Below are 1,153,433 nucleotides of genomic sequence, written 5' to 3'. Positions count from 1 at the left end.
ATGCTGTCTCATGTGCTAGAAAAGACAAGACCTGCTACTTGGCTACCTGATTGATTTTAGTCATACCAGTTCACAAAATAATGTTTTTTCCTGAAGTTCTGCATGCTGTTTTTCCTGTGAAATGATGTTATTACTGTTTGGCGTGGGTTGTGCTTACTGGATATGCCCCACTGACATCTATCCCTTTTGTCTCACTTGAAAGTTCGGTATTGCTGTCATCATCTGCTGTCATTATTCTGACAGAATAATTTTTCATTTTAAACACAACATAGTAAACCTTGGCAGAGAAAATGATAAGCAGCACTTGTAAGAAAAACATTGACATGTCACTAGGCAATGGAGAAAGGGCAGGCCACAAGCATTTCTTCCCAACCTGCACTAGCACAAGGGACTGTAAAGATCAGCTTGCTGTTGTAATTTAATCATAGCAATTTAATAAAAGAATACAACTTTTAGAAATATGAGTAAACCTAATTTGTCTAATAGAAATTGGACAACATAATGCAAACGCTTATAATTTTAGCAAGTGGCTGAGCCTCTTATATAACTCCCTGCTTCACTAGACTGTGGGTGCCTGAGGAGATTCTGTCATCATAATGTATTATTAAATGCCTTACCTGCAGTTTTAAATTCTATGAACAATTCATCCACAGCTAGAAATCAAAACTTCCTATGAAATGACTGATTCACTCCAGAGGTGCCCATCACAAACATATAGGTAAAGCCATAAGGGATTGCCAGGTGTCAAACTGTAAATAATTGAGAATCAAGTGATAACATTATTGTGGTCATAATTCTGTACCGAAGATAGAGGGGCTTACAAAGCAAGTTCTATAAACAATGGAATGGATAAAAAGTGGCTGCCCATGGCTTCCTGTAACGTGGTTAGATTCTTCCCCAGAAAGACCAAGCTCTGACTGATGCTTTTCCTCCTTTCAAAATGTCTGTCTGTCATGTAGAATCTCACATATCAAAAATAGGAAATGATACCACTGCAGCACTTCCGCCAGTGGGAGAACAGGAGGATCTCTCACTATATACTTGAGCCACTACTTCACGAGAGAAAGGGGACTTTAATCTCTCCAAGGTGTCTACATCACAATTGAACACAGAAGATATTGGCCAAAATATTCAAAATTGTTGGTAGAAGCACAGAGGCTCTGACTACAACCTCTGCTTCTTTTGGAATTTTGCTGGCTTTGGCTGGGGTAGAGTTAATTTTCTTCATAGTAGCTAGTATGGGGCTATGTTGATAATACAGGGGTGTTTTAGTTATTGCTGAGTGGTGCTCGCACAGAGTCAAGCCAGAAAAGCTCCTCACACCACCCCGCTGGCGAGCAGGCGGGGGTGCACAAGAAGTTGGAGGTGACACAGCTGGGACAGCTGACCCCAACTGACCAAAGGGATATTCTATAGCATATGATTTCATGCCCAGAATACAAAGCTGAGGGAAGAAGCAGCTAGAAAATCAGGCTAGAAAACTATTCATTAAAAGCTTTGTAATTTTTCCATATGGTCAGAAATTTTGAACCTACATCCACAGACAAGAAACAGAACATAAGGAAGGAGAAAAATCTTCCAAGAAGTATTTAAGTTGCAGTTTAGGAAACTCAAAATAATTGAAGGCACAACCTCACAATCTACTGTGTTGCAATGAGCACCAAAGACATAGCCCCCTGTGATCTAACCTAATGTACAGTATGTCTACAGTATTACTCCCAAGTGTTCCAGTGCATAATTTGATAAAAAATCAAGGATACAATTTCACCTACAGTGTGTCTCAGCATATATCATTGTGAAGAATGCAAAATCTGAACCTGTATCTGGTGGTTTTTATGTCTTACAGGATTGAAATTTTTTTAAAATACTTATGGTCCTTTCAAAGTGGTTTTGCCCCACTAGACATTCAGAAGCTGCTATCACCCAGTCAGTTTTTGGATTTCCTTAATCTCTAATTTTGGATTTCCTTAATCTCTTATTTGGCTTATGGAAGCAGGGTCTATCTATTCACAATAGACAAAAGAAGCTTTCTTCCGGTCACATTCAGTGCAGTTTGGCCACATCAAGAGTTGTTGTTCTGTTGTGGATTTTGAGTTAATAGAATGGGGCAATGTTAGTATTGGAAAATTTTAACACATTCACACATAAATGTGCAGTCTGCAATGCAAAAACATTTTCTGAATTTGATTTCAGAAAACCAAAATATTTTCTGTTTCAACTCTAAAAGATTTCTGCTTCTGAAGTCTTTTAATTTTATTATTATTATTATTATTATTATTATTATTACTATTACTATTATTATTTAAGTTTGATTGCAAGATTAGGCTACTTGTCCAAAGACAGGGAGATTCAAAGTCAGGCACCCAACAGACATGTTACATGATGCAGTCTAGGACCAAGTTACAGGTTCTGAACAACTTGGAACATTCACCTGATCCAACACAGCTCAGACACCGTGTGGCTGAGAAGGCACAGAGCTGCATTAGTACAGTGCAACCAGAGCTAATTTACCTAACTCCTCTGTGCCGATTAATTAGGGTGTAGCGCTGGGCTGACATAGCAATTCCACATCCAGTTCCAGAGTTAGTTCAGATACCTCTGCCTGTCACTAAGTTGCAGGGTGTACACCCTGCAAAGTCATTTCTGGAGTATGTGATAATGTTCTGCACTATCCTATGCTCGTTATAATTCACCAAAGCTCTTAGCATATGCTTAAATTCTGATAGATGATTTTTTTTTCCCCTGTATCACAGCCTTTTACCCCTCAAATACAGAAGTATGGAAAAGACATAGGGTGATGAAACAGATTATCACAAACTGGATTCCTATCCTCCTATATGTTGTTAGCAGAAATGCCTTGAATAGCCAGCAGTACTTTTCTAATAACAAAAGTAAAAGAAGATGGAAAAAGAAGTCATTTCACCTCTTCTTTAAGTTAGGGTATAGTTAGGTATGTATAGAATATAGGGTATCCCTTTCGGCTTTTATACACATTGTCCTTCCAAAAGAAAACCCATTGAATGTTTATACCACTTCTAATCAATCCATCAATTCCAGGCAGCATAACTGGTACCAATCAAAAAAACAAAAACAAAACCAAAAAAACACTAAAACAAAACCAGAAAAACACCAAAACCCCAACGTAATTCCAGTAGCAGTGCCAAAATCTCTAGCAGACTTATGGTTTGTATTAGAGGTCTTTTAGGTTGAGTTTTTTGTGGGGGTTTTTTAAAGCATGGAAGTTTGCATCTTTCCCTAAAGATGGCCAGAGTCTGCAGTCAACTGCTCCCCTGTGGAATAAGTCTCCACCGTCATAACTCCAAGGCAATTATTTTCTTCCCTCCTGGTCTTTCTGAACACAGGAATTTCAATTAGGTCTTTACTAAGATGCTAGGTATGTCTACCCTGCACAGATATGTGTACTCAATCCAGCATTAAACATGCTAACTGAAAAGCGAATAAGGCTGCCTCTGCACTGTTAACTTCTGTACACCTTGGGTCATTCTCAGCACTGAGACTTGAAATTAGCTGCCTGAAACTAGCCCATTTTTAGATTTTTAACTCCCTCACTGCCCCAAACATGATGATCACATTGCAGATGCCTTTTAGGAATGCTCCTCAAACCATGGTAAGTCCCTTACCATGTTGATGAATTCTCTGGGCCAGAGTTAGCTGGCTCAGGTTAAAGGTGTGCCCAAGTCTAATGATCTAACTGTATAAACAATTGAGTTTCAGTGCCCAGGAATGCTGTCTAGCACTTTTTAATTTAACTATATAGAGGAGTCCAACAGTCTACCAGTGAGAACACAGAATTCTGTACGGGTATATTTACCCTGACTGTCTAGCACAGCTGAGCAGTCTGAACTGAGCCCTGTGGTGTAGCCACAGAATGGCTAATCAAATTGCTCTTTAAAAAGGCTGTGAGCTTCTGTTGTGTAGATAAGATATGCCCTATCTTGTTCCAAGCACTGTACGTTATTCAAAAGGGAACTGCAAAGACACTGTGGCATGAGCAGCCCCATGACATCCTGCAATCTCTACCCACAGTGTTCTCTGCATGTATAGTGCCAACCGCTATGCCCTGTTTTGCCTGACAGGAAAGACATTAAAAGTCCTTCTGTAGTAGATTACATTAAGTGTCCTTGATTCCAGACAAGATCAGGCTCTCTGTAGAGGCTTAGCCATTTATGTATTCTGCGATCATACAGGAGTGGCACAGTAACAGACCAGTCCTGTGGAGATTGTTATACACTTCAGATTATTACACAGCAGTACACCGTTAACAGCACGGGCATCTAGATGAACTACTTAAGAGGCCTTTTTCCAAGAGTGTCATCCAACAATGTTTGTATAAATACTTTAATTATCATCCCAGAGCTCTTTTTGGCCTAAATGTTTGCAACAAAGATGAATTATTAAGTTATGCAGTCTGTGTCTTGTCACTGACAATGGCCAGCACTAGACGCTCCAAGAAAGAGGTCTGAGAAAGCCTATTGCAGACAGTGGAGGAATAACTTCTCCAATCAGAAGTTTCATTCTTCTCTCAGGCAATTATAGATTGAGTCACATTCTAAAGCAACAATCTTTATATCTCCCCTGAAAAACTTACCATCTTTTGTGTTATTGGGGGTGATTATGTTTGTGCAAGTGCCAAGGGGCTTTTGAACATTTTCCAAGTCTTGGCCTCACTGCATCATTTGGCAAATAGTTTCCCAGGCGGAATATCTCTTCCCTCTTTAATGTATGCTGCAATTTCAGTATCATTGGATTCTCTCCCCATGGCATGTTCTTTGATTAGGAAATAGGACCACACAGTTTACTTTCACTCAACTATTCCTATCTCTACAATCTCCCTCTTGTTCTTTTCTTGCCTAAGTGTTGCTGACATTTTCCAAACTTGAGCAGGAAACTATTTCAATAATACATACTTGATAGGATATGTCACATACTCCCTGCAGCTCTGCATCAAGAAGATTTGAAAATAATCACCATCTGTGTGGATGTCTCTAGATCTGTAATAATTTAGAAATTGCTTGGGGTTTTGATCCAAGGTTTGGGGTTTTTCTTTTTTTATATATAGTGAGAATCTTGCACAGGAGTTAGAAGAGATCTCCTGTTGGGAGGAATCTTATTTATGTTGTCTGCCCAACAATAACTGGAAGAAATAACAATAATTAACAGTCAACAATAATTAACAGTCAACAATAATTAAAAGCGAAATTAGCAAAGATCAGTCATGACACAAGAGAATGTGTTACCTCTGTCCTCACACTTAATGTAATGCCTATCTTCGTGCTCTGAATGTCAATCTGAAGTGGAAAGGAAACAGACTCATTTTTAAAAAAATTACAATTATATGATCTGCCTGAGAAAAAAAGGAAACCAGGATGCTAGCCCTACTCTTTTCCTTTTCTTCTCTGCAGGCTTGGTGACAGTGAGAGTGAAGGCTCTAAGCCCTGCTTGGATATAAACCTCGAAGGATTTGCTGATACAGAGAAATAACCTCAAACAGCTCCTCCACAAAAGGTATTTTGCACTGTTCTTAAAAGTGCCTCTTTGAATGGCTAGCTCAGACCATTTCTTCAGGTAGAGAAGCTTCTAAATGCGACTTCATTTCCTTTCATCTATTGACATTAAGAGTATAACAGCATGAGAACCTGTGAAATGCTATCACAAATATCTGCTGTCCAGAGAGTATATTACCAGGGAATTTAACATGATAAGCTAAGCTTTATCTTATTGATCTAAACCTGGTCCCTGAGGAGGCAGCTTTAGATCCCTTTTATAGCATAGTTCCTTTGTCTACAAAGAAACACCAACGGACCGGTTTTGAAATGAGGCATTTATGATGATGAGTAAGAGGATCAGAATCTGGTCTTCAGTGAATAATGTTTATAAAGAGCTGGAAAAATGTACATGGCTCTTGGGCAGGAAACAATACCAAAGGAGAGGAGGCCTTTGGCAGATACAGTCTCTCAAGAACATCTTGTAGTGACAGTCCCATTTAGGCCCTATGGCTCGGCCATAGGTATCAACCTGTTTCCCTATAACTGACTGAAGAGGCAGACCTCATACTGAAAACATTATGCCTCAAGAAATGAAGAATTATATCTCCTAGGAGAAAAATCCTATATATTCAGAACGAACCAGGAGAGAGGGTAACATGGCAAAGATAAATGCAGTGCCCTAGTGCTGATAAGAGGGAACAAACATCCCTTTAAAGATACTTGTCCAAAAGTTTGTATCTGCATAAAGTGAAGACAGACATATAGACAACTCAAAGATTTAATACATACAATGTTTTATATTCTGCCATCAGGAACAAATCCACATTTAAAATACCTAAGCTTTCCTTACCAGGAGTCTCTCTAGCCTTTTTTTTTTTCCTTTGAGAGACAGAGACGTGTATTTACAGATTTAAAATTTTCAGTAGACAAAAAAAACTTTCTGTAATGTTTTGTTTAAGCTTTTGCAGGCAGAAGCTACAGAAAACTCCAAACCATCAGTGAAATCTTAATGGTGATGAGTACATCAAAATGGAAGGGACAAGATGATTTCACAGAAGAAAATTGTAATTTTCTATATTTAAAAGGGTTTGGGTGGTTTTTATTGTTTAAGCAGAGATGAGGTGTTGATTTGAACTCTAAAGTAGTGGGAGGTTTAATGATACAGAGATAGAGAATGTTTGGAGATTACATGATTCATCACACCAGCATGGTTGTTTTAAAGTAGATATTTACGTAGCTAGATTGATGGCTACAGATTTTCTACTGTTTCATCTATTTCACTGTGCAATGTTTTGGCATGCAGGATATGCATGGATCTGAGGTCAAACAGAATCAAAATACCATATATGCATAGGGATCACTGTGCTTTCATTCCAGATTATTACATATTTCATAAAAGTTCTCCAGACCCCACAGTAATACAAAAGTGACAAGACCTTCTGTCCTCTTCCATGTTATGCATTAGATCATTAGATTAGGAAAAGCACAGAGCCAGTACCATTTTCCTTACAGACTTCACATACACCCTCTCCTACTGAAAAAGTAGCACTGCTACTAAGTGCCAGCAGTATGGATCTCAAACAGACCAATCACTGGAATTTACCCAACACTCAACAGAGTCTTGCAGCCCATATGGGGCTCTGTGCTACTGATACCCACATCACGCAGTTTACACTGCTTTGGGTACATCTACAAGAGAGGCCACAACAACAATATCAGCTTCCCAGACTAATTCCCAGATTGTTAATACTATCAACCATCAACATCTTCTGTAGGCCACGAGGCACCATTATCATCAAAATTCATGCAGAAAACAAAAGCAGTGCTACAGACCACTTAACATGGCTTACAAAACTCTTGTGACACACAGGAAGCACTGATGGAAATGCAGTCTTTGACTTTATTGATGTTATGGGTGAATAGGAGGGCAAGAGGAACTCCGCAGACGTGGAAGATGGCATGCTGCACCAAGTACTACTGAAGGAGATTCGACCTTGTCAGCCAAAGGGTATATCTGCATCTGGATCACTGCAAACAAATTGACCATGATAGTAACTTCTAGTATTTCTGTACAAATGACTATATTTGTATTTGCTTTCAATCATGTTTCCCCATCTTTGTCAACAATTCATTTTATAGCAAGGCAGGGAAGTCTTTATCAAAGAGGTAGTGAACTGTAAAGGGTGGAATATATAAACAGAAGCATCTCCGGTCTACAGAAATCACTGCAAATTAGTGACAGTTTCAGGATTCTTGATGTATTGGCCTTTAATCCTGGGAAGAGGAGAATATGGGTCATCCTTTTCACATTGTTCTGCAGAGAGTAAAATCTAGTGAAATAACATGAGCTTGTTAGTTTCAGTTGATAATTTCTACCCTTTTCACAAACTGTCAAATCAGTCAGCTGAGAAATGCAGTGCTAATGGTATAAGAGAATAATGCAATCAGGGCAAAAAATACTGAAAGATATTTTTAGACAGTTCAATACAATGCAAAAAAAAAAAAAGTCACAGTGTACTGTTGAACATAAGTTAAAGAAAATGTGTCCATTCCCACAGGGGGCTTGAAATATATAGCAGAGGCACCATATGTGTATTATGAGTAAATCACATATGGATTGAACTGTTTCTTACAAAAATAATTTTTCAAAGCTAATTGTCAAATGTCAATTTAAAAATACAATTCACAACATTAAATAATTTAATTGCACTTCATCTGCAAAATAAGCTGCTTTTCATCTAGAGCAGCTTATTTATACTTCAGCATACAAGACAAAGAAATTTATTACCTCAGATTTGTTATATTGCTTTAACAACAGAAAGAAGAAATCTGAAGAATAGACTAAGGACTGCTAATCCTGAGGAAAGGGTAAAGCAGACAGGTGAAACAACCTATCAGTCTTGGTCACAGACAAGGCACTTAGTTTTTCCTCTTCCTTAAGTACCAATCAGAAATTGTCTGAAATTAGAGGCCTATAGTATTCCAGAATTTAAAAACAGAAAGATTGACCCGTTTTTTTGGTGCTTCCTTCATTCTGGAAAGTGCTCAGAAGTCAGCTCAATCAGCAGTGTCAAGCAAAGCAGCTCCCAGCCTGCTCATTGTGGTCTGTTCCCACAGCATCCAACAGACTGGCAGTGGCAGCACAGAATTAAAGCATAACAATCCCCAGCCTAGATTACAGCATCTTGTGGCTACCTGCAAGATACTTCCTTTGCTAGCAGCTGGTAGATGAGTTCGCTTTGACTTGCCCTAGCTGTTCTACTGCTTCTATATGGTAACTTTATTGGGGTTTTTCCACTGAAGCTTTGCCTAATGCTTTATGATATCCCACTCTAGCCAGCCAGGAACTGTGCCCAGTGCAACACTAGGAAAATCAAGGATATGATGGGTGCCAGGCCTGGTTTCATTCCAAATAAACAATGTCCAGACTGTGCTGTTTAAATAAAAGAGTGCGTGAACTCCTGCATTAGATATTCACATTGTGTTAGCCCAGAGCACAGCAATAAGATGTTCAATTACTTTTGGGGAGAACAAAAAGTGTATTAGCATATTTATCATTATACTTTAAAATAAGATAGAATACTCATTAAACTTGCATAAAAGAATGTAAATGAAATTAAATCCTCACAGGCAATTTTCAAACACAGGACATCACCACTTGAACAAAAACCTTTTGCCATGGTGCTCTGTTAAGATTAAATGTACATGTAAATTGATGTTTTCCCACTGCTCTGCAAGAAAGCAATTACATTTTCACAGTAGTTAGTATTTACGTCTCCTTTTGCCCCTGCTACCACCTTTTCATCCCTTCAAATCAGATGATATAAGAAAGTAGGCTACATTCTTTTTCCAGTCTGACTATCTACAGCCTTTGCTAACAGCTTCCTTCCTGTAACAATTCCTGAAAGCATTAGGTATTTAATAAAATCAGTACTTTTTCCCCTTTGTGATTTATAATCTATTCAGAATAGCATGGGTTGACTTAAAAGAATCGTGTTACTTTCTGTGTACTCACCTATGAGTGCCTGTGTTAAAGGGAACATATTAATTGTGATATTTGAAATTACTGTTTTTGGAAGCTAAATCTGTCTAGAGACTAACACTATATATCATCAAAATAAACCAGGCTGTTTGTTTATTTGTCAAATCTATGTTGTTATTATTTATTATGTATATGGCTTAATTGATAGATAGGATGCTTTAAAACGAATACAGATGAGTTCAGTTTTCTTTTGATTTGAGCCAGCATAGCAGTCTTAGGGTCTTGTACAACAAGTGCATCAGGCACCAGTTCGAGCTCCAGCTTTCCCAAAAGCAGGAACCTTTCTTACTAAATCTCCCTTACTATGCTAAATACACATTGAAACTCTACAGTTTATATCTAGTAGCACACTCTTTATATCTGCTGTGTTCTTCACAAGCAGTTTGGCTGGAGAAAGACTGGCTAAAATTTGAGAAATATTTCACAATTTGGACTAATGTCAGTAAAGAGTATTGAAGGAGTAAACCTAGCCCTGTTCTTTAAATGTTTTCCCTGCTTCTATGGACTGAGCACTGAAATAATCACAGTACCAAGTATGACAGATAGAAATTATGTTTCTTTCACTCAATTTGCAGCACTTATGTAAGAAAAAGGGTTGGTTTATCTTCTCTAAAGTAAGAAATTACAAATTTGATAACATACAATATTCAATTAGATTGCAACTATAGCTACAGAAAGGTGCAGGAGAAGACAGTGCTAAATGGGTCAGGGAAGGTGGAAAAGTACTGTATTGGTGTTCCTGCTGTAAAGAATTACCTTACTGTGACACTCTTCATTATTCATGCAGATGTTGGTTTGGCACAGAGAAACTGTCAAGTTTGTAAATCTGCTCTAAAAAGCTGAGGTAAAACATGAGGTGGCTTAAGTTTATCTAATGAAGAACTGTACTTCAGTAGAAAACCAAAAAATTAAAGTGTTTTAGGAAGAAAATAATCAATATATTTGCAGCATTACTGTTGGAGAATAGTAATACATTCAGCAGGGTAATTCCAAAAGATCCAGGCTGTTAAATAACAGATGCATATACTGGACAGAACATCAAAACCATCTGTATCTTCGTAGACAATACGGTGTTAAGAGTAGATTTGACCTTGGAAATATAGCACTTAACATCCTTGGTTTAAGAGTACAATGCTTTTTTATAAAACTCACAGCAATGCTTATTAAAAGGCTTTGAAATTCCTGATTTTATTATTTCTAAGTACCAAGTAAAATAAAAATCAAGCCTTGCTCTATAGCAAAAGGCTTAAAAGTCAGTAGCAAGGAGACAAATGAAATTTGATCATACAATGAACACTCTGATCATACAATGAATGTTTACTTCAAACTGGAACCACCAAAATGCAAAAATGAGACACAATTGTTTTAATTGCTTCAAAAATTGAATCAGCAAAAAAGGTCCAAACAAGTGTGAACATGACAACGCTGAAACAGACTAATGTGTTAAAATACTGAGCACTGAAGTGTTTAACCATTAGCTGTTTACCACAAGTGGGATCCACAGTCCCAGGATAAGCATGAATACAAGGCGCCTTCAAAAAGCTCTGCCAAATCAGGTATAGAAGCTTGCCAAACTCACCAAAAAGAAATATCGAGAAGGAAAAGTCTTAAACTTTGTACTTCTGAAGGCCTTGGACAACTTTCCCCAATCCATAAAGAAGTGGTTCTGATTTTTTAAAGGTCAACAGGTCTGAAACCTCACTTCAAGGTAGTTCCCTACAAAAGCCTTTCTCCCAAAACCCTGCCAGCATCTTCCCTCCCTGTGCCAGTAAATCAATGAGTCAAGACCAGATTGTTGGGCATCAGTCCAACACTACATATGCACCAAAGTTACATCTATCAGAAGTTTCTCTTCTGAGTTCATCTACCAACTTTGTATCCACTGAGGGGGGGGACTTTCCTTCTCCTAAGAAGTATTTTATCCTTCCCTAGCAGAAAAGACTGTCAGGTAATAGTATGGATTGGATAAGCTGTTACTTCCGTAAACTAGCAAAACATCTTCATAATAATTCTGTAGCACAGTGGAGCGTGGTCCACCAACATGGCCTGTGTATAATCCTCCACACCCAAGAATCCTTGAGCAGGCTATAACTAGAGAAGGTTGAGGAGGCATGACAAAGAATAGAGAAGACTATTTCTGTCCGTTAGAAGGATAACATGAATGTTACATTATCTGACTGGTAGGAAGGGGAAGAAACTATGATGGCCAGCATCCAGGAACCTTTATGCAGGTCTCTTGTAGGTGCTTTTACAATTCAGCATGGGATAATGTCCTTGTTCAACATACTGGGAGTGGCCAGCATGGATTTGCCAAAGCCAACCTGACCAACCTGACTGTCATCTCTGTAGAAATGACTGGCTCTGTGGATGAAGGGAGAGCAGTGGATGTTATTTACCTTGACTTTGGCAAGGCTTTGGTGTGGCCTTCCACACCACTTTTATAGCAAAGTTGAGGAAGAGTTTTGGATAAGTAGGCTGCAAAGTAGCTGAAAAACTGGCTAGTAAGCAGGGGTTTACCATTGAAATTATAACCATTAGTTAGAAGCAGCATTCCTCAGGGGCTGATGTGAAGGCCAATATTGTTTAACATCATCATCAAGGACAGAGACGCCGGGACAACCTGCACCCTCAGCAAGTTCATGGATGACATTAAACTGGGGGAGTACTCAATACTCAAAGGGAAGTGGCTAAGGGGGAATTTAGCTGCAGTCTTCCACTGTCTGAAGGATCATTATAATAAAGACATAGTCAGACCCTTTGGATATTTACAACAAAATGACAAGAGCTACAACAAGGGAAACTGCAGTTGTATGTAAGATAAAAAATTCTTCACAATGAGGGTGGTTAAGCACTGGAACAGGTTGCCCTGGGAGGCTGTGGGATCTCCATCTTTGAAGAGTTTCAAAACTGTAGTGGACAAGGTCCTAAGCAAACTGGTCCACCTGTTAAGTTTGTCTTGCTTGGAGCAGGAGCTTGGACTAGATGGTCTAGAAAAATCTCTTTCATCCTAAATTTTTCTAAGACCCTGTTTATACATCCTTCAGATCTGCGTGTGCGACAGAGGCTTACAGGCAGGTACCGCTGAATCTTCTCCCCGAATCAGAATATTTCCTGGAATGAAGTTTGGTTTTTAACAGTTTGCATTAAAAAAAAAAAAAAAGAATGAAAAAAAGAAAAGGAATCTGCACTTCGAAAAGCATAAGTAGCTTTCAAAGAATCTGAGAACCTTCGACAGCTATAAAGACCATCTGTCACAGATAAGGAGCCCACTTACTTGAGATGCATTTCTGTGTGGGCAACAGGAGAAAGACATCTTGAGCCTTGCCCTGTAAATCTGTTGTATAAAAATAAATAAATGAAAACTATTACATTGTTCTGACACCTTAGACTTCACCAAAGTATTTATACAGACTGGAAAAGCACCTGATCATTCATGACATCTTTGTTTTGTCAATGGAGCCTGGCAGCATGCAGAGAAGTTTTACTTTCCTACCCATGAATCTAAGACAGATTTCCATTTAAACACCAAAAATATAACATTAACATCTAGTATTACTTTGAAAGTACATAGACCTCTGCAAAAGCTCATGTTAAGAAACTTGCTTACCAGTATCACTAAAAGAAAGGTTACTTGATAGTGCCATGTGAACCATGACTTCTTATAATGGCCAGTGTCCTAGCAGGACATGGCAGAACAGTTGGCAATTTTAACAGGTCTGATACAGCCAACGTGTTTACGTGCAAACTTAAAGGAAAATTTCTGAAGAGCCTGAATGTAAGAAAATACCAAATAAAAAACGGCTTATGAGTGATCTAAAGGCAAAGTCTCATGAAACTGTTGAGATGTGAGCCACTGATGTTTACCAAATTTCTACTGAAATCCCCTTGGTACTTTCAAACATGTATGAGAATTAATCTCATGTTACAACTTCCTTTTCCATATAAACAGACTTTATCAGACCTCAAGTCTAAAAACACTTATTTACATTACTAATATCATGTGAGTGCCCATGCTGGGAAAAAAATTGGAGTACTCCTATGATTACCTTCCTATCTGGAAAAAAAGAAACAAATTGTCCTGTGGTTGCCTTTATGCCCAACAGGAACGTTTCAGGATCTGTTCCCAGCAGGAGAAATCCTCTCCAGCTAGCCAACTATGAGTTAATAGGACGTACATACAAGCGCCCTGCAAGAAATTCTTCCTGTGTCCTCAGAGTACCTGCACAGCAGGGCAAAGATCTCAGAGAATTGACACAAGGGGGCTGGGAAACAAGACTGTAAGGCATTGGCACACATGGAATGCCTCCCTAGCATCACAGGGGGATCAGTACGCACTGTGTCCCTTTTCGGCCTATTCCTGAAATCTCTTCAATGTACACCACAATCTTACTAACTAGTTTTAAAATGCCTCAAATTTCCTTTTCATTATTATACCACCACAGCTTGGTTCCTCATGCAAATTGGCTTTATTGCTGAGGAGCTCACTCTAAACTTCAATTTAATCTGTGAATTAACCATTTGACTATCCATATATAGCAAGCTTGCACTGGCCTGTAAAGTACTCAGACAGGTTTTTTTGGATGACGCCATATAAAATAAAATAAATTTTTAAAAACCCCAACAAATAAACCAAACAGTTTGAAGAAAAAGTGAGGGGGCATTGTGCTCCCACAGTAGACAGCCTTCATTCAAGGCACCTCATTTTTTCTGTAAGAGTTCTTCACTATTCCTCTAGATGAACTTCCCTAAATTACCTATAAAGGATACAAAAAGGTCACAGAAAGCATCACAACGGCCATCATGCAGGAAATGGCCATGCAATCCCAATCAGAATTGACAAACTTCAAGGAGAGAAAGCTGTCAGAATTTAACTCTTCAGTTTCACTTGGCCATAGAGTATGAGGGAATATTTTTTCTCCTTTTTTTTTTTCACCCATTCCAGATATAACCTAGTTTTGCAGATTCACACAAATAAAAGATGAATAGGACATTTTATTTTTGAGAGTAGCATTAATTCTTGCTCTTTCATGGAGTAAACAAAAAATAAATTACATTGTATTTTGTGAGAGAGAATAAAAACTGAAACAGAGGAAGTGGCTAAGTGGATTTTAGTGTCATCAATTTGAATACAGAATTAATTTGGAATTAATTTGGAGTAGAAGTGTAAACCACAAAAAGAAAATGGGAAATATTTAACACATAAAAGCTAATGAGTCTTCTAGCTGAGTAGCTGCAGATAAGCAGAACAATGTGTTAGAAGAAGTGTTAAATTATCTGGTAGCATAATGACAACATTCTTAAATTTTCAAAAGAGAATAATGAATCTGAGTGTCTCAATTTTGTTTGTTTAATGAGGTTTCTTACAGGAACCAGAAACATTCACCCACTCTCTGAAAAACATATCTTCCTTTTAACCTGGATAAAGATGAACTGCTTATATTCAAGAGTTCAAAATTCAGCTCTGAGTGGCATCATTTTTTTGGTAATTAATGAGATTTTAGTCATTTTGTTATCATTTTATATTTTGCTGCACATACTATTTATAAGCCACATTTACCAGGGAAGGATTGTTTGCAAACCAGAAGGATTACTTGCAAACCAGAGCACAAAACAAGACTGTGGTAGGCAAAGAAATCCAGTATTTTCTGAGGAACTCCAGCAAGATCAGATGAAGGGGAAGCCAAAGGCATGCACATTCACAGCAGAGGTGCATGATATCTTTGTAGGCAAACTACAAAGACTAAAGAACAAAAGACTAAAGTAAGTGTCAGTTAAGATGTCAAGGAAAGCTTCTGATAAAGAAGTACAGAAAAGGTGGGATGTCAGCCATACTTCTCAGGTCGTCCTATATAATAACAGTAAGTCCTGTATTAAATGACTAGGTCTTACTTAGTATACATATATTAAAAAAACAAACAAACAAAAAAAACCAACACAAAACCAACACAAAAACCAACCAAACAACCACCAACATAAGAGAGAGGGATTTTCTCATATTTTTGCAGAAACTGGCTACTTTTCCCAGTGTTTAGTATCCCACATTTCCCTAACTGATGCAGAGCAGACTGATCCAGAGTTAACTGTTTTCCATACAATAAATCCAGAGTCAGACTTGCTGTGTGTGTACAATAGCATATGTTTGTTCTTATTGACTCACGCTTGAACACTTGTAAACGCTTAGCAGCTCTAAAATAAAAAGACAATTTCTCTCTATCTTTAAACCAGCTTTCTTAAATTGTCTTAATAAGAGAACATAACATACCTTCAGCAGAAAAAGGAAATGGAGCCATGTCCAGATAGACTAACATCCATCTAACTTGTGCTTTGGCATTGGAAAGAGCAACATATCCCAGGAGGCTTTGAAGAGAGAGTCAGAAGACCTAGCACAGGAACTAGCCCAGAAAGGAAACAAGACTTATCTGGAATTTGCACCTGAGTATGAATTTATATTATCAGACAAAACTTACCAGGAATTTTGGACAACTATTGCTTGTGTGAATTTGGAAGCTCTCCACACCAGTTTCTTACGCTAATTAAAAAAAAAAAAAAAAAAAAAAAAAAAAAAAAAAAAAAAAAAGGAGAGAGAGTGTCCAAAATTAGGAGGGCTAGTAAAAGCTAGGAGCATTCTTGAAACAGATCGAGTACAAGCAGCTATCACCACTTTCCACAGCCCAAAAAAGGCAAGTCTCATGCCTCACAGGAGGTGGCAAGTTTTGCATTAGTTCCCCCGAGGGACTCAGTTCCAACCACAAGAATCATGCTGAAAACCCAACTTTTCACAAGCCAGCTTTTGCATCTTTGCTCCAGAGCTCATCCACTGCATATTCAAGCCATGCAACTGGCAGGGGAGTGGGGGAGAGCACATTCTTTGAAGTGTGCTCCCAGGTGGTATGCGTGTATGGAAATTCACACTTCAGAGCAAATGTTTAGAATTACCCGTTTGTTGCAAATTTAAATACTTCATGAAAACACTCTAGATCTGAAACTGAAGATTTCAGAGTTAGTGGCAGTCAGTATGTTTACACAGATGGGCACAATAGCTGTGATCACCACTGCCCATTCCAAACAGCCTAAGTGTAAGCCAGCTCTATCCACAAGCCATATAGCTATGCCATACCCAAGTTGTCCTTTTTCAGGGTGTATTTGGAATGACAACTATGAGGACCAGAGAGGCTTGCTTCTGACCAGCTCAGAGCAAAAGGAGCACGAGGTCAGGCCCATCTGCTTCTGCCTGTGGAGACATTCTCTTAAAAGTCATGTCTCTGGACTAGATCATGTTTTTCATTTGTGTTAATGGTTCAGTGATCTTAGTTAGTGGTGTCAGGCCATATTGCCACTTTGCTGTGTCTTGTTACCCAGGTGTGTGACGCAATGGCCCACATCCCCTACTTTGCAAATGCCGTCAGTCTCTGTATCTTGATCCAACAGCTATCTCTGTGTTTTCTCCATATCACACCTTCTGCACAGAGTGCCTATCCTGAGTTGTTCTGCAAGCTCACTGTCCTGAATTCTCTTAAGTCCATCCCCGAGACACACTCCTTTCACAATACCTTAATAACACTAGCCAAATAGGACATACACCCTTATTAGAATAAAACAACAAACAAACAAACAATCCCCCTTAACTGCGTTATAGTGAGCACCATCCCTTGCCAAGTGACCACATAATCTTATTGTTGCTCCTCCTGTCATTCCTCACCGCCTTATTACTCAACAATTATTCTGTGTCTATAATTAGTTCACACTGCTGCAACAGGAGATACTAACTCAGCTCCTTGGGCCTGTCTCAACATTTCCTGAAATCAGAAGGGTTTTGCAGAGGACAACAGCCACTGGTAGTAACTGCAAGTCCCTCAGGAGAAGGGATCTCATGTCCTTTCTCTTCAGAAAGACACTTAACCGCACCTAGAAATCATCAGTACTAGTCACATACCAAAAAAGGTCTGCTATCTCAAGCTCATACCTAATGAGAGCACTAGCAACAAATACAGCTTCCCTTTCTCAGTGCAGTTCTCCTGATATCAGTGGAACTGCTAATGTGACCCAGGTGAGCATGCTTTACCCATAATAAGCACCTAAGGCAATAAGGACTGTCTATTCCGTTTAAATTAGGTAATGATTTCGCATTCCTTCATTTTTGGGAAGTATTCTTCATAGACAGAGATTCCTTCTTTAAATGAGACCATTAAGTCAAATCTGGCTAAAATTATAAAACTTCTTTACATTTCTTTATTGCTCTATTCACAAAAGAAGTCAAATCTGTGCTGCAATTTCCTGTGCAGTATATGAAACACTGCAAGGTTCCTTCTAAATTTAACTTGAAACTGTGTTAGGGATTTACTCACCCCTAGGTAATATTAGGTAGAGTCATTCTACTTGTTCTCTGTGTCTGCTATAATCTTACTTTGTAAGCATTCCTGAAAGCATGAGATTTAAAGGACTTGGAGTTTTATGGTTGTTTGATATCTTTTCACTAGTAGAAAACGTTGGATAACTGATCCGTTCTCCCTAGTGAACTCAGAAAGCCTTTTATAAGCACTATTGAAATTACAAACATGAAAATGCTCTTTAGGCCATCAAAGAGAGAATTAATTTAATGAAATTTCTAAAAGTCTTTTAAATGGCAGACAATACACTGATTACATTTTTCCTCCATTTTCTAGTTTAGCAGAGTCCAAATTGGTTAAAAACCAGCATTTCTAAACCTCTGCTATTGAACATAATTATAATTGCAATGTCCAATACACAACCTTAGGAAATGGTAGAAGAAAGATTATTCGTACAACATAAACTGGTCACATAATTACAGGATCACCCTTTGTTTTTCCAAGACCCTGGTTTCAGTAAGTCCACACCATAAATCACAGTTTGTGGAAAGAACCAAGGTTAAGTAGAAAACACCATGTCTGTTTACAGTATCCTTTCATGGGTTTGGTTGCTTTGTTTTTTTCCCCTCCCCCAAAACCAAGGTCATCACTAGTTGCAAGTTACTCATCCTCCAAGTTCCTACTTTGAAACCCCAGGAGAAACACTGAGCAAGACGAGTAGTAATTGATACAGTAAGAACTCCAAACATTTAAGAAACACTGGAGAAAGAGATCTCAAACTGATAAACAAATTCTCTCTAAGCTATGTTTTACTTTTTCAAAATGAATGTACTAGCACTCCTTATCCGACAGGCTTGTTCCGCATGGAAGTGTGTTAGTATCCAGGAAGAATTTGTGAAGTGGGAAGCCCTGCAGAAGGGCCCCTAAATACTGAACAGATCCCCGAGGGGACCATCAGCACCCCAGGTGCAAGTTGGGTGGATATAACATTCAAGAAGGGGAACCACACCGTCAGCTATAGAGACAATGACACTACAGACTCTCATTTTGGGCATGGCCCCTTTTTCACGTTGCTGAGTTGTCACTGTTTTCAGGTAACTGTATTTCCAATTTCCATACACCTCCCTGAAATCTGTTTATTGCATAAGCTGTCCCTCTACTTGTCTGTTCCAAATGTTTCAAATTTACTGAGCTCTGTATGCCAAACATGTGATACCTGGATACACAGGAAACATTACGGCTCCTGCTGCGTGGTATACTTGCTATTGTTATTCCTTAGGTTAGCTAATATGTGGGGGGTTCCCCCTGCTTCTGCAGTTATACAGATGCTGCATGATGCAAAGTTAGCCAGTAACTAGTAAATCCAGGAGACAGGAGGTTTACCGTTTTCTTCTTCAATTTACTTTTCTCATTGAAGGATGGGTGGTTACAATGATTTTCTATGGGGCTTCTACGTCAGAAACTTTATGAAAAGGGAAGACTAAGGCAAAAGAAGCCGTCTATTAAGAAGACGCTAGTTTCATTTACTATGGATAAATTAGAAAACAGAAATTTTTACTTTGTCATTTATGCAGATGATGGGCAATCAAATGAAAGCAGCGACAACCAAAAATTCAGAAAATAAACTGTGGTAAAATACTTGGAGATGGGAAGCTCTGTACAGAACAGGTACAGCATACAAAAGTTACAAATCCCCATCACTGCTGAAAGCTTAGGCTCAGAAAATCAGTGGTTGGTTCTGAAAAGGCCACCCATATCTTACACACCTCAGGCAACAACCATATCCCTGGTGACCCACCCCACAGAGTCCCTGACCATTCGGGAGCTCAGCTTCATGGAAATAGGGTGTTTTCGTTGTTATGCCTGTTGTTTAGTCATTAGCCTTCTTCCCTATGAAGCCTTCCAGCAAGGATACCAATTAGTGCAAATGGCTTGTAATTAGCAGTGATGATTTTTGTAATGTGGATACCTTCTCAGTATGAACAGGAAAGAGCCACCAACTCATTTCACATAGTCCATAGTCAACCATCAGGAGGTAAAGATTTCCAGTTAATAAAGGCCCATGTGAGAACGAAACCAGTGACTCAGAGGACTAATGCATTGTCTTGCCATACTGGTCCCCAGTGCTAGCACCTCTAATCTAACTGGATCATTGTTAATCCTTTGTTTTACTGAGAATGTGAAAATTTTCTAAACACTTACTTCGCATTTAATTTCTTCAGAGATGCATATTGTGTGTAATAAGTGTGCTGCCTCCTGACATGTCACCTTCTTCCATTATGTGGAGGGGAATTCACTCTCCCTGTGTGCCTCCTGCTTTCAACTGTCCTGCTCCACTCTCTTCTCCTCTTCCACCCCTTACCCAACCTCACAATAACCATCATCCATGTGTCAGAGGTGGCTGAAAGTTGGCCTCCCCCACGCTGGGCCTGCTGCAAGGCCTCCCTCAGGCCTTCCCTGTCCAGGCCTGCTGCAAGCCCTCGCTCCCCTGGGCCTGCCCCAGGCCTTCTCCAGGCCAGGGCCTGCAGCCAGACTGCTCTCACGGCTGGCCCTGGCTCCTCTGGGCCTGCCGCGAGGCCTCCCTTGGGCCTGCCTGCCCGCCCCTGCCCCATCAGGCACCTCACCTGGCTCTCTCCTTCCTCCCTGCCTTCACTTCCTTCACAACAGGTCTGCCCTGGGGGAGGGCCCGAAACGGTGCCTCTGCCTCCCGGGATCTCCCCTCCGCTGGCTGCCCTAGCCATCCCTCCCCTATCTTTCCTTCCCAGGGCTCCCTCCCCCAAATTGTGGCTCTCCCAGCACCTTCTCTTCCGCCTGGTGTTATGATCTCCCTCACTTTTTACAGAACCCCTCTGTAAACCCACATATTCCCACATACCCTCCTGTGCCATGACTCACCCTCCCAAGCTAACCTTCTAATTATTTATAATTAACAATAACAAGAAGGAACTGACATGATGTGGAGATGATCAGATGTGAGGATGAGAAGCTCAGTGTAAATGCTTAGAGAGAAAGAAACAGCATCATATACTACTGAATAATCCTATAATCGCTCTGCGTACATTCCCCTTTCCATAACCCCTGCCTGACACCATCACGCCCCGTGTCCTGTTACGAGATATCTAACTTCAGTTGTAAGCAGAGACCATCCCCTCTCATTTCCATAGGTGCTCAGCACTAAGGGAGGTTGGCACATCTGAAAATCAGGCCATCTTTTTTCATTTGCTATGTAAAACATTACATACAACTGTTGCAGCCTGTGCTAATATATAATAAAAGGCATTTAAATTAGCACGAACTTGTCTCAGCTACCTTGGATTCCCTGTACTAAAAAGTCCGACCTTTCCTGTTCTATCCACTTATTGTACCTCTCATGCATCTTTTACTGCACCTATCCATGACTTAATGTGATGGCAGACATAAGAAGCTGGCCTTGAGGATGATAAGCAAATTGCTTTTTTTTGCTTAGAAGATTAAACTTGCTTTGATAGCATAACCTTGCTTCTTTTCTTCCGCTCTCATTGACTATCCTTCTCTGCCACAGCCTACTTTATAACACACTATACTTCCCCCTTCTCCTCCCACCAGAACCAGTCTTTATTTACAATAAATAAGGAAAAAAGCCTATCACCATAAGTCATAAATTACAGAGGCTACTTTTAAAAGCAGAAAATGTCATATGTGTAGAATTTCTGTGAATTGTTATACTTCACCTATCAATTTTATTCTAATGCTGTGCCTGTGAAATCAGTGTTTGAAACACGAGCGGGAGCAGGTGAGGTCTTCCTGAGTCTGCAGTAAGATTGAAAAGTTGAGCTCAAAGCTTCTTTTATTCACCTTGTTAACAGTGTTGATGTGGTGGTCATTTGATGTGATATACTGTGAACTGAGTCCTTCAAAAGAATGGTCCAGAGGAATGACGTCCAAGATGACCAGGTTTTAAATGGGTCATTTGAATTACTATAGCACTTTGAAGTCATCTTTGTCTAGGAAGACCTAGCTGTGTGACAGGTTATCAGCCCCAAAGATCTTAAATCCAGGTAAATAATTGACACAAGCTGGTGTTTATTTCCCAGGGTGGGATCATGAGAAAAAAGAACAGAAAATCAGAGGGAGGGTAGAAATGAGATCTCCATGGAGGGAAAAAGGATTAGCTGATACATCTAGTAATAACAGTAGTACAGTACGAAATATGCTATGGAGCAAGTATCTAACCTTAATTTTTTTTTAAAAGAAAGTTGTTGAATTTAAAAGAATTTTAATCTGAACAATTCATCCATTCAATATCCACAGTCAGAGTATTTCTCTGGACTGTCTAACAGGTCAGTAGAGAGATCGGGATTGTTCTCTGGTGGGAAGACTACAGAGGTTGTGCTGAAGTCATTGGGAAGGGTTGGTGAGCAGAAACAGAGCATGGAGCATGTTTGGGGCTCTGAGCTGACCTTTGCCTCCACTTTCTTTTGTCCACCTCTGCCTAAGATTCTTAGCATATGGAGAGATGCCCACCCACCCACTCATGGAGCACGGGTGTTCCACCCTCTCCTTTATCTGACTTTTGAAATTATGAGTGGAAAATAAGCAGTCATCTTCATGATCTTTCAAGATAAGTAAGGGAGACAGAGCATGGAGTAATCTTCATTTCTGGCCTGCCACAAAAGAAGGCAGCAATACATTCTGGCAAAGTGTTGGGGAGTTCATTCAGTTCTTCCACTCAGAATCCTTCATGGAGGCAACTGTAAAGTACCTTATTTTTTTTTAACCTCTGAAGAAAAAGTGTTCAGTAACTCCTTACCTGGGCCAGCTTGGCACCAGTAATGCCTCTGTGCAAGGAATGGTTGATTTCTTGAACTCTTTTTATGTTCCCATCATAACAGTTTAAGGTGTTTCTTCAAATACTAAGTGGAAAAGAGCAATAAACGGTCAATCAAGGTAATCACAGAATCACAGAATTGTAGGGGTTGGAAGAGACCTCTGGAGATCATCTGGTCCAACCCCCTGCCAATGCAGGTTCACCTAGAGCAGGCTGGACAGGAACACATCCAGGCGGGTGTTGAATATCTCCAGAGAAGGAGACTCCACCGCCTCTCTGGGCAGCCTGTTCCAGTGCTCTGCCACCCTCAAAGGAAAGAAGATTTTTGCTTATGTTGAGACAGAATTTTCTGTGTTATAGCTTGTGACCATTGTCCTTTGTCCTGTCACTGGCCACCACTGAGAAGAGTTTGACCCCATCCTCTTGACATCCCCCTTTTAGATATTCATAAGCATTGCTAAGATCCCCTCTCAGTCTTCTCTTCTCCAGGCTAAACAGAGCCAGGTCTCTCAGCCTTTCCTCATAAGAGAGGTGCACCAGTCCCCTGATCATCTTCATAGCCCTCCACTGGACTCTCTCCAGTAGTTCCCTGTCCTTCCTGACCTGGTGGACCCAGACCTGGACACAGTACTCCAGATGTGGCCTCACCAGGGCAGAGTAGAGGAGGAGGATGACTTCCCTCAACCGGCTGGACATGCTCTTTTTAATGCACCCCAGGAGACCATTGGCCTTCTTGGCCACAAGGGCACATTGCTGCCTCATGGTCAACTTGTAGTCCACCAGGACTCCCAGGTCTCTCTCTACAGAGCTGCTTTCCAGCAGGTCAGCTGCTAATCTGTACCAGTGTAGGGGGTTATTCCTCCCCAGGTGCAGGACCCTACGCTTGCCCTTGTCGAACTTCATTAGGTTCCTCTCTGACCAACTCTCCAGCCTGTCCAGGTCTCTCTGTATGGTGGCACAGCCTTCTGGTGTGTCAGACACTCCTCCTGGTTTTGTATCATCAGCAAACTTGCTGAGGGTACACTCTGTCCCCTCATCCAGGTCATTGATGAATATATTGAACAAGACTGGACCCAGTACTGACCCCTGGGGAACACCACTGGTTACAGGCCTCCAACTGGATGCTGGGCTACTGATCACAACCCTCTGAGCTCTGCCATTCAGCCAGTTCTCAATCCACCTCACTGTCCACTCATCCAACCCACCCTTCCTAAGCTTACCTATGAGGATGTTATGGGAGACAGTGTGAAAAGCCTTGCTGAAGTCAAGGTAGACAACGTCCACTGCTCTCACCTCATCTGCCCAGCCAGCCATTGCATCCTAGAAGGCCATCAGATTTGTCAAGCATGATTTCCCCTTAATGAATCCATGCTGACCACTCCCTATGACCTTTTTTCCTTCTGCATGCTTAGAGATGACATCCGGGATGAGCTGTTCCATCACCTTTCCAGGGATGGAGGTGAAGCTGACCAGCCTGTAGTTTCCTGGGTCCTCCTTCTTGCCCTTTCCGAAGACTGCCATGACATTAGCTTTCCTCCAGTCCTCAGGCATGGAGAGCAGCTTTGCAATAACATCTGCCAGCTCCTGCAGTACTCACGGGTGCATCCCATCAGGGCCCATGGATTTGTGGGTGTCAAGTTTGCTTAAATGATCTCTAACCCTATCTTCCTCGATTGAGGGAGGGTCTTCCTTATTCCTGGCACTTTCTCCTACCTCCAGGGCCTGGTGTTCCTGAGGGCTGGCCTTTGCAGTAAAGACTGAGGCAAAGGAGGCATTCAGTAACTCTGCCTTCCCAGCATCCTCTGTCACCAGGGCACCTACCTCATTCAGCAGCAGGCCCACGTTTTCCCTAGTCTTGCTTTCACTGCTGTTGTACTTGAAGAAGTTTACATTTACATTTAGAATCCATCTAACCAGGCAGGAAATTCACAGTTACTGATGGGCAGCTGAAGGATCATTCTACAACCTATTTTCAGAAATAATGAAATAGCTTTAAAATGACTGAAATTTCTTCTAGTTTCCTAAGTAACCTGGAAAATGTCAGAAAGTTTGATCAATATTGCAGACCAGCATATAACCCAAATTATCTTTTTTTTTTTTTTTGTCATATACAGTGTATGAAGTGATTTAATGAAATGGAATAATTTCGGAACACCTTAAATGGATTACAGAATGCCCTAGAACACTTGAGTGATGAGTGGTATCAGTGGGTAATACATTAGGTTAACACTGAAGCATGACCTATTTGAATCGTTTCCTTAGGTTGTTTGCTACTGGCAAGTTAGTGCACTGTGCTGTACAAATGTATACATATATATGTATATTTGCAAAAATATATTTTAACATTTGATAAAGATGTTTTGATAAGAGTACAAGAGATATTTTTTTTCTTGGCAATGTTAATTCCTGTGTCCACTACTAATACGTGTGAAACCTATGGGCCAACTTTCACCTAATCCTTTAATCCCTATGTTTTCATTCAAGTATGTATGTTCCCAAACTAAACCCTTACACTGTGCTTGCTCTTGTTTTCAATATAAAAGATTAGGATTACTGCCTGACAAGCATAAAATCAGACCATATAACTTACTTTCAAGAGAAGGTAAGACATTTTTTATAAAGAGGAGTGGACAAGTACTTTTCTAATATTAAGCTTCCTATATGTGGAATTACAACAGGGATGTTACATCATGGGGTAAAGAAGGTCAATTTGTGAACTACAGTGTCTTATTTAAGACAGGATCCACTCTGGGAAAGAATTTCAGAACCTTTGCTCCTGTTGCAAGTTCTTATATAACAAATTTAAAGCAGCTTTCCTTCCTTGGGCTGAGGGGCTGGGGCAAAGGTAGTGTACTTTTAAATGGGTATTTCTCCTTAACCCGATCTAAACACCTCTGTTATTTTGCAATATGAAAATCAAAAGTGAGGTAAGAATACAGAGCACTTACCAGAAAGATACAGAAGGATTTAAAAAACGCCAGGCACTCTGGTACCACATATACACATTGCATACAAATAACTGATTCACTTAACTGTATTTGAGTGAGGTGCATTGCAACTCTCCACAACCAACTAGCCTCCTACAATAGGATTTGGAGCCTTTACATTGACTTTTAAACATCCCACACTTGAAGTCAGTTTATTTGCTGACACCAGCCTGAATTTCAGCCATAGAAAGATGATTTTGATTCTCAAAGAAATTATAGCAGCTGAAGTAAAGGTTCATACTTTCTCAAGCACACATACAGTCAAAAATGGAACTGTTTTTCCATTTGAAGAAGTACTATAGCTCAAGTAATTTTTGTTTTTCAAATACACTGAAACTGCATGCTTACTGGTGTCATAAACAAAAAGGGAGATCTTGCTTTGTAAAGGAAAAGGGCTCAACAGTGGCTGTATGCTTGCAGCAGAATTAGGTAAGTCATGGCCTCCCAAGAATAAAATCAACCATTATCCCTTCAAGAAAGCAGACAGCTGGGAAGCTGCTCACTATAGAAATTATATATATTTAACTTCACTGAACTGCCTAGAGTTACATTAATGAATCCATCTGGAGAACTCAATTAGGTCTTCCCGTCTAGACTTGAGAAGTAAATAAATATTACCTAATGCATGGCATTCAATACAAGGAAAACAATCACATTTATACACACTTGCTGCAAGATGGAGCAAACCAGTGACACCTCCTCACTATTTTGGGTTGACATCTCTACCTTGTTTAGTGTGCACTTCATTAGACTGGCTGCCTGCTCCTTGCATTCAGCTGCTTTGAAACACTGATGGCAATAGAGGTCTGTCTTTCAGAACAGGCCTCATTCAGTTATACAAAGATTAATCCAAATAAGCAATTAACTACTGCTTGCTGCTGCATCAGAATACTGGCTTGAAAACTGCTATGTGTTTATGTAAGTACAGGTGCTATGCAATATCTAGAGAGAAATAAGCCCAGCCCACAAGTAGACATTCCCCCCCTGCACCAAGTCATGAGTCCTCAAAAAATCCCACCTATTTGCATAGTTTAACAAATAGCATTGCCTTCAGTTTGGGATAAAAATTGCTCTAATAAGTCTATGCTTACTAGCAATTGGATTGCACAAAGCAGCAGGCCATCCCTATGCTTCCTTAGCTGTTTTGAGCTGCTTTACAGAGAATTTAAGGCATACCATAAATGGTATCTGGTCTAATAATACTTGTGGTTGTCTAACATTATCAACTCCATAAAGTGAGGCCAAAGTTGATAGTAAATTGGCCTTTCATCTTGTGTTTTGATTTTACTTTGCTGGGGTTACCATTTAACCAAGGGCAGAAAGATATGCACAACAGAGGGGCAGTGATAGGTATGGACAATTCATTCTACCATTGAAGTGTCAGGATACTATGAGTGTGCCTAGACACAGGCAAACTAAGTGCTAGGGCCTTACATTCATATCCTGACCTGGACCAGACTTTTTTAAAATGGCACAAGGAAAGCAGACATGCAAGATTTTTGGCAATGCAAAGCAAAGCATGTTAAGTTGTCTTGTAAAAACAATGGAGAACAATGCTTCAGATTTCCATTCTCTTTATTGCCAACAGATTTATATTTAAAATGCCAAGGTCCAAAAAAAAAAGTTGTGTAATAAATACTTCACTTTAGGCTGCAATAAATACAAAAACATATTAACAAGGAATGCACTTTGCCAGCCACAAGTGTGGGTATTTTTGAAAAATAAAGAAAAAAAAAAGAGTATGGCCATAGTTCACAGTTAAGCAGCCAGAAGCTGCCTACTACAGCTATCCCCAACAATGGAGCTCTCCCTTCCCTCCCCTTTCAGACGCATATTCACAGTTTAACTCCATCAGAAATGCTGTCTTACACAGCAAGCAGTCACACTCTGCTCAGAGTTCAAGTCAAAAATATCTTTAACACACACATCAAGCAAGGAAAGCTATGGTCCAAAAAACTCCCTGTCACGCTATTTTAGTCCAACAGTAGGTTTAGGCTTCTGTCCAATAGATGCGTGCCCAGCACACTAGGACAGTAAATTTTTCGTACCACCACACATCCATCACCAACATACTAGTTGCTCCACCATCTCCACTGTAGATTTCACAGTGAACAAGAACGTCCGTTTGGTTTAACGGAGTCAGTTCCTTCAGTTACATCGCTGCAGCAGCATGTTCAGAGCATATTCCATTCTGTGTTTTAGTTCCAATGAGCATCCAGAAACCAGAAGAGTTGTCAGACGAAACGCTGTGGATATCCTCTCTTCATTGATGTAGGTAAGGAGATACTCCTCATTCTGATTGCAAATGATGATTTTTGTGTGATCATGATAGAAGTTCACCTGTAAAAGAGAAAAGTTCCTGTTTGTATACTTTCTCCTCTCGGTTTCTGGCACTTACTGCCATAAAACTACATAAAGTATTTTAGAAACATTGTCTCTGGTGATGCTACCAAACTTACTTGAAACGTGCCATCATTGAAGAGCATCATTAATGCTTTATCAGATTTAAGCCACTGCAAGAGGTAAAGCCTAGGCCTGCGTACATCTGTTAGGCTGGGCAAGTCTCCTCCCTAGGAAAGGGAACAGACATTACATTAAGCACTCAGTTCACATTCTGTGCATTTTTGCAGCTCAAGATCCAAAAGAAGCTGAACTTACATCCATGAGGTTCTCTTCCATGTAGTGAGAGAAATACTTCAGTACAGTTACTTGGCTAATGAACTGTTCAGGAGCCTCTGTGGCTGAGAAGACAGAGCACTGGCCTAGCTCAGCATAGTAGTGGACTGTCCTGTAGAGGAGAAAAAGTAAGGAGGTTAAAGATGAGATAAAAGCATTTCATGTTTAAACCGCCTTAGTGAGTTCTCAGTTTTGTAGTTATGCTTACTTTTTGTCTGGCAGAAGGCTCATATGCGCCCCATTGTTGAAAAGGACACCAACAGTGTGATCTGACAGCTGGTACCCAAAGCCATACTTGTTGGAGTAGTCCACCCATTTTGTAACCCACTGGAAGGATGCTGTCAGCTGTTCTTTGGGAATGCTGTCTGCTTCTGGCATGTTCTCCAGGCATCCTCGCAATACCCTTGCAACTGTATCAGCAACACTCCCCATGGTACTGTCTTCAAGGCCTGAAAGAGAAGCATTATTAGACTGACAAGAGCACACAGACAGCAGGTCTTCATTCTAAATGTTTCAGTTATCTAGACTGCAGTTTTAAGAAGTTTAGTCTTTATGGCTTTCCAGTTTTAATTCTTCCAAAATATTAGCTGTAAAATTTAAAGAATCAAAAATAGGGGTGGGAAGGAAAGCAGCTGTTCATTTCAAGCTTCTGAGTCCAACACGTGAACAAACTAAAGGTGGGATTTAGAATTAGAGATTACATTTTGCTGCACTTACATTCACTACTACTGCTGCAGCTTCCCAAAGTTCCCCTGACTATCATACGAATAGAGTCTCCAATCTGCTTAGTTTCTGGTACCGCTCCCGGCTTCGCTACTGTTGTGATTAGAGGCTGGATTTCCTAGAAGAGATGTCAGACATGTAAACATCAAACATAACACAAGCCAAGGCTTATACACAAGTTTTGCATGGCTCTCCTGTCTCTCAACAAATAAGAAATTCTAGGGGAACTGGTATTAAATGTTTCCAGCAAGTACAAAGAGCTGCTGTTAGACTGAGCTTAAAGCAGCACACCAGGTCTTTCCATTTCTTTAGATCTTCAGTTTGCATCTTACACACTATTAATCAGTACTCTGCTCTCCTACCCTAGCAAGAGAACAGCTGCATGCAGGTCTGAACACCAAATGGTAAGAGTTAGATCTCAGCAATGTATTCTTTAAGAAGTCCTAGTTAATCATGAACAGAATCCCTGTATGTGGAATACTGGGAAAGAGCACCTGGCAGACAAATTACCACACAGGTGACAATGGACTCTAGGCAGATACTATAATTACTCAAAAGCTAAAATTGATAGTCTGCCTACAAAGGCTAACATACTTTGGTGAAGCTTGGCTAAGCCCTCTTAAAACAACTCCTGCTAATCATTTAAGCTTGATTATGCTGTGTACAGCCCCAGCTCTGATATCCAAGTCAAATATAATTTAATTATAGCTACTCCACCCAACTGTTATTGGATTTGAATTGAATGGCACTTGCATTTACCTCATCTGTTCTGTGTTTATGAGGCTGCTGGGTTATCGATGTCTTCTTCAAATCATGCCTGAGCTTGTAGATTTCTTCATCTTCTTTAGCTAGTCTGTCTGTAACTGTAATACAGAAAAAAAATAAATACTTAATGCTGCATCTGGAAGTACTGTTCAATTACAGAAAGCCTACTAAGTTAGCTGCAGAAAGTGCATTGTCTCCCTCCAGTACCTTCTAAACCTGCCACTGTTTCCCAGAACTGCAGTACCATTATACACAGATCACTAAGAGACTAAACTTTAACAGACACTACATATTAACAGATGCCCAATATAGATTTTCAGTATGCCATAAGCAGCATTTACTTACGTAAGTTGGCATAAATTGCAGGCTACCATCTTTACTTATTGATAAAGAGGTCAAGACTAACCCAGGGAGGAGACATAAGTACAAGTGCTCCGTTGCAATCTCATAGCTATACATTACTAGCATGACATTGATAGCGTAAGAGATAAGTTTCAAGCATAGGTACAATCCACTTACTATGTGCATCAAAGCATCTGGCTTTATCCTTTTTACCAAAGAGAGCAGCAGCTGCTTTCTTGAAGAAATTCTTAGCAGGACTTGACAAATGGAAATCAGGAACGGTGTGACAACAGATAGCAGAAAGTCTATCAGGTGTAAAGCCCTGTGGAAGTGAGATTCAAAAAACAATTATTAGACCACAGAGTGCATTTCTAAGGTGGATATTTTTCAGCCACAACACTAGACAATACAAACCTGTAAGAAAAATTCATGTCTAATTATTTCATCTAAACTGGGCCGATCTTCAGGATTTTTTGACAACATGCTAGCTATTAAGTGTTTCGCAGGTGCCAAGAGAGATGAAGGCAGGCTGTATCTTGCTTCCCTTATGCATCTGTACGTTTCTTTAAGATTTGTGGTCTCAAACGGGGGTCTTCCCAACAGCATTGTATACCTGTTTAAAAGGAAACCAATTTTATTTATTTATTTTACACACCCATAATACTTTTCTGCAACTACTGAAAAGGCTTTGTCTGTCTCCCAACACAAAGGGGCATTTCTGCACTTGGGCTAGACATGTATAAAGGGTGGCAAACTGTTGTAGTACTGCATCCCCTTTGAACTCTTAAAAGCCTAAGCCAATGATAGAAATATTTCATTTCAAAGGCACTGAAGTACTTACATTACACAGCCTAAGGCCCAGATGTCAGATTCACAGCCATGCCCTTGTTTGTTGAGGACTTCTGGAGAGAGGTAATTTGGTGTGCCACATATTGTTCTGCAAATCAAAGAGGCCACAGAGCCTGTTAGTATTTCAGATAGAAAGAGGAGGGAAGCTATTTTTCATAGGGCTGGTTTTCTTCTCAAGTTTGGACAAGAGCTTAGAGACTCCTAAAGAGGAGCTGTATGAATGTTAATATTGAAGATGTGATGAAACACATCTACGTGGTAGAGGAACAGCAGACTACCCGCACTATTCGTCAGTCAGGTACCCTGCCTCTGGCATTTGTTATTACTCAAATGCTCAGAGGAAAGCAGAAGTCAAAGCACAGCAGCCTGCTTTCTAGAAGGGCAAGCCTTGATCCCAGAAGCAATTAGCTTTTACTATGGAACAGGATTTTTCATTTCTAAATGGATTTGGTTTCAGTTACTACTAGACTTTGCATTTTTTCAGGCTCCTACCTCCTCCTGTGCTCCAGTGGTTCCAGCCTAGCTGCCAAGCCAAAGTCACCCAGTTTTAGTTCCATGTTCTCATTAATGAAGAAGTTACCTAGCAGACAGAAATTCCAGTTAGCCCTTTTCTTGCAAGGTAGGAATGCATTTGCCACAGGTGCTGAGTCATATGTTGTTCAAAGCCAGAAGCTAGCCAAGATATTTTTTTTTTTTAAGTAGGAATGCTTAATGTCATGCCTTAAGCACTCCAAGTTTCCACTGTAAAGACAGACTGAGCCAATTCTATTAATTAAGCTATCGCCATACAAGTGTAAAGTGGTACAATGCTGACAGGGCTGGAGTGTGTTTTGAAGTCAGCAAGGAGCAGACCTTACCTAGTTTAAGATCCCTGTGCAAGATTTCCTGTTCATGAAGATACTTTAGCCCTGACACAATTTGCCTGAGGTAGTATCGTACTTCTGGTTCTGTCAATACCTTCCTCGCTTTTAAGATGTGAGCCATTGACTGCAGAGGGAAAACAAATACAGAAGTGTCACAGGACATTCCCACACAAGATTCACCTTAAGCAAAACTAAATCAATGCATGCGAAAATGACAACTAAAGAAGCCACAAAAGATACCTTTTACACATCACACATTTAAATTAGTTGCAGATTCCAGGTAAGTAAATACTGAATTTCTCCTAGTTGATGCTCACCCTTCTACTGCAGTACTCCAGAAGAATGTAAATATTCTCTCTGTCTTCAAAGTAGTGGTAAAACTGCACAACGTGTCTATGATTAAGCATGCTGTGCAGCTCAATCTCTTTATCAATCTGAAGAGACAAGGCAGGGAGGGGGGGAAAGACAGCGTTGTTAGCCTTGCATCCACAAGGTTGAGCAGACAGCTCATATCAGAGCCGTTTCAGGAAAAGGGCTGGGCAATCCGGCACACAAAGAGAGTTTCAGAAGAAGAAAAAAAAGTCATTCATGCACACACACCTTTTCCCTTTGATGAGGTTTTGCTACTCTGCTGTGAGGAATGATTTTTGCAGCATAAACTTTATTTGTTGTCAAATCCGTCATCTCATAACATTTGGCGAATCCACCCTAGAGAGGCACACGAGAAAAAAGGCAATTACAGAAGGTATGAAAGAAGTCCCACACTTAGTCATTCACCAGCTCACGTATTAGTCAAGGCGCGCAACTTCCTTCGCGCCGGGTAATTTAGTAAAAGACAGGTCTCGGGTTCATCCCCCATCTGCAGGTCGGCCCTGCGGCTCCCCCCGCCCCAAATGCGACACCGAAGTCGCTCCTGCAGGCTCGCCCCAGCTGCAGGCACGATTCCGCTTGTAACAAGGGGCAGCGATGAACCGGGGACGGGAAGGGTGCTCGGACCTACAGACCCGCTGGGACCTCCGTGAGGGCCGGGGTCCGGCGTCCCGGCGCAGCCCAGCGTCCCCCGCCGCCCGCTCCGCCGCCCGGGAGGGCCGGGTGCCCGCCGCGGCCATTACCTTTCCCAGCACCTTGCCGCGGCAGTATCGCTTCCCCGTCGTGGGGTCGGTTATAATCCGGGAGACCTCGGCGGCGGGGTGGGCGTGCTGGTGCGGCTGCTCCTCCGCCTTCTTTCTCCGCGACTCGCCGCCGGCCGCTCTGCCCACCGCCGCCTCGCAGCCCTTGGCGGCGGCACCGCCGCCGCCGCCCGGCGGGTAGGCGATGGTTCGCAGCAGCTCCATCCCCGTTCCTCGCCGGCTCCGTCCTGCCCGCCGGCCTTGCCTTGACCCCCTCCTCAGCTCACGACGCGCTCCAGACACCCAGCAGCGCCCCGGACCGTCGCTTATATTGCGGGCGGCGGCTCCGCCCCCGCCGCGGCGGGACGGCCCCTGCCGGGGACCCGCTCCGCCCGCCCGGCTTGGCCCGGCCCCGGGGCGGCCCGAGGGGGGCGGGGCCGGGCCCGGCCGCCCTGCCCTGCCCTGCCGTGGCCGGCCGTGGGCCCGAGCGGCTCGGCGGGATAGGGGTACATCCCTCCGGGAGGGAAGGCGACGAGGGGACCCTGGGCACAAGGGTGACTTCTCCTGACTTGTGTGGGGCAGCAGGGGTTTGAGACAGACGGTCGGTGCTGTGGCCTGTGCCAGCAGCCCCCTGACAAGTCTCTGTCGCTGCACATGGGGGAGGGAAGGAGTTTCTCCCACCTCTGCCTAAGCAACTCCGCCACAGCGGAGAGACAGGTTTTTCTCTTATCTCAGTATGAAGCTGGGGCCCGTGGCCATGCTCGGACAGTGCAAGTCATTGGGGTGTGTGCCCCAGTGCCAAGGGTCTACCCCCTCCCTCCTTCGCATGGAGCACCCACACTTAGTCCCTGGCGGGACACTCCTCAGAGCTGCCTGGTGACAGCTCTGAAGTCTTCCTTTCACAAGCAGAAACATTTCCTTAAAACATCCCAAATGCACACAAATTAATTTTGAAGACCCCTGAAGGCTATTGTAGTCCAGGACCTCTGATCTAGAGGTTTGAGTACAGATGATTGTTGGAGCGTGAAGTGTGTATATGGGAGAAAAGTTTTGAAATGTCAGACAGTTTTGTGTTTCTCCCATTCTGAAAATGCAAAAATGCCAAAGTTCATGACTTCCTTAGGTTTTTACACATTTCTGAAGTATTACTTGCATGTTGGCACACACTAAGAATACTTCTGCCCACTTTCATTGCTGATAAAGATCAAAGTCTAGTTGATTTAATACAAATGACTCTCAGAGCATGTAACTGTATAAATCATTTCAGTGTGAAACACCCCTCATTTCAGATCTTAAAATAACATCAAAATATACTTATGTTACAGTGTCAACATGAGGATGCATGCTTCATGAGAACCTCCCCCCAAAACAGCAAAAGTGCAGAGCAAGAATTTTCAAGTTTCCCTACGTAGGTATCACATTATGAAGGTACCAGTGCTCAAGTGTCAAATATATTGGATTGATTACACTCTGACTTCTACCCATCCATAGTTTTTTGCTGGAGACACGCTCCTGCACACAGGTGTCCTACTTCCTACCTCACTCTGCAAAGTCTAGTCAAGTCACATTAGTATTACGAGTGATTAACCGTAGGGATAGAGGTAAAAACGAGAGGGAAAAACTGGGGTACGCAGACCGTACTCAGACCTGTGCGCACTCACACCCTAGCCTTACAAGCATTGCCTTCCCAGGCAAATATTGTTTCCCTCACACAATTAAACTTTCTCCAAAATAGTATCCGTTATTGCAAAATAAGTTACTTAATGTGAACGTGATTTTCTGTCAGTTGAGGTGCTTTGGTCTGCTGTCCTGAAAGGCGTAAGGGGAAAGGGGAAAAATGGCTGGATAAAGGTACACGTTTTCCCTCCGCTGGAAAGAAGTGGTACTACACACGGTAAACTGTAAATTTAAGAAAAACAGGCTTTGTCTGGTAAAGGTTATGGGGAGATTGTTAAACTTGACTTTAAGAGGACGCAAGCACGTCGTTAAAGCTGAATATGCAAAGTGTTCTGCTAAGCAAGACTAGGACTGTTTATTCTCAGACGCTTTGGCGAAGCAAAGTCTTTAAGCTGTGCTCCTGCTGAGTTACAAAAGGCCATGAGGCTGCCGGGCTGCCCCATGCAGCCTGTTCAGTCGCTCTGAGATTACTTCTCCCACTTCGGCACAGGTAGCATTTACCTAACACTTATCTCAAGGTGCCAAGTTTACCATACTATTCATTGCAAAGTTTTACAAAGGATAAGCTGTTGCAGGAATAAGAATTTTTGACAGCATTCTTAACCCTGTTGATGAATTGTGCTTCTGCCCTTTCTACCTCTGAATCTGCAGCTTCAACATTCCTCTTCTCCAGTCTTTCCACTCTCTTGCAAGTTCTGCCCTGCCTTCTAAGTCAAGATACACAGCTCACGAGGTAACTTTAGCTGGAGTTACTGAGTTCAATATTTAAGTGTTCCAGAGGCCTCTAAAAGCTTATGTACTGGCACTTACATTTCTTACACTTAGATTACTTATATTTCTTAGCTTCTGTGTAGAGCTACTGGATATTTTTCAATTAATATATTCAACTTTTTCCTTCTAAAGCTGTTATCCTGGATAAAATAATATTAATGTAAAGGCTTGAAACTAACCCTTTCATGTCTCGCAAGATGAAAGCCATCCTAGCCGGTCCTCCGTAATATCCCACTTTTTCTTCCAAGTTACATTAGCAGAGTGCTCAGGTGTACCTGCAGCCTGCACGAGAAGCTTGTTTGCAAGCTAGCTGAGATAGCAGCAGCTTTGTAGCCAGATCAGTAAGCGGTTACCCTGCCAAGACATATAGCCCAAACTCAGTCTTCAGACATACCTTCTGTCTCTGGCTCCAGAAAACTAGTAACCCCTTATCCCCACGGCTTCATTTTGACACAACTATACAGCTTTTTCATAAAAGCCTGATTATCAAGGGTCTGAAAAGCCTGGGCGTGCATAAATCCCTGGGTCAGATGAGGAATGGGAATTTGACAGAGTCATAAGTGGCCTAATTACAGGCTTGTGGGAAGAAGGTCTTGGCAGGAACCACTTGTTCTTACGCTGGCATTGGGAAAAAGAGGTGTTTGAAGACTTAAATTTCCAGAAACAAGTGCATTAAATCCTGGCTGTCCAACCCCCTGCATATCACAGGCCTTGGCACTGTTCATGGCTGCGAATTTGCCAGGGCAACCAAGTCCTTACGTGAAAGCCGTATCACCACCACCTACCTGGCCTCTGGACTGTCTCACAATTGAACTTCCTTCCTGTGATGCTGCTAACAGGCTTCCCCATCACCAGTGTGCCACGAGAGCCAATTCACTATGCTGCTGTAGTCACAGGCACCGACAGCCCTGCAGTCCACACTGGGCTCACTGGCAGCCGCCAATGGTTTGGCGGGCACAGCTGGCCCTTCAGCCGGCTACCAAAACGCCCGCCCTCCTGCCCTAGGTTAGGTGTCGGCAGGCCAGCGGTTGCCACTTAGCCGGTCATATAGTGCCCTCAGCTGCTGAAATGGAGTTATGACAGTTTGTCCGAAAATAAGCGTACTCTACTTAAAGATTGGGACAAAGTAGTGAGCCCCACGAATAGCATCGTCACTGGCACGCGTACCAACATAGGTGGGTGATAAAAAATACATGGCTTACTTCTAGAACGTCACCCTATACAAACTGTGTTATTAAAATGTGACTTTTACTCAAAGTGCTTCACGATCCCTTGTGACTTGTCAGAGGATAGAGTAGTTATGTCTGGAGAAACTATTGCTAATCTTACTGTATTTTAGTGATTGATGAAATCTCATATCTCCTCTTGGCTTCTTCCCTAGCTCACCCCTCTCATTTCATTCTTCTAGTTTAACCTTTTCTACCCCACCTGCTCCATACCAGCCTTTTCCCACCACCACATATGGGTCTGTACGTGCTGTGCTTTGGTGTTCCCTGCTTTCCCTGTTCTCTCAGCACACTGCTGTTATGCTTCCAATAAAGCACCCATTTCAAAGCCTGTAGAGTATCTAGCATAGGCAGCCTCACCAAATAAAGTATAAAACACATAAAAGCTGAACTTGATACAGAACAAAACATCTTCTGTTATGCTGCCATGCAGTTTTAGTGTGTCACTCCTCTTTGCAGAATTTTATTGTCACAGAGCATCCTCACACATAGGTGTGATACCATTTGTCCTCCCTAACTGACTGCAGAGCTAGTGCAAAGCACTTGTTTCTGCTATAATTCATGTGTTTTCATTTCCTTTGTTTGAAGCTTGGCAAAGTTTCCAATGACCTGAATTATTTCGCAGTTTCATTTGAAGTGATCTGCTAATTAAAAAGCAGGCAAACTACCAAGAGCTTAAGGCAATCATATGTTTTCCCAGAAAAATCTCCAGAAAAGAGGGTGCTTAGCCCAGTGGTCACATAGGCTGTGCTAGTTTTTGGTTCCTTCTGGGGTGCGGCCAAGGTCTGTTCCCACCTTGCTGGTTCAGTGTGAGTTCCCTGGGGCCAGCAGGAAGGCAGGGCTGCAGTTGTGGTGGTTTAGAATCCTGTATTAGGTCCCCAAAGACACAACTCTTTCTATTTCCTGGAGTTTAATGAGTACCTACATGGTCAGGAGGGATGGATGGCTCTGAAAGGTGTTCTCCCAGTGCAAAGATAGAGTATGGGAAATAATACAGCTCCAATCAAGTGTCAGTGTGAAAGAGACTCAGCTTTCTCTTATCCCTTGCTGCTCTCACACTCCTTCTCTGTGGTGCTTGGTTGAGTAATGCCTCATGGGTTGACTTCAGGCACTAGCCCCTGCACTCAGGAAGAGCAGTAACACCTTCATACAGCGCCTGCTTCTAACAGTGAACTCAGACCACAGGTTTGCGCATTGTGGTATTTTTCTCATTTTGTTTTTTCACAGCTTGACTTGTTTTTCTTGCACATGCCAGACCAAAACAAAGATTATACTAACCTCAAAGTTATCAGTACTGCAAAAGTAAAGGTTTTAAAGCCTTTGCCTTTACCTCTAAAGGTTGACAAAAATTGTTATTTTAAGCTTTTCAAGGTTAATAGTTGAGGACGTGTTTGCACAGACAATACTGTCAGATACATCATTTCCTTCAACGACATTCTCTACGGCCTCTATTTGCCCCCCTTGCAATGCACTGGGGAGAACCAAGAGTGCCAACTGTATTTCCCCATCCGTAAGAAACAGTTTAACCTAATGACTGTGAACACGTGCACATACTTCATGCAGTGTCCTGTAGGAATCACACCCGCTCTGCCTCTGGCTGCAATGTGAGCACCCTTCAGTGCTCACTTAGCGAAAGACTGTCTGTCCACGAGATATTTAGTGAGACACCCTGGCCACCCATTCTGCCAGCAGCAGCTGTTTCCAGATGCTACTATTGCTTCTGCTGACGCACCGGTGATTTTCAGTACGCTGTTGAAGATGCTTGAAACTTCGTGAGACCAGGACTTAAGATACCGCATGCTGGTGATGTAACAGTTATGCCCAGAATTATCCTGCTTCCCATGTAAAAGACGGCTAGGCCCTTTATGCAATTGCATCAATCATGCAGGAGGAACAAAGGTCTGTGTGATCGTAAAGCATCAGGCCCAGTATTAGAGACACTTGGCTTCAAACCTGAGGAACAATTGGAGTAGTGTTTTGTGCCCTAAAAGAACTGTCTAGATTCTTTTGTGCTTTTTTTGTAGCCCTTCTCAATGCCCAAATATCTTAAACATAAACCTCCTTGTTAAAAGAAATAATGCCAAAGGGTAGCCAAAATCCTCTAAACAGAACAAAGAGTTCACTGCTTCAGTCAGTTTGTTTCGCTTCCTGCTCCCTCTTCTCCTTACCAACTTCAGTATTCAGCTACTGCAGGACACAGGACAGGAGACAGTTTCCTACCGATTAGGCTAAGCACTTATTTTCTTTCTATGGGTAGGAAAGCAGTTTCCTGAATCCAAGGAGCAGGAGTCAGTGTTACTGGTGCTTAGATAACACGGACAACGCAGGAACAGTTATAAGATATACAGGGTAAGAGCCCATGTCACAGGTTATCTGTCTCCATGACACTCCTTTCTGTCAAGATCAACCGTATCTGTTTTTCATGCACATGTTACCAGTAACTAGACGTGTACAGGCCACTTCCAACTATATATTATAAACATGAAGCACAAAAGAGGAGGGCAAGTATTTAGGAGATTGAAAGCATTTGTTGCCTTATTTTCTGCAATTAACTATGCTTGTAGAACAATACAGCTACAAAGAACAAAATGTTCTGGCAGACAGGAGTACAAGTCATTATTCCTAATCCTCAACAGCTGTATATAATGTTCAAACTCAACAACACAGTGATGCATGTCTTATGCATGCTTAGATACAGGGTAACTCTGGGAAGCTAGAGTTGAAGGTAGAAGAGCTGATGGTCTACAGAAAACTGAGTTACTGGGCAATTAGATACAAGCCAGCGCTTCCTTTCAGCACTGCAGGTGATACAGAGGCTCTTTGCTACCGAAGCAAGATGTGCCAGAAGCAATTCTGAACAGAGCAGAAGAGATAGCCTGCCCAGGAAGGAAAAGTGGCCTGAACGCTGCTGTTGTCACAGCCAGGGAAGGGTATCCTGTGCTCTTTTGCCAATTGGGATTAGATTAAACCCAGTTAATATTTATTGCCTTTCCTAGGTTTCTTCCGTCTACCACTCTAATATCAAAGAAACAGACTTAAACAAAAGCATGGAGAAAGGAGAGTTAGCACCATATGTTACCATCAAAGTCATCGTTTATCAGACACAACATGACAGAGGCACGTATTCAGAGATTCTGGGGAAAGCTTCTGAGAACGACATTTTCCAATAAGCTGTTTTCTGTCTTGTATACATTAGAAGTTTTTCTAAGTGTTTCTTACCTACGATCTGTTTTATACATAGATCACTACAGCTTTTCTAGGTAAGAGTACTTTCTCTATTTATGTAAATATTTGAAATTGTCTGGCACTACATTTAGTTTATTTGAGTTACGCTTGTCCTGACTGCTAATCTGAAGAATTGAAGCATGTCATTAGTAAAGTTAGTGTACCCAAAAAAAAAATTTAAAAAATCCCACAGAAAAAAATGGCCTCTAGTGAAAGTTAAGGTATCTAGGAAAGAGAGACATATAAAATCCGGTCTCTTTAAGAATAGAAATGAGAACAGGTGGTGGTTAAGACAGGATGGATAAAAGAAAAGATGAACAAAAAGCATGCCCTAAATAGCTAGGTGCGAAAGTGAAAATCCCTACTAGATTTTTTCCAGCAACTCACTTTGATCTTTTCGTTCTAGCATCCTTTTCTGATTGAAGCTATTATTAGCATCAGCCACCCAGAGAAGGTAGGTAGGCCAGTGCGTTACTTTCCTCTTCCTGAGCTTATCTGTGTGCTCCACCAGTGGCCGAAGACTTCAGGCAGTTATTGTACATCTTCTATTCTAACTAGGGAAACCAGTACCTTGAATAAAGCTCCTCATCAGTACAAAGAAAAACCCAGGGGAAGGTATTTGACAAGTGCAAAGCCAGTACTATGAATGCTGGCAAAATTACTTAATCCACTAGCTGGAAGGGTAAATATTGCCCTCTGAGCACGGAGAATCTGTCTGGGTGCAGCCACTGGCCCCACACACTGGACACATGCTGGGGAGTAAAAAATATGTTTGCCTCCCAGCACCATAGCAGATGCTCTTCTGCACACCTGTATTAAGAAGAGAAAGTCAGGTGTACCACAAGGGAAAATGAGAACTCTGTTCCACAGCTACAAACCGACCCAGGCATTTTGTCCAGCCCAGGGGATGTTTTGGGAAACTTTAGTTCTATCTAATCTTTAGCTCTGTTTCAAACTGAGATTTTAAGCAGGTTTGAGTTGTGGGTTCTCAGTTGGCCTTCAAAGTTCTGTATTACTTGGCCTTCAATGTTCTGTATTACTTGATGTGGGGCAGCTGTTTTTGAGAGCAGTTACTATTGGTTCAGATCAACCACAGTTAATTTGTTGTACATCACACTTTCATGTCTAAAGTGCATAGTTGTAGCCCACAGCAAATGCAAAATCATGTGGAAAGATAACGCTTGACTGAACCTGTGGCAAGGTAAAAACATGAACACAAGTAGTTATTGCGGCTCTGCGATGGCAAGAGAAGCTGTGGTACCTGGCAAAGAGTGAGCCTTCAGAAAGGAAGTAAAATATTGCAAATATAAGTTTAGCAACAGGATATGATAGTTCTGCCCACAACATGGATTATTGGACTTTTGAGATAGGGCTGAGCTAATTTTAGCTCTCATTTCAAGTAGAGCAGGGCACTTCCTCCAGTGAAAGAGTAGCGGTGACCTTCACAGCAAACTGTGAAGCCTCTCCTATCAAAGTCTGCATTTAGCTTTAAGAGTTCCTGCTTCTATTTTAGACTTCCAGGAGGGCTGGTGCGCTGAAAGACCTGTCTCTATTTTTAGATACATCAACCTGAGTAAATAAAAAATATTGCCTCTCCCTTGTCTGCTTTATATCTTTAGATTCTCATGGTGGAGATACTGCCACCACAAGCTTGGTGCTTTTTTCTTAGTTAAGTAGCTCATCGCTGCTAGCCTTAAATGACAGATTTGAGAATGGTGGTATCAGCAAATTTCTGACTCTAACAGACATGGACAGCTTTCAGTAATCTGTCAAATGGAGACAGGCACCGACAGTCAGGGTTCCAAGTAATACCCAATTGATAAGTGAAATGCGTGACGGAAATCCTCCAATAATCACTTGCGCAAAACATACCTATTTTTAAAAATTAGGAGTTTGTTTTCCTGCCCTTTGGCTTCTTGGTGATGGTGTTTCTGGTTAGACGTATGGTGCTTAAGAAAACACGGCTACTTGTAGAAGAGCAATACTGATTGAGAGGGGCAGAAAGAGTGAGCAGCTTTAAGTCCACTGATGAAAAACTCTAGTTTCCTGCCCTTTTGTCAGTCACTTGTATGTGTTTTGCAAAAAACAGGAAAAGGTCACGTAAGTGGAAAACAATGTGGTGAGTGTTATTTTGCAACTACCTTAGAGTGCTTTAAAAAGACTTACGGAGACATTAAATATACATGGCCATTTCTGGTTGGAACAAATATTTTCAAACACACAGAGCACTGCGTCAAAAGCCCACTTCAGAGCTATCCCGAGTTCAGTGAGACTGGTCCCCAAGCGTGTCTTTCTACAGAAAGAAACAGAGCAGATAAACTGCTTAACAAGGTCTCTGACCAAAAAGCGCAGATGCCCAAGTCTATACATATTAAAGACTACAGACTTGGAGGACTTCGTTAGTCCCAGGCTTTCTAGGTTATTCTCCCCTGTCAACTCAATGCATGGAAATATTTGTCACGTAAGTCTGCTAGCAGAGTTCCTTCTCCTGCACAGACCTTGCCATGCGTGACAATATTTACCAGGTACTGGAGGACTTGCTGCAGCTTTACAAGCACAGGTCTAATTCAGACTCAGAAAAACTCTATTTTCTTATGTCACTGTTCCCCATAGATTACCGCCAGATAACTGAGACTTTTCATAGTGATGAACTCGGTGCACAATCTCATCACTGATGAGAACAAAGAACTGACCTGTCCTGGTTTCGGCTGGGACAGAGTTCATTTTCTTACTAGCAGCTGGTATAGTGCCGTGTTTTGGATTTAGGGTGAGGATAATGTTGATAACGCACTAATGTTTTTAGTTGTTGCTAAGCAGTCTAGGACTTTTTCAGCTTCCCATAGAAGCTGAGAGGGAGCACTTTGTATATTATTTTACCTTTTTTTTTCTTTCCTCTTCCACTACTGTTCTATTAATCTCAACCCAGGAGCTGTTTTTTTCCCTTCCTCGTCTCCCTGTCCCACTGAGGCAGGGGAGAGTGAGTGAGCGGCTGCGTGATCCTAGTTGCCAACTGGTGTTAAATCACACCAATCATTTTTGGCACCCAACGTGGGGCTCAAGGGGCTGAGATAATGACAGATCTGACCACAGTGTGTTAAAACAATTTTTTTTCCTATTTGTTATAAGCATTCATTACATAAATTTAATAGTCGCTGGTGACAATGTTGCTTTGTTTGCTCTCAGAGCTGTGTTGTGTAATACCTTCCTTGTTGTATACACTGTTTACCAGTATTTATGTGCTGTTTACCACCTGCGGGAGTTGGATTAAAGGTGCTGTTCGCTGTACGGTGTAACACTGGTTTATGCTGTGATAAAATCACGGGTAGTAAAACCAGTATTGTAGCTGTATTCGGCATTGCCGTTATCTTCGTATTTCGGGAGCCATCTAGCGGAAACTATTAATAATTACACTTTTTACCTTCTCGAAGAACTGAGCGGGGGGAGACACCTTCCTCCACCTCTCCCTTCTCCTCTAGGCTAATTACAATAGCTCTTGAGAATTTTGAATATCCTTGGGATGTGTAAACCACCATGTTCCTATTGCCATGTCTCCTGAATTTGTTTCTGGTCTTGAGATTGTTTAAAGTTAATAAGCAATCTAGGAATGTGACTTAGGCTCCGTGAGAGTACAGTCATGGGTGGGGTGGCATGGCATGTGGGAGAATATAGGCAGGTATCTAGGGAACTACTCACCTCCAATGGTCTGGATCTTCACTCACGAAAAACTGCAGGACCCCAATAAAGTGATAGAACATTTGAAAGGGAAATGCTGTGGTTATTCCAAAGAGGCACAACTCACCGCACTGTGCCAGGCCCTGGACAGTATCTACCAAATGCTGCTCGATATTGTGCAGCACCCTCAGGGAGAAGAGACGGAAAGTAAACCAAGCACTGCGGCTAGTCCAACCCCAGCAACAAGCACTGCAGCTGATCCAAGGAGCCAACCTGTGTCGGTATCAGTCACCCCATACAGAAAAAAAACCAGTTCGCTTAGTAAGTGATGAAGATGAACCAGGGTCATCACGAGAACAGGAGGAAGAGGCAGAACCAGAGATAATCTCCCGATCCCTATCCCTGAGTGAACTGCGAGATATGCAAAAAGATTTCAGCGTTGTCCAGGGGAGCACATTGTCACCTGGCTGCTCTGATGCTGGGATAACAGGTTTTATGGTGACATGGCACCCCAGAAAGAATCAAGAGAGACAACAGGATTCATTTCCTGGGCCAAAGAGCATGGCATTGAGTGGGTATATCACATTCCCGATCGTGCACCAGCCTCCAAGAAAATTGAATGATACAATGGACTCTTAAAGACTACACTGAGAGCAATGGGTGGTGGGACCTTAAAACTTTGGGATACACATTTAGCAAAAGACATCTGGTTAGATAGTAGTAGGGGATCTATCAATCGAGCTGACCCTGCCCAGTCAAAACCTTCACATACTCTAGATAAAGTCCCTGTAGTGCACATAAAGAATATGTTAAGACAGTCTGGGTTAGTCCAAGGTAAAGGCAAACACATCCATGAGATTGCTTTTGCTCAAGGACCAGGGTGCAATTGGTGGGTGATGAGGAAAGATGGAGAAGTCTGATATGTACCTCAAGGAGAACTGGTTTTAGGTGAGAAGAGACAATTAATTAAATTGTATGATGTCAATTGCTATATAAGCCTGCCACTGTATGTCATCACTACTACAGTTGTTGTATGCTGTATCTATAATACTACAGTAAGAATCACCCAGATTAATGAAGAATTAATTTTGATGAAACCAAGCGAAGTGCAGTGGAACCAGAACTGACTTCAGCATGCAACAATCCAACACTACACACCATTTCCCTGCAGCACCCAGCGTCACCCACCGGCTGCACCACACCACAGCCTGATCCTGCTCTGCCGACTCAGCAGACTTCGCACCACCTCTATTGCTCTGAAAGATTGTTATGACAAACAGAGCCCAAAGTCATGGGCTAAATGAACTCAAGAGACATTTTTAGAGAGATGGCCCATAGACTAAGGGAATGATATCTGTGTGTATATATATAAAGACAGGAAAAGTGATGATGATTAATTGCAATGTATTAGAGTTGGTATAGAATATGCAATGTATTGTATTGGTATAGAATAATGGGTGGATACTGTCCTGGGTTTGGCTGGGATAGAGTTAATTTTCTTACTACCAGCTGGTATACTGCTATGTTTTGGATTTAGGATGAGGATAGTGTTGATAACACACTAATGTTTTTAGTTGTTGCTAAGCAGTGAAGGCCTTTTTCAGCTTCCCACAGAAGCTGAGAGGGAGCATGGACAGGACAACTGACCTGAGCTGGCCAAAGGAATGTTCCGTACCATAGATGTCATGTGCAGCATATAAATGGGGGCTGGTCGGGGCCAGGGACCCGCGATCCTTGCTTGGCACAGGCTGGGCAGTTGATCACTGGGTGGTGAGCAATTGTATTGTATTTTGTATATTCTTTTACTACTATTATTTTTGTTGTTGTTGTTGTTATTTTTATTATTATTATTGTTATTATTTTCTCTTCCATTGCTGTTCTATTAAACTGGCTTTATCTCAACCCAGGAGTTGGTGTTTTTTCCCCCTCTCTCTTCTCACTATCCCACCAAGGCTTGAGGAGTGATTGAACAGCTGTGTGGTCCTAGTTGACAGCTGGGGTTAAGCCATAACATGACCAAAGGGAAAAATAAAACAGACTGTAGGTATTCTGTGCTGAAGAAACAAGGGAAAGAACACCTGGAATTTGTATTGACATACATTCATTCCTGGTTGAGAAAGAGACTTTCTATTAGGACTTCTTTGTGAAAACTGATGGGAGAAAACTTTGGGGATAACGATTCTGTCCCCTAATTTTTTCCTGCTTCTCCCATCTGTGAACTGTTGTTTTGTGGGGTTTTTTGGGTTTGTTTGGTTTGGTTTGTTTGGTTTGGTTTTGTCTTTTTTTTTTCTGCTTTTAATCTGTTTTACCTTCTCTTAGTCACTGCTTACCTCTTATGATTTTTAGTTGAGTGATAGCCTCTGCTTCACTAATTCCTGAAGCAAAACCGGCCTCCATGAGTCAGTCTCTCAGGCAGCTCTCAAACCCTTCTCTGCCTAAACCCTTTCCAGCAGCTGCCTGGGGCTCTCACTTGCATTAATTCAACCTGTTCACTTTGCTCTGCGACAAAGTGTGAAAAGAAGCATCTTCAACTGGAGAGAAAGTCACACCCAGCAGCAGTCTTGGGAAAAAGCTCAAAACCAACTTTGGAAACATCAAGAAACAGAACATGTGGAAGCATACAGAAAATTGAGCTTGCTATGAGAGGAAGGGAGAGTAACCAAGTTGTATAGCAAGTGGAAAGAACAAAAAAAATTCAATAAATCCAGAGGAGAGACAGTATTAGAAATTGTTGCTTTGCAAGAAGTTGATGCCAAACACTAAGCTAGGTGCATTTTAGGGTTAACAAGTTCGGGACCAAATGGATGTGAGTCGCCTTGCCTGAAGTAACTCCTAGGTCCTTTCTCCCTCACTGTTGTCCGAGAAGGAACAGTGTATTCAACAGTCCCCCTGAGACACTGCATCAAGCAGCATTTACTGAATTACAAGGGGTTTTAAAAGAGAAGAGTATTATGGGGGGAGAGAGAGCGCATACCTCAGTGAACAGCAACAGGCTCAGGAACTGGCAAACACCTTGTTCCATGAAAATTAATTATACAGCTGCTTGTTCCATGGGCATCATCCTGTGCCTGAGGAAACAGCCATTTCATCAAGGGAACAAAGCAGTGCCTGTGAAGGAGGTGAGGTACTCTCCATATAACAGTAATGAAGATACTCACCCGCTGCATAGTCTCTCAACAGATTTGATCCGTTAATGTTCAAAGTAGTTGCAAGGGAGAAAGGATAATAAAATCTATCACCTCCTTTGTAATCTTATGAGAAATTATGAGCAAGTCCTGTCTCAGAGACTGGAAAATTCAGGAATGAAAGTTGTAAGGTGTTTATCTACAGTTAGAATTTGTTGTATGCATTCCTTGAGGCTAAAACAAGTATTTTCCTCCTAAATGGGAAAGAAAGCTTCACACCTGCAGAGATGTGCTGACTGATCTGCTTGGGACATCTGAGTGACATTGTGCCAGGGCCAGAGAGAGCAGGTACATGCAACTGGGAACTGTTCCCCCCCCATGGAGGGTGCAAAACAAGTAATCAGGCAACTCATCTGGCTGTTTTGAATTAACACAGGCTGAGTTCATTGTCTGGCCAGTGGAGGGATAGGAGGGATCTTCTTGCTGGGTGCGAAATACTTTTTTTTTACCATTAAACGGGACCTTATTGCAAACAGTACAAGAAGGGAATAACTAATGGTATATGCTCTTTCCTCAACTGTGTTGAGCTCCAGACCAGGTAAACTTCTGGCCCTTTCTTCAGGCACTGCTTCTTCCAGGTCCACAGCTATGACCCCCCCATCGTCCTCCCGCAATTGAACTGGTGTATGCTGGCGCCATTTGGCTGGTTCCTGGCTGCTCCATCCCCCGTGCACCCAGGGATGTGGTTCAATAGGCTGCAGCCAGCAACTCACAAGAGCCTGCTTACAGCACAGTGAAAATGTTTTAGCAGAAAAAACCCACCACATAATGCAAAGGAAAAGAAAATAATATTAAGAGACTCCACATGTGGTTTTTATTTAAAGACAAATAGGTATAATTTATACCCCCACCCCTTTGGGGTATGAAAATGTGATTCCCCATTCTCCAAGTAAGCGATTCCCACTGATATCTGGAGATTCCCTCCTAACAATGGTCTCCTTTGGCAGACATAATGGCTTCAAAATGAGCTGAACAGCCATGTCATTTCAGTGTTTCCCAAGAGGAATGGCAGTTCGTCTTGCAGCTCTCAGTGTATGATGCTTGGTAATGCTGCTTCCAAACAAGTCCAATAAATACATCCAGCTACCATTTAAAAACTCATCATTAATATTACCCTTATGAACTGTTAACATGTAACTGAAGATTCATTACAGACTATGCATAAAACTCCCATGTTTGCATAAAATCACCCAGGCACAAGGAATTCAGCTGTTCCCAGTTCTAAAGAACATACATCTTTTTGTGAAAGCGATAACTGCAAACATGAACAAACTGTTCTTCTCCCATCCATGGGAGGAATACATTTTTTTTTTTTCTGGCAATAAGTGGACAGGACAGAGCCACTAGGAGTTTTTCTAAGACTGTCTTGCCATAGGTCATTCCAAATAGATGTCGAGCACACCTGTGTCAGCCCACACTCCCCTTCTCCAGCTTGTCAGGAAATGTAGGCACTTCCAGAGTAAGAACACCAGAGGTTTCTCTTTCTCAGCACTTTCCTCTGAGCAAGAAAGCCAGAGTCCAATCTCCCTCTCTGGTGTCTGGAAATAGCAAAGGAAGGCAGCCAGCTTAAGGAAAGCTTAAGTATTTTCAGCTGCCTGTTTCTGAAATAAGGCCCAATGCTTCTGCTTGCTGTGAAGCACAGACACATGAACAACTCCTCAGTCCAGGACAGGAGCAAAGCCGCCTGTCTTCCTCGAAATGCAAAGAGCTTCCTATGGCAACAGTCAAATCATCCATCTTCAACCCCCTGAATTCAAATCTGTTTCAAGGTATGAATAAATGCCTTGGGTCCAACTTTTTGTTGGCTATGCCTCTCTACATTCAAGTGGAACATTGCACCGAGAGGCAGAACATGGCACGTTCCTCTAAGAAGTACATTGCTTCCTTCCAGCCACTTGACTGGCAGGTCTGAGAGATGAATGTGTATAATTCTATCCTCAACAAGTGGCTCATGTTCATGTAATTAATAGTCCCAGTGCCTACAGGTCAGACATTTCTTTAATTTTAATGCCTCCAAACAGCTCAGCTGATGTTATCCACCTCCTTACATGAATTACATGAACTGTGACTGGTGGAAGTCAAAGCAATATAAACATTTACCGTCCTTTCTTATCCAGAAATGTTTATGTGGACCCTAAGGGAAGATTAAAGGAAATTTTTACAACCAGCAGTGTTAAAAATTGTAGCTTGGTGTTACAGGCGCAATTTTAGCTCACAATTGATTTCACTTACCTTTCTTTCCAGTACACAAAAGTTACTAGCAGGGTTAAGCCTTAGTTCTATTTTGAATATCTGTCTGTCTGAACACATCTGGTGCTCAAATAGACCTCAAATGGCTTAAGCTATACCAGGAGAAAAAAACATGCAAGACTTAGAGGACCTGACATAATATTTGCCTGAAAAATATTGGCGTCAAGAAGACGTTGCACAGATGGAGGTACATGGAACTCAAAAAGGGGAAGAGAAGACACAATAAGAGATTAAAAAGAGAGCAGTGACACCTACTAAATATTTCCAGGTTCCACCTTTCACAGATTTATGAGAGATAAACTACTTTAGCTAAAGGGTTTAGTTCATGAGATAGTGCTTATGAAAAAGTAAAAAATGTTTTCTTAAGTCTGACTAGCAAGAAGTGCTCATACTTTTACTACAAGTGAAGCAACTTGCAGTTCAATTTTAAACCATGTATCTGCAGGCTATCACTTCCACCTTCTTGTGGAAAAACTCATTAATACTATACATACTCAGAGTAGACAGTGTTTAGCAAGAATGGCCCCAGGCAAAGGATTCACGCACTGCAAAAATCATTACAGTTTTCTCTGCAAATAACACTCTATCCAAAGTAAGCCCATATTTGCTGGGAGATGTCTCAGCAGTAATGACACATTAAGGATAATGATTTTATGTCAGAATCTGCAGCCCTGGATTGGTGATCATTTATTTAGAGGCTTCCTTACTAAGGAATATGGCTACTGCTACAGTCTACATGTCACTGTTCCAAGGAGAATTTCCAACCCTTATAAATAGATATTATTTTGGAGACACATGAGCTTTCAAGGGCAGTAATCTCTAATTTAAAAATGTTCTACTACAGAGAATCTTTGAGTGAGAAAGCCTTTGAAAATAAAGCAGTTCCCAAGCAATTCCTCACTTCCAAGGTAATTATCTCCTTAACAGAGAGAATTTTCACAACTGAATATGTTTTTTGGAGACATAGGCTCCCACAGGTAGGAGAGAGATTCTCCTCTCCCCTGAAGAGTCAGTTCCCCCTGCCCCCTCCCACCCTCATTCTCTAAGCTTTTCTCACTTTTGGAAGAAAACATACAGAAAAGCAGGGACTACAAAGAATTGCTGTAAAAGTTTCACTTTTCATAGTCTCCCCAACTTCCTAGAGCAGTGACTTCCACACCTTCGTACTCACCACTCGGAAAAGTATTTTTATAAAGGTATACTATATCTGCAATAGGTAATAGCACCTCTTCATAAGTTTTAAGAAGTCAAACATTAAAACATTACCACAGATGAATGTTAATTTTTAATTGAAAAGGTCTTATCACATTGTCATAGTATCTTCTAAAACCAAAGGGGAAGAAAACAGAGAAATCTCTGGCAGCTAACTGATTATTCTTTCCCATTCAGATAAGAAACCAGTAAATCATTATGGGTATGTCTGTGGTGAGGTTGTTTTTCTTAATAACAGCTCTATTAAACTCATATTGTGTCTGACTTGTTGCATCATTGTTTGTGGGTAACAATCTCAGTGTTTGAGTTCTTCATACTTTTGAAAGAGGAATTTAATGAAAGACAAGTAGTTACACTCAAATCGTACACTTAGATCCCACAGCTGAGGTGGAAATAGCCCTATTAAGATACAGCTGGCTGTATAGTTTTAAATGGATTTATTTGCTTTAAAAATATAAAGCTATTGCATACATTTATTAATTCCAAGTTGTACACATTACATCAGTTTCTGATTTCAGCTTATTCAGTCATTGAAGATACAGAGGTGGTTTTGTCCTGCAGTATGTAACTATGCGCTTTCTTCATATATAAAAGCATTCGTTTTCTTCTTTTCAATATTTCCAAATCACAGCCATACTGTTCAGGCCCCTTTAAGATGCGCTGGTTTTGATAAAATGCAAATTCTAGGTAAAAGCAGGAAGAGATTTTTCTGTCCTTCACTGTCACAGCCTACCTGCGAACATCAGGCACCTGCTCCCTTACCCTGCCCACAATTCAAAGCAGAGCATTAAGGACTGTCAGTGCTGAGTTCATTGTTTTCAAACATCCCTGAATTCTGCTGGACTACCACGACAAAAGCGTTAAGACATTTTGGAAATATTCAGCCTTACTGAACCAGACTTACAGTAGGCTAGTACTGCGGAAAAAAATAGTTGGCTTTCAGCAAGAGGGGAAAACAGCATTCAGCTGTTGCTACACAGCCCCTGCTTTGTACATAGGTGAAGCGTGCTGGCCGGGGGTCCCCAGAGTCTGGACAAGGATGAGCCAGGGAAAGCAGCAGAAGTAGTTTTCGGACATCTCCTCTGGAGATGGATAGTGGGTTTAGAGACACCGTATCCTGATTCTCCAAGTGAAGCTGGAATGGGTGGCATTGCTAAGGGGTTGCTTTTTGGTGTAGCCCAATACAACCACAGCCGCCAAAACAACTAGCCCTACACTTAACCACTTTAACTGCTTTTTTTATCTGTGTTCTACAGCACTTTGGAAAACATTGATTAACATGCACTAGCAATGTTCATGCAATACCGCTTGCTTATCAAAACAGAGAACTTTAATACTTATTAAACAGGTGCTATCTGAGAAGATGAGCACAGTTTGACACGTGCAATCCTGTTTATTGCAGTGGATTAGAAAAGAGAATGAGGTCTGGAGCATAAAAATCTGCTTTTGGGTGCCCACTTTTGTGGAGGTGTCGAATCCTGTGTTTTGCCTTACATAAACATTAATCAAAGCTCCGGTACCCTGACTTTTTTGTGTGTTTTGATCAAAAACATAGCAGCAAAAGTGATGCCATTTTAAAAGACCTCTGCTGATCCCAGCATGACCGACCCATTGGGAAGCCTGTTTTCTCTGGGAGGCTGAGCAGAGCAGCCCCCACTTGCCAGGGAGGGCTTCTTTCCCTCCCTGTGCACCAATGCAGCCGGCACAGAGCCACTCCAGATGGCACACCTGCGAAGGAAACTTTGTGCTGCGTCAATGGCAGAAGAGGAAAAGGAAAAGTAGAGAAAACATCCTTTGTGTTACAAGAAAGCTCAGGCAGAAGAGAGACTATTTTTAGCAGGCAATCATTTGGACACTGACATGAGAACCTGTTGTTGCAAGATGTGCAGTAGCATGAATAGTACAGTTTGTTCCTTATCAGGCTTCACATTGTTTAATATCTGCATTTAAAAATAACATTTTCCAGCTTGTTTAATCAGCTCTTTCCTTCCCAATTTTATCTGTTATTAATTACAATTGGAAGCGATAAAGGCCATAGGAGAGGGTCAACTATATAAAAAGCTATTTTTTTTGGTGACTTTTTCAGCAGCGTACTGGTGTGCAGAGTCTCAGGTAGATTGAGTTACATCTAAGATGAAAAGATTGAAGAAGGAAGGAAGGATTTTATTATTTTCCTCAGGCAAGTGAAGGCTGCAGAAAAAAAACAGAAAAAGACTTCTGGGTAGATAAGATGTAGTTACAGAAATACTAGTCTAACAATTTGTGAAGTATGTAGTTTCTCACAACTTGCATGGCTGCAGATTTTTTTCCTCTTTTGGGTTTTCTTCCTCTTTTGAAGCAGGAGTGACTCATAGCCTAGGTGATGTTTGTGTTCACAGTGTTTGTGTGTACCCTGCATGAGAATAAACAAGGTAAAATAAACCTTTTATTCTTCTGAATAGACTAGGTGTCATGAGGAAAGCACAGAGAGAAAGATACATGCTGTATTAGTCACTGCTCCAAAGTAGCTTGATTATTTTGACTGTCACAGTCTAAGTATAATAACACAGTCAAATATGGGTTGACTATTTTGATGATAGGGAAAATCAAAGATACAACGACATTGTAACTAATACATTTCACAGGGACTAGGCATAATATTTTCCAGCATCTAAACAAGATTGTGGAGAGAAGGGAGTAGACTCTTTAACTACCACAAGCACCTGGCAGGAGGGTTATGTCTCAAAACTGGATTATCTGCTGCTTTCTTCCAAAAGCCTAGCTGACAGCAGCCAGAAACCTAGCTCGTAGTCTGGGCAGCAGGATGGTACTTGTAACAAGCAGCACTCTCCATTCTCAAGGATGAGCCTAGAGGCTTGAAACAAACAAATCTTACCGCCTGTGAAATACAAATCTGGTTTTGCGCTTACAGTACTGGTTTTATTCTGTCATCAATATTGCTATGTTGGCAATGGCATTGAAAGAGTTTGCCCAGAACAGCTGAGAGCAACAGAGGCAGTGTCACTGTTATGCGCTCCGCATGATCTATGAGGACAATTTTTTTAATGCTGCGTTGTGCCACAGTAGTAAGTGGGCACAGAATCATAGAATAGTTTGGGTTGGAAGGGACCTTTAAAGGTCATCTAGTCCAACCCACCTGCAATGAGCAGGGACATCTTCAGCTACATCAGGTTGCTCAAAGCCCCATCCAACCTGACCTGAATGTTTCCAGTGATAGGGCATCTACCACTTCCCTGGGCAACCTGTTCCAGTGTTTCGCCAGCCTAATCATAAAAAATTTCTGCCTTATATCTAGTCTGAATCTACCTTCTTTTGTTTGAAACTATTACCCTTGTCCTATCACAACAGGCCCTGCTAAAAAAGTCTGTCCCCATCTTTTTCATAAGCCCCCTTCAAGTAGTGAAAGGCTGCTAAAAGGTCTCCCTGGAGCCTTCTCTTCTCCAGGCTGAAAAGCCCCCGCTCCCTCAGCCTGTCTTCATAGGACAGGTGCTCCAGGCCTCTGATCATCTTCTGGACCTGTTCCAAAAGGTCTGTGTCCTTCTTATGTTGGAGGTTCCAGAACTGGACGCAGTACTCCAGATGGGGTCTCACCAGAGCAGAGTAGAGGGGCAGAATCACCTCCCTCGACCTGCTGGCCACACTTCTTTTGATGCAGCCTAGGATACAGTTGGCTTTCTGGGCTGCAAGCAGCCATTGCTGGCTCATGTCAAGCTTTTCATCGACCAGTATCTACAAATCCTTCTTGGTAGGGCTGCTCTCAATCCCTTCATACCCCAGCCTGTATGCTGGGACTGCCCCCATCCAGGTGCAGGACTTTGCACTTGGCCTCATTTAACCTCATGAGGTTCAGATGGGCCCACTTCTTGAGCTTGTCCAGGATGGCAGGAATAGCTGTGATTTTTTTTAGCATAGCTTTTACTCAGGTGAGGAGTCTTGATTTGCTCACTGCCTCAGAAGACATCTCCATGTTACAGACGTCGATTCACTTTGCCTTTGCTCATCTTTTCAGGGAGGAAACTGCAGTACATTGAGTTTTCTGTTTTAACAGGAGTGCTATTCTTCCTGCCTCTTGCCTTCTGCAGGGCTCCTGCACCCTATTGCTTCAGGCTGTGATAAGAGACCACAAGTGTGCTTAATTATAAAGCAGGGAAAACGTTTTTATTTCTTGCATTTGAAGTTTGCAATTGTGGAAATTTTGTCAGATTATGTTATTATTCAAATGTCCTTGTTTGTTTTTTAATCCTTTGGTAATATCATATGTTCAAAATTTTAAAAAGAAAAGAAAAAAAGGTACGTTACGGTCCTGAAAAAGATTTAAGGTAGATGACTTTAGGACCAGACCTCATTTGTATTCTGCTTGCTAGAAGCTGCCATGAGAATATTGTCTCCCAGTCTGAGATCTATGTCCATTTGTCTGGACTTCTCAGACAGGCTTCAACAGTCCTTTTTCCTGCTCACCAGCAGGCACCATCAAAATGAGCTCCCTCCTCTCTGAGCAGCTAGGATTAAAAACGTCTGATAGAATGCACATTGCCCTTTACCTGAAAATCAGAGCTAAATATAAAAGAGATATGAGGTAGAAAACTCTCTCCTCAAAAATTACTTCTCTCCCCATGAAACACAACCTAGCCCCTGTGACATTCATCTTAAAACTGCCTAAAATTATACTGAAGTATCCCTCATACTTTATCCAGGTATAGGTGACTTAGACTAAGCAATCCTTATATGAAATCGTGCTTCCTAGAATGACTATAGAATTAAGATTTGCTTCTTAAAGTTCAGATGAGAGGTTTGTTTTACTTGATAGTCAACAGAGGACATTTAACTGAAAGGTTTTTATTTTACACCTCCCATAAGACAGCCAAATATATCAATTACTCAATTCTTTGTGTCTTCGCTGGTGACCCGCTGTTTGCAGCCACTCAAGGTTGTTACAGAGACAAAAAGTGAAAGGTACTGGTGAGAAGATGAACGTGACTAGGAGAGGCAAATTCATACCCTAAGCCACAGTTTGGACTTTCCAAAGGAAAAATGCTAACACACCACATTTCGTTTGGCCTGTAATGGAAAGAACTGCCCAAACAAGAGCAGTTTTCCTCTTCATTGGGAATCTGCTTCCTCTCTACTACAAGTTGCTTAAGAACATGCATTTTTCTATCCCCATTGTAACAACAGATGAGGGGTTTGCTACAAAACCATTTTTAAGAAGTTAGCTATGGTGTGAACTTGCAGTGCTCTCATCACATGGTAACTGAGAGGGAGCTCGTAGTTCTCCTACAGGGACAATCAAAGCATGCATACTGACACTTCTAGGCTGCAAACATTAAACTCATGTTTTGAACTGCATATGGTGCTATGTCCTGAGTGTATTTTAAAATTAAAAAACCCAACCAACCACTACCAAAGATAGTGACATTTCATTCATTCTTTTCTCTTTTTATTTGTAAAAGCAACACCGAAAGTGACTTACCTAGCTCTAGAAAGGAATTGTGTAGCAAACCAAAAGCATGAATCTGTATCTCCCAAGTGCCATGCTAGTACTTTGTTTTCATATTGCTTTTCCTGTGCATTACAGAATCATAGAATGGTTCGGGTTGGAAGGCACCTTAAAGATCATCTAGTTCCAACCCCCCTGCCTGAATGGTCTTAATTTGTTAGGTAATGGAAGCTTCATTATCTGCTCAAAACACAAGATGCAGTGTATTTCAGTCGTGTGTTATGTTTCATTTAGCAGAATTAGTAAGCTCCTTTCTGAAACCTGTATTATGTTAACTGAAAAAAATTAATAAATCATCAGGGGAAGACTCAGTAGGAGGTTCTGAAGCCTGATCTATTTCAAAATATAGGCTGGTTATTAAAGGAGGCTAACTGGAAAATTAAAGGGTAGAAAACACGTCCTGCTGTAATCCTTTCAAACGCTGCAATTCTCAATCCCCCTTCTTTTGGATTTGCAACACTTGATATTTCTCCTGAGGCCCTTCAGTGGCAACAGGCCTCTCAAGAGCACCGTGACCTTTCCTGCACCTCGACTCCCTCCCAACTGTTTCTAACATTCCTCAGCACCCCTGGTCTTGCCAAATACCATTCTTTCACTGGCATTTTCACAATGCCAATCGGCTTATCAAGGAAAGCTAAATCTTCTTTTTGCAGTGCGTGGTGATTCAGCCACTTCCCCAGTTCATCCAGGTGTGATCATCAGTGCTGTTGCTATCGTTAGTCCCGTTTCCAATGGTGGTAATTTTACCAGTCCCTGGCCTTCCTGCTAAAACACACAGGGTGCACAGCCCAGACCTCCTTTCTGACACGATACCCTCAGGCTATACATTTAGCAGGCTGATCTGCAGCTCTCATGAAGAAAGTGTCTTTTTTTTCTCCTCATTAAAGAACTTTGCTAATTGTTGTAAATATCTTTGCCTGAGCTTTATTTGCAAGGACAGGCTCCCTACAGGGGAAATTCTGAGCCCAGAGGAATTGGTGGCTTTGCTGATACAAGGTGGACCCCTGATGCAGAGCTCTGTGGCTTGTAAAGGCTCGGTTGTTTATACAGAAGCAGCTTCCAAGTCTCCAATTACTTTGAAGTCATTGGCAACTATGATGAAACACAATTAGGGAATATGAAATATTCAGGTTTTTTATTTCCTTCAGGATTTTTTATTTTTTCACTAAACCCAGCAGTGACCCAGATTTCTCATCAGATTTAGGTTTGCTTCTGTTGCCTGGGAGCTGGAATAACAATTGCAGTTTTCTGGTGCAGATCATGAGCCCTTTGCCCCAATCCCAGACATCTAAATAAATTCTGACACCTTGCAGGAGCACTTTAGCCAACAGTGCGCAGGGTAAGTATGCCACTTACGCACTTTGGGTTTGCTCAGTATATAGAGTCAGTGATATTAAAATGAGCTTCCATTAATTCACCCTGAACTGAAGTTTGCATATTCCCCAGGCTTCGCTACATTTACGTCTACAGATGGTACATGTTTGTTGTGCTGCTGAAAGACAGAAATAAGATTTTTATCTCCTCATCTTACGGAAATGTGCAAAGAAATATTGGACAAAAGGGTGTTATTTGCTTTTGCTGGATGGGGATTTCAATAGAGCATTTGAAGACTTCCCAGACTGTGTTTTTGTTTTTCTCAGTTTTTAATAAGGTGACAAAGTGGCTCTGATTTAAAATGATGACAAGGACAAATCTGCTCATATTCTATATCAAATTGTGATACATAATTTGACCTCCCTTCACCTTGGAGGATGTACTTCAGCTGTATGGCCCCAGTTGTTCCTTTTGTGTGTGCCTTCCTTCAGGGTAAAGCAAAAAAGGAGTGACTTTCTTCAAGCTTCAAAAACCTCGACAGTGATAAAGACTCGCTTTAATAAGCAGAGTTTTCCATGCTTTAAGATCTTAGGCAAACAGCACCAAGGAAAACATGTCATTTCAGCAAGAGATTATAGTGCTAAAGAATAAAGCAAAAGATGAAAATGGAGGGGAGGGGGGAATAAAAATAAATTTTTAAAAAGTGGCTGACTAGCAAAAGCAAGTAGGAAATTACATTATTTCCTTCTCCTATCCTAATACAAGACCAATCACATAAACACCCATAGCTTCATGTTCCGGTTCCAGCAAATGTATGTGTAGCATGAAAATCACTGAAATGGCCATTTTAGCCTGAAGACCAGCAACTGAAAGAAGGGCCAATTACTTCTCATCTTTTGCAGCACCTTCCACTCCATGACAAGAGCAATCCCAGCTGAACACTGTGCCTTAGCAACTTTTCCCTTCCAGCCTCAGCTGGTGAGCCACCCTCCTGAGAAATCAAATAGACATCTTTTTCCCTAGTCTAGCTTATGGAAAGCTGTACGTAGCTCCTAAGGGTGAAATTAAGGCTAAAGGAGGCAAATAGTGCCACACTTAGCGCATAGGCATTCGTGGAACCATCTGTAGGGCCCATTTCAAGCTTGTGCTTTATGGCAGAGCTGTAGTTGTTAACATTGAACTGGAACCAATTGCAATTAGGAAGTGAATCAACAACACCAAGACTATTCCTTGCAGGTTACTGTCCAACCTATTCACAAATAGATATTGCTAATGCTTAACTAGCCTTTCTCTTCAGAGTTTTCCTTGTGGTTCAAACTTTGCTGCAGTATAAGCCCATCATTCCCAATGCCATTTCTGGTGAATACACAAAAGAATTTCTTACTTTCCTCCTTTTCAGATATTTGAAGAATGTTGTTTTGCCTCCCAGTCTCTTCTTGCTTAAATGAACCAAATTTTTTGGGGTCTTTCCTCACACGATTTCTAGATCTCTGCCTGTAATTGCTGCCTGGACTTCTCTGGTTTCTTTGCAATTTGCCCATACATTTCCAGAAGCAGGATCACTGTGTCAGGACTGTAACCAATGTTTTGCAAGCGTGTCATGCAACGGGAGGACTGTGTGGTATACCTCCCCAGCCACGCTCTAGATTTCATGTTTTAGCAGATCCCATTTTTCAAAGTATTGCTCTTTTTTGCACAGTTGTGTCATTTGATCTTCTTTATGCTCTGGATACTCTATTGTAGAAGTGCAGCATAGCCAGTTGTTCCATTTTGTAAGCCGGCGCTCTTGATTGCTCCTATTTCCATGTGTGGAAATTACTGCTTTCCCTTCACTCATTCCATCCTATTTTTTCAGTCCAATTTAGTTGTTTTTTGTCTCAGAGGTAGTGTAGAAGAAGGGAAACACCTTGCACAATTTTCACAGCTGATATTTTCAATCATTTAATTGGAAAAAAATCCTCTTTCATACCTTTGTCTTTTCCCATTAGGGCAGTAAGTGACAAATGCTAAAGAATTCACTGCCTGGGGTAATCCTGGGTGGTATCAAAGACAAGGAAGAGGCACACAGACGGTTGGCTGTGTCTGTGGTGACGTTCCACAGACAAACATGGAGATCACATCTGGGGTCTAAATGGAATCTTTACACAGCAAAAATCCCATCCTACCAGTGAAACCACATGGCCTTCTCTATATGGTCTTCCATAAAGGGTCCCTGTCCTCTGCCTTCCCTGGGGATGTGCCTGGGCACTGCTTTAGGGGTGCCGGCTGCCTGTGCTGGGGGGCACACCAATACTTATGCACTTGGGGTGGCCAGACCCCATTCTTTTGCTCAAGCCCTTGCCCTAGCCTAGTTCATTAAGACTCACAAAGATGTAGCTGCAGATCCCCTTGGTGGTTGCTAGCTTATTTGCTGCTGCCCTACTGACTTACTATTCAACCTCCCTGATAATCATGACCAAGGAACTGAACAGCTGTAACTGAATCCTGGTTTTGGAAGGATCATGTCCATCCACAGTGCAACCTCTTTTACATAAAGATGTGGTTTATGCTGGCTTATAAAGTCAGCTTGCTACCCTCTGCTAGCCAGGACTGCCAGTGACCTACAACATGGTGGCACCTCTGCTTTGTTCTTAAATCAATTTAAAGGTAAAATGTCAATTCCCCTGAAAGTGGACTATTACAGGACATTCTTTTCCTTGCATTTGCAGGTGATTAAAATAGCCCAGAGTGACTTGCTGTATCAGTGCACTTAGGAGCCACCAGCCATTTAAAATCCCAGAAATAGGGAGAGGGTTGTTATATCCCCCCATCCTCTGCCAATAACTGTCACTCCCATTAAGAACCATGATAGTAATTTAATTTCCATAAAGGACACTGTTAATTCAGCAGACATGAAGAGAAAAGTACAAAAAATCTAAGATGAAATGACAAAAGTGTTAGGACAAACAGGTCTTCCAGAGTGGAAAACCAGCATTTATTAAAATATGTATAAACGTATGTATGCATCATGTTTGTACTCTGAACTCTGAACATAGACAGCAAGGTGAGTCCTAAATGGATTTAGTCTTATTAAACACATTTTTGGAATGTTTTGATTATGTTTTTTGGAAAGCAATTGTATTTGTGAGTAAGACAATTGTCCTGAATGGTCAAGATTTCACATCTTGGCTACCATAATACCTTGTTAATCTGTGAAGCATATGCTTTTTTTTATTAACAGTTACTGTATTCAGCAGGATTCTTTCTCTTTTTAAAATGAAAACAGCAGGCCTGAACTAGACTGACCAAAACATTTAATCTGAAACAGGTAATAATGGTTAAAATTAGCTTGACCTTTTAACTAAAAAACCTTTTGCAACTAGGGGAACATTTAAAATAAGGTTAGCTTGAAAAAGCCTGGTGGCTCAGAGATGGTTACTGTGTTCTTATAGGTTATGGTTTCTTTGCACACTTTTTGGGTGCCTTGTCCAACTGCTGCCCCATAGCAGTTCTCAGGTAAGATGTGTGAGAGTCTGTGCTTATTTTATATAATGTCAATAACAATAATTAGAGATGAACTCTATTTCTACACTGTAACCTACAAGGCATTTACATCAGACTAGTTGATGTTTGTTACTTGGGATGATGAATGCTATGGGCTATCTTGAAGTGAAGTGAATTTTGTTGTCCCTCCAGTAATGACAGTTCACCTGCCAAAGCTTTCTTGGATAAATAAATCTATGGTTTATCTGCTTGTTGTATTTTGCTAGTTCCCTAATGCTTTGTCCCCACTGTGTTTTTGATTTTTCCTATTTTCTTCCTCCCTTGCAACCACTTATTTCGTATCTCAGATAATAATAAACATTTTAACCTATTTTTAGTCCAGAAAAGGTCATTTAGTCTCTCCTGTCCTAAAAATACAGATCAGAGAATTTTGCCTAGTGGTGTTTCATTTAGCCCTAACTATCTTTTTCTTGACCTGCTGGGTTTAAGTTATTTTAGAAAGTCAACCAGTGTTGATGCTTATATTCCACCACTTGGAATTTTTTGTATCTTGTTATCCCTTTAAATGCTTAATTGTTCTTTCTGTTAATCTGGAATTATTTCCAGTTTGAGCTTTGCTGACTTCAGTTTCAAAGTTCTTACATCTTGCCTTTCTCTGCTATACTGAAATAATGTGCCACCATCAGCTGTCTGTTAGCCACGTCTGCAGAGTGCAATTAAATCTTCTCTTACCCTCTCTCTCACAAGCTAAATCAATTAAGCATCTGTCAGCTGCTAAAAAAAAAAATACTTTTTTTTGACATTTCTGAAAAGTAAGGTCTTCTAACCCCAGTGCATGTCAGGGATGTTATTGATACGGGAAGACTCTATAAGGGAGACCCATGCATGTAAAATACTTTGGTGGCCTGAAATGGTATGCCTTGGTCTCTGACTTTCCATATCACTCTATCACATGTGGAATAGCATCAGCATCCTACATTTTAGTATGCTTCTGCCAAAAGCCTCTTTGTTCATTAAGGCTGTATTAAAGACAATAGGCAGAGAGAAAGTGTCACCTTAAAATGCCTGATGTTAATACTTTGAAAGCCTGAATTAGGATGAAACCATCTAGCCACTAGAGGCCCTTCACGTCTAGGAGACTGCCTGAGTCAAGATGCCGTAGAATATCCCTCTGGTTTGATTTAGTGTACCCAGAGGGGAAATATCAAAATGATGAACCACCTACTGAGAAGTAGCATTCAGAGTGTCTGTTTTAGGCACGCCTGAGAGGATTTGGTTTCTTCTCAGCTGCTGTGTTATTCAAAAAACACCCTTGATATTAAAGTCTCTTCGCTTAGGCATATCTTTTCACCCCCTCCTCTTCATTGTATTTTCTCAATTACTTAAATTGATGCTGATCTTTTATAGTGTTTCTGGTGTTATTGCTCAAGGCACTTTATCTGGAAAGCAGAAGGGAACCCTGGGACCCAGGTGGGAGACGCAGCAGCAGGGCACGTAGGCAGCCCTCCCCAGTTCAAACAGACAAAGTAAATTAGGTTGGATCTGCCACAAAATGGGGACTCAGACCTGTGAATATTTATTGTGAGTGTTTAGATGGAAGCATGAGTCATTTGATGACACTTCTCAATACACTCTTGGGAAAGGAGATTCACAGTGAATTACAATTATTTATGTGACTGCTGTGCCAGACTTTCAATCTGAATATGGTGGTGTTGTGCTGGATGCTTTTCAAATAATAACACATATTGTCAGCATATGATGCTGGTCCAGCTCTCAACTCTAGAGGGCAGTGCTTGAGATGTACTAATATACAGAGAAAAGTGGCTGCCAGGAGAAGAAAATACCCATTTCCTTGTAAATAGACTAGGATATTCTGCGAATCTACTTCCTGAATACCAGGGCTGATGCCTGGCCACCTGTGCCACCACGGCCCACCACCTCTTTCACAACACATGCAAGTGACAATGATGAAAACCCTGTGTTTCTCAGGCGTCATCTGTTGGTTTGGGTTTTTTTACTGTGTATTGTCTCTATGGCAATGAGTTATCACTGTTGTGGTCTTTAGTGTTGTTGTAATATTCATACAGAAATTAAAACAGGTTCCCAGCTGGAGACCAAATGACTTTTTAAGATTGTAGTTAAGTGAGAGAGGAGTCCTTTCAGATGACTCACACCTTGCTCAGGATCAAAATAGGCCTTTGAAATGGACCAGCAAAACTTTGAAAGGCTGGTAAGATCAGAGTAGTCCTTGGGCTTCTCAGACCAACAATAATAATAAGAAAAGCTATGTGTTATTGTAACATATGAAGGATGATGTCACTTCTCACTGTGCTATCACCACCACAAAAGTAAATCTGTGTGAAAGAAGGACGCTAAGCTTCAGCAGGACAAGATATACATTACTCAACCGAAAACTAAAAACTTGTACCAAGTCAACAATCCTGTTTGGGGTGGACAGACCATGAGCTGTAAACTGCATGATTAATGTGGAGGGCCTGTTAGTGATTACCAGATTTTGAGCTTTATAATAAATAAACTGTTCTGTGATGGAGATGTGCCCAGCTTTGTGCTTTTCTTTAGTTTATATTCCTTCTTTACACTTTTCAAAAGAGTATATTTCAATAGGAGCCTTTTCTTGTACTTGGCTATTAATGTGACACCAGGTCACATCACCTTGCTCGTTAGCAAGGAAGATAAAGTAAATAGAAGCAGCAGAATGGACAGTCACTTGCCCAAAAATCCTCACGGGCTGAACAGAAAGCAGATTGAAAGTGATGAGGCATAACTGTGGGGGCAAAAAAGGCTGAAAAGAGGCTTGTGCTATTTTAAACTTCCAAAAGGTACAACAAATGGAAAAAATGCATGGAAGAGGATATCTATCAGCATTTTCATTTCGCTGCGATATACATTTATGCAGTGCAGATCTTCCTTTATCTTTCTTTTCCCTTTCCTTTATTATCGTTACATATACGAAGTTGTGAAGAGGGAGGGAAAACAGTTGTAAAACGTTTGAGCTGCTGTCCAGTTTTTCTCCCAGATGAGCATGGCAGGGCATAGCTGGAGGGAGGGCATGAGAGACTTGAAGGACTACCAGCATGTCTGCCTCAGCCTTGCCAGATGGCACAAAGCCCGTGGGCACTCACTGCAGGTGCAGTGGCACATCGGCTTTAACGAGAAGACGCGGCACAACCTGCGTGTGAAACCATCACAAGCTGCGAAAGGTTGGTGCCTGGACAGGAACCAGGGGATGCCCAGGGAGGTCCTGGCAATGAAGGCAGGGGCAGATCTGGCCTTTATTCTTCTCTTTATCTAGATGTGACCTTCTGAGGGACTTTTTCCTGGAAAATCAAGTCGATGGGGATTGATGAAAATTCAAGCCCCGGGGCGATGGAATGGACTATTTCGTTCTTTCTGTGTCATGATAAAACCCATCTGTGCCTTGTCTCTGACAGGATTTTCCACTGCAGGCAGACACCGTGCTGTGAAATGAAGCCTGAGATGATTTTCTTCCACCCTTTCCATCTAGATCCTTATGGCCCTGTCCTGAGTGTGTATGTGTAAGTCCAGCCTAGGGAAGAATGAGCACAGCTTAAGGGTGTTTGAGGTTCTTGGGTGAACCTCCTTTTTCCTTAGGACTCTGCTTTTTCAACACGAGTAGAGGTGCGGAGAGAAGTAGTTCAGGTAGGCCAAACTCAGAAACAGCACCTGGTCTTTCATAGACAACGCCAAAGAGTTATGTCAGCGTTGGGCAAAAGAACAGGGAAAACTACAGGTCTTGCACTGACAAGGTGTCCTAGAACAGAGGTGACCAGGATCTCATGTAACACTTGAGCACAAAATAGTCCCTATGTGGCCATCATTGTGGACAACAGGAGAGGGTCAAGACTCATTGTCTGAGAAGATAAATCTGGATGGAGATCCAGAGTTTTCATGGACTTTAATTCTTCCAGATCAGTCTGTACAAATATATACAGAGGAATCTTTACAGTATCAAACTGCACGGAATGAGCACCGGCAAACATTAATACGTGTCAAGCACCCCAAAATGACAAAATTAAGGCTGTCTCTGCAATGTAATTCAATCTCCTTGTGTGGCTGCTTTTATGATAATCTTCTCAATTTCATATTGCATGTGACTTTTCCACTGTCTTTACATACAATAGGCATAGGCAGCACTCAGCTAATGGGCTTAATATTTATTGCCCACGAGTCAGAATCTGGTCTGAAGAGAGTATTATTAATTTCCTCCTTGGTTTTCAATAGTTCTTGTCAATATATTGGCTGTACCTGGGAAACTTTTTTTTTTTAAAAATAAAATGGTAGAGGTTAGTCAGTCCCATCTTATAGTTGGTAACAAAAACATTTAGATAACACTCACCTTTTTTTCGTATGCCCAATCACAGATCTTTTAGATGCAATTTAAAAAAAAAGTTGTACTATTCAGTATGCTCAGAGTCCTGTTCTTGTGAGCTAGACAGTTTGCCTTAAATTCAGTGCTGCTCTGAAGTAGATCCTATACATTCATGAACTGAATGGATAGCCCTGTTATTAGACGATGTTCAGTTTTGATAAAATCAAAGGGTCACTCGGGGACACTGGATTCTTAATTAAACTTTGAACAAGAAAGTGTAACGTTATTTTGAGATATTTTCTGCCCACAGAAATGGAAAACTTCAGCACAACTACACAAAAATTAGAAGCTGCTGACAACTGTCTTACAATGGTGGGTGTCTGGCAGTGCTGGGGTAAGCTGTCAGTCCCGTTTACTACAAGTGCAGGACTTGCTGTGAAGCAGAGTGTGGATAGTGTCTTCACTTCTCTCATTCATTTTCCTTCGCCATTGTAAAAGCAAAAGAAAACCAAAGAAAAAAGAAAAAAAAAAAGAACTTTCAAGAGCCTAGAACTGAACTTTGGTAACTCATGTCAGGCTCTTCAATTTATATTGATGTCTGACCTTGAAGGCATTTCTTTTAAAAGCAATTTTCATTATTTTAATATATTTCCGCCCAGTGCTCAAACGTATACAAGTTGACAATTACTGAGAATGGCTTGATACACAACTGTATTCCTGCCTTCAGTAACAATAACATTATGCCTAATCTTTGTTGATAAAACTATCATTTTAATTGAACAGTATTTTATGACACATATTAAATGAACAGTAAAAAACAGTAGGGCAAAGTCCCTAATGATCAACAATACCTGCTAAGTAAATGAAGTTGTGTTTGCCGTTGCCAGGATGCAAGCTGGAGCCAGTGCTTTGAAAAATGAAAGGAGTTAGTTTTAATGAATATAAGAATCTTTTTAGCTTTTATTTAAACTGTCTAATTCTTTTGGCTTGATAAAATTATAGATTCTGGAGTGCTCGTGTTTTTGTTTTGTGAGCAAATTCCTTGTCTTAAATGAAAAATTCCTGATCTGTGTAAGGAAAAAAATGGGATTATGTACATGGAAGAGAGCTGATCATCTTTACTTTCAATTTTTTTATGTTTGCAGATCACCTTAGCATTGTTTAGTGGATGGACAGATTGTCTTACAGGAAGTTTGTTAATTAGGCTTTTTTAAAGATACTCTTTTCCAAATGAAGTGGTTGAGATATCCTTCAGGTTGAAAATCATGGACTAGGTGTTTTCCTGATAAGTAAATTTTGACCTAAAATGTGATTTATGTCCTGTCACATGGTGATTGTATTGAACTATTTTTGCTGAGTATTTCTGAGAAAATGGTACACATACAATTAATTTACTGCATAAGCTTGTTTTAATGAAGATCACCTAGATAAATTGAGAGACATTTGTGGTAGCAGTCAGAGCTGCTGAATCTGTTCTCTATCCTTCACTTGGGCAAACCACCTGGAGTGGGCTACACTTGCAAATACCGGTACAAATGAGTGCATACTGTGCAAAGCTGCAAAGAAATGGTGGCCTTTCCTGCTGAATGAGATCACATCAGATGCAGGCACTTGGCAGCTTTCAAGATGGACTTTTGGTGGGTAAAACATAATTTACAAAGCCTGAATATTGCAAAATTGTATGTCCGTGGTAGAGAGCAAGAGCAGCTTTCTAGTTTATTTTGCCCTGGTTTGGAATTCTTGCTTATCTAATTTAGAGGGCTTGGAGAGTAAGGACAGTAACAGGACTTTTACAACAGGCAGGTACTTCTAGACTGACACTGTTGCACGTATTGTGAGCACAGATTTGAAACTCAAGTGCAGCCCTTGAATGAATTGTCTAAGGGGAAACATCCACTTTAGAAAGTGTTAATTGTAAATGTTATCAAATAAGTAACTGGCACATTAAAAAGGAAGGAGCAGCCTTTCCAAGTAGTATACTAGAACAGTAGTAAACTGTTCTTCAGAAGATGCAAGATCTAATGGTTTTGTGGGACATGCTGGGTACCTAATACATCTATATGCGTATGCTACTCTTTGATCTGAGTAATTTTCAAAAATAAGTCTATTCATTTTGCCCATGCTTCTGCCACAGATTTCCTGATTATTTTTTTTTTTCTGTTAGAAAAGATTCAGAAGGTTTTCTGCATTTCATACCTTTGGATACTAATTGAGTCACAGGCCTGGAAGCCTGGGCGGGTTATGAGGGGCACAAGGCAAGGCAGAATCAAAGACTCTCAGATCTGAAGCTCAGCCAGGAAGGACGCAAAATTGTGTCAGGGTCTATGGTCAGAGGAAAGCTGAGGGAAGAAATTAATAAATATGGAGACCAAAGATGTGTCTGTGTGGAAGATCAAGCTGCAAGGGCAAGAATTGATGTTTTAATTAGGAAAATAAGAGAAAATCAAGAAATGAAAAAGAGTAAAGATAGCACGGACTAGGCAAGATTAACATTTTTAAAGCTATTGAATTAATTGTAAGGAAAAAATTAAGAAAGAAAATAAGTTTAAGAAAAGCTCTATATTTAAGTTTCATTATAAAAGTTATTCCAAATTCAGAAAATATCCACTAACTCCCCTGAAGCTCAGGCACACATGACAGTAGAAAGATTACATCTGTCAAAGTTAACAGAACTAAAAATAATAAAGGGTATCAGTGTGTGAAGAAGAGATATGGGATGAATATTGTCAATCCTGAGAAATGGAAAGAGTGATTGCAGTCAGTGCAATCTGGACTTTAATAGTTATTTGGTTCTGTGCCTTACAGAAACTTAACAGAAAACTTAATTAAAAACACCTCAGAAAAGCGCAGTGTTAAATGAAAAGAAACCAGCTGCATGTCTGTAAACAAATGACAGTGATGGGAGGCAGAACTGCCTGGATGAGGTTGTGTATGCATACGTGGGTGTGTGAAAAGCACTTTCCTCCACGCGTCTGCTATGCCAAGCTGAATTTCAGTTCTTTATTAGTGATTGATCCAGAAGATGGAGTAAATTTTTAGCCAAGTAATGTACTGGCAATACTCCCTGTGCACATTTAACTTCCAGTAAAAAATGATTAAACCCAGAAAACATTTGCTAATAGATTTGTGAAAAATCAATCTCCTAACTAAGGATTCAATAGAACAGTAATTATTCACAAAGGAGAAATGAGACACCAGACCTCCTGCAAGAGGAGAGACAGCAGAAAGCTACTGAGGTATGAGGTTGCTGCAAAACTAGACAGTTAAAAACAAATTAAGAAGAGAAAAAACCCAGCCAGTATAGCCTTGGTTAATATGTTAAAGTATTTTCCCAATTTTGGGTTTAATGTGGTCCTTTTTCTGTACACATGAAACGGTGACAGGACACGTAAATGCACATAAAGCTGAGAACTCTCAACTCTTAAAATTGCACAGGATCTGAGGGCCAAATTTAATGACCTGATAAAAAATCATTATGATGTGAAACATCTCTGAATAAAAACTTCAGGTGAAATGTTAACATGCCAAAGAGGTCAGAAGATGGAAATGGGACAGATGTCCACCCCTCTGATTTCCACCTGGCTGTACAGCGTGGAATGGAGGGGGGACATCTGCTTAGGGTTTTCCATCACCAAAGTTGGCAACAACAGTTGTAAGATGGAAAGTTAAAAAGCTGCCTGGTTATATATTTAAAATGTAATGTGGTGCCACAGTACTAATATTAATCTTTTCATTATCTCATCATGAAGAACTTTGAATAACAATATCAGTAAATATTCTGAAGTAAATATTAGGGTATATTCTGCAGAAGAAAGTAACATGAGTACTTGAAAGTAATATATGACAAGAGGAGGACGCAAATGGTACAAAGCTCTTGATGATCTTATTTAATTGTCAGCAGGCCTGAGTACTTTGAGGGTTTATTTTCAAGAGAAGAACATCTGAGTAGCTAAAATGCAGTGAACAGTAGCAAATACATTAAAATTGTTTTGGACACACTAGGCTTTGGTTTAGTAAGTGTTTAATTTGAAACAATGTAAACAAGTTGGATAATGAGATTGAGCCAAATATAATCAGAGGCTATGGGGAGTGTTTATTTTCCTTTCTGTGCATTCGGGGATTTATATGCAGTAGCTAACTCCTGAGAAACCACAGAAGGACTTAGATATGAAGAGTGAATCCCCTGTGAAACAGATCCCTGTGGCTTCAAAGGGCAAACAACACGAGCGGAGATCGGTTAATTCTGTAAAATTATTGTGCTGATTGGAAGTAAAAGAAAACACGTCCCAAGCCCATTTCTAAAGATGCTGTTCATCAGCACAGACATGCTGACCTCATAGAAATTAGTGAAAAAAATATTGACTTCTGTGGACCTGAAATTCATTGAAGCTCTCCAACACTTCAGCTCCCATCTGAAGTAATTCTCGCACTTGTTCAAAACCAGAATTCCATATGCTTTTTAATGCACCTTGTTAAGAGAGCGATCTCTGCAACACAAAACGCATACCAAGGGAACTGAGGCACATGAAAAGTCAAGGGACCCAACTGCACTGAAAGCATCTTCACAGCCACTGACATAGATGATTAAGATCCTGAAAAATCTTGTCCAAAAAGTGTTTCCAGCTTGCCTACCTGGAATAGCCTCTGCTGACCAAAGAGCAGACAAATGGAGTGAGGAAGCAATGCAAATTATTTTTAAAGTCCCATTTAGCTTAGTTTAAAAAGGGGAAAGTCATTGCTCCATTTAAATATGGGAGACTAACCCTCAAAATGATACAATTAGCTTGCAAATTGCAAAGTTCTGGATATTATGTTTAACTGCACAGTCTGAAGCCGAGGAAAGGCTTAGCTTATACAAGCCTATATAAGCCAAGCCTACATAGTTTAGCCTATAAAAACCAATAATTCCCATATACAGGCAGTATTCTTTGGATGGAATGGTGCAAACACAGCAAAGTGTCAAAGTGAGGTCTGAAAATCAGTGCTACACAGCACCGGAACATTGAGTTCAGGATCCCAGGAAGAAAAAAAAAGAAGGGGGTCATCACTGAAGGGCAATAAGATTGAAATACTCAGGGTTTTTTTCTCCATTTATATCAGGTTTTGGAGGAGCAATGTTCAGCAAGGGACATTTTGTAATGGCATAAATTATACCTATTAACACAAGCCAAGAACTTAGTTTAGCTGCTTTTTATTTTTCGTGCTCCAACCAGTTTCCCTCTGTCAGTAACCAGAGGGTCCACTAAAAGAGGTGCAGCACGTGAGCTGAGTCGCAGCCATTAAAGGCACAGTACAGATAACTTAAATATATTTGCTGGACATAATTACATGTGAGAAGTCAATTCCGATTGCTCTGGGGTGAATTATCGGTGGATGCAGTCATGACCGTCCTTGGTATTTTGCTGACAGTTGAGGTAATGCAGATTCAGACAAATATCTCATACTGTTCGATAATGGTAATATTAAGCTACTTTCTCATTTCCTGCTGGGTGAGAGCATTTAAAAAGAGGCAACACACATGATCCAGCACTGCCCACTTCTGATTTTTTTTGTACTTGAGGAGCTCTATGCTGTTGACACTGTTTCTTCAGAGAAAGTCTTTAAGGAGGGACTTGACAGCTTTTCCAGCATCCCTTTGAAAGTAAACACAAATGTTTTCCGTTAGCAAATGCAGAAAGAGATGGTAGAAGAAATGGAGTAGTAAAAGTCTGAGAGCAGCCTGAAAGAGCTGTATCATGACATTAGCCAGCCCAGATGTGACATCAGCCTTTACCAGGGTTCTGGGAAATACCTGGCAAGAAGGAAATGTGGAGGATAAAGACTTTGTTTTAAAGTATCCTATAGAAACTCAATCTTCCTGTGATCCCTCCTTGAGGCTTAAATAATCTTCAATCTCCTTTTTTCAAAGCAGTTATGTTTTATATAAAAAATATACTAATAGGGCTTGCATGTTTATCACAGCGTAATGACTCTGACCCAAAATGAACACCCCTTTCCTTAATAATCTATCAGTATAATCTTAGCCAAAATAATTCTAAAAGAGAGGAAACACACACTTTATTTGCGTACCCAGTAATTAAACATTGGCCTGCCTTAAATTGAAGTCAATGTAAATTATACTTAGTTAATGATATTGTCTTTGTCCAATTAATCAAAACTGCCCACCAAAACCAGGAAATATCCTATGATACCTACATATTTATTTTGAAAGATATTGCTGACTTGAAGCTTATAATAATCGTTTTACTAAATTAGTATAAGCATTAATTTATTACCTTGAAACACATTTTTTTTGTGCTTGCTTCCTGTGTGTGCAAGAGAAGATTTTTAATGATCTTAATAGATTGATCTTCTTGTCTTCAAGCAGTTGATATTGTAGTGGATATACAAGATACTTATTATCACATAGAGAATGAGCTATGAACTGTTAAATGTTATGAATTACCTTTTTTACTTTTGATTTTAGAACAGAAGCTACAATGTACTGCAGAATAAATACAGCACAGCTACTAGTATTGCATAATAGAGACGTGCCAACTCTCACCTTTGTTACTTAAACTGATATCTGCAATACCAGATATGCAATATGAATGTAAATGAAAACCTCCACCGTCTCTGTTCAAAATAAGTGTGATTTATGTGCAATTCTATTTAGCGCAGACAAAAATCTCCCACAGTAAAGATGCCTTCAGAGCTTAATTCTGTCTGTCCCTGGTGCTTTTACCAAGAAACAACTGAAGGTGGTTGTTAGGGAGTGGTAACCTAGAGAAAATCATGAGGAAAGCTTACAGACTGTGGATGGAGTCTAACACTATATAGGTCAAAGCTGCTGGAGAACAGTAGTCACTCGTTCTTCCTTTGCCAATTCTCCTGCACTAGTAATTGTCTTTGATTACCAGAACACTCAACAAGATGATCTACACAGCCCAGAGCCTCAAATATTTCTATAGACTACATATTCAGGGCAGAGCTGGAGACTTGGGAACAGCAGACTACTTCAGATACCTAAAACCTGCAGGAGCAAAAAAAGTGCATGGTGGGTAGCCAGATTTGTTTTCTTATGGAAAACTGTTGTGAAGTAGGGGGCAGTAGGGTAAGTATTTGGGTTTGAATCTGGGATGTTTTTATTTGTGATGTATGGAGCTTAGAAACTATGTTTGTTCTCAGTATCAGCTGATACGTTTTTTTTTACAGAAAGCATCAAAGATTCCTTTAAAGAAGAACCCTGGGTTCATGAAAAGTGCATAAGGTCTCTTCCCTCTGCTGCCACTGAGCAGTAATGTTTCTTTCCTTTCTTGTATTATCCCTGTGCCTCCCGCCCCCATACACAAAGGCAAACACAACTGACTTCTGCATAAAGTCACTGCAGAAAGTAAGTCCCCCCTGAGTGCTCACAATTATATGGATTTCCAGTGCCCCAGTTGCTCACGTTGTTGAAATTTGTGTGTTTCTCATTCTCTTTTCCATTCAGAGCCTGGGCACTGCACCAGTGTACTATCCTGAGCTGTGGGGGCAGCTTAGGTAGTCTTCTTAGATTCTTCGCTATGACAACTGTCTCTCTTTCGGTAAATAATAATTTGGTAAATCAAATAGAATATGCAGCAATTTTCTACTGAACAATAGGAGCAGGTGCCACCTCTGTGACAAACCTTGACTCTGAAGCCAGGGAAGCCAGCCTCTTGAATGCCATTTGGCACGTCTGACTCAAGAGCTGCTATATACATACAGCATATTGACCGATACATCTGCTTTTCCTCTGTATAATTGAAGCTCCTGCTGGCTTTTGTCTTCACTTCCTGATGCATCACTTTTAGAAAGCAACATTATGTTTGTTACCTGTGTAAATCAATTGTTCATGCAGTGAAACTATTCCCATTTGAGAGGGACATGATGCAAAACTCAGTAAGCACGCATGATAGAATAGACATGGATGTAGGTCTCAGGCAGAAAAACAGGTTCAGCGTTCTCAGAAGAAATGAAACCAAGAGGTTTAAGAATACATGGAAAACAAGTTTTCTGCTTCGTTACACTCCAAGCTTTTTGATACTAGACGTTTCAAAAAAAAACCAGAAAATACATGGCTTTTTCATCATGTACTTTTAGCTAAAAAAAGGCCATCTAGGTCTAACAGATGACTTTTTTCTTCAGCTCAGTTCAAAGAACGTCTTTGCCCTGGCTTCTTGTAAGCTATTAGACCTCAGAAGTGTGATGCCAAAAGATCCATGCATGAAATATACAGTATGTGTTTCTCCATTTAATGCATTTTTCTCCCTTTACTGGTGTCTGACATTGCAGCTTTGGCCATCCTAAATATATATATTTGAACAGTAGAGCTCTTGATGTAATGCTTTGCCTACGTGTCCTTAACCAGAGCGTTCATTGCCATTGTTGGTTGACTGAACTTGTCATATATTTCAGTAGCTGTCATAGGGCTGGAATGATCTGGGACACTGGATGAATACAAAGAGGTTGACATTACCACAGTACATATGTTTTTACTTTACAAGGCTGACGGGTGAGTAATTATGAAGGCAATCCTGGTGACAAATGAGATTAACAACCACAAATCTACATTTCATATTCTTGAAACTAGAGCCATATGACCTTGCTTTGTATTTCTAACCAGATGAGAATAATAATGCACTAAAATCTGAGGAAGCAGATACAGCTTAAAGTAAATCCTTCCTTATGAACGTGCTTATTCCAAGAACATAAGGAATGATTCATAAACTATAAGAAATTTTAAACACCAACCATCAGGCCCTGCTGAAAACTAACCAGAATATCTCAGTGGATAATTTTGGAACTCTGTATGCCATGGAGACTTTTGTTTTCCTTCTGTTATGCAAAGCTAGTAGCAAGACTTTGAGAAATATTAAAAAAAAAGAAAGATGAACATTTTCTAGAATTCTGTATTTTGTTGAAGGAATATTTTTATTTGAAGTTATTTGAACTGCCAAAATGCTGTCTGAAAAACTATCCCAGATAATGTTAGCAAATCCAAGGGAAGACTAAAATTCATTGCCAGCACAACATTAATTCTCATTCCTCTGCATTTCAATACAGTTACCAGAAATATGGGAGCAAGCTTCTCATAATATAGAGTTCCAACTGTAGAATTAATTTCTCTTCTTCAGAAAGTGTATAGATAGATGCTGCTTCAGGAATAATTGTCTGCTTACTACTTTTATCCTTATTTTTAAGTATCTCTCTTTTACTGGATCACATTAAGTATCATTTTCAAAGAACATAATCTTATTAGTTTCCTCATGATCTTTTTTGTTGGCTTTTTTCTTCCTCCCAACTCTTGTTTTTTCCCTCCCTAACACCCCTAAAACCAATTAAGATGAGATAAGAATATTATCTTATTTTACAGAAAAAGAAATGGAGACAAAAAGATTTCCTTAAAGCCACCCAGTGAATCAAGGGTAAAGGCATAACCCAAACCTACTTTCAAACATATTTCTGACCACGTTCATTCTTCCAGAACATGGAGCTTGGCATTTTGAATGCACTTGTGAGAACTAAGCACGTATGCAGATGAGACTGCACTTAGGCACCCTAAATATGAGGAACATGAACGCTGACTGTTCTGAGTTCCATTGCAGCATGGCAGTGTAAGGGACCCTTCCCTGAGGACTGCCCCTTACTCCTCCTTGATAGAGGTTGCAACTGCAAGAGAAGAGCTAATGGAATGACCTGTGTGAGTGCCCATCCTCCACTGATCTGAAATCGGTCAGCTCCGTGCAATGTCTAAAAATCACACAACCGTTTCTGAAGTGAATATCTGACTGTGGACACTCTGGCCAGCTGCCAATATTTTGCTCAGTACCTTATGCAGAAGTCATGATGGTAGAACTGGTCTCTTTTGCAAAACATCAATCTACCATATCGCATCTTTATCTACCTGCCCTTATGGTCTCACTTTCTACATGTTCTGCAGGTTCCAAAGCACTTGGAACAGACCATGCAAACAGCCTGATTCCCTTCCTGATTAATTCCTCTGCACCCTCAGTCCTGAGTGCCAAATGAGCATACCCCTAGACTGCCAGGCAAAATGAGCTAAACCATGTTACTGTGGTTGAACTTGCCCTTAGGTTCAGATGTTCATGTTCAGTTACGGTTTTGGCAAGATATACAATTTTGCAATGAGCAAAAGCAATGGAAGGAAACAGACTTTCAAAATACGGACATACTCCCCCAAACCTTTTTCCAAACAGATTATGAGACAGTTGCAGATAGCAGAGATAGGATGGGATGATTTCTCCGAAATGGTTAGAAAGCTCTCCTTTAATGGAAAATAATGGTGACCTAATGCTAGGGGCTTCTGCCAGCTCCCTGGCATGGTAATGTACTGCGTGTATAACAGGGAAGACAATGAATTATGGAAGCATTTAACTTGGAAATAAGGAGTAAAATGGAGGCAGACAATATGCCATTATTCATGTATGGAATCTGCTGACCACTCAACATCTCTACTCTGATGAAAAAATTACTGGCTGTTCTCAAGACTCCAAATGATGCTTATGAGACTGATGTGACATTTAAGGCCAAGTTGGGGCTCGTTCCTTGGTTTTGAATTTCAGCCTAAGATCTCAGGCCTGAGAGAAGGTAGATGCCTCTAACTGGAAGCTAATGAGATCTACAGGGGATCAGCATCTCACAGAATTGCACCCTCACATTTGAGCTCCAGAGGCTTATTCTTCATCTCCCCGATGAAACAGAACTGATGTCTGAGTAGGCCTGGTGATTGGTGTTTTAAGTACCTAGGCAGAATAGAAAATCAAGTAATGATTCTTTTTCTTCCTGAGTCATGCATAGCTAAGGGACGCAAAAATAGCTATTAGGTTGTTTCCTGCCACAACAGCCTCTTTTAACACAGCTGCAGAGTATTCATGGGAAGTACTTGATAAAATCACCATGATATCATTAGCAGCAACTGTGTTTCTATCTTGAAATTCTTATTAGGTGAGAACGAGCAAGTATCATTAAATTATATAAGATTTAGATTGGAATATATTTATCTCCTCATTCATTTTCCCCTTTTTTCCTGAAAAATATGCAATCTGACTACATGCAGCTCTTTTAACTAAATGTTTTTTCACTTCACCTTCTTTTTATACTTCAGCCTATAGTCACTGTAGCAGAAACTTTCAAAAGAAAATCTGGTAAACTGCAGAATATCTGTCACTGTCATTTCCATTAATTACTGGAAGCTTTATGCTAACATCATACTGAGGGAAGACAGAAAAGATGCAAAATGAATTAATATAATATCCCTAGAAGTCTCATTGACTGTGTGTATATATGATAAAATCAGTAAGATTATTTCTTTAACCAATCATCCTTTCACCAAGAGTAGAAAAAAATAATAAATCAGCCTGCTTGGTCTGAGAGCCTAAACCCCATTGTTTATGGCTGCTGTTTCCCTTGGCTATTCTGCAGAACTTAATATAGCTGAATTCATTACATGGTGTTTGCTGCTATGCTGTTTTAACAACTATTTTGGCAGTGCACAAATGATTTGACAGGAGGCACTGTGTGAAAATTCCTACCAAAGCAGTAGCCCCACACCTCTCTCTCTAGGTCATCTGATTGATCTGACCTGTTGTCAGCACTGAGCCATCAATGTCATCCAATGACCATCCAGAATTGTGACCTGGTATATCCAACAAAACATCGACAAATGCATCCGACAAAACTCTGTTTTGTTTGCCATGTTTAAGAATTTCCATGCTTGACAGAAACTAATGCATGCTCTTTTCTCCCATCAGACCTTCCTCTTGCCTAGGACAGATCTTGTGATTAATGGTATAGAAATGCATGGACAGTAAAAGAACCATTCTTCTATATACAGAAAGCTTGGGATGATGATATTTCCTCAGTAATAGAAAGCTTGTTAGCATTACATAAGCAATACATTTAATCTGTAATTTAATTGCATTTTTTATTTTGATGATGCATGCACCGCTACTAAATATCTCTACAGATATATGCATGATTCCAAGCATGGGACCAATAAACGAACAGGTGTTAGTTTCATAATTTCTATAGCCTTTACAACCTGCCCCTCACGATGAATATACACTATTTTGGTCTTTTTTGGTATGCAGAGTCTGAGTGTAAAGCCCTTGTTCGGGGAATAGCTGAGCAGACATTTTAAAGATTTTTAAAGTTACACTCTATACCAAAAACTGTGCCGGAAGATTTGAAGTACTGCCACCTTCATCTCCAGGCAGCAGTTTGTCCCTTGCCTGTAGAGATCACTGCATGTGCAGAGGCACAGTGGTGCGTGTGCTCAGATTAGGTGGTGGCTGGAGTCAAGAGTAAGAGGCTGTTTTCTTCAGCCCCAGAACACGTAGCAAAAGGGGATGCCTTCAAAGAGAGACGTGTGAAATGCCGGTTTGATCTCCACAGACCCGGCTGGCTTACTGCAGACAAGACAGTGTGCTATGCAACAGAAAATGAAAAACACAATGCAAGTTTTCCCTTTTCTATATGCCAATGAAACCACTGCATGTAGAATATGAGGATGCAGGAAATGTGATGGCATATCTGGTGCTGTGACCCAGTAGCCATGGCAACAACAGTGCAAAGACAGATTACCCCAGTGCTCATTTCCATCAACCGCAGAACTGTAGCGATTTATGCTGGTCCCTTACCCACAAAATGAAAATCTGCATTTCAGGGCTGTGTTACAGTTTTAGTCATTGCAAAGTTTAAAAGGGAAGAGTTGGATAGTATCTTCTATACTGAGCATCAGAAGAAAAAAAAAAATCACCGACAGGAACCGCCCACTTGTCTTTCATTGCAATGCAGACCTGTCAGCTCTTATGTGATGAACATCAGACTTGCTCTTTTAGCCACTGCTCTCTCATTCCCCACCGCGGCACCTCCAGTTCATGCATCAGCAGCATGCTGTCATGCGGCCTGACGTGTGAGTCTTGTCTGTTGCGATTTTAAGGACTTGCAGCATCTGGCAAGGTCACAAAAGTAAGCATCTACACAGCAGTGAAGCATCTTCATCTGTTGCAAAGATAACAAACTTCCATGGTTTACCCCATGATAAGATTCTATGTAGTTTATCTGTCTTGTAGCCTGACGAGAAGTCCCCACAGATTTTTTTCAATGAGTGTGTACCTGAGATCTGTGCTTGAGACAGATCTTGTTTCAGTGCCGCATCTACCCTCAAGAGAATTTCTAGTTTCATTTCAGAACTGTATTTTGTTAATGTATGCTTGCTTTCTTGATGAAATACTGTTGAAAATTGTCATTGGAAAGAAAAAATCCTGAGATCCTTAATCACCATTTTAGTGCTGTCTACATTTCCTGTTTACCTAGTCAAATATAAAGATCCCACATCCCAAGAAAAGTCTAAAGAAAGCATACCTCAACATTTACATTTTGCAAGCATAAACCAGACTCAGAAACATGACAGACTGAGTCAGGGTGAGCGACCTTTATTGCTTAGTGAAAGACCCGTGACTCTCTTTTTTTTTCTTTTTTCTGCATCCAAAGTCCAATCCCAGGATAAATCAAATGGCATGCAGGAGTAAAAGAAATACTGTGTTCTAAAAGGTCAGACGAAAAAAGAAAGCTATTTGACATTAAGGAAGAGAACACAAGAGAAAACATTGTCAAGATGTATACATATTTCAAAATGGCTGGCATTCCTTATCTAGCAAGAACCTTTATTTTCTTAAATCAAAAACTGACAGGATTTGTATTTTGATCTAAAAACAACAAGAGAGGAACAATGATCATTAGTTAGCCCTCTTTGCCTTATTATTCTCCCTCTTAACTTAGGCTTCTGCTTCTGGATCTCACTTGTAAATTTTCTAGCACAGCCTACAATTTGAAAGTTTTGAAAGCACAGAAAATATTTGCTCCCAATACACGCATTGAACTTACGAAATAAGTTACATTGTATTTATATTATTTTTACTTATGTAGATCTCTATTGCAAAACTGAGAAACAGCTTTGTTAACATGTCCATCATTCCAGAATTCACTCATCCAAAACAACTCGGTTGCATACAAACCAGCTGTCTCCTAGTGCCTTTGTTAATATAAGATTTCTTATATTTAGTATGCAGCCCTGAAAGTTATTGTCTTCTATGCACTGTAAAATTAATGTTTTAGATAAAAACAAACTGTAACAAAGATTGAAAAATGTCCTAAAATCACACTGTTCTACATCTAGATAAGCCAGATTGACTGTACTAGCTCTCTCATGAGCAGCACGCTCATTCTAGGTTAGCTTTTGTGATGACATATGTTATTTGAATGACTATTTGCCATCACCTAAGGAAAATGACAATTTTTCCTTTTTTCTTTAGTTCAAATTAGCAAATAATAACTAGCTTGTTGTGTGCATTCCATGATCCAGCATTTGGTATGAAAAAAAATTCACTCTTTTGTGTGTTAGCGAACAAAAAGGAGGTAGTATAATCAAAGCAGTCACTGAAAACCTGAACGGATGTTCATGACTACTTCTGCAGTGTTTCTACTATTCCTGGTTCAAAGAATTAGATATTTTACAAACTGGGTCCCTTGTACATTAGCACCTGGCGAAAACAGCTAGTTCATAGTAATGACGTACAAAAGACAGCTCCAAGCACACCATGTTCCAAAAATGTTAACATATTGTAACCCAGTGATTAGTAATCAACAGAAATTCCTGCCACATGAAAACAGTGCTCGGCAGACAACAGTATTCAGGAGCATTGTCACAGCATGCCACCGGTGTGGTGATGCTTCAGGTGCAAAACCTTACTTGTGTCTAGCATTATACTATTTAATTCTGGACCATTTCTTTCCCGTGCCACCTTCAAAAGTCTCTAAAGAAGACAGAAAGAAAAGGACAAAGTTACTACCAGAAGACGAATAATAAAAAAACCCTGAGGAATTAAAAAAAAAAACAGTATCATCTCTTCAACCCACAGACAAAGCAAAACCTCCGTGTTACTTCTTGCATTTGTATGCCTTTAAAAAATTAAAAAATGAAATAGAAAAAGTATTGTTTACACAGAAATGCTGTTTGCTTTAACATTTTTAGTAAAAAAAAAAACAAACAAAAAGATGATCCCATGCTTTAAAGAAGGACATATGACAATCTAAAAAGTCTTTCTGCTTTATGTTTTATTGATAGTTCCCTGAATGGAGCTTTTAGGTGAGAGATTGCCTACAGGCTTCAATGCTAAGATAAATGTCAATATAATAAAAATTTGTGGAGGGTCTTTGTCTTGGGATAAATTTGGGAACCCAGCACCATTTATGTCTTGCAATTTATAATACAGTATCTGCAGTAAATCTACTTAAAAAGTTTAATAGAATAATAAATCCAGAGTATCTACTTTCTAAATTCTGTAATCAAAAGCCTCTCTGAATATTTTAATCTACTGTTTCAAATATCTGTTCAGCTAAGGTTTGACATGACATTCCAATGTGAGAACTGTTTTATGTAAAGCTATAGTTTTATAGGTTAATGATCGTACAATATATTTATGATACTACCTTCAAAACAAAAGTCCATAAACCAATGCTTTAATAGGAGTAAGAATCTCTCCATTTTCAGATAATTGCAATTGGTAACAAATATAGTGTGCCCTGCTTTCAGAGGGAAATGGGTTGTTACTCATGATTTCTTGGTAGGTATTCACCTAAAATCAATAGCAGGAATAAATTACATACATTAAAAAAAAAAAAAATCAACTCTTAGCATGCTTATGCATGCACACATACAAATGGTCTAAAATGTTGAGCAAATTCATGATGTCTACATGCCCGCATTGGTAGAAAGAGTAACATTCAGTGTTTCATGCAGGGAAGATGAATCAGCTACAAAAATGCATGGTGGCGTACATCACGTCTTTGGAAAATATTCCACTGAATTCCTATTTTCATGTTATAGTGAGGCAGGTTTAAACATCTGTAAGTGAAACTAAAAGCCTGCAGAGACTGAATGAAGTTACTTCTGACATACACTTTAACCCGTATTCACGTCTCTATTATAGAATTTGCTGATGTCACAGCTCCTACATGTGATTTACTTTACGCACGGCATACCACACATGTAGAAGCGGGTGGTATGATGGTGGGTATCATGTATGATGATCCATACAGGGCGGACTGATGTCCTCATGCTGCCCCGGACACCGCAGCTGCCTTCTCCTGCCCTTCAATCCTGCCCAAGCCACGTCCAGGTGACACCGCGGGCAGGCACCTCTGCTGCTCACACACGTGGCTCCTCCTCACCCTTTCGGTAGAGGAGAACACGCCAAATCTTAAATCTGCATACACCTCCGTTTATATGTTTTCCTGCCCTCTGTGGACCCGTGTATTTGGGCCCAAGGTAAGCGTGCGCTCTGCAATTACAGGATAGGGTTATGGAAAAAGAGCCAAGATGGATGTTTGAAATGTCATCTTGGCCAATAAAAAACAGCGTGGGGGACACATGCAGAAGGTGTGGTGCTTTTTTTTTGGTGTTTTGCTGTCATTCCCTCATGATGACCTCGATGCCGCCACCACCGCCCGGAGGCCATGGCACCATCTCCAGGTGGGGCTGCCACCATCGTACACCAGCACAGCCCACTGCCAGCCTGCTGCCGCTTGCCAAAGGCTGGAAAACACCAAAGCGAGGAAAGAGAAAGCAGGGAGAGCGGGTTATGATGGAGACGAGGAGAAGCCGTGGCGTGTGCAGGCACTGTGGCTTTACAACGACACTGAACGGCAGCCACGTTGCCGGAGGGCAGCCGGCCTGGCTCGGCCGGGCTGTGGGGAAGGCGGACAGCGGCAGGCGAGGGAGGGAGGCACGGTGGGCCCTGCCGGGGCCCGGTAACGGCAGGACCTCGGCGGCCGCGACCCCCCGCCCTCGGCCGCCATCGGGCGGGGCGGGTTGTGCGGGCGCCCCCTGCCGGCGGGGCGGAGCGGCACCAGCCCCCGGCTGCGGAGATGAAGGGACGTGAAATGGCAGCCGCAGCCGCCATGGCGCCCCGGGCGGCCTCGCCTTTCCCCAGCCCCTCCACCGCCCCGAGAGCAGCTCGCAAAGCACGGCACTCGCTCCGCCGCCGGGCGTGCTGCACCGCCTTTCCGCCCCCCCCGCCCCCCAACGCGGCGGCGGGCCGCCGGGCGCGGAGCATGTCGGCAGCTGTAGTCCTTCCCTCCCCGCCCCGGCGGCGGCAGGCGCGGGGCAGCCGGGCAGGGTGGACTACAGCTCCCGGGGGTGCGCGGGAGGGAGGGGCGGTGCCGCGGGCGGAGCGGGGACAGCTCCGGTGCTGATCGCGACGCGGGTTTGTCGGCAGAGCCCGGGCGGGCGGCGGCGGCGGCGGCTGTTGGCGTGCGCCGGAGAGCGGGCGGCAGCGGAGCGAGCGGCGCGCCGCGCCCGGCCATGAGGCACGAAGCGCCCATGCAGGTGGGGCCCCGGGCGGGAGCCCAGCCAGCGGGGAGCGGGGCGGCGGGCGCCCGCGGGTCGGAGCAGGAGCCCCTCCGCCCTGCAGCGGCATGGCGGAGCCGCCGGGCCGGGCTCTGCCGCTGGTGGCCGGGTCTGTGAGGAGGACGGGGGTCAGGACGCCCCTTGTGTGAGGGGTGTGTGTGTGTGGGGATCCGGGGTGTGTGAGGGGACACGGGGGTGTGTGTGTGAGGGGACCCGGGGTGTGTGTGTGAGGGGACCCGGGGTGTGTGAGGAGGCCCAGGGGATGTTGTGTGCCTGTGAGAGGGGTCCCTGGCGGTCGGTCTCATGGCAGCCCATCACGGGGCAGGGGGGCGGTGGGGCACCCCATCCCCTGTGCAGCTCCCCGAGCTGGGGCTGCAGCTGGAGTGCGAGGCCGGGTGGCACAGTCCTGCAGTGGCCACCACCCCATCGCCCTGGCCGCAGGTGGGTTTTGGGTCTCATTCGGGCAAACCAAACAGTCTTTTTGCAGATACTGCCCTCTGAGCACTGGTTGCTGCTCCCATGAGAGTGAATGGATGTAAGTTGTTAGGTGATGAGATGTAATGAGACCCTACCTGGATGCGCAGGAAGTTGGCATGTTATCTCCATCTGTTTATTCAAGGTGCAGTTGTCTGTCTGCACCAGAGAGAGATGGCTCATGGCTGAACTGGGGGTGGTAAAGACATGGCCCATTTTCAGCATTTTCTGTATCTAGAAAAATATAATGCCCCATAACACTGGAGAAACAGATGCTATACAGATACAAGTTACATTATGCAGAGTTTTTAGCAGTTGCTAGGTTGTTGGTTCAAAACAGTTTACACTGGTGAACTGGACTTCTGCTTTATAAAACCTGTTTTATAATCACATGCAGGAGCTCTGGGGACCACAGACTATACATTCAAACCCATGACTGTTTCTTAATAGAAGGTTGGTCATGTTATGAGTGGATTAGTAACAATCAATCCCGCTGGTGTTATACAATGCAAAGAGCACTCTTTCAGTCTGCTGTGATTTAAGTTATGAACTGCAGCTCTGTTAGTTAATATTTTTCATGCTGGATATCTACTTTGGCAGTAATAGAATTCCATCCTGAAGGGAAGTTCTGCATCCTCTTCAACATGTATGCTCAGAAAGAAATCTGAAATTTTAAGTTACATTGATATGGAGTTGGTTTTGCTTGACTTTGGACAGAGACTGATAATCTCATAAATCTTTTGCAGAGCAATTTCTCAGATGTCACATGCTGAAACCTTTGAACCAAAGTAGTGCACTAGAAATAAGCCATTCTTCAGTAAGAATGTCTTTTCAGTTTTCTGAGAGGAGAACAGCAATAATTAGGATGCTGTTTCAAATGCCTAGTTCTGTAAGCTACATACATGTGTAGGAAATGTTTATGTGGTATTTGCCATTTATTTACACATGCTTATTGAGATACCGAAATCACATTTAGTATGTGTTGGCTTTGGAGAGCATTTCACAAAAAGCAAATTTTGCTAGTAAAGGATGACAACTACAGATTGATCACTATTGCATTTGACATTTTTGATGGTGGTGAATTCACTGACATTGTTAAATAGTTGTATAAACAAAATGGTGGCACAACATTAAAATACAATCCAAGGAAAGGGAAGTCCATATATATAAAAAAAAATAAATATGTACTTGACACATATCAGAGAACAGCTTCTTGGTTTTTTTATATCATTGTCAGTAAAAACGGAATTAGTGTTAAACATAATTGAATAAAAGTCAGCAGAGATCACAGCCTTAGTAGAAAAAGAGTCAGCAGAGAGCTATAAAAAAACCCCTACAAATTCCACTTTTTCACGGCTGGTGAGATGGTCATTGTCTATTTTTAAGCATATCTCATCCAAAATTATAATCACAAGCATCTGGATTTTTCCAAGATGTGAAAAGTCAGTCTGGCAGATGAGGTTTGATTTTCACTTTTAGTTTCTGCATGTTTTTGGTTTTTTTTTTTTTTCTTTCTTCTACTTACACTATTCCCAGCATACTCTAATATTATTCTTATTAAACATTCCAGTAAAACAATACTCTATTGTGGATTCTTCTACTTAAAAGTCCTTTTGTTTTCCAACATTAGGCTAGTATGACTGGTCTTTGTTCAAATGTGGTTTAGACTGGCTGAACTAATTGCTTGATTTATCTCTTTTGGCTATCTGACTTCCTATTACATGAAACAAATGTAGTTGCTTCTTTGCACACAACAAATTTACGGAATGGTCTGTTACAAAGCATTGTAGAGCAACAGAAAGAATGATCAAGTGTATGTCTTTTGATCGTGACAAAAACAACTCAGAGGAGAGTGCAAGCATTTTTTTCCATTTCTGTCAAGCAATACTTAAAAATAAAACTAAAAAATTAAAATATTTTCGCAGCATGAGAAAAAGAGCCTGTGTGTTTCTACATGTGTGAATTCTTTGTTTCAATCTCCAGCTCACACCATTTCTCTGTAGACAAGAAGTGCCAACAGTTACTAGAAAGGCAGCCCATACAGTCTTTCCAGAGAAGGAGTTACCGAGTGTAAAAGTTTGCTATTGTCATCTCCTCGATATAATTGGATCTGGGTCAGAGTTTGTGACAACTTTTCATGTTTTCAAAGAACAGACACAAGTCTTAGTAGTGCTTATGGCCATGGAGAGGGCTTTGATTTAGAAGTCAAAAGCAACAAACTCTCTTTGCTGTGAAAGGTAGAAATCTGTATGGTTTCTGCATGTTAAGAATTGGTCTGAATTAGTTGAAATGTCTGTGTGTGTCTCAGTAGTTTCCCCTAAGGCTTTGGTGGTACTTCCAAAAGTGAAGGTTCGATGGGAAATTCTCGGTGATTCATACACTGATTCACTGCTTCATGTTTCACTCCCTACTTGATTGTGGCATGCAAATTTTCCACATACCCGCACGTTGCCAAAATAAAAAAGTGGGAATGTAGTTTGAATAACCTGTTCTTAGTATTTTCAGAGCATATGGGCATTAATGGCAGCAGTTTGTAGAAAATACTAGATCTCTAGAGACCCTCTCTTTTACTTGCCAAAGCATCAGATCATTTCAAAGGTGACTGAGGCCACAGAGGTGAGGGAAAACTAGGAAGTGGGAAATAATCTGTAAATAATCTGCTTTGTCAAGGGAATAAATGAGAACATTTTCTTCTTAGCTTTTCATATCCTGTTGTCTTTGGCAATGACAGTGACATGCCCAGGCAAAACAGGTTTATAACAGACACATCCAACACAACGGAGAAGGGCAATAGCAAGCAAAAAGCCTGCTTCCAGATTTTTAAGAAATTATTATAAAATTATGATGAAAAAAGCCAAATCAAAGCTATTAGACAAAAGAGTAAGCATGGCAATTCATCTCTTACACTCAGCATAATTATTAGATACGTCAGTCTTGGTTCAAATTAGATGTACTGGAGTAGAAGAGCCTTCCAAGCCACTGGGTCCACAGACCAGGTTACACGCACTTTTTTGTTAACTGATCAAGCTGCATTTGGAGTCAGTAGTCCTCTTCCTGCCAGTACCCCTTTTTGGAAGTGTACTGTGAAAGGTCATTGCTTTGCTGGTTAGATACTTTCTAATCTCCATCTCAGAGAAATTCATTCTTAATGTTCAGTGTCTGCTCCCATATACATGTCTAAATAGTTCTCATTCCCTAATGTTCACTGCAGATTATTGTCTAGAGAAACAAGCTTATGTTTTGCTTACTCTTTTTTATTTAGATTTCTCTTATAACATAAACTCTTCATTCTTCTGGTCTTCCTAATAACCTTTTTTCTGTACTTTCCCATTCAAAATCAGCTTTCGTAATCACACTTGACCTGAATTGTTACAAATGGCATCTCACCACTGCCTCAGACAGTGGCATTAGTATATCACTTTGTCTCTTGGTCTGATGTAGCTGCTCTGGCAATTGAGAAGCTGCACAATCTTTGTTAGTCTCATGACCCTGATTGCTGCACGGCATAGGGCAAATGGTGGAGGGCGGTAGCCATCTCCTGTCTTATTCTCTTTCCTACCTCCTAGTAAATCCAAATTTATTTCTGCTGGAGTGCTTTGCCTGACACAGCTTGTATTTTTTCTTTTCAGAGCTGCACGACTTTGATGGCTTCTTGACATCCTGTGTTAGACTAACCCACTTAGGACTTTATCTCTGGTTTTGCTACTATTTGGAGAAAGGGATTTTGCCATTCTACCTAGAGTAGGAATTAGAAATACATTTCTTAAACTACCCTTTTCATGGAGAAGGTAAACTTAGGTTAAAGAAAGACAAGCGAGGCATAATGCCCTAGGTTATCACAGGTGGATTCACCAGAATTCATGTGCTAGAACCTTGCCAGAACCATTCTTTACTGCGCTTTGCATTCTGCTGTCCTGGGCGGCTTCCAGCACCATGGTCATTCATGTTCATGCTACTTCTGATATGAAGCCAGTAATCTTCTTCAAAATGGTTTAGACTCTCAATTCAGTATACCACTTATCATAAAACTTTGCATTTCTGACTACACTTTTCAGACTGGGTTATGATATGTTTAAACATATTAATGAATCTAACCTCATAATACCTTGAAGCAGATAAGCTTCTCTTCCTGCTGCCAAGTACATTGGTTCACAAGCTGTGCTCTGCAGATGGCTGGCAATCCGTAAATTCCAAATAAGTGGCTGGTGCATTGTCCACTGAACTCTGCTAAGTCTTATTAATCGGTCAGTTAAAAATTAGATGATGAGGATTTGTGAGAATTGGCTGCAGTCTGCATATGTGGATGCTGATGCATTCATTGAGAGCACACAAAAAGAGAAGTTAAGCAGCTTGCCCAAGATGTAGAAAAAAGGAAAAATCAAGTCATAGGATACCTTTGAAAGAATTAGAAATAAAATCTCTCTCTCTAGATTATTGGTCTGATATTTTGCCTAGAAATCATTGATTTCTTCATGGCTGGATTATATGTCATAGTGTTCTTCTATGTAAGGATCTTGGTAACATTTTGACTGATGATGACATTTGCACATTAGAGATGCTCACTTGCCCTGCATCCTACATAGAGTCCAGTGAGTTATAAATATTGAATTTTCCCCTTGTATCCCATTGTTTCAATATCCATTGATTATGTTTGACTAATTATATTTGACAAAAAGCATAAAGGTCACCTCAAAAAAAGCTCCATGTGCAGGGAACTCTGTCTTTTTGCTAAATAATGACTGAAGTCAGTCTCTTCTTAGAAAGCAATGGAAATGTAATATTTATACACTGTATATAGAAGGGAGTGTTGGTCTTGAAACAACTGTAGTTCAGCTATTCAGTGTCTGTCTGTCCTTACTGTAGATAGAAGACATTTTCCCTGAGCTTACTGTCGATCTTTTCCTTTAAGACATGCCTGTTATTGTAAGTTTTAAAATAAAATTATGTATTTGTGAAAGGCAGAAAGGAATGAATCTCAGTATTTTCAGTCACAGCTTTTCTCACTTTTTGCATTGTATTTTCCAAGGGCAGTTCATCCTGCATAAGGCATCCAGAGTGGGGTGCATATGTAAGTGCATACTGAAGTGATGTGCAGAGGTCATGGCATGCTGCGCTGCTTAAGTGAGAAAGCTCTTCAAATTAATTCTGTCAAAGAATGAGGTCTTCTAAGGCCGTAAAGAGTAACATAGCTAAGTGTTTTGTTATTAAACACATACTTTTTCAGACATTTGTTCTCAGCCCTGTCCTGTTTTAACCTGTTCTTTTTGGATCAAGGAAACAGCTGAACTTGAGACTTGAAAAGTACCTGGGTCTGATGTAGAAAACTCTGCTTAATGATTAAACTTGCCTGTGCCAATAAATAATCTTCATTTAAGGAGTTTAAACATGTGCTGTAAGCAGGGAACCATACAAAGCCATCCTTTTTTGTCCTTGAACTATATGCAAGCAGGGGACATACCTTCTCCCAAGTTTTGGTAAGGAGCAGACATGTGAGATCTCCTGACTACAGGTCTTCTGATCATTCTCTTGAGCTTAGATTTCCCAGTGGGCTCTCAAGTCTGTCCTGAGTCCTCTAGGAGGTGGCCTGAGCCTGTCTTTGATGCGAACATCCTGATGAGTGTAGGGATTTGAAAAGGGACTCATTCTACAAAAAAAGCAAGTATGCAATATGCTAATGAAAATAGCCTTGTTCATTCTCTCTTCAATTTTACTACATAGGGACAATTTTTTGTTGAGAGAAGACTCAGTGAGTTTTGCTGAAAGTGACATTTGTTTAATATATTAGTTTAATCATTTGAGAAGAGAAGTTTGTCAAAATAAAGGTAAGATTTTTACTTTCTTGGAAACAGAACATCATGACATTAGCAAGGGTGGTATGTTTATTCGGATCCCATCAGTTTGTGTAGTATTTAATTAACAGGCCAGAACATGGCATTCCTGGTGATTATTTCCAGCATCATTTCCTCCTCCAAGGAGGAACATGACATCAGCACTAGGTTCTTTACATTTCTTTGCCAAATGCCTCCATAGTAAAGAGAAGTCCTATTAGGAGTGAATATTAATACATTAATAATTATAATTAAAAATAATTAATAAATTATTATAATAAAAATAATAACAATAAAAAAATTAATAATTAGAAGTGAATATTAATATATTGGGAAGTGGGCTAGAGTGCATCCCATACTTACTTGAAGTCAGCAGCTTGCATATAAGAAAGAGAAGCGCTGCAGGCATATTCACAAGCTCAAGAGGACCAAGCATCTAGGTTTCCTTTACAGTCAGCAGAAAAATAGAGAGTCTTCTAGAACATTGAGTGGGAGCCTGATCTGGATGATGTAAATTATATCCTGAAGAATCTGCCTTGGTGCTTACTACAGAATGAGTGAGTTTGGCAAGTAATGGCAAAGTCTTAGCACCAGTACTGAGTCTGATGTTTCTTCAGACTAGTGCAAATGCTAGTACTTTTCTAAAACTCATTTGAATTTTAGACATGAGAAAGGATCACTATCAGTAGTCTAGGGAGACTGTCTCTCTAGGTTAAAGCTAGTCTTTCCAAACAGTTTGAATTATTATCAATAACACATTAATCATCTCATGATTCCCCAGGTGGGAGGTGGAGAAATTAGTCCTTTCCTATGCCTTTCGTATGCCTTCTGCATCCTGTAATAGGCAGACATACTCCTATCGTTGAAATAAAGGCTGTCTGCAATTCCATGTTTGACTTGTCCATAATTCTGCCTATAGTACTGCATGTAATGGATCCATAAGTTCAAGACACAGTGAAGGTGTTTGGTTTTATTTTATGATTTTTAAAGGACTTCTAAGGAAACTATTGGGTTATCCACATGGGTAATCCAGATAAATACACTAATTTAGAGGAGCACTGAAATTTTGTTGTGGGAAAAGTCTGTGTTTAAAATCATCCATAGGAAGCATGTTCTTACCCAGGAAGGCTACATAATGCACAAGATTTAGCAAGAGTATTATTAGAATCCAGGTCCTCTGATTCCTCTACTCACTGAATCGTACTATTCTGGCATTCGAATACACAGGGATGAATTGTAAGGCACATAAGACTGAGGCCAGCAAATTGAAGCTAAAACTGCTTCTTGTAAACCTTAAATGGGTTGAAGAAGCTACATGGAAGGCCTCCTAGGAGATAAAATCAAGAAAGAAAACGATTATTCTTCTTCTTGCAAGAAGAAGTGGTAATTACTGGTTTCAGCTGCTGCATTTCAGAGAGGAGCCAGAAGGGCAGCAGAACAGGCTGCTGGGGAAAGTGTACAGGTTACACAGTGGCATCCCCAGCCACTGCACAGTCTTTTGTCTGCTGCACTTTATTGACTTGTTGCAGATTGCACACATCAGCATATTTACTGCTTTATAGCCAGCTGTGATTAGACTGGTATAGACAGCATTTGATTTTCTTTTTCTTATGTTCTAAGCAAAACATCCTCAAAAAGTTTTACAATAAGGGAGAGCAGTGAAGGTGGACAGGATTTTTTTCTATCTTTTGCTATAGAAATCAGAAAGAAGAAAGATTAATGATGTGTATGCTTGGTAATATTTAGGGTTTTGTTCTAAAACTTCTTTGTTGCATGCCTGTGAAAGTGAATAAATATTAAGGCCAATGCAAACACTCAGGATGCAAGCACATAGGTACCCAAGACTGCATTTAATCAAGAACTTTAGTCACTACCAAATGAAAAGATAGTTCTGAAATCAAATGCTCCATACTGCATTATTTATGAAATATAAATCTTACACTGAATTTTCTCTCAAGGCTTGCTGCTTCCATTGTTTCCTTTGGGACTTTTTGTCCCCACTTCTATATGTCACTTCAGTAGCCAAAAGAAGCTGGAATACTGTTGTTTGTATTATGAGACAGCAGAATTAGCTCAGAAATTGTATGCTGTAATTGAAATTCTGCTGAGAAGGTGGGTTAGTGTACAACCCTCACCTTTCTGCAAGGTCCTGGTTCCAGCTCTCCTCTCTGACTGCCCAAATGCACTCTGAAATATCAAACTAGAAAGCTTTGATGTGAGCTGCTTTTCAATAAACCTTTATCTTGGGATATGATGTCTGTCTTTCTGTTTGAAATCAGTGTGCAAATATATTGCCCTTAGTATTGCCAAACTCCAAGAATTTAAAATCCTGCCAGGCTCTCACGATACTTCAGATTTTTTTCTTTAAAAGCATGTGAGGTGAAACAGTACCTTGTTCTAAGTAAGTTCTTTATTTTTGTCATCTGTTTTTTGAGCATCCCAGGTAGAGTTTTGGTCAGGTTTTCAAGTTAATCTCTGCAACTCTTCTGAAAGCCAAAAGCGTACTTTTTATAAATGGAACCTGTGATATTTGAAGTCCCTAGAGCAAAATAAGCTTGATTGATAGTTAGCAGTATTTAGTAACCTGTGCATATTCAGGTGTTTTGTGGAGATGCGAAACTGTATTTTAAGGACTCAAATTTGTAAACATTGACACCTGCCACTTATGATGATGTTGCATTAACATTGCAAATTCCAAAACTACAGAAGAGACTAGAACTTGAAAAAAATCAAGACCTTATTTCGGAGGTATATACCCAACTTCTACTTAATGGTATGATAACTGACAGCTGGTAATGGCAAAATGCTTTGAATAAGGTTACAGGGATTAGAAAAGACTGCAACATATTTACAGTAAAACAAATAGTTAATAAATAGTTCAAGAATTCTATCAGATGTGAAATATACTAAGCTTTTGCTTGAAATATGCCTCCTATGTTGTAACACAGCATTCATCTCATTTCCTTCTCATACACATGAAGTATTTTTGTCTACATTTTCAATATCTGTTTAATTTATCACATTTTCTGAAAGTAATTTTTTTTAATGATATACTCAAGAACTGTCCTAGATTTTTAGAATATTTTTTTTTGGGCACCAGTCACCAATGATGTTTAGATTCTCTTTTGCAACTGGAACTATAAACATTGAAACGAGAATCATAAAAAAAAATTAAGCCTTTGTGAACTTCTTCTTGAGTTGATTCATATCTGTTATCAAAAACTCCAATAAAATCAAAATGTTTCAAGTTTTATATGATACAAAAGACAATAAAATATTTCTTTTTATTTTGAATTACAGATGGCATCTGCTCAAGATTCCAGATATGGCCAGAAAGATACATCTGACCAGAACTTTGATTACATGTTCAAACTGCTCATTATCGGCAACAGCAGTGTTGGGAAAACCTCCTTTTTGTTCCGATACGCTGATGATTCCTTTACATCTGCATTTGTAAGCACAGTTGGGATCGATTTCAAAGTAAAAACGGTTTTCAAAAATGAGAAAAGAATTAAGCTACAGATTTGGGTAAGCCAAAAATAATAATTCTATGAACTACACAAGCTGTAGCAGTTTGATAGATATTATTGAAGATACTGTAGGTTTGCATTGAATGTCATAACCTTTATATATATACATATATATGGCATAGTGATGAAAAAGCAGCTAATTATTTCCTACATCTTTTTTCTGTCTTGAATAATTCAGTGTAGACAGTATTTTTAAGGTATTGGAAGTTCAGCAGAGTATATATTCTGAATTAAATTCCATTAAGAAATAACACAGGTTGACACATATTGATATCTGTGCAGTGGGGTGTAAACCACTGTGCCGTATATGGGTTATTGAAAATTGTGCACATTATTAAAAAGCACCTTGAAATACCAGTTAGGATCTGGTTTCTTCCCACAGAAATTATAAATTTATGTAGGAGCTGTGATAGTGGAGGCATAACAGAAGGCATAATTTTTTGCTCTGTTAGTTATGTTTGTCATCCTGATCATCTGAAACATCTTCCTCCTGCTGAGGAAGCAAACGTATGGAAAGAGGGAGTGTTGCCCAAGTGCACAGAAACCCTCATCCCTTGCCTACACGTTAGAGATGGTAGAAAGGTGCCAAATGTAGGAAAGTGTGATGCCAGGGCATAGATGTTCTTTTCTGCAAACTTCCCTCAGAAAGAAAGGATAGCTGAAACTTATTTGTGCAGGAGCCACTGATGCTCACATCTCCTAATTCTTAGGTGATACATACTTAAAAGAGAGGGGGGATAGCAAAACATTTAACAATGTGGGACCTGGAGTTAAAGCTTCAGGTCTTTGCCATTTTCCTTGGGTGCTTGAAGATTTTGAGCAATGTTTTCTTTGTGAGATATTTGTAACAGCCTTAGTAAACAAGATTTTGGGGTTTCGTACATGAACACATGTAATTTAAAAATTTATTTAATGATAGGCAGCCATTAAATCTTGGGAAACCTTGGATCAAATACATCCAGTTCATCTGACATGTTTTGAACAGCAGATAAATTTAATATCTTTTGAATATGGCACGAAGGTGAATTTCCCAGAGTTTCCTAGGCTATATCTCATTCGTGTCTTTTTAGGTAGTCTTCATCCCTTGACACATCAAATCATTTGTTGTTCTGTTCCCTCTAGGAACTGGAACACAGACTTTTTGCCCTTCAACTTCTCTACCTTTTTAAGCTTATATTCTTGCTATTGTCATAACAGTGCTACGTACTAGGTAACTGTATGTCATGTGCATGCTTTCACTGCCCTAACTTGCTGGTTTCACTGTAGTACTTTAATGTTGGAGATCACATAGTAGTTCATATTGACATTACCTTATTATTTTTTGATAATGGAGCAATAAAATTGTGTTCACATTACAGTCTTTACACAGTTCTTCTTTTAACTACCAAATATCCTCTACAATAGATTTTATTGTTCATGTCTCTCCTGGCAAAAGCAGCAACATTCGTTTATGATGTTATATTAACGTGATTAGTTTTACACTAGTATATTTCTCATAATGCCTGTCCGTGGCAGGCTACAAATACCTGCTTGGCTCGAAGCAGTCCATTAATCTGAATGTGTTCAGGGCTGTCTGTGGCATAGTAAGGATGTAGCAGCTGTATTCTTGCCAGCTGGAATAAACTTCCAGTTCTAGCAAAACGGACATTTTGTTCTTCTTTGTATGGCAGCAACATGCATAGTCCACATGGACTCTGACAGTCCTTGCCTAAAAAAACTTGCAATTGAAACATGTGAAAAACAAGGGCGCCATGTCCTTTAGGGAGGAAGGAACAGAGGCTTAGAGCAAGTCACCTACCAGGACATAGGGTTAGAGACAGGACTTCAGATCTCAGGTTCGTGATGAAGCTTTTTACCCCATCCAGCACTGCATCTTGGTTTGTGTTTTTTTCCCTTAAAATTTTAATACCGGTTCTTCAAAAGCCTTGTCATTGACAAAGTAACTCAAATTGCAATAGCTCGCTATTGCTGTTTGCACTTTTTAGATGGAGTATTCTGCATTGGAGCATTGTGTTGCAGTTATGCTTGCTAGTAAATCAGTTGACTGTTGCACCTCTAGGACCTTCAATTAAATCAGTTACGTATCTCAGAAGCAATTCTAGTGCACAAAATCTGAAATAGAGCACTATTACCCCATCTCATAAGCCAACTCAGCAGCTGTATTGTTCTTAATATGCAGTATCTGTAGAGGTAACATCTGTCTATATATTATACTTTATTACTTTTCCTTAATTATGTGAATGTCCTTCTAAAATGAATAGTACTTCTGCAATATCCATTTCCATTTCAAACTGCATTTATGAAAGACCATTTATTTTAGGTAAAATATAAAATTTAATTAATTGTCGTGAGTGTGATTTGATGTTAATTCTGAGTAGAAACATGCATGAGGTTGTAACACTTCAAAATCACTAGCAAAGTATCTGGTGACATCATCTGGTAAATTACATTCAGCATTTATGAAATAAAATATTCTGCAAAATCTCACAGATTTGAATAGTCAGAAGAAACTGGAAATGCAACTTTAAAATGTGTTGTGAATAACAAGATCCAAACTGCCATGTCCTGCAGTGAAGAAATACATGGAATGACACTGTTCTGCTGTCCTTGCCTCGCAGTGAGATGCAGAAACGTGTAAATAGTAATGCTGTTAAGTCACTACAATTCCGTAGCTAGAGGCACAGTTAATCCAACATGTTACAATTTTGTACATATTCTTCTTGAGCAGACTTTTAAACTTCATGTTTAATAGCCCTTTCAGCATGATACTTTGTGTTGAACTTGAAGCTTGTCGGAGCTTGAAAGACTGATTTCCTCAGAATAAGATTCTCATATGCTTACCAGTGAAGGGTGGAAGTTTCTTTGAAAGTCAGCATTGGCACTCAAGGAAGCAAAATCATTATTTCTTAATAAAATTCACTGTGTGATTATCACAGATGAACTAGCAAGGGTTAACAGGTTGAAATAGGCGCTGTCCTACGTTTGGGATGCCCTACAGGTCTTTTGTTTGTTTGAGGTTTTTTCTTCCTTTGAGGCAATGGTGTCTTATTCTTGGATTCAAAAGACCTGAATTGAATTGTCTTCTTTGATTGTTCAAGTCAGGGAGGATGGAGCGCTCTCTAATACTTGCCTTTATTACTTTCTCATATGGTCAGAAAGAGCCTGCTGGGCTCATGGTAACATTTGCTTTTTTTCTTCCGAGTCAAACACCTTTCCACAGTATTTCTTACTGGAATTGAGAGAGGTTCAGAGTTCAAGTGCTATATTCATTAATGATAGGACATTACCTTGTCATAGGACCACCAGCTGGCCCTGAAATTTTATTTTACAGCAAGTTATAAATGTGACAACCCTGGTATGGACATTATGAAAACAGCATATTAACAGGGTTTTTACCTTTTAAAGGAGAGAAATACATAAAAAAAAGATGTCTTACCTAAAAAGGTACTGATTTCTCAACAGAAACTGTAAGAAATTTTGGAAAGGAGTTGTGTCTGTATGGAGCACATAGGTGCATAGGATAAAAGTCCATCAGAAGGTTTTAGGATGTTTTACAGTGTCAAATAATAATTAGCAATACATTTTTCTTCCATTTGGTTTGAGCTAGTAATATTAAAGGGATGAGACTGGAAGGCTCTAAGATTCTTTCAGTTTCAAACTGCTAGATTTTAAGTTATGTTGAATTAAAAAAAAAGGCTTGTCAATACTAATTCTGACAAAAACACACACTAAAGAAAACGATTAAAATGCTCAAAAAGGTGCAAATCAAGAAATAAAATTAAGTTTAACCTTATAAATCTCTTTCTGCATTCACTGTATAAATCACTACATTCAGTATACGCTGTAGCTGTGAGGCCATAAAGGTTTACATTACTTTTGTAAACTGACAGTGGTTTCATAGAAATAACAGGATGCAAGAGCTTATGGAGAAAATATATGCTACAGTAGAATTTGTTAGCTAACATTTAGAATAGACTATTTCAGTTGGAAGGGACCTAAAATGATTATCTAGTCCAACTGCTTGACCAATTCATGGATGACCAAAGGTTAAAGCATGTTATTAAAGGCATTGTCCAAATGCCTCTTAAACACTGACAGCCTTCGAGCATTGACCACCTCTCTGGGAAGCCTGTTCCAGGTTTGACCACCCTCTTGGTAAAGAAATGCTTCCTAATGTCCAGTCGAAACCTCCCCGGTGCAGCTTTGAATCATTCCCATGTGTCCTGTCACTGGGTCCCCGGGAGACGAGTTCAGCATGTCCCTCTGCTCTTCCCCTCCTCAGGAAGCTGTAGAGAGCAACGAGGTCAGCTCTCAGCCTCCTTCTCTCCACACTAGACAAGCCCAGAGTCCTTAGCTGCTCCTCGTAGGACATGCCTTCCAGCCCTTTCACTGAGGTTAGTCTAACAGGCCTGTAGTTTCCTGGGTCTTCCCTCATGCCTTTTTTGTAGACTGGAATAATATTCACTAGCTTCCAGTCAGCCGGGCCCTCCCCAGACTCCCAAGACCTTTGGTAGATGATAGAGAGGTGTCCTGCCATAATATTCGCTAACTCCTTCACAACTCTGGGATGAATCCCATGAGGCCCCATGGACTTGTGAACATTCAGCTGATATAACTGGTCCCTTACAATTTCAGCATCCACAAATGGGAAGTCACTGTTCCCACACTCACGGTCGTCTGATTCCGGGGACTGGGCAGCCCAAGGCCTATCAGATTGTTACAGACTGAAGCAAAAAACACATCGAATGCCTCTTTCTTTTTCTTCCTGAGCTCCACCAGGAGTTCCCTGTTCAGCCAAGCTGGTCTTCTGCTCCACTTGCTTGAGACAGTGGAATTGCCTTCTCCTGCATTTCTAAAAGGTGGTTCTTAAAGACTGACCAGCACTTGTGGACTCCTAAGTCCTCAAAAGCAGATTCCCAAGGTACTCTGCTAAATAGCTCCCTGAATAGCTTAAAGTGTGCTCTCCTGAAGTCCAGGATAGCAACTCTGCTGTCCTTTTTTTCTCATTACACTGAAAATTTTAAACTCAACCATTTTGTGATCACTGTGGCCGCCTACTGTCACATCTCCCACGCATCCTTCTCTATTCACAAATAGCAAGTCCAGGAGGGCTTCTTTCCTAGTTGGCTCACTGACTACCTGTGACAAAAAGTTATCATCTCCTACAAACTTCAAGAATTTCCAAGACAGCAATAATTACATAGTTTCTATCTGACTGGAGCACGTGGTGCAATTATCAGATAAGAACACTGCACTGCCTTCTGCTGCTTAGAATGCTTTTCCCTGAGACTAGCGATAGACTTCACAGACTAGGTACAGCGATCACACACAAATAAGATATCCTCCTAGAGCAGTGTAAGAGCTGCTTATGTTAGCATATCCTTCCTAGAACTGATTGTGATGGTTTCATTTGATACCCAAAATGTTACTGTCTTCACATCAACTCTTTCCTATAAATTGTCATAGAGCTTCAGGACTAAGCGAGGACTAGGTTTTACAAGCTGAATGAGGAAATCCAAAATCATCATTCAATAATTAGAACTATAGTAGCTGTTAAAAAAAATCAATAAATGTTAGGAACCTGATTTTTTGCTCTACAAGCTCCCTGACAGTGCTTTAGCATTAAAAAGGTGTTCAGTTAAAATATGAATATTTTTTTGTGTGTGTTTGTGTGTTAGGGGGTCTGTGGGAGTACCAGTGTGAAGGAAAATTGCCTTGATATTCCAGTGTTTACGGGGTATCCTGCAGTAACCTGGGAAGTGTGGAGGCAGTGCAATATTGCAGAAATATCCTGTAATGGTGACTAAGGCTATAGCATCACTGCAAGAATCACTAAATACACTGGTTCAGAAGAAAGGTAGTGAAAGCTGAAGTAATAAAAGAGTAGTTAAGAGTAACGTGTGGAGACAGAGGATAGCGACTGTAGCAAATGTTTCATCACAGGAATTTCAGGGCCTGATTTTGTCATATCTAACTCATCTGAGTATTTTAATTGGTATGATAGCCACATCAAAGTTTATTTCATGATTCCTTTCTCAGGTGCTAGTGACAATGTGTAGCTCCTGCTTTGAATACAGAGCCTTTTTAGGCTTTAGTAAATGTAATATTGAAAATGAAATTTCCTCATCTCAGCATGAAAAATCAAATGTGTATCCAGTAATGTATTAGGTAACACATGATTTGAAGACAGCGATATAGAAGGCCGAAAACTGCAGGGATTTGGGATTTCTCTGGATCCATCTGTGCTAGTAAATTACAAACACCAAGACCGTCCTTTGGCACTGAATCCAGCTGGCATGCAATAGCTTCTGTCCATACGTTTAAACCCTTTTAGTCTCTGAAAGAGGATGGACACCTCCAGATTCTGTATTGCAAAAGGTCTCTGTCCTGTGCTAAGTCCTGAGCCTTGCCCAGGAGCTGTTTTGCAGAGTGCTAGCAAGCCTGGGTCAAAACTGTGCCGGAAAACATGCTGGCAGTTTCACAGTATAGACAAATTCTATAGACAAATTCTATAGCCAAAAATGCTCCCTGGCACAATTTAATCTGCTGTTATAGACATGGCCTGGAAGCACAGCAGCTCCAGCCAGCCTTAGGTTAGGCTGACCTGTCTGTGGTGATAAGCAATGCAATGTGTTCACAAATGTTAAAAGGCTCTAAAGGAATCATTCCTGGGAAAAGATGGTTTATGAGGAATGTAGTTGTGAAGGCCAGAATGCAAACTCTTTCTGGACTTCTCCTGTTAGCTGAAACAAGGTGAAGTTATGGGCAGCTTTTGTTTTGGTTTAAGCTGCCCTTCAACAGGTGAATGTTATCCCAGCTGTGGTTGGATAATCCTAGCCTAAAATATTCCCTTTGTTCTCCTTTGCTTATTTCTACACAATACATTTCTTTGAAGGGCCATGAAGAATATCTGCTTGAAAGTTTTGGGATAGGAACCTATTTTCATACAGCTGTATTATTTCATGCAGTGCTTCTTACATTTTCACTGAGAGCTCTTCCACATATGTGCAAGTCGTATTTGGTATACTGTATTTCTCAGAAATTTCAGCATTCATTAATCATTATTTTTCCATAATTGTTTTTTTTTTCCCTTTTTTTTTTTGTAGCACCTGGAGTTTTCATCAACAAATATTAAAGATTTGCACAGCCAAGGGAAAGCCCATTAATGGTACAGACGTTGTACAGATATTGTTTTCGGATCTCAGTCACAGAACTGCCAGGAGTTTTTAATCTTTTTATAGCTTGGGGATCTTAGTTACTTCTAGAAGTTGTATATTTTCCTCAATTCAGGTTTCTTAGTGCTCTCTTTACCTTGCCCAGTTTATTCTGTATTCTGTTTCTTGTACATGTTCTTCTGTTTATATTAAAGTTGAGTCCATGGATCCAGTTCAGCTCAGATTTCCGTTGTTTTAGGTAAGTGGCCAAGAAAAAAAAAGACTGAATATCATAGAATCATAGAATTATAGAATGGTTTGAGTTGGAAGGGAACTTAAAAATCATGTAGTTCCAACCCCCCTGCCATGGGCAGGGACACCTCCCACTGGACCAGGCTGCTCAAAGCCCCATCCAGCCTGGCCTTGAACACTTCCAGGGATGGGGCATCCACAGCTTCCCTGGGCAACCTGTTCCACTGCCTCACCACCCTCACAGTAAAGAATTTCTTCCTGATATCCAATCTAAATCTACCCTCGTTCGGTTTGAAGCCATTACCCCGTGTCCTGTCATTACAGTGCCTCATAAAGAGGCCCTCCCCATCTCTCCTGTAGGCCCCCTTTAGGTACTGGAAGGCTGCTATAAGGTCTCCTTGGAGCCTTCTTTTCTCCAGGCTGAACAACCCCAGTTCTCTCAGCCTGTCCTCATAGCAGAGGTGCTCCAGCCCTCTGATCATCTTCATGGCCCTTTGCTGGACATGTTCCAACAAGTCCACATCCTTCCTGTGCTTAGGACTCCAGAGCTGGACGCAGGACTCCAGCTGGGGTCTCACCGGAGCAGAGCAGAGGGGCAGCATCACCTCCCTTGACCTGCTGTCCACGCTTCTTTTGATGCAGCTGAGTATGCGGTTGGCTTTCTGGGCTGCAAGTGCGCATTGCCAGCTCATGTTGAGCTTCTCATCCACTAACACCTCCAAGTCCTTCAGGTGCTGCTCTCAATCCATCCTCCACTGAGCCTGTATTTGTGCTTGGGATTGCCATGACCCAGGTGCAGGACCTTGCACTTGGCCTTGTTCACTTTTAGCCAGTGAAGTGGAAATGAACAGGTGGGAAGGGGAGATGGCTAATGTAGATATTTGTTGGGGAAAATAAAACTGCTTACCTAAAATGCAGACAAGACGGCTTGCCTTTTCTCTAGACTTTAGTAGATGCTAGTAGTTTATATAATCTATGTAATGTATACATAATGTAAATAGTTTATATAGCTTGAAGTTTAACAGCATCACAGCAGAAGGAAATATAAGCAGAGACTGAAAAGATAATATGTGTGCTGCTATTTGAAGTTTGACTGTAATTGCTCATACAATGATGTGGGAGAAAGCACCAAAGAGTCTGAGTGAGAATGGGACCAAGAGTTTATGAGACAGGGCACAATAAATGGTGTAAAAAGCTAGAAACAGCTACAGATACTACATGTGACGGCTGGTATTATTTCCTTGCAAATCACACTGCAAAAGCAGTAGTGCAGTCCTTTACTGGAAAACACAAAACTGAAATCTGTAAAACTTCTTTGCAAGAAACACTACCTTGGGACCTATTCCCCGTGTAAAATATAGATGCATCCATTATAAAAAACTACTTGTTGTATTTCTTGTATTGATTGTAAAACTACTTGATGTATTTCCTTTATAGAACCAAGGCCCAAAGAAGTGGGCCAAAGAAGATCTTGGCAATGTAAAAGACATACTCAGTTCAGATGTATTTCAGTGCAAAGAGCACATGCTGTACGTTTTGTGAGGTTGGCCACGTTGGCCAGTGATGGCACTTCTAAAATTGATATGCTTTTACTTAAAAAGTACGACTGGCTATTCAAATATTGATGTGACATTACAATTTTACTGCTCTTAAAAGCACTTCTTGAGGAATTCAAACATTGTCTCTAAACCCAACTCAAAACAAGGATGGTGCCTATCATTTCAGCACCCTGGCTTTCACTGCTGAAACTGCTACTTTACTGTGATTTTAAAGTTTCCTTAATGTTTTTGTTATCACAACAGCAGATGATGAATTGAAAGACACATTCTTATCTTTACATCTCAGAAAGCTGATAGGATATGTGAAGCATCAAGGCATATAAAGCTCCGTGGTTGCTGAAATGCTGCAAGAAGATGTAATGTTAGTATTACTTCTTAGCTATAAACAATGTAGTTATTTTCATGTTTCTTTTCAGCTCCTTCCCCTCTGCTGCTTCTACTTCTAGTCTGTGAATCCATCTACTTAGGTAAATGCATACTGGGGCTTCTGATTGTCTTTCAGTTGGACCACCTGCTTTTCTGTTTTCCAGTTAAAGTTGCGCTGCTAAGGAATTATATGGTTCTGTGAGTGGTAACCATGTACAGAGCCCTTCAGCCTCAGGCCTATGATTTAAATCCAGGTCAGAATTGATCAATAGCTGTTTCTGTTTTATGGATGTTTCATTCATCTGTGTGAAATGAATTCCAGAGTCATAGAATAGTTTCTTATTAACGTGTCCACTTTGCTTCTTCTAAAACTATCTGAAATTCTGATGTTGCAAACACTTCTGAACATTCTTAACATGCATGATTCCACTGATTCTTTTAGACGTAAAATTGTTTTTTAGCCATTTGTTATTATCATGTGTACTTTGTGCTCTATACTCCTTCCTAGGCAACTGCTTTTGTCCACTGTCAGGATATCAGGCTAGAGAGCCCGGTGGCCTGATCCCGTGTGCTTGCTCTTACACTCATACACATGAAAGTGGTTGCAAACTCCTGGCCTCAGATAGTTTGGAGTGGAAACTTGAGGTAAATGTCAGTCCTGTAATTGCAACTAGCATTTAATTCCACTATATTTCGCAGTATTCCAATGTCTTTGTGAAAGCCTTCTGTAATATTAGATCAAAGATTTCACTCTCTTACAAAGTTCTCTGCTTTACAAAACCCTCCATTGCCTACTTCAACAATTTTGCAAGCTTTCCTTGCAGCATAGAAATCATGTCCCTGTGACTAGCTTAGCACTATATATATCATATCTGGACTTTAAATATTCTCTGACAAAGACTCCTGTTATCAGTAGAACGATTTGTCTGTATTCAAAGGCAAAGATTAATTGGAAAGAGAAGGTGGCGTTTAGCATAATTAAAATTCTAAGTAAGGCTCATCTCGCTGTTTAAGTGGAAATTTCCATGGGTATTCTTTAAGAGGAACTGAGCTAGTGTAAGACACTTTCTAGAACACTTTTCTGTCGTGTGTCTTAGGCAGTTTTCTTCATTGTACTCCTGGGAAATGCATCCTGCCATCATTTAGGCCAACAAATCATCATCCTGACAGATCTAAAGTAATTGCAGCTCCCCATTAACTTGCGACCAGGCAGTCTGGTATAACATTTTTTCAGCTGCCCTTGCCTTCCACATCATGATCTGCAACTCACTGGCTTTTCCCATGCAGAGAAGCATACACCAGTGGGAGAACTGTCACGGACCAGCACTTATATGTGTGCAAGCATCACATAGATGCTGCATAGGCTCTTTAAAAATTGGTGATGAGAAAAGGAAAAGGAAGATAGAAAAGTTTTTCATCCATGTGTACCTGAATAGCAAGATCTTTGATTTTGCTTTATGTGAGGAGTCAGGATGGGAAGGAACGACAATTTCGCTGTACATTTCGCAAGAACATTAACTTTGGGCTAACACTGAAATAAGCTGTTTTAATTGTTCAGGTTTAATAAAAGCCAAAGAAATTTGACAGTATACTTTAAACTGTGAGATGCAACTTAAACTTACTAGGCTGTCATTTTAAGAAGCTAGAATAAGTCTATTTCTAAACTGAAATTAATGTTGACAGCATTCCTTAAAGTGAAATCAACTGTACTACCAGGTCCTATGAACCATTTTAGCAGCACGTTTAAACATCTCTACAGCTGCAGTGAATCTACAAAGAAAAAAAAAAAAAAAGCCCAAACAGGCTATTCGCTGCATTTTAATAAGATTCGTGTTGTAGATTAGAGCAAAATGTTGCATTCTTGCTGTGCAGTTGTTGCTTTGAAATCAGAGGACCAGACCCTTGGACAGGAGCCATAATGTAAATAGCATGAAAAAGGCTGCGTAGAAACAGTATTTAAAGCTCACTTTTGCCTTCTCCTGCTGCTCTGTGCAAGCTGCTTCCCTGGCTGTTTTAGAACAGCTTGAAGTCATTCTGAAATTATGCTGGGTTGAGACGGGCACAAGTGACTGAGGGAGGATGGGGGTCATACAAAAGCAACACATTTTTATTTAATGCTACTCAGTTTGCCCTATGTTCTGTAAGTAAGCTTAAGTGCATTTTATAAGAAGCTGGAGCCACAAAGGGCTCTGTGTCACATCAGGATAATGTTTGTAGCAGCTAACACATTATGGACAATGCACTCACCTTTTACATGTGAAATGATGACACCAAGCAAAACAGCATTCCTGGAGGATTTAGCTCTTTATTTACCTTGTTATTTCTTTGTCAACTAAGAAAAATCAGTTAGTTACTAGGAAAAAACCTTTTGTGAAAGCCTTTTGTAATATTAGATCAAAGATTTCACTCTCTTACAACGTTCTCTGTTTACAAAACCCTCCATTGCCTACCTCAACAATTTTGCAAGCTTTCCTTGCAGCATAGAAATCATGTCCCTGTGACTAGCTTAGCACTATATGTATCGTAGCTGGACTTTAAATATTCTCTGACAAAGACTCCTGTTATCAGTAGAACGATTTGTCAGTATTCAAAGGCAAAGATTAATTGGAAAGATTTGATTTTGCTTCATGTGAAGAGTCAGGATGGGAAGGAACGACAATTTTGCTGTGATAGGGGTCTGAAGCAAGAACATTAACCTTGGGCTAACACTGAAAATCAAATAAGCTGTTTTAATTTTTCAGGTTCAATAAAATCCAAAGAAATCTGACAGTATACTTTAAACTGTTTTTTTTTTTTTCCAGTAGGGAAGCTTCTTTTTTCACTTTTCTTTCTTTTCAGTGTAGTTGAAGGCTAATCTCCTTCAATCTTTTCTGAATAAATATATTGTTCTTCTGTAATCATCTAGGTGTTTTCTGGTTTAACCCAGATTTGTGTATTACTAACTGCTCATAAACAAGTTCTTTCCACAGTTTTTACCTGCTGTGACTTTATTTATTTATTAATTGCAGCTTGAGAGATACAGAGAATTTTGCCTCAATGAATTCAGTCAACAGCTCAGATGGAAGTTGTTGATGGTGTAGTTTAGTCAACTTGTTCATTCTAAAGTTAGGACAGCGAGAATGATACTTGGTGGACATTTTTGCCCCATACAGATTGGATACTATTGAATTTGATTTATTTGGAAATAAAGCCAACCCTGCAGAAAGGAATATGAAGTAACTTCATATAGGGGTTTCAGGTTTTCCTTTCTGGATGGTTTGGTCTGTCATGCTGGCTAACAAGGCCTATATTTGTTCAGCTTAATGAATCATTCTAGGATGAGCTGAGCTAAAAAAAGCCTGGAAGTGTAATATTTTATAATTTTATATTCATCTATAATTAGGACTTGTATTTTCTGCAGTGTCCTGAAAATTTCCAGGACTGCTTATTTCTGACTTATTTCTATCTTATTTCTCAATACAAATAAGAGTCTTTAAATGTATGAACATAAGGAATGAAGGAAATTTCCTGGAGAAGATGGAGTTTAGTAATGAAAAGAAGGGTGGGTAAGGAACTAATGACAAGGTGTCTTGAAAGGAGAGGACATCAGGCTTAGAATGCATTGTGGGAAGGTGTTAGGACTCAAATAATTAGTAAACTTAATACATAGTCAGCATATGCTAATGAAACTTGTTAATGATGGGAAGTTGGGAAGTGTTACCAGTATAGAAGAGGATCAGTATATCATACAGAAAAAAATAGCGACTTTCAAGTGTCAAGTAACAGAAACGGAATTTAGTGTAACAGTACAAAATTGGGCACTTCGGGAACAACAGTAAGAAATTATTTTAGAAACTAGAAGTTATTCAGTTAGGAACCACTGAAGAAAGGTACAATCTGAGTATACGAAAAAGAAAGGATTCCTACCAACCACCCAATGAACAACAGTTAATATGGCTCTTGCACATACCTGGTTAAGCCTATCCAGAGGAAAATACTTCCTTATTTATATTCGTTCGATTATTCCATTATCTACTACACTGGACATACTTCATACATGCAGTGGAAATGAATGCTTGTATGATACTTTGAATATGGCAGTGGTCTTATTTATTCAGGTATTTGACTTGCTTCATGTCCGTGGGCCACCATCCTTCTTCCTGTTCTTATTTAGGTGAAATTCCTTTTACAAAGTCTATCCATGCAGGTGCTAAGAATGCTTTTTTCACAGAACTCTTCTTCAGGCAGTTTAATGAAATGAGGGGGTTAGAATAGTGTCATTAGCTGGCTGCATCCCATAAGATATAGCTGGTGGCAGGCAGGGAGAGTAATAACAGAAGCGTGACTTACGGGTGATAAACAGGAAATCAATTTGGTCATTGGATATGATGAATCCAGTAGACAAAGAAACTCACTAAATAGCAACTGAGTATGAACTTCTCTGTTTGCCATGTTGTGGGGAGTACAGAATCAAGGCAGAAAGGCATTAAAAAAATCATATGATAGCAAAGGGGGTTATAGTTGCTTTGTCTGGGCAATGGAAAGGCTTAGAAAACCAGTATTGTGCTAATTGAAGGGGAAGAGAGAAAAAAATATTTGATTGAAGCATATATGAGGAGTCCTGTGAAAATGAATGTCACACCTGAAGCAAGACAGTAATTAACAGCCTGAAGGATAAAAAGACCTTACAGAAAAGTCAGATCGTCCAGGAGAAATGCCTCTGCACTGAGAACAATGAATGCTGTTATGACTGTACAGGAGCAGGAGTCTTAAAAGCTAAATGGAAAAAACATTGACAGAAGATGACATTTGTATATAGCACCCTTAATTGGACATCAGCTCTGGGGATTAAACCTGTATATATTTAGAGCTAAAATCATGAGCACTTCTTGCTTTATTTGAAAGGCTAAAACTGCCTACAGGAATGTCCTGTTGTAAACCAGTTATTATAAGGGCTCGTCTATATAAGAGAAATAAGCCTGCAACTTTAAAGGGATAGAAAGAAGAAAACGTGGAATCTCTTGATACATTTCGTCAGTCCCATACAGTTAGATAAGAAATGGAAGTCCTTGCTAAAGGGCACTGGACATGCTAAAGTTTACATGAGTTAAGAGGAATCTGGACAAATTCGTGTAAGAGATACTCACTGAGGGCATTTGTAGACATAGAAACTACTTCTAGCTCAGGAAATCACAGAGCTACATGTGCTTGTAGATTAAGGGGATGTTAAAAAGAGCTATCATCTATGTCTACCTTGCTGTTACAATTTTCCCATAGCAGAGGATACCAACTTTTGATCTGACCCAGCAAGACTGGTTGTACATAAATGTTTATTTACTGTAAAACAGATCAGTTCTTTGCCTTGTTCCAGCAAAAGCTTTCCAGCTTTTTATGAAACTATATTTCCTATCTAGAAAAGTGCAAGAAAATTCTTTTACAGCCATTTTAATACTCAGGCCTCCGTAATGTACAAATGAGCCTTAATACTTTGAAAATAACAGGATCCAGGGATATAGATATTTTACCTGCCTGTGTCTTACAACAAGATTTTCTGAAAGCTGTCATGTGGCAGTGCACAAGTAATCACAGAAGAGGTTGGAGGTGAAGCATGGCAGGACTGCAGTCTTCTTGTTTCATCATGGTGAAGGATGTAGGGTCGGGAACTGTGTATATTCCAGCAAATTTTATAGTAATACTTGTGCTTTGATTCCTATTTTTAAAGGATTGCTAAGAGGCTGAAGTTGGTGTAATTCTCTTGTAGTTCCTGGTAGATCACATACTAGCTTTCTTTTGCTAAATTATAAAATTTCTTTACTTCTTTTTAAGCCTCAGATACCACAGTCTATTTCCTTTTGAATTCTTCTAGAAACACTAGGCCCCAGTGCAGCGGTTCTTAGCCATCCATATTTGGGCCCATGGCATCCTCTAGGACAGCCAGACACGGTCTGTGAAATGACTGTAGGTTAAAAAATAAAATACATACTCGCACATATAAGCAACAAAGCAAAATGAATGAAAATTTGTAGTTTACATTACTAGCCCAACTTGTATTGGTCTAGAAATAAAAACCTGTGGGGCATGTCTGAAAAATAAGTTCATAGAATCATAGAATCATTAGGTTGGCAGGGACCTTAAAGGTCATCTAGTTCCAGCTCCCTTGCCATAGGCAGGGACACCTTCCACTAGACCAGGTTGCTCAAAGCCCCATCCAGGCTGGTCTTGAACACTTCCACGGATGGGGAATCCACAGCTTCTCTGGGCAACCTGTTCCACTGCCTCACCACCCTCAGAGTGAAAATTTCTTCCTGATATCTAATCTAAATCTATCCTCCTTCAGTTTTAAACCATTACCCCTTGTCCAATCACTACATACCCTTGTAAAAAGTCCCTCTCCAGTTTTCTTGTAGTCCTCCTACACATACTGGAAGGCCACTACAAGGTCTCCCCAGAGCCCTCTCTTCTTGAGGCTGAAAAGCCCCAACTCTCTCAACCTGTCCTCAAAGGAGAGGTGCTCCAGCCTTCTGTTCATCTTCATGGACCCATTCCATGGTCCCTCTGCTGGACCCATTCCAACAGGTCCATGTCCTTCTTATGTTGGGAGCTCCAGAGCTGGACACAGTACTCCAGGTGGGGTCTCACCAGAGCAGAGTAGAGGGGCAGAATCACCTCCCTTGACCTGCTGGCCATGCTTCTTTTGATGCAGCCCAGGATGCAGTTGGCTTTCTTGGCTGCAAGTGTGCATTGCCAGCTCATGTTGAGCTTCTTATCCACTAACACCTCCAAGTCCTTCAGGTGCTGCTCTCAATCCATTCTCCACTGAACCTGTATTTGTGCCTGGGATTGCCATGACACAGGTGCAGGACCTTGCACATGGCCTTGTTGAACTTCATGAGGTTTGCACAGGCCCACCTCTTAAGTCTGTCCAGGTCTCTCTGGATGGCATCTCTTCCCTCCAGCATGTCAACTGCTCCACACAGCTTGATGTCGTCACCAAACTTGCTGAGGGTGCACTCAATCCCGCTGTCCATGTCACCAACAAAGATGTTAAAAAGTACTGGTCCCAGTACCAGCCCCGGAGGAACATCACTTGTCACTGGTCTCCACTTGGACGTTGAACCGTTGACTACAACTCTTTGAGTGTGACCATCCAGCCAATTCCTTATCTAGAGAGTGGTCCGTTCATCAAATCCATGTCTCTCCATCCTTAGAGATAAGGATGTCATGCAGCACAGTGTCAAATGCTTTGCACAAGTCCAGGTTGATGACATCTGTTGCTCTTCCTTTATCCACCAATGCTGTAATGCCATCATAGAAGCCACCAAATTTGTCAGGCACGATTTGCCCTTAGTGAAGTCATGTTGGTTGTCACTGATCACCTCCTTATTTTCCACGTGCCTTAGCAGAGATTCCAGGAGGATCTGCTCCATGATCTTGCTGGTCACAGAGGTGAGACTGGCTGGCCTGTAGTTCCCTGGATCTTCTTTTCTTCCCTTTTTGAAAAATGGGCATTTTGTTTCCCCTTTTCCAGTCAGCAGGAATGTCACCGGACTGCCACGACTTCTCAAATATGATGGATAGCAGCTTAGCAACTTCATCCACCAGTTCCCTTAGGACCCAGAGATGTCATCAGGTCCCACAGATTTGTGCACCTTCAGGTTCCTCAGCTGGTCTTGAACCTGGTCTTCTCCTGTGGTGGGCAGTACCTCATTCTCCCAGTCCCTCCTTTGCCTTCTGCAACTTGGGCAGTGTGGGTAGAGCCCTAACCAGTGCAGACTGAGGTAAAAAAGTCATTGAGTACCTCAGCCTTCTTCGGGTCCTGGGTGACCAGGTCTCCAGTTGAGTAACCTTGACTTGGAAAGTCCTATATTCCCTCTGTAAACATAGGAATGCTGCTATCTCCTATCTGATTTGCAGTAGCCATTCTCTCTTGAGCTCTTAGTTTCTTTTTTATTCTTCCTTTGTATAAACTATGGAGTTCACTATGACCACACAACAGCTTTGGGACTTAATTCTTTGATATTTTCCATTTTGTGTTGCTGGGTAGGAAGTGAAATAGAATTGCATGACTTACTTTCTCTTTGCATATAAAAGAATAAGTACGTCTTTATAAGAGTGGGAGAAGATTTTCAGGGAAGACTGGCCTAGGTTTGCATGAGGAGATTGTTGTATTTTGAACATGTTCTGGAAAGGTACTGGGGGCTGTCTCTGTTGACAATGATGGACACACGTTCATCTAATCCATCTTTTGTCTTAGTGCAATCACTGTGCAAAGCAAAGTTTCTAGCATGGAAAGGGTCTCAAACACAAAGCAATGACACAGGAGCACAGCATGGCAGCCCTCACATAGCAAAATGTTTTTCTAAACCTTTCTATGTTTGGGGGCTTTTTTCTTTTTCCTTTTGCTTTTTTACCTGATTTACTTCCATGTAGTACAATGAGAACATAAAGAGTATCCAGTGCGTTTGCCTAATTTACAGCCCAACTCCAGATGAACTCTGCTGACTGAAAAGGTAAATTTGGGCATTATTCCCTGTGTACAGAAGTTCTTAGGAAATAAGATCATTCTGCAGGCCAGGACAATTCACTTCGCACAGGTGTTTCTATATTGATTATACAGATTCTGTGTTAATGGTTTGCCCAAATATAACTTCCAACAGACCAAAATGAGCGTATGTCTCTTGTGAGAACTTGAGTTTTCAAGAGTGGCACTCATCTTTTACTATGGCTGTTTCTTTTGGAAACATATAGTTAAATCCACAGGTAGTCCAGTGACAGAGGGATATCTTGTTTAGTGTCTACATAGAGTGAATCTTAAATGCTGGGAGTTTCTTTTCTTTTAGCAATTTAAAAAAAACTGGGTAGTGTCACCTACATTAAATGTCCATTAGTATATCTTCCATTGATTTGTCTCATTAAATAAAATTCCAAACCTAAGTAACATAGTATTTTTTTTCTGACTGTGTTGTGGATTTTGTTAGTGGTGTATGAACAAGGGTTCTAAATGTGGTTGACTGTTTCATAGTTTTTTATCACATATAACTTATAATAATAGAACAAATCCTCCTTTATGGCAAATCACTTCCAAGTCTGAAAGAACCAATGTTGTATTACTGTGATTCATCCTCTTGGTAACCCAAATTGTATCTCCAGGGCTGCCAGACTTCTAGCATTTTGGAGATTAATATGCTCTGTTTTCTGTTTCTGGAAGGGATTTGTAGTCTGATTTTGAACAGGCTAGGAAGGAAAGGAATAAGTTTAACAACTTTTATGTCCTGAAGGTCTTAATTGAACTGATTGACAGTCCTTCATCCATAACCGAATCACTTACAAATCTAATTTAGCAATTACCCTATAATTTGCATCTCTTGTATACACAAATCTAGCCAAACTCCTTAAAATGAAGTAAGGATTTAGGAAAGATTTAACTTCATTACAGCAAGGAAACAGGTGAATTTGACAACATTATATTAAGTTCAGGATCAAACAGTTTCATCGAGTACTGTGACTGTTGTGATGGAGTCAGCAGCTATGTTGTAGGTAAGCCAACCTCTGATTATTACGTCAGAAGATTTTCTATTACACAGCAAAATTGAGTGATGTTTTCTGGACCTATCCTGATGACATTTCCACTCAGATTTCTAAATCTGATAAGCTTGTGGACAGAATTTCCAAACCTGGTGATTGCTCCTGAGTAGTTCAACAAAGAAAGCCTTCAGAAAAGTATACAATAGCAACTTCTCATTTTATCTATTCTGGAATCGTAAGTAACTGTTACACTTAGGGACACATTGTCAGTTGATATACATCAGTGTTCCACCAAAGTGAAAAGAGACAAGTTAACAAGCTTGCTAAGGCAGAGATCCAGGTTGTATATTGGAAAATGGGGGCAGGAGAGGCAACATAGAAGTGGAATCAGAAACTTAAGGTCTTAATCAGCTAAGATTTATATATCTGCTCTAATGGCTCTGTAACTGATGGTCAGAAATACCTGTATTCATAAGGTGATTTATTCTGTGCTAAAATATGTCTCTAAAATAAATACTCCCCATAAAAATTTCCTTTGTGGAAATGTATGTTCTATTAAACTGAGAAAGAAGTAGGCCTAAAATATAGTAAAACAGGTGCTTATATGGCTGAGTCCCACCCTTAGCAGCTGGAAAACAAAGGAATACCTTTGACAACAAGAAGAGTTAAGTCGTGGCTTTTCGTATTTTTGCAAAATTCTGTACTATGTAAATTAATAACCACTAGAGCACTTCGGGCACGTTATGAGTAGTACAGATGATATTAAGGAGACACTAACCGATGAATCAGTGTTATGTATGCAGAAGACTCCTTTAGCTGGATGGCATAGCTGAGATGACGCCAGTGGTTAATAATATTATGGCATTTTTTGTTTATTAGAATGGGGTACCTGTGTTCTCATTCTGAATTTCATTGACTGGTGAAGAAAAGGATTTTGCAGAAGGAAAATTAAGATGGGTACTAGTAATTACTAGTCAAGAAAGTTTAGAGCTCAAAGACAGCTTTGTTAAATTTTTGAGAAAGGGAGTGGAAAAGAGTAGCCATCAAGGCAGAATTTTTAAGCAAAACAATAAAACTTTCTATTCCCACTGTGTATGGGCAGATGCTTGCTACATGATTTTGTCTGATGTCTCTATGGAGACCAAATGATTGTCTGAGTTTTATTGTAATATGGGTCTATCCTGAAAAAGCTTTTTGATAGAATCCAGAATATTCTAGAAAGTCCCTGTACTTTTTGGTCCAGAAAATTTTCCTGATGCTATGTTTTTACAAAAAGGTGGAGAACTGAGAATAGAACTCATATAATTTGTTTTGGACTGAGGCTGTATTTTCCAGTCCTTCAAAGATAGGTCATAATACCTGTTGCAAGCTGATAGATTTCAGATCCTCTGTACACTCCTGATTGTTTGTAGAGGTGGTGTTTGTGATGGATGCTTCCCATGGAAAAAGAGCCTGCACTTCCTTAAATTTGCTATTTTATCAAGCATTTTTGGCATGGATGTGTAGACATGGTGCGTAGGGACATGGGTTAGTGGTGGACTTGGTAGTATTAGGTTAATGATTGGACTCTAAATGATTCTATAATTTTTCATAAGGAAAACCTACTTTGGTTACAGTTAGTGGCATAGTGTCTATTTAAAGAACTTGCTAAGGAGGTTGTATGATTTCTTAAGCCTTTTAAAATTTGTGAATGGTCATTTTTAAAATCGCTTCTAAGAGTTGTCTTCTTTCCCCAAAATCTTCTACAAATAGCTGTGTTTTCCTGTTTGGAAAAGGATCACATACATTTTTCCCATGGGACATGGGCAAGGCAGCCAAGGGACTCCTGGAGCAGTAACTGAGATCAAGAAAGAGCTTTAAAATGACCTGGCAAGAATGTCCCTGTTTTTTCCTGTTATCTGTGGGAGTGAGCAGGAATCTATGTTTCATAACCATAACTTAGGAAAAAGATACGTAATTAATTCTCTCAGTGGTGAGTTCTGCTCACCAATCCATTTTCTGATTTGTTTATATTTGTCAGAGAACACTGTGTAATGCCTGCTGCCGTTCTTCTTACTGTTAATTATCTAGACTGTAATTTAATTGCCCCTTATATTGTTCTGCATCAGAAATTTTAAATAGTATTTTTTCCTAAAAGCCAGACATTTCCCTTGAATGCAAGCCAAGATTTTGCAGCATATGTCTTAAGTAAATGAGCTGCATGTGATACTGATCATTTTGGGTTTCTCTTTTTCAGTCTGTAATAGGCTTTGGCACAAATCTGTACTTTCCTGTGTCTTTTCAAAATTATTTCTGGGGCTCTTCAAAGGGGAGAGTTAAAACTCATTTTTGTGATTTGGTCTCCACGCCAGTAAGCTGTTCACTTGCATTAAAATAACATGCTTGTTTCTACAGTCCATGAGTACGTGTTCAAGAGAACTCTGTTCTTTGTCTTCATACTCCCTCCTGCTGTCAGGAGCTTCCAGAATTGAAATTACTTGCAAGTGAAAATCCTAACTGTCAGTCTTAGATCTCAGTTCTGCACCTTCTGTGTGAGTGATTGCCAGTTACATGAATTAGACTATTGCAAATACAGAGGTTACTCAGGCAAATAAAGACTGAAAGACCAGGTCCATATTACCTACACCTTAGACGTCTGCATCTGCAATCAGCCAGCTTCAAATTTTACCATCAACTTATCTCATTTGAGTCCTGGCTAAATATATTTCTACCTAGTAACAATTAATACCTGGTAGCAGCTGCCTCTTCTCAAATCACATTCTGCACCCATATGCCTGCAACATTTGTAGTTAATTATGACAGGGGGTCTGGAAATGTTATTAGAGTCTAACCACTTAGAGATCCTCATTAATTGCATACAGGACTACCTGTGATCGGTTACATTGTCTACTTAGTATCATCTGTGCAGTACTGAGTCTGCATAGAGAAAAATCATAAGAATTAACATGGAGAAAGACACCATCTACTTCCTACTCTGTGAAGAATGCCTAGGGATCTTCAGAAAGAGAAGAAAAATTCATATTGATATCTTATATTTCTGGAATGTCTGATTTCGGATGGAATGTCTGAAATATTGATGTTAGATGGTTGTATATATTCCTTTCTTCTTGTTACTTGTCATAAAAAATTACTATGTTTTGTGAGGTATGTTAATGCTCCTTGGATTCCCTACGGAGTTTTTGAGAAAGGAAGGATGGGTGCACTTAACAGACGCAAGAAACCTACTGCTTTTCACAGAAGACTATCACATCTTCAGGACATGTTCTTCTTCTTGTTTGTACACACAAGACCTGTTTGTGTAGAGTAGGGCTAGGGTGGTACTTTTTTTTTTTTTTTTCTCCTCAGAAAAAGAGGTAGAGAAAGTCAGAATAGGGGATAGGAAGGGTGAAATAAGAGAGAACAAACTATATTTAGGAGCAGAAGGATGCTATGGCATTTTTTCCACCTCTTAAAATATTCTCAAATGTTAAAGTTTCTCCTCTCTCATTACTATTTCTTTCTGTGATTTGCTCATGTTACACTGGTTAAGGAGAGGGGTTTTTTAGCACTTAGCAGATATGAAATGTGCAATCAGCATGGCTTTTCCACTCTTACAACTAATATCATTGAACTTTTTGGAATATTCTTGTAGTTGCTGGGAACGGGCGTTTGGCAGTAGGGTAAGTAATGGTGTCTTCCCCACAACACTGACAAATCAACTGAGGCAAAGAAGAAACAATTTGCCCAGGATTACAGAGTAAAGCTGTCATTCCTCAGCTTTCTTCTTGCCCTTTGATGTTGTTTCCACCCATTGCCATTAATTTCTCAGAACATCTGTGAATCAGCATATGGCCTTCCTATGTGATTGCTAATGAGTTTATTAAAAGCTACAGCACAAAATTACAGTTGCATGTGATTTTTGCCTTACTTTATACTGAGCTTTTAATTACCTGCAAGCATTTTATGAAATACTGTGACTTAATAACTTTGCAGTGTTATTCTCTAATGTTATTTGAAAATAGGGAACTCAGGGAGTACTTAGCTTGGCAGAGAAGTTTGATAACTTTTACTTATAGTGACATTTCTCCCCAGGCCTTTGCTATAGAGAACACGCTAGATGACAATCTTAACAATAAAACAATGGATTCTGTAGACATTAGGTGTACCTAAGCAGTGTGTAAATCTTGTGGTAGCTCTTTTTATAGGGATAAATATCAGTCTTAATCCTAAAGTGAGAGACTGATATCAGAAGGATATGGGACTATTTAGAGAGTGAAGAATTTCTAGCTAAATTCATAAAGATTTTCCATAGAATAGGAAAAGTCACTGAACTGTTTTCATGCTAAAATTAAAAACAAATTTTCCTGTCTACCAGTACTTGAGAAAAAGGGCAACTAGGAAACTGAAAAATATTGTTCTTACTTTGGAAAACAATAATTCTGCATTCATGTGTTTTGCTTTGTTTTCATGTGTTTCTTTCCCTGCTGCCTTTCACGACTTCATAGGGAGTGATTTGGTTTAGTTTAGCATGTTCATTGTAAGCTAAAAATTATGTTTGTTCATCGCGTTTTTTCTTCTTAAAGGTCAAACTCCACAATGGTAGGAATTTAGTGGAATGAACAGCACTAATTGTTCCCCTTGGATGGATTCTGGGACTAGCTGATTTAGCCTACTCCATTTTCAGTAATAGCTCATTAGGTTCCTCCCCCTGTCATTGTTCTGATCTTTATCGAATCTCTGTGTTTGCAGTGATTCGATATTAAATAGAGAACCTAGCACAAGTAAAATGTCACAACTGTTCATTTTAAAATTATCTCAGTTTTTAAGCACAGCTTTTTTTGGTTTTATTATAGAGCCTCTCTGTTATTGGGATATGGAGTGATGGTTTGTGTGAACTACGAATGACACAGGTACATTTTTGTGTGCATTGTCTTCAAGGAGGCAGCAACTGGAACAGGCGTAGTGTGCAGATGCTTCAGTGGAATCAGTGCCTCAGGACATCTTTATGATGCTCTTGAGCTTGGGACAGCAATGTACAGAGATTACTGCAAAGCTGCTGACAGCTGGGAAAGAGTTGGTTTTATCACCTTATATAACCAAATATCCCTTCTGTGTGAGGTAGATAAGAGAAGTCCCCATGGCATCACAGATCCCTGACAAACTTTCAGGATAGTCAGTGTGGCATGAGTATTGCTGCTTATTCTGTCAAAGCAATTTAAGCTTCTTCTGTCAGAGGAATATTATATGTTCCTTGGGGGAAAAAAAAAAAAAAGGTATTAGAGACATTCCTGCCAAAACAAATCAATCTGGACAAGTAGATTCATTATTCATTCATTATCCACACAGAACTGTAAATAGTTTGGGGTTACTACTCAGTTGTTATAAAATCTGTCCAGCCTTGCTCTTTCTAGACTTTTTCAAGGCATTTTAGTTACAGCTTCATAACAGAAACTTTTTCTTGTCGCTTCCAGATTCTTTCACCACTTGTCCAAGTGTGAGGCAGATTAGGACTTTTTTTTTTTTTTTTTTACTTTATGCAACACAGTTTTACAGTAGTACTCTAAATGACAAGCTGAGGTAAGTCTTTGTTATTTGTTTGGCTTTTGTGGAGCCATCCTGACCTACATGAGCATAGGAACTAGTCCAGTACCAATTAACATATCCGCTAATATGCTTGAAAACGATCTTCCTTATTCCTTATTGCCTCTGAGTAATTCCCCAAACTGTGAACATTAAAGTTGATAATTCTCTCTAATGGAGCAATGTGTATTATTTACCCAGGTAGCAGCTTCAGATTCAGACGGACTTTCTGAAGGGCCGATTTCTTTTAAACGTAATTATTAGACTTGAGAAAAAGCCATACAATTTTCATGAAAAGAATTAATTGCTCACCAGTTCAAATTACATTAACAAAACAAGGGCAAGGTAAATTTGTATTATTAATAATCTACTGAAAGATCTTACGTCTTGTGTATATTTAAATCACTGTACTTCATGGGGCAGTGTAGCACTTGTTTCTGCCTTCACTGGTCAGGTTAAGTGTGACTGACAAACCTTGCGGTGTCAGATTCTGTGTGCTGCCAACCGTGAAGCTACAAGAATGACAGTTGTCAACAGGATTACTGATGTGTTTGTTGTGGTGATCAGGTATATGTTACTATGGACAACAAGTTCTTTTGCACTGTAACACAGGTGCTGCCTCAAGAGTAGGCTACTATTGAAAGCAGAGTGTTTGTGCCTTGCCCATGTCCTGACACTGCTGATAGAGCCTGATTTGTTGAAATTTGCTCCTTTGAGACTGTTGTAGGCAAACCTAAGAGTCTTTGCTCAGTCATTTGCTAGAACCTGAGTGACTTACTCAAAACTGTATATTTTGTTTCCATGTTAAATGTGTAGTGAAACATTCGGACTTTAGTTTTGCCTTTTACCACAGGGATGGAGTTCTTTTGATCAGAGAGGTGTACCCATGTAATAACAAAGGACAACCACTCCTAATAACAGCAAATCTCTAAGGACTAATATTTCTATTTTTTTTCTTGTTTTCTTTCTTGGCTTGTTTCTTCAAGGTCTCATTGTCTCATAAAACCAAATAAATTTTGATATTAAAACCCATTATATTATTGTGTTTTTAACTCAGGAGAATAAGTTCTATAATTTGAACTATAGCTGGTCTCAACAGAACATCATTTAAACTCTAGGAATCATGACATCTCTCCCTGTTCTTTTTCTCTTCTAATTAGAAATAGTCTCAATTTCTGAAATCCTGCAAAACCTTGGCTTTCTGCATCAAAGCCTGAGAGTGGACAGATGTATTAGCTGTAGTGTAAATGACAGGGATTCAGGGCAAAAAGTAGTTACTAAAGAGCATTTGCTGGTAATTCTGTGTTGTTTTGTTGAAACTAAAATTTTCGGATCAAATTTCTGCTGAGGAGGGTTTCTGAGGTTCTGCATAGAATTTCTGTCAGTAATCAAGAAGTGGCAGAGTCCAAAGCAGGCTGTAGGTAACTGTGTCCGTCACATCCCAACTGAGTTCTCACTGCTGTTGATATAGTGACTGTTCTGGGGTGAGTCTGTTTCTCTCTCCTGTTGTGGGTTTGGTTTTTGTTCTTGTTTCCTGTTTTGTTTTGTTTTGTTTTGATTTTCATGAAAAACTTTTAAGGATTTTTGGTTTTATCTGGATATGACCAGGGAGCATTATAAGAAATCCCTCTGATGAAATGGAAAAAAATATTTCCAATTCATGTATTTGGTCTATGCAAGAGAGCAAGATTACAGGAACAGAGAAGAAAAACTGTTCTGTTTAGGTTTTTGATTTTTTTTTCTCTCATGGTTTCCCTTTTAAATTTGCTGATTTCCTGGAAAAATTTGCTGATACATACAGGGAGTAAAATTTGAGTCAAATTGCAGATTCAGCTCTCCTTGCAAACTGGGCTACTCTAATTGTGTTGGCTTGTGCTTGTGTTGGCTACCTTGACTGGGTCTGGCTGAGCTTCAGCAAGACATTTAAATAATGTATATTATTTGTATATGTTTTCATGTATTGCATTGTGAAATTAGAGGTTACTTTGGCAACATGAATTACTGGTATGGTTTGGAGATTTCTTAAGAGCAATTAGTTCTTAGAAGATATTTTATTTTTCTAGATTCTTTTGTATTATGTGAATCTACTAGGAGATTAATTAGGTTTTTTTAGGGTTTTTTTGTTTTTGTTTTGGTTTTTGGTTTTTTTTTTTTTTGTCTGGTAATTAAGAATCACTAGAGTTACTAAATTGTTAAACACCTCTGATGATACCTCTTAAAGTCCAACATTGTCAGTCTAGGGAAAAGAAATTATGGGCCTGGAAATTCTTCAGAGAACATCCTTCCTTCAAACAAATGGTCAACTATTAGGCTTCCTATCTAAAAAGGATGAGGGAAGATAAATGTCATGAATTGAGACGGATTGAACTTCTAATGAGAAGGCAGCCTGGCCAGATGAGCCAAGTTGGAGTAAGTCCAAGAAAAATTAATGTGGACGTGAGAATAAAAGTGAAACCAATCTACCAGCTAGAGAAGAGGACAACTGTGGGTGTTTGTGTCAGTATCCTGATGGATGAACCTCATCCAGTATGGGTTGCCTTTTAGCAGCCAAGAAAGTCATTGGCTGTTCAAGTGGAACTGGGTTCCTTAGCTATCTTCAAGTTATTGTGTCTTTTAACAGCTAAAAATAATTTAACCTGTTGGTTAACTCAAATTACTGTATACATTTTGCATGTCTATACATACATGTTCTGTGGCCTTTAATAATATACATACTACATAAAGATTCATACTGAATTTCTGAACTGCCTAATCAATCAGTCTGCCGTCGTGATTTACTGCAATAGTTGCTGCAGTGGAATTTAAATTCTTATGGTGCTTAGAATTTTGTAATAAATTTGTGTAAAACTGGAAGTGCAATTATGCTCTAGTATCTTCTTTTCACTTGACTATAAATTATAATTTTTTTCTGCTGTACTTCTGTTGGCTGAGGATGGAAGTAATTATTTATTATGCTCTCAGCTAACATCAATATCCCAGCAGTAACCTTGTCTTGGATATAGCTGTGCTATATAGAGAGTACCCCTTTGGATAAGGTATAGGTATGTCAGCAGATAGGCCCTTTGGTTTCTTGTACGCATGTAAAGGAGCTCTGCCATAGTATTTTCCTGCTCTAGGGTGCTAATACTCCTATGGTGCAGTGAGGAAAAGTGACTAATGATATGCCTATAGAGTCAGGTTAAGAGACAGGATGTATTTGCTCAGGTATAGCATTGTAGAACTGTCTCAGTTCTGTGTCAATCCCTGTAGATATGCTCCACAAATCAGACTGAAGTTGGTACGTGAAGAGGGGTGAACCCTGTTTCTTTTACTGTCTGGTGGGTCTAGTTAAGTTTGCACCAACATGGCACACAAAAAAGATGAAATTTTGCTCTCTGGGACTATATAGCATATAGTCCTGACATCTGTGGAATGGGAACACTGGAAATCACCCTTATGAATCCTATTGGGATGTATAAGTGAGAAGTACTAAACCTCAGCCAACTGTTACAGTAAAGTAAAATTAGTATTATCAACATAAGCTTTTTCAGTTGATTTACACTGCATTAAAATGCTGATTTTCCAATATATAAAATAAAATCAAGACAATAAAGTTAATAAAATAAAATCTATGAAGTAAAATCAATATTATCAATGTAAGGTCCATCAGTTGATTTACACTAGAGCAAAACTGTAGTACCATTTCCATTTCCTGGCTTGATGGCTTGCGTGCATCACAAAGGAAGAAACATCTCTTATTTGCAGCTGTTGTGGTTATTTGGGGAAGGAACAAAGTGTGCATCTTTATGTTAACAACAAAAGTGTGTTCAGATAAGTGTGGGAGGGGAATGTGCTCTGAAAATAGCAAATTTAGCAGATCAAGAACTCAAATTTGGCTGTAACAGTACAGAGTTAATAGCTACTGTGACTTAAATGGTATTTCAGGAGTCCTTCCACCTACCCACTAATATCTGAGGTTCCTAAGTGGTGGATTTATAGTTTTGTTGCCAAGCTGCTCACTGAACCATGATGCATGTCCCATATGCAGGGACATACAGCATCCAAGGATTCAGTCTACTCAGTTACAGGTTGTCCTGAGGAAGCCTCTGCCATGTACTGGAGCAGTGAAGAGGTGGACACTAACACTCAAGCGTTCTTGTCTCAGTCCTCTCCTTTTCCCTACAAGAAGAAAGCAGGACCCAGAAGCACTTGCAGTGTTTTAAGGTGATGGAAGAACAGCCTCTGAGTGGGGAAGCATGTGGCAGGCTGCTAGCAGATAGAAGGAAGGGAAAACGGCATGTGATAGGAAAACAGATAAAGCAGAAGAGTGGAAAGAGTTGTGGAAGCCAAAATTTATTGCCCAAATTGGTAAGGTTCATAGGTATGTTCTTGTATGTCACACAGAGGCACTCAACTCCTTTTAGCCACCAACTCTATTTAATACCTTATTTTATTAAAGATTTATCTAATTCCGTTCTCAGACTACCATCTTATTCATGCTGACCCACTTGGATTTCATTATATTAGTAAAATCAACGTAATCTAAGCAATATCAGAATAAAGTGATAGAAAAGACTGTTGGTTTAAGCACAAAGAGCAGTAAGATAAGGCTTGAAAGCTTACCAGTCAGGAAGCCTGACGTGTGTGTCCAGCTTTGTCACTCCCTCTTGAGAAGCAGCTGTCCTCCTGCTCATTTTCCCTGTATATAAGGACACTTTATTTTGGAAGGATCTTCAAGCTCTCTGCTTGATGCAGTGGGTAGGTCTTTTAACCAAACTTTTTGAGTTGAATTCTCCTTGCAGAAGATCTTTCCAGAAGGATATTTTTTGTTGTATTTTAATTAATCATATTTGGATTTGGGGTTTAATATTTCTAGAGAAAATCTAAGCTGGGGAGAGCAACAGTTCATTCTGTAGTCAAAGTGAGATATGGATGATATTTTGTAATTGTCTTGATGCCCTTCTGTCCAGGAGATAAAGAATAAAGAAAAAAATTCAGCTGGGGGACATTTTGGTCCATTTCAGCAAAATTTGAAGTCGAAGGTTTTTTTGGTTTCACTTGGTCTCTCTTTGTATTTTCTTTTCTGAATTGAACATTTCTATAATGTGAGACAAAACAGTTTTCTAACATGTTTGGCAAATACTTGCGTATTTAATCATGTGCTATATATAGCATTTATATTGCATATCGTGCAGACAGTGGCAGCTTTACAGAATCTATGGGAACACTCTCCCTTGCATCCCCTCCAGTAATTGTCTCGGTATTGCTTCTTCCATCACCTGACATGAGCATGAGAACTGTAAAAATTTTTTCTCTTCTCATCTTCTTTATTTAAATTTAGAAGTTACGTGCATTTCACACATTTCAGAAACATTTTGGGAAGGTGCTCGTGCAGCAAGAACATTCACGAGTTTTATTTTAAGACCTAATCCCTGTTTACACTATATCCATTGGTTATGTGCTTAAAAAGCAAAGAAGGGAGGGGGGAGTGGCGAGAGGAACAACAGAAGACCCAAACACTCCAAAGTCTGGCATTCAGCAGCTATGCAAGTTTTATAAGTGTGCGGGCAGTAACAGGGAACGATTAAGCCACCTGCCCAATGTCTATGGTTGCCAACGGCCTACTTCTCTGCTAAGACTCCATTTACTTTTCTTTTTTTCCTCCTTATTTTACATGGGTTATCTGAGGACTTATTTCAGGGTGGGTTTTTTTAATGCCTTTTAAAGGCATTCGTGGTGCCTGCGGTACTGGCTTGTGTAGATGAAAATACCATTTTTAAGCTTTACAACTAAAAATATTCTTGCGTGTAAAATATTTTCCAAGCCAGTCCCTATGTGTCAGCAAACTGTTCTGAGGCAGTATGTGCAGAGCAAGCAGCAATCAGTGCAATCAGTCAAAATTATATTCTAAATCTCTGATTGCATCAGTGTCTCAGAAGTGAAGAGCATTTTAATTCTTGAAAAAATAACCATTATAATTAAAAGGCCTTTTTTGTATTGATGCTACCTGGATGATTCTCTTCCCATTTTTACCACTGTACAAGGGATTCTTTGAATTAAAATATTTAGCTTCATTACCTCATTCTTTTTTACTCTATATTTAACTTTTTTTTCTGTGTTATCATTATTTTAGTGGATATCTGTTAGTTTTCCCCTTTATGAAACTTTTAAAATATATCTCTTTTGCTAGTAAATGCAAAAAGTGCTTTTAATCGAGGCAATGTTGTTCGTCCTTGTTCATCTATGCTAGTCAATGTTGATTCATAGGCATTTCTTGCTGATAACTCTGCAAAAACAGGTTATCTGGGGACAGAAGACCAATAACCAGTATGATTTCATTGCTTCAGATACTGAGTGTTTCCCAGGACACTAACAATGCAGACCAGTGATATCCTTCAAAAGGTACACTTTGTATCTGTTTTTATGACCCAGAAATATATTCTGCACAAGCCCCATTCATAAATAAGTGGAAAGCATTCTGGATGCTTAGTGAAATTAATGTTTAATTCCCTATGAGCAGAAACATGCTGTAGGCTGCATTAAATCTCATTTCTTGGCTGATGCTGTCCACTTTTCAAACAGCTTAGGTATATTCTCAGTGACCTCCACTCTCTGTTTGGCAAATATCATCCCATGAGACGTCACTCCCAAAAAGTCAACTGCAAAATGGATTTGAATTCTTAAATAACTGTTCTTGTGGTTCTGGCCCCTGCGCATAGCATCAGGGAATCATAGAATCATGGAATCATTTAGGTTGGAAAAGACCCTTAAAGTCATCAAGTCCAACCACAAACCTGACACTGCTAATCCATGTCCCTAAGCCCCACATCTACACGTCTTTTTAATACTTCCAGGGATGGCGGTGACTCAGCCGCTTCCCTGAGTAGCCTGTTCCAATGCTTGACAACCCTTTTGGTGAAGACATTTTTCCTGCTATCCAAACTAAACCTCCCCAGGTGCAACTTGAGGCCATTTCCTCTTGTCCTATTGCCTGTTACGTGGGAGAAGAGACCGACCCCCCCTGGCTACAACCTCCTTTCAGGGAGTTGTAGAGAGCGACAAGGTCTCCTCTCAGCCTCCTTTTCTCCAGGCTGAACATACCCATTTCCCCCAGCTGCTCCTCATAAGACTTGTGCTCCAGACCCCTCACCAGCTTTGTTGCTTTTTTTTTTACCCACTCCAGCACCTCAGTGTCTTTCTTGTAGTGAGGGGCCCAAAACTGAACACAGTATTCGAGGTGGGGCCTCACCAGTGCCGAGTACAGGGGGATGATCACTTCCCTAGTCCTGCGGGCCACACTATTCCTGATACAAGCCAGGGTGCTATTGGCCTTCTTGCCACCTGGGCACACTGCTGGCTCATATTCATCCAGCTGTCGACCAACACCCCCAGGTCCTTTTGTGCTGGGCAGCTCTCCAGCTGCTCTTCCCCAGGCCTGTAGCGCTGCATGGGGTTGTTGTGACCCAAGTGCAGGACCCGGCACTTGGCCTTGTTGAACCTCATACCATTGGCCTTGGCCCATCAATCCAGCCTGCCCAGATCAATGCTTGAAGTTAATAGATCTTTGTGCATCTTCTCACCCTTATCTTACCCTTCTTTTTTGGTAGGTTTTTGGGTTTGTTTTGGTTTTTTTTTTTTATTTCAGAGGTGCTGGTAAAGTTCTGCCTTTCCCAAATAATTATTTTGTAATGAGGACGTGCCTGAAGATAGAGAGCTAGCTGAGCAAGCAGTGACATAGTTCATATATGACTGTGCTTTCCTCACACATATTCATATGGTACTGCATTGTTGTTACAGCAATAACATTTCTTTCCCAAGAAAAAATAGTTTGAGGACATTTGTGGAAGAGACAGTAAAAGGAGAACAGAAGCAATTGCATTCCAATTGGATTCAATTTAACTTATTTGTGAATAACTATTTTCACTATTGTTCCAGATCTGGTCCTCAGTAATTAAAAACTGAGGAAAGTCCTAAACTTTTAATTAATATATGGATACATAACAGAGTTGAATACTAGCTCTGCATTTGCAGATGGCCATCTCCACTGTGAACTGTTATGCTTTAGTTTCAATGGAAAAACACAGAATAACTCTACTGGAATATAAATGTCTCTGTGGACAATGAAGTTACAGAAAATAGTTCCCTGTTGTGGCAGAAAGGAAGGTAAAACTAATTATTCATGACCTGTGAGCGGCTGAGATGAATGTGAAGCAGCAGATCCTAAAACTTCTCCTGGTACCTAAGAATGAAGGTCTCAGAGATCAATTGATGTTTCTGTTAGCCTTAGTTTGCAAACCCACAAAACTGACAAGAGCTGGGGTTTGGATTTCCTAACACTGACAAGGTGTAGACCCCAATGTTTTTCATCCTCTTGACTTTTCTTGATGAGGACTTTCTGCTTACCACTCTCCTTTGCTACATGACAGGAAATTGTTGAACGGAAAGAGCTGGCAATCTTACTTCCGCTGAAATGAGTAGTGGGTTTGGCTCTGCCACCATCAGTGCCAAGATCTTTCTGGGCAGCAGAGGGAAGGAAAAGTTTTCTCTCACAGTAATGGCTTCCTGCAGGATGCAGTAAGAAAGGAAGTAAGGAGGCAGTAAAATAAGAATCACAAATCAGCTGGATTATAGCTAGGAGATTAAGGAGGAAAGTATTTTGGAGAAAATAACATCACTGCTCTGCTGAAATAGCAAATCTTATTCAAACCACAGAGAAACTACTAGATTTAATAAATCATACGTTCCTATCTACATAATCCTATCAGAATTTCCATATTCTGTTTTTGGGGGTCCTGTGCTCCCCTGAGACCTATGAGGCATATACTTTGCCTTACTAAAGAACCATCCAGTAGATTCTTTCATCCTATGTCTATGTTGACTTTAGGTTTCTTTTCTATAGAGCTTATAAAGCAATGACTTAAATCAGTTCAAAAAGCCTACACTTTAGCAATGCAGTATTAATTAGAAGAAAATATTTGGGGTCCACTATTCATTTTTGTATAAATAACTGATTTATTTGTGCAGCATGAGAAGTGAGCAGATATTTTTCTAAAAAAAATGTTTTTAAATTGTGTACAAGATTATCTGCAGGTCTTCTGGAACCTAGTTAATTGATCAAACTGACTGTAGATTATACTAATGATATGGCTTCAACACCTTGATCAGTGGTTGTATTCACCACAATGTTTGGCTTCTTACTGTCCTACAGGACAGGAACAATGAGAATCAAGTGTTATTAAAAGTGTTATGAAACACTTTTTATCTCTGTACTTCTGTAATTTCAGAATTTTAATGTTCCAGCCCCTAAGTGGTACAGGAAACAACAGGATCATAAAGACAAGTACATAATTCTCACAATTAACTGCATTTAATAGCTGATGCTTGAGAGCAAATAACAGACTTTTCTAGCTGGGCGGAATTACATGAGAGTCATGTCAGTTTTTCCTTGCTTTTCCTAATGAACTCTTTAGTAAGTTGGCCATTTTCCATATCATGGACTAAAGTATTACTTTGCCTATGCTACCTCCTGATGGACTAAAGTATTACTTTGCCTATGCTACCACCCTGATGGGTGCACACAACTTAATCTAATCTACTGTGCACCCATCATTTACATCCATCTGTACTACTGCTTGAATTTCAGGAAGGTCTAGCATGGCTCTGTGGAGCAAAGTTATTCACATTAAGTATTTATACCTGATTAAATATATACAGAAAAAGAAATCATAGCCTTGCAATGTTTTAGGGCTCAATCCATCCTATATATGTAACATTAGAAGGAGAGATGCACACAGTTGTTGTTCAGTCCAACAGTAGAAGCCAATACTATCTGAACATTTTCTGTCCACCCATTTTTCAATAACATCATGGCATGTGCAACTCTTGCCACATAGCTGAGTTTATCTCCAAGGCATATGCTTACACTTTAAAGGCAGTGGAAACCTTGCCCTTATTTCTATGAAGCTAGAATTTCTCTGCAGAGTTCCTGCTGCCAGCTGTGACAAGGAAGCAGGGGCTTCCTTTCCCTTAACCTCTTGCATGGGATTGTCCAGTGCTCCTTTTGAATGAGTAGTTAATGTCGGGCATTCGTTTCCCATAAGGAAGTCAATGTATGGATGAAACAGCATCATTCTCTGAAGTGAATTTAATAGTGGGACCTGCTGTTCTGTTTGTAAAGCGTCTTTGTTTTATTATAGTAATAAAAAGAAGCTCTTAGAAAAATAATTCTGCAACACTCTGTGGAACATGAAAGCTGTGTGCCATTTAGAGTGTCTCCATCGGACTCTAACTCTGCTATCAGCCTTTCAGCTAGCTTCATTTAGCACCCTTAGCAGCTGACAGCCTAGCAAATCCCTAACAGGTGAGGACTGGCCTACACACCTGACTAATGTATAAGGGAATCTCAGTTGTTTCCCATTGTTATTCAGCCAGTTTCTGGATTATATTTTCTTCAGCTTTTATTTTATTGACCCTGTCTTTGGCTCTATCCTGATCTGTACATCAGTATCTGCACCACATTCACCCAACTCACCTAGTTCTTACCTTCATGCTTGTTCCTGATCTTATTTTCTGTCACACTGATCCTGATACCTCTTTCTGACCACGTTTCTTAGCCTTTCTTTTGTCACGCCTGCTTCTAGCTGTGGACCCTGCATTTCTTTTTGGTTGGAGCTCCTCACCTTTTTTATCACCTTTTAGTGGCCTTCAACCTGTATCTGGCCTTGCAGCACATGTACACCTCTGCTTGTGCACCTTAGTCAGACCTCTCATTACTCTTTGCTTGACCTTTTAGCTTTTCTTTCTGATTTGGCTGCACTTCGGCTTCTGCTTCTGCTTCTTCTCTAGGTCCTATATTCAAGTTGGAGCACACTGACACTTGGAAGTTGCATGTCCGCAAGTGCTAGCTTAATTTGTGGTGTCAGCTAGCCTTCAAGTCCTAACTCCAACAGTAACTGAGGATGAAACTTGGAGGATGTCAGTGTTTAAAAGATAAGAAGGAAGTTGAGCAAATTTGTGTGGAGAAGGACTGTTTATATGCCTATATCTATGAATTGACTAGATATTCTCCAGGTCTTCTTCCGTCTTTTTCTATTTTCATAACAGCAAACCTGTAAGTGTTCACAATATTTCTTCTACAAATTTATTTTTCAGGCCCAGCACGACCTGTACCAGAGAGCCTTTTAATGTGGATGACCTCTCAGGCATTTTCTGTCCACTTCAGAGCGTATTTTAGACCAACATTAAGTGCAAAATCTAGTTCTGCTGAAGTGGGGAAATGCTCCAGGCTAAGAGATGATAAAATTATCAAATTCCACTCTTTTCTCAGGGTAGACTGTGGTTTTCTGACAAAACAATGGAGCACTGAGTATTGAATCACAGTTGCTATATAGAAAGCACTGATCTTCATATAAACTCCTTTGCTGGATCAAATTTGTTTAACAAATATTTGCAATCCCTTTGCATGAGACAACTTTATATCATATTTACCTGAGTCACTCTAATGTTACATTAAACCAATAAAGTCTGTCATTGTGCAAATTATCTACAACCATGATGTCAAATTAATTTCTATACGAGTGCATTCTGGGTAATTCAGTAAAAATGTGCCCAGCTGCTTGTTCTGGATCTGAATCAAATTTATACTGCAGTGTGTCCCCATATACTCGTGGAAACATAAATGTCATGAGCAAATAATTCAGAAGGTCATAAAATATAGCTGAAAAAGACAACATTTCTGGAAGAATCCAGTTGCTGTGATATCTGCATGTGTGTTCCAAAAGTCTTGATAAAACAGACGTTACATAAACATCAAGCTATAATACACCAGAATATCTTTGTAGTCTTAAGATCACTGAGAAAAGCAATGGAAATGCATTCATTTGGTACTATCCTTGGGCCATGGCCAGATGCAGAGAAGATGGATATTTTCCATATTGAAGTGTAATGCAAATTGCTTATCACCTTCAGGGGTTTTCTTTAAAAAAAAAAAGAAAAGAAGGGCTGCAAGTGCATATTGTCTTAATATTCCTTAGATATAGGTTTCATTCATAGATGGAAATATGGAACTTGAGTATTTTGGTGGAGTAGCTTTAATATTTAAGCTAAGAATTATGTGAATATGTTTTTCAGGAAATTGAAACAGCTTTTAGATTTTTACAGAAGAGCTTTTGTGGAGGTGAACTGGAATAAATCACTCACTTTTAATGGAGACTGTCTAAAACATTTCCTCTCCTGTAGTAGGAAGCTATGGGTAGGTATGTTGCAGCATAAAGAAATCAATCCTTTGCCCTGCTCACCCTGAAAAATTATTAGTACCAATCCAGGAATACCTCTGTCTTTAAAAAATGATTGTTTTAAACTAAACTGCCTCATAGTAAGAAAATTCTGCAGCACAGATGGTACCATTTCTGTGTGATTTCAGAATGCAGAGATTTTATTCTCTTCCTGCAAAGGTGCTTTATTTTTTTCTTGTCAGATATTTTCTTATCAATATATATAATGTGTGGATGTTGGTAAAAATGTTTTTAATTTTTCTGACATCTGGCCTACCCTAGCTAGTCTAAAGGACATGAAAAGCTGTTTCTTTAAATGTCTGGTGTCAAGAAGATTTCTATAGTGATTTACACAACAGACAGTAAATAAAGGATACTCTTGTTAAATTAAAATAGGTAGTTGAGCCTTAGTAATGCAAATGCTGTTACAGAGCTCTCCCTTTAAAAAATTTCATTAGGAAAGTAGAAGTCCTTCATAGGCAAATGTTAGTTGTATGTTTTAAATCCCAACATTTTCACTTTTTGACTAAATGGGAAATAAATCTCTTGAGATAATGTTAGGAGAACTACACAGAACACAAATGAAATAGTCAATGTGAGTGGTGAAAATCATCACATTAAGAATACAGAATTCAGCTTGAAGCATCATGAACAAGGCCAAGAAATAAACTAATGTTAGGTGTTTAGTTCAGTTCAGAAACATTTACTCATTCTGTGGGTTTGAAATGCAATTATTTCCTATACAAAGTTTGGAAGAAAAAATAATAAATAAATGAAATAGGCTACTCTGTTTGCTTTTCATACAGTTCTCTTCCTAAATACACAGTGTGGAAAAGTACCCATTTGTACTAATTTAGAAAGAAAGTTTGTTACAGCTGTGAACAGTATTAAAATAGAGCACTTAGCTCTATCTTTTAAATTCAGAGTCCACTTTTTTTGTCCAATACTCCACTAAAATTCGAAAATCCAAAAATATTAGAAATCCAGATTACTCATGGAGACTGCTGTGGGTTTTACAGAATAACTACAAGTGCAAGCTCCTTAATTCTGTTGTTCCCAGTTTTTAAATAACTGTCTTGTTAAGATAGTGAATTACACTTAGGAGGAAGCTGCAAGTACTGTGTGAAAAGCTGTTCCCAGTAACAAGGGAGGCACGCTCTGTGAATGTCCCTCAGTCTGAAAAATGTTGTTTCTCCGGCATGGTATTTAATTTGTTTGCACACAGTAATACAAAGCTAATACTTGAATAAGACTGGAGGGGCTGATTTAGCAACTAATGGCCCTGAGAGCCAGTCTTTCCTGACCTCGCAGTGTAAATTGCAGATCTGCCAAAGGCCTGTGAAAAGGAATGGGGGGTTGTGATGGATATCAGAGTTCTGTGCAAAGCCTGTCCTAGTAAGAGTAGTTGCATTTCCTGTAACCGTGGCTGGGTTTTTCATGTGGGAATAATGTATATGTGCATCTCTGTATTATCTAAATCTGTCCTTCATTTTCTTCTTTGTTTCTTGATATTTAAAGTGCTTTAAAGAATGTTTTCTGAATAACATTTTTTTTTCCTTTTTTTCCTTTAAGTAAGACAGTAATTTTTGGCAAAGGTTTAGCAGCAGGAATGCTTGGATTATTGCTCACTTTGATCACTATTGATACAAATCAAATAGGTATTTTATGAGCTATTGGTATTTCCCTAATTTGCAGTGAATGCTGAAGTCAGTCTATATAAAGAGTAAACTGACTTTCAGTGCTTGTCCACAATTGGCTGCTCAAATGTTTGGTTGAAAAATAGAAGTTCCAGGCCTGGTAATTCATGTCTTAGTAAATAATTAAAATCTTGGTCTCCTTTTAAATTGTTTTTGTTGTTGTTGTTTTTCTAAGTCAGTATCACTGTCAAAAATTCGACCTCTAGTCTGCTTTTTTCCTGAATAAATTAGGGATTAGTTCATTCAGCTTTTATTCAAAATTTAAATAACCATGGTACAATAGTACATGTCAAACGTGGGGAAAATGTTACGAATTTTGTATAGTGATTATGGAAGAAGTCTGTCCACAGCTCAGTGGCTATCTTCCACCAAGATGGCGTGTGCTACGGGGTTTTACAGCAGAGAGGTTTTCTCATTACACTATTTACTGTTTGTGTTCATATGAATTTATTACATGCTCTTTTTTTTTAATGTTTCTTTATAACACAGATTGGCAGCCTATGCAGTTTGGGGGTTTTACTCTGTCATTTTCCTAGTCATTATGACACAAATCCATAAAGTGATTTAGATGTGCCAAGACCTTTTCTAGAGGCCTGGTTCCCTGAGTAGAAATCATATATTTCTATATAATAGATATATGATTTCCATAGAAATCATATATCTAATCAATACCTAGATTAGACAACTGCATTTCCTAGTGTGTACAGGCAGCTGAACACATAGGACCAGAACTTAAAACAGCCAGGTGGTGCCTGATTTGAAGGAATGGTATTTGTAGGAATCATGGGAAATGGTAGGTCTGAAATTTTGTGATCCTGAACTTGTTATATTCATGATACCAGGATTCACAGCATGAACCCATCTGATGAATTTAAGTGGCTTCTGTGTTCTCTCTCTGTAGTTTATACCTAATCTGTTGGAGGTGGTGGTGCTTAAAGAATTTAGCCAGGGTGGGAGAATTCAGTGCTCACTGCTGCCACTGTCTTCATCTTCATGGAGAAAGTCCGACCAGCAGGCTCTGGAGATAAGTCTTCTCCTTTGATGTCTGCCCGTAGAAGACAGAAGTCTTTGCCTTCAATGTCCATCTGCTTCACTGCAGGAGCAATGTGAATTCCTAAGACCAGAGACAAGAGAGGCCATTCACTAGGTGAGGGGAGTCAATAGATAAGAACACTTTCCCGAGAAATGGAAGTCTTCAGCCCTGGGACTGAGCAGGGCATTGAGCTGCTTTTGTGCTTTCTGGATAGGAGCTATATCTATGGGCTTGCTTACTGTATAAAAATGGTCACTGACACCGTAGCCACTACAGAACTCTGGTTGTCATTAGAAAAGAGAAGTGGCAGTAGCTGTGGTGTTTCGTCCTGAACTCAATACTGTGAGCATGTGTCAAGAGCTGCTTTTAAGGGAAGCTGGTTGGGGTTTTAAGTACATGGGTTCCTAGTTTGTGGTTTCCAAATATATTTATATATAAAAAAAGGGACCTTTAACCTAGGTAGGAGGGGGAAGTTTTACACATGTACAATGACAATAGGCATGTCAATGGACTATTACAAATGCTAAATTGAGCACATACAGCCTAAAACAGGCAGGAAAGCTGTGGATTGGCACCTGAATTCTCCTTCAGACACAAATGTTTCACAAAGGCTACTGAGTGTAGCCTCCCAGTACAGAAAGACTAATCAATTTTTCTGCTTTAAGGACTTAATTCAAAGTTTGTCTCCTTGGTCAAAGTTCTTAAACTGAGTCATTTCAGGGTCAGAAGGATTCTAATCTCAGTCAGTCTTTTGAACCAGTCCTGCAATCCAGGATAAGAATTATTAATGCTGTTTTGAGAAAAGTAAACTACTTCATCCCAGTCTTTTCTGACGGTTTTTCAATTGCCAAATGATTCTAGGAGTCAAAATTTCGTATAGAAGAGATGACTCCAACCGAGCCATTATAATTCATTTTAGACAAGAGTAATGAAGCTGGGGCTTATTTTGCCTTTCAGCATCTGAATAATTCTACTAACAGAGGACTCTCTAAACACTGTGTTAAAGATTGTGTGTATGTGTTTTGCTGGATCAAATGTTCCACACCACACAGGACTGGAACACCTTCTACAAAAACTGGATAATAGCAAATACCATAAGTATTAACAAGTAAATTACCACAAATCATGCGAAAATATCTTTTAATATCCAAATAGGTATTAGCTATACCCACAGCTCATATTAAATGTGGGGAATGGAAAATTTGGCCTAAGCTGAGTTATCTTCTTCAAATAAGGCCATCTCATCTGTGTTCAACTACATATTGACTGTGTAGTCCCAATGGCCTTACTTATGTTAATGTAATTTATGGATTGCCTTCCGAGAGCATTCGGCAGGCATTGGGAACAGTATGCAATTCACAATTACATTAGTTTCAGAGCACCATTTCATATTACCCATGATACACACCTTTGCATAGAAAACACCTGAATCATAGTTTTATTATCGCTCTTTATTTGCAGCAGTGCCCACAGTGTTCTTCCTGTTTTCCAGAGGCTTGCCCAGCTCTTGCTCTGAGCAGCTCACTGTAGTAGTGACCAGAGGCGTAACAGGGGGCAATTTGTAATAGTTGATTACAAGAGGTCAGTGGCTCACTGTAAGCAGTGTGGTAGAAGAGTATAGCAGAGAACTTCAGTGGAAAAGGGCTAAAGGTCTTGGGGCTGAGCTATGCGACCTGCCCCATGCACAGTGGAAGCAGACGCAGGAGAGAATCAGATGGAAATATAGTAGTGTGGATGAACGAATGGATGAACTACCATACCTGGTAAGCAGAAGTTGGTCACACTCCGATGTGCACTCCATAGCTTTTCCCGCTTGGGGCAGTGACATATGGTATACAATCAGAGCTGCAGTATCCAACTGCTGGTACCCAAACGGACAAATACTGGGTTGTCATATGTGAGTGGTGGCTGCCAGCTTGGACAACAGATACTGAGACTGAACAGGGAAGCTTCCTCCAGAGCTGAAAGCCTAAGATGCTGCACTGGAGCTGAACAGGGAAGCCTCAGCAGCAAGATGTGTAACAGATTCCTCTTCTGCTGATAGCAGAATTATCCTATATAACTTATCCTATATAAAAATAGAATTACAATTTTATGTTTGAACCGGTATGCTTGCTTTTGTTGTTTTTTTTTTTTAAAGGAGGGACTTATTTTGATAATTCCAAAAAAATGAAAATATTATGGTCTAAAAAAAATAGATTTGTTCCTATACACTTTTCTGCTAAACATTATTGGAATAGACAACAAATTATTCTCAGCAGTTTTTCCAAAGACTTGTTAATTCACAGCATGTTCTGAGAAAATACAGGGTGACTCTGACATTCCAGTTTTTCTATTTTAGATAAGCATATGGTAAATCTAATAAAAGATTTGAGAGCAGAGAATCATTTTCGTGGTTAGTAATTTTGCTCCAATTTCAGTTAAATTGTGCTGTGAGATTAAGATCATGCTTGGGTATATGAAGTGACTAAATTGAGTGCTTTGTGCTTAAATTTGTCATATAAAAGTATTAACTAGTTATTGATTGAATCTACCATTTCCCTATATTACATTGTCAAGTACATGTCATACTTCATTATGAATCATCCACACTGGAACCACTTGAACTTGTACTGTATAGTATTTGGTGATGAGTCAACAGTTTGTGTAATTTTTTCTAGTAAATACTTGAGTTGGTTTTGCTCCTGGTATATCTGCTTTGGGAAAGGTCTCACACCGAAATAGACACTTCAAAAAAAAACAACCAAAACCCACATAATTTTTCTTCAGGAAGTACTTGGAAGTTAATATTATTAAAACACAGAAACACCTAAATACAACACTGCATTATATAAAATGGTTAGTGTTATGGTGAATCCAATGTCAGTAGAAATAAATGACTCACAATTTTAATTCTTTCATTTGGGAAGTTAGATCTTCAGTTTGGTTTGCATCACTCTGGATTTTGTTGAGCTATATGTGCTTGTTTAATTATTTTGTGTAACTAAGTATGGAATTGGGCCTCCTTCCTTTTAGATTTCAAATCCTAATAATCATTGCTATTTCTTCGGTGTCAATTACTTCCTCAGCCTTGTTGAACACCTAATGCTGTCCTCTGGAGCTGTCATCATTCACAGTTTTGAAGTCTGAGTGCCTCAAGTACTCAGAAACTCCGCTATAGGCACAGAAGAGAAATTTGATTTTTCTAAGTTCGGAGAACATGTAAGTTCCTGCAGTGTCGGTAACATTGATGGTACTTGGCATCAACAAAAATGTAGTACAAAACAAAGGATTGTACTACATCCATTTTAGCCAAAATTGTGTGTCATACAGATCACGTTTTCATCATACTGAAAATGAAAAGGGAAAAAATGGCAGAAAAATCATATGTTTCCCACAGTCATTTGTTGCCTCTGCTCATCAGTAAAGGTGACTTTGAAGCCCAAAGTACACGTCAATGCTTCTAGAACTGAGTATAATTTCCAGGTTTAAGTAAAGAGTTCTGTAATCTTCTAAAATTCCTGTTTGTGGTGGGAGATGTTTGGAAAGGGCTTTTCCCCCTCCCTCCCCACCCTGTTAGCATCACTTAGATTTAGGAAAATCAACAACTTCTGTTTGAGCTGTGTGCTGTGGGATGAAACACAAACCCCTGGGAGCCTACATGGAGATGACTAGTAAACAACTCTGGAAGATCATCCTTCTCTTTCTTACTTCCTCGAAGCAGCAGTCTTTGAGCTTGCTTATATATGAAATGACCAGAATTCAGTCCCCCATCCCACCCCCCCCCAGTATATTAGAAACTATATTAGAAAAAACTCCTTTCTGGGGTCAGTTCCCACTTTGATCTTTCTTTATTCAAGTCTCCTCTTTGGCTGTCACTCTGTCTTGTCAGTCACAGTAGCATTTTGTCAGCTGATGGATGATAATTCAGTTATGTCTGCATAATGAGAGAATATGTCCCACAACTTAATCAAATCAGGGTAGAAATAATCTTCAATTTTTATCTTGGATCAAAGAACACATGGTTGAGTGTCTAGTAATGCAATTTCCAGTTAATATGCTGGTCAATGTTACATTCAGTGAAAAGATTACTGAGGTTTCTGTTCAGGTTGCAGCAGCCACGGGCAAAGATTGCATGCAGGAAAAATACACATCCACCCAAAAAGGTGTTGTTTGCAGAGAAAGAGGCCTGGAGAGGCACAGTTAAGGAAAGTGAATTATGTTAACTCTGCTGTATACTTAACAGCTGCTCTATTAAGGGGTTTCTTAACTTGGCTTATGAAATTAATTTAGTCTAATCTGTAATTAAAAATATTCATTTGATTGACTATCATTTACATTTAAGTTTATATTTTATTTTCTTTTGTAAATAATATATGAATCTGAAATAATTAAAGTATCTTAGTACGCTTTCATTTCTGATTCATACTACTGCTTTTAACTCTTCTGTAAAGTAACTCTTTTTTTTATAATTAATGAAATGTAAATGTATATGGGAACAATTATGAATGGGTATATTTTCTTCTTGTGCTTTGATGAGGTCAGTCAGAATTCTCAGACAAATTTTCAATGTGAAAAATTTGCGTTCTTCATCCGTGACATAAAGACATAATACTTAGGGCAAGTTTAAAAAAAATCTTTATATCACAACAGGAATAGTGGAATATATGTGTTTTATTTATGTTATATACATATATATTATGTACATATATATATTATATTTATATATATTTATAAATTTGTGTATACACACAGAAACATGCACCTATGTGACTATCTTGTTTACAAATTAATGAACCCTACTACTACTATAAAACCACTGTTATTTGACAGTTAGAAGACTGGGATAGAGATGTAGTACAATATGGTGCCTTCAAGGAAGCTGCGTCTTAATTTTACTGAATTCTTAAATTAGAGAAGAAATAGCACAGTGTATAAATTAAAGCAGAATTGTTGTCACCAAACATCTACTGCTTCAATGTAGTCAGTGCTGCACTGTAGGCAGCGAAGCCCTTTGAAAGTAGTTTACACTCAATTTGGTTTTAGACTGTTCTTTGGCTGTGTGTAAGCCCAGTGTCTGGTTTTGTAGTAGCTAGTGCTTTAATGTATCTCTGATTATAATTACGTTGCTGCAGATTTCACAGCTGGTCATTTTTCTGCTTCCATTAGACTGTAATTTCCTGTTCCTTTATGATGCATTAAGACAGAATAACTCTGATTACTGGAAAAATACCTGTAGTTTGAAAATCACAGATGAAGAATAACACTAATTATAGCACAACGTATGTGATCTAAATCCTACCTTTAGAATTATTTATAACAGCGTGTTTTATTTTATTGAAATATTTGCATTCAAAACTTTTCAAATAACCTATGGCAATCATTCTGCCTGGTAATACATATAAGAAATACAGAATGTTTTCGGAAAGAAAGGTCCATTTCAATCAGGCCTCCTACCTTAACAGGTCAAAATCTTTTCATTCCATTTTTCTTTGGTTCTTGCTTTGGCCCAGGACTGATACTTGGTCAACATAAATGGTTTTGGATCTTCCTAAAAAGTTAATTAATTTACTAAATATGTGATCTAGGTTTTCTGTCTTTAAACATATATTTTGTTACTTAAAAGAAAAACAAGCATGAATATAATTACAGAATCACAGAATGGTCTGGGTTGGAAGGGACCTCTGGAGATCATCTAGTCCAACCCCCCTCCAGGGCAGGGTCACCTAGAGCAGGTTGCACAGGAACGCGTCCAGGCGGGTTTGGAATGTCTCCAGAGACAGAGACTCCACCACCTCTCTGGGCAGCCTGTTCCTGTGCTCTGTTACCCTCAAAGTAAATAATTTTTTCCTCGTGTTGAGATAATGTAACTATTACAACTACAGAACCAAGAAGACTTTATCCTCTAACTGTAGTCTGCTTGAAAATTTCATGTTACGTGATCCCATAATCCACTGTTTCACTTGCTTAAAAAGTAAGTCAAAGGAAAATAAAACCAGCACTGTAAAATCAGAAACTCTGTGAGTTCCTCAGAAAACTGGGAAATCTATCTGCTTAGATTCTAAAAGGCCCTGTTTTGTTTGGGTAATGTAATTCAAGTGTCTAGTTTGGAGACAAGGAGGCTGAGGGGCAACCATGTTGTTCTCTCCAGCTTCCTGAGCAGGGGATGTGGGGAAGGAGCTGCTGAGCTCTTCTCCCTGGGATACAGTGACAGGACACATGGGAATGGTTCAAAGATGTGGCAGGGAAGGTTTAGACTGGAAATTGGGAAGCATTGCTTTACTGAGAGAGTGTGCAAACCCTGGAACAGGCTTCCCAGAGAGGTGGTTAATGCCCTAAGCCAGTCAGTGTTTAAGAGGCATTTGAACATTGCCCTCTATAATATCCTTTAACTTTTAGTCAGCCCTGGAGTGGTCAGGCAGTTGGACTAGATGATCACTGTAGGCTCCTTCCAACTGAAATACTTCTATTCTATTCTATTCCATCCCGTTCCGTCCCATTCCGTCCCGTTCCATCTGGCAATTATGCTTTCTGGTGAGACTGTTTTTCTCAAAAGTTTGAGTTTAAAATTACAATGAAGTCATTAGAATTGCTAAATATGATTATGCATATGCTAATCACATAGCTCTCAACCAGTCTGAGCTAAAAGAGACGAGACCAAGGGCCAATCTAAACATCAATTCAGCTAAAATCTAATTTAATTATCCACTTTATGCCAGAGCTCCCCAAGAAGAGAAGGCAAGGATAAGGGTACTGTACTTGAAATAATGTAAGGTTCATAGATTAATCACACCTGACATATTTAACTTGTTTTTACAACTCTAATAATATGGTCTTAAACTGGAACAACATAAAGGTCATGATTGGTTGATGTGCATTAAACTATGTCAGCTGCTGAGACATTTTCAGGGTAAATAAATATTCCTTGTCAGAATAACCTGTGCTCCCTTAAATTACATTTCTCTCATCAACGACCAGGACATTGAAGTGTTCTTGGTATATCCTTTTGATATGAAGCCATAGTGCAGAGGTGTTTAGTGACAAGCAAGAGAAACACCTTTAGTTTAAATAATATATTTTCCAGATGAAAACCCACTCCAAATTATATAGTAGATTATATTCTTGTTTCAATTTGGCATCTTTAACCTTTCTTTCCTTTGTGAAGAGATTGTATCAGTGCTGTCGGTGTTATGTAAGAATTACATCTTTTTTTCTTGGTCTCTTCAATACAGTTTAAAGACAAATTAATAGACAAATCCTATCTAGGTGTAGATAATTCTAGAAGCGTATTGATGATAAAGGTATCTTTTTGTTATAGAGGGTGTGTCCTCTTAATTTTTCCAAAAGGAAACTAAAATGATTAAAAGCCAGAAAAATAGATTTTCCAGGGTCTTGTATGAGTTGTTAAATAAAGATCAGCTTTGCAAGAACTAGAGAAGTCATGCAAAGTCTAAAACTCTTGGATCCAAATTCTTGGTCTTTCACAAATCACCTTTGTGTCACAAGCTGCCTGGGTGCAGCGGTGGACTCCCATGCTGTAAAAAAACCTTCCAGCACCTGATGGCTGACATAATCTGTCCTGTGCCACCTGTCCTCCCTCCATCTTTCCCTTTAACAAAGAAACATTTTGATCAGGTTCATCTGACCGTGTTGAAGATGACAGAAGAACTGACCTACAGATACTGCACAAGGAATCTTCCAGACAGCTCTAAAGAAGCATTATGTTGACAAGGCAGGAGGAAACTGTTTTAGCACAGACCACACTGCAGTCCAATACTCTTATTCTGCAGGTTTTCTAAAGCACTAAGCTGTGCCTTTTACCGGCCCTCATGAAGTTCTGAATCAGATTGAACTTCAGCCATGGCTGAACTCTTCCAGAAATATTGCATTTATAGTTACTTGCTTAAAATATGTAAAATGTGGCTTGTTCCATGTTGCAGATTGTCACTTTTCCTTTTTACAGGTAATTGAGATTTAAAACATTTTTATGTAAAAAGCATAAGTTGATAGTTATTCTAATGAGCCTTTAAACGTGTTTTGTAAACTTAATATTCTGCGCAGAAATACATTCTTTTACTCCTGGGAAGGAGTTATTAATATTTAATAGGAACATTCCTGTAATTTGTTCCAAATGAGAGAAACTTCCCTGCAGATTTAAACACAAGGAAACACAAGGAAAAGCATAAGTGGAGAGAGAGTTTCTGGCAAGAGTGCTTGGTTTATGGCTTTAAAAGGTCCTTTGTAACACTAATTTGTTTTTCTCCTAGAGCGGGAGAGTTACAAAACTGTGCATCTAAAAAAGGCCCAGAACAAAAATGTGCTAAGCTCGGTGTTGTCATGAGGAAAGAATTATGTTCATAGCTCTCAATAGCTAAGTGGTACTGTTAGCTAATCAGTGGACAAGGATTTGTATCGTATTGTAATATGATGATAGTATTATGCAAATTTGTTCAGAGCAATGAGCCACTAACATAGCAGTATTATCAAAATGGCTGGTCAAACTTTTCTCTACCCATGGATCCCAATTCATCCTGAGTAATAAGGGCAAGTTAATTAAATATGAGTAATGAATATTAATAGAGAAAGCTGTCTTCAAGATGCAGAATAGGACAGAATGACAGGGGAGAGAGAAAGCTGAAGGCTTATTATTCGTTTTTGATGAATAACAAGTTCTAGAGAGAAGCAGTTAATCCAAAAGATTTATAAGTATATAATCAAAGTACAGAAATGGAAAGAGGGAGAAGGTACTCTGGCATTCCAATATACTTCACCATTGTTCTCTGTTTTTGTGATAATAGTCGGCTTGACTCTTAAGTCCCTGAACTTATAGCTCAGTGGTTTTTTCTCTCTCTGCTAAATGAAAGGCAAATGCCTTTAAAAATGGTAGAAGATCAGACAAAATTGTAAAAACTTTAGTATAGTTGTAAAAAAAACCCACCAAAAATGAAACCTAAACAAAACAAAAAATCCAACACCCCACACATCAAAAAAGCCTCAACAAAACAAAAACACCCCAAATTTATCACAGGGCAAGAAAACAACTATTTTTAGGATACCAAGTGCTTTGTGGATGGAAGAGACAGTTTGAAATAATGGCAAGTTGCAAATACCTGTAGCAGTCACCAAAGCCAAGTGAGACAAGGACTGAAGGACTGTTTAGTGCCTGCTTCAACTATGGGTGAAACAGCTCTGCTTCTTATTTTCCTAATAGCCATAAGTCTCACGGCATTAGGATTGACTCTGTTGCAACCTGTCGTCATCCCACGGTAAGTATAATGGGCACTGTTTGTTTAGCGTCTAAGTTACCAAGTACACTCCTGGAGCTTAAGAAGACTTTCGGTCAAGTCTGAATATTGTCCATGGTGTCAGGTTTCTAAGATTACCATTCCTTGTAACGTTATAGATCTAATATTCCTTTGTGTGCCGTTCACTCAAAAGGTTGGACCGATTCTCTCAAGCTTTCCCAGAATTCAGTGCCAGAGGTCAGCATTCCAAAATTTTTTTAGTTTTAGTAAAAATTTTGTTCTTAATACAGCAGTTTGAGTCCATATGAAATGCCTTTTGTTTTTTCATTATGCATTGGGACACATTTTTGGTCTCTGACTACAAAGATTTAAACAAGATTAAAAAAAAAATTGCTGTTCTTGTACAATCACAGGACTCTGGGAGCGGGACCTTTAAAAACAAAATAACTGCTGCTTCCTGTATGATAACAGCTGCCTGTAGAACAAACGTCCTTATCTTTTTTTTTTATGTATATACCTATTTTTTCAGAATGGCTCTCTGGTTGCTTCATTTTTTTTCTGAAAAATATGAGGAAATTTTTACAGTCTGATTTACTAGTATTTAAAAATAATACAAATAGAGAGTTATTCAACTGATTTTTCCCTAACTGTAGCTGCCGGCTGGGCTGCAACATTCATTTGCCTTTTATTTTTACTCATTAAAAAATACTTGCATTATTACATGAAGTGAAATTAGATTTTGTAAATGTATTATTTCCACTATAGCTTTTTGGCAACTGTACTTAGTGTTTGATTCTGCAACACTTTTCATAAAATAAGAAAGAAAAAGATCTTGAAAGCAAAACCTGAGCGTTTCCAGAAATATAAATTCTTAATACCTAAGATGAAGCTTAGTTAAAATGTAAAGTGGTACTTCAATTAATCTGGTTTACTTCTGAAGTGAATGCCAGGTCCTACTGATCTGACAGATGGTTTATAAAGTATGTCTAAAGATGGGAAGGAAGGACAAGAGGAATTGATCCTCACCTCAGTAACCAAAGTGAAGACAGGAGGAGGAGGGAAAGCTGCAGCTCGTGGCAGAGGGAGGCATGCACTGAAATGGCAGTGGGCTCAAAACTTGTGTCCGGAGCCTATGGCAGCTGAGGTCAAACTAGGCTGGGCTTGAAAGGAGGCAGTGATACTACTGAACTGCAGAGAATGAACTTTTTGTACAAATCTCAAAAATAAAGGAGGACAGACAAGAAAGAACAGGAAAGAGGAAAACCAGAAGATTTAAACCGAAACGAACTTCAGGCACAGTCACCAGCTGCATGGATGGACTGAGATAAAGCAAATCTGGAAGCAAAGTACTTTTGCAACCCCAACTTGGACTTTCTAGGAGCCAAATTATCTCTCTAATGCAAGCTCTGCCCCACCTTCTGCCTGCCAGGACAACCCTCCCAGGCCGTTTTTTACTAGCTGCATTTGGAATAATGTTGCTCCCCACCGCTCTGACCCCAACTATTTCCAGCTGGTCCTGCCATGCTCCCACATCCCTCCCATATGATGAATGAACTGTCAGCTGTGATTTTGGGGTGACTTCTAGGGACTAGTATATAGGTCTAGCAGATGGGTACTGGCAAGCTGAGTAGCTGGCTTTGCTGTGCTCCAAATGTTTTTTTGGTATACATATATGTATGTATATTTCTAGAAACACATGCACACACGCACATATATGTGTACACACATATGTATATAAAAGAAAAGAATTCCAGGGAAATCAAAGCCATGAGAAGGCTGAAAAAAGATAGGTACATAAGCAAAGATTGAGTTGGCAATATGCAGTATTACATCTTTTGTGCATACATTAGCTAAAGAAACTGTTTTGAACTGTGTTTTCCATTCCTAGTTGTAAATGTTCATATGTCTGTGTTTCTGTGTGCCTAACACTTTCTGTTGGAAGTGCTGTTTGTTGAGAAACGGTGCTGCCAGAATAGTCAGCTCCTCCTGTTGTAGCAGCTTTTCTTCCTGTCCTCTTTCTTTGTGCCCTGCCCAGTGGCTCTGCTGTGGGTGCTCTTCCTGGGTGGTTAGCAGTAAGCTTCAAGTGGGTTTATGCCTGTTTGCCTCCCATTTCAAGAGAATTTTTGCAGAGGTTGTCCCTTGACCCTCCCTGAACAGCTAGCTCTCTTAGTGGGTTGGGTTTTTTTGTTTCTCATACCTCTGGTTTTATCCTTTCTTCCCCTAGACCCCAGGGATCCCTGTGGAAAGATCAGGGACATCTTTTGTGCTGCTCTGAAAAGAGCCAGTTTAGATTTTCATTCACTTACTGCCTCCAGTCCTTTTATGTATCAATAGGAGAAATTGGAGACATAGAGAGTCACTTTGATGGAGTGTATAAATAACCTTTGTGAAGCAACAGCAGGAAAGAAACACGAAACTCATCAAGCAGTTCCTGATTGCTGTGCCAATTTTGTTTACCTTAACAGAAAATTTTGACCTGCAGAGTGAGAATTCACCCAATTCATATTTCTGATTTTAACTTTCTGTTTGCCTTATCTTCAAATGCTGTGGACCTGCAGCAGAGATATAGACACCATCCAAGAAATCCTCCTCTGCTGCTGCCAGTTTTGTGGCACATGACACAAGATGTATTGTGATATGAGTAAAACTCGTAATGTGGGGAAGTGGATCTAAAAAGATATTTGTATGTTTAGCATACAGGACAGAAATGCAGAGGCACAGAGTCACTCAAGTGTGCTACAAAAGAAGTTTGTGTTTGCAGACTGAATTCCTTCTTGACAGACTCATTAGAAGTTCTTGCTGCCAAATGCTGTTTGCTTTCACCTTCAAAACTGTCTGCATTAATAATGAGGAACTCCACTTGGAAGTTATTTACATAAAATGTTGTTCCTGTCAGTAGGGGAGTGCTAAGCAAGAGTGGGAGGGAGAGCACACACTCAGCAAATGAATTCAAAGGCCTGATTTAACATATTGCTCAAAACAATTGGTATAGTCTAAACTGGTGTGGCACATTCAGGATGAAGTCTAGCTTAGCAGGACTTGACAGTAAGGGGGATTTACTTCTGCTAAGTTAACTCAGCTAACTGTACTTTGCAAACCTAAATAGTTACTATTTTCAAGACTCCTATGAGAACCTTGGTTGCTCTGTTTTGTGTTTTGAGACTTTCCAGCCCCATAAACTCTTAACTTCATGTGGAATACAGGTTCTTCTAGAGTCAGCTAGCTTGCTGTTCCTGTTTCTACTTGCACAGATGGCTATTACTTTATATCTGTCTGTTCCTCTCGGATCATTGTTGTCAGCAGCTGGAGCATTCCCCATACACTAAAGCCTTCAGTGTTGTGGCAGTTACACAGTAATAATGAGAATCTGTAGGAAATTTCCCATAACATTATTATTAAAGGGTGGTTTCAAGGGAGAAGCACGGGACAAAAGCTTGTTCATGTGATTACTGTAAAAACAACATCTCTTCACTTTTAGCTTTATCGTACTATCAAATTCACAACTTTAACTCAAACGAACAGCCAAGGTAATCTAGAATTGTCTATCTCCATACCATTTGCTACAGATATGATAAAAGAGAGTTGGCCAAATATATACCACATTGCCATCTTCACCCTGACCCAGAAACAAATATTTTGCACTCAATCTATACCTCTACCATTCCTCTTTCACTGCCTATAGGTATACTTGCCCTGTTCAAGATCTTTACTAATGGAAAAGCTTTACTGATCCTTTCAGCTAATAAATTTCTGGCAAAAAGCAATGAGTTTTTGTACGATGAACTTTTACATATCAGAATCTGGAGCATAAAAATGTTTGCAAAGATCTAATTTCAATTATAGGTGAAAAAAATAATTAAGAAAAAATGCTCATGGCCATGGGCTATTAGCCAGCATGCTGTATGCAGTGCTTAGAAACTGGATCATTTCTAAAGGACTGTGTCCAGTAAACCTTATCATTCTGTGATTTCATATCTAAAATCTGGTGCCTATTAAAAAAGATTCACTTACATAAGATCACCTAACCAGAAGCTAATGGAATTGTGGGAACTTTATTAAATCCAGAATTTATTAAAGTTAATATAATATTTGAAAATATTTCTTGCATCTGCTGAGACCCTTTTTGTTTTGTTTTGACTAAGATTTGTAAAATACCTCTTTATGTCTTCTCTGCATGGAACTTTTCTAAGAGCATTCTCTCACTGTCATTCATTCCCTTCTGCTTTTCCACTCTATTTCTTTAATGAACAGTCAGTTGTCCTTAGCCAACATTACTTACATGAATGAAAACGCCCCCAAGACGATCTGTGTGTCTTGTTTTCTGCCCGTCAAAGATGGAAATGAACTACCTTGGTTAAAATGCCAGTCAATAATAGGTCAAATTTTATTCTTCCTGAGGCTTATTTTATTTAGTTTCTTTAGAAATAAACATCAGTCAGTGCAAAATACAGATGTTACATCCCAGAATTTAAACCTAAAAAGATGCTAATCAGAGTAATTCCATGGTCTTGTAAAAAAGACTAAGATAACATAGCAGCAGCCAGTAATAATACCTGAATTGGAAAAGGTTTTCTTCAAGTACAAGTACAAAACAGTACCTGAGGATAAAATCATAGTGATTTACAGATATAAATATGATGAAATATGGAAATTAGTTCTTTTTGCTCAGTTCTTCCATAAGAATAAAAGCTAATAAACAGAGAGAAAGGTCACTTACATTGTTGCATTATCTGTTTCAAATAAATTAAATCATTAGAATAAAATATAATATTTAATATTAAAGTATTTGATGTTTCTAATCTGCTATTTCTCCTGATAAAAGGTATTTGAGTTCCATAACAGGTGTACGAAAGGAGTTGTCTTTAGGACATTTATGAATATATTCTAGTCAGAATAAAATAGAGATGCTTGTGAAGGTGTAGAATACAATTTTGACAACATTGCTTACGGATATTTGGATTCATTTCTTACATGATCATGAACACTCTACTGCATAATTTGTACATCAGGGCAATTAAAATTTTAGTTGCTTCATATAGCAAGTGAATAGCAAATAATACTAACAGGAATGTGATTATTGATGTTTGAAACTAAGAAACACCACTTTATTCATGGTCATCCATGTATACCATGTGCTGAAATACCACGTTAGAAAATCTTCTTTTTTATCATCACATTAACATAGCATTATCTACAAGCACATATTAGATGCCTGTATTGAGAGCAACCCTGGTTCCTTCCCAGATTGACCCAAACCAAATGCATAGGTCCAGAAGAGCATCTCCTATCACAAAATTAGTGTTTGGATCTTCATCTGCAGCTTCATTTCTCTTTATGTAAAATTATTTAAGAACTCTTATCTTGATTTGTCTTCCTTTACACACACTTTTTGTTCCCTGTAATCAACAGTGCCTAAGCCCACACTAGCTATCTTCAACACTGCTCAGAAAATAGTTGGTGTCTTGGATAGGAAGCCTCACTGGCTTGTGGTTTTATTCCTAGGGCTGTCCACTCTTATCTGCAGACAGGCTTCAGTGGAAATCACCCACAGCAGAATAAGATTTGCTTCGGTAGCAGTGGACTCCTGCTTGTCATGCCGTCATATTTCCAACCATACATGTCTCTGACTGACAAACAAGCAGATAGGCACTGACAAAACTTGTTTGAAAATTGTATCTCTTCTGTACAGAAAGGCTGTGTGTTTGCTATAGGCCATATTTTCCTTCTGTCCCTCCCAGGTCTTTTCTCTAATATCGAATCAAATAAATGAGGCCAGCAAAACATGTGAGAGTAAATCTTATTCCATTAAAGAAATAGAAATAAATGGTTCTAAATAATGACAAATAATTTTCTTCTGCTAATAAATTATTTTACTCAATATTTCAATGATACTTTCATCTTATTGACAGACTATGACCTACTAAGAAAGAACTGACCTCTGAGTATCAGAATATGCACAGGTTTAGCACAAGAGTCTTAATCCCTTAATATTCAGTAATATCACCAGAAAATTTGGGAGCAGTTCTGTTAATGCAGCTATCCAGCCTCCAGACCACAGTTGGTATAGGCTTAGCCAGCTCAGAGTATAAGCACAAAAAGTTAAGGTCTGTCTGGCCTTTCCCACAAAGACATAACCTAACTTCCTGAGAGACCTGTTAGAGTCTAACTTCTACATTAGCTTTCCGTTTTGGGTCACTGGAACTACATCAAAGCAGTAGCAGCTGTAATCCAGAATTATCAGAATCCATATATTTTACCTAAGACCTCGTTTGGTTTCAGTAATTGTCTTGGTTATGTTTTTTATTCTGTAAGTGGTTTCTGATGTATGTAGAACCTCTTTTTTTTACTTTATTAGTTTAGGAGATGAATGATATATCTGTACAGAAGGAGGTTCACTTAATCTACATTTCTGTTGTTCACAAAGCAGTACTACTAGCCCAGGAACCATTTCAGAAAATACACCAAATAAAACTTTGTTTATCACCGGTTATTCTTGTCTCTGTAGGAAGGCAGATTAAATAAATGTGTCTATATTGTAAACTAAACTATTTCTTATCCATGCAAAAAATCTGAAATAATGAAATTAAGTTTCAAAGTTTGTTAAAATTTAGTATGCGCAGATGATCTGTTAGGCAGTTACATGGTTGCACTGAAATGTTATGTATGTCTCATCTAAAGCTTTTAATGTTTAAGATACTAAATAGGTATGCTGGAATGGGAGATAGTTATGTATTTGCTGTATTTTAGCTATTGCTGTTGTCTCACAATCTTAGTACAGTCAAGGGTGGTTATGCTAGACATTGCATATAAATGTAGTAGCACGTAGTCCATGCCCTGAAAAATTTTTAATGGAAATAATTAAGGCAAGCAGGAGGAGAAAGGAAGACTTATATTTCTTACTTTAAAAGCAATTGAATGAGATACAGAGAATGAGGGAGAAAACTGGTTTGAGGTAAGGACCTGATAGCAAACTTTTTTTTTTAATCAGAAATAGTCCTTATTTTAAAAGTACTGCCCTCCAGCTTTTGTCGGCACAGATCTGTATTGGTTCTAAAGTTGACATGAACACCAATGGCTTAAACTCACAAGAACAGAAGCATTAGACGTTGCCTTTTTGGTCAGGATGTTTCTGGACTTCAGGAACCATCTTGATCTTATAATGAAGATCTTCAGGATGCTGTTTTGTCCCAGCATTTTATGCAGGATATCTCTCTGTCAAACTGGGGAGGAGCAGGAGACAAGGTTTTTACCCAACTCTCAGATTGAATGACATGAGTCAGTGAATGACTTGTGATATATGACCGGGCAGAGGGCCATGCCTTTCTGCCTCTCTCCATTCTCCCCTCATGACAGAATGGATGTGCCTGTCCCATTATGATCCAGTGCAGATTTCTCCTTTTTCCAGTTGTTGTTATCCATTTTTTCCCCCTTGATTAGTTTTATGAGTAGGATTGCAGGGTTGTACAATAACTGTTGTCAGAGTTGTCTTCTTATTAAAAAAAAAAAATTATCATTTTTCAATTTATTTGCAACATGTAAATTTTTTTTTGTTATTGTTTCAGGACACAGCAGGTCAGGAGAGATACAGAACAATTACTACAGCTTACTACCGGGGTGCAATGGGCTTCATTTTAATGTATGACATCACAAATGAGGAATCTTTCAATGCTGTGCAGGACTGGTAAGTAAAACTTGCAACTGATATTTAAATAGCACAGAGAATATTTTATATCATTCACCTGCTGTGACAGCGTAAATTATTTTGGCAAACGTATTTCCAAATACAGTGCCCAAGCATTCACATACCCAAATACACAGTGAGTGGGGGTTTTTTTGGAAATAAAATTAATACTTTAAAATGTATTGCATATAATTCACTGTAACCATTGTGTTTTCTGTGATTTTGGTGAATGTGTGTTATTCATACTACTAAAATCAGCAATGTGGCAGTGTGGAGAGTAATTGTTAAGATACCAGAAAATGTTTCTGTATTTCATAGAAAAAAAATGAGATAACATGTGTAGGGGCTCTCTTCCAATTTAATTTTTTATCATGTTGCTTGTAACTATAGCTGGTTATACATTATGCTGTCATTCTTGTCCCTCAAGAGTAAAAACAATGAGCAAACTTCATTTGAATAGCAGAACCAAAAATGGCTTGTACTGATATTATCTTGTATTACGCGAATGTCAAGATGTGTCCATAAAAGTATATCATTTCAATCAGCTATGGGTCAGTCAGGATCCAAACAATCTAAGGCTCTTTTACGTAAAGCTGACCTAAAAGGAAAGCTAGAGTTAATCTCAGTGATCTCTTCCTTTACAAGTTATTTTAATATCTGAGAGCCTCCTAGCAGTGCTCTCAGTGATATGAATAGCATTTGTCTTGTATGCTCCACATGCTCTCTTCCATGCTGTTCCCATGGTAGAACTGTGTATGAGAGAGGATTTTGTTCAGAGTTTGTGTGATTTGTTCAGTATATTTCTTTGCCTTTTTTTTTTTTTTTAATATTTATTTTAAGTTACGCACTACTGTGTACTTCTTTCAGGACAGGAAAGGTCAGAAACATGTTTCACACTTGAAGTAAAAGGCAATGATGCTGTGATGCCTGTTTCTAATGGGAATTGTTGCCCAGCCTCAGAATCCCTGAGAAAAAAAAAACTTTTTCACACTCTTCTACTTATTATTGTGGTAGTAAGTGTCACTGAATCCATGGACCACCTTCCCTGTATACACCTGGAGTTTTTCTTGGACTGTGTATGCTGAGCCTGATCATTCACAACTCTGAAAATAAGAACTGAGAACCTTAGGTTGATTCTGCTCTACAACAAATGGGGTCTTGTGTTGCCTAACATTTCCTGTGTAAATGCTAGGGAGGTAGTCACTCACACTCCTCCAGGGGAAAGGGACAACTCCAGAATGGGTCCCACCTTATCCTCTCTGTCAGTTATCTATATGACTCCACACTGAATTGCTCTTATGAGCACCTTTTGTCATTTACTAGAGAATTGGTAAGATTACATGAGTAGTATAGACCAGACAACTAGCTTTTGGACAATTGAATGTATCTGAGGGGAGTCTCTGCTTGATACTCAAAGAGGAAGACACCTTTGCTCACCGTGACTTGTTACGCCAAAGGGATGTTCTGCCCATTCTATACAGCATGGTGCTGGAGGCATCATGCTGAGTGCTTGGTGTTACACATTTGTGAGTACTGCTCAGTTCAACAGCGTGAGACACAGCGTGAGACACAATCTCCTACCTAACAGGAGGTAGCTGAAAGTGTTATTCATAGATGCTGCAGCAGAAATAGGGAATCAAGGAGTACACGCAGCCTTCCAACTGAACCTGCAGCTGTGGCTGCCAACACCACTGCTTCCTGTGCATGCCAGATGAAGCACTTTTCTTGCTTTGCCTCAGCTGCTGTTGGGCTGAGCAACAATCAGCTGTCCATGGGCTGATTCTATTCAAGCACTGGGTTAACTGGGTGATAATAGCTGTCCAGGAGCAGCTGTATTCTGCAGATCTCAGTGCCCCATCTCTGGGCAAACCAGATGGCATGCCGTGTATTATCTAGCTTCCTCCAACACAAAGGTTTCTTTATAGCAAGTGCAAATATGAGTACTTATTATTAATTTTCCCACCTGTTTGTTTTCCAGCCTCCTACATCTAATATGGTTGGCGCTCTTTGTCTCCTGGTGAAAAGTAACTTGGCTACATACCAATTAAAAAAAAAGGCTCTGTAAAGTGAAACAAGAAAATGTGTAAAAGCTATGGAGTTCTTAAATAGGTTTTTGAAATATTTTTTCCCTGATTTTTATCTAGAAGCTGTACAAGCAGTTGGTAGCTACTACAGAAATTTGGTGGACAGGAGGGATTGTGATATTACGTGCCGAGAGCTACTGAGCAGTCATCTGCATGATGAAAGGTCTGGCAGAGAGGCAGAGTGCCTCACTTGTGAGGATAAGACATAGATTTGCTTGTTATTTTTATTTTTAGTTTTGTAAGCCCAGTTGCTGCCCTGCTGTTCTTCCTCTGTTTTATTCAGATAATAATTGATTTTTATTAGTCCATGCTCCAATTTTGATTGTAATTACAAAACTACGGCTTGCTCCTGAACTTGAGAGAAGTTAAAGAAAACTTGCAATTACCAATACTGCAAAAAAGCAAGTATGGCTATGTGCGTGTGTCTGTGCATTTGTGAAAGATATGGGGGGAGGAAGCAGGAGCTTTTAAGCCTTTGTGGGGTTTAAAATGCTTTTCTCTGTGATAAATATGCCTCTGAAGGCAGCGGTGTCATTTTGTATATGTGCACAATGTGCCAAATCCAAGCTCAAATCACATCGGCTTCAAGGCTTGATCTAGAAACTGCACTGCAGTCAGGACAATGAATCTACAGGTGCCTTTTAGATTTGGATAAAGGAGTTTGGTTTAAAATGTGTTGGGATGATTCTTTAAAAGCAGTTAGTTTGAAGCAATTGTGCTCATATTGAAAGGTATTTTTTTCAGTCTAAGGTCTGGCTGACATTTCTCCTTTATGGCAACAGATGGATAGTCATATTTCTAGGTGCCATGCCTGGGTCACCATGAATCTATTCAGCTGTGAGAAATTCTATATCTAATTTGACTGTTAACATTTTACATTAAAAAAAATTCAATATCTGTAATTTCATCTAAACCTATTTGCATCAATATATGTAACAGTTTAGTAGACAAGCATTTGTCCACCACTCTGTGAGACTGAGAAAGGGTTTTCTCTAAAAGCTTAGCTAAATCGCTTGAAGGTCCAATAAATTTCAACCATATTGCAGACCATTCAGGAAACATTCATATCTTACCTTCCTTAATTAAAATAAAAAAAGGTAACAATTGCAAATGACACCAAAAACAAAACTTGTATCCTAAATAGAGTGGGGTTTTTGAGATTCAAAAACTTTTGGCATGAGAAATCTTGAATTGTGACTTCTGATAGTTCTGCTGTATGTACACCCAGTGATGTATTTATGTTCAGTCTCATCCAGAGGGTGAAGCTGAGAATACACTACCAGTGCTCAAGTCCTAAAACTGTTCACTCACTTCAGAATTGCTGCCTTCAAGGGTATGTTAAACTAACCTGTGTTCTCTGTGTTCTGTGTTTCACACATACTTCAACGGATGCTGCTTAAATGACCCTAGCTTGGCAGACGGTTCACACTGACCTACAAAATTGACAAGTCCTTAATAGTTTTTTACCATTTGGTCATTTTTTGTGTCATGTATCGTCTATCAACTTTATCAGCAGTTAGTGTAAATGTTTAAAAACCTTGATAAAATAATTGAAGAGTATTTCGCTTCAATTTCAGGTCAGTCTCTGAATGTGTTTCCTCTGAAGTGTCAGGAGTCACAGCACTGAACAGTATTCTCCTTTGCAGATACAGATTTTCAGGAGTTCACAAGGACCAACAGTTTCTGGTTTTATTCAGGGAGAATGGATGTGTGCTGAAAATCTGGCTGCTAGCAGAAACAGCAAATCAAACATGCTTTGACTCAGCATATCTCCTATGGAGCTCTGCCCAGATTTTGAAGCTGCCCTTTCCAGGAGGCTTTTTTCTTCAGGAGAGCAGCTAATGCTGCAAGTGCGAAGCGTGTATCTTACGGTAGCTGGGTGCATGTTGGTCAGTGGCTGCATTATTCCTCTCTTATACTACCACCTGTGGCGTTTAAGTTTGTTAGGCTTCTCCATCATTATGTTTCTCTAGGAGCTGTTACGCCCCCTTTCCTCTTAGTGGTTTAGTCCGCATAAGTTGTTAGCTTTGTGGCAGTGGTACCTTATGGTAGAAAGGAGAGGGTGAAGGGTTTGTAATATCTTTCCAAGTGCCTTCAACTCAGTATGTTGAGTTCTACAGAAGTGACAGGAAAATAAATGCCTCTGAGTTGAAGTTAAACCTGTTTTTATAAATACAACCTTTCTAAACTTATGATGACTGCATTGGAGTCAGAGAGTTATTTATACTCAGGATATTTCTAATGCAGTGTCTCCAGCTAGGTCAGAAACAGCAGGAACTTAAACCATGATCTAAAAGCCTGAAGTTTTATATTCTAGGTTAAAACCCTAGACTTGAAAGTTTGCTAAGTCTGAAGACTAGGCAGAGAGAACGTTGTGTATAGCTGTTTACACTCACTTTAAGTTGCACCTCTGCACCTGAAAACACTGTTCCAACTTCAAGCGTTTATCTGGAAATATCTTTATCTTTGTCTGGTGACTGCTGAAGGCACTGCTGTAGAGGGCTTTCTTGTGCGGGAATTCAAAATTTGAGAATTCCACATTGCTGAAGTCTCAGATTCAGGGATGCTTCCTGAGGAGGTACAGAAGACTGAAGGAACAGCTTTGAATTATTTAAGTTTTCAGACTATCTGTGTTTTGTAAGCCTGTCAAGGCCTACAGAATCAGTTCTTCCTGCATTTTTGGCTGAGGCCTATGGGAGCAGGGAGGACAGCATCCTAGTAACTTTGATTGCCCTCACTCTTTAAAAAATAAAGTATTTCTCAAAAATAGTAAGATGTATATTTTTTAATGTCCCCATTGGAAAGGACTATGGTTACACATCTTCTTAAGAATGAAAGATGCTTCTCTTTCCTCTTTTTCTCTTGCTTTTTTTCTCTGGTGTCATTTAAACAGCTCCCACTCATCAGTCTGCTCAAGCTGATCATCACCTTTGAGAAGGAATCATGTGGCAGAAGGTACATAAGCTGTCTATTTTATGAAGGAAACAGAGGCTTAGGGCACAGAAGACAATTTGTGATTTTAAGAACTCTATTGTGCTGTGTTTACTCCTGGATTTCCATAAGAACTATTTTAAGAATTTTCAACTAATCAATATGGTTGTAATGGCGTGAAAATTAAGTTAATTTCAAATTAAAGCCAACAGGATGAAATACTGATTATGTGTCCTTCGTCTGTGCCCGTAACACATGGGAGATGGTTATTGGGAATTGTGTCTGTGAAAAGACAATAGAAATGAAACAGTAGCCATCAGGTAAGACCAGAGCAGATACTGAGATGTGCAACATGAGTTCAGCCATTAAATGAAATGTGGGTTTTTTCCTATAGTATACATGGCTTGAATTAAATTCTTCAAAGTATCAGTTGAGATTGTTTTGAAGCAGAACCTTAAAGAGTGACTATGCTACCATCAATTCAAGATAACACTCAGAATTAAGGCTTTGAAAATATAAGCATTCACTACAACATGGCATTTGGCAACTGGATTTACTCGATATGCCAGTACCAGTTGTCATTCTGGACAACATTGTGGAAAAAATTGTTCCATTTCTTTAAGCTATTAGCTTTTTCTTTCCTTTTAGCACCTCAAGTGAACTAAGTTAGCAGCTATGGCTACAATGCACTAGAAATTGTTTTTTCTGTGTTCTGTCATGTCTCTTTTGTAATAAGAGACATGATGGCATTTTCTGAATTGTCATTAAGAGAAAAAATAAAATTGGAAAATACATTAGCATCTTAATGGGCAAATATAAGAAATCCTCAAAGCAAATTAAGCCCATTAAGTTAATGTCAGCGCTGCCTCACGCACTTCTAAAGGGCATATGTTCTAAAGGGTGCCTTCTTTTGCTTCCACCTCTAAAATTTCAGTCTAATGTTCATGCTCACCACATGCTTGATTTACAGGCAGTCTATTTTAATTTTACCTCTCAATATTGAACTTAGTTCTATCATTTAAGAAAAATCCATTATTTGCTGCATATCAGGGAACAAACGTGGAAAGTGCTTCTAGGCAAATTTAGCCTCCATCTGTCTTTGCCAAAACATATGACGTGACATGCAGCACAATTTGTGGGCTCCTGCTGCCGAGCACGAGGGCAAGCTACGTGTGCCATTCCCCGCGCCTGTCCTCAGGAGCAACGTCCTGTGAAGCTCTGTCCAGACGCGAGCTGCATCGTGTCCACTGGTGATCCACACACAAACTCAGAGTCTGCCATGCAGCTGACAGCAACCTCCACACAGCAATGCGTCTTAGAACCGTCTGGAAAAATATTCAGATGGAGCATGCTGATATTAAATGTATTAACTTGGGCTTGATGTGGACAGAGATTAAACAGATGCCTGTTTTTTTGACATAGTTACGGTTTTCAGCCAAGCAGGTGCAAGAAGTTGCACATTGGTGGGTGGTTTCGTGTCCTTCTCCTATTTAAAATGAAAGAATGAAATGATAATATTGTACAAATTTTATTCTGTGAAAAGAAAAGGGTGAAATTTAAGGATGAATATTTTGAAGGAATCACAGTTTGGTATTTTTTTTCGTCTATGTCTAAGTCTTTCTTCTGCACAATGGATGAACATAAGGGGAAAGGGAACAGGTATTCTTTACAGACTTAAATATAGGAAGCAAAAACATGTTTTACAATTTGAAATATTGTTAGTGGTTGTAATCACATTAAATTTACAGTTTCCCCTTTTACTCTTCACTATTGGAAACAGACTTTTGTTAAGCACAAAATGACACTAAAATTCTTTTCACTTTTTTTCACTTTTTATTCCTGTAGGAACTAAGGCCAGTGGCAAATTAGGTATTTTTTCTAAAAAAAATATTTTTTCTCACTCAAAATAGTATCAAGACATTTATCAAAAAGTTATTATTGGTTGAATAAATATGTTTTAAAGTATTCAAACAAAACTCTGTATTCCGGGTCAGTTTATTTAACCATTTTTCACCCATTGTTTGGTATGGAATTCCTGATGTAGTAAATTGCATATGGAAAACTTAATTCTCTGAGATGACATCTTTTCCCTGAAAAGTCTGTCATCAAACTTTGTCTCACAAATGCTAAACTGGTGCAAGCTCGAACCACCTACATGCTTTCCAGTTTCACAGACACACTCCAAAGTCTTCCACAATGTTTCTCCCAGGATACCTAAAAAAAAAAAAGAGTATCCTTGTATTTCATACTCAAGGGTGGGGCATATCTGTAGAGATTTGAGGAGGAAAAAAAACAAGTTTGGTTTATGCTTTTAATTACAGGTTTTAATAATTTTCAGCAGATCATTCTTAACGCTCATGACAGACCAAGAAAAAATATTAAATGTCCTCAAAATCATTCATTTGTTGCTTGAAGTTTTGCCAGAAACTAATGTATTAGCCTCTCTTATCACCGACATTGCCAAATACATAGCTTTAGGTTTGCCTGGAAAACTCTCAGTGACAAAAAAAGAACATATCCCTGTTTTGTTTTTTGTTTGTTTGTTTTTTTAAAGGCTCTTCCTGATAACATATCTTATGTTAGGCTTACGCAGCACAGTAGCCCAGACAGCATTGCTTTGATGAAGATATTTTCTTAACTTCTTCTTTCTACTAAAACCTGATATGCATATTACACATGGAAATTTATGCAAATCCTTATCTGAGTGTTTTTTTGTCTTAAAAATAGTAAACCTTTTATTTAAAAGTTCAGACTTCATCATAAAATGTTCTCAGTAGGTTTACTGCCAAAAAATAAACGATTCAGGCATTGTAGCTGTTAATCAGGAAAGACAGCTGTTAAGTTTTCATGACATTTTTCATTCTTTCCTATTTTTATGCCCTTAAACCGTAGAAAAAACGCACTTGTGGAACTGAAGATATCCTGTGGTTCTTGGTCCTATTGACCCTTCCTTTCTTTCATTTTCCTGTGGGACTAAGCACTTCTGCAGAAGGTCCTGCACCCCACTTGAACCTCCTTCACTATAGATTTGCCATCTTCTTAGGTACTAGGCAGACACTTTGTATCAGGGTGTTCATCCAACTGTCCTCAGCTGCATCAAACCACATTAATGCTGCCAGTGGGGAGTATAATAAGAAAAGGGAATAAATACTGCCTGGATAGAATTCTCTTAGGTTGCTCCATGTCTTTCTTTTCCCTCAAATCTGACATCAAGCAGCACAGTCGTGAAGTCGTTGATAGCAATCACTCACACCAGTCTTGCTCACTGGTGGCTGAGTGGAGCTCCCCAGTGGAGCTGATCTCAGTAACATGCTTCAGGAATTCACCAGCAGGATAGACACCCTTGACTTCCACTGGACCTAACTGGCCCAGCGAGTGGCTTAAATAACTGCCCTTTTTTATTTTTTTCTTTCAGCTCACATGGTAGTTGATTAGGACTGCTGTTGGCCATAACTAGACATGACTTATTGCAGGATCATGGATTGCAGCCTTTCTGTTAACACCAGTTGCAAACTGGTAACTACATCATGAGTGTGACTGCACCTCTTCTACAGACCCCACTCCTACAGATAAGGGCTGCGGATAATTAATCTGGGGATTAATTTCTTCTCTTCTTGCCACAACTGGGCAGTGGTAAGGAAGGCTGTATCACTCCTTTTCTAGGCCCATTTTCCTCACTCATAAAAATGTGTCAGTCCAGTCTTACATGAAACCACTAAAGTCTTTCATTTGGGAAAACATGACAAACCAGCAAATTGTGCCTGGCTACTATCTACATCTGGCAAGAAGAGAGGTATGGCTTAACTCTCCCTGTACTTCAGTTCTAATTCCCAGGAGTGTATGTGACACAATTATCCCCTAGTTTGTGAGTTTCTGCCCATTGCTCTTTATGATCACACAGCAATAAACGGAACATACGTACCTATTTCGCAGTCTGCTATCTCTCGGCTAGGAACTGAGCTGAACATCAATAATTAATAGCAATAGTACAGATGTGGCAGTGTGAACATAAACTCACTTTGCTGGACTAGAAATTTCACAGTGGAGTTTCATGGCACGGCTGATGAGGCAATATAGATAGTCAGCCATTCAGAGAATGCTTGTTATCTAATGCAGTGTCTTCTGTTCTGTACCAGATCCTGCCCTTCAGATATGGTCACTGAGAGTTACACTGAGGTAGACGAAAGAAAACCAGATGATCAGATTAACATCTAAATGCTGCCGTGCTGAACAGCTATCCATTAATTAGACTATGCTAAGATACTCTTAATTAGATTGTCAGTTTTGTCTGCTTTTTCCTGGACTGTATGATAACGCTTTTATTTTTCAATAAGTTAAAGTGGAAAATGGCTCTGACAGATCAGTGGTGAGCTGCTGGAGCTTATTAGGAAGATAAACAAACTTAAGCATGGTAATATAACCATATGCTAAAGGAGGTATATGAAAGACTGATTCCAATATTTAGTCTAGTCTGTCTCTATTTTATAGAGAGACACAGACAGTAGCAAAATAAACAAAACCTGGCATGTTATCATCAGCTCACAATATTTATTTTTGTTAGTAATAAATGTCATAAAATCTTGTGGCAATGATAGTTTTTATTGGCTGAACCGTAACTAATATACTCTTTGTCTTCCTGTAACCGTGAATGTTGACAAAGTTTCATTATTGCTTAGCATTCCCAAATGAAAGCTCTGCTTCCAGCCAGCAACACGTGAGTCTTATCAGTGACTCAGTAATGTCCCTAAACAGTTCCCACTCCCAGATCAAGTTGCAGAAGGTGTACTTTTCTCCATACTCTAATACTCTAAATCTCTTATTCTTAACTTCAGAGGAATATCATGACCCCTGCACCAAACTGAAACCTTGAGATTTGCTGAAGGAGCCGTTCCTTTGGGGGATTTCAGATTTGCAGTTATCTTCTGTGGATTGGGATATATGTCAGTAGCGCTAAAGGCTCTAGTTTCATTCAGACAGCCTGGAGGATATTCCTTCAAAAAGTCAACAAAACCAAGACCACCTGAGTCAGCAGCAAAGCAGTGTACAGCCTTGTGGGCAGTCTGAAGAAGTTTAACTGAGTTCCCTCTCTCTCATTACCTTCCTCACCTCTGCTCCCCTCATCCACTTCCTTTATCCTGCTAGGAGATTCACGCTTTTGATTCCTCCTTTCTGATTTCAACATGGCTTGTTTAGAATGTCAAGCATTGACAGTTTTAAAAGGATGATAGGTATGTGAGATACAGGCTGTACGTGTGTGAATACAACAAGTTTTACTGGAATTCAGCCCTCTGATCAAGCAGAAAACTGCTGTCAGCGTCCTTAGATTGAAACTCAAACTGCAAAGTGACATGGCAATTTGACCCAGTGGTAGCGGTTATTTTCAAAGTATAACTTAATGCTATTTAGGTCTGGCCTAATGAAGTAACCTTTAGGGTGTCTTTCATCAGAATATTGCAAGGCCTTGACCATTAAAAAAAGTGAATGCTTAATAACACGTTTTAAATCTTAAAAAAAAAAAAAAAAAGTCTAGTTTTGTCTGTCCCATTTGTTGTTTGACCTACTGCCAAGAAGCTGTGGATGCCCCCTCCCTGGAAGTGTTCAAGGCCAGGCTGGATGGGGCTTTGAGCAGCCTGGTCTAGTGGGAGGTGTCCCTGCCCATGGCAGCAGGGTTGGAACAAGATGATCTTTAAGGTCCCTTTCAACACAAACCATTCTGTGATTTTAAATCCACACAAGGAACATCAGGGCATGAACAATGTAACTTTTGAAAATTTCAGTTTCAGGGAAGTCATGAACAGTGACTTAAAACAGATCTTAAAACTATTATGTTGGTAGATTCCTGCTGGCCTCCAGAGCAAATTGCATGGTACTTGAAGATCTGCATATTTCAGCTTCTTAGGAAGCTCAGGACACAAATATTTTCTGAACAGAACCCATCAGGCTGTAAAAGCATTACAAACTAGCTCTGTCTGATTGTTACAAAAAATCTGAAGCTACAGCCTTAAGAAGGAATTTACATCAGGAAATCTATTTTTATCATATGCAGGTGTGACCAACACGCCCTGCTCACAGCCCCTGGTAATACGGTTAGCATAACTAATGCCATTTTGTAAGGCAAAGGCCATTCTCTGTGACCGAGCTGGTCACATCTTTGTTCCCTTTCCCCTAATTATCATGCTGTGATACCAAGAAGACAAACCACACGGATTTCTTCTTCCACTTTCTACTGACCTCAAGGTCCCTGAGTGCCAGGCCAGTTACTTCCTTCCTCACCAGCCTTGAAAGTCCCAGGCACCTGCCAACCAGGTGATGATGACCCTGTCACAGGACAGGGAAGCATAACAGCACCCAGAGCACTGTCTATAAAATTAAGCGCTTAAAAGTCCTAAGTGGGGAACCTGGAAAGGAGCTGCTGCTGGACAGTGAGACACGGGACCCCCAATGGCCAGGGACACCGCCACCACCATCTGCGTCCTCCAAGGGCTGAATGAGTGGCTTATTCTCTTTTATATGATTCTTGTGTCTAGATTATGATTGCTATATTGATACAGCAAACCATCTCTTAAGATCTGAACAAGTCTGCAGAGGGTTTAAGTGATTAGAAATCATAAGTTAAGGTCTAAGTGATTAGAAATCATACATTAAATTAAGTTAAGGTCTAAGGGATTAGAAATCATAAGTTGTAATACAAATTCTGTATTACGGTACTCATAGATTTTACTACATTGATTCTGCATGTAGAAATCCTGTGCCATTCTAATCACAAATTCTGTGCTATACTAATCATAAAATTCTGTTAAGAAAATAAAGCTTTGATTGTAACTATGGTTTAGTGCTGTCACCATTCTGCCAAGGACCCCTAAAAGAACCCGTCTGTCCCCTTAGTGTCAGGTGACAGCACGTTAAAGACAAATAGACGTTTCGGAATTTCTAGCTTTATGAATATACAGTTATTGTAAAATAAGGTAAAAGAAGGCAAAATACAAGCTGGGGGATGAAGGGATTGAGAGCAGCCCTGCCAAGGAGTTGGGGGTGTTAGTGGATGAAAAGCTGGACATGAGCCAACAATGTGTGCTGCAGCCCAGAAAGCCAACTGCATCCTGGGCTGCATCAAAAGAAGCATGACCAGCAGGTCAAGGGAGGTGATTCTGCCCTTCTATTCTGCTCTCATGAGACCCCACCTGGAGTACTGCATCCAGCTCTGGGGCCCCCAACATAAGAAGGATATGGACTTGCTCGAGCGAATCCAGAGAGCCACAAAAATGATCAGAGGGGGACAGAGCACCTCCCCTATGAAGACAGGCTGAGAGAGTTGGGGTTGTTCAGCCTGGAGAAGAGAAGGCTCCAGGGAGACCTTATTGCAGCCTTCCAGTACTTAACGGGGGCTTATAAGAAAGACGGCGACAAACATTTTTGCAGGGCTTGTAGCAATAGGAAAAGGGGTAATGGATCTAAACTAAAAGAAGGTAGATTTAGACTACATATAAGGAAGAATTTTTGTACTCTGAGGGTGGTGAAACGCTGGCACAGGTTGCCCGGAGAGGTGGTAGATGCCCCATCCGCAGAAACATTCAAGGTCGGGTTGGCTGGGGCTCTGAGCAATCTGATGTAGTTGAAGATGTCCCTGTTCATTGCAGGGGTTGGACTAGATGACCTTTAAAGGTCCCTTCCAACCCACACTATTCTATGATTCTATGAAAATATATTATTAATCCAAGTTAGACGTTCTACTTCTACCCAGTGCTCTCTCATCTTTCCCACAGTACAAGCGGCATTAGGGCCCTTCTCTTTCTGAAGTATAAGTAGGACAGGAAAGCCTGTCTTCTATCTGGGCCAAGGTTTTGTGTGTTAAATAGGCTTTAATGGAAAACATACCTCAGTAGCACCTCATTTCCCCGGACATTGTGTGATACCTTTGCAGAACTAGCAGTGAAAACAGTGAGCCTTGGAGGTCACAAGCAGCTTATAAAATTCTGCAGAGGGACCAGAGGAGGGACTGTCTTTCTGCTTTAATCCTCCTCTGTGCTGGCCACCAAACAACTGAGGACCATCTCAGTGTCTGAATATGTTGCGGTTGCCTTTGCTGTATAATGCAATGCTGTCCAGAAAGATGGAAGCTAGCTGTGATGCCCCAGCAAGATTCTGAGATAACACTGTTTCCAATACTTACGATAATTTGCTCCACCCAAACTTGGATATCACTATGCAGTGCTTAATTCATGCAGTATAGACTTTAAATACAAATTATTCCTGCAAAGCCATTGCAGTTCTCCCCGTGACACAGCCCAGCATACATAGTCTCAGCAATTTGTGGATGTTCATTGTAAGGGGTCAGACAGTGACAGCTCAATGTCCATGTTGACAAGCATTTCATCTATACATCAGCACTTCAGCAGAAGATTGTGAACTATGGTTACAGTGGAGTTGGGAAGAGGAGATTGGAAGGCACTGGGTTTGTGCGTGACTCCTGGGAACACTGAGCAAAGTGTGGAGAAGCAGATGCTGCTACATACCAGGTCAGCTCTAACTCTGCCAGGGACAATAGGGACCTCCCTCCATCCTTTCCTCTTTGTTGCTACCATTGGGATTTTAAAAGAGGCAGCTAAAATTTAGTTCACACGTGAAATCATGATAAGACTTGTAGCTGTCCAGTGTTCCCAGCAGGGAAGGCTTTCATAAGCTCTCCGCTCCCCTCTACTTGTAGCAAACATGCTCTGCCATGAGCTCACATCATAAGAGGAAGGGGAAGAATAAACCAACCTATTTTATCTTGAATTGTCTCCTGTCACTTGCACTGTAAATCTCTATTTACAGTGCTTTGTTCACAGCAAATGAAAAGAAAGTGTTATATCAATTAAAAAACAATTGCAGGGAATGGCTCCCTTGGAAAACCATAATACTGACAAAACTGATTTCAGGCCCAGTTTGACAGAGACAAATCTGCGTGATGCCCCAGTTTTTCCATATCTACATTTTAAACTGTGCCTTTCAGCCGTACACTGAACAACAAAACTAGCATCTGTCATGTGAGGTGCTTGTTTTTCCTTTTGTTCCTTGAGGGCAAAACTCTGTAGGAAATCCATATTAATTGAACATACGAAATTTGCACTTAGCTACATGTATGCATTAGCAGAGGCAAAGTGTACTAAAGGAAGCAAAAATAAAGAAAAAACACAAAATAAATTCTGTTTCAAAACAGTTCTGAAGAAAGAACAGGACTCCAGCAGTTTGTGCTGTTAGTCAGTGAGAGGAGCCTGTGTATTACAGCTCCCCTGCTACAAACAAGGAGATAACAGAACTGAATGTTACAGACTCCGGGAGAAAAGAAGAGAACAAAATATGAACAAGACAGAAAGTATGGGGTGCGAACCTTCCTTTGATGTAATATTTAATATCAGTCCTTTCAGTTTTGGTTGCTGGGGAAGGATCGGCAAACACATCATTAAGACCCAGTGACAAGTCACCCACAGGAAACCTGCATCTGCAATTAAAAAAAAAAAAAAAAAGAGAGGAAATAAATTAAAACTACATGTGCATAAGCTGCGGAAAATTTGAGAGAATTAATAAATGCCAATTTTGTATTATATTTTTAGATGCACAAATTGAGATTAGCCATTTTAGCCTCTCTCCTTGTTTAGTACAGCTTTTATAATCTATGTTTTTTCTGAGCTTTAAACCACAAATACTCAACACTTCACATAGCGGTTAAAGTTATATTTCTAAGCAGATTTAAAGACATTTCCTTCATAGATCAAGGAAAATCAATATTGGTAGTTCATCTTAAATACAAAGGCTTATTCATTTTTTATAATCTTCACGGAGTTTTATTGTCTGTATGTGTATTTATGTGAGTAGATTACTGAAAATACAAAAATAACCAAGAATGATCAGGAAATATTGCCTCTAGCTGAAAATTCATACAATATCTGTTAAGAGAGATTTATATTCTGAAAGTCATGGGTGTTTAAAATGACTTTTCAGTCTCCATGGAGACTCCTCTGGGTTAGTTACTGCAGTCAAAGCTTAGATATATAAACAAAAGCATGGGTATGACGGCCGGAGGGGAAATCTGGGTTTATCTGAGGTTGTTAAAGGGGTTTTCATACTGTCTACCACAGTAAAACTGTCTTCAGGATCGAACATGTTACTAAGAAAAGAAAACCTAACGTTTTCCTCACATTTAAGTTAAGGGTTTAAACTTTAAATATTTATTTACGTGTCTTCATTTTTGTCCTCCCAAAGGAGAGAACTTCCAGGGCTTATAGTTCCATATAAATTGGGATACATTACAAGTTCTTTTATAAGACTATCTAAACTGCAAGCCTTGAGCTAAAGCTTAATTTGTTTTAATTCCAGTTCTATACTTAAGTACTTCTCTTTCCCAATAAAGTCACACAAGGAAAATCCAGTCAGAGCTCAGAAGAGCTGTCCTGCCAGCTTAATGAGGAATGTCCCAAGAGGCAGACAAGAACTGTACAAGGAGGTGACAAAACTGCAGCTCTCTTTAAAGAGACCAAAAGTGCTGTGCCACGCAGCAAACAGGGCAGGAGTGCAGACAGAGCGAGTGAGCGAGCAATCTGAGGCCCTGTCTCCTTTTTGGAGAGGATGGTGAAATGCCAAATGGATGGAAAGGACATTTTTAAAGAAGGGATCTGAAAAAAAAAAAAAATACGTCCACGAAGTCAGACAAGGAGAAGCAAAGGTGTTTGTCAAGAGTGGTAGTTATGTTGGAAAGTAGATACATTTCTGGTAGAGAAGGGCAGGAAGGCGGTCAGACACCCTTCAGAGCTTTACTCAAGTCATCTTCTGCAGTAGGTGAAGGGCAGCAGCTCTTGCTGAGGGACAGAGTCCTCGTGGCAGGAGCCGGGGTCACGGGGCTGCAGGAGTTATCGCAGGCACCCGCGGGAACCAGAAAATGCCACTAATCAGAGGAAGCTGAGCAAGGGCTGGGCAATGAGGCAGCATGGGTCATCCCCCACAGCTCGAGCACCTGTCTTCAGACTGTGACTGGGATGGCGCAGGAAGGCTCACACACCAGTATCACTGGGGAACTGCTGCTGGAAGCTTGTCTTTATTTGGTATTTCTGCTATTGATCTTTATTTAATTCATACATCCCCTCATGCTGATTTCTCTCCCTGGTCCCCATTGCAGCTCTTTAAGAATCATTTCTCACTACTCTGTGGCTATCTTCCAGACCCACTAGCCTATTGACATCTTCATTCTCGTTGGTGTTCTTATTTTTTCACTTGAGTCCAGAACACCAGCATCTTCTTGAGACCCCTCTTACAAAAATGGGGTTTATCCACTCTTCACATAACAGGTGAAAGGCTTCATGGGAAGGGATAAAGGACGAAGGGAGAAGGCTTTTGCTAGGAATACAGAGAACGCTGCAGACTGAGAGCACTTCATAAAGAAGAAGGGGGTTTGTAAAATATATTTAAACAAGTCTCAGAATGGTTCTCTTTTCACTTACGGTGTGCCCGACCCTACTCGTGGACACATACATATTGCTGGAAAGTCTCTGAAGGAACTGTCTTGAATTTCAGTTTGATTTTATGTAACAAACTGCTGAAGTTGTCTTTCCTGACAGCAAAGATTATCTTGAGAACAGTGCAGCAAAAAAACAAACAAGGATGTTTCGTTATTGATCTGGTAAATTCATAGCATAAAGCTGAAACTGATAATGACAGTCCTTTCTCCACAAAATCACTTCCTGAGCACTAAAGGGTTAGAATGTGCTTTCAAAGCACACTCAGCTTAAAACAGCAGAGAACTGTGCTATCCAAAAAGTAGCACTGGGGTGGCTCAGAAAAGGTGGTTGTCCCCACTTGTATGGGCAGCACCCTGCCATGAGAACACAGCTCTTCTCCCTGAGCGTGGCTGGTAACCCACACTGCTTTCTGAAGGAAGAATTTCAAGTATGAGAGTTCATCCCACGAGTTACAGAAAGGTGATGAAAATAAAGGCTTACATTAAATTACTGGGTATATTAAGGCAGTTCATATTTGCATGAGGTGTGCACAGTGAGGACAGCTGGACACTGTCTGACATGCTCCTCTGTCCTGTCATCATATACAGTGGAAGTGCTTAAGTTTGCTTTTGTGGATTCCAGACTAAAGCTGCCTCATGTGCAGCTTATTCCCCAGGCATGGACAGATGTGGCTAGACTCTGTCAGGGCCCAGCCAGTCAGACAGAACTGGGGGAGCATTTTGAAGTATAAAGTTGCACCGTATGTGCGTGTTGGATTAAAATGTTACTGTAGAATCCCACAGATTGCGTGGGTCCCTGTCACAGCTTTGTTATATGCAAGTGGGTTTTGCCTTTGTAAAGGTGAAGGTCTTCTAGTGTGCAGCACTCTGACTGAAATACAGTATATTGAAACCAGTCTCTAGATTTCATTTTCTTTAATAAAGATGTTGGAGGAAATGAATAAAAATTAAGCTTTACAAGTGCAAAACCTGTCAAGGCAAATTATAATGTAGGTTCATTCTTATTTAGTAGAATGCTTGAATCGTTAGCTGTCTTATTCCATGATGTATGTACGCATCTGATTTTTTCTGTATTTCCTAGGGTTATTCACCCTGTTAATAGTGCTTTTTTGTAGTAGCGTCAACACTGATTGCTCCTAGACTTGGACTGACTTGGACTAAAGAACTATTTAAATTTTGAAAAAAAAGGATCTTCTCCTAGTAGTAGAAGTCACAAGGAGGTGAATGGCATCATAAAGTAACTATTATTTTTTATTTTGAATACATTTAAGTTGTTTTTATATGATATGTCACTGATATGACTATTAATTAAAAACTCCAGAAAATGCAGCACTGCTTTCTTATGTGGTAAGATTTGAACAAGAAACCAAACTCAATACATTCTGCATGAGAATTGTAAGGAGGGAAATGCTCATAAACACAAGTGCTTGGATTCACTTTTAAGCATTGCTAAGTCAATCCATCAATACAGATTTCATTACCTTATTTTTATGGTATTGCTTTTTGGAGTTTTTTTGTTTATCCTGAAGCACTGTCATACTTTCCTGGGTATATTTAATTGAAAACTATTGATTCATTACATTGGTTGCTCTCCTTTTTGTTTTTCCCTTTGTCACAGCCATGGCCAATTTCATACACATAAGAACCTGCTGCAGAGAGAACTCAAGTCCTCCACTCTATCTAAAAATGAGATTCTAAATGTCTTTTGCTTTCTTATTTTCAGCTATAGCTAAGGCCATCAAGGATGAAATCAGCAAATCCTTCATAATTATGTGCCTAGGAAATATGAATGCTTGGAGTATTGCTTATTTAATATTCACCAGTTAATTAGCATTTTTAGCATTTCTCTTGATTACCATTTACTCGTTTTTTTGTTGTTTTTTTTTTTTTAAATGAATTTTGCATTCATAAAAAGAACCGAGGAAAATAAGGGAGTGGAAAGAGAGAATTTCTGTAAAGAATATATACATATCTTATCATAGAATACATGGGTCCTTCTAAGCCTTGGCAGTGAAGTCCGTTGGGAATGTCTTTCAGTTTTGCTTAGGATTTAGACAGGGGGGAAAGATGCAAAAGGTATGAAGAAAATGAGATGGAATCTTTTCTGTTAAACCAGGGGACTAATTATATTGTTGTGTTTTTCTGCTTGTTCTCTGTGCACATAAGGGTGTAAACTAGAATATTTGGGGAGGATGTAGATTATTTCTGTGGGCTTTTGCTTTTGGAGAGACGACTCTACAATAAAGAAGAAAAAAGCATGGGTGCAAAATGAAAGGCCCAAAATAAATGGCTATAAGAAAGGGAGAGTTGAGAGTGTGAATAGCGAGAACCGTGCTTAAGAAGGATCGGAAAAAATGTTAAGAATCACTTCACTTTTTTGAGGAAAGAGAATTGAAAAATAGAATGATTCTGATGGGCTTTCTTCAGGTCAGCAGCATTGGCTGCACTCATTCTGGCCATTTTCCATTTTGGGAAACTCCCCGTGTCTTCACTGACAGCTGATGAGTGGTGCACATTTTGTGCTTGCTCACAGTGATGCGAAAGAGCAGCGTTGCTCAGCCTCCGGGCCAAGGGCCATTTAAAGCCAGGGCAAGCTGTTGTATTTAAAAGCCGCAGGAATCTGTCTGCTCAGCCAGGGAACATGCCAGGGCTGTCCAAGCTTCCTGGAGCACAGGCGACCTTGGTGTTGTCAGTAGAGCTTTAGACCTCCATGGGATGGTGTTCAAGAATACCAGCCTGTCAAGTTTTAAGCAAATTGCAGACAAATTCTGAGACAAAATGTCATGTTCACAGTAAAAATATGTCAAGATGTATCAGTCCTGACATATACAAAACTGTGGAGATGAAAAATGAAAATAAAATAAACTCGAGCTGAGCTTGTTTCTTCTTCTAGACATTTATTGCTTTGCTCAGTGTGTTAATTTATTGCAGCAGGTATTTCATAATAGCCATTTATTTAAACACAATACCATGTAATGGTGTATCTGTAATTTAGTGAGTAAGTGGCAAATATAGTATAAACTAGAAACGTAACAAACGCCAGTCTGTTGAGGCCCTGGGTTTTTAAGTATCTAAAAAAACTTCACCCAGTGTGTTGCTTCTCGTGGTGATTAAAAGGACATTCCCACTGTGTTCCTTGAGCAAATTAAGGCTTAAAATAAGTTGTTTATATATCAGCCTTAATATTGTGTAATTATTTTGGCTATACCTCACACAAATTATACATCCAGACTGCTTTATTGTTATTTTCAAATATGTATGACTGTTAAAGGAGTACTTGGGAGGTCTACTAGTAGAATACCATTTTTCAATATTCGGAATTGAAGAAATAGTTGGGTTTCAGCTCTTCAGCTTAAGCAACTGTGCTGTTGATGATCAGACTGTCCAATATCAGTTTTTCCGCATACATTTCAACCTGATTTTTGATGTTGCCAAGCTATGACCAGAAACAGAAAAAAAAGATCTAGGGAAGAATGGAGTCACAAACGTGAAACTATTAATTTATAAAAGATTTCTGCTTTAGGTAAAATGCAATCTGTGATGATACACCATTGACAGATATCCTAGGAAGGAAGGTGTTAATCCTCAACTAGGCAGGGTTAGTTAGAATAATGGAAGGATATGAGAATGCGGTCTGTAAAATATATTACTTGTATGTCAATACATAACAGGAAAAGCAGACAACTGGACATGGGTGGCATTACTAACTGTGAAGAGATTGTAGCCTAATTGTTGACACTTTGTCCATATGAAAGATTTTTATGATGGATTTTTAAACTCTATTGTAAGAGTGTCAATAATTACCTGATCTGAACACAGTATACACTGAAGAAGGACCTAGGAATAAATGCTGTGATAATAATTTTCAGCTATGCTCTGTCAGATACGTGCCTAGCATTTTAAAGACAAGTATGTCCCTGTATACAGGCAGGGAGCATATTCTATCTGACCTGCAGCTGGCTACATTATTGGGCTGGGCAAGCCCTATTTCTCCAGCCAAAGTATTACAAAATATTTCAGTCAGTCCGAGAATCTTCTCTCTTATCTCCAAAAGAATATTATTACCAAAGTAAAAACTGGGGGAAAGATACCAGAGTGAAGAAAATATTTTGTTTCTCGTAAAACCGGTAAGACTTTGTGGTGAAAGGGACTGTGTGGCTTGCAAAGAACTCCATTTTTGTTTGTTTCCAGAGGTTGGTACCTTTACACCTTTTTTTCTTTTTGGTATTTTAAGTGTTTTCAGACCTTTACCAAGGACCGTGAGGGCAAATAATTTCCCCCAGAAAAATAGGAGTTTTATGACAAATTTTAAAAGAAATAAAATCTTGCATTTGGAATGCTGCAAACATATTACCTTTAATATATTTCCTTGCAAGAAACATACCCTACCACAAACAAATCCATCTCTTCTCCCTGGAAATGACTAAAAAAATTGGTGACTTCAGAAAATATAATCTATATTAGGACCTTAAGAATGGCTTAAGAATCACATTATCACTTAGGTATAATGATGTGAACTAACTGTACATTAGAAATGCAGCCCAATCCTATTTTCACAGTGTTGCTTTATGCAGTTCCCAATTATTTTATTCCTTCATCAGGTTCGGTTGAATTTCATTTGGTGAGTTTTTGGCTTTCCTTTCTTTTTGCTCATTCCTCAGCTTGGGCTTTCCATGATGCCTAGGAACAGAGTGTAAATTCACCCAAAATAGTTCAGACGAGATGATAATTGGTATATGCACTAGGCAACACTGACTGCTTCTGGGATTTGTTGTCACGTCTCTGTGTGAAGCTGCGTTGCACTGTATCACTTAGGCATCCAGATTACCTAGGAGGATCCCTAAATTAGTAATGCATGGTGCTGAACACATGCTCTCCATCTGTGTTTGTGTGTGTACATCATCCCTACATTAATGATCCTTTCTGTTTTCAGTTTCCTATACCCTTAAGTTTAGTAGGATATGATGAGAAAGGTAGATTGATTTAGTCACAGTTAACCTTCTGTTGTAATGCACTGCATTAAAGGTCTTATCAGAACAGAGTGCCAGTTGCAATGGGCTTCATGCAAAAATGACATGCAAAATGTCAGTTCTGACAAAAACGAAACAAACCTTTGGAAGGCAAAATAATGCTAAATATCTGGTGGAACCTTATCTCAGGTTTGCAGGTTCTATAATAGGATGTGTAGTGGCTTCTTTCTATAAACAATTGTTTGCCTGTATTCATTAAGTAGTTATAGTAAAGATGACAACACGTTGGCCAAAATATTTTTAAGTGTTCACAAGTACTTCAAATACTTGGAAACAAATTCTTGTCAAGGATATTATCACATCCTTCTACACTTTAGTTTTTCTGTGCTCAACTATCTTTCTCACTTCAAAAGCTTCGAAGTCTAGAGGAACAAAGTAATGCATATATGCAGTACTGATACAGCAGTACAAATACTCAGTGTTGATAGGAAGACATTTTTGTATGAACTCTGCAAAAAATTCCACCTTAAATCCATACACAGCAGTTGGAAATAGGTCAACACTGAGCATCTTGTTGTTTGATGAAAGAATTCAAACCTGTTTCCAAGGTAACCAATCCCATCCTCTATAAATCTCTGCTGTGCTTCCACCTGTTTTGTGAAACTGAATGCTTTTTTCATTTCCTGAGATATAGTTTGAACTTTAACACACACATGTACACACACACCACATGCTGCTTTCTTTCCACTGTGACAAAGGAGACAACAAAAGTAAATAGGAGCTGGTTAATATTTAAACAGTTCATGCAGGTGTCTCAGTAGCACATTTTTAGAGGCATTGTGACTGGTGCCAAGCAGCACTTGAACAAATAGCTCTTACAGGAAAGGCAGATTAATTTTGGATGAATTCCTGGGTACCTGGACGTCAGGTCACAGTAGTCTCCTTTGTTCTCTGGTCTCTGCACAGGCTAGGAAGGATACTGTATTTTATAGAGTAATGAGGATGTGTCAATAGAGGCAAAGGATATTCAATGATACCATTTAATGCATAAATTGCCATCTCCTTTATTGCATCAGGTAACTGCTCCACATGTCTGATAATAGCATGTAAAGGCAGAACACTTACTTTAGAGAGGTTGCTTTGCACATTTGACACACTTCTACACACATTAAAATATTTTCTGTAAAAAGGTCTGAAAGATCTTTTATTTTTTTTCTTAAAATAATTTTTTCTATTGAGACAGTAAGCCTTTGAGAGGGTTGGAACACAAAATGTATGGCAGGAGAGCACTGAAGAGTACAGAGTGGAGGGAAGTAATGAAAAAAAGCTGTGCAAAAATATCTTCTTTTATCTGGAAAAAAGCATGGACACGTTACTTAATTAATTCTTTATGAATGTTGCTGGTATTTTATGGAAAGCATGTCCAATTATAATTAATTTTGGTTTTGGTTTCTTTAAATATTGACCATACAGACAATTTAGAATTTCCTAAATGGGTCTCAGAGTAAAATAAAGCAATTGCTGCTGGATGGAAACTGCTCCTGCTCTGATGCAATAGGAGATGTATCAAATCCATAGCTCACTTTTAACAGAGGACTTAATAACAATATAAAACGTGATCTTCTGTATAATAATCCAATAGTAATGTTCTAGATCTGCTAATCTATTAATCATACAATTCACTAGTGTTAATCAAAGAATGTCCAGCTGCCTTTAACTCACTCATAATATACTTCCCTGCAGTCTGATATGCACTTTCTGTTTAGCTTCTGAAAATTTAATTCATTTTCTGAAAAGCGACCAATTGTATCACTCAGATAGATCAGCTTAATAAAAGCTATTACCTGTGGCAGACAGTGTCTCAGATAAATGAAACAGGTGATTGACCAAATAAAATTCTGCCAATGCCTCCTTCTTCACCTATATACGAGTGAATAGAGTGCTGTTCAGATAGCCATGTCTTACATTTAATTTGTAACACCAAGGATCATCTTAAACTTCAGTTTGAGAGAGTGTTGTAATTAGTCTTCTATTGACAGGATTAGAAGAAAGAGGCCACTGTCATGAGTAAAATTCAAGGCCTGTGATTCCTTTGGGTAACTCTAGTGCAGGTGACTTTCAGAAGCATTTACATCTGTAATGGAAGTTCTGCAGAGTCTCAGTGCAGGGTGCACAGTTCAAGGAGAAGCAGTGAAATGGATTCTTGTTTCTTTTATGAAAGTCGTGAGTGTTTCTCTCACTGCCTGTCCTGGTAAGTGTCTTATAACAATCAGCATAAAACACATCATAGGTCATTTCTGCCTACATCATCAGGAAAGCAAAATGCATCCTTAGTGCATGGGCATATTTATTTTTAAAATATTTATTTTACAGTATCCCATAATTCAAGTTGTGGATATAGCAGTATCCTGTTTAGGTCTTGGTTAATAGCCTTTTACATTTTGGTCACAAGAAAAGACCTATTAATTGCGTTATTTTAAAAACTGCTTATTATCTTGATCATACAGAAGTTGCTGTACCTGTGCTTCATGTTCAGTAAATACCTACATTGGGAGAGTATTGGAGCTTGTCAGTAAATGTTTGTCTTGGTAGTTTCTCAGGTCACTGCTGGATTTTTTTTTTTTTACTTTCGATCTCTATATTTCTAGTCCAAAGTTAATTTTCTCTCTTTCTTCATATATCTTTTCTCTACCCCTTCATCTTCAGCCTCTTAAAAGTCTGCTTGCTTTCTTTATGTGTTGCATATCAATCAATGCTCATTTGTCTTTGACCCTTCAGATCTGTGTAAAAAGTTGCAAATGTTGAGTAGAATGTATAATCCTTGTTCTTTATAACACCTCTTAATTCTGCCAAGAGTCAGATTTGTCTTGTCACTGTGCTACCCATACTCAGTTTTTGGTTGATGAAGCCTCAGACTCATTTTCTTTAGAAACACCATCTAGTCAGTTATTTCAAAGCTCATATTTATGCATTTGCTCTCTTCTCCCAGAAGGTAGCACTTTGCACTTGTCTGTATTAAATTTAATCTCATTGATTCCAGATTGCGCCATCAATCTATCAAGACCACTTAGAATTCTGATCCCGTTCTCTGAAGCACTTGCAAATATTTCCCTCCAGCTTGGTGTCTTCAGATTTGATCAGTGTCTTCCTTGTTCTGTCATCCAAGTCATTAATACAGCAGCAAATAGAAATGCGTTGACGAACAATGTTCAGAGTGCCTTTCTAGCTTGGCAGTGAGTCATTCACAAGTAATCTGAGGGCAGATTTTATTTTTGTTCAGTTTCTCTTCCACATATTTCCTTTGCTGCTGTATAGAAAATTTCTGCTACATGTTATCTTTCCTGTTATCTTTCTAAAATCAAGAGGAATCTCCTTGATTTTCTTACCTGTACCTGCCTAGTTAGTTAGCCCGTCAATGAAGGCAACCAAATTGGTGACATTCTTTGTTACTGACATAGCAATGTCAGTAACACATCTATGTCTTATGAACTTTTTGTACCTAAGGACCCAGGAAACTGTTCTGGTGTTAATTATTTCTAGGCATTAGACAGGCTTATTGGTCTGTAATTCCTCAGCCTCTGCTTTTAACTTTTTTTCTTTTAATGTATTCTAAGCTTTCCTGTATTTAATTTCTTGGGACCTACATCACAAGTACTCAGAGATAATCGCTAAAAGTTTAGAGAAGACTTCAACAGTTTCCTTAATGCCTTAGGAAGCATCAGGCTCTGCTGACATAAATATGTCTAAATTTCCTGAATATTCATTAACATCTTTGCTAGTTTGGCATGCATTTGTCTCCTGTTATTAAACTCGCATTATGCATGAAAACCAATCTTTATTTTAAAAATTGAATAAGGTATTGAGTACAGCCTATCCAACACTTGGACTTTGTTGGGCCATCATAACTCTTCACTTCTCATTCAGCAGGTCTGTATTTCCCCTTATTTCCAGCTTATTTCTAATGCATACATAGAAGTTTTTATTTTAATTTTGTTATCTTTATATCCCCCCTAAATTGTGTGAGACATAACTCTTTCTCCTTCTAAGAATCAGATTCCTACCGAACGAGAAGTATTCAGGTAGGTACTCATACTTTCATTCCATGGAAAACATCTTTCTGCTTATCACCAATTACTTGAAGTCATTTCTGCAAATGCAGTTTCTGTGCGGATATATTCTTGTACTTTTTGGGTACTCTGGAAAACACACTGGGGAGCTAAGCAGTTTTATTAAGCTGCACCAGAGTCCCCATTTTTAGATTCCTCTTCACCTCAGATGAGGAAACTTTCACTCCTTAGTCAAGTCAGATACAATTGAACACAAATAAAAATCTACTTTTGTTGGACCAAGTAATACAAATGGAATGAAGAGACAAGATTTTAGTTTTTCCTGAAGACTTAAAGGAGGAGATATGTGGCTGAAAGCTTTTCTGTTTCCCCAGCTCTGTCACTTGGCCTAATAAAAGATATTACCTTCTTGGGCAGTCTCCCTGTATGCAGATGACATTCACTAGGTGCCTTCTTGATACAGCCAGTTAGGAATTTTTTCACGTGGAGTATTCTCTGCCTTACATTTTAGTCTTCAGGGACAAAATCGTTTTCTGATGGAAAATGCTAGCTTTTATAACTAAGCTTCTTATAGTCCTTCAGAAAATTCAGACGGATTTAATCTTTCCTTCCAAAGCATATTTACTGCAAACTTATTCAAAGAATGGTCTTAATGCACAACCTAAATTAAGGACAAACTTATGTCTAAAGAGACACAAATGCCAGTTCAGTGGATAAGGAACTGTGAATCAATATGCATTTTTTACTGTAAAATGACCCTATACACTGAATCTTGTGTTTTATGTCAGCAGATATTCATCACAGAAAAACATGGATGGGTTAAAAGGATGAGATAAAACTGAACTTTGACTGAGACTAGACAGAATGGTTGTACTTTGTACCCAAATTCTTGGTGCAATGGTAGAACTTTGAGATGACTGACTTCAAAGCCTCTTGCCAAGGGATATCATAAAATACTGAGTTGTGATGGGTGTGGAGAGGAAAACAATGCCTTGACTAGTGTGTGTTGCTCACACTTCTGAGCAGTCCTCTGTAAGCCTGCATAACTTTCCATCCGTTTCTGATTTAGCAAAGATAATTCACCCAAAATTACTTTTACATACCCATTATGACAGACTTGAAGTTGGTGCCATATCTTTCTTCATCCTACTTAACACTTCTACCTCCCCCAGTTTCTCTATGTAGGAATGCCATAACCTAAACAAAAATAATTTTGGAAAAAGACCATATATGTTAACATCAAAATACTAATTTCAAAATATTTTAGTCCTCCTCCAGATCTGTGTTATTTATGCATTTGTCTGTTCCCTAATTCTTTGCATAATTAGTAAAATCACTTATAGTGTCAAAAATGAAAATAAGGGAGGTCTGAGCAAATCCTTCATTTTTATACACAAATCAAAACCCAGAATTTCCAGCATTCACAGAGAATGCTACAAGTGTTAATTGTGATAGTCTAAAGACAGAAGTGGAGAGTCATCAGTATGCAAAGGTGTTAATTTTATTAAGCCACTCAGTGTATTTGAAAATTGCAGAGGCAGCTTTGGATTGCCACGAATCACTCTAAATTCAAGCCACAGTAAGGCAGGATACAGATAGATACGTTTAAAATGCACAACATCGATACAAATATTTATAAAGGGTTGGCAAGCTAAAAAAAAAAAAAAAAAAAAAAAGCATACTTTGTGTCTTACACAAACATTACATCAGAAGGACTTTCTCACACTATGTAACTTATTTGCTGTAAACAGTCCCAAAAGTATTCCAGCACTAAACAAGTCCCTGCAGGAAGGATTTTTTCGTGTTTCTCTCGTTCCTATACCTATCTATGTGAGACAGCTGAAGAAGTCACTGATCAACTTCATGCTCTCTGGCTCTTTTATCATGGCAAGTTGTTCAGTCTCTCCTTCCTAACATCTTCAGATCAGGTTTCTTATGTGTATGGACTCAAAGATTTTTAAATAGCCTGTTCTACTAATCTACAATTATTTGCAAACTTCAGTGCTTTGGTTTTTTCATAGGAACTCCTTGGCTATGGGAGGGCAAAAAGCATCCCTATTATCTGTACTTATCAGAAAGCCTTGATTTACTTAGTGATCTACCCCAGCAGGCATTGTGTGTGGCAGTGATTATTAGATTTAATGTGCAAAATTAGATGTTGAGCATGAAGAATAGTGTTAATTTCATCTAAAAGGCTGTGGTCTGGAAAACCTATTTTTAAATACTCTTTTTTTGAGGCCTAAATTTTTGTAAGTCTTATATGCTTTTTTCAGATAAAATTATTGTTGTTTGACTTGCATCTGCTACATATTAAATAAAGATTCTTTTTTTGTTATTTCCATCCGTCACTTACAACAATCTGGATGAAGACATGAAATGCACTCTGAGAAGATGCAAGGAGTTCTTTGTGCAGGGATTTCTTTGGGGAATAGACTGTTTCTATGAAGTTTGGGAACTGTGAGAAAAATTACTGTCTCCTATTTAATTTATACTGTGACCCCAGCTTTGAGCACTTTTTTTGTATGTAAGAAAACTGCATCAAAGATATGTGTGATACTCTCCTACAAAAATGAACAAATAAATAAACCAACAAAAAAAAACCCAAAAGAACCTTGCCTACAAAACCCTAAATTTGGGTAATGACCTTGCACAAGAAGGAGTTTTTTAATATTCTCCTCAATCGTGTTATGCATGCAGCCAACATTTTGCTTGCTTATTTAGCTGTTGCAGCGTATTCAGCACCAGTTTTCATTAAGCAGCTTGCAATAACACTTGAGGTTTTTCCTGAGTGATTGTAGTTAATTTAGACTTCATTAGAGAAGATGAGTAGTACAGATTATCCCTTCTAATGTGCATGTTTTAAATTTATTAACATTAAATTTTAGCAGCCATGACTCTCTCCATTCATTTAGATTCCTTTACTCCTGCAGGAATTTTTCAATCATCTTCCATCCTGACTATCTAACATGGATCTGTCTATGTGTTCTCATTTTACTTTGTTTTTCAGAATGCTATTTTTACCGTTTCACAAAAATTGGAGGCATTGCTGCTGTTTTTTCACCAAATTGTTGGTTTTCTTTCCCTCTTTGACTTGCGCCTCTTAGCCAGCTCCTATTCTATGATGATATTTTAGTTCTTGTACTATACTGAACTACTTGTGTTTACTACACAAACAGTTGCAGTAGCCTGAGATGACGTTTCCCTGCCTCACCTGTCTGTAATCCTCCATATTATTGCTGCTATACACAACTCAGCAGAACTAAACAGGTACCTGCACCTCAGCCAGCACACAGCCCAGAGCTGTAGTTCACCATAGGATAAGCTTATATGTTGCTGTCGATGTAAATATCTGCGAGACATCACGTTTCGTCTGTTACACTAAAACACCCGCAGGACTAGCGGAGACACAACTGAGATCTCATGTGTCCGAATCCTCGAGCTTCTTAAAAAAGTTTCAAACTTTTTAACAGTCCAAATAAACTATGTCGACTAACTGGATCACAACTAAGAGGAAAACACTTATTGAGCTTTATAAAAAAGATTTCTTCAGAAATCTTGTACTTGATCTGAGTACAATTTTTCCTTCATAGCTTTTGTGCAAAAGAAGTGTTATTCTCTTTGTACCTTGTAGAATACACATAAAATCCTTGAAAGAACAATAAACATCAAGAGTTTATATTGCATTGTTATTTTATTACCAAGGTTTCATAATGCTATGAATTGGGGGGGGGCAGGGAGAGGTGGGGCGACAGGGAGGAGGATGGGGCAGTATTTCATGGTTCCTGTAAAGCACCCTGCATTGTTCTGTCATTGTAGCAATAATTAGAAGTAACTTTATATATAGATGCATCACTCTTTTAATATAGTTCTTGTTTTTTCCTCACTGCATGCAGTTAGATGATATTCAGTCTTTAGGAGTGCTGTTTCTCTGTGATGGAGAAATTTGCTATATTATTCAGATACATCTTTTTCATTTACAAACACTCATGCAGTGTCCTGTTTCCCTGAACACAGTAGAAGCAAACAGGAGTCAGAGGTCTTCATGTGTATCATGTCCCTGTCCTTCATCTAGGTCTGGTTTTGGTTTCCTCACTTGGCTCTATTTTGGCCCCAAGAGTGAGACAGCTACAAGCCAATACTATACTGTAATCCCACGTGCTTTGCTCTAGCCTGCTGTTTGGCTTAGTCCTTGGGCTTTTCCTTCAGTGTTTGCAGCTCTCTGTTGTTGTCAAGTCTGAGGGACTATGTGGCGTACCACTGTGTTAATCACTGTACATGAATATAAAAAAATAAAGAATAAAAATCACCAACAAAAAAAGTATGAGTCAAGCATAAGCATAAGAAATAAAGATAATAAGGAAGCACAAGGAAGCATAAGGAATAAAGATACAAGGCAATGCATAGAAAAACAGGATACCAGTGAAACAGTGAGAATTAGTGTATTAACTTCATTCACAGCATCCCAGTTCACTACTCATTAAACAGAGACATCACTACACAGGTTGTTTTTCAGCAGAGATTTAAAGGGAGAGCACGTCATGCTGCTTCCTACAAAGGACAGCTTGGGAGAATGTGTGATGATTACTATTGGAATAATGAAACATGTTGACCATCCAGGCTGGAGTTATCAGTAAGGCAGAGATGAGGTTTGGTGGCATCATGAAATACGGGAGACATGAAGGGGTTTGAACAGAAGTATTCCAACCAGAAGCAGTAATCAGGGAGTTCATCAAAAAAACACCAGTTTTCTTTCATTTGTTTTCTTTGGTACTAAAAGAATGAGCCAGATCATGTCAAGATCACCTCAAGATCAAATATGTGGATGTCTGACATTCAAGTATCACACACTGTGCTTGAGAACCTCAGGAAGCACTGAAAACAAGAGGCTTACAATTCTGTTCTCATGGCTTGTGGGCAAGCTCAGAAAGAGGGATGTTTTAGTGTTTGCATCCTCCTAGTGTGTCTGTGAGAGGTCAAGCAGAGCACAGCTCTAACCGTTCTGTGACTATTCTAATTGGCAGTCCAAAAATAGACTCATAAATCCATATGGGTGCAACACCAACCTAGTTTAGTTCAACACCCAAATTCAAAGATCTGGACAGCATTACTCCAAATTTTAGATGTCCTTCCTCTGAAAATTGTTGTCATCAACTTTGAACTCTTACAGCACAAAATAGATTACTAAAAAGCCAAATCAAACCAAACCAAAACCTGCTACAGTTAGAATCTGGCAGTGATTTATGTACCAATACTTCAGATTAAAAGCAAAAATACTTCTCTTCCTCTTGTTCTCTGTGTGAGAGTTAAAAGTTGTGTGTGTTTGTTTTTCTTTTGTCCTCTCTAATCCTCTCTAATCAAATGTGCTAGACAGTGAGTCCTCAGGACCATCTCTGCCACCTTACTCCCTACTGTGGATTTATAGTCAGGATTAGAGCCCAGGTACCTGCTGCTTGGACAGGGCCGGCAACACTGACTGTTTTACCACAAATTCCTTAGCTAAAGATCTGCACACAATTAATGAGCATGCAGCATGCCTGAGGTGTAATTTTGGGGAAACCTGTTTGTGGCATCTGTCAGGGGTCAGGACAGAGGGCATTGTCCTCAGCTTCTTTCTGTCGCGGTTTAGTGGAGGGTCTCTCCCTTCCCCCAGCCTTTAGCATTTATACCTGCATTAAAAAGTATTATGTATTCTTTTTAAAGCCCTGAACAAAGGTGAGGGACAGAGGCATATAAAGAGATCAATTTTGCATTACCTACTGTTTCTCTGTGTGCGGGTTTTATAGCAGAACTCATTTATTTGATTGCGAGGTATGCTTAAAGTGGTTGGCCGGAAAGCTTTGAACTTCACTGAAGTACAAAAAGCAAGCTGTTCATTTAATCAGCACATTTAATTCATCCTGCTTTGCATGCTGCGCCACACTGTCTTCTTTCCATATAAGGATTCTGTGGTATCTTCCTGCAGCACCCCTGCCTCTCTTCTGACAGCAGCCAAAGATGGCTTTGTGCATATTGCTTATATGTGCTATAGGCCCAACTCCTTTTCAGTGTGCAGTGTAGCAGCTACCTCCTTCTCATACATCTCTTCTCTTCAGGTGAGTTGTTTATATTCAAGGGTTTGGCTTTTTTTCACACTGACTGAGAGCGTGTTCTTAATTTATCTTGCTTTTAAATATTTATCGCTGCTCTGCATGACTAAGTGGGAAGTGAATCAGCAAACTGAGTTTTGGTTATATTAAGGATTTATATCATTTATAGGTGTCTTCTGCCTTTAGGCGTTTCTTTTTGTTTAATACTGGGTATTCATCAGATTTCTCTTTAAGCAGCCATTGTTTAGAATCCAATGAGGGCTTTCTAATGCTATGCAAAAATTTTAGAAAAACCGTCAAGGTAAAATTGAGGAGAGGGAGGAAATATTTTCTAATTTAGTAATTATATTATATTAACAAAAATATAGCATATTTGTTCTGGGCTTTAGTAAGATTAGGGCTGTTTGTTTTTTCTCTCAGACTTGCTCACTCACGCATGATATATAAATATGTAACATGTAATTTACGACATTAATAGGACCTTTTGTGTGACTTTTGGTGGTCTCTTTTTTATCTGATTTACCTTCTTATTCTAAACCATTTAAGAACAGTGTGGTACTTCAGCCTTCAGAGATTATCTGCCACAAACGTTAGAAAGGTACTTGATTATCCCTTAGCATATGTTCATGCGTTCCCCCTTTACGTAACTGGACTGGTTTCAGATAACTCATAATTTCTTTCTCAGTCACATCCTCTCTTACATTTTAAGTCTTTCCCCTGCCAGATGTCCAAAGGGTAGAAGTTAAAATTTGTTTATGAAATTCAGCATTGCTGTGACAAATGGGAATACAGAATATAGATTTAAGCCTTGTTGCCCACATTCTCTTCTCTGCTTCTGTGTGGAAGAGTGAAGGTGTTGATGCTTACCTGGAGGTCATGGGATCACCACGGGAAGCACTAGGTCCACGGGACAAGTCTTTCTCTGGAAGGTCTCTGCACGTTCCCCAGGGGCTCTGTGGCCCTCAGAAAAGAGAGTAGTTCAGTTGCATTGCAGTTCATTCCTCTTCCCCTCCCAAACCTTCCACATCTGTGCTTCAAGTTGGCCTTGGGTTGCATACATTCCTTAGTATGGCCTGTATGAGAGGTAGTTGTCGTGTGTGTCTTTGAACACAAGCCCTGATGAGACTGAGCAACCTCATTGAAATTTCGTCTGGTTTGGGTATTTTTTTCTGTTAATAGAGTATCATTGACCTTCTGTTTACTACTTGATGGGTCCCACTGGCTGTTACCCAATCTGCAAATCCACAATCCATAGTACAAAAACCTATCTACAGGGGACACCTCTTGTCTGTGAGCAAGCCTATCAGTAAATTCCTGGTGTTAGATAACAATCTGGAGGTAACCTTTTGTCTGTCTTAGGCAAATCTTGAAAAGGAAGATCAACACTCAGACCACAGTAAAACGTGTCAGAGCTGGGAACCAACCACTTAAATTCCTTTTGTGACTCTGACCTGCAGATCCCATGCCTATAGGTTTAAATGAGCTCAGAGCAGCACACATTGCTAAGAAGACAATGAGGGCTAGCTGAAGTTCTGAGGTATGAAGGTTTTACACCTGGAAATTTCTTGCTCTAGTCACATCAGAGGCTGAAAAAGACATGTATAAATGAAGCCAGGTTTGATGTAACCTCCCATTCAGCTGTGAACAACAGAGACCTCACTTTCAAATGTTGCTATGCAGAATTTAGTTTCAGTGCAATCCAGGAATTTTCCTAGATGAAGACAGCCGTGGCCTCTCTTTGTTGTGGGACTTGGTGGTTAATAACATCAGGCTTTTCAGGTACATCGCTCCTCCCTTTTGTCTTTCTTAGCTCTGCTGATAGCATAGGGAAACACATGGTTATGCCCCAAATACATTCACAGTCCAATGTGGCACCATTCACAGACAAATAGTCCAATGACGAATTCTTCTCCCCGTGGACTTTCTAGTAGGCCTTTCTGAGCTACATCCAGCAGCGGTGAATGAGGCTGTTAGTAGCACTTGGGCTTCTGGTTCCCTGCGTATACAAGCAGTAGCATTGCTTTTGCATTCTGTTGTCAGGAATTTTAACAACTAAATTTGAATTTCACCTTTTTGAGAAAGTAATGAATGCTGAGATTCTGCATAGCAAATTGAAGCTTCAGAAACAGGGAATAGAGCCACCGCATCTTGAATAGTGCTCACAGACTTGATACAGCGGAACTAAACACAAGGGAAGAAATGAGTTTGGTAAACTCGGGATGTTCTGTTTCTTTTTCTTATCTTTTGGGGTTTTTTTCCATGAGATCTGTTTTGTGGCAGTTGGGTTAGTTCTTGGGTTTGCAAAAAAAAAGAGAGAGCTTTCCGTCTCTTTGAATACGTGTGATTACATTAGAGTGTGGACATAAATATTTAAATGGTTCATACGGAGCTAATTGCTGCAGCATTTAGGATCCTCACAAGGAATTCTTACTGATTGTGAGTGATCCACAGAATCCCATTTTCCTTAATTAAGTCAGAGTCCCTAACAGCACCTGATCTGTGGAAAATACAGGTCCCTGCACCACTGTCCATCTGTCTCCAGGCTGGGGGTTCTACACGTCTGTAATGATGAGGCAAAGGCAAATCTGAGCTTGCATGTTGGTCCATGGTCAGGATGATATCTGTAGGATTTCTACATCACAGAGGAGTGTTACATTGGCATTTCTTGTCTGCTCAGCCTAGGAAATGTGCCTAGGCACCCTCAGAGTGCTTCATGTCCACCCATCAGGTTTTTTTCCACTTCCCTGGGCATGCTTAGTTGTTTAGACTGAAACCATATGAAGGCATATGAGGAGAATAATGCTCTGTCCACAGCAGAAATGACAGACAAGAGGCTGCCTTCTCCCTCTGAGAAAGAGATCAGATGGTGGAGACTGAAGGAAAGAGGGAGAGGAAGCTGGATGGCAGGAGATGGTGCCATCTTGCCCCAGACTGTAACCCGTCTGCAGTTCTGCAATGCACACAGTGGTGTACTCGGCTGTCCTCATAGCCTGCCGCAAGCCAAGTCCTGTGTTTTTCCTTCTTGAGTTACAGGTAGTGAACATGCCTTAGGGGATCAGCCTTGGCTAGAAATGTTTCATAACAACAAAGCTTTTATAAGTTCATTAGCTAAACTCTCTCCCGGGTGTTAGAGCTCTGCAGAAATCTTTCTCTGGTGTGAGGTAAGTCTGCTTGGATGTTTGCTAGTTTATATCTGTAAAGTGGAGGTATATGGAGAATCTTCACCTGATACTGTTATTCTGTAGGCAGTCTTGTAGTCTGTTAGTGAGTTCTGTAATCCTGGAGACCTTGACGACATTCAAAGCTGTGGGTGAGACTCTTCAGAATCAAGTTAGCTGATATATTGCAGACACCCATATCCAAATTAAACACATGAGGATCCCTTCTAGTCAATGGCAAGAAAAAGACACTTTTCGTTCATTGCTCATCTCATTCTAAAGTAGTTGTCTAGAATAGACCAGATGAATTGCACGCAGAAAGACCTCTGCCAGCCCATCTGTGTCTGAGCTGTGGAGAGTTGTGGCTCTTAACCTGTCTGGCCCTGCCAAGAGAAATCTCTTAGAAGGGATGTGGTTAGAGAGGCAAAAGTTTTACTGCTTTATTTTGATTTGCTATAGGATCAGAGTTGGCAGTGCATGATAGTTTATTACATTCTAGTGCAAAATACAGTTTTGATGATATAGTTACATCCACACTGGAAACACTTTCTGGTAAAGCACAGTCATTTCCTCTACTCCATGGCTTGTAAAGGCCTGCTGTCCAACTGATTCATTCACACTTACTTGTTTGCAATTTTAGGCTTTCATTTCTGGAACACTGCATAGGAAATGTTTTATTCTCTTGATTTTCCAGTACATTATTTCACTATACCACACTGGGGATACAGAACAATTTCACTGATGAACTTCTGATTTTGTGATACTTTCCCTTCTAAGCTTTCCATCCAAAGATTACTGTCTACCCAAACATCTTAATGCACACACTTATGTACTGCAAGAGGGGTCTCTACCTGCTGAAAACAGTGACGAAGTGTCAATAAGACAATATTAAACACTTATTTTTTATTACCGGAGAGAAATTGTAACCTTAAAAATGTGTTAGCTAACATGGTTTAAATAATGTGCTTTAAAGTGCTCATAGGCAGAGTGAGATAAACTTTAATTTATGAAAGTTCAACATAAACCCTAGGAGAGGTTAGGCCGTTTCATATTGGAATGCCACTCTGTTCTGTTTTCAGAAGTGTTAGAAAGTTTTAAATCTAATCTCCAAATTTTTTACTAAAAAGTTGTATTCATGCCTGCATATATTGCTGACAGCTTCCACCATACTCAGGATTTCCTTTTAGCTCTGGCTTCTGGGATCAGGGACAAACACTATAGCTTTGTTTTAAGAATTGTGATGGAGAAGAAAATTCAAACATATAATAGCTAGGGCTTAAAAGGCAAATATATATATACTTATATATACATAATTATATATAAACACAGTCTTTTGATTTGTCAATCAGGTAGCAGCACTACTGACATTCTAAATGAATATGCAACCCTTTAATTCTTTTACAATGTTTTTTCTGCCTTTATTTTTAGTCCTAGAAATAAAATATAAAGTCTAATGCCTCCTGTCATCCTCTGTGAGTCAGCAGAAATAAACCTGCAGTTTACTTGCTTGCAGGATGAGTCAGCAAGACAATCCTGCCACCCTGTGCCAGGTAGGATACAGACAGTGAAATGGCTTTTACTGTGTCTTTGGCTCCTGGCAGCCCTCACAAATAGAATTTTGATCAGCAGTACCCCAAAAGCAAAGCGTGACCAGACTAATTCAAAATTTACCTTCAGGGCCTCAAAGAAAAAAAAGGTACATATATATATATAACTCATACTCATCTGATTAACCAGTATCAGTTAATGGTGGGATTAAGGTAGCTGCCATTTTGCCTGTCCAGTAGAAGCTCCAGTGTTAAGTTGAAAACTAGGCCACATGTATTCTTACTCAAAATTTCAGACTTCAAATCTCTTGTGCTTGCAAGTGTGCAGCCACATAGGCAGATTACTTCCAAAGAGGTATTGGTGCAAGGACACAATGGTGGAATCACATTTTTATGCCTAGGGTTCAAGTACAGCTCTGAATATTTCCTTTGGTCTGCTTCTAGAAGATAAACAGATAAGCAACTTCAAAGACAAAATGGTGATAGGATTTATACCAGTTCTGGTATAAAAGGTACTATTACAGAAGTAACACATCCTTGATGTTTTAGTTAAACAAAGCTTGTCTATCTTATCAACAAGAAGTAAAATGACTCACGTGATAGCCCTGACACATGGCTTGCAAGCTGGATGAATCCTTAACAAGGATAATCCATGATAATTTATCACAGGTGGCTTCAATGACCTAGTAAGCTTTTTCAATGATTAAAATTAGGTCTGATTGTTTTAACCCCTTCGTTAAAACATGAACACAGGCATTTCAGAACACAATTTATGTGCATATAAGGCTGACTTGTTTACGAGAGTTTGTGCAAAATACCAAATGACAAAAATAACCCAAAATTATCTAACAAGATCATATATAAGAGAAGCAACAGCAGAATTCATTTAAACTTGAAAAATGAAAGCTAAAACAATAGAGGAAATAAAATCCAAACCAGTGAATTTGAGAAGTGAGTGAAACTTGGAAGGCATTCCTGTCAGAACAGGCAGAAAGGGATTAATAGCCACAAATATGCAAAGAATTTCATAAAGAGATATGACAGTAAAAAGTCAGGGTTAATGCAGAGAATTTTTTTAAGAGGAGTTCCATAAAACAGGGAGATCTTGTTGACAGATACTTGCCATATATATTGCAAATATGAATCTGGATTTGCTATTTAAAAGAGAAAAAAGAAAAACAAACAGCTCCGTGTGACCCAGCTAAATTATAGCAACAGAACTGTCAGTATTGTTACAAACAAAAAGAACTTGACTTTGCCTGTAAAAACTTTGCTACTTCCAAAATGCCATTGCTGTGCAGGTGCTCTGTGGGGCTGAATGCCAGAGGCTAATAGATAACCCCAGAAGTGCAAGAGGGGCTCTTCATCAGAGTAGTATAGTCCAGGGTTAAGGGACCATTGCTCGTGCAGTGAAGAGGGGCATATTAGATACGAGCCTGTAGGACCAAAAGGACTCACTCAGCATCAGTATTGCTTGCTTAACTATCCTTTCTTTTTTTTTTTTTTTAATTTATCAAAAGCACACCACTGTAAGAAAGAAAAACAGCAAATGTGAGGACACTTACATATGTGCCTGTATCTGTTTCCTCATATATATATATATGAATGCAACATGGCAAGCAAAAAATACATTTTTAAGTGACAGCAAATTGCTCATTTACTTAAAAGTGTAATAAACTCAAACAGATGCTGTTGTTACTTTAGTAAATTACTTCAGTACTCCCTTATTTCGCAGCTATGTTTTTCAAATACCAGAGTTAGGATCAGCTGTATTGATTAGGGTCATTACGCAGAGTTCCAGCGACAGTCTGTGCAATCAACATAAATTGGTGATTAATAGGATCATTTATTTGGAAGCATCTGGAACATGAAACCATGGGGACAGTCAACGATGTGCAAGTGCAGACTGTATTTTGCCTATTATTGTTTCTATGAATGTTATTTTCCTGTAAATACTTTTTTCCATCTCCTTTCAAATCCTAATTTTTGATGGTTGTGTGCACTGTGCATGTGTAGCTGTAGCTTTGAAGGATGATAATTTAATGGCGGCTTTCTCAGTGGGGAGAAAATTAAAATATACAGCCTTTTGTCTGTGTGGTGAGTTGCTAAATCACTTCCCACAGTATCACACAGCTTGCAGCATTATACATGACATAAAAACTCTTCATTAACATGTGTTGTTACTGTGTCCCACTGTGAAAAATGTGTTATATTAGTTGGTCTGCTCATAAGTAAACCTTGTTGTAGGAGTGGATTTTTTACTACTGTGAATAAGAATTAAATATTGAAATGTATTTTTTATTGTTTTATCATGACACAAAATGAAAGGAAATAGGTTGGAAGTTCTCTCTGCCGTTAATGTCTAAGACAGTATTTGTTGTCTCTTCTCTACTGTCTGTGTAAACATCTGTTCAACTTTTCTAAACAAAAAGCCTGGAAAAGAAGTATATACTACACATCAGAAAAGGAACGAAATACAGTAGACTTTGACAGGGAATTTACTTTTATTAAGTCTTTTATTAATTCTGCACACCTTCAGCCAAAGTCCACCTTGCCCAGGAGCTTCCATACGGTACTCTGCTGCCTGCCTCCATGACAAAAAAGCCTCCAGGGTGTGCAGTGTCAGGGTGACATACTGTGTGTCGGGACCTTACTCTGCCTAAGGCTGGTCTTAGACTTACTGCCAGCTGTTTAAGTGCCAGCTGCAGTGCGCTGGCTGTGCAGGTGCAGGTGCAGGAAGACGTCTCACCTGGGGGGCTTTTCTTCTCAAGAGATGGCCATCGGAGCTCAGGCACGGGAGGTTCTGGGGAGGGTGGATACAGAGTTACAGTATTAACTTAGAGCACAGTCTTTTTTTTCCTTGGTGGTTTTGTGTGGGTTTTTTTTAATATTTTAAATGTTGTAAGTGCATAATTGGACTCCTGCTACAGTGGTATTGGAAAGTAGTTTCAAGGTGTATTTGACAGCTGGGAAGAAAGCAGGACGCAGACGTTGTGCCAAAGATGCAAAAATTAAGGACATCTGCAGTCTGATTAATACAAATTAAGTATGCCCTGCAGGCTTCTAGTCCTTCATTGTAACTCCAACTGAAGGGGCATACATAAGAATTACAGTTTGAATGTCTTTTGCCTACAATATATTCATTTAATACCACATACCATTATCCAGTGGATTTGCATTTTAGTGTCAGAAAATAATCTTCTGACAACAACAGACATTTGGTACTCTTATTTGAAACAACACTGTACAGAAAAGGCACCAAAGCTAATTCATGGACTATTAAGAAAACTATATTATATTAAAAATGAAATGTAATTCAATAAAGTACTCAGCAGAGGATTCTGGATGGGAAGACACTTCCGTGTGCAAGGTAAGAACAGATAGAAATGGTTGATTAGAAAGAAAGAAAATTCTGATTGATGAATGTCTGTGATGGCTGCCTCCCATTTTAGGTACCATACAGAATTACGTAGTTACCAATGCCATGTCAGTTCTTATTCCATTGTGTTAAATGCAGACCCAGGGCACTCCCAAGAGGGGACATTACTGAGCCAGCATATACTTCCTCATTACAATTATGGTAATAGGTTATCACTAAGATATTTACATAAGAAATAATGTCATAAACACACAGAGAATATCAGCTCTTACATCTTTAGCTGTTCTCTTCTTTTTTTTTTTCCTTCTTTTTTTTTACTTACTAAATGTCTTGCAAAATGCTATGCCGCATTTCCTTGCATATTGTTATAAAAATGCATATATTAAAGATTAGCTCAGTTTTACCTTCCAAAATAATTGGATTCATTTTGATTATCTTTATAACCTGTCAAAACTGAAATGTGGCATGTGGCTATCTAAAAAGAAGTTATGGTCTCAGATGCTTGTGGTGGAGTCTTATGTTAAGGTAGCTTCTGTGTTTTGTTCACTGTAAAATTTAAATTTATTTTCCTCAAAGTAGACACAATTCCTACCAGAACCCCGAAAATGTGTGATGCTCTGGGTAGTGTTCATTTTGGCTACCCGCCTGGCTGAAAATGAACCAGAAATTTATTAGTGTCACACCTGTCATGCAGCTTCTGCATCGTCAATTTATCTTCCTCCAAGGGAAGGTTAAACATGTAGCCTTTCATTGCATGGTGTGCACTCTTTGGCTCTGCGCAAGGAAGATAAGGCCTGCCAGAAGGAAGTGGTGGGTCTTTGGTATTCTTCTGGTTTCTTCAATATCAGCTTATTTCACAATCATAAGGCATTTTTCAATTCATTTGCCCTTCAATCCAGACAGAAAACATAATATCATATAAACAATAACTGACACATCAAATACAGTCAGTCCTGGACAATATTAATATATCCCGGTCTGTTGCAAGAGTAAAGGGGTTGGTATATCCCATTTTTGCTATTGCATCCACTTCTCCCCAGATCCTTTTCCCATGCTGCTTTGTGATATTGAGGATGGAAGAAATTTATTTTGTTCATTTTTTACCCTTCCTTGCCCCCCTTCATCCATGTTCAATGCTCCTGTGTTGTGGGACATCTTAGTCTATTCTCTATCATGTTAATAAGCACTTGCAGTGAGCAGGTGCTGGTACCATTACTGAAAATAAGCATCCCAAATTCAGTATATGTCCTCTGTTCTGAATGGAAGTGGAGATGCTAGCACGTCCACTAGATTTAAATCCTTGATGAGAAGGATCAAGGTGCAATTTCCCCATTCCTGTCACAGGTTCATCTACCTCAGCTTTCTATTTTGATAATTATTCCCTTTATTGATTGCTTTTCTTGGTTTTCACTAATTGCTTCAATAATTATAAAGGGGACCATGAAAGCAAGAGGTAAAAGAATTTGTGTTCGCCATAATCATTGAGCTTTTATGGCCCTAAATTGGAGCATGACAGAATGATTAAATGAGTAGCAATAGTTTGAGTTTAAAAGTTGCATATATCCAAATCTTCCTTGTCAGTAAGGGAGGAAAGATCCTGAGCTGTTTCTCAAAGCTTGGGGATGTGCATGCCACAGCTGCTCCTCAGTTCAAGTAAAGTCTGATAAACGTCAGGATCTTGTTTTTGTTATTACTAATTGTTTCTAGTATATTCTTATGATGCCAGTAACCATGGCCAAAAAACCCTAGTATTCAAGTATTCCAGGGCTCTTCTGTCTTGTGTTTGCCCCGAGTGCTTCAATTTTTTAACCTCGGCACTGTCTTCAAAATCAGAAAGTTGGGTTTTTGATTGGTAAGTTTATACATTTTGGATGGCAGTGGATTGTTTACAGAAGAACTGATGGAAAGCCTGAGGCCACCTCCCTCCCAGCCCTCCATGTGGCAGGGTCTGAGGCCCAAGTGCAGAGCAGCTGGTATAGAGACAGCTTCCAAATGGCCATCAAGATTGAGCACTGCAATCATTTAACACGCTGGATAGAATAATCCTATATAGGCCCCATCTCTATTGTATCCCCAAGATGAGTGGGCTAGAGAGATGAGATGGGAAAACTCCGAGATATAGGGGCATTCCTAAGGACCCTATCAGGATTACTGGTTTAGGGGACATAAAGGAGGGCATAGGGAAAGGAATGGACCATATGGTACACACTGAAGTATAGAAGATACTTGGTAGTGTGAGGAAAACCTCAGAGTCGCTCTGTGGAAAAGATGGCTTGAATGGGGAGAGTGCCAGAGCTCCTGACAGACAAGGAAGGTGGTAAAGGGCTCCTGACACAATCCTGTTGCCTGAAAGGATGGGAATGGCAGTCCCCAGTCTGTGTCAGGGGTTGGAGAGAGCTATGCCATACCTTCCCACATCATAGGATGATGACTAGGGGAAAGGGGGAAAGATACCCTCCATTGACTCAATTACAAAAGGAAAATTATGTCTCCAGAAAATACTGGAAAGCAAGCCTTCCTGCTCAGAGGTAGCCAGGCATTTCTGTTTGGCATGCTTACTTGCAAATAAAGGGAGGAAGTTCAACTGGGGGCACTGGATGCTTTTGGACACAACTCCAAACTCATAGCTGCTTCTCTGACACTCCCTCTCACCAAGTATTTAAATAAACTGAGAAAGTTTTAGAATAGATTACCTGAACTCCACCCCAAATCCCGTCACTACACTGCGACCCCTAATAGTTCAGGTAATGGGTGTTGAAGGCACCATGCTGGAGACAGATGTGGGAGAATTTTAGGGATCAATCAGTGAACTAAATATATCTTCAAAAAATAAGGTTTTGGTAGAGGTTTTGTTAATTTGGTTTTGGTTGGGTTTTGTTTCTTTGGGTTTTTTTAATTTGTTTTCTTGGCAAGATGATGCACTCCAGTTAATTGCATACTCCTTTCTGAAACCAGAACAGCAGAAGTACAACATGTTCCCTGAACTTGCTGGAATAAACACTACACATGGCCCCTCTGGAGCATTTCCATTAGGGTGCTTCTCTGCTGTCAGTGCATGTGACTTACTACATAATTCATCTAAAAAGCCCATAGAAACTAGCCCTCTAGGGTTGGCAGGAATCCTCAGAGGGCTCTAGGTCCAAACAATAGTGAGCAGATTGCGGCTGTGTCTAGAAGTTCATATTCCTGATATATTTACTGTATGGGCATACCTTTATCAAATATATTTGTTTGCTATCCTTGCCGTCTATGGGTGCAAATATACTAGAGACTATTCCAGGTGAGATTAGTGTTTGTTCGGGACATATATGAGTTAGTAAAGTGATCCTCAGGAGATATATTCAATGCGAACCCTAAGGTATGCCAATCAGTGGGTGCAACCTGAAATGTATTGAGAACAACAAACGGCAAGTGTGGCTTCTGCAGCAGTTTTTCTCCAGGGTGCAACGCAGTGTTACCTAGTCATAGCCAAGTCTGAACACTTGGGGGAAAATATATCACACTGGATGTGACAGCTCGAGAGAGCTCCATGCCCCAGGTCCAACCGGTAGTGAGGCTGAAGATGCATTCCCAGCAGGCAACTGCACACAACACACACATTTAACATATATATCTACACATATATACATGGCCAGCCACACAGATCTCAGACAGGCACACGGAACACTCCCACAAAGAGCACCAGCAGCCTCATCCTGCTCCCCTCCCTGGCAGTACAGCGTGGAGGTCCACTAGTGAGAATATACATATGTCTGTAGACAGCGTGGGTCCCTCCATCAGCTGGGCTTAGACACTCAGTCTGCCCCCGGATCACAGTCTCCCCAGTTGCTGGCACGTGGGGAGCCTCCTCGAAGCGTTGACCTGCGGTGACGGGTTTCACGCCTGGACAGTGGTGCTGAGACTCTCCTGGGACAGCCCTGGGAGGGGCCTGGATGTGGTGTCCCTTCTACTGAGTCCTTTATTTGGGTTTTCACCTACCTTTGTGTCCCTGTGCTTCTCTGGGTTTGTGGACGTGGGCCTGCAATAGGCCTGAAAGCAGGCAGGGCCAGGATATGATTTGGGCTTTCACGCCTGCCATCGTCCCCACTCCATCATGCTGTGCAGTACTCCTTGTAAACTGCCCACATGAGCACACAGACACCCCACATTGCTGTCTGGGCAATTATTTGAGGCTCTTGCGTGTTCAGAGGTGCAGGGTCACACTGCTGCACGAAGTTAGTCTCCTGCTTCTTTGAAAGTTTTGTTGTTTCATGGTTGGTTTCAGTCTTCCTGCTAGAACCAACTTCTTTATAAAGCTGATTCTTTTATGGACCTCAAGCCGAGTCTTACCTGAGGATAGATGTAGCCCTTTAAGCTGGTACCTGGTCTTTTCAGAAAAGATAATGTCCTGCAACATAGACCTTTTACTTACTGCTTCCTCTCTGTCACGAAGGTGCATTTGACTATGCTTGATCACAACCAGAACTGACATTTAATTTTTTTGGCAGGCTTGGAGGGTGGTAGTGTATAATAGTGTCTTTGGTCTTTATAATGGTGCGTTCACCATTTTAAGCATTGTAATATTCTCTTTGAAACCTGTGTGCTCATGAGAGGTGAGGTAACAGTGGATAGCTTTGCCTAGGCAACACTGATTTTATTCTCTCCTTCAGTAAATGACAGTGTTAGAAGTGTCACTAGTACAGAATCTCGTTATACTCTATTGAACTAAAAAGCAATCTTTTCTTAAGAATATTTGGGGAACGAACAAGTATTACAAAGTATTTCCTAGGGGCGGAACTAAGTAGCATGGTAATATTGAAGCAGTGTGCATACGGACATATGCCAGTGTGAACTATTTAACTTTGCCTTTCCTTTAGGGTTCATGTCAAACAAAGTAGGATTTTTGTGTTTGAGACACAAAACTGTGTTTTGAACATTTTTTTCACATAGTATTTTATTCCATCAAACAAAGGAAAAAAGCTTCCATATTGTCCTTGACAGGCTTCTGTCATGATAGTCCAAAACTCTTTTGGAGATTTATTGATGTAACTTTACAGTACTTTGAACCAGTATTGGAAAATACAGCACTATTTTAAGATGAGCAGAGAGCATTGCTTTAGTTTGCATTCAGCAAGTGGTGTTTTCTGACAAGGAATATGGCAGAATTGCAGTACAGGGAGATCAAGTCTTGTGTTGATCACTGAAAGTAATGGATCATTGAGCTACTGCCCCTCTGGTGTCTATACATTATAAAAATTCAAGCATGTTCAGATTGGCTGCCTACGATACAACTAGAATGCGAAAGATTTACAGGGTAAATTACTATTGACGTACACCATGTCACTGAGACTGAAAAAGAATTGCTGTATTCAGCTTACTGCAAACATCAGCTTTGCCTTTTCATGTCTTCAGTCTTCCTGAGGCTAAAGTTCTTTACAAGGACAATGGTTTGAGTTTTGGATTAATCAGAAGCCTCAGTCATTTGAAAGGTCATATATGCAAGGAACAGCAAAATCTCTTTTTTAAATTATCTGTGTGTTGTCTTTCATGGAGAATTGTGGGAAGCAAAATCTATAGAAGCCATTAGTGGAAATGTATGTCTAAAAGAACGTAACAGCGATAAGCCTATTATATTCTTTGAATCCAAGCTCCTACTGATGTGGGGTTGGGTGGGGATACATTTGACTGATTTTCACTGTCATTCAGTTGTATTTTTGCAGTACAGAGTCTTTTGCAAAACATACGGAATTGTCATCAAGGACAAGATCATTTCTCTTGTTGCTTAAAAAATTCTGTATAACTGGAAGATGAGATATAAGCAAACCAGATAAAAAAGTCTAAGAATAAAGTAAGTTGCTTTGGTAATGAGAAGCATTTGAATGCACAGGCTCATAGTTCATAGAATGAAAAATCACATCTGCCTGCAGTAATAGGAAGGAGGTTATATTCTTAAGCAAAGAAACTCACATAAGGATCTGAAGCAAAAGTCTGCAAAACAAGGCTGAATGAATTCTCTTTACACTGGTGTGATGATATTTCTCCAGGTTGTACTTCTTCATTCATCAATTTCTTATATTTCATATTTTTACTGTATATTTTGGTTTTGAAACATCTTCAGTTTCCTGCTGCCGTAAGGCGAACAAATTGACCCCTGACTCATAACTGTTCAAAGCTAAGCTCTTTTGGAATCCTTAATGGACTAACATCCCCTGACGTTTGAACTACTAGTATTTGCAAAGTTGCTATGGTGACCGATGTATTTCTGGTTAAAAAAAATAATATAATATTTCTATTTTGCTTAACCACAAATTCCAGAAGATCTCAGCATGGTTCCAAAAGAATATTTCTGCCAAAATGAATGCACAGTGCCCTTATTTTCTGAGCAATTGTATATTCAGTAAAATGTAAGAGTACAGGGAAGACTGACCTCTGCTTTGGTCACAGTACCTTCTAATCGCCTACTCAAATTACTAAAAACAGATTTAAAATAGCACAGTGTCCATTTCCTGAAGGAAAGATCCAGGCAGGCCCAAGGGAACAATCTGTAGCGTGAAATGCCTGGGGCGTGTTTCAGCTTCCTCTTGGTCATTCTGATGAAGTAAAACAACCCGAAAGGCAGTGTGATCCTTCCCTTTAAATGCCTCTGCCCAGCACTGCAAACCCGTCACACATGGCTTAAAGGTGCTCTGACTCATGCAGGGGAGTCTGGGCCTGTGGGCAATGGCATTGGACCCAGGGTTACAAAGATAGCTGTAGCAGTTTTTGCACATGTCCATCCCTCTGGTCTTGCAATAAGCAAAGCCAGCTGGGGAGATTTGATCCATTTTCTGTCTTTCAATAGATATGGTTGTCAGACTACATCATGATCTTCTTCGTGCATGAACCATTTTGCAGACAGGGATCTGAATATGTAGAGATAATGGCTGTGATATGAGAAGGGGTCACTAGAGAACTTAGCAGCCACACAAACCAGCTTGCAAAACAATTAGGCAACAGATTTTTGAAGCTATTTCACCTTTTCTCGCAGAGACCTAGGGCCCTGATACACAAGAGGATTCCCTTCCAGGGCACCCTCTCCTAAATGTGTAGTTGAACAGGTTAGTTTCTATTCCAGTGTGGTTTTCCTAAGCTCTACATCTTTTTCTCTGTCCATTGATCACATGGGGACAGAAGAGATATTAATATCCTGCCAAGCACTTGAGTCAGAGCCTAAAGCCAGACACAGTCACAAGTCCAAGGCAAAGGCTAAGTGCTTCGAGTAAGCTTGCTGCACCCTGCGTTACCTTCAAAGGCAGATACTGGTCTCAGTTAGAGGGTGGTAACTATCAGCATCACTCCTGGCTGAGCCTGGAGCTGGGATGTGGAGCTTTCCATGCCACGGAGTAAGTGTGAGTATCAGCAGAGTGGTGGAAGTCAGCAACCGAGAGGCGCTACGAATGTGCTCCCAAGTTGTTCATTACCTGCATCACATTCAAATTGCAGAAGAGAGCGTTGTAGGGTAAGCTGTTTTACCATTAGCACTAAAGGTCCCATGGTGTTTCAAGGCCTCACATACTCCAGTTCAGCTGTAGTCATGGTTAGGGCTTGTATAATTTAAATGGAAGGTAAAGTAAAGTTCACACTCAGCCTCTGTCCGTGGCTTAATGTACAATGTAAATGTTGCTGTCATACCAGTAGGTCAAAGACCTATAGTGGAACATGCTGGACAGAAACAACAGAAGGAAAACAGAATGAGTTTGGACTTTTGCTGATAAATTTAGGTACTGATTTTAAAAGGTGAAAGATAAGAAATAAATACGCTGTTGATTTTATTTCAAAGCTCTGGTTTTAGATGATAAGGTTTGCATTAAAAATGTGAAAATAATTTTTTTTAATTGTGTGGGAGAAAGTGTCACCACTTCTTTCTAAAAATACAGGAAGAGTGTTGATGGCAGGAGAAAATATTGAAAGACTGTCTTGTTTTAACAAGCAAAAGTAAAACCTGTGTTGATATTATTCCTGTAATAATAATTCCTGACAGATAATCCTTAGTTTATTTGAAATCCAGAATTAAACAGAATCATGTTACCCTAGATGTCAAAATCAGTATTGTCTTTTTTGTCTTGTTACAATTCTGCTTGAAATTGATTTAAGGGGAGTTGCTTTGCTTTGACTTCTCTCTCTCTTTCTGTCTCTCTTTTAAGGTCAACTCAAATCAAAACATACTCTTGGGATAATGCCCAGGTTATTTTGGTCGGTAACAAATGTGACATGGAGGATGAACGGGTAATCTTCACTGAGAGAGGCAAACATTTAGCGGAGCAACTTGGTAAGAAAAGAAATGACAAAAGCTTTATGATTGCTTGCGAGAATGCACAAAGTAATGTTATTAATTGCTACAGTACTGGTAATGAAATGTTCGTGATACATTCTCTGTAAAGGAATAGTCATGCCTTTTGTTTCTGCCGGCTGAGGTCTGAACTGTCCTTGTTGATATCGCTAATAGTGTAATATCATTAGAATGGACATGTGTCCAGGGATGACCTTATGCAGAGCTGTGACTTGTCTGCCATCTAAAAGTGTCCACAAGGCCAGTGCTGGCTCAGAGGCTGGCTTAGACTAAAGACATATCCGATAAAACATTCCTTATGCTGCTCCTTAGATAGGAAGTACATCATGGCCTTTGTGATAAGCAACAAGATTAGGCATGTGTCTCTATATATACAATGTTTAGATAGCCATAGCTATAGGCAGATACATCCTAGTCAGGGAAAAATTAAAAAAAAACAACCAAACAAACACACCAACAAACCAACAAAAAACTGAGGAGAGAAGAGAATGAAGAAATAATGTACTCGAAATGTGAACTAGACCTTTTTGCAAGTTGAGAACATTTGGGTTATGATTTCCAGTACCAATAATTCAATACAGAAAGATGCCAATATCCAACTCCCACTGCCAACAGTCCACCTACTGCACATTTACACAGGTGTAAATAACATGAACCTCAGTTTCATAGAGTCTCCCTCTGGGAGGCAAATGTTTTCCAAACAGAAAATTACAGAGCTGTGAACATCTCTGTTCTTTCTGTTTATGCCCAGCAATGATATCCTTTCATAGCATGAAATGTTTTTGAGGTGACACTGGCCAGACTCTAATGGAAAATCTCCAGAGCATCATCAGAATACTACTACCTGGCCTGTTTTTCAGTTCACATTTGCTGATCTCTGGAGAGCATGCTCAGCAGTGTGCGAATCAAACCCTGATATCATTGGGCATTAATTTCTGTGCTGTACTGGGCATGGGTTTGTTATTATTTTCAAAAGGTAAAGGCTCAGTCTGGTGAATGTGTCTGACTAAGATGTCCTTGTCACTATTCCTATCTAGGTGTTTAGGGCAGACAGTGTTACAAGAGTAACTGCATGGGAAACAGAGGGAGGTGGTGGCAGTTCACAGTATGCCACCTGTGCTGGGTCTAATCTCATGCGGGTGGTTCTTAATTTATGTATCTTCATAGCTCACTGACCTTATTATTTTTAAACAATTTTTCTAGTTGTACAGTTGCTTGTCCTGGTAATTAGTTTAATCAGAATAACACATCATAGAATCATAGAATCTTCATGGTTGGAAAGGACCTTCGAGATCATCGAGTGCAACCCAACAACCTACGGTCTCTGCCACTAGAGCATGCCATGAAGTGCCACATCTAGACGTTTCTTAAACACCTCTAGGGATGGTGACTCAACCACCTCCCTGGGCAGGCTGTTCCAGTGCCTGACCACTCTTTCAGTAAAGTAATTCTTCCTAATATCTAATCTAAACCTCCCCTGCCACAACTTCAGACCGTTTCCTCTGGTCCTGTCATTATCTGGTCCTGTCATATCTTCCTATCACATTTGTCTAAATAAGCATTACGTATGTGTAAAAGCACAACTCAAAAGTATACATTAAAAATTATCATAAATTAGTCCTTGAAAGGTGACAGGAACAATTTAACACCAGGTTAGGTCCAGAAAAAATGCCAACAGCTGTGAAGAACTGAGTCTCTAAAACTCTTTACAACAAAACCAAAATGGTTATCATTGCACCTGGTTTAACAGAGGGTGTTTTTCTTTGCAGAAATACCTGTCACATTTTATGTATTCCTCTAGTCTATTCTTCTGTCTGTAAGCATTTCTAATATTTATTCATTTTAATAGGAGCTAGGAATGTGTATTCAGTGGAGAAAGAGATCAAAAAAAATGTAATTGTCTAATTTTACCCCAAATTTAGACCAGGCACTAAAATGCCTGGCAATAAACATAAATTTGCAGCGTTGAGTTTGAAGATTTTTTTTTTAAGTCGCATAACTAATCTGAATTTCTATTCCTCAAACTATTTTCCTGTAGAAAGATTAATGCAGTGAGTTGACAAGGAATCCCCAAGGTCATGAATTTAGCAAGACAAGAAGGAACTTTGCATGTTGTACAGTCAAGAATCCTCAGCTGTAATAACCAATGCTTGCAAAAAAAAAAAAAAAAAGAGAGATAGATATCAAAACTCATGTTTCAGGCTTTAAAGCAAACTCCTGCTATTTAGAATTCAATCTTTATGGAAGCGGATTATCCTCTGTTCCCATCTTTATCTGCTCTGGGGTTTTCCTTTCTCAGATATATGTCCTGTGGCTATCTCAAGGGCAGATTATTGTATTGGATAAATTGTGGCTCTGATCCAGTATGTCATTTACTGTACCCAGACTGCACACACAAATGTTTATATGTTTTCTGTACAGCTGCAATTATTTCTTAAATCTGCTCAGAGGTTGTGGGAGGTGGTGTCAGGAAAAGCAGAACGAGTTTCCCTGAATTGTAGTAAGTACTCTGGCCATATTGGCCAGTTTGAAGGGCACAAATTGTGTCAAACACTTGGGACTGTCTTTTCTGTCTCTGCCAATGAGTTGATAACATCTCTTGCGGGCAAGTTTTAAAAATAACAATATAGATTTTTGTGTTCAGCAAGACATCTTAAGACTGTGGGCCCTTTGAATGCCATGGTCTGCAACATCAATTAAAGCCACAATTACAAGCAAGCAAAACATATGAGTGCCGTACAAAGAACATGTTGTGAAACACTCTGTTCTCAAGTGTGGTTTTATTCTCAGCCCTGGTTTATTTGAAGTCATTGAGAAAATGACTTCAAATAAACGTACATTTTGGGCCAAGTTTTCAAAAGGTCAAAAAGAGCACGGGGCGTTTAAACACCCGGGAAACATGGTGTCCTGTTGCGAACAGTGTTATCGGAAAATTGTGTCTCACTTGTGGCTGCTGACCTCTTTGAAAAGTGTGGCTTTCAGCTTTATTAACAAGGTGTAATCAATCATTTCTTTAAATCTCAGTGCTGGCTTATTTCTCAAGTGTAACTCAATTAAGTTCAGATTGACCAGCAATAGGTCTCGTTACCTGCGAAGGTCTGGCTAAACTAGTCAAGTATCCTGTGGTAGTTCCAGGTACGTCTCTCATAACACTAACAGAAGTTCACAAAGGAGAGAAGGAATGGTTAAGAAAACCAGATCTGACCTTAAAGGGAAATTAAAAAAATGTTTATGATGACAGGATTTGTCTCATTTCCATTTTAGATTTTTTTTAAGTTTTTTTGTTAGTGACATAGGGCATGACGCTGATGATACTATCCCAGATCATAGGTGCAAGGAGCATACTACCTTACCTATGGTAATGGCCAGATGTAGGTGCCTTGTGAAAGGTATAAAAGGGCAAACAAACAGTGATGCTTTCCCAGACTGTAGCAAATTATGTTTGTGGGTCTCATGAACCAAAGGCAGTATTTTTATATTCGATAGTCCTTTCATTATTGTTTTGCATGGACTTGTCCAGTGATGTCTTTGAAATCATATAGAATCTTACCATCCACAACATCCTTCAAATACTCACAGTTTATCTGAGTTACCTGCTTCTGATTTGAATTGGATGCTTGCTAGTTTTTTCTGATGTTTCTTCACTGTTATATGCTGAGAAACGGTGAACAGTTGTTTGCAGTTACCTGCTCTGCAACACTGTTCGTTTCAGAGACCTCAATCATACCCTTCTTTTTTCTCCAGGCTGAAATTCTCAGACTATTTCACTGATCCAGAAACAAAAACCGTCTCGCACCTTAGCCATTCCTTTTCACCCTATTCAGTACTTTTTGTAAGTGGTACATCCTTTATTCAGAAATTAGTTCATGGTTGTTTAACATATTAGCATCATTAAGAGAGCAATGTTAGAATGAAGTAAAACCAGACAGGATTAAATAAATTCAGCTGAGTCACGTAATTTTACCTCACTGAGACACCATACTGAGAAAATATAGTAATGTGACACACCAGCCAGTAGCGAGAACCAATTAACATAATGTTAATATTGACACGGGAATCACAACAAACACATTTAAACACGTTTACTCATTAGTCACTACAAAAAAGGGTGTGGAACATAATGCTTATGCTATTTTGTCTCTTCATGAATGTTTGTTGGTTAAAGCTCTGGGAAACGGAGCTGTTGTATCATAGAAATATTGGCTGGAAGGGACCTCTGGTGATCATCTAGTGTGATGTCCTGCTAAAATCTACCTCTGGCTCTACGTTCTGCCCAGCAGTTTTCAGGGCAGTGCCCTTCCCATCAGATTTTTGGTGCCTCCATGTTTCTTACATTCTGACACCCAGGGTCACCTGTGGCTGGGGACATCCAGCACGTCTAAGCACGCTGTGGGTTGCACTCACCTGCTTTCTAAATGTATCCTGGCACACCGTCTCTCCCAGAAGCCACCAACCAATGTCAGAAAACGGAATGAATCAGGACCTTTCTGGGTGAGCTCTCACAGTCCCTTCTGCAAGGGCCGACAGAAGCCAGCCCTCACGCTGCATTCAGGGCACCTGCAAAGGGAGCTGAATGCCACATGCCTCAGCATCAGCAGGGCCCAGGGCTTCAGTACACCTCCACAGCCTGTCACTCACAGAGGTAGTCATTTTACTCCTCAGCTTTTAACACATACCTTATTTTGTATGCTTGGGCGTGGTTTTCCCCTCTCCACCCTGTCACTTCTTATCTCTTCTGGGCCATTTCTTCCTTCAAGTCTTTATTTTCAGCTTTTTCTTTCTTTCCTTCTCTAGATTCCCAGTGCCTTGAAAATAAATTCCACCAAAAACGAGAAGAAAATTTCTCACTTCAAACCAAAATCAGCCTGCCTTGTCTATTTTGTTTTCATTTTGTTCTTGGCTCAGGCATATATGTGCATAATGGTCATGCTGGGGAGGTGCCAGAGAGACGATTCAGGGGTGATTAGATTTCTTCAAATTAAACCCATTTAGCGCCCCGGCACACCTGAAAGCAGAGTGTTTGTCAGTGTCCTGTGCTTACACAGGGTGCAGCTGGGCATCCAGCACCTCTGTGGATTCTGACCAAGCCTGCAAGACCAGGCCTGCTGCTGAGATGGGGCAGGAACACGACTAGTTTCTGAGTCCTGCCAGGGCTGGGGCACAAGGCAGCAGCTCCCCGGCGTCATGACTGGAGTGAACCTTTGCTTGCCTTGGGGTATGAGCCCTGGGGGGTAATGTGTGCATTAAATGTCTGGGTATACTGCGGGTATTAGGCATCTGTGAGTTTAGGCAGCCACTGAGGAGGCATTTTTAGGGCTGTAATTTTGGCATCTAAATCAGGAATCTAGTGGGACTTGGCACCTCAGTACACAGCTTGCTAGAACTTGCTGTTCTGTTTTGCCTCCGTGGCTAGCTGGAGGCTATGGTGCAGAAGGCAGGGTCGCCAGCAGCATTGAGAGCACGGACATATGGCTGCGTCTAACTTTGTGTTAAAAAATGGAAATAATTGGGTTGTGCAGGAACATGCCTGCTCATAGTTCCCCCCTTCACCGTTTTCTAGCTCTTTTTAAAGGGCAAATGTTAGTGCCAGAGGAAGGAGACAGACTGACAGCACTGAAAAACACCAGACTTCGGTTTAGTTACAACACACACAGGGTATTGGCAGAGCAACTAAAGGCTCCTGTCCCCAGGATGATTTTTTACAGGGGAGAAATGCCAACCTGCCATTGCTTTCACACACTTGGAGCTGCATTACAGGAAAGTTCCTTAATGACAATGAGAAGGAAGGGATTGCGTTTGCTCAACAAAAGTCTCATGTAAACAAACAAAAATTTAGTTGCCAGGAGTTTATCGCCCAAATGCACTCATTTGAAAGGATCTGGAAGCCATGATCAAAATCAGTACAACTGGAATTTATATGGAAACATTCTGTTCTGAAAGACTGGAAAACAAGGTGTTCACTAAAGCCTTACCAGTAGCCGCCCCTCAAGTCTTGTCTGTTCTGTCACAGTTGAGAGTCCCCGTTTAGCTTTTTTTTTTAAATAAATTTGGCCACCCTAAAACTTGGATAAATATCTTAGCATTTCTCTTAACAATCTTTACATTAGCTGTATCCAGAATGGTGCTAAAGCACTGCTCTTTGCTGGGGTAATATTAGCAAGTCCTATTTTCGGGTTTAATGTTGTTTCAATACTTTTCTTAACATGGCTCAGCCCTTGGGCTTGTTTGGACAGTAGAGGTCCCATCCAGCTGGTCTACAAAGCAGAGCACCATGTAACCAGATCTGCTACCATAGTTGCGGGTGTAGGAGATACTTTGAAGAACAGCAATGATCACCAGCTACTTTCAGACCAGTTTCCTAGGAGAGATGACCTATGCAATCATGCCGGGTATGTCTGTCTCTCTTTGAGAGACGGGTAGAGGTCTCAAAGATATCAAAAGTTCTGAGGAAGTGGACAACTGAGCAGAGGAGAAAGGTCTTGCAGTTGCCTTCTGTGACAGCCTGCAATGTGAATGCCAACCTCATTAGATCTATTCACAGCAGGCAAGAAGGTAAGTGCATGCCAGCGCACCCTCAGACCTGCCCACAGGATGCAAATACAAGAAAATGAGGCATCATTAGCTCCTCTCTTTCATATACAATGACATTGTTAAATGATGGCTTCCTCGATTTTGCCTTTTGTATACCGCTGTGTTACAAGGGGAGCAGCTTCCTTCAGCCACTTCTTCTCTGACATTGCATCTCCTACTGCTCCTCAGAACGCTGGATTGAACAGGACATTGGCAAGAGCAGCACTAAGGATCACAGTTCAGGCTTGCCTCCAAGGAAGGATAGGTGTTGCAGGAACAGACCCTTGAGGATATCTGTTAACATAACATCAGGGGTGGTAAATAAAATTGTCTTGGTTGTGGACAAACACTTTGAAACCAGAAGGTCTTCCTGGTAGCTGGTAAAATTTTAACATAGCTCTTGTCTGTGTTGTCTGTGAAATTGTGCTTAAAATTTTCTAGCTAGTGTATCCCCTTGATGTCACATTTTCTCAGGAAGATGACAGGGTGCAGAGTGTTCTTCCCTTTGCATATGGCCCTCCTTTCTGTTGGTGTTTTTTTGGTTTTTTTTCTTCCCTATTTTTCAAAAGCAGGCATAAACAAGTGTTAATGAACATTGATGAAGGAGCCTCTGCAAAGCCTGAACAAGCGTGAGGCAGAGAGGGAACAAAGTCAGTAGTTGAGGTTGTTCATGTGTTCTCCGGGTGGCTACCTGAACTGCTGTCTGTGCTCGCCAGGTGAACGGCAGCAGCATGCCAGTGTCCTTGCTGGCCCCTGCTGCTGTGGTGCTCTGCCGGGGCTGTTGAGAGCTTGACAGCTTTCTTTGAGTCAAAACTATTGGGAAGAAGGTATATAAGGGAAAGAGACATAGCGTAAGGACAGCAAAGGGAAAACTGTATTAAACACCAAAAAGGCATTTAAATTAGAACATCCCAATTCATGCCCCACACACATCATTGTTCGTATGTTCAGGCACTTTGATATTTTGGATTTTCTCAGTTTCTGCTGTTTCTGCTCTGTTCTGCCTTACCGACCCACTTGCCTCTCGGGCTTTGCTTTGTCTTTGCAGTAATCTGCTCTGCCCAGTCTCATCCACATCGGCAGTACAGATCATCACGGGTGGGGGGAACATGGTGTTCTCTGAGCTCAGCTGCCCTGAGCATCACCAGAGTTGCCTCACTTCAGGCTTAAACTCACATGGAAAATCTTTCCTCTCCAGTAATAACGAGCAGTGGAAAAAAAACCTGAAGAAAGTATTAAAAGGCATAGATCTGAGGCCCTCATACACAGGCATTTCAGAAGCTTAGGGTCTGTAAGCACTATTAGTAAAATAATTGCAAGATGAGTCAGGAGGAGAGGTTATGGGGAAAAAGGTCTGCAAAATATTCCATAACAAAATGGAAAACAACCAGAATTGAGGTATTTATTCCAGGCACACTCTGCTAGGAAAAATGCTCCCTGTCTCTTTGAAACTGGCCCACAGACAGAGTTTCTGTTAAACAAAACAACCAAACACCACTCTAACTTATTGGGATATTTTGCATACGGTAACACTCTCATGAGGACTTGAATCTGCTGCACAGGACAGTCAGTTGGTATCCAAATGGCAACAAGGAGCCTCTGTTGCAAGGGTCTTTGCAACGGTGTCTTCAGCTACATCAGATGAGACTCTCTGAACTCATCTTCTGCTGAATTCTTGTAATTGAGCTGGTCCTACCTGCCCACTGCATACCATGACATTTTGTCAGTGATTACTTTAAACTGTGCACAAAGCATCTCTTAAATTGGCTTCAAAAGACAGTTCTGTGTGACCATTTCCGCATCTGCAAGAACATCTGCAAGGTTTCCACAGGCCACCTACAAGTCTTACCTATGTGCAGCTGAATCCATTCTACAGCAGGAACTGCCTTGCGGGGGGGGGGGCCCCCGCATGGCCCTGTTCTCTACTTGGGGTGTTTATCAGCGCATTTAAGCATATAAATAGTTCCTATCAGCTGGCCAATGCACAGGAGGGGCTGCTTGGGGGAATCTTCAGGACTGTCCAAAATTCCCATCTGTACAGTTCCTGTAAAGAATAAAGCAAATACTTTGTTGTGGAGGCAGCTGGGGGTTCAGTCACATTCTCACTGGTCAGTGCATTGTCTCATCTATGCAGGGTCTAGCTGGGAAGGTTGGTTATTAGCGCAAGTTGGGGTATTATGCCAAGCTAAATGTAATTATCTGCTGTAATTCTAGGCTAGTACTGAAACATGCAAAAGCTACATGGTAAGCAGTTATCGGAATGAATGTGCACATTACCTTAGATGGCATATTGAATACATAGTACTAATGTGATCAAAGTAGTTGCATATATATTTCAAGTGGTCTTTCGAAATAGATTAGCCCATTCACTAGAAAATATACACAATATTAAAAAAAAAAATAAAAAAAACAACAACACAAAGCTGTTTTCTGCCCTTCTGCCAAGAGTTTCAAGTGACTGGCATTTTCTTACTGGGTTTTTTCTCATAATTAAACACTCTGGTAGTTGCATATTGTTATTTAGATTTAATCAGAAAGAATCAAAATAGCTGTGCAAAGGCTAAGATGCTTCTGTAAAATTACCACTGTTTTGTAAGCCATTTTAATATTAAATCCTTAGGTAGTGAAAAGACAAAAGCAGGAGAAAGTTGTAAGTTACCAGGGAACCCTCAGGTGGGCAACGTGGTAACTGTGGAAAAAGGTGGAGCTTGGGGGAAGAGGCTTAGAAAACAAAGAAATGAAAAAAGACCGATGTCTTGCAAGGAAAGCAAGAATATGGCAAGACCCAGCTCTGGCAGAAGCCTGCTGGATTGCAGGCTGACCAGCAATTTGCAAGCCTGGACTAGCTGAAAGAGGCAGATGTGGGACAAAGGAAGCCAGAGAGGAGAGCTCAGGAGAGCTGGCTCTGCTCCGTAACGGCTTCCAATGTCCCTTATGGGTTAAGGATAGCCTTTGGGGTAGTCATTGGCAATGGATAGATAAAATGTCCATCTATATGAATTAATTAAGGAAATTTTCTTCCTTATATGCATTTGTGTATTTAATTATTAGTTTGGTTTGTAGGGTTGGGAGTCCCTTTGATCCCATGGATTCACCTCTAACTTAAGTAGATATCAAATTGCAGGAATCTTTCCTTGTCTTGTTTTGTTTTTTTTACCTGGTTATTTCCAAACACAGTTGTCTGTTTTGGCACCAGGTTAATGACACAATGGAAGTGGCTGTTTCCAGCTGAATAATGCTCAGAGGAACATAATAGTTAGAGATGGAGCAGTAGATTATTCCTTCCCAATGGCTGGATATATAGAGCATTTCTAAAATAATAATATTTTCAAGCTGGTGTCAATTTTTAGATTAAAATGTTTTAAAGTAGAATTTGTCTAAGGGAATGTATTTGAGACAGTCCTGATTTTATCTGGCTGGGTACAAAGCAAATAGCACTAATATACTTACTCTGATTGTGTTACAATTTTAACTGCTCTTGCAATACCCCTCTTTAATATGTGTGCTCTCACGTGTTTGCTTTCTGAGTGTCTCTCCAGTCTTCCTTGCTCAAGATATTTGTATTTTTGTATATTTATACATGTATATTTATTGGAGGTAGTGGAATATGCGTTGAACATGAGCATGTTGTTTATTTTCTTAGGATTTGAATTTTTTGAAACAAGTGCCAAGGACAACATTAACGTCAAGCAGACGTTTGAGCGACTCGTGGATATCATCTGTGACAAAATGTCGGAAAGTCTGGAAACGGATCCCACCATTGCTGCCAGCAAGCAGAACACGCAGCTAAAGGACACCCCTCCTCCACAGCAGCCCAACTGTGGCTGTTAATGAGGCTATCAGCAAAGGCAGCTCCAGTGCATTCTGTTGCCAACAGAGTATTTATGAATGGTCTATATGCCTTTATTTATACTGTCTTATTAATTTATGTGGGAGAAAACTCTTTTATTTTACATCAGCAGCTGATCGAGTATACATATGGAGATGGAGAGGTTATTAGTTTGAAAGGCTGATCCATTTTTAGCATCTGGCTTTTGCATGCAGGATGGCCATTAGTTTCTCTTTTCTTTTTGCTGCTTTACATTACACTTAACTTCAGCTGGTGCCATGTCCTCAGACCACATTTGCCTAGAATTGACTCTTGCTTCATCAGTTTCAAATTGTATAGGTGAATCCTTAGGGTAGTGGCTGAGGTGTTTTAGATGTTTTCCTGGTGCCACTTATATTTTCTCCTGACTGAAAATCAATTTATAAATGTTCCTCTAGTGAGCCAATCCCTCATTCTGTCCAGATCATTTGTATAAGGGACACTTCTTGGAGAGTATTGCTTTGGCTAATCTACGCTCATTATGTTACACATCATGGAAACTTCAGAATTTAGAAAGAAGTTAGTTCCTGGACCCAAAGCCACTTAATTCCCTGTGAGTTTCCAACTGGATGTGGATATTCAGTGCAGATCCTCAGAGATATTAGGTACTTCATCCTGTTTGGATAGCAAGTATGTTTACATTTCCGTGGGAGCTGCATGTCTATCTAATACCTTTCTGAAACTGGACTTAATTTCTCATTCCATCATTACGGAGATCTCAGTAGTACCTCCCCCAGTAGTGGAGGGCTGACTAGCTCTTTCCATTTCTACCTGCATGAGATATTAAATACACAGTTCCATATTGCCCCTGACAGAGCCAAATCCATTAAGCTCGGTTCTTCATAGCCAAAACCTGTCTTTTCATGTTGCTGTCAAACCTGCATACTTAAGTTTTCAGGAATTTCATCTCCCATTCAGTCACTGAGACAACCATCACCACACTGGCTACAAACACCTGTATTTTACTCAGACCTATTGCAGAGGTGCTGCTGGTGTCAATGAACTAGAGTTTGACCTCATTTTTACTTCGATGGGGATATCTATTTTGACAAGACAATCAGAATTTCACAAGGTTTTTAAAAACTTTAGGAGTAATAAAAATATTGTCAATATTTCTAGTGTTAGGCTGAATACGTTCCTAAGATCAGCAAAAGGCTGTGAAGATAGCAGAATAAAGTACACAAATTACTTTTTAATAAAGTGTTAAAAATACTCATCTTTCACAGTCTTTAAAAGTACTCCTCTAGCAATTGTTGGCAGTTTCTTACATCTGTGCCCTGGAGTACTTTGTACAACTGCTTTACTTGCGTCACAGTGACATTTTTTAACTAAGCAGCATAATTGAAGAAGCCGTTAGCTGTTTTATTGTTCCAATTAGACAGAATTTAGGACAAGGCTGACATTTCTTAGACTGTCTGCAATGGGAAAAATCAGAAGAAAAATAAAAAAAAGGAAGTGACACAAGGTACTGCAAACTGCTCACAACTGCAAAGAAATCCCTCTACATGCATTGCTTTTTTTAAAGGTAGTTTATATAACTCCTGAAACACACTAGGAAAAAACAGTGACTTTTTTTTATTGATTAAATAACCTACATACACTTTGACACAGTAAAAATTACTTCCAAATAAGGCATATAGACACACGTAAAATGGGTATGCCATTAGGGCACTACTTTGGTTGCCTAATTTAAGTAAGTGTTCTTTCTTCAGTCTTGGGTTTTAAACCACATCCGTCCTGTTAGCTAGTTTACTTAGGCACTTGTTTTCCTTGTAGACATGGAGACTGGACTTCTTTACTTTCATGAAGAGAAAGCACTGTCCTCTTTGGGGCTGATGAGCAGCCAGGTGGAAGAGGCATGTGCTATCCCAACAATAACCCTGCCTCTCTCCAGGGATGCTGCTCTTCTCTCCCCCATCTAAGGCAGCATGTTTTTAACTGTGCTGAGAGACTTTCATTAATATCCCTTTACCCTCTAAGGTACCAGCTGCTTTGGAAAAAGAAGTGATAAGAAGCTGAGGAAGCTTTGTGTGAGACGGTGGGCAGTTTTCCATCCTTTTCTTGTTATGCGCAGTTATTCCTCTTGGAGGAAAGGGAGCAGGGAAGCCTTGAGACAGCACTCAGCTTCAGCCCTCAAGTCCTTTAGAAAATGTTTAGGTTGTATTGTTAGTCTGAGCCACCTCTGGCAAGGCAAGGAGAGAGGAGGACATAGTCACATCTTACGTGAGCTTGAGCATGCATCGTGCAACATGGCTACAAGTCGAAGTATTCTTCCAGCTTTGCTCTGGGACGCTTGCTGCAAAATGGTGATTTCCTGGGCACGTTGTAACAAGGAAAAAAGACTCCAAGATGCCCCTTGCTACAGACACACCTTGCTTGTACTCCATTGCAATGAGTTCCAGACCCACCTGCCTCTTTATGACCATGTAGACTTTAATCAGTGGTGGTAATACATTATTAGCATATATGTTTTTTTAACAAATTGAGTGATAGGTAAATAGTTCTTTACTTAAATAGGATGAATTAATTGCTTTTCATTGTGCATCAAGAGTCTGGGCAGAAGAGTAACAGCAAAATCAAAGAAGGAGAATCTCTCTCTTGCCTTTCTGAGACAACTAACCTCCCACGCCTCCAATATGTCTGATCTTCTGTATGGGATGGGGAGGATGGGGGTAGCAGCTGCCAGAGTAACATGCCAGCAATGTGGTCTAAGGAGAAGGCTCATCTGAACTACAGCAGCAGAACCAGTCAATATTTAAAAGCTCCTAGGATCTTTGTATTGATGCTCAGACATTGTCATAGAGTTCAGAATCAGTCAGATTAATTTTTAAAGTGCTCACATCAAATCCTTGGAGGTTTTCAAGACCAGACTGGCTAAAGCCCTGGACAGACTGCTTGGACCTCATAGTTGACAGTATTTTGAGCAGGAGGTTGGGAAGGGTGACCTCTTGACATCCCATCAAACTCAATTTGTCCTATCATACTTTTCTCTGAAATTGAAAATGGGTAGAAGTTCAAGTAGACCTTTTCTTAACAATCAGAGTTGCCTACTGTTAGAAAAGTAGGCTCTGATTTTCCATCACAGGTTGGCTTTTGCAGCCACATGTTTCCCAGCAATACTGAGTTTTCTGCTGTAAGGTTTGCTCATATTTAGATCAGGAGCATCATGATCTCAGTACCTCTCTCAGCCGGAACATGGATATGGTAAAGAAACACGAAAGACAGAAAGGCTTTTGAGAAGTAGCTTAGTAACCCTTCCCCAAGCATCCTAAAAATTTAGTTTGAATTCTGTGGGAAGTTCCCTCAACAGGAATGGGATTTTTATTTTATTTAAAATTATGCCTTGGCCTGTTAGTAGGGTAGAATATCCAAAAGCAGCCTTTGTCGATCTAGTTTTGCTTCTTCAGTCTTGTTCAGCCTCTATTGTTTTATGTGATAGAACTGCAATTTTCTTAAATGCAAGTAAAGTTAGGCTGAACACTTTTGGAAATCCCATCGCAACCTGATCAAGGGCCAAAATTTAAACAGTCAATGGCTCGTTCTTCACACATATCCCATAGTCACTGATTATTACCTGTTGGAAGAGATAGGCAGGGTTTGGGTAGACCTCTGATCTATCCACATGTGTAGCACAGTTCCGTCAAGAGACAGTACCAGGCTAAAAACCGTTATATATTAGTGACGGAAGAGGGATGGATCATTAAATTGCAACCTAGGATAAGAGATCCAAAACTACTTTCAGCCTCATTCTTGGTGAAAAAGTACTTGCACGCTTTGCAGTAATTTGTTGTCACTGTCAGCACAGAAGTAGGACTGAATGTCATGGAGTCTTATTGGTCCAGACACAGATAACCCCTTCAGCTGAGATTTAGGCCACTTGGTGAGATAAAGCAGTTGATACACAGAGCAGGTTAAATTCCCGAGAGATTAGATGCCTGTGGGCAGAGGGTCTTGAGCCCCACAGTGCCAGCTGAACCAATACTACGCAACCCATTTTCCAAGTTATGATCTAGACTAAAGTTTTAGCAGCAGGCTAATCCTGTGCATGGGTAATGCACCAGCCTTGTCACGCTCTGACAGTGTCTTGCTTGCTGCACATTCAAACTAGTGCTCAGAAAATGCCTTGGGAGCACACGGGAGCGCAGGATGTGACCAGTTCCTGCGATGCCTCCTGGCACCGACCTGCCAAACAGCTAGCAAGCCCTGCTGGGTTGAACCTTCAAATGCAAGTTTTCAATTCTGGTAAGAGTTCAAGTTCACAAGCATTCTGGTCCTTACAGCGCAACCACTTTAATGCTGATCTTTTTGTTGTTGTTGTGAGTTTGTTTAATTAGACCTGTTTGTTTGGTGTTTGAAATACATATAAGCTAGCCTGATTTTCTGTCAAAAAATACTCTTTCTCTCAGTGTACGTGACTGTTACCTGGAACTGTTTGTTCCTTTGTGCTTATACTTAATGTAACGCCTAGAGAAACTACCTGAGCAACTACATCTGTGTGGCCTTTCCAGAGCACCACTCTGAGAGATTACGGTTTCTTCCCAGTCTGCTCAGCTCTTATATTCAGCTGTACCACCTGCACCTTCTTTATTTTAGGAATGAAGTGCTATTTCAGGGTGCACAAAATCTGCTGGAGTTTAATCCTAACTCTGAGAATGCTTTGAGTTTGTCATTTTTAGGAAAAAAATAGTGGCAAAAATTCTACATCTGATGATGATGCCTTTGTTTCTTCGATAGCAGACGAATGATGCTGCATTTGAATTCCAAAAGAAGTCCCCCTCCAATTCCCCCCCACACACACCTAATCTTTTCTATATTTGTTTGTGAGAGGCAAGGTTTATTACTTGCATTTTTAAGGGTGTCAAATAAATCACTGTTCTGCTGACAGACAGATTCCTCCTTGGCCTGTTTCATATAGACAGACACAAAGTGTATGAGGCTAGTTCTTCTTTAGGATGACAGATTTAGCAACGTAAGACCATGAGTATGTAAATCCTTATAGATAAACCCTCAGGTGGTGTAAAGCAACATGTCTTCACTTATGCCAACAGGGGAGTTGTGTTGGTTTACACTATTTAATACACGTTGTCTCTTAATCCGTACACTCTGACTCCAGGTTCTCCAGATTCTTCATCATTTGTCAAGTCTCATTTAAAGACGCGTCTCATTTAAGGACGCAACTCATTTCAATTATTTGAATGATTTTTACCAGTCTTCTTTATGAAATTGCACCTTTCCAATTAAGCTTTTCTATTTTTTCTTCTTTTTTTTTTTTTTTAAACTTTGTTTATCCATGGGTGTTCATTGAAGCAGAAATTGTAACTACACACATATAGTATACACATATACACAGCAGTACATCTTTTACACTCATTCAGTTCCCACCGTTACTTGTTCATGTTCCGTGCAGCCTTCCCTAAATGCCACAGTGGAATTTATCCATAAATTCTCATTAGCACCAGAAATGAGCTGGGTTACATTCGCAGACCATAGGTTTATTATCCCTGGTTCCAGCAGATGTAGGTGGCTTGTCGTTTGTAGGGTTAGGTACCTGATATTTGATGTAGGGGGGAAACAAAAGTCCTAATCTTCCAATAACTTCAGAATCATGCATAACATGCAGAAATGAAAGCTAGAGATTGCTTACCACTTCTGGCGATAAATTTCTTCGAGTAATTCTGACATGTACCTGCAACTACTGTTAAATGATATGTTTGTGCTGTAACTCCTGTTTAATATTTTGTCAGTAATGTCAGATGTGTCGTGACTCAGTTGGACTGTCAGAATTTGTAATCTATATGCTAGTGTTTGTGGAATTCAATTGTCTTAAATGTTGCATGAAAATATGTTATAAAAATAGATATGTTTTCTATTTTTGAATACCTCAAAACTGAGGAATCATGGGCCAATAAGTGCAATATTTAATTATTTACTCAGTGTATATAAACTTGTGTGAAAGGGAGAAGTGTCAGGTATGTGTGATATGCTGTTGATGATGCCTGTGTGGCTTAAGATTTCCAGTAGATGTATGTGTCTTGTAGTAAAATTTATATAGTGAACACTTTACCAGTGTATTGTAAGAATACTCTTAAGTCATTTAAACTATTTTTCATATATAAAACAATGGTAAAAGGTATGTGTATGTTTGCTGCAAGTGCATGTCAATTTTACTTTTAGAGTTGTGAGTGTCCTTTTTGAAAATTATGATGTTACACAAACGCTAGTGGGACAGCGCTTTCAGTCAGAAGATGCTTGTAACCATTTCTAAACTATCTGCCTATCTTTTTAAAGCATGTTCTCTAGAAACATTAAAAGAACTTCCTAGAGCTCAGCAGTTATGGTGAGTTATTCATTCTTAAAGAATCAGTTACATGCTCTGTCTGCCTGTACTGCATAATATCGTGTGGGCATGTTTTCTTTAATCTGATACAGTTAACTCATAATACTTACCTGAAATATTAAATAGGAGTACCCAATATTCTTGCAGATAACTCAACAAACTTCAGTTGGTGCCCTGAGTTAACATTTTTGGGAACAGCTTGAAGGTCACGGTCAAAATGGTCCAGCACAGTGGATGGTGACCTTAATTAGTCACTTATGGCAATTAAGTTTCTTAGCTTTTCTAGGTCTTAAAGATGGAAGATACATCCTTAAATATATTGACCCAGGCTTTTCATTCAACTGTTACATGGCCCTCAATGTTGAACAACTCCACTGTTAGCAGTAAACCTGAGGTATAAAAGGAAGCAAAATGCAGCCCAGAATCTAACCATAAAATTAAAAGGAGACATCCAATCATTTCTTTTTCCTTTCCTGTTATCCTTGCATATTTGTAATAGCTCTCTGAGCACACGAGCAAGGCCATCACTATTCAGCAAAACCTTGGGTACATTTTGCACCTTAAACCCTGAATCCCTGATCTGTCATGGGTTCCCAGCTGTGCCCAACAGACTCTGCAGAAGAGAAGCTCATTCTGTTAATTCTTGCTGCATCTCTGGTTTCAAAGGAACATGTCATCCGCCTTGGCAATTTGCTAAATAGAGATGGGCCACTGAGTCTGGGCCAAGGGGAGTAACTGGTTTTGCTGAGCAGTTTTCATATCAAATTATTTTCGTTAGTACCACATGAAAAGGTACATGGGCAAATTTTTAGTTTGATTTGATGCATTTTTGTGACAATGTACAAGGTTGATTTAGGTTTGAGGGGTTTTTTAAATTAGCTTAGCAGGAAAAGAATGAAACTCTAAGGCCTACTGGAAACCAGTGTCATGGTTTTCCTTTCCTATGTCATCAAATAGTTTCTCTGAGAAAGCAAAGTAGCCAGATTGCATTAAGAAGCACAGGATGGTAATTGCAATGACCTGAGCAGCCCTTAAAATTCTGCCTGTTTTTATACCTTCTACCATGAAAACTTCAGCAAAGTTATTCAGACCAGAGCAAAATGAAAATGTATGTGGAGAGAAGTTTGGGATTACTTAATAAAAAAAAGGAAATTCTCGATATCTTTGTAGCTGAGCAGCAGGCAAATTAACAGTCATAATATGAGGTACCACTTCAATACATATATACAGACTGCTACAGGACTGAGGATGCTTTACCTAAACTTTTTATTGCTAAGTGACCTGACTGTTCAAGGGCTGTCAGATAATTTCACCTAGCATTTTTATTATTCCTCATGGACATGTGATTCCATACACAAGGATAAATGCTTACCTTGAAAATATGTAGCTGTTCTGGCTCCCTGAGGCTAACTCGCTTGCTGAATTGTTCTATAAGAAAAGTTGAAGTACTTGCTTAGAATAAATTTGTGAGGGGGTGAGACTCAATCTGTCCCACCTGCCCTGACTCTTACTGCAATATATTTACTGTGGTTCTAAAAATATGTTAGTTTAAAATGCTGCTGGGTGACAAATTTTGTGAATCTTCTGCATACATCCACGGGAGCTCTTGTCTGAACGTGAAGTACAAGTTTTATCCATGTGCAGAGTTTTAATTCTATGTGGACGTAGAGACTATGTGTATTCCACTGGATATTCTGTTTGTATGTAACTTCTGTATACCAAGTGGATTCTTTTTGTTTAATTTTTTGTTTGAAGTTTTTTTTCCTTTTGCGATTACAATAAATATTCAAGAGACTATATTCATGAATATCTCAGTTGTGGTGACATGGTATTACCCCTTCCTCCCTCTGTATATTTCCTTTTGCTTACTAAAACTGGGAGAGAATGGTTTCAGTTTTGACAAAATAATGGACAATGATACCACATCTGCAATAATTCATTTCATTAATATCCTCTCAGTAGCACTGGTGAGTCGTAGTTTTGTCTGAATCCCACAGAATTCACTGGAGACTTTGACCTAGGAGTCTGCAGGAGAATGACTAGACATTTGCCTACTAAAAGCACGCTGTTGTCTCGGCCTATATGCTGACCCTTTAAAATGGGACAAAGTTTTTTTCTTTTGATGTTTCACTGTATAAACTGTTAAACAGTATGGATGCTGTTATTAGTTGGTCATGTAATCTTAGACCAAATGAGCCATCTCAATTTTGGTGGTTGATACTTCACACAAATTATATCACTGTTCAGGTGCTGCTTTTTTCTAGACACACACGTCTTTGTGCTAGTTTGAACCCTACCGTGACTCCTGAATTTGTCTTCCCTCCACATTAAGTCCTAATCTTCAACCTATCTGTTGAACAGGTCGCACTGTACCCTGTGCCCCCCAGCGCCTTCTCACAAGAGTCCACCTACAAACTCCTTTAGCATGTGTTCCCTCTTGCTGTTCCACTGTGTTTCAATCAAGTCCCCCAGTTCTTCTAGTATATTTACATCTCATCGGCAAAGTAAACGTGATTAACCTCTGGTTCTCACTCAAAACCAAGTGCTTCCTAGCCTATTGCTTGGGATCCTGTATCTCTAGGCAGGTTTCTGCTGCGGGGTCTATCCATGCAGCTCACTGCTCTCACTCATAGGGGCTTCTCTGTCTGGCACAGACTCTTTTCATCAAATCACCTCTGAGAATGAAAATCCCTCATTCCTCCCAGCTACCAGCAAATGTAGTGTCTTTTCTCCATCCACCTTCCTCATGCCATTGCTCTGTGAGAGTGGCCCTGAGGTACTTGCTCTGCCTACTAGGGTGCGCAGAAAACAAGAGAATGAGGGGTAAAAGGGGAGCATAACAGGGAAGGAACAGATTAATTCTGACAGAGACCTTGGAATGAGAGAATTTTTGAATTGCTGTAATTTTAAATATGTTTGGACTTTTAACATATAGAATTAGACTAGAGGGAATCACAGATGGATAGATGAGAATGGTGTTCTACTAGGATAAAACCTGTCTCAACAACAGGTGTTTCTTGCTCAAGAAAACTCATTTTTACCTTTCTTGCAGTCAAAAGGCTGGAGACAGAGACAGAAAGTTCCTAACCACCAAAGAGAAAAACGTTGGAAAAGATGATGAAAAGGGGAAATGCAAAGTGTCACAGAAAAGATTCCCGACCTTGAGTAAGAAAGGGCAAACAGGCAGAATGTCCCAGTGAAGTGAGGGTGGATGACTTAGCAATGTGATCCATCAAAACCAAGACAAACAAACTGTGGGCTGACAGCTGACTGCAGGGACTCTGCAGGTTAATGAGGAAACTGAGGCATGTAAGTGCAAGGAGGGTTAGTTGGTTTTTGTACAGATCTGTGCAACTCCTGAGCCTGTAAAGCCAGGCTGTGTGGAGTTTTGAGCAGCCTGGTCTAGTGGGAGGTGTCCCTGCCCATGGCAGGGGGGTTGGAACTAGGTGATCTTTAAGGTCCCTTCCAACCCAAATCATTCTGTGATTCTGTGATTCTGTGTAAAGTGAAAAACAAAGGTGCCTTCAAAAATCTTACGAAGTGCCTTGCTATATCTGTGGCTATTTGCACCCATGCAAGGTCCTGAAGACTTAACTGTAAGCCAGAAGATTTACAGCTTGACTGGTTGACATCAGGAAAAGATGCGCATTAAGCCATGGTGAACTCAGGTCATCAGTGGCAGGCACAGGCGATGGGAAGCTGGTGTGGGGTCTGGGGGATATCCATGATGTCCTAGCCAGAGTATCTGCCTAGGGACGGATCCTATTGCTCCACCAGGGCTGGAGAAGTTGGAGGTGCTGGCAGAGTGGCAAGATGAGGAGACCAGCCCCATGAGGGCCAAGACCAAGAGTGAGCTTAGGCAGCACTGCAACAGGGATGGAAAATGAGGCCAGAGATCATTCCAACCATAGAAAAAAGGTGTGGAAGGGCCAAAGCCCACCCAAACCTCCTGTTGTTAGGAAGATAAAAACCATCTTCTTGGGGAGCTAGAAACTCTAGTCTTACACTTCCGAACAGCTGCCCAGGGAGGTGTAGCTGGGCCCTCCCCTAAGCAGGAACATGCTCTCCTGAGGAGATACTGCTTCTCCTCATGTTCAAGCACATGCAAAGAGTGACCTTGGGCAGGCAAATTATCACCCCGAATGACGCAGTCGCTCTGTGGCCCATGCTGGGTTTTCTGAGGCCCCAGGAAGTGCGTACACACTTATTTCAAACCAATGCCTGTGGTTAGAAAATAAGTCTATGAATAGCTGTAGAACATCTGGGGATGCCACACAGGATGTCTGCCTCTCACCAGCCTCTCAAAGTTTTAAAACTTAAATCAGGTTTTAGGAATATAACATCAGGCAGCCATGTTTTAAAAAATTACCCCGCTTTGCTTTCAAGAAGATGTACCATAAGAGCAAAGCTTGCCACAGCATGTCTTCATTTTTACTGTTACCTCTAATGCTCAACAAGGCAGGAAAAAGCATAGCCCCTGACCCCAACAGTGCCAGATCCTTTGCCGGTCAACAATGCGACACGAGCATCCTGTGCGGCTCCACGCGCCGCCCCGCCAGTCTCGCCCTGTAGCAGCACAGGCAACATCTGGTGGGTGTCTCAGGTGGAACTTGCCTTTAGGCCATCTCCTTCATTTCTGTTGGGGAACTACATCAGAAATTGTGTAGAAAATAAAGCCCACTTCAACTTGCAGTTACCCTCTTCAGTATTTAACAATAGGAAAACAAGCTTACTGATGTCTTCCCTGCATGAGGGCACATAACCGTCCACATGCCACCTGGCAAAGCAGAAAAACACTAATGTTTTACTATATAACTAAAGTCGACATGCAACAAATGTTACTTTGCATCTATGCAGGATAAAAACACCTGCACTGGCATTACTGACAACCTGGTTAAACTGCCTCGTTTCATCTCACAGGGAATGGAGACCATCTACCGGGATGGAGGTATTTGGTGTCAATTTAATGGCTACAGGAGGTCACTTAACCCAGGGAACACACTGGATGTCAGACACAGCCTTTCATTTCATGATTCCTATGCTTTTGGTCAACAGGTTGGCTGCTATCTGTTTGCATTATGTGGGTGCCTTCCATACCATGGTATTAGGGGACACCCATAAGCACCTGGCCCTGCGATGAGAATTTCAGTCTGGAAGTTGCCTAATTCCTCTTATGCATGTGACTCCCAATTTTCTTCCACTAGTTACTTTCCTGAAATGTAATAATAGAGATCCCTGAAATATAAGAGCAGGGATTTTCCTATTGCATTAGCAGATGATATCTTCGCTGTGACATTTCAGAGGGAGCCAGGAAGACAACTTATTAGCGTGCTAAGACTTCTCTCTTGCATTACCAGTCTTGGCTAACGTAATCCATGCCTGCACAGTCCCATCATGTAGAAATCACTACCTCAGAGTGGCAGGTGCCTGGCAACTGCAACCAAAGAAAATGGAGAAATCACAGAACTGCATGTTGGAAATGTGCTGGCAACAGTCTCTCCCTCCGCATTGAGCTCGATGGTGGGCTAACCTCACGAGCTTGGGTCAGTGCCCTTGGTGTCTCAGTGCTAGGAAAATGGATGCTTTCTCCTCTATTCACCACTTACATTCCAAAGAGAAACTGTGACCTTTTAGGGCTGGGATTCTGGGAAGTGAGTCTTATTTTTTGAAAATGAGGTCACATAACCAGAAGAACCATTCACTGTACCAGGAAAGGTGCGGATAAATGCTGCACTCAAATAATAAGCCACGGCATACACGCATGACGGTGGTGAGAGACAAGCCACAGCAGGAAAAGGCAGCTGGGCCTGGATGGTTTTGACAACCACAGATACTGTGCAAAGCCACTTCCAAGTATGAGCAACGGAAACTATGATCTTGTGGGCAGCCTCTTTCCTGGTCGTCTGTTCGCCTTCAGCTGCCCTTCACGATCCAGCCATGAGGATTCTGAGCACTGCGTTGGCTCGGGAGGCGCTGCTCCAGCCCGACGGGTGGGGAGTCACCCAGCTCAGCTCATCGTTTCATCCCATGCTGCTGAGTGAGGGTACGGGGAAAGGGAAAGAGGAGGGTAGGTCTATGAGAACTGCACAAATCTTGGTGTAAAAGCAATACCATTCAGGAACAGGAGTAAAGTTAGTAAATCAGGAATGACATAGTCCCTTTGTCCATTTTAGAGGTCCCAAAGCTTCTGGCAAGTCAGAGGCCTGATGTGTGCAGTAGGTAAAGCTCTCCAGGAGTCTTACACCCTGGGCTACACAGGCCTGGGGACAGACATCACACGGGTTGGTCACTTGGACTTGCTGTTACCGCCCCACACTGCTGTGGTCAGCATGGACAGTCCTCAGATTAGTTGGGTTATTTCAGCATAACTCTGAACTGCCTGGTGCTGACGGGGTCCTGTAAAAATCTTGCTTTCTCCCTTCTGCCTCTGTATTTCCTTTGCACTGAAGTGAAAAATCAGACGACAGGAATGTCTTTTAACTGACCGTCACTTCTGGTCTCACAGCAAGAACCAGCCCTTGTGTTGCCCCACTCCCCATACAGGTGCCACAGGCTCAAAACTCTCCCAGCTCCCTCCAGGACCCTTTTTTCCGCAGGCCCCTTGGGGAGGAGCGGCGAGTGCCTTTCCACTCTGCAGTTTATAATTGCGTTAGATAGCCCTCTAATGTGTGTGTGCCGCAAACGCACCTCCCTGCGCAGCGCAGCAGCCTGGAGCTGCCTGGCAGGGTCCTGTCCTTGTCCCTGTCACCTGCCAAGCAGCAAGGGGAGACACAGGACACACAAGAGGGGAAAATGAACCTTTTTGTATTAAATTGCCTAAAAGAAAGTGTATGAGAGGAATCTGGATCAGAAGTGACTTTCCTGGCTGTGCCTGCATGCTGGCCTTTTCCTGCACGCCAGGGAGAGCAGCCTGTCAAAGGGGTGGTTGTTATTTATTACTTTTGTGTGTGTTATAGGTATTACTGTCATCACCAGAGCATTCCCCCACCTCCCCAGATTACTCTTGCCTACCTGATTGAAAGCCAGTTAGAAAGGGGCTGACTCCTGTCCAGCAGTGACTTTAACCATGAAAGCTGGGATTATTAGGAATATTACAGGGAACCATACTGGGAGCACTCTGGGGAGAGGGCACAGGCTGAGGCATGCACTGGGCACGGTGGGCACCAGAGCTGACCCTGGGCACAGCCAAGAGGCCGGATGAAAAGGAACAGCTTCAGGGTATGCATCTGGAGCTGGGCAGCAGCAGGGGAGGTGGCATGTGCAGCTGTGGGGAGAGCTGCTAAACACCAGGACAGGAGAATGTGGACTTCAGGGGATACCCGGTAAGGGGGTAAGTCTAGCAATCTGGGGAATACAAACAGGAGAAAAGAGGTGGAGGAGCTGGCAGAGCACCCTGCTGATGGGAAGCAAGAGTGGGGTCTCACTGCAGAGCTGCCGAGGACAGCTTCTGCAGCCATGAGTGGCTCTGAAGCTGAATGTCACATTGAAATGTTCATAGGGGCTGGAAGGGCTGCCCGATTTGATTCAGCAAATGTGTGTAAAATAGCTGATTAAGACATGACCATTTTTTGTTTGGCTTCAAAATGAGGATGAAACAAGTCAAAATACTGTTATCCTTTGCAAAAGCCAGCTCCAAGGAGTAAACAATTTGAACTCCTTTTGTTTAGTGAAGGGAGCCCTCTCTCCAAACAACAAATCTTTTTTTTTTTCAGAGCATTTTGCCTTGGGAGCAGCTCTGTCATTTCAGCTTTCATGGGAAGAAGTTTCCATTTTTAACACGCTCACTCAATGCCAGGCTGCTGCTCAGCCTGGTTGACAGATTGAGCTGCCCCATCAAGTGAAATCCACTTTTCCCATCACTTTGATCTCTGCAGTTGAGCATCAGGCCTGAGCACCAAGCCAGGCTGCGTTTTCCAGCGGTGGTGGCATTGCCCTATCATTCACCGTGAGCCACAGGGCAAGTCTCTTGGTACAGGACGGGGGTGATGCCTAAGAGCTGCTCTCCTAATCTGGGCAAGAGCTGACCGGTGACCATATACAGTGGCTTTGACCACCTTCCTCTGCCTTACCCCACGGCTGCGTGCCAAAGCGGGGCTGCTGGAGTAGAGGCTGTGCGGACGAGCGCTGCTATATCCAGGAACAGCACAGCTAGATCTAGAAGGGATAATACCTGATGAACGCGCATTTTGACCTAACCCTTCCCCAGTGTTTCCCTGCCTCGAAGGCAGCAGCAGGGGGGGTAACCGAGGCCCTGAGCCCGCCGGGGGATGCGCTGGGAGCGGAGGCGGGCGGCAGAGGGAGCGCCGGAGCCGCCGCAGCCCAAGGCGGGGCAGAGCCTCCGCCGCTCCCCAGGGATGCAGCCGGGGATGCTCTGGCCCGTTTATACTTTGCTAACATTTTCATACATAATTCCCTGCAGCTTGCCTTTGCTTGTGTGTACAGCTTTTTCCTTTTTTTTTTTTTTTTTTTTTTTTTTTAATTCTCAGAAGGGGAGGGAGAAGGGCCGTTTTCTCCCCACCAGAAATGAGTGGCCTCGCTTGGCCACGATGTGGCGACAAGGCATTTTTTATTTTTTTTAGCTTGGTGCCGCCTGCTGAATGCCTTGCAGATATCCCTCTCTGCTACCTTTTACCTGCCCGGATCCAAGTGTGGGAAAGATTTCTGCTGCACTCCAGCCTTTTCCTCTTTTCCCACGCGGACCCCATCCTGCTTCGCCCGCAGCACACATTTTGACGGCAGCTGCTGACGCTTTTCAACTCTGTCTTTAATTATAGATTTCAATATTGTCATTCTTCTCATTTCCCAAACCATGAGTCTGACACCAGGAAAGCTGTGAGATAGGCGCCTAAAAGCTATATAATATATTGGCTTCATCCCTTCTATTGTCTGGTGCGTAGGGTTTTTTTGTCCGTACTCCAAGTGCGTCTGAGATGTGTTTTTAGTGTGTTAAGAGTTGCTGCTTAGGTGAAGGGAAGGCAGAGCAAGACAGAAAAATACTTCATGCTGTCAGCTCTCTGTATATATAAAGAAAAGTGATCAAAGATGCTCTCCTACCATCCCTTGTGGGCGCGCCAATCTCTGCCTCCCCATTTGAGCTCAGAACCAGAGCGCTCATTCTGCCCTTAACACTTCCCATGTTGTCAGCCTTGCTCCAAGCACTGAGGGCTGCAACCTCCCTAGGGAATTAGTGCTGAGACACTCTTTAACTGTTTCCTACCATCCTTAAGACAAGATGTTATGTTTTCATAGCCAGAAACACCTCAGCGTTGACAAGCTTGGAGGCTTACCCAAACTTCTGCATTTTTTCAGACAGCGAGGTCAGTTGTGCATTTGCCAGCACTTCCAGGTGGGCTCATAGGGCCACCCTGTTGCAAGAAAAGGGGCAAAGCGTTTTTGGCAGAAGATAAACCCCCTTGCGTTCTAACACTCCTCACCGAGGTGGGAGGCTAGGTGCGGCTAGGTTTAAATTCTGAGTGATGCCCAATTCAGCACTATCAGTCCAATCGTGTTTAATATGTATTAAACTGTTACGATTTGGATACACTAATAGTGGACTGCGCCTTCAGTCTAGTCGTGCTCATGAACCAGCACGGCCACTCTCGAGTCTTTGGTTGTGTTCAGTAAGAAACCAGAACAACTAGCTACTTAAACAGTGCGGTTTATTTAAACAACAGGTATACAGGTTCTTAGGATTGCCAGTGATAAATACACTGTCTGCAAAGCACGTGCAAATAAAGATATTGTTAAGTATATAAACGCGCAACAAAGTTATAAACGACACAGCCTGGCTATAAATGTAGGATAGAGATTCTCTAGAGAAATTTCTCAGTTCCCCGAGGAAACACTCGGTGTAATCTAAGTCTTACCCAAAGGCGTCCCAATGGGGGAGAAGAAAGGCTCAGCCCATCGACTAGTCCCGAAAGTTAGTGATGGAATTCTCCTGATTTGTTCACAATGGTGTCTTCCCTGATATCCCCTCTCTCTCTGGCTATTTTTATACTATTTTTTTATCTTCAAAGTGGAGTTTGAGTGACTTTAGTCATAAATACTTTTAATATGATTGGTGTACTCAAGGAGGAGTGGTCACACCTTGGGGGCGGGTAGCCTCCAGGATGGAGGTGTGTTTTGGTATATTGTAATGAGCAAAGTTCGCACAAAGGACAGCATTTCATCAACATTTGACGAAATGTTGGCTCGGGTAGTGAGTAGGGCAGCTCATCTGTTTTGTAGTAAGCAAGTAGGCAGTTCACCTGTTCCATAGTACCATCTTGTTCCCATATCTGCTATTCGTCCTAAGGGAAGGCCACAGAACAATCACATTCCATTCCATCCCTCGTGTAGTTTTGCAAACAACCTTGTACAGGGAATCGCAGATGTTGCATTCTTTGTGTGCCAGCTGTGGCTGTATTCTACCTCAGAAGCCTCTTGATTTTATGGCTTTCCTTAATGTGTGAACAATGCTGTACTTTTGTATTCTTGGCCAATTTAGTAATTATTCCACACACCCAAACAGGCTTTCCTGTTCAAGTCCTGCGTCCCTGCCAGAAGCAGGATGTGCTGCTGCACAGGACCCGCAGCCTGCAGTGGCCTGGGCAGGGGCCGGTGGGCAGGGAGAGCCTCCCAGTTGCAGCAACTGCAGAGAGGGGGAAACACACAGGTTTAATGTGGGACCATGATGCAGGGTGTGCTGTTTGTGTGAGCAGAGGTTTCATGTCTGCCCCCCACCATTTCTTGCTCCCCCTCTGACCTCAGGGATAGGAGTGGGGCAGAGCTGGCTCCAGTGCAGACACGAAACACCTTTCCCCCCTTCCTTGTAGCCTGATGCACCCCACTATCCAGTGGAGAAAGTATCCTGACGTGCCATGGGAAGGGGTTTTGCCAAGACAGTGAAGCAAGGAAACTTTACACAGTGTGTAGGAAACACCCTTTAGCACGCTACAAATGATCCCTTGCTACGTTTGCTTTGCCACAAGGCAGGCATGGTGTTGCGCTCTGCAACAATGGTGTATCCCACTGCTAATTTGCATAATATTATTGCAGTTCACACACTTTTTGGGGTTTCTCTTAAAACCTTAGCCCTCACACTAACTCACCAGAACGACAAAAAAAGTCTACATTTTCTGAAACACTTATTTTAGAGATAAGCTTGCAAACCTGAATTTTAAAGGCTGGCAGACCCACTCACGAAATAACAGGAACGCCAAATATATTTCTTATTAACTTGTCAGCCAGAAGAAACAGGCCCATTCCTGACCTGTGGTCCTCCACATGGGCCATTCAGTGCATGGGGGTTCAGAGTGATCAGGGACACACCGGCCCCACACTGCACCAAGCAGAGGCTGTGGATATCTCAGTCCTCCCCATCCTTCCATCTGCCCCAGAGACGGGGAACACAAGGTTTGGAGGCTTTGGGCTGGCGTTTACATTAACTGGAGGCTCAAAGCTTTGAGAGAGAGGGCAGAGCTGCCTGCAAGTGCTCGGGTGCCCTCTTCCTAAAATATCATGAGAGCCTGCCTCATTCCCATGTGGGAGAAGAGGCTGCTCCACATCTAAAATATTGCAACCTACTGATCTGCCCCCATCCAGCCAGAAGACTGTGTGAGAAGATGCTCAGCTCAGACAGACGATGCTCGATGATCCTGCCCTCACCCGCGAGTCGTGCGGGTTCCCCAGCCCTGGTCTCTTGGCGTCATCGGGGCGGGCGGCTGGGCACACAAAGGCTCCCTTCATGCAGCGCCTGGTGGTGTCCCCTTTTACCCTCTGCTGCAGACAACGCAGAAATATTTCTCAGCAGGGACACACACAGGGTGTGAATCCCAGTCATAAAGAGACTCCGGAACGGATTCTGACCTGATTTCTGAAGGCTTTTGGGGTAGGAACATGTGCTCTTGCCCTTTGTGTGCCAAAATGGCCTGCAGAGACAGCCGAGGGAAAGGGCACTGCTGAAGTTTCTACCCAAAAATGTGTTCACGGAGGAGGAAGGGAGGGGAGGATTTATGTTCCATGTAAAATCTACTAAAGCTGTTGGTTTCTCCCTCCCGGTCTTCCCCATCACTTCTCATTTAAAGATGTGATTCCTTTTGTATTCCTTTTTTCCCCAGGGGAGACAGCGTGGCCTAGCCCACAGCCGCAGACAGCCCTGCCCATATCTGGTGCTGCCAGGGCTGTGCTCCCGGATCGCAGCATCCTGCCTTAACACGCCTGCAGCAAGCGATTAGGAGCAATAGTCCAGCTCTAATTTATAAAGCTATGGCAGCAATCATCGTCCATGAGAGCACAAAGCGCTAAAAACAGGAACAGCAAAACCCAGAAATGGCGTCAAGACGAAGCAACCTGAGGCACCAGTCTGCTGTGGAGTGGCTTTTCCTGGGGAGGACTCCTGTGACCAGCCAAGGGACTTGCCGTGTCCACTTTCACCCTATTATGCCCCTGCTTTATCTTGGCCACCAGTTGATTGTAGTACCAGTCAAGGCTTTCCCTCTGGATGGTGTCTCCGGCAGACAGAGCTGTGCTGTAAAAACCTTGCTTCCCTGGTGGGCCAAGAGCGGCCTGGGAGAGCTCATCCCTGCTCCCAGCACCATCCTGGGTCTGCCTCCCCTGCAGTTTCCACCCACTTCTCAGCTTAAATTAAGACTGACTGGTGAGGCCCGAGGAAGCAAAGTGAGTTCCCACCGCAGAGCGGAGCAGAAGAGGTCCCGGGTATCAGGCAGGGAGAAGCCCTTGCAGGCATAAGGGGCAGCATGGCAGAGGTTGCAAACTTAGACCTTACTGAGAGAAGTGGCAGTGAACAGAGCCATTTATGAAGTGTCTGAGTGAAGGAAACGGCATGTGAAAATTAGCCAGTATCGGGTACGGAGCAAGTTGTGAAAGTTTGCAGATATTGAGTGAAAAGTGCAAACAATAAGAAAAGCTGAAACAGAGAACATGGGAGCTGCTTCAGACCGTGAAAGCCTCTTATTTTTCATACCAGGCACCTCTGCAGTTGCTCTTTTCTGAGCAAGAGAAGATGCTGCCCTGCTGCAAAGGGAAGCAGGGCTTTTCCAGGTCAGGGAGGGCGGGTGGCAGGGGTTGTACATTGTGTTACCCATGGTCATCCACAGTCACGTTGTGGGGTGGAGAATGGGTTGAGAGCAGCCCTGAGAAGGACTTGGGGGTGTTGGTTGATGAGAAGCTCAACACGACCCAGTAATGTGGGTCTTGGGCTGCATCAAAAGACAGACGGCCAACAGGTCGAGGGAGGTGATTCTGCCCCTCTACTCCGCTCTGGTGAGACCCCACCCCAATCTGTGCGTTCCTGAATCTAGATCTGGAGTCCAGCTCCTGTCCATTACTGAGTCCAGTCTGGGACTTTCCCAGTGCCTGCTAGTGATGCGATCCTGGGAGCTTGGTGCTGGTTTTGTATATATTGTATATATTTCATTATTTTCTTTTTTGATATTATTATATTTTCTTTTTATTCTTTAATTATTACTTTTTCATTAACCATTAGAGTAGTTTAGGTTCTTTTAAACTCCTAAGTCTCTTTCCCTCTCATTCTTCTGTGGGGCAGGCTGGGGAGAGCATCTGTCATTCATTTCAGTGGCCATGAACACAGAGGAGGGCCTTGAAGATGATCAGAGGGCTGGAGCACCTCTCCTATGAAGACAGGCTGAGAGAGTTGGGGTTGTTTAGCCCGGAGAAGAGAAGGCTCTGAGGAGACCTTATAGCAGCCTTTCTGTACTTAAAGGAAAGATGGGGAGGGACTCTTTATCAGGGAGTGTAATGATAGGATGAGAGGTAATGGTTTATAACTCAAAGAGGGTAGTTTTAGATTAGATATTAGGAAGAAATTCTTTACTCTGAGGGTGGTGAGACACTGGAACAGGTTGCCCAGAGGAGTTGTGGGTGCCCCATCCTTGGAAGAGTCCCTCCCCATCTTTCCTGAAAGCCCCTTTTAAGTACAGAAAGGCTGCTATAAGGTCTCCTCAGAGCCTTCTCTTCTCCAGGGGGCCAGGCTGGATGGGGCTTTTAGCAACCTGGCCTAGTGGGAGGCATCCCAACCTATGGCAGGGGGGTTGGAACTAGATGGTCTTTAAGGTCCCTTCCAATGCAAGCCATTCTATGATTCTATGATAAGTCTGAACCTGTGTTTGACGAGAGACCTTGGAAACCTACTGGTTTGTGGCTGACTCTGTAGTCCTTACAACAGAACAGCCCCCAGGGACAACTCTAATGCTCTCATGAGGTCAGTTGCTCCCCTGCTGCCTGCTCCAACACTGGGTAAAGGCTGCCTTAATCTGGGTCGATGAATTTCAGTGGCCTGGGGGTGACTTTGCACAAAACTCTGCGGCAGGATCCAGCAATACCAAGGAGTTGGAGGACCATGAAAACTGCTGGAGATGGTAACCACATCTGCAATGGGAGCATAATCTGCTTCTGCTAGAATGTCTCTGGTGGTGGCTGGAGGGCACAGATAAAGTCATGTAAAATCTTCAGGCAGTGGTTCCTCCCAGGGAACCCTGAGTGGAGAAGAGCCTTACAGGACGAGAGAGACATTTCCTGTCATTTTAGTAGAAAATTCTTTCCTTGTACTCATGGGTTCTTACTGTTAGCTTTTCCAAATTCCTTTAAAGCTAGATCACACACTGACGTACAGAGGGAAAAAGAAATGCCTTGGGCTTGCCATGAGATAAAGCTGATTGCTGTGCTGGAGCCTTCCAGTTCTTGGTGCCCAAACAGATTCCCCCACAACACACCACTTCCAGTAGGTGGTGGCTTCTCATAGAGTTTCAAGGGAGCATTGTCTCATGACAACTAGACTATAACTCTCCAAATAAAAATCATTTCAAATTTCCGCTTGCAATCTTATAAATATTCTATGGTCTCTTTAATTCTCCAGCACCTAGGCTGAAGCCTCTTTTTTATTTTATACTTTAGGCTTTTGGAGATTAAGGTTTTACCTGTATTATAGCCACTTACTGCTTATCAGTGAATGCCACCATTTTCGGGTTCAAAATGGGAAGAACTCTTCAGTGAAAATAGCTGTGTTTTTGCTATCAGTTATTGTGATGACTCTCCCTGGAGAAAGTTCACAGTGCGTAGCATTTTCACCTTTCAGCAAAGCAAAAGAGCCTCCCAAGAGAGTCACCCTCCTCTCTGCCATGCTCCTCTGGCTCATCAAACACTTTTCATATGATCACGGTGGAAACAGAAGTCTCCAGAAAAAGCAATTTTTATCATAATTCAATGAAACATTTGTCAAATGCCAAGCACTTCCCAAATTTTTTACGTCGCTACATGACTTTTTAGTGCAGCCAGGTTTTTTTAAAAATAGTTTTGAGTCAGCAGAGCAACACAAATTGAAGTCTACTGTCGTTATGTGCTAACAAAGATTGCCTTGCCCCTGCAAAAAGGTCAGAATCTACACAAAAATAAGAGAAAAACAGCATCATGTATAAATAGAGGTATTCAACACAAGACAATGGTAATTATCTAACACAGCATAGCACACCAATGACTGCATATTAAATGTGTGAAGTCTGATTCACCTTTCATACTCACATTAAACAAGAGTTTCTCAATAAAACTCCAAAATCACCTACTGCAAGGTTACCAGTTCACAGTGTTTCATTTCCAAAAAGGGCATTTTAGTGCTGCTGCATGTAAAGTGAAGGCTAGAGCGTGCTGGCCAGTAGGTGTGTTACTTGCTTTAGGATATGGTAGTGATATAATGATTAACCACAAAATCCTTATTCATTTAAATGCTGAAGATTACGCTCACCTCTCTACATGCATCGAGATCTGTGGGTCTGCGTCAGGTGTGTCTTTGTTTAAGATTTAGGAAACCAGGTGTGCACAGGAGAGAGGAAAGAGGATCAAAAGCTGAGCTCGCAGGAAGAAGCGCTGTCAAAGCCTGTGCAAAAACAGAGAGGGACAAAGAGAGAGACCAGTGTAGATGGGTCTGATGTAATCACATTCATTTTTGCTTCCTTTGGGGGGGAAGGAGGACTTGAGCAACACTGAGGAATCACTGCAAGAAGGAATCTGCACACTTCTCACTCCCGTACCTATTCAGAGCCTTCCGCTGCTCCTGCCTTGCCAAAGACATTGGTATCAGCTCTGCAGCTGTCCAGACAGGTGTCCATGCGCTGTAATTTCACAAAAGGCTCATGCTATTGCTGGTCTGTTATTGTCTCTCTGGTCAACCAGAACAAATCACATTGGTGCTACTTTCCAAAGGCCAGCTTGGTGTATCAGCTCTCGTCTGTCATATAGCATAGGATCAGGCACCTGCACCATCCACTTCCTTCCCCAAGACTACTTGCGCCAAAGCATTACCTGTATATGGTTTGCTGTGTCCTTCCTGAGCTCCAGCAAGGCTTTCTAGGAAACCACACTGTCACTGTGCTGTTACTGACTTTAGGGTCCTCAAAGATCCCTCTCTTTTCCCCACAGAAATGTTCTGTAGGGAAGGTGTTGACCACCCTCATATACTCTTTCTCAAATAAACCCTGCTCTAATTACGTATCACTAAGCAGGACTAAGCAGCACCGTGACAGCTTTACTGACCAATTCGTCACTCAGCATGGAAACCTGAACTTTTGTGCAATGTGGAGACTTCAGGTGGGATTTCCTAGCCCTCAGCAGCATCCTTGTGCACTTGCTCAGACACTCAGGGCCTTTCCTGTCTTACCAGGTCAGACAGGACTTGTGCATATAAGCGAATTTCACTTTTGAAGACAATGATTAGTAAAAGAATGAATCATAATGCAGCTGGGAAGCCCGTCAGTCCAGCTCTGACAAAAAATTACCCTCTAGAGAAAGAAGTCTTTTCAGAAGAGGCATTTTCTCCCAAAGATAAAGCACTTTAGCGTAAGAGGGTAAAAGAAAAGTCTTCCAGCTACTTGAATACCATACCGGAAGATTTTGGTTTTTTTAGTCAAACACCACTTTGAGTAACTACGTGCGACTCCAAGAGCTGAAAAGGTCGGATTACATGATCTAATGACTCTGCAATCCTCAAAGTCTGCATGTGGATAAATAAATGAGGAGGGAGCTGGGGATTTTTAGCTCTTCTCAGTTGAATGACTCCAAAGTCAAAACCACAAAGAATTCCTGCCTCCACTTTTGGTATCTATAGCGTTTCTGTCACCAGGACTGACGGTTTCTTCCCCACTGGATCATGTCACTATCTTTCACCAGTGGATTCACACAGTGTCTGGTTCGTATGTGACACATTAACTACAGCCCATCTTTAAAATAGGCATTTATGAGTCACCTGCCATTCAGCCGTGCTCTCCAAAACCCACACTTTGAAGACATAAGACAAGGGCATGAAGAAACAGTCTTATAACCCCTGAATCATTTCCCCTGACGCTATCGTTCTCAAGCAGTCCGAAAACGCTGAGCGCTCCTGGAGCAGCGCAGCCTGGTTTAAACACAGCGAGCACACCTGGCAGTGGCTCAGGGCTGTTTTATTTTCCTCAGGCTGACAACTTCAACCAGTACCTCTGGAAGCACGAGTCAGATCTCAGGGCAACGTGCCCAGCTTCCCACTGGTGCCTGCTGGGCTGGAAAGCCTCACATGTTTTCCTACTGCAGGAGCTGCTAAAAGCTGGAGATATCAGAGGTGGGGGGAAAAGAAGAAAAAAACCCTCACATGCCTGCAAATGTGCAACTTTGTTCCACCATTCGGTTAATACTTTTGGCTTTCAGCTCATTTTCACATGGTGACATATTAGAGCACACGTTTTCAGTACTTAGAGAAAAAACATTCATAAATGAATTTACTGCCGTCAGCTTCCTGAAAGCAAGCCTTAATCAGTCTTCCATGGCAGGCATTTAAAACCCTACATGTTTCTAATGAGGCCTGCATAGCTTCAGATGGAAGAAAAAGCATCCTTTAGGTATAGAACTGTTTCTACACATGCCCCCTGAGGTCTGCATAGCAAGATTTTTTTCCTTTAAATTGATCAAATTAGGTTAGGATTAGGTGGCAGTGCCATGCCGTAACACAATGTGATGCTGGTTGTGTTGGAGGTGATTCAATAGAGGCGATGAGCTAACGTGATAAGATTCACCCTCTAGTTCCTGTTGTTTTCATCAGTAGCCCAAATTTCCAAGGCATATTTATGACTCTCATTACAAAACAATGAAATTTGCACCTGCATGGGGGACCCAGGAGGACCAGTGCTCCACTTACGTCCCACTGTTAAGCAATATTTTGAACAGCGTAGTAGTTTGTATTGATTTGGGGGAAGAATCACACCCATCTTTGACATCAATTGGAAGGGAAGCCACTGCACACGGGGTGGTTTACAGTGGTCCTGCCAGGTCACGGCACGGATTCAGCCCTAATCATGGCCTCCTTGGGAACGTGGTAAAGAAGTCAGCTTCAACTCCCCGTTCTCTTCCCAACATCCTGAATGTGCTGGGTGGGGGACAGGGTGCAGGCCAAACCAGAGATCACGTTTTTGCAGGGTATTGAGGAAAATGAACACGCCAAGCCAAAACATCTGCTTGCTTACACTTGTTCACGGCATTGAGCCATGCAGAACACAGAGGCTTACGGCTATGTGTTATCCTCATCCATTTGCCTCTTCCTCCTCCCCCCAAAACTGTCAAGTGGTGTAAGAGTAAGTTGCAAACAAAACAGCCGCTGTCACAGTTTTTGCTTTCATACCAGGATGTCCTCCGTGTGGCTGAGTGAAAAGCCTGGATCAAGAGGCAACACTGCTATGGGAAGAGAAGTCTGAGGCTGTTGTGGAAAAAGCGTTTGCAGAAGCGGGCAACAAGTCCATAAGGCTAACACCTTGGGAATAAACTTTTCCTGACAGCACGAGGGAGCTGGGTCTGGCCAGCACTGAGTAGCCCGGACATGAGGAACGCAGCGTTAAGTTCTGCCATGGTCAGACTGATGACTTCATGCTGCAGAAAAATGGGGCAAGGCGGTGTGTAATTCTGTCATGGACAGGCTGGCACAACTCCTCCTGCTTTAACGGGCATTGCACACACTCGGCTGAGAGCCCAGCATGACCCAGTGCAGGCTCACAAAGCTATCCATGCATGCCTTGCCCTGCCACTGCTGCTTCTATTCACAGGTATTCATATCAGCAGATGTCACAGCGAGAAAGCAGAAAATTGAACACAATCTTTTTTTTCCTCCTTATAAAAGGAGGAAAATGACTTCATAAGCTTCCCTTCATGCCCCTCCTTTCTTGTCAAGCTACATATACGTGCGCAGAAGATATAGGTGAGAAAAGAGGGTGGGAGGTATCAGTCGTTGTTTCACATGGTTTGGCATCAGCATGTCACCAGCGTATCAGGGGACTCACTGGAGGCAGGAATAGCAGATGACTCACAGGCAATGTGTCTGTGCTTTTGTGCATCCCTGGTTCAGGTAGTGCATTCACTCATTGGATTTTACGTGTCACGCAATTGAGATGGGGAATTTGTCAAGGCTTGAATCCACCTGGGGTTGGCTCTCAGCGTGGGATCCCCACTGCTTGGTTTGCAATCTGCTTCCCTCGCTTCTTGAGGTGAGTTTTCCACAAGGCATTCAGTACCTAGAGACATGTACTTGCTGCCAGGGCTGGGAACAGAGCAGAGAGGCTCCGCATTGGGCTGTTCCCTGAAACGGTGGGGCCTTAAGACACGTGTCCTACTTACAGGTCTGTACACCTGCACCAATGACAGAGAAGGGCAGATGTCACAGCGTGCATTGCCCTGGGAGGAGCACCTGCACTGGTGTAGCTGTGGCTCGCTGGACACGCGTGCCCTCAAACAGCCTGTTCAATGGTCCATGCTTCACAATTTGCATCCTAATACGTGGACTCTAATCTAGGTCAGCAAACTTGCTTATCAGGATGGTGTCTGGCACAGGCTGTGCGGAGAGCTGCCTTGCAGTCGTTGTTTTTCTACATCCCTAAAGGAAAATAGGTCTTATGACTGTCTTTTCTCCCCTGACTTTTACTTCTTTCTCCAGCGCAAGAGAAGGAATCCTTTCAGACACAGATGGGATTTCCCAAGGAGTGTCTCGCTCTGTCTCAGGTGTTTTGCTGCAGAGTGAGTCATGAGTGTCCTGGAGACCCAGTGGCGTGATCTCTGCCGGCTCGGCAGCTCCCTGCTCGTTTTAGCAGCAAAGAACAGCATGCTATTTTCATTACTGTCTCTAATTAAATACTGGGAGGATATCCAGGACTAGCACTAAGGCACCCAGCCATAATTTGGCTACTAGCTCATGTTTTCCCATGCTCCAGGGAGAACACAGGCTGCAGAGGAATTTCCTTTGGTCGGGAGATCCCTCCATGAGACAGGGCAAAGCCCTGCGCTGCCTCCAGGAGCCAGAGGAAGCCAGCTTGCACAGCAGAGCCCTTCTCTCTCTTAAATTTCTCCAGTGCCCTCTAGGGCCTCTCCCTTTGCAACTGAGACAGAGACTCCTGTCAGAGGTGTCTGCCCTGCTTCCAGGCCAGACAGTGTCCTGGGACTCCATTTTCTGCTTGAAACACGCCTGTGAAATGATCTCTGCAGTTATTCAGTTGGCCCCATCTACATTTTACCTTGGTGCCCACATGAAATTACTTGCTCAGACCCAGTTCATGGGCCATTTTGCCAGGCCAGAGGGTGCACCTGGATCTGACTGCCTGTGGACAAGACACCAGCCACAGCACTTCTAAGGATACCAACTGACCTGCCTTAGTGATCACATACCTGGTGCCAGTAGGGCGAGGCACAGCGCTCCCACCCAGACAGCCCACCGTAAGGCATGGTGTTGTCATGAACACCTCTTTTTTTTCCAATATATGCCCCTCAAACCCCTTCTGATTGTAGCTGTCTCTCCAAATACAGTGTGAGGAGAGGTTGGATCAAGCAGGGCTTTGGAGCATGGCCCAAGTCATATAACCATAGATTTAATAGGTATCTTTGCAGTTAGCGGTAAACCTCTGCCTGGCCCAGGAACTGCTCTGCCGTCTCCCTCTTCCAGGCATGTGCAAATAGCTTTAATGCAGGTGGAAGGTGCTTTTGCCCCACCGAATAGAGGCAGCTCAGAATATGGTCTTGAACCCAGGTTTCATCCCGTTCCAAGCGGATCACCATCTTTTTCTTCACTGACAAACAGCCTTGACAAGTTTTGACACTGCTGGGCCTCGTTGATCCATCTGACAGTTATACCTGGGCACTTGGGCTGTATTGTCCTTTTTGTTTTGTTTTGTTTTTACCTTTCTCCTATGCTGACATCTGCCAAGACCAGCTCAGCTTTTTACCTCAGTATTTTTTTGTTCTGTTTTTTGCAGTTCTCCAGGCAGCAGAGAAAGCTGCTGTGTCCTTCAATGCAAGGTGCCATCCTTGTACTGAAGGACCACAGCCCCATGCTCAGTGAACAGCAGACGTCCTGCGCGCACACACAGCGAACCGTCCCACTCCATCCTGTACAGAGATGTGGATGGCGTCAATGTGAATGCATCTACGTCCATCTGGGTGGGTAGGAGTATGAGATGACAGCACACCATTTATGCTGGGCTGGCGTCTATATTCTCTGATGGGCATCATCTCTGCTGTTCGAGAAGCTGCCTGCCCCTTTCCCCTGCAGAGACAGGGGAAGGGAACAGGCACCCAAACATTAGTCGTTTCAGTGCACATTTCCACATCTTTGTACAAATCCACCTTCAGTGGCAGTGTCATCAGTGATGCTGGGCGTTGCATTGCAACGGTTGAGTCATGGGCAATGTTCCCTGCGGGTGACTGTGCTGTAGGAGAGGTACCTCCCCCAGGGGTACAGCAGGTGGGTCAGGGATCCCACATGCTCAATATCTACTTCTTCCAGAGTCACCAGAGGGAACCTTGCATGTCCTGGTATCTGGAGTTAGCCAGCTCATGCTCTAATGTGAGAATGGGGCCAGAATTCTATTGCATAAATGCTGCAAGGGTTCAGTTCTAATGCAGCATCAAAGGCACCCTTTATGGTTGAAAATACTTGCTGTTGAATGATGTTTACCAGGAAGGAGTGTCTGAAGAGGATGTTTCTGGGAGATTCAGCACCACAAGAATAATTTTGTGTTATGTATCTATTTACCTATATCACTCACTATAGGTATCCATTCCAAACAACACAATATGTTAGAGGTGAGTTGCTCCATCCTAGCAACAGCAAAAAGAGCAGAATGACAAGCTCTGCAGTGCTTAACCAAAGAAGCATTTAATGCAAATGCATTTAATGCCCCATCCTAAAACGAAAGGACCCATGTGTGCAGCAAAAATATGAGTCCAGAGAATTACTCAGAGGAAATATGTGAGAACTGATAATGAAATGTGATGCATATGATGACCTGCAATTAAAATACAGTTGACAAGTCGATTAGTTCTGCAGAGCCGTGAGAGAAGTGAAAGCTCAAAAAAGACAGGTAGCTACTGGAGAGAGTCCAGTGGAGGGCTAGGAAGATGATCAGGGGACTCGAGCACCTCTCTTATGAAGGGTCTGTTTAGCCTGGAGAAGAGAAGACTGAGAGAGGATCTCATCAATGCCTATAAATATCTAAAGGGTGGGTGTCAAGAGGATGGGGCCAGGCTCTTCTCAGTGGTGCCCAGAGAGAGGTCAAGGGGCAATGCACACAAGCTGGAACACAGGAAGTACCATCTCAACGTGAGGAAAAACTTCTTTCCTTTGAGGGTGGCAGAGCACTGGAACAGGCTGCCCAGAGGAGTGCTGGAGTCTCCATCTCTGGAGACACTCAAAACCCGCCTGGATGTGTTCATGTGCAACCTGCTCTAGGTGACCCTGCTCTGGCAGGGGGGTTGGACTAGATGATCTCCAGAGGTCCCTTCCAACCCCTACCATTCTGTGATTCTGTGATACACTCTGTGAGGTGGGTTTGGAGGGGAGGCAGAGTGAGCTCCCCTGGCTCTGCAACCTCTTCCAGCCCCTTCCCTTCTCCCAGAGGCTGAGAACTGCTTCAGGGAAGGGATTTTGTTGCAGTCTAGCTACTAGAAATGGAGGTCATATTTAATCCCTTTCTCAGTGCCTGACGGGAAAAGGAGTGAAGACTGGACGTAACTGGTTGGAGGGCAAGGGTGCAGAAGTTCGGAAAATTAGTATGCTGCTAACACAGCCACAGTGACAGCCCTTTGCACTCTGCCCATGGGATAGGCTTGGTGGTACAAAGAAAAGCAATTTGTTATTAAAAGTGCTCTGGCTAACGTGCATTATTTGAGCCAAAGGGGGTTGGAGTAAACAAGGCTTTGGGCAGCAATGCTGGCAGTGAGTCCCAGGAGAGCGGTGGTGTTGGGGTGTCAATCCCTTTACCACAGCTGCTGCAGCACGGGCCAGGCTTGCACAGGGTTCCTGCTCACATCCAAGAAATTTATTGGCCATTGCAGATGAACATAGGATTAACAAACTTTCATCTTTTGACTCATTCAGTAGTTTTCAAGGGGGCCTTGTCAAAACTCACTGACAGTGACTTTGTCGTGAACAAAAAAAAACATAGAGTTGTGCAATTTTGTTCTCTTTTTATCAGAGAGTCTCCTCTGCTATCTCTTCGTCTACATTGGGTAAAAAAAAAAAAAAGGAAAGAAAAAGAAAAATATGAAAATACGAGGCAGTATTTTACCACTCACTCTAGCTTGCCCAGCCAGCCTCTGTGGTTCCCTGGCGAGCTTGCTCCTCCTGCAGCCATGGTGAACACACAAGCAACAGAGCTGTGAGCTTGCTCCTTCATCTCAACTGAGCCTTAAATTCAAAGTCTATTTTAATCATTAAAATGCCATCACCCGTTTGATCCTTGAGACTTTCCTGACCGCTCCAATATGGAGTGTATTAAATACTTTTGAAGTCCAGGCAGAGTTAGTTCTGTTGCATGCTTTCCCCATGGCTCCATTGTTGTAAGCCATGTTAAGGAATATCTGAGCTGTGGTCCTGGTATATAACACAGGAACATCTTAGCTTGTAGGTGCATATGTGTGTGTTTATAATCAGCTGTGTTTAGCTACTTAATTATCTTAAATCTCGCTTCTAAGGCATGTGCATTTTGCTGCTTGTGTCCAGAGCAAGGGGGATGGTGGCTCAGGACTGTGCCATCCCACAGCTGTCTGCCCCTTCGCAGCGGAGCTGGAGGACTGAGACCGGCCACAGCAGCGCATAGTCCACCACTGTACCTTGCATGGCTGGCAGAGGTGGGTTTAATTGAAGCCTGCAGGCCTTGCACTGGTGCTGTCAATAAACATTAGTGTGTTCCTTCTTGTTGACACTTTTGCAAGGAAGGTCCTTTCTTATAGACAGCCTGACCAGATGTTCGCTCCTGGTAACTGCTTGAATTCCTCCAGGTGGACTCAGTAGTCCGGGCACTGACGAGCTGTGCAGGGCAGCTGTTTTCTGCTTAGTGCAACTGCTCCACAAGAGAAACGTGGTCACTCACACACCCACACTGCTTCTTCTCAACAAGTACAAAAAGGAATGTGTATATGTACAAATGTGTATACTTATACATATATGTGATTTTTCACGCCAAGCATAGATTATTTCATATGTCTTTCCCTGATTGAAATGTAATAAGACCTCCTAAGGTACTAGTTCCAAAAGCTCAGTAAGCAATCAGTGATTTCTGTACTATACAAGCTTTTCAGAACACCTTAACTCACAGACATGTTACCATGAACTCCATGCTGAACTAAAGCTTGTTAACTGATGTCAAACACCAACCCACCACCTTGACATGGACGGTTGCTCAAAGTAAGCAGACATTAACTTCCCTCTGTATTGGAGGAAGTTGCTCCTTTATTTGTGGTGAGAAGAGATGATACAGTAAGTTGTAGATGGACTAAGATGGGATCCCAATCTGCCCTGCCAACAGTTAAGCTGTTCACCACTGCTTTTCATCAGGGCCTGACTTACTCTATACAAGCTGTCCCATAGACATTCCTCCAAGGACTTTTTCCCTCTACGTCCCAGGACTGTGACAGCAGGAGGTCCCTCCCTTGCCTTGTGAGCCAGCAGTGGGCCCTCTCTCTCAATGCTTGCTGGACAAGGAGATTCAGCCCTACCTTAAGGGTGCTCCCAGCATCCCTCCATCCACCATCACCCTCTGTGCTCAGAAGCTCCCAGGGAAACAGTTCCTCAGCCAGGATTATGCCCCTGCATTGCCCTGCCCCATCCATCAGCCCTCCCCAGAGACTCCCAGGAGGGAGGTGGGGGCCAGGCAAGCAGCAGAGCTGGGCACCTTGACAGTGTAGGTCCAGGATGTCATGGGATGGCTGGGGCTGGGCAGTCCTTCATCTTGCTGTAGCCTGCCTCATGATCACACTCAGGCATTTTTAGCTGTTAATTAAGGAATCCTCAGAAGCCCTGTGCTTCCCTCTCCTCGAACAAGCATGGTTACGTTGCTTGCTGTGCGAGCCTTGCTGCAAATGTCAAGGTTGTGATTTCTATTGTGTGCTTGTTTCCTCCTCCTGGGAACCTTCGCTTCACCTTGGGTGGTGCACTCACCTTGTCTCACCTACCACTGCTAGCGACACCGAAAGGCACAGATTTTGTTTACTTTTACACACTCAGCTGTCCTTTCCAGAGCTTTGGCATAAGAGCGGCTGTGCGGATCTGCAGATGTGCTCTCCCCTTTGGCTGTGACAGGAGACAATGCAGCCGAGCTCCACTTCCCCACTATATTAATTATTAATGAAGCTGAACAGTGGAGTAGTTCAGCTGAAGCAGCATGAAGGAGAAAGGGTGATTCATACCCGCTCTCGCTAATGCTTGCAGAGTAATTCACTGGATTTCCAGTGACCCACAATGAAAGCCCCCTTCCCTCCCCTTTTTTAAGTCAGGCACAAAACTCCACCCTGACAGAGGAAATTTCAATTTGTCAGAGGCAGAGTAGTCTGTGTATGATTCCCTCAGGCCACGTACAAACCATACCTGAAACGCAATATGGAGTTCTGTATATGAAGCCTGCTTCAAAGGTGTTTTTTTTTTCACCTATTGATCTATTTTTCACAGTAATATGCTGCTCTGTACTGAAATGAATGCATAGAGATCAGCATGTGCCCAAAGCAGCATTTCCCATCCACCATAAACACACCAAATACCATCGTGGCAGCCGGTGACCGGCCCAGCTGCTCCTCCACACTGGCAGCGCGGCAGCAGGGTGTGCATCCCGGAGTCACGGTGCTGCCGGCAGCACGCCTGCAGCGAGGGTCCCCATGGGTGCACTACCTGTCCCCGGGGAGAGGTGGGAACCCACTGCCTGCTACAGGGTAGCTACTGGGAGGGGAAAGGGAGGCACTAGGATTTCATCTCTGCTCCCCCAGAATGCAGTACAGCAGAGGAAAGCTTGGGTACCACCTTGAGGATAGCTTTTCCAAAAAGGAGCCAAACCCTGAAATCTGTTATCCAGGAAAAAAGACACCACTGGTGCTACCAGGGAGGGCTGTGACTACAAGGGGAGCTGAGGGACTCTGCAGAGAGGCAGAAAATTGCCCAAATGTCTCTAAAAAATAAACCTCTGGGCTTTTAAGGTTGGATGGGGGTAAGCAAGAGCACAGGTAGCCCAAAACCTCACCCTGCTTGCCACTCTACTCCGGACTCATCCCAACACAACATTCCTGTTGTACTCAGTTGTGATTTTTGCTGCTCACCACTCATGAAGGCCTGGGGATTTTGCCAGCACATCAACCTGCCAGAGAAACATCCTGCATCGCCACCCACGCTTCCTCCTGCCTGACAGCTTGTGCAAACAGCCCATCTGGAGCAGACGAGCTCCATCGCTGCCGCCGCAGACGTCCCAAGGGGAAACAGCGCCGGGGTCCCGCCACCATCCCCGTCTGGCGGAGCACTGCGACCAGCAAACCCAGCAGAGCAGAAGGCCCTAGGCTTGAAGCCACCCGACGGAGACACGAGGGCTGAATGGGATCTGCAACAACACTTGTCCCTGCCCAGGGCAGGGGGGTTGGAACTAGATGATCTTTAAGTCCCCTTCCAACCTGAACTATTCTGTGATTCTATATTTTAAAAGGGCACCCCCACCAGTCTCTCTGGACAGCTGCAGACCAGTGAGAAGCACCAGAAGGTATTAATATTTATGAAGGTGGGGTGTGCATGGGGGATTTTGGTGGGGAAAAAAGGGACAATGCCATCTAATAAAGTGTGAGTTTGAGAATTTCTTTGCCTGTCTGAAGGGGGAAAAAAAACCCACCATGACTAGTTCTGTTACAAGTCATGCTACTGAAGGCTTTTTCAGCTCAAAGTCTAATGGACAAATTGTTTGAATACTAATGGTGTTCATTAATACCACTTACTGACTGCGGAGGAAGGTGCTAGGAGACAGCCTGAGTCTTAGGGCTCCCACAGGATTGTCCCTGCTGGGGATGCTGCCCAGCACCACATCTGCCCTGCCCTTGCAGCGCTGTCGAGCATTGCAGATCAGGGGCTGCAGTTCGCCACAATAACCATAGCACTCCACTCATGATTTTGGAAGCAGGATTTAAAGACCCTTTAAATGCACAAAATGCCTCCCCTCCGGCGTTGGCTGCCTCCAAGCGAGGGGGTAGCGGGGGCAGTGACACTGCAGGTCAACCCAGAGGAGCATGTCAGGTGCCACAGCGGCTGTCGGCACCACCTGGGAGACTTTTGGGGGTGTATTTCAGAGCACTGACAGTTTTCTGGGGTACCTGTCCCTCCCATGCCCTCAGAGCAGCTGGCACCTCAGCCCATGTGCTGCCTTCAGCAACGAGCATCTTCTCTGGCTGAGCCAGGGCGAGTCTGCTGCAGCGCTGCGCCAGCAAGAGAGCCACTGAGCAGCCCGAAACACCGGTACGTAACAGCCTCACATCACAGTGGGGGTTTTTTCAGTTGAGATTTGTAGCTCTTTAATCCAGAGCAGCAGAGTGTCTGTGGCTGAGACATTCCCCGAGTGAGGCTTCGTTCCTTGGTTTCCTCCCATTTCTCCCTCTCTGTCCCCAGTCCCGGAGCCCCTCCACAGCTTTTCAGCAGGAAGGCCCAGGTGCTTACAGCCCTGGGGGGCTGCAGAGATCAGAGGACACAGCAGGAGGTTGTATGGCTGCTAGGAAGTGTCAAAAGCCTGGGCCACATTGTAATAATCTCCTTTTCAAGCCTTTCCCCCCCTGTTTTTCTCTAAATTTCCTTGAAACATTTTCCCCTTTCCCTTCTTTCCTCACTTGTGTGTCTCCCTGAGGGTTTCATACTCGACTGCAAGGGAATCCCAGGCAGATCATTTTTGATAGGTTTCAATGAGATCTCATTAGCTAATTGCACCTGAGGATAACTTATATGAGTAACCTTCAGCAAAACTGGAGGTGTTACAGAGATAACCTTCTCCTGAAAAAACTCACTAGCTAAAAATAAAAAAAAAACGTAAAACCCATCTGACTGTATCCTAAGCATGTTCCTTCTATGCACAGACACTAAGTTGTTTAATTAAATGGTATTGTACTGGAGGGCAGTACTCACTGCCCTGCGCCTCTCCCCACTCCACATGGCACCTTACCCCTTTCTGCAGCCACCGGGTGCTAGGGCGGTGGGAAGCAGAGCCCCCCAGGAGGGCATCTGGCACTCCTTTCGTATTTGGGATGCACCAGGAACCATCATGCTTCTTTGATGGACAATATTTGCCAGGGAATTGATGCCTCTGGCAAAGCGGCTTTTTCCTCTGGTGTCCAGGAGACGGCTGCTAATTGTAAGCATTGGAGTTCCTGTCGTCACCCCCCGCCCCCGCCACCAGGAAACACAGCCCACGCACCAACACCAGCTGCCTACACGGCTGTCCTCTAACTTTTGAACCTGTGAGCCAAATTTTACCACATTTAAGAGCCTAAATTTCTAATAGTTTCTTGAAAATAAACAGCCAGCTGGAGGAGAAAACCCCCACATGCGCATCTACCCGTGCAGGGGTAGGCTCAGCCGGGAGCTTACGACTTCAGAAAAAACACCAGAGCAGAAGAAAACCAGCCTCATAAGCTCTGCAACTCGCAGAAGTGCGTGGCTGTCTTATGGCGTGTGTTCATCTGCCGCTGAGGAGTCCCTGGGAGCGTGTGGGGTGGGACACTGTCGTGCAGTGTGTCGTCCTGCAGCCCAGCACCGTGCTCAGGCATGTCTCCGGACAAGCTGCAAAAATTTCCTCTCCAGAGAGTTTCTTTCTGCGCTGGCGGCACAGTGCTCCCTCCTGCAGGGATTTCGGCACTGTGTCACCCGGAGGGCGAGAAACTGGTGGAGGGGGCCAGGCCGTCCTCCAGTTGTTGGTTGTGGGGCATGTCTAAGCACCAAGCACAGGAGGGAGGCTCTGCAGCTCCTGAATAAGAGGTGTAACTGCCTTCCGTAGGGATGGGGGAAGAGCAGTATGGGAAGCGCAAGCTCCAGGAGCTTGGTGAGGCCATCCAAGTGCAAAGTTGTTTGATGTACATGAACGACACGTGTTTGAAAATGCACACACACATCTGCACACATACAGCTTGGTCATCCTGCAAGAGCAGAAAGCAGGACCCTGCCTCCATGAACTGCACCATCCCTTCCTGCGACAGAGGTGGCTTCTCCCCAGGATGGGGGGAGACCATTGACCAATACAGTGAACCAGCCCTGTGAAACTCAGCTACCCGATGATGGGAGGAGGAGGAAACCCAAAGCCAAACACATTTTTGGGTAAGAGAAAGAACTGTACCAGCACAGTATTTTGGATGCCCTCACCCCACTGGCAGCCCAGCTGATGAAGGCCATGCTCATTAAAAATAAACAAGGGAGACACCTGTGCAATTACACCCCGCTGCCTCAGTTCAGCCGAGGAAAACAGGGCCAACACCACGCTGCTGACGCAGGGTGACACACAGCAGCGGAGGTGAACAGCACCGTGCGATGGTCGACGTGCTGCAGCCCCATCTCCCCTCCCCGAGCGGCTCACAAGCCCAGGACCACACACTGGCATAAGGAGGGACGTGACTGACAGCACCCCTAAATCCAGCTGTGTCCTTTCCCTCCTACAAGCATGTGGGGAAGGAGATGAACAATGTGGAAGGTTAAAATGAGAATATCATCTCAGAGTGGATGCTGTTACTAGAAATAAGAAACAGAAAGCTTTTCACCTGCAAAGAAAATACGTTGCTGTTTTGCAATAAAAAGCCTTACTGCTTTATGGTTTGAAAATTACTGTAACAGAAAAAGCCCTTCCAATGAGCACCTCCCTCTCCTTCACCCCGCACCCTACTCCATCATTTGCACAGAGGACCAGCCCGTTGTCAGGCTAAGCTAAACCAAAGTGAATTGCACTTAAGGGTAGGACCCTTGTCACTAAGCAGTGTGTGTGGCTCCCAGCACACACAGCACATTGCTCACTTGTAACGGTGACATCCCCCGGCTCCCGGTGCCCAGCAAGGTACCTGCAAGCACAAAGGGTGAATGAAACCAGCTGACGCAGCTGCTCCGTCCTGCAGCCTAAATTTGTTGCATGTCAGCTTCCAGAGAGGTGGCTCCCTTGCTGTCAGCTGGCTTTGCCTGCTAGACAAAAAGACGGACTGAGGGACTCTCACATTTCTGCCCCCCACCATGATCAAATCATATCTTAACCTCCTCTTGGGTGAGATAAATAGGTCATATTGCTGGAATCTGCTCGACAGAAATATTCTGGGTTGTTAAATTATTTTTCCATTGCATTTTTTTTCCCCTCAAACTGCATCTCCGAGCATCACTACCAAACCTGAACACCATAATTTCAATAACATCCTTAGAAATGCATAGCATCCTTAAAATACTAAAGGTTGTTTAAATAGTCTTCCATTTACTGCTTCTCAAGCATTTTTTTAGCCCTTTTTCAGGCACAGCTTTGTAAGGGACATTTCTCTGCAGCTGTCATCAGCACAGCACCATCTCACGCACGCTGTATCATTGCTTCCTTGGTAGTCTCTCACCTGACAAACATGTCCCACAGTCTTTATCCCCAGATGCATGCGGTTATTAGAGACACACTACCCCAGCTTATGGGAGGGAATGAGAGAGAGAGCGAGCGAGAGAGCAAGCAAGATTGCTTTGAAGCAGGGCTATGGCTGCTTGTTTGCTGCAACTTTGTCTTTGTGATACATGCAGTAAATAAACACACACAATTTTAAAACTCCACAGAGTGCTTCTGTTCTCTTTCCACGCTGTGGCAAAGATCCTAAAACCCAGAACTGCTTTATGTGGCACCCTGTAACAAACCCAGATGCCAGGGGAGGTCCACAGCCAGCGGGATTATCAAGTCAGCTGTACATCAGCTGATCCTGCTCTTTCCATCAGAGGGGCACTGCTCGGCCTCTCTGCACTCAAGTGAACCCTTGCATCAAGCAGGCTTTGTATCACACTGCAGCCCACACCACAGTTTAGAAGGTCTACCCCTGGCCACGGTCAGGACAGCCAGTGTAAGGCACTAACCACAGTCTGGGAATGCAATGGGCTGTGCACAGCTCTGAGCTTGGACAGCACTGCAGTCAGTCAGTCAAGGTTTTGAAAACTGAAGTTCGTAAGAGATTTGCAGTATTAGTTTTCTGGAGAGTTTCAACTATCATAAGGTACTGAAGTTTTTTAAACCATCTTTAAGTGTCTCTGTCTAGGCCCATGTAATAAGGCTCGTGGGCACTTCCAAGTCCTACACATGTACAACAAACACACATGCCAACTGTACTTTGATTACTACATGCTGCAGAACTTGTATTTTCGGCCTTCTTCAGATAAACAATGGTCTCTGCTGCACGTTAGAGATGCTGATATTGTAGGCATGTGAGCTCTGTGGGTGCTGGAGGAGAACAGGGCAAGGGCTGGTGGGAGTGAGTTCCCTGTTTGGAGGCAACCGTGCAACGTGACCGCTGAGTTTCTGACCTGCGTTTCCTGTATGCACAGCTCATCAGCACTAGACGGATAATGCTGTCTGGGGCCACATGTCCTGTATTTTCTCCCTTTTGTTCTCACTAAGGGCTGTTTACCTAGGTATGACATCATCATCCTCTTCCTCCTCCCATACCAAGGGCTTGTTAACAGAGATAGTTATCCCATGTTTTCAGTCTTTAAAGCTGCGCTAAACTCTGCATTGTGTCAAACAACTTTTGACTTTCTAAATGTCCATCTTAAATGCATACATCGTTCTTACTACCACAGTAACTCCAAGGACCTAAAAAGTTTTTCTTTGTAAGAAGGAAATGAACTACAGTTTTGTACCCAGAGAACTGAGACAAAATCAAACTCAAACTCAGTTCTCTTAATGTCCATATCCAAACCATGGGATCGCCTTTGATGGGATGAGATCATTTTAGTTGGAGGGCATTTCTCCTGCCCAGGTTTTGCTCAATTTGTCATTTTGATTCCTGTTTGGACTTCCTATTCCCCATTACTACTTCTGCAGATTTCTCAACCAGTTTGACAGGAGGAAGCTGGAGATTTTCTTTACCCTGCAGGCTAAACTAAATTGAACTAGCTAAAGGCCCTTGCAATATCTTTGAACCTTTGCAGGTTTGGGTTTTGTGTTACTTTGGGGTTTTTTTTGTGTGTTTGTTTTTTTTTTTTTCTGGACAAACTAGGCAAAATTATTCACAGCTGGTAGAGAAACTGGGCTGGTCATTCCAGTAAACACTATGTGTGCCAGCAGCTGTGACTTTTGTTTTCAATGCAGCAGAGAGATCAAGCAAACCAAGCTGCAGCTCTTCAGACCATTTGTCTCATTAGGAAATAAAGGAGTCATTTGCTCAAAAATACATTCTACTCCTATAGCAGCAGCTGGCTGCAGTAAAAAAGGGGATACATTTCGGTTTTGCTCTGAAACTTGCCTATTCTGATGCATTTTTGCTATGCACAGAGATTGACAAAGCACTGCCAGAGGATGTAGGAAGCAGTGGCCTAATCCTGCCAGCTTCCAGCTCACCTTGTGCACAGCTGTGGTGCCTGAGCCCCTTATGAAAAGGAAGAATTTGGGACTCCTTCTTCCCTTCATAATAGCCACGATGTATGCAAACCATATTCCCCTTAGGGCCACTGGGAATGCGTGAGGAGGAGCCAACAGCGACAGGCAGCACCTCGTTTACCCACCCCACTGTGCTCAGTGCAGCATCCTTCATCTTCCCAGCTCTGCACTTACCAGCCTTGTCTGCCACCAAGGCGTGAGTAAAAAGCAGTCCTAAGGACTGGTACTGCTTGCAAACTAACCCCAAAGCCAAAGAAGGATCTGAGAGACTTAAGAAAAAAAATGGACATAGAATTTTTTTGTATGCTATCAGAAAGTATTTTCATTTAAGCAAACAATCCAACCCCCTAACAATACAACCCTCACTCTGATCAAGGAGAAGTGCGTGAAATCCACTTCAAGTGCTGGACCTGCATTAAGACCACGTTTCTTCTTCAATGAATTTTATTTAAAAAACAGTTTCTTTTTATCACCCATTTAGAGCCACAATTGCCATATTTAACTATGGTACTCTTTTTCTTTTTGGTATCCCAGTGTATTGCTCCTCTAAGACAGTTGTGGTTTTCTAGTTTCCTTAAAGCTGAAGTTTTATTTTCTCAGGATAGAGAACGAAGGCAATTGTAACATTTCCTGAAAACAGAAACTGAGTGCCTTCTCAGTATAGCACTTCTGTGGATTAGACTTCTTTATGAAATACCACATTTGATTGACTTTTCTGATTTGAGCCACATTTATTTTGTATTATCTATGCAAAACAGTATGATGACAAAAATATGGTAATCAAATTACTCTGGAAATATACTTTCTCTTAACATGTCACAACTACAGGATGTATGTAAAAAAAAATTAACTTGCAAAAGAAAATCAGATACAGTAACTCGGCAGAATCAACCCATGCTTTTATTTCCGTTGCATATAAAAATTTCATATGAAGGTATTGATGTACAGTACTATCCCATAGGCTGTAAGAGAGGCTAAGAAACCAGTGAAAGAATAGTTATGTGCAATGTTCACACAAGTTGCCACTCTCAAGACATCCCCAAAGGAAAAATCAAATTAAAACAATAACAAAAAAAATTGTTCAGGATTTCTGTTGTTATTATAGTGTCCCTTTTAATACCGTTTAAAACAAAAGCAGTCAATTTCCTTTGGGCCAGGGCTGCTAAAATCTACAGTTTGTGTCAAAAAGGAGGCTCTATTTTTCCTTGAAAAAGAATCTCTCCTTTCACAAAGAAGTTGCATGCTACAAGGGCTGGGCATCGCTGGAATGGAGGAGGAGAGGTATTTACCTCACTCTGGCAAATTCATTGCTATCAGCTCTGAGTAGTCTGGAGCAACGCGACAAGTCGAACAGCAGGAGATGCTCAGTCCAACCTGCAAACCCAATACTAGTGTTATTCAGAGATCCCGAGGTTTACCATTCTCCTGTAGATCTAGTGCATTATGCTACACACACCTGTACAAAGCCTTAGATACGTCTATATAAAATAAAACTTTGGCTGCTGCTAACACTAATGTTGGTGTTGGAAAGCATTTCTAAGACTAAAGCTGTCTTTTGTCCCACTTTGTGGATTCTGCTTAGACAGTGGTAATTTGTCCTACTAAATAAAGAAGGGATATTACAGACATTTGTAAAAGTATGACTTATACTGTTCTACTTCTGATTATCCATTTCCCAACATGCATTAAAATCAAAAGCTTTTTAGAAATGCTTTCCAAAGCTGTTTCAGTGCAATTCAGTACTGAAATACAGCATCAATTTTCTTTTTTTGGCGGGGTGGGGGGGAGCAAAAAATGGGTGCAATAATCCCCAGTGATAGCCTGTAAGAAGATAATCAGAGGCAACACAATTATATTGCCAGAAGTCTGGAAAATCTTGAACATCCATCAGGGTCACGAATGAGAGCTCATCGTAGTATCATGCATACTAGCTTATACGAGAAATCCCATCACATCAGTTAGCAACTAAAAATACGGTAGAAATGCCCAGCCCTAGCCCCACAGCTACCTTACTTTCAAATGCAGCAAAACAGAAGAAAATATTGTTTAAAGTTAAGGCACAGCCCTGGGACCAAAGACCTGCAGCTTTTTTTTATTGATATATCTTTATGTATTTTATACTTTTCTTGAATCTTCCATAAACAAGCTCTAAGGTGACATTGAATATATTAAAGGAGAAAAAAAATGTACAAGGAATATGTATACACAATAATCATTCTCTCACCAAGAGTTTCCAAATATAGCAACACCACCCTGACAAGGATGATGTTATAATAAGAACTGATAATTTACAATTAACATTACAGTATGTACATTACAATAAATACATGGTTGTAAACAGAGACAAACAAGACTGTATTACAGGTAAGGTCATTTGGTGAGAAAAATGCATGGCACAAATAAAATAAATAATGCATTTGAAAAGAACTGCCAAAGCCTTCTGTAAAATCCATTTCATTCAAGTTTTTTAAACTCCTGAATGCTATTTGTTCTACGTATATTCTTTCGTTATCATTTTTTAATGACACAAAACAATTTAAGAATTCAAATACAGCATTTCTGAGTACAGTAACTTGCAAGCTAAAATGTACTGTTACAAGCAAGGTGAATTTTCTTTTTTTCCCCTCGCTCAAAACCCACTCACTGCATTTTCTTATGGCAAAAATATACAGAACACATAAAGCCACTTGTAAATTGTATTGTTTTAAAGCAGTGTGCAATGCTAAAACACACTTTGGCAAAAGAGGAAAAAAAAAGATTGTACAGTGCATTATATCCCCATCTCTGCGTTATATCCCCATCTCTAAGAAATGACAGAAATGTCTATTATTTGATTGTCCACATGTATGGATGTATATCTCACAATATGGTGTTACTCTCTTCATTTACCTTCAGTTAGTGCAGATACAAACCCTTTTCAGTCCCTACTGGTTATTTTGGAATTTATATTGCTTTTCCATTAGTAAGGTTCCAGGCACTCTTGGGGAATGAAAGGATTTTCAGATGGATCAGGTTCAGGAAGAAGTGATGAAGAACAAAAAAACCGGTCAAAAACCGAAAACACCGTTAAGTTCTCTTCATACTCTTTCAGCATCTTCTGTGCTAAGGCCCTGTGAGGGCTAAAGGTAGAAAAAACTATGAGCTGAATCTAGAAGAATGCAAAATGCATTTAAAAACTGAATTATTAGCCTATAATTCTAAAACAGGTTTTTATTCTAGATCTCAAGATAGTTAAAAAAACCACCTATATCCATATCTGCAAATTTACTACAAAATTAATCCAAAGGGGAAATAATGGCTGTTGCTATGTCCTTTTGTTAAGAAGTCATCTTGATACTGTCATTTTAACAGAATTTTACAGAGTGGGAGTCTGCTAGCTTCCCTAGGCAACTACCTCCCATCTGCTACACTCAAAACTACAATTTTAAAAAGAAGAGTAAAGTTGAGGAAATAGAATTCCTTCTTCTTTCATGTGACCACACAACACAGCTGGAAAATTACAAATATGAACTCCTACCCCCTTTTAAATTTCCAAGTTACAGAAGCTTTCAGTACCAATCAAACTGAAAAACAGGATTCCTTCAGCACAAGCTGGATAAAGGATGAAAAAGTCTGAGATTGAAATAGTGTGGAGTAAACTACAACTCTCACGATGCATTGCTTATTTACTTAAAAACATAAAAAGACAAGACTGACCTGGCTCTTCTTGCAACAAAGACATGAAAAAACAATGCTAATCATTATTTTTATGTTGTACACATCTCAGATGAGCAAATGGTTTACCTAGATAGCTGACACAGATAAAAAGTTATTAAGAGAGTCAAAATTGAAAATATTACACTAATGCTTTTTTCGCCAGAACAAATATTCCATACATTGTACTAGCCTGTTCTAATTTAGCAGTCTATAGCTCCCAGCCAAAAATGGTCTGGAAACTATGTTTCAGAGGGACGAATTTTATTAGTATAGCAGAAGAGCTGCTTTTGTATTAAGACGACAATTCACTACCTTTCTAATGGGCTCTAGTCCTGCAAATCCTAATCTTTGTGGTCCCAGTTGGTTTCACTGGGACCACTTCTTGTAGTAAGACAGAAGTGGTAGGATTAGGCCACTAGGAGGGCAAAAGCATAGCCTAAGTTCCTCTGATACATTTGGGAAAAAACAAAAAACAAAAAAGCCATCATACTGAAAGAGTTCTATGTAACATAAAAGATATTCATGGAACTCAATAATATATAAAATAATAGACCTTTACAGCTCAATATTATGATGAGATTCTAAGGTAAAAAAAAAAAAAAGATGAAAAGGAAAAAAACCTAAAAGTATTATCCAGTGTAGCACAGAATTGTACTGAAAACTTGCAAGTTACTCTTTGGAAAAAAATAACCAGTGGCAGATGAAGTCTGAAAGTGTTTTTCTTTAAATATAATACCTCGGTACATTTAATAATAAAAGTAAGCTCTACAAAAGATCTCTCTTTTACATATTATACAAAATGCAGAGGTTAGTGCAACCCTCTGGGTCACACTTTTTTCAGTCACATATCAGGAAGACTTGAAATTAGAAAATTATGTAATTTCCACAGCTCATCTTCCTATTGGTAACAGAATCATGTTGTGGCCCATCACTTATGTGCATTTTTTTTCCAGTAGGAACCTCAGTTTATTTTCTGTCTGTTTCCTCTCATGATGAACATTATCCAACGCTTTGCTTGTGAAGTACAATGCATTCAAAAACTATCAAAGCATACCAGCATTCGGTTGACCAGTGGTACTCCTTGTTTTATTTAGTCAAATCTGCCAAATGGAGAGCTTATTAAAGTGTAGTTTATGGATGTTCTCCCCCCTACTTCCTGGTGCCATGGAGGTGAAAATTCTGGTTACAATATTCCTGAGTGCCAAACTGAGTCATCAAGGTCAGTTTTGATCAACAAACGTCCTGGCAGATGACAGCGAGTTGTGACCATGGTTGTAGCATATGACATACGCTTTGGAAACCATTACCTAATAAAAAAAACAAAACACAAAAACGAAAACGAAGAAAAAACCAGAAAGAGGAAAAGGAGAGAGACGGCAAGAGAGAAAGAGACTGCATCTTCATTGTTATGTGTCAGGAGAATGGTCTCCTACCAGACAAGGTTCTGCCTGGTTCTCCTCCTCTTCCACTTCTTCCCCTACTTGCTCATCAAGAGGAATTTCAGTGGATTCTGAATCCTGGGTGCAAAGAGTCTTGGAGTCACTGCAGCTGGTGTCTTCTTCGACTTGACTTCCACTGTCCTTTTCGGTGTCTGACTCACCGTCTTCCTCCAGTGTTAGTTCAAACTGGAATTTTTCAGTTTGGCCCTGCCTACCCTCTTCCTGGTCATCAGGTGCAGGAGAGGGACTTTGAGGGATTGTGCTCTGGTACCATTCTCGATTGTCCTCCAGTGTATCTAAGATATCCTGGGCATCCGGGTGAACAAGATCTGCCCATGTCTCCCACAGAGGATGAACAATGTAGTCTATAAAACCCACCTGTTTCAAAATAGACAAAATTAGGATGAGCTCTTATTCACAAAGAAATAAACAACTATGCGTATAAGTCATGCAAGGCCTAAGAAATACAATTCTAGTAAGACACACTAGATGCACTACCCTTAAAGGTGGCTGAAAGGAAAACATGCTGTTTTATACAGTAAATAGGGTCTTTTACATTTCGAAAGTCTAATTTGGGATACTGGATAAGAACTTGGAAAGAATTTGTTTTCAATGAACTGTTCATTCCAAACAACTCCACTGCATCTAGTGAGCCAAAGAGCCGCTTTATATTTAAATCTGCTTTTAAGGGAAACCCTAATGAGGAGCTGTACAATACTCTCTTTTCGAAGTGCATGCCACATTGCAGGTCAATGACAGCAATGGAATCTCTTTGGCAAACACACTGCCATGTACTATGTTTTCACAGAAAAAAAAAAAATCTCAGCTCCCCTCACTTACTACTCAGGAGCTGAATTAGTTAACTAGGAGAAAAAAAAGGAAATAGCGCATTCAGAAATGAATCAAAGCATGGCTGTGGACCATCCTTTTCTTTTAAAATGTCATACCGTGTTGTTTAACTGCCTACTCAAATCAATTACCTGTGATTTTTCTACAGATGCATTGTGCTTATCACACATGGGACTTATCTCCATTCCCCTCTCTCTTTCCCGATCACCCTGACGGAAAAATTCTTCCATTATTCTGTCCGTCCATTGGCGGTAGAGATGGAGTGGCTTGGTTGGATTGCTTAGATCTGCACAGTGCACCATATTCTGAAGAACCTAAAATAGATTGAACACCTGCAGTGTTATTACACTGTCGAAAACCAGCTCCTTTTCCATTTACACTTTCGGTGGCTGTGAAACAGAATCTTGAAAATACATGTAGTGCAAGATTTATTCTAAACAGTAAAAACTTATGTGGTTGGGTATTTTTCACACTTGCAGTAATAGCCATGAATTACCTTGCGTCTGCTGCTTCTGCCTGTGTAAGGGACAGAAAATCTTTGAGAGAAAGACCGATCAGGTGCTGAACATTTGAAGGGAAGGCCAAAGCCTCGTTTAGTCCAGAAGTACTCTAGCACCTCATTACTCCCTCAGAGAGTTACCCAGTACCTAACAGAGTATGTCGCAGGTAGGAAACATAAGAGGGAGTAGAGGGAAGGTAGCGAGTCATGGCGTGAGAAGGGACAGCTGGTCTAACCCATGGTGGAGAATGGGCAGGCCAATGTTTTTAAGGATGCAAGTTAATACCAGTGACCATTTGCAGATGAATTTTCTTACCTGAATCCTGTCTGAATAGTTATCAAGAAGTAGGACACCAGAACTGGTCACTTTTTTGGTTTCAACCATAGTTTTTAGATCAGCCAATAGATTCATATGCTTAGACATGTCTGTTGCAAGTACCTTAAAAGAAACAAATAAATGAGTATTACATATTTTATCTTACTGATTTTTTAAAAGAATCTTTGAACACATAAACAGTTTGGGGGGAACTCATAACTCCTATGCCTGAATACGCTACAAAAGTCTGAATCCTGTATGTCGTTAGTGTCCAAAATAAGAAGTTTTCATTTTGGTTATTTTAAGAATACAACAAAATGACTGTTCAGAATGGTCTGATCAGCCTAAATTCATCATCAATTCAGCAGCAAATTTCTAACTGTGATGCTGAAATGGAATACATGTCAGCACAAAAACAGCTTGACGCAGGATTGCATGCCTTCTAAAAAGGTAGAGATGGTTACTGAAACTGAAAAGAACCCAGTATTCATGTTCAGGTAAGACACAATAAAACTTCAAACTTTCACTTCATTGGTTATGGGTTTAACGACATGTAATTTATCATAAAATGCTTCTGTGCTTTATTATTCAATTTGCTAGCACTATGGAAGAAGGACTCTCAAGCATAACTCACAATGTCAATGACCATTTTCCTCAGTGATTGCCTCTGTTTTTTGGTCAAATTCTGGAAAATGTCACAATTTTCTTCCTGCAGCAGCTTGAAGCCCACAGCTAAGTGATGATTCTCCAGTACTGATGAGTCATTGTACATCAAAGCAAGTTCAGAATCTGCAAAAACAAATCACAGGGCAGAACGTTACTAAAGCCTGTCCTTCTACCAAATCCCTGAAGATTTTTCAAATTCATTACATTCATAACAAGATTTACCGGTGAACTTTTAGAAACCGAGTTCCTGTAGTTCACACAGTATCAAAAGTTACAGAATTAACAACTGAACATCTTGACAAATCAAGGCAAAATATGTTGAAGAAAAGAACAGAAACACTTTGCAGTGAAGCATGCACACATGCCTGGAGTGGCAAGTTAGAAAAAATACAAGGAAAGAATTTTTCAGAATACATTTTCACATCTGCATGAGGTCACATGGAAAATACTATATGCATAAACACACGTAAACTAAAACACACTCTGAGGTTTTCTCATGCCCCTCTCCATCACAGCTACTAAAATTCCACTGTTCAAGTCAAATTGCAGCTATCCAGTACTCAGACATGTGAATACACAGCTGAGGCTTTGCTGCAGGTCAGGCAGAGAGCACACATCTCAGTTTTCAAACCATGTCCTTCTGCAGTTAGCTAAGGCAATCAGATGCCTAGCCGATTAGTCCTATGGGTCATTAGTCCAGGGCAACTGGGTATTTTGAGAGGAGGCTGGTAGGATGGTAACAGCTACGTTTCTGGTCTTCCTCTCAAGAGGTCTTCCTCCTCAAGATCACGTGGCCTGAAAACGCAAGCAGTGGCCTTGCCTACTGCCTCGTACTTGAGCGTGGTCGATGCCTGATGCTGTAATGCCACCTTCTCCAACAGAGGTATTCCTAACTCGGTCACTCCACATGGCTGTGAGAGTAACACACACGCTGCCCTAGCAATGCCTGCGCTAAAGCACAGGCGCAAGGTCTGCATTTGTCCGCTCGCACCTGCTGAGCAGCCAGCTCTCACAAATAAGAGCAGTTACTCCTGCACAGCTTTAGCTTCTAGCTGGGGATACTGCACAGCCAGCTTGCGTATGTTTTAAGACACAGCTTGCGAATGAATCTGTCATAAAAAATAAATACTTTTTACGCAATCACACTTGTCATGTGTGATATTAACTTCTATTTATTACAACTGTTTTATCCTAGATATAACCATATGTCAGTCTATTCTACTCTTTGTCCTCTTTATCTTCTTTTACAGCAGCTTTGTTTTAAAATCCCTCTGGCTCAATGGGGTGCCAATAAAAGCTCTGCTCTTCAGATTTCATTAGTCTCATTATCTATTCTCCTGCTGTCTTCCTCTCCTGTCGTGAACACATCGAACTTTTGAATTAGGAAACCCTTCCTCTACCTTTCCTTATCCCAATGGCAGCAAAACCATAACAGGAAAAAGAAAAACAAAGCAAGTTCGTGAAATGATCTCTCTTTCTTCTTTCACTGAACATTTACGAAGCTTGCCTACTTGTTATTTTTCTCACAGAGACGACAGGCACTAATTTATTTTCCTTTCAAACAGCCTTCTGATGAGCCCCAACAGCAAAGCACTCAATGTTGCCAAAATACTTTGGAAGGGCTGGGGCTACAGAGTTAAAACGTGCTCAACTTTGTAATGGAGGTGGAAATGGAAGAAACCTCCCCCTTGGCAATCTCTGTAACAGATTATAAACTTCAAGTGTATTTGTCTGGAAGGACAGAGTTACAATGATCAAGTAAGCGTCTCCTCTGATGCTAATACAATCCATATTTCTCTCTTCTTTAACAGCATTCAATAGGAATCAGATTTTTAGACAACTGCGTAATGGATTTTAAATCCTTATATAGGTAAGTAACATTCAGAAATATCACATATGAGTAATTATAAAGAATAAGATGAAATATGGCAAATACATACACCTTAAGTAACTTAAGTCTATTATGCTTGTTTAAAATGTATTCTTATACTTCTTAGTGAAATGTTAATACATTGCAAGGTTCACTGGAAAACAAAACTAGGTGGAAGCAAACGATCTTCTAGAGGTTAGGAAAATTTAGGATTTGAGAGCCCTGAATTAGATGGTCTTTACTCTTTGTCTCTGTGCCTACAGTTTCTTCCTTGTACACAGGAGAACTCAAAAGGGATAAAACCCCTTTGTCTCTTTCAGCTTGGCAACAGCAGTTCCAGTCAGTGATATTACTTGACTGACACTGCAGCCTTCCCTATCAAAAGCTGAATTGAGAAACACACAACATTTCTTCTAAGACACTAAATAATCAGCATCAGAATCACTCCTAACTGTGCTGCGTTTCAACTGCCTGCCTAGAAGTGAAAGCTTTATTCAGCCATCCAGAGCCTCCAATATATCCTGATACTCATTTTCTGATTAAACAAACAAAAACTTTACTTACATATGCCCACTTTTAAGAATTTAGGTATTACACACTGTTTTTGTGCACAAAGCTTGATTCACTCTCTCCCTATACCATGCTGCTGAACCATACCGGTTACCCACAAACGACCAGAAATCTAGAGTCAATACCAATCCTCCTCCATGGGTCAACTGAATTTCACTACAGGGTGGCCCTCAGGGCCATTAAGGCAAATAAAGATAGATGCAGGCTAAACTGGAGTGGAGGTCTTATTTGAATGTAGAGCAGCACTGAGTCAGAAGACTAGCTCCCTTATTCAAACCATACTGTTGATTTGGGGTCATGCTAATTTAGCACCAGCGCAACAGATTATTCACCCAAGTGCAGGAATGACAGTATCTGTAAATGTGCAACCAGATGGGTCAAATACACAACCCTAGGTATGCTTCCATTTCTGTAGCTTTTTCTTCTTATGTGCTTGGTTTAGTAGTATTTCAACTTTTGTACTTCTTGGTCAGTTATCATAAAAAGAGAACTTGTCAGAAGGCAAAAGAAGTAACGACATACGATGGAACTCGTACTGACCTACAAAGTGCTACCCACTTATAGCAGTAACATACGCCACCAAAATCAAAGCAGGTTACAGTGGGGCAACAGACTATTCAGTAAATGTGTCATGATCAGCTTCAATGAAGCTAATAGTGTTTTTCTTCTAGTAGAAGACTAGAGAGGAGGGAGAGATTCATGCAATGCTGCAGAGAACAGCCCTGAGGAACACAGAGCAAGTACACTGGGTTTAAAATTTGGAGATGACATTAGGGCTGTTTTCCTCCACACACGTACTGCCAGTAGGAGACTCACCAGAAAAAAAAAGGGAAAAAAAAAAGAAAAAGAAAAAAGAAAAAGAGATGTTTGCCATAGCCTGGCAGAGACAGGCTGAGAAAATTCACACCATGAGGCATGAGTATGCAGAGATCAGAGACCAAGTACAGCAGCCAGGGAGAGACAGAGATGGGTCTGCCAGTCTGTTTGCTGAAAAGAAACTCGTTTTCTGAATTTCTTAAAAATATATGGCTATCCTTGGTCATACCATATGCTTCCAATATAAACACATAAACTGTTGTCTTCCCTTTTTTTGATTTTTATTTAATTTTCCTTCATTTTTCTCCTATGACTTTAATTTATTTAAATGTAAACCAATTAATTTCCAGGAAAGAACACATCCAATATACTGAAACAGTGCCAGTTTTACAGCTCATGTCTTAGTACCCTCTAGCAAGAATTACTATGGAAATTATTTCCGAAGTTACAAGAAATGAAAAATAATATCCAGTCTAAAATTCAAACACCTACCTATTTACTGAGAAAAGTTACAAACAGGGGCAAACAAAGAATGAACTGTGTATTTTTCAGGTGCTATGTGTAGATCTTGCAGCAAATTTTTGAGAAAACCACTGAACATCAAACTTACTTGTGTTGATAAGAAACTGGTTTGATACCCCAGGGTGATCCACGTCATGTATTGCACTGGCAAAAATTGCCGCGAGAATCTCCAAATCAGTGAAAACTGCCTAGAAAACCATGAAACAGAAATGACAATCACTAACTAATGAAAAAGTGTTCTCAATAAATAAGACTCTACTTTGAATCTGGATTTGAACAAGCAAAACACATTTGAAATGTACCAGGGATCTCAAGAGATTTTACACACAGGCTATCATAACCTTTTCCAAAATCATCAATTATGTAGAGTTTCATAAATATTTCAAGTTTGGCCAAAGTAAAACTATCCTTAGTTCACACTGACAACATCACTGAAGTCTGTAACAACTGAAGTTTTTTCACCTTCAACTGTAAATAAGTGCACTTTTATTATAGCATTAAATAGAGATTAGATCATTAAGTACAGGTTTCTAATCTATAGACAAACTGAAGTTAAAAATTTCAGCCCGACTCCTGCGTATTGTCCTGTATTTGAAAGACGCACAACTCCTAAAATGATGCTAAAGGAAATGGCGACAGACTGCCAGGCATCTTACTTAACATTTACTGATTTTGTTCTGTATGAGATTATTAGGAAGATAGGAAGAGAACACTGCAATGGACCTGGCACGTCCCTGAGACCAGTCCCCTCTTGTCACAAGCACCCACATCATATAACTGCTTTCATAATTGATCAAGAACAGTTCAGAAGTGCATAGGTCAGCAGTGGCACTGGGCAGATATCGCTATTTTAAAGCTCTGCTGAGAACAAGGACATGGAAAACAGCTGATCTGGGGGGAAAAAAAAAAAAACAAAACAAAAATGGTACTGACAACCAGTTCAGCTGTTAGGTGAAGCCAGTGGTGATTTAAGAACATAAACTGATCTTTATTCTTCAGATAAAGAAAATCTTTCCCAAGAGAATTCCCCAAGTCTGAGGAATGAGACCTGCCAACAGTCTTAAGGTCCACTCACCATCCTCCTTTTAGGAAGAAGGTAAAGCAGAAGCATTCAATAACATGTAAGATTGATCATTATGAAAAAGAGTTAAAATGCAGTCCTCCTTGAAAATGAGGGCAAATCCTTTTGAACTACTAAAATTTCAACTGCTTGCTTTATCTGCCATTTCCCAACAATTTACTGGGAGTTACATATAGATATATATCTATCTCCATGTTTGCTATACTAAGACCTGAATTGTGCTTAAAAAATGGGAAAGTAATCTCCATCTTTCTTCCACTTCCTTCTACTTCAGAGATTTAAGCACTTTCAACAAAAGAATTCTTCAGAAAAGAACATAACGGCATGTTATTTTTTTCCAAACAATTTTGAAATATTTATGAAAAAAAATGAGATAGTCCAGTGGGAATTTAACATGTGTCCCACTCTGCCTGAGAAATAAACACAAAAGTAGGCTTGCAGGACCAGAAGAGATATGCACAAGGGAAAAACGAAAAACCAAAAGGCCCTATTGAGGGAATCCCATTTTATCACTATCTTTGCTAAGGAATTCCACAAATTGTAGTTAGTGAGAACCCCCCATGGGAAATAATGACAGAACAGGATGTAGTATTAATAATGAGATGGTGGAAACAAGCTATGCATTGTGTTACAATGAAAAAAGGTTATGACATCACAAATCTGCATGATTTAAAAGAAGATGATGTTGCATTTTCTGGACAATATTTACATGTAAATAAGCTTTGATCCTCACAAAGTATCTTTAAAAGAGCAGAATTCATGAAAGAAGTGTTAATATTTCTTTTAAAAGCATTGCAGAAACTAAGATCTTTAATATTTAATTTAGAAGAGTTTTAGCATGTCCCTTTTTCTCATGCCTGCCTCTTTCCCACCTCAGCGTAGTTTACCTCTAACGCTGGGGTTGACAGCAGGACATGGGTTGACTGAACGACATCTGCAGCATGGATGTTATTGTGATACGCCACATCTGCATGGTAATGGTCTTCTAGGGTCATCAAGTAAGTTATCAAAGTATCTACTGGAATCTTAAATGTTTTCAACAAGTCCCGTTCCTAGAAAAGAGAAACAAAGAAGATTACACAGCACAGAAAGATCTCTAAGACAACCAAAAAGCAGTAAGGCTGCTGCTACTTGCCTGAAAAATGGTGTGCATGATGACTGTCAAAGGTCTGTTTCCAGATAACTCTGCTACTCTGAAAACCTGAAGGCCCCATTTGTTCACATCTTCTAGTTCCTAGAGCAGAATCAAGCAACAGACAAGTTAAAACCTAACACACAAACTCCAGCGATTTTTGATTGAAACAGCTACAACAGACTTCGGAGGATTCAAACCCTGCTGCTGTGGAAGTTTTATGCTAAACTCTGGAAGGGGAAAAGCTGCTGCTACCAATCTCGCAGTATTTGAATTTGCAGCTACCAACTTTTCAGATTTTAATTCACTTAGCAGGAAAGAGTGCTTCTTAAAAGGATTGCTCCAGCGGGAAAATGCTACGGTATCTTGAATGAGCTGAACTGACACACTTCGCTATCTCACTGCCCAGTGACAGCAGAGTTCAGCGAGGAGGAAACCTCCAGAGACGCTGTGGTTCTGCTGTTGTCTCCCTGGTTCTCAGAAACACACCTCAAATAAAGGGGGAGATTCCTGAAAACATAAGGATAGACATATTTCAAAATGCAAACTGCTAAAACAAAATGAGTAATCACTTTATACTGGTTTCAGATTATTGCCAAGTAGTTAGCTGCTGGTGCAAAAATCATAGGAAATATCACTAAAACCAAAGCCACAAATCATGTAGGAAACATGATAATACTAAAGACAGGACCTGGAAGGATAGCTCTAATGCTATATATCAGTTGTGCATTTTCAAAAAAAAAATATGGCTGCTATATATTTTCATTCCTGTGACAGTATATGGTATGCCTACTCTTCATTTTTCAGATACTACTTAACAAGTAAGCAGCTTTATTAATGCATACACAAATGATAATTTACTTTCCATCTCCAGATGAAATCCTGGTCATGCGGAAATTAATGCTTATAGCCTGATTCTGATTTTACGTGTTATTCTTCCACTTCACCAAATTTGTATTATTTCAAGTGAGACCTTTGGTGCTACAGCTTGAAATTAATGGCTATAAGCAGAGAATAGAATAATACTGACAAGTCCACCATCTATTTTAATTTAATAGTTTAAATTCAACTATTTACATGTTCCCTACCTTGGCAAGAACATCTTCTTGGTCTGTTTTAACTCCAAATCTAGGAATACTGGAATTAGTCAGGCTGGAGCTATGCATCAGTTTTTTGACTCCACTGATCTGGGACATTGGCCTCTTCTTTTTCTCTTTCTCTTTCTGCGTCGGAGAGGGGATTTCAACTTCATGTTGTTTATCTTCAAAAGAATGAAGAAAAAGAGAATAATTTTTGAAGGAATTACAAATATTACAATATTCACTGTTGAGTTGCATCTTACGGTTATTGTAATTCTTAAAAAACTTTTTTATTTTCATGTTTGGAGATTTTGCAACAGATACTTCATATCAAAAGCAGTAAAAACATGGAAAGATAAACATAGACCTACACCTCAGTGTAAGCAGATCTCTATTTCACAAACTGCCTCATTATTTCTGAACTGGCTTTAAATGTGACTTGTGACTGTTTGATTTCCACTTCTCCTGCCCCCCTAGCGCTGTAGAGAGGGTCAACCCTTTCATTATAAAAATGTTATTACAACTGAACAGAAACCTAAACATCCATTTTGCAAGAAAACCTAAAATTGTTTCTTCTCTTTTTTTGAAACAATCAAAATGGTATCTCATGTAAACCTTCACAAAACATTTTCAGGACTCAAAGGACCTAATACTTAGGGACTGGTCCTGTTTGTGTTAAGACTAAAAGACAGAAAGCCTTTTGTTGCCAGCCACATCTACAAGTGCTTTGATGTAGAGGCAGTTTGTGCCAGCAAATGCAGTGCGTTTCTGCACCTCCCAACCAGAATAAGGAATACCAATAAAAGGACTGATGCTAAAACCCAACATTTTGCTGTGGGCTTTTGCCTCTATAGCAGTGGCAGAGGCGTCACTTCATATACCTCATCAACCTACGTGCCAGCAAAACTTCAGGCGAGGATTAAACTTAAGAGTAAAGCATATTCAGGCAATCGACCAGTATGGGGTTGTGGAGCACTGCAGATATCCATGGTCCCCAAAGAAACCCAAGTTAGTGCATCAAAGGACTCTCCTGCCAAAACTGCTTGTAATTTGCATTAATTTTTGTTCTTTTTAATCATACTGTATTTCAACACAGAGTTTTAATGACTCCCTCCAAACTACCTCCTCTTTTCTGAAATGTACCTGCACCTTTTCTAGTCCCCAAGGAATATTCCAGCAAAAATCCAGAACAGATGTTTCTAACACAGGAACCTAGTAAAAACTACAATTTGAAAAGCGCCTTAGAGCAAAAGACATAAGAAAAAAGAAATAGAAAAAAAAAAGAAAAAAGAAAATTTGGGCTCTTTAAAACATATGTTTACTTTTTTCTTCCTACAATAGTCATTGTCAATAAAGACACTGAAACCACACAGGGGTTGCAAGTTCATTTCTAATTACCATATTATTATTGTGTTTACTTCTTCAGTTCCTTTTTTTCCATTTCTTTTTTTTTTTTTTTAATTACCCTTTAGCAGTCGCATTTACTGGACACCTCAAACTCGAAACAAATCACAGCGAAGAAGAGACTGTGGAAATGTCACCAAGCTTTGCCCCGCGGCACTGAGTTCCCCGATTGTCCCCGCCATCCTTCACCACCCTCCACGTAAGGACAGTCAAAAAAAGGGGGAGGCAGAGCGGCTCTTGACTGGTGCAAACCGACAACAGATGAGGAGCAGTGACTCGTGTTCTTGCTTTGATGTTTATGACTTCAGTCATATGCACAAAGTTTAGACCCATCAAAGGGAGGTCCGTGAGCTGAGCTGTCAGACTAACTCAAGTGAAAGGAAGTGTCTGTCTGAACGGCTTTAGATCTCCAGAGGGATTCCATGGGGCTGCCTCTGCTTTTGTAACGAGGAGCACTCAGGGCAAAGAATCCTGCGCCCATCTGAACATCCAGAAAAGACAGCTTGCCATTTTGACCCTGGTTATGCTATGCTCATTGGTAGGTTCTCTTACATCTTCCATTCATAGGAAATAAGGCTAATGACAATGAAAAATAAAAATCTTGCATATTATTATACTCAATGTAGAAGCCTTAATTCTTACACAATGAACATATTTGTCATATAGCCCTACCTGGGGAAAAAAGTCCTTTTTTTTTTTTTTTTTAAAGAACAGAAAAACCTGTTTTCTCAAGACATGTTCCTAACTTTTAAGTATGAGAAGGTCTCTAGATGTTCAGGATATAATTATGTATTAAAAATATCAACTAACTAGACTCATTAAGATTTTCTATGAAGACATTGTTTTCCCCCTTCACACTGTTGCTCAGAACCTATACACTTAGACTGTATATTTTGAAAATACTCTCTTTAAGCAACAGTTCTGTATATGAGGTGTCTTCCCCGTTGTATTCCTCTTGTACCTACACTTCAAGTATCCTAGTTTTTTCATGTAGCCACAAAACAGTACCCATGGCTCAGTAACTTAGAAGCGACTGCCCTTCCAGCCCCCCTTCTGCTCAAGACTCACATGAAAGGCTGACAGATGCATTTCCTTATCCTGTCAAAACAAGCCTTAAGTTTTCAAGTATAAGCAAGCCGAAACTGGCATCTCAGCCTTTTCAGCCTAAGTGGGTCATCCTCCCGGGCAACTGTACACTATGACTTTCAGGGCTTCTGAAGCGATGTAGCACGGCTTCTCCATCACAGAGGCTCACCCCTTTCTTACTGTCTGAAGCCCTGCTGTGCCGCCGCGCTCAGGCACGCTACTGCGACCATGGGTAAACTCAACAGACACATTAAGTGATCCATTTAGGATATGGTGACAAGCAGGATAAAATGCACTTGAAAAAAACCTCCACTTCTTTCAAAAAAAACCACAAAGAGCACCAGCTACAGTATCTCACAGAAATAATACAAGATGTATATTAACATTTGTGACTGGCACTTTTTGAAAGTACTTGCTATCCTAATTTAGATGTATTCAGCTGTGCCTCCTCTTATGCACACTTGCCTTTATGAACCAACAGTGTTTTGCTCAAAAGATGTTTGAGATTGGTATATTATCTTTATCTTCATGTTCAACATCAACAGTATGGAACCACGTTTTATTCATTTTCACCAGCTTAAGCAAAAAAATAGATATACCTCCTTCTGCAAAGCCACAGAGGAGGAACTATACTCTTTGTAATACTGCGTTGGACTTCTTTTAAATGCTCGTATCCCACCATGCCAAGCTCTTGAGCCACACAAATTCTCCCGGCAGCAGTCTGCTCAGATGTTGACTTAGGGATATTCTTCCACCCATTCATGTGCGGGCAGGGAATACCAAAGCATCAGAACTGTGTGCTGTGAGATTTTTATGAGGTTACTTGTGCTTGTGTGCTTCCAGAACACTGAAACCTCTTCACAATAACTTTCATATGGGAAACAGAGTGGAAGAATTATTTTAAATATATAATTAATTCATTATATATTCATTTCTTAATATGATGGCAATATAGTAGTTCTAATGTTACATGAAAACATGTATATGAATATTTATCTGTAATTGCACACGCAGGGAAACTACATACACAAACTAATTGAGCTGTGGGGAAACGGATCTAACGTGATCACCCTCCTCAAATACTGAACAGTAAGATACTAAATGTACAGTCTCTGAAAACAGAAATCAATATGGAAAGGTACTTGCGTTTAAAATCTATCACAGCCCAGAGAGAGATTAAAAAAGAAGGCAAAAAAGGTAAATCCCATCATAGTCTTACCTAAGAACGTGTTTGATATATATTCTGAGACCTGATTGCCTGACCTGCTCATTTCAGATAGATGGGTTAGCTCCCGGTTGAGCATTCTTTTAAACTGGAAAACAAAACAAAAAAGCACAAAGTTAGCAATCAAGATGTATTTTAGATAGAATGAGAAAATGCAGTCAATTTACAATTGGAGAAAAGGCATGACATTAAGAATATACACTAAAATAAGATAACTATGAAAGCAAAAAAAAAATAAAATCACATGTAACATTGCTCACCCTACTAACTTATTTGTGGGTTGGACAACATAATTCTTAACCTCCTCAAATACTCCATAGTGATCCAATCACTAGTGCATAAGGTCCTACTAGTAACTGAAAGCTATAAGACATACACACAAATAATTAACATTACAGTTTCTTCAATTTTTTAATTTGGAGAGAAATACAACTGTATTTACATAGGACCCCTCCTCCACTAGGGTTTTCTTATCATACTTGTAAATTAATCTATTTGTACTTTTTTTGCTATTTTTTTTAATATTTCACATTTATCTTACCTCTCATCGTTAATCTACTAAAAATATTTACAACACTGCTCAAAACAATCAAAATATCTGATTGATTTCCTACACACCAATATGAACAGAGGTAGGCTTTGTTGTCTCTGATTTAAAATTATTATACTGCATCAGCACAATGACCTGACCATTCCATAATCTCAGAAAATTGCCGGTATCTGTATGAAACACTGGAGTAGAAAATACCCATCTGTGGCAACACCTTCCTTTTCCTTTTAAGTCAGCAATTCACTTTAGGCACTCTATAGGATAGAAGTGATTATTAACATTCCACAAAATGTATAACTGAATAGGTACTCATCATTGAGCCTTTCTTGATCGCTTCTAGACTCTAGGGTTAAATGGTATCTTGTGGAATTGTATTCGACAGGTTAATTGCATAATACACCTCCAGCATCTTACACACATTTTCATTGACTCTAGCTCTGCCTTAATTTTATCAACAAATAGAACTCAGCTATATTTATTAGCAATTCAAACAACTCTTGCCAATGTATATTAGCATCCATCTGTCACTGCTGAATTTTGCCTCCTATTGTGCCATCCTCTTACTTTGTTGTTAGATTTCTCAGTCATCTTTTCTCTTAACAAAGCCAAATTATTTGCACCTTTTCAGAATCACCTTTCACCTTGTTCACCCAGTTATGACTATTTATTACATCAAGCAATAGCTAGCCTTAGTATATATCCCCGTAAACATTCCTCTGTGCTGAAAACCGGTAATTTATTTTTCTATATGAGACAAACCACTAGACTGAACATTAACCACGTCCTTTCCATCCCACTGGAATCATCAAAGCCCTTTCTTCAAAGAGGCCTTACATAGTGAAAGGTGTTATTTTCTTCACAATGTCTTTCTAAGTCACCAATTACCGTATTGCCCACAGTGTGCCAAATAAAAATTACCTTTAATATAAGACCCTAACCATTAGCCACTGCGCTTTCCTGCCATCTTGACACGCCATCAGCTCAGGAAGTTCCTGAGCTACAAAGACTGAATCCTACTTCAGCCACAAGCCAAAGGCTCCACTTTGATCTCAGACAGAGCTGCATGCTAGCAAGTGTGCAACACATTTCTGAAAATTAGAACCATACCGCAAATACAGCTACACATACCATGAACTACAGAGCTACACATTCTGCATGAAACCAGTATCAACCTCTATAGCGAGGTCTGATGTTGTTTGTTGACAATGATTTAACGTTAATGATCGAACGTTTAAAAAAAAAAAAAAAACATCAAGCTTGCCAAGCAGTAAAATGACCGGTCCAAAAATCCTAAAAGTATTTTTAAAAGCCTGTCTTTAAAGTTTTAACACACACTGAAGTCATGCTTGCATGCTTTTTCTTCTGTATGCACGAAGGTGAGAAACAGAATTATTTAAGGCAAAACCTGAAGATGTCATGGAATGGCTTGTCACCAGATGGTAACCAGAATCTGAAGCTTTAAAATAAATATTGTGTATAGGAATCTTAATAAAATGTCAGAAGTTGACAAAATCACATTAACTTCCAGGCATGTCATCAGTATATCCATTACCGCTCCAATATTCTCCCTTAATTTAATCCAGCTAGTTCACCGGATCCTAACTAAATAGGTCCTCGTCTGTCTGGTTGTTTCCTAGTAAACCCTTTTAGATGATGCTCAACTTTGTGATGCTGTTTTTCCTGCAGAGCAACCAGGTCACATTCTGCACTTTCGAAAAAGACCATCTAGCCACCACTAGTACGTACTCTTCAGGAACTTTCCTTAAGAGTTTCCCAGCTTTGAAAGGAGAACAATTTGGTGTTTGATTGCACTATGCTTTTTGTGCAGCTACTGGACACAAAAAATAAGAAGGCCTTTTTCCTTTTTTTTTTTTCCCCCCCTCCAAATCATAAATTTAATTGTGGGGAGCAGGTAGGGCGAAGGTTTGTTACTGCATACTGGGAATCATCTTGTGGAAGTTATGGAGAATCTACGTTTTTTAAGAATTTCCAACTAAATATTTATTGTATGGATGCCCACAACAAACGGGCGGTGCATGGCAGGCTCTTCTAATGTTATGCTCCCCACTAGTCTGATGCAAAGCCTTGTCTTCCCACCTCCCATTGACCTGTGAGTCACCAGAACATAAAAGCTCAATGATCAGCATGAAACCTGCAGAACAGTCTGTGTGGCTACTGAACATGGGTGTACAGTAAAAACAAGTCCCCCAGATTCTGCAAGGCCCTCCTGCTAACAGCGAATTCAATGGGAGAAGCCTTTGGCTTTGAAGAACCGTAGCAGCGTGATTTCCTCATACTCTTTCACATGTTGCTGACGCCACAGCAACAAAGCCTTAATTGACATTTATTTTGAAAACATCTGGATGAAGATGTTTAAACTAAGGAGTTTAGAGAACTGTTTTGATTTTCTAATTATAGGACAAAGCCTTACGACCATCATCCACATTGAAACAGATGAAGTTGAAGACCATACACAGAGAACAGTATCTGATGCAGAACAATAATGCTGTTTGAGAACATAAAAAAGCCCAAGAGAGATGAACAATGATTGAGATGTTCAGACATTGTTCTGATTATACCCTGTTTCAGTATATCTGTATGTTACTTAATCCTCTGATGTTTAATAACTTTTCCTTTGGGGAAAAAATATTTTTTCTAAGAAAAAAAATAACCAAAACCAAAGCCCTTAATTTTTCCTATGTTTACCTATTTCTCAAAGATTTCATTTGGGCCCAAGTGCACCCATCTGCAATTGCTGTTTCAAAGAGCTTCAACTTTCCACATACTTATACACCCCTGCACAATTACTTTATAATGAAACTCTGCCCAACTCATGTGGCTCCCACAAGATCTTCCTGCAAGTCATAGAAGTTTCTGTTACATCTGTGAGTCAAGACAGTTTCAGTCATCCAGAAGACACCTCTTAAGTGCTTGAAACTTGGCTAGCGTGTCCATACTGTCCTCTAAGAAATAACATTTAGCACTTTATTCAAAACAAGTCAAACAAGATATGAATCCACCTTGTCACCAATAGTAAACATTAAAGATAACATTTTAAATAAGAAATTTAAAAATCTGAGTACCATATATTTTCCCAGTTGAAGAAAATCAATCATAATGCATAAAAACTATGGTTACTAATAAACATTTACACCATACACTTTTATTATGATATTGTCAGCTCAGCATGGGGAAGAAGTAGAGGTTTTTGGCTGACATACACATACGGTGTGTTCTTTGTCAGAAAGAAATATTTTCCCACATTAAGACTAGGCACTGTTAGATTAGAAAAATATATATCCCTTTGGAATACCACAACCCTTCACTATAGTCTGGGTAATTCCCCCTGGAAATGGACAGGCTATAAAATATCCATTAAGCCAATTATACAGTTCTTCAGTGATGAATACTGGTGTCACAGCAAAAGAGCAGTACAGTATTGTCTGAAAAAAAAAAAATTCCTAAGCAGATCTTTTCGTTTCATTTGTTTCTATTGATTTTAATGATTTTAGTCTCAGCATGGCGTGGGGTGGGCACGGCGCAGGAAGAGGGGACATGACCCACAACATAAACACAGGCACAATATTCAAATAGCATTAAAAATCTCCCAAAGAGACAAAAGTACATGCGCACTTTTACCTCCCTTTAAAAACCTAGGAAGCCTGATACGGGGACAACTGTAATACATGAGAATAAGAGTGCATAAGCTGATGAGACAAGAACAGTTTCCTAAATAGTGGTCACATCCAAAGCACAGCTTACAAATGAGGGATTGAGCTTGGTAGTTTAGGTCCTTCTGGGCTGAAGGCCAAAGTGTGCATTTCTCTGCATATATATTACTGGTGTCTACTTAGGATAAGTACACATGGGGTTTTGGAGGAAAAAAATAGGATACTTTTCTGATGTCAGCAAAAGTACATAGCAAGTTTTAGACAAACTTTTGCAGTAACCATGTTCCCAGATGGCAACCAGGGCACTGATATAATTTTGGAAAGTCTTTGCATCTATGCTAGAAAGAAACTTCAACTCCAAAGACATGGTGAAGATCCAACTAGAGTCTGCCATGAAAAAGTTTGGGCAGGATGCTTAATATATATGGGATTGATTACACTTTAGAACATTTTATATTTTTTGTGTGAAGTTCTTGACTCAGTAACAAAAGCTCGTTATAGTAACTACACAGCCTGCTGTTAGTGGTGTTGGGAGAGGAAGAACGCAGAACCACCCTTGGTGTAGATGCCTGTCCTGGTAGGGCCTCTTCCACCCAGGCTTTCTGTTCCTGACCAGGTGCTCTGCTGCATCCCAAAGACTGTAAAGAGGCTGCCTCCACTACAACCATTGGCCCCAGCACGGAAGAGAGTCCATGGACCAAAAGGCCCCATCCTGCCTGTCCTTCAGTTTGAGTGTTAATCAAGCTCCAATCCCAGTGGAGGCTGGAACCAAAATGTTCAAGAGCACCTGGAGCCTTTCATTGCACTGGCCCCCAAACCCATGCCACCTAGTTTCAACCCTACTGGCTGCCTCTATTCTAGGTAGCATTTCTAAAAGCTTACATGAACCGAATATATCCATGGAACATTCATTCAATACTTGGAACAGTCAACTTACATGACTATATTTTCCTTCTGAAATATCTATCAATGTTATTTTAAAAAGAAGCTTGTAACTCAAAAAAGAATAAACTGTATCATTTTATTGGATTTGAAATTCTTGTATTCCAGAAAAACAACACAAGGAACTTAAAACAGGCCAGCCTTACACATTAATGTAAGGCTTCTGTTTATATTGCTTATCAATGCAAAACTATCTTTGATTTTACCAGCATCCTGAATACATAAACAGCACTCATAATAACTAAAGATCTGGGTTGGAAGCCCAAGTGTTTAATTAATATCAAGGTCATGCACTGTTTTATACATAAGCTATAGTAAGGTACATATCTCTAAACCTGGCATTGTGATAGCAGTGCTCACTGTTTCAAGGAAAGATACTCAATGAAATCCAGGGGTAAATACTCCACGACAACCTTTCTCCAAAATATAATTAATGGGAGATAACGAAGTACAGCCTGAAGCATACAGAAACTGCAGAAATACATGTATGGTAAGGGATGTAAACATAATAAGCTCCAAGATGAACATGTTTCATTCTTTCTTAGAATTTCATAAGTAGTCTAAATCACTGTCTTGAATGTCACAAAAAGCAGAACTTCTTTGGCCCTCTTCACATTTTTCCTATAATGTGTATACTATGAACGCAAAAAGCACTGTACTAAAATTGTGTTCAAGTACTATTTAGCTTCTTAACTAAAATCATTGTATATAGACAGTATAGGACACCGTCTATACAGAGGACATTTTTTTCCATGTGTAATCAATTACAGCTACCACACTCTCTGCTGAACTTCAATTAGCAAAAAATCTATCAATTTTAAAGGCTAAACAGTAAGAGTAGAACATTTTTTGAAGATCGGTAATGGAATTTTTCTAATTTAGCAGGTAGGAACACGACAGCAGCTGCCTGGAAATGCAGGAAATACTTCCAAGTAAATTACAACAAATACCTCACTTTTAGCTGAAAGTAAAGTAATTTCATCTTATTTTTTGGTAAACAAGAAAGGAATTCACCTCGGTAGCATAATGGGATCCAATTCCTTCATAGATGACTGATCAAAATCCTTGAGAATACACTGTAACACTTCTGCATTAGCAGAGACTGGTCACAATGACCTATCGGACACAATGACCTAATGAGGGTTTTACATTTCTATTTAAAAAAACCCTATTATAAAATTGGGGTTCTATATAAAAAAAACCCTTAAGCAAGCATAAGAGATTCAGTCCAGTTTGAATATAATGCTTGTATTATTTTGAGTCATTTAATTAAACAGTTGCATTATTTAGTTCAGGATAAATCAGAATTTTCTTTAAAACAGGATCATTTGGGACAGGTATTTTATGTCAAGCATAGGGTGATGTTGCTTTTTCCTTTTTGACATGCTTGATAACAATTATAAAGGCAATAGCCTTTATTTTAAGCACAAACACACAAATAGGGCTAAAACAAAGCCCTAATGTAATTTTGTATTAAGCAAATTTCAGTTCTGCATGTTGACAGGCATATTGATTTAATTTCTTGGTGCAAAACTTTTCCATGAAAGAGAAAAAGGCTTATTTAATTCCATTTTCTAGCAGTATTGCAATTTCAAGCTAGTTCAAAGCCGCTCTACATAATAATGTAGATCAATATTAGAAGATGACAGTTTCCAGTGTTTTAATCAATAAGCTGTCATACACACAGAGGGTACCAAAAAATGCTGCTGGAACATACTGTTGATAATTTCACATTTCTTCAGCTAATAAAACCAGTACGAGTCATGCATTCACCCATTATCCTCAGCCTCTTTACTCATGCTCTTTCCTATTGTATGGTATCTCAGTTCTGAGGTTGGGGTTTTTTTTTGGAAATCTTTTAATGTCTAGACATACAGTTTTGTAGCAAGCTTTTTGTAAAAGAACACAAAACTCTTCTGAATTTCTTTGGCTTTAGACTTGGTCTTATTATCCACTGAAGCAACGTTATTTTAAAAGTCCCAGCACAGTTTCTAAGAAAGACTGTATACTGTGCAGCTCATTCTCATTGCTGAACAAAGGCTTGCTTTTCTGAATTTTTACTTTATATTCATATTACTCATATCACCCAAAAATACTCATGCTACCCAGTGATCACACATTCATGCACTGCAAACCAAAGTTCTTAAAAGGTAAAACAAAATCCTACCTTTATGTATCCCCAAGAAACTGAGAGTAAATAGTTTGCCTCAGGCATTTTCAATTTTTTTTTTTTTCTATACTACCAATCTAAGCTAATCAGTTCTTTGCTATCTGATACGGCAAAAGACTTCCAAGAAGAAAGATTCCTTCTCTCTCCTAATTCTCTTTGCTGATCTTCAGGTTCTCAGCAACTGTGTGGACAGGAGGCACGCTGAAATGAAATCCAACCGCGTGGTCTTCCGATTGTATAAATGCCATTTGTAAAACTCCAAGCATTCAGAGGCAACGTTGAAGAGACATATTGTACGAGCTGAAGAAATATCTGAAGAGCTAGGGATACGCATATTTCCTGAACACCAGGACTTAATGAATAATGTATGTCAAGATGCTCAGCTGCTGGGAAGCCTTGCTCTATCAACGGCTACCAAATAAGGAGCTGGAGGGGAAGCCACAAACAGTGACAGTAATCCCTCCCATAGAGCCTAACTAGCAGCCAATAGTATGTCACCCTAAAAGATATAAATCCAAGGGGCTGGCGACATGATGTATGATAATTTCCCATTGGCCAGCACCAAGGACTCTCCTGGGCATGGGGTATATCTATTTTTTTTTTCTTTTTTTTTTTTTTTTAAACAGCAAATGCCATTTAATAATGGCATCCCCGCCTGCAGCATTCACACGCCATTCAAAAATAATTGGGTTAAGGTCTCCTCATTTCAGCAGCGTTTACCAGCTCTCCTCAATGGACGCACCATCCAAGCAGTTAAAATTAGCATTGTGTATATTCATGTGGATCGCCTGGTGGTTTTAATTTTTCATGTGGAAGGGAAGTATATTTAGAGGGGTTTTTTTGTGAAGGAAAACCAACAGAAATACAGCTACGGGGTTTCTTTAGCAGTCTGTGACGTACTCTAACAATGAAAATGTTTTTGACTTTTTGCCATCTAGATTAAAAACTGATCTACTTAGACCACTGGGCCGATCTGCCAGTTTCTACTGTTTTTTTTTTATTTTAAGAGGTAAAAGTAGTTATTAAGATAAAGCAAGTCGTGTGTCTTACAATTCCCAGTAAACGTTAAGTTTCCATGGCGAAGTCAGAAGTGAAATAGTGAGTCCTCAAATTCTCACTGTATTTATTCAAGTTTTGCTCTTTCTGCCTTGGCAGATTAAGAAAATCAATTACAGCTATACATCATAGGAAAAAAAAAGGGATTAATTGAAAGTGGAGCGTGTCAGTGAGCTGACTCAGAGCATTAAATAAAATATCCCACCATCTGCCATTCAGAGACCAAAACTTAAAAGGAGAAGTTTGTGGCACTACTGCGGCAAATTTATGAGCTTCTGCTGTATCAAAAGCAGCAAGAGTTTCCCAATAGGACAGTGGGCAAATGCCTAAGGACAAGGTGAATGGGGCGCAGCTCTCAGCCTAGGCCCACACTGCTGATTCACTGGAAGATGCCGACCGACAACCGTCATAGGGGAGGTTTTGGCTGGAGTGGTTTCTACTTCTCTGGGCAATGCTACACAGCAATGTCAGCAACACTTAAGTGCTTCAGAAAGAATAGAACCTCCAAAACAATCAATAGGGTAAAATATGATATTAACAAATTTCCTCCTTACAGGAGAGAAATGCATAGCAATGTGACAACTGGATGCACTCAACAGATCATCCAGCACTTACATATTTTCATATGGAAAGCACATTGTTTTCCTTAAAATAGGTAGTATAAAAAACATGTGAATGAACACACTGCTGATGCACTTCCTGTTAGTATGCACAATTATACCTGTCCTGGATCTATACACTTAGATGAATATAAAAAAAATTAAGTTTTGAAAACAGACCTGGGTTACTAGAGACTCAGCAAGGCATTAAAGTAGCCTAAAAAGTATTCCTGGAAAATATTTCTCCTGCTTCTTCCAGCTCAGCTTTATAACGCTGAACATACAGTTTGTCTACATCTGTGTTGCATTGTTTTCTGATCACCCGCAAGAGAGCACTGCTGCCACCTACCCAGCAACAACGATGAGAATCGAAAATATGCCGCCCCCCTTCAGGAGGCAATTTCAATTATGACTTAGAAAATGCTAAAATAACAGCCATCATACTACATTATGGCTACTTAAGAAGTGAAACATGTGGGTATGAAAGTTCATTTGCAAAAGGTAGTATGAAAAGATACTGGAATGCCAAGTTTTTAAATCACTTATCTTACATTGTTACTTTAGAGGCTGGTCCTCTTTAAATCTCAAACAACTGACCCCAAGCACAGAACTTGTTTCAGATAAGGAACATTTAAAATGGCTGCTACGTAGGTTACACTAGTCGTTTAGCATGTATAAAGACACCTTCCTTGGATTTTTTTATTCCACATCAGCATATGAGACAAAGATGCTTCCATAGGAATTACTGAGGTATAGGTTATCAAATTTATTGAAGGATGGAATTTACAGAGCTATTAGCTCTATGAAAAAACATTCCCTTCAATGCATATACATGTTATAATATTTTAGCTGCATTTTAACTATACTGGTAATAGGAAATTACACCCGATACTGACAACTTATTATCCATTTGTATTATTTTTCTGGGACCCACAGCCTCAGCCTCATAATCAACTACCAATCGCTGTGATATAATTCATTAGTATGACTTCACTGACTCAAAAAGCATGCCCTCTGATTTCACCTACATGTAAAAGTATGACCTTAGAAATTTATAGTTGGGAAATTCACACCAGCACTGATTCACAGTAATAATTTTGGCTGATTTTCATCCTCATTTCCCAGGTTGGAATGAGTAAATAATTAGCTTTAGAGGAGGTTACGGTGGATAGATGAGTGCATAGCAAATAGCTGCCACACACAACTAAATACCCAGAGTAATTCAAGATAAGAAAAACAGAAGTTAGAGATAAGTGGAAATCCACCAAAGGGAAAGGAAAATTCTTGTTTTCATACACACATACATCCATGAAGATAAAACGTGGGGAAGAAGGGAATAATGACATTTTCTACAGTGGTTCCAATCAAGCAAATAATATGGAAATGAGAAAGGCATAATTTGAAATGGCAGTAACTGAGTAATAAAATAATACAGAAAAAAGGAAGTTTTTTAATGAGCACTGTTGTGCGTTTTGAAAGAATCAAGACAATGACCCTGAAAGGCAGAAAGATGAAGAAGTCCCTTAATACCCACAGGAAATGTTTGCCATTATTTAGTCAACAAGCCTGGACAAGTTTCTCCACAGGAGTCATAAAGAGAGGTGGCAGAGATCCCAGGAGCTGTGATGTTCAGCTTTAGTAAATTTTGAAAGACTGCAAAATGTTAATTTTGTGCCAATTAAAATTTGCAAGCAGGATGGCTAGGTAACTTCTGGCCACTTCACGAAACACCAGTCCTGGGTAAAATAAGGGAAAAACTGAAATACACATATTGTAGGTGTTTGCTTGATAAAGAACTAAGACTAGGAATGCAATTAATGCCAGTCAATATCAGTTTTATGTCTTTGAACATGTGATATTCTTGGATAGCTGTAGGGCATTTGATTTAGTACTGTATAATATTCTGCAATAGCACTCCCAATGTTGAGACAGGACACATTAAATGGGTTAAGAACCTGATTATTCACCCATTTCTAACAACTGCCAACAGGCTGTCTTCATCTAATGGGACAGTTTTAAGTCAGGTTCTGTAAGACCTGAGACTATTTTATGGTATTCAATTTCTTCATTGGTGATCAAGTCACTACTATGAAAATTTCCACAGTGTGAAAACTTCCAGACAACAGAAAAATTGGGGAGGAGAGAGAAGGGATATAAATTATGAGGATGTGGAAGTCACCAGCAGCAGCCTCACTTATTTAGTATGTTCACACCATTCATGTAAACTACAGTTCAAGGACTGTAACAGCAAAGAACACTCTCAACTGCACCCCCTGGATTGACTATGAAGCTGCACTAAGAACCTTCAGAGATCTGTCTGAGCATCAATCCTGAATACAAGCGTGCTGGGTGTAGTGCATACTGTCTATTACATGGCAAAAAGTAAAACAAAGAGGAAGACAGCTAAACACATCACCAATTTTAGTTTTCAAGTTCATATGCATTACAAACAGCAACAGATAGCCTAAAGATATCTCATGAGCCAAATGAGAAGCCTGCCTGAAAATATCAAAAAACACTTTTAGGCTGACCTCCACACACCAGAGAACAGCAATAGTCACCCATGTCAAATCCAACTCCTACTGGTCACGAACACAAGACTGTTTCCACAACATTAGCTATCTCCATCTGACATTTATGGTGGCGTGTACCCTAGCAGAAGTCCTCCCCACAAAACAGAAAGTCTGCTCATTGCTGGATGACCACAGCAGAAAAGAATGGTCGTTTCATCCAGCAAGCAAGGGCCTGTGGATGGCCTCAACCGAGCCAAAACCCAGAACTAGTCTGGAGGAAGACGCAGGACAGCTAGGGAGAAAGGAACTATGCCAAATCAACCAGCCTCACCAAACTTCTCCGGTTTCCACCTACGACTCCCTGACTGGAAGGAGAGAAAATGTAGAACTTAATTTAAAAAAAAAAAAAAATAAAAATTAAGAGTTTTACAAATATGAGTTGTTCCAGATGCAGCCATCAGCTGCCATACACCAAGTGAGCAGCAGGGGTGGAGACAAAGTTGGGTCTTACACTGATATCACGAAGAGGTGAACTCCATGAGTGACTGGGAACTGATGGCTGTAATTGGAACAAATCCCTAATGCTTCTGAAGGAGTCTCAGCTTTAAGGATCCTAACTGTAGCATAATAACGCTGCTTTAAAAAGGCTTTCTTGGCAGCCTCCTGCTTATCAGAATTACATTCATTAAACATAATGGAACAGCCTAAACGATATAATTTTACAGATTTTTTTTGGGGGGGAATATATAATTCTTATGCCTCAATTCTGAGAATTTTATGCTGTGGAACAGACTGAGATGACACTGTTCTTCTGAACTATGTTAGGGGAAGTTTTAGGAGCTAAGTTGTTTAATAAAGAGTTAGACTCTTTATTAAAAAAAAAAAAAGGACTTTCTGGTAAAATACATAATTCATTGTTTGTATTTACTGCCCTCTAGCGATAACATAAGCATTAGCTATGAATATACAGGAGCACATTAACCTTTTTTCAGACCAGAAATCTCACAATGTGGTCCACTCATTTTTAGCCATACCACAGTAGGGCCTTTACAGTTAATTCTCTACAGCTGCAGTATTTTCAATAGACACTCCTAAGCAATTGCAAAACAACTAAAACTACACCCTATTTCAACCTGTGTTTTGGGGGCCACTGGTAATCTTTAAGACACAACATTCACCTGCAGTTTTCTTGCAGGAATTCTTCTACATAATGATAGAGTACAGGATGCATACAATGGTTTCTAATTAAAAAAAAAAAAAACAAACCTGCAGTAAACCAAGTTTAACTTCAACAAATATGCTGTTTACAATATTCTGCTATATATTTGTTTTCTCCTTAATTCAATGCTGTCAAATGCTGTAAATGACAAAAAAGCTACTGTTAAAAGCTAATTTAGATCAGAGAAAAGTGGATCCGGGTGTGGCGACAGCTGCAGTTACGACAGCAGATTTGAGGAGGCAGCCGCCCAAGCAGAAAGCACCGATGAATAGCTCAGGTGGTTATCTCTCTATCCCTCTTGGCAACTGACAGAATCAAATGCGTAACCGCACTCCCGTGGTTTCATCCATGAAATTACTATTGCGAACTGTACCTGATGTGAATAGAAGGCTTTTCAAGTTTTGCCCTACCAACGTTAAAAAAATTACTTTACTTGGAAATTATTTTCTTTATATATATAATCATTGTATCATAGAATGGTTTAGGGTTGGAAGGGACCTTAAAGATCATCTAGTTCCAACCCCCCTGCCATGGGCAGGGACACCTCCCACTAGACCAGGCTGCTCAAAGCCCCATCCAGCCTGGCCTTGAACACCTCCAGGGATGGGGCATCCACAGCTTCTCTGGACAACCTGTTCCACCGCCTCACCACCCTCACAGTAAAGAATTTCCTCCTAATATTCAATCTAAATCTACTCTTTTTCAGTTTGAAACCGTTACCCCTCATCCTATCACTACACTCCCTGCTAACGAGTCCCTCCCCATCTCTCCTGTAGGCCCCCTTTAGGCACTGAAAGGCTGCTATAAGGTCTCCCCGGAGCCTTCTCTTCTCCAGGCTGAACAACCCCAACTCTCTCAGCCTGTCCTCATAGCAGAGGTGCTCTAGCCCTCTGATCATGTGTCTCACATCATTAAATCACAATCCGTATCGTGTTTTTATGCATGTGTTCATATGTATTCACAGCATATTAATAAAAACATACTATATGTCTGCATTACAAGGGGAGAAGTTGTGAAACAACAGACCAGAGTTATTTATATCTCTGACCTGGAAATGCTTCAAACAAATATCCTGGGTCTAAGGCAATATTTTTTAAAATCATGCTTAAATTAGTGTAATGTTAGTGGAAATACCTACTCTACTCAGTTAATTCATCACATCAGCGTATTTCTCAACAGACACCGAACTGTTTTGCTCAAAGTTTCTCTCTGTAAAGATGCTGGCACACAAATCGAATGTGTGTGCAGCTTGCACTGCACATGAGCTCTGCCAATGTGGAGCAAACTGTAAGATTTCATATGTCACATTTTTCATATCTACTTGATATGTAAAAATCCATCATATTTATGCAGGCTTTTATTAATGACATGTTTCTCTCACTATTAGTCCTCCAACCACCTCTGCAATGAACAATCTAAAAGGAGTCTTTCAAAACAGCTCTGGAAACCACAAAATACCACCATGAGTAGGCCCTAACCTCGACTGTTTTATAATGACTCATTCCCTTACAATACCCTATCAACAATTTGTTTGCTTGACAATAATTCTCGTATTTTGTAAACACTGTAATTTGGATGTAAAAGTGGAAAATAAAACAGAAGTTATTTAATTATCACCTCACTTGCAGGACTCACCCCAACACACCTCCTACACGAGCTGCCCAGGCTTTACTACGACCAAATCTCAGAATCAACTAATTCCACACTCCATCAGAAGACCCACTCTCTGGCCTTCCAACCTCTGTTTAGGAAGACTGCTTTCTTAGAAGAGCAGAGCCAAGACCTGTCACATAGTGAATTGAAAAAATATTTATTTTGTAAATTATGTATATGGTGACTTCTACAGGACAGTGAGATAGCCATAACAATTCCCAAAACGGAATAAGAAAAAAAGAAAAAGTGAAAAATGTGTAAGATATGGAAGAAAAGAAAAAGATAAGACTTCCTCCTTAAACTTGCATCCTCAGATGGCACAGCAACTCATTCATCATCACGTCTTTTTGTCCATTTTTTTCTTAAGAGACCGCTACTGCTATTTCTGGTCTTTGTCCTCAACTCTTGCCATTACACATATCCGCTCCTGTCTTGGGAGCAACGATGACCCAACAGCCAGAGCGCTATCATCTTCACTCCTTCCCTTTATCTGCAAACAAAAACACATCCTGACTCTCCAGCTTCTCCAGGCAAAGAGCACTGAGAAACCTGGGTGGAAATCTCAGCTTAAGATACAGCCACACAATTTAGCTTATACTGTATTTTGTGTCTCATTGAGCTGCCACTTCTTTGTCATGCTTTGAATCTGGACATTTTCCAAACAACACAGTGATACGCACTCCACGATTCCCAAAGTGCAGTCCCAGCCAAAGATGCTTTGTTAGGGCAACTATATATAAAACTGGCAAGTTTTGCTGTAAGCAGAGTCTCAAGGCTGCTCCTATGCTCCTCAGCCATAAGCTCCTATACTTTATAGACACTTTAACATGCTTTACAAAAAGCAAAGAAGGAAAAATAATCTCCAAAGAGCAGTGTGATGTAGTACATGCATCTCCTTCAATGGCTATGCCTGCTTCAGCGCAGCTGTGCAGAGACTTTCAGTCCAAAGGCACTTAAGAAAAGAAGGGTAGACATGTCAGAGGCACTGCAAAGACATAACACTTCAACAATGCACCTAAAATTATGCAATACCAATGTTGAAGGAATGCTGTTGTTAATAAAAAATTATTGTGTCATGGAGATGTAGGTGCTCTTAACCCATGCCCTGCGGCATAGGAATTCCAACTTGGACATATTATCCCAGCTCCGGCAACTGCAGATGTCTTTTCTCCAGCTTATTTGCATAAGTAAGATTTACAAGCTACATCAGTGTTAATGCCTCATAAGGATACTTGTATTATGAGACAAGAACACAGTGAAGTTTAAGCCATAAAGATATTTGCACTAGATAAACGATACAGGTGATTTCTTCTAATATCAAAATGTTCCACTGCAAACAAGTACTTTGTCATTAAGTATCATGAAAAGAGAAACACGATTTTTTCCTAAAACGTAATCGTAGGAAATTCTGATAGTTCCCTTCTTATGGAAAAGATTTGACTTCAAACATATCTTTTTTGAGAAAAACATATTTTTCTCCTTTCCTAGCTCACATATACTTAACATTTGCCTAATTAATACTGGCAGCCATGTCTGACAGACACAGTAGGTAAAAAATATGAGTAAAAATATTCAGCTTACTACCAGTTACAAGGAAGAATACTGCACTTACTCCTTGATCACCCCACAGATCTCATGCAACTCTCAGGCTATTACTCACAAATCATTTAAAGATATGTAGTGAGAAAAAAACTTCTACAGTTTTCCCCTCCTTTTGTCCTGTATGAGGGTTTTTTCCTCAACACGAGTGTCATCTTAGGCCAAGAAACAGGTCTATAATAAAAGGAATATAAAATGCAGAATCATCTGAATAACTTATTTATATTTTATGTATATGTGTGTATATGCACCCTGCATGTAAATACCTAGCCCACAAATATCTACTGTAGCATAGCCACAAAAGAGGTCTGTAACCACATTATGTGTTTTTGCAGACTGTGCAAAGAGGAGCAATAGTTCACTCACAGACCTGTGATGGCACACTCACCCTAAAGCTGATACAGCTACACCAGCAAAATCTGAGCTCTACGGGTATTGCCTATTTCACACAGAAAACTGGCTTGCTATGCAAGGACAAAAAACAGCTTCACTGGTATTGCTGGATTAATCTTACTTCTCCTGTAACGTGACATTCTTATTTTAATGAGGTGTTCCTACGGTAGACCTGGCCAAGCACGTGCTTTAACAGTTCATTAGAAATCTTGTTGAATGGTTGCCATTTCATACTAGAAGAAATGAGTCTCTTAATCATCTTTTTTAAAGCTACAGTCATGTTTAACATACATACTGTTCTTGTGAAAAAGCAAAAATTAAATATGACTTTTTTTTCTTATTCTAACATATTTGAAAACCAAATATGAACCAAACTATTTCCTATCTAAGTACTATTGCTCAGTTTACAAAAAAAAAAAAAAAAAGCAGGTAAAAGCTATCCTAAAAAAAAAAAAAGCAATGATACCACAGACAAAAGCAGAGAATTGTGCACTGTGAAGTAGCTACTGACACTGCAACAAGGTCTGTACAGCTCTGACATAAACATCACTTTGCAAGTGCCTGTAAATCATCCACAGTAGATAACCAACATTTTGAAAGCAGACTATGAGTCGTTTCATGGAATTTTGTTGGTTTAGGCTCCAGTTCTTAATAAACCATGGCTGTTGGACTCCTAACTGAAGTGCATGTGATGGTGTCATTGTTCTTTCAAGGAAAAAACTCAGCAAGGGCTATTCACTAACTAATATTCATTCCAATGTGTCCTTCCTCCCCTTCATTTGATTATTTATTTAGATGTTTTAAACAGGCTCCTAATCTGTGTAGATTCACCAGAAAATGAAGATCTATCTGTCCAGAACAGGAGAAACAACCAGTCTCAGCCATGACATGCTGCTTCTTTTTTGGTCTAAGTGAGCACTTCACCCACGTACGTGCCTCTAGGTGAAATTAAGCAAACAACCACGAAACCCAAGTGGTTTCCAGTCCCACCGTTAGGAGTAGTGTGAGGCTGGGTTTACCGGTACACACGGGAGAGATGGAGACAAGATAGTAAAACCAGGCCGAAGGCAGCCCTGTAGTTTCCTGCACTGCATACTTATTACCCGCGTGATTTAAACCTCCAGCTGGAGCTGGTTCTCCCCTCGCCAACTCAGAGCCCACAGGCTACAACCACGAGCCCTCCCAAACACAGACTGGTTTGCACTAAGTTTTATTTTGCACTAGGTTGGTTGTTTTTTTAAGATTATCTCAAGTCACACAATATGTAGGAGTATAAACGTATGCATTTCTCATTAACTTCGTAGAACTGGATTTCAGGCCAGAGGCACTCTTTCAGTAATCCTCCACTTTTTTTTTTTTTTTTTTTTACAACATTTTTGCATTGTTCACAACAGATTGTTCAAACGTAGAAAAGCATTTTTATGCTAACTTTTTTAGAAGAACAAATAGTACGGAATATACAAATAGGTATCAAGGTTTACTTGCCACATGAATGTACTCACTGCTCAGTAATGTTACTGTAGGTTGCTCCTGCACAATTTCAGTTCGACCGAGCACCAACAAATTTTATTGCTAAATGAATATTTCCTTTGAAAATGCTCAAATGTGGCTTGTATTTAGCCATTTCCAGTATGTACTGTAACACCACACAGTAATCACCTTTGTAAACACTGCTTTTATTCTTGGTTTATAACCAGTGAATATTTTATATTTAACAAATGGTTAGATGTACATTAGTAGTGCATTAACTAGTATGCTTTAGCTTTGATAATTTAGGTCACTTCTAAACATATAACAGCAAAGCATTAAAGATGATTTCATTCGAAATGTAAGACAGACCTCTGTTTAATCAATGATAACACACCGTCACTTACTTTCTTTTCTGAACACTAAACTGTAACAAATCCTGCCATTCATGCAAAACTTGAAACCATAGGAAGACTAAAAATCATGGAAATAATATCACATAGTGGAACCTAATCAGTTTCCAGTAAGAACCTAAGAAGAAAAGTATATCATTAGATTGGTGTATATTCTCTGATGAACTTGCAACATGGACACAAAATACAGAGACATTATTCAAGTAAAGATTATCTATTAACCTTTCATTATTATTAGGTATTTTATCAAGAAACAAGTAATTTTTCATATTTCAATCCTCTTAAATAGACGCTTTCAAGTCTTTCTAAAAATCATCCCTAGTCTGAAAAACATCTTAAGAATCAAACAAAACCAGTAAGCTCTAAATAGATATAGCATCATCTTCACCTTTGGCTTGCATTTTTATTCTAAAAAAAAAAAAACAAACAAAACACCACAACCTGGGAAAATCTGGCTGCTTTTTGCCCTTTTACATGCTTACACACAATGTTTAGAGCAGCTGGAAAAGCTCTGAGCAGCACCTGAAACACTGGAGAGACCTTCGCAGATGCGGAAAGACATCAGTCTGTCCATTTACATGGCGGCTCACACGCACAAGCCCATTTTTGCCATGAAAAGTACAGAAAGTTAAAAAGGCTTAAAGTCTGCAACAAATTAAACTTCCTCCAAACTTCTGAAGCCCATGCTTAACAGCTGATTTTACCAACTCTTTATTAAAGAGATAATGATGCTAAATAAAACCAGCTATGGGCTCCATCCATAGCCCGATGAAGTAAACGTAAAGACTCTCTTTAGCTCCATCAGGCATTAGATGAAGTTCTAGCTGATTCTGAACAACGGGTTCAAATGCCCCAGGCAACAGGAGCCATGCTTTAGTACCACCTTCCAGTCCCCGCAATGACATACTTTTGCTCAATCACCAAACCAGAGAACAAAACAGGAAGGGTTTAACAAACGTAGTTCATCTATACAGGATCACAGAGTTAACTAGGGAGTTTACATCTTGTCTAAAGCAAATTCCATTGAAATTAGATAGGATGTAACATTTGATAACTTCAGTGAATATTAAAGTTAATTTTCTTAGTCACTTCATGAGATTAATATGCCTATTCTATTAATTACTGCTTATTTACTGCTACATGTGTAAAAAGCATATTCTCAGCTTTGAAAAAAAAAAAAACAAAAAACATGCTGCTGATTTTTTTGCTGTTTCCACAGCACACGTGAGGCGACACGAATTCCCAATATTGCCCAGTCCACTGTAAGCACAACACATAATTTTTCCCGACTAGAACAAACATTTGCCTTGCCTATTGTTCAGGGTACTGCTGTATTAACCACCTCATATTAAAATAACAGCACAAATACATAAAGTCCTAGGTCCTCATCAGAAAATATTTCAGGAGCAAGTAGGCCATGAAGCAAAGCGGAGCTATTCGCTCTAGTCTGCCCACAGGCTCCTCGAAGTCCCCTGGCAGTGAAAAAGTACAAGTCAAAATGGACCTTTTTCACTTGCAGTGCTGCCACCTGCGATGCGGCGTGCCAGGCGGCCAGCAGCAGCGCGGGTCAGACGGACTCTCGTCCTCCGACACCAGGAAGAGACCACTGCCGGGCAGGACACAGGGTGAAAGGACAAGATTGGGGAACAGATAGATTTGTGTAAGAGCGTGCTATTTCACCGCAGCCAAGACGCTGCAGAAAGAACCAAAAAAAAAAAAAAAAAACAACAAAAAACCCAAACCCCAGATGACTCCTCCCCCATGAATGATTAAGGCACAGTTTCATACTAACATAGACTACTCAAATGACGGGGTGTAACAAAATGTACAACCAACACCTTTCCACGCACCCTCCGCTCAGGTCAGTCAGGCAGCTTTAGTTTTCTACAACCAGGACATTTTTCGAGCTCTGATAATAATTGCAAGAACAAACCTAAAATCCCGATGTACATCAGCATGCTTTTATTTATACCACATCTATAAAAATCTAAGACACATGAGCACAGGAATAGTATCTACCTGGAAAGACAAAAAAAAAAAAATCTACCACAACATAGTTACTAAATTCTTTTTCTTCCTGCAGTTCAACTTATCCCGACAGCACAGCTTTATTTTGTATTGTTATATCATTTCTATAACCAATCTATCTTTCACAGCTCTGTGAAACAAAAGATCAGATTACAGATGTATATTCCTGACCACCAAAGAAAAATCATCACTTAAGTTTTAGCCCTCAAGTGTCAAGATTTGTTTCTGCAGAAGTTTTCCACAGCACTTTAATATTTTTGTATTTAAAATTTAGTCAACCCATTTTAAAAATCAAGTTCTGTAAGTAGGGATGTACTGAAAGCTGTGCTAGAAATGCCAGGCTCTGACTACGCATCAACCGGCTGCATCATCTTCACAGTGATGAGCTTTAAGAGCTCTCCTATAATAAAGCCTGTGAAACCTTTCTAGCAATAACCAAAAAGAGCTGCAGAAAACCCCTCCCAGCTAGAATTGTTTTTACTGGTGCTAAGTAAAGAAAAAAAAGCAACTTATTACCAAATTATGAAATGCAATCTTACCTGTGTCCAGTATTCAGACATACAAAACTTTGGCCATGCTTCATAGTACAAGAAAAACACAGTCATTTTACTGAGAAATCTGAGCTCTGGGCTTTAAGGTCTATGCATCCAAAGAGATATTTTATGATTTGTCAAATAATTCATCACATTAATATTTCTCAGGAGTAAACGTGCTTATAAATCTTCCAGCTAAAGTTTCCATTGCAAGTGAAAAATAATTTCATTTAAAGACACCCTTACATACTTAATTTCAGATTTTGTTTTTTTTTTTTAAGCTGTCTTCTTGCAAGTAGTGTGTTTCAGAAAACCCCTGACGTGCGCATACAGAACAGCTTTGTAAATCCAGCAAAGATACTTTCTGGCTTCTTGTTGAGCCACACTAGCCTGCATTTACTCCAAAATGGCACCCTCATCTCTGCTGGTTGCTATGGCCACACCACACGTCAGGCTTGCACTTTTTTTTTCTTTCTTTTTTTCCCCCCCCCCCAGACCTGTTTGTTTATGACAGGCCTAGGTGCTTCCTATTATGGTGCCTGCATCAGCACAGCGCGCATCCGCAGCGGCGGCGGCGCGAGGTGATCAGCATGCAGCAGAGGACAGAGATGCTGAGGAATCTGAGCATGCTCCCTGCAACGCCCCACACAAGGGATGCTCCCAGACTCGTTAGGCAGCACGCAAATAACCCATCCAGAGCCGGGCTGCAGAAGTCCCTTGCACTCGGGTCTTCTGTGGCAGCAAAAGCTGGACGCGGGTGAGCTAAGGCTAGGAAGGGAGAATCACAGGGAACCACATGTTTAGAAAGCAAAATAAACACTGTGTTTTGCAAGGTTTCAAGTACCTGTCTGTCCCGCCGGGTCCCGAGATGCTACCACTGAGCATCAGAGGTGACAATTTTAATTCACACATCAAGAGGACAGTAAAAAAAAAAAAAAACCACCAACTTTACAATCTTTACAAACCTGCTCACCATTAACTTTCAAATGTATTCCTAGCATTTCATAGCTTGTTTCATTCTACCCATGCATCACCTCTAATGTATCAGGGCTCACACATCATACAGCAGGAAACAAAGACACCAATGCCCGGTTTGTGGCAATAAAGCTTGCCAACAATAGCCAAAGATTCGCAATACTGCTGACATACTCCACAACACCAACCACCAGCAAACCCAGCAGTGGCAAAGCTTAGAGCCCAGTCATTACCCTTCAAAATCATTTGCAGACTCACACAGCACAGCAAAACTTTTTTCTCAAAAAATAAAAAAAAAGGTTAGCAAATCTTTAAAAAAATAAAAATTCAAATATTCCTTGTATTTGTCATTACTTATAACAGCGCCAATAAAGTTTGGCAAATTTCAAGCACAGAAAATACATTAACTGCTCAAAAGATTGCATGCATAAAAAGCCTACTTTCTAGCCCATCTTGCCCATTTTTCATTATAACATGCTCAAGGATGCTCCAGTCTACATCTACTTGGCAGCCTACTTTTCAGTTGTTTCTACTCTTAAAACTCTTTCTTGCTCTATTAATGAAACAGCACTATCTTGCTCTTTCTTTTGTTCTTGCACTAACCCCTATTGTGCCTTTTCCTTACCATTCCTTCGTGCTGGAGTTGCACTACTTTTCCAGCGTCCCAAGGATGAAGTTTGTAGAAACACTGCTAAAGAGCACAGCCAAAACATCATCTTGGGTGTTTATCCTTTCTTTGTTCAATCAGCTCTGAAAACTAACAACTGCTCCTTTATGTCAACGAGTACACATGAATTATATCCTCACTTTGCAAAAATTGCTCTTCATTTAGACCACCCTTTGAAGCTCCAATGGCTGGCTGATGTATTATGAAAATCATTGTTTCTATGTACAAGAAACCTTCAGGGTGAGGTACCTTTCAGTTTACATTTTATGGTGGGTAAAGCACACCAATACCTTGAGAAAGAGTAAGAAAAAAAATATTTGGCACCCTCATTTCTAGTCCCTGCAGTTAAAATAACTTTTTCAGTACCAACTGCTGCAGTGCCGCCTTCCTGAACCTATCTATTGTCAGGCATCAGTATACAACACAAGAAGGGTATTTAATGATAAAATTCCACCTACCCACTTGATGGTCTTCCTCTTAAAATTTGATTTATGGTAATTAAAATATCAGTATAGTTAGTCATTTTGCTCTCGGCCATTAGAAAAGACATCTCTGTTACAACTGTTTGTTCTGAATTGCAAAAATCAAGTTTATGAAAACATTAGTATCTCAGCTGGCAGTGTGAGGTTGTCTGTAATTCTGGGTAAAATTATTGCATTAAGGCTATGCAGTCAACCTTGGCCATAAGAAGATCAGATAGCCTCCTCTAAATACGCTAATGCCTGCTTGAACAGGTCCTTTCAATCATGTAAACTAATTCAATTAAAAACCACACAGCATTATATCCATCAAACAATACTCCTGGTCTTATGTACCTGGGGAATATGGCCAATGTAGCGGAATGGTTATGAGGCTGCCGTTAACAATACACATTTCCTGCAAGGGCAAACCGTTTATTCCAGAATAAAATGCATACTGACTTTGCTTTGATTGCTTTATGACTTTGAAAAAACTGCTTATAAATTTCTTCAAAAAGACAAACTTCAGGCAAAAAGAAAACACCACCAGTTAGTATACGGTGCTTAGAAGCACACGCAAGGAAAAGCTACCATTAATGGACACTAAACTAGTGACGGAGAATGATGGAGAAGCATGAAAACCAACCTGGACTACTGCACATTAAAGTAATTGCTTCCTCATTAATATTTTGCCAACGTCTAGTGTTGATGAGAGTGGATTGCATTCTGATGTTCAGGAAACCTGCTAATGAGCGATCTTCCTAGCTGAAAACCTAACTTACAGGTGAACATATGGAGTGGGGGGCGCAGGGAGTGCTGCCGCTGAGCTAGTGGACACCAAGCGGACAGCACGGCTGGACAACCCGACAGCGGCGACAAGACACCCTGAAGTACGTTTCCAGACTTGGACCACCACAAACGTATCTCAGTTGCTCCACCTCAGTTTTCCAATCTGTGACATACTTCTGATCTGTACGTCCAGTGACATGAATGTCATGGTCCACCACAGTGCAGGCAATTTTTTTTAAATGTAACTTGCCATACAAGTAGATGAAAAAATGACCTCAAAGATCTGTGTTGTTTCCCAGGTGAAAAGCTAGCTCAGGTACTGATGTTATGCGTTTTATATTCCGGGCTGTTTTGAACAGATCCATAAGCTACTTCCATACTTTTTATTCAAATTAGAAACTATCCTTGATCAGGAAAGATGAACTATTACTATGGAAAACTACATATCCATATTAATTACAACTCTGCCATTTCTTATCTGTAATAAAAGATCAAAATCAAAGTTAACTGGAATGTCTGCTGCCAGTTTAACTTTCCTTTGTCCTCTTGCTTTCCACCCCCAAAAAAATACAATAGCAAAAACACACAAACCAGGTGCATTTCCTTAGCAATTACAAGCAGAGGGTTTACTTAAAGATTGTCTTGCTGAGGAATCTTATAGAACTTGTAAGAATCTTATGGAACTATTCAGTCAGCTAAATTTCATTAGCTGATCATACATTAGTTGGTTACAACTTAATTAATAGAAGTAGCAAGCTGTTTGAATTTTATTTGTAGATAATCTCATAAACAGGCCCTGCGCATCAGCCTGATTAAGCTTGCCCCGCTGCTCGTGATTTATGGCAGGCTGTATGATTGCCTGTGCAGCCCCGTTTCCACAGCCGGAGCAGGCAAGCAGAGCCAAGGGCCGGCAGAACCTGCCTCGCGCAGCTGTGTCTCCCCGGGCTGCACATTCAGATGCAGCAGCAGCAGCCCGCACCGCAGTACGGCTCCCCCAGGAGAACCCCATCTCAACAGGCAGGTGCTGGCCACCACCCTGCTCAGGAGGTTTTCAAGGCAGGGTGAGTAGCATCCCCCTCCATCACACCTTAGCTGGCCTACATTCACTTTTGCAGCTACACAGGGGACTGGCTGCAAGTTAACTGGAACTGGGAGCAACTTCTATTGAGACATGCTGTATTTAAAAAATAATAAATCAGAACAGGGCATATCCATCCATAATACACTTATTCTATGCTAGGTCTCCTAAACATGGAAAGTTTTGGCAGATAATACCAAAACCCCTACTTACATACCTAAGAGGGGAGAACAGTTTCTTAGTGTAGTTTCTTTATGAGGCAGAGGCTGAACTGATGTTTCAGCAGACAACACATTCATTGTACCAAAACTTTATATAAATAGCAGAAGCTGCCTCTTATTGGAAACACAAAATTTATTAAACGGAAAAAAAGAAGAGAAAAAAAACAAATGCCACTGCTCTCTGAAATGCTTCATATCTTACAGTCTAACCTTGATTACAGCAGTATGCTACTGTGAATACAATGCGGGAGTTCTTGGTTCTAAACAGTCACAAGGAGCCACAAGGGTGTAGATACTTATCATGCCTTTCAGTAGCCATGAATTCCACCTTTATTATTAAGCAAGAAGTTACAAAGTACTCATGTCCATGATGCCTTCTCCAGGCCAAATCTTTGAAAGAAAAATAATCTATTTTTTGTAAGTGCTACAAAAAGGCACATCAATGTTTGCATTTTAATTTTAAATAAGTCAACTTCTGGAAAAACGTCATAATTTTCAAATCCTCTATTATGGTGGTTGAAAGTAAAGTTATTTTCCCACGTCAAGTCCTAGTTATTTACTCCATAACATTTTGTCTATACTGTTCTGTGCCATTACACTAAAAGGAAAGAATCTTTCACACTATGGCATTTCCTATAATTAAAGAGGCTACAAAAAGGGCTGTTCGTGTGCTGGTATGGACCATTTGCTTATTATTTATGGAAAAAATTATGAAGTTATTAGTGACTGGGAAGCTATGCAATCCTGGAGGCAGCAAAAAAGCTGAAAAGTGTTAAATCATAGCAACCCTCAGAAAGGCATCATTCCTCTCATGTAGCTCTCACATCCAGGACTTTTTAAGAAGCCATGAATGAGAGGTGCAGAAATCAATTAGTTTTTTTCTAAAATGTAAACCACAGAGTGAATCTGTGATTAAGGATTCCTAACTTGTTTTGGAGCCTTGAAATGCCAGGGTTTTTTTGTATCGACCACTTTGGGTCAAATCTAGGCTCCTTCCGCTGGCCCAGAATGGCATAGCCAGTGCGGTGAACTTCTGTTTGAGAAGAGCCCCAACAAACAGCAGAGGGGGCTCACCCCACCACCCAATTAAGATGTTTCCACATCACAAGTGCCTGCTTGTCGTGGCCTAGGGAGGTGAACATTTGCCTTTGTGTACTCACAGAAGGAGAAGGATCTGCTCACAACTTTTTGCTCACCACGTTTGTTACTTTCTCAGCAACACATGTACAGCTTTATCATATCACCAAAGCCCCCACCTACTATCCCCACAGAAGAACGGGGCATTTCATGATTTTCTCATTTGACACCAACTCGACAGCTCCTACCGAAGCAGCAGGCGCTTCCACAGAAGAGATTCAGCCACTGCCAAACTGATACCACTACTCCATCCATTTGTTTCTGAGGAGATGGAAGTGTTCATAAACGACAAGGAGTGGTTGATGCACGAGAGCAAGTTTCACCCGTTACCTCAATGCAGCCTGTCCTCGTGCAACACAGCCAGCAAAGTGCCATCTCTTTGTTTTATATACATATATATGAACACCTCACTCATCACTGCCGTTAGCCGAGGGCAAGTCTGCTTGTGCTCCAGAAGCATGAGTAGTCTTACACGGGAGCAAATAAGGTTGTGCACAGCAAACTGCACTCCAGGCCAGAGGTCTTAAAATCCTTTGGGGCTGGCTTCAGCACATGGGAAGGTGTGATTGTGCCTGTGAAGGTAGTCCTTCCTTACCTCCACAGTCCTCTTTTCTTTTGATATGAAGCACAACAAAACTCAGGAACTCGCACAAATACGCATTAACTCAAATTCAGGGCCACCACATTATCAGTATCCCTTTACTCTCTCACTGCACAAACTGAAATCCGTAATGAATAGAAAAAATTCCCTGGTGCTGCACTCAACAAGCTTTTTCTTACTAACAGCTGCCCCTTAATTGTAATCTTCATCAGAAACAGCACTCTAAAGTGCTAACCAAATCCTCAGATTTTCCTAGAAAGATCCGGGAACAAAAGAACCAATTAAACCATCATGTCAGCTGGACAAGTGCAGTGGCATTGACAGACATTATGTAAGAGGACTGCCACACAACAAACCCCATCAAGTTTTTCATCTGGATACCCAAGCTCTTTAAATCTGAGAATCAACACAGAGATGCTGCCTGCTCTGCAACAATTTAGTCATGACAACAACAAATTTCTTTTCTACTCTTACATTTCCAGCATATATTTTTCACGTGCAATAGCTGAAACCCAAGGGAATGACGGATGTTTAAATCTTCTTAAATGGATATGACAACATTATCCTATCCCTTAATTGGAAACAGGTCACTCTAATCGGTGGCTATGAGAGAAGATGATATAATTTTACTCTGGCTCAGCTTCCATATTTGGAAAAAGTATTGCAAAAAAAAAAAAATTATGCTCTTACATATGAAATGTTATTTCTGAAGACAAGCTCCTAACCGTGCAACAAACCCGTCCCCAAAGCCGTCAGCAAGAATTCAAAGAAGACAATGCTAAAAAATGGTCTGTTAATAAAAGACTGAGCCAGTGGCATAAGCCATGTTTACTAGTTCGCAACTCAGCCCGTCTAGGCTCCTCCGAAATTACTGACCACCACAGCCCTTAAGCTTTTCCACAGAACAAGACCAAGATAAAACAGATGAATGGACTGAATCAGGAGCCTGAGCCTGTCGTCAGCTCCATAAATTCTGGGCGTGGGGAAACCCAGAGCGCCACTGTCAGCCTGTGGGAACAGGCTGCTGCTTCTCCATCCAGAGGCTGGTGCCTGGGAAGAGCTGCCAAGAGGCAGGAGGCGTCTTCTGGCCCCAGCGAGGGTCATGCAGGAATGCGGGCGGCGGGGCTCCCCCAGCCCCCGGGAAAACCCAGCGGAGGTGAAACAGCACTTCTGTTCCAAGCATGCTAGGGAATGTATACACGGCCCTTTATTTCAGCTAAGTGATTAGTTTAGCCTCACTCTTTCCCTGGATATTATGTTAGTCAGCTCCCCGTCGCCTGTGTGAGCCTTTTAGCGCTCTGAAGGAGGGAAGGAAAAATAACTTTTTTGCAGCAGGAAAACGTGATTACAAAACAGATCAAATTGGCAGGGGACTTCAGGAGGGAATGTTAAAAAAAAAAAAAAAAAAAGAAAAAAGGTAACCGCACAGAAGATTTCCAGTTGTCTTTGTTTCCTTCAAGTGTAACTTTAGTTTACATTAAATGTTTAGAGGTGGGTAATTTTTTAAAATAAAGTATCATTAAGATTACCGGCAACAAGTACAGGACCATAAACATAAACCAAAATGCCACTAACATTTGCACCAAGTATTACAATAGCTTAGTCTTTGGAAGTTAGTTGGTTGATAACACTGATGCTTTGGGCACCTTCAAAGCACTCAATGATCTCAGAAAAGTTTGTTTAATAGGAACTAGCACTAGCAACGGTCTGTAAATAGACTTCTGCTTTAATCTGTGAGCATTTGCACATACAGGTATACAAGCTGGACAACTGTGGAATACTTTATACTTAAAAAGCAGTTTCATAGTTAACATGGTCAAACTAAATGAAATCTAAATCTTCTTAGCTTTGATACCTAAAAAAGCTTCCTGGAGAAAAGGCATTCACATTAAGTTTGCAGTGGGAAAGAAATACTCAATGAGTGACCTTTTCCAAACTCTTGTTCATTAGCCGTTATCAGCAATTCCTGCAAAAACGCTGTCATCTGCAGTAAACTTAAAACTGAAACAGAGGCAACATGAACTGAAGCTTTTTCCATGTCTAAATTCAGATACTCAGATGCACAAAACCAACACACTAGAGATGCTTGCAAAATCATCATTACCAAAGTGAAAATACACTTCTGCATATCAGTTTCATTATAAGTATTACTCCAAGTTTGACTAATCTACAAGTAATGCTGACTTAAGCTAGGTATTGCCAAACTGCATACTGGAAGAACATTGTTCTTCTCCCGGAGAGCTTAAAATCCATTAATTTTTGTTTTAATCTTGTTTGGCAGAAAAAAAAAAAAAGGGAGTTATTCATTACAAAAGATCAAATTATTAAAATAATAAGAAGAAAATCAGCCTGCAATCTGGAAATTTTAAAAAGATAATTTGCTTGTAAAGTATATTAAAGTGTACCTGTGTATAAAGTTAGAAGTCATAATCAGCAAGCTAGTACCACCTAAAAACTATGTTTTTCAGCACAGATATTACTCACAATTCAGTTTAGCAGAAACTGATATGGGTTAGCATCTCTGTAAACCACAACAGTTAAACAGAGGCATGCAATTATGCCTTGGGATCCTGTCTTTAGTGACCCAAATTGGCAAACTATTTCCTAAAATGAATTTATTTCTGTTCAAGTAAGTATCACGCAGAAAAATACAATAATAGAGCCACAGTCCACTGACGCTAGCCAATATTAACAGTACATGGTACAGAAAATCAGAAATAGGTCTCCAAAAATGAAAGACATTTTACTCAATTTTCCAAATTTAAGGTGCTTCTTATTTGTTTACTAGTTTCAGAGCCTTTCAAGACTTTACAGGGTTTCTACAGGAGTATGATGACAAGAAAATTCCTGTGTTCTTTTTAAAAAGAAGCTGGAATTCTCTCGTTAGTATCTGATTCCAGAAGCTGGTATTTAAGAAAACACCAAGCACTGTAAGATTCATAACAACATAACAACAATTGACAATACTTTTAAATACTATGTCCTTTCGAAACCAGATTTATTTACGAACTACACGTACGGCTGCACTACAGATCTACCCATCAGTTACTTGATGTGCAATGCCTCCAGGCACTGGGAAATATGCTTATCACAGGGATGGCAGGGAAATGGGACATCATCTGGATATTACTAGTCATCCTGCTGCAACTTTGGCAGCCAAGCATCATGGCTAGCTTCCTACAGATCATACTTAGAGCATGTTTTCAAAGTTTTTGAGGTTACGCTTACTGCCACAACATTCTGGGGCTCATTTGGAGACTGTGGAGAGCACCCCATGCCTACTGCTTCAAGCCATTTTAAGCAGGAAGAAGGAGGATCTTTTCATCTATCTGCGTCATCCTACATTCAGTAATCCAAAGCTGTGAGCTGGCACGTCATAGACTACTGCTAAGTGAGCACTAGGGTCATCTAAACAAAATAAATACCCTTGGATTTGGATATGCTAACGCGAGCCCAGTGCAGGCATTACTGATGGTAAGGGGATTCCACACAGACGCAATCGACAGTTCAGACTGCCAATTCCATGCACAGAGAGGGATCGGAGATAAGACTCACTCTCTGGCCTGCTTCAGGCATTCAGGACACATAATACTGCTTCCTACCTGGATTTTTTTTTTTTCTCTACTATGTCAGCCTTTGCTTGATGGGCAAAAGCTCTTATCAGGTGCAGAGCTCAGTTCTTATGCCACCCCTTATGTCTCACACATGTCCACAAAAATAAGGAAAACTAACACTGACAAAAATGCTGTTACATAACAAAAAAAGGGGAAAAAAATAAGGGAAGTAGCTGGGAGTCCGGAAAAAACACCAATCAATCTTGCAGGCTAGTTCTTAAAGAAACCCAGAGAACGGGAAAGAGGGGAAAATGGTGAGAAACCATACTCTGTACCAACAACATTCCTTTTCCTGATTTTCTCATCTGATTTCACAGGACTTACTCTTGGGATACACAGAACTGGGTACTCTTGAATACTCATTGCTGTACTGAAGTCTATGTCCTCAGCCTTGAGCAAAGTTTCTCTACTTCAGTTTGCCTATAAACTAAAACAGTATAATTTACTTGTATGGCTCACAGAGATGTTGCAGTTATATTACAATAGGAGGTGCTGTGTAAGTGATGGATAACGTTTTAATAATCAAGAATAAAATTATTCTTTAGAACAACCTGTTTCACACCTAAATTAAAATCCTCCTGCAGTAAACTTTCTCACATTATTATGTGGGCTTGCTGGTTTATATTAAAGATTGCTCACATTATGGTTAGTGGCACTGATTTACTTTTTTTTTTTTTAACTATTATTTGTTTCATTTCTTAAAAAAACAAAAACCAAACACTGAAAGATGTCACAGATTTCTATACAAGGTGGGCAGACTTCCCAAAAAAGGGAAAAAAGGTTTATCTTAAGAACTGAGTATGACCTGCAAAACCAAACAGCAGCTATTCTTTCACAATACAGTAATACCGGGTTCTTCCTAAATACCGTAACATGAAACAAGAAGAAGTAGCAATGAAGTGCTTTAGACATGTACATACATATTTGGTAGATCAACCAGACTGAGGCAATACATTACCACAATATAAAAATTCCAGTTTTGATGTATAGCTTGGCATCACTCTTACTGACCTTCAGATTAACCATGACAACTGGGTTTAATGTGTATCCCCCATTGATCCCTTGTCTACTTGACCTTATGTTGGAAACAACAAGATGAAAAACTTCTTCTGAATCACATTTCCCGTTTCATTTGAATAAACACATGTGGAGAATGTTTATCCTGTAATCGATGGCAAACAATTCTTTTAACTAGTTCAAACAAATACAAACAAAACATAGTATCAGATGTAGCACCTTTGTGTTTACTTGAAGATGTGAATCAGTTGTCCCGTTTTATTTTAAAAACAGATCCTCTTTAGGTAAAAATCTGAATATACTTGGCAAAACAAGATATATTGATTCGCAATGAGTTTTGTCTCATTGTAAAAACAGCTTGCCATCATTGTTCATAAAATATACTGCATATCCAATCTGGTTTAGGGAGGTAATAAATAAATACTTGAAGAAAGTCCAGGACCTTGGGAAAGAGTGGCTTTACAGACATCACAAGTTGGGGAACCGATAGGTGTTCAAACTTGTTTGCAAGGAAAGATCAGGCCCTACATGTTGGTCTGATCTAGCTCCCTTTGAAAACAACGTCCCTAAATTCAAGTAGTGCTAAAAGATGCTCAGGAACTCTTGACTTTGTAACTTGCCTGTACCTACACAACACACCCTGAATAATGGAACCTTTCAACTGGCAATAAAAACTGAAAACACAGTTCTGAGAATAGGGCAATGCCAGGCAGACAACTCTTAAAACAGAGATTTTAATTGCTGCTAAGTGTCTCTAAAGACAAGAAAGGCAAAAGGGCTATTATATTATGGGACTAAACCTGCAACAGTGTGAACATCTCACATCTCACACTCAGGCTGAGTTGAACATGGACGTAAAAACAGTCAATAAGAAACAGCAGATATTTGGTAAGGGCAGTCAAAGCAAGACAAAAGGATTTTAAAATGGCATAAGCCCAGTCAAAAACACTTATTATTTTCTGACTTTAAAAAAAGTCCTAATTGCAGCTAAAATGATTAAAAGGTGCTAAAATTGAGATCGTCAGCTGGTTTTGCAGACTTAAGACGCAAAACTATCCTATTTTATGAAAACTTTCTTCTTCTCCTTCATTGTACATGTAGCTCCCCAAATACTCAAGAGTATCCGTTGACGACAAATATAAATTCTGAAGCAAGACAGCGGGCGTACTAATTCGACTTTAGCAATTAACTCCAGAAACGTAGCTACACCTTGTTTGCAAACCAAAAAAACGTGAAAGAAAGAGTAGTTATGAATGGAGCGTGTGGAAACTCTGCTTCAACAAGCTGCAAAACAAACACAGGCGCAGACGCACAGGCAGGGCTCAGCTACCGGCACACAGTCCCCGGCTGCCAGGCATCCTCCGCTTCCCGGGAGCACTCTGTCCCAGAAGGGCACCTCTGGATCCGGGGTGTCTATCGCGACTTTTGTGACCTCGTTTCCGAGCGTGTTCTTTCACAGCAAATCGCGTTACGAGAGCTCTTAGCGTTACTCCTCACAAACACAACTCAGCCCGCAGCTCCCCTGGCATCAAGAACCAACTTCGCCACCTTTTCACGCTACTTTCTACACCATTTTCTAGGAAAGATCCCTGCCTTCAGCATGGGATGCTGTGAAAATAAAGAGCAACTGAAGGCATTACCGTCTGCAGCCAAAACCCACCTCTTTTCGTGTTTTTTAAACTGAGACGCCCAGGGTAACAGCGTGGCTTTCCGAGACCCGCACCACTTTCACAACTTGTCCCGAAATTTAAGAAAAACTGCGCGTAAACCACAACAAAAGCCTTTCCTTCCCCCGAGCACCCACAGGACAGCCGAGGACGCCCTTCCCGGCCCGGGGCCGCTTCTCCCGGCGAGTCCCGGCCGCCCGGGGGAACCCTGCCGGGTGAGGGGGGGGACCCCCGGGTGGGCGGCGGGCTCCTACCTTGTTCGAGGCCATTTCGCTGACGGAGTGCCGGGTCTGCAGGGTCTCCAGCTGGTCCAGGCACCAGTCCAGTTCCTCCAGGGTCTCGCTGGCCAGCTTTTGGTAGGCCTCCTCTGCGAAGAGACAGGGAAAGGCGTGCTCAGTCCGCAAGCGTTTCGCAGGGCTAGCGGCGAGCTCCAGCGACTCCATCCTCCGCTGCCCGGTGCCCGCACATGAGTGCTGCTCCCTCATATTGCCGGCCCGGGCAGCGCGACTCTTCCCCTCCGCGGGGCCGCCACCTCGGCCAGCGCTAAACTTTCCGCCGGCCGGCCTCGTCGCCGCCTCCGTCGCCCGGCCCGGCCCGGCCTGGCCGTGCCCTGCCCGCCCCGGGGCCCGCCCCTTGCCGGGCAGCCGTGCCCGCGGCGGCGGGAGGCCGGGCCTGGCGGCGGGGCGGCGATGAATCAGCGCGGTCCCCGGCTCCGCGGACACCGCGCTTCCTGTTTTGGCAGCTCGGACGGCGGGACCCGCCGTCCCCCCCCCCGGCGGTTACACACACACACCCACCCCCCGCCATCCTCCGCCGGGAGCCTCGCAAAACCCGGCGCGGAGCACCCTCCGAGCCGTCGTCCCCGTATTTTCTTCACCACCCACAGGTGAACCATGAGAAGGAAGGGGTTAATGTTTATAAAGTGTGGGGAAGATGTGAAAACACGTGTTAAGTGTTCGAGATAACGATGGCTTGACGAAGTACCTGGAGCTAAAGGAGTGTTCAAATAACTGCAGCAAGGTTTGCTCTCACCCAAAAGCCTGTGTGTGTGTGTGAACGAAGTATCACATGTTGGCGCTAAGCAAAATAAGGCTGATGAAAGTTTTGGATCTGCACCCAGCAACGCAATATGGGAAATGGACCAAATAACAGCATGGAAAGTCATGGTTTAACCAAAATTTTTTCTATGTCACGCTGGAGCTACCTGTATTAAAACTTGCAGAAGTTTCACAGAGGGGAAGATACTCCCTTCAATAACTCTCCAGCAGCAGATCTGTCAGTATGCAAATAATTTCAGAAAAATAATCCCATACCTGGGATTATACCTCACCTACAAAGCCTGGCTACTTTATTTCTGATGTAGATCAGAAGGGGAGAATGCTTCTCCACACTGAACTCAGAGGTGAGTGAGTTTTAGCACAGGCACGCTGTCTTGCAAGCTGTGTATCTGAAACATCGAGTTTTGAAACTCCTGGCATGCATGCTTCTGGATCAGCTACATGAAAACATAAATCCAAGGTAGAGAAGTATTTTTTCAGTGGCCTTGTTATTCCCATCTAAAACATCTTCCTTAACTTGTTTCCCATCACATTAACCTTATTCTCAAAATGTCAGACAAGCAAAAAAAATCAGGCAAACAAATTAACTAAAACTCCTTTTTAAATAAAACACCCCAGCATGGACTACTGCCAAATAGCTCAGTGGATTACTGCTCAACATTTAGAATACTAGCTTCGTATCTTTTTACATTTCGGACCACATGCCCAAAAGCTTCTGGTTCCTTCACAGCTGTTAAACTTTACATACTTGTGGCTATTGCAAAAACACTCCACAATTTTGAATGATGTCCATTCACCTCTGGAAAAAGGCAATGCAAGAAGTTGTTTGGGTTGAGATTAATTGTCAGAACAATTTAAAGAAAATTTTGCAGTGCCTGCCTGTACCATGATTAACCTACCACTTCAGCAAACAACACTAACCGATACTCAACAAAAACTATCCCCACTGAATTGTAAATACTTTCTTTCAGACGCGTCGTACTTACTATAAGTGCTATCTGATCCAAAAGAATTCCCCTGGCAAATACAGTCAGGATTTTCCATCCTGTTTATCCATCAGAAGAGAATCCGTGACGTTCTGCAACGCAGCAGACATCACAGCTCACTAGCTCTTGAACACGACTGGCTTACTGATCTCACACTGTAGATTTCATCAAGATCAGTACTGGAAATAGAAATAACTTTGTTTATAATATGATTGTAAGTGTCTTGCATTACGTGCTTTTGATGAAGCGGAGATGTGGTTAATGTATGCATAGTTATCTGATGACCTTACACAATGCTTTCATTGAGGATAAAAAGCATAATGAACTGAGGTAAAACGAATCTGTATGACGTTATTTTGTTGCTAGCCTGCAGCATGCCTGCCCTTTTCAGCAGTTCTTGAAAATCAGATATGGGGAAACCTGTGTTTTTCTTCACAAGTAAACATCATCCCTTCTAATGCTTAAGTAAGAGGGTAAGGTTTTTCTGAGAAGTATGAAAACAACAAAATAAGCTTGAGGGATACCATATTTAGGTAAAAGTACTAAAACGCTTAGTTTGTTATTTATTTTAGAACTTAGGTTTCTTGTTAGCCTTGTAGCAATAATATATATTACCAACAGCACCTTACATTCAGGAAACTTTACTGAATATATACCTTCCCAGTGTACCTCAAAGCACGTTAGAAACCAGAATCCATCACTCACAAGGAAGTCCCACTACCCTTAGGACGTTTCTCACCATCTGCTGCTCCTGACTCCCACACTCCAAGAGTTTGTGGCTGCCATGGGGACCCGACTGACCCCTCAGGCGAAGTAAACCGATGGCCAATGCTGGGCTAAAGACTTGCTGGACTCAGCACCTCCTGCCAGTTCTCATATGGCAGGGCCGCCAGGCCAGCCCTGATAGCTTAAATGGAAATAAAAGGGTTTTCTAACCCTTTCTAAAAGGGTGACAAAGTACCCATCAAACAAGCTTTGTTCCCACCGTTCTGAAGGGCAGAACAACCCTAGGGAAGCTTTTTCCAAAACGTTAGTGAGGCTGTAAATTTGGCCCACACTTCTGTTGTTACACAATATGGTGGGAAATGTTGTCGAGATTAACAGCTTTTCAAGTATAGCACCCTGTCACCGCTAAGCTAAGAATAAAAAAATAATTATCAGCCACACATCTTTGACAGCCCCACAACATTGTTTCTGACCTTTGTGTTACCTCTAAGGTAGCACCCTGTAATCATTCCCAGCCAGGACTGATCTACTCATCAGGTTTTTTGGTATAGGCACATGATCCAAGTTCCTCCCCCCCACTCCCCAGTGATGAAGTCCTAAAACAGATTAACTTCTGTAAATGAGAGGGTTTTTTGAAATTTTGAAGCTTCTTTTTATATGTCATTAGGCCTTAATAAGAAGGAGAGAAATACATTTTAACATCAGTTGCTTTAGCACTTTGCATGTTATTTCATGTATGCTTTTTTAAAAAGGAAGTGACAGCAAATGTTCTCTTTGCAGTTCACAAACTACTACAAACAATTCTACCACAGGTGTAGCTTTCAGTATGGTACGTAGAAAATACAAATGAAAGCCCATCAGAAACAAAAAGCTCAGCCATAATCATTTGGTGGGGCAAATCTATTTTTTTTTTAAAAAGGGTGCTCTACTGTCTGTTTTTATAAAAGACTTGATTCTTAGCACAGCTGCTAACACAACACCAGAGAGAGTTGTACTTGCATTCACAGCCTTATTCGGGAACAACTTCTGTTCAAACTTTTCAAACAGGAAATTACTATATGGCAATAACTAGGAATAGTGTCCACTTCACTTAACAATTCATCATGATTTTCATACACAGCATCCTATTATTCCCAGAAAACAAAAAGCAATGCTAGACTTTTCTACTAACGCTCTAGTATATTTGTACTAAGGTTTTCAGTACTTTAAGGAATTTCAGCACAGCAGAAGGAAGAAGTTAAGTGCAGATTCCCATTGTTGTCCAATTGGTTGAGATTGTCTGAGTGATGCACAGAGGCTGCAAAAGAATTGACTCAGCAAGCACGCAGTGGCCAAGTGCTTTGACCACTGTGTTGCCTTAAACAGGGAGCATCTTGGAGGCAAGACAAGGTCACTGCTGAGTAGTGGCATGATCCAGATAGGCTTGGTGAATGCAGGCAGCTGGAAGCAGCTCTGGAAACCTCCAGGCTAATCTAAATGAAGACGAGATGAAGATCTACTGTGAGACTCAGACCCTGGACACCTTCCCTGAATTTTCTGACTGCCTTTTTGCTCTTCTACCTAGTGTAAGCTTGAAGTTTGGAGTAACAGAATTGCTGGGCCAAGAGTTTCAGTTTCTCTTACTACTACAGCATTTCAGTCCTCTGTGGTTCAAACTAAGAATTTTTCTGTAAATGAGGATGTTTGTACTTACAGCCTTAGCTGATGGCCTATATATTGAAGTGACTGACATTTTTGCCAATGTTGGCATGATGTATTAAACATAGCACTGATTCAGCATAGAAATAGTCTCTGTTTTCTTAGTCACCCATTTTACAATTGAAAAAAAAATTCATTTTGTTTTTAGGTTTTACTGAGAAAATCACAAATTTTGTGACTTAACAGGCTATCTTTGTGGAGTGTTCATATGTCTAACTGTTGTTAAAATGTGATTATGAAACATATTTTTGTTTAACGTCTAGAAATTTGCAGACATCCCTCCACAATCGCAAGTAAAACAAAATTCTCTTGATCAGATTTTGGAACAAGCATCTGGGAAGACAACTCAGCTGCAGCAGGTTTCTCAGAAACTGCTTTGACGGTCCCAGTCTGAACACTCACGTTCTTCCATGCCAGGCATCTCTCCAAGTTTCCATGCTAGTGAAGAAAAAAACTTTGTACCGTTTAGTAGCCTTATGCATAGACAGACCGTATCCCAGTGACCAGGACTAGTCCTCTTTCAGGATGTGATGAACTGCAGGACTCCCCCAACTTACTGTTTCATACAATGCCAGTAGCACTAGCCTTAGGCTACAGAAACTGCCTTATCTCCTTGAACAGAGAATGTAGTAACCTCCAGGAAATAATAGGAGCAAAATGATAAAAGTCCAGTTATGCACAACTTGTCAAAATACTTGACTACGCTTATATTATAAAAAAGGACTGTATAAAGGAATAGGTAGACAAAACACACATTAAATGAGGAGCGAGGAAAAAAGGTGGGCTTTTTTCCCCCCAACATTTTGTATTTCTCTCATGGTCTCAGAGAAATCCACATATGCCATACAACAATATCTCTATACCCTGAGACTGTATTTCAAGGGCAAAGGTATGAATAACATGTGTTTATATTCTTACAAAACCAGGTAAGAGGAAGGCTGCAAATATCTATGAAGTTTTTGGGCTCTTGGTGCAGGCCTATTACAGTTGTTTCAGAGCAAATAAGGCACTTTTGACTCATATAAATATAGAAGAACTCTATCATTAGGCTCTCACTATGTAGGTCAGTTTCACTATGTGGGGATGTTACTTGTGCTGGCTTCCTCTGTTTTTTTCTGTTAAACATTTGGTCTACTTCATGGAAAAAACTATGGAATGAAGTTTCTCGTACTGATATAATTTGTTCTAAAGTCTGAAAGTATTAAATATTTGCAAATTCATTCTAAGAAACAGTCTTGCAATGCCAGAGCAGTACAGCAGACTATCAGAAAATTATCTTTCATCGAAGCCAAGCAGGAAAATGCACATTCAGTACATGCAGCATATTTAAATAATTTACTGCTTTAATGACAGCGCACATAAAAATTTTTGCAGTGTGAATGTTTGGATTCACTCTTTGCTCTTATCAAATATCCAACAAGGCCAAAAGAACGTTCCTTCATTACTGCACATCCCTACCCAGGGCTCCCTTCCCCCCGACCACTTTGGCAAAGGACTAATACATTCCTTACTCCACTGCCTGTTAGAATCTGCCCCAAGGACCACTGTCACTCCCTTGCCTTGCTCAAAATAAAGAAAAAGAGGAAGGCTCTTGATTTGCAAGTAGCAAAATGTCATTTGCATGCATTTTTATTGCTTTCTTTTCATGAACAAACTGCATTTTGAGAAAAGCTCAATTTCTTTTTAAATCTCTCTCTTTTTTTTTTCCCCAGCAGTTGTAATTGTGGTGATTCTGTACTCAGGCTTATGGGCAAGAAGTTCAACAATGGATTCATTGCTCAAGCTGCTTTCTTACCCTATTTCTTGTATCATATGGAAAATATATTTTCTAGGTTAGAGGATGTATCCTCAAGATCAGTTCTCCCTGTAGCTGTAAAAAAGTTTGCTTCAGAGGACCATACTGCTGTTCATTCAACATTACGAGAGAAGTGAGAGATTTTCAAAGCAGAACAAAATTAGAGGCAACTGGCACAAACTGAAACACAGAAGGTTCCCTCTGAACATCAGGAAAAACTTTTTTACTGTGAGGGGACTGAGCACTGGCACAGGTTGTCCTGAGAGGTTGTGGAGTTTCCATCCTTGGAGAGCTTCAAAACCCATCTGGACATGGTCCTGGGCAACTGTCTCTGGGTGGCTCTGCTTGAGCAGGGACATTACACCAGATGACCTGCAGAGGCCCCTTCCAACCTCAACCATTCTGTGATTCTGTGATTAAATTAGCAGTGGAAAAAATAAAAGCCATTTTTGGCAGAAGGTGGGTGGTTCAAATAGCCATGCTGTCATGTTTGCTGTTCTCTGGCCCTAGTAGAAAGGATCAAAGGATATTACATTATCCCCATCAGGATTCTGCTGAAGAGCACAACTCATGTATATTATTGTGGACGTTGCAATGAAAACAAGAAATACAAATCACTAAATTTATATGGGTAAAACTTTAATGTTAAAAAGACCTACAGACAATTTTGTTTTCCTACTTTCTTAGAACATATGACCAGGATACAAAGCAATAGTTCAAGTTTTCATCAAAAAACAATACAAGCCCATTTGAAACCATCAACTTCACTTTTAAGCAGATTATTGCTGGTTTCGTCTGAGATGTCAATAGCTCCAGGACCCAGAAACTCTGTTCTGTCACAAAACTTTATTACCGACTGGAACTTGTTTAGATCAAGCTGAAATGTGAAAATTGGGGGTCCCACCTGGGAAAAAAATTCAGGATCCCCGTTCGGTTTTGAGAGTTCCTCTCAAAAACTTTACCAATGCATATTCAGAAATCATTGCAGAATGAAATAAAATTAAAGATAATCTGTAAATACCAGAACTAACAAAGTCTGTTTCCCTAAGCATTTGTGTCTCCGGGAGGATTTGACTTTTAAACTTCACCCACTCGATGGTGCAGCCTGAGCTCACGCTATATTAAAAAATTATAAATGCCAAAGTTTAGAAAACGCTTCAGCTGGTCTTTGCCAGAGAAACCTCAGTAGAGTTCCTGGTGTCTGGTAAAACAGGAAAGCTGAAGGAAAGCTTTCCAAGAGTTGAGGCATTCACATTGGCTCTTCTCCATCTAGATCCTCTGGTGTCTAACCAGAAATGTGCTCAAACTGCAGGGTTTTTTTCTTAAGAGACAGTGTTAATAGACTCCTCTATAAAGTTGCCCACTTCTACACAGTTTATATTTAATAAATTTCATAAATCACTACCTCACTATCAGATTTAGTTAACAGTGGTCAAAGATTTCAAAAGTTACTAGGTGGCTGTTTGTAATACACACCTATTTACTAAGGAAAACATTCTAAAAATGTCCCATGTGTTTCTGGTGGCAATTCTAATTTGAACCAGATTTGCATGATATTGATAAGGTCAATAAATGAACCGATGGCAAGAGAGAGCAGCTGGTGACTGGGGCCCTGGAGATAGCAGGAGAGAGGAAACCTCTCAGCCTTGCCCCAGATGGGGTAAGCAGGAAGCCTGCTCTCTTCCCAACAGAGCAAAAGAAGAAATACAAGAACGCGCAACTTCACTCATCTTCATTCCCAAAAGCAGCATAAAGGGCAGTAGCAGAAAAGAGTTTTTCTCCTTCCCGTTTAAGAAAATGTTCTTCCCTTCACACCCTATTAGCTGGGGTGTATTTACATGGCACAAATAGGCTACACTTTTGCACTCTCCCCTAAACTAGGAACACAGGCAACCAATAAGCGTTGATGTTAGCTTCAGTATTTACTTAGATTTAATGCTTCCCTCTCAGGTCAAGTGATGTCTGAATCAGCCTTTAGGCTCGCAGCACACTCCGTATCACTGGACTCTTGTGCCCTACCAGAGACAACAGGAAAATGTGAGTTCCTGTCTGAATAGATGCTCTTCATAGGTTATTCCCAGTGAGTATGTGCTGAATCAGACCCTCACTCTATAAAATCAGCAGATCATCTGCTGCACCTCTTGTAAAATTACACTCTTATCTCTGACACTCCTGAAGAAGTGAATAATCTTTTTGCCTACAAATGATAAGACTAAGGAGCTGGATAAACTTGGTTTGGTTTGAATAAGATAATTCTAACAGAACCTTTACTGTTGTCATAAATATTTTTATAATCTTTTTTTTGTTTAGTATCATTGCTTATTAATATATTCAAAATATTATTATAGTAGTGCTCAAGAGCTCCACTCAGGATTAGATCGCATTATATAATAGATGGTGCAAATACATCAAAACGGTGGGTCTTCTCCCCCAGTTTTTTAAGCACAATCTCACTTCCCACTTAAACTGTTTTTAAGAGAATACTGTTTCCACTGGTAGGATTTTTGGGTTTTTTTTCGGAGGAACACAAACACTCCTTTGGAAGTCAGATATGCCTCACTATTATAAGATTTATGTCATAGATAAGAAACCTACTGTTTAAACTGAATGAACTGTGTTAGTCACACATTATCTTTACACTGGACAACGAGTCAATCATTATTTCTGCTACACTTCTGTGTCATATTGCCTCAGGAAATTATCCCAGAGGCTACTAACCTTGGGCTGACATGGTAAGTAGCAGTCACTGTTTCTGCAGCTGTGAAAATGCCAGGCTGGGATAGGGTTTGTTTTGGATGACAGGTAGGCAACGGACAAACGTCATCCAGAAAAACCACAAGACAGCTCAACCTGCTCCTCCATGCGTCAAGTTGAGAACTTGACAAACACTGTGTCAATCTTTCCCTTACAGAAAATTTCAGCTCTTTCACAATATTCATTAACAGTTCATTTCCCTGAAGCACACAGAGAAGGAATTTTTTCCTAATATTTTCTTTTAGAAGCCCCGTACCATGCGCTTGGCATTGATTTATGTGGTGACGCACTCTTTCATATCAACTGATGACCTGCCCCTAATTTTTAGGTAGATGAAATAAAAGAAACCAAAAGCAGAGTAAGAACAAAAAGGTGCAGGTGAAGGTGAGATACATTACATTAATGATTAATCTACTGGATTCAGGAGTTTGTTTTTTGAGAAAGATTGCCCAACATGTTGTTTTCTCCTCCCATGAATATAGGTCCAAATTACAACTGATGGGAAACTTTTTTCATGCCAGAAAATTTTGGAGATTTAAAAAAAACCCACAACATATACATACCCTACTCTACAGAAAGGTAACACCAAGCTGGTTCAAAGTTGTGGGGTTTTTTTGTCCCCTAAAATACAATAGAAGAAAATGTTACCCTAAAATAGTCTGATTATTATGCAACTGGAACAGAGAAGGTTCAAAAGTCTGTACTAGTTTCTCACATCCTGTGTGAGCACCCTGAGTACAGGGTTGTTGACTATTTTTGAGATGGATCTGTTGATTTTTTTCCGCTTAAGTTCTTTCGGTATGGATAAATAATAAAAAGGAATCTTCTCCCCTCCTAGCCCTGCAAACAATCAGTATCTCTGTGGTTCAACTCTTTACTTATTTATACAAAGTGGAGCAGCTCCAAGAGAAGATGCAGAGATGCACACCACAAATGCCTTGCTTGAGGTTTTTCCCCTTCCTGATTATCATGAGGATGGGGAGATACTTCAGCGTGGGGATGCCCCTGAATTGCTATTATCATAACACTCTAAGGGAGCTCCGAAATTTTTCCCAGAGTGCACTTCAGTGATACTGGTACATTTCCACAAAAGTTTTTGGGTTCTGAAAATGATTTTTTTCTAGCGAAAAATAAAATTAAGATTTATGAACCTCTGAAGATCATCATCTACCCTTGGCAGTCGGTCTGGGGTCTAAGCAGAGGCAATTGCTATACGTTTCATAGTGCTACCTGGGCCTTATGTGCAAATTTGCCCTGAGAATGATGAAGCCTTACGAAGCTCACTAATGATTCCTCATCAGTGCTGCAAAAGGAAACTTGGCACAGTAATGAACCAAAAACTTGTTTCTCAAAATGTCTGATTTCCTAACTGCAAGAAAGAGCACCATGGAATAAAGATCATACTTCGTGACTCAATTAATCATGAAGAGTACATTGTCCTTAATCCTAAGACACTCATCTACGCAAAGAGACAATTTCAACATGTCAACAGGTTCTCTTCCTTTTTTTTTTCTTGTTTTTTCTTTATTAAAGATAAGGCTTGTTAGTAATCTTTTAACTTTATCTTAATTAGGTGAGCTAGAGCTGTCCCAATTTCAAAACATCATTTCTATAAGACTTTCTGATCTACCTGGGTTTCAAAGGAATCCTGAAGGAACGCAAATAACTGTATTTTTCATTATGGATAACTTCTTCCCTCTTTGTGCACAAACTTGTAGCTGGACCCTATATTTCTGTCCCAATATCCTAGACAAGAACTGCACTGTCTCTTCTAGGATACAAAACCAAGCAGAATTCCACAGAACTAAGAGCAAAGGCATTACAGTTCTGCAACTCAAGGTATGACTATGAAGGCAGCAGGAATATACAGACATTGCAGTAAGAGTGTAATCAGTTGTTCAAGCCTGGGAGATTTGGTGAAAGTAATCTGTGGGCTTTCTGCCAGCAGGAAGGGTTTAATCAAAGGAAATCTCTGCTAAATGTTGTCAGGAAGAAAAAACAGCATTTTCCTAATTCAGATGTAGTCTACCTTTTGTAATTCTGTTCCACCTTCTACTAATAACCTCTCTAAACAAATAAGCTTTTGCCAATAATTACACATATTTTTCCCATTAGCAATTTACAGGACAATGTCAAATTCCGTTCATTTGCATAAAAAACTTTTATCAACATTTACTATAGCAAGCTTGACCTTAATAAAACCTTGTTGAAAGCCAAAGAATCATTCAGGACGGCTGTTCATTGCCTGGGCCATGACAGTCTGGACTGTTGCAGTTGCCAGCACATTCTTGATAGCAGTGCCGTGCAGCTCTCTCAATTTTTAAAGCAACTTGAAAGGCGCCATTATTACCTTTTGAAAGAGGAGCAAACTGCATTTCTTTTAAAATAAACAGTAATAGTGTTGAACCTAAGAACTTTAATGCAGCGCTTTCTTCCATGGTGTACGAGTGGATTAGCAAACCATATCTAAATTATATCCATTTACATGAAGCTCATTTTGCTCAACACTGACACACAAGAGTAGCAACATGGCATGTACGGATTGGTACAGTGCACTGTATAACCAATAATAAAAATAGATTATAGGGCCTACCTCAAACTATAAGGCCGGTTTAGCCATGAATGTTTTTCCAGGCAAGCCAGCCTTGTCAACATGTTGTACAAACACCAACTTCATATCTTGACAAATATATCACAACATTTTAAGCTGCCAGCCACGTGACTGCCTACTAATTACTATAGCTTAGTGTTGCTTTAGAGGAAAGGACACCAACTCCTGATTTAGGAGCACTTTCTCCAGCTGTATGTTCCTGAATGCACTGTGTTTGTGTAACGCAGCAGGACTCTACATTTCCTTTGAGACATGTCAAGTTCAAAGCTTCTGGTAAAATGGTTTTATTCTGGTTGGCAAAGCTTGCTCAGTCATTAGTTAGAACCGGTTTCAAAAACACCGGTTGTTTCTTCATAGCATTTTAGCTAATTGTAAATTAACTAGATTTATGTGTGTATTTTGATAAAGCAATTGACGCTGTGCCTGGCCAAATCAGCACTGGCGTCTTTGATGGATTTTGACGGTTTTTTTACAATCTATTTAGCAATTTGCCATGTTATAGAAAGTTCATTATGATATTGTGCTCAGGTCACAAGAAGTTTTACTACAGTTTCTTTAATTCTTGCTGAGGAACAAGAGAAGTTTATAAAACAACAGGAAAAAGCCTCAAAAAAGAGGCAGCACAGCAGACAGCTCACAAGAGTAAGCAATGTCAGTCACTGCTAAACAGGTTCTCACAAACCTACATTTATTATACCTTCACTGGTATTTTTGTATTTTGTAGTATTTGTTCATATAGTTCTAATTCACTAGTATTTTTGTGTATATATATATAATTAGTTTTTTTTCCATGCTAGTCATACTTTCACAGACCTCTATCATTGTGTGAAAAACATTTTTATGCACCTGAGCACATGCATTCTTCCAAACCTGTATCCAATCTTATGGTGCTCAAACATGGACCATGTAAAAATGTCCTTTTCAACTAAGCCCAAATCTGCTCAGTAATAGCTCCTTGCTATAAATTACTAATGTCTCCACATTGCTGGTAGAAAAGGTTTAAGAGAGCCAATATGCTTGAAACAAGAAGAGCTAAAACTTCTCAAGCTGTTTAAATTGCTGATCTGAGATAAATTAGCTGATTTTGTCGGGAGCATATTGGGAAGTACACACAGAAATGACTTCACTGCAAAACAAATCTGGGCAGTAACTCAGCAACCCCTAGTAACCTCTGTGATGAGAACCAGAAAGAGGACATCTGCCTGCCACTTTATATAGTGATTTTCCCTAAAAGCTCGAAAAGAAAACAAAGTAAGACCTGTGGGGCTCCTTGGTTCTCAAGTTCTCAAGTCTCAGGACTTCAGCTCGAGAACAACTATGCCTGTTTCCCCATTTATTCAACTACTAAACAGAAAAGTAGTTACTTCTCACAAGCTGACAGAATGAATGTTTAGTAGCTTTACTGCAAAGCGGTTCCTGCAACCCCATAAAATCTCTAAAATATATACTTTATTGTACAGCTATTTATTCATGAACTATTAAAAACATTTTATCTTTTGCATAATTCATCTGTATTGATAGAACAATTCCTGGTTACATCTGAGACTACACGAAAAGAATGATCGCCTTTTATCTTTTCACTAGAATTATCTTTAAAATTAAAAATATTTTTTTTTGTTTCACAAAACCTCTCTGTGATCCAGCAAAAAGGTATAAATATCAGGAATCACGAAAATAAACTTTCTGTGAACTTGTCTATACAGCAGACCTTTGGCTACATGTAAAGACACATACTGTGTTAGTACAAATAAGTGGAAGCAATTCACAAAATACTACACTGCCTACATTTAAATCTTTTGGCCTAGCAGGGGTGCAGAGATTTCAAAGATACTAGATTCCCGCAAGTTTCTTGAAAATAAGTCACTGACTAAAGGGAAAATCTGTATTAATGCCTCTACTGAGTGAAGAGATGTAGAGTGTCCTCACTGTACGTACCTGTAGAGTGGTACAGAAGCTGCAAAGAGAGGGCTATGCATTGGTAGGGAAAACTTCCACTGGAAGTTTTATCTGTTTGAAACAAAGGAATCTAATAGTCAGAAATAAATCCATAGGAAATTGAGCTTTGCTAAACCTGCTGCTTGCAGAACTATCTAAAAAAAAAAATCTGATTAAGGGTTGTTCATCTAATCATTTCATGCAGTCATTGGTGGTTTTTTAATGCCATCATAAGAATTCTGGGTATTTTTTTCATTTTTGCCAAATGAAATCAATGAGAATCCTGAATAACCCTTTTCTCTCCCTTTTTTTCCCCTTTTTTCTGCTTATAAAATCCAGTTTCAGTACATGAATGTGCCTGCTTCTGTGATAATATTGACCATGGTGGTGATACGCATGTAGAAGGTGCCCAGCCTTACTCTGAGCTCTCACAGAGACATCCCTCACAAGAGAAGGAAGGTAGTTAGGAGGGAACGTGATCTCTTTATTCACAAGCTGATAAAATATAGTAAAGGCAAACATGAAAAAATATGGGACACAGCAACAGCATTTTTATTTCCATGAGGAAAGTAATTCCTAAGCAGATAAGATATTTTCTCCATGTACTAATGCATTTGGTGTCAGAGATGTGCAGTTATGATACAAGTCCATTCTTTCAAGTAACATATACAAGAAAATGTAGGAGCTGGCTGTACTTTCTGTATAAAAATGATTGCCTAAGACATTTTTGTGGTGTTGGTGCTGAGAAGCCAAGAACCAGTGGTAAAGAACAGACGGTATAGCCATTGTATGAAATATAGCCTTTATTACAAAAAAACCCCAAACCTGAATACCTAACTCAAATCCTAATTTAAGCTATGCGTGAATGGAACTTCTAAAGAATCTTCCCATCTGACAAAAAAGGTGCAATAAATTGAAAAAAAGCATTTGTAATTTTTAAAAGAGTTGTAAAAGGCAGCGAGGATCCACCGTCCCTTCTGTGCGTGTCCCAGTGGTTCCCAAGAGACTGACTGCTGGTGGGTTGTCACTCTAGTCCTTGGCAGCCCTTGCTTCAGTCCCCAAAGTATAAAACAAAATAGCACAAAGTTGTATATATCATGGTTCCAAGAATGGATGAAAAATACTTTGCAGAGGATAATATAAAAGACAAAGAACCTCAGCAGCTGAATGGAGCAGAGCTCCTCTACACGCTGATGATGAAATCAGCCCATGTAAGGGAAAAACAAGTCTTTCAAATTTTGTCAGGGAAGAACAGACGTTTTAAAATATTTTCAGTTAAAATGTACGTATTGGAAATTAAGATAAATACAATTTTTAAACTGTATTGTATGTCTTTTATATCTTAGGGGCTTCAGTTCATCTTTAAACTTGGAAAAAAATGCACTACTGCCAATTGTTTTTTGAGAGGAAAGTGATAGTTTAAAATCAGCTACTGTGTGAACTAACAGATACCTTTTAATAGGAGATATAAAGACAATGAAAGAATAGATTAAGAAGGATGGGTGACTGACATTCTTCCAGCAAGAGGCAAATGCAATACATGAAGGAGAGACCAGCAGTCTGCATATCTCCAAAAGTAAGAGGAAGTGGAAGCTCCAAGTAAATCACGTGGATCCCTTCACTTACACCTGCTTAGTCTCTACCTGTGCAATAAAGAATTCATATTAGTGGTCCTTAAAAGAAGTACCTGTTGGTTTTGATATACACTAAGCTTCCTGTATGTACTAGACACAAGCCTCCCAGGGGAGGGGTTAAAAATATCAAATATAGTTTATGATTAACATTTTGTTTGATTGTTTTTGAAGTAATTGTTGTATATAATGAAATTCAATGAAGTATACATGAGCCAATTGAAAAAGAATAAGATTAGCTATAAAACAAGAAGAGATACACAAGTTGGCCAGACTCCAGAATGAGACAATGAATTTTCCAAAAGGGAAAAAGAAGAAAAAAGGGAAAAAGTTTAAAACTGAAAAATAGTCATTAGATAATAAAACCTTTCTACAGGAAAGGAACAGCAGTTAAAGCCCTGCTACAGTGAATTCTCACACAAAAGTTGCACTGATTGCAACAGACCAGACTTTCACTGAAGAGCTACTCCCTGGAGTTGTCAGGATTGATAGCAGGAGTGATGAAACGAGGTGGCAAAATGACAGTGACAGTGGTGTTTTCTTTTTTTAGGATTTGAAAAATAAGCTGCTACTATATGACAGTTTACTTACACCTCAAATGACCTTTTTTTTACTAAGGGTTTCCAACAATTGCCATCCATAACGCAATTAATGTTGCCTCTAGTTTGATACAACTCTTTTTTTTTCCCTAAAAGGCATTGAAAAATTAATATTTTTAAGGCTACTTTTGGAAAATTTCCCATGAGAAATATAGTGTACAGTGCACATTAGTGTGCCGAGCTGCTTCTTGTACCATCTGGAAAATTGCACATCATACCTTTGTGGGGAGTTTCAGACTTTTGACATTCAAAATTGATTATTTCAAAAGGAATGTTTACTTAGTAGAAACAAAGTCGTAGCAAGCTAGTACAAGTAAAGTAGCTGAACCTTCTGCCATAAGAAACACTAAATCAGATTTTGATTATTAGGTAAACTCTCCTAACCTCTGTGACATAACTAACGTAGCACTCTAAACTGCATCTTTATCTTAATGGATTTCGTAACCTGTTTTAACCTTAAACACAGAACAGTGTTCTGCTTTAAATTCTATTTGATCTAGTGTTAGAAAGGACATTATTTTTTAAGGCAAGAAGAGCGTTTTATACTCATGGCTATAGTTTTAACACCTTATCCTCTAAAACACAGTAAGTTTCTGCAATGCAAAATATAGAAAAATAAAGGGCTACATCTTAGCAATAGGCAGATATCAATTATTTTAATCGTGGCACACTGATTTACTGCAGCTGAGGATGTGACCCATAGCTTGCATTTGTTTACACAAATGTAGCTAAATATACAAAGACGACTGAATTCAAACTCATGAGTAAGAAGCTAAATAAATATATAAAATTAGTCAAGCAAACATGCTAAGTCATGTGTACCTGTGAGATTAGACAAGTGGTCAAGGTAATGAAATGTGCAAGGCAAAAATGAGTGTTTCACATAATCTGCAAAGTTATCTCATAATAACACAAACCTTGAAATGGTTCATTATCAACACAGAATGGGTTTCACAAAGAGAAATAATAGAATATTGGTGTTTTTTAAGAGAAATAATAATTTTTTTTCAAATTGTATAATTATTTTCTTAGAAAATAATTTACTTCAACAATTTTTATTTATTTTTTTTTTAAATAAAACCAAGCAAACAAATCAGAACAAGGGAATCAATTCCCCAAGGCAGATCACTCCATGGATGAGTGCTGGCTGCACCAGCTTGTCCCAGCCTAAATGGGGATGTAATTTTGAATTCGAAAAAAAAAAAAAGTTAAATCTTGTGCGCTAAGACATCAGGTATGGTAAAGAACTGATCTCCTTGCCTTGTGAAAAGCCATGCACTGGATCATGCAGCAATTTTCCCTCTCTGTGAGACGAGTACATCTAGCATGCTGGGGCACACACAACCCACATCCTTGCATCTTGTTTTTGGCATATCAGGATGTGCAATTGGGAAGGACAGATAGAACTTCTGCTACCAGCTTGGTGGCATCCCTGACCTTGGTTCGGGGCTGGTGGCTCCACTTGCCAGGTGCAGTTTGTCAGTGAACGGCATCTCAGGCTGCCCTGGTGTATCTGGCATGTGGAGTTACAGGATGGGAGAGACTGTGTTGGTGAGTTGCGTGCTGGGGAGCTTGCGGTAGGAAGGTATGTCCAGTGTATGAAATCAGACTAATCTGATTTCCTCCTCTGGTCAGGTGCAGTGAATCAAGACCACATGCATCTTTCAGTCATTGGAGTTGTGCATTTTTTCCCTCCTCCAGGGGTATTTGTCCTACAGAATTTCTGTCCTCTAAAACTCTGCAAACAACTCTTAACTTCTTTTGAGGTCTAGGTGTTTCATGACAAAATAAAACTGAAGTGTGATCGAGTGCACCTTCAGCAAGTCTGCAGACGACACCAAGCTGAGTGGTGCAGTTGACACACCTGAGGGACAGGTTGCCATCCAAAGGAACCTGGACATGCTCAAGAAGTGGGCCCCTGTGAACATCATGAGGTTCAAACAAGGCCAAGTGCAAGGCCCCACACTTGGGTTGCGGTAACCCCCAGTATCAATACAGGCTGGGGAATGAAGGGATTCAGAGCTGCCCTCTGGAGAAGGACTTGAGGATACTGATGGATGAAAAGCTGGACATGAGCCAACAATGTGCACGTGCAGCCCAGAAAGCCAACCGTATCCTGGACTGCATCAAAAGAAGCATGGCCAGCAAGTCGAGGGAGGTGGTTCTGCCCCTCTACTCTGCTCTGGTAAGACTGCACCTGGAGTACTCCATCCAGCTCTGGAGCCCCCAGCAGCACATGGACCTGTTGAAGCGGGTTCAGAGAGGGCCACAAAAATGATCAGAGGGATGGAACACCTCTCCTATGAGGACAGGCTGAGAGAGTTGGGGTTGTTCAGCATGGAGAAAAGAAGGCTCCAGGGAGATCTTATTGTGGCCTTTCACTACTGAAAGCGGACAAGAAAGATGGGGACAAACTTTTTTAGCAGGGCTTGTTATGATAGGACAAAGGGTAATGGCTTTAAACTGAAGAAGGGTAGATTCGGACTAGATATAAGGAAGAAATTTTTTATGCTGAGGGTGGTGAAATACTGGCACAGGTTGCCCAGAGGGGTGGTAGATGCCCCATGCCTGGAAACATTCAAGGTCGGGTTGGCTGGGGCTCTGAGCAATCTGATGTAGTTGAAGATGTTCCTGCTTATTGCAGGGGGGGTTGGAGTAGATGACCTTTAAAGGTCCCTTCCAACCCAAACTATTCTATGATTCTGTGATTCTAAATGCAGTCTCAGTGGAACGACAATTCACCAGCAAAACACAGTATTACTAGAATTTAAGAATACATATTTTGACCAATAACATACTGGTGGCAATCATTTTGTTTGCAGGCTTGCAAAAAAAAAAAAACACCACCAAAAAAACCCAAATAAGACCTCATATTAAAGTACAATTTGGCACTTTCAGTGGAAAGTATAACATTGGAGGAGCATTTGTTAAAGACCAGGTTCTTGGTTGCCATAGGAATAGTTTTCTAATAGAAATTGTTCAATGCTTGTGTTACAAATTTAGCTATGCTCAAACTGATTCTTTAAATACTAACTCTTTAAGATGCCAATAAAGCTTGATATTGGTATTTTAAAGTTGATATGGCTTAGACAATTGGCAGCTTTGACTGTGAACAGGTAAAGGCCTAGGCTGTTTAAAGTCTTTGAGCTCTTCCTTGAGGACTAGGAGAAATAAACTCTGTCCCATCCCTTCACGATGAAGGAGAAAAATACCACAGCACAGTCTAAAAGAATACATAGAGATCAAGAGTGGAGAAGCACATAAAAAATGTCTGAAGACAAAAAGACAAGGCAGATTCCACTGACCAAAGAACTCTAATGTCTCTACATTTTACATATCACAAACCTGACTGGCACAGGCCTGCTTTTGAGAACATTGCTAAAGTTTAATAAATAGCATGTATATCAGGATCTAACATTTCTTTTAGCAATCCACGCAGTGCACCACAACTACTCTTGCCATCAAACAGGTTTTTAGATTTAACAGAAAGTCACAAGAGTGATTGGCAGAATATGACAATCATTAGAAAAGCAAATGGAAAGAAAAATGACTCAGATTAATTTCTACCTATTCCAAAGAAACCCAAGACTATAGCTGGAAATGACAATCCCTTTCTGCATGTAGCTTGTTTAATAAACATATAAGGAGCCAGCCAACAGGAAGCTCGGCTTGCCACTGAGGACTAATAAAATGCTTTGAACTACAGGGAATATGCACACACCAATTACATACTGCAATACTGACAATATTTGAGCATCTCCACAATGCAGAAGCCAACTGTTCTTGGCAAGCATCCTCATCACGCCTTCCAGCTCCCCATCATTCACATGTGGAGTAGTGCCACATCAAAAGAACCCAGTCATAAATTCTATAAATCATTACAGATGAATATCAAGTGGAAAAAATATTCAACCTTCTGGAGCAAGTACGATTTCAAATTGAGTAGCATTCATCTGCTCAGATGTGTTATCAGTATAGCTCTTTACAAGAAAGAACAGCAGCTAAAAATTCAGTTTAGATAAACTCATGACGCTTATCAGTCTAATAATGACTTTTTGTTATACTATAGAGCAAGAGAACGAGGCACTGGGAAATATGAATTACCTCAAATGAAAAAAATAAAATATCTAACTTTTTTTGGACTTTTCTTGCACATTTCTGTAGAAGCTGGTCTCAGCTGGATTAATTACATATGCTGTAAAAAATCACAAGACTCTAAATGAACTTGAAGTCCCTAGTGCTACCTACTGTAGAACATTGCTTTAAGACCTAAATATCCATATGCCAACAGACAGAGAAGCACGGAGGGGAAAAATGAGTTGCCCAAGTCTATACTACATACCTCATTTGTCCCCCAGCTGTGACCAGAAAGCAAGTCTCTCAAATGCAGTCCAGGATTCCATGTAGTAATCACACTGCCCCAGAAGTGATCAAAAATAGTTCACAGGTACACTGTTATTTTCAAAATCTTCTCTTTTCCTTATAAAACAATAATCATTTGGGGGCATATTTAAACTTGCAGCTTTAGTTACATGAGAATAACTTCAGGGAACGATTTGACTCGCGGCTCAAGTTAATATGTTAGTGACGACAAGCTCTCAGAGAAAATAAAAGACATATCTAACTCAAGTGTTCCATAACATTGCACCACCAAGGGCTGTGATATTTGAATGACAGTCTTCAATGTAACCAAAAGAGCAAAATGTTATGCTTGGGAAGGGAGCAAGTGTTCCATTTATATCTGCTGCTATAAATAAGAATATAAGAGCTTTCCAATGGAGGCAGCTAGGGAATCAAGTTAAAGAATTAATATTTGCTTGCTTATTGTAAGAAAAACTTTACTGTTAGGAAGACAGTTAAGTGGAAGAAAGAATGCCTGAAAGAAGAGAATGTGAGAAGAAATGCAATCTCTATAGCATTCAGAAGAATACGATATACTTGTTGGGTTGCCTGTGTGCTAACAAAGGCCACAACTTCGTGATACAAATACAATTAGTGACTTACAATGAAGTCATCAGCCAGCACTCCTGCGTCAGGCATGCAAAAAAGCAAAGTTTGGGCAAAGAAAAGAAACACATTCGTGTCATATAGATAATTTGAAAGGGGACTGTGCAATTAGCTCTGCCAAAAATTAAAACTTATTACTAGGAAAGCAAGGCCATCAAGATTATAAGCTTTCATCAATACAACCAACAGAACGTAAGCCCTCAGATGCTTGTGTTATGCAGCCAAATGTGGCACAGAAGGTAGATGCTGAAAGAAAAGCATTCTTAAAAGAAGCTTGTTCTCTGTTGTTCCATGGAGAAATTCGAAGTGCAAGAAAACAGTTGGTTTTCTTAGTTTTGTAATATTTTTTTAAGTTCTAAATTATCATTTCATGAGGAACAGATTAAATTTATTTCAGCGAAATTCCTAATGTTTGCTAACACATTTGGGTTTATATTTAAATATAACACTATACTTTTTATAAAATATCGCTTAAGCAGGCATTGTCTGTTTGGTGGGATAAGAGCACATGTGAACTGAACAGTGAAGCATGAGTGTAAAACCCAGGTGTTTCTTGGAACTGGGGAGTGCATTCAGCTAATCCACCACAAATGCAGCTCCTACCAACAGAAACTGGTCCTGAATGAAATACTGTGATAGTAAAAATTCTATTGTCCTGTTAGAAACACGCAAATGATTCAGTCCTCACACACACTAGGGCATAGCTAAAGCACATTCCATGGGACTGCTTATTCATACTTTTAATGTTTTTGGAAAATTACAGACCGCTGATACCCAAGAGAAAAAGGCTGCCATGGGGCAGCACAGCATCACTGTATTTGACATGACAACTCCCATAGACGCCCACAGCAGTGGGGTATGTCCCCAGATCCTAACACTTGATGGTCTGTGAGGCTATCGTTAATCTTCTGGGACTCTCAAATTCAGTCATAGTTTGTCTCCTACTTTAATACAAATGAGAGCAGTTTTGGTTTATTCAAAATTTGAAATAAGTCAGATTACTTCCATTTACTATTTTAGACAACCAAGTAATTCAGATAATGTGTTTAACCTAGTTTCTTTTTAGCATTAAACTGAAAGCACAGCTCTAATTGTTCCCAAGTTTAGGATTCTCTTACTGTATTTTTTTTTCTACTTTTTACACAGACCACGGATTTATACTCTCTACACATAAACTACAAAGGACTTCACTGCACTACTCTACTTTACAAATCCCCATTGAGAAAGCACTGCACAATCTGTCCAGATTAGCACTTTTTATCACTACAAACACAGCCGTGTAATGACACAAAAAGCTCTCTAACATGCATAAACATTCAGAACCACTCACCCAAATTCATAGAATCATAGAATCATAGAATGTGTTGGGTTGGAAGGGACCTTTAAAGGTCATCTAGTCCAACCCCCCTGCAGTAAACAGGGACATCTTTAACTAGATCAGGTTGCTCAGAGCCTCATCAAGCCTGGCCTTGAATGTCTCCAGGGATGAGAATTCATGCCATCCACAGCAACAAAGTGTGCAAAGCCAGTCAGTGGTGGGACGCTGGCAAAGAATCAAGGCCTTGCCCCACACTGTCATTTAAAAATCTGATACCAGAAAGTGGTTTATGACTGTGCACCTACACACATATATTCCGAGTCTGCCCTGTCATGTCTTACTCAGTAGATAAGCCTTCTTTACACAAACACTAATTACAAGTCTCCGTGAACATCCATGAGACATCAGAGTACTGTATGTCTGAGTTAACGTTAATTTCTCCTTTGCCTCGACTGGAAATTTCCTTTTAAAAGGATTTTAACTTCCATTATTTAACCTTTCTTTTTATGAAAGACTGAAATACAAATTCTCAAAGACATACAAACTATGCTTCAAGTTCTTGTTCTCTAATCACATCGTGTGCAAATTAAGGCTTTCATGGAAGACTATATTGGCTTATTTATTTGTTAATTAATTCTCTATAATTAGAGAGAAACTACAGCAAAAATATACTTTGTGATTCCACATGGTGCCTCCTTCACTCTGTGAAAGATTCCTAACAAAATGGTGCATGCTGCCATATAATTAAAATTAAAAATCCCACAACAACTATTATGACACTAATGAGGTAAAGAATAATGTCAGCCAACATCCTCTGGTAAGAAAGTTGAAAGAGTAAGGGAGAGGATATATATAATGTCAATAGACTTCAAAGAGAATGCCATGTTCAAATGTAAACAAATGTAAAGCACTAGCAATAAAATTTAAATTAGTGGTTTGCAGTGATGTCATCTAGCAATCTGATGTCAGGCCCAATGAAAACAAGATACAGGCAGTGGAGTGAACAACATTTGTCCAAAGTTCACAAGAAAGGACTGTGTTTTCCCCATACAACTAAATAAAAAAACCCAAACAAATAAAAGCAACACCCAGGGCAGGACGCTTTTTAAAGTTTTAACAGCTATTACTCTGTAAGTAGTGGTGTATTCAAATATTTCTTTTTTTTCTTCTTTGTCGATTGGAACTTGCTGACAGAAAGGGACATTTTTGTTACAGTTAACATAGCCCCATGCACATAATGTTAATGGAACAAGGAGATATTATTGATCGTGCCTCTGTACTCGGCACTGGTGAGGCCTCACCTCGAGTACTGTGCTCAGTTCTGGGCCCCTCTGTACAAGAGGGACATTGAAGCGCTGGAGCATGTCCAGAGGAGAGCTACCAGGCTGGTGAGGGGTCTGGAGACCAGGTCATATGAGGAGAGGCTGAGGGAGCTGGGCATGTTTAGCTTGGAGAAGAGGAGGCTGAGGGGGGACCTCATTGCCCTCTACAACTACCTGAAAGGAGGTTGGAGAGAGGTGGGTGTTGGCCTCTTCTCCCAGGTGAATAATGACAGGACCAGAGGAAACGGTCTGAAGTTGCGGCAGGGGAGGTTTAGATTAGATATTAGGAAGAATTACTTTACTGAAAGAGTGGTCAGGCACTGGAACAGCCTGCCCAGGGAGGTGGTTGAGTCACCATCCGTAGAGGTATTTAAGAAACGTCTAGATGTGGCACTTCAGGGCATGCTCTAGTGACAGAGATTGTAGGTTGTTTGGTTGGACTCGATGATCTCAAAGGTCCTTTCCAACCATGAAGATTCTATGATTCTATGATTTTATGTTTTCTTTCAGTTGCATTTTTAATGTTCAGATAAAGAACCTACAAAAAAAGGTTTTTATTATTCTATTACCAAGTTTAATAGAAAGGTGACCTTTAAAAAACTCTCTATAGCAACCTTAGTAGATGCCTAACACTTTTTCATTGTCGAACATTCTCTGAGCTATTCAACTATCTTACTGAAAATACTTACAAAATCTGTATACTATGCTTTTATTTCATACCCTGTTTTGCTATTATTTCTTTTATTGGAAATTATGCAATAACCCTGAACAATGTACTAGATATTCTAGTATTATATCACTATTAGAAGTCACAAGTAAAAATTAAACATGCAGTTTTTATTCTTTCCGTTTTCTTGAGTCAGCAAGGTGAGCAAGAGTGAATGACTGCAGAGTCCTATTTGTTATTAATCTTTAAATGAAGTCAACAAAGAACCTTAAATTGTACAACTGGCTAACAATGGGGCAAGTGCTTTCTAATTTTCCTCAAGATATTGCTGAAAAGATCATAGATATTAGTGTTTGTATCGATTAAGTGTAACTCGCTTCAGGCTTTAAAACTATTGCTTTTGCTTCTACTATTGTTAGCATTGATTTGCAGAACCTAATGGTTCAGGCTTGCACAGGCAAATCTGGAAAATAAATAGCTCCTGTAATAAACATGTGTAAACCTGTTCAGAGAACATCTACAAGCATATGACTTGCGTACTTTGCCTTCCTTCTGTCGGTAGGAGAGCTGTAAAAATCAATGCCATTGCAGTAAAAGTAATGAGAGCATCATTAAGGTACAAAAGAAACATGTTTATTAGACGCTATTTAGAAACAATTTCAGAGCTTGAGAACGAAGATGCCCAGCAGGTGCTGTATGGCAGCAGGATTTCGCAAATGGAAGTACCAGCTGACATGACCTCAATGACAGCTTCCATCAAGTCAGGGAAAAAAGGGGCTGATGACTGGAAAGCTGGCTAAGCTCTCAAGAGCGAAGAAAAACAGAAAGAGGAAGAGCAGAAAAGCCATAACTGGAAGTGTACCAGAGAGGTTTCTTCTATCTTTACAGTATGTGTCCAGATAACACAACATATGCAAAACTGCAGGAAAATACAGAAATAGATCTGAACTGTGCAGATCGTTCAGTCTCTGTATGTTTACATTATTCACGACACCTCTCTTCTGGATACTTCTTTTCTAGTGTGCCAAAAATAAGCTATTTACACTAGGTTTTAAGTACTTTACAAGCTGCCTCCTCCCAACCTCCCAGTCTCACTCCTCATTCAGCTCTGAGACATTATTTTCCCTCTCTAATAAGGTCACTATACTTTTAAATTGATACATTTGCATTTCCCCTAGCCTGCTTTGACACATGCAGGATCTCGTCTAAATGTTAGCAAAGCTGCCTCATCGTTTTCATTGATATTGTCCCACAAATTCTCCATTGCTGTGATGCATCCAAAACCTTGCTAGGAATGAGACCGCTGCTCTCTTGGGTCCATTGTTTCTCACATCTAATAATACTGACAGTGTTTTTTTCTCCTCATAATCCATCACCTCATTCATTCCTTCTGAATCTACCAATCTCTAGCCTTCTGCCTTTACATTATAAATAAAAGCCGCTTTGAGACATAGACCACCAATTTAGTTTATCAGTACAAGCCCTAGCTTAGGCCTGGTACAGTATTACTGACAATGAAACGACAATGGGCTTTTGACATTTTCCTTAAGTTTGGGAATGTTTGGATATATGCATGATCTGCATATAAGGAACCAGTAAAGGTTCCTATACTCAGTAAATGAGGCTCCTAGTTCTTGGTATTAAATCAGTGTTGGCAGTGCTCAAGAAAATCAGAGCATAGACTCAAATCATTTTCAGAAATACTGAAAAATCCTATTTTAAAAGTGTGTCATAAGCTGCAACATCTTAATTCTTCTGACACTTAAATATTTACTGTTCTTCAGACTTCTGCCAGTATCAGTGAGTCCTTACCCTGCAAACTTTAATCAGATGACAAAAAACTGACAGCCTGGCATCTTTAGTATTTTGACATGTTCACACAGAAGGTCCACCTGACCTCATTGCCTCTGTTACTGCCTTCGTATTTCTAATTGGGTAACAGAGAATATATATTCAGCAACCAGATTTAAAAATAAATCTTCTAGAATACTTTATTAAATGTTAACCATGTTGTAGATTTAAAAATCTGCAGAGGATGGAATTGGTGGAGGAAACAATGTGCAGAAATTATATACTTGCTCATTATTTGCCGAAGTTGACTATATCAAGAATTTTTTTACAGGATTTTTAAAATAATATACAGATATTTCACTATAAATGTTAACCCTTTAAGAAAGACTAAGTGTGTTTTTCTAAGATTCTGATTCTGAAATCAGCATTGTGCTGTTGTCTTTCAAAATAGATTGATACCAGAGATGTTCCATCAAAAAAAAAAAAAAATTAAAAAAAAAATAATCCAGGACACTTGCAAGAGTCCCCAGTTGCAAGAAAGCTGCTCTGCAAACTTTCCTGAAGCAGAATGGCAACTGCTCCGTGCAGCAGCCCAGGCTGGAGCCAGCAGACCACCAAAGGCCACGTGAAAGAACTTCAGTTTTCTGTAACCCTGATTGATGATGGCTCACTAGTCCTGGGAAACACACTCGGGCCTCTGCTTCTGTGACTCACACCTTTATTACAGTATACATTTCCCGGTTAAATTCATTAGGCTGTACCATACATACTACCTTGTGTATTAATAATGTATACTTTTAATCTCAAGCTTTATCACTGGGGTACATTTTATTACACGGAATGATGTAAATACAACCACTCCCATTCCTGGTAGCTCTTACACCTTCATGATATTCATAAAAATATATGCCTGCATTGTGATGTTTTGAGAAAATATATCAGAAATAGTAAAGATAAAAGCCAATAAGCAATTAATGCTACCTAATTCAATAACGCACAAACAACCCATGGTAAATATTGCGGACCAAGGCAGAGTCCTTCTAGACTTATTTCAAGGACAGTTCAATTACAAGAAAATTATTGTAACAACTAATATACATTGCAATAGTTCTGATACAGTCTAATGATTTTGGATGGTAAATGAAATCAGGTCGCACACCAAATAAGGGAACACTGGTAGTACTGCTTGTCGTGTCCTTAGCTGAGTTCTTTCACAGAGCAGAATACCTACGTGCAGGAAATTTGTCTTTAAAGCATTTTAGGCAAATCCCTTTGGAGAAATTCAGAAAGTATAACTGTACATTACCTCTTCTTTTTATACATATCTGTCTTGCTTCCAAGAGATGTTAGGTATTACTGAGCAAAGAGGTATGATATTCACACAGTATCAGATATATGATGTATAGTGTTAAACTGAAGAAAGCTATACATGTCAACAGGAAAATTAAATAGGAGCTAAATAAGTTCAGAGTATTTTATAATGGGTCATGTGTCCTTATCAAGCAGGGGAATTCTGATCTGAGGGCAACCACTGCCCTCTGAGGAATTAGTTAAGAAGTGTTTCATTTAAGTGAATTCCTTTCCATATCTATGAGGGTATGGAAACTTAGTCATTTTAAGGAACATTCAGTTATAATCCAGTTATAAATTGTCACAGTTAAGATAGGCACAGATGGTTTCTTCTACCTACGTTTTCTAGGCTATCTCAGAGCGCGCCCACTTCTCACTCTGAAAATGTGAGCTGTTTCACATCGCTAACACGTGGATTCTCAGAGGTCGCAGTAACACATCCAAAGTCAACACAGGGAAAGGCACGTGGAGTTAAAGGATCCTCTAAGCAGATTGCTGACCTCGAGGCTTAGGAGGAAAGGCGTTTTATCACGTACGTTAATGTTCTAGATATGTCACCCCTCTTCCAAGAGCCCGCTTCTGTGCAAGGGTGAGGGGGAATGCGTCCCGGGGGTCACCACCAGCAGGCGCCCCTTTCAGATGTTTGTTCTGAAGATCTACCTGTCTTTTTATCTTAAGCTTTATCTACCTTTTTATTTTAAGCCTGGTTTAACTACGCACATCTAACTACCTAAAGTGCCTTCCCTTCAGCACACAAAAAAGTTACCTTATGTTATTTTTCACTATGATGGTGGTGAGACACTGGAAGAGGTTGCCCAGAGAAGCTGTGGATGCCCCATCCCTGGAAGTGTTCAAGGCCAGGCTGGATGGGGCTTTGAGCAGCCTGGTCTAGTGGGAGGTGTCCCTGCCCATGGCAGGGGGTTGGAACCAGATGATCTTTAAGGTCCCTTCCAACCCGAACCATTCTATGATTCCACGAAATTTAAAAGTTATTGTGAGATCTCTGAATCTAAGCTTATAAAAAAAAAAAAAAAAAAAAAAAACAAAAACAAAGAACACACACACACACAAACAAAAAAAACCCCAAACCAAACAAAACCACACCGGCGGGGAGGCCCGATGTCTGCCCGTTCCGGAGAGGGGGCAGGCGGAGCGGGGGGCGCCGGACCGAGCCCCCGCCCCTCCCGGCTGTCGGTGGCGGCGCTGCGGCTCCCCCCCCTTGGTCCCGTCCCCCCCCGCTGCCGCCCCGCTGACGTCAATGGCGTCCTTATCGCGCCGCCTGCGACAGCCGCCGCAGCCCCCGGAGGCTGCTGGCGTCCTGGCCGCCGCCAAGCTGCGGAGCGGAGCCGGCGGCGGACCGGGCGGCCGCCCGCCGAGCCGGCGCTCGGAAGGGGGTTTCTGCTGAGGCGCAGCGGGGGCCGTCTCCCCCGCGGCCTACTCCCGGCCGGCCGGGGAGGAGCGCATCCAGGCCCGCCGGTGAAGGCGCCTCTCCCTCACGCACACCCGCCCTGGCCAGGCCGGGCCCAAGCGAGCTGAGGTGACCCCGGCCCCGCGGAGCCGGTGGCTACCGTTGCCAGCTCATGGAGGAGGTTGTGGCGGTGGAGGAAGGGGGCTGAGGCGGCGGCGGGGCAGGGAGCCTTCTGGAAGGCGGCGGCCGCCCTTCAGTGTCATTTCTAAAGACACGGGTGGTTTTAAAAAACGCGGCTACCAGCTGAAGTGTCTAATGTGAAACGTTAACCCCGAGTCTTTTTTCCCTTTCATGCCTGTCTGTTGTCGTGCTCGGCCCCCTTGTTTTCCCCGACGTTGCACCCAAGGGCAGCAGTGCGAGGGAGAGAGAAAGACCTGGCATCTCATGGCTCCTGTTCACACTGCCGGCGGTGAGCTTTGAGAAGCCACGCTCCTCCTGGAATGCTTCACCTGCACAGACCCAGCATCAGTTCAGCGCAACTGCGCTGCAAAGGCCTCGTGGAAAGAACATGCGTTTAATGTGAAGGAGGCAGCAGGGAGGTTGAGGCCACCAACCCACAGATGGGACACGACGTCAAACTGCAGATGCTATGTTGTAGAACACAAAAAGGACTTAAGAGGTTTTATGAGATTCAGTCCCTTCCAAGCTGAGCTGGTGGGAATACCGTGGCAGAGGGCGGCAGCGATGAGTTTGTCGGGCTGGTTTGGTGGTGTCAAGTCTAACTGGATTTACACCGCTATCTGCAGCATCCGTGTATTTAAAAGCTCACAAGGTGTAGTGTGTCAGTGTGGTTTGCACCTCGTAACTTACTCAGACAACTGCCAGTTAGTCTCATCAGCTGCTACTGCAAGTTGCACAGAATGTCTGTTCTCAAAAGCCTTCCTTTCCTGTCCGCACCCCTACTATATATCCATGCCTTTGTGCGTTGTCTGTATGTGTGTATGTATATACGCACAACAGGTGTATTCTATATATACGCACAACAGGCGTATTCTATACATACGCATACCATACCTACAAAACACAACAAACAGAATTTTACAAAACTACTGCACTTTACGTCCTTGTCTCTAAAGCAAAATTCCCTTTTGAATGAAATCATTAGCCCCATTTAAGCTGATGTTTTTCTACACACAGATATCAACCCCTGTATTATTGGGTTTTTTTTAGTCAGATACATTCTAGGACAGCGTTCGCACATCTGTACGCTGCTACTGTGTGTGATGCGAAGCAATAGCACTCCCACCCACCCGAATGAGTGCCAAATCATATTCAGCCCTAGAAAAAACAATTAAAACTCCATTATTTTTCAAAAGGATTCCAGCTGTTGGCCCTGCGTGTGAATTTGGCGCACAAAGTGGGAAGCAGCACCGTGACAGGTTTTGCAGAGGCAAAGTGTGACAGAATGGAGAGCTGCAGATGCAGCTGCTGCTCATGAGGTTTTTGCACCGTTGCAGCATTTCAGCTTAATACCTGTACTTCGCAAACATTGTTACTTTTCTTCTGAAAAGCTTCTCTTCAAATGCGTGGCTATGCACAGAACTGAAAAAGCCCATGGAGACTACACTTGTTCCTTTCCTGCTCATTAAGCACATCACTTATTTCAGATGCCCCTTCTTTCAATTACAGGAAGTGAGTAATTTCCACAGAAGCCAACAGGACTCAAACAGGTTGATCTGTAAGAGAAATTAGTGGAAATCTAGCAACATTTTCTTAATCTGATAATCATGTGCTATTCCTGGTCATGGTGGCAGCTTTTTTTTGGAAGAATGGAAGAGAAAGAAATGCAAGGGAGAAAATAGAAAAACAGAGCCTTTCCCATATCTGTGATTCAGAACAGGTGATTTTTCTTCAGAAGGTCAGATGCGTTATAAACACCTCCTGCCGCATCAATAGGATTAAGCCACAGTTGGCCTTTGCTGAAAAATGACTGAAGAAACTGTGTCAAAAATGGTTTGCTGCAACCAGGCTAATCCATTCACAGAGAGCTCCCTAAAGCCAGGACTTAACTCCTTATTTTTCAAAACTGGCCGGTTGTTGTCGTCGCTCTGCCAGATGCAGCAAGAAAGATGCAAATACAGACCGGCTATCAGATTTGTCAGTGAAAACAACTGCTACAACACCAAATGGCATGTTGTGACAGGACTACTATCATTCATGCCACCTATGTAGTGAGGTGAAAATCCAGTGAAAGCAAAGCTGAGAAATTAAGTCAAATCTAGGCCAGACCTGAAAAGACTTAATCAAATCCTGCTCGCTGAAGTTGTCGTTTCAATCCCAGACTGGGCAGTCAAACCAAGAACATCAACTGAGATGTGAGTGAAATGGAACCCTGCTTTCTACTCATTAAAATTCACTTTTCAAAAATGGTTAGGCTTCTTGCATACTGGCCAGTGACAGAATCTTAGAAAACAATTCTACCTGAATTATGTTTATATTAAATATACCCTGTTTACATTAAACATACCCTCACTGTGGATGCCCCATCGCTGGAGATTTTCAAGGCAACCTGGTCTAGTGGGAGGTGTCCCTGCCCCTGGCAGGGGGGTTGGAACTAGATGATCTTTAAGGGCTCTTCTAACCCAAACCATTCTATGATTCTATGAAATTTAAAAGTTATTGTGAGATCTCTGAATCTAAACTTACAAAAAACAATTTTGATTGTGTTACTCTTTTAAATGGGATAAGGATTCTGTTTGTCTAGGATGTTGGTTGATTCCAGTTAAGATCATCGACATAACAGCAAAGCCTGGCAGAAAAGAATCTCTACACCATACAAATAAATTCAAGGAATTTTGAAGTTAAAAGACAGAATATATTTTTTTCCAGGACTAGTAGCCAGAGTATTTCCTCAAGTGTAATTCTTTAGCTGGGTAGTTTTGATACATCCAACTAGCAGACACATGCACAATTTCAACTGCTGATCCATGCTCTTTGCCCAAGGAGTAGCCTAGAAATTCCATCCCCATTTACACCAGTGATGGACTACAGTCTGTTGTGCTCGCATTTCTATTTCACAGGAAAGCCTGACATTTATTCCCAGCTACATATTTGCAAAGTATTAGTAACAATGAAGCCATGTTGTTGCATTGCAGGAGTTCCTGTAATCCAAGAAGTGGAAATCGCAGTCTTAAAATATGTCTGGATAGACATAGTGGTCAGGTAAGTATCATGAATAACATTCTCTTCATGGGGAAAGCCTTTACAGAAAATACTGTAAGCAGAACCTTTTTCTCCCCTCCCCTGTTTCCAGCCTCAGCTAAGAGAACAGACTGTATGAAGAGAAGGAATTAAGAACACTGTCTCCTGAATCCTCTTCCTCTACTAGACAACTTCACACGTTAAACGACTGATGGTTTGATGTGGGGAGCTATCTTTGCTATGAAACAATTCATGCTTGAGTTTACTATGCCAACTACATAGATTAAAGCCTTTTTTAATGAACCTGACTGCCATCTGGTAACATTCCACCCTCCAGCAACACAACACATAGCCAAGATGAAGAGCTGCTAGAGGCAATCTTGTGCCTAGTTTGGACTTTACACATGTGGTATGTTTTCTTTAAAGCTATGTTGCCACTGCAGCTAAGGATGTGATCATAGCATGAGCAGATACAGCTTTAATCCGATAGCCGTGAAGTTGTGAGACCACGGGCTCTAGCCTGGGACTTTACTAATGTGTACTTGTACTCAGCTGGGTGAAAGGCATACTTTCCTCCTTCATTCTTGTTAGTACCCGCTAAATATAGCGACCTCAGGCATATCTATATGTCTTGCAGTCATCCTCATTTGCAAGTCTGCCTTAGAACACACTGGGGAAGCTCTCCCCCTGTACTGATAGTAATATTAACACTAGCTTCAAAATAACCTAAGTCTAAGCACTGCGAGATGATGAGGTAATCAGTAACTCAGATGGTAATCTGCTGATATACTGTAATACTGTGCTTTTTCACAGGGAATATTTGAGCTACAGTTACCAAATTCATTATTTTTCCTAAAATAAAGCTTATAAGGCATTTAATATTAATCACTTTGTATTTAAGAATGGTGAAACTATAGCATTGGCATGAACTGCACACAAGGCAAAAAAGGAGAATGTTCTAAGTGATTTTATTACCTAACAGATAGAAATATTCCTTGATAAACACCAGCCTGGAGTGACAGATGTTGAATTGAGAACTATTGTTATTTAATAGATCAAAAACCATCAAAACATAACTGAATCCTGTATTCTAAGTAAAGGTGTAAAGGTGCTTGGGTCCAGTCCTGCTTTAACAAATGCTCTATACACAATCTATTTCGTTAAAAGTTTTTCCACGTAGGTCTAGAATTTTTCTAATCACTCTAAGCCTCTGCATCTGAGATTTTTTTTTTTTTTTTGGTGGCTGCTGCTGTCATTTTGTAAAAAGGAAGTGAAGGAAAGTAAAGATAATAAAGATAATAGATACGATTGCACATCGTAGGACTGCATTTAAAGAAAACCATGAAGACATTTAAATAGGGGAAAACAGGACAGATTATAAATTAAGTCACAAGAGGGGCAGAAGAAAAAACTGAATGAAAGAAAAATAGGCACAAGGAGAAGTGAATAAAATAGGGATTTTCTTTGTTTTAAGGGAATAAACTGAAGGAAATAATAATTTGAAATTAATAAAGAGAAAACATTCAAGTTTTAGCAAGATTCTCTGCTTTAACAGAAGCCTTTTCCACCCTTTTTCACCCTCTGCGATTTGCTGAACAAATGTAAAAAATGACAGTAAATCTTGTAATATACCCAGCAGACTGTTTCAAGACATTTTCAGACTTCTTGCTTTCCTCATGCTATTCCAGAGTAGTATGATCACACCATATAGAGTTACTCCCTTTGTCTTTCTCTGCAGTTGGATTTTTAAATGGCTGATCCCTGGATTGTCAGAGCATCTCGCAGTTGTTAATGGATTTGTCCCCACAATGAGGTAGGCAGCGTGAGAGAGGAAGCCACAAGCACGGGTGTGATCATACACGAAAGCTCAGAACTAATTCCAGGTGTGAGTCTCAGTGCAACGCTCTGTCTGTACAGCCAGCTTCTGAAGGCAGCCAAGTTGCAGTCAAAGGCTTTAGTGCTGCTGGCCATAAACAATCTCTGTCGTGCAATCGTGGCAGCACAGTTTTGGGTCCATGGAGTCCTGCTCAGGCTGCAGAACTCCCAGCTGTGCACTGAGCTCCATGCTCAGCTTGCTGCTGTTTTGACTAAGTGGTCTAAGCTTTCCTCTGTGGTTGGACTTACACACGTGGACCCAAACAACTTAGCCTAAAGGCTGCAAAACCTGAAAATGTCTTTGGAGTCCCTTGACTCTGTTGTGTCTTGTTGGAAACTTCACTCTGCATCTTGCACCTTTTTCCCAAAGAGAAGACTGAAAACTAACCAAAACAGTTTTAAAACACTATGTCTAAAGTGAAAAACCTGCAAGATAATGTCTAGTTACTGGTTTTGAATATATTAACACCTGATTGTATTTACTACATTTTGAAATCCAGGTAATAAGCACTGTCAATCTTCACTAAATTCATTTTTAACAAGCCATGGATACTTATGACATACAGTCATTTTCTCAACAAAGGGAAGATGAAACTATTTACCTCAGCAGACTGCTCTCAAAGTTAAGCATTTTGTGTGACAATATAATTGTGTGGTTCAGCTTTTAACACACTTTGCTTAAACTCACCGTGCAGTGGAGTCTGTACAGTTAAATCTTACTTTGGACCTTTGCTGTCTAAAAATTGTATGTCTTCTCAGCTACAGTCTGTGTTAGAGTTGAGGGATGAGTGTTTTGCTGCCTTCTTTTCTCAGAGACATGAACTTGCTGTGCTGTGCATCTGAGTTTCATGTCTGAATGTCACATCTGGATAGTGATCTGCACTTTGATGTGCAAGACTTTTTCACATATATGAGAAAACGGCAGCTAAATCTTCAAAATTAATCACTGTTGTTTCAGAAATAAATCCACTTGGGATAAAGAGATTAAAAGAAATTAACATGACATTTTGGAGGCATGAAAGCTGAATTTACATTTTAAATGGTAATCAGGCAGATGAGATAAATCCACATCTATGTGATATTTTGTGTAATATTGATTTATTTCTAAATATTTTTGAAAGACCCTAAAACTCAAGCTCAATTTATCTATTTAAGTGAGATTCCAGTAAAACTAGTTTTGCTGTATGAACCCTACTGCCATATTTCAATCTATAGTTTCATTTTGAGCAACTCAGATTGCCGATTTGTGGGGATTAAATGATGACAGCATGATGAAAGGCAAGCTCATGGCTTCATATACTTCTACACAGTTCCTGAATTCATTTTACAAATGTGGCTTTCGCCAAATCTCTTACTCTGTGTAACTTTTTAAATAGGATTAAATTAATTCAGCATCGTACAGAAATGTTTGCCTGTGATCTGGGCCATCTTTCTGCCAGTCAAATAACAGGTTTATTTTTGCGGAAACTTTCCAGCTCTGGAATGCAGAGTGCTGTATGCCTGCTAAGGGTTTCAATGCCAGCTAATGATCTAGGGCAACAATTAACACATCTGTATCTTCAGAAACCTGTATAAACCCAGCACTACTTTTTTGTGGTAGTACTGCTTAAGGTAATATCAAGTTCCCAGGCTATCCTACCATTTGCTACTTGAATCTGTCCTTGAGCAGCCCATTCCTTTGTTTTCAGACAACTATTTGAATAGCTGTGTAGAGAATTAACTGGAAAGCTTATGGACTGAAAATAAAAAAGGAAAAATAATACAGGTTATTTTTCAGTCTGTTGGATTCCTTGACTATTTCACCCTGTGTCCGCATAGACAGCCTGATAGCACATTGCAGGGAGTCGTGAGAGGAAAAAAACAATCCTTTTGCTCAAAAATACACGTTGAACCATAGCCTATGTCCCATTTAAATCTACAGGACCTAAATACATGCCTCGAGTTTTCTGAAACAAGGCTTAAAGTACTTAAATCATAGGCAAGTAAAAAGAAGAATGGTTATTTTTTAAACCGAGTCGAAATTTGGGTATGTCTCTCCACTGAGTATTTTAAAATGAGGCAGAATGAGTGTGTGTGAGGCAGACCTGCAGAAACCGTGCAGAACACGAGAAAGTCAAGTGGCCTTATTTGATTGAGGACCCAGCTGTGAAATAAAAATATTCCTACTTGTTGCTAACACTCCTACAGGAAGCGTAGTCAGAGAGTCTGTCGATTTTCAGAAAAAAAAAAAGGCACCTGCAGAGTATAAAGATTAAGTACAGATATTGCATATGTTTCTTTCAGTTGATTACACTATTTAGCATGCATTACAGAGTTTAGATTGTAGCCCTGACTACTTTTAAATGAGGATTTAACTCATACCTGTTTCATACCATTAATGACTCCAAAGAAAATTATATCAATCTAGTTTTAGGAACACTTTTTCAGAAAAAATCACAGAAGTTTGCTTTAAAATTGGATTTATGTCCCTTTGCACAATCACTTTTAATCACCCTTCTTAAACTTGAGAAATTTATTCCAGAACACCGCAGTAGCAGTCAACATCTTGAAATATTCCCTCTGGAAGGCAGAATCTAGCCTCTTCTTGGAACAAAGATGGATTTCTATGATGTATTTTAATTTTTTGTCTGGATGGAGTTACTTCTTGTCAAAGACCTATAGCTATATTTTGATTTTATTCTATGGCATTTTATTCTTCAGAATACTGATATCAACCTTTTTTATTTTGCAAAAGGAAACACAGTTCTAGTAGATGTTTTTATACATTTTTTTAATAAATCCAGCTCTGCAGGATTGAGCTGTGCTTGGAAGGAATGCCTACAGTACTGGCCTTTCACAGAACCATCAAAACCTACAGTTTTCAAAAATCAATGTTTATCAGTAAATCTATGTATACTATGAAGTAGAAACATATATTTATTTTAACAACCAATCTTCAAAGATATTCTTGGAAAATCTGTGCTATTTTTATAGCCTGTATTTTATAAACAAGATTAATGCCATCTTTGGAGATGAGAGACTTCAAGGCAGAACTGGCAAGTATTTCAACACATCAGGTCTTACCACAAACGTGTATTATTTGTTGAAGCAACATTTGCTCCTTTGAGCATCAACTCTGTGTTCCAGTCGGTATGTTTAGACAATAGTGTTTGTGGACCAGAATTGTGCCTTTCTTCTTTGGAATATGTACTGAAGCTACACAGATCCTTTGCTTCCTACTGTCTTCTCCTGTTATGGCTTATCACAGCATCGTGTGATACTGCCATCTGTACCTCCTAAAGAACAAATAAGCCAAACAGGGAAGGTGGTGAGATGTGGAACTCAAGGGATTATTTCTCCCTTCTTTCTCTTCTCTGCAAGGAGGGTGGAACTGCACTAGACCAGAGAAAAGTATTGTAATGGACTCATGGCTGCTCCAGCTTCAGGTTTATTCAGCAAAACAAAGGCTTGCAGAATTCATTGTGAGAATTAGCAGGAGCAAAGGAATCACATTTTAGTTTCATAATATCCTACAGTGAAAATCTATGGCTGATAAGTAACATGCTTACATACATTTAAAAGTAGCAGAAGCATGTGAGAACTAAGTGGTTTCACCACCTGACTATTGCTTTCCTGTGTGAAAGGCATATGCGTAGTATGTGTGGCAGCTGCTTGCTCCTTCTCTGAAAATAGTGTCTTCAACTGCAAAGACATAGGTTGCTTTACAACTAATCCTTCTCTACCCACCTCCTTTGATAGATTTTTGGAGTTGATGATCGAATGGGGAATGACAAGGTTCAAACAGCCTTTTTATCTGATATGCCAAAAAAGTTTTGAGATTCACCAAAAAAAAAAATAAAATCAACACACTGGAGAAAAACAGTATTTTTGCAGCTGAAATAGATCATACAGATTCCCTTTTATTTAGGAAACAGAAAGGTCAGAATACAAAAAGCAGTTTGGCAGGGGGAGGGGAGGTTAATTTGCCATTGCTGCTGCTTCTACTTGCCAAACTCCAACTAAGAAGAAACTAACCTTTGCAAAATTCTGATTTTTCTTTTTCCCTCTAAGAAGTGGTATTCAAAACCAATAATATTAATAATAAGAACACAGAACAATAATAACAATAATAGTATTAAAGACTCTTCCCCAAACAAATGTTGGTTTCTTTCTCACTAGCTGTCTTGCATCATGTCAGACCTTTCTGAATCCCATTGATAACATTTAGCTAGCTCAGGCAGCCAGACTATGTCAAAATGTTTTCTGATTTTCTTCTTCATTTCTTTGGCACTGACTTCTTCCTAGGCTTTTTCTTCTAGTCATCTTTGCACTCCTTCAATTAAAGACCAATTAGTCAACGGTTCCTACAGAATGCCCACTAAGTAAACCCCTAGCATGTGGCTTGCTTAATACAAGGGGAATTTTTAAATGCTTGCTAAGCCAGTAGCATGGGGAAAGAATAATAAATTAGAGTGGCAATTTTCTACTAGAATTTTAATGTAAATATTTGGGAATAATTTGTAATATTTAGTATCAACTAAAACTTTATGTATGTGGCCACAGCTGCTTCATTAATACAGAATAGCATCATAATGGGGATAAAATCAAGACATTCCTGGTGCAAAAAAAGTCTGCTCCTACACAAGATGGAGCTGAATCTTCTTAACTGTGGGCTGGTTAAGGACTATGATAAAGACCACAAAATTTTTCAATTCTATTAATAGAAAGCAAGAGTCATAGAGCTGTGCAAACCTGCCTGAGTACTATAGCTTGGGTTTGATTAGGAAATTTTAAAGAAGTCATACGGTGATGCTTTTAGTATTTCAAGTGAAAGCTCTCCAGTAAGAACTACTGGCTCTTTCAGTGCCTCCTATAATTTTCCCCGAAATCCCAGAACCATGTCTAGTAAATTCCTTGTTGCACCTCTTACCTGGCAGGTTTCTGCTAGGAAATACCTTAGGATCTTTGGGACTACGTTAGGCTGCCCATGTCTAGTGTCTCTTTTATGACTACTGACACCAAAATAACATCTATTGGGTGACTCTCAAGGTCTTGCCTTGGCACCTTGAGGGGGTAGGGCCTTCGCAGAGCACTTGGATTGCCTGAGATGCCTGCCTGCCTCCCCTGACTGTGCAGAAATCCTCTGGTTGTTCAGAGGTATTTGATATACTGAGCCAGCTATTTGGAAGCATGAAACATAGAAGCATGTCTGAATACGTGATAAAGGCGTGCCCACCAGTTACTTCCATGCTGACCAGTTACTTCCATACTTCCTGATTCCCACCACCAAAGGTCTTCTGAGGAGAGTTGCCTAACTCTCCTTCAGTAAGGAAAGGTCTTTTTGCATGAAGATGTTAGAACTCCTGGCCTGACAGTAGAAATCTGAGTTTTAGGCAATTCTGATCCGTGAATTTTTTGATCACAGTTCCTGAGAAATTACAGTAGGCAGAAGTCGATTTTCCTACCATGCCAGACCTGGAATTACTCCTTCCAGCTAAAGATGAGGCACTTTGAAGAATGCAATGCAAAAAAGCCTGAGGTCAGAGAAAGAATAAGCAAAAGGGAGGCTGTCCCTGTTGTCTGGTGATGAGGTCACTTCTGGAGAAGATGTTGTGCAGAGGCAGGTCCTAAACTGTGAGCACTAGGCCTAGGGTAATTGTCCTAGTTCGTTTTAGGTAATAGTCCTAGGTTCATTTTATCTGAGCACAGGCAAAACACTACATGGAGAGACCTGTAGAACTTCCTAGTCCACAAGCTTTTATTTTTGCTTGTCTCCAGGGCTGTCTGATCCTGGCTGCTGGCTGCTCTGATTCACTGCTTTGTTCAGGCTCCATACTTAAGAGCCTGCATATAACAAAAGCAGAACTTAGGCACTTTAATGAGTGATCTCAATGTACACCTTAATTTTTAAATGGATACTCAGGAAAGTGAATAGGCTTTAATGGATCAGTTTCTCGGTAATCTGTTAATGGAAGAGAGATCTACTTTCAAATCCATCTTTTTAATTGGACAGAAGATAATGTATCACTGATCAGAGATGTCAGAAGCCAGATGAAGTGTGAAACAAAGGTGCACTCAGACTGCACCCAATTTCATACCAGAAGCCACATCTGCACAGTTTTATTTTCTATATTGATCAGCCAACGGTCTGCATTCGTAACAGGAAGGAGAAAACTGACATAGGCAAGAGCCCTATGTTTCTTTCTGATTCATCTCATCTCAGTCCTACAAACCAAACCACCTTTCTCTCTTTTCACTTGATCTGCTCTTGTTATTGATACAGTAAATGCAGCCTGGGTCACGTACAGCTCTCAACTACCAGTGACCGTAAGTGACACAGCCAGGCAGAAAGTAGAAGAGGAAGCACACAAAGCCTGTCATCCTGACAGTCTTTCCAGTAAAATGGACAGTTTGGGTGAAATGGTGATATAGGGACTTTTTTACTGATGCAGCAAAACATAAGGTGAATCTAAAGGTAATAAGTGAATATCTATGTTGGGCTGCATATCAAGTTATCCATGTGGAGATTGATGATACTTCATGTTTTCTTTTTACACTGATCATTACTCTAACTCCAAAATGTGTGAGTCTATTTCAAAATCAAGGCTGTACTACACTGCAGTCATTAGGAAAAGTAACCCAAAGTGCTGGACGAAGCTTACAAGCAGAGGTCAGCCCTATGCTGCTTTCTAGTTTTTATGCACTTTGATAACCTAACCACAGTTTCCACCGAAACAGGCCATTAAAAAATTAAAAATCCTACATAAGGTTGTAGTGTATACACTGCAAAACAACTACAGTTATTTTCTAATTGTTGATTTGGATGGATAGTTTCAATTACATGGACATACTTGCCAGGAATATTTTATACTATGATTGTACTTCTCTGTTTAAGTAACTTGCTGTTTTATGAAAGCTTACACATTTGACTACCAGGTATCAGCGTTGAAGTGCAAAACAAAAGGTACGCATAATACCAGAGAAAATGCATCTTTTCATAATACATGTTAATTAACATTTCTAAGTAACATAATGTAACCCACCATTTTGCAATTAGTATAGTCAGGGCAAGTCATTGTTTAAACATCCTATGTGATCCTGAAAATTCTTAGGTTTCTTATACTTTCACTGTATAGACAGCCTGCATTTTTTCAGATTTTTCTACAGTACTGTGCAGTAATCAAATGTAGAGTTTATTCTATTTTGTACCCTGGTTTCATTCACTTCCTTGAATGTGGGATGATACACAAACAGCTTATGTTGCCCAAAACCACATCAATCCTATTCCTGCTGTGCTGCCTCAAGAAAGGTAATCACTGTTTAACAAACCCACTAAACTTAAAGAAGCACTGTGTAAAGTTTTCATTTGGAATCTCTCATTCAGTTAGAAAAGTTTTGCCACGTTAATTAAAGGTCACCAAATCGAGATGGAGAAAGCATTCAGGAAGCCTTCACTGTTGTATCCTGTCAATAACAACCTCTTCCCTAAACCAAGGAGGAGGGCTGAACTGGGCACACGAATACGATTCCCTTTAAGACAGAAATACAATTTAATAGTTATCTTTTCAAATGACCCATTTTAAACAGGTATTTTTTCATTAGAGCACAAGACAGTGCTGAACAAGCTGCAACGGAGCGAGCTAGTTTTTCATAGAAAATAAGCAAATGTGGCCCCAAACTCTGTATGTGCAAGGAAAGAAGCTGCTAGTTCACCTGGAAGGTGACAAAATGATTGTGCCAGACTGGCTGGGGAGTAGACTCCTGTGTCTCTGATTCCCTGCCTGTTCACTGCATATGTTGTTTACTATAGGCAGGAGATGTATGAATGAATTTCAGTCTGAATGTAATTTGTGCCCTGTATCTCACAAAGCAATATGATTTTGTTTTTATTGTGGATAAGAAGGCTGTAAATGTGATAACTCTCCTTTTAGCTATCGTGACCTAGATAAGGCCTTTAATGACTAACTTAAGAGAGCAGCTCATGTAAATATCGCCGTTTTCCAAATCTGTTTTATTTATGCATTTATTTATTTATTTAAAAAAACAATATTCAGACCACTTTAAAGTATTTTGTACAGTAGCTAGAGGGATTTCACTAGAAGCTAAATCTATATTTGCTCTAGATTGCACAATATAAATCTTTTTCTTTTTATCTGCTATCTGGATTGCACAACAAGAAAATAATGCTAGTTTATAGTGCATCACCCCAAACATTCAACAGTATAATTTCTTTTCTCAAACTGAAGCTTAACACATACATTCATAGTAGATTTTATCACATAAATGTGAATTAGATCCTGGTCTAAAAAGACAATAGAATGGAAAACTTTCTAGGTTCAGATGTATCTTAGATTTTACCAGCAATTGCAATATTGCCACACACCAAAATAAACCAATTCAAGAAGACACTGTACACCATGTAGACCAGTCATTTAGTTTTTAATCCTCCTTCCATCTCAATCATCTGTTTCTGCTGTCCTTTCAGTACGTAAAGCCCTGAGATCAGTACCTGACGCAACTCTAAAACTCAACAAGGATGCAGACCACAAATAAAATTCAATATTACATAACAGCTTAATGAAAAATGCACAAAGCCTTTTGAAACTGCATTCCACGTGAAGGACTACTGATCTTCTAATTACATTCTTATTTTATGTTTTAATACCAAATTTAGATTGATTAATCCAAAGAGTGGATTGCAGACCATTGTTAATTGTTTTAAGTTATGATAAAATTTATTTTTTCTGACAAAAAATACGTGTCTTCCTTTTCCTTAGTATTTTTCTCTGTAGTTTCAAATTGCCTACTGAGTTTCAAAACTTGATGCCACTGAGGATGCTTAAAGGCTGTCAGAATTACCAGCAGCAAGAGAAAGCAACAACTGAAGAGAAGAATTGTCCTTACACATTGATCTGTGCCATGCAGAGGTCTAGATAACATCAGTATTTTATTTTATTTTTTTTTTATTTTATTTTTTTTTTTTTTTTTTTTTTTAGAAAGGATATTACTTCTTTGTAGAGCATGGCTGAATTCTGAAAGGATGTTAAAGGCATGAAAGAGCAATAGGATTGCATAGATGATAATTAAATAAGTAACCATGCAAGAAACCAGGATAAATAAGTCAACTCCGAATTCTACAAATTTTTTATGTCAAGTACTTCAATTTAATATAAAATAGAATATTAGGCATGGGATGTGAGTTGGTAAGAGGCTTTTTATTTTGTTTACAAAGGCAGGAGTTGAGCTGGATAGAAATAACAAAATGATAAATACTTATCTATCTTATTGACAGTGACAAGTAGCGCTTACATGTATAAGTGCTATGGGTATCTTCCAAAAAACACATTTTCAGGACTCCATTCATATGAACAGCTTAATACAGGTATATAACCTTCCATATAATTTTCTTTCAGTTTGTCAGTTCCTCTCTCTTGTTCTACTGCCCTTCACATAGCATAACATCCACACCAAAAAACACAATGTGCTATTTTTATGGTCTATCTGAGAAAACAGTTGTAATGAATGTGGCTGTCTTCGCATAGTTCAAATAAAGGGGGAATTTCAAAAGCATTTGCAGAAGTTAAAAGCACACATTTAACTGACTCTTAGTAAGAACTCTGGTCCTAAATGCAAGTATTGAACATATTCCCCTAGGAATTAAACTGAGGTGGAAGGGCATGTGTGTGCCAGTGACTTTTGTGCATATAGAGCACTTCTGGTGGTTGAATTACACCACTGGTGATGTACACTGTTAACCTGAAGCAAGTCTGAAGATACACATTTGCTAATTCCTGAAATAGTAGATGGCATTTACCACAGAATGAAAGATGTGAAAATGCTACAATTCACATCCACACTTGAAAATATAAGCATCTGTGGTATTTATCCTGAAATTAAAATAATTGTCTGAGATTAATTCAATTTATTCAAAATATCCGTAAGAGTACGGGTACAAGTAAAAGTACAAAGAACAGAACATTTACATATCGTTCAACATACTGCACAAAGAACAAAAGCCATTTTATCAAAAATATCCCCCTTTAAAACCAGGGCGTAAGGTTTCTCCAGGGCTTCAGGAAAGCAGCGTTTACTCAATATACTTGACTGAGGATTTCAGAACATTTTACCTTGCCTCTGCCAAAAGTCTGTCAGTGCAGTTTACCATAGGAATACTTCTCTGTAATAAGATTAAATATATTTAATGGGTAAATTAAGTAAGAGTGGGAAGTTCTCATGAATGTAATCCTGCTGACTAAATCTAGAGGAGGGATACTTATACTGCAATTACATCTTGAATAAGGCATGTTTTGTATATCTGCCTAAATCTGGGTAAGAAATCTAAGTCCTTTAGCATTTTAAAATGTGACACTGATACTGTATTATGAGACTTCTTTTGTTAAAAATCTGAAGTATTCTGTATTTTTAAGCCTCTGTTTTCATAGACATTAGGATGCCCTCGATGCCATATACCCACTCCCAAGCCAGTGGCAATTACCCCAGTATTGCAAGAATTAACTTCTGCAAGCCATGCATTTTTACTTTTTTTTGTCCACTTGTGTTGTCTCATTTACTTTATTCCCTGCTGTGCTCTGGCAGAAACACAGACATAGGAAAGAATAAAAGGCATCTCCATGCTGTGATACACTGTACAGTCCAGTCAGGCCCTAGAAGAGTCAGCAGGGTATGTAATACTTTGCCTTCTGGACTTTCAAACAGTTTACAGCATATCAGCAATATTACTTCTTATTGAACAGGAATTTACCCTATTTTAGTTCCATCCTGTTATTCAACAAAATATTTTTAGTTACAGAACTGGTATGAGTGAGACACACATATATAGGTATACAAACTCAAAATAAGCTATTGTTCCCAATGCCATAAGATGTGACCTACTGATTTTCATCCATAACCTTTGTTTTTTCTTGTTATGTCCAGCTGCTTTTATTTAGAAGTTTAGTCTGTATGAATATAGATGTTTAGCTTACTATAGTGATAAGTGTATCATACTGAAAGACAGGAGCATAATTAATATTATAAATAATTATATAATATTATAATATCATATGTAATGTTATATATAATATAATATTATAAATAATATAATAAATTAACACTTAATTATTAAACAATGATTGATTATACTCTCAAGGTAATAAAATCTCTAGCAAAAGACTGTGAGATCCCATTTCACAAACATAAATTTAATTGTGAAACCTTAAGCTAATTAATACAAATCATGAACTGTGTTGGACAAAGCCCATGAAAAACATGCAAGAAATTCCATTTGATTGGCAGGATATTGATTTCTGCTGGATTTAAGATTGACGTGCATGTAAAATGTGTAACTCAAGTCCAGTAAGAAGCAACAAAAGCATGGGATAGAAAATTAATTCAGTTAGATTTATAACCTCATAATCTTTGGGTTTTGTATAGATGACAAAATCTGAAGGAGTTTCCTGACACTAAGACACATGCTTCCTATGTTTTAACAAATGAAATGTAGAGGTATTTAGTAGCTTGTTATTGAGTAATTCCATCTATTTTCCTCTATCTGATGAAAAAGCTTTGGGTTAGATTTTGATGTGAAATTATACACTGTAAATAACTTCTAAAAAGTGCAATTTTGCAATTATGATTTATTTTAGGATTAAATGAAGTGACTTTCTTGTTACATATACAAGCCTTCACTTAAAGGTCCTTTGGCACTGCATTTGTAATATAAAGGGACAGTTATGTAATCTACAGTTAAGTCCACTTCAGAGCTATTACTGTGAATTAGGTATTACGTCTATCTAATATATGTATATAAATGAATCAGACCCTGTGTCTGTGATTTCAGGTTAACTAAGACTTGCCAGTAGTTGTGATAGTATTCTTAGGCTCAGAAACTCATTCTTTTGGGCAAATTTATCTCTTTCTGCACACAGAATCTTTGTACATAAAAGCAGCTGCCAGACTGAGTTTGCAAATTGTTATTAGGTGGACAGAGAAATTGTGGGATCTCCTATCTATTTAAAATCTGACCTACATCAAGGAAGACCTTAGATGGTTCCCTCCTAATTCAAATGATTTTGATTTAGAAATGCAGATATTGGAACTGTAGTAATCAAAAGATATATCTAATCCCTGCTCACTTTTTCATTAGTTAAAAATTAAAATGTGCAAGCTGAATCCTTGAGTCACTGATAGTTTCATTTTTGTGAAAATGAAAATGTTATTTGTACTTCATTGGTTGTGTTCAGAGAATTACTATCAACTTGAAATGCAACATCATTCATATCACTGCCTGGAAAATGTGACTTATAGTGAGAGGAACCCCTCTTCTGGTTGAAGTACAGAACACCGCACATGGAAACACTGTACAGCAAACAGGGAGTTATCCCAGGCTGGTCTCCTATGTGGGAGAGAGACAGCACTTCTAGGGAGCATTTAATCTCCCTTTAAAGAAGATCTCTAACAGAAATCAGTTTGCATGTCTTTGTAGTCACACTGCCTATAAGAGGACTTGACTGTAAACAGCCTCGAAAAAATAGGTATCTACATCCGAGATGTCCACAGCAGGTAAGAAAAGTGCCATCTAAGAAGTCTGTTGTGACATGAAAACCTCCCACCTCCTACACCCTCATTTGTGTGCCAAAGAAGCACTCAGCATGCTATAGCATTCTTGTCTGATACTGAAGATCAAGTATGTCATTGGTGCTTATTAGCTTCTTTCGACAAGTTTCCCGAAGGGATTCATGTGGATATATTGAACAGAACAGACCATATTTTGATCATCAACTTCTACATATTTACATTGCAAAATCACTGCAAATTTTAAGGTCACCATGGTTGCTATTGTTTCTAAAAATTTGAACATTTGATTCCTGTGCTGCTTCACTTCTCAATTCCACAGTTTCTTACTTTTTGCTAATGCATTTTCTCCCACATTTATGCCTCAGGATGAATTCTTAAAATAGTAAATGGGAGAATTTTACTCTTGCTATTTTAGTCACCGTGCTTTACCAAAGCCCTTTTCATCTTTCCCTTATCCTTCTCCCTGTATCTTCTGCAGTAGTTCCCTTTTGCTACACTTTTGCTTTCTGTGAACTTTCCTTTCCTCAATTAGAGTCTTGTCAAAGACACTCTTCCAGGAAGCTTAGCAACATAAACCCTCCATCTTAAATATCTGTTTCAGGTTCAGCATTGACATCGTTTAGTGACGCTGTGCCTTCCAGCCACCTAGTTTGTTACACTGGTGATCAGTTCTGGCTGAGATTTCTAGCTGAGCCATCTGGATGATGTGATGGGACTCTAGCTGGTCTATTGCCCTGGATACTCCATGATACGAACTCTGAGAACAGCAGGACCAGAAGGATTTCGCAGCAGGATGGATCTGCACAAGCTACATTTCAAACATGCCCCAGAAGAATTCAACAAGTTTATTAGCATCTGAAAGGGTTTTCAATCGTTCTGTGAAGAGCAAGAAAAGTGTTCCCAATGTATCTTCCTTCTTGGCATAGCGCTGTAGTGCAACATGTTTTCCTAGGATTTTATATGCCACAAGAAAGCACCTATGCGTACTTCTGCGCTTATGCCATGACATTTGTTGCTATGGAAATATCAAAAACAGTCTATGACTAAGAAAAAGCAAACCCGTTCAGGCAAAATAGTATCCAGCCTCAATCCCATTCAACAGTCAAAATGAATTGTAGCCATTTTCATGCTTTATAGTGGCTTGTATCTTTCCTGTATCATTAAAGTCTTTTAGCCACTTATACCCAATGCACACAGGCCCCAGCTCAGTGCATAATTTGGGCACAGCAATTCCAGCAGCATCGCTGAGAAATCAGATTAAACTAAATTAGATTGAGTTATCCTTACTATTCTTTGCCTTCTCTTGCTTCCTTTAAATTTCTTGGCACAGAAACATTTTCTAGATTAGTTGCAGCACCGACTACACCACCTTCCTTCTAATCATTAAAACTTCAGCTGATTTATTGCTCCTGACATGCAGAGTGCAGTCTGGGGATTAACTGAATGGAAACCTTCAGGGCAGGGGGAATTTAAAAAGAGCAACAGTAACTTCCAGCAGAGTGTGTCTTAGGTCCTGCTGTCTGAGCAGCTTCTCCTGTGGGAGAAAAGAAGCTGACTTCAGGCAAACAGCTGTGGGAGCGCACGTAAGGTAGGCTGGCTCTGTGTTCACATGCATGCATATCTTCTCCTCCGGATATCACATTTTCTTTTACTGTCACTTTTTTACTGTTACTTTTTTCCTTTACTGTCCCTTGGAACCAAAGAACCTATTTTCCAGTATCTCTATCTCCGGTTAAGATAACAGAGTTCTGGATGACTGCGTTGTATGAGACAAATCCCACAATTAAAAATAGGTGTAATATCTATCAATAACTGAAATGTCTCAGAGGGAGTAATTTGAAACCAAAGCCCAAAATTACCTCTTAAAAGAATACATTAACAAAGGGTTACAATTGATCTAAGCACTCATCCGTCTCCCCTTCCTATTTATTTAATTACCATGAGTTTAAGTACGATTGCAGAACATTCTTAACTAAGGATGCTTTTCTGTTTATAGAATACATTTAAAGATTTAACCCTCTGTTCCCCGATGAACCCTACACAAAAATGCTCAGAATATATGATGAGTTCCTAGGACAATAAAATTACACAGAAGTGACAAGACTGGGTCTTTTAGAGGTAAGTAAGGATATTGTATGAGGCTAGGTGAAAAAAACTAACAATGTTAACACATGCCAGAGCCTAAGGACAGAAACTATTGAACATGACAAAGCCGCACATCTCAAAATAGCCGAAGTACCATTTCTTCCTTGAGTTACAAACCTATTATACACTTAAAAAGACAAAAGCTATTTTGAAACTTCTGGAAGTGTTAAGTTTTCAGTTTAAATGATAAATTGCCTGTTTAGTAAGTGTCTACATACTTTGATCAAGAGGCAAAGAAATTGCTCTCTCACTCTGACAACACACCATAGAGAATGTAACTACCTGGAAAATTACACTCGGTTAAGAACACATGGATTAACAAAATGTAAAAAAATATGAGGTCAAATAAGGTATGTTCCCATAAAGATGTCCAAGACCAAGCTGCCATAACAGTAACTAAAAACGCCACAGAGTAAAATTTTCAAAAGTGTTCACATAACTTACAATGCCAGTCCTTTTTTCAAGATAATGTTTCTTTAGAAATAACAGTGTCTTTAACAAAGGGATTATTTTTCTCTTACGCACCTTCAAATGTTATAGAAATAGAACTTACCATCCTAAATCAGAGAAGTCAGTTTGAAAAGTTCTCCTCATTGCCTAAGGGCCTGTAATGCGACAACTTTGCCTCAGTACAACTACAGAACTCCCTGTCCCAAATGAAAGATTGATGCATTCCTCATACCAGTTCTTTCTAAAACATCTTATTGCCAAAAGTTAGTGATGATGGTAATCATGACACGGTCACACACTGGTGTATATAAGGAAAAAACCAGAATTTGGGAAAGAAGCTTAAACCAGGATAATAAGACAGAAATCAGAAAGCTAACATGATACAACACCAAAAGTCACCAATTTGAGTCATCACATGACTCAAATCCTCTTTGATAAAACAGATATTAGGATATGAAATCTAAGGTTATTATTATAAAACATGGTTTTCAGTGAGAATTTATAAATAAATATTGAATTTAGAAACCCATGATAGTTTCACAGAGGATTCTTAGTCATATTAATTACTCTTACCTGTTATAGTTGCTTTGTTAATAGATGGTTGGTTACACATTGGTGATCGTCTGTTTAAACGAAAGGAAAAAAAAATGTGTAAGCCTCTTAAACTCACAGATGACTGAATCCTTGAACATTTCATTGGGAAGTTATTTGGGGCTGGAATACTCTAGCATTGCCAAAGAAAAAATTCATTTGGAACAGATAATTCTTTCTAGTGTAGAAGGGAATTCACAACTGACCCTAAAACCTCTCTGCAGATCAGGAACTCCAAGAGAGAGGAATACTTTAGGAATTTACAAGTTCCTTAAAAACCTGCCTAATCATACCTAGAGCTTACACCTAGCTTGAAGTTTCGTTTATATACATAGTTATTATAATTCTAACGTGGCTTGCACTGCCCATGTTCTCGGACCTGAAACACTTTTTAAAAAATTATTATTTTTCACTTTATTATTTTGCATATACATTTTGCACATTATTTCGTGTATACCTTTCACAACAATCTTTAGGGCAAACAGCTCAGTGGAGTTTTTTGCCAACTAAAGAAAGCTGTAAGTTGCTGGTCTGACACGACTGCATAGGGATGTGTGAATGACGGCAAGCAGGGGCCACACAGAGTCTGCATATTCTAACCAAGGGGGCTGGAAATATCTTTTTGTGGCACTGCGTAAGCAATGGTAGGCAGCTGTCTTTGAAATACTAATTAATTCTACATTCTAGAGATGCACACTTTGGTCCACTACAAAGTTTGCCACTGTAACTAATGCTAATGTTAACTGTGATGCTGTAACATGACTGGAGAATGATCATATTTAAAAGGCTCATTTATAATCATGAACTAATGTGGATAAGTGGGATATCATTATCTTGGATGCGTTAGGCAGAGTTCTAGGTTCAGATCATGCAAGCAGCTCACAATGAGTGTAGCTGTCTGCTCACTTTGGTTCATTTGCAAGACTCAGACTCTGCCTGAATGATCATCTTTGAATGATCTTTGACATATGACTAATTTATTGAAAATCACATAAATTGCATAAAACCACTCCAAGTTTACGCAAGGACAGCAATACAATAGCAATTAGCAGGCAAGGGGTTTGTTGTCTCAGCTATCAAGTATAGCAACTTCGAGAGATTAATAAACTTATTACTCATCACGTATTTTGTGCAGGTTTGGTGACACGGACTGAAATCAGCAACATCTGATTGTTATTCTTGGTTTATATTTAAAAGTATCCCTGCAAAAAAGTTCAGTGGCCAAAAATTGACACTCACTTGCTGGGTGCCCGATCTTGTAAATTGGTTAATGCAGCAAAGTTATTCCGTACAGTACGCAAGCTGGCCAGCACCTGGAACAGACAAAATGGTTTCAGTCTAAATTTCTGCACAGGTGAGACTGATTTATCTCTGCTCCACTGTGCTGAAAGAAAAAGGAAAGGACATTGCAAATCAACTGTAAAAGGGTTCCAGAGTTGGTTTGTCTGAAATCTTTGACCATTATTTAACAATAACATGTCTGTAATACGGGGGCAATAGTTTATTTCTTTTTTTTTTTTCTCCTCATAAACAACTCATTATTTGTTTAAAGACAGACTTACTTGAAAAGGAGGAAAGTTTTTCACAGAATACTACTTAGTTCTCTAAAATGACCATGAAAGCATTCATGTTTGAAAGATAATAGCCCATTCAAGCCTAATAATTCATGCATAAGAAATGATTACAGAATTTTCCATTTGCAGTTCAGCCCCCACAAACCTCAAAGGACAAAGGGAATGAGATTGTCTAGACTGCCATGAAAAATAAAAGTGTCTCCTTTAAGGGCCACAGTTGGTTTGGGGACAGTGCAGAAGGCCAGAGTAAGAAGAAGGTATCACCTGAGCAGGTGGAAAATATCTGCAGGCTCTTACAAGCTTTGCACATTGGGAAAAACAACATAAATGAAGTACTTCCTTTCAGGACTTAATTTCATGCAAGACAGCAGCTAGTGGAGCAGTGGAGGAGCGTCTTCTTGTTATAAGTAGCATGAGCACTCTTTTCTGAAGGCAGTTGGGTAAATGCAACAAATTTTGCACCATGTAAGGATAATAAGATGCACCTCTCCAACTAGGGAGAGGCAGTTCAGCTGATGTCAGAGACAACCACGAGTTGTTTGGAATCAGACTGGGAACGGGAGGAGGCAGCAACACTAACCAGTGGTGTGTCTTTGCAGGAGTTGCCCATTGTTGTTTCTCAGCCCAGGCTGGGCTTGTTCCCTGGTTAACTCATCCTAGGAATAACAAAGGTGTGAATGGGAATTTGAGTTCCAGAGGTTTAAGCTGAAGAAGATAAAACCCTCTTTTCATAGCCCCTTAAATTTATACGTGAGTTAGGAAGGGGCGGGAGTCTGAAGCTAAAAGAAGGATTTAGTGAAAGCTTGTAAGACATGGAAAATATTCAGGAGATAATAATGACTGGCACTGTTTAAGCTACTGTAGGTAATTCCCAAATGAGATAAGATAACAAAAATAAAAATATATTTGTTTCCTAATTCAACAGTATTAATTTCATTATATTTTCCTTTCTAAAGATCAGGAGGCAAATACATATTTTACATTCAGCACAGAATAAAAATAATCATGTATGTCATCAAATTTGCATGACCAGGCTACAGTGACACTAACAAATGTTGTATTTAGATGTTGGATATACACAGACAGAAGACAGGTATGAACTGAGCAGAAAGGGAAAGAAGATCCTGGAGTTCAGAAGTTCAAAAATGAATACAGGAAATACAAAGAAAAACTGATGAAGTATGAAAATATTGTAAACGGAAAGGATGACTTGAAGGTGGAAGAAGGAAAGCATAAATGGAAAAAAGTTGGGCCTATTAAGGTAAGACACACATTTTAGTGAGGGCAGTCCATTTTCAGTTCTCTTTGGTCAACCTGCCTTGGTTCAGTGTATGTGTTCCAGGATGCTGAGACGGTTTGTATGCGCTAGTATTATCAGAGGAACATATCTATGTGGCTCCCAGAGCTGTCTCAGGCCTTGAAAAAATGTAGTCGGTTTTTCTGGCTGCAAGTTCCTACTCAATAATCCCTGTTGGACTCAAATTGGCTGTACATTCAGGTGCACCGATAATTGGGAGCATATACAAGGGTAGCTAAGTGACTCCTCAGTGAGTGATCTCAGGTGCAGCCACGCTTATTAGCTCTGCCTCTGCTGGACGGCAATGAGTGACTCTGTACCTGCTGCACAGGGATGAGTTTCAGAAAGGTTAGTAGGCTAGGCACGATGCCACATGAAAACATGGGCCTACACAGATCTCAAAATACATCATGAAAACATGGATCCAAAATAACGGGACATTTAGCACCTGGGGTGCTGGGGAAAGAAGTGTGCAGCGCTGCACGGCTGCTCAGGGCCAGATACCAGTGGACACTAACGAGCTTTGCTGGACCCACGCTCCGGTCTCTGAAGAGCCATGAGGGAGTCTCTCTACCACGCCCACCACTATGCACATTGACAAACTTCTTCTGCTGTCTGAGATATTATGAATCTCTCCTTTTCCAGAAAGCAGAGACTTGACTGTTTGGTTTTTATGTCCTTCTATTTGGTCTTCTGGCAGGTGAGATGATAACTGTTTTGTAGGTCCAGGGGTGAAATGTCCAGCATCTGCCCAGCATCCCAGCTGCTTTAGCATACATGCACATATTTTGACAATTTCTGCAAGTGCAAGGTGTCCCCACATACATAGCAATGAATATAAAAGTGACAACAAAGATTTTGGCCATTGACTACAGTGGAGCTAAACAACTTTATTTATTATATAAAGGTATTAATATTTATATTTCTACTATATTATAAGTAAATAAAATAATATTTCAATTTTTCATTATAATTTGCTTTAAGTGAGTTTCTCTGTCCACAGAGAAACATTGTGCTTAATGTTTCTAGAGTTAGATTCGTGAGCAAAAAGCAGCCAGTCACCCGCAAACCTCTTTATGTTTAATCCTTAAGTAAATAATACTATTTCCAACATCAACTTACGTACAGTTACCAGTGGATTTAAAAAATTAAACTTTTTTTGATGATAAAAAAACTACAGAATTGGTCCTTAAATTTCGAATCACTCAAATGATTTTATTTTGAAACGCAAAATTCTACAAATAACTAAATTACAGCAGTAGCTGTATATTACCATGTAAGGAAGTGCAACTAATAATATCCTTGTGATAGATTTTTTAATTTTAATGTACATAATTTCATTCTGGTAAAAATAATAAATTATCTTGTCCTGGGGACGGATTCTATGTGGGGTACACAGCATGCCACCCTGCCTCCAGTTAACAAATGCAGCCGCACTACCATGCTGATGTCCTGAATAGAAACCGAAATGCTAAAATTGGAACTATAACCACCAGGTGGCCCATGATCAGATGAAATAAGCCTCCTGATCAATTGAAGAAAATGTGTATGGTTTGAAATAACTGGAACATGTGTACCACATGCCATGATCTACCACCACCAGGAAGCCACGAATGGATTAATACGGTGCTTTGGCTGTTTGCAACACAAAAACAAAGCGCCTACGTGATGAAATATTGCTCTAGGAAGGTATTAAAAGGATGACTTGTACGATATGTAGACATTGCACTGGCACATGGGATCCAATTTCTGAAGTCCTGAATGAGGTCCTAATACTGCTAACGTAACTCAGAGGGATGGGCCCTGTGCCTAGCCGCCGATGCCATCTGTGAGCATGGGATTTGCATGTTCAAATCATTTATAAGTAAGGGCTACATTTTTCCTAAGAGTCTAATCAGATGTTACTTCCCCTCTGTTAGGCACACTCTTATCAACTGCATCTCAATTCCCCCTCTGTCAGGGAATGTGACATGTGATAACTCACCCTGTGAGTGCTTTTTCTTTCCCCTGTTCAATGCAAATCAAAATGAGTTGATTTAAATCACTGCTAACAGGGGTTTGCAATGAAATACTAAAAGCTTTCAAATAATCAATTACAGCACCTTGGTGCAAGCTAGCATTAACATCCAACTGCTCCTGCTCTAGTTATTGAAGCACGTCCATCAACGCCAACAAGAAAACGAAACTGACCTTAAAACAAATAGTGTGTTTGTTCCAAGAAAAAATATCCATAAATGGGGTGTAATATTTGCTGTTTTTCTAGGGATACTATAACTTGTCTTATCTATGTGGCATAATTTGTAATAAAAATTCAGATGACAAAGAACATGAACTCAACTAAAATAAATATTATTGGATTGCTTGACCACTGTAGAATTTGTATTTTTTCTGTACTCAAGAGTTAGGGTTTTTTATGTTTCCTGAGGAACTAAAACCACAAACGGTTTTACTTTTTTTTTCTCTTGTTTTTCCTGTAATTTCTTCTCTTCCATTATTGTTCAAGTATATTTACCGTTTAGATCTTAAAGTATTCTTAGCAATGCCCTGGCTTAATCTTTTCTCTGCTAATAAAAGATGAAGCTTCTTCATATTAACGATTGATCATCCAGTTTTATAAATGCTGTATCTGTTTACAATATAATTGCATATATAATAACTTATTAAATGACTGTTAATTTTTTTAACAGCTGATCGTTAGACCAAAGCAACTTGCATATTCAGACTGAAGTTGGACAGTTTCTTCTTATTTGAGGCTGCTGTGTGACTCAACCTTTCTCTTTCCATTCACCTTCAATCCCATAGGAGTTCCAGATTTATCCCGCCCCAACCCCGGCCCTGCCCCGTAGTTACACTGAATTAACTTTCACTCCTACCTATTATGGAGTTAAACCTATCATGATGAGTTCAAGGAATATCAATATTTACTTTTCATACATGACAAGACAGCTCTATTGCTAAAAATTGTGGAGTTTCAATCTAAATTACATAGAATTTTGAGCTGATATTTTATAAAACAGAATCTGAATTAAAAAATCGAACAAATGTCAATGAGTTTGTAAAGGAACATAAGTATTCTGGGTAAAACTTATGTTGCATCTAAAAATTCCCCTGTATTGAATGCATAAAAGATGTTCAGAAGGAGAAAGTGCCATTATAAAAAGCAGGAGAATAACAGAGAGCACAGGTCTGTCTTCATCATGACTGTCTGCTGCACTATTTGAAAAGAGATCAAAGGTGTTTATCGTGTTGTTGCACTTCAACTTTTCAGACAACCAACAAACATTAAAAAAGAGAGATATAGATAACAGAGCGGGAGGTTTATGACTTTCTGTTTAGACAGTTTTTTCCTGTTTCAAGCAATATATCTTACATAATATTAACAGAAAACAACTGGTTTGGCCATTTGGCCTTTACATTGCAAGATCATGTGAGAAATATGGCAAAATTGTGCCTACCTGAGCAAATGGTGTCACAATCAAGTCATCTCCATGTCTGAAAAAATGAGCAGAGTTGTAAGTTAGGTATTACTGAAAACTTCTCTCACAGCTTTAACAGAAAGAAAATCAGGTTTTACAATGCAGTATAGGTAACTCCAGTATTACTCTTCAGCAGTTACTCACTACCACTGCTTTACACATCCTTTGAAAAGTAAATATCAACTCAGTTATTGCCCAACTGCCTGTCATGTCAATGGGACCGCTGGTGAACCAGCCCGTTTCTGTGCTGCAGGTTGGGCAGGTGACCCACCACCCAGCACCGATCTGCAGAGATTTCATCCCAAAGCATGAAGGTGCAAAGACCAAAAGTGACCCCATTAAGGGTTACCAGCAGGTTTGTGAGCACTGGACGGGCGAGTGACTGCAGATGGCTGGGCAGCGCATCGCAGACAAATGAAAACCTGGTGAAACTTTCAAACTGACTCACACCTCGGTAGCTATAGGGGGTGTGACCGCATGTGTGCTGTTGCTGCGGCAACCTCACCCACGCCACAGGGTGACGTATGGGCAAGGTGCCGGGATGACGCATTGCAGGGACGGAGGGAGGAAGGGAAAGAGGGGTTCCTTCGCTTCAGCACTGAAAGCTGCCACTTGAAATGGTTTCCAAAAAACATAGTCCTGTAAATAGAAGTAGGATGAAGGGCTGTTGAGCTTAAGAGTAGCATCTGTAGCACTAGGGATACGGAGTCAGACCTCTCCAGGGGACCATGGGGACAGGAAAAACTTGGGAGTTTTCTGTGATCGTATCTAGCATACGGCAGCACTCAAGACAAAAAGAGATTTTCCAAACACAGAAATTCAGTATGATTCCATTTTTAATTCTCTTGTATTTTCCTGCAGTGAATTTATCGTAAAGTTGCACCTTTCAGCAGAAATCACCACTGCTTTGATGCTATTTTAATGTTATTTAAGTTTAAGCATAAAATGTATTTAACAACAGATTTCAAGTCCATGAGAATTAAAAAAGGCTTTCTCATAATTAGAGAAATTCGATTTATGTTTGAGTTGCTACAACATCATTCTTATAATTTATATACTATCCACACAGAGTAATGTTTTTGCAGGTATTGCAAGAACCTAACAAAAATGCAGTAAGCACAACCAGACAGCCTGTAAGGATGAAATAAACTCCCTAATACTCAAAATTATTGTGATGTTTAATATCTGTGTAGCTGTTTTTATCACCATCTCATCTATTTGTGTTAGCTGAAATACAGAAACGGGTTTTTACAGATCCTGTGGAAGAAGTCTAAGACCTTTTAACAAGGTCTTTGCAGGAGTGTTTGGAATAAGGTGTTGCTTCAGGCAAAACCACAGTCCCAGCCTGGCTGTGTGTAAACCTGATCCTCACACCAAACCAGAAGCAATACAGTACCATGGGAAGAACTCAGAGGCCTTAATGGCCCAATAAAGCCAAATCCAACTGGTTACTATATACATCAAGAATCATCCCAGGGCATTAACAGGGGAGTTAATGGCCAGCTGGGTTTAGTACCTCTTCACGTTTTCATTGGGTCATGAAAACTTCAGGAAATGCCCTAGACTATAATTTCTGATCAGGATTGCTTAACGAGTGACACAGCTAAAGAATGGCTTCAGCAGAAGATACGCCTCTTCTCTCCTGTTCTCCACTTACACAGCCATAGTGTGAATATGTACACTACCTCACTTCCAGAAGAATTATGCTCTTTGTCTTCAAATTCTGTGAAATGGTATTATCTGCTGTGTGACAGCTGGCTTACCTGTTCCTCTAAAATCTGTTCATTTCTTCCCTTTTATAAAGAATGTTTCTACTATTTGTGTATAGCTACTCCATTTTCTTTTCTGTGTTGACACTTTGAAGGTGCACAGCTGTGTAGAGGAAGGAATCCTGCATTAGTCATCTTAATGACTTCTGCAGAGATGGAAGAGCCTAAAGCCTCAAGTAAATTATTCGCCAGTCTTCCTCACACCTGTTACTCAGCTTGTTTAGGCAAAAAGCAAACAAAGGGTTGAGCAAATTCTTAGAAATGCATGTGGGTTTTTTGTAAGCTATCAAATTCTGCACAGAAACTGTATCTAAAATAAATACGTAAACCCATATTTTACTGATCTAGTCTAAATCCCACATTTGGAAATGATGAAGGGGCAGGATCCTGGAGATGAAGTTTTACAAGTAGAAGCAGGACTGGACAAAGAACAAAAATATTAAATTGTTTCTACCTGTAAATAAGTCATGTAGAGTAGAGCTAGCTCTTTCTAGCATCACAAGCATCTGTCAGTGGCAAACGCTCTGAATGCCCAACATATGACACAAATGCACAAAATATTCATCAGTGCTTCAAATTCCCAAGCAACTGCTACAACTTAGTTATTAACTGTCAAAATGCAGATTGGGAAAACTACGAAAATGGGATGGTCCTTCTTCTCACCATCTCTGGTGGGCTTCCTTACTGGAGGTGGTACTTTCTTGCTCTTCTTTCCATTCAGTGCCCCTGTTTGCGACTCCTCAAATGCTGGGGCACTTCCAAAAGGCAACAAATACATGTTTCTGGGCTTTCCGTCCTGGAGGTTTTTTTTTTCTTTCCTATAAAGTAGCATGACCCCACTCCTCTATTTTCAAGCTTCATTCTACTTGAGCTCCTGCTGGGCTGCATTTCATTGCAGAATACTGACAAAATACTGCAGCTTATTTTTTAGAGAAGGCATTGTTAAATATTAATTTAATGCATAAAAATCAACCCAGGATTTAATTTTCACTTCTCAAATGCCCCTTGTGTCAAGAGCAACAATTACAGAAATTATCATTATTTTGGTGAAAGCGTGATACTGAAAGTACAGATATTCACAGCTTTTGCAAAGCAGTTCAGCATGCACCAGACCCACTTGGACGGAAAAGCAACTGCATGGTGTGGTGAGTAATCTTTAATCCACACAGGGTCAGGAAATTTGGAAAAGGTGAGAGTGCTTGAAAAGGGAGCAATGTCTAAAGCAGCTGTGTTATTTTTTGTACAGAAGAGCAAGAACATATGATTCAGTCAAAGTGCCATTGATCCACAGTGTACTGCAGTGTAGTAAACACTACAATGTACGAGTGTCCTGCTGTTTTCTTTTCAGGTGATACGGAAGCTGATAGATGATTCTGTCTGGATTCTGCACAGGATAGTACCACACATCTATGTACAGAAGCAGCAAGAGCGAGCGTAAACCCTGTGCAATATATCACAAGCTTCTAAATATAGACAGAGCTGTTAACCTTTAAGGTTAGAAGAAATTGTTGACATCAGTGTTAGATTCTGTTAAGCAGAATGCCTGGCATACTTGTTCATACCTTCATTTGTCATAGGAAAGACAGATTTGAAAGCAGAATAATTTTATGTAGCCTCAAAATTTAAAATTATCAAATCCACCACCACTAAAAAAGACTGCTAAAGCACACAACAGTCCACATCAGATGAATTGCTGCTACAAAAAACACAGGCCAACTTTCCAGCAGATCAAAGATTATATAACGCATTGCAAGTTATTTGCCATGTTAAAGCAATGAAGCCTTGCCTTCTGCAAATTTTCTGTGTTTTCCTTCCTAACCTTTCCTATGGGACATCCTCGAACTCAACCCATGTAAGCTATGATGGTCCCCACCATGGAGAAGAAATAGTGCTATGCTAAATCAGAAGTTAGATGAACACGTTCAGTTGACTGTTGCCAAATTAAAAGTACAAAAATTTTGCTTCCTTTCCTCAAGATTGGCATTAATTTGTCTCTTCTATCCCAATTACAGGACAGTAATTAACTTTGCCCCCACTGAAGAGGAATTTAGAGATGCATGCACGGACAGACAGAGAAGCAGGCAGGAAGATTAACACAAGGATAGACAGAGTGACTGCACAACCTTTATTTCTTAATTAAGTTGGGCTAATTTAATATAATCATCTAATAAGAGGAGTAGCTAACAAGACATTCTGCAGACCTACTAGGATACAGTTAAAAAAGAGAGGGTGTTTTTGTAATATGTGCAGAAAAAAGTCAAGATAACCATTAAGGAGAAGTGAGTCCAGACCTTAAAGACTGCTGGAAATGTGAGTCTGCACTTGCCAGTGTGGAGCTTCGCAGGGAAGGTCCTCAATAAGCTTTATCTTGGTAAAGGCCATAGCAAACTCAGACTAAGGCTTTCTAGACACAGATGAAGAATACCAAGCAACTGATCTTGAGGACACATATTGCAGATGAGGGACATAAACAGGACAAATAAGAGCTCTGTCTAAATAGAGGAGGGAAAGTGTACAAAAAATATTTACACCAATTTGACACATACCTTTTCATAGAAAAGATGTGGTCAAAATAAAATTCCTGGTTAATCTTGATAAAATTTTTATAGCATAAATAATAAGACTTGTGGAAAGAATCTTGACGCTTTGTATCAGTTTAAAGCATGATCATACTGGTTTGCCACACTCCTCCATTTGAATTAAAAACTCGCTTATCTCCCCAGGATAAGTACTGGCTGAGGATCCCAGTCAGACTTTAAATCCAACTGGCATAGTCTGTGTTGGATTGTCTGGCTACAAACTTGGGATGTAGCCTATTTGAAAGAACAAGGCTGCCAACAGGCTTTGGAAAAGCCCTAGGGGACAGTGGCTTTCTGGAATCCCGGCACTGTGCTCCACAGCAAGAACTAAGGCTTTTGTCACGTTGTCACAAGATTTGACTGGATTTTCACAGAGTTGTTTTGGGACATTTTTTTTTTTTTTTTTAATACAGAAACATAGAAAACATAAAAGCAAAGGAAAATCCATACTTTCCACACACAACTTACAAAATGGGAGAGAAGACAAACATGAAAGCATTCTTCTGTTTGAACCAGAAAGTCTATTGCAACCTCCTTTTTCGGTGTAAACATCTAAATTTGGATTAAACATGACATCTACTCATTTCTGTATACAAGGCTGATTCAGACTTACTGCTCAGTAACATGCTATAAATACAGCTTAGATGAGACATTCATGTTTTTCTTGCACATGCGCTGGAACACAAATATACCACGTGCAAAACCGCAAACGGAGAACAGAAAGTAAGGTGATGGTTTACCCTAATTCCCAGGATTTTTTTTCCTGCCCCAATAACATTTCATAGGTGAAGCCAAGTAAACACAGAAGAAACATACGAATTAGGTATGCTGAAAATATCTGTGTTGCTCAGATACAGATTTTAGCAGGAATGAAATCTGATTCTAGATTGCGCTCTGACACAGTGACGGAAACATCATGTAATGATACCAGCTGGCAGAAGCTGTGCTCTCAGGACAGTGAGCAGGAGGGGTGGCTGGCTGCTCCAGTGCAGCAACTTACACTTTATTATCATCTGCATTTGGAGAATCCAAATGGGTTGGTTTGTCATGCTGATTTTGCGGAGTCAGAAATCACAGCACCCCAAGGTAGTTTATTCTGCAGGAACAGTGCTTAAGTCAGGTCATCTCAATTTCGAAAGACTTCAAAAACAATTTTCTAGTCCTAATATGAGACAGCCCCGGCCTGGTTCCAGAAGCGAAGGCTGACTGGGGATAAGAGGCACCTCTCAATGTTGTGCCTGTGTTATGCGGTGGGACAGAAACTGGCTTACAGCTTTTCCTGGACAATCAGTGGCTGTCAGTGACTGGCACCTCATTGAAAGGCTGAGCACCATTTGGGGGATGATCAGGCACCTATGCCAGGGACTAGAGACTGTGACACTGTGAGCAGGTTGCAATTTAGGTTTGAGACAGCAAGCAATTGAACTTGTTGATGGAGTCATGAGCTACAGAGAAGGGCGTTGTTTTTTCCCAGAGCTTTTCTTTATTTCTGGGAACATGTACCTTAAAGGATTTTTACAAAGAGCTACTTGAAACCACTTGTTCTATCACACAGTAGACAGAAATTAGACCCTGAATGATGCAGGCTCTTGTTAGCTGTTGTCTGAGTGTTTCTGAACACTGTTCTATAACACCGTGCAGTTCTGTCCTCCTGATACTTCTTTCTAATACTGCAACAGAGCTTGCCCTAATTAGTCAAAAGTATTGCTGTAATATTGGGACTTCTGGAGAGTTTAATCTACTTAATTTCAATTGAGCTTAACCAGATAGAAGAGGATTGCCTCAGAAAAGCCACAGTCCCTGAGAAGTCCATTAACCCCAGCCAAAAAGAAAGGCTTGTTATAATAGTTTCGCTTGGACTATCTAACTAAGCAAGTTAGACTTAGGAAGACATACCAAAGGGAAAAATCATTTCTCCAGTATAAATATCACTGGCAAATACTGCAGATATAAGTGTTTTCAAACAGCCCAATTTACTTCATATGGAGCACAAATCAAATTACTCCACTATGGCATGTTAATGATGAAAACAATACTTGGCCATCTTATGATCAGAGATCCAAAAGAAAGCCCAAAACAAATGTTTATTATTACACATGGCTAATACACACCAAGATATGCCATGTACTAATGTACCTGGATCTTTCCAGGTATAATCGACAATTTGTACAAGAAAGTACTTTGTTTTTTCATGCCACCTTTTTAGCATCTCAATTCCTGAAGATACCTGAAGCCTTTATTAGGCTTGAAAGAAGCCTTTGATACTCAGAGTCTGCTCTGTCGTCAGTGTTAGGTTACCTAAATTACAATCTTACTTCCACTTGAACTGCATTAGCACCCAAGGTGATCTCAGGACTTGGAAAGACAGAATGCCTAAAGGGCTGTAAAGGAACAATGAATATCAAGGTGTTTTTAAATCAGTATTCTGAGATTTAATCCAGCCAGTATCAGGAAGTGTTACCTGGCTACCTGTGCACCTGATTGTGCATCACCAGCATCATATCACAGCACCTGCACTTTTGAGCAGACTAGAAACAAGAGACTTTTCTGGGTGACAAGGCAGCTAACTACATCTCAGTGATGGTGATATGAACCAAGACCTATTGAATTCAGAAACTTAATTCAGGATTGCTGGATGGGCTGGAATCGGAATCAGCTAACCAACTGAAATAATGGGAAGTACTACTATTTTCCCCATTCCATATAATATGCTATAGGAACACTATCAGGCTTCTTCTATCTCCCATGAGAGTATCACAGCACCTTTGGAAGAGTTCAAGGAAGATCAAGGCCTCTTGTGTCAGACCCAGTTACTTCCTTGCTCTGAAAGCTTAAACGTTTTCCAAAGACACTGCACTCACACATCTGAAAGCTTAAACGTTTTCCAAAGACACTGCACTCACACATCTGACTTGTGGTCTGACAGATCACAAATCTGCCTGAGGAAATCATGAAGGTACTGATATAGTGGGCCACCAGCATGACATGCAAGATAAGAAAACACAGGACAACTCAAAATATCACCTGCATCATATTGCCCCAAACAGCCACCAAGCTTCAACCCTTTAATGCTACCCTAACATAGCAGACCATTTAGAAGACAGAAGAATGGTGGGCAACTCTGATCAACTGGCCTGCATTAAGTCTGACAGAGAATTATTCAGTCCTAAAAAGAAACAGAGCAGGGACTTGCTAGAGCATTTCATTGGCATAGCTGATTTTCCCTCTAAAATCAGAAGGCAGTTTGCCTGGGAGTCACTGAGGCAATGGCAAGGGGAAAGAAGCTACTGCGGTGTGGGGGTTTGGTTTGTGTGTCGAAGGAGGGGCTGGATTAAGCCAGAGGATGTAGGACTTTGAACCAGAAAAGATCTGAAGTCAGTAAGAAGAGTCCAGGCCAATTCAGCAGTGCCGTTGCTGGACTGTTCATACAACAGAAATTATCATTTAGCTCTAAGCAAGGCTGTAAAAGAAACAAGCGTCAGTGACTAAAGGATAGGTTTGTTTTCTTCTCAGGTTAGAGAAAATTAATGAGTGGGTGTGCACACATGACTGAAAGCAATCACGTTAGTGCAGCTTAATGAGTTACTATTAATCAGTTTTGATTGCATTAGCTGACACACATAAACTCTTAGCTTATTGCAAATGAAAATAAAACGTATTACCTTCAACTGCTTTTAAGCAAGCAGACATTTGGTTCCTTGTTTGTCCCTGTCCCATATGCTTAAGCGTTAAGAACTGATATGATTGTGTTACTTCTGAAGAGCAAGGATACATGACTTGCCATGTGAATCTCCTACTGATGCAGGCTGAACGATTTCCTCTCTAAAAGAAATGACAGCAGAGCTGCTGAGAACAGCACCTACTCAAGGTACCTTACCAGCCTGAGCGAGCTTGCTCTCAGCCAGCCACAGGCTGACTGTCTAAGCTTCAAGATTTAGAAAAAAGGGTCCCATAACAAAATTCAAAGGCTCCTAAAAGTATGTGTATATAAGAAGAAACAAGAAGACTTCAAGAAAAACAAGGCAAACCCATCAGAATTTCAGTTTGTCCGTTTTCAGGGAATGAACTCTACAGCTAACACAGCACTAGCGCCATCGCACGCACACCCGGCGTTGTTTGTGCCCCAAGGGGTGAAGCAAGAGCTAACCTTCTCCTGGGTTGTGAAATATGTTCAGCCTGTACGTGTCGTTGATCAGTGAGCTGTAAAAACAGCGTAAGAGGCATCTCCCAAAACATTCGAATCCCTCTTTACAAAGCTCCCTTCCTCCACTGTGGTCCCATCCTTCAGACTTGTGTGCAGACGTGGGCACACATAAAAGGCACCCTCCCCCCTCCCCTCTGCTGCCGAGCAAACCCGGGGATGAGTGGTGGTGCGATGTAGCTGAAATCCCAGCTAAGAATCAGTTGTGGTACCATGTTTTTAATAACATACCACCTTTGACTGAAGAGGTTTAGGAATTCGGTCTGCTTTGTTTAGCACAGGAGCAGTAACTCGCCATTTTGTTTTAAACCCCCATTCTTTCCAGAAGAGGGGTAAAAAAAGGCCTGATAAGTTAAAAGTGTTTGAAGGGGAAGCAACATGTTTAACAACTGAGAGCTATATTTTGAAAATGATTAGGTTTTAGCATTCGGACATAAAACCAGTAATGATTCTGTATTGTCTGAATGTAAGATAAAATAAATTTGCATTTCATAAAAAAAAAATCCCACTTCAGCAACCACATAAAGGCATATTAGAACACCTTAGAATCTCCTGAATTAAAAAGCAGCCTTCTCAATGTGAAAATATTCTCTTTTTGTTTACCATTTAACTGATTCCTCATCACTAATGAAGACAGTGCAAACTTATTATTTAAATTTAAGCAAACTGGATATTACTAAGTTCTTTGTTTTGGATTCCACTTGTAAAATGACCGTAGCAACTGGAAAGGACACAGTGGTCTTTTTTCAACATTTTTTTCTTTATAACTCAAAATAAGATTGTAAGTGACTTACTAATTACTTAGCTTAATTTAAGATGCAACTTGGGGATTTATTAAATTTAAAAGATTTTAAGAACAAAAAACCAAAACTCAGCGAAGCAAAATATTGGCCAATTTTTTCTAAAGCCATGTAAGTACATTTCTTTCTATGGACAAATAAATGTTTCTCAGCTGAAACACACATAGAAAATGCATCCTAATATTTTTTAAAGCATGTGGGTCTTTGAAGTTTAACTGTCTCTTTTCAGTGAGTAATATCTGTGATAAAATAATATCACAGATTCTGAGAAGAGAATCTGATAAATCACAAGGAATTCCAACACCAGTTTACCTAGAAAGAAAGGCAATTATTTCTAATGTGTTAACCTGAAGTGCAATTAATCTGCTTGGTAACTGCATGTCGTTTTTGCTCTCCTAGAGGCTTGACCAGAACATTTCAGGGAAAAGGTTTTTTCCCTCCACAACTTCAGATGCATACTGATAGCATTTTATTAATAAATCCAGGCATTCCTGGCTCAGAAACAGGAGGATAAGCTGTATCTCTAGTAATTTGGCTTCCTGTCCTGATTGAGAAAATATGTCCTCATTTCATTATATTATTGGCATATTAAAGGCTCAGGCGAACCTTATTAACTGTACAGGTTTGCCGTCTTCGTCTGCCATTATTCTAAAGTACATTCCCTTTACGAATCTGATTCAGAATGAATACAATGCAATGTTTTTAAAAGCTGAACATACTGTCAAGAACTGGGAAACATGTGTTTAAGTTTACCTCAAAAATTCTCTTCTCTGGCAGTTGTTCCACATGGCAGTTACAGGGATATTTCAGCCCGTTTGCAGATTCAGGTCAGGACCAGACCTGCCAGTCACTGACAAGGGAATTCCCTGCCTTGGAATTTCCCTTTATTTCAGGTAATTTTTGCAGACAGAATAATTCTGTTACTCTATTCTTTGGAAAATTACAGAATATTTTGACCTTATTTGGGAAAAAAATATACAAATTAAAAATCACACAACTATTTCTCCAGCTCTTGAAGAAGGGGATAACTCATCCCAATAAAACAACCCAAATCTCCGTATGCCAATACCCATGTTTATCAAACTACAGAGGCTCTTTTTGCTCCAAAGTAGAGCACGTTTGGGTTTGGATAATAAAAGAGCGGGGTTTTTTGGTTGTTTTTTTTTGGTAAACGTGGAGCCAAGGTTTACAGATACATTCAAATACAGTTTAGAAAGCAGCAGGTCCTCTAGGAGGAGGCAGGATAATACTGTAGTTATAGGGAAAAAAACCCTGGAGTAAATTGCATCCTCTTGACATTTGTTCTACCAGGGATAGCAGCAGAGGGATGCTATTATCTACAGAAGGCACTGGCAGAATAGCAGCAGGCTGGCCAGTTTAGGGAATAGGTGTACTGGTAGCCATTTGGCGATTTAGCAGATCACCAGGCCAATGACCCTGCAGTTAGTTCCCTACGGTCAGCGTTCCCTGGCTGGGTTATGGTGCTTAAAACATGGAAGCACGCTTTACTAGAAGTTTGCAAATTTTGCGTAATTATACTAATTAGAGCTTATATTGATATTTCCGTTGATCGAGGAAACAGTGCTGAGTCTCTCTAAAGAAGCCCATAAAGCTCCCCATACCGGCTACTTTCTCAATGAGTGAGGTTCAGTTGGCCAAAGCCAGGATGTTGCCTCCGAGCTGTCTTCTGTGACCTTGTGGAAATGGGAAGAGGGTAGACTTAAGGAGTGCCTATTGTCACATGCCTTTTCCCCTAGATACATGCAGAAGACACAGTGGAGCTCAGACAGACTCCTGTACCGAGAGTGTCTTGGTCCTGTGGTCTGGTCTGCTACACTCTGGTCTGCTTCTTCAGGCTCACAGGGGGACTGCGCATGCTTTTCTCCCTTCAGAGTGGCCGTTAAAACACGGGCTCTGCCCTAGCTAGTGGACCACTTATTGGCTTCTTTCTAATGTTCATGAGAGTGCTCATGATTTCACTGAAGAATCCATTTTTTAACCTAGTTAGAGACCTGTTTTTTCCTAAAATGGTGATTATCTACAAATTCAGTCTCATGCTTCGTTAATCAGAGCAGTGATCCCTTAGGAAGAAAGACATAAAAAGTGTTAACCACTGCCACCTCGGTCTGCATTTGCTAGTTTGGAGCAGCAACAGCAGTTCTAACAGGTAAGTATTAAGTAATCAGGCCACCTCTGCAAGACACCCACATTCAAAGCTCCCTGCTTCACTGATGCCTACAAATGAAAACCTGACAATTCTTCCAGTACAACACTGATGACTTCTGTCACGTTTTGGTTTCTGTTCCCTTTTTTCCCAGCATTGCAACTGTGCTGTTGGGGACTTTTTTTTTTTCCTTTTCTTTCCAATTTTCCATTCTTTATTCTCCTTCTCTTTAAAATTTTTTTCCTGTCTGTCATCACAGATTGTGCCCCGTAATTCCTCAGATTGGCTCACTGATCCGCACTGGCTTGCTCATTTACTTCTCTTTCTCTTGCACATCCTCATGTCTCTGCTGTAAATCCCTTAGCCAGGTTTCACAATGCAACTGTGCTCTTCAGTCTTGGACTTTGCATGTTCCTGTCTAAACCACCTGCCTCTTCAGTTCACAACCTAGAATGGCTTTTCTCATCTCCTCATATCTAGGACCATGCTATTTCTTCCAAGAGGTAACTGAAAAAATATGTTACTGACTCCCACTCCTTTTTATTTGTTTTCCCTTTCTTACCATGCAGCTGCTTTTTCTGCCTCTTTCAATGCCATAACTGCACCCACATTTGTCTCACTAACCTTCTCTCATCTGAGCAGCTTTGCACTCATCCTGTCTTTTATTCTTTTCCTTAGCTAACCTGTCTCCTCGCTTTAAGATGTAGTTTAGCCTCTCTGATTTTTGAAAATCTTTTCACCCCTGCCTTCTCTGCCTTTGTTTCTGTTACCTTCCATCTGAGCTCTCTGAATGAAACTGCCTTTGGTTGCTCTGTGAGGTTTATTACTTTGGGCATAGAGACTCACGTTGCACCTTCTCCTGGAGATAGTATGTGACTTTGTTAGTCTCTTGGTTATCATCTTATGCTTCAACTTTAAGTTGTTTGTGGCAGAGCCCATCTTTTCATCTTGGATTTCCAAAGAACTGAGCATGACTCTGTTCCCTTCCTTGGTGGAGCTCAGAGCTGCTGCCGAGAGAATATAATGAGAAATAATGAGAGAATGATGAATTCAGTACTTTAGCACTGCCATCCACTGGTGGTATTTGATCACGACACTCCATATTTGACTAAAATCTTGAAGTTTTGGTTTTGTTTCATCTGCTGCTACTGAAATGGAAGGTATTACTGTAAGCACACTACTTGAGAGTAATGGATGCGACAGAAATCTTTATGTTATACTCCTTCCAAATAAAAGATGCATGCCTTTTGCTTTCTATTTTGCTTTACAAAGTGAAATATAAAGGTTGGTAACTCAAGTACTGAAGAATCAGGGGATTCTAGGTTAAACTGTTATATACAATTAATTCATCTGCATTACCTGAATAATGTGTATATTTTGTAGGATATTTTGCTTATGCTTAAGAAATATGTAATACTTAAAATTAAGCATGTAGATAGATGCAAAAGGTAAACAGGATAATTTGGGAGTAATACAACATTTGTGTTATACTTCCCCTGACAACTCTTCCAGGCTCCACCTTGTTTAGGAACCACCTGAACCAGAGTGGATTCTCTATTTTAATAATCTCCAGTGGATTTCCGTTCCATGAGCACAGCTAGTTTCTGCTTGAACCCATATATAAAGAGTTTTGTGGTATTTTTTTTCCCTTGCTATTTTATCTTTTGAAACCTTCCCCTCTTTAATTCCTTATTTTTATTTTACTTCATTTCTGTGATATAGTCAGGATTATTTTAATTAGGCTTGCTGATATATGATTAATATTCCACGGTTAGAAAAACTTGCCTTTTACATTTCTTAATATCATCCCAGCCTAAACAGTGACAGGATATTTACCTTAGTATAACAGCTCCTCTGTAACAGGAGACTCTGAAAATCTATCCACATGTGAGCTCCAATAAATTTTATACACAGATGTGTTTTAAGAAAATTTTAAAAGAAAGAACAGATACAAATATCCAAAGGAAAAAGTGTGCTCAGTGTTTCAGTAATTAAATCATTTATCCAATTTACTGCCATGTGCTGAAATATTACCCAGAATTCTAGGAAACGCAGAAGTGGATTACGAGTTCAAGGATGGAGCACTAATTGAATTCTTAATTGAAATGACTCATCTAAGCAATACAGCGAGCTGGATTGTCCCCCTGAATGTAAAAGTCTTTCCAAATGGTATCCTGGCACAGGTGCCACACTAAAAGCTCGACTCCTGTCCATCTAAGAGAAAGGTTATCTGTCAGAGGAAGATTTACTGGTGGTCACTATTTGCAAGTGAAATGTGTTTTTTCTTATGACAAGGCAAGATGGGTTGGTCTTTTTCTCACTCATTTTGTCTCAACCAAAATTGGTCACAAGGGGCACAAAGCTTGCTAAGTACTTCAGTCTAAAGGGCTTAACTAAGGTATGGACCTTCCACAAAACCTCTGTAAAGGCATGAGTTTTTCTCATCTTGACACTGACATAGGAAGAGAGCTATAATTAGATGGACTAATCAACATTTCTAAAAATAAGTAAGCTAAAAGTAGGAGTGTTCAATTATAATGACTGCAGGTTAAATACCAGGGGAAATTTCACTCATTATTATGAAAACCTTCTTGCTTCGTTGTGCGTACTGTTATTTTTTAAAGAGGACACTGATTGGATTTTGCCTCATTTGCTTTAGACTTCCTCATTTGCTAGGGGACTCTTACAAGCCTAGCCCTTTATTTTACTCATTTATAATTGAACCATAAATGCCTACTTGGCAGTGAAATTTGTAGCAGATATGGAAAACAAACCAAAAAACATTAGTTATTCTTAATTTCTACTACTTACAAGTGACTAGAAGCTACAACATTTAACATGTTTTTATTGTCTTACAAATAAACAAGAGATTTGCACCTGACTTCCAGTACCCATGCAACCCGGGGTCTACAATACTTGAAAAGTATGACCCACTAGCAGAAAATACACACATCCCAGAAGAACAGTGAGAGCAGATAGAATAACTTTCCAAAAGCCTTTTGGTATAAGTTTGCTATTTAGTTAAGAGGGTATTTGAGATCATTTTTGCCTCTCCTGAATTTATTAATTTCTGCCAGCTGGAAAATCCTTTCTCTAAAAGCCTAAAAATACCTGGTGCAAATGAATGGATTTTTTTCTTAAGAATAGTAAGAAGCAGAAATTGAGTTTGTATTACTTCTCTGGAAAATAACGTGCTAGCCAGGAAATCAAAGTTCTCCTTAGTGTTTTAATATACCAGTATTGACTGTTTTCATTATTCTGTCAAAGCTAATAAAGTGCATAAACACATCAAGTACACCCTCATTATATCCATCCTTACCTTCAGAAAACTGCTGAAGCAAGTACAAGCTTCTTTAAAGAAATAAACAATTATCCATTATTTCAGTAGGATAAGTGATTACTGTCTCTGATTTTCAAAAGAAATTTCTTGTGGCTGGAAAAATCTTAAGACAGAGGACAAAACATAGGCTATAAGTATGTTATAATGTACTTACATATCACTGGCAATGGAGGAGTTCCTGGACATGGACTTTGGAGAAAGGTCATAATCACTATCTGACCGGTAAAGGAAAGACTCCCTACGTTGACTGTGGACAAAATTTGCCTGAAGAATCAGCCCTGATCCAGGGCTCGTCATGGGATCCAAGGGACTTCGTCCCGATGAGGTACCATTGTCTACATCGAAACTGCAAAAGAAATGAGAAAAAGATTTATGACATTGACATAAGAATTTTGAAAGTAATAAACACTCTTCTGACAAATTTATCACTAAGCAATTGCGTCTTGATAATAATGGGGAAATAAAGACCCGGTCAAGTCCACCACTAAGCCAAAAAACAAGGCACACAAGAAACACACTTTAAAATTACTGATAACCAAAAAGAGCAGCGTGAAGGAAAATAAATCTGGTAGAGAAAAAAATTACTATTAGGAATACAGGAAGCCTTATGCTTCTCTGCAGGTAGAGTATCCATGAGCTCTATACCTGAGGAAACACAATGTTTCATTGTTTTCTTCCTCGTGCCCCATCCCTCCTGAGCTGCACCCTCATTATCCCGTCTCCCACTGTTAAGGCAGGTGAAATCTCTTTTGCTATCAAGTACCCAACCCTAATATTTCATTACTACCCAAAACTTTCAAGAACACATTTTGTTTTACCACAATAAACAAAGTGCTGGGTTGGGATTAAGGCATATGTGTGTGCTTGGGCACATTTGCGTGCATTAGAGTTGCTATTTTACAACAGATTGAAGAAATGAGCTCTTTGCTTACTGCCAAGCAGTGCGACTTCTGTGGCCATTCGTGTCTTTGAACTACACAGTTTAGATCCAGCACTGCTAGTTATTGCATTTGGTACCAAGAGTGGTAAACAGGTTTATCATTCCTAGGAAACACTGCCGTTCATGAGAGGCTCAAGCGTGAGGGGAGGGAAAGAAAGAGATGGAAAGAGAAGATGCTCTTTCACGTAGTCTGTGACGTTTCCACAAAGGGCTTTGAAAATCAATGCAAAGAGTCTGCAATCAATTAGAAACCAGTGCAGGGTGGGCAGTGTTGGAAGTACGTGCTCATGGCAACCCGTGTTGCTTAGCAGCCCAACAGCTGCATTTGGTACTGTATGGAGTCGTTTTGGAGCATGTGGCTCCATTTTTAGACATTTTTAGACTTAACGTGTTGTGGTGTGCAATCTCAGAGGTTAAAAAAGTATGGATTAGCAAGATTATGTCTCCACCTGATGGGATGGAGCACATTTTATCCAGCTAGAAATGGAAGATGACTTTTGTTCTCTAGTTGGTTGTGTCTCTATAAAACCAAAGATCAGTTTTAGTTTTACAGCATAGTAGGAAAGGTGTGCATGAGACCTTGGCTTATAACTACTTGGGCTCATCTGCCATACTAATGGGAACTTAAATAATAATGCTAAAGCATTTAGGAATGAGGGATGAACAGGGCATCTTTCACATGATTTTTTAAATGCGGATAAGTGTTAGCATCATGTTATGTATTGGTAATGAACCCATTTGGTAATGAACCCATGAAAAAAAGTGTTCATGTGAAGGACACCCACCAGTTTTCAATTGTATCTAGTGATGGCGGAAGAGAAAATGTTCAGTATATGTCAGCTATTGATTAGACTTCACGCTGATGCAGGTGTCACAGCAGGTACATGCTACTCTCTGCACTGGCTGGTTTCTTTCTGTTATCCACCATTGACCTGAGGTCGCAGTGAGGTTGCCACTTTAATGTTTTACTGAACTGACAGCATTCCCTGGCCTTTTTTCTGCTGTTAAATGAACTAATCAAAGAAACATATATTGCCTATTTTGACAGAGATGCACATTGCCTGGCACAGAATAGATCTTGGCTTCATGGTTTATTTCATTGTTATTTTGCACATGTTCCTGGAACTGCAAGCTTTCTGCCCCTCTCAGATGATATTATTTATTTTGTACTCATCTTTCACAGTTTGAATGTAGAAAAGCAAAACTGTTTCTTTTTCAAGAAAACTATTCAGAAAATGGTATTAAACAAACTTCAAGAGAGCTTAGCAATTTAATCCTCTTTTCACTGTAGTTTTCAGAACAATTCACTGTCACTAAATCCTAACATATACACTTCTTCCCAAATTTGATTTCCTTTGATTACACCTAAATACTTTTTCTGTGTCCTCAAATGTGCTACTACTACATGACATAACCAATCTCAAGCTAACAAAGCTTAATCCCTTAGGCATCAAATGAGAGTTCTGCCACCAGCCTGCTGGGTGATCTTGCACAACGCAAAGTTCCTCTTTTAATTTCATTTTCCCTATTCATTGCACCTTTGTGATCATTGTGAGATCTGCTCACAAAAAGATATTGAAAAACATATTGGCAAGGGCAGGATAGCATGAATACTACAGTCAAACAGCCTTTGCAGCTTACAGTGCCATAAGTTAATACCATAATATTGCCATACCATGGCAACATGGGCAGTGGAATTGAGTGCACCTTCAGCAAGTGTGCTGATGACACCAAGCTGTGTAGAGCCGTTGACATGCTGGAGGGAAGGGATGCCATCCAGAGGGACCCGGACGGGCTTGAAAGGTGAGCCCATGTGAACCTCATGAAGATCAACAAGGCCCTTGAAAGGTGAGCCCATGTGAACCTCATGAAGATCAACAAGGCCCTTGAAAGGTGAGCCCATGTGAACTTCATGAAGATCAACAAGGCCAAGTGCAAGGTCGTGCAGCTGGGTCAGAGCAACCCCAGGCACAAATACAGGCTTAGTGGAGAATGGATTGAGAGCAGCCCAGAGGAGAAGGATTTGGGGGTGTTGGTTGACAAGAAGCTCAACATGAGCTGGCAATGTGCGCTCGCAGCCCAGAAAGCCAACCTCATCCTCAGCTGCATCAAAAGCAGTGTGGCCAGCAGGTTGAGGGAGGTGATTCTGCCCCTCTATTCTGCTCTGGTGAGACCCCACCTGGAGTACTGTGTTCAGCTCTGGGGCCCACAACATAAGAATGACATGGACTTGGTTGAGCGAGTCCGCGGGAGGCCCACAAAGATGATCAGAGGTGGCCAGAACACCTCTCCTATGAAGACAGCCTGAGAGAGTTGGGGTTGTATAGCCTGGAGAAGAGAACAGAAGGCTCCAGGACCTTCCAGTACCTAAAGGGGACCTACAAGAAGGATGGGGAGGGACTCTTTTATCAGGGAATGTAATGATAGGACACAGGGTAACGGCTTCAAACTGAAAGAGGGTAGATTTAGATTAGATATCAGGAAGAAATTCTTTACTGTGAGGGTGGTGAGGCACTGGAACAGGTTGCCCACAGAAGTTGTGGATGCCCCGTCCCTGGAAGTGTTCAAGGCCAGGCTGGACGGGGCTTTGAGCAGCCTGGTCTAGTGGAAAGTGTCCTTGGCCATGGCCAGGGTGCTGGAACAAGATGATCTTTAATGTCACTTCCAACCCAAACCATTCTATGATTCTATGACTCCTACTAGCTTGATTACTATTATTCACTAGCAATCAGTATTTTTGAGTTTGAATTTCTGAGTATTCCTGGAGCACAAAATACTCACAATGCCAATGAAGGGTGAGCTCGTTGCATCCAAATTGCCCAACACTTTTATTTCATTGCCTAAATAAAATAACTTTTGTCTTTAAATAGCTACAAGAATGCAGAGACTCCTGAACAATACACAGTCTGTATGTTTTGTTTTTCTATTGAGTTCAGGAGGGCAGATCTTTCAGGCAATTTTAGGTAAAAAAGAAGAGGATTGTTTACTCCTGTGCTCAATAAGACTAACTTCTGCAATGGCAGTATAATTTCAAATGTATATTAGCTTTTCTGAAAACTCTAGAGCATAAGTTAAAAGTGGGATAGAAATAAATGAAGGTAAAGGTAAGTCTTCTCACAGCAGGAAAATTTTTAATAATGTCTATTAAATTGATTTGTTTAACAGTGGACTTAATTATTCAGCTGATTAAAAGGTATTTTATTGGTTTAAAGGAACATATGGTTTTATTTGCAGATTTGTTTTATTTTCTTTACTCACCTATTGTCGACATGATATAACTATTTTATTACGAGTCTTATTTCTCCCAGTCAGAAACTAAGACAGGCTTCTATGAATGATTTCACTGTCAGATTAGAAAATAGTGATTTTTTTTAAATTTAGAAGTCCATTAGATAAGACCGCAGTTTCATTGGCTGGGAGAGGCCCCGCGGTTTGCAACACCAAATAACTACAAGTATGTGCAAGACTTGCACTTGGCTGTTGCGACTGGAATTTTATCCTGCGATACTGTGTTGCGTCCACTAGATGGGTATCAAAAGCAATGAACGGGGTCCAAATAAAACAGCTAGGATTTGGCTCATACTGCCTAACGAAAATGTCTTTTATGTAAATAAGCATCAAGAAAAAAAATGTTCAGTTCTACAGGCAAAGGGGAATGTCAATACAGCACTGGTTTGCCAGAAACATATGTTTACATTAAAAAGTTTTTAAAATGCAGCAAAGTGCCTTGTTTAGCTCTTACTTAACTGAGACATTTGCTAACACTTTCAGATATGAAAGCTTGTAGAAATCTAAATGAAAAATGTGTTACTGAAAATGAAATAAATCGTTTCTTTGGCTGAATCACAAGTCTTGTTTGCAAGAAATGGCGCTGCTGATCACACTGCAACAAATGAGCAGAGAATGAGAATGGGGAATTGAAGACTTTCACACAAGTTGTTTGTTCTTTCTTGAACTTTCTTTAAAGTTTAAGATACAAAATAGGATAAGTGTTTTAGTTTGAGTGGCCAGAAATTGCAGAAAGTTATCTGAGGTTGCCTCATATTTATCTTTCCACTCCTGTTAAGTTTTAAGTCACAGCAAGAATATACTGTGAATTAAAAAGTGCACGTTCAGTGACACACCAGAAGTTACTCTCTCCCTAGCACGTTCGTCAGCCTCCTTGCACTTCTGGTGGAAGGTGGTCTTTGGAAAGGAAGGAGCGTGGAAGTTACTACTGGAGGCACAGGACCTGTTTTGCCATCGTTTCACAGGCAGAAAGTGGCCATTTAAAGACAGAATTTTCCACATTGTTCTGCAGCCAGCTTTGGACACTTTGCACACCACCTGCAAACTGAAGCTGCTTTTAGTGATAGGAGCATTTGGCACGGCACACATCACAGAATTTTCTATGTTCAGAGAGCTTTGCTGGAAATCCAGAGGTGCCAAAGCTATGAAAAGCCAACGCTAATTCAGCAACTTCATGTCTGCATTTTGACAAAATATTTTATGACTTTAGTGGATTCTGTTTATCCTTAGAGCCTGTCTTACTCAGTGTTCAGTGATGACAAACAAGACATGAGATGGAAGTTCAGCCTTTTTTCCTTTTTTGGCTATTGATCATGTTTGCACGTCTGGCCCACGGTGTATCACACAGGCTCTGTACCAAGATGGAGATAAAAGTGGTGAACTCTCTTGAGCGACTTGTAAACATTCATGACTGATCTCCCCCGTGGACAAGAAGTAACAATATCACAAGCAACCTTTGGGAAGATTATTAATGATTGGCTTCAGGCAACAGTAGGAATCTGTGGCAAGGACAGGAGAGGTTCTGGGTCCTGGGTTTCAGCAGCACTACATTGTTAATGACTGCACAGCTTCTTTACACAGTGAAAAAAACCTGCCGTGGACTTCCTTTTGAGTCCTTAAATAACGCTCTCCTACTCTCTGCAAGGCTGCTAATAGAAAAAAGGGGAAGATCTGTGTACAAAATAGAACTTTTCGTTACATAACATGTTATGGCATCATAACGAATATGCACAAGAGCTTGTAATTTAGGCTGCATAGAAAACCTTAATGGTGGTCTTCCTTATTACTGAGAGTTTAGCAACTTAATCCTGTAGCTTTTTGTTGGGGATTTTTGTTTTATTTTGTTTTGTTTTTTTTTTAGAGAAGTCACAATGGGCACGAGTTCCACAGTAACTAAAATGGTCCGTCCTACTGAAATAACATATAACTAATGCAGAATATATCCATCACATCTAAGAACAAAACTTTAAACTGTCCTGCTTTGATTTGAGGCACATATATCTCCAGGATTCATTGCACACAAGGTCTAAGAGCTCACTACATTCTGCCTGAATAGCAGGCCTAAAATTTTTTTCTTATATTAATTCTCTCCTTGGGACCTTTCAAAATGTTTCCTTTCTGACAGTGTCAACTCAGTGATGCAGGAGAGACCACATCTGGTTTCCACCTTCTGCTTTTCTCTTCCCCCATGCCTAGTAAAAACTAGACCTCAGGAAAATGAGAGAAAAAAAGAGAAATATTTATACTGATATCTTAGAAGGAGATTTTTATCATCTCTCTACATTCGGAAAAAAAAAAATCATTTATATGTGACCTGATTTTTTTTCTCTCTAGCAATGTTAACAAAAACTTTTGCCTTCCATTGTTTTTAAAAATATGTCCAGCGAATTGTAAGCAAATGATATTAAAAGGAACATATGATCTAAATCTTAATTTTCATGTACCACTGGAGAATTTAAGCCAACTATCTACTTGTGGCTTTGGGTTTCCAGTTAAGCGACTCAGCAAGCAAGCCCTATGATTAACTCCATTTTTAGAAGTGGTGTGGATAGATTTTCCAGTATTAAAACTGCAAGCAAAAGACGAAAATGTGACATTTAATGAAATTTGCTTGTAGCAGTAAAACTTGGCTTTCGCTCTTGGCATAACAGTGTTTGGAAACATTTAGAGTGTAACAGGGCTTAGACCTAATATTAAAGCTCAGATAACAGGCGAACAGAGCATGTGTAGGACAAAAAATACACTGAAGCAAAAAGGTTTGTAAGAATTAGTATACTCAAACGTTCTGGCAAAAGAACTCCAACTATCTATTTGAGCTTCCATCTTGTGATTTTCTAGCAAGCGTCTTAGGGAAGTGTTGCTGATCCCTCTAAACAAACTGTTTTGTGTTTTGTTTTTAAGTTTCCAAGCAAGGAGTCTCCTGTGATGACTGCTCTATATCTTTGGGTGTTTTGCTTTGAACAGTCTCCTTATACTCAATTCAAGGTGTACTTTTCATAATGTCACCTCATTATTCTTAATTATACCCCAGTGGTCTATGCATTTGGCACACAACACTTCGTTCCATCTATTAAAACAATTTGCTTGTTGAGCTCAGCCATACTGGGATTCATTTTGTGAATCCTTTTATTCTTTCCTCAAAGAGAGGGGATTGTCCCACACCCGGCAATTTTCATTCTCTGAATGTGGCTCTTGCAACTGAACATCTTCCTACTAACGCTCAGCTGAGAGTGCCCCATTCCAGATCCTGTTACATGGATTTGGTGTTTTGATGCTTCTCTGAAGCTGAAGTAGCTGTCTTATTGCAGTATAATAAAAAGGCAAACAAAAAACGCAAAAGAAACAAAATGCAAAATAATTTCCAAGAAACGTGATAATCTGTTTCTTCTAGGTTTAAGTCACTTTGTATGGTTCCTCTGATCTAATAATCATACTGGGATTAGTATTGCCATTTTTAGATAATAAAAAAAAAAGACCACTGAGACAATAACTGTTTTCCCCAAGGTTTCTGGTAAAATCTGTGGCAGATTGAGACCTGAATGAGAAAATCTGCAGAAATTATGGAACAATGGGATTATTTGGGGTACCCTGAGGTAAGGAAGGCTGAAAAATAGAACGACTTAATCCAGACATGAAAAGGAGAATGCAGCAAATCCTGGGGTGCTCCTGAACAGCCTGTCAGCCAGCTGTTCCCAGCCACCCACTGGCTCCCACTGCTGCGGGCGCCTGTCAGTGCCACAGCATTGCTGGGAGTACAGTATCAGCATGACCGATCATTCTCCCCTTTATTATTATCATTATTTAATTATAGTCTATCTGTCACCATTCACTTAAATCATAGAATCATAGAATCATAGACTGGTTATAGTTGGAAGGGACCTTAAAGATCATCTGGTTCCAACCCCCTGCCCTGGGCAGGGACACCTCCCACTAGACCAAAGCCCCATCCAGCCTGGCCTTGAACACCTCCAGGGATGGGGCATCCACAGCTTCCCTGGGCAACCTCTTCCAGTGTCTCACCACCCTCACAGGAAAGAATTTCTTCCTAATATCTAATTTAAATCTCCCCTCTTCCAGTTTAATGCCATTACCCCTTGTCCCATCACTGCATGCCCTTGTAAAAAGTCCCTCTCCAGCTTTCCTGCAGGCCCCCTTTAGACACTGGAAGGCTACAATAAGGTCTCCCCGGAGCCTTCTCTTCTCCAGGCTGAACAACCCCAACCCTCTCAGCCTGTCCTCATAGCAGAGGTGCTCCAGCCCTCTGATTTTAAATGTACTGGAATCAAATATTAAAGCAATTTAAAATGTTTATCTAGCAATTCACAAAAATATGCAAGCCATCCATCAAGCATACTCATTAATCCTGATTAAAATGCAGGTCCCCTAACATATTAGCAGAACACCTTTCTTTCGGGAAAAACTAAAATATGAAAATGAATGTAAGATCATGGTTGAGAAGCAGACTGCTGCAAGAGAAGGAAAATCCAATACACTGAAAGACCTCAGCCGCATCCAATTTCAGTCGGATGCCATTATCAGAAGTGGCCAAATTCTTTCTATATATCCTTTCTGAATTAGTGGTGTGATAAAGCAAGTATGTAGGAAAAAAGGTAATTTCTGAGACCTGTAATATTTAAGTTAATACCCTACAGTACTGATGAAAGCACACAAAATCCAGAAAATAGGTATAAATGTTTCCCAGGGCTAAGAATAGTATGCACTGGGAAGATTCCTGGCAAACACCTTGTTCTGAAGAATCATCATATATAGCCACAACGATGATAAACACTTGGCATGGTCACAGAAGGTATGGTTACACATACCGTGTGTTTAGCGACAGAGATCTTGTGCAAAGAGTGTCCCAGCCAGAAGGTGACAGGAAAAAAGCAGTTGTGGTTACTCCTCGCTACTCTCCTGTCCCAGAAAATGTGGCACAGAAGGAGGTCCAAAGAGCCAGGAGATCTGATTGTCATGACAAGAGGAGGCCACATCCCTCAGCATCACCCAACTCATAATTATTACAGTTGCTTGCACAACCTGGCTTAAGCCAACCTGTCTTCCAAAATCAGGTCTTCCAGAAAATGGGTAAGGGCTGTGGACAGAAAAGCCTGAAGAGAAGAAGGTCTGTAGCCCAAACTGTAAGAACCCTGCACATAGAAGATACGATGGTTTGTTTCACCAGTACAATGTGCAAACATAGATATCTACCAGAAACCAAGGCCAGCTTCAGAGGAGAGTGTACAGGAGGCAGCTGGAATAAGAAATTGCAGTTGTCTCTTTAGGAAAAGAAAATGTCTTCTACTGTTGCTCTAGATTCCCTATGCCGATGAAAGCTCCATGAAAAGGAGATATAATTACATTTGACAAGGAAAGTTTTTTCTCACACTGCTGTAAAATTTCTCTAATTGCAATAAATAATTGCTGGCAATAAATCGCATATGATTTCTACTTCCACAAGGATTCGTGTGGGGATATGTTAGTAGCAACTATCACTTAAATCATGGCATGTATTGTTAAAAGCTCAAAAGTTCAAGCTACTAAGAGCTTCAGGGCTCTAAATTTTTTTGTACTTTGCTTTTTTGAAATTGTTTCATTGAAATCCTTTCCATTTCAGTTCTTTATATTCTGGGTGCTTGGATTTTTTTTTTATTATTATTATTTGCATTTTTTGTATTGTATTTAGTTTAGCAAATTTGCTACATTTTTAGTTGCTTCCCCTTCCCTAGACTTCTACTAAATGTATCAAGGTCCGCTTCAAGATTTGGTTTCTCGAAATCCTTGCTAGGGCTTTGCCACACATAAGCAACAACCTTTAAAGGGAAAGAAAAAGGTCAGGAGCCTGCCTTGGAAGGGTGCCGAGACTGGAATATCTTGAGTGTATGCGCTCATATTGTATTTTATTTTATCCTGATTGTAGACCCTGAGGGCATTCACTGAGTACCTGGTATGTCAAGAAAGATAATTCTCATAAATAATCCAAAACTTACAATAATGGATCATTTGGTGCTTTTTTCCTTGTTTTTTTAAAAATTATTTTAATGCTATATTATATTATTATAATGCCTAATAATATCACGTGAGAGTGCTGCCTGACGTGCTGCATTGTAAGACTGTATTTTCTTTTTACCATTACTAAATTATGTCCAGTGGTGCTGAAATTTTCCTTCCGTTTTTTTTTTGAGGGAAAATGGGTCAACCGCTGATGAGAAAGTGGCAGAGAAATGCATAATTTTTTATATTTAAAAAAGAAACTGGAAGCTGTTTTGTGAGATACTCTAGTGACTCATATTTTGCAGCTAAGAAGTGGAATTTAGCCAAGTGCCTGCAAAATGCTTCTTTTTTTGCTGATTCTGTGAATATCTTCATAAATTTCAAAAATTCATAAGCTTAGGCCAACCTTAAGTCAGTCACCTCATGTATCTGCATTACTGAAAAAAATATTAAGTGATACTATATTATTTCTAAAAAAGCTCCTGCCTTGCTCAGGGTCCAAAAGGGCTCTGATGAACAAGCCCCTGCCAGTGGGATATTTGTCCTATTCACTGCAGAAGGTGGGTATTGAATCAGGCAAAGGACTACAGAAGGGTAAAAGTGCTTTTATCATCAGCAACTGGAATAATATTTGCCCAAGTTGTGGAGCACTTGATATTGAACTAGTCACTTACACCAACTTTATCATACGTCACTAATTACGTGTTTCTCATTCTTGAGGTATCCACTCCGAATGGCTGTTGATTGAGCTATGTGGATATCAGCACTTAAAAATACAGATTAATTCAGAACATCTGAACAGCTACTGGGTGGATCAAAGGTCCCTCAGATCCACTATTCTGTCTACAGTAGTGGCCAGAAGAGAATGCCAATGGAAGACGGTAAGTGCCAGGAAGTAGAATTGATACTTCCCCAGTGTATCCCAGCCATTCAGCTTCACCCTTTCATGAAAACTATGCTCTGAATATATGAGTCATTCTATGACAAGTAGATCAAAAAAAGGAAGTCCTAGACATCTCATTTTGCATACTCAATTTAGGGAATACTTTCACTTTGATCTCTGTGTTTTAATTCTCCTTATGTTAAGCAAGGATGATAGTACTTCCTCGTATCACATGGATGATACGAAAATTAATGTAATTATCTCTGAGAAGTGGTAAAGTATCATAGTGATGAACACTATAGAAAAGCCAATGAAAGCACTGTAACTACTTTTCCAATAGGTGTGAATAGCAGGTTGTCAATAAAGCATATGGCAATAGAGTGAGCAGCAAGAAAATAACAGAATACCAAATATCTCATTAATTGAGTTGCATTCATTCTGTACACTCAGTGAAGTAAAAGCACTACAGAATCTTATAGGTAAAGTCTTCGTCAAATTATTTATGCACAGGACCAAACCAAGGTTCCTAAGTCAATTGTAATGTTGGCATTTCCATCTTTTGTCCTTGACTTTTCAATCGTAGTAACATGGATATGAGGTTATTACGTATTCATTTGTGCACATGTTGGAGAGATGGCCTAATCTCTCTAAACTCTTGCATTTGCTCTTGTTTTTTGCAGTTTTCTTTTTCAGCCTACTGTAGCACTATCAACACCATTCCCGGAAGACTACCAGAAATTTCAGACTTCAAATACAGTGTTACAGATTCGCTTTCTAATAGTTAGTATACAGATGAACAAGTGCACGCTCCTTTTTGGTTATAATGCATGTTTGATTAACCTCATCTTCTGCAGACTTCAAGGTCAATGGAATATCTCATTCATAGTCTCATTACAACTAACTGCTATCATAATATACACACGTTCTTGCTAAAATCTCTTGCACTCCTATTTTGTCTACAAAGTTTCTGTTAGTCACTGTAAGATCCCTATTGCCCATATGACTGTTGGACTCTAAAAGCAAAAGCTATAAAGCAAAAGCTATGAAACTATAAATACAGGGCTTTAACTAGTAACAAAACAGAGAACATATCATGAGTTGTAATATTACTACACATATTATGGAACTCTCATTTGGTATAATATGTAAATGAGCAGAAGTATATGACTTCTCAAGAACTACTCACAAATTAACTAGAAACAAGAAAAACCAAAACATTAGCTGCTACAGTCTTCAAATGCCACACACAGAGCTAAGCTAAGCATGTCTCACCAAAATGAGTCTTTCTCTGTGGAGGAATGCAGTAACAGAAATATCAGTTTACGCTCTTTACTTGTAACAAGGCATTTTTTTCCAGTATTAAACAAACTTTGAAGCAGATGTGATGTAGTGGGTTGAAATGGGAATTGAAAAAAAAAAACACTTTTTTCTTTTTTTTTTTTAAATGTGAGTGATCTGACAAGCCAAAGCTGTTAAAAATCACTGTGTATTGCAAAACAAAATCAAACATTCTCTTCACAAAGCAGTACGAATGTGTTTTACTAAAATTTACAACTCAGCCTGCCCCATACAGAAATATGCATCTATAGAACTATCAGTACATCCGAGGACAGCTCCAGCTTTACTCATCAGTTATGGAGTTATCTGTAAGCACAAACCAATTCCAGAGAGTGAACTTTGTGCTCCAGTTCGCATTAAGAATTTGGGAGAGAAACAGACTGATTGCCCACTGCCGTGCTCGTCCAGCAACCGTCCTCCCTGCTGGAACTGCTCTTCTGCTGCCATTCTCCATCAGGCAAAATGTGCTGCCTTTCCTCATCCTTTCTGCAAGCCCCCCCTCTAACACCAGAGGACTGCATGTTTAAACTACGGAAAGCATTGCAAAGTTTGGTCATAGAATCATTTTGGCTGGAAGAGACCTTTGCAATCATCAAGTTCAACTGTTAACCAAACCATAACAACTGAACTACAGAGTTTCTGAGGATGAAACGATTAAAATGCCATCTGTTTACAAATAGAGAAAAAAACCCAAACAACAACTAACAACAAAATAAATCAAGCACATAAGGGCATCTCTTGAATTCAGTCATTTCGCATTTTCAGGAAAATTTGCGTATGATTTATAGTACTTTGTGCAAAAAAGCTGTTTGGCAACTTGATTCCAAAAGTCTATTTCCTTGATACCGATGTCATTACTAAAATTGGGACAGGACACGCCGTAATTGCTGGCGCCAAGGAGGTAATTATATCACTCTGGAAACATTACAAAACGTGCAATCCAAGAGTCCAAGAAGGAGAAATGCCAGCATCTAGCACCAGTCCCTACATCTGAAAAAATGTCACTGTAACATTGTTGCTTCTGGAACAAGCTTGGTCTCCAACTTTTTTCCCCTGACACCTCGTTACTCCATCCTGTGAAGTGCTCCCTGGAGAACCAACGATTTTGCCAAATAAGAAGTCCTTGTCAAGGAGTTCTTTTCTGCAGAACTCAACCTACATGTCCAAAGCCCTGCTACGCTGATCACACACGTGGCCGCCCGCCCTGCACGCACCATCCATCACCACATCTAGCCTACCATTCTCAAAGCCCTGGGCTCTCAAGCATATACCTTAAGCAGATGCAGGGCTCCTCATGCAGCCGAGGGAGGGACACTGCTGGTTTACTACATAAGCTATTAGGAAATCCTTTGTTTCATTCTTTTCTTTTGCAGGAATGAAGCAGGGTGAGAGGATACAAAAACCTGTTCTTTCACTGGATGAGTCATCCGGAGTGAATCATTTTATCCCCTTCTGTGCTTCCATTTCCCTACCTGCGAAATGGGTGCTTTGTAAAGTGCTAAGAGCTCTGGTCATAAAAGGAAAAATAAAAAAGAAAAAAAAGATTTTACAAGAGCTAAAATTAATATTACAGGGAATAGTAGGAAAAGCAGTAGAAATCTCAGAAACACTGCTTTTTAAGAACCTATCAAAAATGGATTTCGGTGGGAAAAAGAGAAATTTAGCAGTTTTACTGTTTTTACTCATAGGAAACCTGTGAAGGGATTGGAAGAACAGAAGGAAAGAAAGACTTGCTTATTTACCTTTTTTGTTACATCTACTTTTCAAGACCTTCTCATCAATAAAAATGGAGTGGAAGAAGACATTAGACCTGGTATTTCTGTAACATTTGGAAGGAAATGGAGAGAACAATGGGTAAAAACAAACAAAAAAAACCCCAAAAAACCCCAAGGAAAAAACAGAAAAGAGGAAAAAAAAGGTCACCAAAAATATTGAAAGAAATTTTATAAAAAAAAGCTTAGAAAAAAAAAAGAAAATATTTTTCACTTCAGGCAAGAAGCTGATTAGATGTTTTTTTTTAAACTGTGGGTTTTATTTTCTGTCCACTCTATGCTGTACTTCTGTAAGACACAGAAAATCATTATAAACTCTCCTTTCAGGAAGAATGAGATTATCTCTTTTTTTATAGAACGTTTTTTTTTTTTTTAGAGAAAGGACTATAGAATTTTTTTAAAAAAAGAATTGTTAAGAGCAATTATTGCAGCAGACAAAACACTACCGAGGTCTAAAGGAAAAAAACTTGACAGCAGCGAAAGACGTGCTTGGCATACCCTACTATACAGCCCTGCCAGGACAGCACGTGGGCGAACGTCTCCTCCTGGGACTCGGGCAGTTGTGCCTTAAGGAAGCCTAGACAGTACATATTTTCTTGTACTATTCTTTTTTTACCCCCTCCAGCCATGGCTCTTTGCCAGCAGATGAGAAGCTACCTTACATGAGAAAGGCATGCTATTAAAAAGGATAGTGTGAGTGAAATGCCAATACAGTTTTCACTAACAAACCTAAGTGTCAACATAGTAGTGCAACTTAGAAACAGAAAGCATAAATTTACAGAATATTCATGGGTTTGTACAATTTCAGAGATTTCTACAAGGGTGCTTGTGACATGAGGAGTCTGATGAAAACAAAACAAGTAGTATTTAAAGTAGAGAAGAAAGGAGGGGAATATACTTCAATGCTTATACTTCAAATACAAAGTTCATACAATTCCCTGACACCTGAGAAAGTGAAATAACCAATAATGGGAATATCTGTATATTTTTAATGTTTGTGAACTATTATGTTACACAGTAATGTTTGTGATTGTCTCTCTGTTCATCCTTTATGGAAAGCTGGATTTAATTTATTTTCCAAGCAGCTGCAATAAAGAATATTGCACAAGAGCTGACTGCAAAGCTAAATATCACGAAATGGGGCCTTTTCTTTTGCTTCAATGCATACGATGTCTGAGGCTAATTTAACATTAAAATAACTAGGAGAATACTCTGAAACCAGACGCTGGTCCAGACCCGCACGGAGATACTACAGCAATACCAAAGAGGTTCAGTAGGCTGCTCTCAAAATCATTGGTTCATGAGGATTATTATGATAAAATCCGTAACATGATAGAGAATATTCATACACTTAGAGAAGAACAGCAGGCAAAGGTGGAATGGATTAGATATGTGTGTGGAGAAGGAGGAAGCAACACAACATAGGATCTCTAGCAAACGAAATTCTATTTACCAATACTTCTCATGAAAGACTGAAGAAAAGAGATGTGCTCATAAGCAAATTACATTCCAAGAGCTGCTAGCCCTTAGATTTTCTTCTTCAGTTAAAACAACTGCAGTGGATTTTTAATTAACATTATCATTTTATTATTATTGTGTTTCAATAGTCTCTTCCAAGGACTTCTGAAAGTAACTGAAAACTTACTGGAAAGTAATCTTTTCTTTGTTTCATCATTCTGGATTCCTAATTGCCAATGAATATTTAAATTAACATAAAATCTTAATTTGAAGCAAAAGCCCAAATATTACCATGATCAGTATCTGAAACAGAGAAATTGGGAGAAGACAGAGAGAACAGCTGGTCTATCTTAATGACAAAAGAATTACAGTGTTTTGCTTTCAATTACAAGGAGTTATACTGGACTTCTATTTCTAGTACCAGAAACCACGGAGAAAATAACTACTAGGTAGGAAATCAGTCAGTTTTAGGTGATTAAAAAAAATGTTCTGAAGAGTCACTAGAAACTGAAAAATACAATCCCCCCTCATCTAAAACTGTGTAATGATACTGATAGCACAAATACAAAGTTATATTTTACAGTTGAAGTAAATAATTGTGAGAAAGTTGCAAATGCACAATATCAGTAACAAAGTTATAAGGTCATCTTACTGATACAGGAGAGGATGAATTTCTGAGGTGGAAAAGCTGTCTGGACAAGATTAAAAGCTGTGATGGCTTTACAAAATGTCATTTCCTAGTTATTCATTTCCAGCCTTTTCCAAGAATGGAAATTCGAAGAAGGAAAATACATTGCTTCACAGCTGTGAACGTCCTGCTTGCCAAAAATGCAAATGTAATCACTATCTGTGAATCAAAGACAAATGATGGCAATGATGATAAATATGAGTAAGGACTTCATGGAAACGTAGACCTCTAGAGCTGAAAGTCAGATTCATTTGGAAGGGCTATCTGTGCATGTGCATAACAGCAAGCACAACAGTTACGAACTGGCTGGTACCAAGAGGAATTTGGTAATAAGGGAGAAAATCCTTTTAATAGGCGATTGCGGCATTTGAGTTGCCACAAATGCTAAGATTTTATGAAGGCTCCCGCCACCATTAGAGGTTCAAAGAATGCTTCCTAACATTTTTCCAGCTCAAATCTCTGGCGCTTAAAGAATGGAAACACATGTCAGCAATTAAGTCACTAATCATAGTGTTACCAAGCATAAAAACACTGCCTGCGCCTATATTGACTGAGTCACTTTATATGTTTTCTCAAATGTCCTGGACCCTACATGGCATTGAACGTAAACGGTCATTTCAGTCATACTGAAACCTGGCAAGCAAGGGTCTTTCCTTAACAGTATGAAATTCACAGCAGACCGCACTGAGGTCACTATCATGGGACAAGAGGGACACTAAAACAAAGACCAAACCAGACATTGGCTTGGACAGCATTTCCAAGAGAATAAATCAAAAACTTCTGCAGACTAGGCTGGAAAGGGCACAGCTTCAATATCACTGAGCCAGCCAGCATCATTTTCAGGCTCATTCGAAGAAGGGCATTTGAACAGTTTGCTTGAGAACTGACACAGAATAGGCTGAACTTTTTACAACTAATTATGCAATTGTAGTGCCTGCCTCTAATCATCAGCAAGCTTTGAACCAGGGGTCCCATTGGCTTTGATCCACGTGCTCTCTTACCACGCCTTCCAAAAATATTCTAACTTTTAAAAGATCCCTTACACTGTGTATATTTCCACTTGAATGTTTTAATTTTTTCCCCTCTGTGTCTGTTACTCTTTGATTCTTGATGGATTTCCTCTACATGTGGGTACAAAGGAGAGATTAGCATCACAGGGATTTTCTGTGAAAACAGGTAACAGCAGTAACAGCCCAGATGGCTTTATTGTTCTGTTCTAGATCTCTGATTTCTTTCTCTTGTGAAGCTTATTGGTACATTTTGAACTGCTATCAACTTAAAGCAGACAAGAGTATCAAATCAGGACTTAAACAGAATAAAGAGGGGGAGAAGGTAACAATCCAGTCAGCTCTTTGGACACTAACTGTCATCCAGAGGCAGCAGAGTAGCTACCAAAAGCTACTCTACAAGCTACCAAAAACAAAGTTTCGGTATTACTGCTCATTGTACAATGAGCAGTAATACCGAAACTTGTTTTTTTGGGATACTTACAGTGCAGGTTTTGGTGTAGCATGAGCTGCTGAGGATGGAAATATTAAATTTCAAATTTTAAAAGACTGTTTCCTAAAACACAAGAAAAGAACTGAAAATTATGAAAGGTGATGTAAAAATGGATCTACAGTGCTGAATACTTTATGGACTGAACAGCCAAAATGCTCACTATGCAATATGTAAACCAAAGAGCAGCCAGAGTGACTTAAGCAGAATGTTTTCTTCCTTGTCACAGAAAAGGCATACGTCTACTATTTCATTATCTGATTCATACAGAGGTTTATACTGTAGAATCAAGACAGAAAAAAAGTCAGGGAAACATCATTGTTTTCCAGCCTGGAAAGAAACAAATCACAATAGTTCCTGACACACACCCAGTTCCTCTTTCAGCCCTATTTTGTAGAAAGAACACAACAACAGAACCACGTCTTGTTTGACTTTTTCAGAATCTCTGAAAAAATTAATTGTGAAACAGTGGGTATTAAAGGGTAAATAAATCCAAAGAAATTTAGAGAAGAAAGGAACAAGAGCCACAATATGAGCCAGGAAGGAAAAGCTATCCAAACCCAATTGTCTGCTGCTGTAAATAAGAATTTGCTTAATTTATGGTATAGAGTTTCTTCTATTTAAACGAAAAGAAGATTTATTCCCAAGTAAACAAGATGCCAGGAACGGACTGAGCACAGTCTATTTGAAACAGCATCCCATATTGCATGAATTGTTTGACATCCAGGTGGTTGAATGATTGGCAAGAGATAATAAGAATAGTAGGAAATCAAATTATTATAAAATTATAGGATATTTCAACTTCAGAATTCAGTACTGTGTTAACACTAAAGTAATGTGAAATTGAAGGAGACATGAAGAAAACCTGAAACTCATTTAGAAGCATTAGCAACATCTCCATAAATGTCCCTTTCAGCCTAGCTGCCTAGCTACAAACTCCTTCCAAGCTGTACTTTACAGAAACATGCTCAAGTGGAGCAGTCCTTTTGTACATTTTTAATTGCTTTCAAATCACTGAACACAAGTAGAAAACTTGTGTTACAATGGAAGTGGGTGGGAGAGAGGACTTGGTTCTCCAGTATCAGCGAGGGATCCCTTCAGGGCCTTAGTTCCATTTCCAGTCTCAAAGAATGTATGGCATTTTTTTTCCTTTTCCATTATTGAACTTCTTAGAATAACAGTTTGTGTGTTTCTTTTCAGTAGCCAGAAAAAGTATGCAAGAACAGCAACAAGCGACTAATATGGCCTCTACTACTGAAAAACGTCTGCTGGTGAGCATAACCAGAGCATGTACCAGCAGATGTACTGATGTTACTGTTGTTCTTTTGTGACTTGACATTTTCATTTATTGTAAATTTTCGTTTGCCTTAAGTGAACATGTTCAATTTTACCATTATTGAGTTTGTCAGAGCTAGCTTAAATAGTGGTCTTACACTCTTACTGCAAGTGCAGACCCATGAACTTCTAAATGTTCATCTTTTCTTCATCATATTTCTGTCCACAAAATGGGGCTATACCTGCCAACAGATTTTTTATGCAGTTTCAGACTTAACAGACTAGAAATGATGACAAACTGTACACAGGAACTGGATGAGATCTATCTAGCATTTGTGAAATGGAATTTCAGTCTATCAGACGTCCTTCCTCCGTATTTCCTTTTTCCTATGTACGTTGCAACCCCAGCAGATAAAGGGCTTATCAGACCATCTTTATGCAAAGCATGGAAAGTAAATATACACATGAATCAAGAATAAGAAATAAATACACAAAATAAAAAGATAGTTTTTGTTTTCTAAAAAGTTGCCAACATCACTTGGCAAAACTTGAAAAAACGTTTGTTTATAGATCCTGCAGGGAAGATTTACAGCACAGATTTGCACAGATGTCTGAATGCGGAGGCCAGGCTCCCCGGCAGTCCCTGGAGAGAGAGCTCAGCGGAAAGCTGGGAGCACCTGCCTGTGTTAGGACGTCACTCCTGATTTTCTGAACGGCCCTCTAGACCTATGCCGCTTCCTCTATCAGCTACACAAGCATGGGTGATAGAACTGCCTTTAAAATGGTGAGACTTTAAAAACAAATAACAGAGCTTTTTCTCACCTTTTAGTTTTTGAAACTTCTAATTCAAAATTATAGCCTTTTCTGTCATCATTAGATCATTGGTTTTCAAATGTGAGAGCTGAGAAATTCACGTGACTATAAGACTTGGGTACATATAAATATTACTGGAACCATGCCAAGTGGAAAATAATAGAAGCAGATACATTTTTATGAATGAAAAAACTTGACTGCAATGAAAGTTAGGATGGGAAAAAGAAAATAGTATTTACACATACAGTGTAATTCAGACACACCTTAGGATGGCATGAAATGATAGCAGTAAGGCTGCAAACTGTTAAGACAAAGAAGGTCGCTTACGGAAGTGCGATACACCCTCATTTGGTCATACACACCATAGGGAGTACAGGCTTTATCACACTGTGGATTCTCATATTAAATATGAAGAAGCATAACTTGTGAGGGCTAAATAAAATTTTTAGCACACTGGACACAGTTGGAAAATACAGAGATACAAAACAGGAAAGTGCAAGTTACAGCATATAACATATATGATATGCTATATGTAGATAAATACACATCCACAAAAGAACACTTGTCCAAGTTTACAGGCATCACACATCTAAAGTGCAAATAAACTAAAAGGATTAAGCTGTTTACAAAATAACTGGATTTGTCATACAGCAATAAGGGTGTCAAACAGCACAGGAGAGGTTGAACAAAGAAGGATGAAAGCTGCAATAACACAATTGTGCAATTGCTCAATTTTAGATGTATAAATACCTATTTTTCACCTGGAGGTTTTGAAGGCAAAACCTGAAACCAAGTAGGGTTTTTTTCATGACATTAAGTTAACTTTATTAAAATAGCTGTTTTGTTGCAGTCGGGCAAAGGCAAATGTTCATGACATTCAAATGGAGAAGGCTATTTCAAACGCAGTTGGAAAGGAAGATTTAAATGCAAATAAGGAAGACAAAAATAGCTCGAAAGAAAAAAGGGGGGAAGTAAAAGTAAACTAGCTATGGAGCTGAACCCCAGATAATAAGGCAAATGTATAGACGTATAACAGAGGAAAACAGATGTTGGCTAACTCAAGGAAAAATCACATGTCAAATGACAGCACTACTCACAGGCTTCAAATCACTAAATATGGAAATTTCTGAGACAATGAAGATGATTATGAATATAAAGCTCTAAGAAGGAAGATGGTCTTATGTAACCGATCTCGTGTAGAGGACGCCTCAGGGCAGCAGCAACCAAGAAGCTTTTGTAGCGACTGGCTGTTCTTTCTCTCTATATATACCTCTTGGAAATTATTTCCTAAACGTGCTTGCTGGAATCTGCCCTGTTTGTGTGGGTGGTTGCGGGAATCAGCTGTAAGAGGTAGTATGAAACCATGTGGAGTTAGTCTTTGGGGTTCAGAAAGCAGCATAGCCATGTCACCATGGTGTAACGAGGGCTAATTGGCCTCAGTGCAGCATCATCCCACCAGCTACCAGGGCAACACGGCTGGCACCAACGTGGAAGTCTTTGCCATGTGTCGTGTTGCACTCCACATATGTAGCATCTACGTCCTCCCTTCTTTGAAACATGTTATGGATACATGTTACAGAGCTATTTCTTTCTAGGGTCATATATAATTACACACTGGAATTTCTTCAAAATGTTGACAACTAACCAATATAGTTTCACTACAACTGAAAATTTCCACACACCAAGAAATATTATTATTATTATTAAACAAAATTTAAGGATAAATTTAATAATTATCAAAACATTTTTAATCAAATAGAACCCCACTTTTCTAGTCTGACCTGATTTTTTATTAAAATGGTTGATTTGAATAATAATTTTAAATTATTAAATTGAAACAAAGCATAATGAAACTATTGAAATGGAATTTTTCAACTGGTCTGTGTTGAATTTATTTTGAGGTCTCTGACAAAAAAAGACATTCATACTTCTGCAGCAATCTTCTTCCTTTTTTTAATGCTTAACGCTTTCATAGAAGGGGAAAAGTCTTCTTTAAGTATCTATAGAGAAAGGTATTTTTGACTTAGTGCTTGAAGTTTTGAGTGTATTAGTGTTAAATATCACCATCAGGTGCTGTTATAAAACTAGCAAATGAAATGGAGAAGAAACAAATTTAGGTCATAAGTTCCTCTCTGTGCTTCTTGAACCCATGAAGATGAGCAAAATCAGTTTCTGCCATTTAGCTTCTAAAGCTATGCACTGCCTTTTTATACATAACAGGTTTGAAAATGTTTCATAATTTTTGATGAAAGAAAAAAATATTTAAAAAATGATGTACTATAGCCATGTCATGCACCTATTTAAGTCATGCATGCATACATCTTCACCCTATCACTGAGGACAACAAATAAAGCAGTGCAGAAACCCACTTATGTGTCTTGTAACGTGACTTAAGAAACATGCTCTAGTACATGTTAGTCTGAATTAAAACCCACCAAGCTGAAATCTGACGGGAATTACAGTAATGAGGTTGAGTCTGAATTAAAACCCACCATAGCTGAAAACTGATGGGAATCACGGTAATGAGGTTGAGTCATTTGTGCTTCCATTAGAATGATGACATCACTGCTTAGTGTCTTCATGCATGTGAATTGACCACATTTTGAGCACAAGGTTCTTTCAACATTACATTCAGCCTAAGTCATTGGTTTATTCTTGCTGTTGTTCCAAAATATTATATTCGTACTGGACTTCCCTTGTTTTATATGAATACTACCCTTATATTACAAAATAATGCTACAACTACTAAATATTAAAGAAAGTATTCTGCATAAACTAAGTCAGTTGCATTAGAAAGAATTAATCTGGTTAAATGTGCACATTGCAGGTGCCCATACAGAAGTTTGACTCCATTTGTATGTATTACTTATATTCAGTGGAACTTTTCTTGATAAAATCAGTGACATCAAGAGCACATCTCCACCTGAGGCAGATGTCTAAAATACATGATGTAAGTCATAACCTGAAAACAAGTATTTCTAGGTTACTAGTTCAGACATCTATCTTTAGGTGAGCTGAATCCTGTCTGTTACGCCTTACACTGTAATTGTGCTCCTCAGGAAATTGTGTTGGAAGGTGCCCTTTAACTTGGAAAAAAATGCAAACAACTAGTTCAGCCATGGTGTAATGAATGGGATAAAAGGGAGAGGACTTCTACCAAGGCATCCCAACATTGATCCTGATTTGGGGTACCTCCTATCCTCAGCTGAACCAGCTGTAAATGGGCTTTTGGCCATTCAGGCTTAGCTGTCAAGCGAGCTCCCCATGAAGCTTGCTGCACTCTCCTTACATTACGCTAGGGATAGACACTGAAGTGCCTTGTCGCCACTGCCCTCATGGTCTAGTTACTGGATGGAGCTTTGTACATGACCTGATAATCTGCATATGTGCCCAGGGAGAAGGTGTGAGAACAAACTGTGCTGTTAAAACAAGATTATATCTTCAGGAAAATTGAGAGTGGGTTGTTTGTACACTAAAGTGAGTGGCAGAGAACTACATCGTGTGCTTGCCTGCAGTGGGGAAAGAATATTACGTATGCTCGTCTGGATGTAGCTTGAAAGAGAACGTCTCAGAGGAAGTGCCCTTTCTTTGCTGGAGTCACACTTTGCCATCAGTTCTGTTTGGCATGGTGTGCAATATTTTTTTTTGTTTAAAAAACATTTAGCATTTCAAGACAGAAGTTCTTATCGCATTCATGTTAAAGTAACTGGAGTTTGTGTTGGCAAGCCTAATACTTCTGCTATAAAAAAATGCAGAGATGAGACCATGCCAAAAGATTATAATAGCAAGAAAAAACAATAAAAAATGTCTAAAATGACTGACTCAACTTAAAATGTCAGTCAAAAAAGCTAGCAGCATACTGGGCATTATCAACAAAGATACTGAGAAAAAAAGCAGGCATAATTTTACCACTGTATAAAAACCTTGGTGCATTCACATCTTAAGTAATGTGCACAGCCTGGTCTCTATATTTCAAGGACACAGTGGTGTTTGAGGACATACAAAGATGTCAGCTAAAATGATCAAGGGATGAGGCAGCAGCCTTTTTAGGAAAATCTAAGAAGGCTTCAACTCCACAGTTCCTACAGGAAAAGGTGGAGGAGCTTACGACTGAGCTTTGCAAAATCATGAAGTTGTTGGATAAAATGAATCTTTCACCAAATACCACAGTGACAGAACTAAGGGACACTCGTTGAAACCAGTAGGACACCACTTTAAAGCGCAGTAAAGAAAGTACTTACATAGTCAGAAAGGTAGTCAGAAGGCTGTGCAGAAAGACAGCGTCAGCATATTCAAAAAAAGAGATCAGGCAAATCCATAGGCAACAGGTCCTTAGATTATAAAGGGAACAGGCAAGGATGAACCCTATAGTAACATCCCTAGTACAACACTAGTAGATGCTGGGCAATATGATGGGAATGGACTGCAGAAACTGGACAGGCTTTCACGTTCTTCTGTTGCTGCAGGTGAAGACAGAATACTATGTTAGGCAGACCATTGGTCAGGCTCAGATATTGCTAGAAAATAGAAAACTTGATCACCTCAAACTCCACCTGTAACTCACCAGAGAAAATAGAATTTGTTCCTGTTTAATTTTGTAAAAATAACACTGTTTAACATACCACACTCTGGAAAATAGTGCAATGCTGACTATGCAGGCTTCCTCATTAGCACTGACACTGGCAGAATAAATAAAAGTACATATGCCACCTCGAATTTCCATGGTTGTCATGATTTGAGGCCTATACTGCTTATGAAAATCTATTTTTCTAAATAAGGTCACCTATGAATTCCACCAAAGTCAGACTTCATGCAGGGAAAGTTATCTCTAGCTTTCAGGCTTTGTTTAGCATTCAGAAATCCCCTAATTTTTCATATGATATTTGGTACTTCAGCATCCCCATGAGTTTGGACACTGTGCAGCTTGCAACAAACTTTTCCAATGGACTGTATTCAACATCTTCAACTACTAAAATCGTGTGAGGTCGCAACCCTCTTTTCATGAGTAGTTTCATAAGCTATGGCAACAGGGGACAGGTAATACCACCAATAATGACAACAGGCACTTGTCTCCCCCTTGCCTCCCACAAATAGTCATAGAATCATAGAATCATAGAATTGTCTAGGTTGGAAGGGACCTTTCAGATCACTAAGTGCAACAATCAACCCCAACACTGACAAAACTCATTACTAAACCATATTGCTAAGCACTACATTTACCCGTCTTTTAAATACCATAATACTGGAGAGGAAAATACTCATCCAGTACAGGAATAAAACACTTTAACTCTTCAACAGCCAAGAGGTATGCATGCTGTTAATACTATTCACATTTACATTTACATACTGTTCTCTGCCCTGTAGACAAAGACTCCTTCAAGGAATATCCTTTGCTCTTGATCTCCCCAGCACTGTCATTGCCAGTCCAAAAAGTCAGCAGTTACTTCAAAAATAGGTCTGATGCCAGTAACCTAGAGGCATATGACTCGCTCAATAGCATTTATTATACATGCTCATCATCTTTATACTAGCAATAGCCTTGCTAGCACCAAGCGTTTAACCAAGTAACTGAATTGTTTTGGGATGGCCAGTCTCTAGGCAGTGTGATGCAGACACAGCTTCCTCCCACCAGACATGGGTACCAAGACTGGGTCACACTCATGGCAGAGTTCTCCTTTGTGTTACCCTTAAGTCAGGAAGCCAGTGCAGCTACCTCAGGTCAGCACAGCTGGATCTCATCCCGTACTTCTCTCCTAGCTCTTCTGCTCCAGAAACAACACTATCCACTAATGTCAGACCACAAGCATTTTCTTGTCTCTATTCAACAAACCTTTTACTTAGCATCCCTATTGTGTTCTACATATTAAGGGTACAGTCATGAAAAGCTCATCCAATAGATCAGTTTTGTTCCACTTATCTATAAAAATGTTATAGACTAAGAAATTTCCAATCTACTGAATTTCACAATATTGCAGACAAGCAGTATCACCTGCTTCTGGAGTTAAATAAGAAGAGATGCATTGTTCTACAGAATACCACAGACTGAATCATTGAAGGCCTCTGCTCTCAGGGGCACCAGGGAGGCTGGGATGTGCCCTCTGCAGATCAGCCAGCCCTAAATTCCAAAAAACATGAAAGCCTGAATTGGTGTATGTTACAAAAAATAAATGAAGACAGAGGAAGGTCAACCCACAAAGTAAACAGCTAACTATCAACTCTAGACATAACACGCAGAAAGGATTGTGACAAAAAGCTGACAATACTCCTGAGGCTTACTAGCTCTTTGTGCGAATTATCTGTATCATGAAAAAATAAAGAAGTTCTAAGATCTGATCAGCTGCACCTTTTCCAGACAGTAAGCTCTTGTCCAACAACCTGCTTGCTTGATTTGCCATCAGTTCCTTTCTTAAACTTCAAAAATTTTAATTCAGTTCCTCCAAAATAGTATTTTTTATGAGTTCAAACTTTTCCTTCATTACAAAAGAAAAAGACCAACAGATATGTGACATGTGAACACTGCTGCTCTACCGTTCAGTGGCAAACAGTCAAGAAAGTGGAAGTCATATTCTCATTTAAATGCATATATTCCCGTCCCAGCCAAGGTTTTGTCTTACAGCGAGTTTCCTTTTTACCTTGTTATTTCTTCTCAGGAATAACAAGACAAATCAATTGTCTTCACTGAAAAGTATGTACCATCATTTATACTTTCTAGACCTTTCCTGAGAAATGTTCTGATTCACAAGCACGCTTCACAGTCACATCCTGAAGTTAGGAATGAGGAGGAACGAGTGATAGAATTGGGCAGCATTAACATTGGACAGGTAACAATCCTTAAATAAGTCACCTTCTTATTTTGCATAAATACCAACCATCTGCTTTTACTTCAGTCTCTATAACGTCATGAGAGATTTTCCAAGGTGCATCAGAAAGAGAAGGTTTGCCTAAAGACCCTACTGTCATGCTAAGCAGCAGCCAGTCCTGACCAAGACGACTCACTTTGCAAGCGGGAGCATCAGCACAGCCTGGGCTCACCTGTGCTCCTCAAAGCCAGCTGGTGCACCTCTGCACACTACCAGCTTCGTAATACTTGTATTGGAAAGAGAATCATGCTTTTACCACATACCCTGAAGTTATTGCATCTTTTGGACAGCAGGTGAGTGTGATTTCAGGGAACCAATGGCAGAGGTTTGTCTGCCTTGTCTCTAAGTCTGTTCCATCATCTCACTGGTCTCCGTGTGTTGGGAGCCTGGTTTCTGTTCTTCATGCGAACTTTGTTCCCAGGGGAAACTGCAGTGCAAGGACATCCTGGGACCATTTTTCTCAAACATTTGCAGAGGGATATCCACACTTCAGTGCAACCCTGTCACTCAGTCCCTGTGCTCCTGGGACTCAGAAAGCCCCCTGTGGCTTTTCCTGTCACATTCTCCCATCTTCTCCATCCCCGCAGTCACCCCTGCTCCTCCAACACACCGCAGGATCGCTATGCTAACGGACAAAGAAAGGAGAATTACATGCTGTAGCTCTCCCTGCCACCTGGTGTGAACATCTGTCAGCGCTCCTGACTGTTTAATACCGTGGCAGGACTGCAGTGTTGCTATTCTGCCCCACAGAGCTGCATGGAGCAGCACCGACCCACGGGGACAAACCCACAGGCTCCTGAGTCTGGTGATTAAGACCATCACCCGAAGTCATGCAGGTGATTTGGAAACCAGTCCTGCTGGGGCCCACCATGAGGGCTGCTCGGTTGGGCGGTGTGCGCAGGGTGAGCTGGCCTGAGCTGCCACCTCCCTGGAGGTGGCCGGGATCTGAGCCCGGTGCGGAGCGGCCGGCAGCTCCCTCCCCCTCCCTCCTCCCTCTGCACTCCAGTTTCCCTCTGGTTTCTGGCTGGGGCAGGGCTCGGCTGGCTTGGCTCCATGCTGCCAGAGAACAGCATGCACCTTGTCTAGTCAGTCTCCAAGGATCTCCCCCAGAGCCACCTCCGAGCTCTAGTATGTTTCCAAACGGCAGGGTAGCAGAGGACTCCCCATTCACAGCTAGAAGAACAGGTACTCCCACCTACCATGTCAATGTTATAACTAAAGGCCTCAGCAACAAAAGAGAGGCAGGCAGGTATTTTAGACAGAATACTTCATGGTCAAATCAGCCTGCGCGTATTGGCTACAAGGATTTTTTCCCTTGAAACGATTTCTTTTTTTCCTGTAAGAATCCATGGAAGCAGTCAAAAGAGAAATACTTGAAAGGCAGAATTTGTCAGAAACATATTGATTTATTTGCACAGTTCTACGTAACAATTAAGGTATGTATGTTTTAGCTCACTGCCCTGGATACACCCTGCACAGGGTAACGCTTTAGCAAGATATAGTTCACCAACACTGTATTACTTTATTAAATTTTAATAAAGATATAGAGGCACAACTTACTGCAGGTATTTCTGCAAAACTCTTCCTTAGCAGTTTTGGGGAACGACTGGGGCTACTTTTCAGCTTAAATAGTGTAGTTATTTAACTTTCTTTTAATACAAAATAGTTTTATTAAGGGATAACTGGAAAAAATTACTAACTGCTTTAATGGTAGTACTGACATGGCTTTAAGTCAGAACCAAGACTCTTTGAAACGTGAAGTTTTTAACAGGCTAACGTTCAATTAACTTGATATATTTACTCACAAAGAAACGTATTTAGTTACCAGTCTATCCCACAGTAACACATCAGCCATTTATTTCAAAACAAAGACTATTTTTTAAAATGTATCACTTTATGCCAGTTAAATATATCCCTGAACAATTTGTCTATTATGTGTTTATTAAAATGATGGTGGTTTTATTAAAAACACAGAGAAAGGAAAAAAATGTGGGAGACATTAAAAAAACAAGAGTGAATTTACTTCGCGTACCTAACAGAAACCTGTCCTGTCGGTGCCTATTAAGCTATATAAAGCATAAAGTGCTCACCAGAAAAAATAATTAATCAAAAGACAGAATTCTGCTGATTGCTAACTGAAAGAAATCTGCAAGAAAATCATACACACAGATCACTATCACAGTCCGCTTCTCCTGCCCTGAGACGCTGAGGGGGGGGAAACACATGAAGCATAACACAGCACACACTCACACATGCCATCATAAAGTCTATTTCCTCCCAGGACACTTATCTCTACCAGTCAGTCTATTTATGCAGCAAAACTATATGTAAGTATCCCAAAACAGCTCAAGCAAACTATAGCTTCGTTTTACCCTCTATCCTCCAGAACTGCAAGCTTCATATTATAACTTTGTTCCTGAAATAAATCTGATGAAGATTTTTAGAAGGTACCTGTAAGTGCAAGGACTGAACCTGACTACTGAGTGGGGAAAAAGTATGTAATGGGTTAAAAAAACATATGTAATAGTTTCTCATTAAAAAAGTCCTACGCACAGCATTTCACAAGGACAGGCTAAATAATTTTGTTTCTTACTATTAATTGCGAAACTCAGCAGCTGAACATCATCAATAACCACGCAAAATCTATCGAGTCAAAACTAAACCCTGTGACTTTCTTGGGACATGTCTGTGTGTCATAATAGGAAGGGAAGCCTGAAAGAAGCAAACCAAACACATTACCACATTGCGTCGGCAGTCCGTAAGGAGCTGGTAGATCGGGATCTTGGCTTCATAACAATGCTCATTTTGAAAAATTCCTCCAGTATTTCTAGCAGTCAAACATCAGTTGTCCTTACAAAGCTGATTCTCAAAGCACTCCATTTCAATGTATTTTTTTAAATCCTCTGCTTTTTAAAACCCTTGAAATCCGTCTCCCGTAATAATCCAGGCTGTGGAGGAAGAATTCTAACACGCTGCAACTCCTTCCTTTTTCACGCTGAATTTACTGTAGCACTGTGCTGTTCGGAAATGACAGTGCTTTTCTCTTCTGTCTTGTATTGCCCTGGGAGGAACTAGTCTATTTTGAATCTATTCTCCCTGCAGGTCACATGGGAACGAAGGCAGCTGAAAAGAGTCTTTATCTCTTTCTTGCAGTTCGATAACAACAGGTTTAAAGGTCAATCACCTTTTTTTTTTTTTTAAGAAAAAAAAAGGAACAATACTGATGGATAATAAATGAAAGGAAAAGATGAATGTAAGTTACGCTAACACTAGTGAGTTTGCAGGGAATTTCCACTCAGAGATGTGATAGATAAATTAGTCTCTGTGGAGTAAGGAAAGGAACAAAGATTCTTCATTCCAAGTTAACTAAAAGCATTACCTAGAAATGTAATTCTGCCTTTTCTTTTTCTCCTAAACCTTGCCTAGATGCTGTGAATAAGTACTATTGTCTAGTTTAACAAAACAGAAAGTATTCCCTGTCTGAAAGACATTCGAAACACTGTGGGGAAGTTAAGTAAAAATAAAATTCCTTGTTGACTGTTAAAGTCAAACACACATACAGACAGCTATTGTTATAAATCACTGAAGGACAAAATACCTCAGTTAAAGAACCCTAACATGATGTCCTCTCTACCACACTGCAGAAACCGATCTTTTCCCATTATGATAAATATATTAATAGTTTATGCATTACCAAAAAACCTTGTATTTATATGATTTCTAGACAAAAACTTATCATAAAAGCTTTGAGAGTTATTCCTTTTAGGAAATATCAGTGTAAGCATATTTGGCAATTCCAGTGTTAGAAGAGGCAAAAAATGCAGAGAACTTGATAGTGAATATACCACTTAAATTAAACATTTTGAATTTGCTCTGAACTGTGTTAGGATTTTTTTTTTAAAGTGAAAGATCAAGTTATTGTCCAACAAGTGGTTACATGCATAATAGCCATTTCTTTGTACAGTCTTTACAAGTGTTGCAGTATATTACTTTTGATGGTAGTGCAGCTAGGTTAATAATGAAAGCAAGCACTAAAAATTGTATTTATCAAATTTATATAGACTTGGCAAATAGAAGGAAAACACAATAAACAGGTTATGCGTTAAAATATCAAAAAAATCATCAAATAGGAATGTGCATAAAGTGTGTAAACCTCTGTAGAACCTTTGCACTTTATTTTATAACAGCACAGTAAAACACATTACCAACTACATTGTATATCAATAGGAAAGAACCTAATCCCCTGGAGGCTTATGCCAGTCATCTGCATATAAAGTGCTCCACAATAGCATAAGAAACGTTAATAACAATTCTTGCCTAGTATTCTGTTTGTCATGTTTTCTGGTACCTATCTTTCATATATCACCTAGTCATTAACACAGGACTTTTTTAAAGTGTCCTGTAGAATCATAAAAGTTAATCTCAAAGAGTGGAAAAAGCATCTGTTGTAAATTTAGCTCACAGGGTCACACAGTCATGGGACCTTTAGCAACAGTTGGGTCTGTCACTGTGCAGGTCAGATGTCTATAGAAGTGGACATAAATCAGGCACCATGTTGTGAAACTTTTTTATTCCTTAAACAGATGGAATAGGTCATGCAGAAAAGCAAAAATCACATTAAACAGAGGTGCAGAATAGCTGGTCATTTTAAAGCTTTTTTAAAGTTTGTCTGATAATTTATTACTGATAAATATCAACATTACTCACATATCAATGAAGGAATACAAAATGAAAGGAAAGAAAGCTTCTGATTAAGTAGTTTCAGAATACCATACTGGAATGGAATATTCAAGGACCACTTCTGCTATGCCACACAGTGGATACCTCAGGATGTTTTGTTCTCAAAAGCATATCAGTCAAGATGCTGCCTCTTAGTTGTAGCTAATCAAAATATAACTAGAAATATACCGCAATATTTATATACAAAATATGACTATGCGGGTCTGTACAGGTATTTATACAATTAAGGTAGTGTAGATTCAGAAAAAAAAGTCTGATGGAGACGCAGATCACCAATGGAGTTAAATATTAACACCTATTGCTAACTTGCTTTCCTTTGTTGGTCTCCTTCATCAGCACCTTAGAAATAAACCCCTGCCCTCCAAGTGCCTGTCAACTTCAGAGCAGGTACTTTTATGAAATATATATTAATTAACAACAAGAAGACTACAGTATTGCAACCATATTCCAAGCAGTCAAATCAGAACCTGTCCTCAGGTAGCAACCTTAGAGGCACAAGCTTCCTGCAAAAAGGATGTATCAGTAGGAGGGAGAGCTCATAGGCTTCCAGGGAATGTTAGTTTTATGTGAAATTCAAAAATTGACTTTGGTGAAGCATGCAACAGGCATTTGTAGCATCTGATTTGTACATGTAATTCTGTAACTTCAAAAAAATCATATTACTTCTTTTTTGGAATCCTTTTTTAGGAAAAACGGCTTTCGAACTCAGATCTTGTTGGTATGCTGTTGCAGTTTAGGCAAGTGTTGATTGAATAATGACAATAAGGAAGAAAATATTTTTAATTAATGAAAATACTGCAGGATGGAGCCATTCAGTACTGCTAAATACACTAATAATAATAGCCACAAGAAAAACAATAATATTTTTTTATCAGTGTGTATCCATCAACTGAAGTTTTGGCTGTATAGTTAAACTGTCTGAGGAAAAAGGATATAGAAGTAATTAAAAAAACAATAATAAAATGTGTGCAGGATTCAACCTTCTTTGAGGATGCTTGCATCTTAGTTACTTATCTTCAAATTACTAACTAATTGAATTAAACCAGTGTTACATTGCACAAAATTGAAAATTAAAATGAACTGGAAAAAGCATGGCTTAAGGAAAGAGGCACAGGACTGACTGTTCTGTTTCATGCTTCAGAACATCTTTGTCTTGAGAGTAAAGAAAATTTGCTTAAACATTCTGAGTTTTGGCTTCCTCATTTGTAAAACAGAGATAACACACACCATGCTGCTTGAAAAATGCTTGGACATCAAAGAACTGAAAACATGCAATAGCTGCCAGGTTATTATGGCTGTTGTATACAAGCTAAAGAAATAAATTCACAATCTTCATTTTTAAGACAAAGTGAAAAGCTCCTGTAGTCTGATAAGAATCAAGTTTAATGTTGTAATAAATTAAACCCACAACAGCTGATACCACTTTTCTTGTTTACTGTGGTGAAAAATTCAGGAATTTCTAGCAAATATGCATCGCTTTAGGACACATAGGGACACTGGCAACATATCAAGTGTAAGAGAATCCTGGAAGCCTAACATCAAGCCTTAACACATAAAGAATGACTGGGCTCTTAACTATGTTGTTTGGAATGCACATTAGCAAATGAAATGTACATAAGCTGCTGCTTCTTGATGGCAAGCTTAGTTTCACCATAAACTTATTTCAGATAGGATAATTAAAGTATCTCTAAAAACCTGGAGCTGGGCTCATTCACTCAGGAATATCCTCGGCATTGCTTAGCTACTATTGCATCTGGTCCTGGTGCACGCTTTGTATCCTTCTTTTCTTCATGTATGCTTGCCAGTTTATGTGTTTACGTGAAACAGTTTTCTATATACAAAGAATATGCACTGAGATCCCAATCCAACCTTTCTAATCTCTAGAAGCACATACTCCACCATAGGAAACATCTTCTTACAAGCTAAGCCCTATACCAGTCAGTTTCGTTAAACTGTGAGTTGCAGAGTTCAACCTAGTTCATCTGCAGCGCTAGTTTATCCTCTTATGTCCCGGTCTGTAGAACAAGACTGAAGGACGGAAAAGATTAACAAGATATTCTTGTGTTACTCGCACGGGTGGCTTTGAGAACTAGTAATGCAGGTGTAGGTTCAGAAGAGACATCGTTCAATAACAAGCATTAAGCCAGAGAATTAGAGAAGGAAATTTTTGACCCACCAGAAGATTTTGCCACTGCTCACCTTAGCAAAATTATTTCATAGCTTATTGATAGAATGTCAAGGAATTAAAGTCTGCTGTTCATTTCTAGGTAACAGCATACAACCCTTTTGACTGGAGCGACTTTATCAAAGAGGAAATAGGTATACATAACTGCATAAGTAAAATAATAGAAAAATGTGATAATAATTAAAGCTTAGAATTCTTAAGAATGGAAAAAGACACACCAAAAGGCACAGAAGAAATACAACATATGTCACTAGCGTTTCCTTTCTATATTCACATACATTTAGCTGCCTGGATCAAGCTACCTGCCTTAGGAATAAATATGGTATATTTGTTCAGTGATTACAGTGTAAATAAAGTTACTGTGTGCTCTAGAAAGGCTTTACCCAGACTCAAGCGTGCAAAACTCCTCATACGTAGCATGGCAAAGAGGGCCTTATGTAAGTATACCCTATTCTGCCATGATGCCTTCTCCGAGGATATTCAGTCTCGGTTCCCTTTGATACTGCCAGGTGCTACTGCCTGAGCTGTACCGTCAGCAGCAAAGCAAGCACGTCTTGGAGGGAGGCTTTATGCTGCCTCGCTCCAGCACATAGCAAAGCTAGGTTCTTGATATATTCTGGGCTTAAAACATGTCCCTCTGCCTTCATTCTGGCCCAATTTTCATTTGATTTGGTCAGTTATGCAATTAGACATTAGCAAATCCAGTACTAACTGGACATTTGCTGGTCCATGTAGACTCAGTTGCAGACGTAAAGCATTATCAGAACAGATATAGTACTTGTGTAGAGCTTCATTTCTAGAGATTCAAAAAGAAAATAAAATATAGTTTTTAGGAGTAGGAGAATATTTTTTTCCTGACAAACATTATATTCTAGGATAACCGCATGAGCTCATGCTAACAGCAATGGCTGTGGTCTATGGTTACATCTAACATTAAGGTTGGAATAAAAGGTACCTGATAATGTTGGACTAATACTGGATAATAATAAATGGCCTAAAATTAAATACTACCCCACTGGAAAACTCTGGACTTGAGCTGAGCTAAGGCTACCTCGTGTGTCAGGATGTTTTTCTCTTTTTTTTTAAATAAGACATAAAAAATCCCACCAGATATTCAACCATATCTATGCATATATATATAAAGAACTATAAAAATATGGTTTGTATTATAAAACCATTGTCTTTTTGTCAGGACTAAATGGACATACTGCAATAATGTACAGCACAGATCATGCTATTACAGGGCAAGTCTACTGATGTTTCCATCAGGCCTCCTATTTTTCACCTCCACACAAACTTGGATGACAATTTCTTAGCTGAATAGTTGCTTAAAAAATAAACATCGGTGGCTCATACTTAAGTCGGTACAGAGTTAAGCAGTAGCCATGTCTTCCCAGGGGATTATGTCAGTCTTTTTGACTAAAAAAAGGTAAAGACTAACATATTTTTCTCTTTTCTTAATGAAGCAGTGACTGCTAGGAAAAGCAAGAGAGAACAGTATTCATTTTACAAAGATTTCATAATTAGGGCTGGTCCTGGATGAAGTTACTGTTAAGTGTCAGGCTTACTACTTTGGGAACAATGATATTTTGTAGGATATATCGTCTTTCATCATCATCCTGTTCAGAAGAATGGGATAGTTCTGCTGAATATCACTTATGCAAAAGCAGGAGATTAAGGAGAGACATCTGGAAGACGCTTAGGAATACCACTACTTCAAGACACTAAATTTTCTCAATTTTTAACACAATATTGTCAAAACTCAGACCTGTAATTCAAATGAAAAAGCTATGTGTTTAAAAATATGGCAACTTAGTGGAGAGCATTCTGTGAGCACAGATGAAGGTTAAATTGAGAGTACATTACTTGCCATGAATTATTCACTGAGAGCTAAACAAGGCACACTAAGAAAGGAGTTTTCTCACTAGCCTTGAGCTGTCGGAAGTTTTGGGTGCTGATCTAAACTAGTCAGCTAGGTTCCTGCTATAGACAACTCTGATTGCTGGGGCAGTCTATTTCCATGATTCAGGCATCTATTTTAAAACAGAGAGAACTGCTCCTCACAGCTGTCTGTCTATCTTTCTGTGGACTACAGCTGCCTGCCTATTTTACACTGGAAACCTAGATTTTGGGTGATTCGGGATGTACATGATAAATCCTAGGGTACCAGCCTAAAAACTATAAGTTCCTATAACATGACTTTTTTTTCCTCTTCAGTCTCTTATAGCAGTTGAACTGAATGTAGATAGGATTAAAAATTTTGCTTTTATAGAAATGTAAATTTCAAAATATTTTCATATTTGGCCTCGCATCTTATCGTATTTGGATCACATGAGAGACAAAAAACGTCAAGACATCACCTTCCTAGTCCATAACCCCTTCCTCCCCAGAGCAGGGAAAAACTAAAGTGATAAAAAGGAATATATATATAGTACATCAGCTATGCCTACCACTTAAAACTTATCTAAGACTGACTTCTTCCAAATACCAGACATCTGGAAGGCAAGATACAGTGTGTTCTCATGTTCATTGATTCTAAGCTTCTTCCCAGTTTAGGGATAATTTATTAGTTCTATCTGATCTCTTTATTTCATTTTCATCTGTTTGAATTTTCCCTTAATAGACAACGTACCAGGCATGAGAAAAGCACGTTGCAGAATAAATCTCAAAGAAACTGAAAGCTACACTGACTGTTAAATACCACCAGAGATGATGATAGCCAAAAACTTCATGTTGTTGTGGACATATAAATTGCATAAATTGGATGCAAGCACGTCAGTATTGCCAACTCAGTGCCACATTGGGCATGGGACAATGTGCATCCTTCCTCTTTGCCCTTCCATGAGTAAAACAGATACTTTGTGTGTCATCAAATTCCTGAAAATATGTCATCACTCAGCACATTATATAGGTTTCCATAGAGGCATATTTATATGTAGGACAGCAATTCTGTAACTAGCAAAGTTTTACATGATTCTTAGCTAGTATCTTCCTTTCACATATTCCAATGATGGCCTTCTAATAGAGAAAATCAATCTTCTCTTTTCTTGATGCTCTCCTTCAGTAGTTGATAAGCAAAGCTATCTCTATTTTTAACCACTGAATCCAATCCAGCTACCCTTTTATAAATCAAACAACTCATTGAAAGTAACTTTTCCTCTAAATAAATTTTCCTTTAGAGGAATATGCCTTTTCAAGTAACATAACCTTTGTCATAGTAGCTTTTCAGAAAGGTTACATTTACACATTCTGCATAAGAGCTAGATGGTCATAATTGTTACCTGCTATAAAATAAATTATATCTCAGTTGTCAAGTCAAAAGTTAAAAGATGTTATGTCAGTTATGAGTTTTGTCCTCTAAATAGCTATAATTGGTGGGTCTAAACCTCACAGATTTTCATTATTTAATTTGCTTTTATATCAATCAATGCTTCAAATGACCTCCTCCTGGCCAAATCTTATTTTCATTCTCCTTGAGCTCTGACAGATTTTGAAGCCAGAAACTACTCCCTGACTCTAAACATTCTTTTACACTCAGCATCCTCTCTTCTCATATTTCAACTCTGCTGCCCAACTGAAATAATTTTCTTGTTTCAGTTTTACCTTGCATCTTCTGTGAAGCTAATTCTATAGCACTCTTTTTTTTACATTTACTTTTTTATCCACTATCTTAAATGTATTGTTAAATAATTTTAAACACCAGGTTTGTGTTGAGGAGCCATTATGTAGCCTTCTGTATTAAATTCTTACCTCACTTTACCTAGCCATGGTTCTCATACCATTTTCTGATATTCCCCTTCAAGCAAAATATTAAAACTGAGCTTAAAATAAGCATTATCTCATAGGTTTTTCTGTCACATGGATAGCATTCTCACTTATTCTTGCTACCCTAAAATATTTCCAGCCTTGATCCTTCATTTTGTCCAAGACAACTTTGCTATATCTCAGTATCATTGCTTCCACTTGGACAGTATTTCTAAGAATTATTCTGTTCAGAGTCCCAAAACATAATCAGAACTTTATTCCCCGCTGGACTTGGCTGGTATCACCGCTTCCTAGGCAAAAAGCCTGCCACGTCTTTCTGGCTCACTATGTCAACAGTACAATTCCACTTGTATGTCCCTATGTATGGTCCCTTCTTGCATGAAATGTGTATTTTTTACATAAATTTCATTCTCTCTCCTATAAGACATTTTCATCTCCACTGTATCTATTAGTTTGTCAGTTGACTTTATTCTGATAATAAAGACTGCTTCAGTCATACATTTTTTGTTTCTTTTTCAAGCATTTTGTGCTTTTCTTGCAAACCCTGTGCGCAGGGAAAAAGACCCCATCAAATTTCATGTCCCCTTAACCTTCTTGTTTAAATTACTGCTCAGAACTCCTCAAAACATGCTCTTAGAATGGCCAGAGAATGGCCATGTCTCACAATGGCTAGCAAACGATAACTTGGACTTCTATTTTGTACAAGCCTGAGTAAAATCCTGGGCTTGCTTTGGTCATGGAAACTTTACTACTTCAGTAGATCCAAAGTCCCATTTTCTACATTTTATGGTGACTACCTCTTCTCCAAACACAGTTGTTTAAGTTGCCTTTTTACTATTGTATCATATTTCTCACAGAAATCATGAGCTCCTTGGAGGAGTGCCACACCTTAAATCTGTTTTGCACATCCCTGAAACTTGAGAATATTCAAGAAATTAAAAAACAGTTATGGAAGGACTAAATTAATTTTAAATGATTTTAAGTCTGTGTTGAAGCTGGTCACAGATACAGTGTAAAATTAGAGTACACGTATTAAATTGTGTTTGGCAGTTTGCTTTGTATAAATAATGCCTTTGTGCCAACATAGATTTATAGTAAATTTTGTTGACATTTACAGGAAAAATAAATCCAAACTGCAGCAGTTATTATTTGAAACTACTTAATTTAAGCAGCATGTATAACAGAGTGTGTTCACTATTGGCTGCTTTAGAGACCATCTGGGATGGATTTCAGTGCATTTGCATGAAACCTAGAAAAACTAGAGTCAGCATTTTCATTCTACTGTCAGCATTTTACATGTAACTTTAAAAGGTGGTTTGTCTGGTTTCTGTTACATGTCCAAGGGAAAGTTAAAAAATAAAAATACTGGGTTGCAAAGACCATTCTGAATTCTTATTCTAATTCCCACCTTAAATTACCTACGAAAGTACTACAAAAAAAGAAACTTCCCTAAGAATATGTGAAAGCTTACATTAAAAGAACTGGTTAATTTATAGACATTTTCAGAAAGATTTAGATATACAAATATTTCAATAATAAAGTTTTTTCTTTGATACTCATACACAATTTTAACAATTCAGAAAACAATTATATTTGATATTGCAAACATTGTTAAAGACTACTACTGACATTAAAAGTTGGCCATAATAGTATCTTTTAAAATGTTCCTTTATCATAGGCACATATTTCATAACTATTATCTAACTTGAGTTTGCATTCAAAATATACTGGCAGTTTTGCAATTCACAGCAAGAGACACATTTCTATCTCTGGAATATGAAGTTATAAAATGTTGAAATTTATTTTTGCTGTTTAAGCAACTTCTATATATGTAAATAAACTCAGTCCTGCAAAGTCATGTCCAGCTGATCAACACCCAGATAAGGTGACATTTAAGAAGAGAAAAACTGGCTGAGATTTTTTTGCCCTTTTGGTTCTTTCCACCGCTCTGTTATTTTACAGAAGAGCACAAATAAATGATTCACTTTTGCCTTTTACAGCTGAAAAAATGGTCTTGACATATAAAACATTTCTCAGTTAGGATGCCATTCTTGTAAAGATAAGGATGAGCTACTAGGACATTTTGCCAAAAACGTTCTCAATCTAATGCATATTGTGCTGAATGCAGTTGAAAAAATATGACTTCTTCAACGTTTTACTTTTAAATTTTATTTAATAATGTTAATGAATTTAACAATTTTATGACCATTTGAAGCTTAGTTATCCCAATAATTCTTGTCCAAAGAAAGTCCTCCAAACAGTGTATTGGAAGTTCTCCTAACACATGGTTTGCATCTGCACTGTTTTTCCTTCTAGCATAACAGTTTCCCCACTCAAGCCCACTTACTGATTACTTGCTTTATGACCTGTGGCCAGATGGTTCAAAAAGTCATCATTTTAGAGAAAGCTCTGGGCAGAAATCCTTCTTCTGAAAAGGCTTACATAGGAGGAGATTATAAGAAGCACTAATTCTGACAATATTCTTCCTCAGAAAGGCACCTAAGGAAAATAAAGACTCAAGAATCTTTCCAATCTTTAATGAATTTTCAACTACCTAGAGAAAGAGAATAGCCTAGAAACAGAAAAACTTTATTTAACCCAAGTAAATTAGAAACTTATTTAAAAGCCACAGCTACTAAAATTATGACTGCAGTCCTCAGCTTTGCAGCTCATACAGGATTCATGTCCTCTTGTCTGAGGATATGCATATTTTTTTACTACAGGACCCCATTCTCACACAGTCTCAGCGCACAAAACAATAACACTGGTGGCTGCCTTGCCTGAGATAGACGTGTGCCAGGCTGCACACCACTGGAGGCTCAGAGGGGTCTCAGGGAGGGCGCTGGGATCTCAGGAATGCACAGAGTACCTTCAGGTCTACTCAGTCACAACCTTGTTAGGGATGACCATGTATTTCCAAAATGTGGGTCAGCAGCTATTTGTACCAAAACTGTATCTCCTCTTAACTTCTAAAAGAGCAAGTATGTCAGAGAAGGATTGTTTTGGTTTTTTTGAAATAAAACAGGGCAAGATCTGAGACTATTCTTCTAGGATCTGAATCCAAGTTTTCAAAAATGTAGATACTGACAATGAAATCTGTAGTACCAAAAAACCCAAAGTTTAAACACGTCAGTTTTGTAAATTCATAATCAATGCAAGACATTTCTAGAGAACTCAGATTTGCAGATGAAGATGTCTTTCAAAAAGTGAGCTTTTTGTGACAGTGACAGTACAAGAAAAAAGGAACAAAGCTTGCATACACAATGCTTTCATCTAGATCTACAAAGCCGTAAACAAAAAACTAATATGAATTAGAACCAAATGTGTTCTTAGTTTAATCTAATTCTGTTCATTAATTAGACCGGGGGGGGGGGTGGGGGGGTGGGAAGTAAAAAGAAAATAGTAGTACCTGTGAAGAAGAAAGAGATGCTGAAAAGGAAAGAAATAGCGGATCCATAGAGTGCAAAAAGAGGGAAATAACATCTATACAATAGAACTTGGCCAGTGGGAGGATGTGGAAAATATAACATTGGAAAAACCAATGTCTCTGTGGATTCTATTAATTTTAGCATACAGTAAAAGGACAACTTTTAATTACCAGTCTTGCCTTTGGAAGATATTTCTAGGTGTCCTTCGTGTGTCACACTGAGGGAGGAGATACGACATGGCTGCTCTTGCTTCTGATCTTCCCCCATTGCTTCAGAAGGAAGATTCTAGATTGCAGAACTTGTGTGTTATGACTCACACGGTTTCTATGACGACATCCAGTGCATGGGATAAAGCGTATTACACTGATGAGGAGCAGACGTAGGATCTATGGATTTAGGTATTTCTGTTGTGAAAGATATTGTTTGTGGTGGCTTTGGAGATGCATTGGCCTTCTTAATATAAGAAACTATTAAAACTCAGCTTGTGGGCGTAAGAATTTTCCCTTTATAGCTTGATCAACTCCTACTGGCTTTTTGTTTCTTTTCTGAGAATGCCATTTAAAATACACCTCCTTCAGCTCAGTATCCTAAGATGGAGACGGGGTTAATGAAGCACTAGAGAAAAAAATAAGAAAAAAATGCATTGGAGCTTTAGAAAAACATGAGTTATTTCCCTGACACAAAGTTCTCTTCAACTCTTATCAGCAACCGAAATCTTAATGAAAAAAAGCCACTGAACATCAGAATAGTTAAATCACTTTTCTAAACAACATTAAGCCCTTTCATACAATACAGTCATCCTTTCACCCTTTACATATCCTGGGTCTGGTCTAGTTTTAGTTTGAATATGAAGCTTATTTGGTCTTTTATCTCTTGCAATACGTAGTGTTTTTAAAAAAATTAATAACTTAAGTCTTTCTCTCCTGCAGGGGTTTATCCACAGATACATGGAACTGATAGAATTTCAGTAATTCTAATCTGTGGTGTAGGCATGAATCTGTTGTTTAAATCTGAATATGCAGGACAGCACCACGTTCAAAGTTATCGCACTTCAACTTCTTTAACATAAGCCCTTTTGATAAACTGAGGCAGTTACACTGGAGCAACAGAATATGCTGCCCTCCCCTTGGTAGGTATAACACTCAAAAAAGTAGTCTGCTTTCCCTAAAGTAGAAAACATGCCATGTACTATAAATAAATACTATTACTACCCCCCCAAAAAACCCTGCAGTTTAAAATAAGACCTTACAGAACATGCTCCAACAATATTTTACTTGCTTTACTTCAATCTGGACTTCGGATCTCAGTTCTGCCCCTATTATTTATTTTCTTATCCGTATCTGAAATCAGTCTGGGATCTCTCTCAGGCTCAGCTGATGGGCCATTATTCCTGAAAAACTAAGCCTGCTACAGCAGACATGCCTATTAATTACACAAAGCGATATTTAACTGCTCAATACATTTAGTTTACATGACAGATTTTAGATACACACACTGATTTTCACTCTGTTGCAACTGATTTATAAATGGAAGTTGATGATTGCCAATAACACCTTCCTGCCTCATTTTGCATTATAACTTCAGCAAATACTATCTCTATTTATATGAAAAAATAAAGCACAGAAAAAAAAAACAGTAAACTGAGTGGTTATTTATATCAGTAGAGAAAAAAGTACTACCAATAATATATTATGAGACTTTTAAAAAAGTTAGTTTGCGGGAAGAGTAAGATAGAAACCTCACCTAACAAATATTGTCGTATGTTTTTATTTAAAAATATGACAACTATCCCCAACGAAAAACAGAATAAATAATGAAGAATAAGCCAAAGCATTTTCAACTTAATTAACCAGGTTTGTATTTGGATGAACATCCAGATACCAGCTTCACATCTCAGGGGCAGATCTTTGTTAATGTGTGCTCTGCTGTCACCTTTCTCTCCCAACATATGAAAGCTGGAAATATGAAGCTATCCATACTCACATATTATCCAATTGAATTTCATGCTAAATGATTCTCAAAACCTCTTGCAGTCCATATATTTTCCTTGGTTTTAATCAATGTGAATTATTTATTATGGTATGTCACTTTCCTGACAGTCATCTCAGCAAAACAGCTTCAGTTCAGTTCAGTTCAGTTCAGTTCAGTTCAGTTAACATGGCCTCACATGTATCTGGGAAAGCATTTTCCCCTGTAAATTTGCTGGTATAATTAGCAAGAAGCTGAACTACCTCAGCATGCTTTTTTTTTCTGAATAGTGTTTCATAATTTTTTACTCCTTTCTCACAAACATGCAAGTCTCAAAGCTGAACCAAGTCAAATAGATGTCAAAGAGCCAATTACTGATTTTTTTTCCCTGTACTTCGGTCTGTCTAACACACGGGACAGCAACAGCAGTGTGCTCCGCAAGACTGTTGATGAACTCAGTGCATATCAAGTTACAAGTAAAATGTACCATTGTTTTTATAGTACATTTGGCTTCTTTATAGTAGGATCAGGAATGTTCAACATTGAAAAGTGTCCTACAGTTGTACTGCGTTGTCCAGTTTAACTAGGCCTCCAGAATTTTTCTTTTCTGGAGAGGAAAAATTAAGCACAAGTTTGAATTCAAACTAAAAATGGAAAGCAGTAACAACAAAAACTCTTGACTTCGTCACTGGCAAAAACTAACTTTGTGTACCATCTCAGAAGGCTTGAAGTTTAAATGCAAGGTTTCAGGGTGATATTTTACAGAAGCTAAATTTTACAGTGTTGACTAGACCACTTTGCGGTGGTTCAAAGCAGGAGGAGCTCAAGTAGCACTGCTGTGAAGTGCCTACTGCTTTAAAGTGTACAGACCTAAGGGCGCACGCGGAGCAGGATTGCTGTTTTGGTCCTATGAGTTGATATTCCAAGAAATGTCAGCACTTGCAGGCCACTCTAATGACCTGGACAGTAAGGCAGCTAACTTTGTAAATTAAGTTTCCAGTAGCATTTCTTAAATGGTATTTCTTTCATTAAAAAGGTCTTTAGAAAGCCTTTAAGTTTCTGCCATATTTTTGATTAAAATTAATTGATGAAGGCATTAACATGTAGTTCATACATTCTGAAAAAACTGTCAACAAGAACCGCCAACCAGATCTTTTGTCTTGATGCTAAATTCACCACAGTAGTGTAGCTTTGAAAAAGAAATGAAATAAATACTTCTGCAATTACAGTGTCTGTGAGATACACAGAGCTGACAAACAACAGTGTAAAAATTTTATGAATGCAGTCGGAGGCCCAGAAGAGGAACTTTCTGCATGGCAACACCACTGACCTGACATACGTGTCTACAAAACAGCTAGGGATTTTTCATAAAATTTTGCCTGGAAAACTGTAAAGAAGCTGTTAAATGACTCTAATCAAGGTGCTGCTTGTTACTGGCAACTTGGGATGGCTCTGACCTATACCTGGCTATTACAGACATTTTTGGTTATTTATTATATAATTAATTCTAATAGGTTAATTTATATTCAGGGAAGGAGAATGTGTATCTTGATGTCTTGAACTCAGTAAGGTGTATCCATGGAGGTAACCGAGTGGGGCAGGCTGTCACCTCCAGGAACTGCTGTTCCTAAGGAGCTGCAAATCTTGTTTTGCTAAAGGCAGATATTACAGACCAAAAGGCTCTAGGGAGCTGGGAAACAATTTCAGCCCTGCAAAAGGTAGAAATAAAATAATTGAGCTGCAGCAGTATGACGCAGCTTTTGCCCATGACTGCTTAAGCAGTGGATCATATGTCTCTGTGGTACACCACCTCCTTCACCTGCAAGCTTTTCTCCCTCTAACAGCTCTTTCTTTCCTTTCCACTCTTTACTCCATATTTTTCTGTCATGTATCCAAATCAAAGCTGGGAATTAAAGCTATAAAAGTTAATTCTGTGACTCCTCTGAATTTTCTGCAGTTACACTTTCTTAATTTGCAGCCCTCGGCCTACAGGAAGATCCTACTGTGCAAACCAACATTAGTAGATGAAAAATAATATCATACTATTTTTAATTTTAACTTAAAGAAATATTGACAAAGCCTAAGAAAATCACTAGATTGTTAGAAATATGCAAAATAAGGACAACATTTTCTTTATCTTCCTGCCACGTATGAAAATAGAAAATTTTTCCATAAATGTACTATGAACAAAGTGTTACTCTACTAACAGTAAACCAAATCGCAGTGCTATTACGTATACCTAGTGACACAACAAACAGAAAGAAGGTAACTAAAGCAGGCAATTTGTTAGTCAGAAATAAATTCCAAAAACATGGCAAAAATTCTGCAATGACTTCAATTAAGAAATAGGAATAGATAACAACTATAATGAAAAACAATTATTTATGTTATACCTGAAAATATTGAATATAAAAATGTTTCTAAACTACAGATGTAAAATTTATTGCAGAAAAAAATCCCTTTCCTTAAGTATGTGGAGCCTTAATGTCTTTCTAACAGTATACTCATCCTTCACTTTCCTAACCTACGCCCTATAAATGCAAAAATGATGATGCTGCACCAAAGTTAGAATAAGAGCTGTAGGACTTCAGACGCCTAAGAATGCTTTACATTGTTATCACAAACTGCTTTACATTGCCTTATGTTATTGCCATAACTCCTAAAGCAGCTATTTTGAGGGAAGTGACTTTGTCTGTAAACTCGAAGAGCTGGCATGAACAAGCTCATGTCTTACTGAAACAGTGTGTACTTGGAAGCAGTTTTATCCTTTTATAGTAACAGAGTGTATGACATTTAACGGTGAATTAAATGTTCCAGGATCAAAAAATACATCGCACCAAAAAGAAATGTAATCTAAACTGTTTAGCAAGTGTCATATGAGATAATATTTACAATAAATTGCTAATAACATCCACTTATTTCCTTTTATCAAAGTTAAGAAGCTGGCAAACTGCAGCTCCATCACACAGTTCTGCACTGTAATAAATAATTTTCACTGACATTCTCTGACTGCTTTTTATCCTCCTTTATTTAAACTTACATTAGCTATTATAAACTATAATCAAAATGACAAATTAATTCAAAATGAATGGTCCAAATCATGAAATATCTTCTTGGTCAAAGATCAGCTGTTACTCTGAAAGGGTGAAGAGAGTGCAAATTTAGCAAATCTCCCTCTCACTGGAGAGAGCACAGCTTTTCCAGGATTGTCTGCTGCTTTCTTTACATCTTAAAACAGTCCTGTTATACAGCTGGGGAATCAACATCTTGAAAGAATATCAGGGAAGAAGAGGTGGTGAGTTTTTCATGCTAACAGCAGCCTGGGTGAATCCCTTACACAAATACAGAACAAACTTCTACTTTGAACTCCAAAAGAAAGAGTAGGGCATTGGGAGGAGCAGTCTGGGTCGCACTTCCACCCTCTGTGCTGTGAAAAGTAGAATTTTAGATAAATAAAGTTTTCAGGGCATGACTGTTGAAATCACATTATCCTTAACAAAGCTCCTGGCTTTTCTGGGTTTGGGTACTCTTTTAGATTTAACCGCTCAAGGACAAAAAAAAACCCCTACCAACCAGAAAAAACAAACAAAAAAACAAACAAACAAACAAACAAACCTTTTTAAACAAAGTCTTGTGATTCTCCAAGGCATAATTAAAACCAGTTGGAGTTGACAGTACTGCAATATGATCAAGAAGAATATAATATAGTCCAGTGGAAAACTGTGATCAGTTTATTTTAATGGAGCAGAAAGGGAGTAAACCCTTCTTGGTTTGGATGCTACCATTCAAGCCCTGGAGCAAAGACTTCTCCAGATGAGTATTTTGTCCCCTCACATTCTGCTCCAGGGAGCAGGAGAGGTCAGCGTTATGGACACTGGCCTTGTCCAGCTAGTCCCAGTTCACCAGCTGGAAGAACTCCAGAGCTGTTTTATTCGCTGTGTAGATACAAGGAAAAACCAGGCCCCACATGGCACTCACTAAAACCAGCCTGGCTAGCACTTTCTGATGGCATCAAGCTACCTCAAAAAGAGCTTTCACATCAACACTTTACAGAAACATACAGTTTTTGACTTTCAGCGTGGATAAGAAAATCATATCATCGTATGATTATGTGTTTAACAGACAATACGTGGATTACTATGCGTTTCTATTTAAATGTTATATGGATTTGCAGGCTAATATTTGGTGTATTCAGGAGTCCAGACTGAAAAGTATGCACAGCATAATTAAAATTTTATAACTTTTTATGATATCCTAGCAGGGATAGACAAGAAGGAAGAACTGTGACAGCAAAAGTTAAGCCCTTGGTGGATCACAGAGGTATCTGTTCTCTGCATGTGAGGATGAAATTTTGTCTGTATCTTGAAACAGATTTTTAATGAGATCACGCTACATTTTGCTATTGGCCCCAAGTATAAATTACTATACCATCTGTGTTATATCATTAATATTCTTATCTATAAACAATAAGTATTATTTTGGCATGAAAATATACTTGTATTTGCACTGTAAAATCACTCTGGCTAGAATTCCTTCTGTTTTCTATGATCCTAAGCAGAGTTTATCAGAAAACAGTACTACATGTATTTTTTTGCCAAATTCGGATAAGCCTTAAAATATAGTATGTTCCAATATACTTTGTACTGTGTCACGGGCAGAGAGCTTAAACAGACACTGTGTCCAAGACGAAACATGGAACCAATACAGTTTGCAACTTATATACTCATTAAGACTGCATTATTCCCTCATTAAGGGAACGATCTGGATGCTGGGATTAATGTTAGGAAACTACACGAAAAATATCTGCAAAAATCAACGTTTTGTTCCAGAAGAGTGACATGATTAACCACACATGCTAGTATAATGTAAACTTCCTGATTCTCAGGTGCCAATGACACTTCTGTTCAGGAACCCATCGCTTCAAGATATCTCACAGCAAATTTCATGAGAGTGTTTTCCTTACACAATGTTTAGAAGAAACTTAGTTTTCTCCTATAACACCAGTAAAAGCCTAACTCAGTGGATTCTACTTCTGCTGTTTTACAGACATACCCCAGTTGTGAAATTATCAATTTTTGACTGTTCAGTCCCTGGTGCAATGGAGCACAAATGATGTTGAAACATTGGGCTTGGCTTCCAAAGCATGATATAAAACAAATGAACTTTTTTGCTTAAAACAGCTGATTTCCCTGCTTTTCCCATTTTATGTTTGCATGACCATTTTCTTTTTATTTTACGAGTAAGAGGAGCAAAAAGCAAGGAAAAATTACGTAATTTGATGGTTACTTAGAAGTTGAAATGTGTTTCACACACTTAGGAAAACCAAGTAAACATAAGAAAATAGCCACACTTATTGGTGTCATATGAATTAAGGTAAAAAACTGCATCACTTGCATATTGTTACATGATGCTTCTGCCTTACACGAGAACTGTTGGAGTAGCAGATCCTGCTCCATTTGCAATATTTTAATTTATGAGTTCCATGTATTGCCACATTTCAGCTTATCAAACGGAAAAGAGAACTTTAAATTGAACAGGAGAGACTAGAGTGTTTCTAATTTGAAAAAAACCTCCAAACCCAGAAAACAAAACAACCAACCCTGATGTACTGTTTCCTAGGCACACGTTCCCCTTTGGAAGGGATGAAAGGTTCAGCCACCCATCCATCCTCCTTGTGCTCTGTACACCTAAAATGGTCATATATAGAAGCAGAGAATTCGCTATTTAAGAAACTGGCAAACTTTCCGTTGTAGCGTGAACTCCCTGTGTTTTATCTGCGGGTAAGAGGCTTCCTGTTGTGGACCAAATATAGTTCCTAACAAAACAAGTGAAAATCATTGCTGAGTATCATCCTGCCCAAGTGCTTTTGTTTGGTGCTAGTACTTCTGTAGCACCTTGTAACAAGGGCTGCAGGTGAGAAAGAGCTTGGGGAAGGAAAAGATGCGTCCAGATGACGTGTCATGAAGACACTTGAAATACCTGATACGGCTCGCTTACCAGCAACTGCAGATTAAGTTCGATTCACAGGGTAACTCATAGGTATATTAGAGTAATACATGCATAGCTGGAGCTGGAGTTATTTTGCATTTTTCTTTTTTTCTTATTTGACTTTTTGCTTCGTCTACATCTGTTATAACCACGAAAATATGTGGCCTCTCATTCTCCATCTGGAGGAAATTATATCCCATTTAATTAGTTTTACTTTCTTCCATTTTAGTCTTCTTGACTAGCTAAATAACTTCAGCTAGTGTCAACAGATCCTGCTTGGGAAAGACAATAGATATTCTTAGGCTTTGCTGTTGTTTGTTCTGCTGTGTCATTTTCCTTTTACAACTTCAACAGAAATTTGTACCAAAGCCTGTGAAAGCTAAGCCACTAAAGAGACGAGTATTGACTGGAAATGTTGCAAAGGTAAAATAAATAGAGGAAAGCCAAGTTCATGTGGACAGACAGTAAAGGAAGTGCTGTGTGTTCAGCTTCTTCCTGGCAAACTTCTGCTAGTTTTTGATCACTTTAATGTAGGATATGTGCATACTGTACATATAATACACATGTATAGAATGACCAGCGGTATGGGTATGTTGATGGGAAGCATCTGTCTCCTCCTACTGCTGAGACCCCCAATTTCTACAGTTGCCTGGATTTTGGCAGCTTGCCTGAAGAACTTTCTAACCTCCTAACAAGTCAGGAATCCTGAAGAAGAGAGAACTTTAAATTGAACCAAAGTGACTAGACTGCTTTATATTTTTATATTTTACATTTTATATTTTATATTTCATTATCTTAAAAAAAAGAAATTTTCTTCCTGTAGAAAATTGTGGAAAACTGGCTATTCATCATGAGGGACTTTTTTTTCTTTTAGAAATGCAAAATTTCCAGTGAGATTGAAATTCTACCTCCTGCAATGATCCCTGTTGCCTTCACTTAATACTGTGTCCTTGTAAACTTCTCTCAGAGGAAACAGAACGGTCAGACATGGAACAAGAGAAAAAGTACATAGTAATGGAAGTGAGACTATTCCAACAGGGTTAAAAACACAGAATATCTAGTCTGGCCTGTACAGACACTACCAGGTATTTAACAGAATGGGAGGTTATTCCTCATGATTCAAAATTAGTTAATCAGCAAATCTGTTAAACTACATCAGAAATGAGATAGAGGTTAATAATGGAAATGTTATAATGGAAACGTTATAAAAATTATATTTTCATGAGAACAGGCATACTATAATTCACCTAGACCCTGTGTCCTCATCAGAAGCTCTGGGTTTACTTCTAGTCACTTGCAACAGGAGGAGGGGTTAAGAGATCTGCAACATGAATGATATGGACATGAAATTTTTCCATGTTATAAGAGGCACTGAAAATATAGATAAGTTAGAAAGTTCATGAGCAAGACTGGTAAACAAATATATAAACAACAACTAACCCTTTAGCAACATAAGGTCGCAATACTACTTAAAATGTTCCAAGGCAAAAGACAACAGAATGAAGAAACTCCAGCACATCGCAAAGAGTTCACTTGTGGGAGTGAGAGTCAAAAGATACTGCTGAAGCCAAAAATTCAGCAACTCTTTTATTTAAAAATTATCAAAATTTGGTGTGAATAAATAAAATACCCAGACTTGTAAGCAATACACACAGAGTGTAGAGATCTGGAGTACCCATACATAGGGAATTACTGAAGATGTTGAGGAGATTCCTTCTCAAGGAAGATTATACTGTTACCACCAAGTTTCTTACTGTTCTCTCTAAAACATTTGCTGCTGGCTGCTGTCACGGACCAGGAGCTGGATCGGCTGGCATGGACTACCCCTGAGATGAAATATAACACTGCCCCTGTAGCTAAGGACACCAGAATGGTGTATGTGCTGGACCCTTCTAGGTGGGCAGGAGTCTCTCTTCTTTTTTCTTTTTTGCCTCATGAAGGAAGACACATTAGAGCCTTAAATTACGTTTTAGTATGTTGCAGAAGTTTTCAGCTAACACTCACACATTAACAGTCACATATGAATTTCATAGAGACAACTGAAGCATGAAAAGACCTGTAGATATTAGTGATTTCTGGGGCTCAGAAATAAATGGTATTTACTAGTTCCAGTAAGAAATTCCAGTTTTTCAATTTCCTTTCCAATAATAAAAAAAAAGCTATTCAGAGACACAACGGACATAAAACATATTCTACAGTGGCATACAAGAAACATCAGTAGGTTACCCCTGTACCACTTTTCTTCTTGTTTAATGCGGTATCTAGAAATTAATTACAACATTTTGACATGGTACATGCTGAACTAGCGTCAGCTTGTTCTGATGTATTCGGTATCAGATTGAATGATAGATCTATTTATAGTGCTCCTAGAATTCGTTATACATCAGGGAATTGCAAGTCAGATAGTTCTGACATTAACGTAAATATTCACGGACATCTAAAATTTGTGAATCAAACTGAGTATTTCCTGGTGTTTATGGTTAGTGTAATCTTTTCCTGCATCCCAAGGGATGCTAATGTTTGCTCCCAGCCTAATCTGGAAGGCCAGCTTTGTGTGGGGATTGTTTCAGCCACAAACAGCAAAGCCCAGACATTTATTTATCATAAATCGTAGGAACACTAGTCATCGTAATCTACTTCACTGTGTATAAAAGAAAATTTCCTGATGGTTATTCATACAGGTTCTGGCTTAGGCTGTTAGAACTTACTTAAGCAAAAATTGGAAAAAAGTTGTTGATAAAATACCTATATGTGTACTTCAGTTTTGTGTTTATTTTACACTACCTAAATCACTTCCAAGGCAGTAGCAGGAACAACAGATCCCACAGAGTAAGCACTCAGGTACGCTAGTCCGAAGCAGCAATAAGAAGCATTGACAGACTCAACCTGCCCCACTGTGACAGACCCACTCAACCCATCTGTCTGAGCATCAGCTCCGTCTGAGAAATTTAAGCAACAGCTGAAACTTTTGAACGTGTTACTTGTCTTCTGTTTGTTTTTTCCTGCTGTTGGGGGCCTATGACTGGGACTTGACTTTCTGACGTTTTAGGAAATGGTGTAGAGACTCTTTATATTTAGTCATGATCAGGGACTCTCTGGCCAGTTTTGTGAAGGACGTTAGTCTGCAGCAACACCAAGAGTCAAGTACAATTCACTTGCACCTGCTTTCCTACTGCTACCTAACCTGACTAGGAACATGCCTTGCTATTTTGCCACTTTCCCCAAGATTTCAAATTAACATAACCAAATGCCTGAATTGGATGTGATGATATTTTGGCATGCAGATTGGTCTGAAATAACTCTGAGTGAGACTCAAAACACCATTTTAACAGTGACATGGCATGCTCTGCATTACAGAATTTCTGAGCTGAATATGAAATCAACTGTGTGACTCATCACATTCACTAGAAAAGTCCGCACTTATGCATTCAAATATTTTATTTCCCAGACAATGCTGAATGACAAAAGAAGGTCAAAAAGAACCAAAGTAATTCCAGTGGGCTGGGACCCTAATCCCTAATAAATAAAATAATAAACTTTAATCTGGTCTCTGTTCCTCTTTCTTTACAAAGCTTATAATAACAAAAAATAAGAATACTACACTCTGCTCACGAAGAAAGCTTTGACATCATTAAGAAATCCCCTTAGAGAAGGGATTCCTGAAAATTGCTGTTTGAGGGAGAGATTCCACTTTCCAGCCCGGCTCCCGAGAGTTTAGTGGCTTGGAGTACAATTATCTGGCAGGAGGGAATCTGCCTTCTTACGTACAAGTGCCACGAGCCGCTGGCTGCAGAAGTGGTGTTGGCAGTAGCTTCAGCCACATGACCATTCCTCTAGTCCAGGGAAATATGCCAGATGGCAGCCAAAGAAGAAAAACAGAAAGAAAGCAGAGGAAGGAACAAAAGAAGCTCACATAAACCAACAAAGAACCTTTCTTTCTTTTCCGTACAAAGATATAAGTTTCATGATCACTGTCTCAGGAAGTGTTTCCTCATAGCTAAGCAAATGAAGATGTAGTTCTGACACTGCAATAATTTAACAAACTTACTAATTCTTTGATTATTCAATTTAATACATACTATTACCAATATAATTTCTCCATAACACCCATTTTACTTTGGAGCTTACAATCTCTACAAAATTGTCTCCACACACAGGTTTCACTCAGCAGATTTTTAGTCTGAGTTATTCACAAATCCTTTGTTGTGAAAAAAGACTTAAATGACCAGCCAGACAATCAGGGCAGATACTGCTGCCTCTGGAGAATCTTCTAAGTGGTCCTTAGGACCTGTCATTAAGTCAGTGAGAGGTGTGAGTGTTTAGCGTCTAGCACGATTGAGTGTCATATAACATGTTCTTATTCATACATCTCAGTCATGCGCAGGAAATTTTGATAGGTGCTTTAGTTCTTCTTCATCCATCTGTGACAGGATTTAGAGGTCACGAAGAAGGCTTCTGTCTCCATCCGTTCTTCAGAAGTCTTGTGAGGCTCTGAAGCATAACTGTGCTACTATTAGGACTCAGTTTTTACAGTCACATCTAGAGGTATTTTGTGAGCAAAGCTAAATGCAGCAGGAAATGTGATTCTGTCTGCATTTCAGGAAATGAGGTGAGCTTCAGTTTAGAGAGACTCAAGGCTTTAAAAAGAAGGGGAAAAAGAAAGGGAAGGGAAGGGAAGGGAAGGGAAGGGAAGGGAAGGGAAGGGAAGGGAAGGGAAGGGAAGGGAAGGGAAGGGAAGGGAAGGGAAGGGAAGGGAAGGGAAGGGAAGGGAAGGGAAGGGAAGGGAAGGGAAGGGAAGGGAAGGGAAGGGAAGGGAAGGGAAGGGAAGGGAAGGGAAGGGAAGGGAAGGGAAGGGAAGGGAAGGGAAGGGAGAAAATGGAGACGAGCTCGTCTGTGACTTCTGGAAACATAATAAAAATTTAGAAATATTTTGTTTGTATTGGACTAGAAGAATGTTCATCTGCCAGAGAGAGGACGGACACCTCCCTACAAAACTAAACAACTCTCCTCCTTCTCCAGCCTGCAAAAATATACTGAAATTGTGAAACGGTTTGGTGGTCTCCTGAGTTTCCTTATCTGTGAAGTACCCAATCCTAGCCTTGGCTCTATATCTAACGCTGTGAATACTCACCCTTCTGGTGTATAGTGAATCATAAATGAATCCCTACCAGTTTTTTTGGTCTGCTATCCTATTTTTGGTCAGTACAATTTGCTGAGGCTTTCAGGTGTGATTTATTTGATGGGAAGGGCAGAGGAGGAGGAGCTCTAAGAGACTGCACTGCATTCCAGCTCTTCCTAGAGAAATTGCATTGTCTCAAGGCATATTTTTTTCCTGCTCTGGGAAAACTTGCATTAGCCTGGCTCTTTCATGACCTTCTGAAAGATGCAAAGCCCAGCACTTGCTGATTAGCAAAGAAACTCAAATCACTATTTGGCTACAAGGGAGCACCAATGTAATCGCGGAATCTCCCAAAAATGAAATATGCATATTAAAACATAGTGGCCCATTTAATTAATAGATTCTGAGTATCCCACAGAAGAAATGCAATGTTTTTGCCCAAAATGTAACAAAAAAAAATTTTAAATCACAGCCAACTTCACAATTTAAATTAAGATTATGAAGTAGAACAACAGGGTTTGCAAAACAATGTTCATCATGGAAAGCCTGGACACTACTATCAGGTATTCAGTTTTAGCAACCAAAGCCCCCTGGTATCAGATAGTTGAGTGACGTGAGCAGAACTGTCAGTTGACATAAACAAGGTTATTAAATTACATAGGGATTGGGTACTGTAAAATTTTGTAGTAGATTTCTAAATATAACCTACAGTGTGAATGGAGCCATGGCAGTGACATGGCAATATGTATATGAAGGATTTTTAATCCCCTTCTGATTCAGAATTTATAGTTAAATTAAGTAGTAACAACAAAAATGGCTCACAATCAAGAATACAACTATGACTCAGTTTTAATTAAATTATCTTTAACCTCAGACTAATTCTTTAATGCTCTTGAAAAACAAACATGTATCACTTTCTCTATGACAAGACAAAATTCATTCACAGCTCTGGACCTCTGGACCTGGACCTCCTTGCTTTTTATTTTTATTAACAACTTTTAAGACTATTTTCACTCTGTTAGGTTGAAAAATTAGACATTGTGCTATATTTACATGTTAACCATCAAAATAATCAGATCCTGTATTAACATGCTACATGAAGTATTTTACTTTTTCCTTCTGAAACGTTGATAAAAGTTTGTAAAAGAAACATGACTAGCTTTCTTTAAGCAAAAAAAATCCATGATAAGAAGACTGCCTTAAGAGAATCTCAAATGAATTGCATGATCTATTTTTGAACTTTCAGAAACTATTATAAATATCATTCTTATTCAAATGCCTTTATTATTATTATTTTTTGTCATAAAAACAGCTCCCTCTGTATGAACAACCTAACTTCTGCAAAAGAAAACACTGACAGACGCTAGCCAGTTTTTTTTTACAATATTCACATAGAAAATGTTTGCAATCGATAATCCTGCATAAAAGCATTTAGCTTCTTGTGCATTTGATATTGTACACATGTGCAAATAAATGTGACGGTTACATCAATTAATATTAAAACTTTAGTATTAAGGTGATATGTAGTAAGTTCTTCAATGCATTATATGCAAAGAGGAGGATCTTTTCTTAAGAATTTTATGTTTGAAAATTTATATTGCATCTATTATAGATAAAAGTAAGGAAGTTGGAAAACAAGTATTGGTTCAATAGCAAAAAGCAGCATGATAAATAACGGAAAGCATACTTTGCTTTGTTATTTTTAAATAAAGCTAAGGTAAAAATAGAATCTGTGTGTTCTCCTCACTGGTTATACTTATAAAATATGGAATACAAAAATAATTAACAAATATGCCTTTCCGGTTATGCAAAAGCCCCTCAACTATAAATATGAATTAAGATTTCATATGCTGTATCAGGGTGTCATATTTATAACTAAATATGTTTACTTATAATAAGTACTGGTAATATTTAGAATTGATATTTTTATAAGAACACTGACATAAATATTCATCTACTTTTTCCCTGAGTTGGGAGTTAAAATTACTTTTTGCTTGAATAGTACACTTTCATAAACTTCCATGGTCACTTATTCATTATATTTTCCAATCACACAGAAACACTTAACTATTTTCCTGATATACATGTTAAGAAAAGCATGAGCTCAAGAGTCACAATTAATAAAGACATTTCCAAATTTTTGTAATCTGTAATCTTATAAAATAATAAAAAAAAGCCACAGTTGCAACTATTATCACCGTCAATTACACCATAAGACATTAGAAGATATACCTGTAGGACTTCAAAAAGCGAAATCTCATCTTATTTCTTGGAGATGGACAAGGGATATAGGCTCCAAACGGATCCCACAGAAAGGCCATTGGTAAAGTTAATTCCAAAATCTTCTAAAAAATATATCCCTGCAGGGAAGCAGGACAGTTGGGCTGGAGGTGCCCCACACTAATTATGAAGCACTTGTAACTGTGTAAGGGAACGTCCTTTTCCTACGGTATGCTTTGGCAGAGATGTGGCTGGTTGAGAGCACAGGCTAGAAGGGATAACTGGGATTTCCCGCTGCATGAGACTTGCCCTTTGCATGAACGTTTCCTATATTCAGGGCTGTTATCGCATTACTCAAGTGAGAACGCTTATGGTAAACCCTTGGATAGTTATAGCAACCACTAAAGAGCACAGAACCATAGAATGAAGGCAGAACAGAAATAGCCAATGCTCTGATTATTCACTGCTGCCCAGACAAAGGCCTTCAAACTCTTAACAGTCTGTTGAAAGTGTATTTAATATGGATTATATTGGAATAGTCTGTTTTATCTGGCACCAGACAGATAAGTAACACGCAGAAAAAAACCCTAAATCCCTGAAAAGAGCCCCAAATCAAAATCCACCATATCCCCCAACATGTCCCCCCGTGACACAGTGAGGAGCTAGTAACCAGGGAGTAAAACTGCTGTTGAAAACATGCCTGCAACCCCCCGCAATTGCCCCTTTGTTTAATTCTTAACTCTCTTCAAATGTGTCTTCTTTCCTCACAGTGTCTAAAGAGAATCAATTTACAACATTAAGTAGCTTTTCTGAAAGGGCTTAATCATCTACGAGAGATCAGCCACTCTAAGAAAGTACGTCTCAGACTGGTAGATAATTTTCAGGCCTCTTGGCAGCTTTTCTCAAAGACATCACTCCCTGTACTGAATTACCGCCAGTGACTTTGAGAACTGAACTCAGGTCCCTTCTAGCTGGGGTCATTCTGGTTCAGTGTCTTTTTGTTGTTTGTTTTGCTGGTTTGGGTTTGGTGGGGTTTTTTTATTTTTTTGGTTTGTTTTTTTTTTAATTTTTATTTTTAAGTTAAGCCCCAACTATGCCATGCAATTCTTTCAGCCTAATGCTTGTAGTATTGAAGGTAAACAACAGGCTACAATTCAATTTTGACAGAAACTCAGGTCATGCCAGCAAGGCCACCAGTACTTCCTCTACCCACTCTGAATGTGGCTATTATCTCCCAGCACTGTTAAGCAGAGGATTCTCTAATTCGAGTGATCTTTGAAAGAAATCTAACCCAGGTGATTTTATTCATAAGAAAGGTGATGGATCAGAAATTGAGTATTCACTCAGAGCAAGGCTAAAAATGAAAATTTCGGATTACTCAGGGCTCTACTGGAAAAGGTCAGAGAGTTAGAAAAATAAATTCCCAGGGATACATTAACTCTATCAATCAATTATCTGATGAAATGTACTATTTTCATGGTAAAGGGTACTATGAGGAACTATACTCTTCAGAAAAATGATAAATATACTACAGCTGGGTATGTGTTGCTCTTTGGAGGAACTATTTTTCTTCTGTTACGGTGACAAATGCACTACAGGAACAACTGCAATAGATCTCTTCACACCATGAAATAAGTTTTGAATATATGGGATCCATAGGTGAAATCACTGTTTCCAGGCCAAAAGTCATGTTATTTTTGAACAGTTTAAAGAATATACTATAGAATTAAATTATAATAATAAAGCATCTAATTTCCACAGGAAAAGATTATGATCATTCCAACAACAGTTAGTAAGGTGCACTCTGGGTATCATAAGCTATAGTCTTCTTCAAAATCATGATATCATTAAAATTTGAGTGATTAACAGATCACTTCAAACATACCTGAATGATAATACTGGATGTGAGCACTGCCAAAATAAATATTTATCTTCTGGCATTAAAACCAGGGTACACTGCATTTTTATAATTACATCCTAAATAACTTAATATTGCCAAGTATGTTTCCCTTTCACGTTCTGTTTCGAAAAAGGATTTTGTACAACACATAAACACAGCAGCAACATTTGTTTTTTCTTTTTTTATAAGGAAAACTGAATCAAACATGCTTATTATGAGCTCTCTTTCCTCCTTCTTAGTGCCCTTCTTTCACTACTGCACTAAACCTGCTAATGCAGCCAACCGCAATAAGGTCATAGAAATAAGCTTCTTACAAGATTACTGAAGACTAAATTTATACCTTAATATCAAAAACACTTATTGTCATTATATAGTGGCATGGAGTAGATCACTGTATCAAAACAAATCACAGTGTTTATGGAAATTCTAGGCAATGTAGGAGCAAACAGCTCTGTAATACACCTTGACTTTTACAGAGAAGTCACTAGGCTCTTCTTGCCCTTTTTGTTTTATTTCAGAGAAAAAGAAAACAACATTTCTAGAAGCACTCAAAGAACAAAATGATTTGACATTAAGTTGTTATTTGTAGGCAGTGTTTTGTGGAAAAAAATAGCTCAGTAGTGAGCTCAATAGTGAGTAAATAAGTATCTAGTTTTATATAAAAGAGAGAAAATCAGTCATTGCACTCAGTGATAATCCAGACCTCTTATAGAAACACATACTATAATAAACATTTATGGTGCCATCTCCCATCTCGTTGACGTTCTATGCAGTTCTGTGATTGTAACTTTTACTCTACATTTTTGACAGATATTGGGGTATCAGCCTCAAACTCCTAGCTGGTCAGTGGCACCACTGTAGTATGTCCTTATTGATGGCTTCAGGTTTACAGGATCTACAAAGAGTGAATTATTAAGGAAAATTTTATTTTACTGTTCTTCCAGACATGTAAACTACTGATATTTTTTTTAGAAAAGGTTAATATAAATTAATAGCAAAATAATATTTTCCATAATTAAAAATGTGAAACTTAATAATGAAAACACAAACCCACGTGAAATTAGACGAGTTTTTGGTCAGTTGAAGTCATGTAAGTGTAAAAGCTCTTGGCGGTAAGCAGGTCTGGTGATAAGCATAACTATCTTTACCGACTCAGTTCACTTTCCCAGTTGTTTCCTGATGTGTTTTAGAACTCAAAGGCCCAAGTTTTATCCCTAAATTCCTCTCAATGTATCCATAGCTCAAACAATTACAGCTTTAAGGGAATGGTAGCCAGGAGGCTCGCCAGTGGTGGCGATGCTCTTTCTCAGAGATCTCCACTTTCCTCTAACCCAGCTCCACACGTTGGGTCATATGATGGGAACCCACTACAGATCAGGTTGCGTGATCGGGAAAATCTCCCTCCCTTATTGGATGCAGAGGGAAACATAGTCACAAAGGATGAGGAAAAGGCTGAGGTGCTCAACGCCTACTTTGCCTCAGCCTTTAGCAGTGGAACTAGCTGTTCCCTGGGCACCCAGCCTCATGAGCTAGGAGACAGGGAGGGGAACCTGGACGAGGTCATCACAATGAAAGAGGAAGTGATCAGTGACCTGCTACACTGCTTGGATGCACACAAGTCTATGGGACCGGATGGGTTACATCCAAGAGTGCTGAAAGAGTTGGCAGACGTGCTCGCCAAGCCACTTTCCATTATCTACCTGCAGTCATGGCTAACTGGGGAGGTCCCAATGGACTGGATGGTAGCAAATGTAGCACCCATCTACAAAAAAGGCAGAAAGGAGGATCCGGGAAACTATAGGCCTGTCAGTCTGACCTCGGCAGCAGGGAAGGTCATGGAGCAGATCATCTTGAGTGCCATTACAAGTCATATAATGGACAAGCAGGGGATCAGGCCTAGTCAGCATGGGTTTATGAAAGGCAGGTCCTGCCTGACGAACCTGATTTCTTTCCGTGACAAGATGACCCAATTATTGGATGAGGGAAAGGCTGTGGACGTTGTCTACCTAGACTTTCAAAAAGCATTTGATACTGTCCCCCATAGAATGCTCATGGAAAAACTGGCAGCTCATGGCCTGGATGAGCTTACGATCTGCTGGATCAAGCACTGGCTGGATGGACGGTCCCAAAGCGTGGTGGTCAATGGAGTTAAATCCAGCTGGCGGCCGGTCACAAGTGGTGTCCCTCAGGGCTCAGTGTTGGGACCATTTCTGTTTAACATCTTTATTGATGACCTTGATAAGGACATAGAGTGTATCATCAGTAAGTTTGCAGATGACACCAAGTTAAGCGGGAGTGTTGATCTACATGAGGACAGGGAGGGTCTACAGAGAGACTTGGACAGATTGGATCGATGGGCCAACGCTAATGGAATGAGCTTCAACAAGGCCAAGCGCCGGGTCCTGCACTTGGGCCACAACAACCCCATGCATCGCTACAGGCTTGGGGAAGTGTCGCTGGAAAGCTGCCTGGCAGAAAAGGACCTGGGGGTTCTAATTGACAAGCGGCTGAACATGAGCCAGCAGTGTGCCCAGGTGGCCAAGAAAGCCAATGCCATCCTGGCTCGTATTAGAAATAGTGCAACCAGCAGAAGGAGGGAGGTGATTGTCCCCCTGTACTCAGCACTGGTGAGGCCACACCTTGAGTATTGTGTCCAGTTCTGGGCACCTCAATATGAGAGACATATCGAGGTGCTGGAGCGAGTGCAGAGGAGGGCAACGAAGCTGGTGAAGGGCCTGGAGAATAAATCTTATGAGGAGCGACTGAAGGAGCTGGGACTGTTTAGTTTGAGGAAGAGGAGGCTGAGGGGAGACCTCATCAGTCTCTACAACTACTTGAAAGGACATTGTAGAGAGGTTGGTGCAAACTCCTAGGTCAGCTTCATCAGTGGCATCTGGGATGTGACGCCCTGAGTGGGTGGCCAGAGGGATCTTACACTGGCAGTGCATTGTGCCCGGGGGGGCCAGGGGCTGCAACTCAACCAACTGCCTCTGGAGCAACACAGTGGACAGGACCACCGCTTCCCATTTGGATAGATGAAGTAGCGGTAGATGTAGGAAACAAAAAACAATTGAGGTCATCACTTTGTCAGTTGTGGAAAGCAAAGGGGCTTTCCTGCATGCTCCCTTCGCGGCTCCTGCATAGTGCAATCATGCTCTGTCCCCTGTCAGCCTTCCCAACGCCTCTGCCTGGCGTGTTGGTCTATTGTATGCAGTGTTGGACTTTGAGGCAGAGGATGTTACAGTTACTTTTGCAACAACAGTAATATATGAACTTTTTTGTTTAAAAAATGCTTATTTATCAACAACTGGAAGCTCTGGAAGAGTTCAAGCTGGGGTCATGACAGTGGACAGAATGGTTTACATTAGTATACAGTATTTTATGCTTCTCACAGGGTTATTACTTCTGTTTTCAAACATTGCCTGATGATTTAGTTGGACATCTCCAAACAAATGCCACTCAATATTATGTAGCTAAAATCAAATATTTACTCATTATTTCAAAAAGAAGGCTTGCACAATCTGAATTCTAAACAGTTTAATAGTATTTATCCACATTTTATTACAGACAAAATATTTTTCCAGCTTTTTTTCCCCTCTTTTCCAATTACCGAGACAGGAATGAAAGACAACTGCCAAAGCAAGAATTAGGAGTAAACCATTTAGATACAGAATAAACTTACATTTTAATTTTCCCCAGTAGCATGATAGTGTCTAGAGTTTCATACAGAGCTACCTCAATAAAAGTTTATGCTGGAAGGCTAAGAATACGTAAAACCTAGAATTAAATAAAATGATTTTCCAGATTTCATTTAGCTGTTAGATAACTTGAAGTTTATTTTTGTAAAATTTCTTCTAACTTGCATGTTTTATATTATTTCTGTTCAGAATGCTATACTTTATGACACAGGTACTTTCTCCTAGAATAAATGTCCTGAATTTGAAATATTCCTTTTCCACTTGGAAAAAGAATCACCCCTCAAAAGGCAAGTAAATTTTCTTCAGTCTTTCATTTTTTCCATCACTCTGACCTATTTTAAAAGGTCAGAAAGTCTGAAGATAGTATTTGTGATACCAGCTTGGCCTTATTAATGTGTTCAATGAAAAAAAATAAAATCACAAATTATTTCACTGGGGACTAAGTATCAAGAAAAATGCATGTTCTGACTATATTTTGTGAAGCTTAAATAAGATTCTACCCATGACTATTATTTCTTTCCACTTCAAATTTTTTCTGATTATTATTACTTATCTCCCTTGCTGGCTTTAATGGTTAATTCTGAAGCTGTTGTTTCTGTAAAAAAATCTGGCTGCCTTATAGGTGGCTAAATGGGAATATTTCTGGAAGACCTTTTCCCTTGAACAACAGTTTCTGAAGTAGTTTGTAGTACTGGTACTATTCCTGAAATTGGAGCATTCACAAGAATGCTCTCCTGTAAGAATTTTTTGGTGGTTAATAAAGAGTCAACATAGCCTGCAGCCCTTCTGTCAAAATGATTCTGTAAATAAAAAAAAAATCTGAAAACATCACAAAATATCAGACTTTTGCTCTTTCAGTAACTTTATGGTAATTTTTTGCTAGCGCTAGTTTTACAGATTATAATATAACCTGATTCGAAATGCACGTGTGAAGGGTTTTGTCTCATCAGTCATGAACTATTTGTGGCCTCTCACATATCTGTTGTGTGGAAATCATTGCTAAATAGTGGTGACTAATCTAAAGTGAGAGAAAGTTTGGTGCTCTGACCATTGCTAATAAAGCCATGCAATAAAGCAGCTAGCTCTTGCTCAGAAAGTAAACCAAATGTGCCTGTGCTGGAAGTAAATCATATGGAGAACTAAATGGATGTAAGATAAAAAAAAAGTGTGAAATTCTTTCCTGGAGATTAAAGTACTAATACCAGACAGCAAGAAGAGAGATCCCAAAAATGTACTGGCCTAAACAGATAGCTCTTTCATTAAATATGCATACAGACACTACCTATTATAGGTGACAGCATCAAGTAGGGAATATCAGAGTGACTGCCGGGGGAGACCTGAGCTCAGAAATAAGTTGGTTTAATCATGAAGGAAAGGAAGGTACTAGACTAAGCAGGAATTTTAAGGCTATTGAAATGTGTCTAGTCAAGTTTTCTATAGAGTTTGCAAAAAGAGTTTTTACCAAGTTTTTTCTCTGAATTCCTTGGCAATTCCTGCAGCCTGTGCAATGTTATCCTTGGTACAGAATTATATGTTCATCTATGGCCACTACACAAGCTCTGCACGCTGATCTGCAGCTTAAAGAGTTATAAATTACAAAATTCTGTAAAAGCCACAACTGAAAGTATTGTTTTTAAAAAGGTAGCCAGATTAAATAGCATGTGGTATCGAAATGCTCTTATTCCTGATAATTTTCCAATATGTTGTATGATCTGTATTTACCAAAACAACCAAAACCAAACCAATCCAACAAAACAAAAAAAAACTTTACAAAACAAGGAGATATTATCCCAATATATGTTGTGGTGATTATGTTTTAAATCATTGCTTAAATCAAAGCTCTTCTATTTATCTGTTCTTTTAAAGGATGCTGATATACGTCAAGGACAAGCGGTGCCTCAAGAATTACTGAGGAACCTAATTTTAGTACAAATGAAATTGAAGAGCTTGTGTAAACGATTACTAGGCACCTTTGACTCATGTTTGGAGCTGGCTCATTGAAAGGGGATTTCACAAATAAGCAAAATGTATATTCAGCAAACTACCTAGGAAAGCTTTCAGTTGTTCCTAGGGACATTAAACAATCCCCTGATTCCTCAAAGACCTGTCAGAGAATCATGAATTAGAGTCATTCCTTGCCCTGAACACTTCCAATCCTATGTTTTTAGTGGGATTTCAAGAATTATTTGGCAGGAACCCATTCTACTTCTAGGTGACTGCAACAGAAGTGGCATCGGAGCCACTTAGATCAGAGCTAATTTGAGAAGTCCTGCCTTAGGACAAGGGCAAAAATGGGACGGCTTTGGACAGTACTGAGATGTAAAAGAAAGAAGCTAAGTTTGTAGTCTACATTTTAATTTACAGAATTTACTGGTAACGCATATAAGAAATCCCATTTGTATCATGTACAGTATTAAGTGATCTTTTGTAAAGACGGAAATAAAGATTCTACTTTAGTGCCTGAGCACAAGAAGATAAAATTAACATTGCCAGCGAGACTTGGGAAATCTGACTCGTGAAGTCTTTGCAATTCAGCCTTGCTTGTCCGTGTGACAGTTAAAAAAGCATGTATCTGTTCTCCTGATGCTCAGATTGGCAAGTTAATCTGTCTATCACAGGTGATAGACAATATTTATAGGTGAGTTCTTAGACAAGGACATATGTGTTATGTATCAAAGTCTTACTCAAAAGAAAGGAACAATTAGAGGAAAGGCACTGGCACTGTCCAGGACCCATTTTCTAGAGAATTAGCAAACTGGTTTTGTTTCAGCCACCATGAAAAATATACCCTGTGAAAATGAGCAGAGTGGAATGGTAGTCAACATGGCAGACAAAAACAGTGGAATAATCCAGAAGACTTGTCTGTCAGAAAAGAACAGAGATGAACTCTTTTGTCTGAAGTACATAAACATTGATTTAAAATGCAAGCTTCCCAGGAAGCACTAAGGTTTTCTGATTGGACAAGGTTGGCTGAACCAACATACTAAATATTTTGTATTCAAAGAGAACCTCATTTGTGAAACTACTTGTTAAATATTTAAATAGATATTTAAATATCTATTTTGGTTTTGGTTTTTCACCAGCTTAATAAAAAGCAAATTATTAATCTGAAGGTAAAAAGTATTTGCTCATTTAACAAAAATGGAAGCTGAAGTAGGAGAACTTAGCTGATTTAACCTAAACTGAAAAGGAAATCCGTACCTGAACTAGGACTGCAATCTTGCTTAAGACATAACTCTAATGTAATCAAAACCTGTAATAATATAAACTGCATCTTTAAACAAGGAATTATACTGCAGGTTGGAAAAAGTATTACATTAAGTTTTCATTAATTTTTTGGTATATTTATACCCATTAATTTTCTCCTTAAGTCTTTGAAAAGTAAAAGAATTACATTTATAATTAATTCCTTTAGCGTTGGTGACTTACTTCAATTGTACAACCGTTAACACAAGAATTGCAATATAAGATGAGAACAGTTTTATTTATATTTTATGCAGAAAGTACAATCATAAAGCTCCTAACATAAGTAATGAGAATTAGCTTATGGACGAGGATGAAATGAAGAGGCAATGCTTGGCATTGCAAGTTACCCTAGAAGTTGAACGGATACAAAAGTAATATTAGACCATTTGTTGTTGCAGGTGACTGATTAAAATTCACTATAATGATTTACTGAAGATTTATTGACTGAAATTAAAAATGACACAATACTATATCATAATAGTTTTGGCCATTTCATGCTCAGCGCACATCAAAACTACAAATAAAGTCATAAAGTTATCAAGCAACATGGTCTTGGACCATCTACTCCGGGTGACCCCGCTTGAGCAGTGGGGTCAAACAAGAGGATTTCCAGAGGTGCCTTCCAGCCTGAGTGATTCTGTGATGCTGTAAACCAATCCAGCTTCCCATAGGTTTTGAGATCACGAAAGCTATACAATTTCAGGCGTGCTTTAACTTAACTTGCAAAGCATTTCTCTCCCTCTAGAAACACACTTTCATGCCCTCTAGTGTTCATAATAAAAAAAAACGTTTCTCTCACTGATCAGTCACATCTAGAATAATAACACATCCCTAACTAGGTCATTCCTCTGATCAAGAGAAATCGTTCAGACTGTGATCAAAAGAGGGACAAAGGGAACTGTTTGTTAGGTTAGTTGATCTTTCAGTAAGACAAAATAATGTAGTAAGTTCAAAGATATAGTGGTTCAATGATTCTAGCATAATGGCAGTGAGCAAAATGCAGAGCTATGTTGAGACAGCTCTTTCTAAATAGAGCAACTTCCGTGTATCTTGCAAAAGAAAATGCACATGAAATATACGGTAAGTTGCCTATCATTCAGGTGATTTACAATTCACAAGGAGCTGAAGCTACAGTTCAATGATGAACTACCACAAATAGCTGAATTTAAGGAAACAATTATAAACTTCACAGAGATCATCAGTACACTTTAACAGGACTCAACACTGTAAGATTTATTTTGTAACAGATATTTTGCTATGGCATAGAAGAGGAGGAACTCACACAAGGCCTTAGAGAAAAGCAGCGTACCAGCCCTCGAGCCAGGTGCATTATGTGAACTTTTGAGCACACAGAACTTTAATAAAAGCCATGGGAAAGAATAAAAGAAGAGCTTCACATAGAATATCGCAGAACACTCAGAAAGTAAGGAAAGGAGGAAATCTACCAGAAGAAGTGTAAAAACAGGTAGGAGTTAGGGGACAAAGGAGTAAGAGATGTTAAAAGAAGCACAGAGATAGAGGAGATATGACTGAAGAGAGCTCCAGTTTTAATCCAGGAAAAAAACTTATGGGGAAGGGAGAAGGATGATTTATAGTTTAATTTTTTTTTCTCTCCTTTTCTTCTTTCCAATTCATGGAAGAAAGTGCTTCATTACCATGTGTGTCTTTTGGTCAGAGAGAGAGATGATGTGTTCTGTATTTCCAACATTTTCAGCCAAAAATTATTTTTCCCTCATAAGAAACACAATCTTGGAAATCCATACAAAAAGCTGAGCTCTTCTCCCAGATTTACCTAGAATATTTTATGTGACTTTGGCTGTGTTACCTTGGAAATATGTGCTAGGCTTTTACAGCTGCATTAACTAGGAAAGAAAATCCTGAGCTTCGTACAGAAACTTTACCCATACTAAAAATATAATTTTGGAACAAAACTATTAGTGCTTTTAAAAACACAAGTAAAAGGAAAATAGAGATCTGGAAGTTCCCAGCAGCGATATTCAACTTGGTTTCATAACAGTATTTCTTTTTGCCCGATCTGCAAGGTTTAAGTCAGCACTCTTCTTCTTCGATATTCTTAAATTATGTAGAAGTTAAGTTGTGATTATATATTGTATTGCAAGGTTACATCTGAATAAAATGTTGAGTACTATGCTGATTTGCAACATTAGTTGCCAGTACACTAAATCATTTTTATCAGCTTCACAATTATGGAGAACAGACAATATTTAGTTGAATGAATAAAGATATTTTCGAAATTACTTCAATGATATTTCTGTAAATTGACAGTTGACTGTAACAGATGAAGCTGAGTCATCAGTCAATCATGGCTGAAATCAGGAAGTGCAGCTGTAGAGTGCATTGATTTCACGTCTATTATGCTGTGAAGAAAGTTTCAAGACATTTTTATCCTTTCTGATCAGATTTTCACTCAGTATAGGTCATCTTACATTGTTGAATAATTTCATCTACTTTATAACCAAAGGCTTTGCAGAACTCAGATATCTGGGCTCTTCTTGTCTTTTGTTAACTTTCATCCTCACTAGAAGCCTAGATATTTTAATTATTTTCAACCATAAACTTCTTGCATGGATTTGCTTTAAGAATCAGTTGAAATGCATCTGCTGTAATGGACATAAGTGAAGTGTGACTTCCATAAAATACCAGTCTTTTGCTGTCTGTAGGGCTGCCTTTCCAAAATTTAGATGTATTTGCTATGTCTGTCTACACTGTGCATTCACTGCCTTATTCTGTGAAAAATCTCAAACCTAATAAAGTTTCACTACTGTTAGCATTTTGCAGGTGTCATGGATTATCCTGACTGTCTGACATCAGACAGACAATGTCATTGGAAGAACAGGTGAAGGCTGCCTGGCTCACCACAGTTTACAGTGACTACTCACTTGGCAACTAAAGATCATAGAATCATAGAATCTTCATGGTTGGAAATGCCCTTTGAGATCATCGAGTCCAACCACACACACAAAAAAAACCCCTACAATCTCTGTCACTAGAGCATGCAGAGATACCACTGAACGAAGTTCATACCACAAGCTCTGTTGAGTTTTCCTCCCCAGCCATAAGGGCTGAACTTCCTCTGGATTTAAAAAAACATAAAGAATCTATGCAGCTAAATATCTGAAAAAAGCAGAAAATCTCACCTTAAGGCTGGTCTCAAAATTATTGCACAGCAATATTGGTATAGCCATTGTTTAAGAAGAATAATGCTTTTCAACTAACTTCAAAGCTAAAGAGGAAATTAAACACTGCCAACTGAGCACTAATGCTGCAAAATCTTACTAGTTTCTTTTACAGCATCCTGCAAAAAAGCAACATACTCATCTTGATTTGAGGGCTACAATGAGTTTTGAAGTAGATAATGCTTCTAATATTGTAGGCAGAAATAGGTCATCTTATTTAAAAGTAAATTTGTAATTTACTGAAAGTGTTTTCAAGAGCTGGAATTAGAAGAGTAGTAACAATGCCCTGGCATTTCAAATTCAAAGCATACCTGCACTTTTTTATGTAGTTCACCTGCTGTAGTGTGGTAGCTATGACTGATATTAAGCCTTCTATTTTAACAATGATATTACAGTCCCTGTCTGCAAAAGCTTCTTATTTAGATCCAATAATACATGCCATTTTTTTAATGTAATTGCCTCCACTGATGAATAGTTTACATTGAACAATTTAATTAAATGTTCATGAAGATCCACAGTGCAAAACATTTAAATGAAAATCATCAAGCCGGGATAAGAAAAAAGAATTACTTCGTTTTCCAAGATTATACTTAAATAAATACTTAAGAGTCAAGATTAATACAGTATCTCAGACGTGTTAACAATATTAGGTAATTGGCTTCTGTGTGGGGAACAGCACGTTACAACCACTTGATATTTGAAGTCTCATTTCTGCCCTTTTAATTCACCATGTTTTGCACGGCTTTATTTTAGAGACTTGGCATTATGTAGTTTGCTTTGTAAGAGACCACTTTTTTCTCTTAATAGGAACAACTACATAATACCCACATAAAGTATTCAGCCAGACCAAGTAATTGTATCAGCCACTTATTTTTATGTAGTTAGTGTATCCTTTGCAAAACTGCCTAGGAGATGAGAAACTCAAGAAAGTGAGAAGCCTGTACTGTTCTGGTGACTGTGTTGGAAAGTAATTTTCCAGATTTGCAGAGATATGTTCCTGCCTCCCCCAGAGGCTCAGAAAAGGACAGCTATAGAGTCCTTCTGACTCACAATGAAACTGCACGAAAGGTGTCTGTACAGAAGGACATCCAAAAACTCATGGGATACATGAAATCTGGCCTTGTTCCACCATTTACAAAGAAAATACATGAAACAACATCAGAGGGAAAAAGCAAAAGTGAGTCAGTTCAGTAGGAGTTGCCACTGGCTAACCTATTTCTCTTCCTAGTGAAAAGAACTCCGAGCATGTAAAAAATTATTTGCAATTTCCTCAAGGAACTAGATTGCCAGATCCTGCTGTACCTTTTCTGTTTCTCTTCTGAATGTAAATGTCTCAGCAAATTACACTTCTAAAAGCGATTTCGGGAGGCCCTGAAGAGGCCTGGTTGTCTCATTTCACTATGAAAGGTAATACCCTCTTTCCAGCTTCTAAGCAGGCAAACAAAATCTAGAGTAAAACAGGGATTTCAGATGAGGAATGTTCAAGTATATCAGTACATTCCAGTTTTTCAACTGAAAAATCAGGAAGGGAAATATTTTCCAGGGCAGAACAGCTTTATTGTGTGAGATTGAGAATTCTTTATGCCATGTCTACAATACCTCACAGGTTATGGCATTGTCTCAAGAAGCCTGGATTCAAAAATCTGAAAGAGAATTGGATTAGACAAATTCTTCCTTCCTTATCCTTGAAAGCCTCTTAACAGTTACTGGGGGAAATATAAATATCTCTGGCTTTCCACTAGCCATTTGATTAATCCAATCCTGACTACTTCTCTAATTAGAATGCTAGTTAACGTTTATGAAGTATTTTCAGCTAGCTTCCAATTCTTAAAAAAATATTTACCCGGCTTTATTTCAAGCAGCTAAGATCCAAAGGGGACTGTATCCCTTCTTGTGTAAAAGTTTAGGAAACATCAGGCTAAAGGCTGACTATGAAAATTACCTTCATCTTCCTTATACATGTGCATTGTGCTACAATCTTTAATGAAAGGACCACATACACTTTTTATTCCACTGGAGTCTACCTCATCCACTGAGATGGAGCTGCGGAGAAGAGAGGAAGTATGGACAGATAAGACAAGCAGAGAGGTATGTCTCCCTTTGGCCCAAATCAGGAGATGTGTAGTAAATAACACAGGAAGTTAGAGAAAAAGAGAGGATGATCTTACTATTTAGGAAACTGAATGCAGAACTAAAGAAAGTCACAGACAGCAATTTTATTTTCCTCATATTCTAGCTATCTGAGCTTGCTTTGCTAAAGTTTATAACTTTGTAACTTTTATAGCCGAGTTTATAAACACAGATGAAGTTAAATAAAGGTTTTTCTGAACACGTGAAGAATTTTATCACAGGTCCTTGAGGCATCCAACCAAGCACATAAAATTAAGAGTGAAACTTTGACCTTACTTTTGCTATATTCAGTACCCATTTACAAAAAGAGCAGTACCAGTCCCTCATCAATCAGTTCCCATTGTGAAGTAACTTCTGCTATAAAGTACTCGAGCATTGCAGAAATGAACCACAGAATCACAGATTAGTTGGAAAGGGTCTCTGAAAGTCACATCACCCAACTTCCTGCTGGAAAATGGGAAATCGCCAACACAGAGCAGTTCAGCCATGACTTTGTCCAGTTGAGTTTGATAAACCTCCAATGGTGAAGATCTGACAGTGTCTTCAGGCAACATATTAAAGGACTGCACTACTCTTCCAGTAGAAAAAAAAACCAAACAAAAAAACCAAAAACAACGTGTTAAAAATGGACACCTACCTACCCCAAAGCCACAATTTGTGACCATTTCCCCTTTTTAGATCATTGTCCACTATGAAGAAGGGCTTGCTATGTCACTATTTGCAACTATTCTTCAGTAGCTGTTATTAGACTGTTACTAGCCGCAGACTATTAGACAGCTCCTTAGTCTTCTGTTAACTTGAGTAAACAAGCTCAACTACTCAACCTTTCCTCACTCCACCTTGATAGCCCTCCACTGGATCTCTTTAACTGGAACTCCAACACTACAGGAAGTATTTCAGTAACTCACAAGTTTGAGGGACGTAACTACTTCCATTGATCTGCTGGCCATAGTCCAAATGTAGCTCAGTATGCAGGTTGCTTTGTTCATGGTGAAAGTGCACTATTAGCTCATATTCAATGAGGTGTCCATCAAAATCTCCAGGGCCTTTTCAGCAGAAGTGAACCTACCTGGGTTACTCTGACCCAGCATTCTGCATTTCTCCTTATTGAACTTAATGAGGTTAGCCCAACCCTCATGTCTCTCTGGTCTGAAGTTCTGACATTTGCCATGTTAGTCACTCCCCTTTTGCCCCCCAAAGAAGGAGGCATCCTGGATGTGCTTTGCTTCTTTTGGGATGAACACAGTCTCAATTTTATCCCAGTTTTTAATTCCCGAAGGGTAATTATCAAGCAAGTTGTCTCTGGATCAAAATGTTGAATATTTAAAAGTTATGAATCTGCTAATTAATTTTGAAAGTACTGTATTTTATGCTATTTTTAGATTATTTTGAATTTAAAAGACTACACGAAAAAGGTCAAGCGAACTTCACACTAATAACCAAATAGTGAATCAATTTTCCTGCAATGTTAAATGCAGATAAAAGGTTGTTTAATTCTTCAAAAACTTACGCATGCATTGGCGACAACCCATACACATCACATGTGCATTTAAAACAGAAACTTTTACTATAATTGCCACTTTGTGCAATTAATAATGAAAGATTTTTAATTCTTAAAAATGAAACTTGTATCTTCAAGGATAATTCTGGGATCTCCAATCTTTCCTCTTTCAGCAGGCACTACACACACCGAGAGAAAAGGCACCAAACCTTCATTTCATAAAAAAATATATTGCTCCTATGTATATGGCTTTTTCAACACACTGTCTGGCATTGCTATTGGCAACATAACCAAGAACCTGGTCTTCCAAATAATATTACACATTCCCTGTTCTATACTTGGACATAGACACCCCCTACTTGCCACCACCGGTGGCAAGATACCATTTTTTAGGGACTCCTGGTCTAATCTGCTCTAACTGCTTTTATGTTATTTTTTTCTTCACTTAATAATTTGGGACGTTTTTTAACATAATATGAAAAATAATTTTGACTTCTCTTCCAATGGTTTAATTGTTTCTGGTAACTTGAGCAGCTGTTCTAGATAGCTTTACTTGTTCCTATTGCAAAGGATGGAAGATGAAAGAAATCTATTGTTTCATTAGGAACAGAATTTGCTTGACTTACTTTCAGCCATTTAAAAGTTAGGGGTTTAGTTGAATATATTTTTACAAGCCGATATATACTAATGGACAAAGACAGGCATCTTGAAAAGGTGATTCATTCCACCTGCCTTAAAGGTCAATTTTGGACAAAACTCTGGAGATGCCTTCCTCTTTTCAATATTCACAAAAGAAACTCGGATGGCTATTAACAAAGATGCTTGGCTTTTAAATGACCAAGGAGCTCAACCTCAACCCAGCTGTTTAATTACTAGTATGTAGCTATATGAATTTAACTTCCTCTGCTAGCTCAGTCTCTTCTTCAAGCTTCTGATCTTAAAAACACATTATTTTTTTGTCAAAGAAAATTACTGAAGAGACACACAAAAAGGATAAAAAGTTAATTCAGAATTATGAATAACAGTGTATTTTTTTTCATTTTTAACCAACACTTTTCATTTTTTTTCTTGGTTGTGGAATATTGGATTGCAGAATATGTATTCTACACATCTCTTCCTAGACAGTTAGAAAACCCAACACATACTGTTACTTCTCTTTCTATAAGCACCTTTCTTTTATGTAACTTGTTATGCAACGGTTGGAGGATTACATTTCCCATTTTCCAAATAATAATCTTGTTGGCCAGTTTATCACCCATTTTCAAATTCTCAGTACATCTGGCTCTCAGTCATACCTTGCACATGAGGGATTGGGGATGGGGGCTTGTCTGGTTTTTGGTTTTGTTGCGGGCAGGGAGGAGAGGGTAATTGGCCTAGCAGCTCTCTGGCTGTTCTAGTTTTGAAATGCCACAGCATGATGGGAGAAACTAATATGGCACTAGAGACTTACAATGGACCTATCCCAGACTAATTATCATAAAGTTTGCTCTTTCTCATTGAGACAGCATATTCTGGTTGCTGTGATAAATCAGCAGAATAGGTCCCATTACAGCTGTCAGCTTGAGAATGGCATGTTTAGTGACAGTCCTGGTATTTCCTTGTGTTTGATAATATTTCCTTTGGGAGATGCTATTTTGTGTTACAGAATCCACAGTTCTAATAATTTTATTTTATGAAGCTGAAAGGTATTTCCATACAACCTTCAAAATGCACTTTACAGCAATTCAGATATAGCTTCCCTTTGATAAGTAAAGTTTCTTCAACAGATGTTTGATTTCATAGAGCTGTCATATAGCATGTTTCAGCAGTCATCAGTACTAGGCATGTCTACCCCTACACATTTACTCTCTCATCAGCAAGACAATAACTTATATCAAAGTTCAACAACTGTATTTGTTGTTATCACTGTTTATTATGTGAGTCACCATAGTACCTAGGAGCCTTCAAAGTGAACCAGGGCTCCAGCTTATTAGCTATGAAAGAAGCATATTCAAATCACAGGCTGGCTTTTATACTAATTCAAATAATTCCAGGGAACAAATCAATCAATATTCATAGCAAAAAGTTATCTAAATGTATTAAGGTTAATATTATGTCTCACTTTTCCTCTTTTTTTCAGGAAAATACAGCCTTTTATGAAGTACCTTTATGTGCACCTTGACATTCAACAGAAAATCTTTGGGTTTCTGAACTTTCTTGATTTACCTGAACATAGTACAGAATTATCTATTTTTGCAATGTCACATAGGCATAAAATACACCAATACAATTGCTTTACCAGCCCATAAAGATCTATTAATCATCCACTCTAATATCAGAAACATTTTAAGAACCACTGCTAACAAATATCAGAACAAAATATCTGAGTGGTGTTCAAATGACAAGAAAAACTTAAGTATTTCATTGAAAAACAAAGTTTCAAGAGAGGATTAAACCATCATCCTATATTCCATTTAGAGATCGTTATAGGGTTTAATCACTATAGCACTTGAGCAGATGCAAATGAAAGATGCATCTGAGCAGTTGCTTTAACACAGAGGACGATACTTGTTATGTGAGGTTCTAAGTCCTAGACAAAATTTGAGTTGTTTAGTGAACCAGCAAAGCACACAGAACTCTCTCTCTTTGAATTATTGTATCACCAAAAAATCACCTGCGGTAGTTTACCTATGAAAGAGAGAGAAAACAGATACCAGTAAAAGGGAGAAGCCTGATTAGAAAGGATTGTAATTACAAGTAATCATATGACTCGGAAGTTGAAAAGGATAGTACTGAAAATCCACTTGAAAATAACAACTTGCTTTTAGAAAAACCCCACAACACTGTTGGCTTTTTTTTTTTTTTCCTGGAAAGTAATTTAGCAAAATCTTGGCTGTAAGGCACTGAAAAGAAAATTCATTTCCGTTTAGGGCTACTTTAGACAGTCAAAGCAATCTAAGGCCAATTGCAAAGAAGAATGCAAGCAAGAAGCAGAGACACAAAGTTTGTATGAGTGAAAAAAGATCTAAAAAAATATATTGGAGAAAGTAACTTTATGTAGTTCTCTATGAACAGAGAAAGCCATGGCAGAATGAGCAAGCAGGTCTGAAAGTAGCTGTATGCCATGAGAGGCACACCAGTATAATTCTCTGAAAATATAGGAGTAAAATAGCAACAGCTGAAGATCGATTTGTGGCCCAGTACTACTAGGCCTTAGTAGCCATTAGTTTGTAACATGAAACCTTCACACCTAGGTATCTCAGAAAAACTAATCTTTTTCCTAAAGCATAGAAGTGCAAGTAAATAACTGAAAGTCTTCACATCATCTTAATATTTCTACTTGACACCAAGCACATATGGCTCTGGAATCAGGCAGTTGCAAACTCAGAGGACCATATGTGAAAAACGTATGAGTGTATCATGCAATCTGCTGTTTTGCACGCATGCAACTCCTGCAATGTTAATGGGTGATATTCACCCTTATCAAGTCATGAACATGCCCCAAAATGCGAGCATCTGCTTCAAATTTCCTGGCTTTTGTTGATTTGTCTCAGTCATAAAGCTATTTAAATGTACATTTCCATTACTAAATAAAAAAAGTAATAATGATGTAGTTGCCGTGCTTATCTATTTGCCAACATCTGTTGCTTTGTGGCTGGTTCTTAGTATTTACTTTTTGGAAGACATTTGTTCGTTGACATCCAATAAGCTTTTCTAATAGCTATTTGATTTTGCTTTTATTGAAAAGTAACGAGAGATTAAGGAAAATACACAATTGTGCTGTGTTTACACAAACTGTACATTTTATAATTTCTCAGGACTCTCATCAATTAAAGATCTCAGTGAAGAGCTTCCTAACAATTTTACTTCTTGATTTCATTAAAATTATTAATGCGTGATTTGAGAACAATGTTATGATGGATATTTGCCAGCTGAGTTACAAAACAGACTAGGATTAACAAAAGAAGTAAGCAAAACAAGTTGAAGCATGTCATGGCCTTTTCCATGCGAAGGAAGCTGCAGCAGCTATACAACCCAGTATTGTGCCACGTAGAAAATCTTAGCTCAGTTTTTCTATAATGTAAGGGGAGATAAAGGGACAAAAATCAAACCCATTACTCAGCTCTTAACCAGTTTTTCAAAGCTTGCATCAGCTTTGGCCGAATCTCCAGTCTGAAAATTTATACATACTATATTCTGGACAAAGTTCTGAATCACTGCAATCTCATTTAATTAGTAGAAAGATATATAAATGAACTTTCTTTGGAAATTTAAAATTTTGCAAGCTAGATTTAAGTAACTTAATGCCTCTGCACTACTGTTAGTAGCTGAAAAAAAAGTATCAGTTATCTTTTAGAAAAGACAGGTGAAATTCAGTGATGTATCTTAGAGAGGAGATTCATATTACTTCATTCTAATTGTCTAAAATGGCCTTAAGTCCAGAAAGCTCTGAAAAGTTTTTCCCGTATTAACCAATTTACTTGAACTAAATGTTAATATTAATTCATGTTTTACTTTTGCACTAAGAGACATATGTTAATAAAAGCATCAGGAATTTTTTACTATATGATAATGTCTAGCTATGTGAATCAAGTGGGTAGATTTGTAACACCAACAAAAACCGAAAAGCAAGTGCCAGCTGTAGAAAAAGACAGCCAAATATACAAAACAACAGAATGCATTTTGTTTCTTCATATTTTGCTTTCTGTTTCAAACAGTCTTTCCAGAGCACACAGAGAATCCACGTGGCTGGCACAACAGCCATCCCACCAGATAACAAACACGACACACAGCTTCATATTGAGTGACAACTGCTGTCACTTAATATGCCAAGTGTTGCCCATTGATCCCGTATTTCAGCTTCCCTTTGTGCATTCCTATAGCCCATTCAGATTATCACAATAAGCATGGTTCAGTCAGCAGCACAGTCCAGTGATTGCTGTGATGGGTTGTTCATCCTCTTCTCCCTTGAACACACAAGGGGGTGTGGGCTGTTGATGGCATATTCTGCAAGATGGTTATTTACCGCATTGCTGTTAGGAGATCTAGCTGTAAGTATATTAGCAAATAGCTGTACTTCCATTGCTGCCTCTTGCATTATCGTTTTGCAAATTTTTTTGTAGATTATAAATAAAAAGATTAAGCTTCTAGTGCGTTACTGTTTATTAACCAAGTATTAATATGCTAAAATACTTTTTCATGCTAAAGAGACTGACTGAATAGAATTTGTCAGATTAAGCGTTAAATGAATTCTAACCATTGTGGTTCGCAAATAATTTGTACTAATATCCTTTCGTTGCAAATATAAACATACATATATATATTTCATTCCATATACTTTGAATAAATGTTTTAATGACTGAAGACTTCCTGAGTTAAATTTTTGGGTTTTATTCCATTAATATGTCAAATTGCTTTCTCGACCCATGGAAAATGTGAATGTTCACAACATCCTTTGATGAGGATTTTCATAGTTTAACTATGCATTTCATGGAGAGGTGCCTCCCTTGGTCTGTTACAGAACTGCTCCCCACTCCTTCTGACCGGTGCTTTGTCATTGCTCTGAAGGAGACGCCGAGCAGTCATTACCCAGCCATATTCTTCACAGTCTTTCTCATACTTCACAGTTGTCCTCTTTTCTAGGCTGAAATGTCCTAATCTTTGTTCCATTTCTCAGAATTTCATACTTGTGATCATGTTTGCTATCTTTCTCTGTAGCATTTTCAACCACTCTGTTTATGAAATCAAGAGAAATCAGAGCAGTTAACATACAAAACATGGCCATAAGATGGCTATAGATAATGGCATAAAGTTTCTCTTTCTGTTTCTTATTCCTTTCCTCATAATTCCTAACACAGTTTTCTTATTTGTCTGCTACAGAGTGCTGAGATAATGTTTTCAGAGATCTATTAAAACACCAAGATTTTGTTCCTGAATGGAACTTGGTAGTTCAGGGCCCCAAAGTTCAAATTGTTTTTCCCATATGCCTTGCCTCATATTTATATGTGTTTATTTAAATCTGCTATTTTATGGGATATTGAGCACACTGATATCCTTCCCAGGCCTGTTTCTGTTGGTACGCTTGAGAAGGAAAATCATCACCATGTTGTTTGTCATTCAGCACAACCTACAAGTTCTCTCCTAATAGCTCCCTGCACAGCTGCTGACATGTTTATATTTACACAGTCTATTCTTCCTTTCTAAGCATGTCGTGCTTTTCTGCACTGAATTTCATCTAGATTTGATCTCAGCTATCCCGCTAAGCCTTGGGAGATCTCCTCAGATTGTCAACCACGCATTTTGCAAGCACTTCCTGTTTTATCATCTAAATCATAGAATAGTTTGGGTTGGAAGGGACCCTCCAAGTTCTTCAAGCCCAATCCCCAATTCCCTCTGCAATAAGCAGGTATATCTTCATTGATCAGGCTGCTCAGAGCCCTGTCCAGCCTGACCTTGAACGTTTCCAGGGATGGGGCATCTACCACCTCTCTGGGCAACCTCTGCCAGTCTCCTGCCACCCTCACCATAAAGAATTTCTTCCTTATATCTAGTCTAAATCTACCCTCCTCCAATTTAAAACTATTACACCTCGTTCTATCACAACAGACACTGCTAAAAGGTCTGTCTCCATCTTTCTTAAAAGCCCCCTTTAAGTACTGGAAGGCTGCAATGAGGTCTCCATGGAGCCTTCTCTTCTACAGGCTGAACAACCCCAAATCTTTCAGCCTGTCCTCACAGGAGAGGTGCTCCAGCCCTCTGGTCATCTTTGCGGCCCTCCTCTGGACTCGCTCCAACAGGTCCATGTCCTTCCTGTGCTGAGAGCTCTGGAGCTGGACACAGTACTCCAGGTGGAGTCTCACCAGAGTGGAGTAAAGTGTCAGAATCACTTCCCTTGACTTGCTGGCCATAGATCTTTTGATGCAGCCCAGGATGCGTCTGGCCTTCTAGGCTGTGAGCACATGTGGCTCATGTCCAGCTTTTCATCCACCAGTATCCTCAAGTCCTTCTCTGCAGGGCTGCTCTCAATCCCTTCATCCTCCAGCACCAGGGATTGCCTCGACCCAGGTGCAGGACCTTGCACTTGGCCTGGTAGAACCTGATGAGGTTCACAAGGGGCCGCTTCTCAAGCTTGTCCACGTCTCTCTGGATGGCATCCCTTCCCTCAAGTGTGTCAACTGCACCACTCAACTTAGGGTCATCTGCAAACTTGCTGAAGGTGCACTTGATCCCACTGTCTATGTCATTGATGAAGACCTTGAACAGTATCGGTCCCAGTACAGACCCCTGAGGGACAACACTCGTCACCAATCTTCATCTGGACATTGATCTGTTGCCTGCTACCCTCTGGATATGACCATACAATCAATTCCTCATCCACCGAACAGTCCACCCATCAAATCCATATCTCTCCAATTTAGAGAGAAGGATGTTGTGGGGGACCGTGTCAAAGGCCTTACAGAAGTCCAGACAGATGACATCTGTAGCTCTTCCCTTGTCCTCTGATATAGTCACTCCACCATAGAAGGCCACTAGATTGGTCAGACAGGACTTGCCCTTCGTAAAGCCATGCTGGCTGTCTGGAATCACCTCCCTGTCCTCCATGTGCCTTAGCATAGCTTCTAGGAGGATCTGTTCCATGATCTTCCCAGGCACAGAGGTGAGGCTGACAGATCCAGTAGTTCCCAGGGTCCTCCTTTCTACCCTTTTTAAAAATGGATGCTTCACACAAGCTCACTTAATTCACCATACTTAACTTTAAATGCTTGCTATTCTCTGAAAATACATTTAAACAAGCTGGATTCTCAGTTTGTACTAATTTAATCTAAACCACATTTAACTAGTTTGCTTGCAAGACTCTCATGGGACAGTAACCAAGTACCACGTTTTCCCACAGTTACACAAAATCCTCTGCATTTTCCCTAACACTAGTCCAGTTATCCTGCTAAAGAAAAGTATCATATTGATTGGACATAATTTGTCTTAATCTACACTGGCTGTCAGGGTTCTTTTCCACTTAATTGTCTGCTAGTTGCATATAAATTGACTGTGTGATAAATCATTAACTGTCCTTCCAGGCACGAAAAGTTAGGCTCAAATACGTGACTAAGTTTAAAGAGTTTCCATTCTTCTGCAAACCCACAAGGACCATTGTTGTACATGCTTTTAGGGTATCGCACGCCCCAGGCAAAATACTTTAGCTTTGATTTCTGACAGACAAAAGATAATACATTAAATCAGGTAAAAGAAAGAGCAGAAGGTATTTCTGCCCCAGTAAACTGCAAAGTAAATTAATAAACAGGGCCAAAACCAACCATGGCTGATTCAGGAATTGATTCACAAATACATCAAACATCTCTTTCAATATTAGGAACAGAGGAGCTGGCTGAGAGCACTGAAAGCTTGAGTTACCTGGTTTTATTTTGTAACTGCACATCTGTCCAAGCTCTCAGATCTCACTAGTAGAGACCAAAGCTAAGGTATTTTTTCTTCGCACTGTGAAAGGCTAAATGGTTGTTACCAAAGATCAGCTGAAATGTTGTAACTCAGCCCTGTGCGTCAGCCATCAAGGTGACTGCTGTACAATTTCTCCATCCAGCTCTTCCCCAACTTCTTAAGGATGGAGCCTTGTCTGCCCTTACTATTTCTCTTGATCTATCCCACTGTATGAAAATATAGAAGATACTCATTAATTATTTAGTTAATTTCTTAGATATCGATATTTAAAGGCATTAAGAAGTATAGCTGTCAACAGTATAAAACTGATCATTAGTGACAGGAGCTGCCTTTCATTTATGACAGAATTGCCTCAAATGAAACAGCATTTCACATTCTCACTGGTAGAAATGACAGACTTGCAATTTCAGTACTTTTACTGCTGCATCCTTGAGTGCATAAATCTACCATCGTTCACTGGTGTGTCTCCCTGAAATTTAGTGTAGCTTAAACCAGGTCATTCAGGTGGTAGGTCAGTACTGGGTCCAGTCCTGTTCAATATATTCATCAATGACCAGGAAGAAGGGATAGACTGCACCCTCACCAAGTTTGCTGATAATACAGAACTGAGAGATTTGCTGATAATACAAAACACCGGAAGGCTGTGCCGCCATACAGTGAGACTTGGACAGGCTGGAGAGTTGGGCAGAGAGAAACCTTATGAAATTCAACAAGGGCAAGTGTAGGGTGCTGCACCTGGGGAGGAATAACCCCGTGCACCAGTACAGGTTGGGGGCTGACCTGCTGGAGAGCAGCTCTGTGGAAAGAGACCTGGGAGTCCTGGTGGACAACGAGATGACCATGAACCAGCAATGTGCCCTTGTGACCAAGAAGGCCAATGGCATCCTGGGGTGCATCAAGAAGAGTGTGGCCAGCAGGTCAAGGGAGGTCTTCCTCCCCCTCTACCCTGCCCTGGTGAGGCCACATCTGGAGTACTGTGTCCAGTTCTGGGCTCCCTGGTTCAAAAAGCACAGGGAACTGATGGAGAGGGTGCGGCAAAGGACTACCAAGATGATTAGGGGACTGGAACATCTCTCTCATGAAGAAAGGCTGAGGGATTTGGGTCTTTTCAGTCTGGAAAAAAGATGACTGAAGGGGGACCTTGTCAACACTTATAAATACTTCAAGGGTGGGTGTCAAGAGGATGGGGCCAGGCCCTTTCAGTGGTGCCCAGCGACAGGACAAGGGGTAACAGGCACAAACTTGAGCATAGGAAGTTCCACCTCAACATGAGGAGGAACTTCTTTACTCTGAGGGTGGCAGAGCACTGGAACAGGCTGCCCAGAGAGGTGGTGGAGTCTCCGTCTCTGGAGACATTCAAAACCCGCCTGGACGCGTTCCTGTGCAACCTGCTCTAGGTGACCCTGCTCTGGCAGGGGGGTTGGACTAGGTGATCTCCAAAGGTCCCTTCCAACCCCTACCATTCTGTGATTCTGTATTAGTACTCAGTTTCAGCATATTGCTCTCAGTGGAGAGAAAGTTTGAAATCAGTCTCTACTTGCATGCTAAACTAATATAAATAAAAATTAATTAGTTGGTCTTACCTTTTTTTTTTTCCCCTCAGCCATTGCTGTTGATTCTCTAGTATTTAATATCTGATTATTGAACTACATTCTAACTGCAGCAAGCCATGTACGCTTCAATAGTAACTCTCTTGTACTTATTGTTACAACAGACAACAAACTTTTTATTTCTAAACCACTTTGTTAATGTGCAAGTCGTTGTAATCCCTGAAAATATACAGTGCCATCATTGCTTCGTTGGGCTAATTCCGTGTATACTGTTCAGACTGCTTTTTAGTTTTTGTTCAAAAGCATCTTCTGCTTTTTTTTTTAAACAAAATCAATCAACACATAATAATCCATAATATAGATTTTTAAGACTAGCATTTCTCCAGTAATTTTGACTTGTGGGGAAAGTCACCAAAAATTCATCTTATTTAACAACAAACTAAACTAAAAGAACCTAAAAAAACCTCCGACAGAATTCCATCATTTGAGTCATCATTTCAGTGTCTATACTTGCCTAGTAGTCTTGACACCTGTGACAATTCCTTTTATTGTTCTACTTTGAGATCCTCTTCTCTACATTATGTTTCAGAATCTTACTGAAGCTTCTCTCCAAAATAAAACTGAATTAACTTCTAAGAAAGTTTTTTCTTAAAAAAAGAATAAAATTATCTTTACCCCATTGTATGTGAATATTTACTGCAGTTCCTTTTAATCTTAAAAAAATTACAAAAAGCCATGCAAAAATACACTACTCTAACTTTGCATATATTTAAAATGTTTTGTTAGAAATCTATAGAGACACATGAACACATATGAAAGATACCTATTTCATTTTTTGAGATTGTGAAAGATATACTTTGCCAGTGTCCTCCAGCTAAACCTTCGTTAGAAGAATTTCTCCCAATTACAAAGTGAAACCAATGAAAGAGAGAAACAAAACATTAGATGCAGTAACTAAAACTGAAGTTCCTACAACTTAACTGAAAAAAGTTAATAAAGGAATTTTTTTCCTCTTTTGCTTTTGTTTTGGAGTACTTACATAATATTTTAATGCATTTTTTTTCCAGGCCAATGGGCTTAAAAACTTTAAAAAAACCCTAAGATTCTCACCTTACAATTTGTCTCAGGGAATTAGAGTTGAAAGTCATCCACTATGGCTAATCACATATTAGGGAGAGGACAAAAGGGACAGAAATTGCAAGGTAGTATGCTGAAAGGTCAGGAGACAAGAAGCAAGCTCCAAAAGCAGCTAAACACCATCCATGATGATGGAGGATGAGGTAGGAAAGGGAATTTTACCATAAGGAGGAGTTTGGTAAGTCAGCTGAGGATCTTTCTCAGTGTGCCACTATAGTATGATACAAGCTGATTTGAAAATACCATCTACCTACTAAAGCAGCATTTATTCCAAGCACCCTAGAAGTGTTGAAAGTTATAATTTCCAAAATAATCTACCTGATGGAGATTTAGATCAAGGCAAACTGAAGGTATATGATACAGTTTTCATATGATGAAACAGCATACCTTGAAATGACACCGAAAAAAACCCCGATTTTTAGAGACCATTTCAGATGGAACAGAGCATGGGTACTAAAATTTTACAATGCAGGACCTGCTTGTAAGTGAGGTTGCTCACATCAACCAGAGAACGGAACAGAAATAAACTAGTTAGCTCCCTATCATGGGTCAGCTTGTGCCACAGATAAAGAAACATTAAAATATGGGTTTTAATCAAAGAGCTTTATATCAGTATCAGGCCAGTGGAGTGCTCATTACGTTGTCATTTCCAGCTCTACCAGTTCACTGGTAGAAATGCACAAGAAGTGCATACCATATACTGTATTTAAAAAAAAAAATCCACCTGCATATGGGATACAATTTCCCTCTCTATTCTTTTTCCAACAGAATAAAAAGCAGGGCTTCTTTTATATCTCAATTAAAGCAAATAACTTTTTTCCCCAGCAGTTAGTTTCCAATCAAATCAATTCCTTCTTGGAACACTATGTGCTTTGCAGCATGGTTTACCATATATTGGGGCTCACCGACTGTTATGTTCTGTTTTTATGGATGTGAAGATACAACTAATACATGAAGATTAGTCCAAGTCCTAACTTCCACCACTGTGTCGTTGCAATTGAAACATTTCCATGGATACCATTAAAAAATGATGACTAGCTTCGCAATTTGACAAAAAACCCTACTCAGATGCAGGCCTATGTGAGAAACAGTAGTCTTGCTTTGACCAGTAGTACTGCAATTCTGAAATGCCGTCTTATTCCAGAACAGAATCCTAATACAGAATGGAAATTTCAAGTGACCCAAAATTTTAAAAGGCTTATCAGTTTGAAAAATCTCCAAACAATTTGGTGTCGTGCAATTCTGTAAAAAGTTTCACTTTCAAGAAATGCTGGGAAATATTCAACTAGCAACATTAACACATAAAAATGCTTGTTTCAGTTTTGGTAACAGCTATGAAAACAAGCATCACAACATTTCAAAACGTGTATTTGTGTGTGTGTAGACCATTTACATGTGCAAATTTTATTTTTTTTTTTTTTTTTTTTTTTTTCAAAAAAAGAGACCTGCAGTTATCAAAACAATTCATAGTCCTGACTCTACAACCTAGATATATCTACCTGGCACCTCCTGTAAGCATCTACTTATGAAAGATGCAATTACATCCCTAAACCTTGATACTTCTTTGCATTGATGACAAAAATGAAGTCAGCTGAGAAACTTCTTGCACATGAAGTGACAAAAATAGTGACATCTTTGAGAGAAACTCTAGAATCTCATATACCAAAAGCAAAAATAAAGGAATGCTATCTAATGGCAAAAAATTCCCCTAAAATTCCTTCCATCCACGCTTTTCCCAGACAGTTAAATCTGTGTTTCCTTCCAGTAGCCACGAAAAGTCACACTGCAAATCTACATTCAGGAAGACTAAATTAGTGTGTTAGGAGGCGGGACATTTCTTAGTGACCCAGTCATCTTAAATATTGCATAGTCTAATTCAAGTTCTGGCTCTGAAGTTCCAATAACTTCTTCCATTTCCACTGTATGAGTACTCCCATTAACCTTAATCCTTTAAAATATTTTAATTATGAGTTCTACTTTCTCAAGAGCTCCTAAATAATAACTTGGCACCAAAAAACTAATAATTATATTCTGCTTAGAAATTCTTTATCTACTAATTTTTGCAAGTTCTGCCTTAAACTAGTGCACTGAAAAATATGACACATGAAAACTTTGTGTATATTTGAAATTAACTTGTGTATAGCACCTCTTCTCCCTGAAAAAGACAGCAAGGAGTTCCAGCTGTATGGCGTACAAACATGCACTGTTGCTTGCATAAGTTTTCTAGAGAAGGTGAAACGACAGATAAAGAGCTATGAAACCACTTGGCATGGAGAAGAGCTTCAATTCCTAATACTGTTTTTAATTATTGTTTTTTAACTGATTTGGGTTTGAGCTTGCATAAAAGAAAGGAGAAGAATGCATGGCCACACAATGCATCAACCTCTTTTATGAAAACCCTGAGATTTAAGTGTTACATCAATTATAAAAGAGGTTGAAATCTTAACTAGAATAGTTATTAAACAAGAGTGAGTCTTCTTTCTGAACGGCAGTTAATACAGTGGCCTCAGATTAGTGTGATGCCTTAAAAAGGCCTTGGAGATGAAGATGGATAGATGTATCACATCATATTCAGCAGATGCTAGCATGAGCCTCCGTATTCTTCAAAAGTAGCAGAGATTGGAATACATTCCCCATTGTTAGGACAGTATAAAGGATGAAATTTCGCTGTCTCACACATGCAAGGAATCACTGGTAGTAAAATCAAGTTATGAATTTTTACAACAGCACTTGAATTTCATTTTTCTTTTTCTTTTTTTCTCCCCAATATACCCATCAGTTCTGATGAAGTTATATTGATGTGCACTCACCAAAGACTGGAGTCTACATGGTAGCAAATTGTTTACAGAACAGAGCAATATGCCCTTCTAATACCAAAATCCAAAATTCAGGCTTTAATACAGCCTGATATTATCTTAGGAGAGGGAAATATCATCTTGGGAAAAGCTATGTATTACACTGATTTTCCAAACTATGCACAATTAACAGTATATTCAGGAGGAAAGTAGATTTTGCAGAAAAATCAGGAGCTCTCTAAGCACCTTACATTAAAACAATAAAGCAATTCCCTAACATGTTAAAAATAGGAAGTTTTCTTGAAATAGTAGCCAACATTTTCTTATTAGTCTGATTAATTTTTTTAACAGAGTACTGTTTTTAAATTACATTATCAGAAATATCGTGGAAAGGGATCATTTATTTGGAAATTGGAGAAAGGTTCATTCTCCATGTTTAAGTTCGGCTTTTTCTATTTAAAATCTACATATAACCTTGTCATTTCAATACAAAATATTATGTATATAACCACATGAAGCACACTTCTGGTTATAAATATTGATTTAACCTGAAACTACTTTTGGGAAGGCACCTGGATCATTTTTCTTAGGGTAAATCTTTGTTAGAGTCTCACTACTTTACATTTTACTCAAAAAAGCCTCTGCTAAAACACTAACCAGATATCAGCAGTTCTCTTATCCCACATGGAACTTTACATCTGTTTTTTCCACTAGGACAAAATCAAGGGAGACTGATATTTTTTCTACAAGAAGTTTCCGTAAGTCTTTCAATTCCATTCATAAAGGAAGTTTCTCTTCATGGCACAGTGTGATAAAACTGAAGAGAAAGAAATTCTGTCACACTAAACAATATGCAAAAGGCTGTTTTAGCTATTTTGCTAAAATATGAAACAAATATATTCCAGATAAAATGACAGAAAATATTACATGTAATGCATAATATCTGACAAATAGGATTAAGAAATAATTTGTGACTAATCAAACTCCTAGTATATTTTTTGCTTGAAATTTAAAGACAATAGCCCTACTTTACTTGTACTAAAAAAAATTAAGTAATATTTCTTCCCTGGAGAAGTGTCTAAGAATTCGTAACTGCACATATATACAGTCCTGTCCTGTCCAAATGGTAAATATGCTGAAAACATCCTTCATATCTTTGTGTAAAACAAATACAACTTTATTTGCTAGTTATATAACATTTATATATTTATTGCTGTTAACTGGTATTGTATTTTTTCCTTATTTCGCTACTTTTCCACCATTCAGTACTGAATACAAACACAGTGAGATGTTTTTTAATAGCATGCCCCTTCTCCCCTTTTCTCTACACACAAGCATAGAAGGTTTAAAGGCAGCAATCTGTAGGCAAGGCAAACACTTTGCTGAAGAATAATAAAGTCTCATACCGTCTCCTTTGCTGTTTAATATCAATTGGCTTGTTAATGGCATAAGGTGATCCGTGAATGTAAGCACTCCGAAATCTAGACACTTTCTCCAGAGTCAGGTGCTCACAGTTAGATGGTAAACTCATTTTATTCCAACCGAAGCAGCATAAGACTAAGAGCCACAAAGATGCATTCCTGGGAAAATTGGAAATGAAATGCTACATAGCCAACTTTGCTGAAGTACACCGCTCCAAAGGAGCCAAACACTCCTGTGCCTGTAAAGCAAATGCTGCTCGTCTCAGCTGCAGCTGCCACACTCATGGATGCAGGAAGCTAGCTGCTAATTTCCACCCAGTCATACTCCAACCAATTACTGATTAAGCAGATAAAGAGGAAAGCCTCTCAGGAACAGTTTCCCCCACCCCTGGGCATTAATCTTTTCTCTAATCTTTTTTTGGTGGAGACAGACTTTAATCACTGCTTAATCAATTAAGACCAATGTCTAAAAAAACCACAGACCAAATTGGCCAGCAGAGATACTTTTGCATATATCAAAAGATCGCTAAGGGAGGAGAAGGATCTACCCACTGGTACATTTGAAAAAGTCAAATAACTTTTCAGATTCATGATATGAAGTCAGGCTGATCAGATTTGTTATACGAATGGTTTCAGGATTTAGCCTAAGTAAACACAAAAAGATGATAATATATTTTATGATATATTTTATGAAATTTTATATTCTGTGGTATGTTTCTTATTGCATAGCAGCACATTCTCCACTAGCATGAAGTAACAAAACACATGCATAACCTCATATAAGAACTTATGTTGTCTTTGACCAACAGGAATATATTAAATTGTTTTCCCATATTATAAAAGACACTTGTGGGGGTTTTTTCTACATGCAACTACTCAAAATTATCCATGGGATTGCCTTTATTTATGAAAATGCCTCCACTTGGCCTCCACTATCTCAGCCTCTGTGCAATACCCCTAGAGGTCCCAACTACAAAAAGCAGAATAGTACTTCAGAGCTACTTTCACAGACAATCCAATTATGAAGTGGATTTTACACTGTAGCATGAGAATTTGGGGGATACAAAGGAGATTACGTGCAGCACAGAAAAAGCTCTATCATGAAGAACTGAGAAACTGGGGAGATTTTGTGTATATAGTATATAAATATTATATGCCCCTAAATCTATCTGGCTAATACTTATCCTCTTGAATTGCTGGAATTAAATCAAAGGAGGCTGCAAAGGTGGAACCCCAACAGGAAACAAGACAAAAAGAAAGATAAGGCTCCTTCCAAAAACAATGGACGGGGGAGTGTTCCCGAAAGGGGAATACCCTCTGCCTGCCTCCATTGAGGGTGGCAACATTTACCTTTCCCAGGCCACAGAGCACTAGAGAAGGAAAAAGAACCAAGTGGCAAGAACTTGTCCCTGATGCCTCAGCAAAAGGAGACAAGTGTCAGGGATACCCAACAGAACGGGAATCAGGCTGCCTCCCCTTGGCACTGCTAAAATGAACTGGAAGGAATGGTTCTTGCATGATGTGAGAAAAAAAAGTTCAGATGCTGAACTCTGGGCACATATGTTTGTTTACTTTTTGCTCGATGTGCTTTATACTTTGAAGAGACAAAAAAAAAAAGTAATTCTTTCTTTGAAAAGTCTGATCTGGGAATGAATGTAACGAATTCCCAGGTTAGAAGTTAGACTGATTTTGCAGGGGACTGGTGCTCTGGGGCTGCAACTGCAACGCGTCCGCTCCGTGTGCTGCCGCCCCCAGTGCCTTGCTGGAAACAGAAGCAATTTGTCCCGTACCTTTAGCAGGTGTCAAAATCCTTGTAGGACTTCGTTAAGTGATAAAAAAGCCAGGCAAAAGGCAGACAGTCTATAAAGGTGGATTGTCTATAAATCTATCCTTTACCCTTTCCTTGCATCTAATACAAACTGTAAGTGTAAAAGATAAGCCTTTTTTTAGGTTGTTCTAAATTCTGTTTGTGCCCTGAAACTTTCGTGTCCGTGTACCTGAAGCATAATTCTGCATGGACAGCTATAGGAAGATTGAATTCAAGTCTGGTAAACTTTATACTGCATTAACAGCCACTCTAAGGAAAGAGGGGTGCGTGCTCTTGAAAAGATGAAAATGACTGAAGTGAGAACACCTGAAAATCTGCATCAGTCTTTTCAATGTGATAATGATAGTATAAGGCTACATCTGATTCCGTTTAGTGTATAAGGTACCAGCAGTTCTAAGCCCCAAGCAGCAATTCTCCAGCTTGTAAATACAGCAATTAGGAAGAAAAAAAACACCTAAAAAGCAAACAACCGTCGACCTTTTAGCTTTTTTACTTAAGAAAGAAAAAGAAAGAAAAAAAAGGTAAGAAAGGCAGGGAAAAGTAACAATCATTTAAGAATAATCAGATTAAATTCAAACTAAGAGGTTCTTCTTGGTTGTGTTTTTGTTTTGTTTTGTTGTGGTTTTTTAAAGTGCAGCTAAAGACAGCTGTAAAGCAGTATTTCTATATATAGAACAGATTCTTCCTTGTTAATGAGGTGGAATAGGTTCTTTCCATTTCATAACAGCTACACAAAACACAACTGGAAATATTTGTTCTAGATACAAAAATTGACTTGATGCATTGAAGATTATTCCCCAAGAAAGGGGTTAATGTGTGCACAGCAGCACTTCAGGAGCCATGTTGTGTCGGTAAATTCTCCGTTGCGCTGCTGATGCCTGTGCCCCAGCCAGTGGATTCACTGGGCAGCCCCCAGCAGCCTTGGGCTGGAAGAGCTGGGATGGTCCACTCTCCCTCCCAGCAATGTCCCCCTCTTCAGAAGCAAAGCTGATTTACTGGGAAATTCATGGCAAATGGTGTCTTCCCATCACATGGTCTGTGGTCCCACATCAGCTGGGGTATTGTGCTGATTTCAAAGCATTTCCTACACATCTGAAACGCCCTCTGGGCATGACTATTTTTACCCTTTTTTGGCAGATTTTAAGTATGGAGCTATTCCAATTTTGAAGTCTCACTGGTGGAATCACCATCCCTGGAAGTATTTAAGAGACAGGTAGACATGGTGCTTAGGGACATGGTTTCGTGGCAGTGTTAGGTTAATGACTGGACTCGATGATCTTAAAGGTCCCTTCCAACCTAGACAATTCCATGATTCTATGATTCTTTATCAGTTATGTTCAGTGGAACGTGGCTTTTAATGGACAGCTCTTTTTGCTTCAGTGAATTATGAATCTTTGAAAACTATACACTAAACACACGTTCAGCTTTAATACCTTTGTAAAGTATGTAGCCAGAAAATGTGAACTTACTTTGACATAATGTTTCAGACATTACGTGTGTGCAGTTAATTAGACCATACCCAAATCATTATCAACTAGAAAAATTTCAATGGAACAGTATAGCACCAGGATACATCAAAAGCGTTTAGAGAGTGGGTTGAATTTTATGAAATTTCAGCAGAAAAACTAAAATTGCTTGATTTTGATATTTAAAGAGCAATCTGAATTTTTCACTAAGATGCAGTTTACTTTAAAGTATGTAAAATACAAGAAAATACTATAAAGTCAAAATAAATATCTTTTATTTCTTAATAGAAAATATTTCAGTCAGTATAAAATTAATCCATCTGAGATTTCCCTTTGTGGATGGATTTTTATATTTTGGGTTGACACAGAGCTTAATTTGGGTATTTCAAAAGAGTTGGCGAAAATGAAACTTTAATGACAGTTTGTGTCCATGACATAATTTAAGATTCAAGTGCTACTTAAACATCTTCCCATTGACTGGTCTTAAAGGTTTTCAACATGTTTTTTTTTTTTAAATGTTGAACTTTACAAGCAGCTATGTTTTTATTATTCTTTATTCAAACCCCAGTGAAACAAAGACTACCATTGTGTATGTTAAGGAAATCCATTCAATGTGGCACATGGTGTGTATATATATATATGAATATTCTCTGTATCAAATTTCGACAATGTCTGCAAAGCTTTGAAAAGTTAGTTTGATTTGTATTTGTCACCAGGAAATACCAGGTATTAAAGAATAATTATGAAAATATTCTCTTGCTGTTGGAGACATTTTATATAAGATTATAACTCCCATTACTAGTGACAGATTGCACTGTTATTTAGACTAGATGGCCCCATCCACTGTCATGGGCTTCACTTGACTACAGAACTTTTTAAGAAAAAGTCAGGTGTTCCCCACTTTCACAGCCCAAACATATGAAAAGATTTTTCTTGATCTATATACTGTCAGTTCATCTACTAACTAGACCTTTTTTCTTGCGACAAGAGTTTCTTCCCAGAAATATTCTGAATGACAGAAAATTGACAGATGACATGGAAATAGTTTGGTACATGCGAAAAATTTTTGTGATGCAGATATGGTCAGTCCAGAATACAGAGAGAGTTAAGAATCTTTTTTTTTTCATATTCATAGATTGGACATAGGTTGCCCCCCCGCCTTCCTTTTAACTGTTTTGAAGATTTTACCTTCATATATATTTATTTGTTTAACTAACTCTTATAAATCTTGCTTTTGAACATTCCATGACTGCTGAATACTGGCAACTATTTGCGTCTCAGCAGATGAGCAAAAGAAATCAGTGAATATATATGTTATTTCAATTCTTCTCTCCTTGGCTGATGAATATTTGATTGTCCTTCCCATCTTTTAGGGGATTAATTTCTTCAAAAATGTACTGCCAATTTACTTATAAAGATTTTTGCAGGGACTGTCCAAAAATTTGCTCATATATTTTTATTAAGTGCTGAATGTATTCTGTCAATGATCTAAGAAAGTATGCCATGTGTCTCAAGAAGTGTCAGCCAAAACAAACACACAAACAAAAATCCCTAATGTCAGAGTCATATAATAAAGTTGTAAATAAGAACAAGCTCTTAGTTATACCACAGTTTGCATAGACATATTATGAGTCCATCTGTTACTTACGTTACAAAAATGGTTTTATATACTACATATCAAACACACATGCTGGAAAAGACCCCCGGTTCAAAGGAGTGAGACAAATAGTCACTAATGGCATATGCTTGGCTTGATTTTGTAATGTTTTGTCATATTCTATCCTTAAATTTGCCTTACAAAGATGAATCTGTTTTCAACATATGCTGTTTTAAGTCTGCCAGTACACTTTTGCTATTGAAATGTGGGACTTCATAGTGCTGCTCTTGAAGACTCTTTGACTCCTACAGATTTTTCTTCCCTTTATTTCATTAAATGCCCCAGAGAACTTTTCATGAAGACCTTCTGTTCTCTCCCTTTGATACAATAAAGCCACTAGAATACCTCTGCTCAGTCCATCCAGCTCAATACCCCATTTGCAACACTGTCCAAGAAGCCTACCATTCATTTGGCATATATACTACTCACAAAGCCAGAAAGGCTCTATAGATTGAATTTCAATAATTATGTTGCAAAAAAAATGATATTGTTCTGACAGAAAAAATATTTAAGGGAATAAAGTAGCTCATAAATGGAGGCAATTAAAAAATCAAGAGTTCTTATTAAATCCTGTCTCCAACCATAGTCAGTGTCACTGTATATAATGTTACTGATTAAAAAACATTAATGACATACTGCTGTAGTTACACAGCAGAACAATTCTGTTTATTCATCTCTCCAAAGGAACACCTTCCTTGAACATCAGCTGCTGCTACTATATTTAGAATAGCAAGGTAGTAATGCCAACGTTGTTTATTGAACAGGCAAAATAAAGACATTTTAGAAATGTTAGGTGCTGTTAATATGCATTTCATCTGTAGCATACTGACCCCCAATTTGGTCGTTTGGGATTAAATTTGTATATTCTGTACAGGTTAATAATTAACTAATTTTTGAATCCATTTCTTAGGTATATACCTATGTACTTTTAATGTGATATCACCTTCCATGGATTTATTTCTTATTTTGCCAAAACCAAACATGTATCATGTATTTGCACACTATTCATCAAGGCTAAATTAAAATTTACATGTACAGGTGAAAGACTATGTATCCCATTACAGGTTTCCACTGACAACTAATTTTCAAGAAAGATATTTTCCATTAGAAATTGTCAGTTTACAAAGGTTATAATTTCTGGTTAATTTTCAACTTTTATGGTTGTTTAATTAATAACTCAATTAATAAATCAAAGTAAAAGAACTATGCTGTCCTCTTTAACAGTGCTGTTATCAAGACTTTCTGATTCCTGTAGAAACACTGCAAAGAGTAGGCATCTCTCCTCTGTATAAGTTGACCTCCATATTCTATGCCATTTGAAAATGTATAGTATTGGTCTAGTAGTATTCATTATCTCTTCCCAACATGATAGAACCAGGCTGTCCTAAAACATTGCTTTCAGAACAAAACAGAACCAAATAACCCCCCCCCCCCAAATATTGTCCACGTGGCTCCACACAAATCACTCATGAGAGAAGGAGGCCATGTCTCCCACCTAGTCTAATTGATTAAAAAAAAAGGTAGTGATATCCTTTCCTGAAGGCAAAGGAGTATTAAGTTCTACATTGTCTAGGAAAAAAGGAAGAACTTTTGCTCTAAAAAAGGCTGATGTACTATAATTATGGTATATAGCTTGATGCTGGTCCTACCAAGCTAAGTTCTTCCTGCTCTGAGGAATTTTCACAGTACTTTGTTTATGATGCTGCTTAATATAATCTACCACTCTAAAGACTAAAGGGTTTCTTTAGGAATCAAACCTTAAATATCTTTTCCTTATGTTTCAATTAGAATCACTCTTAAGCTCCTGAGTGTCTCACATTAGTCTTGAAGTTACAGCAGCCTCCCAGAGTTGGGTGTGGATAAATCTGAGGGTACGTATGCACGCTGAGCTGCTGCTGGCCTTGCTTTTGCTCTTGGTCCTACACTGCTTTTGTTTTGCTGGCTAGGGTGCTCATCTGAGCCCTTGGTGAAGTGATTCAACTTGTTAATTGAAACAGCAAGAACAAAAGTAAGTAGCATTCTCCTAGGCTAAGCATTCGAACTTCTAGAATGAGACGAGTTATTCCCTAAGGATACCAATGTCTTCCCATTGAGACTGCCTCGTGCGACATCCCCAAACATACAATACGGGTGTCTGCCTTTAGCCAGTTCAATCCCATCCTTATTGCCGCATTTGTAGAAATGGTGAACATTTTCATTTGAAGTGATGCTGACAAGAGATTTCAGTAAAAATAAGCTATAAAAAAAACCCCAAACCCAAACTAAAACCAAAATTGAAAAGTCAGGGCTTTGGTATTTAAATTCAGTGCCAGATTAGTTAATGTATATTTCTGCCATTAATCTTTCAGTGTCTGACAAGAGAAGCACTACAACTGTTTTATCTGTTCAGGTTACTGTAAATATACAGAGCATTTGTCAAGGCCTCAGATGTTATACGGATGAACATTTCAGAAAAGCGAACAAAGGAAGTAACAATTTTTTTTCCTGGTCAAGACTCACAGTGTTATACAGACTTTTGAACCGAGGTGTTTTTTTAAAAAAAAGATAGGACTTTCCACAAAGAACAGTAAAGATAAAATAAAAAAGTCGGTCCTGTTTGTCTCATTGAAGCTAAGATCCTTTGTAAAATCTCTCAATTATAAAATCGAAGACTATCAGTCCATCTATGCAGGGTCAAAATTAAGTTTATAAAGTAAGGATAATTAAATTATTTCCAAAGTTGGAATGTCAAAGTTTGCAAAACATATTTTTCTTAATGCGTTTTTTCTTGGTACAGAGTTCTAAGTATGTTGCAGCAGATAAAGCAAATGGAAAAAAAAAAGGTGTAAATATTCACGGTTATGAAAATAGTGCAGGAATTATAGTCTGTATGCAAGAAAAAGAATCCCCTCTTCTCCACAGAGATCTTTCGGGTACTGCACTTTAACATTTCCATTGAGAGAGCTGTAACACTTTTCTTTCTTTGTGCCGCACCAGCCATATTGCATCAAAGTAAAACAGAGTATTGGATTCTTTTCCTTGCTATCATCATCCCAATTCCTGATCTCTGCTGGAAATGAACTTCAATCATTGCAGACAAAATTGTGTGCTGATTTGCAACTGAAATCAGTAGATAATCTGCTTTCACGCATAGGGGCACAGCGTCTGCATTACTGCATGTGGCATTGTGACAGGTATGCTATTATGATTTTCTTTTGAAAGAAAAGAATGGGTTTATTTCTCTTGCAGGAAGTGTTGGGTAGGGTTTCCTTTCCCTTTTCAAACTGCTGAAAATAATTAGTAGTTAGTCGTCCCCTCTTCCTATGTAATGGATATACCTGTTTCTGTTCTACGTCTATTACAGATAAGTTTTGATTTCTGTCAAGATAAAAAGCAACACACCACCATCTCACAGGAAATCTTTCTCTACAAAATGGCTTCATTGTATGAAATGAGTCACTGCTTCCCAGGGTAAGTTGCAGAGCAAGAGTTAAGGAAAACAATATACTCACTAAGTATTTGCAAAAATTACATAACACCCATCTCAAATTTGATGAGCATGTGTTGAAGATAACTATAAAAGTGAGGAGAAAAATAAAAATCAAGCCATTATCCCACTTTTGCATTGTAAACAATCATTCACACATAATAATTTACAGTAAAGTGTAAGTAAACATCATAACAAAGCTTTTGAAGCTTTGTAGCAGAGGCTGCTTTTCCCTTTATCACCTTAAATTTGAAGTCCATTCAAACTGGTTAAACATATGGCTTTGCTAAAGACTACCAACAAAGGCTACCTACTCCTGTGTTATCAGAGCCTTAAACTAGTGAAGAAAATGAATTCTGTTCTGAAGTGTTGACACTAATCAGCATATTAAAATTAAAAATGCGAGAAGTGACCCTTGCCAACATTTGAATGTTTTCTATGGCTCGAGGCTAAAACTATGAACAGCCATCAGATGACACATGATGCCATCTTAGGTACAACTGAAGCAGGTTAAAAGGCAGAGGGAAATTTCTGGAAAACTGCACTGCAAGCCCTGAGACAGAGGTAGGCAAGTTATTTACGGAGATGAACTGGGGTGAATTATAATGGTCATCACCCCGTTTGTCTTCTGTAAGTGTCAGTGTAGGTCCCATTGTGCACACCTGACAGATTTTACCCCCTTGGATGGTGGAAATGAGAACTGCCCACATAATCAATAAGAAAAGACTGTAATGGCACTCTTAGAATTGTCACATGATCCTATTACTTCTATATGCTTGACACCGCTGAACATCATGTTACTTGTTTGAAGATTTTGAGAACTGCTCTATCTTCAAGTTGTCAGAGTCTTGCTTGAATGTGGATGGAGCAAGCCTTCGTATTTGATGGGAGAGATACTCAAAGATAAGCTCTGTTATCACAGCAGGACAATACTCAAAAAGATCATGTGAAACAGTCTTTTTATCTTTTCAGACAGACTTTGTCATCTTTGAAAGATCAGCTTTTTCAAAAATCACAGAGAAGACTCTGCATAGTGCTGTTCTTTTGATATAATAAAGCAAGGCTCAAAGTAAAATTTTGAAGATGTTACCAGTGAATGAATACCTTGATTCAGTGGAATTTTGACACCACTTTAGTAACTGATTTAAGTTGATGTTGCTGTGAAGAAGCGGATCTGTCCTTTAGGGAGGTTTGGCCATTATTGTGCTCAAAGCCTTTGCTGAGCTCAACTGTTGCCAGTTGAGGAAATAGCCATTAAAAAAAATAATCTGCAAAAAGGAGTAGTGTAAGCAGAACAATTTGAAAAGGGACAAAATGCGACTGTTCATGAGTCACAGGGAGGTGATCCTAAGTCTGAGGCAGGAACGCATCCTTTGGTACAAAGAGAAGCATTCTTTGGTACGAAGTACGTAAGAGATTCAGTAATGACTTTGCATTTGGATGAAGTATCTGACCATAAGACCATGAAATCAGATCTTGGAGCTAGAAAAACACAGATTAAATTACTATACTGTACATCGTAGCTCCTTTCCAGACCAAGGATGTAGATCTGCCTACAAAAACTGAATACAGAAGATGTGGCCTCATCCAAATACAGTTTCAGAATATGGACAAATTTTCTACTGAGAACCCTAGCAACTAAAAAGCATCAGAGCCACCATGGCTTACATCTGGCTGGAAAGTCAGTTCCATTTCAGTGCTAAACCGTTGCAGCAAAAAACGCTAAGATGGAGAAGTAACAAGAGTTATATTTTGCAGGATAGTATCGTGATATGGTATAGTAGTGTACAACTACGTAAGCAAGATCTCAAAATATGATTTTTCACTTTTTAAAACACTAAAATATTTGGAGATACAGGACAAGTTTCTATCTTCTGGAAGCCTCCACTGAAAAAGCAAGTACTGTGTTCTACATCATATTTAAGCTCAAAAATATACAAGCCATTCTAGAATAAATCTCTATAGCAAGAATGAAAAAAAGATCCAATAAATATTGCTGTTGCCACTCTGCCACTTTGTAACAAAAACTTCATAAAATTATCCATCCAAACATATTGGACATGAAAGTCCAATAAGATGGCCAAATACTCAACAACAGAAAACTAGATTTGTATTTCTTTCCTTTTTTTTTTTTTTAAATATAGATGTACTAAGAATTGTATTCTTGCTTGTCTTGTAGTTCACAAGGTTGGGGAGGACAGACAGAGCATATGCCCAAAGGATGGCTGGAACAGGGGAGAAGATGGGGAATAAGAGTCATGCTGAGAAAACAGGGCAGGGCAGGAAGGCACGAGAGATAGGAACAGAGACAGGACAGAGAGCAAGTGCAAGGAAGTCCATGGTTACCCAGCAACGGTGACAGTTTCCTGCAGACCTCTGGTGACAGGGGTCAGACTGTCATTCTGGACTGTGCATCTTAGTTCCAGGTCCAAACGCGAAGAGGGCAAAGCCATCCAACTTGTGGAAGAGGCAGGCAACAGACTACTCTTCTGGACTCAACAGAGTGATATTAAACCACTTTTGTGAATGGCATCCAATAACCATGAACATTTGTCACAGAAAGCATAGAAGATACGAACTGCCACAATCTCATTTGTGTTGTACGGAAAGAAAACCCTGTCTTCTTATTACTTACTCATTGGAGTAATTTAGAAAAATCTATGAAAGGATTATTACCTTCAGATCAGTCACAAACCCAAAATTAAATAGATTAAATAGAAAAACCCATCTCTCATAATTTCCCTCTAGATCCCTTGTATTTTCTGTCTGCAAGAGAGTCCCTGTTGCGAAGTCAGCTAGCCCTACAGTCCAGGCTTATTTTTATTGGGGCTTTCCAGCAGTCTCTCTGAACAAGCTACATGGTATTAGGTGTTTTACATCCATTCAAAATATGGAAAGTATGCAGTATGTTTACCTTATAATTATCTGATGTTAAACATATGAGTGTTTGCTGCACACTGACATATCAACAAAGATTTTGAGCTTATCTCAGCTGCAACAAGACAAACCAGGTACATTTCCATTTCTGCTGTCATCAGCTGTAGCACACACTACCCATGATTGCTTCTCTTTTATTAGACATTTGTTCCAATGCTATAATCTACTTCACTCCTGTCCCCGTGAGTACACAGCTTTAATTCTTGTAGCAGCCTCTTAGAAGATATGCTATTTGCTCTTTTGAAGAACACATTTTCAGTGCTTTGTTCTGTGTCTGCACCATAATGCACCAAGTATGGAAATAACTAGGAAAACAAAAGCGCACTGTATGCTAGAGAACAAAAGTTTCATAAAATAAAAATTCTAATACTCAAGCTTTTAAGTCAGTAAGACTCTGCTTCTAAATACATGATTTGCATCCAGTCTTCCTCTATCACAAAGAACAGCTGCATATTAAATTGGTTTGACAAAACATGTTAGAAAAACATTAGTAGAAGTGGCTAGAACTATTCCAGGTAAAATGTCAATATTTAAAACCCAAAAAGATTAGCTTAAAGAAAATCCCACTCCAAAGCAAGGGTGCGTTTTATTTCAGCTTGGTCTGTGTTTATGAGCATGCTAGTATGTTTGTGCCATTTCTCATGTGCATGCATGAGATACTGTAAGATACTGTGTGCATACACAAGATATTACCTAAATGGTAATGTGTCCCTGCACAAATAAATAGAAGACCTTACCTGATATATGCCTGTTTCTTTATTTTGCGTGGTACAAAAGAAAGTCATTCAACCTTCCAAGCCCCAATTCTTTTCCTCTTAAGGACCCCTTTCTGAACAGTTCTATTATTTGTGCTCTGAGGATGGTAATATAGGGATCACAGAAGCCAGTTCTCAACAGGCGCTTTGTCAAAGGACTCACAGAAGTCAGAATCAACCTTATTTTCCGTCAGAAAGCATTCAGCACTATGAAATGTGCTTGTACATAAAGTGAAGGGTTTGCCAGAATCATGTCTCACCTTTGATTTTTACCATATCATAGCACTTACTCCTCTCCCCCAAAGGGTGTTTTAAAATTAGAAGAAAGAAGTTTAAAGTTGTAGGGAATGGACACACAGTCACCGGGGGTTTTATATTTATCTTTTTTAACACGCATTAATCCTCTCCCTTTATATGCAATGCATTAATTTGAAGGAAAATGTTGTGGGACAGTAAATTTCTTCATTTATCAAAAGCTTTACAGGACTGTATTGGTTATGAAATGTATTTTTTTTCTTTCTAAAATTATAGCTCAAAAAGATTTCTTTTTCAAAATCCCCGAGAAAGACAACCGTGACAATTCAGAACAAGATATATTATTTCAGTACTATGAGCAGCAAAATATAGTAACAGTAGGTATTTTGTATGAGCTTTTAAATTACTTATAATGAGGTCTTAATGAGCTTTCTTATTTCCCAATTACAGCCACATAAATTTTGCTATGCCAAAACCACCGTATTGCCCTCTACAGGTTATTTGAGGAACATACTCCACACCAAACCGCTCATTCCGTTTACCTCAAGCATGTTACCTCCTGTATACCTGAACTACAATAACTGTTATGAAAAGCTTTAAAATTATGTCTTTATTTTAACATTATCCAGTATTAGTCTCCCTAATAGTCACAGAACAAATACAGACATTTTAAAGTTCTTAATGTAGAGTAGCTACATAGATTCAAGAAAGAAAACTACATTGTGCTACAAAAAGAACACATCAAATGTGAAAAAAAACCCCAGCATATGTGGCTTTTGATTTGTTGTTATTGTTGTTCCTTTAAACTTTTTTTTGCCATTTTTTAAAATTAGAATAATACTTTAGTAGCCGGAATGAATAACTATGTATTATAGACAAAAAGAAGTTTGCATTAAAAACAGACATGACAATCTCCTATTTTCAGAAAACTGTAACCATTTAAGGGAATATTCCTCTATGTCTGAACACCTTAGTTATTTAAAAATTGAATAAACCATTCTTTAAAATGAGGGAAATACTGAAAATGTTGCCCCTGTTCTTTCTATTTTTAGGCAAGAGAGAGTTCCTTATCCATCATTCCTACAACTGCAGTAAATACTGTCTAATCTTCTCCTTTTTATCCTTTGAATCTTTCTTCAGGTGAAATCTTTTCTATGGAGCTATTTGCATTTCCATTTTCAAACTCTGCCTAGCTCAAAAATACTTAAGTTTTCAGCATTGTTTCAGATGTGTGTGTGCCTGTGTCTCTGTATGTGTGTGAATAAAAGCACAGAGAAATTTCATGTAGGCAGTGTGTAATTAGGCAAACTAAAATTCATGCAAAATTAAAGTTAATAATTATTTTTCATTCATGCACCAGAAAAGCTCTAATGGCTACCAAGCCCAAGATCTTGAGTTTTGCAACAAAACACATTCCTAAGCCAGTACCAGTCTCGTGGGATCCACAGTTTGACACCGGTACTAGAAAGGACAGGTAGACGTATGAGATCTGACTCCCCAGTATGGCAGCCTTCAGTATCACGTCCAGCACCCCTGGAATCCCCTACAGCATAACTAAGCTTCCAAAGCTCACATCTGTAGAGTCCAGAGGACCTCACCATGCGACATCAGTACTTCCAACATTTTCGTTAGGTCCTGAAAATCACTGGAGTGAGACATTCATGATTCGGCTGCAAAAACCTTCACTTGTCTCATTTTCCTTGTAATTATCTTTTTTTCAGTCTCCTCCTCCTCTCTTCCTCTTTTTCCTCTCCTTGGCCTTCTAACTAAAAGCAATCAGTCCTAGCTAGCTAAGGGTGTATCCTGCATTTCTGTGACTGTTAACTACAATGGAAGCTATCAGTAATGTTGTAAATAGCTTCAGTTCAGCACAGGACAGCCAGATTTTTGAGAATCTCAGAAGGGCATTTGTTTTACCTGAGATCGTTTCACCAAACAGTTGTGAAAAAAAACTGCAAAGAACCACATTTAGCTGCCTTTTTCCATCTTTTTCACTTTTCAGTTTTGTTTGTTCTTGCCTTGCTCCCCTTCAAGGAAGCAAGATCAAATTGTACTTAGTAATAAGTGCATCACCACCACTTCGGATACCTCATGTAACCCTCTTCCCAAAAGGGAAATGTCTTCCACCTTTGATACGACCCAAATAACTGTCAAATATAGAGATTTCTGCCATCAAAACTCTCTGACTATGCTAATTCAGCCTTTTAGGAAATAAAATGCCTTTGCATTAACAACGTGATCCTGGATCATAGAGAGGAGGGAGTGCTGCCTGCAGTTCACCTGGGCAGCCTGCAAGGGCAATGAGCATTTAATGAACAGTTGCTGTAATCAGCTTCTCTCCTCTCACCAATTCTATGCAAACTAATCCCCTCTAACGGTCGCATTCCTCCAAAAATAAAGTAGATGAGCGCATAAACCAAAGCAAAATCTTACCAAATGCCCCTTCATTTTTGTTCTCTTGTTTTTTACCTTTGTTGTTGCACTTGAAGAAGGCAGAGAGGAATGTTAGGTTTTCTGTCAGTTTAATGAAGAAGAATACAGAGAGTACTTACCTAGAAAACAGAACATTAAGAAAGGAATTATTAGAACATGGAAGTTTACAATTTTTACTTACATCATTAGCACATACAAATATTTACAGAAGCACTAGGAAAATGCACTGTTTCTATTTAGGTATTAATCTATTGTTTTTATGTCACTGTACCATGAATGTGAAGTTAGCACATAAATATATATCTAAGTATATTTTGTTTCTTTGATATACAAAATTATTTCCAAATTTTATTAAGAATCTTCTTTCTTACAGGTACTGTTCATTAACAAGTCTCTTAGAATATTTAATATTTGATACAGCACTTATACTGGACAGCTTCTGTACAACACATTTCTCTTTTTCTGTGTACAATCTTGTATAAAGTTTTATTTCAATTATCAACTACGAAATGCACTGCCAATATGTATTTTTGTGCAGTTGAGTTTAAAATTATGGGTTTTTTCTGTATTTACTAATATCAAAAAATGTAAGTAAAATGTGGATTCTCAGACATTCACAGAAAATGAAGCTTTGCAGCCATTATACATATAAAAAGACCAAATTTCAATAGATCAAAAATGAACTGTTGACAGCATTTTATGATTTCTAAAGTTATTTTGCTATTTAGTTCCATAAAAAAATTAAACACTACAAAAATCTCTTGAATTATAGGAAAAACTATTTAAAAGGAAAAAAGAATGCCCTGCATTTAAAATGTGGATAGACCACAAGGAATTTTACCAGTGCTCAGGACAGTGTTTCTCTCTAGTAATTTATCTGAATCATGCTAATAAGCAGAATTATTGTTTTAAAAAATATCACCTTCAGTAGTCTAAAAACATATATTCTGCCACCTTAGTTACATACACAGGGAGGCTCCTGGCCAAAAAAACCCTACAACCTAAAAACGTAAAACCAAATAATAAAACCCTATTTTTCAGCACTACTGAATTTCAGCAGAAATACTGGGAAAATATGGTTAATGAATGGCTGAATGCTCAGTCCAGAAGCGACAGAGAACAGCCTCATGAGGAATACACAGCTACACAAAGGGGCCTGACACACATTAGAAGTCATCGCTGCCGTAAAACACTTCTCTCCATGCTCTTCTATTAGTCGTTTTTCTGGCCTGCTTTCGATGATCTCTTCCTCGGCAAAAAACAAAATCACCCCCTGGTGGTGTTGACTAGCCTAACATCTGGACTTTCCAGGCTTCACTATCTAATTCCTCTTGGTATTGTCAATTAGACAAAATTAATGAGACTCCAAGCACACACCAGTCCAGAAGTTAATCAATGACAGGTGCAAAACTGGAGAATACCAGAGTGGAAAAGTTACCTGCCTGCCTTTGAACTGATCAGACTGCCCTGAGTAGGATCTGAACTTTGTTCCCTAAATCCGGATCTACTCAAGGGAAAAATCATTCTGAGCATGTAACAAACTGTTTAGAATCCACGCCATTAGATGACTGTCACAAACTGTGGCATTTACTACTCTAAATGAATAAAAACCCCAAACATGGGATCTATTAAAACGTGAGAGGACAAGAAAGTAATTCATTATGTGTATCAACTGTTTGGGTTTTTTTTAATCATAGCCTCACTCTAGATGAATCTGTATTTTGTGTTACTGTTAAATCACATATTTCTTTGTTAGAGGTTGTATAGATCTGCATGATAGCAACTGAGCGCGTATGATACATTCTTTCAAATGCTGTAACTATCTTGTATTTAAAATGCCATGTTTTTTTCTATTCTTAATAGCTTTGCCCAATGATTTAGAAATGGAAATTAATAATACATCTCTAGCAGAAAAGTATGATGAAGAGCCTTTTATTAGACTTTATTTAGAGCTGTTACAAAACTGACTTCTCTATTGGACATAGCTCGTAGGGGAAAAAAAGAGTGGAAATATTTTCTGGAGGTAAGTACAGCATTGAGCAGAAACAGACTGAAGATCATCTTAATTGGTTGAAGAAATTAATATTATTAATTAAAGACCTCAGTACATGAAGGATAATAATATTTGTAATCAGGAGAAGTTGACTACTGACATTTTCATGTTTTACATGTGTAGGTTGAGTTACATTTTCACTCTTTTTCAAAACAGGTTTCTAAGACGCCTCTTTTGCTTTCATGATAGCTATTCTGTTGCCCTTAGGGGATAGCAGAAGTAAGAAGATTATAAGAAAATACCTGTGGCAAATGCCATGAGGAATATTTTCATATTGAGGAAACAGAAGATTCATTCAGTTAGCAAAAAAATCTTCATTTTAAAGTTTTTTTTCTGTTTTAACTGCATAGAAATGCACATTTCAGTGATGTAGGGTATAGCTAACTCTGACAAGAAGCATAAATAGCTTTAGATGCTTCTCCAGACCCAGAGGATCAAAACAAGACAGACATCCTTGTATCTTATCCCAAAATAGCATCATCTATCTCCTTCTCCCCTAATACTTGCTTCAGTGATAAAAGAACTGCAAAAGAGCTTTTAGAAAAGGAAGAAGATTCCATATGTCATACAACAAGAAAGGGTTTTAGGGTAACTGGTTTAGCTTTAATTATGTCTTCCTTCCCTCTTTAGCTAAAGAGGCTATAGCTATTATGTATAAAGCTACCACATTTGTGATCTTCAAATAGCCAGACCTTCAAAGGATACCAGCTTCTGACAAAGAACTGTAGGTTTGCTTATTGAACCACAGCTCATAGACCTCCACTTCCACTACGGCAGCAGTAATTCATACACCTCTGGGTGTCATGCAGTGTCACAGCTTCTGCTAGCAGCCCTAGGACCAGGAAGAACCTGGAAAGCTCTGCTGTGAAATTGTATCGGACAGAGCCAAGCCCAAATTAATGTATTCTCTTTCTTGATGGGTCGTCTTAGCTTGTCTGCCGGACTGGCCTACATCTCAGGCACTTCAGAGCATTAATAGAGCAGCCACACAACTTTTTAATTGACACTAGGAAACTGGTGAAAGACAAATGGAGGACTGTCTCACTGAGACACATGGTGAAGAATGTGGAGGGAACTGGGTCCGGACAGCATGGATAAGGAGAGAGAGAGAATTATTGTATTTAACTATGTATAAGAAGGATACAGGGAGGTATAGCCAGACTATTCTCAGTGATTCATGGACAAAGGACAAGAAACAACAGTTGCAGTTTGCACAAAGTAATATTTTGAATGGATATAAGGAAAAAAATAATCTCAATGACAATTAAGAACAGAAACCAGCTAACCAAAACTGTTGTGGAATCTCCGCTCCTGAAGATGCTCAAAGCTTCACTGGTGAAGGCCCTGGGAAACGATTGAACTTTGATGTTAGCCCTGCTTTCAGCAGAGGATTGGATGAGACAGCTTCCAGAGAATCCTTCCAAGCTAAATTATTTTATGATTCAGTGATTCTTACTCTGTAGTTACAACTGAAAATAATATAGATGTATAAAAAGAGAAGATAAATGAGAAGGCCAGCACATTATTTGTATCTGTACTTTTCCTTGATGTGCCACTATACATTCATCAGCTGTAGGCATCACTCTGTTCACCCCCCGCAACAGGACTGAGTTTTGTTTTCTGTGCTTAAAAGTAACAGGTCCCTTACTGCTTTTATTTTTTTGTGCAGCCCAGATGCTCTGTGAACAATTGTCTCCAAACCAAGAAATCAATCTACAAATGCATGTTCAAAACACATAAGTATTGTTAAACATTTCCTACTTCATTATACACCATGTTATAACACAGTTTTGCAACTCAGGAAAGGGAATAAACACTTCCTAAGGAGTAGACAGTGTTATCCATGTACTAGTTGTACCCCTTAGATGTGTAAATTGATACTTGCTTTTGATCTTTTCTAATCTAATCCATTTGAGATTTACCTTTTTAATTCCTATGACAATTTTTGAAATGTCTGTAAACTTTCCAGATTCTGGGCTAGACTATGTTCTTTCCTAATAGTGTCTGGTGAAAGAAATGTTATGGAAATGACACATCGGAACAAACTCAAGATATAATATTAAATATATAAAGAAAGATAATATTTCTTGCTATATTGAATTAGTATTGTAAGAGATTAAATATGTTATCTTGTAATGTCTGTCTACCATTACCTATTTTGTTAGCCAGCTGTGCTTCCTAATGCTGTATGAGAGGGACAGATACCCTGGAAGCATTATGCAAGGCTGCATTTTTAGGTTTTCCCAGTTCACAGAGGGAGGATGGAAAGGATAAGCTTCTCTCATAGTTTAAATGAGCTTCTCTGGTAGTTTGAATATGACAACGGATATCTTCACGAAGTCCAAAATTAGACGCAACTTTAAAAACAAGTTCCATCTTTTTAAACCTATTTTCTTTACATGCAAGAACAGCGTACATTTATAATGTTCAAATCTTGGCATTGATGGATAGACTCTCAGTGGTGCTGTTGCAGAACTCCTAATTAAAGCCACAGCTGGGGGAAGAATTATAAGGACAAGAAGAAATCGTGCGCAATTTTAGTTTCCTCCCCCTGAAACACACTCAAATACTCTCAGCCTTTTTGTAGAAAAGCTCAATACCAGATGAAGAAGCATAATTTGCTTCTCACTAGACTGCAGAATAAAAATAGTTGCATAATGAATATTTGAAAACTGATTGCTATATGGCATTGCCACCACACAGAGAGCATTAGCTCTCCTGCTCTTTCGTTTGTTCTTCTTAGGGAAAGATAACAAAGATGCCCACTCTGAAAAGAATGACTCTCAAACGCTGATGGTACACATCATGCAGAGCAAGTCATCTCTGCATGCTTCTGCACCCAGTTCGGAACAGCTAGAGGAACTGGTAATGTGAGACACATTTATGGTCTAACGTTGTATGTGTTTTCATCGTGAGAAAAAAATGTTAACTGCTGTCTCCCGCAATATTTCTGCCACCCAAAACTCTTTTCTTGCCTCCTTCCTCCTCCCCCACAAATTCTCTCATCCATATACTTATCTTGCCTTACTTTCCAAGCCTTTGTGCTTGTCCACTTGGGAATGCTACTTAAACATTTAAGACTCAGACCTGCACAAGCTTAGCAAATGGCTGTGACTTTTACTTTTGTTCAGCAGACCATTTCCTCTACCCTCCCAGCTCACCCACCAAGCTATCCCTGTCCTGCTGGGAGAGGTTGCTATTTCCAGGGAGAAGCTAGTGAAATGGAATACGCAAGTGTTTCTGAGATGCTCCAGCACAAAGACTCGCTTCAACGGCTGTTGGAAGTGAGCTGCACTAAATTACTGGATTTTGGATTGAAGTGGCCAAGGAGTGCTCTCAGCCTTCCTCTTCTGGCCAAGCTCCAGGGAATGCAAACACTGTGAGGGGGTGGTGATTAAGGCATGGGGAGAGCCAGATGCCTGCACCTATTTGCAAAACGATCTCCACCCCACCCTGAAAAAGAAACCAATGAAGATCCTGCAGCTGCATCTCCAAGAAAGATGGGGGCTCAGAAGATATTTCCCATCAACAGAAGCAAGAGCAGCAGGGCAGTCACTGGCCCTCTAGTCAGAACAGCACCCTTGGTAACAAACCCCTGGAGAGCAGAAGCCTTTCGCCTTTCTGCGCAGCATCAGGTTGCTTTGTCAGTACTGCACCTGCAGCAGGTCCTACAGGGATCTTGTGTTACTGTGTGGAGTCACTGAGAGTTTCAAGTCCTGGATGCATCCGCTTATCCTGCTTCCTGCAACAGCTCTGATGCCAGGGAAATCAGGCCCTTTCCAGAAAGCCTGTTGCCCGTGACTACCAGGTAAGATAACGCAGTGATGAGTTTTCAACTCCTGACTCATGTCCATACCTATGTCTCTGAGCCTTCACTGTGAGCTCCCACTTGAAATTTATGAAGGCTTCTAAATCACATAATCTGGAACCAAGATGGCTAGAGTAGAAAATATGTTTTAAAAAGATTATTCAAAGGATCTCAGAGAAGCTGTAGTATAGAATTGCCTTATACCTACTGCTGCTCTGTCCTCCTCACCACTGCAGTTCCTCTCCTCACAATCTCCCTAATGTTTAAAGAGAGAGTTTGGTAGTTGTAATTCCAATAGTCTTTAAACATTTCAATGAAAAACATATCTCTGGAAAACAAATACAAGTAGCTGCATACAAGCAGCTGACAGCCTGATCTGGTAGTTCTTCTTTTAAGATTATGTAATACTTTGTGCGTATCTGACTGTTCTAGCAACAAGACATTACCAATATGACATTTCTGATATACTTTACAGTTGAATAGGACTGCATTTCAAAGCAAAACAATATGTGATATGTTCCATTTTAAGGATTTCAAAAGTTCTTACGACAATGAAAATGCCATGTTATTCACAGAAATTATGAAAAATGATTAATGACATCAGTGAAAGATGATGAAGACAACACAAATTTCCTTACATTTATTAAAGACAAAGAACACACATAGAAAGGTGTGAACACACATAGAAAGCTGGCTAGGTATCATCCTCTTCCACAGACACCATCTTTTCTTATTATTACTTATTTTTTGATAATGTCTGTATCCTTTTACTCAATAATATTTACACAGGCAGGATCAGGAACTTTTATATGAGAGACTGCTGCTATGCTGCTCATAATGGACAAGACAACACTCTCAAGAGCATGCCTAAGAAGGGGCAAGTGGCTGGATGCAACTCTGGAAACATTTGGCAAGAAATGACAGACAGGCACAGAATAACTGCTTCTTGTAATTTCTGGCTGAAGCAACAAGTCTATGATGCATGCTACCTAGCACAACAAACCAAACCTAACAACTGATAACCTAAAACTTCCCTACAACATGAGACAAACCAGTTCACTGTTTAGCAAGAGTTGCACAGACAGATTCTTCAAAAGTTTAGGTCATGATACATGGCTAACACGCTAGTTCCACAATCAATATTCCCACCTGTGGTCAGACATTTCTTCTTTATGACCACCATACGTTTCAAGCTGTTAACAACTCCGGAAATATTTGTACTTTGAAGGGTATTGTGTTATGGAGCCTCATCCATATAAGAACTGATAAGCATTCTTTAGGATAACTGTGAATATGAATGAAGCACAATAAATTATTCTTAATATCTTTATAGCACCACTTGCTGTAATTATTTTGTGGGCAATTACGAAAAAACAGAAGCAGAAAAGATCCTCAGTTCTAGGGGCTTACCATATCCTGTTTTTGTTTTGTTTTAATTAGCTATGAATTTTTACACCTCAGTACAGACCTTAAATTGTTATTTTTTCATGACTTAATAATGCATCAAATTTATTCTCAATAGCAAAATAACAAAATGTTCCGCTAAGATGTGTCACCTTTTTGCATACAATCCAAAAGTCATACAGCTTTACATGATATGAAGTTACTCAGACCAGAAGTCTGCACTACAGCAATACAGATTGGCAAGAATTTACAGTTGTACCTCTGCCTAATTAATTCGACAGTGACATTCATCACTATCACTTTGGGTATCCCGAAGTAGTTTTAATTACTAGCAACATACATTTATAAATATTTTAACAGCATATTTTCTATGAATATTGGATTTTCCCATACTAACTGTCTTGTAAACACATTGCTTGCATTTATAAGATAATAGTTCTATTACAATTTCTGATCAGTAGGTTGAGATAATCGTTGGTGAATGTTGCAACTGTATAGAGCACACATTAAATATAAACAGATTTATGTCTAGATATACTGAATTCAGTAAGCACTACTAATAGTTCTGCATCAAGATGATCAGTTACTGCTGTAAAAAAACCTGTAAACTGACTTCTGAGTAGCAAAACGTATAAAAATTAAACTCTCTAGAGATTATCTAGTCTACCGTAAAGAAATTTTCATTCTGCTTATTAGTTCTTCAATATGCAAACACTCTAAAGTAATATGAAATACTAAGTAATTTTTTTAGAATGGGATAAGAGGCAAAAAATGGTTTTGGACAAGAAAATGTCTATTATCTACGTGATTAGTGTAAAGTTACTAATAACTATTATTGTGCCTCTTTACATGTATACTTAGATATTTTTGATGTCATGCAAAAATCTAACGAGGTAATAACAGAATGTAATAACGCATCTTCCCTGGTGGTAAAAGAATATTATATTGTATTACATCATTATGATGAATGAAGCTTGCCTTAGGCCACAACTGGACTCTACGCTTAAAAATAAATAAAATTTCTTCTCTATTTGATCATAGAGGGAATCACGTAAAACATAGTATTCATGTAGTTTAAGACTTCAAAGTAACACCCACACTCTGAGAGGAAAAACTGAATTAGCAGAATTTACCTTTATATCAACAAGGCCAAGTGCCGGCTCCTGCACTTGGGTCACAACAACCCCATGCAGTGCTACGGGCCTGGGTAAGAGCAGCTGGAGAGCTGCCCAGCAGAAAAGGACCTGGGGGTGTTGGTCGACAGCTGGATGAATATGAGCCAGCAGTGTGCCCAGGTGGCCAAGAAGGCCCACAGCATCCTATCAGGAACAGTGTGTCCAGCAGGACTAGGGAAGTGATCATCCCCCTGTACTCAGCACCGGTGAGGCCGCACCTCAAGTACTGTGTCCAGTTTTGGGCCCCTCACCACAAAAAAGACATTGAGGTGCTGGAGCGCGTTCAGAGAAGGGCAACGAAGCTGGTGAGGGGTCTAGAGCACAAGTCTTATGAGGAGCAGCTGAGGGAACTGGGGTTGTTCATCCCGGAGAAAAGGAGGCTGAGAGGAGACCTTGTCGCTCTCTACAACTCCTGGAAAGGAGGTTGTAGAGAGGTGGGGGTCAGTCTCCTCTCCCAAGTAGTAAGTGACAGGACAAGAGGAAACGGCCTCAAGTTGTGCCAGGAAAGGTTTAGATTGGATATTAGGAAAAATTTCTTTACTGAAAGGGTTGCCAAGCATTGGAACAGCTGCCCAGGGAACTGGTTTAAATACCCTGGAGATATTTAAAAGACACGTAGATGGGGTGCTGAGGGACATGGTTTAGTGGTAACTTGGCAGTGTTAGGTTAATGATTGGATCTCAAAGGTCTTTTCCAACCGAAATGATTCTATGATTCTGTGATTCCTCAATACCACACTTGAAACTTTGTTTTGAAAGTAATGAAATACCTATTTTCTCTTCTAAAGTGTGACTTCCCTATTAAAGTCAATGACTGTAAACCAGGAAATCTCATTTCTTGTTTCTTGTTTCTACTCATCGAGATTGCATAACTTGGGGCAAATCACTTCACTTCCTTGTGTTTTAATTTGTCTGCAGGAGCCTGAGACAAGTATGCTTCTTATAGCTGGCACTGCATTATACAAAAATGAGAATACTGCCCATCAAAATAAAATCCAGTATTGGAAGTTATAGAGAGCTTTTCTCTGTCAAGTGTCAATAACTAGGTTACCAAAAAGAATCCCTCTGCAATTTCTCAAGTCTCTTGATATTCAAGCATCTAGAAGACAATTGCATTCACATTCAAGATTTACAATCTGAAACATTCTTCACTACATTTTGATAAATACTTTAACCCTTTTGCAAGTTCACTCTCAAAGAAAATATAAATTAATTACAATCTATAATGTCTGTAAAAAATGTAACAGATGATCACCCATTTTCTCTGTTCTAATTTTCCCAAGAAAAAACTCAGGAAGTAGGAATCATCTGTCTTTAACAGCAGGTTTATTTAATACTTTATGTACCGTGTTCCTTCTTTTAGTACATGTACAGAGAACTCATAATAGTTGGGTTCGAAGGGAGCTCTGGAGATCACCTAGCCCAATCTCCCTGCTCAAAGCAAGGCAAATATCGTGATGCTTTTAAGGAAGAAACATGGCAAGTGTTGGAAGAAAATGGCAGTCAAATTTGTAGTATTTCTTCACTCTTTTTGGAGTTCACATGAAATTGCTATAGATTGCTTATCACAAATAGCAAATTAATCTATTTCTTAATGCTTAAAAAGAAACTTTGAAAAGCCCAGTGAAATGCAGTGCTGTTGTGCTGCTGCTGCTGCTGCTGCCTTCATCTTTTGTGCATCTACAAAGTATCGTTATCTTTTGTCTGCATCCACCAGAGTAAGTGGAAAGAAGCAAAATCCCATGAACTTTTACTTTGAAAATTGTAGTGTGTGCTTGGAAAAGCCATGATCCTGCAACTGGACCTACATGTTTAGACTGGAACATGTGTATCTGGATACAAACCTATATCACAGACTCATAGAATCGTAGAATGGTTTAGGTTGGAAGGGACCTTTAAAGGTCACCTAGTCCAATCCTACTGCAATGAGCAGGGACATCTTAAAGTTGACCATTTTGCTCAGAGCCCCATCCAACCTGACCTTGAATGTTTCCAGGGATGGGGCATTTCTGGGCAACCTGTTCCAGTGTTTCACCACCCTCAGTGTAAAGAATTTCTTCCTTATATATCTGTCCCCCTTCAGTTTAAAACCATTATCCTTTGCCTTGTTGCTACAGCACCTACTAAAAAGTCTGTCCCCATCATTCATGTACCCCCCCTTTAAGTACTGGAAGGCTGCTATAAGGTCTCTCCTGGAGACCTCTTCTCCAGACTGAACAACCCCAACTCTCTCAGCCTGTCCTCATAGGAGAGGTGCTCTATCCCTTCTCTGGACCTGCTACAACAGGTCCATGTCTTTCCTGTGCTGAAGACTCCAGAGCTGGATGCAGTACTCCAAGTGGGGTATGACCAGCGCAGGGTAGAGGGGCAGAATCACCTCCCTCAACCTGCTGGCCACACCTCCTTTGATGCAGCCCATGATGCTGCTGGCCTTCTGGGCTGCAAGTGCACAATGTCAGCTCCTGTCCAGCTTTTCATCCACCAGTGCCCCCAAGTCCTTCACAGAGCTGGTCCCAATCCCTTCATCCTCCATCCTGTACTGATACCAGGGGTTGTCCTGACCCAGGTGCAGGACCTTGCACTTGGCCTTGTTGAACCTTGTGAAGTTCAGAGGGGCTCACTTCTGCAGCTTGTCCAGGTCCCTCTGAATGGCAGCCAGTCCCTCAGGTGTGTCAACGGCACCAGTCAGCTTGGTGTCGTCTGCAAATTTGCTGAGGGTGCACTTGATCCCACTGTCTATGTCATTGACAAAGATATTGAACAGTACTGGTCCCAGTACGGACCCCTGAGGGACAACATTCATCACCAGTCTCCATCTGGACATTGAGCTATGGACCACCACTCTCTGGATGTGACCACCCAAACAATTCCTCATCCACTGAACAGTCCACCCATCAAATCCACATCTCTCTAATTTAGAGAGAAGGATCTTGTGGGGGAACATGTCAAAGGCCTAGATGATAGCTGTAGTTCTTCCGTTGTCCATTGATGTAGTCCACTGATGTATATACTGTCCAGTAGCCTTACATCACTGTATCATTCATATAGATTTATATACATTGCATATATTTATATCAATATATCACTACATATTTCTCTATGTCATTTACTGGCTATATTTACTAGTGTTTCTGTGATCAATGTTTCTGACTGCCCCCAACAACAATAGAGCAGAGTGCTGTCTTTTCTTTCCAAGTTCCCTCCACTGAACCGAGTGATTTGCTCCATTCCTCTGCTTTTTGAAACACTTTCTACATGCTGAGCAGAGGCATTAACAAAAAAAGGACTTCCAAACTGCAAAATCAAACAGGCAGTGTTTGAAAATACTCAGTAAGATAATAGAGTTTTTTATGAAATGAACATTTATTTAATGATATTTCATGTTTCTCTCCCACAGTTTCTGTGTGGCTGCCTCATTTAGCAGTCTTCAGCATGCCAAGAGGAGTTACACAGACTGAACGCTCAGGCTAGCAGTGAAGGCAACAGTGAGTCCATGGTGGAAAAAAAGGGTCCTATGACATGATTGCTCTGCTGTCACCAACTCTGCTGCTATCATTCCTTTTTGTGGAAAAACATTTATTTGTACCTCAGATTTACAAATATAAAGCGTCAGAAATGTTTGGAAAATTTTCTGCATGACTAAAAAATGACAAAAAACAACAGAAATGCTTTTTCATAGAAACATTAATTTTGAATATTGAATGTTTTATCGAGAAAGATTCCAGAGGTCCATAATTGAATTTCCAGTCAAACTTCACACAGGAAAGGAGTCAAGATCTCCCCAGGGCAGTGTCATCTCCAAGCGTCCCACTGGTTAGGAAACCTTGCCAGAAGACTGTTTGAAAGCCCTGTCTCTCACTGCTTTAAATTGCTGTCCTTGAAAAGGCCTAAATCATCTTTTCTGTTAAAAATTGTAAAACGTGAACAAGTGAACAACAAACCTGGACCCTTGAAACACTTAGTGACTGGACTCCTTCTTTTCTAACCATCCTTTTTCATGTTTGCCTGAGGTAGTGCAAATCAAACAAGAAGTCTCCTAATTTTGCAAAACGATATAAGCAAACAAGAGACTAAGACACACGAATTATGCCTGTTTAACAATCTACAGGGCTAGGCTCTGTAAACTTAGCAGAGTAGATATAATGTAAACTGCTAAAGCTTAGGGGACAGTTAAAGCTGATTTTCTTTGAAGAGCATACGGGATTTAGACTCTGCTGAAAGTCCCAGCATAAAACAGTTTTATGAAAATCAACACCCCCTAATTTTTATTTATTAAGTAATTTCTACTCTTTGCATTATAAAACAGTCATATAAGTTTAAAGTATATATCTAAAAATATAACTTATCTAAATATATAAGTGCATACTGAAAATTTTATAAATATATAAGTTTACAGATATAAACAATGATTTATTTAAACAAAAGCTGCTTTTTGTTTTAGAACACAGCATTTGGCACATATTTACAATTAATTCAATGTTATAAAGCCATATGAATTTCCAAACTGCATCATGATGATGTAAGAAGGGGCGCTAATGACAGGATACTTCAAAGAAGGTAAAGAAGTATTTCCTCTGAGCACTGTGCTAGGCAATATTTTTTCATTTAAATGGAGGGAAAACTTACTTCCTGATCCCATCTTAGATAGATTAGTATGCAAAATAAAAGAATGGCTGGCCAACATTACTTTATTTCTAGTATTATCACATATAATATCTTTTTTATTAAATAATTCCCCAACCTTTAAGAAATATTAAACCGATCTTGCTAATTCCTTTCTACCCCTGGAGGGAGACCATTTTTTTCTGTGAACACTGCCATTAAATGCTGCTTATGGTTTGGAACAATCTCATCTAAATGCTGACAACAATTTTCTTTGAGTGGGGAAGAAAAAAAAAGATGCCACTGGGAATAACTGTACGTTATTTCTTGCTTTAGTAATTTTTAAACAGAAAAGGCCAGCATGATTCTAGAAGAATGAGAGGGATTCCTAGGTTCTCTTCTTCCACTGACATTAATTTTGTGTAGACATCAACACATCCTTCAAATAAACGGCAGACAAGTCTAAATTTCTATGGTTCTGGTTTGTTGCTGTTTTATGCTCACCTTGTCTGATATATTGTTAAACTTCAGAAGTGGGAAGTGGACTTATCACTAGATTCTTAATATTTATGTGGAATTCTTAATATATTATTTTTCTACTTTGAAATAAATAACATTATAAATTTACTTCACTTAATTCGTGCACGTAATTCCACTAACACCTAGCATTTTTGTACTTGTCATGAAGAGGGATAATCCTCATCTAAGGAGGATGCAAGTGAAACACCAGAAAGATACAACTGAAAAAGACAACAACTTGCATAAAAGTGAGGCAGACTTACTACAAACAGTGTGGTACACTCATGTGGATATATAGCCTACAAGGCCATTATTTCTTTTCTTTTCAATGGCTGTTTTTGCAGTGTACACACACTACCTAAGTTTACCACCTTTGCCAGCTGTTATTTCTGACATAACTGCCGTTATTCCAGACCTAAGTGAGAACACATATGCACAATTCAAGTTGCATTGCAAAAGTATTGTATCCAGACAACGACCTGAAGACAATTTTCTCTAAAAGTATTGCCTCAGAGAAAAGGATGTTCTTCATCTAAATTAACACCAAGTTGAACACGAATCTCAGTCCTGTGAATACATGTCTAATGGAACAAAAACAAAGACAGGACAGAGCCTGCACAGAGCTTTGTGAACCAATAATTGAGAAAATTCAGAACAGAATATAGGCTCAAAATTACACGAGTATATTATACATTATTCATTTTATACCGAGTCTCAGGTTACCTTTACATTGCAGAAAATTAAAAGCACAGACATCCTCCTTGCCAGAAGAATGCCCACAGAAACCAACTTCCAAATTGCTTTCAGCATTCCCAGTGCCAGTGATGCCTCATTTCATCAGAAACTGTAACCTGCAGAGGCAGCTCCTTACTTCTGTGAGAGTTCCCTCTCCCCAAAATTATTCCCAAGGTAAAGCTGACCATCATAACTTTGCTATATCGGCACCAGTGAGTACTAGAATTCACTCATTTTCAATATCTTTTCTCTGATCTTACTTTTTTCAAGTAATCACAGAATCACAGAATGGTTCAGGTTGGAAGGGATCTTATAGGTCATCTTGTTCCAACCCCCTGCCCTGGGCAGGGACACCTCCCACTAGACCAGGCTGCTCAAAGTCTGGCCTTGAACATCTCCAGGGACGGGGCATCCACAACCTCCCTGGGCAACCTGTTCCACTGCCTCACCACCCTTACAGTAAAGTAATATAAATGTAAAGTAATATAAAATATAAATAAACGTTCATTTCCTAATTATTTTTATTCAAATTCTCAACCAAAAAGGATAAGATATTTTTGTGTTTGGAGTTATTAGGGGCTGGATGAGGGAAGTCTTAGCCACAGCAGTGCTAAGCTTTGATTCATATTTTCCTGCATACGTTTTGTTTAACAGTCTTTAAAACAGACGCCACCTGCATCCTGAGCAGCACAGTGCCTGTTGCCAAGGAAACAACATTCTTCTCTTGCATCCTCTTCTCTTCCCTCCCCCTCTCCTTATTCCGGTGTCTCAGCATCCTTTGCATCAAGGGCAAATAGGAAAATGTTTCCATGATTGCTGACATATATGCAAAAATAATGTTGCTGACATATATGCAAAAATAATGCCTTCAAATACTTGCATAAAGTAACATAATGTTCCAGTAATACCACAGATTTGGAAGATTTGTTAGCAAGACTGCAAATCATAAATTGTGACTTTTCATTAAAACTTTATTTCGCTATGAATATGGCAAATCGAAAGAATAATAATAGATAATATGGTATTTATAAGCATTACACTCCTACTAAGAGCTGCCATATGCAGACTGTTGATCCTGCTCAGCCTTATGCACAGAGTCATTGTGTCTTTATGTTGTGTCTTTAACGTAATTGCCTGCAGCCCAGTGGAACAACTAATTAGATGTAACCACAGGTACAAAGATTTTCCTCAACACTACAATCAAGATTTAGTAGCCAACTACTTGCAACAAAAAGTAAAACCCAGTGTAAACAGTAAAGGTGTACCGCAGAATACATCGCATTCTTATCATGCTGGGTTTCCTTTAAGGCCCTTGTTTCCCAACAGGCCACTTAGTTTTCGGAGCACCTGAATGAGAGGCAAAGCAGCCTGATCCGTAGATGACGCCCCATTTCCCAGAGCCAGAGCGGTACACCTGCATACCATTATTTCACAGCCTTTCCTCAGCAAAAAAATCTAACGGTTCCCAAATATTATAAAAAACAAAAACAGAAGAAAAGAGGAGCCCAGATTCCATTTAGTTATTAACACAAAGCCACAGAATAAAAACCAAACACAGAAATGGACTCAGAAATGGATAGCATTACTAAGGCCCTAGAGAAATCATGGCTTAACTATTGCCAACTGCAACAATAACCGCATCCATTTCTGGCTTCAGCAGACAGAGCAGGAATTGCAATCATGCAGAAAATGTTATGTTTTCAAACCTTTCAATGCCATTAAGAAACAAAAGGAGACAGAGCTGCTGCCAAGCGGCCATGCCTGCTCTGCCCAGGCACCCTCAGCCTTGGTCCCACTCCTGTCCCCACTGTCCCCCACAGCACTTCCCACATGTGGAACCTCACAACCAGCTTGTCTTAATGTCAGTCCCCACCACTCATCAGAGGGAAGGAAGAGACAGAAGAGAACAGTCTTTTACTATGAGGAAAGGTGAAGCTTTCCCAAAATGCTGCTGCACAGGCTTTAATTAATTTATTTATTTAAAACAAAACAAAACCATGCACTTACTAGTAATCTTTTCGTAGAAAACAGACATAACATTGCTGCGCTGCATAGTATGCTCAGGTATTTTGTACCTGCATGTGAGGATACCTTCACTAACAAAATACAGCATCCCAAGTAAGGAAATGCTGCAGTCATGGAGGGCCCTAGACCACACTGTAAGAATCTGTTAAAACAAACATTTAATTCAAATAACTTTCATTTTTGAGGGACTTACATACATAATAACCAAAGTGGGCTGCTAAGTAAAGGCACATGTGCTATACGAATGAGTAAAGACCAGGCAGGTTCAGGAAACCTGGACTTTGCTGTTTTCTCTCACGCAAGATCAGTGATGCCTTGTGAGTGATATTCTCTGTGCACTTAATTCCATTGAAAATTTTAAAAATGTTACCCTTGCTGACAATTATATGTTCACGTATTGAAGGATCTCATTGTACATAATTCTACATTGTATCTTGGATCATGATCCTGTATCACTGAAGGAAGTGAGATTTATATTCAGACTTCTCTAAACCCATTGTCAAACTTCTAACTGTAAGTGAAGCACTTCATATTGTCAACACATTTCACAGTGATGTAAATATTTCAACTGTATTTTGAACAAGAAAGATTCTGAGGTCCAGAATAGTCTTAAAACCATACCAGGTACTTCTATTTATTGAAGTAATAGACAGGAGAAACCTGTCATTCTGATCAAAAAATCTATTTTCAATGATGTACTCCGCTAGTCATGAAAACAGATAGAATGCTTATTTTTATTGCAATTAATAGTGAAATGAATTTTGACTATCAGGAAGAGTGTGAAATTGAAACCTCTTCCGTAATGCCAGCTCCGCAAAATGGTATTTCAACAGTTCAAATTAAAATGAATACTTCTTTTTATCCCCAGATTTTAATGGGCTAGTGTATATGTGTAGAATACATAGAATCTCAAATATTTGAACTAGCCATATGCTTATCAGCAAAAAAAAATAGTACTGGTCTCACCAACTCATAATTTAAATAGAAGTGCTTCTAAAGAGACTCTCTTAAAAGGTGACTGATCTTTTAAGAATAATACATAAGAAGTCCCAAGAGATCACAAATGCCTTATTGCACTAGAGCAAGAAACTAATTTTCTTCTCATCTTTGCCCTTTTCAGTACCAGGCAGAGACACTGAACGCACCGTGGTATGGCTGGAAAACATAAGGGAATCCCAGTTCAGATTGTCAGGTGTGGTAGAAATGTAGTAGTGAGATTTACTGCTAAAGCAGGGTGGCAATGGGTGGAAGCTGTCTTTCTTTTTTCTTCTTATATGTTGTATAACCTCTGAGGTCATATAACTAAAGTGGACAGCAATCTCAATACACAGCAGTTTCCTGAGTCTGAACTATAAAAGGAATGTCCTGCATTTCATAAAGATTGAAATAATCTGCTCAATATCATCAACTCAGAAGTCTTTATGATGAAGTCCAATTTTGTTCACATTTTTAACTCTCTGTTGCAAGAGAGTCACCTTGCCTATACTTTATGCTCTAACAAAAATATTATTTATTCAGATAATGGCAAGTTTGAAAGAATTATTCAGGATTTTGTTCTAGAAATTTGGAATAAAATTAACTTCTCAAGCAGAATTAAATGGAGATGAGCTTCTTAACTATGTTTTCTCTACTGGATCTCCTGGCATACTGTGTCATCTTCTCCAGTGAAAATTTAATAACTCCATTCAGTACTTTACAAAACGAGTCCCTTTTCACATGAGTGGGTACACTTATTTTGACAGACTAATAAACCTGATAATTAATCACTTTGGACACTTTCTGCATGTTTTGAAATTTGATTATACAAAGTGAATATTCTGTATGTTGATTACATTTTGAGTTTATCATATTTTATTCTAAAATGCCCCAGGTAGCTTAAATACATTTATCTAAAGTTTTTTATGTCCTTCCATCATTTAAAGCACTATATATATATACACACACTTAAACAGGGCTTTTCAATCTGTCTTACTTTGGAAGAAAATCAAGTTTTAGCCAGAAAGAGGCAAGCCATTATCCAGCTTAAATTCCTTCGTAAAATCCTTAACAAATGGTCAAAGAAACTGATATATAAATAAATAATATTTCCATATAAAAAATAAGCATATGTTAATGTTTTAAAAAAGACTATATTAATGAATTGTTGTTGTGCTCATATTTTGTCTTGTTTAAAATAATATGGGAGATCAACATATGTGAGGAAAACTAACAGTCAGCTGAATTAGAAAATAATAAGTACAATACCAGAGTGTTCCTATTAAATATTTCTACCTTTCTGTCCAGTTTTAACAGTTCTTACTAGAAGGAGTATTTTTATACAGCTCCAAAATAATTAACTTATTTTTCTGTAAAAGGCATTTTGCTCTCTTCTGGCAATATTTTTCACAGTCATAGATGATGCCAATAACCTGGTCATGAACAAATACCCGTACCCAAGCAGTAATTTTATTTGCTTGCTACTTTTTCCTTCTAATTAAAGGAAGATTTATTTTTTCTCCTTAAAGTTAATGACGTTAACAGCCTTTCAGCATAAACCATAGAATGTCACAGCAGGAAATAATACAATCATATCCAAGTAACTGAGATATTTTATTTTTTTTTTTACATATTCCAGTCTTAACAGGAGGTGGTGCTGAGAAGCTGAGAAGAATAAGAATAAATATGAGTATAATGTGGACTGTGATACTGAGCCAAATTATCTGCCTTTAGATGAACAAAACTCCCACTGAAAACACCTCAATAGATGATTCAGTCTTTTAGGACAACGGAATTTGTTCTTATAATTTGAAACAATTCTTTATTTCTTATGCAGTACCTCAAAATTTTTCAATGCTCCAACTCTCGCTGCATTAAGGAAGCCCTGTTGTTCTTCTGTAGTCTACACTCATGTCATCGGTGTCCATTAACACTGAGACACATAACATACTCTACAACACTTGAGCGGATGGATAGCTACCATGGAGGCATGAGCAGACAAGGTCCTAACAGTTAGTATGACTCAAAGCGCCCTGGGGATGATTCAAGGGCATTCTAACATTTTCTTCCCTTTTGTTTTTTTTGGGAAATGGTGCACTAAGTAGCCATTTCCTTAGTGCAAAAACTGAATACATGTAGTTACTGAAGCAAGTATACCTTACCAGTGTAGTAGCAACTTTATGAATGGGTTCAGGTCATCAAAACCTTTTAAGACTTTTTTTCTTAGATGTATCAACAGAAATGTGCTACTAGTACAGCTTTTTTGTTGTTGTTTCCAAAGTAAGATCTTTGAAGTTTATTGATGCATTGAGGACTATTAACACACACACAAAAAGGAAGTATTTAAATGATTTCATATATATATTTAAAATATGATATGCTGAGTTGTGTTTTCCTATTTAGTCTATTGCCTTGACAATAGTTTTCATTCCTCATAATGAAGGCATAATCAGAGCACCACCTGAATAAAAGCTTTTGAAACTTTAGACAGCTATTACATAGTCACCTTGGCAGCAGCCGTATGCATTATGGCACGTGGAAACATACACTATATGTACTTTAAGTAACAGATATTGCATTAGAAATTTTGAAGCTCAAACGGAACACTGTGATGACCTAAACCAACTTCTTGTGTAATGCAGATCGTTTAACTAGCCTAAATTAACTCGTATTTGAAACAGACCATATCTCTAAAATATTCTCTTGAAGACTACACAGAAACCTTGATAAATTCACGTAATAATTACTACCTATTCTCTTTTAAATGTAAATATTGTTTCTACTGTTAATTTCCTAGCTTCAGCTTCCAATCACTCAATTTTTTTTCCAATATTTATCTCCCAGGTAAAGTAGTATTCCCTTATTAAACTGCTGTTTATTTGTCAGTATGTCTGTGCTGTCACTGGATGACCTTTCAGGTCTTTGTTAGAGAAATTAAATGGATCAAACTCCCTCATTTTATCAGTACAGATTACTTTTTGCAATTTTTTAACTTTTTACTTTTTCAGTTCTGCCTGCTTCTCCAATTAAAGAACAAAAATATAAATTAAATCCTTTTGCTTTCTTCTTTTATGTTTCTAATATACTGAAAGTAAAAAAAGAAGTTGACAGTTGCCCACACTCAAAATTGATCATGCGCAAGCAAGCTCTGAATATAAGCTTTGTAATAAAGATTGATGAGGGTTCTCGGGGCATCTGAAAGGTAAGCTACTTTTGCCTGGGCTGTCCCTGATTTAGCACATTTTAGGATCAGAGGTAGCCTGAACCTTCTCATCTCAAGACATTCCTTCATTTCAAAGTGCTGGTGTCTCCTCGTTCATGGTGCTACATAGTCCTGAAAATATACGAATATAGTGCATTCTCAGACAAGACTTGATAAAGGTCAAATTATTATGTGGCAAATTAAAGAAGAAAGAAGAAACTCTGCAAGAACTTAGGGTAGCAAAACTTCTTTCTGAAACACAGTCAGGATCACAGTTTCAGCCTTTGAACTCTCCGTACATTACCAAGGGTATAAACTATACAAATACAACACTTCCCTCCCCCCCAGACCCCCGCAACACCCCCTGCGGAGATCAAAGAATCACAGACTCATAGAATGGTTTGGATCAGAAGGGCCCTTAAAGATCACCTAGTTCCAACCCCCTGCCCTGGGCAGGGACACCTCTCACTAGACCAGGCTGCTCAAAGCCCCATCCAGCCTGGCCTTGAACACCTCCAGGGATGGGGCAGCCACAGCTTCCCTGGGCAACCTGTTCCAGTGCCTCACCAGCCTCACAGTAGATAATTTCTTCCTAAAATCTAATCTAAATCTACCCTTCAGTTTAAAACCATTACCCCTCATCCTATCGCTACACTCCCTGCTAACGAGTGCCTCCCCATCCTTCCTGTAGGCCCCCTTCTGGTACTGGAAGGCTGCTATAAGGTCTCCCCAGAGCCTTCTCTTCTCCAGGCTGAACAACCCCAACTCTCTCAGCCCGTCCTCATAGCAGAGGTGCTCCAGCCCTCTGATCATCTTTGTGGCCCTCCTCTGGACTCCCTCCAACAGGTCCATGTCCTTCTTATGTTGGGGGCCCCAGAGCTGGACACAGTACTCCAGGTGGGGTCTCACCAGAGCGGAGTAGAGGGGCAGAATCACCTCCCTCAACCTGCTGGCCGTGTTTCTTTCGATGCAGCCCAGGATGTGGTTGGCGTTCTGGGCCGTGAGATAACATTGCCGGCTCATGTTGAGCTTCTCATCAACCAACAAACCCCAAGTCCCAAGAGATAAAACTTTTCAGCTTAGCTTTCTTCCTTGGTACAGTTACAGATTTCTCAATCTGGTGGGTTGAAAAAATGGTAAAGATGTTTCTACTAAACAGCAAGTCTAGCAATTCTGGCAAACCCTGAAGGAAATCGTGAAATCATCAGGGCATTTAGAAGTATCTGTTATTATAATAATACTAGAAAACGTCCACCAACCTAACAAAGAATTGATTTGGCCATCAACATTCTTCCTGGAATATGCTCAAGCAACACTATTAGCATGAGACTGCTGAAAGAGGTGCAGGAAATGACATGTCTTTACTTCTTGATTGCCTCTTACAAATGCATTATGTAGGTGTGCATAGCATCAATCAATTACCAATATTTACAGAAAAAATATTATCATGAAAAGAGAAGGTGCCAAATATTTAGTATATGAATCAGCATGATTTTGAAGCAGAAAATAATTTACATTTTCTTACATATAAATTTTCAGAACTAAAATATTTTTTCCTTCTCACAGAACATGTCTGTTACCAGATCCTTATGTTAGGTACCAAGGATAGTTGGATGTCTTGAAATTTATTCCTCAAATGGAAGCTTTCCTTCCACTGGTTTAAAGTACAGACCAGTCTAGGTATCATGACGAGATTAAATAGGGATCCATGTTATTATGAAATGACTCAGGCCTGCAGTCAGCCAAGGAGAAACTGTGCTGTTATCTTATCTTTTAACAACGCCTGGTTTTAAATTATAAGTACATAACATCAAGATTTTATTTTAAAAAGTAAAGAAATAGAAATTCTCATGAATTCAACCTAGTAAAACTTCTTGAAATCTTCACTTTCACTTTAAATTTGCATTGACTATAAGTGCAAGAGTTCCACCTATACACTTTAGCCAATTATTCCTACCAGTCATTTTCCAGGTGGCTCAGACCAAATTCCTCAATCTGACTCTGTTCACGCACCTGTATAATAGGTGTAAAATTTCAAAGAAAAAGCTTTATGACAAGCCTGTATTCTTTGTTGTAAATAACCAGCAGAACAAATCACAGGGGCATCCTACAGCAGGGGGAGCTCTAAGACAAGCTGTATGAAGTCAGAGATAAATTGCAACGTGTACCAGAAAAAAGGAATGCAGAGAGGAAAGGGATTTGATGAGAGACAACATGAAAAAAAAAGTCAGAAAACATTTTCTAAATATATTTGAGAGACAGACAGAAAATAAATCACTGATAATAACTCAAAATATGATGCTAAATGCAGAACATTATTTTATAGACTAAAACTTACCAGAGCACAGCATAAAAACTATCAGAGTTCTACTTACAGCTATAGCCTGAGGTAGGGAGGAGGTGAAGGGAAAGTCAATGACAAACATGAAAACCAGCTTGACAGACCTTCTAGAAGAAGAGTTTCAGATAAATAAGCTCTGAATGTATCAGTGAATTCTCATTTCTTACAACAACAAAAAAGGTATTTGAAGAACAAGTATCTTCACTTTACCAACATGCTTAACACATCATTTATAACTCGGTAAGCTAAACTAGATTTTGGTTTTTGTCATGATTACTTTCTTACTCATTAAACTTAGCCTTGGGGTCAAACAGTAAAAAAAAAAGAAAACAAAAAAAAGCCCCCAAAACGTCTGAATGTTCAGTTGTTTGAACAACGTGATCAAGTTCGTAGACTCTGTCTGGTGAAAGCAAGTATTTTGTGCAAATCATAAGTGTGAGTGGAAAAATTTGTCTTCAGAAGCAGACGGTCACAGCTCTCTAGCTCACTGCAATACCATCATCCCTGCTGCAGAGCAAAAAGCAACACAGGGCTATTAAGAAACTGTATGTATCACAGTATCCTAAGAAAAACTTAAAACATTAAATTCTGTGTAGACATAAATACACAAAGCCAAGATAACTAAATACAAAAAAAGGTAATATGCCCAGAATGTTACCAATGCACCTTTTGAAATTAGCAAGTATTCTGACGTGTGTCAGTATTGGTTCACTATTTTTTAAATAATGTATATTGCACATGATTCTACTACAGAGAGAAAAATATCCAGAATTAGGAAATGAAGACAAAGAAATTCTAAAAATAATAGAAAAAAAAGCCTTTAGGACTTTTTTGATTCATGAGTCAAAGCAAAATGAACTCTGACACCATGAAATTCAATTAACAGGTTTTTTCCCACTTTAACTAGGAGAAAAATCATTTACGCATCTAAAGAAAATAAGTAAAATGTACAAAGTTGGTGACTATCTTAAGATAACTCTATGAACAGCAACAACAATTATGAACAGGAGACATTGTGAACACATGTGTAAGAGGGCAATGACATGCAGAATCTATTTACTGATCTTTCTCATCCTTAAAGTGGAATTTTGTAGCCTCAATAGCTGTTAAAACCACTAATGTTCTTTCCTTTAGGACAGGCTGGAAAGTCCTAGACATTTCTGAAAAGACCATTCTGTGAACTGCTTTGAGTATGTGGGTGAGGGAAGTCCTCACATGGACTCTGCAGCAAATCAGCTGGCATTTGGAAGCTTATCTGGCTATGCCTCTACTGGTATGCTCAGCAGTAAAATATTATCGCTGGTTTCTAAAAATATCTGGCATCCTTTGAAATCCACTACTACATTTGACTCTATATTAATCTTCTGCAGCAGTGAATCACAGAGATTAATTAAAACTATGAAACACTGTTTCCTGAATTTCTTTTATGATTTTCTTGCATTTGTATATATGCAGTGTCCCTTTTTGTTGTTTCTCTGGGACAAGGTAATTAAAAGGCAGATAGTATCCCCTGTAGTTCTTTAATAACTCTGAAAATTACATTTAACTAGTAACTAGAGGCAGTGAGTGGACCCGTAACGCTAGTGATGATGGTATTTCCCACTTCAGAGATTGCACAGGATTTCTGCACAAATCCCAGCTATAAAATTATGACTTTGCAATTGAGGCTGAAAAGCTTTAGTTTCATCGCTGGAGGCTTCTCCTGCCTAAACCCCTAATGACTCAGGCAGGATGGCAGGTATCACACTAGGTCATACATATACACATTTTATACACTTTGGGAAATTATAGCTGTACTGAACTGCAGAGTGCAGTTCTGCCACTGAGAGATAAGCTCCCACTTTTAAAATAGAGTCTACAGAGCCAAAAAGAGACGTGACATGAACTATGGGCCTAATTTGCAAAACACATGTATTTCCTCCTGGAGAAAGCATATTAAAAAGCTGTTAATAAAATGAACAAAAAGTAGATACTGCCTGTGCTTTAGCTGACCTGCGGAGTGCTTCATGAGTGGGAGTAAAGGACACAGTCCCTGCTTAACTTTGGCACAGAAGTGTGATTAGAGACTGGATTTCCTTAGTATCCTCCTATCTTCCTTCCCACCAGCTTATCCCAGCTTCAAGAGAAGAAATTAATTATTAGGAATGGACAAGTAAATTGGGCTTTGAATAGTCAAAAAAAAAAAAAAAGAAAAAAAAAAGACTAATGGATCTATTACGTATAGTAAAAAGACTGAAAAGGCCAACATGATGAATCAACTGAATTAATTTTCTAAATTAAGATTTGTATTCCAGTACATCCTACAGACTCCAGTGAGTTACCGTACTAAATACCGTGTACAAATACGGGAGACAGCTGCCATATCAAGACTCCTACAATTTACAGGAAGAAAACACAGACAGTAACTGTCCGGCTAGACAAGGAAATGGAAATGGGATTAGCTCAATAATTAAGATTTTTTTTTAGCTATTTAAAAAATAAAATATAATTAAAGCTACTAAAATAATTTTTAATTTCAAGTTTTTCACGTTAGAACGGGAACGGACAATCCCGAGGAATCATTAAAACTCAAATGCTTTATTTCTGTAGAGAGATCTGTATATTCTGAAATTAAAAGCTGGTAAAGAAAGGTGTTAGTGCTTGCAGAGCCAAGGAGTTAATGATATCAGATGACTGTGTGAATTCTATTCCCTCCCTTAACATCGGGATGAAAAAATCCTGGAAAAGCAGGATAAAAAAAAAACAACATAAAAAAAAGCCTATGATACATACGTGTGTGAGAGTGTTATGTATGTGCAAAAGAGAGAAATTACCACTTTGCATTTATATCTTTTCAGAAGATCAAAGGTAAAGGTAAAAAGGAAAATAAACAAGTAACGCAATGTACATCCTCAGTTGCTTAAGAAAGTTATGTCCACTAAATAGGCTTAAGAGCGCACCTGAGATAACTTCTTGACCTAATTATCTTTGCTTTCAAGGTTTGGGCTATTTTTCATCAGCAATATCCCATGTAGTTGAATTGCACCAGTGTCTTTGGGATCTTAAATAGAAGTAAGTGGGAACTAAGAAGAAAAACATTTTAATTCATTAGGTAATCCATCAAAAGAAAATAATTTGGACTGGTAAATTGCTAGAAGTCTAAGTTGAGGATGGGAAATTAAATAATTGTACATTCTTTGGGCCCTTCCGTTCTGTCATAACAGATATTGCAGAGTGATTATAATTAGGCTTACACAAACCTATTTTTTTCATTTTATCACACCCAGAGACCTTTACTTACCTTTGCTCTAAACATCTAATGAACACCGTGGCTTCAACATATATCTTAGGCTTTGGTAAATGGTGCAATGTGCAGCAGTAAGAGCGTGCTTAGCCATACTGTTTACTTTGTGATCTAAGGTGAGTTTAAACATCACTTTAGAATATGATTCTATGGGCCTGATAATATGAGCTGGTTTCAGATTTCCCTAGATTTTCTTTTGACAGTTTGTCTTTATCTTCTGAGATTTACTGTGTTCAAGAGTGACAATATTTTTTTTACTGTTTACCCATGCGTGTATTTATCTGTTTGGAGAAGCCTTGTTCAGTTCCAATGAAGAAACCTAAAACACATTCTCACCTAGTTACCCCAGAATCAAAGAGAGTACTTCTAACAAAAGAGATTAAACATGGCAGAAAGGCAACTGCACACATTCTGAAGCTAGCTGCCCTTTCCAGATCACCACTACTGTATACTTGAGCCTGCCAGATGCTACTGTATGCTTGAGCCTGGTACCCCAGGCAGAGAGGATTGCTGGGAAGGGTAAGGATCCACATGTTGCAGGATGCTGCAGCGGTGACAGGTTTCCAGTGGGGAACTGGCACAAAGTAGCACAGGCAAAAAACACCTGAGATACACTACTGCTATCTTCTTTCAGGGCAGCATGACTTGGAGATGAAGGCTAAAGATGGTCCACATTGTTTTATTATTTACCTCTGTTATTTTAAATATATAACATTATTTATACATGATGCAGACCTGAAGCTACATCACAGAACTCCTCTTCTGAGTAAAAGATAAAATCTATTCAACATGACAGCTGAATCTTTACAAATTAAGTGCTGAGAAATGGATTAGGTTCCTCACAGTTCAAAGTAAATCTACATCACAAAGTGTAAACCAAATTTGGTTAATTTTTCTCTATACCTTGAGAATATTTAATGTCTATGTTGAAGATCTGAATCACTTACAATAGATCTGTCCTATAGGTATTAGTATCACAAGAAGTTTAAGTGATTATTAGCAATGTTTTAAAATCCTGCTTCAGTAACAGTGAAAAGTACAAATTCCTATCTGAATAATTAAAAAGTCTTAATAGTTTTAAAACTCTCAACACATTTTCTAGCCAAATTAAGTAATGCTTTTCTGTCTGCTCTTTCTCACAAAAGGAGTATGAAAAGACCTACCAAGTTAACACTGAGGAAAATATACAATAAACCTCTTGCATGGTTATATCCAAGCCAAAAAGCATATTCACACAAGCGTATAAAACCAGTATTTAATGAACCTATCTCCTTGTTTCCCTAGGTAACAGTATCAAGAACAGAAGAGCCTAGTTTTGGGAATATTCTGTCAGCCATGTTATGTAGGCTAAAATTTGGTCGTAACGATTCTGCACCCCCGGTGCACATATAGCATAAAATATCTGATGAAATCTCTCTGTTACTTGCACTGAAAGTTTTACAGATAGAAATTACTCAGTGCTTTTAAGGTACTACAAACCAAAAGACAGGCAGACAAAAAATACTTGTTTACTTAACATAAAAAGCCAATATAATTCAGAGTTATTGTAAAAGTTCGTTAATAGCTTTCCCAGTTGTAATAACTACTTCAAAACCTGTTTAAAAACTTTAAAGCACTGTTTGACATTCATCAAAATAATGATAGGATATTTTATTTTCCCCCTTAATAGAAATATAATAGAATCATTGTCATACTACTGGGTATCAAGCCATTAAAAAAATAGTGGCCAAATAATGATACTAGAAATATCTGGTAGGGAATCAGCAGGACCAAATGAAATTTACTCCAGGGTGTTTGTGAAACTAGCTGAAATAATACTTAAATCATAAGTGATGCTTTTCATGAACTGCAGAATAGCGGTAAGAGCACAAGTCACTGGAGAGGGCATACAATGCCAATATGGAAAAAGGGGAAGGAGCCAGCTTAACTTCAATACTAAAAGGAAATCGCTAATCAGTTTATAAGAGTCTAGAGGATAAGCTGATAATAACTAGCCAAAACAGCTTAAAATCATGGCAGGCAATTATAACTTTCTTTCACAAAGCAACTGGTCACATGTAGGTTGAAACTGGAAGCTACAGGTTTCACCTATCTTGAGTTTAGCAAAACTTTAGATAGTACTTTATATGATGTTCACAGAAATGACACCGGGATACCTGGGCTAGATTCAATTAATATTTGGCAGAAGCAGATAGTTACATGGACAAAAAGTAAAAATAGTTAACAACTTCTATTAAGTTGTAAAAGCACATATTGCATTGTCCTTCAGACTGTCTCATTCCAGATGTTTCCATTAGTGACCTGAAGTAAAGCACGAAGTGAAAAAACGTTGGTTTTATAAGTAGAAAAGGGATGAAAACATTTAAGAGAGATGGATTAGCATGCAAGTGATCTCGATAACCTGGGCACTGAGAACAATGACATCGAAGAAACAAGCAGTGAGTAAAATACTTTTGGGAAATAATCAGAACTACTAATGCCAAAGAAGAAATTAATGTAATGACACATTGGATCACAACTCAATTTCTCCCAACAGCAGTCTCAATGCTGTTGCAGAATAGGAAAATTTAACTTTTGGAGATACCAGCAGAAATTATTATCTGCAAGAAACGAGCAGTAATTTTTTTCTTTAATCTTTACTGGGAAGGCCTCCAGATTAAACAACATACCAATTTGGGGCACAGTATTTTAAGAAAGGTGCAGAACAGTAACCCCAAACGCCTTGAACCAATGGATCATCAACACTCAAAAACTCTGTGTACTGCAATATAATTCTGTCACCACACTTTACCCTGCAAAATCTAGACAAAACCTGTGTTCTGTGAGTTCCACTTAGCATAACCTTGTTCGGACATTAATGCAAACTGTCTCAACAAGCAAAGATGTTAACAATATCCATAAAGAAAGGCCATGTTTAATCTCGACAAGGGAAGACCAGGAAAAAAATGACAACAGCTTTTGGTGGCTCCTCCAATACTATAAAAATACAGTTTGATCATTCTCCATGCCCTCTCCGTTTCAGCAAGAAGCTTGCTTAATTCGCAGCCAGAGGAATTTGGCCTAGATACTGTTTTAAAATAATGATGGCCAAAAACTGGAATAGATTATCCTGTTTGCTGGATATTATGCACGACAGGTCAGTTAGATTACATAAAAATCTTCATAAAGTTGTATAGGTATATGTGATTCTGCATCAAACCATTATGTAATGACCTCTTCAGATACGTTCATCCCTATCATTCCGGTAGAAATAATAATACACATTCAACTTTCAAAATTATTTTGCAGGCATGGAATATCAGTTAATTTATAACTAATACGTGGATATGTTACACTCTTAAATTAACAGCTGTAAATTGCATAAATGGAGCACATGATATAGATGCTCAGAAGTTATGGTAGGGAAAATACATGTTTTTTGCAGAGTTAAGAATGACAAACATCAAGACTTAGGCAGCATCCCCAGAGACATCCCACTGTTACCAGCACCGTTATTTTTCTGTACTACTGTACCAGTCAGGGACCTTAAGTCTACTCTGCCAGCTGCTGCGCAGAACCGCAACAGCAAACTGAATCCTGATCTCAAAGACCTTAGACTCTAAAGAAAAGAGACAGACATAAGCAGACCCTGATGAATTAATACACCCAGGAAAATGGATTAAGATAATGACACAGTATTGGTCAGCATGGTAGGGAGTAGGCATAGCATGTCAGAAGTCAAGTAATAGTTTAGATTTTCTGTATGTTGTGGCACAGAGAGTGGCATACTTACCTAAGAACCTGTGCAACATTTATCAATAGAGCAGATTAGCTAACTTATTGAGCATAAATAGGCTTGGTTTGCATTCAGCAGTCACAAGATAGAGGCAAAATAAAAGAGAAGCAGATAGGTAAATTAATTTTTCATTTCCATTTGACTGCTTCTGAAAACTAATACCTTTTTTTGGACTCTCTTCAGACTGTTCTCATGGAAAATTAAAATACTGACTGCCAAGCAAGGCACTGGAGATTTTGATTCTCCCCTGCAATTTAGGTACATAACTTACTGTATCAAAATCAATAGGCATTAGGCACTTAAACAGCTCTGAACAGCACTCTGGCCGGAATAAATTATGCTGAGAAAAAGGTCACAGATCTTAAGCCCAAAACTTTTTTAGATGTGTTAACAGTCTGTTTAAGAAAAGACTTGTCCTTTTACCACTCTCATTTTCTCCTTTATTGAATATTTTTGTGATATGTAAATTGACTCTCATGTTTTGGAACTGTTTAATAACTGACTGGGCAATATTTTTAGATCTGGCCTAAATTTACCAAACAGGATAGTCTGTCAGTTTTCTCAACTATTATTCATATTATGTGAGTATCACTTCAAAATTCATGATTGTGGCACAGAGAGTGGCATACTTACCTAAGAACCTGTGCAACATTTATCAATAGAGCAGATTAGCTAACTTATTGAGCATAAATAGGCTTGGTTTGCATTCAGCAGTCACAAGACAGAGGCAAAAAAAAAAAGAGAAGCAGATAATTCATGATTATATATTAAAGCTGGAAAATAAAAAGTAGTACTCAGTAAGAAGGAAAGTAAAAATGTGTCAGATTCAACTGTGTATAGAAAGCAAACATATAAGACAAACATATTTTCATTTCCTCTTTTCATGTAAAAATAGAGAACCGAAGAATGATTTAAAATATTCATCTGACCTTTGCAACTCTTGTTTAAGAAGAGATCAAAGACATTCTGGTGAAGCTATGATGATGGTATAGTCTAAAAAGTGTTAGGGCTAGAAAGTATCATAAGAAACAGGTGAATCATTGTGCTTAATTTGGAACATGCTTACATGACTTCCTAAATCCATATATTAGAAGTAATTTCTTTTTTCTTTTTTTTTTCAAACCTATATTAAATGACATACAATTCTTTATGATTGCAGTAGACTCCTAGACTATGTATGGATAAATTAGATGAATACGCTATATTTACATAAAATTCATTATTTTTCAAATGATAGCAGAATCTGAAGAAAACAATAACAAGGTGTTTTAAATTCACAATTACACTAGTAAAATACACATACAGAGAAGGAGAATAGTTCCATTCCAAATACTTTTCCAGCTTAATTTAAGAAGGAACACAAATTCATTTAAAAATAGAGAAGGCTGTGAGACATAATAGAACAATATGAGGAAACCTCCCTGGCACCAACTTACTAATTCTAAGACTACAAAAGGTCCAGAGCACCCAAGCATACATCCTGCATGTGGTTTTCCTTGGCATTATTTACTGCAGGGAATGTTCCTGCCTGCTATATAAAGCCTGGCCAGTTTTTGTGCAGAGCACTAAGCCCCACAGTCACTCTAGTTGGTACTTATGATGCAGGATTATGATGGAATTATTACAATTATAGAAGGCACAAAAAGCATAAGAAAGGGACATTTGCTCTGCAGCCTGAATATTGTTCTTCAGCCAGACAAAAGAGCAGAAATATCTAGTCCTCCTAAATAGACTATCACAAAATACAGCGCTTTCTTTGTGGAACCATTGTAATGTCCATGTTACACATACTTGGGGTGTGTAGAAAATCACTGGTCCAACCAATTTCAGCATGTTACTAAGGGGTTAAAAGTGTGGAATATTTTTAACAAATCTTCATACACCTAAAGATTTTCTCTCAAACCCTTCTTAGAATCCTCACTGTTAGGATGTCAATGAGAAAGTTGCCATTGGCCTCAGCAGGATCAGGTTTTACCTCAGATCTTTGGAGGACAATTTAAGACATTATTTATTATTATAAAATCATAATTTGAAATTGCTAAGGCATTTTGCTGTAAAATTTCACTAATCTTGTACTATTCCACCATATTTATAATTAAAAGCATAGGGATCTTCAAGCTTCTGAGTGAAAGCAGAAGGCAGACAACAGCAGGACTGAACTTCAGGGGTTTACAATTCACAAACTCTGTGAAAAAACCTCTCTTCGATTAATGTCCCTTAATTTTTTTTCCAGGGCTGCCTTGAAATGTCAGCTGTTCCCAAGTAAGGAAAAACATTTCTACACAAACTCTATGAGAAACTAAACGGGGCCTTTTCAGGCGACAGCACTGTAGATGCCTTTTCCTACATAGCTGGTTGCAGCTGTCATTTCAAAACCTCACATTCTTGGGTGATTAGGTAACTACCTCCACGTCAGTTATTCTCTGTTCCAGTGCAAAGGTGACTTCCATGCAAAACAAGTAATCTACTCAGATTATTTTAAAAACAGAAGTGACTGCTTTCAGGGATTTTCATATTTAATGAATGAAAAGAGAGTCTTACTTGACTTATTTTAAACAGTTCTTTTGCAAGTCAACTTTATCATAAATTGCTGTTATAATCTGAAGTGACTTCTTGTCACTCTTCAGATAATTGAACCTTAGGATTTATTTCATAAGTATACTTTTCCTGTTAACAAAATTACTTCACAAAGTGGGCATTTTTATTTCCATCTTTTTCTTGTCTTAGAGACACCTTTTCAAAATTAACATAATGCACTCTTTTTATTTACAAGATTGCTGTTTCTGATTTTTTGATGCAAAAAAGTGCCATTTTCTCCAGAAAATTTATATGGATATATTGAAGTCCTCCAGGTACAGTTAAGGTAATTACCTTTATAGAGATTTGTGTGTTCCCATTCAGTCTTTCTATTTCTATACACCAAGCTCTTGTGTCCTACCTGAAGTTACTCTGCAGCTGTTTCATTTAACTGTTGGATACCTAACCCTATCCTTGTGCTGAGTTTCAGTATGTAATTCACTTTTAAAATTCACCCTTCCATTTTTAAAAATAATTTTCATTTAAGAATGGTGGATAGACAAAGATTTCAACAGCAAGTATCTTGTCAACCATAGTTCCAGTTTTCTAATGAACAGATGCAGATGCCCAAATATGCATATTTATTGTTATGTTGACGCTTTATACAACACGAAGTGCAACATTAATCAGCACAGTTTTCTACAGGGCTGCAGTATTTCTGCAAAGTTCTGTAGAATTTCATTGCTCGTTATATCTCTACACAGCCTGACGAGACCTCGAATTTCTGTCTAAAAACCTCAGCGGAGAAAATCATTGTGCAAGAATCTCAGCTTTTATTTTCACAGACCATTTGCAGCTTTTCTAGGGAAAACTTGAAAATGCAATGCAGTGCCGAGCCAGTTTCATGTCTGCAGTTGCCTGTTGTAGCAGGCCACCACGGGTAGCAGTGGGGATGTCGGGTGGGGAGGCAGCCCCCAAGCCTGGGTGGGAAGAGGACCAGCTGCCCTCCTAGGAAGCAGAGGCAGCTGGAACAGCAGCTCTCCCTTCTCATACAGCCACACATGGAGGTAGTGCGGCTGCACCCGCTCACGTGGCAGCGGTATGTTGGAGGATGGCTCCGCGTAGGCTGAGGGGTGACTACAGCTGTGGAGGGTGACCCTTTTGAATAGCAACTTTGCTACTCCCAACTCCTTGGTGGCAGTAGCCAGGGAAGCAAGTTCATCTTTCTCAGCTCAACTCACCAGCTGGAACATATTAGTGTCTTTGTCCTGGAATGACAAATCTCATCTGAACTACTAAGAAGCCTCAAGCATCAACCAAATAGCAAATACAAAGTTGGGTGGTTTTTTTGTTTGATTGTTTGTTTGGGGTTTGTTTTGTTTTGTTTTTAATCTAACAAGTTCTATAGACAGAGTTTGCATACTTTTTTTTAGCTTTTGATCCTTCAAGGTTGAAATATTGTTGATTAAAATGTGTGAGGTTATCCCTGTGCCTGTGGTCTTTTTACACAAAATGAAGGCACTGCTCTAAACTGCAGATGTAATTAGAGAAGCCCCTCTTCCCTCATCGTCTTTACTGTTCAAGTTTTCACTATGCACAAAATGGAGAAAAAAAAAAAAAGCTGAAAAGGGAACACAGAAAACAAAGTAGCTACACAGTCTGTACAAACTAAGCCTACAGCCATTTTGCCCTCTCAGTGTATTTCAACTAGGAAGACCTATCAACGGCTTACCACAAGCCTTCTCTTCCCAACTTCTCTAGGAAATGGGACACCCAATTGCGTGGAATTTTTGCAACAAAAAATTTGCTCTGATGAACAGATTGATAAAAATTTTACTGTGGTTAAATAAATACATTAAAAACAGTATTTAGTCAGAATCAACACGAGACTTTTCACAGTATACACTTTCCTCTCAAAATGTGAATATCAGGGCATGGCGAATTGCAAAGTCTCCTGAAGGAGAACTTACAGACTGAGACTTCCTCCCTCTTTGAGGTCAGAAAAAACACTGCTATGTGAACCAATTACTTGCCTGTGATGCTAACCCCCTTCACAAATACTTCTGCCAAGCCTTCAATTCCAGCCACAGTGCCCTCATTTTTCAAATTCCCAGGCTCAGTTATTTATTCAGGACAGTTCATTTCAACAACTAAATGACTGGTAAAGTCAGACTACATTTAGCCGCTAGCATTCCTTGGATGTCTGACCTGTAGAAGTGTACAAAAATGTATTACAAAATGTACAAGTCTGGAGTGAGACTGCAGAGCATATCTGCTCTGACAAGCTCTCTGTCAATGCCAGTTCAGGGGTCCTGTCAAAGCTGGAAAGACATTTACCCCTTCTTTATGAGGTGAACAATAATACAGCAATAACAGCTTGTAAAGCAACCAAAACATTTCAATAAAACTCTTACTAAAACCATTCAGTGAAACGTCAACACAAAGAATTATTTTCCAGTTCTCTTCCGATTTCGTAGCTTGTAGAGCCATTTCCATACTCATAATATCTCACTACAGTTATGAGGTTATTCTTCAGGTACCTATTGCTGTGTTTTCTATGAGACTTTAAGTTCTTCTGATTATGCTTTTCTTCTCCTTTTTTTTTTTTTAAATAATGTCACCCTTTCATGTAATCTTTTTCTTAATATATGCTTTTAAAGTAGATTTATCACAGTAAGGTTACATACTTGACGTAGCGTATATAGAACAATTAAGAAATCCCCCAACAGTGTTGCTTAAAGTGCCAATGTTTTCAGAGTAACTTCAAAATTATACATGTAATGTAATTAAAAAGCTTGTCTACACACATACAAACAGAGGAGCATGGAGGCACAATGGCAGGAGGGGGAAGCCCAGCAGCCCAGCCCCCTAGCCTGGGAAGCCCTCCCCTGGGAGCCTCAGCCCCACAGGCTGGGGGTGAGAGCTATCATGGTGATTCAATGGGAGATGGTCCCACAAGCACCTCACAACTGGGGGAGTACTGCCAGGGAGCATGATAGGACATGCTATGGGACGCTGTGGAAGACCACTTTGGGACTGCATGGGACTTACCATGAGATGTCCACGGGAGGAATCAAAAGTGGGGAAAGGAACAGATCAAGGTGGTTTGGAGAGGAACAAGCATGGGAAAATAGAGGGATAAGAGGTTTAAAGGAACTGGTCAGTTCCCTGGTCTAGCTGTGCCCTGTGCCAGATCCCCACCATCTGTCCTGTCCTCTTACTAAACTGCACTTCTAACTCTCTTCCTTGGCAAAGGGCTCTCTGCTCTTTGTGTGTGTTTGCCAGCAACTGCAGTCAGATGGCTTGTTCCTGCGGCCGTGATGCCAGCAACTGCAGCAAGTCCATGTGTGGTCACCAATGAGCATCAAGCCGGACCAGACAGTGAGTAGGCTGAGCAGCCTGGTAGCCGTGTGCTGGGAGTGAGGCACCTGGAGAAAGCAGCTACCAGAGGGACCGGGGGTCCAGGCTTTGGGAGTTGAAGGTTGGCCAAGAGGTCCATTTGCATGTGTCTGAGTGGGAGGCAGCAGGGAGAGTTACGGGGTGGGCTGGGTGTCTAACCCTGGTCATGAAGGGCTCCAAAGTGTGTGCGTGTGTGCTCACACAAACGAGGAAACCAGCTACTGGATATGTAGCTACTGGGGCATATGAGTCTGGCTCCTGGAGGGATTGACAACGGTCTTCATCCTGATCATCCAGAGGGCGGAACAGGATGCAGACAGTGGTGCTATTTGCGCTTCCCTGAATGCTGAGTGCTTCTGCATGTGCTGCTCTGTGGGGCCGTGACCACGCACATATGTTTTTCAGTATTGTACACATGTGTCTGCCTATGAAGAAGGCACGTTCACGCTGCACGCAGAATGGACCTGACAACATGGAGCTGTGGCAGCCTCACCTCTATCGGGCATGTCTGAAAATACAAAACGTGCAAAACTGTATGCATCGTTACATTATATGTAAACATCCCCAAAAATACTACTTCCTCACATAAAGTTTGAAGGAAGATTCAAAAGAGAAACTACTATATGGTTTCAAGACCAAAAATCAATACAGAAGAATAGAAACCATTAGTGCAATCAGCATTCATGTTGTTGGCAATTTTAGTATCCATGACTAACTTACTAAGTGTGAATTATTTACTCTTTTTTTCGGTTGGTACTATAGAAGAAAGAAGAAAAAAGAATCTGCTGAATCAGATCTTTGGCGGATGCTTTCATCTAAGCTGTAGAGGAGTTTTCAGTAATTAATAGCCAGCTGCACATCCTGATATAATGCCAGATGGGTTCTGCGTCATTAAGCATTACTAAAACAAGTTACTCTTTATCAGGTAATGGTCCAGGAAAATAAATCCTTGGAAAAGCAAAACAGTTTTTCTAAGCAAAAGGTGTATTTAAGGAGTAACTTGATCATCATTATTTAATTCCATTTTTAAAAAAAAAGTCCATAAAATGCTACTTTCTTGTGCAAAGTAGTCATATATGGGAGGGACAGAATCTATTACTAATCTACGTGTATGTTTCAAAGGAAGATCTTTTGAAAAAAACTATCAGCACAGTTGATAGTTAACATTCCTTGGTATTTCTTTTACGATGTTATTTTTCAGCTATTTATATTTTTGCTAAAATTATCCATCCAGTCAGAAATTTTTCATTCTGGATATATATCCCAAGGTAGTTCATTAACAAAGGAGTTTCATGGAATGGAATTCTGAGCTCCCATGCAATAATGGGGTACCTAAACTCCTCATTCACACCCTTCACAAATTATCTCCATAGGTACCTCCCTCAATTTTGGGGGTACCTAGCTTTGAATTTTGAAGATGGATTAGTAGGAATGCAGAGTATTCCCAACTGTAAAAGAAGCTGATTTGAATAGTATTTGGATTACACTTTATCCAGAAATACTGGATAATTAGTCTCTGGATACTTCAAATTACTTACTCCACATTAGCAGACACTTCTTCATACCTCAAATCCCCATCTGTAGAATGGATCTAACAATATTTTGTCAGTGCTGTTACAGTACATCCTTTAATCTTTGTAAAGCTCCCAGATTCTACAATGGGAAGAGCTAAGAAAATCTCATGAAGAAATAGGCCATTTTGAATCTGCTGCAGGTTTTAAATTATTTATTTTGAGAAAGTAGTGCAGGGCTGTCTACTGAACCAGAAATACTGGGCAACTGCCAAGGCAGTGAAGGAATAAGGTGTTCTGTGGAAGCTATAGTATGCCTTCGTGTATTTGGAACAAGTAGCTTGCACGCATAGGAACGTCAACTTTAAAGTCATCATACGGTGCAAGTCACCAAAATTGTAACATTTCCTAACTTTTGGATCCTTTGAAGCTTCTTGTTTTTAACATGATTACATTTGTTTTCACATAAGCTCATAAACAACAGTTTTGCCTTTTGCTACAGAAGTGAATTTTATATGGTGCTAAATTTATTCCAACAGCTGCATGCAAAATCATGACTTAGTACATTCTGTAATCTTAAATGGGAGGAAACAGGGATTCTATTAGAAAGCCTCTTTGGAACAACTCAGTTTGCATATGCATAACAACCTCATGAGAATGTAACTGGTTATTTCCATATCCCCTATCGTTATACTTTTTGAACACCTGATATTTAAAAGGCAAGAAGTTGGTCTGGTACAGACAGGAAAATATTTAAACACTTTTAAAGAGACATATAAATATTTTAACTCTGAATCAGATTAATAACATAATGTTTCACTACATGGAGGCACACAAAGTAAGGAGGGACAATTGCGTGTCCTGATATTGCCTTTAAAAGTGGGTCAAAAGGCTTTTGTCTTTATATCTCTATTCCCACCCATAGCTGGGTCTGAAGGGAAATAAGACCAACCATAAATGTTTTCCTTTTAGTGTAAATGACAAGACAAAAAAAAATTAACTGGGAAAATAAAACTTCTACTGTAAGAATACTTAAAATGGCAATAGAAAAAAACCCAAACCCCACTGATATTCATTGTTGCTATCAGGTACTATCATTCTGTTCACACATGAACACAGATAAACAAAACACAAAGAATTATATGACATCCAGGGTTGTGGATGTCACAGTAACACCAGTTAAGAGTGTTTTTTTCTCCAACTTTCTCAATGATCTGATCCCAAAGAGGGAAAATCAAGGTTAGAGGATGAAAGACAACTATTATCAGCCTCAAAGATTATTTCTTTTTTACATATGATATAATCACTTTGTTAAAAAACAAGATCATATGCAAGCTCTTCTTCAGTGAAAACTGACAATATATAACAACAGTGCCTAAGTTTCACAAATCTAAATTTCCGTGAATAACCAGTTGAGACAAAAATATGATTTAATATAATGTAATCTGGTAAAATCTGTGTTCCACATGAAAAGGGAGGTTTTTCTCTATACAACAGGCTGTTTTTATTTGGTGATTCCCTGCCAAAGGATGTTGTAGATGAAATTTTACATAGCTTCTAGAGGAGACTGGACAAAAACTTAGGAAATATTTGAGCTGAAAATAATTGGAGGCTGGGAAGGTATTTGTGGGAAGTGTCATATTGTGCTTTCTCCTGTGGACATCTGCTAACAGCCAGAATACCAGCCTAGAGATACTCTTAGTTTCTACCATTACCTCCACTCCTGTAGTACTCTTACACTTGAGCATACACAACAAGCTTGAACTAAAACAATTTTATCTGGAAAAAGACGACAGCTAGCATGATTTAAAGAATTAGAAGTTCAGCTCCAGGCCCCACCACTATTTTGCCCTCAGTGTGCAAAATAGTGTCTTTCAATTTCCACCCCACCCCCGCTCCTGCATTTAGATAAAACTCTTTGAGGTGGGGATTACTACTTACTATGAATTTTAACAATGCCTACCATAAAAACAAAAATCTTAATCTTGATTATAATCTTTACACTCAACTGTAATAGTAAAGAACAGGTAAGAAGTTTCTTAAAAACAAACGCTACAGGAGAAAATGCTTTTGATGCTTCCATTTATCCCTCTGTAAATTTGGTAAACAGAATGGACTGTTACTAATTACCTTGCCAAAATGAACTTTGATATTCTCACAGGAAACACAAATCATTCATTTACTATTAAAATCAAATATCCTGGAAAATACAAAAATAAAATAAATAAATAGGAAAATAAGAAATAAATAAGGAAATAAAAAGAAATAAAACTTCAGCTTTCTAATTTAAGAAGTATTTTGAATAATACACCATTCACGTAAATATAAAAATGTATTTAAAATTGTAATGTTCCTGATTTTTCTCTAGAACAGTGTCCACGATACACATGGGTCATTATTACACAAAATGACAGTAAAAACCTTAGGACTGCAGATACAAATTCCAGATTTCTTAAGACAAAAACATTTTGCAGCTCCTGGGAAACGGATATTGCATGTTACACAATTATTTTTTTCCCCTCCCAAAGTAACTTCTAATTCCTACAAAAAGAGGAAGGTATACAGGCTATCATTTTCAAGACTGGGGGGGGGGGGGGGAAGTGAAATTCCTGTAAATAAGAATTAAAATATACTTTTTGCATTTAGGTTAGAAGCTGTCTTGCATCTTCCTAGCTTCATTGCTGACAGTCAAAGAAAATCACTGTGTCCTCAGGGAAGATCTGGGGGATACTATAATCTTCCCACATGAACTGTCACAGAAGACATGTTGGTGGCCTACAACATTTTGTGGTCCTTCCTAAATCTAAATCTAATGTGACTCGTGCAACAGAATCGTAACCAAGGAGAACTGGTGTCAAACGTATTAAGCAGAATGCCAAGAAGGGTGCAGAATTGAACAATGCTGTGTCCTTCTGTATTTGAAAATTCTCTATTTATTCATTAGCCTTTGATAATACTCCTTACTGCAAGCCACCCTATAAGGCTCAGTGCTTCACATCTGCTAATGTCATATTGCATACAGTGGTAGTATTTTCTGCTATAAAAAAGCACCAAAATTAAGATACTAGGTTGACATTACAGATATTTCACTATTTCCTCCAAAGATTCTACATGAAAGAAGTAGGGTTTTTTTCAAAAATATACTTGTAAATATGTTGTTTCCATTTTTATTTTATATTGTTGGCAGATCTTCTGGTTTTTAGTATTTTTTTTCCAATAATGAAATAAATATTCAACTAAATGTAAAGTAAACTGAAGAACAGACACAGCTATGGTGTTCTGATGACTGGCAAACAGGATGCTTGATGGAGCATGGAAGCGTGAAAAGTTTTCTTTCAAGTATTGTGCCATATTATTTTTTTAATCCTTCCAACAGACACTTTGTGTAGATCTTATGTTCCAAATCAGCGGTACGACAAACAAGCAGTGAGAGAAAACCATAGTAGATGGAACTGTGCCCTTTAGCACACAGAATACACTGCTACCTTTAAGATTTATAGGTCATCTCATTACCTCTCAAATTTTACATTAATGTACATGGACGTAGTGACACATAGTGACATTTGATATATAGCTTTATCAAGAAGAATTAGTGTGTGAAAACAGAGGCCAGAGTCTAACTTATATATTTTTTCTTAAATATTTAATTTTCATGACTCATGCACAGAGCAGGCTCAACAAAAAACACCTCTTATAATAGAATGATTAAGATTTAATCTATAAGATTAAAAATTGGCTCTGAAAAGAATACAAGAAAACAATGTACCTTAAGAACCCTGCTGAAACACTGAATCACAGGGGAACAATTAATCCAATAGTTTCAGAATGGTATCAGAGACTTCATTACGGAGAGCAGGCTACACTTTTAATAGGTATTATGAACAACATGTAATTTTAGGATATTTAATATCTTGTAAAAGCATACTTTCAAAATTATTCAGAATGTTATTAAACAGACAAGGGTTTGATCTACAACAATAATCATCTTTTTACAGAGGACACTATCACCAGCAATAAGCACATTCTGGCTCTGATGAGTGTGAGCCTCAGGTGTTCCACCACACACTTCTGACTGAGTTGAATGCTGGGCCGTAGGGTGTTTCGGGGTTTTCCCTGCTGCAGCATAGCAGCTAAAGACTTTAGAGAATCCTTGAGAACACAGGAGCTCAGTGTCAACGTGATTCCTCCTATATAGGAAGGGGGTCACTTCTAGGCAGAAATGCCAATGGTACTCAGTGTATTGTTTAACACAATAAAATAAGCTGTTTAATACAGCATCTTTTGTTTCTTATTCCTAAAAGACAAAACATTTATCTGCAGGAATATGTTTTGACATTGAAAAGCCTGCAAACAATCAGCTTACTAATTTTGGGGGATAGCTAAAATATAATAATTCTAGAATATTACATTAAATAAAAAGCTATGCAGACACATTTTTCAAATTTGCAACCTGGAGTTAGGCACTTACATGTTAATAAATGGCTTGATTTTGACAGATATTTAGCAAGCTCAGCTCTCTTTGACTTATGCCCATGTTTTCTAAAATTAGGAATTATTTTACTGGTTCCAAAAATCAATTTCTTGTGCCAGCAAGTGATGACTCACTGCAGTTTGTGGTTTGGTTTTTTTTGGGTTTTTTTTTTTTTTTTTTTTAAAAAGCCCTGAATTTTTGACTAAGCAAGGGTAGGGTAACATTTTGTGGGGTAGGGGAAGGTGGGGGATCTGGATTATTTTAAATTCCTGCTTTTTAACAAGATTTTTCATTCAAACATGTTGATCTCATTCGATCAGGTTTCAGATAAGAAAGAAAGAGCAGTGAAAGGAAAAAGTGAGAGAACTGCACTCCACACATCTGGGGAAGAAGAGGCTAATAATCCCAAAGCAACAAGTTTTCTTGAATGGATATTAAGGAATGTAAAATAAAGACTATAGGGAAACACAGGAAAACCAAAGTCATTCTTCCTAATGTTCCCCAGTCTGTCTCAGTATGTTGCTCTGTCTCCAGCAGCGCCAGTGTTTGGAAAGGCATGACCGTGTGTATCCAAGGCTGAGGATAAGGAATGACCAGCCCTTTCAGTGGCAATACATATTTATATCACCTTAAAGAGAAAGAAATAAATGCCAAAGACCTGAATATTGTCTTGAACCCTCTAAGCAATTGTTAGAGAAAAAGAAGGGGGAAACCAAAGTGAAATGCTAACACCGATAATGTTTAATCATTTTATAATTACAAAACAAAACTCATTTAAAAAATCTCAGTGTGAAGTCTTGATTCTGCAGAATCATGACTTAAAAAAAATCACTGAACCAATTAGCTCACAATTTTCAAAGACACTTAAGTAGGCCATTTGAGAACTCTGACATAGGTTTTCATTGCTGCCATTAGAAATGAAAGAGATATTTAAATTGTCAAACAATACTTCTGATGGAAGAAAAAAACCCTCAACTATGTAGTGTGTTTTGCTCCTACAATTATAGCAAATTGTCATATACCTTTTGAGATAATTTCTCTCCATGGAAGCCTATCACAGACAGCAACTATTGTTGTGGTGCTTCTGCCAAGTTATTTTTTTACACTGGCACAATTTTCCATACTCACATTTGCTACTCGTTGTTAGAATCTAACAGGATTTTAAGAGAATTTCTGGAGCACTACCGTCCCACCTAATTCCTTTCATGACTTAATCGAGCTTTGCTGTAAGACTACCTTGAGTTTTTGGGTTTCCACTTTACCCACTACCTTTCAACCTTTTCAAATGAGAGCTGTATTTCATATTCAGTCAAAACAGATTCATGTCTATTAGAAAGCAAAAGACCATTTGCAATGGAAGATTTTAATTATCCTTATATTCCTTGTAGCAATGTACCCTTTCATCTTGTTTGCAGATCCATAAAATTATGAAGTTAATGTGATCAATGATGTTAAATTACTTTGGCTGGATTTTTTGTTTGTTTCCGCCTGACTGTGATGAGTACAAGCCCTTGTTTATGAACCAGTTAGTTCAGAAAATCTGCACATGATTCTCTTTTTAATAAGATGTGAATGTCAAGGTCAAGGGGCTAAATTATGACCCTGTAGAAATGAAGTCTAATAACACTGAAACAGGTGTCTGATGTGTTAAAGGTATCATTAGGACTAGAGAAAGAGGAGAAGAGCAGTCACATGGGTCCTTAAGAGTGATACCAGTAACGTTAGTGACAATAATAGCTGCTGACGTCTCAATGAAATTAGCCACAGCAGGGCTGGATTATGAGGCACTGAAATAGTACTAAGAGAACTCAGAACTGACCTATTAATCACATATAGAGCTAAAAAGCCGTACTGGATACTAAAAGCCTGCTTCTTCTCACCAATGAGGATGTAATTCAATAGAAACTTTCTGATATTTATAGTCACAGTCTGATGCAGAAGCGGGGTATGTGAGAGAAACATCATGAAATAAGTATTCTGAAATTTCTCCTAAAGAAATTACGTCTTGATTGAGGTGGGAAAAAAAAACCAACCAAACCCAAAAAAACCAACCAAACAAGAAAAGAAGGTAATAGGTTCGCTAGCATAGAATTTCTGGAAAACATTTTCTCAAGAATTCACTACCCTTAAAAAATTAAAGATAGAACACTATTAGGTTCCAGCAACAGTCATCATGTTTTCAATCTTGTATGTATTAGTATTGGTGTTCTATAATGTTTACAACAAGAACAATATAGAAAAAATTTAGCAGAGGTACCAATTTTGTCTTATAACAAAAAGATATATTTCATAGGAAATATAAATGCCAATATCACCATAAAAGTATTAAAATAACTGTGAAAAGTGAAATAAAATGCAAATGAGCAACAAATGTACCAAGCATTACTGAAGAATTAAAAAAGGTGAAAGCATTCTTAAATATGACACAAATTATGTGCTTGAGATTTACCTGGAAGTTGGTGAACAAACTTTTTTTAAAACATCAATCTATCCTTTGTCTGTAGTGAGTAAATGCAAAAACATTGTAAGGTATTGCCAAATACACAAGCTAACTCAAAACAGAAACTATTTATATAATTGAATGAGATGACAGAAAAAAAAATAGTATGCTTGTCACCGTATTTCAGATATTACACTACTGCTCTTGACAGAATATGTACAAAGGAATTAAAGTGATATAAAATATCACCCAAATAAGCTGTGAATAATGTTAAGAGAAAATTAGGCTATCAGTGAAAGATATCCAAGTTGGTAGTATCTGTTTGGCATGTTAGCAAAAAAGCCTACTATATTTCTTTCAGCTACTTCTTTCAGCTATTTCTTTTAATAAACTAAGTTTATTAAAAAACACTAAAATCAGACATTTCAGAAAAAGATAAATTTTGTGTGGACAAACAGAAAAATACAGTACAATACAGAAAATCTTCAGCAGAAAGAATTATTAAATCTGTGATGCACAGGCATTAAGCACATTGCATACTTTGTATTTAATAGGTTTTATATATATTTAATATATTTAATACTGAGACTATTTTATAGAGATATTTAGTAACAGATCAGGCTGAAAATACTTGAATTACATAGCATAGTGAAATTGAAAGCTATCATCAAAGTTATATTCAATTGCAGAAAGCCATTGTGCTCAATTGTGTGCTAGCTTTTTGATCCAAATGAGATGTAGGTCCTCTGTATTAAAAGATTCTAATATAATCTAACTAGGGAAAGGGAAAAGAATTTTTCAAATAATGTTGCTGAAGTAACTAGATTTTTGATTCAGCTATCTAATAAAAAAAATTAAAAATCGATTTGGATTATTCATAAATTATTTTTAATCTGGTTTTCTCACTGAGATGAAACACCTATTGAGATAAGAAGCTGCTGCTAGGGGCATCATAATTTATTAAACAGCTCAGCCATGAGACAATAGGATCTATATTTAATTGCTTTTGCTGTTTGCAGATTGCCCTATTCACCTTGATATAGAACAACTACTATGGGAGCATTATATATAAAATATAACAGCTCATAGAAAAGGACAGAAATAAAGACACGTAAGATTACTAAGTGGTCTAGCAATTAGAGCATTCTACAGGACTATGGAATGGGAGAAAACTTAAATATAAGTCCCTGCATCCTTGGTGATATTTTTTGGTAGATGAGGATGCCCTCAAAATAATAAACTCTCATTTGAGCTTGGCAGACGGCTCCAGCACAGAAATACTTCCTCCTTTGCACCACCTTCTTACGTGTTGAAACTACCCATTGAATTTAAGCCAAAATTGTTTTTGAAATTACTAAAATCATATTTTCAAAGAATGCATTTTTTACTAAAATTAATTTAGATAACTTGGTGCAAAATTTTTCCACTGGTATCAATCCCGTTTTCAAAGGTTGAAATGACTTCTTGAACCATCTTCCTGAATCTATGACTAGATGAATAATCTGTTTTGTTGATCGTTGCATCAATTTATCTTTCTTTGTTTTAGTAACTTTAAGAAAAGTAGCTGATCACTAGAAGTTTATTTTCAGTCAGGTAAATAATGAATACATTATTTTAAAAGGCCAATATTAATAGTGAAAATAGAAAGAGAACCCAAATGGGTATCAAAGATCATTTAAAATATACTTAAGCATTACATTCACACATTTTAGGTTTTATTTATATTACACATACAATACAGGAACTATTGGAAATATACCGGTTGCATCGCTAAAGCAGTTCTGCTGGATCCCTGTTACTCCCAAAGTTTAGTCCTCAGAAATGAGAGGCAGTACTACTTAGTCATTACAGACAAATATAGCAGACCCCACAGAGTATAATTTGGAGTTATCTTCCATAAATACATCCAAAGATGATTTAAACTCCCAGAGTGACAAAAAAAAATGTAGTTCAATGAATTCATTCACCAGTAAGAAACTCAAAAGTAGAAGGGATATTCTGGGTGACACAGTCTCGTTGCCCTGCTTTCACAGGCTCCACATCATACAACCCTTTCCACAGCTATTTTTAACATGCAACAGTCAATTACTTTCATGCTTTTCTCCAATATATTACTGGAAGGCTGTTCCAGAGCCTCCCTTGTCTGATAGAGTTTAGGAGTACTCCAATTTCCAGCCTGAAGGTCCGAGTGGCCAATTAAACCCCATTGATTTGTTCTATTTTGCCAACACAGCTCTAACAGAGTAGTATTAGAAAATCCAATAAAACAGCAGCTAAATCTGCTTAGCAGATGTTAGTTTAACTTGCCCTTAAAACTGTGCAACAAAAAAAGATCCACAAGCGTAACATTCTTTTACCATCTGAAGTACATCTTTATCAGGAGTAACTTTTCTAAAATATGGGGGTTTTCAATAAGAATCCTCTTAGACTCTGCAGCCAACCATCTGCCATCACTGAAAGTATGTATCTAGAATATAAAAATTCTTTGACATTTGCCATTTAGTTTCACTGCGCATAAGGAATTCTGATGTTCAGTAGTTGAAAACCTTTGTGCATTAACAAAATATATTGCTGAACACATTGTATTCCCTACGTGACTTATTTCCGTTACTTCCCTGACCTGACTTTTAATGTAAGAATTCAACAAAATCAGATAGTTTTCTCCTGAAAATGAAACTGCATCGATTCATAAGTCTCACATAAAAATCCTTGATTCTAGTTTCCTAAGTCATGGCAGTCAGGTGAAGTCCCTGGTGACTGGAAAAAGGGAAATATCACACCCGTTTTTAAAAGGGGTAGAAAGAAGGACCCTGGGAACTACTGACCTGTCAGCCTCACCTTTGGTGCTTGGGAAGATCATGGAAGAGAAGCTATGCTAAGGCACATGGAGGACAGGGAAGGGATTCAAGACAGGCAGCATGGCTCCACCAAGAGCAAGTCCAGCCTGACTAACCTCGTGCCTTTCTACAATGGAGTGACTACATCAGAGGTCAAGGGAAGAGCTACAGATGTCATCTATCTGGACTTCTGTAAGGCCTTTGACACGGTCCCCCACAACATCCTTCTCTCTAAATTGGAGAGATATGGATTTGATGGGTGGACTGTTCAGTGGATGAGGAAGTGGCTGGAGGATTGCATCTGGAGGGTACTGGTCAATGGCTCAATGTCCAGATGAAGATCAGTGACAAGTAGTGTCAATGTCCAGATGACGATCAGTGACGAGAGGCGACTTTAATGGGACCAGTACTGTTTAATATCTTCATCGGACATAGACAGTGGGATCAAGTGCACTCTCAGCAAATCTGCAGATGACACCAAGCTGACTGGTGCTGTTGACACACCTGAGGGACAAGACGCCATTCAGAGAGACCTGGACAAGCTTGAGAAGTGGACCCCTGTGAACTTCATAAGATTCAACCAGGCCAAGAGCAAGGTCCTGCACCTGGGTCGGGGCAACCCTCCAGTATCGATACAGCCTGGGAGATGAAATTGAGAGCAGCCCTGCTGAGAAGGACTTCGGGGCACTGGTGCACGAAAAACTGGACAGGAGCAGACAATATGCACTCACAGCCCAGAAAGCCAACCATATCCTGGGCTGCATCAAAAAGAGCATGGCCAGCAGGTCGCAAGAAGTGATTCTGCCCCACTACTCCACTCTGGTGAGACTCTACCTGGAGCACTGCATCCAGCTCTGGAGTCTTCAATGCAGGAAAGACATGGAACTGTTGGAACGGGTCCAGAGAAGGGCCACAAAATAGTCAGTGGGATGGAACACCTCTGCTATGAGGACAGGTTGAGAGAGCCGCGGTTGTTCAGCCTGGAGAAGAGAAGGCTCCAGAGAGACCTTATTGCAGCCTTCCAGTACTTAAAGGGGGCCTAAAAGAATGATGGAGACTTTTTAGCAGGGTAAGTTGTGATAGGACGAGGTATAATGGTTTTAAGCTGAAGGAGGATAGATTTAGACTAGATATAAGGAAGAAATTTTTTACGCTGAGGGTGGTGAAACACTGGAACAAGTTGCCCAGAGAGGTGGTAGATGCCCCATCCCTGGAAACATCCAAGGTCAGGCTGGACAGGGCTCTGAGCAGCCTGATCTAGTTGAAGATGCCCCTGCTCACTGCAGGCTGTTGGACTAGATGACCTTTTAGGGTCCCTTTCAACACAAACCATACTACGATTCTAGGATCCTATGTGCTTTTCATGTAGGATCCCACAAGGGATTCAGAACACTAGACAAAATATGTTCCTTATTTTTCTAGACATGCAAGCACATTTGCTCGCTCTTTATGGTATCCCCTAACAAACAACGGTAGTGCAAAATTTATATGGGTAAGAGTACAGAAAGTACTAAAGTATGGAAAAAAGTCTCTTTTGATATTAGAAATATGATACCTCTTAAAGCCCATAGCAATCAGTGTTACTATGACAAATCTCATTTCAACTGCATTGATGTCCTCAACTTACGGTCCTAAAAGCTAAAACTGTTGTATCTTGGATACTCAGCACTTTTAGAGCACTTCGAGCGCTGGTAAATAGCTAGGGAAGAAAAGTGGGATTCTCAGAAATTTAGATATGCTTCTAATTATCTCATTCTGTGTTTTCTGTAACTGACAGTTAAAACACTGAGTACCTTTTCAATAAGGAAAATCTTACAATATCATCATTGTTCCTATGAGGTTTTAAAGATTTTCTGGTCCTTTCCAAGTACTTGCTGTTACCTACACTATTGGTAACGGGAAAGAATAACAGAACTGGACTAGCCCGTCACTTTGCAAGTGAATTTTCTTCAAGAGTTCAGAGGCAGCTTAAGCACATAAGATCTAAATGAGGGTCTTTGAAAATATTCAAAGCACATAAGATCTAAATGAGGGTCTTTGAAAATATTCAGAATATAATGTTAGCACGTGAAAATCTCCAGCTAACAGAGATATGGTTCATCATTACTGCAAACTTCCTTCTGTCTGCGTTCCTGTCCTGAACATGTCTGCATGGATGACGCTTTGACTCTACTGTTTCTACACCGACATGTATGTAACAGACTTCTCTGGCTTCATTTTCACGTACACCTAAGTGCCAACAGCAAGTCGCTGCATGAAGAACACGATGCTTAGCCACCTCCCTCTCCACTGGGACACACTCAGTTTGAGGGTACAGGACGCAAGATGCGCTGAGCTGACAGCAAGCTCTGCAAGGGCTTTGCCTGGCCACCCATGACCAGCAGCTGCGTTGCCAGGACACAGAAGTCCTTGCCTCAGAGAGAGCACAAACCAAAGGCACTTTCTAACAAACATTGTTTCTTTTAAAAAGAACTTAAGTTTTAAAACTTCTCTAAAATTTGGTTGAAATCAGACAACAGGTTCCGAAGCTATAAAAGGGAGAAACAGGTATGTATGATCAGGTAGGCCTCATTTCTTCAAGAAACCAGGGAGGGAAAAAAAATCTCATACATAAACTGTTATATGTTAAAATGAGAGTCACAAAGCACTTCTTCCTGCCCAGCATTCTGCATCTGTTCCCTTGATTAATACCCAGTAAAATACCTGTGAATATATGAAAAGCAAGTGGCATTTCAGGAAAGCAGTGAACTTAAACTCACAGTCACAAGTATGCTTACTTATATTTTCCAAGTATCAAAATTTTTATTAAAAGTACTGCATAAGGAGATGAACAATTGTTTTTTTAATGGGGGCAGAGGGGACAACTACAGAAATGAAACATTTCAGCAAAGGATGCAAAGAGAAAAACTGAAAATCTTGCCATTATTTGTTCTCCTTAGTGATTTTTTTTGTTTGTTTTATACAGATGTCACTACCTGCCTGATAAGATCTTTTCTCAGTGCAGGTTCTAAATGTAGATCCTGATATACTGCATGTATTCTGTTTCAGGAAGTAGATTAATTTTACCTCTCATAATTATTTTTTTTTAATATTGTATAATACTGAAACAATGACCTGAGTATCCAGTCTTATTGTAGGACTGCATGAACTGATGATTCAAAAATGTACATTATGCAAAAACCTCTTAAAACTTCTATTCATATTCACTGTGCAGGGGATAAGCAATGCTCTAAATCATCATCTCTAAAATCCTTCTTCTACTTCATGGAACAAGCGAGTGAGCCTCTAGCTGGTACAGTCCCTACCTTATTATGACTTAATCTCTGATACCTCTTTGGTTGCCATAAATAGTCATATATTAGCTCAGCTGCAGCTCAGCATGCATACCTTTTTGTGACTGTGGTATTCCCAGTAGCAGTTACTTCACCACAAGCCACATCTACTTGCAAAATGCAATCCTACGAGAAGAAATATGATTAGGCTGTGAGGATTATACAGCATATAGAGATTCCACTCTTGCTAAAGATACTGTACAGCATATAGTTTACCAGCATATGCTGCAGTAATTTAAGCATCACAGCATTTAAAACTCAAAAATGCTTATTATATAGATGGCCAACACAGCCCCTTAATGTCTTTTGATCCAGCTATAACGTCCTAACAAATAAAAATGGTCTAGTATCCCAGACTAATCCCATCATTAAAATCTGCCTAATTTTCAAGGGATAATTTCAGTATTTGTTGGTTGGACATTTCAAATCCTGTTGGATTAGAAAGGGAAAAAAAGCCCATCAGTCTTTAACCACTCTCCTTCTCTGGGCAGTTCCTAGGATTATTATACTTTCACAAGACAGGTCCGTCTGGTGATACTCCAGGGGGGAGAGACCACTTTCTATGGGAATTATTCAAAAGGCTTGGAAATTCTCAGGGGGAACTGCACAGTTACTGCTGTACTTTTACCCTGAAAGCATTCCAAGGACACTTAAGATCAAAATCCTAAACAGCAACGGGGTGCCTCCATTTCAAGATCTCTGTGTTAAAGTACAGTTAAGAAAACTACTCTCTAGCAACATTAGAGACACCCAGCAAGAAATGTGGAAGAGCTGAAAGCACATGAAAAAATAAATGCGTGTAGACCCGAGTAACAGGTCTTGGCCTGTACATGAAAATATGCTTATCGGTATGACTCTACTCGAGAATTCAAGGAATTTATTTCCCACTTTTCTCCCAGGTGTAAATTTCTCCATACCTCAATACTCTAAGTTCAAGATGGGGAAAACAAAATTTCACAAATGGTCTAAGATGCATAAAAACCTTAGACTTTGACATGTTAAGATGATTTTTAATTGGTCAATATTTAGTCAATATCAGAATTAACAACTAAAATTCAGATTCACCGGACCAAACCTTCCCCTTAAAATAGCAGTCAAAAACACAGGTAACCTCCTATTTTTAATATGTCTCAAGTATTTAGTTGTAAACTAAATGAAAATAACACTGTAATTAATCATTTAATAACTAAAATCTACTTACTTCCCTGAAGGCATTACTTGCCTACCAAGAATATAGCTGGATATAAATACAAACTAAACTAACTTTTGAAACATTTCTTCCCTAGCATCCAGACACGCATATCACTGGTGTATATGAGCCTCTGTGCTCGATGCTTCTACTGTAACCAGAAAGGCAATTTCAGCTTGAAGGTCCGTCCAGTTCTGAATCTGCAAGGTATATTACAAATGAGCTGTATTTTTTCCCAGTTTAAAGGAAGTTAGACTCTGAAAACTTTATAGTCTTGTGAATAACAGGGTATATTGACATCACCAGAAAAAAGTCACTCTTTAAAAACTGATGGTTTAAGAACTCATTATTTAAAATCTGTTCCAATAAATTTGTAAAGAAAAATAAACCCAGTAATAATATGGAATAAGACACATGAAAGGAATGCAACATAAAATGTTATGACATAAAATGGAGTACCTTTTTTCTTAAAATGTTCTAAAGATCATGTGATTGATCAACTAGGCATAGAACTGACCTTAGAATTTCACCAAGTAACTATTATGTCAAGCCTAACAACTTGTGAAGACGCACAACCTTGCTGTTAGAGTTACATCCATATGACAAACCTAAGTAACTGATTTAATCCTTAGCTACTGACAGTGTTAAAAACGCATCTGTATTTCAGATCCAGTATCAAAGACCATTTGTTTGTGGCTGAAATTAAGAACTTGATAAGCACTATACAAAAATCCTGAAAGCAGAAGCTACATTTCATTGCAGATGTAAAGAGTTACAGTCATCTCTTCTCATCTCAGTAAGAATTACCTGTTTTCCTGAAGGGCACAAGCTGTCATCTGCCATATCAAATTAATCCAATTAAAATAGGACAATAGGAAATAATAAAATCTAAACCAATTGCTTAAGACAATTGAAAATATGAAGCCATGCTACTTTAGAAAAAAAATGTAAACCTTCCACGTCTTTTTGTAAAATTACTGAGTAAAGTCATTCTGCAAAATTAAAGGTTGTGATATGACAAGACTAGAGATCCTCCTTTTGAGAGATTAACTAAGCTAAGTAAAGTGAAAAGAAACAGTTCCCTTCAGATAACTGAATTTGAGATTCAGGTATATTCAATTGCACTATAGTTTTCCAGTGGTTGAATATCTTTAATATTCAGGGAATTATTTTAATCCGTTCTCAACGGAAAGAGGGTTACTGCCTAAATAAGGCAAAACACTAATTTTCATACAATGTTTCCATACTCATATTTAAAAATAGTAATAAATTCTCAAGCTAGGCTAGGAATATCAATTTAGCCAACTTTAAAAGTAGAGAAATAAACAGCTCGTCCTTTTGTTAATATTTTTACATGCTTATAATATAAATGGATCAGACACTTAAAAATAGTTACAAGTTTCCTAAGCAAAATTGTTCATTTCTTTTGCAGATATTGTGCCGGGTTCTATCCACTCCTTTGAAACTTTTTACTTTGTGCGCGCCATTTTGCTAATTCCATGGAGTGAGTCACACAGGGAAAATTACTCTGTTTATCAACAGCTACTGACCAGTAGCTTTTACTGGAATTATTCTTGTATTTTTTAATGGTTAAAATAAAAATGATCTTACTTAAATGATCTTACTTAAAAAATGATCTGCAACTATCAAAGAGTTAATCCAGTCATAAAAAAAATCAATCATTCTGTATTCCGTTAATGTTGCAGCAGACAAGACTGAATTAATATTCACATAAAAATTACCATTTAGCATAGTGTACAGCAAAACCTAACTATTTCTAATTAGATTGAACTATAATAAATTTTAAATTCTATTTGTTGATGAACTTTCTCAGTTTTGTAATCGTCAGCTTTCAACGTTTTTAGTGTTTCTTCTCTCCCCTACCTCTGCTCTTCTCTTTTCCCTGCCCACAAATACTATGTTGAAAATATCAAACAAACTAGTAAATCCTCATGTATAGACTGGGACAATTCTTTAGTTGTCTCCAAGTGTGCCAAATACGTGGATTTCAAGTAAACCTGATAATATCTTTTCCCACTAGGAGCCAAATTCCCATCCTAAAGTGAACCCATCTGTGAATTAAAGACCCTATCCACTTAACTCAGGCCAGAATGTTTAGAAGCAATGTAAGTATCCACAAATCTACTTACAAAATACTTCATATATGCAACAGCATAACTAATAAGTGATATTTAATCAACATGTTTGATTGTTTTTCTTCATTGTTAAACTATAGTTTAAGAGGTAGAGAGGCATAGGGTAATTTTTGCTGAGTCAAAGTGCAGGTATGGATTAACTCTTCCCAAAGAGAAGGTGGCTCTCTGTAAGCAAGTACGAGTGAAGAGACTGTAGAAGAACTGAACAGGTGATTTATGAGTAAAACAACCTTCAACTTAATTTCTACTATTGTGACTTGAGTTTCCAAGAAGATCTAAATCGGGATTACATCCAGGGACAGCAAGACTTTCTACACGATTGTAAGATCCTTCAAGAAATAACTTGACTATAACTTAGCCTGAAAAGAACTGGTTAAAAGATCTACTCTACTTCTGTTGAGACACCGTGGACAGAGGTATGAACAACAATTTTATTTACAGATCATACGCTGAGGACAGAAGAGCAAAAGGCAGGCCTTGGCAAGAGTCCACATTTCAAATATACAAAAGTTTAGTTTGAATCAATCACAGTAATACAAAGATTAGTACATTAGTGATCCGAAAACGCAGATTAAATGATCTCATTATTCTGTATCAGTAAATTAAAGTCCCAATGGGATACTCATCTGTCCAGGACGCCCAAGGAGAACAACTACAGTTTACATTAGCTTGTAAGGTTAAATTATCTTGCCTGGACAGAAATTTTGCATGTAAAAGTGCCGTAATTATTGTGTGGAAGACTTCAGTGGTGAGGGATGTAATTTACATATATAGAAATATATAGCAGAAATATTTTCATGCTTTCACTGATATACAGCATGCTGAATGCTGGTTAGGTGCCATCAGGTAGATGTTAGAAATATAAAGGAAAAGGCAATAGATACCTTAAAATGAAACTCTCTGTATCATTCAGTATCTTACTACACTTATGCTAACTTGAGCAATAAACAATACCTGAAGGAAAGTAACACCTGTCACTGACCATAAGCAGACAGGGAATAAGGTGACCTTTCATACTTAGCAGTACTATGAACATCTACTGGACACAGAGGATTAAATTAAATTCTTTGGTCTTACAAAGATTTCTTCTTAGTTTAAGAAATCATGATTTTTTTTCCCCAGTTCAGGTTCAAATCCAGACGTCCAAAGGAAGAACTGAGATATTCCTCTGCACTTTTTATGCTGATCTCTTAAATATAAAATATCTAAAAACTAGTTAAATACTGTGCTGAAAAGCAGTTCAGAAAGAAGCTTTTTTTTCTTCCCCCACTATAAAATACACAAAATTTTCTAGAACAAGCAAATAAGTAAATATCTGCATCAAACATTTCATCCTGGTTTGATTTAGAAGAGAAGAGTTATGCCATGAGAAGAGCGTAGCACTGGTCAGACTCAGTTCCCCATGGTACCTGAGTGAGCTGAGGTGACTCATCATGTCCTAAGAACAAAACAAAAAGTTTATTTTGTGCACTAGCATTGAGATCTTGATTTTCCATCAGTTTTCTTCACAGAAAGAAACTCTTCGCATACTGTTCTATTCTCACAAAATGGAAGAACCTGCATAACGATGGAAAGCCAAACCATTTTTGGCTGGCTGAAAACCATGGGGGGGTCTACAAAATGTACAAATAAACAATTTAGGATCATTAGCTTAGAATACTAGCAAAAACAGAAGACAGAAGCTTATTAACAATTGCATTCATTCAGGGATTTACTAAGGTGCTTTTCAAAAAGCTAGTTAGTCATGAAATTAATCTGAAGCAAAGGATAACGTGTATAATTATGCATCCACATCATTTTGCGTTATATGTAGTATATAAAACAATAATGATCAAATCAAGTAAATAAAGTGGGATTAAAATGGAACCAAGAACACATAATTTTCTTTACTCACTTCCTTGGTAAGCGAATTAAATTTGATTCAATCTCAATAGGCCAAAAGCTGGCAGAAAAGGATGGACAGTCATAGGCTACATTTTTGATTCTGAAAAGTTAGGGTATTCACCTGTAGATTAATTTCAAATCTTTACCAGTTTAAAGACAGCTATTCTCTAACACAGGTTTTTCACTTCTGTTTTTCCTATGGTAAAGCTAAAAAGCATGTGTAATATTTGTTTATGCAATTAGGCAAGCCAAAATTGAATACAGTGTTTATCTTTATTTGGTTTGGCATCAAAAAGGCAGATAAAATGTAATGGAAAGGAAAGCTAGGTTATATAATCCAGCAGTAAATGTTTCTAAAATTGCTTTCAGTGTGAATGGCAGTAAGCTGCGTATTGTTAATACAAAATTATTTTGTATAGTGTGTAACGTGTTAAGTAGTTATAAAATCACACTCCTCCTCCTACTATGATCATAAATGTTTCTCACTATTGCCAGGACTATCTTTATCCTCACCTGGGATATCACTTTGCCCAATCACTGCACCCATTTAATCACATGTATTAGCTTATCTACAGTCCAAACTGTTAGAAACATCCTCAGACAAAATACCTGTCTTGCCTACTCCAATCTCAGTTTCGTATGCCCTTTAGAGTCCATTCATTCTAATATAGTTGTGCTCCCATTTGTACTGCCTGGGAACATACGTATTTTCTAGCTGCTTTTTGCCAGTAGTCAGTTCTCAGGGCCATCACTTTTTGGCTGTTCTTTCCCTAAACCCACATAGAGGACCAAGTAAGAAAAACACATCCACCACCTTGACTGGTTACACACCATCAAAATCCTGGACATTTGAAACAATAAATTATATTTCAGAAGGCTCCATTTTTTATCCCCCCGCCCCCCCCCCCCCCCCGACCTCCCCTCCAAATCCTCCTCAACATATTCCATATGAGACAAGCAGGAACTAGCACATGAAGGCATAGTACATGTCTCCAAGGCACAGAAAATACATTTAAAAAGCAACATCTCTAAGGTACACAAGATTATTAGTCCTACTTCTGAAATACTTGGTTCTGTATGCATACAAAGGTTACAAATATCACGATGTATATGATGCTGGCCACAAAACACTGTTGATGTGTTGCATTCAGCATTGGGGAAACATTATTAAAAATGATCAACTAATATTTATATTAAGCAAACACAAAACTAATTGGGTCCCATGAAAGATATCCTTTCCTTTATCTTCATTATCAACCTTTAACAGACATCTGAAAGTAGCACAAGGGGACGTTATATACATATAGAAGACTTTTCTTTATGCCAATTCCTATTCACAACAGAAAAGGTTGGCATACCTTATAGACAATGCATAGATTCGTGAAGGTTCAGGATTAAAAGAAAAGGTATGACTGACAACTTAAAACCCTGGCACCCATAAATGCTCCTTACAGACCTACTGTAGCATGAATAAGCAAATTTGCCAGTCCTCTGGGAGCTGAGATGAACAACAGTATGCTAAAAACATTTCCATTCTAAATTAAGGTCTATGATTCGGTAAGCACAAATGTAGGCATGGTATAGTTTGCATTCAGTTAAAATAGTAAACAAGGAACATGTCATTATCTTCCTGTATCTCCCCAGCAAACGCTTCTGCCAGTGCTTCCCAGGCAATGGGTGCAGGTTCTGTGGCAGACAGCAAGGGGCTGGCAAGGAGTACACAGGGAAACCAGGCAACTACCTTTTAGAGAAGATACTTAAATAAAAACCAGTTGGTTTGTTCCAAACCCCTTTCAGCAGACTTGAGGGTTCGTGTCTGAAAGCCACTCAGTCAGAAGATGAACCCTGGGGGTAAAAAACACGCTTAAAACAATTTCTCTAAGTTATTGAAAACAGAAGTAGGCCAAATTCTTAGGAGACAATGGAAGCGTTCTTCCTGTTAGGTGTGGACTGCAGTACCCTTTCCAACACACTTTGCTGAATAAGCTGCCAAAACCAGAAGATGAAATACATTCAAGACCCCATTATTCATTTTTTAGGTGATCTGGTTTGAAGTCGGCTCTACAGGGATTTTCTGCAGATTAACGAGGTCTCAGGGAAAGGTGGAATGAAAGGCGATTTTAATACCCCAGCAGATGAGTCCGGAGGCGAGCCGGCCCACTAATTGCCTATTATCATGTCAGCGCTGAGCGCACGGGAGCCGGCAGCCGGCAGCACACCCCCACCCCGCCCCGCCCCGCCCCGCCGTGACGCGCTGCTCTGCGGCTGCCGCCATTGGCTGCGCGGGGAGCAGCCGGCGCCTCCGCCCGCTGACAGCGCTGTGACGCCAGCGGGCGCGGGTGCGGGCGGCGGCGGGGCCCGTGCGGGGCCCGCGGGGCGCCGCGCAACTTCGGGGGGCCCCGGGGAGAACGGGGCGCGGGGAACTCTCTGCTCGCGCATTTCCTCGGGAAAAGCCTTCTCCCTGCGTTTTCCCTGCGGGCGGCTGACGTACGATAAGGGCAGATCCGTCACACAAACACCCCGAGGGCAGTCCCCCAACTTGAATGCCATTTATTTACCCGTTTTAAATGAGCTTCCATAATAGGTTTGCTTCCGATATTTTGAGAGACTCAATATTCACCCAAAGAGCAAAAGTCTTCTGGGGAAGTACTGTTTTTGCCTTAGCTAATATTCATTAAGCACTAATCAAGACACGAATTCCAGCATCAGGGTCAAGACATGACGCAACAACCACTGGTAGAATTTATAAGCTAGTTAACTGCACTGTATTGCAAAGAAAGTTACAGAGAAAGATTTTTCAGTCAGCAAGAACTATAGAAGCCTGTGGTTCAATGAGGAAACAGATGTTTTAATGGTGATAAAGGGATTTTAATGCTGTATGACTGTCTTCCAAACAGCGACATTTGAGATCCTACCATACAAATGCATTTATTACAGATTACTGAATTATCATATGAATGAACATTTTTTCCTGTTTTCAGGTCACTTGAATGCATATAAATAAATAAGTTCCAGGACAAACAACACAATATTGTAGGGGGGGAAACATGTCTTCATCATTTCCTTCAAGTCAGGCTAAGAAAGAAATGGGAAGCAGTGCTCCTTTGATACAGGAAGAAAATACATGTTTCCCTGCTCAAAAGGCTTTTGCCATGTAAGAAAATATGACCCTAACAACACAATTTTTGTGACTTGCCTGTTTTATAAAGGCGAAGGAGGGCCAAACTCACATTACTTCATCACTACTATCTCTGTACGATTTTAATTTTCCTCATAGCCCAGTTAGTCCTCATTTGACATTAATAGAGGGAAAAACATAGCATCTGGTAGTTGACACAGTATTTTGCAAACAAGCATTTTGAGTTTAACAATCTGTAATGTGTATTGATTACTCACCATATCCATGAATGCCTCCTAAAGGGGAAATTATTCACATGCATCATGTTCACAGATCTTCCAGCATTAGTGTTTTCCTTGTCAGGCAGATTTATCTGTTATGGTATTCATAGATGCATTCCAGAACAACTGCATGAGCAGTTAACAGCAGGGATTATTGCAAGAATTACTGTAATCCACAAAAATAAAAATTCCCAGTATCCGAAGAAAGACTTCTCACAGGGTTTTCTAGGTACAGGTCCATCCATTTATTCATCACTTGCTACTTAAAAAAACATTACACTAATCAGTGTACAGAAACTGTTATGACAACGCCAACAGTTTGACTTGATAAAAATCCAAGTGCTTTGTCTGTGAATTAAAGCATCTTCATATGCAGCATTTTGGACAGTTGGAAAAGGTTAGTCAAAAGATAGTTTCTTGTCATCCATGCCAGATCAGTGGTTAGAGGGAGATGGGTAACTTCAGATTGCTTTGCCATGTTCAGAAATGAATATTGCTTTTTCTTCTTTCTTAGACACATATTCATCAGTGATCACTTTAATGCAGTTTTCCTTTCTTACAAGCCCAGGGTGCAGGATGATGTTTAATAGCCATGTACAACAAACGCAAACTTCTTTCTGAATTTGATACTGTGGGTTTATTTCTTCAACTAAGAAAGGAAGAAGGAAGTATGCTTTTTCCGCTCCATAGGACAGGACTGCAGTTAGATACCATCATGAGACACGATCATATCATAACCAAATTCATTTTTGCTGTCTAACCCCATAATAAGGCTGCCCTGCTCCCTTTATGTAAAATGACTAAGCTATCGACTCTTTCACTGCACAACCTAGTTCTATTTTGATGTTATACTGTATATAAAACCACGTGCATCAATCTGTACGTTGCAAAATGAAAGCAAAGCTTTAAGTCCAGTGTTACCTAAGCATTCTTTCTCTGCTGTCCTTTTTTCCCAGTTCAGCTCCCAGAGAGTAGTTATCACTCCTGACGCGCTGGTAAATATCCTCGGGAAGATTCTTCAGCCCAAGCTAAAGAGACGGCGTCTATTTTCAAGCCACGCAGGCAACAGGCTCTTGCTCCTTTTTGCCTGACAAGAATTTCCAGCCTGCCCCGGGGGCTGCTTGTGTCCTCGCCCGGCAGCACCTCCGGACACTTGCGGACTGGGTGGCACTTACTCTGCAGCAGCAGCAGTAGGAGCAGCAGCGGCAGCAGCAGCAGCAGCAGCGGCGGCGGGCTGGGCTGGGCTGCGGTGAGGGCTCTGCCCGGCGGAGGCTGCGCTGCCGTCAAGGGGGCCCTCTAGGTGGGTTCTCCTGACACAGCGCATCCTGCCCGCCCGCTCCCACCGGCCGGCGGAGGGGAAGAACGGGGCATGGGGGAAGAGCAAAGCCGGATGGCCTTCCCTAGCACCACCTATGATTGCTCTCGGGTGGCTGAAAGCAAAGAAAATTTTGCACACAAGTGCAAAATCTGTGGGAGAGATTCAGGTAGGGAACAGAGTTCGCTGTGTTGATCTCTACTGAGATTTAAAAATTTCTAGACAAGCTTGTATACTTCAGCCTGCCCAGACCGTATATCGTTTACTTGCCATTCTTTTGAAATAGTTTACACTGCACTAAGACTTTTTCAAACTTCAAATGACCCCTTGCCTTTTTCGACAGGAAATCCTGCAGTATGGAAGCCAGCTGCAACTTCAATGACATTAAAACATGTGATAAGACTGTGTATTTGATTAGGGTGTGGGTGGACTTGGGAGTAACACGATAAGATACTGCACTGCACATTTTTATAGATCCTATTTCCTTAAGCTGAGTTCTGTTGCTGTCACAGCTCTATTCTACAATACCCCAAATGAGCCCTAGTACAGTTGATGCCATTCTGGAGGAAGAATAAAATATGAAACTACCTGAATGTCACAATATGTTGACAGTGAAAGAGTATTTCTTTTAATTCAGTAGTAAAAAGGGAGCCTGTACTGCTGCACATATTTGTATATTGCTGTACTTTGAAGACTTGGAGCACCAAAATACAACGGATTCCAAAATTTAAAGGGGCTCTACCATCATTTGTGTCCTACTACTTCTGCAGAAGGTTTGGTTTTATTTTTGCATTTAAATACAACCATGATAGAAAGCAGATACTGAGAGTTACAAATAGTGAGAATGAAAATTATTTTTTTTCACTAAGAACTTGCAAAACAAAGTATATAATTGTGTTCAATAAAGAGAAATAGTCAGTATAACTTTTAAAAGGATCAGGTAAACTGTTACAACTGTTATGTGCATGCTTTATGTAAAAAGCACTGCTCCTCCCCCTCCCCATTACTTTGGGAATTTATACAAGAGACATTTGAAAATAATAAACAATAAACTTTGAAAACTGCAAGGTTGTGTGATTAATCTGAATGTGAAAACCATTACATCTAACTCATCCAGTTGTCTATCGCTTTCTCTAGGGTAGATCCACTTATTATGAAATATTAACACCACCAAATGCTACACAAATCTGCACCATCATTATTATTTCATATTGCACTTACCTAACTGCATCCTTGCCCGATCATCCATGGGCACTGACATTTTCAACAACAGATTTACTTAATGTCTTTTACTATCTTGAGAAAGAGCTTCTCAACAGTGACCTGGCACCTAACACATCTGAAATCCACTAACAAGACTATTCAGCATCTATATGCTAGTTTATCTGGTTTTGTCTAGCATTAAGTTCAGCACAAAGCATAGCACCCATTGACTCAACTAATTTTATTCAGAAGCAGAGTTGCAGAAGGAGAATGGGCCTGTATGAAGTTATTACATAGCATTACAAACCAGTTAAAGAACACACCAACAAAGTGGAATACACAATATATGCGCTTTCCAGAGCAGGGATAAATTAAAGCCAGAGACTTTAACCAGTAAAGAATTTTTGTTACATTTCCAGTATAGGTTGACTTGTGAAATTCTTCCAGTTCAAGCTCATAATAGTTTGCTAATCAGCTCATCTTGAAAAAAAAAAATGCAACAGCTAAAAATATTTAGTGATATTAACTTTAGTGGCATAATTTTTTTTGACCGGATAAGGATTTTGGTAAGTCAGTTCCAATTCAGGTTCAACCAAGTTCAATTAGTTCAAGCACAATTTCAGTTCAAGAAAAAACAAAGGGGGAAAGGGCAATTCAAAGCAGATTTTGCTTTGATTCCTTCATTCTGCTACAAGGACAGTGCTCTGACCATTAGAATTTAGGCCATAGGAAGGTCTAGCGCCTCTTCCCGATTCTAGATGCAGAATCTAGACTGGACATAAAGAAGCTGGAGGGAGAAAGACAGAGACACAAACAGGAGCCTCCAAGTGATAATAACTCTTCCCTGAGATGGAGGAGTCCCACGTTCCAGTCGCTTCTACAAGGTCTCCTTGAAAATTTTCCACTAAAATTAATTAGGTAATGGATAAAGTATGTTTGTAGCAGGAACCGGATTACCTGGAAGCACTTCTCACTTCCAAATATATAGTCACATTGAAGTATAAAGTGAAGATCTATCCTCTTTCTCTCTCTTACTCATCTTGGGAATCTTGCATTTCTGACTGCCCAATGAAACAACTTAACAGGGAGGAGTGAAAAGTATGTCCTATAAACCTTGTTTTTAATCATCTATTAACAGTGCAGAGTTTCGAACACCTTTCCATTCTGTTCTTTGGGGGTAGGAGAACCAAAGAGAGGGTTATTTACATCTCTATTCCTTAATTTCCACATAGTCTTCCTCTCACAGCACTCAGCTTTTCAATTACTAATGACACCAGAATCTTCACTTCAGAATTGGCTACGGTACATGTCTCTTAAACTGAAGTCCTACAGAGTATTTTCTTTGCCTCTTGTCATAATTGCAAATGCACTAGCAGACACCAGAGGAAGAGTTTACCTTGTGACATTTCTGGTCGTGATCATACAATAGTTTGGGTTGGAAAGGACCTTTAAAGGTCATCTAGTCCAGCCCCCCCTGCAATGAGTCTTCAACTAGATCAGGTTGCTCAGAGCCTCGTCGAACCTGGACTGTTTCCAGGGATGAGGCACCTACCACCTCTCTGGGCAACCTGTGCCAGTGCTTCACCACCCTCAGCGTAAAGAATTTCTTCCTTATATCTAGTCTGAATCTACCTTCTTGTAGTTTGAAGCCATTATCCCTCATTCTACGAGAACAGGCCCTGCTAAATGATGACAGCACTGAGAGAGGTAAGGACTGCTGTTCTACCAGTGTCAGATTTTTGATACAAAAATCAACAAAACCAATTAAAATATATAATACAAACCATACAGGTCACAAGAACAAACTGCACGGGGGACACACAGAGCTACCATTTGTATGCTAAGAAGGTGCACAGATTTTCTAGAGATCAGTTTAACTTATTAAATCTTTTGATATTTACAAAAAGGAGCAAAAAAAAGTAATTGAATCAAATATTTTGGTAACAATACAATAACATACAGGGCAAAACATGTATCTTGGAAGGTAAAGCTGATGCTTAAAGAAATGCTGAAAAGCCAGCTCTTAATAACAGTACACAGAATTTCATCAGTGTTACTGCTAGAAATTGATAATGATTTGGTAGCTAGAAATTGATAATTGATAATGGTAGCTTTTTTTAAGATGCTATGCAAGATGAGCTGATGACAGCAACCCGTAAATTCTAGGCAAGTACCAACAAAAAACCTTATCAAACTTGGTAATTCTATAAAAAGTATCAACATGCCCTCCGAGAAATGAATGGTTCTGCAGCCTGAAATATTCTTTCAGTGACAAGGAGGGTTCATTGAGACCAAGCCTGTGGTATGTGATATAGGCTAATGCAAGAAACATGTTGGTAACATAAATGTTGTGCAGACAGGTAATTTCAGCCTTCAGCAAGAAGGCTGAAGTAAAAATTCTTTTAAAGGAAAAGGAAATAATCAAAACATGGCGGCTTTGCATGCATTTTTTTCAAAATCAGTAAAGAGATTACCCAAACCAGAAGGAAATAACTGAATAAAAATTAACAGTCACTTACATGTTAATATTGATTTATCTGCAATACTATGAAAATGTAATGCATGGGTGTGAAAATTACCCATACTTGGGATTAATTTTTATATTTTGTGTGTTAGGATCCCTTTATTATTTATAAATTCTACATGAAAACCATACAGATTAAAAAATCAACTTGATTAATGAAGTGGTAAGAAATGCATCCCAGTGCATGCATTTAAAGAAAATCATCCAAGTGACAGTCTTTCGTCATACAACTTTTTAGGTCCACAGAAGTTATTGTCAATAATAATAGCATAAAAAGTAAAGCCATAAATTCATCTCATCAGAATCCTCAACAGAGTGAGCAGATAAGCCCGATAAGCTCCTTACCACATTTTAGACCACTTTGCTCACAGACAGGTGTTACATTAGTGTGCGTCAAGCCAAGTAACTTAGCTTTTTGTCCTGTCTGCTTCCTTTACCATCCACCCTGCATGGAAATTAGCTCACCATTGGACACCCTTCTGGAGTAAGCAAACTACTCGTTCAGAGAGGAAAACCTATGCAACTTTAGAAGCACTTTGCTACAAGCTGTCCAGATAACAGTAGGTCTATTTGTCTCTGTTCTTCCTATACAGTCCTGATGCATCCCTACAGGCCTCCCACCCTCAGACATCTTCATGACAAATCATAAGGCAAGCAACATGCATTCTGGTGTCATGCTATAGAAACGCCATTCCAGTGGGCTCTGACAGAGCCTCACATGATTTCAGGCACTTTGAACTGAAAAATGACAGAGAAAAATTGTTTCTGTGTAACCAGAGGAGGTCTAAATGAGTGCTGTGCAGCGTGGATACAACCCATTCCACATAACTTGCCCTCAGGGCTTGGGAGTTTAGAGCCATAATTATTTCATTGAAATTAATACTAAAAGAAAAAACTTCAAAAACCATATAGGTCACTTCTGAACAACAATCGTGAATTAGGTAATGTTGCTAAGAGCTTGTGGCTATCCCTCAGGAAGAAAAAGACCTTCTTTATCAAGTATATTTTTGTTCTGAAAAAGATATGCTGAACTCTAAATGTAATTTGAGCAGAACATTCTCCATCCAAGCCCCAGCCCTTTTTGAAGTCCAAAGAATCTTCAGGTCAAGAACTTTGAAAAGTTAATATTTCATGCGTCTTCTATTAACTTCTTAGTTTGTTCTGTTTCACTCTTTTTTCCCCTTCAATTAGAGCAAGAAATGGTTTCAGGTAATCTTGTTCTAAAATGTAAAATCTACTCAGTTGTATCAAAAATAATTATTGTTTCTCATCTCACTTGGTAAACATCAGTTCTCACTATACTTTTCCTGTGCCATTTATTTCTTATAGTTGACATAAAAAGATCCTTAAAGTTATAGAGTTAAACTGGAATAGATGGAGTGGTGTGGAAAGGAATGCCAGTACATCTCAGGGAGATTAAACTCCCTTTTTGTCTCATTTGGAGACCTGCTCTCCTTGACTCTACCGATTGGTGATGCCTGAAGAAAAATAACTGTCCTGCATAGCAACATATCTCTCTAGATTAGGCAGCACTGGTTATGCTCAGAGACTCATCTCTTCCCTATTGCATCAGATAAGATTCAGATGTCTTAAAGATCATTCCACAAACGTAAACAGAAATTTTACATGTATGCAAAATAAATGTAAATAGGAACTGCAGATCATTGTTCTCTCTTTTCCCATTTGACCCCTTTCCCTGGCCACTTTTTGATCCACAAATCTTCTTTTTTCTTAAGAAAAAGGGAAGTAGAAAAAACTCATATTTATCAAGTCATTTCGCATCCTATGTCCTAGCTATCTAATTTATGGTTAGCAGCAGAGCTTGAGCTCTCTGTAAGGAGTAGTGTTATTCAAGACATTGCTATGGAATATGTGTCTGACACTGCATTAGCAGTTTGCATGTATACCTGCTGTGAAACAGGAAGTGATTTCAGCTAACCACAAATTCTAAAATTTTACCTCAGTGAAAATACTACGTATGACTGAAATTCCCAGAAACAGTTTGGCTGAAGTTGTTTAAGAAAACAAATTATCTGTTTTCACAACTGTAAAACTGAAACACTGAGAAAAAGATGACAGTTTTTTATTTATACAGTGGTAACAAACTGAAGTCAGATTAAATACGCTTCCAGTGTATAGTCATGACATGCAATATTATGGAGATTATTGTGTATTATTTTTAGTCATACTCTGTTTCAAATAGAACATAGTTCAGAGTATTGAATCTTAAATGACAAGGTAGAATGACATTTTACTCATTCATACTTCAAAAAAAACAGAGAAATTCAATCTATTCCAGTAAATATTAGTTGCTGTAGCAAGATACAATATTATATTCATTCTGGAAGAAGAAGCTTAAAGTGAAACAAAGCATAAGATTTAAGATAATTCTATTTATGTAAGTACTTTGTCTTCCATTTAATAAGTGAGGCTAAAATAGGGATTATTAATTTTGTGCACAACTTATCTGATAAAAATGGTTTCTACCTTCAGTTCTTTTTTCCCAAACCTGGATACAGTAAGAATGTTGTGAAGATGGCATGTAAGCCTACAAGATGGAGTTAACAGAATACTGTTTTCTAGCAGCCCATACTTCTGCTAATTGAAAAAGAGACTGATGACTTCTGGGAAGACTTCTATTCTTTCCTTTACAAAATGATGTTGACTTGAGTATTCAAAAAGTAGCTGAGAGTCTTACATGAGAAAACACATGAGAACAAAAAAAAGACATGGAGTGAAAACACATGAGAAAAAAACTGAAGAATATCAACATGAAAAGATTCATAAGAAAGGCATAAGGATTCACTAGGAATAACTTTTTAATCATGAAGTATGCCTTTACTATGTACACTGGAAACTCAAGCTATACTCCATTGATATCAGCTTTACCTTCTCCACGGGGCTGTGGAGAAAAGGTAGCCTATAACATGTCTGGAGTTTTGCCATGCATCAAAAAACCACCCTTTTCCACCACTCCCCTTACATCTGCTATTGCTTTCATTTCATTTGCTACTGATTTGCATATTAGCCTGGTGAAGATGGCTTCTATGTATACTGCCAAACATTCTAAGTACTCTGAACACAACAATATTTTGTAAAAGGAATGGTAGCTACCTGAATTGAACAATGTAGAAATTATTTACAAAAGGAAGTGGAGAAAAAGGATTCTTTGTTGACAATTCTTATGGAATCTTACTTAGACGTGCTTTTTTTTTGACACTTTCCTGAATAGATGGTATCTTTTCTTGTATGGGGAAGGGGAAGTGGTAGAATGGGACACATGAAAAATAAGGGACAATGCTTTGAGACATTTTTTCCTGAAATGTCATTCTCCTAACATATCTTATTTTTCTATCAAGTACACTTTTCTGATGTCCTCAAATACACAGTTCAGTCAACTGAATTTCTGTTTGTGATGTATAATATGGTTTAGAACATTTAAAGCATGTTTTTAATCATGTCATAAAAGCTTCTTAAGGCTTTAAGTTGTAGATCACCCTATCATAATAATTAATAAGCAGATACTTGTTTTGTCTAGAGCTGCTTATTCATGGAAAATATTTCTTTTTATTTTTGAGATGGGAATAGATATACTGTAATTCCCTTGCTTTTAAGAAATTAAAATAAGAGAAAATTTAGACTATTTTCTATGTGAGGATTCCTGAAACTTATCCAGATGATTAAAGATTCTCCTTAATGAATTTTCATATTAAACAATCCAGATCCTCCAGCGTTCTGCCAAATTTGAACTTTTGATATAGCTTTTCTGAGAAAAAAACCCTGAACCACATTATTATAATTTCTTTCTGAAACCAGGATATTAAGTTAGATATTTGAGAGGTAATGTACACTAAGGAATGAAAACATTTTTTATTTGCCTTGATTTGCCTTGGTTTTGTTGGTTTTAATTTTATTTATGAGTAAAGAATTTCTGTCTGTTTGTAACGTAGTCATCAATAAATGTATTATGTCAAAACCTTCAGGGCCTGCAAAATCAAATAATTTCAATATTTAGATTATGTCATTAAAAGGGTTAGCAATTACGAAAGTAACATAAGTAGTGTTGAGTCATTGAACTTGTCTTTCCCTTGTGGTCAGCTTATCCTCATTGGCATCAACAGACTTTCTATTTTTTTTCTTAGTTTCAACAAGTTTCAGGACACCACATTCCCCCCTAATGAACTACCGCAACATCTGATTATCTGAATCTTCTCTATAGAAATAGCATCCTACCACTGAGTCGTGTGAAAGTGTCCCTAGTTCACTCCTACAGCCTACTGCTTTTAAGAAAACCATGAATAAAAATACTAAGTGAAAAGCTAGAATTCTAGTAGCGTTTTACTTGCGAAATAATACTTACCTTCTGACAGTCCTTTGTTGTTTTCTCTTACTATTTGCTTATCTGCCTTAAGATTCTTTTACTGATACCCATGTTTTCCATTTTAAATAGTAAATTCCCAAGTGACATTATAACAAAGATCATCTACGTGAGTCCACGTACTACTTTGTCTGGAAAATAATATTAAGATTGGTGAGAGCAACTTTAGTAAGCACATGTGATTTTATCTCATTTTCTGTTTTTCTTGATGTCTAGTAATTCTGCCCTTCAAAACTTCTTTAAAAAAAAAAAAAATATATATATGTATATATTTATATAAAAAGGCAGTGGTACCTACCTAGATCAATTCCAGTCTCTTTAAGTACAAGTAACACATTTACTATTATGCTATTCCTGATTTTATAATCTTATTAACAATCCCTACTACAAGACTGAGATTTCCTGTACCAGTTCTTTCAAAGTTCTTGAACAAAGATCATCCAGTCCCCATAGCTTAAGAGCATTAATGCCTGAGATTTGCTTCCATATCAATTATAGCAATTTAGATTTACATACCTTTGTTCATATCATGCCTATCCTGATGCTTAATATAATTTTCCTGATTAACACTAAAACAAAGGAAGGTTTTCCACCATTTTCTGTAATTCCAAAACCAACCCTACAGCACAAGTCTATTTTGCTGCTTCTCTGTTTTCATTGTTTTTAGAGTTTCTGCACCATTTATTTTCTGATGGTTCACTGAGTATTTGATAAAGAAATTGATCAGGTTTATCTTGTCAGACTATCCAATCCTTACCATAGTTTACAGATTATTTTGCAACACAAAAATGGGAAGTTTAAGTTTCTCGTAATACCATAATTACTGTTACTATTTTTTTTTAATAAAGTTGGGATGTTTCTATCCAAATCCAAGCACTCTTGCAGAAGAGCCCCCTGTACCAGGTATCATTCACCCGAAACAATTCTTTTGCATCTATGCAACACCTTCCTTTTCATTTCCATAATATTTTTTTCAATTCATAGAACTGTAATTCCCCTTCCCCTACCAGTAGGTGTGCAGATCCCATAGAGCTAATTTCTGCAAACGAACATTGAAGTTATTTTCTAATTGCCTTTCACAGATGCCTTTAGAACCAGCCCACCAAGCCCCAGGAGTCTGCAGAGCAGGTGTATGATGCACAAACTGCACAATGCTCTCCTCCTACCTTTACACACATGTTCTTATGAATAATATTTTGTTGTTTGGTAGAGCAGGAGTTATCATGGTAATTACCTATTGTACACAAATACTTTTTTTATTTTTTGTCAGATACACACAAAATGTGAACATGCAGTTGTATATCCCTGTCTGGCAATTTCTAGCATTAAGTGACAACTTGTATTCTAACAAAAATACATATATTTGTAACTTGGATTAGAGTACAAGAACTAAAACTCATCATTAAAAAGACATTTGCAGCCAAGTGTCTGCTTCTTAAGAAAGAAGTGGTTAAGACCTAGTCCCTAAACTTCTCTATTTTCTCAGAATTTAAGGAAACCACATAATTTAAATTGCAGAGCGTCCAAATGAAAGCTAATTCAGATAGCAGTTCTGTCTCCCAGCTGCAGATGGTAGGAAAAAATGTAGACCTTTTATAGCATTAAGAGATTCCTACTGTCCCAGAAATAGTATACAGATGTTACTCTAATATATAATGCTGGATGAAAATATTTTTGTTTGTGCATATGTAGCTGGAATGTGTATGGACAAGTATTCAGCAATAAGTAAACAATATTTTATAGAAACATAGAACTACAGATGCTTAGGGTAACTAAGAAACATAAAAGAGCAGAGATCTTTATCTCAATTGGTTTACAGTCCTAAATAAAGTAGAAAACAGTGGGAAATTATTCATTACATAGAGAAGTAGACTAAAATGTTCTTAACAGAAGCAGAATAATAAGCTGATTATAAAGTACTTAATGAGATTTATTACATGAATATGGGCCAATATTCCCTGTATACAAAGCCATTCTTGGTTTCTTTTTAATTTATTATTTAGAGGAGTACAATAAAGAGCAAACATGTGACAATCTAAGTAGCAAACCTCTCTGGTTTGCAGACTGAAGTACAAATTTGCATGAGTTTATAGCAGTTTCTTCTAAAGACTGAAGTCCAAATCCTACTGCATTTACATCACTGAAAATGCTGAGTAACCCAGTGCCATCCATGATGTAAACCTCTACCAGCGTGATTGTGAACAAACTGAGAAGTCCTAAAAAGCCTCACTGATTATTTCCTCCAGTATATATAATGTGAGAAATAGAAGTCTTCCCTCACAACATATCTCAGACTGTGAAAAGTATAATGCTTACAAACTGGAGAATCAGCTTTTATGAAGCACACAAAACATAAACTATGCTTTTTTCCTTATATGCTTCCGACGTTTTTGAAAAAGAGACTCCTAAATTGGGTATCTCTGAGACAGCAACAACTTTAGCTGCTTTAGACAACTCTACTACAGACTGGTTCCTTGTCAGGCTACTGAAACATTCTTCAGAGAATTCCCTCTGTTTGGCAAATTATTTAAGCAAGATTAGACAGTGAGACACAATGGGACTCATACTCTTCAAGTTAGATGTACATTTGATATCTTTGCAGGATCAGCTGAATCTATGCCTAGTTCCCCATTAATCCTGGAGACTGATAGCAAGGTGTTGCACTATTTTGTATACTTACATGCTAAATATTAGATCTAGTCAGGGAAAGGAAGAGCTTACTTTTCAGCTCTATTAAAATATCCCTGCAAATATAAGTCACCTTGTGACATTAAAAACAAACCAAATAGATCTTTTTCTGGTATTTTATTATTGAAAATGCTACAGATCCAATTAGAAGATTAGGTCTCCAAAGTCAAGCCCTCTGATCGCTAGCTACTAACACTTGGGAAATTTGGAAAGTGGTCAGGACATAATTTGGTTTTACTTTTTTTCACCAGCATAACCCATGATAAACACAGAAACTTTTTAGCACTACTGAAAGCCAAGGCAGTACCCTTTTAAGTAGAAAACACTTATTTCTCATGCTATACCTGGGCCACAGTGACTGCACTGCTCTTGCTATTCATCTAGAACTACATATATGAAAATAGATTATTTGCAATCCCTCAATAATAACTATCGAGTGAAATGTAGACAAAATCTAAGAGAACTTATTAGAAAGGTTAATCAAGAAAATGGACAAATTTGAAAGTTGTTTTTCCCCTAAATGTTCATTTTACAGATTTCTTCCTTTAACTAAGGTTACTAGAATACTATTATTTCCTGATAGTCTGATAAGTATCCATAGTTCCTCTAAAAACAAGTTTTAAAAGCTCTTACTTGTGTCAGCCTTCATAAGAAATTCTCAAAAAAAGTTTCTTAAAGGATAAATTAGCTAAAATAAAGGAGAAATAGAGCATACTTCCAAAGTTTGTTTTGCTGATGTTCCCTATTTTCAAAATTGTGCAGGTAATTTTTGATAATTCAATGAAACAAAAATATCTGTCTGTATAAATCCTTAATATTTTCCTTGGAAAAAACATGTATTTCCTGTGGTTTTCTGAGAAGATTGTGATTTTTTCACTCTATAGCTTGAAAGTTTGTGTGTGTGAAGAAACAGATGTTTATTAGTAACCATAGGCCACACACTGATTTTTTGAGTAAACGACCTTGTCTCTAAAGAAGGACAGTAGCCTTGATATGTTTACATTCCTAAATATTCTCCCTCAGTTAATGTAGATAACTGGGGACAGAACCATCTCACTACCCCCTACAGAATGATAGTATAGCTATACTCATAATTTCTTACTGCCCTCATGATTTGCATTTTAAAATAATGAAATCTGCTCTGTACCCAGGGTATTTCTTGTGTGGATTAGGTAGATAACTTGTTGTGGAAATGACCTTTAGGACCTTAAATATAAGGCAGAAGTATAATAACTGTGACTTATATCTCCCTATTACAATACCAAGCTAAAACTGAAAAGCTACTGAATTTCTTCACAAAATACTGTTTTAGTTAACTAAATAAACCTGTTATCAAAATGCAATACATCATTTCAAACAAAGCCTGATGCCAGCATCTGACTACCTTGTATCTTTTCACAATGACTCAAATTAGGGTATTTTTTCAGGTATTAACTTTAAACTTGTTCCATTATTGGACTAAACATAAAATTGTTGCTGGACCATTTTCTACTATTTATTGTTATACTTTACTACTACTTCATCCAGAAGATTTCTCACTCTCTAGAAAATATTCTGTTAAGGAACGAATGCATGAATTTCTTGGTAATGAAATGATTCATCTTGCATTTGACACGGGTCAACCAAAAACCTTCTGTATTATTTTATGGATCTTTGTTATGAGGAACACAAGTTTACAATTTACAAGAAGGCTCAGAAAACCTCCAGTTATCTCAAGTGATGTTAGGTTGCAAAAACATTGGGGAAAAGAGTTCTAAACACTCATTTAAATCAATGTTTAAATTCTAAAAGGTAAAACTTCAAGTAATAGACATCTTTAGGGTTTTTTTGGTTATTTGTAAACTGTATGATTGTAAATTGTATGATCATAAATTGTATGATCTTCTTAGAAAACTGATGATCTTTTCAAAAAACTAATGTAAGCTCTTATTTTCCAAGGAAAAAATTCAAGGGCAAACCTAGATTTTTCAAAACTATCAGAATAACAGAATTGCCTAAATTAAGATTTGAACATCTGAATTTGTCCTCTAGAGGGCTGGATTTACAGTGGCTCCACTGAATGAACAGAAATTTGGAAAGCTGAACACTTGAAAAATCAGGCAGTTTCTGACCTTTTCTTTCCTATCACATACAGGTTTTTTCTGTACTTTGCTTTTTCCGTGACATCTAGCTTCAATATTGCCATTTCCTTTTGCTCATGAGAGATCATTAATGAATTAAAGAAGAACCAAACCATGGTATAAACAAAACCAACACTGTTGTTTTCCGTATTCTGTATATGGAAACTCATAGTTATGACTAATACACACTATGCTTGTAACACTGAAACCCAGGGTTTTTTTCAACTGGTACAGTGCCAGATTAAATTAGTGCAGAAATCATACCCAACAAAAAATAGCTAGTTGGTACTTAAAGAAGAAGGTGGCTGTAGTAGATTACAAGTGTGAGTAATGGCCCATTTGGGCAGAAACCATGACATCTGTGTGGAAGGGAATGCTGTCTAAAGCCAAGATCACCTGCTCCTCCTCTCAGTCTAGTGCTTATAAAATAATATTCAGAAATAGATATGAAACTCCCAGTTCTATTATTTTAGCAGTAAGTACCTCTTTTCACTCATCCTTTGGAGAACTGATAACTAAACCTTGTTTTATTTTATTTCTCATCTGGAACAAAATTAGAAAAAGAAACTGGAAACATCTGTAAATACAGAAGAAATAAAGTTCACAGGAAATTTTCAAATGTATTTTGGAATAACTATTGTAGCAATAACTGTTTACAATAACTATTCATCCACTTATAGCATAAACATATAGGATAAAATTCACAATTTTTCACAGCTGGCAAGAGGTTCATTAGTTGAAGAAGAAAAGTTCTAAACTGGGAGGAGGTGCACTGTAATAGACACACATAAAGTTATTACATACAAAAGTACTTTTCCTTCAACATCAGCAGACCCAGATTTTTGGTGTTAAGTAACACAAAATCTTGGTGTGTAGGTTTTCTATAATTAATTCAGGATGTTTAATATTATAACTTGCAGCCACTAGTGCAGCTCATCTTGACACAATCAAAGCATGTTTCAGATAATTTTACATAAATTTATTAAAAGTTAAGAGGCAGAAATTGAAGTGCATTGAAGCATTGTGTCATAGTGCTTCCACTGGTTGAACTTTTCTTACACCTTCTGTTCTGGGATGGTTCATAGGCTTATGAATATCTTCTGAATCTCTTAGTTACAGTGTTTTTCATTCAGTCTTTATCAATTTCTCTGTGTTAATGTTTCAACAGTACACAGATGTCTCCTACATATAAGGAAATAATATACTCCATAATGAACCACTAATAAAGGCTTTTACAAAAAATTATGCATAAGCTCTATCAAAAAGGATGACCAGTTTTCAATATAAAGTTTTTTACTTTAGTATTGTACAATACCTGATCTGTGCCACACAAAGAAATGATCCTGGAGAAAACACTTTCAATCTTACATCCACCTTACATGATTTTGAAAAGATAATTATTCTTTATAAAGTGCTTTAAAGATGTAAAGCTAACCATGAATGCCAAATATAGTTAATATAGTTTAAGCAATAAAGCAATGGTGTGTGTAGTACTGTTCAATAATAAATACCTTTGTGATACCTAGATAGGAGCTTGAGGCCAATTGCAACTAAACATTAGAGTGTACTATTTTCAAACCGTGACATGTCTCCCAGAAGATCATTTAGTGAATTTTCTACTGAAGAAATACGTAATGTGAAAAACTGAATATCTTTGACTATGATACGAAATAATGCTTAAAGAGAGTCTTACTAATAACTAAAGCCTTAATATGTAATTATCAAGATTTTCACATAAAATACATGGAAATAATTATAGAAAATATTTTTAAATTATTGGTGTTTTTCTTAAGGAGGTGAAGACTGAACAGAATAGCAATTCTTTATTTTCAAAAAGTACTCATGGAACTGGAGTCTCACATGACTTTACAAGAGAGTTCTTGTGGCAGGTCGTGTTTAATGTTACTCATCCAGTTAATACTACACACCTCAAATTAATTTCAGGTTGAAGACTCATTTGATAAAATTTCTTTAAATAAGTTTGGAGAGGGTAGCTTTATGGAAGCGAGCTTCTTAATCTTTTCTAAGTTTATTGGGATGTTTTAAATGTTATTTACTATTACACTGACCCAGGCAAAGTACTTAAACAGGCCCTCCTTTTTTATAACATTGAAAAAGTAGCTGTCTTTCCTGAAAAAGAGATAACAGAGGTTGCACTGCAAACCTATACATTTGCTTTCAAACCTTTTTCTGCAACTGCATTCAAGATTTGTTTTTTAAGCACCAAAATATGCACATTTCTTAAACAATGAGTTTCTAGGCACCTTCTTGTATTAGATCAATTTAATTGTTAAGATTTCAAGGTTTACAGGTTACCAAGGTTGTAAATGAAGAGTAGTACAACGGTGGAAAGCTTTGACAATGATAAGGAACAATGCACCTAAAACGTCTGGCTGTAGACAGTACTCACAGAGTCACTTGACTGGTGGAATTAATCATAATTCCCATTAACAGTCCCATCAAAAGTACAGGCACAATATGACAAAGGTTTGGTGCCTTCAGATCAGATTGTGATGCCTGAGGTTCATTCAAACACTGACATTTTATGTGTCTTGAAGGCAAAGAAAACTAGTGTTACCACCAAGAGTGCTTAGTCAAACACTGCATTTGGGCATAGTAACCTAAAATTTTCAAGCCGGTGTAAGATACAGCATGCCTTAAACATTGATGATTTAGCTACGTAGTTTGTGGCAGTATTGAAACCAGATGGTATCCAACCACATCTAAAAAACAAATATCATCATGCAAATATTAATTATAAAATATATCAAAACATAACATTTTCAAAAAGTCTCAAAATGTAAAAAAATCTCATAAAATTTGAGGCATGTTCTTAATGCAAGGCATAGGCCCTTACTTGTTCATGTGCGGTTTAGGTGAACATACACTCAAGTGATGAAGACTCTAGATTTATGTTTATTTTACGAGGAAAGGTACTTTTTCCATAGGATTCTGTAATTTTTTGATTGTTCACTAAAAGGTATTTTTTCATAACATTCAATTTAATTCAGGTATGAATGCAAAAAATATAATTTTGGGGACAAAATTATTTGCTTCTCGTGTAAGAACAACGCACCCTCCCCCAGCACTAAACCTCTATATTTTTACTGATAAACTCTCAGACAGTGCCATTCCAGAAAATATACTCCCTCTTTTTGAGTTTTACATGTTTTCGTATGATAACTATTTTGCAAATGAGAAACAATCTTATAGAAATCTCAAGGCAAGATCTGGAGGACATAGGTTAAGCATTTTCTACTTATTTCAAAATCTACAGCCAAAGTATAAACATTCATTAAAAGCTGTGTAACTCTCAGGGTCTCTAGGCAATTTATAGGCAGACGCAGAAGTAGATGAAGATACTACAGCACAATCACGTTCAATACTACGCCTGGACAATCTGCTCACAAGCATTGAAAAAAGAGCATTATTCCAGAAAAGCAATGATCTGAAATAACAAATGTTTATAAGAAATTATAAACACCCAGACTACCAAAAGTAGAAGCCCTATCAATGATATGGAAAAGGTTCTGGGACAATTGAACAAAGCAAGAATTCACTGTAAGAGTATGCTGCAGCTTGTGGCATATTTAGAAAAATGGAAAATATAAATTTGCTGTGTTTCTTTTGAAAGAAAAATAAATAAATTATTGGGAACGTCAGCCAGTTCTTGTTTATTGGGGTTTTTTTGTTTGGTTTTTTTTTGGGTAGTTTTCTGTGTGTGCATGTGTTTTGTTTGTTTTTTAATGTACAGAGACAAGCAGTTCTTCACTGATCAACATTTGTACGAAGCTGAAGGTCAGACTGCCAGCATTTCTGCAAGCCCATACATCTGAATTAATAATTGCCTTTCAGGTACCAGTGAACTACAAAATAATTGCAGTGTCTTTTAGAATCATAGAAGCATAGAGCAGCTGAGATTGGAAGGGACATTGAAAGATCATCTGGTCCAACTTTTCATGGGAAAGGGCCCCTAGATTTGGTAAAAAAAAAAAACAACTGAATTGTTAAAAAAAGGAATGGAGGGGTTGGAATTGCAAAGCAATTTTTTATTATTGTTATTCTTTTTAAGTTTTCACCAGATTGTCCCCTAGAATTCTTTGTATGATATATAAAATGGTACAGTTCATAGATTTTAAAACTAGGAGAGATCACTATAGGCAACAGTTTTTAAGAAAAGGAAATGTCAACAAAGTCTTGCTCAGGAATTCCTTCACCTAACCTAATAAAATGTGGCTCAAATATTTGGGTTGCTTGTTTGTTTTTGTTTTGGGGGATTGTTTTGATTTGGTTGTTTTTATTTTTTTTTAAAGAGCTAGTCTAAACACTTCAAGTGATGGACAAATACCAGATTTAAGTGATTTATTTTAAAACACTGCCTTTATGTATCTTGCTAACTTTTATACAGTGATAGAATATTGTCACAGTTTTCTCTGCCAGGTTAGAAAGCATATACACATTAAGTATTTCAGCTCTGTGTAGTCTCTTGTAGTCTTCCCACAGTTAATATCCAATAATTATTTTAGTAATTATCCAATAATATCTTTCATGGAGAAGGATGTGATTTTCGCCAACACTGTCTACTCAAAGCTTTGGTGCAGGCCATTTGTACTATATGCTGTTCTGTTTGGGTAATAAACTCAAGCCCGAGCAACAAAAAAAACCCAACTTCTGAAGAAAAAGATTTGTCTCTGTTACAAAGGTTTACCAGTAAAAATATCAAGAACTTACTAGTTTCAAATAGAAATTCCTTCCTGTTTATCCCTTTGATAAGCCAGTGTGACCTGTCCTATAGCAGCCCTACAGATGCCATGAAAATATTCTCCAGTCTTCCAAGTCATTCTGCTTTGAAACACCTGTGGTATTGCACTTTTTTCGAGAACTAGGCAATCTTCTGGTGTGGTCACACCAGCATCTTGAAGAAAAATACATCCCTACTTGTAATCCTCTTTTTGCATTGCCAATGACTAACATTAGCTCTCCTCATTGCAACTTTGCTCTGGAAAATGTACATTTGTATTTCTGCTCTGATCGACCAATTCATTCCGTTCTACTTTCCAGAATGGATTCTCACGTCAGATGACACACGCTTTGGTTTTGGTCTTACAGTTGACTGTACTAAATATTGATTTAGTCCTCACATTCCAAGCAAACAAGGCCAGTTGCAGTGACTCATTTTTAATACTATATCTTCATCACCCATTTTCTGGGTCTTACAGTATGCAGAAAGAACTTCCAGTTACACAGTTTTTCACAATCCATCTTCACTCATAATTTCTTTTAGCACATTCTGCCTTTTAGAATGCACTAACTGTGCATTGATGCATACTGATATTCAAGTAAGTAAAAAATCAGATTTTTTTTTAAAAAGAAATATAGCAAGGTATGAGTATGTATATATAAAGTAATATTAATTTCAATTTACCAATGAAATAATCTTTGTAATTCAGGATAGTTCGCACCTGAAGACATACGATAAAGTGTTATTCTAGATATTTTTTTTCAAACTTTAGAAAACTTTAGAAAATGAGGTTGCCGACTTAATGTTTCTCATGTAAATTTAAAATATTTTTTCAATTTGCTATTGTATGTAATAATTTTTTATTATTCTTAGTGTCTGAGGTAACTAAATACATTCCCTTTACCAATCGTTACAGGCTTTATCCTTCAAACAAATTCCTACCTTTACTTCCATCACAATCAAGCTGAAAAGAAATCTGCCGTTGTGCAGTAAATGATGTAGCCCACTAAGACAGACAAGTCCAACCTGCTACATATGTGAATAAAAATGAATATCAATGGCATCGTTTAAAACCAAAATTACGATAAAACATAGCATATTTGTAAGGATCATCTAGCTAAAGGCATTGCCAGGAAAGCTTGTTACATGGTCAGTTAACAAAGGTAGGGAAAACAAGTATAAAAGACAAGTATATGAGAGATTTATCGTGTAATTAACTATCTGCAGTAATTATTCTCCAAATGCTTTTCATTTACCCCTACATAAGTAGATAACATCAAAGTATTTGCAATACTTCTTCATATTTAATGAAATGAAATTTTGCTACAAAACATTGTTAAGTCTGAGGTAGGTCTTAGTCAGTTGCAGCAATTCTGTTTTTAAGCACCTATCAACACCAACATGCACACAGGACTTTTTAGTCTGATAAGACAAAGCAGATTGCTTTTGTTATATACCTTTCCATACTTAGTCAAGGATGAAATCTAAATTTCATTTAAGTTTTCATTTGTCATCAGACATACGTCAAAACACTCATGACTTCACTGAGACCAAGCACCCAGTATTTTCAAAAGTATTTCTTCAATTTTATTTCAGAAAAAAAATGCCAGTAATGTGGCATTTAGAATTACCACGATTACAACAATGTATTGCAAATTAAAAAACAAAGAAAAATAATTTGGGAACAGAAATGGTTACTAGTTTCTTACTTTCAAGAAGTGAGTATATCTGAAAATCCTTTCAAATCAAAAGCCCTGAAATTATTATTTTAAAGCAAATTACAGAACTATACTTTTTGTATTGTAAAATGATTAAATGCTTTTAAAAAAGTAAGTAATAGCTGCTTTAAGCTTAAAATATACTCTAAAAGTGAGCACATCAGGTTGAATGCAATGTATTGAAACCAACAACTCATCATGAATTATATTTTTTCCAACATTTATTATGCTATCAAATAAGAACAATTAATTAAGATAAATTAAACATATATTTGGAAGTGCAAAGTCTCCTTATTCCAGCATAGTCCAGACTGAAACACTTGAGAAATACTGATTAAAACAATGTCTTAATGTGTTTGGGTTTTTTTCTTTTTTTGTTTGTTTGTTTGTTTTCTATTGGGAAGACCAAAAAATGCAGCCAAGTATTTTTGATATGGGACGTCTAACTTTATATATAGGCAAGAGGCTGAATGGTTTTCAGTTGTCCTCAGTTATGTAAAGAACATTATTCCTTTTCAGCAACTGTAACCAGTACTGAATCAGTTTCCAAAAATGCCACTAAATTCCAAGAAAGACCCAAATGACTCCAGATTAAAAGACTGAAATCATGAGGTCATCTAGCTCCACAGACTGTGCAGCCCCCACACTGAGTCACTTTTTATCAAAACACATATAGGAAGAAGACTGAACTTCCTTAACTACTGACAGCTTTACTACCTGTGACACTGCCAGACTCAGTGTGGGCTGTGTCCACACGGCAAAACAAAAGGTGGTCCAGGAGCTATCTGGAGCCATGATGTCTCCTTGGCTCTTCTTCAGACCACTCCAACTAGCTATCTCCAAGATAAAACCAGGATAGGGTCCTGAAGTAGTTCACCCTAAAGATGACTCCCAGGAGGTGATATAGACGAGACTGCATCATAGAATCATAGAACGGTTAGATTTGGAAAGGACATTAAAGATCATCTAGTTCTGACCCCCCTGCCATGGGCAGGGACACCTCCCACTAGACCAGGCTGCTCAAAGCCCCATCCAGCCTGGCCTTGAACACTTCCAGGGATGGGGCATCCACAGCCTCCCTGGGCAACCTGTTCCACTGCCTCACCACCTTCACAGGAAAGAATTTCTTCCTGATATCTGTCCTGGTTCCGGTGGGGATAGGGTTAACTTTTCCTGGTATTCCATGCCATGTGAGCCACGCCCACCCTGAGCTGCCGGGGGAGGGGGCAGGAAGTTGCTGCTTAAAAGCGGGCTGGGGCGGCCCGGGTCCGGCCGGCGAGCGGCGAGCGGCAGGGGGAGCGGCGGTTCCGTAATCGCGTTTGTATATTCCCCTATCCGTGTTGTTGTTGTTGTTTGCCTGTTCCCTTTGCTGTTCTATTAAACTGCCTTTGTCTCAACCCAAGAGTCTTGCCTTTTCTTACGATTCTTCCTGTGTTTGGAAGGCACGAGCGAGCGACACGTGGTTCTTTGTTGCCGTCTGAGGCTAAACCACGGCAGTCCTTTTTGGCGCCCAACGTGGGGCTCGAAGGGTTGAGATAACGACAGAATCCAACTAGAACGTGGAAAAAACGGTTTTGGTTTTTTTTTTTGTATGCATTTATTTTATTAGGTAAGTAGTCACTGGTCATCATGTTGCTTGGTTTGTTCTCATGGCTGTGTTACATAAATTCCTATATGGCTTATGTACTCCCTGCGATGCTGTTTACCATGTCTGGAACAGGGATGAGGATTATCATTCTGCTGTCCTGTGCGATATCTGTTTATGATATGATAACATCACTGTTCAGACGGCTATTTTGGGGTGTTTATGCGGTTTTGCTGTCCTGTCCGTACATTGGACACCGTCTCTCAGAATTTGTTAATAATTTCCCCAGCCCTTCTGCCTCCCTTTTCTCCTTCGGGTCAGGTATGACAGCTTTTGAGAATTTTGAATATCCTTGGGATACTCAAACTAGCGTGTTCGTAGTGCTATGTCTCCTGAATACGTTCCAGGTCTTGTTTTGGGTTAAGCGACTATTTAAGACTACCACCCGGAGATCTGCTCCGAGGCTGGATAGTCAGGGGTGGCATGGCATGTGGGAGAGCATGGGCAGGTACCTAGAGAACTACTCACCTCCAATGGTCTGGGACTTCACCCCTGAACAATTACAGGACCCTGATAAAGTGGTAGAATATTTGAAGGGAAAATGCTGTGGCTATTCTAGAGAGGCACAACTCACCGCGCTGTGCTGGGCCCTGGCCAGTATCTACCAGGCACTGCTCAGAATTATGCAGCACCCTCAAGGGGAAGAGATGGAAACCAGACCTGCGGCGGCCCCTGCGGCTGCTGCGGCCCCTGCGGCGGCCCCTGCGGCGGCCCCTGCGGCTGCTGCAGCCCCTGCTGCGGCCCCTGCGGCGGCCCCTGCGGCTGCTGCAGCCCCTGCGGCGGCCCCTGCGGCGGCCCCTGCGGCTGCGGCGGCCCCTGCAGCGGCCCCTGCGGCTGCTGCAATCCTTGCGACAGACACTGCGGCTACTGCAACCCCCGTGGTAGCCACTGCCACTGAACCAGGGAACCAACCCATGCCAGTATCAGTTGCCCCCATACAGAAGAAGAAGTACACAAAGAAATCAGTTCGCTTAGTAAGAGATGATGATGAACCAGGGCCATCACGAGAGCAGGAGGAAGAGGTAGAACCAGAGATAATTACTCGATCCCTATCCTTGAGTGAGCTGCGGGATATGCGAAAAGATTTTAGCCGACTTTCAGGCGAGCACATTGTCACCTGGCTGCTCCGGTGCTGGGATAATGGGGCCAGTAGCCTGGAATTAGAGGGTAGGGAGGCCAGGCAGCTGGGATCCCTGTCTAGGGAAGGCGGCATTGACAAGGCAATCGGGAAAAAGACCCAAGCCCTCAGCCTCTGGAAACGACTCCTGTTAGGCGTGAGGGAGAGGTACCCCTTCAGCGAGGATGTTGTATGTCAGCCAAGCAAGTGGACTACCATGGAAAGAGGTATCCAGTACCTGAGAGAATTAGCCGTGCGGGAGATGATTTATTATGACTTGGACAATGCAGACTTACCCACAGACCCTGATGAGGTGCGATGCACAAGGCCCATGTGGCGGAAGTTTGTACGGAGCGCACCATCGTCATATGCCAACTCCCTGGCAGTAATGGAATGGAAAGGTGAAGAGGGACCAACGGTGGATGAGGTAGCTGGCCGGCTCCGGCGATATGAAGAAAGTCTCTCTTCCCCCCTTGTCTCAGCTGTGGAGAAACTGTCGCGGAAGGTCCAGCAACTTGAAGAGAATATGTCCTACTCCCCACCTGCACGGGCCAGCATCTCAGCTATTAGAAGCAGGCATTTCCCCACTCAAGAGAGAGAGTACAGAGGGTACACACCACGAGGCACCCTGTGGTTCTACCTGCGGGACCACGGAGAGGACATGAGGAAGTGGGACGGACAACCTACTTCGATCCTGCGGACACGGGTACAGGAGTTGCAAGGAAGGACAACCACAAAAGGGGATCCCTCCAGGAAAAGTGCCGCCCCAGTTTCCAGTGGGCCGTTCCCCAGACAAAGCAGAAGGCTTGATCTTGCTTCTGATCCTCTTGAAGGAACTTCCAAGTCATTTATGCAAGAAGTGAGTAATGGATACTATGACCAGTATTAGGGGGGCCCTGCCTCCGGCCAGGTGGAGGAAAGGGATAACCGGGTTTATTGGACGGTGTGGATTCGATGGCCTGGCACATCAGACCCACAGGAGTATAAGGCTCTAGTGGACACGGGTGCGCAGTGTACTTTAATACCATCAAGCTATAGAGGGGCAGAACCCATTTGTATTTCTGGGGTGACAGGGGGATCCCAAGAGTTGACTGTACTGGAGGCAGAAGTGAGCCTAACTGGGAATGAGTGGCAAAAGCATCCCATTGTGACTGGCCCAGAGGCTCCATGCATCCTTGGTATAGATTACCTCAGGAGAGGGTATTTTAAGGACCCAAAAGGGTACCGCTGGGCCTTTGGCATAGCTGCTTTGGAGACAGAGGAAGTTAAACAGTTGTCTGCCTTGCCTGGTCTCTCAGAGGATTCTTCTGTTGTGGGGTTGTTGAGGGTCAAAGAACAACAGGTGCCGATTGCTACCACAACGGTGCATCGGCGGCAGTATCGCACTAACCGAGACTCTCTGATTCCCATCCATGAGCTGATTCGTCAACTAGAGGTTCAAGGAGTGATCAGCAAGACTCGCTCACCCTTTAACAGTCCCATATGGCCGGTGCGAAAATCTAATGGAGAGTGGAGGCTAACTGTAGACTATCGTGGTCTGAATGAAGTCACGCCACCGCTGAGTGCTGCTGTGCCGGACATGCTAGAACTCCAGTACGAACTGGAGTCCAAGGCAGCCAAGTGGTATGCCACGATTGATATAGCGAATGCATTTTTCTCAATCCCTTTGGCAGCAGAGTGCAGGCCACAGTTTGCTTTCACTTGGAGGGGCATCCAATACACCTGGAATCGACTGCCCCAGGGGTGGAAACACAGCCCCACCATTTGCCATGGACTGATCCAGACTGCACTGGAACAGGGTGAAGCTCCAGAACATCTGCAGTACATTGATGACATCATTGTATGGGGAAACACAGCAGAAGAAGTTTTTGAGAAAGGGAGTAAAATAGTCCAAATCCTTCTGAACGTTGGTTTTGCTATAAAGCGAAGTAAGGTCAAGGGACCTGCGCAGGAGATCCAGTTTTTAGGAATAAAATGGCAAGATGGACGCCGTCAGATTCCAATGGATGTGATCAACAAAATAGCAGCTATGTCTCCACCAACTAGTAAAAAGGAAACACAGGCTTTCTTAGGTATTGTGGGTTTTTGGAGAATGCATATCCCAGATTACAGTCAAATTGTAAGCCCTCTGTATCAAGTAACCCGGAAGAAGAATGATTTTAAATGGGGTCCTGAGCAACGACAAGCTTTTGAACAAATCAAACAGGAAATAGTCCATGCAGTGGCCCTGGGGCCAGTCCGGGCAGGACAAGATGTTAAAAATGTGCTCTACACTGCAGCCGGGGAGAACGGCCCTACCTGGAGCCTCTGGCAGAAAGCACCAGGGGAGACTCGAGGTCGACCCCTAGGGTTTTGGAGTCGTGGATACAGAGGATCCGAAGCCCGCTACACTCCAACAGAAAAAGAGATATTGGCAGCATATGAAGGGGTTCGAGCTGCTTCGGAAGTGGTTGGTACAGAAGCACAGCTCCTCTTAGCACCTCGACTGCCGGTGCTGGGTTGGATGTTCAAAGAAAGGGTCCCCACCACACATCATGCAACCGATGCTACATGGAGTAAGTGGATTGCACTGATCACGCAGCGAACTCGAATGGGAAACCCCAGTCGCCCGGGAATTCTGGAAGTGATCATGGACTGGCCAGAAGGCAAGGATTTCGGAATGTCACCAGAGGAGGAGGTGACGCGTGCAGAAGAGGCCCCACCATATAATAAACTGCCAGAAAATGAGAAGAAATATGTCCTGTTCACTGATGGGTCCTGCCGTATTGTGGGAAAGCATCGAAAGTGGAAGGCTGCTGTGTGGAGTCCTACACGACGGGTTGCAGAAGCCAGTGAGGGACAGGGTGAATCGAGCCAGTTTGCAGAGGTGAAGGCTATTCAGCTGGCTTTGGACATTGCTGAGCGAGAAAAATGGCCAGTACTTTATCTCTACACTGACTCATGGATGGTGGCAAATGCTCTGTGGGGATGGTTACAGCAGTGGAAGCAGGGCAACTGGCAGCGCAGAGGCAAACCCATCTGGGCTGCTGACCTATGGCAAGATATTGCTGCCCGGATAGAGAATCTGGTTGTGAAAGTACGCCATGTAGATGCCCATGTACCGAAGAATCGGGCCACGGAGGAACATCAGAACAACCAGCAAGTGGATCGGGCCGCTAGGATTGAAGTGGCTCAGGTGGATCTGGACTGGCAACATAAGGGTGAACTATTCATAGCTCGGTGGGCCCATGACTCCTCAGGCCATCAAGGGAGAGATGCGACATATAGATGGGCTCGTGACCGAGGGGTGGACTTGACCATGGACACTATTGCACAGGTCATCCATGAATGTGAGACATGCGCTGCGATCAAACAAGCCAAGCGTTTGAAGCCTCTTTGGTATGGAGGGCGATGGCTGAAATACAAATATGGGGAGGCCTGGCAGATTGATTATATCACGCTGCCACAAACCCGTCAAGGCAAGCGCTATGTGCTCACAATGGTGGAAGCAACCACTGGATGGCTGGAAACATACCCTGTGCCCCATGCCACTGCCCGGAACACTATCCTGGGCCTTGAAAAGCAAGTCCTGTGGCGACATGGTACCCCAGAGAGAATTGAGTCGGACAATGGGACTCATTTCCGAAACAGCCTCATAGACACCTGGGCCAAAGAGCATGGTATCGAGTGGGTGTATCACATCCCCTATCACGCCCCAGCCTCTGGGAAGATAGAACGATACAATGGACTGTTAAAAACTACACTGAGAGCAATGGGTGGTGGGACTTTCAAACACTGGGATACGCATTTAGCAAAAGCTACCTGGCTAGTTAACACCAGGGGATCTAACAATCGGGCTGGCCCTGCCCAATCAAAACTTCCACGTACTGTAGAAGGGGATAAAGTCCCCGTAGTGCACATGAAGAATATGCTAGGGAAGACAGTCTGGGTTAGTCCTGCCTCAGGCAAAGGCAAACCCATCCGTGGGATTGCTTTTGCCCAAGGACCTGGGTGCACTTGGTGGGTGATGCGGAAGGATGGGGAAGTCCGATGTGTACCTCATGGAGATCTGATTTTGGGCGAGAATAGCCAATGAATCAGATTGTGTGCTGTTAATTGCTAAGTAACACTGTCACTGTATGTCCTCATTGCTATCAGTTGTACTACAAGTAAGGCACAGGGGTGATGGGATAAGAACTGATCTCAGCAGCCGGCGCCCAGCAGTTTCCTCAAGATCTACATCTTCAGCCTACAGACTGCGTGCATGAGCCACACCAGGTGCACCAGTCACAAGCTCCGAAAAATACAGCATGCAACAGACCAGCACCACCCAGCATCTCACCTGCCCTGAGAGACTGTTCTAACAGATGGAGCCCAAAGCCGTGGATTAAAAGAACTCAACGGACACTTTGGAGGGATGACCCATAAACTAAGGGTATTATATGTGTGTGTATATATATATATATATATAACAGGGGAAAGTGGTGGCAATTCATTGGAACCTGCTGGGCATGGCATAGATGGTATGGAATAAGGGGTGGATAATGTCCTGGTTCCGGTGGGGATAGGGTTAACTTTTCCTGGTATTCCATGCCATGTGAGCCACGCCCACCCTGAGCTGCCGGGGGAGGGGGCAGGAAGTTGCTGCTTAAAAGCGGGCTGGGGCGGCCCGGGTCCGGCCGGCGAGCGGCGAGCGGCAGGGGGAGCGGCGGTTCCGTAATCGCGTTTGTATATTCCCCTATCCGTGTTGTTGTTGTTGTTGTTGTTTGCCTGTTCCCTTTGCTGTTCTATTAAACTGCCTTTGTCTCAACCCAAGAGTCTTGCCTTTTCTTACGATTCTTCCTGTGTTTGGAAGGCACGAGCGAGCGACACGTGGTTCTTTGTTGCCGTCTGAGGCTAAACCACGGCATATCCAATCTAAATCTACCCTCGTTCAGTTTGAGGCCATTACCCCTCGTCCTATCACTAGGATCCCTGACCAGAGTCCCTCCCCATCTTTCCCGTAGGCCCCCTTTAGGCACTAGAAGGCCACTATAAGATCTCCCCAGAGCCATCAAGTTTGGTTTCTTTTGGCCTACACAGTCCTCCAGTGCTACTCGAGAGATTTTGATCCCCAAACACCACTAAATGCCCTCGTGCGACATCTCAAGACACACAGTGTAAAAACAACAGTGCAGTGGGCTGCATTACAGCCCGTGTTATTATTTATTATGTCACTTTCGACTGAACAAACATATAAAAAATGTTAATTGTCTTGCTGTCACAGCAGCATCATATAGGGCCCAGAGGGAATTCAGAGCCAAGTGCTGTGCATAGACAACACATGCCATCTGGTATAGAGTCCTGAACAACATGGGCCACTCTGCATCATTTAATTTATGGGTTAAGCATCACACCCAGGAACTGATGCATTTTGCAGGATAGATGGATGACTTCGTCAGTCTTCAAAAAATTCATGTTGTGAGGACTGTCTGAGCAGAAAGCTCTGAAATGGACTAAGGTCTGGATCCAAAATACACTCAGAAAATTAGGCAGAAGTTCTTGATAACTTAGGATAAAGGTTCTTCAAACACAGACACAGATGACTAGCTCCTCTAATTTTTTTGAACATTTTTGAACAGTTTTGAACAACAACTTAAATTGCCAACATTAACTATTATTTAAATTAGCAAGTGTAAATAATGATTTAAATAATTCATTTACATCTTGGTTTTCATTTGCATTTTTCAGGTTTTTACCAAAAGAAATGTTCATTTCCTTTAAAGTTCATACTTATTTTTACTGATCAAGATACACTATACGTACGTATATTTTAACTAATTACATAGTTCAGTAGAAATTTAATGAGTTTCTTAGCTTTTTGTGCTATTTTATGATGTTAAAATATTAAATGTCCCCCTCTTTAAATTTGATGATGACATCTTTTATTCAAGGTTCCAATAGCAGCATTTCACTGGAAACCAAAATTCAATTGCAATACAGAAATCAGCACTTTAGAGTGTTTGTCGTTATTACAGTTATTTACAGAATAGAACTACTAGGCTATAGATATTTAAAGAAAAATAGTGGTGGGCATGGATTTCATCTGACGTGCAAATAATTGAAACTACAGCAACAGACTTCTTTGTATCTTTCCAGACTTCAGAACTGAGATTCAGTCTTGGGGGGTTTGAGGGATTTTGTGCTTTTTTTCCTTTTCTTAAAATGATTAGAAGAAAGAAAGTAGTAGCCAGCGAAGCAGGAAAACTAATCAGATTTTCTATTTCATTGTTGACAAAAGCAACCTGAATAAAAGGAGCAATTTTTTTTTTGTTTTTTTTTTTTTTTTTTGCCTATGAAGAATAAGCTACTGTTACTTCCAGCCAGTTTAACTTTTCAGCATACTGGTTTTAAGGCCTTGTTGAGAAATAAGGATAACAGTTGAAGTTTCTGCAAAGCTTTAACAATAAATATACACAATGGTATATTTGGGGAAAAAAAACCCAAACACACAAAAAAACCCCAAAACAAAAACCAAACCAGCTTGCATTGTTTTAGTAATTATTCATTCTCTACTCATGAAATTACGCTCATGAAATAGAATGGGAGAAACACATTCTTCTATTGTACTCTTCACAAACAGAAGTCTAATTCACAGAAATACCTACTAGACACAAATAGGAAAGGTATAAAATAAAGTAAAAACTGTTTGAAACCTAATCTAGCAGTCTAGATTAGACTACATGAGATTAGATCACATCATGTCAGATCCTGGAAGCAAAGTAAAAAATACCTGGTGTTATCTTCCACTAGAATTAGACAGAACATGACTTGTTAAAATGTAAACCATTCACTCATTAATTGAATGTGGCTGAAGTGATTTTTATATTTTTATAAATTTATAATTTCGAGGGATGTGCCTTACTTTTAACATGAACTCTCTTTATACTTATCCATAATCAAGATGGTGTTTAATTCTTGAAGTTACAAACTGCAGCATAATTATATAAGCAATATATATGTAACTTAAGGAATGTTCTCAGGATTCAGCCACAACTGGCCATATTATTATTCTGGGAAGAAGCTAACAGGCATAATTCCCAATGTTTAGCAGTGATTTCACAGTGCATCTAAGAAGCAGAATACCAGAGTATTCTACTTAAATAAACTAATAGTTTAAGTATTTATTTAACTAAGTATACTACTAAAATAAACTAGTAGATTCAATGAAGCTGAAAAATGAGGTGCAAACCCAATAATGTATTTCTCTATTATATAAAAATTTATAATTATATAATTATCTATAACGCATGTGTGTCTGTTCTGGAACTGTGATGACTACATTTCAGGGTTCTTAGGTACAGCGTAATTTCTGGTCATTTATTAACTTCTTCCTTAACGTAACACATTTCCAGGGTAGTCATAAATGCTAATCAGCACCAATAAAGCTTACTACTTTAGAGAAAATATTTCTTTACCAAATGGGATTCATTCAATAAGATAACACATATTACATCATAGTTGATGGACCCAAAGACGTCTTTCTCAGATGAATGCGTGTGGGAATTCTCCCTTTAAGAATCCCTTACTGCACAGTCAATACATTATAATTTTCAGCAGCACTGTCTCAAGCTTTTCAAGTAGAGACTCAGAAAAGTCCTGTATCGTTAAAAATCTGCTAAGCAATCCTGCTTAGTTAAGACTTTACACAATGTCTTACAAAAGCTCCTTAAATGCATCTTTAAAGGTATTGACAACAATAATACATACAATACTAACTTGCTCATTTGTTCCTGAGATTTAGCATGTCAGGCTATGCATTCTGTAAACTTAAAAAAAATAAATAAAATCAAATAGCAACGATATAATTTAGCAATGGATATATAGCTTCACATCTGATTCCAAGAAACTGTGACCAGACTCTTCCTGAATAAATGTAAGTGTTTAAAATATTTATGTTTTGGCCTCCTAAGCTTTTAATCTTTTGTTGCTGCTTAGCTGGAATTGCAGCAGATTCAAAAGGGAAAATAAACGGAAGAGACAAATAAGAACAAAAGCGGAAAGAAAATGTTTCTAATAAAGTTGTTTCGTCAACTTTTTCCAGTTCAGCAGGGGATGGAACAGTAAGGAATCTACCAGTTGTAGAGGTTGTGGGATTTTTTATTATTTTTATTTCCTATGACATGAAGAATATTATAATCTGCAATAAAGTGCTTCTTGCGGCGTCAGTTTTTCTTGGCATTGTATCAGTCTACCAAGATGTCAATATCACATTGCTAAAGCCCGAACAAGGCTATTAGTGTTTCATCAGAATTATAAAGTGGGACTCTGTTAAAAATGATTTCTTTGTATATGATTTCCTAAATAAGACTTTTGGGGAACTAAACTTGGAGTGAGACAAAGGTACTTGAAATATCTGGCTACATTACTAATACAGTCTTCTGAAGCAAATGGCCCCAAGACACCATTTTTTAATCTGAAACTACACCTAGGAAATGTGTTGTAAAAATTCTGTGAATAAATCTGTCTCTCTGACATCTTTTACAATCTAACAAAGGAGGGGGAAACAGGAATTTGTTTCAGGAACTAACATTTCATTGGATGAAAGAGTTGATTTCTTGGGCTATGTAAAAAGCTCCATTTTATTTCCTAAACTATGCAGCTTCCAACAGTTCTAACTTAGATTTAGAAGGCCATGTAGTGCTAAATATATTTAAAAGACATTTCAGTTACTGGGGGCTGAAAATGTATTTCCAGTTACAGTCCTAGATTTCACTGCATTTAACTCATTTTGATGACACTGCTTCGTATTTTCCATCAATTGATACCCCAGACTTAAAATTTCATATGTTTGCAAAGGACCTTTTTGATGAGCAGGTCACAGAGGAAACACTGATATTAAATTATATTATTTAAAATACTGTATTTTAATCTCTTTGGTTCAGGGTTTCTATGTTTCTTATGTCTCTGGGCAATTGTTCATCTTTTATTTGCTATCATAATAGAAGTAACAGCCACAAAAGAGATTAATTTCTGTCACATCATCATTGATACTGTCAAATAAATTTAATACTGGATTTACAAAGAAAGAGGTGTGCTTTCTTTCCTGATTGCAAAGAACTAATTACATTTCTTGCTGTTCTTCAACATAAATAAATAGAATTATAGAATCATTTTGGTTGGAAAAGACCTTTAAGATCATCAGGTCCAACTGTCAACCTACACTGCCAAGTTACCACTAAACCATGTCCCTAAGCACTACATCTACATGTCTTTTAAATACCTCCAGGGATGGTGACTCAACCGCTTCCCTGGGCAGCCTGTTCCAATGCTTGACAGCTCTTTCTGTGAAGACATTTTCATTTTTCCTAATACCCAATCTAAACCTCCCCTAGCACAACTCGAGGCCATTTCTTCTTGTCCTATCACTTGTTACTTGGGAGAAGAGACTGACCCCCCACGTCTCTATGACCTCCTTTCAGGTAGTTGTAGAGAGCGATAAGGTCTCCCCTCATCCTCCTTTTCTCCAGGCTAAACAACGCCAGTTCCCTCAGCTGCTCCTCATAAGACTTGTGCTCTAGACCCCTCACCAGCTTCATTGCCCTTCTCTGAACATGGTCCAGCACCTCAATGTCCTTCTCAAAACTGAATACAGCATTCGAGGTGGGGCCTCACCAGTGCCCAGTACAGGGGGACAATCACTTCCTAGTCCTGCTGGACACACCATTCCTCATACAAGCCAGAATGCTACTCGCCTTCGTGGCCACCTGGGCACACTGCTGGCTCATATTCAACACCAACACCTCCACATCCTTTTCTGCTGGGCAGCTCTCCAGCCACTCTCCCCCAAGCCTGTAGCGCTGCATGGGGTTGTTGTGATTCAAGTGCAGAGCCCAGCATTTGGCCTTGTTGAGTCTCACACCATTGGCCTCAACCCATTGATTCAGCCTGTCCAGATCCCTCTGTAGAGCCTTCCTACCCTCAAGTGGATCCACATTACCACACAACTTGGTGTCATCTTGGTGTTATTACTGAGGGTGCACTGTATTCTCTCATCCAGATCACTGAGAAAGATATTAAACAGAACCGGCCCCAATACTGAGCCCTGGGGAACACCACTTGTGACTGGCTGCCAACTGGATTTAACTCCATTCATCACAACTCTTTGGGCCTGGCCATCCAGCCAGTTTTTCACCCAGCGAAGCATATGCCCATCCAAGCTGTGAGCAGCCAGACATTTTTGAACATTTTGGGTAACAAGACAGTAAAACAGACTAAAGTTACTGAGAAAAAGTGGGAGCTAAAACTGTATTCTTAAGACAATGAGGCTATGCAAAAGGGAGAAAAAATAAAAAAATTAAGAAAATGGAATATAAACCACAAGGATTTTGAACATAGTCTATTAAAGTGCTAGGCTACAATGATAACTTGCAAAAACAAACTCAAGAGAAACTTGCACCAAGTACATTACATAAATTTAATATCAGTTCAGCGTTTGTAGATTAAATGGTCTCCCTCCCATTAGTACCTTTAATGTTTTTCTGTCTTTATCCTTCTGCTGGTTTTGGCTGTAAAATTGTTTTAGTTAGTGCATATGTTAGTTCATTCTTCAATGAACCTTGAATATGCTATCCTGCATGCCAGCAAAACAGGTTCCAAATAAAAACTAAATAAGACAAAATAATTAAATACTGCATCACAACATATGTATACAGGGAGCAAGAATGAAAGCTACCTGACCAGGCAGAAAGTTGACACTTTTTTTAATTTTCCAATGTTCCCACTTTGCTAATTAATACTTTTATTTTATGTTTAGTGTCATAGCCTTTCATGGAATAGCAAAATGGTAGAAATGTTTCTAAATTTATGCTATACACCCAGATGTAATTACAGGGCACTTTCATCAAGATGGTGTATTGGGAGCCTTGCAGAAGACATTGTATTTGAGGAGTCAGGGACCTTTAACAGGCCATGTTTGTTCTGTTGGGCATTGTACTTAGGGCTTGAGAAACCCATATGTCATTCATATCACCTTTAACTTATAATGTAACTTTGGGAAATGTAAACTGGATGTGGATCAAGGGGTGGAATGTTTTGATGTTGCCTGAGAGACTGCTGCACGTTTAGTAGGTAGCAATCCCACAGAAGAGTTAACCTGAGCAGGCGCCGGCCGGTGCTGTGCTGCATGAACCCCGCGGCTGCAGAATAACCTCAGCCAGCTCGATTGCAACAGGGGAGCCTGCAGGCAGCTCCCACTGGGCACCATGATTACACCACCTGCATGGTGTTGCCTTTATCCAACAGCACAGCAAGAAGGTCTCATGAGAACATCCTTTGGGAATAGAGTTGTTTTCTTGTAAGGAAATTATATAACAGCTCAAAGGACCAAAAGGGAGAGCTTCTCTCCATGGGCAGGAGCTGTTCTGCCCTATGCAGTGCACCATGGGAAAATCCATTTGGGCTCCATCGGATGCTGCATGAGCAGGGGGCGCCCAGCATCTGAAGGATGCAAGATTTACTTGCTATCTATATTCGTCTTCTTTTTCTGTCTTATTAAAGCAGTTATCATATTAAGCCATTTGTTGTTAAATTTCTTACTGAGATTCAGAAAGAACCTTGCTCATTCTCTCCCTCTCCTCACCCTCTAACCCGGCACAGAACAGAGGGAGACACTACACCGTACAAATTTCCACCACACTTGCAACATAAGTTGGAAACAGATAATTAAAACTCCACAGACTTTGCAGAGTGGTGTGGCAGACTGCACTTCTCTTTCCCAAGATAAGCAGGGTAGCAACTGAACAGGAGCTGGGTGGTCCTACCTTTCACAGAGCGTGTGAAACCGATAAGCAGTTTCTTTAGCCTGAAACAGGAAGACTGCGATGCCCTGGAGTCTGGGTCCCCGGGGATGCTGACAAGGGAGGGCAGCTGCCTCCAATGGCTCCTTGCTCACGTCTCACACCAGACATGTGAGGTGCTACTGGGAGCAAGCCCGTATGATGTAGGTGGATCCTGCGCCATACAGAGGTGACGGCCTCCTGTGGGAAATGGCTGTACTCTCTACTGTGTCTGTGCTCTGGAGCTGGGGGCCAAGTGTTTTAAATCGTAATACCCCTAGCGAAACCTGTCTGCTAAAACTTGGTCAGATTGCACGTTGCCAGGGCTATTCATGTTGTGACAACTGCCCCATCAGCTGCCAGATATGGCCAATAAGGTCCGCTGCTTTTACTTTGTTGATGGGGCAAACCCTGGATTTTAGAAAGTCTGTGTGTTTAGTTGTTTTGGTAGGTTGCCAAACCTTTCTGAGAAATACAATCAGCAGAAGGAAAATGGTATTTTAGGCAGTATTAATTAATTAATTAAGCTAAAATTGAGCAGAATTTATCAGAAAGAGGAATTTCTCTATCCAGAGAGCTTTCACACTGCTGAATTTTAAGAAATCTCAGAGTTTTGCTTCAAATATTGGAGGTATTAGAAACTTCTAAGCATATATTTTGTTTGTAATTCTGTGTATAATACCATGGCTAATTCAGAAACGAAAGAAATAAAAGCTACAAAAAAAGAAAACTATTGCACAATAGGTTTTATAGACATTCTGCTATTAATTATAAAATTCACAACACTTTCTACTGGAGAATGAGAAGAAACAGCAGGACACCAATTGCAGATTTACCCTCATTTTAATACCTATGGTGTTCTGATTTTGTAAATTTTATATCCTTGAAGTCTTAACCCAGACTAGGGTGGTGACAGCAGAGGGAAGGGGGCAAGGAAAAAATATGTCAAGCATTAAAGACGATTAAAACCAATAAATCATTTTGCTTTGTCCTCATTTTCTCATTAAGATGAGAATTGGACGAAGGTGGAGGACTAAACAGTTTAAGGAAGTGCTAAATCAGTCTGAAGATTTAGGTTGCGATTCCAGGGAACCCAATGCTTACTTGTCCACTGTTAGAGTCAGCGGTGTTTTGAGAAACCCACAGTAAAGCCTCAATGCTGGCACACGCAGCGCAAGAACTTGGACCTGAGCTTCCTAGAGCACAATTAAGTACCCTTTTAACCACTTGCATATTAGAAAGCATGAGGGACTAGGTTTTAACTATTAACATGTTAATAAATTTACAGAGTTTGGGGTTGTTCCAGAATACAAAGGACATGAAAATCTGTTCTTCCTCCAGAAGACAAGTCACGTTTTCCAGCCAGATCTGGATATCCAGGACTCTACTTTTGTGCAGTGAAAGCACAGATTATTTTCTTTTGCCTCTCCCTTAGACTTCCACAGAGATGCATATATTTCTCATTTCCTTTTTCCCCTTTTCCAGACCTGTTTGATATTCTCTGAGGATATTGGACATCATCACTAGGCATGCACAGTACTTATGTATTATAAGTACTGCATCATACTGTATGCAAAACAGTCCAATACTAAATATCCCCATCAACAGTTCTCTGTGTACAACACTACATTTCATTCAAAGTTTTTTGGAAAATGTTAACTGATGTAATGACTGTTTCTTTAGGAAGAAGTCTATGAACAGGTAACACTATCATCCTCTTTTGGGCAATCTATGACTAAAACTACAGAAAAACAGAAAAAATACATTTCAATATCTACATTCACTTAAAATAACAAGAAGAATTAGAGTAAAAGCTTACCCTGGGGAATCACATTTTGTTAACTTCTGATAACCGTGCTCTTTGACATCGTATTTACAGTATTATATGGAAAGAAACTAACAGCGATGCTCATGAAATAATAAACACATTGACAGAAGAAGGGTTTACATTTGTGAAGTTCCATCTAGAGAAACAAACAAACTAATATTTAACTACAAAAAGACTAGTCCATAAGACTTTTACATGACCTTTTCAGTTGTATACTATTCATGAATGCACTGTCGTTATTTCTTCCCTGATTGTTGTCATTTCTTGATAATCATAACCTACAGTGGCAAGTTCCAATATTAGCATGCTTTTAAACACTCAATTATAAAAGAAGTGAGTACGTAGCCCGCCAGTCCCCAGTGTAGGATTCTACAATATAGGTTAAAATTTACTGAATGGCCATACACTTTCTTGACTAATTTTGGTTTGCTTCAACTTCCCTCATTCTTAGCCTTTCCAGTAAGCTACTAAAAATTAAATAACAAAAAGGAGGTATCCTGTGAGAATAAAATCATAGAATCATAGAATATGTTGGGTTGGAAGGGACCTTTAAAGGTCATCTAGTCCAGATGATTTGTTTTGTCCTTCAGGAGGAGCCTTCAGCTTAGCTTCAGGCTTTGTTTCTACAATGTTTTATATCACATAACAATAAAATGCAAACATAAAACCAGGTTAATTTGCCACAAAGTCTAGTGGCAAATTTGATGGGGTGTTTTCATAGTCGCATGCCAACACCATCTGTGTGCTAGGTTTCTCAAAGAGGCAGTATGGCAAGTTATTCAATATTCACCATCACTAGGACAAGAAGGCATTTAGAAGAAAATAATACAGTGCTTTGAGAGCACAGGATTGACAGAATTCCCATCTCAGTCCTAGTTCCATGAATTGCAACTCTGTTAACACCTTAAATTCACTGTCTCCTGCTAGTATTTCCTTTCTATCTGAGATCAAAATGCAAACATCTGCTTGAGCTTTTTTCAGAAGTTAGGAAACTTTAGATCTTTCTTTGATGTCTCACTCCATGGTCCCCATCTGACAGGACGATTTGAATTTTTTTTTTTGTTTGAGTAGTAATAGATGTACACCATCTGTTGGTAGCACCTGGAGGCAACATAAATATTGTAAAGTGTTTTCTTGCCTTTTTACATTGTTTTAAGTTGCCTCTCTCAGCTCCTTCTGTTCCTCACTTTCCAACACCCAAAGATTAAGATGCAACAAGCAGCTTTCCTCTTCCCCCACCCCATCCCATGGTACCATCACGTTTATCTGAAGACCTCTACCCAACACCTGAACAGCATTACTGTTGTGCCTCCACAAATTTTTCACGTTCCTGCTTTGCAAACATCGTAGTGTTCTTGAAAGAGGTGGGCTGGGATCAGCATAGCTCCTGTAGAAGCTCCTTTGCTGCATCTCACCTCCCTGATAATCTCTGCTGCTACCTTATTTCTGTAGAGCTATCTCTCAGTTTCACCTGCTTCAGCATGGTCCCCAAACTAATAAATCCAAGAGATCTTGAACACAGGAAGTTCCATCTCAACATGGGGAGGAACTTCTTTACTTTGAGAGTAGCAGAGCACTGGAACAGGCTGCCCAGAGAGGTGGTGGAGTCCACCTCTGGAGACATTCAAAACCCCCCTGGACACCATCCTGTGCAGCCTGCTCTAGGTGACCCTGCTCTGGCAGGGGGATCAGACTAGATGATCTCCAGAGGTCCCTTCCAACCCCTACCATTCTGTGATTCTGTGATCTTTGGTATTAGTACATCTCACCAGGGAAGTGTACATCACTGCTTGGTAACTTGCTTGAGCGAGCTGCTGATTGAATCCAGTATTGGGTTACTGAGATGGATATACACAGAGAGGTACAAAAGTCAGGATCATCTCTCTGTATCCCACCCATTTCCAAAACACAGAAATTTCCTTTCTTTGTCTCCAGACACTTGCATGTTTGACTTCTATTATGCAAACTGGGCACTCGAGATCACTTATTGTGGGAAGGATTTGCTAACAGAAATATATGACGTTTTGGAATTGTCTTAAGGTACATGCAGGCTTGGGGAGAGGTCAACACTAACTGTGTTTGCTATTTTCTTCTGTGAAAGGTAAGGGTCTTACAAATGCCTGTGTTACAAAAATATAGACATAATGCCTAATTTTAAGTTTCATAAATATAGTTATTAAGAACAAACATGGCTGTTTCAACTCCCAACTATTCAAATCCAATTGTTTTGAAAGATACATTGTTTCTAACTGCTGATTCTAACAAGAAAGAACAATGCTGAGTTAAAAAGGTTCCTACCGATAATGCATTTTCATGTTTATAATCCTTAAGAATCTAAATCCCTTTTTGTTCATTCAGTGCCACAGGCTTTCATGGCTTAAAGCAGTATAGCTTATAATTAGCCAAGCTATGTCAGATACATGACAAACCTCCAAGGCCAGCCTGAACATAATAAGAACTATGCTGGTATGTTCCTCATTAATATGACAACAAAGTGGTAGTTTTAGACTTCATCTGTCAGTCTGCAGAGCTCTGGATTTCCTATTTATAGCAAGCACTATAAGGAGGTATGGTGCATGCTGGAATGAAATTCAGTTCAAGACATGAGTAAGTGAAGATTTCATCGAGGACACTAAAAAAAAAAACAGTCTCAAAAATGAAGGCAGCAATTTAAGAAAAGAAAATAAAAGCCATGGCTATATTCCAAACCCACTTTGTTATTACTGATAGGTTTGAAAGATGCTGATGGCAACCACAGAGCATAATACTGATAGTGGCCTGTATCCCACAACTATAAAAAGCTTTGCTAATTCCAAGGAGTGTTTCAAGCACTCTTGGGCTCAGTAAAAAGGGAAAATAACAGAGGTAAAAAACTGTGAGTCTCTTACCAGTCTTTCTGGTCCAACGAATCATTGATTATAAAGATGGAAACAGTCCTCTTGGGCACTACTGAGAGACCCCCAGACCAGAACTAACTGCAGGCTGTTGGTCAGGTCAAGGCTGTGACCTGGGCCACATAGTCCACCACCAAGAACTCACATGCCCCTCCCCAGCCTTTTTTCTGTTCAACCTGTTATCTAAAATAATCACACTAATTAATTTTGCCAGAGGTTGAGGATAAGTTAGGAATCTGAATCTATAATTTGCAATAATATGAATCATTTTCACTTCAGAATCATAATTCTGAATCAGAATTCACTTCAGTTTCACACGGAACACTTTCAGTGTTTTTGATGTTCCTTTTACCTTGCAAGTTATAAAACTCATAAAGTTCATAGCACACATCGCAACCAATAACAAGTATATAAACTTCTAAAATAAATACGTGTTTCTATATTATATAACATGACTGTGCACACATTTAAAGAGAGAGAATAGATACATTCAAGGCAAGAAATGTTATAGAAGTGCAAGATTATTTTTATATTATAGATATATAAAACACAATAATACACAGAAGCTATTAAAATATTTTTAAACATACTGCACGTTCTCCTTAGATGGATTGCTTCAAAGAATTTGAAGACATGGGTGCAAAATGCTAGAAATGCTGCTGTACAACTAATTTAATGTAATCAGTACAACAACCTGCTGTACACATTTTTTCCTGGAGTCCGTTCAGAAAGATGCCTTATAGAAACTTGAAAGTAACAAATTTTGCACTGGAACCACTTATGATATTATTATTTAATGTCCATATTGAAATAGCTTTCTGTGATCCCATTTGCATCTGCCTACTATAAATTCATTTTGAAATTCACAGCTTTTCCCCATAGAGTTTAAAACATAAAACTAATGTTATAGCATATAAAATCTCCATATTAGTTATTTTAAATATGAGATCTTAAGGTATCAATTAGCCGAATCGATATCAAGATATCAATGTGCCTTTAATTTCTGAATAGCTTTTTTTTTTTTTTTTCAGAAAAGCTCAATGAAGTTTCACTAGGGAAGGAATAGGAATGAATATACTTAAGAAAGGAGAAAATAGAGTTTTATACTTTATAAGAATTTGCTTTTCTAATGTATGACTGAATTGTCCTTATTCAGAGAACAGCAGAATTTAAATATCTACGTAATTGTTTACATTTGAAAATAGAAATCGCTCCCTTCTTATAGTAATGTTGGGCAAACAATATTTGTCCTTCAGAACCAACTTCTTTCCTAATGAATTTACTGTACAGCAAGCAAGAAGACAACATGCAGCATTAACCTGCCAGCTATCACTTTTATCTACACACTGTAAGACAAAAAACCTAAGAGAGTCAATTAGAAAATAGAAAAGCTTGACTCTGAGTCCCTTGGGAATACTTGAAGTACGTGCCCTTTGCACATCCTTAGAAGATGGAGTCAGGTGGCATAGCCTGGTGCTGAGACCAACTCAAGCACAGTTTTGAGAGCTCTGCCTGCACTTTGTCTTTGAGGTAGGCGCATCAGATACACCAGAATGACTTTTATTCAATAAAGATGACTTTTCATCAATATCACTGACCCACAGGGTGGGTTCTTCCCTTAGAATTCACCTTCAGTCCAACAACAAATTTCCTGAGCTTCTGCCACTGATACATCCCCAAACATGTCCCTAGGAAAAGCCTTTCTTTCTCCCATTGCTCTGGTCTGGCCACACATCCCACTTCTTGCTTTACTCTGAATTTGTGTCTCATTCTCCTGATGCCGTGGGATCCCTTACTTTTTGTCTCACAGCCCTGTTCTATTCATCCTTAGCTGCTTTCTGTGATAGAAACTCCAGACAGCTTTACTTATTCAGTGTGAAGTAGCTAAAGCAAGGTGAATAGACAGCCTTCGTTCCTGTGCAGAACTTAACACAAATAGGCAGTAAATCACAACAAATAAAACAAATCACCCAAGACATCTCATTTTCTTTCAAGAAGAGAAGAGACCTCTGTGTTCTTTGCAACTGATGTTACTTAATTATGTTTCAAATACTCACTGAAATGTTGGACAGCTTTTCAAATGTCTACCAGCTATATTGTCGAGAAGAATAATGACATCTAGTGACAAGACAGAAAATCACAGCTCTGTCTTCCCTATGCAGGACTGAATACTCCACCTCTACACTTGTGGCAGCTATATACTCACCCCAGCTTCAAGATTAATTGTTTCTTGTGCTAAACATCATCAGAGATGATAAACCAAACAAGAATTATATCGTCTGGGTTGTTTGGCTATGCATCCAGCTGCATTTTAAATGCACAGCATTTTAATTTCACAAATTAAATGTCCCTCTTAATTTACCTTTAAGTTCTTATACACTGACATGTTCAGAAAGCAATAAATTATAACATGCACTGACAGACTTTTTTTTGTAAAAACTGGCAAAAATTAGTGTACTATTTATATACTTCCCCCCAATATGGATGCTACATCAAGAAAGTGCAGAGCTTTGTATTATTCTGCTCACAACATAAAGAATAACATAAAATCTTGGTGGTAACACTGTAGTTATAGATAAAAATACATAAGTTCAGGCAATACTAGTCTCTGCAATCTTTCCTGAACACTTGGTTGCTGTTTTTTTGGGTTGTTTTTTTTTCCCAGAGGGCATTATTTCCCTCCTAGTGCCCTAGGCAGTGAATGAATTTCTGGGATATAAAATTTGTACTCATGTTTCTGCATGATAGTTATTCTTAACACTGATCTCAGTCTACAAATGCCTTTCTGAGTTATGTATCTTTTCCAGCTTTTACTTTACCAACTTGACAACATAACATTGTGTAAAGCAACATTGGTACTATTTAGCAGTTCATTTTATGTTCTATTAATTACATGGTACAAAACAAAGCACTGAACTACATCACATCGTAATTTAATTGGCTCTATTGTACTATTCTGGACTCATTTCCAGCTGTCCTTAATTGGAAATTTGTTATAGAAAACCACTTACTGTTATAGAAAATTCTTATTTTCACAGTAGCTGCATTATCTAACATGTTCTGTATATCGTTTCACAGTTCTTTCATTTCTTCCTGATAAACTTTAAAATTCATCTAGAAGACTGTTTTAGTAATGATACAGTAATTTAATCCTCTATTTCCTTGCTAAAGAAAGATTGCACATGATATACTGGCCCATTTTAGTTAAGAAAAATACTGGAGCATATTCCTGCAACATAGCCTTTTATCCCAACAGCTCAAGTATATATCTGAATTCCATTGGATAATTATGAAATTTAGACATATTTGCAAGTGCTGTTCTGAATAGTAACACAAATAACAATGTACTCAAATTTTGTGCTGACCTTATGTCACCTCTGTTCTGTTACATATGCAAAGAACAATGTTGAAAATTCCTAAAACGAGGCATTTTGAAAGAAGAGATTTATTGATAAGTGTACTTATTCCCATTAATGTAAGTGGGGAAAGATGTTTTGCCTTTCAAGTTTGCATCAAGTTTTAAACAGAGCAACTCCTCAGGGACTGAATAAATTGGTAAACACATCTCCTTTCATTTTAGCCCCATGCTGACTCTAAGAGCTGCACCAGAGAACTTCAGAAAAAGCAACCAAAACAACCACATTAATAAATTCTTATTATAGATGATGCTGTCAAAATAAAGCTTCTGGTTTAAAGACCTCTGCATCTGTTCTGTTTTTTCCTGCCTAAACAACCAACATTTGATTATTAATACAATTATTAATAAATTATTAATGCAATAGATTGCATAATTTAGATACAAAATGTATTGTTTCTACTGATAATGGAAAATCTGAACCACCAACTTAGGTGAAGTTCATGTTGATGATAAAATAATATAGTAGTAAAAATAATGCCAGTTTGTCTAATAAAAAAAAAAATGGTTAAAACAGGAATATTTACAAGTGATTATACTACAGCACACATGTGGTTTTCCACATAAGAAACAAAATATGACTTATGAAGAAAATTTTAATTGGAACTGCTAAAGATGAAACGGCTTATTTAGTTAACTGGTCCATATGGTTGTTCAGGGTGACAGCAGCTATCTTAAAAGGAACACAACCCATTTTTATATGTAGCTGACCAAATTTTACATTTATGAAATATGCATAATTTTTCATTCATTTCAGAGTTCTTCAAGATAAGACCTGTTTTATGGTACTGGTCCGTAAAGAACATAAACACGTTCTCTTTCTGTAAAATAGGTTAGCAAAATCAGCAATGACAAGCTGTTTATATGTCCACAGTTCAAGGATGCATCTACATTTGCATTTTGGTTTGGCTCAGGAGCGCATTTTGAAGCTAGTCCACCTTTACCAGTTTGGTTTGCATGGCAGAGAAGTCCTGATGCGCAAACAAAATGCAAATGAAGTGAAACCAGAAGGTATGTACCAGGACTATGTACACAGTGCACTGTGGTCATTAGGACCTAACTGGAGTTAATCTGAAGTAAAACCCTTGAAATGCAGGCGATGTTGACACTGGTTTCTCAGTACTGACTGCTTCACGCTGCAGCAACCCCCCTGTTATGTTACCTTATTTGCCAGTTAAGATACAGCCTAAGAGGTCTTTAAAGACAACAATCTCGCTAAGCAAAGTCCTGACAAACATTGAGGATGTCTATGGTTACACTGCAGAAATCATTGGTTAACATCTGTTCTGTCACATACCATCATTCTGGCGATTGACAGCTTCTTGGTAGAGAAATCCCTAATACCTATTCTGGATACAGTTAATTTTCCAATCTTCTTCTATACTGAACATGGAACACCCAAAGGTATCTAGATATAGTCAGTCTTCTTCTCCTGCTTTCCAAGGAAAGCAGCTCATGCTTTGAAGATACAGGCATAGAAACGAGTTCCTGAGGGATGACCGTGTGTATGAATTTCTCACATGGAACCTGCTCTGCAATAAAAGTCCAGGAATCTTGCCCAGAGTGAAGGTGGGGAGGGTAACAGGACACACACACACACACACACAGAAGTGAGCTTGCCCCACAGAGGCGTAGTAGCGCCCACCTCAGCGATTCAAATCTTCAACATGTAAAAACATATCTGCACAGTTAAGGCACGTCTGTGGATCTCTGAATGTGTCGCTGCTTCCTAAGGCAGGATGTGCCTGGTCAGACATGTATCAGTTGTAAATAGAGATGAAAACTGTCATTTTCAGTCTTGCACCTAGCAAATTTTCTTAATTTTCTCTCTATTTCCTGGTATGAAGTGGAAGTGTAACATCTGACAATACACCATTGTTTTGTATGAATGCTTAATCTGTTCAGGTACCTACATACAGTCTAGAGAATGATTCATCAGAACTACTGAAATGTAAAGGCTCCTGCTTTGTAGTATGCTGAGTATTTCAGCTGTCACTCAGGTCTACAGGAATTGCAGTTAGTAAAGACCACAGAAATTTCATCATTATACAAGATTTCTGTGTACCATTTAGATCACAATGTATCAAAAGATATCATTGGATCTATGCTTTTGATCACAAATACTCATATAAGTGATAAAATTACATATATTTAACAATTTCCAAACATCCAAGAATATTAAAGTGGTTTATAGCATCTGTTAATTTAAATGTATAATTTAACCTTGCAAATTAGACATCAGTACCCTTGAATGTTACACAGTGATGCTCTATTTTCTTTTTAAAAAGCCCTGGATATAGTTTGCTAGAACACATTGCTAGAGGTCAGAATATTGATTTCTGCAAATTCCAGATAATCCTGAATGCCATATTTTTCCACTGAACACCATGCAACCACTGGGTAAATAGCTCGCATTCTGACACAGGTAAGTTCCTTAAAAATCGTCTTTGTGTACAAGCTTCAAGATCTTTGGAGAAAAGACCACAGAACCTCATTGTATATTTATTGACTCGTTGCTATAAATCTTGATGCAGGTCTGCATTTTATTTTTTAATATGGCAGCATTCAAGGCATTTCATCTGAGTTCAGATTTGCAGTAAAGTGGGAGTAATGTGCCAATACCATCACTAATTGAAAACACTAAGTACATCTTCTATACATTTTCTTACTCAAGTTCTAAACATGTAAAGGTTCCACAGAAGTGCCATGAATATTGCCTGGGTTTGCATGTGTCAGAGAAGAGGACAGGAGAGTACGCTTTTCAATGTATTCCTTCAGATCTCATCCAAAATCCAGAGAAAACAGCAGAAAGATTTCATTACGCATAATAGCAATTCCTGATGAATTAAAAATGTCAAGACATTAAAAGATTTTCTGTGTACTCACTGGACATATGAATTCACAGAAGGGGACCATGCAAACACTCCCCAAATTATGTACTTCTTCATAAATGGTACTTACCTACAAAGCAAACAAACAAACAAACAAAAAAACATTAAATGTCTATACAGACACACATGTACATTTTAGCATCCTAGAAGATGTCAGAGGATCACAGTATTGTACACACTTCTACAAATGATGCCAGTCCAGATGTATTCCTAGATTCACAACTTACACACCGTTGGCCACTTATAGCTACAGATAGTTTAAAAGGAATCCCATGTTGTATTTATTTTGCATTTTTCCTACTTAATTTTGGAAAATCACTCCTTTTAAGGTCTAAAAAGACTAGCAAAGTTTTGCTACCTACCCTACGTTCAAATCTTAAGAATCAGTTACAATGCAAAAATATGTTAAAAAAGTACAAGATTTTAGCTACAAAATTAAATACAATAACAACAGCTCTAAGAATAAGAATAATCAGTGTATTCCTAAGCAGGTCATTAAGAAGATTAGAAGTTTATCTTTTTTATATGGCTTTATGTTTTAGTTTCAGATAACGCTACTCTGCAATTCCAACTATTTCCACTATCACAGCTCCAAAAATTGTTCCAGTATTATAAATATTTTGCACTAAATCTTATTGTTTATTCACAGGTCTGAGTCCTCAATTACATGTGTTGCCTACCTTTGATAGAGTAAAAAAACCAACATAGCAGGTAACTGACTTGGCCAACTTCATAACACTTTAGTCCTCAAATACCCAGTCATGTGACATATAATTGAGAGTGGATAAACATGATTAATCTTGCCCTTTAGAGTCATTTCATACCATTAAATCGTGAGGCATTCTCTTTGTTTTCAGTTCTTTCAAAGGGGAGGGAAAAAAAACAGGTAAAATTTCTTGACTGGTAGGAACTTCTAAACTGTGAATTTCTTGCCTGTGCGTAGACAAAAGTCACCAGAATGCGATTGTATGCTACAGTTGTGTAAAATAGGCTCTAAAGAACAGTATACGCACGTGCATACAATAAAAAAAAAAATCCCAACTAAAACCCAAAATAAAGCTTTGCACCCAAGTACTGGCATTACTGCATAGGGTTGGTCCATACTCTGGTACAGCTGTTCTGAATTATTTTGTGTTGCTGCACGCAAATGTTTCTGTACCTCTGTATCTGCAGGTGTAATAAAATCAGTTATTTCCAGTAGTTCACAGCCACAAAGTTGCCTGAGCATTTGTTAGCTAAAGAAAGATTTCAGTTTCTGTTCAAACTAGAGATAAGATTTGATACGAAAGGTCTGTTACGACACTGGCAAATATAAGACTGTTTAATCTGTTTCACATCACATTTTATTGGTTGTGAGCTACTTCTACACAGCAAAACACAGTGTCAAGGCCTACATCAAACTGGGCTATATTACATATTTATGAATTAGCAGTGAAGCTGCTGCAATGGGTGTTGTAATGCTGTGCTCAGTAACCTGGTTACAGTAGTAATTGACTTTGCTTTTTCCTTTTCCTTATCTAGGCTCTACAACACAAATGCTCCACTTCTGCCAACCCAGGAATTTTGTGGTTCAAGCAAACATGCCCGTCTGTGCATGACAAAGCTGGAAAGACGTGTGTGTGTTTTTAGAAAAACCTTTTTGCCTTGCTGACTCTCCTCATCACAGTCACAATATACAGGTAGAACAACAGCCAGAAAACCATCAGACAAAGGTGACTTTTCATAAAGATATTATCCCAAACGCAAAGTCAGAACAGCAGACATCTGTATCTTAGACCTTCCAAAACCGTAGACAGTCCTCGTCCATACAGTCTCGTATAATTCTAATCATTGTGATAGCATACACTTGAATTGGAAATGTATTGGAGATATTTCCTCAAGGCTGACAGATATTTGAGTTTAGGAAGGCTTGGAAAAAGCATTGTAATTCAGAATTTTCCATTTCAGTCATTGAAAAAGTGTTAGCCATTGAAAAACACTTTAAGGTCAACAAATATAAGGTGCAAGAGTTGCAGCTGCCTTCAAAATGTCCTTGGTCCAGGTATCAAATATTTGAAAAAAATTAAAAAAAAAAAAAATCATACTATAAATTGTGACAAATGCCTAAATTTTTCTAAACACGCACGCAATTTATATAATTCCTCGTGAAAGAAATATCAAGTTGATATTTCTAATTGATATTTCTAATTGATAAATTTCTAATCCATGTCTATTCTGTTTAGATGAAATTTTGATCTGGTATTATTTTTTGGAAATTATTTGCATCAAGCTAAAGAATAACGAAATGGAGGCTACATAGAGCATGACATGCTCCAATAGAAAAAAATCCCATAGCATTCAAGGATTCCTGGAAAGATTGATCTTATGAACTTCTTCAACATTTTCCAAGATATGTAAGCCCCATGCGTAAGTCTTAGTAGACCGATAGGTGTGCTTGCTGCATGCAGCTGTGGAGACTTCCACCTATATCACAGAACGCTCATCTGCAGAGACCTGGAGACAATCTATGTGCTCATGAAGATCAACCATATTACCTCTGTACTTTTTACTGTACTGCCTGAAGTCTGAAACATAGTTCACAGTTAAATTGCATGAAGTGCTTAGTACTGATTACTGAATATATCCACAAATAACAAAACTAATTGTATGATTTTTTTTGATACCAAAGAAAAAAAAAAGAAAAAAAATCCCAAAGAAAATATTTTCTCCTTCATCCCAGTTCTCAAAAACTGAAAACAAAATTAGAAACTCCAATCAAGTGCTTGTCAGTCCTGAAATATCCTGATCCAGCCGACCCTGCACAAAAGTCTAGATGAATATGAAATCACATTATATACCTAAGACCACTCATATGCTTAGTAGCACTGAAACCTTATGATTGCTAAATTAAGTATAAAACAATAGCAATTTTTAAAACTATATAGTTCCAGGATTTGTGAGTTCAATTTATTGCAACTGAAATAGCTTAAAATTGTGTGTCAGTAAGCAATGGTTACTCTGCCTACACAACTATGCCAAGAAAATTTACTTCCAAGCTGCAAGTCTTCTGTCATTACACTTTTGTATCATTCTAGAGAACAGAGCAGCAAGTATGCGTAAGCATGATGTAGGATTATAAGATAGTATTAATGTTTTCAAGGATTGTTCCATACAAATTTTTGAGGCAAAGAGCACTTTTTCCACTGTATGTGATGTAGCGTTGAGTTAACTAAGCATTTAAAATGATTAATAATTTAAAACTGCAAGTAAACTTTCCTTGTGCCTGATAGGATGGGAAATACTAGAATATTATCCTCCTTTCGTATCAGCCCAAGTGTTGTGTTCTTGGTTGTTACCCAAACAAGTGTGGTTTTCTTTGTGGCTGCTCTATTTTTTTCCCTTAAACATGAATCTTAACTTTTCTAATTTCTCAAAAACCCAGGGAAGTTTGTATTTTTCCTGCTCAGAAACAGCATTAACAATAATCCAAAAATTAATTTGGATCATTAGAACTCTATAAGGATTATCAAAAATGAAACTAGTTTAGCCAAATGATTTGTGCTCATTTCATGGCATTAAAATGGCTTCAGAATTCTTCGCAAACTGCAGTTACTGATTAATTTAATTGTACTAAGATGACAGAAAACATAAAGAAATTAACCAGAAAGCACAAGCATACGTTTTCTGTATGGACTTGTGCACGGGTGGTGTGTTTGTTTTTTGTTGGTTTTTTTTTTAATTTTAGCTTTGAAAACATTATAATTCATGTTTAAGCACAAGAAAAACAGATCTTTACTGAGGTTTACAAGATCAGGAGACAGGAATGTGAAAGTCTGCCAAAAAAATGACAATGCATCAGATATTACGCAACAAAAAAAGAATTATGAGTTTAGTCTACATAAAGGACTAATTCTACTTCATTAAACTTAGGCTGTTTGCTTTCTTATGAATTATTAAAAATGGAAAATAAATTATAAAAATAATGCAAATACTCAGCTGGAAAATTATACGTCCAAGGGGCTATTTCCTCCCATATTACTTTATCAAGGGTTTTATAGCTATTATTTATTTATTTTTCCCCTTATTTCTAAAATAAGGGCTTCCAACTAGCCTGAGGCTGACTGCCTACCTACTGAATTTGCAGTAAAATAAATAGGAGCTGAGAAACTATTATCAGTCCAAAGACACGACTTTGCTGTCACACCTGCATTACATATCCTCTTTTAGACATAAAAATCTCATGTGCAGGCTGTTGTCTCTCACTGTCCCCTTAGTTCTCAGTGTATACAACTACCCAAAGTAAATTAGGAGGGAATAGTTGCTTAATACTGTTGATAAAAAAAACATGGTGTTTTTTTTCTATGTAAGCCTAAATCTTGTATGTTCAGTCTGATAACATAGAATCATAGAATCACCTAGGTTGGAAGCGACCTTTCAGATCATCAAGTCCAACCATCAACCTCACACTGGCAAAACCCATCCCTAAACCATATATCTAAGCACTATGTCTACTTGTCTTTTAAATACCTCCAGGGATGGCAACTCCACCACTCCCCTGGGCAGCCTGTTCCAATGTTTAATAGCCCTTTCAGTGTGAAAATTTTTCCTAATACCCATCCTAAACGCCCCCTGGCACAACTTGAGGCTGTTTACTCTTGACCTATTGCCTGTTCCTTGGGAGAAGAGACCGATCCCCCCTGGCTACAGCCTCCTTTCAGGGAGTTGTAGAGAGTGAGAAGGTCTCCCCTCAGCCACCTTTTCTCCAGGCTGAACAACCCCAGCTCCCTCAGCCGCTCCTCACAAGAGTTGTGCTCTGGACCCCTCATCAGCTCGATTGCCCTTCTCTGGACACGGTCCAGTCACCCTTCTGGTACCTGAGGCAGGTCACCACTAAGCAGGTGGAAGAGTTCATTCACTGTAGGACATCTCAGGCACCCAGGATGCTTTATCTACCTGCATGTATGTTCACAAAGGGTTGTGGTAAACCATGTCTTCTTAGTAAATGTGTCACAGGCATAGTGCAATTTATCATAACAGAGCCAAAAATACAGAGACTGGGTTTCTGAAAAAGGTTTTGCAAATATGAACCAGCTCTCCCCAATAGTCATGAGACTACCACCCTTGGCATTTGAGGCATGCTGGCTTCTTTGGCCAAGGGAGCAACTGTTCCAGCTGAGCGAAACCAAGCGGAGGGTTGGAGAGCATGGTCTGATGAAGGGAGGAAGAGATGCGGTGAACAACTTTTTCCCTCCTGGGAGAGCTAGGCATTTGCACTGAGGATAACTTAAAAGAGAGATGTGTGTTCAAAGTTGTCAGCATTCTAACACAAACTTTTCTCTTGCTATTTTCTTCTTCTACTGGAACTACAGACAACAGTATCCATCATTTTGTATTCTTAAAAGCAACAGAAATTAACTACATCCTATACTATCCCAGAAGATACATTAATTGGAAGAGAAGAGAGAACAGATAGGCATTTCATCCACAGGACTTCCACAGACTTTCATCTGCCACTGATGGTGGTGATCTTTTCATGCCCAAACCAAATGTCATGTCATAAAGGCAAAAGGGGAAGAGCGGGGTGGGGGAGGAGAGAACACATGAACTGAACTAAAAGTTTTTTCTTATTGTTTGTGTATGACTTTCACCAGAATATGAAAAATCATCATCATCCCCCCAACAATTACTTTGCACTGTACAAAGTCACCTGAGCAGGAGAGAATTCTCTTCCAAGAAGTCTAATAACAAGACAATACAGAATTTAGATTTCCTTAATCTCAATGCTATTCTATAACTGCAGATATATTCTTGTGTCTGTTACCTATTAGATGGTCCAAAACAGTTTCTCAGAAGCAGCCACAAAAATTCAGCCTTTCAACACATGTAAACCAATCTTTTAACTTTCTAACAATGAAATGACTGGCTTGGTAGATGAGCGGAGCGCAGTGGATAATATCTGCCTCCACTTCAGGAAGGCTTTTGACACTGTCTCCCATAAGATCCTCAGTAAGAATCTGATGAGGCATGGGCTGCATGAATAGACAGTGAGGTGGACTGAAAAATGGTTGAACAGCTGGGTCCAGAGAGTGATGATCAGTTACACGAAGTCTAGTTGGAGATCAGTAACTAGCAGTGTACCCAAGCCAAGGGATCAACACTGGATCAAATCCTGTTCAACATCTTCATTAATGATCTTGATGATGGGGCAGAGTGAACCCTCAATAAATTTTCTGGCAATACAAAACTTGGAAGAGTGGCTGATACGCCCAGAGGATCATGGTGCCATTGAAAGGAACCTCAACAGGCTGGAGAAATGGGACAACAGAAACGTCACATAATTGAACAAGGAGAAGAGCAAAGTCCTGCACCTGGGGGATCTAATGGCACCCCAGGTACCATTACATCCTGGGGGCCACCAGTGGGAAAGCAGCCTTTCCAGAAGGCCCCGGGGGTCATGGTGGACACAAAGTTTAATGTGAGCCAGCACTGTGCCCTTGTGGCAAAGAAGCTTCATGGTGTCTGGGCTACATTCGGAGGATTGCCAGCAGGTAAGAGAGGTGAGGCCGCACCTGCAGTACTGTGTCCAGTAGAAGAGAGATATGGAGCTACAGGAGACAGTCCATAAAAGGACCAGTAACATGATCAGGAGTCTGGAGCATCTCGCATGAGGAAAGGCTGGTAGAGCTGGGACTGTTTAGCCTAGAGAAGTTAAGAGAAGGTTCTGTGGTATCTTATCAATTTGTACAAATATCTGGAGGGAGGTTATAAAGAAGACAGGAGCCAGGCTCTTCCCAGTGGTCCCCAGTAACAGGACCAGAGGCAACAGGCAACAAACACAAGAGGTTCCCTCTGAACATCATGAAACACTTCTTTTACTGTGAGGGTGACCAAGCACAGGCACAGGTTGCCCAGAGAGTTTGTGGAGTTGTCATGCTTGGACATACTCAGAAGCCCTCTGGACGTGATTCTGGGCAACCTGCTCTAGGTGGCCCTGCTTGAGCAGACCCAGCAGGGGTTGGACTAGATGACCTCCAGAGATCCCTTCCAACCTCCACAATTCTGCGATTCTGTATAAAACCAAATTGAACAAATGACGCTAATTTCTATTTAATAGGGAATAATTTATCTTCCTTCTGGGAATAAACTAGATAAATTGTTACATACTTTTAAATGCCTTTTCTACAAGACTTATCAAAGAGCGTCTCAGTTTCGGCATGTATTTTGCTTATTTTAAAAGGAAGCACATGAAAGGATTAAAAACCACTGATTTATTTCCCTTAATTAAGTCCTGCAGTCTACTCTACTGTCTATTTTGTACAACTCCTTCTTCAACAAATTCATTTTTTCTAGAATACAATTGCTCTGTGGCCCTTTTGGCATTTCTAGAATAGTACTGTGACCGTTCTGGCATTTGTATAACAGATGAAAACAGTCTCAAATTTCACAAGGGTAGGTAATATGATCAAGCACTTCCACAAGTCTTTTATTTCTTTGTAATGATATTGTTATATCCATCCTCAGGAACATGGAAATGCAATCTGTCAGTTACATACAGCAAGTGTAATTTTCTTACTCTCTTTCTTTTTCAACTATGAAATACAAAACCACCATGGAGATTTTAATCAAAAAGAATCCACACTTGAAGGTTTGAAAGGTTTTTAAAAAGCACTTTACTTACACATCTTATACATAAACTTATATGTATAAGATGTTTCTCAAAACATGCCTCCTATAACATCAAAAGAACAAGGGATAGTAGGAAGAAGAAAGATCACAGTATGGTTCCACACTGTATGGTATGTTTGCTACGTATATATGCATCAGATGCTGGCCTAAATTATCTTCTAGACCAACAGAAAGTTGCCTTATTTCAGTTTTAGCATTTCTGTATGAGACTACTTTTAAGTGTACTCAAGAAAATATGTAGCTAAATGAATATACTAGATTAGCAAGGCATATTATATTTCATCCAATATTATAGTAGAATGATAGTTAAATCACAATAATGGACTAAAAGATATATACAATAATGGATTTATTTCAAGTCTTTGTTCTGCTAATAACAGGCACTAATTACATTATGCAAGGAAATCCAAGTCACAATTAAACTTCCTTTAAATCTTGTAATTATAATCTACATCATTGTTTCATGACTCACTTTTTATAACATAGCGCTGGAATACTGTCGCTCAGCAAAACTCAGATTACCTCTATATAGCATTTTCTTTCCTTTTTGCACCGGTGATCATAGAAAGGCACAGGAGGCTGCTTCAAAGGTGGATCAGCTTTGGGGAGGTAGGATGTCACAGGCAAGGTCAGGTAACTGGGCTAAACCCAAAAGATGAGGAGTTTCTCATGCTTACCTACCTTTCAGGTACCTTTCAGGTAATTGTGAAAAAGCAACTGACTTTTTCTCTCTTTTATCATTTTACTGAGTCATTGTCTTACACTGGTTTTGTATCAATACAATCCTTTACTATTACTAATACATTGTATTACTAACACCACCAAAACCCAAACATTCCACAATCTGACATCCTTTATGGATTAACACTTTTAAAACATCTCAAAAGTCACTCGTCTTTTACCTCCCCAAAGCCATTTGCAGGTAATGTATTTATACGCGTAACAGTGTCTGATCCCCTTGAAATGCCTGTTTGTGTTGCTACAGACAGTTGTAACTTCTTTCAAGACACTTGTGAACCTTCATACCATGGTCATTTTCATTGCACTGGTAGCCCAAATAACTAATTGAGCTTTGCTCTAAGCTTCTACCCACAACATCAGAGCCCTAGGCTAAAAACTAGAATGCTATAATTCAAATTATCTGGCATGCCAGGATGTATAAATTAAAGCTCTAGTTTTGCTGTGGCTCAGGCCAGCAAAGCAGAGGCGGTGTGGTTACTAAAAACGTCCTGAAACACAGACAGGTCTCCCTGGGGGAACAAGTTTTTCTGAGTTTATTGCTCTGTGCTTTTTGCTCACATGCTCATTTTTACCATACAATAGATGGCAATCCAATATAGCTTTTTTTCTTAGTGAAAGAAGAGTAAGTTCTTACATCAACCAAGGCACTGCACTCAGAGTGGGTGATGATTTTTTAAACACACAATACCTGGGCTTGCCCAAGAAAATCACACTTTTACCTATGATACTTTTGACTGCAACCCTCTTGTCTTCCTTCAGCCCTCACTAGGATTTCACATTCTTGCTTCTTTCTTACTTAGGACTTGACAAACTTAAAAAAGGCTGCAAATCTGCTCTTTTCAAATGCATTTCTCAGCAGAGTAAGAAGGAGAGAGTGAAGCTAACCCCTATCATGTTCTTCTGCCTAAAACCACGGTAGAGGGTTCATGCAAGCCCCTACTCTTAGAGGAGGCCAGGGAAGCAGTGGCAGGGTAGGGCCAAGCAACACTGAACACAGACCAACTTCCAAAGAGCTGCACAAAGCACAGCACAACACTGGTGTCACAGGTGCTGGTTTTGTGGCTAAATACTGCTGTATAGCTTTACATTGTGTAAATATGTAAAAGGGACATTACAATACTGGAACATGGGGTATCAATGAAAAACACAGGGAAAGTAGGGGACATGCTGTAAATTCACACAGTAATTTACTTCACCATAACATGAGCTGAAGTCATAACAGCTCATCAATTGTTAATTTTTAATCAATTGTTAATTCAGACATCCTAGTCTGCTAATAAATTTTTCATGTGTAGCCCTTTTTTCAGGATCTCTCAATCCAGAATATTCTACTTCATGTAATCAATATGGATAAAAGACCGTATGCAGCAGCTACTGCCATTTTATCTTGCCATTCATTAAAACCAACTTGCAGTGAACATACGCTTTTTATATACATTCAAAGCTACAGTTCTATGTATCCATAAGTCAGCTAGATAAATTTCAGCCTCTGGTTTAATTCCTCCTGATTTATATATTTAGCCCATACTACTCTAACCCAGCTATAGACAGTCAGGTGAAGACTCTTAATTTGCTAGATAAAATGTTAAATATGCATAAAATATTAACAGTGAAGGTGCAACATAATTGATGAAAAATTACATAATTTAATAAAGGGCACCCAAAACCAACTGAAACCTTACCAGATGAAAGCGTAAAGAAAGTCAGTGAATTAATTTTCATTTTGCATCCTTAAAAAACTATGCAGAATATGGAAGAGTTGTAAAGTAATAATTTAATTTCATTTTTATGCCTTCTCCCAAAATGTCCTTTAAAGAGAGAAAACATGACAAATACTTTTTCTATAAAAGAAATATTAAAAACAAATTAACAGTGATCAGAAAAAATCTCTACTGGTCTTCAGTCAGCTTAAACACTCTCTGAAATTTCTAGGAATGGCATTTCTACCTGACAGCATGCTAATGCCTCCCTGCTTGCTGGTCTTTAGAATAAAAAAGCCTCTTCTTTGCCTTACATATTTCTGATGCATGTCACATACGTGCTGAGCTAAAGCAATGTGGAAAACAACAGCCGATTTTACATTCTTCTACAAGAAAACCATTTTTAAGAAAAAAAGCAGCTGTGGTCCATAGCCTGTGTAATTTTTTCTTTACCATGCTTAATCTGACTTTATTGAATAACAAATAGAAGACATTGAACAAAGGCAATATAATATTCCCATATCCTAAAAATTGAAGTGATGAAATTATAAATATTCTTGAAAAATTTCTGCTCTGTAATTATTTAATGACCAAAAAAAATCAGCCTAGGCAAGATGGAGAGCATGGTATTTTCATTTATTTTCTGCAATATCAAAAAAGGCTAGTTTTAGCACTAAAACAAGAATAAGATATTCTCAAGCATCTACAAGTTGCCTTAGCAGTGTTGCAGTTTCCCCCCGCCCCGCTCCAACCCCCCAAATTTCTATTAAGTTCTTGGGTTTAAACACAAAGAAACTTATACAGGCACATTCAGGAGATAAGTCAATCCAAATAAAAGTGATAAATAAAATCAAATCAATCAAGTTACCATATTTAAACCAAACCTTACCAAGTTGTTTGAGTTTCTTGGTAAAGGTTTGTTAGATATCATCTATATTCTCGTGTGCACCCTTTATTTTCCTTTTCCTCATCTCAGTTTAGTCAGTGTTGTTATAAGTAACGAAGATGGTAAGACATGACATTGTTCCCATTGAAAGCAAGCGCAAAATCCTTCAAAAGCAGAATTAGTCTGTGTTCTCTCAGGATGGGCAATGATGTTAACTCAACAGAATTTGAGGCTGATGCAATACTTTAGCAAGCAAATAAACAATATTCAGAATATATGCAAATGACTTAGCCAATTCAGGTAAGCGAGTGAAGTCTTCACAGGGGCTGTTATTAATTACTGAAAAGCATTAAAAGGAAGGGAAGGATTTCTTGCCTCTGATACAGTCAATTTCCACATTTAAATGGTGGTGAATAATTTCAGCCAAAGATGACAGCCCTGAATTCATACAAACAGCTCTCAAATATTTCTTTTCTGCTTGGAGATGCTCCAGGTTGCACTGGTTGGATACAGACATACAAACAACTCCCCCGTCACACACACACATGGATACAACCTCTCTGGGTTGGACCATAAGTTCACCCATCTGGATTTTTCACTCTCTGACAAAGGCCACTACGAGATGCTCACAGAAAAAGTGCAAATAATACTTGAAGAATTGAATAGTATTTCTCTCAATATCTCCTGTCAAAATATGGCAATCTGAATTTGTGGTTGAATTCACGTCAACGTTGTGCTGAATAGCTCTCAATAGACTTTTATCCTTGGATTTTGCCTAATCATATTTTGAACTCCTGTATACTTTGGCATCTACATAAACAACTTTACTATGCATTCTGTGAAAAAATACTTTGAAACCTGCTGCCTGATCATTTCACTGAGTGACCTTGTTCGTACATGAGAAATAGAAAATGACTTCTCCTTATTCACATTTCCTCTGCTGTTCACAGTTTCCTATATTTTCTCAGAAACCCAAGCTCTTTTCCAAACTGAAGCATCCTAGTCTATCTATCTGATCACTCCTTGCTGTTCTCACTATTTATTTTCTAATAGTTCTTAACAATCTTGAGTATCTTTTTAACTCCTCCTTAGCACCAAGTTGGTATTTTCAAAGGACTACCCACAATGTTTGATAGAACCTGGTCTTCAGGGGTGCATTTAATTTAAAAGCCACTGTTAGCTATGCACAGCTAAAGTTATTTTTTCCCTTATATATTCATTTTTATTTATAGACAATGAAATTTCTTCAGCATGTTGCTTCCCATTGAATCAGTATTGTGTGACAGCTGTGTCGCTTTAGGAACTCTTAAAGTACATTATAAAAAGCTATTTTGAAATCCATATATACAAAAAGAACTGGATCATCTTTACCCATGTTTGTTGACTCCTTTAAAAAAAAACAACAAAAAACTCCACACCCAGCCACACACACAAAAAAAAACGAACAAAAAAAACCACCGAAAAAACCAAAATCATAAAGCCCAAAAAAGCCTGCAACAAACCCCAACCCTTTAACCAGTTCTGCAGCATGCTTTTCTTCTATAGAAGCCCATTTTGCACTTTTCTATTTTATCATATGCACTAAAACATTTACTTTCATTCTAAAATTTTCTGGAGTTCTCCTCTCTCCACAGTTTTTTTTAAAAATCTGGCATCACGTTTGCCATGGTAATAACGCTGATCTCACTGACAGATGTAAGTAACAATTTTGTATTTGAGTTATTTTAGAAATCTTGAGTGAATAACATTTAGACCCGGACTACTACTGGACCTACTACTTAATTTTTTGTGTATTTTTTTTTTAGAGTAGACATAGGTATCTGCTTGAAGCAAGCCTTGAAATCAACACTAGTCAAAAAAAGTCCCTAGCGCAAGACATAGCCTAAGTTATTTTATAGTGAACTGTGATAGAAAAAAAAATGCTTTGTTTCTGTACTGTTGCTTTGACTTCTTTGAGTATTCCTCTTATTTCTCAATCATTTATCAGTCAATGTATCAAATGTTACACATACAAACACGGAGTTCTTTCCAAAATAAATTCTAAAGTGGTCTACAAAAAGGCCATTATTTACCTGCATGAAACCACAAAACCTGAAACAAGCTCTGACAAAATGGGTATGTTGCCAGCTTTTAGGTGTTAGACAATACACTTTATTCCAAGAAGTAATGTAGGAAAGAATTTACGCAACTACAGAAATGCTAATACTGGCCTTTAACATTGGGAATTAAGCTTGATCAAGTACAAAGCAGAATAAAGTTAAATTTTGGCTATTCAGAGAGGCATGTGGGCATTCTAGAATGCCTTACGCTAGCAGTGTATTCTTTTCCACTGGCTTCACTGGACTGAAAAATAACACTTGTGGAAAAATATTCTTTTTGTCCAGACATGAAAAAACTCCCAAGAAGCTTTGGCTCAAAAAATTAAAACTTTACTTAGAAACCTTGCATTATCAAACACCATTAGCCTCTATTCTACAGCTGTTTAAACAGAAAGAGCTAGTCTTTGACAAATAACCTGATCAATAACACAAACTTTCGTTTTATCCTTTGTATTACCAATGTGTTCATTTCTTTCTTTTTTTTTTTCAGGATGCTTGACATAAAAATAGCTACTTTCCATTAATTTTTATAGAATTCACTTTTTTTTCATTAAGACTATAAATTCTTTTATTTTTTTAATAACTATTTTAAACTATAAATATTGCAAATATTTAACAGTTCAAGACACACAATACTTCCTGCTTTAGAAAACAGCATAATATACCAAAGTTTACCAGTGATGAAACATATCAGTTATTCAGCTAGGATATTAAAAATTGCCATTTTGAATGTTGGAGTTAGCTCTATTTTTAATTGAAAACAGGCTTCTGATTAACCGAACTGAAACAGCCCTATATTACTGAAAATTCCTCTAATTTTTTTTCTGAGGCATTATATTGTACTGAGATGTGGTAGCACTAATCACACTTTAGAAAAAATACACAGTTAATGGGTTTATCAGTGTTTGCCTGCTAGTTGTGTTCTGCTCAGTGCGTATTCTGTTCTGAGGTATCAAACACTACAGCAGGGGAGAGCTGGGGAAAGCTGCAAATGAATGAGGCCATTTCACTTCAGTTTCCAGGCAACACAGAAAAGTGTAATGACTGCGCAGCGTGCTGGTCATTGTTCCAAAAGGTGTTACAACTCACAATTGTCATGGGTTTTAATTTTAAGCATTTCTGTTTGTTTTATTTCATGTATTCCAATTCATGTCTTTTTTACTTTTTTTTTTTTTTTTCTTTTATCCTTCCTTTCTAGTCATCATGTGTGGAGGACATCTTTGTTCTAAGATATTGTCTGTCCATATAATCAGTACAGCCACTCCTTGAAGAAAGTCCCTTGGTAAATGTCTGTTACTAAAATGATATAAAAGTCAAATGATAACCACGTAACTTTGCCGGCTCTGGAACTTACTCCTTATTTGATCTGGATGGATTGGAGAATGAAGAAGAGTTAGGATTCTGACAGAGGGCATCTAGCAGCTTGAGCACTGAGTTTTTCATAGGAGATTTAGCTTAAAGGGGCTTACTTAAATTATATTGAACAGGGATACTCATCCTGAGTTGAAGTAGTCTTACTTTATTTGGTGAAACTTACCTCCAAAATAAAAAAATAATTAACAATTCATTAAAACTATTTAAGTTCTAAAATGAGAATTTAAAGAAAAATAATTATTTTATAAGTGATCAGTTAAAATTAGTCTTATTCATTTTGATTTGCTTTCTGAAGTGCTCCTGTTCACTTTTGTAGGCATCATGCAATCTCCATCACTGGCAACCAGAATTTTAAAAATCCTTAACAAATGTTCACTGTTGCAAATCTCTTGCAAATTTAACTGTGTGGCTATTAAAAAATAGAATAGAACATTTACTTCTACCCAACTGTAACAGGTTTTCAGTCACTACGTACGTGAAATGTGTATTTATCTAGTGACATACATTTACGTCACTTTTGCACAACACTACATAAATACATGAACGTATTAATCACAGAATGGTTCAGGTTGGAAGGGACCTTAAAGATCATCTAGTTCCAGTCCCCTGCCCTGGGCAGGGACACCTCCCACTAGACCAGGCTGCTCAAAGCCCCATCCAGCCTGGCCCTGAACACCTCCAGGGATGGGGCATCCACAGCTTCTCTGGGCAGCCTGTTCCAGTGCCTCACCACCCTCATAGTGAAAAATTTCTTCCTGATATCTAATGTTAATCTACCCTCTTTCAATTTGAAGCCATTACCCCTCATCCTATCAGTATATGTCCTTGTAAAAAGTCCCTCTCCAGCTTTCTTGTAGGCCCCCTTTAGGTACTGAAAGGCTGCTATAAGGTCTCCCCAGAGCCTTCTTTTCTCCAGGCTGAACAATCCCAGCTCTCTCAGCCCGTCCTCATAGGAGAGGTGCTCCAGCCCTTCAGCCTCCAGGCCTCCAGGGAGACCTTATTGTGTGCTTTCAATACTTAAAAACGGTTTGTAAGAAAGATGGGGACAGACTTTTTAGCAGGACTTGTTGCAATAGGACAAGGAGTAATGGTTTTAAACTGAAAGAGTGTAGATTCAGCCTAGATATAAGGAAGAAATTTTTACACTGAGAGTGGTGAAACACTGGCACATGTTGCCCAGAGAAGCTGTAGATACCCCATCCCCATTCAAGGTCAAGTTGGATGGGTCTCTGAGCAACCTGATCTAGTTGAAGAACTCCCTGTTCACTGCAGGGGGGTTGGACTAGATGACCTTTAAGGGTCTCTTCCAACCCAAACTATTCTATGATTCTATGACTCTATGTATAAAATGCTATTAAAAGAGAACAAGCAAATTTCCTATTTCCTCACCCTAATTAAATATACAGTTATATGATAACAGTGATTGCATCGAGGCAACTTATTCCCCAAGCATGCGTAATTCTGGGCTCAGCTTGTGGGAGGAGGCCTGTTCAGAGCCACAGATTTGGTATCACGCCCTCCAGGGAGCAACACTTCGCCATAAAGTGTTCTCCAACCTGAGCAAACTCAACAGCCTATGCACTTCTGACAACATACCACCCACACCCTTATCCTACGTGTTCAGACCTGGTCTTTCTCTGGCATCCTTGGTCTCTAAGTACTGAAGGCAGCACAGTTCAAAGAACAATAAAGTCTCACTGCTCCAGTATTTGCACTCTGTTCAGCAACTGAGAAGAATCAAGTTTCCACGGAAATTGTTTATTTTGCCATGTTGCGGTTAATTCTATACATTTGTTCTCCCCCAAATAAAATAAAACTTCTATATTGGTCATCTAAGTTCGTCAGAAACAAGCACAGGTAGATTCTGTTTTCTGAATGAAGTTATTTCTGTAACTGGTTGTTGAGTTTCTAAATGGGTGGATTTTTACGATAAACAGAAAAATAAATTCAAAGCTGTACAACAATATATTTATGTAATTTTAATGTATACAAAAATAGTCTCAGGTTAAGATTCACTTCAACAACAGCAACAAGCCAATTTCCTTTAATTAAATTTCAAGATGTAGATGGTTTACTTGTGCTTTCTCTTTCTCCTTTTGCTTATTTATTTATTTACTAAGTTTTGCCCTTGTCTTTCATTCTCAATTTGACTTTTTTATTATTTTAGTCAACATGGTTCATTTCACCATTGCATGCATGCACTCCTGCACTGGCAGCAATACTTGTTCATGCATCTGAAGTTTTTTCTTTAAGATGTAAAGAAATGTAATCTACATTTAAGAAAACAATATTTACCTTTCTGTTGGACTTAGGATATGGAAAAAGCTTATTTTCAAAAGAATACCCTTGGCAAAATTAATCCATTATCATTTCTTTTAGCAAAGCTTTCGTAACATTTTAGCCACCTGCTCCTCCACATTTTTCACATTAAGGATATAGCCAGCATCACATTCATTTTTTGTTTTTTCCCCAGAATGCAAGAGAAAGATAATTCGAACCACATTCAAGCTTATAGGTTATTTGAGTTTGTTATATTTGAATTATTTTGCTTTAAAAATAGATTTTTACTTTTTTATTTTTCCTCACAGTGAAACAATTTTAAAACATTTCACCTCCTGAAGAATCTCTGTTTTTCATAGTACTGTAATATTTGCATTGTCCCAGCTTGAATTTTTCATTAAGTAGTATTTCTTTGCCACAATACAAATACTCCTACTTTGCACTGGAAAAAAAATATGTTGTGCTTCTAATGTCAGTATAGAAACGTTCTTCCCCACTTACTGTTGTTTTCAGAGCTGTAGAAACAGAATCATTTCCTTATACAATTTCAGGGAGTGTTCTGCACAAAATTCAGAGGTCTTACAGGTCTATAGGTGCAGAAGTAGCACACATGGAGGTCTCAGGAAAGTTATAACCCTTACAAGACACCTTACCTTACCAAGAGGTAACAGACTGCAAAGAAATTGTTTACTTTGACACATTGGTCTTAACCCCTTATCTACATAATGACTGACCACGCATATGATAGACATTTCATTGAAAGCAATGCCATCAATGACACATGTGGACTAATTGCCACAGATGTGAGTATGGAAAAATATAAAAACAAGAAGCAGAATGTAAAAATAAGATTAATTAAAAACTCAAGAGAATATATATTTAGACTTTAAATTTCCAAATCTTTAATTCTTTAATATTTAATTTGTATGTCTGTTTTCTGACGGTGATTTTTGGGTTCAGATCTTCAGTCTAGCAGACAATCTGTCCCTTACAAGCACAAAACTTCAAAAAAACAGTTTTAGACTCCAAATAGTCACCGTAGCCCTTCCAGCTGAATCACTGATAGATAATCAATATAGAAATATGCCAAGATCAGCAAAGATTTCTTTGGTGGAAAAGATCCACCTTTTTTTTTTCTTATTCCAGAGGGCTTAGATTACTTTTAAGCAAGATAAATTAAATTTAAAATATAATATGTAAAATAACATGCTAAACACCTGGAAAATACAATCCCACAAATGCTAACAAATGTGTAATTTCTGCAATGCTGCCTGTTAGACAGCTGCCAATATTTTCTAGATGGGTTAATATACTTAGTCAGGTGTTTTGTGGCTCCAGCATCCCAACATTAGAAAGTTCATTCATATTCCTGTCAATCCCTCTTAATACAGGTGAGGAAGGTGAATACACTCCAGCTAAGACTGCAGAGAAGTAACGAAGGAGACATCACAAAATGACAACAGAATTTTTTTTGCATTACAACAACATCAACAACAAAACATTAAATCCCCCCAACCTACACTCAGAAATTGCTTACAGAAAAGTATAAGAGTAAGGATAAGAGTAACTGTAAGACAGTTTCTCAATAGTTAAGAAACACCAGAATTGTTTCTCCAAGAAGCCATAATTTGCCCTCTGTGTACAGCATACGTTGTGATCAACAGAGGTGCTTTTTAATAGTGATCACAACCATCTTTTCTATGAGACCTATACTTCTTTAGTTGAGCCGAACAGACAGATTTTACAGCCAGAAAGAGAGGCAATGATCCGTTTCCCCTCAGTTTTTGCAGATATTGGAAACTGTAATAAGCAAAGCAGGGAACATATGCTTTGTACTTAAGAAAGAAACAGTACTCTGTAAAACTGTGTTTTGGCCTTTTCTCCACTCCAGAGGATGTCTACACCTTTCTGAAAGCAGGCACGCTATTGCATTGCCTGCTCTTTCCGTGAATTAGACACAACTGAGCATTGAATTGAACAGTCTAGGTTAGTGTGGCATATCCCTGATGGCAGGTAAGATAAACGAGTTCAGATCAACTTATCATACTCAACTACATTAATGTTCCAGAGTTTTGCTACAGATCAGCAGGTATTCTTACAATTACAAAGAAAAAAGCTCCTAAAGCTTGTATTGGTTTGGTTTCTGCTACAGTTAAAAAGTTCAAAACAAGGACAATGTTTTCTTATATTCCTACAATACCTGGGATGTTGGCATTACAAGAAACTGTAAATGGATATTTAATATTTAGAAGATGAAAAATGAACATTCTCTTGTTCTGTAAACAATGATAGTTCTTCATATTTGGAAAGCATTGGAAAAATGTTAACAAAACATTCCTGAAAAATATAATAATGATTTACTTCAAATATTTAGGAATTAGGACAATAGAGTACAAACAAGTCTGCTGAATTCAAAGAACAGGAGCTGATGGCAGAGCTAGGTTTAAAATCCCAGGATATTTCAACCCAGTCTCACACTATATCCACAGGACCCATGTGTCCCTCTGCTTGAATTTGCTTACAAGACTCAGAAACCCTCACACTTATTTGCCTGTTATTATTTTAAGTGGAAGTTGGATTTTTAAATTTACTTAGTGTGCATACCTTCTCTTTGAATCATAGAATCATTTTGGTTGGAAAAGACCTTTAAGATCATCAAGTCCAACCATTAACCTAACACTGCCAAGTCCACCACTAAACCATGCATCTAAGAGCCGCATCTACACATCTTTTAAATACCTCCAGGGATGGTGACTCAACCGCCTCCCTGGGCAGCCTGTTACAGTGCTTAATAACCCTTTCTGTGAAGAATTTTTTCCTAATATCCAATCTAAACCTCCTTGGCACAACTTTCTTCTGATAGTTTGTTTGACCTGAGAAGCTTGTTCCCTAGGTCTACAGGATTGTTGCACATAACAATCACACAGCAATCATGCTTTTATTTCAACACAGCAAAATAGATGCATAACTGCAGTTTATCATTTTGTTTTCCATTGTGACCTCATCATGACATCATTATGATGCCATAGACTGAGTGAAAAGGGACATCATCATTTTTTCTACTGATTTAAGTGCTCCTCAATAGGTTACTTATTTAATCAAGAAAATCTTTCTCAAATGTTAAAACTGTACTTTACAGTTTACCTTGAAAAATTTAGAGGTACCTAAAGCTGATCTACTACAATGTTGGTCAAATCATTTGAATTTATTTCCTCCTCAAAACCATTTAAGCAGTTGATAATTAATAATTAGATGTTATAATTTAGTATTCTATTCAAATAAATTAATGGAGCAGAAACAGGCTTTATAGAAATGCTTCCTGATCCTCACCCAAAGATTTTTACTCAGAGGAGCGAGTCACAAGCTACCAGCTTAAGCAATGTTGTAGTATTCTTTTTATAGAAAACCTGGACTTTTCTTTTTGCAGTTAGAAATAAGGAAATCAGTTATCCAGAACATTTTATTTTTGTGGTAGTAATTTTATTTTTCACACCATTAAAAGTATTTTTGAACCATATCACATTTTATTCTAAGCATGATACCAGTTACTTTTATTATTCATTGCATGAAAGTGCAGTAAGATTCAAACACCATTATTTTAGGGGCAACAAAGCTCCTGGAAAGTTAAAACAACTTCAAATTAGCACCAAAAGCCCTCATGTAATTATGTAATCATGTAGCTACGTCAGGATAACTATGAAAGAAATTAAGAAGTTTGCTAGAGAACTACTGAGAAATTAATTTGCCACTGTTGGCAAATAGCACACAGAAGAGAGCTTTGCTAAAGAAACAGTCATTATTTCTCACTCTTTAGACTGGTTGATAATAGGCAATAACAATGGTGTTCCTGTTAAAGTAGTCTGAAATTAGACGGTCATTTACAATACTGTACATGGCCTGCATTATAACCCATTGGTCAACATACAGAGGCATCATCAGTCTTCAAGAAGACAAAAAGTGAGTCAGACAGTTCCAGTGGCTTTCAATCAGATGACCTTCATATAAGCCCCAGCATTACGATACCTGCTTTTCCACAGCCCTTCTAAGCCTCATACCTCAATGCTGAAAAGGCATTACTACTAGCTGGTCGAGTTTTGCCCCTTACTCATAGCCATGTAACTTCATCTGCATTCAAATGCTCCAAAACCAGCTAGCCTGCTGCTTCTAGGCACGCACCTCTAATTACTTACCTAAGACTACTTATTCATGAAGTCTTTACCTTACTGTCTGCAAAACATAATATATTTAAGCAGATTACTTCTTTGCGAAGTAAGAAGTAATGCTTGACCAGTACTCTAACTTTCAGAGTAAAAGTGGGTGCTTCCACTGTAAAATTATTATATGGATGGAATTAATTATGCAAAATTTATTCAATATTAGTTCCCTTTGCAGAACCTATATAATGAGCTAAGTCTAGTCCAAGGTCTAAACATCATTAGAAAATTAAAATGCATTTTATATAACTTTGTTTTATGAGTGAAGACTGTTTCAAAGAAAAAGTAAATTATCCATTGGTAACTACATCATCCCTACACAGAAGTATTTTATTTCTTTCACTTTAGATACAGAAAAGTCTGGAAGAGCCCTAGTCTTTTCTGACATAGGCTTCACAAACTTTTGAATAAAGTTTTCTACGCATAAATTTTTACATAAGCTACTATATGCCACCCTATTTGTTCGTAAAGAGAGGATGCCTTTCCAATATCAGGGGATTTCCGTTTCAAAGTCATTCTTTTTTATCTTCTGTGCAACTCCCTCTTATGGCATAACCTTCTATTACCAAAAGGGTGTGGATGGAAACAGGAACTATTGAACAGTTCCAGCTCATAGCACAAGCTTATATCCAAAGAAATATTACCAAACAACTTTTTACAGACCAAGGTCACTTCATGTTTTTACTTGCCCATACTTTCTCTTTGTATTTTAACAGTGATGCTTCGCTGTTTGTGTTCAAGTAATTGATGAGACTTTTATAAGGCTTTTAAACATGAATAAGTTTCTTTTATTTATTTTTGATTGGTGATGATCTTTGCACTTTGGACATGCAAGTAGCAGCTTGTAGCAAAGCCACAACACACAAAGCATGTTTTACTGTGTGAGGTATGTCTAGAGCGACTTTGTAAGTAAATGCAGCATGTAGTCTGGAGAACTAGATGGCTCTGAGAATATATGGAGAATGAAAGATAGAGGCTGTCCTCCTTGGACTCATCTGAGATTTTATCCCCTCACCCCGCCCCAATGTGAAATAAACTTCATACCAGAAAAGGAGCTACTCCTGCTCAGCATATCAATGGCATTTGCAACAGATGCTCCAGGGACTGAAGAGGTTGTGAAAATCTGAAAGAAATTTTGGTAACATAAAAGGAGAAAATAGAATATAATTTGCAGATATGGCCACTGAGTATACTGTGAATTTCCTAAAGGAACACAGGTGGCTTAAAGGAAAAGAAATACAGAACAGCAGTAATGGCAGAACCTGCTGTTGGGTGATGATATTTATATATCATAGACAATACATGATAATATAATTATAATACATGTATAATAGAATATATTATTCATTACCAGCTGTCTGAACAGAATACATGATACTGGGATTTGTATCTCATAGCTCAGTAGAACTCCATCCTGCGCAGCCTCCAGATGAGGCGAAACAAGGCATTCCTTGCTCTCGGCAATTACTTGGGGAACGGCGCGGGGGGTGGGAAACTCTGAAGTATTTCAAATTAAATATTTCAGGCACAATAAGTCAGTATTTTCCAGTATTTTATTAGAATATTCCTCACAACCTCTACCCTGAAGTTCACGCTTAAAAATCTTTTCTTCTGTTGAAATGGGGGTTTTGGGAGTGTTTTTGCTTTTTTTAACACACTGAAAGATGCAGTGCAGTCTTGAACTCAGCATGCCTTATCCTTAGTGTTATTTTTTAAATTGCTAACAACAATCATACGATAGGATTTAATTTTTCTAATAGTCCATTTCCCCTCCCCCTCCCGCCCCCAATCAACATGTGTTTTAATATGGTTTCTCTTGACAAGCTATTGTTGATGAAAGGCCAAAAGCTTGGTATTGTCACAGCTGCACCATATATCACAAACTGTGACTACAGCGCCAACAACACCTTCTCCAATACATAATGCCTCACACAGTCACCGCAGACAAATACAGTCCACCCACAAGAGAACCTCATGGAGGTCTCCAGACTGTGATTATGACAAAAAGTAAGAAAAATTTCAGTACACAATTGTTCTTAAATAATTGTTTTGTAGCTGGAGTATGTAACAGAAATTATACCCATACTTGGAGAAATACTATTCTTTGTAAGTTCCAGATATTTCTTCTGCAGTACATTATTTTTTATGTGGGGAATAGAGATCATTGTACAGTCAATTCTCAGGTCTTTTAATGAATATTTTTTGTGATCTTGATGGATTTCCACATTTAATTATGCAGTCTAAAATACGTCCCATGACAGCTTGCATTTACACAAGTCATTATTCTTCTTTTTTGATTATGTAGTGTGCTACATACTATAATTGTAATTAACACCTTTGCAGAATTCAATCTCTGCATATGAATGTGCATAATAATACATAGGTCCAAGATGTAGATGATATATTAAAATAACTTAGATTTTATTGCTTATGACTGTGTTTATGAAAGTACAGGTTTTAAAGGTTGTTACAGCTGCACAGCAAGACTGGAAATGCAATAGCTAGCTTTTCTGATTCATCATTTAATGAACCTTCCCATCCCCAAAAGAAAACAACATACTTTATCTGTGATTGCATATGTCTTCTATAATGCAAAATTATATTTATGGTCATGGTCAAATAAATAAATTATTTATTTGAATATGACTGGAAAATTGTTATAATATTGAAGTGCACATCAGAAATGGTTGCTTTTCCTTTAACTTGTTTAATATGGAAATATATAACGTTCAGATAAAGCTGGAAGAATCACATAATTTATAAAATCTATTCTGGATAAAACTTATTTGCTGTCTTACTCTATTTCGGGAGGTGAAATGAATATACAGGCAGATATTCTTAAAAAAAACAGCTTGTGGAGTTTCCTTCTCTACTGCGCTCCTACTACTTGCTCTGGACCTTATTTGTCAGGTTCAGTAGATGCAGATTTACCACAGAAGCTCAATAAAACATACATAACAAAAACCCACACATATACACAAAAGCCACAATTTACATGTTCAACTAATTGATGCACAATGATATTTTTTCTTTAAATTATTAAGGTAATGTTATCAAGAGATAATCCTAAAGACTTATTCATGCATTAAAGAACACTATGAAAGTTCATAGATATTCCAAGCTAGTCTGTCCCATAAAGTGATGTATTTAATTGTACATCATTCAGTCTTAGACATTATTACACCATAAAGTATTGCAAGCTTACTTGAACAATCTATCATCCATAAAAGTCTCACTGTCAGGAGCATATCTGTGGAGTACGTGTCACAATGAGATTCTAACTGATAAGTTCTATCTGTTATAATATTTAATGAGTACTGATAAATTTGGTACATAGAAGAACACAGAAGAGATCTGATCGCTAAGAAAAATAGAATTTAAGAGGAAAACAGGTAACAAACAAAGCATTATGAAATGACCACAAGTGTTTCTCTATAAAACAATAACCAAAATGGAGTATGTCCTTCTTGTCTTACGTTTCACCCCATACATGCACAAAATTTTATGTTTTTTGCTATAATTATTCTGTACATGTTTTTTTTTTTTAAAGAACAGAATGCAGAAAAGTAGTAAAAGTAAGCTGTTGAAAATAGCAAATAGAAGATCCTGAATGTTTACTAAAAGGGGAATACGCAAAAACCCGAAAGTAAGTTCTGTGCTAACATGAAGTGTGAGCCATGTAGTGTCACGCTATCACTGATAATAGACAAAGAAGATAACAATGCCTGCTGAATTTTGAGGGTTTAGAAAATGGAAAGTCAACTCACTATAAATTTATTAAATGTAGTATATCTCCATAGTATAAAGCAGTAAAGGTTTTACAAGATTATTCCCTAAAATTTAGCAGTAAGGGGAGATGCCAATATTACCAATATTATCTAGTGACCAAGATCAAACATTGGTTGGGCGTGAACAAAAGGACAGGTCAGGCAGTGCATCCCACCACAACAGAGTAAGCACATTCTACTGCAGACACAATCTAAGCACTAGTAACTTGCCCCAGCTAGAGACCAGTTCTAAGACTGGCCATTTTTCCTAGATAAGACAGAAATAAGCCTTCTTCTAGCAAACATTTCACTGTATTTCTGTTTAAATCAGAGATCTGCCAGTACTCTGCTCTTTGAGTAAAACTTGTTGGTTCCAGCCAACAGCTGCTCCATATGGGACTATCAGCTTGATAGACAGAGATGCTGAGACCCCTCTCCCACTCTTCTTTCTCACTTAAATGTTAACTTGTCTATTGTCAGAATGAACTCTTGCAAGTTTTAAGATGAGTGTCCTCCTGGACCACCAGTGGAAAAATCATGCTTGGTATTAGATGAACAGAAGTATAAAAACCCCAAAAGTTCATGAGATACAGAAGAAACATCAAAAGAGGAAAAGAATAAGGAGTAATACCTACATAACCCAAAGAAGAGTAAGCTCTTCAAGAATGTATGAAAGGAAAAGCCAGCTAGTTGCTAGATGGTGCTAAAGAAATCGTAAGAATATCTATACCTATAAGAAATATATCTATTAAGAGATATGAATTACTATGAGAAGTCAAAAAGGGAAAGAAATTTCTGAAGCTTTTATAACACATTTGAAATTTTGAGGTTATGTATATGGAACTACACTATACCTAAGAAACCCTTAATTTAAGGCCAAGGTTCAGTGGAGTCTTGAGATTCAAAACAGAGGAAAAAGGCTACCATGCAATACTAATTTCAGCTTGCATAAAACATTAAAAATGTGTCAAACTGCAGAAGAAACAGACAGGATTGCACAGGCTGGGGTAAGAACAAATCATCTGTTTTGGCAAACCACAAATAAAATAGTAATATATACATGCAAAATGGAAGTGCAAATAGTAAGTTTGCAAAATGCAATCAGAGCAGCAATGTGGAAGACTGCTTGAGTTTAACAGGTTCCCAAGATTATACACAGTAAGCTAATGAAAACATTCTACAAAAACTACTGGGAATTTCTGCAATTTCTTAAACAAAACATAAGAAAATCACCATAAAATAAAGACTTAGAATTTAGTCTTTGATTGTTCATTGATCTTTCTGAGATGGTTTTGGGTTTCCTTTTTGCCACCAGGAGCTCTGCTCTAACATGACCTTGGGAAAATGCACCTTTGCCTCTTCCTTTTTCACATGGAGGTGAATTTTGTCCTCATCTGTCTTTCCTCAGGTTTGAGCTGTGTGCAACATCCCCAGCTTATTGCAAGCCACTCTGTAGACACTAGACGGAATCACATTCCCCTAGCTCATTCCCTGCCTCTGCTCCACTAACCCATGCATATGTGTGCGCATCAAATACATCATACATACACAAGACAAATACACATACTGTCTTTGCAAGCCTGTTGCCTAATTATACACAAGCATGCCCCTCTTTACGTAACAGAATTTCAGAAGAGTGTGTATGTGTATTGGGATATCTTACACCTTTGTAGTATGTGTCTCTGACAATATTGTGAATTAAATCCTTTCCTGGGAAGGATTTATGCATCCATTATCAATATCTTTACATTATATGTTGAGAGGATCACATACTATTCCAGAAAAGGAGTAAGGTAACGTGTTCTAAAAAGTCTGAAAACCAATCGAGGAGAGTCCTCTGTAATATACCAGTTGTTACCTTGCCTAAAACCTTATGTAATATTTGGTCAGCTGATTTATAAAGTGTGAATAAAACCTAGGTGAGAAAAAGCAAGGAAATAGTAAAAAAATCAGATGTTTTCTTAATTGAACATAAACAAATAAGGTCACATATGCAAATATGCAACTTCATCTTACTCAAGATAAAACTACATTTTATTTTAATAGTTCCAAAAGCATGTAATTATTAATTAAATTTTATTGCATCTGTAACCTGATTAAACACTGCCTTTAATCTTGTGAGTACATGCAACTAATATGCTGCAATCTTTTTTTTTTTTTTTAATATTCTTCCATAGCAGTTAAATTATTTTCCATGGAAGTTTGAACTACTCTGCACAACTCTCTAGAACATTTCAGCTGTTAGTACAGAGTATACATACAGAGAGGCTATGAATCCTACCCTTCCCTAGTGTGGTTTGCATAGTTATCATCCTCCTCTGCTTTGATGAATCTTTCTTTTGAGATGCTTTTCATACACCAAATTGTCATTACTTTAGTTCCCTGAAAAGCACGGAGTAGTGAAGGAGAGGAAAACATAGATAGGCTTAAAAATCTTTGAAGAAAATATATCTTGAAAATTGGAAGAAAACTGTACTAAGAAAAAGTCTATAGTTTCAATTTGGTATAGCTTCAGTATAGTTTAGTAGTTCCAGCATAAATACACTGAATCAGGCAGCATAAGACCACATCAAGTTAAATATGTTGCTCTTCTGCAATCAAGCTATAACTAAGGCTTGAGGTTTTGTTGTTTTTTGCAATTAAGGCTGAAAGCGCATGAAAAGATATTGTGCAATAAAAATAAACAGAGACCTGAGTTTATCAGTACCCTTATGTCAGTTACATTCCTGAAACTTAAAATGGCACACCTTACACATATCTATCTAAACTATTTCTAAGGCATCTACCGTTTTCATATCTGAATGCCAAAGTCAATGTAAAACTATTTACTATGGGTGGAGACAAAGGCTGGCTGAATTCAGGTGAAAGTACTCTATATAACTGGGCACATACTTGTATTCTTACAGTCAGTAATCACATTAAATGGTTAGCTTTGGGGGTGTATGTTTAAAAAAAAAAAAAGTCTAAAGAGAAAAACCATAAAAACCTTGAACATCAAAAAATACTAAATGAACGCCAGAAGAGCTGGAGAGGGGACAGATGTCAAAGTGGAAGACTGACAATGGACTCATGAATAACAAACCCACTTAATAATTTTTAAAATGTCATATATCACTATTTGCTGTATCTGAACACATACAAATAAATCACAAAGCCAGCAAAAATTCTGTCCAAACTTATATACAACAGAGAAAAAGCAACTGTTTGAACTTTTTGTGTCACTGAGAAGTACTAAGGCAGCAAATAATAAAGGCCAAAAAACTCAAAGATGTTCATCCCATGACTTTATACTTCCAATTAAATAAATACAATTTAGTTGCTGTGTTGCACTGACCTTACTATCCTGCCAAGTATTTAGGCTTCTTGCTTCTCCTCCCTTTCCTACAGAAAGGATTTTTTCATGGAAAATAAAGGAAAGCTGACTTCTCACATGAGTTAACTAAAGCTGTATGATTTAAAGTATCTAAACATCCTTACACAGACGTCTGGACATATCTCACCCACGCTGGCTGTTCACACAGATGGGGAACAAACAGTCTCCTTCCCTGTAACTGAAGGCCGCCTCTCCTCACAAATCCCAGCACGTATGATCCCATCCCAGTCATCTCTCCTGCCAAACTGCACTGGGGTTACAGGCAGCTTAGAAAAGCCATAGGAAGAGCCAACCAAGACAATCCAGAAACTGAATTTGTCAAGCACATACCAGAGGACTTAATTTATCTTGTCTGTGTTTGGTTGCAATATGTGCTGCCGCGTCACTATATCAACCAGATCTTAAAGCATTATGATTACTTTTACAGTAATACAGTATAATGCGGATTTCTGAGGAATTTGAATTGGTTTTGGCTAGAGCATGTTTAAATTCCTGGCCATGAAGCTTTGTTTCTTTTCAGTTGCTATGGCTGTTTCCTATAGATTGCTGGCTGATGAGGTCTGTAGACTGAGAGGGACCCAGGCTAAAAGTAAAAGATAACTTAACTAGCTTTAGTTTCACAGTTACGGACCAGACTAGCTGTAACACTCTCTGAAGCTGTAAGTTATTCCGAAATTTCTCCAACAAAAATGAAGACCCCCTGCACCTCTACCACATAAAACCTTCTTTTCAACTCACTCAATGCTGTATTTTTTCCTGTCTAAAATCCTGCAATTATTTATCTTTCAAGCATTAGAATGAATTCAGAGTTACAGCTGGGGAAGGATAAAGAAGAAAAGAAAGGACAGAAAGACTCATAAAATGTCTGAGGTTAACGGCTAGAGACGAACTGTGAGTTGAAAGAAATATTGGCAAATTTTCCATTACACTCTTGTAAGCAAAATCAAGTTACGTAACCACATTTCCAAACACAGTGCATGGAAACCTCCTATTAAAAACAAATGAAAAAAAATAGCCTATTAAGTCATGCCATCCTGAACACAACTGATAGAGAGAACAGATTTAAACAAATGGTTCCATGAGTTTCTTAAGCACTCCCTAGTAAATGCCCCAGTTTGTGTACAATTTTTATACAAGACATGGTTTTCAGAAGACAGTGGTCAAACTTTTCGAGAAAGAACCACCACAGAGCTTCTTAAAGAGGTCTTAAAGGCTTACATATGTACATCACCTTTTTTAATCACAAGTTGTTACATGCCTTTTACATAATATACCATTGCCCCACTGTGTAAATGAACATGTATGTGAACATTACATCCTATGATTCTATACCTCATCACATAACAAAAAAAATGGAGGCATTTTGACAGTTCACAACCAGGGCATTTGTGCACAATTCGTGCCATATGACTAAAACTGATAACTCAATTATTCATGTAAAAGTGTAATAGCCACATGATAAAGAAAATGCATTTTAGTGTCAACAGTTCTACATCCCAGACCATTACAGGGGGAGAGGTATGGGCCTTATGAAAGAAAGCAGGAAGAACTGGGTTGCCAGAAAAATTCATCAATCTGTCGCCCACTTCTTGACCCTATCTGAATGCCATTTCAGAGCCTGGAAGTCAGGGAGTTAGGTACAATCTAAATGAGTTGTTCTGGTGCACTGGATTTGTGTTTGTCATCACTGCAGCACATAGCAATATCTTTAGTGTTATACGTTTGGTTCTCATGCTACCTATATACCTAAACTTCTAATCATCAGAAAAACATAAGAAAATACTAACGTTGCAAGCCTAGGGGTATTTGGCAAAGTTGGAATGGCCTTTCAACTTATAAGTGGCTTGAATAAGATCATGTTATTAAAATTTTTAATGCCTGCGTGAATGATGAACTAAACAAGAAAGATGCATACACAAATTCAGTGACTACTCTTAAAGTAAAAACCAGATTAAATTAGAAATACAAGAAAATTAAAGCAATTACAGGTCATAACTAAAGTGGAACAAATGATATGCACTAAAACCAGAATGGATCCTCCATAGTACAGCATTTTGGAGTAAGCTTACAACTACTCTATTTTCAAAAGCATTTTTTTTCCATGAGCTGTCTAAAATGTATTATATGGATATGGACTCAAAACCACTATACTGCCAAAAGCATCTAGAAACATGTCTATCACAGAGCATATCAGTTTTCTAAATAGGTGACCAAGTGAAGACGTATCAGTAACTAAAGACTTGATGAGATTTGGAAACAACTAAATTTTGTAAACACTCAGTAGTGCTTCTGCTTCCCTTCATACACCTGTGAGTCTGGTCACATCTATTATTATTATGTAAGATTCGTGGGTTTTCTCCTCCATCTTCACTTCAGAAATACTATTCTTCTTTGTAGGTTCTCAGGTAATTTATTGTAACTCTCTGCTTGGCTCTCTACTTCTTTACTTGCTGAAAAATAAAAGTGCTGTTAAAATGAGCCAGTCTTACAAATAATTTAGAAATAACTATGAATGGTTCAACAACATATCTTGCAGTACTAGTATTTCACATATTTGGGAAAAACCCAAGCATTTCCTACACTCCACATAATGCTAAAAAAGGCACTCTACCCAAACTGAAAACTTTCTGAAGTTCACTAGAGGAAGTGCGTTTAAACAAAATTCCACTTTTTAATACTATGACAGCCTTTGCCCTTTCAGGTTGCCCAAACCTGTTTGGTCACTTTGTCCCTTTTAATACCCTTCCTTTCTCTGTCATCTTACACTGTCTACAATAACTGTCATAACACATAGATAATCACACATGGTAGTTTCAATCTCTAAACTTTCACAAATTCTTATTTATTTTCATCTTACAACGTAAAACAGCTCTGCCTGAATTACTCTTTTTTAACCTTGCATGTTCTTATGTATTGACTCTTTTATAAATTAGTTGATGCAGACCAGAAGTTAAAAATCCTTAATGTTGTTGTCATTTATACATAACTGTTAAAGGAATATGAAATATCCTAATTTCAATGGTTTCCTATGTTACACATGCAATTTTTGACCGGGTAGACTGGTTTCAAAAAAAACACTCTTTAAGTATAAAGGCACACTTGTTTTTCCTCATCCTTTTGAAGGGTAAAAATATTATTTTATCAAAGAAGTATTTTAGCTACAAAAATACATAGTAAAGATTTAGGCACACATGTATACAATGTGCAATGCACATACCAGTCACATAGCTATGGTGTAAATATAATTTCAGACAAATTAAGATAAATTTGAATAGCATATCCATTTGCTGCTTAGAAAACATGACTTATTTTCTTTGCATGTATTTCATTGCCCTTCTTTCTATATATTACATTTTTATTTGAAAAATAATGGGGGGGAAAAAAATCTCACAAGAAAAAACAGAACACATCAATATCTCAGGACCATCAAAGCAAACAGGAATGTATTACTGAGTTACAATAATCTCATATATAACATTTTAAAAAAGAATAAATTAAGTAATGAAATTATGCTGCTGTTTCACAGAAGATGGATGCAACAAATTTAACGTCTTTTATAGATCTGATCACAAACACATGTCTAAGAAATGATGGAGTTACAAAGAAAGTATACTAGTTAATCATTTAACAAGGGCTTCTCTTTCCATCTTTCCTTTGTTTACTCTAGCAACTGCCTTGATGAAAATCACTGTTTCATATACAGTATCTATTCCCACTATTCTTCTCTGTCACGTCCTTCTTAATTTGAGCGCTGTTAAAAGATAAACAAACTTATGTTACTCTGTTTAGGCGAGAAGTGGTTATAAATTGCCAATAAATAAATAAAATAAAATGAAACATATTTAAAAGATACATTAAAGAAAAAAATTACCTACTCACTCTGACCTGAACAGCACAGAATTAGATAAGTACTCTTCCTTCTTAAGACTACAGTTTTTATTTCTGGGGGAGGGGAAGAAAGGAATTATTACCTAAGAAAACAGAGGAAATAAAGTAGCTTTTGTGCAAGCAAATATATGTTTTCTTACCTTATATAAATTACTATTTTAAGCTTCATGTCTGAAATTAACTTGAGTCACGAGTTAGAACTATCTCTTTCAGAGGGATTCATGCAGAGATTGACCCAACAAATATAACCACTGATATCAAGGCGATAAATGCTCTACAAAAAAAAACTTAATCTGACATTTCATGACAACCCATTCTTACCAGGTATGTGCCACAGTGAAACGCCGCTGTTTCGGTATGTTGCTACTTAAAAGCATCCTGCGCAAAAGCCTTGGAGAGTTTCGAGGAGAAATAACTGGAGAGAGACGGGGAGAAGCAGATGAAGATTTCCTAGGTGTCCTGGACTTTTCATGTTGCAACAGGTTTTCCCTCAGGGTCTTCACAAGGTCTTCATTTAACCATGGATTTTGACAATGTGTATTATCCACTTCAGGAACAGCCAAAGTGTCCGGACTTGTCTGCTGAGCCATGTTTCCCAAGTAAGTTTGTTATTAAGGTCTAATACAATCAAATATTGGCTTAACTGCTTAAGATATTTCCTTTCTAAATCAGTTCCCAAGAACTGTGCAGAGCTTCAACTCCAGTTCAGCTTATTCTGTTTTCAACATGGTGTCGCCTGCCCTCAGCGTCTCTATATAGATAATGATCTACAAAGAAAAAAGCAAGCTAACTCCTCCACAGAAACCTATTAAACATTACCACTCCCCTCACAGCCCTGCTGCCAAAGATCACTTATTAGCTATCACAGCAAGCGAGCACGGGAGGAAGAAACTGCTTTAGCACAGCCTTTGTTGGAGCTGTAAAGCTGCCTGTTAAACTATTGGAACTAACGTGCTGCAGCTGCTTGAATGACTTCTGGTTATGTACATACAAAGTGCTGGAGGAGGGCTTAAACATAAGATGCATGCTCATTTTGTTTGGTTATTCTTTCTGTTTGCTTACTCCTGAACCTTCAAGAAGGCTGAAAGGAAGGGGGACTGTTGAATAACCTCTTCTGTTTTTTCCAGGATCTACAGTATTTATCTTTGTAGTCCCCATTTACAAAGCAAGATTACAAACTTTTACCTCTTAAGCTAACTAGCAAATACTACAATTAAATAATACAAATGCCTTAGTCCCTCCCCTGTCAGTTTATCACAATCACTTTTCAAATGCAATTAGGAAATGCTAATACTTGCTACCTTACATTTTCCAGAAAAACAAAACAAACATTTTAAGATCTGCACACAAACTAAAATCAGACCATGTCAGCTACTAATATCTGCTTAATGAGATGTTCTTAATTCAGTATATCATCATGTCATGACCACTACGTGAACTAAGGAAGTGCCTTTTTTCTAGTCACAGCTGGTGGGGATATAAACTATTGAAAGATACTAAAAAAGAACTTCCAAAACATGAAAAGGCAAAAGTACTTGCATTTATTTGGTCAATACATATTGCTATGCAAACAAGATATTTGTGCAGTTATGATCCAATAAAACCTTTGCCAATCCACCCCAAGATTTATTTTTCCCATTTTTAATTAAAATAACTCACTTCCTCTATTCTGAAAGACAAAATTTTTTTAAACGTGTTCAAGTTTATTCATAACTCACTGATAGCGGACAAAGACCTGTAATAACTGGTGGTAGATAAATATGTCCTTAAGCTTGGTACAGTAATTTTTACAGAAACAACAACAACAATCTTTTCAGTTATAACCATACTTCCTGTTCATCCTACAGGAAGAAATCATCACCATTTTGTGAGAGATTTCATTTTAATGTCAGAACATTGCTTACATATAATTTTTATCAGTGCAATATATTTTTCCTCTTTTACTTTGTCTTAAAATCCAGCTTTCCTTTGTGAATAATAATTTGCTTTTGAAGCACACACAGTGTCCAGGATTTCAATGGGGTGAAGGGTGTTTGACCACCATTACATGACCAGGTGCGAAAGGCAAATACTGTTTTCTGTCTTATGGTAAAATCATAAATCCTGCAAAAGTGGTCTACTGTCACAATGGAGAGCAATCACCTTTGTTCTTAGCACTGAAGCCACCATTCCCGATGAGGATTATGAAGAGAACATCACAATGTGAACAGAAGTAGAGCAAAACAGCAACTGAAAGGTCAACTTACATTAAGAATGACATTGCTATCAGGTGTCAGCCCCATTATGTAGACAAGTTTAACTGTACTGCGTCATATGTGAAATTTGATAACAATGTATTTACAAATTTAACTCAATATTGAACAGCACCACAGAATACAGAAATCACTATGCATTACGTTTTTGTGTATTTTTCTAAAAATTTATAGAAGATTTAATCACTATATAAAAACTAACACTGACCAAATACAGAATATAGCTGAGATATTATTAAAACTGCAAAAGCAAAATTTTAAACCATGTTTTATTGAAAACAAAATTTTAATTGGAAATGAAGTGATAATCCATAGATAGGAAAAGAATTGGATTAAATCATAACACGTAATTAACACAATAACTGCTTCCACTCCTTTTCGATTGGAAGAGTACTAGTGGTACTAGAGAACAGTACACAGCACTAGTCCTCAACAAGCAGGCAAAAAAAAAGCTAATATAGGAAAATGGTTATTTTACATCTATGAAGAACAAACATATCATCTCTCTATTAGTCTGTTATTCTTCCTTATTTATTAAAAAACAGTAGCAATTCCATATGAGTCCAATCATACTTTCCTCCGAACAATAACGTCTGTGTAATGAGAGCTATGTTCCTTTATGCTATGAAATACCGCCACCTAACGTCTGTTACAAAGCATGGTCTTCAGATAGCTGCAGTGGCTTTATGAAACTAAACAAAACGACCCGTTGGCGATCGATGAATCAATGACGTCAATAAGACCATTAAAATTTATTACAGTGTGCCTGGGATCATGCTTTAAGTTGCACTATGTTACAGAGATAATTATAGAAGAGGAAAGTATTAGTCCACAGATGAGCAGTTTTATTACCCTTGTTCTTAAAAATATTATAACTAAGTCAACAAGGACCATTAGCTTGACATCCTACATTACAGGTATTGAGTGGGTTTGCCACATATTCAAAGAGGTAATATGTAATGTGTATAGAACAGCAGAATAAAGCCTTTTAAGAGGAAAAGTGAACTCAGTCATTATAAAGTGCCACCATTTGCATGAATAGCTAACTAAAATGCTTTTCCTTACTTGGTTAATGGGTTAAATTTCTGAATGTAGATGTTCCGTTCCCCTAGATAGATATCTTATTTTGACATATGCCTCTTCCTTCTCAAAAAAAAAAAAAAAAAAAAGGTAGTCTGGGAGAGTACTAAGTAAGATCTTCCTATGCACAGAGCCACAGAACATTAATTGTGGTTACTATAAGCAGTCTCACAACACAAATGATCTAAGACCCTGTTGAGCTCATCTATGTAGTGCCTAGCATGTATATGAAGTTAAATCTATGTAGTGCCTAGCATGTATATGAAGTCAGCCTTTGGACTGACTTCATTATAGATTAGAATCATGAACAGCCTTCACTGTAATAAAAAGCAGAGGTCTAATTTATAGCAATATTAAATAACCACTATCTGAGTTAGACAAAATGATTACCTTGCAGTCAGGACTGGGGAGAAGACAAGGCAGAAAAAGCGCAGTGCCATGAGGTAGCCTACCCACGTGCTAGAATAAAGCCTTGAAAGAAAATCATTCCTTAAGGAAAAATTATCGTTTCCATTTTAATGTTTCTAGCTATACATTAAAATAAGATAGCAAAGTACAGTAATATTTTTTTTCTATAAAGAGTCTAATTAATTAAGGAACAGTCCTACTTGACTGTGTTTTAATAAAGACGTATCTAATTTTCCCATTTTCCTACAAAGATCACCACAATTATTATTAAAACTGGAAAAAATTGTTAGCCACTCCTTTGAAAAACTCCTTCAGGTAAAAACCACAGTCCGTGTTTTTCACACATGTTAAGAAAGCATAGGGTACAATTCCAAAAATTGCTGTAGGATTTTTAATCAGGATTACAAAAAAAGTATTTTTAAATATTTTTTTCTGATGAGTTAATTTTCTGGGCTCTTCTCCAGTCCTACTAGAGAAATAAGATCACTGACAGTGGTCTGTGAAATTCCACCAAAAAAAAATATTTATTGCTTCTTTCAAAATAAGAACATTTGAGAACTAATACATATCCCATTTTCAAAAAGTAATACTGATAGTGCTTTAAGCATGTTCATGTTGTATGTCCTAAGGGCGTTTGATTCATTTTCTGATTTAATGTTCTAATTTAAGGCACTCACAGTTAAACCTAATTTTGCAGGTTTTGCTTAGTCACAGCTGCACAGGTAAAAGTTATATCAAGAACAGATTTAATTCTGCCTGCTATATGTTTAACTAAATCATCTTAAGGCTCAGGACAAAAGCAGAGAACTAGAATCTCATAACAGAAATTCAGCACTAAAAAATCTAGAAGCTTTTATTCTCTTCCCCTTAAAGATATCCCTTAAAGATACTAAAAAATGAAAGTCAAGCATTCAATTCTTGTACTTTTCATAAACTTTCTTATGAAATATGTTCCTTATGATAAACGTGCTTAAATATTACAAGCTTAAAGTGCTCACATTGCTGTTAATCATGAAGACTAGGAAGAACTACAGCATACAGAAGAGAATAAGCTAATAGGTTCTGCAGGTAATAAACGCAAAATTAAACACGTATTTGATATCACATAAAAGATACTAAAGGATTTAAAAGTAATTTCTGTGTTATAACTACTTGAACACAGTATGATAAAGTTACTTTAATATTATAATTATTAATCAACATATAAAATATATTATGTGATTTTCTTAGAGCATAAATGCAGTCGCTCACAAGGAGCAAAAGAACTCTTTCACACAAAATATGAAAAGTTATTAAAATATCTTACTTGGGAGAAAGTAGAGAATTCCAGACACATAGGAATGTAAGTGAAAAAACAACCCTCCAACGTGTTGCTTCTTTGAAAGCAAGCAGATAGGTATCACAGGATCATAGAAGAATTCAGGTTGGTAATGACCTCAGGTGATCAAGTCCACTCTCCTGCGCAAAGCAGGACCAGCTGTAAGGTCAGACCACGCTGAGGCACTAGAGCACCTGAGAATGGTGCAGAAGAAGTAGAGAGAAGAGAAGATAAAGTCAGGTTGTTGTGAAGAATGGGTGCCATACCACGGTTTCATTTCCTGAAGCAAATAACAGAATACTGAAGGTATGGTGTGATTGAGGAGAATTCTAATTCTACTTAAGGCAGAAAATAAGAATCTTGGATGATACTATGATTCTTATTTGGAAAGAGAGGTTAATGCATAAATTGAGGAGCATAGCAGTCAAGGAAGAAAAAAAGCATAAAAGAAGAAATTAATAGGTGATAGGAAGTCTTAATAAAATGTTAAGTACCAGCAAAGTTCACAGTATCATTTTAATACCTGCCAATTGCCACATTCTCAAAGAGCTGATATGATAGTTATGGATTTGCCAAGTGCAGGGTAGTGCTTATTTTCCTAGCAGTTACATGCGCTGCTGGGAGACCACAGGTAGCGTGGAGCTGCAGTAGGTGACTCAAAGAGGATTGGTTGCACTTAGCATAGAAATGGCAGGCATCCTCTGACAGATAAAACTCTGTAACACACAAAGGTATGGAAAACACATGCAATTCTAAATATTCCAAGGAAATTGAAGGCTGCTGAGTTTACTCTGTGTATTTGATAGAAGTAAATTTTCAATAATATCCTAATAGAACAATGGTACCTAACATGGCATTGAAAGACTGAATCAGGTCAACTTTCTAAATAATAGTCAGACAGACATACATTTAGAAGTGTATCTTCAGAAGGAGAACAGAATAAACAGCTTGTGGTACACCCAAAATTGGGTACGATATGTTTACCACCATTAACAAAACACTTGCTGTCACTTAAAATTTTAGAGCACTTCTAACTTAGAGAAGTTCCTAATAAAAACTGTTTTCATAATATCAGCTCAGATTCACCTTGCAATTCAATAAAGTGCATTGTATTTAGTCAGTCATTTCTTTTATTATAGATTTCGGAGTGTCTGGAAGTATTGTCACAATTCTACAAAAATAAAGTACTGTTTAGTTGCTGATTCCCCCGAATGAGCTGCTGGATTTTTTGCATGGCAGAAACAAGAGAGATAAGAGAACACTGGGTATGTGATAATAAAGGAAAACAAGTAGATAAAACAGCTACATATTACAGTATGTCCAGGGTCCATTCTAAGAAAAAAGAGGAAGATTTTGCAATCCATCCTCAAGGACTTCAGCAGTATTTTATGAAAATGTCAGAGAAAACACTCAGTCTTATCCTTTCAAAATAATTGGCCAAATAGAATGCAGACTCAGAACTTCTAAAAAACCTCCAAACTTAAAACAGGACAGTACAATGTGTTTCTGAAGAATTAATTGAAAATAGAGATTCTCCAAAATCTTTGCAAGGTTCTACAGTTCTTTCTACAATTCATGTTGCTGCAGGAATGAACTAGGGATATTTTCAGCATAGTTTGTTTCTGGAATAAAATGCTATAAATCAAGTGCTGTTGGGGCCATCTACTGTTGTCCTGTAAATAGCATAGTAAATGGTCTGTCACAGACCTCCAGTTTAAAAACACACATTGCCCTACGTGCACACAAGAAAACAAAACAACTGAAGTGGGGGAAGCGGTCATCTCAAGAGCAGTTTACTTAGCATTTTGTTATAAATGAAATCACTATGTCAACACTGCATAGGATAGCCTGGAGATTTCCTTCTAACAAGATTAGATGTTCCTTAATTTAAAGAAAAGGATTAAGAGCTTCCATTAGAAAGGACTGCCAACACAATCCCGTTTGACTACACAAAGAAAGCTATCAACACTTGAAAATAAAATGCCTTTAGTACACCAATCCTTGGAAAAAAGGCCCCAGCCAGTGTGACAATTTAGAATATCTAAAAGATACTTCATAAATATAAAAGCACCATTTCTTTAAAAAGATTGTATTTGGTGTGGCAAGAAGCTTGGCTTGACAGGAAAAGATAGACAGATGTATCATTCCCCACGCATATATGTTAACATAGAAGTAAACGACCTCATATGACAAATAAGAATAAACAGATTAGCAATAACTGCAATTTCTAAACAATTGTGTAAGAAAACATTTCCTGGGGTAAGATTAAGGGAAATGAATGTACTTCTACACAATTACATCAAAGTACAGACAGGAGCATAAGCCGGAATTCTTGCCACTGCAACACATAAAGATATCTGTTAACTATTAGTTAATTGCAATTGAAAGACATGGCCCACAGGAGCAGAAGACAATTATGATGATAAATTGCTTCGCAGAGCAGTCCTGAGGAGAGAGGAAAGGAGAAGGCAGTGGAGAGGACAGGTCTCAGAATGAACTGGCTGAGCCTCACCTCCCCAGTCTGTATTTAATATGGATATATGTTTGATTAAAAAGTATAGCAGATAGGCAAGTCGTGGTTCTAATCTTAGATTTCTTAGGGTTAGACCTGTGACAGGTACTGTTAGAGCTTTTGGAAAATCAATTTGATGAGACCATAATTTTGCCGGCTGATCTCAGTGAGTGCATGATAGTTTTGTAACACTCTAAGAACTATAAAGTATCACAAGTACTTGGCAAAAAGCATATCGACATTCCAGATTCCCAAACTTCAGTGTTTATTTATGAAGCTAGCAGGAGCAATAGCTTTTACCAAAGTAGACTTAACCCAGGCCCTCAAAGCATGGTGGTTAAGCCAGAGTATAATGTACAAATAAACAAGTACATTTTTGAGAGGTCAGACACATGCACAGAAAGCTTACTCAATAAGGAATCTAGACCATCTGTTACATTTCATGTAATCTGCTATTTTGACCATGCATTAAAAGCTGGGAGGAATTCAAAGAAACATTTATCAAATTGAGAGAGGTTAGAAAATAAAAAAATTTAGTGTAAAGTAAGGTTGCCTAACTAATTCATTGTCTGGAGATGAGCTACTACTTTATAGCAAAAAATAAGTGCATTAAAAGAGAAATTATAACTACTGAAAAAGCTTTAATACCACAGGATGCTTCAGAGTTTGGAGATTTCTGCTTAGACTGTTAAACTTATGAAAGGTTCAATTCCAGCTTGTTATTATAAATTGTTTTTTCAAACTTTCAAGTTACTATAATTTTGAGTACATAATGAAAATATACCTTTTAAGAAATCCATTTATACAATTCACTTAGAGTCACTTCCTTTTCTATAGGTGTTAAAGTGGTCACTTTACATATCTGTAAGAACTGGAATTTAAAAAACATGAAGGATTTGCTTCTACAATGTTATTAAGAATTGAGAGAGTGTATTCCCAGTCAGGGAACTTTGAACAATTTCGATGGAAAAAAGTTCCTTCCCTGCATGGAAAAGCTTGGGATTGCAATACTATGAAGACACCACACTTTTCCTTTTATAAAGCTCCCCAGAAAGTATGATTTTCATAAAGCTTTCTGAAATTAGCAGTAGGTATTTGTGTATTTGCCTGTTTTATAGAGTGTCTCTCTCCATCTTAAGAAGTAGGACTTAAATGGTTTCAGGCAACCTTTTGTGGATATAAATGGAAATTTAATTCTATCCTACAGAATTCTACCTTGTAGTCTTAAATGCACTTATCTTCTCCTCAATGTACAGAAAAAAAGACCTTCAGAATTCCTTTTGGATGCATATGGCTTATAAACTTTTTTTTTATAATGAGATCTGGTTTTGTATAAGCAATTTTATTCATCCTAATATTTGCCCATATCTATAGAGAAGTTTTCCTCTAATATTTGCCAGGAAGAAACTAGAAATCAGAAACTAGAGTGCAGTGCACAGCAGAAGAAGGTAATATATAACTAATGCCTTTAAAGAAAACAGTATCAAAGTTGGTGGATTTTTTTTAGTGCATCTAACTAGAGACATCCCAAATAATTTATTGAAGTACATCATATGCCATATAAAATTACAGAGGAATAAAAACGTGATTAATTATGAAAGTGAAGCATGACTGCTCTCAGATACTCCAAAGTACTGCAACAGCATTTATATAAGAGGGTTATATATAGTCTATCAGGTAAAGAAAATTAATATATTTACAATATAAAGCAAATATAATTAGCAGACCTTTAAAATCACCTTTTAGACTGCCCAAAACTACTACTATAGAGAGGTTTTGTGTCTGAGCCTCTGTCCACTGACTTCAAATGGGAAGAGGAATAATCTCTAGAAGTAGGATAATGAAATATTCTAGTATATAGAAATATTTTAGTATATAGAAATATTCTAGTATATAGAAATATTCTAGTATATAGAAATAGAAGTAGGATAAAGAAATTATCAGTCCTCTGTCACCCTCTACAGGAAAAATCCTAAACCAGAAGCAGTTCTTACCTAATACAGAATTATACCTCTGTGCCACCACTTCATCACTGGTTTCAGGGACATTTCTGTTTTCAGAGAAGTTAATGTTTCAAACATTCTTGTTGGATATAACTATAATGAAAATGTTCCTTTTCTTTGTTTATGAAGCTGAGGGAAAGAAAAATCATCAGATGTTTATAGAAAATGTTAAGCATTTGTATTACATTAACACCCCCTGGAGTAGTGACTGAAACCAAACCAAACTAATTTGACGAAAAATTATGTGAAACATTTGAGTTGCAGTTGCAGAATCCAGAATTCTAGCTTAAACTATCCTTTCTGTGTTTAGATAGGATATTTTGCATTTAGTGTTAACAAAGAACACATAGAAGATCTCACTTAAAATAACATTTACCAGCAAGAGGAAAAAGAACTAAGGATTCAGAGGGATTTTTATGCATTTGAATGTAAAGCATGAAACCCATTAAATGAAAGAGATAAATCAAAGGCCAACACATGAAACAGCTTAGTATTTTTTCCATTTTATAATTCTGCTATTTGTTGCTCTTTTTCACAATGTTTGGGTTTATTATTAGATTTGAGATAATTAGATAATGTCCTAATATCAACGTTAAGAATAAATATTGAGTCTATTTATATCTTAGCTCTAAAAGCAGAGGCAAAAAACACAAACTAAAAAAGAGGTAAATTCTTCCTGAGGATATATTCTTTTCATTCACTAAGCTAGTGCAGCATAATGAGAGATAATTTAATTTTCTATAGCAGGAAGATTTACCTTTCTAAGTTTTATTATGCCTGTTGCTTGCAAAGAAAACATTTCACAAGTGGCAGGCACTTGCAGCTTCACAGCACCCTAAGCACACTCATGGGCACTGGCTCCACTCTGTGCTGCAGCCCCACACAAGGGCACACAGATGCCTTGTGGCCGTGGCCAGCCCTGCTTTTTGCTCTCACAGTTGGCTCCACTTATATTGCAGGTAACTTGTCTGCAGCCCTGTCCTGGTTCGGGCCAGGTTGGCCAACAAGAAGACAACAGACGCTCCCTCCCACTTCTCACTCCCGGGAGAGGAGGGAGAGAGATAGAGAGATTTATGAGTTTAGAAGGAACTAAACTACTTTAATGAAAATATTAATAAAATAATAAAAGGGGAATAAGGAAATAGATATAATATATCCAAAACTGTATCAAGCTGTATCAAGCAAAACTGCATCAAGACCTGATGATGATCAGGTCACCAGCAGACTCTGGGGAAGTCCCAGACTGGATTCAGCAACAGACAGGAACTGGATTCCAGAATGCACAGATCAGGATCAAAGGCAGAGGAACAGACAGAGTCCTTCACAGACATCAGCCACTGAAGAAAGAGGCTGACTCTTTGATCCCTCAGCTTTATACTGAGCATGAGACAGATGGGATGGAATACCCTGTTGGTCAGTTTTGAGTCACCTCTCCTGCCCGCTCCTCCCTACAGGTGGCGACCCCTCCCCACTTTTCCACTTCCAACCATCCAGTGGGGCAAATAACAAAGTCAGCTGATCTTGGCTGTTATAGCAGTAAGCATAAGCAAGAGCCTCTCTGCATACCATTCCTTGGCACTAACTATAAACATAGGTTTTATCACTCTGAGAATGAACACTTTCTGCACAATATGCTGTTAATTTCAGACAGTTAGAAGAGGCTTAGCAAAAAAATAAAATTACTGAACAGAAAATTGGTTCTGCTCTACCTCAAACCAGGACATTCGACCACCCCTTATTTCATACCATTTGCATCATGCTCAGATCATTATTACTTTTTATCTATCAAATCTATACACAGGACAAGCCTTGTCTCCTGGTCTTCCTGTCTGGACTCCCTGGACCTGTTCCTGGCTTCATGTGGGGCTGTTGTCCCCGTCACCAGCCCTGCTTGGATGCTGCGGGTCTGCACCCTGCTGGTGCTGGGGGAATCCTCTGCTCCCAGCACATGTGAGCAGCCCTGCTCTTGCTTCTCCCTGATGCAGTCATAACGCTAACTGTATCTAACTCACTCAAATGTATTATCATAATGTATAGTCAAAAGGGAATATTCAAATGGTGTGTCTTGACAGAACAGTCAAAAAGCAATGCATGAAAATACTACAAGTTCATGCCTTCTGTGACTTTCAAGGGAACAAAATTGATATTGTGCTGTTTACAGAATGCACAGATGTAGAAAAGTAAAAAAACCCATCTGCGCTTAATTTACCTTAGCATAGTTATGCAGTGCATCTTTCCACTATAAAAATTATTCCAGGAAGAATCAGACAATGCTGTAGGACTAACAAAAGAAAATTTCTATTACCCAAAAACTCTTTCCAAAAACTTTTTCTTGATATTGAGAGCACCAGGCCTTACCTATTCAGGTTAGAAGGGTGCCTACAGACAGTGTAGTAGTTGCATTTGGGGATTCTTGCTGCCTGCGGCAGTACAGAATCAAAGCAGTAGAATACTACAGTCTGGAAGTAGGTGCCTGAGGACAGTGAATTTTCTTTTTAGGAAGGTTGAAGTACATTTAAAGATTTTAATGTGCCTCTAGAATAATTTGTAGAATGCACAATCTTGTCCACATATAAGCTTAAAAGTCCTTTGCTATCAAAGGAGATTGGGACTGGGTACCTCTTTAGGGAAGTAAAAGATAAGACTGCCTCTTGAAACAAACGCGTAACCACAGAGCTGCATTTAGGATATCGGTTGCATAATGAATTCTTGTCATAGAAATTAGCTGCCTCTCTGGCAATTGAGACTCCTGTAGATGTTTGGTGGAATGAAAAGAGGATTAACAGCAGATTATTGTTATACCTTATGAAAAATGCTGATGTAAAAATTAAGTGTCAGAAAATACATAACTGTTCAGCCAAATCATCAAGGCTCTTACATTCCTTTGTGAAAACTGAGGCTCCGACCTGTCTGTTCCTTTAGTGGTAGCAGTTTGCATTGACGAGGAAGAAACTCACACCTCCTATGTAGATCTTTAATTTATTTTATTTTTTAATATTGTCATATGAGAAGGGAATTTTTGCCAATGATATTGACAGGATCTAAGAGGGCAGACCTGATAAATAGTGTCACCTCAACCAGTGATAGAAGATGTCCCAAAACAAGTATGATGAACTTAAGCAGAGTGCTAAATACCAAGAAAATAAGAACCATACTGGGTCAGACCAAAGGTTTGTCTACCTGAGTGTACCTTCTTGGACAGCTGCTAAAAGTAAATAATAATTCAAGAGTAGAAGAGACACTTCCCATAATAGCCAGTTTCCAATAATTTTAAGTGTTTGGGACACCTCAAGCCACATGTTGTATTTTTATTTAACAGAATATATCAATGGTTTTTTCTTCTATGTGGTTTTTTCAGTCATTTCTTGAATGCTCTAAACTTTTAGCATCCATAATTGCTGATACAAAGACTTCCACAACTTCATTAAAAGTTTTGTAGAAAGCAGTGCATTTTCATTAATTTTGAACCTGGGAGATATTGAAGGGAGAAGAAATGCATAATCATATTGGATTCAAGTCTGTGCAATCTGCTGGCCTCAGTGGAAGGCTTTTTAGAAGGACAACTCTAAATTGCTTGAAGGAAGGAAAGATGATGTGAAATACTTTCTCTGCCCCAGAGTTGGAGAGTGGTAGTATGGTTCAGTGTGCTGTGATGTTGATTACACCAAAATGTCAGCATTCTGTTGCAAAATAATATCCAACTGAGTGGTCCCAAAAGTAGCCTGCTAGAGAGCTTTGAATATGTACCATGGTGGGTAACATGTTGCAGAAGAAACGTTTCTGGTTCCCTGAGGAGTTTTCTCCTGGAAGCTCCACTTTGATCACATCTTGATGGGTACAGAGAAAGATTAGAAGGGATTACAGAGAAAGATTAGAAGGGATTATGGAGAAAATATAGGCTAAGAAAAGCAAGGGGCTGAAATTCTGTCTCTTTCCAGTCCCCAGGAAGCCCTGCAAAAGTGAATATTTCAACTCTTAAAATGACTCACTTGTCAATGTTCTTCATGAATCCCATTTTGCAGAAACTATGAGAAACTGATAAAATGCAGTCCAGAAACACCTCTAAATCTCCTGTCTCTAGAAAAGGACCTGGAGATGGTGTGTGGTGCCCTGAGAAGGCACATGGCACAATGGAAAGATGAAGCAATTCAATAAATGAACAAGTAAGTACAGTCTATGTGCACGTTCTTACCGTGTTTGGTTAAAGTGTTTTGTTTTCTTTTACCTCTGCTCAACCTATGCTCTGCCTAAGATGCATATCTCATGTTCAAAACAAGCTCTCCTGACAACCTAAAGGTCAGACAGTCTTGTAGCCTACATGGAAAGAGCAGAAACAGGTAAACAACCTCTGTGTCCTGCAAATGTGTCAGAGACCCTTCCATTATCACATAAACTTCTCTTACAGGAAGATGAACATCTAGAAAAATTACTACGATGAAAAATTATCTAACAGCACAATAAATATGCTCCATAGTGTAAATGGGCTTTCAGATAAACACTCAAAGAAACAAAAAGGTATAAAAGAGAAAGAGTACGTAGAAAAATGAACATGAAGAGTGGTACACAGACAACTAGAAGGAAAACCTGGAGGTCTAAGAAATAGCAGTGATGGTGCATGACAAAGAACAGTACTGAAAAGTTAGTTCTGCCAACTTTACTAAATGAACAGCCAATTCCCTTGAAACTTTTTATGTCACAAGAAACCAAAACCCTGGTGGGATGTTTGTATTATTGGCTATAGATTGTGAGTGCCATAATGCTGATAGAGAGCTTTACAACTTCAACACCATAAATTGAGAACCCTGAGGAACCATATGTCCCAGACAGAAAACAGTGTGAGTTTGTGCCTAGCATCCAATTATCAGTCATATGATGATGCAGTGATCCCATCCGTCCACGCAGACAGAGCTCTCGCCCAGAAAATCGTTATCTTTCATCCTTTCTCCTGGCCTTGACAAATAATCTTGTCAGCAATTCAGAACACTGCTGACAAGAATAATTTCCCCAGCCAGTCATTCTGATATGACACTACTAGATTTTATCTGTGTCTTTGCCTTTTTTTGCTGACATAGACTGCCTACCTTCACTCCTAGAAGTCTTCTCTGACTATTCCACCCTACATCTTTTCTTTCATCTTGCTGAAATGTCAACTTTCACACATAAGATCCCCATTTCCCTCAGCCCTCTGTCATTACTAATTGCCTTCAAGCTGTCTTTAGGATAGTCTTTCACTTAGGAGAAGCTATCTATAAACATCTGCACACTTCATCTCATATCTACCTTCAAACTCTTTGTTGCCGGGACTTTAGAAAACTGACAAACTAGACTATTGAAAACAATACTTACTGTAGTCACATACTCACTTTTAAATATCCATCTCGATCTGCTTCTATGTGCTGTTTTAAACTGAAAGATCTCTTTGGCAAGGAATGTTGGTTTTGGGATATTCTTGTGGTTTTTTAATGATGTGTTGCTTAGAACTTGGGGCAACATAAACAATTAACAAAACATGACAGTAACAAGGAGTGCTTGAAAACCCAAGTCTGTGGTTCTCCTAGTATCCAACAACAGACAATGATCTGTAAGTGATGAAGAGATTTATGAATATCAATTACTATCTGCTGTAAGTCAATCCAATGCTAGCTACAAAGCTTGCATTAAGCAAATGCTCAAAATTTACCGAATGGGACGGCTGTAAACATTTGGGGAAATACAAGTAGAAATTCTCCCTCTAGTGGACTCGAAGGAGAAGTACAGAGTTACAGTAAATCCAACCAAGTAAGAGTGATAAAAGCTACTTTTTTACAATTCGTTATAAATAAATGATTTTTTTAAAATTATTTCACATCTAGTCTACTGAAGTAGCTCTAAGCCATAGCCAAGAACTACAGCCCCACTGGGTCAGATTCTTTAAAATTACAGAATAAAGATCTGCAATAAACAGTTTAAAATTTAACAGAAATCATAGCGAAAAGAGGAGTAAGCCAAAGGGAAATGAAGAGTATAAGGAAACAGAGTTTTTCACATATAAGGTACTGATTCGTATGCACCTTCCCAGGATTTGAATACAAGTTCAAAGTTTTAGGGAGGATTTAAAGAACAATTAAATATATCTATAGATGTTCTAAAAGTAGCTTCTGCCAAACGTGAGGCGTAGAGACAGAAGAAAATATAAACACTTGTTAGAAATCTAAGAGGGAGGCATAATAGACTCATCTCTGGGCTGATGAAAGCCAGGTGCTCATTTCTTGCAATGGACATCATTGGTGAGATGGACAGAAGTAATGACATATTTAGGAGGGGAATACAAGCAGCTGTTTTTTGATGTAATAGAGAAGTGAGAGCTACAGGACTCATGCAAAAAATGAGTGGATATAAAGGAAACTTCTCTATTGCTTTCATGTTTTGCCTGAATGGATGTAAACAAAATGATTTTATAGTTTCCAAGTCCAGAATTGCAAAAACTAACACAGCATAAGGTTTAGTTTAAAATTTCATCACCTTATAGGAAAACTTTAATGTTTGAGGGTTTTTTTCTGCTTGAAGGATTTTATATTTTACTTTCTGGAAAGCAAACAGTTAAAGTAGGTTTGGATTTTGGTTACTGAGGGCTCCAGATGGTTGTGCTTTTTGGTCAGTCCCAGTCTCTTTCTCTCCTCCACAGTCGATTCACACACATGATTACAAAGCCCATTCCCTCTTCCTTCAACCTCCTGTTCATAATTTTGGGTTACTTTCAATCCCTTCCCTACTCCAATTTTCCATGCTGCAGCTGCCATTTCCCCTGTTAATTTTTGCCTTCTGAGCATAGATAGACATTATAACCTGCAGTCCAGATGAAGGGAGGCACAGCTGCAAGTCCTACAGCCTGGAACAAGAGAGAGGCTGGGCTTGATTAAAAATGTGATCCAGTGTTTGGAGTGGAGGAAGCAAAGCAGAAATTAAAAGTGGCAGGTTTAGCTCAATATATCTTAAAAAAGAGTGGCAGGCACAAAACCTCTGTGTTTACTGAATAAAATGAAATCCTAGAAAACAGTAAAGTTACACACAGAGTTGCAAGGTAGTCGCAAATAGTGGTCTTAATCAAACGTAGTTAATTCAGGTGCATCTCTAACATGACCAGTGATGTTTCATTCCAGTTGAACGATATCTGCTTGTAATCACTGGTCAGTAAAAAATGTTTGGTCAGTACTTTCCAGCTGAAGGGGCAAAATTTGTACATTTCAAACAGAGCTAAACAAGTTGTGCCCTGTCTTACTGGCTATGCTGTGAAGCATAGAATGCGTTCAACCCTCAGTTCCTTTCCTCACAGGAAGCTAATCAGTTCATAGAACTTCATTTTTTCCAATTGATGAAACTGAAAGCACCAAGGGTATAATTTCTTGTACACAAGGTGACAAAAGTGACTGGAGGGTGAGAGGAATGACATATCAGCTCTGGGAGAGGCAAAGTGGCAGGTACTAGGCTGAAACTGAAAAATGTCTTTCTAGCTGAGCTCCTCTGAGTGCACTGTAAACACTATATAGCAAACACAGTAGCTGCAGAGGCAAGCCTATCAGGTGTGTATGGCAAATAAGATCCTAGAGTGAGAAAAAATCTGTAGTACCTGAAAACTCCCTTATAGTCCTTAGCAACTTTTTTGCCTTTTTCTCACCTTGCTTTGCACTGACCTTGGCAAGCAGGTACTCCCTTGTACTTCGTCACCATTCAAATACAGTTTGAATATTCTTTATTTGAATATTCTCTATTTGAATATTCTACATTACTAGTAGTTTTTTCCCAATAATGAAAAGTTCCTTCCTTTGTTCTGATACATTTAGTCTTGAGCACTCACAAATCTGACTTTCTGTTTTCCCCCTATACCTCCAGGCTGGTACTAAATCTGAGTTTTCTGCATCTGTAATAGAGAAACATAATTGTGACAATACCAGACTGGGTGTGGTTGATGCACTGGAGGGCAAGGCTACTAATTCAGGACATAAACAGGCTGGAAAAATGGGTTTACAGAAATGTAAGGGAGTTCAACGAAGGTAAATGCAGTGTTGTAGCTGGGATGGAATAACCCCATGCAGTTTTTCTGGCATTTTTTAATCTAGCCAGAAAACAGCTTCCCAGAAACAGACCAGGGGCTCTTCATGGACAGCAACCTAATACGTTTTAGCAGTGTGCCCTTGCCCCACTGAAGGTCAACGACACACTGGGCTGTATTAACAAAAATGTTCTCAGCAGACTGAGAATGGAGAATACTAAGTTCAGTTTGGGGTTTCCCAAAACATTGCAAGAAAGACCCTGACATACTGGAGTGAGTCCAGAGAAGGGCCACAAAGATAAGGGTAAGAAAAGTGGGTTAGTTCATCCTTAAGAAGAGAATGCTAAGCAAAGATCTTACTGTTGTCTGAGGCTACCTAATAGGAGGGTGTAGAGATGACGGAGTGAGACTCTTAGCAGAGCTGCATGGATATAGTGGCAGCGCATACAAATTGGAACACGTTAAATTCTGGCTGGATGTACATGAAAAAAATTCCCATGAGGGTGGTCAAATATTGGAACAGGTTTTCCAGAGAGGTTGTAGAAACTCCCTCCTTGGAGACATTCAAAACCCAATTGGACATTTCCTGAGCAACCTGCTCTAGCAGGAGCCTGGACAAGAGATCTCAGAAAGTCCCTTCCAACCTACGCAACGGTCTGAGTTTGCACACTGTCCTATCACTCAGTATTATGGAACAGGGAATGCTTTTTAAAATTAATTCAGGTTTTCATAATTTGTTTAAACCCATGATACTACACTGCAAATTGATCAGAAAACCAGAATGTATGCATATAAATGCAAGGTAGAGAGGCAAACCCAACCACAAGATTATGTGTAGGGAAAGAAGATAGGCTAAATACTTTGTTCCATTTTCTGATTTGAGAACTGGGCATAATATGAAGCTACTGGGGATGAAGTTCACAGATAAACAATAGCTGAACCATGGAACTCCTTGTGAAGAGTTGCTGTAGATAACAAAAGTTTCTATGAGTTGAAGGACACACTAGCAAGTTCACGTAAGAGAAATCCACTTCACGTTAACTCAATAGGACCCACATCCTGCTTGGAAAAGCCCACAGCTGAAAATGGCTGGGAGATGAAAAACCCCTAAGTAGGTTTATCATAGATCCGTACACTGTTCTTATACTTTTTCTTAAAGAGTTGTTTATGGAGAGAAACACAGTCAGAAACAAAATACTGTGCTTGATGAGACACTGGCCTCTCCCCAAACAACTGTTCTGAGGGAGGGAAAGAGACAAAACAGTGCTCAGCCAATTAACAGTTAAAAAACCTGACAATATGCAAGACAGGAAAGCTAATGGAAAAGTATTTCTGAAATGGAAACTGTGCATAGATTTCAATATGAGCAGTTTGAGTTTTAACTTCATGTAAAGAGGAAAGAAGAGAGCAAGCAATTGCATTCAACAGTATGTTTAGGAACAAAAGGAAAAACCTCGGTTGAACAATAGGAATGGACTTGTTTAACAACAGTGTTCTGCATATTACAGCAGAGGGGGAAATGGGCAGACCAAAAGAAAACAGATCACAATAGATAACTGAAGACATCAGAAAAAGCACAGATTTTGCTTGTGGGATCAGAAAGTGAGAGTAAGGAATTTAGAAACATGCTTCAGAGAGAGTAGAGAATTTTAATAGTACAGTTTTCATAAAAAAATTGACCACAATATTGCAAGCCTGAAAGACTAGATATGCTGAAGCACTAGGGGAGAAAGAGAGAGTAAAAGCAAGATAAGTATATACAGATTTTTGGAAAACTGCAATGAATTGGCAAATATTTATAGTGATGACCCCAGTTATTGCAAATTCAATTTCTTACAAAAGTACTGGTTTTCAGTCATCTTCAATTCTGAGTGGATGGAGAGTAGAATTAAAATGAATCTGGACCTGAATATATATGAAATGAAGTTACTTCAAGGGCAAAAACACTACTGTCTCTGCTTGCATAAAACATGCTCGTTGGGATAAAAAATAACAATAATGCAATTATTCTTGAGGAAACACAGAGGCTTTTAGAGACTTCTAATGATGGTGCCATATTGTTTTCAAAACAACACTTGAAGCTCAAGCTTTTTAAAAATCTGTTTTCCCCTCCCATAATTGCCATCCTAGAGAGCACTGCGCAGCAGGAGAGTAGCCTGACCTTTGAAAACATTTATAAAGAACATTACAGAGCATTAAAAATACAGAAATATAATTTAAAAGTCTTTTGAATGCATTTCCTATATTGCCTCAGATTCTTATGTACTTCCTATCTTCAACTGTAGTAAATGTACGGAAACTCAAATCCCATTATCCTGTTGTAAAGGGACAGGATATTCAGCTAGTTTTGGCTCAGGCTAAAATTAAGAAAATCCCATTTCCTGCTTATGTTAATGTGGAACATAATACAGTAAGAATTCTTTCCTCCCCTTTATCAAGAAGTTCCAAGGTTTTTGTACATAAAAGAGACAATAGACCAGTAAGAGAAATCCTTCTCTTTGCACACCACAAAGGCAGCCTTTCACAAATACCTTTTTATTTTAAAAAATAAAATCGGGATCATTCAAAGGACTTCCAAATACATCTGGTAAGGTTCTCTTTACTGAATCTGAAAATTTGTGCAGAGATAAGGAAATTGCCTTTATAGTGTTAGAATATGTTTTAAGAAATCCTTTTATTAGTGCTAGTGAGAGAACCCTTGAAGTTCTCACTTATTTAAAAAACCCACCAAACTGCTATCATTAAGACACCTATGAAACTAATCCAGAGAACCCCTCTCCATATCTTCCACAGTGTATTTTCTGAAGATTCTTCAGAAATTAGGTAAGTAACCCATACATGATGCGTCTCTTTTCTTTACCAGCACCAGGAAATAAAATTAGACTTTTTTTTTCAGACACCAGTGTAAAAAGATGGCTCTCGGGCGCTTTGTGCTACAGTGAAATTTCTTTTTAAGTCTCATTTTTATTGCAAAGAGAGTCTATTATTCAAATACATATTTCCACACCAATAAATACAATCCTGAAGCCTGAGTGATGTCCCACAGATTCATTTTTTTTGCTTGTGGAATCAGAAAGTGGGAGTAAGGAATTTAGAAACATGCTTTAGAGAAAGTAGAGAATTTTAATAGTGTAGTTCTCATAAAAGAATTGACCACAATATTGCAAGCCTGAAAGACTAGATATGCTGAAGCACTAGGGGAGAAAGATGAAAAGATGAAAAACAATAGTGGTCTGAAGTTCTGCAGCCAAAACATGCAACATATAGAACAGACAAGCAGTCCTCAACACGGAAACAAATTTGAGAGCATTTTTTTAGTTAAGTCACAGAGTCCTGCAAGCTGTCTTTCATTTTTCCTGAAACTCTACAGATTGTGAACATATATATAAAATGAAAACAGAATGCCTCATCTTCACATATAATCCCATGCTATATTAATGAAGAAATAAAAATTCAGAGATCTTGCCACTGCATTTCCCTCAACCCTTCTATGTCATCCCCTTCTTGCTTTAGTTTAAGAAAAAACACATGCAACAGCATTTACTCCTGTTTAACGGTAGAGGGGGCCCACTTCCTTAAAAAAGATCTGTTTTATGCATTGACGAAAGTGAATATAGTGTCTTTCATATAACTAGTCAAATAGAAAAAGCAAAAAAACAATTACAAGAGTAGTATGGAAGAAAGTTTCTGTGCACTGAAAATAAATAGAGTTATTTTAAGTCCTTACTTGAAAAATTAGAGACTTCTGATTTAGTCTGAAAACCTATCCTAATTTTACCTAAATTGTTTACATTTTATAAAAACAGGTGCAGAAAGACAGTCAGAACAACAAAAAGGAGGAAAGGCTATTACAGCACACAGCTACCCCTATTTACCCAGGATAAGAGATTTCCCATCCAGTGAGTTTCCCATCCAGTGAAGAGCACAGAAATAGCAATTGCGTGCGGGTTATCAGTGAGAAAGCTTTGTGTGGGAACCCGTGCTCTGAGGAGACAGGAGCTTCATCAGGACAGACATTTGTGTTGGATGGCAAGTAGAAAGAGCAATGCATGATTCAGAAGACAATGGAATATGCTAACAAGGGGGGAAATACTTTAAAAAAAATATTTTGATGGGTGATTTATATTTCTACTTCCTGAAGCTAACTTTAAAACAACAGGAACAACAACCAAAGGACTCAGCATCAGCTGCAGCTTTTGGATATATTTTGGAATGTATTTTGCAACTCAATTTCCTTCTCACCATTATTTTTTCTGAATATAAGAACAGCAAGGAATTACAATATTTATTTGTTTCTTTAGTAATCAAGTGCAATTTAAAAAATATTAAACACAGCCTTAAAATTATGACAATTGTATTACAGACCACAGCCAAAGCTTCGCAAAATCATAGGAAGCCTTTTAATTGATTTGTTCAGCTTTGGGTCATGCTCTTAATAACTTGGTTCATGAACATTAAAAGTAAATAAAACCACAACCCCGTATTTTTTAAAATGAGCTCAGTGGCACTGTAATGATCAAATCAGCTGACCATCCAATCTTAGCAAGGATTCACAGAAATCTTTCTTTCCAGTTCCTCGCACTAAAAATGTAGTTACCATTTCATAAACAAAACATTTGAATGCCTCATTTTTCCTTCCCCCCTGCCTTTAATTACACATACTGAGGTAACAGTCTTTTTATTTCTTTATCATAATAAATAGTTTGTAAATTTCTGTTAGCTGACCTGTTTCATTCACCATATATTTAGGGTAAGTCTATACGAATAAATAGAAGAAAATAAGCCTACAGATGCCTGCAAACTATTACCATTAAAAAAAAAGCATTGGCCGAGGTATGATTTACATACTACAATGGGAAAAGAATAGTTTCTCTGTTTGGGGTTCAAGATTTCCAAACTTTAGCCTTATTATTTAAAAAAGAGTAATAATTTAAAAATGTGTATATTCTTTTGACTTGCATATAGTCACCCTAACAATAATGTTTGCCTATTTTTGCTAAGTTAGACAAGTTCCGTTATAAAAATAATTAGAATAGCATGCATTTTATAATAATGGACTCTCTTAGGAGCTTTTTTTTTGGGGTGTGGGAAGACTCCTACAAAGAATATTTAACAATGATCAAACTATTTCAGAAAAGTGCCTCAAAAGTTCCAATGAAGCATCAAAAACAGGACACAACAAATGGTGGTGAGGTGTATTAAAAATACACCAGAAAATGGCTTCAAAATAGTATTAAGCAACTTTTTATCTCAGGAAATCAATAAGGATAATATGCTAATGAGTACTTTCGCTTGTAAAAAATTGCAGTCAAAATGTAAAAGACAAATGTTGTGCATATAAAAAAACCCTATTTTCCCTCACGATGCATTCAAAAAATTATTCCTCAATATCTTTTTGTTCTTTTTGATTTTATAGTATACAAAAACCTCTTTCTGGGACACTGCTCAAAGTTACAACTCTTCAATCTACAAAGTTTGCACATGATTTTCTTTTCAGTCCTCACACTTAAATAGCGTCCCCAACTACAGCAGTTACAATGCCTGATTTCTAAACCAGCCCCAGCAGTTTATTTTCAAAACTAAAACGAAATAAATTACACAGATATTTGTGATTTAGGCACATCACTAGAGACTAATTAATCAGTTATTCACACAGTTAAAACTATACAAACTACAAAAGTAATTTTACAAAGCTCCATATGTAAAAATAGATGCACACACGCTTAAGGTGGTTATGGAGTTGAAAGGAGGCTTGGAAGAGATTTGTACACACCATCTCAAGCTCTCAGAATATGAAACAACAACAAGATATTATGAAAGTGATTAATTTTTTATATGGGCATCTATTAGACAGTTCTTACAGAAAGTAATAAACATTTTTACAGAAATTAAAAAAAAACCCAAAACTTAAAAACCCTAGCAACATAATTGCTGTGGAATTGTAAAATATATTCATTTGCTGTACCCTTGCCACAAGGGCTAAAACAAATGAATTGAAGAAAAAAGTAGGAGGAGATACTCAACAACCAAATGCCAGAATGATTGCATTAAAATAATAATTAAAAAACAAAATCAAAAACAAAAACAAAAACCAAAAAAAACCCCAGAACAACCAGGGAATGAACTGTTTTATCAGCTATAGAACTCAACTGTTAAGCAGAATACTATCTCTTATAGAAACTGAGAACAGAATATTTCAAAGTCCACGCATTGCAAGAACCTGGATTCTTCTGTGCTGTAATTAATTCCAGAAAAAATTCTTCTATAGAACCAAGTATTGATAAAACAGAAAAAATTACAGAAAACTCAGATGCTCAGAATGCTACTGCACTACAGATTAAGCTAATCATACTCTGAAACTGAGTCGTCTTGCTCCTCAAACCATGTATTTTCACCTTTTCCTTTGAATCAACCCTATCACTTGCATGGTAAATCAGAAGAGAAAGATGAGTCAGTTGAAATTTTTCCCACCAAAACCTCCACAGAATCCCAATTAGTTTACAGGTGCATTATGTAAATTAGTTTATTCTATAGCATCTGGATTAAAGGAGGCAGCTGGAAGGTAGATTTATTAAAGCTGCTCTGAAACAACGAGAAAAGTTCAAGAGCGTCTATGTCAGTAGTTAAACAGATTCCCTCTCTGCAAATTTAAGTTTAAAAGAAAAAAAGTTTCCTAACATGAATATAATCTTAAAATTTTATAACTAGGTATTTTTAAATAGCTCTGTATCTTCTCTTGACAGCTATGAAAACTTGTATTTTTAATTTTCATTCTTAAAATATTTTTAATAAATTAAAATTTGCATTTTGGTTTCATATTTGGTACCAAATATTTGGTAATATTTAATTAATATAAGTTTAAATAATTCCTTTAAACAAAACTTTTTCAAGCAACATTATCACAAATAGACCTTTGGCAAGAAAAAAAGGGTCTCAAGTTAATAATTAAATATTATCTCAATTAAATATTACTCCACCAAAAAGTCCTGATTATGTTGAGTCTGATTCTTTTTGTTTCCTAAGGAAATTAAGCTTTATAATCCTGTGCTATTTTCATAATGACTTTGGAAGAAATTGACCAATTAAAAGGAAGAAACTGTAAAGATAATCAAAGCAACACTATTTATTGATTACAAATTCTGCAAGACTCTTATGTAAGGAAAAAAATGACTACAGAGGCTTAGTGTGAAGTTTCCATCCGAAGAATATGCATAGAATAGAATAGAATATTTATAAATGTTCCAACTTCATTTAAAAAATTCATTTTGGGAACGTACTGCTTCAGACACCAAAGTCAATCAACCGCAAGACACCAATCTGTAGCTAAGCAGACTCTCTTAGTTCTACTGCTCATTATTTTTCAAGGCTAGAAAAGGGTAGTCCGTGATGTTAATAATGTATGCAGTCAGGACTATGGATATTCTACTTGTACCATTGGCCCACATTAAAATTACATTAGTGTTTATTTCTTAGAAAGAAATTGAAGTTTTAATAACAACACGCTGCTACATAAATTTGTATATGCTCTAAACCGACATGAATATCTGTAGCAGATATTGCAGACAGTTCAGACACGAAATCACTTCCACTTTTTGGAAGTCAGATTTAAATCAGTTTGAAAGATTATCTTGAATTGAGATTCTTATCCTAACAGAAATATTCACACAGTGTAAAAAATGTATAACACAGCAGTTGGGCTACAAAATGTTGATTAAGAATCTAAAACTTAAAATCTCAGGTGCTTTTTGAAGAAATACTTAAATCTTAGCAGATCTCTGTATAGAGGAGTATAAAACTATTTATGCTGCCAATATTCTAGGAAAGTGGTGGACTGCATTCTCTTTCGGCTTTACCGGGTGTTTTCTCTGTTTGTAAATTCAGGGATGGATCAGAAGTTATACTAAATGCAATACTTTACTGGTTAAATATTCCTCCTAAAGAGTTACATTTGGGGCCAATTATCTACTTTCTAAAGTAATAGTATTCTGCTGTCATCGCTGTTATACTTCCTGATCCAATTTAAAAGTATGTTCTCTGTTCTCTACTATTGCTTTTTCAGGAGAATTGCTAAACTTAACACTTCGCTGGCCTCAGAGGGAGTCACACAAAGCACTTCATAGACTGATGTTTCTTCTTTGAATGGCCTGTACGAACGAGAACGCTACACCATGTGCCTTGCAACTTAAATATTTAAACAGAGAAACTCAAGGCAGAATATGGTAGAAACAGTTTATTGGTAGAATATACAGGTGCTGTCTTGTTGCCCAATGTCCTACGGTTTGATACTGAGCTTGGACCTTCAGTTTATTTGACTGCAAATTACATTTGTGTCATTGAACAGTATTTGACCCATTTTAGACAGGGAATAGGGATATTTCTCTTTTTTGATGATGAAGCACCTGTCTTGTCTTTTTTTTTTCTTTTTTAACACTGGAATTTTAAAAATTCCTGCTATTCTTTCATTCGTTGAGGAAACTGGTATTTACACACATGATTACACAAGTATGGCTTTTTATTTCAAATAATAACTGTAAGAAATATTTTCAGAGTATTCAGTAGAACAGGAATTCAGCATAACAGGGAGTCAGCCTACATACTCAAAACTCTATTCCCAATGTTCCCATTGTTCTCAAGGGAGTCCTTCAATGCTGAATAAATGTGAAAACAGATAATACAGTTGTGTGCCTAAAGCAGACAAGATTTCTCTTGGAAAATCTACCATATGCCTCACAGTACTGTGGCCATAATCTTCACCAGCTGCCTGCTAGCAAACTTTAAAATAAGAGTATATATGAATGCAAAAACCACATTTTAGAGTTCAGGGTATTTTAGAGACTATTTAGATATTTTAAAGAATCTCTAAATACTGAAAACTTTTGAAAAGGGGATCACTTCAAAGAAGTGACTTAAAGTAAATAATTAAATTCAGATCTGTTTAAAAAACCCAAGCCAAAACCATAATTGTCATAAACAGACTTTATGCACGCATTTAAGGAGAAAGAGAAAAATGGAGGAGATTATCTAAGGCTGTGCCTACATTAGCAAATAGTGAGGCCCAATAGCACCGCACCTGAGCAGTCAATTAGCAGGTACAGGAAACCCAACATCCATGCTATTTTTTTCAGGAGCTTTAGTTCAGCCTGCCTCTCTTCTGGTTCCAGGGGCAAAATGCTCGTTAGTGGGAGTGCCAGAGTGTGTGCTCTAACATCTTCTGGTTTAGGTTTAGAATATGAGAGGATTTAAACTAATGTGTTCCACGAGGCAGCGTAAACCAAAATAAAATAAGGGGTTTATAAAAAGTTTTTTAAAAGCACAGTCCTGATCCAATCTAAAATGCTTAAAGTAGACACACTGTCTCTCCTGGAGCAGACATAGTGGTAATAGCTTCAGTGAGTCAACCACAATTTTTCGGTTTTACATACACTTACCTTCATATTCTATTTCTGAACTACATGCTTTTTGTCACACGAAGAAAACATAATGCTAGGGAAGAAGACCGACATATTCTGATCAAGTGGAGGCACTAGTCCGAATACCATGACTTTCTACATTAATGACTGGCAAGAAAAGTCTGTACGTCAGCATATCATATTCATAGTTTCTTCATATACAGACATACTCAATTACCAAAAAAATATATTTCTATTACCAAGTGAGTTTTACTTCAAGGATGTGATACTTTGCTCACATAAATATGGATCAGCAATCTTTAAACTACTAAAATGTTAATATTGAGGGAAGCCATTCCTATTGCCCGTATATGACTGCGTCCACAGGTTGTAAACCACTGCTGTGGCAAAATGATCACTAAATTGTCATAAAAGCAATAAACAACAGAAATTGGAATAAACAAAACTAAAAAAATAGAATATTCTTCTGTCCCTCTTCCCATGACTTAACTGCGCAGCTGAAGCTCAATACTTTTTAATAATGAGAAAAGATATCCAAAATTTGGCAGTATCTGCAAGTAATCGTTTCCATGTAAAGTGTTCCAAACTCATTTTTAAGCTGGAAGACTAATTACTGTTAATATAAAAATGAAATGTTATAGTGCACAACATGATCTCTAAGATAAAAGTGTTTTAAATGGCAATAAACACTCTGGGGGAATGTGATGGTCTTTTTTGTTACAATACATCTGTGAAGGTTCTACTTACGCATAGCAATGATAAATTATCATTTCAACTTGTTCTGTCAGGCTCCTGTCAAACAAATGGCAGGCTGAACACCAGGCATTAGAAACAAAACTTTAGTGAAATTGATCCTACACAGAAAAATAATAATGACCCCTAACTTTTTTCAGGACAACTGTATTGTCCCAAAACCACAGAAGTTTCAGCATAAATGCAGCAAAAATTGCCAAATTGCACTGTTTTATCCAGTTTAATATCTTTACCTCGATTCCTCCAAAAAGAATCCAAGCATACACTTTAAAGTAAAGTAAATTTGTCCTTGGTAATGTTTCTTGATAATGTTTCCTCAATGATAAGCAATTACAGCATAGAGTTAACTGGATTACCATTATTACAGTGTTAGAATACTACAGCTGTAAGTGAAGAAAAAATTAAAATGTTCTATAGACAGTATGGAAAAATTCATAGACTCACAACAAACACTATTCACTTCAATTCTGCCTTTTTATCTTGCTCAGATATTTTCATACCCCTCTGTGTTACCTACAGTCTCAGTTTCTAGACGTTTGACCTTGAATTTTACCATTTTAAAATGTGGTTTTAATTTTACCGTGTTCTAGATCACCCTGTAGGACCCTGCTGGTATTTCATCTTTATTTGTGTCTTGATTCTATGATGCAGAGGGGTCAACGTCTCAATGTCCAGATGGAGATTGGTGACAAGTGGTGTCCCTTAGGGGTCCATACTGGGACCAGTGCTGTTCAATATCTTCATCAGTGACATAGACAGTGGGATCAAGTGCAGCCTCAGCAAGTTTGCCAATGACACCAAGCTGAGTGCTGCAGTTGACACGCCTGAGGGACAGGATACCACCCAGAGGGACCTGGACAAGCTCAAGAAGTGAGCTCATGTGAACACCAGGAGGTTCAACAAGGCCAAGTGCAAGGTCCTGCACTTGGGTCAGGGAAAGCCCTGGTATCAGTACAGGCTGAGGGATGAAGGGATTGAGAGTACCCTGCTGAGAATGCCCTGGGGATACTGGTGGATTAAAAAATGGACATGAGCTGACAGTGTGCACTCACAGCCCAGAAAATCAACTGTATCTTGGGATGCATCAAAAGAAGTGTGGCCAGCACAACGAGGGAGGTGATTATCCCCCCTCTACTCCGCTCTGGCGAGACCCCACTTGGAGTACTGCGTCCAGCTCTGGAGTCTTCAGCACAGGAAAGACATGGACCTGTTGGAGCAGGTCCAGCAGAGGGTCACAAAAATGGTCAGAGAGCTAGAGCACCTCTCCTGTGAGGACAGTCGTAGAGAGTTAGGTTTGTTCAGCCTGGAGAAGAGAAGGATCTGGATGGACCTTATCGCAGCCTTTTAGTACTTAAAGGATGACCATGACAACAGGATGACCATGAGTCAGCAATGTGCCCTTGTGGCCAAGAAGGCCAATGGCATCCTGGGGTGCATCAAGAAGAGTGTGGCCAGCAGGTCAAGGGAGGTCATCCTCCCCCTCTACTCTGCCTTGGTGAGGCCGCACCTGGAGTACTGTGTCCAGTTCTGGGCTCCCCGATTCAAGAGGGACAGGGAACTGCTGGAAAGGGTGCAGCAGAGAGCTACAAAGATGATTAGGGGACTGGAACACCTCTCTTATGAGGAAAGGCTGAGGGATTTGGGTCTCTTCAGTCTGGAAAAAAGACGTCTGAGGGGTGACCTTATCAACACTTATAAATGCTTAAAGGGTGGGTGTCAGGAGGATGGGGCCAGGCTCTTTTCAGTGGTGCCCGGGGACAGGACAAGAAGCAATGGGCACAAACTTGAACATAGGAAGTTCCACCTAAACATGAGGAGGAACTTCTTTACCCTGAGGGTGGCAGAGCACTGGAACAGGCTGCCCAGAGAGGTGGTGGAGTCTCCAACTCTGGAGACATTCAAAACCCACCTGGACGTGTTCCTGTGTAACCTGCTCTAGGTGACCCTGCTCTGGCGGGGGGGTTGGACTAGATGATCTCCAGAGGTCCCTTCCAACCCTGTGATTCTATGATTCTGTGATTCTATGAAAGAGAAGAAACTTTTTAGCAGGGCATGTTGCAATAGGATGAGAAGAAATGCCTTTAATCTGAAAGAGGGAAGACTTACACTAGATATCAAGAAAAAATTTTTTATGCTGAGGGTGGTGAAACACTGGCACAGATTGCCCAGAGAGGTGGCCCATCCCTGGAACCATTCAAGGTCAGGTTGGATGGGGCTCTGAGCAACCTGATGTAGTTGCAGATGTCCCTGCTCGTTGCAGGGGAGGTTGGACTAGATGACCTTTAAAGGTTCCTTCCAACCCAAACAATTCTATTACTCTATTATTCTATTATTCACTGTGTTCTTAATCTCAGTTACAAACTATCATCTGCTTTATTTTTTTATCTCCAAACCCTGTGTACACTAAATCAATAATAAAGTCATATGATGTCCTTCTAGAAACACCTGCATTGAAGATGCTCTTATCAGAAATTACTTTTTGACATTACAACTTAGGTCTTACTCATGATTTTTGCATAGTCTAAATTTACTAAATCACAGTATCATACAGTTCTAAGTCAAACAGCTCAAGGAGCTTGAAGAATAAAATAACACACTTTTGTAGCTACATTTACAATCTTATTTGAAAATAATATTGAATATATACATAAAGAAAGGAAAAAAAATGATGAATAATTCGAGTTCCAGTCAAGATCCACTGAATATTCCACAGAAGAGAGTTAATAAAGCAATAACTCATGTATGAGAATTTTCTCAATGAGATTAAATCATAGCAAGAGTTTGCAAGGTAGGAATCTTCAAATGAAGACAAATAATTACCTGCAACTGAAACTATATTTCATTTATACAGTGTAACATCACTTTAGCTATCAATTCTAAAGTATCTCAACCTCTAAGTACCAAGATTTCTAAATTGTACTACAATAAAAGCATTCTTTTAAATTAACCTGAAGTACGAATTACAATTCTGTGTTCTCACCAGATAGAATTCTGTATTTAGAACACCCCTCTGTTCTCTAGGGAAACATATGGTCTTGAGTGCTTAAGGAAATACGAGTCATACAATAGGTTGCCTTCTACAGAGCTGCACATATGAGTTTATAGTAAAAAATATTAGAATGCAGTATTCTATATACTTCTGTAATTACACATATATTGTATCATCACTGTTCCATAAACAATATTAAATTTTACAAATATCTTATTGCCTGATGTTCCAGACAAAGCAACATTTTGATGAAAACTATAAAAAGGCCTGAGCAAAAAAGTTGTATCGCATTTCACAGTTCAGTATTTTACAGTTTTATTTTAAACCCTGCTACGGGATGTCTAGATCAAGATGTAAGACACAGAGCTTTCATTAACTTTTCAGATTACCTAAGGTGGAAAAACAGTCCTTAAGATAACCACCTAGTTACAAAAGTAACCTCTGCCATAGCTGTCTTCCTCTGTAGTTGGAAACTTAGAAGGCTTTTCACAGGAGATTTGCAGAATTTGTTTAATTTGAATAATGTGCTAGGTAATTTGATTTTACAAAAAGCAAAGCAATGAAAGGTTTTCTTCTAAGTAGGGTACTTCCTGTCTAGTCTTCAGGCAGCATACGCTCTCCCTGTACTATTTAGAATACCACACAGTATGCATTACTGTATCATTTGGCAAAACTAACAGTAAAACAGGATAATTAGTGTATTTCAGTCCACATAACTGCATAATTTTATAGAAAAGGTGCCCTGTGATAAAAAACACAGAATGGAATACACATTTGGTTATCATAGTATACTTCAGATTTTGGAAAGGGGCAACATCACTTTCTCTTAAAACTTTTCATCCTCTTAGAAACTATCTTCTAATCAAGATGACTTCATATTACCCAGCTACAGTTATATTTTTGGTCAATTACATATTAAGCAGCAAGGAAGTGAAGAATGATGAAGTTCAGGGCTTACTATCAAAAAACAAGGTACAACTCAGAAACAAAAACACACTCATAGATCGCAAAACTGGCCATTCACCGTCATTTTTAAAGGAGTTTTGTGCTTCTAGTGACACTTGGAAAAACACTGAAGAATAAATTATCAACACTATATTCATATAGAACTGGGACTTAACATTTCCTTTCATATATGCATAGAGCCATATACAAATTGAATAATAGCTACCTTAATGGGACCTGTGTTTGATAACCATTCTCTGAGTAGATCTCTTTTGTAGTCTGTAAGGCAAAACTGAAAACACAGAACTGGTGCATGTTCCAGTTTCCTCATTGCTTGTGGAAATTCATGCTGTAGGCTTCCCTCTTTCTTGCCCATCATTTGTATGCCAAATGATCAAAGCAGGAAACAGAGAAAATCATGGCATTTCCACAATTTACCAGAAATTTATTTTATAGCTATATTTATCAAACTGGTTATTTATAAGGTAACTGCTAGCATAAATTATATATATGGTTTTAAAATTGAGCTCTACAGAAAAAACTTATCACTAGACTTGCCATTTAGTGAAAGTGTAGAACTTCTGTCTGTTAAACCTAGTGCTCTATAAAGTGTCTACTAATTTACTTTATTTCAGTTATCTTATTACTATATTTTATTATGTGCATACTTAATCTCCATTTTAATCAAGCTGTCACAGTCACAATTAACGTACATTGCTTAGTCTCAAGATATTTCATATTTAATCTATTGAGTATTACTGTGTCTACGGTTTTCATTAAGTTCTATACATAGAGACAGTAGAATGTCTCTGCTTCATACACAGGCAGACAATGAAAGCTGGGCAATGAGCCCTAGTACTAACACAGAATAATTGTTTGTACATATATTTAACTTATTTTTACAGCCTCTCTGTTGCTGTTTTTTTTATCTATTTTCAATAAATCACTAGAATCACACATGCACATGAATGTTCAGATAGTATGTATACATATATCAACAGTAGATATTCACAGAAATATCAAATAATAATAACAACAGATGGATAAGATACATTCCAAAATTTCCTGCCAAGCCTGTCTACCCAAATATTATATGTTTCAAGATTTACTATATTGAATATTATCTCAAAAGATAGATACCCGCCAAACAGCCCAAATTTCTGACCTAATTTTTCTTTCATTTGAATAAATGCAGTGCTTCTGAAGGTAAAGTGGTGTTTAAGTGCTGAACAAAGTCTGTACAGAATTACCACTAGGTATCTAAAGCCTAAATATCTGTCATTTAGCCATTGCATAAAACTGTATTAATAATTGCTGGAAATTAAACTAACATAAAGGATTTATACTGCATTAACTACCCCAGAGTAGCTCCTTGGTTTCAACCCTAACCTCATAGAAAATGTGCAATATCTTATTCCTCAGTTGCAGTTATTCCTCAATTAGAGGAGTTCAAAATTACTGTCTCCTCCGTGAGAAATTATTCTGTCTTAATTCTATAAGAAATTTTAAATATCTACACAAGACTCAAATCTTATTTTCTGTGACCTTCCATTTTAGCTGGGTAGCCTTGTGCAAGTAAATTTTTATATCTTCAAAATGGGAGTTTTGTGAGGGCTTTATGAATAATTGAAGTACTTTGCATGCTATAGCCTCTACAGTGTGTGCTAGAAAAGTCTGGGTTTGTAATCCCACTTCAGGCTATAACACTGTAAATGAATTACTCTCATTTCTTACCCCAGCCAAGTCTGGGGAAGTACATTTTTTACTATACCAATATCATGAGAATTCACTTTCATTTCCCTAATGCTTTTGTATTTCCTCCCAGAAGTTTTCTTATTTTCAGTCATGATCCTTGTAAAAGATGGATCTATTGCCATTTTTTAGAAAGCTGACAGGGTCTGTTATGTGCTAGAACACACACCAACCTTTTATTTCACATTACAAATTAACATAACATGTTCAGACTTTTTAAGTGCATCCCTCTGCATAGATCCATCCTATTTCCTCACTGTGCTTGCTCTAAAGCAAGTAGTTGAAATATGGTTTATGTGTTTCTAAAATCTGAGTTTTCATCTATTTCTATCAAAATCAGTTAAATAACTAATGAGACCTAGTATGTATAATATGTTCAGATTGATTTGAGTACCTCCCTGAAATCCAGAGCTGTCAACCAATTCAGAATTAAGTTCAAATTTTCATCTCTTTTTCCTTTATGCATAGCCGTTATTGATTTTATGGTGATCTATTTTGTGAAATTGAAAGAGAAAGGGTGACAACATTAGACTGGATCAAAAACTCCACTGCTTATATCTATAAATACTTCAACATATTGGGTGCAGGGATGAATTTTTTTCTCAGTGTAATATATGAAACATGTCAACAATGACACCAAAACTCTAAACTGAAACCTGTAGGTCTAAGCCTGGACCTATCAGGCATAGATGGCCTTCTGCACAGAGGGTAGCTTGAAAACCTTCATTATCCGGATAAAAAACTGCTTCAGTCGGTTGACATGTAAACCTTATTTTAGTTCTGCTGTTAGATTAGTGCAGTTTCTGTCTAGCCACATTTGTTTGAAGAGTGGCGTAAATGCCCTGCTTTGACAGACAGGATGCAGTCTGATATGCTCTTAAATTCACAGTGCTATACCCAATTCCTAGCTGACACTAACAAACATTTCTACCTTTATGGAACAGGGGTATGAAGGTTTTCCTAAGGAAAAAAATCCCAGTTCTGCAATTCACTTCTTCATTTATACTGAAACATCAAGAATTCAAGCGATTACATGAAAATGCCTATAGGCAAGACCTATAAATTTGGCTTTCAACTAGGATAGGGAGTTTACCATTTGTTTGTTTGACCGACACCTGTGCTGGACAGAAGTGGTTGTCACTCGTTGTGAACTGTTTTATGAATGCCTTCTTAATGCTGACCTCTGTAGGAAAGTGGCATATGGGTACGCAGACACACAAAAAAGCTATAGGATTTAAGCTAGAGTTCTTACAGCATGTCCTCTATTCTGCATGGCTACCCAAGTGCACTGAGTTAAACATGAAATACCTGAGCAGCCTGGTCTAGTGGGAGATGTCCCTGCCCATGGCAGGGAGGTTGGAACTAGATGATCTTTAAGGTCCCTTCCAACCCAAACGATGCCATGATATGATTCTACGATTCATCTTCAATAAAATTTTGTGCTATGGCACAGAGTACAAGTATGCAATTATCACAAAATAGATGAAATTCGGCCTGCTTATAGCTTCCACATAACCTGCTTTAGGGTTTATACTCTTCAGTAAATAGAGCAAGCAACTGCAGCAACTATGAGTTCAGTAGCAGATCGGGTCAGTACCTCTGAAAATACTATGCAGTCGTATATATTTACATGGCAGCAGTAATTTTGCAAGCAACATATACTTTGGTACGGCACAATCCTCAGGAGAAACTAAGAGTTTAATTCTTAACCATTTATCTTGATTTTTGTTGTTCTTTAACTAAACTTTCTGTGCTTCAATGATATAAATTTCCATGTGAACTATTTGGCTCGTGGTTTCAAAAGCTGGCTGATGCTTAGTTTCCATAGGCTTCCTGGAAAATCACAGCCCTAGTAGTAAGTAAACACACACACACAGACATAGAAATAGGACACTTCTGTTTATACACCCATGACTAGATGATATATTTTTAATCAAGTTCCTACCAAATAATTTTATCATATTGTCATATTCCTTGTACAACAGACTTCTAGCAAGTGGTATGAAACTTTACTAGCCTACATGTAAAGCATATCTACTTGACAGTTATATTTTTCCACCTTTGATTTAAATAAATATATAAATATTCATCTCTGCCTGCCTGAAGTGGATTTTGAATTATAGGTACCTACAGTTTCAGGCACAATGTGCTCCCTCTTAACAGATACATCTTATGTCTTAATATCTTATTTAAAAATTATAGCAGAGATGTAGAAAATAAGTGGGATTGAGTAATTTTGGAAAAAAGCATGCAAATACACCTTTTTTCATGAAACAGAAAATTGACCAAAAAAACATGTGGAGCACTAAATTCATCACTGGAATCTGGTCAGAAAATATTTGAAACTAGCTGCATTTCAATTTGGATTCAATTTGTTAGATTATCATAACTCAAAACACATTAGGTACGCTGTGGGACCAAGGTACATCCATGTGAACTGGATTGTCTTATTTCAAATGTTGTGATCCATGGTTTTCGGTCATTTTTGTAACTATGTTCTGTTAAAAAAGAATGGGAAAATATCATGGAGAGCAGAGAGTAGTCCGAAGCAAAACAATTTAAAAGGAAGCACAGAAACAAAACCTTTTATTACAGTTCCACAAACACCTCTCAAGGTATCCCTTGGATAAATCAAGTCCATTAACTTCTCTGATTATTAGGATATTAATGGTAGCAAAGAAGCAGACATGGCCTAAAAGTGATTGTTTTGATGACATAATAAGAAGATTTTCCATAATGTTATAAAATGTATTAATGTAGGAGTCTCAAACAGTTGAGTGAGATAGTTGAGTACAATCACCCACACATTTCTAAAAGAACAGACCTTCCTGGCAAAATGAACATAGTTTCACTGGAATACCACATACGCTATGAAAAAATCTGGAGCTACCTTTTTCTGCTACTATTAGGCACAATCTAGGCATGCTGGGAGACACCCCTCAGGACTTTTTTTCACATTTCACTTACAAATGGATAACAGGCTAAGTACCATTTCATATTTATCTAAAATCATGTCATAACATTCCTACTGAAATACCTTAGAAAATACAAATATTTAGAAAAATATATAGGAAATTAAAGACATCAAGTACTAGAGTTAACATAAATAGGATCTTGTACCTAGAGAATTCCCAAAATAAAGTCAGATGATGCACAACTCCTCTATACATGCTGAGGTTACCCGGTGCAAGGAACTAAACAACAGTGAATGTAGCTGTCTAAGAGTGTGAGTGCATTTTGTAATTGATACTTTTTCAGGGATTTTCTATGCTAGGTAGTAAATGCACACTGAAGAGCAAACCCCATTTTCCAGATTCTAGATGCAACTTTTCCTATCCATCTGCAAAGACAGCACTACCATCCACAGTCTTACTATTTCATATCTCCTTTATTCACCTAAAATGCTGCTGGAAAGAAAATTACCTAATCAATTTCTTCAACATCTCTGCCTCCCTTGGTGCATTCCCCTGCTGTCTTTTTCCCCTTTCTATAGCATCAAATACAAGCCGTTCCCTTCACCTTCAAGGTTGTTCATTAGTTATCCCCACCTTATTTATATCTGATTTCCTGTATGACAACTCCCACTTCTAAATAACCTCACAATGCCAAGCCTCAATTAACACTTGTAAAATTTTCAAACAAGCTGAAAATGTTCTTTTCGTATTGCTAGGGAGAAGTACACCAGAAAGTAATTTGCAAAACCCATTAAACTCCCATGATATTTGCAAAAATATTGATAATATTCTACACAAACAAGACTTAAAGGTATTAAGCCTGACCAGTCAAACAGTTCAGCATAGGATCAAGTACTGTAGATTTAATTGCAAACCATACATCCTGCCATACATTACGCCTGTTCAGATGGCAGGTAATATCCAGTGTTAGCATCTTGTACAAAATTATCCTTCAATATCAAAAGTAAGGGCTGACATCTCCTGATGAAAAAACAGGAAGAGGAAAAACATTGAAGTCTTTTAAAACAAAAAAACCACTTAAAATTAGCATCTGCACCACTTGTAGCACACAAGAATTTCACTGGTGTTAAATTTTAATATTTTCCCAAAGGTCCATTAAGTTCCTTCTAAGTAATGGAAAAAAAGACAATTTTATCTGACTGCACCACCTTCCTCCCACTTAGATGCCCTTCTCCTTATCCCAAGAGAGAGAAGTGCTGACAGATCATACAGAAATAAATAAAACTCAGAAGCATTTACAAAATCTGTGGAAGCAGAAATGGAAGTTTGTATAACTTAGAAGCTGCACAGTGCAGGTACAGTGCTTATGGAATGAATTGGAAATACGCTTCCCTTCTGAGAATTAACATAATCAGAAGGTGCTGCTTTTTCAGTATCAATATTTGTTGGTATTTTACAACTACACTGCCTTATGTAAATGCTAAAACACTGGTTTCTTGTGCTGATCCAATATTCCAAGATACTGCAGCTGAGTTGCTTGTCTCCACAGTTTTAAGTGAGCAAGAAGCTTCATATATGGAAGGAAATTTTTTTAGGATACTTTGGAATCCTGATCCAGGTTAAGCTGCCCATAACTACTGTCTCTTTTCTTTGCATGTCTGCATCTGCAATCTCCTATCATATGTATAAATTTGAGGATCTTTTGAATTATTACTGGATGGTTTGATCTTTGGAATGAGTCATCAGTCTGAGGCTTCAACACTACCAAAACCAAGGCAGTGATAACATGATAACAATAACAGATATACAAAATGGATATAAATAACCACCTTGTGTCTGAGTCAGAACATAATACATATTTTCTGGCTTTTATGACTTAACACTGTACCTCAATAAAAGAATTCTTTATATGACTTTGAATAACCAGCCATACCCTATTCATGTAAAATTAAATTTATTTAATATCCACAAGGTGCCTTGCATATCAGAAATCAGGAATTTTCCCCAGGAAAAAGGCAAAAAGTTTGTGCTATCTTCAAAACTTAACATCTAATAATGTAAAAGATACAAATAATGCTGTTACATGTTTTTGATTTCCATCTATGTAGCATTTTTATTAATCAAAACTAATCTTAAATAGTTTTCATCAGCCATGTATTTATTTTACTAGTTGTTCTATATAGTAAATAAGTTATATACTTAGAATACATAAATATAATTAACTCTTCATTTATGTAGGATAAAAACACAACACGATAAATTCTCTGGATTTGATCCAGTTTCTTCCAAATCCACCAAAATAACTTCATTGCTGTGTTGGATTATATTAATGTGGATTTCAGCAATTATGCAGAAAACAGTTATTTTACCTACAGCTTTTAGAATTTTTTTTTTTTTTTTGCTTAGAACAGCATTATAAATATGGAATTAACTTCTTCAAGATAAATAACATAAAATAAAATTTAGGAATCTTAATGTTGAAGAATCAAATTTAATAATATATAAATGACAGAAAGAGACACTAAGTATGTTGAGGATGATATAATCACAAGTGAAATTAAAGGTCAAAGATCCAGCTGGGAAATTAAGTATTGTGAAAGTAACATATTATTTTCTCTCTGCTAACATCCTTAATGTTAATATGATCCATGTGATAAATTAAAATAGCTATTTAAGTCCCAGAACAAAGTCATTTCTTAAAGCAAGGAAACTGGTGTACATTTACCACACAATCAGTTAATCATCATTGTTACCTAGAAAAACAGATAGGAAAGCAGAACTGAACACTTCCAAACTATATCAGACTCATAAGCTGTGTTTTGTTTGTTTTACAAAGTCTGCTCAAATGCTGTAATTTTACACGTATATCATGGTAAGAACTTCGAAAACAGAGCAGTAATACTACCTTAGTCTGTCTTTAAATATCTTTTTTCATGCTGAGGAATACATATTCACCTAAATATTTGATATTTTTACTGGGTTTTCACAATGGAGTAAGGGTTGAAACAGCTGTACTTATCCTCCTTTATGTACAAGAAACTATAAAAAGTAGGGATCAGACAATGAGGAACTTAGCTCCATTCTACAGAACCCTTTGCACTTAGGAAACCAACACAAGGCAAAGGATACCTTGGCATCTTTATTTTTTTTTCTGCTGAAAATGCAGCTGAAGAAGGTGGTCTACCCTTGAAAATGCTGTGCCCTTTTAAAGCTTATTTTGGCAAATGAGATAATTTCATCCAAGGTTTTTAAAATAAGCACTTGCTACATTTGGAATACTTTCAACTCTGGGGAACATGAGGAAGTTTGTCTTGAGATATTTATTACTGATTTTCACTAATGATTTTAATTCAAAGTTGTGGGTGTTTTTTCCATCTAAAATAACAGTAATCTCTATTTATTTAAAGCTGCATATTAGGGTAAAACTGGAACATCATAAATATGGAAGATAAAAATTCAGACTGCAGTACATTTGAGATCCAGTAAGAATGGGGGTAAATTGGTATTAGAATTTGATATCCTACCTATCAAACGTGTTCAGTCCATTATATCACATTGGTAATGACTGTAATCACTCCTGTCACAAAGCAGCATCTTGAAAAAGCATTCAACAGAGAACTTACTACTGTCTGCAGCTAACTAATAGGAAGGTGTAGAGAAGATGGAGCTTCTCACCTGAATATATTCAGCTTCTTATCTGAATAAAACTATACATCTGAAAAATGCTAGGACCATTTGAACTGTGTATTGCGTACCTCTCTTTTGTTTCTTTTGGTGAGAAGGGCAAACAAGTCATAAAGTTGAATCTGAGTAATGTTAAGGCTCATATTAAGCCAAAGATCTTTTCAGTACTAACAGAGGAGTTTTTGCCTACTAAATAAGCTTGCGAAGACAGCAATGCTCTGTGATCTCTTGGCCTTATCACCTTCCTTTTGCAAAGTCTAGGAAGACAAATTGCAATGAAATTCAGACTTCAATTAGACACATAGCTCCTGGAAGGGGAGGCAGAGGCGAAAGCAGAAGCATTTCTCTTTCACTATTTGGTGCATGGTAATAATGTGTAATCTTAAACTAAAGGTGATGTATCTGAAGTAAGAATCAAAGTGACTAAGTCTGGTGAATTGAAATTAATTGACATCTACTTATGTGCAATTTCTCAGCTAATTTCCTACTTATGCACCAGTGAAAATTATTATATGGTTGGAGGGGCAGAAAATGTACATGTGGGTTTCAGTCTGCTCATTTCTCTAGGTTTCTGTACCAGTTTAATTTCTTTGTTCTTTCAGTTTTGTTACTGCTAACTCAAACCAAATGTTTTTTCTCTGACCTGTGTTTCAAATTACACTTTAAGATTCCTTACCCTTACTAAGTGCAGATATACTTTGAGAAAAGAGAGGTTCTTTACACAGAGTCAAATACTAGAATTCACATTTTGGGCATCAAGTTTCTCTAAAACAATATAAAAAAAAATTACCAGATCGGATAATTTTCTTCTTCTACTCTTCCTGGATCCAGTCATTAATTTTTCAACCACATTTAATGACATTAAAAGTTAAATAGGTCAGAAAAGATTTAATGTACATTCTGGACAAGTGTATAGAAAAAGTTTATAATAGAAACTTTGCTGATATATTTTGCTTCTGAGTATGATCCAGGTAAGGATTAGTCAGTTGTTTCCATTCATGTGGATTATGCTATACTGCTGCATTATTTAACAGACATAAGAATTTCACAATGAATAATTTAGGTTTTTTGCTGCATACTTCACCCCTAGAAAAAAGGCACTTTAAGTTACTTCCTTACCTTGTTTTCTTTGACTGTGCATCTGTCACTAGAAAAAAATCCACCCTATATTATAGTTTTATATTACACTACAGTTTATCTTACGCTAACACTTCTATTACTATGGCATCAGTGTTTGCTTGTTATTTCAATGGGACTACCAAGTCACAAGCTTTTCTTTTGGCTGTTTATAGAACGCTAAATGTTGTGTTGAAAGTTTTAGCAATCTAGTAGGGTTTCCTACTGACCCTATACTACAAGTTACATTATAAAAATAAAGATGTTTTAATTATAGTAATTTTTCATGCTTCATGACCTCAAGGAAGTCCTTGATCTCTATTATTACAGGATTTGCAGGAACATACAATAGGGGAAATTGGACAACTGCAAGATAACAATTAGATAGCAGTTCTTTTGAAAAGCTTTTGGGGTTACTGTGAATTAGAAGCTGATTATGATACAACATTGCCATGCTGTTGGAAAAAAAGTCAATCATCAATCTAGGGTAAATAGTAACATTAACTTGCTGAACACTTAAGCTATGCTTCTACACTATCCACTGTTAGCAGCTCCTTAGCTGAAGGTGTTGATCAGTTTTGGACATGTTATATAATGAAAGGTATAAATCAAAACTGCAAAGACTGTAGAAGAAAGGAGCAACTAGATTGGAACTTTAAAAATATGGAATAAAAACGAAAAAAATTACAGAAAAGAAAGGATCTGACACAAGTGTAGCTGATTCTGCTATGAGATCTCTTCCACCTTTATGATTCTAAGACAATAAATAGAAAATAAGAAATTTTTGCCCTGCAGTTTTAAAATCTATATGTAAAGGTCTGCTATGCCTTTCCACAGAAAGTAACTTGTAGTTTTTGAAATATTGCAGAAGTTTTCCAGAAGAAAAATACACTGTAAGTATGAAATCCTCCTTAATACAAGGAACTGTGCTAGTCTTCAAAAGATCAATACAGGAAACTAGCTTATTTGCATTTTCACAATGACATGTAGAGTTTCTGGCAGCATAAGGTGGGAGGAAAACTACTGTGCTCAGAACAATCTCCTGCCATACACCTAAACAGTTATGTTGGCTACCCTATTAAAATCTACACTTTCCAGGTGACTGCCTTTCCTATTACTGGTTTTTAGTCAGTAACCATGAGTGTAAATTTGTTTAGTTACTAAGGAAAGTCAACTAATCACTGTATAGATAGACTGATGGAAGATAGTCAGAAAAGTGGTCAAAAATGGTGAGACTTGCCAGACAATTTTAGTGAAGATTTAGTGGCGGGCTTTGCTCAAATCAATTTCTCTCTCTCTCATCCAATATCTTGGTTTCTTAGCATGCTCAGAGTTATTATCTGTTAAAAGTATCCATTTCTTTTATATTTTTGTAAGCCACACTACTGGTAAACAGAAATTCAGATGACCACCTCAGTAATTATATTTTTTTAATTCAGTATTTACTTTTTGTTAACTGATGAAAATAAGATGGATCTTTAGTGAAATTTCTGTAATGTTAAATATCACAGAGGCATTCTTCTCCTCACATATGCAAAAGCCTATAAACAATGTAGATACATCAAAACACCTATCTTAACTGTAAACTGCTTTTATTCTCACAGCCAAGCACAGATTGTGCCTAAAAATTCCTAGAACATAGGTGCATAGAGAAATGTGAGTTGCTGATAATCTAAGGTTTATAAGTGTACAGATGGAAATGAAATGAACATCAGCTCCTGAAGCACGTGTTTACATGTAGCAGGCCTTTATATCGTTATCCTACCATTAGATGGGTTGTTACTACTGTTTTATTTAATAATATCTCAAGTGTCTGTGAGAGAGAGAGAGAGAGCACACAAGTGCATCTGCAAAAAAGCATCTCGGCCTTAAATTTGTGGTATTTTTTATTTGATATTGTGAAAATGAGTAGAACAGTTTAACAGAATATTCATCCTCCTTCCATTTACTACCAGACTTTCTTACTAGTAGCACCGCTATTCACTTATATAAAAAGTCCCTTCGGTGTTTCTTGAGATCCCAACTGTTGCCTTGAAATAGCTGGTACTATTTAATTTTTAAGTGGAGAGAAAAATAAGTAAATAAATAGAAGAAGTTGATGAGTTTAACCTAAAATTATGTGTTTAGATGTAATAATTGAAAACAATCATGAATGTGTCCAAAACCTGAAAGGTAATTTTAATAGCAGCTGCTCTCACTCTCTTCACTTTTTATGGCCAGCCGCTATAAAGATGACCACATCCCAAAACATAGATGTGATAACCTATGGTGATAACTGAATGATGTCCGCCCAGTGATTTCTCAGTTTCAAAATGTGACAGGGAATTTTCATACCTCTATTATAACATATCCTAGGGGACAGCAAATGCAGTTTGCCTTATGACCGTGCAGATCCCTTAAGCACAGCATTGCAGCCTTTTATATTCTCCTGAAACTCTGCTCTCTATATTAAATATAAAATTATATTATTAATTGAACTCCTAACTCTAAATCCAACATCTGGACTTAATTCCCTGTGACTAAACATGTTTTGATTGTCTTTGCATGTGTGTATTTAAATACACATGCAAATACCTGTTTATACATAGATTTTTAAATGTGGTGGTTTTGATTAGCACCCCTGATGTATGACCAACTGCTCATTTTACACATTAATTTCCCTGTGAGGATGAAGCTCTAAGACTTTGGTTCTGGAGGAATAACAAAATATTATTCCAAATACACTGAAGATTCTAGTGATTTTTAATACCTCAAAGATGGTAGATTTTTGCTTTTCTTTCCTCTGTAACCTTCTGCTGTTCTTTGAGATGAGCTTCCCAGCAGTTTTTCTACACTGTATGGTTCAGAAGAAATGGACCTATTTTCCAGGGAAACCAAATTTGGGAACATCTTTTGGAAGAGGTTATAATGACAGCAGCAAAGAACAGAAAAGAACTGGGTTTCAAGGACCATTTTTCAGTCTCCAATTTTCATGGCATTGCGTTGTGTAATGCTTTCCATCCAAAACCTTAGAACAGTAGAAGTAACAGAAAGTTTAGCTCAACAGTCAGAGCCATAGGTTCAAGTATTGAACTAGAGACTTATGTATTGGACTATGGACTTAGGTATGGGTTTTGTTCTGAAGTGTTTAAATTTCTGGAATTGGAAGGACGGTTGGCTGTCCCTGGATTAAACAATTCCCATCATTCCAATTTCACATGATAGGAGCTGGATGGCCTTAAATCAGCTTGAGCCAAGGCAGGAGGGGCAAGAGTGTGAATGTTCACAACATCTCTGGCAGATACTAAATTCCCCAAAAAAATATTTGATATGAAAGCACAGTTCTTTTTTTCCCTCTTTTCCCCCACCCCTGGCTATTCTTGCAGCTGAACTCTCTCCCTGAAATCTGAGAGAAAAGAAGCTACAGGTCCCTCACAAAGAGAAACAGAGTCAATGGATCGCCTATGCAAACTAATCTACCGAAGCATCCAGTCATTCCTAGAATCGTGTATCTAATAAATAGCAGTGGAAAACAACACCTCCAGCACTAGACTTTCCACTAGACCTGTGGAATTGCTATTGGGCACTTGTGAGACTGCACCCAGAGAACTATGCTACCTCCCTGATCAGAGAGAGGATACAAAGAAGATGGAGCTGGACTCTTGGAGGTGCACAGAGATATGATGTGAAACAAAGGACCCAAGTCAGAACACAGGAGATTCTGATTAGATATCCGAAAAATATTTTACCATGAAGTGGTCAAATACTGGAACAGTTTGCCTAGGTAGGCTGTGGAATACCCATCCTCAATAGGATACAGCCATGAGCAACGTGTTCTGAACAGACCTGTATGAGCAGTGGTTGGACCAGGTGACCTTGAGAGGCCCCTTCCAACCTAAATCATTCTATGATTCCATGATTCTGTAATGCTATCTGTCTTTATTTTCTCTTTGTCCCTTTTACATTTATATGCATATACTAAGTTAACTGAGCAAGTGAACTTGTCTTATTATCGGTTTGTAGTTATTTTTTGTTAATGTATTGGAAGATAATCAGAAACTACGGTGCAAATATTGTAGTCTAATACTATAATACAGACCTATTTAAAATAACTGGAACTAGGCAGGCATGTATGTGTAATTGCAGCCGCATTATTAAGCAAAATAGTTTGCAATCTTCATAGCCAATCACAGTAAGTGATTGGGAAGACCCAGTAGAGGGGACAGATACAACTGAAAAGAATTTGGGGAATGGACAATAGCGGGGCATTTCCTTGCTATTAATAACTGACAGATACTGTCCCCTCCTGTAACCTGTACTATATATAACTTAAGGCCTTAATACATCAAGTAAGAGATGTAAATAACAGGACTGTTGCATTCAAAATAAACATCAACAGAATTTAATATCTTATCTATACATTTTCATTTGTATTAGCAAATGTTATTATCACTTTTAAATATGCAGCCTAAACAAGCATCACTAAATGTACTTTCTGTAAATTACCAGAAGAGCTTTGGATTTGATCCAGACACGGTGGTGATCCACTGTATTACCAAAAAAGAACCCCTGTTCTCAGAAATAAGCTGCATTCGTGTTTACATGAATAAACTCTTTCAGCAATGCTTTTCTTTTCTAGAGCTGCAATGTACCTCATACTGGCAAAGGAAAGTTGACATTCCTTATGTCGGCACATCAACCTTCTTTCAGATCATTATGTTAAGTGACATGGAGTGGGGTTTGTCTAACACCCTTTCTTCATGAAACCCTTGCCTTCCACTAGCAAAAAATTCAGTCTCGGAACTTGTCCATCAAGACAGTCTACTTAACAGTCAAATGGTTCTGCCTTGCTTTTGGACCAATATATTCACAACTTCTTCTCACATTTAGTTTTAACACATCAAATAATCTCACAGGTTTTCCAATCACCTGTTAGCTTCAAAGTGTCCTCTACCAGAGGAGCACCATGTAGTTAAAATGATTTAACTCCATTTAAGACAAATTTTATAAGACATTCACTAAGGTTCTTTCAGTGTTTTACACAAAATTCCTGTCTAAATTACCCCTCAGTTGTGCATCTGGTGTCCCAAGGACAGACATTTAGAGCATCAGCTAAGTGGCACAGAGTGAACACCATGAGTCTGTGTGTTCCTTGACATAACCACTTCTTTGACAGATATCTCTACTAACACCTAAATAATGCTGCTATATTGAAACCTATTTTAAAAATACTGAAAGAAAAACTGCATTACATAGTTCCCATTGAGAAATACATTAAAAAGTTGTGTTAATAATTTTAAGGTAGAACTTTACATGGCTAGGTCTTTAAGGAAAAGTGTTAAAGCCCTGATTGATCTCTATTGGATTATGATGGGCCTGTCCTGCTAAATTAACAGGTTTCTATACTCACTAAGTTAGGAAATTGGCACTATTCATTTGAAGCAATATTCATATTAAAATAAACATATTGAATATGTGAATTTTAAAAGCTAATACTTTTAGAAATTTCAACAGCATGAAAATGAGTGCTCTTTGCATTGTTCAGGTCACACAACTCTAACAATCCAAAAATATAAGCCTTTTGAAATAAACATGAAAATAAGGCCCTTATAGTCACTTATTTAAAACATTTGACAATGTGAGTTTCTTATTTAATTTATCTTTATGGACAATTCATAAAGAACATTAATCCAAAAATGTTTACTAAGTTGTAAAAATTATTTGTATCTTTGAGGGAGGGCTAGCATATGCCAATTATTGTAACATCTTGCGTGCCAGCACCACTTGGTAGTAAACAAAGCAATAAAACACTGCCAGACAAGTAAACAACAAAATTCTTAATTAGAGACTGCTACTAAATTCAGAGAGCATTTTCTATTGGTCTTTAAGTTGGAAAACGCTCATCTTCCATTTCCTTAGGTTGTGTGGAAGTACTTAGGACATAATAGATCAAGAGCAGCTTTTCAAACCAAGCAGGAGAACAGAAAGGGGTTTAGGATGGAAAAAAGGGTAGATTTTATTGGAGTACAAAACTGGCTTTTCACAAGATCTGCAAAGGCACCATTATTTTTTGCACGTGCACTATTTGTAGCTACAGAAACCAAGGGTTTATCTAGCTAAAAGATTACAGTGTCAGACGGTATCCCAGACTTCACAAAGTCAAGAAACTAACACATAAAACTCCTTTCTTCTCCTAATAGAGAATAAAGCCTGTGAGCCACTGAAATGTCACACTGCATTCAACCTTGGATGTTATTTTGGTTTCTTAACCCTTCATTGAGTGGTGTAAGGACAAGATTGACACTTCAAGAAAAAAATGGTACTTCGGAGCTATCTCCACATGTAAGCAATGCAGTGGTGGATGCAGCTTGGTTAGACCTAGTCCCATACAAGCAACGGAAATGGAGAGGAAGCAGATTTTTTTGACAGTGACTAATTTTAATGGCCACTTGTCAAAGTACAGTTTTAAAATAGATAGCATTAGGGAACAAGCACCAGGATTACTAGATTGCAAAACGGTAATGTTTCCTCACCTTTGTGCAGTTGCTTATGTATAAACACAGATGAAAAGTTGGAATCGTGAGGAAGCCTAGACCTCTAAGTCATTTGAGATAAAATTTACCTGAGACCTATTGTAAAAAAATGATGGTCTGGCAAACCTGATAAAAAGAAGTCTAAGGTCTAACAGATAAAGATGCATCTTAAGGATACAACATCTTGGGAAATTCCATGACTAGTGGAATTAGGACTGCTGGTATTTCTTCTCTATTTTTTCCACTCTGAAATTTCAGTAGTGAAAAATAGAACACAGAAAGATGATATGGCAAGATGATTTAATTGACATATGACTAATGGCCTTTAAAAATGCTAAGGGTTTTTTTGGGTTTTTTTTTGTTTGTTTGTTGTTTTTTTTTTTTAAACAACTAAACTCTGAAAATAGACCATGCAATAATGGTAGTTATTTGAGAAGCAAATAGAGGTACCTGAAATTTTTGAAGATAACCAGAACATCACCTCCATTTATTACACTGAATGTTTTTGCACTATTGACTGAAAAATTATTTGAGTTGAAGTATTTATTTCCCAATTCCACTAGTACTATTTATTGTTAAATAGTACTTTTTGTTCACGTTAACATAAACCTGTAATGACTACTTCTGTTTTTGTTTTACACATGAGAAAACACTGCAAGAAAGATTAATTGACTTGCCCAAGACCACACAGTAAACAAATGGCAAAAAAAAGAGATCACAGATAGTCCTAGCTATCTTCTTGACAGCTCTGGCTTTTGTACAGCTCTCGTGTATATGAATTCAAAGCACTTACCTTCTCATATGAAAATATAGGAATAATCTTGACTTTTAAGAAAAAGACATCAGTCAATAATTCTGATACATTGTTCTGTATAATGAAATGCTACTGTATTCCTTGAAGGAAACATAGTGCTCTAGTAAATAAGTTGTGTACAAAGTTACTGATGATCATACAGAGCCAGAGTAAGCACGAAAATGGTTATAAACAGTTCTTCATTTTCCGAAATACAAGCACATTGCGTTTTTCAGCTAACACAGTTTAGATAGTTTGCTGGTTGATTTTGCCTTTTAAATGTTAACTCCCTTCAGTCGGGGTAATAAAGATGTACTAGTCTGTTCTAACTCTAATTTTAACATATATAATTCCTTCTCATTTCTTTTGAAAAATATAACTGTTGCATATTTTTCAGTTTTCTACAAAACTTAGAATAGAAGAAACTTCAAAGTTGTATATTTGGCTTCTTAAGTGTTCTTTTATGGTTTTCTTTGAGGTTTTAAGAACTAGGATGTCTTCAGAGCAGCACAAAACAAATTCTGGAAAAACAATTATATAGATATAATTTTTGCACATTTGAGCCATTAATGTTTAATACTATCCCTAATACACAATGTATTTCCTGTAGTTCTATACACAATTTTTCCCGCCCTCTCATATTCAGAGTAATTTGGGTTTTTCTGAAAGATAAGCTTATCACCCTAGACCATAACAAATCCATGGTAATCCATTGAGAAATGTTCCTCTGACAAACAGGTTAAATAAGGGAGAACTATTAAAGAATCTTAGTATGAAAAGGGAACTGAAATACTTCAAAAAGGACTGGTGTCTTTTTCAAAAGTATTGGGGTTTATTGCAAGTTACTGGTTTTACAAGAATACTAAGAAGAAATTTTGCTTTGCTTCCCATGAAAAAAAGCAGTTGACCCAGAACTTGAAATGAAAGTCCTGGAAATACCAACCTTTTCTGATATTTCTTGAATATATCTGTAGAGCAATTTTTTACAGTTCACTTTGTGTTTCCATATTGTTTCGTTCAAAATGTTTAACTGTGAGAATTAATTTTTGCTAAGAAAGTAATGGAATGGTAAATTTTATCGAGATTCTTTAGTCCGCTTTGGTTTAGTACTACTAAAAAGGAGGCACATCTGAAGCATTTTTACGAATCCCATAAAATGAAAATAAAATCCACCGACCACCTCCCTCACCCTTAATTTTAAAGGAGCATGTCTTGTCAAAACAACATTGTTGCACTTATAAAAAGAATGGAAGTTTAAAAAAACTAAATACTGTTCCTAGAGATTTTTAAATTCCAATTTAAATAGGCATCATAAGAATTATAATATAAAATTTTAAAATGGCCTCAAAACCCTAACAGAAAATAATATGTGTATTTTCCCTTCCCACCTCGACTTGTTATCCCCTCAATAACTAATCACTTATGGAATAACGCTGAATAAACTCAAACCAACCATTACGATTTACAAAAATTAAACTTCTTTGCATTCAAAAAACAGAAAAGCATTCAGTCTTAAAAGATCAAAAATGCTAGACAACGCTAGACACCTAGGAATGTATTGAAAGGAGCATTCAATTGAACATTTGCTCATTTTTGGAGCATATTATATGCTCTTTCAAGTCTTACATAGTGAAAAATTTAACATCATTAACTTTGGACAAGCATGAGTTCACATAAGTGATACAAAGGTGTAGCAACAGAATGGCTCTGTGAAAACCAAAGATATTAAAAGACAGATTTTAAAGATTACTGATGTGAAAGTGTAGTTCTAATTCAGAATTGCTGAACCTCTTTTTATTTCTCAATTATATATGAAGTGGAAATAAAGCCAATGTTAGGCAGAAATAGAGCTAACACTGCCAGATAATATTCAAGTATGTCTTGCTCAGATTTATGGCCAAAGCTCCATAATAAAGAATACAGTGTGTACCACAGAAACACACAAAGCAATCTTCGTTCAGAAAGGATTCTACTATTTGTTCATCTATCACTTCACGGTATAAAAATATGATTATTCAGGAAATAAAAAATCTACAGAGTAACTGTGTATTAAGTATTGTCCCTCTGCCCACCATTCCCTCCATAAATCCTTTATTCACAATGTCCGCTTAATATTCAAATACAATCGTGTGGCTTTCCACTAAAAGGAAGTGGTTCCAGCTACTAAAAATGAAACCTGAAAAATAAAATGATCGATCAAATACAATATCCTACTGATTTTGACAGAGAATTTGATTTTAAAACAGATGCCTGTAATAGCCATCAAGAGCAAAATAGGCATTGGTGAGCTACACACTGCAAAATAAATCTACAGCTCATTTAACAGGGAACAATAGACTAGTAGATGACGGACTCCTCCCTCTGGCTAAGAAACCATTAGCCTATTTTCTCATCTAAACCCATTCAAACCAGCAGGACCCTAACCCTGGGCTTGCCAGGCTGTCTCCCACCGCCCAGAGCTCTCATTATTTTAACTTCGTGCCAACAGCACACGAACTGCCTCCTTCCCACTCGGCACCAGCGCTGCCGGTTCCTGGGGAGGGCGGGCAAGGAAGGGCAGCTCCAGTGAGGAGGGGCAGCCGGGGAGGCAGCTGAGCGGAGCGGGCGGGCGGCGGAGGGAAGCGGGGGGAAGCGGGGCGCGGGCGGAGCGCAGGGCCCGGCGCTACCGGCTGCCCCGCGCAAGCCGCCCCGCTCACGGCTCCGTGCTGGCACAGGCGCGGTCCCGCTCCCACCCACGTGTTTTCGGGGTTGCTTTTCCACCCACAGACAGGCGTGTGTGGGATGACGTGCCGCTGCCCCTGCCCGGCTCACGCCCGCTCCAGGCGAGCCCTGCCCGAGGGCCCCGGGGAGGCGAGCTGCCCCGCTGCCCACAGTCACTCAGCACGGCAGACCAGCCCGGCCCCACCTCCCTTTCGGAGCCTCCGCGTCCCTTTCTTCTCCTTCCTGCCGCGGGGAGCGGGGTCGGTCGGACGGGGGTCCCGCTGTGCCCACACCTCAGCGGCCCCCGCCGGCTCCCCTTCCCGCGGCCGGCAGCAGCCATGGCGGGCGGGAGAGCGGCACCCCGCCGCGGCGCCCCCCCACACACACACACGGCCGGAGCGGTGGGCCAAGCCCTCTCCTACCGTCTGAGTCCCTGGAAGGAGGAGGGCCAGGACATCCTCGATTTCTTCAAGCCGGGCCGGTGGCCGGTCTCCACGGCGTAGGAGGCGCGGTCCATGGCTCGGCAGTAGAGGTATCGCTCCGTGTCGGAGTAGCCGCGGTGCCTGACGCGAGCCCCCGCCATGCAGCGGCCCCGGGAGGCGGGCGGCGGCGGCTGCGGGCCGGGGGGCTGCTGGTGCTGGAGGAACTGGTGCTGCCGCAGCTGCGGCGGGTAGTGCTGCTCGTGTCGCCACAGATGCTTGGGGGCTTTGAGACTCCCGCTGCCGCCGGCGCCGTCGTCGCTGCCGCCGGCGCCGTCGCTGCTACCGGGCAGCGCGGACAAGCCGCTGCCGCCGCCGCGCTCTGCCTCCATGCTGCCGGCGGGCGGGCGGGCCGGGCCGGACTGGGCCGGGGCGGGCGGGGAGGACCGGGGCGGCGGCGGGCGCCTTCCTCTGGGCAGCGGCGGGGAAACTGTGCTGAAAAGTTGGACAGCTCCTGCCGCACCGCCCCTCGCCCGGCTGTGGGAGCGGCTGGGGCCGCCGCGCCGCCGAGTCCTGCTGGCCACTCGGGAGGGGAGGCGGGGAGAGCGGGAGGAGGAGGGCGAGGAGGAGGAGAGGGGCTGGCTTCCCGCTCGGAAATATTTAAACCCGGGCTGGAGCCGGCGTGGGGGAGAGCGGAGCCGGCAGCGGGCTGCCATCAGCTGGGGTGTGCGGGAGGCGGGGGAGGGCACGGCCCAGGGGAGGACCATGGCTAGGAGCGGGCGCCGGGGGCCTCTCCCTGCCGCTGCTCCAGATCCCCGGGGGCTCCTCTCCCTCGCCGGCGGCACCGCACCGGCGTGTGGTTGCTGGCCGGGCACGGCTTCCTCCCAGAGGGACTCGCACTGCAAGGCAACGGCAGGTGGCAAAGTTGCTCACGCTCCAGTTGCCCGAGAACTTTGCGGCGGGTTAAAAATGGGTTCTAACTCCCTAAACTCATCCTCCCGCCACACCTTGTTCCCTATATCATACGTTCAACCTTTGCCGCTTCAGGTTCAGAAATCGTCTGTTGCCCAACTTGAAACTTCCCCCTGGTCTGCCATCTTCACCGATGAGTAAGCTCTCTCCCACCCCGCGAGTAAGACTGGCTGTAAATCAATGCAAGGAAGGTTTAATTATAGCGATGCTGAGCCTACTGCTACAGAGAAGCTTTTACCTTATAAACCACTAGTTTCATGATTTTGTAACTGCCGCAGAAAAAAATCACTTAAAGTTAAAATTTACAGAACAGAAACTTCATCATGAAAAGTGTTTTTAAATTAGTTTTACATTTCAAATTCTGTTGTGCTAATGTACAATCAATAATCCAGAATTGAAGGAAGTTGCATTTTTTTAAAGTTGTCTTTTTTTTTTTTTTATTGCCGTGCATTCTCTTTTTAAAAGTAGAATTTATATTTCTCCTCTGTGGTACCATTCTAAAATCTAACACCACTTCTTCTTCATGACAAAATTAAAGTCACTACACTCCTGACAAAATATGAAAAAAAAAAAAGAAACCACATGCAGGTGTTCATTTGAAAACTATTAGTATGTATTTTTCTGGTCCTTCTTATTCTGTTTGCTAGAATATCAGTACTAAGTAAGAATGAATTGGAAAAAATCTCTCTCCTACAGTATCTTTACAAAAACATGTATTTTCTTCCAATCAATGTTCATCTACTCATTAGACTGTTCTGATTAGCTTCATGCACAACTTCTACTTCCTCAATCACAAAATTGCTCTTTCCATCCTTTTTTCCTTTCCATCACAGATCTGCAATCATTTTAAACCTCATAAATTTCTTTCTAAATTTCTTAATTTCTTATTAATGGTAACATACACTTATGTTAACTCTTTAACGTGTTGATGCATTTTTTTCCGCTCACTATCTTAAAAGTCAGCCTTGCTTCACAGACACACAGCGCTCCTAAAGTCAAGATTTACCCTTCCAACCATGAACATCCAAGCTTCTGTTGGGCAAAACTCCCTGTTTGTGTTTTTCCAAGCTAATAGTACTTTCCTAGATAATCCTGATAATCATCTGTCATCCCTTCATTTCTTCTTTCCTGCCCTAATAACTTTTAGTTTCACCAACAAATTTCAGACCAGATAAGTTGTGATAAATGCTGTAAATATTAGGAGAGAGCCAATGTAGTACTTCTGTTGAAGGAAACTTGAGCTTTAACTCATAAATTTATCAAGTTCTGTTTCTCGTGCTGTTTATCCAAACATAAAAAACTATTTTCAAACCAGACCACTTGCCCAGCTGTAGCAGGCTGTGACAGTTTTGACAGCATGTAAAGGACAGAGAAACTGGAAGAAGATGGAAGGAGAAAGACTGAAGTCACAGGAGAGAATGATATACAAAATGAAATAAACAATGGGGATAGTTGCAATGTGGGTTACAGGCATATACGATACAAATCCATGAAAAGTGGGAGAAGAGAAATCACGTTTCCTCCTCTCTTTACCTCCATTCCCATATTGCAATGGGACTGTATCTCACAATTGCTAGTTCCCTCTAGTCTCTTAGAACTAGACACAGGATCATACAAAATGCTGTTTGGAAGGCCCCGCGTGAGGTTGTCCAGTCCAACAACATCACGTTCAAAATGGAACTATCATCCACACCAGATCACATCAGCCACAGATTTGTCTGAATCTCAAAAATGTCCAACAACAGAAATTCCCCAGCTTTTGTGGACAACCTGCTCCGGTGCTGCACCACATTTCCAGTAAAGAAGATTTTCCTGATGTTCAATCTGAACCTCCGACTCGGGGACCCTTGCCCCTCCTTAAACAGCATGCCACCGCTGAGAGAGTTTAAATTTGTTGTCTTCTGCAACTGCCCTTCAAGTAGCTGCAGGCTGCCTTTAGATCGCCTTTCACCTCCTCCACAGCAGACTCAGTAAGCTCTGCCCCCTCAAGCTCTACCCGCCTCATCACTGGTCCTGTGCTCTAGGCCCCGAACATGCTGGCAGCCGCCTCCTGGGGCTCCCGGTGTTCCCTTTGATCCACTAGCTGCAGTCACTTTGGCACAGAGTTTCTTTTATTTATGTGGAAGAGTGCTCTGTTTGGCTGCTCTCCACCCTGCAGTCCATTGAAGCCCCCAGCTCCTTTCCAGCAGGGTTGTGACCCAGTCAGTCAGTTGCTGGCCTGTGCCGGTGCTTCGGCTTCTCCTGCCTGGGTACCGAAATCTGCACTTCAGCACGGGCTCTTGGATCAACCCCTCATGGCGATGTGCTCGTTACCAGCTGTCAGCCAGATGCTGAGACACACCATCCTCTACGCTTTGATCCCACCTAGCAGTCTGTTTATCCAGTCCAGACTACCTTAGTTTCCAAATGAGAGTATTTTTGAGGATTGTTTCAAAAGCCTTAATAAAGTAAAGGTATGTTACACCCTCTGTTATCTCCTCCTCACAGTCTTTTCATCATGGAAGGCAGTCAAATCAAGCGAACATTTGCTCTTGGTAAATCTGTATGTTGAGTAGTGCTGACTATCTTTATGTCCTTTACAGGTCTGGAAATAGATTCAGAGATGTGCTTGGACCTTTCCAGCAGCTGAGGTGAGTCTGATCAGTATATAGTACTTTCATCCTCCTCCTTGCCTGTCTTAAGGTTGGGTGTAACATTAACCTTTTCCCAGCTGGCAGGGACTTCACTTGGCCATCACGACTTTCCACAAATGAAAACAGCAACCTCCCAGTCACACTGGCATTTCCCTTTGGATCTGATCTGAATTTATAAGGGCACTTCCGATACTCCCTATTCAACCCAGTATTTTCAGAGTACACCTAATGTTTTAGGCACCAAATACAATTTGCCAGATAATCAAAACATATTAGCATTTAAAATAAACAAAATATTAGCTCCAAGAAACACAGAAAGGGAAGCAGAAGTATAAGCTTATCTCTATTACACTGCCAATACTTTTGCAAGTAGAATGGAAAGTACTGCATCTAGACAACTACAAGAATTCTTTTCAGATTTTTTTTCGGGGGGGCAGGGGGAGATTGTAGGTCTGTGTTTCCTTTTTTTTCTTGCACATGGATACGGATGGTATGTTATAACAGGTCTTTGAATTTATGGCACCATATGAACAGCAAGAATAAAACTGCACACATGCATCCTGTGGCTCCAAATGCCTTCTTTTACATGAAGTCTTAACAACCCTATCAAAATCTAGGATAAAAACAGAAGGTATTTTAAGATTGCAGTGTAGTGAGACAACTCATGACTCCATATAGAAGGCATCCAGGTTGGGGTTTTTTTTCATTTTTTGAAAGTTAAAAGAATTAAATATTTTGAGCAATGCTCATTGATTACTCCGGTGGCTTTTGGAGGATGGAGAATAATTTCTAGCAGATTTAAGATGAAACACAGACAGATACATATCTGATTTTGGAGCCTGAGTCCTATGCTGGAAATTAGCTCACAATTTGACACCTGCTTTCCCTGGAGAACATGGGCCCAAATTGCTTTTTAAAATTTTACTGGAATGTCAGGTTTCAAGAATGAAACTAACAATATATGAATATGTTTTTTTCCTGCATTGTAAGCTCTTTAGGGCAAAATCTGTAATTGTTTTGTTGTTTGGTTTTGGTTTTGTTTTTTTTTAAGATAGCATACAGCAAGCATTAATAAAAGTAAATTTTAAGAAAAGAGTATGTTAATCCTCACTTGCTAACATTTCCATTTTTGATCAGTATAAAATTGAAATTTTCCCAGTTACAGAAAGAAAGGGTGAAAGAACAGTGACTGAAATAAACCATCCTTTTGCAAAACCTCTCAAATAAAAGCCTATACCATAAATATGCTTACAACTAAATGTTTTGCTTTCTAGTCAATTGTTAAAGAATACAGTTTCTGTGTAAGTACATTTGGGAGATTCATGTTGGCTCTCAGAGGCTGACGGGAGCACACTATGGAGAAAGAAGGTTAGATCTATTTTAAATGTGCCTATCTATGCTTAGCTCAAAACCTCTGGAGGAATGATTTTATCTCTTTAGAGGTATTAAATGCTTCTCCACTTGGAAGCTTCAAAAACTTCTCTGAGCCTCCACCTACAAAACCAGGGTTCCTCCAGACTAATCATATTGATTATTATAGGTGCAGTATACATCCACATTAACTGGCTCAGACCATATTTTTCTCCTCACAAACTGCAGATTATCTTTGGTTCTTCCTTGGTTCTGCTGGTTAAATGGTTCTTCTGTCCACTCTCTCAGTCGGTTTTGTGAACTGATACACCCTAAAAAAATTCACGCCAAGATAAGAACCAGTCAAGTCAATAGGTTAACAGACCATAGAGATGGTAACCTCCAATGGAAAGGAGGTGGTAAGACTTGGATCTCTTGGACTGGCCAGATCAGTTTCTGCGACCACACCCCTGTTCAATAGAGATGGGTTGATCCTGGCTGGACACCAGGTATCCACCGAAGCCACTCTGTCAATCCCCTCCTCAGCTGGACAGGGGACAGCCTGTAATGAAAGGCTCATGGGTTGAGATAAGGACAGGGAGAGATCACTCAGCAATTGCCGTCATGGGTAAAACAGACTCGACTTGGGGAAAACTAATTTAATTTATTACCAATCAAATTGGAGTAAAGTAATGAGAAATAAAAACTAAATCTTAAGTCCATCTTCCCTCCACCCCACCCTTCTTCCTGGACTCAACTTCATTCCCGATTTTCCCTACTCCCTCCCCCTGAGTGGACAGGGTACAGGCAATAGGGGTTATTGTCTCTCTGTTCCTTCCTCTGTTGCAATAGCTATATGTTAGTTATACCATTGGTGTATTCCATTTGTATATCTATTTTATAATTAGTAACAGTATTATGTTATTAAGAATAATGGGCTGTTGCATTTACATAATGTTTTTCATGCACTTCATCCAAAAAATACAGATAAGGTGTTGCTACCTGTATTTTACACAAGTGGAAACTGAATGACAGGACACAAGACATGGTGCAGTATTAATGCAGATGTTCAATTACAGATAAATATCTGACTTTCATTCCAGTCGCTTACTAATCTTTATATTTACATTTTAAAATCCAACATGTGTATGACCGGTTGTTTATTACACCAGTGTGCTACGACACTGCCAGAACATTTTGCTTCTAAAGCACAGAATATCTACACTTCCCTGTAAAATATGTTGTAAGTGGGACCTAGCAGTTTTATCTTGAAAAAAAAGAAAAGAAAAAAAAAATGATACCTTTTTGTCAATATTGCCTATATAAAGTCAAGGCAATTTTTTTCTCTTACTCACCTAGCTTATTTCACCACAGAATCCTCAAAAGTACTAAGTCTGCTGAAGACTCAATAGCAACAGAACATTCTATGTTTGAGAGTTGTAACTGAAAATGATTCAGAAAAATACATTTCTTTTCATTTTCCGGGAACTTCCCTGAGCCTCCTCACAGGAGACTGCAACCTCCCTAGTGAGCGGAGGCTTTAATATGAGAACTACTGCTTCAGCTGTACCCACCTATTAGCCTTGCATTAGCATCTCAGAGCTCTCTGTGTACATCACACCAAACTGCACAGAGATCCATAAAATAAAATGTAACATTTTGCCTCATAAGAGAATGCCATATTAAGTTAGCTAGGATTCTTAACCTCTCACATCTCTTTTTAAAAACATGTCCTTGCTTTCAAGAAATACTTAGAAAAATAGGAAGAATAGTCTTCAAAAAATAACAGTTTTATTTGCTTTTGTATCTTTGTTTATAAAGTTTTTGACAATATTTTCAAGGCTCTGTTCAGCTGAAGGTGGTAGCATTAATGTTGTATTAGGTAAACTGTTACATCTCTTACTCCTTCAAATGGCACTGCAGTTCTTAACAGGTATCTATGATGATACTGCAGTGAAGATAAGTAATTCTGACATACAGAAAATAATTGGGAACATGTTATTTTATCCCTTCTTTTCCTGGACTAATAATGACATGCAGTCCTTATAAACCACTGTATTTTATTTTTGGCCTGAATATAAGGGAAGTATGTTGTCTAAGTGCAATAGAAATCATTCAAAATTGAGATAAAAACCTATCATTGGAGATCAATACATTAAGGAGATAACAAGTATAATGGCATTAGAAAAGAAAGTATACAGCAATTTAATTAGGAAACTAATAATTTCCACCCACTTCATGTCAGAGAAGATACTTCTGTAATAGTTTACATGCCTTATAAACTGTGGTAAAGTGAGAGAAAATCACTTGCATTGTCTGTACAAGAAAGGAACCAATGCTAAAACATGCAGGTTAGATGATGATAAATTTTCTTCAGTAGCACTCACCACTGACTACAGCACTGATAGTAATCCTGTTATAATTCAGCACAATGGCACTTAAGAAACTGTACTATATTTTACATATAACCATAAAGTTTCACTGAGTTCTTCTAAGTCCAATGAGGTATAATTTCAGATATAGTGGACAGTCACTAGCTGTTCATATAAATTTTTTCATCATGTCTGACTCATGAAGCAGAAACACATTCCTGCTGCTAGCAATGGAAAAGGAATTCAGCAAATCATCGTTCTCTAAATCAGTTGAAAACATGAATTATTAAAGAGGAAAAAATTGAGTGCTTTAAAAAGTGGAGGTCTGATTAAATGTAGAATATGTTGTTAGATGTAGAACTACAAGTCATAGAAAAAGAAAATATTACAAGAACATCCCCATAAAAGTCTCATATAATGTACTTGTAGAATGTATTCACATTAATCATTAACTTCTTTACCATTGCAAACAAAGGGACAGTTACAGTAAGAGCACTGTATCTGTGTCAATATATATTCTGAAATCCTATTGTAGAGACAAATTAACAATCAATAGTCCTTTTTGTTGAATATTATTTCTAAATTATGGAATGACTCCATAATTCAATTCCACTAAAATTACTATTAATGTGATAAAAAGAGGATTAATCTAGAACTGTGTAATTATGCAGGTGTGATGCTTATCATGTATTAGGAAGGCTGCTTTTCCAGTTTGCAGAAAGATATTCCTGTAGGTAGCTCCATGGGGACTTATTTTTGATACATTTTTTTAGTGAGGAATCACACTTTCCAGTTTTGAAAAAATGTCAACATTGTAATCTTACTAGCTATCTAATCTAGTGCCTCCTATACATAAGCATAATTAAAATGCTTAATTTATTACCCTGCAGATCATATTTTTAAGTGTGCTTTAACTTTCCCTGTGTTCAGTCACAATTGATTCAAAGATCTCCTTATTTTAGAATAGGTGCGGTATAAATGCCAAATTAATTTATGGTATAAAGTAAAATAGAAATAATTGCCATTTAAGTATTTGCTGCTATACAGGGTACTACATGGCTTTCAAAACCTGAATACAACCCAAAGCTAACAGTTCCTTGTGAGCACACAGTTTCTGTTTCTTACAGAGAGTACGTATGCTAGAAGGATGTTTCTTTGAACTTATCAAAATTTCAGTTACAGGAGCACAGTCTTTCAGTATAGATTGTATTCTTGTTCTGCATATTAAAGCACTGAGTTTAGTCCTGTGGAATACATTCACCACAACCCAGCCACACAGAAGAGAAATATCCTGACACACGAAGACAACCGTCTCCTCTTACCCAGGAAATTTAAAATCTGTCAAGTTTGTAAGAACCATGTATTTGATACTGCAGGTACATGGACAGACACAGCTAAAGCCTGGGCTTTGACACCCCCAGGCTGATGCAGAGCTCTCCTGATGAAAAGCTGAGCTGACTGAGATGAAAGGCATTTTGCACCCACTAAGATCACAATTTCATGTAACCTCCCACTTGGAGCAGCGAGCAAAGGCTTAGTCTGTTTCAGAAGCACACTAAAAATCACAAGGTAGATTCTCGCTAGTGCTATATAATTACTGAACGTAAAAGGGGGCAGATCTTAAAAACATTCCCTTGACTGCCTTGATTTGCAGCTGAAGGAGGAAACAACAGCAACAGTTATTACTTTCCCAGTTGGATAGCACAGGAGCAAGAGAAGAGGGATTTAGCACAGTTAGTGCTCTTCCCACTACCTCCTCTTCTCCACTGTACCACAGTAGCAGATTAAATGAAGCATAAGCCCTGCGAGAGGCTCTGCGGAGTTTCTTCCTTTTGTAGCAATAGAGGATGGTGCTACCTTGGTTCAGACTTTGTTTCCAAAGTAGTTGCTGAATAATACAACTACACATCATGGTTTGATGTGGAAAAATCACAAATTGAGAATCTAGCCCATTTTAAATAAGGTCTGAAGGATAAAGGTACTTCACCAGTTTATTTTCCACTCTATCAGTTGAATTATTGATCTGCTCACTTCAAGCAAAGGAATGTGGGGTGGCATCCAAGATTTTTTTATCAAGGGTACACTTATATGAAACATAATGGTTTCAGTTTGCAGGGGCTTAGAAGAATTTCATTCCTATAAAACTTACACAGCATTAAACCCTCTTAATTTTACTCTGACTTCTGCAAACAAGAAAGCCTACAAATTAAAAGCAAACCTCATTCAAACCTACTTTCACTCAGTTCTCAGTGACAACACATAAAACCATACTGGACTAACAAACACTACGAAAAATTTCCAAAACAAAACAAAAAAGAACTGGAATGCTTAATCAAACTCCAAAGCAGGTGAGTTTCGCATGATTTCAAGTTTTGACCAATCTCTTGAAAAAGGTGCTAAAAAATTCAAGACCATTTAAATTGTAATTGGTAAAGATTGTGTTTTTGGATAAAGCTACATAAGGTGTTTATTCAGAACTAAGCAGTATCATTCTTTGGCTCCTTTGCGTTACTCAAACCATATATGAAGCTTGCTACTCATTGTCTTAATTATTTCATAATTTTTAATGAGGGTTTGGATTACTGAACCACCCTCAACATCTGAAATATTTCTGCTATTTAAGTTCTCTTAAAAAGACAAAAAAGCCTACTAGGTATTCACTGATTTAACTGATCCAACATTTTTGGTATGACTAACCTAGAAATAACTTTTTTAAGTAGATATTTTTCTCTCTACATCCCATTAATTCTTCAAGCTCTTACATAAGCTTTAACAGTTTTCTCCAACTTTATAAAGCAAGATAGAGAGTAAAAGTAAAAATGCTTTTAAAATAAGCTTTAAAATAGTCATGTTGCAGGAAAAGCAATACAGGTATTTCAGTTGACTGTTCTCAGGTAGTAAAGCAGGCAAGTGAGTGGAAAGGCTCATGCTGATAGATTTCAGTTAATTACTCTCAAGGCCTCTTAAAAATACTCCTGTTTTTTTTTTTATTTTTTTTTTTTTTAAGTAAAGCAGTAGATCTTCCCACCATTGTTAGAATGAATAACAGTATTTATGTCCTTCTTGGAAAAAGCATTCAAAAGAAAATTACATTATTCTGTATAATATATTTTAATTACTGGACAGCGTAATTAACATGTACCTAATCTTAACTTTGTCAGATACAGATGAAAATTTAAAAATATAATGCATTGAAACTAATTAAAATGTTGAAATCTCTAACATAGCAGAAACTACATATTTTTTAATTAGAAAGTTAGGAATCAATACCAGTTATTTTTTCAATAAATGATTTTTAAACAAATAAATCATATAGATGTATCTTAACAAATGATATTTCCAGTAAAAAGTTTCTTAATTATTTGCTTTTGATGAATCAAAAATATTAACAGTTTGAATAGTAAAGTGTAATTTTGCACATCAGTGGATTATTTAAATGAAGGATAGAGGGGAAAGTAGCATTCATTAATTTGGGTAAGTGAGTGTGAATATTGCCAATTTAATTTCCCATCTGTAATTCTCTAAAGTAAAGGCCTTTATTGAAGGATATTAACTCGAGATATAAAAAAAATATTTTGAAGTGTTATTTATCAAAATTTTCATTTGTTACTTGTGCATTTCATACTTGCTGAAAATATCCTGGTGATATTAATGGCTTTATTTACTAAGCTTAGCTCATTTTGGTTTGATAGTCCTCCAGCTAGAACCAATAGGAGGTTTTTCTGCTGTCTTCATTGAAACTTGGATTGTTCAGCTCATATTTGAGCTACAAGTGAATGTTATTTGAATTGCAATATTTGCCTGTAGCCTGTATAATATATCAGTTTCAGTTATGCTCTGAAAATATGAAATTCATTGGCTGAAAATCTTTCACATTTGTCAAATGAATCACTTGCATAAGGAGAGTACTGCCCTCCAGAGACAAATGTGAAAGATCTCATAGATAACTGTTTACACAGAAAAATGCCATGTTTTTCAAGCTACTTATCTTACAAAAATGGTGGAATGCTTCAATCCTTCCTATATTATCACTTCAGCTAGCACCCACATAGTTGTCTTCAACCCTCTCCTCTCACCAGTATTTTCAAGCAGAGAGAAATAGAGACAGATTAAAAGATTAAAAACTGCTTTTCACCCCTTTAAAAAAACAGAAGCTGAGCCTCTGCTTGATATTTGCAGGGTTTATAAACCCTATAGGGATAGTAGCCAGACTGTGACTGTCCAAGCAGCAAACACAAAGAGGAGAAACTCTGAAACCATTCCCAGCTGTGTCTTTCTCGGGTCAGCATTCACTGAGGCACTGTTGCTCTGCTACCCCTCTCAACAGAGCCTTACAGAAGCAAGAATAGTAGACTTAGATGTTATTACTTCTTCTAGAGCATGCCTACATGCTGCTTGTACTAACATGGTCCAGTATGATCATGACATGTTAAGTTTGTACTCAAAAAGGGATTAACATGGGGTCAGAGATACTGGAAACTATCAGTGCCTACCTGCTGTTGTTAGAATGTGATTAACATCTCAGGTTTAATGGGGAATACTTGTAACGTTTTATCTTTGCATTTTCGTAACTGGTGGTTTGAAGGTTGTGGGTTAATATTTTTTCAATAGTGAATGCTTAAAAGAAAGAAATGTTCATATATTCAGTATCAAGAGGGTGTTCATGAACAATACAGCACCTTTCTGTACACATAGTGTATGGAAGTTGGTCATTAATGCTTTCACATGAATACTACACAAGTTGGTCATGAATACTTTCCCAAGAATTTACGTAATCTACATCCCTGTAGGAATCAACAAATATTGCAAAATCTACCTACAGAATAAATTAAGTGCAGGTTTATTTTCTTACAATCTGCTAGGTATCACAAAATACAGAGCACTAAGTCCTGTCCTCAGTTTCTGCAAATGAGCGAACAGTTCATGCTTCAGGGAATCAGGACTTTGAGTGCCACTGATCACTCAGGAATGAAATCATCTGGTTTGAATCCTATTTACGGTGGATAGCTAATATTCACTTAATGCTGAAAGAAAAACCACCCCCAGTAGCTCAATAATTATGATTTCTCTGGCTGAGATACAGTACTGTGTAAGATCCACTTACTGCTTTAATTACTGAAACCATTGCTGACAGTAAATGCTGTCATAAATAGAAAGGGTTGGGCAGTTTCAGTTGAAATCATCAAGAGACAAAAAACCTAACTATATCATTTAAGTGAAGTTCATATTTAGTTCATACTCTTACACCACTCTACTGGTGGCAACAATACTCCTGCTTTGTTTTCTTTCATCCATGCTACCTTTTCCACAGATTTTTGGATTCTTCAATAGGTTGTAACATGCTCTCTTAATTCTTAGTTAAGCACATCATATAATAGACATATTGATGTTTAAGTAACTATGCAGCTATTAAGCATTATACAGCTTTTTATCTTTCCTATAGAAAATGCTATACAGGAGAGGAATGACAGTAATTTAAACACTTTCAACAGCATCATTTACTTATTATTATCACAGTTCCTTGGTATTCTGTGTTACCTGACTAACAGTCTGTGCACATTTTATTAGCCTTGACACAAGGTGGAAAACCGGTAGCATAGCTTTTCCATGAGATTTCTTTGATTGCCTTCACTGTGCTTCTTGGCAAAACCCTTACCACTATTAATCTTGGTTTATAAATTTAACTTTCTGCATTTTGCAGAATTAGAAGATTTCTCCAAATCTCTTCAAGATTTTTTATGGAGTGCAGGGAAATTTTCTAATAACCTTCCCAAGCTATCTGTATTTTTTATAGTTATTTTAATTCATAGTTAAACAGACCAGATAACACTGAGTTCCTTGTGTTGAAGGTGCGAGTCCTATGTTCTGGCATCACACTGATGATCAGCAAAAAAATAATTTTATTATTGGATTTCTAAATAGGATTAAAAGGCAAAAGAGAGCACTGAAAACAATTCCTCTTATTGTAATGCTAATAGCACCTCAAGAATTGGTGCAAAAGACAGTAGCAAGTGCTACTGCTGTATTACAAGACCATCGTGAATATAACTTCTGTTATCCTGCAATATCATCAGGGCTCATTAGAAAGCATTCTCGAGAGGCTATGCAATTTTTTTTTTAACTGACTATGCTGGCACTTTGAGACTGAAAGAAAAGTTATATTGCCAATTGGACCACAGCTTTTCAAAGAATGACTTCAATCATTCTTAGGTACTTAGCTGCCAGTGGAACATATTCAAGCAAACAAGCAGAAACGTGGAATGTTCTTAGAAAACTGGAACATCTACAATTGTATTTCAATTATCTTTGAAATACGTGTTCTCTGACTTTACTATCCTGATTAGCTTGAACTATTCCCATTCAATGCTCTTAAAATATCTTGAAAAGGCTAGTATTTACTTTTCTGGATTTTTTAAGTTACAGCTCAAGAAGGTCTGTTGCTCTTGGGCTACAATAGGTAGCTCTCACTACTATTTTTAACAGCTGTTTGGGTTTTTTTCCAAATTCATTGTGTCTGAATGATAGGCAAAATAACCCAATATTGACAGGACTATCCTCAAATCTAGGGAAAGCTCTTACATCTAACAACTCCTAGCAATTCCTCATCTTTCTCAGAAATAACAGATTTCCCATCTGTCAGCAAGTTTGTGGAAGCAATGTATTTCCAATCGTAAGTGTAATTTCCAATTGCAAATAATGTGTAAGCAAGCATGTATTTCCAAAAGCATCAAAGGAATAATGGATCTTCAACTCAGCCTGTAACTGAAATGCCACTTACATTGGAACTGTGATTGAGGATGATCAGGTTCTATTCATGGCTGTAATGGAGATCCCAAAATGTGCAACCACCACGATTCCATTACTCAGTAGGGCATTTGTCAGGAAGAAAAATCCTGAGAGGTGAGATCATCAGAACCACAGAAAAGCTTCTAATACAAATTCAGTACTAACCAGTGTTGACAGAAATTTAACTCTAGAATACATTAATCTGCAATGATACAGCTGCTTTTCAGATTAGCAACTTCTTTATTTTGTGTAACTCTTCTCTAAAAAAACTATGACAGAGTACATCTAGCCTCTGCTTTATCCAGGAAATCAATGGCAATCATCTGAAATACAAGCATGTTAATGAAGAGCTGAAAGATTTTTAAACTACCAGAGAAATCAACACTGCTTATTTTATATTATTATCTCAAGACTGGGATTTTAAAGATTTTCTGTACCTCCTTCATTTTTGGTGATTTCCTCCTATACTACAATAAAAACACTATAATTCTACAAGTTTTTAAATAATTGTTGGTTCCTTTAAGCTAGCATGTCATTTTTACTTAACAGAGAAAATCTTAAGATCTTTTTTTTCTCTGTTTTCAATTAAGGATAAATTTACAGAACAGTCTCCAGAGGAAACCCCAGACTACTGATGACTTTACATTAATCTCCCACACAGCTTTTAGTACTTCTGTGTAGGCCGCATCCTGTCACCATTTAATTAGACAGGATTTTGCCACCATCTCTATGTGCAGAACAATCAGGCTTAGTAAGTATATTTTACATCAAGAAATTTTAGCATCAAACATAAAGATGACAAAAGCATAGTTATTGTCCAAATTTATACCAATTAATCTGTGAATCAAAAAGCACAATTACATATTCCCATTTGGTGAAGAGGAGCAATTGCTACTGATTCATGCATACATAATAAATGAAGCATCTCAAAAGAAACATTTAGGGCTAAGGATTATTTTGTACATTTTACTTCTGCACTTATAAAATCAGATTAGACCTTTGACCGAGGAAAACTACTAGGATGAACATAAAGTTTTACTATTGATTATTGAATAGCTTGCTGTAGTTCTCTCTATATATACAAAAAAAAAAGAAGTTGCAAAAAAAAAAGAAGTTGTGCTATTCACATCTGTATTTATGTTAACCAAGAAAAAGCCAAAAATGCTTTTTCCAGAATTGTATAAAAGTGTCTATAATTTCATTGTCATAAACGGGCTTGGAAACCATGGTGCTGAACATCGTATAAGTTACTTGACACATTGTATAAATTACTCCATATGGTCTACTCAATGTTCTCCACCAATCATGCACATGACCAGTGGTGACAATTTCAAAACACATTGAACTCAGGTCTTCTGCCAAAGATAAGGCATAGTTAAAAAAATGATACAGAACATGGAAGAGAACTATCTTACATTGTGGTAGACCAAGAAAAGCATAATACGCATAATTAATAGATGTTTTAGACAGTGATAGAGATTATAATAAACACCTGTAAGCATCAGAAAGATGTAAACATCTGGAGGAGAAAAGAGATATGAGCCAAAATGGAGCAACAGAAGGAAACTAAGGAAGGAAATGTGACAGCAAGGTAGCAGTCAGAGAAAGACAGAAATCCCTCACACTTTTCTGACAAAGTTGTCACAGAAATCCAATTGTTCGATGATAAAACTAGATAAAAGCATTTGAAAATCCACACTACTGATTTGCCTCCATTGAAAAGTCTCAATTTCTGCATGTTCAATGAATTTCAGGTCATACATAGCTATTGAAAATTATCACCACACACTTATTTTCTGTTAGGGACATACAGACATGTCTAATGTTAGGCCTGATAAAGCCAAAGATTGTAGTAATGAAACCTTTCATTGTAGCTTCTGTGAGATTCTGCAGCCACCTGTTCACACATTTCTCATCATCAAACTGTTGCATTTAATCACCCTGTCACCTATATCAGAAAAAAGACCGGAGTTACTTTTGAATTAAAGAAAATTATAGTTGAAAAGGGATGTGACAAGAGAGAACAGAATGAGGCCATTACATAGCCATTACTTGAGATTGCACAGAAACTTATTGTGTTGAAAGTAATAGCAGTCAACCAGATCTTACTCTATAACATGGAGCAGATCCTCTGATAAGGCCCACATTTTTACTCTGTACTCAGAAATTCAAGCAACAGACCTATGAAAAATATCTCATAAAATTGGTTCACTGCTGGGAAAGAGGTAAAACCAGAGTTACAGCCTTTCATGGCTTGGGTCTTCTATTTTCTTTGCTGTAACAAGAACTAAAAATTATCTGCCCATATATTTTTGCAAGATAATTTTGAAGTCCCTTCTTTTCATCTCCATTTTATAGACATTATCTCTTTTAAAGAAGACCATTTTAAGGAAAGCAAAAATTATGGTATATTTAAGTTCCAAAAGGATCTGAGCCATTTACTTTTCAGAGAACTAATATCGAGCCTTCACCTGAAGTGAAACTGGAAACTGTAACTAGGATCTTTAAAAGAATCAGGAGGAAGTTTGGAGGCTTAGACTAGAAACAGAAAAAGAAGTTTGGTAAATGAGTGCATGTACTTAACAGGCTCTTCTCAGAAAGTACACCTAATGTAAAATATGTATGTGAAAATTGTGTTCTATGCTTGATCATTTCAAAATATTGTTTTGATTATAACTGTGAAGAAATCAACTTACTCCTGTTTCCAGAAAATCCCATTTATTCCCCTGTGTTCCATTGTGGAATATTATTCATTGTCTGCTCTTATGAATTTTCCTCTTAAATTTTTTAATGAGAATCAAAGCATCATCTCTATAAATCAAATCTTACTTTCTGCATTTAAGCTTTCTTTTTAATAAGAAACTATATTTTTCAAATAAAAAAAAAGATCCAGAGTGAATACAAAAAATAAGTTCTATTTGTAGGAATACAAAATAATTTTTTGCTCTAAATAAAGTTTCAAAAAAAAAATATGTCATTTAATGAAATAGCATTTTGATAAGTGTTGCATTATAAAATGTTCATTCTATTCCAAAAGTGCATAATCCTGCAAGCCTTATCACTACTATATAAAATATTCTATGTATATTTGGATGTGATATTGCACACAACAACAACCCTTAAAGGTGTTAAATGTTCAAATTTCAAACTGAGATTTGGAATCTGCATTAACTGCATCATTTGCTAGTATGTGAATTACTGGAAATATGTTCAAAAGATATAAAGTAAATTTGTAATTCTAAATCTGTACTCACCCAATCAAAACAAATGAAGGTCTTACTATGCATATGCTTATGTAGAAATATAACTTTATTAGTGAAGTTATGGTTACTAATACAGGTGAAACACAGGTGGAACACAGGTGAAAATTCTGCAGAATCAAGTTGAAGAAGTGCATATTATGAACAGAAGACAATGGTCCGGAAAAGAGAAACTGTTACAGTTCAATTTATGTGAGACTGGCCAGATGAAGAGTCTTTCTAGCCAACCTCCTGTAACCCATACTGGCCATAAGCAAGTACCTGACAAAGAAAAGGACAGGACAGGCATAGTTTATATGCTTACCAAGCAGACCTTCCCAAGTAACCTCCTAAAATCCACAAACTTTCTTCTCAGACAATTTCCTTAGCCAGGTATGTTTTAAGTTATAAATAGAATAAGGCTATAAAGTAGTGTCCAATTTTATTGTTAATGGTGTGTACTAATTCTTAGGTTGTGTGATTGGATGCATGTCTCCACACAGGATTGTACTGAAGCAAGACAGGTAAGGAATGCTGACAACAGCTTGATTCACTACATAGCCCAGATCCTTTGCTTTCACGCACCACCTTGTTGCTTCTGCTCATTTGGAGAAAGGAACGCATGAGAAAAAATATAGACTGTAATCAGCCTTAATAGACATGATACAACAGTGACTGCACACAGACCTGTAGAAAGATTGGGTCACATAAGTGCTTCTACTTTTATTATCTCTCCCAGGTGTGCATTGACTGCTCAGATGCTAAGCACCATTCTGCACACAACTACACGAGGTGCCTTTGAGCTGCTGTATGCTCTCCTTCAGTGGTTCACCATGTCCTTCCAGGCCAAGGCAGCTTGGATGGAACTGTCCTGAAAGCCGAATTCACCCACAGCTGCTGGCTGGATCACCCTTCTTAAGTGATTCCTATCTTTCCCTCAGTTTTATGTGCCTGTGACAGTCCAGAAGGCTTCTTGTTTGTATTTATAAGCTGCTGCTGTAGGGATGATTGAAATGCAAATCAGAAAGAGCCCAAGACATCTTCAATAGTGAAGCTAATGTAAAATCGCACCTTCCAACATGAAAAAATACTTGTAAGATAGACACTATGTATTCCTCTAATTGGATAAGCTTTCTGATTTCTTTTGTCATCTTGAAATTGACATTAATATGACATAGTGAAAAAGTATGTATTAAGAGATTATTTTGTTATGCATTTCTTTTCACGCTGCATTTTCAATAGTGAATCACTATTTTCAATTTCACACAATTTTCAATAGTGCGTGGGCTTCAGTTTGGCTGATTATCCATAGAAATATTTTAACAAAATAACTACTTTACTGGTTAACTGCTCAAAAAAAGACAATATCTGAGCAGTTTAAACCTTTTAAAAACTATTAACGTAATACCTCCTCCACTCATGGTGTAGAAAGTAAAGCTGATCTTAATGAATTCCTGTCTTTTCCCCACCTCACCACAACTTTAACCAATTATAATTAGAATCACTCTTTTACTTTCTGAGATTTCCCTTGCAAGGTAGACCTTGCAATTGCAATCTACCCTTGCAATTTCCATTGCAGCAGTAGACCTTGTCACCAATAAACATCTAAGCAGAAAAGTGTGCAACAGAGTAGGAAGGATCATCAGGAGAAATAATTTAAAGAGATCACTTAGCAAATGACCAGTCTCTTTATATGCAATCAAATCAGCTATGAAACAAGAAAACCGACTCTCCTATTCTGTTTAACACAAGAGTACCAAATTATGTGAATGTAAAAACAGAGAACAGAGTGTAGTCACATCAAGAAATCCCTCCTTTTTATGGAATGCATACAGGAATGTAATAATAATTGAAAGTTAAAATAATATTTTATGATAAAAATCTAACTTAATCACCCGGTGACTCACTTTCCTGTAGTAGTCTGGAAAAACTGGAATTATGGGCTTAGAAAGAATAGTAGGACACCAAATTGGCTGAACAGGGAACTTCTGATAGAGATGAAATGCAAAAAGCAGAATTACAGGAGGTGGAAGAAGAAGCACATTTCCAAGGAGGAACACGGAAGTGTCACCTGGCTTTTTAGGAATGGTATCAGTAAAGTCAAAGTTCAGCTGGAGATGAACCTGGCAATGGAGATGAAGGGCAACAAAAAGGTACATCAAGGCAAAAGAAGAAAAAGGAAAATGTGGACCTGCCACCGAATGGAGTAGGCGATAAAGTGATGAAGGACATGGAAAAGGATGAAGTACTCACACTGTTCTATGTCTTGTTTTACTGGCAAGGTCTGCTCTCAGGCCTTGCCCAAAAGGAAAGTTCCGGGGAGTAGAAGGTACCGCCTACTGTAGAGAAAGATCAAGTTAGGCTCTGCTTAAGTAAATCGGTCACCTTCAAGATCCTGGGATCATGTGGGATTCATCCAACGGTGCTGACAAGCTGATCAATGTCAATGTGAGGCCATGTTCTATTTATCATCTTTGAAAACTTGTGGTGATCAGCAGAGGTCCCCAGTGGCCTGAAAAGGTCAGATGTTAAGAACATCTTTCAAAGGGAGAGGAAGAGGACCTGGGGAACTATAGGCTGCTCCAGCCTCATCTTAGATCCTGGAAAGGTTATTGAGCAAGTTCTCTTGGAAGTAATTTCTAAGCATATGAAGGATAAGATTGGGAACACTCAGCATAAATTTAGCAAGGGCAAATCATATGCGATGAACCTGATTCCCTTTTATGAAGAAATTCCTGGCTCTGTGAAAGACAAGAGCAGCAACAGCAAGGTTTTTGACAGACTTTCACTGAAACCAGGCAGAAAGATATGGACTAGAAGAGTGGACTACAAGGCAGACAATAAAGTGGTTCATGCAGCAGTTCATGTGGAAGGGCACGCAGGAAGGCCATAGTCACTCTACCAGCTCAAGAGGTCTCTGCCATAATGGTGGGCACTCACCTCAGAGTTAAAACTAGTGTTTCTACAGAGGAAGCCCCTGAGATGTTTGACGCTTCCACACAGATGGAACTGTTAAGAAAGGAGACTTCAGTACAGTCTGGTAGTACTGTACTGGTATGTACAGATGGTAGATTGCAATGAGTGCCCAGACTCCTCTCCTGGAGAAAAGGAAAGTACCTGCAAAAGTTGTGTTCATGTTGATGATCTGTTGTGTCAGGTAGCTGAGTTGCAGGAAACAGTTAAAAGGCTGCACAGTATGAGAGGGGCCAAGACAGGGGTAGATAAGTGGTTTCAGAACCATGCTCCTGTGGCGGACACCACACAGAGTGAGGCACTTTGGACACTGGTGACCCACAAAAGCAGGACTCTGCCTCATCCACACCCTCCAGCATTACAATAAAAACCAGATATGAAGCTTTAACAGCTATAGACACTCATGAGTAAGGTCTACAAGGAGAAACTGTACCAGAAGTACACAGTGGAAACCATAAAAAGAAATTAGGAGTGCTCATACTGGATGACTCTCTGTAAAAGGGGTGCTGAGGTGCCCATCTGCTGGCCTGACAGGGAGTCATGAGAGGTATGCTGCGTCCTGGGAGCCAAAGTCCAAGATATTGCCAAGAGGGTGCCACAACTTGTCAAGAACATCTACTACTACCCACTGTTACTCTTTCAGGTAGGCATGAATGACACTGCAGGCTGGAACCTGGGCAGAGTCAAGGATGACTACAAAGCCCTGGGGGTGTAAACAGAAAGTATTAGTGCCCAAGTTATCTTTTCTTCCATGTTACCAGTTAGAGGAAAGGGTGCAGCCAGAAATAGACGCATGATACAAATCAACTTCTGGCTTTGTGGCTGGTGCTATCATAAGCGTTTTGGCTGTTATGACAACAGGACTTTCTTTGATGACTATAACCTGTTAGGGAGGGATGGAATCCATCTAGAAGAGACAGGGTAATCTTGGCAGCAGGCTGGTCAGCTTGGTGATGTGAGCTTTAAACTGAAGGACTTGGGGGGCAGGGTCCAAAGTGGCAACGCTCACACTACTGCAAACAACTGGGGAATAAGCCTGGACAACCAGAGCAGCAACAAATGTTCCTTAGCTGCCTCCCAAGATGTGAACCAGAAGACCAACCACTTCAAGTGTATACATACCAATGCACGCAATCTGAGGAACAAACAGGACCAATTGGAGCTCTGCACCCAGTGAAAAAGTTATGATATCATAGGAATTAATGAAACATGGTGGTTCAACCCATATGACCTGAGGATCACGATGGATGGGTATAGGCTGTTTCATAAAGACAGGCAGGGAAGAAGAGAAGGAGTCATGCGTTATGATAAGGAGAACCTTGAATGTATAGAAGTCAACTACAGCGATTGTGGAAGCTCTATCAGATCCTCTGGGTCAAGGTCAGATGGGAAATCTCCAAGGGAGATCTTACAGTAGGCATCTGCTAATGACCTCCAAACCAAGATGAAATGGTCAACAAGGCAATATTTGGGTCACTTAAGTAAGCTTCAGGTCAACAGAACAGTCTTATGGGTGACTTCAATTACCCAGACATTTGTTGGAAGAACAATACAGCAGCTCACATGGAACGTGTGGACGACTGCTTCCTCATACAAATGTTAGATGTGCCAACCAGGAACGAGGCACTGCTGGACTTGCTACTCACAAACCAAGAAAATCTGCTTTGTAATATCTTAGTCAGCAATAGCCTTGGATGAAGTGACCACAATATTGTGGAGTTTGGGATCCTGCTGAGCACACTGAAGGTTAATACTAAGACCACGGTTTTAGATTGCAGAAGAGCAAACTTCAGCTTGCTCTAAGCTCAGCTGGGAGGGATTCCTTAGGAAGCTTCTATGGAGGATATAGGAGCTAGCAAGTGCTGGGACTTTTTCAAGAACATTCTCCTGTCAGCACAAAACTAGTTCAACCCCTTTAAATGTAAGGGAAGTAGGTGGAGCAAGAGACCCCCTAGCTTAATTGTAAGCTTCTGAGTCTGTTCAAAACCAAAAGAGAAGAGTACCAGAGATGGAAAAGCAGACAAATACCCATTAAGAACTACAAGGGCATTGCTAGGGCATGCAGAGATGCAGTTACAAAAACAAAAGGTCAGCTTGAATTGAAATTGGAAAGAGATGTCAAAAACTACAAGAAAGAGTTCTTCAGATACATAAACAACCAGGAAAATATTGTCCCACTCTTAAACAGGAGAGGTGACTTAGTCACCAACAACACTGAAAAGGCAGAGGTTCTCAACACTTTCTTCACGTCTGTCTTTACCAACACTGTTGGGTCCCAGGCCTTTGGAACGGCAATCCAGGTTGATGCACACACAGACTCACCATCAGAGAAGGAAGAGTTGATATATGAACTATTATAGGAGCTTGACCCCTACAAATCGGTGGGCCCTGATGCTATCCACCCAAGGGTTATAAGAGAGCTGGTTGACATTGTTGTGAGGCTGCTCTCCATAATCTTTGAGAAGTCACGGAGACTGGGGACATCCCAGAAGAGTGGAAGAAGGGTTATGTCACGCCCATCTACAAGAAGGGCTTAAAGGAAGATCCAGGAAATTATAGGCCCATCAAAGTCACTTCAGTCCCTGGCAAAGTTATGGAACCAATCCTCCTGTGGGCTATCACAAGTCAAATGAAGCATGTTATTGGGAAAAGACAGCACGAATTTGCCAAGGGCAAACCATGCTTGACAAACCTGACCACCTTCTACGACAAAGTAACCTGCTTGGTTGATGTGGGGCGAGCAGTGGACATTGTCTACCTGGATTTCTCCCAGGCTTTTGATATGGTTTCCCATAGCCTCCTCCTAGATAAACTGATGCGTTATGGTCTGTACGGTGGGTGGGGAACTGGCTGACAGGCCGCACACAGAGTGTGGTGGTAAATCGCTCCTTTTCTGGCAACCTATCACAAGTGAGGTCCCCCAGGGATCAATAATAGGCCCAACACTGTTTAGTATGTTCATAAGTGATCTGGATGTTGGCATCAAGTGTACCCTGATGAAGTTTGCTGATGATACCAAACTGAGTGGACACTTCGTAAGGGAGAGCCACCTTGCGGGAAGACCTGGATAGGCTGGAAGAGTGGGCGAACAAGAACCTTATGAAGTGCAACAAGGACAAGTGTAAGGTCCTGCACCTGGGAAAACATAACCCAGGAATGAAGAACAGGCCAGGATCCACCTGGCTTGGAAGCAGCTCTGTAGAAAGGGACCTGGGGGTCCTGGTGGACAAGCTCAGTATTAGTGAACAGTTTGCTGCAACAGCAAAGAAAGCCAACAGGATGCTGGGCTGCATCAACAAGGGCATGACCAGCAGACATAATGGAGTCATTATCCTGCCCTACTCAGTGCTTGTCAGGCCACACCTGGAATACTGTGTTCAGTTTTGGTCTCTGCTATACAAAAAAGATGTGGACAGGCTGGAGGGGGTCCAGAGAAAGGCCACAAAGATGATCAAAGGACTGGGAAGCCTGCCGTATGAGGAAAGGCTGAGAGAACTGGCTTTGTTCAGCCTTGAGAAAAGAAGGCTTAGGGGAGACCTTATCACCACGTTCCAGTGTTTAAACGGTGGCTACAAAGAAGATTTGAGAGTCCCTTTTTATGAGGAGTCACACAGAAAAGACAAGGGGTAATAGGTACAAGTTACTCCTGGGGAGATTCTGATTGAACACAACAGGAAAATTTTCCACAATGAGATCAATCAGCCATTGGAATAATCTCCCCAGGGAAGCGGTGAATTCCCCAACATTGGACACTTTTAAGATCGTGAGGGAAGTGATTGTAACAGATTGTAAAGGAAGTGATCGTGCCTCTGTACTTGGCACTGGTGAGGCCTCACCTCGAGTACTGTGTTCAGTTCTGGGCCCCTCTGTACAAGAGGGACATTGAAGTGCTGGAGCGTGTCCAGAGGAGAGCTACCAGGCTGGTGAGGGGTCTGGAGACCAGGTCATATGAGGAGAGGCTGAGGGAGCTGGGCATGTTTAGCTTGGAGAAGAGGAGGCTGAGGGGAGATCTCATTACCCTCTACAACTACCTGAAAGGAGGTTGGAGAGAGGTGGGTGTTGGCCTCTTCTCCCAAGTGAATAATGACAGGACCAGAAGAAACGGTCTGAAGTTGTGGCAGGGGAGGTTTAGATTAGATATTAGGAAGAATTACTTTACTGAAAGAGTGGTCAGGCACTGGAACAGCCTGCCCAGGGAGGTGGTAGAGTCACCATCCGTAGAGGTATTTAAGAAACGTCTAGATGTGGCACTTCAGGGCATGCTCTAGTGGCAGAGATTGTAGGTTGTTTGGTTAGACTCGATGATCTCAAAGGTCATTTCCAACCATGAAGATTCTATGATTCTATAAGATTTGACTGGACAGGGTGCTGGGCCATCTTGTCTAGACTGTGCTTTTGCAAAGAAAGGTTGGACCAGATGATCCTTGAGGTCCCTTCTAACTTGGTATTCTATGATTCTATGGTTCTATGATACCATTTTTTAGATTTTTTTCAGGTGTATCTCTTGATTAAAAGTAACTACTTTCAATTGCCTCTTTTAGATAATAATTGTACATTTTTTCTTAAACTAGAAAATGCATGCACACATACACTATTCATCCACAGTTTACAGTAATGTCTGTTTCCAGTCTATGCTATATAAATAATGATTTCAAAGGGCAAAGAGGTCATATTATTATTATTGAAAAATTAGAAATTTTACCACTGTTGAATAAAGTGGTAGCATTTGATCAAGATTCTGATTTTTAAAAAGGATTTCAGAATGGCTAATGCTGGACTAGACAGTGCCTGCTGTTCTCCATAGTCTACCTATGCATCAGATCTAAATAATCCATTCAATGCTAGGCATAATTTAAAATAATACTATTCTTTTGGAGATGAGGAGGTGGACATAAGTATGGGATTTGAAGTCTTCCACAGGTATTAAGAATTACTATTATACAAGTATTCTGATGTGGGACCTGCCACCTTCACAGCTTTCTAACGTCTTTTCAGCACCTAGTCAATGCCAGTCTTGACTAATGGAACTATTTTGAAGTTGCTCTTTAAAATGATTCTAGAGTATATATAGCAACATAGAAATTGTTGATGCTGGTCACCAGAATAGCAGACTCTTAAAAATCTCCTCAGACCTGGTCAATAAAATTCTCCTTGACGTATTAAGGTTATTTTTAAAGGTTGAGAAAAACTTGCGGCATCTTTTTTTTTCTCCATGCTCCATCCTCAACTTTCTAGCAGGAAGTAGGTTAGACACAAAAGCAGGAGCCAAAAACTCTTGAATTCTGTTCATAGTTTTATTCTGTAATAGTTTTATTACTGGTTTGTTCTGTAGTCTTGGCCAGTTGCACTACCCCTTTATGTGCAAGTATTCTTATGTATAAAATGAAAACTACACTAGTTGCTCACTAACTGATCTCCCAAATGTAACATAAGGATTTGCTCATGTTTATAATGCTTTTAAAATAAAGAAATGTGCAATAAAAATGCTAAGAATTGTTGTGCTGTTCTTCATTATTCTTAACTGGCAGGTGAGTCAGGGAACACAGCTGGTGTTCAAAACAGCCTAGACCCATGAGAAACTTCTTCAGAGGAGTAACATCTTGGCAGACCCAAGATCATAATTCTGTGTAACGAAATAATTGAAATAGCAGATTTTCTTTTTTTTTTTTCTCTTTCAGCACTATGTAAACCATAGTTCCCACTTATTTTCACTACATACACTAGCATACTCTGTTGCAAATAAATGAATCTGAAAAGCACCTTTTCCCCAGCTATATTTTTTATTACATATTACTCCGCTGAGGTCCAATCACCTTGCTTTCATCATCCCCCTCTAACACTCAGCTAGAAGTGTTACAAGTTAGTTAGAAGACAAAACCTAATCTTTGAGGTATTGCTCCAACAGGGGCAAGACAATGAGAGAGCAAGTGGTAGACATTAAGAGACATTTAATTTGAAATTACCATTCTCAATCTGTATTGCCAAAGCATCAAACTTACATTGATGATGCTAATAACAATTTTCTGATATTTCCTTTCAAAAACAGATACTAGAAAGTTTAAGTGCATCTTTAAAGGTCAGAAAGAAATACTGGGGATAATTTCAAATCTAGTTTTTATCTGATCTCCAATATAGAGAGTTTTGATTGCTTCTTTAATGGATAATAAAACACAGACGTTTTTAAGCAGTACAGTGCCTATCTAATCCACAGAATGTAACTTAAGGAAAAACTGATAAGTTAGATAGAAGGAACATTGCAAAAAAAAGATACTTCAGAAATTAACTATCACATAAGTCATTCTTGTAGCTGCCTAGAGTTTCATAAACACACTTACAGTTGTACATAAGCAATACAAAAGCAATTTAAAATAGATCTTATGTTGTACAATTATAATAATCTCTCCCAAATGGTGTTTGAGCAAAGAATAGGGTAAGTAATAAGAAGAGACACTATATATACTGAATTACAGATAACTAAACCATATTAAAAAAAAAATACTGTATATATTTTGTACTGAAAGCCTTTCTAACCACACCCCAACTCCAAAATACCGTTTTGCTTTCAAATAACCCTTTTAATGAAGTCGTCAGGTACATGATACACTCTCACATTTCTAGAGTTTACATCCAATGAACGTCCCATTTCCTGTATCATGTCAGTCACATCTATTAAAAGAACAGGTAATGACAGCAACAACTGGAGTAGTTTGCTCCTTTGTCACTCAAAAAAGCTATCCTTGAAAGGGAAAATAAAAGACTACATCAACCTCTGACACCTTGGAATGTATATGTGCCACTGCACTTCATAGTGTCCAACACATGCTAGTCCAGCCAGCTCAAGAATATGTATATCTTATCCTGTCTTCTCCTATTTCATCTCTTCTTCTGAGTTAAACAATGCAAAGAGATAGTTTCCATAACAAATGTGACTAAAGAGACTTTGATTGTATTTCATGAAGCTTTGGACAAATAAACACCATCATTACATATATATTTGACCAACTGTCCTAAATCACATACAAGTGTTTGAAGGAAGAAATCAAGCTTATGGTACGACACTTACTATCATAATATAAATATTTGCTTGAGTATTGAATCAGGGTGGGAGCTGTGACTATTGGGCAAAACAAATATAGAGCAAAGTACATGTCCTTTGAAATAGTTACTATAAAAGGTAATAACAAATACCTTAATTCTCCTCAAACAAATAAGTTCATATGTATAACAGTTCCCCGCCCTTGTAATACCAGCTGCTTTGGCAAAAGCAAAAGTAGTCTGCTGGTCACCCCTCCTACCTGTGCATCTCATCTTAAATGGCATCATAGCTGTCACCTATACCAAAACTATTGGTAAACTTAGTAATAGTTATTTGAGAAAACTGGCAAAATTTAAAGCAGTGGTCATATGCACACTCCAGATATCCTAACTATCCTAGCTTACATTAAAAATTACATTTAATATCCTATATATACAGGCTAAATATATTGCTTATTAAAAAAAAAAAAAAAGAAAGGAAGAACCGAAAGCAATTGCCTGCCTGTTTCTAATCCTCCCTGTAGAATGTCTGGTGATTGTTAAATTTCATAAACATAACTGTTGCTACCAGATGCAGGCTCAGTCTATCAATTTGCAAGCACCTGTTTTTATAGTTCATGTTAGCAGTTTTGCACATGAAACTTCAATATAAGACATAAATCCTTCATCTTAACAATGATCTTTATTGTCTCAGTTTAACCAGGTGAAAAAAATATCAGAATCAGGTTTCCTGTATGCATGGAAAGAAATTGGAAGGCTGAAAGGAATGACAAGACACTGTGATATCTCCTTAGAGTCCGAAGAGTAAGAGTTTACAAAGTGTGAAAGATTTAGAAAAACATTACTGAATATTTACTTTCTAGTTTTTCATCTACTCTGCTGTTTTCTTTTTTAAAAAAGAGAAGCTTTGTTTGAATCAGTGTAGCTCATTCCTCTGCAAAGCTAACATAAAACCAGAAAAAGTCCTGCGATGTTTTAACAATAAAAAGAGTGAAAAAAAGGTAGTGAAAAAGGGTGTGTGTGTGCCTGCATATGCACATGTTTAGGAATAGAATATGTATTTCATTTTAAAAAGTGTCACCTTTTCTAGCTTTGCACATTCCAGGTATTTTAATCACATCATAAGATGGTTTATAATGCTATCTTTGGGATCTTTTAGCATATTCCTCTAGAAACATATATTTGCAATTTAAGATTTCAGTTGTGAAATTTTTCCACCTCAGAATGGTTCCCATGACCAAAATGCTCTTCTATCTTCACCGACCCACCGAAGACAGAGATTCCTTTTGTCTCCCACCCACACTTTGGTTTCCTTTTCTCAACTGCACATTTCCATATATTCGAACGCAATGGAAGTAAACTGCATTCCCACAGACATAATAGGTCTCCTAAATTTGTCTCCTAAATTTCATGCAGACAAGAAGCTGGATAAAAGGATAGCTTTCTCCAGCTGTTTGCTGGCATTACAGGCATGTAAACGCAAAATGCATAGCTGCTTGAGAGTGCTAACAACTGAGAAACGGCACTAAACATCTAGAGAATTTAATTTCCTGAACAATATTCTTCCCGTAGCAGCATAATTGCGCTTTAGCGAAGAAAGAATCATAAAAGCTAAAGATTTTATATTACAAAGAAACATCGAAATTATAATTGCTTCTGCTGTTGTGTTCAGTTTTGGTTTGTTTGTTTGTTTAAACAGCCTGGCAGCTCCATTCAACAATCTGTAGATCTGCTGTTTTCCTGTCACTCTCAGAAACAAACTTGTAGATAAATCTTGTTTTGTCCAGTTTCAAAATATATTCCACCAACCACAGGAATAAAAGGCATAGGCAGGATACAAGGTTATCTCTTAATGCCACAAAGAAGCGATTGTTCTCTGAGTACAGCAGGTAGCTATCCATAATAACCCATCTCGTTTAAGTTTGTTATTTATTTGAATACCCTTCCAACTGTCTTGCTCTTCCATATTTGAATCCAGCCTAGAAAATAATGCAGTCTCCAGAAATCTATAAATGCTTAGACTGTTTCATAGGACAGAAGAAATGTTTTTCATTCTGCTTTCTGACCAACTACTGCCTCAGGAGGTATGTATTTTTTTCAGTCAGTGTTACTAAAGCTAACAAAACACACAGGAGTATCTCCCATGTATTAAACAGTTTACACAGGACATCCCAAATACTACTAAAGTTTCAAAGCCAAATAGTCTGAGACTTAGAAAGGCCAGGAATGCGAACTGTAATCATTCCACCTATGCTTATTTTCCTTCTGCATCTCAGACCAATCTTCCCTCCAGCCTCCATGGACAGAAAACAAACAAAACAAAACAAAACAAAGCAAAACAAAAACATCAAGACACCAATCTATCTTCAAAACTTCACCAAATGTCATTATATTTATCTCTCCAATGTAAATATTTAAATTCTTTCATGGGTGTAGTCAGTGTTTCTATGAGTGTGTTTCAAGAACTGGTCTTACCTATTCCAAAAATAAAGATATCCACATGGAAATAAGATTTGGGAGGTGACATTAAAATTAAAGTTAGTATTAGATGAAATAGTACCCTAATGAATACTTATGGTTTTTCTCATGTACAATAAGTCTTACATTCTTTTCAGAATTCAAAATACAGTATTCTCTCTGAAGATATGTCCACAAGTTTGTAAGTCCTGCATTTCAGCTGTCAGTGTGTCCATCTTGCCTTTTCCTTATATATTCTCAGATTACCAAATGGCTACACTGTTCACCATTGTAAGCAAGAACTTCATACTAAACAATTAACATTTTGGAAAATAAAAACAGAAAACAGGATGGTATCAGAAACATTTAAGAACAGGAAATGTTACTCTAGAAAACACGCATGGTGTAAGAAGTCGAAGATGTAATACAAAGAACCCATAATACAAATCACTACAACAAAATATGTTCAACGTTACAAATAATGTGGATATATAGGAGCAGGCACAATCCTCTCATGATTACCTCTTTTGAAACTGTATCATGTAAAAAAATTTCTGTGTATAAAAAGGCTTCTATCTTTATTATAACATGAAAAAATGGTTTTTCAAACCTGCAGAAGTCTTCTTTCCAAATATAAAGTATTAGTAATGTTCAGAGAAAATGTTTTCTAGTATTTGTATTTGGACATGACCAAAAGGTTTACAAGCAGTATTAACAAGTGTCAGCCACAAATCTACATATTAATATTTTGTTCTTCTTTTTCACTTATTGAGGGGACAAAAAGAAATAAACTTCTGTCCCAGAAGCAGCATCTGCTGTCCTGCACCTGGCACTACAAATGTTGAATCAAGAAGAAATTGCTGGATCTTACCTGCTGGACTCAACAGATGTAATGGCAATCAGAGGAGGAATCCTCAGTGGAAGGGTCGTGGGCCTTGGGATAGTCTCGGTATCATTCTTTTTATCCCAGTCTGCCTGTTCTAATTGCCTGAAAGCCAGGGGGGGAAGCTGGATGTTACGGGATGATAATCTCCGTACAAGATAGGGCTCCATTCCCTGGAAAGATTCTTCGTCCTCAGTGCGGGGATGCAGAGCTTCTTCTGAAACCTATGATCAAAGGCAAAAACATAATACTCATGATATAAGAAATTACCTATAATTTTTAATTTGATAACTGTTTTGTAATTCCTTTCCGTAAGTTAGTTTCTTGTAAATATTATTTGTACTTTACCATCATTATTGAGAAAATGAAAAAGAATTTAAAAATGCAATAAAAATTTTCTAGGATTTAGATAATTTGGTGGTTTAAAAGCAAACAGAGAGCAATTTTATGATGAGATTAACACACTGCCATCTAAAATACCCGTATAGGGGACAAAGTGCTCTGCATTACACAAATTTCTTTCTGACAATATGTTTGTTTCCCTGCAAGTTATCTACCTTTAGGAATGAGTGAGAGTACAAATACCAATAGTAAAATAAAAATAGTAGTCAGAGATTTGCAACTATACACTTCTCAAGTGGAAACAGCAGAAAATTCAGCTTAAATTCTCTTAGCTGTCCCAAATCCCATCCCATGAGAAGAAATTGGCTTTTTTTCTCCATGTCTTACAGTCTTTTGCCATTACTTGATAAATCCCCCAACACAAATAACACTCTCTGCACCTATTGCCTTGATTACTTTCCTGTGAAGAAACGCAAGCCCTGAGCAAGTCTAAATATTTCTACATCTAAACTAAGAATTAGGAATACAGCATATATAGCTATATAACTATTCCACCCAGCTCAGGAATCAACAGCTTCATAGTCCCAATAAAATGCTTTAGACAGGTACACCAAGTATTCGCCTCTGCCAAACTAGAGTTCACATGTATATTATGGTATACATGGTATACAAAATAAAGCAAGGTAGACTATGTTCATAATTTACAATCACACCTCCAGTTATGGCACAGACAGGGCCTTCAGTTTGACCTGTCTCATGAGGACTGATGTGCACCTGCAAGAAAAACTTGCACAGCAATGTATTTATTCTGCGTGCACAGGGAGAGCCATTAATGAAACATCTTTCATGATGACTAATATTAATAAGCTTCATTTATACTCAGAGCTTGAGCAGTTGCTGTGAGCAAACTATTTCTAATTAAATTTTTAATCACAAAATCTAAATTCATAATTTAGCTATTTTTCTTAATCTAGCTGTAATGCAGTTTAAGAAAAAAAAAATATAAAATGATATGCATTAATGCATGTACTCTGAAGCACATCAGCAGCAAAATCAATCACTGTGAAAATACTACAAGAATTAATGTGTTATAGTCATCCAGGGAGAAGTTTAACTTCAGGCTTGTATTTTCTGCATGTGCATAGTGGATATTCAAGACAGCTGAATAAATTAAAAAATAATAATGAAATTAATTATAACTCTGCAAGAAATGAAAAATGCTGATACCAGAGATAAAAATAAACCATCACATGAGGTTATTTGATCCACTTCATCAGATGATATTTTGGCAGCTCTGAAAATCATAAAAATCCTTGATTGCAGCCACAGACAATGAGAATGAGATAGCTGAACTGAGAAAACGAACTCACTGGGCAACTTCTTCTTTAACTCATACGCAAAAATTAGAGAGGCAGAAGATTGTGGCATAAAGAAAGCCATAAGGGAAGAATTCCAACCCAAATATTAAACCCAAGCTTTGGAGAAATCAAACAATAGGCACCAAATGTATATTTTGATGACAATGGAAAATCAAACCAATGTGTGTAAAAAGAGGCCACCAATTCAGGTACAAATACGCAGGCACCTAAACCAGGAAATGTCGATGATACTGACTTTACTCATCTTGGCAAAACAGAAGAAAAACATGTATTGCTAGTTTTGCCTTATTTGGGAACACAGTTGTAAAAAGCATTATGTTTACTCACAGGATCATAGAAATGCTGTTTGGAAGGGCCCGCGTGAGGTTGTCCAGTCCAACAACATCACGTTCAAAATGGAACTATCATCCACACCAGATCACATCAGCCACAGATTTGTCTGAATCTCAAAAATGTCCAACAACAGAAATTCCCCAGCTTTTGTGGACAACCTGCTCCGGTGCTGCACCACATTTCCAGTAAAGAAGATTTTCCTGATGTTCAATCTGAACCTCCGACTCGGGGACCCTTGCCCCTCCTTAAACAGCATGCCACCGCTGAGAGAGTTTAAATTTGTTGTCTTCTGCAACTGCCCTTCAAGTAGCTGCAGGCTGCCTTTAGATCGCCTTTCACCTCCTCCACAGCAGACTCAGTAAGCTCTGCCCCCTCAAGCTCTACCCGCCTCATCACTGGTCCTGTGCTCTAGGCCCCGAACAGCCTGGCAGCCGCCTCCTGGGGCTCCCGGTGTTCCCTTTGATCCACTAGCTGCAGTCACTTTGGCACAGAGTTTCTTTTATTTATGTGGAAGAGTGCTCTGTTTGGCTGCTCTCCACCCTGCAGTCCATTGAAGCCCCCAGCTCCTTTCCAGCAGGGTTGTGACCCAGTCAGTCAGTTGCCAGCCTGTGCCGGTGCTTCGGCTTCTCCTGCCTGGGTACCGAAATCTGCACTTCAGCGCGGGCTCTTGGATCAACCCCTCATGGCGATGTGCTCGTTACCAGCTGTCAGCCAGATGCTGAGACACACCATCCTCTACACTTTGGTCCCAACAGTGGAAGTAGTTTTCTGCCCACCTAGCAGTCTTTTCATCCAGCCCAGGTTTCCTGACTGGAATTAAAACCAGTGGTTCTTTTAAGAGTATGGTCTGCTAAGAGATTTGCAACAATAAATGGAGCAGGGGGGAGAGGGATCAAACAAATTGCAACCTTAGATAGAATGACTGAGAAATCCACAATATAAGTAAATAAGGAAGATTACTTTTGAAGCTTCGAGAGCTTCAGAAGATATTGGGGGAAAGATTGACACAAAGTACAAGAGATTTGATGATGCAAAGTGCTTCAAAGAGAGATCCAAAAACGATTACATAAATGTTCTTATATACAAGGATGAGGAACAGCATGCTGAGGACAAAGGACATTTTTCTTTGGACCCAGACTCTGTCATATAATGAGAACTATTAGAAAGTCAAATAGAGGCCAAGAAGCTCATATTTGTCTAGCTCTGTGGAGAAGATGGAACAGGACATGTATCTCAATGTAGGTATACTTAAAATCACTGTATGAAAGACAAAAATACTACTAACCAGTTTGGTAAAAATAAAAAACTTAAATTGTGCGGTATGAAGTTACATGAGGGTAGAGATGATACTTCTATGAGATCCTAATTACCAGATGGATAAAGGTAAACAGCAAACAACAGAACATCAAAATCAGTTTCAGAAATGCAAGAAATATATGGAAAGCAAAAGGGTTAGCGTTGGCCATCTTTCTGCTGCCTCTAAAGCGTTTACTGAAGTATACAAATCAAACCACACAGCATCAGCACATTAAAGACCTTTCAGCTCCAACATTCACAGCAGTAAAACATGAATGTGGGACAGACAGATTGTACACATACATAAAATATATATTAAGTTAGTGTATCATAATACGTCATAATACAAGGTTTGTGATAAAAAGAAAGAATTTGGAATGCCTGATAAAGTTATTGGGGCAGTATATATTTTGAACTGTCAGCACAAGGATAGTTAAGTAGGAACAAAGATTCTTGTTTTATTTGGTATTTATAGTTTTTCTTCTTTCTTTAACACGGATATGGAAATAACACTATAATTTCAAAATTCATAGGAATGAGTGAATTTACATATTTTGTATATTTATGATCTACTGAAAAAATGTGGTTTCTGAACTAAAGTCAGAAAGAAAGATAAAACCATGATGGTGAGCGTACAGGTTAGTTAAGACTTTCTTGTAAAGCCATTTTAACTGTATGTGATCTTATGATTAATCAAGAAAAATACAGACTCATAACACCCAGCAAAATCTAAAGATTGTCTACGCTAATAACCCATAAGAAACCTGCCTTTGAAAAAGGAAAGAGACGAAGGCAAAACGTGACACTAAACAATGATCAACTTTAGGAAATAAAAATTTTATGATAAAAGATCAATTAAAACAACCATGTAAAGTTTTAATATGCTGGTCAATCACAGAACCCAGTTCAAAAGTCAGCTTCTAATGTACACCTCTCAATCATTACATGATGACCTTAGCAATTGATGAAAAAGCATAAACAAAACCACAACAATTTCCAATAAAACATGGCAAAATCTATTCAGTTTAAAAAGTTCTGCCACCACTTGAGATGTAGCCAAGGAACTACTTCACCATCTTGTTTCAACTTTTCTAAAGTGTAGGCAAAATGTCTTAATACATTCAAATGGCATACACGACAACGTCTGCGTACCAGTTCACAGAAGCAACCAATGTCAACTCATGTTTGCTTGCATGAACTTGAACTGCACACTTTTTCTTTTTTTTTTGTGTTGTCTAACTGACTGCTGTAATGTTGATCTCAATTTAGGATTATATCCTTTAAAATGTTTAAATTACACTGCTTTTTAATGTATATTGAATAGAACAGAAATCTCTTTCAACACCAGGAAAGTTCCCTTTATGTTTGCTTACAAGAACTGAAGTGTGCTAATTAGAGAGTAATTTACATCAAATTGTGCATCCTAACTAGGATATACTCTGCTTTTTTACTCTGTCAGGTGATAGGTTTTATGCTTTTTTAAAATTACAGCCTCATCGCCTTTCAACCTTAGTGTCCCCAAAGAACAAATTTTTTATATATTTTTAATTAGGAACATAAGGACCTTATAATTCACCAAAAAAAAAAACCCAAATACTGACATAATACATTTCCTCTGAACTCAGTAATTCTTTTTTTCTTCCTTTTAATTTATAAATATTTCTTTTCACCTATTTCTCTATGTAATAAAGACCTCTTCTTTGGCTTTCTTACAGACTTGTGCTGAAGGTGCTTGCCTGGCTGCCCCTGGTTCTATTTTTGACTGCTCATTATCTTGCAGCCTACATTTTCGTGAGTCCCCATCAAATCTCTTATTTTCACCACATTAGTACTTTCATAGGTTCTCCCACAATGCCACCACCTGAATTAGTCTATTCTGTTATTTAATTGGTAGATGGTCTGTAAAACACTTTCAGTTGCTTCTTTCACAGAGTAAAAGATAGCTATGACATCCAGTAAGCTCTGCACTTACTGATCAACAGATCAAAAGTAGAACAGTTGGCAACTACTGTCTTCAGACTTGAAAAGCAAGTTTTATGGCAACACAGCACCCCTGAAAGAACTCAATCAGACAACGGAAATGAGGAGGTGCTAGAAGTCACTGTGCAGCAGGAAAACTATGAAATATAGGCAAAAGGAAAAATTAATTGCAATGTTAAACCTTATGGCCTAGTCCAAAGGGGCTGGAGGTAGAAACTGTAATGGATATACTTTTAAAATGTAACACTGAGTTTGAGTTGCATATTATTACATATTATCTGCGTATTATAGCAGAAACCACCCGAATCAATGAAGGACGAACTTCACAAGAAGATGTGCAAGTCCAGTAGTGACCAGACTTGAGCTGGTTTTGGTGCCCAGTAACTCCGTGCAAGACACCACAATGAACTTAATCAACCTTTTATGGATATTTATAGACATTTTACAGACATTGGGGCTAAATGATAGTTAACAAGAACATGTTGCGATAATGTGGGACCTAGGCATGACATAGATGGTACGGAATAAGGGATGAAGAATATACTGGTTTTGGCTGATATAAAGTTAAATTTCTTCATAGGAGGTTGTATGGGGCTATGTTTTGGATTTATGTTGAAAATAGTCTTGATAACACACTGATGTTTTAGTTACTGCTGAGCAGTGCTTACACAGTGTCAGGGCCTTTTCTGCTCCTCACACCACCCCTCCAGCAAGTAGGCTGGGGGTGCACAAAAACCTGGGAGGAGACACAGCTGAGACAGCTGACCCCAACTGACCAAAGGGATATTCCATACCATGTGACATGCTCATCAATAAAACTGTGGGGGGAGGTTGGTGAGGGGGCCACTGCCTGGGGACTGCCTAGGCATCCGTAGTTGGGACTGAGCAATTGTTTTCATTTGCAATGCTTGTTTTTCTTGAGTTTTATTTTCCTCTCTCTTTGTTTTGTGGGTTTTTTTACTTTTCTTACGTTTTTTTTAAATTTCTTTTTAATTATTAAACTGTTTTTATCTCATTCCATGAGTTTCTTTCTCATGTTTACCCTTCTGATTCTCTTCTTCTTTCCAAGGGTGGGGGTGGAGGATGGGGAAGGGGAGTGGAGTGAGCAAGAGACAAGAGCGGCTTTGTGATCCCTGGTTGACGACCACATTCCTCATATGTGTTTCTTAGGTGCTTATCATCTCAATAGCTGCGAGCTTCACAGGTGTTAATTTAACTCCATAAATCCTACTGAAGATACAAGGATGGAATTATCCCATTTTTATAGCCAAGAGTCAGAGACACAATGAGATAAACTGAAAACCAGCCTCTACCTTTGCTTGACCAATTTGGGAAATAGGAATTTCAGAATACTTCAGATAAGCTTCCCTTAACATCATCAAATGTTTTTTCCTCTGAATTTAATTTGCAAGAGTTTAGCTCAACATATTTGCAAGCAACACTACTAGCTCACAGTGGATGTTCAGAAAATAAGGAAAACAACAACTGGACAAAAAGTTTTCTCTAAGCAATTTATTTAGTGTTATATAGTATGTCTATGTTTTATCATCAGGTTTTATAGAAGCAAGTTTTCTCTAAGGTAAGAGTATATTATCAGATCGTTGTTTCACTCCAAATCTTCAAAAGTATTTGCTAAACATCTTCCATGTTCTGCAAGAAATGGGAAGAAGACTATGACCATTGCTACACAGTCCTTACTGATCCTACAAGCAGGTCTAGCCTACAAGGTTCTAAGAGAATATGTGATCATGGCATTAAAATTTATCCTACTATATATATATATTATGGTATAAGCCTAAGAACACACAAAAAAGCTAATTTTGGCACCGCCTGATTTTTTGAGTGCTTGATTTTCTACTTTAGTGATTTTTATGACAAATTTGGAACATAACATTTTATTTTCTCTCAGAAAATAGATGCACATTTCCATCATGGGGAGTGACATTGACACACACTTCATTCATCAGCTAAGCTGAAACTTTAGATTGACTACGAAAAGCAATGACATGCAAGCAAATATTTAAATAGAAAGAGTAAGTTGTTGTTAGCTAGTTATTTATTTAGACCTGTAGTCAATGCAAAATAAGCACTTTTCCAGTGAATTCCCCATATATTCAGCATGTAGGAAAACATAAGATTTATGAATTCTTGGTTTTGTTTTCTGTCAGAGTCCTGGATTCTCCTTCAGGCTAAATATTTTATGGAACACAGGTTTTTCTTTCTCCCTTACTTCAAGACTGTCCCTTCTCCCCCAGATCCTGCAGCATGTTGCTGTACATGGTCAATATTATGTTTTGTGAGGGTCTATCACAGCTTTACATAGCAGAAATGCCCATTCTGAAGGCTGCAGGGAATACACAGAATATAGTTACTTCTTGGTGAGAAAGTATACACTCCACGTCCTGTTTACCCCACTCCCCACGGAGTAGGGGAGAAGTAGCCAGAGAGGCTCAAAAGTATCTTGCTTGAGTACTGTTGCTGATCACATCTGTAGTAATAAAGACATTATATGCTCCTGGATGCTTCAGTACCATGTGTTTTCCCCACAACCACATTACTTTTCAAACCTAAACTCATTTTTTCCTCTACTTCCTCAAAATCTGTCCAAATTCTCTTCCCTATTCATTTTTCTTCTTCTGCCCAGCCTTTTGCTCCTGTCCATTTCTTCAACTAGATAATTATCTTCTTTTTATTTTCTTAACATCAGCAGAAGGCCTCCAAGAGCCTAGGAAGGGCAGGGGAAGAAGGCAGACAACTGCACAACTGATTTCTGTAATTTGCTTTGGCATCTGTACTAGGTCTGGCTGGGATAGAGTTAATTTCCTTCATAATAGCCCATACGGTGGTATTTTTTGGATTTGTGACCAAAACAGTGTTGATAACACACTGATGTTTTAGCTGTTGCTGAACAGTGGTTACACAGTGACCAAGCCTTATCTGTTTCTCGTGTTGCACCCACAGGTAGTAGGCCGGGGATGCACAAAAATTTGTGAGGGGACGCAACCAGAACATCTGACCATGACTGACAAAAAGGGTATTCATTGCAATATGAGTTTGTGCTCAGCAACAAAAGCCCAGGGAAAGGAAGAGGAAGATTGAGGGCATTCGAAGTTATGACACTTGTCTTCCCAAGTAGCCATGACACATGCTAAGGCACTGTTTTCCAGGACAAAACAGGATTGAAAATATACCTTACTTTTATTTTCCCTTCCCTTCCCTTCCCTTCCCTTCCCTTCCCTTCCCTTCCCTTCCCTTCCCTTCCCTTCCCTTCCCTTCCCTTCCCTTCCCTTCTTTTCCTCTTCCTTTTCTTTCCTATTCCTTTTCTTCCTTTTCTTCCCTTTCTTCTTTTTTTTTTTTTTAAGAGCTTTATATCCTGACTTGTGACAATAATTATCTTACGAAAGACAACCAATATAGATAATGTTAGCCAAGGTTGCAATTAAGTCTTTCCTCAATCATAATCAATTTATACCAGTATTCTATTATGAAATTGTTGGGAAAACATAACAGCCAGTGCCATCATTACCACAAAACCACCAAGCACGACAACCAAGCTTTTGGAACAGCAGGTATTTGACTTGCTACATAAAGTGATTCAAGATCATAATTGCTAGTAAAAACAAAGCAACTCCAAGAAATAATTCTGCTCCTCACATCTTTGATCTCTGAGAATGTACACAAGAGAAAGGAAGTTCCTTTAAGATGTTTGTAATGAAATCAGTCGAACAGAACATTTAGACTTTCTTTTTAACATTAGAGGTCTGGAAGACTCTCTGTTAATCCCTGCCCTGTAACCAATTAATTTAATTCTAGAATATGATATCCTTTTAGATAACTGTTAACCTACTTCATCTCTTTTCGTATAGAGCAGAGTCCGGACTGGGTCATTTAAAGTGTCTGTCTCGTTATGCCATTCCTTCCATAAGTCCCTCTGATAATTTGATGAATCATTTGCTGGCTAACTCAGTGCTCATCAGATCATTTGCTAGCCTTCTAATTAGCAGGTATGTTTCTTAGTTCTTATCAGTACTTGCTCATTAGTAGGCATAGATTTTTGTGCAGCAATAAATTATTGTAATCTAAGGAATAAAAGTCAGCCATGTATCACAAGATTGCTAGAAAATAATAACAGCCTGAGAGAAGTGAAAAAGCAAAAAGAGTCCTGACATGGGAATATGGATTGGTTTTTGTTGCCATTTCTGTGCAGGCCTCTTGACAGATTTAACAAGACTATCTATTTCTCACCTTCCTTAGCTTTTCTTTGAAAAACATTTTTTAGAAGTATCACAGTATGCATCTCTAACAAAGTAGTTGTGTAGTGCCAGTTCTTGAATCATCCGTAACCAACCCACCCTGACACACCCTCCCATCCTTTCCATCTGCTACTCAATCTTGTGACGTGGATCAAATGACTACTGACATCCTAAAGTTTATCCATTTTCTTCCAAGAACAAATAAGGAGACTTCCAAGTGCTTAAAAAAAGCCAACACTGCAGTCATTCTTCAAACAACTTTGACATACCAGCATAGCACTCTTTAAAAGAATACTATTTGGGGAAAAAAGGTACAGCTTCTTAACCTCTGAGTGTGTTCTTGCACTACCATGTCACAATATAAAACATGCCCACGTAACAGTAGAATTGAACTAGAAGGCAGCTGAAAAACAGGTAAAAGTCATCACCTTGGTTTGTTTATTTGCAGCCCAGACGCATACTGAATGCCAAAGAGCCAGAGGCAGCAATGAAAATTCATTTTGGAGGTTTGGCACATGAGGCAATCAATTTCTCCTAATGAATTATGAGATTGTTTCTAGCCCACTGACAGAACTTCTTCACTCAGCTCTGTGGTGGGCTTGAATCAGAAAATAATAATCTCTAATAATTCTACCTACTTCTGTACAAAATAATTCTCTCATTTTCACCAAAATACTTTCACTAAACTGCACAAGTATGTGTTTAACACTTTTACTTAGAACAAGTAATTATTATTTTATGCATTACTAGAAGCTGACATAGTAGTATTTAAGATAACTTAAAGTGTTCAAACTTTTCATCTAAACAGCGGGTGGGCACTGACTGTTTTAAATGCCACTAATACATTTACAGGACACAAAAACCAGGTGCTGGCTTGAAAGTATTAATTTCCACATTTTCTTCTCACCTTTACTATGGATGTTCATTGTTACACTGGCAATCCTTTCGCCATCACCATGCCTTAGCTTCTATACCTGAAGAACTGATATAATTTTTCCTGTCCAGCTATGAGTGTGCTTGAGACCCACTAGCACTGTTCATTAGCATAGCTATTTTAGATCTAGACTAAACACACTATCCTTCTTTCGGCAATTGTCTACTTTCCATTCCTACGTATTCTCCACTTCTTCCTCACCAATACCATTTTAATGTTCTGAAAACATAACCCAAGGAAACCATCAAACCAGTAAAATGCTCTTACTCTTGGATTCTTTAATTTTTATTAAAAAGTAAATGAGCCTATCTTATTCACAGACCATTCCAGTGCTGCATTTCACTGTGACTAGATTCATTGCTGCTCATTATTTGCAGTATGGAAAAAACAATGATGATTTATACTCTTAATCTCATAGTTAAATAAAATGAACTTCTATAGAGTCAGGCAATTCTTTCCCTCTTTTGTCTATGATGCAATATTTTTAGTGGAAAACCACCTCTAAAAACTCTGGGCTGCAAATGACACTGACATGGCACTGGCCAAGACACTGACAGGAAACTGATGACAAAAATAATGTTATACGGATACAAACGTCTCTGAGGAAGATGCCCTGGGAACTTGCTACAGGAATTTTACGTTCACGGCCTCATTTCCCTACGGCTTAAGGCTTCTAATCTTAGAGAACTGAGCTTCTGGCTCAGTAAGCACTCCCTGGTCCAGAGCTTTACAATTAGAATCACAGAATCATAGCATCATTTAGAAAGGAAAAGACCTTTAAGATCATTGAGTCTAACCGTAAACCTAACACTGCCAAGTCCACCATTAAACCATGCCCCTAAACACCCCATCTTTTAAATACCTCCATGGGTGGTGACTCAGTCACTTCCCCGGGCAACCTCTTCCAGTGCTTCATAACCCTTTTGGTGAAGAAATACTATCTGATCTAAACCTCCCCTGTCACAACTTGGGGCTGTTTCCTCTTGTCCTTTCACTTGTTACTTGGGAAAAGGTAGGTCTATCCCAGAGGTAGGGTAGTTCTATCCTAGAGGTACAAAATCCAATGCTCCAGCCTCAGGACTGACTGTGCATTTCCAACATTCTCAGCCCAGATATTGATTCAGCTTTCCTGTTCCTGCATTTCTTCAATCAGAAATTTTCCTACAAGCTCTTCTTTTTTATCTCTAGAGACTATTCGTCTGACAACGTAAGTTTTTTTGAGAGGATGTCTGCAGTTAGGCAGATGCTCAGCAATGAAAAGAAAAAAAAAAGAAACATGCCAAAAGCAAGAAAAAAAATAACCAAAGCAAGTTATTCAAAGTCATGGTGATGATATAAACAGTTTCGCATTTCAGATCAGTTCTAATAGGAGATTATGCCAACACTGCTGCATTCTCTGCTGCACATATAAAGAAAAAGTATAGGCATACAGACTCAGGTTTTGTGGGCTTCAGTAAGGCAGAACTACACTGACTTCAGCTTCGTGATGCATTGTCAGTTGTGTAGGAGGACCTCATTCAGGAATACTCTCAAATCCTACAGAATTCAGTAACTAAGCTAAGAACATGTGTCAGGCAGCTGCTGACATACTTGTCCAAATGTTTCAAAAATGGTAATACAAGATTTAGCCTCTTACTGGCAGTTAAAAAGTCAAGAAACAAAGGCACACCCATACTAGCCCTAATTGTTTGGTATACCTTGTTATCAAAAAATCAGTTTGTTTACTGTTATCTGGAATTATCCTGCTAAGTGTACTCAAGTAGACTGCCCTCTGCAGGAGAAGGAAGCTGAGATGGACACGTACAAAAAGTAGAGTTCCTAAAATGGACAAACACTTCTTCTGTTCTTTTTGATAAGGAAAAGAGTTATGGGGCATCACTGGTGTCAAATCTTTCAGGATAAATGAAAGCTTTGAAACAGATACTTACTGCTGTAAATGCATCTTTCTGACATACAAGAGGAAGCTGCCAAATAATTCATGTCAACATTTTTCTTTCAGCTCCTGAATCCCTGTTTGGACATTTCAACAAGTAACTTGATTACCAGAAGTCCTGCAACAAAGTCCTTTTATTGATCTTGTCCAACTTCTGGAAATATGGCTATTCATTAGTGAGTTTCTTACAATAAAAAATAAGGCCGTGACACTCCAAGCACATTACAAAATGTTGGGGAATCCTTATAGTGGAGCTTGATTGTGTGACATGGTCATAGCAAAGTAGTAGACAGAGGTCCTTCTATGTTATTTGTTTCACATAAGGGAAATTAATCTTTTTTAGTGCTAGTCCAGATACAACTCTGCATATAGAGCTTTTCACGGAATCACGGAATCACGGAATCACGGAATCTTCAGAGTTGGAAGGGACCTCTAGAGATCATCTAGTCCAACTCCCCTGCTAGAGCAGGATTGCCTAAAGCACATCCCTCAGGGCTGCATCCAGGCGGGTCTTGAAAATCTCCAGAGAAGGGGACTCCACCACCTGCCTGGGCAGCCTGTTCCAGTGCTCTGTCACCCTCACTGTAAAGAAGTTTTTCCGTGTATTTGAACGGAAATTCCTATGTTCTAGCTTGTGCCCATTGCCCCTTGTCCTGTCGTTGGGAACCATTGAAAAGAGCCTGGCTCTGTCCTCCTTAAACCCACCCTTTAGGTACTTGTAAACATTAATCAGGTCCCCCCTCAACCTTCTCTTCTCCAGGCTAAAGAGTCCCAGCTCTTTCAGCCTCTCCTCATAAGGGAGGTGCTCCAGTCCCACAATCATCTTGGTTGCCCTTCGCTGGACTCGCTCCAGTAGTTCCCTGTCCCTCTTGAACTGGGGAGCCCAAAACTGGACACAGTACTCCAGTTGTGGCCTCACCAGTGCAGAGTAGAGGGGGAGAATGACCTCCCTCGACCTACTGGCCACAGTCTTCCCTATGCAGCCCAGGATGCCATTGGCCTTCTTGGCGACAAGGGCACACTGCTGGCTCATGGATAATTTGCTGTCTACCAGGACCCCCAGGTCCTTCTCCTCAGAGCTGCTTCCCAGCATGTCCGCCCCTAACCTATACTGGTGTTTGGCATTCTTCCTTCCCAGGTGCAGGACCCTACACTTGCTTTTGTTGAACCTCATTAGGTTCTTCTCTGCCCAGCTCTCCAGCCTGTCCAGGTCACGCTGGATGGCAGCACGGCCCTCCGGAGTGTCGGCCACCCCTCCCAGCTTGGTATCATCAGCAAACTTGCTGAGGATACACTCTGTCCCCTCATCTAGGTCATTAATGAATATATTGAACAAAATTGGTCCAAGTATTGACCCCTGAGGGACACCACTCGTTACCAGAAGTCTTTGCCTCCTACTTTTCAACTCCAAAAATCATAGTTATTTAGCAGCTCATATGATCACTTAGGCAAACACATTAAAATACAGATTTGGCCTCTCTGTATTTCCAGTATAAGTTTTGACATTTTTAAGTGTTAGACTTTGCCAAATTACTCTCTCCACTCTATATCAATTATTAAATTTTTGGGTTTTTATTTTTTTACAATAAAGACATAAACATTAAAAAGGCAGATTAAGGTGGCAGTTAGCAAGGAAGGGAAGGCACCTGTAACATCATTACTATGATTCAATAAATTACAGTACATCAAACAGAGCAAATGATTACTTATGTACTCTTAGGTTCTCATAAATGTGAAGTAAAACATGTTATCCTCAATGTCAGTGAAATAAGTTTTGCCTTTTTTTCACTACAGACACTACATCTGTTCATTTGTTCCACCCTTGCTCCCATGTGAAAATTGCATGACTAAGTTTTTAATGACATTCACACATCTGAAAAAATCTCTTCTCAAAATTTCCTCAAAGATGGTCTTCCTGTTGACCCAACTTTTCCGTTGCCACAATTAATAATCTTTGCAAAGATTTCCATCACCAGGACAAGAAAACAGCATGTTCTGTGGAAGTCTGGTTGAAGAAAAAATGTATTAAAAAATCTTCACCCCAGCAACAAAGGATAAGTGAAGCTAGTTCCATGGTTATCTATTACATGCAACAGAAGTTTAGAAACTTAGCTTCCTGGACAAAAGGAACATTTCATATAGAAAAGCTATAGATTCTTTTCTGGAAGTGAGTTTTACTGAAATATGTTTTTTGACTTACCTGAGCAAAACTTTTTTGAGTTGAAGAAAATAATTCTGTTACTTCTTCTTGTACACAGATGACATATAACCCACTACTTGTCAAAAGTCTGTAGAAAGCAGTATCACACTTCCAAAATGCTCTTTCTTAGTGTTGTGAGACTATAGGTTGTTCATAGGCTGGTTTCTGGATTTACCTGATTTTTAACCTCTCCTTGTGAATGGAGCTGAATAACATAATAAACCTCCTAACTTGTAGGGAAAATAAATTTTAGAAGAATAGCAGTGAAATGAAATAAAAAATCCTATCATTTAAAAGAAAAGTTATAGAAAAGCATAATACTGAAAAATTGTATAACGGAATGAATTACCACTTTGAATAGAGACCTCTGGTTGCTCCAATAGGAAGAAAGAATAGATTCTGATCTAGACATAAACCAGCTCAGCTACATCTACCTTTTAATAAGTATTCCTGAAAGATGCTAAGCTATAAGTAAAGAAACTTTGGCGAGAAGCATCTATATATCAAAACTCAATTTTGCAAGTGCTGTTTTCCAAGGTGTTATTTTATTATAATCTTTTTTATAACCAGGGAACAGAGCTGCCTTGTACCGATCCATTTATTGTCTAAAAGGGAAAAACACTTCATCCTACTTGCTAGCACATACCTCTTGCATTTCAAGTTGTTTCACAAGCAGGGCAGTACTAAACTTGGCTATACTCAATTTTGGAGGCATGACTGTACCTTTAAGAGTATGTTATGCCGTTCACTTTATCAAGAAAAATTACAAAAGATGTTCCTGCATTTCTCACTATCAAGAAGTACATTAAGGAAGCTTCTGAATTCTTCATAATGTCCTTTGAAATTGCATCCCAAGGTAAAGAAGTCATGTCCTTTTAGTTCACTAAGACTGAACTACTGCATGAATAAGGCTCTGAGATATTACATTTTTACTAGCGGTGGCTTCAATTTTATTAGGGTGTTCTGTTTACTCAACAACCGTAAGCAATCCACACCATAAAGTCCCTATTCAGAATAAATAAATATTTGAGAATGCTGTTACATATCCAGTTTAAGTTCTACAATGAAACAAATAAATTTGGTATCACAACAGTTTCTTTATCTTGTTTGACGCAGGGAGAGATGGCCATACAGGTTTCTATTAATACTACACCTAGCCCAGTATCCTCTCTGATGACAGTTTGAAGGAGATGCTTACAGAAACTGTGATAGAAAAAGGTCAAGAGTAAAACCAACCCACCTCACACTTTGATAGCTTCTATTTTTGTTCAATCAACAACTTTGAGATTTCCCTAGGTAAGGGAGTTCACTTGGACTGTTGCATTTAATAGGCATCCGTAGAAATTCATGGTTAATTCCATTAATTTATACACCTATCTATATAATTTCCTTTTACTTTTTGTAATTTTTGGTTCTAAAATTTAATTATATTTTCTGTCAAAAAATACTCCCTTTTGCTTTTAAACAGATGCCTGGTAATTACATTGTTCTCTATGCCTTTCTGGATAATCCCTACTATTCTATTTGACTTTTTGACCACTGATGATTATTGAGTTAATTTTTGCAGAGAAACACCCACAATTATGTTCAAGTTCTTAGTTGAAATAAACCACTAAAAAAATGTTACTATGAATATCTAATTACTTTATATTTCCCATGTGCATTTGTTGGTACTTGTCAATACTGCTAGGTAAAGCGTAGAAACTTTTGAAATATCTTAAGATCATTTCAGTGGAATTATTAGCTTTAAGCAGTTCAAATCATTCTTTTTTTCAGCAAATGAAGAAGTAGCTTTTATCTTTAGCACACTACCTTGTAAACAGGTATCTATAAAGTTGCCAGTTAAAGATATTTGAGACCAGTCCCTGACAAAGAATCTTTGTTTGCACCTATAGGTCAGACTAATTTCTTAAAAGAAAGAAACTGCAAAGCCAGGAAGTTCTTCTATTTCTTAACCTCAGGGAACCAGGGAAATGGAATGTCTACGACTGTATTTAGGGAAGACTTTGAATAATGCTGTTGTAGGAAATAATTTGCAATGTACTTCCTACAGAATTATCATTAATCAGACAGGAAGAAACAGGTTTACCAACCTGTGGAAACTCTAGTTTGTTTCTAGTTTGCTAAAGTTTGCTGAAACTCTAGCTAGTAAGACCATTCAGCTCAAGTTAGATGCTTATATTCTATCAAGTGATAAAGAGGAAAAAAACCATATTATTTCATATAATTGTAAAAACATAGCTTGACAAGAGTAAGTAAAACAAACAGTGCACACAATGCAACAAAGTTAGAATTTCTAGATGGTCCTCCTGCAAGTGCTATTAAGCCATGATTTAATATAAGAAATAAAAAAAAAATAAAGAAAAAGAAAACCCAGGGATTATTAACCAAATCCTAAGAGCTGATCAAAAAGGGTTACGGAAGCTACTGTGTGAGTAGAAGTGTATGGAGAGTTCTGTTAAAGACATATTTGATAGATAAAAAGGAACTGTCATATCTAAATATTCAAAACAGAGAAGACAGAAAAAATGAGAAATGAATGAAGGAAAAAGAATTAAAGTTTAAAGCCAATCCCACTGTGGAGTAGAAATCCAAACTTCTACACAAATACATGCCTCTATGAATAACCCCAAGAGTATAAATTTATTTCCATAGCCATATTCTCTCCACAAATGCTTGTATTCATTGCAATCAACATACACTTTAAATACAGTTTAATTCTGTCACTCCCGTCCACACATAAAAATGTCCAACCCAAGCTGAGAAATTATTTGAACTCACTTCAGTTGAACTGCCAGGGCATGGACAGAAATCCAAGTGATAATAACATTCAAGATCATAATCTTACAGAGGAGACAGACAGGGCTGATACATCTCTGTGTTCGTGCTTCACCATGTGATTATTATTGCTTGTGTTAATTCAATTATAACTCAAGCTAAAAAGTCAGTAAAAAACAGTTCCATAACAAGGACATCATATTGACATTTTACGTAACGTTGCACAAGTGCACTTTCTTCCAAGAAAAACATATGTCATCAGAGTGGAGTAGAGACTTGTTATTCTACCCTGCCAAACTGTTCAACGTCAGAAATGTTCCTGTTCCATGTAGTATGGAAACAAATTTCTTTCAACATTTTCATAAAAAGCAGAGTTTGAGGCACATGTTTTCTCCCACCTTTCTCCTCAGTCCAGGACACAGCACAGCCTCCTAGAAAGCAAATGAACCAAGCTCTCTTAAGTTTACATCAGAAAATCACCTAATCACTGAGCTTGGAAGGGATCTCTGTAAATCATTTAGTCCAGACCTTCTGTTCAAGTAGGCTTAGATAGTAGGTTGCCAAGGAGAGTGTGCAGTAAGGTTCTGGATATATCAAACAAAAAAGACTGCACAGCCTCTCTGGGCAACTTGGTCCAGTGTTTGACCACCCTTTCAGTAGGGAAAAAAAAAAAAAAAAAAAAAAGTGGCTTGTGTTGTTCAGATGAGATTTCATGTGGTTTAATATGTGCCCATTGTGTCTTGTCATGTCACTGGGCACTACTGAGAAGAATCTGGTTCCATCATTAGTACCCCCCAAGAGGCATTTACACCCATTGATAACATCACCACTAAACCTTCTCTTCTCCAGACTAAACACTCTCAGGTGTCAGCCTCCCCTATATGTCACATACAAACATTTCCTTAATCATTTTCATGACTCTTCACTGCACTCATTCAAGCATGGCCATGTTTTTCTTGTAGTGGGGAGCCCCAAACGTGACACAGCACTCCAGATGTGCTTTCACTAGGGCCGAGAGGAAGGAAAGGATCGCTCTCGTTGACACACTGACAGCACAATTTTTAATGCTGCCCAATGTGCTCTTGGCCTTTTTTGCTGCAAGAACACACTGTTGACTCATGTTGAGCTTGCTGTCCAGCAGGATGCCCAGGTACTTTTCTGCCCAGCTGCTTCCAGGTGGTAGCCCCCCGTGTGCCCTTTGAGTAGTTTGGAGATTTCCCTGTCATCAGGTTTCCTGACCCGTTCAGCAGCACATCCACTTTTTCCCTAGTCTTGCTTTCACTGCTCAGGTACCTGTAGAAGCTTCCCTTCTTGCCCTACACATCCCTCACCAGATTCAAGTGCAGATGGGCTTTGCTTTCCTAATCCCATCCCTCCATGCTCAGACAGCATCTCTGTATTTCACCTGGGTCACTGGCCCTTGCCTTCACCTTTTGTATGCTTCCTTTTAATATTTGAGCTTTATCAGGCCTTTTCCTCATCCACGCAGGCCTCCTGCAACATCTACTTGACTTGCCCTTTGGTGGCATGCACTGTTCTTGAGCTTGGAGACGTGATCCTTGGAAATCAACTAGCTCTCCTGAAGCCCTCTTCTCACCGGGGCTGTCTCCCATTCCTAGCAGATCCCTTAACAGGCCAAAGCCTGCTCTCTGGCAGGCCAGGGCCATGATCCTGCTATTTGTTTTTTCCCTCTTCTCATGACCCTGAACTCCACCCATCTCACAGTCTTGGCAGCCAAGTCTGTCACCAACATTCAATTCCTCTACAGGTCTTCCTTGTTTCTCAAGTACCAGGTCCAGCTGAGAGCCTCTCTGTCTTTGTGCCTTGATCACCTGTGTCAGGAAGGTGTCATCAAAGCACTCCAGAAACCTCCTAGGTGGCACGAGCCTTGCTGTGGTGTCCTTTCAGCGGGTATCAGGGTGGTTAAAGTCCCCCATGAGGACAAGGACCTGTGAATGTGAGGCTTCTTCCAGTTTATCTACTTGTCTACTACCTCTTCCTGATCAGGACATCTGTAGCAGTCCCCTACCACAACATCGCTGCTGTTGGTCTGCTCAACAGCCCCAACCCATAAGCTCTCAGCTGGCTCATCACCTCCCCCTATGCAGAGCTCCTTGCTTTCCAGCTGCTATCTTAAATGAAAAGCAACTCCCCACCTCACCTTTCCGGCCTGCTCTTCTTAAAGAACCAGCATCCATCCATCACAGCACTCCAGTCATAAACCATCAGGCCTTTACTCACCTAGTATCTTCTCAGATGGACTTCACAAAAGTATTGGCTGTGCTAGGGTAGGTCTCTCTCAATTTCTTCTGCTGAAACAGATCATTACTTTCAAGTAATTACTTGCAAGGTGGGTGGGAAGAGAGTCACTCTTCATCCAAGTAGACAAGTTACTGGATAGTACTTGTTCAAATTAAATATAAAACAGAACAGCACAATGCGTGTGGAGAGGAGAGAAGAGAAAGGAATTGAATTTTTCTAATGAGAAATCCAATTCTGTATCCGGGGTAATCCTTAGTGAATGACTCACCAGATCTCTCCTACATTTGTATGAAGTTTCAGTCTTCACAAATTGTTTTCTTTCACAATGATAAAATTAAATTAAAAATCTCACCACATACATGTTACAGGACCTCGAACACTCAAGCTAATACAGTTAGTGTGTAAAATGCTGAAAATGAAGTGTTACAATGCAGGACGTATTCTGCTATAAACTATGCTAACCAGATTTCAACATGTATGCAAACGAACCAGGAAGGGAAGGGTACTCTATCATTGTCTACAAAATGTTGTATACAGCAGCAGCAACTACAGTAAGACACACTAGAGACGATGATTCAGCAACTGCTCCCTGCAGTAGTAATTTCTACCAGAAAAAAAAAAAATTGAAGTAGAATTCCGTAAGGAAGAATGAACTATACTGCTCATTAGAATAAATTTTCAAAGAGAGGCAAACAACTCTGATCATTTTCTTGATTTGTCATACAGTGGTCCAAACAGCATACTGCTTTGTAGTTCAGACATACTGAGTTTAGCATTAAAAAACACAAAGATTTGTTCACCTTAGAATTAAGCCATTGAGCAGCAAGAAAACTATGATATAGTTGCCCTCACAGAAACATGGTGGGATGACTTGCACAACTGGAGTGCTGCAATGGGTAACTATAAACTCTTCAGAAGATATAGGCAAGGAAGGAGAGGCCACAGGGTAGACCTGTATGTTAGGGAGTGATTTGACTGTCTAGAGCTTGATGATGATGACAGTAGGGTTGAGCGTTTATGGGTAAGAATCAGGGGAAAGGCCAACAAGGCAGGTATCAGGGTGGGACTCTGTTACAGACCACTCAACCAGGATGAAGAGGCAGATGAAATATTCTATCAGCAGCTGGGAGAAGTCTCACAATCGCTAGCCCTTGTTCTCCCAGGGAACTTCAACTTACCAGACATCATCTGGAAATAAAATACAGCAGAGAGGAAACAGTCCAGGAGGTTCCCGCAGTGTGTGGAAGATAACTTCCTGACACAGTTGGTGACAGAGCCAATGAGGGGAAGTGCCCCACCATACATGTTCTTTGCAAACACAGAAGGACTTGTGGCTGATGTTGTGGTTGGAGGCTGTCTTGGGCATAGAAATCATAAAATAAAATGATAAGATTTTTTGATTCTTGTAGCATTAAGGAATGTGGTTAGCAGAACTGCTACCCTGGACTTCCGGAGGGTAGACTTTTGCCTATTTAGAGGCCTGGTTGACAGAGTCCCTTCAGACATAGTCCTGAAGAGCAAAGGAGTCGGGAAGGCTGGACGTTCTTGAAGAAGTATATCTTAAAAGTGCAGGAGCGGGCCATCCCTTTGTGCTGAAAGGTGAGCCGGTGGGGAAGAAGACCAGCCTGGCTGAACAGAGAGCTTTGTCCGGAAGTCAGGAAAAAGAGACCTTTGGAAGCAGGGGCAGGCAGTTCAGGAGGACTACAACGATGTTGTGAGGTTATGCAGGGAGAAAATTAGAAGCGCCAAAGCCCAAATTGAACTTAAGTTACCTACTGCAGTAAAAGACAATAGAAAAAAGTTTCTATAAATACATTAGCAGGAAAAGGAGGGCTAAGGAGAATCTCCATCCTTTATTGGATGCAGGGGGAAACGTAGTGAGAAAGGATGAGGAAAAGGCTGATGTACTGAATGCCTTCTTTGCCTCAGTCTTTAACAGTAAGACCAATTGTTCTCAGGGTACCCAGCTCCCTGAGCTGGAAGACAGGGATAGGGAGCAGATTGAAGCCCCCAAAATCCAAGTAAAATGGTTAGCAAGTGCCTACATCACTTGGATACACACAAGTCAGTGGGCCTGGAGGGGTGGGCCAAGGGTACTGAGGGAGCTGGCAGAAGTGCTCACCAAGCTGCTTTTCATCATTTATCAGCAGTCCGGGCTAACTGGGGAGGTGCCCATTGACTGGAGGTTAGCAAATGTGATGTCCATATACAAGGGCTGGAAGAAGGATCCAGGGAACTACAGGCCCGTTAGTCTGACCTCGGTCCCGGGAAAGATTCTGGAGCAGATCATGTTGAGTGCCATTGCACAGCACACACAGGACAACCAGGTGATCAGGCCTAGCCAGCATGGGTTTAGGAAAGTGAGGTCCTGGTTGACTAATCTGAGCTCCTTCTATGACAAGATGACCTGCTTAATGGATGAGGGAAAGGCCATGCATGTTGTTTACCTGGACTTCAGTAAAGCCTTTGACACTGTTTCTCACAGCATTCTCCCATAGTAACTGGCTGCTTATGGCTTGGATGGGTGTACTCTTTGCTGAGTAAAAAACTGGCTGGATGGCCAGGCCCAAAGAGTTGTGGTGAATGGAGTTACATCCAGTTGGTGGCCAGTCACAAGTGGTGTTCCCCAGGGCTCAGTATTGGGGGCAGTTCTGTTAAATATCTTTATCAGTGATCTGGACAAGGGGATTGGGTGCATTCTCAGTAAGTTTGCAGACGACACTAAGTTGGCCAGGTGTGTAGATATTCTTGAGGCTAGAAAGGCTCTACAGAGGGATCTGGACAGGCTGGATCGATGGCCTGAGGCCAACTGTATGAGATTCAACAAGCCCAAGTGCTGGGTCCTGCACTTGGGTCACAACAACCCCATGCAGCACTACAGGCTTGGGGAAGAGCAGCTGGAAAGCACCTGGGGGTGTTGATCTGGCTGAGTATGAGCCAGCAGTGTGCCCAGGTGAAGCATCCTGGCCTGTATCAGAAGTAGTGTAGCCAGCAGGACAGCCAGCCAGAGTGATCATCCCTCCCTGTACTCGGCACTGGTGAGATCACACCTTGAGTACTGTGTTCAGTTTTGGGCGCTTCACTGCAAGATATTGAGGTGCTGAAACTCATCTGAAGAAGAGCAACGAAGCTTGTGAAGGGTCTAGAGAAAAAGTCTTATGAAGATTGGCTGAGGGAAATGAGGCTGTTTAGTCTGGAGAAAAAGAGGCTGAGGGGAGACCTTATTGCTCTCTACAACTACCCAAAAGGAGGTTGTAGAGAGGTGGGGGTCAGTCTCTTCTCCCATGTAATAAGTGACAGGACAAGAGGAGAGGGCCACAAGTTGCAACAGAGGAGGGTCGGATTGGACAGTAGAGAAAATGTCTTCAACGAAAGGGTTGTCAAGCATTGGAAAAGGCTGCCCAGGGAAGTGTTTGTGTCACCATCCCTGGACATTTTTAAAGGACATGTGTAGGTGTTGCTTAGGCACATGGTTTAGTGGTGGTTTTGGCAGTGTTAGGTTAATGGTTGGGCTCAATGTTCTTAAAGGTCTTTTCCAACCTAAATGATTCTATGATTCTATGACTCTATGATTCTATGCACTGCATGAACTGATCATCCAGAATGTTTGTAAGTAGGAATGAAACAATGATACAGTGAGTGCTTCGCTGGATGTTAGCATGGTGGGCAAATACAGCCACTTTTACTATGGCAGCAGAAAGAACATTGCACAGTCACAACAAAACTGCAACTTTCATCAATGTCCAGACAAGACTGGTATGGAATGAGTTGGACCAGCATATACATTTGCAGGCACCAATAAGCCCCATCTCTGCCTTGCTACGCTGCAATTGTTAGAGGCCAAAACTGGGAAGGGAAAGAAGGAAAAAGTAGCATATATGATACATCAGTGCTTGCATTTTGCATATCATGGGCATCATAGGGCAGTCTGACTAGTGGTGGGGAACACCTCCCTTCCAGTGTCTCTTCATTGTCTTTGCCGAGTTGAATCTCTGAACTTTGCCTAGTTACTCAGGCCTGGTAAAGGCATGTCATAGAAGAGAAAAAAAAAGGGATTTCTCCAAGTATAAGAGAGAAGTACCCTGTGAGGAAACTGTTATGCTACAGATACATTAGCATGTAGCTAAGAAAGCAGGGTATCAGAGCAGAGCCCCATGAATCCTCTAGTAGAAAACAGGTTCATCTTTTATATATTACAATAAGTGACTCAGCTCACTTATTGTAATACTGCTGGTATTGAGCTTAATACCAAATAATACTGCTGCTCTGACATATCAAGGTAATAAAATTTATCATCATTTTAGGTTATATTACTTTAATATTTTATATTAGACTGCAAAAAGGCTTTTATATCTCTTAGCATCCACTGACAAAAGTACTGGGCTTTTTAAAGATCATTTATAGTTATTTACTGAATAATCCCATTCAGTTCTTTGGGGTTGCATAAAAATTCTAATAACCCATCTTCTTAGGCACCCATGTGTATGTCACACTTCTTGTGGTTTGTAATTTGTATTTTGCTTCTGAGGTCCCTTCAACCTCCAATGAATCAGCCTACCCCTGCTGGAAATCTGTACAATTTCTCTCTATTGCAAATCTCTTTCTTCACATTATTCACTCTGCTGATATTCTGAACTCCAAAGTAAGGTAACAGATGACTCACCTTCAGCTATCAGTCATTCTCATCTATTTGCTTTTTGAATTTTTAAGATCTTTATTAGAAATTTACACTTGACCTCCAATTTCATCTAAATTCATATTTTACATTATTTTTAATTTATTTTTCCTTTTTCATAGTTAGACTATCAATACTTTGAGTTTTTAGATAGCCTGTGACACTCACATTTTACTGAAAATCCCTAATATCAAGAGTTATTACTGTCTATTTATAAAAGCCAAGTCATTCACCTGCATTCATATTTTGAATGTATTTAGGATGCAGGAGTACTCACAAGATACCCTTACCACTAGGCAATCCTGCTGTTTCTTCTGTATGCACATTCATCTTTTGATTTTTTCATAGAGAACAGTCTGTTCTGTTCTAAAACTGCTTCAGCATGCATGCACCTTTCACTCTCATTTTCCCTAGTTGATGAACACTGCTTTTTATATGCAAAAAAACCCCCAAACTTGCATTTCCTGAGCCTGATTTAAGTAACACGTAAGAGAATATACACATACATTCCACTTTCAGACCCTGGGCCCTGTCTCCTGTAAAAATCAATGACATTTCTTCTCTATCTGCACAGTTTTAGAGACGTGCCAGATTTTTCTCCCAGTTCCCATAGTAAATATTCTTGTGGGAGTAAGTCTTATACACCCAAAATTATTGTGTCACATGTCAGTGAATCCTTAAAATTAGCAAAATTACAGCTTACCGACAGCGCTCGAAATTTCTGACACTCCTGACAATATTTTCTTTTCAGTCTTATCTTCTGTGAAAGGTTTCTCTCTTCACCATTTCATTCTTTCAGGATGATACCATTTATGACTTTATTTATGATTTTACCCAAATTTTTCGTGCTTGCTTTTTGCTTGGTTTCAAACCGACTATTGCAACACTGTTTCTAGTAAGAGAATGAGACATCATAATCTTTCTTTTCTTTTCTGCACAACATTGTTACCACGTTATTGTCTGAATCTTTCCTCCACCTTCTCTACATATGGAAAATATTTTTAAATTATTATTTAATTTGCTTAGGGTGGTCTTCTTGTTACTTTTGTTTAACTATTTCAGTGCATTTTCCAGGTGTTGTTCTACAGCTCTATTCTCATACTGCTTCCACCTAAATTATAACAATATTATGCATTTTCTTTTTAATTGATAGTTATGCTCTTTGATGTTCAGCTTGTCAGGCAAGGAGATTTTAACTTTCTTTCTATCACTGCAATAGCTGCATTATTTTTTCCTGGGCTAGCTGTGGTGCCCCATTTTGGTACAAATTTATAAATTGGTTCCTTAAATCACTAAAAAATTTCAAGATTATAAGAAGGAAATTGAAAGTGTTTCTGTAACTCCCAGTTACTTTATGGTCACAGACACTCCATCCAGCCTTTCCCAATACTGGTGCTACTAGAAACAATGAAAAACTACTGGCAGTAATCTCCTTGTCATGGCAGTGAAAGGATATATACAGTAAGATTCAAGGAGGTCTTAAGTCTTCCCTTCTTCATAGGACTCTATCCACAGCATTGTAAAAAGAGAAGAAAAGCCTTATGTATCTCAGACCTCAGCCCTTTATCAATATTTTCAGACTGCATGTGGACATTTTTGAGTCCAAGAATTGTGTTTGTAAGCCTCTACCCACTGCTGATAAAATGTCCAGATGCCTTTTCTGAGAACAGAAGCTGTTACAGATCTTATCGATCTCATAAATGAGGACTTCTCCCCCTTGAAAATAGTTTCTCTGAAGTCAGAAATGAGAGAACCTAAGGAAGAAGGAAGTCCTTTAAGAGAAATAAAGCAATGCTCAACTCATTTTCCCCACCTTGGACAGCAATGAGTATGGAAAATCCTGTCACCCATTAGTCTAAAGGAAGCTGAGAACAGAAAGAGGGTAAATTCTTGCTTTCTTAGTACACCAGACTGCTATCATGTTGCAGCCCTTCTTGTCCTGAAAAAAACTCCTAGGAATTAAATCCACATTCACATAAATAAATCCAGTACAATTTCACTTTTGTTCTATGATGCATTTAATCATTAATCAAGACATCAAATCCATTCATGATAAAACATATCATTCTGCTAATATTTGCCTCACTATAAAATATGGTTCAGAATATCCCAAATTATGGAAATCAATAGTTTATTCTGCAAAACTAGAAATTATAAAACCTCATATATATATAAAAAAATATTCGTCCTTTATGTTGTTTCCTGAATGAAATTCCCTTTCAAATCTGATTTTTTTACACACAGACAAATAGTTTGTCTGTTCTGGATGTGGATACTGATCTAGTCCTTATTAAATCAAGATGATCAAGATCATGCTAACTGTAACACTAACTGCAGCAACATAGAAGAAACTCATCTGGTCCTAGCCTAGCAGAATGCAAACTGAAAATGATTTTGGAAGGCTCTGCCTTACTATCTCGAAGCACAAGCAACACCTTGCAGTGTTCCATAAACTTACCTCAACAAGTAAACAGTTGTTCACCTTTTACTCAGTTAATCCAACCCTGTACTTTAAAGACACAATGCTAATACAAAGGTAATACATTGTATTCCAAATATTTAACTAAATAAGACAGTCTATATTCTTCAGTTGTTATAAAAAGGTAAAAAGGTAGAATATGTTTCAAGGTGAAGCTGTTGTGTAGTATGATGAATATTACTTTAACCAGCATTTATTTAATCAACTTCTACCAAGTACCTCTACAAATTTAAAACCTTAACATCACTGTACTGCATAATACTGCGTACTGCATAATAGTGTGACTGTTCTCAAGGAAAACATAAGCTATGCAGAAAAAACAATTATAGTAGGTATTTTCAAAGCAAGTTATCATAATTTAGGGAGTCAACAAAGGATTTTTCTGGATAAATTTACATCTGATCATAGAATCATAGAATCATTTAGGTTGGAAAAGACCTTTAAGAACATTGAGCCCAACCATTAACCTAACACTGCCAAAACCACCACTAAACCATGTGCCTAAGCAACACCTACACATGTCCTTTAAAAATGTCCAGGGATGGTGACACAAACACTTCCCTGGGCAGCCTTTTCCAATGCTTGACAACCCTTTCGTTGAAGACATTTTCTCTACTGTCCAATCCGACCCTCCCCTGTTGCAGCTTGTGGCCCTCTCCTCTTGTCCTGTCACTTGTTATGTGGGAGAAGAAACCAACCTCCCTTTCAGGTAGTTGTAGAGAGCAATAAGGTCTCCCCTCAGCCTCCTTTTCTCCGGACTAAACCCCATTTCCCTCAGCTGATCCTCATAAGACTTATGCTCTTGTGATCGGTTTATAGTAACATACAAAATCTTTCCCTGAAGCTTTAAACGTATTGTGATTACAAACCACTATACACACATATACACATACATATATATACGTGCACGCACATATATATATTGCTGAAAAGTCACTTTCTTGCTCTGGGATGTGCAAAGCATGCTTAAGTTTTAGTTCAGTCTAAACTAAGAGTTTAGTCTCTTAGTCTTTATAAAGCATGTAACTGATACAAAATAAACTACACTGCAAAATTTATTGCTAATAAATAGAACTTTAAAACCAGCTTGAAATATTAGTTAAGCATTCAATATTCAACTAATTTGGTATTCAATACTAAATGTTCTCTGGGTTTTCTTCAACTGAGACTTGTCCAGTCTAGGCAACTACACAAAAATAACCAGACCTGTTGTCATTTACTAGGCAGCATTGTTGTACATGCTCTCTACAGAATTATCTGAAAGCTAGAGTAATGAATGTAAATATTCATTATAGGTAAACAGATAAAAAATACTTTATATAAATTTATAAAATTGTTTTATATAATATAAAATTTTATAAAATAATAATAAATTATATTATTATGAATATATAGATCATAATTTATAAAATTTTAATTTACCTGTTTCTTCAGCATGTACTGTTATAATTCCAGATTTATATAAACAAGTAATCCATTGATAAAAGTTCATACAGTTCTTGGTATCAAGCGTAGTATCCTGTGACAATTAATTACACATTTTTTTTCTGTATTTAATATCAAACTCCTGTTTTATTTTTTTCCTAGACCAGACTGTGTTCATTATCTTTTTGTAATCCAGCTCCAGCTCTTTAACATCTTTTAGGAGATGAGGCAATCAATATTTCACAATAGTGTTAAAATTGTAGACTGGCTCACTGGATTAGACTGCCATGGAATCCAAGCAGGAAACAGTCCTGGAGAGTCTGCTGGCCTGCCAAACATCCAGCAGAAATTTTGATAGACTTACAATGTCCTTTGCATGATGTTACTGCACTCTTGCTACATTTTGCCAGCCTATTTCACTAAAATTTTTTTACGTCACTCCACTCCGAGCATTCATTTCCTGGTGTTGGACACAATAAGAAGAGGGAAAAATGTTAATTGAGTTATTCTCAGCAATACCCCAATCCCTTTTTTTAGATTGTTGTATTATTATTTAGAACCCTCTAAGCTCTCTTCAGTAAAAATAACAAAATACTGGAAGAAAATATACTTTAATAGTAAGCATTGCTTTAGATGAATTACAGTGCCTTAGGAAAATATCAGATACTTCTATCTAAGGAGTCTCCTTTTGTGAAGATAGGTCCACAGGAGTTTATAACTCCTGTGTATATGAAATCCCTTAACCTAATTTAATAAGTATTCCAACATTAATGAACTGGAACAAAACGGCATTTTATAGAATAACTGTGTCAGCCTACTGATTTATCATGCTTCCTATAAATTCCCATGAAGCTGACAAAGAAATAACACAAATTCACAGAGAAAATAATAGCCCCACTAAAACAATAATAAGAAACTGGATCAAACACAAAAGCCCCAGTGTGCTGAACATTTACTTTGTATCTGAGCATTAAAGTTTATTTGGCATGTTAAATCACTCTCTGTTTTAAGGCCCCTCATAGAGGAGAGTATCATTAGCAAAGCTAACACTGCCAGAAGTAAATTAGACATTTATGTTTTCACTTTCACTCTCAAGACCTTGAAGTTAAGATTTGGGACGGGTCACAATATTTTGCTAAAAATATATGCTACTCAAGCCTCTATGTAATCTCTTTTTCCTGCACTCATGCACAGGATAAAGAGGTTCCCATACATTCTCAGTGTTAAGCTATTTCTAATGAATAATCAGCAAATGTATTACTTGTTACATTTGTGACTGAAAAAGAACAAGCTTTACAGTGATAATTTACAATTTACAGTGATAGATGCTAACCTCTCCAAATAAAAGGGCTTTGCTTGGTGTAAAAACATCATGATGCATACAGAACACATTCCTTAGCTCTGTAAGACAACAATGTCTGCATTACAGAAAACACACCATTTTGGTCAAATTAATGTGGATACACACACCACAGAGCTTCAGTTCTGTCCTATGCATTTTTTCCCTTTTTAGTTTCTGGTTCTCTTGTGCAAAAATCTTTACACCTCAGAGAAGGAAATAGAATTCCCCTCAATTTTTGCCTGCATAATGTCTATACCACTTTCCATGTATCATAAGCATTGGATTTATGTGTTGCAGCGCAGGCATAGGTCACAACAGAGAGACACAGTTTACACAGCAACCTCTTTTTCCTCCATTCATGCATGGGACAATGAAGTTCTCATATACTCTGTCAGCCAGTCACCCACCAAGATGCTCAAACCATCACTGGGTTATCCCAACCTGTAACATAACACCTTGTACTCATATGCTGACATTCAATGACTTGATCCAAGAAAAAACTTGTTCAAAAGTTCTTAGGGCCAGATAAAATATCTAAGGTCACGTATCAACATTTATACTGTTAAAGAAAAATTGTTACAAGAGACAGTGAAAGGGCTGGAAGGCATGTCCTATAAGAAGTGGCTAAGGACTTTGGGTTTGTCTGGTTTGGAGAAAAGGGTGCTGAGGGGTGACCTCATTGCTCTCTCCTGAGGAGCCTCCTGAGGAGGAGACATGGAGCAGGAGGTGCTCAGCTCTTCTCCCTGGGATCCAGTGATGAGACACATGGGCATGGTTCAAAGCTGCACCGGGGGAGGTTTAGACTGGACATTAGGAAGCATTTCTTTGGCGAGTCAACCCTGGAACAGGCTTCCTAGAGAGGTGGTCGATGCCTCAAGGCTGTCAGTGTTTAAGAGGCATTTAGGCAATGCTGCCCTTAATGACATGCTTTAACTTTTGTTCAGCCCTGAATTGATCAGGCAGTTGGACTAGAAGATCATTGTAGGTCCCTTCCAACTGAAATATTATATTCTAATTCAGGGAGCAGATCCAGGATTCTGCCTTTTCTGTTGAAGACATTCCAGGTACCACAAGGACTTAGTCCAAAGGGAGTCTTATGTCTCCAGAGAAAAATTTGAACGTTTATTCCAATTTCTGCCTTGTAATCCTTCGGGGGTTTTTTCTGAAGTAGTGAATAACAAAGTCATTTACTAATCAAAAAGACATCTAGTTTTTAACTAATTACCTGCTTCAATGGAAACCAGTTGATATGAAAAGCCTAAGGTTGCGGGGACACCAGTCCAAAGCTGGGAGTAGGGTTCTATACCTTCAGCATGTAACACTAAGCTCTTTTCAAAACTGAGGGGGAAAAAATCAGTGATTTCTACTAGCATAGCTTTTCTTTACACTTATTTTGTCAAAAAGGTTTGTTTAATAAGCAGCAACTGCTGATGAAAGAAAGTGGGCTCTATCTCTACTTACTACACATTCACAGAAGAGACAGAAATGATAAAAAATGGATGGAAAAATCCCAAACAATCTAGATTGGACATGTGAAAGAGCTATGCTTACCCTTTGTGCAAAACAAAAACCTGTTTGTACAAATACAAAATAGTAATGACACTAATTTTTAGTTACTACTATTTTATTGGTATTCTTGGAAAAACTAGACTCTTTATTATTAAGTACATATAAAACCAGAAACAATCCACATGCTATTTCACAGCAAGAAACTACATTATCATTTTCAAGGACACCGTTTCATCATTGAATAAAATACTTATTTCAAGTGTATGTTTGCAAGGGAGAGAAAACTGTCATTTGGTCTTTAACTGCAGGATATGTCAATGTATAATAATGAGTACTCCAAATAAAACACAAACATTACATCCTGTCTCTGGTTTTCTATGTTATTTTCCAATAAAGCTACAGAATCTATGCATCGTATGCTTTTATAAATAATGCAACATCATTTAAAAAATGCCATTTTCTTATATCACCTGCCTTAGAGCTGGACTCTACTAAGTTTATTACAGTGTTGCCTTTCTTACATAGGCACTTCTACCCTCTTCCCAAGATGTATGCGAGTCTCATCCAGAATCAAAGTACAGTGTTCTCTTTTTTCTTTCTTTCTTTCTTTCCTTCATTTCTTTTCTCTTTTCTTTTCAAAAGTAGTTTCTAGTCTACAGTAGCTATTTTTCAATCCTTGTACTGACCACAAAAAGAGCCACAAAGGAGAATAAGAGGAAAGGGATTTACAAGCTTGATGAAGGCCACAGCTGCTCAGAAATAAATGTGAAAAGTGGTTCCTTGAGGCTTGCATCATCTGGTAGAATGGAGGGACCATGTTGCCCTGTTACTCCCTGAGGAACATAGAAAACATAGCCACATGCCTGGTTAGATGCAAAAGCAGGTTTTTGGCCTGGCTGCCACCTTTTCCGTAAAAGCAGCACGTAAAGCCTTTCACTCCAGACATTAGAAAGCCACAGGTAAAAAAACCAAATTAAATCAAAACAAACAAAAAAATAAAAGAAACCCAAAACGTCAAAACCAAAACTAAGAAATGTCGTTACTCGGTGCTAGGCCTGCTTTCTCTCACAGAAAGTTTACATACAGATGCCTTGAGTCCAATTCTAAACCCAAGTCAATTTTTTCTTATAGGTAAGAGCTCCCTCCCCATCCAAATAAAGGTGTTCCACTTTTAATTCCTATAACATTGGCATCTGCTGTACATGAGGCTGTGCAGATCAGACTGACCACAAACCAGTTTATTAATGATTTCTGGTATACATGAGGCCATCACATATCCTTCTTTACACATACTGACAAAAAGTCTGTCTTTAACTATGTTTTCTGGAATTGTCCTTGTACTCTAAATGCTACTAGAAGGATAGTATCATCACACAATTTGATACCGTCATTTAGGGCAAATTGGCACCACAGTCATCTAGAAAAGGTTTTACAAGAGAGAGTTTTGAAGTGCTTGAAAGCCCACCTCAGAGCCATGCTTTTCTTATCAGTGATAACATATATTGTATCCTATTGGAAGAGTTTCCAGATGGCAATACAGGACTGGATTTTGACCAGTATAATATTGCTCAGAACTCAAAATCTGAGACACACTATGAAAAATAAACTCCTTAGACAAATAAAGGTTGTCTATGTCTGGCTCTTTATGAAAATGACTTTTTTTTTTCACATGCTTTTTACTCAAATCTGGTGTCTGCCCTAACATTGACTTGAGTTGACTTCTTGCCTTAAAAAGATTTTTCCTATAGTTTTCTAAGACAAAAGCATCAGAGAGCACACAATAATCAGGCAAAATGTTACACAGATGTAGGTTTCAAAATTCAGACTTGCTTGAGCTGTAGCTCAAGCCACCACCTAGCATTAGCCACCACCATCAAGGCAGAAAGTTTTCTCTGTAATGTCTTCCCCGTGGGACACCACAGTACATGAATCAATGAAAGTCACTTGGCCCCTCTTCTCTACAGGAGCTACGCCTTGTATGAATTCTCTACCCTGTGTTACCACCTTGTTACTGAGTTTCATGACAAGATTATTTAATGTCTGATACATCCTACTGGGTAACAACTTAATTTAGCAACCACAGATTTTTTAACCTCGCCCTCTGTACTTCATATCTACTCAAGTTATAGCAGGACATAGTCACTGTAGCTGTCTATTGGCCAGCCTTAGTTTGTACAGTTGCAGGACATTGTTAAGATGCAAGCATGAAGAATTTTTGAAAACGAAATTTCAGACAGGCTTGACATGGATACAATAGGCTAAGGATATTATTTCAACATTTTTCAATATATAGCCCAGCAAAAAGACTGTGCATGTCTTAAGATTGGAGCAGTCAAAATACATTAAATAACCACTAATACTCAGTAGTTCTTGTCAATCAATCCTTAAAGCTCTTTGTGTAATAAGTAACTAAATGTGATTTGCTGATCGAACAAGTTAAGCAAGAGGAACGAACCCATTGTGGCAGTCTTGAGAACTCCCTGTTTAACCAGAAGAGACATGTCCACAATGTTATCTTGCTACACCAACATGGGAACTCCTGTTTGACAAAAAGCTTAACCACAATGTTATCAGAATGTATTGTTTTAAGCTGATTCTGTGACCAACATTTTATCTAAACTACCTCAAGCAAGAAGCTCCAGAGGGGCGTACCGAAGATGTCGAAACCGAAACCGACCTCCGTGAAGATAAAAAGAGCTGCTCAGCTTGCTTGAATTTGCGAGCCTTTGGTGGAGCTGTGACTCCCCGGCCGCCGAGCGCTGCTTTTGCCTTCCTACCTCTATAAATATTTATTGAATCTATTTCGGACTTGATTTATTTTAAATTCAACTATAACATTTGTATGCATCTTTTAAAGTTTTCCCTCTTTCATGTCCCTTTTCCTGCTTCCCGAATTTTCACTAATTATCATTTTTATAATTTTGGCTTCTTATCCTTAAGTCTTAACATTCGCAGCAAGCATGCGCATGTAAGTTACATGCAAAAACAAAACCTCCTATTTATACTTTCATACTCCAAATGTTTATTTTTCTTCTTCCAAGGCATCCATTAAAACTGAAAATAGAACTCAAGTGTGGACATTTTGGTGCAACTTTTGTAGTGCATTTTTCTTCAAAATATTATTTCCAAGGTCATTCATAAAATGGTACTGAACATCAGATCTTAATAAAGTCTGTTTGAGCAGGTGCAGTGACAGATTGATTCAATTTTTGTTTAGTAGGTCCAGCACAATTGCTGTGTTAAACACAGTAAAAAAGCACTACACTTACATTTTTGATTAATTTATTCATTCGTTAAAGAATTAAAAATGGGTTCAGATTTTCAATCAAAAATATGACTATCCTGACTAAAACATTACAAATAGCCACTTCATGCAGAATTAGAAAAGTAAAGGCCAAGATTATTTTTCTAACACAAGTAGTGGCATAAATTAAAATAATATATCACACAGCAGGATTTATATCTAAAAAAATTAATAATCTAGCAAATGCATCAGTAAAAAAAATAATCTCAAAACTGTTTTTATGAAATGGTAAACAAAGACCTGTTTAATGCTTTCAGTAACCAATAGTAAAGTACATGCCCATTGTCTCTCCTTGAAAAAGAAAATCTGTACAACTAGCATGTCAAATAACCTATTAAAGAGCAAGTTACCTATAAGGCACGAGTACAGTGCTTTGGTCAAGAATTGTTCTGCTTACTTCGTTCTAACAAGACTTTCACCTTCCATTCAAAAGCAGAAGGCCTGTTGATCTGCCTGAAGGCCGGGGGAAGTCAGGCTTGAACACCCGCAAATGAGTGCGCAGGGCACCCATCCCCGCCCCCACTCACGAGGCCAAACAGAGCTGCTGCTTACATTTCTATCATGCTCTGAGTCATGCATTAAAAAGAAAGAGCAGACAGTTGCCACAAAGCACTGAATAAAGACTAAAGTAGGGAGATTACACATTTGCATTTCCACTGAGTACAGATTTTCTTTCCAAATGCTAGTAGAAGACAAAGCAAAGTCCAGGTCCTTGGCTTCTATGCAGCATGAACTGAAAAGAACTGTTGTATGTTTTCACAGTAAATGCCTTCATTTTTTGTGGCTCTGCCAAGATAGTAGGCATTTCTGCCAGTTCATTTTCGAAGTATGTGTTTTCCTAAGCCCTCGTATCTTTGCAGTTCTTCACACAACTTCAAGAACGGACAATACTTGCAGCAAAGCCCATTGTCCTTTATGCAGGCAACCCAGAGCACGAGGGAGATAGAACAATGTGACCGAAATGCTTATCATGATGGCCTTACGTTCCCCTGTTGGGAACAGATGTCACAAAGATTGTGTACTCTGCCCCTCCCACAAAATAATACCACCCGCAAAATAATACATCTGAGCATACGCGTGTAGGTCCTGCATGCCCAAGGCTGAATTCACACTGTTTTGAAGATTTCTATATTTATTTGCTCCTCCTGTTATGACAGCATGTTCCAAAAGTGTATTTCACAACCCTTATCTTCCTATGCTTCCTGAGCATCAAAGGAGATGACATCAAAATTTCCTTCTCTTCAATTATGGATGCTATGAAGACAACAGTTTTAAAATATACAACTGACTTTACAAAAATATTTTTTTAAAAGTCAGTGCCCTTACATTAGGAAAAGCGCATAGCTGAACAAGCAGAAAATATAGTTGTCTCAAAACTTCAGAAGCAACATTTGCAGAATCTTAGCCTCTGTTCTAGACTAGCTTTTAGGACTGTGGATATAATGAAAGGTAGCCCAGCATATTAAATGCAGTACTGTGAAGAAAGGTGTCCAAAGCAGTTATAAAATGGCATTCTGCTACATAGCACCAAATCCTGAAAGAACTGAGTGCAGCCCAAGGCAGTTGGACTCTTAAGTGGAACAGAGCCAAGTGGATATTGGAAACAAAATTACTATAATGGATAAATCACATCCAAAGTAGCACTGAAATTTTATGTATGTCCAGTAAAGCATAAATTCAGATGGAGCACAGATTTCAGAGAAGGATAATGTAATGAAATCAGAGGGCCAAATTAATCCCTAGAGTTATTCCCTAGAAGTCAAGTGAGCTAGGCAAAATCTTAGTTTATTTTGTTATTTCAAAGAGAATCAGTACCAGCTGGGGCTGCACAACACGTTTAATAAAATCAACAAATTTATACTACCCTTTCCCAAGTACATTCGTGGAGGAAGATCTCTCTCCAAAGTGGTACATAAGAGAACACCCATTCACAATTCCTATTTGATGAGAAAAGCTGAAAGATTTCACGTTACCCAGTATTCACATTGATTCTGCAGACTTAGGGGCTCCATTATTTTTTTTCCTTCCCCTGTTAAAACAGCTCCAAAGAAACCATAGTTTCTGGTTCTTCAGGGAACACGTTTTATTCCAGCAGGAAGGTCCACAATATGTATTTGGCCACATTTCTATGGCTATGACAGCAATTGAATTCTGTTACTCTTTTCAAATGAGTGAGTGTTAGCAACTGGTAAAATTTAGACTCCGATCCATGTAATATAGTTTGGTTATATGAATTTGCTTTAATTTTACTTACGACAGGAAACTGGGGTGGCGTCATCAGCTGATTTTTAAATTACTCCTTTATGTCTCAGAGAAGTGGTATGGTACAAGGTAGCTATTTCTTGGCGCTCAATTAACACGCACTGTTGAAACATCACACAGTAAGGTAACAAGTTATGAAAGTTACTCTTCCTGTTTCCAAAGATGCAGAGGGAATACTCGACCATGAGTTCGCAAACTTGGAAAAAAGGAGGTAACCACAGTTCACACTCCTCCCCTTACATCCACTATTCCTGCTGAGGGTCTTCTGTGATGTTATCTTGGCTTTATTCCAAGGATTTTAAATGCATTCTCTTGGAATCATAGCTAGTAAATTTTCTTTAGCAATATCTAAATTAAGTAATGCAATCTAGTTTATGTTGCATTTGTACATATATATGCAGGTATATAATAATTCTATTGGGAATAGCATCTGGGCATAGAGGTAATTGAATGCAAAATTTTGGTCTTAATGATTACTGTTATTGAATCAGCTTCTGCACAGGAAATTGCTAGCAGAAAAATCTCTTACATGATGAACTGTACTCCATATCTCTGTTGGTAAGTCATAACCAGCCTATTCAGCCTATTCAGAAACATACAGTTTTATAAAATGTTTCATTTTCACAAAACTGTATTACTGAAAGATCATAGATCAATGTACATGAACAGCATGCAAGTACTTCATATGCTTCATATATTTATTATCATCTAGGCTGGAAGGGACCTTTAAAATGATAAAGCCCAACCATTAACCTAACACTGCCAAACCCACCACTAAACCATGTTCCTAAGCAACAGGTACACATATCTTTTAAGTACCTGCAGGGATGGTGACTCAACCACTTCCCTGGGCAGCCTGTTCCAATGCTTGTTAACCCTTTCTGTGAAGACATTTTTCCTAACACCCAATCTAAACCTCCCCAGTGCAAGTTGAGGCCATTTCCTCTTGTCCTGTCACTTGTTACTTGAGAGAAGAGACCGACCCCCACCTCTCTACAACCTCCTTTTCAGGTAGTTGTAGAGAGCGATAAGTTGTCCCCTCATCCTCCTTTTCTCCAGACTAAACAAACCCAGTTCTCTCAGCCACTCCTCATAAGACTTGTGCTCCAGACCCCTCACCAGCTTTGCTGCCCTTCTCTGGACTTGCTGCAGAATCTCAATGTCTTTCTTGTAGTGAGGGGCCCGAAACTGAACACACTATTTGAAGTGCAGCCTCACTTATTATATATTAGCTTTTCATTTGTGCTCCAAACAATGTATGTCCCATTTGAAGTCATCTTTAATTTCTGCATTCTCTTTCCCTTTGCCTACCTGTACAACCTAAGTAAACTACTTACACACTTTCCTGTTACTGTTGTGTCACAATTTCATACTTGAATATAATTATGTTCAAAATTCCACTGTGTTGTATGGATATTTGATTATCCCTGTGTTAGAAATGAGGAACAATAAATTGCAACTATACCCTTAAAAGAGCATATTTGTGGCAAAGACTTCTGAAATTTATAGACAGATTTAGTGGAGTAGAAGCACGTATTTATGAATAATTTCAATATGCATATTCTTCTTCCTGTCTATGTTGTAAACATATAATATATAATCATAACTGAAATAATGTTTTCATATATTGCAAATAAAATATTTTCAATAATAAACACCTCCAAAGTGAAATAAATCTTGCCTAATGGATCAATTTCTGACAACAGCAACAACAAAACTGAATGAAAACTCAAAACCAACCAAGTCTCTTGCCTTTGTGGAACATTAGATTGAGACAAATGAATAGTACTTCACAATTAACAAGTTCCTGTCAAGTATTTAGTCATGACTAAAAATCCATCAGTAAATTTATGAAAGATCTGACGGCTACTTCAGTTAGAATTACAGAAGACACATTCATGTAGTATAAATTGATTTGAATTCATTACTCTGTACATCTCTCTGTATTTCAGCATAGCAGCACCATTGTATACAAACTGCCAGCAAAATCAATAAATTAATTTTCTACAGCAAAAGCCATTTATCCCCGGGAATCTCAAAAAGGTTATATTTGATTGTTGCCTTTCAAAATTAAACACTGAAGTATTTTATTACCTGATTTCTAGAAAGAAATTGGGTGTAAACAGACCATTTCATGTTTATCAACTGAATCTGATCATAACTTGCCTTTTTTAATGCTATGGTAAATAAACATAATGTTTACTGTCACACCAATTAATGTATCATTTGAACAGATGCATTGAGTACAGGGTTTACCCTAAAATTACAGATAGAGAGGAGAGTCAGCATTCTGCTAGTCATTATTCTAATGTAATTATCAATACATTGATACTCACAATATACATCTATTTTTTTGCATATTTATCTGACAAAAAAAGCTGAATGTAACAGATACTATGACTTCCCCAATCAAGTATGTTCTGTGATGCAACCGAAAAACTCTAGGGAGGCAAAAATACTTTATTCAGTAAGTAATAAAAATATTTTAATAAGTAAGTGATGTCACACATTTAACATAAACTTGGTGCACTAAAAATATCACTCATGGCAAAATTCCCTTTTTGCAATATGAACTACATGTGAAAATTATACCTTGTTGATGGTTTTGTGCTGTTTTTAAAAATACTCAAAATATTTTTATTATACATTACCAGATAATTGCTGCTGAAAGATCTTTTCATGTTTTGGCAAAAAGAGACAAAATTTAGTCTCTTGCTATCTGAGAATGTGACATACTGAAGAATAGCACCAAAAAATATTTAATAATAGGTTTTGAGGTCATACACAATGCACAACACACAGGTTCGTCACACTGGTATATATTTCATGAGCTACATTGTCATTTTCCCTATTAATTGATCAAAATCTATCCATTAAAAACCATCCCCGGATGAACAATCTTTTAAAAAAAGTTAACACCACAAAAGCTTTAGCATCATTGGTTAGAATCAATGGTATTCCCCAAGAAGCTCGTCTTTTCAAATAGCAAAGTTTACATCTATTTGAAATGGAAAGGGGGAAAAAAGGCATCCCAAAATCTGAAATACTAAAATTAATTTCTTCTTAGAGCAATGCTGTGAATTCTTGCTATAAAACAAGGTTTACGTTTGTTCAGCCATCATCCAATTGCAGAACAAACTGAGTTTACTTGCCCTAAAAACCTCAAAGCTCAGGCTAAGGCAGGCAGTGCGCTGGCAAATCAGAAGACAGAGCTGGCTACATATCTTTTAAAAGTTTAAAAAACACTCTGGAATGTATCCAAAGAAGACATATCTGCCAGCAGTTAGAAGTATTACTTCCTTTTACATCCTGATTGCTGAGGCTGCTACTCACAACACTGACATGTCAGTAGAAAGGAATTTGTATTGGTGTACAAGCTGCTTCAATGCAAAATTTAGGGGTTTAAACCATGGTTCCTTATAAATTGCTATACCTTAGAACTAGTAATTTATTTTTTTTAGAACTAATCACTTAACTTTAATTAAAAATCTTTCATTAACTAGGTCTTTATAACAGTGATATGGAAGTTCTTTTTGACTTATTTTCGCTCTCAAAGGTGTCTGAAAAGCAACTAGAATAGCATAGGGCTCTGCATAGGGGCTGAGAGGGTTGGGGCTGTTGAGCAGACCAACAGCAGCAATGTTGTGGTAGGGGACTGCTACAGATGTCCTGATCAGGAAGAGGTAGTAGACAAGTAGATAAACTGGAAGAAGCCTCCCATTCACAGGTCCTTGTCCTCATGGGGGACTTTAACCACCCTGATACCCGCTGGAAGGACACCACAGCAAGGCTCGTGCCACCTAGGAGGTTTCTGGAGTGCTTTGATGACACCTTCCTGACACAGGTGATCAAGGCACAAAGACAGAGAGGCTCTCAGCTGGACCTGGTACTTGAGAAACAAGGAAGACCTGTAGAGGAATTGAATGTTGGTGACAGACTTGGCTGCCAAGACTGTGAGATGGGTGGAGTTCAGGGTCATGAGAAGAGGGAAAAAACAAATAGCAGGATCATGGCCCTGGCCTGCCAGAGAGCAGGCTTTGGCCTGTTAAGGGATCTGCTAGGAATGGGAGACAGCCCCGGTGAGAAGAGGGCTTCAGGAGAGCTAGTTGATTTCCAAGGATCACGTCTCCAAGCTCAAGAACAGTGCACGCCACCAAAGGGCAAGTCAAGTAGATGTTGCAGGAGGCCTGCGTGGATGAGGAAAAGGTCTGATAAAGCTCAAATATTAAAAGGAAGCATACAAAAGGTGAAGGCAAGGGCCAGTGACCCAGGTGAAATACAGAGATGCTGTCTGAGCATGGAGGGATGGGATTAGGAAAGCAAAGCCCATCTGCACTTGAATCTGGTGAGGGATGTGTAGGGCAAGAAGGGAAGCTTCTACAGGTACCTGAGCAGTGAAAGCAAGACTAGGGAAAAAGTGGATGTGCTGCTGAACGGGTCAGGAAACCTGATGACAGGGAAATCTCCAAACTACTCAAAGGGCACACGGGGGGCTACCACCTGGAAGCAGCTGGGCAGAAAAGTACCTGGGCATCCTGCTGGACAGCAAGCTCAACATGAGTCAACAGTGTGCTCTTGCAGCAAAAAAGGCCAAGAGCACATTGGGCAGCATTAAAAATTGTGCTGTCAGTGTGTCAACGAGAGCGATCCTTTACTTCCTCTCGGCCCTAGTGAAAGCACATCTGGAGTGCTGTGTCACGTTTGGGGCTCCCCACTACAAGAAAAACATGGCCATGCTTGAATGAGTGCAGTAAAATCCTACCACTGGGACTATGTTGGCAACTGGCCTAACACAAATAATTTGGTGAAAAAGAAGGCAAAAAAAGCAGTAACAAGAGTTTAATGAAATTCCGTGCTTCTCCATCTTAGAAAATTCTTTAAAATAGGTTGCATTTTTCAAGTTACTTAGTATACAAAATTACATACTGAGTCATTTTTGTGATTAAATATTGGACTGGTGTTCAACTGAGGAGCAGTTCATAGTCAGCATTTGTATTTATAACTTTAACTGTGGGTATGGTGACTACAAAGCATGTTACAATTCCTTATGGGAAATGTTAAATCTTTAATATCTTTTAAGTTGCTACTTTTATTTTGCTGTAAATAAATGTCCTAAGTATATGTTGTTTCCTTCTGACACAGACATGGAGATCTGTCTCCGTTCATTGTTGCATAGGTATGAAAGTAACTGTGTTCCCAAAGAATACAGAAGGAGACTTTTTAAAAATACAGAGTAAGTTGTTTCAGTGTCTACTGAAACAAGGCTTCTGAAATGGTGGCAAGCCTTCTTTTTCTTATTATTTTAATTTTCTCCAGGAAGGGATTGAAAGAAATGAAAAATTAATTTGTGCAGCTTGATAAAGCAATTCAAATGTAAGAATTCCAGTCAGGCCTTGCAGACCAGATGGCTTTTAATTTTCTGGCAATGATGTTAATTGGAAGTCAGGATGTAAACTTCTTTTTTAATCAACTTTAGGCAACTGAGGTTTTTTTCTAATCATATAAACAGCTGCACACTGGAAGCATCTCAGCATCAGTTTTACATTGTACAGTACACATTAGCCAGGACAAGTAAAACTATAAAAAACAATAATCTTAAGTAAAGTTGTAGATCACGGGTAACTACTTTAAAGACTATAAAAATGAAAGTTTGGGTTTTTATGCGTCTTACATCTTCCCTCTCCATTTCTGCAATAAAATTCCTAAAAATCACAAAAAAAATCTTGACATTTATTTAGTCACTAAAAAGTTGGTATGCTGCTAGTTTAGCATAAAAAATTAGAAACCTCAGTTCCGTAGTATAACGCAAGTAGGTAAGAATTTTATAACTTTCTCTTTTTGGTACACTTTCAACTGAGTATATAAATAGAATTTTAATTGTATTAGCACAGCAGTGTTTTCACTATTCTCCTTTTCAAACTGAAGAAAACTACGGGATCCATCTTGCAGAGAAAATAATGTTATAATATCAAATTAGGAATTAATTATAGGAGAAAGCAAAACTAGGAGTGTATTTCAAAAGCTAGAAGTAGGTTTTCACATTTGCCATAATAGTCATCATTCCAGAGGTTATTAACTGAAAGAAAGAAATTGAATAACTAGTATTTATCTCTGCTTTACCCCCCCCCCTCCTTTTTTTTCCCAGAAAGCACAGAAAAACAGAAAAATATTCTAGATCGCCTTTTTGGATTACCTTCTTTGACAAACTTTGCACATTACTATGGTAATTAACATAATATGGGACAAATATTTGTCGTACTTGCAAGAGTGATTAATATCGTTTGAATACGTGGTCATTTTTTCCTCAGGTTATTTAGGCACAAGCCTAAGATTTTTTTGTCTCCTGGTTTATTATTTTATATATTTGCTACAACAGTACAAAGAATTCTACATTCCTGACCAGCCCCAAATAAGCACATAATATAAATAAACCAATGTTTTTCACAGAATCACACATAATTACAGAATGGTTCAGGTTGGAAGGGACCTTAAAGATCATCTAGTTCCAATCGCCCTGCCCTGGGCAGGGACACCTCCCACTAGACCAGGCTGCTCAAAGCCCCATCCAGCCTGGCCTTGAAGGTTTCCAGGGATGGGGCATCCACAACCTCCCTGGGCAACCTGTTCCACTGCCTCACCACCCTCACAGGAAAGAATTTCTTCCTTCTTATCCTTATATCCAATCTAAATCTACCCTCTTTCAATTTGAGGCCATTACCCCGTGTCCTATCATAACACTCCCTAATAAAGAGGCCCTCCCCATCCTTCCTGTAGGCCCCCTTTAGGTACTGGAAGGCAGCTATAAGGTCTCCTCGGAGCCTTCTCTTCTCCAGGCTGAACAACCCCAACTGTCTCAGCCTGTCCTCATAGCAGAGGTGCTCCAGCCCTCTGATCTTCTTCATGGCCCTCTGCTGGACTCATTCCAACAGGTCCATGTCCTTCTTGTGCTGAGGACTCCAGAACTGGATGCGGTACTCCAGGTGGGGTCTCACCGGAGTGGAGTAGAGGGGCAGAATCACCTCCCTCGATCTACTGACCATGCTTCTTTTAATGCAGCCCAGGATGCACTTGGCTTTCTGGGCTGCAAGTGCGCATTGCCTGCTTATGTTGAACTTCTCATGCACCAGCACCCCCAAGACCTTCTCCTCAGGGCTGCTTTCAATCCATTCTCTGCCCAACCTGTATTTGTGCCTGGGATTGCCATGACCCAGGTGCAGGACCTTGCACTTGGCCTGGTTGAACTTCACGAGGTTCACATAGGCCCACCTCTCAAGCCTGTCCAGGTCCCTCTGGATGGCACCCCTTTTGTAAGCATGAGCAAATAGATAGCATATTTCCTCCACTCAGAGTATGTTTAATGCATGTTATCTTATGGGAAACATGAAAATTATGCCAGAAAGAGCATTCAAAATGAAAAATCAAAAATGCATATATGTTTTGCTTGTTGAAAATAGAAACATAACATAAAAGTACCATTAAACACTACATTAGCAGCTTTTATTTTTCCCCTGCAGCATCCCAGTATCTCCAGTTAACTTTCACGGTGGGGTTACCTACAGGTTTGCCAATAAACCTTATGTTTAAAAAGAAAAAAAAGCTCAAAATGAGTATCATACTGCCTGTATATATGTGTGTGTCTCTGGCACTGTGCACATACTTTCTCTCACCCCTTCTCTACCTTACAATTTTAAAAATTCTTGACTAGTATCAACAAAGTATGACTACAGTATAGGTACTTAAAATATATATCTTCAACATTTTTTGACAACATCTGAGTAGAGATGAAACATTTGGCAAGTGTCCCAAGTGAAAAAAAAACTGCATAGAGAAATCATATTTTATAAGACATATAGAGACCCATCAGGCCTAAATAAAAATTAAAAACTCAAGCCCATAGGTCCTTCAAAGGCAAATCTGTCACAGAAGCAAAAGTGGAAATCCAGATCTCACAAGTGCTGTTTGAACAGAATCATCATGAAGTTCAATAGGTATAGATGCCTCTCGGTATTAACTTCAAACACATACCAGGCCGAAAAAGCACAGCCAGCAGTCAGGGGAAGTGACTATTTTGCTCTTCTCAGCATTCATGAGACTGGGTCTGAAATATGCTTGATCCGCGTTAAGTACAAGAGGGATAAGGACAAACTGGAGAGAGTCTAGCAGAGGAACAGGCACCAGTGTGGTCGTGGGCTGGGGTAAATGACATTCAAAGGGGAGGCTGAGCGTAGACAGAGGTAGATCCATTGCCCCCAACACAGCAGAGAGTAAAAAGGGAAATGCAAACAACCAGCCTGCAGGCCCAGAGATACCCTAGGATAGTGTTTTCTGAGGCAGCCAAATTCTTCCTGGAGGTCCCACCTGTTGCATAGCCCTGTTCCTCAACTTTTGCATCACTGATATATAGGGCCAGATCTACCTTGAAAAATGACAGATGTTGTCCTAGGAGCTTTTGATAGAAATGACAAAAATGCAGGAAGAAAAATACAGCATATAATGGACTGTGAGGTCTGTGGAAAGTAAGATTTGTTCTTGTCTTATTCATATATACTGAACTCTCAAGGACAAGATAAGGAATGATTGTCAATATATGTCATTAGAAAGAATACAATAATTTTGCAATCTTATAAAATTTTAAAAATTATGGAAGAAACTTTCTTTAAATAAAGTTGCATTTCAACAGTTGTTACTTCCCAAACTACTTCTACGCAGCATTTTGAAGAGATTTCAGGATTATTTTAAATTATTTAATGGTAGGCCAAAATGTCAAGGTTTGTGCTGGAATGCAGTTTTCATGCTCGGTGAAGCCTGAAGGACTTAAGCTTTTCTATCTAGTGCTGGAAGGCAGTTCAATATAGCCCTTAATACCTGGGACAGAGTGAGGAGAGGAGGGAATAAACCTTTCTTCCTTAACACCACTAAAAAAGGTAGTCTCTAATGTTTTCACTGATCAGTTCAGCAATTTCTTTTACTAACACATTCTATGTGACTGGAGATTGCTAAGATAGGTCTAATAACACCTGATATTCTTGAAGCACTATTGGGTAAAGAGACTTTCAGCTCCAATTCACTAGCATGCATCCAGTCAAGGCAGAGTTGCAGTGCAAAAGTCATTGCCTTTTGACAAGCCTAAACTTCTAAACTGAGCTGAACTGATTGTTGTGGATTAGTGTCCACTGCACGATTTCTGTGTAACAGAACTCAAAACTGTGCTGGAACAACAATGTTGCTTCCGGTTTACAAAGAAAGAAACTGGAGGATAATCAATTGCTTGGAGATTTGATTTCCACCTTGGAACCAGAATCCGGGCTTTATTTGGAATGTATAATGCTATCTAGATCAATTTGCGTTCCTTGCACATAATGCCCCTGAACCTGTATAAATACTAGTAGGTTTTATACAAGATCCTCCAGCAATGGAGATATGCTACTTCTTTCCCTAGACCACGACTGATAATGGGAAATTTAACTTGAGTGTTTTGATTTTTGTTTTGTGTTTTCTTTATGTTTCCTTGCAAACTGAAATGTTCTATATTTGGGAGAAGTATAATGAAAAAAATAAAACTAGGAAGCGTGGGATTACCAAACGCTGAATGGAATCATAGTGTTCTTGAATAGTAGCACAGGTATCCTGAAAAAGGCAAAACATAAATGAAAGATAATTTATACTCTGCAATAATGGAATTTTGCTTCCAGTGGTTAAAAGTAATTTTTGTGGTTATTGCATTTATGTTTGTCATAGGTGTGTGTATGTAAGTATCCTTTTCAATATTATTTAGATCCCCAAGTTAGGCACACAGTATACAATGCAGTAGACATCAGAAAATGCATACTGAATATTGCAAATATGGCTACTGTGTCTTTCCCTGGATTAGTTATCATAGAAGTGTATAAATGAAAAATTACTACATTTGTTATTACTAAAGGAATAGAAATAGGATACTGCAGTTAATATTATGTAGGTGAAGCTGAACTAACCTGTACAGTACTTATAGAGGAATCCTGTTACTATCCAGAGACTGATGAGTCACTAGTGGTTGCTGTCTGCATTTAAAAATTATGACTACCTTATTGGAACAAAAGTATTAGTTTTCTTGAGGTGGTGCTAATAGCCATGGATGGGGAGACGACATTTTTGTACATGACTGCTAAATCTGTCTTTCTTGCATATGTACAATATCATTAAAACTGTAGATTAGCATATCTTACTATTTTTATAATTTCTTCTGGCTTAGCCTGGAATGAGACTGTGAGGTCTTTTTGTTTCCTGTCTTTTAACACAGTCCCCATATGATCATTCTTGAGGGGCGCCTTTTGTGGGCAGAATTATGCTGACTGATGTTCTGCTGAGGAACATGTGTCCTGACACAGTCCAACATGGAGATTTCTGTAGAGGAGAATCGAATGAAATCAGAGTTGTCACCACAGTTTGAGCATCACAGTTTACCTGAGAGAACTCTGTTCTCTAGTCTCTAGTCCAGCAGAGAAAAATAAATACATAAAGTGTTTGGAAATTTTCCTCATTTATTAGTCCTTTTGCCTGCTTATACAGCATCCATAGAGACTGAGTACATCACTGCTTACTTCACTGATACTGAGAATCAGATAAATTAGCACTTTAGTGGACTGCTAATCCTTCTGTTGCTCCCCTTACATGGGAGTTCAAGAGGAAAAGCATGAAAAAAAATGTGAAAAACCTAAGTTTTTAGTTCTTTTCACTTTCCATTTTAATATTCTATTACAAATCCAGACATTTTAAAAACATATGAAATATATGATATTTAAACCATTTGTACTATGTTACTCAGTTAGGCAACAATCAAAATATGAAATAGTGTTTTGCAAACCTATTTTAAATATTTTGCTTGGTAACTTTTTGTTACAGGGCGGGCCTATACAAGAATGCACTTTTATGACTGACCTTTAAAAATGTTCTTTAATAATTAATCTTTCTTACCTTAATTATTTTAAGTGCTAGAAAACTTTTCCACAGAAGCAAACTTCAATTAGCTTGATATTCTTGCCAGTGTACACACTATGTCACTATTCTGAAAGGATGATTGATTAATACATTTTTCTTCAGCTATCCACTTTGAGGAAATCCTACAAAATAAAAGTACTCCTGCTTATAGTACCACTAAGGAAAATACTGATTTCATACAATATACATTAATTAATCTGCATTCCAAATAATTCTAAAATGTCATATTTAAAAAAAACCAACAACCCAAAACATTTCATTTGAGTCACAAACTCTGTATGGAGTATAGCTTGAAGCAGATAATTGGTGATGGTAAATAAAAACTTAACATAGGAAAGAAGTCATCAAAGCATGCCACAATTTTAAACAACTTTTAATTTTTTAAATTTAAAATTTACACTTTTTAGCTTAATGCTATTTAGCATTACTATGAAAGAGTTCTGTACGCATAAATAGAAGGTGTTATATTATTCAGTTATTGTCACAGATCTGAGTTTGCAAGGGTCGGTCAATGTCTTTGACGTTGTCCCTTAGCTAGAATAATATTCTAATCATAATACAGGGTTATCTATGATCACACCACAGAAAACTGATGTTTGCTGACAAAAAGAAGGAAATTTCATGTAATCTAATTGGTAGTTAGTTGCATTGTGAACACTGCCTGCAGCATTGCTAACAAATATCTGTATTGAAGTTAATTTTTTTTAAATCTGATTGTGGAGAAAGACAGTACAAAGTGAATTGCAAATAATTACAGTAAGAAGTGATGACAGGGCCAGTAACTGAAGCATCTATTCACAAATAAAATTGACTCTAGACATTAATATGGACAAAATTTCAATATCCTGTTGTCATGCCTCTGATTTTCCAAAAATAAGGAATCCAAGACAATATCAAAAATATAGTAAATGGGTAAGGGAAAAATGGCAGTTAAGGTAGTTACAGGTTAGACAGTTACATGTTACATGGAACAGAGACCTATTAAAGTAGTAATATTTTAATGTGAAGAGTGTGGACACGATACTACGTCTTACCTGTTATGCTGAAACTGTCATGGATGATTATCAAACAGAGTTCAGCACAGCCCTTCTGAAAAACTGCTGGTTCAAACAGATGCAGAGATAGATAGACACAGAGCACTGCTAGCTGCTACAGCGTGCTATTAGCATTGTTTTTCAACAGTCTGGGCAAGAGTTGGAGAGAAGGGGCTGACAGCTGTAATAATGACTTTACCAGAAACCTGGCTAAAAGCTCTACTATTGCTCAATTTAATGAACCCGACTCTTCAAATATTCTTTGAGATGAAAGAAACAGTAACTACCAATTCATTAATTAGCCATAAAAATTATTTTTTAGACTATAATGTGTAATTCTCTTCTAGTGCTAATGACTTATTAAACAAAAACTTCACTGAAACATTTTATTCTGAAGCAGCTCCAAAACAGGACATTTTAAGATTAGCATTTAAATAATGATGGAGCTGACCCATACGGTTCAGATCCAGAAACAGGCATAAGCTTTAACGACAATTGAGGTAGTTGGCTTCAGGTTTTTCCATCTACAGTGAGAAAAACCAAGTACAGATTTAAGACTCAGAAATCAGATTCCTCAGGATGTGCAACACTTTTAATGTCTAACCTTCAGACTGGGCTTATCTTCCAAAGCATGACTTGGAGGACAAGCTGTTACAATGCATTGATAAATGTTAATGATTTGAAATAAAATAAGGATGACACGGAAAGCTTGCTATACCAACTACAAATGCCTTTCATTTTACAAAGCTGAGATTAGAAATTCAAATATGAACATCTACGCAAGAGCTTGATAAAATTTTCAGAATAAGCTGAAATCAGAAATAGCCTGACTGGGTTTTCCAGTAAGTTCTGAAGCTCAGAACTTCAGAGATCCCCTGAGCCTCTCGGGCTGGACCAGCCTCACAGGACGAATTTCTCCCCTTTGCCCAACAAGTTAGCCCTTGCTGCCTCTTGACCTTTCACTGTGTACCTCTGAGAAGAAGCCACCTCTCTCTTCTCTACAACCACCCTCTAGGTCCTGGAAGAATGAAATTAGTTCCCCCCATGCCTGAGCCTTTTCTTCTCCAGGCCAAACCAGCCCATCTACCTCAGCCTCCCCTTTGAATGTCATTTGTCCAGCCCGTGACCACGCTGGTGGTTGTTCAACTGCTGGACTCTCTCCAGTCTGTCCGTATCCCTCTTGTACTGAGTAGGCTTAAAGCTGGATCCAGCATATTTGATAAATTCAAATAAAGTTGAACATAATTTCCTGTTCTTACCATACATTTATTCAAAAGTCATAAGAAGACACATTGCTATAATATTAAGATAGCTTTTCCAGATTAAGTGTAACAGAAGATTAGCAAAAGATGTAGCAGCAGCTCCAAACACTGAGGCACTTTGATCTCAGTGATAGATACAGGAAACCAAAATTTCATGATCCCGACCTGTTACATTGCCTTAAACCTAAAGTCAAGGTATCATGTTATCTTGGGCAGAAACTTTGAAATGCAATGGACTGACAACAATGGTGTGAATTTAGCACTATGTATTTCTTTGCACCTCTGCTTAAAGTAGCAAGGGACCACTGCCCTACCTATACAAATAGTCATGGATGTGGCAGAAATACGAAAATGGGAGTTAGCTAATGGCTGGGTATCAGATAAGAAGTCTGAAGCAAAAGCCAGCCAGTAAATTGACAACTAAAGGTGTTGCTTTGAAAAAAATTCTCAAAGAGCTCTCAATCAGCTCACTTCTAAATTTATGTTCAGGACAAATTAAAACTAATAAAACTTCACACATTCATCAAGAGTGAATTTTTGAACCACAGTTCATAATCTGCAAAACTTTCATAGTAAAATTATTTGTAAGGGTTTCTTAGCTCTTTTGTTTAGCTTCACATTTGCTGATCTATTACCCCAACAATGTCAGGGTAAAAATGGTACTGTGGGAAAGGGACCCTGAAACTTCGGAATCTAACCATAAAAACTACAGTTCTTGTACATGTTTATGTGTGTATCCTTTCCCCTTCTTATTTCTTGCTTTCTTTCATTATGTTGTGCTAAAACTACTTTATAAACTCTGTAAGACAGTGTTGGTTTGTTTACAGTCATTCTGCTACATAACCGCTACCTATTTCAGATTAAGAACAAAATAAGTGAATAGCAGTCAATTTTATTATAAACCATTTGCATGCTGAACCTAGTTATTTTTGTTTGTTTTTAAGGAACTCTGGTCTAACAATCCGATCAAGTACTAATAATGGCACTGAGGAAAATCACTAGTTGTTGGAATTACACAAGCTGGCTGATCCACCAACTTCATGTATGTGTATGTAATATCATTAAATAAGTGTCATTTTGCAAACCTCTTATGTTTAAGGTGAAAAACGGTGATCGATACCGTAGATCCTTCTCAGAGACGATTAGAATGTGAAACATACAGGAAAACAGGACTCAGAGTTGCATTTTGTGTTGAGTTAGAATACCATGCCTGAAACTATGTATAGCACAGCTATGCTTTGATTTATGCCACATTTTTCCTATTTTCAGCCTTTTCCCTAAAATTGAATACAGCCCTGAAATAGCTGCTGCAGCCAGAACAATAGTATTGCAGTGCAAGATGGTGCAGTGACCCAAAGAATATCAGATGCTCCTGTCAAGCAGGAAACTTGCAGTCAGAGCAGCAACAGTTCATACTGCCCTTTTTGTTCTTTCTAGCAAAAGGAGGAGAAAAAGCATCATAATCTGCTGTAATGTATATTGGCATAGCACTATTTAATGACAGATTGAGGGAGGGGAGAGGGGAAAGAACAACCCAAAACAAAACAAAAACAGAGTGTGTGTCACATTTGAGATAAAGAAACTAAAAAAAGGAAGTAAAATAATTAAAATGGAATAGTCAATGCTTGCATTTTTATGTCTGTTTAGAGAGAAAGATCTTTAGAATCATAGAATGGTTTGGGTTGGAAGGGACCTTAAAGATCACCTAGTTTCAACCCCCCTGCCATGGGCAGGGACACCTCCCACTAGACCAGGCTGCTCAAAGCCCCATCCAGCCTGGCCTTGAACACCCCCAGGGACGGGGCATCCACAGCTTCCCTGGGCAACCTGTTCCAGTGTCTCACCACCCTCACAGTAAAGAATTTCTTCCTAATACTTAATCTAAATCTACCCTCTTCCAGTTTAAAACCATTACCCCCTTGTCCTGTCACTACACTCCCTGATAAAGAGTCCCTCCCCATCTTTCTCTCAGCCTGTCCTCATAGGGGAGGTGCTCCAGCCCCTTCTGATCATCTTCATGGCCCTTCTCTGGACCCAGGAGAGCAGGTCCAGGTCTTTTTTATGCTGGGGTCCCCAGAACTGAACGCAGTATTCCAGGTGGGGTCTCATGAGAGCAGAGTAGAGGGGCAGAATAACCTCCCTCGACCTGCTGGCAACACTTCTTTTGCAGTCCAGGATACAGTTGACCTTGTGGGCTGCTAGTGCCTATTGCCAGCTCATATTCAGTTTTTGATCCCCCAGTGCCCCCAAGTCCTTCTCAGGGCTGCTCACAACTGCACATCGCCCAGCCTGTATTTGTGTTTGGGATTGCCCCAACCCAGGTGCAGGACCTTGCACTTGGTCTTTTTGAACTTCATAAGGTTCACACAGGCCCACCTCTCAAGCCTTCCAGGTCTCTCTGGATGGCATCACTCAGCTTGGTGTCATCAGCAAATTTGCTGAGGGTGCACTCAATCCCACTGTCCATGTCCCCAGTAAGGATTCTAAAGTATACTGGTCCCAGTATGGACTCTTAAGGGAAAACGCTCATGACAGGTCTCCACCTGGACATCGAGGCATTGACCACAATTCTTTGAGTGTAACCATCCAGACAATTCCTTACCCACTAAGTGGTCCACCCATCAAATCTATGTATCTCCAATTTAGAGTCAAGGATGTTGTATGGGACACTATCAAACGTTTTGCACAAATCCAGGTAGATGACATCAGCTTTTCCTCCCTTATCCACCAATTCTGTAATCCCATCATAGCAGGCCACCAAATTTTTCAGGCACAATTTCCCTTAGTGAAGCAACATCGTGTGTCACCAATCATCGCCTTATTTTCAATGTGCTTAGCACAGTTTCCAGGAGTATCTGCTCCATGATCTTGCTAGACACAGAAGCGAGACCGACTGGCCTGTAGTTCCCTGGGTCTTCCTTTTTTCCCCTCTTTAAAAATGGGGGCTATGTTTCCCCTTTTGAAGTCACTGGGAACTTCAACAGTCTGCAACAACTTGTCAAATATGATGGAGAGTGGCTCAGCAACTTCATCTGACAGTTTCCTCAGGACCGTCACATGCATCTCATCAGGTCCCATGGACCTGTGCACATTCAGGTTCCTTAGACAGTCTCAAAACTAATCTTCTCCTACTACGGGCAGTACTTTTTACTCCTAGTCCCTGCCTTTAGATTCTGTGAATTAGGCAGTGTGGCTAGAGCACTGCCTGGCACTTTGGAAGACCAAAGCTAAAAAGTTGTTGAGTACCTCAGCCTTTGCCACGTTGGCTGTAGCCAGGTCTCCCATTTTGCTCATCTGGGGGAGTACAGTTTCTTTCAACTTCCTTTGTTGTCCTGTGTACCTGAAGAAATGCTTCTTGTTATTTTTCATGTCCCTAGCCAACTTCAGTTACAGATGTGCCTTGGCTTTCCTGATCTCTTTCTTCACTCTCGGGCCATGCCCCTGTAATCTCCCCAGGATGTATATCCCTGCCTCCACTGCCTATGCATTTTGGTTTTGTGTTTTAGTTTGGCTAAGAGTTCTTGACTTAGCCAAGTTGGCCTCCTGCCACCCCTGCCCAACTTCTTGCACATCAGGATTGAGACCTCTTGCACCCAAAGGAAAACATCTTTAAATATCTTCCAGCTCTTCTCTCCTTTGCCTTTGAGGGCAGTTTCCCAAAGTTTCCCATGCACTATCACCCTAAACAGCCAAATGTTTGTATTTCTGAGGTTTAGGGTCCTGACTTTCCTTTTTACCCATTCTGTACCTCTTAAGGTTGAGAATTCCACCAGGGCATGATCACTGTAGCCCAGGCTACCTCCAGTCTTGACCTCTCCAATAAATTCTTCAGCAATAGTGAGCAACAGGTCTGGCAGTGCCTCTTCTTTGGTCAAGCTCTCCATCACTTGTACTAGGAAGTTGTCCTTAATGCACTCCAGTAGTTTTCTGGACTGCTTGCAGTTTGCTGTGCTGCTTTTCCAGCAGATGTCTAGGTGGTTGAAGTCTCCTATCAGGATCAGGGCCTGTGAGTGTGATGCTTCCTGCAGTTTAAGAAAGAACTCTTCATCAACCTCTTCTTCTTGATTGGATGGCCTGTAGTAGAGACCAACGACAAAGCTTCCTTTGTTGGCTCGGTATCTAATTTTCACCCATAAGTTCTTGACCTGTACATTGCTGTTCTTCAAAGACAGCTCTGTGAAATCATTCAAATTTTGACACAGAAGGCAAGTCCCCCACCTCTTCTTCCTTGCCTGTCCCTTCTGAATAGTTTATAGCTATCATTCACAGCACTCCAATTGTGAGATTCATCCCACCAAGTTTCTGCAATAGCAATCCAGTCATAGTTTTCCATCTGGGAAGCAGCTACCAGCTCCCCCTGTTTGTTTCCCATGCTGCATGCGTTCGTACAGACGCACTTAAGCTGGGCTATTGACCACATACACTTTTTAAGAAGCTTACCCTAATTCCCTTGAGGCTGTTCACAGGGGTTTCCCTGTTGCTTCCTAATGTCCCAGAAGCCCCTGGCTCTTCTTGAGTGCTTAGAACACCAACCCCTTCCCCCGCTTAGTCTAATTTAAAGCTCTTTTTGTAAGTCCAACCAGTTTATTGACCAGGAAATTTTTGCCTCACTTGGTCAGTTGAGCTCCGTCAGCTGTCAACAGGCCCAGTTTCTCAAAAGTATGCCCAAGATTGTAGAAGCTGAGACCTTGAGAATGGCACTGCCTACACAGCCAGTCATTCAGCTGTTCAATTTGTCTCCTTTTTCTCGAACTCCTTTCTCCAACTGGAAGGATAGAGGAGAATACCACCTGTGCTTCCAGTCTCTTTAACATTGTTCCAATGGACATAGACTCTCTCAATATTTCCGAGTCACCTTGTTGCAGTGTCATTCGTTCCTACTTGGAATAGTAGAAACAGGTGATATTCTGCAGGCTTTACCAGGCTCAGCAGCTTCTCTGTGGCATTATGAATGTGAGCTTCTGGCAGGCAGGAGACTTCTCCAGATATATTGTTTGAGCGACAAATGGGCACTTCAGTGCCACGCAGGAAGGAGTCTTCAATTACTATGTACTTAGAATCATAGAATTGCCTAGGTGGGAAGGGACCTTTCAGATCGTCTAGTCCAACCATAACTTTTCTGGTGGTATTGGTTCTAATGCAGGTGAATGGATGGATGAACTTTGAACAGTTGGCCTTCCCTGAGTCCTGCCCTGTACTCACTCTCTTCGTTCTCCAGCCTCAGGGCATCATATGTAGGGCACTTCAGGGGGCAAGGGAAGATTCTCCCTCCTTTCGTCAAAAAGAGGCTTTAAGATGATATTAATGCATTTTTAGCTAAATTCTGGTGATATTTACTGCATCGGGGGTAAATCTATCTCCAAAATTGAACTATAGGACCCGATAAATCATTTACCAGTTTGCAATGAATAACTAGAATAAGCACAGTAAGCTAATTAATTATTTCCCAAATCTCTACATTGGGTAACAAATCTCAGATCCAGAACTCCGACATGTACTATGTAACAGTGCAGAATGACACACATCGTTTAATGTCCTCCCATTGAAGCCAATGCCAAAAGTTACATCTCCTTTCCACCTACTCAGAATTTTTCTAAATAATAATCCTAAATTAATTGTTTCTGTAAAACAGAAATGAATTGAAGTCACCTGATGGTTTGAAGGCAGAAGGCCAAAGATATAATAAACAAATTCCTAGCAGTTAGAAATTTCTTGGTCTCTGTATCTGTTTGCCGGGAAGAACAGCATATATGAGAGATCAGACTGGCAAGTCCTTTTAAAATCTTGCAGCGATTATTTATCTTCATGAGGGAAATGCCAGCATACAGAGTCAGTGTTCATGAACACTTCAGGAATGGTTTTAACAAAAAATTTGGTTTATAGCACTGCAGTACAAATGACACAGGTATAAGACTTATTTTGAATTATTTAGAGGATTTCCTGCCAATATTAGGAAGGGGACATGGCTTCTCTGCATGTGACATACCACATTCACAAGAGGATTTCCCGGCCAAAAAGGTATGACAAACAATCTATGCATACTTGTGATTTCATCTTGTGAATTAATTCTGCTTTTTCTTGGCTACACAGATTTACTGGAGTAATTAAGAAATTGGGGGATTTTCACTGTAATAGTCCATGCTATGGGGATTTACAGTATAACAGATTCCAGATACAGTTTTCAGCCTACTGCAAACATTTCAGCAAGGGGTTTAATTTGCTTTTTTATTTCATAATGCTTAAGACAGACAGTTGTGGTTCATGAGGAAGGAATACATTTTCAGTGAGCACACATCTTTTAAATATTTTATAACTTGATTTTGTTACTTAGTATTTTTGCCACTGGAGAACTGCTCTTTATTCAAAAGAAGAAGTTCTATGCCTTTAGCACACTGTGGACAATGCATATTGTGTTAACAATTCCAACCTTAATTTAGCACAACAATTCTCTACAGATGCGTTCCATTCTCATATTCTATATAGTAGCGTTACCTTAGGAATTAGCATGCAATGGTAAACAAAGGTGTTTATTCCTACCAGCAGGAGCCTGTCAAGTGACTGGAATATAGTTTTACATTACATTCTGTATAGTCAAATTTAAAGCTACGCTTATAATAAGAAAATAAAAATTAAAAATTTATTTTAAAAGGACAGTTAAATAAACTTCTGCTAATCCAAATTATGCTGTCCTTATTCCTTTCATAAACTGCTATTTTTCCATGACTGTATTCAAATTCTATGCCTCAGAAAATCATAATAAAAAAAAAAGCATTTATAAATCAGCAGCCAGGAGTTATATAAAGGGAAGGGTTACAGCTGAGATCAGAGTGAGGTTGAATACAAGGACCATGAAGATACGTGTTGAGGTATCTTCTCTCCAGAATGCACAGAGCTATCTATTGAAATCACCAGGGAAAAGTGACTGGAAAAGTTTTAAATCTGAATTAAAGTTTTAATTTTAAAAATAAACAGAAAAGAAATGAAAGGGATGTTCCTCTAAGGCATTGTTATCATACTAACATGTGTACAGGTTTCATTCTTAATATATTACTAACACTGAGCAAAGAATTTACTTATTTGACTTCTCACAGCACAGCCTGACAGAGTTTCACGTTTATCTTCTTTGAGCACAAATACAAGCAGATGTAATCAATAGAAAATGTAACATATGTCAGATGTCAGTCAAAAGTCAAAAATCATGTTAAATAAGTCTATAGATACAATATAAAATGAAACTAAACTAAAAAATTGATATCTTGAGAAATCTGGTTCTTGAAAACTGCTACTTAAGCTTTTCTAAAAGGAAATCATGCCACACAAACCTAATTAAAATGGTTCTAATTTAGCTAATAACCTGCTTGGACTTGGAGAGGGTTTTCTGCCAAGGTTTTTGAGAAAACTAGGAAAATACTGAAACAAGAAAAGGTCTTTGCATAAATAAGTAATTATTTAAAAGAAATTAAAGTTAGCAGTCTCTGCCTTGGAAAAAGATTGTCATCATTGCACTGAGGTCCTTGCTATTCAATGAAGTCCTAAACAATCTATAAAAAGACTGAGAAATGAGATGGCAAAGTTTGATGGCAATACTAGGTCACAGTAGTAGAAGTAACAGGTAACTGTGAAGAAGGGCAGAACACAAGGACAGGACTGAATGACCAGACAATAAAACAGCAGCTGAAAATTTAATATAGAAAAATGTAAAGTAATGCACATAAAAAAAAAAAAATAAATCTAACTTTATATATCAATCAAGAGTTCTGAACTCATTACCACTCAGGAGACTGTGTAGTTAAGACTCCACGCTCAGTAATAGTTTAAAAAAGTGCAGATGTTTGACATTATTAGGAAAGGAATAGGAAACAAAACAGATCACATCATAATACCACTGTAAAAGTGTTCAGGCACATCTTGAAAAACTGCATGTAGTTCTGGTCTATCCTCATTTCCAAAAGAACTTTATAAACTTCAGAGAGGTTTGTATGTCAGTAACAAGGATGATTAAATGTATGGAAAAGCTTCTTTGCAAAGAGTTACTAAATAAAATAATAATAACCACATTCAGAAGCAGTATGAAGAGATAGGTTAGACTGATCTAAGAATCATTTGAGCTTGGAAGGAACCTTTGGTTGTGTCTATACCAGCCTCCTGTTTAAAGAGGGGTCAATACTGAATTCAGACTAACATGCTCAGAGCTTTGGCCAGTAAGGTCTTGTTGGGTCATTCTTCGAAGATGGAGACTAAACAGTCTCTCCGTGCAACTTGCCCATGCTAAATTGGTCTTCAGTGAAAAATTTTTCCTTCGTATCCAGTCAAAACCCCCACACTTTCCATTGAAAGCCACTGAATTGGCTCATCTTTATCAATAACTTTAGTCTCCAAAATAAATATAAAAATTGCAAGGAGGAGTCATCAAATGAAGATGTCAAGAGTAAGTTCAAAACAAAGAAAAGAAGAAGATTCTCCACACAGCTGGCTGAATTGTGAAACTCTTGGTGAGATTCTTGCAGATTATGAAATTTTCTGTGGTTTCAAGGAGACACTTGGCATAGCCATTCACATAAGAGTAAACCACTGAAGCTTCCTAATGGATCCTTAGGAGACGTGACATTTGGCTAAATGAACCCTTGTTCTCACCTGACACAGTTATTCTTACATTAATGCTCTTCTAACTTAACAGTTTCTGGTAACACATACCCACCACTGATAGGAACCATAGATTCCAATTTTTCAGACCAGTTTTTATCCTTATTAATTCTATGTAATGATAGCCCATCTCTCTACCCAGAGCTTGTTTACACAATGTGTATCAAACAAAGTTCTTCACAGTTTTAAACATCGTGATTCCACACTCTACCTCTAATAAACCCACCTACGCTGGCTAGAGACCCAAAGCAGCAGCTCTGCAGGCAAGTGAGGATTTGTCAAAAATACCACCAAGGCTCAGGAGACATTGCAAATAATGGTTCTGAAGGGCAAGAAACCTTTTTCATGAGTGCTAGCCCTCATGCTGTTATGAAAGCTGAATTTAGTACTCTTGAACACTAGGGATTAATGTTACTTGCTACATTCAGACAAAGTGCTCCTAAAATCTCCCCCAAGCATTTCTACCAGTGCATTTCATGACTATCTGCAGCAGTACATCACTCATTTGGTACTAAACTTCTCCTGAGTATATTTTGCTGATCATTAAAAATTGTCCCAAATGTCTTGTCTCATACTTTGCATCAGCTAGCTCCAGAGTATAAACTTATGTAATTTAAGCCTTTTCACTTGGGAAGGGGGAGGGAACAAAGGTAAATCCCCCAAACAAACAAAACCAGAACAAAACCCCAAAATTGAAGACCACAATTCTCCACCTAAGTGAAATTTTGCTTCTTGTATGACTTACTAACAAGAAACTAACCTTGAAGGGAAAAGCTGCAAGTTAAAATATTTATTATAAAAAATCGAGAGCCAAAATATTAATGTACCATAATTGTTTCATACTTGACACTTCTGCTTTTATGATGGATGCCATTAATATTGTTGTTTTATTTTAGATAATAAATCCTAAAGACCTAATCAAAAGTTAAAAATGAAGCAAGAAAATAGTACAGAAACAAGAAAAGACAAACCTGGAGGAACATTTGTAGCCAGGGAGAAACGACTACATTTCGTAGAGTCTATGAATTATATGTAGTTCCCACAGTGGTTATATTTACTGATCTGGACATTGAAATTTTGAATTTTAGGATCATAAAAAGTTACCTGAATTAATTTCAAATGAGGATGTGATTATCATTCTCATAATATGTTTTATTTTTACCAACTGAAAGCAATTCTAATAGTTGCCGACCCAAGATTTAGTTCAAAGATGGGAATATACTGAACTTGCATGGAAAAGAGAGGTTTAAACATGAAGAGGAAAGGAAAAGAATGACTCAGGCTAGAGCCAAAAGCTATACAGTATCTGTATAACCTGGTTGGGTTTTTTTTGTTTGGGTTGGATTTTTTAAGAGGTGGGCTTTTGTTTTTATTTTTATCCTGAGAGCTGAAAAAAGTTGAATAACTCAGTACACAGAAACATGTGAAATCTGCCAGAGGTAAAAAACACTAGAAAATAAATCTGTTTCCCTGAAGAGATTTTATCACATTGCCCTGTTTTCACTTGATTGACAGGCATGTCAAAAATGTATCTTTTGGAACAGAGAAGAGCCTATCTTCTAATTTTACCAAAGGTGTTGTCCAAACTGCTTTTGAATACTACAGACAATGCAGCCTAAGAGCTCCACAAAATCTAATATTGCATCAGTCATTGCATGAATTCAGACCAAAGATTACTGAAAGGAGTTACCATATAAAACAAAACACAAATCCCAGCCAAGGAAGTAAATTACATATTCAGATTCAAGTCCAGATTTCCAAAGGTGAATCATCAAATTTCATTACGAGAAGAACTGAATATCCTAAAAAACAAAACATGCACACATATGTGTTTACTCCCCTCACAAACCGTATTCTTAGTTTAAATTTATCAGATTAAGATTTTTTTTCAGAATGAAGACACAATCTCACATTGTTTTCCTAATTTCAAGTTACTCTCTCCCCAAAGTCTTGTATTAAAAGAACTCCACAGAATGATATAAAAGCAAACATATTTGACCAATATAGTTTTCTCCACAGCATTTAAAATCTGAATGTGCAAACTTTGCTGGAAAACTAAGTCTTCAAGTAGGGAAAAAATAATCCAATACTACCTTAACATCATTTATTTTCCTCTTCTTCCTCCTCCCAGTAGCTTCACAACCAATTGAAAATAAAGCCCAAAGTGGAAAGAATCTATATCAGGAAGTAGACAGGAAAGAGGAACAGAATTTTCTAACACAGAAGCGAGGAGCAAGTCATAGATAATCATTGCCTGAATGTAGGCAATGAATGTCCACGACAGGAAGGAATGTGACTTAAATCAGGAACCCAGATTCCTTACCTATTCATCAGAGAAAAGGGCACACTCACTCCCATCTTAGATACTCTGAATTGCTCTTTGGATTCCCCAGTCAGCAGGAAACACAAGCTCCTAACCTGGGCATCTGAACAGAGTACCTCTGGTATGACTGCCAATGACCCCTTTATATTCCAAAAGCAACTGCATCCCAAGCAACTCTGCTTTGATATCTAAAAGGCCTGCCTTCATTACTTTATCTGTTCATAAGCAAAATTCCATCATTTAAATAAATTACTTCATCAGAAATAGCAGCTAGATTGTCAGGTTGTCAAGTGAAACTATTAAGAAGCCTATGAACTATATATCCTATATGTCTGGAAGGCCTCACTGTGCATCCAGCAGCAGAACCACAAACTAGAAAAGGCTCCTCAGTTTTACCTCACTGCTAAGGATTCAGTTAAACTTGCTCCATGATCAAATTAAGCCTTCTACTACCACTAAAGTCATATAATTCCCCTCACAAAGTATCAAAATCAATTGTTCCAACACACCTAGCTGGAAGTCTGCTGTGGAATCTCACTTCCCTGACAGTCATTTTATATTCAGCCTAAATTTATTCCCAGCCACTCCATTCTTTTTGGTTTTGCATTGATACTTCCTTCAGTTTGACCAAGATCTTAATTCTTCCTGGCTCCCAGACTTAATTTCTCCATTGCTATCATTTTTAATCTCCTCTTTAAATGGATTCATCAGCATGACATCATATTACTGGTCCACATCACACTTGTCCCAGTACGGATAAAACTTTCTCAAACTTAAGTAACGAGAAATGTATACTCTGTTCCAGCTGGATGGTTTTCCATTATGCAAGACAATAGTACTCATTTCACTAATGGAAAAAGTTTGCCTTATGCATTCTAGAATCCTTTTTTTCTTTTTCACAGCAACCTCATATTGTTAACTATAAGTGACCTACTAAGGGACTGAGGTCTGTCTTGTCTTCTGTACTTTGAAGTTGATAAGCCTCCAACTTATAGCAGAAATATTTCTATGAAGTACCCTATGTGCGTGACTATTTATTTCAAGTTATTAAATTTCTTCCTATTTCAGCTAGGCCACTAGGCCACTAACATCTTCTCAGGAGGTAGTCATAGTCTTCCATTTATCGATGATGCCTCACGACTTAAAATAAATCATGTCAACAAAACCACAAAGGAAATCTCTGTGTAACCTCCCACCAACCTTATAGATATCACTCCAATAGAACTCACTGCCTGTCCTTTAGATAATTCTTTGTCCAACTTGCAATTCTTAAACTCATCACTGCCTTCTCCACGCTAACTAATCAACACATATGGGACGTCAAAACAAATGTTTCAGTAAAGTCTGATTAGATTAAATCTATTGCATTTTCTTATCTAGAAAATAAAGGAGGGAAGAAAGAGAGCATCTTAGAGCATTCTGTTGCAAAGCACTGATGCATTTTAATATTATTTTCTTTTTAACAGCATATTAATTTTTTTCTCCTTTAAAACATGTTCAGTGAAATCTCAGACACCACACTGCTCCCACCCTAGATTACAGGAAGACAATAATAACCTTTTTAAAAACAGCAATAATTCATAAGGGACAAACTTAATGGACAGATCCATTTGGCAGACATGACAAGGAAGCAGAATAGGATTTGAAAGCAGGGGTATGATTCTGCCTTTTTATACACTTTAGCATTTCTTTATATATTCTGAAAAAATTTTATTCTAAAAGAATATTTTCATTCACTATTTAAAATCTGGTTTTATGGGTTTTTTTCTACTCAACAGTGTTCTTCATACTTTAAAATTTTCTCATTCAGCTGAACCTCTCATTCAGCTGAAGCTGAAAGCACATCAGACATTTTATGACCTATATACAAAGTTTAAATTCAGCTTACTTAAAAAATGTGTATGTATGTCTTTTCACTGTTTATCGTATGGATGCCAGTACATCATAGAACTCTTTGCATGCTACTACTATGTACCTTCCCTATTTCAGCATGTTTGAACACAAGGTTAACTTGAAAATTCCTAGGCTTATTTCAAACCCAAGAATTTGTAACTACACCTCCTTAAGAATTCAGTTCACCTCAAATTGGTAACATATGCATTCCACCTGAATTCAATTTAGATATTGCTTTGTAGGAATTTTTGTGTTATCTATATACTTTGACAATTGTACAGCTCTTTAACAGCCAATATCTACTCTGATATGAATAGATTGTGTTTGAAATATAATTTGCTTTCAAGTTGCAGTATACATTTACCAACAACAATATGTAAATATATTACACATATGTATTTTCCATTTTTGTCACTCATTGGTGTTCCTAATTCCTTATAAACTCTTCATTGTATTTTGGAGAAGGCAGGCCAAGAGAACAGATCATATTAGCCCACAAATTTCAAGTGATGAGGTTCTAAGCAAAGTCTTTCTCGGATTTCAGTTGGACAAAAAGGTCTCTGCTATCTGACAGCTCTAAGTGAAACATTTAACTGAATACTAGTGGCCATTCTAAGCCTTATACTGAGTTAGAGAATAATGGACTGTTTTAATTGGAGTATGGCCACTTTTCCAAAGTGGTCTTTTGATGGAAATGTATGTCAGTGGACTTTTAAATCCAAAGTGAGAGCCACAATAATAGATTTCCTAGGTATGCCTTCTTTAGACCTATACAGATTCATATTTATGAGGGAGAAGAGTAAGACTCAAGAGTTAACTAAAGCATATTTGTATTGAATTAAGCTGTCTCATAATACTATTTGTATAATGAAAGTATTATAGCAAAAGTATATAATCAACTGCAGTGCATGCAGTGCACGCAGCAGGCTTAAATCCATGCTGTTTGATGAGTGATTTAGCATCAGTGAGTAAATTGTCAGAATCAAACTATAAATTAAACTTGTCTCTTTAGTAAGCATTTTCAAACCACATGAGGTTCAAGAGTTACAGATTGTCCATTTCTGACACAAAAAAGAACATCCGTATGCTCGTATGCTTTTAATCCCAGCAGTGAAAGGGGAGAGACTGGTAGTCTTATATATTCAGCCTAGTGTAGGGTTTATAAAAATCTAACCATAGCTGCAGTTACTCATACAAAATTGTAATTGTACTACTCAACTGATGAATGTTCTTTTCTATCATTTTTAAGGCTTCTGTAAACACAGATACATAGCACTCTTCAATTTGACGTCTTCTTGTCCAGATTATTTTCCAGTTATTTTAAACATCTGAGTCTTAATGAAAAGAAAAAGGAAGAAAACTGAAATGTGTTTTTCACATGTCACAGTGAAAATGTGAACTTTTCCCTCCACATTCAAAGTTCATGTTAATTAAATAATGAAACAAGGAAAAAGAAAAAACATCTAAATGTCAACAACTTTCATTTGCATGACAGTTGAAGTGCCCTCCTGGGTCAACATAAGGCCTCGATTATTTTCACACTGCATTACCTGCCACCTTTAATAAAAGCTGATCAAGCAGGAAGACTTACAGCATGTGCTGAATTTGGCAACGGCATATCAGCAAATTACCCTAAGACTTGCAAATATACAGGACACAAGGAAGGTCTGCTCCAAAAGCAGATTTCCAAATAAATTCCACAATACATGCAGAATATTTTCTGCAAATATTCAAAAACTTAAAAATTGAAACTCACTCCAAAGAGGAATTGGGGTCATACTGTTGGCACTATCATCCTAGATTCTTCTTCTGTTTAGAAAAAGAAAATAAAATGAAACCTGAATTCTGGAATCATAACTGCCTATTTTGTACGTCTTTAAATTCAGTATCCCTTTGTTTCAAAGTAGCAAACAGAATTTACTCTAAGCATGCTCAAAAAAACTTCCATGAGATATTTCCTTTCCAAAAAATCAAATTGACTTATATGATTTGTTTTCCCCTAAAATAGTCAGTATAAAAATGGTTTTATGATGCCAAAAGATAAGCCTCTTCATCTAAATTGTGGAATCACTTCAAATCCTAGACATTCTCCTCACCGTTTTTCGTACTTATGCCGCAAATCTCATTGGTCATACACAGTTCTTTGAACACAAAAGTAATATATTTAATAAATATAAGCTTCTATGGCTGATGTCATGAAATTGCAACAGCATGAAAAAAAGATTGTGACTGTAGGCATAGGTACAGAGATGCCTGCTGTTGAACGTCAATAGAATCCACACTCCTTGTGTCCGCTTATAAAATTTGCTGCAGCTTTTAAAACACGAATTCAGTGCTTGAGCTTTGAGTCTCCAGAAGCACTGAATGAGCACAAAGGATCAGATTTCTGGCACTACAAGGAGTGCTGTATAGACATAACAAGTGGCTACAACTCAACACATGGACGGGAACATCTATCATGCTTTGTTCACCTGAGAATCAGGCAATTAACTGCTAACATGACTTTTGTCACAGCCAATAAACAGAAGTGTTTACAAATATAATCCATTTTACTATCCATAGAACCCATTTCATGCAATAACATCACAAATTTATTTTTCATAGAGATTTGTTATTTTAAAACACATTTTAAAAAAACCACAATGTACTGTGGAGAGAAGAGAGGGAGGAGGTGGATTGTTAGCCATTTGGTTAGGTTTGTGAGATAAAAATGTGCAAGATCTGGACACAAATTTGTAGTGCCTTATTGCAGAGCTTAAGTTAAATTGCTTATCTCTGTCCATACAAGCATTCCCCATATTGACAAAATTTTCATCTATTGTGAAACTGGCACTATACAAACTCAGTCCCATAACTAAAACTATTGTCTTTTTCCAAAATTGAAGACTTTGTTAGCAATAGTATGCACCCTTCCAGAAATTAAACCCTTATAAAATCTCATGTATCCATTTTTGCATAGTTAAAAATGTTAAGGCAAGGTTTTCTAAAAACATTGCACAGCAAAAGGAAAAATTCCACTTTTTTACTCCAGCAGAGGAATGTCAACAAACAGCCTCAACTCCAGATGTCATGAGATTACAAAGGAACTTTTTGTTATTTAGATTGTTGTTTCTATAATCAACTTTTTTGGTAGTTTATTTTACATTTATGTTCCAATAAGAAGTTCCAACTTTAAAAAACATTTTCCCTCACTCTTCTGCTTACCAAATGCTATATTAAGATAGGTATCTTACCTTTGATGCCTTTGCTGATGACACAGCTTCCTAGATTCTGTTTTAGTATTGTGAAAACTTGCATTTTTTAGTACTTCATGAATGAGAGAAATGGTTAGAAATACAGTTTTGTTGTTTGGGTCTTTGTCCTTCCCTTCTCCTTTTCACTAGCCCAGCCAATAAACTAAAGCCTTTCCTACACGATCATTCTGTGTGTCAGCCTTGTAACCTCTGACCACCAACTAAACACACATCTTCAAACACATCTGCCACTGCTACGGTCCAGTCCATAATTTTGGAGTTTCTCACACCCCTAATGAAAGGATGCTTACAATGTTACTTCTGTGTTGCCTTGGTGATGTCATGAATGTACTTTTGTTTCTGTAGCACCCAGAAAGGAATTCTTACATCAGAAGTAGATTTGGGGCTTTTTTAATAATGCTGGACATCTGTGATAGACTGCTGTATAGGAAAGAACACAAAAACATTGTTTTGATGAGACTTGTGTAACCAAGTTTTTATCAGCTATTCCTCTGAGTTGTAACACCCAAACTTTTCACCTGCGTTGTAACACACAAACTTTTCCCCTCCACCCGAACTAATTAAAACTGCACTTCCTTCCCTTGATCACAAACACTTTTGTAACATGACTGTTTATTTTAAAGACCCAGAAGGATTGGGGCAGGAGGGGAAAGGAGTGGGTCATGGGCAGAAAAAATGCAGAAAGGAGTGATAATGCTTGAAGAAGTTGCCAGTATCCTTGACGCACAGCCTTGGGAAAACACCAATGTATTGTAATTAAGATTGTGTTAGCAAATTGTTGTTCACTCTAGGATGCTTCAAGAGTCGCTATACCAGCATTCTTTCCTTTCCCCTCCGGTTCTCAGAAGTAATGAGAGGATATTGAGCACACTGGAACAACCCCAGCAACTCCATCTATAGCTTCCATGTCTCCTTTAGGCCTTTCAAAGATTATGATGCTCATTCTCCTTATACTGCAACTGTTTTCTTTTTGGTCCATCAACTGTCTTCAAAATATTGACAGTGTGACATTAACAAGTCTGCAGTCCCTGACCGAAGAGGCAGTTTTGCTTATGTATCTGCTCTCAAAAAGCCTAAAAGACATCACACAATAATTTTTAAATTTTACTTGCACCAAGATTCTCCCATTTTTACTGACTCATACATAAGGCTGATAGGGGAAATGATAAGACTGCAAGGACAATATTACCATTAGTTTAGATGTGGTCACCTGTTCTACATCTTTCCTTTTCCATTTAGACTTCTTTGGCTGAGACTGCACTTGACTGAAAGCTAGCATGCAGGAAATCATTTTAGGTAAAACACAGCGATTAAAAAAGCTAAACAACCAAAGACAAGTTTAGAAGGGACATCATCCTTTTGGCATCAATTTTATATCCACACTATAAAAGCAGGTTGGGCATTCAATTGCATGTCTTCTGTTTACCACAACCAGGCAGCAAGAAGTAGAATGCCCTTTTAGAATGAAACTTCATCACTCCCAGCAAAGACACCTGTGCAACGCTGCATAGGGGTTTTCCAGGACACATAAAGTATACCACCTTCTGTTCCAAACTCCTCCCTTTCTCTTCTGTAAAATGCCAACGAAGGTACCTTACCAGACCCTTGAGAAAAACAATAAATTGATTTTAAAAATCTCTTAACTTGCAGCCTACCAAAGCCTGAGGGCTTTCTTTTGCCAGACATTCAAGGCATATGTTAAAGCCAATAGATACTTTTCCTGAGGGAAGGATTTTGTTCCAGGGGAAAGAATATCATTGAGCTCTGTGAAAGCAGTATTTTGGTATTCTTGACCATATGATATTTACTTCATTGCACTATTATTTTTTTTGTTTTCCTTTAGTGATATTGTGATGGATGAATTGTATAATATTTATTCTTTCTGTTTATACATCACAGCTAGTTTTCAATGCTCTTGGAGCCAAAATAATATTCTCTCTCCCAGACTCACTACTTTTACTGTGGCTTCTCTATTACATCTCTGTTTATTAATTTAACCTTAGAATAATACAGTGATTTATTTTTTTTAATTGATTTGCATTTACCATTTAGAGGAATTGCTCATGGAGCAATACAACCAGAGGAGAGGTTAAAGTTAAAATAGAGCCACAAGCAGAAATTGGAACAGCAGAAGGAGTTATTATGCAGTGAGAAACAGAATAAGAACATATGGTTAACTAAGGGAAAAATGAACAGAGACATAATACTTCTAAACACTAGGGAAGGAGGGAGGGGAAGAAATATCAAATAAATTTATTCCCTGATTTGCATCTCATTTTATCTTGACTGTTCTGCTGACTGATAAAATCCATTAGGCATCAACTCAGCAAATGACATTATGGCCAGCACAAGCTAATTAATTAGCATATATTTAATTCTAATTCAATTTCCTAGAGGAAAAAAAATAATCAGTTCCTTTTCCCTTTTTCCATGTGCACATACTTTTCTACAAATATAAAATCCTCTAGTTGAAGAAAATAGGTGAAGATTTAAGACATACTCAGCCACAGTTAGCATGTTGAGTCTTGTAACTGGAACAATCAAAACATGGCAGTTTGCTTTCCCAGCAAATTATGCAAGTCACACTTCATTCACTGTGCAGCACACTTGAGATTGATGTGTTTGCCATGATAATACGTAAGATTTAGAGGTTCCAGTCTCTACCTCTGCTGCTGACAATTCATCCCAGAACACAGCATTGTGGATTATTTAGTGTAACAAAACAGGAATAAAAGAAACAGTAGAGAACATTGTCAGTAGGAAATGAGAAAAAGGCAGGAATTTCATATCTCCAAAATACCTTTTGCAAAGGCTGTATGTAACTGTGGAGAATTCTCATGTTATTAGCTATTCAAAAGGTGCAAGACAACAATGATTAACTAAACTTAGTACATAAAGTAATTGAAATAAATTACAGAAATGTAGTTGTTTTAATTTCAGTTCATCTGCAGAGGAATCTCAAAGTGCTGACTTGTAGTTGAGTGGATCACATCTGTTGCCTGTTATTTTAACTACTTTAATTAAATCTTTGTACCAAAGTGCAGATGAAAAGTAAGAAGCAATCATGAAAATAGCAGATGCTTGTAAAATAGCAACAGTTCTGATCAGGCCAGTGATCCAGTGCCTGATTAAGGAAATATAAATGGTTAGCTGGGACTGCATCACTACATAATGTACTGCACAACCAATGAAACCAGAGGACAGTTTGGAAAATATGAAGAAGTACTTTCAATAGAAGTATTTACAACACCTGTTTTACCCATGTTCAAAAGTTGTGAAAGTGTCCCAATTATCCCAGTTTCTATATGCTCCTATTGCCTAGAAGCATTTTTTTTTTAAATCTTGCAATCTAGAAAGTAACAGTAACTTTTGATTCTATCAAGAGAAAACATGAAAAGGAAATTCAAGACGGTTATTTTTATATAATTTTATAACCTGAGATTTTTCAGTCTGAAGTGATCCCAAAAGGCACAGGATGGAACAGAACTATAAGTAACAGGTATCATTGTTGTCTCTCCTTTATACCAATTTAGTTTTGCTTAAAAGTTGGTAAGGTGGAGTACCATTTGATGATGAAAGAGAGGAAAAAACCCGCAGGATTTAGAAAAGCTTACGACAGATGCTTTGTGATGCTTACAGCTCAATAGATTTTGGCAAACAGTAGTACCTCTCCTTAGTGAGAAGCCTGCTAACCCTCATCAGAGTGTGGGTACTTCTTTAATATAAAAGTAATTTTCAGCCTTGCAGCATAGAATTAAAAGTATTAAAAGTATCACCTTTTGCCCTCTGGAGAATGCAGTTGGAAGAAAAATAGGCAAACATTCAGAGTGTGAAAGGAAAGTGGTACACCACTAGAAGAAAACTGTAGCTGTCTCCAAACTCCAGTTTTGGGTGGTATTTTGTGTCTTAAACTGATTCTGTATGCAATTGGAGTGAATTGCTACATAACATGTAGAGTGAGATGCCAGAACAGTGTGCAAAAGAAACCTGGAGAAAGGTCCAAGTACAGCCATAATATCATTCTGGTTTTGTGATGGTCACCTCTGCACCCCTTCACTCAGGTCTCTACAAAAGTTCTCTTTTTTCTTTCCTAAAACAACCCATTCCAGGGACAGAGGAGCTTCCATTTCAAGAGATGAGCACAGAAAGCCTAATTTATCTACCAAGAGAGGATCATTAAATAAGAGTATTTGGACTGAGATGATTGCTTTATTTTGAAAAGTGCATAGCAAAACCCTTAAGACTTGAGATTTTACTGTCTAGATTGTGCCATTGAGCTGGTTTCTTATAACGATACTAACAATCAAAAATTTTTTCTAGAAGGAAGTTTTTAAAGGCACCAAGAAAACTTCCATCATTTTATTTCCTGAGGGAAAACAGCGAAGGAAGAGGCCAGAAGTAGGTGCTAAGTAACAATTTGATAAAAATTTTTCCTCACTACCCATGTAGAAAGCCTTCCTCTCCCACCCTAGTTCATTTGCTCTTATGTTGCCATTCAGAGACTAGTGTTACTAAGCAATATCTAGGTCTCAGCATGTGTCATGTAATATAGATATAGATCTCTGCTGGGAAATCAATGATATGCAATGTTCTGCCCCAGAAAGAAATGGGAGTTGACTATTAAGTGACATTATTTATAAAGCACATGCAGTGAAAAGAACATAGAAAAGACTGCCTTTGTCTAAGTTTCAAACTTCATAAGAAAACCTCAAATACAAACTGAATATTTTATTTACCTAACGGAGAAATTGGGCAATATTGCCTCTATGTATTTTCAACAGTTCACTTATGTTTTGAGGTCCTTTTTGTCAAGACTTGGTAATTCAAAATTTATCAGAAGAAACACAGCATATATACTGAGAAAAATATCCTTCATCTCATACAAGAATACAAAAAATTTTCGCAATCCCTTAGCCAAAAATATTGACTATGTTAGTTAATTTTTTAAAATCATGTTGTAATCAGTTGTAGTTTGTATTTATTTAAGAGCATGAAAATTACCTAAGCGTCACTTTGATATTGCTGCATTGGCTTTTTCAGGTGAGGCCTAATATTTTTTTTAAATTTTGCTTTTTTAATTATTATTATATTTTACAGCAAAAAGTCCCAATTAGGATGACGTTATATGATCTGGTAAGACAGATAACAGAAATTTTCTCAGTTTACACATTATAACAGATTAATTGTTTTGGACATTGCATAACTGTTTTCATTACCTTTCTGGATCTTATGTAGGAAAGGAAGATGACTGGTCTAACATCCCATGAGAGACACAAATAATGTTCTAAATCAGCAGGTAGGACCATGAAATAACTACAAGCAAGTATGAAAAGCATAGGTGCAACCCAACAGTTAGGAACCTGGAGCAACTGCAAAGCTCAAAAGTTATACCAAAGGAAGCCTGATATTCAAGAGGGTCACATATTGTAGTGAAATTTAAAGACTTCCATTATTTTCTATTCTGAAAAAGAAATGGTGAAGTCATTAGTAATTAAGCCTGTTGGTAGAGTATCCTGATTTTTTTTTAAAAAGGGGAGGGAGGGAGCAGAAGTGATAACAGGAGCACAGTACAGAGCAATGAGAAAAGCAGATAGACCTGAAAAACAAACAGTTGTCTACAATGTAGGATCTGATATAGGAGTGCTAACCCTAGAGCAAGTTTGAGCCACCTTTATTCTCCCGCTTCAGGACTGACAAAGCAGAGGTTGGTAACTCACAAACTTTCTTTTGGAGTCAGGTGGAGCCCTCAGGTTTCCCAGACTTTGGAGAAAGTAACAGGGAAGGTCTGGACGAAGGAAGACTTCCCCGTGGTTGAGGAGGATTAAGTGAGAGATCAGTTAAGTCAATTGGATATCCGTAAGTCCATGGGTCCCGATGGGATGCAACCAAGAGTGCTGAGGGAGCTGGTGGTAGTCATTGCTGGGCCGCTCTCCATCATCTTTGAAAGGTTCTGGAGAACAGGCAAGGTGCCGAAGGACTGAAGGAAAGCCAATGTCACTTCAGTCTTCAAAAAGGGCAAGAAGGAGGATCCAGGGAACTACAGGCCGGTCAGCCTTACCTCCATCCCTGGAAAGATGATGGAACAGCTCGTTCTAGGCGTTATCTCAAGGCATGTGGAAGGAATGAAAGCTATCAGAAGTAGTCAACATGGATTCACCAAGGGGAAATCATGTCTGACTAATCTGATAGCCTTCTATGATGGCATGACTGGATGGATAGATGAGGGGAGGGCAGTGGATGTGGTCTACCTTGACCTCAGCAAGACATTTGACACAGTCTCCCACAGCACCCTCACAGGAAAGTTTAGGAAGTGTGGGTTGGATGAATGGACAGTAAGATGGATAGATAACTGGTTGAAAGACAGAGCTCAGAGGGTCGTGATTAGGGGCACAGAGTCTAGTTGGAAGTCAGTGACAAGTGGTGTTCCCCAGAGATCAGTAATGGGCCCAGTCCTCTTCAATATATTCATCAATGACCTGGATGAAGGGATGGAGTGCACCCTCAGCAAGTTTGCTGATAATACAGAACTGGGAGGGGTGGCTGACACACCTGAGGGCTGTGCTGCCATACAGAGAGACCTGGACAAGCTAGAGAGTTGGGCAAAGAGGAACCTTATGAAATTCAACAAGGGCAAGTGTAGGGTGCCGCACCTGGGGAGGAATAACCCCGTGCACCAGTACAGGTTGGGGGCTGACCTGCTGGAGAGCAGCTCTGTGGAAAGAGACCTGGGAGTCCTGGTGGACAACGAGATGACCATGAACCAGCAATGTGCCCTTGTGGCCAAGAAGGCCAATGGCATCCTGGGATGCATCAAGAAGAGTGTGGCCAGCAGGTCAAGGGAGGTCATCCTCCCCCTCTACTCTGCCCTGCTGAGGCCACATCTGGAGCACTGTGTCCTGTTCTGGGCTCCCAGGTTCAAGAAGGACAGGGAACTGCTGGAGAGGGTGCAGAAGGGCTACCAAGATGATTAGGGGACTGGAACATCTCTCTCATGAAGAAAGGCTGAGGGATTTGGGTCTTTTCAGTCTGGAAAAAAGACAACAATCTTATCAACACTTATAAATACTTAAAGGGCGAGTGTCAGAAGGATGGGGCCAGGCTCTTTTCAGTGGTGCCCAGTGACAGGACAAGGGGTAACGGGCACAAACTTGAGCATAGGAAGTTCCATCTAAACATGAGGAGGAACTTCATTACTTTGAGGGTGGCAGAGCACTGGAACAGGCTGCCCAGAGAGGTGGTGGAATCTCCAACTCTGGAGACATTCAAAACCCGCCTGGATGCGTTCCTGTGCAACCTGCTCTAGGTGACCCTGCTCTAGCAGGGGGGTTGGACTAGATGATCTCCAGAGGTCCCTTCCAACCCCTACCATTCTGTGGTTCTGTGAAAATAATAAGCTATTTTGTTATGACTTTCTGAAAGTGTGGTGGCCTGGGGCAATTTTAATTGGTTCTATGAAGAGAGAAAAGAGAGGAATTGGAAAATGTCTAGTTATTCTGCATATTCAAATGTGAAAAATACAAATAACAGAAGTGGAGTATAGAAGGACAAACTGTACAATTTTGTTCCCTCTGAGCTCTCTCTGTGCAGGGACATGGAAGAAACACCTCAGGGTCTCATTTGTTCTTTTGGGAATCTTACTCAAGATCTGTCTCCAAAGCATCAGCTGCAACCAACCCAAAAATTTCATCAAAAATCTTGGAAACAGGTTGGTCTTCTAGATCCACTGTGAAAATCAAAACATTTACATGAACACAGCCCCAGCTCTGACATAAGACACCAGCATTTTATGGGGTCTTTTGCTGCACAGGCTTGGCTGAAGTTAATGCTGCTTGTCTCTTTCTGTTAACTGTGTTCTCAAACTGTATTGAAGGTCTATCAAAAGACATGTTCTCTGAAACCTGATGAAGACCCTTTATCACTGAGAACAAAAATAAGAGAATGAATATTGTCAAGTGCTTTAAAATCCACAGATAGATTGATTTAGGTCTACAGAATTGTTACTGAGTAAAATAGTATTAATTCAATACAGATAAGATAAAGAGATTCCAGAAACCAGTTTGCTAAATATAATCATTAAAGGAATTTAATGAAAAACAGAACTTCCCCAGAACTTGGACATTTTCTTCCTTTTTGAAGGTGGTTTTTGGTCCAAAGCATGTCAAATTTAAAAAGGAGAGGGAAAGAGAGAGAGAGAGAGAGAGAGAGAAAAGAAATGGACAAGCCAAATTTTCCCAGATCCTGCATGCTGAAGGAAATAGGCAGGAACCTGAAGATTTAACCAGCACTTTCATGGATATTGCTAGGTTTCCCAACCTCAAGCCACCAGAAACATTGGCCCAGGGGCTACAGATACTGCACCTTCCTGGTTCACAGGCTGGCAGGAGGACAGTTTGCAGTTTTCTATCGGCAATGCTATGTAAGGTACCGAAACTCAAGTTATTCTGAATGCCGTGCACTAGGTAAGAGAAGCCTAATATTTTGTAGAAAAGCAAGTTTGCTATTAGCTGTTTTAAGGCCTATATTTGAAATTGTTTTGAATGGAACTACATATTCATTTAAGGAAAGCTGATCATCATTTTTTTCATTAAGGGCTTCCTGATGTACATTTGTAGCATATACCTTCTGCATTTCTAGGCTGTATATTTATGTGTGAAGACGTATACATACACCAGTAGAAGATGAGATATATTGCATGTGTCACAAGGAAAAAAAGGTGTATAGCATTTAAGAAAAAAAGGATCATTTTGCACATACAATCACAGTTGTTTCTGAAGCCAGAGCTAAAGGAACGCAATATAAATTGTAAAACTCCAATAACAACACAGCAATCTAGGGGTCCAGGGGCAGTCTTAATTCTGAAATTTACTGCTCTCGTCAGCTTACTCTTTAATAGTACTCAACTGTTACTTGCATTCTGTTTCAAATTCTTCATGTCTCTTGTTGTTGCCGGTGGCTAAAGAATAGTAATCCTTGCCAGGGAATTATCTATGTTTTTCCATAACAACTTTGACCATTTCCATTTCCCACAAAAATATCAAGCAAATTATTCTGCCACTGACTATACTATTTATTCCCCTACAAACATCTTCCATGTAACTGCTTCTTACCACTCTTCAGTACTCTTAATGTTTACATCTATAGTACTTCCAAATCCTTGACATTTGTATATTTCTATTAAAACTATTTAATATTTATATTGCAAGTCTGCCAAGAACCTTATTGTGCTGGAGAACCAGTTGTTCTAGCCACTGCAGGTATTCTGACAGACACAGGGATACTGACCATAACAACCTGCAATTTAAAAAGACAAGTAAAAGATAAGTAGGAAAAGAATATACTTTAGGAAAGGAATTACACAATATTGCATTTCCCTCTGTATATAGTGTGCATTAGTGACATGCTCATTCCCCTTATGTGCCCCTCAATCTATCAGCATCAGACTGCCTTCTCCTAGGCACCATTTCAAAATTCAATATGAAAGAGGGAATCAAAAGATGCAGTGATCTCAAACTGAAGAGCCTGAAAGACCACCTTCATATTTAAAGAAGAGAGAACGTGTGGAGAAACACCATCATGGATTAGAAATATACAGTAATAAATAAGTGGGACAGAAAAGTAGGGAGACCATATTGTTTAAATCTCTAATACTAGTATGCTTTGATTACATTATCCACCACCTTCATGCTTTTCCTCTACTCCCCTGACCACCAGCCTTCTTCAGTGTTAAGTGCAATGTGTAAAGGCTCCTGACTTTTATAGTCTTTCCTCCTAATTCATCTGCTCTAGGCCCTCAGTCACTTCAGTTATCTTCAGTTATTCTTTCCTTCCCTAACCCTTTCATCTGTGTTTCATTTAACTTCACACTCTTTAAGATAGGAATATTCTCTTACAGTCATTCAGTGGTATCTTCAGGTTAATTTAATTTTATTTTCACTGATGTAGTAAATGATTACAAAGGTGAGAGCAGTTTCCATCAACCAGCAAACACAAGAGTCTGGAGCTTGTTTTAGAGAACAAGAACTAGTTTGGGGTAATTGGTAAGCAGTAAAACACAGAAGTAGGTGTAATTCTGGTACAAATGGCTGAGACTTCCTAGCCCTTCCCATGGAACAGGGCCTGAACAACCCACTGTGCCTCTCACAGGCTTGAATTCCAAAACTGGGTGGATGGGGATTTGAGCAGCCTGGTCAAGTGGGAGGTGTCCCTGCCCATGGCAGGGGGGTTGGAACTAGGTGATCTTTAAGGTCCCTTCCAACACAAACATTCTGTTCTATTCTATTCTATTCTATTCTATTCTATTCTATTCTATTCTATTCTATATTGCTAGGAAGATACAGTTTCACATGTAGACAATTATCCTTGGAGACAGAAAGAACTGGGGCAGAGGATGCCAGTGACACAAATGTGCAAGAATTCCAAAAAGTAAAGACTCAGCTACACTTCAAGGATTTTGCTAGTGTAGCTGAGCTGTAAAATTCTCTGTCAGACCAACTCAAAGCATCAAGAGAATTTTTCTATTAGTGTAATTTAAAATAAATAAATATTATCAGCCCACAGATTATTTTTTAAATCTGCATAATTGTGGATGACATTTGAGTTACAGGTTAGGCTTGTTATGTTCATTAGCGTATGGGTGGAGGTAATTTCATGTTCCAAAATGGTGCAGTTGTAAGATGCAAACTTCTAAGTACTGCCCAAGCCTGACACAAGGAGTTAAGACTTGCTTCAAAAAGGCTGGGACTTAGTTAAGAAGGTAGGCAGGAGCTGAACCGGTAGATGAGTCAGGAAAAAATAGAGAAATATGACAAAAGCGTATGCATTAATGTCAGAAATATCAGAGGCAGAAGGAAGGAAAGCATGGAGAAGAGATTTTGAGATCCAATCAGAATAGGATGGGTGGAAACATTAGTCGGAACATCTATGAAAGACTGGAGAGGGTGGAAGACAGAAAGGAAGAAATCCTGAATGAGTGGGAGGAAAGAAACACATTTGCAATTGCTTTGTCAGGAATACACTAGTATCTTCCTGCCACAGAATGATTTATGTCTCTCCAAAAGATAAGCCCACAATTAAAAGGGGATTGTCAAATGTACACATGTGAATACAGTAAATTAATCCAAAACAATTTTAATCTATAGTAACCGACTATTAAAAGGATTAATTTATTAGGGGTCAAATCCAGCCATTCTTGCTGAGACTGGACTGTCAACATGGACATAAATTACTAACCCCTGTAGAAGAAATGTTAGAAAACATGCAGAAAGGGTTAAGGTTGCTCCAGGCATTACTTACTCTCTCTTCAGGCATTTTCTGTGTATCAGCTGCTGCTTTGCTTAAGGGAATTTGCTGCTGAAAATGTCTATTCTGCCAGGCAACCACAGTAACTGACATTAAGGGAAAAGGAGCACCACTGAATGAGCTTCAATTTGTCCTTTAGCAATGTCCCACCTTTGCCTTTTCTACCCTTTGTTTCCTTTGCAAAGGCTGTATTATAGATAGAAGGGTGGAAGAAGGCAAAGAATATGTAATGTAATTGCTTCCCATTAATAAAGAATGGTTAGCTCAAGCAATCTCCCTCTAAGTATCCTTCTATCAGCTAACAAATGGACCTAACCATTGGCAATGAAAGAAAAATCAATTTATTTGGAAGTAATGCAAATTTATTATGAAAAATGCTTCTGGAACACTGCAAGCTTCTCCCACTTCTGTTGACAAATTGGTTACTTAGAAATATTGACCTAAAGCAAGGATTGCTGTCCGACAGAACTGCACTGTGACAGAAAAGGGCCTGGAACTGAACTGATTTTCAATTCCTCTGCACTCTCTGTGGAGAACTACATCACTCTATGGTATAGAGTATCTTACCCTATTGCTGTATAGCTATGCTAGCTAGTAAGCAGAGGACTTGTACTGGATTTAGTTGGGATAGATAACTTTCCCTCTCCCTGACCATTTGCCTAGAGGAGGGGCAGCGGACAAAAAGACCCTGGCTCTTGTCATCTCTGTGAGTCATAATCTAAGCAGAAACGAGCACAGGAATAAAGGAAGTCTTTAACTTCCTCATCACTCCCCCACATCATAAGCAAAGGTTATGACAATCTAGCCTTAAGTACTTCAGTTGAAAACATCTCAGTGAGTCAGCTGTTTGCAAATAGCTCTCCGCCTTCCTTTGCACTTCATCTCTATGGGTGCTCCGTGTCTGCTTTGCATTCGCATGAATTCCACCCTACCTCCTCCCCTCCGCCTCCCCCCCTCCACCCCCCCCCCCACCCCCCCCCACCCCCCCTCGGCAACTTCTGCGTGCAGCTAAGCTCTCAGAAGCTTTGCTGCAATAGCTCTGAGCATTCCCTTTTGAGGTCTGGCATCTTTTGAAGCCATCAGTAGTCACAACGTTGCTTTTAAAGTTTTGAACATAGAATGGGACAGCCATTTTGTCTCCTACTTATGATCTGCAGTTTCTCCAGAAGTTACAGTTCTTGAAAATACACCTTTTATATGTAATACATCAATGAATTCAAAACAGTCTCACACTTCTAGGCTTTTACAGATATTTTTAAGGTAAAAGGCAGACCAAATACTGTTGAAGCATGCAGCAGCCTTTGTTCTTTACAACAGCACAAATATTCTAATTTTGCTTTTTGCCCCCTTCTCCTTTTTTTTGCTGCTGTAGTTGAAGCTGTTGAAATTCCAGTTTAAGCAGGCCCAGTTGCTAAACATATCCTCTTGGTTCATATTCTTGCAATATAGCTACTTTCTGATTTCACAAGAGCTGACTCACTTCTGACACAATGTTCCAAGATGAACACCCACATAGTGCAACATTCAGATTTCATTCTTTCCTCCACATATACTAGCACTCTCATCACCTGAAAGTAGCATCTTACTTCCTTTAGCTGACCAACTATGCCTCCAGTATACTCCCATAGAAATCTAGTTATTATAACACTCTATTGAAAAGTTATTTACTATTCATGGTGTATTAATCATCAGTTTGATTTAAAAAATTCCAATTAATAATGTACTTCATAATGCTTTTTGATAAAGAACAAATTATGTTGAAATTTGTAAAGCTGTTTGTAGAAATATATTGGCTTGTTCATCCAGTTATGAAAATAATACGAAGTCCTTCCAAAACACAAAAAATAAAGTTCAGTGTTTTATTATAAAAATATTCCGAAAAGTTTCTTTTCATAGCTGATCAGTATTAACTAAAAGCCCTATCGTATACAAGTAACTTTGTAAGGGGTGGGGGAGAGAATCAAATTAGACAAGAGGGAGGGAGGGAGGGAAAAACCAACATTTAGCTATATTTTCAGATGTACCAGATGGTAAGTCATGTAAGTTAAAGCAATAAAACACCTAGAATATTCTAAGCACTTAAGACACCAGAAAAATAGACATTTCAGGAAGGAGGAATTTATTTATGAGGAAACCATTTAAAGAAACAAAAAGGCTACTTAAGGAAACTAAGAGGTACTAGACAAGTAGTACACACAGATTGAAAGGACATAAGCGCAGATTTCCTCACTGAATGCTGTGAGTAAGGGTGAAAGAAAGAGCTAACTACTATATAAACCCATATTACAAAACACAGTTAAATGCAACTACATAGGCTACCAATAGAAGTATGAATAGCAATACTGTGCAAACCAGCCAGGGAGAGGGGGGAGGACTATCAGGATATACATATTTTGCTATCTCAGGACATGAAATGCAAGCAATAGAATAAAAATCTACTACAGGAAGTTTAAAAATAAATATTAACAACATATTTGCAATGACAAGATCAGTTGCAAATTATTTTTTTTTAAACAGTATTAGACATTGTATTGTCAGAAAAAAATGGGAATGTTAATAATGTCTTTTCCATATGCAGGTTGTATTATTCTACAGTGTGAAACTAAGCTTCAGCTCATTTATGATCCACAGTTAGTTCTACATTTGGTGAAAAAAACAAAATATTCACACAAATCTGCAGGTTCATCTTCCATATTAGATAAATTATGTCCAGTGACATCTGAAACCACTGCACCAGGACTTTGATCACCTAGAAAGCTAAAAACCTCTTTGAAAGCTATGTGACATCATCCCATGAAATAAAAATAAAAGCCATTTTCCATCTTTTTAAGATTATTCAGTTCACTGATGACATTTTTACTTATTCATTATGTGGTCTTTTGATGAAATGACTGGTCTGGCAGACCATGGATAACTTTGACAACGCAAATTCAAATTGACATGTAGGAAGATACAAGATTTAATGTCACCATCATCTGACAGGAAATCTTTGGCTGTACTCACCAGGTATAGTGAGACATTTTCCAAAGTCACTTTTGTACAAATAGTGCTGCTATCCCCCTAGGAATCAAGGAATTATTTAAACAGCATGCTACCACATGGCTTAAAATAGTTTCTTAGGGATTACATATTTTGCAATTTAAAAAACCAAACAAACAGTAGGAAATATTTTATATGCCCAGTTTAAAGAAAAATAGCCACAGGTGGTTATGATTAAGTTCACACAACAAGATGTGCCAGGATTTAACACTCTCTTTCAGGGCCTGAAATGTTCAATATGTTTTTTGAACTTTTAGAACTTTGTTTCACAAAATACATAGCAGGACATTTGTACTAAAATATGAAGATCCTTTGAATTAATAAGGATGAACTAGGTGATATTTGAGGCCCCCTTCTAACCCAAACCGTTCTATGATTGTATGAATATATTTGATAAAAATTCGTTCCATTAACTTAAACTGAAACAAAGATGGTCTTTTGCCCAAATTTGAACAAATCTCATTAGATCCGCTAAGATTAAAATTTTATGCTTTAGGGTCTTTTAAAAATTTTATGGGTGGCCTCATACTTCACTTAATTCCACAGGTGAGACAACGGCAACAGGGAAGCTTTATTAAGCACTCTGAATACCAATTTTCAGTTTATTGAGACATGTCGGGCTGTTTATTTGATCCACATATCAAACTGTGGCACCATGATGAATTTAGCATACTTCTGTCACTTTCCCCCTGTGGCTGTACATCATATGCAGATAGCATGTACAGCAAAATTACAGTAAATAAAAAAAAAATATACATAGAGAGAATTTTTTTTAAAAAGACATTCTTAAGAACAAGCGAAGTAGACCAACTGCTCCCGTAGCCAGGAGCACAAGCAGATACAGCCTGACACATTCAGGAAGCTCCACACCTGGCCTGCTCAGAGATGTCTGCACTGCCGTCCCACACTTGGGAGAACAGGGAGGAACTTGAGCAATTCTGGACAGTTGATAAAGTCAGCTAAGCTCATCCTCTTGGTCCAACAACCAACCCCACTGGAATAGGAAACTGAGGCAGCAAAGGCGAAAAGGAAGCAGACACATCAAGGCATTAGTGGCAACAAAACAGAGTCCCAATGTCATTACAGGGAAGCTGGAAGATACTCATGGGAAAACAAAAACTCTGGATCCAGACTGGTTTGATGTATTTCTCAAGTGAACTCTGTTTACATAAATGATGGAAGCCCTTCAGAAAACAAGGAAATACAACTGTATCATTTGTCCTCGTGCAGCGCTCTTGTAGATGCACACTAGAACTTTTCTCTCCTATTACCACTTATCGAAGCACTTAAATAAAATGTCCTTGTCTATTGGAGAAGGGGCATATTCAACAGCTTAAACATAGCAGTAGCGTATTAGAAAGGAACAGTCAGTTCTTGTCTGTGCCTGTAAGGCAGAGTCATTGGTATATAATAATACCACACATTAATGTTGTTCCATGAACCTCTGGAAGACAGGAAATGCTACAGCAGCACCCAAACCTCCCTATTTTAGAAGTACTCTTGGATAATGGCAGATGTAAATACATAGGACAAAAAAACACCACAAAGACCAGAAAACAAACAAAATTAAGCCTCATCCAAAGCCATGTATATTATTAGCATATTTTCTTATTGGCCTGCTGGAACAGTTAACATGGCAACAATGCATTATCAAATTGAGTGTAGTCCCTGACACCAACATCAGTGCAGAGGCATTCATTTATGACTGAGTACATTACAGATAATACGTAAACTCAGATTTCAATGACTGCTCAAGAAAAAAATGTCATTTAATAACTGTGTAAAATACACTGTCAAAAAGGAAGGTCTCAAAAAAAAAAATCACTCCAAGTGAGTGCAGGTCACACATACCTATATATTTAGGCTACAGATACAAGAATAGGCTACAACAAAGATTTTATCACAGTTGCTTTCCTGCTTAGAAAGTGCTATTTGAAAGGCTAATACAGCACATAAGTAGTATGGAACAATACGGATAATAGAAATGGAAGCAAGGACAAGAAAACTTTCTACTCACACTTTTGCTCCTCCCATGTAGAGTACAAGTGTTCTTGCTCATGGTGACTCTATGACTAAATCAGAAGTGTTCTGCAAGTTTCAAAGGTGAGGTTTTACCCCTTGACCATCCAAGTACCAGCTGTTGGACTGAAAGGAAATTAATTTATCTTGTTAGCATCAAGGTGTTTGCAAGGTGTTCAACATCCACACATAAGCCACTGCTTCAGTGTGTAAAATTTGCAAACAGTGTATAAAATCTGCAAGATCCGGTACAGCAGATGTTACATGTATCACTAAATGTTACAACATACACAGTTACCCTGAACCATACAACAAGCGTATCCACGAACAGCGCACGCTTTGCAGTCCATACAAAATGCATGCCAGCCCAAACAGTTACAGAAGGTTACAGGCTTCTGAGGCAGGGCTTTTTGCCACAGTCATCTAACTAGATATTTGCAGTACTGTTTGTCATAATGAAATAAGCCTTATTGTGCATTTTTAGCCAGTTTCTCAATCTGAGGGAATCTGTTTACTTATATACCATTCACACCAGCAAACATATGCTGAATTTAGGGGAAGAAGGTCAGGTAGAGTAATTTTCAAATCCAGGTGCCTAAGGATGCTTAGAACAGCAGTTGTGTACTTTCACGTAGTTGTCAGAGTTTGACAAATTGCTCTTTGTATTATAATAATAACTAAGCAAAAGCCCTAGCAACTGGTGATGGCATGGCATGGCAGCTTTGAAAAGCAGCATTCATCAGCCCCTAGGTAAGTGCACAGCAGTAATCATAGAAGAGTAGAGTTAAAGGAAAATTCATATGCTCCATGATCAGGCAGTTGAAAGATTGATATTCTCATGTGGGCAAGGTACATCTCTGCACACATATTTTTCCTGAGCTCTGTCAGCCAAAGACAAGGTAAAGTGCAATTTCTGACTAACAGACCTGTTCTAGTAAAATCTCCTAATATAGAATCCATCATACCAGCAAAATTACAGGTATAGTTAATTTCCTTCATAGGCAGGCACATCACTGATACAACTCGTATGGGTATAAGAAATATTTTCCTAGGTTAGGCATCATGCACACTAGTATAGTTTTGCTAGTGTAACATATTGTTTTAAAATGACTAAGTTTTTGAGAATCTCTGAAGTCCACCTCTGCCAAAACAGAAAATGAACACTGAAAAGTCAAATATATTCACAAAGATATACACATTTTCAGGTGTAGTTTCCTGCCCCCACAGGAAAACATCATGACCTGTGACAGATCCAAAAGTCTAGTTTTCCTTCCTAAGAAACACACTCATCTCAATGCGTGAGCAGGTCTCCAGCACACTACTTGAACTTTCGATAGGTTTTCTAAAATTCTGCCACTTCCTTCAGACACATAATAAATATTTCTTTATTATTTATGTATTTAATTATTTATAGGCAGCATCCAGTAGCAGAGAAGCAAAGTCAGCTGTTGAGGAAACACATAATTTTTTCCATATTTAGTTATGATATATACAAATATTGTTGCTGGTAGTTTTACAACAATGGAATAGAGCATCTAATTCACAGTTAGAACTGCAGAAGCTACTCCTCCTTGTGGTCCTGCTAGATGCCCTTCAGGGTAACCAAATTTGCCTCTGCCACAGGGTGATGGAGTTATAGCTGCATCCTCCCTATTGATCAGCTTCACCAACCACCCAATAGTTGTTTACAAAGGTGAATCAAATTCTGGCTTTGATTTCATATCACTGGCCAGAGCCTGTGCCCATGGGTGTATAGTTGGGCCTAGTCTGGCAGTTCTTGAGGGTAGCGCTGTCTGGTTTATGTATACCCTCACATTGCAATTGGCAATATGGGTCAGCCACTGTAGATTACATATTGGGGGCCACACAAACAAGTCCACTAGATTCGCAAGATGAAGTGGCTGTCAGAAACATCATAGCCCGCAAGAGACTGGTGGAAGAGGAAATTGATTTGTGTGGACTGGAGTTTATTAACTCAGAGACTAATGGTTTGGACCGGTGTCATCCTTCTACCTGGAATGACAGGCTGGCCAGGCTGCTAGAGGTGTGTGAGATGCCTACCTCATACAGCTGCAGGGGCACTACCATCAGCCCATGCTCAATGGAGGCAGAGAGTGAGGAGGGGGAGGAATTCTCACCTCCAAGAGTCATGGCTCCATTTTCGCCATTGCCAACACCACCTATCCTGGCTACCAGTGGAGATTTGCCAGCTGAGGGTACACCAGTTGTGAAGGTTCCTGGACAGAAATCCATCATGTCCATGCCGTGGAAACCAGACTTGGGACTGATTGAACATCTAAGAGAGTGCATGGGAACAGAAAGATCTTATTCCAGCACTCCCTGGAATCCACTGAAAGAAGTAAAAGCAATATGTGTATTGTTTCTGCACGTAGGTGACAGAGTCTTTATTTGAGAAACCTAAGAATCACATCAATAGGTTTAGGAGCACATAGGAGGTGAGTAGTGAAGACTGCATTGAAAAAAACCCACAAGATCTTAATCAATGTGTGGGATATTGTTATAGGCTTTCCTTAGAAGAATTTGCATTCCTAGAAAACTATCTTATTACAAATTACTCATATACTACTCATATACTATATCTAACATATGAATATATATATTAGTACACTTAAAAGCTGTATCTGTCTAAGTTTTGTGGAAAGAAAAAAGAATTTTCAGTGACAAGCCTTTTAGTTGTCATTTCTACATAGAAATTGGTATCCATGAAAGAGGATCTTCACATTACTGTTTCTATTTAAAGAAAGGCACAGGATGAAATGGACACAAAAGTAAATAAATAATTGCTTAATCCATTCGAGCAATGCTCAAAATAGACACAAAAGAAAAATCTACTTAGCTAATCAAACTAGTTAATGCATTTAGACAAAATTCACAGAAGTCACATAAAATATCTGGGACTGTATATGAAACCAAAGCACAAGTTTGTGGCTTTAACTCAGGAAAGCAGTAGTAACAGATTAAATGGGGGTCAATTATTTCTTTCACATATTAAGACACTTTCTGTATTAAACACTTCCAGTCATGTTTGTACAAACATCTGTAATGTACAAATCCATACCACAGCCAGAAAGCAGGATAGCAGAGCTCTTACGGAATACAAGAAGAAAACAAAGATTATTCATTGCTAGGATGAAGTATGAAGAGATTACTTCTTGCCCAATGCACATTTGATCAAAATTTGATCAAAAAGACTGAAGAACATTCCCTGATCACCATTTTTATGTGGATGAAACACCTAGAATCATCACATGACATTACAAGAGGAGACTTCACTGAACCTGCCAAGAGGTCCTTCCAGCAGCCAGACTGGTGTAGTTTATTATAACACGGATGTGAGTCACGCAGGCAGATGCCCTACTTTCAGACCTTTATAGCTTCCCAAGTTTTCATCCAAAGCAGCATGAACCTTACTCCTGTTGACCATGACAGATATGACCAAAACATTAGCTAAAGAAATAGTGCAAACAGAAGGTATTCATAGTGGACTTCAAGCAGAACCATATATATACCATTTTATTTCATCACCATAGTCATTAAGCCAAGCCTTGATAACTGCCATTCATATAGAAACTGTCAGACACAACAAAGATGGACAAAAAAGCTAGTAACTTCACATTGAAGATTTTTCTGATATTGCTTAGCTTTTAAAAAATAGAGGATAATTAAAATGCAAGTGCATCTACTAAGTTGGTAGCTCAATTACAAAATATTGGAGATTAAGAGATGACAAAATAAATAAAAACAACTTCCTATTCATGTTCTGTTTCTAGCTGTTTGTTTTCACTACTCTTCAAGGTATTTGCACAGAGTGGAGGTCTGTTGAGTAAAACAGCATATTCACACAAAGCAAAAACACTGTCATTCGCTTCAGGAAATTCTAATAAGTTTAGGAAAAAAAAAAAACAACAGAGAAATATTCAAAGAGGAGAAAAGAAAAACAACAAAAAATTTGGCCAGGCTGCTTCCAGGGTGAATCAGAAGATTTTAAAAGTAAGTAAGAGAAGGTCTTGTAACATCTAGGATATTATTGTTGTTTGTTTGTATGTATCTTCAAAGAAGAAGAAGCATATTTTCTTTAAAAAGAGCTATAGAACACTGTAAAATTATCCTTGCTGCACAATTTGATGGACTTGTACTCTTTCTGCTTGCCAGATAGCCTTGCATTCCTTTCATTTTATTTATTTTTCAAAATCATATACTAAAATTTGCACAGGCATACATTGAGCTAGCCAGGAAGCTTTTATACTGTTTTAATATTTATGACTTGAACATGAACAACATGGAGTGTTTAATACTTGTGTACAACAGCTGCCCATCGTTGCTCTACCAGACATTTAACAAACAGCAACTAAGGTGAAGATATTGTCTTCCATGAGGAGTTAACACTCTGCATGCCTATATATATTGTGCTTGCTCACTCTTACATACATAGTTTAAGGTTTTTTACCTTAGGTACTAAAACCTGAGCAAAGGGATTTCAATGTATGAATTCTGAATGAGGTGATTTTGGGGAGCAGACTGCTGGCAGCTAGTAAGATTATGGTACTACTTACTATTTTACTAAATCTGACTCTAAAGACACCTGTGTCTGCATCAGAGCTGTGTTTAATAAAATATAGCTCTAGGCTTAAGTTTTTTCTCCTTTCTGATTGACAACAATACAAATGTTACACTTTATCACTTGGAAACATTCATGATCTAGACATTGATTTTAAACAGTGATTTAGGTTGCCAATCACTGTCTAGAATCTTTTTATAAAAGGTGTAGCAAGGATTTAAGATATGGCTTGCCCCCTGTTGCCACCCAACATCCATATGCATGAGTGAGATGAAGAGCTCTTATTGTTTATCTCTGACATATCTCTATTTCTGAGCACTTCTGTGATAATAAGGTAGACAAAATTCTTTCAATTAAAAAGGTAGGGAAAAAAGCACATCATCATAGAGGATTAGAGATCTCCTGAATGATCTGCCTGTCTCTCTGATCTGCCGTAAGAGACCTGGCACTGCTCTGAAAAAGTATGTTGTTTACAGATTTTAATCTCAGAGACAGCAAAGCATGGTCCCTGTACAGCAACTGAGGATAAAAATCCAAAAGGCCCAAGCTTCTCCCTGCAGTGTATGACTCATTCAGTGGCCAGGACTGATTCTGGAACACTTTAGTGTTGGCTTGTTTAATTTCAGTTGGAGTTGCTGTTTAGGGATGTTGTTCTTCCCCAGCAGAAGAGCATACAAAAGAAAAAAGCAGAAACAAAAGACCAAAGACACTCCAATGAATCTGTTAAGCTACATTGATGAAATTTTCAAAAGCAACAGGCTGTGAAAGACCTAGACAACTGGAACAGATGTGAAAGAAAGGCAAAAGTATGAAGAGGAAAGAGGTCCGAAAATAGGAATACAATTAGGTCCATCTTCTTCCAGAATACATGCTCAATTTTTGTTCATTCCTCCAATGCAAAGCAAGACACAGTGTTTCTCTAGTTAATATGATTAAGTAGGAAAAACCAGCTTGTATGTATACACTATTACTGAGACATGAGAAATCTATAATTAAGAGAGACCTGTGCAAATAAATATTTGAATATTCAAGGCCAAACCTTTTCCCATTCTCTTACTACTGGCCATTTATTTCCTTAACCATCTGGTAAAGCACAATCTAGAAATCAATCAAACCTGTCTAGCTAGACTAGGTTTTACCTCCTTTCATTCAATATGACATCTTTTCTATATAGTCTGCTTCACATTGTAGGAATTTTTCAAAACCATGTATTTCTTTAAAACAGAGAGAAAGCAATTTAAATAACAAAGTGAAAGTTAATGTTTCAAATTAGTTCCATTGTTCTACAGAAAACAAATATCCAGGAACTGATGCTGAAAACCAAATGACTCTACCAAAACCCCAGGTATTTTAACTTATTTTAGAACAGTGGAACTTGTACAAAATGTCATAATATCAAACAATGTTTATAACATCTCTGTTTATATACATTTACACTGCTTTTAAAAAAGCATAATTAGCATGAGTGTGAACATTCCACATTCTTCCCATTTGGCTAAATGCAGAGCAAGCAATAACGTGAATGTTATACTAAAGAAATGCCAATGCTACATCGAACCAAAAAAAAAAAAAGAGAGAGAGAGAGAAACCTTACTTGTGTTATTAAACTGAAAAGCTAATAATTTCTACTTTCCTTACATTCTCCAAAGTTCAAAAGTACTAAAAAACACTACTAGAAACCCCAGTGTTTCAGAACTACAAGGGAGTTCCCTGGAGAAATGTGTTATATACATTAACATCGCTGAAGAGTGCATAAAAATAGCATCTAAACATGGCTAATAGACCAAATTCATTCATAAGTGTTTTGTATTTTAGTTATTTTTTGGAATTTCCTGTTCCTACAATAACCTTTTCTGCTAGCATGAATAATATGTAAACTATGTCTGTAATGGAGAAAATGGAAATTTTGACATTGATCTGGGTAACATCAAAATTTAATTTCCACAAAACAGACATAAACTTTTGTCACACTTGCAGCAAAGTGTATTTTCAGATATTTTTCTTTAATTTTTTCAAAGGGAAATAGCATTTACTATTACTCACTTTAACAATAATGCCTCTGCAAATATCAATAACAAATCCAGCAATCAGCTAACATGAATGAATATTTTTACTGTCAGCCCTTGATTGTTAAGTACTGTAACTTTTGTTTTGTTTTGTTGGTTTTTTTGGTGATGCAAATTCCCAAGATGTTATTGAACAAAATTAGCAATACTGGAGAATTACTTTCCTATGTACTTTCTCCAATAATTGAAATGCAGGTTATGAGAACAACTTTTCAAGAAAGTTTTGCAGCTTATGCAAGAAGAAGCAGCTTTCTATTTTCAGAAGTTCTTTGAGAAGGCATATTACTCTATTGATACTATGCAAGTATTGATGTCAGATAATTCTGAGGACTCGCTGCTAGAAATGTCATTAATCACAGCTGTGTATTTGATAATGAAGATTAGCCAGAAGGATGATAGGTTTTTAACGAAAAAAAAAAAGGAGTAAAATTACTGTAGCAGGTTATAAAGCTTAGAAGAATGCAAAGATATTCCCATTGCTAGATCATTTATTTCTTTCTTTGGATAAAGTTACAAAGTCTGGTTTCCTGGAGACAGGGAATATAATTTCAGCAGAATACAGCATGACCTCTAGGGGGACACTAAAGTCCATTTAGTCCCTTTTATTCTTCCCTTCCCTTCCCTTCCCTTCCCTTCCCTTCCCTTCCCTTCCCTTCCCTTCCCTTCCCTTCCCTTCCCTTCCCTTCCCTTCCCTTCCCTTCCCTTCCCTTCCCTTCCCTTCCCTTCCCTTCCCTTCCCTTCCCTTCCCTTCCCTTCCCTTCCCTTCCCTTCCCTTCTTCCCTTCCCTTCCCTTTTCACTTCCATACATCCAGAAGTAAGTGCCCAGCACTTACCCTAGAAAAATGCTTTAGAACAGAAAGACAGAGGGATGAAAGCTGGGGAACTCACTCTGGCATTGAGCCTGAGGAGGAGATATGAAGAGGTTCTTTTGGGTGAGAATATTTCCACTAAGCATATTTTTCTGATGACTGTATATTTGATAACTACATTTATAAATTTACAGACCAGTTGTTAGTATTTTATTTGTCACTTTTAAGTGTCAGCACTGAGGACTCGCACCCCTGGCTTATTCCTAGGGACTGTATCAAGACTGAACAAAACAAGACTGGCCTTCCCCAAAGCATGTGCAGCCCTATCACATGTACAAGGCTAACTACCAAGCATGACCACAAGAAAAGGAGTGCTCACTTCTAACACACTGAGAAAAATCTCATCTTATTTTACAAGTAATATTTTTCTTTTCCTTTTTTTTTTAATGAAAGACAAACAGTAAACCCATATTTTTTTCTTCAGTCTTTTTCTCATGTTAAAAATAGAACAAAAGAAGAAATATTGGCGAGAGTAAATAATGAAGTATTTTTTCTCTGGTCCTCTGCCTATTCTGGTAGAGAAGAAATAAGAGTAGCATTAGATATCAAAGCTTTTGATAATGTAATGCTAACTTCTATTTAAATAGAATTTTAACTAAAAGAATGTAATCTTTTTTTTGTCAGTGAAGTCACTTTCATAACAAAGTGAAATACGTGTTTGGTAACGGGTTATATCGGTCTATGTCTGGCCTGACAAAGTAGACATATCTGGGAGCATTGTCTGGCACCAAGGCATGTCACCCTGCATCCAAACCATTAAATTTAGCCTCAAAACCAGTATGGCAGCATGTGTACCATGTATGGTACATAGACAGGAACAGCCTGCCTGCCCTGGCTCCCAAACTACCACAGCTGCCTGGGAGAGCACCAGCAGGCCAGAGCCGAACCAGGCTTATGTAGGCAATTGGGTGTAAGGAAACAGGGTTTGAGCCGGAGCCGCAGGAGTGGAGCCTTGTGTGAGGGGTGGCCATGAAGCTCCGGCTGCCCTGCAGGCGCCAGGGCTCTGCCAGCGCCAGGAGGGTTGCAGGTGCTGTGGGAGATGTGGCTGGAGAAAGGACGCACTTTGCCCCAAAGGGTGCCCCTTCAAGGGGACTGCGACCCATGGGAAACATGCACCAGAGAGGGGACACCTTTCTGAGGGGACAAGAAACCACGACATACCAGGAACACCCTTGAGGGACAGTCGTCATTCTCCCACAGACGCCTCTTTCATAGCCTAAACTGCCCTGGTCAGTCTGATGATTTCTCACCGAGTCATCTCTGTGACTCTTCTGAACCTGCTCCATCCCACAGTACTTGGAGAGGCTTCCTTCTTTCACAAATGCTTGGAATATCACACGTGCAAGGACATCCTGTGCATGCCCCAACACTACACACAACAGGGTGAGTAGTGCCGAGGCCAGGCACTGCCAGCCCCAGGTTTCTGCCTGGTGGATAACGACTGTTCTAAGGACGCTTTCTTCTCAATGGAAGAACTGACTTAACATAGCTGTAATACACTGCAAGTTCTCAACCATGCATGTATCCTCCTAGCACTGAATGGATACTACATTTATTTAAAAAAAATGGGTATACTTCAAGATATCTGACCAGAACCTCCCACACTGCTTAACATGCAGGTGGTCCTGGCACAAACACACCAGCATAATGGCAGCCTCTACTTTGTTTTCTGCTGTTTTTCACACACTTCCTAACATTTCATCTTCTTCTTCGACCTTTGAGCATCAAACTAACATATTGATACAACTGTTTACTGTTGCCTGAAGACCTCATTTCTACACAGCAATATTCAATCAGAGCCCATCATGCAAGTTTATGCTTGCCCCCCTCCCACCGTGTGCATCACTTTGCATTTCATCTTAGATTTCATCTGCTATTTTATCACATTATGCAGTTTTGCAATTTTACATACTTGTCTTTAATGCCATGAATAGCTTTGTATCACCAAACTTTTTTTCCAAATCATTTTTAGTATACAGAACAGCATAAATCTTTGCTTCCTGCCACGCACACATTTCAGAGTTAGTAATTAATCTATTTAATTCCTGGACTTCTTTAGAACTGTTCTGTCGATTGTCCTTGTCCACTTTACCTGGTTATTTAATAAGCTTTTCTCTGTTACCTAAATTTGGGGCAGATCATTAGATGTCTTTTACCAAAAAAAAAATCTACCATAAGAGACTTCACAAGATCTCCTGTGCTAAACCTTTGCCAAATATTCCTTTAATCCTAGTTATGTCCATCCAATCTCTCTAGCTGACCATGATCAGGAAGAGGCTTCTTAGCAGATTTTTATACTTTCTTACCTTTGTTCTTATTGCCCTTTTTTGGTCTTCCTCATTGAATTCTTATATGTAACTTCTCAGATTTTATAATGCTTTCTAATTTCCTTATTTGGGCAAAATTTCAACTTTTTGAAGGATGTCTCTTCTTTTCAAGGACTGTCTTTATCCTACTGTTTCACTGTGTTAACTTTCTTTCACTTTCCAAAAACCAGCGAACTAGATATTGATATTTTCCCAATTGCTTTTCTTGGGTTTCTACTAGGTGTAGAAAAAAAAAAAAATTTTTTTTTGTAGAAGCATGTCCCTTTTCTTCTTTAATGTGGCTAATAATAATGGCACTGTTTCTTCTGTCCTTTCAGATTTCCTGTTTGATAAAAATTTTCTGACTCTACTTTTTTTCAGAGATACAAAAGTTACCTAGGGGAATGCATCATTTTGAAAGGTGATCTTTCAGAACTATCTGTCTTCCCTTACTGCTGAATTTAAAACCTCAGATATAACTCAACCTCAAAGGGTTTATAACCTTAGTACAACATCTGGATATGTTAGCTGCTTCCTTTGAGGTTCAAATAAAGTTTGTCCCTGTAAAAAAGAATTCTCTGTTCTGGAACCATAGATCCCTCGGTTTTTTGTACCATTTTCTCACCCACGTGGTGAAACTTTGGCCCTCTGCTTCTTCCTGCAGTTCTGCACGCAATGCGGGATGCACTTGAGAGAATAGCACAGCAGAGATGGAGTATTACTTATACAACTTTTGCAATCTTTTTCTGGAATTGTTCACGCTTTCCCCATCTTATCATACACTCATTTGAATAAAGGATAGCAATAGCACCATTTCAGAATAACACAGACACCTTTTCTTTTCTTTCTATTATAACTACATCTGTTAGAATTTACTGATGCAGTCCTAGCACAAAAAATTCATATTTGATACCTTAATTTAAAAATAGTGTATTCTCTGTACAAAAGCCAGCATATGCTATCACTATTTAAAATGTTTTAACTACTACAAGGCATCAGTAATTGTTTGCTTTCCATCTTCCACCCATGCCACGTATTCACGTTATGATTTTACAGAGCAGCTCAGTGTCCCCTTCTGTATGCTGGGTTTTGTTTCTTTTACAGGCAACACTAACATTCACCTGTGCCTCACAGTACTATATTTTCACATTCTATGCTTTTCTAAAACCCATCATAATTTACCTCCTTCTGTTCACACTTGCTACTGCATATATTTCCTATTTTATATAGTTCAAGTTCATTAAAAATTAATCCCTGCACCCCAAGCTACTCAAATTTATGCTATTATCATTTCACGGCATTTCCAGAGGAACAGGTCCAGACTGAAGTGGTAGTGAGGCACACAGACTCAGAATTTGGCACCATATCAAAATACATAACACACTGCATACAAATGACTGCTTAGAGAGAGCTGTGTGATCCAAGTGACAAACCCTCAAAACTTGCTATGCAAGGCTAACAGTTGTACCATTTAAGGCAGATGTTTGCAAGTATGAATTCTTCAAACAGGTGAGAGCTGGGAACAGATGAAGAGATTTGTAAAAACTAGAAATAAAACCTTTAAGTATGATAATTTTCTGCTTCATATTTGGATAGAATTTTGCCATGGAAATGATAGAGTAAAATCAAAGCTGGCAAATCTAAACCTAAAAACCTTGTTGGCTATGATTTTAATACTGTTTTGTCTAATAGTGAAATACATAGTTAGGAGACCTTGTACACTAGACAGACTCTTAAACATGTTTGCTCCAGGGAAACCTCCTGCTTTATATTCCTGTCATATGCCAATGACTCTCAAGGTCAAATTGCTAGTCCCTCGTTTCTGAAGTCTAAGTATAGAAATATTACTGACACGGATCTTGGCTTTCATAAAATAAGATACACATATATCTTTTCATGATCTGCCATCATTTATTGAAATTATACCAAAATTGAGAAGCATGTTACTCTAAAATTTCTTGTGATTGAAAATGACCTGTCCTCAGGTTTCACAAACCTGAATTTGAAAGGTTATTATTTTATAAGTTTAGACTGAGAAAGTTTATAAAATACAAGTTTATGTCTTCCTTCCTTTGGCTAAATTTAATTGAAGGAGATTGGACCTAGAAATTAATTTGTTTAAACTGCTGTTCAGTATTTCAAAAATATACATAATTTCTAATAGAAATGATAGATTTTTATTATGTAAAAAATAATACAATTTTTATTGTGTTTGCAGTCTGTCAATGGAAGACAACTTCCATATGGAAGAGAAGTTAATATGATCTAAAACAGAAACAGAAGAATTTTCACACTGTAGCTAAAATACAGTTTTCTGAATACAAAAAGCAATACATTCGCTATGGCCAAAAAGAATTTGGATTAGAAGTATTTGGATGAAGTGCAAAACAAAAGGGTAAATAAAAACCACAAATGAGAAATCCAAGAAGTTTTTGTCTATGTCCAAAGTCTAGTCTAGTATTTTGGATTTTCCTATGTTTTTATATCCAGCTGGACAGCAGCTTTCACAGATACAGCCAGCACTGGTTTCACGATATCTTAACTGTTATTATCTCCAGTGCTGCAGATAAGATTTCTTTTAGCTCAAGATAAACTCCAGGACAAGCATTTGATTTTGGATAGAGAAAAGAAATATCTAAAGCTCTATCTCTGCAATCCTAGGAAAGGATGACCCACCTTTTATTTGATCGAATTTTTCTCCCTTTTCTTTTTTGGCAGAAGAAAGAAAGCAACTGAGAAACATACAGAGGACTCAGTTTTGCTGTTTCTTAGTTTAAAATCCTGGCTGCTTCTTTTGGAGTTTTGATTCTGGGAAGAAAGTGAAAATAATTCCATGAATAAGGTATACAAAATAATCACAGAAGCCATGAGAAAAAAAAGCCACCACAGAAATTAAAGCAAAAAGAGGCCTACAGGTTGCCTGTTTTTTATCAAAGGAAGTAAAGAGTTTAAAGAAAATGCATGTTGTGCTAATTTGCTAGAGGCCTTCAAGGTCCTTAATTTCAGTGCTGACGAATCCTTCATAACTACCAGTTACGTGCTCAGATTTCCTATACAGTACATGGTAACAAAATTAAAAATATGATCTGCCACTAAGTAGCCAATCAATTTAACAAAGGAAAAAAAGAATGTCGAACTACAGTTAATTTGAAAGACATTGCATCTCCCAGCCAGAAAAACCTTTCCTGAACTTTGGATTAACGTGGAGGATGATGCTTCCTTTCAAATGGAAGCGCCCATGGTCTTTTCCAGTTATCTTCATTATTTAAAAAATCTGAGTGCTCCTGGAGCTCTGGCAGATGCTCTGGGCTGAGCTTTAGCCCCCACCCACTTTGGAAGAGGGTCTTGAGTACACATCTTCCAGTTCAAAAGGGAGTGCTCCGTGTAACACAGGACGCATGTTTCATAGATTCTGAGATGGTTCTCTCTTCTGGAGCTGCACAAATTACTATAACCAAGTGTCTAAAGGAGAAGAAAATTGGTACTCTGTCCTTAAAGTCCCCTATTACTTTCTGCTGAAGTTTTAAGATTAGACTAAATTCAGGAACAGTATCACCAGGGGACACTAAAGAATAGGAGTTGGTTAAGCTAGTATTTAAAATAGCAGGATATTATGTGCCCTAGATAAATTCTGAGTCTGGAGTAACTTAGCCTTATCCTGTTGAGCCTTCAATGAGAAAAAGAAATTCCCTTAAATTCCTCTGCAAGGTAAGAATAAGCATTGTAAGTTTTATAAACTAAGATTCAGCATGTATACATACACTGGCTTACTGCACAAGAACTTGTTCACCAGCCCACAATCATAGAATGATTATTAGATTAAATCCCGCAGGCAAGATACCAGAGAAACCCTCCACGTGGAAATCTAGGCATGAAGAGCATTAACTGCCAAACTCTTCAGTGGTGCCATTTTATGATACAATGCAGTTTTACAGACAATGACAAATTTAGCTACCTCCGTAGATACCAGCAGGGAACAGAAGATTTAAGGGTCTGCATTTCAGGCCTAGGCATTAATGTACAGCCTCTGTTTCAAGAGTAATGAACCTGGCATTTACATATTGAGGGCTTAAACTTCTTCCCCAGATTTGACAGTAGAGATACTGTTAAATTGTTTCTATGCGAAGTTAAAAAAATTGTTAGGAAAGATGAAACAAGGTAGGGAAAATGAAATCAATGCAAATAGCAGAATGCAGTTCCAACAAACTTAGTACAATTACTAGTAAGTGTATATATATATATATGATGGTGCTGATATTTCTCTAAGTTTCTACTTTTTAACTGATTATGTTCCCATCTGAGATGTGGCTACAGCAATAACCGGGATGATCACATACGGACAGCATGGCCTGGCCCACTGAGCCAGGACTTTACCAGCTGGTTAAACCTGCTGCACTGTGTGGCTGGCAAACAAAGAGCTTGCCACTCAGTGTGTTCTTGACATTTCGGAACTGTGCGTTTTTCCCAGATGAGAGAAATGACGTAAGTTTATCTTACTAGGTTCATCACTATTATGATGAATCTGAAATACCGCAGAACTGTACATAAGAAATGCAAGCATATTTGTGGGTAGAAGTTTCCAAAACTGTGTCTTTTCATGGCTGGATAATGAAATAATAGGGATTTACGACAGCAAATCTACATCAGGCACAAACCTACCTTTATTTTCTAGTTCTAGTAACCTAGGTACATGCAGTGCCAATAAGTGGATCTTTAGAAAGTAAACAAGCTTAACTGCACGTCTTTAATGTTATTCATTAGATGTCTGTTGCTCAGTACTAGATGAAATCATCCTGGTACAATTGTAAAACTGAACTTTAAATCTGTAAATCTAGATTTTCAAAATAATTTCTAGATTATGCTTTTATATTCAAAGAATAACCTTTTTTTTTCATTCTTCTACCATTCACAGTAAGATTTTCTCTTTCTTTAAATTTCTCCTTAAACATCAAGCTCTGTCTCAAGGACTGTTACAAACCACTGTTACAGTAATCATTACAGTGCACTAAAAATTCTACTTTTCTGAACAGTCTTCGTGACAGGCAATAAAACATCATCATCTTACAAAATCAGTTCTGCCTGCCTATTTTTTCCCTCTATCTAGCATTAAATTGTTATCCCAGGCAGTGTAACAAAGATTTCCAGTTGTTGGTTTTGGGGGTATTTTTTTTTGGTTTTTTGTTGGGTTTTTTTATTGGATGGACAAGTTAACCACTAGAATCTACAGTTTTAACCAAAAACTAGTTTTGAATCCTGCTGCATTCTTTTTTGAGAGCTCAGTCTGGAAACAGATGTGTGAGGCATGTCATATTTTTACATGTTTTCATATACAGACATACACACATAACATTTGCCTGTGCAAAAATACACACATTTTGCTATATTTATGATGAGTGGGAGACAGAATTCTGAAATGCAAACACAGATCTCATGCTATTCAATTAGAATGTGACTAAGATAATTTGTGTGACTATGACTTCATGAAGCACTTAAAAAGAGTCCATAAAAATCAGCAGTACTTATATCCAGAAGGGATTTAATTCACAGCTCAAGCAAAATACATGAAGGTGAGAAAGCATCTGATACCATATAATCCAGAAGAAAATCTTTTCCCAACTAAGTAAGAGAATCTGCATTGATCAGAAATTCTGAATGGATAATTACATATATTTAGATTCAAAAGCCTGTGAACCAAGGATTGCTTAAAATCTTTTTAGTATGCTACTTCTGCCAGAAAATACGCAGGGTATGAGGCATATTCACTTTAACAATCCAGAGAAAAATCTTCGTAATATGTCTACTTCTTCCTAGGCCATAAAGTCATCATGTTAATAAGTTAAAAACAAAAGGAATAAAAATTATCAAAATGGCACTTCTGCAGTATAAGAAATATTAAACGTGAACCCCTACAGACTGGCTAGAAAAAGGTTTTTCTTTGTTTCTTTCTCTTCTTCTCCTCAAAACACCCATACCCATGCACAGCCAGCTATTAGAAACAAGGTATATGTTATATTGTAGAAAGATATTATTGAAAACCAGAAATCTAATACTGTCTTGACAACTTAAAATCAAGTTAGAAATTTGGTGGGGTTTTGTCCACTTTCTTCGCAAGTCCTCATCATTTCAAGAAATGACTTAGGTGATAAACTTTAATTCAACCCTATTATACAAGATAAAAGGAAAAAAAAAGCTAAAGGTATACAAGGGAGAGATTACAATCAAAAGGAAACATTCTTTAACTGCTATAATTTACAGGCAGATTTCAAATTGCATGCATACTTAAATCCAAGAAAAGCATTCCTTAAAACATTATAAATTTTCTGACCTTTAAATTTGAAGTATATGAATATGTATATTTTGGTACAGAAACAACCAAGTTACACAGAAAAGCTCACAGTAAAGTGGCTTCAACATTGTCAAGTACGTTTAAAGCACAGAGGATAATTTTTCCCAAACGTAAATACCACATGTCCATCCCTTCCTAATGCTCTGCCTTCCTTTCCCGTGCAACATCAGGTTACGCTGCAACATCCCTATGTCATGTTTGACATTTTGGGGACAACATAAATAGCTTCATTTATTTTCATGTTGCGATTCACTAAGCCTACTGTTAGTTTGTGCCTTTGCTGCCATTCCCATTTTTGTTAAACTGCCACAGCTTAATTTTTCCCAACCTTGCCTTTTGAGAAATTTAATCTATCAACTTGCTCACTGCACTGGCTTCTTGAAATTCATTGGTTATTCTCTGACTTTCCCTTTTTTTCATCAGTTTCAAGAAGTTGCCCTGCATTTTCACAGTCTCAAGGAAATCCCATTACTTAGACAATATCCATCTGAGCTGTACTTCACTTTCTGTACCAGGATGCTGTAACAAAATTATCAAGAATCTGATAGACAGGTAATACCTTGTTGTATTCCTTCCCCAAAAGATTTCTGGGAAATTCTTCCTACTGCAGTATCCAATGCTTTGATTTAGTCTATAGTTGCTCCCAGAAAGCACTGTCTACGTATCATTCCAAGTTTGGTAGCATACCATGCAACATAAACACTATAGTGCCTCCTATTTTTCACCTTTAAATATTGTCTATGGGCCCTCAGCAGATCCCATTCCTTCTGCATTCTGAACTCCAGACCAAGCATACACATCTTTGATTTATAGAGCAACATACATTTTCCCTCTTATCTGTCCCTCCTTTTATAACAATATTCCAGTCTGACAAGTTATTCCACAAGTGTCTGTTACGTCAATTAAGTCATAATGTCAATTGTGCATTAAGACTTTCATCTCCTCTTGCTTGTTTCTCATTCTTCCTGTATTAACATCCAGGCTATCTAAAAGGAAAAAAGTAATAGGGAAAGACAGACAAGAATATAACAAATGGACAATGCCCTTAATGATAAGGATTTCACAAACTTTCCTTTAAGCGCTAAAGATTTTTCTAAGCAGATTCCAAAAATAATTTTTATCCCCCAACTTGTTCAGTTTCCTTTTGCTTCATAGTAAACTTCTGTCTGCAGCCTATCAAAGCATCCTTTCCACATCCGGCTTACAGCTGTGTAACAGGTGAAGCTCCTAGAACTGCTATATTTTAATGACAGATAGCAGCTGTCATTCAAAATCAAGTGTCTTCAAAGGGGCTGTTCTTGCATCTGCACAATTGAATGACACTAGAAACATCTATCCTTGCATCTATGCTTGTGCTATGAAGAACAGCATGGACGAATTAATGATTTTTTAGAAATTAGAAGCAAATAGAGAAAAGTTCTTTGCATCTTCTCTTGGATCCACGGATTGGAGTCAGTTAATCATGTCAATTCTCTGCTAGACTAAACAAGCCACAAATATATGAGCAAGTCAAAGACATAGATCTACTATGTGCAGTGCATGATTAATAAAGAAAGAAAAACTAAAACATTTTTATTTCTTTGCCAATGTCCTCTTTTAGTGGATCTTCAGGGATTCTGTAGCGTAGGAGTTAGAAATATGATCAGATACGAGGTACAGCAAGTGCTACTGCAGGTTTCTACCTGCACAAGGTCATTGAAAAATTAGAAAAATAGCTTATGATTTAACACATAAGGGAAAAGTGGAAAAAAATGATTTCTTTCCTCCTTCTCTCGCAAAAACTATTAAGACTTCTTGAATACATACTGAAATGCTTATCTAAAATGCCACTTCTCAGAAATGGGAAGTGTTAATAAGTGCTTTGATAATACATTTAATGATAAAAATAGTGAAAATCTTTTTATAAATATCCAGTTTTCTATTTTCAAACTAAGATTACTGTATTTGCACAGAGGAAGTAGCCAAAAATTCACAGATTATATCATTGAAGGAGAAGAAAAACTTTATAACAGCATCAGGATTTTTTTCCCTCTGGTGCAGTCCCAATTATTCTTGAGGGCGGGAGATGTGAAAGATCACTTTCTTTTAGCTCATCAGAAATGAGTAAAACTCAGTATCTTTCCTTAGAGATCTAACTCCCCACTAGAAAAAGGGTCTGGAAGTGTTCTTCCACCTCTTATTTAGCACTCTGTGCTTACTGTGGGACCGCATTACAAATGCTACTTTGGTATGTCCATATCTCTTTCTAGCCCTGTGCTCTGCTGTTTTCTCCTGCCTTTCCTCAAAAGCAAAGGCCCCTTTACTTCTTTAGTGGTCAGAGTAATTTCTTAGTGTCCACAGCCCATCTTTTACTTAGTCTATTCTTCAGGCAGATCTGTAAGGCAGTGACCTCCACTAACTAAGTGCCTATAGGACAAAGAGGTGGTTCTCTGTTCCCTCACTGAGTGGAAGGTAGCTGCTATACCCAGGACACTAAGCATTTACTGCTCAGGACAGAAATCTTGCTGGAGATGACTAAGACCCATTAATTCCCCTTGTTTTTTCGGGCACCTTTAATATCTTTTTCATGCTTTTGTTTCTCCCCTTTCACAGAATGTGCTCAGAAGAGCTTCTCCCCCAAGGTAGACATAGAATCGTAGAATCATAGAATCATCTATGTTGGAAGGGACCTTTTAAGATCATCAAGTCCAACTATCAACCTAACACTGCCAAAAAACAACTAAGCCGTGTCTCTAAGCACCACCTCCATCCATATTTTAAATACCTTCAGGGATGGTGATTCCACCACTTCCCTGGGCAGCCTGTTCCAATGCTTGTTAACCCTTTCAGTGAAGATCTTTCCCATAATATCCAATCTAAACCTCCCCTGATGCAACTTGAGGGCTTTTCCTCTCTTCCCCCACCTCTCTACACCCTCTTTTCAGGCAGTTGTAGAGAGCGATAAGGTCTCCCCTCAGCCTCCTTTTCAATCAGGTAAACAACCCCAGTTCCCTCAGCTCCTCCTCATATGGCTTGTGCTCTAGAAACCCCACTAGCCTGTTATAGACAAGAATATATTTCTGTTTTTTCAAGTCCCTGTCTTGGGATAAGGGACCTAACCTTTACATATCTAAGCATGGTAGCACATCTGAAAAGATTAAAAAGATACATGAACACACATGATTTGGGAGTAAAATTAAACCCACTCCAGATTTACAAATCTGAAAATCCCTGGGGAAAAAACCCAAATCATCAAATCCCCAAAACCCCAAGCCAAATATAAACCCCACACCCTGTAGATGCTTCTTTAAAAGTAAAATACAACTCCAATCCACTTCCCTTTGGACTTTCTGCATGACTCGCCCTGATTTTTAGTCCTTATGTTATACTTCTTTTTTTTTTTTTTTCTCACCACAAAAGATATTTGAGTTTGAAATCAAGATCTTTTCCATCACTCAGTTTGTCTAATCAGGCCAGCTTCCCCACTGCATACCAAAAATTGCTTTTAGGCATCACTACCTGGTCTGGAAACAGTAATAGCATCACGGTCAAAGAATTATGGCCAGAGTTCAGGCAAGGAGCAAAACCAGAAATTATTCACAGATGGATACTTACAGATGCAAATCTCATTAAAAAAAACCCAACCAAACAAAAAAAACCACACAACCAAAACAAACAAACAAAAAAAACCAAAACAAAAAACCCAACACCATGAAAATGCAGATGTGTATCTTCCTAGGTGTATCTTCAAAGGATCTTCCTTCCTTTGTAGCTCATTTTATAGCACAGCCTGACCATTAGTATTGTGTATTTTTCTTAATCGAGAAAAATGTGTGTCACGTCTAATCCACAGACAGCTTTGGTCTTCACGTTGACTGGTTGAAGAAGTTTTAAGTAGTTAATTTAAATATGTGTATTTAAATTCAGGTAATCCATCTACTTTCACATCATTAATAATAACTAGCAGTTTAAATGGAGATTTACTAAGGTCAGCTAGAAATGGAGTTTAGCTAAGCTAAGGAATCAAGAGCTGCTCAAAGTGTCTGACCTGCTTCAATTAAATTAATTCATATCTGTCTGTACACAAGGCCTTTATCTAGTAACCTACCTATCACCAGCCAAAGGAAATGCCAGACAAAATTACTGTCTCAGGGACACGCACAGACAGAGGTTATATTGATTGTTACCATCATGAGTTGGACAGCCAACTGTTCCACCATGCATGCGAGATGCTGGTAAAGGCTCTGACAACGAGAAGAGAAAGCCACACTGCTGGGACGGGTGTCTATGGCAGAGGTGGACACACACTCATGGAGTGAATGGAAACTGTTTTGCAGCCTAGAGCACTTAGTGGCAGCGGTCGGGTAGAATTCACAAAACTCTAAGGCAGGTAAGTAGTGGCCATCTACACATTCCTCATCTGGGGCAAAGTAAAATAAATGGCTATGAATCAGCACTGAAAGCTATGCCGGTTGTTTTACTTTGACCTGAAAGGAGTAGGAGCTGTTACTCTGTTACTACTTACCCCAGCTAGTGGTGTAGTAACTATAAGAAAAAATAGTGACATTTTGTGCTACGGCAATGAAATCCAGAATCTGACATTTAACTGTATCCTGCATTTTAGGGTAATGAATAGAAGAGAAGACGAATGCCCATTTTAAATAGGCTTAGCATGAAAACTTTTGCATAAGGTTATTTATCCACATTTCTTTTTGTTGTTGTTGTTGTTTGGTTTTTTGGTTGTTTTTTTGATTTTTGTTTTTTTGGGTTTTTTTTGCGAAGCATGCCTGTAACTAAACAAACTAATACTGTGGTCAAAATTTAAAAGTACAATGATCATGACATCATCAGATTAAAAATCCATGTAATCCAATCTTTTTGTTTTTCACAGTGGCAAACACCAGATGCCCATGGAAGAGCAGAAGAACACAGCAAGAGCATAGATGATGTTTTCCTTTCATAATGTCCCACACTGTTGACTTCCAGTTCAGGGACAGCATGACACAAAGTAATGTCCTTGTATTCAATTGCTTTTGATAGATTTGTTTATCATGAATTAAGTCACCTGAAACCTGTATAAACTGCATTGGCTAGAAAACTACTTTCGGTACTTTTGTATTTCACATATAAGTGCATTTTAACTTCAAAGAAACAATAACCACAGGTACTAGAATAGGTCCCTTTTTATATTCCAAGTTATAAGTGTTTGTTTTGCTACAATGTATATCACTTTACAGTGCACAGATGAATAAAGCATAAATATATTCTATTTAAATTGAGAGATTATAAAAATAACTGCTAAATTTCAACTGCAAAGACTTTGCCTCTGCTGAAGAGAGAAAACAAAATTACCCTGGCTTTTTTTAATATACCAGTGTCTTGGCTATACTTATAGTATATTTCCCATTTATATCAAAAACTGTCTAGAAAAATGTAAGGATAAACGTGTAACCCTACATCACCATCATCATCATCATCATCACCAAAAATCGTCTTGGAGCAGAACTGAAGTTATTTATTTTTATTTCTTCTTAGGGATGGGCTAACATGAGATAGAAGAAGAAGAGTAATGGAATTTTCGGTAAAAAGGGAAAAATGTGTGCTAAAGAAATGTTGCATGTAAATTTTTCTACAGTCAGACAAATGTTCAAATAATCACCATTCTCTTCTATAAAATTTAGACTGACAAATGAATGTCATGCTGTATTGTAGGCTGTTGGAATCTAAAGAGACTCTACTGTAAAAATGCTCTTTCTAAGCCTATTGGTAAGAGAATCTGAGTAATATAGTAGAAGGGAGTAAGAGAGGTAGAAAATACTGGTAATGGCAAGTCATTAATTTTTTTCAGTTGAAAGGCTTTTCGAATACATCATGTCTTTTACAGCCTAGAAAAAGAGGTCTACTTGCTTGATGAAGAGTGAAGAGGAGAATGCACTGAGGATTTGATATTTGCCTTTGAATAAACTTATAATACTTTTCATGAAACTGCATCTATCTTCTCTCTTTATAAGAATTTTCTCATGATTGAAATGAAGAGATAAAATCAGCAATGTGCCACCTTGAAAATGGCAAGAGAGACACACACTCATTGTAAGAAAAGCGTTAATCTGACAGAGTCTGTCAAAAGCAAACAGGAAAGCCTATCTGTATCTCTCAACTTGGTCAGTTTCAAGTGGCCATGACAAAAATAAGTCAACAATTCAGAAATTAATACTGAGGTTGTTAAACTTTTCCTTGTAGGTGTAAGAGCTGACAGATCAAATCCAGAAAATAAAAGACAACAATACCAAGTTAGCGAGTGGAAATGAAACTATTATACTGACAGAAACAGGTGAAACACACCTATAAGATGACACACTTAAAAAAAAAAAAAAAATTCTTACAGTTCTATGCATCCTTAGCAGGCTTATAAAATATTGGGTACCATGTGAACCAATTAAGACAACAGACAAGAGAAAAACCCAAACCACAGAATGCATTGTGATTGAAGAATTTAGAAAGTTAAAGTTGACCTTTCTAACATGAAGAATGTCAAACCAAGTCTTCATTCTGTTCTGCTTGTTTTGCTGGTAAATTTGAGCATAAAGCAGTACGAGAAATTCTGACTTTCAATAAATGCCAAAATCACACTTCTATTTTAAAAAACAGATGCTGAGTGTTAATATATGACCATACAACCACTCATGTCCCACAGTACAGAGCAGTTAATATGGGTGACAAGTATGGCTCAATATGTTTTTAGATTAACTGCTTACAGCCTTACTAAATGTTGTAAAGCAAGCAAGAACTTCTGAAGCAAACTGTCTTTCATTTACCTCCAAAGAGCAGGAAATACTGCACAATCTTAAACCTGTGCACAACAAAACCCCTTGCAAACATTAGAGGTTCTTTTATTAAAATAATATTTAGTACATTGTAACAAAAATTTCAAAATAGTTTCAGCATCAACTCTATGCGCTTAATTGGAAAGTCTATCCAAGAATATAAAAAATTTTTATACACATTAAATCTTCTAACAGCACTCCAATGTATTTCCTCTTTCTCTACTTGTAATTTAAAGTGGCTTAGGCCAATTACAAAATTTGAAATAATCACTGTGATCATACTTGATTGCCTGTATAATCCATCCTAAATTATTGTCCAGATTTAATTGTTATTTGAATGAAATGATGTGTTCTTGAAACATCCAAGGTTGATTAAAAATGTTGCCACAATGAAGACTGCATGGCAGTGTTAACTAGTTCTCCGATTGACTACACTCAAAATTTAAAAAAAAATGTACCTCAATCATCTGGATTTGTTTACTTCAATGTTCAGCCGTTTAATCCTGTCCAACTTTCAGTCCTCTGTAATCAGTTTGTCTGAACGCCTTGAGTTCTTTCATGACAAGTCATATTGCTTGAGCATTTTCTAATTTTTCATCATTCTTGAACTTCAGTCTCCATAACTCAAAACAGCACTCCAGTAGCAGTTTGCACCACTTGCAAATTGAAAGATAAATTGAGTAGGAAGGTTGTTCTTGCATTGGTCTTCTTACAGATCCAATCCTAGAGGTTATTTTGAACAAATAAGTCCACATGACTGCTGATTTTCTATCAGAGTTCACAATTGTTTTAAAAGTGCAGTAATTTCGTTATGTCATTGGCTTCCACCTAAATAATGGCATAAAAAGTTATATTTCTCCATTGTCAAAATCCATTTATATTCAAATAATCAATAGGATAATACAAATGCTCATTATCTGTATTTTATTCCACAGGGACAAGTTCAAAGTTGATATTCCCTAATGTTTTTTCCCCATCTTATTTTTGGGACATCACCTTCAAGGTTAAATAATTAGCCCTGCTTTTTAGAGGTGTATAAGATAGTCAATTCTAGCAAGAGTCCAAATGCTGCAAATAAATAAATAAAGGATCAGTCTTGAGTTGTTTTACTATGAAAATCTCACAGAGCTGAGAAATTACTTTATATGCAGAATTGTGTTATATTGGACTTTTCAAAGAAATGACATCTCATGGTATATGGATATAATATGTCCTGTGTCTAGAGAATTCTCCAAGTACTACACAAAGCAGCCATGAGTAACATCAGCCGAGGCCTTGAAAGCAAGTATTTTACATTCTAAGATAAATGCAAAACACCTAACCAGAGAGCTTACATCTCCTTGCTTCTGACAACCAGACCATACAAGATTGAATTGTTCAGCCCTTTAAGCTGAAAATCCTTCAGATATTTCACAGGAGATAAACTTTAAAATAATGGAGTATTTGTTACAAATACTTAAGTCCTTTATTATTTATTTATATTTATTAAACACTTTAATCCTTTTTTTTTCAATAACCCTATGGCGTTTTGAATGATCAAAAGTGAACAAGACCTTGGTTTCACACTTCTGTCATTTAAAAATAATACTTTTATTGATGCAGTAAAAGCTCTGAATTCTTCTTTAACATAGTATTAGGACTGTACTACAGGCACTACTTGAAAGGCAGCTAGATTTCCTACACAAGTCAGTAGCTTCTTAAAAATGAATAATGTGCAGAAATGGGTATCCTGGATCTTGGACTAAGTGCAAAAACCTTAGTCTTCTATTTTCATCTTCTGTTTTGCCCCATTAACTAGCTGCAGAGCAAGTTTGCATTACCTGATTGGTATTGTAAGTAATGAAATCTGCTTGTGCAGCAAGTTGAGTACTCAGAAAGCCTCCTACCAGCAAAACAGTTGGACAGTGTTTGATGGTGTGATGTCTCATCTGCACATGCATCTGGAGAGATACAGAAGCTCAAGAAGTGGAAAAAACCAGCACAGGTTGGACAGAGATTGTGAGAAATGCATCAAGTCAGGAAAAGGAGAAAGTGATAAAGACTTCCTCACGTCAGTACTCCAGAATAGGTGGCCTTTGGCTGCAGAGTTGCCAGCGGAGACAGAGCAAAATGAAGCCTTGGAGTCTGTGACCCAAATATGGGAGCAGTCTTTCTCTTTGCTGCTAGTGCTGCTTCTTCTCCTTTCATTATTAGGGCTTCCAACTAAAACACACACAACCCAGGCTTGCAAATGATCTACACGAGGACTGTAGGAAAAATGTGTTTCTGCAACTCTGCAATTAAGTTTAGCTTTGACAGGCTCAAACTGAATGACTCAAATCATACAACATGACCTCCCAAGAAAAAGCAAAAATTGACTGACTCATCAATAGCATAATAAGTGTAATTTATTAGAAGGTTTTAAGCAGCAAGTTTTTATATCAGGCACAAATCATTCTATTTTTTTAAAGGGCAGTATAAGGCTTACAACATTTTTGGAAGGTGCCCTGCTCCACTGAACTCATCACATTTTTCTAATTTTTCTTCAATATGCTGTCACAATACACCAGAAAAAAACAGGCAGCTGATTGATTAAAGAAAAAAAGGTTTAATTTTATTTGTGTGAAACTGAAGAACTCTGACTTGACATGTAATCACAGAGCAGTTTAAAACATATTTACTAAAAATCAAAAACTATTATTTAAAAAATAACAATGAAGCACAGTATATTTATCATTGCAAGCCCGACAGGTTTCTGTTCTCCTCCTTCCTATGTGGTGGGTTTCTGATATGCACAAATGTTAATTAGTGCAATATCTGAAAATGCAATATATTTGGCAGAAGATAAAGGGAAGGGTTGCAGGAGCTATTGTCCTTCCCCCCTCTTTATTCTCATCCCTCTGTGCAGTCCCACAATGAGGGTTCACTGCTCTGCTCCCTACAGCCCTTTCAGGGCCACTTGCAGCAATAAAAAACAGGGCACACACCACTGTGCATATAGAAACAAATCACAAATTTTCACTTTGTAAACCAAGAAGGCATATGTCAGGGTATCTCATATACAGTCTCACTGGGGATCTCAGAGCACAACGATGTGTTCACAAAGTGATTAGTCACAGGTTATTTTTGAAGCTCCAGTCCACTGCATGGACTGCTGTTGCAACCATTAAAGCATGAAATGTTTGCACGCATTTTCATTCCTGTGCTTCATGGAACATTTAATGCCAACTATAAAATCATTTAAAAGGCAACTGAGTTTTCAGCTAAGAAAAATAAGATGACTCCCAAACAGTATCAGTGTATTGACAAAGTGTCAAGTAAAGAACAGCTTAAACTCAAACAGAATGTGAATTCTTAAGGCATTGACAGATTTTAAAAAGTATTTTTGGAAGTAAGCATGTAATGGCAGCTGTGTAGGTATTCATTCTCTGCCTTTCATTTAAGTCTTGCTCCTGAAAGGATGGCACTATAAAAGCCTGCAACATTTTCCAGTTTAAGACTGTTCCTAAAATGATAGGATTACCACTTGCCACACAACACTAAAAGCCTTTTTATGCAGCCAATCAGACATAGCCAAATTGCTAGACACCACCTAGAAAGGTTACAAAACTATTTTAGATAGCAGACTTGTCCTTTATACCAGCTACACCTCATAGTTATGAAACATAACTGTTATTCTTCCTTTCTTAGAAGAAATTAAATAGATAACTAAATTGAGAATATTCACTGCACTGCTAAAACAAACACTTACATCATCTAAATAAATTATAAATTCTACCTGAACTCACAGAGGTCCCCATAAAACCAGCAGACTAATTATTAATAAAACTCCACTGTGCTTTATCATGGATTTTTGAGACTAGGAGGACTCCATTTGTATTATTTCCATTGAAATCTGGAAAAGAAATATTATTTGAGAAATTCTGCCTGAAAAAACCCAGAGGCCTCAACCAGTAACCCTAGCATACACATAGATAAGCACATACAAAAACATGGTTAACACTACCTGGCCTTCATCCTACATTGGACACTACCATCTATAGATGAGAAGCATACACAGCTACCGTTTTATTAGTGTTTAAAAATATAATTTGAGGAAATGCCTTGCCCCCTCGAATGCCTAATTTCATCCATTTTCAATCTCTAGTCTTCTCGCAGACTTTCTACCCGCTATCATAATATGGGTGTTAGCACTGATAGTTTGACTAATCTGCAATATAATTCCTTGATAAAGAAGCCAACTGGATTGATCGATATCGCAAAATAAATGGTAGTTTCAGCTCAGAGTAATGACTACTCAAAAGTACAACAGGAATTCATGTATCATGTTGGATTTTAAGTATATAGAATGATCAAATGCCCCAGATATGAAAACAATGAACCTAACCTTTTCAGGGAAACACTGGAAAATAAAGAAAAGCTGGGGACTGTGGGAAATGAGACAAAATCTACAACCAAGAAAAACTGACAGGTTTCTGGTATATCATTTGTCCATGCTGTCTTCCCTTCATTTACAGAAATGTCTCATTTTCAAACAAGAGATATAAATGGCCTGGCATCCCAAAAGGGAGGATTAGTCAAATACCCTACAACTATATAAAAAGACATTCATTTTTTGCAGAACAAATGGCTTTACTCCTAATGCTTTTGCTGTTTGAGTAAAACTTTTTCCAACAAAAATAAGTACTTGAAAGAATTGAAAATAACTGAAACAGCAACAGGCAGAGGACAAACAACCTTCCGGTTAAAAATTTAACTAAGAAGGTAACATTTGGAATTCTAGCACTGTTCCCAGGACAGCCTTCCAAAAGCAAAAATTATTGTGCCCTGAGGTGAAGTAACAAGCCTTTTCCTTTGAAATGTCTTCATCCATGATTACCCATGCTTTGCAGGCAGCTCAATTTCAAAAGAAAAATGTTGTATGAAGTATTTAACTTTTATCTATGAATTGGGATTATCTGAATGCCTCTCTGTTTTTCTATTGAAGCATGTTTGTGTCAGGCTGGACCAGTTACCACAGAAGTACCAGCAGCTCTAATAGCTAGGCAAGGTTGTAAAAACAAACCAACATGTGAAACAAGAAACGAAACAATTGTTGAGGCTTGCTGCTGTCTTTTTTCCTGAAGCTCAGTCTCCACTTTCTGAATTGGTATAAGTGCTATTTATTGAAGGTTTTAAAGCTTTCCCTCATTTATTAATGTATATTTAGAAAGCACTTTCATAGACTCATATAATAGTTAAGGTTGGAAGGCACATTTAAAGGTCATCTAGTCCAACGCCCCTGCAATAAGCAGGGACATCTTCAACTACATCAGGTTGCTCAGAGTCCTGGACAACCTGACCCTGAATGTTTCCAGGGATAGGGCATCTACACCCACTCCAGGCAACGTGTTCCAGTGTTTCACCACCCTCAGCGTAAAAAATTTCTTCCTGTTTGAATAAATAAAACATTTGTACAGTTGCTGGACCTTGCATTTTGGGGTGAGAGACACAGAAGAACAGTAAATGCCATCTTTATTTGTGGTGTGCTACACAAGCTGGCAAATGCATTGTGCTTAAATGTGAGTTAGTAAACTGTATTACAATCATTAATAGTTAAGATTTTTCAGAGTAGGTAATGCAAAAGTCACAGATGTTTGGAAAGGCAAATGAGATCACTTAACCCAATCACTAATTAACATTTGTGCATATCAGAAAACCACCACGCAGACTAGCACAATTTGTACATTCTGTTCAAGGGAGCCCCAGCCTGGACCAGCAGGAATACTACAGATTGTAACAGAGGAGTTTCAGTTCTGTCTTGTACGGGAGTTTGCACAGACCTGCCTACTCATTTCCAAGAGTACTAGCTGGAGGCACTCACTATCTTAAGCATCAACATCAGCCCCAGAAAGGGTGCAAAGGAGGTTCATTCAGGTCAGCTACACATGGACTATATAATTTAACGGTACACTCAATATTCCAAACCAATTTTGCATTCCTCTGCTCTATATCTGTTGGGAGACCTAACTGGTACTCAAAGCAATCTTATCAGATTAGGGAGAACTGGGAAGAAGTGATTCCCTGAATCTAAATAGATACTCAACAAGTCAGCACCTTTTTTAAGGCAGAAAAAAGTGTTTAAATTTAAGCAGACCACTTAAGTGCAAAGCGCTGCTTCGATGCAGTATGCCTGAGCTGACTACTAATTGATTCCTTTGATCCTTACTTACAATTTGACCCTACTGTCATCTTCTCATCACACTTGCTTACCATAAGGATGTTGCTACTGAATCTACGTTTAGACATGTGTTAAGGAATTGAACCAGTTGAAGGATCCAACTGACATTACATAAATTCAAACTACACATAATGACTACAAGAAGGTTAAGTAATGATTGGAATATTTATTAAGGGACACTTTTGATTTTATGTTAGTTGAAGTTTTTATTCCAGGATGAATGATTTTCTGTATGTTCTGGGTCCAGTGCAACACTTTCTGTGGACTACTAGAGTTTGTGTTATAAGGGTAAGATTATATGACTCTCATGATCCCTTCTAGCTTTAAAAGTATGCAGTTCACATACAATGCATACTGCAAATATATAATGTGCATTTAGCTTTTAGTACTGGTGCTATTTCGTTACAGCTACAAGCCATAGAGCTGCAATTTTTAATTGATACTGCAAATAATTTATCAACTCCAGTCCAACCTTCTCAATACCCCTTATATTCTGTAGACTCATTAGCCCAGTAAATGTGCTTTAAAAGGCAATAAGATTTGTTGGTTATTAATGATTGCTCTGAAATCCACTCTCTAAGAGCTCTTAGCAAAACTTGCATCTGTCAAATCTCTAAGTTTGTACCAGGAGACCAACAGGAACAAACTAAAATGTTCCTCTGGAAAGCAGCACATACTGCCAAGGACAATAATTTAACTTCACATGTTGTTATGAGCAGAACAGTAGGATTAGAAGAACCAGCTACCACCTAACAGCTGAGGAGTTTGTCTTGGCCCAGGCAGAAGGATATGGCTTGCATCAGGTAAAATTCTAAGACAACAGCAGGCAGCAACTGGGAGAAAAAATGGAGTTTTAAGAAATTAGAGAGACACCTCAAACAGAACACCTCTTTGTTAGGAATAGTACAAACAACTAGGATATCAGCAGTTTTACTTGTGAACCCCAGGTTCATTTCCTTCACTAAAGCACATTATCCAGATATTGAGAGAGATTAGATTTAAATCATGCAAACATCTACGCAAGAGAGTTAGCTGAACTAGGAAGGAACACAGCGAAAGGAAATATTTGTCTTAAATTTACCTTTCTAATGCAGTTATGCTGCTTTAGAAGATTAATGGGTGAGGAAATTACAAAATGCTGATCACATTGCTGCTAATTTTTCTTATATGTTCAATTACTAAGCAGCATCTCATTAAAACAACAGAACTGAATCAGACTCTGCCCATGAGTTAGGATGGCTTAGCAACTACTCTAGCTGTAAAATTAGAAAGAAGCTTGCTTTGTTGTTGGATTTTAGGAAACTGAATTACATCCCTGGCATTCCTCTGTCTTAGAAGGTGTGCAACAGAAAGTAAAATTTTTCTCTGTATTTCAGTTTATAAACACGTAGCACAGGAATAAATCTGTTAACTTCATAAGGTTGTAAACTGCCTCAGTTAAAACACTGATGCTCTATTGATGCAAGCTGCTTTAGTTTTCCATTTCAGAATTACTGGTCTTTCAGCAAAGTTTAAAATACAGCATGTTTTACAATAATTATTTATATATATTTCTCTGCTTAAATGTCTTTGATAGGACCATTGTCATCAGGTAAGCTTATTTTACAAAACAACATTAAAACTTAAGGTTTCTTATTTGCTTGGAAGGATTGTACTAGACAGTTCCAGAAACTGCAGTGAAAAAGTTACAAGACGATGTACTTACATATACAGGAGATACATTGCAGGGGTTTACACTTCCAAGGAATAAAATAAATAAATAAATAAATAAATAAATAAATAACCTACCTTTCCTACCACCCCTTTCCACACCCTAACATATCACTAGTAAATCCTGGGTGAAGTTTTATCTATTGAATAGACAGGCAAAACTATAACTGATTTCAAAAGGTCCTTGATTTATTCCTGACTTCACTGCCTATGCTGAAATAGTTTTGTCTTCAAATTTATCAAATCCACATCAGACACAGGATAATGATTCAAAAGGAATAGATCACCACATTAAAAAGTTCCAATACAATGTTTAAAAAAGGGTGCCATTAAAATAATTCAGTGAAATTATGGGAACACTAGCTTTAAAGCATGAGAGAAAGTAGGTCCTATAATATTACAGAGTTCTATTTTAAGTATTATATTTTCTTTTAGGCTTTTCATTCATTTGGAATTTTTAAACTTTCTGAAGTGCATCAGGCACTTCTCTAATCTTAACAGTGCAGGATCACATTACTCTGGTTCATATTTGACTGAATACAGTGACAGATATTAGAAATGAGAACATTGTCAGAATGAGAATAGAAGTTCTTCAACTACAAATGCATTCAGTATTCACAATCTGAGTCATGAATTCTAGGAAAACAACATACTTTTCTCTTCTAATCTTGCTTGGTATTAATTCCATTTTACTTAAGTACACAAGAATTAATTACCAAAAGGGAACAAATACAAACTGGTTATCAGCAGAAACAAAATAATCAAAGATTCTTGATGTTCTTCCTGTACTCTTCCCATAAAAGAAACCCCTGCAGAACTATGAACTGGACATTAATACTTCTGTTTTCAGTTACCAATTGGAGTGCCATGAAGGAAAGAGAGGAAAAAATTCTCTTTTAGGTAGCTTATAGGTTGCTATTTCATATCTATGGCAGCTATGACACTAAAATTTCAGAAAGAGTAATGGAAGTGAAATTTTAATTTTAAAATAAAATTTAAGTACTCGGACAACTTTTCTGTTTGTAATTCAACTGACTTTGAAATAAGTATGTCCTGTAGCTATATTGGTGGTACTAGGGCTTGGATTTCTAATGCTGGCAGTTATAGGAAATATCACTCTTACCATCTGGCTCCTATGATTCTTCTAGCATAGTCTGTTTCATGTCAAAATACTATCAAAGTTTAACTTCTGTTCTATTGGCAACATATTTTTCCTTATGGCTGACTCTCTCATATTAAAACAAATTATAAAAAGTGGTTTTGTCTCCATTACCGAAATGGTTGCATAATCTCTTGGTACATCATCATCAGTTAAAAAGGTCTGAAACTCAACTAAAATGCAAATCAAGTCTAGACAATGCAGCAACAATTGCTACACATGAACAAAAGGCAAAGACAGGTTCAGCCAGAAATGAAAATGTTTACTTTGTAATTGAATTTGCAATTATTTTCATTGGAATGCTTTCAGAAATAACATAGTAAACCAGTAGTGAATAAAGCCAAATGCAAGTGCACCTGCTAAGTTATCAGAGCCAGTTCACTGATTAAGTGAAAAGTAGTGAGATCAAACAAAAATAGCAATACCTTCACAATTCCTTTTATTCCCTATTACATGTCTCAAGTGGCTAAACAGTAATCTCTTAATAAACAATTATGGAGGAAGACAGAAATCTAAATCTGCTTGTGCTAGCAAAAGAAGACAGATTTCTAATACCATATATTACAATGACACTTGAAAAGAACAACAGGGCTTCTCTATTCTTGAAGGTTTATCTCTAGTTTTCTTTCTTTTTTACACAGTCTCAGCCATTTGATACTTTGTTCAAAGCTTGTGAGAAGACTGCTATTTAACAATACCATAACCGTCTTGTTTCCCCCTTAGAAAAATGGAGATAATTTAAATATGAAGACACATAGTACATCAGTTTTTCATGAAAATCAGTCCTATGATTCCAGAAGTCTTCTTTTTAATTCTGTATTAATTCTTCTCTGCGAGGATAGGAATCTGTGAGCAGAATAGGTTTAGCACAATCATGTCTAAGATATGGCTTGTTCCCTGGGTGAATTGAAAAACATGAGCAGAGTTAGGCTGAGATAAGCATTGGGTAAGCTGATGAAAAGGCAAGTCTTCCCTTGACAAGATTATTCCCTTTTATTAATAATATCTTTCACAGCTTATTTTTTGTTGGAAGCATTTGTAACATTTTATTTTAGGTTTTCAAAATATTTCTAAATGCTTTTTCAAAACCTTTCATTTTACCACATAAAAATTGTCCAAAATGTGCATGAAAGGAAAAATTTTACATCGTATAAACTGGAGAATGCAATAAACAAGAGAAAATGGCTTCAAGTTGCACCAGGCCAAGTTTACATTTGTTATTATGAAAAATTTCTTCACTGAAAGAGTTGTCAAACATTGGAATAGGCTGCCTAGAGAAATGGTTTAAATACTCTGGAGGTATTTAAAAGACATGGATGTGGTGCTGAGGGACATGGTTTAGTGGTAACTTGGCAGTGCTGGGTTAAAAGTTGGACTTGGTGATCTTAAAAGTCTCTTGCAACCAAAATGATTCTATGATTCTATGAAAAGCAAAAATACATAGGGCCATTATTTATAGCTAATGAAGTATTTCCATTTTAAGGTGTTCTATAATATTCCTCACAAAAGCTAGGAACTAATTAGCAGTAAGTTTTGCATTACGAACTCCCCGTTCCCTATGTTATTGTATATAGCTTATTCTTGCCATTAAAAAATAGTAACGCAGAGAGTACCCACAACATTTTATTTCACGTATCTAACTGAGGCATGTAACTGAGCAATGTAAGGTACCAGTATAGCTCCTGGGTCTTCCAGTGAACAATACAGAGTATCTTAGGGTAGAGGCAGCAGACACTTTGCTCTCACAGCAAAGGGGTTTTGAAGCTCTTGTACCCCTTCCTCTCCAGCTGTATGTCACTGGGGTTGTCTCCACACAGCTATACTTACACAACAGAGCCATCATGACAATATTTCAAACCAGATCACTGAAATGATTAAAGAACTCTTCCCCTTCCCTCCCCCCATCATGTTTTTGTAGAGGGCTGCTTTAACCCAGATCATTGCAGTGCTTTGGTTTGTAGCCTGGTCTCTTGATGCAGCTGACAGGACAACAAATTTCTGCACAGCAAAAAGCTGGCTAAGGTGGCATGGGGCAGATGAGCCCTAAACTGGCTTTATTACTACTGCCAGCATCAAGTAATTGCCTGTGAGGTTAGCATCTTACCTTTCTCCAGCTGTGTAGGAAGACTGGATGTCTATCCTGGGCTTCACCATCAGACATATTTAAAATGAGGTGTGGTGGTTTTGACTACCTAATTCATTATGCTTATACTCAGGAAGCTTGCGTGATATTTAAACCCAGGGAAACTAACATCCCCCCAATAACACTGGTCCCTTACAACTTTTGAGTAGTGCTAGCCAACGCTTTTGATGGGTTTCCATTAAAACAGAATGGATGAAATTTTTGCTCTGTTTTCATATGCATTTTTTGATCTGTTAAAAACAGAACTTCTGCAAAAATAGCTGCCCTCCTCCCCCTCCCCCCCTCGCCCTGCCTGCCGTGTTCTCTGCCCCATAAAATAAATGAGGATCAAACACTATTTCCTTTTGGTCAGTGCACAGTTGGTTTTCCAGTAAAAATAAAGATGAGAGGCTATTTCTTCTGACGATTTAAAAAGCCAAGCACATTCCAGGTACTCATCGGTCCAGAAATAAGAACTACGTCTTATCACCTACCTTCATTTATACAAACAAGGTCTTTTTTCACACACCATTACTGAAAACGCTATGAATCATGACACATACTTGTAAGTGACTGCAGTGGCCTTAAAGAACACTGACATTTTATAAAGTGTTTTTAAACAGCTGTATAATAAATGTTTGCAAAAACAAAGGCACAGTTATTTCTCTGATCTTAATACTATCTAATGCTACCTCTTAAATTCCTCTTTTTAAAAAAAAAATAAAAAATTCCTATTTATGTGTCCAATATTACATAAAGACTTAATCAGTCTTTTGTTGTTCACACACATCAAGATAAAAAGGCCAAAACTTTAACACCAAAGATATTCAAAGACTTGCTAGTTGCAAAAATTACCTAGTGAGAGCTTTGAAAACTTCAATACATCTGTCTTCCATTGATTTCAATAGATTTTGCAGGAATAAGCACTTTTTGAAGTTTCAGGAATTGCCTAGCTCATTCTGTAGGTGTCTGTGGGACTCTATTGATAAAGAACCTTGTCTCCTGGGATACTAGTTACTTCCAAAAAATAGGCATAGGGTATTTTCAGAATTTTGAACCGGATGTCCAGCTGAGATTCAGACTTTTTTAGTATAACTCGATATTCCTAAGATATCATAAATTGTTTATTGAGCTATTTATTGTTTTAGCTTTTTTATGCATCAAATGCAAGAACAGGTCTGGCAATGAGACTAGTGCTTTCAAATGCTGTGCCACTTCTTCCACTTGACAAATGGACCAAGATGACAGCTAAGGGGAACACTTTATTTTAAACCTAGATTTGTACCTTACTAAAAAACAGAACATACAGAAAAATGGAACATACAGGAGGGTTTACTTGAACTACATTGCAAAAAAACCCAAGTGTTTTCAAAGTAGCAGTTGTATAACAATTTTGTAGACCACACCTGGGGAAATGGAACTAGTTATGCTTTTTGAAGGTACTTTTCTTTCCCCTGTCAGGTGTACTTGAAGAAAGATCCAATTGCTTGCATGCAGCAACCACAGAGAAGCAGAACACATTTAATAAAAAGTAATATGAAGTGGACAGAAAACATATTTTGGTTTTTTTTTTACTTTATTTTCTTATTTACTTGAGCTAAATAGGTAATTTTCTTTTAAATGTTAATATGATATGTTACAGACCTGATAGCACTAATTTAATCATCTGATATTTCACCTGCTGATAGACTAAAAGTGAAAGATAGTTTCAAATATTCTGGTTTACACAGTCTAGTAAAAGCAACATTTGCTGTTAATGAGACACTTCACTACCTAAAATATAATGAAATGCAGAGCTACCAGAGCAATGATATCCCTGATGCAGCTTTCATCTACAAAGTATTAGTATGAACAGCAGCAGATACATATACCTTTAAGACAAAGTATCATCAAGAGCAGAAACAAAAGTGAAAAATCACATATCAAAAGTAGTGCTTCCATGTATGGAAGCAAGCAATGATGAAAATGCCAGCAACTTATTCACATTATTAAATTTGTACAGGAATTTTGTGCTTTGTTTCATAAACTCACAGATCAAAAACCTCAACAGTTGTGGTTTATAATCCTATCAAATTAATTACTAAATAAGTCAAAGATCTCAACAGTTTTTGGTAGTAATTCACATCCCAAATCTCTGGCACTCTCGAATTGCAAATTCTTGTATCTGAATTAAAAAACAAACAAGCAAGCAAGCGAGCAAACAAACAAAATGAAGCAAAAAGAAACAACAACCCAAAAATAAAAACAAAACAAAACAAAACAAAATTTGAGGACTTTGCACAGTTCTTGATAGTTCTTGAAGAGAACTGCAGGTAAAATATATTTTATGTGCATAACTGTGGCTCCTAAATGAATTCAGAATACTTCAAATTAATTTTCAGTTGAATTAGTGAATTGATTTACAAATATGATATTAGAAAGAGAATGGAAAGAAGGAAACTGGTTTCCACAACAACCACTTCCACTGACATTACCATGATCATCTAAATAGCAGAATATCTGTGACACTTATCTCTACTCAACACCTCTATGCAGCAGGAATAACAAGACCGCCTTTCCTACTCATGTATTTTCTCTTGGCGTAGCTGGACCCTGAATTCCAGTTACAAAAGGCCAAACTCCCAAGAACTGATTTATGGATAAAAAAATTATCCATCAAAATTTGATAAACATAAGCAAAAAAGCCTTTTTCAGTTTTTCATAATTCAAACTTGTAAAGGAAATCAGCAATCACAACAGCGAATGATTCACAAGTAACTTCAAGGCCCTTCCCTCAATATTTAACACAAATAATGTTTAAAATAAGTGGCATTTAAATAGTTTAATGTCTTCTTTGCAAGACTATGACCAGTTTTGGAGCACTGAATTGAATAAATTTATTTCAATAAGAAAGATAAAGATCTGATATTAGGACAACTTTAACAGCACAGAAGGCAGTGTAGTGGGATACCCTGCCTGGAAATAACCATGGCCTCCTTCTACGGAGGGCTCCTAGAAAAACCTCTGTCTTGAGTGGAAATATTTAACTGTGACGTGGGACAGCAGCATGAGCCAACAAATTCTCTTCCAGACCAGTGACTCCACCATAACGCTGTGAGCTAGGTAAATCCTGGGCAGATAACTGCTCAGTGCAACCTCCAGCACATATAAGTTCTCTACACGTTAATTACAGCCCAACAGATTTGACAGAGAAATGAACTATGCTCAACCTTAACACACAAGGTTTTTATTTCTATTCACCTCCCAATCACGTGCAATTGCAGAGACTTTCATGAAAGTAATGGAAACACTCAGTTATAGCAACTGAAGGTCTGCCTCCCAGCCTACCTGAGGAAACAAAAACAGTACATAGAAATTTATCCTGTCTTTCCCTGGTTCACAACATAACTATGCAAAGCCCAAGCTGCAAGCTGAATTTACTGTTCTTAACACCTACAAGTTAATGAGATGTCTAAAGGAGGGGGACAGGGGAAATGGGGGGACACAACCCCAACCAAAAAAGCCAACCACACTGTGTCACTTCCGGGTGACTCCATCCCTACAGCTCAGCTAAGCCACCCTTGCTGCACTCTGTCCTCAGAAGCAAGTGGTAATAGTTTCCTTGCTTGTGAGACTGCTAGGGACTATCATAACACGTCAGGCTGGTCCGATAAAGCCTCTGCTTCTACACTGGCTTTATCGATAGCCCTTAAACCTTTCATTATAATCATGCATATATTGAATATGCTCTTTGAGCCTCTGCAAGTGCAGAAGTCCATATTTTTCCATTATACAGGCTCCAACTGATCCACTTTTCAGTGATGAGGCAGCTAAGTATGTTAGCTGAGTGAAGATGCAATTGAGTTGTGCTGAGATAATGGTCTGGTACCATCCCATAATTCTCAAGTGTTGCATATTCCAGTGCTTCTGTTTACTCACTTCCCACTCTACTGCCTACCCGTGAAGACACTTTCTAGTTCATACACAGTCAGCATTTAACCCTTCGTTCCATGCAGCATCCCTTCATTTTTCAAACAGCTCACTGCAATTCACTCAGCCAAAGCCTGCCAAGCAGGCTGCCAGCTGAGCAGAGCCACGCAGGAACAGGCTGGGTTTGCACGCTTAGTTAGAGCTTCCTTGTTACAGTCCAAGCGTTAGCCATAACTCACAGGCTGTTCAAACAGCCTTGGCTCTCAATCCAGCCCTCTGATAAGCAGGGCATCAGAAGTGAGTCAGTGGTCCTTGGGGAGGCTGAACTCCCTTTATGTGCTCTTCTTTGGATGGTGATTCACATCATCTGACATTTAATCACCGAGACCAATCTCTGTCCATGTGAGTGTTTCTCTTCCATTTCAGTGCAAAATCTAGAGACTAACTTGTCTGACCATGCAGTGGAAGAGAGCAGAGCAGTGTAAGCACAGGAGGGAGCAGTTATAACTAAAATACCTTAAATACCTTCTAGTCTGAAACTGTCTCAGAAAAAAGAGTGAAAGTGGAAATGAAACAGAGTACTTAAAAGCGTAAATAACATCTACCACATATTTGAAGTTGGCAGCCAAAACTCACTGTTTACCTTGCCACTGTACTAAAAGGTTTGACCTTTTATTTCACCATTACTTTCTCAGTAGGAACTTTATGTTTTTATGCTTTGAGACACTTAGGACTGAAACAGCAACAGAAAAGATAAACAAATTACAAATAGGTCACAATGGACAAAGTACCCCAGACTGTAGTGTCCTGGATGGATGGGCTAAGAGCAAACCTGCATTCACTGACTGAAAATCTATTTCAGGCTAAACCTGGAGAATCACTTATACAGCAAGGAAACGCTGATGCTCCAGTGTTGCCAGAGATACAGTTAAATAGGATTTGTCATCTTCAGTCTCTATCACAAGAAAACTTGCAAGAAATATGGGAGGAATTTCCTGGGTTTAACCATGAAAAATTATTATTCTGGAGGTTGCTGCATGCAGTGAAATAGCTTTATCTTTCATTATGAGGATATAAAAAAAAATGGCAATGAAGTACCTAGCCCAGCACAATCTGCCATTCTCCACACAGTCTTTGCAACTCTGCTGCGCTAATCAGTTGCAGTTTCTACAACTGAATCTTTGCTCCTGGCAACCTGCACCATGTCGTCCTAATGCTGTATCTTTTGAAAAAGAGGAAATTTTTTCGTGCTGCATTTGCTTGGCTGCTCCGGTTTATCTGCGGTGTGACGTTTGGGGAACAGCCGCGGTTCAGCTGTTAGCAGCTTTCTGAAACGTTTCCCACACTGTCCCCATTGATGATACATGCTGCTAATTTGACTGTAGATAAACCTGAGATGCATAAAGAGACTTTTTGGTGAGTGAAATGGCTCTATAGCTTCAAGCAGAGCATGGATGGAGCTGCTAGCAGGTCCACTAGTATTTATTTCACCTGAAGGAAAGCAGACCTCCTTTATTCAGGCAGGTAAACACCAAACTTCTTTGGCAAAAATGATATCCAGTGCTTTATGAGAGTATCATTTATCTGCCTTTGTGGTTGTTTGAGTTCCATCCAGAAGCTCTTGTGCCAAAAATCCCATTATAAGTTTAGCTTTCTGGTTCTCTGAATGCCAGCTATACCTAAGAGATGTTCATCCTGTCCAGGGTCCTATCCAGAGTCCATGTAAAACATGCCATTAAAGTTTCAGTTTCACTTGTTCGGTGTTGCCATATATTCGAAACCAGTGAAAAGAAAACCTGTATTTTTGTACACAAGGGACCACAGATTGACACTTCCATATTCACTCCTTTGTCTTTCATTAAATAGTTAACGAACGTAACAGTTGCCAAACTGCTGCTTTCAGTACAGAGACCTGCAAAGCAGCAGTGTAAAACTATCAACTCATATCAATATGGTTTGCAAGTAGTTTTATGATGGCAATGATTTTCTGTAGCTGAATCAGGTTGTGCTAAAGCAATTAATTGATTAGAATTAGGAAGCAATTAACTATTAGAAATTCCTCTGAAATTTCTGTAATCACTGTTTTTATTTCCAATGCAACAGGAAAACATGTAGAAAATAAGGTATACGATGTGCTGAATTGAAAAGACAATTCTTTAAAGACAGCAAAAAAGAACATAAACACTTCATTTATGAAACACAACCAGTACATTTCTGATGCTTTGTCCTGGACTTTGAGCACTCACATACATGCTTCTATTCTCTGATACAAATCTTCATAAGAATAGAATTTTAATCACGCGTCCTCAATATGATGCAGATCACACCAACTTCATTACATCTCTGGTATGAGAATTGGCTGATTATCTGGTAACAAGTCTTCTTTCACACTTAAAAAACCACAATATGTTAATATAAGCCACATTTTCTTTCTGAACATTTTAGCTGTCTGGTGCAAGGGAAAGCCCTGGAAGAAGAGTCTGCATATCTCAAGAGACTCTACTTAGACAGGCTTTTTTGGTAGAAGTCTATTTTAGTAAAGTACATATTGCTCATTATGGTGTTTCCAGATGTTCCCTTCTTCCTTGCCCTTGCACCAAGTATTCTATATTCTCTTTGGATTAGGACACTTCATGGTGTGTGTCCAGGGACAGAGGGCACTTCTGACATAACGAGGGCCACACAGCTGATTAGCACTCTTGCTGCTCTACACCCACGCTCTGCCAGGATCTGTCTGCTACATAACAGCCTGGAGTGCCTTGGAGCAGCAGGGAGCTGCCGGAGAGAAACCACAGAGAGGCCTCGTGGGTGGTCAAAAGAAAAAGATAACTTGAAATAGACAAGCGAGAAATATAGAGCAGTTCCAGTTCAGATTAAATTCCAATTTCCACCTAGTAAAAATGAAGTGTTATATGTAAAGGGACACACACCCTGTGGAGATCATTTCTGAAGTGCATTAAAGCCTCCCAGTAGACATAAACACTGAAATCTACAATCTTTTTTTCTATCACTACAGGCTTAGTAGATTTTAAAAGTGCAGATGACGAAGACAACAGACAACATACTTTAGCTGCTGCTGCGGATGACAAACTGAATACGAGCTGGCAATGTGCAGCCCAGAAGGCCAATCGCGTCCTGGGCTGCATCAAAAGAAGCATGGCCAGCAGGTGGAGGGACTTCCCACCTGGAGTAGTGTGTTCAGCTCTGGGGTCCCCAACATAAGAAGAACATGGACCTGTTGGAGCAAGTCCAGAAGAGGCCGCAAAGATGATCCGAGGGCTGGAGCACCTCTCCTATGGAGACAGGCTGAGAGAGCTGGGGTTGTTCAGCCTGGAGAAGAGAAGGTTCCAGTGAGACCCTGCAGCAGCCTTCCAGTGCCTAAAGGGGGCCTACAGGAAAGATGTGGAGGGGGGTTGGAAGCAGATGATCTTTAAGGTCCCTTCCAACCCAAACCATTCTATGATTCTAAATGGTGTTAAAGTGAATATGTTGAAATCCATCCACGGACTTACAACTTATTTGCAGTTCACATGGTATGAGCCATCTTTTCTGTCAAATGGGCATATTATTGACCTGACCCACCACTACAGTAAAGGTTTTATATCCCATTCTGCCAAGTTAAAAGGTTGAAAGGCTCAAGTACGAACATTTTGCTGCTGACTGTTCCTGTAGCCACAGTAATAAGTGAGCAAAAATAATACTGAACATTGGAGACTCTAGTGAAAAATCTAAAACTCCACCAGGAAACGGATTTTTCATGAATATTTTTATAGCAAAGCTTCTGTTGATTTTGAATCAAATAAGCAAAGAGACACTACCCAAAAAAAAAGCATGCCAAGTTCAATAGCTCTACTATGGAACACGTGTAAAAGCAAGATATGTAGGCACGACCTGAAAGCATTTATAATAATGTCTCCTTTCTATTCTTCATCCAGCTAATACAATTCTATCTACTACACACTGACAAATACACACACACTCAACACAGACAACTGTAGAGTTGTCAGGACAACTGAGAGTCCACCTGTAAGGCATGTCTCTAGTCCTAGCTCTTGACTCTACCAGTTGAGGAGTAGTGAAGAGACACCTACACCATAACAAAACCCAATACCAATGCATGTCATGATTTTGCAGCTATAAATGGAAATTAGAAACTCATACATATTTTCAGAGATCTGTGAATTCTTGGAAGAATTGACTGAACTCTAAAGTCAGTGCAAAGCAGAAACCATTTCCAACTGCTGCCTAAGGCTCCTTTCGAATTTGAATGTTTTCAAATCTGAGTAACATAGTGACACACAAAAGGAACAAATCCAACACAAAGTGAATGAGAAAGAATAAACAAGCCCATTTATAGCAAGATTCCTAATCTACAAAGCTCTGACATTAAGATTGTTGACCTTCACCTTTCAATGAATAGCAAGTTTCAGTGAACAGCAAGACCTTCAGCAGGATCAAAATCATCTGTGAATTCATATCAGATTCAGCCAACAGTTGCAAGTCAAAGAAATAGGTGATATCCTTCGATACTAACAGAAACATAGATTACAGTGGTATGATTACATAAAAGTCCTATAACATTTAAATAGGTTACACCTATCTGTTAAAATTAAAAATTTTAATCATTAGCATTGCTTCTGTTCCTCAGTTAATGAGTTTTTCAGGGACTAGATAGGAATTGTTATGTGCAACGAATTTCCATGATGTAGAAGGCTTAGAGACCTGCTATGACAGAGAGACCCTGGCGCTAGCCAGATCTCCTCTCCGTGCCCAGAAAACCACACAGAGGAGGAAGCAGGTCTGTTTGCCAGCTGCCTGTTTCCTCAGATATTAAACACTGCCTACTTGCTGCTGCTTCTTCAGTCACTTCACCTGGGAATTCACTCAATAAAACATGATTTCTGAGTCTGACAAAGTTAAACTGCCTCATGATCTGCTCTGAGACAGCACACAAGTAAATCCAAACTTTGTCCTGAGACATTAAAATCACTTTAGATAGCAGCTTATTACATTATTATTTCTGCCAAAGTCCAACTACACTGTTAATTGTCATAAAAACAATAGTATTTACAATCTCAAAGTTAAGTGGTTTGCATAAAAATAAATTCAGAGTAACATCAATCTTGGTTACAACACCAAATGAGATACTAGAGACAGACTATTTGGGCTTAAGCCAGGAAAAGTGAAGGTTGGCACCTTAACTAGAAGTGTAATCTCTTCTTCCCAGTTTCTTGGGGACACACAGAAGCAGAGCTGGCTTTCCTATCTGAACAGGAAATACCGAGTTCATAACAGGAATTTTATCTCCTTGAATTGCGTTTGGATGGCAAGGGTTTGGTAGTTGGGGGTGCTACAGGGGTGTCTTCTATGAGAAGCTGCCAGAAGCTTCCCCTATGTCTGACAGAGCCAATGCAGGCCTGTGCCAAGACAGACACGCCGCTGGCCAAGGCTGAGCCCACCAGCGATGGTGGTAGCGCCTCTGGGATAACATATTTAAGAAGGGGGAAAAACTGCTGCACAATGGCAACTGGAGGAGAGAGGAGTAAGAATATGTGAGAGAAAGAACTGCAGACACCAAGGTCAGGAAGGAGGTGAGGAGATGCTCCAGGCACTGGAGCAGAGATTCCCCTGCAGCCCGTGGTGAAGGCCATGGTGAGGCAGGCTGTTCCCCTGCAGCTCATGGAGGTTAACAGGTGGAGCAGATATCCACCTGCACCCCATGGAGGACGCCATGCTGGAGCAGGTCAATGCCCTGAAGGAGACTGTGACCCTGTGGGAAACCCGTGTGGGAGCAGGCTCCTGGCAGGACCTGTGGCCTCATCGAGAGAGGAGCCCACTCTGGAGCAGGTTTGCTGGCAGGACTTGTGACTCTGTGGAGAGCAGTTTGTTCCTGAAGGACTGCACCCCATGGAAGGGACCCATGCTGGAGCAGTTCATGAAGAACTGCAGCCCGCAAGAAGGACTGATGTTGGAGAAGTTCATGGAGGACTGTCTCTCATGGGAGGGACCCCATGCTGGAGCAGGGGAAGAGTGTGAGTAGTCTTCTGCCTGAGGAGGAAGGAGCAGCAGTGAGGTGTGTTGAACTGACCATAAACCCCATTCCCCATTCCCCTGCACCGCTCGGGGGAAGGAGGTAGAGAAAATTGGGAGTGAGGCTGAGCCTGGCTTGGGGGGCAGGTGTTTTATGACTTGGTTTTATTTCTCATTATCTTTCTGTGATTTGATGCATAATAAACCAACTTCCCCAAGTCGACTCTGTTTTGCCCATGATGGCAATTGCTGAGTGATCTCCCCCATCCTTATCTCAATCCATGAGCCTTTCATTATATTTTCTCTCCCCTGTGCAGCTGAGGAGGGGAGTGGTAGAGCAGCTTTGGTGGGCACCAGGCATCCAGCCAGGGTCATCTCACCACACTCCCCATGACAGGAGATAATAGATGCAGTACTATTATAATGCTTTGTCACTTCAGCCACTAATTTCAGCTCACAGGGCCATTCCTTTCTGCCTTGTGGAAGAGCTGTTTTTACTTCCACCTCCACTCTTCACTAAAAGCACAGAGAGAGTGACAGCCAGAGCTTTCTAAATTCCTTTTTCTTAAAGGAGAGGAAGGTGGGGGAGAAAAGTGGTTCCTCCTGCCTCTTCCCCATAAAATAAGCTCTGAATTGGCTTTCTTACTTTTTTTGTTTTCCCTTTCCCCCCAAGTTCTACTGGTGCTGCTTAAAACAATTTGGAGGGAAAATATTTTTTGAAAATACCACCACTCCTGTACCAAGCAAACGGCTGTTACACATGATAGAGCATTTCCAAAGGGCTACCAAGTGGATCAGACAAATTGGCACCTGCCTTGAGGCCTGCGGGACAGGAGTTCTGGTTACGTCTTCCGTTCACCTATAGACACATGAGGTTGCGTAAAGGCAGCTCCATCTGGTGTTAAAAGACTGACTCATTGCTGGCAGTGATTGCCAGAAATGGGTCCCCTCAAGCAGTATCTTTTTTCCCTGTCACTTCAGAAAGAAGGAAATGTGGTTTAACTAACAATTAAAGCAGCATTAGGTGCTTGTTGTTCGCCAAGGTATATTGAAAACCTTCTAAAAATCGTTGCAGTTGCTCGTATCATCAGACTGTCACAGAAAACGTGTGTTAATAAGGTATAAAATTTGCAAACAAAACATATAGTCCAAACAGTCCAGTGAAACACACTACATTGAGAAGCACATTTTATGTATTAACAGCCTTTTTAAACAGCCTTCCCCTGCCTCTTCCTTCATTCCCCAAGAGTCCCTCACATTTCTAAGGGGGAGACGTAACAGTCATGGACAACTCCATACAAGCTTCTTGACTGACTTTGAAAGACACTGCTGAACAGCAGGGAGCAAGGGGCTCATCTCCTAAATAAGAATGATGTGCCAAGGACCTAACAGAGTAAGATTCGCATGAAATTGGCACGCTTATGTTTCAGAGACATGAACATGGTTGGGTTCAAAGACCATTTGAAAGTGTGAATATCCCAGTTACACAGTTGGAGAGTCAGCACAGAACCAACACAGTAGCGGCAAAAAAAAAAAAAAAAAAAAAAGAATCAGATGGAGAATTGATAAGCAGGAATACACAGTGAAATTTGTGCAAGGCAATGTGGCAGAAGTTAAGGACTACTTGCTATTATTTCTTGTCTCAACTTCTTTTATTATTTTTGTGTGATTTAAAAGGGACCTTGAAAAAGACCCGCAAAATGGTACTTTCAAGTACAAATTACACACTAACCCTCCAGATGTGAACACAGCACAGGTCAAAAATGCTGTAAACCTAAAGAAATGTTAAGCGTATCCTAGAGAATCAACATCCAGCTTAGCAAATATCAGTGCTAACTGAAGGTGTTACCTGTCCCTCGGCTGGTTTTTTTACCATCCATCTAACGCAACCTCACGATGGCTTTGCCAGTGGAGGGAGTGTGTTATGACGCACTCGCACAATCCAGGCCAATTAAGATAACTCAAACCACCTTCATCAGGTGTTTAAATCTTGCCCAGCTGACTTTGCTTGAAGCAATACAAGAAGCAGCCTTACCACCCTTTCTTTCAGCAGCAGACTTTCAGGTCAGTACCAGAGACAAGATGATGAACAGCACAGCAGGGCTGTCTTCAACTGGGCGTAGTGGGATCCAAGGGAGGGCATGCGTAGCCTTCTACAGACCTCTCAGCCTATAGACAAGGAAGCTCACTAGAAGCTTAGCTTTGACAGTACTTGGAGTTGCACAGGAAGCTTTAATTTTCCTAGTGGTTTCTGGCATACTACACCACAGAAAATCATCGATAACAGAGCTGTGGTCAATTCTGCCTCTGTATGTCACTTCACGCAGAGCATACTCTCTTCCTCACCTTAGGTTAGGTGCCAGGGATAGCTGCTGTAAGAGGCAGCTGGGCATTTCTGCAAGTTCTTACAGTTTTTCTTCAAGAAATGTATTGAGAATTGGTATTAAATCCCATATAAGAGAATAATCCTAAATGCATACTTATATTTGGACTCAGGAGGAGCAGATCACTGTTCTCTGTGAACAAATTACAACAAAAAAGTCCTCATTAGAGGTAGGTACAAACTGTCTTCCCTTTATTTTGGTTATTTACTCTTATTCCTTGGAGTACATTTCTTTTCCCCTTAATAATAAGGTGTTTATTAGGCTTTTAAGTGGATTTACATATAGAGGTGTAGGATCTGTAAGCAAATGTGTTTACAGAAATGAATGCCACTGTAAACAACACATGTTACTTAATGTTCACATAACAAGAAAAAAAAGAAATTAGAGGCTTTAAAAAAAGAAAAGAGATAAAATGCCATTAAATGAATAAAAATCCAGGCCCAAACAACGACATTAGCAGGGAGTCATTCTAACCACTGGTCAAACACTGTGTTTTATATAGAAAATACAGGGTCTGGTGTATTTCTGTCTCTTTCTATCTGCCAGCCAGGCACAAGCAGGGAATTATCCCTATGCAGCAATTAATTAATCAGACATTCACCAAAACTGCTAGCTAATTATCAAAAAGACCAAGTGAGAAAGTGAGTCTATTTCAATCACATGCACTTCCTAGATGCATACAACATTAGGTACACTTAGAATTTTTCCCCAAAATTTGAGCTCCCCCGTACCCATACACAGAAAAACTTCATCACAGTACACATTTATTAACAAAACAGAGAAGAACAAAGAGTCCAGGAGTTCTCAAAGGAGCAAGTCTGGAATGAAAGCAAGAAAGCACACAACTCCTACCAGCTCTTCCCCACCAGGGCTCTGCAGCTACTTAGCCTGGGTTGACACATTAGACCAGTTATGGATCTTTTCCAGGTTGGAAATGATCCAGGAAATTGGATTGTCTGCTCCTGTTCTTTCTCTTTCTCTCTCCTTTTCCACTTATGGGGTGGGGGGTTTTGTTTGGTTGGGGTTTTTTTTTGTGGGGTGGGGATTGGGTTTGGTGCTGTTTTGTGTGTGTTTTGGTTTTCTGCTTTTATCTTGGCATGGAAAAACACATGGGATAAATAAACAGGAGGAAAAAGAATAAGTAGAAAACAGCAAATTTTCAGTTTCAGAAATTCAAGATTAATGATTGCATTTCTCCATATCCGGCCAAAAAAAAAAGAATGGAAAAAGAAGCTACTGAAATGTCTTCTAAGAACAATCCATTTTGAAGTTTTAAGTGAAAAACTTCCGGCTTTATCTGGGCAATTCTTACTATTCTGAAATACCAGGAAGGCTACTTTCATATTTATCAGGTGGACAGTTAATAAAACTGTGGCATTTTTAAAGATTTTCTTTCAACTTCAGCACTTCTTGTTTGAAAATAGATGCTTGCTCATGAAACAGCTCATTTTTCCTTATTTTAATGGGTTTGTGTCCATCCAAAGCTCTTTTGTAAACCATCACAACAACTCAAGTTATAAAAAGCTTAGCATATTGCAATCGTTAAGAGATATATTTCATCCCAAACCTGCCAAAGAAGGAAGGAGCAAGTCTTCTTACTGAGCAGGAAAAAAGAGAAATCACAAATAACTTGCTGTCTGGTTCAGCAGGGCAAAGGAACATGAATGTACTTTATTCCAATTAAGACTCTTCTTGAAGGAATCGTTTAAGAAAACGTAACATTTGTTTCAGCAAAGAGGAGAAATTCAGATGCCAGGCACCTGACTGCAAAAGATTCATTCTAATTATTTTCTACGTATGATGCTATGTTGTCACAGTTAAAAATGATCAAGGATTAAAAGTAGCCAATTTTTCAACAGTTGCTTGTGGCTGCTATGTGATAGTTTGTCAATCTTTTAGAAATCTCTTACTCATCTCCATGTCTGAATGGCTTTAAAGTTATAAGTACAAGTTGCTCATAAATATGTGACAAGAATTAAAGCCAAAATTAAAGTACCATAGCAAAATACATTTGTGTGGTTCCTTCTCATTCTCAACTTATTTTGCATTATTTAATACTGTTTGTTTCAATATACTGTTTTGTTTCAATTACTTTGACCAGGAGAATCCATAAAAATATTAGTCAGGTGGTAAACATGGCAAACAAATTTAATTTTACTGTCAATTCCAAAAGTTATCATTCTTTTGCAAGCTGTTTTCTAACACAGGTGCTTCATCTGCAGCCAGACACTGGCAGCAAGAGCTCAATCTGCAACCAGCTAGTCAGTGTGCAAATAACTTGGAAATGGTGTAGGACAACAGGTAACAAGAAGGAATGCTCTTTAATAGCTAGCTATAGAATTGTGGCTGCATTTTCTGGGTCAACAGTATTTTTCTTCAAAGTTGCAGCCTTTGCTGATTTCAGACAGCTTAGTGCTTTCTCCATTTTCTCAGCAAAGATTGGCCGAAGAATAACTTCCTCACATGAAGGAGAAATGAGTCTGAATTGGTGCCATTCTCTTCTTCACTGACTTTTCCAAAAAGTTATATACTTCACATTGACTTACTTAAACCATTGCACAAGAAATCTAAAATATTACCAATAACTTTCTAAACTCTATATGCTAGAATACACTTCTACTCCACTGAAAATAATGTCTATTCTGCACTCTTTGTCACTTCTCTGAATGTTAGCTGTGTGGAAACCAATATGCATTTTCCCCCTCCCTGAGTTCCCCCGCTTCCCCACAACATTACCTTTAAAACTAACCACCTTTTTTTCTGGTAAAAGTAAATACTGCAATTTCCAGAAAGCACAACAATGTCCAGCCAAAAGTCCTTTGGGTTTCTTTAGCCTTTTTCACGAAGTCGTTACTTATTTTAAAGTGTGTTAAGATTTTGGAGATATCTTCCAATACAAATGCAGGAAGTTCACCACAGAGACTGAATAAAGAAGACGTAATGACATACTAACACATTTTGATGGGGCAAGTAATTTTCAGACATACATTGTAGTTAACAAAGAGTAATTTTGACTCTTCCATTTGATCTGCCATATAATTTTTTTAAAAAAGGAATACACCCTTTGCAAATTTTATATCTTCATTTATTAAGAGTTCAAAATAGCTGTAGCCAAAATGAGCCTGCATTGCAGTTAAGTTTACAAAATTACGAAGTGAGATGAGAAAATATTGGTATTTCCCCACCAACACTTTTTTTCCACATACTTTGGAAATAAACAGCCCTGGTAATGATATTAACATACAACACTTTCTTTAAATGTAGGAAAACATATGTGTTAATCAAAGGCAAAAGATGAAGAAAACAGCAAGTGATTGGTATATTTATCACAGTGAATATTCAGGAACAGTAGCACAGATTTTGTAAAAGTCAAGAGGGCACTTGACATTGCACACTTCCAATCAGTATTCATAGGCAATATTTAATACTCTTGATCTAATGGATACAGAAACACTACAGTGCTTCAGGCATCAAACACTGAGCAAGCAAATAAGGCCCGCAATCAACAGGCTAGCAAGCCCACATCTGAAGCATGAAAAAAATTAATGAAAAGAGAGGAAAAAAGGGATGCAAGAAGAGATAGGAGTAAAGGTTTAAACAAGTGTTGAAAGTCATCTCAATGACATTAAACATACTGAAGCACTGAACCAGACACTGAATCAGCTTAGTTTAACGGACTTATTTTATATTACAGCAGAAAAGTCACAGATTACATAAACTTATTGATAACACATGTAAACTCTAAAATAGAGGTACAGAAGAAATTTTCATATAAGCTATAAAATCTTTTAGGAATAAAAGGGGCATTCACCTGCTTCTGTTATGTCATGCTGTTAGCAAAGCTAACTTTGCTACTGCAGAGATCTCTTAATGAAATGGGAAATGCCTTCACTTTCTTCCCACCTTGCCAGAGTGACTAGAACCGCAGAAAATTTAAAAATTCTCATTTCATCAAATATAAGCAATGCTTTCTCCTACCAGCATTTTGCTACCTTACCTATACTTGTTTTTACCTTGGGACCCTTATGCTCCATTTTGCAGAAGTACAACAGCTGCTGTTTCAACACACTGTAATGTCTAATAGCTTTTATCTGTTTCAGGTTGTTAGTTAAAGGAGCATGCAACATGTTGTGTTAGGCTGGCATCAGGCTGAAGGCCTTACTGCATGAACTTTGTTTTTCAAGTGGTATCTTTCATTGTCTTCAGTAGAAGTATTGACTACCAGGATTTCCTTCTTAGCATTTTGTTAGAACACTCAGTCAAATACATTCAACATTGAAAGTACATGAGGAGACACCCAAAGAGTCATGTGTTCTCTCCTACTGCTGAGAACACTTTTGTCTTCTCTACAGGAATAAAAAGATGAATCCTCAGGTGGGAGAAACCATTTGGAGGACTTCTTAATCCTCCACTATCAATGGCTATAGAAAAATAAAAGTATGGTCTTGACAGCACTTTCTTGGACAAGTATTAACAGCACAAAACCAGCCCAACCCTGGTTTGTCCACAAAATCACACAAGTGTAGACTTAATGTGATCAATAAGAAAGCAGTTCCACTTAAGCACCCCCTCAACAGCAAAGCAAAGACACAATGATAAAATAGAGCGGGGAAACAGCAGCAGTTATATACACCACTGGAACTCTCCTGTGAAGGAAAAGGAGATTTGATGCCACTCACTGAGTATTGCTTTTAAAGTACAGAAATACTACTTATGGAGGACTTAATTTAGCTTAGAAATAGATGCTTAACATTTATGTTCTTCTAGTTCAATGGTTCTCACGCAAATAGGTTTCCCACTCATTTGGGAGGTTTCCTGTTGGTTTCAGCAATTAGTGAGCCACACCTGCTGGCACAGAGAAATCCTCATGCCAGCCAGCAGCAAACCAGGACAGAGCCTGCATCTGCAGCAGAAAACCATCATCACAAACCACAGCCACATGCAAGTTTCTTATTCCACATCCTCTCCCCCCAGGAAAACTATGCCCTACAGCTTTCTTTTTTGTGTGACAAATGTCAGGTTGTATAAAGAAGAGGAACATCAGTAGACTTAAACTCTGATGCTGAGGCATTCATTAAAATTCAGGGCTGCTCTCCCTCATGCATACCATGACATTAGCTAGCAGCTGCCTGAGGAAGGTTACCATATCCACACGCAGCAGAAATTAAACAAGAAGCCTCAGAAAACAAGCCATGATTTTCATTTAGCTTAACGCTCCTTCAAAAGTACAATAGCAAATACTTCCTTTGTATAACAATTTAGTAAAAGTATGTAAACGCGATAAATGCTAAACTAGCTTGGATGTATAAAGTGATAGCAAGACAGCTAAAAGCAAATCAATATTAAATGTTAGTATGTGGCCAGCAGGTTGAGGGAGAAGATTCTGCCCCTCTACTCCGCTCTGGCGAGACCCCACCTGGAGTACTGCATCCGGCTTTGGAGTCCCCAACATAAGAAGGACATGGACCTGTTGGAATGGGTCCAGAGGAGGGCCACGAAGATGATCAGAGGGCTGGAGGACCTCTCTTGTGAGGACAGGTTGAGAGAGCTGGGGTTGTTCAGCCTGGAGGAGAGAAGGCCCCAGGCAGACCAGTACCTAAAGGGGGCCTATAGGAGAGATGGGGAGGGACTCTTTATGAGAGAGTGTAGTGATAGGATGAGGGGTAATGCTTTTAAACTGAAAGAGTGGAGATTTATGTTAGATATTAGGAGGAAGTTCTTTACTGTGATGGTGGTGAGGCAGTGGAACAGGTTGCCCAGGGAAGCCATGGATGCCCCATCCCTGGAAGTGTTCAAGGCCAGGCTGGATGGGGCTTTGAGCAGCCTGGTCTAGTGGGAGGTGTCCCTGCCCAGGGCAGGGGGGTTGGAACTACATGATCTTTAAGGTCCCTTCCAACCCAAACCATCCTATGATTCTATGATTCTATTTGTAAATGTACTAGTTCCACTCCTACCTCTTTCTTCTTTTTGTCTTTATATTGTCATTCTGTTTTGGGGAGGAGGGGGCAGCTGTTTTTTTTAAGTGCCTAATTAGATGGATAAATATTGGTCAAATAATAAGACAATTTTGTTATTTATCACTTGGCTTTAGGGTGTAATTCTGCGGAGATTATCACATCCTTTCCACTATCAAATAAAAGCTGTTTGGTCTGAGAATGTCTAGAGAAATGTCTAGAATACCTTAATCCAGTTCCTCATCCTCCAGTTTTATAATTGAAACAAATTAGCTAGAAGGCACAAAGACCAACTGATTTTCGTGCAAGAGCAGTGAAGACAAAGGACTGAACTCCAATCAAAATTACAAACCCCTTTAAAATCTGTTTCTTGCCAAAGACTCTGGAGGATGGGGGAAGACTGTCAGGCAGGCAGACTGACTTAAAAGCAACATAAAAAAAGAGAACTTGGAAATTAGGCACTGAAGGTTTACACTTCCTTATGAGGTTAGCCATCTGAATTCTTTGTTAAAGTTGATTATCAAAATCCCCAATTTAAATACCAGGTTACACAAAGGGCAGGCATGCTTATCATGAGGACTAGATACTCGACACTACTTGTCCAGACAAATCAAGCAGTTACAAAGATATAGAACGGTATATGAGTAAGGAGAACATGCACAGTTATACTACGTACAGGGATTTTAAGACCAATTTTTAAGCCTACTAACAAATTTGTTCAGAAAAAAACAAACCTCTGGGTATTCATTACAAGGACTCCTGCCCTTAGCAGGAATTTTTTGGCTTTCAAGTAAATATGCCCACAGAGGTGGCATTATAAGAGTTAGTTTAGGACACTTTTAAAACAAATACACTGTGTTCCATTGGTGGGATGCCACAGGCATACTGCTATGGCAGTGTGTCTCAGCAATTGCTGTTATCATACCTGTTTGGAACACAGATTATTTCAACAATCTGTTAATCCAGAGTCCATTTCAGTTGTTTTCTTGCAAGTCTTATGAAGACATTTGTATAATAAAGCTCAAAACTGTACGTGTTTAATTGTATTCTAAATACAAGTGCTGAAAAAGTAGCATAAACTCAGATACTAGATAAGAAGAAGCATGAAAATCCATATTTTAAAAGCTATAGTATAACAAGTAACTTTATTTTCATCCATCAGAAATAAAGACCTTGTTGTTCATATTCCATTCTGTACTCTAATCACATGAAGCACCTTGGAATTTATTCTGCAACCCATGAAGTACTAACATAACTCACATTTTAATATTTAAAATAAAGATTGATATTTGTTGATCATTTTTATTGGAAAAGCCTGTGTTCTCCTGAGGATAATACATTACTGAAACACGCTATTATCATTTAAAGGACTTCTTCATAGTGTCTGCAAAGCAAAAGTGCTTTACTTACCAAGAATAAAGTATCAAGAGTGGGGACTGTTTCTGTATTTAGAATTGGAAAAATCTAGTCTTTTGTTATTTTCCTCGTTTGGACATTTCTGGATTTAACCCAAAACAAAGCAGTTATTTGTAATTCAAACCACTAGTATAATTTGCAATGCATATTACCATGCCAGAAGCTGGGAGGCTGTGTCAGAGAAAGCATTGTTCTATACATGCCCTCTTATGCTCTAAGCATCTGCTTCAGGACATCATCAAATAGAGAATACAGCATTCAGTGTAGCTTTAGGGTGACCAAGACTTTTACGGTTAACAGGTACCATAACTGACACAAGAGAGAAGAGGGAAAGCACAAATGGGTAAAAAGTAATATAAAAAGGAAACAGCAGAAAAAAATAATATTGACTAATTTTGTCCCTGGAGTTCTTAGCAGATTCCACAAAAGCACCTTTCAGAATCAGTTGGACTAATCCAATTCTTTGCAGTGAGCTCAGAACTGAACATGTATAAAGAGCAGTGACCCATACACTTGCACCACTAAAACTGGAGAACATATAAGAAAATTTTTGTTCCCTCAGAAGCTGACAGTATCATGAACTAAGTGAAAGCTCACAAAAAGTTTCAAGTTTAAAGCTGAAGTTTTTCCACTTCTGCTATAAAAAAAATTCAACACAAACTGAGACGCTAAACAGGGACTGTTTCAAAATATAACTTTGCTATCCCTAATTGGATTGGCTTCCACTTTATTACATGAATAAATGTTCATACAATACATGTTTATTACATGAATAAATTACAATGAACAAAGTACCTTAAATGGAACCGTGTTTGCTTTTTTGCTCACTCTTTTGTAAACCATGAAAATTAAGTTATCAAATTTAATTGCACAAGTAACAATTGTTCATCGAGCAGCAGAATGATGACAGAGAAGCCCAAACAATGCAAGCAGGAATACACACTACAGATACATCCAGGAATAGTTTTGATTTGCCTGTACTATGCCCTCCATGTCTGTACCCATATAGGTATATCTCATGCTGGTTCTTTCATTTAAATCCTTGATCCCTCACAACCATTCACACTGGAACAGAAGTATTTAATGTAGTCTTTAGTGACCAAGAAGCACCTAACAGAATTTTTTTCACATCCCCTGACCTTTTATCCTCAGGACTATGCCAGGAAGTGTGTGAACCACAGGTGCATTGTGCCAAGGCAGAAAAGTAGAAGAAAAGCAATCACCTGGCAAGTAATCCACAAGCCAGCTGGTATCTCCCTATGCTTAGGTCAAGTCTGAAGTCATGAAAACACAAGAAGATGGCCACCCCAGCTGAGAGAGTCCTTCTTGTACATGGCTTGTATTGAATGTAATTTTTTTATATGCCTCGTATTGAATGTAAGTTTTTTCTGTAACCTGAACATGGTAATTCCATGTTGATTAACAACTTTTTAGTTCATTTTTCCTCTTCTTAAATAGTTGCCTGGACTTCATTTGTTCCTGCTGTTTTGCCCTCTTAGCATTCTAATGTTCCAAAGCAAAACGGTATTTGTTTCAGAGGAATAAGCAGCAGTAATAAGCTGTTTCATGAAAACAAGAATGGGATGTACACAAAAGAGAGCAGGTAAAAAACTACCTCCAAACAGCATTTCTTCAAAGTTTCTATATTCATCTGTTTAATTGTGCAATTATGCAAGTTGCATAAATTCATCATCAGAAAAAAAATTCCATGCTGATCGAGTAATCTTGGGAGTAATAATTACTTGTTATATATGAAATTCACAAAGAGTTCAGCGTGACGCATGTAGCAGAGTGCTGACCTGAGAGGTGCTGTTTAGTAACTTCAGTATAACACAGAGGTGGCAGCTGGGAACCCAACACCAAGAAGAAAAAGCTGTTCTATTAGAAAAGTTTACTTACTCATTAAATTCATTACTCTGATGGCTCTGAAGCTGTATCTGACTCTGTCAAGTTGAGCAGCTGAAGATAACATGTCTGGGACAAGGACCTTCCCCAGATGATCTTCTGTGTTATTCATTCAAAATCCAATATACACCAGCATCTTAGCAACTCAAATATTTAATGAAATCTGAGCTGAGACTTTTGGGAATTAAATAAATTCACTTCCTCTGGCAGTTTATAAGCTTTTATTTTCTCTTAAAGAAAATGCACATGCCTTCCCTACACACATGATATGGTTAATACATCCCTTGTGCACCTACTTTTCAGTGTGAACTGATAATGAAATCCATTGCTATGAAGTGTGTAATGAAAGTAGTACAATTTAAAATCATCCATCCAATTAAAACATTTTTAATAAAATATCTAGAGAATAATAACTCAATCTTCCCAACTAAAGTGTTCATCAGTTTTTGTATTTAATTGACTACCCAATATTAGACAAGTGTCAGAATAGCTTTACTGTGTAGATGAAAAAAAAATAATCCCAGAAAGAGGCAATGGGAGGAAGCACTTGGAGTTTCTCAGCTCTGAATCAACAGTTACGTTAATTCTCCCTCAAACTGGCTCACTTACAGAACTAGTACACAGACAGCACACATTTTCAAAAATAACTGTTTTGTACAAATGTGCTGAATTCAGAGAGGAAAATAACAAACAAAAATACAGCATAAAAAAGCATAAATCTTTGAAATAAGTTAGCATAAGTGGGTAATTTGGGCTTTCCCAAAAATCACGAAAAAAGAGAGGAAAAAATGAGCAATTGTGGGAATAAAAAAGCTGTTTCACAACTTAAGGTGCTATGAAAAATACGACACAGGGAGAAGCTGCTATTCTAGATGGTAAAAACAGTTTGCATTTTGAAATCAAAACAGCGTTATCGAAGCACCTAATGTCTTTATATTAGCGATAACACATACATGAATGCCTATGAGTTATCTGCTTATCACCTCTTAGGTGATAAAACTTCTCAATGAAAGACAGCAACTAAAGATGGCTCATGAAACACAGTAAAACATCCATTAATATAATTATTGACATATTTCATGTTGTATTTCTGAAAACTCCTGTGATTTGATCAATAGAGCATACGTATTGGTATATTGGATGAAAACAAAAGCCAGAGATGAAGTACAAAATACAGTCTTTATCAAGCTAAATTGAAAAGCAGACAGGATCCTGTACATTTTCTGAAGCATATATATCAGAGCTATTGCATGTCAACCAGTGGAACTGAGTACAGCTTTAACTTATGTGCTATTTTCACTATTCTAGGATTTCTTTTTGCCTTTTGAAACAAATCTGGCAATCATTGACTCTTCCAATTTAACAGCCTTGAAAAACAGTTTTCAGTTTATAAATCAAATTATTTAAGTTTCAGCTCTCTAATGAGGTTGCACTCTGAAGTGTCCTTCTGGCCTCACATTGCAAAGAGTTGTACCACAAAGGAACACTACCTTGGAGAGACATATCACAAACCTTTACACTTCCGACAGTTGCACTGAGCTGAAGAGTAATTTCTGAAAAAGCTTGCATGGTCATACCAAAATGCTGGCATTTAATATCCAAGCAATCAGCATGGGGGTTTGGTATACTCCCCAAATGGTACTTCAGTAGGCAAAAATATTAACCTTAACACAGTACAAGTTGTATCTTATCTTCAGTTTAAGCAGCTGTGTGTAGCACACAGGACAGATGTGTAATTCAGCAAAAATATATTTGCAACTATGTGTGGGTGAAATTTTTATACTCCGTATTTTTCCTAACTTTTAGAAATATTCTCTCCTCATTGCCTCAAAATCATTTCAATACTGTGTCCTGAGAGGAGGAAGGAAGAAAGGAGCCAGATATAGATTTTAATTTAACTTTTGTCTCTTAGAATTTTTTCAAAAACCTCTTCTATTCCTTTGCTATTGACTGGTTTTTATTTACTTTCTTTTCTGTCAATGATGATTCTTACAGTAGTTCCTTCTTTTAATAGTTCCTCCTTGTTTAATAAAAACGCTAATGTGGAGACGATAGACATAGACAATATTGCAGGCAAAAAAAATCCCGGCTGAAAGTTAAGTAGTACAACAATGAAGCTTACGCAAGGCAACACTTCAAGTATTAAGTAGTGGCAAAGCTTAATATTCACTGCTCTATGTAAGTTAATGAATTTGTATAAGATTCCCTAGAAAATATGCAAACAAGAGAAGGCTGAGTTGTATTAGCATATGTATTACAGTAAAGCAATAAGTTATTAGCCTTGTATATCCACTGCCCCTATAGTCCTAAACTCAAGTTGCAGAGAGTCTCTGCTCACTGAGCCAGTCAAAAATGTCAGAAAAATATTTATGCACACAGTGGAAATTGTGGGCTTATGCTAGAACGCATCACAAGCAGCAAAGTAAAGGATTTGAGAAAGAAACGTCCCATCCCAAGTTGTTATGGTAATTGAGCAAGCAAAGAATTAAGATATACCTAGAATTGGTTGAGAAAATGTAAATTTCCCAAAGCTTCTAATGTAACAAAATAATTTTTATTCAAATGAAGTATAAGCCTTTCTTTTCCCCCTCTTCCATGGAAAATAAAAGGAGAAAATTATAAGAAAGATACAGCAAGGGATCAAGGGCTCATTGACATACATGCACGCAGTATTTTGGGGGAGAGGGGGCGAGTATTTCATATCACTTAATTATACTCCCAACAGCAGGTCCGACTTTGTTGTCTTCAGCAGGCAAATCTCAACACTGGTTTTGTACCAGCTTTGTAAACAATGAGGGGCAGGATGGATTGCTGTGCTATCCAAGGCAGGGTATAGACAGGTTAGATAAAAACCAGTTTTAACAACCTGTCAGACAGAAAGGAACAGTTATCCAAAAGTCATAAACAGGTTTTTAACAGTTAAAATATTAAAAAATTGCAACTCAGACTTGAGACTGTTTTTCAATGGCAGCCACACTACATAGCCACAGATTTCTGTCCGGGAATTTTCACTGAAAGTAATTCTAGCCCTGCATTATTGAAAATGTTATACTAATTTACTGTCAGCATGCCCCATGCAGTGAAGCAGAAGTTAGGACACATCAAGCATTTAAGAAAAAATGAGATCCACCCAAGGGATGGAGGGAGGGAGCTAATGGAAGTGCTCAGCAAGACAGTTTCCATCACTTATCAGCAATCCTGGGTGACCAGGGAGGTCCCAGTTGACTGGAGGTTAGCAAATGTGACACCCTTCTACAGGAAGGGCTGGAAAGAGAATCCAGGGAACTACAGGCCTGTCAGCCTGACCTCGGTCCCGGGAAAAATTATGGAGCAGATCATCCTGAGTGCCACCATATGCCACTTACACGACAACCAGGTGATCAGGCCCAGCCAGCATGGGTTTAGGAAAGGCAGGTCCTGCCTGACTAACCTGAGCTCCTCCTGTGACAAGGTGACACGCTTATGGATAAGGTAAAGGCTGTGCATGCCGTTTACCTGGACTTCAGTAAAGCTTTTGACACTGTTTCCTACAGCATTCTCCTGGAGAAACTCACTGCTCATGCCCTGGATGGGTGTAGTTTTCTCTGGGTAAAAAATTGGCTGGATGGCCAGGCCCAAAAAGTCGTGGTGAATGGAGTTACATCCAGTTGGTGGACAGTTACAAGTGGTGTTCCCCATGGTCTGGTATGGGGACCTGTTCTGTTTAATATCTTTATCAATGATCTGGATGGTGGGATCAAGTGCACCCTCAGTAAGTTTGGAGATGACACCAAGTTGGGCAGGATGTGGATCTTCTGGAGGGTAGGAAAGCTCTACAGAGGGATCTGGACAGGCTGGATCAACTGGTGAAGGCCAATGGTACGAAGTTCAACAAGGTTAAGTGCCAGGTTCTGCACTTGGGTCACAACAACCCCATGCAGCTTTACAGGGTTGGGGAAGAGTGGCTGGAAAGCTGCCTGGCAGAGAAAGACCTGGGGGTATAGGTTGACTGCCAGCTGAACACGAGCCAGCAGTGTGCCCAGGTGCCAAGAATGCCAGTAGCATCCTGGCTTCTATCAGAAATATTGTGGCCAGCAGGACTACGGAAGTGATCGCCCCCTGTACTCGGCACTGGTGAGACCTCACTTTGAATACTGTGTTCATTTTCGTGCCCCTCACTACAAGAAAGACATTGAGGTGCTGGAGCGGGTCCGAAGGAGGGCAATGAAGCTGGTGAGGGGTCTAGAGAAGAAGTCTTATGAGGAGCAGCTGAGGGAAATGGTGTTGTTTAGTCTGGAGAAAAGGAGGCTGAGGGGAGACTTTATCACTCTCTACAACTACCTGAAAGGAGGTCATAGAGATGTGAGAGTTGGTCTGTTCTCCCAAGTAAAAAGTGATAGGACGAGGAAAAAGCCTCAAGCTGCACTAGGTATTAGACTGGGTATTAGGAAAAATGTCTTCACGAAAAGGATTGTCAAGCATTGGAACAGGCTGCCCAGGGAAGTTCTTGTGTCACCATCCCTGGAGGTATTTAAAAGACAGGTAGATGTGGCACTTAGGGTCATGGTTTAATGGTGGATTTGGCAGTCCTAGGTTAATGGTTGGGCTTGATGATCTTAGAAGTCTTTTACAACCTAAATTATTCTATGATTCTATATGGTCTAAGCATGGACATGAAAGCCAGGATCTTTTTCTTTTGATTTCTATACCACCTCCAGAATGTTTGTGCAATTTATGTCACAGAACTTATTAAATCTGGTTGATTTAAGGACGTTACTGCAATACTAAATGCCAATAGCATGATATACACAATTTTGCTACTAGTACCAGACACTGCAAATTTCTACAAGTTGGAGACAATGGAGACTCAGTCTTAACAGCTACCACTGGGGTGGCCACAACACAGAAAAACAGAAAACCTGGAATCTATGCAAAAAGGTTTGTCCTGCCTTGTCTGTAAGGGCAGGAAGGGGCAGAGGGAGGAGAGAAGTAAAATTTTCCTGGAAGGGTTGAAGTCTATATATTTAGGAAATAGAGAAGGGACCCAGAAAAATGGAGGATAAAAAGAGGAAATTTCAGAGACTGAGGAGCTCAAAGAACAATTACATGATTTAGAGATGCTTGGCATACCAAAGAGGACCTGAAAATTTGAAAGGATCCCAATTCAAAGTCCAAAGGGGAGTAGGAACTAACTAGCTATGTGGAATGGTAGACATGTGTGTTACTGTTTTACCCAGTCTAAAAATAATCTAAAATGTCTAAAGTGAATGACTATTCTTCAGTACAAAGTCTCAATTTGATTTAACAATCTTTTGTTCTTGGAAACCACACACCAGAACAACCCCAGTACAACCCATCATAGAGGCATCTTTCATGAATAGCACAGCATTCACTGACACTGAGTCAGAAGGTCCCACTTCACAAAGGCACGAGACAGATGATACTCACAGAAGACAAGGGGTCAGTGACCACTGTGGATTTGGTAGCTATGGGGCTGATCCAAAAAACAGAGGGAGTTTAAAAACCTGAGCATGTAGCATTCAGTCCAAACACCAGACTGTTGAAGTGCCATTGGGAGATTTTAAGCAGAGCAGCAAGGGAGCACAAATACTAGTTTGATTTTGATGCGGTCTAACTGATAGCACATATGCCAAACCACCTTGCTTAAAAAACATCATTCAGTTCAGCCTTTCCCGTCATCATTAAGGAAGAGCTGATGTTCAGCACCACGTGTTTACCACCAGGCAAATAACCACTCCCATATCTACATATGGCTACCTGCTCAGACCTCAAACAGCCTCATACAGAGTAGAGGAAAGAGAAAGATTCTCCATATCTCTGTGGAAGACAATATGTGGAAACTGGAGAGTACAAAATCTCCTATCCAGTTGCTGCAACTTGTCCACACTGCACAAGTCACTGTAAGGTTCAATTAATGCTTATAAGAGAATTTGGAAATGGGAAGGGGTTTTTTAGCTTTGTTTTATTTTTTAAATGACTTAAGAAAAAGTGCCAACAATGCCAACTGTTACTCGTCTTTTTGAAAAAAAGTTATCGAATGGAAAATAAGAACTGATGAAATGCAAAGAAATCATGCAAATTCTGCATTGACGAATTACACATTTGATGGCAAGGGCTGAGAAACCACCATTTCTTACCAAGCTGATTTCAGGCTTGCACTGGAACTTGCAAGATTTCTCCTACAAAAAGAAAACTTGCATGGGAACTGTTTTCATGCTTCCTGAGCTCCAAACAAACTTCCTTGCTGCTGAAAGTTCCTTGTAATGCCTAGGAAGCAGACTCTATTTGTCACATAGTCTGAGAACAAGAATACTGTAGTGAATGAACTGTGCTACCATTCCCTTTCTGCCCAAAATGTAAAATAAGATGACCTTGAGTCATAAAAAATAGGAATGAAGATCACACATGTAAACCAATATGGGTGAATTAACTGGACCTCCGCTAATGCTGTTGCGTGTTACTAAGGGCTGACCATGTGAAAACACGTTTGGACCTTTCTGCAAGAAAGCCTCCCTGTAGGACAGAAAGACTCAAAATAGACATCTGAAAGCTTCCAAACTGTGTTGTTATTATTATCCACCCACCAAGTTAAATTACTAACAAAAGAAAAAAAAGATATAATACTCAGCAACATCCTAGGCAGTTTCCATAATTTTACATATCATGGGATGAATCTAGCTTTGTGAATAACTGTTGTCATGGCAGCAGTGTCATGGTCCCAAAGGCAAATAAATCCTCCTAACAATTTGTGACAAACCAGCCTAGCAAAGAACAAAATTACTTCAATCTTGCTAAAGGATTATTGATTTATTATTTGAAGCTCAGCATTGGTTATTGAAAAATCACTACCATCCCTTTTTCGATGTGCTTCCAAGAGCAGGATGGGAGATAGCTAAAGATTTTCTTTAGGGGAGATTTTCTTTCAGAATATGCAGTTTCTGCAAAATTAGACTTTTTGTTCCTAGCCAACAAAAAATACAACTTTATTTTAAAAAATAGAAATAAAAAAAAAGAGCTGAAAATAGGTATTTAGTTCTGGTTGTTTTGAACTAACATGGCATATTTTGAACAAGCGGAAAGAAGCAAAATTTTCTCTTTAAAACTGTCCAATATTAAACTGAATTTCTCATTCGCTGCCTGCAGAAGATGTTGCAGTGAAGGAGGTAGATAAGACAAACTTACAACTGTTTTTTCAGATAAATAATTGACCTGTATGACTCCTACCCACGTGGAAACCACAGCCAGTTCAAGAAATCTCACACCTACTTCAGCATAGGGACATCCTGGAGTGCATTGGAAGTTAGGAGACCATTATGGGAAGGCACTCTGTGCTTGCTCTATTTCTACATCTTTCTCAGTCACTCTCACACCAAAATTGCAACAGGATACAGGGAAAGATGTGCCTTTGACCTTTGCCACTACAGGCATTTCAATGAGACTTGGGCATCTGAATTGCTTACTGAAGTTACACTTCATTTTGCTAGATTAGCCTGTCTGGGATGAATCAGGTTTCTCTGTTGGATCGTGTCTTCCATGGTGCAACATAATCCTGTCTGACACTGACACGCTACATTAAGGAATGGCCATCTCAAGGTAGAGGTCGTGTAAAAATGCAATCTAGTAACTGGAAACCCAAACAATAACTCAAACTGCCAGGAAAATCTGGTTTAATATGGAATTGGTGCAATATTAAAAACTTGAATTGTTCTGAAGCTGAAACAGAGTGTTCCCAAGTAATAAACATGTTGAGTACTGGAATTCTCTGTAAAGTGGAAAGCCTTAATTTTCCCTCTAATTTAAGTTACTCTGACAATCTCTCATTCCCCTCAAAAGCCACACTGACTACGCAAAATTTTAAATTTCTTTTGACAACTAAGAAAAGTTAGTTTCACTATAACTGGGGCTGATTACAATTTTAAAAATGCTAAATGCCTATTAGTGAAAATTGAGAAAGGAATTAGTTAACAGCAACTAAGTATCAATATTATGCTTGCAAATAAATTCAAATAATTTTTTTTCTAATTCATTGATTCATAACAATACAGGAACTTTTTATTCACTATACCATTGGATAATGTCTGATAATATTAAAAATAATGCTTTTAGTATCATGCCACTAGTCTGGCTGGTCTTCTGGTTAAAGCTAAGGAAACATTTCCTCCCTTCAGATACAGATCCCCTGTGAAGATCTCTTCCTACCCTGCTCAAGCCCAGCTGCCACAGCTCCTCTCTTCCTTGGGTGACTCACTCGCCCTCAGGCTACAAGCGCTGCTGGCAAAAAGCTAAACCTAGCCCCAGCAACAATTCCATGAGATATACCCACCCCAGTTAACAGAATAGCTGATCTACAAGGCTAAATCAGAGATAAAACTTGATGGTTTAGACTTCTATTCATTAGTCAGAAAGGGAGATCTCTCATGGTTTAGCTGGAAGGCTCTCACTGAGTAGGACTCCTCCATGTCCCTGTTTAGGGCTCCATTTCACTCAATTCCCTGTCCTGACACACAGGATTGAAGACGGAGGAGGGGACTTCCTTCTTCCTTGCCCAGCCCAAGGGCAGGAACTGAACAATCTCCCACCAAGTCCCTCCAGGCTACAATAGACAGAGCTGCCCAACACTGCCCTGACTTCCTCATAAGTAACTGGAATGCTTAAACCTCTGTGGGCCCTTCAAAACCTTACCACGGCTCATCACACCCTCCAGTTGAGATAGGCACGGTGATGTAAGAAGCGTTTAAGAAGCAATCATTTTGAGAGACTTAGCTTTGCCCCCATTAATCCGTGGCAGGTTTTTTGATTGACACCCGAGTCAGTGAACCAAATGTGCAATAGAGAAAGCAAACAGCTGCAGGGCACATTTGGGATGGGGGAGGGGGCTGGGGGGAGAGAGCACGGAGGGGAAAGGATTACAGAAACAGGAACCATCTTAGTTGCGGCGTGAGCTGAAAAAACATAGAAGCTACGAAAAGCAGGACATTTCCCCACAGCAGAGTGAGCATCATGGGGAAAAGCGACAGATGCCTCATGAGCAAGTGATAGCAATAGACTGGGAGACAAGATTAAGCAAACATGAAAGGGTGTGCTGTGGGCAAGAAAAGTTGCAGATGACAATTCTCAGCTAGTATTTTACAGAAAGTTTTACATTCCTCAAGCAGGGATAAGCATGCTTTTCCTCCACACAGGAAGAAGGAAATTCACTCTAACAGAATTTTGTATAAGCTTCATCCCTCGGCAGGGCTGAAGGTGGCTTGTGAACTCCTACTCACACTGTTTTCCAAGTGCTTTATGAGCTGTCATACACTGAAATGCAGCATTTTATCCCAAGGCAGACATTTTCAGCCCCATGCAACAGACCCCAAGTCTCACAGGAAGGATCTGGGGAGGCTGGCAGCAGTGGTATGGCACAAGTTACCAGAAATTCAGGAAGTTTGGGCAGACATTAGAAAAGGGCCTGAAAGATTTCCTCACAGGAGAGATAAGGAGGGGACAGAAAACAATGTAGTTAAAAAAATAATTTAGACCTTGATAAAAGAATAAATGCAAAAAGGAACTCAAGCAGTGAGAAAGAATCAGTAGGAAGGGGAATAATATTAAACTAACCAATCTGCACAAGTACAACTGAAGTGTCAGTACTTTTCATTTGGTTTCCAATCCCTTTGTGACAAAGTTTCACCCTCAGCATCTTGAAATATGACAGTCTTGCCAGCCTAGACAATACATCAGCCTGACATGAAACATCCTGTGTTTGTTTTTATCTATGTCATGTTTTGGTAACTCAGTCTCTGGGGTACTATTCCTGATTGCCACCAAATTGTTGTCATCTGAAAAGGTTATTGAACTGTACCCTGCATGTAACAGCAGCAGCTATACTTCACTGCGTATTGTGAAGCTTAATGAGTGTTCTTAATGAGCTTTCAAAGATCATCAAAACAAAGTAACTACCTCATCAGCACGCAGGAAAAGTGAAATTAAAATAGGGAATCAGTATGTGTGGGGGTGACTGTTCATATGCATTAATTTCATCTGCCATTTCTCTGTGTGTTCCTTTCAGTTCTATAATGAAGCAATTTCAAATCAGACATTTAGGGTTACATCTGGAGCTACGTTTTAAAACTACCAATTTAAAGTTCTAAAGAGCCATGTCCATAATTTCCAAATTCAATTAAATATGAGAAATATTTATAGATACAGTTATTACTTCTACCATTATACTATGGCAAATTGAATCATCTACCAGAGATACTCCAGCTGATCAAAAGAGTTAGAATCAATCACTCGGAAATAAGGGAGTGAGAGACCTGCAGGCCTGGCATTTCAGCCTTGCAATATTATGGTAAGATCACTATGTTTCTTCTAGAGTGTCACGACCTCTTAATATCATGACTATTAGAAAACATCCTGTCTAAAGGTCTTGATATTTTTCCCAGAATCTTCGTATATCTACTCTCAGTTCCATTGTTACTGTTCTTTTTTACCCACATTTCCTGCTGTGTACTTCTACCAAGAGACTTCAATATAAAAAAATCACAGCATTTTTCCCAACTGGATGCTGTCATGCCTCAGTTTCCTTGCTTCCGCAAAATGTGCCCCAAATCCTCAGCTCAGATGGTGAGTTTCACTACAAACCCTTCCTACAGGCAACCCATTTACAAATTACCTCCATCCTTTTCTCTTGTGCGTGGGGTTAAGCCTTTTTTCTGCTTTGGCACCAGGGTTAATAATAGTCATTCTTGGCTTTTTTTCTGCACTTCATCAAAATGCTGTAATACCCCTGCCAACCTTGTTTCTCAACTTCTGTCTGTGTTTGCTGCTGTACAGAAGATTTCTTGGTTGTCCATGCAGCCTGTGGTTGTGCTTGTCTGACACAGATGCTTGTCTGCTTTGTGCAGAGGACACCCCACCTGGGGTCCTTGTAGGTGTCTGTCCAGACTGCATGAAACTGTTGGCAACACATCATACAACTGTGTCAAAATCTGAAAATCTCTCTCTCAAGAGAAAAAATGTTGTTATTCTTATCACGGAAAGGACCTGGAGCGCGAACCTGAGACGAACGAGGGGACAGCTGAAAACAGCTTTCATCCAGCGAACTATGAGCTACTACTGGGCATTTCTCCAGGTACTAGCTAAAGGCAGTTAAATTCTTTCCAATGAGATATTTCATCAAGGAAAAATGGCTATGTGGAAATTTATTTGTTTCAAAGTAAGTTTGCTTCAAAAAGGCACTTACAGACACAAAAAACATTTTGATATAGCTGAAGAATTACTTTCACCTTTTTAAAAAAGGAACATTTCTATCTGCCATTTCAACAGAAGTCTTCATGTTTTAGTTTTAGAGAACACAGAATTACTGTCAAAATGGAAACAAAATATCTCATGACAATTGAAATGAGTTTCCGAAGTTTGTTTCACTAAGAACACTGAAATGTATTGCTTTCATTAGATTTTGGGACAGATATGATTTTTTTTTCTAACTGTGGATTTGCAGATATAAACCAAGTTCCAACCCAGTTCAAGTCCTATTGTGCCAAAGTACACTGCTGAGGGAAGCTGCGAATATTATGCCCATACCAGTACACCAGGCATTAAGGATCTGCTTTTGGTCTCTAGAGAACAGAAAAGAAACAGATATCTGACGCTACATTAGCAAGCAATAGCAGAAATCAGAACAAAAGCTCTTAAACACTGCTAATCACTTGCATTCCTTCCCAAAGCCACCCAGCACGGTGGGGCACAGGTCAGAGTGAAGACAGCAACATAATCCTTACCTAGAACACCTAAAACAGCTCTGGCTTGTCTGAGCTGCTGAAGCAAAATGCCACACAGTTTACTTACACATATACAAGACAATTGTTTTGCTTTCTCTTAGACTGCTTTACAGTGGCTCATTTTTGTGATATTTAACATTTCTGGAGAATGCTGGTTTAACTCCTTGAAAAAAAAAAAACAGATGGAAAAAACATGGGAGTATGTGAATTGAGTCTATGAAAAAGTGATGAATTCTTGTAACAATTCTCAGTAATTTCTAACTACTTGTTCTCAAGACTGCATTTTCCAAGAAAGATTCCTGGAATTTGGGAGACAAAGATGCTAGCTTATGCATATCTACTCCTAATTGTTAAAGACTCTTAGCACACAAACAGTCTTGTCCTAAAGTAAAACAGTCTAATCCTGGTGAAACCTGTTCTGCCCTATTTTGTTGGTAGGAAGAAAAGAGGCAGGGTCAGGGGAATGGAAAATTCCCAAAGGGAAAATAAAGAATCCAGCTATCAAAAGTGTCTGTTAAAGGCTAAAATACCAAGAAACTCAGGAAGGTATAGAGACACATGATTCCTAGTAAGCAGGGGCTTTGACTCCCAGCAAAGCTGAAAGGAAGCTGGCACTCAGGAAGGACACAAAGGAGCAGCCAAGAAAAACCTTGGTAGAGAGAACTCACAAAAAAACATGGAGCCAAATTCCCAGGAACACCCAAGCATAGAGGAAACCAAGACCAGAAATGGCAAAGAAATGATTCATTGTCTTGCCCAGATCCTGTAGTCAAACTGAGCTTGTGTACACGATGTCACAAAGCAATACCCACAACAGGCTTATTGGTAAACATGCTGATTACAGCAGCACAAAACGAAGCCATGCTGGACTTCTGTACCTATATAGACCACTGCCTGTTGCTATGCATTCCCCGTAATTTCTGAAGCAAAGAGCAATTGTTTTATGAACACATGAGGATAAACTATATGCTACTTGCTTCCTATGATTTGTCCTTGAGAGGACAAAAAGAATGGCAACGTGGGACAGGGTAAATGGGAAACAAGGAATGTGTGCTCAAATCACTAGAAGGTTTGGGAAATGTTCAGTATTTAAGGCCAAGCAGATCACAGTATCCTATTATTTATTCCTTACAGGCTCCTGTAAACATCTTTGTGTTGTTTCATCTTGTTTCTGAATGCTTTTTCACAACCAGTGCATCTACAGAATTACTTTTTTCCTAAGTAAGACTCTGGAGGAATGATGGGCACCATTTGTATCACGAGGAGGTACAAATCACTCTATGTCAACTTCTCCCGTGCTCGCCATGGCAGCGGCTGTGCCAGCAGCTTTGACAACAGGTAGCTGGAAGCCCTTTCAGGACAATGCCTAAGCTAGTAAAATCCACCTGATGCTTGCCAACAGGGGCATGCTAATGCGCTACAGAGTCCCAGAGGCTCTCAATGTAGGGTCAGGTTGTCTCCTGCTGGCCTGGAATACATTAACCACATGATCATGCTTTGGGGAACTGCAGTTTGCATTCCATGTCCATCACATGCCTGCTGTCATCATGGAAAAAGGAGGCAAGTGCCCTTCTTGCCTGTTCTGAAGAAGGACATCAGCTGATGTTCTTCCCCAGCAAAGAAATAAACAGTAAAAAACAACCCTCAGAAGAGAGGACTGCAGGTCAGGACAATACTGAAAACTGAAGTGTGGGAATATAGCAATGGGAATGCTGCAGTGCACAGTGAGGGGGAAGGAGGAAGCTGAACAGCTGCTTTGCTTTAAGATATATATTTATATTATTTGTCAAACTTTGCAGGTCCTTACTACCCAGTAGATGCTGTGGGGGTGGATAGAAGAATGTCATGACCATCTTCATGAATCTCATAACCTTCCAGAGAGATGGATAATGATGTTCTGAGAAAGGGACTGCAGTTCTGCCTGAACGCGGTCTAACAGGGCAAGAACTAATCAGCTCATGCAGCGGGGTCAAACAGTACAGACCCAGTAAAAATTTACCCAGGAACTGTTTTGCCACAGTGGAACAAAAGCCTCGGAAACTGACTGTAACAAAACCAAATGCAATTCTGCATTGAGAAGGACAGCAAAAAAACTTTAATTCAGCCCCTTTGGAAAACAAAATTTGGTGCCTGCAGCTTCCACTGCAGGACTGCACCATAGCCATTCCACGCTGAGAGAACACTGGGCTTGAAAGCCAGAAACTCACCAAAACTACAACCATGTTGAAGTAGGAACTTTCATTATTGCATTCCTACACGTATGCTTGGGCCATGCCACTTCACATAAATCAGTTCAAATCAAACCAGAAACCTGTTTTTACCCACCAACATTGGATGGGGTTATATAGGTGTCAAAGGCATTCACAATGGTATTTTTAAGTGTGACTACTAAATATTGGCTTCTGAAAAGATGCTATTTAAAGCAAAAAATGAGTTTATACAAGTTCTTAAATGGGCAATGTGAGAGATCATAACTTAAATTATGCTTCTATGTCTGTACATACACATGTATATTGTCAGGGTTTCTGCTTTTTGTAAATGAGCTAACATGTTTCCCTTTACAAATCTTATTCCAACTGAGCAACTTTCTTAAGGCATTTCCTTTTATGTACAGCTTCTAAATAAAGCAGTCTTCTATCCTGCATCTCCCTTGATTCTTATCAGATGTCTGCAAATCCCATGTACAGTCTGCACTGGACTTTCCAGACAGAAAAGTACAAAATCCCTAACCGTGACATATTTTAAGTCATAAGGATCAAAACTACTCTTAGGAGAGGTAGTAAAAGCAAATAAATATATTTATAACATCAGACTGACAAAGCATCTGAAATATTTTCCTGACCCATTTTACAGTGAATAAAGGACCCTGCTGACACAAACAATGATGACACGAGAGAGAAAATTTGCTAGTATCTCAGATTAGAAATGCAGATTTTTTACTTTTCTGCATCTCTATGGTGCACCAGAAGATTGCATTTGCTCTTATTTCTTTATAATTTAAAACTGTTGTGCTCCTATGAGCATCAAATTTGTTTCACAGATTTATCTCTACCACTGTATTTCAACATAACCAGTCTCCTTTACTCCACCTTAACCTTTGGGTGTTGTCACATCACCATATATCTCCTCTAGAGCAGAAGGGAACTTTTTGGCTGCACAACCAGTCGCATGCCCAACTATACTTGATAGCAAAGGGAAGACCTGCGCACTTGGTACGGAGGAAGGGAGAGAAACCAGTCTGAACTCTCATGCCGTATGATGTGCTTGCTTATTGTCCCAAGTACTGGCCTCAGATGCCAATACAAAGATAAAACGGGGCTCAAATACTGTTTTGGTGGACAACCTCAAGAAGCCTAAAATATACAATCAGTGATTATTATATAAATTAGAGTCATTTTATTAACTCAGGCAAATAATTTAACCATGATGTACCTCAAGTTGGCTTGTTAATGTACGAATAATAAAATACACGTATGGACAGGACACTTAAAGATTAGTTACTTGCAAGTCACAAGGCAAGCTTAAATGAGGGAAACCTTTTAAGTGAATGGTCTTATTTTTGTTGCTTATGTCATAAATATAGATCTCTTCTGTTCAAAAAGATCTAATTTTTCTTTAATTTAAATTTTTTCGTGTTATTTTTCTTCTTAATAGTGGTTTCATTTTTAATTTTCTACTGACAATGTAAGATTATGCTTTGTTGGCTGGAAGATACATTCTATCAATTTGTGAGTTTGGTCATACTTGGTTATAAACAGCCTGAGCATATTCCCTGAAAAATAGCAGTTTTAAGTTACTGTGAGACAACATATAAGAGTAAGTGTAACTTTGCTGGCCACATGTTAGATATTGTTATTGATATTTGCACTCCATTTTAACATAAGGCTAATGAATGTGAAGGATACCACAGGAAAGTAAATTAATATTTTTCAAGTTTTCTCAAATTAAACTTGCAGATTGCCAAGTTTACATGATCGGTTCTTATTCATGTCTGTTATACTAAAAAGTCAGTGAACAATGCCAGCTAAGCCAGACACACTTGAAGATGCATTACTAATAAGTTCCAGGGGTCTTCCCATGAAAGATACATAATAAAAACCTTGAACTGTCAGGAAGATAAATATCTTCAATTGAAGTGCAACTTTCCTACCAAGCTTCTTGCATGTCCTTTCCCAACAAACATGGCTATTATGTCTGTTGTAATAGAAAAAACACATTTAAAATTTAGCTAGGCACCTAGCTGTGTAAATAGGAAACTAATAGGTTTTTTAAAGGAAAAAGAAGCATAAATTCCCTACATACTTTTAATCTTCAGATAACTTAAGGTGTTCAAAAGATAGCCTAACATTTTCTTATATAGGTGCCCATGTTTAGGGACTTGAAGTCCTTCTTCAGTACTTAGCTAAAGCCAAGTTTAGAAAACTTCCCCAGCTGAGAAAATAAATCAACATGAAACATTACTGAACACAAACCCTTCTCTCTGAGAAGCTTTATATACCAGGCTTTCTTGTTTAACCCTACATGGCACCATCTTGGCAGGCATCCCCACTCATAATAAAATTTCCTGGACGAAGTGAAGCTAAACTAAGAAATGCAAGTCAGAGAACACCAAAACACAAGTCTAAGTGTCTATACCGTACACAGTAACTCACAAATCCCCACTTTGAACAGTAATTACCACTGCTCAAAGCTCCTTATCCTCATTTTTAGTCAACAAAATACACAGCTATGTTTTAGTGCAAATGTCATCCCTTCTTTAAAAGTGTTGAAACTAGCAACTGAATTGCCTCCATTAGCTTATGAGTCATCTTTGATTTCTAGCTTGCAATTAGTTTGAGACTATTTTTATTTTCACGTTCTTCTTCCTCTAATTTTCTTAAACTGAATTGGTCAAAAAAAGGAAAAACACCTCCACAAGCAAGCAAACAAATAAAGGCTTTTTTACATCAGTGGTATATGTAAAGGAGTTATTTCCTCTCAGCTTCATCATACCATATCTCTAGGCATGCTGCTTAAAGTCTGAATTGCATTTGCAATTTCCTTTCTGCCTTCTGGAAAGTCACACTCAGTTTCTTGCTTACTGACTGGTTTCTGACAGTTTTTCCCATATTATTAACTTCTGCTTACAGACTAAGCATCCCTAGGTTTCTTTATGCTGTGTCTTTGATCTTCACTAATACTCTCATCCCATTTGAATGTATTGTATTGGATGTTCTCTACCACCAGATTTACACTGTTACTTGCAAGATTTACTCAGGCCATGACTGACACATCCTTGTGGATCTTTCTGCAGCACTATCTTGAACTTCTCACCTTTGGCAATTTACCACAATTATTTGTACACAGTCTTTAGAGACAGCATCAGAAGCCCCCATGCACATAAATATAGCAGATTTACAACATACATAAAACATACAGTGCTGTTGTGTGTACTCACAGTAATCCCATTCTCTTCTCAGAAATAGACTATTGCTTCCCTTTCTGCACCTATTGCCATTGTAGCTGTGTTTTACAGAAGGTCAAAAACCATGTTCAGTTCTCAGTCAACAGAAGAATCATCTCTTTATAATCATATTTCCATCATGCACAGTCAATTACTCTTTATCCCTGCGATACAGAATTTCCAAACGCTGCCTAGCACATGGCCATCACAATAAGGCTGTTCTTCATTTTAAGGAGCTGACCTCACCACAGAATATATTTATTTCATTTTCCGTCTTGTGGCGTTAGCTGTTCACCCCGTGGTAACATGTCATACACTTCACGTAGCTTTTACCCCGCTCTTCAGCATGTGGTATGAATGTTGCCTTCAAGGTCAGGTTCCAGCATGAAATCAGGAAATTTACTAAGGATGAATTTCATACATGTTATATCAAAGAATGAGTTAGGTGTACAGTAAAATTAAAACATAAGTCTAAATACCTAGGCAGTCCTTATAAAGAAGGAGAAATTAGGGATGATCCTATTAAGTAAATTCTTTGAGTGTTTTTTCTCCTCTGCATTTTAAGTAGTGGAAAAAAACAATTAGTCCTGAGAGCACTCGAGTGACTTTGGAAACTTCTTCATATGAAGTGAAGAAATCATACATAGATGAAGAAATGTGTAGAATTCCCAGAGTGCCACAGTTCTTGGCAAACCCTTTTGCGTCAGTGGATGACCTCACTCAACTCCATTCAACGCATTTGTCAGGACCTGCAAGACCTTGAGCCCTCTCCCTGACAGGCAGCAAACACTACATTTGACAGTTTTGAGGACAAACTCTCAAGAGGGGTACCCACAATCCCCACTGAGACTTGTGTTTAACTCATTTAAATACTATGAAGTTTTCTTACAAATAGTCTAATTTTTGTTGCAATGATTAACACCAAGTAACCTCACAAACCAGAACATCCTTTTCAAAGAAGTTTCCCCCTAGACAAGGGCTCCTGTATTTTTCAGAAATAACCCACTAAGAGAAAAAGGCAAGTACAGTCTCTCTCTCTTACATATCTCTACCCAAAGCATCAATCTCAGTTAGTGAGAGGGCGTCTCAGCTGGACCCTGGAGAAAAGCAGAAAATTTTGCCTTTCTTTCTTGAAGCAGACAAGAATAAAATGGCAAAAAACACCCCAACACAATAAACCACAACCAGGGTCAACATTGTTACCTGTAGTCACAAATCTTTAAAATACATTTATACATATTTACAAAATACTGAGAATTAATTCACAAGGATACCGTGTATATAAACTTAAAATTAATTTGTCCCCTGATGGAATCTGCCACTGAAAGGAAAATTCTCCTATAATTCTCAGTTCTGCTAGACCCTTGCTCCATTTCTACAGGTGCTTTTGTGGCTAAATAAATACCAACTGAGATAGTTTGACACCTCAAGAGGACTCACAGGAAGCAGTAAGAGTTGCAATGGAGCACAACGCTACATATCTCTTCATTGCATACTGTAGGTTGTGACCCTTTAAAGAATTTAATAAAAATAATTTGAGATCTACCTCTGGCACAGGCCGAAGCAGCATACTTCCCTGAATATTTAATGGTGAGGACTGGAAGGGATGAGGAAAGAAGAGGAAGAATGAACGGTTCCAATTACAGTCAGAGACTTAAACATCAGTGCTTGTTTAATAGTGTTATCCTAGTCACACCATTCAGAAAATTTACTGCGTTATTCCACTTCTATCCTATCAAAAACCTTGTTATTAGGTGAGGAGGTCAAATTTTGATTTCTCTTACGGTTCCAATTATTTGAGATTTGAAACAAAAACCCTCAAATATCTTGAAAACAAGGGTTTAAAAACCTTTGTCAAACACCATTGAAAAAAAATGTAAGAAAATATTGGAGAGAGTCTGGCAGAGGCCAGTAAGATGATGAATAGAGTGCAGCATCCCACACAGGACGAAAAGCTAAGAGGCAGGACTGTTCAGCCCGGAGAAGAGCCTTCTCCCAGTGGTGCCCATTGACAGGACCAGACGCAATGGGCACAAATTGAAATACAAGTGGTTCCCTCTGAACATTAGGGAACACATTTTTAATGTGAGGGTGACTGAGCACCAAAACAGGTTGCACAGGGAGGTTGCAGAGTCTTCTTCCTTGGACATACTTGGAAAGTCTCTGGATGTGGTCCTAGGCAACCTGCTCTAGGAGGCCCTGCCTGAGCAGAGGGATTGCACAAGATGACCTCCAGAGGTCCCTGCCAACCTCAACCATTCTGTGCTCTCTGCAGCTTTCCCAATGGAAACCACGGGTGACTCCTTCTCCCGTGACAGCCCTCAGAAAAGCTGAGTCAGGGTGCTCTGTTGGCACTGAGGAGGACACCAGACTTCCTACATGGATTGCTGTGCTGCCCCATTGCCAGGCCCTTGTGCTAGGGGGCACCAAACTCTTACCATAGGACCTGGCCCGAGGTTAAACTATCCCCACAAGGTCATGAGAAGATGGTCAACATTCTCTGAAGCAGGGGCTTTCCCCCTTTGGGACATCTGCCATCCTCACTTGGACAGTGGCTAAGTGACAGCCCCAGAGAACATTTGTGGCATCTTTGGGGAGCATCTGTGATGGTGACAACATCACTGCTCTTAAGCATCGCAAGCTCTGCCCAGCCGCTTTTGGTCCAGAGCTCCAGCAGGCACACGTGCACCATGTGCCACGTGCTAGATGTGGCAGGACTGTGGACCTGCAGTGGGAGTGCTGCATTTGGGCACAGCCTTGTCTGGACAGGGCTGCAGGTCCCGCACCGTGGCTGTCCTGGAGCTGTGGGCACAAGGAGGATGCTGGTGCCCTTGGCACCACTGATGACCCCCAGCCAGTTCTTCTGCCTTCCTTGATGGCCTCCTGCAGGTACCATGTGCTAGGTTGAGTTGTGCTGGCTCTCTGTGGGGGAGCAGAATTGCAGATGAGTGTGGAGGCAGCCATGCCTGGGGAGCATGGATGGGGAGCAGAGCAGCTGTGCTGCCACAGCCAGCACCAGCCAAGGGCAGCAGGCAGGATGGTAGGACGCAGCAGCAGACAGCCCATGCTCCATGTGCCTGGGCGAGGTGAACAATGCAGCCTATGTCGACATCTCATGCCACCGCTTCTGCTTCAGCTGCATCCAGCAGTGGGCCACCACAAGAGAAGTGTCCTGCACGCAGTGACTAAGAGTACGTGGTCGGCTCATCTGCCCGTTGGCAGAGGACCACAGCCAGGGAGCAGGTGTGCACATGGTCCCTACAGTGATGCTACCATCTGTGCCAGGGTCCCACCAACACTGGCAGAAGGGGGCACGTGGGGAGGGACCAAGTGGTACAGGGCGATGCAGCTCCTCCAACACCACCATCTGACGTACTGCTGGGGAGAGCACCTGGCTACGTCCTTGGTGCGTGAAAAGGGCATGGTGGTGCTGTGGCCTCCTCATGTCAAACACTCCAAGATGAAGCTCCAGTAAACATCCAGATGCCTTCAAGCACCAGCGCAGGCCTGTCCAAGCTCTCTGACCAGCAGCCAGGCTGCAGGTCCTGGAGACCTGTTAGTCCAGGCACCATGATAGCGCTGCCCCTGCTGATTCCTCCTGAGCAACCTGCTCAGGTGAGGGGACAAGAACATCTCCAGAGAACACTTCCAATATACTCCATTCTGGGATTATTGTTTTAAAAATAAACGATTTCTAACTTGACAAAGCAGGTGCCAACAGTGGTCACAATTTATTTATGAAAAAAAAAAGGGGCATTTGATCAAGCTGTCCCCAAGAGATAATATATTTTCATCACCTCTGTATAGCTTGGGCTTCAGCTGAACTGGAGCCCTGGTTCCTACAGCGATTTTACCAAGGTGGAGAGAAGCAATCCTACTTACTCTCGTGAAGGCACCACACCGAGTCCTCTGAGACAGGCTGACAGGCAGAGAAATGGTATTACCAATCCCTCTGCTTCCTCCCCCATCCAGTGGGACCCATCCCATTCCCCCACCAAGGGGCCTTCTCTGAGACAGTCCATCAGGAACCTCACACGTGTCCACGAGCTCCTGAACAGCATCCCCTCGCAACATTGGGGCACCCCCCAAATGCTGTTGCCCCACACCACACAAAGACTCCCCCAGCCCTGCAGGCAGTGAGCCCCTGCAGCCTGCAAGGTACCCTGGCACCATTTCTGCAGCTAAGCCCTCTCAGCTCTGCAGAAAAGGCCCTGTCCTGGAGGACACCCATCCCCTTGAATATGAGCCAGCAACGTGTCCTCGCTGTAAAAGGGGCTCATGGACTGGAGCACACACCACAAAAGAAGGGCAGGCTGAGATCTGGGACTGTTCAGCCTGGAGAGGTGAAGGCTCAGGGGCATCTCATCAAGGCATGCAAATACATGAATGGAGGGTGCAAAGTGCACAGAGCCAGGCTTTTTCGAGTGACAGGACAAGAGGCAACGGGCACAAACTGAAACACAGGTGGTTCCTCACGAACATCAGAAAACACTTCATTACTGTTAGGGTGGCTGTGCACAGGCACAGATGGCCCAGAGAGGTTGTGGAGGCTGTTGTACTGAGGAGAACATTACCCATCTACGCACGAAAGCAATCCTATCTATTATCATGACAACACTACAGAGAGCCCTCTGAGACACTTTGGCAGTGGTCTCACATGAAAGAAAAAAGTCCTGCAAAACGCTTTGGCAAAACACAGCTGTGGCACAGACCGTGCCAAGTATTTATGGATTAACTCATAGGCTTTGGAGCAGTCTACCTGATGATATGCGGCATTCCTGCAGGACAATGATTTGCTCCCAACAATTGAATTCTTTTCATAACAAAGGCAGCTGGAAAGATCATGGTGCTCAGTAAAGTTCTTCATTTGATTTCCTATATTAGTCTACAGCAGATTCTAAATGCCTGTAACTTTTAAAGTAATCACATAAAGAATATTTTAATATATTTACATCATCTGCTACTGTACAAGAGATTTATTCCACACATTCCTAACTTTAGATCCCCACTCTTTTGCACAGTCAAATATCTACACAAAGAGCATATTGAGATTAATCTGAAAGTTAGAAATGCCAACATCTGTGCAATACACAAACATTCAATAAAGAAAGAATAACGCAAATAAAGAACAAACTAGGGTAGGCAGTACTCAAACTCCACCATAGGTAAATAACCAAGTATTTACCGCAGCATTCTTCTCAATATAGCAAGGTGTATTTTTACTATAGAAATACATACGAAGATCTGCAGAGCATTTATCCTTTTGTCAACAAATAGTCAGTCTGCTCCTTCTACAGGTACATGCCTTAATGAAAATAACCTTTAATCTACAAACTGTTTGGGGATAAACTTGGTTACAGGTTCGTTTTCTTTCCTGTTTGCCCCAGTTTTTGCTGGCTTGAGTCAAGACCCCCTGTTATTTGTTGTAAATCATGTTGTTTATTTTGTAGACATAATACTGTTCTCAGGACAGTGTGTTTGTGATAACCGGCTGAGCCCCAAGGCCCTTCTGTTTTTTCAAATTTACGTTTAAAAGAATTTTCAAACTTTCCTGTTTCCACAGCCTGAGAGATTTTTGTGTTCCTTATGTGAAAGAGGGACAAGCACTTCAGAGGAAAATCATCTGGAAAAATATTTTTCTACCAAAGAAGTCTATGTTGAGCAAACGGACTATGATAGGCACTTTCATATGTTGCTTGACTTAAATGGGAAAAACATTTTGATAATAGACAATGGTGAACAAAAATAAATAAAGTATTCAGAAACATTATGGGAGCTACCTGACTCGACATGGCCCAGGGCAACATGCTCTAGGCGACCCTGCTTTGAGCCACGGGTTGGGCTAAATGATGTCCAGTGGTGCTGCCTAGCCTTAACTACTCTGTGATTATCTCCATTGTAACTAAAAGGAGTCAGAAGATTGCTAGGTACAGAATATGATAAAAAAACTTTCCAATTTTAAGTTGCACGTACAACTTGATAGTGTCATAAACATTGGTCAGTTCAACAAAATAGGTATTCTCTTAAGCAGCTGAAAGAGCTCTATGCACTTTTAAACATATCTTTCAGCAGCTCTGGTGTACACTTCAACAGGAAAATTAATTCCTGACTTTTCTTTGGAAAGGAGAGGCTCGATCTAGGGAACTATCTTTGTCTTCATTTAACCAATCCATAAAGTTTCCTTTCACCATCCACTTGGTATAGAAGCAGGAAACAGAAAGTATTATCTTAGATTTTTCTTAGCAGATTTTTAACAAAACAAACTTAAGTATCAAACTAATGGCACTTAACATAACATTTACATAATTTATATAACATAATCACTTACATAAAATTTGTAAAATTGTCTTAAAACATTTGCTGTGAGAAATTAAAGCCATAAACCTGCATTTAAAACTTCGATTTCCTCTGAAAAGCTTGTGCAAAGCTTTTAAAAATGCTTTTCAAAGCACTTTTGCGTTGAGAGAACCATGTTTTTATTTGGGCTTGTCTAGCAAATCTTAAAAACAACATTTGGATTAAAAATAATAATAATTTACTCTCTAATGCGTCTTTCTATTAATTGTGAAAAATTTCCTGCTGTACAGAATCTGCCCTGTACATATTAGCAACATATTTCCCAAGAAAAGGAATTAGAACCAGATGAATACGAAGCAGAGGGGAATGCTAAGCCTGATTTGGAAAGAATCCTTCAGAAATTCAGGGTCCAGATGGTCAGCTGCATCTCAAGCTGGCCTAATGCTGGTACGCAGATAAGCTTTGTCAGACGACAACAAACACACACCTGTTCTGGTTTAGGGGTGACTGTGTAAACCAGCTCCCAGCTGCAAGGAGGAAGCAAGGCAGCAAATACTGACACAGCTGCCATGGTTCATTGCTGTGAAGCTGGCCACCATCTACCATAGCCCCATCGTGTCTTTGAGCAGCACCAGGAGCTCCCCCTTCCTGCTGCTCTCTGAAGAGACCACTGCTTCTTGTCATTTTATGGATACAACCGCACAAGGCTCATGGGATACGAACTGATAAGAACCCTCCAGCTACACGTCCTAGATCAAATTCCTTTACTCTTCTTCTCATGTGATCCTGTTTTCAGTTGCTGATAAATTTTGCCAAACTTCATTGTTTGGAGTAAAATTTCCCTTAGCAGGTGTTTACTTCAAACTGAGTTTTGGGACGCAGGTAAGCCACAGAATTCAGTGAATCTGGAGAAGACAATGAAAGGAAAATTTAGATAAACAAAGCACATCAGGGATGTGTTTTCAGCTGTCCCTGCAAATATGTCTACAGCTGGAGAGTCATAGTGGACCGACATCCCAAGTGCAGAGCAAGTACAGGTTTCCTTAACTCTTCTCACTATTACAAGACTGATTTTGATTTTACGTGAGGCTAAGCATAAGCAGACATGGCAATACATCAGGGAGGGAAAGTATCTGGACACAAAAGGGCAAGACTGAGAGAGAGCGGTCAACAGGTTGGGAAAAACAGAGCAAAGTAAGTAGGAACGGAAGTCATCATGGCTAGTTAGATAGGAGAGGGGAAAAGCTACAAGAGATTGGCACAGAAAAATATAGGAAAGGCTGCCAAATGTGAGGACCGGCATGGTGTATAGGAAGAAAAGAGATATGTGGAGACACAGAGACGGTTATAACCACCAGATTAGAATCATAGAATCTCAGAATGGTTGGAAAGGAGCTTCAAAGGTCAACTAGTCCAAACCCTTTGCCGTGGACAGGGACACCTCCCACCAGACCAAGTTGCTCAAAGCCCCATCCAACCTGGCCTTGAACACCTCCAGGGGTGGGGCCTCCACGACTTCTCTGGGCAACTTGTTCCACTGCCTCACCACCCTCACAGTAAAGAATTTCTTCCTGATATCCAGTCTAAATTTACCCTCTTTCTGTTTAAAACCATTGCCCCTTGCCCTGTCACTACAGACCCTGGTAAAAAGCCTCCGACTTTCTTTTAAGCCACCTTTATATATTGAAACACCACAATAAGGTCTACCCAGAGCCTTCTCTTCTCCAGGCTGAACAACAATCCCCTAGAAAACCTGCAAATGAACCCAGAATCCCAGTGTCCATAACAGGGACTGCACTGAGGCAGCAAACGCATCTGAAACCGCTGCTCACATCCGTTTCATTCCTTCCTGAATCATCTGCGCAGGAGTAACTGGCAGCACTAGTCCTCAAATTTGCTACAGTTACACATTTTCTGTGACCTGCATTTTGATTTCAAAGATCCAAATGAAAATCACTGGTGACCAGCTGCACAACACATGTCACAATCCAACACTGGTTTGTATTTCTACTTTTTTCAAATGTAGTGCCATGTAAAGTCTTGACATGGAACTGCCTTTGTTTAAATCTAGGGCTTTTAGAATTATCAAGTTAAAATGTAATTTTGTGAATGGATTAATATTATAAATGCTTTTAGCACTATGCTGCTTTTAAAATAGGCTATTTGCATTTTGATGATTTATATGGGCTTATATAAGCTATTTCACTGAGTTTTATTAATAAGCATAATTGAATTCCAAAATTACTGTTTGACAGCTGATCACTTACAAATCTGAATGATGAGAAAATGAGTTTAAGCAGCAACTAGGGAAAAAAGAGGAATAATAATAAAACCAATAAATTACTATAAATTGTCATTCTATCGTAATTACGTGACTTGCCTCTCAATTCAGCTGTCCTTTAATTCAGTCATTACTGAATATCTGATCATCACAGAGTATAGCACACTTTAAAATATTTAGTGTGTGTGTGTGTCAGCAAGACTTTACGCTCCAAGAGCCACCTGTAAATTTCAATGTTCAATAGTGGCTTCAGGGTCTGATTTATTTCACCTGGTGATATATGGAGGGGATGGGGGTGTATTTATGTTTTCATAGCCTGTCTGTACATGGATTACCTCTCTTAAGCAATATCACAGTGTTATTTCAGATTTCCTAAGGAATCATTGATCCAGATTTGGGAATCTTGATTTTATGCTCATATCAACCGATTTCCTGAAGCAGCATGATAACTTTTTTCCCACAGGAGAGGGCAACTTTATCCAAACTAAAGTATATGTGTAGTACTGGGTAGTCAGACAAATGATCGTGTAAAACAAATCAATAAAAAACTAAGCAAATACAAAGTGATTAAGAAAATCCCGTCACACTAAACTTCCCATGGATTATCCCTGTGATGAACAGCAAAAACTACAGGCTTTCATATAAAAGTAGTGCAAGCTAAAGGAGTGGGGAAAAGTTGCATTTTTCAAACTTTTCACTGTAGGTCTCTGAAATGCATAACTAATGAAAGACAGCGAGGGACTGCATTAGTGCCTAATTTCAAGCAGGTAATTCCACCAAATTCCATTAGCCTAACTTGTATACTTTAAAATGTTTTTTATTGTTTCTTTGTGCTATCTTGATATATGGTAAATGTAAACACCTCGAAGATCCCTCATACAGCTTCCCATGGCAAAGGCCCAATTCAGTGCTTTTAATTCAAAGGTTTCTTAATCTTTCTACATAAAACTCCCAGTGCCCTTGTGAGCAATGCAACTGAAGCAGGAAAGGGGGTTGGTCTAGACCCACACCCCTGGGCTCAGCTCAGAGTAGTTACAGACTGTGCCCAAAGCCATCCCAGCCCAGACATACAAATCCCTGTACAAATGACACAGCAGGTGCCCCAGGCAGCGCACATCCTGCAGGGGATAAAGCACATGCTCTGGGGAGAGGAACTTCTCTTACCTGTAGGGTCTTCTTCAGGGTGCTGTCCTTCATTAGGCAACTAGAGGGCTGTTTTGTTGGGGAGCACCTGCCTTCCCAAGCAAGCAAAGAGCCAACCAGGAAGTTGGTCAGCTGGTGTAGGAAGCAGGCTGAGAAGTTACCCAGACAAAAGACAATGTGGTAGCACAACGAGTAAACACAGCGGATAGATCTGTGCTCCCAAAAGCCAAACAAAACATGGCTGGGCTGCAAGCTTGAACCCTGGACCACTGATCCCCCACGGGAACTGCAAACATGTTTCTTGGCATGGTATTGGCGGCGCCAACTAACACAGGGGGACAACCCGGTAGGAAGAACAGACAAGGCTTCACTAGGTTTGTCTCCCTACATCCTTCACTGTCCAAAGCTTGCTGTTTACCCTTTAAATACTCCCACTATGCCAGACTCAGAGCATACTGGATATGCCCCATTTCATACTATGGAAATTTCACCTACAGGAAATTTTCTGCAAGAAAGCATAATTTCAACATCATTTTAGATACTTTCCACCAGGGAGGTAGGGGGTGGAGAGATAGATAAATAAGTAAATGAAGCCTGAACTGGTTTGGGGCCATTGGACCCAAAGCTGCATAACATGGGTGGCTGCATAGCCTCAAGTTCATAGTGAACTAAATCCCTGCTTTATTAAGGATTCCAACACTGCAGTCTTCCAAACATCTGCCAGTTTGGAAAAAAAAAATAAAAAATACCACCACCACCACAGACTTTGCTTACATCAGGAAAGTACAGTTATAACTTTTAGTGGTCAACTTGCAGCAAATTGTGATGAGGGAAGATCAGATTCCAGGGAGAATAAGTACAGAAGAAAATATGTGTATTTTTTCCAGAACAGGCTATCTTAACACTAATACAACACACATGGTAAATTGCTTAATATCTCTGAAAGTGGAAACTGCAATGAGCCATGAAAACCTTCTGAGGATGAAAAGCATCCTCAATGAAGAGAGGAATTTTTCAAGTAATGCTCCATATAGTTTAGACGGATCAAGAGTATCTAAAACCAGGGATTATATTAAAATCTTAGAATCTTAGCCAGGACTGGAAAGTATTTATAAAGATTTTACGAAACATTAGTAACACACTTTGAAAGTGATATTTTGCTCTTAAGCTGCAATAAGACTTACTAAGAGATAGAATTACAAGTCAGTAGCTGAAGCTAGAGGAAATAATATCCAAAAGTAAGCAATTCTGCTTTCATTTAAACACCATTTCAGAAAAATCAAGTCTTCAAGCCATAAAGCATTTCCTTCAAATCTCTCACTCCAATGAATTGCAAAAGTCTCCTTTTCCTGGCTTTTCAACTAATGGCTTGTGAAAGGGTTATTTCATACCTTTTTCCATATTCTTTTCCCACCCCACCAAGTAGGCCAACAGAACGTCCTACAGAAAACTGACTTTTTTACCCTTCTACTATTGCCGTATTTTCCCGTTACACTCCAAACCTCGACCTATTACATTGATGTAGCTCTTTTCTAATGCTACGTTTTTTGTGGATTCTAAATGTTATCTTTCATTATTTCTCTTGCACAGAAAAATTACTAGAAGACTGCCATTAGTTCAGTCCATATTGCACTTTTTGGGGAATGCCAGCATTGTGACTGTCTCTTCCCATGGGCTATCCTATACATCAGTATTCCCACAGCTAGGCACATGACAAGGCAATTCAATCTGAATGTTTGCATAAAGGGCCTCACTGTTATTTCTGTGAGAAGGCTGCAGGAAATGGCTGTAATGACTGGGGTTTATGTTCTCAAACTTTGTTTTGTCATCAGGAGTATCTGGCTTCATCCAAAATAAACTTGAACAGATTATTCAGAGTAACAGATGTTTTTCAAACAGAGATATTTATGTTCAAATAAAAAAACACACAATGTAGATTAGCGGGGCACTAGGTAGGTGTTCCTATACCTTTTAATTTAATTAGAAGCACAGCATATCGATAACTGGTCTTTTCAGGTCTCAGCTAATTGTTTATTTTGCTGTACACACACATGCTGTGCTATATGCACTATATGGGAATCTATTACAAAAAAGGTTAGTGATTGACAGTTTCCCCCCTCTTCATAATTAAATGTCTTGATGGGAAGCATCCATATGGGTATAACAGAGGCAAATAGCAGATTTTATATCCCTGAAGTCCAAGGGTAGCACACTGCTAGAAATTTCACTTACCAAAAGGCTTTTTAGTGGTCATAGATAGGTGGATGTACAAACACATTAATGCCAGACACCACATTGCACTACAAATGCCTGGGACATCACAGATCTCACCATCTGTTTAAAGGGATGAGCCACAGATGTTCAAACCTCAGTATGAGCTGAGTCTAGAAACTACATACAGTATTCAAATTCTGAAAAGTGTAAATATTAAAAATCCAGCTCTTGATTTAATAAAGTGTGGTTTCAAGTATAATTTGCATTTTATAGTTTTTCTCTGTGTAAATGATGGCTTGTACACATAAATATCTACTCACCACAGTAATTTTATGCCAATATATGTATGTATTACTGAGAGTAAAGAAAGCAGAAAACACATTCTTATACAAACACATCTTCTCTTCTATATCACTTTACTCATGAGACAGGGAAGAAGAGGCAGAAGGATAGAAATCAATGCAGACTCCTTGGCTGTAAATTAATGAAACTACAACCCTTCACATTGATGCCCAGATCTCAAAAAGCTTAGGGAGGATGAGATCCTTAGATAATAGGATAAAGAATAGACAGACTACATTTCAACTTCTTAACTATTAAATGTTGATTAAAAAAAAATAAAAATGTTTTTATACAGATTGAATGAAACCTTACATGTAAAATTTAAAAATAGCAAGCAAAATCAGCATCACCAAAATTCAACTTTTAGTTGTGCATGTAAATATTTATACACGTACATCCACACTCTGTTTTGGGGGTATCACATATGAAAACCACTTTTTTTAATGCTGTAAAAATTACTACATTAAAGATCTTAAAGTTAAGTAATGGCCTACATTTTCAAAATTCTAAGATAGAGCGAGAAAAATTTTTTATTTTTATTGCATTTGGACCCTAAGGAAAATACCGCTATCGCTGAAAACTGGTTGAGTCGTGTATTGAAATTCAGCATAACAAGATCGGCTGTATTCTTTTCCCCTACCATGTGAGATATTTATGTACTGCAGTCAACTGCAATTTTTTTTTCAACAGTAACCAGAAAGCTAAAGATATAGGAAAGGTGCTTGGGGTAACTACAACCACAGACAAACATAGATTCAATTAATCGTGTTTCAGGATATGCACATCCCTTATGTTCTCAAAGTTCTGCTTTTCCAGTGAAACTGAGTATAAAACAACTTTCAACCTTTGCCAGCTCAGTTTACACAGCAAACAGAGTCCCTTTAGTCCATCTATATCCTTTTCTGTCACAAGCCATAAAGCTAACTTCCACCTTCTTCCACTTCAGCTCCTAACTTGCCCTCTGATAACTTCCAAACACACAACAAGCACACAAAACAATTTGTCATACATAACTTAAAAAAAAACTATACATAACTAATTCCATACAGATAATACACAAAAAACTGTTTCTCTCCCTTTATCATCTTGTCAAACGCCTTACTGAACTGGAATAATTTCATTTTTTTTGGTCTAGCAACCTACAAATTATATACTTGCAGTCCTTACTTGAGACCCTCCAACCATGAATATTCAAAAAAGTTTTGGTCTGCATTGGTTTGGCAGAAATGGGGAGATGAGATCATACTTAAGACAGGATGTCTCAAGAAAGCTAACAGACTATCCACAGGCTGTAATTCAGATTCCAGGCTATAGCAAGGCTGAGCTTTGCTAGCTCTCAAAATCACTGTGACAGGTAAAACTTGCCGACAAATTGTTTAATGCGAAGGACACCGCCATTTCTCATACAGAGAACAGCAAGTTCCAGCGAGTCCTTGAAGGAACAGCATGTTCTCTGTACACGAGCCAGGAGCTATGCTACTTGGGGAGAATATTTGTGTTACTGCCTGAAAATTTAAATACATCTGTATTCTACTTTGGGTAACAATACCTTCATTCAAGGAAAGCAGGCTGGAACACAGGAAGAGAGTACAGAACTCAAATCCTGGCACAACAAAACCAAAGCAATCCTGTCCTCCATCCTGAGAAAGCAAATAACATGCAAACAACCAATACTGTTTTGCTTATGGCCTCTTCCACATACATACAAATGTAAATGCTAACCTGCTATGAACGTTCACACATGCACCTTTGAAGTACATTTTAGTATCAGTACGTTCACTGCACAACTGTTTACGGAAAGTGACTGCAAAGACAGAATTACACAAGCAAGCCAAAATCTGCTTCATTAATAATATGACTTAGAGGTTTTTTCTTTTCCCCTCTGGGCCAAATTGTGTTATACACTTTGTTTAAAAGTATAAACCAACATTTTCAAGACACTTTGCAGGTACTCATTTGAACAGCTAATTTTAGCTGCAACATACCCACTTTGGTTTCTTCCTTTCTCCAAATATGATTGTAACTCACTGTTTTTTTTATTTAGATTTCTTTCTTTCCTCTCTCTCACTGACCCACACATTCAACACCTTTCAATCTTCTGAGTGATCTACCAGAGCACACAAATATCACAGATATATGTTTATGCTGTTTTAAGAGGTTATAATACATTATTGTACTGACGTGGTTACACTTTTTTTGCTTTTTCCTCAAGACTGTTTTAACTCTTAATGATTAGCCAGGAAGAAAGCAAATTTCCCCCCATTTAAAAAGAAAAGAAAATATTTATTTTTTTGTTGATCTTAACCTAGTTTTTTATTTTTCAAGCTCCAGAATAATCTTTATGTAGTGCATAGTTAATTCAGAAATTTAAAAAGACCACTGTAAATGAGAGAAGAAAAAGTTCAGTATACCTTAGGCTTAGCACAATTATTTTTTCTTGTATGAAAGATTATAACATAAAACCATAACAATGAAGTTGCATCAATACATTCTTCTGTGAAGCCAAAGCATTTCGGATCTATAAAACTGTAGAATATAGAAATATTTATTTCCAAGATAAGCAGTGTCACACTCAAAGTCACTTAATGTTATCATTCAAATAATATTACAATGGCAACAGCAACAGAAGGCCCTGTCAGATCCTTTAATAATTTTGACCTGTACTTAATTCCCAAGGCTGCCATGAATTATTAGCAGAAGCAAGGGCATGGGATAACTGCCCTACCAATCAATGCTTGTGCCTTTCTGGGATATTTGAGGACCACTCCTGTCTCTTGTCTGCGTGAAGAACCCACCACTTGTACAGGCTTAAGATGTGTCCAGTGGCTAACGTGGGCACATTTTTTTTAGTGGGTGTCACCCCATTTTTTTTGTGTTTTGTGATGGGGATTTCTTCACACAGCTGACATCTGGCAAGCAGAGACACAAATGGAAGAAATGCTTCTGCTGGCTGCAAATGGCTTACAATTAACTGCCCATCAGCAGACTATAACACAGGTACAAAGCAGGACACACCTATAGCCAGTTCTCCTGTGCTGTACTGAGCAGACGTAGTTTCAATATTTGCAAGCAAAATGTTTACAAAAATATTTCCCCAAACACGTTGGAGTTTTCATATAAATGATGTCGCTGATGTGGATACCTGAACTCACACTGCAAATTCACTAGCAAGGCATCAGACCTTCAAGTTTAAAGGGAAGTTTAGCTCTTTTTTATAAGCTTTTCCAAATTATGTAGAACATTTCTTCATATCAATCTTACATTTAAGCAGCCAAACACACATGAATATTATCTGCATCAGCCAAACAGCAATACATACAACTCAGCCAGTAGAACTCAAAGTAGGCGCTATATAAAAGCTGTAACTTGGGATATCTTTCCTGCAAAGTTAAGCTCCCTTCCAGCTATACAGAAAAGCCTCTGGCATGTTTTAAGCAAGGATGCAAGTCTGACACTCTCTACTAAACAATTGGGAAAACCTTTTCAAATAGTTCTGAAAAAAACCAGCTATCTAGACTTCCTAAAGTGGATTTAAAATATTGGAATAGTTATTTAACATAATAGGAGACAAAAAGTTTTTTTCAAGTAGCATCAGAATAGTCAAGGAGAGGCTGAACTATGAATTAGGGACCATCTATACAAGAAGCGGTAAAATGTTCAGTGCAAGCTAATTCTGCCCTAATTAGCCTTGGCACAACGTAACTATACTGCATCTGGGATCACACAGGTGTCCTAATGTGGACCTTTACTGACCTAGCATTTTGCTACAGAGTTGCTACAGATATTTCTAATAAAACATCATAATTGCAAATATATTCCGGGATTTCATTCCTTCGTTGGCTGCTGACCTGCTCTGACTTGCCCGAGGTTATGTTTAAATTGTGCGTGTTTCCATCCTGTGCCTACCATCCTGTTTAGTTTATAATCTCATAAGGGCAGGGACTGCCTTTTACTACTTGTTTGAACAGCATCCATCACAATAGGACTTTGATCCAGCCTGTAGGCACTGCTTGTGGTATGCTAGATTCCAAATATCACCTATAGAATTCTGTATCAATACAGTTTCAGTTCCTGGAAAATGGTGTTAACAGTATTGAAACAGTGCTTGTACTCAGCTATAGCACAGGACCAATTTTCCACATTACTCTCGTTAAGATCACAGCAAACACAGTGGTGTAAGAAACTCAGAAGACTTTTCCATAGTCTCTTTCTTTTGTTGCACACAGGAAAAATAAAGCAGCAACATTCAGAGCTAAATAACCCGACTAGATTAAAAAAAAACCATCATAGCAAAGATAACTTTCATTCAAATGAGACGTGACAAGTCACATGGCTGTTCAGACAACAATACCATATTCTCCAAGCTTAATGTCTCACCAAGTTATTTCCTTGTGCTTCACATACGTCAGAGAAACTGTGCTGAAACCAGCTTTTCACATCTAAGAGAACTACCTTGAATTTGTTATTTCCGAAATATCATAGAAACTAATAGTTTGTACCATAATTCGCTGCCTCGCTTAATGCATACCATCTCAGTCAAAATAATTTCACGGTCGTTTAGGTTTTACGTTACACGTATAATAGTGTACCTATTTACTCTGCATGACCACTAAGGTAAAGCTGGCGAAAGTTATCTCAAATATTTCCTGTGTGACCAAAACACTTTTTTGTTTAACTTCATAAAGTCATTTAGAGGAATTAAACAGTTTACTTTGCTGACACACATCTAACAAAAATACTTTAGACAGCATCACCGTAGTATTGACTTTCAGTTTGTGATGGTCACTTTAATCTTGCATGATTCTATGCGTTACAACATAAGACATGCCAGCAGCAATATTGCTTTCACCATGGACACGGTTTGCGTAGCTCACTATTTGAAGTAATAGACACGCACACTCCTCACAAAAAGAAATTCGATAAGGCCACTAATACAAAAGAAACTGTTTTACTGCAATGTTAACCACAAATTCCATAGCTATTTTTTTTTATTTTAGAAGTTGATATTGTAGCTGACCATTGCATAAAACAAAAATTTGGCAATAAAGGACAAACATATTGCTAAAATTACGTTCCGATTTTTTATTACAGGTTCAAAAAATAATTTCTTTGCTAGCAAAAAAAGATTTTTACAGAAACTTTACACAGGCATTTTATAACCCCAGAAGCTATAATATTAATCAGAAAGAGCAAGTCAGATGTCTGAAGAACATTTATTATTTTAAAATTATTTACTCACTCAAATCCATCTGAAAAGCTATGGCTTCAAGAAGAAAAGCTATTAAGAAACTGCACAGGTTTATATCCTACTAGCAGAAAGTATGTACTTCTTGGTATAAGCCAAGCTATTTACCCACAAACGCTAGCTTTATTACACCACACAATGAAATGATGTTTCCAGTGGAAAAACAAGTAATGTGGAAAGTTCTTTGCATGAACTAATGCATTTATAGCAATGAATATGACCTTGTAGCATTTACTAGAGAGGTGTAGAGCACCAACTTAGAAGCTTTCTAATTCCTGATTTCAATCTGTTGCTCTATTGTTTTAAACCTCAGTTGCACCGAGGTAACACCCGGCAGTCTCAGGAAACCAACAAGGGAGTCACTGTGATAACTCCATCTGATTAAACTGCAGATCCTGAACAGCATTTCCCCGTGGTTTCTAATTCACTGTGAGTAGAATTTGTTTTTAAACGTGTGAACTCTAACATGCTGGCATTTCACTTGCTACAAAAACAACTCTACAAATTAAGGAAAGCATCACAGCACCATAAAATAAAAGCTGGGGAGAGGGTGTTAGTTAAGCTTTGCAGTTGTTTAAAATACTAGATATTAACACTGTTCTGCTTTTTACTGGTCTGTCTGTTCTTATTTAGAGAAGATGCAGAGGAGAGTGTGAAAGGAGTGGGGGTTCTTTACTATACTGCAAGCTGAGAATTGTGTACCATTCTTCCATAATTCTACCACAATCGCTAGTATACATTACACAAATTGTATGAAAATGTAAGACATGCCACATGTCTTGATTAGGCACAAATTAAGTGTAATGCAGCGTCACTATATTTTATTATAGAAGAACAAAAAATACAGGGATCAAACACAGCCCATTGCAGAAATGAATGAACCCCAAATGCACTGATCACATGCAACACCAAAAAGCTATGTTAGCCCTGGTAAGAGAAGAGCTACAAAGTTAACTGTACCTGATCTCACACAGCACAGAATCCCAAATGTTAGCTGCTAGTGAACTACTTCCTAAACGTAAGCATTCTTGTTTACGGTATGTAATTAACAGAGTTGAAAAAGTCAAAATTACTCACAGAGTCCTGAAGATGCAATAGCAAACTATCTAAGACAGGAAATTCCAGTGCAATATTATAAAACAAGTAGGAATAAACATGCATAAAGTCAGGAACTGACAGGCCTCTGGATTACTGCAACTGTAGGAATCATGCTCGTGCATGCTGGGCTATAATTTATGAAACGGAGCCCAGGAAACAACCAATCACTTAGCTCCTCCTAACAAGTCCAACTGGCTATGAAAAGCTGGAAATGCTGCACAGAACAATGAAGAGGAGCTATCCCACATATTAATCTGCTTATCTAGGATTGCTTGCTGTGTAGAGAGAGGGAAGCATGTAACAAGGGGGGGGGACGGGGAACGAAAGAAAGAAAAATCACAGCTTCACTGTTGAAGCAACAGAATAAATGTCAATCAACAGGCAAATCTTCCATTGTAGTCAGATGGCTAGTACTACAGTCAAACATTCATAGTATCAGCTAAAACATTTCAGAGGAGCTTCATCCTCCTTAGCAGTGATTTTTTTTCACATTACTGACAGAAAGCTACGCAAACTGGATTTATATTTTCTATGCAAATGTTTCATTGCTTTTCTGCTCTTAATTTAAATTTAACGCTACTGCTTAATGTGAAACATCCTTCCATAAAATCTGATTTGAGTAAGATTATTTTTTCAGATCACAGGTGGCTGTTTGGTGCATTAATGAGCAGCCCTTCCTGGAAAGCCATCTGCATGGTCCTAGGGTTTAAGATTTAAAAGACCGTCATTTACCAGAGAGATAAGAAGAGGAACAAGAAAGCATGTCTTCAATTAATTAAAAAAAAAAAAAAAAAAAAAAAAAACACTTTAAACAACCTGGAACAGACCAGGATTTACACACTAGAGCATATGGAGCCGCCAAAGTCGTCCTTCCTGGGAAATTTCATTGTTTCAAAATGTGGGTTTGATCAATTTTAAACTAACAGCACTTCAATGTTTCCTGCTAAGTAACTTTTCTGAACTGCTTCAGACTAACAGAAAACATTTTATTCTCAATTCTGATTTATTTTATAAAAATTTATAAAATAAAATTTATAGTTTCATCTAGTGAAAAATACATAGGGATCTGGCTAGGTAAGAAATTTTAACCTTACAGAACTATCTTCCCATACATGTGCCCACTGAATTCTTAATGTTGGTAAATTTCTGTTTACTCAAAAAAGAAGAAACAAATGTTAACACATAAGAAAAAGCTACAGCATTTGAAAAGAGCTGTTAGCCTGTTTATACAGAAACCCTTGTAATATTTAATGAAAACATAGATACATTGAGGTGAGTTAGCATGAATTTTACAAGGATGGAAATCACTTCGGTTTGGTTGCTTTATCTTTAAATCCTGTTTACACGTGGTTATTCTTCACACTCCTTCCCTTTTCTCCTTCCTCTTGTAATCCATGCTTTAATCATTTCTGAAATCTCCTTCGCAAAATGTATTTTATAAAACCCTCTCCAATATTTGCTGTCATGACACCCATATTTAACAGCTTTTACAGATATTTTTTAGCTTTAGATACTTTCCCAGAAGACAGTTAGTTGGTGCAGATGACCATCTGGACCACCTTGTCCTGCTGGGCATCATTACTTGAATTAGAGGAACAGAAACCTTTAATCTCATGAATCAGGTCTCTTTGCATACCTAAGCAGTGTCCTCCCCAGGTCTCCAGTCCATCACTACATGTAGTAATCATGAGCTATTTCAGCGTTGCATCCTTCTAATGGCTCTTGATGTAAGATTACTATGCAAAAAGAAAAAAAACAATGTGCTGAAAATCAACAGTTTATAACGGTTGCTCTATGTGATACTGTTACCTTGTTTCTGTTGATTAGAAGAAATTCTTAATGTCCCACAGATTTATGAGCAACAGATAAAAGGAATAAGTTTATTCAAAGATTCTATAATTCCACAATGACTGAAGAGCAACCACCTCCAAAGAAGAACACTTGGTAACCAAAGGGGCAAATACAAGTGATCAAGTACATACAAATAAAATATAAAACTATATTTTAAAAGGGGTAATATTATACATTTTAACCTAGAAATTTGAAAACATTCTAGTCATGCCTATGAGATGCAGACAAAACCTTCGATTATCTATATCCATTGGGAACCTTGTCACCAGCCCATATTCTATTTGACAAATACTAGAAAGAAACACAATGGCTTCACAGACTTCGAACTTGAGTTTATTACCTTTGCAAGCCACATCTCCAAACAGAAAAAGGAAACCCTATGCATTTCAGTTACAGCTTCCTGCTGCCATAACATAACAAAAATAAAGCAATTATCAGCTGGCTTCTTTCCACAATGACTGAGGAATAGCCTGCTCCAAAGAAGAATATGTGCTAATGAAAGGGGTAAATGGATACACACATGCTAAGGTGGTTTTTTCAGACTAATTCAAGATGGTGCTCCCTTTCCCACCAAAATAGACTTCATAGTACTCCCTTCCACCCCACCATCCATTGAGACTACAACAGGCTCTGCAGGTAGGAGGGAGAATGCTTCCCCCACTTCCCTGCCAAAAATATCCTTCTTCCAACTTTTCCTTCTTTTTCTGACATTCCCAATTAAAATGTGAAGGTGTTAGCTGTAGTTCTCTCAACAAGGGAACGTACCACAACTGCCAGCTGCACCCTCAAAGAGTGACAGTCTCTGGTTTTCGTTCTGAAGATCACAAAGAGCATTAACTCCTACCGTTTCCATCTATGCAGAAGATATACATAGCCTGACACCCACATTCAGTGTTTTGAAAACAAAATCCGCTACAGTACCATAATAAATTGGTACCATTCCCTTATTTGCTGCACAGCTCTGGAGAGTATCACATTGCCAGCTTACTGTAGTTAAATTTAAAACCAAATAATTTACTGAAACAAAATCTGTAGTTAAGAAAAGCCTTCACTGATTAACTGGAATGTCTGAGGTAAAGCAATACAGTTAATCCTTCAGTACTTAAAATATCATATCCTTGGCATTTCATTTTTCTCTATCTTGTTAAATTATTCATCTCCATAATAGGAGTTTTCTGTATATAATTCATTCTTTCTGTACTAGGCTCTCTTTCAGAACTCCCTGATTTATTGTGTTGCTGGGTCTGACACACTGGTATTAACTTCAGATCTACTAATAAAGTCAGCAACCTTAAAAGTAATGCATTCCTCTGACCACTACTTTTTTTTTTTTTTTAAATGGTTCACCCACAAATGATTTCACTTCGTCAATATTTGAAATACTTGTGTTAGCTGTAAACTTCTTAAACACTATAGCATACAGCTTAAAAGGAAAACATATCAAGCAGGAACTTCAACGTTTACCTGCCTAGAGGTTAGTCTTTCTGTCAGGCTGAAGGGGAATCCCATTTTCATACAGGAAAGCGTCTGAGCATAGACTGATTGGAAAAGGCAGGCACAGCCCAGGTATAAGTGAGGCAGCTTGGCAGATGCAGCTGGCTCTATGGGAAAGTGCTAATGGAGGGTACTTCCTTCCTCACCTCTCCTTAGCTAAGTAGGGGACTTGTGAAAAAAGCGCTGCTCCTGTCAGTGGCGATTTGTCTGTCCAAAAGAAGACCGCAAGATTAAGCTACATTCCAATATATTTCAATTTTCGCAAAATATTTTCAACCCCAAGGTGGATTATGCTGCTCATCCCCTAGGTTTCACATTCCTTTATTCCTGCAGTTCCAGGTGCATTGTAGATGACCAGATATATATGAGTTGAAACATCTGCAGGTTTACTTGATCCTGCAGAACATGTTTGTGCTTAGCTTCCTAAGTTAACCTGCAATCCATGCAGTTTCATACAGAGGTGATTGTTAACAGTTTTTCTGTATGGACTAACTATATAAGCAGCATCTACAAAATCACCCCTTGCAAAGCACACATAAAACATATATGGAAAGAAAGGCATATTGCTATTACACTCAGCTCTAAAAACAGCAGGGAAATTCTGCACACTAGGACAACATTGAAAATAGCAGACATGAACAATGGAAGTAGAGATCTGCAGGCAGGCTACAAGAGAAATTCTGACTGTTTACCCATCCGATTAACCAGCAGGTATAATCCACTAGTGAACCTTACATGAAGAATAAGGTTTCTCTGATAATATTAGGAAACAAGCACTGTGTGTTGAATGACTTGAGGTATAAACAAACCTACAGTAGTTTAATAAACAAGTTGTTCATGTCTCCAGATGCTGATTTTATTTTATACAGCAGCAATGCCAACAAATACCAGATCATAAAAGATAATTGTATGATTCTCTGTATGATAGCTTTGTGAAGGAAATCTTTTGGACAGTGCACAAAGAAACATGGAAAATATGCAAAGAACAGAACATATGATCCATGAATACACATCCTACGTGAGAAGCAGGAGAACCTTATCCAGCATGTAACTATATAATCATTTAGCAAAACAATATGTAAAAGAATGTGAAACTCCTGCTTACAGTAAACAAGAACAACCTCTAGGTACGGTTACATTATGTGGCTACAAAAACCTAGCTGAAGAAACAGAGTATATGCATAGAAGATTTTTTTGGGGAAAAAAATTAAATCCTATATAGACATATTCATTTAGAAACCCAAGGATTCATCTGTACTAATGGTTCAGATGCACATGAACAAGCTCAGCCAGTGCTAAACTTGCTACTAGATGCACAATTAACTGACAACTTCAATGCAAAAGCAATATAAGCAATTTTCATAGCTAATCAGTTCTGCATGGAAGGAGAACAGTGCTGTACAGTCTGGCTGTATTACTCGCACACCTTAGGATGTAAGGCTGCACAATATCATGCTGTATTATATACATGTGCTTGTATTGTGGTCAGGATGGAGATCCTTCAAGACCCCAAAGAACTTCTAAACGAATTTGGTATTTAGTAAATAATCTTATTTCAGTAGCTAGAATAAGAACTTATTATTGATTTTGTTAATAGAACTGTTGTAGTAAGTCAGACTGAAAATTAATTCAGGCCAGTATAGCAAATTTGAAAGTTGAGCTACATAGGATGCTTAGTGGAAGACATGCCCCCCCCCCTAAAAGAAAACAAACAAGAACCCCCCTCCCCCCCCAAAACTGAAAAAAAAAGAAAAGAAGAAAAACAAAAGAGGAAAAAAAATATTATTAGTAGTATTCTTTGCATTTTTAATAAAGCCTGGAGGGTTTGACTGAGATCTGGAACTCATTTTACATACAAAGAAAGGAAAACCCCACACGCTATACAGCACTTATTGAAAAATACGGGAGTGTAGAATTCCTCTCAGTTTAACATGTGCCAAGGGAGACACAATATTAAGCAACTTTTCCCATGATCACTGGCTCTGAAATGGAATCCAGTATTCCAAGAGTTACTCCAGGATTGAAGCCACAAGATACTTAACTCCATCACTATTTACTGCAGCAAGTTACAGCTTATAAACTACCTCTGAGGCAGTGAGGTTATATGAACTACTACTGTATGACCAAGCATCCTGCATATGTAGAATCAACTTTATGCCATCAAAGTTGTATTACCTACATCCCAGACCAGCAATGATGAACATTGTTAAGCCTCACTGGTCTTCTGGAAAGCAGAGTCACATTTAGACTGAGAGGCTGAAGCCAAGGGAAATCAGTCCACCCACACTGGTCCATGAAGGAAGAAGGGTAATAGAATTATTCCAGAAACAGCAGAAGATATGGGGACATCATTAGGAGTCTCAGTAACTAAAGAGATATAGACGAATTTATAGACTCTCACAGATACACAGGAAGCTTGATCCAAGGGAGAGGCTCACAGGAGACAAACATATGAAGAAAATGCTTTCACTTGCACATATTCTCTCTCCCACAGAGATAAGAAATTCAGCTGAAGAGATGGAGGAGAAACTCCACGTTCTAGAGAACAAATTTTCATAATAAGGGACCTCTTTTCCCCATGGCAACTACTAACATCTGGTCAGGAATGATGAAACTGTCTCCAAGAGCCTAGGACAGCATGACTTTAAAGGAATGATAAACCTCATGCTCAGACACATGCCAGATAAGCTAAAAAAGCAGACAGCTGAAGTTCAGCACCCAGCAGACCCAGTGTGCTTGCAGCCCTGTTGATTAACCTAGTATGTACCCAGCTGGGGAAGCTCTACAAAGCTTCCACTTTCTTGCTCCCAGAAAAGTCTGATTGTATGAGAAAAACTTGTTTGCATTGAGAATCTAAGCACTAGAAAGTTTAAAAATGATAGCTCTACAGTTGCACACAAAATTGATGCACTCAGTCCCAGCAGTGAGAAAGTTTGGAGTCCTTTGAGAATAAATAGCAACTGTGTTAGAAACTAGCAATAAAACTATAAAACCTGGTATTTCCAAATTCTGAATACTAGATTTCAGAAACAGTGTATTATTTTGCACAGGATTTGCAGGGGAGGACTTTCGGGGCCGGGGGTGGGGAACAGGGAAAGGGGAGGGAGGGGAAGGTGGTATGTATGTAGCTTCCTAGATTTATACTGAGAAAAACAGTATGCATTATATCTGCCACTCTAAACCTCCTGTGGTGGTTGGAAGGAGATGATAGTTGTCAGCCCACACAGCAGATTAAGCACTGAAGCATACAGTTACCATTTAAAGACATCACTGACAAGCCCAGGAACTCGGTAGCCTACTGGCATGGATGGATCGCTAGGGCCAAGCACTGGCTTGCAAGGAGTGAGAATGAGCACTGAAGAATGAACCCTACATTATCTCCCTTCCTATCCTAACCTGGGAGCACCAGGCTTTTTCTTTCGTTGCCCCCAGTTAGGAAAAGCAGAAATATTCAAACTATTTGTTGCATCTTCGTTTCCTATAAATAGAACCAGGTACAAAACAGAGCAGGGAAGATTAAACCAGCATGTTTCCTGTCTAGTGCAATTCCCAGAGGTGCTGTGAGTCAGAAGACCCATGCAGAGTGACATTAACACCAGAAGAATCCAAAGCACTTTGCAAGACCCCCACCAAGTCACTGGGAGAGGGAAGGGAGAAGCACAAGGCTGTCAGGAAGAAATTAAAGTTACAATCTTAAAGGAGAAGAGGAGAACAAAACAAAACAAAACAAGCAGCCTACACTTTACCTGTTTTGGGAGCCCCACAAGTTCAATGGTAGCAATCGATCTGCGCAGGGCTGGACTCTTGCCCCAGTCTTCCCTCTGACCCCCTCTGGCAGTCTCAGATGTTCTTAGTGAAGCAGCAGCTGTCACTCTGGCAGCAGCAGTGTGAGCCCACATGAGTTCATACGTGCAGTTATTTTAGCACATTTCTTCTCAGAAAAAATTCTGGCAATTTAATACTTTGGATAGCTCAGCTGGACCTGGATAGGATTTGACTGGGCAGAGAAAAAAAACCAAACCATAAACAAAACAGTTCTTTCAGTCCTGATATTCTTTTTCTCAATCAACTGTTGTTGAACAAGGGCAAATGAGATTTAAGAGGAAGAGTTTTCTTTCTGGTGGGAAATATTAAGCAATCAAGTTATAAGCAGAGCAGGTCACATTGTTGGTTGCAAAATGCCAACTGAAATTGTCTTAAGAACATGAAATAGTTTTTTAAGAACTGTCAGTGTAGTTCCTAGACCACAGTCATATTGTATAAGCCTGCAACAGGGAAAACCATCCTGGGTCCTGCTTTCACCCTCTCTTCTCTGTTGCTCTGCTCAGAGCAAACAATAGCCTGGAAGCCAAGTCACATTTAAGTCACATTTCTGCCCAATTCATCCTTCTCTAAAGTCACAGTCTATCTACTGTCTAAACACAGATCATCTACAGCCTTTTCTGGTCAGAGGTTTTGCACTCTATACAATATACAAAAGGTTTGGAGATGACAGTTGAGCATCCTGTCTCCTCTTACCCCTATTTCAAAGAGAGACCATATCTTTCTGTCTTCATAAATAAGTTCTAATAAATTCATAAATATCATCACCTTGAATATTGTGTGAGGTCCTGGGCCCCACCATTTGTCCTTGAATGTCCTTGAATGCATCCAGAGGCGGGCAACAAAGCTGGTGAAAGGGCTGGAAGGCATGTCCTGTGAGGAGCAGCGGAGGACTCTGGGCTTGTCTAGTTTGGAGAAAAGGGCTGAGGGGCGGCCTCATTGCTCTCTACAGCTTCCTGAGGAGGGGTTGCAGAATGGGAAGCGTTGATCTCTTCTGCATGGCATCTAGTTCAAAGCTGTGCCAGGGGAGGTTTAGACTGGACATTAGGAAGCATTTCTTTACCTAGACAGTGGTCAAACCCTGGAACAGGCTTCCTAGAGAGGTGGTCGATGCCCCAAGCCTGTCAGTATTTAAGAGGCATTTGGACAATGCTGCCCTTAATGACATGCTTTAACATTTGGTCAGCCCTCAATTGATGAGGCAGCTGGACTAGATAACCATTGTAGGTCCCTTCCAACTGAAACAGTCAATTCTTTTCTATACGAGACAAACTAAGGGCTTTGAAATTGTGTTGCAACTCACTAGTAATGGACAACCACATCATAAGAACGGCCACACACATCAGATCTAAGATTCATAGGGTCTGGGATCCTCTTTCACACTGGCAAGACGACGATGCCAATGAAAGAGTGAACATGTGAAAAACACCTCTCTAGAATGCACTTGCAAGATTCATCAAGCTGTGGATCAGCAAAGCACTGAGCCAGAGTTGGCATCAGGGCTTATAATAACTCCCAATTAATTCTTTTCTTCCATTAATTTATCGAGCTACATTTTGAACCCTTATAAGCCTTCAGGTTATGTAGGAACTTGCTAGAAAGAAGTACATAGCTTAACTACACAGCCTATAAAAAACACATCCTTTAGGGGGAGGTATCACGTTTGGAACTAAGTTCATTCGATCATTCCAAGTTTTTGTATTTGAAAATGTAACAAATAATTGTTCCCTATTCTTCTCTTGCTCCCATTATATCATAGACAGCAGTGTTACTCCTCTGTCATCTCTTCTCCGGGATGAAGATTGCTGTTCTCCAATATTCTTTATATGGCTACACCACCAACTTCTACATTGGCATAACAATATATTTTCATAGTAAATTGCTATATATCCTATACTGACAGCAAGTGTCCTACCTGTCAAACAACTGTCACCTCTCATATTTGGACTCATTCTGTGCAGAGCTGAAAGAGGTTCCTAGCGTTGTCCATTCTCATTCTCTTCCCCCTTATCTCAGATGGGGGCAGCTTCCACTTTCTCCTATAGTAATGAAATAACAGAAAAGCCTCTTCCTGCACTGTAAGTCTGAGAATTTTTGGTCAGAAAATAAGAATCATGGACACAAGGACTTTTCTTTCCAGATGAAGGTCACTTTCAGTAATTCCATTTATTTCCCTTTTTAAGCTTGGATTAAAACATTTAAAAGCTACAACATTATTGTTAATATTGTTGCTGAATCTCATCTCTTAGTAGCCATTAATTTTCAGTACTTTTATTATATTTTCCTGTTAGCACAAGTTGCTTTAGGAGGCAAGGCTGCAGGCTTAATAGCTGTCTTCTTTGTGCTATCAGTTTTTCAACCATCGAGGTGAACAGTTGGGGTTTTTTTAAAGGTTATTAAATTCATCAGAGGTTATTAAGTTTCTGGATCCCGTGTTGTTCACTTTTAGAGATAGGAAACTTGCTAAACTCCTGGAAAAATATTATATTCTCTGAGATTTACTTACGTCACTGTTGGAACAGAAATCCGTTCATCCCATCTGAGAGACAGAATAATGACTAGTTTTGTTTTATTGTCACATACAATGAGAACTTGACCTTTGCATTTGAGCACAGGTTGAGTGGGAAAAATTATTCTTCAGGGCATCTGTGTGATCAGGCCCTAAATGAAAACTGAATCTTTAGTAGTAAGGGAGACCATTGTCTAAGTCTGGTGCTAAACCTTTAACCCCATTTCACATCCAAATGCGTGATAAGCTACTTGGCAGCAGACACCAAAGAAGCAGACAACAGTTTGACCTTTATAGGGTGGGATGAGTGAAAGAATTACTAGTTCAGACTCTCTTATTGGAAGTTAAAGAGTAAACAAGTCAAGACACATGATGAAAACCCTTTCTGTTTCATGTAATTAACACAAGGCATTCAATGCAAATTAACACCATAAATTCACACACATTCATTAAAAAAGCTAAGTTGTTTTTTTAAGAATCAGCTGCCACTTAAAATAATTCTTCATCTTTAAGACCATATATCCACCTGACCTCCTTAAGATTACATCTCTCCATTGAAAATTCTCTCTTCTAGGTAAATATATGTAAATAGGTTTTCTTCCTCAATAAATTATGACACATTTGGAATTGTTACCATTTGCTTATGAACATCTTTTAGCTTCATGTGATAAAAGTGCCCGAGACAAATTCCTGTGAAATTGTTGCTCATTGCACTATGCCATGCCAGATCTCTGAAGCAAAGATCAAACATTCTAGAAGACAAAGTATATATTCTAATTTAATGATGTTGTGTTCCTTGCAGTATTATTACAACTGGAGAAGAAGAAATCTTTACTTTCCTAAGTTACCACAATATCAATGAAATTCTGGATTTTTTTTTTTAAATCATGCCATATTGAGGCATTCTTCTCAACCTACTACATTTGTAAAGAATTGAGAACAACGGAGTCAATTTTTGTATTGGCAAAATAAAACGACCTGAACTCCAGTCTGAAAATATATGTCAGAGTCAAATTAAGTATCCAAGATTCAAAAGCAGTTCAACAGAGTCCTGCAGCTGTCATTCACGCACATATCTGACTGATATGTCAGTGAATAGGAGGAACAAAAGACTAAAAATCAGACCCTGTGCAAAACTGCAAACCAGCCAAAGCCTTAAAGTGGTCTTTTAGGTGACCTAAAGTTTCTGGATGCATTAGATTTGCGTGACAAGGTTTTCGTAGTGGGAGGGTAACAGAAGCGGCTTCTGTGAGAACTTGCCAGAAGTCTATGTCTATTGGACAGAGTTCCCCTATGTCTGACAGAGCCAATGCAGGCCTGTGCCAAGACAGACACGCCGCTGGCCAAGGCTGAGCCCACCAGCGATGGTGGTAGCGCCCCTGGGTAAACATATTTAAGAAGGGGGAAAAACTGCTGCACAATGGCAGCTGGAGGAGAGAGGAGTGAGAATATGTGAGAGCAACAACTCTGCAGACACGAAGGTCAGTGAAGAAGGAGGTGAGGAGATGCTCCAGGCACTGGAGCAGAGATTCCCCTGCAGCCCGTGGTGAAGGCCATGGTGAGGCAGGCTGTCCCTCTGCAGCTCATGGAGGTTAACAGGTGGAGCAGATATCCACCTGCACCCCATGGAGGACGCCATGCTGGAGCAGGTCGATGCCCTGAAGGAGGCTGTGATCCTGTGGGAAACCCGTGCGGGAGCAGGCTCCTGGCAGGACCTGTGGCCTCATGCAGAGAGGAGCCCAGTCTGGAGCAGGTTTGCTGGCAGGACTTGTGACTCCATGAGGGATTCACTCTGGAGCAGTCTGTTGCCAAAGCACTGCATCCCATGGAAGGGACCCACACTGGAGCAGTTCATGAAGAACTGCAGCCCGCGAGAAGGACTCACATTTGAGAAGTTCGTGGAAGACTGTCTCTCACGGGAGGGACCCTATGTTGGAGCAGGGGAAGGATGTGAGTAGTCCTCCCCTGAGGAGGAAGGAGCAGCAGAGACAACATGTGACAAACTGACCACAACACCCATTCCCAGTCCCCCTGCGCTGCTCGGGGGAGGAGGCAGAGAAAATTGCGAGCGATGTTGAGCCTGGGAAGAAGGGAGGGGTGGGGGGAAGGTGTTTTAAGATCTGGTTTTATTTCTCATTACTTCTCTGATTTGATTGGCAATAAATTAAATTAATTTCTGCGAGTCGAGTAGGTTTTGCCCATGATGACAATTGCTGAGTGACGTCCCTGTCCTTATCTCGACCCATGAGGCTTTTGTTATGTTTTCTCTCCCCTGTCCAGATGAGGAGGGGAGTGATTGAGCAGCTTTGGTGGGCACCTGGTGTCCAGCTGAGGTCAACCTGCCACACTGGAGAACTATATAAAGCAACAGAGAGTAACGTATGAAGATTAGGCACATAAACTGAGCAGCAGCCATATGTTGTTACCAAAAGATTTGTTCCTTATATTTCCTCTTAACAGAGGAAACATTGTGCTACATAGACACAGAAATAATATAGGATACTGTAACTTCTAGTCTTAATATGAGAAATGTTCATACTATTCTATGAATTTATTATTAATTATTAATTATTTTATACTATCAAAACATCAGTGATCACTGAAATGCTCAACCTTCTTTCTGTGGATTGTTTTGTATAGTAGTAAGAGAAAACAGAAGAATATGACTATAATCTCCTGAAAAATAAATGGATACAGTATGCAGAATGCCATCCAACTACCCTTAGGCAGTGCCTCAAGCACTTCAGCTACAATACCCACAGTATCTGTGGGACTAGATAAAAAGAGTCCTTACTAACCTGACCATTGAAATTGAACGTTTAAATTAAATGCAGAATTTATAATACTTTTTAATCCATTATCTGCCACAGCAAAAGATACTGAACGTTGGAACACAAGTTCAAAAAACTTAAGACAATCTTCCTGTCTTCAGGCATTCACGTTCTTTGTTCTAAAAAATCAAGCTGTTTCCAATCACTCCTGAGAAATGCCTTAAAGTTCTGTCATCTGCTAATTATTTCTTCAGTTTTCTTTACACTAAGCTGCAAACAATGGTACTGAAACAGAACAGTACTTGTAAATAGCCAGACGACGATTTAGGTTGACTAGACGCATAAGGTTACATTCAGTAGTAGTCTGTAGCTTTTCAGCCATTTTAATTATGTCACTAACAAATAGTTTAGAGATCCTGGGGATGAGGGGACAGTGGGGAGGGATGGAGTGGAAGAGTACAAAAGAATGGTCAGATTATAAAAAAAACAGAAAGAAAAAAATCTCTAGAAAAAGTAATCTATAGAAAAACCTATAGAAATCACATAGAAAAACTGTATGATCTAGATTTTAAAACAGATTCACATTATCACGTAGATTAGTTTGACTTGTCAAGAAGTGACAGATGGGTAGTCTTAGGGAGCCAGTGTCCACCCCCTGTGCTAACAGTAACAAAGCCACATATTTAAAAAACCCAAATACTACAACAATTTTTGAAATACACAGTTTAAAAAAAAAAAAAAAAAAGAAATTCAAATCATTAAATCACTGGTTTCCAAGAAAGGAACGTTTACAGAGCAAACTCTGATAAATACTGCTGAAATTCTGCAAGCCAGATTAAGTTTTGTGATAGTCTGTGAAAAGTTACCTGATGATTTTCGTATTAGAGTTCAAAGTGATTGATGGTTCACTGGGGACCACATTGCCCACACAGTATATTACAAGCTACAGGTAAGGGCTTGCATAGCATCCATAAGGACCTCCCAGCATATTCTCCCTGCAAGGAAAGTAAGTAAATCATCTCATCCCAATGGAGAGCAGTATGCTACCATGCCAACTGCATTCTACAGGCTCATCCAGTCATGAACCAAAAACCCCTCATGGTCATATCTGTCTATCCTAAAAAGCTAACATTGTGACAACTTAATGAAATAATTGGCACAAAATGTGTAAGCTGCCAAGTGTCTGAAAGAATGTTAAGTTGTTTTTAGAAAAAAATACCAACCAACAGAATAAGAACTGAAAATGTTATAGTACCACTTCATTTTCTCATCTCTTCAATTCTGGTCGCTCGGTATCCAAGATGATACAGCATAAATGGGAAATGGGAAAGGACTACCAAAGTGTTTAGAGGTGCTGAGAACCCTGCACATAAAAAGTGATTAAGAGAAATCATGACATAAGCCCCCTTTGGAAAAAAACCCCAGAACTAGTGGACATGTACTAAAATTAAAATGCAACAAACTGACAAAATTTGTTTTGTGATTTGCTATTACATATTCAAAGTAAGTACTTAAAGGTGTATAAATGTCAATAAAATCATACTATGTCCAAAATAAAAGTTTGTATGACTTGCCTTTTTTCATATTCAAGAAAATGGCCCTTCAAGCTATATCCAGGTAAGGAGGAGATTGCCTTTACAGATAAACCACAAAGTAATTAATAGGATTAGGAGTCCCTTTGGAAGTAGCTTTCATTTCTGGTATGGAGTACTAGCTTTTTTCATTGGCATTACTTGTTCTTTTAAAAAAAAAAAACAAAACCAAAAAAACCACACAAAACAAAAACCAAACCAAAAAACCCCAACTATGCAAGATCAGCAGTGTTTAATATGCTTCTGGGTATTTACATGAGATGAATACTGTAACCTTTTTAGGTGTCACAATGGAACAGCACTAATTCTTTTCCTCTTTTAAAAAAACATTGTTCAAGTGGCTTGACAAGAAAAATGTTGGACAGTCTGTATTCTAGCCAACTGACCTTTAAAATGTATTTGTTTGACTATCAAGCACTTTTTAATAAGTATGGATTTGGCACTAGACACATTCTTGCATAATTCCTGTTTTCATAAAACATAAGAGGGAGTTCAGGAGCTATTAAAGAATAAAACGCTTACAAAGTAGCCTTTGTCAATAGCTGAACCATAGCTTTCCAGTCACTGAGTTTCCTGTGTCCCACCTTAATGCCGGTAAACATCAGCACAAAGAAGTCCTTCACTGTCTCAGGCTAACAAAGAACTGGAGAAGGTACCACTTTTTTGAACCTACTGTCTTTTCTCTCAAAAGGGCTTGACAGCTCAAACTTGTCTTGCCCTGCTAAGCCAGTGTAAGCATGCATTGGAAATAGAGTATGGGAGATAATAACTTCTAAGTGAGTAATATTGTAGGTGGTCTAAATAAAGAGCTACTTATTTATACTTATTTTTAATTCTAAATAAAATATTATTTTATGAAAATTATCTACAGACTTTATAGACAAACATTTAAATGTTTTATCAAGTATATTTGTCAATATATTGATTGCTGCAGAACCTGTAATGATCCAATGTAAGAGACATTTGATATTGAATCTTCACAATGAGCCACACAATAGGAGGGGGGAAAGATTTATGTTTCATTGGAGTAGGGACCCTAGCTAGTCCAGTATAAAAGGCAATACCTAACCTAAATAAAACAATTCTTGTTTTAATTAAAGGAGAATGGCTGACTGTCTCCTGAACAGGAAAAAGTAAGATGAGTTTCAGGAAGGAAGACTAAAGCTTTACCCACTTTTCAATTACTACTCCTTAAGTACTTATTCAAGTAGTGATTTTAAGATTCTGACTGAAAACCCACTACAACTCCTTTGTAAGCATTTTTAATAGTTAAATTTTCCACTACTATAATAAATAAGTGACTTCTAATTCCTAGTCCAAATTTGCCTGAATTCAGGTTCTAGTTGCTTTAGTCTGCTATGTTTCATCTCGTAGACAATGAGGCTCCCATTACTAAAATTTCGCTCTTCATAATGATGAAGTCACCTCTTACAATACACTGAGTGTTATGCAGTTCTTTTGTTAGGGGCAGTACATTAAAAGGACATGTCCTGTAGGGAGCCATGACAGTCAGGCACTGTAGGTGAAAATTCTCAACTCGTATATAATACAGGAGACAAGCTTTTTTTGAAGCTTCAGCTTAAAAGAAAACACACTTAAACCTTTTAGAAAAGCTACCCAGGTTGAAGTCAACGAATCTGTAACTGCGTAAACATCACAGCCCTTATCTATGACAGTTTGTTGTGATTCCTAAGTCTGCTTGCCAAGAAAGGAGTTAAACAAGGCAGCAATTAGGAAACAGTTTTAAAGAAATACAGTCACTAAGACTAAAGCGTTCACAAGAAAACAGGAAGGATGAAATAATTCAAGAAATTGCAGTCAGAGAAGCAAAGATGGTTTTGGCTTTTAAGGTGGGGAAGGCAAAGAATCCATGGAGCGGCAGGGGAACAGTAGACTTGTCGCAAGGAGGTTTGTGTGGCACACTAACATTGATGCTCAGTTGCTGTAGCTGATATAAGTTTTAATGCCTCGATATTAAGTTGGAAGAAGTATGGATCCCACTGGTGTAAGGCTCCGGGGAAAAGCTTTACCTATTAACTGAAAGAAATGCAGTTGGAAACAGAACCTGGAAATACGGTCCTGTTCTTTTCAAGAGCCATGGTGCAAGCTTGGCACGTACTGGAGGGTTGGCAGCCCTGCAAAGGCAATTTCAGCATGCTGCGTAGTGCCAATTCAGTGCGATTCACAGGCAACTGGTCAAACTAAAGGAAAACCGATGTCTCAGTGAAAACCCAAAGGATGATTAATGTGAGGCATTTCAAGCATTACTAGCAGTGTGTGTGTAAGATAAAAAAAACATTATGCTTCTTTACCATCTAGGGCAATGCCTCTGAAGAAACTTCCTGCAGTGTCAGGACAGCCTGCAGTGCAGCAAAATTATTGTTTTCCCAGCCCTATACCCAAATGCCAGACCCCAAAGATACAGTGTCCCTCTAGAAGGGGCACAGTATCTTCCAAAGCTGCCCTAAAGGAAGAAGCTACAACAAAACAGAATTCCAAACAAAGCGTTTCAGCAGCATCAAACACACTAGAACTGCACTAAATATCAGAAGCTTTCTAGGATCTTCAGAAAGCATAGGCAATGAGATAGGCTTGCTGAGAAGCATCATCAAGGTCTGAGGAGGAAAGAGACAGTGCAATAGAGTGTGTAAAAGAAAAAATAAAAATCCACAACACTAACAGATTACAGCAGCTTTAGTAATAACATATCATGCTTTAAAGAATGACTAAAGTACTAAAGCATACAGACAAATCCTGTGCAGTTTATTTTTCATGTACAGATCATTCTAGTGATATTTTTTCATAAAAAGTGAAACAAAAAATACTGTTAGGTCATATAGAGTGAACTGTAATAAAACACTATTTTTTTTTTTTTAAGAGGCAGCTATGGAATAACAGCAAGACACTCTCACGTGCTCCCCACAGACACCAATAGACAACTATGAAAATAAATGGTAAGAAGGTTCCTAATTTAACCTACCAGTTTGTACCTCCCAAGAATATAATCAAAAAAATGACTTCACAAAACCAAGATTACAATTATCACCTGTTAAGGTTTTAAGGCAATCTGAGGCAATAACAGTCCTACAACACTGGAGTGTCCTAAAATGGGTCCAAAATGGACAAGCATCTCCACTCATGGAGGCATTGCAGATGCAGAAGCTTATCCATCAGTCTCTTTCTTGAAATCCACAGCAGTTAACCACAATTTAAACTACAGCACAGTACTGTGAAACAAGCATCCTTACAAAAAATGTTGTCTGCAATATAGAGAGGGAAATACTAACAAGACCGAAAGCATTCCTGATGATATCTTATTATTTCAATTTCCCTTGGGTTCTTTAGAAAGGGAAACGCATGTGATACTGGTGAGACCATAGCAAGGTTGCAACAGTGGAGATATACCTCTCATCCTAAAAGGTAATACAGATTCATTCACAGTTTCAGCTTTGTTCTTGAAGATGCGTAATGTTTTTTTTTTTTATTTCTGTCTTCAAGAAAACTTGCAAGGGGTTTTCTGAACACAGAAAACACTACATAGTTCTATTATTGTTTACTGCAAATTAACAGTCCTTTAAAAAGTTAGCTTTCATTATTTTTTCACTGAGAGCTGTTGGGACACCTTTCCCCTCCCACAGTTTTATATTTCATTTTGGCAAAGATAGAAACATGTCATCAGTAGAAAACAACTCAGACAACTGCAAGCCTTCAAAGCAATCTATGGAAAGACAACAACAATGGGTTTTCCTCCTCCCTAGTAAACCTCTAGCTATCCACAGGTATTCATCTCTACTTTCCAACTCTTAGTTTAATTTTCATTAAGTAAAGAGAATATCAGACTCGGCTAGTCTCCTTACACAATCTTTTTGATTACCCTCTTGTGCATTATTTTAAATTTCTGCTGTTCATAGGTTCACGTACAAAGCTGAATGAAACCATATTAAGCACTAACAGTGCCAGACAATTCCCACATGGCTATAATGTCTAACATGACAGTTGGACTAGATGATCTGGAAGGTCCCTTCCAACCTAGGCAATTCGATGTTTCTATGATTCTATAACAGGCATCTTGAGAGTAAGAAAAAGTTCCACCTCCTTCCAATAACATTAACCCATTCTTTTTGTCCAAACAATATCTAATCTCATGACTCACCTTTCTCCACTCACCTGTTTTTTCACCCCATCCTATTTTTCTATTACTCTCAAAAATTTAACTTGTTCTGCCAAACTTGCATGATGGTCTTATGCAGTCAGTGTGTCAAGATAAGACAAAGGAGGTCTTGCTACTCTTGGAGGCAATCAAGTACGATCGTGACCATACTTGGAGAACAGGCTGGATGAGAGTCAAGTTTGGTGCTAGACTTATAGAGGTCGTATATAGAACCTGGTCTTTACTCTGGTAACAGAGAATGCCTAAGTGTTCAATATATCAGTATCAGAAAAAATAGTGGAAAAGATGAATCTCTGCATACGCTATGTTTAGGCAGTTTCCAACAAAGTGATAACCATGTTAGGGCAAGGACTAAGATATGGGAAGCTGAAGACTGTAGCATCATCTTACATCTACATCAACACCTTGGAGGATAAGTGTTTAAAAAAAAAACAACCAAACAAAAAAACTTTTCATCAAGTCAGATGATTGACAGTTTGTGTCTTTCTCCTCAATCTGAAGCATGTGGATAGCATTCAGTCTCCTTTGTTCAACGCTTGTCTCAAGACAGCTTGTACTATATGCTAAGCCTTTAGAATGGTATCAGTAGTGTTGCTTAAGCATACTTTTATCCAGTCATTGAGACAACCTACCTGTACCAACACTGGTGGCCACTCTTCCCTGCTACACCCATGACATGTTGCAGCATCATTATCCAGACACTTCACCCCCACAAGCATTAGAGCAATTCCTTTGTCCAGGCTGGATGGCAGCAGACAATATTCTTCTTTACTTTCTAAATAAAAATAAAAATTAAGTTGACAGAAATTCCTCAAGCAGCACACCAGGGGTGATGCAAAAAAAGAGAGGTTCACACGCTCTCTGTGTTTTGCAATCCTTCACATCGGATGCCTGTCCCTCCTATGTGAACGCTAGGTAGAGTGCCCTCAAGCAACATCACACTACTCTTTGCTACTCGTAGATGTCAATAAAGCACCCCATGAGCCAAAGCTTCAGGGCAAAATTTTAATTGTATGCTGTGAGCCATTATTTGTACAGTTTCCATTTTCTTACCGATTTTTTGTCCACCCAGGGCAAGAAAATTGAAGTTCTTACCACGTCACTGTCCTCTTGGGGTAATTTATCCCTGTCTCTGCTTTGACCTTCAGTTTGTCAGAAATAATAAGTTGAGGGGGACGGGGACAACTTTTTCCCCTGCATGCTAGATTTATCATTCAAAAAACAACGTCCCTCCTGCCTTGTTGACTGATTAATGTCTCCTATTTAAAGAGATAGAGTTTTTATATAAACATTTATCCAAATTTTCCAAATTTTTTTTTTACTTCCCTTCAATTATTTCATGTCTGGGTACCCCTCTAATTGTGATTCCTATGTCAAGGTTTTTTTTCCCTATTTTGAAGAAAACCTCGTTACGCATGTATGTCACACTTCTTTCATAGCTAAATACTGAGAATCAGAGAAATTTTCAGAATACAAAATTTCTTTTCAGGCCTTTCATTTTCCCTAGGTGTATTTCTAAGGTTATCACTCATCATAACACTCTAAGAGGTGGCAGAATATTTCTTCATTTATCTCACAAGTCATGTAGGATTATCACTTCCTTTCTTTAAATATATGTTTACGATTCAGTTTTACTAATGTTTTTGCAATTTAAATACACAAGCAAGCTCATCGAAATCGTATACAAAACAATGCTCTGTAAACCTATATTTGGATTGTGTTCTTCAAAACTTTCTGGTCAGATAGTCTCTAAAATCTCCAGTCTCCCAAGTACATATTTCATATATCTATGACAAGGAGCCAGCCTTAGATTTGAGTTAAGCTAGCACTAATAACAGTCCTAACAGAGATCATGAGATCAAGGGCTTCTGAGCAGGCCAGAGTATATCCCCATGGCTTCTGGCAGGCTTGCAAGCTGCATTGAAAGCTACACGTCTTCACCATTACCACCTATGTTACCACATCAAATTAAATTTAGCATATTATGAAGTGTTGCAGTCTTACCTACATTTGTCTTCGTAAACATAAGAAAAAAAAACAAACCAGGCTAATTTTTCTTGGATGATAAAGTTTATCTACACTTTTGTTACATCCACAGAGCAATACAGGCACTTTCTGAAAACAATGTATTTTACCTCAAAAGGCGGGAGAAAACAGGGATTCAGTTGGGATTTAGCCTTTACATGGCGGAAGTTGCATATGATTCCCACCTTATATAAGAATAATAAGCCTTACAAAAGCTTTCTGAATTATTCCACCTCTGAATTTAAATTTCATTTTCCGGGTTTCAGGCAATAGTTTTCTTCATTAACAGGAATCTGAAAAATTGACAAAACCGGGTGAAAAGTACAAAGAAGATTGCAATATTTGGTAGTGTATTTTACCCTGACAGATCAAGCTTGACTTCCAACTGAATTTAAAAGCTGTGTGTAAAAAATAATCATATTTTATGCCAATATTACAAAACTGATGTTACATCTAAAAATATTTTATCCCAACCAGGAATCAAGTGTCTAAACAAAGTTGTTTTCTTAATGGAAGCCAGGTAAGAATAGTATTTCAATGTTGCAGTGTTTTTCAAAATAAAATTGGAATAAATTTGAATTTGATTGAATTAAACTTTCTAGGTGGGTAATGAAAGTTCCTTCAGATGTTATAAACCAGGTCTATTCTTGTCTTTACTTACACATTTTGCATTGAAATAGTACACAACTTTCTTTTCTTTGATTCTGTTTCCTGACATGACAGGAACCAAAACCTAACAAAAAATTTACCTATGCTTTTAGGTTCGTGTGAAATGAGCAAACAGGTTGCCTAGAATAAATCATTAGTTATTTTATATTGGTTAATACTTTACAGATATTTTCAGTATATTCAGACACAATACCAACCAAATATGCAGAATAGTTAGGGGAATGAGGCAGTAAAACAGGATGCCCAGCACACATACACACACGCACACACAAAGACTCCTTTTTTTTCTTTCCTAACTAAGAAAATAAGCACTATCATGGTAAGCACAAACATTATTATTCTACACTCAGATAATCTGCATATCATCACAGAGTAGCAGGTGAACCTGGCTACAGAGCGACGACAACCATCATTATTGAAAAGAAAGTTATGAGAGGAAGTCAACAAAGGAAAATTTGAGCCTATTTGACTCTAAGCAAGAAGAAATCCTTTTAGTAGTCTGTCCTGTAACAAGAATAGCTTGAGTTAAAGAAACCCGGACAGATGTTTGCCAGATAAGCCTAAACAAAGAGTTCACATGTAATGCTGTAGCTTCAGGAAATCAAACCTGATTTGTATAGTCCACTCCAGGTTCCTAGTTTGTTAAAAAAAATTAAAGCCTTTATAAAATTCAAAGTGTGCACTAGTTACATATCACCTGAATATGCAGTGTTCCTTGCTCAGGTGCACATGGTCCAACCTTCCTGTGCAGATTTCCACAGTTAATCTTGCATTTTCTCAAGTTAATAAGCCTCTCCTCATCCCAGACTGGGTAAAAGAAAGTTAGTTTTACCAGAATTTATTGTTTCCTAATATCCATGCCATTTTATCTGCCTCATAATTTACCATACTCAGTCTGAAAGCACAGAAATGGGTTGCTGTTGTTTCTGTTAATCCAGATGTGTAGAAATTCAGGAATAACACATACTGGGGAAAAAGCATTTTGGTCTTTTGAAGATGTAGGACAAGCTTTGTAGACAGCATATCAGAACCACCTAAGCACTGCTGTGTATTTCCATTCACCTGAATTACTTGTTTGAGGTAGGTTTATGGATGAGGTAAGTTTATGAACCCTTTATGGATGCAGATGTCTAAAGTCTGAAGAGGCTACTAGCTGAGGCTTACATACTCGTGTGACACCTTGAGAAGTAGGCTCCTCTGTCAAACCCAGACCATGCATTTCTGCACTGTGTTCTCAAAAGGAGGTGTGGCAGGCAGCACAGTGGAAATGTCCCAGCAATTTTCCACTTAGTCTAAGTTTGGTTGGGTTTATTAGTTTCAGTACACCTGGACCCAAGCTGATTCAATTCAGAGCATCTGTCTCTGCACCTACTTTTTTTCTCTGTGTTAAAGGAAGGCTTATTAAATTGAAGAGTTGCTCACAAATCTGGGGTTTCTATAAAACAACTAAAGTGCTGGGCAAAAGCCATTGTGCTAAGGACAAAACATGCTTTTGAATGAGAGACTGTTAAGACAGCAGAGTCAAGTACTCAAAAGCTAGGAAGCACTATGAAATGATAGTTACTCATGCAACAATAATTCACAATATTTTTTCTTTTGTACATCCATTCGGCTAGGGCCTAATTACATAAGCACATACTATTAAGTCCACAGGATGCCCAAAGCATTCAACACTATTTTCATTTCAATAGAGTGGACAGAAACAAGAATAATATACACCATTACTGATTAACATTAAATAGGGATCTTTGTCTTAATACCTTGGCTTTCCTATTCTCCAGCAAATAATAAACATTAAGCATCCTCAATAACATATTCAAAGAGACCTGTTACAGCATTCTGGACACAGCACAATTATAAAGGCTTCCACTTCAGGAAATGCTTCCATTTAACAAAGATCTTATTTTCTCTCTCCTCTAATCGGAGAATATTTTTATAAGATAATGCTCTGTCTGGCAGGTTTTGGGTCATTTGTAACCATCTTTTGCAAAAGATAAAGGAAAATGTAGTTGCTGCTATTGCTCCAAGATGATCTTGTCTCCTTGAAGGCAAATTAAAAAAAAGAGAAAAAGAGAAGAGGGTTTTAAAGGAAAACCAAGCATTAAAAAGCACAGTATCTATTCCTGAGGCTGATTTTGACTTGCAGCCTGCTGCAAGACACAGAATATGTTTTTATTAGCTACTCCAAAACCTCAGAATATTGTTCTCATCATAGTGTGTTTTTAATGTCTGAAAAACAACTTCAAAGTATACAAAAAATGCAGTAACGGTAAAGGAATAAAACATCTTTGCAAAGTTCAGAAAAGAAACTGTCTGAACAAAACAGACAACATGTTTTCCCAGTTCCCAATGTCACGCTCACGTCATTTAAGCATGTTCTATTGCAGAAGACTCAGCTGCAGCTTTTCCAATGCTGTTATTGCATATTCATTTCTACTGTCTACCTGGATAAAAGTACTTTGGAGCTAGCTCCAGGTACACAGAAGATTGTGTTCAAGTAGAGTAGAGCAATTACATCAGCTGCTGTTGAGTTTGCCAGTTGAAACTGAACTTACAAACCAGGTAATCAGCCAATTTAAGAGGACTGCCACTATTGTTGGTATAAGGATTATAATCTGTATCAACTTCATATACAGTCAGAGTGCTACCCTTATTAGCATCAAAGAAACCATTACTGATAGTTCTAGCATTGTGATATAACATAGGAATAGTGTTTTACTTTGTAAACAAATCATTTGTGCTTCTGAGCTGGTGGAGAGGATGAAGGTTGATTTCCCTCCACTCCCCATCTTTAATTTTTTTAAGCATCAAAAATGAAAAAAATGCTCTTTCATGAAAGTTAAGAACACTTTTTATTCTCATAGACTTTTCAAAAAAAATGACAAAATACTTGCCTGTTCTTCCCACTTCCCTCCTCACTTTTTCTTGCCCTGCCCCTGTCATTAATGTTGTACAGACACACTTATTTCAAGTCGTCATTGTGACCCTGAAGCATGTAGCATTCAAACAACAGTTCCATGTGTTCCCTCTTGATGTTTCACTGAACTACACAACCAACTCTGGAAATACAATAGTCTTATCTAATCAAATCAGTAAGCATTTTAGTATACCAATGAGGCTAACACTTGAGACAATTTGTAACAGTTGTGCAGAACAATAAACATTCCTATTACATAAAGAGAAGAGACACTGAGATATTTAAGCCACACATCTAGCTACAACACAGTAATATCACACCAACTCTAATTTGCAGGAATACATTTTATAAAAAAAAAATTACAAAGGCTTTTATAATAAGAACTTTGTCTCTACTCCTTTTCTTTGAGCATATGTTTTGAAAAATGTCACAAGGCTGACCTCTGCTGGGTCATAAATTACCAAGCAGCTAGACTGGTACACAAAACATGAGAAAATTTTCAAGAGGAAAAGCAAGGAATTTTTCATAGGATCCCAAAATATTTTGCATAGATATCAACGTCAAAAGGACATACTATTCTTCACACAGTTTCTTGCAAGAAGAAAGGGAATATACTACAAGTCATTATAACAAACAAGAAACTAACCCACTACTCATTCTCTCACGAGTACTTGAATACAAAATTAGCTACAGAACTCAGAACTACTGCTTTCTATGAGATTAAAATTAAAAGCTTGCACTGCATATGAGCTTTGAAATCACACAGCAAATCTTAGTCATGCACAAGGCCAGATCCTCACATGAATAAGCACTAGGGTTAAACAAGGAAATAAAAGAAAGATTTGCAAAGATGTAAATACATTACATTGTGCCTTTTATTCACCTTTGGAGTCTGTTTAGAAGCACCAAGGTCAGTCCATCCTCTCTTCAGCAGGAAAGCTCAGGATTCATTGCCAGAAGCTTCTCTCTCAGTCACCGCTAAAGTTTCAGGGAGCCTTGCAGTGATTTCAAATTACAATTATAGAGGTGTAAAAAATTCACAGGAAGAAGTAGCTATCGCCAGCCTTAAGTCAGTGCTAAAAGAAGAGATGCTTTAGGATGCTTTAGATGTTCAAGAAGTGTCTTTCCTAGGTATGAATATCATTAGTTCAGCACCACATAATCCCAGATTAAAAAAAAAGACTGACATACATTTTAAAATACGTACTTAGATCATAAAGGAGCAATGACTGTATTAGTATAATTCATATCAGCCACCAGATCACATTTCTATGTATCTTATTCTCCACCCCAGGCAAAAGAACTGCAGCATGCCAGAGACGTACCTCACCCTGCCTGACCAGAGTGCTGGGCAGAGCAGAGCTGATTTTCATTATCCCCAGAAGCAGCTGTGCCCTGACAACTCAAAGGCGACCCCACTTTGCCTATATTTACTGGGGATTGGCTGAAGAACAAAAGTAACAAACGCTGTTCTCTTTAGTTGCCCTAAAAATCAAGGGAGGAATGACAAGTCAACTGTTTCACATCACCTCCTAAATATCAAGTCACTGAGTGAAGCTAATGAATCTGAACAGATATGTAACTCACATGGGAAAATCCATAGCACACAAAGACTGAGGAGCCCTGAGATTTTGTCCTTTCTTCCACACAAGTCATTATGCTTCTCCTCTGCTTGCTCTGCCCTAAGGTCAAAGACTTGGGTTTCTGTAAATATCCACCAGCGAGATCTCACCCTGAAGACACCAGGAAGAGTTAAAATTCATCACATTCCTGCCATTCAGTACCCTCAACATACAAAAAAAAAAAACCTAACATATCCAGCTTCATCTTCCTTCCACTGAGTATTACTCCTGTCTCAACTCGTCTTTGCTGCTTACCAATACAAGTGCTTCTTCATGTGAATGTACTCCACAAGATAATCAAGTGACCTCCTGTTCTTGTTTCTCATAAATGGGAAAGACCGAAGTAATGCAAACTCTCAGTTTAAGGAAATAATTCCAAATACTCACCTTGCATCATCTACAGTTTTACAAAAGCTGCAAAACCTGCAATGTTTCAGTGTCAGTCAGTCAGCAACTGAGTATAGAGGTCACACGAGATGAGTCAGCTGATTTTATGTAACAACCTCCAATTTAGACCTTCAAGAACCACATTAGCCCTTTGCCTCAGCACAACGTCCGAAAGCCTTGTTCGCTGTGGGAGAAGCCTTTTACAGGGCTCTAGTTTTCCAGAACACAGTCTTTCCTCCTCTTTTTTTTTTTCTTTTTTACATGACCTACATATCTTGTTCTCAGACATACAATTTCAATATGCACTATTCTATATTAATGTCTCTACTATTACTGAACAGTCTGCAAAGACTAATGAGATTAGCTAATGATGCTAACAGTGATTTTTGTGTTTATTTTCATGTCCTCAAGGAAAACACTGGCTGGTAGGAAAATCTGGTACCAATTTCCTGCAGAAACCCATAAAGGGTATCTCCATCGTGATTCCCTTATGCCTACAGTTAGGCAGTTCTTAATCACTTAAACATTTATGGACATTATCTAGGAATAAACTTATCAAATGCTTATCAAATGCTATTACATGAAATGCCATAAAAAGCCTATATGTACCATATCATGGCTACATCAGTACTTCTAGACAATCCATAAAAAACAAATAAGAGCTAGTCTATTGTTGTTTTACCTAAATTTGCTACATAAATACCACAGTCATCAAAAGTTTTCAGCAGTCAAAAACTGACACACATAATAAAGTAAACTTGCAATCTCCATCACTAATAAAAACAATGTTGCCACTCAAGACAGTATACTCTCTATAAAGAATTAAAACAATGCACTAGCTACGCTTTAGCTCTATTACTGTGTTTAGTTTTTCCAACTAAAACTCACCCTTGAAGACCTAGTACAAAAGGTAACAAGTGGCTTCAGTCTACTTTTAATATTAATATTTTCTTCTTATTTGAAAAGTGTACCATTTTGTATCAATTTTGCTTAAGAAAAAGATTGTTGATATGAAGTCTAACTCATGTGTGAAAGCATAACGGATAGTGATGTGTGAAAACAGATAACATGTACTGTTCAAAATCACACTGCCCAAGAAATATTCCAAACTATCAAACCAACAACCTTGTAATGTACATCTTAAAGCTTATTGACCGGTTAGGAGATTAGCAAGTGAAAATACCGTCAATGTTGCATTACAGGATAGTCACCATGTCGCTTACTAAAATGTCAGATAGAAATTTGTTGAGATGTCAAGCTGTCTTCTCTCCGGCATAGACTACTCTGACATTCAATACGGTATGAAATGCTGCTCTTAAAATCACTAATGGATGACATGAAATCACCACTCTAAGTAAGTATCGGAAAATGGTAATGCTTTAATAGCTCAAAGGTGCTGTCACAATCAAGTATGTTATATGCACAGTCAAGTTATAGGTACTCATACTTCATAATGCAAAACAAATGAAACCATTAAAGGCACGCATGCTTCAATGTCACATCAATATTTGAATTCCTTTTCCAGAGAAAATGCAAGGCTTCAGATTTTTCTGTTATAATATGTTCTATTGTCAAGCATCCAATTTTATACAAGTATAGTAAGACCATATGGGAAAAGAATTAAAAGACTGTGTTGCTTAAAAGAATGGGTCAGCACTATAGAAGTTAATGGAATTTCGACAGGAGTTGACTCAAGCTGTAATGCACTATATGAATCAGAAAATTAAGAATGAGTTTTTACAGTTTTACAAAATAAATCTTACATATCAAGAGCACTAAAGTAAACAACAGCAAAACAAAATCCAGTGTTTCATACTTATTCAAGCATGTACAGCAAATTAATTCTTCAAACTATATGTGAACAAACACAGCCTACTTCATACAAGAGACTCATTTTCAGGTGAAAACCTGTTCACTAGTTACCAACAATACATTACACACAAATGCATTTATACGTTGAAATGCTGGTCAAATAAAACTACAGCAAGTGTACTTTATCACCCATGTAGATTAATCCCCTTGAGTTTGTTTTTTGTTTGGTTTTGTGGTTTTTTTGTGGTTTTTGTTTGTTTTTTTTTTTTTTTTAACAGACATTTAAAAAAAATAATGTTTTACAAAAATACTGATAATGGCTCACATTTCTACACCCTCAGTGCTTTCCTCTTCTTTTGACCTTTTCTACCACCTTGGCAGTATCCCCAGTAGTTTTTTTGAGTAACTACATGCTGCTCAGGCTCCTTTTGCATAAGATCCATTGATAATATGCTCTGACTCAGTTTGCTGATATATTTCAAACCATTTACATCCGAAAGCTTCTGGTTCTGTGAAATGGTTGAAAAGGCTTTTTTAAGGCCCACATCAGTACTGGTGGCTTCTGTTTATTTTTTTCTGGAAATAGCACCGCTTCAGTTTCAGGGGTAGGAAATCGTACTCTATACACTTCAGGGTAAGATTTCTGAAACTAGAAAAATACATTAATTTAAGTTAAGAATTCACTCAAACTTGTAATATAAAAAACTATTGAAGTTCCACCTCTGGGAGCAGGAAAACAATTATTTCTCTAGTGGACTTTCTATACCTCTATATAGAAAATTAGGTGATATTTTCTAATATGGCTTGATTCGTCACAGTACTGCTATTCTAAATTATTAAAAAGTTTAAAATCCCCAAGAGTATCTGCTTTTTTAAACATCAATATTTGTCTAGAGACTACATGTCTAAGACTTCATAAAGCTTTTTAAGTTAAAATTAATGAATGCGGAGGAATTTTTATTTACTTGCTTGAGCTTCTTCTTCTTATCTTTCACAGATATTTCTTTATTTGTTGCAATTTCTTCCAATAAAGCTGCCAGTGGCTCTTGAGAGCCAGTTGCCCTTTGGTATTCAAATTCATCTGTACTGATTTGGTGACAAAATGATGGAGGAGGAAAAGTTGCATCAGTATCAGCTCCAGCATATTTTATCTGAAGAAAGAGTAAAAAAACAGCAGCTATATGTTCTGCAATAAATTTGCAAAAACTGGCTAAATCAAATTGACCACCTGAAGTCGTTAACTAGAAAAGATACAGAATAAAGACCCTAAATTGTACCTCCTATCCCCTGCACTAATTGAGTGAATTCTAGTAAGTCAAAGAACATGACGCAAGGGAAGCCTGTTTAACTCTTGGAATAAGTTAAAAGTTACTTTTTTTCAGTAGAAACTAAAGAATGAAGAACTAAAAAGCATCTTTGAACAAAACAAAATACGGTATCAGGAAACAGAAAAAGAGTTATGAAAGAAATGAGCAAGTAAAGACGGCTCTAAAAGAAAATCAGAACATTAACTTAACCAATTTTTAACCATCCACAGTTTTTCTCACTACCACAAACATAATTTTCCCATTTCACAGCAAAGATAGTGTTGACCACCAGGAAAAAAAAAATATTTAGAGTTCTTATCTCTAACCCATTCAAGATTTGCTTAGTTTCCTTTAAATACATAGTTATGGCTGAATATCAGGAGTCAAAATTAGCTCTTCATAAGCTAGCAGAGACAGAACGAAGTCTTTAAGAACTGTCAGACTTTGTATCAGAAAGGATAAATTTGATCTAGAAGCACAGAGACATTAGAGGCTTTTTTCGCTAGATACCTACTTGGACTCTCTGGAGATGTACAACATGTTCCTCTATAGAAGATTTTAAGGCAGAAGGAACACTTAAGATCTCTTGATAGTTGTCCATAAGAAAAGATACTAGTTTAGCAGCAAGCAGTTCATCCAAGTCCATTTCATCCTTTGAGCAGAGAATACAGCGGGAAAATGCCTGAACCATCTGAGACAAAAAAACCAAACAAAACTTTATTGTCAATTATTTTTCTGGTTGGGCGTGAGGAATCAGACTATATTTAAAAACTGATCTTTTAGAGAAAAGATTTTAAACAGCACAATACTTACCGTACTTCCAACACATCAGTATAACAATAATAATATTTTTTGAAAGAAAGTATTGTATACAGTGACATTATCTGAGTGGACTGAAGATGGCTCTTGCCTCATAATCTAACCCTGACTTTAGACTTAAAATGGTTGAATTCCATTTTATTCTCAACACTTCATCAAATAACCACTGCACATGGCTTTTTCAGTTAAACAGGGCACAAATATTTCAGAGATTTTAAAAATAACACAGGAATTTAACAGAAGTTAAGCACCAGAGAGAAAACCTTAATACTATTATTTTTAAATCATCAAACCACATTTCAGGTCCAGCTCACTTCATGTAGTCTCATGCTTAAGCATTGTTAGAAGAATTTTCTGTCTGTGCACCAGTCACTTCTAACATTAAAAGAACAGAAGGCAATCAAGGTTTTCTGTAATGTACCATAGATTGCACTGCTAAATTAAAACTTACAAAATACTATACGTACAAAACACTGGGACTGTGAAGGATTCGCTTCTAAAAATAACATTTAGATTATAACATAATTATTTCAATCAAAGACCATTTACAGTTAATTAAATTATAACCTCAGCAGTCAAAATTTTAATTATTTTAATCAAATACTATTCATAGTTAATTAAAACCTTAATTGCTATGGAACAAATTTAGATTTATGCATACTACTATAGGATTTTTATGGAGTGGCTCTACAGCTGAGCTGTCTGTCGCCCTTCTTGCAAAAGACTTGAAAATTAACCAAAAGAAATAGGTGTCCTCAGCCAGTCGGAATTGCTAAGTTATGCCTAATAACTTTGTAATAACATGCTGCTGCAAACATCAGTGATAACTCTGCAAGTAGTCTTTCAGGAAGAGCACTAGCAAGAACTAGGGCATTATAAAAATCTAATTAAAATTACTTTCAGAGATTTCTGTAGTTAAACGATGACAAAAAATTAGTACTGAAATAAACTGGTAGGAATTTTTTTTAAATGGCTGAAAACAGCTGAATCAAAACATTGTTACATATTTCTAATTATGACTGAAATAAGCCGTTTATTTCTCTCACACTGTCTGCAGTGATAAAGAACACCAGAGACCTCATCTACTGCATTTTATTTTTTTTCTACTCAATAGTGAAATCAGTGGTGATTGAAAGATAAGGAAACCTGCAAATTCTAAGCAAATTTTTCATTTGCTCACAACTTACCAAGAAATCCCAATTCATCCAAATTCAGAGTAGCTTTCCACATATCTAGAATAGACAAACTGTTCTTCAAACAAGCAAACTATTTTGTATACGCTCTCCAGGAAGAATCTTTTGTCTGTGCTACTCCAAAAGCATTGTCTAGACCTTTTGCCTTACACTATACATACCAAGGTTCTGGTCCTCACTGATTCAGAAAGAGGTGGCAAATCCTTGTTAACGCTAATTCTTGCCATCATCCTCACCAGCAGCTGTAATCTTTTCCGATTTTCCGGTGGCAGCAGGAGACAAGATATCTGAAGAGCTTCTACAGCCTTGCTGTGTTTTTGCAGCAGACCTAGTTTATACAAGATCATGAGATTGGTCAACATTTCTCAATTATATATTTCCATAACATTTAGCACAACATTTCTAAATCTGTCTCCCCAAATTCCTTTCCTACTAATTCAAGACTGCATTAGAACTCCATTTCCCAAAGAGACTAGGAAGATATCCCTAGAGCTGGACTACTAGAACTGGGCACCTTGTTTAAGTATTTACAAGATTTCCTTCTGATGCATTGGGAAATATTAATAACCATAACCGACAACTCTAGACATTAGTAGAATGAAAAACTATGTTTTGGTTCATCCTTTGCTCTTTTATAACCCTCAGCTTTAAACAGAACTGAGATGTATGCACAGATGTAGCAACCACATGAAAAAGAAAGTTAAGTCTAGGGCAATAGTCAGAGAATCTAAACAAAACACTTGCTTATGCATCAATGACAGCTATGACAATACTGACATGTCCCTCACACCTCTAGAAGTTAAATCTATGACCAATTCTACTTACAAACTCTTGAAAAAACACAGAATGTGAGCATGGCAGCAATATTTGAAGACTGGACAGGCACAGCAGAATCTGATAGTAGTTTAGATACCTACGAAGAGGTCTCATCACCAAAATGTTATCCACTTATGGGTTTCTAAGGATCAGTGAAGGAGGAATCTACTGCAAATTTGCCTAAATAGCACCATTATCAGAACAAAACAGAAATTAGGAGCAAAATATCTGCACAGCTGAAGTCTGTCGGTAATTTCTTTTAAAAAAGGAACAAGGAAGATGATAAAAAGACACACATCTTTTTTTTTTCCATAGGATAATAGATGTTAGAAGGGATCTCTGCAGATTACCTAGATCTCTCCCCCTGGTCAAAGCAGGGCCATCTACAGCAAGATGCCCAGGACTATGTCCAGTCAGGTTTTGAATATCTCCAAAGATGGGGATTCCACAGCCTCTCTGGACAACCTCTTCCAATGTTTGACTTGACCACCTTCCAAGTAAAAACGCTGTTTTCTTATGTATAAATGAAGTTTCCTCTATTTCTGTTCGTGTTTATTGCCTCTTGTCTCGTTATTGGATGTCACTGATAGATGTCTGGCTCCCTCTTCTTTACTACTCCCGCATCAGTCTTTTATAGACATTAATAAGATCCTGGTCTCATAATCTGCCCTGGGGTACTCCCTACTGATTGACACCCAGCTGGACTTTATGCCACTGATCACTACCCTTTACGCCCAGCAATTTGGCTGATTTCTGGTCTAACTCACTACCCACTTACCTAGCCTGTACTTCTTCAGTTTGCCTATAAAGATGAGATGGGAGGCACTGTTGAAAGCTTTACTACAGTCTACATCAGCAGTATCTACTGCTATCCTTTCATCCACCATGTCAGTCAATTCCAGACTGTGCAAAAAGTGGAAGCTGTTTGTTATAAAAAAACAAAAAAACAAAAAAACAAAAAAACCCAGAAGCGTGCAGTAGTAAGTAGGGCAGCCAAAACAGATAGTATTCCAAGAAAAGAGTGATAACTAACGGTAGTTAATTTCATTTTCAAATGAAAGCTTTTTCTAACTTCAAAGGAAGATTTGGCAAGCACACTAGTACATATGTTTAGAAGAGGCCCTGAGAAATAATAATTAGCCTTAATGAGATTTGTACATAAAGAATCATAAGCTGTGCAAAGAGCAAGTTTAATCTTACCAAGTTAGTAAAATATCTGATGATCACTGGCACCTTAGTCCTGTTTTCTTAGCTATTCTGAAAACTAATTTCAGCTAATCTCTTGGAATAGAAGTGCTCTAGACAGTCTTCATTCAAAAACAGAAGCAAATGAGGCATCTTGATATGGTTACACAAGCCACCTATGATTTCTGCAAATATTTCTCAGGTTTTAAGATGGAGGTTTTAGACATGTACAAATCGCATTATGGCTGCCTCAAATGACTAAAAATATCATCTGATAAACAACACTTTCTTTGCTATTTCCACTAAACAGAAAGCTTATCCACTGAAGGAAGAAAGAGGTCCTATAATCCCTGTGGAAATGTCGTAATTCTCTGAGGATAGCAATATGAAAAGTCAAAGACTCAAAGACTGAAATCTTGGTCTAGAAATGTCTTAAGATTGAGAATTATTGCCAATTTATCAAGCTATACTCCATTTTAAAAAAATAACAGAAATGCAACTGCAGACATGGATCTGCCTTTTTGTATTTTGTAAATGCATAACTTGCTAAGCAATTACGGCTTCACAGGCAGAATTCAGTACTAACATTGACACTTACTAAAAAATAGTGTTCTATGGAGTGTGCATTATCCTCTACATTTCCCTACAGCTTCATAGTAGTCTGTCCATTAGCTTTGTTGTTAAAACTTCATTACATATAGAGCAGAACCCAAAACTTTCCCTTTTTTTCTTTCAGATTAACCCCCCCCCCAAAAAATCATTTCCATCTCCCCCCCTCCCCTCACTCCAAAGAATCACATTTCGAATCTCAGAAGAGAGTCTGAGTGGTTAGAAAAGACCTTGCTACCGAAACTGCAGATCAGGCATCTCTGCCTTATATTTACTCGTTTGTTTTCTTACTACTGGTTCTAAGTAGTTTTGAGTACAAAAAGAAAAGTTAGGCTTCACCACAGGTAGGCTGAATTGTCTTCTTGAACTCCCTCCACCAGCTAGATAGGGAGCATGGTCTTGAATTATAAAAAAAGTGGAAGAGATACCCACGGGTCATCTGGTCCAACCCCATCCCCTAGTCAGTGACAGTGCTTAAATCAGGTACCCCCAATCATCCCACTGAGGCCAAATGCAGCTTTTTAGCCCTTCAGGTACTTGGGTTAGGTGTCTGGACGAGGCTGGTTAGGCAAGACTAGGCAAGAGAAACATGACATTTTCAAACATATACTGCCAGTAATTTAAAGTACATTGTATAAGCATGAAGATGGAACACAAACTAAGTGGTGCTTGAAAGCCTGTATTCCCATGATTTTTTTGTTTAAATCTATTTTCATTAGTAAGGAAGGATTCCATAACACCTCATTTTTTGTGAAAGAGACCACAAAATTACTTTTTCACTTTTTGAGACAGTGCACAATTCCCTTTGATTTCCACATAAACATTGGCATGACTTCTTTCTTCTCATTTTTAATCCATGAATACTGCGAAATAAAACTTAAAACCTGAAAGACGTGAAACACAATGGAAAAGCAAACAGAAAGACAGTATGAAAGCAGAGGAAGAATTTTTAAAGATATTACCAAGAATATCTGTTTTCTAGGAAAAAGAAGTCTGAAAAGGAACTATATTCAGTTTGAAGCAAGACTGTCAACTAACAAAGTATTAAAAAATACTGAATTCCAGAAGTAAAAATGTTATTCTTAATTCCTTTTTCATCTCAATAGTTTACTAAAAACAATGTTGTTCCCACTTTAAGAAACTCAGAAAAGTCACATGCTACAAAGCATGCTTACTTTTCAAGTTAGATGTTCTTTTCTGAAATGTAACTATAAAATGTAATCAGATATTTTCACATTTACTGTCTTTCAATAGGCCATCTATAGCTACAGGACAGGTGAATTTGATACAGTATGAACCCTTAAAAAGTTATAGTTAACAACTAGTGCTTTAAAGAAACAATAGTTTAGATGATAGTCAATGTCTATTCTAGGTTTAAGCAATGAAAGATTTCAATTTCCTTCAGATGTAACATTGCCACAGTTAAAACAGTCCTTACAGCCCTAATCCTTTTTAATCTAGACTTCAGTCAAGCAATTTCTAAAAAGCTTGTGTCAGTTTTTAAGATGCTTAGGTATTTGTAAAAAAAGAAAAATCTGTTAAAATATATCTGTTAAATGTGGGAGTGGTAGGCAATGAACAGAGGCCTTTAAAAATTATAAAGACAAGCTATGGAAGACTTTTGAACTAATGAGATCAAAAAGACACAAGAATAAAACCACCTTGTGATATGAAATAAATTTAAATATTAAACTGTTCTCCAGGTAGAATGGACAAGGCAGCTCCTAAAGAAATGAGCTGCGATACTATTTGGGTATGGTAAATTAATTCCAGGAAGTTAATTCCAAAGAATAATTTTTTCATAATATCCTCCACTACTTACCTAACACACTAACAAAAACATCAAAAAAATGAAATGTGAGAAGAGGTTCTTTCATCTGGCCAAAGTAGTCCACTATAGTTTTGAAGACGTCTCTTTCAAATCCTGAGTATGTAGGCTGCTTCAAATCTGAGCAGCTGGGCCCTACAAAGAAGGAAAACAAAAAAAAAAAGAAAAAAGAAAAGAGAAAATTAGTTTGCAGCCACCAATCAGATCACTATTTTCTATTCCAGCCAATAAAAATGCAACGCCAAGTAGAAAAAAAAAAACCAAAACACAAAACTTAGACTCATTCTTCAAAATATAAGTGAAATTGTATTGATCTATTGAATTGATCTATTTCCAATAGCTCTAGTGAAAACATATAGTAGAGGAAAAAAATGAATAGAATAGTTAAACCTTTATATATTTCATTGAAATAAGCTGCACTGGCAGCAGAATATATGCTGGCTGATCTTTTCCAACTTTGTTTAAGGCAATGATCAGAAAAAATACTGACTACAAATATGAATAGGATTCGATAAAGTGGTAAAGGCACAGTCGGTTCAATTGATTTTTATGGGGGTGAGTTGGTTAATTTTTTCCCCCCCTCCTGAATTTACTTACAATTTGCTAGACATTTCATTGCTGATAATATCCAGTGAGGTAGCTCCTCTGCACAGGACAGAAACAGACAGAAATTAAAAGGAGAAAAAATGTGAGAAAAATGTTAAACTATAAGACAAAAAGCGAAGCTGAAAATTCTTTAAGAAGTTCGTCCTATAGTAGATCACCTAATTGCAAAAGGCAGGCTATACCCTAATGTAGGATCTAGTTTGAATTACATCTATGCTTTAGTACTTCCAGTACTCAATATAAATCATTTATGCCCACTGCTCTTATAACTCAATCAACAAAATGGATCATATCACAAATATCACAAACCCTTAACCCACCCTGCAAAAATCAGCTAAGCTTGTTCAAGCTACATCTTCACTAGCGCGTTATAGTGAAATAGTTACTTTGCACTGAAGATGTTAAAAACCACTCATATGTTCAGTTCTGGCATTTCTGCAAGGAGGAAGCTAGTATCTTCAGGTGCTCCATTTGTCTTTAAAATAAACACGTATATGCTCTCAGGGAGGTTTTATTCACGAACCAAACCAGGTTCCAATCTCATATTTCACTTCTCTACAAATCTTGTAGAAAACACGGTGGCAATAATATTGTGATGTATCACAGCAGCAAAAATACTTTACTTTCTCCCTGATGCGCAGAGCAGTTTTAACCTTGGCACTAGTTTCAAAACACTGATTGAAAACTAAAAACTGAGAAATTTTAAGCATCTCTCAGTGTATGTTTTGAATCTTTCACAATTTTTAACACACATTTCCCTCCCATAAACACTCTAGTTCAGACAGTTAAGGGCTGGGCTGACAAATCCAGCTTGAAGTGAATAATATTGCTATCCTTATAAATGAAAAGTTGCTGCTCTTTTGCCTTCATCTTTCAACCCTGCTAAAGCATGAATATGTTCAAGAGAGTAAATATGGAATAAACACTGATTCTTACTGTCATGATGTCCTCTGATGGATGTCAGAGGACAACAATGGCATACTTCGTAAGAATTCTAGTCTAAATGTGGTGATGAAAGTATAAAGATGCTACATGTTAGTATAGATTAGAACTAGTACTTTTTTTATACTAGTAAACTACAGTATAAAAAAGTTAAATGTAAACTTCTAAAATACTCACTTGATTTATCCTCTAAAGTGACAATGCCTTGCTTATTGACATTGTATGCATTTTGGACTATATGTTTTGAATTCACAAGTTTTATGTCTAACACTTCATCCAGAGAATCCAAACCCAAGACCTTTTGTAATCTGTAAAAATACATAAACACATAGTTCATACCTCATCTAATCTGAAAAAGGCAAATGTAGTATTAGGATAGATATGATTCTGAAAAAGAGACCTCTCCATTTCACAGAATATTAAAGCCAGAAGGGACCCATACGGGTCTTGGAGTCCAACTCCCTGTTCCTCACAGGACTGCCTAAAACTAAACCATGTGACTAAGAGTATCATCCAGACACTCCTTGAACCCTATAAGCTTGGTGCTTCCCTAAGGACACTGTTCCAGGAACCAACGACCCTTTCAGTGAAGAATCTTTTCCTAATGCTCAATCTGAACTTCCCCTGATACAGCTTCATTCCATTTCCTTGTGTCCTATTGCTGATAAAAAGAGAGAGATCAGCACCTCCCCCTCCACTGTCCCCCTAGAGGAAGTTGTAGGCTGCAATGAGGCCACCCCTCAGTCTTCTCTTCTCCTAGCTGAACAAACCAAGTGACCTCAGCCACTCACAAATCACCATCTTGGTCGCCATCCTCTGGGCACATTCTAATAGTTTGATGTCCTTCTTGATGCGCCAAAACTGCACATAGTAGTGGAAGTGGGCTGCACCAGTGCATTGTAGAGTGGGACAGTCACCTCCCTTGACTGGCTGGCTATGCTGTGGTTGATGGACCCCAGGACACACTTGGCTCTTTGGCTGCCAGGGCACATTGTTGGCTTGTATTCAACTTGACATCAACACAAACCCCCAGATTTCTTTCCATAGGGCCGCTGTCCAGGCTCTTGTCCTTCAATATACGTATATTGAGGGACAGAATATATGTATAACCAGGGTTATCCCAACCCAGGTGCACAGTCCAGCACTTGCTTTTGTTAAATTTTATACAGTTGATGATTACCTAGCTCTCTAGTCTATCCAAATCTCGCTGTAAGGCCTCTCTACACTCAAGGGAGTCCACAGCTCCTCCTAATTTAATATCATTGTCAAACTTGCTTAATATACATTTGATTTCTGCAGCCAGATCATTTATAAAAACATTAAAGAGCACTGGCCCCAAAATTGCGCCCTGGGGAACCGCACTGGTGACTGGCCAACAGTCTGATGTAACCCCATTTAGTATTACCCTTTGATCCTGACTCATTAGCCAATTGCTCATACAACCTATTACGGGCTTGTCTAGCTGTGAGCTGGGCAGTTCATGTAGAAGGATACTGTGAGAGACAGTAGCAAAAGCATTGCTAAAATCCAAAGCCACCATATCTACTGGTTTCCCTTGTTGAAAATAGTAACGAATGTCTGAATCTCAAAGCCTTCTGCACTCAATTAGCTACTCCATTTTGTATCTCATACGAAGTATCTCCATACGAAGTATTGTACTTTTCATTGAAAGATTGCATTGTACAGAAGTGCTTCTATTTCAGAGCAACAGGAAAAAGAGAGAAGGACCAAGGGGAAAAAAAGTGATTAAACAAGGTAAAGCCCACACAACAATAGACTTTATAACACAAAAAGACTTATAACACAACAGAGAAAATGTCAAAAGGTATTAAGTACAATAATGTTTCTTTGCAAACTTTATTTGCTGAATTGGTTAGCCAAACAAGAAGAGGTATAGTTAGTCTAGTCACTATGGCTTTGATCGCAGCGATGAAAAGGGAGTGGGTGAAATTACAAGCCTTACCAGAGAAAACAGACAAGACTATTACCTACTACACAGTTTTACGCTAACAGCAAATGACTCACAAGTATACTCACCGTGACAAAGTCATGGATTTCCATATCTCTTCTATGTTTGTTTGTGTTAGCTCTCTGCGGAACACAAGTTTGCATGCAGGTACTTCCCCTATAGCTATACTGTGTCGCTTGTACCACATCTCGGAGTTCTGAAATCAGAAAAAACACTTCTCTAACTACTGACTTTTCAAGTATTGAACAATATAACACATTTATAGTACAGCATGCTCCCTAGTACAAGTATTTTAAATATTCCTAAATTCCAGTAAAGTCTCCAGGATGCAAGTGACTATTCAGGTTTCACAGATGTGCAGCATCTTTTCTCAGTTATGTAACATCCAAAGCTGAAAAATTATGTGTGCCAGTACAGCCATTAAAGTTCATGAGTCAAAGGCCTCTAGTCCTGTGTTCAGGTCCTCTCCATAATTAAAATCAGTTCAACTCACTTGTTTTCAACTACCAGTCTAAGATTAAACATCTGCTTATGGAAAAGTTATTGGGGAATTATTAGAAGAGATATCAAAGACTGATATTCACCTTTGTTCAGAATATACTGATCATAACTAAACATTAAGTACGTTGGCAGGTTCTATACATGAAGAAAGCAAAAGCAAATATCTACAGCTGGAGACACCCATCAGATCTAGTCCACCATTATAACAGAATAAAGTATGCAGGAGACTACTATCCTTTACTCAACCTTCACATGCAAGATCGATGCTTGAAGGTTATCAACAATATGTTGATGGGTGAACATACGATACAGTTTGTGTCAGCAGTGTACTTTTCAAGGCAAAACTCCTAAGCATTCCCAGTTCTTTGATTTACATCACAGAGCAGTCATAGATCATATTAACAGCGCTCCTTCTGATCACAACCAATCTACAAAATGCACTCCTGGAATGCACTTAATTTCTACAAACACTAGTTGTCTGTCATTCCATGACACTAGACTAGAGCTAGTTTGAAATAAACAGCACCCTCTGAAATTAGTATCTGGTCTTCCAGACCAGTATTTCACTACACAGACCTATGCCCATCAATCCACACACAGCCCATAAATGCTCTGATTGATGCTGGGGCAATTTAAGGTGCCACTACTTTCAGCTACATGTCTACTTCACCATTCCAGCGGAACCTACAGCTTTCTATAGAAGAACCAGTAGAAAGAAGCTTACTCCTTTGCCTCAATTACTTCAGCTTACAGTCCAATGTATTAACCAAAATTGCCAATGAAAGATATTTTGAGCTATGCCAGACTGTATGCTTTTGCATCCGAGTAAGATTTATATAGGCAGTCCTTTGCTAACTTTTATCAGGTCAGGATGCTTGGATGGAAATTTAGACCAGACAGTTGGAGGCTATAACATGTTAAAACTGCAGCAGATACTTGCTCAGTAACTAAACCACTCTATTATCTTTACTTGTCTTTGGCATTATCTTTTCTTTCTTCCCTCTTAATCTTCTACCTACTATTGAAGTTCTAAGGACCATGCTTTTTCCTCTTCAGAAGCCTGCTGTACATGAACGGGGCACTCGATCTGCCTATAAGTAATTGGATTACAAATTTGGAATAACCATTCATTTGGGACCTCTACATGTCCAACAAAGTGGTAGGAGCTACTTTTTCAAACAGTTTGTTGATCACCTGCACTGATAAGCATCAATAAGATGGCCAAAATTATCAAAGAAGTCCCAAGACTTCACAAAATGTGAGAACACTCACACATAAAATGCACTGGAGGAAGGGTTTAGAATATACGTAAGTCCAGAAGTCCAGGCTTCTAAGGTATCCAAAAGTTGATACAATCTTGGTTTATTAATAAAAGCAACAATTTTTTCAACTTTATACAGTCTGGACCAATCCATATAAGTATGAGGCAGAATGATTCTCCAAGCTTACAAAGGGCAACAATGAAACTAGGATCACTTCTCCTTAGCCACAACATATTCCTTATGGAAAAGGAAACTGAATCACTAACATTCTCATAGCAGCTAGGAAAAGGGTAATATATGTATTCTGCTACAGGGAGTGTCTGAATATGTATTACAGTGTAAATGACAGTAAAGTAACTATTTTGTATTGTATAATAAATGCCCTATTGGAATTTGATCAAACTGGAATGCAAGCATACTGGCAAATAGAGCCATGCTGAATTTAGGATTCTCAGGACATCATAATTTGTAGCAGAAAGAACATTCAAAACCAACATCCCCAGCAAATTGTTAAGAACAACTTTACTTCACATAAATCTAAAATAAAGGTATTTTACGTTTCATTTTATCACCAAGTATTTTGTGCCACAACAAAGAGATCACTAGTACAGTTTTGCTTTCTAAATATGCTTATGTCTGGTGAAATAAAAACTGGATATCTTACCATTGTGACTGATTTCACTGGCATGTGTTCTTGGGAAGTTCCAGCCTTCGGTTCATTCCAGTCTGGAAATTTAATTACTTCCTTTCCACATGAAGTTTTTTTGGGATATGGTTTCAGCGGTGAGGAAGGAGGAAATCTACAATTAGAGAGTATTTTTAATGCTTCTGAACTCCACTCTATTCCATATTTACCAATGCAAAACTGTAGTAGGCCTTCACATGCAAAAATACAACAAATGCTTTGGGCATTCACAGTGCGACTTAGTTGCCTGAAGACTGGTGTTAAGTGACATGTAAAACGTCCTGACGTGTCTTGTTTGGCCTCCTTCTGCTGCTTCAAGTCCTTCGTACCTCCCTTGACATAGCTGAGCCTTGGGTGAATGTCTGATATCCCAGTGCCTCTCAAAGAGCAGCAGCTGCCTATGCATAGGCAACTGACTCAGGTCTTCACTAGAAGACGCTGATCATACTGAAAAAGCTGTGGGTAGATTTTCCCCATGTCAAGTGCACTGCTAGCATGCATCTCCTAAAGCAAAGCTGCATAATTAAGTCACATGACTAATGCTTGGCTTTAGTTAGTGTCCATGCAAGTGTCTGCACGAAATTTTGTCCACATTACCACGTTCTTCTGTGTTTACATGCTTTCTATGTGAAGATCATATCCTGCGGTTCCTTTCTGGAGTCTTTTCCAGCTGGTTGTAGAGGAAACTCATTCACTTTTAAAGGCATTTAAAGAAGTGCCTTCAATAAATCAGCAGAAATAAACCCTAAGCTAGCCTGTGCAGAAAACAAGGAAAACAAATGATCCCAGATCACATTCAGCTCAGTCACATCTCCAGCTTGACCAGAATTAAATTACTGCCAAACCTACATCAAACCATTTACAAAGGCATTAATGGCAACACATCATAAAGGCAAATAAGTTTGATAGCAACATATCAGACTGGCACAGATCAGATCTTGTTTACTTGCACTTCTGGGTTTTAGATGCTAAGATTCCTGATGCTTCAAGAAATTGCTTCAGCCTCACTCACTTTTTTAATCAGAACAGACAGTTATGTCTGCAACCACACAACAAGAGCTTGTACGATGCTGGGTAGCATGCATTTATATCCAACCAGAAAGATTCTCATGCTTAAGAAATCCTCAAGTTTTCTCTAAAATTTCACCCCGTTCCCTCAAGGCAGTTCCAATACTTAATTAGTTTTTAAATTATTTTTTTACTGCAATTTTGTTAGTCCAGTAGTTAGTTAAACGCGTTATGTTTCTGGCTACACACTGAGCCCATTTGGCATATTCTACCACACTCTTCAACAGAATATCCGCAACACAGGGCGATATCACTTCCTTCGGAAAATCCCTGAGGAGAAGTAATAAGCACCTCGCTCTAATCCTCCAAGACATACTCTGCCTTTTAAAAGTAACCATGATTACACTGCAGATGTTCAGCTGTTCAGTGTTCTCAACTGTTTTTCAGTCATTCATTATTTCTTGGAGTTTAATGTTAAAACATGTACAGCCTTTTTTCTTTGCCTTACAGTATTCTCAACGGTTCCCTGTTTCCCCTCCACTCCTTCACAGTTTTTAGCTTTATGTCATTTGCTGCCCTGATTCTTGATGATGCAGTAAATGAATGAGTTCTTACAAGCAGAAAGAGGAGGTGCATTCTCCTTTTTCAGGTAGTGTTACAGCAAGATCTAGATAGAGACAAGTTTTTGGATGGACAATGAAAAGCCTCTGATTCTATGATGAACAGAAGAACGTTACCTAAATCTAGCAACTGAGGAGCATTCCAAGGTCAACATGTCAAGATTAGCATGGTTTACAGCCATCAGCACTAGTTTTAGGAGTTTATACAAAGAGGAAATAGAGATACCTGTTTGTGTCCAGAGCAATGGATAGAGAACAGGGTCAACTAACATCAGTATCAATGGTATAACAAGTACCACAGATGAATTCCCAGAAGTTTACTAGCAACGCAAGAGTATTAACCCTTTTGCTTTTAATACAATCGCTTAGATTCCAAAAAACCTAAAGCTTGACAGCTTCCAAAACTATAACTTCTCATTTATTATTGTAGGCTACACTGAGCCAGTAAGTTAGGATGCACAGACAGATAGTCTTTGCTATTTTTAGAAGCCACAGTAGTTCTCGCCTTCACATTTAATACTTGCCTGATACTCTCAGGCAAATCAACATTTGGCAATACTACTTTTGCATACTCTGTGGAGCGAAAAAGAGCAGACAACTACGCTTAAATACAAAGTTATGAATTACACAACTATGCACCATGAAGTACAGTTACAGTAAATTAACACAGGAATTTATGGAGAAGGAAGATATGAAGCATATCAAGGTTTCCAGAGTAAGCACTGTCAGTGGAATTAGAAGTGACTTGTACTGCTACCCGTATCAATACGGCGAGGAATGTATTTACAATGTAACATTAGGAAGGTCCGCCAGAGGGAGCTGCCAGGACACTAAATACATTAATAAAGGCAGGATGGAAACCCGATGTTTAGCTCCACAGTTAGGAGAAAGCATGTTTTAATAATTAAAGCCAAACACCAAAACCACGACTAGCATACATAGTCTATTTATGCACCAAGCCCTAAGGGAAAAAGATAGCTCCAATTCAAGATGCATGAAAGGCATGCAGTTTTAGTCATAAAAACCTGTTCAATTAGTAACTTGGTTATCTTTTGAATGGGAAGTGGAGAAAAAGCATCATTAAGATAGCTGTAACAAAAGAACTCCCTTGTCCAATAGCAGATCATTAGGCAGAGCACATAGTAAATGAAAAGCACAGAAAAATTTCACCCAACCAACTTCCAAGCCTGCAGCTCCAGAAAGTTATGGCTGAAAATATGAAGGAGAAAAGGGCAAAATAATTTGAATATGTCATGATGCCAATGCAAAACAAACAAACAAAAAACCCACAACTACACAAACAACAAACCCAAACCAAAGAGATATGTAGCATAATACCAGCAGTTACCAAAACCCACATTTAACCCTTTGACAAAGAGTCAATGCCCAGAAAGAAAGGAGACAAAGTACTTAACACCCATGGCACTAGATAAAATAAGCTGCAGGTAGTGCTGTCCTAAGATGAGTAGACAGAGCAGGACCAGGTTAGGAACATACCAAACCACTAAGACACCTACCACCATGTGTTGTACCAGCACATAACTGCTTTTCTAACTCTGCTTAAACAAGTAAAAAGCCCACTGCACACCACTCCTTTATGTTTAACCTTCTCCAGGCTGAAGTCAAGATGTAAGATCCTCTGCAGCTCCTCTTGTCTTCCATGCCTGTTTTCCAACCTGAACTAGTTGATGACTAGGTAAACTGTCACAATAGCTTGTCCTTCTACAGCAGCCATAAGCAGATGACCAGAGAAGAATTTAAGAACAGGACAAGCATACATGATACGTCCTCAGCATGCTTTCCCAGCCTTCAGTCATTTTCAGCTTATAGACTGCAGAGCCACATAGTGTTTTTATATACTTCACAACAGATTTTCTTGGGTGAGCTTCTGAAAATATCTTCAGATACAAGTCCTTTGATACACTGGGCCCTTGAAATTTGATTCCCAAATTCTAAATTTTGTCATTTTCCTTGATTAATTGTTACATGGAATTTCCCTTTATGGAGCTAAGTTTGGAGATAACATTAATTTTTTATTTCCCCCAAATTGTTTAAAATTTCTTCCATTAAAGTTGATTGAAATTGGTTTGAATATTTAACTTATTTGTCTGGGAAGCCGTAGCTTCCCATGTTGTTTCCTTCAGAAGGCAGGCTAAAAACCAGCTACTACTTTTACTGAAGGATGTCATGCAGTATCATAAAGAACAAGTGGACTAGGTGATAATTTGTTACTGGAATTAAATACAAATCAGATCCAATCTAACTGTAAATCAATTGAACTGCACTGGAAGAAGTTTAACATAAAGCACAGTTATTCTATAAGAAAGTATCTTAACCCAAGTTTGCTTATCATAAAGTAAAATAATTACATCATACACACCTCTTACGTTTAAAGTATTCTAAGTCAGCAAATAAAATTAGAAGAGTAATGAACAACTGCACTTACAGCATAGGTGTACAGACTAGACAGCAAAAAAGTTTAGGCATGCTCTACAAACAAACTAGTTAAGTTCATAGACCAAAGTGAAAATTTGACTTCATCCACATCAAGTGGAAATTCAGTATTACATATATTTTTCCAAAGACAATATTAAGAAATCATTACAAAAAATTAATACATAAAATTTCTTCAAGTATGTAATAATGTATGTAATAAATAGAAACATAGCATTATTGTTGACCTATTTTTCCTATTCATCTGCATGAAGATAGCTCATACTTTGTCAAAAGAAGACTCACTACGATGTAAGTTACAGATCCATATTTAAAGGTAATGGTCATCTTTACACTACTTTTTCACTGAACAGGACACTACAAGTGGTACAAATTCAGAACCCACAAGTTCAGAACCCAAACCTTAACTGAGGTCACAAGGGGTCAAAGAACCCACTCAAGTAATGCTAAGCTTTCATTACAAAGAAAATTCTTTTCCTCTGTTAACAAGCCACCAGTTGACAGGCTAAACAGAGATAAGTAAGTAAGCATCCTTGAGGATGAGCAAATATAACTTTTTCTTTTAAGACAATTTCAATCTACAACTCAAGAAGTACAGAAAAAGACCATATATATATCACGAGTTTGGGGAGAGAGAGGACAACTGGAGTTGGACTCTTAGTGGCATCCTCACTTCCATCAACGTCCTCTTCATGTGCACTTTTCCAACTCTGACAAACCTGATGTCTACAAACAGTAAACAGAACTCACTACCTTGTAAAAGTTACAAAAGCTTTTCTTAGTATTTGTACAAAGTAATAAAGCTAAAGTGGCCTTCAAAAATATTAAAAAAAAAAAAGGCGAAAACCAAAAACCAAACCAAGCCAAACGTTAAATCACAACAGTCGCCTATCACTAAAGAAAATGAAGTCTCTAAAAGGAAGGTGGAGGGAAGAAACATTAATACCTTTTCAAAAGCATGGTACAAAAACATTCGTAAGACCAACACACAGAAGTCACTACTCCCCATTTCCAAAACACCAAATTTTTCAGTCATTGTATATAGGTTTACCTATACAAATGGCCATCATCTTGAAAATCCTCTTTGCCCCATCTTCCTTTAATATCTTCAATAACGTGGTTTTTTAGGAATTTTTTAAGTAGCTTAACCGTTTGATTGCGAGTCACTTCTGGGCCAAAGTTTTGATTAGAGCCAAGCAGTTCATGTAAACAGTCCACTGCTTCCGAGGCTTTAAAGCAACGCTCGTAGCTTTTGAAGCGACACCGATGCTTCCGTAAAGGCATCCCAGCACGAAAAAGTTCTATTATCTCGTTCCACTAAGGAAGAAGAACAAAGCAAGCTGTTATGGGAGCTCTTTTCTTAGAAGCATTTTAGTTGTACAAAGTGAGATCAGAATGCAGACGGATCTGAATGTGGAACTACATACTTTTTTGATCATTTGCGTTTACAAGCACACTAAAACATAAAACTATGATTTAAACAGTTGAGACCTGAAAACAAACACCACATTTAGGAAGCTGAAAGACCTCAAGACCCATACTACCTATGGCTCTACAGACACAGCTTTAACCTCCCCTTGGCTTTTAACCTGACAAAAGACTGGCCTAAAGCTTGGCTCTGCCACCACCTCAGTCTCGCATGGGTCCCGCCGCCCCACACAGACTCAGCGTACGGAGGACCGACACACGGACGGCAGTTGAGGACCGTCGCGCCGGGCCCCCACCGGAGACTGGCTGCCTGGGACAGGCCCAGGGCCCTCCTGGGCTGGCCGCAGTCGGTCCTCAGGCCGCAGAGGCGCGGTCAGCGGGGCAGGCCCAGGCGGCCAGACTGCCTCAGGGCAGCCAGCCGGCAGCCAGGAGACTAGAGTCGGGGGTACGGCAGCCCCACCCGGGCGAGGAAAGACTACGCAAGGGGCAAAGGCAGGGATGGAGCACTCCGGCCCAGGGAGGCACTCACCAGCCGGGTGGCGCGGTAGGGCCCAGGGCCGACGAGCCCCGGCTCCATGGACGCGATCAGGCCTCGCCGTCTCCACGGAAACCGGCAGCCGCGCGCGCCGCGCCCGCCGACCGTTTGAATCTAGGACGGACGGGCACCGCCTTCGCCTATTGGCTGGCGGCGGCCGCACGTGACGGGGCCGCACCGCCTTTGATTGGCGGGAGGGGAGGACCCTTTGGCCCGCCCCGCCCCCGCGGAGGGCCGGGCCCGTCTCGGCACCGCCCCGGCCCCCCCCCCCCCGGCCCCGGGGGGAGCGGGGGTTTGTCTGGCCGCCGGTCTACTTCACCGCGCCATCACAGTCCCTTCCGAGCTTGCCCGCGGTCCTCGGGCGGAACGCTGGCGGTGGGACGAGGGGCAGGGCGCCTGGGAGGGGGTTAAGCAACGCCTTTAGGTAGGCCCGGGCGCAGGAGGGGAGAAACTCGACTCCTCCCGCGCCGGAAGAGCGGGAACGTGCGCTTTGCGGAAGGCTGCAGGGGAAACAGTTTAAAAACAACCCTCTGCGCAGCGCCCGTGGGCCTTTGAGGTGGAAAATGGTGGAGGGAGCGGGGAAAGGGCAGTTACAGGGGCAGTCCAGGCCGGCATCTCGTCAGGCGCTTCAGTGGGGCGTTTTGGCTTCCCAGAAAATACGTTACTTAATTTTTAAAGCGAGCATTAACCATGTGGTGGTGGTTGTGCGTCCTCAGTCAGTACGTGGCTGTCACACAGTCAAACCAAATCGAAGAAATATCATTTGGGTGAGTTGCCACCTTGATAATGAGAATACAGCCTTTTCATCAATTTACAACAAAAACAAAAACACACCAACAACAGGCAAACACACCCCAATTTTTAGGACTTGGTTTCATAGAAGTGCAGCTAGTCATACTAGTGTTTCTCCTCCACCAAATCTGAGGAATACAAACTTTCAACCCTAATTCCCCTCATTATCAGTAAACATTTACTATAATGTTAACAATTTTGCTGACTATTGCACTCTTTCTAGCATAACTCAAATGCATAATATGCTTCAGCACATAAGATGCACAAGTTTTAGGCAGGAAAACAATGCAACTGTCCCAAATCATGTGATTCTCACAGGCTATAGTGTTGTGCTTAGCAGGACAGGGATTAATAACACTTTGTACTGCTGCTATTAGCATAGTTACAGTATATGCAGCTGCTTAGGACACAGCTATACAACTCACTGAAACAATGCATTCTTTCTCCAACTGCTTCATAACTTACAGAAAACTAAACCAGTGTGCAAGAACTTAGGCAGTAAGAATCTGAAATGGCACTTGCTGACAGCCCACTGAATGATTAACATCTCCAGTTTCTGCTCCTGCTTATGAATTCTTAATCTCAAACAACTGACTCTGGAAGCAGTTGGCTACTGTACGGCTGCTGGACTTGGAAAGTTTTTCCTAGCTTTCTGTTCACCACCTGTCTAGCTGCAGAGCTGCTTAGTTTTCACCATGGGTGCTCTCAGCTCCTACTTAAGCCCAAGCACGTTTGAAGAATCAGTTGCAGATCTCGGTCCCAAACCCACAAACAAGTATCTGGTCCTTCACACCCAACTGCAGGATGGGACGAGGGGCTGGTGGGGGGAATAACTGCAAAAATCACAAACCAGAAGTAGGACTGCCCGTACCAGCATAGGAATCATCTGCAAGACTAGAGAATAGTGCCTCCTGAAAAAGAAAAGGGTAGCATCCTCCCGCTTACACTACAGACTAGCTGTTAACAGCCCTTCCCAAACACATTTGAACCCTCTGGCTCAAGAAGACCCAAATGAACGAAATTGTCCCACTTTCTTCATCGGTACTTAGTTAGTAAGTTATTACATAAAAAATAGGCACCATTCAAGCTTTAAAAATAAATCAGAGGCAAATCCTTTACAGCTGTTTGAAAAAAAACAGCAATAAGTCTCTGTCCCTGCATACAGGCTGGAGGCTGGCAGGATCTGAGATTTAAGAGTTAGTGATTGCATTTCCCACCGAAAACACATGTGGCCCCTGATAAGCACCCTGGCTGTCTTATATCTTGGACCAAAGCACCTCTTTTTATGCACTGCTAGGGAGCAGAAACTCAGCCCTGAGGATTCCAGGATCAAGCATCTAAAATTCAGGGGTCGCAATATACATCTCAAGCCATCCAAATCCTTTCTGGGAATCTAATTTCAGTCTGCCATGACAGTTGGTAGCTACAGGGAATAAACAGTGGAAAGAAAATATAAATTTATTTTAATTTATTTTATAAAGACTCATAATGTAATCTCATAAGAAATCATTTGCAACTCATGTTCAAGATAAAGTTTAAATCCTTTTAGCAGTAATAATCACTATAAATGTCAGTATCCCCATAAGTATTCAGATAACAAAACTTTCTTGGAATTGTGCAACAGGGAGGAAATGAAAACCTGCCCCAAAGATTTGGGTATTTGAAAAATCGCACAGGTAGATCAAGCACAAAGCAAATATCGCAAGGTTCTTTTCTGTTAGTAGTGAACATAATATGAACTGGTACTTTTAATGTTAACGTTAATTTAAATACCTTTAACTCCTCATTTACAGGTCTGTTACGTGCACCAATTCCTTAATAATTTGTACAGTACAAATGCAACTTGCATACAAGTAGCTAAGTCGTTTGATTTCTATACACGTGTGACCATAACAATCTACACGTGTGACCATAACAATCACGGAAAACAACATACCGGTTAATTCTGCATAGACTGGAATCGTGCCTGGTCACCACTGCCTGACCCACTCGCAGCAGCTCAGAGAATGGCACGTATCTTTTTGCCTAGTTTCTGACAAGGTAACTGGTGCTATTAATGGAGAAACTTTAACCTTGAGTTGTCAAAAACAATCATGAAAAAAAACCTAACAGAAAATCTTTCTAGGCATATATTTCAACAGATATGGAAGAAAATAGAGCACAGTACAGTCATGCTAAGTGACATTTAGGCTTCAATCAAAAAATATTTTTTTCAAACTTATTTGAGGGCTACGATTTTGGCTATTGAATCACAAGATTCCTCCCCCCCTTCAAACAGCCTAGGCTACCAATTTCAAAAGATATCCATAAATACATTGAATAAGTATATTAGGCTACTTTGGTGAACAGATAAGTAAGATGTTTTGATCATTACACTACAAGACAGTTCAGATAATCCTCAAAATAGTAGCTTTCTGACATTTAGAATAACATTCAAGTGAGTAGAACGTGAAATGAATTAAGTTATCTTAGTAAAAGACAGTATATCCAAAAATCTATGATCTTCAAATGAAACGTCATACCTTGACAGATTAACATACATTCCTTTCTTTAAAGTAATATAGTTCATAAACAAATGTAACATTTATGTATTAACTATATTAATAATAACCTTTAGATTCTATAAAAAGTACTTACTGAAGATTCATTCTTTTAATAAAATGCAGCTGACAATCTCAACAACTTATAACATTTAAGTAATTTTATCCCCTCAGTGTTCAAAGTACTCAGTACTTGTCATACACATTTTAATTTTCCCAATGAATGTATTTTCATGTATCTTCTAGATAGAGATCATCTATCCATTAATTTCTTATAGGATAAACATGAACAAGTTGTTGAAAAAAAACCTTTTTTTTTTTTTTTTTTTTAAATCAGAGATCCACACTGCTCCTCCTATCCCCCAAATTCTGAACCCCAATTAACTTATGGTAAAAATACAAATTCAGTTCTGGAAGAAAACATACAAAATATACACTGCGTAGTGTGTGCACCTAAATATCTTGATTGTCAAGTAGCACAAATTTCCACATTGACATATGCATTTCTTTGTTTTTAGAGAGAAGAGTTTGTTTCACTGATCTTTGTTGATCCCATTTCTTGCCATCTTTGGTAGTCTTTTTCCTTTCGTGTAAGCGTGGTACCAGAAGTGGAGAAACAAGACTAAAAACACAGAGCCATACAGCCAAATAATAAACATGAAAATTGGATACTGGTATGGACAATCATCCATCATGTAGATTTGTCCTATATGGCATGTAATCATAATAAACTGGACCTGCAGGGAAGAGGTGAAAAGAAGAAAAATACTTTTAAAATAAGTTACAGTCTTACTACAGCAGTTTAAAAAGATTCAGCATAACTTGCACACAGAAAAACAGAAAGCGTGTTTGGGAGGAGGCTTTTTAAAATGTCAGAGATGCACCTTTAGACCCTCTCTCCCAAAAATGTTACTCCACTGAAAAACATTTTCACCAAGTAAAGAAAGAGAAGTCCTTGGACAAACTGAGTTACAAGCAGCACTGAGAAACCCATACTAGGAGAACGGGAGTCTGCCCTGGCCAGTTCAGAGAAGAATGAACAGTGTTTGACCTGTTACAAATGGGAGTCTCCGTTAGAAAAATTATCCAGAAAACTAAAAAAAACTAGCATGTGACACAAAGGTCCGCAGGTCTCCCAAAAAATGTAATGGAGGGTTTAAAAAAACAAAAAGTAATAAATTTCCACATAAACTCCAAGTTAATAATCCACTGGTTGTGCCGCCAAAACAAAAAGACTTTCAGTTATAAATATTCAAGCTAAATTGTTCAGTTACATGTGGTTACATGAACTACTTAACACCAGACCTGGTGCAAGCAGACAGCCTTCTCCCTGCTTCTCCCTACTCCACCAGCATCAGTGCTCAGTTCAAACAAATTGTTTAGCCAGAAGCTGAATTTTGAAAATTTGGCTATTAAAAAAGCCAGGCATGAAAAAGCACCCAGAGCAGTAACCTTTTGATCTATGCTGATAAAACACAATGTAATTACTGCAAGAGTGTTTTTTAATGTGCTGAGTTAATGAGAGGTAAATCCTGTAAATACAAACATTTTCTGTGAAAGAACAGACATGAGATGCTAAAGAAATACTTCTCTTCCCTTTCCTTACTACTAGTCACATGTGTGTTGTGTACATTAATTATGTGTTGTTGGTGTAAAATTATATTCTAATAATTTTTACATGGCAATGAGTTTTCTTAATATATTTACCAAGTACTGCATAACTGAAAAGCACGTGTGTCTAAATCTGTGATTATAGTGAACGCTGAAGTCAGCAGATTTAAGTATATAACCGAGGGGAGCTCATAACTTGTTTTACTCAATTAAAACATGAGTAAACCATGTACCAACTGTAAACTACACACATGAACATAACTAAAAGTACAAATGTATTGCATTAAGCCTGTGTTAGCCACAGTCAGCTTTCTGAGAACTGTTTACGTCAAACAAAATTACTCACGAGTTGTATAGTTGTCATGTATTTTTTCCACCATAAGTATTTATGATAGGCTGGTCCCAAAGAACAGATTCCATAATAAGTGTACATGACAACATGGACAATGCAGTTCAGCAAAGCATGAAATGTTCCCAAACCACCTGTAGAAAAACAAAACGTAGTATTATTGCATTGGGTATTCAAAAAACCACCTTAGGTTCTAGTAGTTTATTTGAGTTGGGGTAGGGAAAAAAAAAAAAAACCATATACCACAAAACCTACAGACTTTGATTAACCCTCAAAGTATTTAACCTGAATTGGGTTGACACCCAATTCTGTTCTGAGGGATCACATCAGTTTGCCTTCTCCGAAGAGACTTATCTAAGCATTTCCAAAACAGCAATAAAACATAGCTGATCTAATTATCAGTAAAAGGTTTTAGTGGAATTCTTTGTTCTTTGGGTTCGTTTTTTTATTATTTTTATTAAAACCTATACATGATGGAGACATGGAGAATTTAATAGAAATAGTATTCCTCCTGTTTAACACCTCTTTTCTAGACATCATGATGAACTCTGGAAGAAGATAAGTAATAATTCCCTCCCCAAAACAGATTTCCAAATTCCTGGGGAAAGAATCACAGTTTCTGTTAGTAAGTTTTTGGAATCGTAACCTAAGTCAGGGTCTCACAAATCCATGGTCCATCTCAAAGCCATACTTACAGTGAAAAGGAAATTTAAGGCCAAGTAGCCCCATTTGGGGCAAACTCTTGATGGAAGCTGCTAAGATACAAACATTTTGCAAAGCAAGTAAGGAAATATTTCCTTTTCCATTGAATCAACTATGGAGTTAGTTGAGCCTGCTCAAAGTAATTTTATTTTAAAGAACACAAGAAATTATAGGTAAAAATGATCCAAGAAGTGCAGATAGCAAAGTATTTTTAAGAGAAATATGAACATGAAAACACTGAGCATCAGGAAGAAAAAAAGATGACATGAAAGTAGGTACTTAGTGAGGGAAAAAAGCCAATTTCCTTTTAAGAATCATTCAAGTTAAAAATAAAACTTATTTTGTGATGTTAGTAGCTCACACTAATTTTCCAGCTTGAGAGATCATAACTCCTCCAGCTGTGATTGCAAACTTTCTTTGAAACTTAGCTATTTGTATTTTTAAAAATAATTGGAGTGTTCTTACAGTGCAAACATACATACTTTTTTTGGCTTGCACAGTGAATATTCGAACGAAAAAATAATTAAAGCAGAGAAAAAAATAAAAAACAACCTAATCAACAGTACAAAAATATGCTCCAAAAAGCAACATCATACATAAGCACCATTTTACAATTTCGTGTTAATATCCAACCAAAGAAAAATCTCCATTCAAAGCTGTTGGGTTTTTACAAACAAGTTGAAAACTTGATCAATGCCGCTATTTAGAAGGAAAGTGGTGAAACTAAATACAAGATAATCATCAGCAGGACTGAAATTCTTGGGAAAAAAAATTAAGTTATCAAACAGAACAATATTTGGAAAGATTAGTATAAAGATAAGCAACGGAGTTGCTCTGAATCAATATGAGGAACTAATATTAGCAGAGGACAAAACAGTTCTTGCATACTTTGCTGAAACTATTTGTCAAATTATCACATGGGAAATTTGAGTCTGATGCAAAATCAGAAGCCTGTAGCTGGTATACTGATCTGATGTCCAGATAAAAGGCAGAAAGTTAATCAACTACAAATGGAAACTTTTCAAGGTTGAAGAGGAAGGACTGTTAATTGCTGGGTTGTTGGGTTTTGTTTTGGTTTTGTTGTTGTTGTCGTTGTTATTTTTTTTTTCAAATCTATAAACACACTGAACTGTATGCTGGGAAAACTACTCATAATTTCATCATAAACTTAAAATACCAGTTACTCGGCAACATTTGAGAAAGACGTGATCAAGACACCAAGACACCACCTTCCTAATAACAGAAACTCAACACATACAGCAGAAGGATATCCTTTTCTACACTAGGAAAATCTACACGCTGAACATCTTCAAAAGTCTCATCTACAAATCTTCTGGACTGCTTCCAGGTCTTATTTGTATATTCATAAAACAGACACTAACAGATCAGATTTAATAAGCAATGGCTGTCTTCATCGATTTGTCACCGATTTTCTGGGAGAAAAAAACATGCCACACAACATGAGTGAAGAAACATGTACAAACTAAACTTATTTCTTGGTAGAAACTCCTACAAGAGCCCCCCCACCCTCTTACAGATGGGCTACTAAATCACTGCATTTCTCCACTCTGCTTATCAGGCTGTTCTCATGGCAAGCTATATTCATTAGCCGTGCACACTAATAATGTAGCATAAGAAGATGCATACGTAGACACGCAGAGCAGGAAAGAAGGAAGTGAAGATAAGCTAGAAGTGGACAAAGACTTTCAATTCATTACAGAAGCTTATTTTAATTGTACTAAGTAAGACCCAGAAAATATTTCTGTAGTTTTGTGAAAGTCAAAGTATTAGATGTAAATAAACCTCAATTATGCTACCTAAAGCCAGTAAAAATAACTGCAACAAGGCCTGAAAAATTTCTTAATCAGGCAAAAAGAGATGAAGACACAGTTGTCCCTTCCAACTCATTTCTTACGTTTCAGGGGGACAGATGTCTTTGAAGTCATTTCAGCAGCGTTATCTGCCTCATATGCCTCCTCTAGCACTTCTGGTTTTGCAGTCACATCTTTGTCATGTAATAATGCTCTTTGTTTATATACAGGTCCCTTTGCTTATATACACAGGTCCCTCCTTTGCACCTTTCCCCCCCACCACGAGAAACCAACACTGGACAAAACGCTGTCAAACAGGAAAAATGAGAACTCTGCACCCATTTAAATAATTATGTTGATCTCAGATGTTCCATCAAATACTGCAGGTATCTACATTTAAAAACATTCATGTTCGCAAGATTTTTGATTCTGTGTTTTAAATATTTTTGTCTAGCATAGTTAACTTTTACAACTAGAAGGAATGTACAACTTAAACTCTCTCTCCACTACCTGCAGCAAATTTGACTCCAAACCACCAGGTCCATGGCATGATGGAATGATGAAAGACATGCAGGAATGTTACTTGATTGTTTTTCTTACGCAGCACAAAAAATATCTGAAACAGATTTTTAATGAACAGAATGTTACAGGAGATAATAGAGCCCAACATACTTACAGAAAACTGTATGCATCAGTGCTGGTTGTTCACTACTATAGATTTAAAAATTCTTCACAGTTGCAGTTTTGGGAGAAGAAGGGAAGCTGAGGCTCTGGATATGCAGACTAGTTTTCCAAAAAAAATAATTAAACCAGTATGTAAAATCCACCTGCGGATTCCCAAAAGCCAGGGCAAGCTTTGAAAGTAAATGCCTATGGTTGAGCCACCACCGATGTGTGCAACGGACAGCGTAAGATGGACTTGCTTGGACTGAGAAGTATCTAGAAGCATCAGATTTTAAGTCCCCTGAACTACTAAGGCAGGGTCATTTGAGAAAATTAACTGAAGGATTAGCAACAGACAGAGACAGCAGAAAATACTACGTTAGAGAAATAGCACTTTATTATGAACACTGACTTAGCTGCCCCTGGAAAAAGGCAAAATTGGACAGAATATAGGTAGGTATTCATGATCGATATTGACTGGTCACATTTTAAAGGACAGACATTGAGGGAAGTGTTGAGGGAAGCGTTAAGGGAATAGAGAGCAAGAAAACCGTGTAAGGAGAAGTCAGGTCATGCAAAGGGTAGTATCAGATGACAAGCAAAGGAACACAGCAGAAAAGAAGGCTGCTGTGCCAGGGAAAACATTTGGAAACAGCTGACTTCAATACAGCTAAGAAGTTACGTTTGCAATAAAACCAAAAAGCTGCTGAGAAACAAGTACCTGAGTGGGTGGATTCAAACAAAACATTTTTTAAAAAAGATTTTTTCAGGCCTAGTACTAATTAAAAAGAGCAGTCTAACCACTGGGTAATAAAGGTAAATAGAGGACTAAACTTGTCAAGCTTTTCCAGTTTTAGCATTCCTGGCCCTTCCATTGCCATTCCATTTGGCTCAGTCAGTAAGATATTCCCGTGTTGAATCATGAGTATTTGCAGATGAAAGTTAGATGGCTAACTTTGCTGGCAGGGTGTAGAACATCCTAACTGCTCATGAGTCAGCTCCTGAATCAACACTATTGCACCCCACACAATAAGGCAAACGAAATCACAGCTGATTCCAACACTCAGAAGCTAGTTGGAGAATAGGTAAACCGCCCTGGCGAGGTGTCAGTCTTGGGAGGAAGGGAAGGCAGATGGCTGCTGGTGGTGAGCGAGGTCTGCATTCTGCTTCAATGCATTGCTGCTCAGACTTTCTCTGAAACAAGTCAGAGAGACAGCCTGGTATCAAACACATCTATAGTGACCACGAAGGCATGCAAAGGAATTTAGAGGAGGTAGGTATGGCAATTTATGCTGTATTCAGAGCTGCTGATGCAAACGTTCTGGATGTGGAAGATAAAATCTGAAGATGACGTGTGAAAAAAATTCAACGTGATCAACACCATTTTTTATCTGCAGTGTGGGAACAAGAATTGCCATACCAAAACAGGTTAGTGTATTCAGCTGTAAAACGGACATGTTGTCAGGGCTTCCTAAATTTTTAAAGGTGTGTTCTCTCATTAACATTTTTCCTGATAATAAAGGAATGACAGTGTAAATGGACTGTAAGACGAGACAAGATAATAAGGCTAAACACCTTGATGGTATTCCAATAATTGAAGGATGGAGGGATAAATAAAGAGCAATTTATGCTCCCAGCCCCCAACAGCACCGGTTCTTCTACTGTGAAAAGGAAACGTCACTACTTCTTTTATTAGTCTACAAATACTTACAGTGTCTAATAATTCAATGAACTTGGAAAAGTAGTAAAGCCAACAAGTTCGTACCATCTGCAAGAGTAAAAACCAGAAATTGTCACATCACAATAGCCATAAATAAAACTAAACAGCTGCAGGAAAAATAAGTAACTATATAAAAAAGGATTGGGACAAGTAAGCGGTATCACAAGGTTGACAGAAACATTGAAATGTAAGGTTTGATTGGTTTTTCTTTAAAAACACAAACAATTTTTTAATCATGAAGGAATTTTAAAACCAAGAAGAACAAGGTAACAAATATGTTGCTGCTTTTTTTTTTTTCCCCCAAGCAATCAACCCCTCCAGTTAACTCACATGCTCTACATTATGCAAGAGGGCATTTCCATTTAGTGTATTCCACTCTACAGCAGTGGTTGTTCAAAAAGCATTTCCAAAAATAAAGTCAGTGTAGCATGACAATTCAGCTTTGCATTTAGCAACTTACTCTTAGAGCTGTAGGTGACCTTGAGTAGTCAACGATATCGCACCGGAATGAGTACCCTGTGGCCCAACCTGACATAAGAAACTGGAGCAAAGAAAAGGGAAAGGGCAAAGATTTACTTTATGTCTTTTGAAAAATTAATTAATTTCGGATTACTTTTGCAATCACTAAGCAGGAGGGGAAAACAATATTAAAAACTTGTTGAATCAGCAACCTTGTCAATCATCCACCTCTGTGTGGGCCAGCTACTATAAAACCCTCTGCTGTTGCAGATTAATGAATTTCTAGTTCCAGGACCACACCTACAGACAAGAACTTTCTTCCTACACCCATTATCTCAGCATTAGTAACTGAAGAGGAGAAACAGATGCATCTCAAAAACAATGTTAGAAAAGCAACTTACTGTATAAATCAGACCACAAAACCAAATCAAACGTTTTTAAATTCATTGTAAATTGTTATCACGACCAAACATCTTAATACTGAAAAGAAACCAGCAGAGCATCTTAATACTGAAAGAAAAGCAGCACAACAGAAAAATATAGCTTAATATCATTAAAGACAAGACACAAATCAATATGCACTATATTTTTAGGATCATAGTTTCTAAAATTTTGCTTAGTTAAACTATGTGATTCAATTAGTCTCTCCCTGAGAGGAGGGACGAGGAGCGAGGGGTTTACAGTGAAGAGCACACACATAACCAAAGGACTCTATGTAACAAATATCATTTAATCTTTTCTCTTGGAATATATTAAAGTTAAAGCTCAGACAAGAGCAACATTGTTAATATTACACTTGGCTCATTGCCCTGCCAGCCACTAGGGCTGCTGCATCTTAGATCTGTTTTATAAAGTGCTTCTCGTCCATTGATCATCGTCGTCCACTCGGGCACAACAGCGAGTTCAGCTCTCTTTACAGACTGAGGGGTTTAGTCTGCGACTGCAACAGATGTTTAGCTTCCTAAAAGAATCAGTTGCTTAAGTAAAACAAGATTTGAAACACCACCAAGACAGCACAATCCTTAAGCACCCACCCAATGGCTGTGATCCAAAGTGGGGAAGAATCAGCTTTTTGCTGGGAGACAGACAATAGCAGAGATTCAATCTGTTACACTCTATCCATGCATTCCTTCATTAAATTGTAACATGGAATTCTTGACAATTGAATAATGTGTTACTGTCAGACACAAACAGAAGTTTAGTATTTTTTTTGTTTGTTTCTGAGGGTTATATCCAAAACCAAACTTAGCGCTAAATCACAAAAGGAAGTTTGGTGATTTTTCAAATAAAGGGGTAAATAACAAATGCGTGCATCTTGCACACCACTTATAGCTTTCCACACAATGGCCACAGCACAAAGTAGCTGCTGCTGCACTGGCTGTAGAGCACTTAAAAGAGGTGTCAGGCAAGTCACTCTAACTCTTGATGAAATTTATGCAAACTGAGCTGAAAGTATCATGCCAAATTGGCAGGATACATCTGACAACATTTTGTTAAGAGTTTTCCACACCCAAAATAGCCTCATAGCCAGATTTAACACAAAAAGGGTCAGTACTAGCATAGTGATGTTTCACCAAGCAAATGTATAAGGTTATCATTCACACAATGCTACTGTTAAATAGCTACACTTTTGAAAAAAACCAAAGCACAGCCAAAACCAAACCAAACAAACAAACCCCCAAAACAACAGACATTATCTATCTTAAGTTTTAAAAGCTGGTTCTGAATTAAAATTTTACTTGGTCTATCCCATTCATGGTTACAGATTTTTAGGTCATTCAACATACAGTGCTATGCAACTCATCAGGCTTTCCAGTTTTGAAAGTCTAACACTTGCTTCAGCTATGAAATATAGCAAAATCTCAACATTCCTATTGAGAAAAAGAGCATTTACTATTTCTGGGAGAGGAAAAAAAAAAGTAAATTAAAAAAAAAATCAATGCTAAAGATTTTCATGTTAGTTTTGTTGTTCTTTTGTCAACTTCTGTCATTTAAAAGGCAGATCTAACTGAAGATTATTCTATAGTAAACATACTCTACACAGTGTGTGAAACATCAGTGTTGACTGTCACATAGTAAGACAGAAACAATTACAACAGACTAAGAAAGAGATATAGTCTGCTTTAACTGCCAGAGCCCAGGGAAATGAAGTAAATTATGAGGATTTTTAATTTTGTAAAATTATATATAATTACACATAGAATATTTTACAATCTCTCTTTCTAGGTATGAATTATTCCCTTTTTTCATGTTTTAGCTCAATCAGTTTAGCATACTGCTTGGAGAAATATAATTAAAACAATCAGAATAATAGTTTTTTTGAGAATTGCAGAGTGGAAAAAATGCATTTATTAAAAGTTACTAAGAGGACAGTTAGATACAAAATATATGTTACAAATAAAAGTAGTACTTACTTCATAAGTCATATATAGAGAGAGGGCTACCACACTAAAATTGTAACATGCCATTATCTGCCTGAGTTCAAAAGGTTTTTTATTTTCCATCAGTTTGGGTCCCAAGGAAGTGACAAAATAAATGTAGGTTCCAATGATAAACGTTGTTGGAAAAGGTGAAGACATGAGTGGCCAGCCTTCAAGTCTTGGATCTAGACAAAGTGGGGGGGAAGAAAAAAAAAAAAAAGAGAGAGAAATCATATCCTTCCAGTACTTAATAAACCATAAAATGGCCACAGAAAGGTGCTTAATTCTTAATGGTTTTGGTTTTGCTGTCACTGATCATGTTTCAGAGTCCATTCACCTCAAATCCATACCAACTGGATAACAAGATTTAGCACCTGTAGGATTCAGTGCTTCTTTTTGCATCAGTTCTTCACACATAATGAAAAGGAGACACATAAGCAACCTGATTTTCAGTCTAGAGCTCTCCTCTGTGAAGACTCCACATTTTCACACATGAACGAGGCTCAGAGGGCAGCACGGGAAGGCAACGCACAAGCAGATCACCGAGGCTGCATTTCCATCTGAGACTTCATCCTTCTGGAAAAGCACGAACCTTATTTCACAAGCTCAAGTCACAGACAGGGACTAGCCCCACTTTTCAAGATTCTTGAGCTTTATAAGCAGTACTGCATTAGACATAGCAAGTACAGGGATTTTAACGTTAGAAGACCTTCTGTCCCATCAGCTGGTATTCACAGCTTAGCACATGAGGCTTCTGCCTGTTGAGCCCAGACACGTCACCACTCTCACAGCACCATAGAACACACTTTCATATTACCAGTCTCCAAACGGCAAAAGTGTTGCAAGTTCCCCTCCAGTTACCCCAGAGAGAAGTATTGCAGAGAGTCCTTCTCCTACACACGCACTGCTCCCTCTCCCTGCAGCTGAGGCTCCCTCTGAGCTTCACCATGACCCCACTGCGCCCTTCTGTGGTTCATCACGGCGTCCCATCTCACCAAAGACTTCAGCGTTTCTCCATAAGCAGGAGAACTGACATGAGCTTCACGTATTTCTTTTTTTTTTTAACGTATATTTTTTTCTAATTTTTATAAATTGACTTTTGGAAGATTAATTTCTGAATGATCCCAAACTTAACTCCTGACTCAGTAAACTGCTGGTTTCATGGTTTGCTCCTGTATTTTGGGAGTGAAATTACACTACTGCAATTTTTGCTAAGTGTTTAGTTCATGGACAAATGTCTTAAGTCAGTGATTTTCAACCCACAGCATTCAAGCAACATGTCACCCATGAGACCCTTTTGGTGTTGTTTGCAGCCACTGGAAGTTTTAAAACAGATTGAGGAGGAAAGCACATTGCTCACAGGCTGTGATGTGCCCTGTGCTGGTGCCCACAGACCTAAAAGGACTGTGAACCACAGCACTGGGCACCTGTATGTTTTGCACTGCAAGAGAATCACCAGCTCTTCACAACTGACTGTTTTTTTCTGCATCCACCCCTTGCACTGATGCTACGAAAACTTTCCCATTGCTCTTCCCAGCCTGATCCTGAGGAAACCATGTCCAGCCACTGACGGTACACTACAAGATGCCAAATACAAGCACTGTTAGGCAGGGAGATGAGGAACTCAAATTCTGAAGTCATGGGCACTGCAGCAGAAATACTGTGTCACCCAGCTCCATCCTAATCCACTTTGTCGCATGAGTTACACGGATAAAACTCCCTTTTCACTTGCATGCAGTGATTCTACAGAAAAGGAGAAATGGTTCTCAGCTGTACTGGAAAAAATAAATTAGTAATTTTATTGATCAAACCTTAAGTGCTTCTCAAGGTTTCCCCAGGAATCTGCTAATCCCTGTCACTATGTGCCTACCACGGTGAGGAACACTCAGGGGTGCCACTGCAACGGATGGGTTTTAACCCCAAACTTGAGATCTTCTCTGTCGTTTTTTGGTAAGCATGCAGAACCACAGAACATGAAGCAAAACACGTTTAATATCCTCATTCCAGTTGCAACAAGAGACTAAAATTCCTTTTAAAAATGGAACTGTGACACAGTTAATTACTCTGAGGATTAATTTCAAGATACTATAACTTATCAGGGCTTTTATTTCTTTTACTTTGCAAAAGCAAAATACAGTTAACATCATGCACTTAGCTCAATCAACTGATAAAATATCATTGTTTGGTAAGCCTTATGTTCAGTAGCAAAAGAAAAACAAACTATTTCCACACACCAGAAACTCTTCCAGGAGAATCACTGTCTGCATTTTATTTAGTCTGAACTTATAACCATAAACTAGCTCAGTTTTGTTTTTTTTCCTTTTTAAGAAAGCAGAAACTAGTCTGTTCTTTGTAGTTAGAGATGTCAATATGTAACCTTGCAAGTCTTAAAAACATTTACAGGAAGACAAAGCTACTTTAAGTTGATAAACAGTACACCTAGAATAGCTACACATTGCTATTCAGAATTATTGAAAGTTAATAAGTTTTAGATTTAAATGACTCACCGGCATCTTTAATCCATTCATCATACAGTAGTACAGCCTTTGATGTCAGATTGCTAAAGGCCATTTTCACTTGATTAAGATTTTATGATGCTGCCTGCAGGAAAACAACACAAAACAGAAATATGGATTTTTGTAATTAATAAAATAAAGGTCAATAAAGCATTTTAGAAAATATTCTCATGGAACAGAATAGAAAAAAATAGAGACGGGGCTAACAGAGCACCACGTGTGAAATACAGATCAGGGAGCATTAGCTGACCACATTGCAGTATGCCTGATGCTAATTTATAGCTGAGCTGTTACGTGCAACAATATGATTTTGGAATCTCTACATAACAAACAAGGTGCCTTTATGCCATAAAGCATTATCTCAAGAAACCATACTGTGGTTAACCGTTACAGTTGAGGGGTAGATATAAAAAAAGAGCAGTTGCTTAAATTTGTTTTTATTGACCTCTCCACTTAAAGTCACTTACACGTGAAGAAGTTCAGCTTTGCAACATTTACTACAGAAAACTTTAATTTTCTAACTAAGAAGTATTTCTAAGGTAGGTGGGAAGGAGGAAAGGTGCCAATATGTCTGCATACTCCTTTTAAATACAATAATTAGCTATGTTATAATTAGTATGCAAATCACACTCTGATGAATCAACTGTTTCCACACCAGGATCATGAAGTGTCATAGCACCACCAGTAATATCATTAACTCACAAAAATTATCCAGCATATCCAGTTTGCATGCAGCACCACCCACGTATGAAAACTTTTCAAAGAAGCGTGCTTATATGAATACTGACTTTTGCTTCAAAATCAAGTACTCATCAGCGCCTACCTTGCCTCACTCCCCCTAGAAAATACTTCCTTAAAAATCCCAACACGTTTGGAGGATGCCTCTCCCACTCAGTGTCTCACTTTTCCGTGCAATTTCTCTCCACACCCCTGTGCAATCTTCTTCACACCGTATTTGCCTTTATCAGTCCAGGCTTCAGCACACCTTGATAACCAGCTCCTTTCCTCTATCTGCCCTTCTGCGTCTCCCCCAGGCTAAGCAAGCTGTGGGTCTGGAGAGCCAGTTCTGCCCTCATGATGGTAATGCATCTTACTCCTCAGATCTCCCCACCATCATATTCTCATCTGACCTCACCTTAACTCTCCTGCAAAATAATTTCCCCCTTATCTCAGCTTCTACAAGTGGCTCCTGTACAATGCCATTTCACAGGAGCTTTAAGGCACCTCAAAGTACACTATACACACCCTTCATCACAAGATGCAGCACAAGACAAGCCTGCCTGCAACAGAGTTCATCTGATCTACCTCTTCCCAGTTCTCGTTTTGCTACCCACTTGTTTTCTTGCTTGCACTTCTGTCCTATGTGTCTGTACATCTGAAACCACCATCAATTTCTTGTTCAGAAAAATATTCCCTCTGCAAGTCTCCTTAAAGTTCACATTTTCCAGAAATACCATCCTCCAGCATCAGCATTTCCCAATGCAATGTCACTGCCTTTATGCTGACCACTTTCATATGGCCTATGTTCATATTATGACATTCGCTACAAAGCTGTATGTTTATAAAGGAGCAGAGGACATCGTCTTCCTTTTCTAATGGAAACTTGAGTGGCCCTCTTCCTTTTGACAATAGCAATCACACAAGAGAAAAAGATTTTAGTGTCAGAGAAAAATTATAAATATCCCTGCCACCTTGCTCCAAAAGACAAACTATGGATGATATCAAACATTTGTAGACCCAACCTTGTCTGAAACACCAGATACCTCAGATTGTCTGACTGTATCAACTGAGCAACTCAGACGAAAGTAACTGGTGCTGGAGTGAAGTGCTAAAAATCTGTATTTTACAAATAATTATTTTATTAAAATAGTTAGATTGATTACAGTAAGTTATCCTTAAAATCCAGTATTCTGACCATTTCAGTCCCATGAGAACAGTCTATCAAGAGACAAGTCATGGCAAACAGGACTTGTTCAGTGGTTATAATGATATTCTACCAAAGCCTACAGACACCTTCTGCACAGTACGGCTCAATATTTCAATAAAAGTGTATTCACTGAATACAAACAATCACATTACACTTAATCAGTAATTCAACAAGGAAAACAGTTTACTGATTTCACTGTCTTTCTGCTCCCATCCTGATGAAGATGTTACTGGAACTCAGAGTGGCTAGCTCAACATGCTAACCAAAACCTATGTTGAATGAGTAACCTACTGCTTCAAACGTGCTCTAAAAAATCTAGAAAATTCTGGTCTGGATGCTGGCTCAAAATGAATTGCCATTAATTACAGGTTTGGGGGTGTTGATTGACATTTCCTCCCTCTTACAGTGCAAAGCTCTCATCCTGACTACTGCATCCTCACAAATACAGAATTCTGTACTGTCATCCACTTGAGTAGTCAACAGCGCATTAATTTCGCACTAGGAGTCCAACAAACCCACTGTCAGTGTTTAAATAGCAACTTTTATGCCTGGTAAGCATTGGGACCAAAAGCACGCTTTTTATCTGGAACCAGACTCTATTTCCAATAGATAGTTTCTGCTCATAGTAGAAAGGCAGCAGATCAAAAGAGCAAATCCTCACATTTCCCAGCCCCTACCATACTGATGGAGAGACATTTGTCCCACCTCTTCTGACCCCAGCACTCACAGCTCTTTAAAACATTTCACAAGAGCTAAGACAGTAGAGGGTCTTAGCCCACGAGGTTTCTTTTCTGTTCATAACCCCGCACAGCAGCTGCTAAACTTGTTCTGGAAGTTTCTGCAGTTTAGTTACTATCCTTGAGAGAAGGATGTACCAGCGAGACAGTAGCCACAGCCTCACCACACAGACATACTGACCAATCAATTAGTCTGAATCCGAAGGTAAGCACAGTAAAATAAGTTAAAACTAAATATTTTAAGAGCAGTTATTTTCTTAACTAGCTGCCTAGTTTTCCTCTGGAAGTCCAGTTCTGTGAAAAATTGTTTGCATTAATATTAGGCTTTCAGGTTTTTTTTTTGTTAACTACCTACAAGTAGAGTTAATGGCAACATGGAAGGTATTTTGATTTATCCTGCTATACTTACTTCACACACAAATTCACACATACAGGAAAACAGTATGATCAAGGCTTGTTTTGTTTTTGTTTTGTTTTTAAATAGAAGAGTAAAAATACCCCATGTATCCATAACACAAGATAAACAACTAGCTCGTGCTTCATCAGAAAACCAGACCATTTTTGAAAAACTGTTTTTTTTCCAGTAAAACTGTGTTGTTAAGAAGTAACCTGATAAAGCTTTGACCATAATACAACCTTCCGTAACGTTTGGCAGTTTTGAATTCTACAGAACTTGTCCTCTAAATGTGAGGCTGGAAATATTTGGCCTGAAGGGACAAAGACTTGGGGGCAGAGAAGGCCATTTGTTAAATACGCTGTTTAGTTCTTCACGCTGTAAACTCATCTGCACATTCAGCATTTGCATAGCCACAGTTCAGTCAGCAAAAAAAAATAATATATATTTAGTCTGCATACCTGCTAATGTACTTATGGAATCAGCACATTGTCACTTTTATTTCCAATGTTCCACTTCCTGCTTTATTTATAAAATTAAAAAAATGCAACTAAAATGCACTAACAGTAGGGAGTTTTCTTTTTAAAATGGAGTTTCTAGATTGTAGTAACCTCTCAAAATAAGGGCAGTTACATTATAGTCTGCATTAGCAGACTAATTTTCAAAACTAGGTTATTTTAAATGACATATTGGAAGCAATTTACATAAATTTTAAAAAATGCAGTCATGTAAGTTCAGTCTGCCCAGCTTGAAAAGTTCTAAAGAACACAAGAGGCGGTCCTCTGAAACACACATATTTGCAAAAATAAGCACTGAAATCACCTCCAAAACATATGCAGGGTACTCGGCTCTGAGGAAGAAATAAGCGCTATTTTTCTTCTTTTCCTTGTATTTAAAAATGTCAATGGAAGTATTATTGTGCATCTAGGTTCAAGCCAGCTGTGCTAATAACATACCTGAAGAAACCTTTAAACAAATGTGTGTTCCCCATTATAAAAACAGAGGGTGTAAGTGAGGCAAATGAGGGAAAGGGCTGTGTTAAAACAGCAAAGTCATTTGCTGGCCTCTGGTCCCCTGCAGCTGGGCAGACAGAGCCCGCTAACTGCAGCTGAGTTGAGGCACATGGCTTGGCAGAACCAATTTCAAATTGGACCATTACCTTTACTGGAGAGGCAAAGGTAGATGATAAGATCATTTTCACCAGCCAAAAATGCCACAAATACCACAGCAAACCATATGAGAATACCTCGTGATGACAAGTAGTAGGTAATAAGTTGTTGGAAGTGCTCAAGTCAGGTTAGCACAAAAACTATTAGTGATTCTTGTAATGGGAATTACTGGTATGCCTCAAGCACTCCTTATTTTTAAATGAGAGCGAGAAGTTTCTCACATTCCTCTGCTTAACCCGCAGGAAAGATATTTGCCATTCTTGATGCTCATTTATTCCCCCTACATAGTTTTTACATATTGAAACAAGTATCAACATTTGCTTTTAAATAGCAATTTTACAAGTGTTTTATGTTGATGGTTACTGAACAAAACAAACAAATAAACAAAAGAACTTGTCGGAAAACCATGCAGAATAAAAAAATCTAATGTGAGTTCGTCACTCCAGAAACCAGTTCTAGAAGCCACAGCTAATTATTAGAAAGATGGACAAGCTACTTTTAACAGGGACGTCTTAGCAAAAGACTGGAGAATATGACAACACAGTACAAACTCCAACGGGGTAATTTCCACTCAAGGCAGCTCCCAAAAGCAAAGGTTCCAGAGCATCCCCTCCGGCCTGGCAAGCAGGTAATGACAGGCGGACCCCCCACCCCACAGAGCCCGCAGGAAGATGGGGAGAGCCTGCAGAAAGAACTGACCCACGCAGATCTGATTTCAAAATGGTATCTTAAGAAGTGACAGTAATAATGGCTTACATATTCAGACACAATTATGAAATTTTCATCTTTCAGAATCACTTGGTATACTGTTGTTAATTCTTCTCTTGAAGTTCAGAAGGTAATTAAATCAGGATGTTTCACAGATGGTATCTTCAGCTTTACCTGGGAAATACCAGCTCTGCCCTTCCTATTTCCCAAGGCTGTGTGCTTACATAATTGCAGTTATTTTAACTACGTTACTCCCTTATGCCACCTGGCAAACAAATACAAACTGCCTATTACATTAGACGGATTACTCACCTATATTCTGCAACAAAGTTTTAAGCTTCAGCTGGGTGTCTCCTGTTGTTAAGGATTTCCCTGAGAAGAGTTTCCATCGCCTTCCCCATCCCTTACGCCTTCTCTCAGCCACCCAACCCATTTTTTTTAAAGATTCATCTCACATTCAACTGTAGCCTCAGTTGGCTACGACCTGCTTAGCATTAAGTGGCCTTTCCTTTTTTTGATAGTATCACTTGTAAACACTGTTCCTGTTAGATGACAGTTCTGCCCAAGTGAGTGACAGAAGGCAGGCAAGGCAACTCTCTGCAACAGAGGTGCTCGGAGAAATTTCCAAGTTTTGAGAGATGTATTAGTTAGTTGTTACCTTGATTAAGTTTCAAACTTTGTCTTTGAAGCCAGTCCATTTTAAAACACAAATCCTAACTCCTTAGAGCGCAAAAATCCCTGTGTGTACATTTTAAAGTAGACATTGGAGAGAGAATAGCAAATTTCAAAATAAATATAAATTCCTTTTCAAAAAGGTGGACATCCTAAAAACACATGGAAGAAATTTAGAAACTATATTAGAAAGTGTACCTGTAAAATTCCCCATTGACAGGATTCAATAAGAGATCTAGCACTTACCCTATGTAATCACCGTTACTGACTTACGTACATGGTACCTCTTCATTTAACGCTTTGATTTTTAAACTAGCATCAAATCTGTCATTCACCCACATGAATAAAGTAGTCTGTAAGCAGCAGAACTGGTGAAAACACATTTCATTTCACACTTCAGATCCATTTTCTGCCAGGCTAATGGATTTACCATTCTTATGATGTGTAAAATAAAGACCAGTTTGGATTTCCTTCCACACCTGCCTATAAATTGTTAAAAGAACTGATACTGCAGACTTCACATCAAGGTTGAACACCTTGGGGAGAGGTGGGGAAAAGCATCTTTCTATGGGAACGGGTTCAGGTTCTTCATGGGCCACAGGTGCAGCCCCGTCTTGTGCCCAACTCCTGGCCAGAATCATTCAGACCTTCTCCTGGTCCACACACACTGATGCCACCACCAGCGACTGCTGAACAGAGAAGCCCCAGTGAGCAGCCCCACAGCATCACTGCTGATCGGTCCAGTCCTCAGGTAGCTGCAGGGCAAGTCACAGCAGCTCACTGACCCAACTGAAAGCTTAATCTTTCGAGAAAAAAAAGTTCTTTTTCAGTCAGCTCTGACCTGAAGGGCTGAATGGACCTAAGCAGGCAAAGAAAACATCGAGACACATGAACTGGGATCCCGCAGGCAGGGAGGAAGGTAGGAGTAGCAGCCCTGTCACAGGTCCCTTTAAGCTGACACTGAAACCATGTAGTGAGGACACAGAACCATCATGTCCAGTCCTGCATAATTATAGACAACCACATGTTATATCCGTAGTCACGAATTTCACACACTGCACCTGAGCAAGTCATCGCTGTGTCCATTACAAGCCACAAGGGACACTCTACAACACAAGAACTGAAGTCACAGAAATCACATTGTGCTACCATACAGCAGGAAAAGATCTGGCATCACCAATATCTTGAACATCTTAAATGCATCACCTGGGGTTGCAGTGATGCATGGTGAAAGTGATGCTAGGGACTAACATCCTACATCACATAGTAAAACAGATCAAGTACAAACACTCCTTGCAATCATAGCCTGGAAGGAGGTTTCTTTACAAGTTCAAACTCAGTTATCAGTTTAACTCAGGTATGAGGAAGACACTGGACAGGTCTCTGAAAAGATTCCCAGTTTCACTTGGGAAGTGAACACCATGGACATCAGTGTCTTTTCCCCTGTTTTCTCTCCCTGTATTCCCAATGCTTCAGAGAAAGGCAAAAACATAATCAGGGGAAAAAGCTTCTAGAAATTTTAACTTGCTATCAGTGTTCCCCTGCCTTTACGAAAAACTCTTTACTTGAACATTTGCATGCCAGCCATCCTGCAGCCAGCTGGTCTCACCTGCCTACCCCTCTGCTTCGGGCAGAAGCTCTTCTCATTGGTCCTCCAGTGCCTGACTTGCACTTGGCTTCTTTTAAGTTTCATTCCAGCTCAGTGACACCAGCTCACAAAGTCACCTAACCCTGCCTACATGGTGAGCCCTGTGGCACATGTCGCATGGCAACTTTCACCTAGAAGTCAGAATAAGGTTCACCTATGATGCCATTTTTTTTATTAACACAACCTCATTTCCATTAGATAAGGATATATCATTACCCTTATCAAAGACCTTTTTGACAAAGTATTGATTTAGTAATTGGGCCATATCTGACTCAGGTTAACTTCCTCACCCAAAGGACTTAACAGATTCTCCTTTTTCCTCCTTGCTTATTATGTAACTATAAAACTTTCTACAGCATTTCAATTTTTCCTTCAAGACCAGATCAACTAAGTTTTTGGTCACTTTAAACAGGCTTTCACAAAATGAGAACCAGGGGCTAGAAGTAGAATAACACAACCTAGTATTTTCAGCTGAGCTACACAATCGTGCCAACTCATACACCCTGCACCCTCCTCTACCGGTCAACATCTTCATAACACACTAAGTTTTTACCCATTCTGTTTTTTGGGGTTTGTTTTGTTTTGTTTTCCTCTACAGCAGGGACAGTTCTGATAAATATATGTAAGAATTATTTACAGCTGTGGTGTTTCTAAGGCATACACATTTTTAGCAACCAAGCAAACCAGAATACAAAACTCTGTACTGAGCTAGAGGAGTAAGGAGTGGTATTTACCTGCACTGCAAAGATAGCACAGTCTGGGTTTTTTAACCTGCAAAGGAAGTATATTATTTTTAAGATACAATTTATAGGTAAGGTCTAAAAAGGTAGAGGGAGTGCAAGTGCTAAGAACTTTGAATGAAAGGGATCAAAGATGTCTGATGACATCAAAAGTTTGCATCTTAGAAGAGTAAAAATTAATGGGCTTTGTAGACACATCCACAAAATAGGACTAATGACATTTAATTTCTTCTCATTGTGGTGATGAAGATTGCTTGTTTTGAGTACACACTGTAGTTATTTGAATGCTTTGGTAAGACTCTTCAACTTCTTACCAGACACCCCTTTTAAGGTGAAGCATATGGAATGAAGATAAGTGTGTCCTCATATCAGTTATCAGTACACCTTCCCAGTATACCTGACAAAGGGCAGGCCACAAGCGAAACAGGCTCAACTAACATTGCCAAGATTTTGATCAGTCTAAAACTCTCCCTCCTTCTCTACTGTGATACCATTACCCAAAGTCTGTATCATTCCTGAACCTCTGAGTAAGACAGCTTATAACTGACTCCAGTGACGAGCACTATTGCTTATATCTACCTGCCTGATTAAAGTTACTCAAGCGAAAATATGAAAAGGGATATGAGTGAGACTGTCCGCTTCCTTCAGCGGCAAGCTGAGTCACTGAACTGGCTCCATCATATCTATCCTCATTAACAGTTAATGCACGTGAGTTAACTGCATACGAGAATCTCATACATCCAATTAATTACAATAGAAGCAATTTGCTACCAAGAACTGGTAGAGAATTTTGCTTGATATTACCCATCACTTAATAGAACAATGACATAAATAGTCACAGTGGGGGGCACTCCATGGAAGCTAAACAAATAGAGAAATGCAGAGCTAGACTTCGTCTCTGAGATGACTCCTTAAAACAAATGTGAACAAGATTTGCTACACGGGTAACACCTTGCTAATCTAGCTAATACCAATGGAAAAAAAAAGCAGACAAGCCTTCTTATTTCCAAAGTCCTCTTGTAACCAAGTCATCAATGGCAATGTACCTGTAGCTATTCATCGCTGTAGAAAAATAAATACAGAAAAACTAGACCATAAATTTCCACCTGTGGCAGACAAAGACAGGGAAATGGTGCTGTCTTTTGTAACATGAAAATACAGCAGAAAGGAGTTTCATAGGAAGAGACAAAAAAAAAAATACATCTAATTACCTTAAGAAAACAACATTCACCGTGAGAAAGAAGAGGTGAGCAAGTAAAGTGAAAAATATTCATCATTAACAAAGGAGAAAGTATTTTTCTACACTCACATCTTGCCTATAACATATACTCAACTCAGCTGCTATCACTGTAACTGCCACGGTGCAAAGTCAATATCATTTTACAGAACTTTTATTGCACCAGCTGGAATCTTGCTTGGTTCAGAATATTAGTAACGCTGACAACACCGGTGTGGAGTTGCAACATGGTATTTTGTTCTCTTTCTCTTTAATGCAGCAATTCAGAAAAGCCAAGCTGCTCCCACACCACTCACTCGTGCTGACGTGGGCTGATTTCCTTTACCATTGTTTCCCACTGCCTTGCACTTGCTCAACCTACCCACCCTCTGGGTCCTGGGCTGATATCCTAGGCAGCAAAATAATGTGTTCCTTCTGCTCTCATTTTGCTTGCGTTGCATTAGGCGGGCGTAAATTTTAAAGGCAGATGACATAGAACTGACACCCTCCCTTCCCTCCCCCTCTTTTTTTTTTTGTGTTGTTTAAGCTACCATGCAGCATAGCGGACATGCTGTTGAGCACTGTAAACAGCAGCGGTGTCACCCTCTGTAGCGGACATGCTGTTGAGCACTGTAAATATCAGCAACTGCACCCTCCATAGCGGACACACTGTTGAGCACTGTAAACAGCAGCAGCGTCACCCTCCCTAGGAGGCTCTTTCAAAAGAAAGCTGGAACCAGCTGTGTCGGCACCTTCTTCCACAAGGGCCCACACAGCGCAGCCCTGAACGCACTGCGACACAGGCTGCTGCTGCACAGCCAGAACGGATGGCAGAGCTTTAGGGTGACAAAAGCCATTTTAACGGAAATCTGTGCTAAGCGTGTTTTTAAACTGAAGTCTGAGAACACTCCCCCTACCCAAGGAAGTGCTCTGACAGTTATCATAAAAAAGCTGCCACTCCCAAGTTCAGTCTTGGCTCATGAACTGCTCTTGTGAATGTGCTTTTTGGAGTGCTCCAGGAAACTACTACACTGCCACATCCTAAAATCTTTCCAGTCCAGGGCTGGTAATTTGTACAGCTGCAGCTGGAGGTTCCAAATCACTGAGGGATATGCAATGAGATATAAAGGCCTTAGGTTCTGGGGGGTTTTGTTGTTATTTAAATCAACATTCTTCAGCATAACAAAAGGCCTAGTTAATCTCCACAAAACATACTCATGAGTATTAGCGTCAGGCAAGCCACGAATGTACATTATACTGTTGTTTGGAGACTGAGGCCTCTCAGAATAACTAAACAGAGCAGTAAGAATATGAATAGACTTCTAGTTTCCCCTGACACTCCTGTTTTTCCTCCTGCTTCCCAAAGAAGATCCCCACTGAAAACCCAAAATATTTATTTTGACTTGACAAGAGTTACTGCAGAAGTCAAATGCAGTTTCAGAAATGGAGGTGGGGTGGAAAAGTCTGACATTTCCCAGTAAGTGCCTGTTGCGCTCTGTACTCAAGGGAGGAATCATAGAGGGATGGAGAACAGAGAGCAAAGAGACATCTGAACGTTAGGGACAGCTGGAGGAAATAACCCTACAGACTCATCCTGTAGTCAAAGATGCTTGTCAAAGTTGCAATGTACTTATACTTTGAGTCCAGGGATGAACACATGGGAATTCATAGAACCATAGAATGGTTTGGGTTGGAAGGGACCTTAAAGATCATCTAATTCCAACCCCCCCCTGCCACTGGGGGTTAAAATTAGTATATTATAAGAGCCCTTTTGATTCTGTTTGAAATTTGAGTAAGCTTTTGGGCATTACTCAAGCCATTTTGGATGCTCTTTACAGTACTTCATGGTCAATAACTTTTCATAGCACCCTTCCCTTTTGAGGTGACTGCATCCCTTAGAGGGTGATCCAGTTTGGCAGTATCTGGGCACACGGGGTGAACACAAGAATGGGAGCACCTTTGCTCCCATTCAATACCAACTCAGTACTAACAGCAGTTCCAGAAATGCTCTTTTCCACTTGCTGCATAGGTAATCTTGTAAGGACAATAGAACTGTTGGATTTCCAAAGGGTTCACGTGAAAGCCCGGAGGGTCATATTTGGGCAACAAACAGTATGGAATAGGAACATTCATAGCTGCCTACAAGCATTAAGAGAGAGGACACATCAGTCAAGGTGACTCAGGGCAGTCAAAGGCCTATGGAGACAAAAGGAAAAGCTTGCTCCAAGGGCAAAGCAATGCAGTGTGGAACAGTATTCAGATGACAACCTAACCTCAAAAGCTTACATGAAAACAAAAATCTCCATCACCTAAAAATATTAACTGGCTTGATCAGTAAAAAGTGTCTTACAACATTGTTTTAAAAGAGATCTTGTTATAAAAATACAGCTTTAAAAATATATCAGTTCTTTGTTCAATTTCCAAGCAATCAACACACAGGAGTTTGCACAGCACAAAATGCAAAGTAGAGGCTGATATTATGGGAAAAATATATTAATGACATTACACAACTGTGAAGGTTTACTTCTGCTCCAGATCTAGTTAGATCCTTTGCTAAGAGGAATTTTTTTAAAGTTTTCATTATTTTGCACTTTCAGGAAGCTCAAGAACAGTCTACAAAGCAGCAGTATGCAGACTATGAGTTTGTAACAGTAGAGCTTTTTAAAATCAGCTTAAAACACCGAATGATAACTTCACAGAACAGGATGAAACACCACATTAATGCACAGGTTTCATCACAGGTATGTCATAAGGATTTTCCGTCTTCTATCAGTATTTTCCACTGCTACAGTTAAATGTAGTTTTTACCATTTTTCCAAGCATTCAGAGACCACCCAGGACCACAAGACATCGCCACAGTTTAAAATAGATCAACTCAGCCAGACAGCGTGTGGCATTGCACTTATTTCTTTTTCCCTCTTCCCGATCCTGAAAGATTGCCAAACACAAATAGCTCAAAAAAATGTATCTCATCAACAAAGTCCATTAGGCAACGGATGAATACAGAAATCACAGAAACACATCGGAATAACGCAGGAGACAATAATACTTCCAGCGCAGAAGCTTGGCAAGCAACAGAGTACTCAGCCTAATACTAATGTTCCTGTATAACACCAGTATACAAGAAACAGACAAGTGTCTAATAGTCTACTCAGCATGCAACAGCAGTAAAAGAGAAGAAAACTGGACTGTCTCCAGTGCAAAGAAAGATTAGGCTTATATATAACTATGCATTTAAGTTATCAGAAAAAGCCTCAGACAGCATTTTTCACATACAGGTTTCAGTGCTTTGCAGAAGAGGTCAGCATGTTTGGTTCTCTCTTTGTATGGAGCACTCAGACACCAGAGAAAAAGGGGCACCTTTCCCACCAGGTAGCGCAGCAAAGCTGTGAACAACACCGAAGTGTTGGGTGCCAGTTCACTATTCCCGTTACTGTGCAAAACTACCAGGGCCACACACCACTGTCTGAACCTACAGCAACGCTGCAGCCTGCATCACCCCAGCGCGTTTCTAAGCGCAGTGGTTTGTCTCCACTCTTTCTCTGCTACCTCGCCTCAGGATGATTTTAGCATTCACACTCAAACCAAGGAATTTGCTTTCACCTACACTCACTGCCTTCCATACACATTATAGAGCTGCAGGTTCATCCTGTCAACTACATCCAAAAGAGGGGTGCTTTCCTTCTAACTGGACGTCTTCCCACTGCTGTTGGCTCAACAGATGAGTCAAGGTCATATCATTTCACCATCTGTAAACGCAGCTCCCTTGCTTATCGCAAAAGGCTGTCTAGTTTCAATTAGGTTTTGCCCGATGCTCCATCACCTTGGATGAAAGCAACCGATGGCGTGCAATCACACCTCACAAGAATATGTGTAAAGTCTCTACAGGATAAAAGCAAGAACACCAAATTGCACAATTTCCACAGCTCCAGAGGCAATTTTCCATCCTGTACTTTTAAACATAGTTCAAATGGCGTATTTAAGCTGTTCAGTTTTGAAATACAGTAGCAACCTCATTTCAACAGGTTGGGCAAAACTCCAGATCAAACCAGAACTCTGCACGGTCCAGTCCATGTTCAGGAATCTTATTTCTGCAGCTTTTAGATAAGCACCTATAGTCGATCCAGTGGACCACTTCAGTTTATGAGAAGCAGTTTCAGGGTAATCTGGAATTCAGCTGGGGGATTTTTCACCCCCACAACATTTCAAACATTCATCAAAGGACTTGCTGAAGGGAGGCAGAGAGAGCTCTGACAGCTCCTCTCTTTCACACTCCCTCCTGCCAACCTTTTCCTTTCTCCAACATGTAAGAGTCATGTTCATGGTTAGAAGTTAAAAATGAGTGGACTTCCTGAACACCAGAGCTATGCATAAAAGCTGTTTACAGCCTTGCCTTACAGTTTTAGCACTTCTTCATGTAAAACCAAACTCAAGCACACTCCTCTATAACAACGTAACTTGGTACACAACAAAAGGTGCTACAGAAACAATGCTGTCAGCACGATAGCAATAATGCAAGTGACCAAAGGAATTAGTATCTTTAACAAAGTTTCTGAGGAACACAGCTCACAAGTACTTTTGAGAAAGGTTTAACTTCAAAGCTGGCAGTGAACACTGAGCTTCCTCCATTAGCCTCTTGGCTTTCGTACACAGTGTCTTCTACACATCTCAGTCACAAGAGCCAAGGGTGGACAGGGCAGTTCCAAAGTGCATTGCAATAATTTCTTTAAGCTTGTCAGACCCATTTTGTACAGTTAAAGTCTCAAAATCTTTTATTTCAGCACTGAAAAGCCACAGAACTCTGACTACAAAAGTGATCGAAGAATGTATTTAATGCAGATATTTCCAACTGTACATCTAAACAAACAAAAAAGGGATTGTAGTGGATGTTACAAATGCAAATACTGTAAAATACACTATTCACTTGCAGTATACCTGAGTCTAAGTAATTTTCACCTGTACAGGAGGAGGCAACATTACCAGCTACTACTTCTCTGAACAGACAATAGACATTTCCATGCTGCCCATCCCCATCTATTGGTAATACCACATGGTAAACAAATACCACAGTATTTACTTAACAGAATAAATGAGCACACCTGACCAGTAACCCTTATACTGCTGATGCCTGAGACAATACCTTTTCATTAAAAACAAGAAACACCTACAACGTTTTATCAAAAGAAAACAACTGAAAATATTGTCTGTAAAGTCTTAAAAAAAAAAACCAACCCACCAACAACCAGATACATTTGACAAATACTGTATTTCAATACTTAACTAAAGAGAAACACTTCTCCAACCCCCCCAAAAAAAGGACAAAAAAAAAAAATAATCTTTGCCAACAGCGCCAACAGTTCCAAACCGAGATGTTTCTCCTTCCCAGTCACCTTGCACTCTGCTCAGGTACACATCAAAAAACATTAGTTTTCAACTACTGGTAACAATTTCCAGGCATTTTACTTTTTAACAGAACAGGCAAAACCCAATTTAAAAAAAAAAAAAAATCTACTTGTCACCTCAAATAACTTTCCTGAAAGAAAGGGCATGGTACCAACGTGAACCATACCCATAATCTGAAAGCATCCAGAGAAGCACTGAATCAGGTTTTTGTGACTTTGTTTTAAGCCACTTCAGGACTGATGATACAATGCAAATTATTTCCAAATCAACAAACTGATCTTTGTGTTTCAGACTCCAGCAAGAGTTGTCCCCTTCTTTTGTTAGAAAACAAAGAATAAAAGGAATAGAGTTATTCTTAGTAAGCTATGTTTTTATCTCAGACATACCCATAAACCCAGAATGCCGTCACTGGGATAGGACCATTCTCTTGAATTCCAGTCCAGGAGATGCCTGTAGAAACTTAACAGCTTTTTGCACTATTCATACTATTTGCTTGTACCGGTTTTTGCAGTGCACAGTACAAAGTTATGCTCATACTCACACACATTGGGCGAGGTACTGCTTTAAAAAAAAAAAAAAAAAAAAAAAAAAGGACTTTGGATAGAGGCTTCAGGCACGGGGCCCAATGTGCAAGGCACCATATCAATATAAAGATAATCCAAACTACAAAGAACTCACGATACAATTAAATGCACACAGGCAGCGTGCAGGAATTCATAAAGCTGCTACAAGCAGCTTCTCTTGAGCATAGGCTGCTCGAGCAGAGCAAGTCTGACTCTTTACAGGCTAAGTTTGTAATTGTAAGAGTGCTTTTAATGGTGCCAATGTCATTTTAATCAACCTCTCCCCCCATTACTCATACCTGCTCCCACGTCACCCTTGACTTGTACTGGAAAAACTGTTTTTCTGGATGCATAATTAAATAGATTGGGAAACAGATCCAGGGTGGGGGAGACAGCCCAGCAGAAAAGGAAAGGGTATTTTTAGCCCAGACCAGTTCCTCAGCACACTTAGCACTGGCCTTCACCAAGGGTTCTACCAACGCAGCAGAAAGGTGACACAAGGGCAAAAGCACTCAGGGCAAAAGAAATGCTGGTGAAACTACATCAGCATAAGTTGGTATCATGAGTGGAGCGGAGATAAAAGTCGGTGTTCACTGCTTTCACCCTGACGAGTAACACAGCCCTGACACAGTTCAGAGGGGCAATCTGAATACCATTGCTCCTGGCAAATAAGATGATTCATAGAGTTTATTGACACCTATATTTGTCCTCCTTGTAACATCTGTGCCACTCTGCAGGTGGAACCAGAGCTTGCTTTGGCCTGGATAGGCTTCACAAGAAGTTTTCAAGAGGCTGGTTTTGTGTGCTAGCTCAGGATTTCAAAGTTAAAAATGCGACCAAAATTCAGTTCCTCGGATTCTCTTCCAGAACCAAGATAACAACCATGACGCTTTTACACTTGTGCTGCTCTAAACTGTGTATTTTGTCACATTACTCACTTTATGCACTACTTATAGGTGCTTTTTAGTTAACATCTTCAGCGGTAAAATGTTTTGTGCAATCATCATAAGCAGAGAGAACATAAATAGCAAAATACATGCAGGAAAAAAAAATTTAAAAAAATTAAGACAAACACCAACAGACATATGGAAAGCATTTTTCCTACATGAATTTAGTAAAAAGAGACAAAAAATAATAAAAAAAAATGATTCAACATTTCCAGTTCAATGGTCAGCATTAAACACTGAAACCAAAGGCAGGTAAAGAAAAGAGACACCTGAGTTGCTCTGGTGTCTCCCATCAACATAAGCTTACATATTTAATTTCAGCTGAAATAATTTTTTATGTTTTAGATTTCAACTAAGTATCAGAAGGATAGAAAAAATTCTTAACTGCTACATCACTTGCAACTTTGCGAAACTTCTTGTAAATTGAACATGTGACAACAGGCTACAGAAAACAAAACTTGCCTGACCCTCTGGCTTTTGTTTTCTTGCCTTTCAAAGGAACTACGTCAAAAAAACGACAATCAGGCTTACAAAAGGAATTATTTATTTTGTTAATGCTATGATTTTTTCTAATTATCTGGTATTTTTCAAGGAGTAGGTGGTTTACTTTTCCCCATTTAGGCTGGATTTGCCCTCTGTAGATGCAGCACTGAGCCAGCGGGAGGCCACTGGACAAGCACATGGGACCTGCTCCCTCGCGCTGTACAACAATGCAGAGCAACTACCCAACTTTTAAATAACATTTAAAGTAATTTTAAGTGAGCAGAAACCTCCTAAAGCTAAATCTTAACCAACTGTGAAGCTTTTGTGACATGTTTTAAATCTTTTTTTATGGCAACAGTTGTTCCTGGTGTTTGAATAGCCTCTGCTGGACTTTCACAGTGTTTAGCTCTTGTCCCTTTCCACCTTGAGAGCGGCTTTCAATACTCACAATACTAAATACTCCTAAACACTACCACAACTGCTCTTTGAAGCATCCATAAATTGCAATAGAGAAAAATTTAATCAAATCTGTCATTTCTCAAACGTAGTAATTACTTGGGCAATGGGGAAACAAATAAAAACACTGCACTTGTGTGCTTGTCACCTGCTGTGACTTCAGAAAAGAAAACCAGAACATAGCTGCTGTAAGGGACATTGAGAGGAATGGAGTATTTCTTCCTTTTCAGCTACCCAGGATTTGGGAAGTAGCTTGAAGCTCCAGATATCCGCTAGCCTGAAGTCAAAATGAATGTTGGGCTATAGAATTATTTTTATAAAGATGTGCTGTGCCACTGAATGTAACACCATCCCATTTATTCATCCTTGCCCATGTGCCATATTTTACAAACAGTCCTTAATCCACCTCAGACAAAGCGAACCAGAGTAGCTCAACCCACAGTCATGAGCTAAACTGTCTCATTTTGGCTGGGACAGACCAGGGAGCTCGCACCAGCCTTCACCAGGAGGATTGCGAGGTGGTAGCCTGTGACAGCAGCGAGGCATCAGGCAGGGAGAGATGCCACCTAAAGTCTGCAAAGTTAGGTCCAGCATATGACAAGCACGATTTCACAGGCAGCTAATGAAGATCCAGAAAGGGATCCCAGCTCCCTTCCACCTTCTGCACCTGAACATGGCACAGAGGCGACGTCCTCTCACTTCCCTGGCCGCACACATGCCGCCCATGCCCATCCCACAGGATGCTTATCCCCCTGCCTCGCTCCGCATCTGCCCACACCTCCAGAAATCTATGTGTTGAGCAACCACCCCTGTGGGGGCAGGCCATAGAAAGAGATAAGATAAGCAGTAAACTAGAAGCATTGGGCAGAAGTAGGTTCAAGAGGAAGAGCGGGAGTACAAGGTTAAAAAAAAAAAAAAGTTTCCCTGTTTATTGCAATGGAGTGAAACAAAGCCAGGAAGGGCAGGCACGGCACAGCAAGGGGAGCACACTCGGCAAGGTCATCCAGACACGTCAGGATACAGAAACGTACCTGATTAATTCTTTTACTGCTATGTAATTAGTTGATAGGTATTTCATGGTATTTGGTGAGCTTCGTAACTAAATAAGTCCTATTTGGCATGTATTACTTGACTAATGCCATGGCATCTTTCCCAACACATTCCATGAATATTGCTTCCTGTACCATAACCTGCCTCACTCTACCAGTAAATAAATACTAGTTAATAGTTGATCAACACATTGTAATGGAATACCATAAAGTTGTGTTATTCCCCACACTTGCAACGGAGGTGCTGCCAAGGAAGACTTCAAGCCTCCGTCTGGCTAGGTTTTCATATCCCAGGTCTTCGTACTTTTTCTTCAAGCAGACATGTAAGTACAAGTGCACCCATTCCTCAGTGAGGCATTTTCAGGGTATGTCCACAGTGCCTAATGTCGTGTCGATAAACAACAATGCTTCCTCTACCCAAGGCAGCTCCAAGGCAGCCTGAACACATCCCGGGCAGCACCCCAGATGCTGCGCAGCAGAATAAATCAGGCAGAACGCCGTTCCCAGGCTGCTCCCAACAACCAGAAAAACTTGTTCAAACTTTTCCCACATGGCAGTGTTTAGTACAGACCTACACATGGGTCTGGGAAGGATTGAGGTATAATGGAGTAAGGAAGAGGGTATCCATACACAGCTGTAAGGTTTCTGGTTTGTCTGAGCAGCTTTAGTTAACTTATCTTGATTTCCTACACAAGCAAAGAAATAGGTAAATGTTGGTCTGCAGCCCCACCACACAATTCTATCTTAGTGGTAGCAACGCCCAAAACCCAGCCAAAGTATCAATGTACTTAAAACATATTTACAAATTAAGTATCAGCACACTTACAACGCTCAAAGAACACCAGGACATATGTGGTTGCAAAGGGCAAGTCCAAAAGAATGGTTCAATGTAGCCTTGTCAGCCATAGGAGCTGGCACTCACCTGCTTCCTCCACTCACGGCCTCACTGCTGCCAACAGTCCTTAAGCAGGGACCCGCCATGCAGAGCAGCCCTGTCTCCGAGGAAGAAGGCAGCAAGCCAGACAGCCGCTCTTTCAACTTGCCAGACAACCCCTGACTAGACACCATCCCTCCAGCCCTACATTTTAATATCATCATTTTAAGCACAAGGGCCACACCTCTCCCCTGGCTGCCTCCAACCTTTGCCCCTGCAGAGAAAGAAGCCTCCATATTTTGACGCCTGTGATCACTCTTCTCTGTGGGGGGCATGGGGGAAAGGCATTTTTCAAGAATAAAATCCTCGATGCAGCCTCCTGTGCAAGGTGGAGGCCATCCCCATGCCTCATCCTTGGGGCCACTTGGTCTTGGGAGACAGGAAGATGAGCTCGATGCATGTGGGCCATGGCCAGAAGGACAGGCACAGCGGGGTGCGGGGCATGGCCAGAGGGTTTAGGGGGACAGGTACCGTGGGGTGTGAGGCACAGCCAGAAAGCTTGGAGACCAGGTAGTGCAGGGTGTGAGGAACAGAGGTACCCCGGGGCACAGCCTAGGGGCTTGGGGGTAAGGCACAGCGGGGTGCAGATGGGGACAGGACCGGGGGGAGGGCACAGCGGGGTGCAGATGGGGACAGGACCGGGGGGAGGGCACAGCGGGGTGCAGACGGAGACAGGGACCGGGGATGCGGGCGCAGCGGGGCGGGAAGATGCAGAGAGGGGCACAGCCGGGGGCTGGCGGGGGAGGCACTGGGTGTGCGAGCTCACCCAGGGAGCGCTGGGGGGAGGCGGGCAGGAAGCCCCCAGCCCGACCAGCCGGGCGCGCACAATCGCAGGTGGGACCCCGCGAAAGAGCTGCGGGAGGGCCCGTTCCCATCGCCACGCTGCGCCCGCCACGCCACGCCACGAGGAGCCCGGGGAAGGGTCGGACCCCCGTTGCCCCCCGTCGCCCCCCACCCCTCGCATCCGAAGTTTCCCGCTTTCCCGCCGGGACCACTCACACGGCAGCGGCGCGGCGCGTCCCCACCTGTCCCCGCAGCCACCGGGCACCAAATGAGCCACTGCCGGGAGGGAGGGAGGCAGGGAGGGAGGGAGGGAGGCAGGGAAGGAGGGAGGGAGGGCGGGAACGGCCCGGTCCCGCCCCGCCCGGCCCGGCCCGGCCCCCACTGCCTTGGCACCGCCTCCCGCCGCGCTCCCACCCGCGGCCGCGGAGTCCCCGGCCGCGAGTCACCCGGTCACGAGTCACCGGCCCCGGCCTTGCCTCTGCCGCCCCCTCCCGAGAGGCGGAGGGGGGGTTCCGGGCGCCCGGCGGCAGCAGGAAGCCGCGCGTTCCGCGGGCGGCGCCCTCACCGGGATGCCGGGGTAAGGATAAGGAAAGGAGAATCGATTTTTACCTGTTGCGGCATCCACCGCTGCGGTGTCCGGGGGCTTCTCCGGACGCCCCGAGATCTCTCTCTCTCTCGCTAGCGGTTCCTCTCCACGGAGAGGGGCGGACCGCAGCGCGGCTTCTTGAGGCCGCTCCGGGATCGGTGGCAACTAAGAGTCGCTCAGGGCAACCCTAGGAAGGCGCGGTAATTCCTTGTTTTAAAAAAACAGAGCACCACTGGTGAGCTTTGGCTCGATGCTTTAGGGCACACTCTCACCCCAGACTGCAGTACTGCTCCTCTCTTACAAGCTATTTAGGATGAGGATAACACTCCCCAATGGCTCCCACCTAGAGAAGTATGGGGCACAAAGAAAGGTGATGGGGAATTCCCGGTGTGTTAACAGGTGCTCCGTTTTAGTTTGTCTGTCACTTTAGCTCACAGAAAGCTATAAATTGCAGCTGAGATGGTTAACATGGAGATGATAGCTTGAGTCAAAAGAAGAGGCAAAAACAAGGAGTGGGTACAAAGGCACATTGGAGATGCAAACTCCTTTTATGATGTGCAGAAAAGCACAAGATGAAGGGACTGTGAGCTGATGCTGTGAAATGAATGGATAGTCAACATGTAAGAGCAGAAGGGGCATCTGAGTTGGAGCACAGCAAGAGGCTCAAAGCAGAACTTTGAGACCACAAGAGGCAGAAGCATCGCAGAAAGCTTGTTATGAGTGTGGAAATAATAGGAGAGGCTGAAAAACAGGTGGTGGTATGGGGATAAAAAAATATAGCTTGTAACAGGTCCTGCAGAAACTTCACATCAATGAATGATTGATTAGGCTGGAGATTAGGAGGACCTTGAGCTTTTGGATTTGCTTCATGCTCCTGTTAGAATAGTTGGGATTATGACAGGTGAAGAAATCCTGGGGCTTTTGAAAGGGCATCTTAATAAGATCATTGGGTTTGTTCAAAAAGGGTATGTAGAAATATAACAATCTATTGAGCAATACTGTGTGTCTCACCTAGGAAGGGAGGATGGCAAAACAAAATTAAAACTCCCCATTCCCCCACCATCCTTAATTTTCAGAAGTTGGAACCCTTTGTTTGATTTCTCGGTTCAAAACCATTTTTTCTAAGACATCAGCCAAGAAAAACTACAAACACACTTTAGGAAACAGCACATCCCTGCTCAGGCAGAGCCCTTGGGAGCCTTAAGACTAATAAGTCTTGACTTGTCCAGAGGGATGCGGCTATGTGGTTCAGCAAGGAACTAATATTCCTCAAGTGTTGTAATATCTATTTTGCCATGCCTGATAAGGCTGCCTTGGCTAAGACTAAATGGGACACTAGGGCACATAACAATAAAAAGTAAGTAGGTCACCTGTAGACTTCAAAATGCAAGGCTGTTGTAATTAATGGGGGAAAATAACAACAATTACACGATGCAAGTTAACAGCTCTAACACATTTGATGCCAACAGTGTTAGCAACAACAGCTGCTGCTTCTCTCTTTGGAGCCCCATAAAGAGAGTAAGCGGCCTCACCTTCCATGCACTTTAGGAACAAAGGTAACTGGAATCATCAAGCAAGTCTGTGAGGGTTGGGAGAGAACAAAAATAATGGTTGACCTGCTCACGGCAGGTAAATGATTAACATGCAGCAGGGGAAAGGCAGCATGAAGGAGACAGCTGTACCCTGCACACACAAAGAAAACAGAGGCACACAGGAAGCCAGAGGCATTTAAATTGTAAAAGAGGGAGCTAGCAGAAACCGGGCCTTCTCAGTTCTTAACACGTGAAAGCTGCACATGAGATTTACTGTAAATTTAGGTAATCTTTTAAGTTCCCTACATTTACCATCGAAGAACAGGGCAAGAGCGAAATGAATGTAGACACTGGAGACAGCTTCCCTGGATTTTACAAGACTGTTACTCTGTTGATGAGATTGTGTTTTAAGAATCTTCTAGAGATGAGTACTCTCTAGGACTGTATTTGAAACCTGAAGATCGGCAGGAGAATTGCAGGAGCCACTCCCTTGTGCAACAGCAGTGTTGAGTGTTGGGAGCTTTTGCTGAAATAGTAAGGTAGTCATCCAAAGAACACCAACAAATGCCTGCATACCAATCTTGAAGAGATACAAACGTTACCCAAATCTTGGTTGCAAATTTTGCTTTCCTAGACAACATCTGGTTTGCCTGTGCACCTGTGCTGGTGTTGAGTGACAAATGCCAAACCTGTCCCAGACAGGCTCTGTTGCAAGTGGCTCGTATCCCACAGCTGTAACAGCACAGCATGTTGCTGTGTTTGGCAGCTGGACTGGAGACAAAAGGGCCCTCGGTGGCCCTTCTCATTTCCCAGTTGGAGTTACTTTCAGACTTTGCTTACTGCTTATTGCAGGGGAAAAAAATTGCTTTTTCTACCTAATCCTCTGAGCTGAAGCAGTGTCCTTTGTGTAGCCAGGCATCTCTAAATGTTTCTCTGCCTAGGTCTGTTCTAGAGAGCCATGCATGTGTCCTTGTGTAATGCTGGTTCAGACCTTCCAGGAGCAGTTTCCAAACAACAGGGAAATTCCTCCTCAGACATGTATCATCACTTTTGCTGTGGCACAAGGTGAGAAGATAACACAGTCCTGGTCATCTCTCTATGGATGAGCTGAGTTGTGCAAGGGGTTTCCCACCTCTCTCTGTGGGCACACACTGCATGTAACTGTACAGAAGTGAGTAGCTGTTGCTGGTTTTGCATGGTTTCTTGACACCACGAACCCACCACAAGCTACTGCAGTGTTGTCAAATCAGCTCTGTTTCAACAGTTACATGTTTACCTACAGGTTGAGCTCCAGTTTTGCCATTTGAACAATACTGAATTTGACAAATACTTGCAAATGTGACAAAGCTATTAATCTAGGGAACTTTCCATATAAACCCACCCATCTTAAGTAATGGTAATAAAATCTTTAGGTCCTTACCATGAAAAATTTTTTACTATTAGGCAGCTGCGACTGGTGCTAGGAAGGGGTGAAGGAAGATGCTCCAGAAGTAGGGTGAAAAAGGCTATTGCAAAAGTAGAAGCAATAATTGTAAGCGTATGAAAAATATCCTTAAACAGGATGTTTAACAGAGGTAGTGTCATGATGTCATATATATATGATATATATATGTGATATATATACATTCTATTATATATGTATATATTTTAAAGTTTATATATGATGTTTAAATAGTACATATACATTATATACACCTATACACATGTATGATACACTGTACATACAAATATCATGCATTATTATGCAATTATTATGCAAAAATTATATAATACAGTTTATTATACACACAGTGCTTCTCCAATGAAAATTGGTAGTGACACACCTCTTCAGCGTATTGCTTAAATGCAGGCTGATTGCAACACAATCTGTATCAGGAGGGAGAAGTAAATCACCTGCAAGAAGTGCTTTGCTGTCAGCCAAAGGAGCCTAATTGAATGTAATGACAATACTAAAGCCAACGCACTTGTCCAGCCTATTCCCAAAATTCAAAACCTTGCATCACCAGATTTTTCATTTTAATTTGTCCCATCTCTGAAAACAATATGTGGGAAAAAAGGGCTATCTCGCTAACATTGTGATTCTAATCTCCAATTTAAAAATGTATAAATGTGAAGATTTAACTCTTGTTGTGCAGTGTGGATAACCGTTGAATGAACACTCCAAGCATGTTCCATGATACAGCAGACAACGGCTGTTCTGGACCCCACATCATCTTACAGCTTTTCACAGCTGAGAACGCTAATTCAGATGCTATCTACCAACTGTCTTCTTATACAAAATTTATAGCTAAATTTTTCAGGAGTCAAACTTAAATGTATGTGTTGTTGACATTGACAGTAGCAAACGTAGGAGCTGACATAGATGAAGCTAAAGGAAGTAGTAATCTTTTCAGGATGCTGCAGGAATATGTGCTATAGAATAAGAAAAAAAAAAAAAAGAAAGAATGTCAACAAAGAAGTGAACGCTAACTCTGCAGAATACCTGGGCTGTGCTTGATAGGCTTTAGCTGTCCAAACTGGCAGGTGCAGGAATGTCATGGTGCAATACACCATAAGGGTGCAGAGCTCCAGGAAGATCAGTAACAATAAGGTGTTAGTACAAATTACATCACCTCTAAATCAGAGTAATCAGTGAGGATTTTTACCAGATTTAAGGTTTGGTTTGTGCTGTTAGAAAGAAATGAGTTAACTGGGCAAGCTGAAGACAAATCAGTATGGCCAAGGGAAACTCTTTGGTGCTAGTGAAGACTTAGCTGTGTCACCACAGCATGCCACGTCCTGCACAACATCTGCAAGGGTAAGAGTAAGATCTTTGTCAGGTGTGGGCTTGAGTAGCTCCAGATTTGCATTTTGTCTGAACACAAAAGTGACATCTTATTTATCCAAGCAGCATGTGATGACACAGAGATGAGAAAACAGCTATATCTCTCGCATCATTTTCTTACTGCCTCACTAGTGAAGAGACCGTGCCCTGAGACTTTGTGGGCTGTTGTGTTCCCTGAACAGGAGGGACACAGATGCCTGTCAAAGAGTGCTCTCTTTGCTATGTTCAGTGTCCATGCAAAAGCTCCAACTAATTTTGCCAGTTTCCAGGCAGTTTGCTGTGAGAATGCATTACAAAGGTGGTACACCTGGGTTAAAGAGTGAGAAGAGACCTTCAAACCAGAGCCCTTGAGTTGTTTCCTTTGTTTCTTACGCAGACAGCCAAGACTCAGGAGATAACTTACCAGGTAACTGAGTTATGACTCAGTTACTGAAATAACTGAGTTATTTCAGTGAGAAATAGACACAGAATCATATAATCACAGAATGGTTTGGGTTGGAAGGGACCTGAAAGGTCATATAGTTCCAACGCCCCTGCCACGGGCAGGGACACTTTCCACTAGACCAGGCTGCTCAAAGCCCCATCCAGCCTGACCTTGAACACTTCCAGGGATGGAGCATCCATAACCTCCCTGGGCAACCTGTTCCACTGCCTCACCACCCTCACAGTAAAGAATTTCTTCCTAACATCCACTCTAAATCTACTCTCTTTCAGTTTGAAACCATTACTTCATGTTCTATCATTACACTCCCTGATAAAGAGTCCCTCCCCATCCTTCCTGTAGGCCCCCTTTAAGTACTGGAAGGCTGCTATAAGGTCTCCCTGGAGCCTTCTCTTCTCCAGGACGAGCAATGCCAACTCTCTCAGCCTGTCCTCATAGTAGAGGTGCTCCAGCCCTCTGATCATCTTCGTGGCCCTCCGCTGGACCCGTTCCAACAGGTCCATGTCCTTCTTGTGCGGGGGACTCCAGAGCTGGATGCAGTACTCCAGGTGCGGTCTCACCAGAGCGGAGTAGACGGGCAGAATCACCTCCCTCGACCTGCTGGCCATGCTTCTTTCGATGCAGCCCAGGATGCAGTTGGCTTTCTGGGCTGCAAGTGCGCATTGCCAGCTCATGTTGAGCTTCTCACGCACCAGCACCCACAAGTCCTTCTCCTCAGGGCTGCTCTCAAGCTATTCTCTGCCCAACCTGTATTTGTGCCTGGGATTGCCATGACCCAGGTGCAGGACCTTGCTCTTGGCCTGGTTGAACTTCATGAGGTTTGCACGGGCCCACATCTCAAGCCTGTCCAGGTCCCTCTGGATGGCATCCCTTCCTGCCAGTATGTTAACCCATTCACACAGCTTGGTGTAGTTGGCAAACTTGCTGATGGTGCACCCAATCCCACTGTCCATGTTGCCGACAAAGATGTTAAACAGCACTGGTCCCAGTACTGGCCCCTGAGGAACGCCACTCGTCACTGGTTTCCACACGGACATTTAGCTGTTGATCGCAACCCTCTGAGTGTGGCTATCCAGCTAGTTCCTTATGCACTGAGTCGTCCATCCATCAAATCCATGCCCCTCCAATTTAGAGACCAGGGTGTCATGCAGGACAGTGTCAAATGCTTTGTATAAGTCCAGGTAGATGACGTTGGTTGCTCTTCCATTATCTACCAATGCTGTGACGACATTGTAGAAGGACACCAAATTTGTGAGGCATGATTTGTCTTTGGTGAAGCCATGTTGGCTGTCACCAATCACCTCATTTTCCATGTGCCCTAGCAGAGTTTCCAGTAGGATCTGCTCCATGATCTTGCCAGGCACAGAGACTGACCAGTCTGTAGTTCCCTGGGTCATTCTTTTTTCCCTTTTTGAAAAAGGGGGTTTTGTTTTCCCTCTTCCAGTCAGCGGGAACTTCACCAGACTGCCACGACCTTTCAAATATAATGGAAAGCGGCTTGGCAACTTCATCTGCCAGCTCCCTCAGGACCTGTGGATGGATTTAATCCAGTCCCATGGACCTAAGCACCTTCAGGTTCCTCAGATGGTCTCAAACCTGATCTGCTCCTACAGTGGGCACTTCTTCGTTCTCATAGACCCTGCCTTTGCATTCCGCAACTTAGGCAGTGTGGTTGGAGCCCTTGCCAGTGAAGACCAAGGCGAAAAAGTCATTCAGTACCTCAGCCTTTTCCATATCCTGGGTGACCAGGTCTCCTGTTTCCTTCTGGAGAGGGCCCACATCTACAAAACTTCTGAGGAAGCTATTGAAAGTCCACCTCCCCCTCTTCAAAAGCTAACCGTCTGTTTATTTTTCCTGTCTCTTCTCATATTGCTCATGCCAATGTCCACAAGAATTCCCATGAATGCTACTAAATCACAGAACCTTGCTAGCAGCAAAGCAGCTTCTCTTGCCTTTTTCTGCCAATCTCTGAGATATGAAAAAACAAAGGATCAGAAAAGGCAGCTTTACCATTATTTACAATAAATCCACAGTCCATTCTGCCTTGGCAGGTAAGCCAGTATTCACAGGATGCAAAACTACAGTAAAATCACACCAAGAAATTACTTTCCAAAATTGATTCTTGTTCACACTACATTTACTTAACAAAGAATTGGGGAAACCTAAGACTGTCATAGATGGTTTTTTTTCTTTTTTTTCTTTCTTCTTTTTTTGGTCATTTTAATAAAACTTCCTGCAGACAGTACTGAGAAGATTGGGAAGAAGAGCAGAAAAATAAAATAAAATAAATGGATAAGCAAAAGGGAAAGAGGTATTCAACACCATTTCTGTGAAGATATTAGAGTTTTCCCTGGTTGGGGTTCCCATTTGATTTCAGACAAATCAGACTATCTTTGTCCCAGTTCTCCCCATGACAGTAATGTCACCTGTGCTTTGTACACAGGCCACAGAGTAGTAAATTACTTTGAAACTGAAGATACCCATTCATGCTCAAGGAAAGGTAATCCATGCAAAAATAGCCTTGTGGCAGACATGCTTTTCAAGACACTCAAAAAAGGAGCTGTAGGCAAGATATGTTTCAAAGGGGCTAAGATAACTACTGCCACTTTCCTAATAAGGCCTCCAATAAATTCAGAAGAAACCAACTAATTAAGTGTAAGAACTTGATAATTTAGAGTAATTTTTAGATAAAATGCTGTCGTGGTTTAACCCCAGCTGGCAAATAAGCACCGCGCAGCCGCTCACTCTCTCCATCCACAGCAGGATGGGGAAGAGAATCAGAAGAGTAAAAGTAAAAACCTCATGGGTTGAGATTAAGACAGTTTAATAGGTAGACCAAAAGCCGCACACGCAAGCAAAGCAAAACAAGGAATTAATTCACCACTTCCCACCAGCAGGCTGTTGTTCAGCCATCTCCAAGAAAGCAGGGCTCCATCACGTGTAATGGTTACTTGTGAAGACAAAACACCATAACTCTGAACATTTTCCCTCTTCCTTCTTCTTCCTCCAGCTTTATATACTAAGCATGACAACATATGGCATGGAATGGAATATCCCTGTGGTCAGGTGGGGTCAGCATCCCGGCTGTGTCTCCTCCCAACTTTTTGTGCAGCCCCAGCCTACTCACTGGCGGGGCGATCTAAGGACCAGAAAATGCCTTGACTCTGTGTAAGCACTGCTCAGCAATAATGAAAACGTCCCTCTATGGCATCTTGGGATGCATCAAGAAGAGTGTGACAAGCAGGTCAAGGGATGTCATCCTCCCCCTCTACTCTGCCCTGGTGAGGCTGCACCTGGAGTACTGTGTCCAGTTCTGGGCTCCCCAGTTTAAGAAGGACAGGGAACTGCTGAAGAGGGTGCAGCAAAGGGCTACGAAGATGATTAGGGGACTGGAACACCTCTCATGAAGAAAGACTGAGGGATTTGGGTCTCTTCAGTCTGGAAAAAAGATGACTGAGGGGGGATCTTATCAATGCTTATAAATACTTCAAGGGCGGGTGTCAGGAGGATGGGGCCAGGCTCTTTTAAATAGTGCCCAGTGACAGGACAAGAGGTAATGGGCACAAACTTGAGCATAGGAAGTTCCACCTCAACATGAGGAGGAACTTCATTACTTTGAGGGCGGCAGAGCCCTGGAACAAGCTGCCCAGAGATGTGGTGGAGTCTCCGTCTCTGGAGACATTCAAAACCCACCTGGACGCGTTCCTGTGCAACCTGCTCTAGGTGACCCAGCTCTGGCAGGGGGGTTGGACTAGATGATCTCCAGAGGTCCCTTCCAGCCCCTACCATTCTGTGATTCTGTATTATCAATACTGTTCCCAGCACAAACACAAAATATAACCCCATACTAGCAACTATGAAAAAATTTAAGTCTACCCCAGGCAAAACCAGTAGTACAGATGTTAACAAGAATATGCTGGGAATTTCAACAAATTTCGAATCTTGCATCATGATAGCGGAGTCTTTGTGGCTCGTACTGTGTTATCATATCCAGGTTACATACATAAACAGGTTGGTTTTGAAACTAAGCCGCTTCCCTGGCAACATAAGACCTGTGAGGTAACAATTTCTGAAAAAGAAATCCCATAAGCTGATTACCAATCAATCAAACAGAAATCTATAGGACATTTCATACATAATTACACTTCTGTGGTCTCTCATACCTATAGTACTACCACAGATCAGGTATTTTAAAATAAGCTTTTGAAATGAAGAGAAAAGAATAAGTGACAACTCCCCCCAAAAAAAACAAACAAAAAAAAGCCCACCCAAACAAACAACAACGAAATTCTTCACTTAAGTATTTGTTTTCCTAGAAATATTTGCAAAAGGCATTAAGGACGTCTTCCATTGTATCATGCTTTTATATATAAAAATATGGGCAACCAACAGCTTTCCCTCATGAAAGGATGAACTGTGCGGGTCTGCAGTTACATCCATAACCTATTAGATGTAGGTTATGGCTCACAGTGCATGTTCAGATGGTGCGGGTGTGCGGCAAAGTAACGGTGGCAGTCATGAAGAAAATGCTGGAGAGTCACAGATCTGTTTTAATCTGAAGAGTGAGGGCGCACCGTTTGCCACTCTCAGTAGAAAGGCGGTTTATGCTTCTCTTTGGAGTGAGGTAGACACTGATCAAAACAGTTAAATCAACTAGCTGTATGGTAAGATTTTACAAGGACTAACCTGCATCCTAAAGATATTTTTTTCCTAGGACAGCTTACAGTCTTCCAGTCCCTACAAATAAAGAGCTGAAACTGTGCAGGAGAGAGAGAAAGTAAGGGAAATGTGTGCAAACAAAAGTTTTGGACTGTACAAACAAAACTAAGAAACAGGACCTACTATGAAATGCATTGTAAGACATAATGCTGCTTCATGCAGTTGCCTAACATGTCCCCGGATGCATCTGTTGAAGATGATAGGACTCTGCCTGGGAGACAGTACTCAGTGGGAATATAGGCTCTAAATCGTGAAATTGCTTCTACCGTGTTTTTATGGTGAGGTAGAAACAAATATTTCAATATCACTAAAAAGAGACTATGCAAAATGCTGTGTTTTAGATTAGAGTCCCTGAGAAAACAACTTATTTTTCCAAACAGGCTACAAAGAAAGGTGGGGAGGATAAGAATTGTCTAAGTAATATGCAAGGGAGATGGATGAGACAAAAAAAAAAAAATGAGGAGAGAAATAACAGTTAGACAAAGTAGGGGAGTTTCCCTCAACTTCCTTCCGTTATGCTGGATTTGTTTTTAAGAATCTGCCAAGCTGTAGTAGGATTATCATGCATAGAAAGTAAAGAAGCAATCCAGTTCTGCACCAGAGCTTTCCTTCTTGCCACCTGGGGACAGGTGAGCCAAAGTTAATTTTAACCATTTTGAACTCTCTCACCCAACTGCCAAGGATGCCTCTGTGCCTGTTTGGCCCATCCTTAAATTAACAGCCTGGAGGGGCTCAAACGCTGCAGACTTTGGTGGCTGCTGTGGTGCAGCCTAGGCAGGCAGACTTGGTGGGGACACAAAGAGGACTCTTTCAGCTGACTGTCCCTGGCTTAGTCATCTCTGGTAATGCCTTTGTCTTCTTGAATAGGTGATAGCTCTGAGCGGGATGACATTGGGTTGATTTGGAATAATGTAGAATATCTATTCACTTGAAGATTTCTGCAGAGTCCAATCAAGGACATTTTCTCTGCTTTGTGCAGCATGACCTCGGATTTTATAAGATTTGGAAGAACTGTTATTTTCCTCAAAGCAGTTTTGACAACAGCTTTTAACAAGTTAAGCATCTCTGGCAAGGCACTGTAACACAATGTACCTTAGATATCCCCTTTATTGGCTAATTAACATGTAATAATTTAGAATGCACCCGCGGATCTAATAAAACACTGTTTTTGTTTTCTGCTAATGTTAGATGAAGGTTTACCTTCATTTTGTTAAATCACTCTGATAACTAGCTGATGATTAATATTGTTAAACATCATACAACCCAATCCTGTGATTTACTGTAACAGTATTAACAAATTTTAAATTGCTGCTACCTCAAAGTTTCGTAGCATCCATAATCTCTCATTCGTGACAAATTGGCATAGTTGGCAGGATACAAAATCAACTCTGTTATAGTAGCAAGTGATGTGAGTCCCGATACAATGAAGGGGTTAAAGCTTTAGGACAGTAGAAAGGAAGAGGAGTTGGTGATGTGATCATGCAAAAGAAGCAAGGTTTAATGTTTGCCAGATATGGTCAGTTATCTATTTTCTGGGTTAGTGATGGCCTGAGACACCCATGACAATGGGACAGCATGGGATGCAGCTGGAAGCACAATGCAGAAACATCTCATCAATATTTAAGAGGTAACCATAAATAAAGGTCTGATGCATTTTCTAAAGACATAGTAACAGAAGAGAGTCTTGAAATTTGTTAAGAGTGAAAAGTTACAATCTGGGTATCTCAGCTTGGAATAAAGTAGTAAAAAGGGTGGAGATAGTTGCTGGAAGAGTAAAGGAACAAAGTTTATGCAGGCAGGCTAGATAAGAATTATGAAATATACTGAAGAGAAAGAAAAGTGATTTAAAGAGGAGGTGATAGTTTTGGAGAATAAAAGCAAAGGTAAAAAGAAGCCAAACAAGCAAAATTATTAAGAAAATAGCTAGATCTTAGAAGAGAAGGTATCTTTACATTTGTGGCATCTTTCATTAAACAAGTGGCAGATTGGAAATGTGGGAGTAAATGAAGAGGAAGCCATTTAGATGGGAGGTGAGGGGATGAAAGTTAGTGGACATTGGGCACAAAAAAGGGTTAGGCCAGATTTTATGAATAGTTATACAGGAAAAAGTGGTAAAATCTCAACTCTGGACGGAGCAGAGCAGGCAGCTGTTTTGTATTGCACAAAGTTATAAAACTGAGAAATACTTTAATAAGGCAGTTAGTAGTGCTGATGATTTTCAAAGATTTCTGCAAAAATTCAGCTATACTTTTAATTCACTAAGTCTCTTTTTAGGTAAACCAGACCTTAAACATCGATATGATCACTGTTGTTAATGACTGTAAGATTTTAAGAAGCTGGAGGTGATTGGGGAAAATAATTATGAACACAGTTCAATTATAAAATGAAAATAATATTTAAATGACAGGTTTCCAATACAACTCTTTTCTACCCACTTTAATGAACAAATGATGCAAGTGTGGGAACTAATGAGTCACTTCTTCACAGAACAATATTGCACTGGGTGCAAGTGAGTAAACAAGCAGCTAATTCCAGAAACTGCCTGTATATGTTAACATAAGGGTTACGAAAAAGCTAATGAAACCTCCCTCCTATTTTCCTTATTCTGTGTATACAGTTCTGCTGTAACATAGCCAAATGGCTTTTGGATCAAAGCTCTCATGTTCTTCTGCTCAAAACACCGACCTGGCAAACCATTATATGCACCTAAGCACGTAGCCATGCCAGCTAAGTGGAAATGGAGAAGAAAGGTGAGGATGGGCCTAAGGAATGCCCAGAGAGGTTGGGTGATATTTCAAAACCAAACAGAACTACCAGTTTTAAGCAGTAGAGCTTGATGAATAATACTGGTTGAGTAAAAGGTTGAGGACTTCAGTGTAGAGGCACGCCATGATTAAGTACCAGCTTGGAGAGCTGTGTGTGGACATGGCTGTGTGCAGCAGAAAAAGGAGATGCAAATTAACAGCAATGATTACGAACAGCCTACTGGGGGGAGCGGGAGAGGAGGCAAGAGTCGAGGACGATGAAAAATCTGTATTTAATTGACCCTAGGCAAAGCAATGGAGATAGAGGAAAGATGGAGCAGTGTGAAAACCATTGCTTTCCCAGCACCCACACACTGGCCTATGTGGACCACGACCTTCACCTCAGGGTTCAGGAGATGAAGGTGCCACAGAAGTGAGTACTTGCCTTGGTGATGCACCACTGCAGCATGGAGGATTGTTAAACATGCATACCCTGTGCGCCTTGGGGTGCAAGCAGGGCTCTACCTTTCCTTCTATGAACTAGAATTGCTCCTTTGTTTCCTTTCTCTATGAGCTGGTTGTGGCTGGGATAGAGTTAATTTTCTTCATAGTAGCTAGTGTGGGGTTAGGCTATGGATTTGTGCTGGAAACAATGTTGATTAATACAGGGATGTTTTCATTATTGCTTACACAGCATCAAGGCACTTCTTGCTCCTCACACAACCCCACCAGCAAGCAGGCTGGGGGGGCACACAAAGCCAGGAGGAGACACAGCCGGGACAGCTGACCCCAACTCACCAAAGGGATATTCCATACCATGTGGCATCGTGCTCAGCAATAAAAATAGGGAGAAGGTTAGTGGGGGGCATCGCTGCTTAGGGACTGACTGGGAATCAGTCAGTTGGCGGTGAGCAATTGTTTTCATTTGCACTACTTGTGTTTCTTGGGCTTTATTTCTCTCTCCTTGCTATCTTCCTTTTCATTACATTATTATTATTATTACTATTATTGTTATTATTAAATTATTATTAATAATTTTATTTAAATTATTAAACTTTTTTATCTCAACCCATGAGTTTTCTCACTTTTACCCTTCCAATTCTTTTCCCCTGTCCTGTTGGGGTGTGGGGAGGGGGAGTGAGTTAGCAGCTGTGTGGTCCTTACTTGCCAGCTGGGCAAGACATTCTGTCTTAATTTTTCTTGTACCTGTCAACTTAATGCTTGAGCAGTCTTGTAAACTAGTGGACCACTTTCTACCCGTTGACTTGCATCTCTTTTCCTCTCTCTGGCAGGGAAAAAAACTTTGCTGTCACAGTTTTCAATGCCACTGGAATAAGCCTTCCTATTGATATGAGATGTACCAGTGAGACCTTACACATTTTTAGGGCACACAGAGGAAGCCTCCTGAAGTACTGAAACCTATAACCTAACACAAGGAAATTCTGCTGAGTATCAATATAATATTTATACTCCAGATTTCTGCATCTCTCATGTATCTACATTTAATATAGTAGCCCACCACTGAGTGCTATTTAAATTACTGTGATATACTTCATTAGTCAACCTAAACTTTAAAAGTTATCCATAGTGGCAGAACAGGATGAAGCAGCTCTTTCAAACATTCATTTAGGCCCTCAGGTATATTAGCTGTCTGCAAAACAATTAAATGTTCTGGAAACTTTATAAACAACGACGAATAGCATTCAGATGGCAAAGTTCCATGCAGCTCTACAGAAACTTTTTTTTTCTTGGGAAACAATTTATGCACTACCCTGAGAACGTGCAATACACTCCAAGTACGTGCCAAATAGGACCATTTCCCACAGATGTGCAGAAGAACTGCTCAGTATAAGGCTCCTGTTGCACCAGTGGCAGTGCAAAACCACGGAACAGCATCAGACCATTTGGACACTTAAGGTGTTTAGCTTCAACTCACACATGCCATAACGCATGACTGAGGTACAAATATATATTCTCTAGGCCATATGCTCCACCCAGAAGAACTAATAATAGGCAAAAACAAAAAGAGGGTAATTCAAATCTGCTGTTTTATAAACTCCCAAAACATTTTTTTTTTCATGTTTGCTAGCATGAGAATCACGATCAGCTGATTTCCTGAGGTGTAACAGAGCAGTGTAGGAGGTGATAGCAACAGTAATTAACTGTTGAGCAACATGAGACACTCCCTACTGACTGCCACAAAACATGAGAACTTGATATTCTTACCATACACCTACTGTTTGGTGTATCTTTTATCTCAGCAAACATGGGCTCCCCAAACTGCTGCGTTCATTGTGCCCGATCAACACAGCTTATCTACACGAAATAGTAAAGAAGCATAATAACACATTAACAATGTAGTCAAGCCATGGCAGTATTAAGGTCCATACAGGTGAAATGATGCAGCACCCCAGCTGCCTTAAGGTATATTAGCCTGTGGTGGAGTTGCTCACGTAAGCTGGAGTTAACATCTCTGTTTATGCTGCTGCCTGCAGAACAGATGTACCCCAAGTTAGAGGAAAGGATTCTTTTTTTCTCTCTTTCTTTTTCCCAGGCTACCCCCCGCTCTTAAAATGCCACTGACAGATAAAAGATCCACCATACAGACCAAGATACATTTGTGTGGATGAAGGTAAAACATTGCAGTCAGGCATTAATAGCTACAGTTCCTTCAGAGGCCACCCTGAACTACTAACAGAAAGGGTTAAGAGTCAACTTTAAATTTTAAATACAAATGGAACTGGCTGGCTACCAAATGTAAGTTTATTCTTGCCAATGATCTCCAGTTAGAGCATAATATATTTCTTCATTTATTATGAATATGCTTTTTGAGCTAACATTTCTAAAAATAGGATTCCCAATTTTCTTAGAATGTTTTAATAATTCTGTTGGAGGCTAAGACCTGTAACTAATATAAAGCAAGTATCCTGTTAAATAAATGCTTTGCAGTCAATAGAAAATGAAAATGCTCAGTATCTTTCAAATGTGGCTGCTGAGAACAGAAAAAAAATATTTTAATAACCCCCCTTTCTTTGCCCTCCACGTTAATCTATTTTGTGTTGAACAAAGGCACGTTATTTTTGTTGCTGAATAAATTACCCCATTCTTGCTTAAACATGTTGCTCTAGATTACAAACATAGGGCCGTAAAAATAACTGGTTGGATTGATTTAAACTGCTGATTTTTATCTCTGATTCGGCATGAGGAAATTTACTATAAAACTTGTTTAGGATTGCAGATGCCTCTCTGTCCCACAGCTGCAAGAAAAGGATGGATTTGTAATCTTCCAAGTGTACAAACCTCTGTGACCGACTGAAAGTCTCCTTAGCACAAAACTAAAATGCAGAACTAAAAATATCCTGGTTTCTTTCTGCCTTAATTTGAAAGCAAATGGTGATAAAATGAAAATTAAGAACAGGGCTGTATGCTTACGCAATTAAAAAATTCTTTCATATGTAAATAGAAAGCTGCCTTAATAGGCCCAAATATTTTTTTTCCAGTCTCTTGGGCTTGGTGGAATTTGGCAGGACTGGGGGTGGTTAAAGGTTGCCAGCGTGGTGGATGACATCGGTTAGCTGTCATCCGGGCAGAACGTGTGGGCTGGTGGGTAAGGCTGACTACACAGCACATGGATCTGATTAGAAGGGATGAAGCTCTGGGGAGTAGCTATGCACCTGCCTGAATTCCTGGCCACTCAGTCATCCCTTTTTATCCTCCATTCCTGCCGTTTCTATAAAATAGACTAGAAGAAAACAAAACCAAGGGAGGATGGAAGAACGCACATCCATTTCATAACTCAGCTTTAACCACACAAAAGGACTTCATTGATATATTTCACATACTTGTGTTTAGTTGGGTATTATAAGCATTAACTGGTGTTCACCGAAACTAATATACTGCATTCAAGAACATCTCTCAGGTGTCAAAAGCTCAGCACACATCTTAGTGGCTAAGCACACGGACAATACTCAAACTCTCTTTCTTTATGGACTCCTATAAACAAGTTAGTTCCTATGTTTTATATGCCAAAAATATGTATCTGGACAGTTCCTGTAGTTTAACTGATATGACCATAACTAAATTATGTATCGCAAACTTTACTTGTACTAAGCTAGCCGTAGGCTTACCCATTCTTTGTGTCAAATCCAAGGCCAATGTGCACTGAAGAGCTCACAATTCTCAACTGTATGCACTAGAACTTTACCTGCATTAAAAAATGAGGTAGGAAGAAAACCAAGAACTATCCTCCAATGGTGCCAAAGCAGTGGCATTTTAAATATATTTATATCTTGTGTGTGTGTGTATACATGTATATCTCTATATCTCCACTCAAGACAAGATAAGAACTGTCAACACAAGGGTAAACATAAGAGAAAAAAAATGTAACAGTCAATTCTATTGATGTTCCCAAACCTAAGAATTTTTCAACTTTAAAATAACAAAGGACTTAAATTCTGGGCCCTAAGCTGACTGAGCATATGAGGAACCCATTCTTCATTAAGAAAAAAATAGATGTCTTGTGCAGTGAGAAGCCTGGCCTGACTACAAATCCAAACAATACAAAAAAAGGTGGCAAGCAAATCCATACATTTTCAGTCTTGTCAGCCTGTGTGTGAGTATATTGGGGATAGAAAAGAGGGTAAAAGGAGGTAAGCACATGATGTTAACTTGTTCTTCTCAATACTTGGAAGTTAATCATATTTAAATTCTCATGTGTTAATGCTTTCTTCCAGGTCTGTGTACAGGAGGAAAAAAAGAATCATTTTTTTACCTGGATGTTTCAATACCAGATTTTTTCTAAGCATCATAACCTAAACATAATCAGTCTTGTCTTACTGTCTGTATAGAATGCAACTTTCACTCCAGCTGAAGGAGGCGTGTCTCAGGCTCTCTGGATTTCTTCATCTGGGCTGGCTCAGACTGACTCCCACCTCCATTGTTTCCTTAGGCTAGAAGGGAAAGGAAATTCTTTGATCTCTTCTAAGAACGAATACAATTTTTTTCCTCATTTGGTACCTGCTGTATCAAGCTCAAATAAAGTTCTCTGCCTTGGCAGGCAAAATAAGTCTTCTAAGCCATAGTCAATTCCCGGAATGGCCAGAAAACATGAAAGGACCTCTTTATGTATTCTGATACAGAGTATGACTACTAAATCCCAGTACAGCTACTGTGATAAGAGTGCAGCCCATTCCAGCATAAGCTGTCTCTTTAAAATCTTAAATTTCTTGCTGCTTTTAACAGGAATTTAGAATCCAGCTATCAGCTACTTGCCTCTCAAGTAAGTAACTATGTCAACATAAACATAGCACCCCTTCTGACACCTGACTGGAATTTCAAATGTGTTTTATTTCTGACTGACGTAAGGATAGGAAGTGCAATTCAGTCTATACGATCCCACTTGCTGCATTTCTGGTTCTGTAAGAGCTCTGATACTATAAAAATACTTGCTAGAACCATAGAAGCAAAATATGCATAAATGAAGGGGAAGACTCAGACATATTTAACACATTTAATTTACACACAAGCAAAAGATGCACTGTTGCAACTGTCACCGTTGACGGAGTACTTGATTCTTTCCAGGAAAAATAATCATAGAATGGCTTGGGTTGGAAGCGACCTTAAAGATCATCTAGTTCCAATCCTGCTGCCATGGGCAGGGACACCTCCTACTAGATCAGGTTGCTCAAGCCCCATCCAGCCTGGCCTTCCAGGAATGGGGCATCAAAAACTCTGGGAAACCCTCACAGTAAAATGTCTCACCGCCCTCACAGTAAAGAATTTCGTCCTAATATCCAGCCCTCTGATCATCTTCATGGCCCTCCACTGGACCCGTTCCAACAGGTCGATGTCCTTCTTGTGCTGAGGACTCCAGAGATGGACACAGTACTCCAGGTGGGGTCTCACCAGAGTGGAGTAGAGGGGCAGAATCACCTCCCTTGACCTGTTGGCCATGCTTCTTTTGATGCAGCCCAGAATGCAGTTGGCTTTTTGGGCTGCAAGTGTGCAAGTGTGCATTGCCAGCTCATGTTGCACCTGTGACCCAGGTGCAGGACCTTGCACTTGGCCTTGTTGAACTTAATGAGGTTCACATGGGCCCACCTCTCAAGGTCCCTCTGGATGCCATCCCTTCTCTCCAGTGTGTCAACCCCTCCACACAGCTTGGTGTTGTTGGCAAACTTGCTGATGGTGCACTCAATCCCGTTGTCCATGTCACCGACAAAGATGTTGAACAGCACCAGTCCCAGTACAGTCCCCTGAGGAACGCCACTTGTCACAGGTCTCCACTTGGACATTGAGCTGTTGACTGCAACTCTTTGAGTGTGGCCATCCAGCCAATTCCTTATCCACCAAGTGGTCCAGCCGTCAAATCCATCTCTCTCCAAGAAACAAGGATATCATGCAGGACAGTGTCAAATGCTTTGCACAAATTCAGGTAGACAATGTCAGTTGCTCTTCCCTTATCTGTCAACACTGTAATCCTGTGGTAGAAGGCCACCAAATTTGTCATGCACATCTTGCCCTATGACGGATATGTGGCTTAGTGACTTCATCCGCCAGTTCTCTCAGCACCCATGGATGTATGTCATCAGGTCCCATGGACTTGTGCACCTTCAGGTACTCAGATGGTCTCGAACTTGATCGTCTCCTACTTGTGAAAGTGAGGCTGCTCCTATCTGTCTATAGAGGGCCTCAACCGCTTGGTCTTCCTGGCCAGGTGGCCTGTAGCAGACCCCCACTCTAACATCATCTGGCCCTGCCCTCCCTTTAATCCTCACCCATAAGCTCTCAGTCAGCTACCCATCCATCCCCAGGCAGAGCTCCATGCACTCCAGCTGGTCATTGACATAAAAGGGTGACACCACCTCCTTATCTCCCTTGCCCATCCTTCCTAAAGAGCCTGTATCCTTCCATTACAACACTCCAGTCATACGAGCCATGCCACCACATCTCCATGATGCCAATAAGACCATAGCCCTGCAGGCATGCGCACATCTCTAACTCCTCTTGTTTATTCCCCATGCTATATGCATTTGCATAGAGGCCTTTAAGTTGGGCCCCCGGACGAAGCCAACTTACTGGCTGGAGTGGCTGGAATTCCTTTGTGCTGCGCTCCAGGTGCTCTTCTGCTGACCAGCAACCCTTCTTCAGACTGTGGGCATCTATTGCTGGCACTGGCATCAAACTGGTAGGAATGGGATGGATTGAGGCTCCCCTTCCCTGGTAACTTTAGTTTAAAGCCCTCTTCTCAAGCTCGGCAAGCCTCTGACCAAAGATGCTCTCCCCCTTCCCTGACAGGTGGACCCCCTCTGCCCCCAGTAGTCCTTGTTTCTCAAAGCAAGTCTCTTGGTCTAAGTAGCCAAACCCCTGGTTGTGGCACCACTCCTGTAACCATTTGTTGACAAAGTCCAGTTGGAGGCCAGTCACTAGCGGTACACCCCAGCAATCAATACTGGATCCAGTCCTGTTTAATATGGTCATTAATGACTTTGATGATAGAACAGACTGTGCATTCAACAATTTTATAGATGATACAAGACTAGGAGGAGTGCTTGATTCACCAGATGGTTGTGCTGCCACCATTCAGAGGGACCTCAACATACTGGAGAAAGAGGCAAATGGGGATCTCATGATGTTCAATAAAGGCAAATGCCAAATCCTGTACCCAGGGAGGAAAAAGCCCATGGTCCAGAAGAGGCCAGGGACCAAGCTATTGGAAATCAGCTTTATGGAAAAGGACCCAGCACTCCTGGTGAACACTAAAGTGATCACAAGCCAGCAATGTGACCTTGCAGCAAAGAAGGCCAACAACATCATGGGTTGCATTAGGAAGAGTGTTGTCAGCAGGCTGAGGGAGGTGATCCTTCCTATGAGGAAAGGCTGAAAAAGCTGGGACTGTTCTGCCTGGAAAAAAAAAAAGGTCCAGGAGAATCTCACCAATGTGCAGAAATATCTGATGGAGCCAGGGAAAGGGACAGTAAAGATGAGGAAGTCAGAGTCAGACTCTTCTCAGTGGCATCAAACAATGGGGCAAGATGCAATGGGTGCAAACTGAAATACAGAAAACTCCATTTACATCTAAGACAAGACTTTTACTCTAAGAATGCTCAAACACTGGAACAGGTTTGTAGGTTGTAGAGATACTCAAAGCCCGAATGGACACAAGCCTGAGCAACCTGCTTTATGTGACCATGTTTTAAGCAGGGAGGTTGGACTGGAGTATCTCCAGTGCTCCCTTCCAATCTCAGTAATTGCATACTCAAAGCACAGGAAAACATCTCTCATTTGAGAGAGAAAAAAAGAGGAGAATTAATGCAACAGTCTTATTTATGGGTTCAATTTTTATGACTTCTCACCTTTTTTAACAAATATAGGTTTTTTGCCTCTCCTGTTTTGTATACCATTCGCAGTTCACCACAGAGCTGGTGACTTTTTGTTTGTTTGTTTTAAAATCAACACCATTTATAGTCACATTACAGATAACTGAAAACTGATTAAAAAAAAATGCATTTATTCTTTGATAACTAGCTTTATGATTTACTGGGGACATTTTTTGAAATTCAAATACCAAATACATGCACTGCAGTTGGCATATAGAAATTATAACATGCAAAAAAAAGTCATCCTCTTCACGACAAAAATCAAAACGTGTAATCAATCTTCAATTTGTTCCCCAGTTTTTCCAATTTTAGAGGGAACAGGCAGCATTGGTAATGAAAACTATCACTTGAAAAATATTAGAAAATTCTCTTCTGTATTCCTGTAAAGTAACACTGTCAGGCTGGTCCTTAACTTCAGCCAATACTTCTGGAAGTCTTCCACCTTGCACCTATCCACCTAATAGGGGGTCTCTCCCAGCAAATATGCACTATATATGAAGCTTGTTTAATCACAACATTCCCTTGATATGCCCACTCCTCACTTTGTAACATTTTACAATGCTAGACTCTGATACAGAAACTGACAGCCTATTGCTTGTATAGATATTAAAACAGAGAAACACAGTGAATTAATTATAAACCGCATACTAATCACAGAAATAATACACATTATACAAAGATTAAATTATTATCTTTAACTTATTTGTACAATATTTTTTCCTTTTGTCTGAATTTGTGGTCCTAATATCTGCTCTGCTTTGGAACGCATTTTTCCCCTCTATCGAGTTGCGTCTACATCTTATGGGAACCTCTAACTCAGCTCTCAGCCTGGTGACTACACTATGTCTGAAGCACAAACGAGTAACTGAGATGAGACAATAACCCCAAAAAGCTTCTCCCTTTCAAAACAGAGTAGGCATTAGGACCACAAATTCAGATGAAAACATTTTTGAAGGAATACATTTGATATTTCTAAGTTGAAATGTGATCCACTTTCTGCCTTCTGTTGTACCTCAAGCCTGTTTCTGTCCAGGAATTCTTCATGCTGGCTAGGGAAACGTCAGATTCCTACATAGAAGACTGATCTTAAAAACCTGCTACCAGGAGCAACAAAAACTCTAGATTAGTTTCTATTCTCAAATTTCTGGGACAGATTCAGGTACTAGTTGATGCGGTCACCATATAAATACATTAATAGATGATTGCAGCTATAGCTCTTTCTGAACTGCATCTGTGGAGAAACTTACGCAAAACTGAAAAGCAAAAGAAGCAGCACAAAATCCTGTTGGCTCATGCAGCGCATAAGCGCTTGAAAATGGATGTAGTTTGCTGTGTCTAGACACTGATAAAAATAAGTTGGAAGTATCTCTGAGCTAGTCCTCCTTCAGGCAAAACCATCATGTCTCTTGGAAATGAAAGCATTATTTCCTTCTGTATTAGTGACATCAGAAACAATGCAATATTAACTGGTCCCAAGGGCTTTTATTTTTACTTTATCAGCTGTTCAACAATGAATAAAGTATATCAATGCATTAGGGTAAGTATAAACATCAGTAAGTATGAAAAAGTAATCCTTTAGATTTAACTGCAACAGTGAAGAAAGAACACAGAGAACAGTGGAAATTTATTTCTGAAAGACCTTGCTCTAACAGAACTGTACCAAAAATCCAGGTGTAATAAATCCACCAACATCCAACTCTGTACATAAAGTCTGTGAACGTGGTGCCTGAATGTCAGTTTTATGTCAGCACATAATTGAAATTCAGCCTTCATCATCACTGCTGCTCCATGCATCTTCATATGCTGGATTTAAATGCGGTTGAGGTGGAGACTAAAGGAAAGAAAACCAAAAAAATCTCTCAGTGGTTTGCTTAATTAAAAATATTAAAATCAAATAAGGCTAATGCTAAAGACATTTCTTCAACTTCTATATGCAGACAAACTATTGTGTCTTTCACGGGTACTGGATTTTTTTCAACCACTTCTTTGGCCATTCCGCTGATTAGAGACAGGATAAATTAGGAAAAGAAATAGTGCTCTATTTAATTCCAATTAAAACAAAAATGTATCTGGAGCACTGACTGGAAGTTCTACAAATGTCTGGTATAAAATAAAACAGATAGATATTACTGCGGGGTTTTCTGTGTCATTGGTTATAAGTCATAATTTCCTTGACCCAGCATAACTGAGCACTACTGTCTCAAGAAGTAGTCCTGGCCTCTATCCACATCCAACAACTACTTCTCACCTCAGCCCCTCTACAGCCAAGCTAAAGGGTTTGTGCAGCTTCGCAGCGCACTAAATTACAGTGAATCAGGGTAAAATTTTTTTCTTGTTGACTTCTACCCTGGGTTCAGAGTCTGGTCATGTAGGCACTCAAATGGCTGTTCCAGCACATGAGAGGGAGCAGAAACTAGTGGCCTGTGGACAGCAAAACGGCTTCTTTCAGACACAGTGCTCATCTACAACGTTTGCAAACTGCAGCTGTAGCTTAACAGATTTCAAAACAATGGCACGTATTACATAACTCCATCATGTCAAATTTAAAGAGGCAATTCTAATCAGAGTTGGGTAAATAATCCTGTTGATGTGGGTTTGTCTTTGTTTTTTCAGACTAAGAAAAAACAATTCACACACATCAAAATTTGTCTTGCCTCAGACACTAAAATAAGCTTGTTTAGAATCTTCTTTATTATATTTCTGCATCAAAAATATTTGGGTATTAAATGTGGCATCCCTAATCTTACTGTTTAATACACAGTATACAAAATAGCATAAACCACAAAAACGAGTTTGGAAATTAAGGAAGTTAAAGTAGAAGTTGAAAGACTGATAGCCAAATGACAAACACTATTTTCAATTAAGTGAGAAGCCAGAAGACTGTAAAAGATTTTACTAGACTATGAAAGAAAACATCCCCTCAAAACACCACAACAATCAAATGATTGCACAGAAACAACAGGTGACTCTCCTCTTAATTAGGAGTTTTTACAAATTTTGATGGTGAAATACATACTTCATATTTAAAACACCACCTCCCCAAGTATAAAAAGTATAGTTCAAACTCAAAAACTCATTACCTTTTCAGAAAGGTCATCAGGAACTGGCTCTCGAAGACCTGGTATCCATGCAAGGATATTGCAATCTTTGCTACCACTATAAAGTTCCTTTAAGAAAGCATGCAAAAATTACTTTTACACAAATTTACTGAACAGCAACATAGATATAATGTTGGGGAAAAAAGTGTATGAAATACTTACTTTAAAATAAAGACAAATATCCAAATTCTAAATTGTACTATAATCTTGATAAACACTGTTTTAAATAATATGCCAAAACAAAATGTGTGAGTTTTACATTTTTCTCAGATTGCTGACCAAAAGAGCACTACCCACATTTAAATGAACTTTATTGCTTAAATGCACTTTTCTTCTTCCCTCTTTCACGTGTCACGAGAAGACACCTATTTTAAAGTCAGGGAGCTTATGAGATTATTCAATGGAAAAGTAAGGGGGAGGGGGAGGGGGGAAGGGAAAATTTTTTTCTTATAATTGAAAAATATGAATCAACTTAAAAGCATCTAGTAATACATGTTAGAAGAGTGCAGACATATAGAACAAAGAAGTATTAAGTAAACATAGTTTCAGTATGCCCAGGGAAGGAAAAGAACAAATAAAGAACAATTTGAAGCCTTGTATCCTGTTGGGAAGGCAGAGATCAGAAAGATCAATTTATTATTTTTAATATAAATAACTCTATTTATTATGGTAATGACTAAGGACTGAGATCCCATTGTGCAAGGCACCCTGCAAACACATGGAAGCAAACAGTCTCTACACCAAACAGCTAACAGTCAAATATAGCTTAGTTTTCTCAGTTCTTTAATAAAGGAAATACAGATTTCTCTTTCACTTTAAACTGAGGAAATGTTGCTAATGAGAAATACTGCACCATCTTTGCAGTAAATTTTGCTCTAATAATGGATGCAATGTCTGACAACAGTTCAGTATTGCTGTGTGTTTAAACTGCCTGAATGAAACATATAAAGTATTTTTTTCTGTATTCAGGCTGACAGCATAAAAACCTTGCTTCAAGCATGTTGGCTTTTATACTTAAACTAGCAACTTTGTGTGCATTATTAATACATTGATTCAACTTAAGTTCTGTCTTTGCAGAAAGTCTCTTATATTTTGTATATTTAATTCTAGAACTGCATGAATTACACTGATGGCGCAGGAATTTAATGCCTTATTCCTATAAATACTCATTTATGTGGGTAATCTTACTCAAGAGAGCTAACATACTCACTTTTGTAAAACTGTTCCCGTGCATGAAGTTGGTCATGCATAAAACACATCCTACTTATTTTGCTTAAAAGAAGACAGGTCAAAGTTACTACAGGGTGTAGGTCAAATGCCACTTTGTCAGCAGTACTCCACTCAGGCCTCCTGTCTTTGACAGGATACAGAATACCACTATAACTTTAAAAACTCCTTCCATGCCAAAATCTCTCCTTTTAAGCAAGGTCATGGTGACATCAGCATAATTCCATTTAATCTTTATTACCACTTGTCTCACTTTCTGATCCTGGCATTGCAAGATCTTCAGTTAATATCCACTGCATTGAGTAATACTTACAATTAATTATTAAAACCTGAAATGGTGACTCATACTTTAAGTCAGTCAAAAAGAGCCAATAAGCTCCATGCAGCATAGGACATATACATATATTTTACTACAAACATGCTCTATGCATGTTTATGGTACAATATATGGAAATACTATGCTTTAAGTCCCTGAGGAAAGATTGTAAATAAAACCTAATTTAACTTTCAGTGTATTTTACTTATTAGCCTGCCATTGGATTTCCCAAATACCTTTGCAGATGTCACTGATATTTCTCAAACAATACAAGTAGCTATAAGTTAAAGCAAAATTGTTTCCTGATGCATGCCTAATATTTTATGACATGTTATTTGTGCGTGGTGCTTTACTCCATTTCTTTTTCTGAAAGGGAAACGTAGGTCTTGTTTGTTTACTTTAATTATTTTAAGCAGCTAATATGGCACACTGGTATCTAGTTTATTAGATCCAACAGTAAACATCATCTAAGAGATTGCACAATGAAGACCTCCTCTTCCACACCACCCTTGAAATTACCACCTCCTATTAAATTAATGGCTCTTATTAAAGGGCCAAATTCTGCAGTTCTTATTACTCAAGCAGACTAACATCTTATTAAATTTACAGAGATATTTACGTAAGAACAATTTAGGCCAACAATAATGTAGTGGATTTTATGGCTCTATTCCCAGGATCTCAAAAGGCACATATACACGCATTAACTAAATCTCACACTGCTCTGTGGACACAGCTCCACACAATGTTTTAAACACAAAAGATATTCCACACAAGCCTGCTAGTTAATTTGGACCTCAAAAGAATAGATACAGATATAACAGGTACAGATAAAACAGATACAGCTAGTTGCTTGGGTATCAGTGACTATATTTGATTATAATGTTTTGAGCAAACAGAAGACACTTCTCACGTCAAATACATAGTTGGTGCAAAGTTAAAATATTCCTTTTGGAGCATACTCCAGTTATGAGGTGAAATAAAGACAATGTTTAAAACACAGCTAATGAACAGAAAGAATGTGAGGGACTGGCAGCAATAACTATAAATCAGAAGCTTTTAATGTAATAAAAAATAGTATGAAAATCTAAGGACCAGATTTGACAGCGGGTAGGACAAAAACCAGTCATCAGGATTAAAGATAGCAGAAAGAGTTTAGAAGACTATTAATATGAAGAAAACTCTTAAAAACTACAGAGACTCACAATGAGACGGAAATGGTAGAAACTACGCACACAAGATGTGAACCTTGTTTCATATGAAGACAGTGTACTAATTTCCAATGTGCTAATAAGTAAGAAAAATGTTAGAAAGCCATCTGCTACACATTTCACCAGTAGCTGCACGGCTTATATCAGAAAGATTTAGAAGAGTTGTCTAAGAAAACTTCTGGTTTGCTTAAATTAATTATGTTTTAATATGTATTGAAATACTATGAAGCTGGAAGTGAGCTAATATGCCATCCAGAAAAAAAAAAATGTGGGATGATGCAGATACAAACAAACTGATATTTCTTTTATCCTAAACAGGACAATGGAAAAGGTAATTAAACAATTCAGTTACTGTAGAGTTAAGATATAGGAATATAAACAGCATCAGTCAAAATGGTTTGTTACAAAGCAGATTTTGTCAAGCAACACTGATTTTATTTATGAGTAACTGAAAATAGAAACGCACAGGTGTGAATAGCATTTTAACATAGTGATTTAATATTGTTTGCAAGAGTAAAATATAACAGGTAACTATAAATTTTACAAACGACTGCATTCTCAGAAAAGGAGTTTTAACTCGGAAATGTTGGAATTATATGAAGACTGATGAATGTACTTAATTGTCTCAAGACAGAACGAGCTATTCGGAAGTATAGGTGTGAACACAAACAGTCAAAATAACACTGGCACTACCTTTGGTGTTGACACACTGACTATAGTAATGTTATTCCATCAGAGTAACAATTTCATACAACCACAAGCAGAGCACTTAAAGAAAAATAAAATCCAGTCACACTTATAGAATATAGAACTGAACTCTCGATAAGGGTGATTCTGAAAGAAAATCAGGAATCACAATAGATAAACAAATGAAGTTGTTGCCAACATAAACCTACAGCTATAGCGACTTAACACAGTTCCTGTGTACACGCTTACATGAGTGATCCTTTTCTAAGGATCTTAAAAGCCAAGACAGAGACACTATAAAGAGATTTGCATTTCCAGGGCTGGAAAACATGATTTACAGTGAGATTTAATGAGCCTCCACTCTTCAGCTTATCAAAAAGAATACCAAAGATGACTTAATATAAACATGTTACTGCTTCTTAAAAACACAAAGAGCTTTTTAAGCTAGCCAAGAATAGTCCACAAAAGTTGTGCCTTAGCTATAATGCGAATATACCACCTTTCAGTGGATCTAGTATCTCACTGCCTGTTCATGCCAGAACTGCTTTCCAGGTCCAGCAAGGCTTACTAGCTTGAGCTCTACTGCTTCATCTGTAATGTGTCCAAAACTTTCAGTGAAGTCCATCTCAGTGATAGGGAAACATTGTTTCAGTCAAAGTTTCTGGACTCAAAACAAGAGCTACCAGATTCACTTCTGTGATGTATTGTATAAGCCATCACGAAAAGATACCCATGTGCCCTTTCTGCCTCAAGTATTTATTTCTGCCTTATATTTCAGAAACAAAACATGAGAAAGGAGGACCTGGAACATGAAGTACAATCCTCAACACCTGACGGAAAATATATAATGGCCTTAAAATCCATACTTAAAATCCAAACATCCACTCTGCTTTTGCCACACCACAAGCCATAAGAACAGTATGTTGTAAAGTAACTCAAAACAAATTAAGATTTGTTACACTTACGCCTTTTATTAGAAGAGAAAAATACACCATAGAGGCAGAGGGAAAGAAAAAAAAGGCAGAGGAAAAGAAAAAAAGTCTGTCAGTACCACGAATCCCTGTAACATTATGGTATTTCTTAGGCGAAATGTTCTCAGGTTAATATAAGAAGCTCATCACGTTCATAACACTTGATGCAAATTGTTCATAGATACAGTAATTAGTATAACTACAGGCATTTGAGCAAGATCACCATAGCGAGGTACTCGAGAGGTTTCTCAGTACTGATAGCAATACCAAGGCACTTCACCTAAATGCACTCCACATTCTTTCTTGCTGTGATTTGTCTTAGGTATCTCAGAGAAAGACAAACGCCTCCTCTTCAGTCTTAGAGAAAACAGGAAAAAGCCTTAATGCATACAATTTATTAATGACAATATAAACCAAGAAATTACTAGTTATATTGAAAAGTTACCTATGTGACACGAAATGAATTGTGGAAGGAACAACCCAATATAGAAAGGCCTGTCCCAAGAACATGACCAAACTTTTCTGACTTGACACATAGGCTACAGAAATCCCTCTTATGTCATGATCTTCGATCAAAGCACATCCCTGAAAAGTTAACACTTTTTGTGCAAATGCTTTGGCAATCTGCATAAATATCCCAGGTTGTCTGGAATATTGTTTGTACTTAACTTACCTGAAAATTAGGTTGAAGTACACAGCAGTTGACAGTACTATAATGCCCCCTAAGCATTGTTATCAGCTCTCCTGTGAAAATTGTGTAAACAGCAATGGTACTACCATATGGTACAAAGGCAAACTCTGGATTACAGCCCCAGGAGACGGTGAATTTGAGTCCTTTTCTACTTTCATTACAGACTTTCCCATAATTCACCTGTAAAATGAAGGATTATACAGTTAGCTATTAATTAAAACTACAGGAAATAATTTTACATGAAAAGGTCAGTTTCATTTCTTCTTCAATACCCAAAACAATTAATTTTAAGCTTCCCAATGTTCATGTGATTCTTGAGATTTCCAATTACAGATGTCTATGAAAAGAACAATTTTTCTTTTCATTAGAGTTCACTCTCCTTAATATCAACTTTAAGAAAGGGAAAGAAAGATATGCCTACAAATCAGCAGAACAGAATTTACACAGGCTGTTGGATGTCAGATCTATACTGAGCACTTTTAACTATCACTGAAATTAGAACTGGTTCAGGAATTACTGCCTTAAACATTTTTGTAGATAATCCAACATAATAGTTTTCTCTCAGATATTGAATCTATTAAAAGAACCCTCATGCACAGTATACAGTTATAAATCATATAATCATAGAATAATATGGGTTGGAAGGGACCTCGAAAGGTCATCTAGTCCAGCACCCTGCAGTAAGCAAGGACTTCTTCAGCTAGGTCAGGTTGCTCAGAGCCCCATCCACCCTGACCTTTAATGTTTCCAGGATGGGGCATCTACCATGTTTCTGGGCAACCTGTTCACTGTTTCACCACCCTCAGCATAAAAAATTTCTTCCGTATATCTAGCCTGAATCTACCATCTTTTAGCTTAAAACCATTACCCCTTTTCCTATTGCTCCAGGCCCTGCTAAAAAGGTTGTCCCCATCTTTCTCAAAAGCCCCCCTTAAGTATTGAAAGGCCACAATAGGGTCTCCCCAGCACCTTTGCTTCTCCAGACTGAACAACCCTAACCCTCTCCCATCTTTCCTCATACGAGAAGTGCTCCATCGCTCTGATCATTTTTGTGGCCCCCTCTGGACCCATCCCAACAGGTCCATGTTTTTCCTGTGCTGAGGGTTCCAGAGCCAGATGCAGTACTCCAGGTGGGGTCTCACAAGAGCAGAGTAGAGGAGCAGAATTGCCTCCCTCAACCTTCTGGCCACGCTTCTTTTGATGCAGCCCAGGATACAGTCGGCTTTCTGGGCTGTGGGCTCACATTCTTGCCTCCTGTCCAGCTTTTTATCTACCAGTACCCCCACGTCCTTCTCGACAGGGCTGCTCTCAATCCCTTCATCCCCCAGCCTACATTGATACCAGGGGTTGCCCCAACCCATGTACACTTGGTCTTGTTGAACCTCATGAGGTTCACATGGGCCCACTTCTCAAGTTTGTCTGGGTCCCTCTGGATGGCATCCCTTCCCTCAGGCATGTCAACTGCACCACTCAGCTTGGTGTGGTCTGCAAACTTGCTGAGGGTGCACTTGATCCCACTGTCTGTGTCATTGGCGATATTAAACAGTACTGTCCCAATACTGCAAGACTTTAGTCCTCATATTGAAGAAAAATTGATCTACAATACCCTCTACCCTATAAGTGCCCTTTATTTATCACAGTTTACCGATGTTGCAGAAAACTGTATGGCAGTGTATACGCCAGTAGGATGGCAAAGAACAGAAGCATCAGTCTTGACAATGCAAGAACTTAGCCTTAAGGATTTCTCAGCAAGTCACCCCTTGCTTGGGGAAGAAGGAACAGAGGAAAAACATCTGCAATGTAGGGAAAGATTCCGCATCTCTCCCTCATGAGTTACCAAGAAAAAGTAGATGATGAATAGGCAGTGTGAAAACAACTGAAGGGTGAGCAGAAGGATGGCATAAGTGAAGGTATTAGAAGAAAGTGATTCATGAAGGAAAAGCAAGTAAAGAATAATGTGCTAAATTATCATGGAGTAGTTAAGAGTGATAAAAAGCCTATCTTCTAAGCAAAGCTAAATCACCACTGAGAAATTCAATGCTGTCTCCTGTAAGGGCAGCTGAAATAGGAGCAAATGCCACATTTCTAATACCTGGCTTGTGAGGTGTGTGCGAAGCCTTGCAAATAGCAGTATAAGAATTATAGCTTATTAGCGTCTGTACATTTCAAGCTCTTGACAAGTCCTATACAGATAAAAATCTCACCAAAGGTTGAACATGGAAAGTTTACAAGTACAGTAGGAAATATTCCAGTTGGATACATCAGTATAATTTTGTCCTATCATACATCAAAAGTGTATTCATAAGAAAATACAGAAATATATTCATGAGAACAGTATAGCTTACCTCTAAACAAACTTAATTAAAACAACGCATTAGAATTTTGACAAATAAAACATACTTTTTTTTCATGAGAGGGAGAATTCTACTGTGAACACCTCAAATTCACACATTATGATTTAAAAGAAGGATTTTTTTCTAATTAAAAAGCAGTATTTAAATTGTAAATTCATTAATACTACATAGCATTATATATAAAATGCTTTGTTTTCAAATAATATTGTCCTACAGCCTATGCTCTTAATTTGTGCTGAAAAACAGAAATTCACTTCTACATACCACGTTGCCGAAGTTCTCTGGGTTAATTTTAAAGATCCCTACCAAAAAGTGGCCCATAGTTAAAAAAAATAAAATCCTAAGTGTGAAATCTTTTGACTATAGGCTAACAGAATTGTAAAGTTTATCAAGCAGATATTCTAATACAAATGCCTTCCTTTGTCAGGTTCTTGATTCATACTCCCATCAACTGCTTGAGTTGAAACTTTGAGGCCAATATATGCATCGATCACATGAGTGAGGTAAGGAAGACAACTACTTCTTCCTCTGTTTTTAAAGTACATTCTTTCATAGCAAAGAGCACTTATGGAAGAAAACTATAATAAAAAGGAGCCCTGAGAAAACCTCTTTCAATCATCATAAAAATATATACAAAGAGAGTTTGATTACCATACAAGTAGATTGATATTTTTTCATATTGAGAGGACATTTTCATCAGATGTTGAGCTTCTGTCAAGTTCTTTGTGGATAATATCGCTCATTTTGTAAAGACAGAGTTTGTAAATATTGACTCTGTTAAGTCTTGTTGATGCTAGTCGTTTAAAAGTCATATTACTCTGCTGGTAAAGAGCAATTAAACTCCTTTACACAGCATGTGAGCTCTATCGGCAACAATTCCCAAGCCACAACACTGCTCATAACAAAGGCGTGTACAATGAAAAGGAGGAGTGTAGGCTGGGAAAAGTAAATTATATGGATATACTCAGTGTAAATGTTCCTGCTTGATAGAGGAGCTATGGAAAGGAAAGGATGCTGCCAAAACAAGAACTGAAGAAAGATCTTAAAAACTGACTTTGTCTTTTGAGCACACAGACAAACATAAAACCTGCCTCCTTCTGTTTGATTCTTCCTATACTCAGTGAATCAGGGCTTTCTATTCCTTTTTGTGATAAAGGACGTAGGCAAGATGTGTAGGGCTCCCAGCATTCACTTCTCTTACTAACTGAAACAATCCACTAGGCCCGAAATTTGACTCAAAAAAAATCATATGCATGGCTTAATTTCTATACCTTTTGAAAGGTATAGAAAAAATTATGGAGATCACAAGGACTAGCTAGTAGGGTAAACACAGGCACTATGGTGTGAACTTTTATTACCTGTACATGCATTTATTTGTCTGCTGGTGCCTTACAATTATTTTAAGCAACACCTCTGGGCAGTGTGTGAAAACACAGTACTCTGGACAATGTAACTCTGGACTTGAAAAAACAAAGCAGGATCAAGCTATTCCACACCAAATAAGAAAACTGTAAAATAGCCTATGAAACAAGTCAATGAACTAACAGGCACAGAAAAACAAAAAACAGTGATCCAGCTGGTGACAGGAGAGTGAACAAACTCTATTATCTACTTTGGTAATGGTAATTTGAAGACAGAAAGATGTCTGTATATGAAGTGCTGAGAACAAGCTGGCAAATATGGGTAGCATGGAGACAGAAAAATCCTTTCATTTAAATATCTATAAGGAATTCTTTTTGCTGTGTTCTGAAACTGAGCAGCAGAAGTAAAAGATTTCTAAGGTAGTGTAAAATTTCCTCCTTTCCTGACAGCAATGACAGACCGTAATCACAACTGGCTAAAATCCCACGCAAACTGACTTACCTAGCGTGTTCTTCTTGAAAAATAAACATAGGAAACAATTTTCATTTTCTGAACGGAAAACCAAAATCGGAACCTTCAGCAAAAAACAAGCCGTAGAAAGGACTGGAGCAGCAGTAAAGATTTAATTCCCCTGCCCCGCTGTTTGATTGCAATGCAAATGTAGAGGGATAGATACTTTTAATACTGCTATACAACTCCACAAGAGAGATTCCAGAAAAACACAAAGGAAGTTGGAAGAAAGCAAGGCAGTCAATCAGTGAAATTCTCAGCTAAGGACAACTGCCCTGTGGATAGCATGCTGACAATTAATAGTTAAAAAAAATAAATTTCTACCAACACTCACTGCATATTCAGGTTTTCATTACTGTCTGAAGTGTTTTCAGCTATGCTTACAAATTAATGAATATAAAGTTACCATATTTGAATTTTAAGTAGATCCAGGCTTCTTCATACTCTGTTTTTTTTTCTTTTTTTATAAGAAGTAGAAATAAGAAAAGAAATCTGGAAAAATATTGCTCACAAAATTTTCTAATGACAAGATTATGAAAATGAATAAACAGCCAAAGTTGTAATGACAATTGCACAAATTACAAATCTTCTAAAATTAAGTGCAATTAAAAACATAACCGAAGATCCTTGAAAACTTACTAACGTGTTTTCGCCAGTAGAGCTGTTCCAAAGTCGCATCCGATCATCTGTACCAATGGTCAACAGATGAAGTCCATCATTTGTATAGCATAAACCATTAACTCTCCCATTGTGAGCAGTACTTGCTGTCAGGAAAAAGGACTCATTCAGATTTCAGAGGAATTGCTATTTGTATTTACGTTTTTATTTCAATGTATAATACTGAAAATGCGGTTTAAATGGTAACATGGTAAATTCATAATTTAACTTTTAGTTTATAAAAGCATCTGGCAGGCGACTGGTCACCAGAGGTGTTCCTCAGGGTTCAATTCCAGAGACAGTTCTGTTCAATATATTTATTAGTGATTTGGATGCCAGAGTTGAACGCACCATTAGCAAGTTTGCTGATGATATCAAACTGGGAGGTGCTGTTGACTCTCTTGAGGGACAAGAGCCCTTGCAGAGGAATCTAGATAGATTGGAGCATTTGGCAGTCATCACTGGCATGATATTTAACATGAACAAATGCTGGATCCTGTATCTGGGGTGGAGTAGCGCCAGGCACAAGTATAAACTGGGGGAGGAGTGGCTGGAGAGCAGCCCTACAGAGAGGGATCTGGGGGTGCTGGTCGACAACAGGCTCAGTAGGAGCCAGCAGTGGCCCCTGGCAGCCAACAGGGCAAACCACGTTCCGTGGTGCATCAAACACAGCATCACCAGCCGGTCAGGAGAGGGGATTATCCCACTGTATCCAGCGCTGGTGCGGCCTCAACTGCAGTACCGTGTGCAGTTCTGAGACCCACCATTTAAGAAGGATGCGAAGGCCCCTGAATGCGTCCAGAGGAGGGAAACAAAGCCAATGAAAGGGCTGGAAGAAATGCCCTATGAGGAGTGACTAAGGACTCTGGGCTTGTCTAGTTTGGAGAAAAGGAGGCTGAGGGGCGGCCTCATTGCTCTTTACAGCTTCCTGAGGAGGGGACGTGCAGAGGGAGCTGCTGACCTTCTTTCCCGGGTATCCAGTGACAGAACGTGTGGGAATGGTTCAAAGCCACACCAGGGGAGGTTTAGACTGGACATTAGGAAGCATTTATTTATCAAGAGGGTGGTCAAACCCTGGAACAGGCTTCCCAGAGAGGTGGTTAATGCCCTAAGCCTGTCAGTGTTTAAGAGGCATTTGGACATTGCCCTCTATAATATCCTTTAACTTTTAGTCAGCCCTGAAGTGGTCAGGCAGTTGGACTAGATGATCTTTGTAGGTCCCTTCCAACTGAATATTCTGTTCTATTCTGTATTGTTACAGAGTACTAAAAATGAATTCCGTTGAGTTCACCCTGCAATACTGCACACTCTTAAGTTAAAGTAGCTAAAATCCAACTGAATGCTACCACAGCAAACCTAATTATGGTGCCCATAAATTAACTCACTGAAAATTGTACAAGGTATCTGTGCATTATACTGCAGTACACAATTTACACGTACCTCTTAGGTAAAAAGTGTTATGTTTTTCAAAGATTTTATAAAAAATAAATGTTAGCTGCTTTTGATTTAGTTCAGCTATATTTCAATATATTTAATATCCTAGTCTATCTGATTGCCATTAGATTATCAAAAAACTCATCTTGAACCTGTCAGACAGAGAAATAAAGTTGGAAAGAAAGTTGTTGTGTTTGAACAAGACAACGCATTATTCAAAGGAATGTGTAAAATGGCACTAATTACTTTGGGAGTTGCATAGAATTTCATTTTTCGTAAAACAAAATTTAAACAAATTTTTCTTTTTTCATGTTTTAGATTTCTTTATAGCATTTTCATTTCAGTAATTTCTTGAATTTCAGTGAAATTTAAAGTTGTCAAAACCAAACATCTGTATTACTGCACTACAATTTACACAGTAGAGAGCATGGTTATTAAAACAGACACTTATGGCTACTTCATACCCTCTAACTGTACATTTTGGAAAATTAGTTTGATTTTACAGAAATATGTATGCATTTTTCTACATGCATTTTAAGTTGCACATAAACAACACCAACTTGTAGCTTTAATCACTATGATTTATGCTACACAAATCCTTTTTTTCAGAGCCATGATATGGCGTATGCATTGTGATTCAATTCCAAATACTATTTATTTCTACCTCAGAACAGTGATTGTTCAAGTACTTTTTTGGCCTGCCAAAATTAAATATCTTTTGTCCCGAATTGACCAAAATTCATGAACTGTAATTTAAAGTTCTGAAGCTTCCCTCTGATTTAGGTTTTTTTTTTTTTTTTTTTCCCCCTTAGGTACAGGAATGTGACCTGAAAATATAGGTACATAAAAATGTTAACATCGTAGCTAATAACAACTGATACAAGGCACCATTAATGCAGTTGACTGTACTGTAGTAAGAGTGTAATTTAGCTTCCTGCAAAATTAAATATAATCATATTAATACTCTGTTGTATACTTTATTCAGTATAAAAGGAATATAATTGATTTTACAGCACCACATATAAGAAAAATATTCTAGAGGCTTGCGCTGGAAGCAAGACTAATTTAAACAGGAAAAGGAATCCACTTTTGTGGGTTTTCTTTGTATTGTCTCTGTTTTTAAAGGAGGGTAATTAACTCCTGGAACAGCTTATGAAGTATGAAGTGATTGATCTTTATATAAAACCTAATCTACATCAGGAATGAATTCTTCCGCCCATAAAACAGATTGCAAAACTTCCCATTTAAAGGGGAAAAACATTTTGAACAGATACAATACTGTTGCCAAGGAGATCTCTCTAAACAAGATCCCCAGCCACAAACACTGTCTCTACAACAGAAGCAACTGAATGAGATCCAATGGCCTATGTTACCCAGTAGGTAACAACTGGATTATCTCCATATTCTCCACCAACACATTTATGAAATATAAGAATGCTTCTAGTTACACGTGGATTACCACCAGTTACAGTCTGTATTACCTGCCTCAGAAGCAGCTTTGGATTTTTCTCCATTGTGCTGATCAAGTGTATTCAGACATCCAGATGCTCTCCTCACATCCCATAATTTTACTCTACTATCAGCACTAAGAAAAACAGATTTGCATATATTAGGGAAATTGTGTGCATCCTGCTTCAATGACTGACTGTCTTTAGCCAACCCACCAGGCACTCACCCTGGCCCAGCAACTATTTTGAACTACTCACCATGCAGTCACATTCAAGCCAACAAAATTTCATGAAAAGATCTTAAGAAAGACTTCAGACATTCATGTACACGTATTAATAAATACAGCTGGTAGACCACAGGCTTCTAAGAGTGAATCTTTGTCTACAATACAATACACTTGCCTCTTTGTCTACAACGTAACACCCTTGCATACACACACAGCCTAGGAACAAACTTGCTCATTCTGCTGTTGATTAAACTGTAGCTACAGACCTCCGGCGTTTTCTGTAATGGCCACTGCAAATCTATAGTATGACTTGTACAGAAGTTGGCTACACACACGAAGGCTGGATAGATCTATATGCTCTGTTGTCATACCGTACTATGGCAGAGAAACACCGAGAGCTTGCTTCTCTGGGAAGTCACTGGCTTTGTCTACGTTACCAGGGTGGCACAAGGACAGAAAGACAAGCTGCTGTGATTCATTCTGGTTCCCAGGCTGCATGCTCATGCTTTGCTCACATTGTGTCTTTGCCAGCAACAAAAGCAATGATAACTGTTGGTACTAGGTACACGCTTAGACAGCAACATTGCAGGCAGTGCACTTTGTACGGCAGCTTCATGTGAGCATTTCAGTTATATACTTCTTTGTGCACCACAAGAGGCCCAGGCATAGACAGGAGGTAAATTCATAGAAAAGACTGCTTCCCGTGCACTAAGTCACCAGTGTAGATGTAGTTACTGAAACGATTTGCACAGTTCCCAGCAACTTAACTGTCCTTTTGGAGAAAAAAAAAAAATAACTCCAAAACATAAATAATTTCTCATGCCCACTGAACTAAAACAACTGCATCTCTTTGATCTACAGCTGGAAAATATACCCAATCAAACTGTTAGATAAGCAGTCTTCTAACTGAAGTACTTTTTCCTGTGCGTTCTCAAGTTAGATGAGTGCATTAATGTTGGGAATATATATAGTATACATATACGAACTGACCACAGCAAAACCACTTGTTACTCTTTACCTGTTTTGCATCTGAAAAAGTTAATAACTAGTTTGTTCTTTTGTGCCTTCCCTCCACTACAGAGTGATTCTGTTAACTTCCAAGTGGTATTCCAACTGAATATGCTGACAACACATTATTTTGCTGCAAACAAATATTCTAGGACTGTGCATAGAGATATTACTGACGCTTGAGCTGACTGTAAAATGAGCAATAAACTGCAAGCAGTTCATTGAAATATTCTTAATGAAGGCCTAGAAAGAGCTTCCTTAAAATAAAAGTGTACAGTTGTCCATTTTTGATGACGCAGTTTCTATTAGCTGATCTTTTCTAGCCAGTTCTAATGAGCAAGAAAGAGCTTATAATCTTCTCTACTGCCTGAAACTAAAGTGTGTGAAAAAGACCCAGAAACCATGTATCTTCTCTGACCATTCCAACCTCCTGCCAAAACTATAGAAGAGTTGAGCATCACATAGAGAAATTTGACATAACATGTTTCACATGCAAACCACATAAACCCCAAAAATGTATTTTCCCTGAAGTGATCAAAAGCAAATTCACAATTGTCTTGGAAAACAGTCGCATCTCCTGATACACAAGATTAATCCAGATTCTCTTTTTAAAAGTACCAGTCAGTCTCTCCTCACTACCTCTTCGTTATCTCAGTGTTACCAGTTCTTGCCCATATTTGTCTTAGCAGATGGCAAAAGTGAGTTATGTTAATAGGAACTAGTAGCCCAACTATAGTACTGAATTAAGTAATGGAGCCATAAGAAACGTGTTTAACATCCAATTATAATAAGGCAACATGACAACATAGGTAGATGCAGTTTATAGGTATGACTTTGAAGCAAAATGTTTTGAGAGATGTCAAGAAATCAATATTTAATAAGGAAGATTTGCTACTATTTCTGTCATGGAAACACAAGGAAACAATTTTTAATTTGCTAAAACAAACAAACAAATCAGACTTATAGAAAACTTCCCAACTATGCTGACCCTTTCAGAAGCTTGGCATCAGAAACCAAGGGTATACAATTCTGCTATCAACTTATTCAAAATTCACTCTTAACTTACAAAACAGCCATTCCTCTCTGCAATTCAAAAGAATAAAACATGCCAACCATGAAAATTAGAAACATCACATTGTAATCAAAAGTTAACATATGCAAACGTATAGGAAAACCAAGAGGACCCTTTAGACTGAAAAGGGCTGGAATTAAAAAAAAACAGACAACACAATCCATACTCACTGAATTACTGCAGCTTGGAAAGTTATTACCCATCGGCTAAGCTACCTGGTTTATGCTGTTCAACGTAATTGAGCACGATTAACCAGGATGGTATTTTGAGCTAAACATGTTTTACTTAGTTATAAAACAGATTAGCAATGTGCACACTAAGAAACAGTAAGAAGTAAGTATCTCTATAATGTTTGGCCATTTTCCTACACCTTTAAACGCAATTACTGTTTCAAAATTCTGTAGAATCTTCCTATAAAATAAACATCACTTGGGCAGCTCTTCAGGCTTATTTTTTTGAGACAAGATCTACAAAACTGTGAATAGGTTAAAGTAAATGATGAAGATTAACTTTAAAAGTGAATTTGAATTGTAAAAAACATGCATCATGAATACATAAAATTTAACCATCATACAATTTTAGTGCATATAATAGTACAGCAGCATCCCTACCTTGCTGTTGCCAAAATATACTCATGACGTGGTGACCAAGACACTGCAAGTACCTCTTGCCGATGACCTAAAAATTATATGAAAATGCTTATACACACCATTTTATGTAAATAACTAACAGTGAAAGTACTTAGTTCTATAGGATCCACCAATCCAGAACAATAATCTAAATTGTAATATGAATTTGAATTTTGTGAAAATATATTATTTTGGGCTAAAAGTTACTTCTCTTTCTTCCTCTTGCTCGAGTGGGATTGCAGTGAGCTGAAAGTGATACATGGAGTATTACATAAGTATAACTTCTAAAGTAATCAAAGGACTGTGAAGCGCAGGATAATGGAAAAAATCTCCATAATACAGGTACTACAGGATACACCTGGAAGGCTCAGGGCAGACACATTTATTTGGATCCATTAAGTAAACTACAGCTAAGCATTTAGCTCCATTTCAGATGCTACAGTTAGCCTATGTGAAAAATATTCATACCTTTTTTCAAGACACTACTGAGTGCTTCAATTTCTGTAAAGAATTATTTGCTTATGTTTAGTGGAGGATGTAATCTGCTTCCACTTGTTCCTCTGATATTGCACTTGAGCTAACTGTGCCAGGCTGTATACAAAGACACAACCAGCTTGCTCCTGGAAAGCACTAGCTCTTGTGTCAAAATTAGGAAGCGCTGCTGCAACTAAACTGATTCTCTCACCAGAACTATTTTTATGTCTGCAGTTGCCGGTGCTCTCAGTTCTAGAAACAGAACATTGGACCCGATTCAGTTCAGAAGGACTTAATGGCTTAAGCTCTGTATCAGATAGAAGCACCTAGGCTGCTTTTAGACTTGAGCTGGCCAGTGAAGAAACAGAGCTGCATTTCCACATTGCTGTCTGAGTTAACACTTCTCTACAGTTTCTAGATCAGATCTGGCTCTTGCCCAGCTGGTTTAAAGCATGATGACTTACCTTGTAACTGCCTTCACTTAAGCATGTGTATATACATTCATACCCCCAAAAGTAAACATTAGAAAACACCAGACATTAGGGCAAATTCTCATTAAGTGCAAAAAGTAATGGATTATGGAACAATAAATCCCTGTGTTTACTGAATTAAGTAAATGCAAAGGATTAGATACTACTCCTCTATAGCAAGTAGTATGTTGTCTGTTATACAGAAACTTCTAAACAAATTCATGCAAGCGCCTCCACAAATATTTTGTTTAAAATAGTGAAGATTTTTTTGTTTGGTGGGGTTTTTTCATTGTTTTTTTTTTTCCTTGTTTTTCTTTTGAGGTTGTTTTGTTGTGTTTTTTTTGTTTTTTTTTTTTTTTTTTTTTTTTTTTTTTAAAAAAACCAACACCCAGCACCCCATATTGAATTTCCATGAACACAAAACCAATGTCTACACTTAACCATGTAATAAATAGTAATCACTATTGATTAGCTCACAAAAATGCTAATATTTTTATTCTCCAATTCATCAGCACTAGACTAATACCAAGAAGAACCTTTTGCCACTGTGTAACTTTCACAACTGGCAATAAATAAGTCAGTCATGTTACTTACAAAGAATACATTGTATACAGTGTTTCTTTACAGGACTTGTTTTACTCAAAGTAGTTATTGTCTAACATTTATGTTTCAGACTAAAAAGTACCCTGCAGAATGTGAGAACAGGATCCAGACTTCAAGTCACAGAGCTGTACTTTGGGGCTTTTGGTACCAACTGTAACAAGAGAAACAAAGACTGCTAAAAAAATCCCCAGCATTTGAGAAAACAACAACAAAAAAATCTTAGCAATGACAAAGAAATAGAAGAAAACAGCTCATTTACTCAGAGAAATGCATTCTATTAAAAGATTGACATTTTTAGCCCAAGTAAATTTACCAAACAAAATTTAGAAACTGGGGGTAAATAGGACAGTAATTATGAACCTTAAAAATAGCTCTTAGCTCCTCTTTATTTTTTTTTGCTAAACTTAGTTAAATTATGTACATGTATGCAATACACATACACCATTATTTACACAATTTACTATGTTTGGATCTAATAACCTTCAAATGCTACCTTTTGTAATGAGAGGTAATACAATTATAGGTAGGAATTTTTATTTAGAAGGAGAATTGAAAGATGCATTATTTCAGAAGAACAAATGTGATATTCTCATCAACAACATCCGACTAACTGATACTACTTTATTTTACCAATGACCTTATGTCTTATGAAAACTCAAATTATGTAAAAATAAGACAGGGAAGAAAAAAACCCTACTGAATATTACTTGCTTGATACTGTAAGCCCAAAATACACGGGGCCTTTCTTAAAAACACATACATACCTGCTATTAAACAATGCTTTGTAGCAACTGGAGACATGTGATGGCTATACACTGTTCCCTCAAAGTGAAATACATCTGCAGGCTGATAATAAAAAGATTAAATTAATCACAGCGCAAGGATGTTATCAGAATTTAAATCCTCATTAAGTATTTTTCAAGTAACAGATACAAATAAGACTATTACAAATATTTCTATTTACATACTAACAATAACTGCTGGTTAGAAACCACATCATGCAAACATCACAAAGTAAGTGAGTCTGTTTCCAACAATAGAACAACTATGCCAGAGCTCAGAGATGACCCAAAAGAAAGACCAAGAAAATTGTCTAATCAGAAACACGAATGGAAATTATTAAAAAATTACCAAAAATTTAAAAAGCTAGCAAGAAAAAACTGTAAACAAGAAGGCTGTAATATAGAGATAGAAGTCAACAGGAAAGAGGCACTTAGACTAAATTCAGAACATCCTTGTCATTCACAAACATTACATACTATCTTCAATTCTTAAAAAAACCAAACCAAACCAAAAAACCCATACAAAATTATTAGCTCCTTTGTGAGCATTAAAAAGTAACGAAATATAATATTTGCTTTAATAACCAGTACAACTCCTTTCAGGTACATTCCTTTTGTTGCCTCACTCTAAAATATTGTATATATATAAAAGAAACCTTAAAACTATGCTGTCTGTGTTTTCAAATACACCATTTGGTGGCAGAACAGGTCAATCAATAACCCCCACATGCATACTGTCTCTTTTAAGTGATGCTCACAGAACTACCTGGAAAATGAATTGAACTTTGCGTTTATGAACAGAGTTAGTAACTGCCAACACAGCCTTCACACCTTACAAAAAAAGAGGTCAAAATTTATTCTCTATTGTGTCCCTAGGATGACAGACCTCTTTTTTTTTTTCCTAAATTCTTTCACTATGCATGAAACAACATTCAAATATCATCAATGTAAATTCATCAATACATTCACACCGAAAACGGGACAAACTGCAGTCATGAATTCATAGTTCAACAATTAGATGCAAGGATTAGTGAGGCAAAGCAACCTAAAATCCTACAGAATCTGTTTACTTTAATAACACCAGTTACATTGGTTAGCATTTTCTTAATGTTTCCTCTCATTCCTCAGCAATTTTTAGAAATGATGTCTGTAGCACTTACAACAGCATAATTTTAGACCTAATGACTTAATGCCAAGATCACCAGTCCTTCAAAAGCAGTATTTAGGCCTTGGTTACTAAAAATAATTAGCCCGCTGTCCACTACCATTACACTCAACAATCCCCAAGAATGAACTCCAGACCAGACCTTGGTGGACAAGTTTACGTAGCATAAATTCAACTAGCTGTATTCCTGTTCACAGCAAGGCAGAAAGGAATTATCCCAAGCGTTCCAAGCTCTTGTGCAGTTTAGACATTCAGGTCTTCAGAAATAGGCAGGTACACACCAAGGTATGCGTGAACGCCAGAACCACGCCACCCTGCTGCTGCACTCACAGCTCTAACAATCAGCTGGTTTTCAACCTTTTGGATGCTTGGTCCTGCTGAGCTCTGGGAGAACTGCAGATGCAAAATGAACAACATGTATACAAAGGAGCCTGCAAGCCGTAGAAATTCTCCCTTACCTGTAAAGTATTTGTATCCCATATTTTCAAGGTTTTATCAAATGAGCTGGATGTAAACATGCCAGTGTCATGAGGATACCACTGGACTGTCTCCACACTGAATCTATGTACATCAGGATGGCTCCTAAAATCAAGAAGATTACAACTGGTTAGTCTCGATAATCATCTTATAATTGCCTTGATATTCAATGACAAGTTGAAAACATAAACTTTTTTTTTAAAATTTTACTGAAGTTTTCAAGAACTAGTTGTCTTGGTGCCTCAATTTTCAATCAACCGATGTTAATTACTTTGAAGAGCCCTCATTTCAAGTAACTACAGATCATTTACCTTTTCAAAATATGGTATCTGTCGCATATCTCCAGTTAAGTCAGTCTGAGGCACAAAAGGCACTAATGTCTTTCAAAATTCTTAAATTCTACTGTTTAAAGATCTAATGTTTAAAGTGAAGTTCTAACATCAAAAGCCATTTAAGCTTGTGGAATCCCATTGTCTTAGAAATGGATCCACTAAAAAATACAATCACATATACAGTTCAAAAATTCATTATTATTAGCTTATAATTACAGCTATACAGTTATTGGAAATTCAAGTCTACTGAAGTCACCAGATAGCAATGGACTGAGTTACTAAAAGTTAATTATTTTTGCATTCAGAAATTAAAGAGGAAGAACAATATGAAACTTTTAACTCAATTATGCATAGCAACAGAATGTAGTATAATTAATAATACATTAACAGTAGTGGAAAGAAGGGACACCAGAGCCAACCTTGATAGCTCCAGTATATGATTCAACTGACCAGGCTCTGAACAATACAGGTTTCACACACCTGCTAGGCCACTCATATCTGAGCTGGATCCACATGGCTCCAGCTTCAGGGCCCAAACCTATGCTGCCAGACTCAGAAGTACCATGCTGTTGTGGGTCGGTACTGGGCAGCTAAGCACCACCACAACTGCTCTCTCACTCCTGTTCTGCAATAGGATGAGGGAGAGAATCCAAATAGCAAAGGTGAGAAAAATTGTAGGTTGAGATAAAGACATTTTAATAAGTAACAGGAAACAAAACAAAACAACCCACAAAAAAAAAAAAAAGAAAAACAAGTGATGCATAAGCAATCCCTCATCACAGGTGCCCATCCAGAACATAAGCAATCGCAACACCTGGAAAACTCCCCCCTCGGTTTTATTGCTGCACATGATGTTGTACGGTACGGAATATCAATATCCCCTTGGTCAATTTGGGTTAAGTGTCCCAGTTTTCCCTCCCAGCGTCTTGTCCACCCCAACCTACTCGCTGAGAGGGCAGAGCAAGGACCAAAGAATGACTTGACACTACGCAAATACTGTTCAGCAATAGCTAAAAGATCAGTGTGTTATCAAGACTGGTCACAAATCCAAAATATAACACCATACAAGCTACTATGAAGAAAATTAACTCCATCCCAGCCAGATGCAGTACACATGCAAAAATAGTCCAAATGGCTCCATCTGTAGCTAGTGAAAGTCTCACAAGATTTCTTCACTGCAGCTCTTACCTCTGCATTGTTCTTTCAAGTGTCCTGGCCTCCAAAGTGATAACTATTGCAGCGGTATCATTGTGTAAACGCAGATGCAGATCTTCTGTATAGACCTGTCACTACACCTAAGCTAATAAACCTTCCTGCATACTTGGGTTGCTAGAAAGTGCAGAAGATGTCTTCAAACAGATCTAGCCTGAAGCCAACACTGACAATGCTAAGGAAGAGCTATTGAGCAACTGTTGAACTTAGTTTAGTAACTCCTGCATTGTTTATCTCTGAGGCATATCCCAGAATGGCCTGTTAGTTTGCCACGGTGCCAAAAATCAACAGATTTTGTGCACTTATTTTACAGGGGGGGTCAAGCTAAAAATCTTTGGTAGCTGCATTGCCAGGAAATCAAGCCTGACTCCGCATGAACTTACTCCTGCAGAGGCACTTGTATGCACTGTGCAGAACAATCTAAACTCATGGAACTAATTATCCTGGTACAATAAATACAAGTACACAACACTGGACTGCGTCCAGCACTGCAGCAGAGCAGTCAATCCTCCCATAATCCAGAGGGTTGAGGAATGAATTAAAAAGGTCTTGAGTAGCTCTGCAGGAATCATCTTTGGTCTGGGTAGGCTTAGTAGTGGCCACATGCCATTTAGTCTGGCTTCATGTCTCAGGGCTCTATGTTATTCCCACTTCATTATATATGCAGTATTTTCCCCTGTTACTCAGATAACCCCAACCTTTTCTACCAAATAATAACACGGAATTAATTCCAGTAAGGTCACTGCCAGACAGGCAGCTTCCTAGACAGGTTTTGAGTAGGGGAGACTACCTTACACACAAGCATCAGCTATATATTAATAAAAGCTGGTACTGTTTGATTACTCCCAAATGCCAGTTTTTGCCGCAGAACAGCGTGGATCATATGAAACCATGTAAAGCTCTGTATGCTGACTGCCGGTGGAACAAGGAATGTTCTTGGTTTTTTGCAATAGTGGTCTTATATTCTACATGAGAAACATTGTGTAAATCATAGCCTACCATCAGGAATTAACTCCTCTGATGTTCTAAACTGCTGGCCCCTCAGCAGACCCAGTTCAGAGTCTATTCAGAAATAGCTTCAAAGGGCCTCTACCAAGTGCTTATACTTCAAGCAACTTTGAGACCAGAGTTACATTGTGCCCTGCAAATTAGAACACTGGCAAACTTTTGTAGCACATCATTATCATATGCTTCAAAGACAGGAGCCAGATAGTCAGATAGGAAGTGTTTCTTACTGGCAATTATAAATTAATTTATGATGTCAGGAACTCTGAATTAATCATACTGCAGTATCTGAAGCTTTATCTGTAGCTAATTTGCTACAGTAAGTATTTAAAGCATACTAGGAAGCTACATGAATACTGGGAACAAACAATAGAGGCAAAAAAACCTACTATGGTTACTGTAAGCAATAATAATAATAGGCCTACCATTTAAAACATTGTATCACACAAAATCAGATTCTACTAGTACAATTTATGCCTTTACTCAACTGAGAAATAATAAAAGATTCAACTATGCAAATTAACATCTATTCAAGAAACAGACTACCGACTATGTTGTCCTGCTTTCATCTGGGATAGAGTTAATTTTCTTACCAGCAGCTGGTATACTGCTATGTTTTGGATTTCGGATGAGAATAATGTTGATAACACACTAATGTTTTAGTTATTGCTGAGCAGTCAAGGACTTCTTCAGCTTCCCACAGAAGCAGAGAGGGAGCATGGACAGGACAACTGACCTGAGCTTGCCAAAGGAATGTTCCGTACCATAGATGTCATGTGCAGCATATAAATGGAGGCTGGCTGGGGGACAGGTATCAGGGATCACTGCCTGGGGACGAGCTGGGTGTTGGTCAGTGGGTGGTGAGCAACTACACTGTACATCACTAGTTTTGTATATTCTTTTATTATTATTATAATATTCCTTTGCTGTCTTATTAAACTGTCTTTATCTCAACCCAAGAGTTTTACCTTTTTTTTTTTTTCCAGTTCTCCCCATCCCACCAGGGGTGGGAGGAGGTGTGAGCTGCATGGTGTTTAGTTACCAGCTGGGGTTAAACCATAAAATATGCTAATAAACAGAATTTTTAAGTATGGAATATTTCTACTGACCTAACTGAAGTAAATGATGGCATGATTTTAGCACAGATTTGCCAGGTTTTATGCTGTGTCTTCTCAGCATTTATTTCTTCAGTTTGCTGTATCTGTTTCAGAATTCATTTCAGTTTTGAGATTTGGGGATGTATAGTCATTACTTGTGCTTAATTACAATTTTAATTAATTTTGTTCAAGAAGTCCCAGCCATCAACACTTACCAAATGCAGCTTACTTGCAGTAGATTCTGTTCCTACCCGTTTGTTTTGATGCATGTTCTATTACCCTTTTTCTTTCTTATGGTCCAAGATACCATTTAGGCCTTTTATTGTTACAAATCTTCTGTTCCTGTCGATCTTACTCATGAAGCTCTTAGACCTCAAATAATTTGAAGACTGAGAGAAAATAAGGGGAAATGTAGCTACTAATCTTTTACGTAGTAGGATGTATCTTATTATGAGTCTTCAGATAAAGTTCTAACCTACTAGATACCCTTACTATCTGAACACAAGGAAAAAACAGCTTTTGCTAGAAGATGTAATGCCCACAATGGACAAATTTATACTGCCTCAGGGAAAGCCTGACAAATCAATACAGGCTTTGAGTCTTTATATAGTTTACACACAGTACAGTAGTATCCTGCTCTTCAGAAAAATATGCCCCATTCTTGTCAGTAACACATCTGTCTTCATTCAAACCTGTTCTTAACAAGTGATGTATTAATGACTCCTGTGCTTAGTGAACACATGGTGACCTTAAAATAGCTATTAGTAAAACTGGGAGAAGGGAGAGGGGAAATAAAACCAACAACTGCAAATCTGTGTTAAGATTTTTTTTTCGTATCAGATGAGCAGGGTTATGCAAAGATAATTTTCCTTTTGCTTATACACATATTTATTCAAAGAGCCTCCATATATAGTACATATATTTGTGGGATAAAAGGAATATTTCTACAGCTGTCCCAAAATTACTTTCTCATAGTAACTGGCATAGAGTCAGAAAATTTCAACATGAAACAATAAGACAACTTACAGGTGAGAAACTGTAACCTGGAAGAGGGTTGGGGTTTTTTTTGGTCTTTTTTTCTGATGTTAAAACATGAGATTGGGGTACTAACTCTGACTTTTTCACGGTGTCCACAACAACACAAGCCTCTCTACTTTACTTTCCACATGAGTACAATTAATATCTTCCATTTTAACTTTTGAAATGCCAAAGATCTGCCCAAATAATATCAGAGAGTCATTGTACATATATCGTAACTGTTAAGAGTACACAAATCAAGAAAAAAACAGTTAGTGTCTGCCACTTAGTAAAACACATAAACCCTCACAAAGTTTCTTGGCTCTTTTTTTTTTTTTTGGCATGCTAGAAACCATAATGCATCATGCTAGCCTTCAAAGACTTCTGGCACTATTTTCTACAGTCTTTTTATCCTAGTAATAAGAACACACATTAATTTTTGAGTTTAATGCTAGTCACAGAAGAGACATCACTATGAACTTTTAATAGAATTTTTGAGTACCTACCTTCCCACAGAGCAAAGTGCTCTACACGTGTAATTTGGTTTTCTGCTCAAGTTTTCGAGGTCGTAGAGTACAATAACACCATCTGATCCACCGGATAACATGCTGAAAGTGTTAATAAAGCACAGAAGTTACAACATGCATGATCTCAGTATGCTCAATATCATCAACATCAAGAAAATAAATCCATAGTACCAAACCCAGGGAAGCACTCATATATGTTTTTAGAAACTAAACTGTATACTTACTATCTTCCCTCAACAGGCTCAATATCAAGGGTGTTGATACCACTCCCATGTATTCTTTCCACATCTCTATCTTTATTTAGCTCCAAGCTTAGAACCCTTAGAACAACAATAACAAAAAGGAAAAAAAAGAGAAACAGAGATATGAAGAATAAGAACAACAGAATTGTAGAACGTTACTATGTAGATCTGAACAGCTCAAACCATAGTTTCGGACTTCCTCAATGCATTTAACCCACGCCCATCATTTTTTGCAAAACTAGACTTGCAGGCACGATACAGGGCTGGAAATAAGTCCTGTGAAATTGGCAGAAAAAAATATTTTATTTTTTACATTGTTTGGAAGTTAAGAGGGAAATAAATATGTAAAATGTGCTCAGAAAAAATAGCAAAACTGCATTTGGGGTTAACGTAAGAAACAAAACCTGGGATGTAATTTGAAAACATCGAGCAAAAGAAATATTAAGAAGCAGTTGTTGTAGTCTTAACAAATACTAGTTACTTGGAAGCTTCATCATGTACCATCCTTCCAAGCTTCATCCTACTTGGAACTACAGACACCTAGTGGTCAAATTAATTTAGTTTAACAAATTACAGTGTTGCCTTTAAGGAAACGTTAGCATGTTATGTTTTCTGTAACATTAAATAAAAACTATGCTATCCACATTACGAAGCTTCCAAGACAAACTTTTCTGAGCTGCAATTAGTATCTTGTACTACTTAGTAGTAGGCTGTATCTTTAAATATGCTAATATTACATAGTAAAAAAAAAAAAAAAAAAAAAAAAAAAGAGACTGATTTTACTTAAACAGCACTACCTGATATAAAATTAGCTTTATAAGATGATCAGAGCTTCCTACAGCACTACTTTGTAAAAACCACTGTAACTAAGTAGATAACTGAGAGGCTGTAACGCAGTGTGCACCTACGTATCTTCAGCTTGAGTGGCCAAAACCTTGATGTGAGAAGCTTAGGCTGTTATAGGCAGACGCTGTCTGTAGGCGTGCTTCAAAAGGAGCAAGTCATTTAAGCTCTTTTAAAAGATATGAAATAAAATTATGCAAGAATTCACACAGAATAACAATTTTGATGCATACAAGATACCTAGTTTAAAACTTTTGAGCTCAAGATTGAATATTAGCGAAGCAATAAATCCCCCAAAGAAAATGTTTTAAAACATATGACTTTAAAATGTAGTTATAAAAACAATCTACAGAAGACTATAGATTACTTCCTATTAAAGTAAAAATTAAAATGTTTATTAAGGGAAATGTTAGGTAGACAGCTGTCTAAGTAGCAACGTAAATCCTGCCCACTATGCTTCCATTCTTAACACTGAATGCTACAGGAGTGCTGAGGGCACAGAAAGGATGTGATCGTGTTGTCAAAATGCACACAGGAAGGAGCTGCCTAAATCACCAAAATTCATTTCAGTTTTAAACAGACTCTTCACAATGATACAGCCCCAAAAGCTGTTAAGTCACCATCACAAATCCTTCCTGGTGATGGAGTTGTGTGCGCAACTGAGCTGAGGATGGCTTTATTCGATTTATCTTTAAATACAGCTACAAACCCGATTATCTGATAACGAACATGTATTATGAAATTATGACCTTCATCAGGAACATTAATAAGCCTCTCTATGCAGTCACCACTTTCCACAAAAGCTGTTGGGAACCCAGCAAAGCCACCACGTCCAATTCTTCTGCAAGCAGGCCAGGTTTGGGAAGAGGGAGGACGAAGAGATGCAGGCACAGAGGCATCACATAGATCTCATTTCTTCGCAAAGCGGAACGCAGCCGCATGCAAATTACTGACACCGTTGAGACGGAGGGAAGTTTATTGCCCTGTGCCCGCTCAGCCCCCAAAACACCGCTACGCCGCGCACCCCAGGGGTGCCCGTCCGCACGCGTACACAAACCCCCCCACGGGAGCTCCCAGACAGGCGGGAGCCTCTACCGGGGCGCCCAGGCCGGGCCCACCACTCCCGGCTCCTCCGGGAGCAGCGGCCGGGCAGCGCTCCGCTCTCTCGTCTGGAGCGGCCTCAGGCCCCGCTCGGGTCAGGCGTGGGCTCCCCAGCGGGAGGGAACGAGGCGCGGCCGTTCCAGGGCCTATCCCCCGCAGCCCCGCCCCGGTCCGGCCCGGCCCCAGCTCCCCACCGGTCCCCGCTACCTCCGCGTGGACTCGGCCCGGCGCAGCCGCACTGGATCGTCGAGCCCGGCCTGACGAGCCGAAATGAACCCCAGCATGGCGCGACCGCCGAGCCGGTCCACACCGCTCCGCCATCTTGGGCCAGGAGAGGCCGGGATTGGCTCGGCTCAGGCCAGCCTCCACCAGTAGCGAGCGGCGTTGCTGGCATGCCCACCCCGGTGGCGGGGCGGAGCGGGGTCGGGCAGGCTGGGGGGCGTCGGGCGTCTGTCTCTCTGTCTGTCTGTCTCTCAGTCAGTCGACGGCGACCTTGGCGGTGGCCCTGCGTTACCGCCATGGGCCGGCCCTGGCAGGCGCTGCGCGCCTTGCGCCTGCGGCTCCTGGGGCCCGAGAAGGAGCTGGTGGGCACCGACCAGTTCGGCAACAAGTACTACCGGGTGCCCAAGCATGAGACCCGCGCAGGTAGGCACGGGGGGCCGCCCGCCCCGGAGGGGCGAGGGGCGGCCTGGCGGGGCCGGGGGCTGAAGTCGCTGAGCTCCCAGCGTGGTCGGTGACCGCGTTGGCGCTGCCTGCAGGCAGCCGGGGCGGTTCGGCCGCTGCTCCTGCTGCTGCCCCTTTGCGAAAAAAGAGCGGCTTCTCGGCGAAGGAAAGGGCGCAGCTGCTGCGGGGACAGAGGGGATGGAGGGTGGGCCCGTTCTGGGCGGCTGCCTTCGAAAAGCACGCTCAGATTCTCCTTAGGCAGATGCTCTAATGGAAGAAAAGACCTCAGGCCGGTCATCAAAAGGTTTTAAAGTGTAGCTGTCACCCTGTGGTGGGTAGTTAGGCAGCAATAAATAAATTGACTTTTCTTGGTAATTCTGAGCACTTCTGCATATGTTTTTAAACAAATTCCCGTACGTATGTTTACTGCACGCCTGAGGAAAAAGCCGTTTTGTAGGTTTCTGCCTGTGTTCCAGGAGCCTGGGTGCTCTTATAGCATGTCCTCACATCATTCTCTACAGACGCTATGCTTATGCTGCACAGCTGTGTATAATTTTTTGAAGGCAGCTTCCCTGAAGGCATCTAGGTTGACATGCTATAATATTTTACAGTCTTCTTTCATCTCCCTGCACAGGCGTGTTTGCCTGCTTGCTGTACTCCACATGTTTTGTATGACCGCATCAACTAGAGCACCCCCAGGCTGTGGAGACGTTCTGATTGATGTTCTTCAGAGTACCATTTCTTCAGAGTACAAGAAGAAACAGAAAGTCTGAGGCTGTGCAGTCGCTTAAGTCAATACCCTTCCTAAAAGGAAGGGAGGGAAGGGGCGCACACCTTCCCTTCAGAAACATGTAATGTCTTCTGGAGTTATTTTGCCTTCAGGGCAGTTCCCCTGACCTGTTTTGCTGTGCAACTTCATGATCAACTGCCAGTGACTTAAAGCAGGTCTGCTCAGTCAAGTGTTTGGGAAGAAGGTGTGAACACCCTTTTGTCAGCAGTGTATTTTTCCTCTGGGTTAATATGACAGTGTAGCACTTCCAGGCTTTCTGCATCTTCCTTTCAGCTTTTGCTCTGCTCCCTGGTGGGTGTACAACAGGGTGTACAAAAAGCTGTGTCTTTTAGTATACAGGAAGCAGTAAAATCTCCAGTCAAATTTCTTGTCATTGCTGCAGCGTCAGTCCTTATTTACCAGTAAAAATGACTTGTTTTATCAGAAAAACTGGCAGTCTTTTTCTCGGTATTTGAATTTATGCTGGCATGTCTTTCTCAGTGAAAGCTCTCTGCTGAAACTTTAAGGCTGATCTCTGTATTTAGAATTTAATTATACAGTAATTGTAGTGCTAGTAAGAGGGCAGGGGAGGTGCTATTGAACTCAGCAGGAGCACAGTATAAGAGGCTTTTAAAGTTAGTAATAAATTGAAATAGTTGTACCTAAGAACATATAGTGGTAGCCTTTATGTTTCCTAGTTTTTCTTCAGATGAACTGTAGGAATAGTGTATAAGAGTATAACTTCAGAGGTGAAGTTGCACTGATTTTGCTTTGAGCAGGGAGGGCTAGCTGTTAAGTGATCTGCAGTTGCAACTCTGGCTGAAGTCAGTGAGAACAGCACTTCTGTAAACCTTAAGGCTCTGGCACACTGAGCCGATTTTAGTGATAGAGATGACACAGTGCAGGTCTACTGAGTTGTCAGTACTCCACTATTACTGTATTTTCCTCTCTTAGTCTTCCACTTGTTTTACTTTCTTTGTCTTGATACATTGAAAATTCTGCACCACCAACTTGCACTGATGCAATATTTTACTGCCACCAAAAGGGAGAGATCTTCTCTTCCCTGTATTTTCTTTCTCTCTGCTGCTAACTTTTCATTATCATTTATTTGATCTTCCTGTAGAAAACTTGAAATAGAAAAATGGATTAAAATTACTTGATGAAGAATAAATTGCAAGCCAGAACTGGCATAGAAGTGGGAATGACGAGGATGACCTAGTAGATAGCACAGGGTTCTACAAGATGTCTTGAAACAAAGTGAAAAGCTAGAACTTTTACAGAATCTCTAACATTTCCTAACCATATTCACCTCAGTTTTCGTCTGCCTTCTAATAATTTGCTATTAAGCTTTTTAATTCCTCTGGGAAAAATTGTGTATTTAAAAAAAATATTAAAAAGCAGAATAAGAAAAAAAATCTGGCAGAGGGCTAATGTTTTATTCACTCTTCCCAAGCTTCTCTTCTATCTTTGGAATGAAAGTAAGGGAAGGGTTGTTATAATTTAGCTTTACAAACTGAAATTTGAGATGCCTAATGGTAATACCACATCTTCCACAAATATGTTCATTCACAGTCAGTTAATTCTCCCTTATTGTCCTTTTTTATGTAACTAGACAACAGGAGAGTGCATATGAAAAATACTACTATTAGAATTCTGTGTGAAAATACTGCTTTTGAAAATTCTGTTTTCTGTTTAATTTACTTACATGTATTTGACACTGCACTAACTCTGGCTTAAAACCTAACCTCGTGGCATCAGCAGAATGAAAGTGTTCTTAGAGAAGTAAGCAAGACTTCCCTACACAAAGAAAAAATGGATCGTGAAACTTTTTCATGAATGTGTTCAAACTTTGGTTTTTATTCTGTTGATTTGTTCTGTGTTATATTAATTGATGGAACTCACTGTTACAATGAGACATGCTTGACCATGAGATGGAACATTAAGAAGGGAAGGAAGTAAGTAGAATGAAAATATCTTACTTCAGGAGAACGGCCTTCAATAAATTCAGAAAACAGATAGGAGAGATCTTGTGAATGTCTAAGAAGAATAAATGAAAAAGTATGTGGGACAATTCGTGCCTGTACTTTCTCCAACTGTTAAAGGCACAAGTACAAAATTACCCTAACGTGGATGAAGGTTAAGAGGTATAGCAATAAATTAACCTGGCTAAATCATGAGTTTTAAGTGACCTCAAAGACAAAACACGGCCATGAGTTAGGTTAACTGGCTCAGGTGCTGAAAAAATAGAGGAACAAGTAGTAACTTATAAGTATATTCAAAACGTAGTGAGTGAAAACTGATGTGAAATTGTTAGTTTGACAAGATAGGTTCTTCTGAAAATTGTTTTCTGAGTGGACAATACTTTGATGTATTTTAGACATTTTTTTGTGCAAAATTTAAGACCTGTGGGTTATGAATTTGCTGTGTGGGTGCATGGCAGGTTTGGAAACTGTTCTTCGAATAGTCAGAAATGTTACCCTCTCAGCTGGAGGGAAGTATCTAGAGGGATCCACCAGCTGGCTGTCGAAGTTCAGAACTACTTGAAGTTTTTATTAGTGATTTGAATGAAGAACAAGAAAGTATTTTTATTACATTTGCAGGTCAAACTGCGCAGGAGGAAACTGGGAGTAGCTGTGAGCATCTTATGGCAGATGAACTGTCATACGATTCAACAGAGGTATCAGCTGGGATAAATCATGCGTATTTCTAAACAAAAAGCGTATAATTTGGTGGTTAAAGGTGTCTGAGAACATGTCTCTACGCAACTGACATTTTCTGTAGTACAGCATCTATCATATTGGTACTGTTACAAATTTAATTTCAGTATTATCTTAATTTGGATACCCATTTTCTCCCTCCATTTCCAACTTACAGACCGTTACCCACTTTCCTTGCAAAACAGACTTCCTCATGAGTGTTTATTATTATTATTATTTTAAGTACAGTCTTCCCTGAACGTAGCCAGCCTCTTGCGGCAGTCTCTTGTTATTTTGGATTACTTGAATGTAGGAGCTTCTGTGTCTGTTAAATTTCCCCACGCACTGGTGACTCATTTCCACTGTAATTTGTGCTTTTACTTTTGTGGATGGCAGTCCTTGTGGTGTCAGCAGAGAAAAGATAACTAGGTTTGATCTATTCCAGAGCAGGAAAGTATGTCAGTCCTCCCACAGGTTTGTATTACTTTGTGGCTGAGGATAAGTCAGTTAATTCTGTTGCTGGGGAAGTGAACACAGGTGGTTGCACAGGTGGTAACTAACTGGCTCTCACAACATTTTTGCAGAGCATCCTGTCCTGGTTACGGTTGTGTACAAGAGGGTCACACCAAGACTTGCAGGCTTTTAAAACTTGTGAAGAAGTTTAAAGATATGGGATTGGGAAGGAAATTTATTTTAGTTTATAGAAACTAAAATGTACACATGCAGAAAATTTCTGAAGCTCAGTTTTTAAAGAAACTAGGAATTTAAAAGTGCTGAGGAAGCAATGCTCTCTTTTTAAGTATTGGAGAGCATTATTTGTTGTACATGAGGAAAATCTGCAGCATATATAGTTCATATCCTACCCTGTATCCTAGCCATATAGAGACCAGCGCAGGATGGGAACAACACTGGAAAGAAAATGAATTGTTGAGGAGCCCTTGTAGAGACACTCAACTGTTCTATACAGATTCTACTGCAGGGTCACTGCAGTGTGTCTGCAGCATGCTTTGCTGCCCTACGGATCTGGGGAGGACTGAGTAGCTCTAGCACAGTGCCGGGCCTGATGTGCTTTATCCCTTTGTACTGTACTCCAGCAAATAAGCTCTTGGAGAAAGAGAGTGCAGAACAGACAACTGCTGCTTTCTCCTTCATGTCTTGGATATGGTAGCTCTATCAGGACCAGGCTGGCCCTTGTTTTGGGCCAGTAGAGAGATCCCACCTTCAGGTAGAGGTGAGAATGAATGGTGTAGGTAGTATTTATGTCTTCTCCTCTTCAAGTAAAAGCTGACTGACAACTTTCTCTTGGCTTGCCCTGGTCTTTTGCACGGGTTTAGAGTAGAGATACACGGAGCCTATGATGCAAAGATTTCATGTTTACTTTCAGTTGTGAATTGCTCTCCCCTACAGTCAATCCAGAGTCCAAGACACTCTTGGACCCTGGGGCCTTGTCTGGAGTAGTAGGAGCAGATCAGTGGATCCAAGTGGTTGTTGTTAATTTTCCTCACATCTCCAGTGTATGTGATTCAGAGAGTTTACTTCAGATTAAATTTAGTCTATTTCCCAGGACTGAACATCTACAATACATGTAATTTGAAGATCTCAAAAAGGTAAAAATTGTTTGGTAAGTGCTGTAGGTATGGCTTTCATGTTGCCTTGGCACTTAATATCCTGTTAATTTTTGAAATGTTTTGTAAGTGAGGATTTCTGCTTAAAAAAAAGCAAGTTGTGCACACAGAAACTACTTTGAGATCCAAATCAGCATGTGGTAAATAGAAGCAGCATGGGATTCACTACAAAATCACAGTTGCTTTGACTCAAGTCGCTACTGTAAACATAGGTCTCACAGATATCCTAAACTCTGGGATGCCCAGGTCAAACTCAAGATGTAGCAACTGTACCTTGAGACCACCTTTACATGTTTGTAGTCACAGGGAAGTTATCTTGCATTACTGATTTTGACTGTCTCTGAATAATTGGGTTATTAGAAGAAGAGCTAGCAACTTGAACGTATTCCATTGTGATGTAGGGGATCGTTGTGGAGATTTAAGCAGCAGTATCAATTGTGCAAAGGTGCTGCAAAACATAAAAGGTGTTTTGCCTTATTTTAAAAAGGTCTAATGAATAATGGCAAAAAGATACGAGCTTGCAAAGGTATCATAGTTCTCCTGGGTGAATATAGAAAGGATTGGCAGTTTGTCAAGGAAGGGAAGAAAAATTTAAAACTCAGCTGTTTAAGTCTGGTTGTGTTAATTCTCTTGAAAGAGAGAAAGTGAACATTGGAAGTCCCTAGACTAAGAATAAGAAGTTAGTAGATTCAGTGAAAAATGTAATTGCTAGAAATAGAAAAGCAGTTAAGAAAAATTTGAGAGGAAAGACCCTGAAAAAGAAACTGTCTGCCCACAGGAATATAATAATAATTCAGAATCAGAGTAGTTAATTTTCTGAAAACAGGGAACTTCAGACATGGTGGGGCTGAAGGTTCATTGTTTAATGTTTATCAGGGACTTCTATTTTCAAGTGGGAAGATACTATCATCTTCAAAGTCAAGTCAAACCTTCAGCGCTATGGTAAGGTAGGATCATTTGGAAGAAAAGATGACTTTGTATTTAATGACATTTTGCAAATGGTATATTTTTACAAGATTACCTTAAAGTGATGACAGTGATTAAATAGTACAGCTGTACTATGCTTGTCATGAGAGGAACATCCAGCATAACTCATTAACTCTGAGATGACTCTTCAGTTGCCAGTTCTGAAACTGTGTGATAGAAGATGGGAATAGACAGTTGGCTAGTGGTGATTGATGACTCATTTCATTATCTCAGACAAATATTTCACTAAACAGACTAGATTTATCAATGTAATGCATTTATTTTTCTTATTGTGTAACATATTGTCAGGGCATTGCCACAGCTTTGCTACATGATGAATTGTTCTTGCTGCAGAACATGGAGTGATGCTTAAAATGTTCATATTTTTTTAATTACAAAACAAATTCCTCATACAGTTTATATATTTGTTAAAGCCAGATATATCTTACAGGAAATAGCTGAGTCCATTGAAAATAATTTATAAAGACTCTTAATAACCAATTTATTAAAAAATGCAGGAAGATAAGAGACACTAAATATTTAAGGTCTAGCATATGTTTTTCATCTTTTCTAAAGACTGATTAATGAGCAGCTTATATTTAAACTTTTTCGATATCTTCATTTGTACTCTCATCTGTTATAATGATTAAAAGTTAAAATGAGCACTCTGTGAAATACCAGAATATGCAAGTTTTTTGTAAGAACAGTAGGTCAGCAACAAGAGGGTAGTTTCTTTTAAAGATTGGATATTGGTGCTAAAAGCATAGCTCAAGTTTTAAGGTTCCCTTTGGGGAAAGAGCAGACTCAGGTTTAACTTGATTTGGAGCTGCAGCTTACCAGGAGCAGCTGGAAAAAGCCTGAAGCATTCTGTATAGGATAGGTTTTTATATGTTACATAAACTCTGCATGAGGGACATATGTGGACAGAGCCTGTGACAATACGAATTTTAAGAAGGAAACTGGCAAGCTAAACGTGTTTCTCAGTACTCTTATAAATACCATCGGAAACAAAAGTAGCATTACCACGTTTCAGTTGTAAATTCTGTTGCTAATAATTGAGCGTAAGCACTGACTTCTGTGGGAAACATTTTGTTCATGTGAAATGCCTGCTCATGTTTGCATAAAAGGCCTGTATTTTGTGAATTCTTTCCTCAACAAACCAGAAATGTGCAAATAAAAAAGAATCTGTACAGGGAAAATACAGTAAGTACTCAATTGCGTGAAACATGTAGGATGTCCCGAATCTTATTGAATCCAGACCTCAATAGAAATATATACATTTTTTTATGAAAGTTAGAAAAATTTTTGATTCTGTTGAAATTAAAGGAATCCTCTGTGATTGTTTTTGTTGCTACTTGTTTTCTGTTTTAGAGTGGCCTGTTGCCTTCCTGTGCATCAGAAGTGTAAAGTAGAATTTCTACTTTTCAAAATTTGCTATAAAATAAAATTTTATATTGAAGACTAGACTGGAACATTCCTGTAATGCTTCATAGTGAATAGGACAGAGTTGGAAGGAACATCTTCTCTCCAAAGCATATCTTCTGAGGTTAGAGCTATGGTTTTCTTTTGACTCTGAATTTTACTTTTCTCACTAACAGAAATGAAGTCTGAGGAAGAGGCAGAAACTGATTCTGATTGTATGAAGCATTCATAAACTGATTATCAAGTGCTGGAAATAATTGTACAGAATATTGCTGAACATTAAAAAAAGTTTTGCAAGCTAGCTTTTCAAGTGTTGGTGGAATGCTAATAAACTCATTTTAGGTTTATATATCTAATGTAAAGATACTAAGGAAACACAGAATTTGAATTTTGACTAGTGAATACGAAGACTTAATTATTTTGGATATGGAAATAAGTGTATTGAGAAAGTGTGGTTTGGTTTTTTTTCACGTAGGGAGTTGTTATTCAGATGTATCCTCCCGCATCCAGTAGTAGCCGCCAGTTAAAGGTTAGTCCAGATGGTGGCAGTGTTGTTTCGGAAACAGTTCATACTGTCAGCTCGCTGAATATTCCTTTCGGGTGAGATTTCATAACAGAGAAACCTAGCTCTAAAATATTTGTGTGTATGTGTGTTTGTACAGAAATAAAACTTGTATTGCAGACTGGCAGCTTCTAGGACAGTAATTCTGAAATGACAAAATAGCTTTTCAGTCTGAGTGATACATTATTGCACTGTGAAGAGCTTCACTGCAGATTATAAAAGCATTAATATTTGAAAACTAGTGTTTGTTTTGGGTGTAGTGATATGTTTTTCCTTCAGCTGCCAGAAGTGAACTGGCAACAGGCATGGTATGTTAATCTCGCTGACTTGAAAACCAGGAATAGCAATAAGTAGTCATTTGGACAGGCAATAACTTGCATGTTATCTGTTGCTATGGCCAGATTTGGTCTTCAGTGTGTGTATGTATATTAAACTGGGATGCTGATCTTGTTGAATTTTGCCGGCTAGTATTGAGTTTTATATGCTGTACATTTGTTACTTTTAATTATTATGGGTTTGGTTTGAGAACCTGTTTTGATTCTTTCAGTGCAGGTGTGGGGGGAGATGATGGTTTGGGGTCTTTTTTTGAGGTCTGTTTGATGGCCAAAAAATCAGATAGTAAAAAAATAAAAATAAAAATAAATTAATTTCCTTGTGTTAATAGCTTTCTTCTACTGTGTATGGGGAAAGAAACAGTACAGTACTGGGTAGATACATGTTTTTAATAGGTGGAAAAATCTTAGCTGATGTTATTAATCATGCTGATTTAAAGAGCTGCCACCGGGAGGGTTCAGAATAACAGCCCTTTTGGTGATTGTTACAAACACGTTTCATTAAGCCTATCTTTTCTATGAGTTAAAGTAAGCGTGGGGTACCTGTGCTGCGTTGGTGAAGTTGCTTGCACTTTGTTTTCCTACCTGTATATTAAAAAGTGATTTGACTCACCACTACATCATTCTATTTTAAGTTAGCACAGGTGAGCCTGTTGTGGGTTCACAGTGGCAGATGGAGGACAAGTTGTCCCAAAAATAGAACTTTGTTGCTTTCCTATAAAAGTGTCAGTCATCTTGCCCCTGTATTTCATCCCACGTGATCACTAGAGCTATGACTGTGTTGCAAACATGATCATTATCAATCAGGATTGTCAGCATGTCTTCATACCTACTTTATGGCTGAATTCTCTCGTTTTCAGTTTCATTACCCTGAAATACAAGGAGAATTCAACTTATTTTTCTGATTCCAGAGGAGGAAGAAAATCAAACATTAAGATGTATAAGAAGAATGAATCAGCTACTTTGTATAAAACTTTAGGGTTTGAAATTGTATTGGCAAACTAAAGAACAGATTTAACATAGAAGAGACTTGAAGTGTTTCTGTAGCTGGTCAGGAAACATTTTTCTAACAAGTCTGTATAATTAATTTCAGCTCATTATTTATATCAGTGGGCTAACAAGATTATAAATACTGCTTTGTTAATTGTGATTGTCATGTGAAAATTTTCAACGTCCACTTTTGCTGGTACCTTATTTGGTATATGTATTTTTTTAGAAACTGTTTATTACTGTAAAATAAGACTAGAAAGAAAATGAGAGCATTTAAATAAAAGTGGTGGGTACACATTAGTATTTTAACAGAGAAGATAGAATAGAAGGATAAAGAGCTGAACAAAAAAGTGCAGTTGAGAAACCAGAGTAAAAGAGAGGTTAAATAAAAGGAGCTGAGGAAGGTTGGCATGCTACCCTGTGGGCCACTGTAACCTTTGCAGTTTCTCCTGAAGAATAGAGGAGGTGGTAAGGAATTAGGTTTTTCTGCTTTGTACAATAAGTTTTTTGTGGTTTTTATAGATCTTTGAAATACCAAAGAAAGTTTCTGTAAGAGGCTTGATCGTTTTAAGGTCAGATTTGCAAAGATAAGAATTGCTTTGCTTTGAGGAGAGGGAAGAATCTGTTTCATGCTCTGCCTCTGGGTACAGGAGTTGCACAGAAAGGAAGAACACCTAAAAATGACTGTGACAGGTTGAGGGAATGGAAGTGATGAAATAGGGAGGTTAAGATCTTAATTTCTAGGTGTCCCTTGTTTATGGCCATGTGCATATGAAACACAACATGTTATAATTTCATTCTTGAAGTGAGGAATAAGTTGACTAGCCTCCTCTGTCTAGATGATAAGGAGGCACCATTAAGGGGAACTGCAGTCAGTGTGAATTTTGTTTCTGATGAGGAGAGGTCAAAGAAAGGGTGGATTCTGGCATATTTCTGCAGGCAGTGGTCAGCGCTGTGGGAGTTGAAAAAGTCACAAGCTTTGGAACTCATGAAGTACCTGAATTCATTGGTGCTGTGTACCTGTAGAAGCGATATTGAACTCAAGGGTGAGGAAAAGTTGGTCCACAAAACTGTAACCAGAAAAGTAGAATGGAAAGATATATAGCACTATGCAGCGGGATGTCCCCTGCAAAGCCTGGGGAGCACTCTGAAGATCCTAGCCACAGCAGACTTTAATCTAGCAGAACTAGTGTCCTCGAAAGAAGGTCACATCCAGTCACTGATGTCCAGAAAGAAAGTGAAAATGGATCTCAGTGAGAGTGGCTTCACCTCGGCCAAAAATGTTCTTGCAGTTGATAGAGAGAATGGGTGAGTGCAACTATGTAAAGGTTCATTGCTTGCCTGTTACAGTGTTTGTACAGGGGTGTTCTTTGGAAGCATATTGGAAGAAAAGGCCCGTTTGGCACATATGTGCTTCTGCATGTAGTAGCCTGTCTACATTGGCTTGAGTTTTATTTCAGTCTTACAGCAGAACTTCCTATAATGCAGAATTTCCAAACACCATAGTTTCTTAAGCAACTAAGACTTCCCACACCCTCAATAATAGCTATGTATTGCCACCAGTCATATGTTTGCTCCTTTGTAAGAAGGCGGCAGAAAGGTCCAGGACATAAATTGAAGCTTTTCTTCTAGTGCTCTGGAATAATTGTTTTGTTTCTACTGAAGAATCTTAAATTAAGATGATCTAACAAGGCAGCTTAGAATAGCAGGATGCAACGAGTGTTTCCCAGCCTCACGGTTCTGCCCACTCCTTTTTCACCTTTATCCATAAATGGTATTCACGTTTTTTCTCTTTTTGTTTTTGCTTAGTGTATATCAGTGACTCGTTGTTATGGTCAAGAATGCTCAAATTTAACAACTGTAACAGGAAGTTATACTGTGTAGTGAAGAAATTAAGAGAAATTAATTGAGCTCAGTTGCTCTTTCATATATTGTTGTGTAGAAAACTAAATGCATCTCCCAACCCCTTTAGGTTAGAAGTATTATTTATCATATTTTGCCATCTGGATCAGGATGCACCACTCCAAAGGCTGATAGCAGCCAAGGTGGGGTTCTGCCTGAAGCAGGGGAGGAATTCACTCAGGAGCATAGTTCATGTTTGATTAGTATAAAGGTTAATCACATAGGATGATAATGAAATTAAAAACTGCATTGTTAAACTTAAGTGAGCTGGACTGTTGGTATTGTTTCTCTGAATGTATGGAGCATAATAGAGGAACTGAACGTCTTCGTCATTGAACATCATCAGTACAATAAATTGGCATTCAGAGAAGACTTCCTTTTGTAGCCTGCTGGCTGCTTCTGCTCCTGTAATGCAGCCTGGGTGATTAAGAATTGAGCAAGGGGGAAATAAGGTTCTCAGTCATGCGGAGTGGCAAAATCTGTGGCTTGCAGTAGGATTGCAGGCAGTTATCTCAAGCAGATGCATCCAGAAACAGGGTACTAAAGGAACACTTGTTTAGCTCCCATGACCAAACAGATCACAAAAGATATTTTTTTTTTAAAAAGAAATGGAAAAACATTTAGAAGGCACAGCTTACAGTAGCAATGTGTGTGGAATAAATGTGCAATTTTAAAAGAACTTCAAGGATAGTTGTTTAAGATAAGCCACGTTTTTGGTAGTTCTTGTGAGGGTGTTGTGCCGTGGTTCTGTCTGCTTTGTCCCTGGATCGCTACTTTACTTTAGATTGTCTTGCATCAGGTATTGTCTCATTGGTGGTTCTGTGCCCTTACTCACGGTGATCCTTGCAACTACTTTTTCAGACCAGCATGGAGCTAGGGCACAGCAAGTTCAGTGTTAGCTCAATTTGTTCACATCTAGAAACGTTTCTTGTTCCCCTATCAACAAGCATTCATTTTGTGTTGAAAGAAATGAAAAAAAAAAAAAAGCCTAGTGAAGAAGAGCTTCATACTGTACAAGAACTGTGAAAGGTTCGGGTGGAGCAAGATAGAAGCCTCAGAGCTGGTTATTAGCAGGAGATGCCACAAATACTGTTTCAGTATCTGTTTAGCCATCGGATGTTACCTACTTGTACTTCAGAATTTCACCTTTTTTTGCAGTTCTTGCGAAATACCTACTGAGAGTTCTGTGTGTAAATGTCTATTTAATTTAATGCATGTGGCATGAATTGGTGTTTAAACTGATTTAAAAACACAAACTGTAAATACTTGATCTAAGCAATATGCTGGAAACTCTGGACTCTAAAATTGCCAAAAAATAATCTGTTCATGGTTCCATTTTCTGCAAAACTACCTGTCTATAGTAAAGTTATCATCCTGGTTTATTTCCATGATAAAGTAAATCTCTGATCTGAGGGTTAGTAGAAGCTAGTATTTGTGTCAAAAAAAGGCAGAGGTGTCCTCTTCTACATCTGGCTGCTCATGTTTACTTTCTAACATTGGCCTCTCCCTCTTTCTCACTACAAGTGTTTGTGCAGCCTTGTGCTGGGTCTGTCATCTGTCTGACCTAGTGCACTTCCGTTTTTCAGCAAGAGTAGTTACCTGGTCTGGTTCATGGCATAAACTGTGTAAGGAAGCAAAAAGCGCCGAGGGATGAGAACAGGGCAGGTCTGCTACTTTCAGTGGTTCTTCTAACCTGAAATGCTAGTTGAAGTGCTAATCCAGGCTCACTATGGTGTGATTCTAGTAATTCTAAAGAATCAAGGGCTGCACTGTTCATTTTTACCTATCTGTAAATAACCAGTGGAGGCATGCAAAGTACTGGTATTGTTTTTCTCAGCTTATATTTGTAATAGCATTTAGAACTGCCACTGTTGTCTTATCACACAATACAAAATTCTAAATTAAACCTAGTATAATGTTTATAAAATAATCAAAAGAGTAGTTTTAGAAATAAATTGTTGTTATTATCTGTCAGGGAAATTTTTTTTTACTCAGTGTAGTAGTTTTGTATCGTTGTAAGAATTTCTTCAGCTATAGAGACAGTACAAGTAGAAACAGTTGTCCATATTATTAAAACGAAGCTGAAAATTTTATATGGATATTTGCTCATTTAAAAAAAATAAATCTGTTCCTCTTTTGAGAACCAAGAATACAGTATCCATAAACAAATCCTGGCATTGCTTCAGTGTGGTGCACCAGAATTTTCTAGGTTGTTCTTGAAAAAATCAAGTGGGAAAATGACAGGTAGTTTATGAAATCAGCTGTTTTTGTGAAATTTCTGTCATCTTGGATCAAAAAGACATGCTGTGTAAGCAGTTTCTGAGTCAGAGCTGGAAAACGGGCAGCTTCTGGTTCTGACCTAGATATGTAATAGTATGGGATTAAGTCCAGAAAACTGGAGCCAGGATCCGTTGTGAACCTGAAGGTGAAGTGAGGTTGGCTCAATTGGTTCAATTAAGTTTGTTGTTGCTGAAAGGGAGAGATCTTGTTCTTTTTTTACCTTCTCTCTCTCAAGCTGGCAGCAGCACTCATGAGACCTGTTGCTGCCCCAGTTTAACTCAACACAATCGAAAAAGTTGAGCAGGAGGTCCCATGAGCTATAGAGCTGGGACAAAGGAAGAAGGTGGAACCTTTGAGCTAAAAGTGGGGTGGGAGGTGGCTGACTCTGGGTGGGGGAATGTAGGAGGCTTGTCACGGGAACACATCCTTTCTTGTGTAGCTTAATTTTCGGGGTTTTTATAGGATTACCTACGAGGTTCTGATTTTTATTCTGTGTTAGAACAGAACATGGATCTCTTATATGAAAAAGAAGTAGTAATATTTGCTGAAATAAGTTTCGTGTGATTTGTTATTATGATCACAGGATTTTGGCAGGGATATTAAACACTTTTCCAGTTCTGGAAGAAGCCATTTAACCCTGTCACCAGAAGAGAAGATTGCCAAATTGAGGATTTTAACAGACTTTATAGAAAGTTTATGTCAGTGGAATCTCTGCTAATATATGACTTACCTTCAGCTGAACGAAGGTCTGTGTTGTCTGCACAGATCCTGTATGATGGTAGGGTTAATGCTTATGAGGAGCTCCCCGTCCATGCCAGGCCACAAATTTCCTCTGAGAGGGGGAAGGAGGTGTGAAGGCCCACTCTCTTTGGACATCATATTAATTTTTAGACTTTGTGACAGCCACAGTATTCCCAAGTCTGATTAACTCTCTCACTCTGTCCTCTGAAACAGGAATACAGACAGATTCTCAAAGAAGAGTCATTAACTGTCTAGTTTCTGCTGTTCCAATGTACAACAAGACAGTGCAGTACAGTCCATAACTTTGACCTAGTCTCTTCCATGGCCTTTGGTTGTTCACATCTTCCCCTGTGGGGAAAGGTGGCTATTCCAAAGCAGAGTTAGAAGCCTTGGATGCCAAACCACAACAGCCTACCAAAATAGTCTCAATGTACCAGAAAACCAGCAAGAAATGAGCTAGTTGTGTAAGTGCCATAGTTGCCACCTAGTTGTTGTATATTTGGTTTGCTTCAATCACATTGAGGGACCTGATGAGCAGACAGTTGAAGGAAGGAACAAACATAGGTCACCCAAGCACCTTGTGGTCAGTTACAGTCACGCCTACCAAAGAAGGAGAGTGACAGCTGTGCACTGGCTGTCTATCTGTTTTTTACAAATTGTGACTCTGTATGTCTCTAAGCTTGTAATAAGCTTATGTACAGTAGCCTTTTATATGAATAGCAGTCATCAAAATATCTTACAAATGCATTTCTGTAAATTATTAAAGTACATAAGACATCAGGGCTTTTAGTAGGAATTACTATCTCATTACCCAAAAAAGGCTATGCACTGAGTTTAATCACATGATTGCATAGTGATGAGTATTGTTAGTTTTCCGTGGGAGGGAGTCACTGTATCACAACCAGTGTAATTCTAGGGGAGGGACAGAGAAGCAGCAAACACCCCTCTTGTACTCCTTAAGGAAGATGAAGATGTCGGAGATGCTGTTGTGCTGGATGTCCGTATCTAAAGGATGAGCTCTCCTGGGAAGCGGAGGGGTTGATGGGGCCGGTTGAATTTGTCATGTCAATAAATGGTTACAGGACTGGTACCACAGCCAGGGGTTTGGCTACGTAGACCAAGAGACTTGCTTTGAGAAACAAGGTCTAGTGGGCACTGGAGGATCCACCTGTCAGAGAAGGGAAAGAGCATCTTTGGTCAGAGGCTTGCCGAGCTTGAGAAGAGGGCTTTAAACTAAAGTTACCAGGGAGGGGGAACCTCAATCCATCCCATTCCTACCAGTTTGATGCCAGTGCCAGCAACAGGTGCCCACAGTCTGAAGAAGGGTTGCTGGTCAGCAGAAGAGCACCTGGAGCGCAGCACAAAGGAATTCCAGCCACTCCAGCCAGTAAGTCGGCTTCACCGTGGGCCAAACTTAAATACCTCTATACAAACGCACATAGCATGGGGAATAAACAAGAGGAGTTAGAGATGTGCGCATGCCTGCAGGGCTATGGTCTTATTGGCATCATGGAGATGTGGTGGCATGGCTCGTATGACTGGAGTGTTGTAATGGAAGGATACAGGCTCTTTAGGAAGGATGGGCAAGGGAGATAAGGAGGTGGTGTCACCCTTTTATGTCAATGACCAGCTGGAGTGCATGGAGCTCTGCCTGGGGATGGATGGGTAGCTGACTGAGAGCTTATGGGTGAGGATTAAAGGGAGGGCAGGGCCAGGTGATGTTAGAGTGGGGGTCTGCTACAGGCCACCTGGCCAGGAAGACCAAACAGATAAGGCCCTCTATAGACAGGTAGGAGCAGCCTCATGTTCACAAGCCCTGGTCCTCATGGGGGACTTTCAGCCACCCCGATACCTGTTGGAGGGCGAATACAGTAGGGCATAAGCAATCCAGGAGGTTCCTGGAATGCATTGATGATAACTACCTTCTCCAAGTGATAGAGAAGCCAATGAGAAGAGCTGCCCTGCTGGACCTTATTCTCATCAACAAGGTGAGAGGGCTGGTGGGGAATGTGAAGCTTAAGGGCAGCCTTGGCTGCAGCGACAGTGAGGTGATGGAGTTCAAGATCATAGGGCGGCGAGGAGGGCATGCAGCAAGCTCACTACCCTGGAATTCAGGAGAGCAGACTTTGGCCTTCTCAGGGATCTGCTTGGCAGAGTACTGTGGGATAAAGGCCTGGAGGGAAGTGGGGCCCAAGAAAGCCAGTTAATATTCAAGCATCACCTCCTCCAAGCTCAGGAGCAATGCATCCCAACAAAGAGGAAGTCAGCCAAAAACACCAGGAGACCTGCATGGATGAACAAGGAACTCCTGGAGAAACTCAAACAGAAAAAGGAAGCCTGCAGAGGGTGGAAGCAAGGACAGGTAGCCTGTGAGGAATACAGAGAAATTGTCTGAGCAGCCAGGACAAGTTAAGAAAGCTGAAGCCCAGTTAGAGTTAAATCTGGCTAGCAATATCAAGGGCAACAAGAAAAGCTTTTACAGGTATATCAGTGATAAAAGGAAGACTAGGGAAAATGTGGGCTCCCTCTGGAAGGAAATGGGAACGTTGTTACCCCAGGATATGGAGAAGGCTGAGGTACTCAATAACTTCTTTGCCTCAGTCTTCACCAGCAAGTGCTCTAGCCACACGGCTCAAGTAACAGAAGGAGAAGATCAAGTTCGAAACCATCTGAGGAACCTGAAGGTGTGCAAGTCCATGGGACCTGATGAGATACATCCGTGGGTGCTGAGGGAACTGGCAGATGAAGTTGCTAAGCCACTATCCATCATATTTGAGAAGTTGTGGCAGTCCAGTGAAGTTGCTGCAGACTGGAAAAGGAGAAACATAACCCCCATTTTTAAAAAGGGAAAAAAGGAAGACTCAGAGAACTACAGGCCAGTCAGTCTGACCACTGTGCCCAGCAAGTTAATGGAACAGGTCCTCCTGGAAACTGTGCTAAGGGACATGGAAAATAAGGAGGTGATTGGTGACAGTCAAGATGGCTTCAACAAAGGCAAGTCATGCCTGACAAATTTCGTGGCCTTCTACAGCGGCGTTACAGCATTGATGGATAAGTAACTGATCTCATCTACCTGGACTTGTGCAAAGCATTTGACACTGTCCTGCATGACACCCATTCTCTAAATTGGAGAAACATGGATTTGACAGCTGGACCACTCAGTGGATAAGGAATTGGCTGGATGGTCACACTCAAGGAATCGCAGTCAATAGCTCAATGTCCAAGTGGTGACCAGTGACGAGTGGTGTTCCTCAGGGGTCAGTACTGGGACCGGTGCTTGATACTGGTTTTATATGTATTATATATATTTCATTATTTTATCTTTTAAAATATTTTTAAATTACGATATTTTAAATTATCTTTTTAAATTATATTTTTTATGTTATCTTTTCTTTTTATAATTAATAATTCGAGTAGCTTTAATTTTCTTTTCAACCTGCAAATCTCTCTCCCTTCTTTTCTCTCCCTTCTCTTCTGGGAGAGGAGAGAGAGATTAAAAGAGAGCATCTGTTGTTTGTTTATTGGCCAGCCCAGCCCAAGCCACAACAACAGCTCGGTTGCTACTCTTTAAAAGGGGATGTAACAGAAATGCTGGTAAAGCTACATTACCTCTAGTAATCAAGACAAAGGAACTGGTGATTAAAATACATCGACTTGCAGACTGTGGCCTCTTTTGAGCTGAAAGGGATTCTGTTCTCTTCCTCCAATGTTCTTGGATGCCTGTAGATCTGTTACCCTGGGTGCAGAGTTCAAGTAGGAAATCTTCTATAGTAGGAAGGTATGGCATAAGGTGAAGCAGGAATACAACTACCTAAATGTAAATGGGCAATTAAGTGGAAATAAATTGTGTGAGCTAAAAGAGAAGAAATTGGTAATCTGTGATAGTTGCACGGTGGAAGCCAAAGGCAAATCGATGTGATGCTTTGTTCTCTTCAGATGTGTAAAGTGCAAATGCAGGCCTTCTTTATAGACAGGTGGGTGAATGAAACAAATTTTACCCACTTTTCTTTAAAAATGTTTGTTTTTCTTCTGTTGGCAAGCACGTCCCAGGTATGGCTTCAGTGACTGGCTTCCTGGCTGGCTACGTGGAATAGATGTATTAAACAGTCTAGTTAAAATATTGTTAGGCATTACTTAATGCTAAAACTGCAGCTGTCAGGTCGTATTTTCTACATATTGATCAGATGTGAATTTATATAGACCGCTAAGTGGATTATAGGCATCTTTACGCTTATGCTGACATCGTTGAGTGTAATGCAATAGGAGTGATGATTCCTAGTCATTTTTTCTGGTGGCCCTCCTTACTGTATCTTTCTTCCTTCAGGTGCTTTAAAAAAATTCAGGAAATCTCAAATATTTAATTTCCTCCTTACTGCAGTTTCATTATATGTAGAGACCTGTTTTCTTTTTCCCATATTCAACCAAGCAAATCTTTAAAAGAAGCGCCTCTTTCTGAAACTGGAAGAATATAAAATCACATTAGGAGAAAAATGAAGTTTGATTTTTGCATGGTGAAATGTGTTTGTTTATAAACAGTTTTTTTCAAATTATTGACAGGGTGTGAGAAAACACCCTACTGTAGAACTACTTCAAAATTTGCCATACTTCTGGGCAAAGAGGAAGCGCCATCTCTCTAGTTTATGTTATCTTCCTGGGTATTACAGCATTATTTCTTCCAACCATGTAGCTTAAATTTATTTACAGATACTACTCTCTTTATCTGTAAGTTTATCATGCTTATGAGCCACAAACCATTGTCTTGCATCTCTGACTAGCTGCTTGATTGTTGAGGCAGAAGTATAGTCTTCATCCAAAGTGTTTAAAATTCATGTATAAAAAGAGGTACTCTAGATAAATACAGAGAGTAATGGTCATCCTCATTAGCAAAAATGTAACCCACCTGCAGCCTAACTGAAGTTTTTCTTTTATACTTTATGGCAAAATAGAAGGTAAAGCAAGATTCTGAAGTTAGTTTGTGGGTATTTGTGGAGTTCTCCTGTCTACCCAAGGAGGCAGAAAATAAGTTTAGGTCAATTGATACAGCCCCGTATGTGATAGGAGTCCACCTGTCTCAGGCTATAGAAAGACAGAGGACAAGGGAACAGTCTGCAGAGGAGTTTGAAAGTGAAGTAGCTTGTAGCCAAAGTGAAAAATAGAGATCCTGTGGAAGGTCTAAAGACAGAATTGAAGTGCTTACAGTTTTTGAATAGGAAAGCAGTCTTTGCAGCAGAATAATAAATTTGTGAGTGGGGTAGACTGCATATGCCAAGTCAAGAGAAAATGATGTCATAGTAATTGAGCCTGGATGACAGATTCAGGAGTGTGGAAAATCAGGAGAGTTTTACTGAAAAGTATTTTACCTCTCTTGTTGGAGAGAAATTCAAAGTATAGACACAAGAGAGCTCCAATTCTAAAACAATACCAGAAAGAAAGGACAAGAGTGATGACATTCTTCATCATGATTGTGCGGAAAGGAAGGAGAATGAGATCTGTTTCAGACATGCCGATTTTATTATAAAGATCGGGCATCTATTTAGAGGTGTCAGAGAGAGAGATCTTAGCACAGGAGGCGGCAAGTCTTGAAATTGTTACGAGAGACGAGTTTGGTTTTGTGTATGGGATGGGTGACCCCTGATGGTAAACTCAAAACAACTATGGAGAGTGCTTAGCAGTAATTTGTATTGGGAACAATCAGTGAAAGAGATTGGCATTATGTTATGGCATTACTACAAATATTTGTCTGGAGGGTGTTTGTGTTGCAAAGATTTCAGTGTCTCCAGAGGTGAAATACAGAAAGAGAAGAGGGGATCAAGGACAGACGGTAACATGAGGCAGTAGCCTTGTAAGTATCGCAAGATAATTGTTAGTTACATATTTCTGAGAGCAGCTGTTAGAACAATTGCTGCAAATCCATCCTGTAGTGCACTGGAGCTTTCTAGCTCGTCTTGCTGTTCAAAATGCTGATGCAACAGAAAAAGCTGGAAGCCAATGAAGTAGGGTGGGAGAGAAAATGTAACTGTAGCAAGAAACGTTATAGTGGAGATTTTTTGAAAGCAGTATTATTGACAGACTATGTAGAGGAAGTGTCATGAAAGACCAAACAAGTATACACTGGAAATAAGGTAAGAGGGTACAAAGACTTGGATCAAAACAGAGATTTTCCTCATAATGAGTAATAGTTAGAAAGAAATGGATTTAGAGAGACTGAAAAGTTAAAAAAGCACTTTTCAGTGGGAGCTAAAATGTTGGACAATGGTTGGTATTTGGGGTTCAGTCCACTTATAATTGCTGTTTGAAGCAATAAAACAATTCAGAGGGAGGGGGAGAGAACAGAAATGTATATGCATTTGAGATTTAGAAGAGTCTTTCCCTGCAGGGTTTTTTATTTTTTTCTCAACCAAATATGGAATGTGAATGTTTTTTCTCACATCAACGCACTGTGCATTTGTGACTATTCTTTCTTCAACATTTAGTTTGAAGTATTGCATTAAATGTATAATGTAATATAATAATGTCAGTTTAATCTCTGCAGCACTCAATTAATTGTTTTTGGGATGGTGCACCTGCTTCTTAGAAGGGAGTACTTTCAGCTTAATTTTAATTATATTTTAAGTACTGGTCCAGTTAACAAAAAATGAGAAATTCTATCTGTTCAGTTGTTGTGTAGAACATCACATCTCTGAAGCACATTATCATATCTAAAATTAACAGCATAATCTGTTGGGTTTGTGTTTGTGTTTTTTTTTTTTTTAATTTGTCCCACTTCACCAGGCGTCTCTTGGTACAGTGTAGATTAAAAAGAAGTAATTCTCTGCTAAAACCAACCTGTCTCAAATTATGAGATCTTTTTCCTGTCATTTCCATGGTGCTGCAGTGGCCAGGCAAGTTATTATATGTATGTGGTATTCACTAGATTTTCCACTTACTTGTCCCTCACACCCTCAAGCTGTGAAGAGTATAGCAACCACTGTGCTTAATTTTAGTAACAATTCACAAGTAGCAGTAACATTTTACCCCTTGATGAATACCCTGCTCATCTGTAGCTGGCATACAGCTGAATAGCTCCATGCACTTTCTTCTTCTCAGGGTGTCTTCCCAAGGCGTGTTCCGTGGCTTGCCTTCTGTCGTGCTGAAGGAGACCACAGATGATGAAGCTGATATTTCTGTGAATTTAGAAACTTTTGCATTCTGAGATAAAAGTTTGTAATTTACTGACTATTCCTTTTATATTTATATTACTATAACATACTTAAAAATTAAATATAAAAATATTTAAAATATTAAATATTTTCTACTGAATATTGCCTTTTCAAAAGAGGTCCAGGTTTATTTCTGAAGAATTACTGGCAGACTGGAACTTTTAACTTAGGTTACTGTAGTCAAAGTTCACACAGTAGGTTAAATCTTAATATCGCTATTTAATATTTTTAAAGCATTAGCACTCTAAAATGATGATGTTGTCTTGAAATCTTGCGTAATAGAAGACCTCATAGCTGCTAGGTGAAATTTAAACTGTTATAGAAGGTAATTTCTAGTCAAGAGTTGATAGTCTGCATGAATGAGAAAGCAAGTGCTTGGACTGACACTGGCATAATGGGGTTCTGATGCGTTTTGTAAGTCAGGGAGTAGGGATGCAGAGATTGTGAATTGTTCTGTAATGTGCTGAGCCGTTGGAGCCATTTTCTCTGAAATCCTGTGGGATGAAGTTCAAGAATGCATTGACTCTTTATTTGAGCCTGCGAGGAGGTATGTAGCTGTAGTCCGACTAGGTGAACTAAACTGGGGAGAAGAAAGGATACTAGGATGAAGAAGGAGCTGAGTAAAAAATGATGGCATTGCTAATTAGGAAAAGATAGCAGCATAAGGCAATTGGCCAAAATATAAAGAAAGACCTGGAGTTGGCTCAAAAGAAAAGATGTTATTGGGTGCATCTGAAGATTTGCTGATTACATTTGTGGATGAGTAATAAATTGCAGAAGATTAATTAGGGCTGAAACAGAGTATTTCATTCTCTGTAGAGAAGAAGAACCTGCAACTTGTTATAAAATGGGAGAGAGAATGCAAAATATATTTAAAATACACAATAGAAACTGCCTGTTAGAATATTGGGATTATTTTTTTTTAAGTTTGAGAAACATTAAAGACCTGAGAAATATTATGTCTGAATCTGACAAGCAACAAAATAATGGACTAAAGGGAAAAGCATTGGTAGTTTCCTCCGTATCTGAGGAGAAATAACTGGACTCCAGACAATCCAATGTGAATCAACAGAAGCCGTTTATTAAGCACAGATAATCATCTTTTATACCCTGTGTTGTAGCCGTACACACGACTCGCTTATTTCTGATTAGCTCGTTACACTGTCCACGCGCTGTCCATGCAGTTCATTCACACATCAGATTGGTTACAAGAATTCGCATAGTAAATTACTTAGTCATTAGCACAACATGTTTTCTACCTTCTCAGTTCCCGTTTTTTCCATGTACTAATTCCATCTTCTACCACCTGTTTTGCCCTTAATCTAATTTCTCACAGTAGGGAGGCTGGCTCACATGGCCATTTTCTCTCAGACACATTCCTACATGTATCAATATTGGTAAGTATTTAGATAGTATACGTAAAAGATGTTTAATAGGTGCTAAAGAAAATAGAATGGAGAAAAAATTATTAGAAGATGCCTTGTCTGATGGATGCATGGGTTGTGATGTTGTATTAGTCTGATAGTTATGACTGTATCGTACGTGGGACATCTGATGTGAAAAGTTAGTATAATTACCCTTTCCTCTACCAGCTTCCAAAAACGAGAGTGAATCTCCCATCTTTACCTCTTCTGCTATTCCCAACACATGGAACACCTTGCTTGGAAGAATCCATACAAGCAAGTCCACACTCCCGTTTTGCTTTTCAGTGCTCTCCTTTCTATTTTTTCATCAGGGCAGTACTCTGAGTCTGGTATTTGTGATGTGGATTACAAGAATGATTAAATTTAGAGAGCCTTTAACAGCTCTGTGTGGGTTGTTGACTGACAAATTCTATGGGACTCATGCACTCCTTGGAGGAGGGTTTGTGTAGAAGAGATGTTCTGCCATATGAAGCAACTGTGAAACGGTTTTTGCTGATGGTGCTTGGTTGTTTGGGGCTTTTTTCTCCATTAAGAGCAAATATGAGACGAACGGAAAAGTGTTTGGGCTAATCTTTGAAGAAGTGAAAGAAAGACATTGGAACTTGCGCTATTTTTAGGAGGGACTAGGAATGCAGTTGTAAATATTAGTGAGCACAACCAGCTAGGATTTGGTGGCAGATACCTTAAAGTTAAGTTTAGTAGTTTACTCTTCCAGTTACATTGAAGCTGTGGAGAACTCTCATGTGCAAACAGCCTGTTTAGGATTTTTTTTATGATTGTAAATCTTACTGCTTTCTTGATGGAATATATTTGAAAATGACATAGAATTACATAATTGAATTACATAGAATTCTATGTAATTTGAAAATTACATAGAATTACAGAAAAATGATCATATGTGCTTGATTGTTCATTAACTAGCAGGGCCTCACTCCAGATGAGGCTTTCAGGGCTATCGTAAATAATGATAGTGGAGATCACTGAGCAACATGATTATTCGTGTAGTTTTGCAAAGGGTGCAGCAGTTCTGGAACACAACATTTTCCAAAAAAATTCACACAAATTTGTATTATACTGAGAACTATTTTTGAGAGACTGGAGATTGACCGCATTTTCTTTTAAGAGATAAACCTTGTGTGTATTGGGAGTGATGCAATGTTGTTATAGATGCCATTATCCAAGCAATACTTACAGAATGCTAGAAATGTTTCAGTTTTTGCCTGAGGGATAAAATAAGCATTTCCATTCACTTTTTAGTTTCATTAGGGCTCTACTTGGTTAATATGACAATTTTCCTCTCCGGATCCAGCAGCTGATGGAAGCACTCTGATTCTGTTTCCTCCTCCATCAATGGCATCAGGGATGGAGAAGCTATTGAAAGCAAGAAAAGCAGAAGGAAAATGAAAATGCAAGCATGTAGGAACCAAGCAGTCTCCAAAAGCGCTGAGAGTTTCCAAGTTGTAATGTTGTTTCTTTTCTCCATTCTTGATGGTGTACAAGAACTTTCCCGAAAACTTTCCCTGAGAGCATTCAGTACAAGAATGTCACACTGGACAACTTGCCAGTGTTGCAGTGTTAAGCTGTTCTCTGTGTATCACTCCTGTGTTTCCTCATTAACATGCCATAAACTGCAGACCATGTAGGAAGTATGAAAGTTAATGTTCCCAGAGAGAGTATGTCTCTTATGCCATATGGTAAATTAACTGACAATCCTGAAAATAATATAGTTTCAACCACTCCATGTTTTCTGTTTTGAAAACTATTTATTATGTGCATTGTAGGGCTTTATTAAACTTCATGTCAATTTTCAAGATGATATTTTTAGAGTTTTTTGAGTGGAATGATTACCTTTAATTAGACATTGTCATGTTACAAAATACCTTTGATGAGAAAACAATTGACAGTTACAGAAGCAAAGAGCAAAATCAAGCCCCTTTGTTTATTTTTGTTATTCACTTCACTGTTGCCTGCTTCTGATATTGTTAATGACTACGCTGTTTTTTAAAACCAAAATAAGCTTCAAAGGTGGTAGTGCTACCAATCTTTCTGAGCAAAATCTTGTTAGACATCTTGCCATTTGCGAACTTTTCCAGCTGCCTTAGGAAGAAAATGAGAAAAAGGAAATCTTCGTGAACTTCTGTGTATGTGTGTGTGGGAGATGTTATTAAATTAAAAGCAAAGCCAAATCAACTGTTTAATATTATTGGCTACTGAGTAGAAAAGCCAAGGAAAATATTGTGGTGAAGTTTTTGTCATAATTGTTAAAAGAGATGAGCAAGGCAAGGTTTGTAGGTAGAAGGTGATATTTTTATTAAAACAACCAATATATTTTCAGAAAAAATAAACAGACCAACGTTTAAGCCCAGAAACGTGTCTTTAGTTCTGAGTCAGAAGTCAAGTATTTCAATGATAAATAAGTGAGTTTGGGGGCATCACAAAGGAGACTAATACAATCTGCAAGTGGTGTACCTTAATGCTGTAAAAATTTCAATTTTTGTTTATTTGTAATACTTCTGACATGTTGCCAAATAGGAGTTTAATGTCATTCTAGGTCTATCTGACTTGTGACATTACTACTTGATGCATTTTTTTTTTTTTATATCAGCAGATGACTCAGTTCCCCTCCTAATGCAACCTTTTACACGGCATAAAATTCAAAAACTGCTTTGCTCAGGATGAGGGCTCTTTTCGAGGGCTGTTCTTGTTAAACATGCTTATGTAGTTGATACACTGATGACTTTCAAGGTTATATTGGAAGCAAAAAAGAAATCATGCCTGTTTAGTAGCTGTAACTATGGTGCCAGAAGGTGGCACTGAAGAAATATGTAGGACATCATGGATTCTGTAGGTTCGCATTTTTATTGGATTTGTACTACAGTGAATTTTCTTTTGTGCAGCTCTGTGTTGCTTATTAACACTGTTTTCAATTTTCATTCTCTTCCCTAATTTTTAAGGTACTTTGGTGTTTTCCTTTTTGGTGGATGCCTGGAAGTTGGCATGTCTAAGTTCACACAGAACTTGGAAAATTATGCACTTCAGTGTGTTAGATGGAAGTTTAATCAGCCCCCTTTGGAATTGCTTCAACACTCTGCACTTTATTAAAGCATCATGGCCTCGAACTTGGAAGATATGGATAAAACAGAAGTAATTGCTTTTGGGAAATAGAGGACATGTTTTGAAATAATGCAAGATAAAGCTAAACACTAAAACTGAAAAAGAACAAGTGCCCAGTAATGACGCATTAATACAATTAGCTTGGATTTTTAGTTCCTGTCCTTTCCATATATTACAACCAGCTCTGTCAGTAGTACTCCCAATATTTTGAGAAATAGAACCAGATTTTCTCGTTATGCTTCCCTTCCTTTCTGGCAGGCTCCACAGATAAATGTAACCAAATAATGCAATATTCAAGAAGCTGTTATAAGGAAAGCTATTGTAATACATTCAGTAATTACCGTTCTTGCTATCTGCCCTAGCAGAATCTGTAGCAATACTTCGGTGCTAAAACTTCTGACAGGAAACCACGTGCATTACAGAACATCTGCTTCACTATATAAAATTACTGGTGTTAGAGCAGAGATTGGTGTGTGGTTTTGTTTAGCTGTTAAAGCTAATAAATATATGGCCATGTGAAACTGAAATAAAGTCCCAACATTATTTGATCTGGATCTGGGGTGTTGTGACTCAGTGAAGCAAAACCAGAGATCTGTTTAAATAATGTTTTCAGCAAAGTTGAGAGTGTTTTTTGTCATGCTGAGCAGGGAACTTGCATTCTAATAATAACAGGTTTATAAGGGTCAGTTTAATAAGTACAGTTTAAAAGCAACTCCAGTAGTTTTCTCTGAGCAAATTGCCCCTCTGACCTGCTTATTTGCCAGAGCATAAGATTTCACCTAACTAGTGCAATTTCCTCCCCAGCTGCATGTCAGCATTCTTTCCTTAGGCCATTTTTTGAGACAAACCTGATTTTTTGCATAGGCTAGTTCTCTCACATATATGTATCTTTTTTTGATTCACCAGGTCATACTTAAGGTTAAGAAACCAGTCAGGGAAACTGTTTAGATTGGTTAGTTTTGGGGGTTTGGAAATATGATCAACACTCAGGTCATTCCACTTCACATAAAACAGAATTCAGTGCAGGTAACCAAAGGGGGACTTGACCAAAGAAATGGTGCAGTGGCATATTAAGAGTGATGAGACCTCAGTACATTGAAAGTCTTCTCCAAGGGAATTATTCTGTAGCTACTCATTTTTAGGTTTCTTTCCTTATTCTAATGATTAACTGACAGTCTGGTGTATACAAAAAGATGCTCCATTGAATTTTCTGTAAACTGAAAGACAGTCTTGTGTGTTGGAATATGATATTTGTATTGAAACATCCAAACCGGAATTATTCTTTTCAGTGTTAGTAACAGTTCAGTAAGGCCTCCACCAGTCCCACCACAATATTTATCCCTGGAGAGCTGAAAACAAATAGAAAGACAGCCAATTCTTAACTATATGAATAGATAAATCATCTTTATCAGTGAATTTCTCTCTGTGAATGATATTTTTATATATGGAAAGGAGATTAGAAGAATATGTAATAAACAGACTATTTAGTTTATCAATTGGAAAAGTAGTATTGTTTTATATATTTCATGTTAGTGTCTATATAAGAAAGAAACAAATTTTCTTCTAAAGTAAAATACTTGAGCTGCTATAACACACCCTATAGGCTGTGTGTGCTTTTTAAGCTACTGTAGGAAACAGTAATTGAAAGAGAAATTGTTTTTTGCTTTACTGTATTCAGAGAACAGCAAAGTGTTCAAAGCTGTACTAAGTTTTGATTTAAGTCATTTATATATTTTCTTTAAATCATTTAGTCTTTTATTTTTTTATAGCCATTTAGTCATTTATATATTTTTTAGTCATTTATATCTTTTTCAATATATATATTTATATATTTTCTTTTTTCCATCAGATTTAGAAGAGACAAACTCTCTGTGAACTGAACTTGCTCTCCTTGAATATTGCACCATTTTGACACTACAGGAAATTAAGTTTTATTGCTGCTAATTTCTGTGGGTTTATCACTGGAAAATATTGTAAAATGAATAGCAGGTTCAAATAACCGATTTGAGTGTGTTTGGAATATATTGAAAACCTTTTTGTTTTCTTTTACTCCTAAAAAGAACAGAAAATGTAATTTAATTTTTTATGTAAAAGAAAAAAGCAGGTCATTTTTCATAGGTTATTATTTAACCCTTTCAATGGTAAAGTGAGATAATGAGGGGAAAAATGACTTGTCTCAAGCTGGTACTCGCTATATCTGGGCTAGCTCTATTTTAGTGCAGCTCAAATTCTACATGAGAAAATTGCAGAAATTTACAATTCAAAGTGTGTTTCATCAGGGAGAAATCCACAGATTGTTTTGACACTCAGTTAGAAATTCTGCATGAAGATGGACGTCTCATGAAATTTGCAGCTGCTGGATTGAATTTATATTTCCATAAAGGCCATCAACAGTAGCAGCCTGCAGGGGAAGTGAGGAAAAAATGACAAAAATTTTGAGGCTAGCATTTTTTCCTCAGCCTTATAGTAGCAAATTACTTGTAATAAGGTCCTACACTGACCAGTATTAAAGAGAAATACAGGCAGCCAGAAGGGAGTGATTTCTCAGTTTAATTGATTTGAACTAAAAATGTCTGAATTTGATATTTAAATATATGTTTAGTCATCTGCAGAGTATGTAAAATGCAACTGCAAATCAAAAGTGTCCTTAAACTGAAAAATAAGTCTCTTACTGGTAATTACAGGAGGTTTATCATACAGGTAATTTGATTTTATAATAAATTCCCAGGATAGAAAATGAATGATATCTAAATGTGCAAAAGTAGGTCGTCTTTATTAAGGGTGAAAATCTCATCTCATCTCTGGCATGCTCTTTCTCATTCATACACACGCACAGATAGGAGAGAATGTGTAAGATCAGCACTTATTTTTTTTTGAGCAACAACTTTCATTTTCTTGATAATTTGAAAAGCAAACATGTATTCACAAAAACAAGTCCCTGTTGTCAAAACAATTAGTAAGGAATGCCATTGAGACAAATGCTATAATAAAATTGAACAGATTTATCTTTTGTTTATAAGATTTTGAATATTACTGGCTATTTCTGTTTTCATGGAAGGAAGGGGCGTGGGGGAAGGTTAAATATTTCTGAAGTATCTTCTTTTTTGGTAGAAACTGAATCATTGTTATCATTCTTGAGAGATTCTAACTCCCTTGTTTCAAAATAGTGCGCATCTTAAGACTACGGGAAGGTTTAATGTTTAGGTGTTTGCTTTCACCTTGGTGTTAGAGATTTCTGCATGCAACTCCCCGTGCACAGCAAGGCAGCTCTACCCACCAAGTTGTATTCAGAAGCCTTTTCCTCATAGTTAGTGGTCTGCATCTGTGCTGTCCTATGCTGCAGTTCCGTCGTGTCATGCAAGCTAAGAAAGGTCAACAAAAATAAATTTTGAGGTCAGTAGACACTTAAATGTTCCAGAAGTTCTCCATAGCTGGACAACACAGAGTTCTGCTTTAGTATGGTGAAACACGAGTCACGTGTAGTCTTGATATCAGTACAGTTTCTTAGTGTATGGAGATATATGAGTGAAAATACTTGTGTGACAACTTAATATAAAAACACAGGGGTCATATCTCTTAGCTGCTCAAACCAGAAAGGAATGAGTTGGAATTCTAATGAGACGAATTGAATAACTCTGCAATAATGAGAATCTATGAATGTCATTGTTTCTGAGAGTTTACGTTTTAAAGATTGAATTGGTAAAGTGTAGTAAAGTAACTATCTTTAATTTTACTTCTAAAAATCGAAATACAGTTTAGGAACCTTCTTTGACATACAAGGAAATGAAATTATTTGATTGTAGAGTTTATAAGTTTCACAGCTTGTTCTGTCAGTGGTCATAAACTCTGTGTATCAAACGCTTGTATTATTACAAGCCATGCAAGTCTACAGGTTGCTGTCCAAAGGCAGTCTTTCTTATTTTCTTTCCCTGGCATCAGCTTAAATGCTTTCATATAGAAACTTGTATATGTATGTACTCATTGGCTACAATAGTTGCATTTGGTGCTTTAGCATCTAGTGACAGCAAAATAGTCTAACATCAATGGGCACACAATTCTGTATTTAAATACTTGATGATTACGTGCTTACATACTGTGGAAGCACACAGACCTCTATTTGCTGTTTAGTCTAAAATTTGTTTAGTTAAGCTGGAACTGTGGAAGTAGCAAGCAGGAAAAACTGTTCAGGGGGGACTGTATGTTGCTTTTTGCACGTGCCTTTTATTTTTTCTGACTTTCAAAATGAGCTCAGAAACTCTTAGATCTGATTCGAAAAATAAATTCATGAGCTGACTCAGGTTTAAAAAGCTTTGACTTTCAGGTAGTCCTTGGTCCCTACTGTTCCACTTTATCCTTTTCCTGCTCAAAGTAGCTTTGAAGGCAGATCAGATATTGCTGCAGTTCCTTGGCTATGTGAAGGTTTTTTCACTTTTTCACCACCTACACCACTCTGAGCTAACAAAAATCAGCTAAAATGTTGGGTTTTGGTTGTTTTTTTTTTTTTTCCCCCCAGAATCAGTGTTACTGGAAAATACCTTAACTAATGGGTGTGCACAGGCCAGCTTAAAGAAACAAACTTTTGAAGCAGAGCTTTAAAAGTAACCTAACAATGTAAAGTAAGAGTTAAATCAGGCAAAACATTCCAGCTGTTCAAAAGTAAATGATTCCACATTACTAATATTAATCCACTAAATTGTACTTTCTGGTAAGTAATTGTTTAATTTAATTAAAAAAAAAGGTACCAGTTACCATTTGAAATACTTGTTTCTCTTAGAACTCTAATCAAGTAAATGTTTTTTTAAATTTCTGTATATTATGAAAGACGACATTTTGCAAACTTCAAGTATGAAAAGCTATAGAAGTATATACCAACCTGAATGATACGTAAACTCCTTTAAGAATTATTATAGCATTCTTTTAATTCTTTTAAAAAACATATTACTAATTATGCTTACAATTTGTTTCCTGTTTTTTACTTCAATGCCTTTAAAATAAATATTAAATATTATATTAAATAATAAAAGCACACTAGAAATTTATTGTAAATATAAACTTGAAACTAAAGCAAAATACAATGACTGATGAACATAAAAAAAATCTCATTGCACTCATATGTCAAGTGTCAAACTAGTGAGTCAGAAAATGTTTAGATGGTTATTTCTAAATTGGTGTGGACCCTTTTTTAGATATTTCATTTTCAGAATCTCCCTTTCAGCCCTCATACATTTTAAACAATCAGGATAGAAGAAGAAAATCACGGGGAGTTTTTTGACCTATTAACTGTCTACTCAACTTCTTCTTAAGGATCTTTAGGGTGAAATGCTATTATAATAATTAATATAAATCACAGAGGATGGGGCACATCTTCTGTTTTTAGAACGGAAGTGACAGTATTGAATTCAAGATGCATAATCTTATCATAGTATTACAGATATGGGGTTGTCTTTAAGCCCTCTTCAGTAACGTTTTTCCCTCCTTATAGTCAAAGGAAGGAATGATTTGCTTATGAGATGAGATATTCAAGTTCAGTTAGTTTATCTGAGTAAAAAATTAAACTTTCAAGTTGGAAGTAATTGATGATAACATACTTCTGTTGAAACTCACTGCTGCAGTATGGATATGCTACATAATACTGGTATTTTGAAGCACAGGAGATTTTTCTGATAGCATTTTGACCTGTCAATTCAATGTACCATGCTTCTTTCCCAGCTCAGGCAGTGTTCATTTTCTTCGTTTTATTCCCGTACCAATACTTGTTTTGTCTCAAATGTCATTCTTTAGAATTGGTTAAAGCTCAATGCAAGCAAAAGGCTTGTGTTTTCAAACAGAAACTTCAGTATTGTTTTATATAAAACATGAGTAAAATATCTGGATGCAGAGGAGAGTTGTGATATCCTGCTCTTCAGCTGCCAGGCCTGTGGTTGTATTGTCAGTGCCCCTGTGTGTGCACTCGGATGCTGTGGATTGCCATCATTTGTCATGTTGGTTTCTGTGCTGTCACAGACCTTTCGGTTGCTTTTTTCCGAGAGCTGAGGGAAAGGATTCCCTGTTGCTACTTTACCTGGTTGTGTTGATCCGGGCTGCCTCATCTCATAAGACTTACCTTTGCCGTGAGGTTATTTATGAAAGTACAAAGCTTCCTGTTAGACCCAGCTGCGTGATGAAATAGAAAATGTTTTCTCTTTTGGCAGCCCTAGCAGACTCTGCTATTATCTATGCTTAGTCTTTGTTAGGTATTTTGTTTCCTTGAAGCTGTACAGTGTTTCTCTTGACTTGAGTAGGCTACACATAGTAGACATCCCAGCAAACCATTTGCGTGTTCAGGGCTATGCTGTAGTCACTTGTCCTCTCATATTAAAATGGCTTCCTCTTCTCCCAAGGAGGACCTCTTGCTCTTTCCTGAGATCCCTATCACACCAGGTCATCACCCTAGCTAAAAAAGTCAGTGAAATGCAAGACAGACTACCAGGGTCTCACAGGTGGTGTTCTGTGAGGACCCCATCACGTTTAGGCCTTGTTCTCTGATACTCTTCCCCCATCCCCCTGCCTTTTTCCTTGACCCTTGAGCTTTCACAGCAGTATTTCTTGTTTTCTTCCCAAAGCCATGTTTTAACCATCAAGAGTAGCATTTCACCTGCTGGATGAACTGAGAGTCTTTTTTTGAACAGAGAATATACGCATTGAGCATGTTTCCCTGAGTTGACTGTGACATTTGCACAGGGGTCAGGAGCTCAGCCTTGTTCAGCCTACTCAGATTTCAAGCCACACCACTAACTTCAGAGCCATGAAGGCACTTCAGAGGGGGACCACATCCAGCTTCTGTGTCTGAAATATTAGGACCCCTGTTAACATCTTGCTCAGATGTGAACTTTGCAAGTTTTTGTGTCCTTGTTTTATGGGTGAGAAGAAGCAACTTAGCTCCAGTAAGACTTTATTTATTGTGTTACGTTGATGTATCTGCATCCCACTTTTTCATCTGAGTGTATTTGTGAGACTTCTGTTAGTGAAAGGACTATGTGGGGTTTACATATATATAGGCACACCTTCTATTACATTCTTAAGATGCTCTGTCTTGGAGTATATGAATAGTGCAAGTGCAACTTCAAAGGATAGTTTTGTAACTTACATGATAAAATGAGTAGTGTATAAATTGTGGGATAAAGAGTAATTTTTAATGCTGTTTAAAAGAAATGTCTGTAGAATATGCATATACATGAAATGGATAATGTATCTCAAAGGGCAAATTACTTTAGCAAACCTTCCTTTTCTTCAGAAGTTGCACTCTTGTGTTGACTGTAACTGAAATACACGAGCCTTCTCCCCTATACTCTGCAATGAAAATCAAACACAATAAAATAGCAGTACTAGTATTTTTTTAATCCTTCAAGTGCTATGCACGGTATTAGCTGTAACTGTGTTCAGACCTTGTATAAGACTGATTTTTCCTTGCAAATCTCAAACCCTAATCCTGTTGTAAAATTTATTAAAACGTACTAAAAATCAGAAATAGCGTTACCTCCTTGAGAATGTGTATGCAGCTAGCTGTAATAATTCCATTTATTCTGAAAACATAGAGATGGTAAATGAGCATTTGCAGATGATTTATAATTGAAATATAATTAATCATCCAAACCAGGCTGTAACACTGCTGTGTTGGGTCATATTGCTTAATTGCTGTTCTCCACAGCTGTAACTTTCTTTTCATTTCATTTACAATTCATACCCTTGCTGTCATTTGCCCATTTCTCTTCCCTGCATGACTGCATTTTTGTTTATATTCCTGCATTATGTTTTTATTTATAGAGTACAAGTTATTGCACACTTCTATCTGCTTGCTAAATTCCCTTTACACATGCTAAATCCCCATTTTAAGCCTTTTTTCATACATTTACAGAAAATATTCAGTACTTCATTCTTGGATTTATTCGCATTTTGACAGTAATTGGTAGAAAACTGTTTCTTGAATCTGATAGCCCAAAACTAACCAAAAGAACAGTTGGGAGAAAGCTTCCGCATGCTAGAGCTCAGCTCTCCAAGGAAGTGGCATTTCTACTAGTGTCATTTACACTTTTGTTGCAAAAAGAACGTAATGTTGCGTATTTCTAGTAAGCAACTAGATTAATTTACAAAACAGTGTTTCTTTGTAAAGGTGTGGTATCTGTTGGGGTTTGTGCCGCTTTGATGAGGTAGAAAATACAAGGCTTTCCAGTGAGCAGGAAATGGGAACTGGTGTTGGTGCATCCTGCTGCTAGATGAAGAGAGCTCAGGGACTAGAATGACATTCTAATTTTATTAGAATAAACTGTTTAGTGTTAGAGAAACACAGTTGTAGTATTCCTTCTGACTAGCTTGAATGTCCTACAATGACAAAAAAATTAAAAAAAATAAAAGCAAAACGGCAAATTGCATATAGAGAAGAGTGAGAAATTGAACCCCAGTAATAAGAATTAGTATGTTTAAATTTATTTTGTCCTTACATATAGAAAACATGAATCTGGGCAGTTCAAGTAGAGGACATTTTTCACATACTTATCATATAATGGATAAGATCTGAAATGAGTGTCAAAGCAGACTTCTTCCATAGGGAGCTTTCAGGCTGAACTCGTTGAGGGTACTTTCAGTAAGTTCAATGTTACCTCCCATTACTTTTACTGTAAATAATACTGCTAAAAAGATAATGTGTGTTTTAGAGGAGAATGCAGAAGAAAACCTTTACAAGGTGTAGTTTTGGACTGTAATAACCTAAACTAAGGATTTGCAGTTGAAGCCTCCGCCACTTTCTTTTCTCTGCCTGCACGCTAGTTTAGCAGGTAGCAAGTTATGAAGTGATCATTTCTTGCTGAGAACTGAGCCATGTTTTCAGGATGCCTCCTAAGTTTTTGAGGAAATGCATAATGTATTATGTCATACAAGTATTTTGGTACTTCATAAAAGATCAAACAAAATAGTAGTTCATTTTTAAAATAAGTAAAAAAAAGACCTAATCTGTCACTGATAATGGTTGTGTCTTTTTTCTCTCTCTTTCCCTTCTCTTTGGCTTCATTAACGGAAGGGTTTAATGTGTTATTTTTTTCAGACTGGTTCATAGCCTTTCAACACTAGAGTCAGAGTTCCAGTAGCAGCTATGAGATTGTCAGGGAGTGCTTGCATCTATAGAATCTCTGAAGCCATCCTCTTAATCATTATCTGCTTGATAATCAGTTGTGAATAAAAACAACTGAGAGATGTTTCTGGACAACTGTCTTTTACTGTCTTTTACTGGGACTTTTACTGGGGCAGATATTGGCACTACATGTAGCTCTCACCCATTCCTTTAAGAATGACATACTCAAAATGGAATCATTGTAATAATCACTTCTTCGGTCTTTGTGAAAATATAATATTTCTCAATATGTATGAGCCCTAGTGAATCAGTGTATACACACGCGTTGCTAATCTTCCTGTGAAATAGCTGTACATTTAATATGGTTATTCAGACTTGAGGTTCTGCCTTCCTGTTCTCTTCCTGCTGGGTCTAAAATACGTATTTTTAATTTTTGTACAGGATTGGCTTCCTACTCCCAGTGTGGGTCAGAGTGTTATGTTCTGTTCTGTTTGCATATTGTAGATAAGTTTCTATGCTTTTGTCTCCTTACCCAATTATAATTGCCCAATTTACAATGCAGTGAATTTGGGCCTTGTTTTACTCACTGTCTTTGGCTACAGCTGAGGGTTTGGGAGATTTTATGTGGAGTAATGAGGGGGTTTTATTATTTGTTTGCTTTTTTGGCTGTAGAAAAGATACTGTAGAACATTTGGATCCAGAGAACTCTGTGGTTTCCTTGTCTTTTATTACATTTAAGGCTAGATTTAATCTTGCTACTTTGAAGGAATTTGTCATGTCTCAAAACAAATACCCTCATTAGTTTCATAATCCCTTTAGCCCTAAACACTCTCATAAAATACTGTTTATCAGAGAGAGAGATTGTATCTTTCTTCTGCTAATTAACTACCCTTCTTTGAGAATAGTGTGAGTTTTTGTTTGTTTTGGGGGTCTTTTGTTTTGGTGAGGTTTTTTTGTTTTTTCCTCTTCAGCAGCACAGGCTATCAGAGGTAACAAACAGTATGTTTTGATCCTTGTCCATGATCTAGATTTCTAAGATATTGGTGTAGTATCTGTAATGATACCCATATCCTCAGGAACAGCGGTAGCATCTGTATCCTCAAGAACAGAAGAGATCATTTCTAAAATAAAAGCATTTGTCAGAATTCTAGATAAATAGACATGGACCATGTAAAAAAAGAATTAACTCAACCCAGCACTCAATGTCAGCAATAGCAGTATTTTAATAAAATTACTCCTGCCACACCAGATCCAGGGAACTAACACCTCAGACGTTAGTTTAGATGCATCTGTAGGAACTGGTGTCACATCTTTGGATTGTCACGTAGATGTTATCCAGAACCCACAAGACGGTTTTTATATATTTATACTGGAAAAACATTTTCTGACATACCAAAACCTTAGAGCTCTCTCAGCCCAAAGACTGTGTTTCGGGGCCATATTGGGTTGAGTTCATACTGCCATGCAGAAGAATTTCGAAGTAACACTCAACAACAATGGAAAGACCACATCAGAATTAGTTCGTGAAATCTAATGCAGAACTGGACTGCCACACTGGTGGTAAGCAAAGCTTTTCTCCTTCTACATGCAAATGTTTTAATCCGATATTTTACTAAGGTTGACTTCATATCTGACCGAATACCAAAAACGTTATTTTCTACTAGCCTCTAAATGGCTGTGTTATGCTCCTGGTACATTTATACATGTGCGTGTGTGCATATATATGTATTTTTAAACTTTTCATGTCTGGGGTGACTCCATTCAGAGATTGGTAAAATGATGCTGGCACACGTACTGCATGGTTTGCACTGCATATTTCACAAGCTTGCAAAAGTTTCTCGCTAAGTGATCTGAATAATGCTGGTTTGTTTATTTTTTTGTACAAATACTTTGTATTTCTGGCTGTGGCTTGATAGTATTAAACTTAATAGAAAACTCACTGATTTCTGTGTGTGTATGTTTTGGCTTTATTTGTCATAAAAATATCAGATTGCTCTTTTCAGATTCCCCTCTACGAAGACCAAAGTAAAAAGTGATGTCTTCCATTAATGATTTGCTAGAATATTCTCTAGACTTTTTGATGATGTTTGTAAAATAGAAGTGTATTACTTAAATGAAACATTTATTTTAAAATCTTTTTGGAAACTTGAGCTTTCTATAGAAAAAGTTGTTTTAATTTAGGAAACATACTGGTTCATACTTAAGCAAACAGTTAAGAAATCTGTAAATACAGTTGGAAATAACAGAAATTGTTAAACTTCTGTCAGTTGGAGCAATCAGACAGAAATACCGTTTGTAATTTAAAGAGACCAGTTTGAAAGAGAAAGAGGGACACCTGTGTGTTAGGGTTTTGAATTTCTTGATTTTCCAATCATTCATTTAAAATTATTTCTGGGAGACTAGTCCTGCTAACTTCTATTTAAAGTCTGAATTGAGAAACGTTCTGAGGATCACCTTAAAGGACTTTGTTCTAAAACCTACTAAGCTTTTTCTGTAAAGGTAACATTACTAACAACGGTATAGTACTATATGGTTGGTCTTAGTAAACTGAATGGAGGGAGCAGTGTATTGAGAAAACATCTGATTTCAGTGAGGTCTGCTGTTGTAGAACACCTTAGGAAAATGGATAATGAAATAGTTACTAGCATTGCACATTGTATAATTGGTTAAACTCTTCTGCTGTTTTCTTCTGTTATTGGTTGTATCATTATTAGAATATTTGTTCCATCACCAGTTTCAGCAACTTCAGCTGGTGTATCAATAAGACTTACAGCCCAGGTATGAGTGTATTTTTTTCTGTTCAAAGAGCCAGCTTCCAGACAATCTTTCATATTAGTTCTTTGTCATCCTTGACAGGTATGTGCAGAGCAGAGTCCTAGAACAGGGACGTAGCAGTCTTCAAAAAAATAGCCTAGACGTTCAATTAGGAGACAAGGAGGGATATGCGGGCATTTAAAAAACAGTAAAAACCAAAACCTGGGTTGTTTTCTTTTTTAGCTCGTTATTCGCATTTTAACTGTAGTAGATGCATTTTCAAACTGACTTATTTTTTTCTTTTTCTTCTTTTTCCCCCCCCCGCACTCCCATCCCACCCCAGTCCTTCCTGGCTGATTGTGTAGGTATTTTTCCAAAGTTTCATTGGCCTATGTCATGTCTTTACTATCAGTACCTTGGCTGAGTAACTTTCATTTGAGCATTGCTGCTATCTATCTTAGACATGTTATGTTGCTGTAATTTATTTTTTTCTTCTTCTGGAAGCATAATTAGGCAGTGGGTTGGAAAATACATATATGCATGTATATATATTTACATTCAGTATGTCAGTGACTGGATACATGCAATGGCGCAATTAAGCAGAAATGTGATTAGTGTGGACCCACACAAGCATAGGCCTTTTGATTTAAAAGGATAAAAAAAATCTGCCATTTGTGTCAAAATGGAAAATTTTAATATGCATAACTGTTTTTAACTGCAACACAGAATCAAGTTGCAGTTCTGTATACTCTAGATGTCTGACAGCTGTTATAAAAGTGGGTTGTCTTTTCAGAGGGCTGAGGGATAAGTTTGTTCCATATCAAGCAAAATACAGAATATATCTATCCAAAGAAACAATTAAGATAATAGTGTCAAAATCATTCTGGTTTGCAGATAAAAGATGCAAATTGGTATATGGAATCAGAAGGAACCCATATAGGCCTGGTTACCCTGCAATATTACTTGTGTTGAGTTGGGTTGAATAGGGCATGATTGAGTTGTTGCCTGTTTGGAGGGCGCTGTTCTAAGTCTTTCTTGTTTACTTTATGGAAAATAGGCAAAATTTCTTGATCTGTCAGGATAAGGTGTTTAATTTCCTTACATTCATACATGACTACAGCAAGAACGATATTGAGTGATTTTTCCTTTTGCGTATGCAGGTTAATAATTTTCCTGCACTAGGGAAATAAAAATTTTCTCAGAAATAAAGAATGTGGCTCTTGTTTCAGGGAATAACGTATGGTCTTCCTTCTGGACATAGGTTTATTTGGGTTTTGTTTGCGTTTCAAGTATGTATACATTGTGATAGATCAATTACTAGTTAGTAGGTGGTTGGATAGTAAGCTTTCTTTGCATAAACTTCATTGTTTAGCAGATATTTATAAGAAGGGCAGAATCTAGATGACATCAAGAGTCAGATTTGTTAAGTTGACATCCTGGATTAAAATTTGGGACACAACCAGGCTAACCATACCATAAGGCCATGTTGGTCACGTTTACAAGAGTGAGAACTTCTCCAGAGGACCGTCTACCCTAGAGAAGCTTTTGAAGATGACTTATATACAGATCCCTTTCCCTGAGAAACTGACAGCAGATCCTATCAAGATGGGGAAAAGTCCTTGTCAATGGAAATTTCAGAGGAGAAGCAAAGTCTTTTGGGACAGCATCAGATGTGCTGCTATTATGTTAATACCCACTTCTGACAAGAGATATGTTTCTGGCAAAGACAGAACTCTCTCTTCATCTAAATTCCACGTTAAAATTTCACATCTTCTCTGGTGACTTCATGACAATTAAAACAAAAAAGCTTACTCTCCTGCAAGAGACCCAGAACCATAAGTCTGATTTCATGTGTTTAAACTACTTACACTATAAGGTTTTTCTAAAGGTACATTTACTAGAGGCCACAGTAAATGCACGCTATTTGGGCTAGCGTTACCTGCCAGGGCTGCAATCTGAAAGACTGTCAAACTCGGAGATAAGGTGGAAGAAATTATCAAAGCTCTGAATTTGCTGTGACTAGACATTCTGGGATGTAAGTAAACTTGCTCAAAACTATCTTGGTTATCTTCAGCTTCTCTTGCAACATGATCCTACTCTTAATCTTTCTTTACCATGTCAAATCCATTGTTAGAGGTATACAAATAATATTTAATGAATTGTATTGGTAAAATCTGTTAACCAAGTTAATTAAACGTGGAAAACTGTTCCCACTTTATTGGACATTAATTGTAAATGCTGTAGAAAATCAGAGCAAGGTGGGAACAATTATTTTGGTACACAGTGTGGCATAGTAAGAACAGCAATTAATACAAAATAAGAAATAATACTAAGATGATATGGCTATGACATTGGCATTGTCAGCTGGCATTTCTTTCGGAAGGTGAAAAGGAACTGTGAGGCTTGTACTGCATGTGAGTCTCTCCTTTGACAGTATGTGTTCCCAAAAATGGAAGTAATTGTCCTGACTTCAAACCTTCAGTAGAAATCTGAAGAAACAGATCGTCCTTTGGAAATAAAATAGTACTTGCAAACAACTCTGTAAAGCCAAATGTATTGATGATAAGATGTAAACATAAAGCAAAATCAAGGCATGATTTTTGACCCTGAGTGCCTGGTACTTACAGCTTTTTTGGACTTGCTCATTCAGCTCTTAGCAAGTTTAATATTGCTTGATCCTGCATCACTGTAAAACTGGAAATCACTGATCGTGGTTCTTTGGAGGTTAACGGAAATCAGAGCCATTGAACAAAGCAGCCTGTGGCCTTACTTGATGCTCTTAAAAGTTGAAATTAGTTTCTAATATGATTTTATAAAGCATAAAGAGTTTTAGATTACTGCAGGTGTATGAATTATTGGAGAAAATACAACTACATGCATAAGTGAGATTGTAGATGCAAATATTAAACTTCTTGTATTTTAGACTAATGTGTTGATTCGTTGTATGAATAAATATAATGAACTATTGAAAGTTATTAATTTGTCACTCAGCAAAAGTTAATTAACTTCATAGAAATCTAAGTTTTGAAAAAATAAAATCAGAATTCTTTGGGAGAAAACTGTTATCTTAAAAAGCTGACATCTTTCCTAAGATGAAGCAGAAGTACTGGAATTCTGAACACAAGGTAACATGAAGACAGCCACCAATGAACAAGCTCTCTCACTAAAAAAAAAATCTGTGGAGAGGAGGGATCTAGGCTTGCACAAATTAATGTTCACCTTTAAAAGGCTTGTTTTTCCCTTTCTTCACAACAGGCTTTATTTTTTTCCTTCTCCTCCAATAGAGATAAGAACTTCATATCTTGCTCTGAAGGTGATGGGCCTCTCCTGCAGCCTATAGAGAAATAATCTACTTTTTATTACCTCTAGAAGAAATAATTTTTTCTCTGCTTTGTGGGAAGAACTGCTGATAGTTCAGTGGCTTTGCTAACTTAAATACTGCTTCATATTTAGCAAGAACTACAGAGTTTGTTGAGGTGTTACTAGATAAGAGGAAAGAAATGGGGGATCCATTCTGTGAGCGTTGTAAGATACTGCTGAAAAAAATTTTAGAAACCTTTGTTTTCAGTAGGTAAAGTTTGTGTTGTGTTACTGATCATGAAATAATGTACTGTTAGTAAATGAAGTACAATATAATATTTTCAGACTACATAGTGCTTCAGTAAATAGGTATGCTTTAAAAATGCTTGTTTCATCATAAAGTTTACAGCAGTGCTGTGCAACTGAAATTTAGTCCATTTGTCTTAAATTAACAAAGGCTGCATATTCACTCAGTGCATTTTATAAAAAATTTCTTTAAGTAATTAATAGTCTTTCTTCCATGGACTCCTACCACGCGGACAGTACAAATCAGCAAGCCAAAAGAGTCCTGGTCCTGAATTCTCGTGAACATCCAAGATTCTTTCAATTTGAGTGGGAGTTGTGAATTGTTGCTTTAACAGGGTAGCTGCATGCATGCCCATGTGTGAGAGGGTGATCCAGTTTTCATTGCTGACTGCAAAACGTACTGGTAATTTATAGCTGGTAGGGGCTCTTGCTCAGTGCAGGTACAAAAACATTCAGTTCCCTGTCCCATTTCACCTCTCACTGATCATATGTGCCATAGTTTGTTCTAGGTGTACACAGTTGACAAACTGGTTTGGAGGTTAACAGAGAAATATTTTTCAAATAACAATTTTGTAAACAGTGAAAATCTATCTAGGGCTGCTGGAGATCCTTAAAATAGTGTGTGTGTATATATGTGTATTGTTTTAAGAAATTGATATGGGAAGACTAATAATTTGCTTATAGAACAATACAAGTTTGGGATGATTTGTTATTTAACTGTATTTTGATCTGGAAGGTTCTTCAGTGGGCTTTTCTTAATGCAAATGGGATATATCAGATTTAGTGACTGCAGGGGAAACAACTAGCATGTTTTGTCTGTAGAAGAGGGGCTTTTCCTTAGAAGAAATTGAAAAATTATAATACTCATTTATAACATCTGTGCATATCTAGTTAACCATGTTTTTATTGTGAAATATAATTTAGTTTCTAGGCTTTATAGTCTATAGATAGGGCTGTAGAAATTCAGAAAATTATTCATTAAGTCACTTGCTACTCCTTCACATTTCGTTTACTGTTTCTCTTGCTGGTTTTGGCTATCCCTTTCTCATGCCGACACACTGCCTAACTTCTGTTAAACTCTTGTTTTCAGGCTTTTATACAAATTCACTTCAGTCGTCATACATTGACTTTCAGATGGGCTAGGACAGAAAGGCTTAGAGAAAATATGTACAGTAAGAAAATATCAAATGTGAAATGTGTAAATACTGTGTCACTTGATGAAAGATCTGTCCATTACTTAGGCTTCTTCGCTGTTCTGCCTCCTTGTAACTCTTGCAAAGTTTCAAATCTTGGCTACTTCAGTGTTTTCTTGTCATGGTTTGGGCTGGGATGGAGTTGACTTTCTTACTAGCAGCTGGTATAGTGCTGTGTTTTGGGTTTGGGATGGGAACGCTCTTGATGGCACACTAATGTTTTCAGTTGTTGTGAAGCAGTCAAGGCCCTTTCTGCTCCTCACACCGCCCCGCCAGTGAGCAGGCTGGGGGTGCACACAAGTTGGGAGGAGACATAGCTGAGACAGCTGACCCCAGCTGACCACAGGGATATTCCATACCATACGGCATCATGCTCAGCATATAAAGTTGGGAGAAGAAGAAAGAAAGTGGAGTCCGTTTGGAGTTATGGTGTTTTGTCTTCCCAAGTAAACATTATGCATGATGGAGCCCTGCTTTCCTGGAGATGGCTGAACCCCTGCCTGCTGATGGGAAGCAGTGAATGAATTCCTTGTTTTGCTTTGCTTGCATGCATGGCTTTTGCTTTACTGTTTTGGTTTGGGCCAGGCTGTCTTTATCTCAAACTTTATCTCATTAAACTGTCTTTATCTCAACCCGTGAGTTTTCTCACTTTTACTCTCACAATTGTCTTCCCCATCCCGCCATGCGGGAAGTAAGCAAGTGGCTGCGTGGTCCTAGTTGCTGGCTGGCATTAAACCACAACACTTGTGTAAACAATGTTATATCGGAGTATTCTATGTGAGTATTCTGTACATCTGTTAGATTCTTTCGGAAGTAATCTGCTTTTTGTTTTAGGAGTTACTGGCTGTTATTTGGATATACTGTGTTTTATATGACCTCAGTTTGAAGTATTATAAGATCAATTGGTCACATGAAAGTGAGGTTAGTTTTAAAGTTAAAAGTGTAAATAGTGATTCTTAGATTGCTATTTGTAATTGCTTCATATGTATATACTTACAAATGAAGTTTCCTGAGTTGCCGTAGCAAAGACTACAGTATTTATTTGAAAACCTGGGACTGCATTAATCAACATAAAGTAAAACAGTCAATATATTTAATAAGAAAAAACACTTCTCTAAACCGTAAAAGGCTTTAATTACATCTAAAGAGGCCTCAGTGTGATCTTCAATAGAAAAGTAAATTATTTGTCAGTGGAGGTCTGCCAAAAGAAACCTAGAGGTCAAGGCAGATCAGACAGTTGAAGTTAATTAGTGTTGTGTGTGCATCACAAGTGCAGAGAGGCTTAAAAACCACCAGCACTTCTGTGTAATGATTCTTCAACATGCGATCTTTGGGAAATAATTTTCTGAGTTTGAGTCTACAATTTGATTTGACTGTGAGATCTGGAGAATTAATTTTTTACATGTGTCTTATGAAAGCTTGCAGCAGAATAAAAAGTGTTGTATTTTGTTAAAAGTAGATTACCTTAAAAAGTTTTATTTGAGAATGTATGAAGATACAACATCAATCACAAGTCATGGTAGCAAGTAGAAAAATACGCTTCTTTGTTGCTTATGCCGGTTTACTCAGACTGTTCTACCTGTGGAGGACTCAAATTATGGACAGTTTTTTAAAAGGTGTTGTGCTAACAGTAACATCAAGTGACTTCCCAACTATGCAGAATAGTGTTAATTCTGAGACTGATATGGCATCAAACCGAACTAGAGAGGTCTTCAGCTTTTATGGAAATCTGTATAGGAAGAAAATGTTTCTGTATTTTTGTTTTGATTTGTAGATAAAGAGTTTGAGAAATGGAATTACCCATGCTATTGCTGAAAGGCAATGATTTTAAAGAAAGTGTATGAAGTAAAATATGTTCAGTATATAGGAATTGTGTACTTATAAGACAAATAAGTATAAATCATATATCTTTGAACGCTCATTAAAAATATCTAATCTTGGAAACGAAATTATGCTACACTAATTTCTTTGCCTGATGGCGTATCTGAAATAGTAAAAATGTTGCATTGCTTAAAAATAAAAATAATAAGGCTAATGAAGGTACCTAGAAAAGGAATTACAGTTTCTATACAAATTCTTATTTTATTGTATTAACTATTTAATAATGAACAATAGTCTGCAGTTTAGCTATTAACCAGAGACGGGTGAATTGTAACTCCTGACTGCAGTCAGTTTTAAAATAACTTCTTTTGAAATACTTATTGAAAGCATACTGAAGGAGTGAACTGCATTAATCACATCATTATGAAAGAAAATATTTTATGCAGATATTTGTTTGTGTTTTCTAAAAATGTCAAATTTCTCTGTATCAGCCTCCTAGGAAGGGAAAAAACTGGGAGAAAAAGCCTGTGGAATGTTGTTAAGTTTTTTTCCCTGTGAGGGATGGGGAACTTGCACATCTTTCTGGTATCTGCTAATTTAAAAAGCAAATTAAATACTCTTTCTCTGAACAGTAGTATGATATCTGACAGTCAGTCTGCTGTGTGCTACATCACTTGTTGAATCTTAATTCTTCCTCTTTGGCAGTAGTAGAATCTGTGGGTGGAATGTAGATACAGATTCTCTGCACTGGCTCCCCTTTCAATATACTGAATGTTCCCTGTCAGAGAGCTACCTAATGGTTTTTGTTTTGAACTTAGGAAATACTTAGTTTGCAAGCATATGTGAAAAGGCTCACATGCACAGAGCAGTTGCCCGTGATTGGAGATGATGACCGCTTTGGAAAGCTAGTGAGTGAACTTTCAGTGATAGGTTCTGACTCGAGAACAGCATGAAGTTTCTCATCCCTGCCCAGCAATGGTGTGGAAGATAGCCAGGTGAAGGGAAAAACAGCTGATCGGTGGTCCTTCAGAGAAGCATTCTCAAAGGGAGGGAGACAGCAAGGTGGATAACTTGGCTTGAAATATATTTGTTGTTAATAATCCAATTCAACTGTAGAACATGCAAGCTTTTGTTAAAGTTACTGAAACGCATAGTATTTCAAATTGACATCTTGATGGTAATAATTTTCTCAATATTTTTAATCCTTCATTTTTATCCAGTAGACATCATTGCACATGTGTGAATAAGTACAGTTCTTTCAAAACAATAACATAATTAGCAATTTAAATATTATATAGAAATATATTTAACTGCCTTTTTTCTTCTTTCTTTTTTATAGGGCAGATTATACCAGAAAGAAGATTTGTAGAAGCAATAAATCGTCAAGCATATCAGTATGAAATGGGTGACTTTCCAACAGAGTGGGAAGGTAAATCCTGAATATTTTCCTTGTATTTCAAGATAACTTTGCCATTGAATGTAGATTCAGTATTTTTAATGGAAAGCCTCACTATGTGAATGGGTTATCCGTTATCTTTCATTTTGAGTAATGCAGGCTTTTGTTTAGCTGCACAGTTATTATGAATTCTTAAAGTAACACCTTTACAAATAGGATAAATTCTGTTTAGGAAGTCAGTACTTAATAAAAATGTAAATAAAGGCTGTATGATCATGACTTTCTCCTGTTAAATGTGAAAATATTTGTGCCTGAGGGGGATATGATAGAATAACCAAAACTAATTGTGTTAAACTTCCTAATTATGCATTCACTGCAGTGTTAATTTGTAGGTCAGCTGAATTATTAGTGGCACAGTGATGGGGCTCTTTTTTTTTGGTGGTGGCATTTGGTTTCCTATACTCTTCCTTGCACAATCTTGTAGGGAGTTAGAGAACCTGTTAATAATTAACCGTTTTTCCTCACTGCTACTGATGAAAATTTTATCTGAAAATTTGGGACATAAAAAGAAATTCAGGGAGATTAGAGAAGTTCCTTAGGATTAGCTGAGCAGCCCTTGGAGAAGGAGAGAAAGCAGGGAAGGGAGTATATGTTCGTCCTTGAGGCTGTAGGAGCTCGAGCCAGGTGTAGGGTTAAACATGGCTTAAAATCCAGGAGTCTATGGCATAGGCAAAGAACCCCTGAAATACTAGATAGTCTACCCAATATTTAGCATGCTTTTTTTGGGAGAATAATAGCTAGACATCTCCCAGGAGTTGGTAGGTTTAGAGCAAACAAATTTTAAGCAGTATGAAGTTAAACTGTGGAATTCCTTGTCATTCATTATTCTGCTTGATGGAAGTTTGCATGAGTTCGAAAATTGATTACAAGAATTTGTGGAAGAAAAATCCTTCTCATACACAGATAATACTGTAGTTTGGTTTGTCAGTGAGCTGCAAATTAATGGAGGCCACAGTGTGTTTTGAGGAGATATCTCAATATACTTGCTTTACCTCATTCTCTTTCCTTTGCGCTGGCTGTTGGTCTCTGAGGGAGATGGTGCTGAGGTAAGAGAATACTCATTATATCACTTCTTGGAGTCAGTAGAGAAATATCAAATGTTCCCAATCTTGCATTTTATCATTGTCATTACACTGATTCCTATGACTTTTTTTTTGTGATCAACTAAGGCTAATATCAACAGCTAAATGCTTCTCAAAGGTGTTTCAGCCCTATTAACAGCATTTGCCACCTGTGCTGAAACCACAGTAGCAATAGCTTTTGTCTTGTACTACGGCAGTACCCACAGTTAGCTGTCAAGTCTTCATCTAGTTGCACCTGGTTCTTTATTAGTCCAAGATAGCTGTCTTCTGAAGGAGGGCAGCAGTCTGGTGGGATTGTCCTTACTAAATTACCTGATGCTTGAATGGCTATCTACCTCATCCAACTTTCTGAAGTTCTACTTCCTCATCCAAAAGTTCTCCAGCCACTGCTGGTCATCTTAGGTCTCTGTGACCTCAGTGCAATCACTCTGCACCACAAGCACTGTGAAGCATATATAAACCCTCAGGTAACTCTGCTCAGCTGTAAATAAATTCTCATCTAAGACCTGCTGCTGCCTTTAAATGTCGAAAAATGCAATCAAATAGTCTCTACCTGCACTTGGCTGGAATTAACAGAAAACAACATGGACAGTCAGACTGTCTCAGATGAGTGTGGGCTAATCACTCTTTTCACAAAGGGTCTTAGACTGGTTGAACCACATTGCTGTATGAACTGTTCCTTAGGACTGCTGGAATCGGTGTAGCACTAATAAGCCTGCACTACATCTCTCTTCAGAAACCTTAGCACACATCCATGTGACTTGACAGTGTGGTACATGTGAAGGTACAGCTGTTTGGAAGGATGCTTTTGGCAAGCGCCAGTACAGGGACCTTGGAGTTAAGGGTTAGGTACCCTGTAGTATGGACTTGTCTAAAAAGATGCAGACCTGAGATGCACTTTTGCAAGTCAAGACATCTTAGTCAGGTTTGTTTTAAAGAACAATAGACAATTGGCCTGTCCCATTTTATGAGCTGCATTTACACTTCTAAAGCTTAACTTCCTCATCTTTGTAACTCTAGTTTTTTTCATTGTGATTTTGTCAACACCAAATAGAAGGAATTCACAGAGAAAAGGAAAATTTACAGTTTGCAGATGGGTAACAGTCTTTTCCTTTTTAGGAATTTCTGAATTTCTCTAGAAGCAGAGAGAAATGATACATGCATCTTTCCCCCCTCTCCTCCCCTGCCCTGCCCTGTGCATTTCTTAAGCAGAATAGGTGTGTAGTGCATGTTTCTGACAGATAAAAGTATGGAAATTCCACAAAAAAAGGCTAACCTGTATTTTTTGTCCAATGCCAACTTAAACATTACACACAGTTTTGTGGAAGTATAACATAACTTTTAAAAGCCCAAACTGGTACTTCTGCTGTGGGTATAGAGGCTGTTCAAAGAGCTAATGTGCCTCTGCTATATATATAAGGGATGTGGGATGCTCTGAAGTTCGGTTCATCACTACTTCTTTTATGCCTCCTGTAAAATGAAAAATTCTAAATGAGTAAGAAATGGGAAAGAATGGAAAGAGTAGAGAATTCAAATAATACTATAGAAGCCAGTTATCTGAGGGGGAACAGTTAAAAATAAGGTTTTTAGATATGGTTTGCTGAAAGGCTCATTACAATTCTGTCCCTATTTTTGTCTCTTTAAGATTTGTCTAGGAGTTTCCCAGGCCCACAAGACCCGTGCTGAAGTTTCACTCTGTATCTTCTGTCCAGGCTCATGAAAATTTCCCAATGCATTCTTTCTGTGGGCGTTCACTTTATATTTTGTGCTCTCATGGATGCTGATCATTCCAGCAAATACTCTGAGACTTTGCAAAAGGATTTCTAAAATACTTCCTGTTTTATCTGAACAGTAGAAGAAGAATATAAGGTTAGAAGACTCTGTAATACTTCTTACTTCTGATTTCTGTTTACTCCTGGAAATGTTGTGGATTGTTAGTGTTCTAAATCCTCTCTGCTGGGCATATGTTTACTTTCATCTCCAGGGGCCTTCTCTCCAAATCCTGTGTTATGCATTGACATTTGTGGCCTCTCTGCTTGAGTTTTGGCTGGTTCAGCATTAGCAGGCTTCTTGCCTAGCCTTCTCAGGCTTTTTACTTTAAGGACTGTACTAAGGTGTCTGTCGCCTCATTTCCTCTCCTTTTTCTTGGGATCTGCAGAGCACTGCTTTCACCTGTGCTGTCTTTGTTCTGCCAGGACTAATTTTTTTCACTTGTGGATAATTCGTAATGGCCACCTGATTTAAAAGCAATCATCCTAGCGCACTTTCCCTCCCCTTGCTTCCCTACATGACACTGTGCTGACTAGAAAAGAAACCTCTTGTGAATGAAATGAATAAAAGTACTGTCCCTGGAAATACTTAAGGGCATGAGTTGTCTGAGAAGAACTTGCACAAAACCAGGGATAAAGGATTGTTTAAGGAGTGGAAGCAGGCTGTAGAGAAATTTGAAGGCAGCTGAATTAAATTGCATTGTGCATCTAAGGCATTCAGCCTGGACAGCTGGTAAACTGAGGGCCTGATTTTGATGCTGTGTTTATCAGGTTATAAACATGTAATAAGGTAACTGAGACCAAGTAGAAACCTATAAAGCAAGTAGATAAACCAATCATCCAGAATACAGACTCAATCTGTGCAAGCTGTTTCTCAGACTCTCGAGAGCAGTGTGAGACTAAAACAAACTGTGTTTTAGTCCTGAGAGTTTAGTCAATACAGGGCAGAGGGCTTACTCCTGAAGGGTTTGCCTGGAGTTTTTCTCCTAAAGATGTTAGTTTTAAGTGCTCCACAGGATTAAATTTCTTAATTTCTCAGACCTGTGAATTTTACAAAAGTTCTGAATGTCTGTTAAGGCTTTTGTAAAACTGAAGCATGCTCAATATTAAAGAAATGGAATCATAATCCCCTGTGTTATCTTTAGTCTTAGTGTTAGTTATTTGTACACAGAAAATTAAGTTGATTTTCCTTTTAAAAATCCAAACGTTTCTTTCTTTTTGTAATGTAGTTTTCAATTTAGAATTTAATCCTTATGCACAACGCGAATATTACCTGTTTTTGCATAGGTGAAGCCTCTTATATTTTACTACAACGTGGGTGTGCATGCTTTTCTTTTTCGTGGGCAGCAGGGATGCGCACAACAGATAACCTTTCTGTAATGCTAGTTCTGAATGTTCACCTACTGTAGAATGTGTAATTTACCTCAGGACATGTCAGTAGTCCTGCTGAGAGGACATCAGCAATTTTACCTACCTATAGACATTCAAGAGACTGCATGCTTCATGCAGCATTTTATTGCCCATCTACTCCTAGTTTTGTTTTTTTTTTTTTCTTTCCTGATAACATTCAGTGATTAATGGGAGTCTTAATTTGCATGCTCACTTTTACGCTCATTACAGTGTGTCATGTGCCAGTAGGAGTCTTAAAGTTCAATGAAAATCTCATGCATACTAATAAGAATGCAAATGAGTGCTGATGAAAGAATGCAAGGGTCTCAAGGTAGGAAACGTCCAGCTATCTTGCAAAATTCCTTTTAGACAGAAGTAGCATTACAATGAGTACAGAATGCAGGAAGTGCCATCCGGATAAAATTAGAAGCAGCAGCATAATTAGTTTGAAACGGAGGCAATGATTCATTTTGACAAAGCTTTGGGGAGCAGGGAAGAATGTATTGGTTGCGCTCTGTACATACATGTTACCTTCTCGACTTTACCAGGTTTAAAATATCTGGGCTGACAATGGTGAGGGCATTTTGTTTTGTTGGCATAGGAAATGTGAGTGTTCACGTGGAAATCTTTTTCCAGCTATAACTGTCACTGGACACTTTTTAATTAAATATATGCATGTGTGCATATGGTGTTCAAATAATATGTAATAAAGGACATAGATGCCTGGTTTCCATCAACAAATGTTTAACTGTGGTATAAATCTGTTCAGTAATTGAAACCTGCATTGACTACAGTGTAATGAAGAGCTCAAAGAAAGACGGGAGAGCTTTTCCATTGCTAAAATATATACACTGACTATATTTCTCAAAGAGAATCAAAATGTCTTAATTTCAAGATATCATTTAGTTGTAGTAGATTTTGTTAAAATTAGTTCTAACTCAGTAGTAAATCACTAGTTATATTTTTGTATACATTCATTCTTCCTTTGATTGTTACCATTAATTTCTCTTATGCCTGAGTTATGAGGTGTTGGTGGTTTTTTTGAACCTTGTGTTGGATGCTCAAAATATTGTTGATAACTCAAAAAAAATCGAAAGGCTTTTAAAATTTTCTGTCTGAAAGGGAACCACCTGAAAACTGGTGGCGATTAACTATATTGGAGTCCTCCCATTCTTCTCCCCAAAGACTGAGGAGTGGTCAGGTAAATATTAGGAAAATGTATTGCTTTTGAAAGACTGATGAAACTATTAGATGCTGAAGTATAATATACTAAAATAAACTCAGTTCAGATGATGTTTTCTCTGCTTTTAATTTTGTAGTGTATCTTGATCTGTGTTCTACATAGAATATTTCAGAAATGGATTTACACAGAGGGAATATTATATATTAAAGCTGACTAACTTCATCTTATAGCTATAAAGAGTTTTTCCTAAATTTTGTTACTGTATTTCTCCCTCAGGTACATTGCAGTGAAGGAACCTTCTGTTAAATAATGATTTTCTAATGCAGCTCGTTAGAGATATTAAAATGAGTTTACCTGTAGTAATTTGGAAAATAGTGTCCAATCTTTGTGTCAGCAAGTTTTATTTAGGGTTAAACTGAAAATGATTTGTGGTCCTGACATTTATTAGAAAGAAGGAAGGCTGATAGCTCCTATAAAAGCGTGCATTCAAATGCTTGTTATAGATGGAAAGAAAAACAGCACCATGTTATAACTGTGTGCGTTATTTATGTATTTAAATAGGTACAGTCTGATAATGGCATGTTGATATGTGAAATCTTCCTAAATTAAGGATTGTTTTTTTGCTTTTGAGTGTTGGTACTAATTGAGATCAACTAATGACTGAAAATGTGTTGTGTAACGCTCCTTGCTTCACCGCTTTTGTTCATAGGACACGTGTCATTGTGTTACCCTTCACTCTTCAGTCTGTGGCTTGTTAAATCAAGGCAGATAATTAAATGATAAAATCTTTTAATAGAAGTATTCCATTCGTTTGAAAATCACTAGTTAAATAACTGCCTAAAAGTCCCATCTGCTATTGAAAGAAAATCTATTGCAATGATTATATTTCAGCAATAGTTTCTAACTGCAGCTTAATTTTTGTAGGATTTCAAGTTTTAAGAATTTCTCTTTAAGAACCACGAATTGTGATCAGGTAAAATGCAGCTGGTGTTTTAGGAAAATACTGTCAGTTTCAAAAAAATTAAGGAATTTTTAGGTGCCGAGAGCTGTAGAGTTGAAACCATCGGTACTGTACTTCCATGCAATATAAGCAAGGCATAGCAAGGCAGAAGATGATACTTTGTTGTAAGTAATCCCTTAAATTTTGATGGTTTAATTTTTTACAAAAAAATTTTAAACTACTTTTTTCTTCAGCTGTATCTTTTATTGGTTAGTGTTTAGTATACCTACTTCACTATACGTGATATATCTACCACTTTCTTGCTTTTCTTGATGACGTTGGAACTGTTGCAAAGTATGGACAAAGATGAATTCTGTCAGGAAGAAAGGCTTATGTGCTATAATTTTCTCTAATAGCATCACTGGTCCTTTGACAAAGATTGTCTACAAGGCTGCCAGCTGGGAAGTGTCAGTCTCAGTTGTGCCAGTTTTGTCTCTGATCTTACCAGATTCTGCATTTGGAAATTGTCATAAAATTTACATGTTTGAAAATGCTGCAAGTACATGCAAAATGTTTTCTAGTTCTATAGATTTAATAAAAATTATTTTGGATTATCTTAATGGGCTGTTTTTCTTTCCAGTAACAAAACTTTTTCAGAAAAGGTGATGTTAACTGTTCAGTGCTCAGTTGCTTTTCCACAATGGCAAATTTGGATCTAATCTTTGTTAGGGCGAAAAGACCTCTGAGAAGAGCCGGCAGGGACTGCTTTTAAGAAAAGATCTTTGAGAATTTCATGTAAAAGAGCCCGTTTTCAGAAATTGCCATCTGATAGACAAGAACCAAAAGTAATACCTTGCCTTCATATCATTACAGGTGTTTTACCATTAACTGTGAGTTAAGGCTGTTGGCGCTGCCATCACGGCCAAATTCCAAGCTATGTAATGCCATTTTGTCTCTCTTAATTCTGTTCTTATATTAATTGTAAGCTATTCCTCCTAAAACCGGTTTCATAATGTTGCTGAAGCAGAGTGGTGTTAGTGTTTTACCCTGTGTGTAGTTGCATTTTCAGTAGTGAGGTGACGTTATGACTCTATGCAGCTTTTAGTGTTTTGGACTTGCTGTCTGACTCATTCCTTAGTTCCCCTCAAAATACAGCACAGATGGTATTAGAAAATTAAAATTTGGAATAGTTCCTTCTTAAAGCATTTCTGAAACTTTATAGACAACTACAGGTCAGATCAGGAGTTTGACTGGGTGATAATGAAAATGTCATTTTTGCTCTAATTTTCAAGCACAGTAATGAAAGTCTTAATTATCCAAATAAACATAAAAAAGAACATTTTGCCATGTCTCGGCACTTGGAACTGGCTTTCCTTATGTTTGTCCTTCTGTTCATTACTAGCCACTTGCATTCTGCTACTCATTCATTTGAAAATTTTGAGCGGAAAAGACAAGCATCTACAAAATATACAACCCAGTACCTACCAATTGTGTGGACTGAAAAGGCATGAAAAAAGGCTATAGTAGTGATGCTTTTAAAGTGTGACGGGCATTGCATTGTCCACAGTCAGGTAACTTGTTTATCTAAATAATGCCTGTAATAGTTGGAGCTATCTCAAATAATTCATGAACCGAATGAAGCAAGACCCGATGTAGTGCCGCTTCTCTGTCTGCAGTGGAGTCCCTTTGGGTTGCCACCTCCGGTCAGTCCCATGCTAGCCGACAGCGTTTGCAGTGGGAGCGGGTATAAGTGTTGGTTCATCATGGAAAACCCGAGCCACAGGACAATTGTCGCTGCCACTGTTTTCATTCCTCTGCTGTCTTTTCCAGTGTGAATTGACTGAGAGATGGAGGGAGCCCTCCCTTGGTTGCCATACCTCCCCCTCCATGCAGCGGGTAGTCCCACACAGCGGCAGGTCATGGTGCAGTTGGGGCTCCGCAGCCCCTCAGTCACTTCTGGGGCTGTATCATGCATCCTTGTACAGGAATTTTAGGTGGCACTAACATAAATAGGTTTTCAGCTTTAACAATGCCTGAGGCATATGCAGGATTCCTTTTTCTCCAGAGTGGTCTAAGGCTTTTCGTACTTTTCAGCAGTCATCTTGTCATTTTCTCAGGGTGAAGCTCGGTGCTGTGTAGCAAGCTCAACAACAGGCCTGGGCCGTGAGCCCTGAGAGTATTGACACGGGAAATAACATCTTGGGTCTTTTATATTTTGGGAAATAATACGGCTTTCCAGGTTGTGGCAAATTCTATTTTAATTTTTTATATAAACATTTGCTTTCTGTTACAAATTCATCATATTTTTGAGCTTTAATCCTGTCTGTAATCTTTGAAATAATCTGTTTGAATTTTCTTTTGCAGCATGGATAAGAAAAAAGAGAAACGATCCACCCACCATTGAGGTGAGAGAGATGAAGTGTCTTTAAATTTTCAATTGTTGTAATTAAACTACAATAATTAATTTACAGTGGACTAATCTCTCCATTAATTTGTCACTTTTGGGGGAGAATTTAATATATTGCTTGCCTAATTGACAAAATTGTACACAGACTAGATATCTAACACTTAGGAAAAAGGAAAACAAATGGAAATATAAACTCCGAAGTTCTTTAGTTGTTACTTTTATCTACGTGAATTCTTTAAGATGACCCGTGTAGATACTTTAAGATGATTGTGGCCATTCATGAGTTTCTTTACTTAAATGAATTCTGAAATTGCTGCTATGAACTTTTAAAATAGGTCCTCTATGTATTAATGCAAGGTTTTTTTCGTGGTAGTTGGCATTAAAATGCAGGTTTCAAGTCCAGTTGCCAGTGGATTCATCAGTACAGGAAAACAAATTGCACTAAGATTTTACAATGCTAATGAGATGGGGGAGTTGCAGCCATGATTTTTTTTCTGTAGGTGGTTTCTAATGGTATGAAGCAGGGAAATACCCCACAGTCTTTCATGCTGATGGTTTTCTAGAGAGTGGAATGAGTCTGACTGTTGATCTGTACAGATACAGATGCACGCACATGTACTACACGCCATGGGTTTGCATTACGAGTTGTGAAGCACCAGCTAGGAACGAGTGAGCAAATGAGGCATAGTTTACTACAAATATTCAAACTGACACCCACAGAGGCAGATACTTGCATCAGTAGGAATAACTGTGTCAAATTCAGTGAAGCTATGTTGGCATGCTCCAGACAAAGATTTGGTCACTGAGGTCTTCTGGAATATACTGGTTTGTGAAAACTTGTCCTGCCTACCTCTGTGTTAGGATGACCCGGGGAAGCTTTTCAGCTGATGTTTACAAGCTGTAACTCGCTGAAATGAGCTCCCACACAACTTACAGCTTTTCAACTAATTCTCTCTGCCTCTGTTTCGCACTTGCCACTCAGGTTGTAGAGATAATAAGGGCTGTAATACATGCATGAATGGACGAAGTTTAAGTTAAATTTATCCTCAAAGCTTTTTAGGACTTAAATTAACAAACTTTTCTTTGCATTAACATTTGGGGAAGTATTAAGTGTGATTTTTTTTTTTTTTTTTAATTTTTTAAATTTTTTTTCTCCTCCCTCGTCATCCTAGTTACTTGTGCAGAAGTGATACTACAGCACTGGTTCTGTCTAAGCTTGAACTTATCTCCTTTTAAGTAGCTCTGGCTCATTCTAACAATTCTACATACAATTCTAAGTTGTAGCATACAACTTTTACTGTTGAAATTAGCACTTCATGTGATACTTGAAGATGGGGAGTGTTGCATATCTTTTGTCCTGTTATTTCCTTGAGCCAGACTGCCATGATAACTGTGCTAAGATAAGCCTTCTCTGGAGAACACAGACAGCTTTAGTTTGGAATTTGTGCTATAAAACTCCTCCTGGTGCTGGAGGTGTTGGTTCTGCTTCAAAACAGGGAGCAAGGAGTCTCCACAGGTGAGAGGACCATGGGTCAATAGGGTTCTAAATGTTTTACCTTCCAGAAAAAGCAATTTAGGGAGAATGAAAGATTATTGGGAGTAATGGTGCATTCAGAGTTACAGGACTGCTTATGCCTTCAGTTTGAAGAGGTAATAGAACTGAAAAATAATTTAGCAGCTAGGTACTTTACCTGCAGGGCTGCGCATTGACCTTATCAGAGCAGAAGTGATACACCAGAAATTTGAAAAGTAGTTATCTTTTCTTTCAAGTAATCTCTACAAATTGTTTTTTTCTTGTATAAGAAAAGGTAGTTCAAATATATGTACGTTAAAAATTCATGCTAATATTTTGAAAATAATGCAGCAGTCGCGTTTTAAATATGTGACAGTGCAGATTAATTTTTTTATTCTGTATTAGTGTAGGGTGATATCTGTGACCTACTTCTCTCCTGATTTCAAAGTGTTACACCACAAACCCTTATACCACAGTATTGTTATAATTACACTGGTGAAGTACATACAGAATACTGTTTGGTCCCTATTTGTAGGACTGGTTTGCTTTAGTGTTTTAGCTACATAAACTTTACTGGCTGCTATTCTGTATTATATTCCTTTTTTGACAGTAATGCTGATATGGTAAACTGCTGCGTGACAGCAATGGAACAAGGGAATATTTATGACCATATTTCATGTTGAAACCCTGTATAACAAATCTCCTCGTTCTCTCACATATGTCTCATGAGACTAGACTATTTCTGAAAAAGGATGCAAAGTCCACAAATTTTGCATTTTTGCTTTAATGACATTTTACTGTCAACATCATATTGCAACACCACAAAATAGCATTACAGTTCCTAAAGCATAAGTTTCTGGAGCTGTGCCTATTGAGACCTACCTTTGTGGTCTGTAATACCCCCTTTTTTTGGATGGTTTTTGCTTTTTTTTTCCTGTCCTTTGCCCGTCATCTTTTTTTTGTCTTCTTTCTAATATCAAATGACATATGTTAAACTTTATTAAAATTTCTGTTCCTTTTCTCTGCTCTGTTCAGTTACCATCCGTCTTTAGTATTTTATGTTTGGGTTTTTTTATATTTGTCAAACTTGTCTTTTATTCAGTTCTCAGCTATAGATCATAGAGTTTGCCAAACTGCTCAGGCTAAGAGGTGTCATGAAGAGCTCTCTGATCAAACTTTAATTGAAAATATTGCAGAGAGATGGCTTCACAAATCAGCTGGATCTTCCTGATCTTACCAATAGCACTGATGACCACATTTTGGGAACCAATTATGAATTGTCATTGATAATCATCATGACGTGTCAGTCACCTGCATGAGAATGAATGTGAGTTGTCCTTCCTTACACTGGTCAAGGTGGCTGGGTCATGACACCAGCTAAGTCTGTTGACGGTGTCCTTAAGACTTGATAATGTTTTGGGTTCGGGCCATTTTGTCTTCCACAAACACCTAAGTGATCTTTTTTTTTTTTTGTTCCCATTGCAAAGCTTTCATTTTCTCACAGAAGAAGTTACTTTACATTTCTTTTCTTTTTCTTTAGATTCTTTTTTTTTTTTAATGGAAGAACACTCCAGTGACTTCACAAGTCAACTTGTTCAGTGTTTTAAGTGTTTCACATACTCAATGGTTTCTTTCCTCCCTGCGGCCCCACCACTTTTTCCCCATTTTTGGAGGAGGTCACTTAGACTTCTGCGTACTAGGCTAGTCATAGCCCAAGAATGCTGGTCATCCCCTGGTTATTTCTAATCTGACCAGTAAAGTAAAGCGTGTTAGCGGTTGGACGCATTGGGTTTTAAAAGCCAGCTTCTGGGATACTGGAAACAGTTGGTTGCCTTTTGATTTTATTACAGCTTGAAATATGCCAAGTCTCATTCTCAGCTCACTTATGATGAGGGCGATAACTTTGCAAATGAATGCAGATCAAGTTGATTCTTATCTTGGGCTTAGACAAATTCTGTTCCTATGGTAATCAGGGAGTCCATCTTGATCGAGAATTTTGGATCGTGGCTGCACCCAGAGTAAGCATGCACGCGTGCAGACACATACGTATACACAAACTGCTTTATAACAGGTGAGAACCTGAGCTTGTATGTGTATATCTTTGCATTACTATAGCATTATGTCATCTGTGCAGTTATATGGTGTATGATCATCTATCGTTGGCTGAGGAAAATTTATCACTACCTTTATTCCTGTGCAACTGCAAATTATATTTTAACCAATTTAACAAGTGATGAATAATTAAGGAGACTATTACATTTCTTTATTATTTATATAGGAAACTAGAAGTATGGAGTATGTTTTTGGGCAAATAGGAAAAGTGTTCTTGTCTAGAGAGCTTATAGTTTTCAGCTAATTAAAATGTTTTAATGGCTACAAATACTAAAATATTTTTAATCAAATGCTATTTTGTGGAAGCAGATTTAATAATTTATTACTTTCCATGCAAATTAGTTTACCTGATAAGCATTAATGTTGTCAGTATATATTAACAAAAGTTGTCTTGGGATATAGCAGTTGTTTTATAGGAGTGATGTTCCATCCATGTAAATTATTTCTTTAAGAGACTATTCCCTTCCATTCTTTGAGTCATAATCCACGTTCAGTGCGGCTCATCAACTACTGTAAGGTAAATGGAAACATGCTGTCTCGCATACACTGCTACCTCGCAGATTTTATTCTGGATACAGATTTCATTCCTGATTTAAACCATGGCATATTTATGTTTGGATTTTTCACATCTTGGTGTCAGAGCAAAGCAAAACTGCTTTTGGGAGACGGGGAAAATCCTTCTCTTCAGGACTCCTTTTGGGCTTATGTTGCTATTCCATCACCAAAGTGGAACTCCCCGAATTTAAAGGATGTTAAACAACGTAACATCTTGTATAGGACCGCTGTGGATATGTCTCTGTCTTTTTATGTACCTTCATGAATTCCAGCAAAGTTCTGCTGGTAAGAACTTCCGGAGAATTCTCAGCGCTTTGTTGATAGCAACTTTGCATGGCATTAACAAGCTTTGCCATCTTTTCTACATCTGTTTTCATTCTGGGTCACAGTCCCTTAAAAAAAAAAAAAAAGTGCTTTATTTAAAATTTGAGGTAGCATTATGTAAATATATTAAAAATACTAATGAAAGAAATTGTTATTTTCTGTTGGTGCAGCTCCTGCTTAAGATAGGGGTTGGATGCATGAGCTACTTGTAGGGTTTGGGTTTGGTGCCTGCTTCAGTAGAGTGTCTGTGTCTCTGTCTGTCTCTCATCTTTATACCATCAGTGCGTATGTAACACACAGCCAGCTTTTTCCCCCACATAGGTAGTGGGAGTCATATCAAAATTGGTTTAGGCATCTTGTGTCTTAAGACACATTGAGACTTCAGCTTCTAAGCCTGGAAGGAACCAAGAGGCATATTTTTAAGGATGTAGCAAACCTGAAAAATATCAGGCACATAGTGAGGTTTTAAGCCTTTCTGTGCCTAACTTCTATTTGTATTCTTCAGTATTTCTGATTTCAGAGGGCATCAGATTTTCAGGGGCTTTTAAAGAATCCTACTGTCTGTAATGTGAGGTACCTGAATGTATTTAGAAACCTAACCCTTATTTTTTCCCATAATAGACCTTGTAGCTACACACTATTCCAACAGTGTCCTGAGGTTCAAGAGTATCTGAGTAACTTATGGCCTCATCTGTAGAATGGAGATAGATATAAAATTACAGACCATCTTGGGGTGCCAGAAAATGCATGAGTTAAAACCAGAGAAGGTTCTCATGGCAATGCTTACAGAAACTGTTCTGGAGAGAAAGGTGGTTTATCTCTGAACCTGCCAATGTGATAACCTGCAGTTGTGTGCCTGTAGTAATACTTCTCTGAGAGCACAGATCTTTGTACTAGAAGTCACTTCATTGTTAAGCCAGATGCCACTTCCTTTGTAGTGCACACAGGGCTGCGTAGCTACAAGTGTTCTCAGTTTAAATTGAAACCTCACCTCTGCTTTGTATGCATGTGTATGTATGTTAATATTTCATGGGAAGTAAGGTAGAATTGCATGTTCCTTTAATTAGTGTCAAGAGCCTGAAAATAGTTTGAAATAGAAAACCACAGTAAATGACTGCTTTTCTCATGCATTATGTACTTGTTACACAGTAATAAAACTCAGTGGCTTCTGAATTGCACAGTTGGACAGAAGGTGAAATGTTAAAAAAAGAAACTTTTTGTGACAGCTGCTGTCTTCTTTCAAACTATTTCTAGCATTTCCATAATTACCTGTTTTGACAACCGCCTTGTCAAGGGAGGAAAAATGTACTTCACTGAGTTGTAATAAGCATAAGGTTTCAATGATTGTTTCTCCCTCTCTTCCCCCCTTGCCCCCCCCCCGAATAATTACACTGAAATTACATTCTGTTTGGTTGCCACAATGCATACCCACTTTTCCCATTTATTTGATCATAAGTATTATTTATTTGAGAGATAGTATGATCAAAACTAGCTTCAGTCACAGAGATTAGTTTACACAGAATTCACGTTCCTTTAACCAGAATAGGATGCAGTTTAGAAAAGTCTTTATTTGACACTGTTGGGACTGCACATTACAGTTTTGCTTCTATCTTCTTTCAAATGCTTCGGTTTAGAAGTTTGAAATGAGAGCTCTGACATGGAGATTGTACACTCTTGCATAGAGAATAGGGCTTAGCAAATGAGTATTTTATTCCTGAAGCCACAAAAAGCTGCAGAATATGATTTACAGTTTTTGGAAATGCTATTTAAAAGGCACAAGGATAAACAGCTCTCTGAGCAGTGTTTTCCACCATTGTTGTCTGGAATCACAATCAGGATTGAAAATTTGGGACATACTCAAATGACTTGGCTTGCACTAAATAGTATTTTGCATAGTAAATTGTGCATGATTCCAGAGAGGATTATTACTCAATGTGAAAGGGCAGTAAAACTTGCCAGTATAAAGAGCTGAGCTACAAAGGTCTAAATAGAAGGAAGTGGTCAGAAAAGTCACTCAAAAAAAAAAAAAAAAAAAAAAATCGAGAGCTTGAGGAAGCCATCATCTTTAGAGTTTTTCCGTGTTATTCATTTTAGCTTTCTCCTCAGGTCTGAAACATAGGCATTTGTCAACATCCACAGAGGAGTATCGAGGCACCAATTTGTCCCATTACTTCCCGTTTTTCCTATGCTGCAGATCCCAAGGCCATAGAAGAGAGAGCTGCTGCTCCTCTGCTACTGCTCTTTGTGTGGGAGGGAATGCACAGAGCATTGGCTCTGTCTCCTAATTCACTGTCAGCACAGCTGAACGGGGGTGGAGGGAGAAGTAAAGTGTACCATGAGAAGGGCTGGTACAGATTACATCATATGTAGAGTAAGGGGAAAGCGAAGATCAAACCGGGACTGAGTCACAGCTACAGTTCCTTGTTTACTCTCTGGGCATCAAGGCTATGCAGTGCCCTTTATTGAGGGCAGAGTGCAGGGCTGCCAGGCTAGTTTGTGATTTTTCGCTGCTACTACACAGTTTCATCTGTGATCTTCAAACTATATGTAGTTCTGTACAAAAAATCTTTGCAGTGTTATAAAAATAATTCAGGCACAAACCCCTCCTGACTCCATGTGTTGCCGACATGTTTTATATTCCCATGCCTGTGCCTTTTCTCTTCCTTTTGCCTCCTATTACATGTTCTTGCCAAATACATGCGTGCTACACTGTGGTGCCCTAGAGACTATGTCATGCCAGAGATTCTGTAGCTTAGAAGTACCAATATAGTAATTTAGTAATAGTCAGCATCACTTCTCTGTAGATTTGATTTAAACAAAAATTACTGTGAGTTAGAATTAGTATTTAACTGATTTGGTTTGGTAGTAAATGTGGTATTAGCACTGCATTTAACACTAAATATTGGGCTATCATCAAAGCATACATTTGTACACGTATTTGTAATCAATACATTGCTTTAACACACATTGAGGAGTGCTTTAAACCTTAATTGCAATTTTTGTGCTGTTGATGATTGATTCCAAAGAATTAGGGCACCTCTCATGTACAGGATTAAGAACCCAGAATGCACAAACAGCCTTCATCTAGAGTGTAGCAGACAATAAAATGGAAGTCAGAGCTTGCCGTTTACGAAACCTGTGCACTGTTAGAGGTCTCTTTCTGTACCTGCTAATGTTTAAAGGGCTGTTTCATGTTCCAAGCAAAAGTAATTGTTCTAAAACAGCAGCTATGTTAGCTTAGTAATTTGTTTGGATAATTTATCAGATCTATGTTCAAAGGTCAAAAAAGCTGTTCTACAAAACCTAGGCAATGAGAGATGCCATAACTTGTGATGTAGCTAACAAAGATCATTCAGATCAGTTTACTTGTGAATTATGCAGGGTGCATCCTTCTAAAAAATCACATGGAGTGCACAGAACACAGTCTGTTTTTTAAATTTGCAACTGATCAGACATTTGCTCACAAACTAAACCTGCATGAAGCAAGTCTTACATTGATTTGAACAATGTTGATTGTTGCTTGACGAAAGATATTTAGCACGTATGTTCTTTACAAAATTAGCAGTCAGTTGCCTCCGTGTTTTTTTTAAATAAGTATCTTAGCAAAGCCAGATACGCCTTTCGAATCCAGCATGCTCTTCTGTTTTTGCCATGCACTGACACAGCCCTTCATTTATCACATCATTTCTTATTTGCAACCTGTCACTGCTGAGCTCGTGCTCAGTTGCTGAGTTAACAAGACCTGCCCTGCATCAGAACATTCGGTGCTTCCCAGTGACGAGGTCCTCCCTGTGCCTCCTACTCTTGAAATATGATGTAATATCTGATTATTTCATCTTGCCTATTTAACTTGTCAAACTGGAAAATGGAGTTTAGTTAACCAGTTTGGCAATATTATAAAAAACAGGTGAATTAGCTTAACTTCTAGCACTTTGCTGGACTTCTGGTTCATTTGTCAGTGAAGAAAAATTTCTGATGTTTTAAATTGTCTTATAACAATCAACTTTTTAATACTGTTCCAAAACAGATTTTTCCTTTACATTTGTTATTTTTTTAAAATTTTTGCTTACTTGTGTATATGAATTTTTAACAGGCAGAGTTCAAAGTTCAAGTTCATTCATGATTAAACATAAAATTTCAAACTAGACACACCAAAATGTAAGTATTCTATGAATACATAGTCTCTGTACAGTTTAAACAAAGAACATTAATCTGTCCAGATATTTCTCAGTTCTGGCATCAAATAATAGTTAGCTAACCCTATTCAAATAAAGAGAAATCATGAGTATTTCAACATATGTAATTAAGATAACTTAGGAAGTTGGAATATTTTCCAAGACAACATGAAGAAGCTATTTATTTTTAATTTAATCAAAATACAAACCCATCTGAAATGAAGTGTGATACCTGGCTCAAAATTAATAATACATAAAACCCTTGTATTTATAGCTTTGTGTATAGCTGCTTTAGAAAATCATCCGTAAAGAACAAAACTGAAACAAGTACCAGTCTGTGAAAATAATCTTTAAAGATTCCCTCTTGGACATCATTACATTGGTACTGTACGTCTAGCCACCTGGATCCCTAGAACTACTTGTTCACAACTTTGCATTGCCCTTTGCCTTCAGGAGATGGAAAATGCTCCATGAGAGACAAGTGGTGTTACAGATGATGGCTGACTTGAAGACTTAGAGGGAAACAGTAAGGAAGTAAGAAGAAGGGAGGAGGAGTTCCTCAGATTGTGGCATTCAGGAGGTGCTGCAGGATAGAAAGGGTTAATTTTCCCGTGGAGAAGGCTGGCAAGAAGTCTTCAGCAAAGGCTAGTCACTGATGAGCAAGACCCCAGCTGAAGGAGTAAGCAAGTCTAGAGAAACCTGTTTTCTATTTATGACATTTTCCTACCAGGAGGAACTACTTTTATTTACTCTGTAAGGCTACTAGTTTATTCAGAAAAGGGAAAGCAGTGACAATATGAGATCCTTTTGGAATGGGATGTTCTTTCACTCTTAATTTTCGGCCACAAAGCAGGTCTTCCAGTGCAGCCTGGTAAGCACTCAAAGTCCTTTGACCAGAGACAAACTTCTAGATTTTTTACCTTCTGTGGAGTAGAGGTGAATACAGTTTCCAAGCAGCAGAGGATGCTTGGTGATACATCTCAGCTGCCAGAGTTAAGTGATAGCTTTAAACAAAAATATAGTTTGCAAAAAAAGTGAAAATTTCATGCCAGTGGCATTGAAATACAGGAGCGCACTTAGAAACATGTCTTGGGCTGTGTTGCCCCCATGAGCAGGCTGTCTTTCATTCTTTGTGCACGCAGTTGTTACACCACTACTAAGATGTCAGGATATGCAGAAGTTGTCAGTTTCTAGATGAAAAGCAGCTTCCTCAAACTCCACATAGGGCCGCTTTTGCATTTCCTTAATAATAATGCTAGGTCCTTCAAGAAAACCCTAGAGATTGCTTTCTTAAACTCTGCTTTTCTAAGGAGGGAAGGCATCCAGCTCCAGCCATTAGAAGGATTAAAAACCTCATAGAGCTTACAATAATCAGCAAAGCTGGACAACCAGTTATCTGCAGTGAGTAAAATTTCTTCTTTCACATCCCACTTAGAAGTAACTGCAGAACATGTAGTTGGACCTAGTTCTTGCCGCATTGTATGTATCTTGTTCCAAATGCTGGAAGCTGATACATTTCAAGGTGAACATCTACATGCAGGGATTTCAACTGGTATGAAACATAGATGGATGTCTTCAGGCATTTTTCATTTTTTAGTTTTGCAGCATAATCCAAATCCTTAGATTTCTCTTTTAATGAAAATGATGAAGGGCATTGCTGGTGCTCTTTAGATACCATGCACCTCCTGAGAACTGCAAGTTCAAATGGCTATCATAATTTATTTGTATAAGGAGAGTGTTGGAAGAGCAAGCTAGCCCTTAGAAAACGGCAGTCACCTGGTATATACCATGTTCTTTGTGTTGGATAGAATTATTTTATATTTCCCGTAAAGGTTAGAGCACATTACGTATTCATGTTCTTACATTTCAGCAGAAAACTGAAATAGTATGTTTTGGAGGGGCAGTTTATAGTGAAGCTAGCCATTTTATAAAATATTTCAATTCATCTTGGAGGAGGAGAGAAGAGAAATGTTCTGAACCTGCCAATGTAAGTTTAAAAAAAACAAACAAAACAAACAAGCAAACAAAAAAGACAAGACTTTGTCGGCAGGTGATAGGAAGCCGTGTAGACCAGGAGGGTGTCTGCGGAGGAACCTTTCTAAGGCTCACTGTATTTAAATGCAGAGCCATGCAGATAAACTGAAGCCAAATTTGGAAGATGGTTCTAAAGATCCTGCACACTTCTAGTGTGTTTTAAGGATAATTCCTTCTACAAATATGCATGCAATAGATTCATTAAAATTTGCATTTTGAATGAAGCTGATTATCCTAATCAAATTTGGAACTACTTGGATCTTTTATTTAAATGCTTGTAATGGCAGGGAAACTTCAGTCTCATAACTGCTTCAAATTGCAGTGTCTATGGTAGTTGAACCAATAGTATTTAGAAATACAATCAAAATATTTAAAAAAAAAAAAAAGAAAAAGCATGTGTTCTAATGAGAATTGAGAATGAAGTGTTTGCTGGTGATAGTATTAGAAACAAGGACTCAGTGCCTGTGAGAGAATTTCACAGAACAAACTTGCCAGTATCAAAGGACAAGATGTTTATGCCAAGAAATCTAATCTGACCCAATTTTTCTAACATGCTCAAGATTCCTGATTCACATTTTCTTTAGTTTGAGCATAGAAACCCTGATTTCAGTTTACATGTTAGTGGCATGAATTTAATGCACAGCATGGATGTGTGCAGACACTTTGAACTTGAAAATTTTTGTCCTGGTGTGGACTGTATAGAAGAATCTGAACTAGTCACTTCAGTTTGTTTTTTTTTTTTCCTATGTTTGCTAATGAGGATCATTCTTCATGCTTTTTTCAAGATCAACGTGGTTATTTTACTAGATCACAACTATGCGTTGGCCGGTGAAAGCTGATTAAAAGAGCCTTACTTGAGTCTGAAAACCAGATGACAATTATACATCAGCATTTAAAATGAACTTGGAACATTTGGAATTTAGTTACAGCTGCTATTACCTGACTAAGATAACTCTGTTAAAGTAATCACAGGAAAAGATTTGAAGTTAGCAAGTCGCAGTTAAGTGAATTACATTCGTATTTTAATAAATCATTTCATGCTGTTTTAGCAGAGACTATGATGCAGTCTTCAGATATCACAAAGGTGTATAACCTTGCTTCTTAGTGGGGGAATACAAGCACCGTAGGAGTAATGCCCTTGAAATCAGTAAGGTCACGGTAGGGTTATACAGGTGTATGGTAAACAAGGACGGAATTGAGAGACGTGATAATGAGGTTTTGCTATACTGACTGTTGAAAATTTGACCTTGTTACACTCAGCAATATTTTTGTTTGAGTATGGGAGAATTTTCTACCTCTCCCTGCCCACCTTCAGTATGTGAAGTGTTTTACTTCTGCTCTGTGCATCTGTGAGTTTAAGTATAGAGGCAATTAAGGACTCAGAAAAAGGTGTTAGTTTTCATGGTATCTCTAAGGCTTTCTTTAAATACTGCTTTTTTAAATGTTCTTAAATTTTCACATACTTGCTATGTCATCTCTTGGCAGTATCACATGTATTTTAATGCTATTCCTAAAGTAATGTCATGGTCTTCTACTCAAAAGAGAAGTGCACTGGTCTCGTTTCTCCTTAGCTCTTCCATATACTTGTAATCCAGAGAAAGCTGCTCAGCCGTTTTCCTCCAGTATCCCAGTGGAAATGTGGATGTTAGCAGCTTCCTTGTTACATAGTGTTGATTATAGTTAAGTTGTATTTGGGTTCAAAGTGTCATAAAAATTTGTATCATCTTTCTGCTTTCCTTTCTAACACTCTTTGCTATCTGCCCTAACAAAAGCACAGAGAAGTCTTGTTAGCAGAATTTGCAAATCATCCTTCTAATAGGAAGCATAAGCTAACAGATAAAAAATAGATTTCAGTATTTTTCAGGGCTTTTTTTCTATGTGTTTACTTTGAGAGTTGTGTTTTCCTTTGAAAAATATGGCAAGGTGTACTAACAGCTGTTTTTCCATTATACCTGAGGATAAGCCAGTAATTGCACTTGCTTCAACTAATAGCCTCAGCGTTTCTCAGTGGAAACAACCAAATCCCAGTTCAAGTCATGTTCACTAGTGAACTTCCAGCTTTAACCTGTACCCAGCCGTGGTTCATACAGAGCTTCATGAAGTTGAATCGGCAAGTTGTATGAGCCTTCTCCGAATACACGTCCTGGGTGGTTTTTTTGACCTTGCAGTGGGATCACGCATCAGGTGGTTGTTTCACTTTATCAGGGGTGGAGGTAAACCTCTAAAACTAGATCACTTTTGTTTGAGTTTTTTACCTGTGCAGAGGCAGTAGGTATGATTTTACACCCTTTATGAATGCCGTACATTTATTTTAGCTAACACAGCTGGTAGATGCATAGAGTTAACATAAAGCTGGCCTCAGCAGTGTTGTGCTCAGTGTCCTCATCACAGTACCCATCTCATCAGAGGATGTGTTGTCCTCCCTTGCTGCTTGGACCATGCCACTCCTTGGCCTTGCTGAGCTGTTATGCTTTGCCCCACCTCCTCCCCCACTACCACCCCCCTCCTGTGTTTTTTCTCCTGAGTTACTAGTACCATCTCAGTAGTTTCAGTTCTGTCCTGGTTTTTTTTTTAGTTATTTTATTCATTTGTTAATCTGGCATGGCTTCGGGCTAGGTACTAGCAGAGTCAAGGTTGCACATCTTCTCCCAAAACTGCACAGATACCTGAAGTCATGGGCGTAGTGAGTTACAGGAGAAAATGCAAGTGATAAATAGCTATATCATAGTAAGGCCTACACAGAAGACAATGTAAACGGTAGCCTTATTTTTAGTGCATTTTCACATTTGTTGATGACTGTTGTTTAATTTCTTTTCCTTTTTGATCCAATAGTATAGTGAAACTGGGGTACAACAATGCAGTTTTGCTTCAACAACATGATCAAAGCATTAAGAGCACTTTAAACAAGGGCTGAAATTGCAGTTGTAGAAAAACAGTTAATTTTTACACATTTTATTTCTTACGTACCTGAAAATTTGGATTATAAAATTAAGAAAAACAATGACGGCTTGAAATGTTTTATTCCAACATTGTGCATTTGATTTACTTCTGATTTATCTCATTGTCTTTGTCCTGTGTTCTTAGGAGATTCTGAAGAATGAAAATTACAGAGAAGAAATGAAACAGAAAATCAAAGATGTATCCGAAAAGGATAAACTGCTTCAGGCCAAGGAATACAAGGAGGGACTTGTTGCTGAACCAGTTCACACTCAGGTTAAAGGCCACGCGTCAGCCCCTTACTATGGGAAGAAAGAGCCTTCGCAAGACCCAACGAGCATTGCCAGCACCTTTCAGCCAGGTTCCTGGATGCCACCAGGCAGTGGTAGTGGTCACAATAAATAAACCACTGCAATGTACAGATATTGCTAAGATATTTTAATGGCCAACATAAACAGCTGTTATAAGTGAGTGTGCAATAAAGTAATATTAAAGCCATTTCATTGATTTTTGCAGAACTGTTCAAATAGGCTTAATCACGACAAACCTACTGCAAAATGTTTGGCTTTAGTGGAAAACAGGATGTGTTACTAAGTAAGTTTGTTTTTGACAGTTGCTGTTCATAGGTTACTTGTAAAATCATAGGTAAGTTTTCTAGCTAACTTAATTCTCTTAAATAAGTCTAAATTTTTTTTTCCTTGAAGACTCATTTGTTTTTAAAATTGTTTTTCACGTAATAAATATTAGTTAATCTGTACACTTAAATTTTCTGAAACCTAGGCATCATTTTAAGATACTTCTTCAGAATGCTTGTTAATTCCTGTGGCAGTGCCAGTGTGCTTTCCTCTGTCAAGTGGATGGAAAAGTTGATTTCATTAACAGGAATCACTGACACTACACTGACTATGCACTGTATTAATTAATCTTAAGACACATTCTTGTAACTTAAATTTAAGAAAACAACATATTTGAATATTTGATTTGCAGCTAGCAGTTGGATAAAATCAGGCTGAGTTAAACTACATATAACTTCCAACAGAGGTTGGAAGCACTTGGTAAAGCTGATGGAAAATAACGCAGGCTTTAGGACAAGGGGCTGTCATTAATATTAAAATAATTAGGTTTTATTTTTAGTATGTGGGGACTTCCCTAAATTAATAGATTTATTTGGCCATAGTTTGGGTACATATAATGTGCAAATTACTTGCTTAGAGATGATGTTTGAGAACTTCAAGTCAAAATAAAGACCAAAAAATTTTTCAAAAAAAGTATCAAATTTATTTATGTAGTGCATCCTTTATTGGTTCTCCATGTGTTTTAATCTATGTAGGTATCAAAGGTGTAACACATACACACTTAACAATACTTGAGACAAAACAGCGGAGACTTATTTCCATGTATTTATAAAATGCCAAAATGTCATTTTCTAATAATGCTTGCTTTGACCAACAAAGTTGAAAGATGATCAATAATACTTCACATTTACTTTAAGTTATTTCACATAGGGTCTCCACTTCTAATCCCCCTTTGTGTAAGCCAGCTCTCTAGGTCTCCTCATCTGAACAGTGCTATTATTTTTAAGCATAATGAAGGACTCATTGCCAGAAAGCACAACTCTGTGCTGCCATTTAGAAATATGCTGTCTGAAAACCTAATGCTCTTCAGCATTAAAACCACAAGCTCTTTAGAACTAGACTATTAATAAAAAATCAGCTTTGAAAAATTAATCACTTCTGTTAGAAAAACATGTATTGGAATTAAGGTTAAATAATTTTGGCATATTTACAACACAAACCCCACATGGACTTTTTCCAGTATGGCAGCAGAGTTTCAAGGGCCATGAGAACAAATATCCCCAAAATCACAGAATCACAGAATGGTAGGGGTTGGAAGGGACCTCTGGAGATCATCCAGTCCAGCCCCCCTGCCACAGCAGGGTCACCTAGAGCAGGTTGCACAGGAACGCGTCCAGGCCGGTTTGGAATGTCTCCAGAGACGGAGACTCCACCACCTCTCTGGGCAGCCTGTTCCAGTGCTCTGCCACTCTCAAAGTAATGAAGTTCCTCCTCATGTTTAGGTGGAACTTCCTATGCTCAAGTTTATGCCCAGAAGGTCCTAAATCAAAGGTAGCCAGAAGGTTAGCTAGTAGGAAGAACTACTGTCACCAGCACACACATCCTTCTTCTATACTCTCCCACAGCCACCCCTTATAGGTCACTGGGCCACCTGAGCCTTTGGTCTCACCCCATTTATGGCTATTCTTTGAGGCATAAAAGCTTCTGCAGGCAGAAACAAATTAGCTACAAGTGGAGCATTCAGGTGATTGTTAGGGAAAACAAAACAACATAGTAATGTATTTTGTAGAACATGAGTGGCTTAAGACAAATGAAGATCATAAGAACAAGAAATCAGTTTCCTTAAATCTGGGCTAAATTTAAAAACTGTCAATGTCTGGTAGTTCAGGAAACAGGAAAAGCTAAGTTAGGTTCTTTTTGCAGATAAGTCCCACCTACAGCAGCCCCTACAGGCAGCAGCTGAATGAACCACAGGCCTTAGAGGAAATCAGTAAGGGATGCTAATGAACTCCGAAACTAGTGTATCTCAGCTCTGCTGAAGGTATACCAAAACTTGCCTTTCTGTAATCCAGTTTACCATTCACATAATTTGACAGTTTTAAGACACTTGTTAAGTCATAGCTCAGCTAAGGAAAAAAAAATAAAACCATAATGATCTACCTCCAGAGCCACCCAACAGATTAATTTTTTTAATTTAACATGCAAATTTAGAAAAGCAACGTGCACTAGAACACAAGTAGTAGATTAAGTGACTGTAGTAAGTGTCACTTGGGCAAACTTTAACACAAGTCATCTCAGCAGAAAAAAAAAATACACTGAGGGGATTGAATTTCATACTTCAAGAAATAACATGATCAAGTATTAAAGGAGAGTTACAACACAAAACATACAAGTGTTTCATGTAAAAAGTGGATTTTTTGCACATGAAAGACCATTGTTTGTTTTGTTGGTGTTTTTTTTTCCCCCCATTTAATCCTTCTTTCGTTTGGCTTTTGCAATATTCTCTTGGCGTTTCTGTTTCTTCTTTTGCTCTCGCTCCCTGGCCTCGATCATTTTTGCAAGCTTCCATGAAAGCACTGCACTAATTACAAACAATGGTGTCAGGGCCAAGATCACTGTAGTAAGAAAGCCGTATGGGTCCTTTGCAGCCCACTCCACGATGTATTCAGCCCAAGCCTTAATATCGATCATTTTTTCGGTTTTTCTATTGGGAAAACCCTATAGAATAAAAAAATAGTAACTTCTGAGTATTCAGAAAAACAAAAGCACACGTACACAATAATTACCATTTAAATTTAAGTCATCATCTTTTGTTATTAAAGAGCAAGCTCATTTTTGCAATAAGTAGTGCATATTATGTGAAAGCGCAATGCAGAGTGTTGCCCCTACCTTAAAGTGCGCTGTTTACAAAGTAATTAGGCATTTCATCCAACAGAACTTGAGATACTATCAAGAAAAAATTGCTCCGTGGAAAAAAAGCGAAGCCTGTGCTTCTTCGGAAGAGACGGGAAGGGAGCCCAGTTGGCTTCTCTCTCTCTGGGTGTTACTGGGGAGGCGAGGGACCGGGCCACTGCTTTAGTTAGTGGCCCAGCACCAGTCGGCGACTCAAAAACAACGCGAGAACGGCGCCGGCAGCGCCCACGGCGGTGCCCGAGCGCAGGCCGAGGTCGCCCCGGGCCGCCCGCCAGCGCCCAGACGGGGCGGGAAGCGCGGAGCACCTCGGCCCGGCGCCTGCTCCCGCCAGCCGCCACACGGACGCCTCCCCGGCGACCCCTTCCCCGACGACACCGCCGCTGCCGCCACTCAGACCCGCCCCCCCCCGCCCCCGGCCCGTTAACGGCCGGCCGCGCGCCCCGCCCCGCCCAACGGCCGCGCTGTGGAGGCCGCCGCGCCACCCTCACCGGCGGTAGGGGGGGAACCCAGCGCCGCCTCGGGCACCCTCCGGTCCTGCCGAGCGACGGAAGGGCGGCGCCGAGGTCCCTGCGGAGAGAAGACACAGGCCGTGAGGGAAAAGCGCCCGCCGCGGCCCGCACCCGGCAGCGCTCCCCTCCGCCCGGCCACAGGTAGCCGCCGCCCGGGGGGGCACGGAGCACGGCGGGAAGGCATGGCCGGGGCGCGGGGCGGGAGGGCCGCGCCCCCTCCCCTCACTCCCGCCCGCCGCCCCACGGTACCGCTGCCCTACGGTACGAGCGCCGGGCTGCCGAGCGGAAACAGGAAGGAAGGGGCCGCTCCGCCTATGCCGGCCGGGGAAACGGAGCGGGCCCGCCGCGGCTGGATAGAGCGGGCCCGCCCCGCTCCGCGCCCGCCTCCGCCCCCTCGGCGTCACTCGGGGCGGGGCAGCGCCACACCCGCACGTACGGGCCTGGGCGGGGGCGGAGCGGCCGCGCCCCGCCCCGGCTGTGCTTCCCGTGGAGATCCCCGAGCCGCTGCCCCCGCCCGCGGGCGTGTGCGATGCGGTTAAAAAAGGCTGTGTCTAGGGAAAAAAAGCGTTCCCAAGGTATCGGAGTGGGTTAATCACGTGGTGAAATAACCTCGTGGAGGCCGGTGTCCGGATGCAGCTGGCGGCCGGTGGCAGCCTGGCAGGGATCGGTGACCCGCTCCGGCCGGTGCCCTCCCCGCAGGCGCGGTGGTGTCACTGGCCTCACGTCTGCCTTTTCTCTGCCGTCATAGTGCCGCTCAAGTGCAGGGTAGGATCTGGGGGGAGACCACAAGTAACTTCTCCCGGTGGCTTGGCAAGATGTATCTCCTGCACCTCCCGGGACATGCTGACCCGCTCCGTGCGCCTCTCAGCGAGGAGCTGCAGCTGCCAGGGGTGAAAGGTGAAAGAGCCCTGGGAGGGCTGCGTCCTGCTACTAGGGCTGTGTTGGCAACACTGCTCCCCGCTGATGACCTCAGCAAAAACACTCAATCTGGGTGACTCTTAAAGCCTTTAATACTCTCATATTGAAAATTCAGAGTTTGAGATTTTGCTCTGTGTGTGTAGCACGCTTCTCGCCTTCTACACACATGTTCGTGCACACACTGATCTGAATAAAAGCTTCATTACGTTTTCAAAGCAAAGTAAAGCATACATTAGGGTATTATGTTTGTTCATGAGAAAATCTTGCCATCACTTAAGGTGTATTGGTCAGTTCAGGAGTTCCTTTCTCTGTAGCATAACAGCAAATGCTATAGAGGCCTTCTGCTTTTGGATGTCTTTTCTTTCTGTGAATATTTATATTATTTAAAGGGCAGCAAACAGGCTAATAAGAAATACATTTTGTCAATGAGTAATTGACAGAGGTCTGACTAATCTAAAATGCTTTAGATTGAGTATGTTGAATGCAATTTTGTGCAACATACAAGTTTTCATTATTTGTGGATTGTTATTCAAAACCTGTCTATAGCATTCAGGCACTTGTAGTAACTTTTGAGAATAGAATAGAATAGAATAGAATAGAACTAGACTACTTCAGTTGAAAGAGACCTGCAACGATCATCTAGTCCAACTGCCTGACCAATTCAGGGCTGACCCAAAGTCAAAGCATGTTGTTAAAGGCATTGTCCAAATGCCGCTTATGCACTGACAGGCTTAGGGCATCAACTACCTCTCTGGGAAGCCTGTTCCAGGGTTTGACCACCCTCTTGATAAAGAAATGCTTCCTAATGTCCAGTCTAAACCTCCCCGGTGCAGCTTTGAACCATGCCCATATGTCCTATCACTCAATATCCAGCAGTGCTCAGCACGTCCCTCTGCATGTCCCCTCCTCAGGAAGCTGTAAAGAGCAATGAGGCTGCCCCTCAGCCTCCTTTTCTCCAAACTAGACAAGCCCAGAGTCCTTAGTCGCTCCTCATAGGGCATTTCTTCCAGCCCTTTCACCGGCTTTGTTTCCCTCCTCTGGACGCATTCAGGGGCCTTCGCATCCTTCTTAAATGGTGGGTCTCAGAACTGCACACGGTACTGCAGTTGAGGCCGCACCAGCGCTGGATACAGTGGGATAATCCCCTCTCCTGACCGGCTGGTGATGCTGTGTTTGATGCACCACGGAACGTGGTTTGCCCTGTTGGCTGCCAGGGGCCACTGCTGGCTCCTACTGAGCCTGTTGTCCACCAGCACCCCCAGATCCCTCTCTGTAGGGCTGCTCTCCAGCCACTCCTCCCCCAGTTTATACTTGTGCCTGGCGCTACTCCACCCCAGATACAGGATCCAGCATTTGTTCATGTTAAATATCATGCCAGTGATGACTGCCAAATGCTCCAATCTATCTAGATTCCTCTGCAAGGGCTCTTGTCCCTCAAGAGAGTCAACAGCACCTCCCAGTTTGGTATCATCAGCAAACTTGCTAATGGTGCATTCAACTCCTGGATCCAGATTGCTGATAAATATGTTGAACAGGATTGCAGGATTGTCCCTAGAACTGAGCCCTGAGGAGCACCACTGGTGACCAGTCACCAGCCAGATGTAGCCCCATTCACTACTATTTAGACATTAGGAAGAAGTTCTTTACAATGGGGGTGGTGAGACACTGGAACAGGTTGCCCAGAGAGGTGGTGGAGGCCCCATCCCTGGAGACATTCAAGGCCAGGCTTGATGAGGCTCTGAGCAACCTGAGCTAGCTGAAGATATCCCTGCTTACTGCAGGGGGGTTGGACTAGGTGACATTTAAAGGTCCCTTCCAACCCAACACATTCTATGATTTCTACGATTTAACCCTTTAAGCCCTGCCATACAGCTGGTTTTAGCCCAGCGCACTGTGAACATCCTCATCCCACAGCTGGACAATTTGTCCAGAAGGATGCTGTGAGGGACAGTAGCAAAAGCCTTACTAAAATGCAGAGAAATGACAACCACCACCTCCCCTTCATGCATTAGCAAGTGACCTTACAATAGAAGGATATCAAATTAGTTAAACAGGAGTTCCTTTTTGTGAACCCACGTTGGTTGTGCCTGATGATTCATTGTTCTTTAGATGTCCTTCAATAGTACCCAGCACCATCTTCTCCATAATTTTTCCAGGAACTGAGGTTAGACTAACAGGTCTGTGGTTCCTTGGGTCTTCTCTCACCCCCTTTTTGTAGACTGGCTAGCTTGCAGTCAGCAGGGACCTCCCCAGGTCTCCCTTTGGTCAATATCTGTACATGGATCTCTGTGTCTGTGTTTCTCAGGCATTTACATGGGCATTAAAACTCTTAGCGAAGTTAGGTGTCCCTGTTTGGTCTGTTACTTGTAAATCTTAGCAAAATATAAAAAAGTAAAATTTTTGGAGCTTAGATATTAGTTCTCAGGTGTTATACTTACTGATATCATTATAAGGTGTTTTTGCATGCCGCATAGCTCAGTTAAAAGTAAATGGGCTATTACATAAGTATAGCCTAATTCTGGTAAAATTGCGTATTGGCCTAGAAGGGACATGGTTATATTTCTGATGCTTGGATGTCAAATTCAGGTACATATGCCAAAATAAGCACTGAATTAGTCAACAGCTATATACACGATGCTTAATATCACCTCCAGCTGCAAAATTAATTTGCAATTCTGGTCTTTCACACAATAGTAATAGTCTCAACTGCCTGTCTTTCTATGTCTTCTCTGCCTTACTGATTTAAAGAGGAAAGTGCCTGATTCAATGTGGCAGGAAAGAAACAAAAAGTAGGGACTCTTAATTTGTTTTTCTAACATCTTACCTAACATCTTATGTAATTACCTTTTCTGGTGTCCTTCTCCCTCTGATAGCTTCTGAAGTTGTTGTCTGGTTATATTGACAAAGTAGTAGAGGTTTCATACATAATAATTCTGCTCCTTTAAGATTTGTGAAAATAGGCAGTTAGGTAGAGAAGAGAGGCCCAGGCTACAACCTTGACTGAAAGCTGCAGTGCATCTGTATTAGGAATGCAGAGATGTTATGGGATTGCTAGCCAATGTGAAGGCTTCATCTGGGGCTTGCACTCTAAAAAATTCAGAATACTTCAACCACAAGGCCACAGGAGATCAAGGTGCTTGTTTTGCTTTTCTGAGTTACTCAGTTTTTGTACTTTAAGTACTCAAAGGGAGAACAGAAATTCCAGAACTCACTACAACTTGAACAAAGCAGGACAACCCTTAGCACACCATCAGAATACTTTAAAAGACCACATTAAGCGTATGTTTATGTTAGCTATAATTTTCGCAGTAAACTGCTACTTTGTAAATCTGCACTTTCTTTTACATTTAATCTAGAATTGCTTTAAATGATCCTGTTCTGTTATTTATAGCTACGTATGTGCCTATGTGTATTTTAATATAGACACTCTTTAATTTAGTATCTGTCAGTCACAAGCAAGAGAATTGGAGGTCTTAGGAAGGAGCGGGAAAGGATCCGCAGATGAAAGATCATATCATTTAGAACGTGAAAGTCACAATTCATACTAAACTTCATAATGATTTACCTAGATGTCTTTCCAGTTATCTAGGCTAGGAAGGAACTTTACTTAGGATGGAGTTAAGCTTTTCAGCAACTACATAAACTCAACAGCAGCAGCCACAAAAGTAGCATCAAAATATAATACAGTATGAATTTATGAATCATCAACTTTCATAAAATTAAATCACTAGTTAATTTACACACATATATAAAAACATATATATGAACAGCATTAAAAGTTCCGTTTCAATGGAATTTCATGAGAGCATGCTGGAGGGGACAAGCATTACTGTCCATTGTCTCACTCTCAAAGAGGGAGTGGGCAAATGAATGGAAACAGCACTCCAAGAATCCAGCAATAGTAAAGTAAGATACCACACAAAGAAAACTGCTGAGAATATAATACAGGCACAAAAAATGGGAGAGTTACTGGCATGAAAGCAAAGCCTTTCTCATGCCAACAGGGACTGAGGAGTCTGACAGTGTTTGAATGTGTGTGGTGAAGACAAGTTTTGTATAAATGTATTCATTTATCTCAGATGTGTTTACATGTATCAGTGGTCCAGAATCATTCTGTATAAAGAAGCTGCTAAATATTTCACGCAGTGCAATCTCTAACTACCCTTTTATAATTTGTAAATTCTGAGGATAAACTAGTTCCATGAAGCTACTTTTTTTTTTTTTCCTACATACAGCAGAAATTCTCCAGTAATGTACTTATTAATGTCGTGGACATGTTGTACTACACCTGCTGAATGTCCCTGTTTCTAGAAGAGCTAGGTGGAATTCTTCTGCCGTTGCACAAGGGTGGGTTTTTTTAAGAGTTTTGAAACATAACTTGACTATTGCTTTTTTCTGCAGCCTGTAAAACCTCTAAGCTGTGAAAGCTTTATTGGCAATTTTTTGACCGTGTATCATATATCCACAGTATGTGCCAGCCAATAAACATTCTGGGTTTTATAGCTTTACTTGAGCCAACAAAACTCCTTTGTACCACTGGGGATTAAGGACTCTTTTTCTGCTACAAATCTTTGTTTAAGAACATTGTTGGTTTATGTTTAAGTGGATCCGCAGTATATCTTTATTCTGTAAATTGCATGAACAACCCCATATATTTGTAGTTTGGCTACCATTCAATGCAGCTAGGTCTGTGTATCCAAGATGAAAGTAGTCAAAATCATGAGCAATACTACTGCTTTACTTAATTCACTTCAAACCATCCTTATAAATTGTTCTGGTACTATACACTTTCATGGATTGAGCATGCGTTGGGACAGTGCACAACCCCAAGGCACACTTTCATATCTTAAGAAAGCAATAGAACATATAAGTATGTATATCTAATATTCAATTAAAGAATGATCAACTGCTTCTCTGCTCTAGGTGGACTCATTTATGTAATAACATTGTTTTTACTAGCCTTATAATGAATGATATAATTGAAGAACTGAAACTCCATCCGTCATTTGTTCCTATTTTAGGCCTCACAGTTCAAAAACAGAAAAGAATTTTCAAAAATACAATGAAAGTTATTCAAATAACAGAGACCTTTTCTTCTCCTAGATCATAACTGCATTCTGATATGGTCATGACCGATATGGGTATTAACTGGCCTCTGTATTTTCTTGGGTTGTATTAAAGGGAAGGAGAGAAAATATCATCATCAGTACAGCTTTAGAAGTCCTCAGAGCTTTTTGCAGAGGTAGCTTAGCGTAGCAGTTCAGGTAAGAAAGAGAGAATCACGGCATCATATACCAACCGTGACTCTAGGCCTGGGCTGATTCTGAAGGTTTTAGGCATCTCCACAGAAGTCTGATCCCACGGGAACAATGGAGAAAGGCAGTGGAGAAAGATTGGTGCCTCTGAGCAGCGGTTCAGGCCCACCGCGATGCGAGTCAGGCTGAAGCTGCCTGTTTCCTCTCACGGTCCATAGAGGGCACTGAGGATTGAAGATAACGTTCCCAATTTAAACGTCTCAGTTAAACGCCAAATTGAAGCTCAAGGAACCCAAAGCAAACAGCATATCCTTCGGTGAATCAGCTCTGCGTCTTTATGTATATGTAAGTGGTAATATTTGTCCACCTTCTGAAAATATTTTGAGGTTGTTGAATAAAAGAAGCAGTGCCAGCATGACTATCAGTTTAACTTTTAGGATTCATATTTTCCTTGATTTTGTAGAACCTTGATTTTAACAAGCAATTTATGTCTATTCTAAAGCTGTATGCAAGCAGTGGATCTAAACACAACCTTTTCAAATTCAGGGAGTATAGATGCAGTTCTAATATTTCTTCTATTTGTGGTCTTACCCAATTTCTATTAGAAAACCTACAAAACCTGGTATTTCTGGTGGGTGACTACATATCTCACCAAACTGTGTACAAGCAGGTTCATTTTCTGTCACCTTCAACAGAGAAGCCAAAGCTGAGGAGACTGGTTGACATTTAAGTCTTAAATGATGTTATTTTAGATCTTAACTGATGTACACTTTAAGGTAAGAAACTTAGCCTACTGTGTGTATACTGTGTTAGTTCTGAGAAGAACTAGAGAACCAGGACCATACTTCTGTTGAATCCATCACATTTCACAGAAGAGTTGAACATAGTTATTATTTTTATACTTTCTTTCCAAGAGCAGTAGGAAGTAATCATACTGCATTACAACTGCTTCCCCAGGTTGTACTGTCCCTAATTGGAATTGAACAAATGTCCCAAGATAGTGCCTGCAAGAGCTTCTTTACTTGAATCATTGTGCTCTGCGTATGGTTTAAGAATGAGGTCCTGATACTTGCAGTAATAATAATTGTACTGTATAGTGTTTCAGTGCTCTGAAATGTTTGTCACATAACCAGGGAAAATCTCTCACAGCTGCTCTACTGTCCTCGCTAAATTCTAGTTCAAGTAACGTATTTTCTTACACAAAAATTCCTTTTCACAGCTTCAATGATTGTGATTTCCTTTTTACAGGGTACCACGAGGATTCCTGGTGACCCAGAGTAAAAGTGAAGTTTGACACTCTCATTATAGGACACACTTTAATGAGTCAGGACTGCTGTCATAACAAAGGACCCTAATTCTAATTCCTTACTCCTTTTTGGGCAACTAGACCTATATGCTATGCCACATTTTCCCTGTGCGTTATATGGCTGCCATTTTCCGCATGAACATGGCAGTTTCTTTTTTTGCTTATGTGTGTATAGAAACACTTTATAAAGTGTTGTGAGCTCTCTGCTGATGAAAGACACTGTATAAATCTTTAGTACTGATAGTGAGTGCCCATTTCAGTATTAAATTAACTTACAAGAGTAGTATATGTATGAGTCACTGAGATCTGAAAGACAGCCAGCATTGTTGGCTGCTTCCTGCTCTGTCTTATATGGCAAGAAACGGTTGTCAGTGGAAGTGGGAGTCTCTACTTTATTTGAGTTCTTAGTCCTACGGAATGGAATGCTATAGCAGTTTGTAACATTACGTGTACATCTCTCTTGCCTTCTGCTCAGCAGCAAAGTAGTCTTTAACAAGAAAGAAAGTTCTAATCAGTTCTGTTACTTAGTTTTCATGCTAGAATTAAAGCACTCGTTAAAAACTTCCCAGTTCATTCTTAGCAAAGCAGAATGATCGAATGTAAAGGAACATTGCCAAGGCTAGAATATCTAGCCAGTCTTGACACTGATTTTGTGGACCAAAACACCTCAGCTTCAGGATCAGATGTTTAAATAATACCGCATGTTCAAAAGACAATCAGAAAAAATACGTGATTCACTGCTATGGAACTTGTACTTATTTCCTTCTCCCCCAGATTATGGAAAATAATGTTCTTATAAATGCCCTCTCAACTGTGATATCTCACTGACATAAATTTACCTTTATCGTAGCAGCAGTGATCAGTTTTGCAAAATGTATATATGTATGTTCTTGAAGTTGAATTGTTAATGACATGCACATCAACCTGGGTAACTGTCAGCTTGCCTGTCCTTGCCTACGCCAGGTCCACTCCTAAGTTTCAAACATGTGGAGCATCATTTAGCAAAAACAACCAACTAAAATTGTGCAATTTAGGTTGTCACTGAATACAGTAGTATACATCTGATTTGCTTAGAAGCAGCTTGGTAGCCTAGCTTGCAAAGCTCAGCGAGTTGAGCTCAGGCAACTGAAAATTGCCATCAGGGTGCTTCATACCTGCAAGAAAATTGGGGCTTTTTTGTTAACTGTTTCTGCAACCTGAGGCACGCAGCAGCAGTAAATTCGAATGTTCATCTGACTTGACTTTGTTTTGGTAGTGGAAAGCCTTTAAAGAAGAGATTAGATATGCTTTTTAAGGTGGAAATATTCCTTCCTGTATGCATGCTTTTTAAGAACTCTACCCAGAGAATTAGCATAATACAGAATTAGCACTTCCGTACTTTCCAAAGGTTCACAGACATGCTTGGCAGGAAGCAGCAGGGGCAGGCCACTCTGCATGAAAAGGTGAGCCAGGGGCCAAGGCAGGCAGGACGATGGCCTCACTAAGGGTGCAGTCCCACAGTACCTGAATGCGAAGAGCAGAGCAGGCCTGGTGATGCTAGCAAGGTTCAGCCAACAGTTCAGATCACCAGGCAAGGCTGTAGTGATGAGACAGGTCCAAGATCAAGCCAGAAAGTCAAATAAGCAGCTCAGGATCAGAATCAAAAGTCAGGAAGGTACAATACCAAGCACAGGCATTCCTGCAACAAAATTCAGACAGAGACTGAGAGCAAGAACCCAAGCTTAAAAGCAGCTCTGGAGCGAAAATGGACAGGACCTCACTTCCCACAGCTTTTTCTCGCACTACTCTTTCTACACAGCCCTCTGACTCAAAGTCACACAGCTGCATGGAGACAGTGCTGAGCTTGAGCCATAGGCAGCTAAGTCATAGAATATCTCAAGTTGGAAGGGACCCATAAGGATCATCAAGTCCAAGTCACTGCTTCTCACAGGACTACTCAAAACTAAACCATATGACTAAGAGCATCATCCAGACGCTCCTTGAACTCTGACAGGCTTGGTGCTGTGGCCACTTCCCCAGGGAGCTGGTTGCCAGGATCTGACCACCCTCTCAGTGAAGAACATCCTCCTAATGTCCAACTTGAACTTCCTCTGACACAGTTTCATTCCATTTCCTCATGTCCTGTCACTCGTCACCAGCAGGTGGAGATCATCACCTCCGCCTCTGCTGCCCCACTTGAGAAAGGTGTTGGTTACAATGAGGTCACTCCTCAGCCTGCTCCAATCTGAGCAACCCAAGTAGCCTCAGCCACTCCTCCTAAGTCTTGCCCTCAAGACCTTTCGCTGTCTTAGTCTCTCTTCTCTGGACACACTCTAATAGTTTGATGTTCTTATATTGAGGAGCCCAAAAGTGCCCACGGTACTCAAGATGGGGCTGCAATCCCTGGAGAAGAGGCACACTTGGGGCCCTAACAAAGCTTCACATGCAAGCTTTATTTAGTCTGAGTTGACTTGCTTTAATGTCTTGAAAAAAATTAAGATCCACACCTGTAATTTTGGCCATGGTAAGGTGAACTGTTCTGCTTATCACTGATACAAGTTAAGAAGTTGGGCCCCAGTGTTACTTGCCAAAGATTTTATGTGAGGGGCCACCAACTGGATCTGTGTTTGTAATTGCTCTCTAACAGTTCTGTCAAAATTATCTGGTTTAAAAATATCTACTGGTTAGGGAGAAATTACATATGCACTAATGCTGGTAGGCAGTTAGGGGAAGCAATCTCTTAGCTCAAATTGACTGTAGCTAGATCAGGATGTCTAAAATGTCCTTACATACTTCATGCTCTGAAAACCCTGGTTTTGGAAATTAAGACTGGAAAGTATCTTCTGAATGAACTTGTTTTATTACAAGCTATTCTGGGAAACTGTGTCTTCTAATCCCTGTCATAAACTAACCAAATTCAACCTGTAAATTGTTTTTTCCTGTTGGAAAATCCCAGTTGGAGGGTTTGTGCTGAATATCTTTATTCTGAAGGTTTGTAATGTTTAGATTTCTGATCTAAATGTATTTATGGCCAGCTTATAAACATTATTTTTTTAATGCTAGCATTGTCCTCTAGTTTCATAGAACTAGAAAATGGTTGAGGTTGGAAGGGACCTCAACATCCTCTAGTCCAGCTAGAGCAAGGATCACTGATAGCAAGATTCTCAAGACTATGTCCAGTTGAGTTTTGAGTATCTCCAAGGGCAGAGACTCTACAACGTCTCTGGGCCACCTGTTCCAGTGTTTGGCTACCCTCACAGTAAAAAAGTGTTTTCTTACATTGAAATGGAATTTCCCGGTTCATGCTTATTGCCCCTGGTCCTTTCTTGGGGCACCAGTGGGAAGAGTCTGACTCCTTCTTCTTTGCACCACCCTTTCCTCCCCACCAATCAGGCATTTGCACAGATTGATAAGATCCCTCTGAGCCTTCTCTTCTCCAGGCTAAATAGTCCCAGCTCCTTCACCTTTTCTTCATATGATAGATGTTCCAAACCCTTAATCATCTTGGTTGACATCTGCTGGAATTGCTCCGGTCTCCTTGTCTCTTGTGTTGTTCTTTAGATGTCTTTCAATGGTACTCAGCATTATCTTCTTCATAATTTTTCCAGGAACTGAGGTTAGACTAACAGGTCTGTAGTTCTCCGGGTCTTCCCTCACCCCCTTTTTTGTGGATTGGAATAGTATTGGCTAGCTTGCAGTCAGTGGGGACCTCCCCAGACTTCCAAGATCTTTGGTACATGATTGAGGGGTGTCCTGCCATAACATCTGCTAAATCCTTTGGAACTCTCCTTCAGAACTGTGGGATGAATTCGATCAGGCTCCCTGGACTTGTGAACATTCAGCTGACACAGCTGGTCCCTTGCAATTTCGGGGTCCATAAATGGAAAGTCACTGTTCCCACACTCTCAGTCCTCCAACTTAGAGGACCGGGCAGCCCAAGGTCTATCAGTATGATTAAAGACTGTGGCAAAAACCTCATTGAATGCCTCCACTTTTTTTTCATCCCTGTTGGTTAGATGACCATCTTCAAAAGGTATAGGTCCAATGTTTTCTTTCGACTTCTTCCTATTAACATACTTTAAAACTGTTCTTGTTGTCTGAAACGTCACTGTCCAGTTTCAATTCTGATTGAGCTTTGGCCTTGCGTGTCTTCTGCCTGCATTTCTGAACCACAGCTTTGTAATCTTCCTGCAAAGTCTGACCTTGCTTCCAGAGATCATACAGTTTCTTTTTTCTCCTGAGCTTCATGAGGAGTTCCCTGTTCAGCCAACCCGGTCTTCTGCCCGGTGGTGGTTCTTAAAGACTGACCAGCACTCGTGGACTTCTAAGCCCTCAAAAGCAGATTCCCAAGGTACTCTGCTAAATAGCTCCCTGAATAGCTTTAAGTTTGCTTTCCCTGAATAGCTTAAAGTTTGCTGTCCTTTTTTATCATTACACAGAAAACTTTAAACTCAACCATTTCATGATCACTGTGGCCAAGACACCGACCTACTATCACATCCCCGACAAGTCCTTCTCTATACAGAAATAGCAAATCCAGGAAGGCATCTTTTGTAGTTGGCTCACTGAGTACCTGTGACAAGTAGTTCCCTCCTACAGACATCAAGAATTTCCAAGACCTGATTGTCACAGCAATATGATATTCCCAGTTGATGTCTGGGAAGTTTAAATCTCCCATAAGGACAAGGGCTTCCGATACAGACATTTCTCCTAATTGCTTGTAACGTAACTCATCGGTGCTTACATACTTGCTGGGTGATTGGTAGTAGACACCCACTACAACGCCTCCTTTGTTTTCCATCCCCCTAATCCTTACCCGGAGGCTCTCAACCACATCACCACTAACTGTAAGGTCTGTACAGTCAAAACTCTCCCTCATGTATAGTGTGACACCCCCACCTTGCCTTGCCCTGCCTATTCCTCCTGAACAGCCTATAGCCCTCCATCCCAGGACTCCAGTCGTGGGACTCATTCCGCCAAGTCTCACTGATACCAATGACATTGTAGCTCTGGGAGCTGACCAATGGTTCCAGTTCATCCTGTTTGTTTCTCATACTGCTTGTGTGGGTGTACAAGAATTTCAGACACGCTTCTGAGCCCTCCGTGCTCCCAGGAGCAATGTAAATGTTCCCACAAGGGCTGCCACCCTCAGGTGACGTCATGCCAACCTTTGGCTTACCTTCTGCAATCCTGTTGGTATCCCCTTCTCCCATCAATTCTAGTTTAAAGCTGTCTCGGTCAGCCCCACCACCTTACACCCAAAGATGTATTTTCCCCATTGGGACAGGTGGATCCCATCAGGCCCCAGCATACTTTGTCCCTCAAAGGCTCTTCCATGGCTTAAAAGCCCAAAGTTTTGGCAGAGGCACCAGTACTTGAGCCAGGTATTGATATCCCGGGCTCGCCTGTTTCTTCCAAAGTCTCCCCCCTTTGCTGGGAGGATTGAGGAAAATAGTACCTGTGCTCATGAATTTTTTGGCATCCTTCCCAGGGCTCTGAAGTCTCTTTTGATAGACCTCAGACTTTTTGTTGCGACATATTTGTACTCATGTGAAAGAGCAGAAATTTGGGCCCCAGGGAGGCAACAAACTTCCCCAAAAAGACGATCTGTCCTGCAAATGGGTGCTTTTGTTTGCACAGGAGGGAATCACCAATGACTATAACTTGTTGTTCTCGGTTCTAGTCTTAATGCAGGTTTTGTTATGAGGGGTTGGTCTCTGATTCTGGCAAGACTTCTTGTGCAGGTTCCTCCTCTTTCTCATTATGCACTTAATCTGCTATACCCATGGCCTCAAACATGCTCTGTAAGGGTATCTTAAAGGGTAACTTCGATGGTAAGGAGGGGTATCTCCTACCACTCTGTGCTGTAACATTCTCCCATCCCTCCTTTTCCCTTGTGACACTGCCTTCCTCCTGGCACAAAGCAGATCCAGCACCTACCTCTGTAGTGGTCATGCTGAGTTGGCTTCTATGTATCACAGATGGCAGAGTACAGCTCCATTGATCAGTCTCCCTCTCAGACTCTCGAATACTCCTCAGTCTGCTCACCTCCTCCTGCAGCTCAGCTACCAAGCAGAGCAGTTCATCAATCTGGTCACACCTCCTGCAGTCTTGCTGGCAATCACTTTCCACCTCTAGGAATATCCCTTCACACCTCCCACAGCTGGAAACCTGGGTGGTCACTCGCTTGAACAGGAGCAATGTCTGTGTGGCTGCATTGGTCCTACCAGGTGCTAGAAGCTCAGAAGCAGCAGGGGACACTGCTTTTTGCTGGGTGGTCATCATGCTGCCAGACACCTGCCTGCTACCATGTGCCTGCCCACAGGGAATATATATGCTCCGGCATCCGTTGGAAAGTAGATGACACAGTCTAAAAAACCCATTTAGAGAGACAATTCAAGCACTTATTTCAGAAATAATAGCTATCAAGAAAGGAACACCGAAATATTAATGCGTATTCTAAAGCAGAAAGTAGGAATTGCAGAGGGGTGGTAAGAGAGGTAAGTACAGGAGGATGAGCTTACAGCCATCAGAGTTAAGGATGACTAGGAGGTTTGATTATATTCTCTCCTAATAACAGAAATGGTCCAGGAACAGTTGAAATGTTTGGTAAATATTTATGGTCTACATCTGGAGAGGAGTCTTGTTTATGGCCTAATATGTGCGTGCACTTACTTATAAAAGGATAGGTCAGGTTTACATATCTCAGAAGGACCCTTTTCCAGGGAAAGAATGATTCCATAAAGAAGCTGGTTCAAAGTAACCTCATAGCCAGAATCAAAGAGGAGGTAGAATAGGTGGCCACAGGAGATTTCTTATATTACATATTTAGTGAATATTCTATTGAACTGAAACCAGTGCTTTTAGCAACAATGATGTCAGTTGATGGTGGCACATGAAGAAAATTTTTGCCTCCTATACTTAGTTTTTATTTCCAATTAGAAAATGTAATTTTATTCCTATTTTGAAAGTGTCTTAGTCTGTGGTATTTTACATTGCATAATGACCCTCCCCATTAAGGGACAGGATGTTTTTCCTGTTCTGTTTCTTTTTATTTCCCAGCAACACTATCTTTCGTCTAGCTTGGATGATGAGGTAGGTATTCATGCGGTCTGTCACATCTCCCCAAGGTCTGTTACTTTACACATTATATAAGGTTTCCTGTGAAAAGACAATGGCTTTGGTGCCCTTCCTGAATGGAAGCATTTCATAATGCAGTTGAAGACTATGATTCAGCTTAACCTTTATATCATGTGAATACAGAATTACCTACTCTCACTTACATTTCAAGACTCCTTCAGCCTAATATGACACAATGTTCTTGATTCTCAGACTTGCCCGTAAACTGTGATTAACAAAGAAACACCTGCATAACTAGGACTATTTCTTCCATTCAAAGTTTTTCTTCATTTCTCTCCTTGAATTTTATGCTTTTTTCCTCCAATTTGCTTCTGAAAAGGGAAGTCTTTTCCTCCCTCCTGCCATCAGGCATACATTACAGGAGGCAATGTGTTTTCTCCAAGCAAAGCTTTCACTTCATCAAAAATACAAGGAAGTATTCCAAAAAACAGAGGGCACACTTTTTCCTGCTCTGATTCAAAAACATTTTTCCCATTAGTCACAGTCCTTTTCAGGGCAGGGAAAGGTGGGGCCCCTCATTTTCATTCTTAAAACATTTTGAACCAAACAAGTATGTTTATACTCAGCCCTAAAGTTTAACTACTCCGTGCTTGTTGTGTTTATTTAATTGCTCAAACATTTCCACTGGAAATTTTGCTCTCTCCATTTTGGAATGGAGAACAGAAAGACATGTGAGTTCTGGTGCTTCCCACAAACTGCCCCAATAATTGCATTGCCCACTCCATCAGTGGAAAGAGCAGCCCTCAGACTCCTTTGTTAGATGAAAGATATTCATGACTCCTGAACCAGCGCTGCCTTGCTGATGGTGGTACTGAATTTCACATTGACTTGAATGGAAAGAGAATCAAACTCACAGAGATATCAGTGAGAGACATGATGCAAATTTTATACCCTCAAAACCATTGCTTATGTTCATCTAGGAGAGGCAGGTACTAAATTTTTTGGTTTTTTGGAAGCTGCTGCTTGATTTTACACAACTGGAGAATCTGCAGGGGAAAAAAAAACCAACCAAAACCAACCAAAACTGAAGGCAGAGGATAAGGCTGTTTGAATTGTTTAGAGATGATTGCTGAATTTGCATGTTGGGCAAGTGCTTTACAAAATGCCTCTGCCTCAGGGAGCTAATAAATTAAAACAAATGCACATAACCAAGACAGGTAAAACAAGTAGGAGGACTTATTCCTTGCACTGCACTTTCCTCAAAAAACACAGAATAGTTGTGTCCATGTCCCCTGCATCAGGGACTAGCAGTGGCTGACTGGGCAGGAGATATTCTCAGATATTCTTTGCTCTCTTTAGCATCCTGGTAGTGCCAGAAGTATAAACCAACTTTAGTGCGACTGAGGATTGGGCTGCCACAACAGTTGGTTTGTTGCTTCTTCCGTAGGAAATGCCTGTATTAATTTACAAACACTCCCATAAATCACAGATGGAAAAAACTGTGTAAGTTAAATATCTTCACTTTGCTGCCATGTGGTAGAAGTTGGAGCCTTACTGGCTATCTTCCCTTTGGAGAAAAATCAGTGATGTGATGTTTGGATATCCTCCAAGTACAACTTCTGCATTTACACTGTATGTAAGTTTAGTAATGCACAAGGTAGGAAATTCCAAACTTATTTTCAGAGATGTTTCTTCTGTCATTTTTCACTTTTACACCCTGATTGGGCATTGAATTGCATAATCCCAAAACATCAGGTATCAAGATGTAGTATGGTGCAATCAAAACTGAACTGCACTGTTGTGTGTAATGAGCCGTGCAGATATACATATAAAAGTATATGCACATAAATACATGTATATGTACATATATAAATGTACATATACATATATATAAATACACACAGAATAGTGTTCTATTGTACTGTATTTGGGCATATTCCTTGTACAATCATTCAATATAAAGGAACACTTAACAGTAATGTCTATCACTGCTATCTTTAAAGGCGCTTGTGACTATGCTGTGTGAACACCAGAGGAATTAGATTTAATGTCTGTGCAGAAAGTGGTAAAATAAGAGGGAACTTAATTCTATAAAGGCAATCCTCAGTTACACAGAAGTTTCTTTAAGGTGGGCCTAACCGTGTCTACATTTATGCCTGCTTTAATGTCCTTGTATTGTGTCTGAGTGATATAAAGGGGCCACAAAGTGGATTGTCTGTCTTTGTAGTTAGTATTACTGCATTTATGCTAAAGGTTTTTGTTGTTTTGATTTTGGTTTGGAGGGAGATTTGTATATATTTATTTATTACTTATTTGGTTAACAATTGTAGCATAAATACAACACATTAAATAACCTCACAGGCTGCTGAAACTAGATATAGCTCAGACCACTTCAGTATTATTTTAGCATTATTGTATGAATCTTCCTCAGTTATGATCTGTGGTGTTTAAGAATGTTATTGACCAAAATTACTTCAACCATTGCATTTTACTTTTTCTCATAAAAAAATAAAGGACAACATAGTGGAATGCTTTCTTTTTACAGTCTACAATTCTTTTGATTTATTGATTTGATTTCTGCAGCACCGATTTGATTTCTTAGTGTATAAGGATACGTTAGTGTCTCTTTAAATCACTTGCGAACCTTTTAATAGCACCCTCTGCGTTTATAGAAGCTGCCAGAAACCAGCCAGAGCAGCAGCATGCCCCTAGCTATATCTTGCATGTTTGTGTATTATTTAGTAAGTGCGGTTATTTGGGACTCAATTATACCACATGGTTTCTTCATACTGTTTTTGTTGTGGAACAAGCTAAAGACATGTATCATGACCCACAGCTCTAAGTACCTTTCAGCATTTAGCATGCTGAAAGCCTACAAGGTTTGAGTACATTCTTCAGTTCATCAGAATTTCCAACCGTGAATGCTCCAATTTACATATTCTCCCACAAAAAATAAAGACACTCTAGGGACCAATGTTATGAAACCCCACCTACATGGCTCTTCGTATTTCCAGCCCTTCCACCTCTCAGGCCTCATCCTCTTTGAACGCTTGCAAGATAAGAGGGACTATGTAGCATGCCTGGAATGTTTCTAAATCCAGGAACTGGTAGACCAAAGAGGGAATCAGATTCCAGAGCCTTGGGCCTCACATGGGGAGTACTCTGTTATTCCTGAACTCCCAAATAGTTTGGAAACTGTCAGATGTGGGGCTCTGCTTTTAGGCCACAGCTATCTAACACATATGTAGTAATAATGTACAAGAAATGCAGAGAAGAAAATATGTAGTTCCTTTGTCAAAGTATTGGTTAACACTGTAATTCTGAAGATTTTTCTCTCCAAACATAACTGTATCTTCACAGAGAATGTATATTAAATAAGACAATGTGTTCTGCTTATTAAATACAGTTAATTGAACTCCGCGTTTAGCTATTTAAAGAGGACAGTTCTAAATGAAATAGAATAGGAGTCAGTGTAAAAACATGAAGTGTCCATCTCAGGGGGATGGTGGTATTTTCTATTATTTGCCTGAGATTTATTCTTTCTAGAACACATACTGCAGTGGTAAGAGCCTGGTGTTTGTCCTGTACTTTGTTCCAATACCTCAGATGTGTGCAGGGACTGTGGAAGATACAGGCTTCTTTGTGGACTTGGTTGTAATATCACATTTCTTAAACCTGTTCCTCCTTTCTTAAGAGATATAGTTAGAACCTAGAAGTTGCATTTTTTCCTAAAAGTATTACAAAACAAACAATTACATGGGTTCAAGGCAAATACACTTCGCAAAAAGCAGAAATTGAGAGGAGTATGGTTTGGGACAGTTTTTATTTAGGTCAATTTTAAGAAAGAATACTGAATTTTAATTTTCATCTTTTTATTAGCTGTGCATTCTTGCATAGAAAGACCACATACTACTACTACCAGTGAGTCCAAGTATTTTTATTTGTAAATTCCTTAATGGAAGCTAAAAGATCTCCTTTCCTAGATTAGTTTGCCACCAGACTGTTACCAACAAAACAGCTGCATACTTGGAACTCTCCTGTTTGTGATTATTAGTGTAAAATAAAGTAGGGTAAGCATTACAGAATAAGTCTGTTTGTGGACACTCATATTGTGTAAACAGGTTCTCCTGTTTACAGTATCTACTTCTAAAGTTAATTAAAAGCAACAAAGCTCAATTTTTGCCTTGGATGCTGAGAAATTTGGAGCTGCCATGGCTACTCATTCTTTTGACAAATGGTTGTCAAATGACCTACTAATTTTTATGCCAAGTTAGCTCTCTAGACCATTTTGCTGCTATGTATGTAAATGCCAGCCCAGGTGAAGGGGCAGGACCTATGTGCTAGCATTCCCCCATGCACACACTACTGCTTCTCTTTCCTTGAGAAGTTCCTCCGACACACATCTTTCCACCTGCCAGGGCACGAAGAAAGAGTGCTGTGGGGAAAGAATTGCCAGTGTTGGTAGCAGCTGGCTGTTCAATTTGGCTGTAATGTCAAACTACATCATCAGTAACCCAGTCATGGAATTTTTCTGCCATACAACAGAATCACATCAGGTCTTCGGTATGCAGGTCCTTTTGGGGATGAGCTAGGACATGATTCTCTTAGATAGCAAGAATAATATGGAGCAATTGTATATCAAGGCAAGATTTTGAAACAGTGGCCCATGGGCCATCTCTAGACTTTAGGGCACATCAAGAAGATTTGACTCCAACAATTGCCAAGGTTATAGTGTCATAACCTTGAGTTATAACTAGGTTATAGTGTCACCCACCAGGCCTTTCACAGTGAAAAGCTTCTAGAAGTGCCTGTTTGAACTGGCTCTGCTAGGCATCACAGTGTCTACCACCTGACTTTTCAGCTATTCCAAGCAAACGGACAGTGCTGTCAGCAATATTGTGGAGGTCAGAGAAGTCTGCTCAAGGAGTCCACAACATATTTTTCTTCTTCTGTATGGCATATAGGATGAAGAAGAATCACTTGCATTTTGGTGCTATGCCAGGAAACAGCTGTGCTCTGAGAGATCAGCTCCATTCACTCAATTACACTGTGCACAACGTTAAGCATTTGATCGGCGTGGACTTCTCTCTCAAGCTGCTGGCACTGCATCCCTCCCGCTAAGGATGGGCTCCCTTCCAGAAACAGACCACTATGCTGTCCCTGATGCTGTCCCATCCTATCCTCATCCTGAATCAAATCCCATTCCTGGATGGTTTTACACGTATATTTTCCCCTACTTCATGCACTGGACTTGTTCTTCTCTGCTTCTAATTCAGCCATGTCTAACAAGTATTGGTGGAAGGATTCATCTTGCCTACGGGCTACAACTGAGCCCTAATACCTCACCATAGCTGCTAGAAAGAAGTGCCAGTTTAAGGATGAAATTTATCTGGCCCAACTCAGACATTCGGTTTGGGATAAGATGAACTGTAACCCTAGAAATGCCCAGTTGTTTCTGCAGTAATGTTAATGGGACTTTATATGAGTAGACCATACATAAACATCTATTTAAACTTTGTTTAATCCCAAATGTATGTACTGCTCCTCTCCTCCTTCTTCTTATGCTGTTCCGTAACAGCACTCCCACCCACATGCGAGTGCTTCAGGCTTATACTCTTCAAACTGGACACCTTAAAAATCTAGTATAGCAGCCCTCACCGTGAAGACAATGATGTTCAGAAGACATTTTTCCTCCAACGTAAAATGAATTTGCACTGTATAGTTTTCATGACTAGACTAGGGTTGCTTTTCACACTACATAAACATTTAGTAAAAAAGATTCTCTCCTTGCCTTCAGAAATGAACACAATTTTATGTTTCTGTGTTTTGTGTTTCAGTATAGATTTTGATATTTGCTTTGCCTGGCACTCTCCAGAAAGACACTGTGCGTATTGGATTGTATCATGAACTACTTGGTACTGCCTAAACAGCTTTGAAAGCCATTTATAAACCAGAAAGTAATATCCAGGAGAGCCTTTATAAATACACAAGAGGATCTTTTCATTATATCTGGAAATTAAAAGTGTTTGTATTGAGATCATATGGCAGAAACCAGGGAGCCAATTTTTAGCATGCATACTTGGTTAACCTGTTTGTCTATAGAAAAAATACCAATAGGGAAAGAACAATGTATTATATAAAAATAAACATCTTAGTTATCTTCTATTAAAAACAGTTTTATTAATGGCAATGTTGTGTGTATAAACGTCTATATGAATTTGAGTTATTGCACATCACATAAAGGAAAACAGTCTGGTCTCTCAAGTCGGCACTGTCCCACATAACAATAAAATTAGGTAGAGAATGCTGCAGCATCCTGGCAACAGAATCTCCTTGGAGTCATATGACGAGGAGGTTGGATTTTGTTCTCGCAGGCATACCTGTGAGCAAAGCACATGGAAAGCCATTTACCAGCTAAAGGAACATCAGGGTGCCTGTCAAATTGCTTTTCTTATTATTCTTTCTCCAGCAGTACAACTCCTTCCTGAGTCCCACTCCTGTTATTCAGGACCCTCAGAGGGCTCCCTGCACAGCGCGGGGAACGTGTGCTGGTGTGACCTACGGAAGAGAATTGCAGAAGTGCTGAATGACCCGTAGCTGCAAACTGGGATGCACAAGGCAACCTTGCTTCGCCTTGCTCTCACTCTTTCCATACTTATTTCACAGAAAGTGTGTGCGCATCATCTGTGAAATTCTTTCTGTTAGCTGTATGCACAGTAGAAGTCAAGAGAAACATATTAATAGATAAGCTGGCTATGTTTTTGAGAGACTCTGTGAGAATCTCTTATCTTGTACCTTCTTACTCAGTTTCTTGTCCAAAACGAAGTAAATGCATTAGGTGTGTAGGAGCTGCTATGCCCCACATGAAGGAAGTATTTCTGTACACAATATAATGCTGTTTGAGTATTTCTGCATGTACCTGAGTCTTCGTTTTGGAAGTCAACAGCTTGCCTCAGAGTATCCTTGAGGTAGCCCAGGGAGATGTTGGTATAAGTAACCCTTTTTCCAGGTGTATATAATTCTTATATAACAAAACGACACATTTCCTTTAGACTTTGAAAGTAACTTTTTCTATTGTCACTTTGTTTGGTTCTTGCATGGATAAATATCTATAATGTTGTGGATGACCCCTGAGGATGGATACCCTAGGACTGCATGGGGTAGCTCTCACCTTTGGTACTAAATCGTGATCAATTTTTGTTCTGTTGTGCCATGTATTTATCTATTCATAGGAAAAAAAAAAAATAGACTGACTTTTTTTCTGTTGTGCTATGCCAGACCAAAATTATCTCTTTGTTGTATCTATTGTACATGGTTGCGGTCCTCTTACCTAACATGAAGTAAAAAGTTAAGAAGCAAGCATATGAGAACCTGACAAAACTCCTGTCTTTCTTTATGCATGCAAAAACTTTTCTGTTTTAACTATTTTTGGATGTGAAAAATGTTTACTTTAAAAAACCCTAATCCCTATTTTCTGTTGGGCACAAGAAAAGATATGTGTAAAGAACTCCACTTAAGTGATTAAAATATGAGCATATGTATGTATAAGAAGAAACTACCCATCTACATGTAGTTTTAGAATCATGCAATGGTGACTAACCACATGATTCAGTGCACTTAAAAGTCAGTGGAAGGACTTCTGTTCATTTCAGTGGGGACGGGATGAATTGGTGCTGTGGACCTCTGGTTTGGGACATGGTCTTGTTTAGGCTTGGGTATATTAATGGATATAGATGTCTTCCGGTGTTCACAAGTGTAATACTTCAGCATTTTAAAGAAAATAAAACAATGCAAATGGATGTTCTCTCCTGCATTAAATGAAGTTCTGTTAATATTTACTTTGAATGGCTGTTTACTTAGTGCAGCTAATGTGGAGCATAGTCTACTTTGTCCACAGAATGACATTTCCAAGTGCTGAGTAAATGGCTAAGGAATTATAAAATTTGTTGTTCGAAATTTAGCCAAAGGGATAATGCTAGTTTGTACAGACTGTGTGTAGATGCCATGTATTTAGTAGTTTCTATTTCATCGCCGAAATGTACAAACCAGTTGCAAAGAGAAATGTTGCAAGATTTTTTTTCCACCTATTTTTAAGAAAGGTATTGCATTATGCCTTTTTTCTATGGCTTTTTTTAAAAGCCATATTGAAGAGGAAGCACTAAAAAAATACCTTGCTGGGATTGTTTATACTGTTTATACAGTATTTTCCATGCACAAAAATATAATTGTGAATCCAGCAGTGAGCACACAAAGAAAACAACCTGTTGGAGTTTCTTTTTTCTTTTTTTCTCCATGTTTATTTTATAACGTACTGCATTTCTATTTACAGGCTAAAGTTTCACAGCACAAGCTGCCCTGTTTTTGTGCAGCTTCCTTGCCTACAGAAAGCTGGTTCTCCTGTGCCCACAGTCCTGCTACTTTACTAATTTAATTTCCCATCTTTCTTTTGGATGAGGAATAATTCTAGGTACGTGTGATAGCCACTTTCAGGTGCTGAAGGTCATTCTTACTGTATGCCCTGTACTCAGTACATAAATAATTGCCGTGATTTCAGCTAGATGGTCCTAATGTGGTTGCACATCACGTCAATCTTCAAAATAATATTTAGATATTAATCTTTAATAATGGCCATGTGTCATCAGTTATATATAAAGCATGAATTTGGGGATATTGGTATATGTTTGGGAGTAGGGCCCATATTTTGTCCATATTACCATGTTACAGTAAGGTTATGGGAGTATGACCCCATAGTACTGGATTTTGATTATTGGTTGTAGTTTGTGTTTCAGTCAATAAATTTGCTTGTAAAATAGTTTATTATGAAGCAAAATTAATATGACTGAATTAATTGTTGCTATTTCCGTTATCACTGAGTTTCATAATGAGACTACCTGTTCACGTGGAAGGTAAAAGCTAAGTTTATGTGGATTTTTTTATAATTAGTTGCTGACAAAGGTAGCTTGGTGCTTCTTGTGCCCTTCTCCAGGTAGTCTTTCAGTCTGAAATGCATGGGGGGAAAAAACCCACCATGCCTTTTAGCACCTGTTAGCTCTAAATATGCCATCATATTTAACACCTACCCTCCTGTTCTCACAGCCATGCTAACTGACATACCTACCTCTGTGGGGGCTGTCATGGTGAAATACTGGGTGGTCTATAACTGCAACAGCTCCTGAGTTAACTCAGGAGCAGGGAATAACATCTTATGGGTGATCCTGAAAACCCTGAGCCTTGGTGTGCTGCAGCCGCACACAGACAGGGGATGAAATCATGGCTTCGCTATGTGCAGGTGGCAAAGATCCCACTGCCTTCTTCAGTATAGCCAGGATTTCACTAATTGAGTATTTGAAGTAGTAATCCCTCTCAAAGGCTGACTATTGTGGACTGGCATTGGCAGACCAGCGGCTGTCCTGCTGCAAGCCTTCCCAGCTGATGAATTGGACGCAGCACCTCCTGTCAGGCTCCGATAAGAGGCACTGATTGAGGAGTGTTGTTTCAGGCTACAAGAAGCAGCAGCACAGCTGGCTTAAAACCGAATGTGATGGGCCTGGTTTCAACATACAGTCCTGATTAAAAGCACTGTACAGTGGGCATATTTCAATTAAATTTGAATTGAAACAAATACATGTATTTGACAGCATTAAAAAGGAGAGAGGTGAGAATGAGTCAATGATCTTAAAGTTTTTTTCCAACCTAAATGGCTCTATGATTCTATGGTGAGAAAGGAATACAGTGAGCAGGAGTTGTAGAAGAAACATGAGGATAAGAACATTTTAGTTAAGATTTGTATTTATATGGAGTTGCTCTTAGTCTTTGGACTTTCACATTCTTATTACCGTTAGTGTAGTCTTACAATAACCTGCCCCCATCTCTATTTTACAAATGGTGAAACTGAAATAAATGAATGGTGAGGATAAGACATGTGGGTTCAAAATTAGCCTTGAAATGTAGCTGCCTCAGAGGGAATCCTTACTCCTCCTTACTGCTTTTATGCTCCCCTGAACCCCGCCTCTGCTTGTGAGGCTGCAAAGGAGGATGACTCAAGGAGCTAATCCAGAAAACACGTAAGCCCCCACAAGTGAGTATTTCTGCCAGTTTAGCCCCTGGCTTTGTGAGGTCAGACCTATCCCAAGAAAAGCAAAAGCAGCTCATGGGAGAATCAGGTGGGAGCAGGGCAGCTCTTCTACCAGCAGCAAGACAGCCGATCAGTTTTACCATAACGTGAAACCTCACACTTAGTTATTCAGAACTTGGCTTCGTGTATTTATGGCTTCATCGAGAGAATATCCCATCTGACTGCAGAGAGAGCTGCAGGTGTCCAGCACTTTTGAAACGACAGACTCGGTGTCTAAGGCAAAGCATCTGGAATTAGAAGCTGCTTTTGGATATTTGAATCCTTGTGATTCACTCAGTCAAGAAACAAGCCAGTGGCACAGTCTGAAACACATCTGCTGCCTCCTGCCTCTCAGCTGCACTCCCTCTGCAGTAACGCTTGTGCTAGACCCTGCCACATCCCACATACTTTGTGACTCATTCTGTCCCTAAAATTATTTGCACCTGGTGTTTTATTAACAGCGTAATGGTTAAAAATACGGCCTTCAGAAGTGTTTAATTAAACCACAATAATTTTCTTATCATAAATCTCCAAGCTCTTATGCTTTGCATGTTCCCAAGTAGCTGTATTCTTCCATGACATTTTGCCCTTGACTCTATTTAGCAGCAGTAAGGCTCAGATGCACACATATGGGGAGGATGTAATGTCCACCTCCCTTACCTCCAGTTCCTACTTGGTATGCCCAGTGTACTCTTCTTTATCACCATTAAATATGTCTTTAAAATTCCTTCCTTCCATGAAGCTCTCCTCTTGTGCTCCTCAGCAAAGACACGTCACTGCTGTGGTTTTTTTTTTCATTTCTGTACTGTTCTGTGTTTCTAAGTCAGAGCATAATCTCTTTAGAGCTGGCACATTGTGTGCTTTGCTAGAACAAGAGAGGCACCTGCAGCCCTCATTAATATTACTACTGCCATCGCTCCCCTGGAATCCTCAAACCCTTATTCCACTTTACAGCATAATCGATTCCCTGTGTATGGCGCTTGTGTATCTTCTGGCATGAAATTAGGCAGAGCTGAGTTTGTGAATGTGACATGCATATCCCAGAAACTAAAAGACGGAAGTAAGCTGACTAGCTAGCCAGATAGAAATTTGTCTGACAGAGCAGCCATTTAGAGTTGAGAGCAGCCATTTAGAGTTGCTTTGGTGATAAAGGCATAGTATGTACAAAGAAGCATGCCTGCGTAATGTAAATATTGTGAGTATATGCCTTAAAATGAACACTGCATTTATATTTGTTTCACACCTTCCCCTCCAAATGTGTTTGGAGGTTGTGGCTGGGGGGGAAGCACAAAGTCGATTCTGACTTTTTCGCCAGAAGGCCTGAAAGCCTGAAGGCCTGAGCACAGCAGAATCATGCCCTTTGCTTGCTGTTCTGCTGCCCAGTAAATCTTGCTTCTTTGCTCACGTTGGCTTCATAGCCTCTATCTTGGGCATCTGGATTGGCTTCTGTGAAGGAAGATTTGTGGACTTGAACCCACTGTGGCTGAAGAAGGGTCTGAACTTGGATTTCCCACTTCAGGTAGGTGCTCTAGGTGTTAGTTTGGGTAGATAAGTTACCTGTGCCACCAGGAACGGGGTCTGAAAAGGATATCAAGTGCAATTGCGTTTTGTGAAGGATCTCATTCTGTCAGCTTCAGTTAGGTTCGCTCGGAGAACATTTTCTGGGCAGGGCTCACATGTCACTCTCTGAGTTTCTAGGTCCCGTGGTGCTTGTGTAGCACTTGCCTGGCTTGGTGGGAGCAGTCACAAATCAGAGAATGCTTATGGCACTCTAAAGCCCAAAGGCTGTGAGACTAATTTGTAAAATTAGCGAGGGTGGCCTCGCAGGTAGGGACTTAAAACACCTCAAGCATGACTAAATCTGATTCTGATTGCTCAGATCCATTGCTAGATCTGACTAAAGCTGCAAGAGGCAGCAGGCAGAAGAGATGGCAGCAGAACCCAGGGTACTCTCTGGACCAAACCCTTCTGCTCAAAGCCCAGCTTCAGCAAAACTTGTGCATGTAGGTCTGAGTGCTTAAGTTCTCTCAGTGACTTCAACAGCCTGTTTGGCTACTCTAGGGCTTTGCTGCATTATATTAGTCTCGAATTAGATTCTTTCTTCTAAGACATTTACTGTTTCTGATTTTGGTTGCCAAGGACATTACAGAAAAATAAAAACATCAGTAAGTCCAGGCGGTCCACTGAGGGGTAAACTCTGGGTTCCACTCCAATGGGACACAATTTATTCCCAGCATTTCAACCTTTAGCACTTCAAAGAGAAGAGTGGAAAGAAATTTTTGGAAGGAAGCATTTGCTCTTCCTGCAAATTCTCAGTTATAAAGTTTGACATTACATGATTTCATTAAAAATAACTGATTCGTTATCAACTGGAGTACCTGAATAACCACCCTCAGGTGGAAAGTTTTTGGAGTGACATTCCACATACTGGAGTGCCATACTTTTACTAATATGCTGAAAAGCCTTTGTTAGGTGATGTAAAAATAGCTTTGGGGATGAGGACTGGGTTTTAAATGAGGTTTCAGAGACGAAGTATGTATACCTGTGATTAAATTACACATGTAGAACAACATATTTTTTTAAAGTGAAATCAGATTTGGTGCTCCTGTATCTTCTGTAGCTGAAGCCAGTGAATTCAGATACTTTCTGTTAATCATAAGTGATAGGGGTTTCATTCTCTTCATGATTTTGTGGACCAAAACTAGTGTGTTCACAGCCCTGGGGTGCCTTAACTCCCACAACCAAGAAATAGTTCCCCTCTGTGAAAGTGCCTGATCTAAACCCTGCAGAAAAAGCTGCAAATGGAGATGAAATCAACTTTGCCGATGACAGCTGAGCTGGCAGCCCATTTTTATTCTGAGAGATTTGTAGTTCCCTCCTAGTTTTACTGTGGTTTTGTGTTTTGTTTTATTTTTAATTTTGTGGAAAATACACAATACACTGTAATGATGAGCGAAGAATGGCAAATGTTCTGGATTCCTAGACAATTACACCAGTCCTGGTAATGGCAAACATCAGAACTACCAACAAATGCCAAAACAGGAGAGCCGTCACACGTTCTTTGCCTTGTATTTCTTGGGTTACTAGCTGTGTGTCCATTTCACTAGGGCAAAGGCATTCTTTATTTTTCAGGTTTAAAAGAAATTATTATAATATATATTGTGTGATTTTACTGGTCTTGGGGCAACAATTAACACGTGATAAGCTCCCCTGAGAGCAAAAACATTAAGTTGTTAACAAGTTGCAAAGTGTGCGCATGTGGAGTTTACAGCAAGATATTGGATGCCTGCCATAAAGTGTTTAAGAGTGGCTGAGCAAAAGCCTGCCAACTAAAGTCAGCGTAGCTTTGCCACTAACTGCAGTAGCTCGCGGTTTCATGCACTGGAGAGGGCTACTGGAAAGGATTTTGAGCAAAATTCAGTATTAACAACCCGTTCTTCTCTCATTCAGGAGCTTAACCTAGAGGGCAATTTAGTAACGTCTTCATGATGAGTGTTCACAAACCCTGCGACAACAACTAAGGAGGGCATTTAAACCTGATGAAAAATCTGGATTAAAAAAAGTAGCAAGGTGAGAAAAGTTTACTGCTCATGCTCTCCTCTCCAGGGGGCAAGACTGGCCACCACTCTGCATTTCAGGTGAGTTACTTGTTTTGTAGAATGTAATTCCTCTGATTTTTCCCTCTGCGTGGAAAGCGTCTAACCAAAAAAAGACTTCAGAAGAAAGCTTCTAAGATACCACGTGTTTGCAGTAGCCAACCAGATGTGTGCAACCAGTATGCTATGGAGCGCATGGGACACAGACACCAAGCAGCAGAACTGACTGTCTGGGTTTGAATTCCTCAATTTTTAGCCTTCAGAATTATTCTTTATTCTCATTTTAGCATTAGTGATTTTATATTTTCAATGCCTTCGGGCATTTAAATCCATTTGGGTCAGAATTTTCTGTCTAATACGAGTTGTCTGTATCAATAGAAAAAGAAATACCTACTGCAGGAGCTGACAAACGCTCTCCTTTATGTAGCAACCACTACCTATGAAATGAAAAAGTTCCTAATACACTTGTATCTCTGTATCAGAAGCCACTGCCATTTGTTGACCAGCTATACAGAATGGCTCCTGACAATGACTGGATGTTGAGACAGGCCAATTTTCTTATCTTTACATACAGCGCTTTCAGTAGCTCATGGCAGACCCCTGAGCTCTGAAAATGCTTTTGAAATTGAGAAATAAGGTGCATTCTGAAAGCTACAGCAGGAGGCTTTGCATTCAGGTTAGCCAGGCCCAGAAGAAATGCCTAAATGATCCTGCCACATGGATGTGCTCTGGTGAAAGGATGGAAATCTTATCTGTGGAAGCACATCTGTTCTCATGGCATGCACAACTTAAAGGTAAATTGTCGTGACTTTCCCCTCTGAATCAGAAAACCTGGGGAAGTGGTGGTAGAACAGCGCAGCTCTAAAGAAAGCAGTATCTCTGTCATGTCAATGAATTGTTAGAGAGAAATTCACTTTGCTTGATCAGATAGTTTTGCAGCTGGCAGTTAGACACAGAATCATAGAATGGTTCTACATCATGCAGTACTTTTCTACAGGGTCAGATCCTCAATGTTTTACACACCTTTCTCTGTCCCAGTGAACAGAGGGCATCAGGGCAAATCTTACCCATGTGTCTGAATAGCTGATGGGAGGGAATGACACAGAGGGAGCTGGACTCTGCTCAGTGACACCCAATGGCAGAACAAGAGGCAATGGGCACAAAATGAAACACACGAAATTTGAAACATCTGAACACAAGAAAACATTTTTTTTACAGTTAAACACTAGAACAGGTTGCCCAGAATGGTTGCAGAATTTCCATCTGTGAAGATACTTGAAACCCAACTGGACACGGTCCTGGGCAACCTGCTGTAGCAGACCCCGCTTGAGCAGGGGCCATGGATTAGTTAATCTGAAGAGGTTCCTTCCTGCCTTTAGTAATTCTAAGAGTGGCAGAGGCAGCGTAGACACTTTTCAAGTGCATCATTTCAAAGACAGCCAAATGAAATATCAGGGTATATTTCATTTTACCAGCGCTGACAAATACTGGCCGCTGTAAAATTCAGAATGTTTTCTTTATCCACAATTGAGTTCCATGTTATTGTGAATTCTGTACCTTGCTGCCAATGTTACTCTGGATTCATGGTAATATAGCTTGAGCATTTTTTTGTTTGGTTGGGTTTTAGTAAGCAAGATCTTAAATTATTTCTCATGTTAATACAGCCAGGAAAATACATTACTTTTTTTATCCTTTAAGTTGGGTGAATGACCATTACTGTGCCACATAAACAATGCCACTAAAATAGTTTATAAGAAATAGGACAAATTTCTAGAAGGTAATCACATCCTGAAATTAAAATGAAAGAATATTCTCTCCTGAAGAGGGAAATTCCAAACCAGTGCAAAAATCATATATTGAAAAAGTTACACTCTGAAGACACGTTGTCAAGGCAGGCAACAAGATTGTTCGATGTTACCAAAAGTGCAGCAGGAAAGAGGGATCTTCTTTCACGCTACAAATAGCTGTTAATGAAGAAAAAATTGACTGGTGTTTAATACTGAAGAGAGACAGGCACATAATACTGAAGTTTTCATGTAAGCAAAAGTATGAAATATCAGTATAATCTGACACCATGTAATTCAGAGACAGAATTAAGGACAAAATCATAGTCTCACCCCTTAAGCTTGTATTTTTTTCCTTCATTTTTCCTGTACCTTAGTGGTTCTGGGTATCCATGGAGGCTAGATAGAAATGTTACTATTCTTTTAAGTCTCATGCTAATGTTTACTCTATGTATCATTTATCCAATAGACAAAAATTATTTTAGGAGACATTCCAGTGTATTATTTCAATGAAAAATCTCACATCTGAATAGCCAACCTGCTGGTTTAGAAAATGACTACTCTGATAAATGCACTGCAGTGTTTACAAAAATGTGTTTTATTTCTCTCTCACCCACATTTAATAGGTACACACAAAGTCTAATAATGACAAGAATTTGGAGCAAGCATGCTTTGGCATACATTTCTTATGCAGATAATCTAAAATTTTCAGTAGTTAAACGTTCATGGTACCTGTGAGCATTACTGTTTTGCTTATAGAACTTATTTTATATTTAGTTTTTTCCTCCTCCCTCTCCTGTTCTTTTCTCTGAGGTACGCTATTTTGCAGAGAAACAATGTTGTTATTGCTGTAGAGATTCATCTATGTAAATCATTGTAAATCAGTTTTAATAGCATTTAAAAACTTCATAGTGTTTCATAAATCAAAGTTTCTGAAAATTGTTTCGATGGCACCTGGTCAAATATGCGTATTGTTACCAATAACAGACTAATTCCTCTGCATCGTATTAATATACATTTCTGATATCTATGTTGCATATCTATCAAATTTAGATGAATTAGAAAATATAGTTCTTGTGTTGGTGTAGCTTTGATATTAAGAAGATGCTGGTAAATAGTTCAGGGAATATTTCTGAGACTGTTTCGCTGCATGAGATGGTGGCTTGTGGCTTGTAAAAAAAATTTCCATGCTATCATGGCTCTGCTGTTACAAAGCCAGACAATCAGTGAATGAAACACAGGCTAATAAATAATTATTAGTCCACAAATGATGTCTAAGATACCAAAATGAGTAAAGCGGGATCTCTTGATATCATTCCCCTTTAAAAGGGTTGTTGCACTATTTGCCAAAACAAACCTGGCAAACAAATGCAAGCTAATTTCAATTTTTCTGGTATTACAGTCAACAAGGAATTACAAATAAATACTCTAATAATAAGATTCATGCTATACTAATAATAAAAAGAAAAAAGGACTTGGGCTATCAAATGCCAAATGCAGCTTTAGTATTCATGCCAAAGACGATCCCCTTGCCATCTTTGCTTTTTTAAATCCAAGTTTATTTAGCTAATTGGACAACATATGGCCCAGATTTTGGCTCCATTACAGCTTTGGCCATTTACAACACCAGCGGCCAGTATAACGGCACTTCAGAAATACTGCCAGGGCAGAGCTACTGTAGGCTGAGTCTTAACCATCTTCTGCTTCAGGGATTATAGAAGCTGAAGTGGAGAAGGCAGAGCAGGCTCAGGAGCCTGGGCCACGAACAACCTGTGGGCAGCTGTGCAAGGTGATCGCGCAGAGGCTGGTTGCTGCTGTAAGCTACAAACCTGTGGAGAGCATCCTAGCAGGGTAGTCCATGTGTCTGTCACAACTCACGCTGTGTAACAACGCGCATATTGGCTTTTCCTCAGGATGAGCTGATCTGTTGTACCTCTTCAGTGTAATACCTGATTTGTCAGGTATGACAGTTCTCTCCTCAGAAGCAATGGAAAGATTCTCACTGTCTTTGCTGGGCTTCGGGACAGTCTATGATTAGCTGATGATCATCTTCAAAAGATCACCATGGACATATGTATCTAATTTTCTATTTTAGAACTGTGATCTTCCAGCTGTGTTGCAATTACAAAGACCTATCAATTAAAAAATAATACTATTTCTTCATGCAATAAACAGCAGCTGACGCAAGTTATCAAGTAGGGGTTTTTTAATCACCATATAAATAAAGTTCTTAGAACACTTAACGCATGCCAAACTTCATCAAAGTCTTTGGGAGTTTGGGACAGAAGGAATGCTGTTTTGTGACAGGCTTTGCCTGATGCACTTCAGATGCAAACCCCCTCACTGGACGCTGTTGCAATAGCACGCCTGTAAGGAAAAGCAAACTCACTTGCCTTTTGGGATTACTTTTGTAAATTGTCCCTCAAAGATGTTTCAGAAATTATAGCTGGAAGACTCAACTGCATGACTAAAGCCTACATAGTTTGGGCCCTTAAGGGCATCATATAAGACTAGTAACTGTTATACTGTTAACACATGCTCCAACCACAAGCATACATGCTGCATCGTTTAAATGTTAAGGCCATGACAACTTTTGATCTTTGCTGTACTTGTAAGTATGTTCAGGGCAATGGTACAGAACATTCTGAGCTATTAAAAATTCTGCTGAAGACCTCCTTCTACTGGTGTGAGTGTGACTAACCATGAAACAGGACAGAAATCACACTCAGGCTCACAGCTCAGTGCTGTAAGACAAAAAAAAAGAATGTTTTGACCAATTGGATCTTAAGAGTCTTTTTCATAAAGTCTGTGGGCTTTTTTTAAGCATCTAGTGCATTAAGTCTGATACTGCTGCTTACACCTCATTGGAGTTAAATCCTGTTCATCCTGTATTTATGTATTTCCACACATCCCACCAATTTCAGTAGCATTACATTTATCTAAATCTGCAGGAAGGAAGAACAGAATCAAAACATATAGGATTGGATAGAATAGAATAGAATAGAATAGAATAGAATAGAATAGAATAGAATAGAATAGAATAGAATAGAAAGAATAGAGTAGAATAGAATATTTCAGTTGGAAGGGGCCTAAAACAATCATCTAGTCCAACTGCCTGACCAATTCAGGGCTAACCAAAAGTTAAAGCATGCCATTAAGGGCAGCATTCTCCAAATGCCTCTTAAACACTGACAGGCTTGGGGCATCGACCACCTCTCTAGGAAGCCTGTTCCAGGGTTTGACCACCCTCTTGGTAAAGAAATGCTTCCTAATGCTTCCCAAACCCGCCTTGGTGCAGCTTTGAAGTATTCCCAGTTTATATTTCTGCCTGGTGTTACTCCATCCCAGGTGCAGGATCTGGCACTTGGACTCATTAAATATCATGTCATTGATGATTGCCCAATGCTTCAATCTATTTAGATGCCTCTGCAAGGCCTCTTGTCCCTCAAGAGAGTCAACAGCACCTCCCAGTTTGGTATCATCAGCAAACTTGCTAATGGTGCATTCAACTCCTGGATCCAGATTGCTGATAAATATGCTGAAAAGGATTGTCCCTAGAACTGAGCCCTGAGGAGCACCACTGGTGACCAGTCACCAGCCAGATGTAGCCCCATTCACTACAACCCTTTGAGCCCTGCCATACAGCTGGTTTTCGCCCAGCGCACTGTGAACATGCTCATCCCACAGTTGGACAATTTGTCCAGAAGGATGCTGTGAGGGACAGTAGCAAAAGCCTTACTAAAATGCAGAGAAATGACAACCACCACCTCCCCTTCATGCACTAGGCAGGTGACCTTAGGATAGAAGGATATCAAATTAATTAAACAGGAGTTCCCTTTTGTGAACCCACATTGACTGTGCCTGGTGATTCATTGTTCTTTAGATGTCTTTCAATAGCACTCAGCATCATCTTCTCCATAATTTTTCCAGGAACTGAGGTTAGACTAACAGGTCTGTGGTTCCTTGGGTCTTCCCTCACCTGCTTTTTTGTGGATTGGAATAGTACTGGCTAGCTTGCAGTCAGTGGGGACCTCCCCAGACTTCCAAGACCTTTGGTACATGATTGAGAGGTGTCCTGACTAACATCCACTGACTCCTTCAGAACTGTAGGGTGAATCCCATCAGGCCCCCTGGAATTGTGAACATTCAGCTGACACAGCTGGTCCCTTGCAATTTCAGGGTCCATAAATGGGAAGGCACTGTTCCCACACTCTCAGTCCTCTGACTCAGAGGGTCAGGCACCTCAATGTCTATCATTATTATTAAAGCATTCTTTAGACCTCCTTTTGCTATTAATGTACTTTTAAAACCCCTTCTTGTTGTCTGACACAACACTGGCTAGTTTCAACTCTAATTGAGCTTTGGCATTGTGTGTCTTCACCCTGCATATCTGAACCACAGCTCTGCGAAGCCTGACCTTGCTTCCAGAGATCACACAGTTTCTTTTTCCTCCTGAGCTCCGTGAGGAGTTTCCTATTCAGCCAAGCCTGTCTTCTGGCCCACTTGTTTGACTTACAACACAGTGGAATTGCCTGCTTCTGCATTTCTTAAAGGTAGTTCTTAAAGACTGACCAGCACTCGTGGACTTCTAAGCCCTCAAAAGCAGATTCCCAAGGTACTCTGCTAAATAGCTCCCTGGGTATCTTAAAGTTTGCCCTCCTGAAGTCCAGGGTAGCAACTCTGCTGTCCATTTATCTCATATGTGGAAAAATTTAAACTCTACCACTTCATGATCACTCTAGCGAAGACGGCCACCTACCATCAGATCTCCCACAAGTCCTTCTCTATTCACACATACTAGAATATAATATCAGAATAATGTGAAATAGCTCCATCTTGAAATATGTAGGAACAAAGTGTTGTCCTGGTAGATTAAGGAAAGGTTCTGAGTTAGTTGCAATAGTTTTAGTAGTTGTTCTTGTCTCTAAGTGATCACAAAATAGCACAATGTGCTATTGGACTGTACAGCCAGTTATGACTAAGAATATTGGCAGCAAACAGAGATGGGAAAGGTGTGCGTGCTGAAGGGAACAGCAAGAAATATCCCCTTCTAAAAATATCTTCCTTCATTTTATGGAAGAGGAACCAGACATTCCTAGGAAACGCAGGTGAAGCTTAGAAAAATTCCAACCAGCAGAGAGGACGGTGGTGAGCACAGAAGAACATGGTGGAGGCAGGAACAGGGGCTGTGAAGTAGCTGTTGCTTTGCCACACCTTCTCTTTGATTTGGAGGCTTCTTATCAGCTTGATCTTCTTTGAAAGGTCACAGCTCACCTCCTGTGCTATCTGCTTTCTGCAGTAAGGCTCAGATTTAGTGGTTCCCCAGAAAGGCATTTCATGTGTTTTCATCAGCGGAACTTTTTCATAGAATCATATAATTGTTAGGGTTGGAAGAGACCTTAAAGATCATCTAGTTCCAACCCCCCCTGCCATGGGCAAGGACACCTCCCACTAGATCCGGTTGCTCAGAGCCCCATCCAGCCTGGCCTTGAACACTTCCAGGGATGGGGCTTCCACCACCTCTCTGGGCAACCTATTCCAGTGTTTCACCACCCTCATGGGGAAGAACTTCTTCCTAACGTCCAATCTGAATCGTCCCATCTCTAGTTTTAATCCATTCCCTCTAGTCCTGCCATTACGCGACATCCTAAAAAGTCCCTCTCCAGCTTTCTTGTAGGCCCCCTTAAGATACTGGTAGGCCACTATAAGGTCTCCTCGGAGCCTTCTTTTCTCCAGACTGAACAACCCCAACTCCCTCAGTCTGTCCTCATAGGAGAGGTGCTTCAGCCCTCTGATCATCCTCATGGCCCTTCTCTGGACACGCTCCTGCACGTCCATATCTCGCTTGTAGCTGGGGCTCCAGAGCTGGACGCAGTACTCCAGGTGGGGTCCCACGAGAGTGGAGTAGAGGGGGAGAATCACCTCCCTCGACCTGCTGGCCACGCTTCTCCTGATGCAGCCCAGGATACGATTGGCCTTCTGGGCTGCTAGTGCACACTGATGGCTCATGTTGAGCCTCTCGTCCACTAGCACCCCCAAGTCCTTTTCTTCAGGGCTGCTCTCAAGCCAGTCACTGACCAGCCTATATTAGTGCTTGGGATTGCCCTGACCCAGATGGAGGACCTGGCACTTGGTCTTGTTGAACTTCATGAGGATGGCATAGGCCCACCTCTCCAGCCTGTCAAGGTCCCTCTGGATGGCATCCCTTCCCTCCAGCGTGTCAGCCGCCCCACACAGCTTGGTGTCGTCGGCAAACTTGCTGAGGGTGCACTCTATGCCACTGTCCATGTCGCTGACAAAGATGTTAAACAAGACCAGTCCCAGTACTGATCCTTGAGGGACTCCACTTGTTACTGGCCTCCACTTGGACATGGACCCATTGACAGCCACTCTTTGGGTGTGGCCGTCAAGCCAGTTCTTTATCCACTGAATTGTCAGTCCATCAAACCCATATTTTATCAGCTCGGAGACCAGGATGTCATGCGGGACAGTGTCAAAGGCTTTGCTTAGGTCCAGGTAAATGACGTCAGTTGCTCTCCCCCTGTCTATTGATGTCGTGACCTTCTCATAGAAGGCCACCACATTTGTCAGGCACGATTTACCCTTGGTGAAGCCATGTTGATTGTACCCAATCACGTCTTCGTTGTTCTTCTGCCTCAGCAGTGCCTCCAAGAAGATCTGCTCCATAATCTTACCAGGCACAGAGGTGAGACTGACGGGCCTATAGTTCCCTGGTTCATCCTTTTTTCCCTTCTTGAAAATGGGGATTATTTTTCCCCTTTTCCAGTCAGTGGGGACCTCACCAGACTGCCATGACTTTTGGAATATAATAGAGAGCGGTTTAGCAATCTCATCCACCAGTTCCTTCAGTACCCGTGGGTGTATACCATCAGGTCCCATGGACTTGTTCACTTTCGGGTTCATCAGATGGTCACGAACCTGATCTTCACTTACGATGGGCAGTTCTGTCCAACCCCTGCCATTGTCTTCCGTGATTCCAGGAGTGTGGCTGGAGCCCTTGCCAGTGAAGACTGAGGAAAGGAAGTCGTTGAGAACCTCGGCCTTCCCCATATCACTTGTCCCCAGCTCCCCCATTTCCTTTCTGAGGGGACCCACACCCTCCCTAGTCTTCTTCTTACCATTAATGTACCTATAGAAATTTTTGCTGTTTCCCTTGATCTCCTTGGCTAGATTTAATTCTAACTGAGCTTTAGCTTTTCTCACCAGGTCTCTGGCTGTTCGGACAGCTTCCTTATATGTCCTCCATCCTAGCTGTCCTTTCTTCCACTCCTTATAAAGTGTCTTTTTGTGTGACAGTGTGTCCAGGAGCTCCCTGTTTATCCAGGCAGGTCTCCTAGCATTCTTTCCTGCCTTCCTCTTTGTCGGTATAGTTTGCTCCTGGACATGGAGAAGGTGATCCTTGAATACTGATCAGCTGTCCTGGGCCCCCCTTCCCTCTAGAGCTTTGTTCCACGGCACTTTGGCCAGCAGATCCCTGAAGCGATCAAAGTCTGCATGCCTAAAGTCCAGGGTCGTAAGCTTGGAATATATCCTCCTAGTTGCCCTGAGGATCTTAAATTCTATTGCTTCGTGGTCACTGCAGCCAAGGTTATCCCTGAGCCTCATGTTGGTCACCAGCCCTTCCCTGTTGGTGAGAACGAGGTCCAGCATAGCACCTTTTCTTGGTGGTGCCTCTACCTTTTGGAGGAGAAAGTTGGCATCTGTGCATTCCAGGAACATAGATGGACATCTGTGGAGGAACATAGATGGACATCTAACATCCTGGTGCATCCTGGAACACCTGAGTGCACATAATAGGAGCCCTAACAAGGGCTCAGCTTAGTGACTGGACTCTCTCAGGCACACAGCAAGTCATAGTGTAGAAATTTGCTCCACATTGAGACTGTGATTCTGCTTCTGGCTTTGTCATTGGGGTCTTGGGTAAATTGGGATTAGATATTTCATCTTTGTGCCCTCCTTTCCCGGTCTGTTGGAGAAGGGTGGGGGGAAACATAGAGGTGAGCTCCAATTATAAAAAATGCCAGGTTAAGTGTGAGGCCCTGAAATTATTGTTATTTGAGGTTTTATTATTAATGTTGCTCTTACTCAGCAAAATCATTGAATTCTCCCACTACTCATCATGGATTAATTGTGTGCACACACATATTTCATACAAATATTTGTTCATAAACATCTAAAAATTGCTTTTTGCAATCACCTTTAATTGCAAATTTGAGACCTTTTTTTCCCAATAATGCTTCTTTTGAACACTCATAGAAAGCACTTCCAAAACATCTAAAAGTGTTTACAGTGAGTTTTTTTGTAAAAACAGAGTGTATGTGTACATTTTCAATGTATACACCCAAGTATGATTGTTAATTCTAGTCACTATAATTTGAAAAGGTTATTTCCTGGTTCAATGCAATGTGCTATTTTCTTTTTTTTTCCCTTTAAATGAAACTTTTATCAACATTGCAATTTCCTGTTAGTAAATAGTAGACAAAAACTAACTGCAGATAGGCTTCTAATGCATATAAACAGAGATCTGATGTGTAGCATATATGACATCAGAAACAATACCTAATTAGCCAGACTTTTTTTTTTTTTTTTTGTTAAAGGAAACAATGCTATGCCTTTCTTTGTTTTTCATCTCTATGGCAAACTTGCCATTGGATATTTTTTTCCTGTGTGCCTCTGGGGTGCATGTGTATGTATATAGATATTTGTATCTATATTGATATGTATGGTGCGTTAAAACTGACTCCCAAGCATGTCACCTGTTTAGAAATTATTTTTGCCCTAAAATAGCATGGACAGTGAGGAATTCCGCCAGAGCATTCCAAAAGGAAATCTGATTTTTCAGCCTGGGAGAAATGGCTGCTAATTCTAAACTACCATTTTCATTTTTCTACAGCAGAAATGTACATTTTCCCCAACCATAAAATTTTCTCATAATAGAAATGAACCAATCCCCAAGGGTGTGGTTATCAAAAGATAATATCACCCCAATCTGATTAGAGGCATAAGGCTCATGCCTCAAAATGCTCCAGGGTGTGATTATCTTATGATAACCATACCCCATATCATGTCTTATTGATTAACTAATAAAGCTTCAGCATTATTATTCAGAGGAGGAACTAAGATATCAGCAAGAGATCTGATTCTGGAATGGGAAAGATTCTTTGAAGCTCTCCAAATAACCTCTCTTGTTCTGATTATAGCATCTCTGAAATTATGGGGTCACCAGATGCCAGTTTTTGTTTCTTATTGGTGATTATATCAATGGTGTATTCAGACTAAACCATACCCAGATATGCAGTATGTAAAGACACATTTACTCTAAACTGTTCCCTTTGCATTTATATTGTAGATTTAGGTTACACAGCAGAATAGAATTACGTTCTCTGGAGAGGATTTTGTAGTCCAGACACTAACTGTGCACTTCATCCAGGGCAGCTCTGAGTTTTGTGTATGATTATGGTGTAGAGGGATCTCTGTTTCACCGGAGGATCGTTCCCTGTGTGCCCACACACTGGGTACAAAAAGGGACGATAAAGCCAGCCCTTGGGCTCCCGAGTTTCCCATCCAAGTCATCCAGAGCTACAGGCTTGGTACATCTGTTTATCCCTTAAATCTCCTAAACAGTAGCACAAAGAGGCCTTAAACCATTGCTGGAGCTTTAACTGCAAAGCCACCTCCCCCTCTCTGCAGTGTAGTTTGTTCTGTATAAAAAAACCTACTTAACGATGTGGGACTTGCTTGAACAGGCAATCTGAAGGCTAATGTCACAGCCAGCAGATTCTGATCTCCTCTGCATCAGTGAAAAGCTGGAATTATTTCACTGACTTCAGTGGAGCAAAACCAGGTTAATAGATACATCTAAGAAGAAAATATGGCTGGTGCGTGCAAAAAAGGAACCTCAGTAGGAATTCCCTTGCAGTGCAGCTTCTACGTACTGATAACAAGAAGGCAACACGCCCCCTCTGTTAAGGGTCAGATGCCTTTTTGGAAACAAAAGGCAATATTTATATCTCTATTGCAATCTCGAGATGAAAATTTAAAATGATATAACATTTGATCAAGCCTCTTATGTAGGGATGTGCAGCTTACACCGAACAAAGGGATCATTATACAGCAGTGCAATCCATGCCACAGTAATCCACTATAATGAATGCTTTGGCAAATTTGCTGTGTCTGTTGTGTTGCCATCCTCTCCGTGAATGGAGAATGTTAATTTCTGTACCTAGCTGGAGCTAGGTGGAGAGTTGTCATCCTGCCCTTTCACGCTGTGTGGCAAAAATAGCTTGCTGTTGCTACTGCCAGCGCAGCTCCCTGTTGGCTGGTCACAGAGGGAATGTGGGTATAGGTTGAGCTATGGAAACTGTTGGCATTTGCATTATTGTGTTACCTACAACATCCCAAAGCAGGTTCACATGGCTAGTAGCTGAAAATGTTGTTTTCCATCAGCATTCTCACAGATGCTTCCACCACTGTGGCAGTGCTGCCATTTTTAATTGGGAACTGCTAAAATCTCTGGAAAAGACTGGTTAAGACTGTAAGGTGTCTCTAACCAAAATTTCTTTCAGAAGGTGAGTGATGTTATCCTAGTGCATGCACCCATAGAAGGGATGATAAATCACCCTCTGGAGTGTCTGTGTCTCATCATTGACAACAGGGAAAGGGTCAAGATGACTGGTTTGGATGGGATGCCTCGTTTTCATACAGCCGCGTGAGGTGGGGGGATTTCTGCCTTTATTATAACTAGGTCTTAAGTGGAACTCAAGTTATTAGTATACAGTCTTCACTGTTGCACCCCCTTTCCATGTAGTAAATGCTGCTTTGCCAGGCTGCACGCTGTGGAGCTCTGAGCATCAGAGCTGCATGTCTTCTGCACTTAAGATTTAGTGCCAGATGCCAGGCTTGCTCTCAAGTCTCATCTTTCTTTGTACAATGGTTCTCCTGAAAAGGTACAGGTCCTGCTAAAGACACATCCTAGTGAGGACATCTCCCCCTTAAATGGTAGCTTTCTGTTCCGTTGCTAATTACTATGAATAGAGTTCATCCTGAATCATAATGCATATTCATCTTGTCTTTAATAGGTTACAGTCCAGGTGACAGAAAAGGAAGGGGCAGGGCAGCTTTAGAAGCCCAGAAAGCAAAACACACCCATAAAGTGGTCGTTTTATAAATGTCAAGATATTTTATCACTCTCTCTCAACTCCCTATGACAATTGCAACTTTGTTTTTCTACGGTGTCCATAAAGTATTTTTGCAAAAGTGTTTCTGTTTTTGTCCATACTTTTGTAGTGGAAAATGTCATGTTCTCTAAGTATAAGTCTATGTACTGTGAGCTTAATCTTTTTCCAATAATTCTTTTTTTTTTTTCTTCAGAAAGAAAAAACCCAAATGGTCATCCTGACCATCAACAATAAAGTCAGTATCCTTCCATTCCCTGAAACGTCCTAGAATGACAAGCACACTGTCAGGATAGGGCAAAGGACTCCCATGCTCCTCATTGTACATCACACTTTGTACTTATCTCAAACAAAACCCCACCAGCTGAAGTATGTGGAGTAGCAGCTTTGTTCCCTTCAATAAGATGGGCAAGGAACTTGTCTTGCACTTGAAGAAGAGCTTTGTAATAGTCACAGAGCCCTTTTGAAATTTAAGAACTAACCATCTGTTTCCAACAGAATTGCTCTACATGCATAAAATTTTTAGTTGAGTGTAAAACCTCTACTCCTTCGAAAACTGAGGCCTATCATTAGGAATAAAAAAAAGTCTTGGGTCTCTCCTTGTCAAATCCAGACGTACATTCAATGGCTGGGTTGTTTCTTTACAAGCTCATCACAGGTGTTTTTCAAGCCAACAGCGGATGCTGTGAGAATGTCCATTTACCTTCCTTTCTCTGCATACGACTCCTCTCCCTCTGCTCTTGCTGCTTAATGGCCCTGGCCCTCACTGTGGGCCCCTGTGCAGTATCTGCCCCAATCCACGTGTGAGCCGCGAGGAGTCCAGGACCCTGTGCAGCCTGTAGAGCGTTTCTAGTAGCCATGTAAGATTACTGATCTTCCAGCCCCTTTTGTTGCCAGCACAGATCATCAGCAACCAAAAATGTCATTTCAATGAGACAAGGATAATACACCTGAATCACAGTGATGCCCTAGAACAAGGCATTCTATGTTATCATAGAATCATAGAATCATTTAGGTTGGAAAAGACCCTTGGGATCATCGAGTCCAACCATCATCTCCACTCTACAAAGTTCTCCCTTACACCATATCCCCCAACACCACATCTAAACGAGTCTTAAACACATCCAGGGATGGTGACTCTGCCACCTCCCTGGGCAGCCTATTCCAGTGTCTAACCACTCTTTCTGTGAAGAATTTTTTCCTAATGTCCAGCCTAAACCTACCCTGCTGCAGCTTGAAGCCATTCCCTCATGTTCTATCACTAATTACCTGTGAGAAGAGACCAGCGCCAACCTCTCTACAATGTCCTTTCAAGTAGTTGTAGAGAGGGATGAGGTCTCCCCTCAGCCTCCTCTTCCTCAAACTAAACAGTCCCAACTCCTTCAATTGCTCCTTATAAGATTTATTCTGCAGGCCCTTCACCAGCTTCGTTGCCCTCCTCTGCACTCGCTCCAGCACCTCGATATATCTCTCATACTGAGATGCCCAGAACTGGACACAATACTCAAGGTGTGGCCTCACCAGTGCTGAGTACAGGGGGACAATCACCTCCCTCCTTCTGCTGGTCACACTATTTCTAATACAAGCCAGGATGCCATTGGCCCTCTTGGCCACCTGGGCACACTGCTGGCTCATGTTCAGCCGCTTGTCGATTAGAACCCCCAGGTCCTTTTCTGCCAGGCAGCTCTCCAGCCACACTTCCCCAAGCCTGTGGCGATGCATGGGGTTGTTGTGGCCCAAGTGCAGGACCTGGCGCTTGGCCCTTTTGAAGCCTATTCCATTAGCATTGGCCCATCGGTCCAATCTATCCAAGTCTCTCTGTAGACCCTCCCTATTCTCATGTAGATCAACACTCCCGCTTAGCTTCGTGTCATCTGCAACCTTGCTGATGATACACTCTATGTCCTTATCAAGGTCATCAATAAAGATGTTAAACAGAAATGGTCCCAACACTGAGCCCTGAGGGACACCACTTGTGACCAGCCGCCAGCTGGATTTAACTCCATTGACCACCACTCTTTGGGACCACCCATCCAGCCAGTGCTTGATCCAGCAGATCGTAAGCTCATCCAGGCCATGAGCTGCCAGTTTTTCCATGAAAATTCTATGGGGAACAGTGTCAAACGCTTTTCGAATGTGTAGGTAGACAATGTCCACAGCCTTTCTGTTGTCCAATAATTGGGTCATCTTGTCGTAGAAGGAGATCAGGTTCATCAGGCTAAACCCATGCTGACTAGGCCTGATCCCCTGCTTGTCCATTATATGAGTTGTAATGGCACTCAAAATGATCTGCTCCATGACCTTCCCTACTACCGAGGTCAGACTGACAGGCCTATAGTTTCCTGGATCCTCCTTTCTGCCTTTTTTGTAGATGGGTGCTACATTTGCTACTCTCCAGTCCATTAGGACCTCCCCAGTTAGCCATGACTTCAGGTAGATAATGGAAAGTGGCTTGGCGAGCACGTCTGCCAACTCTTTCAGCACTCTTGGATGTAACGCAGCCGGTCCCATAGACTTGTGTGCATCCAAGTGGTGTAGCAGGTCACTGATCACTTCCTCTTTCATTGTGATGACCTCGTCCGGGTTCCCCTCCCTGTCTCCCAGCTCATGAGGCTGAGTGCCCAGGGAACAGCTAGTTCCACTGCTAAAGACTGAGGCAAAGTAGGCGTTGAGCACCTCAGCCTTTTCCTCATCCTTCGTGACTATGTTTCCCTCTGCATCCAGTAAGGGAGGGAGATTGTCCCTAATCCTCCTTTTGTTGTTAATGAATTTATAGAAACATTTTTTGTTATCCTTAACAGCTGTAGCTGTTATCATGAGCTATTATCATGAGCCGAAATGTCTGTGTGTACAATCTTCAGAAACTGGTAATACCCCATTTCAAACTTCAAAAATGCCTGACTTCTTGACCCTTTTCCCCAAAGTCTTAACAATATTTTAAGCATCTTGGAAGGGCAGAGCATATCATTTTCTTTAATTTTCTGCATAATAATTTTTAAAAATCAAGTATTTAATTAAATCCTTATATAAAATAGAGGCATTAAAGATTTCCTATCTGTCAAATACTAATCCAAGAACTCCTGTAGAGTTTGTTGCCCATTTGAATACAAAAGCAGGCAGTTAATCATGTGGAAGGAGTTATTGTTTGCTTGCTAATTTATTTAGGTTTTTTGTTAGCATTATCCTAGGCAGTCTTTTGGGTTTGGCTACAGTTACAGAGGCACTGCTGTAGTGAAGGCTTAAATGTTAGTATCCTCAGTATTCCCAAATTGTGCCCAATTTCACAGGTAGTTTCACTGATTCAATAGAAAAACTTGCACAGTAAAATATTCTTCAATACCGAAAAAGGAGTGAGAGCCTGGCCCTGTGCCATTTGGGATGCTTGAAGCTGGGAAGTATTTTTAAAATATATATGTGTTATTTTCATCCCTGCAACAGGAAATGCAACTACCTAAATCCACACATAAAAAGGCAACCCATGGAGTTATGCTTGATGCCTAAAAGTAGTAATGCAAGAGAAATGATACTTTAAATGCTGTACAGTGCTATTTTAAGCAGAAGTTTTTGGCAGATATTAATTTTTTGTAAAGACCATAAAAGTGTTGTTATTGTTGGATAAAAATAACAGCTGCAAGGGAGGCTGAAATTTTTTCTGGGATAACAAAGAACAAAGGTAAGACTTTGCATCAGGATTTGTGTCAGCTTTAACAGCCAAATTGTGCTCTCAGCTCAGTGGGCAGGGTTGCCACTGAAGGCATTGTGTGACTGCGTTAGGCCATGCCCAAAGGGGGAATTTGCCCAAATGGATGACCAAATCCAGGGCTGAGGGCCAGCAGCCAGTGAATGAATTGTCCTTTCACTGAAGCCCTACAGAAAGGGAAGGGGCTCATCTCTAGGTCTGTGTGCTCTGACAGAAAAGGGAGCAAGAGGGATTTCAGCCACCTCAGTCCTCTACCCTGGCTGACAGTGCAGCCCAGCAAACCCCAGTGCTAGCACAAATAAGTGTTTTGCAGCACAAGACCAAATACCTACACTTCTCCCAAAGAAGCAGAATGCACCTGAACACCATTTTTAGAGTGCAGATTGTTTCTGCTCCTGCTCAGAAAATGAGTAATATCCCTAATTGAAGTCTTTTGTTTTCAGGTCTAGGACCAAACAAAGCACAATACAGTCCCTAGTCCCCTAAGCAAGAAATGGGCCTTTGTGTATGATGTGTATCAGTCTGGAATGTTTATTCTGTGCAAACCAAAGAACAACAGGATAAAGCAGTTTGCTCATTCCTGAATAAGTTACTACATGCGCCCTGAAGAAGTTCTCATCTTGCAGACTTTGGTCTACTGGCTCTTTGGTCTATGGCTTCAGAAAATTACATGCTTTTCTAAGTCTTTAACACACCTTTCTAACAGATAGGACTGCCTCTGCACATTTTAGCAGTGCAATGTGGAACGAAAAATGCAGATGTGGATGCTCTAAGAAGGTATTTTTTTAATTACTGGGTTATGTGTTTCATTTCACTGCAAAGACAACAGGCAGAAGGGACTGGTAATGTGGAAGTCGCTCAGAGACCGAGGCTAAGACAGAATAGATCACATTCTGCCCTTGAACAGTGTCCCTGGGTCACACTGCCACAGAGGCAGTGGGTGACCAAGCACCACTTTTTCAGGGTGATAGGCTGAGTCAGAAGGATACACCTCCCACCAGGCACAGCCGGTGCCAGCAGCCACTCACAGGTCACCAAAGTCTTCAATATCAAACTTCTTCAGGAGCTAGACTAATGCATGGGCCTGTGCATTATGGTTCTTTTGAAAACATGCTTTCTCATTTTGGAAACAGATAATATAATTTGCTTCTAGTTACTGTGGGTGTACAATGGGTTTGCTTGATTTAAAAGCTTTTCTCCATTTAGGAATGAAGGACAGAACAGAATAATTTCATGTTGGACCCTTTCCCACTCTGTGGGTGACTTACAAGTTATATTTTAAGCACAACCGCATGTTACGCTGTCTTTTGCCTTGAGCTGGGCAATACGGACCCCTGCAAGATAAATAAATAAATATGTAATTAAATCATAGACAGATGTTACTGCTGAGCAATACACACCTAAATAGGGGGTAAAGGGAATGAGGAGATGCACAAATCTTTGTTTGAATATGAAAGAGAGGATTGTGGCCTTTTAGTTTGCTTCTTACAACTATTTGTTGCTCTCTGATTACTGCAAAAATTGAATATTAAGTGGGACCTGAAGCAAATGAACCCTTACATAAGCAGATGAACCCCTCGTGAGCCACTAGCACCTCGCTCCCATTTCTCCAGTCTGAGCCACTGTTATGTTGGAGAAAACCCATAACAATTTATTGCTGTTTAGACAATCATTCTATCACCCAATGACCCCTCCCCACCCGCAAAGGGGAATTGGGGAAAGCAAGGAAACACCAGGGTTGAAATAGAAATAGATTTAATAGGATAAGGCTACATAATTAACAATAATACTAAAGAACCAGTATTAATCCCAATACTAATATAAGATATACAAGGATTATACTGAGGGAATTCTACCAGTAGAAGCTGTGCACTCCCAGCAGTAGACAGCAAATGTGGGACACTGCGAGCGCTGCGGCTTCAGGAGGAAGGGAAGGGCTCAGGGGTCCGGCACCAGGGCAAGGAGCTCTCTGGACCACGGCCATCAAGGGAGAGACTGAAACTACGCAGCAAAACTTTCTGATTTATATTGAATGTGACGTTCACGGCATGAAATAATCCTGTTGGCCAGCGTGGGTCAAGTGCCCAGGTCTTGCTCCTCCTCCTGCCTGCACCTGGCCAGGCTTGAAAACACAGAGACTTTGAATCCCACATAGCCTAGCTGTCTATAAAGTAAATATTTTCCCGAATTCAGACACTAGAGTCTTCCAAAAGTGGAGTTTTCCCCAGAATTAGAAGATAAATTAGTCCTGTGTCAGTCAGCCCAGGACATTCCACCCCTTATTTCATACCATTTATATGTCACACTCAAGTTACTATTACATTTGTCTTCTAATACATATATATACACACACGAATGTATTCCTCTAAATCTATGAACTATTCCTCTGAAAGGTCCATTGAACTTTGTTAGTCCAAAACTGTAAATTCTATGGACTATACTAGTCTTTTAGGGTAGAAACAAGTGACGTAGCATCCACTCGGTTGTCAGATCAGGACCAGGCCTCAATATGGACGACCGACGTCTGGAGTCGGGTGCAGCAGTATAACGTGTTGTGCTCACGGCTAGCATGTTTCCTGTCGCTGGACACCATTTGATGAAGCTGGCTCTGGTTCCATTACCACTGTGTTATCCTGAAAAACACTTTATGGGACACTGTTAGTATTATGTAACAACACCATACCATTTAATTCAAGGATTCTCACCCAAAATCAGATCTCCTAAAGGTACACATTGAACCTCTCCATTCTCCTGCATACGTATGCCCTGGTCCTTCAGCAAAAGCAACCCCACGAGTGGGTCTGCCTTTCTCTGAGGCCAGGGTAACCTGGACCGTTTCACTCAACACATTCTTTACATGCACCACAGGGACCTTATCCCCTTCTAGAGTAGGTAAAAGCTCTGAATGAGCAGGACCAGCTCAGCTGGCAGTTCCCCTGGTGTTGACTAACCAGGTGGCTTTTGCTAAATGTTCATCCCACTTTTTAAATGTACCAGCACTCATCGCTTTCAGTGTGGTCTGAAAACAGTCCATTGCATCATTCAACTTTCCCAGCGGCTGGTGCGTGATAGGGGATGTGATGTATCCACTTGATACCGTGCTCTTTAGCCCAGGCGTCTATAAGATTATTTCAGAAATGGGTTCCATTGTCTGACTCAATTGTCTCTGGAGTACCATGTCGCCTCAAAATTTGTCTTTCAAGGCCTAAAATAATGTTACGGGCAGTGGCATGGGGCACAGGGTATGTTTCCAAACATCTGGTGGTTGCTTCCACCATTGTAAGCACATAGTGTTTTCCCTTGTGGGTTCGTGGAAGGGAGATATAACCAATTTGCCAGACCTCCCCATACTTATATTTCAGCCACTGTTCTCCATACCACAAAGGTTCAATCTTTTGGCTTGCTTAATTTCAGCACGTCTTTCACATTCACATCCATTGGGATCTGGCAACACTCATCTTGCCACTTAATTCCTAAAAACTGAATTTCCTGTGCAGGTCCCTTGACCTTACCTTGTTTGATGGCAAAACTGGCTTCCAGAAGGATTTGAATTACTTTCTCCCCTTTCTTAAAAACTTCTGCTGTATTACCCTGTATGATGAGGTCGTCAATGTATTCCAGGTGTTCTGGAGCTCCACCCTTCTCTCCAGTGCAGTCTGGATCAGTCCATGGCAAATAGTAGGGCTGTGTTTCCACCGCTGGGGCAATCAGTTCCAGGTATACTGGACCGCTCTCCAGGTGAAAGCAAACTGTGGCTTGCACTCTGCTGCTAAAGGAAGAGAGAAAAAAGCATTGGCAATGTCAATTGTGGCATAACACTTAGCTTCCTTCAACTCCAGTTCATAGTGAAGTTCTAACATATCTGGGACGATAGCACTCAATGGTGGTGTGACTTCATTCAAACCACGATAGTCTACTGTCAATCTCCATTCCCGATTAGGCTTTTGCACTGGCCATATGGGACTATTAAAGGGTGAGCAAGTCTTACTGATCACCCCTTGGCTTTACAGCTGACGGATCGGCTTCTGGATAGGGCGCAAAGAATCTCGATTAGTGCGATATTGTCGCCAGTGCACAGTTGTAGTAGCAATGGGCACCTTCTGTTCCTCGACCCTCAAAAGCCCCACAATAGAAGGGTCCTCTGACAGGCCAGGCAAAGTACACAGTTGCACAACTGTCTCCATCTCCACCGCCGCTACACCAAACACCCACCGGTAACCCCTCGGGTCCTTAAAATACCCTTTCCTGAGGTAATCTATGCCAAGAATGCATGGAGCATCTGGGCCAGTCACAATGGGGAACTTTTCCCATTTATTCCCAGTTAGGCTCACTTCGGCCTCCAATACAGTCAGCTCTTGAGATCCGCCTGTCCCTCCAGCAGCAATAGTGATAGATTCTTCCCCTCTATGATTCGATGGCGGTAGGGTGCACTGTGCACCACTGTCCACCACGGCCCTATAGTTCTGTGGTTCTGATGTGCCAGGCCATCGAATCCACACAGTCCAATAAACTCGGTTATCCCTCTCCTCCTCCTCCTGGCTGGAGGCAGGTCCCCCCTACTTTTCACTAGAGGGCCCGCCGCTTCCGTCCGTGACAGTTGCATGTCGTACATCAGGCTCCAAAGCCCACCTGTGCCTTCTGAGTGATTGGTCACTAGAAACTGGAGCAGCACTTCTCCTGGAAGAATCCCCTCTTTTGGTTGTTTTACTCCGCAACTGATGTACCCAAGTCTGTAAAGCTGAAGTAGGTTTTCCATCCCAGTTCCTCATGTTTTCTCACTGATTACGCAGGGTAGACCACAGGGTATATCGTGATGTGCTTTGCTTCTCTTGAACAGGTTTAGTAGGGAAGCGTTTGTCCCCAGCTGAGACGCTGGCCTTGCCAAATGATTTCTTCAGCACTGAGACACTGGCCTGTGGGGCAGAAAGAAGACTATGTGCATAACGTTGCATTCGAGCACCCATCTCACCCACAGTCGGTGCCTCATCGTGTCTCCAGCAAAATAATGCCAATGCATTAGCATATGCTGCTGGTGCACTCAGTAACCACTTGTGCCAAACAGGTCTGGTAATTTTGAGTGCATCTGAATCTAATGATGTCTGCAGGTTGCCCAAATCACTGAAAGTCATCTCCCACACAGCTATTTCCCTCAGATTCTTAATGCCTCTCTCAATAGTTGTCCACTTGGATGGGCGGTACATGATATTGCTCCTGTAGGGATACCTGCCCCTCACGCTTAACAGGAGTCGCTTCCAGAGGGTGAGGGATTGTGGTGGTCTTACAAGGCCCCTGTCAACACCCGATTTTCTAGCCAATGGTCCCAGACGTTTGACTTCTCTGCCATCTAAGTCCAAACTATCGGCTCCAGTATTCCAGCATCTGAGCAACCAAGTAATCACTTGCTCGCTTTCCTGACGGCTGTAATCCTTACATATGTCTCGTAGGGATAATGATCGAGTCGCTTCCTCTGTTACTGCATTGCCTAATGTTCCTGGTTGACCATCACTATCTGCTGGTACTGCACTTTTCCTGTCATGTACAGGGTCGACTGATACTGGTTCTGACTGAGTCTGTAGGTCAGCTGCATCATCCATCACCAAGGTCAGAGTAGATTTAGCACTCGTTGCAGCTGCAGGTCTTGTCATGAGAGCCAGCAGGGTCTGGACAAGATCAGGGTCTGCAGGGAGAGCTGGCAAGGTGTACACAGGCGCGATGCCTATCGCAGGGCTCAGCAGGGTCTGCACAGATACAGTGGTTGTCGCAGGGACTGGCGGTCTCTGCACAGGCATGGTGTCAGTTGCAGGGGTCGGCGTGGTCTGTACCGGTATGGTGGTTGTCACAGGGACCGGTGGGGTCTGCACGGGGGCGATGTCTGCCGCAGGGGCCCATGGGGTCTCCACAGGAACAGTGTCTGTCAGGGGGGCTGGCAGGGTCTCTACAGGACGTTTCCCTCTACTGCAGATCCAGCCAATGAAAAAGAACAAGCCCACAAAAATTAACAACAGAAGCACGATGATCAAAACATTTGAAGGGTATTCCAAACTCTCAAAAATTGTTACTATTGATGCCACAGGAATATACAAATCCTCAAGAGATATCCCCCACCTTGCTAAATGGCCCGTAATATAACTGAAGGCGTAATCATACGCAGTGCCTAAGAGAGTGGTCCCGTCACCCTGAGGTGAATCCGACCATGGCAATTTGCAAGACGCCATTACCTAAGTTACAACAAACAGAACGATTACAAAAGACCCAATAACACAGCAAAATACGGCCACACAAAATAACAAGGCAATGTTTTTAACTCCACACTTAGAAATGATAAGCCACCCTAAATAAATGAAAAAATGGCAATGAACTATTGCACCACTCCCATAGCTGCCCACATAAGGCTGCACAGAGATACCAGAGAACTCCGTCTACAGCCCTGTGAAACAATTCCAACAGATCCATAATGACTGTTCTACAAATCGGATCAAATCTGTTTAAAACTCCAACCCTTCAGAACTCTTAAATTAAGGCCTCCAATTCTCCCAGCACTATTTGAATTAAGTGCAAATTATCATGCTAAGTGCCAAGCTCGTTAAAAAACCACACCGGGTGCCAAACTTTGTTGAAATACCACGTTGTGCACCGAATTCATTAAAATAGCTTGTTGGGTGCCAAATTTGTTAAGATATCACATTGGGCACAAAATTTGTTAAGATAACCGTGTTGAGCACCAAAATTTGTTACAATAATCACGTTGGGTGCCAAATTTGTTATAGTTGGAGAAAACCCATAACAATTTATTGCTGTTTAGACAATCATTCTATCACCCAATGACCCCTCCCCACCCGCAAAGGGGAATTGGGGAAAGCAAGGAAACACCAGGGTTGAAATAGAAATAGATTTAATAGGATAAGGCTACATAATTAACAATAATACTAAAGAACCAGTATTAATCCCAATACTAATATAAGATATACAAGAATTATACTGAGGGAATTCTACCAGTAGAAGCTGTGCACTCCCAGCAGTGGACAGCAAATGTGGGACACTGCGAGCGCTGCGGCTTCAGGAGGAAGGGAAGGGCTCAGGGGTCCGGCACCAGGGCAAGGAGCTCTCTGGACCACGGCCATCAAGGGAGAGACTGAAACTACGCAGCAAAACTTTCTAATTTATATTGAATATATATTCACGGCATGAAATAATCCTGTTGGCCAGCGTGGGTCAAGTGCCCAGGTCTTGCTCCTCCTCCTGCCTGCACCTGGCCAGGCTTGAAAACACAGAGACTTTGAATCCCACATAGCCTAGCTGTCTATAAAGTAAATATTTTCCCGAATTCAGACACTAGAGTCTTCCAAAAGTGGAGTTTTCCCCAGCATTAGGAGAGAAATTAGTCCTGTGTTGCTCAACACAGGACAGCCACAGATGCCACTAGGCCATGGAGGAGAGAAGGCGAGCAGGCAGGGCTAATGAGGTAAGGTAATGAGCTACAGTTTCTCTCGACTATGCTGCAAGTATGGAGTAATGGGAAGCAGCCAGGCTGGTCCTAATGCCTTTCCTCTCCAAACCTTAACTGCCCTGTTTCAGTGATGATCTCCTGTAAGGGAATCCTCCAGAGTCCATTATGCTTAGCAGTATGGATTGTTTGAGTTCTGTATACCTTTGTCCTGTGTTCTTAATGTAGAACCTGCCCTATGGATCTTGTTGTAAAACTGGAGTCTTTTTTCTCTTTAGAAAGGAGTGGACTGAGCATCCAAGATTCTGCAGATTGGAAACTGGCAGGACATGACCTGAGGCAGACTAGAAAGAGATGTCCTATTGCTAGCTAAAACACATGTGAAAGCCTCTCTATTTCTCCTTCTGTAAGGCCCTTCGGTGTCTTTGGTCTATAGCCAAAAAGAGACTTGGACATTATGATGCTGAATGTCATAGTTCTTGAGTTGTAGGCACCCAATGGCAACCCAACCTAAGCTCCAAATCTGATCCATAGGTATGCTGGAAATTTGGCATCTTGGAGTGGGATTTAAGGAAGACAGTTAAATGGCGAGCTGCCAAAGCTGGGCAACAGCGCTGCCAAGGAGAGAAGGATATGTTTTAAATTGTATCCTTTACTGAGAATTTACTGTCACTCTGAGCAACAAATGATGCCATTTTCTAATCACTCTGCTGAACATTCTCCTTTCTCTGAAGGAACTGAAGTAGAGAACTTCATGATTAGCTTTGAGAAAGCCCACATTGCCCTGGTGCTCTGGACCCCGCTGCAAGCCTCTACAGAATGCCAGCTTGTCTCCATCAAGCTCTTTTCTTCATGACATTTGCAGAGGCCTGAATAAGCCAGGCTGCAGATGTATGATGTATACTGCCTGACAAGCTGTCCATTACCACCATTTTTCTTATACTCCCCTCTGTGCATGCTTGTTGTCTCTTTTTTTATATTAAGACTGTAAGGCTTTTAGGGAAGGATATGTTATTTTGCTCTTTATTTTGCTTTTTGGTCTTTGCATTACATTAGTTTAGGTCCTAGACCACTAGTTGTGGTCCTAGACCAGGGAAGAAATGCTGATCTTACTCTGTGTATGTTCTATCCAGGGAACTGATGCAGCGTCACCTGATGTGTAACCAGGAAAGCAGAAATTATGACTATTGGTCGTGAGCTTTTTACAAACAGTTTGTTGGTAAGGAATTACTTCCTGACTACCATCACAGGTAAATGATTTGGAAATCTGGAGTGGTGGGTAAGTTCGAAGAGTCTATATACCATGCACTGTGTATTCATATATGGCCAGACACCTTTACATCTGAGCAATTCTTTGTTGTCTGCTTAAACGGCAGGCAGTGGGAGAGAGAAACCTTTGAGAGTCTTCCCCTGGGATGTCATGGACTCTAAGATATCTGGGATAGACTTTGATTAAAACACTACCATGGTACTGGATGAGAATGGTGCATTAGTTGTCTTATGTGGTAACAAAACTGCTGCTAATCAACGGGCATATCTATAATGGCTGGTTTGACCTGTTTTGCTACTAAATAAATATTTGGCTTCAGATAATATTTAACATTAAAAAAGAAAAAACCAACAACATTAACTTTGTAGAGAAACAGCTGTGGGATGGTATCCAAAGGAAACTCTCATGCCCATGTCTATTTTTATATATATTGCACTGAATTAATCTCAGTTTTTGCTATCTAGACAGCCAGTTGTCTAGACTCCCTCTCTAGTCTGTGGAGAAAGTGCTAGATGGGATGAATCACCTGCCAGAGGTGCTGTCTTTAGATACCTGTCTCAGATGACACAAATGTGTCTCTGGAAGTGCCTGTTTCTCTCCTTTGTCTATAGGTGGAGGCTTATGACTATCCCAGGTAAAAGCCTAACTTATAAATGCACGCAGTTGAGTAAGAGCAACTCCACCCTTCCGTGTTCACACTCCTCACCTTTCCATCTGCTCTCTTTCACTGGAAATGGAAGAGCTTTTTAAGTCAGGAGTTGTATTCTATGCTAAAGTGGGGTGGTAGCACTGTGCTCCACTTGCCAGCTCATTGTGGTCACCAGGCAGGGAAGGGAAGTCCTGGGCTCATGAGACACCTGACCTCCTATGAGAGTCAGTGGGAAGTGCCAGGGGTCCTTGCTGTGCTGGGTGAACCAGCACCTCCTGTCCTCACGGGGCTCGGGGTGGGATCAGCAATGGTTCTGCATGGTTACTGGTGGCTATTGTGCCAAGTACGTATGCACATGCCACAAGAGCAGAATGAGTAGAGGAATGTGTCAGATTTGCCTAGGGTTTAGGTAATAGATTTCCAAGCATAAATAATGGGACAGACATGGAATAGACATGTTTTTTCATGGGAAGGATAGACTCCAGCAACATCCCTTCCTGGAGAGCTCCTCCTTTACCCTGAGTAATTCCATCTGCAGCAGACTCCTAACTTGGGTCCCTTGCAGGATGTGTGGAAGGAAATCAGACTGTAGCTGCCTCTTCCTTCTGCCAATAAAGCAAGAGTCATTCAAGTCATTCATTCTTGTGCTCCATGCAATAACAATCACATGTGGGCAAGTTGAGATGATTGCCAAATTTCAATTTTCTTAGCAAAAAAAATTAATAAACAGCACTGTGAAGCTCATGTAGAGGTAGCCAGCTTAACCAGCTGCTAAACCCTGCTCAGGAAAGACAGCAGATAAAAACAAATACATTATCACTCCACCTTAGCTAGCCCGCACCACAAACTTCTTTCTCTCCACTTGTCTGCCACTCAGACATTTAGACAGGCTGTCATTATCAGCCACCCGCTGCCCCAGCTTTGCCCCAATTTTTTTAAGCCCTACAGCACTGTCATTTGATGTGTCTGGTGAGAGAATTAAAGCAGATGAAGACTGAGGATACCACTCCCTTAGGTAATGATATATTCCGATTCCCTCCAGCTATCTTCCTGACAACTCAGTCCTCCTCATCGTGGCCCTACTCCCCTCTTCCACAGACGAGAGAATAATTAAAACTCCTTTACATAAGGCATGGCTTCATTCAACATTCAGCTTAGACTCTGTTAAAAAATGCTTGTGACAGATGGGGTATATTCTGTGCCATAGCAATAAGTTAGCTGGCATGCAATAGCCAGCAGGAAAAGCAGACAAAAATACCTGGCATGCAAAGGCCAGGAAGGAAAGGAGACAAAACCACTGAAGTGTAATGTACATTTGAAACACAATCTTAAATAAGGCTTCTTCAATTTAAACAACAAATGCTAGACCTTGAAATTATTGTGCAGGTACTATCCTGAATGCATTCAGCAGAGTTAAAACCACTGAAATATATCTCTTGATCCATCAAGTATGCAAGAGACCTTAGGATGAGAGTGGATGAGATGTACGGTTATTTTGGAAATACATCAATACTGCAAGTTAGGAGAGTTGCACCTTGGAGGTCAGCATGAGTGGGACAAATTTCCTTGCTCCAAACTGTATTGGAAAGCAAACATGAGATCTGTAATCAAGTGAAACACAGTCATTTCAAGTCACCTAATAAGGGAACTTTGGGAAGAAAATTTCTAGAATAAGCAGTTTAAATACCGTCAGGCTGTCAAAATGTGCATCCTGGGTGATCCTGGAAAAGTTCATTCTCAGAACTTGTTCTTCCTATCAGCGGTGTAATTAATCACATGTTTAGATGCAGCATTTGACACTGGGAAGCTTCCTTTCTATCTTAAAAATGCGGGCAAGGGAATCTGGCTGTGACCAAAAGCCCCTACAAAACTTATTTTTAACCCACATCCAGTCATCCTGACAAAATGACACTCTCAAAAAAAGCAAAGCTCTCATGGCTTGCGATATTATCAAAGCCTTGGAATGTATGCACAGCATTAGCTGCAGAGTTACTGGTTTTTTTTCTTAATTGTGTTAAGTAGCTGGTCGATCACATGCTATCGTAACAAGAAAAACAGGTTTGATAAAATAGAACAAGTACGCCAGTGAATAGAAAATGTAATCATAATTACTTTTAAGAGATAAAATAGGCAAACATGAGATATAGGGCCAGAATAAGACTGAATGTGCCATGGTTTTCTTAATTATGTGGACATAGTTTCATGTTCCTCAAAGGTGGTACAAAGAATACAAACATACAGATTGTTCTGCTACCAGTTTTATTTTGCTACATATCGGGCAAGGCAACACACATGGCTCTAACCCAGGCTGCAAAGGGAGCCCTGGCCACGGTGAGCCAGGGAACCCTGCAACATGCATTTATTCAATTCTACTAACTCCCCATCACTTTCAGTGTAACCTAAATTGTCCCTTTTATGTCAGGAAAGGGAGTCTGTCTGAGAAATTGGGCTACTCCTTTAAGAGTAATATCCAATAGAGCTGTCTTGCCTGGGCAATGAAGAGCACCAGCTGCAGGGTACTAACAACTCAAGTTTAAAAGAGGAAGGAGAATGGTAATACCCAGTAAAGGGGAAGAAGTTCTCACCATGACCAGACTTAAAGAGTGAGCACAAATATGGGGGAGCAGAAAGACTTGTATTGCGCAGATGTACCGAGGATCACAAAAAAGACATTTATTGTTTTTTGCCCAGCTCTTAGCTCTCATTTTTTACCTATAGGTGAAATGGGTGACTGCATGGTAAAAAGTGTATTTGTGAAGGCCGTAAATGCTTTACCTATCACATTGTCCTCAGAGAGTTAACCTGGGAACTGGAACAGCTATGTCATTGACTGCACAATCTGCTGAGAGGGCACCTGTACCTGAGGAAGGTCCATGAAGGCACGTGAAGGCTTAGACATTCTGTTGGTGCAACTCCAGCTGAGCTGGCCTGAAAGCAAATAAGATCTAAAAGGTGGATCCAATACATCAGTCCTGGGACTACTAACAGAGAGGAACTCAACCAGGGCTATAAGAAGAGCTTGTGTGGCTAAGGGACTGTAGCTGAAGGTGTCAGATGGTCCCAAATTTTGTGGGTTTTCTTTTTGGTTTCATGACCTTCATTAAGTTTTCAGGAGGTGTGGTTTAGATATCAGAGGTAATACATCACTAATTATGCAATTGATTAAAGTTTATTTGCATGTAAAATCCTATTGCTGTTTCACCACATAATTTATTGAACTGTCAGATACTGTTTTTTTCCTGTTCAGTTGGTGCTGGTAGACATAACTTCGGGCTTACACGGTGAAGGGACAGGAGAGATCCAGCAGGAAGGTGGCTAGGTAGAAATATTGTTATCACCATGTGTGAGGTACCCACTCTGCACGCAGAGTTATATCTGTAACCAGCCAGTTACAGAAGAAAAAAAGAGAATAGACAATTCCTGGTCAGGAGGTCTTGCTTTAGTGGCTAATTGGAGACTCTTTCTGCCAAACACGTGAAGAGGAGAATGTATTTACCCTCTTACCGGGGTAGATGGAAGGTGGCTCCCAAGAATGAGGTCTGCTCAGCATTGGCTAAGGAAGAATGTCTGAGCTTGTGGATATGCCTTCTGAAGGCAGTTGTGCTGAGCAGATTGACCAGGAAACCGACTTTCTTTCACGTGTGGACTTTGGTTTGATATATCCTGGTCAATAGTTGACCTTCAGAAGAGGTTTTATGGGAACAGCTCTGCTGAAGGTATAGACTTTAATATGGAAGACTCTAGCTTTCCTTGCTTGCATCTGTAACTAATAAAGGAAGAGGAGTCACTTTGCAACGTATGCACTTTACAGTCTGTTGCCTGTTATTCATGGAGAGACCTGGGACAACAAATGACGCACTGAGCAGAGCCAGCCTAACCATTTGGAAGAACATTCACAGCAGGAAAAGCAGGGGGAGTGTGGGAGAGCATGGGATGACAGAGCAGCCTCCCTCCTCAAAACTGCTTTTGTAAAAAAACCCCGCTAGACATGGGTGGCCCTGACCCTTTTGTTTTTTCTTAAGGGAAATAAGCTACAGCAGAGCGCACTGCCTACCAGTGATTGGCTAACTATGCCAAGTGATAGGATAAAAGAAACACATTTAAGAGGATATTTTTTAAAAAGAAAAATTTAAAAAGAGACCACGTTTGGTATTTTTGTATGAGCACATCGATCTGTGGTTTGTCCTTTATAACATGAATACCATACCTAATTAAGCCTGAATGCATTTTAACACGTTTCTAGCTTTCTAAGCAAGTCAAAGATTTAAAATGGCACTCTGATGACAACCTGAGAATATGACTTTTCAGTAAGTTGTAGTAGTTTTGCTTAACTTTCCTTGGATGTATTTGAATGTATAATGCATGAAGTAAAATTAATGTTGGGATTGAGTGAACGAATGCTAAACGTCAGAATTTTCCAACTTTGGAGTGCAATATTAATTTGTCAGTGCTCACCTTGTATGTTTTACAGGAGTGAGCTAATGAACTGCCCTATGCTTCCATTAGGACGGCGTGTACCATATGGTGAGGATACCTTGGGCGTTCCTAGGCATATAGTCAGTCATCTGAACCATTCTGCTTATCTTAACAAGGGTGTCAGAGCACATTTGAGACCAAATGGTTTCTCGATCTGCCCGCTTGGTGTTACCTCTCTCTCTCCCCTTCATTGCTGCCCACCCACCTCCCTGGCTATGGTTTCCTTGCTCGAGGTTTTCTCTTTACTCCTTCCCCAGCTGCTCCATGGGCTCCCACAGCTCTTCAGCCTCCCTCCCTCCACCATGTACCCACTTTAGTCACTTCCCCAGTTTCTGTGACAATCCCACAGCTCCTGTGGGCTCCCCCATTCCCACCTTCAAGTTTCGTTGCCTAATTTAAAAAAAAAAAAAAAAAAAGTGAGAATTGAGAAATGAAATAAACCGCAAAACTCCGGGCAGAGTTGTGAATGCTTTGATGCTGATCGTGCAAAGCGTCTCAGCATGAGCCCAACTGCGTAAGCTGCCTTCTGCAGCGTGACTGGGAGCGTGTGCATCTGCTAATCCTGACTCTGCCTGCATCCAAGGCTGTGTTTATTTTCACTACAGAGCCATTACTCCTCCCCTTAGTCTCTTTTTTTATCTACCCCTACACAGTGACATAGCAGGAGCACTTTAAGCCTCATAACAGAACAGTGTCAAGACAGTGACAGAGATTAATGTTGGCTGGAGTAAGAGTGAACCAGTGACAAGAGAGAGCATTAAAAGTTCACTATTTGTAATATATATTATGTTTTTTTAAATATCTGAGAGGCATTTGGAGAGGTAGAAATTAGGCCTTTATCGATGCAGCTCTAGAAAGATGTAAAACAGTGCACTCAAAGAGGTAAAATGCTGCTGAAAATGATTTTGAAAACATTGTAAGGGGAAATATTGAATCATCATTCAGGCCCTCTTTTCTGTGATATGAACATTGCTGCCATTGTTGGTGACCCTAAGTCAGTATTGGCTAACATGACTTACAGTGGCATAAACCTCGGCGATAAAATCAGCTGGAAATCTTTTTAGAGATGCCACCCCAACCGCAATTATTTTCTAGGAATGTTACCCACCTTCAGCTGTAGCCCCAAACCTGTCATTATTGCTACAAAACTCAGCAATGACCAAGTGGCAGCGGAAGAACCGAAGCACTCTGCGTAGTTCCAATCTCTCTTCCCCCAAACCTCTCTTCCCCCAAACCTCTCTTCCCAGTTCTTCTGCTCCTTGCCCAATAAAAGAGGTGATTTGAAGACCAGCTTATTTTTAGGTCGGACTTCTTCCCATCTCTGCTTAAGAAATTGGTAGTCATAGTGGTTTCATCACCTCTGTTCTCACAATTGAAAGTGCTGGGAGGTGAAAGCTGTGAATGCAACCTGTGCAGACTGAGATGAATGCATAGGGAGGAAATGGAGAGAGCTGGTTCTTTCAGTCACAGATGTACTCAGCTGCTTCTTGACTTCCAGTGCTCCCACATAACAAGTGATGTGGGGACCTGAGCAAACTGATAGCACAAAATAATTCAGTGTCATGCTCTTGGGTCAGCAAGACCCATTATAAGGCAAGCACGGTGATAAACATGTGTCACGCAGGTAATGGAAAACTTTAATCCAGGTGAGGAGTCCTCTCTCCATTTCTCTTCTGCTTACTCATGCACTGTAATTTGCTTAGGCAATTGCTGTGTACACATAAACCAGTGCTGCAACATGTATGGCACCTGATATTTGTATTTATGCAAAGAAACATGACACTAGGAAAAAAAATATAACTGCTTATTCTAATCACATGTTATGCAGCTTGCAAGAGCCTGAACAGTGCAAAAATAGGGTTTAAATTCCCTGCAAGAAACAGGACAAGGATGCCCAGTTTTGTTCTCCCCTGACTGATTACAGTGTGTGTGGGATGCAGCCAGACACTGTGCACCCTGCAAGCCCTGGCAGACTGCCAGGGCGGGTGAGCGCAAATCCTTGGCTTGTCACTGCAGATAGATGCTTTCTCTTTCTCTAGAATGAACCATTTGTGTACTTGGTCTTTAGGAGTCCATGGTCCCTGGACACCTTGTTCTACATCACACCATGCTTCTGGCAAAGCAGGACTCCAGGAAGGTAACACCAAGTGATGGAGTGAGAAATGTAGAATTAAAATACTTCTGTTTGGGGCAATTAGTATGTATACACCAAACAGATCAATCTCATTTCTTAATTTACTGCTGTGACTGCACAACCAGTTGTATGTTGGTGATCTTCTAAACTTGAAGGAGCATGTAACTGGTTTTCTGATGTGTATATACATAGGCAAGAAAGACAAAAGACACTGAGATGCTCTAGCATGGTAAGGTATGGAGCAACCTATATGGCTTGATACCCATGTTGTTTCAGCATCCAAAGGTGAGGTGGGCTTGGAATCTAGAGCAAACCAACCACCACCTGTTTATTAAATAGGAAATCTTTTTAATGACAATGGGTCATAGGAAGGATGCTAGAATTTCTTCCAACACTGCTTGTGCACCAGCTCAACACTAGTTTTGTGCACAATCAGCTTTTGCATCTTTTTTATTTATTTTACTTTTTAATATTTTATTTATAAAATTGCAGTTTCCTTACCAACAAATCTGGTGTTGAGCACGAAAAAAAAAGGGGAATTATTCAGGCCTCCCTTCTTTGCTCCCGCTAGGAGAAAAAAGAAAAGTCAAAAGCCAGACCTTAGTAGAGTAATTGTATCTATTGTCTTTGGGTCTTCTCTCAGGGGTCCCCATGACCCATCCCAAGTCAAGAATTTTTCCCTCTCAAAAAAAAACTTAAAGAAACTTTACTGTGCATTAGATATCATGAAACTAATTGATGGCTCACGAATGGAAATTATTCCTCGATTTAGACCAGATCTTGCTGTTGAAATGCTGGTAAGCTGATACACTAAAGCTGAATCTCTGTATGTTAATATGATTCAGACCAGAACACCTGTATTTAAAGAATGTATTTATTAAAGGAGTATTTGGGCTGGGTCTTGTTTTTCAGTGATGCAGAGAAAAGCAAACAAATTTTTTCCTCTCAAAACACAACTTATTATCTTTTCCAATTAATTTGCAATGTTGTTAGAAGATGGTTCTTATGACACAGAAGACAAGCATACCTGATCCTTAATGGGTGCTACCGTTAGTTGCAGTCCAGTCAAATCAGGAAGTACTGAAACTGGGGAGAGTCTAAATTCGGTGATGATTTAACTTGTTTTTGTTTTTTTTTCAACTACTAGAGAAACACTTTTCACATCTCTACAGCATGATTTTATACTATTTTTTCTGTGAGTAGTGTTCTAAAAGTCTCTAACCAAAAGGAGAAGGAAGATAATTTTATTGCATAAGGATGCAATATCTTGCACCAGTTTGCGGATCTTTTCATACCTAGAAACCAAAGTGAAGGTGAGAAGGCCAGGCTGGGCCACCGTATACATGCTGCAGTTCTTACTCAAGCAACACTCCAATCCACCCTGCCATTATAGTGTTTTGTAGTATAACAGAACCTGTGGGTCAAATTCAAATTTAAACTTCACAGACTGCACAAATAAATACCAAAATAGAATCATAGAACCATAGAATAGTTTGGGTTGGAAGGGACCTTAAAGATCATCTAGTTCCAACCCCCCTGCCATGGGCAGGGACACCTCCCACTAGACCAGGCTGCTCAAAGCCCCATCCAGCTCAGATCCCGTCCTACAGGTGTCCTACATTTATGACACGGTGTAACAGCTTTTAGTGAAAGGAGGGTGAAGGGGGCAACTAAATGGAAAACAGTGTGCGCAGGGTTTGCACAGCAGACAGGAATCTTCTCACCTGCTCAGTTGCTATCAGCTGGCAGTTATGTAGTAGCTGTTACAACTTCAATCACTGTAGTTATAGGTTCAGTTATGATTTACTTGCATTATTTACAATGTTCCAAACCCTCAGCTAGCCCTGCCAGAAGATGAATGGTTTTAACAAATTTTTCAGTATGTACGTGCAAATTTTAACAAAGTTTGAATGAAGTAAGGCTGAAACAAAACTGTTCTGCACACTCCTTTTAAAAAATCCTTAGGATGGCTACGACATGCGTGAGAGTTGCTTGTTCATTTTATTAATGCCTTGATGGCAGCGTAGCTCTGGGACTGGCACTGAGTGCTTCAGGCACATGGACAGTTGGTTGGTTGGTTGCACAGCCCCCAGTGTGCCGGGAGATGTGCCGGGCAAGCACCGGTGAGACTGGAAAGGAGCAGTGTCGGTTCCATCTCAACCAGCTGGGGTGTGAGACCCATACTACCTTTGCCTTCGCTGGAGGTCTTGTGCAGATTCACACTACCCGGAGTGTTCCTGCTCATGCTCTTCTTTACCCACATGCTCGTGTCGCCAGGGTGCCCACCCTCCTGCAGGACCAGGGGCGGGTTACACTGCAGTCAGCAGTTTTCCCTCTAAACTGTGTTCAGCTTTTTTTTATACTTTTTGGGAAAAACCCTTGACTACTGCTTGGGATCTCCCCACTTCTTTCAGCTAAAACCGAACGGATTCTTTAAATACTAATGCTGCGCTTTGGGTTTTCCAAGTCCCCAAAAGGGACACTAAAACAATGTTAAACTTGCCTTGCTGCTGTTCCTAAATGTCTGGCTTGAGTAGCGAGAGCAGACTGGTTTCACTTGCAGGTTCTCACTGATGAACACTTCGTTATTCTTCTTTCCAGAACAGCAGTATTTTTTTCATCATCACAGTTGTTAGGTTCACCTCATTGTCCTTCTTCCACCCTTTCTAACATTAAAAATAACAATAAACTTGAAATGTGTCAATGAAGAACAGTCTTTTTCTCTGTTGTCCCATCAGAGAACTGGGACATGGTCTAGTTCGTGATACCAAAAGTAAGGAAATATAGTAATTGATGTAATGCTTTTAACAGTCTCCTGGTTTTATTAAATATTTTTCTCCATTTTTCATGTGTAAGTCATAGGTTTTTTAGCATCATTTTCCACACTTTTACATACTTACTGAGTCTTAAGACTGTTGTTTTATTAATATGACAGATACTGATGAAATAGAAATGTGGTACTTGTGCATGGTATAGAACCAGAAGTGGTACACAAAACTGGCATAGAAATATTGTATATTTACGTAATGAATTTTTGTTTTGATTCTGATAACATCTTGTAAAAATCAGGGCTAATGCTGTTCTCATGAAATTTTCCACAAATTATCTTGAGGCACGTATGGAGTAATTGGGTGTTGAAAAAAAGTGCTGCAGAAACAGCTCTAGACAAGTACAGTCTGTATTACTCAGGAAGTTGTAACATGTAAATACTTAAAGTGCATCTTTGAAATATAATGATACATGAATTCCTAGTCTAAGCATCATCAACACAAGGATATTTATTGGCGTGGGTGGAAACAGTTTGGAGATAGGGAGCTTGTTTCTTTTTCTCTTTGTTTTGTTAAAGTGAAATATGGCACTAAAAATACGATGGGGAGCCAGTCTCCGCTTGGAGAAATCCAGAAAGTCCTCAGCCTTGTCCATGGCCTGTCAATGGTTTTGTCCTGTTGAGTCTGGCTGGAAAACGACAACTTTGACTATGAAAAACCTCAAAGTGTCTTTTATTTCTATATTGGCACCTGATAGTTCCTTTCACATTTTAAAGGGAAAGTGTAAAACAGCACTTTCCAATAAAAGGAGAGAAGCGAAGTGAGATGAGCCCACAATGACGGGTTCTGGGGAAGTGCTGGTATTTCCGTGCACGGGGCGGAAAGCGGATCAGCCTCGCTCCTGCAGCCCAGCCCAGGCATCTCTTGGTTAGTTCTATAAAGTGGAATATCTCTAGCAGGAAAGCAAGAAGGACAGAGTATGGCTCTGCTGGGGAGGTGGGAAATCATTTTTGCTCCTGATGCATCCGACCCGTGCAGGGGCACCCCCTTCCGTGTCATCCCACAAAATCCACCCTGGCTTGGGGACGCCCTTCACATTTCTGTGTTGTTGTTGCTGTTGTCAAAACTGTGACATTCCTGGGAAACATTCAGTTCAACCAACTGTTATTTTTAGATGGAAAAAAGGTTTCCTCAAAAATGTTTCCACCTGCTGTGCAGAACACTTACTCGCTCCTCTGTGCACAACGCAGTCGCTTTGGAAGGACAAGTATCAGCAGTCTGATACTTGTGAGATTCTTGCCCTGGCCTGGTACCCTGTTATTTTAATTGGGCAAAATAGCAACACAAAACTGAGGGGACTGTTATGAATTATGTGAGCCCTTCAAGCTGCCACTCACTTAGAAATCAGACCCTTTCTAAGCCCTTATCTGTACATAACCTAACTAAAAGATACTTAGGGTGGTTACTGCTTAAAAGGGAGACACAAATTTATATCAGACTTCCGTGTGAATATTTGCATATGTACCCCCATTTGCATATATAACACACATACACAAAAATAGCAGAAAGGGTTTTAGCCCAGCCAGGGAACCTTCGCACTTCCCTCAGTGCAGCGCACCACACGCTATAACACACACACTGGCTTTTTGGTGGATTATTCCACCACATAAATCACAGCACCGAGCTACCACTGCAGTACGCAGCTTTCTGTAAGGCAATGCAGAGTACCCACGTCAGGATCAAGGTTGCCAGCTAATCAAAAAAGCAGTTGTTTGCCAAAAAAACGGGCACTTTGTCTTCAAAATTCTCAGAATTAGTAATGCTGCCAACATGTCTGACAGATTTACAGGAAGAGGAAACTTCCAACACTTGCCTATGGACATTTTTAGAGATAAAAAAATGTTGATTTGATTTCTTTTTTTAAAATTAAATAGAAGCATACAACAAATGACTATCATAATTTAAAATACCGCTGTCTTTGTAACAACGCAGAGCAAAGCCTATTGATGCCTCGACTGCTCTGACAGAAACATATCCAGCTAGGAGAGGACTTCCAATGAAAAAAAGAGGATAGCAAAGGTGTCCATTTCCGTTAGACACCAGCTTGCCAGGAACCCTTTCTCCCACCGGCGCAGCAACTAGGGCTGAGTGAGCACCACTGCTTTCAAGCCCGACCAAAACTGGGGGCTTTCACATGTAGCTGGACCTCCCACATCCTCTGCCGAGCACGGCACTGCTCCAGAAAGGTGCCCCGGAGGGGCGAGGAGGGCTGGCAGGCCAAGGGGGCAATTTAGCCTACTGTAAGACGCTTTTCATAGAATTGCATGGCAATTGCAGAAAATGCGTTCTGATTCAGTATTTAGGTTGTAATTGGATTTACCCAGGAAAATCGTTTTGGATTTGGTTTGACAGGGTTTGAATTGCAAAACAAGCCCTGCAACTACATTAATCAAGTCAGCCTGCTATGAGCATGACAGCCTGTTTTGCTACAGTGGGACTTTTTTGTTGGTAGGCTCAAGTGCCAAAATAAGCAGAAATGATGTGCTTATTCTCCAGGGGCAAGTATAGGCCAGTGTGTTTTCAGTTCACCATTTGAAGGCCTACCCACAAAATGATACAGGTGTCGGCCCCCTCAGGAGCTCCCTGCAGCATGGGAACTCCTTGCGTGTGCCTGTGGAGCAGACAGCCATTGTCTCCGGCTGCAGCCCCCCTGCATGGGAAAGCTCAGTTTGGCTGTGTGGCTCCTTCATTTTCTGCCTTTTCAGAAAGCCTGAATCGCCACAACCCCGTAGCTTGCGATCCACAACCAAAACTGAAATACGTCTAGAGTGGGGATGTTTACTTAGGGCGCACTGGTGCTGCCCAGCCCAGCAGAAGACCCCTGACAGCAACACGCTGTTCCCCTTCCCAGCGCCGGGGCCAGGGAATTGCTCTGGCAGCCATTTTACCCCTGTCTGAAGGACTCCACGCATCTTCCTCTACTACATGCTTGGGAATTCATAGAAGCATAGAATCATTTTGGTTAGAAAAGACCTTGATGATCATCATGTCCAATCATTAACCTAATACTGCCAAGTCCACCACTAAACCATGTCCCCAAGCACCACATCTACGCGTCTTTTAAATACCTCCAGGGATGGCGACTCAACCACTTCCCTGGGCAGCCTGTTACAGTGCTTGTTAACCCTTTCTGTGAAGAAATTTGTTCTTATATTCGTGCGCATGGTGTGAGAGGTCTGTTCCTGTGCTGGAAAACTACATAATAGTCTCTCTTCTTACTTCATTATAAGGAAAACTGGGGAGCTAGAGCCTGTGAGTGACCCAAGAGGAGGTAACGGGGCCCATCCCCACTAAAAAAAATCAGATAACACTTCTCTAACATAATAATAAGCCCTTATGTAAGCACTTTTGATGTGAATGTTCACAGACAAGAAAAGATCTTTGCCAAGGTCCTGTCCTGAACCCCTTAATTAAAGGAGTAGTCCTGTTAATTTCATAAGATTACTTGCCTAAATATGTACCACTCCTGTGAAGAAAGTGGTGTATTATTTAGCCCTAAACAAATTAGGCTATGCTAAGCAGATTGACAGGTGAGGAGACCATTAAAAGATGAAAAGGCATCACAGAGTCTGTCTTGTTTTGGATGTTTGTTTGATTATTCTTTACAAGGGTACAGAGTGGAAGACTGTCACTTTTTTTTTTTTTTATCAAAAGTAATCCACCCCTCTCCTAACCTTTATTTTAGGAGGCTAAATAAGCCAATTTATGGAAATGTCTTTGATTTGCAACTTCCTCTCTGAGAGCAGTTGCAGTAGGTCCCCAGGAGACTCTGTCTCCAGAAGGCCTATGTCCCCCAAGTACCCCGGCCTGCTCGCTCTCCCGCGTTCCTCCGGTGGTGCAGGGACACCTGAGATCATCTAGGAAGCTTCTCCCGCTGGACCAGACAGCCTTCTGGGAGAGATCTGTGCTGCTTCAGGCCAAGCTGGATAAGCAGCAGCTAGAAAACAAAACTTCCTCCAGCAGTATTTAGGTGCGCTGGTGGCACTGTAAAATAAAAATCGGAAAGGGAGCACAATCATTTCTATTTAAATCATGGTTGCAGTTCCTCATAATTTTCTGTCTAAAGGCACATTTTAAAAAAGTTCAGGCAATGTTTTTTTTTTTCTGCAGAATCAGCTATAGGGCCTCAATGCTGGGGTAGAAATAGAGAAGTTTGCGCTCAGCCAGACAGCAGAGTGCCTCCGCGTGTCCCCATGAATTTTGGGTTTACTTCAGCTGAATGATAAGTCTTTGAAAACCGGATTTAAGCATGGTCATTGAGGAATGTTCATATAAGCACCTGCCAACAACTGCTAAAAGATCTGCCCTCTGCTTTTTACCTTGCTTATCTGCACGCAGGTGTTCATAGAGCTCTCAAGCCAGACAGGTCCTACATCCAAATATTTTTATCAAAAAACATTCCTTAGAGAAAAAAAATAGTGTTATGTTTTTTCCCCTTCTTGAAAATTTGTTTTTCAGTTCAGTAAAGACCAGGGATGTTACTAGCTGGTGGTAGTACTTTATCTTTCCTTTGTCACCTCTGACTACTCAGAAGCTGTCACCTTCTACCAGAGTCTCACGGTATCATATTTTGAAAGTTGAAGTGTTTTTTGATGAAAAGGACTTTATAAATATATTTAATAATTTATTCTAATTCAGTGAGAAAAAATGTATTGTATCACTTGTTTCACTAAGATGTGAGCCTCAGTAATAACTTAATCAATCATACAGTGTAAGAATATAAGCTTTGGTTTCTAAAGAAGCTGACAAATCAAGCCTAAATTAATGGGAACAAAAGATATATTTATCTAATTGTCTTTCTGCACATTTACTTTCTGTAATTGTTTGGGCTTTGTTTCATGCACTTTCTCTGTTGGTGGATACTGTGAAGGATGCAATGATAGAGACTGAGGAACTCTTCCACAGCATATACTAGTGGTGCTTCTTACGTATACCAGGCATATAATTTAGTGAATGTAGGTTTTTAGATTAAAACACAAATTTGGGTATTTAAGGCAATATAAGTAAAAAGCCCTTCAAGGTAACCAAAAGACTCCTTTTTAATTATAGCTTTATTATCACAGGTTTATTAAAATAATTCTCAGAGAAATTAATTTTCTTCCAAGGAACAGAACACTGAATTAAAAGAAAAGTAATTCTGAATCATGTTCTAAGATACCCAGTAGTGGTTAAATTTAATCAGTAAGCATTGCATCTAATGAGTCCAGTTGCAGAGCTACCCAATTAATGTATCCTTGTTATGGTGGAGTTAGTCTGAATTAAATGCATACTACCAAGAAGGAACTAGCTATTTAATCAGCTCTGTTAAGACACTAGGTTTTTTAACCTGTTACTACCTAAAGCTGCTACGTAATGATGAAAATATATCTGTCAATAAAGACAGTAACTTGATATCAAAGACTAAGATATCTGTTTTACTACAAGTATCTAAACAGCATGTAATTTCTCTTAAACAATTACAAGGTAAATTTTCCTTGGTATTGGTTTATCCTAACTATTTTTTTTTAAAAACAAAACAAATAACAATGGAAGGAAGAAATGCTTGAATGAGTGACTTTGACAAACTAAAACTAAAGAAATCTTCTTAATTTAACATTGTTGAACGGTTTGACTGGCAAAGCAGCTTGGAAACCAGTGTAAGAGAAACAGAAATTTTAAAAATGCTGTATGCTTTAAATAAAACATAAAAACATTTTGTGTGTATGTGTGTGTGGGGAGGACCATTACACATAAGTCAGTGTTTGATATATGGCATATAATTACAGGAAGTTTGTAGAAGGTGTCATGATACCTGTCAATTATCAGCAGGCAGAAAATGCAGATAACATACATAATTCATCAGCATACTGCCCTTTGTTGTTAAGCCGACTGATTTAGCTCCGTAACATAACTGCTTATTCAAAACAAGACATTTAAATTCAAATGAAACACTGTTACCTCTTCAAAAGATGTTCAGTTATTATACTGATTCATATGTACATATATGCATTGCTAAATGTTAGCAAGGAACACTACAACTACACAATTTATACGTGCACACAAATCTGTTGTATTATAAGGAAGAAAAGAGGTGTTATCAATATCAGTCAGCCCTTATATTCTTGCATGAGACAATCTGCTAGCCAATTCTGACTTTTAAGAGAAAACATTTAACAATTAAAATTATTTTAATGTTCTTAATATTTTGTTATTTTTTCTGCTAGTTTGACACAAATTATTTTAATACTTGCAAATTTACTTTAAAATTGATTAAATAAATAGTGCAGACATCAATTCAGCTTGATTTCTCCTGCTATAGCCTTTAATTGTGCCTGTTTTAAGTCAGATATATCTTAATAAAAAAGCTATCTATCTAGATAAGGGTAAGCACTGATCAGATACTGTGTGGAGGATTTTTGTGCATTCTTCTGAGTAGGAGTGCCCTTGCTTAAAATTAAAAAAGTAAAAGACCAACATCTACCAAGATTAAAAAAGCCTAATAGAAATATGGACGTTCTGGAAATGAGTAGTATTCATTTCGTGGGTATGAAGAGACAGAAAACAATGCAATGTTTGCAGGGAGACAGATCTGAGATACAATAAAAATTTTTGTACAGTATAAAAAACATAAAAAGGAAAGAAACGAACTGCTTGTATTTACTATTTCAGAATATGAGGAGAAGGCACATTGTGAAATCAAAAGGATATCAAATAGGAAACTCATCAAGGGAAATGCCTTCTACCTAAAAGAAAAGCTTTCGCAGTTGTGAGTTCACTCCCACAAGGTGAGGGGGAGCAAAAAGCTCTTTTGCCTAAGTAGGATTTCTACAAAGTTTGAACCGTTATGAGTGATGAGTGCATTCATACCCATCTATAAAGGAAGCTGTGAATGTTCTTACAGTGTACGAAGGTCCGTGCTACTGTACCAAAGCTGCCACTGTCTGGTGGACACATTCACCTTATGAGGAAGTTGTCTGCATGTGCCTGTGCTGGGTCTGATTATGGATAAAACCATAGAATCATATAATCATTCAGGTTGGAAAAGACCCTTGGAATCATCGAGTCCAACCATCACCTCTACTCTACAGTTCTCCCCTACGCCATATCCCCCAACACCACATCTAAACGAGTCTTAAACACATCCAGGGGTGGTGACTCCACCACCTCCCTGCGCAGCCTATTCCAGTGTCTGACCACTCTTTCCGTGAAGAATTTTTTCCTAATGTCCAGCCTAAACCTACCCTGCTGCAGCTTGAACCCATTCCCTCTTGTTCTATCACTAATTACCTGTGAGAAGAGACCAGCACCAACCTCTCTACCTGTGTTATTACTAAATAAGCATAAAAACCTTCCACGAGGCAAATCCTTTCTATTCAGAAGATTATTTTCCTAGGAAGAATAAGAAAATCTAGTGAACCATATGACATGTAGAGGTGCGTAACACGGAAGAGATCTGAAAAAGAGAAGTAAGGTAGAAGAACGGGCAAGAGATCTCTTTTCTCCTGCTGGGCTGCAGCTAACCAGATGCTCCCTGGTAGCTTGGCCTTGGCCTTTAACCCTTTCCAAGCTTCTGTATTTCCATTACTAGCCTTGAATGAGGCCTTGAACAAGAATAAAATCTCTCACAGCTGAAGGGAGATATTAAATCCTACCAGTTCAGACTCATAAAATGTTTTTGGGTTAAGTTTTCAAAATGCTGTTGATGGGAATAGCAAAAGAAGCAGCAACTAATTACATCCCAGTTTACACAGTTTAAAAAAAGGCAGGACAGGCTGCAAAACTGGCTTTTGAGGGAGGAGCTCAGGCTGACTCCCTTCCCCACCTCTGAAGCTTCCCCTGGAGCCCAAGTACTTCCCTCCGCAGCTGTCACGGTGTTTATCCCTGCCGTGTGGGTTCTGGAGCCAACTGGTAACTCAGTAGCTGGGGCATCCTTTGGCTGGACAGGAGGAGAAGTTGCAGGTACTGAATCTCATGTTATATCTATCATCCAAACTCATCTCTGACATAAGATGCTCTCTATTTGTTATAGCAAATGGAAAACTGAATATCCATAATTAAGATCAGGTTTTGGATATGGCACTTTGGTTAACTGCAAATAAATTCAAATCAATATGTCAGCATGTAAAACAATACAAAGTGTGGCCATATTTATGTCCAACATATAACATACTCTATTTATCTATCCATAGTACCATTGCAAAAAGTAAGCAGCATATTTTGAAGCACATGCAGAATAAAGAGTCAGTTCTCATAAGTAGGTAAAGCTATACTCAAACATATGTGCTGCATAAACAAAATATTTATTGTACTCACAAATCATCTGCATACCCTAAATGTAAAAATGACTGTACTACTGGTTATTTCCCCTGAGTACACATAAAATATTGCCAAAGGGCAGAACATTACCAGACTAGTTCAACCACACCTCAGGCTTCCTGCAGGCTCAGGGAGACAATGATCTCCATGTATTTATTTGTCTTTGTTGCCCTTTCTCTCACCCCTGGTGATTACTTCACACACATGGCCGCTACATGGGAACAAGGTGGCAGGAATATGAGGAATGTAAGAGCAGGAAAGCAGCTGCAGTTGGGGATGGGCAGAGGACATTGTCCCTCTGTAGTGAGATGGAGTTACCCAAATATGTGGACAGTGGTCCAACAGCAGTGAGGGTAAAGACCCTGGGAGGCTGAGAAAACAAAGGAAAAGAAAAGTTTGGGGAGGTCCTTGCTCAAGTTTTGCCACCAACCTATAGACAAGGACACTTCTGCTGCGCTTGATGGTGTTTTATTTACCTAGGGTCAGCCGGGTAATTTTTATCATGCTTCTGTTTGCACCTCCAAAAGCCTTCTGAAGGGCGAATGTGTTCCTTTCACATGTACTAGGCTCTGCTGGGTGATACAGCCACAGCTACTGTCCAAAGTAACTAACCCACGATCCCCTTAACAAGTCCCATGACTGTAATAGAACCCGACACATATCGCCAAAATACCCTTCCCAATTTGGGATTGTAAACACCTAGTTTCTTTCGATTGGTGGCTCGTAACTCATTCTTGTTCACACATTTCAAAGAAAATTTGACAATGGAGGAAAAAGCAAAAATACCTCTCCTGCCCTCTTTCCAACACCATCACACTTGGGAGAGTTTAGGGCTTAGTACTAGCTAGAGATAAAGTATGTAGTAGGGCATTAAAGAGAGGGGATGATGCAGAGGAAACACAAAACCATCAGCCCTAAAGATGTAAAAGATGACCTTTGGGTAGCAGCTTATCTCCTAAAATCCAGTATTCTGTCATTTATCAATGCTTCTAGTCATGCATACCAGGAAAAGTGACTTCTAGGTCTAGATGAATGTACAGTCTTTGCAAGGTGTAAAGACAGTCAGATAGTCAGACCAGTGATTTCTGAGGAACAAGCTGGAGTTTATTCTTTTTATTGCTGACCTATTAAGGATGGTTTTTGAGCATGCACAGAAACTTCTGTCATTCTCTAAAGGTGCCCCCACCTGGGTAGCAGTCATGGAGTATGCCCGGGCCAGGACTAAATGTGATTTATAGAAATGGTGATGTTTTTAGCTACACCCTGTTGTTACTAAAAGAAAGAGCACAATTGAATACAACTTTTAAAGCAACAGGAGAAATTTGATACTTTACGGCACAAACAGTTCTTTACAGGCAAAATTGCATAACATAGTCTATCATATAAAAATGATGATTTGTTCTGTGTGGAGAGTTAAATCAACAGCTGTAAATAAAGAAGACACATTTTCTTCAAACATATCGTGACAGGCATTTTATTTACAGTATCACATTCTGGAATAGGTCAGAGACCATGTTTTCCATGAAACACTTTACAAATTCTTGACATATTCTTGATACAAATAGTTGATATCCGTGCAATCTCACATTATCTACAAGTTCAAATTAATACCGAACATCAAGTAATATTCATACGGCTTGAAGATGAATACAGAAATCGAAACCAAAACACACTAAAGCGACAAACCTAAGTAACTTCTCTAAAATATTGCATATGTATAATATATGTAACGTACATGGTCAGTATAAAGATATGACTAGCTTCTAGCAGAGACAAACTCACTGAAGGAGTGTTGGCTTTTGGGTCTGCCAGCAAAGTTGTTGTCAAGGACTATGGCAGTGTCTGTTCGACTCTCATTTTTGATAGAATACAAGTCACAATCCTAGTTACTCAGGGGCAGGACAAAATACTTTAATTCTCCAGCATGCAGTGGTTTGCTGGCAGCTGAGTAAGAGGTATTAAGATAGCTAGACTCAGACACACACTAGGCATTTATCATTTTTTCAGATTAGTTAAAGTAGCAGCTGCTTTTTATTACAAAGTTTTCAGATGCAGAACTTCAGACGGCATAAATTATCAAATCCATTGAAGTCAACTAGAACTATGATAATTTACACCAGATGAGAATCTAAGCTATCATTGGAGATACAGCCTCATGACAGGAATCTTAAATGAGAAATGCTGCCTCGTGGATATAGCAAAAAGTCTGGAAAATCATTTGATCTGATTGTGTCAGTCAGCCCATATGTTAAAAGCAAGGTGCGATAGTCTGGGGAATGCCTGCCAGTTTGTGGATACGATTTCATTGTAATTTAAAGTGCAGATTAGACTCACCATTTTGTAGCAGAAACGAGATTACATCTATGGAGCTGAAAGAGCCTTGAAGATCTCAGCCAGGAATACTTTCAGCCTGGAAGAGCAATTAGATTGCTGCTACAAACAGCTACCCATTATGACAGCACTTTGACATAACCCTGGTGCGTATCCCAGGGAAATCTCAGGAGAAGTCTGAAAGACTTGGTCTCTTTCGGAAGAGAAACCTCCTTCAATGCAAAGACAGAAAGCAAAACTGGGGAGAGGAGGGTGGAGAAGGTTTTGCCTCCTTCCCCCACAGCCACAGATCAAAATTTGTTTCTTCAGATGCCCATGAGAAAGTGGGGCAATGATGGTGAAGTGTAGTTGTGCATAGACCAGCAACTGCCGTGCTGCTTTGCAAGGTCTCTGCTTGTGATTTTGTTGGAACACAAACAGCAGCTCCTGAGACACAAGACTCCAGTAGGACAAGGCAGAAATCAGCCGTGGAGGTGTGAGGTACTAAGCCATCTTCTCATGGCAGCTGTACTTTGGAGCCTCCGGTCTCAGTGAGAGTTGCCAGGCAGAGACTTCACCACGGAGGGGACACACAAAGAGCCAAAGTTTCAGACGATTCTTAAAAAGTACTCAATCCAAAACTGGGGTTCCTCAAGGCATGGAAACATAGGACCACTCACCTGAGAAGTTCAGGCATATGACGTAAGGCCTACCTAGAAATGTGGTGCTTTGCTTACCTGTAGGTTTCCAGAGCAGTTTAAGTGTAATCGAGCAGCCATCTGATGCAAAGATGGATGAGGAAGGAGTGACACACCACGTGTACTCCTCAATGAGTGGTGACCAGTGAAAGGACAAAGAACATGCAAGACAGTCGGATGAGAACGTAAAAGATAAAAACTACCCTTAAAAGAGAATAAAGAATCTCCTCAGTAGTAAAATACTGTTTGGGAGCTTAGTGAGAAACTGGCTTCATCTCAACAGAGGCTAAGCCCTGGAGCTACTGATGCCAAGGGCAGAAATGAGCGCAAGCTCCCTCCTGGTCAGGGCTGCAATGACAAGGTGACCAGCGAGGTGACTACCTACTACTTCCATGGCACTACTGTGCCTCTTCCTTCTCTTGAATTCTTGAGATCATGCAATTTATCAGCTTCTTCAACATGTGACAGGAAAACACAAGGTCCTTTGTGATGCTTTTTTCTTTTTTAATGCATCCCTTTCTTATCATTATCAAAGTAATTAAAGAAGTTGGGAGACTTGTATAGGATACCAAGGCCAACTTTGCATCAAAAGGCTGTTAAGAAGGATTGCTATCAGGTATAAGGTTTCAGCTTGGAGAAAGCTTAACAGAAAAATTCAGATGATCAGTCATAAAGAAAAATGAGTGGCAAGAAGATACAAATATCCAATTCTTGTTAGGGACTACTCGGAATGCTGATCTCATTCAAACATGCTCCCCAACTTATTTTAAATTTCTTACGTAATTATATTCTGTTTTCAAGTTCTTGTCACTGCACAGAGGTCCCTTTTGTATAAGTTCATATTCAGGTCGAATTCAGAGAGGCTTCAGAGCCATCAGAGACAAGACATTGTCCTTCTGCCGACGTGGTTTTGCCCCAAGCTGCAAGAAGGCTGAAGTAGCCATTGTAAGGAATATTTGCATTTCTTATTACTTGCAGAAGGGAAGATTTCAGCCAAGCAAGGATATAATTTTAGTTTTCTATGGACAAAGAGGGAATCGGTTAGCTGTAAATAATGATAACCTAATGTTACTAATTACTTCCGCACTTTCCATCTGAAGGACTACATATCACTTTACAAACAAGAGCCCAAACACAAATTGAAAGTTTTGGATAAGCTAAAAAATCAAGTATCAATATGGACATACCCTTGGTGCATTTAAAATCATACAGGTATACAAGAGTTAATACATGAGCTAAGACTCTTAATCCAAAACAGCATTCCACCTTCTGTCTGTGACCGCAAACGTATATAGCAGTACAGAATCAAGAGATACACTGCTAATTCAGAAGACTGTTGCTTAGAAACTGGAATAAACAAGAAAAAAAGATTCCTAAAATTCCACGTGTGGCTTCCTGTCCTCTGCGTACATCTTTAGAACAGGCTTTTATGCAGTCTGGATCCCTTGCCACACTATACCATTTACAGACGATTATGCCCTTTCTTAAATTGCTGCAGCTGCACTGAACCTACAGTACAAATGTTAGCATCCATAGCCAAAAAGCTGGATCATGAAGTAAGCCCACAGAAGAGCTGAAGGAAGAACCAAAACCACCTTGGTCCCCATCAGAGATGGGCTAGGACATCCACTGTGACCATCTGGGCTGATCTGTTTTGTCATAGGAATCCCTGAGATTTCCTGAACTACTGCTGAGTTCAGCTAGAATACGTCTTTCTTAGAAAGACATCTCTTGAGGTTAAAACTACTAGATATGGAAAACCTATTATAATGTTCATTAAACTGTTCCAATGGTTAACTCCTCATTATATAGGGAAAATTGTACCACTTGGTTCTAGTCTGATTTTTTTCAGTTTCAACATCCAGCAATTGGATCCTGTTATGTCTCTGTCAGCTAGATGGAAAAGCCAGGTATTAAGTTTCGATTTCACTGCAGATACTTTTGGACTGCAGTCAATACACTTTGATAAACCAAACAAAAACACTTCCTTGTATCACACCACATGAATCAATGATTTTTCTGGTTCTTCTCTCAACCTTTCCTGTCTATCAACAGCCTTCCTGAATCCTAAGCTGGACAAAGCAAACTCCAGCAAAAATTGTTTCACTGCCAACCACAGAACCAGTATTGTCTTTTTAGTCCTCAGAAATTTCTCTTTGTATAGCCAAGAATTCCGTAAGGCCTTTTGACCAAAACACCGTATTTAAGAGTTCATTCATTGTCACCTTCCTCAACAAATGTCTCTGCAACTCTTCATTCCTCCTCTAAATCCCCAAATAAAAACTTGTTAACAGAAGAAAAATTCCAGCCAGCATTTTCAGTTCTTAGGTCCAGCAAAACACAAATCTCTGAAGATGAAAAAGTCAACAGCAGCATTAACTTTGCTATAACATGACTGATGATTAGACTATGGGAATTATCTGCAGACGTGGCTTTATTCCTTTATTTGTTGCTGATGACATCAAGCCATGTGGTGTGGTCAACACGCTGGAGGGAAGCGATGCCATCCAGAGAGACCTGGACAGGCTTGAGAGATGGGCCCATGCAAACCCCATGTTCAACAAGGCCAAGTGCAAGGTCCTGCACCTGGGTGACGGCAATCCCAAGCACAAATACAGGCTGGGTAGAGAATGGATTGAGAGCAACCCTGAGGAGAAGGACTTGGGGGTGCTGGCTGATAAGAAGCTCAACATGAGCTGACAATGTGTGCTCACAGCCCAGGCGGCCAACTATACCCTGGGCTGCATCAAAAGAATCATGTCCAGCAGGTCGAGGGAGGTGATTCTGCCCCTCCACTCTGCTCTGGTGAGACTTCATCTGGAGTACTATGTCCAGCTCTGGGGCCCCCAACATAAGGACATGGACCTGTTGGAGCAGGTCCAGAGGAGGGCCATGAAGATGATCAGAGGGCTAGGGCACCTCTCTGATGAGGACAGGCTGAGAGAGTTGAGGCTGTTCATCCTAGAGAAAAGAAGGCTCTGGGGAGATCTTATAGCAGCCTTTTGGTACTTAAAAGGGACCTACAAGAAAGCTGGAGAAGGACTTTTTATAAGGGCATGTAGTGACAGGACGAGGGATAACAGTTTTAAACTGAAAGGGGGTAGATTTAGGTTAGATATTAGGAAGAAATTCTTTACTCTGAGCATGGTGAGACACTGGAACAGGTTGCCCAGAGAAGTTGTGGATGGCCCCTCTCTGGAAGTGCTCAAGGCCAGGTTGGATAAGGCTTTGAGCAGCCTGGTCTAGTGGGAGGTGCCCCTGCCCATGGCAGGGGGGTTGGAACTAGATGACCTTTAAGGTCCCTGCCAACAGCTGTACCAATAGATGTGTTCAGAAATTATCTAGAGCAATTTTGTAGAGCTCTAAGTCTTGATACTAGTGAATCTGGGAGAGACAAAGAACAATGAGCACACAGAAAGAATAAGACATACTTTTTTGTTGAGCCCCGCTAGTTTTAAGGTTGCCTTGTGTAAGCTGGGCCGGTTAGAGAGCTAAAAGACCTCCTGTCATGGGGACTGTCTTCACAGGGGAAAAACATGGTCTGGAAACTTGCTGATGATTAGATCATAGAGTAGTTTTGAATGATAGCAAATATACATACATGTGAAAAGGCTATGCAAGGCAGAGAAACGGTAACAGAAGTAGGATGCATGTATGGTATAAGACATATTTAAAAAGACTGGGTAAATGTTCAAAAGCAGAGTAAATCTATAGCATGAGGATGTTCTAGGACTACTCTGAGATGCCAAAATAAAATTGTGTAAGCATGAACTGAATGCTTTAGAGATGATCAGAGCCATATACAAGGAAACCCAGGAAAACAAACTGGAGGCTTAGACTCCCCTGAAACAAAAGGCTGTGTTTGCTACATAAATTTATTTTGAGAACTCCTTGCTCAACTGACCTTCAATGGCTCCAAATTTGAGTGTCTTCATCATTCTTGATCTCTGGTATTTGGTGGGCAGACCAAATGTGCAGGTAAAAAGGACAGTTTGCTTTCACTGTTCACAGATGTATTGCTTAATAGTTAGCCACAAAACACTTGTCTGCTTGCACCCGACTTATTAAATAAAGTCATCTGGACTGCATCAATGACTTATCTTTGTTGCTTATTACATCCCCAGTCTTTTTGGGTCATCTATGAGTATCATTAATAATTTTGTACAATCTTTGATGTAACTTAAACACTAAAAAACACATGGCAAAAAGCAGTTCCTAAAATAATGCTAATATAACTGCTCAGTTAGAATCCTCCACTTACTATGTTGGTTTTGCCTGTCAGTTAACCAATATTCTACTAATTAACAGGTCATATTGATTAAGTTATCATGACATATAAAAAATGTCATGCAGTGGCAAGTCAAAATGTTTGGAATAAGTCTAAGTATTACATAAACACCAGTATTATGTAAACACTGTATTTTTTATCAAGTGTGCTGTTCAGTAAAACTGTGGTCAGGTCTGCTTTCCATATACCAATATTGACCAACATTAGTTCTACTGCTTTCCTTTTATAGCTTATCTATCAGTTATACATTTTTTGCCTACATGGATACTAGCCAATAATCATCTGGATTGCCCTCTTTACCTTTTTTACTGCCAGTACCTTAAACTTCGTCAAATCCTCTGGATTGTCCTTCCCAGTTTCAAATTTATTGAAAACAAACAGTAGTAACACAGCTGTCTGGTCAGTTTGAATATATCTGAAATGTGCTACTTTAAACCTAGCTCTGATGGCTGACACGCTCCTGAGTTGCTGCTGAAAAAGGATGTGTTTTCTCACCTTGTGAAGTGATAGAAGTTTGGGGGTTACCCATATGCTTCAAACATAGGAAAAAACCATGTAATTATTCAGTCTTTTCTGTTTTACTAGCAACATTTCCATGATTTCTATAGATCGGTATGATTCTTAGGACTAGCATAACCCTCCGTAAATGTACCACTTCTAGCCATGAGTGGAACAAGGGACATGAATGATGCTGTGTTCTTTGCAGACGTAATTGCCATTTACAGCACTGACTCATGGGAAGCAGCAACTCTACATAAAATCTTCCATCAGACTGGCTGATGTGTTATCCCAAGATGGTGTGTTGAGGCAATAAAGGGCAGTCACTGTTCTGAGCATCTGTTGAAAGGGCAGAGTCAGCTTAAAATCTCGCCAACTAACAAAAGTTAGTTAAAAGCGGTTCTATATTTTCCTACACATCTCCTAAACGACTTGTGAAGCTTACTTACAGAAACATGTCTTTCCTGCTATGTGACAGATGCACATGAAAGAAGAAACTGACACAAACAAAAACAGTGAAGTTAACCACAGATAAAAGTGCAGGCAGAATAACCAGGGAACTACTTTTGTTCAGCATTACTTGCAACAGCTGGTATGACTCAATGAGAAAGGTGTAGTTACGTTGACTCTGCTCCTTTCAGAAAGAAGTGACCTGTGGAGAGACATGAAGCAGCAAGCTATTATTCAATGCACCTTCATTCTGTCAGACCATAACTTCCCACATAAAAGATTTCTGCAAGAACATCACAACATGCAACAACAAAAAATACTTACTAGACTAAGTTTATCAACAGTTTATACCTGGGACAGCAGTGGACTAACTCAGATCTAGAATTTCCTTCTGTAACCCCCTCCTTATTCCCATTTACCCCACACCTTTTTTCTTTATATGCAGACAGTAGAACCTTCATCTTGTCTAGGAATTGCCCTTCTTAATTTGTTCTCCAAGTGAGCTTGGAAAAAAGATTTTGACTATCTTTGCACTATAGTCGAGCATAAAAGGCTAGCAGTATTTGTATTTTTTGAGTACTTCACAAAAATTATGGCCATTATGGGGTTAGTCAGAATCAGTACTAGCTATCAGTATTTATACCATTATGCTTTCACTCATCAAGGTAAGATCTATACAAAAGATACCACAAATACAATTGCTGAGATCAGCATAAACCAAAGTAGTAAACGTTGCATAATGTTCACTCTGTAGATGCTGGAGTGTATTTTCATCAAGACTGTAGTTTGAAACATAATTTTTCAGTTCTCAAGCTACTTTCAAACAGTTGTCTTCTGAATGCTAATTTCAATATCATGTTGGCAGATCCGTACGGAGCATGTCATGAATGTTGCTATGGTTATACTCTCCATTTAGTAAACAGTATGAAATAAACCCATATTCAATGGCAATAATGCAACTTAGACTAATCCCCAGGTGCTCTTTAAGTGGTTCCTCTTCATTTACACTTCTTAAAATCTGAGTAAGCAGAGATCGCAGTTTCATTTCCAAGTTGCTAGTATAGGGGACACCTTCCCTTTGAAGAAGTGCTCAAAATCAGCAAGCGATTTTTCATTCCTAGGACCATCACTGCAGACACAGCAACAGATTCTGAGCAAAGGGAAAAAGTTGCCTTCTTCCCCTTAGCAGATGTGGTGGCTGCGACTCATCAGTACCAGATGGAGGTTGTCACCACAGCATCAATTATTGGGAGACAAAACTGCAACTTTTGCAAGGCCCAGAGCTACTTTAGGAGGGTTTTCCTGATGCTAGAATCAGTCCAGGGTGGATCCAATTTCCCTGGCAGTAAATGCCATTTAGAGGGTGGAGTTGGCAAGGGACTGGGTTTACACATTCATCCTTCAAATCTTACTGGCATTAGTTCTGCCCTTTTCTTCCTCAGTTCTTCCACTCCTAACTCATATCTTGGTGACTTCTCATTTTCTTTTTAAAGAAGAGATCTCTAGCATTCCTAATGAGCTTCATAAGCAGCCATTCAACTGTAGCCAGTAAACTTTTGTTTTGAAAAACAAAAATCAAAGCCTTTACGTTTGCAGAGATGAACTGAAAGGTGAGAGTGGTGTGCAAACCAAGGCAGTACTAGTTGTCCAAGTATGCATATGGAGAACTTTGGTATCTGCCCTGCTGCCCTGAGCACAGCAAAAACTGTGTCCAGGCTTTGCTGCTGCTGCTGTTCAGAACCACTGAAACCAGGAAGAACGAGGTTATTTTTGTGCTGTCTGTAACAAGGCTCTGAGAACAACATATTAAAATTACTAATGGGGAAGCAGTTCCAAGTTAGGGTACTGGAGAGATTCTCCCATCTGCTCAGATTGGGGAACCTTCACTACAACTGGATGAACTCAGAGGCTCCGCAGAGACCTGTCCCTGCCCAGAGGCTCCATTTTTTTGAACCACTAAAAAAACCAAAGTATTTTACATGAACATACCAGAAGAGATTTCTACCCTTCCTGCACATGGATCACAACATCTGCAGGATGACCAATGGTGACATCTGCCTAAGCTTGCAGTAACAGTATCTCCTGGAGTGTTTGAACCACACCACACACAGTGCCTGCATCTATTCCCTTGGAAGGGCCCCAACACAGACCAGCAGAGGACAGTGTCTAGCTGTAA

At 39.1% G+C, this 1,153,433-nt stretch overlaps 8 protein-coding genes across 31 annotated transcripts; 2 read left to right on the top strand and 6 right to left on the bottom strand.

Annotated features, from left to right (window-relative positions):
* Window positions 1-27,227: 27,227 nt before the first annotated feature.
* PLK2 (polo like kinase 2) lies at window positions 27,228-33,292 on the bottom strand. The gene is made up of 14 exons (XM_054186777.1): window positions 33,001-33,292; window positions 32,489-32,596; window positions 32,206-32,322; window positions 31,883-32,012; window positions 31,518-31,605; window positions 31,018-31,113; window positions 30,591-30,789; window positions 30,354-30,498; window positions 29,829-29,932; window positions 29,064-29,187; window positions 28,555-28,795; window positions 28,329-28,458; window positions 28,130-28,240; window positions 27,228-28,010 (listed from the first exon to the last, which is right to left on the bottom strand). The coding sequence occupies exons 1-14, from the start codon at window positions 33,220-33,222 to the stop codon at window positions 27,819-27,821; spliced, it is 2,007 nt and encodes a 668-aa protein (XP_054042752.1). The 5' UTR covers window positions 33,223-33,292; the 3' UTR covers window positions 27,228-27,818.
* A 48,887-nt stretch (window positions 33,293-82,179) lies between these two features.
* Window positions 82,180-206,828, top strand: RAB3C (RAB3C, member RAS oncogene family). Of its 3 annotated transcripts, none has more exons than XM_054186078.1 (5): window positions 82,180-82,273; window positions 91,897-92,124; window positions 148,288-148,406; window positions 196,282-196,406; window positions 206,641-206,828. In XM_054186078.1, the coding sequence occupies exons 1-5, from the start codon at window positions 82,250-82,252 to the stop codon at window positions 206,826-206,828; spliced, it is 684 nt and encodes a 227-aa protein (XP_054042053.1). In that variant the 5' UTR covers window positions 82,180-82,249. The 3 variants fall into 3 exon arrangements, with proteins under 3 accessions (XP_054042053.1, XP_054042051.1, XP_054042054.1); XM_054186076.1 differs by having other exon boundaries at window positions 82,250-82,312; XM_054186079.1 differs by lacking the exon at window positions 82,180-82,273 and adding an exon at window positions 84,584-84,622.
* A 39,979-nt stretch (window positions 206,829-246,807) lies between these two features.
* PDE4D (phosphodiesterase 4D) lies at window positions 246,808-870,935 on the bottom strand. 9 transcript variants are annotated; one of them, XM_054185815.1, is made up of 17 exons: window positions 870,755-870,935; window positions 772,077-772,204; window positions 689,639-689,874; window positions 368,204-368,395; window positions 353,176-353,212; window positions 348,089-348,162; window positions 346,832-346,881; window positions 297,631-297,743; window positions 264,341-264,434; window positions 260,641-260,813; window positions 259,556-259,654; window positions 259,308-259,472; window positions 257,428-257,527; window positions 253,530-253,684; window positions 252,896-253,018; window positions 252,212-252,394; window positions 246,808-251,609 (listed from the first exon to the last, which is right to left on the bottom strand). In XM_054185815.1, exons 2-17 carry the CDS (start codon window positions 772,116-772,118, stop codon window positions 251,199-251,201), a joined length of 2,247 nt encoding a protein of 748 aa, XP_054041790.1. In that variant the 5' UTR covers window positions 772,119-772,204; window positions 870,755-870,935; the 3' UTR covers window positions 246,808-251,198. The 9 variants fall into 9 exon arrangements, 8 of the variants coding, with proteins under 8 accessions (XP_054041790.1, XP_054041789.1, XP_054041788.1 ...); XM_054185814.1 differs by lacking the exon at window positions 870,755-870,935 and adding an exon at window positions 863,643-863,762; XR_008463832.1 differs by lacking the exons at window positions 689,639-689,874; window positions 772,077-772,204; window positions 870,755-870,935 and adding an exon at window positions 658,954-659,342 and having other exon boundaries at window positions 246,808-249,215; window positions 250,847-251,609.
* A 19,485-nt stretch (window positions 870,936-890,420) lies between these two features.
* On the bottom strand, window positions 890,421-911,177 carry DEPDC1B (DEP domain containing 1B). The gene is made up of 11 exons (XM_054186974.1): window positions 911,067-911,177; window positions 910,161-910,426; window positions 905,007-905,142; window positions 902,648-902,775; window positions 900,788-900,918; window positions 899,660-899,707; window positions 899,057-899,197; window positions 894,786-894,952; window positions 893,127-893,303; window positions 892,271-892,456; window positions 890,421-891,954 (listed from the first exon to the last, which is right to left on the bottom strand). The coding sequence occupies exons 1-11, from the start codon at window positions 911,112-911,114 to the stop codon at window positions 891,793-891,795; spliced, it is 1,590 nt and encodes a 529-aa protein (XP_054042949.1). The 5' UTR covers window positions 911,115-911,177; the 3' UTR covers window positions 890,421-891,792.
* Window positions 911,178-913,320: 2,143 nt separating this feature from the next.
* Window positions 913,321-946,783, bottom strand: ELOVL7 (ELOVL fatty acid elongase 7). Of its 3 annotated transcripts, none has more exons than XM_054186248.1 (8): window positions 946,701-946,783; window positions 926,647-926,740; window positions 924,134-924,324; window positions 921,721-921,801; window positions 921,252-921,308; window positions 919,388-919,493; window positions 916,362-916,498; window positions 913,321-915,141 (listed from the first exon to the last, which is right to left on the bottom strand). In XM_054186248.1, exons 2-8 carry the CDS (start codon window positions 926,708-926,710, stop codon window positions 914,938-914,940), a joined length of 840 nt encoding a protein of 279 aa, XP_054042223.1. In that variant the 5' UTR covers window positions 926,711-926,740; window positions 946,701-946,783; the 3' UTR covers window positions 913,321-914,937. The 3 variants fall into 3 exon arrangements, with proteins under 3 accessions (XP_054042223.1, XP_054042225.1, XP_054042224.1); XM_054186250.1 differs by having other exon boundaries at window positions 946,727-946,745; XM_054186249.1 differs by lacking the exon at window positions 946,701-946,783 and having other exon boundaries at window positions 926,647-927,201.
* Window positions 946,784-967,190: 20,407 nt separating this feature from the next.
* Window positions 967,191-998,285, bottom strand: ERCC8 (ERCC excision repair 8, CSA ubiquitin ligase complex subunit). 9 transcript variants are annotated; one of them, XR_008463997.1, is made up of 13 exons: window positions 998,163-998,285; window positions 995,994-996,089; window positions 995,749-995,850; window positions 990,561-990,684; window positions 988,920-989,001; window positions 988,238-988,306; window positions 986,591-986,657; window positions 983,706-983,809; window positions 980,773-980,897; window positions 975,890-976,087; window positions 970,790-970,876; window positions 969,958-970,130; window positions 969,460-969,540 (listed from the first exon to the last, which is right to left on the bottom strand). XR_008463997.1 is itself a non-coding variant. In XM_054187038.1 (12 exons), the coding sequence occupies exons 3-12, from the start codon at window positions 995,847-995,849 to the stop codon at window positions 969,472-969,474; spliced, it is 1,026 nt and encodes a 341-aa protein (XP_054043013.1). In that variant the 5' UTR covers window position 995,850; window positions 995,994-996,089; window positions 997,604-998,093; the 3' UTR covers window positions 967,196-969,471. The 9 variants fall into 9 exon arrangements, 7 of the variants coding, with proteins under 7 accessions (XP_054043016.1, XP_054043014.1, XP_054043015.1 ...); XM_054187038.1 differs by lacking the exons at window positions 969,958-970,130; window positions 998,163-998,285 and adding an exon at window positions 997,604-998,093 and having other exon boundaries at window positions 967,196-969,540; XM_054187034.1 differs by lacking the exon at window positions 969,958-970,130 and having other exon boundaries at window positions 967,197-969,540.
* A 62-nt stretch (window positions 998,286-998,347) lies between these two features.
* On the top strand, window positions 998,348-1,067,696 carry NDUFAF2 (NADH:ubiquinone oxidoreductase complex assembly factor 2). The gene is made up of 4 exons (XM_054187042.1): window positions 998,348-998,600; window positions 1,044,457-1,044,546; window positions 1,053,301-1,053,341; window positions 1,067,141-1,067,696. Exons 1-4 carry the CDS (start codon window positions 998,348-998,350, stop codon window positions 1,067,396-1,067,398), a joined length of 642 nt encoding a protein of 213 aa, XP_054043017.1. The 3' UTR covers window positions 1,067,399-1,067,696.
* A 552-nt stretch (window positions 1,067,697-1,068,248) lies between these two features.
* Window positions 1,068,249-1,071,382, bottom strand: SMIM15 (small integral membrane protein 15). Of its 4 annotated transcripts, XM_054187044.1 has the most exons (4): window positions 1,071,240-1,071,301; window positions 1,070,970-1,071,048; window positions 1,070,458-1,070,614; window positions 1,068,249-1,070,286 (listed from the first exon to the last, which is right to left on the bottom strand). In XM_054187044.1, exon 4 carries the CDS (start codon window positions 1,070,257-1,070,259, stop codon window positions 1,070,038-1,070,040), a length of 222 nt encoding a protein of 73 aa, XP_054043019.1. In that variant the 5' UTR covers window positions 1,070,260-1,070,286; window positions 1,070,458-1,070,614; window positions 1,070,970-1,071,048; window positions 1,071,240-1,071,301; the 3' UTR covers window positions 1,068,249-1,070,037. The 4 variants fall into 4 exon arrangements, with proteins under 4 accessions (XP_054043019.1, XP_054043020.1, XP_054043021.1 ...); XM_054187045.1 differs by lacking the exon at window positions 1,070,458-1,070,614 and having other exon boundaries at window positions 1,071,240-1,071,382; XM_054187046.1 differs by lacking the exon at window positions 1,070,458-1,070,614 and having other exon boundaries at window positions 1,071,251-1,071,382.
* Window positions 1,071,383-1,153,433: the final 82,051 nt, after the last annotated feature.

The sequence above is a fragment of the Rissa tridactyla genome, chromosome Z (assembly GCF_028500815.1).
Source record: "Rissa tridactyla isolate bRisTri1 chromosome Z, bRisTri1.patW.cur.20221130, whole genome shotgun sequence".
Lineage (NCBI taxonomy): Eukaryota > Metazoa > Chordata > Aves > Charadriiformes > Laridae > Rissa > Rissa tridactyla.
This window is presented reverse-complemented; position numbering and strand designations above follow the sequence as displayed.

Coding starts and splice junctions, on each gene's coding strand:
- PLK2 (XM_054186777.1), bottom strand. CDS start 33,222: ATGGAGCTGCTGCGAACCATCGCCTACCCGCCGGGCGGCGGCGGCGGT. Junction 28,796..29,063: donor CTGCAGCAGTAGTAGTGAAT/GTAAGTGCAGCA, acceptor CTTCTCTTTCAG/GCCTTGAAGACAGTACCATG. Junction 28,459..28,554: donor AGCCTTCTGCCAGACAAAAA/GTAAGCATAACT, acceptor TCTCCTCTACAG/GACAGTCCACTACTATGCTG.
- RAB3C (XM_054186076.1), top strand. CDS start 82,250: ATGAGGCACGAAGCGCCCATGCAGGTGGGGCCCCGGGCGGGAGCCCAG. Junction 92,125..148,287: donor GAATTAAGCTACAGATTTGG/GTAAGCCAAAAA, acceptor TTATTGTTTCAG/GACACAGCAGGTCAGGAGAG. Junction 196,407..206,640: donor ACATTTAGCGGAGCAACTTG/GTAAGAAAAGAA, acceptor TTATTTTCTTAG/GATTTGAATTTTTTGAAACA.
- PDE4D (XM_054185813.1), bottom strand. CDS start 659,342: ATGGAGGCAGAGCGCGGCGGCGGCAGCGGCTTGTCCGCGCTGCCCGGT. Junction 257,528..259,307: donor TGTCAACCCCAGCGTTAGAG/GTAAACTACGCT, acceptor ATGGTTTTCTAG/GCAGTTTTCACTGATTTGGA. Junction 251,610..252,211: donor CATCTGTAGAAAAATCACAG/GTAATTGATTTG, acceptor ATTTTGAAACAG/GTGGGTTTTATAGACTACAT.
- DEPDC1B (XM_054186974.1), bottom strand. CDS start 911,114: ATGGAGCCGGGGCTCGTCGGCCCTGGGCCCTACCGCGCCACCCGGCTG. Junction 899,198..899,659: donor AATGAAATGTCTAGCAAATT/GTAAGTAAATTC, acceptor CCTTCTTTGTAG/GGCCCAGCTGCTCAGATTTG. Junction 891,955..892,270: donor AGAAGAAGAAGCTCAAGCAA/GTAAATAAAAAT, acceptor GTATTTTTCTAG/TTTCAGAAATCTTACCCTGA.
- ELOVL7 (XM_054186248.1), bottom strand. CDS start 926,710: ATGGCCTTTAGCAATCTGACATCAAAGGCTGTACTACTGTATGATGAA. Junction 924,325..926,646: donor TGAATGGATTAAAGATGCCG/GTGAGTCATTTA, acceptor CACTTTGTCTAG/ATCCAAGACTTGAAGGCTGG. Junction 921,309..921,720: donor GGTCACCTACAGCTCTAAGA/GTAAGTTGCTAA, acceptor TTACTCTTGCAG/ATGGTACGAACTTGTTGGCT.
- ERCC8 (XM_054187034.1), bottom strand. CDS start 998,239: ATGCTGGGGTTCATTTCGGCTCGTCAGGCCGGGCTCGACGATCCAGTG. Junction 989,002..990,560: donor GGGATACAAATACTTTACAG/GTAAGGGAGAAT, acceptor TTTTATTATCAG/CCTGCAGATGTATTTCACTT. Junction 980,898..983,705: donor CAAAGCTGCTTCTGAGGCAG/GTAATACAGACT, acceptor TTTTCCTGACAG/CAAGTACTGCTCACAATGGG.
- NDUFAF2 (XM_054187042.1), top strand. CDS start 998,348: ATGCCCACCCCGGTGGCGGGGCGGAGCGGGGTCGGGCAGGCTGGGGGG. Junction 1,044,547..1,053,300: donor CTTTCCAACAGAGTGGGAAG/GTAAATCCTGAA, acceptor TTTCTTTTGCAG/CATGGATAAGAAAAAAGAGA. Junction 1,053,342..1,067,140: donor ACGATCCACCCACCATTGAG/GTGAGAGAGATG, acceptor CTGTGTTCTTAG/GAGATTCTGAAGAATGAAAA.
- SMIM15 (XM_054187045.1), bottom strand. CDS start 1,070,259: ATGATCGATATTAAGGCTTGGGCTGAATACATCGTGGAGTGGGCTGCA.